The sequence below is a fragment of the Aotus nancymaae genome, unplaced genomic scaffold, assembly GCF_030222135.1.
Source record: "Aotus nancymaae isolate 86718 unplaced genomic scaffold, 86718_ANA_hifiasm-v0.15.2.pri h1tg000016l, whole genome shotgun sequence".
Taxonomy (NCBI): Eukaryota; Metazoa; Chordata; class Mammalia; order Primates; family Aotidae; genus Aotus; species Aotus nancymaae.
Window position 1 is genome coordinate 66,294,245 of NW_026988428.1, and position 1,153,433 is coordinate 67,447,677.

At 45.5% G+C, this 1,153,433-nt stretch overlaps 9 protein-coding genes, 2 non-coding genes and 2 pseudogenes across 24 annotated transcripts; 8 read left to right on the forward strand and 5 right to left on the reverse strand.

The window, feature by feature from the left end:
* Positions 1-13,321: 13,321 nt before the first annotated feature.
* LTBR (lymphotoxin beta receptor) lies at positions 13,322-32,117 on the reverse strand. Of its 4 annotated transcripts, none has more exons than XM_012455931.3 (10): positions 32,064-32,117; positions 19,869-19,965; positions 19,393-19,518; positions 19,156-19,308; positions 18,665-18,761; positions 18,386-18,483; positions 16,350-16,457; positions 16,055-16,080; positions 14,672-14,900; positions 13,322-14,213 (listed from the first exon to the last, which is right to left on the reverse strand). In XM_012455931.3, the coding sequence occupies exons 1-10, from the start codon at positions 32,100-32,102 to the stop codon at positions 13,948-13,950; spliced, it is 1,239 nt and encodes a 412-aa protein (XP_012311354.1). In that variant the 5' UTR covers positions 32,103-32,117; the 3' UTR covers positions 13,322-13,947. The 4 variants fall into 4 exon arrangements, with proteins under 4 accessions (XP_012311354.1, XP_012311352.1, XP_012311353.1 ...); XM_012455929.2 differs by lacking the exon at positions 32,064-32,117 and adding an exon at positions 20,096-20,388; XM_012455930.2 differs by lacking the exon at positions 32,064-32,117 and adding an exon at positions 20,096-20,191 and having other exon boundaries at positions 19,393-19,503.
* Positions 31,418-63,873, forward strand: SCNN1A (sodium channel epithelial 1 subunit alpha). 3 transcript variants are annotated; one of them, XM_012455926.3, is made up of 14 exons: positions 31,418-31,535; positions 32,120-32,305; positions 32,817-33,307; positions 47,322-47,586; positions 49,040-49,230; positions 55,587-55,690; positions 56,026-56,189; positions 56,629-56,727; positions 56,895-57,012; positions 61,703-61,781; positions 61,892-61,949; positions 62,102-62,157; positions 62,305-62,380; positions 62,846-63,873. In XM_012455926.3, the coding sequence occupies exons 1-14, from the start codon at positions 31,446-31,448 to the stop codon at positions 63,224-63,226; spliced, it is 2,358 nt and encodes a 785-aa protein (XP_012311349.2). In that variant the 5' UTR covers positions 31,418-31,445; the 3' UTR covers positions 63,227-63,873. The 3 variants fall into 3 exon arrangements, with proteins under 3 accessions (XP_012311349.2, XP_064233585.1, XP_012311350.2); XM_064377515.1 differs by lacking the exon at positions 31,418-31,535 and having other exon boundaries at positions 32,252-32,325; XM_012455927.3 differs by lacking the exons at positions 31,418-31,535; positions 32,120-32,305 and adding an exon at positions 32,333-32,647.
* A 4,078-nt stretch (positions 63,874-67,951) lies between these two features.
* TNFRSF1A (TNF receptor superfamily member 1A) lies at positions 67,952-81,894 on the forward strand. The gene is made up of 10 exons (XM_012455928.3): positions 67,952-69,330; positions 76,212-76,365; positions 76,650-76,778; positions 76,987-77,136; positions 77,356-77,434; positions 79,869-79,942; positions 80,083-80,196; positions 80,498-80,526; positions 80,731-81,019; positions 81,195-81,894. Exons 1-10 carry the CDS (start codon positions 69,292-69,294, stop codon positions 81,503-81,505), a joined length of 1,368 nt encoding a protein of 455 aa, XP_012311351.1. The 5' UTR covers positions 67,952-69,291; the 3' UTR covers positions 81,506-81,894.
* Positions 81,895-82,341: 447 nt separating this feature from the next.
* On the reverse strand, positions 82,342-98,849 carry PLEKHG6 (pleckstrin homology and RhoGEF domain containing G6). Of its 2 annotated transcripts, XM_012455925.2 has the most exons (15): positions 98,644-98,849; positions 97,228-97,383; positions 95,838-96,002; positions 95,358-95,453; positions 95,073-95,123; positions 94,588-94,737; positions 92,948-93,058; positions 92,664-92,813; positions 92,369-92,506; positions 91,954-92,073; positions 91,492-91,624; positions 91,261-91,376; positions 84,273-84,418; positions 82,909-83,598; positions 82,342-82,724 (listed from the first exon to the last, which is right to left on the reverse strand). In XM_012455925.2, exons 1-15 carry the CDS (start codon positions 98,779-98,781, stop codon positions 82,715-82,717), a joined length of 2,370 nt encoding a protein of 789 aa, XP_012311348.2. In that variant the 5' UTR covers positions 98,782-98,849; the 3' UTR covers positions 82,342-82,714. The 2 variants fall into 2 exon arrangements, with proteins under 2 accessions (XP_012311348.2, XP_064233586.1); XM_064377516.1 differs by lacking the exon at positions 82,342-82,724 and having other exon boundaries at positions 82,905-83,598; positions 97,228-97,339; positions 98,644-98,840.
* Positions 98,850-120,936: 22,087 nt separating this feature from the next.
* LOC105719704 (small ribosomal subunit protein eS10-like) lies at positions 120,937-121,438 on the forward strand (annotated as a pseudogene).
* A 57,010-nt stretch (positions 121,439-178,448) lies between these two features.
* Positions 178,449-215,366, reverse strand: CD9 (CD9 molecule). The gene is made up of 8 exons (XM_012455923.3): positions 215,197-215,366; positions 190,770-190,878; positions 183,947-184,044; positions 183,133-183,207; positions 181,251-181,349; positions 181,016-181,105; positions 180,307-180,390; positions 178,449-178,928 (listed from the first exon to the last, which is right to left on the reverse strand). Exons 1-8 carry the CDS (start codon positions 215,260-215,262, stop codon positions 178,863-178,865), a joined length of 687 nt encoding a protein of 228 aa, XP_012311346.1. The 5' UTR covers positions 215,263-215,366; the 3' UTR covers positions 178,449-178,862.
* Positions 215,367-230,624: 15,258 nt separating this feature from the next.
* LOC105719703 (N-alpha-acetyltransferase 50-like) lies at positions 230,625-231,450 on the reverse strand (annotated as a pseudogene).
* Positions 231,451-284,883: 53,433 nt separating this feature from the next.
* Positions 284,884-453,821, forward strand: VWF (von Willebrand factor). Its single transcript, XM_064377521.1, has 52 exons — positions 284,884-285,051; positions 286,327-286,381; positions 288,220-288,384; positions 298,830-298,932; positions 299,215-299,423; positions 311,060-311,184; positions 332,933-333,149; positions 334,736-334,858; positions 336,029-336,140; positions 337,096-337,142; positions 344,999-345,135; positions 345,847-345,985; positions 347,160-347,260; positions 352,407-352,602; positions 353,382-353,597; positions 356,672-356,912; positions 362,670-362,764; positions 365,449-365,609; positions 373,883-373,986; positions 375,781-375,919; positions 378,590-378,724; positions 381,543-381,689; positions 384,313-384,453; positions 384,663-384,776; positions 386,580-386,736; positions 387,447-387,605; positions 388,298-388,433; positions 390,876-392,254; positions 393,985-394,101; positions 394,199-394,339; positions 394,623-394,766; positions 398,055-398,219; positions 399,251-399,294; positions 399,591-399,768; positions 414,331-414,551; positions 416,000-416,192; positions 416,399-416,740; positions 418,569-418,768; positions 426,276-426,378; positions 426,821-426,895; positions 428,298-428,402; positions 429,571-429,776; positions 434,122-434,271; positions 437,346-437,456; positions 439,712-439,892; positions 440,930-440,970; positions 441,496-441,612; positions 449,411-449,509; positions 450,172-450,300; positions 450,807-450,846; positions 452,816-452,913; positions 453,499-453,821. Exons 2-52 carry the CDS (start codon positions 286,327-286,329, stop codon positions 453,685-453,687), a joined length of 8,442 nt encoding a protein of 2,813 aa, XP_064233591.1. The 5' UTR covers positions 284,884-285,051; the 3' UTR covers positions 453,688-453,821.
* Positions 453,822-457,411: 3,590 nt separating this feature from the next.
* ANO2 (anoctamin 2) lies at positions 457,412-824,533 on the forward strand. Of its 3 annotated transcripts, XM_012455921.2 has the most exons (26): positions 457,448-457,475; positions 477,120-477,304; positions 478,597-478,923; positions 539,134-539,232; positions 559,630-559,781; positions 561,775-561,829; positions 564,977-565,028; positions 582,315-582,370; positions 583,777-583,818; positions 590,432-590,496; positions 639,880-640,014; positions 647,177-647,337; positions 652,066-652,148; positions 658,597-658,608; positions 658,829-658,939; positions 741,511-741,585; positions 751,868-752,063; positions 770,685-770,796; positions 773,075-773,132; positions 773,280-773,380; positions 785,293-785,438; positions 808,750-808,902; positions 809,249-809,301; positions 811,251-811,432; positions 821,527-821,632; positions 823,620-824,524. In XM_012455921.2, exons 1-26 carry the CDS (start codon positions 457,454-457,456, stop codon positions 823,887-823,889), a joined length of 3,009 nt encoding a protein of 1,002 aa, XP_012311344.2. In that variant the 5' UTR covers positions 457,448-457,453; the 3' UTR covers positions 823,890-824,524. The 3 variants fall into 3 exon arrangements, with proteins under 3 accessions (XP_064233587.1, XP_012311344.2, XP_064233588.1); XM_064377517.1 differs by lacking the exon at positions 658,597-658,608 and having other exon boundaries at positions 457,412-457,475; positions 823,620-824,533; XM_064377518.1 differs by lacking the exon at positions 539,134-539,232.
* Positions 502,640-502,747, forward strand: LOC135275457 (U6 spliceosomal RNA). The gene has a single exon (XR_010343090.1). It is a non-coding gene; the product is annotated as a U6 spliceosomal RNA (small nuclear RNA).
* Positions 824,534-875,830: 51,297 nt separating the features above from the next.
* On the forward strand, positions 875,831-875,993 carry LOC135275561 (U1 spliceosomal RNA). The gene has a single exon (XR_010343180.1). It is a non-coding gene; the product is annotated as a U1 spliceosomal RNA (small nuclear RNA).
* A 14,752-nt stretch (positions 875,994-890,745) lies between these two features.
* NTF3 (neurotrophin 3) lies at positions 890,746-956,831 on the reverse strand. Of its 6 annotated transcripts, none has more exons than XM_012455918.2 (2): positions 956,620-956,831; positions 890,746-891,852 (listed from the first exon to the last, which is right to left on the reverse strand). In XM_012455918.2, the coding sequence occupies exons 1-2, from the start codon at positions 956,656-956,658 to the stop codon at positions 891,058-891,060; spliced, it is 834 nt and encodes a 277-aa protein (XP_012311341.1). In that variant the 5' UTR covers positions 956,659-956,831; the 3' UTR covers positions 890,746-891,057. The 6 variants fall into 6 exon arrangements, with proteins under 6 accessions (XP_012311341.1, XP_012311342.1, XP_012311340.2 ...); XM_012455919.3 differs by lacking the exon at positions 956,620-956,831 and adding an exon at positions 955,398-955,579; XM_012455917.2 differs by lacking the exon at positions 956,620-956,831 and adding an exon at positions 954,836-955,070.
* Positions 956,832-1,078,299: 121,468 nt separating this feature from the next.
* On the forward strand, positions 1,078,300-1,078,935 carry LOC105719701 (histone acetyltransferase KAT7-like). Its single transcript, XM_064376808.1, has one exon. It carries the CDS (start codon positions 1,078,300-1,078,302, stop codon positions 1,078,933-1,078,935), a length of 636 nt encoding a protein of 211 aa, XP_064232878.1.
* Positions 1,078,936-1,153,433: the final 74,498 nt, after the last annotated feature.

Consider the following 1,153,433-nt stretch of genomic DNA (forward strand, 5'->3'; position numbering starts at 1 on the left):
TTTGATCTATAGATTCAATGCACTATCAACCAAAATCAAAGGAATTTTTTTTTTGGTAGAAATTGACACACTGATTCTAAAATGTATATGAAAAGGGAAAGAAACGAAAAAGAACTAAAAAAAAGTTGGAGAAATTATTCTACCAAATTTCAACACTTATTAGAAAGCAATTAATGTGGTATTAGCAAAAGGGTAGACCACATAGGTTACAATGGAGCCCATAGCCCAGAAACAAACCCACAAAAATAATGTCAACTGATTTTTGACAGAGATGTAAAGGCAATCCAATGGTGAAAGAATAGTCTTTTCAATAAATAGTGCTGGAAAAATTAGACATTCACATGCAAAACAAAACCAAAAAAACTCAACACATACCTGACACTTACACAAAAAATAATGGACCATAAACTTAAATGTAAAAAGTAAGACACCGCCGGGCGTGGTAGCTCATGCCTGTAATCCCAGCACTTTGGGAGGCCGATCACCTGAGGTCAGGAGTTTGAGACCAGCCTGACCAACATGGAGAAACCCTGTCTCTACTAAAAATACAAAATCAACTGGACGTGGTGGCGCATACCCGTAATTCCAGCTACTCTGGAGGCTACGGCAGGAGAATCTCTTGAACTGGGGAGGCAGGGGTGGCAGTGAGCTGAGATGGTGCCATTGCACTCCAGCCTAGGCAACAAGAGCAAAACTCCATCTCAAAAAAAAATAAAAAAAGTAAGACATTTAGAAAAAAGCACAGGAGAACTTTGTGTGTAACCTTGGGTTTGGTGATAAGTTTTCAGGTACTGAAAACACAATTCATAAAGAAAAAAGTGATGAATTGTACCTCATCACAATTTTATCACAATTAAAAACTTTTGTTCTGTGAAAGATACATTGAGAAAATGACTAGACTAACCACATTCTGGGAGAAAATGTTTGCAAATCATGCACCTGATAAAGGACTTGTATCCAGAATAAAATAGAATTCTTCTTCTTCCTTTTTATTTATTTATTTTTTGAGACAGAGTCTCTGTCTGTTGCCCAGGCTGGAGTGCAGTGGCATGATCCCGGCTCACTGCAACCTCCACCTCCTGGGTTCAAGGGATTCTCCTGCCTCAGCCTCCTGAGTAGCTGGGACTACAGTTGAGCACCACCACACAGGACTAATTTTTTATACTTTTAGTAGAGACAGGGTTTCACCATATTGGTCAGGCTGGTCTTGCACTCCTGACCTCGTGATCTGCCTGCCTCAGCATCCCAAAGTGCTGGGATTACAGGTGTGAGCCTGCTGGGCCGGGCCATTTGTTTTCTTATTCTGTTTTAAGAATTCTTTATTCTGGGCTGGGCGTGGTGGATCATATTTGTAATCCCAGCACTTTGGGAGGCCGAGGCGGGCAGATCACAAGGTCAGGTGTTCAAGACCAGCCTGGCCAATATGGTGAAACCCTGTCTCTAATAAAAATATAAAAAATTAGCAGGATGTGGTGGTGCACACCTGTAGTTCCAGTTACTTGGGAGGCTGAGGCAGGAGAATCCCTTGAACCCAGGAGGCAGAGGTTGCAGTGAGCTGAGATCACACCACTGCACTCTAACCTGGGTGACAGAGTTACCCAGGTAACTCAAAAAAAAAAAAAAGAAAAAGAAATGGCTCTATTTATTTATTTATTTATTTACAGAGTCTTGCTCTGTCACCCAGTATGGAATACAGTGACACAATCTTGGCACACTGCAACCTCTGTCTCCCAAGTTCAAGGCGATTCTCGTGCCTCAGCCTCCCGAGTAGCTGGAATTACAGATGGCCACCACCATATTCAGCTAATTTTTGTGTTTTTAGTAGAGATGGGATTTCTCTGTTTTAGCCAGGTTGGTCTCGAACTCCTGAACTCAAGCGACTCACCCGCCTTGGCCTCCCAAAGTACTGGTATTATAGGCATGAGCCACCACGCCCAGCCAAATGACCCAATTTAGTAATGAGCAAAGATCTAAAGAGACCCTTCAGAAAATAAAATGTCTGGATGGCAAATAAGCATATGAAAACTGGTTAACAACATTTGTCACTAGAGAAATGCAAATTTTAAAATGAGGTACCATTGTTCACCTACTAGAGTTTCTAAAACTCTGCCACCACCACCAAATGCTGGTGAGGATGTACAACAGGAACTGTTATTCATTGCTGTTGGGAATGCAAAATGGTATAATCACTTTGGAAGACAGGTTGGCAGTTGCTTTTTTCTTTTTCTTTTTGAGACAGAGTCTCACTCTGGCTCCCAGGCTGGAATGCAGTGCTGTGATCACAGCTCACTGCAGCCTCGACCTCCTGTGCTCTAGTGATTCTCTCACCTCAGCCCCCCCAAGTAGGTAGGACTATAGGCACACATCAGCACACCAGGCTAATTTTGGTATTTTTTGTAGAGACAGGGTTTAGCCATGTTGCCTAGGCTAGTCTCGAACTTCTGGACTTAAGTGATCTGCCTGTCTCAGCCTCCCAAAATGCTAGGATTACAGGCATGAGCCATGGTGCCTGACCTAGGTTGTCAGTTTCTAATCATGAGAAAACATCACATGAACCCAAATGATGTGACAGCCTACAAAATAATTAATCAGAAAACTGTTGGCCATGTGTGTGCTGGCTCATGCCTGTAATCCCAGCACTTTGGGAGGATCGCTTGAGGCCAGGAGTTGAAGACAACATAGCAAGAACCTGTCTCAAAAAAAAAAAAAAAGACAGGTATGGTGGTGCACACCTGTAGCCCTAGCTATTCGGGAGGCTAAGATGGAGAGGACTGCTTGAGCCCAGGAGCTCAAGGTTATAGTGAACTATGATTGCACCACTGCACTCCAGCTTGGGTGGCAGAGTGAGATCCTGTCTCTGAAGAAAACAAAAACAAAAACAAAAGAACTGCCAAGGTCATGAAAAAATAAGGAAAGATAGAAACTCACAGATCAGAGAAGACTGAAAATTAAAAGGTCATAATCACTAAGTGCAAGGTGGTATGCTGGATCGAATTCTGGAACAGAAAAGGGGTATTAAGGAAAAACCTGGTGAAATCTAAATAAAATCTGTAGTTTAGTTAATATGTTTCAACAATGTTAACTTCTTAATTAGTTTTGACAATGGCTATGTAAGATATTAACATTAAGGGAAGCTGGGTGAAAGGTATACCAAAACCCTCTGTACTGTCTTTGCAACTTTTCTGTAATTCTGAAATTATTCCAAATTAAAAACTCATTAAGAAAAAAAACAACAAATGAGGCCAGACGTAATGGTTCATGTCTGTAATCTCAGCTCTTTGGGAGGCTGGGACGGGTGGATTACCTGAGGTCAGGAGTTCGAGACCAGCCTGGCCAACATGGTGAAACCCCATTTCTACTAAAAAATACAAAAATTAGCCGGGTGTGGTGGCGGGCGCCTGTAATCCCAGCTACTCAGGAGGCTGAGTCAGGAGAATTGCTTGAACCTGGGAGGAGGAGGTTGCAGTGAGCCGAGATAACGCCACCGCACTCCAGCCTGGGTGGCAAGAGGGAGACTCCATCTAAACAAATAAACACACACACACACACACACACACACACACACACACTAACCGATGGGGATAGAAGTCAAAATGGAAAAGAAAAGAACTGGATGTCTCTGGGATATCATATGTCTCCTGGAATATAAACTGGAACTCAAGCAGTGAACATAACTGAGTGGAAAGTGGCATGAAGTTATCTTCTAAGGAACTAAAATGTTCCATAGCTTCTGTGATGGTAACATGGGTATATACCTATGTAACGCTTCTTCAGGTTATACACTTAAGATTAGTATGGTTTATATACTTTACAGGCTGGTGAAGTGGCTCACACCGGTAATATCCCAGTACTTTGGAAGGCCAAGGCAGGTGTATCACTTGAGGTCATGAGTTCAAGACCAGCCTGGCCAACATGCTGAAAACCTGTCCCTACTAATAATACAAAAATTAGCCAGGTGTGGTGGTGCATGCCTAAAGTCCCAGCTACTAGAAAAGCTGAGACAGGAGAATCTCTTGAACCTGGGAGGCAGAGGTTGCAGTGAGCCAGAGGCAGCAGAATGAAAACACACACACACACACACACACACACACAGAGACATAGATATACACACACACACACACACACACACACATATACTTTACTGCACTGGAAAAACATTTTCCTGGTTTTCTATTGCTCTTAGAGTAAAGCTCAAAATTGTTACAGTCTGTAAGTCTGAATGATCTGTTACCCAGCTACTTCTCTAGCTTCATCTCTCAATTTCCAAGCTCCAGTCAAACTGTTCTTCCTATCACAGGGCCTTTGCAGGTACCATTTAGCCCACCAGCAGAGCTCCCCTCCCTTACACCCCTTTGCTTTAGCTAACCCTCATTTATTCTTCAGGTTGCATCTTAAATTTCCTCAGGGAGGGATTTCCTCATCTCCAGACCGAGAATAGGTCACTGGTTATATGTTGTGCTTCTCTTTTGTAGCCCTTGTGTACAAAAGCAATAATTGTAATTATTTTACAAGCTCCAGAAGTTCATGTATCAGGTCTGTCTCATTGGCTGTTGTATCTTTTTTTTTTCAGACAGAGTCTTACTCTGTCGCTAGGCTGGAGTGCAGTGGCGTGATCTTGGCTCACTGCAACCTCTGACTCCAGAGGTAGTCAAGTGATTCTCCTGCTTCAGCCTCCCTAGTAGCTGGGATTATAGGCATGTGCCACCACACCCAACTAATTTTTGTATTTTTAGTAGAGACGGGGTTTCACCATGTTGGTCAGGATGGTCTTCATCTCCTGATCCACCCATCTCGGCCTCCCAAAGTGCTAGGATTACAGGCATGAGCCACCACGCCTGGGCTTTTTTTTTTTTTTTTTTTTTGCAGAGTCTTGCTCTGTTGCCAGGCTGGAGTGCAGTCGCATGATCTTGGCTCACTGCAACCTCCGACTCCCGGGTTCAAGCGATTCTCCTGCCTCAGCCTCCCGAGTAGCTGGGACTATAGGCATGTGCCACCACATCTGGCTATTTTTTGTATTTTTAGTAGACACGGGGTTTCACCATGTTGGCCAAGATGGTCTCAATCTTCTGACGTCGTGATCTGCCCACCTTGGCCTCCCAAAGTGCTGGAATTACAGGCGTGAGCCACCGCGCCCGGCCAGCTGTTGTATCTTAAGATGCCTAGTAGATAGTAAATACTCACTTAATGTTTAATCAAATGTTAATTTGAAAGTGAGGCTCAGATTAAACAAACTAGTAATAACCCAAGGGCATAAAATAGATCTGGGACCCACGCTCACCAATAAATCCTGTTGACTCTGTCTCCAACCTTCCTCCTTTCCCCATCTCCCCATTGCAGTAGCCTTCTATCTGGTCTCTGTTTCCATTATTTATTCATCATTCATTGGATTATTATGAAATAATAACATACAGATACTTCCTTAGCATAATAAAAAATATATACATATTTCAACTGCTGCTTAATGAGAAAATACTAAAAGTGTTGCCCTTAAAATCAGGAACGAGACAGAGCTGTCCATCAGTATTTGCTATTGCTCTGGAGGTACTATGCAATGCATTTAGATGAGGGCCGGGTGTGGTGGCTCACGCCTGTAATCTCAGCACTTTGGGAGGCCAAAATGGGCAGATCGCTTGAGCCTACGAATTCGACACCAGGCTGGGCAACATGGCAAGAACTTGTTTCTACAGAAATTACAAAAAATTAGCTGGGTGTGGTGGCATGTGCCTGTGGTTCCAGCTACTTGGGAGGCTGAGGTGGGAGGGTCACCTGAGCCTGGGAGGTCGAGGCTGCAGTAGTACTTCCGCATGTGCAAAATGACATAGGTTATTATTGTAGCATTGTCTGTAATAGAAAAGATTGGAAATAAATTAAAAATCCTCAAAAGGGATCCAGTTAAATGGTACAGCCATATAGTAGAATACTATATAGATATAAAAATGAATGAGGAAGTTTTTTTGGTACTAATATGGCACATGGCCAAGCCATTTTAATAAATGAAAAAGGCAAGGGGAAGAATTTACAGAGCATCGTGTACTGTAATCCGCCCTCCTCCAAGGGGGATTTGTTCCAAGACCCCCAGTGGATGCCTGAAACCGTGGATAGCACTAAGCCTGATTGCTGTCAATCGAACACATCTCTGTTCATGTCTTCCACCCATAGATTTGAGGGCTTTTTCATCTTAACTAAGCACTTATCATGCACCATGACTTTTGCAGTTTAAGTTGTGACAGCAAAACTAGTATGGATTTCTTTTTTTTTTTTTAATCTTTATTTATTTGTTTTATTTATAAATTTTTTTAAATTTTTTTTTTAAGATGGGGTTTCACCATGATGGCCAGGCTGGTCTTGAACTCCTGACCGCAGGTGATTCACCCACCTCGGCCTCCCAAAGTACTAGGATTACAGGCGTGTGCCACCGCGCCCAGCTCTGGATTTCTTTTTTCTGCTTCACAGTTTCATGAATAGAAGTTTCGTTCTTACTGTAGATCTCAGCAAGGTCATCAAAGGAAGCACATTATGGCTTCTCCTTGGCATATCTGAATTACCAGCATCACCACTCTTGGGCTTTGGGGCCATTATGAAGTAAAATAAGGGTGACTTGAACATAAGCATGCTATACCTCCACAGTTGGTCTGTTCACTGGGAGGGCTTGTAAGTGACTAAGGGCAGGGAGGAGATGCCGGACAAAGGGAGAATTCATGTCTTGAAGGGACTGGAGTAGTGTTACTGACCACGGGGTCTTGGGGGTTGTTAATGCAGTAGAAATTAACATGAGGCCAAAAGAGTTTTCCCAGAAAGTTATGCCATGTGCAGGGTATAAGGGAGGTAGCATAAGCGACAGAGAATTCTCTGGCTGGCTCCTGGAAGAGACTCAAGAGAGTAATCTTTTTTTTTTTTTTTTTTTTTTTTTTTGAGATGGAGTCTCACTCTGTCGCCCAAGCTGGAGTTCAGTGGCACGATCTCGGTTCACTGCAACCTCTTCCTCCCGCGTTCAAGTGATTCTCCTGCCTCAGCCTCCTGAGTAGCTGGGATTACAGGCATGCGTAATCACGCCTGGCTAATTTTGTATTTTTAGTAGAGACAGGGTCAATCTGGTCTCGAATTCCTGATCTCAGGTGATCCTCCCATCTCGACCTCCCAGAGTGCTGGGATTACAGGCATGAGCCACCGCTCCCGGCCCTCAAGAGAGTAATCTTGAAGGAGCTAAAGTGAGAAGGGAGTGAATTTGAGCAGGTAGAGGTGGGGAAACTGGCACTTGTTCAGTTTGATAACACACTTCTTTATGCATCATGTGTCTCATTAGCATGCTAAATCTCCACCCCTGGGTGTGATTTTTAGTATTATAATGAAACAAAGGCGAAGGAGTGCTCATTCTTCTGGTCTTGTGTATATACCGGAGGTAGGGTTAACTCCTTTGAGTAAGATTTAAGGTGGGAGCTGCTTATTTTAATTTCCTCAAGGTTCTGCCACTAGTGGATATGGCACCTGGAGTAAGATTTACGTTGGGACGTTGCTCATCTTAGTCTCTCTCAGACTCTACGATGCGTGGGCATAGCACCTTGAGCAAGATTCACGGTGCGAGGTCTGGACAGTCTGGCTGGGGTCCCTGCTGGCCACCCCCACCGGGCTTACAACAGAGGTCCCATCCCTACTCTGCCTCAGTAGGACAGCTTGAGGTTTCACAGTGCCGCTCAGAACAGCGCACAATTTAAAATGGATGCATTGTTTCTTTCCGGAATTTTTCATTTAATATTCTGGACCACAGTTGACAGAAGATAACTGAAACCATGGAAAGCAAAACCAGAGGTAAGGGGGGGCTACTGTACTTCCATTTGCAGAAATAAAAAAGCAAAGGAGGCCGGGCGCGGTGGCTCACGCCGGTAATCCCAGCACTTTGGGAGCCTGAGAAGGGCAGATCACAAGGTCAGGGGATGGAGACCATTCTGGCCAATATGGCAAAACCCCGTCTCTACTAAAAATACAAAAAAAAAAAAAAAAATTAGCTGGGCATCGTGGCGGGCACCTGTAATCCCAGCTACTTGGGAGGCTGAGGCAGAAGAATTGCTTGAACCCGGGAGGCGGAGGTTGCAGCGAGCCGAGATCGCACCACTGCACTCCAGTCTGTTGACAGAGCGAGACTTCATCTCAAAAAAAAAAAAAAAAAAAGCAAAGGGATATATTCATATATTTGTTTGAATATGCATAAATTATCTCTGGAAAAGTATCAGAAACAGTAACATTGGCTGCTTCCAGGGCAGGGACCTTGGTGGTCGTGGGGACAGGAGTGAAAGAGAGACATTCCACTGTTTACTCTGATCCTTTTAAATTTTTGACCCATGTGAATAAATTATCCATCCGAAAGAGAGGAAATAAACACATTTAAAACTAAAAAAGAAAAGGAAAACCTGACACTATGATTTACACAAATGGGAATTTTTTTTTTCTCTCAAAAAATGAAGCCCAGGCCAGGCGCCATGGCTCACGCCTGTAATCCCAGCACTTTGGGAGGCCGAGGTGGGTGGATCACCTGAGGTCAGGAGTTCAAGACCAATCTGGCCAACATGGTGAAACCCTGTCTCTACTAAAAATAGGAAAATTAGCCGGTTTTGGTGGCAGATGCCTGTAATCCCAGCTCCTCAGGAGGCTAAGGCAGGAGAATTGCTTGCACCTGGGAGGTGGAGGTTGCAGTGAGCCAAGATCGTGCCACTGTACTGCAGCCTGGGCAACAAGAGCGTAACTCCATCTCAAAAAAATAATAAAGAAGCCCAGAAGGAGGTGCTGTGCTTACTTACTGTTGATTCAGGTGCTCAGTGATGCCTTGGGAGCCAGGTTCTTCCTTGCCTTCCAGGTCCTCAGAGGATTGGCTTTTTATTCCCATGGCTCTTTCCTCATGGTGGCAAGATGGCTGCCACAGCTCAGGAATGATGTTGTCACACACAACATCCCCCAAACAAAAAATAAGGGCCAAGGCAAGCCAAAAACTTTCTCCTAATGATGCTTTTTATCCTGGAAAAAAACTTACCTGTGCATGTCGTTATACGATCGCAAAGAAGAATGAGTTTATCGGCTCCTGAGATCGGGGGAAAGGCCTTTCCTCCTGATGCCACGGAATCTCTGCTCTGGTAGAGAAATGGGGTTCTGTCCTTTGGAAATGTGCACAAATCTGTTAGGCAGGCAGCAGAAAGAGTCTAGCACAGCTGTCTATGTGAATCGCTTCATCTTTTGAAAAGGGAAATTCTTACTGACCCTTGGTGGGCTAACCCTGCCAGTACCCACCGTGATTTCTACAGGAAAAGAGTGGACTGAGTCTCCTGTGAAGTCTCAGATGGGTGGAGGAGCTGAACGTCCACCTCCCATCCACTGTGTCCACTGGAGAAACGGAGCGTCCAGGGGCTCCTCTGTGTGTGGCGCTGTGAGGGCTTAGGGGAGGAGTGGCATGGTCGGAGAGCAGCCATCCCCTTACCATCTGATCACAGTTTTTCTCGGCTCTGCTGTCTCAGGGGATGCACACCTTCACTCCAAATTCTGGGATATTCAGGGTGGTAAACCTGCCACAGGATTGTTGCTAGTTGAAATTCTGTCAGGGAGGAGAGGAGCTGGATAACTCCTACCTTGACGTTTTGTTGATGCTACTCTCAAAAAGGGAAATTCTGAATTACCCCATGCTCCCCCATCTCCCTGGGCTGCCGTTCTGTCCCGTCTCATCCACCTTTCTTCTGGACTACAGCCTTAGCCCCCTCACGGGTGTCCCACTGCCGTGTGGATGTGGGTGGGACTTGATGCCAGCTGTCTCCTCCCTGGGGAAGAGGATTAGGGTTCTCACAACTAACAATTATCCCATTGTCCACGGCCGTGGCATCCTGTTGCGTCTTTTGAAGGCCACCATCAAAAGGCTATCTTTGTTGGTTTTCTATCAGCTTTTCCTTCTAGACAGGCGCTCCCCTCCATGTGGCCTGTGCTCTGTGGATGTGTCCTGGAGCCTGTACTGACTCAGCACTGGCAAAATAGGCAGGGGCAGTGCTGTGGGTGGAATCATGGCCCCTCCAAAATCCATGCGCTGAAGCTGTAATCCCCAGGACCTCAGAATGGGACCTTCTTTGGAGACAGGGGTTTGCAGAGGTGATTAAGTCAAAATGAGGTCATCAGGGTGGGCCCTAATCCACTGAGAAGATTAGGACACACTAATGCAGAAAGGAATGACCATGTGAAGACACGGGTGGCAGGAAGGCCACCACCAGCAGGCCAAGGAGAGAGGCCTCAGAGGACACCAAGCTTGCCAACGCCTTGACCTCTGACTTCCAGCCTCCAGAACTGTGAGAAGATAAATCTCTGCAGCTTAAGCTATCCAGTCTGCAGTACTTTGTTATGGTGGCCCTAGAAAATCAATATAGGCAGGCGGGGTGCAGTGGCTCATGCCTGCAATCCCAGCTCTTTGGGAAGGTGAGGTGAGAGTATCACTTGAGCCCAGGAGTTTGAGAGTTTCACACAGTCCTGGGCAACATAGCAAGACCCCATTTCTTTTTGTTTTGTTTTTTTTGAGATAGAGTCTTGCTCTGTCACCAGGCTGGAGTGCAATGGGGGGATCTCGGCTCACTGCAACATCTACCTCCCGGGTTCAAGCGATTCTCCTGCCTCAGCTTATTGAGTAGCTGGCATTACAGGCACACACCACCACACCTGGCTATTTTTTTAGTATTTTTACTAGAGACGGGGTTTCACCATGTTGGTCTTGAACTCGTGATTTCATGATCCACCTGCCTCAGCCTCCCAAAGTGCTGGGATTACAGGCATGAGCCAACGTGCCCAACCTACCTGCCTATATTTTTTTTAGAGACAGGGTCTTGCTGTGTTGCCCTGGCTGGAGTTCAGTGGCACAATCATGGCTCATGTAGCCTCAACCCCTAGGCTCAAGTGATCCTCCTACCTCAGTCTCCCCATAGGTGCATGCCACCACACCTGGCTAATTTTTTTGAAATTTCTGCATATATATATATATATATATATGCAGGTATGATTGTAAATGTGAATGGTGTCACAGAGGGCTGTGCTTTAGCACCATTTCTCTCAAAATATTTTCCTCCTTTTATTTTGTTGAAAAATGTATAACATTTGTTTTTTTAATCTAAACTATTAAGAATCCATGCAGTCTGGCCCCAGCATATTGTAGGGGCAGGAGGATTTAACTTTATTTAAAGAAAGATACAGCTCACCATTATTTACTTCTCAAAAAAGGAAGTTGGAGCTGATGCTTTCACGGTCAACCTTAAATGACCCATCCACTCAGTTGGATCAGACGCCTTCTGAGGTGTGTGTTTTGCAGCCGCCCCGTCCTGAAGAGCCCCAGCGACAGAGTTCTTCACATCAGATTCCTGACAGTGGCCTTTTATGGAAAGAGCAGCCAGCTGGCAGCAGCTCCCTAACAATCCTGCAAGCTAAGATCCTCTCTACGGAGTAAGCATGGGAGAGAATTCAGGGGTGGGGAGGGGCAAGGCAAACATTTACTAATAAGAGGGCTTGAGGAGATTTAAAGTCCTTTTTGGGCAGTGGCGGTGGGGGGGAGGATAAAAGAAGACAAAAAGAAACCAAAAACATAAAAATCTTAAATACTTTTTCTGAGCCAAAAGGAGGCCAGTTAGATTTCTATTCACCAACAGAACGTGAACTTGAGCTCTCTCATTGTATGTATAAAGTGCACACCTCGGGTCAGGCACGGTGGCTCATGCCTGTAATCACTGCATGTTGAGAGGCCAAGGCAGGAGGATTGCTTGAGCCCAGGAGTTCGAGACCAGCCTGGGCAACACAGGGAGCCCTCATCTCTACTAAAAATACAAAAAAATAAGACTAGGCACAGTGGCTCATACCTGTAATCCCAGCACTTTGGGAGACAGAGGTGGGCAGATCACCTGAGGTCAGGAGTTCGAGACTAGTCTGACCAACATGGAGAAACCCCGTCTCTATTTAAAAAAATATAAAATTAGCCGGGCGTGGTGTCACATGCCTGTAATCCCAGCTACTCGGGAGGCTCAGGCAGGAGAATTGCTTGAACCCAAGAAGTGGAGGTTGCGGTGAGCTGAGATCACACCATTGCACTCCAGCCTGGGCAACAAGAGTGAAATGCCATCTTAAAAAAATAAAATAAAATAAAATTAGCCAGGTGTCGTGGCACACACCTATAGCCCCAGCTACTTGGGAGGCTGAGGCAGGAGGACCCCTTGAGCCAGGAGTTCAAGGTTGCCATGAACCGTGATAGCGCCACTGCACCACAGCCTGGGCAACAGAATGAGACTCTGTCTCAAAAAAAAAAAAAAGTGCACACCTTTCCTTTCAACCAACCTTGGAGAATATTTTTTACTTTGCATGAGGCTAGATGTTTGAGAGTTGACTGAGACGTAACACCTGTGGAACATGAAGAGATCTGATTATCTGAGAGGGCCAGACCATTCTACCCATTCAGAGAAATTCTGGAAGGGCGTGGCATATGAAGTGTTTTTTGTTTTGTTTTGTTTTGTTTTTTTTCTTTTTTTTTTTTAGGATGGGGTTTCACTGTGTTGGTCAGGCTGGTCTTGAACTCCTGACCTCAGGTGATCCGCCCGCCTTGGCCTCCAAAGTGCTTGGATTACAGGCGTGAGACACAACGCCCGGCCTGTTTTGTTTTTTAACCCAAGAGACCTCTAAAAGCCAGACTAACTGGGTGCAAATCCCAGCTTTGCATTTGCAGCTGAATTGGGAAAGTTACCTCTCTGTGCCTCAGTTTCCTCATTTTTTTTTTTTTTTTTGAGACGAAGTTTCGCTCTTGTTACCCAGGCTGGAGTGCAATGGCGTGATCTCGGCTCACCGCAACCTCCGCCTCCTGGGTTCAGGCAATTCTCCTGCCTCAGCCTCCTGAGTAGCTGGGACTACAGGCACACGCCACCATGCCCAGCTAATTTTTTGTATTTTTAGTAGAGACGGGGTTTCACCATGTTGACCAGGATGGTCTCGATCTCTTGACCTCGTGATCTACCTGCTTCGGCCTCCCAAAGTGCTGGGATTACAGGCGTGAGCCACCGCGCCCGGCCTCCTCATTTGTTAAATGGGAATTGTATCCACCTCATGGGGTTATTGCAAGGATTCAGTAAGTTAGTATTTTAAAGCATTGAGAGCACTGCCTGACACGTTGTCAGCCATCACTGACTAATACTGTTCTTACTGGACTACACCCACCAGTTCCTCACTGAAATACCTTTATGGGATTATACTTTAGTGTCTTGAGCTTTGTGTTTGAGATTGTCCCCGTGGAATAGTATTTCTGTATAAATCCCAAGAAAATAAATCATCTGGGTCCAGGTCCCATTCTCTTTATTTGCATGTGGTTACAATACAAATACACTCGCCATTTTCCTCCCCTTCCAAAACCTTCCCCATACCTAGAAGTCCTACCTAACCCGTTGTTAGCAACTCCCTTTCCGCTCCTCTAGGATGGGGGGAAGGAGATCCTCCCTATAATTTCATCATGCAGGGTCTACCTCAGTCCATGTGAAGTGTGGAACCCCAAAGGGCCTCTGAAACTTTGGGATGAGCACCACGAATCCTTTAGAGGGTCCGGTGACGTCCTTGCAGGTGACCGCGTGGCGGCTCCCTCGGTGCCGTGCTCCGGTGCAGCATGCCATGGTGGGCAGCAGTTGGCATCATGTGCCCTGTCTGTGCCTGAGGCTGAGCAGCCCCGGTGGGTGGGTGGGCCTGCCAGGAGGCCTCAAGTTTGCTCAGGCAGTAGGGAGAGTCCTGTGGAGGGCACAGTATCCAGCCAGTGCCCACCTGCTCTCAGAGGTGTCTGAGCCTCAGTCCCTCAGGGCTCTGCCTCCCCAGGCCCTACCCAGGCCCTCTGTAAATCCCATGTGGGTAGGGCGGCCTCAGGGGAGAAGGTGCCCTTGTGCCTCCCTTCTTCTGTCTTTTCCCAGACACCATCAGTCATGGGTGACAAATTGGGTAACTGTTAGAGGGTGTGGCATCACAGTGCTCTGTCTCCGCCAGGTGCCAAGCCTTGCCGTCTTCCTGGGAGGGTGTAGAGAGCCAGGGAGGGCCAGGGTCGCCCTCTTCGGGAATGGGGTATGGAGGTTCTGGGGTAGCTGGAGGATCTCCAGGGCCCGGTGGTCCCCCCAGTACTGGTCCATTGTAGATGTAGATGTTGCCAGTGATTGTCATAGACCCGCCGGTGACATGAATGCCATTGGTACCTGTGGGAAGGGAGGCAGAGTGTTGAGGAAGGAAGGCCTCTAATTCAGGCCCGCTGCTTCTTGAATTCTCCTTGTCATCTTCTCACCGTCCCCTGCCCCGCCCCCAACCCGGCCAGCCCCTCTCCTGCTTGCTGCTGGTTTCTTGAGCTCTGTGTTCATTTCTCTGCTTCTGGGTTTTCCAGTCTCTTCCCTCTTCTCTAGCTGTGACACTGGCTGGCAGCGGAGTCTCTGTCCCTGTCCCTTTTCATTTTATCTGGCCCACAGTGTCTCCCTCCCAGCCATCCCACCCTCCCCAGCCCTCCCCAGCCCTCCCCAGCCCTCCCCAGCCCTCACCAGCACCCCTCAGCCCTCCCCAGCCCTCCCTAGCCCCCCCCGCCCCCCAGCCCTCCCCAGCCCTCCCCAGCCATCCCTCCCTCCCCAGCCCTCCCCACACTATCTTCTCCCTGCCCCAGGCTCACCATGGGGCACCTGGCCCTGCTCCCCAGGTTCCAACTGTGGCTCCCTGATCTGACCCAGAGGACTCTGCTGTTGCAGCACCCCTTCCTCCAAAGCTGAGTTTGTGGGGAGCCCAGTGGAGACTGGGGAGATGTCTCCAGAGTTGGGCAGCAGTGGCTGTTCCAGGTCAAGGGAGTGTAGATTGGCCTTCGGAGGCTCCCAGCTTCCAGCTGCAGGATTGGACCCCTCTCCCTGCAGGAGACAGACGGAGACCCAAACAATGACAATGACGAGGGCCCCAGACCCACCCTCTCTTTCTTTCGTTCTCTCTCTTTTTCTCTCCTCCCTCCCTCTCTCTTTCTTTCATTATTTCTTGAAGGGGTCTGGCTCTGTTGCTCAGGCTGGAGGGCAGTGGTGTGATCATAGCTCGCTGCAGGTTCACGAACTCTGGGACTCAAGTGATCCTCCAGCCTCAGCCTCCTGAGTAGCTGGGACCGCCAGGTTAACTTTCTTTTTTTTTGAGACAGTCTCACTCTTTTGCTCAGGCCGGAGTGCAGTGGTGCTATCTCAGCTCACTGCAACCTCCGCCTCCCGGGTTCAAGCAATTCTCCTGTCTCAGCCTCCTAAGTAGCTGGGATTACAGGTGCACGCCACCATGCCTGGCTAAGTTTTGTATTTTTAGTAGACATACTAAAAATGGTTCTGCCATGTTGGCCAGGCTGGTCTGGAACTCCTGATCTCATGTGATCCACTTGCCTCAGCCTCCCAAAGTGCTGGGATTACAGGTATGAACCTCCGCGCCCGGCCCTGCTGGCTAAAACTTGAAACAACATTTTGGGTAGAGATGGGGTCTGGCTGTGTTGCCCAGGCCGGCTCATCTTTCTTTAGTTCCCACACCGCACTCTGTGCTTTGGCAACTCATCGTGTGCCTCTGCTCCTCCCTATACCCCCTGTCTCAGGGTCTTTGCACTGGATGCTCCTTCTTCCTGGAGGACGCCCCCTCCAGATAGCCCCATGGCTGGCTCCTTGCTTCTTCAGCTCTCTGCTCAAATATCACCTTCTCAGAGAGGCCTTCACTGTCTACTCTGTCTAAAATGCCCCCACCTTTTGCCACTGTCCCTCACTGACTCCTTCCCTGCTTTATTTAGCAATTATACCCCCGATATATATTTAACTTTATTCTCGCTCCATGGGTATGTAACTCCAGGAAAGAAGCACCATGTTTTGCTCACTGCTGTACCCATAGTGCCTAGGGCAGTGCCTGGCACATGGCATGTTCAGTAAATCATCAGCGGAATGAATGAATGAGTGGGGAGTCAGCCTGCACACTCTTTTCTTGTCTGCTCCCACCTTGTACCCTCATCACCTCTTCCCCTCCTTGCTGCCTTCTCAGCCCTCACCATTACCTCTGGATGCCTCTTGAGCAGCAATCCTGCAATGGAGAACAAAATGAGTGTAGGCTCTCTGGCAGGCCTGAGACCTAGCCTTTCAGCCTCCACACCCCACCCAATGTGTAGCAACTTGACCACTGTCACTCTCATCTCCAGCCTCAGAATAAGCAGCTGGATGGAGATCAGGATGTGTATTTTGGGGGTGGGCATTGGGAGTCTTGAGGGTGTGGAGGGTTGCACTGGGGAAGTTGAATATTCCTCCCTCGGGCTCCCACCGCCACCCCATTCACTGCATCCAACCCCTTCCTACCCAGTTTCCTGCAGAGAGAAGGGTGGCTCTTCCAGATGCAGGCGAAGACGATGGCGAGGAGCAGAAAGAAAGCCAGAGGCATCAGGATGGCCAGCATCAGCATGGTTCCTGCCAGGAAAGCAGACAGGAGGGGTGATGACAGCCCCCAGAAGGGCAGAGGGGAGGAGGAGAAGGAGGAACTTTCCAGATCCCTGGGCAACCCAGACAGAGAAAAGGGAGCAGCTCTTTTCCTTCTAGCCACATTGCAGCTCCTAAAGGCAGAATGAGAGAAACTTCCCTTGGGTTACAGAGAAGGGGAACTAAGTTGGACTTGGGGACCTCTTGGCAGTCAGGAGAGACTGTATCATGGATGGACCTATTTGGGGGTGGTGCTGGTGCCCTCCTGCTCAGAGACCAGGATCGAGCAGGCTTGTGCATGTGGGATGGGAACTTGGGCAGTTGATTTTCAAGGTCTGGAAGTGGGACTGGGAGACAGTAGGGAAGGGCAGGGCTTGGAGTTGTAAACAGACACAGGGTAGAGCCACATTTCTGTGGCCTCAGCCATTGCACAGAGGGGCTGCTGTAGAGGGGCTAGGGTTGCCTTGCTATACCTGTGGGGGTGTTTACAGGGGTGAGAGAGTGGGGAGCCTTGCTTCTGAACTGTGTGTGGTTGCCTGAGAGAGCAGGGTTTGCAAGTTTACCACCCCTTGCTCAGGGCAGGTTCTAGGAGGGGAAGAAAGGAGAGCCTGGAGTTCAGTTTTCCAGCTTTGATCCATAGCAGTGGGTAATTGCTCTTTCTCCGGGTGTCAGTGCTGCCAGCAATAGCATGGAGTCTCCGGTGGCCATCAGCTACACCTGGGCCAGGGTGGGAGGACTTGGACATTTTTATTCCGGCCATTTTGCCCCTTCTAATTCATGTACCTCTTGTAGCCTAAGGGAATGTGGAATGGGAGGCCTGGGGAGAAATTGGACTAGGAGTCTAGACCGTGGTTTCCTGCCAACTGTGTGACTTTTAAGTCATTCATTTCTTTGAGCATCAGTTTTTCATATATAAGAAGCGGTTAGCTTACATACTCTCCAAAATTCCAGCTCTAAAATGCCAGTCGTATTTGATATATAGTTAAAAATTAACAGGGCATGGAAAAATATTTATATTGTGGAATGAAAAAAATCAGGTTACAAACTATTAAAATTACTCTACTTTTAATAAACAACAACAACAAAACCCAGTATGTATAATCATGCATAGAAAAATGTCTGGGAGGTTGGATGCCACAATGTAAAGAGTGGGTATTCTAGGTGGTGGTTCTGCAGGTGAGTTTCAGTTTTGCTTATCCGAAGTTTCTAATTTTCGATAGCGCATGCATTATGACATGGGCTCTGGAGTAAGAAACCCTGAGTGCAGGTTCTAGTAACACCAATGACCACCTGGGTGGGTGATCTTGGGTATGTCACTTAACCTCTTTGAGTCTGTTTCTTCCTTCAGTCCATGAGGATAATAATAGAATCTACTTCATAGTACAGTTAAGAAGATGAAATGAGTTAGTGAATGTAAAGTGGTGACTGAGTGCCCAACACACACAGCAAACCTTCTGCCAATGAGTAATGTTACAGTCCTTAGAAACAACTGTAGTCATCTACTAGGCTAGCAAGCCAATCGATCCACAGGAAAAAGTCAAGAAAGAGTCAAATGGGAATCTTCTGTCTAACAATAATAGTATATAGTCTTCTAAAGAGGCATTTGGTCTAGTAAATGGATTGTGTGATGCTGACACGCGCAGAATGTTGACAATAATGGTTATCATTACATTTCAGTGTGGGATATGTTCCTCGACATAGTATTACAGTATATATAACTTTAAAATTGTGTGTGTGTGTGTGTGTGTGTGTGTAAGTAAACTAGCCTGGGGTGCTCCAATTTTTTCTGTAAGGAACTTTTTTTCTTGCCCCAGTTCTGGGAGGGAAGGGTTCATCTTTTCCCCATTTTTTTTTAAGATGTGGGGCATTAAGGCATGTTCCCAGGCACCTCCCTGTGCCCCTCACCCCTGGTCCCTCACCTGGCATCTCTGGGGGCAGTGGCTCTAATGGATTTCTGCAGCTCGTGTCGGATTGGGCAGTGCCTGGAGCTGTCTCCACCAGACCTCGGTCCTCACACCTGCAGAAGAAAAAGAGATGATGACCTTTTCATGCTCTGGCCCACCAGTGCCCGGACTCCAACGGGTATGCGGAGCTGGAAGTGGCGAGTCGAGCTCACGGTGTCAAGGATGGAGGGTGAGGACTGTTAGCAGCTGAGGCTTCTCAGAGGGTGGAAGGAGCACAGGCAGGGGTGCACTCACCTGGTGTGGGGCTGGCAACGGGCACTGGGGGAGGAGGTGTTCTGGAAGTGTCCTGCCTTGCAGGGGATGCAGTGGTTGTTACCCTTACCAACTTCATCTGGCAAGAGAAAGGCAGGACAGCCAGGGTGAATGGGCAAAAGGGAGGAGCCCTTTGCCCACTGTGAATTTCCTTTAAGCCCCGGGATGGCCTCCTCCTTGCCCATCTGCCCCATTCTGTAGCTCTCACCTTTCCCAAGCTCTGCTTTGCCGCCTATCACTTTGCCCAAACTTCCCAGTACTGAGAGGAACCCCCTCGTGTGCCCCTTGCACCTGCCCCAGTTCCAGTCCCTCCAGACCCCTTCTGTGATCCTCTGCATGGAATGAGAAGAGGAATTTTAAACCAAGGAGAACTACCTAGGCGGTCACCGTGGACACTACCATATTCCCTGCTCCTACTCGAGATCCCTGGCAACCAGCCTCCTTTTCACATCCAGCCCTCAGTGACCTCTGACCTTTGAGCTCGGCTTCAGTGCCAGGAGGGCAGTCAGAAAGTAGCTCGCAGTGTGTACACTCGGAGGCCTCGGCAGCGCAGAACATTCCCGGCTGGCAGCGGCACTGGGTCTTCCGTTTGCTTGTGCAGGGGGCAATCTCCTCGAGGCCCATCACTGGTGGGGAGAGGGGAGGGCTCAGGGAGGGGCTGAGATCCAGGGGATCCAGCCTCCCCCCCAACCAGGCACATCCTCACTCACCTGGGTCACAGGGGCGGCACAGCTGGCAGATGGTCAGGTAGTTCCAGTACTCATTGTAGGAATTTTCAGCACATGTGGCACAAACTGTGTCGCGGCTGCGGCTGCATTTAGCTGAGACATAGGTGCCTAGAATGTGAGTGGGGCAGTGGAGCCTCAGGAGACAGGGCTGCACCCTCACCTCCGCTGCCTGTGGTGTGACCCCGGCCTGTCCCTCGGCCTCTCTGGCCCCCCATCATCCTGCCTGTGGCCCTCTGGCTCCCTCTCAGACAGGTAAGAAAAGAGGAGGCCCAGTGGGGAGGGCCAGTCCCAGCTCCTGCAGGTGATGTCCAGGGTGTCCCACGCTCGTCTCCAGCAGCCATTTTTCCTAGGGGGACAGTGCTCACCGTCCCTTTAAGGCCACAAGGGGGCTGGAGCCACCCCCCCCACCCCCGTGACCCACCTCCGAGGCCCAGCTCTGTCCGGCCACTGCCTCTCACCTGGCGGGCAGCGGGAGCAGCAGATGCGGTGCCTGAGCTCGTAGTATTCCTTTTCCTGGTCCCTGCAGGTCTGGTTGTCCGACCCATATGGAGGCACCTTCAAAGGGAGATGGAGAAGAGGAGACAAAAGTTAGGGGTCAGCTTGGGAGGGCAGAGGGAATGAAGCGAGGGCTGCCTAGATCCCTCTTCCCCACCCTCTTCCACCCCTGCCAGGTCCCCTTCCTCACCACCTGGGGCTGGGATACTGCCAGGAGCCCAACGAGGCCCAGCACCAGAGGCCCCCAGGCCAGGCCGCGGGCAGAGGTGGCCCAAGGCAGGCGCATGGCGGCCACTCGGCCAGCCGGCCAGCAGCGAGGGGGCCTGGGAGGAAGGCAGGAGGCCCGACGCCCTGGGCAGCGGTGGCGGCAGCTGCCGGAGCCCAGAGCCTGGGACGGGACTCAGGGCCGATGTGCCCCGCGGGGCCGGGAGCGGCCAGGCCGGGCCTCCAGGGCTCCCACGGCGGAGCTCAGGAAGTGGGAGTGCAGGAAGCTGGCTGCGGGGCGGGGACAGGGAGCGCTGGGAGCCGGGCCGCCCTGTCGCAATCGCAGCCAAGGGAAGAGGAACAGGCTTGTCTGCCTCGATGCAGGGCGGGAGGGGTGGCCGGGAAAGCACGTGAGGGCCGCGGGGCCGGAACCGGCCTCCTCCCTTCTTAGGAAGCCTGATCTGGAGAGCGGGCTGAGGACAGCCCGGGCTCAGCGAGGGAAGGGCGGCGGGTCCCGGGGTCAGCCCTTGGACAAGCCTCGCAGGGGAAGCAGAGGGAGTTCCAGAGTGCACAGGGGACAGCTGGGTGTGGTATCTGGAAAGTGAGGGGCTGGGGCCAGGGCAGGATAGGCATGGAGAGGGCAGGGCACAGGGACTGCCAGGCTGAGGCCGCAGAAGCAGCTCTGAGACCCAAGAGAACCGGCTGGCAGACGCCCGGGTTCCTGCCCTGCTGTGGGACTTTTTCAGACAAATTACAAGGGACTAGCAAGTCAGCCAGCCCCCTACACTACCCACCCAGCCGAATCCACACAGGAGTAGGCACAGGTCACCTAGGAGACCGCTGAGAGCTGTGCAGCCAGCCCTGCTCCTTGTCCAAAGCTGGGAGCCCACCCAGTCCAGCCCCCTCCCCTTTAGCATGGAGAGAGAGGCCAAGGGTGACACATAAGGGGACCGGGGTTCCAGGGTAGCTTAGTCTGGTTCCTGTCCCCTTTCTTTCCCTCACCCCTTAGCAGCCCGCCCACCCGTGGAGCTACTTGCAGCTGCCCCCTTTTACACGTGGCTCTCTGGTCCCCAAGTTTCTGTCTTCCTAACTCCCACCTGCCCTTGAGGCTTCACGAGGCTCTGGTTGGGGGGTGTCCTCTGCCCTAGGTTACGCTTTCTGTGCCCTGCTGTCTTATCTGCCTCCCACCAGGCTGTGAGTGCCGCAGTGGCCCAGACTGAATCTTCAAGGCTATGTTCCCCATGCATAGCAGAGTCTGGCACATACCATGTGCCCAATACGTATTTATGGAATAAACAGGTGATGGCCACATCACAGAGCCAGTCCACGGCAGAGCCAGCTACAATCTGAGTCTCCTGATGTCTAGGTCCCAGTTCATTCCAGCAGTCTTGCCACCTCCTTGTGTCTCAGGGGTGTCTCCCTTGGGATGAGGGGCTAGATTCTCTTGAGATAGGTCACTTGGGCACCGTCTCCCTCCCTGAAGGACTCTGTTCAGCACTCATCCTTACACTGGTCTGTCTAATTTTGGGTCTGATGTCTGGACAGGCTCTGGGTGCAGGTAATGGGAAGTGTGCATGGGGAGGAGAGGTCACAAAAGAGTGAAAGGACCTGCCTAGGCGGTAGGCATTTCACTTGGTGAGGCTCTCTCCCCCCAGCTGGTGCAGGCGGCTCTCTGTACAGATGGGCCATGGATGGCTGGAAAGGGCAGGAGTATCAGAGCATCCTGGGGCTGCTGCTTCTTCCAGGCCCCTCGTGCTGGGGGTTGGATGAGACTCCCTACTGAGCTCTTAAATTCATAAAGGAATGTGTGTATGGTGACCCTAGGTCCTTTTTTCTCTCTCTTCTTTTTACTTTTTACTGTGGAAATTTCACACCCAAGATAATATATCAAAAGAAAAAAAGTAATATTGCGAGTCTCCCATATACTCCCTACCCAGCTTCCACTCATGGTCAGTTTCATTTATTCTGTATACCCCCTCCCCCACTAACACACACAATCTTCTAATCCCTCGTGATTATTTTGAAGTAAATCCCAGACGTCGTATCATTTCATTTGAAAATATCTCAGGATTGCCGGGAGAGGTGGCTCACATCTGTAATCCCAGCACTTTGGGAGGCTGAGGCAGGCAGATCACCTGAGGTCAGGAGTTCGAGACCAGCCTGGGCAACATGGTGAAACCCCAACTCTACTAAAAATACAAAATTAGCTGGGTGTGGTGGTGCATGCCTGTGATCCCAGCTACTCGGGAAGCTGAGACAGGAGAATTGCTTGAATCCGGGAGACGGAGAGTGCAGTGAGCCAAGGTTACACCATTACACTCCAGCCTGGGCAACAAGAGCGAAACTCCGCCTCAAAAAAAAAAGAAAATATTTTAGGATTTTACTCTAAAAGACGGGGACTCCTTTTCTTTCTTTCTTTTTTTCCCCACCCTGTCTTACAGTGCTGAGACCCTGCCTTTTAATCGAGGTATAACATATAATACAATGAAGCACATAAAGCACACTGATCTCACAGATATGGCTCGGAGAATTTTCACTTTTGTGTATTCTTGCATATCCCCCAACTGTTCCAGAACGTTTCTTGTACTACAAAAGGTCGCTGCGTGCCCTTCCCAGTCAAAGCTTCCTGCTTCACAGATAACCACTATGTGAGACCCCTTTTAACCCCAGCTGGCTGGACTGTATCCTTCTTTCTGCTGCCAGCCCCAAGCTGGCACTTCAGCCCTCGGGGACTCTCTACCCCCTAAGGAAAGAGCCCTGAGATCTGGGTTTTGATTTTGGCCACATCACTTTATCTCTGTGCGCCTCTTTATTGTGCCAGTCAGCTGCTGGTTCACTTGCAGACCTGTGAGATGGAGGTGGGTAGGAGGAGAGAAGCAGCCAGGCTATTCCTCCTCTCTCTGCTTTCTGGCTTCACCTGCAGTTGGTTGCCTTCCTCCCTTCCCTCCTACCATAATCCCATCTCCTACCAGTTCCACACTATTTAGTTCCTGCCACATGGCTCCAAAGGCTTCCTGGTCTTTGATCGCTCCATCACCTTACCATCTTTCCAGGCCTAGAGATGGTAGCTGCTTCCTGCTTTGCTGTTTTCTGAGCTGCCTCCCATAGCGCTTCCATCACCTATGTACCAGTTAGTTTCCTGTGTTAAATTCCTGTTTGTTTGTTTTTTTGGTTGGGGGAAACGGAGTTTCACTCTTGTTACCAGGCTGGAGTGCAATGGTACAATCTCGGCTCATCGAAACCTCCACTTCCCAGGTTCAAACGAGTCTCCTGCCTCAGCCTCCCGAGTAGCTGGGATTACAGGCATGTGACAATACACCCGGCTAATTTTGTATTTTTAGTAGAGACAGGGTTTCTCCATGTTGGTCAGGCTGGTCTCGAACTCCCGACCTCAGGTGATTGGCCTGCCTTGGCCTCCCAAAGTACTGGGATTGCAGGCGTTAGCCACTGCGCCCGGCCTAAATTCCTGCTGTTTGAAAGACTTAGAGTGTTTCTTGTTTCCCAGCTGGATCATGAAAGACAAATCTTACCAATAAATGGCTACTATAAATCCCAGCCTTCCCCAGGAGGATAAAGGGAGGCTCACAGGGGTGAGAAGTCCATGCGCTCACGTGGGCAGGGCATTGTCTTTGCTTCTTTCTTTTTGTGTTCTTCACCAGTCTCCCTGAGGCTGATTTCCACTGGGCAACAACAGATCCAGGCTGAGTGCCCCAGGACTCCTAGAAGATGTATGAGGGTGGGGCTCCTCTCCCAGGCCTTCTTCAGAGGGAGCTGCTGAGAGAGCCTTCTTCCTGCAGGCCCACGAGGCATCCAGAAAGGGGGTTGGTGGAAATGGATTCTTTGTCTTTTTTTATTTTTTCAGTCTCACAGTCTGTCGCTCAGGCTGGAGTGCAATGGTTCAATCTTGGCTCACTACAACCCCTGCCTCCCAGGTTCAAGCGATTCTCCTGGACTCACCTTCCCCAGTTAAGTAGCTGGGACTACAGGCATGCACCAACAGGCCCGGCTAATTTTTGTATTTTTAGTAGAGATGGTGTTTTGTCATGTTGGCCAGGCTGTTTTTGAATTCCTGGTCTCAAGTCATTCGCCTACCTCAGCCTCCCAAAGTGCAAAGGACTCACAGGTGTGAGTCACTGCACCCGGCCAGGAATGGATTCTTCTAAATACTCTTTCTTTGTCTCTTCTTTCCCACTCTGCTTTTAGCTGATGAGTGCTCTTGGAAAGGGTCTGGCAAACACCCAGAAGTGCGTAACTGATGAGGGTTGTCCTTCTCCAGAGTGTTTGCATTTTCAGTGGTGACAATGCCTTAACCCAGTCTTTTCAGCGGGGGTGACTTTGCCCCCCAGAAGTCACTTGGCAATATTTGGAGATGGTTTTGGTCACGACGACTCAGGAGGAAGTGCTACTGGCATCTAATAGATGGAAGCCAGGGATGCTGCTAAACATGCTGCGATGCACAGAATTGTAGATAGGACAGAATCATCCTGTCCCACCACAGAGAATGATACAGCTGAAAATGTCGATAGTGCCAAGGTTGGTAAACCCTGTCTTTTTTTTTTGAGACAGAGTCTCACTCTTTCACCAGGTACCAGGCTGGAGTGCAGTGGCATCATCTCGGCTCACTGCAACCTCCGCCTCCTGGGTTCAAGCAATTCTCCTGCCTCAGTCTCCCGAGTAGCTGGGATTACAGGCACGCACCACCACGCCCGGCTAATTTTTTGTGTTTTTAGTAGAGATGGGGTTTCACCATGTTAGCCAGGATGGTCTTGATCTCTTGACCTCATGATCCACTGGCCTCGGCCTCCCAAAGTGCTGGGATTACAGGCATGAGCCACCTCACCCGGCCAACCCTGTCTTAACTCAAAGTGATAAACTTCTAATAGTGAGCTTCTAAGTAAACTGCCAGGGCACTAGACGAAGAGTGGCATTTTTCTGGTCCATCATTTTAGATGAAAGAGAAATCTGAGGCTGGGCGTGGTGGTTCACACCTTTGGGAGGTGGAGGTGGGCGGATCACGAGGTCAAGAGATCAAGACCATCCTGGCTAACATGGTGAAACCCCGTCTCCACTAAAAACACAAAAATTAGCTGGGTGTGGTGGCTTGTGCCTGTAGTCCTAGTTACTTAGGAGGCTGAGGCAGGAGAATTGCTTGAACCCGGGAGGTGGAGGTTGCAGTGAGCCGAGATCACACCACTGAACTCCAACCTGGCAATAGATCAAGACTCCGTCTCAAAAAACAAAACAAAACAAAACAAAAACAGAAATCTGTATACATAAGGGCAGCTAAAAGGACTGCTGCCTTCCACAGTGAGCAGCCCAGTGTGGAGTGGTTAATGGCTCCAAGTGGTAAGAATAAAGAGTTGCATTTAACTAAGTAACTGATTATCATCCTGGAAAGGATAGAAGTGAAAAGGGAAACGTGAAGAAAATTTAGATAAATTAATAGACCACAAATAAATGGGTTGTCAGAGGAAGTTAGGATGGTTGAAGTTTTGCAGATGCTTTCTCATAGCGTATCCCGCTCTGTCAAAGATAAACCTTGAGTCTTACCCAAGAAGGTAGTTCTGCTGTCTTCCGCAGAGTGGGTCAGCAGTGACCACTAGATGCTAAGCTCACCAAGATCAATACGCCTGGTCCCTCTCCTTGCATATGTACAAACACACATACATCAGGATAATAGTAAATAAGTGCAGAGATAGGCTCTCCCTAGGCGGGTGGAGGGAAGGGTGATGACTTCTGTCATCTCCTGTCCGCGGAGAACAAGAGTCAGGAAGACCCTTCGCACTCATAACCCTCATCCCACAGCAGCCCTCTGGTTTCACTTCTCTCTCTGCAGCCATGCACATTTTTTGGCCATGCCACAGGGTTAGAGGATGGCTAGTGTTGGGAGGGGAAGGCAACCCTAGGTTGACAGGAAGGGCTGGGGCTCTGGGGGAATCTGGAGTGGTCCTGGGAAGGCAAGGGGTCCTTCCAAGACAGAGTCTACAAAGCTCTTGATTTCTTTCTTTTATTTTTTAGAAGGAGTCTTGCTCTGTCACCCAGGCTGAAGTGCAATCATGCTATTTCAGCTCACTGCAACTTCTACCTCCTGGGTTCAAGCAATTCTCCTGCCTCAGCCTCCCTGACTAATTCTTGCATTTTTAGTACAGACAGGGTTTCACCATGTTGGCCAGGTTAGTCCTGAACTCCTGACCTCAGGTGATCCACCCGCCTCGGCCTCCCAAAGTGTTGGGATTACAGGCGTGAGCCACTGTGCTCAGCCTTGGCTTCTTATAGAACAAAACCGCACTTCCCTCAAAGTCAGAGAAAGAGAACTGAGCTTTGAAAGGAGTGGCCTAGTTCTCAATCTGGCCCCACCCCTGACTCCTGGATGACTTTGGCCAAGTCACTTTGCTTCTGTGGGCCTCAGTCCCCTCATGCGTGAAGCAGGGGGCTAGATGAAGGGTCAGCTGGAAAAAGTCTTTGTGCCCATCTGGGCTGCCTTACCCACCCCTTCTTGCTCTTTCGTTTTCTCAGGTAAGACCACCGAGGCTCAGAGAGGTCAAGTGCCTTTCTCAAAATCACATAGTTTAAAAGCAAAAATAAGGGCTGAATATGGTGGTTTACACTTGTAATCGTAGCACTTTGGAAGGCTGAGGCAGGAGGACCACTTGAGCCCAGGAGCTGGAGGCTGCAGTGAGGCATGATCCTCCAGCCTGGAGGACAGCAGCATGATACTGTCTTTAGTTAACCACTTTTTTTTTTTTCCAATAGAGACAGGGTTTCTCCATGTTGGCCAGGCTGGTCTCGAACTCCTCACCTCAGATGATCCACCTGCCTCGGCCTCCCAAAGTGCTGAGATTACAGGCATGAGCCACCATGCCTGGCTTGATACTGTCTTTAAAATAAATAAGTAAATAAAAGCAAAAATGGAAGTTGTAGAAAAATAGTGATATTCTTATCGAGGTTCTTAAAAGCACCTCCCTGGCTTTTCTATTTGCCTCTTATAAAAAAAGAACTATATATTTTGTTTTTTAAAAATAAATGTAAGTTGGCCAGGTGTGGTGGCTCATGCCTGTAATCCCAGCACTTTTGGAGGCCGAGGCAGGTGGATCACGAGGTCAGGAGTTCAAGACCAAACTGGCCAACATGGTGAAATCCTGTCTCTACTAAAAAATAAAAAATTAGCTGGGCATGGTGGCTCACGCCTGTAATCCCAGCTACTTGGGAGGCTGAGGTAGGAGAATCGCTTGAACCGGGACCCAGGAGGCGGAGGTTGCAGTGAGCTGAGATCTTGCCACTGCACTCCAGCCTGGGATACAGAGCGAGACTCCATTTCTTTTTTTTTTTTTTTTTAAGGAGGAAGAAAAAAGAGAAAGAGAGAGAGAAAATGGGGAGGTGGAAAAAGGAAGAGAAAGAGAGAGAGAGAATGGGGAGGAGGAAAAAGGAAAAGAAAGAGGGAGAGAGAATGGGAGTGTTGCTTTCTTGCCCAGGCTAGAACGCAATTTAGTAATGGTTATTAAAAACCTCTCTTATAATGATAATTATACTTAATGATGTAATCAGGAAGGAATAAGGGAAGAAGATAACAAACAAACAGCCAACCAATATTTCATTTAAACCTATGAAATGCTATGCGATTACTCAGGAGTGATTTACTTCCAATTATATAGTCACTTTTCTAATAGGTGTGAGGTGGTAATGTATGTTTTGTGTATTTGAAGTGGAGAGTTCTATAAATGTTTATTAAGTTTACTTGTTCTGGGTCTGAGTTCAAGTCCTGGATGTCCTTGTTAAGTTTCTATCTCGTTGATTTATAGAATTGTTAGCTCTTCTTGTTACATTGATCCTTTTACCATTATGTAATGTCCTTCTTTGCCTCTTTTGATCTTTGTTGCTTTAAAGTCTACTTTATCAGAGGAGAGAATTGCATCTCCTGCTTTTTATTAGTTTATTTTTACTCTCTGGTTGGTTGGTAAATCTTCCTCCTTCTCTCTGAGTCTTTGTGTATTGTTGCATGTTAGATGGGTCTGGATGCAGCATACCGATGGGTTTTGGCTTTTTATCCAATTAAAATATATATGTTTAATACTGGCGTTTGATGCTAGCTGGCTGTTTTGCCCATTAGTTGATGTAAATTTTTCATTATGTTAATGTTCTTTGCTTTTTGATATATTTTTGGAAAGGCTGATATTGGTTGTTCCTTTATATGTATAGTGCTTCTTTCAGAAGCTCTTGTAAAGCAGGCCTGGTGGTGGTGAACTCTCTAAGTACTTGTTTGTTCGCAAAAGATTTAATTTTTCCTTCGCTCATAAAGCTTAGTTTGGCTGGATAGGAAATTCTGGGTTGAAAGTTCTTTTCTTTAAGGATGTTAAATATTGGTCCCCACTCTTTTCTGGCTTGTAGGGTTTCTGCTGAAAGATCTGCTGTAAGTCTGATAGATTTCCCTTTATGGGTAACCTGACCTTTCTCTCTGGCTGCCCTTAGTATTTTCTCCTTCATTTCAACCCTAATAAATCTGGCGATTATGTGCCTTGGGGTTGGTCTTCTTGAAGAATATCTTTGTGGTGTTCTCTGTATTACCTGGAGTTGAATATTACCCTGCCTTGCCAGGTTGGGAAAGTTTTCCTGAATGATATCCTGAAGAGTATTTTCCAACTTGGATTCATTCTCTTCATCACATTCAGGTACACCTATCAAACGTAGATTAGGTCTTTTCACATAGTCCCATATTTCCTGGAGACTTTGCTCGTTCCTTTTCATCCTTTTTTCTCCATTCTTGTCTTCTCGTTTCATTTCACTGAGCTGGTTCTCAACTTCTGATATCCTTTCTTCTGCTTGATCAATTTGACTCTTTAAACTTGTGCATGCTTCGTGAAGTTCTCGTGTTGTGTTTTTCAGCTCCATCAATTCACTTATATTCTTCTCTATCTTGTCCATTCTCGTTAACATTTCGTCAAACCTTTTTTCAAGGTTCTTAGTTTCTTTGCATTGGGTTAAAACAAGTTCTTTTAATTCACAGAAGTTTCTTATCACCCACGTTTTGAAGCCTGCTTCTGTTATTGGAATACACGTGTAATCTCCCCCTCCCTCGGGGGAGGGAAAGGAAGGGGACAAAGGGAAGCTTTTATTGTTCTATATACTTCTATATTGCTGGAAAATTGTATTGTGACAAAACATATTTGTGGATTATTTGTACACTTTAAAAGAGCATCGTTAAAATGGACTTCTGACCAAAGTGCAGGTCTCAGATGTCTATTTTCCTCACAACACCAAGCTGCTCTAGCCCATTCCGGGTCTAGAATACTGCAGTGCTAGGCCATTGCCGCTCCCATACCTGGCAGGACATGGCAGGGTCACCGCCCTCTGGCTCAGCCCAGACCAGGCATTGCAATTCTTCTCACAGAGCCCTTGATACAAAAACTGTTTGCCATGCTGCCTTAAGCCAGTGGTTGGATTTCAGGCTCGAGCTAGCAAATAGAAAAGGCAGGGAGGTGCTTTTCAGAACCTTTGAGATCAAACAGCCAGGGTGCTGAGCACTGTGTTTGCAGGGAGGACCATGGCCAATGTAACAGCCTGGTTCAAGGGACACTGGAGTTTCTAGGGGTATCTGGGATCTTTGGGGCAGTGGGGACAGTGCAGAGAGCTTTTCACAGAGTCAAGGAGATAACCCAGCACCCAGAGAGCAGATGAATCCATGGGCTCTGTGCGGGAGTGAGGGGGGCCTTCCCGGCTTTCACATCCAGGTGCACGGGAGCCCCCGATCCCCCGTGAGTCTGTCTCAGAAGTAAATGGCAAAAGCGCTAAGGAGACAACCCCAGAGGAGGAAGAGAATTCTGAATTATTTATAGCTCTGTTGTTATTTTGTTTTTTAACCTCAGAAAACTGGTTTATCCTTGGGAAGAGTTAGTTTCTTCATCAGGACAATGAAGAAAAATCCAGCCATCCCTTCCTAGGGGAGGTATCATGAGTGGTATCAAGGTAAAAGGGGACCTGGTTTGGAATCCTGGCTGATACCAGCTCTCACTTTAAGAAGTTGCAAGGGATGGCCACAAGACAGGAAGTCACAGACCAGGCTGGAACCTGAGCCTGGCAAACTGCTTTTTCTCTCCTTTGTCTGGTAAACTCCTTGCTCTTCAAGATTCAGGGCCGGGCGCAGTGGCTTATTCCTGTAATTCCAGCACTTTGGGAGGCCAAGATGAGCAGATCACAAGGTCAAGAGATCAAGACCATCCAGGCCAACATGGTGAAACCCTGTTTCTACTGAAAAATACAAAAAGTAGCTGGGTGTGGTGGCCTGCACCTGTAGTCCCAGCTACTCGGGAAGCTGAGGCAGGAGAATGGCTTGAACCCGGGAGGAGGAGGTTGCAGCGAGCCAAGATCATGCCACTGCACTCCAGCCTGGTGACAGAGCAAGACTCTGTCTCAAAAAGAAAAAAAAACAACAAATAGATTCAGCAGAGATGACACCTTCTCTGGGAAGGTTTCCTGAGTCTCCTGCAGTGAGCTCCCCTGTCTCCCTCCCTAGGCTCCCCCAGCCCTTGGTTCTTATCTCTTAGCTCTTATCTCTGAGAAATCTGAGACCTGCACTTTGGTTAGAAGTTTATTTTAAAAATGATCTTTTAAAATGTGTACATAGGAACCTTATCTTATGATATTGCAGCTACCTATTTGCAGGCCTAAGTCCCCCCCAAGTCTGTATCAGTGCTCAGGCTGGGCCTTTGTCTGCAGGCTTGCGGAGGGAGGCAGGCCAGGCCAGTGACCACATTCCTGCACTCTGGGCTGCCTCTGGTGGGGCCCTCGAGGGAGCCGCAGCCCTCCCCATTGTGTGCAGGGCCTGGGCTGTGTGGGTGGCTCTCCCAAGTCTCCTCCAGCCCTCTTTTTGGGCCTGATTCTCTGACCCTTCCCTCTCTCCTTGCTCACCACTTGGCACTCCACTCCTTATCCTTTTGCTGCATTAGGTTTAGAAAGAGATTTTGGAGAAAAATATAGCCCCTACCGATGAGTTTCTCCTCCTTTCAGGGCCTGTGCAGGCTTGTGCCATGCCCACCCTCTTCCTCCCTGGCAGCCGGCATTGGCCACATCCTCCCTGCACCTCGTCTGCTTTCCCTGCCTCTCCCTGGGCTCCGGGTCTGTGCCCACAGTGTCCTGCCTGGCCCTCGCGCTGCCTCTGGGTGCCCACATTCCTGCAACCCCGTGACCACAACAGGGGCCATTACACATTCCTGGCCTGGCAGCCAATGGTGTAAAAAAGAACAGAGTGTCCTAGGGCCCTGCCCCACCCCCAGCCTTACCTGGGCCCCTCCCTGGGTCTGGACAAGGTTGGAGGGGGTGGTGAGGAATCAGCAGGAAAGAGGATGGACCAGGTGGAGGCAGATGCACCCCACCTGAGTGAGCTGGCAGGAGACTTACAGAGACCTCTTTTCTCTTCTTTCCAGGGCCTGGGGGTGAGGCTGACCTGCGGGTGCCCTTGGAGGGTTTCCCACTTGCAGAGACTCTAGCTCCTGGAAACACACTTAGGACTCCCCCCTTGCTCTCCTGCCTGGAGAGAGGCTCCCTTTGGGGCCGATTCCTTCTCTTTGTGGCCCCCTCTCCACCTCTACTCACTCGGTGCCCCTCGTCCATCCCTGTCTCTCCGTCCTTCGTTGTCCGCTGTCCCTCTCTATTATCTCCCTTTTTCTGTCCTCCCGTCCTCCGGGTTCCCCATCCAGGCCCTCTCAACCTGGCTGGCCCCTTCTCTTTGTGTTGCCCTCCAGGCTGTGGGCTTGGGATCCTTCTACTTATTCAGATCTTTGCCCTTCACCCTCCACTCTGTCCCCCAGCCTCCTTGCCTATCAGCTCTGAATCAAAGCCCCTGCCCAGAGTCCGCCTTCTCAGGTCCAGTACTCTGGGTTCACCTGCCCTCTGGAGCCCTCCTCCCTTCGGAAAACTCCCGGCTCTGACTCCTACTCAGCCCCTCCCCACGTCCTGCTCACCTTTAATTGAGATGCTAATGAGGCTCCTGTCGCTTCCATCCCTGGCCGGCAGGCAGGCGGGCTCCCCAGTCAGGCCGCTGCACCTGTCAGGTGAGGGGGAGGAGAGGCTTGGCTGCCAGATTCAACTGGAAAGGAACCAGTCCCAGTCCAGCCGCAACCTGGGAGTGGGAAGCTGGAGGCAGCCCAGACGTCCCGGAGCCCTGCCGTCCTGGGGCGGAGACGGAATCAGGACACAGCTCGAGGTCAGGGCCAGAGGCGGGAGGTGAGGGTCTAGAGTGAGAGGGGGCAAGGCGAGGGGGAAGAGGAAGAGAGGCAGGATCAGAGAGAGGAGCCAGGCCAGGAAGAGGAGAGCTGGGAGACACCCAAAGAGAAACAGAAGGCAGACAGAGAGGGAGTGAGAGGCAGGAGCTGAGACACAGATCCCAGAGGAAGATAGACCAAAGGAGGAGGACAGAGAGAGACTGCTTTGGAGACAGAAAGGGAGGTGCTAGGACAGAAACCAAAAGGTGGCCCTATCAGGGAAGTAGAGGAGAGGCCGTTCCCGGGAAGCCCAGCTGCGGCACTTCTGGCCCCAACTGCCTCAGGTCTGCTGGCTCCAGGAAAGGTGGAAGAGGGAGGGAGGAGTGGGAGAATGTGGGCACCGGGTGGGACATGGGCTTGGCCAGGGGCAGCCTCACTCAGGTTTCAGAGGTGATGGGAAAGGGCACTCAGGGCCCAGAGCTCAGCCTTGACCCTGACCCTTGCTCTCCCTAGCCCACCACGGGGCTCATGAAGGGGGACAAGCTGGAGGAGCAGGACCCTAAAGCTCCGCAGCCCATGCCAGGGCTCAGGAAGGGGGACAAGCTGAAGGAGCAGGACTCTAGCCCTCCACAGCCCATCCCAAGGCCCAGGAACGGGGACAAGCATGAGGAGCAGGGACTGGGCCCTGAACCGGTGGCGCCCCAGGAGCCCACGGCGGAGGAGGAGGCCCTGATCGAGTTCCACCGCTCCTACCGAGAGCTCTTCGAGTTCTTCTGCAACAACACCACCATCCATGGCGCCATCCGCCTGGTGTGCTCGCAGCACAACCGCATGAAGACGGCCTTCTGGGCAGTGCTGTGGCTCTGCACCTTCGGTGTGATGTACTGGCAATTCGGCCTGCTGTTCGGAGAGTACTTCAGCTACCCCGTGAGCCTCAGCATCAACCTCAACTCCGACAAGCTCGTCTTCCCCGCGGTCACCATCTGCACCCTCAATCCCTACAGGTCGGTCAGTCCCGCTGTCTCTTCCTGGCGCCTGCGCCTGGAAGGGTGGTCCAGGGTGCTGAGGTGCTCACTGGGCAGGCAGAGCCTCAGACCTGAGGGTGAGAAGCCTCCAGCTTGCTGGACTGACGTCCCTGCCTGGTGGAGCCATCCTAGCACCCGAGGCTCACCCCGAGTGTGGTTGTCGGAGGAGCCTTGCCCTCCCCTGCCCTCTCTTCTCCTTCCCTCCCGTTCTCTTCTCCCTCCTGCAAGTGGGAGGGAGTGCTTGCAAAAGGGCAGGGGTGTGCTCAGCTCCATCCCTCTTTGGGAGCAAGATGCCAGCCAAGTATAAGACCTCGTCCACCTCAGCAGGAGAGTCTGATAGAGAGGTGAGGCTAGGCGAGGGGAGGTGAGGCCGCGCAGGTGCTGTGAAGGTGGGTGCTGTTGGTCTTTGTTCAGAAGGGGATGAAACAAATTTATGTTATGGAGAAAGCAAAGTGGGGGGTCGTGGACAGAACAAGGAGAATGGGTCCAGCCAGAGAGCAGCTCCTTGTGAAGCTGTTCCCCCAAAATCCCCAGGCTGAAATGTGGAGGCGATCCCTGCGGCTGCGCTGTTCACCTGCGCAGGTGCCTGACCTTTCCGTGCTTGGGTGTGTCCTGGAGTTTTGGGTTTCATCAGCGCTCTTTGCCAGTGCTGGGTCTGGAAACCGGAGGGGGTGGTAAGCATGGAGAACAGAGGAGGGCAGGGCTGAGTGTTTTTATGTACCTTCTATTTGTATTCACTCAGCCACGCCACCTCTTGGGGACACCTACATCAAGCCAGACACCGGGCTAGCCACCTGGCAAAGGTATTCATGAATAATTCATACACCCTTATTGAAGGCTGGGTAGTTTGCTGAGTTCTGGGGACAGAAAGCTAAAATAAGATGGCAGAGACAGGCATACAGGCCAGTAGCTGTGGCACACTGGGATCCGTATGATAAAAATGGTTAGTTAGTGTGCCTTCAAGGAGTGTAAAACCTTTATGAGTGTGAATGTGTGTGTACATATTGCTATGTGTGTGATTATGGATGCTTGGGACTGGTCACGCTGTGGGTGGAGGCCCCTTCATATATTCCATCATGTCCAAAGGTGTGTTATGGACTAAGAAAGGTTAGGACATCCTGTCCTGGAGAGAAAAAAAAAGCCAGGTCCTTTTGTTGATTAACCTCTGTATGACGTCCGGGTAGGACCATTTCCTTAGGAAGGTGCCATGTGCACAGACAACGCTAAGGTGTCTACAGGCATCTCATTTCATTCTCACATCTTACCAGGCAGGTGCTATTGTTATCCCTATTTTACACTTGAGGAAACTCAGGCAAAGAGAGGCAAGCCACAATATCACCAGCGAGTCACTGAACTGTGACTCATCCTGTTCACACCTCATCCCAAAACTCTGCCTCTTTTTAATAGCCAAGATGTGGGGTGTTGAGTGAATGAAATTTCCAGTCAGACGTGGTTTCCATCTCATCTCAGAGCTCTCTTGGGTCCTTCCTCTCGGCCTCATTTTTCTCCCCCTGGTTCCTGCAGGCATCTTCATCCCTTTAGGCCTTGGTGGAGGGGAGGGACGCAGCAGGAAGGGGAGGGTCGGCAGGCCAGGCAAGGCAGTGGGCACTCAATAACTATTTGTGGTTGAAAAGATGTCAGTGCGAGATGGAGAGGGAGGGCAGGGGTGAATAGGGCGAGGCCTGCACAGTTCTTAGGTTCTGCTGGTTGCAGGACCCTAGACCGTCCAGGAAAAAGCCAGGGAGAGGAAGCCATAAGCCCTGCCTCTGGGGCCTGCAGGCTGGGAGGCAGGCATCTGCCCAGAAAGACTCCCTCCTGCTTGAAGGGCTGCTGCAGAGTTAGGATGGAGAGAACGCCTAGGATGGGAGGAGAGTCGGAGAAGGCTCCCCAGCACGAGGGGAGGAGATTCAACACCCACCCAGCACTACACGCTTGACCTTGTAGTCACATTATGGGCTATGCCCTAAAACTGGGTGCTTATAGACACTCACTCATTTAATACTGACAAGTCCAGGGAGGTGGCCATTATTATTTCCATTTTTCAGATGAGGAAATTAAGGCTTGGCAAGGGGAAATAATTTGAACAAGGGAACATACATTATTTATTTATTTATTTATTAAATTAAAAAATACCGGCTGGGCGTGGTGGCTCATGCCTGTAATCCCAGCATTTTGGGAGGCCAAGGCAGGCGTTGAGGGGTCTGGGATGGAGCCCAAACAAGGTTGTTTAAAAGAGCCCCTACTTGAGGCCAAGAGTTCAAGACCAGCATGGCCAACATGGTGAAACTCCCATTTCTACTAAAAATACAAAAATCAGCTGGGCGTGGTGGAGCATACCTGTAGTCCCAGCTACTCGGGAGGCTGAGGCAGGAGAATCACCTCAGGAGGCCGAGGTTGCAGTGAGCCGAGATCACACCACTGCATTCTAGCCTGGGCCACAGAGCGAGACCCTGCTCAAAGAAAAAAAACAAAAAACAAAAAACGGTAATAACACTTGTATATATTTATGTGCCAGACATTTTTATAAATGAATCTACATCTAAATTAAATGATTCTGCTTTAAATTATTTAATCCTCACAACACAACTTGGAAGTAGGTATCATGATTACTCCTTTTTTTTTAAATATAAAGACAGGGTTTCACCATGTTGGTCAGGCTGGTCTTGAACTCCCAACCTCAGGTGATTCGCCCACCTTGGCCTCCAAAGTGCTTGGATTACAGGCGTGAGCCACCACGCCTGGCCGGTATCACGATTACTCTTATTTTATGGATGGGGAAACTGAGGCCCAGAGAGTTAAGTAACTGGCTCAACTTCAGATAGGCAGCAAGTGGTGAAACCAGGGCTCAAAAATGATCCCCCTACCCCCAGCGAGAAGCCAGGGCGTCTCAGGTTAGCAGCTGAGTCGCAAATCAAGTGTGTTTGATTCAAGGCTCTTTTTCCCATTACACTTTAAGTAGGGATCAGGCAAAGGCCTCCGAGGGTTGTGGCAGCTGGTGGAAGCCCAGCATGTAGAGCAGCAGTTATAGAAGGACAATTTGTCAGGCGTGCAGCAGGGAGGGATCCAGGGCCACTCCTGCTCAGGAGGCAGGCAGGGCGGGAGGACAGGTTCACGCAGCCTGGTGCTGGCCACCAGTGAGTGAATCATGTGGAGCGCAGTGAGTGACTCCTACAGAGGAATTCAGTTGATGAGCCAGAGGGACTGGAGTGAGGCAGAGTCCTCCAGGGCTGCCCACCTGCTGAAGGTCACCACCAGCAGAGGGAGAAGAGGAAGAGGGGCATGTGGGACTCTGTGCTGCTTTACAACTTCGAGGAAAGGGGACAAAGCGCTGAAGACCTTTCCGACTAAGCAAGGGAGTGCTGAGTCCAAAGGGAAGGGTTGGCCACTGCAACCCCTTTCTCTCTGGTCATACCTACAGTCATACCTACAATCATGGGAAACAGAGCCCATAGACATAGTTTTCATCCAGTCCCAGGAACGGTTTAGGCTGGACCTAAGAACTTGGGGTTCTTGAACAATGAAGGAGGTCATGGTAGCGTCTTTCCTGGACATGGCACAGCAGGAGGCCTGGCAGCAGGTGTGGGTGAGGCAAGGGGCAATTTCCCAGACAGAGTCCTTTGGGGAGGGTGGGAAAACCCTGAGCTAGGGAGTCTGTCCCTGCCTGTGGTTCCCTGATGTGGCAGCGTGACCCTGCACTCCCTGGGCAGTCTGGACACCAGGCTTTGCTCAGCAGGCCTGGCAGGAGAAAAGCCTGGACTCTTAAGTGTTGATTCCCCTCTAGCCCTGCCACGGTGGTTGAATCCTCCTCATCTCAGGAACCTTGCTACCTCTACGGCAGATGCTATTAAAAAGTTCTTCCTGGCCAGGCACAGTGGCTCATGCCTGTAATCCCAGCACTTTGGGAGGCCGAGGCGGGCAGATCCCTTGAGGTCAGGAGTTCGAGACCAGCCTGAGCAACATAGTGAAACCCTGTCTGTACAAAAAAAAAAAAAAAAAAAATTAGCCAGGCATGGTGGTGTGCACCTGTGGTCCCAGCTACTCGGGAGGCTGAGGCATGAAAATCACTTGAGCCTCTCACTGCCCTGGCTATTCATCCTCTGGGCAATTGTTGGTTTGTGAGCACCTACTGCTCTTAAAATGTCCTAGGGCCGGGCATGGTGGCTAACACCTATAATCCCAGCACTTTGGGAGGCTGGGGTGGGCGGATCACCTGAGGTCAGGAGTTCAAGACCATCCTGGCTAACATGGCGAAACCCTGTCTCTACTAAAAAATACAAACACTAGCCAGGTGTGGTGTTGTGCACCTGCTACTCGGGAGGCTGAGGTGAGGCAGAGAATTGCTTGAACCTGGGAGGCAGAGGTTGCAGTGAGCTGAGATCGCGCCTCGGCACGCCTGGGCAACAAGGTGACACTCTGTCTCAGAAAAAAAAAAAAAAATGTCGTAGCCAGGACTGAACTCCACATGTGATCTGAGAGCTCGGAACAGCCTCTAGTGGGGCGATCTCTGTTACCTGGCCTCTGTCCTCAGCGGGGCTCACAGGTGAGGGGCACCTGTCTGTGAACACACTGTGGTGCAGGCTGAGCTCGGAGGGACTGTGTGGGGAGGACTCCACTGGGGTTGTGTGTTCACAACCCCCTGGGAGAAAAGGCTGGAGATGCTGAGAGGTGGAGAATGGCCTGTGGTAGGGCTAGAAGGGGCCAAAGAAGGAGAAGTCAAGGCTTCTAGGTGGTCCCTGGAGGTGGGAGAGAGCACTTGCCGGGAGGAGGTTAGTGCGTTTCTTGTGCCCAGCTCTGTCTGGTAATCTGGGAATGCTGGCTGAGTGCTCCGGTAGGGCCTCCGGGTGGGATGGGCCTAGGCAAGTCCCAAGGCTGTCAGGGTGAGCATAGGCTCTTCTGTGAGGGGAGGCCACCAGGGCTAAGAGGGAGGAAAGAGGAGGAGACCAGATGACCAGAGAGCAAGGTGTCAGGCCCCAAGTCTCCCAGGGTCCCTGTACCCTGCTGGTCTGTCCTGGACAGAGAGGAGCTAGACAGGAGAGGGCCAGCTGCAGGGAAAGGAGACTGCTTCCTGATCTCAAATGCTTCAGAGCTCAGAGGCAGACACAGTGGAAAAGCAAGGGCCATGGCGTGAGCAGGCCTGGCTTCACATCTTGGCTCCAGTCTTTCCTGACTGAGTGACCCTGGGAAATTCGCCTAGTTGACAGGCCTCAGTTTCCTCAACTGTAAAATGGAGATAATAATGCCTGCCTGATGGAATTGTGTATGGGCTGACTTACTCTCCAGTCAGTGTAGGGCTGCCTGCCAGAGCAGATGGGAGTGAGGGCAGTGAGCATGACCTGGGGAGGAGGTCAAGGCTAGAAGGGCTGGCCTGTCCGGAGGAACCCCTGTGGGCATTCTTTTTTTTTTTTTTTTTTTTTGAGACAGAATCTTACTCTGTTGCCCAGGCTGGAGTGCAGTGGTGTGATCTTGGCTCATTGCAATCTCTCCCTCCCGGTTTGGAGCAATTTTCCTGCCTCAGGCTCCCAAGTAGCTGGGATTACAAGTGCGTGCCAACATGCCCAGCTAATTTTTGTATTTTAAGTAGAGATGGGGTTTCACCATGTTGGCCAGGCTGGTCTTGGACTCCTGACCGCAAGTGATCCATCCACCTCAGCCTCCCAGAGTGCTGGGATTATAGGTGTGAGCCACCGTGCCCAGCCCCTGTGGGCATTCTTTATCCCTTCCTTCTAGCCCCTGGTCTTCTCAAAACAAGATCAGGTGTCTTCAGTGTGCCCTCTGTTTAGTGGTCCATTCTCTTAGCTCTAGGTGTCCTCTGCCTCTCGCTATAGGAATTTCTAGTATTGGGGGGTCAGGAAGGGAGAGAGAGATTTGTGTTTTGAGAGAGTGATATAGGAATCCTTTATATCTTATGCCAAAAAAGGGGAGCAGTAGAGCTTGTGGAGTGAAGAAATTCCCTATGGAGTCCAACCTCCCCTGGAGGCCTTGTCACATGTGTGTGTGGGGGGGGGATCAAGGGCTGGGAGCCCAGGCTGTGCTCAGTGCGGGGCTCATCCGTGAGGCCAGGCAGGAGGGAGGGGCATAGAGCGGCAGCATGGAGGAGGGAGCCTGGCACAGGGATGGCATGGGGCTCCCCAGGGAAGAGGAGTGTGGCCAGAGAAGTGACAACCAGATTGACATTGGTGATGAGAGAGAGGGGAGCAGGAGGCAGAAGGGACCTGAGCCAGTGTGGGGGAGGGGTGGAAAGGGAGGCCCAGCCAGGATGTGGTGGAAATAACTCCAGCCAAGTGGGGGATCTGGATTCCTCCTGTGTGACCTTGAGAAACGCAATTCGCTTTCCTGGGCTCCAGGCTCCTCTGTGTCTTCTTGATAGTCGATGGTCTCTTCACTTTGTGTCACTGAATATTTTCTTATTTAACCCTCCAAGAGCTTCATGTGGTAGGCAGATCTAGTGTTATGCCCATTTTACGGATAAGGAATTCAGACTGAGATTCAGAAAGATTGGGTAACTTACCCAGCGTTACATAGACAGAAAGTGTGTGACCAGAACCCCAGGCCCCACATCTCCTAGATTCTGGCTCTGGTGCTCTTTCTGGGGCACCGTGTGGCCCTCCTAAAATAGCCAGAGGTAGCAGGGAAGGACCAGAGGGCAGTGTTGCGGTTGGAGTGCTGTCTGACCCATTTGTTAGCTGTGCCGTCTGGAACAAGTCATCATGCCTCAGGTTTTTCACCTGGAAAAGGGAGGACAATTGTGTTAGCTAATAGTGGCTAACAATATAGTGCGTTTCGCTGAAGATTAACTCATGTTAAAGAAGTTTTAGCCTAAAGCCATCTCTTTGCCTTTTTAAAGTTTGACCTAAAGGTTGCTTTGTGCATGGTGAACTGCAGCCTAGCTGGATGTGTGTTTACACTAGAGTGTGTTACACTATAACCTACCTTTGTAGCAATCACAGAGTTTTGGCCAATGAAAGGCAGCCCACTGTTCAAACCCTGTCCAAACAGGGCAAACGCCGAAGGTATAACCAATCTGGCTGTTTCTGTACCTCACTTCCGTTTTCTGTGCGTCACTTTGCTTTTCCTGTCCGTGAATATTACCTGACCATTCAGCAGCCCCGAGTCGCTCTGAACCTATTTTGGTTGGGCGGGTGGTGGGGGCGCTACTTGATTTGAGATTCATTTTTTGCTCAGTGAAACTCAAGTTAAATTTAATTTGTTTAAAGTTTTTAACAGTTAAATAATGTACATTCTAATGCCACAGTGCCTGGCTCATAGTAAGTGCTCAATAAACGCTAGCTTTGATTGCCATTCTTTTAACTACTAATAACAAGCAAGTCTCTAAGAATGCCAAACACACACCTTTGGCCAGAGCCACATTTCCTCCTGTGAGAGGTTTAAGGGCTGCCAGAGCTGATGCCTAAGGCCCAGCCAGCTAGACTTTTATGGTAGAGATGGAAATAGAGCTAAATGGAAGAGGAAGTGAAGATCTGGACTAGACAGTGGTTCATGTATCTGCACGTTAGGACCACGTGGGGGCTCTTCTAAACAACCTTGTTCTGGCCCCATCCCAGATTCATTAAATCTGAATCTCTGGCAAGTAGGACCCTGCACTGGTATTTTTTTCTTTAAGTGAGGCATAATTTACATACAATAAAATGAACAAATCTTGAGTGCCCCCTGAAGTTTGACAGTCAAGATGTTGAACACTCCTTGTCAATTCCTCTTCCTCTCCCACCATCATTTTCTGAATTCTATCACCATCAACTAGTTTGGTCTGTTGTAGAATTCATATAAATGGGATCATACAGTATGTATTTTCTTGTATGTGCATCTGACTTATTTTGCTTAATGTTTCTGGAATTCTTCTCTGTTCTTTTGCAAGTATCAGTTCCTTTTTATTGCTGAGTGGTTTTGATGAACCGATTCTGGTTGAGGGACTGCCTGATTAGAGTATCATTCTTTGCTTAAGTAAACTCTGTTGAATATAATTTTGTCTAAAGTTCTTCTTTTAACAATTAAATAATGTACATTCTAATACCATAGTGCCTGGCACATAGTAAGTGCTCAATAAATGCTATGATTGCCATTCCTTTTTTTTTTTTTTTTTAAAGACGGGGGTCTCGCTCTGTTGCCTAGGCTGGAGTGCAGTCTCTGTTGCCCAGGCTAGAGTGCAGTCGCATGATCACAACTCACTGTAGCCTCTACACTCCCAGACTCAAGCAATTCTTCTGCCTCAGCCTTCTGAGTAGCTGGGACTCCAGGTGTGTACCACCACATCTGGTCAATTTTTGTATTTTTTTATAGATACAGGGTTTCGTTGTGTTGCCCAAGCTGGTATCAACTCCCGAGCTCAAGTGATCTACCCACTTGACCTTCCTAAGTCGGAATTGCAGGTGTAAACCACCATGCCCCGCTGATTGCCATTCTTTTAATTAGCAGTAATGAGCAAGTTTCCTAGAATGCCAAACACACACGTTCAACACTCCTTTGAGTTGCTTTAGGCTTTTTGGCTATTATAAATAAAATGGCTATGAACATTCATGTACAAATTTTTATGTTTTTCTTGCTCTTATGTAGTAGCTAGGAGTGGACCTGGTAAAATATTTAGAAATGAAACTACTGAGTCATAAGGTAGATATGTATGTTTAAATTTATAAGCAACTACTGACTGGTCCTCCAAAGCAGTGGTACCATTTTATACTCCCATCAGCAGCTTAGAAGAATTCCAGTTGCTGTCTACACCTTCATCAACACTTGTATGGTCAGTCTTTCTAATTTTAGCCTTTCTTTCTTTTTTTTTTTTTACAGAGAGAGAGAATAGGAAGGAGGAAAAAGGAAGAGAAAGAGAGAGAGAGAATGGGGAGGAGGAAGAAGGAAAAGAAAGAGGGAGAAAGAATGGGAATATTGCTTTCTTGCTCAGGCTAGAATGCAATTTAGTAATGGGTATTGAAAACCTCTTTTATAGTGATAATTATACTTAATGATGTAGTCAGGAAGGAATAAGGGAAGAAGATAACAAACAAACAGCCAACCAATATTTCATTTAAACCTATGAAATGCTATGCGATTACTGAGGAGTGATTTACTTCCAATTATATAGTCACCTTTGGAATAGGTGTGAGGTGGTAATGTATGTTTTGTGTATTTGAAGTGGAGAGTTCTATAAATGTTTATTAAGTTTACTTGTTCCGGGTCTGAGTTCAAGTTCTGAATATCCTTGTTAATTTTCTATCTCGTTGATCTATAGAATCGTTAGCTCTTCTTGTTGCATTGATCCTTTTGCCATTATGTAATGTCCTTCTTTGCCTCTTTTGATCTTTGTTGCTTTAAAGTCTACTTTATCAGAGGCGAGAATTGCATCTCCTGCTTTTTGTTTATTAGTTTATTTTTACTCTCTGTTTGATTGGTACATCTTCCTCCTTCTCTCTGAGTCTTTGTGTATTGTTGCATGTAAGATGGGCCCGGATGCAGCATACCGATGGGTTTTGGCTTTTTATCCAATTAAAATATATATAAGTTTAATACCGGCGTTTGATGCTAGCTGGCTGTTTTGCCCATTAGTTGATGTAAATTTTTTATTGTGTTACAGTTCTTTGCTTTTTGATGTATTTTTGGAAAGGCTGATATTGGTTGTTCCTTTATATGTATAGTGCTTCTTTCAGAAGCTCTTGTAAAGCAGGCCTGGTGGTGGTGAACTCTCTAAGTACTTGTTTGTTTGCAAAAGATTTAATTTTTCCTTCGCTCATAAAGCTTAGTTTGGCTGGATAGGAAATTCTGGGTTGAAAGTTCTTTTCTTTAAGGATGTTAAATATTGGTCCCCACTCTTTTCTGGCTTGTAGGGTTTCTGCTGAGAGATCTGCTGTAAGTCTGATAGGTTTCCCTTTATGGGTAACCTGACCTTTCTCTCTGGCTGCTCTTAGTATTTTCTCCTTCATTTCAACCCTAATAAATCTGGCGATTATGTGCCTTGGGGTTGGTCTTCTTGAAGAATATCTTTGTGGTGTTCTCTGTATTACCTGGAGTTGAATATTACCCTGCCTTGCCAGGTTGGGAAAATTTTCCTGAATGATATCCTGAAGAGTATTTTCCAACTTGGATTCATTCTCTTCATCACATTCAGGTACACCTATCAAACGTAAATTAGGTCTTTTCACATAGTCCCATATTTCCTGGAGACTTTGCTCATTCCTTTTCATCCTTTTTTCTGCATTCTTGTCTTCTCGTTTCATTTCACTGAGCTGGTCCTCGACTTCTGATATCCTTCCTTCTGCTTGATCAATTCGACTGTTTAAACTTGTGCATGCTTCGCGAAGTTCTCGTGTTGTGTTTTTCAGCTCCATCAATTCACTTATATTCCTCTCTAAATTGTCCATTCTCGTTAACATTTCGTCAAACCTTTTTTCAAGGTTCTTAGTTTCTTTGCATTGGGTTAGAACAAGTTCTTTTAATTCACAGAAGTTTCTTATCACCCACGTTTTGAAACCTGCGTCTGTTATTGGAACACAGGTGTAATCTATTAAGCCTTGTTCCGTTACTGATGAGGAATTGCAATCCCCTGTAGAGGGAGAGGCATTCTGATTTTGAGTATTCTCTACCTTCTTACGCTGGTTTCTTCCCTTCATTATATATTTGTCCGTCTGTCGTCTTTATAATTACCGACTTTCTAACTGGGTCTCTGACGTCCAACTTGTTGATTCCCTGCGCCGAGATCTGAGCATTCCACTGAGCCGGCCAAAACAGCGGTGTTAAGATTGATGGTGCTTTTCTTCCCGGGAATCTCCGGACTCTGCACCAAGAACTGGCGTGCTAAGGCACCAGCAAAACCGCCACGCCGGCCACAAGAGTCGCCCTGGCGACCCGTGGATCTCCTCCACTGGGAATCTCCTGGTCCGTGAGCAACTAATTTTCGTCTGAAAGTGTGGCGTCCTCTCGTTCTTTGCGCTTTCACTGGGAGGTACGTGCCCGAGCTGCTAATCATCAGCCATCTTGGATCTCTCTCCCAATTTTAGCCTTTCTAATGGTACTTTATTATGGATTTAATTAGCATTTCTCTGAGGACTAATTATGTTGGGTAGCTTTTCAGGTGTTTGGTGACTATTTGTATACGTTTTTTGGTCATTAAAAAAAATTTTTAATTGTTAATTTGTAAGAATTCTTTTTATATCAAGATGATCTTTTCATTAGGTGTTTTTCCTTTAAAAAAACAGCTTTATTGAGACATAATTCACATATCATACAATTTACCCACTTAAAAGTCAATTGCTTTCAATATATTTCACAGAATCATGCAATTACACTACAATCAATTTTAGAACGTTTTCATCACCTCAAAAGAAACCACATACCCACCAGCAGGCACTCATCTTTCCCTCCTATCTACCTCACTCCTAACCCTGCACAACCACTAATCTTTCTATCTCTCTAGATTTGCTTATTCTGGAAGTGTCCTGTAAATAGAATCGTGCTATGTGTCGTCTTCTGTGAGTGTCTTCTTTCATTTAGTGCCAAATTTTCAAGCGTCATTCGTGTTGTAGCATACATAGATCAGTACTTATTCCCTTTTTATTTGCCAAATAAGATTCCAGTGTATGGATACACCACATTTTATTTATACTTTTATCAATTGATGGGTTATTTCTACTTTTTGGCTATTAGGAATAATACTGGTATGAACATTTGTGCACATTTGTGTGTGTGTGTGTCTGTAGGTGGACATATGTTTTCATTTCTCTTAGGAGCGGAATGGATGGGTTATATGGTAGCTCTATATCTAAACTTTTGAGGAACTTCCAGATTGTTTTCCAAAGTGATTGTATCATTTTTATATTCTCACTAGCTATGTACAGTGTCAGAATCTTTTAAAAATGTAGGTCTGTCCATAGTGTGCCTACTACATAGGGTTGTTGTAGGGATTCTTTGTTAGATATTTTTCTTATAAGAAAATTTTGCCCACCCCGAGTTCAGGAAGATATCTTCCATCCTCTAGTGTTTTTGGTTCTGAATTTTATGTTTAGGTTATGATTCATCTTGAATTAACTTTTGCGTGTATAGTATAGAGGTTGAGGGTCATTTTTTCCCCAATACGGTATTCAGTCGTTCTAGCACACTCTGCTAACAAATTTTATTTTCTCCACTGAATTGGTGTTTTGGTCAAAAAGCAGTTGACCGTCTACGCTGAGTTTATTTCTGAACTCTATTCTGTTCCATTGATCTATTGTCTCTCCTTATCAAGAACCACATTGTTTTGATTACTGTGGCTTTATAGTAAATACTAAAGTCAGGAGGAATAAATTTTCCAACTTGGCTCTTGTTTTCCAAAATTTTCTGGCTATTCTAGATTGTTTGCATTTCCAGATAAATCTTAGAACCAGTCTGTCAATTTCTTTTATTTATTTATTTATTTATTTATTTATTTTTGAGATGGAGTCTCACTTTCACCCAGGCTGGAGTACAATGGCTTGATCTCAGCTCACTGCAACCTCCACCCCCCCACCCCTCCCCTTCAAGTGATTCTCCTGCCGCAGCGTCCTGGAGTAGCTGGGATTACAGGTGCCTGTCACTGTGCCTCGCTAATTAATTTTTGTATTTTCAGTAGAGACGGGGTTTCACCATCTTGGCCAGGCTGGTCTTGAACTTCTGACCTCGTGATCTACCCGCCTCGGCCTCTCAAAATGTTGAGATTACAGGTGTGAGCCACTGGTGCCCAGCCAGATGCAGTGGCTCACACCTGCAATTCCACCATGTTGGGAGGCCGAGGTGGCTGGATTACTTGGGCTTAGGAGTTGGAGACCAGCCTGGGCAACATGGTGAAACCCCCTCTGTACAAAAAATACAAAAATTAGCTACGTGCGGCGGCACGCTTGTGGTCCCAAGGTTGTGGTCCCAAGAGAGGTTGAGGTGGGAGGATTGCTTGAGCCCAGGAGGAGACTGCAGTGAGTGGTGACTGTGTCACTGCACTCCAGCTTGGGTGACAGAGCGAGACCCTGTCCAAAAAAACAAAAACAAAAAGCTGGAATTTTGATCGGGATTGTGTTGAATCCATGAACATATGTATCTCTCCACTTACTCTGGTCTATTTCAGCAGGGATTTCAATGTAGTTTTCAGTGTGCACAATATAGTTTTCAGTCTTGCACCTTTTGTTACATTTATTTCTATGTATTTGATGTTGTTTATGTTATTTAATATTGCTGTTGTATTTCTGGTTTTATTTTCCAATTTTTTGTTGCATGTGGAAATGCAATTAATTTTTGTGTGTGTTTTGTACTCAGCAACCTTGTTCAGTTTATTAGTTCTGTATTTGTTTTGTTTTGGTAGATTGCATCCCTAAGGCCCTGCTTCTCTGGACTTTCCTGATGGAGATGGTAGTAGGACCTGTACTGAGAAGAAGGAATGTGGGGATTTATAGTGACTGTTTAATTTACGGTGTTTGGGCCGCACCCGAAACATATGAAAACAGTCTTCGGAGGAGGGAGGCGGGGTGGGTGAGGCATCCTGTATTTTCAGTTTCTGGGGAGATTCTAAAAGTGCACTTGTGAACTCTTGATTTAGGTGCTATGCGGCACTCAAGCCGAGCGGCCACTGACCCTCGCCTGAGGGGATCAGGACGGGATGACCTGGGCACCACGGTCACGCCCAGGCCAAGGCCCCCACCCTTCCCCTTCTCGGTAAAGGGCAGGCAAGTTCCGGGTTCCCTTCTAGGTCCAAGCGAAGGGGAGGAGAGCGCCCCACAGACGACAGGTGCCTCCCGCCTCTCTGCTTCAATAAATAGGCCGTAGTAACTGCCGTCCCAGCCCGGCCCCGCTGCCTCCGCCTCCCCCGTGGACACACCTGTTTACCCTTCCCCGCCCGACCGGCGGGAGACGCCACGGCGACCCCAGCCCCGCCCGGGATTCTCCGGGGTGGCCCGGCCTCCCGGGGCACAGATGAGGACCCCGACCTCCGGAGGGGCGGACACTGGCGCGAGGCCCCCTGGCCCGACGCTTGTCCCCTCGCCCCTTCCAGGTATGCAGAGATTAAAGAGGAGCTGGAGGAGCTGGACCGCATCACCGAGCAGACGCTCTACGACCTGTACAAGTACAACTCCACCACCCTCGCGGCCCGCTCCCGCGGCCGTCGCGACGTTCGGGGGACTCTGCCGCACCCCCTGCAGCGCCTGAGGGTCCCGCCCCCGCCTCACGGGACCCGTCGTGCACGTAGCGCGGCCTCCAGCGTTCGGGACAACAACCCCCAAGTGGACAGGAAGGACTGGAAGATCGGCTTCCAGCTGGTGAGGCCCGCAGCGCCCTGGCCCCGCCCACCCAATGGGCTCCGCCCCTTTCCGGACCCGCCAGTGCAGCCCAGTGACACCGTGCGGGGCCTAGCGGGCTCGCGAGCAAAAAAATAAGTAAATAGATACAAATAATAACAGATAATTAAAACACCTCTCGGTGCCCAAGCTTATGGGGCCTCCTTCTCGGGGGCGGGGGCAATGTAGAAGCGTTTCAGTGATGGGAAGTCAAATCTATTATGGAAAATATACTTTTATTATTATTATTTTTATTGTTTTACTGTGTCTGGTCCTTGATTCAGGAAGGAAGATGCAACTTTCTGAATTCCAGTCCCCACTGGTGGGACTCAGTTGGGATCCTCCAGCGTGATGAAGAACTGGACTAACAGCCCAAGATAGAGAATAAGGAGACAGTTTTTAAAAAAAGGAAACTTAATTTTTTTTTCTTTTGAGACGGAGTTTCGCTCTTGTTGCCCAAGCTGGAGTGCAACGGCGCGATCTTAGCTCACTACACCCTCTGCCTCCCGGGTTCAAGCGATTCTCTTGCTTCAGCCTCCTGAGTAGCTAGGATTACAGGCATGTGCCACCACGCCTGGATAATTTTGTATTTTTAGTAGAGACAGGGTTTCTCCATGTTGGTCAGGCTGGTCTTGAGCTCCTGACCTCAGGTGATCCGCCTGCCTTGGCCTCCCAAAGTGCTGGGATTACAGGCGTGAGCTGCCATGCCCACGCCTATAATCCTGGTACTTGGGAGGCCAAGGAGTGCAGATCGCCTGAGCCCAGGAGTTTTAGACCAGCCTGGGCAACATGGTGAAACCCCATCTCTACCAAAAAATATAAAAATTAGCCTGTGTCGTGGTGGCACAAGCCTGTAGTTCCAGCTACTCAGGAGGCTGAGATGGGAGGATCCCTTGAACCCGGGAAGTGGAGGCTGAAGTGAGCCTTGATCACACCACTGCACTCCAGCCTGGGTGACAGAGTGAGCCACTGTCTGAAAAAAGGAAGAAAGAAAGAAAGAAAAGAGCAAGGGAGAATGAGGGAGGAGCCGAGGGAAGGAGATAGGGAAGTTCGCACTAGTAAGAGTGGGCTGGGGACTGGAATTCTAGTCCCAGCTCTTGGGGGGATGAATGTCTTGATCCCTCAGTCTTCCCATCAGTGAAATGGGAGGGAAAGTCTTGCTCCTCCCTGGCACGGGGGACGTATAAATGAACCCAAACCGTGTGTGCAGCTACTGGTCTCCTTCCCAGCCCACAGCGCCCTTGATCCCATGCTCTCCTGGTCCACGCTCCTGGGGACTTCTGCTTCTCTTCCGCTTCTGTCTTCCCCCACTCCTGGCTTCTAACCCCTGTCCATCAGTCCTCAGAACCCCAGACCACTCATTCTTTGCCCTTGGCCCTGCCAAGGGGCCTATCCCTGGCTGTGTTTCCCCTCTGACTCTGGTCTCTGTGTCCAGTGCAACCAGAACAAATCAGACTGCTTCTACCAGACGTACTCATCAGGGGTGGATGCAGTGAGGGAGTGGTACCGCTTCCACTACATCAACATCCTGTCGAGGCTGCCAGAGACTCTGCCATCCCTGGAGGAGGACACGCTGGACAACTTCATCTTCGCCTGCCGCTTCAATCAGGTCTCCTGCAACCAGGCGTGAGTCAGTCCTGCCTGGCTCCTTGCATTCTGTGGGGTCCCCTTCCCTGGGTCAGCCTCACACCCTGCATGGGCAGGGCCTAGGAAATGCTTGTTGACTAAAAAAATGCGGGTACCAGCAGGCCAGGGGCAAGTACTGGCTTCGGGTCCACACCCTGCCCCAGAGAGCGCCCTACGCCCTCCTGCTGCTCCCTGCACTGCTGGATCTGAGGGAAGTAGCTTCACATGGATGCCTTGGGGGCTTGAGGTTGGGCTTTGAGAAACCAAAGGTTGGAAGCCTGGGTCTTGGTCTTTCTAAGGCCCCTTTCTCCCTAGCATCAAAGCTCAAAAGGGCCTGGAAGGTCATCTGTCCCATATACTCTGCTACCTGAGCTGAGGCTGGCAGTAGCAGCGAGACGGAGTGGCATGGGTTGACGGAATAAACCTGAGTTCCCACTCTAGCTCCGTCACTCCTGGCCAGGTGACTCTGGGTGTATCACATCATTCTTCAGGGACTACTTCTTTGATTGTAAAATGGAAGTAAAACAAAAATGAGATTCATTCAATGTTCGTTCAACAAATAATTCTGACTGTCTGGGCTATGTACCATTCACTGTTTTAGGCGTTTGGGCTACATCAAAGGAAAAACTATATAATCTGCGCCCCTTTGGCACTTTTACTCAAGTGATGAAGATGATGATGATAACACTTATCTCAAGAACTGTAGCAAGTGCGTGAGATACAAACGTGAGGGCACTTTATAGACCGCAGTAAATGATGGGTTTCATTACTCTTGTACTCAGATAGGTGAAGTGATTTGCCCTTGGGAATGGGCCGGCCCTGGCCAAGGATTCTTCCCACGCCACTGCCCCTCGGGCATTCATTCTGTGAATACCCCTGTTACAATGTCCTTGCAAAGAGCTCATGGCAGCTGTAGGCTCTCTGAGGGCTGGGAGAGGCTGAGGCCACGGGGGTCCCCTTCTGTAGCCTCTGGCCCCCTCCTCCCTGCCTCCTCCTCCTGCTCATTGATTTTCAGGAGCCATCTCCCTGCCTCTGCTCTAGCTCTGCTCTACAGGGGGGCCTTCCCTCCCCTGTCCCTGAAGAACAGCCTCAGGGAGAAGTGTCACTTCTCACCCCTCATGCACACTCTGCTCAGTGCACGATGTTGTGTTTGTTTGAAGACAGAAGCTACCAGCTGGGAAGTAAGATGGTAGCAACACCTAAGCCTGAGTCAGCCCACACCTGCCACCAAGTCCCTCTAACTGTCACCGTGGCACCTGTGCTTTCCTTATGCCCTCATCCAATGCCCTCCCTTTGCTCCGTGTGCCTGCCTCCCTGTCAACAGAAAGTCTGTGGTTCATCTTTGTCTTGGCACTTAGCCACTTAGGTCAGCTCAGAGCCTCACTTTCTACCTGGGTTGTTAGACCCACCCCTCCACCCTACTGTGTCCTTCTGCCTCCAAATCCTCCCTTCCTTCTGCAACCACAGGAAGCTTTGTACATCATCCTTACTTCACTTCACTACACAAACCATTCCAGTTAGTCCTGTGTGTTAGTCCATTTTGTGTTGCCGTAAAGGAATATCTTTCCGGGCCTGGTGGCTCATGCCTGTAACCCCAGCACTTTAGGAGACTGAGACGGGCGGATCACCTGAGGTCGGGAGTTGGTGACCAGCCCAGCCAACATGGTGAAACCCCATCTCTACTGAAAATATAAAAATTAACCGGGTGTGGTGGCATGCACCTGTGGTCCCAGCTACTCGGGAGGCTGAGGCAGGAGAATTGCTTGAACCCAAGAGGTAGAGGTTGCAGTGAGCTGAGATCGAACCACTGCACTCCAGCCTGGGCAACAGAGTGAGACTCTGTCTCAAAAAAAAAAAAAAAAAAAAAAAAAGGAATATCTGAGGCTGGGTAATTTATAAATAAAAGAGGTTTAATTGGCTCAGCGTTCTGCATATTGTACAAGCATGGCACCGGCATCTGCTTAGCTTCTGGGGAGGCCTCAGGAAACTTCTACTTGTGGTAGAAGGGGAAGAGGGGGAAAGAGACACCAGGCTCTTTTAAACAACCAACTTTCCGTCAAACTAATTAATAGAGTGAGAATTCACTCATTACTGTGAGGTGGGCACCAAGCCATTCAAGAGGGACCCGCCCTGTGACCCAAACACCCGCCGCTAGACTCACCTCCCACATTGGGGATCACATTTCAACATGAGATTTGGAGGGGACAAACATCCAAACTGAATCATCCTGTTTAAATTCCTTCAGTGTCTCTCATGGCCTCTAGCATCAAGTTGGAGCTCCTTAGTATGGCTTTCTCACCCCTCTCCTCCCCCATAACCCACGCCCTTTCCCCCACCCTATAATCTTTTTTAAATAACACTTTTATTGAGAATAATTCACATGCCATAAATGTATCCTTTTAATATGTACAATTTAGTGATTTTTAGTATATTCAGAATTGTGTAACCATTACTGCTACCTATTTTCAGAACATTTTCCTCACTCCAAAAAGAAACCCTGTACCCATTAGCAGTTCTTCCCCCATTTTCTCCCCTTCTCCAAGCTCTGGGATCCACTCTTCTGCTTGGAGTCCTGGTCTGTTGCCCAGGCTGGAGTGCAGTGGTGCGATCTCAGCTCACTGCAATCTCTGCCTCCCAGGTTCAAGTGATTCTCCTGCCTCAGCCTCCCGAGTAGCTGGGACTACAGGTGAGCGCCACCACGAGTGGCTAATTTTTTTGTATTTTAGTAGAGGCAGGGTTTCACCATGTTGACCAGGATGGTCTCGATCTTCTGACCTCGTGATCTGCTGCCTTGGCCTCCCAAAGTGCTGGGATTACAGGCGAGAGCGACCAGGCCCAGCCTCTGCTTTCTGTCTTTATGGATTGCCTATGGTGGACATTGCACATGAATGGAATCATACAGTATGTGATATTTTGCGAGTGGCCTCTTTTATTTAGCATAACATTTTCAAAGTTTATCCACGTTGTAGCATGGATCAGAGCTTCATTTTTATGGCTGAATACTATTATATTTTGTAGATATACCACTTTTTTTGTTTGAGACAGGTTCTCGCTCTGTCACCCAGGCTGGAGTACAGTGGCAGGATCAGACCTCACTGCAGCCTTGACTTCCTGGGCTGAAATGAACCTCCTAATTAAGCCTTCCAAGTAGCTGGGACTACAGGCTCATGCCACCATGCCCGGCTAAATTTTTTTTTTTTTTTTTTAATTTTAGAGGGACTGAGTCTTACTATGTTGCCCAGGCTGGTCTTGAACTCCTGAGCTCAAGCCATCCTCCTGCCTCAGCCTCCCAAAGTGCTGGGATTATAGGCGTAAGCCACCACGGCTGGCCCACATTTTTGCATATCCATTCTCATCTGATGGACATTTGGATTGTTTCTACTTTTGGCTATTATGAATAATGCTGCTGTGAATGTTCCTGTACATGTTTTTGTATGGATGTGTAAGGGTTCTTGGGTTCTTGCCGAGTTTAAAATGAAGAAACTGAGGCCAGCACAAGAAGATCCAATGCGAATTTATTCAGGCTCCCAGGCGAGGTTCTGCGGTCCGACAGGAGGAGCCGGAGAAGTCGCACGGACTCCTCTCAGACGTGGGGTTTTATAGGAAGTGGAGGCGTTTGATTGGTTGTGGGAGAGCAGGGCGTGGGTAGGCAAGCTTGCTATTGGTAGGTAGGCAGGGTTTGAATGCTATGGGGTAGATTTACAAGACTTGGGGTAGATTTACAAGACTGCTATTGGGTAGCTTTACAAGACTTGACTGCTATTGGGTAGCTAAGACTCGAATGCTATTGGGTAGATTTACAAGACTTCTTTTGCATTTTGGCGGGGTTCTTTAAGGGAGGGTTAGGCTGTGTGAGGGGGGGTGGGTGTGTCCGAGCTTCCGGAGAGGGAGGGGGGTGTGTCCGAGCTCCCGGCAAGGCGACTGGCCTTACAGATCTATGTTTTATTTCTCTTGGGTGTTTACCTACAAGTGGAACTGCTGGGTCATAGGGCAACTCTATATTTAACATTTTGAGGAACTGCTAGCCTTTTCCAAATGGCTGCACCATTTAACATTCCTAATAGCAATGTATGAAGATTCTAAATTCTCTACATCCTCCCCATGTAGTTGTCTGTTTCTTTGACTTTAGCCATCTTAATGAATCCCTGTAATCGTAATAGTGAGCTAATACAGTTCTTACTAAGCCTAAACACCATTCTCAGCATAATTCAATGCTCATAACACCCCTGTGAAGTTGATATTTTTGTTATCCCCATTTTACAGCTGAGGAAACTGAAGTGCAGAGAGATGAAGTAACTTGTTTGGCCCCACATCTAATATTTGTTAGAGCCCCGGGATTCAAATACCAGGAATTTAATTCTGGAGTCTGTGCTCTTAACCATCACATTATACTGCTTCTCATAGGCCACTATATTAATGTGCTTAGTGTGTATCTCTGTGAGTTTTTGCAAAATGTGTATTTAATTAACATAAATGGTATTGTGTTATAGATCTCACTTCACCTCTTACTTTTTGTTTGAGACAGAGTCTCGCTGTGGAGTGCAGTGGTGCAATCTCAGCTCACTGCAACCTCCGCCTCCCGAGTTCAAGCGATTCTTCTGCCTCAGCCTCCCAAGTAGCTGAGACTACAGGTGCCCGCCATCACGACTGGCTAATTTTTGTATTTTTGGTAGAGACAGGGTTTCACCATGTTGGCTAGACTGGTCTCGAATTTCTGACTTCAACTGATCCGCCTGCCTTGGCCTCCCAAAGTGTTAGGATTATAGGCATAAGCCACCAGGCCCCACCCCCTGCTTTTTTTTTTTAAACGAAGTTCTATGTTTGAAACCCATCCCTGTTGTTCCACCTTACCTGCTCATCCAACCTGTGCATGCTTTCTGTGGGGGCGGCACCCATCACACTGTGCTTGTCCCCTCTCTGTGTGTGCAGGGCTCACCAGCCTTCAGGACTGGCCACTTCTGTAGCCTCTCCTTCATTCCTTCCTTGCATCCAGCCTGGGCTCTGGAAGTGCTGACTTCCCAGCACATCCTAGAATGTGCACTGGTATGTCATGCCTCTGTGCCTTTATTCTTCAAGGCCCATGGAATATCCCAGGTCATCTAGTTCCAATCTCGTCATTTTGCAGAAGAGGAGAATAAGCTTAGAAACAATGACTTGCTCAAGGCTTTACAACCAGAGCCCCACTCCTTATCTCTGGCCAGCCTCTTCTCCCTCTTCTCTTCATTCCTTCTCTGCCTCTCACCAGCCAAAGTCCCCACTCCCTCTTTGCCCTGCTCCCATCGCTAGCTCCAAGATGCCAAGATGGCAGGGTAGCAGAACACAGATTCTCTCTGTACCGTGTGGCACATGTGCTGTGCTACAACCCACACAGCCTCCCTGTTCTGGAACCTGTGATTTGCTGTGAAATTGCATTCCTACCACAGCAGTGTTGCCTCTGTGATTGCTTTCTCTCTGTCCCCACACCTGTCACAGATGACTTTTGGACCCCCCATTCTCAGACATGCTGATGCAAAAGCCTCCAGGAAATACTTGGTCTCATTCTTGCCCTGGGAACTTATCTTCCTCCCCCCAGCTCCGTGCTCATCACTGGTCATACTCTCTCCTTTAACCCTGCTTCCGTCCACCTCTCCATTTCATTCATTCATTCATTCATTTCTCACTCAACTGTCTAGGTCCCCTCCACCTCTCCATTTCATTCATTCATTTATTCATTTCTCACTCAACAACTACCTAGCTCCCCTCCACTTCTCCATTTCATTCATTCATTCATTCCTCACTCAACAACTATTAATCATCTCCTCTGTCTCCTAGATGACAGGAACTAAGCAACTAATGCAGAGATGACACAGAGATGAATGAGATGTGGCTCCTGTCCTCAAGGAGCTCATGATTCATGGGAAACTAACATTTAGACACATGAACAGTTAGGGACACTGCAAGAATCTTTATAGTGCAACAAGAGAGAAGTCACAAGGCAGCAGGGAAGTCAAGGCCAGTGAGCTTGGATGGCCTGGTGAGAGGAGCCTGGGTTAGAAGGTATATGACCTGGGTGTGAACCCCAGGCTCGTCATCACTGTGTGACCTTGGGCCAGCTGTTTGAGCTCTCTGAGCCTTAGCTTCCTCCTGTGTGATGTGAGGATGAGGCTGTCACAGGCTGTTGGTTGGAGTGACTGAGGGAGTGTGAGTAAATCTCTCAGCATTATGCCAGCACGTAGTAGGTGATCAGGAAACATGGCTCTGAAAGGCGCAAGTCCGGTAGGAGTTTAAGGAAGTGGCGATTTCTCTCTGCCTCATCTTCCTGCTCCATGGACCACGTACGCTTTCCTCTCTGACCCTACTCTCTCTTTCTTGATAAGGAATTACTCTCACTTCCACCACCCAATGTATGGAAACTGCTATACTTTCAATGACAAGAACAACTCCAACCTCTGGATGTCTTCCATGCCTGGAATCAACAATGGTGAGCGACTCCCCGCTTGCTCCGTGGCCGCCCTCTGCCTCAGCCACACTCACGTGTACTCACCTTGAGCTCACTCCTAAAGCTGCGGGGAGGGGTCCTCTCTGCTCTCTCTCCCCAATAGGTGCCACATAGTCCATTCCAGGCATGAGAGGAATCCTGTCCCAGGCCTTCCTCCTGCCTCCAGAATCCAGCTCAGGGGTTGCCAGGTCCCATTGCGGGTCTTCCTGAGCTTGCTCTTCTTGCTGCGTTAGAGATTGGGCCAGGGAGGATTTCCATCGTCTACCTCTTCTCCAGGATTCCCGCCCCTACCAACTCTGCTCTCTCTGCACCCCTAGGTCTGTCCCTGATGCTGCGCACAGAGCAGAATGACTTCATTCCCCTGCTGTCCACAGTGACTGGGGCCCGGGTAATGGTGCACGGGCAGGATGAACCTGCCTTTATGGATGATGGTGGCTTTAACTTGCGGCCTGGCGTGGAGACCTCCATCAGCATGAGGAAGGCAAGGATGCTGACGGGGAGGCCTAGGAGGAAAGCCCAGATTGCAGAGGGGCGGGGGGAAGGTATGGGGGGTGGGCTTACCAGCTAGAAGGCTGGGGAGGGAGAGCATGTGGGGTGGAGCTTGAGCATGTGGAGGTCTTCAGGAGAAGGAATGAGGGGCAGAGGGGCTAGCACTGGGAAGTAGGTCCTGCAGGGTGGACCCTGGGGGACAAGGGCTGAGAAGGCGTTCAAGGCATGCTTAGGATTTCTGGGAATGCTCTGGGCCCAGTGGCCTTGAAATGGGCCCTGGGTGGGCATGGAGGTGGCTAGAGGCATGTATTGAGAGGGTGAGGCAGGTAGGAGGGACTGGCAGGTGTGAGGTACAACCTGGGACTGAGAGAAGACAGAACCGAGAGGCACTTGCTCTGTCCTCTGATCTCTTGGTGTATGTGCGTTCATAGGAAGCCCTGGACAGACTTGGGGGGGATTATGGTGACTGCACCAAGAATGGCAGTGATGTCCCTGTCAAGAACATTTTCCGTTCGAAGTACACACAGCAGGTGAGGCCCAGCCTCTGTGGCAGCCACCCCAGGCCTGCCCTGGTCCGTCCTGCAAAGCTGAATGGGAGTGTGTGTGTGGGGGCGGGTGGAAAGAAGATGAAGGCTCTGTGCAGAGAACTGCTGAGATCAAGCCCGAACCCCTCTCCTCTCCCTCTCCTCCCTTCCAGGTGTGTATTCACTCCTGCTTCCAGGAGAGCATGATCAAAGTGTGTGGCTGTGCCTACATCTTCTATCCACGGCCCCAGAACGTGGAGTACTGTGACTACAAGAAGCACAGTTCCTGGGGTGAGAAAAGGAGCCCCTGCCCTGCCCCACTGAGCGCAGCACTCACCAAGGCATTCCTTCCTCTTAGTGCAGTTTGTTTGTGGAATGACTCCCACTTGCCGGGAGGAATCCTCCCTCACCCTCGTTTTTCAGCCTTTAGTCTCTGCCTCTGTCAGTTTCCCTCTCCCGTCGTCTCCCTCTTCTATCTCTGTTCCTCCCTCTCAGTGTTGCAGTCTCTCTGTTTTGGCCTTTGTGCATTTGTCAAGGAATTGCTCCATTTAAAAATAACCTGCAGCAGAAGGAAGGAAGAGCAGGTGAGAAAATCTCCAGCACTTCTTCACTGACTGCTAAGGTTTCAGTGCACACTCTGCCAACAGCTTCCCTGCTCAGTGCCCAGGGTGCTTGGCCGGGCAGGCTCTGGAGGCACTGGTGGGGTACACAACACTTCCTTGGGGCTCAGGAAGAAAATATTAGAAGTTACATGGGTCTGCCTCATGCCTTCACATTTTCCATCTTACGTGCTTTAGAATGGACATACTGTATCCATTCAATAGTAGAGGTATGTAATTTATAAATCAAATACATGAGGGCCTGGCGTGGTGACTCACGCCTGTAATCCCAGCACTTTGGGAGGCCGAGGCTGTGGATCACAAGGCAGGAGTTCAAGATCAGCCTTGCCAAGATGGTGAAACCCCATCTGTACTAAAAATACAAAAAATTAGCCAGACGTGGTGGCACATGCCTGTAATCCCAGCTACTCGGCAGGCTGAGATAGAAAATTGCTTAAACTCGGGAACAGAGGTGGCAGTGAGCTGAGATTGAGCCACTGCACTCCAACCTGGGCGACAGAGTGAGACTCCGTCTCAAAAACAAAAACAAAAATCAAATACATGTATTGGACCTGCTTATTTAAGATATATATATTTTTAACCTGAACAAGGGCACAATCAAAGCTTGGAGCACCTTGGAATCTCCTCCTTATCCTGGTATAGGAGTAGCAAATCTCTTTCCTTTCGACTACAGCTGAGTTGTTTGGCAGGGAAGCTCTGTGCCAGGAAGCTGAGAGAAGGAACAAAAAGAAAATACGGAAGCTCCAAGGGTTTTTATTTCTGGAGTGTGTGCTCTTCCCTGGCACACCTGGCCCGTTCCCCCTGCGGTTCCTCCTCCCAGGGCTCTGCTGGGCCCAGCTGTCCCACAGAGTGGGCTGAGGGCCATCGAGGGAGGTGACATGTTAGCGGGCACTGGAGACACAGAGGCCCTCAAAGGCAGTGGATTGTTCAGCATCCGCTTCCATCCCTGCCTCGCTCCTGTGGCGACTGTTCCGCTTCTTTCCTGGGCTGGCTCCGCAGTTTTCTTCTGCCTGGACTTTCCAGTTGTGGCCTCCTGGTTCCTGTCTCCCTGACCTTAGAGGACCGTAGTACATCAGAACTGGGGGAAACCCAAAGGCCATCTGGCCTCACCTCCTTTCTCACATGAGCAAACTGAGGTCCAGAGGGAGGATGTGACACATCCCAGGGTATGCAGGACCAGGACAGAGGGGACATCACCCATCATTCCTCCCTGCCCTCAAATAATTATTTCTATGTTGTGGGTTTGCACATCTGTAAATGAAAAATAAGAATATTGATTGCTGAGGAGTCGTGAGGATGAGAGAGGAAGTGAGGCTGAAAGCACACTCTGTTCATTTCCTAGTGCTTACTTCCCTGGAGAGGAGGGCCAGCTGCCTCTCCTTCTTCCTAAAGATCTCCAGCCCTGGTAGGGATTTGGGTCAAAAATGAAGAAGGACTTTGGACTGAGGAACTAAAAGTAGCAATAGTGACAAAATAACATTACTTAGAATTTGAGAAATGGGGGAGGAGGATAATCTACAGTTCCATTATTTTATTTTATTTTTTGGTAACAGCTTTATTGAGATAATTTTTATCCCATACAATTCACTCATTTAACGTGTACAACTTTATTTTAGTAAAATTTTAGTTTTTAGTTTTAGGTTTAAAGTACCGTCCCAGAGTTGCTCAATCATCACCATAATCCATTTTGGAATATTTTTAGTGTGTGCCCAAAAGAGACCTTGTACTCGCTCAGGCCGGGCACGGTGGCTCGTGCCTGTAATCCCAGCACTTTGAGAGGCCAAGGTGGGCAGATCATTTGAGCCCGGGAGTTTGACACAGCCTGGGCAACATGGTGAAACCCTGTCTTTACTAAAAATACAAAAATTAGCTGGGCATGGTGGTACGTACCTGTAGTCCCAGCAACTTGGGAGGCTGAGAGAATCATCTGAGCCCAGGAGGTCGAGGCTGCAGTGAGCCATGATCAGGCCACTGCATTCCAGCCTGGGTGATGGAGTGAGACCCTGTTTCAAAAACATAAATAAATAATCTTTTTACTCATTAGCATTTCCCAAGATTCCCTCCCCTCCTTCACCACTGCCAGCCCGAGGGCAATCACAATTCTTTCTTTCTCTATGGATTTGACTATTCTGTTCTGAATCTTTCTTTCTTTCTTTCTTTTTGAGATGAAGTCTCATTCTGTTGCCTAGGCTGGAGTGCAATGGCGCGATCTCGGCTCACTGCAACCTCCAACTACTGGGTTCCAGCAATTCTCCTGCCTCAGCCTCCCAAGTAGCTGGGACTACAGGTGCCTGCCATCACGCCCAGATAATTTTTGTATTTTTTAGTAGAGAGGGATTTCACCATATTGACCAGGCTTGTCTTGAACTCCTGACCTCATGATCCGCCCACCTCAGCTTCCCAAAGTTCTGGGATTACAGGCATGAGCCACCACACTCAGCCCTTTTTTTTTTTTTTTTTTTTGAGACAGAATCTCACTCTGTCACCCAGGAGTACAATGGCATGGTCTCAGCTCACTGCAGCCTCCACCTCCCAGGTTCAAGTGATTCTCCTGCCTCAGCCTCCCAAGTAGCTGGGATTACAGGCGCCTGCTACCACACTTGGTTAATTTTTCTATTTTTAGTAGAGACTGGGTTTCACTGTGTTGACCAGGCTGGTCTCGACCTCATGATCTGCCCACCTCGGCCTCCCAAAGTGCTGAGATTACAGGAGTGAGCCACCGCGACTGGCCTTATTCTGAATCTTTCATATAGATAGAATCTTAGAACGTGTGATCTTCGTGTCTAACTTATTTCACTTAGCGTAATATTTTCAATGTTCGTCTGTATTGTAGCAACAGCAGTGCTTCATTCCTTTGTATAGCTGAATAACAAAACTCCCTTGTATGGATAGACCACACTTTGTTTACCCATTTATCAGTTAGTGGACATTTGTGTTGCTTCCACTTTTTGTTTATTGTGAATAATGCTGCTGTGAGCATTTGTGTACAAGTTTTTGTGTGGACACATGTTTTCCATGTTCTTGGCTATATACCTAGGAGTGGAATTGCTGGGTCATATGGTAATCTATGTTTAACCTTTTTGAGGAGCTGCCAGGCTATTTTCCAAAGCGACCTCACCATTGTACATTCCTAGCAGCAGTGTAAGAGGGTTCCAGTTTCTCCACATCCTGCCAGTTCTTGTTATTTGTCTTTCTTAATTTTAATTTTATTTCTTTTGAGACAGTCTCACTCTGTTGCCCAGGCTGGAGTGCAGTGATATAATCTCGGCTCACTGCAACCTCTGCCTCCTGGGTTCAAGTGATTCTCCTGCCTCAGCCTCCCCAGGAGCTGGGACTACAGATGTGCGCCACCATGCCCAACTAATTTTTGTATTTTTAGTAGACAGGGTTTTACCCTGTTGGCCAGGCTGGTCTTGAACTCCTGACCTCAGGTGATCCACCCGCCTTGGCCTGCCAAAGTACTGGGATTACAGGCGTGAGCCACCATGCCTGGTTTATTGTCTTTTTTTAAATAATATACATCTTAGTGGGCGTGAAGTGGTGTCTCACTGTGGTTGAATTCCCTTATTCTCATACAATGATTGTTCCCATTTTTCTTTATGGCTTTTAAGTTTTTATCCATAGCTTATATTTCCTTACACTCGCATATCCTGTTTTGTTTTTCCCCAGACTTAGCTTATTTTCTTTCTTTATTAATTTTTATTTTATTTTTTAGAGAAAAGGTCTCACTCTGTTGCCAGGGTTGGAATGCAAAGGCACAATCGTAGCTCACTTGCAACTCCTGGGCTCAAATGACCCTCCCACCTCAGCCTCCCAAAGTGCTGAACCACTGTCCCTGGCCTAGCTTAATTACTTCTTCTTCTTCTTTTTTTTTTTTTGAGACAGAGTTTCGCTCTTGTTGCCCAGGATGGAGTGCAATGGTGTAATCTCGGCTCACTGCAACCTTTGCCTCCTAGGTTCAAGCAATTCTCTGTCTCAGCCTCCTGAATAGCTGGGAGTACAGGCGCGCACCACCACACACACCCAGCTAATTTTTGTATTTTTAGTAGAGACAGGGTTTCACCCTGTTGGCCAAGTTGGTCTCAAACTCCTGACCTCAGGTGATCCACCCACCTTGGCCTCCCACAGTGCTGGGATTACAGGCATGAACCACCATGCCCAGCTAGCTTAATTTCTTAAAAACACTTCCTGGTACTGACAGTCATAAAACACTCCTTGGTACTGCTACTCATAAGGCGTCATTGTAATGCTAACTAATGCTCTTGTAAAGTGGATACTCAGAGATCTGGGGAGACCTCTTGGGTGTGGGGTGGAGGAAGTTGAGGTGCCCTAGGAAAACAGGCATTTCTCTGTACCCACAGGCTACTGCTACTATAAGCTCCAGGCTGACTTTTCCTCGGACCACCTGGGCTGTTTCACCAAGTGCCGGAAGCCATGCAGGTGAGTGTCCCTTGCCGAGGGTACAGGTTGGGTACGATACAGGTTACCCAGCCAAACCTTTGAGTGGGAGAGCTCTGCCCCCAACACTGAGCACCTTTTTCCATCCCCAGTGTGACCAGCTACGAGCTCTCTGCTGGTTACTCACGATGGCCCTCGGTGACATCCCAGGTAGAGTGTGGGGAAGGGATGGGGGGGGATGTGTGTGCCCATGTAATGCTGTGGCCTTCTCTGGGTATATGTATGAGTGTGTTTGACACAACCCTATCCCTGTAAGCCTGAAGAGTACAGGATGACCTTGATGACACCCCATTCTTTCCTAGGAATGGGTCTTCCAGATGCTATCCCGGCAGAACAATTACACCATCAACAACAAGAGGTCAGTCCTGCCCTGGTCCCAGCCACAGGAAAGGGATCTTTGGGAGGGAAAATAGACCTAGGAAGAGGGGTCGATATGGCTGATTAGACGAAGGTCCAGGAAGTTCATCCTCTGCCATTTCTTCCCGCCCTCTGACCCGCACCTAAGGAATGGAGTGGCCAAAGTCAACATCTTCTTCAAAGAGCTGAACTACAAAACCAATTCCGAGTCTCCCTCTGTCACGGTGGGTCCTGCCTGGATGGAACCTGTGATGCTCTGAGGGTCTGTCTTAGCAGGGCAGCTGTCAGGGCAAACCAAAAGGTTGTCTCTGTGGGGTCAGAAGGCTCTGGGTCTCCGAGGCAGGGGACCAAAGAAGAGGGTCAGGGGGAGTTTGGGAGGGTTGAACGAAGGAGCTCAGCCAGGGCATAATGTCTCTGGGGGTGGTGGGAGGGACAGGCATGCCAGATGCTGGGGGGAAGGTGCTCGAGCCATGTCCCCATTGCAGCTGCCCCTGACTGTGGGGCCAGTTCTCAGTTTTCTCTGGGTGACACCGGCCAGGAGCAGAGACAAGGAGCCCAGGGGGCTGCTGCGAGGCTCAGGCGTCCTCAGGGATGAAGGGAAACAGCTTGGTGAGGAGGGATGGGGGCTCCTCTGCCAGAGCCCGCCCAGAGCCCTCTGCCCCCTCATCAGTGTGCCTCTCCTCTCGCAGATGGTCACCCTCCTGTCCAACCTGGGCAGCCAGTGGAGCCTGTGGTTCGGCTCCTCGGTGCTGTCTGTGGTGGAGATGGCCGAGCTCATCTTTGACCTGCTGGTCATCACGTGCCTCATGCTGCTCCGAAGGTTCCGAAGCCGATACTGGTCTCCAGGCCGAGGGGGCAGGGGTGCTCAGGAGGTGGCCTCCACCCCGGCATCCTCCCTCCCCTCCCACTTCTGCCCCCACCCCACGTCTCTGTCCTTGTCCCAGCCGGGCCTTGCTCCCTCCCCAGCCTTGACAGCCCCTCCCCCTGCCTATGCCACCCTGGGTCCCTGCCCATCTCCAGGAGGCACCACAGGGGCCAGCTCCTCTGCCTGTCCTCTGGGGGGACCCTGAGAGAGGAGAGGTTCCTCCCACCAAGGCAGATGCTCCCCTGGTGGGAGGGGCTGGCCTTGGCAGGACTGAAGGATGTGCAAGGTTTCCACTCAGAGCCGCCCAAACTGTCTTTGATGTGTGGAGGGGAAGGAGATGGGTAAGGGGTTCAGGAAGTTGCTCCAAGAACAGTGGCCAATGAAGCTGCTCAGAAATGCCTTGGCTCCGGCTTCGTGCCCCTTGGAACTGCCTCTGAGCACTCTGGTTTCCCCACTCAACTGCGGACAAGTCTCCTTTTCCCTTGAATCAGCCAAGCCAAACTTGGAGCTTTGACAAGGAACTTCCCTAAGAAATGACTGATGGCACAGGCCGGGCGCGGTGGCTCAAGCCTGTAATCCCAGCACTTTGGGAGGCCGAGGCGGGTGGATCACGAGGTCAAGAGATCGAGACCATCCTGGTCAACATGGTGAAACCCCGTCTCTATTAAAAATACAAAAAATTAGCTGGGCACGGTGGTGCGTACCTGTAATCCCAGCTACTCAGGAGGCTGAGGCAGGAGAATTGCCTGAACCCAGGAGGCGGAGGTTGCGGTGAGCCGAGATCGCGCCATTGCACTCCAGCCTGGGTAACAAGAGCAAAACTCTGACTCAAAAAAAAAAAAAAGAAAGAAATGACTGATGACCAGAACAAAACACAACCAAGGGTGCACATGGGCATGCACGGGTGTCCTGCCCAGAGACGGCTAAAGCCAGCCCCCAATTGGCCTGGCCACACTGCTCTCCAGTGACACAGATGTATGCTCCTCCTCTTGAACTTGGGTGGGAAACCCCGCCCAAAAGCCCCCTTTGTTATTAGGCAGTTCTCCTTCCCTGACTCCCCAGGCGAGGGCTGGAGCAGACCCTTGTAGTAAAGGCGGCCCCAGGGCTCCTCTAGCCTCATATCCATGCCCTCACAGAGCCATGCCCTGGCATCTCTGCCCTGTGTCTTTCATATCTCAAGTCTGCTCAGGGTATTTCCTCAGCCTGAAAGCTTCCCCAACCATCTGCCAGAGAACTCCTATGCATCCCTCAGAACCCTGCTCAGACACCATTACTTTTGTGAAGGCTTCCGCCCCATCTTGTCTTTCCCAGAATTGATCGCTGCCCCTTCTCCTGGGCTTCTATAGCACGTCGTGTCATCTGCTGGAGTGCTGCTGTTGTGTCAGACTTGTGCATTTGTGTCTGCCTCCCCAACAGACTGTCAGGGCCTTGTGGTCAGGGACTGAATCTTGCCCATTTACATATGCTCCACGTCTAGCCCATCATCCTGCTTGGAGCAAGTAGGCAGGTGCTCAATAAATGTTTGTTGCATAAAGGAATGTCTGGAGAGCTGGATGGGGCACCATGAAGGGGGCAGGGAGTGGATACAAGTCACCGCTCAAGCTTCTGGGTGGTCCCAGGGTTGGGGGAAGGTATAGACTCCCATGCTCCTTGGCTGCACCATGGAAGTGACCATTCTTCATGGGGTCTTAAGAGGGACAAATGTTCTGGTGAATTCCTCCATGGGCGTTGCTGCTATGTGCCCGTGGCCATGTTAGGGTGGAAGGGGGAAGACATGGTGCCGCCCCCTCAGGGGACCTACTTGACAGTGTTTGGGGAGACTTGCCCTGTCCAGTGTCTGAACCTCCTTTTCCTTCTCTGCTGTAGTCACCATCATCACTAACACTTCCCCCCACCACCCACCCTGACTCCATTTGCTGAGTCTCACTCACCACCTGGCGACAATGAACCCTCATCTGCCCACCTCCCATCAGCCACCTGGTGGTGGTGGAGGATGATGAGGCTCAGGCCGTTTTCTCCTGGAACTGCAAAGCCTTATACGGTCTTATTCATACATGATTGCAGAGAGGGGCACCGGGAACCTTCCCAGCTTTAGTAAAGGAGAGACTGCGGTCCTGGGAGGGGCTGAAGGATGTGTGAGTGGAACCCCAGCTCTCTGATCCTGGTTTCTCCCCAACTCCAGCATGAAATGAAATCCAGAAGCAGCCCTTTCTCACCATCTTTGGGGATTCTGTCCCTGCTACCTTAGTCTTCTTCATATTTTCTTTTCTTTCTTTCTTTTTCTGAGACAGAGTCTCACTCTGTAGCCCAGGCTGGAGTGCAATGGCGCGATCTTGGCTCACTGCAACCTCCGCCTCCCAGGTTCAAGCGATTCTCCTGCCTCAGCCTCCTGAGAAACTGGGATTACAGGTGCACACCACCACACCTGGCTATTTTTTTAAAAAAAAATTTTTAGTAGAGATGGGGTCTCACCATGTTGGTCAGACTGGTCTCCAACACCTGACCTCGTGATCCGCCTGCCTTAGCCTCCCAAAGTTCTGGGATTACAGGCATGAGCCACCACGCCCAGCCTAGTCTTATTCATCTTAATTACAGTCTCCCTGTTCTGAGGAGCCAAAGGAGAAAGGGACTCGGGGAAAGAGGAGAAGGAGCTGGTGACGGGTAGGAAGGTAGGCAGTGTCATGACCTGAAACGGTGTGACGACTGCTGACTTCCCTTTCCTAGCTTTGAGCTGACGAAGGGGAAACGGTGTTGCCTCAGCAGTCTCCTCCGTCAGAGCCCTCAGGCACAGACTGCCCTTGTCTGCCACCTCAGCCTCAGTCTTGGCCCGCCTGGTCCCCAGCGCCCTCACCTCTGGCTGATGCAGGAGGACCTGCCAGACACAGCCAGGTGTATCACAGATGACTATAGTCATCTCTCCCAGGATCCTGCCTCTCCCGCCTCCTGCTTTTTTCCCCCGAGCTGTCTCCTTATCTTCTCTTGTCTGTGGGTTACTCCTGGACCCTGGGGTTAGGAGTTGGAATCAGGCTGTTAGCAATAAAAGGGTTTAAGTTGACTTATTTTCCTTATCAGGCTTAGTAAGTGAAGTGACTTGCTAAGGTTCATAATTCTTACAGAACCAGCCATGAACCCAGGTCCCTTTCTGACTCACCCTGCCACGCTGTGACACATGCAGTCTAAATGGCAAGGCTGGGGCAAGAACCCATGTCACCTGCACTTGGAGTCCAGTGACCCTTTGGGTTAAGCATGTGCCTGTGTGTGTGTGTGTGTTTCGTGATGGGGGAGGAAGGTCACTGCTATCAGTAGCTGTTTTCTTCATCCTTTGTTCTACAAACCCTAACAGCTGATTCTGTCCTTCCTCGTCTGCCCCTCTCCTGTTTCTGCATCTCCTCTGATCATGATTTTTTTCTACCCCTGGAGGGATGATGGTCTCATTCTCACCTCCTCCACGAAACGTGCCAGTTTTTCATATTCCTAGATCCACCCACTTCTCACTGTCTTTTCTTTTTTCTAAACAACATTTTATTGAACAATTTAATACCACATGTGTCAATGTTGTAAAGTTAATGACTAAATAAGCATTCATCCTAAACATTGAGAAATATTCTGCGTTTGTGCCAGGCTATGTGTCATGGCTTTGGTACTTTTAGACTATTAGAAATACCTTGTAGCATTAAAAATGGGACATTGAAGTCTTTTTTTTTTTTTTTTTTTTTTTTGCAGCCCTCTCCCACACCACACTCGCCTGTATCACTTATCTTTCTGAAGTTGTTATTAATCATTAACACAACTAGCTGGGCACAGTCTTAGCCCCTCAGAAGGCTGAGGTGGGAGTCTAGCTTGAGGCCAGGAGTTCTAGGTTAGGTGAACTATGATTGCACCGTTGCACTTTAGCCTGGGTAACAGAGCAAGCCCCTGTTTCAAAGAAAAATTAATTGCCATCATGCCATCACTCATTGAATGCTTAATATATGGCAAACACTTGCTAAACACGTCACATGCTTGATTTAAGCATCAAGCCAGCTCTGTGAAGGGTACCAGCATGTTTCCCGGTTTTTAGAAGAGCAGACTGAAGTACTCGCTGCTTCATATTGGAAACTCGCACTTGATTCTAAGGCCCCTGCTTCTTCAAGAACTCTGCTTTGGGTTTGCTTCTACTGTCCCTGGGGTCTCCCTTCATGATGGTGGTGAGCTGCTTCCTCTCTGAGTCCAGCTTCAACCCTACCGTTCTCCAGAAGCTGGACGACGGGGTGGAGTGAAGTCAGCTCCCCTCGCAGTGCGGGACACCAAAGCGCCATTCTCATCTACAGATCACAGAGGGGAGGCCAGGAAGAGCCAGGGAGGGTGGTCTTGGGGCTGGGAAGTCATCTCAGAGGGAGAAGGGGTGAGGAGCTCTGATTTCAAGTTCCGAAGCTCTAGGACCTCCCTCTTCTCTGACTCCCTTCATTTCTAGCAGCCTCAGCTGCTGCAGGCCCTTGGATGGGGCTGGGTGTAGGGAAGGTCACTGTACCCAGAAGATAGTTGCATAAATGTTGTATCTTTGTTGTAGGATTCTTTTGGGAGATATCTGCATCAGTGGGGATGGCATAAAGTACCCAGAGTCAGGATGTGGGGTCTGACTCAAAGTGACAGAAAAAGTGGCAGTGTGTCTCTCATTAGCCAAAGGGGCCCTTGGACCGGGAGTCAGGAGTCTGGTGTTCTCTACTGGCTCTGCCTCCTGGCACACTGGGTCTCTGGACCTCAGTTTTCTTCTCTATAAAACCGGGAGGTTGGCCGGACACAATGGCTCACACCTGTAATCCTAGCACTTTAGGAAGCTGAGGTGGGCAGATCTCTTGGGCCCAGGAGTTCAAGACCAGCCTGTGAAACAGGGTGAAACCCCGTCTCTACAAAAAATACAAAAATTAGCCAGGCCTCGTGGTGGACACCTATAGTCCCAGCTACTTGGGAGGCTGAAGTGGGAGGATTACTTGAGCCCAGGAGGTTGAGGCTGCAGTGAGCTGTGATGGTACCATTGCACTCCAGCCTGGGAAACAGGGTGTATCCTCAAAACAAAAACAAAAATGAAAAACAAGCAAACGAAGAAATGAAAAAAACCTATGGGGTTGGAGTAGATGATCTCTAGGGTCACTTATAATTGATGTATTAGAATATTTTGGAAAAGGGCCTTGGGAATATATGAGGAACACCTGATGGAAATACCTTTATTTCCACAGCAGCTTCGTGTGTCTCATTGATCCCCACGGCATCACTTTCCACATGTAGGGGGCAGGCATTGTTACCACTATTTAATAAATGAGGAACCAGCAGAGGCTGAGGACAGGAGTTGCCTGATGCCCCATGATTGGTGGCAGAGCCAGGATCAGCAGTGGGGCAGTGGGGCACGGGGGACCTGGCCAGGCAGAGACTGGATGAGACCTGGGGTAAGTAGTGGCAGGGACCCAGTCAGGACAGAAAACGAGGGTTAAGACTTACTTTGAGGTTTGGATTGGACAAGTAAATTCCCAAGAAAGAAAGAGGCGTGGAGGCTAGCGAAGAACTCGAGTAAATAAAGCGAGTGCCAGCAAGGGACGTGGAGTACTTACGATGTGTCAGATACTTATCTGTATCTCTCCTGTCTGAACAAGTCCTTACAGGAACCCCAGGAGACAGGTTATCTCCACTCTGAATTGGAAAACACACCCAGAGAGGTTCAGTTATGTGACCAAGACCACCCAGCTAAGAAGCTAAGCATTCTGAACTGGAACCCAGTGACTCTGACTCCCAAGCTCTAGGTCTCTTCACTGCTGTGTTCCATTTGAGAAAGGCTGGTGATGGAGGAAGGCGCTTATTGTACCCTGGTGTTTGGTTGGGAGTGGTCAGATTGGTGGGTTCAGGGTGAAAGGCAGCCGGATCTGGGACTCCCGTGCTCGTGACTGGGGCTTACAAAGAGTTAACCCGCCTCCCGCCTCCTCCTCCAGCTCTTCCTGGTGCGCTGTTGCAACACCGCCTCACTCTGCCTCATTGTTCCCCTCCCACCTCCTCTCCCCTCCTCTCTGCTTTAATTTTCTCAGAATTCTCTGCACCCGGGCTCCAGTTCTAGCCTTTGGGGTTCAAGATCACTGGGACCGACCCGTGGTCTCTATGCCCGAGTCTCAACCCTCAACTGTCATCCCAAGACACTTGTGACGTCCTGGACAGACCGAGACGAGACTCGGGAAGCCTCCTGCGCTGCCACCGCCACACTGCCCTGAGCCCAAATGGGGGAGTGAGAGGCCATAGGTGTCTGGCATGGGCCTCCCCATCGTGCCTGACCTGCTGCTGCCACTGGTGAGACCAGGGAGAAAGGGAAGAGTGGGCTGGTGGGCGAGGCCCTGCCCGGCCGGCGTGGGCACTATCCGGGAGGGGGCTGAGCCTCTCCTGCCCCGGCCTGGCTCTGGCGCCAGCCTCAGGCCGGCAGGTCCTAACGTCAGCCGCTGCCAGTGTGGGGTTTCCCATTCATCCGACTCTTGGAGTAGGGGCTGCGCTGAGGCAGGGGAACTGGAGAAGTTCAACAGAGAGAGAGTAAAAGGAAGCCCTGGCCCCTGACAGCGTGGGAGTTTGCCGGAGTTTGCTGGAGCCGCGGGAATGGGGGCAGGTGATAGGTCCAGGGTGGGGCAGATTTGGCGGGGAAAGGAAAGGAGTGGGAGTAGGAAGGTTAGTGCTCCGGGAGCCCAGACGGTTCTGAATTCTGTCCCTCTGGTTAGCTGGCTGGCCTGGAGTGTGTCGGGCTGTGGGGAGGCCAGGTTGTCTGTGGAGCCTGGCCCAGCACCGCCCGTAGGGCAGGAGTAAGGCGGCTAGGGAAGTGGGGAGAGTGAGTCCAGGAGCGACGTGTTGGTGTGGTGGGTTTGGGATGCTCGTTGGGGAAGGTATTTGAGAATGGGCTGGGACACTGGATGGGGCAGGGCAACCCAGTGGACAGCGCCCCAGTGTCCTGGCCTCTCACCTGGGGACATTCCTTACCCTTCTGCCTGCTGGTAGGCAGGTGGCTGCTGTGGGACTGACTCTTCCCAGGGAGCTAGCACTACCCCCACCTGGAAAGTGTCCTTGGGCCTGTCCTCCAGCCTCCCCTCCCCCACCCCGCTTCCCACAGACCTAAACAACAATCCCTTGGTTTCTGACTCTACAGTTCAGTTTGGGGAAGTGGGTAGAAAGTTGTTTCGTCACTGGAAAATGTCCCTTTCTCTGACCTCGGCCTTGTTTCAGTGTATCCTTGATCATTCTCCATGTCTTGGTCAGGGAATCATCCCGTTCAGTCGCTCTGGGCCCATCAAATCGGGCCGATTTTCTCTGTCCTGTTGTGGCCTTGCCCTGCCCGGCCTCCGAAAGCTGTGCCTACCTCCTCTCTCTTATTCTCTTCCTCTCCCACCATTCCTTTCTTTCCAACAATCTCCCCACGCTCTCCTCAGACTTCCAAGAGCCTCTTTTTTGAAATCCTTTCTCTCTAGTCTCCTTGCACCGCCTCTCTGCTCCGCTCTGGTCCCACATTTCCAGCCCCAGGTCCCCAAGCAGCACGTCTCCGTCAGGGTCTGACTCTTCTTCTCCCTCCTCCTGCCTCCTTAGTTTCACCCCGTCTTCCCTTCTTCCCGCTGTCCTTCCCCCAGGGTCTCCCCACCAGACAGCTGCCCTGACATCCTGCTTCTGTTTTCTGTTTGGGGTGGCCCTGGCTCTCTCACGTACCAGCGGCATGAGCAAGAGCAGGTTTTATAACCTAACCTTCCATGCTTTCGTTTCTTTATCTCCAAAATGGGTGTCATAGTCATGACCTCATACTGTTTTGAAAATTGACTAGACTGATACATGTTAAGTGTTCCTTTGATTTATTAAGTGAGTGCTCTGGGCTAGACACCGTGATAGGTGCTGGGATTACAGCAGAGAACAAAATCCCTGCTTATAGCTTTGACAGTCCCTCAGGGGAATAGGCTGTAGCAAATAGAAAGCACTCAATAAACCCCAAGATCTTGACATTAAATAAAGTTTGTATATTGCTCTGATTAGTAGTAATTACTGGGTGGCTGCCTGTCTGGAAAACAGAGGGTAAAGGTAGCCTGAACAGGTAAAGGGAAGTGCCTGGGGCCCGGGGTGCTTCAGCCCAGGTGGGCTCATGTCCCCAGGGGACACGCTGTGCCTGAACTGTGATTAGAAGTGAGGCATCTCAGACAGGTGCCGTGGCTCATGCCTGTAATTCCAGCACTTCAGGAGGCCGAGGCATATGGATTGTTTGAGTCCAGGAGTTTGGGAACAACCTGGACAACACAGCAAAACCCCATCTCTACAAAAGATACAAAGATGGGCAGGGCATGGGGGGCATGCTTGTCGTCCCAGCTACTCGGGAGACTGAGCTGGGAGGATCGCTTGGGCCCAGGAGGTGGAGGTTGTAGTGAGCCCTGAACACACCACTGCATTCCATCCTGGTGGTGGAGGTTGCAGTGAGCTGTGATTGTGCCATTGCACTTCACCCTGGGTGACAGAGTGAGACCCTGTTTAAAAAAAAAAAAAAGAATGTCAAAAAAGAAGCGAGGCATCTCTGGAAGTGCTCATTCGGATCATGTCCACGACCATGGAAATGGTGTTTGGAGCCAGGTCCTGGAGATGGAGAGCAGTTCACACACTTGTGCGTGCAAGTTAAAGCCTGAAAGTACTGGTGCCCACTGGCTGGGCATGATGGCTCACGCCTATAATCCCAGCACTTTGGGAGGCTGAGGTGGGTAGATCACGAGGTCAGGAGTTCAAGAACAGCCTGGCCAAGATGGTGAAACCCCATCTCTACTAAAAATACAAAAATGAGCCGGGCATAGTGGCAGGAACCTGTAATCCCAGCTACTCAGATGACTGAGGTAGGAGAATCACTTGAACCAGGGCAGCAAAGGTTGCAGTGAGCCGAGATCAAGCCACTGCATTTCAGCGTGGGTGACAGAGTGAGATTCCATCTCAAATAAAAAAAGCCTGAACACAGATAAGGAAGTGTGTAGGGTGAATGGGAGCAGGAGAGAGGCTGGGAGACAGCTTCCATAACCCAGGTGTGAGGCAACCCAGGAATGCGGAGAGGATGAAGTCACAGAGGGAGGCCTGGCAAGATGAACTGACACATAGGATGGCAGCAAGGATAGGGACAGGGACCTGGGGAGAGAGCGTGGCAAGGTCTCAGCGTTTGTCCGGGAAGTCGATGGTGTGACATTTGTCTAGGTGAGGAGATGGATGAATTCCATCTGGGGCATGTTAAGAGTCAGGGGAATGGTCACGTGGAAGTCTGTACCTACTAAGCTAGAGCAGAGGTGCTCAAAGTTCCTTCTGCCTTTGTATCATTCAGACGCACTGTATTCACTCATCAGTGCTTCTCAAGAGGAGAGGAGCACACCAGACTCTTCAATATGCGTGTGTGTGCTTGTGTGTGGGGAGGTGAGGGATGGTATGAAAACTCTCCCCTGGAGATAAATATATTCCTACCAGGGTGCTGTCTCCTCACCTCCCTCTTTGGGGATCACTGGCTTCCACCAGATCCATTAGATGGATCAGTTGGTCCACATTTATCTGCTCCCGGTCTGGAGGCCTGGTTCTGGGAGCCGAGAGGACACCAGGGGAGGATAAGATACTTTCTGACCAAGACCCTCTTTGATCTCTCATCTTACAAGGTTCGTGGTCACTTTGGGGAGATCATATCTGTCACCCAACATAACCGTATTATGATAAGAGCCAAAAGTAGATAGGGTCAGTTCATATGATTCAAATTCACAGGGGCTGAGGGTCTAAGAAGCTGGGGTGGAGGAAACAGACATCATCAATGGAGGCTTCATGGAAGGGAGATGGGATCTCAACTTGGCCCTTGGAGGAGAAGCTGCCAGGACCTCCCCCGAGATCTTGACATTAAATGAACAGACATGTGAATGCAGGGGAAAGGAAGACTAATCGAGTCCCTGCAGGGTGGCTGGATCAGGGTCAGACCACAAGGTAGATCTCAGCTTCGCCTCCCCACTCTGCAGCCCCAGCACAGGAAGTCACACTTTAAAGCCTCCACTGGCGGAAACTGCGGGGGAGTTGGTGGGGTGTTGGGCCACCCCCTCAACTGTCTCTCCACAGGCACCCCAGCTTCCTGCCCTTCCCCTGCTCTAGGCTGGAGTCTGGGCCTGCAGAGCTCACCTCCTATTCCCTCTGTTTTGCTTCACTTATGCAACTGCTGAGGACTGGGCTCACTGGGCCAGATAGTGCCAGCAGTAGTGCCCACATGGGGGGAGTCTGAGGGCCCTGGCTTCTAGGGGTCAGGGAGGGCTGACCTGGAGCATTCTGGGGGCCAGGGGATGCCTGGGAAGCAGGACCAGTTCTTCCATCTGGCATCACTTCTTGCCTGCTCCCTTATTCCTGGAAGTGGGTGCTCAGGGCTCTGGAGCCTTTCCTGTGCTGCCAGTGGGCTCGGGGAGGGGCTGTGGACACTCAGAACTGGGCTTATTTCCTAGGGATTGTCTGGGGACCCCAGGGAGGCCCCCAAACCCAGCACAACTGGCCAGAGCCAGCCCAGCTGTGGGAATGCGGTGAACCCAGGGTGGGAGGGCAGCCTTGGCCTGCTTCCTACTGGGACTGGGGAAAGTCGGGGGCTGGAGTGAGAGCTCATTGAATGGGTTTAGCTGTTGGAGACTTGTTGAACTGGTAGAAGAGTGGGGCGGGGCCTCAGTTCAAGGATACTGAGGGGCAAGGAGGAGCCAAGTGGTCCTCAGGGAGGGGAGGGCACTGACCTGATGGGTGGAAGCCAGGGTCAAGGGAGACTTCCCTTTGGGATGGAACGGGGAGAGGGAGGCATTTCCCGGAACAAGTGGGCCAAGTGGGACAGGGGTCTGTGGCCTGGCTCTTTGAATGGAGAGGGGTTGAAAGGGGGTTGAGTGGGGATGGGAAGGAGGGACTGGGTCATAGGAAGAAGGGATTGATGGAGTCCCACGCGCAGGCTGGTGCCTTCTGCCTTTCTGCTGACTCACGACCCTGAGGAGCTGGGGAAGCTGCTAGTTCCCTCTCCCCCTCCCTAGATCTCCCTCCCTCTGGCCTGAGTCACTGGGCGGAGTTGCTGGGAAAAGATTTCCCTTTCCCGGATCTGACTTAACCCCCAGAGTACTGGAAAGAAAAGGGAACACGTGACCTGAGAAAGCCTCTCTCCCTCTCTCCCTCCTTCCAGGGAGGCTCATCCCCCACTGGCCAGAGGTCCCTGTAAAGCTTCCTTCAAGGCTGTCTGGGTCTTGCATCCCCCAGTTCTTCATCCTGACTCTGTCTCTGCCTGTTGACTCTGCCTCAAGCTCCCTGGATGGGGTCCAAAGTGCCAGTGACCTTAGATGCCCCAATGTCTTCTTCGGGGAAAGGAACCACACTTTCAGGATTGGGAACTTCTTCCCATCACCACCCCAAGCCCTTCCTGTTGCCCTGGACGCCCCAGGCCTATTTCACGGGAGGTGGCACGGTGTTGGCTGGCGTGGGCTGGGAAAGGTTGCTGTCCTCTGAGCGGGTGCGCACACCTCCGCCGGCCAGGGCTGGGGCTCTGCTGTGTTTGTTCTGTTTGGCTTCACATGTTTGCGGCTGAGGCTTGGGCTTCCGGGCCTGCGCAGCTGCAGCTGCAGCGTCTCCCAGTGGCTGACTCAGGGCGTGACTGGCCTCCTACTCGGAAATGTGGAGCTGGAGAGGCTGGGCAGCTGTGGGCTGCCTGGGCCTCCTTCCCTGGCCTGGGGTTTCTGTTGCCTGGTGAGTCCGTTGCTCCCCAGTGTTTAACAGACGTTGAGGACACCCTCTTATCTTTACATAAATTGACTCTTATAGCAGAGAAAAAAAAATCGAAGCCCAGGGAAAACCAGAAATGAAACTGGCAGAGATCAAAGTCCCAGGCTGGAGCTAAATATTCACTCCTGGCTTTGCTTTCCTGGCACTGATGCCAGAACAGGGCAAGCCGTTTAGCTGCTGCGGGGTTGGCCTGAGGCTGTAAAGCATACCTTCCAGAACACCATGGTGTGCAGGGGACCCCCCAGCACGCCCTCAGCTCTGACCTGACCCTCATCCAAGCTGGGTCACCAGCCTTGGCCAGCAGTATTTGTCTGTGACCTGTACACCTTTGCCCACTCCTGCCCCCATCTCAACTTCATCTCCCATCCACCCATCCAGGACCCACAACCTTTCCCTTTTACTCCCCTCCCCATTTGTCCTTGCCAACCCTGGGTGTTTGTGTAGATTATGAGGTGGAGGGGATGGACCAGGGAATGTGAGGGCAGGAGGCCAAATAAGGTTTGATAGGAACGGGTAAATAAACTTCCTTCTGCTTCTGCCCACTCCCCAGGAGTGGTGCTCACAGGAACATCGCTTGCCCCCACCAGCAGCTGACTTTTCGGAAAGGTTTTCATGGTGTGACATACTCCCGGGATGCACACAGATCCTCACTGTTTACCTCTGTGAATGTTCACAAAGCGATCCCACTGTGAACCCAGCACCCAGGTGTAGAAACACTGCCCCAATCTTCAGGGCTGCTTGTTGGAAGAAAGGGCCAACAAGCCCTGAAGTAACCTGCCAATTCCCAATCAAAAACACATCCTTTCAGCATCTGCCCCGTGTCCAGCACTGTTAGCAGCTGTCGGGGATTTCACAGTGAGGATGAAATACAGTGCTGTAATCCTAGCACTGTGGGAGGCCAAGGTGGGAGGATCACCTGAGCCCAGGATTTTGAGACCAGCCTGAGCAACATAACAAGACTTTGACTCTACTAAAAATAAAAAAAAAATTAGCTGGGCATGGTGGTGCATGCCTGTAGTCCCAGCTACTCTGGAGGCTAAGGTGGGAGGACCGCTTGAGTGTGGGTAGTGGAGGCTGCAGTGATTGCATCACTGCACTCCAGCCTGAGCAACAGAACAAGATCCTGTCTCAAAAAAAATAAATAAATAAAATAAAAAAATACAGCTTAGCTCTGAGGCCTACTAGCTTCGAGTTGAGGGAACAAAAATGAACACACAGGAGAACCAGAGAACAATGAAGCATCGGATTATGTGTCCCAACTGTCTAAGTTTCCAGGAAGAACTCTCAACTTTGTGGGTGGGGTGGCCTGGGGAGAATGTTTCATGGAGGAAGGACTTTAGCTGGGAGGTTTTAGATCCACTGCCCCAAGCTTCCCTTCCTCCCTCTCTTGATGGTGACTTCTCTGTCTGATTCTTCCCCAGGTGCTCCTGGTGCTGTTGGTGGGAATATACCCCTCAGGGGTTATCGGACTGGTCCCTCACCTCGGGGACAAGGAGAAGAGAGATAGTGCGTGTCCCCAAGGAAAATATATCCACCCTCAAAATAATTCTGTTTGCTGTACCAAGTGCCACAAAGGTAGGAGAAAGTGGAAATGGTGAACGTCCTCAGGTCTGGGGCGCTGCTGCTTCTGCTTCTTTCAGCTGTTCTTCCCTAACTTTGCTTCCTCTCCTGGGCTGGGATTTTCTCCCTCCCTCCTCTCCTAGAGACTTCAGGGTGGAGCGATGAGAACTATATGGGGTGGTGCTGGAAGGAACTTGAGAGAGTGAGTTCCCAGCAGGAAGGGTTCTGCTGTCATCCCCAGCATGGGGCTCCTTCCCTGAGCTCTCACCCGCAGCCTAACTCTGCTGCCCCGTTCACAGGAACCTACTTGTACAACGACTGTCCAGGCCCGGGGCAGGACACGGACTGCAGGGAGTGTGAGAGCGGCTCTTTCACCGCTTCAGAGAACCACCTCAGACACTGCCTTAGCTGCTCCAAATGCCGAGAGGGTGAGTGTGCACAGGCTGGAGAGTCAGGCAGGGCTTGAGCGCTGTGTGCCTGCCTGTGTGCGGGCAGGTGGGTGTGGGCATGTGTGTTGGTGGGACACTGCTGGGTGTGAGTGTGTGTTAAGAGACAGACACACACATAGGGGCATGTCAGGAAGGGGATGCAGGGACGGGGATGCAGGACTCACACCCCATCTCCTCCCCGCACCAGAAGTGGGCCAGGTGGAGATCTCTCCTTGCACAGTGGACCGGGACACCGAGTGTGGCTGTGGGAAGAACCAGTACCGGCATTATTTTAATGAAAACTTTTTCCAGTGTGTCAACTGCAGCCTCTGCCTCAATGGCACCATACATATCCTCTGTGAGTGCAGCTCTCCCGATCCCAAGCCCTCTCCCCACCCCAGGGGCTGGCCCCTTCCCCATGCCACGGCACTTCCTTTTCTTCCCCCTCCCGTAGTCTGTGGGTCTGACAACCAGCTCCTCTCGGCTGCCCCCACCCTGTCCCTCATCACTTCCTCCGTCCTGTGGAGTGGGGGTGCAAGGCGCTCCTCCTTTAGCTGTGCGGCACTTCTCCCCACAGGCCAGGAGAGACAGAACACCGTGTGCAACTGCCATGCAGGGTTCTTTCTAAGTGAAAACAAGTGTGTCTCCTGTAGTAAGTGAGTATCTCTGTGAGCTGCTGGGCACTGGATGGTAGCATGGGTTGGGATGGTGACTGTGGGGGGAGCCACTAGCAGGGCAGCGGATGCCAGGATGCCCCAGAGTGCTCAAGCTCCTACTGGCTGAGTGGGAGACACTTCGTTAAGACACCAGACAGTCCTTCCCCTTGCTCTTCAACTCTTAAGAAGTATTTGAGGATAGAAGATCATGCCCTAAGGACTTGTAGCCCTTCCAACTCAGATATGTAGATTCTTGGGCCATAGGATCTACCATAGTTCATTGATTCTAGGACATACACTCTCACAGCTCTGAAATCAGACTGCATCTTCCTATAATTGATGATTCATCATGGTTTCATTGGCAGCTTTGTGTGTGTCTGGGTGGTGATGTAAAGAAAGGCACCCTTTATTCTTGATGGCATCTTCGGTTTGGTGCAATATGGTATTTCCTCCTTAGTCACTTTGTCCAGGCCTCCTCATTCCTGGCTCTCCAGAGGCTGTTCTTGTCACTCACTTGCAAAGAATAAACTCTGAGGGCTCTCAGAGTTTGAACCACAGCATAGACACTGGCTGTGTGACCTTGGGCAAGTTTCTCAACATCTCTGAGCCTGACTTTTGTTTTCTTCTTTTTTGAGACAGGGTTTCACTCTGTCACCCAGGCTGGAGTGCAGTGGTACAACCATGGCTCAGCCTCCACCTCCAGGGCTCAAGTCATCCTCTTGCCTCAGTCTCCTGAGTAGCTGAGACTACAGGCGCGCATCACTATGCTGAGCTAATTTTTTATTTTTTGTAGAGACAGGGTCCTACTATGTTGCCCAGACTGGTCTTGGACTCCTGGGCTCAAGCGATCCTTTGCCTCGGCCTCCCAAAGTGCTAGGATTACAGGCATGAGCCACCATGTCTGGCCTGGGCCTTACCTTTCTTATATTGACAGTAAACATAATGACATTCATTTGGTGAATTTGTGAGAACCAAAAACAAAAATAAACAAAACCTACAACATGTCTGACCCAAAGCTATTTATTTTCCATTAATCTTCATCTTTTTTTTTTTTTTTTTGAGACGGAGTCCCACTCTTTCACCCAGGCTGGAGTGCAGTGGCGCGATCTCGGCTCACTTCAACCTCTGCCTCCCAGGTTCAAGTCTTCTGCCTCAGCCTCCCGAGTACCTGGGATTATAGGCACCCGCCACCATGCCCAGCTAATTTTTGTGTTTTTAGTAGAAACAGGGTTTCACCATGTTGACCAGGCTGGTCTCAAACTCCGGACCTCAGGTGATCCACCCACCTCTGCCTCCCAAAGTGCTGGGATTACAGGCATGAGCCACCGCACCTGGCTTCATCTCTTCTTGAAAGCACTTTTATATACCATTCCATGTGGTTCTCACCATGAGCTTGAGAGGTGGGCTAAAGTGCCTCTTCCTGTTTTCAGCTTCCTGCTGGGAACTCACTCTCTCAAGTTCCTTCCAGCACCACCCCATATAGTTTTCATCGCTCCACACTGTCCAGTGACAACGCCCAATATGGAAGGTCTGCTGGTCCTACAGGGTGCTCTCTGGCTGCCCCAGCGACATGTATCTTAAATTTTTCACATGCATGTTTGACCCCCCTCCCTGAAGTCAGGTATTGTAATTAGCAGTGTCATTTAAGAAAAAGCCCTTTTTTTTTTTTTTTTGAGACGGAGTTTCACTCTTGTTACCCAGGCTGGAGCGCAATGGCGCGATCTCGGCTCACCGCAACCTCCGCCTCCCGGGTTCAGGCAATTCTCCTACCTCAGCCTCCTGAGTAGCTGGGATTACAGGCATGCGCCACCATGCCCAGCTATTTTTTTTGTATTTTTAGTAGAGATGGGGTTTCACCATGTTGACCAGGATGGTCTTGATCTCTTGACCTTGTGATCCACCCGCCTCGGCCTCCCAAAGTGCTGGGATTACAGGCGTGAGCCACCACGCCCGGCCAGAAAAAGCCCTTTAACCTCTCTTTGCCAAAGGATTCTCATCAACAAAACAGTGATGAAGCAATCCCAAGCTAGCTAGTTACCTTCTCAAGCACTTATTAAATCAGGTATAACGATTTTGCTTAATCCTCAAGCCTGAGATGGGGGTGATCCCTGTGGTGATGAGGAAACCGAGGCTTTGCGGTTATTGGCTTGCCTAGATTCATGCTGCTAGCCAAGGAATGGACTGGAATTTACACCCTGACCCTGGCTGCTTTTCACATTTTCTACACAGCCTTTTCGAGATCCCTGCCAATTCTAAAATTAAATGATTTGTGATCAACTGTGTTTCATTCTTCTGCATCAGTTCCCAAAACAAATTATATCAAAAGACAGCAAAAATATTTGTAAAGAAAGGATGTCCAGCAGTCCGTGTTGTTGTTTTTCTGTGCTCCTCCAATGGTAGAGCCTCTATTCACCAGTGCCACCTCTTCTTTTAGCTGTAAGAAAGACCTGGGCTGCACGAAGTTGTGCCTACCCCCGACTGAGAATGTTAAGCGCCCTGAGGACGCAGGTGAGGAGAAGTGTCCCGGTACCCATGCTCACCTGCCCTCTCTTTCTCCTTACTCCACACGTCCATCCATCCCACCCATCCATCTACCCCTGTGGCCTCCCTCTGCCCCTTCCTCTGACCGCCACCTGCTTTGTCTCCAGGCACTGCTGTGCTGTTGCCCCTGGTCATCTTCTTTGGTCTTTGCCTTTTATCCCTCCTCTTCATCGGTTTAATGTATCGTTATCAACGGTGGAAGCCCAAGCTCTACTCCATTGGTGAGTGGGCTTTGGGAGGGAGAGGGAGCTGGTGGGGGGTGAGGGAGGAGGTGTGTGGGTGCGATGGACAGGTGTGGAGGGAGGTGAGGAGTGTCCTCTCAGTTCACACCGCTGGGGACTCTGGGCAGGAGGTGGCCCTGGATGGCTGGGGAGAGGTCGAGCTGCATCAGTAGCTCTCTTGTCCCTGGGGCCACATAAGCCCTGAGGCATGTCACCACAATTCCCCACTGCCAGCTGAGTCTAGGGCGCAAGGGCTGAGAGAGGAAGTGAAATTTATGATGCTTTGTTTCTTTTTTCTCAGTTTGTGGGAAATCAACACCTAAAAAAGAGGTGAGATGAAATCAGGGAGCTACTCCCAAATGTCCCTGACTGTTCCTTATAAGTGCCTATTCAGCTCCCCTGGAAACATCCTTCACCTCCTGGGGGCTCCCCTTATTCCCTCTAAGTCCCACCCCCCCATCCAGAATAAAGAGGGGAGGGGCGGGGGCTGGTTTTTGCTCCCCCATTAATGCTGTCCCGCCTTCTCTCTTTCAGGGGGAGCTTGAAGGAAATACTTCTAAGCCCCTGGCCCCAACCCCAAGCTTCAGTCCCACTCCAGACTGCATCTCCACCCTGGGCTTCAGTCCCATGCCCAATTCCATCTTCACCTCCAGCTCCATCTATGCCCCTGGTGACTCTCCCAACTTCGTGGCTCCTCACAGAGAGGTGGCACCACCTTACCAGGGTGCTGACCCCATCCTGGCCCCAGCCCTCGCCTCTGCCCTCATCCCCACCCCGCTTCAGAAGTGGGAGGACAGCGCTCCCAAGCCACAGAGCGTAGACAGTGAGTTTCTCCTGCGGCTGAAGATGGAGGTGGGGGATGGGGGGATTGGTAGGGGAGAGGTGGGAGGGTCACGGGCTGCGCTCCCAGAGAGGACTGGAAAAGGCGGAGGGCGCGGGGTGCGGGCGGGGTCTGGGGTTGCCACCCACCCGAGGCTCACCAGCCCGCGTCCCCGCAGCCGACGACCCCGCGACGCTGTACGCTGTGGTGGACGGTGTGCCCCCGCTGCGCTGGAAGGAGTTCGTGCGGCGCCTAGGGCTGAGCGACCACGAGATCGAGCGGCTGGAGCTGCAGAACGGGCGCTGCCTGCGAGAAGCGCACTACAGCATGCTGGCGGCCTGGAGGCGGCGCACGCCGCGGCGCGAGGCCACGCTGGAGCTGCTGGGCCGCGTGCTCCGCGACATGGACCTGCTGGGCTGCCTGGAGGACATCGAGGAGGCGCTGTGCGGCCCCACCACCCTCCCGCCCGCGCCTGATCTTCTCAGATGAGGCTGCGCCCCGGTGGGCAGCTCGAAGGACGGTCGCTACGAAACCCCCTTCCGACCCCCCTTTTTTCTGGAGAGGAGGGGTGCTGGAGGAGCAGGCAGGAGCTGGCAGCCGCCTACTTGGTGCTACCCTCTAGATGTACATAGCTTTTCTCAGCTGTCTGAGCGTCGCCGACAGTCAGCGCTGTGCGCTGCGTGCGTGGAGAGAGGTGTGCCGCGGGCTCAATAGCCCGGGAGAGGCTGAGCGTGCCAAGAGCCTGAGTGGGTAGTTTCGGGGATGAGGGGCGCTATGCCTCATGTCTCTTTTGGGTGTTCTCACCAGCAAGACTGCTCGGTGACCCCTGGTTTCTCCCTGAGCCTTTTTCATAATAAGCAGTCTTTTTTTTTTTTTTTTTTTTTAAGCAATCATGTTACACTAATAGAAACTTGGCGCTCCTGTGCCCTCTGCCTAGACAAGCACAGAGCAGGATGAACTGTCCCAAGGGATGGGTGAGCACAGAACAATGGGGCCTTCAGTTGGAGCTGTGGACTTTTGTAAATGCACTAAATCTCGGAAATTAAAGCTCTGCTCTTGGAGAGAATGGTCTGTCTGGATGGGAGGTGGGGCAGAGGCCCAGATCCTGAGGGGTGAGCTGGGAAAAGACCTGCACTAGGGCCAAGTAGCCCACCACCACCACGCCAACTGACAGAGGAGCAGCAGGTTCTCTTTCTGTCCTCCCTTATCTGTTGCCCAAGCTGGAGTGCAGGGGTGCCACCAAAGCTCACTGCAGCCTCCAACTCTTGGACTCATGGGATCCTCCCACCTCAGCCTCCAGACATAGGCGCACCACCACACCGGGCTAATTTTTAAAAAATTTTTTTGTAAAGACAGGATTTCCCTATATTGCCCAGGTGGGTCGGGAACTCCTGGGCTCAAGGGATCCTCCACCTCGGCCTCCCAAAGCTCTGGGATTATAGGCAAGCATGCCCAGCCAGGGCAGCCATTTTTATGCACAAGGGGTCAAGTTTCTGTGGGGCTCAGGTGCACCTATGATACATAAATTTACAGTTCTTGATCCCCAAAGTCCTCAGAGCAGGAGGCAGGGTGACTGCGCCAGGCTTCGTTTGGGAAATGTGGGCTTTGAGGTAGAGTCCAGGATGCCGGAGGGTGACCAGCACTGCTGGTGAGAGATTTCCTCTGGGAGAGATGCATGTCAAAGGTCCTCCGCGTTCCTCACACCTCTCTGAAAAGACAGGAGGGGGTGTTAGGTGACAGTCAGTGGCAGTGGCTGAGGTCAGGTGAAGAGTGAAGTGGAGAGCCCTTCCTGCCTCACTCCCTGCTCCTGTACTGCCCTCTTTCTATACTGCACCCCCCATACAGACGTCCCCGTCTGCCCCCTCCCAGGCCAGCTTCCCTCCAGCTCTTACGATGTGGACAGCGGGGTATCCAGCTGAATGATGTGGGCCCCCCGCATCCTCTGCAGCTGGGCCAGAGTCAGCTTCCGTGGCCTGCTGTCCCGGGGCTCCACAGCCCCCTCAATCCTTTGGGTAGCCAGCTCCTCCCGGATCTCTCTGAGCATGTCCTCAGCCCGAAGCGGGCGCAGGGATGTGTGACCTGCACCCAGGAAGAGAGGCCCCTCTTCCTCCTCCCCTGAGGACTCCCAGGGGCTCTCCCCGGCAGAGTCAGCATGGGTTGGGGAGGAGGGAAGCTGGCTCCGAAGCCAGGCCCTGTGCAGTGTTTCCACCACTACATTCCCTGGCACGGAGGTCCCATCTTCTTCCTCAGACCAGGTTGGTGGATCTCCCCGGGGAAGACTGCCTCCTTTTCGGATTTCTTCTGGCAGTTCGGGGGCACTTCGGCGTTGAGGAGCTTGGGAGTCGGGAGGCTGGGGACGCAGAGGGATGGCCCGGAGGTCCAGGGTGGAGAAGGTGAGACGAGGGTCCCGCCGAAGGGCTCTTTGGCGTAGACGGCTCAGTGGGGAGCGGGACCCCGTGGGGGTACCTGGGATCAAAGTGCCATAGCCAGAGTCTGAGGTATCATCTGGCACAGAGGGAGCATCGTCATCCGTGTCTTCCGTCACCACCAGGTGGGGGATGATGGTCGAGATTTCAGGAATCCTACAATTAATGGCGAAGAGTCAGATGCATAGGGGTCAAGTTCAAGTCCAGGGAGGTTCCCTTGATCACTACATCCAGAAACAGCCCCTCCTCCAAACTTATTTTGGTGTCGTCTTTCCATCTCACTGTGATGGGTTTTCTCATCTGGCTCCCTAGATTTTAAGCTCCTAAGAGAGCACAGGCTGCCTCTAAGCTGTCTTATCCATAGCACCTGGTCCAGGATCTTGTATGGAGTGGGTGGTCAGGTTTTTGCTGAGTGGTTCCTGAACTTACCTGATGTTATCCTAAGGGATTGATTCTTCTTTTCTCCTTAAGCATGCTGCCAAGCAGCGGTGCTATCCTAAATGAACCTCTCATATTCCCTGGGGATTTGGCAGCTCTGATCTTCTGCAAATCTACACCCACCTTCACTCTTGAGCCTGCTCCTCTCGGGGTGCTCTTGTGTGGCTCTAGGCTGGCTAACCCTGTAGACTGTCCATGCCCTGCCCCCCACCCCCAACACAACTGGTACCGACCTTCCCTACCCCACCCAATAGACTGCGTTCCTCTGTCTATTCCCGATTCCACCAAAAGTGTACCGTAATACCATTTCTCAGCCTTATGGCTTCCTCCTTTTCCCCTCCCTGCCTGCGTCCCCCTACTCAGGGAGGCCTTGTAGTCCATGTGAGTCTTACCTCCCTTCTGCACTGTTCTGAGAGCCCTCCAGGGAAGGCGTGGAGGGCCTGGTGCTGGGGGACTCCCTGTCCTGGTCCCTATAGAGGGCCAGGAGCTCCCTCTTCTGTTGGATGTACTCCTCTTCCTTCAGCTTCTGTAGGGTGGCCTGGGAGAGGACACCTCATTATTAAGCGCTCCCATTTACTGAGCACTTGCTGTTTGCCAGGCACCCTGCTAAGTGCGTTACACATATCACCTTATTTAATTTTTACAAAACCCCATTAGCCAGAGATTTTTACCCCTCTCTTACTACCAAGACATGGAGACTCTAAGGTTGAGTACTGCCCGAGGGGGTACTTCTTATAGTAAGAAAGTGGGGTAGTGTGGGGATTTGGTGGCACCAAACTCTGGAGCTGGTGTTGGGGGTGAGTGGGGTGAACAGAATGCCCCTTTTCCTACCTGTACAGGTCTTGTTTCTCATGCCCCCTTAGTAGACCCTTTATCAGGCCTTCCCCCTCCTTCAGGAAGCCCTCCCTGGTTGGTGGTGATGGTAGAGTAAGTGTTCTGAATTGGTACTGCTTGCTCCTTCAAGGGCATCCCTCTCCTACCCGCTGGGCCTCTGCCCTGAAGCTGGGAGGAGCAGGAGGGCAGAACATGAGCAGAGGTGGGCTTTGTCCCAGGCTGAGGACTCTGCTGTCCTTCAGAGGGAGGAAAGTTCCTAGAAGGTTGAGGAGAGGATGCATTGTATCGTCTGTCTTCCTCCCTCAGCAATTTCATACAGGTACCATCAGAATGAAATAGTGCCATCTGAATAAGTTTCAAAGATCTTTGCACATGTGGTCATTTGATATAAACCATGGCCCTTTGGCGTGGAGAACATGAATGGTAGCCCATTTCACAGATAAGAATCCTAGACCTAGAGAGGTGAAGTGACTTGCTCAAGGCCCCACAGGCGTGGAGAAGCACAGCTGGGACAGGCCCTTGCTTTTTGAGTCCTAGTTCAGTCACTGCAACACTTTCAAGGGCAGCCTTGAAGGGTAAAGAGTTACTGAAGGTCGTTAGCTTGGGGACGGGGAGGGGAAGGGGAGGGAAGAGAAGGCAGCAGAGCTGAGGCTGGAGGCAGAGACAAGCCTTGGCAAAGGGGAGGTACGGGTGGCTGCTGTGGGCAGCGCTGATATCAGCACTTGCTGGTGTGGCCATATCATTGTTAAAATATTGAAGTCTTCCGTGCTAGTAAGGAAATGGCTGCTGCCTGGGCCTCATCCACTTCCCCCATCCCCATGATCTAGCAACTAGGGGGTACGGTCTGGCACAGCAGAGGACCTCTAGTACAATGCTCCCTTCTGATTGGTTGATGCCCATGCCATACTAATTGTTCTCCCCAGCTTGAGGTATATGAGGCAGCAGCTCCTGGGCACCTGGACTTTCCCAAAACCTCTCAAGAAAGCCTGGGGGCAGCTGGGTCAGGGCAAGAGATGAAATGGATGAACACGGATAGGAAAATGACATCAGGGTTATATTTCCAAATCTGTTTTTTCTGGCTGTCCAGTCACTTATTCCCGAGGGTGACAGCAGTCTTATAAGATGTGGTCCATTGGCCAGAGCAGGGGAGGGTACCTGGGGACAGGAAACCTGTGAGGGCCAGGACCTGGGGCAGGATTCCCTCTTCCCCAGGCCTTATATCCCAGCTCCATGTGAAGTAGGGAAGGAGTGAGAGAAGGGAGCGTGGAGGGGCTGGGCTGATCTGCTTGTCTTGCTGGGGTGCCCTTTTGCCCCACAGGACCCAAATTCAGGTTTATGTTTGGGGTGCCAGGAGAGGGATGTTATGTGAAAGAAAAGAACTGGAAGGAAGCGGGGTTTCTGTAAGGGATGTCCAATGCCAGCGTCTCTGCTAAACTCCTTGCCTGGCCCCAGGAAGAGGCTGGAGGTGGGTAGGGGGAGCTCCGAGCACAGGGGGACGGGGCTAGGTCCCCGTCCGAGCACTAGGTGCCTCCCAGCAAACCCAAAGCCTCTCCAGCAACCCTGGGAGGATTTTCTCAGCTTGGATCACAGGAGAGACATACAGGGGGCAGAGGGGAGGACGGGGAAGGAAAAGGAAATTGGCACTTGAGCCAGAATATGACACCCCTACAAACCTGAGAATAGGAAGGGAGGGCCCCCAGCAGGATTCTTCTTCCTTTGTCCCCGTGTAGAGGAAATGCCTCCTTTCCCTGCTGTCTCTGGGGTGGCTCCTAGATTCACCCACTCTCCTCCCAGAACTCCCCAGTGCTGGACTAAAACTGAACTCTGAAAGGCACCCACTGACTTTCCCAGCAACGGATACAGATGCGTTTCCCCAGTCAGCAGCTGGACCTACCCAGGTCCCACGGACCATCCCTTTCTTCTAATGATGACAATGGCAAACATTTGTGGAGTGCCCATACAGTGCTGGGCCTTGTGGCCAGCCACTTACGGATGTAATTGTTCTGTCTGTCCTGCGTGCACTGAAGTTCCCCAGAAGAGGTGAAGTAACTCCCTGACAGCTTATGTGTCGGAGCTCAGGGGGGACTCGGGTCTCTCCTTCCAACCCTGGCTCTTAGCCTCCGCTGCTGCCTCCTTCAGTCTCCTTGCTTTAATTTCTTGGTCGCCGTCTCTGACAGCTCTTTCTGTTCCTGTCACTGTTCCTTTTCCTCTTCTCAGTCCCTGGGCATTCCCCAAGATTCAGTCTCTTCTCCCTGCAGCTCATTTTCCCTAACAGTGTGAGCCATCACAGCTAGATCTGGTAGGAATAAATTTACAAGTCAACATTTCTGCCAGGGTGAGAAAACAAGTCTGACCCCTGGGGATTGCTCTCTGAAAGGGACCAATAGAGATTCTACTGCCCTCTTCAGTTTATAAAGACGGATGGCTCTGGAGAGGATTCTCTAAGAATTTGGTGCGAGACAATAGCAGGAAAAGTAATTTCAAAGTTTCGGTTTTCTCTGCTTTGCTAAGGAAGGTGGGGAGCCTTGGTGCATATCTTGGTTATAGATCTTTACAGGTCTTTCCTGTTAGCCTGGAGTGAGACTACTGGGAGCTGAATTGTTTTGCATAGTAAAATACTGGTATTTTTTAGTAGCCCTGGGGACTCTAGAGGGAGAAGGTGAGGGTCTGGCAGTTGTTCCATGACTAAAAACCAAAAAAAGAAAAAAAAAAAAAAGGAGAAAGTTTTGAAGGTGGGAGTGGCAAAGAAAAAAGGCAGCCTGTCATTCACCCCCACTGGCTGTCCTGGGCAGTTGGGGTTCTAGGAACACAGAGGCCCTAGAACCCCAACTTTTGTCCTTGGGCTCCCCTTGAGCCTCTAGCCTTTAGGATATTTTTTTATTTGACTTTTTTTTTTTGAGACAAGGTCTCACTCTGTCACCCAGGTTGTAGTGCCGTGGTGCCATCATAGCTCACTGCAGGCTCAGCCTCCTGGGCTCAAGCTATCCTCCCACCTCAATCTCCTGAGTGGCCACCACCTCACCCAGCTAATTTTTTGCATTTTTTGTAGAGACAGGGTTTTGCCATGTTGGCCAGGCTGGATCTTGACCTTCTGGGCTCAAGCCATCTGCCCGTCTCAGCCTCTCAAAGTGCTGGGATTATAGGGGTGAGCCACTGCGCCTGGCCAAGAAAATCTGTTTAACCAACAGAACGGTGTCACTTGCCAGTCAGTCCAGCCTAGCGGAAAGTGTGTTTAGGCCCAGGCAGAAGTGGTGGAGAGAAGTCCCTGCCTTATAGAGGGGAGTGTGAACCGCGCTGGAAGCAGGGGACAGGGCAGATGGGAGGCCACTCTCAACACAAAACCCACCTGCCTCCCCTTGGGGTTCGTCTTTTGTCTTTATTTCTCACCTGAATTCCAGGTGTTTGTTTCTGTATTTCTCAAAGCTCCAAAGATATCTCCACTTGGGTATATCTTGGCTGCCTCAGTTTCAAAGCGCTGCTGTTTAAAACGAAATATTCCTACCCTAACCCACTTCGCTGAGGAAGCAATAACTAAATAAACACGTTTCCCTTTCCCTTTCTAATGAATGCATTTCTATCTGGGGTCCCATTGCCCATGCGGCCTTCCAGACAGAAACTTCAGGAGGCCAATCATGCTCTTTGCCCCTGGGTATCTGGAGTTCCTGGGCCTGTGCCCAGTGCTGGCGCCAGGCCGTGTGCCCAAGCTGAATGACAGCTTTGAATCTCCCTAGGAAGCAGGTACTGTTATTATCTGTTTTGCAGCTGAAGAAACTGAAGTTGAGGGAGGTCATATAACTTACCCAAAGTGTCACATGGCTAGGACCTGGTAGGACTGGTGTCTGAATGTGGATTTTTCTGAATTCAGTAAAGATTTTTTTGTTTTGTTTTGTTTTGTTTTTTTGAGACGGAGTTTCGCTCCTGTTACCCAGGCTGGAGTGCAATGGCGCGATCTCGGCTCACCACAACCTCTGCCTCCTGGGTTCAGGCAATTCTCCTGCCTCAGCCTCCCGAGTAGCTGGGATTACAGGCACGCGCCACCATGCCCAGCTAATTTTTTGTATTTTTAGCCACAGTATCCCTAAGGCTCCCCTGCCTCTTCCCTTGTTAGCTCCTTTCTTCTCCTTTGTTTTTGTCCTTTTTTGCAATATCTCCCTAAGGCTATGGCACTATACCTTCAATGTTTTTCACACCCAAGCTAGCACAATAAACTTCCTGCCACCTGATTTCCCGAAAACCGAATTCAAGAGGAAACACACCGATTTCACCATGTCATTCCTTGCTCAAGAATTCATGGCAGGACTACGCATGGTGGTTCACACCTGTAATCCCAGCACTTTGGGAGGCCGCGGTGTGCAGATCGCTTAAGTTCAGGAGTTCAAGACCAGCCTGGGCAACATGGCAAGACCCTGTTCCTACAAAAAATGCAAAATATTAGCCAGGTATGGTGGTGCACACCTGTAGTCCCAGCTACTCGGGAGGCTAAGGTGGGAGAATCATCTGAGCCCAGGAAGTTGAGATGGCAGTGAGTTGTGATCATGCCACTGTACTCTAGCCTGGGCTATGGAGTAAGACTCTGCCCCCTGACCAAAAAAAAAAAAAAAAAAAAAGGAAAAAGAATTCACGGTGGCTGTCTCTTGACAACCCTATTCAACTCAAGCCAACCAGGCCACATGGTGCTGCAGCTCTGAGGTTCTATAGTATCTGGCCTCTTACCATGCACTCACAAACCCTGTGCTCCAGACTTAGGCAGATATGATCATTATTCCAGAAATAAATCCAGCCCAAATGGTCCTCTGATTCCTCTGCCCATGGTCTTTCCCATCCTTAAAAGTCCAACTCAAACACCCTTCTCTGGCCATTCCACTCCTGTAGTGGGTTGAATAGTGACCCCCTCAAAAGATATATCTCATTCCTAACTTCTGAAACCCATGAACGTGACCTGGTTTCAAAAAAGCGTCTTTGCAGATTTGCAGAGATCCTAAGAGCTCAAGATAAGCTCTTCCTGGATTTAGGGTGGGCTCTAAATCCAATACTTGTGTCTTTCTAAGAGAAAGGAGAGGGAGATTTGGACACAGGACACACAGAGAGGAAGGCCAGGGGAGGACAGAGAAACAGACTGGAATTCTGTTGCCACAAGCCACAAAATACCTGGGGCAACCCGGAGCTGGAAGAGGCAAGGATGGATTCTCCCCTAGAGCCTCTAGAGGAAACTCAGCTCTGCCAGCACCTTGGTTTGAAACTTCTGGCCTCCAGGACTGTGAGAGAGTAAGCTTCTGATGGATTTTAGACCACCAAGTTTGTGGGACCTAATACAACCCCATTTGTGTCTCTCTCTTATTTTGAATTCCTCCTGCTTTTTATCTGCTCATATCACTCCCCTACCTGACCCCTTCACTGGCCCTCTGTCATCTATAGGACAAAGCTCACCTACAGGATGCCTTATCATGACATCCGGAGATCGGCATGACCTGGTGGCACCTACCCCCAGCCTCTCCCTGTTGTGTCTGCTCTTGCACTTTATACTGTAGCAATACCAACGGGGACAGTTCTGTCTCACACACAACCGTTTCACATTTCCGGCCTTTGCACTTTCTGCTCCTCCATGTGGAACGCCCTTCCCTCCCTCCCTTGACTCCCTGACATACTCCTAGGTATCCTCCCAACGGTGCTCAGACACCAGCTCCTCCATGTCCCTTCCCAACGGGCCCAGCAGACAATGCCTTGCTCCCTTCTCTGCCCTGGCTTTATTCTACATACGTCTTTCTATTATTTATGTACTAATTACTCTAACTAGGCTGCAGTACCTATATCTCGAGGACAGAAATGGCGGTTTATTCTCTTCTGATTCCCTAGCACCTAGCCCTAGTGCCTGTACTCAGCAAGTGCCCCATAAATGTCTGCGAATGGAGGATGACTTCTGGAAGTTAATCGTTCCAGGCTGCACACACCTTCAGAGGATGCCATGTCTTGGGCTTTCCCAGGGGCTGGCACAGTAGCTGGCCAACGGCTTTTTCCATCTTCTGATGGATGGTGGAGGCTCTGCCTCCCTCTTTGGGGCTCACCAGCTGGTCCAGTCTGAACTTGAAACCACCCAGCCTCTCTCTCCTCTTCTTCCTCCCCTCTGTGCTCCCATTTCCTTCCTCCTTCCCTCCCTGCTTTCTTTCTTTCCTTTCCTTTCCTTTGCTTTTTTCTTTTCTTTTCTTTCTTTTTGAGACAGGGTCTCACTCTGTCACCCAGGCTGGAGTGCAGTGGCACGATCTCAGCTCACTGCAACCTCCGCCTCCCGTGCTCAAGTGAGTCCCCTGCCTTAGCTTTCTGAGTAACTGGGACTACAGGTGTATACCACCATGCCAGCTAATTTTTGTATTTTTAGTAGAGACGGAGTTTCACCATGTTGGCCAGGCTGGTCTCCAACTCCTGACCTCAGGTGATCCTCCCGCCTCAGCCTCTCAAAGTGCTGGGATTACAGGTGAGAGCCACCGCTGTGCTCCCATTTCTGAGCTCCGGACCCCTGCCCATGCCTCCCCATTCCTGGCTTTCCCATACCTGGGCCTGCTGGGTCTTCTCCAGCCACTGGGCCCGGTCTGTAGAGCTGGGACAGTGCACAATGAGGGCGCTGGAGGCACACTGGAATTCGGTGAGGTGGATGAGCAGGAAGCTGTCTGCATGGAGGAGACAACCTTCAAGAGGCCAGCTTTTATTTGATCCCCATCCCGACCCCTCCTTCCCCTCGCTAAAAGGAGGGAGGGGAAAAGGCTCCCTGCAGGAAGGACTTACGAGGGTCTCGCAGGGGTTGGCACACGAGCTTCTCCAGCATAAGAGGGGGGCGGATGACCCTGGCTTTGTCCGCCTTGCGCTGGGGCTTGGTCACAAGGAGCACATCAGAGAAGAGGAACAGGTACACGTCCAGCTGGGGGTGGGGGTGCGGGGGAAAGAGACAGGGTCAGCTGGAGCCAAGGGCAGGGGTGGTCTGGGAGGAGGCTCAGGCGTGGTGCGCAGGCACACAGGGACACGCGCAGAGCCCAAATGTGGGAGTGGGCAGGGGCGTTGCTCTGGTCCCATCTCTTGCTTTACAAGCAGGGAAAATGGCTGGCTCAGGGTCACACAAATGACTGGAGCTTAGCCAGAACCACATTCTCTACCCAACACCCCTCTTCTCCCACTTCCCCCCGGAAGTTTCTGCCTCTTGCCTTCTCCCACCGTGCCCCATCCCCTCCACTCTGCCCACAGCACCCTCACCTTCCCTTCTCGTCCCTCCTTCACTCGCACGGGTCCTTCCAGCAGCAGTTGTCTGGTGTACTCAGGGGCAACCCCCAGCATGGGGGACATCAGGTCCAGGGTGGAGAATGGACGCAGGTTCTGAGGGACACACAGGGGAGGGGTCAGGGTACCTGGCAGGCTGCCTGGACTTCCTGGCCAAGGGCGGCTCCTGGTTCTGCCACCAACACCTTTCGGTCTCTATCCTTCCCCCACGGGCCAGAGGAAGCCTCCCAGTGTCTCTGTTTTACTCTGCTACCTCTACCCGTTGGGCTGTCACTACTGGGAAGAATGATAGACACCCTCGTGGCACCCAAGTGTGGGGTGTTCTGGCCTCCTCTTCACCAGTGTCGCTGGGACCTTGCTTTTTCTGCATCCCTTCCCTCTGCCCTCTCACCTTCTCCACCTCATCACTGGGTGGCTCCAGCACCTCGTAGGGCCCGATGCGTTGGGCTGCAGCCCTCAAGCTCTCTTGCTCTTCGCCCTGGCGGACCTGTCCATTGATGTGTCGCAGGAATGACTCCACAGCTTCGATCTAGGTGGAGTTGGGGGTGCGGGAGGAGGGACAGCTCAGCACCCCTCCCAACCAACACCAGCCACAGCACGGCTCCACACTGTCACAGACACACTAAGAAAGAGACCTGTTTCCAGTCCCCGACTCATCAGAGTCCTGGCCCCACTGGGGCACGTACCATGGCATTCAGGGCCTCTTGGGCTCGTGCCCCGGGGCTCCTCTTGAGCACAGCATGGAGCAGCAGTGGGTACTTGGTGATGCGCTGGTGGGGCTTGATGAGCAAGTCACCGAGCATCTGCCTCCCGGATCGCTTGTGCTTCTCACACCACTGCAGGGAAGGCGGGCAGGGCTCAGGGGTCTGCTACCTCCTGCCCTGCCTAGTGGTGAACTCAGCTTCAGGCTCAGCTGGAGACTGGCTGGCTAAGGGGCACCCGTCCCCCTCCCCGGCACCCCATCTCCCACCTGTACAAAGGCATGGAAGAGAGGGTTAGTTTCTTGCTGCTTTCGGGCGTAAGCCATGGTCTGTTTCACTCGGAGGCAGTATTGGACATAGGGCTGGAACCGCTGGCCAAACTGGAGAGACAGATACGGGAGATGGCGGGGAGAAGGCCATGCACACAGGCTCTGGCTGCAGGACCCAGGAGCAGGTGAAGAGAGCCTCACAGAGGCCCTTAGCACAGCTCCTGCCGGTCCCTCCCTCCCGGGATTGTTCTTGAGCCCAGGCCTCTCTCTCTGGATTCCAGGGAGGAGCGGAGGTCCCGACACAGACCTGGAGCTCTCTGAGCTCTCTCCATCCACAGAGCTACGGGGCCCTGCTGCTCTGGACTTCCTCTCCCACCATCAATAATTCAGCTGGGCCGTTTACAGAACGTCGTAGATCCCATTTCACCCGGGGATGGGGTGGTGACCTAAGGGTTTGCTCAGAAGCCTTGTTCCCCTGGAGGGGGTGCCTAAGGCTCCCAGGAGACACGCGCCTGTCTCTCTCTACCTCTCTACCCCACAGCAACGTTCCCCTGCAGGGCCCATGTTTTCCTGGCTAGGTAACATTGTAGAAGAAAGTCGAACTCCAGGCCCTCTCGCTTTCTCTTTTTTTTTTTTTTTTTTTGAGTCGGAGTTTCGCTCTTGTTACCCAGGCTGGAGTGCAATGGCGTGATCTCGGCTCACCGCAACCTCTGCCTCCTGGGTTCAGGCAATTCTCCTGCCTTAGCCTCCCGAGTAGCTGGAATTACAGGCACTCGCCACCGTGCCCAGCTAATTTTTTGTATTTTTAGCAGAGACGGGGTTTCACCATGTTGACCAGAATGGTCTCGATCTCTTGACCTCGTGATCCACCCGCCTTGGCCTCCCAAAGTGCTGGGATTACAGGCGTGAGCCACCGCGCCCGGCCCCTCTCGCTTTCTCTTGTCATTCTTCTCCATGCCCCGAGCACCTCCTGTGGCCTTTTACATCTGCCCAAGTCATCCTAAGGATCTCCTCACTTAGACCCATTTGCCGCACCCAGCTTTTGTAGTTGATGGGAGCCGAGGTGTGACCTTTCCCTGAGACAACTGCATTTTCTTTTTTGTTTGTTTTATTTTGTTTTTTTGAGACAGAATCTCGCTCTGTCGCCCAGGCTGGAGTGCAGCGGTGCAATCTCGGCTCACTGCAATCTCCACCTCCCTGGTTCAAGCAATTCTCTGCCTCAGCCTCCTGAGTAGGTAGGATTACAGGTGCCTGTCACCACACCCAGCTAATTTTTTTGTATTTTTAGTAGAGACAGAGTTTCACCATCTTGGCCAGGCTGGTCTTGAACTCCTGATCTCATGATCCACCTGCCTCAGCCTCCCAAAGTGCTGGGATTACAGGCATGAGCCACCGCACCTGGCCTGAGACAGCTGCATTTTCACTTAAGGGCCTCCAGAAGAACAAGGAGCCTATGGCACAGAGGTCAGTCAGACTTGTGGCATGAAAGGTGGAAGTGAGGTGATATTAGGGGTAGGGGCTGTGTCCTGTAGCCCCTCAAATCACACAGAGATTTGTGTACTGCAGGCATGCCCTACATACAGGATCCCCGAGGGCTCCCAGTTCTGCCCTATTCAGACACAGCCCTTCACAGGCCTCACCATCAGGAAGCCACTTTGCAGGCCAACGGGGTCCAGGGGCTGGCCCGAGGCCCGAGTCTCCTCCAGGGTGGGCCCCAGCACCTCCTCCCAAAAGCTCCGGTGGGTTCGAATCAGGCTGGGGACATTTCCAAACAGGGTCTCAGCTGACACCTGGGGGAGGGAGCAGAACTGAGCAGCATGCCTTTGGCAGGTCACCAAGGGCAACACTGGCCAAGGAAAGGTGAGAACCCTAAGCTTGGACAGCAGGGGCGGGGGTGGAGAAGGATGAACCTGGCAGTGGGCCTGGAAAATCTCAAGGACACTGGTCTGGGAAATGGGGGGCCTGTGGCCTGCTTGGAGTCCCCAGTAACAGGGGAGTAGGGAGGGCAAGGTGTCCCAAAAAATGGGGCAGTGGGAATTCAGACAGGGATGGCTGGAGGGTCCACCCTCATCCTCAGGCTCAGAGCTCAGGCTGTGCCAGGGTCCCCTCCTGAGAGCCCACTCACTTCTGTCAGCAGTCCCACTCGCTGCAAGTTGAGCAGGCCGGCGGCTAGGAGCTGCAGGAAGGGAAATAAGGATCTCAGGGCACCCCTCCCCCTCAGGACCCAGTGCAGCCCTTCAGGGTCAGCCCCCAGCCCCCACCGTCTTCAGTATTGCTAACCTCTCTCCCTGGATCCCAGACTGGCCAAAAATCCTGCCCCTCCCTCCCCCAGTGACCTGCCTTCCAGTCTGAGAGGATGGGGGATCATGCAGGGAAGATGGGACCGGGGCTGGGGCAGAGGGAGGCTCACATCGGTCATGATCTTGAGCTTTCTCACATAGATCAGCTCGGTGGTCAGGAGCTCCCACAGGGCTTCCTGTTGGTGGCAAAGCTCCCGGCTCATCTCCTGGGGTGGGGAGAGTGCTGCTTCAGCTGGGGAATGATGATTAGAATGGCAGGTACCAGCTGTTAAGTGCTACAGGCTCCACTTCATAGGTTCTAGGTACTTTGTACATGACCATGACCTTTTCACCCTCAAACCAATGCTCCAGTGTATAGGTGGCATTATCCCCATTTTACATTAGTGCCAACCGAGGCCCAGAGAACTTTATTGTCTTCACCAAGGTCTCACTAGTAAGTGGCAGAGCTGGGATCTGAACCCAGATCAACGAGTTTCCAGATGCTTTTTCCACATGACCCCACTTCCCGAGGCCTTTCCCTCCTCCAGAGCAGAATCTGTGTGTGCATTTGCACCGTGGGGACAGACTCACCTTGTGAGTTTCAGGCTCACCTTGTGCCCAGGCACCAGCTCCCTCCAGGACTTCTCGATGGTCAGGCTGCTGTCGCCACCCTCTCCTATCTCCCAGTGCTGCCGGTCCTCAGGGGGCAGGCGCGGCATCCCAAACATGCTGAAAGTGTGCAGCCTCACCTCCAGCTCGTGGGCCTTGCTGACTTCCTGGGGAGCCAAGAAGGGCATCAGCTCTGGCCACATCCTTGGCACCCAGCCACAGGGGTCCGGGAGGGCTGCGTGTGTGTACGTGTGTGTGTGTGTGTGTGTGTGTGTCTAGGATGGGAGGGGGTAAGCAGCACTGAGTATGAGTTGGGGGACATGGAGGCCTAGAGGATGGAGGTCAGCTCCAGCTAGAATTCCAGGGAAAAACGCATTGCTGGAATATGGGTAAAGAGGCACCCTTGTCTGCAGAAAGGTCCCTGAAAGGGGTGCAGAAAGGGGTCTGATCTGGGCTTCCTGACAGGAAAGAGGTCTTCTGTGGGTCTCCTGATTCAGAATGAGGTAGGGGAGGGACAGAAACAGATGCTTCAGAGGGACCTTCAAGTGAATCAGAACAAGACTTAGAGAACCAGTGGTCTCAGGCACTGTTTTGACATTTGCCTATAAAATGGGCTTTTTTATGAACAGCATGGCTTTTTACAGGTTTCTTTCTTTGCTCTCTGTTTTTTTTTTTTTTTTTTTTTTGAGATGGAGTTTCATTCTTGTTGCCCAGGCGAGACTGCAGTGGCGTAATCTTAGCTCACCCTGGGTTCAAGCAATTCTCCTGCTTCAGTCTCCTGAGTTGCTGGGATTACAGGCATGCACCACTACGCACAGCTAATTTTTGTGTTTTTAGTAGAGATGGGGTTTCATCACGTTGTCCAGGCTGGTCTCGAACTCCTGACCTCAGGTGATCCACCTGTCTCAGCCTCCCAAAGTGCTGGGATTACAGGCATGAGCCTCTGTGCCCGGCCCATTTTACAGGTTTCTTTGGTACCAAGTAATGTGGGCAATAGACACTCCTGAACCTCACTCACTCCATTCAGATGTGGCTCGGGAGGAGGGGTGAGGCTCACCATGGCACTGAAGGATGGCATGGCCCTGAGGATGGAGGGAGCATACCTGATTGTCAGTGACTTGCTAATTTGACTTGCTAATTTTCAAAAACTGAAAGCTCAGTATCAGTTGTTTATCCACGTTTAAGCAAAGTGTCTCACATCAAAGTCCCTGGTTGCAATCCATGGACTAAGGAGAAATGTATCCGTGAGACGTCCTAGGCAGAGCCATGTCTGACTGGCAGGCAGTAGCTTCCCGGACCTGTGCTCTCAGCCCCCGGGGTTTGCTGGTCATCTGTGGAGCCATCACAATTGGGGCCGTATGCGTGGGGATGGGGGGAGAGGGACCCCCTTACCTTGAGTTTGGGGGAGTGAGGCGGGCCGGCCCCCAGGTGGCCCCCATGCCTCTTCTCGGGCTCTGAGTCTCGAAACCTCATGGGTGACAGGCCTCGGGCCTGGCCAGAACCCCTGGCAAAGGGGACATACTGCTGGAGGCGTCGGCGACTGGGATCCTGGGGGAGAAGCAGGGGAAGTTCTGGGGCTGCCTCCCTTTCCCCAGAAACCCAGTGAGGTAGTAGGGGGCCAGGCTTGGCTCTGGGTGTCATCCCCCACCCTGGTAAGTTGCGCTGGCTCACCTCTCACCGCAAACCAGTTTGGTGTGGGCTGTTCCTGCCCTGAGTCACAGCAGCCGCTGCCAGCAAGGCTAAGCTGAGTGGGCAGGGGCATGACAGTCTGCCTCCCCGAGGGGGTCTGGGGCAGAAGTGGGGCCTCCTGCCAAGCAGGTGCACAGGCACACACATGCCTGAGCTCTGGTGAATGTGCCCCCACTGCCTCCTGCTCTCTGTACCGTGAGGTGTACATGGACAAGGCGTGGTGCACATGGCATTCTGGTCTCTCGTAATTCTCCTTGTCTGACTAGCCTCCCGCACACATGGGGACAAGGGCACATACATGTGCAGCCTCCTCCCCAGGGGCGTGCAGCCTGCATCCCATCCAGCTGGGAGTGGCTGCCCTTCTGTGTGAAAGGCTGTGGCCACAGCCACATGGCTCCTCCCAGGGCAGGCCTGGTCACATTCCTTCATTTGCCTGTGGCCTGAATTACCCCATACACTTCCTAGTCTCCCTTCTCATCTATTGCCTAGGAGAGTCCCATCTCCAAGGGTGAAATTCTCTTGCAGTGAGGCAGGGGATATCCCAGCCAGAAGCGGAACTGTCCTCAAGGTGGAGGGGAAGCCTGCAGGCTGAGGGACAGACCTGGCTTCCACACCCCTCTCCGTGGTCAGGATTGGAGGAAGGCCAGGCAGGTGGAGCCAGAGGTGGAGCCAAGGCAGGCACCCTCCTGTTCCTACCCACCACTGGAGGAGCAGGGACATCCTGAACCTTTGCTCTTCTTCATCCTGACTCAGGGAGGTGCAGATGTCAGGAAGCCCTCAAATTCCTGCCAAGGAGAGGCGGGAGCCTGGGAGGCGCCAGCTCAGGGTTTGATGACCTTACCCGCAGCTCTGTGCCTGAGACCTGTCTAACAGTACTCCTCTGTGGGTCTGGTTTCTCCTGGCTCTGCCTCTTCTGCCCAGCTGTCTGGGACTGGGGTGTGACATCCCTGGGGCCTGGCCTGGCACTGCCCTCCTCTCCCTCACAACCCAGAAAAGAAGAGTAGGGTAAGGCACAGGAATAGCGCAACCTCTGAACCTGTAAGGGGGCAGAGACTCCGCAGCCTAGGTGCCCTCCCTCCTGTCCCACCAGGTCACTTTTGGGGCACAGCCTAGACTTACCAGCACGGGGCCTCCTCGGGGATAGAGGCTGCCAGCAGTGCTCTGAGCAGAGGCTCGATGCCGGCCCCCATAAGCCTCGATGCGAGAGGCCACGAGTCCTTGTAGGGGGCCCTCATTTGGAGGACCCAAGGCCTGCATCCCTTCTCTCCTGGGTCACCTCCAAAGGGCCATAACTTCGGTGTTCAGGAGAAAGGGGTCCTCTGGGTCTGCAAGAGAGAAAAGAGGAATGAAGGGCCATCCCCAATCAGTGAATGGCACCAGGCGGGAGACCAAGGCTGGTGGGGGGCCTGGGGAGAGGGCGTAGTGGGAGAGGAGAGGGCTGAGGGCTTGGTCACTTGTTGGGGGGAAAATGGCTGCCTCATCTATGACTTGATGGGAGTAAGGTAGGTCCGGGCACATACTGGGTAGAAAGCCCTTGGAGATGTACCTCCTCTCTCACATATATGCGTTTTTGGGGTACAAACTCCTGCACTGGCCTCAAATGGGAACAAGGGTCACAGACGGTCTCAGGCTTTCTGGATACACCCAGATGGGAGAGCTCTCCTTGCACCTGGATATAACCCCATCCCCTTCCCCATATCATGCCTGGAAAAAAGCTGGAGGGAGGCCATGTGTTGGGTGGGGTGGGGTGGGAGTCGGGGTGGCTGCAGACAGCCCAGTCTGCCACCAGTTTTTGTACAGCCTGCAAGCTAAGAATGGTTTTTACATATTTACAGAGTTGAAAAAACCGCGACCCCAATGCGAAAAAAAAAACACCAATATTTTGGGACAAGTAAAAATTACATGATATTCAAACTCAGTGCCCATAAATACAGTTTTGTTGGAATGCAGCCTCCTCTGCTGGTCTCCTAATAGTCCGTGACTGCTTTCTTGCTAGTTGGGACAGACGGTATGGGCCGTAAAGTCTCTCATATTTACTGTCTGGCCTTTACTGAAAGGCTCTCTCATCTCTTACCTGAACCCTCCTGGCCACAGACAGGGAGGTGAGTGGGGCCGGGAGTGAGTGTCCGGCCACTGGCCTTAACGACCAGCCAAATAGAAGAGTTTCTCTGCTCTTGGGCTATATTTGGTCCTCCCAGCCTCTGGGAACACCACCACGGAGCTGGGGGCCAGGCGTGGGGCTCCATCCCTTCCCCCTAAACCTAAAGGGAGGGCCCGCCCTCGAGTGGGCAGGGCCTGGAGAGGAGAGGCTTCCTAAGGGGCGGTGGGCTCAAGAAGGCAGCGCAGGGGCTTGTGATCCCACCAGGTGGGTCTGAGGTCCCTCCTCAGCCCTCCTCTTACTTTTCCTCCGATTTAGGAGCAAAGGAGGAATCGTTCACCGTCCCTCATGCCGCCTCCCAAAAGTCCTCCCTCGGAGGGCGCTGTCTCCCTGGCACTGCTCCCTACCCAGGGTCGTTTCCCAGCCTAGCCCCCGGCTCCCCCTCCTCCCGCCTTCGGGAGGCCAAGCCTTCCTTCCCCTGCGCCCCGGCTCCCAGGCCCCGGGTCCCCGCCGCCCCGCTTCGGGCCGCTCAGCCCTCCCGCCGCTCACCTGTGCCTGCAGGTGTCCCCGCGCCCGCTGCCCCGCGCCGCCCTCCCCGCCCGCGGGGCTCCCCGTCGCCGTCGGCTCCCCGGCGATGCCAGCCAGCCCCGCTGCCCGGCCTGGGACTGGGACCGAGCGGCCCGCGGGAGCCGGGCGGCGCGGGGCCGGGCGCGGAGAGGGGCGGGGACCGGGCTGGCGCCTCCCCACCGCCCGCACCGCCCGGGGCAGCGAGGCGGGGCCCTGGGGACCAGGCAGCCCCCGTCCTCCGCGGCCGCCGCCTCCCCCGGCCGGGACAGCTCACCGTCCCCGCTTTCCGTCGCACCTGAACTCTTCACCCGGGCGGCAGGACTGGGACCGCGCGCCCTCCCCTCCCAGCCAGACCCCCGCGAGGCGCCGCAGTAGTGAGGATTGAGTGCGGGGCGGGCGCGGCCGGGGAGGCGGCGAGGGTGACGACCTGTGGCAGGCACCCCGCTCTCCTGCGGGTCGCGGCGAGCGGCCGGCTCTCCCGTCCTTCACGCCCCGCTCCGGCCTAGATCCCTAAGCAAGCAGGGAGCCCTCCTGCCGTCTGGAAGGGCCGCAGGGGGCCCCATCGCTGCTCTCCGGCTGTGGAGTGTAAAGTGTGAGCCTTATCTCTCAGCGGGCTGGCTGGCCTTCCTGGTGGAAGGTGATGGTGGAAGGCTATCCTGGACTTTGCCTTTGCTCCAGGGATATGGCCCGATGTCCGGCTTGAGGCATATCGCACTTCTCCTGTGACCTAAGACTCATGTGGGGGCACCCTCCAACTTCACCCTCAAATAAGCCCACTCCCGGCTACACCAGGGCCACCCAGCCCCTGTGGTGGCTGCTAAAATAGATGCTGTGGGGCCTGGCATGGTGGCTCTCTCCTGTAATCCCCGCCCACGAGGGGGCAGATCATGAGGTCAGGAGTTGGAGACCAGTCTGGCCAATATGGTGAAACTCCGACTCTACTAAAAATACAAAAATTAGCCCGGCGTGGTGGCGGGTGCCTGTAGTCCCAGTGACTTGGGAGGCTGAGGCAAGAGGATCGCTTGAACCCAGAAGGCAGAGGTTGCAGTGAGCAGAGATCGCACCACTGTACTCCAGCCAGGGTGCCAGAGCAAGACTCTGTCTCAAAAAAAAAAAAAAAAAGATCCCATGGAAGGACTGACACGTGCTGGCCATTGCATAAAAGGACCACACTTTATATCCTTTATTTTTTATTTTTAAATTTTATTTTTAAAAAAGAAAATAGAGACAGGATCTTGCTGTGTGGCCCAGGCTGGTCTCCAACTCCTGGGCTCAAGCGATCCTCCTGCTTCCGTTTCCCCACCTTTTCGCTTCTCCAGATCATGGCACCTCGTCTGATGGAAGCACTGGGTATTTGAGATAGAAGTGTCCTGTGGATGTGCGGTCATTATAATCTTACAACCATGAAGCCCAGGATCCTGTAGTGGGCAGGTGGCAGGTCTGAGGCTCCCACTTCCTCACTCTGCCTGAGGTTTATTTCCTGCCAGTGAACTTGACAGTGATTGATTCGGCTCCTTACTCCTGCAGAGCATCCTAAAGTTCAGGAAACACTTTCAGAAACAGAATGTCCTTGGGTTGCCAGGGGAAGGGGGTCTCTATTCCTCTCTCCTATCTAGCATATGAAAAGCATACATTATCAGAGTGTTCTAGTCCTCATTTGGACTCTGGTGACTCTATTTCACTTGGAGGAGGAATCTATATCATTGGACAGTTTCTAATTTTGTAATCCCCGTGTCCATCCTCAATTCTGCCCTCCGGGGTTCTCTTTCTCTGAGCTTGCTGTTGGGTGATTGTCCTGCTGGTTCAGAAGCCTCCTCTGTTCTTCCTGCTCCCTGAACCAGCCTGTTTCCTGCTTCTGCCTCCCAGCTGGTGGTGGGACCAGTTTTCAGGGGTGAAGTCGAGTGGGACAGGAGAAACCAGAGTTTGCCTAGTTCCTAGCCCTTCCCTCTTCCCCATTCACTGTGTATGTGTGTCTGTGTGTGTGTGTGTGTTGTGAGAGCTAGACAGAGAGAGAGAGATATATATAACCAGGAATGACAAGAGTAGCCATGAGGGAAAGAGTTAATAAGCCAGAAGGTGGTGATTATGAACAGTATTAAATGACACCCCAAAGACAGCTGGTGTCAAGGGCCCCTAGCTTCTCCTCCCACTCCTCCCAGTGTCTCCCAGAAGGAGCGAGACGGAGGATTGAGGAATAAGAGGGAAGATGAACTTGAGAGAGCACCAGACATGCCTGGGCTTACAGTGCTCTGGGGTGAGCTGGCTAGACTGGCCCAGTGGACTGGGGAGAGTTAACCCTTTCACTTCCCTCAAGGCACTGAGGTCCAATCTCCACCCACCACTGCCCCAGGGCCTATCTTCAGCCTCCCTGGGAGCAGAGGTTCCCAGGGAAAGCTGGAGCCTAGAAGCCAGAGGTGTGGCCTGGCACGGGTGTGTGGGCTGGGAGGCGGGCCTCCCGTGTTCTCTTTCTTCTCTTCTGTCGCTCTCACAGTCTCCGTTTCCACGATCCCTTCTGTGCTGTGGAGAGCACACTCCTGTGGCAGGCTGAGAGGAGCACTCTCAGAGAGCTGGATGAAATCTAAAGAATTGGGAGGCTAGAGGCTTGGCCTATACCAAGTGAGGCTAGGGGCCACCTGATCCTTGGACCAGAGTACGCCGCCTGGATACTTCTCTCTATTCCTGGTGGTCCTAGCCTTTTCTCACATCTCTATCTTGAGTCATATCCCTCACTTTCTCCCAGGTAAGGTGCTCCTCATCAGGCCCCACAGATTGACCCTATAACTGATGGTAAAGTGTCTTTCCATGGTCAGAGCTCTGAGGATCAAATGCTTCTGTCCCATAGCAGCCTGAGGATAACTGCCTGGACTTGGCATGGGGGGTCCCTATGGGGTTGGCATAAGGGGCTCACCAGGCAGGAAGGTCAGGGCAGGAGTGGGGACCATGTGGGCTAATGAGGGACTGGCAGGCACTAGCAACAGGAGGCAGCTAATGGGAGCTGTGTCCTCCCTGTCCAGAGCGAGGGAGAAACTGAGGGTTCAAGCAAGGATGCCCCAGGTCATGTGAGGCAGATGAATACCAGGAGGCCAGACACAGGGCACAGCTGCCGACACCTCAGGCCAGAACTGCTGCCTTCCGTTTCTTCATTCCTCCCCTCCCTCCTTCCTTCCACGTTTACTGGCAATGTGCAAGACAGTAGGAATATAGAAAAGAATCAGACAGGTCCTGATTTCTAGGGATTACAGACTAATGGGGAGACAGATGGGTGAACAGAACATTGACATTTAAGTTAGACATAGAATGAGTAAGTCGGGAGCTGTGGGAACACTTTGGAGGGACCAGTTACTACGTCCCACCAAGAATGGATTCTAGAGGAGGCAAGCTTTGTGTTGGGACTTGAAGGATGAGTAGCAGTCAGCTGGCCTGAGAAGGAGGAAAGGGCATTTCTGGGGGAGGGAAAAGCCTGTTTAAAAAGAAATTGAAGAGGGCAGACTTCCATAAAGGCCTCCTGAGGGCCCACCCTGTTGGCTCCCTGGGAACATCCCAGCTTCCAAGTTGGTGATCTCTGGGAAGTGGCTTAGGAGGATGAACCTTCTTTTTTTTTTTTTTTTTTTTTAAAGCCACTGACTTTATTGATCTAAAAAACTTTACAACGACAGTGACTGTTCTGCCAAAAAAGGAGCCAAATGGTATCAAACGGACTGAAAGTGAGGGTGGGGGTGAGGGATAGGGCCAGGAATCCATTCAGGAAAGCCAGTAACTGTCACCAGGGAACTGGCAAGGGAAAAAGGAAGAGGGAGGCATGCAAGAGCGAGAATCTAAAAAACCTGAAATGGTTAGGGGAGGAAACTCCCAAAGACCCTGGAGTACGTCAGAGGTGGGTAGACAATAGCAATCTTTTCCTTTGTAGCGGACAGGGGAGGAGTCCTGCTCGGCTTCAAACTCTGGATGAGGGCTGGGGATTGAGAGCTTCCCAGAGAGCATCACAAGAAGGCATCGCACCACTCTCGAAGGCATCCAAGTCCCCGGACTGCTTGGCGTTGGCGTCACAAGTGTCCTTCAGTCATTCCCGGAAGAGGTCTTCATCTTTCTTTAGCACCAAAAACTGGCCAAGGACAACATAGGCCTTGTCAAAGCCCCTTTCCTCCAGCTTCTTGCCCAGGACTTCATCAATCCCGGCCAGGCTCCCCACTGGCTTTTCCCCCATGGGCTCTGCCACGAAGTCTCTTCATCTTGATCAGCCTTAATCGGCAGCTTCGGTTCCCGTAAGGGTTCCTCCCGCCACCCAGCCACTCCCGCCGATCGAGGATGAACCTTCTTGACGACCTTTCAGGACCTCCACAGTTTGACCTCAGTTATACTTCCCTACTCAATCCCTAGATGTGTCCCCGTTCCCTGGATCTGCCTCAGCTTTCCTGGCTCCATGCCTTTTTTTTTTTTTTTGAGATGGAGTCTTGCTCTGTCGCCCAGGCTCCGCTGCACTCTAGCCTCTGCCTCCTAGGTTCCAGCCTCCCCGGCCTCTGCCTCCTGAGTAGCTGGGATTACAGGCACATGCCACCATGCCTAGCTAATTTTTATATTTTTAGTAGAGACAGAGTTTCACTGTGTTGGCCAGGCTGGTCTCAAACTCCTGACCTCAGGTGATCTGCCCACCTTGGCCTCCCAAAGTGCTGGGATTTCAGGCATGAGCCACTGCACCCAGCCGACTTCATGCGTTTGCTCAAGCTCTTCCCCTCAGATGGGTGCCTTGTCCTTCCACTTCACTTACCTCCTTCAAGGTCTTTCCCGACTGCCTCCCTCAGGAAGCCTTTCTTAATAACCCCACAGCCAGGCTGATCACTTTCCTCCCTGCTTGCAACTGCTTTGGCCGCTATGTTTCTTTAAAAGGCACCAATCACTCTTGTTCTGCCTACCACTGTTGATATTTACATATACCACCTACGCCTGAGGGCAGGGACTAGCAAACACAGGACTGGCATAGTGTTTGGGAATTGAACTGAATTACTTGCTAGAGGACCCAGATCGAATGATTTCCAGATAGACTTGCTTGTACTGTTCTATCCCTGCCCAAAGGAGCAACCTTTGCTGTTTAGATACCTGGAATTCTTCCATAATTTCAGTTTGGCATTCCTGCTTGATTACTGTAGCATCAGCACATCTTTTATGCACCTAAAGGTTCCTCCCTGTTAGGAGAAACATACCATGTAAGTTTACCTTGCAGGCCAATTCTTTTTTCTTTTTCTTTTTTTTTAATTCCAAATTCTCCCAGATCCTGAATTGCAAGCCAATTCTGATAGGTGGTGGTTTCCTAGAATATTAACTTAAGAAAGATTCTGTGGCTGGCTCAGCAGAAAGAATGCTAAGATGGCTTAGCAATGTCTGCCTCAGGGGAAAGAGGGCTCTTTCTGCCTTAGTGTGAAATGTTTATCAGGCACTTTTCTTGCACTGAGCCAAGACTGGGACACTGAGCATGTAGGGCATTTGCCTCTGGTGGAGCTCACGGGGAAAGTGACTAGAAGACAAGCGGGTGGATCTACCTTCTTGGGATTTATGGTGGCTTACCTTCCAGTCAGATGCCTGGATCTCCAGGTCTGTGCTCTGACACACCATTTTGACATGTGGCCCCAGGGGGGCTGTGGAATTTTTTTCCTTTTTTTGAGACAGGGTCTCGCTCTGTCACCCAGACTGGAGTGCAGTAGAACCATCACAGCTCTCTAAGCCTAGACCTCTCCACCTCAGCCTCCCAAGTAGCTAGGACTACAGGAGCATGCCATCATGCCCTATAGTGAACAGAACATTGGGTGAACAGATGGGTGAACAGAATATTGATATTGAGGTTAGACACAGAAGTGATAAACTGGGAGCTGCAGGAACATGTTGAAGGGACCAGTTACTACATAGGGGAGCCAGGGATGGCTTCTAGAGGAGGCAAGCTTTGTGCTGGGACTCGAGGGTTGAGTAGCAGTCGGCTGGGTAGAGAAGGAGGAAAAGGGCCTGGACCAAGGGCTGTGGAATTTTTTTATTTTATTATTATTTTTTGAGATGGAGTCTCTCTTTGTCACCAGGTTGGAGTGCAGTGGCATGATCTCAGCTCACTGCAACCCTTGCCTCCTGGGTTCAAGTGATTCTCCTGCTTCACCCTCTCGAGTAGCTGGAACTATATACAGGTGTGTGCCATCACGCCTAGCTAATTTTTGTATTTTTAGTAGAGACAGGGTTTCACTATGTTGGCAGGGTGGTCTCGATATCTTGACCTCATGATCTGCCAGCCTCAGCCTGTGTTGGGATTACAGGCATGAGCCACCATGCCCAGCCAAGGGCTGTGGAATCTTTTGTTTTTTTTAGGGGGAGAAAGGGAAGGGGAGGGTGGAGAGAGAGAGAGGGCCTCTTGAGAGAAGGAGAGAGAGAGAGAGGGAGAGGGAGAGGGAAGGAGGGAACGAGGGAGGGAGAGGAGGGGGGAGGGAGGGAGAGAGGGGGAAGAGGGAGAGAGAGGAGAGGAGGCAGAGGGATGGGGAGAGAAAGAGGGACTGTGGAATCTTAATCAGACCTGTAGGGCCTTTGTGGCTCAGGAGCCCCAGCAGGTTCCTTAGCAGGTGACGCTGAGGTGATGGCACTGAATTTCCCAGCTGTGGGAATGTTCCCCATCCTTCTCTCTTTCCAGGCAGCTCAGACCTTCAGGAATTACAAGGACATATCCAAAGTGAATGACGTCCAGAGGCGTTTTATTTCTTGGCTTTCTATCTTTGCCCCATGGCACCTGACAGCCATGGCCTCCCGTAGTAGCCTCCCCTGGAAATGCAATGAGATTTGTCTTGCTCTTTGGGGCAGGAGCGTACAAGCCTCCAAGGCCTGGCCTTCCTGAATCAATGGGCCTCAAGTGGTTTCGTAGTCCCATACGCCTCCCCACGCAGGAGCGCGGGCTCCTGGCTGTGCCCGACACCTCTAGCAATGCTTCCTCCAGGGTCAATGCCTTTGTTCAGGTGGCTCTGCTCACCTTCACCCCCCTTCACCCCAGTGGTCATTTGATTTCCTCCCTCAGGTCTGCACTGACACTGGGTCCTCTCAGGTTTCTTCCACCTGACGATGACTCAAACATACGTGCACCTAGGCAGTTTAAGGCTCTGGGTCAATCCTTGCCAGTGTCTTCAAAGCTAGAACAGCCCTTCCCCCATGGCCAACTTCTAACTCTGTGACCCTTGTCACTTCGTCCAGGGTCACAGCTGTGGCACATGTATTTTGAGGCCCATTTGCCCCAGGTGGCTGACAGTCTGGGCCCATCTCATTATGGCACACCTTGCCCAGCCCAAGAAGATGGGCTGGTTTTCCTCTTAGAGTAGACACTAGCAGCACAACAGTCTTAAACCATTATTTCTAATTTAATTCGACAAACCTGACTTTCAGGAAGTTCTTTCTCATCTCTGACCCAGATACCTCCAGCTTAAATGTAATTTCCTCACGCTCTGCCGAATACCCTTCTCTGTATCATGAACCCCTCTTTGGGTAACTGAACCACAGTTTCAGTCATTTTAGCAGGTTTAGAAGTCCTGGATCCTTTTACCTTCCTTCAGAGGCCGCGTTCTCAGTTTGGGTTCATACAAGCAGACAACAAGGTCTGAGGAACCATCCTGTGCCCCAGGCACCGGGTGGGATGCTCAGAAGACATCATTCCACATTTCTCCTTACAACCCAAGAGGCAGGTGCTACTGGGATCATCCCACTTAGTTGGTGCAGGACTGAGTCTCGGAGGTAAAATAACTTGACCAAGGTCACAAAGCCAGGATGTGGAAGAGCTGGCTCAATTCCTACATCTAACAAGGCTTTAGAGCGGACATTTGGTCCAGCCACCAGCTGCCAAGCAGGAGACCACTGTGAACATGTAGGACAGATGTTACCTCTGACTTTGTATCCATTTTATGCTAGTTTCCACCTTAATTTTGCATTAGTCATTTCTGCCTGCCTAAATGACCTTCAGTTACGGATTTCTGCCTCCCTTTGTTGTTTTTAGAGTACAAATGCACCGTGCGGGGCTCAGAGGCTTGGAGCCATCCCTGTCTCATGCCAGCATCTTTGTTCATAGGGAAGCCCTTCATCAGGCTTTTGGGGCAGCTCGATTTGCTTTGTCTATCTCGCCATCCTTGTATATAAAATTAGGATAAAATAATTAAATTTGGGGATCATTGGATCATTGTCATAACAACAATAGCTAACTTTTTTTTTTTTTTGAGACAGGGTCTTGCTCTGTCATCCAGGCTGGAGTACAGTGGTGCGATCATGGCTCTCTGCAGCCTCAACCTCCTGGGCTCAAGTGATCCTCCCCCGCAGCCTCCCAAGTAGCTGGGACCACAGGTGTGTGCCACCACACCTGGCTAATTTTTAATTTTTTGTAGAGAAGGGGGTCTCCCTGTCTGCCCAGGCATGTCTTGAATTCCTGGCGTCAAGGGATCTTCCTGATTTGGCCTACCAAAGTGCTCAAATTATAGGCATGAGCCACTGCGCCCTGCCAGAGCTAACATTTTATTAAAGCAATAACTATGTGTAAGGCACATAGTTTATATGTTTTATTTTTTTAAACCTTCAAAAAAATCCTAGGAGATACATACTATCATACTCCTATCACAGAGGAAGAAACAGGTTATATGACATGTTCAAGATGACAAAGTTAGCAAGAAAAAAGTTCAAGGTTTGAACTCAATTGTCTCACTGCTAAGCTGGCTCCTTTAACTACTATCCAATAGGAAAAAAAACAAGTTGCTCTAGGTAAGCCTGGTGTATGGAAAGGAAACCAGATAAAGCCAACTGCCTAGTTTCAGCCCTAAAGGTCATCTCAGCATTTGAATACACAAGAAATCTAACTCCTTAAAACTTTGAGAAGTATTTACTGAAGGCTGCTGGCCAGGGCTGGTCTTTACTGAAGGCTGCTGCCTGGAACCCGGGTCCAGGGCTCTGCTGCTCACCATACAGTGTTGTTTCCTAACAAGCATCTTCAATCCTCTCTTGCACAAATACTTTTCCCAATAGTATCTGTTCAGTCCTATTCTCTCCCACTCCCTCTTCTGTCTCCTTCCAAACCCTCTTCCTGACCTTCCTCCTCCCGTGGCTCCATTCCCTTTCCTTTATGGATCCATCTACCCTTGCCCTTCTTTTGGTAATCTTGTCTGACCTGCTTAGCAAAACAAAGATGTTTTGCCCACGGTCCTCAAGAGGAGGATGGTAAATCCATGTAATAATGAAATATGGTTGTCCTTGGCATGCTGGGCTCTCAATGCATGGCCAAGGCAGATACAAGAAAACCCTAAGGGACTGAGGGGACAACAGAGAGGGGATTTAGAAAACTACTTTCTGGCCAGTCATGGTGGCTCACGCCTGTAATCCCAGCACTTTGGGAGGCCAAAACGGGTGGGTCATCTGAGCTCAGGAGTTCGAGATCAGCCTGGGCAACATGGTGAAACCCCATCTCTACTAAAAATAAAAAAAATTAGCCAGGCATGGTGGCACACACCTGTAATCCCAACTACTTGGGAGGCTGAGACAGGAGAGTTGCTTGAACCCAGGAGGCAGAGGTTGCAGTGAGCTGAGATTGTGCTGCTTCATTCAAGCCTGGGCAACAGAGCAAGACCCTGTCTCAAAAAAAAGAAAAGAAAGAAAGAAAAAGAAGAGAAAATTGCTTTCCTTACAGGCACTGCATTCTGTCTTTTTTCCTTCCCTTCCCTCCATCAGTACCTGGGGTAGGAGGAGGAGGAGGTGTGGGTATTAATCCCTCCTTACCATCTGACTCAACTCTGCACATTCTCCAAGACCTGGATAAATCCCTGCCCAGACCCTCCTGGACCAACCTGGTCCACAGTCCCTTCCCTGCCCCTGATTCCTGTGGGCGTTGGCCCCTCTTACCATTTGCCTTGCCTTTCTTGTTATCAGACTTTCAGGGTGTGTGATGCTTCACCTCATCTAGGCTGTAAACTCCTTAAAAGCAGGGCCTTGCTCTTTCAGAGTGCCCAGCTAGGTGAAACTTGACATAGATACTAATTAAAGATTTGCTTGGGAAATGGCTATGGAGTAAGACCTCTAGGAGTGAGGTCTCTGGAGTTTGCATTTGGGCTCCATCACTGTGGTGAGTCGTCCCTGATTTTTCATGCTCTGAATGTCTATGCCATTTGGTAAGATCCTCCGGCACTGACTCTGCACTCGGCCTTGTGATTTGCTTTGGCCAATAGAATGTGGTAGAATGATGGACTTGTTCTAGTCTTGGGGCTCCAAAGGCTCTGCCCACGTTCGTCATCTTGGAAGCTTCCCACCATGATGAAGAACAAGTGCAGGGGACAAGAGACCACGTGCAGGAGAGCAAGTCATCCTAGCTGACGCCGTCCTAGACCTGGCAGAGGAAAGCTGGCCCATAGCCACAAACACGAGGGAGCCCAGCTGAAATCTCACTAACTTGGGTGAGTGGGTGCTTGTTATGTAGCACTTATGTGGTGTTAAAGAATGGATACAACCATTTACTAGCTCTGTGATCTTGGGAAAGTTATTTAATTGCTATACTTTTTTTTTTTTTTTTGAGACAAGGTCTTGCTCTGTTGCCCAGGATAGAGTTCAGTGGCATGATCTCAGCTCACTGCAACCTCCGTCTCCTGGGCTCAGGCCATCCTTCTGCCTCAGCCTCCTGAGCTGATGGGAGTACAGGCACATGCCACTACACCTGGCTAATTTTTGCGTTTTTTTTTTTTTTTTGAGATGGAGTCTTGCTCTGTTGCCCAAGCTGGAGTGCAGTGCTGAGCTCTTGGCTCACTGCAACCTCTGTCTCCCAGGTTCAAGCAATTCTCCTGCCTCAGTCTCCCGAGTAGCTGGGACTACAGGTGCCCGCCACCACACCTGGCTAATTTTTGTATTTTTAGTAGAGATGGGGTTTCACCATATTGGCCAGGCTGGTCTCGAACTCCTGACCTTGTGATCCACTTGCCTCAGCCCCCCAAAGTGCTGGGATTACAGGCGTGAGCCACTGAGCCCAGCCTTAATTTTTGTATTTTTAGTAGAGACGGGTTTCACATTGTTGGCCAGGCTGGTCTGGAACTCCTGACCTCAAGTGATCTACCCACCTCAGCCTCCCAAAGTGCTGGAATTACAGGCATGAGCCACCACACCCAGCTGCCTGCTATATACCTTAACTTCCTTGTCTGTAAAATGGAAATGTAGTGGACACTGTTGATAGCTTCAGCCGAGTCTCCTCTCCCAGTGACTGCTTCTGCTGAAGAGCTGCTTCACCCAGGGTTCTGCTCCCTTTCCTGGGGCCGCCTGTATCCACTGACTGGCTGATGTGGAAGTGTGAAAGTCTGGCCCCCTTGCTCCTGTTGGGGGCAACTCTGCAGGGCCATCCTAGCTTCAGAGCTGCCTGTGGTGAGGGACTAGATGACTGCATCATCTCCCTACTTCTCTGCCTAATTCGGCTTAATTTCTCCACAAGGGTCAAATTCAAGAGACTTTCAAATCGACCTCTTACATTCATATCCCCATTTTAGAATTAGATTTCCTGGAACTAACCTGTGGGGAGTGGATACAGGGACTATGTAGCAAGATCTGGCCAGTGGGATAAAAGCAGGTATGTTCTTGAGGCTGGCTGTGCTGACTCACACCTGTAATCCCAACACTTTGGGAGGCCGAGGCCAGTGGATCACCTGAGGTCAGGAGTTTGAGACCATCCTGGCCAACCTGGTGAAATGCCATCTCTACTAAAAACAAAAAACAAAAATTAGCTGGGCATGGTGGTGGGCACCTGTAATCCCAGCTATTCCAGAGGCTGAGGCAGGAGAGTCACTTGAACCTGGGAGGCAGAGGTTGCAGTGAGCCAAGCTTGTGCTATTGCACTCCAACCTGGGTGACAGAGAGACTCCATCTCAAAAAAAAGCAGATATGTTCCTTAAGACTGTTTTGTCGTCAAACTTTGGACCTGTTACCACTACCAACAGAATTTTTTTTTTTTGAGACAAGGTCTCAAAAATATATATATATATGTGTATATATATATATAGGAGACAAGGTTTCGCTCTGTTGCCCAGGCTGGAATGCAGTGACATGATCATGGCTCACTTGCAGCCTTGACTTTCCTGGACTCAAGTGATCCTCCCACCTCAGCCTCCCAGGTTCATGGGACCATAGGCACCTGCCACTGTACCCAGCTAATTTTTGTAGAGATGAAGTTTCACTATGTTATCCAGGCTAGCAGAAATATATTTAAAATATATATTCAATTTAAAAAGAAAAATTTAATTGAGATTGTATTCTTCTTCAGTGAGATGGGCAGAGCTTCCCCTGTACCCCAAAATTTTTTCAAGGAGAGGCAACATGTGTGGGGGTTTGGTTCATGTGTGGATTCAGGCAGCCTTGGTCTGAATCTTGGTTTTGCTACTTAGGGGCTGTGTGGTCTTGGACAGGTTATTTAACCTCTTTGTGCCACAGAATCTTCACAATATTTCTGTCTACGTCATATGGTTGTGGTGAGGACCAAATGAGTTAGTATATAAAGTGCTTAGTTAGAACATTACCTGATATATTGTAAACATAGTTTCTGTTTTTGATATAATAGAATGCACCAAATGGATGGATAATTATTTACTGCTAGAATAACTAGGGTTCAGAGCAAATTAACAAGAAAAGAAGATATTGTATCACTAGTAAGTTGGAGATTTCTAAAAGATGTATTCATGATAATTGTTCAATGCATTATTTATAACAAAATCATATCTCAGTGGTAAGTTAATCTAAGAACATGGTAGGAATAAATAAATGAGCAGAGAAGCAACTGATAAATGATAGCAAATTGGAGACACATTAAAAAAAATTTTTTTTAATGACTGAGACTAGGCTTCACCAGGAGTGAAACTCCGTCACCAAAAAAAAAAAAAAAAAAAAAAAATGACTTTCCAATTATTCAATAATTTGGGAGCAAAAGGGAATGGAGATTTTTTTCCTACAAGTCTTAGTAAATGTTTGCAAAAACATAGAACACTAAAGTGCCTTTGATATATGTTCCTTTTTTATTGGAGGATGCAACGTTTGTCTGTTGAAAGTAAATGTGCAGTTTTGCACCTCCCCCTTCCTGAAGTTGTGCAAAATATTCGGAGGAAAGTAGCCCCACCAGGATGGGGGACAGTCTGAGGAAAGTAGCCCCACCAGGATGGGGGACAGTCTGAGGAAAGTAGCCCCACCAGGATGGGGGACAGTCTGGCCCCGGGCTCTGTGTGAGTGTTTGGAAGCTGCTCTGCGCAGATTTGCTTCGAGCTTCATAGGAGATCGGTGTTGTCCCAGTGCCTTTAAGAATCACAATGATCTTGCAGCCGGGCGCGGTGGCTCACGCCTGTAATCCCAGCACTTTGGGAGGCCGAGGCGGGTGGATCACGAGGTCAAGAGATCGAGATCACCCTGTATCTCTAAAAATACAAAAATTAGCTGGGCATGGTGGCGCACGCCTGTAGTCCCAGCTACTCGGGAGGCTGAGGCAGGAGAATTGCTTTCTGAACCCAGGAGGCGGAGGTTGCAGTGAGCCGATTACACTCCAGCCTGGGTAATAAGAGCGAAAGTCCGTCTCAAAAAAAAAAAAAAAAAAAAAAAAGAATCACAATGATCTTTAAGGTAAATAGATAAGACCTGGAGTTCTGCCTTGAGCTTATCACGTGCACGACTAAGGTGCTTTCAGTGTCAGTATTTTTTTTTTTTTTTTGAGATGGAGTCTTGCTCTGTCTCCAGGCTGGAGTGCAGTAGCACGATTGGCTCACTGCAACCTCCACTTCCCGGTTCAAGCTATTCCCCTGCTTCAGCCTCCCTAGTAGCTGGGACTACAAGGGCGCGCCACCATGCCTGAGCTAATTTTTTGTATTTTAGTAGAGACGGGGTTTCACCATGTTGGCCAGAATGGTCTTGATCTCCTGACCTTGTGATTCACCCGCCTTGGCCTCCTAAAGTGCTGGGATTGCAGGCATGAACCACTGCACCCAACCCCCTGTCAGTATTTACTACCTGACTCTCCCTCAGCACTCCAGTATTCCTGGGCAGTTTCAGGGGTGTGGAAATTAATACTGTCCCTCCTCCTGCTGCACCCTATCTGAACGCACAATATCCCAACACATCTTCCTAACTTCACATTTTGCCCTTTACAAAAATATATATAGGACAGAGAAGACATGAAGACCACAAGAGGGTTGTGGTGATTTCATTAAAAGAAGACTCGCCCACACCAATATTATCATTTATAATTTTTAATTTTTATTTCAATAGTTTTTGGGGAACAAGTGGTGTTTGGTTACATGGATACGTTATTTAGCAGTGAATTCTGAGATTTTGGTGCACCCATCACCCGAGCAGTGTATGCTGTACCCAGTGCGTAGTCTTTTATCTCTCACCCTTCTCCCACCCTTCCCCTGAATCCCTGAAGTCCGTTATTTCATTCTTATGCCTTTGCCTTCTCATAGCTAAGCTCCCCCACTTATAAGTGAGAACACACGGTGTTTGCTTTTCCATTCGTGAGTTACTTCACTTAGAATAATGGTCTCCAACTCAATAATATATAACACGTTTTCTTTATCCACTTGTTGGCTCAACTCAGACAGATATTACGAAGCATCCTTTTTTCAGGGCCATGAAGCTTTTACACTCCAAGCATTCTGTCTTAAAATTTGGGAAAGGCGAGAGGTTGTGTGATGCCTGAAGTGTTCTATGTGGCATGGGTTATTATTATGATTGCAGAGACAGGGTCTTGTTATGCTCAAGAGATCCACCTGCCTGGCCTCCCAAAGTGCTGGGATTATAGGCGTGAGCCACCGCAGCTGACCAACATGGATTACTTCTTAACACCCTCTTCCTCTATTAGACAAAGTTCTTTTCAGCAATAATCATGAATTGAAATTTTCATATTGGCCCTCATAAAACAAAAGTATTATAACTCATAATTTGCCTTCCTTTTCACCGTTTTTTTTTTTTTTTTTTGAGACAGTCTCTCACTCTGTCACCCAGGCTGGAGTGTAATCTTGGCTCATTGCAATCTCTGCCTCCTGGGTTCAAATGGTTCTCATGCCTCAGTCTCCCAAGTAGCTGGGATTACAGGTGTGTGCCACCATGCCTGGCTAATTTTTGCATTTTTAGTACAGACAGGGTTTTGCCATGTGGGCCAGGCTGGTCTTGAACTCCTGACCTCGTGATCTGCCCACCTTAGCCTCCCAAAGTGCTGGAATTACAGGCATGAGCTACCACACCCAGCCTCCTTTTCACTGTTTTAAATTTTTAACACAAGAAAGTCCAAGTAAGAGCGGGTGTGGTGGCTCACGCCTATAATCCCAGCACTTTGGGAGGCTGAGGTGGGCAGATCACGAGGTCAGGAGTTCAAGACCAACCTGGCCAACATAGTGAAACCCCCCTCCCCCCTACTAAAATTACAAAAATTAGCCAGGCATAGTGGCACGGGCCTGTAGTCCCAGCTACTTGGGAGACTTAGGCAAGAGAATCACTTGAACCCAGGAGGCAGAGGTTGCAGTGAGTCGAGATCATGCCACTGCACTCCAGCCTGGGCAACAGAGAGAGACTCCATTTCAAGAAAAAAAAAAGTCCAAGTAGACAAGAGGAAAATAACTCAAGTTATTCCTTTGTCTTTACAACCACGGCACTATCATTGTTTCTTTGGAATGAACCTTTGAAGGGCAGAGATATGTGGTTCTGTTACATATCTCTCATGTGGAAAAAGGAGTGTTGATCCAGAGCCCAGAGGGATTCTTGGATCCAGCTCAAGAGTCACAGAGTGCAGTAGGAAGAGAGTTTACTGAAAGCTATTCTGTTACACAGTAGGGAATCCTCAGAAAACAAGCAGAGCAATGTCCTGGCTTTGTTTTAAGTATTTCTCATAGAGTCTTGCTTATGTAAAGGCTAAACTAAGTTGTGTCTACATGTGGGTGAGCAGACTGCATGAGAGAGTTTATTACTCTGTTGATTTAAAGAAAACTCTCCTTGACGTTTCAGTGTGTAAGTTTAAAAAATTTTTTTTTATTTTTTAGATAGAGTATTGCTCTGTCACCCAGGCTGGAGTGCAATGGCACAATCTTGGCTCACTGCAACCTTCGACTCCAGGGTTTAAGCAATTCTCTGGCCTCAGCCTCCCAAGTAGTTGAGATTACAGGTGACCACCACCAAGCCCAGCTAATTTTTTTTATATTTTTTAGTAAAGACAGGGTTTCACCATGTTGGCTAGGCTGGTCTTGAACTCCTGACCTCAGGTGATCTGCCTGCCCGGGCATCCCAAAGTTCTGAGATTACAGGTGTGAGCCACTGCGCCTGGCCCAGGATATAAGTATTAATACATCAAAGTATAACTATGACTATCTTCAGAGCATCTGTTGATACGGGTGTCAGGACATGCGGACTCTCCACTGTTGTCGGAGTGTGTCTTTGTAGGCGTCTTTAGACTGTTTCCTCAACTATAAACACCCCGTGACTACAGACTGTGACCAGCAAGGTATGTGCCTTTCCAGTTTTAAGATGGAATTTATCGGCCAGGTGCCGTGGCTCATACCTATAATCCCAGCACTTTGGGAGGCCGAGGCGGGAGGATCACTTAAGACCAGGAACCGAGACCAGCCGGGCAACATGGGGATATCCTGTCTTTCAATTGTAAAAAAGAAAAGATGGAGTTGATTGTAAAATGGCGTCACTCTGGCTCTCCCAAGCTCCTGCTTCCATAGCAGTTCCACAGGAACGGAGGCACTGGCCAGCCTGCAGGGAGCTAGGAGGACTTAGGAGGAGGGAACCCATGTAGCTGAGTCTGCGGGTGTCAGGGGCCCACTGTATAACTGGAGCTTTCAGCTTTAAATTCTGCATAGGAGATAATGTTTTTTAAATGCTAAGTCATAAAAACAAGTTAACTTGAAGTTCACATATTGTTTATTTATTTTTGAGGCACAGTCTCACTCTGTCACCCAGGCTGGTGTGCAGTGGTGTGATTTCGGCTCACTGCAACCTCTGCTTCCCAGGTTCAAGTGATTCTCCCGCCTCAGCCTCCTAAGTAGCTGGGATTACAGGCATGCACCGCCATGCCTGGCTAATTTTTTTATTTTTCAGTAGAGACGGGGTTTCACCATGTTAGCCAGACTGGTCTCGAACTCCCAACCTCAGGTGATCCACCTATCTCAGCCTCCCAAAGTTGCTGGGATTACCGGCGTGAGTCACTTCACCCGGCCGAAGTTCACACATTATTAAAACTCACTGGTAATGACAGCATTTATTTAGATTTAGAACTTGGACCCATAAAATACTTTTTGAGGGAGGAATGTTTTATCACTGACATTGTTTAGGATTGCTGGCCGAGGGGATAACCAAGAGCTTTGGGCTGGTTACTCTTTTATAATTCTCTACGGACAATGTACCATCCATTCCCTGCCTTGGTGGTGGGCGGGGAACAGTTTCTACTACGCTGCTCCTGCCTACCACTGATAGGAGAGAGGTCCACCTCTGTTTTATAAAGTAGCAGAAGGGTGACTCATGTCTAAAGGCTGGTGGGACGCCAGCCAGCATCAGCCCTTGGCCCCTCCCCTACTTTGTTTTTATTTTGTTCCGCTCTCCGTCCTACTGTTTGTCAGGAGATGCTTCAGTTCTGGACCTTGAGGCTGAGAGACTTGCCCTAGGGCTGGCACAGCGGGAAGGAGCCTAGGACCCGGGCACTGCATCAGCTCCATAGAAAGTGCTCCATCTTCAGTCTGTGTGGGGGAGAAGTAAGATGCCATTTTTTCTGGGATCTCGCTCTGTCACCCAGACTGGAGTGCAGTGGTGAGACGCTGGCTTACTGCAACCTCCACCTCCTGGGTTCAAGCAATTCTCCTGCCTCAGCCTCCTGAGTGCCTGGGATTACAGGTGACCGCCGCCCCACCAAGCTCATTTTTGTATTTTTAGTAGAGACAGGGTTTTGCCATGTTGGCGAGGCTGGTCTTGAACTCCTGACCTCAAGTGATCTGCCCGCCTCAGCCTCCCAAAGTGATGAGATTACAGGCGTGAGCCACTGCGCTTGGCCCTCTTTTCTGGGGTTTCTGACAAATTCAGGGATCAGGGACATTTATGCCAGGGTCCTGACATTTAAGCTGAATCTGGAGAATGAATAGGTATTTTCTAAGTAAGAAGAGGGAAGAGAATTTCAAGGAGTCAGGGCTTGGGTAGGAAAGCCAAGAGCCAAGAGACCGCATGGTGAGTTTGAGGAATGGAAAGAAGCTCTGGATGGGGGAGCTTAGGGTGCCAGGGCCTCTGGAATAGGAACCCCAGAAGGATTTACCTGTACAAATGATTGATCTGTGCTTGTTAGCATTACGTAATATTCTGTCTGGGAGTTCTGGTGTGCTAGGAGGTTCTCAGAGGCCAAACCGCGGAACCCAGGGCCTCACCCTCCCAGGGCTGCCCTAGGCAACCTCTGTTTGTAAAGAGTCCTGTTTACCATGTACTGACTCACCGTCATCTGTGGTTTCTATGGTTCCCACTAACAGTGAAGCATAAATCCATTTCTAGAGGGTGGAGTCTACGAGGTGGGGCTGTCCTCTCCCTTTTCTGGCTCAGAACTCCTTGCAGCTTCCCAGCCTGCAGCAGTGGGGGGTTGTGGGAGTGTCTTTGTCTATGGAATCTCAAATGTGGGGTTCCTTGGGAGGCTGGGTCAAGGAGCTGGGTGAAGGGACAGACCTCTGCATTCAGGTCTGGGGCCACGTCCATTGAGTAGGAGAAAACTGGGCAGCTCTAAGCTGATCGGAAGCCCCATTCCCTCTGCATAACTAGAGGAGGGGCCCAGGAGATGGAGAGAGAGACTCCAGGAAGAGTTAGAGCAGGATTAGGAGACCCGGCCCCTTTCTTCACCAAGGGCAAGACGCGCTTGTTCCCCAAAGCGGTGGCAGATGTATAAATGCTTGTTCCCCAAAGCGGTGGCAGATGTATAAATGCAAAGCTGGGAAGAGCAGTTGTTTGGCAACTGACAGAGACATACGTAAAGGAACCAAGAGAAAGGGAATCCAGAGGGATGGGTGGACTTTCAAAAGAGTATTTCATTTCACACATTTGCACAAAGCCTTATAGGTTTCAAAGCATTTATACATCTATTTTCTCATCTGCTTGTCACAGAAGCCCTGTGAGGAAGCCAGGACAAAAAATATCAATCCATTTTAAAATGAGGAAACTCTGGCTTATGAAGGTTGCTTGACATAGCCAAGGTCAAAAACAGGACTGGAATCTAGAGCTCCTGGCTCACAGTTCAGTGCTTTCTTTTTCTTTTTTTTTTTTTGAGACGGAGTCTTGCTCTGTCGCTCAGGCCGGAGTGCAGTGGCACGATCTCGACTAACTGCAACCTCCGCCTCCTGGGTTCAAGTGGTTCTCCTGCCTCAGCCTCCTGAGTAGCTGGGACTACAGGCACCCACCACCATGCCTGGCTAATTTATTGTATTTTTAGTAGAGACAGGGTTTCACTGTGTTAGCCAGGATGGTCTCAATCTCCTGACCGCATGATCCACCTGCCTTGGCCTCCCAAAGTGCTGGGATTACAGGCTGAGCCACCGCGCCCGGCCAGTGCTTTCTTTAATTTTTTTCTTTTTTTTCAATAGAGATGGGTCTCTCCATGTTGCCCAGGCTTCTCTTTAATGATCCCAGAGTGTTGGGATTACACTTTGGCTTGAGCCACCACACCTGACCCAATGCTCTTTCTACCAAATAAATGTCTCTCAAACTTGGGCCTCCCTGGGCCATTTTAATGGGTGTTTAATACACACAAAGTGCCAAAATGTTGGTCAACTTGAAAAATTGTCAGCTGGGCCCCTGCCGGTGGCTCATGCCTGTAATCTAAGCACTTTGAGAGGCCAAGGTGGGGGGATCACTTGAGGTCGGGAGTTGGAGATCAGCCTGGCCAACATGGTGAAAGCCCATTTCTACTAAAAATACAAAAACTAGCTGGGCGTGGTGGCTGGCACTTGTAGTCCCAGCTACTTGAGAGGCTGAGGTGGAAGAACCACTTGAACCCAGGAGGCGAAGGTTGCAGTGAAACAAGATCATGCCACTGCACTGCAGCCTGGGTGATAGAGTGAGACCCTGTCTTGGAAAAGAAAACATTGTCACTGCTAGTGTGGCAGTGCACTGCCTGAGGTCCCAGTTGCCTGCGGAGGCTGAAGTGGTCAGATCGCTTGAGCCTGGGAGGTCAAGGCTGCAGTAAGCTACGATCACACCGCTGCACTCCAGCCTGGGTGACAGAGCAAGACCCTGCCTCAAAAAAAATTTGTCTCAAATTTTAAAATAATGCATTAAAACACTAAAAAAGTAACAACAGTGTCTCTGTTTCAAATCAAGGAGAAGGACGTCATCATCTTCACTAGGTTGTTTATATTCAGCCTGATGTCAGACTTTAGGAACGACATCCAGGGCTCTGTGGCTGTTAGTCCCGGATGAACCCGTGAAACTTGAATTCAGAACTGTGGCGGACATTCTCAGGGAAGGTGATCTGCCACCCCACCAGGACCTACATCTGTAAGCACATGACACTCCAAATTTGGAAGACTGTCTTAACCCTGGGTGGTGGTGGCGGCGAATAGATTTCTTATCCAACCCTTGGCTTCATTGGAAAGGACTTCACGTTCTGATGTTGAATTTCAACTTTTTTTTATTGTGGTAAAATAGACATAACATGAAGTTTACCTTGTAATCTCAGTGGTTTTAAAAGATATCCAAGTTCCTTCCTGGCCCCAGCCTCGGTCCCTACAGCTGCCGAGATGTTGATGCTTAAGAAGAACGGGACTGCCATTTATGAACGCCTTTTTAAGGAGGGAGTCGTGGTGGCCAAGAAGGACATCCACGTGCCTAAGCACCGGAGCTGGCAGACAAGAATGTGCCCACCTTCATGTCGTGAAGGCCATGCAGTCTCTCAAGTCCCCAGGCTACGTGAAGGAACAGTTTGCCTGGAGACATGTCTACTGGTGCCTTACCAGCGAGGATATCCAGTGTCTCCGTGATGACCTCCGTCTGCCTCCGGAGATGGTGCCTGCCACCCTACGCCGCAGCCATCTGGAGACTTGCAGGCCTCAGCCTAAAAGTCTGGAAGGTGAGCGATCCGCAAGACTCACAAGAGGGGAGGCCGGCAGAGACACCTGCGGACGGAGGGCTGTGCCCCGCCGTGCAGACGAGAAAGCCGAGGCTGGGGCTGGGCCAGCAACCGAATTCCACTTTAGAGGCGGATTTGTTTGTGGACATGGTCAGCCACCGCTACCTCAGTAAAACTGGAGAGGATAATTTTGCATTGAATACACTTACAGCCAAAAATAAAATTACATAAAATAGACTCAACGATATGTTTTTTATTTCTTTCTAAAAAAACCTCAAATGTTGGGAAATAGCAAAGCTTTGGTGATGCAACTGTGCCAGAGTTCTAAGTTTAAGAAATCCTGATATTTTATTTCTAACATTAAGGTTGTAAAATACTGGTCCTGAGTAATAGGTTCTGGTATGTCACTAAGATACATTACTTGAACAAACCCTTTGCAATTAGACAAATGCTCTTCATTAGCATATCAATGTCACAAAGTGTCGTCCTCCATTTTAAAAAACTTGTGTGATGGAAAGGAGGAAGTAAAACTATCTCTGTTTGTAAATGACATGATATTATATATGAAAAACCCTAAGGAATATAATTAGAATCTACAAAAAATAATTTGCGCTATAAACCAGTTCAGCCGAGTTGCGGGATACAAGATCAGCTCATCACTAGTTCCATGATTTTCTATACACAAAATTCAGCTGGATTTCTATGCACTAGCAGTGAACAACCTGAAAATGAAATCAAGAAGACTGTCTGCTTAGAATAATATCAAAATGAATAAAATATTTAGGAATAAATTTGACCAAAGAAATGCAAGAACTGTAAACCGAAAAATATTGTTGAAAGAAATTAAACAAGGTCTAAATAAATCAAAGGACAGCCTGTGTTTATTGTCTAAAAACTTAATATTGTTAAGATGTTGATACCCAATTTATATACAGATTCAATGCAATCCCTATTGAAACTGTCCCCCCAACCCCAGAAATGGACACACTGATCCTAAAATTCATATAGAATTGCACAGGACCTAAAATAAACAAAACTATCTTGAAAATGAACAAAGTTGAAGGATTTATTCTTCCAACTTTTCAAAACTAACTACAAAGCTACTATAATTAAGAATATTGGCATAAGGATAGATAAATAGACGGATGGAATACAATCCAGTCCACACATCTATGGTCAATTGACTTTTGCCAATGTTGCCAAAACCATTCACTGGGGGAAAGAACAGCCTTTTCAACAAATGATGTTGAAACAAATAGATGTCCACATGCAAAACAATGAATTTGGGGCCGGGCGCAGTGGCTTATGCCTGTAGTCCCAGCACTTTGGGAGTCCGAAGCAGGCAGATCACAAGGTCAGGAGATCGAGACCATCCTGGCCAACATGGTGAAACCCTGTCTCTATTACAAATACAAAAATTAGCCGGGGGTGGTGGCACAACCGCCTGTAGTCCCAGCTACTTGGGAGGCTGAGGCAGGAGAATCGCTTGAACCCAGGAGGCGGAGGTTGCAGTGAGCCGAGATCACAGCCACTGTACTCTAGCCTGGCAACAGAGTGAGACTCCATCTCAAAAAAAAAAAAAAAAAAAAAGAATGAATTTGGACTTATATCATACCATATATAAAACAACTATCAAAGATCTAAATGTTGGAGCTAAAACTATAAAACGCTGAGAAGGAAACACAGGTGGAGCCTGGGCAATACAGTGAGATCCCGCCTTTACACAAAATAAGAAAGTATCAGCCAGGCATGACGGGGTGCTACCTGGAAGGCTGAAGTGGGAGAATCGCTTGAGCCTGGGAAGTTGAGGCTGCAGTGAGCCAACATCGCACCACTGCATTCCAGCCTGGGCAGCAGAAAGAGACCTTTCTCAAAAAAAAAAGAAAAAGAAAGAAAGAAAGAAAGAAAATCTCTGTGACCTTCGATTAGGAAATGGTTTCTTAGAAATGATACCAAAAGCACAAGAATCAAAGAAAAATTAAGAGAACTCAAACTTTACCAAAATTAAAAACATTGTGGGTTGAAAGATACCAACAAGAACGTGAAAAGACAATCCACAGAATAGAAGACTGTATTTGTAAAATATCTATCTGATAAGGGCCTGGCATCCAGAATATACAAAGCACACTTACAACTCAACAATCAAGAAAACCCAATTTAAAAAATGGGCAAAGCATCTGAATAGGCGTATCTTCAAAGAAGACATAGAAATGGCTAATGAACATGAGAGAGTGGTCAACATCGTTAGTTATTAGGGAAATGTCAATCAAAACCACAATGAGATATCCTTTCACATCCACTAGGATAGCTATACAATTAAAAAAAGGAAAACAGCTGGGCATGGTGGCTCTCGCCTGTAATCCCAGCACTTTGGGAGGCCAAGGCTGGCCGATCATGAGGTCAGAAGTTCAAGACCAGTCTGGCCAATATGGTGAAACCCTGTCTCTACTAAAAATACAAAAATTAGCGGGGTGTGGTGGCATGAACCTATAATCCCATCTACTTGGCAGGCTGAGGCGGGGGAATCACTTGAACCCGGGTAACGGAGGTTGCAGTGAGCCAAGACTGCGCCACTGCACTCCAGCCTGGGCGACACAGTGAGACTCCATCCTGTTGGTATGAATGCAGAGATCAGACATTGGTGGTGGGAATGTAAAATGATTCAGTTGCTGTGGAATACAGTTTGGCAGTCCCTCAAAAAGTTAAATAGAGAATCACCTTATAACTCAGCAATTGTTGGTATGTATCTGAGAGAAAAGAAAACATGTTCACACAAATACTTGTTTTGTTTTTTTTTTTTGATATGGAATTTTGCTCTTGTTGCCCAGGCTGGAGTGCAATGGCACGATCTTGGCTCACTGCAACCTCCGCCTCCTGGGTTCTAGCGATTCTCCTGCCTCAGCCTCCTGAGTAGCTGGGATTACAGGCATGCGCCACCACACCTGGCTAATTTTGTATTTTTAGTAGAAGCAGGGTTTCTCCATGTTGGTCAGGCTGTTTTTGAACTCCCGACCTCAGGTGATCCGCCTGCCTTGGCCTCCTAAAGTGTTGGGATTACAGGCGTGACCACCACGCCCAGCCACAAAGACTTGTATATGCACATTCACAGCAGCATTATTCATAATACCAAAAAGGAGAAACAACCTCAATGTCCATCAAGCAATGTGATGATGATGATGAATGAATGAACAAAATGTGGCATGAGTAGCCCCAGCTACTTGAGAGGCTGAGGTGGGAGGATCTCTCGAGCCCAGTAGGTTGAAGCTGCAGTGAGCCGAGATCACACCACTGCACTCCAGCCTGAGCAACAGAGTAAGAACCTGTCTCCCCCGGCCAAAAAAAAAAAAAAAAAAAAAAAGATTAGCCAAAGTAATTCAGTTGTCCATCCAGCGATATGATTAATGGATGAACAAAATGCGACGTAACCATACAATGGACTGTTATTCAGCCATAAAGAAGAATGAAGTTCTGTTGCATGCTATGACATGCATGAAGATTGAAAACATTTTGCTAATTGAAGAAGCCGGTCACATACTGTGTGATTCCATTTGTATAAAAAGTCCAGAATAGGCAAAACCATAGTGACAGAAAATAGATTAGCAGTTGCCAGGGGATGATATAGGGAGGGAATTGGGACTAACTGTTAATATGTATGGGATTTCCTTTTGGAGTGATAAAAATGTTCTGGAATGGGCCAGGTGAGGTGGCTCACACCTGTAATTCCAGCACTTTGGGAGGCCGAGGCAGGCAGATTACGAGGTCAGGAGTTCAAGACCAGCCTGACCAACATGGTGAAACCCTGTCTCTACTAAGAACACAAAAATTAGCCGGGTGTGGTGGCACGTGCCTGTAATCCCAGCTATTCGGGAGGCTGAGGCAGGAGAATCACTTGAATCTGGGCGGCGGAGGTTGCAGTGAGCCAAGATTGCACCACTGCCCTCTGGTCTGGGTGACAGAGCAAGACTTCGTCTCAAAAAAAAAAAAAAAAAAGGTTCTAGAATTAAATAGTGGTGATGGTTGCTCAACCTAGTGAAGATGCTAAAAAACACTCCACTTTAAAATGATGACTTTTATGCTGATTATGAGCTGTACAGAAAAAAAAGAAAGAAAGAAGTATAAAATGATGATTTTTTTAAAAAAAAAATTGGGTCTCACTCTGTCGCTTAGGCTGGACTGCAGTGCTACAATCACAGCTCACTGCAGCCTCAACCTCCCGGGCTCAAGTGATCCTCCCACCTCAGTCTCCTGAGTAGCTGGGACTGCAGGTGCACACCACCACACCAGGCTAATTATTTTATTTTTTGTAGAGACAGGATTTTGACATCTTGTCCAGGCTGGTCTCAAACCCCTGAGCTCAAGCGATCTGCCCACCTCATTCTCCCAAAGTGTTGGGATTACAGGTATGAGCCACTGTGTCTGGTCTTTAAAATGATGACTTTTATATTATGTGAATTGTATCTCAATAAAAATGCCAAATCAAAACAAAATTCACCTTTGCCCTCCAGGATCAGAGTACTTCATGGTGTGTGTGTGGGGTGGGGTGTTGGGGTGACAGGGAAGCATTTCCTTGTACATGCTACCTGTTTCTACATGACCACATTGAAAGGAATGTGTCCTTAGTGACTTCAGTTTGAGTCACATGAAAGTCATTTCAGTCTGTACATCAGGAGTTCAGCCAGCCATAAAGAGGACTCTGCCAGCACATGCACATCATGGCGATTGCCCTTGTATGCTGTTTGCCACTGTTGTGTGACATCCAACAGCAGCATTTGGTAAAATGCTTCTCTCTAAGTATTAATGTCATTAACCTCCCCGCTGGTTTGTCTGGCTTCTTTGCCATCCAGTGACTTGCAGCTGTAGGAGTGAAGGCAGTTTTCAATGATATGCTCTATTCTTGCACAAAATGAAATTTTTATTCTGGGGAATGTTGCTTTGTGCTTATTCTGAAAAAAAGAAAAATATCAGAAGACTCTGATTGCAACTGACACAAAAGATCTGATGACTTTGAGCCAAGATCTGACATTTCATAGCATAATTCATTGAGGACAAGGAGCGAATAGCCAGTAAAACCCAGTTTCTGGATAATCTCTGAGGTAGCTCCTCTCTACAGTTTCTCTTTGCTGCTTGGGCTGAAGAATCATTTACCTTTTCCTTCTTCCCAGCGCACACAGCTATTTTATATTCCCACTAAAATCCTCTTCACTATCTGCATGATATTATTCTGAGCTGTCAGACGTATATTTGCATCTTCATTGCTACTCTGATGAGTCAATGAAGCACTTTTGAGCCATTTAATGATTTTTGTAATTTGGAGATATGGCACGACCATATGAATACATAAAGCATATTTTAAAATACAAACAAAAACATGCATTGGATGGAAAATAAGATTAGCCCAGGTGTCTGGGCACAGTGGCTCATGTCTGTAATCCCAGGCCTTTGGGAGGCTGAGGTAAGAGCCCAGGAGTTGGAGACCAGCCTGGGAAACAGTGAGACCTTGTCCCCACAAAAAATAAAATTAGCCATGCATAGTGGTACATGCCTGTGGTCCCAGCTACTTGGGAGGCTGAGGTGGGAGGATCTCTTGAGCCCCGGAGGTTGAGGCTGCAGTGAGCTGAGATTGTGCCACTGCACTCCAGCCTGGGCAACAGAGGGAGACTCTGTTTCAAAAAACAAACAAGCCAACAAAAACATTAGCCAAGGTAATTCAAGCAGTCCTGGAAACCCCTTGTGCACGTTTTAAGATTGTGATAATTATTAAAAACATAATCATTATTAGAACGTAATGATATTTATGTGACCGTCATAACCACTGTCAGTTTTCAGATGTGAAAAGTAGGGGAACAAAATTGTTGATGACTTTGTCCTCTGAAACTTTGTCCACCTGAGGACATGTTGAGTCAACTGTCCTTGGGCCTCACTCTGAGAAACATTTCACTGCTTCAAGAGATACTAAATTCATAAGAGATGGGCTGTGGGGAAGATGATTGAAGGACAGATGGGTGGACAGAGGCTATCTGGAGGCCTGATGGGAGACAGAGTGGACTTGGGCATTTTCACAGAGTCCTCCATTTTTTCCTCTGGCCTCGGAGTACTCTGCAATAATTATGATTCGCCACCAGAGGGCACTGTGGCACTAGGGACGTCAACCATGAACCCTCTGTATCTGGGTTCCCATTCTCCACGTGTTTTTGATGGCTACCCACCTTTCAACTCTCTAACCACATCAATTTTGTTTCTCTCCTTATATTCAGGGTTCTTACTCTGGCAACCATGCTAGGACTTTTTATGGTCTGTGAACCTCAGAACTTATAGATATGTATGATTAAGTGTATATACCTCTATCTAGGTAGTTTCTATAGTTTTATTTATTTTTTATTTATTTATTTTTTTGAGACGGAGTTTCACTCATGTTACCCAGGCTGGAGTGCAATGGCGGGATCTTGGCTCACCGCAACCTCTGCCTCCTGGGTTCAAGCAATTCTCCTGCCTCAGCCTCCCGAGTAGCTGGGACTACAGGCGTGCACCACCATGCCCAGCTAATTTTTGTATTTTTAATAGAGACGGGGTTTCACTTTGTTGACCAGGATGGTCTCGATCTCTTGACCTCGTGATCCACCTGCCTCGGCCTTCCAAAGTGCTGGGATTATAGGCGTGCGCCACCACGCCCGGCCTATAGTTTTATTTTTTTTTGAGACAAGAATTTCATTCTTCTTGCCCAGGCTGGAGTGCAATGGTGCCTTCTTGACCTCCCAGGTTCAAGCAATTCTCCTGCCTCAGCCTCCCGAGCAACTGGGATTACAGGCATGTGCCGCCACGCCCAGCTAATTTTGTATTTTTTTTTTAGCAGCGACAGGGTTTCTCTATATTAGTCAGGCTGGTCTCTAACCCTTGACTTCAAGTGATCTGCCCCCTTGGCCTCCCAAACTGCTGGGATTAAAGGTGTGAGCCACCATGCCCAGCCAGTTTTTATAGTTTTAATCAAGTTCTCAAGGGTATATGTCACCCTCTCCTCCAACCAGAAGTCAATAACTATTGCCTAAGCAGTACTATCCCCTTGAAGGGGTAGAATACAGTGATATTAGGGACCAACTGGTTGACAAGGGGCAAACACTAAAAATCCTCAAGCTACCTTGCAAGATGTCCCCATTTTACCAATGAAGAGCCTGAAGTGCAAAGAGGCTAAAGACTTTGCCCAGGTCACACAGCTAGGAAGTGGTGAGGCTGGGGTTCAGTTCCTGAAGTGTTCAACTCTGCGCTGTTCTACACTGAGAGAAAGCCTCACCCATTCATCAGCAAAGATGTGGAAGGCCCCGAGGACATGCCCAGCACTGTGCTGGGCGCTGGGGATAGAGCGGTGACCAAACAGCCTCGGTTCCTGCCTTCATGGAGCTTCATGGCTGGAGGAGGTGGTGACGGCGGTCGTGGGGGTGGGAGATGCACACTAAACATACCGGCGTGTAGCTACACACCGGGAACTGTGCTCTGAAGGAAACGAACAGGGAGCAGGAGAGACCATGGGTAAACCTGCAAGTACACTGGCCAGGGGAGGCCTGTCAGAGGAATCAGCATATTAGCTCAGGGTGAAGCATGGGACAGAGCCTTTCGGGAGGGAGAGCTAGCCTGAATGGGCAAGGGAGTGTAGTCAGCAGGGCTTTCTAGGCTGGGTCAGTAATTCGGAGTTTATTCTAAATGAAACAGGACACCATCATGGGGTTTAAAGCAAGGGAGAGGCTGAACATGGTGGCTCAAGCCTGTAATCCCAGCACTTTGGGAGGTAGAGGCGGGTGGATCATCTGAGGTCAGGAGTTCGAGACCAGCCTGATTGACACGTTGAAAGCTGAGGCAGTAGAGTCGCTTAAACCCAGGAGGCGAAGGTTGCAGTGAGCCAAGATGGCGCCATTACACTCCAGCCTGGGCAACAGAGGAAGACTTCATCTCAAAAAAACAAAAACTAAAACTAAAATTTATGGGTTTCTTTTTTTTTGTAATCATGGCAAAAAACCACATAAATGCACCACCTTAACTATTGTTAAGGGTAGATTTCAGTTGTGTTAAATGCATTCACACTGCAGTGCAGAGTATTTCCAGAACTCTTTGCACCTTTGCCAAGCTGAAACTCTGAACCCATTAAACAATAACTCCCCTATTCTCCTCTCCCCCAGGGAACCGCCATTCTAATTCCGTCTCTGTGATCTTGAGATGCTAAGTCGAATCGTACAGTACTTGGTGTTTTGTGACTGGCTTATTTCACTTAGCATGTCCTCACTGTTCATTCATGTCATAGCATGTGTCAGAATTTCCTTCCTTTTTTTATGTTTTTGTTCTTTTCTTATTCTTCTCCTTAATAAAGAATTTTCTTCCTTTTTAAGACTGAACAATATTCCACTGTATGTAGCATTTTGTTTATCTGCTCATCTGCTGGTGGACAGTGGGAATGTTCCTTTTTTTTGGGGGGGGGGGGCAGTCTCTCTTGTTGCCCAGGCTGGAATGCCGTGGCACAAACATAGCTCACTGCACCCTCAACCTCCTGGGCTCAAGTGATCCTCCTGCATCAGCCTCCTGAGTAGCTGGGACTACAGGCAAGCTAATTTTTAAAAAATTTTAAATCACACACCAAGCTAATTTTTAAAAATTTTTAAATTTTTTTGTATAGACAGTGCCTTGCCATGTTGCCCAGTCTGGTCTTGAACTCCTGGGCTCAAGTGATCCTCCTGCCTTGGCCTCCCAAAGTGCTGGGATTATGGGTGTGAGCCTCTGTGTCTGGACTGGTTTCATCTTTTGGCTGTTGTCAATAATGCCACTATAAACATGGGTGTGTAGGTATCTCTTTGATACTCTGCTTTCAAGGTTTTCTTCTTTTTAATTAATGTTTAGGAAATTATAAAATACATGAACTTGGTTCAAATTTCAAAATCACTCTGGCTGGGATAAAGGAGAGATTGGAGGGCAGTGAAAAGTGCAAGGGTGTTTTGTGGTCTGGGTCAGAGTTGGGGCAGCCTGTCGTGTGGTATGGGCCGACTGATGGGGACAGGTAGACAGCGAGGCTCTGTTTGAAGGTACTGGAGGCTTTCAGATGGTGAGGTCAAGTATGCATCTTGAGCTGACTGGATGTCTGTGCCAGAGAGAGACTTCTGGAGCCAATGTGCTGGCAATGGTCTCTAAGGTAAGCGGTGGCCTAGGCCTGGGCGGAGTGCAAATGGAGAGGAAGGGGGCCGAGACCAGCCCCTGATTGTTAGAGTTGGGTGGAGGAGGCACAGAGCAGGCGGAAAAGCAGGAGGCTCAGCATCGGGAGCCGACCGATCAGGGAGTGGCCCACAGTGGAGGCGTCCCCTGGGAAGGCTGATGGAGACAGGACCAGGCACCCAGTGTGCTGGGCAGCGCGGAGGCTGTTGGTGACTTGGACAAGAGCTGTTCCAGCCGGGAGGGAGCGGCAGAGGGTACACGGGAGAATGGAGGTGAGGGAGCGCGGCCTCGGGAGCAGACAGCTACAGAGAAGCTGGGTTCTGACGGACAGCTGAGAAACGGGGCAGTCGTGAGCAAGGTGGGAAGGAGGGAGCTTTGAGTGATGGTTTTGGCTTTTTAAGATGCCTGTGGTACCAAATGCATATTTTTGTTTGTTTGTTTTGTTTTGTTTTGAGAGCGTCTCACTCCCTCACCCAGGCTGCAGTGCAGTAGCATGATCAAGTTCATTGCAACCTCCGCCTCCCAGGTTCAAGCAATTCTCTTGCCTCAGCCTCCCAAGTGGCTGGGATTACAGGCGCACCCCCCAACACCTGGCTAATTTTTGTGTGTTTAGTGGATATGGGGTTTCCCTGTGTTGGGCAGGCTGGTCTTGAATCTCTAACCTCAAGTGATCTGCCCGCCTTGGTCCCCCAAAGTGCTGGGATTACAGGTGTGAGCCACCGTGCGGCCCCCAAATGCATGCTTTGATGCTAAAGGGAAGATCCGGCAGGGAGAGGGTGAAGATGCAGTCAGCAGGGTGGGGACACATGAGAGGACAGAGCCCAGGGTGCCTGTGGACGGCTGGTTTTGGGGGCCCCTCTTCTGTGGTATCAGAAGAGAAACAGGAGGCAAGGGCTCATATAAGTGGTGAATTTGGCCTTTGGAAGTTAAGAAAGGTCTTGTCTGACGATGTTCCATTCCCCGCAAAGGGAGAGGTGTGTCAGGGAAATCAGGGGCGAGGCTGCGGGGAGAGTTCTAGGCCGATGGAGACTGTGCCTGGTGGCCACGGCGGAGAGTGGCGAGAACCGACTTCACAAACATCTTAGGTCTGCTGGTGCCGTTGGGAGCCCACTGGAGGGTGGTGAGCAAGAAGTTACAGTGCCGTCGTCCGCTCAGGTAGCTCGATGTGCTTCCTCCACCAATGCTGGGTGCTGTTGGCGTGGCCTGGAGCGGTTCATCGGGGCAAGGCTTTGTCAGGAGAGCATGATGGGAGGGAGGGAGAGGGAAGGGAATGGGGGACTTTTGCAAAGGAGTGGCTCTCCTGAGGAACCCTTGACTCTCTGCTGGTTGAAGTGAGAAGAGAAGCCGGAGGAGGGATGGCCTTGGGGGACAGGTGGACAGAGAGGGAGATGGAGCAGGGCCTTGGATTAGGTCAGTTTGAGGTAAATGACAAGGTCAGGGTGTGGCCCAGGAGTTGGGGGCTGGGGTGGAGAAAGTGGTCTTCAGAGAGGAAAAGGACAAGGAACAAAGATGCCCGGTGGCGGACGGGTCCCCAATGCAGACATGGAGGCCGCCTGGAATAATGAGAGGAAGGCGTGCAGAGCAAGACACGAGCCCGGGCTGAGCCTTTGGGAAAAGAGGGGGTGAGCAGGAGGCCAGAGGAACACAGCGAGGAGGAGAGGGCGCTGGAACGGAATGCCCTGCTTCTCAAAAGATGTTCAGAAGGAGGGTGGGGTAGGGTGGGGTGGGGTGGGGGCGGGGCATAACTTCTGGAAGCTGCCAAGGGGAGCCAGAAGGACACCAGCCTCATTTCCTGCTCCTAAGGTGTGTGGGGAATGTGAGAATAATAAGATCAAGGCTAGATTTGAGGAAGAATTTTCTGATCCCATAGGATATGAGGCATGAAGACTGGCCATGAAGGGAACCCTAGGAAGTATCTCTTTTCTTTCTGGGGAGGTTTAGGAGCAGAACTGACCCCCACCCACCCGCTTCACTTCCCTCTCCCCCAGGCTTTTTGAGGTCTGTTAGGCACTGCCTGGCATCCTTTGATGTGGGTTTCATTCACTCTGCAAACCTGAGCCCCAGGAGCTGGCCAGCTAGGAGCTGGAGACACAGGGTGAACAAAACGGAAGGAGCAGTTCACTTCCCAGCAGGAGGGGTTGTTTAGGTCTGTTGTTGGTGCAAAGCTGTCAGAAGGAAGAGTTACTCAGGGGTGCTGGAATTGGGATGTGGAGTCAGTTCAGAGAGCGAGTCACTCTTGCTGTTTAGGGGTGGGGAAAGTGGCGGGAAATGGGAAAAGGCCGGGACTTGATGTTTGAGGACGGGGGCTGTGTGGTCTTGAGCAAATCATGTGTTTTTTCCTGCCCCTGACTTGGAAATCAGGGACGAATCCCTCATTCCCCACATCGTTGTGGAATTAATTGAATGTGTTGCCCAAATAACGAAGAGCTATGCAAATGATCCTTATGACATTCCTTAAGTAGCAGCAACCCCCCACCCCACGGTAGGTGTATTAAATACAAGACTATGTGTCAAAGGCCCATCACAGTGGTAGGTGGCACTGGATAAGTGCCGGGTACCCTTGTTAGTCCAGTCTCCGTTCAACGCTAGTGAATTTGCCGCCATCGCAGGACCCAGCTCTGCCGGGAAGGAGAAACGGGTAACTGTCCCAGGCAGAGGGCTGCAGTCAGGGTGCTGGGGCCAGCCGTGGATCTGTCAGGCACTCACATTCAGGACCTTAGTCCCTTGGGGATGACGGTGGAGCAGGAAGCCCCCAGATGAGGAAGGCTTTCTGTCTGCTTCCTTCTCCCTTGCACCCCAGAGCCCTCATCCCTCCATTCATTTCGTACATTTCTATTGAGGGACTACTGTGGGCAAACGGGACTTACAAGTCGGATGGGGTGGAGAGCAAGACAGAGGGGCATTTCTGGTCTCTCCTCTTGTGGGCTGGGTGGGTAGATGGGCTATCCCGGCTTCCAGTTTCCACTTAGCCTTGGCTTGGGATACCAGGAGGGGGCCCAGAAACTCATTTTTTAAAAAGAAAAGTGGGTGCGGGGGCAGTGGCTCATGCCTATAATCCCAGTGCTTTGGGAGCTGAGACAGAAGGATGGGCTGAGGCCAGAAGTTCGGGACCAGCCTGAGCAACACCGCAAGACCCGGTCTCTACAAAAAAAATGAAACAATTAGCCGGGTGTGGTGGGTGGCGCGCGCCTGTGGTCCCAGCTGTCCAGGAGGCTGAGGTGGGAGGATTACTTGAGCCTGGGACGTGGAGGTTGCAGTGAGCCCAGATCTCTCCACTGCACTCCAGCCTGGGCGACAGAGAGAGACCTCATTATCTACCAGAAAATGGAAAAATACTCCAATGCACCCTCCTTATCCTTCTTGGATTCCCGGGTTGCCGCCGATTGCTGCCTTCCTGCCGGAGCTCAAAGCCGAGGAGGGCGCGTGCGGGGCCGGGTGGGGCACCCCGGCTGCACGTCCGCGCATGGCCGCTAGGGGGCGCGGCAGGACGGGGCCGCCAGCCGGGCTGCGGATGCGTCAGGGCGGCGCGAGGCTGATTCAGCCTCCCCGGGTTTACCGCGCCCACTCCGTGCCTCGCTTCCCTGCCCGGCCGCGCCCTGGCCGCTGGCTCGCCCTGACCCTCGGGGATCCCAGGTTCTGCGCCGCCCTGCGCCCTCACAAGGGTTCCCCTGCCGCCAGGAGTCCCGCGCCTCCCGAGATCACAGGCAGGGCTCGCGGGTTTGGGCCGGGCGGGTCCCGCGGGCCCTCCTTTCGCGCCTTTCCCGGGGCCGGGCGTGGCTTCCCTCCAGAGCGGGTTTCGGGGCCCGCCCCGGCGCGGCCCGGATCCGAGGGACAGCTCTGCCAAAGCCGGGCCGTGGGCGGCCGCCGCGGGGGAATCGTGCCCCCTGCCAAAACGCAGGGGGAGACAGCCCGCTCTGTTCCTTGGGTGCGCCCCTGTGTTTTTGCCTCTTCTCAGAGCAAATCAGGAAAAAAATAGGGACTCCTGGGTGGGTCCCCGCTTGGCAGGTTGAAGACAGTGTCCTGACAGGATCTGGCTCGGAATTCGCGTGTGTTAAAGTTGCAGAAACCTCGCCAAACCTGGGTCACCGGCGTCACCTTGGAGATCCTGCCCGGGGGGGCAGGGACTCTCCACAAGTCCCAGAACTCCTGGGCGTGGGTGGGCCTCCCACTCACAGAGTGCATGCAAAGTGCCTAGAATAGTGCCTGGCGTGTAGTCAGCCCTCCACTAACATTGCATTTTATAGATACAGGTGACCCTGAGCAACAATCAGGGCTTTCAGCTGCGAGAGTATGATTATTCCAGAATTTTATGCTGTCTCTGGGACAGCAAGACCAAACCTCCTCTCCTTCCTCCTCAGCTTTCATGGCCGATCTACTTCCATTTATGAATAGTAAATATACTTTCTCTTTCTCGTGATTTTCCTAATAACATTTTCTTTTCTCTACTTTCTCTTATTGTAAGAATACAGAATATAATACACTTAGCAGAAAATACGCGTTTACCCAGTGTTTATGTTACCTGTAAGCCTTCCAGTCAACAGTAGGCTATTGGTAGTTAAGTTTTGGGGGAGTCAAAACTTATACTGAGGTGTGGGAACCTGTACTCAGAAGGCTGAGGTTGGAGGATTGCTTGAGTATCAGAGTCTAAGACCCGACTGAGCAACAGCAAGAACGCTGTTATTGAAAATAAAAAAAATTATTAGGCCTGGAGGCGGGCGGATCACGAGGTCAGGTGTTCGGGACCAGCCTGGCCAACATAGTGAAACCCCATCTCTACTAAAAATACAAAAATTAGCTGGGCATGGTCGTGCGTGCCTGTAATCCCAGCTACTCAGGAGGCTGAGGCAGGAGAATCACTTGAACCCGGGAGGTGGAGGTTGCAGTGAGCCGAGATTGCACCACTGCACCCCAGTCTGGGCGACAGAGCAAGACTCTGTCTCAAAAGTCAAAAAAAAAAAGAGAAAAAAATTATTTTTGACTGCTTGAGGATTGGTGCCTCAACACATGCATGTATTGTTCAATCAACTGTATTATTTTATGTGTATAATTTAAGGTATATAATTATATTTGTATATGCAAATTTATATAAACATATATGCATATTTATATATCTATGCCTACTAGCTAATCTTTATGCGTGCCTGGTATTGTTCCAAGTGCTCCTCAGGTATTAATTATCTCCTTTGATTTTCACAACCACACAAGGACATAAGTGCTGTTATTTATCTCCATATGGTAGCTGAGGAAACAGAAGCTCAGAGAAGCGAGGTAACTTTCGCAAGAGCACACAGCTAGGAAATACGGGGCAGGAGTTAACCCCTGACTCCCTAACTGTAGGGGCCGTGTTCAGATATTGGTGGAGTCTGGTAATATACTTACTGTCATGGGTTCGGCCCTTCACAGTGTCTGGAGATCGAAGTGTTAAACTCAGCCCTGGGAGGAGGAGCCACTTTCCATATGGAAATCCGCTGCCCTTTCTAGCTCTGCTCCTGTCGCCAGAGGACCAAGCTTTCTAGTTGTCCCCAGGTGCCAAAGGGCCAGAAGAGAATCTCTGGTCACTCTTTTTTCCTTGTTAGCTCTCCCTAGGGCCCCAGAACCTGGTTTCTGGCTCCCACCGTTCCCCTTTCTGGTTTTGTAGGTGACACTTGCTGCTTTGGGGTGAGTTACCTTTAGCAAGGTTTCCCAAATACCTGTGAGCAGAGTGGGGCTGACTTGGGGTTCATTAGAATGTCTCGACACACATTCAACACGCAGATTCCCCAGCCCCTTTGAGAGCAGTGGTTCTGCACCTTGACTGCACATTGATACAGTGGACTTAAAGGGAATGGTCTTGCCTGAGCCCTCCTGAGAAATTCCGATTGGGCAGATCTGTGCTTCTGCCTGGGCATCAGGATTTCAGCAAGGTAGGTGGAGGTGGCCTAGGAATCTGTACTTTGAAGAAACGGTTCCTGCGATTTTCCTGAGCAGCTATGTTTGCAGACTTCAGGGTGGACTTCCTTTCTTCTCATTGGTAAAGAGTGCCCAGGATTTTCCCACCAAGGTGCTTTTGGAGTTAGAAGTCAGAGGTGAGTGCTGCTTTCGGAGTCTTGTCCCTTCTCAGCCTCTGCTGGCCCCTGCCTCAGTTTACTGGATTTGTCTCCTTACCAGGTACCAGTATTCCCCCCCTCCCAGTGGGGTTCATTACTCACAGGTTCTGGGAAGAGTGGCCCCTCCTCTGAGCTTTTCACCTGGAGTTGGACTCGATCTCTGAGGGCTCAGAGCAGCCATGCTGGCAGCCCGGGGGCTCTCGTGAGCTCTCATGTCCGTCTGCTTCCCTGTGTGAGCCGGAGGGAGGGATTGCATCTCCCCTCTTCTGGGGCAAGGTGTTTCTCCTTGTCTTTCAGTATTGCATTCCACCCTGGAGTAACATTTGGTCTGGTATCTCCCAGCTTCATAGCATTTATTACTGTTTTTTTGAGACGGAGTGTCGCCCTGTTGCACAGTCTGGAGTGTGGTGGTGAGACCTCGGCTCACTACAACCTCCACTTCCCAGGTTCAAGTGATTCTCGTGCTTCAGCCTCCCGAGTAGCTGGGATTACAGGCATATGTCACCACACCTGGCTAATTTTTGCATTTTTGGTAGAGATGGGGTTTCACCATGTTGGCCAGGCTGGTCTCGAACTCCTGGCCTCAAGTTATCCACCTGCCTTGGCCTCCCAAAGTGCTGGGATTATAGGCGGGAGCCACCACACCTGGCCTGATAGACTTTTTTGTTCTTCTTTGGATACTAGGTGTTTCTCCTGGGTTCCAGGTGTTAAGCTAGGAGTCTAGGGACCTGTATTCTGGACTAACTGTGTGCCCTGGGGCATGCCATTTACCCTCTTTGACCCTCAATTTCCTCACTTGTTAAATGAGTACCTCACAAGATTGCTGTGTGGTCCAAATAACACAGCCTGCAAAGATGTGCTTTGGTGACTGTGAGTGACACCAGTGCGATCCTGAAAGAGCTTTCTCTTGCCTAGTTGGCAGAGTGAGGGGTAATTGCCCTTTTCGGGAAAACCCCAAGATGTCAGCGGCTGATATTAAAGTCCCTAACAATGAGAGATCCTAGAATCCTGCCTCTGCTTCTCATTGAATCCGAGTGTACGCACTGAGTGCCTGCTGTATGCACCCAGCATGGAGATGGGTGTGAGGTGATTCTGTCTGTTGGTAGAGCAGTAAGACAATCCACATAGGAGAATAAGCGTATCACGCTGGGGGAAAACCACGTGCTCTAAGCAGTGACTGCACTGGAATTTCAGCGGGGTAGTGCAGCCTACGTGGCCTGCGATCAAAGACTATGCAGAGGAGGAATCTCAACCAAACGAGCTCAGGGGGATAGATTCGAATTGGGAGGGCGGAGGGGAGGATGAGGGCAAAGTGGCCCTGAGGGGGGCTGCAGAGCGGGGCTGAGGGGAGGCCTGTGGGAGAGGAGAGTGGCTTGGCCGCCTGCCCTCGCCCTGCTTCTCATAGTAACTCGGCCCAGCAGGACTGACCAGCATCAAAACCCTGTGTCACAATGAAGTCCCCTGAGTGAGGCTGTGGCCACCTCCCTTCCCACCTTGGTCTTTTTTTCTTTTTTTTGAGACGGAGTCTTGCTCTTGTCGGGGGCCGGGTCTCAACGCTGGAGCGATCCCCACATGCTCTGTCACCAGGCTGGAGTGCAGTGGCACGATCTCGGCTCACCGCAACCTCTGCCTCTTGGGTTCAAGCAATTTCCTTGCCTCAGCCTCCCGAGTAGCTGGGACTACAGGCGTGCCCCACCACGCTCAGCTAATTTTTGTATTTTTAGTAGAGATGGGGTTTCACCATGTTGGCCAGGATGATCTCGATCTCCTGACTTCGTGATCTGCCCACCTCAGCCTCCCAAAGTGCTGGGATTACAGGCGTGAACCACCGCGCCCGGCCCAGGAACATCCTTCTTCTAGGAGCCCCTTGTGGAGGGAGACCTGGCGCCCTGTCTCTTTAGAATTTGCAGCTCCCTGGTAGCCATTTTTGGTGCATTTACAAGGAGAGGTGAATAAAACCCCCTCCCATCCTAGGCCTTGCTCCTTGCCCCACTGGCAGGGGGAGGGGCAGGGGCAGGGGCAGGGGCAGGACAGACAGTCTGGTATGCCCTGGTGTTGCCATAGCAATGAACGCTGCTTGCTGACCACAGGCTGAACGTGCTAGGTGGCAGGTCACCCCTCCTGGACAGCTGCCCTCCCCTGTAATTTTCTCTCTTTCACTCTGGGTTCTTTGGTGCCCCCTACGCCATATCCCTCTGTAACTTCTTCCCCTCTCCCCCCTCCCCCCACAGCATGCTGTGCCAGCTGAGCTTATCACCGTACCCTGAGCCAGCAGCAGCCATTGTTCTCACGCTTGGCAATGGAGCAACAGGGGAAATCACTCTGTTTGGAGCCAAGGAGGAAGGAAAGAGGGATGGGACTGGAAGGGGCAGGTGATGGAAAAAGTGACTTCCAACCATTCCCTGTCCTGACTTGGATGGCAGCTTAGAGTGGTTGCCAGGGTGATAGCCAGACAAACGCCTGCCCCCACCCCCAGCCCCAAACTGCATAATGGTAGTCGTGTCTTTTCCCAGCTCGAACCCCTCAGGCTCCCGCCTCGTGTGGAGTTCAGATTCCTCAGGCTGAGCTGCCTTTGCCTCAGTTTCCCAGCCTGACCAAAAGGAGCAGGTGGGGCCTCTGGGATAAACAGCACGAACTGGCTGCTGGCTGTGTGCTCCGCAGACATGCACTCCACTCTGTGCCCCGTGCCCCAGGGCTCATCAGGCTGACTTGTACACTGCTTCTGCTGGGCTCCCTGGCCCTCTGGATTCTGGTCAGCCAGCGGGAGGCACCAGCAGGAATTGGAGGGTGAGAGGGGACTCCCGGGCACTCACTCCCTGCTGGGCTGCTGCTGGCCGGGGCTACCTCCCTCTCACGGAGGCCACAGCTCTTGTCAGCAGCTCCAGCCGAAGCTCCAGATCTCCTGGCTGGGGCTCCCTGTTCCTTCCCCTGCTCCCCAGCCCTGAGAGGAGGGGGCTTGGCTCTTGCTGGCCACAGGGGGCTTCACTGTCCCTTGTCCCTTGTGGATTTCCCTCAACCCTGCCCACCCCTCCATGATAAGCTCCTATGTTGAATTGTCCTTGGTCACCCCTTTTGGATACATTCTCTCTGCTGTGGAGACCCCGACTGCTGCAGAGAATGTCTCAACAATGAGGGAGGAGGCCAGGCACGGTGGCTCATGCCTGTAATCCCAGCACTGGCCAAGGTGGGCAGATTGCCTGAGCCCAGGAGTTTGAGACCACACGGTGAGACCCTGTCTCTACACACACACACACACACACACAGACACACACACACACTCTTTAGCTGGGTGTGTTGGCATATGCCTATAGTCCTAGCTACTCGGAAGGCTGAGGTGGAAAATTTCCTGACCCCTGGAAGCCAAGCCGAGCCAAGCAGTGCAGAGCTGAGCAGTGAGCCGAGATCGCGTCACACCAGCTTGGGCAATGCAGCCTGTCTTAAAAAAAAAAAAAAAAAGGGCCAGGCGCGGTGGCTCAAGCCTGTAATCCCAGCACTTTGGGAGGCCGAGGCGGGTGGATCACGAGGTCAAGAGATCGAGACCATCCTGGTCAACATGGTGAAACCCCGTCTCTACTAAAAATTAGCTGGGCATGGTGGCGCGTGCCTGTAATCCCAGCTACTCAGGAGGCTGAGGCAGGAGAATTGCCTGAACCCAGGAGGCGGAGGTTGCGGTGAGCCGAGATCGCGCCATTGCACTCCAGCCTGGGTAACAAAAGCGAAACTCCATCTCAAAAAAAAAAAAAAAAAAAAAAGGAAGGAAGGCGGCTGTCCCAGGACAGCCTTTGTGGTCAGGGCTCTGGCAGGCTGGGTGTAGCCTCCCAGGTGTAATCTGAGATGCACCCAGAAGGCTGCCCTGCCTGGAAATAGCCAGGCTGAAACCTGAAGTTTGAGGGCCATTCCTGTGGTCTAGAAACTTTCTGTAAAGATACCACATTTCCCAGGAAGGTGAGCATCACAGCCAGTCATTCATTTCTCTACCTTCTTTAGTTTCATCAGGTAAGAAGCTTGACTGCAAACTTCAGAAATGCAATGACTGTGTCTGTCTTTGCTGTGTAGACATGGGGCCTGGTGCCAAGTAGGTTTAAATAGACATCTGTTGAGGCCGGGCACAGTGGCTCACGCCTGTAATCCCAGCACTGTGAGAAACCGAGGGTGGATCATGACGTCGGGAGATCGAGGCCATCCTGGCTAACACGGTGAAACCCCGTCTTTACTAAAAATACAAAAAATTAGCCGAGTGTGGTGGCAGGAGCCTGTAGTCCTAGCCACTCAGGAGGCTGAGGCAGGAGAATTGCTTGAACCAGAAGGCGGAGGTTGCAGTGAGCTGAGATCGTGCCGTTGCACTCCGGCCTGGGCGACAGAGTGAGACTCTGTCTCAAAAATAAATAAATAAATAAAATCAATTGAATAAACATATTCACCACTCAACAGTGAGTGGTGAGTGCCTACTATGTTCCATTATGTTCCAGTTGGAGTCCCTGGGAAGCAGGATTTCCCTCCCTGGGGTTGCTCGGGAATATGGAGTGAGGTGCGGAGCTGCTGCTGCATGTCTCAGCACTGCGCCTTTCCAGGTGCTCAGAGCCAACGCCCTGCAGTTACCTTTGACTCTGTCTCACGCCAACACTCAATCCATTACGAAATCCTGCAAGGCAGATCCGAACCCAGCCACTCCTCACCCCCTGCATGGCTGCCAGCTGGCTCTCCTACCTGGAATCCCGCTCAGGCTCCTCCCTGGCTTCCTAACTCCCACCTTTCCCACCTCCCACAGTCTATTCGCAGCACATGAGTCCTTTACAGACGTCAGTTGGATTATGCTATATTTTTACTCAAACCCCAATAATAGTTTTCCAGGACACTTAGAGTGCAACTAAAGTTCTTGCGCCAGCCTCTGAAGTAGGCAGCTTCTGGCTCCCGTGATCCCTGCCTCCTGGTGTAGTCCCCTTCCCTGAGTGTGCACTGGACCTGATGACTTACTTCTAACCTATAGAATACTACAAAATGGGGGGGGGCAGGTGGCTCACACTTGTAATTCTTAACATTTTGGGAGGCTGAGGTAGGGGATTGCTTGAGTCCAGGAGCTTGGACCAGCCTGGGCAACATAGTGAGACATGGTCTCTACAAAAAATACAAAAATCAGCCAGATGTGGTGGTGCATGTCTTTCGTTCCAGCTACTCCGGAGGCTGAGGTGGGAGGACTGTTTGAGCCTAGGAGGTCAAAGCTGTAGTGAGTGGTGATTGCACCACTGCACTCCAGCCTGGGCAACAGAATGAGATCCTGTCTCAAAAAAAAAAAAAAAAAAAAGTATATGGTAAAAGCAATGGATGTCCCTCCTGAGACTAGGTTATGAAAAACTGGCCAGGCGCAATGGCTCACGCCTGTAATCCCAGCACTTTGAGAAGTTGAGGCGAGCCGATCATGAAGTCAGTAGTTCGAGACCAGCCTGACCAACATGGTGAAACCCCATCTCTACTAAAAATACAAAAATTAGCTGGGGGTGGTGGCACGCACCTGTAATCCCAGCTACTCAGGAGGCTGAGGCAGGAGAATCACTTGAATCTGGGAGGCGGAGGTTGCAGTGAGCCAAGATTGCACCACTGCACTCCAGCCTGGGGGACAGAGTGAGAATCTGTCTCAAAAAAAAGAAAAGAAAAAGAAAGTCTGTTTCTGCTGTCATGCCGGCTCTCGCGCTCTCTCCTTCTTGGCTTGCTTACTTTGATGCATCAGGCTGTTCTGTGGAAAGAATTGTGCGAGGCCACCAGCCAATAGTCAACAAGGAACTCGGACGCTCCGTCTAGCATCTGGTGAAGAGCTGAACCCATCAGAGCCCTGTGAGTGAGCTTGGGAGTGGCTCGTTCCTTCTCTAGTTGAGCCTTGAGATGATAGCAGCTTTGGCCAGCACCTTGCAGCCCATGAGGAATCTTTTTTTCTTGAGATGGAGTTTTGCTCTTGTTGCCCAGGCTGGAGTGCAATGGCGCCGTGTCTGCTCACTGCAACCTCTGCCTCCCGGGTTCAAGCTGTTCTCCTGCCTCAGCCTCCCAATTAGCTGAGATTACAGGTGCCCGCCACCACACCTAGCTAATTTTTGTAGTTTTAGTAGAGATGGGTGTAGAGTCCAGCCCTACAGGGTCCTTTGAGCCCCTCTCTGTTGGTGTGGAGATGAGAAACTGTAGAAATAAAAAACACAAGACACAGACTTAGAGAAAAGAGAGTTTGGGCCCAGGGGTCCACTGCCAACCAAAGCACAGAGTCCAGCAGTGGCCCTGGGTGCCTGGACGCTCTGACTTTTATTGAGTACAAAGCTGAGGGCAGGGTAGGTAGGGCGGGGTACAAGCTGGGGGCAGGGCAGATAGGGCGTGGCATTGGTGGTCAGTGATAGGGGGCCCATAGGTGGGGGCCCAAGACTTTCAGGTAGCCAAGATGAGATAAGGAGCATAAAGCATCAGCCCTTTTCCATGCTTGTCAAGAAAGAACAAAGACATTAAGATTTATATAACTTTTACTGATGATCTCTTCTAAGAAAAAAGGAAACAGGTTCAGAAGCAGAACATGAGGTTGACATGGAACGTGACCGCTGAAGCACAGCATCACATAGAGACAGTTAAGCCCCCGGATGTCTGCAGGCCTACCTGACAGCCACCAGGCCCACCGCCAGAGCTCAGAGGAGCGGAGTTTTCTCCTAACTTCCCCGAGGATGGAGATGTCTCGGCCATCTTGGACATCTCCCTCCCTAGCTGGCTAAACAGCGGGCGCTGCACAGCCGAGGCGCCCTCCAGCAGCCCTTATGTGGGCATGACGGAGGGCTTAAAGCGTCTTGTCTTAGGGTCATTCCTTTCACAATGTCACCCCAGGTTCACACTTCAAGACCTGAAAGGCATTAGTAAAAGAACTAAGATTACCTATGAATAACTAAGATCACCTATGAATAACTAAGATCACCTATGAATAACTAAGATCACCTATGAATAACTACTCTCGTTACATCTCTAGTTATTTTCTTCTTCATTGTTTATGTGGGAATAGGCTGAGGCTTCTGACTCCTGCCTCGGCACTTTTGGGGTCTCCCCCTCACAGGCGGGGTTTCGGCATGTTGCTCAGGCTGATCTTGAACTCCTGACCTCAGGTGATCCGCCCGCCTCGGCTTCCCAAAGTGCTGGGGTTACAGGGGTAAGCCACCGTGCCCGGCCCATGAGGGATCTTAAAACAGAGGACTTGACTAAGCAGCCCCCAATTTCCTGACCCACAGAAACTATGAGATAATAAATGCTGTTGTTTTGCGCTGCTCTGTTTTGGTATAATTTGTAACGTAGCAATAGGTAACTAAAACAACCCCCAGAGATCTACTATTCAATCTGTAGCCTTATCCCCGCCTCTGGGTAGCTTTCTGACCTCACCTCCTCCTTATCTCCCGCTCACCCACTCTGTTCCATCCAGGCTGGCCCTCTCGTTGCTGGAGTGCACTGACAGCCACCCACGTTCAAACCTTGGTGACTGCTGCTGTCCCTGCCTGGAACACACACCCCAGTCACCTGCGTGGCCAGTGCCTCTCCTCCATTATCACGTTCTCAGTGAGACCCACTTTGACCGTTTTATTTGAAAGTACACTCATTACACCAAAGCACTTTTGATCCCCTTTATGTGGCTGTACTTTATTTTTTCTCTTTTTTTTTTTTTGAGACAGGGTCTTGCTTTCACCCAGGCTGGAATGCAGTGGTGCGATCATGGCTCACTGCAGGATGGGCTCAAGTGAGTGATCCTTCCACCTCAGCCTCCAAGTAGCTGGGACCACAGGTGTGTGCCACCACACTTGGCTTATTTTTTATATTTTTTAGAGGGAGGGTTGCTCAGGCTGGTCCTGAACTCCTGGGCTCAAGCACTCCTCCTGCTTTGGCCTCCCAAAGTGCTGGGATTACAGGACTGAATCACTGTGCCTGGCCTACTTCATTTTTTCATAGCCCTATTGCCTTCTAACGTAGTACATAACTAAAGGAGCTTGCCTGTTTTGTTCACTAATGCCTCCCAAGGGCCTAACATGGCACTTGACACAGTAGATGCTCAAGAAATATTTGATGAATTAGCCAGGCGTGGTGGTGGGTGCCTGTAATCCCAGCTACTCAGGAGGCTGAAGCAGGAGAATTACCTGAACACACGAGGTAGAGGTTTCAGTGAGCCAAGACCGTGCCACTGCATTCCAGCCTGGGTGACAGAGCGAGATTCCATCTCAAATATATGTGTGTGTGTGTGTGTGTGTGTGTGTGTGTGTGTATGTATATGTATATGTATATATATATATTTGAGATGAATACCCTAATAAGTTGGATTAATGAGGAATATAGTATGTATATATACACACACACACACACATATGTATATATGTGTGTGTGTGTACATATACATACATATGTATATGTGTGTGTGTGTATATATATATGTGTATATATATATTTGATGAGAACGGGCACAGGGACTCATACCTGTAATCACAGCACTTTGGGAGGCTGAGGTGGGTTGATCATTTGAGCCCAGGAGTTTGAGACCAGCCTGGGCAACATAATGAAATCCTTATCTCTACAAAAAATTCTAAAAATTAGCTGGGCACGGTGGTGGGTACTTGTTCCAGCTACTTGGGGTGGCTGAGGTGGGTGAATCGCTTGAACTTGGGAAGTTGAGGCTGCAGTGAGCCATGATTGCAGCCACTGTACTGCAGCCTGGGTGACAGCATGACACCCTGTCTCAGAAAGAGAAAAGAAAAGTATTCGATGAATGAACGGAATACACCGGAAAATGAGGGAAGCAGAGGTGGTAAATGCCCAAAGCCAGACCAACCCCTGGTGGCACCATGTGTACCCTGCAGCCCACTGTGCCTCGATGGTTCCAGTCCACAAAACCAAAGAGTTTTCTTTCATGCATCAGCCAGTCTGAATCAGGTTCACCATCACGTACAGTCAAGAGGCCTGAGTAATATGTGGGATTAATGAGGAGTATAGTGTGATTGCGAGGCTGAAGCGGGACAGGAAAGGAAAATGTAGGAGAGAGAAGGGGAATGGCAGGGGCGGCCATTGTGAGCCTCTACTGTGCGCCCAGTAGTGGGCTGGCTTTGTCATGTATACCGTTGCTTTTCATTCTCCTGACAACCTTGTGAATTAGATATTGTCCCTCCCACTTCACAGGTGAAGAAACTCAGTGAGGTTAGGCTCCTGGCCTAAGATCATAGAGCTAGTAAGTGGCAAAGGTAGAAGAAAATCCAGGTCTTGGCCGGGCGCAGTGGCTCACACCTGTAATCCCAGAACTCTGGGAGGCCAAGGCGGGTGGATCACCTGAGGTCGGGAGTTTGACACCAGCCTGACCAACATGGTGAAACCCTGTCTCTACTAAATACAAAAAATTAGCTGGGGTTGGTGGCGGGCACCTGTAATCCCAGCTAGTTGGGAGGCCGAGGCAGGAGATTCGCTTGAACCTGGGAGGTGGAGGTTGCAGTGAGCCAAGATTGTGCCACTGCAATCCAGCCTGGGATAGCCAGAGTGAAAACGCTGTCTCAAAAAATAAAAAAGAAAGAAAGAAAATCCTTGTCCTTCTGATTTTAAAATCCCATGCTTTCTTGATGGTTTCTTTTTTCCTTTCTTTCTTTTTTTTGCAACCATGAATTGGCCAAAATCTCCAAATATTTTCACTATTGCTGGAACCCTGGCAAGGGCAGCGATTGGGGCTGCCAGAGGCTGGGGCTGAGGAGGGAAGGGAGGAGAGGTACCTGTGTGGGCCCTTTGTAGGCAGGTATTTATAAAGCTGGGTCTTCTCCCTTGTAACAAGTATCAGTGCTACTTCTCCTGGCTCTTAGATCAGGGAAGGTATCCTCACCTCTGTTCCCAGGTACACATCCAGGGAAGGCAGAGCCTGGAGGTCAGGTGAGGCCGGGTTGGCCTGGAGAGGTGAACTAAGGCTGCTGGACTGAAGGCGTCTTGGAGGTTTTTGTACACCACATGAATGCCTCGCCTCCAGGCCTCTCTCAGAGCAGCAGAGCTTCTCACTGCTCCCTGCAGCCCGTTTCTAGGGCGTGCGTTTCCTGTCCTAACCCACGTGGCCCTGTCCCCTCTGACCTCAGCTGATTGGCCCAGCATTGGGCACCCTGCTAACCAGGGGGTCCCTGGGGGGCTTTGGTGTCTGAGCGATGTGATGAGCTGGGCCTCCTGGTAGAGGGAGCAGAAGCAGGAAGACACACAGAAAAAGCAGAAACAGAGGCAGCCCACCAGAGAGATGACTATTTTGGGCCTGGCCCGGGTGCCTGAGCGCCGTCTGCTCTCTGAATTAGGAGGCCTGCTGCATGGCTGCTCCTGGGGCCCTGAACTCTTCAGTTCCTTTGTGCTGTCAATTCCAGACAAGAATCTCTCGTTTTTTAAAATTTTTTATTATTTTTAATTTATTATTATTACTTTATTTTATTTTTTATTTATTTTTTTTGAGACGGAATTTCTCTCTTTTTACCCAGGCTGGAGTGCAATGGCGTGATCTCGGCTCACTGCAACCTCCACCTCCTGGGTTCAGACAATTCTCCTGCCTCAGCCTCCTGAGTAGCTGGGATTACAGGCACGCACCACCGTGCCCAGCTAATTTTTGTATTTTTAGTAGAGATGGGGTTTCACCATGTTGACCAGGATGGTCTCCATCTCTTGACCTTGTGATCCACCCGCCTCGGCTTCCCGAAGTGCTGGGATTACAGGCCTGAGCCACCGCGCCCGGCCCTATTTTATTTTTTAAAATATTAACTTCCCGGCTCGGTGGCTCACACCTGTAATCCCAGAACTTTGGGAGGCCAAGGGAGGTGGATCACCTGAAGTCTGGAGTTCAAGACCAGCGTGACCAACATGGAGAAACTCTGTCTCTACTAAAAATGTTAAAAAATATATATATTAGCAGGGCGTGGTGGTGCATGCCTGTAATCCCATCTACTCAGGAGGCTGAGGCAGGAGATTCGCTTGAACCCAGGAGGCGGAGGTTTTGGTGAGCCAACATCATGCCATTGCACTCCAGCCTGGGCAACAAGAACGAGACCCCATCGCAAAAAAAAAAAAAAAAAAATTAACTTTTCATACTACACTGATGTATATTTTTAAGTTACAACTTTTTTTTTTTTTGAGATAGGATCTTGCTCTGTCACTCAGGCACCATCACAGCTCACTGAACTCCTGGGCTCAAGCAATCCTCCTGCCTTGGTCTCCCCAGTAGCTGGTATTACACCTGTGCTCCACTGACCTACTTATTTTTATTTTTATCTTTATTTATTTTTTTGAGATGGAGTTTCACTCTTGTCACCCAGGCTAGAGTGCAATTATGCAATCTCGGCTCACTGCAACTTCTGCCTCCTGGGTTCAAGCAATTCTCCTTGCCTCAGCCTCCTCAGCAGCTGGGATTACAGGTGCCCACCAACACAACTGGCTAATTTTTGTATTTTTAGTAGAGACAGGGTTTCGCCATGTTGGCCAGGCTGGTCTTGAACTCCTGACCTCAGGTGATCCACCCGCCTCGGCCTCCCAAAATGCTGGGACTACAGGCATGAGCCACGGCACTATTTTTATTTTTTGTAGAGACAGGATCACGCTATGTTGCCCAGGGTGGTCTCGATCTCCTAGGCTCAAGAAATCCTTCCACTTTGGCCTCTCAAAGTGCTGGGATTATAGACGTGAGCCACGGCATCTGGTCTCCCCTCTTTTCAGTCTAGCTTGGGTGGAAGCGATTGTGGTAACCCAAAGAGGCAGACAGGTAACCCAGGCTGCAGAGACTGATGTGGTCTGCCCTGCCCCATTCACAAGGATCCTGACGCTGGGGCCTGTGGCCTCCCACACGGGGGCTTGGGGCCACTGGGTCCTCTGGTTCATATGGATGCCTCAGGGCCAGAGCCTGAGGGAAGGGCAAGCGTGTGGGCTGGAACCAAGGGCAGGAAAGGAGGGGTCACAGGGGAATGTGGTTTTCAGTCATGACATCACAACATACCTCAGTGCTGGGTGTGTTTTAAGTAATCTGTTACTCATAATAGCCAAAGCACTTGTGTGGATTTTAAAGCACATATTTGCCTCTGTAACCATGTCAAATTTCCCAAGGCCCAGAAGGGTACACACTGGAAAGTTCCCTTCCTTCCCACTGAGCTCTCCCTCCCTCCCATCCTTACCAGAGTGTCAGCATCCTACCTGAAACATTTTGTGTACCTATAAGCAAACACCCTTGTACACATTCCTGCTTTCCCTTATTTATACCCAAACATTAGCATACTGTTCCCATTACCCTGCACCTTGTTTTTTTCATCTGTGAATAATTAACTAACTTTCCCCCCAGTGAGAGCAGATTTGAGATCGTCCCCACAATAAAGTCACTTCTGCTCACTTGCCCTCCAAGGGCACCTTTCCGAGCGGGAGATGGGGTTAGTCAGCAGGGCCCGGGACCCTTTGGGAGACTATGTGTGTATTCGTGTGTGTACGTGTGTGTGTGTGTGTGTGCGCGCGTGTGCATGTGAGACCAGCAGGACAGCCTCACTTGGAAGACCTGGTTTTAGGTCTAAGGCCCCATGAACAAGGCCAGGGCCTTAATGCCCCCTCTGGTTCAGTTTCCTTCTCACAAAGAGGAATGACAAGCCTATTCTTTGGGGTTGTTGAGGGTGGAACGAGGACGTGTTGAGGAGGACCTGCTGAGATACTGTCCTGTGAATTGTCTAGTCCTAGGTGGTGAGTGGTTATTGTCAGATGGACAGATTCGAAAGCTTCTCATCCATTTTCGCTTAGGGATGTATCTGGCCTTCGCTGCTTACTCCCAGCCACTTCCCCATTCCCAGCTGAAGCATCATCTCCTCCTCCTGGAGCTTCCCTCCCACATGGACCTGCCTGTTTATGGGCATCTGCTCCGCCTCACTTCCCTCCCGCCATTCCTTCTCGGGCACCTGAAACCACCTCTGCTGGAGTACAGTGGCACAAACACAGCTACTGCTGGCTTTTTTTTTTTTTTTTCTGAGACGGAGTTAAGCTCTGTTGCCCAGGCTGGAGTGCAGTGGCGTGATCTCCACTCACCGCAACCTCTGTCTCCTGGGGTTCAAGTGATTCTCGTGCCTCAGCCTCCCAGGTAGCTGGGATTAAAGGCACAAGCCACCAAGCCCAGCTTTTTTTGTAGAGACAAGGTTTCCCTGTGTTGTCCAGGCTGGTCTTGAACTCCTGAGCTCAAGCAATCCACCCACCCACCTCAGCCTCCCAAAGTGTTGGGATTACAGGCATGAGCCACTATGCCTGGCCCCTTCATATGTGCTTTTTTTTTTTTTTTGAGATGGAGTTTTGCTTTTGTTGACCAGGCTAGATTGCAATGGCACAGTCTTGCTTCACTGCAACCTCTGCCTCACAGGTTCAAGTGATTCTACTGCCTCAGCCTCCTGAGTAGCTGGGATTATAGGCATGTGCCACCACATCCGGCTACTTTTGTGTTTTTAGTAGAGACGGAGTTTCACCATGTTGGCCAGGCTGGTCTCGAACTCCTGACCTCAGGTGATGATCTACCCGCCTTGGCCTCCCAAAGTGCTGAGATTACAGGTATGAGCCACTGTGCCCCGTCTCTTCATATTTTTTTTTCTTACTGATATGGGGACACAGCCCAATTTTTTTTTTCTTTTCTTTTCGCCTCCTCATATGTTTTAATTGAACACTTAAAAAACCCTTTGGGTCAGAAGTTGTTCTGAGCACTTGGATGTGTTAACTCACTTATTTTCCCAACTACAACCCAAAAAGGTGGGTACTATTACTGGTCATTTTATTGTGTTTTGTTTTGTCTATTTCTTTTTTGGAGACCGGGTCTCCCTATGTTGTCTAGGCTGGTCTTGAACTCCTGGACTCAAGTCATCCTCCTGCCTCAGTCTCCCAAAGTGCTGGGATTATAGGAGTGAGCGGGCTTCCTAGCCATTTTACAGATGAGGAAACTGAGGCTGGAGAAGTTAAGTGCAGCTGCACTGCGTGCATCAGGCACAGGCAGGCAGTGCTGGACCTGCCTCTAGAGCATGTGTGCCTGGCCCTCCCTCACCCCTGCCCTTCCTTCCTTAGGTAACTCCTTTGTAGCTTGGCCTCAGCTTAAATGTCACTTTCTCCGGGAAGTATTTTCCAAGGCCCCTCCTGCAGTGTAAGCGGCCTCCCGAGTGGAGTGCCCTCGGTTCCTCCTGTGTATCTCTTGATCACTTCTTGTTTTGTACGGTAATTGCTTATTTGTCTGTGCTCAGTCCCCTGGGTTGGGCAGGTTTGGGTACCTTTGTTTGCCCTTAAATCTGATCTGCCTTGCATACAGAAAGCATGCCATAAATGTGAGCTGAGTGACCTTTCCATGATGCAGAACTGCCGGGAGCTGTAGGAATAAGAGTCCCCAGTGGTGGTTTGGCTCAAGAGGGAGGAACGTGAAATTAGAAACAGACCAGGGGATGTAGCCGTGCTGATGCGTGTGTGGGTTTGGGTGTCTCCGCCTCCCCATGGAGGGGTGGTGAAGAGAGCACGGGTTTCAAAGTGTGGTGAACCTGGTTCAAATCCCCACTCTACCACCTGCTGCAGTGTGATCTAGAGAAAGTTCTGGAACCTGTTTCTCATCGACCTAAGTTACCTGAAAGGGCTGGCACGATGCCAGTGGGCCCTGCTCCTTCTGCTGCTACCAGTGTCCTAATGCAAACAGCCTCCACTTTCTGCGCCCCTGTTCCCATCTGCAAAATCAGAGCCTTGGCCAGGGCGGTTCTGAGGCCACCTCCCTGTTTAAGCCACTTTAGCTTGATGGACGCGTCTCAGGTTTTATACTCTGGAACATTTGGATGTAGCTGGGAACGTCTCTCCTGGAGGAAGCAGAGGGTGATGTTTCACCCAGCAATACTTCACCCACGAGAAAGCCTGCCCTGGTCAGCAGAAGAGCAATCCGAGAAGCTGTGTATGAAGATGGAGTAGCTCCTACCACAGAGGTTCTTTTCTAAAGCTGCTTGGAAATAGGATTACACTGGTTCCCTCCTGCTAGCAGGGACACCAGAAGTGCTGATAAGACCTCACATTTTTCTGTGCAAAGCTGATCTCTGTTCAGCTTCACAAGAGCCCTAGAGGCAGTGACCTTGACTAACCACCTGCCGATGCTGGACACAGCGAGGGGCTGTGTTAGTCAGGGTTCTCCAGAGAAACAGCCAACAGGATATGCGTGTGCCTGCGTGTAGACATATATATGTATATATGCAGAGATTTACTTTAAGGAATTGGCTCATGGGTTATGGAGTCTTGGTGAGTTCCAAGTCTGTAGGGTGGAGTGTCAGGTGGGAGACCCAGCAAAGAACCCCTCTTGCAGTTCACCACAGAATTCTCTCCTGCTGGGAGGGTAGGTCAGTCTCTCATTCTTTTGATGAGATGGATGGGGCCCATCCACACCAGGAAGGATAATCCACTTTACTCGAAGTTCATCATTTACATCTTTTTTTTTTTTTTTGAGATGGAGTCTCACTCTGTTGCCTAGGCTGGAGTGCAGTGGCGTGATCTTGACTCACTGACTCACTGCCACCTCTGCCTCCCAGGTTCAAGTCATTCTCCTGCCTCAGCTTCCCGAGTAGCTGGGATTACAGGCTCATGCCACCATGCCCAGCTAATTTTTGTATTTTTATTAGAGACGGGGTTTCAACATATTGGCCAGGTTGGTCTTGAACTCCTGACCTTGTGATCTGCCCGCTTCAATCTCCCCAAGTGCTGAGATTATAGGCATGAGCCACTGCACTCAGATCCAAATCTTTTTTTTTTTTTTTTTTTGAGATAGAGTCTCACTCTGTCGCCTGGGCTGGAGTGCAATGGCGAGATCTTGGCTCACCGCAACCTCTGCCTCCTGGGTTAAAGTGAGTCTCCAGCCTCAGCCTCCTGAGTAGCTGTAATTGCAGGTGTCTGCCACCACGCCCGGCTAATTTTTGTATTTTATTATTTTTTTTTTTTTAGTAGAGATGGGATTTCATCATGTTGGCCAGGCTAGTCTCAAACTCCTGACCTCAAGTGACCCGCCCGCCTTGGCAGAGTGCTGGGATTATAGGCATGAGCCACCATGCCCAGCCTTAAATCTTATCATCCAAAAACATCTTCAGGGAAACATCCAGGATGTTGGACCAAACATCTTGTCACCATGGCCCAGCCAAGTTACGCATAAAAGTAACCATCACGGGGCTTTCTGTTTAATCCCTACAACCTGGGAGTAGGTGCCAGATTCCTGTTTCCGATGAGGAAACTGAGGCTCCAAGGAGTGAAGAGGTATCTCCGGGCATGGAGCTGTGGTGGCATGCGGTCAGAAGGCAGAGCATGAGAGTGCTGTCTGCGTGTCATCTGGGCTACCAGAGCAGAGGCGTGTGACGTCACCGACCAGAACCAGGTGGAAGTATGACTATGCATGGAAAGGAGATGATGGGCAGCTGGGGTCTCCCTGCCCCTCAAGATCTGAACAAGAGTGGCTCAAATCTTCATCCCCCCACTGGCAAGTCTAATGTCTCCCCAAGGTGCCTAAGTTGTCTGGGATGCGCTGGAATGCATTTTCTTGGTCATTCTGGCCCCTGAGTTCCTGCCTCTGCCCGGTTAACAATCTTAGTCCATGTGTCCACCCAGCAACCTTCTACCTTTATTTCAAAATCCGCCCACTTCCCGCCCCATCATGTTGCACCTGTGTTTGTGGCAAGCTTTGCTGACGGTCTGGAGAGGTGGAGGGAAATTACAGAGCAGCAATGGCAGCCGCAAATGGAATAGGAGGCAATGTGCTCTTACAAAACCAGCCTCTCCTGGCCGTTTCTACAGCTCCGGTGCCCTGTTACTAGGTGCTCCACTGCTTTCTGCCTTTCTCTGCCCCCTTTTATCACTACCTTTTCCTCTCGGAAATGCAATCAAATTCCTCCCATTTTCTTTTGCAGGGAAGTTCCACCTTCTCCTGTCCAGAGTCCTTATCTTGGCTTCAGGCTCCCGCTGGTGTCCTGGGGGTGGGCCGACTTTCTTTTTTTCCTTTTCTTTTTTTTTTTTTTTTGAGACAGAGTTTTGCTCTGTTGCCCAGGCTGGAGTGCGATGGCATGATCTTGGCTCACTGCAACCTCCATCTCCTGGGTTCAAGCAATTCTCCTGCCTCAGCCTCCTGAGTAGCTGGGATTACAGGGATGTGCCACCATGCCTGGCTAATTTTTTTGGTTTGGGTTTTTTTTTTTTTTTTTTTTTTAATATATATGGGGTTTTGCCATGTTGATCAGGCTGGTCTTGAACTCCTGACCTCATGATCTGCCCGCTTTGGCCTCCCAAAGGGCTGGGATTACAGGCGTGAGCTACCTCACCTGGCATGGACAGATGTTTTATGAGAGTTCTTTATACCAAGAGGCAGCCCTTCTCCTCCCCAGGTGCCCTTTCGAGGGTGGTGTCTGGTTCTTTCTCCCATAGGAACGGGAATGGGGCAGTGTCTGAGGCCAACTGCAGCATTGCCCTTCCCAGCACTGGCCAGGGGAGGCCACCTCTACCTGTCTGGCCTGAGGCAAGTGCCTGTGTCGTGGGGACAGATCTCCAGTCACCTCAGCTGCAGACTCCAGGCTGTGATCCCACATAACCCTGAGATTCATCCTGCTCTGTGACTTGTCCACAGGGAGTGGGTGCCTTGGCCAGGGGCAGGAGGGTCTGGTCTGGAAATTGCACTTGACGCTGGTGTGTCTCAGCCTCTAAGCTCAGGTGAACTCTGACAGCCACCCTGGCGTCCATAGTGTGGCCCTCCACTCAGGATGCTTTGGGTTCTTGGATTCTAAGCCCTTCCTATGCCTCTTAGGCATCTGTTCTCTGTTCCCTCTTACGGCCATTGAAGACTGGAAATTAGGTGCCCTGGAGTTTAGATTTCTAGGTTCCGGAAACCTTTGGGCTCCTGAGAGTTTCATTGGGTGAGAGGCTGGTCCTGTGGGCTTTGAAGGCAAACAGACATGGTTGAAATCCTGACTCCACCCATTGCTGTGGGATTTGGGTAAGTTACTTAACCTTTCTGAGCCTTAATTTCTTAATCTGTAAAAATGGAGATCATAACACCTTCCTCCTGAGGGCTGCTTAGGGGACAAAGACTTAAGGACTTTGTATGACTCTAGTCAGGTTCTGGTCAAAGTGCAGAGAGCAGAGGGGCTGGCCCTGCCCTCCATCACCTCTGGCCACCAGGGGAACTGGGGCCTCACCTGGTGCCTCCACCATTCCCAGCCTGGCCTCCACAAGGGCTTGAAAGCACCTCTGGATGCCACTGGGAGATGTGACCTGTGGCTTTAGCCAAGGTCACTACGGAGGCAGTGGGGACCGTATCATCTGTGTAAATAGTTGTAGGTTGACCACCTGAGTCTCGCAGGTCCAGGAAGCCTATTCATGGAAGTGGGGCTGCTCCAATTCCCTGAATGATATCCTCAAAAGACTCCAACTGAGTATGGGCAGCTGCCCCTCTGTTGCTCTCTGCCTCCCTCCACCCTCCCTGTGAGCTGGCAAGTTGCACCCAGTGGTGGGGACTTTTGTTTGGGTGAATGCTTGCGGTCTTTTAGCCAGAGAGTTTGGATAAAAGCAGGAGGAAGGGAAAAAACCCAGCTCAGTGCATTCATTCCACAATCTATAACGATCGTCTTTTATGTGCTAGGCAGTGCCAGTTTTAGACTTGGGTCACTTCCCCACTCCAGCAAGCTCTCCAACCATCCACTTCGTGTGTGGACTTGACCCCCATGGAGCTCTGACATTCACACCCAAGCCTCTGTTCCAGGGGACAGTTCACTCCAGCTGGCTGGTGTGGGACCACACAAGACCGAGTAGCCGGATGGTGCTGGTGTGCTGGCTTTGTGTGACTCAAATTGTTTATATGGACGAGGCCCAGAAAAACAACGGACATAGATTTCTCATAGCTCTGGAGACTGGAAGTCTGAGATCAGGCACCAGCATGGCTGGTTCCAGTGAGGGCTCTCTTCCAGGCTGCAGACGACAGACACTCATGCGTCCTCACGTGTTGGAAAGAGGGTGAGAGAGCTCTCTGGGGTCCCTTTTGTAAGAGCACCAATCCCATTCATGAAAGCTTCACCCTGTGACTTAATTACTTCCCAAAGGCCCCACCTCCTAATACAATCACAATGAGGGTGAGGACTCCAAAATATGAATTTTGGGGGAATAAATACAAACATTTGATTCATTGCAATTATCAAGCCATTTGGTGGAGGAGGCTCATTTAGATACAGCAATAGGCTCTTTTGTATGTGGCTAGTAGACATGTAAATAGGTACAACCATTTTGGAAAAGAATTGGCATTTTTTAGATGACATTACAAGATGACATCATACAACCCAGTGATCCCTCTCCTAGGTATCTACCTAACAGAAATGCTTGCCCGAGCCACCAGGAGAGATGTGTGACAATGTTCTTAACAGTGTGGTTTTTTATCGCAAAGAGCTGGACAGCTTGAGAGCTCATTGACAGGAGGGCAGTTACATTTTCTCACACAATGAAATATTACACAGCTTTGAACATAAATGAATCTCAGAGTTGTGCTTTTAAAAATAGAAGTCAGATCAGGTGCAGTGGCTCACGCCTGTAATCCTAGCACTTGGGAGGGCAAGGCAGGCAGATCATGAGGTCAGGAGTTCAAGACGAGCCTGGCCAACATGATGAAACCCCATCTCTCCTAAAAATATAAAAATTAGCCAGGCATGGTGGCATGCGCCTGTAGTCCCAGCTACTTGAGACTACTCCAGCCTGGGCAACAAAGCAAGACTCTGTCTCAAATAAAAAGATTAAGATTAATCTCCATCCAGTCCAGACACCACCGCCTATAATCCCAGCACTTTGGGAAGCCAAGGTGGGCGGATCGCCTGAGGTTGGGAGTTCGAGACCAGCCTGACCAACATGGAGAAACCCCGTCTCTACTAGAAATACAAAATTAGCTGGGTGTGGTGGCACATGCCTGTAATCTCAGCTACTCAGGAGGCTGAGGCAGGAGAATCACTTGAACACAAGAGGCAGAGGTTCTGGTGAGCCAAGATCACACCATTGCACTCCAGCCTGGGCAAAAAGAGCGAAACTCAAAAAGAAAAAGTCTCCATCCTCATTGGACTTGACCTCACCCACAGCATTTGACCTGGGTCATCACTTCTGCTTTTGGGAAACCCTTTCTTGCATCTCTGGAGCTTTCACTCCTAATTCTCTCCTCACCCCAATGGCTACTCTCTGTTGGTCTCAGGAGAATAGCTACTTGGGAGGCCGAAGCAGGAGAATTGCTTGAACCCAGGAGGCAGAGGCTGCAGTGAGCCCAGATCATGCCATGCACTCCAGCCTGGGTGACAGAGCAAGACTTTGTCTTAAAAAAAAAAAAAAAAAAAAAAAAAAAAAGGCAGGTTGTGGCAGCTCAAGCCTGTAATCCCAGCACTTTGGGAGGCAGATGGATCACCTGAGGTCAAGAGTTCAAGACTAGCCTGACCAACATGGTGAAACCCCGTCTCCAAAAAATTTTAAATTTTTTGTAGAGAGAGGGTCTCACTATGTTGCCCAGGCTGGTCTTGAACTCCTAGCCTCAAGTCATCCTTCTGCCTCAGCCTCCCAAAGTATTGGGACTATAAGCATGAGCACTGCATCTGGCCTAATCTCCCTCCTGCTCACTCTGTTTCAGCCTATTTGGTCTCTGTGCTGTGCCTGGGACCTGCAGGCACTCCAGTAAATACACAGATGATAAGAAAGCAAAACAGCCTATTGCTGATAAGGAGAAAGTTTGAGTGGTCTGGATAGAAGATCCAGTCAGCTGCATTTTCTTAAACCAAAGCCTAATCCATAACAAGGCTCCAATTGTCTTCGATTCAATTCAATGAGGCTGAGTGATCTGAGAAAGCTGCAGAAAAGATGGAAGCTAGCAGAGGCTGGTTCCTGAGGTTTAAGGAAATAAGCTGTCTCCGTAACCTAAAAGTACAACATAAAGCAGCAAGTACTGATGTAGAAGCTTCAAGTTATCCAGAAGATCTCGTTAAGATAACTGATGAGGCCAAGTGTGGTGGCTCACGCCTGTAATCCCAGCACTTTGGGAGGCCGAGGCGGTTGGATCACCTGAGGTCAGGAGTTTGAGACCAGCCTGGCCAACATGGCGAAACCCCGTTTCTACTAAAAATGCAAAAATTAGCCAGCGGGCGCCTGTAATCCCAGTTCCTCGGGAGGCTGAGGCAGGAGAATGGCTTGATCCCAGCAGGCAGAGGTTGCAGTGAGCCAAGATGGCACCATTGCACTCCAGCCTGGGTGACAAGAGTGAGACTTCGTCTCAAAAAAAAAAAAAAAAAAAGTAACTGATGAGGTGGCAACACTAAACAACAGGTTTTCAATGTGGACAACACAGGTGTCTACTGAGGTAAGATGCCATCTAGGGCTTTCATGGCTGGAGAGGAGACTTCAAAACTTCAAAGGGAAGGATGACTCTCTTGTTAAGGGCTAAGGCAGCTGGTGACTTTAAGTTGAAGCCAATGCTCTTTGACAAATCCTAAAATTGCAGGGCCCTTAAGAATTGTGCTAAAGCTACTCTGCTGTGCTCTATAAATGGAACAACAAATCCTGGATAACAGCACGTCTGTTAACCATTATAGTATGGTTTACTGAACATTTTAAGCCCTCTGTTGAGACCTACTGCTCAGAAAAAAAATTTTTTTCTCAAAATATTACTGCTCATAGACAAGACACCTGGTCACCCAAGAGATTTGATGAAGACATACAAGGAGATTAATGCTGTTTTCATGCCTGCTAACACATTAATTCTGCAGCCCATGGATTAAGGAGTAATTTTGACTTTCAAGTCTTATTATTTAAGAAATACATCTTGCAGTCTGGGTGCAGTGGCTCACGCCTGTAGTCCCAGCACTTTGGGAGGCTGAGGCAGTCAGATCATGAGGTCAAGAGATTGAGACCATCCTGGCCAACATGGTGAAACCCTGTCTCTACTAAAAATACAAAAATTAGCTGGGTGTGGTGGTGTGTGCCTGCAGTCCCAGCTTCTCGGGAGGCTGAGGCAGGAGAATCGCTTGAACCTGGGAGGCGGAGGTTGCAGTGAGCCAAGATTGTGCCACTGCACTCTAGCCTGACTACAGAGCAAGACTGTCTCAAAAAAAAAAAGAAAGAAAAGAAAAAGAAAGAAAGAAAGAAAAATCTTGCAAAGCTATAGCTGCCATAGATAGTGATTTCTGTGATGGATCTGCGCAAAGTAAACTGAAAATCTTCTGGAAAGGATTCGCCATCCTAGATGCCATTAAGAACATTTGTGATTCATGGGGGGGACGTCAAAATAGCAACATTAATCGGAGTTTGAAGAAGTTGATTCCAACCCTCATAGACGTCTTTGAGGAGTTCAAACTTTAGTGGAGGAAGTAAGTACAGATGTGTTGGAAATAGCAAGAGAACTAGAGTTAGAAGTGAAGCCTGAAGATGTGACTGAATTGCTGCAATCTCATGAGAAAACTTTAATATTAATATTCAGTAAGCCATTAAAAGTAATGGCAAAACCACAATTACTTTTGCATCAGCCTAACAGATGAGCTGCTTCTTATGGATGAGCAAAGAAAGTGGTTTCTCAAGATGGAATCTACTTCTGGTCAAGATGCTATGAACATTGTTAAAATGACAACAAAAAGTTTAGCATATTACAAACTTAGCTGATCAAACAGTGGCAGGGTTTGAAAGGACTGACTCCAATTTTGAAAGAAGTTCTACTATGGGTAAAATGCTAGGCCAGGCACGGCTCATGTCTGTAATCCCAGCACTTTGGGAGGCCAAGGTGGTGGATCACCTAAGGCCAGGAGTTCAAGACCAGCCTGACCAACATGGAGAAACCCGGTCTCTACTAAAAATACAAAAATTGGCCGGACGTGGTGGCTTATGGCTGTAATCCAAGCACTTTGGAGGCCAAGGTGGGCGAATCACCTGAGGTCAGGAGTTCAAGACCAGCCTGACCAACATGGTGAAACTCTGTCTTTAAAAAAAAAAAAAATACAAAAATTAGCCAGGTGTGGTGGCGCATGCCTGTAATTCCAGTTACTCGGGAGGCTGAGGCAGGAAAATCTCTTGAACCCAGGAGGCAGAGGTTACGGTGAGCCAAGATCGTGCCACTGCACTCCAGCCTGAGCAACAAGAGCAAAACTCCATCTCAAAAAAAAAAAAAATGCTATCAAATACTATCACAGGCTACAGAGAAATCTTTTATGAAAGGAAGAGTCATTCAATGCAGAAAACTTCATGTCGCCTTATTTGAGGAAATTGCCACAGCCACCCCAAACTTCAGCAACCATCATTCCAGTCAGTCAGCAGTCATACATTGAGGCAAAAACATATGACTCACTGAAGGCTCAGATGATTGTTAGCATTTTTTAAGCAATAAAGTATTTTAAAATTAAGGTATGTACATATTTTTTAGACATAATGCTATTGCATATTTAGTAGGCTACAGTGTAGTATAAACATAACTTTTGTATGCACTGGAAACCAAAAATTTGTGTGACTCACTTGATTGCAATGTTTGTTTTAATGCAGTGATCTGGAACCAGACCTACAACGTTCTCTCTGAGGTATGCCTGTACGCCGAAATAGTTTAAATGTTCTTGTTTATTTTCTTATTGTCTGTTTCTCCCCAATAAAAATACGTTTACAGGCCAGTCTTTTGTTTGGTTCACTCCGGTATCTTCAGTATCTTAGAACAGTGCTTGGCACAGAGTGGGCCCTCAGCAAATTTTTTTTTTCAGATGGAGTTTTGCTCTATCACCTGGCTGAAGTGCAATGGCGTAATCTTGGATCACTGCAATCTTCGCCTCCCAAATTCAAGCCAGTCTCCTGCCTCAGTCTCCCCAGTAGCTGAGATTACAGGCGCCTGACACCACACCTAGATAATTTTTTTGTATTTTAGTAGAGACGGGGTTTTGCCATGTTGGCCAGGCTGGTCTTGAACTCCTGACCTCAGGTGTTCCACCCACTTCGGTCTCCCAAAGTGCTGGGATTACAGGCATGAGCCACCATGCCCTGCCAGTAACTGTTTATTGAACAAATCAAGTAATGTATTATTATTATGCCCTGTGTAATCTAAATCATATAAAGGGGAATGGCATCACGAGGATGTGAGAGGGAGAAGGTGGTAAGGTCAGTGGATCAGAGGTTCTGGGCAGGGCTGGAGTGAGTTTGAATGACAGAAAAGAGATTGGAGAATATGGTGCTTGGGTTGAGCTAATGAAGGGTCCCTTTGTTCTATTTTATTCATTTCAGTCTTCATTGCTGTTTTCTCCTCAACATTTTAAAAAATTTAAAAAATTTAAATTTAGAGATGGGGTCTCAAACTCCTGGCCTCAAGTGGCCCTCCTGCCACAGCCTCCTGAGGAGCTGGGACTACAGGCGCACCCCTGTAGTGTACACCACTGCACCTGGCTCCCCTCAACATCTCAATCTCTAAACCTGGAGTGAAGTAATAAAAAAAAAAGTCTGAGGCAGTGTTTTTCAAATTGAGAGACACAGCCCATTAGTGGATCATAAAATTAAGTTAGTGGGTTGCAACCAGCATCTATAAAAATGAAATAGAATAGAATAGAAAATAGCAGGGCACATTGCATGCAGCAAGGATAGGTATTATATCATAAAGCTTTCATTTCAATTTATAGATGTAGATGTGGGTATTTCTATGGTGCCTGTGTGTACTGAGTCACACATATGCTTGGGTCATGGACAAACAAATTTGAAAGCCCCTGGCCATGAGAGTGAGCGAGGAGGTCAAAAAACAGAGGCCAGGTCATTGGAAATATTTTATGGTAAATCCTGAAATTACCAAGACTTTCTAGGGGTAGTGCTCAAATACAGAAATTTTACCGGTGTTGAAAATCTTCAAGAGCTGTCCCAGGAGTCTGTAGATGGTTGCGACAGGCAGCGCTTACTCCTTTATCCAAGATCTCTAATTCTAACCCTTTCCTGCCCTTTCCTGGACTTCAGCCTGAGCAACCCGCCGCCAACACTCTAGGTGCAGCCCCAGTGCTGAGGTTCCTCATTCGTACCTCCTGCTCTCCAAGGGTACCTCGTGATCACGGCAGCATAATGACAAGGTCGCCCATCATTTACCGGGTCCCTCCCTACGCTCTGATTAGTAGGAGCTGCCCCTCATTTTATTTTACTTTACTTGAGACGGAGTTTTGCTCTTGTTGCCCAGGCTGAAGTGCAATGGCGCAATCTCAGCTCACTGAGACCTCCGCCTCCCCGATTCAAGTGATTCTCCTGCCTCAGCCTCCCAAGTAGCTGGGATTACAGGTGCCTGCTGGCTAATTTTGTATTTTTAGTAGAGACACGGTTTCCCATGTTGGTCAGGCTGGTCTCGAACTCCTGACTTCAAGTGATCCACCTGCCTCTGGCTCCAAAAGTGCTGGGATTACTGGTATGAGCCACTGTGCCCGGCCTGCCCTTCATTTTATAGAGAGCCAGGAGTTTAGAGGTTAAGTCACTTGTCCAAGGTCACTCAGTAAGTGGCAGAGCCAGGATTTGAGCTCAAGTCTGTCTCCTTCCCTACAAGGCCTTTGCAATGCACCCCACAGCCTCCCTCACCAGCTATCTGAGTCACTCTTGCAGACCATTCTCAGAGCATGAAATTCAGATTTCCTGCTTCAATAACAGCTACAAATCACTCCATTTCATGAACAGTGTGGTCTGTTCCAGAGTTGAAAACATTAAAATTATTCCCCAGCCCCCCAAGACGGAGTCTTGCTCTGTTGCCCAGGCTGGAGTGCAGTGGCGTGATCTCAGCCCACTGCAACCTCCACCTCCCGGGTTCAAGTAGTTCTCCTGCCTCAGCCTCCCGAATTAGCTGAGATCATGCCTGGTTAATTTTTGTGCTTTTTTTTAGTAGAGATGGGGTTTCACCATGTTGGCCAGATTGGTCGCGAACTCTTGACCTTGTGATCTACCTGCCTTTGGCTCCCAAAGTGCTGGGATTACAGGCATGAGCCACCGTGCCCAGCCTGAAAATGTGAAAGTTCTTGAATGGCTACTGTCCACGCTGCATGTCAACCCTGCCCCCAGAGCTGTGCTGGGAGCATAGAAAGTGAAGACCTGAAGACCCAGCTCCTGGCCTCAGGAGAGTACAATCAGAAGACTTGAGACCTTAGCGATTAGACAGGTTACTTGCATTTCACAAATGCCAACACGAAGGCCTGTGAGACATCTTGGAGCACGAAGTAAGGATCACCTGGTTGCAATTATTTATTGACTCCTGGGTCACTCTCCATCATTTCCAGAAGGTTTTAGTGCCTGGCACAATATCTCTCTCCAACCCTCCCCCTGTAAAATCTTCAAAATACAGATCTGCTGCCAGCAGTTTATACCTTTCACAGGTTGAGATGGTAGAGCACACTGTGGGAGATAGATGAGTCTGGCTCCAGCGTTAGGGCCCACTAAGTTGCTATGTCCCACTTGACTCCGGGTGTCTGGAGGCCACGTGCTGCAGGTGAGGCGGGACCCTCCCAGCCCCGGGCGAGGGAGAATGAGTACTGCTTTGCCTGACCTGCCACGGTAATTCCTTCCACTCTACTTGCCTTGGTTTAGGAATGAGCACGTGATCATTTCTGGCCAATGGGATGTAAGGAGATGTCTTCTGTGGGAATTCTGGGGATGTTTTTCACATTCTTTACTTTTCTTTTTTTTGCGAGATGGAGTCTTGCTCTGTTTCCCAGGCTGGAGTGCAGTGGCGTGATCTCGGCTCCTCACGACCTCTGCCTCCCAGGTTCAAGCAATTCTCCTGCCTCCACCTCCCAAGTAGCTGGGATTACAGGCTCGAACCACCATACTCGGCTAATTTTTTTTAGTAAAGACAGGGTTTCACCACATTGGTCAGGCTGGTCTGGAACGCCTGACTTCAGATGATCTGCCTGCCTCAGCCTCCCAAAGTGCTGGGATTACAGGCGTGAGCACCGCGCCCACCTCATGTTCTTAAAAAAGAGATACACTGAAGGAAGCTTTTCTCTTCCAGCCTTTAGACATAGACATCGTGATGACATGAAGCCTTGAGTGATGAGAGCCACCTTGTGTCTTTGAAGGGATAAACACAAGGGCAAAAACCTATGTGCTGAGAACGGTCAACCATGGAACTCCCCCTCTGACTTTCCTGTATGTGACAGAAGTTCCTTATTGCTTAAAAATGTTTGGGTTGGGCGCAGTGGCTCATGCCAGTAATTCCAGCACTTTGGAGGGCCAAGGTGGGTGGATCACTAGAGCCCAAGAGTTCAAGACCAGCCTGGGCAACATCGTGAAACCCTGTCTCTGCAAAAAATGCCCACACAGAAGAAAATGAGCCAGGTGTGGTGGCACATGCCTGTAGTCCCAGCTACATGGGAGGGTGAAGTGGGATGATCACTTGAGCCTGGGAGGAGGAGGCTGCAGTGAACAATGGTCGTACCACTGTACTCCAGCCTAGGTGACAGAGCGAGACCCTGTCTCAAAAAAAAAAAAAAAATGTAGGTTTGACTTTGGGCTTCTGATGCTTGTCACTCAAAGCATCCTCAAGTAACGTGCAGCATCAGATGTCTATAGAAGGCCAAGCAAAGTAGCAGTGGGTTGCAATGAGGGCTGCAATGCCGGCTGCTGCAGCGGACAAGCCCAGGATTCCTAGTGTTTCATACATGACATCCTTCACTGCATCCTGCCAGTGCACAAGCCATCCTGCTGAGGCACCTTTCATGTCATTTCATAAGGTCATTCAGGGATCCAAGATCCTTTTCTCCTTCCTCTAGATTCCTCCATGGAGCCATTAGAAGAGAAAAAGCCAAGAAGACACACCTACTTCTGTGCTGGAAGTTACGCTCACCACTTCCACTTTTATCCCACTGGCAAGAAGTGGTCCCATCATCCCTTGCAGATGCAGGGAGACTGGCTGAGCAGCACCCCCAGCACCGACTGCACCCTCCAGAAAGGGAGCAGGGCCTCTAGGATCTGATAATCCCATCAGCAGGAGGTCTCTGCCACAAGATCTGATGATGGGATGATGAGGTGCTGAGCTGGGCCTTGGTGGGAAGGAAGGACCTCATGAGGAAGACAGGGAGGGACTTTCGGTGGGTGGTGGTGGGCACAGTGTGTGTTAAGGTAAAGAGCTGATTCAAAGGAGATCCATTTGGGATAGGGTCTGCATTTGGTGTGAAGAGGTCCATAAATTTGAGTAGAAAGAGACTCAAATATAGGGCCTTGGGTGTCTGTGTCAACCTACCCTTGTCATGTGTTCCTCGGAGTTAACTTGAAACTGTTGTGCAAGACGGGCTGTATCTGAGTCACCACCTGTAAAGCATCAGGGTTGAGGATGAATCCCATGAGGCCCAATGGCATGGGTAAAATAAGATTTTATTTTTTTTGAGACATAGTTTTACTCTTGTTGCCCATGCTGGAGTGCAACGGCGCAATCTCAGCTCACTGCAACCTCTGCCTCCTGGGTTCAAACGATTCTCCTGCCTCAGCCTCCTGAGTAGCTGGGACTACAGGACCCAGCCACCACACCCAGCTAATTTTTTTTTTTTTTTTTTTTTTTTTTTGTATTTTTAGTAGAGACAGGGTTTTACTGTGTTGGCCAGGCTGGTTTCCAACTGCTAACCTCAGGTGATCCACCTGCCTCGGTCTCTCAAAATGATGGGATTACAGGCGTGAACCACGGCTCCCAGCCTAAGAAGATCTTTTATTTATTTCTGAGGAGGTAGCGTAAGAGGAGGGAAAATGTACAGTTCCAGTGAGGGTTGGCAAGACACAGTTAGCATGTTCCAGAGAAGGAACCCTGGCCTTTATTTGCGGGGCAAATATGTAAGTAGCCTGATTAAGGGAAGGCCCCACAGACTGCTTGGGGACAGGCAGTCTGGATTTGAGTGCTAACTGGTGACAGCGCCGGAAGAAGCCCAGGCCCTGGAGACTCCCCGACCAAGGATGCTGCAGTTCCCTGTTAAGCTACTAGGTGTGGGAAGCTGAGCTTGGGGTGACTCCTCCCACTCAGAGAAGGGGAATCTGGGATCCCAGTGAGCTCTTCATGCACGAAGCCCAGAGTGAGCTCCCAGAGTCACTTTCAGACAACCCTGCTCCTGGCACAACTGGAACCCCAGGACTTTGTAATCTTTTGGTAAGGTGGAGTTCAACACTCTTACGCTTAAGTCAGTAGGATTCCGTAGGAAAAATGCCATGTATTGTGTGTCTCCTATGTGTCAGGCACGTTGTATTTGCACCCAGGAGGTGGAACAAGCAGGGTTGGGGGGTTGCGATCTTGAAGTACCTTTCTTTTGTCTCACATTATTCCTAAATTGTGGTCAGTGCGGGTAGTTGTTCCCTGGCCTAGGATAGACGTGTGACCAGTCCCAGACTTTCCTGATCACTTTTAGGGTGAAGTCCCCCAGTGACTTCAAGCTGCAAAACACAGTCTTAATTCCAGAATGATGATGTTCGATTGTAGGTAATTGTCAAAGATTCTGATTATGTCCAGTTATGACAGCTTTCCCTTTGCTGGGAGGAGCCAGGTTGTGGGGAAGAGAGGGTGGCCAGCTTTTCCTTTCTTGCTTGCTCACCTCAGGAAAGTTTGAAGAGTCACCTCTCTACAGCCTCCAGAGTCACCAGCAACAGCTGGGGCATGCCCCCTTCTCAAGGTCTGAGCCCCAGCTCCGCATGGCCCCTCCTCCGGGCTTCTAGGATCTGACAATCCCATCGCTTCCCTCTGTCCCACAGCTCTAGGGCTGGCAGCTGCTTTCCCTGGCTATGATTTCTGCATTACTTCTTTGTTCTCTTAGTGATTTTTCAATACTTGCTTAATCAGTTTCCTACATTAAATTCTCTCTGATGAATTACCTGTTTTGGATTCTGTTTTCTTGGCTAGACTATGTTTACACATTGGTTATTCAACAATTTCCAACCTACTACAATTGAAAGGAGATATAAATTATACTAGATATAAGAGCTAACTCTTATTATCGAGAAAATGATGAAACATTTGCTTGTGTCAGCCAGAGCCTGACAACATACTCCTCTCCTCGGGAGAGATAGATTTGTAATAACTGAAGTGCTATTACCCGCCCTCCTTCTCTGCATTTGCTTTAAACCCGGAGAGTGGTCAAGATGTCATTCATGATCAAATGACTGTTACACCTTCCAACACTTTGGTATGTGCAGGAGGATCTGGGAGCATGGGAGACGATGGAGGACTCAATGCTGGCCCAGAAGGAAATGAAGGGGCAGCCTGATAGAAAAAGGTGGTGGCCACTGAATTCGGGTCTACGTTTTTCTAGGTCTAGCTGGGGCAGGGTGTATGTCAGAAGACTTAGAAGTTCCCCTGACTGTCTTTCAGCATCAGGGGATTGTGATGGAGAGGTATCCATGCCAGTGACGGCTCCCTGAGAAGCTAGAGATAAGGTGTTGCTGCTTCCGGTACTGATGGGGACTTGAGGAACTCCTGCGTGATTTCCATCTCCAAAGCTTAGAGAAATGTGGGCCTCCAAGCACATTCTCAGGAAACCAGCTCTCTCATTTCCAGGAGATTCAGGGGATTCCTAACCTTAATTTGCTGAATAATATCTTTACATTTCATCTTCATTCTCCTGCTCATTTTCTTCATCACTGACGACTCTTTCAAAGATTAAGAAAAGTGGATCTGGGTCGGGTGCAGTGGCTCATGCCTGTTTTCCCAGCACTTTGGGAGGCCGAGGTGGATGGATCACTTGAGGTCAGGAGTTTGAGACCACTCTGGCCGATATAGCAAAACCCTGTCTCCACTAAAAATACAAAAACTTAGCCAGGCATGGTGGCACACACCTGTAATCCCAGCTACTCAGGAGACAGAGGCAGGAGGATGGCTTGAACCCAGGAGGTGGAGGTTGTAGTGAGCCAAGATTGTGCCACTGAATTCCAGAGAGACTCCATCTCAAAAAAAAAAAAAAAAAAAGAAGAAGAAGGTGACGGGGCCAGGCATGGTGGCTCACACCTGTAATCCCAGCACTTTGGGAGGCCAAGGCGGGTGGATCAGGAAGTCAGGAGATCAAGACCATCCTGGCTAATATGGTGAAACCCCGTCTCTACTAAAAATACAAAAAAATTAATTGGGGTGGTGACCCATACCTGTAGTCCCAGCTACTTGGGAGGCTGAGACAGGAGAATTGCTTGAACATAGGAGGCAGAGGTGGCAGTGAGCCGAGATTGTGCCACTGCACTCCAGCCTAGGTAACCGAGTAAGACTCTGTCTTACTGTTACAGAGTAACAAAAATTATGCAAACTGTTGGGGACAGGCAGTCTGGATTTGAGTGCTAACTGGTGACAGCGCCGGAAGAAGCCCAGGCCCTGGAGACTCCCCGATCAGGGATGCTGCAGTTCCCTGTTAAAATGCTGCCGTTTCCCTCAAAAAAAAAAAAAAAGGCTGGGCGCGTTGGCTCATGCCTGTTATACTAGCACTTTTGGAGGCTGAGGCGGGTGGATCACAAAGTCAAGAGATCAAGACCATCCTGGCCAACATGGTGAAACCCCGTCTCCACTAAAAATACAAAAATTAGCCGGGCGTGGTGGCACACACCTGTAGTCCCAGTTACTTGGGAGGTTCAGGCAGGAGAATTTGAACCTGGGAGGTGGAGGCTGTAGTGAACCAAGATTGCGCCACTGCGCTCTAGCCTGGGTGACAGAGTGAGACTCCATCTCAAAAAATATATATATTAGGAATACAGGTGTGAGCCACTGCGCTTGGCTCAAATGATTCTTAACCTTAACTGACTTTATTTTAGCTCCACGTTTGGTCAGAAGCTCAGAAATCTCATCAGTTTTAGTTCAGTCTTAAACAAAGCTGTGACTTTACCATAAACCTTAATCAAAGTTGTATCATCTCACGTCGGCATCATGACTCTGGCCTGCATCCTTCTGAGCAACCCTGACTCCTCATGGGAGTTCATGGAAGCCATTGCCACCCAGCACTGCCCCAGCAAGAAGCTCAACAGTTGCATAATTGACCTGCAGATGAATCCCAGCACCCCACTCAGGAATGGTATCTCTACTGTCTCCTCTAAATTGAAACTTCCGTGTTGCCGTTCTTTTATATACACATATAATTTTCATACATATGAATATCATATACATGTGATTTTCAATAAAAGCTTATAATATTAAAAAACTACTGTGTGTCTGCTGGTCTGAGTGCAATGGTGTTTATAATTAATTGATCACAAATGGTTAGATTTCTTTGTTCATCCTCCCCTTTCCAACAGTTTCACTTGACGAGCCTTAAAAAAATAAAAGTCCAGGCATGGTGGTTCATGCTTGTAATCCCAACACTTCGGGAGGCCGAGGTGGGCAGATCACCTGAGGTCAGGGGTTTGAGACCAGCCTGACCAACATGGTGAAACCCCATCTCTACTAAACATACAAAATTAGCCGGGCATGGTGGTGCATGCCTGTAATCCCAGCTACTTGGGAGGCTGAGGCAGGAGAATTGCTTGAACCTGGGAGGCGGAGATTGCGGTGAGCCAAGATCATGCTATTGCACTCCAGCCTGAGCAACAAGAGCTAAACTCCGTCTCAAAAATAATAAATAAATAAATAAAAATAAAACAAACTATTCAGTGAAAGTTTTTGTTGATTTGTTTGTTGAAATGGAGTCTCACTCTGTTGTCCAGGCTGGAGCGCAGTGGTACAATCTCAGCTCAGTGCAACCTCAATGTTTTGAGTTCAAGTGACTCATGCCTCAGCCTCCCAAGTAGCTGAGATTGCAGGCATGCACCACCACACCCGGCTAATTTTTGTATTAATATTTTTAGTAGACATGGGGTTTTGCCATGTTGTCCAGACAGGTCTCAACTTCCTGGCCTCATGTGATCTGCCTTCATGTGACCTCAGCCTTCCAAAGTGCTGGGATTATAGGCGTGAGCCACCATGCCTGGCCGTGTTTGTTTGTTTTTTTAGAGACAGGGTCTCACTTTGTCACCCAAGCTGGAGTGTGCAGTGGTGTGATCACAGCTTACTACAGCCTCCACCTCAAGGGCTCAATCAATCCTTCCGCCTCTCTCCCTAGTAGCTGCGACACTGGTGTGTACCACCATGCTGGCTGGTTTTAAAATTTTTCATAGAGATGGGGTCCAGCGATCCTCCCATCTCAGCTTCCCAAAGTGTTGGGATTATGGATGTGAGCCATTGTGCCTGGCCTGGTATGTTTTATTAGCTCCAATTTATAAGAGGTATGAGGCCCAAGACACGCTAGTTGAATGTCTGAAACATAAATTGCCCATAGGTCTCTTTACAGTCTCTCTGCGCTTTCTACTGTAACCACACTCTTCTCCAGGCTTGCTTGAGTTTTGTGGTCGCTGGTGTCCGTGATTCTTTCCTTTGGCCCTGTTTCTCCATGTATTAGGAATAATGATCCCCGTGCCTTCCCAGGTCCCAGTGTGGTACAGAGGGTCAGTAGCTCAGCCCAGACTATGCTGAGGTCTGCAAGCATCACTGCCTGTCTTTGCAGGGCGTGTGAGCCCCGCTGGGTCACGCACTACCTTGCTTGGCCAGGTCAGCTCTGGCTCCTCGGCGCCTTGCCGAGTAGTGGAGATTCTACACTGGGATAAGAGCCGATCCTGCCTGTATTTCCACAGGGGAAGCAGATGGTTTGGGGAAATCCAATTTAAAAGGAAAGAAACCAAATTAGCTCTCCAGGGGTCTGATAGCCAAGGCTTGAGTGAAGACAATTACATCAGATGCTCAGATCTCACCAAGGCGGCCTGAAGACTGAAGGTGTGTAGAGTGGACGCCACCCCTTATCTCTAGGTGGGTTCAAATCATGACTGAGGGGGACAGGATCGAGCTCAGCTTAGTAGAATAAAGTCCTTAGACTCTAATGATCCCTGGCTTGGGACCCGTGAACCTGCAGCTGACTCTGCCACTTGACTTTCCATGGCTCACAGACCCTCTTCGTAACCTCTCTTTCTCAAAGAGCCCCACACACAGTCTTAGCTCTTTTGGAGTGTGAACAATTTAAGGAGAACGCTTAAAAAAACACTCCTCATCAGGTGCTGTAGGGTCCAGCCCTACAGGGTCCTTTGAGGCCCTGTCTATTGGTGTGGAGACGAGAAACTGTAGAAATAAAAAACACAAGACACAGACTTAGAGAAAAGAGAGTTTGGGCCCAGGGGTCCGCTGCCAACCAAAGCACAGAGTCCAGCAGTGGCCCTGAGTGCCTGGACGCTCTGACTTTTATTGAGTACAAAGCTGAGGGCAGGGTAGGTAGGGCGGGGTACAAGCTGGGGGCAGGGCAGATAGGGCGTGGCATTGGTGGTCAGTGATAGGGGGCCCATAGGTGGGGGCCCAAGACTTTCAGGTAGCCAAGATGAGATAAGGAGCATAAAGCATCAGCCCTTTTCCATGCTTGTCAAGAAAGAACAAAGACATTAAGATTTATATAACTTTTACTGATGATCTCTTCTAAGAAAAAAGGAAACAGGTTCAGAAGCAGAACATGAGGTTGACATGGAACGTGACCGCTGAAGCACAGCATCACATAGAGACAGTTAAGCCCCTGGATGTCTGCAGGCCTACCTGACAGCCGCCAGGCCCACTGCCAGAGCTCAGAGGAGCGGAGTTTTCTCCTAACTTCCCCGAGGATGGAGATGTCTCGGCCGTCTTGGACATCTCCCTCCCTAGCTGGCTAAACAGCGGGCGCCGCACAGCTGAGGCGCCATCCAGCAGCCCTTATGCAGGCGTGATGGAGGGCTTAAAGCGTCTTGCCTTAGTGTCATTCATTTCACAATGTCACCCCAGCTTCACACTTCTCAACCTGAGAGGCATTAGTAAAAGAACTAAGATCATCTATGAATAACTAAGATCACCTATGAATAACTACTATGGTTATATCGCTAGTTATTTTCTTCTTTATTATTTATATGGAAGTAGGCTGAGGCTTCTGACTCCTCCTCTGCACTTATGGGGTCTTCTCCACAGGTGCTGTTTGACAAGAATGTCAGGCCTATCTACTCTGAGACACCAGAGTCCCTTGGGGTATAAAAACTGCCCTGTGAGCTCAGTGAGGATGGCTATCCCAGGCAGTCCTTGAACCTGTCGACTTAAACCAGATAGGTGTCCCAGGGTGTTCTTTTGCCTACATTCTTGTGCTTGGAAGGCCATGGAGCATCCTGAATGTCAATGCTGTTCCCTGGCCACAGGCAATTGGACGTGGCATTAGTAGTGTTCCATCAAAGGGGTGCCAATAGGGCTGCGTCTTATTAGATGGAACCGAACTACCTGCTTGTATCCTTCCTGCTAAAGGAGCTTGCCTGTGAGATACAGAGAGAAGTGGGGATGCTGGGGCAGATGCCATATGCAGGACTGCCATGAGCTACGGTCTCAGGTCTCTGCAGAACTCAGCTTGGAAAGTGCAGGATCTCCTAAGTGGTGATATGACTGTTGAGATGATGAATCTCCTCCACCAACCTCATTATTTAAGGGTTCGAATGCTCTCCTCCTTGTATGTTAAAGAGCCGAACCATGGTGCCAAATATAAAAAAGAAAGCAACAATTTCAGAGATAAAACATGATTTTGAAAGATTTTGGGGTTGCCCATAAAAATGTTCACTGTTTCTGTCACTTAACTATTACCAGAGGTCCTTCCCTCACGCCCACCCCATAACTGAACGTAGATGGGGAGACAGCTCTTTCCTGGGTATTTGCTTGCAGACCGGCCTTTTTACAGCTCTTGGAGATGGAGGGCATCCCGTTTCCATGGGTGCAGGAATCAGCAACATCTTCTCTCCAGCTTCTCCTGGAGCCCCCTCTATGTCCTGGGCCCCTCCACTCATGGACAGCCCTGGTTTAAGGGGTTTCTTTTATGTTCGCTTAAAATCTTCCCTGAGAGTTCTGCCCATCAGTTCTCATTCTGGTCTCTGGGACAACATACATTCTGGTTCGTCTTATAGCCCTTAAGACATTTGAAAACAAAGACGGTTGTGTTGTAGGATGCCCCTCCCCCAGGCTACAGTCCCCCGGTGCTTCACGCTCCTCTTGGGTGACAAGGCTTTAGACAGGCCCCTACCCCGCAAAAAAGTTCTGTCCCCTCCAGATCTCTGTAGATGGTCACCTTTCTTCTTGAGGAATGACCCCAGAACACAGCATCATATCCCCCTAGGGCCTATCACATCTGTGGCTCGATTGTCTACATCTGGACACCTCTGTGGATGCAGCCCCTGAGGCATCCTGTCTTCACAGTTTTGGTTTCTATTAAGTTTGTGGTAAGCTAAACTTACACATCTCTTTTCTTTCTTTTTTTTTTGGAGACGGAGTTTCGCTCTTGTTACCCAGGCTGGAGTGCAATGGCACGATCTCGGCTCACTGCAACCTCCGCCTCGTGGGTTCAGGCAATTCTCCTGCCTCAGCCTCCTGAGTAGCTGGGATTACAGGCACGCGCCACCATGCCCAGCTAATTTTTTGTATTGTTAGTAGAGACGGGGTTTCACCATGTTGACCAGGATGGTCTCGATCTCTTGACCTCGTGATCCACCCGCCTCGGCCTCCCAAAGTGCTGAGATTACAGGCGTGAGCCACTGCGCCCGGCCACACATCTTTTTTCAAAAGAAATGTTTTCCTCATCCTGCGTTTATGTAATGGGTTCCTCCACTCAAAAGATGTTCCTGTCAAGTTTCCTCCTGTGATATTAATCCTGGAAGGCAGCACTGTGTGAAATATGCAATAAAATTCGGAGAAAGTCCTAGATTCAAACCTGTATCCAGTCTATGAACTATATGATATTGGGGAAAATATTTAACTTCTCTCAACTGGGGCAATATTTCACTTACTCAACCCTACGTTTTCTCCAAATGTAAACTGGAATACAATACCTTTAACTCACTCGCCCTTTTCCAAACTTCTCTATAGACTGAAAAGAAATGTAAATGCTCATATTTTCAGTCTCCCTCATAGGTATGAGTAGCCACATGACAGATTTCTAGTCAATGATGTACAAATGTGAGTTGACTTCCGGTTTGCCGGGGGAAGCTTTTGCATTTTAGCTAGAAGAGATCACTGCGGCTAGCAGCTGTTCTTCCCCTACCTCTAGCTGTGAATGTAGAAATGGCTGGAGTGGCAGCAGCTACCTTATGACCACGGGGTACAAGCCAAGAGACTCACAGAGATGCTGTCTTCCGTAGAGCAGGGCTGCTAAATCTACACTTCTAATTGCCTCCAGACTTAACATATGAGAAAAACCCTATTATCTAACCAGCCAAATATATGCTAGCCCAGCTAACTTAAAGTGCTGTGGTAAGGACCAAGGGCTGCTAAACATATTGTATGAATTCTCGATTTCATTTACTCATTTATTCCTGTTGAGATATAGCCTTTGGGTGTCATATTCCATTATTCTAGTCTCTAAGATCTCTTTGAACTATACTCCTGTTACTCAAATTACTGGGTATTTCTCAGAGCCTTGTGAAATATACATATAATGATATAATAATACAGTAATAGTTTTATCTCTCTCTCTCTCTTTCTCTCTTTTTTTTTGAGACTGAGTCTAGCCCTGTCACCCAGGCTGGCGTACAATGGTATGATCTCAGCTCACTGCAACTTCGGCTTCCTGAGTTGAAGCGATTCTCTTGCCTCAGCCTCTTGAGTAGCTAGGATTGCAAGTGCCCACCACCACACTCAGCTAATTTTTGTATTTTTAGTAAAGACAGGGCTTCACCATGTTGGCCAGGGTGGCCTTGAACTTCTGACCTCAGATCATCTGCCCACCTTGGCCTCCCAAAGTGCTGGGATTACAGATGTGAGCCACCACACCAGGCTTTTTTATTTTTATTTTTTTGAGACAGAGTCTCACTCTGTTGCCCAGGCTGGAGTACGGTGGCGTGATCTTGGCTCACTGCAACCTCCACCTCCCAGGTTCAAGCAATTCTCCTGCCTCAGCCTCCCAAGTAGCTGGGATTACAAGTGTGCGCCACCATGCCTGGCTAATTTTTTGTACCGTTAGTAGAGATGGGGGTTTCACTATGTTGGCCAGGTTGGTCTTGAACTCCTGACCTCAAGTGATTCACCCACCTGAGCCTCCCAAAGTGATGGGATTACAGGCATGAGCCACCACACCCAGCCGTATTTAGTAGTATTCCAAGTTGTCATTTAACACATTGACCAGCAAGAAACATGGCAGGGCTGCACAGGCCACCGGTGGAGACCTCTCCCCCTTGTATAGTTGTGTTCACCCAACCATGGATGTGCCTAATTGTGCTGGAATTCCACCCGTACCACTCCATCTTGTGCCCAAGAAGCTTATGAGATATCCTGCCCTACCTGTCAGTGAAACAATTCCCTGTACCCCTGGAGGGCCCTAGGAAATGACAGCATCATGGAATGAGTCCCTGGATCCATGTGGAGTCTTGGTCCCATCCTTGGCCACTCAACTCCATCTGGAGGACATGGGTTTGGAGAGTAGGGCCTTGGGAGGAGGGTCCAGGGAGTTTATGGATATTAAAGCACTTTCAGTCCTTGAAGGGCACTGGGTAAATAGCCTTTTACTAGATCCAGCTGCTTTGATTCAAATTTGTTGCCCCAGGCTGCTTTTCACAGTCGAGCCAAGAGGCCAACACATCTATGCAATGGCTTCTCTTCTTATGCTCAAGGAGATTCTTCTGAACCCAAAGCAGTTGTTACTTTTGGCAGCGTCTGTTGCCTTTTTGTGACCTAAAATTTCCTAAAGGCCTTTGTTCCGAGGCCCTTTCAGGACCTGAGAGCGGCAGGCCATCCTGGTTTTCCCTTAACTGCAGAGCTACACCTGGTCCTGTCCACCAAGAGTCAGGGGAGCTTCATTTTGGCCTGACTGAGAGAGTGTGGACAGCCAGCTCCTTTTGGGATGTCTGCCAGCTTTCAATGATCCCTTGTCTTTTGGCGCTAGGTCCAGACAACAGGTCACAGAGGGTGGTCAAGTCTTTAACTCCACTCATCCCAACCTGCCCGCTGCCAGCTGAAGGGACAGGGTCAGACATTTGACTCAAACTAGGTCAAATGTTTCCCTACTAAAACTCCAAGTGGAGCCAATGGAGGTTGTCTCTGTGTAAGCTTGGGAGCTCAGGGGCAGCCCTTTCCCAGCCCCGTGAGGACTGAGTAGCAAAGTTGGTCTCCTTAGAGAGCAAAATATAGTAGCACAGAAATGGAGAGCCGTAGGAGTTCCTAGTCCATGTTTCCGGAATCTTCCTAAGGTGCAACCATTTTCATTCTTGGGTTAATTGCTCACTTTTGCTTAAGCTAGTCCATCTGTCCTTACGTTATTAACAACAAACAGGAAGGCAGGATATAGATGGCCCTGAGGTGTTCTGGGATATAAGTGGCTGCAGTTTGCTTCACACTAATCTACCCTTCAGCAAAGCTGCAGCATGGAAAGTGCATGTAGCCTCTGAGACCTGCTTTCTCCAGAGGGAGCTGGCAGTCACATGCAGGGCTGATGTTAGAACTCCTCAGGGATCTCCTCCATTCCTACATAAAATGAATGGTTGGCTGTAATCCCAGCACTTTGGGCCCAGGCGAGTGGATCACCTGAGGTCAGGAGTTTGAGACCAGCCTGGCCAACATGCTGAAAACCTGTCTCTACTAAAACCACAAAAATTAGCTGGGTGTGGTGGTGGGTGCAGAGGCTGAGGCACGAGAATGGCTTGAACTTGGGAGGCGAGGTTGCAGTGAGCTGAGATCGCGCCACTGCATTCCAGCCTGGGTGACAGAGCGAGACTGTCTCCCAAAAACATTAATAAAATGGATGACCCGTTATTTTCACAATCGGAACAGTAGTCAGCCCTCAGATTAACAAGGGGCCTAAGGTCACAGATCAACAAGGACACTCAACAATGCCAACCCAGCTATTTTTTGTGTGTGGTAAAATATAATATACAGTTTGCCACTTTGATCCTATTTTTTGTTCTTTTGGGACAGCACCTCGCTCTGTTGCCTGGGCTGGAGTGCAGTGGTGAGATCATGGCTCACTGTAGCCTTCACCTCCCAGGCTCAGGTGATCCTCCCAACTCAGCATCCCAAGTAGCTGGGACCACAGGTGTGCACCACCACGCCCAGCCAGGTTTGTTTGTTTTTTTTTTTTTTTTGTAGAGATGGGGGTCTCACCATGTTGCTCAGGTTGGCCTTGAACTGGGCTCAAGTGATCCTCCCACCTCAGCCTCCCAAAGTGCTGGGATTACAGGTATGAGCCGTCATGCTCAGCCCATTTTAACAATTTTTAAGTGTACAATGTAGTGGCACTAAATATAGTCACAAAGCTTTGCAACAATCACCACCATCTATTTCCAGAGCTTCTTCATTATCCCAAACAGAAACTCTACTCATTATACCATAACTCCCCATTTTCCCCTCTCCCTAGCCTCTGGTTACTTTTAATCACTTTCTTTAGTACCTCCTATCATGGGAATTGTAGAATATTTGTTCTTTTGTGTCTAGCTTATTTCACTGAACATAGCATGCTCAAGATTCATCCACATTGCAGCATTTAAGGTGGAATTCTGCTCCATCATATGGATACACCACACATTGTTCATTTATCTGCTGATGGACATTTGAGTTTCCACCTTTTGGGTATTATGAATAGTGCTGCGATCAGCTTTGGTGTTCTGACGTATGAATGTAATGGCATTCAGGGACATTTTGACCCTTCTTTCCTGTTTTTCTTTTTGTAGTGTTAAGGAGAAACCCAAATGGAATCAAGGAGTGGAAAATAAAAATCGGTTTCCTATGCCTCTGCACTTCTCCTCTCTTCTGTTCATCCCTCTCTGCCATAATTGCCTGTTTGCCTCCCAATTGCCCACAACAGTGCAGACAATCTGAGCATGGGCCACACCTCCCATGCAGCAGTGCTTTTGTGATCTGTCCACCTGGGTAAGCTGAACCACACTTCCCAGAATTCTCTTCCCATGTGTTTCTGGTTAGAGTGAAGCACAGAGGAGAAACTGGTGGAAGGTTTGGAGGTGGGAAGTGAAGCAGCAGCCATTTTCACAGCTCACACTAATTGTGGCTTCTCTGCTGGCTCACCTCAGCAGAGGCAGGAACTGACATGGGGCCAGGCGTGGTGGCTCCCGCCTGTAATCCCAGCCAGCACTTTGGGAGGCCAAGGTGGGTGATTGCTTGAGACCACGAGTTCAAGACCAGCCTGGCCAACATGGCAAAACCCTTCTCTACAAAAAATACAAACATTAGTCAGGTGTGGTGGCGTATGCCTGTAGTCCCAGCTACTTGGGAGACTGAGGTGGGAGGATTTGCTTGAGACCAGGAAGGTCAAGCCTGCAGGGAGCTCAGATTGGGCCACTGCACTCCAGCCTGAGCAGCAGAGTGAGATCCTGTCAAAAAAAAAGAAAACCTGACACGGACAGATGTGTCTGCCTTCAAGGGCTCCCACTCGCACTTGTCCTCCCTTACTTTCCAACCGTCCATCCTTCCCAATTGTCTGCAGAGACTGCGTAAGTACCCCCAGTGCCAGTGACTGTGTAAGGTCAAGTTCCCACAACAAATCCCTTCAAACAAATATCTCTTAGTGGCTCTGCTTCTCTGATGAAACCCTGGTGCATACACACTCATTTATTCATTCAACCAACAAATATTAAGTGATAAAAAATAGGACTACCATGCACCAGACACTAGGTGCTAGGCAGTGAATAAAACAAAGTTCCTGCCATGGTGTGACCTGTGCTGTCACATCCCCAAGACACGCCACACTGCTGAAGGAGCATCTAGGGACCAGGTGCTGGTGCTGACTCTTCTGTTAACACCTGTGTGGCTTTGGATCAGAATCCCTTAATCTCTCCATGTCTAGATTTCTTCATTAGTAAACTGGGGTGAGCAACCTCCCAATATACTTCTCATATAAATGCAGGTGGAATTAATAGCAGTTGAAAGATATTTGCAAACCAAATAGCTCTCAAAATAACTAAAGGAAACAAAAGCCAGTCCAGGACATTGTCATAATTTTTTATTATGTATCAAATTGTCTTCAATATAAGTTACAACCTGATTAAAGTTGATAGACATTTTTATCTATTTAAAGACAAAAAAAAATTCTTTTATGTACAATATCTTGTCTAGAGTCTAGCAAATATAGTACCTTTCATTGCAGGATTTCTGCTTAACGTAACGAGCAAAAAGAAACAACTGAAAAAATATAAACCAAAGCAAACCAACCCCCCCTTCAACTACAAATGTCAATATTGAATGAAGCATTAAAAGACAAACATAAAATAACTTTAGCTTTTGTCTAGAAATGCAGAATGAATAGTAAAGTTAGTGGCAAAAACAAAAAACGAAAAACAAAAATCCTAACAATCTTCATGGGTAAACTTCCCTGCTCGGGGATGTAAGCTGACTCTAGACCATCTCGCGATTCCTGCGGATAGCACAGCACAAGATCATACTGAAGATCATGCCAAATATCTAGGAGAGAGGAAGAAACATGAGGATCAGGGTGGTTTTATCTGAAGGAAGGCTGAGGGAAAGGGAGAGACATGGGTCACCCAGTCCAAGACAAATGACAAGGAGAATGGCATCCAGGAGGCCAAATGAGTTAGAGGGTACTGAAGCGGGAGAGATGCAGGCCCCGTAATGAGAAGGATGCGGATGTGAAGGATGTTGGGGGTTGGCAGTCAGCTGCAGAAGCATCTTCCTTGGAGAACTTTCGGCGGGGACAAGTAAGCTCATAGCCAAATTTAATGCTCAAATTCCAGGCATTCCTATAGTCCACACGGGTTAGAACTTTTGTATCTGTCTTTGTGTGTGTGTATTTAATATTCTATTCTATTTTTATTTATTTATTTATTTATTTTTAGATGGAGTCTTGCTCTGTCACCCAGGCTGGAGTGCAATGGCACGATCTTGGCTCCCTGCAACCTCTGCCTCCTGTGTTCAAATGATTCTCCAGCCTGGCCAACATGGTGAAACTCCGTCTCTACTAAAAATGCAAATATTAGCTGGGCGTGGTGGTGTGCCTTTGTAGTCCCAGCTACCTGGAAGGCTGAGGCTGGAGAATCGCTTGAACCCAGGAGGCAGAGGTTGCAGTGAGTCAAGATTGCTCCATTGCACTCCAGCCTGGGCAACAAGAGTAAAACTCCATCTCAAAGAAAAACAAGAAGGTATTATTTTATCTTTTACTGAAAGGTGCTTCATGCCTTTCTTAGATGCTGGTGAAGGGTACAAATAACCACTAAGAAAGGAGGCGATTCTCTCTTTGGGGACAGTCTGGCAAGAGGGCAGAGGCGGGCAGGGGTGGGGGAAGACTCAGTGAGCCAGGCCATCCCAGCGAGGGCTGTGTTCCATCTGGGGCTCTTCCTCATGGGGAGAGAGGGCATGACCCCAAAGAACCTGGTTGGCCCTTGATGGTTTCTAGAGGCTGATTAGAAAGAGACCTTCTGGCTGCCCATTTTCAGATGCTCTTTAAGAAATGGAACAACTTCCACGCCGGTAGCCTCTAGTGAAGTACTTTTTCAGGGAGAAGAACAGCAGGTGCGTGAGGAGACATGCTCTGAGGACTAGCGGCGCCAGCACTGCCGCCCATGTGCCCTGAACCTTAACGGCTAAGAGAGTCGACTCTGGAGAAACCCAGGAGGAACCCTGGATACTCCACTCAGGAGGTGAGGGGCTTTCATCAGAACATCGGCCTGTCTCTCTATTCCCTAGTGGGAAAATGGAAATACTAAGAGTATGAGGACAAAGTTAGTAGACAAATGTGCAGACTGTGACAGTGTCTGGGCAGAGCATGGGCTGAATCAATGTTAACTCCTCGGTCCCCCTCCTGGGACGACGTCTCGCCACTCACCATGACCACGGCAATGCCGATGCCCACTGCGCCGATGATGTGGAATTTACTGTCGAAGACCTCTTTGATGGCATCAGGACAGGACTTGGGGAGACAAACCAAGGCCTGGGTCACACACAATCCCTGCTCCCCGGGCACCTCCCTCCTCCCACGGCACCCGTCTCACCCAGGAGAACTGGCGGACAGAGGGTGGGCTGGGGACAGGAGTGTTCAGGGATAAGAGATGTTCTGGCTGGTGGATGGAAAGAGGAACAAAAGGATGGCTCTGCTGGTGGATCCCTAAAATCTGGGCAGGACATCAGGGAAGGAGGAGGGACAGGCCCTGACTGGGGGTCTATTTCTGATATGGTTGTAAGGTCACTTTTTATCATTCTGGAGTTGGACATCAACTCCAGCTTACAGGCAGGAGCCACTGACAAAGTCAGAGCGAGAGTCCAAGACTCAGAAGCACGCGTGCCCGTGACAGCTTCAAGGCTGGCAGCAGTGGGTGGTGCCAGAGCACTGGTCGTCCCCTTGGTCTGGCCTTTGTTTTATTGCCCTTCAGTAAACAGAGAGCCCAAAGTAAGGGAGAAAGAGATGGGTGCTCTGGGACCCTTTCACAGGCAGACTGGGTCTTTCCGAAGCAGCACCTGGCTGCTGTCACTTTTATGCTTGCAGGGTTTGCCCAGAGCAATGGGGCAGGGGCACCAGGATATTGCTCTGAGTTTACCTTCATGGTGATGGTTTCGAGTACTTCTTTCTTGGGGCAGATGTCCGAGATAAACTGTTCCACGCCTCCAGCCACACCACAGCAGTTCAACTGCAGCAAGAAGGCAGGGATGGGGATGAGAGGAACAAATTTTTAAAAGACTAGAATGTTTGCACTGGTCTGGTGCAGTCAGCACCCTGTGTGCAGACATATTCCGGAGAAAGCGCAGGAGGCTGTGTTTGCCAAGGCGACATACCGCGTAGTGGATGGCTTTCAGAGTCTCCCGCTGGGGCTCATCCTTGGTTTTCAGCTTGTTGTAGGTGTCCTTGTAAAACTCCTGGATTTCCTTAATCACCTACAATGGGCAGACAAGAGAGGGGCAGAGACGGCATTTTAACATCTTTCTCCATGAACAAATGTTACCTGTTCCACCTTGTTCTCTCTCTTTAAGCTCTCAGCCACCAGATGCCTGTGGTTGGACAACGTCACTGGGCAGATGGCAGCTGCTAGCAAGGCCTTCGGGCACTTCCCATCTCTTCCCACATCCTCCAGAAACTCGCTCTGGACGCTTCTCCCTGTCTCTTACACTTGGGTCAGTCCTTCAGCTCTGTTGGCTCCTAAATTGAATCTCTGTGATCCTAGCCAGGCACGATGGCTCACGCCTGTAATCCCAGCACTTTGGGAGTCTGAGGCAGGCGGATCACCTGAGGTCGGGAGTTCGAGAATCTCTACAATCTAAAGGATAATAATAATTTAAAAACTACTCCTGACTTGACTATTTTCTCAGGCTTCCTTCTTCTTTTTCTCTCCACCTGCATGATTTTGGAAATTACTAAACCTCTCTCTGTACGGCAGTTTCCACATTTATCCCTACAGCTCATAGATTATTATGAGAATTTAAATGAGGTACTGCATATTAAGCCTTTACCATTAGATCCAGTAAAGAGTAAATCTGGAGGATGTGTCAGCTACTGTATTATAATATAGGGGATATATTATTATGCGCCTCCATCTGGTGCATCCCAATTTAATGCATGTCTGCCCCTTTGATGCTCACCCACATCCAATTAAAAGACCAACAGCCAGTACTTTTCCTTCAGCAGCTTTCTGACATTTTCACAACGATCCCTTCCTATTTCTATGGCTGTTGCTTTTATTGCTTGAATACGTGTTTTTTTAAACCGAGTTTCCTTGGCTGGTCTGAAGGTAGTGGATTATCTCAATGGATTGTTCAGTCAGTTACAGATGGGAAGTCCTTGTTCCACTCTTCCTCTGCTTCTCACTACTGCACTAGACTAGTCTTAAGAACCAAACAAAATAATAGCGTTCCTGCCTCCAGCATCTCTCTTCCTTCCTCCTTCTTGCTAAACATGACAAGGTAGCCCTTCTGAAAACACTACTCTGATATGGCCCACGCTGGTCCAAAACTCTGCAGGGCTCTGCTTGGAAGCCCAGGCTCAGCCATGCTCAGCCCCTTTGGCTCCAAGTCCCCTGCCTCCACTAACTTTCCTCTTGAACGCATCTCTCATTCAAGGTTTAGTTCACTACTCCCTTCTCTAAGAAGCCAAAAGAGATTCCCTCACCTTTTCAAATCCCATAATACTTTGGCTATAAATCACCTCTATGACCCTTGTCAGTTGCATGTCTTTTTCCTATACTAGATGGCCAAGTCTCTGGAAGTGGGGCCCATAGTTCAAACATCTGTGGACCCTGCACAGGCTTGGGGATAGCAATTGGCTCATGGGGGCAGCACTTGAACACGTATTTACAGATGAGAGGAGGAGGCGAGAGTTTCCAGCCCACAGAAAGCCTGTATTTCCCGAGTAATCTTTCTAAGAGTTGCGGGGGAGGGCTGCTGAGGTGTGAGATGGGCAGACAGACACACACACAGGCCCAACAAGTCATTCTTGAACATCTACTATGAGCCAGCACCACAGCTGGCACAATTCTGCACAGCGCAGTAAGCATGCTGACAGTCCCTGCCCCGAGGAGGGCACATTCACAGGCACGTGATGAGATAAGGTGCCTGGTCAACAGCTGAAAGCTGAACAAAGTGCCCAGCCAGGACCTGCCCCCTGCTGCACTGTCTCCCATCCCCCAACTCCCAAACCCAAGAGATCTCATGGAAGAAAACCTACCTCATCCTTGTGGGAATATCCCCAGATGGCCGCGGCGATTTCAATGGCGAATATCACCAAGAGGAAGCCGAAGAACTGGAAGGCAATGAGGGGACGGGGTGAGGAACAGTCCCAGCCCACCAGCCAGGAAAATTGAAGGGTATTTTGGGACAAGGAAGGACAACTCCCTGGGGAACAGGCATCTGGTGGCACAAATGAACAGCCTTGAAGGGGCAGGGAGGAAGTTCGCAGAACAGGCAGTTAACCAAGGAGAGGGCAGAGGCCACAGTGAGGCGAGGTGCTTGGGCAGGAGGAAAAAGTTGAGCACAGCCAAGCCCAGAACTAGCATTTACGAGGTGTTAGTTAAGAGTCAGTGAGCAGGAAACTACCACTGCTCACAAAAGCCACAGAGATTTGGGGTAATAAAGGGAATGAATCCACTCCATGGAGTCTGGAAAAGACTGAAACAGATTTTGAAACAAGGAGAAGGCAAAGGTACCTGTGGATTCAGGGAAAAAAAGCAAACGTGGTCCTTGAGAAAAGGGGAAACAAAGTCCTTTTAGTTGCCCAGGGGAAGCGATAAGGTAGGCTCCAGAAAGGAAGAGGGGCGATGCCTCACACTGGGGAGGGGCCCGGGCTGAGGACAGCATGGCTGCCTGGCCAGGTGGCTCAGGGGGCCTGGAGCGAGGAAAACTGGGGAGGCTGAGGCTTAGGACAGCTCATGGCCTCTGGGTACCTTCTTGACTCCATCCCCCTCCATCTGTTCTATGGGTCTGGGTCTGGGTCTACTGAGGTTTTGGTGGTGGGGGTCAGGGTGGCTGGTGGGGATACTCACCAGTCCCAGCATGCACTGGGACTCCTGCACAGCCCCGCAGCAGCCCAGGAAGCCCACCAGCATCATGAGGGCACCGGCTCCGATCAGAATATAAACTCCTGCAGGAGGACAGAGGAAGCACACACACATGGAGACATCAGTTCAGAGGCCCGGGCATCTCCGGCAATTCCTGTTTTCCTCTGCCTAACTCCTGCCTCCCCCTCCTTATTCCCCTCATCCCAGGGAAGAAGTTTCCTTTCCTTAAAACACAGCCTCCCCTTCCACCTCTGCCCCCTAGGTCTCCTTCCCACCAGACTCTCTTCCATGACTCGGCTTCACCAAGCCTATCTTCCTACCTAACCCTCAGCCCTTCTGGAAGGTGCCCATCAGCCTTTAACCCAGGACAGAGAATACCCATGGGAACTCCCACATTCGGAATGCAAACTGGTCCAGTTTGTCAGCTCTTTCCAGCAAGATGGACCCACTCAAGCTAGTCAGCATAGAGCAGGCACACTCGGCTAACTTCTGGGACCCTGACTTACAGAGGACGCTGTCAGAGCAGATTTCCAGTAGGAAGGGGCTGTGCACACCTAAGCCCTCCCCCTCCCCTGGGGGGGACCAACTCTGCCTGTTCCCAGAAGGGAGCCCTCCCTGCCCTGCTGCTGGGTGGTGGTTAGGCACACACAGTTAGGAATACCCAAAGCCACCTCTTGGCAAAGGTTCAATACCTGACTCTAGTGCAAAGGACACAGATCTGGGTGTCAGAAGACCCTTCTTTTGGTCCTAACACTGATGCTAACTGCTGTGTGACCTTGGGTAAGGCATTTTCCCTCTCTGGCCCTCAATTTCCTTACCAGTAAAATTAAAGCGGTATGTTGCTGGAAATTTCGAAAGATCTCTGTAGCATGCTAACGAGATCTTACAGCTGCAACTCAGTTACTCCAGGTTAAGGGTGAAGAGGCTCCTCCTTGCTAAGGAGAGGATGAATGACACCATTACTAAGCCTTTGATTTGAGTGGCTGATGGGAAGGAGGTGGGAGAAGGGCAGCGACTTCTAGAACTTTTGCCCAAACCCAGAACAATGCAAATTCCTGAGACAGGAGCACAGTGGAGCAGCACCAGCCCATTCACTCCACAGCCCACCAAGGCCCAGAGGGGCCACCCCACAGTTATGTTCCTGAGAAGCCGCAGCTGCCCTGCAGGGACTTCTCCTTCAGTCAGCACCCCTACACCGGTCCCCTGGGAAAACCAGCAGAGAAGTCTCCGTGCCTCCCTGTCTTGCAGGCATATTCTGTCTAGCCTTGGGAGAGGCTACTGAAGCCCACAGGCCTCAGTTTGGAGGCTAGCTCTGTGACTCCTCTCTGTGAAACAGTTTTCTTTCTGTAAAGCAGGAGTAGCAATAATGCCTACTTCCAGGACTGCTGTGGGGATTAAGTGATATAATCCACATACGCACAACAAATGCCAGCTGCTGTTAATCTCAATTACACGAAGCATGAGTGACAATCATTAATAACCACCATAGTGAATTTTAACCTGCTGCTGTCTGCTTACTTTTATTCTCCTTTAACTGGGACAGAGAGATTTCCTTGAAGTAGGGGCTGAAAATGTGTGTGTGTGTGTGTGTGTGTGTGAGAGAGAGAAAGAAAGAGAGAGAGAGTGTGTGTGTGTGTGTGTCTGTGTGTCTGTGATGTTTCCCCACGATACACAGCAGGACACTCGGTGAGAACCTCGGCAGGTGACACACTGACTTTACTGTCCGACATCTGCACCGAGCAGGGCTGAGGCTTTGCAGGCAACAAACCATGCAGTCTGCCCACAGCTGAAGCTCACGGGCAGCACAGAGCAGAATGCACACAGAGAGCGTTTGTGCCTCTCCCTTCTCCCCCACATCCGTCGTGAGGTCAAGTCACGTGGGGTTACTGGCAAACCCCATGTTGCATGAATATGGGTATTGTTCTTGTGCATGCCTGGCCCAGACTGGGCAAGGGGACAAATGTAGCTTGTCTTCAAGTCAGGTCGCATCTTCCTAGGCAGTCAAACACTGCGGGGCCACAGGCTCAGCTTGGGGAGGCTGTGCAGCCCCATGCGTGGGGCACTGGGTAAGAGGGCAGCCTCCTTCGTTTCTCTCCCATGGGGACAGTGGAAAGGCCCCAGTTTTTCCCCATCTCACGGGGGCAAGACAAGGAAGGATGAGGTCACTCCTCTGAGCTCCATACATAGCAGGGGCTGAATAAACAGGAGGTATTAAGAGATCTAAAGGATTTACAGGCCCACGAAATAGAGTGGAGTGGGAATGAACGGGCAGACATGTTTTCTCTAAGTCCAGATCCCAGATCATGAGGCTGGTGACCCTGCAGAAGTTAAGGGAGTTGGATAAGCTGCAAGTGAGCTACTAAAGGGAAAAGCATTTCCCATGCGGAGAGAGGGAACATTCTCCTAATGGGCCTCTTGGTCAATATGAAATATTCATGATAGGGCTCAGCAGAGGAAGATTTTAAGATCAAGGGTTTTGTGGGCTTTAAATCTTTCGTGGATGGCCACACATCTGCAGTGCCTTGCTTTAGCCCTCTCTAGTCGGGGGGAAAGAGAAGCCATTCCCTGGTGACTGTCCTTGGGGACTCAGCGGCAGCTGGCAAGCTTTAGCGTGGCTCATCTAAAAGCAGGCCCCACGGAAGTCACAGAACCACTGAGGGCTTGGGCTGCTTTTTAAAAGGGCTGCTCAGGGCCTTTGGAAAGGCTACTCATCGCTTACCCCCAAAGCTTGTTAGCCAAGGCCAGTGATGATAAATGACAAAGTGTTCCCCCTTATAAAACAAGTGAATGTTAGCTTGCTGTCTGACTCATGGAAAAAGTTATCCATCACAGAGCCTTCTCTAGGATTACTGTATTAATTTGCTTAAGGGTTGTTTATTCTTTTTTCAGGCTGACATTATAGGCCTAGCAAAAAAAAAAAAGAAAAAAAGGCTGGTGTAGCAGCAGTAGCATATGCCAGGGTGTCCTTTACACAAGAAAGGGAACAGTGTTTTTTACTGTTTATCAGGGCTCTTGGCTTAGGCCAAGGAGAGGACACAGCAGGCTCCCGTCCCTTCCCTAGCTCCATCTTGCAAACAGCACTCGCCACGCCTGTTTGCGTGGAGAACACAATCCGGTAGGGCCTCTGGCCTCCAATAAAAGTTTATTATATTCAAATAACTCTATCAGGTGTTCAAAGGAGCCCTACCTCTGCCCTCACTGATTCTGTCTTGTTCCCTGCCCTTCCGTGTTCACAGGAATAAGTGCCACAGTGGAATTCCATTTGCCACACGATGTACTTCTCTGTCCCAGAGGGGAGTGGGTGTGTAAGCTGTGCCTGTTTCAGGAGGGAGAAAATGAAGCCCACAGCAACAAACAGAACTGCCGCAGGTCACAAGCCAGGATGGGGATGCAAGCTTACTGAGGGCAAGCATTGCATGTCCTGAAAATCACCAGGCACCTCATCATGGATAGTGGGGCTGGCTGAGGGATGGGGGGGCATTTATGGCCTCTGGCTGAAGACCCCCAGATGCCCTCATTCAGCAGCCATAAGTTCTGGAGGGACACCAGGGAGCCGGGAAGGGCTGCTGGCCTGGAACCAAGAAAATGAAGTTCCCCAGCATGACTGCAGCCTGGGATTAGGGATCCTGCTGACGGGCCGAATCTCCAGGCCTGGACTGCAGAGAAGGCCCATATAAGGCTGTCAGCTGTTCTGGACTCACCACAGACTGTTCCGCATGTTGGAAAGGTTTTCACTTGCTTTTCTGTCTGGTTATATACTCTCTCACTACTTTGTAAGCTGTGGTGCCCCTGGAGAAAAAAAGACAACCCTGGGCTGTTCGGGTTTTCTGAAAAGTCAGCTGCATGGTCAGGCTGGCCTGTGGGTTGCCCTGCAGAGAGTTGGTGGTCCAGTGCAAGGACAGTCACCCCAGGGATGTGGCTGGCACTCCAAGCTCATCCGCTGGGAGAAGGGTTCTGGGCCAATATAGAAAGCAGGTGTCACACCCTCATGGGGAAGGGGACACAGAACCACGCCTCCCTGGCCCTTTGCCCACGGACCACGATTATTATTTCCTAAAGCATTCAGTGAAGTTCAGGGCATAGCCCAGACCCAAGCAGTGACCACAGTGCTGTGCTGCTGTTGTTTTTTTTTTTTTTTGAGATGGAGTCTCGCTCTGTCACCCAGGCTAGAGTGCAGTGGCATGATCTCAGTTCACTGCAACCTCTGCCTCCTGGGTTCAAGAGATTCTTGTGCCTCAGCCTCCCAAGTAGCTGGGATTAGAGGCACACGCCACCACGCCCAGCTAATTTTTGTATTTTTAGTAGAGACGGGGTTTTGCCATGTTGGCCAGGCTGGTCTCGAACTCCTGACCTCAGATGATCTGCCTGCCTTGGCCTCCCAAAGTGCTGGAGGCTGAGGCGGGCGGATTGTAAAGAGTGAGCCACTGTGCCCAGCCACAGTGCTGCTGTTCTAACGTCACTTGCATCATCCCCCTTGCCTGTGCTTCTGCAAGCAGAATGAAGTCTTCAAAACTCCGCTCTTTTCCCAGGACCGGGTGTAGCTGCGAAGGATCTGTATTTCTCTGGCAGAAATAAATGGACAGCGGCTCTTAGGCTCCGACTAGGTGATCTGTGTCTCTTTGGGGTTGTGCCTTCAAATCACCCTCCTGGTCACTTCAGGTAGGACCACTGGCCACCAGGGGGGCCTTGCAGTGACCCGCAGGATCTGAATCCTGTGAAGTTTCCAGAGGTGAGCCCCAGCTCCTCCAACGGTGCTCATTACTCTCCTGCCACCCTGTGGCTTTCCCACCTGTCAGCTGCTGGCTGGGCCACTGATGCAGGGGTTTCTCTCCCCGACTACAACTTGGGTGAAGTTAAAGGGCCAAGAGAGCCCCACCCCATCCCTGCTAATGGGGCACATTCAGCCAGTATACACCTTTCCATTCCTACAGAGGGAAACCCCACAACCTGGCACAGACAGTCCAAAAAGCAGCTCTTTTAGGCCTGGGTTCAAATCCTGACCCTGCCTCTTGAGGGAATATGAGCTTAGACAAGTTATTTAAGCTCTCTAGGCCTTGCCTCCTGCACCTAGGAGATGGGAATCCTTGCAGAGTTAAGGGGATTAAATTATATAACAATACACACAAGGCAATGAATGACACACAAAGAAAGGGACTGGAAAATGTTAGTGTCTTCCTCCCAGTTCCATCCTCTTACCCATGAGATTCTTCCCTCCCATATCTAAAAATATGTAGAATCAGCCATAGAGGCTTTGGGTAACAGAAAAGAAAAAGTGGGTTGTTAGAAGCAGCTGGGACAAGGGAGGACTGAGTTTCTCTTCAGAGGCACACGTGGCGGCCACAGGCGGCTTTTGCTTGGGAAAGTGGGCCTGCCTGTGCCTGGTCCTGCGGGCAGACCTGCTGCCCCCACGCAGGGCTCCCTTCTGGAACGTGGCTTGGAGCGTGGAGGGTCTTCCCCAGCACCTGCACCTGCACCGCCTCCTCCCTCCTGCTCTGCAGGACAGCATTCCAAGTCTGCCACAGACTCGAAAAAATGCTCTGTTGCTAAAACAAGTCAGGGCTCTATAGAAACCTGTTCCCTAAAAACTCTGTGTGTATGTGTAGTTTTTTTTTAAACATACATTGTGCTTTCTCTCACTTTCTTTCTGACAATAGACAGACACACCCAAAACACTCCAGCTAACAACAAAAGGCGATAAACCAGCAAAACTATCCACAGGGCTCAAATGTTATGCAACCAAATGAGCTGTTTCTCAAGACTCTCCCTACCCGGTTCAAGAGGTGGGGAAGGGAAGGGAAGGTCTACATGGCTGGCCAGCCTTGCTTCTCCCTGAGGGACTAAGAGATAACTGTTTTCTCCCTCCTTTGTAAAAATAACTTTTTTGGTGGGTGGGAAGGAAGTGGCCAAACTTACACTTTGAGCCTGACGACATGTCAGCATCATCCTAAAAATAGGAGGTTTCCTTTGTTCCTCACAAATGAAAAGGTTCCTACCTCCAAGCCAGGCAGGGTACAGCCACAGAGTCTGAATTCACACAGACTCGGGCAATTGCACTTGGCAGGCACTGGGTTCCCCCTCCTCTGAAGGGAGCTTTGACGCGGTGATACGGCAATGAGACGGACAGAATGGTGCTAGCCAGGCTGCCAAGAAGCCTGAGTGTAGAAAGAAACCTGCCAAGTCTGTTCATGTTCAGAGGATCCCAGGCAGGCTTAAATTGGAAGCCTTTTTCCCAAAGCAAAAGACGCTTCAAAAACAAACAAATAAAACTAAACGTCACGGCATTTACCCCAGTACCAAGGGTGCAAAGGGCTGGGCAGAGTCCCTTCTAGTCTCTCCCACTGTTGCTGTGTTTTCCAGGAGGCTGACGTTTTCCTGAGTCTCAGAGTCCCTATCTGAACAGTGAAGAGGAGAGCCATCTATATCTTCTTCCGGCACTGCAGATCCCCAGGACAAAGCTTTTTGAATTAAGGAAATGATGTAGGTTAACAAGACGTATTAAAAGAGAGTATCAGAGATGAGAAGAGAGGTTCGTGAACCCTCAAGAATGGGAGCCAACATTACATCAGAGAACTGTCAACACGCCCGACTTGGCTATCAGGAAAAGAAACCACATCAGTTAAATGCAAATTCATAGGCACAATGACACACACAAAAACTGCACAACTTGAAAGGGACATGACTGGCCAGCGTGGCCAGAGCAAAAGTCTTTCCCAAGCCCAAGTCCCTGGGTCAACATGGGGTCTCCAAAAGTTGGAGGAACTTTGTTGGAGCCAGAGTCTGAATTCACCGAGCCTTCCCTGCCCCTCACCTGTGTAGAAGCTGGAATTATTATTATTGGTTTCTTGCTCGAAGATGCTCTTGGTCTGAGAGTCGAATCGGAGCCATAGTCCAATGGCAAGGACGGCAATCCCGGCAAGCTGCAAGACACACAGGATGTCAGCATTAATTCTGGCTGCCAGCAACAATACAGTCCCCGCACACTGAAGGGTGAGACTGGCAAAGGACTATGTGACCACCCTTGGTCTCTGTCCCTCATGTACCAATGGCATTGGTAGTTGCAAATGCCACTGTGGGGTGTGCTTGATTAATTCAGGTACTAAACATACCAGCAAGTGAGGAATAAACAGTGACCCACCTGCCGCCCATTGGCCGAAGGGGTACTTTATCGGCAGCAGAACACTATACAGCAGTGAAAACGAGTAACTCTAGCTACGTGCCACACCATGAGTGCATCTCGCAATGCTAAACCAAAGAAACCAGAGCCACAGGAACACCCACAATATACGATTCCGTGTAGTTAAAAATCCCTATGCTGTTTAGGGATGCACACAGAGGTAGACGCTTGCGTGTACCTATAAATGACAAAGGAAAAGCAGTGTCATCATCGGGTGAGCGGTGACGTTCAGGTGGAGGAGGAGATTATGCTCAGGGAGGTGGCACGTGGCTGGGGGTGTCGTATTCTAACTGTTGACTTCGGTGATATTTACCCACATGCACCAGAACGGGCAGCTGCAATGTCCCTGGAGACCCGCTGCGCAGTAAATGACACGTCAGGCCTCCGTTTGCTGGCACTGCTGAACTAGACACTGTGCAGGAGGCCTCCTGCCAAGTCGCCCCAGTGCCAGCTGAGCTCCCTCGTCGTTGCCCGTACCAGGGCTTGCCGGGGGAGTGACTCACAGGCCTCCAGTGTAGTAGCCGGCTAGACACAGGAGTGGGTGGGCCCAGGTTTTGCTGGTCCACCCTCCTCAACAGAGGCACTCTTATGTCAGAGCCCGCTTGTCAGGGACCTTGGTTCTCGGCTCCAGGAGCTGGTGATAGTCCACGGTGTGGACAGGCCTCTCTTCCCTTCCTTCTTTTCTCCTCTCCTTTCCCTCACAATATGGCAGTGAGCGTGAGCGTGTTGGGTGGACAGTGGAGGTGACAACACTGGGAAGGGCTACCCCAGACCTCAGCCTGCAGCACTCACAACCTCACCTACCCTCCAGGAGCGTAGGTGAATTTGCTCCTGCCAGGGAGGTGTGTTTCCACCACGAGGGGATGCAGAGTCTGGCTTCACATTCTATCGCTTCAGTGTTCCCATCTGTAAAGCAGGGATTGTAAGATGTGGCTCTTCCCTGCCTGTTAGGTATGTATGGCTAAAGAATAAAGATGATGCTGGCCAGGCGCGGTGGCTCATGCCTGTAATCCCAGCACTCTGGGAGGCCGAAGTGGGCGGATCACAAGGTCAGGAGTTCGAGACCAGCCTGACCAACATGGTGAAACCCCATCTCTACTAAAAATACAAAAATTAGCCGGGTGTGGTGGCACATGCCTGTAATCCCAGCTACTCGGGAGGCTGAGGCAGGAGAATCGCTTGAACTCGGGAGGCAGAGGTTGCAGTGAGCTGAGATCACGCCACTGTACTCCAGCTGGGGCGACAGAGTAAGACCCCGTCTCAAAAAAAATAAATAAATAAATAAAGGAGTTAATATCGGAAGTGTCTCTGCCTCTGAAGAGGGAGGTACGAAATGGGCTCTGGGAGAGCCACCTCACTTTACCAGCACAAAGCCCCACCAGCCCTGCACTCCCAGCCTCATCTCAGCCTCTCAGTCCCACCTCAGGGCAGGCAGCTCCAAACAACGCCACAGGCCCCATGCTGGACAAGGCGGAGGAGAAAAACTCACAAAGGCACACGAATTTTAGAGTTAAAACGAACTTGAGAGCTCTGAGTTCAAACACGGCTCTGGTCTGGTTTTCCTTCTTAATAAAACACAGGCATGTGAGGGAGGGTCTCCTGGCCTAATCCACAGGCAGCAGATCACTGCTTGGCTGGGGAGACGCGTGAGTCTCCACTGTCCTGGACCCGGCAGGGTTCTTGCATTTAGACGATGGGTTCCCAGACCACCAGGAGTACCGCGGTTAGCTTAGGAGGGGAGGCAGGCCCTGCTGGGAGCATTCTGAGTAGAAGAGTTATGTGGCCCAGATCCACGTACACAAGGGACTAGACAAGTACACACTGGGTGGGTCTGGACTCTGTAAGCAGCAAGCCCTGGCCTAGGTTCCCTGAACATTAAAAGTACAAAGGTGATTCTTTTTCTCCTTCCACCCTAACCCATGGAGGCCCAGTCAGACCCCTGGGAATGGAAGACGGAGGCTGCTGGCCTCCTTCTGGACATGAACGTGTTAACCTGAAAACTGTAGGTCGGAGCTCAATTTCGGTCCACATTTAGCCATAACCTGTTTCTCACCCTGGTCCTCCCTCTCGCCCTGTCTTGTTATGCTCTTGCTAGCATGGGGACATAGAGAGACAGTGCTCATTAGTGTTCTTTTTGCTGTAGGCTTGTGCTTATCGAGCAATTATCTCCAAGTCATCTTATCTTCCCTGATGAACGAAGTTACAATCCTACCCCTTATCTGCTGGAAAACTCCTAAGTGAGTTGCAGAAAAGAATGAAGACAATCCCAGGCCTGCCAAGGAACTGAGCTGTAAGATGGGGTAAAGCTATACTGTATAGCAGCCTCTCAGGGCAGGAGCCGGGTCTCTTTGGGAATGTTCCATAGGGTGATGACAGGGTACCCCAGTGGAACCTCCAGGGGTAAGGCCCCTTCCACCTTATAGAGAGCCCCAATGTCAAGGACCCTGAGCCAATATGTTCAGTCCAGTCATTGATCTGGTCTCTGTGCACAGGCGGTAAAAGGATTCTGGTCCGGAGAACTGGAACGAGGAGACAAAAGGAAGCATCTCGGGTCTTACCTTGGCCAAGGGCCCGGCCATGCCCAGAGTCGGGAGTCCTCCGAATTTGGACCCCACTTTAAACCTTACATCACGCTGCTTGTTTGTTAAACCTGCAACACTTCACTACAACCAAGAAGGAAAAGCAGCTGACTCTGGAAAAATGGAAAAAGCTTCATAGATCTCTGTCTCATATGCTTAACAACTCACAATAAGAGAGGGGGAAAGGTTCAAGAGAAAAGGGAGGGCCAGGGGCAGGACTGGGAACACTTGGCTCACAAAAATTGGGAGTGAACCCTGCTGCCTTTCTTGATAGAATGACTGAGTTAACTGGCCAGAGGGGATGCATTGTGAACCATTAGCTGCCCCATTTTCTATAATACTGTTGGAGAAATTGCTCCAGTTGGCTGAGTCACAATGGCTTGGGGGTCACACGGTCACAAAACATGTACAACCAGTGCCACCCGATAATGGCTTTTACGGTTGTCAGGCGGCGCTATCTAAGGAACGCTAAAGTATTTTCTAGGATAACTCACTTTCTGGTGTAGCATAGAGGGGCTCCCCTGCCCCCATCCAGCTTTCACCCCGGCTGCTTTATTTTTTGAGACAGGGTCTTGCTCTGTTACCCAGGCTGGAGTGCAGTGGTGCAATCATAGCTCACTGCAACCTTGGACTCCTGGGCTCAAGCCATCCTCCCACTTCAGCTTCCCGAGTAGCTGGGATTACAGGTGCATGCCCCCAATCCTGGCTAATATTTTAAACATCTTTTTTCTTTTAATTGTAGAGCCAGGGGTCTCACTATGTTGCTCAGGCTGGTCTTAAATCCCTGGCCTCAAGCAATCCTCCTGCCTCTGTGTCCCAAAGCACTGGGATTACAGGTGTGAGCCACTGTGCCCAGCTTCAGCTACTTTAATCAGAGGAGAAACTAAATGGGAGGGGCCAGTGGCAAGAAACAGAGAGAGCTTTAACCCTTAAAAGACGGCACCAAGTCAATTATTCAGGGACTCCAGAAATTGAGAATATAAGGGTCTGGGAGACCAAGGGGTCGATGGCTTCCTTCCAGGTTAATCAACAGACATATGGCAGGCATGCTAATCACACAATCGCCTCGACGGCTGCCCCCCTCCAGCCCACCATCACAGGGGCAGAGCAGGTTTGATGTGGATGCTCAGTGAGGCAGTGCCCTGTTCCCAGGGCTCTGGAGAGAGGATGGCAACCTGCAGTCTCCCCAGCTGGTGGGGCGGGGATGCAGGAGAGAGCCCAGAGCTTCTACTCCCAGCTCGAGGCCCTGCCCATGGTTTCCTCTTTTGTTTCCAAGAAAAGCCAAATGGAAACAGAAACATTCCGATTTTGCTGGGAAAAGCGAAAGCTCCTTTGCTATCTGGCCAAAAATGGTTCCATCCCTTTGAGAGGGCAGGGAGGAAAAGGGTAATTTTTTCCCATTGTTTTACTGGAAATTTCTTCATTTCTTCACCGGTGCTCGTTTTTTTCTTAGCAAACAATAGGCTCTGAGAGACACAGGAGATACACCTCATTTCATCAGAGTCTACAAAATACCCGCCCAGTGTTTCTGAAAACCGTCAAGGTCATGGAAAACAAGGAGAGACAGAAACTGTCACAGACCAGAGAAGACTGAGGAGGTGTCCTGGACAGCACCCTGGAACAGAAGCAGGACGTTCCATGAAAAACGAGTGAAATCCGAGTAAGTCCGGAGCTCAGTTAACAGACGGTACCAATGGTGGTTTCCGAGCTGTGACAAATGAAACATTACGGTAATATGAGACGGTACCATGGGGGAAACTGGGGAGGAGGATGAGCGAATTCTCTAAACTATCTCTGCAACTTTTCTGCAGATCTAAAACATTCTAAATAAAGCAAAGTGTATAAAACAACAAAGCAGCGGGGGCCTCTCTTTCAAATCTTCCTGCCTCCTTCAAGAACCGCTCCATTAATTCACCTCTTTCCTGACTCTGTAGGTGGTCTGCCTCTGCCACATTTTTGACCTTTACAAAGACACAGGCAGGTATCCCTAACTTAAAAATCCAAATAGAACAAAACCGGAAACAGAACCCTCTCTTTCTTCTGCCTTGCAGTTCCTTCGGGGTGCTCTCTGCCGTCCTTTCGCCCCTGAGCTGGCAGCGTAACCACCTCCAAGTCCTCACTGGCTTGTCACTGGATCTCTCCCAACCCCAAAGGGGTCACAAGTCTTAAGACTTCTGTTGAATCCTCATGTTTTGGGATCCTGCGGCAGCTGACACCACTGAACCCGCCCCTCTTCATTTGCTCCTTAGATGGAATCTCTCCAAGTTTCCTGAGTTAAGCCTCCTGCATTGCGCCTCTGCTCATGCAAAACCCTCCTCCTGGAATGCTGTCACGGCCACCTAAGCCTCCTGCTTCCCCACCCATTTTCCCCCATTCCTCCCGGGCAAATGGCAAATGCAGTCCCTGAGCAAGCCGAGCACGTGAGCAGGACAGTGTCACCTCTGTCCTGTCCTCTCCAGCATCCGCTCTCCACACTCTCTGCCCTTCCTCTATCCGGGGCTTGCCTCCTGTCCCAGCAGAGCACAAGCTCCTTGAGGTCCAGGCAACCTCTGAGTCATTCTTTTATCTCCTCTGCCCCATCCATGCTTTGGACAGATGGTCATTAGTAAATAATTACTTCATAAATGAATTCAATGAATTCAGTGAAAGAGTATTTGAAGCCCACCTGGATCTCTTCTCCTGGGTTCTCTTCATTTGGACCAGCTTCCCTTCCCACCTGGAATTTTATCCAGACCCATCTTCTAATGTCTCACAAGAGTCAGAAACCACAAAGAACAATTATTTGCCCAGAGAAAATACTGGGAAAGACCCTGAAGGGAATATTTGAGGGATGACAACAATTTCCCTTTCTGTAGGTGAAGGATGTTCCAATGTGGCTTACTGGCAAATCCTGATACATACTTTTGAAAAACAAAGTTTATAAAAAGCCCATGCAGGCCAGGTGCAACGGCTCACGCCTGTATTCCCAGCACTTTGGGAGGCCAAGGCAGGCAGATCACTTGAGGTCAGGAGTTCGAGGTGAAACCTTGTCTCTACTAAAAATACAAAAATTAGCCAGGCGTGACAGTGAGTGCCTGTAATTCCAGCTACTAGGAGGTTGAGGCAGGAGAATCCCTTGAACCTGAGAGCCGGAGGCTGCAGTGAGCAGAGACTCGAGCCACTGCACTCCAGCCTGGGCAGCAGAGAGAGACTCCAACTAAAAAAAAACCCCACCAAAACCCATGCAATGCTGTCCTCAGTCTTCATCTGCAACGCTGCCAGCATCCCTATCCCTCAAAGAAGTCCAGTCAAACACTCTCGTGTTTTTTTTTTGAGTCGGAGTTTCACTCTTGTTACCCAGGCTGGAGTGCAATGGCGCGATCTCGGCTCACTGCAACCTCCGCCTCCTGGGTTCAAGCAATTCTCCTGCCTCAGCCTCCTGAGTAGCTGGGATTACAGGTGCGCGCCACCATGCCCAGCTAATTTTTTTTGTATTTTTAGTAGAGATGGGGTTTCACCATGTTGACCAGGATGGTCTCGATCTCTTGACCTCGTGATCCACCCACCTCAGCCTCCCAAAATGCTGGGATTATAGGTGTGAGCCACCGCGCCCGGCAAACACTCTCATGTTTAATGAACACAGGTAAGCTGGTCACCTGGGGCTTACGTGAGCCTCAGGAGACATGAAAACCCAACAGTGGCCCAAACTCAGGCCCACAGTGACTAGTGTCCTGGTCATCCCTTGCCACACCCACTCAGCACTGAAAGCACAATTCACCAAAGGCTCCCCCGCAAATATGAGAATTTCAGTGACTCACACTGCAAAATCTTGCTGCAGGGACAGGTTCAGAAGTCTGAAACACATACCTGGAGTTAAACATTTCTGATTTCAAAGGCGGACTAAACAGAAAAATCAAAGTGTAATAGAGCTTAGGGGCACCTGGCTGCTCTGGGGACCCTATACCAAGGGTGTAAAACCAGTTCCAGTTAGAACCTGGGGAGGTGCGTATGTACAGACTGGACTCCTGATGGAAATTCCTGAAGTAGGTGTGCTGAATGAGACAGGGTCTCACTCTGTCACCCAGGCTGGAGTGCAGTGGTGTGATCATGGCTCACTGCAGACTCGACCTCTCTAGGCTCAGGTGATCCTCCCACTTCAGCCTCTCGAGTAACTGGGACAATAGGTGTGCACCACCATACCCGGGTAATCTAAAAAAATTTTTTTAGAGACGAAGTTTCCTCATGTTGCCCAGGCTAGTCTTGAACTACTGGGCTCAGGAAATCCACCCACTTTGGCCACCCAACATGCTGGGATTACAGGCATGAGCCACTGTACCTAGCCCATTTTAAAAACATTTGTTACACTTCCTCTATTCAGCTGTCTTGGAAGGCCCAGATCATTGTTCACAGCGGTTTCTCGCTGAGGACCGCCTTAGCCTTGAGGTGGCCACATCTACCACTTTGGAAGGGGTCAGAAGTAGGCAGTGGGAGTGGATGGAGTCCAGGAAGAAGGGAGAACTTTCTTCCCAACTTCCCATTGTCCTCCTGGAAAAGCAATGTCTACTTGGTTACTCTGCTGAGCCCATGTCAAAATAAGGCAGAATTTTCAGCAGGGGACAGGTGACTTAACAGAAAGAATAGTGAGCTGTCACCTGCACAGCTGCACCACCCAGGGCCTCGTTCTATATGGAGTGGACATCAGAATCATCTGGGAAAATACTTTTTATTTGAGATAGGTCTCACTCTGGCACCCATGCTGGAGTGCAGTGGCACAATCTCAGCTCACTGCACAATCTCGGTTGCCTCCCAGGCTTAAGTAATCCTCCTACTTCAGTCTCTCAAGTAGGTGGAACCACAGGTGGAAGTCACCACACTTTTTTTTTTTTTTTTTTTTGTATTTTTTTGTAGAGACAGGGTTTCACCATGTTGCTTAGGCTGGTCTCAAGCTCAAGCAATCCACCTGCCTCGGTCTCCCAAAGCACTGGGATTGCAGGCATGAGCCACTGCACCCAGTCTACCTCAGGGATTTCTGAATATGCACCTGCCTTGGCTATCCCAGGGGACTCTGTACTTCCAGGGATTCTATTGCACGCCTCTGTTGAGAATGGCTGCACTGTGACAGTTATAAACTTGAGCTCTAATTCTGGCACTGCTACCTGGGAGCTCTCTGACACTACACACTTTCCTCAGCTTCTCTGAACATTACAGTCCTTATTTGTAAAAAAAAAGAAAAAATATATATATATATAGTATGATTCCTGTCCTGCCTTCAACATGGATTGCAGGTGAGAATTAAAGTAATGAATGTATAGAAGTGTTACAGCCAGCTGGGCGCAGTGGCTCACGCCTGTAATCCCAGCACTTTGGGAGGCTGAGGCGGGCAGATCACCTGAGGTGGTCAGGAGTTCGAGAACAGCCTGGCCAACATGGTGAAATCCCATCTCTTAAAAAAAAAAAAAAAAGAAGTGTTACAGCCAGCCATATTCCATTCCATAGGGGAAAAAAATGACAATGATAATAAACCTTGAGAAAGACGTGAGGTGACAGTGGGGCAATTCATGGGCCTTCTGTGGACTGCTGTTGTGTCCTCCTGTGATTGGAGAAGGCGGCTGGGTGGCAGCGGGGGAATTTAGGACACTGGGGTTCTGTTTTCTGGTTTCTGTAAGAGTCTGTGTGAGCTCTGGGTGGTGGAGGAAAAAGGATAAATTTATCTGCTTCATACCCGCAAACTGCCATCCAGAGCTCCACTAAGACTGGATGGGAACGGCCAAAGAAAAGTGAGGAAGGAAGGTTAAAGGGAGGCTGTTGGCCCCGACTCCAGGCTTCTGTCCTTCCTTGGATCACAGACTGCTTCTGTGGGCAAATTAACCCTGCTGAAAGGAGTTATTACAGCAGCAGATAACAGAGAGGGAAGGGATTTTCCTGGGTTGGGCAGGAAAGGAAACCTCTTTATCACCCTCCTTCAGTAAGATGCTTGTCAGCCCTGGTTTTTGTTTTTGTAATGTACTAAACTTGAGAGACCATTAGTCATAGTTGTTCATGGCACCCAAGAAGTAACACACCAAATATTGAGGATGCAAGCTTCCCCACCAGCATTTTTTCAGGCCCCCAAATATCAGTCACGCTTTAAGAAAGTCACAGAAGTGGAGATAGGCCCTCTGTGTTTGCACAGACTTCAACATTTAAAAACAAGTCAGGCCACCCAGACCTGTGGGCTCTGGGCCTCACCCATCTCTATGGCAACCTTGGCTCACTACTGCATGCCAAGCCTTAGATGGGCTGATTCACTTCTCAGGAAGCTGGGCCGGGCAGTGCCAGCAAGAACAAACAGGATCCTGATGCCCACAGCCTCCTCTAACCCTCTCTGTGTCCTCCTCCCCCACCTCCAAATGAAGGCTGGGGCTGTTGTCTTTGGACGGGCAAAGCCACTTGGGCAGGACTAGAAGCCTTGGGATGCTCTTATCCAGTTCTGCCACACAGTAAACACCAGGAACAAGAAAACCAAACTCCGCTGAGTCAGCAGAAAAAAACCACCACGACTTGTTCTCCTTAAGCATCAAGTAAACTACTGTAATAGTTCATGGCGGAATTTCTAGATGACAACAGGGCATATTACTAACTTTAGTTTTACTAGAGCCAAGTTGAAAAGCGCTGGCGATCACAGTCCTAGAGAACCTAAGTTCCCTTTTGTGGGAACTTCCCATCGTCCTCCTGGAAAAGCAGTGGCTACTTGGTCACTCTGTGAGCCCATGGTCAAAATAATGCACAATTTTCAGCAGGGGACAGGTGGCTTAATAGAAAGAATAGTGAGCTGTCACCTGCACAGCTGCACCACCCAGGGCCTCGTTCTATGGGGTGGGCATCAGAATCATCTGGAGAAATACTTTGGCAAGTTGGTCAGGTACATCCTGAGGGGCCATCTCTTCTCTCTCTCTTTTCTTTTTGAGACGGAGTCTTGCTCTGTCACCAGGCTGGAGTGCAGTGGCACGATCTCACTGCAACCTCCACCTCCCGGGTTCAAGCATTCCCCTGGCTCAGCCTCCCAGGTAGCTGGGACTACAGGAGTGTACCACCATGTCCAGCTAATTTTTTTTTTTTTTTTTTTTTGTATTTTAGTAGAGACAGGATTTCACCATGTTGGCCAGGATGGTCTCGATCTGCTGACCTCGTGACCGCCCGTCTAGGCCTCTCAAAGTGCTGGGATTACAGGTGGGAGCCACCGCCCCTGGCCCATCTCTTCTTTCTAGACAACTTCTGCTCTTGGGGCTTCTACCGAGCTACTGTCTTAAGGCAGTGTTCAAATCTTCAGAAATTCTTATCCTGAAAGGCAACTCAGGAAACTCTTCTCTATGCCAGCCCAGCAGCTCTCAAAGTGACCCCAGACAAACAGCAGGATCACCCAGAAACCTGGACATGCAAATTCGCAGTTCCCCACTAGACACATTCAGTGAAACTGGGCTCAGAATAGCTCTTGGAGTGCTACAGATTGTTTAGAATTTGTCTAGCAAATTCTAAAGGGCTGGGATGGGGCCAGCACTTCGTTTTCAAACACCTCCCCAGGTGACTCTTATGCACGCTCAAGTTTAAGAACCACTGTTCTATAGCTGGGCGTGGTGGCATGCGTCTGTAGTCCCAGCCACTCGGGAGGCTGAGGCAGGAGAATCGCTTGACCCTGGAGGCAGAGGTTGCAGTGAGCCAAGATCGCGCCAGTGGGGGCTAAAATGCTCTAACCAGCACTGTGAAGCCACGGGGAGCGTCCCTGGGGTCACTTTGGAACTGTGGCATTATGACCACTAAGGGTGAGGATGCAGACAGGTAGAAAGGAAGGAAGAGGTAAGAAAAGACAGATACTAGCTGGACAACTCCGTGCTGAATGAACCCACTGAGCCAGGAAGTCATGGTAAAGGAGTCAAGTTGGAACCTGAAATTTGGTTCCCAAATGCACATCCACCAGCCAGGCCCTGCCTGCGTGAACCCTCCTCTGATAACAGGCCCTAATGACTCACTGGGCCCGTGAGAGGCTCCCACAGCCTGCAGCAGGGCACTCCTGATAAGAACCTCCCCCTGAATTCTGCAGCCCGCTGTGTTCCTCAGGCCAGCCCGCTTTATGCATGAGACTGGACTTTTCCTCAAATCACCTCAAACTCTAGAAAAGCAATTTCTTAAAAGAATACACTCAGGCCAGGCGTGGTGGCTCACGCCTGTAATCTCAGCACTCTGGGAGGCAGAGACAGGTGGTCACGAGGTCAGGAGATCAAGACCATTCTGGCCAACATGGTGAAACCCTGTCTCTACTAAAATACAAAATAAAATTAAGTCAGTGTGGTGGCACGTGCCTGTAATCCCAGCTACTCGGGAGGCTGTGGCAGGAGAATTCCTTGAACCCAGGAGGCGGAGGTTACAGTGAGCCGAGATCGCACCACTGCACTCCAGCCTGGCGACAGATTGAGACTCCACCTCGGAAAAAAAAAAAAAGAATACACTTAGAGGCTGATGGTCAGGCCTGTAATCCTAGCACTCTGGGAGGCTGAGGTGGGTGGACTGCTTAAGCTCAGGAGTTGGAGATCAGCCTGGGCAACATGGTGAAACCCCATCTCTACTAAAAAATACAAAAAATTAGCTGGGCATGGTGGCACACGCCTGTAGTTCCAGCTACTTGGGGGGTTGAAGCAGGAAGATGGTTTAAATTCAGGAGGTCGAGGCTGCAGTGAGCTGAGATTGCGCCACTGCACTCCAGTCTGGGTGACAAAGTGAGACCCTGTCTCAAAAAAAAAAAAAAAGAGGCTGATGGTCAAGTTGTAGGTTATCTAGCTTAGGGAAAATAACACCATAGCAGCAATTTAACAGTAGGAGTTACTGTGTACAAGGACCCACACCCCCACCACACATTACAGGAGGTGGTTTATATAGAGTCTCTCACTGAATCCTCGTATCACCCTCATTTTATGGATGAATCAGGCTCAGAGGTTTTAAGCAACTCCCTCAAAAAGACACAGCCAGGAAGAGGCAGAGCTCAAACAGAACCAGGTCCAGGCCCTCAGAGACAACTCGAAGCTGTGCTCTTCTCAATGGACGCTGCTTGCTCACTGGCCTGGGTGTGACCAGGACGGATGCAAATCCCTGAGAACTTTTTTTGGGGGACACGGGAGGCTTGCACATGTTGAATTTGGGAAAATGCTCTGACTTAAACCTTAACCTGGTGACAGGGTTTCCCTGCCTGTTGCAGCTTGATGACAGATGCTTTTGATTCAGGGTGTCGACCCCAGCCTAGGTGGGGGTCAAGAAGGAGGAAGGGAGGGTGCCAACCACTAGCTTCTCCTTTGGGTTCATTCTTCTCTCCCTCTGTTGAGGCTGGGAGAGGTAGTCCAAGAAGCTGCACCCTCAGGCGCTACCTTCCTTCCACTTCCTACCCCCAATGTCCACACAAATGGTGACTGTGGCTCTGCATCTCTTTGGGACCTGGTTTCTGGGTGTGGGTGTTCTAGGTGTCCAGAAAATTCTAGGTATGAAGAATCAGCTCCCTTTTGGGAGGCACAAGGAGTGAACCGAAGAGAAGTGCTGAAGCCACCCTTCTTGGTGTGGATGTGAAATAGATTTTCCTTCAATTTCTATTTTAAATTAATTTCCAAGTTGAGCTCCACAAGGCGAGTCTCTGCCAATGGGGCATTCTTACAGGCATTTCCAGCAAAGTGCAAAACTGATCCCCCTCTTTATCCATCTTTCTCAAACTGGGAACGTCTCAGAAATGAGTGTTTTATAGACAAATGGAAAGATAAGCCCCCCAATTCATGTTTGAGAGGGAGAAAGACTGGAGGTAAATCTCAGCTTTGAGTGATCTTGTGTGATGTGGTTTCATGAACTGAAGCGAGAAGGCATGGATGAATGTGAATATTTAGACAACTTCACTCTGTGAAAAATTTTAACAAGAGGGTACCAGTAAGAGCAACTACAGCAACAGCAGCAGAAGTTAACACAGGAGCTCTGCCCATGAGCCAGGCCCATATAATAGCTTTACATTAAATATCCCATTAGTCCCAGTAACAATTGTAAGACACTGGTTGTATTATTACCTTCATTATGCAGATAAGGAAAGTAAGGCTTAGGCAGAGTCACTAATTTGCTGTCTCCCCACAGGAATCAGCATTTCTAACAAGACAACTCCCTGCCCACTCCTGGGCCACTCCCCCCAAACCCAGCGAAGTCCCTGGGTCATAAATGGCCCCTGCTATTATAAGTTGCTTTTTTACTCTATCAGGGGCAGGCTGGGGAAAGGAGTCCACACACACACTGAAACCCAGCATTCCATGACAAGCCAGGTCCCTAGGGAGGCCAACTTCTGCCTTTTGTGGCCATTTAGTGCTCTAGACACTGGGAAGATTACGGCACCTACTGCACAACCCATACAATTCAACGTAAAAAAAAGTCAACCTTACAAAGCTCAAGAAAGTACCTATTTCCTTGGATTCCTTGAGCTACCTCCATTATTGGTGCCCTAAGTACAAGCTTAGCCTACCTGCTGACTCTGTGGCCTCCCTTTCCAGGGGTGCTAGTGCAGCTGGGGGGCTGCTGGGTGGAAGGGTCAAGGTGGTCCCAGATAGCGACAGCCTGGGGGTGCCACCACCTTGCTATGCCTGGCTCAGTTGTGTGTAAATATTTGAGCCTAGCCTTAGGCTGATGCAGGATTACTTTACAAGAGAACATTCCCTATGGGAGCAACAGTAACGCAATGCATGAGAGGTTCCCCAGGGAGGAGACTGGAAGTACACTCTAAGGCTCTGCTGCCCCTTCTGATTCTTAGTGGGCTGCCTTAGAGCCTGAGAGCTAGTTAGATCATCCCTGTAACAGATGAAGAAACGGGCTCCGAGAGGTAAAGCGGCTTGCCCATGGTCACAGAGCAGGCATGAGTGACCCAGCTGTCAGCACTCTTCCTCTGTCCTATGCACAGTACCTGCCATGCGGAGATCAGCTACTTGCTGGCCTGTCTCCTCCCTGACAGAAGGGAGCTTGGTCCCCTCCCCAGGGTGTGGCAGAGGATGAAGAACTCCATAAGCTTTTTGTCATAATACCTTTCTGCAAATTAGGGCACTGCCTGGTCTGAACAAGTTCAAGAGTTGAGAAGTCCTCCCTTTCAAGGACAGTCAGCATCATTTAAAATCCTGGAGCCCTTCCTCTGCCGTGGAGAGGAGAAAAACTTCAGTGAAGTGTGCTGGCGTTAGGATGTTGGGGCTGATTGGGAGGGAGGCCCCGGCCCAAGGTAACCTCTTTCTAAACAAGAAATCCCATTTCAAGTTTCCACTGCGTGCTTGCCAGACACATAGCATACGCCAGCCAGCCCATAAATCCCTTTTCCGCTGAAAGCAGGCATTCTGATCTTAACCAAAATCATCTGATGTGGGGGATTGTTTTGGATGTTTTGCTTTAAATTCCAGAATACCACACATTTGTTTTCCATTGTGTGTGCCTCACCGAGCTGTCTGGCGATGACTGCACACACTCTTGCTGACACACTCTAGCCACTTGCAGCAGCTTGCTCTCAAGTCCATCTGCGGAGCTGGCCACCATGTGCGTGCGTAGCCCTGAGTGGTGGGAGATGCTCCTTCCTTGACAGTTTCAAGCAATGCCACGTGGTGCCCGAAGCGGTAGGGTCGGCCAAAAGCACTTCCAGGAATGGCCCTCCTCCTCCAACACAGGATCTTCCAAGCCCCAAACCAGCAAGGGAGGCCAAGGTCCCCAAACTCCTGTCTCGTCTATCACCTGCGCTACCCCTCTGCCAGAAGCTCCTTCTCCATATTAGGTCACCTAATTACTGGCAGCAAGCACTCAAACGTTTGCTATCTATGTTCCACACCCTAAGCACTTCCCCGGAACTATTTACTTTTCACAGTAGGCCCACCGGGTAGGTAATATTATCTTCTGATTTTTAGACGAGAAAACTGGGGCACAAAAGTTAAGTTGCTCAACTATCACACGGCAAGTAAGGGGCAGAGTTAGAACTTGAACCCAGAATGGTCCGACTGTAGAACCCAAATTCTCAATTATTTTGTTAAGCTGTTTGTGTTTTTGATGCATTGCTTCTATTCTGAAACCAGAATTCTTTCCCTTTTGCCCGTTCTCCCTCCTATTCATATCTAATCCCATTTCAAAAGTGGCGTTTTCTATCTTTAAAGGCCCAAGGGAGCCCATCTGCACAGGAAGGAAGGCAGCTTGCAGATGCCCGCCTCTTCCTCCCCGACAGCAAGGCACCTGCAGTGGCCACCTGGGCTGGAGATGCCACCTACACCTGGTCTTGCTCGGGAAGAGGGGGGCGGTGCCCGATGAACAGAGTCTAAAGACAGCTGGTGCTTCCTCTCCCTGGTCTTTGGCCTGAGAGCTTCAGCCACATCTTTGGTTCCACTGGCCGGAGAGTCAGCATGGGCAGAGGCAGTGCTCTGGGAAAGGACTCTCCAGGGCAACTTGCATGCCCTCCTCTCCCTCTGGCTGCACCGCTGCAGCTGCCATTGGCATTGTGTCCACAGACGGGATCGCAGCTCGTCCAGTGGCCATGGTCCTTCCAGCCCCAGAGTGGAAACCGGTGACTGCCCTCCCCCAGCACCATCCTGCCAGCAAAGGGTAGAAGGAACAAGATGGCCTAAGTACAGGCCTCTGTGTTATATCCCTGAGCACAAACTCTCAAGACACACCCCAGGGTCCGAGAGTGCCAGCTTCCCATGACAAAGAAGGCCTAAGTGTCCCTCCTTAGCCTGGAAGAGAATCTAATTTCTATTTGAAATGAGCAGTCCTGGCTGGGCATGGTGGCTCAAGCCTGTAATCCCATCACTTTGGAAGGCTGAGGTGGGCATATTGCCTGAGGTCAGGAGTTCGAGACCAGCCTGGTCAACATGGCGAAAACCCATCTCTACTAAAAACACAAAAATTAGCCGGGCATGCTGGTGCATGCCTGTGATCCCAGCTACTTGGGAGGCTGAGGCATGAGAATTGCTTGAACCCGGGAGGTGGAGGTTACAGTGAGCCAAGATTGTGTCACTGCACTCCAGCCTGGGTGACAGAGCAAGACTCAGTCTCAAAAAATAAAAAATAAAAAAAAGAAATGAACAGTCTGTGTCTCTAAAAGGTCGTGTGTCTTAGGAAGCCAAGGCTACAATTTCACTGCAGTGGAGGAAAGGAGAGTAAGAAGAGATTTTCCCAGGCTTGTAGATAGGAAGCTTTGAAGCATCTGAGCTTAACAGTAATAGATTTAATTCCACAGCCACATGTTGCAAGAAAGGTGTTTACATTGTCCCACAGGGAACAGGAGGAATATGTCTCAGTGGGAAGGGCCTCCTGTCTCTAGGAATGGGGCTGCTGAAGGAGGTATGGATGACTTCCCACCCGGAAAACATCCAGTGGAGTTGGGCATGAATCCAAGATGTGGATTCAAACACTAGACTTTTATTGACTTGAAAAGCTATGATGAGGCCGGGTGTGGTGGCTCATGCCTATAATCCCAGCACTTTGGGAGGCCAAGGCGGGCAGATCACCTGAGGTCAGGAGTTCGAGACCAGCCTGGCCAACATGATGAAACCCCATCTCTACTAAAAATACAAAAATTAGCCAGGTGTGGCGGTGTATGCCTGTAGCCCCAGCTACTCGGGAGGCTGAGGCAGGAGAATTGCTTGAACCTGGGAGGTGGAGGTTGTATGAGCCCAGATTATGCCACTTCACTCCAGCCTGGGTGATTGACAGAGTAAGACTCTTCATGGGAAAAAAAAAAAAAAGCAATGATGAGTTCACAAATAGTATGATTTTGATGATCATTTCATTTAGTTTTAATAAATCAGTACACTGTATTATCATACTATAGACTTAATTAACGTAGATTTAAAGGAAATTAAACTAAAATCCTAGAAGTAGGTTTTGAATCAATAAATTCATAACTAATAAAACTGCTTGATGAACTTTATGGTATTTTCAACCTCAGTCAAGGATTTTCTCCTATGACCCATGCATTGCGTTGTTTCTGCACTCGGATAATAACACGCAGCTCAGACTGGGAGTGTCAGCCAGGGACTGGCGCCCGAAGCTGTGAAGCTCAGTTCCGAGGCGGGGGCTTGGCAGGAGCCATCAGCTGCTTAGCCTGCCCAGAACTGTTCACTGGAACCTTGGATGTGCACTGGGTAAGCTGTGAAGGGTTACTTTTTTAACAGAGCTCACAAGAGCCACCATTTCTTCCCTTGGGCACAATGCCTGGCATGAGGATTGAACAGGAAGGGCCCTGAAGACCCAGGTTTCTGATTGTTCTCCAAGTCAGTACTCCCCAAACTTCTCTACCAGGGACCTCCTCTGGAATCACGTGAATCTGGGGCCTCTCCAAGCCAGGCTGCTTTGCCTTTCCCAGTTACTCAGCCAGGCTGCTTCTCTACTCCTCAGGAGTCCAGATCCCCAAACAATCCCTCCTGAGAATTTCTCCTTTCTGAAAGTCCTCAGAGGACAAGAGAAGGCTGGGCCCAGCCTTCCCGTCTGCATTTGGAGGCAAGGAGAAGAGAGACAGACCTCCACTCTTCCTGAACAAAGACGAAGCACCCAACCTGTGGGAAAAGCTAAGCCAAGAGGCCCAACCTGACTGGAAGATCATAAAGTTGCATTTTTCCAGTGGACTAGAAACACAGAGCACTCATTAAATTAACCGAGAGTCAAAAACGCTCCTTGGGCAATGATTAAGCTGAGAGTCAGAGGGATGGGTGGGAGGCCAGCTGTCCCATCTGGGCTGTACTTGATTACTAGAGAATTCAGGGCTTCCAATGTGTTTCATAAAGTCCCCTGTTGTGCCCCCATGCAGCCCCTGGGGAACGGTGAGGCAACCTGCTTCTTATGGCAGAAATATGGGACTCGGGACAACGCAGGGTTTGTCTGGAAACTGATAGAGGAAAACCAATATGGGGCGTTTACAGCGTGAGGTCAGGCTGGGCGTGGTGGCTCACATTTATGATCCCAGGGCTTTGGGAGTCTGAGGCTGGAGGATTGCTTGAGCCCAGGAGTTCAAGGCCAGCTTGGGCAACACAGACCCACTCTCTACAAAAAAATTAGCCGGGTATAGTGGTGTGTGCTGTAGTCCCAGTTACTTGAGAGGCTGAAGCCAGGACTGTGTAAGCCCAGGAGTCTGAGGCTGCAATGAGCTATGATGGTGCCACTGTACTCCAGACTGGGCAACAAAGGAAAAAAATAAAAGAAAATGAAAAGATGCCCATGGGCCTCCAGAAACAGACATAACATTTTTCTGGAGGCTGGTCCTACTGAGTCTAAGGAATTCCCTAAAAAGGTTAAGATGTAATAGTCTAGGATGACAGCATATAGTACTTAAAAACTATCTACAACTAAGTATTTTGGGGGGGGGGGCTGGAGGGAAGGAAATTACTGGATAGATGTAATTATTGTGAAATTATCTCATCTGGGGACAGGATGTTGCTTTCTACAGCTGTGTGCCATCACTTGACAGAAAACAAGAAAGTCCCTGGACAAGCATGACTTTTTCCATGGAATAAAACAGGCAAGTAATCTGCAGTCAGGCCTTAAAACATAAATCTAAGAAATGTAGTCCAGGAGAGGTAGCTCACTCCTGTAATTCCAGCATTTTGGGAGGCAAAAGTGGGTGGATCGTTTGAGCCTAGAAGCTTGAGACCAGCCTGGGCAACATAGTGAGCTCCTGCCTCTATAAAACAGTTTAAAAATTAGCTTGGTGTAGTACATGCCTGCAGTCCCAGCTACTCAGGAGGCTGAGTTGGGAGGATCGCCTGAGTCTGGGAGGTTGAGGCTGCAGTGAGCCATGATTCTACCACTGCACAGAGGTGACAGAGTGAGCACCATCTCCCCTCGCCAAAAAAAAAAAAAAAAAAAGGAAATGTAGAAAGACTAGCCCCCCGCCTCCACCCATCTGCACTTTTTTTTGTCTTTTGAATTTCCTTCCTAGTTGCAAAGTATTTTTCCTGCTCTCAGAGGACATGGGTCTGACGGGCTCTCACCCAGATTTTCAGACTCTTATTAAAGTCATTGCTCTCCTGTATGTACGGGGTAAAGCCTGTTTCTGCGAGGCTTTGGTTGAAAAGACCTGTGATGGATCCAGATAAAGTCCCGCTAACCCCAACCTGGGGGAGGGAGGAACACAGAACATAAACACCGAGCTTCCTCCAACTTCGCCACTCCCCTTTCCCTAGCTCCACACAGGTCGTCTAGAATATGCTTCCAGTAGGACCACAGAAGCTGTGGTTGGGGTGACCTCAGGTCCCCTACCCTCACAGCCAGGCTTACCCAGGTGAGAACCACACCCAGCAAGAACCGCCAAGGTCTGTGTTCTTTAGAAGAAAAGGCGCTTTTGTAAATCCAAGGTATTATTAAGTTCCAAACCCAACCCTGTAACCAAGTCCAAAAGCTACAACTCCTTATAAAATGAACAGAACAGGGGAAAAAAAACAGACAAAACAAACACGGGACCGAAGCTGTGTGTCTAAGGGGGAGATTCCCATCCAACACTCCTCCCGGAAGAAGGGCGATTTGTGAGCCCAGCAGCCGCAGAAGGCTCATCTAGAGTCAGTGCTGGGGAGGCCCTAGAGAGGGCTGCTTATTAAAGCACTCCCAAATTCGGGCCGGAGCCAGTAACTGCTTCCTCACAGCACAATAGAGCAGGGCCTGGAAGGTGCTGTGGGCCACATTGAAAAGAAAGGGATAGAGAACGTGAGTGAGTGTGTGTGTGTGTGTGTGTGTGCGCGCAGAGGAATCCTCACCAACATCAAAAAAAGATTGGGTCTTTGTTGTTTGTACCATTGTGGGGGTTGGGAAGAAACCATCAAGATTCTGGGCAAAGGATGCAGATACCTGGCCTCAGCTCACCTCTCCCCAGGCCTGCCAGCTTCACCCCAGTGCAGGCTGTCTGGGCGCTGGAGGTAGGAGCCATTTTATGCGATGGCCCCAGCAACTTGCTTCTGAGGTTTGAAAAGGGGAGCCATGGGGAGGGGCTTTTGCTGCTGCCACCCAACTCGTCCACACCCTGCCCAGATCCAGAATCCTGATTCTTAGGATTTCTCTGAGATGCAATTTTATTTACAGAGCTGGACCTCCCCGCAGTCAAATGAGTGGTAGCAACCCATGAAATGGAGGCAGGGTTTTGACGCACAGAACAAAGTTGGCACTGATACAGGAAGAGGCCGGGAGGCAGGTGTGTGGATTGGGAGTATCCTCCTGGCCACACCTGCGGTTTAGACTTCCACACTCCTTACAGAACTGTTCCCACCCTCCCCAGGGCCCCAATCTGCTCTCCACTAGTGAATAGCAATAGCTACTGTTGGAAGATGCATCTAGTGCAATCTACTATGCTAAATGGGGAGTGCACTGCACACACTCCCCATTTAACTCTCACAGCAACCCTGTGGGGTAGGCCCCAGCCCCGCTCTGGTGATGGGACACAGAACCCAGAGCTGGTGCTTTGATCACTAGGCTAAGTACTAAGGTATACGGGCAATGAACACAGAACCTCCTAACAGAGAGACAGCACCCAGGGTGAGGAGTGGGACCCGAGAGGTCACAGGAAAGAGATGCACCAGCTAAGCTCTTGCTCCAGAGGTAAAGGTCAAGAAAAGCCTCATATCCATCTCCCATTTCCAATTCCTGACTTGTATTTCGTTTATTATTATTATTATTTATAGACTTAGGGAGTACAAATGTAGTTTTGTTACATGGATATATTGCATAGTGGCGAAGTCTGGGCTTTTAGTGGAACCATCACCAACGCAGTGTACATTGTACCCAATATTGGCTCCGATTTTGGGTTGTGTAGGAAAGTCCTATGCTATGGGTGGTGTGTGTAGGGGTGTTGGCTTCATAGACTGAGCTTGAAAGGACCTTTTGAGAACATTTGTTCCAAGTCATTGTTTTACAGATGAGGAAACTACGGTTTACAGCACAGAAGTGACCAGCCCAAGGTTTCAAAGTGAGTTGAAGACAGAGCTGGGCTCACACCCAGGTCTCTGAATTCCCAGTTTAGGTCTCTGTGTGTTTCACACCACTTCTCCTAGGTCCAGGAGATACCGTTTCTTGGGAGAGATCTCCCCGACCCGCACTGCTATTTCCATCAGGGAGCAAGGGGTGAGAGACAGCCAGCAAAGGGGCTGAGGGAGGTGGGGAGGGGCCTGGGCTCTCTCAGAATAGCCAACCCTTTCTCTCTTTTGCCCTAAGGAGTTCTTTCCCTTGTCTGACCAGAAAGAGGGCAGACATCCAAGTGTCAGATTCAGGGGAACAGAACGGGAAAGACATATGCCTGGACCGGTCCTAACCCTGGCTCCCTGCTTTCAGCCGGAGAAATACTTGTGTTGTCTACCACATGGACATCAGTAAGATGTTTTCCCTCTCAACTGTTTAATGGGGGGTGGGCGGGCGGGCAGGGAGGTCTGAAGCAAATGTAGAAACAACCAAAATAGAGCTAGGAGGGCTGGTTCTGGAGGCGGTGGAAGAAGAGACTGATTAGCTGGTTTGGCTGTGGCCGTCAGACGCCTGACCTGGGGTGGGCGGGCTGCACAGACTTGGCTGTCAGGGAGTGACCCACAGGGATGCCAACAGGCCAGGGAAGCGGCAGAGCCCCCTAGAACATCCTACTCCACTGAGGCTGGCCTCTCTCCGGATCCTGGCTGGACACCCCCTCTCGGCATCCTCTGTGTGAGGTGCTGGTGGGCCCTGGCCTCACAATTCCTGCTTTTCAAGGCCCACATCAGGTTTCAAATGCCAAGTTTATAAATGCCTGGTCTCAAGGAGAAACGGATGTGGTGACAACATAATCACCAAGCAGTTCCCTTGGGTTACAGCTTCCCTTAAGAGAGTTTCGGGTGCTTCAACCCACCCTTCTCCCATTCCCACTCAGCAGCCAAACCCAGTTGGGTAAGGTAACCCACTTCTGAGACCACCCTGCCGCATCACTTTGGAAAAGTCACCTAACCTCTCTGGAGAGTAGTTTCCTAATCGTCAGCATAGGGACAACACTTCCTGCTCTTGGCTACATCATGGGACTAGAACAAGAAAGAACTCTGAAGACTAAGACTGCAGAAGTGGACTGACCACAGCTTTTCATTACATCATTTCCTAGGGGATGAGGGCTTCACCTCCATAGGGTCCCAGATACAGGACAAATGAACAGTAATTCAGGAAAACATAGCTACTGCCCACCTTCCTGCCTCTGATGAAGATGGAAGAGGACAGAAGTAAAGTAAGGGGCCCAGGGGTTGTACTACTGGCTCTGTCTCTGTGATCCGGGTTAAATCACCCAGTCTCTCTTCCTCTGCTGCCTCACTATGAATAAGAGGGCTGGACTGCACGATCTCCAGAAGTCATTCCAAACGTTTCCAGTGTGAGTGATTTCTGTTTCAGACTCCATAGCTCATCAGCTGTACCTACGCCAGGGCCGGGGGTGGGGGGTTCTGAATACAAGTAGGGTGGCAGGCTGCGGACAGTATGGACAGATTGCAGGCCAGCAGGCCACAGACAGAGCAGATACCAGGTGGCCCTAGGAGGCTTGCCTCAGCTTCTTGCGTAAGCCATGGTTCAGATGGGGGAAGGGAGGCACAATGCGGCAGTCTGTGTTTCCCTACAGTCCCAAACCTCGATGCAGTCTAGGCAGACAGCTGAGGACTAATCAACACACTGGCAGGAGAGACTGTACCAGGGAGGGGAGAGGAAAACTCCCAAAGGTCAAGGGTGGGTGAGGCCAGCTGCCTTCCCACGTAGTTCTCTGCTACCAGGGGCTGGCGAGAGGAAGAAGCTAAGCCTGGCAGCTGGCTGGCTGCTGGGGTGGGTGGCAGCACAGGAGGAGGTGCCCACTGCAAGCAGGGTCTCCTTAAAGCAAGTCAAGGGTTGGAGCACACCTGTGTGCCGTCCTCACTCGGGTATGGTGACTGATGCACAAGGGCAGGCCAGTCTTCGCAAGTTCAACCGCCCCTTCAGGTCTGGGGAAGAGTAAATCTTAGGACATTTGCCTAAGGAGGCTGTGGGGACCTCAGTGACCAGGTCCAGGGGGAATAAGTGCTCTTTTTTTCTTTTTTTTGAGACAGGGCTCACTCTGTCACTCAGGCTAAGTATAGTGGTGCAATCATGACTTACTGCAGCCTTGACCTCCCAGGCTCAAATGGTCCTCTCATCTCAGTCTCCTGAGTAGCTGGGACCACAGGTGTGTGCCAACATGCCCAGCTAATTTTTGACTTTTTTGTAGAGATGGGGGGGGTCTCACTTTGTTACCCAGGCTGGTCTTGAACCCTGGATGAAAGCGATATCCTCCTGCCTCAGCCTCCCAAAGTGCTGGGATTACAGACATGAGCCACTGTGCCTGGCCAAGTGCACTTTTTTGTTACAAGGCTCTGGTGGCATGCACCTGTTTCTACATCCATCTATCTTGAGAGTGGCACAGACTACCTCTCTATACCCTTTCCTGCCTGCAGAGAGAGGCAAATATTGTCACGTGTGTGCAGGGAATGTAGCTACAGAAACAAGGACACAAAGGTTTCCTATTCCTTGCTTCTGTCGCCTCTCTGTCTTCCTATCTGTAGACGCTAAGTGGCATGCAGCGGGTGTCCCTGGAGCTCCCAGCCCCGCTGGCCTCTCGAGATGAACGTCCGCTCTGAGCCCTGCCTGGCCTTGGGTGGGCCGGCTGGGAGGGGAGGGGACGAGGCCGAGGCCGAGGCTGGCATCTGATCTCTCCCGGAAATGCACACACAGGACTCATCTCACTAGAGGCCCAGATAGGCATCTGCCCGTCCTCTCCCCAACTCTCAAGAGTTCTCTCCAGTGAAGATACTTATCGCCCTTGAAAAAAATCAAGACAAGCTAGTCTTTCAGGTAGCTTCTAGGGAGCTTGGCGCTCTCACGACGGCTCAGAATCCTTCTGAGGGCGCGGGGGCCTGCGAGGTTCCTCCTCAAGGGCGGAGGGGCCCCTGACTCTGACTCAGGGACTGGGTCCAGGGGCCGGACCCGCCGCCGGGGTACCCCTTAAGCTCCTGTGTAAAAGTGAGAGCAGCTCTTGGCTGAGGTCTCGCCTCGCCCGCACCCTCCCTTCCTCGCGCCCCCTACCACCTGGGAGACCCCACCCGGCCACGAGACGCACCGCCCGCCACATCCTCCTTGGCCCAAAGAGGGGTGCCCCGCTTCTCCCTGCCTTCCCCTCTGGCACTCGGAGAGGCTTGGGCTGGGAGGAGACACACAGCCCGGCTCAAATCCTAGGCGAGCGATAAAGGGCTCAGGATCCGCCCGCACGCCCCTACTCAGGAGGGCCGGGCTCCCACACCCGGAGGGCGGTGATGAGCCCCTACCCGAATGCGCCAGTCCCGCCCGGCTCCGGACCCGGCCTTGGAGCCAACTGGCAGCCGCAGGGCCCTCTCTCTTCCCGCCCGGAGCCTGCCCGGTGCGGGCAGTGCCAGCTGCCGGCACCCGCGGCTAGTGTCCGGGACCCGCGAACAGGTGGCCCCGGAGAGGAGCGCGCGGCAGTCGCGCTCACTTACCCAGAAGATGAAGTTAAATCCGAAGAGCAGGTATTTGATGCACTTGGTGCCTCCTTTGACCGGCATGGTGAGGGCTAGCCTGGCCTGGGCCGAACGGGTGCAGGACTGGGTGGCGCGCGCAGCTGGAACGGGCAAGACCCCGGCGCTGGACAGAGATGCAGGCGGCTGCGGGCTGGCCTCGGCTGCACTTTTAAAAAGTGCCACTCCTTAGGACGCTCGACCCGCTGCGGTGCGCATGTGCCGGGAAAAGCCGCCCCCACACCCCCCGCCGGCCACGCCTCCCGCCCCGGCCACGCCCCGGCCGCACCCCGCCCCCGCCCAGGTCCCGCGCGCCTCGGCCCCACCCTCCCCGCGGAGCCGGACCCTCTCCCTGTTTCCCTGCCTCCCTCCCGCACAGCCCCGCCGAGTCGCCCTACCCACTACCCGCCACCCCCTCCTCCTTCCAGCCGCCTTGGTCTTTCCAGCCGCCACTCCCTGCCACTTTCACCGGGGACTTTTGTGGACGCCTCGCCCTTCCGGTTCCCCAGCGTTTGGTCTGGGCGCCCGGCCGGCGCTTTACTTTGGGAGACTCTCCCTGGGTCGTCTGGGCTAAAGGCCCCTTGCCCAAGGCCGGCTGCCAGAATGAGGGGCCCTTCTGCTTTGCGAGGATTAAAGGGAAGCCGCCTGGCCTAATTTTGCCCCCGGCTGCCTCCTTGCAAATCTTCGCTCGCTGGCCATACTTTTCACTGGGCACAGCACGTGGGGTAGGAGGAATTAGAAGCGCGCAGTCTGGGTGGGTAGACGGATGGAAGGTTTTTGGAAGTAATTAGCAAGTACCTCTCACCGAATAACAACAGGCTGAGGGTTGGGCAGTCCCCAAGCGCTTCCTTAACTTTAGGATTAGTGGCCCCAGAGGGTTTGTCGCCGCTGCTGTTCTCTCTCTACTCTGCCGCCCCACCCTCCCTCCTGCGTCTTTGGACTTGCTGCTGCCTTGGACTGCTCCAGATGCCGAGTTCGGAGCGTTTCTCCTCAGCTCAAACTTTCTGTAGCTCTCCAGATTCAAGGACCTAAGTCGAAATTCCTCGTCCTGCCTTCAGGGCCCTGTACAACGCACTCATCTGACTTCTGCCGGACCCGGAGCCCCTCCCCTACCCCGCGGTCACAGTGCCCAGCTCTGCGCGCGCTGGCTGGCCTGCGCCCTGGCTGGCTGGCTCTCCCCGCGGCACTTGTAGAAATTCTGTGGGTCTTTAAACACTCCTTTCCTGATTCTCTGGACTGGACGAGGAGAGTCGCCGCCTTTTGAAGTACCAGAATTCCTTTGTATTTTTTTCAAAATGAAGTTTCCTTTTTTTTTTTTAGATGGGGTTTCACCGTGTTGGTCAGGCTGGTCTTGAACTCCTGACCTCAGGTGATCCTCTCGCCTTGGCCTCCAAAGTGCTTGGTGCTTGGATTACAGGCGTGAGCCACCACGCCCGGCATCAAAATGAAGTTTCCTTTAGTGTCCTTGATTATTACAAAAGCAAGATATATTCCTTACAGAAACAACAGAAATACCAAGAATTAAAAGGCACAGCACTGAAAATTCTACTCACCAGAAACAGCCACTGTTAGCACATTGTTGCTGTTATTACCCTGTTTATTATCATAGAGCTGTCTCATTGATTCAAAACCATTTTTCAGTATCTATTAGGGTATATCATTAGGGGTAGGAGCTGAAAAAAAAAAAGGATTATCCCCGGGAGGAGACAGGCAGCCAGACACTGGTTGGTGGATGATAGGTGGAGTTACAGAGAGAGGCTTGGTGGGTAAGAGACTAAGGAGGGGTCTCAGACCCAGACTGGGAAGTGATGCTGCAGAACCACAGGGAAAGTTGCCGCCAAGGGAGAATCCTGGGCAAAGGCTGAGGCAGGGGCTGCCCGGGCTCCGGGCTGGAGCTTGAAGTCATGGAGAAGTTTGTCCGGGGTGAGGAAGAGCCTTACGCTCCTGTACTTTGCACTCTGAGCATTAGGGGCCACCGAAGGGTCCAAGCAGGGGAATGGTTGGATCTGCTGTTTTTTCTGAGGTTCTCTGCCTGTGTTTTAGGCAGTTGGGTGGGGGAAGGCTGGAGGGGCAGGTGGGAAGCCCCTTGAGGACCAGGACCATCATCTCTAGTCCTTGACTCAGTGCTTTAGGGGATTGCATGGAACATAGAGATGTTGTATTTGGGGAGATGCAATTGGCCGATATAAGGGAAGCAGTGGGAGATGAAGGTTGAGCTGAGGACCAGGTGCAAATCTGCTAGCAGGCTGTGGAGTAGCACAGGTGAGAGAAGTGAATGAAGGCCGGACATTGGGATAAAGGCTGGAGAGGGCAGGGCAAAACCCCCTGAGGGGTCAGGGTGGGGAGGGGAAGGAGAGATCAAAGGCAGAGTAGCAGAAGCTAGGAACAAGTAGGGGCACAGGGCACGTCCCCAAGTCAATCTGAGCCTGGAAGGCTCCCCAGAGCAGGGGACATTGTAGCAGCTGACTTGACTTGGGAAGGTGGGTCAGTAGGCAAGTCAGAGGAGGGAATTCCAAACAGAGGGAACTGTGTATGCAAAGCCATAGAAGCAGGAAGCTGGCTGCACTGGGGAAGGTACTGATAGCGGTAGATTGGGTGGAAGGAGGACGAGGAAGGAGAAGCAGGGACTCAATGGAGCCTACTGCCAAGCAGGGCAAGCAGAGGAATTCTGGTGATGCCTGACTTTACACATCCTAACCGGTGTCCAGGATGATTCCAGCACAGGGCAGGAGTGTGAAGCACCCTGGAGGGCAGGGGCTAGGAAGGAGGCCAAAAACCAGACAATGTTTCTTTGTGCTGCTTTGGGCCTGCATCCATCTATGTTGGGAGAACAGGTCTTAGGGAAAAAAATTTTTTAGCACATCTCTCCCTTTTCCCAAGTTAACAAAGACTGGTGGGAGGAGTTCAGTAAATATTTAAGTTTATAATAGAAACGACTTACCTTTTTTTTTTTTTTTTTGAGATGGAGTCTCGCTCTGTTGCCCAGGCTGGAGTACAGTGGTGTGACCTCAGCTCACTGCAACCCCTGCCTCCCGGGTTTAAGCAGTTCTCCGACTCAGCCTCCCAAGTAGCTGGGATTACAGGCGCATGCCACCACGCCGGGCTAATTTTTTGTATTTTTAGTAGAGGCAGGGTTTCACCATCTTGACCAGGCGGGTCTTGAACTCCTGACCTCGTGATCCACCCGCCTCGGCCTCCCAAAGTGATGGAATTACAGGCATGAGCCACCGCCCCCGGTCCAGAAATGACTTCTTAGAGTAAACTGAGTGTTGAAACAGGTAATCCACAGTGAGATGTTAGAACCTGCCTGCCACAGAAGCGCTGCAGAAATGCTACCTGTTGCTCCTATTCCTATTATTATTTACAATGAAGAAAGAATTGGGGGTAGCCTATAGTTTAGTGCCACATTCATATAATCAAGGCTTTGTGCTGCTTTGGGCCTGCGATAAGAGCATTGGATCTGAGGTGAGGGGGTCGAGTTCTACTCTTGGCCCTGACCCTTTGGTCTATATTAGGCAGGCAGCCTCCTCTCTGGGCGTCAGTCTCCTCACCTGTACAAGAGTGTTGTGAAAGGAAAATAAATCTCAGGACTCCAAAATCACTAAGCCAAAGGGAAAAAGCAAGCTGGGAACTGCCACAGGTAAACCTGCCTCCCATTTTATTCCTAAATAAGATAGCTACCAAGATTTTTAAAAAACGTTTAAACTGGTTATTCTAGATAGAGAGAGGGGGGAAAAAAACGCTATGAATGGGCTGGACCTGGTGGCTCATGCCTGTAATCCCAGCACTTTGGGAGGCTGAGGTGGGTGGATCATGACGTCAGGAGATCGAGACCATCCTGGCTAACACGGTGAAACCTTGTCTCTACTAAAAATACAAAAAATTAGCCGGACGTGGTGGCACGCGCCTGTAGTCCCAGCTACCCAGGAGGCTGAGGCAGGAGAATTGCTTGAACCTGGGAGGCGGAGGTTGCAGTGAGCCGAAACTGCACCACTGTGCTCCAGCCTGGCAACAGAGCAAGACTCCGTCTCAAAAAAAAAAAACCCAAAACCCAAAAACGTTTAAACTGGTTATTCTAGTTAGAGAGAGGGGGGGGAAAAAAACGCTATGAATGGGCTGGGCGTGGTGGCTCATGCGTGTAATCCCAGCACTTTGGGAGGCCGAGGTGGGCAGATCATGAGGTCAGGAGATTGAGACCATCCTGGCTAACACGGTGAAATCCCGTCTCTACTAAAATTAGCCAGACGTGGTGGCACACGCCTGTAGTCACTACTACTTGGGAGACTGAGGCAGGAGAATTGCTTGAACCTGGGAGGTGGAGGTTGCAGTGAGCCGAGATCACACCACTGCACTCCAGCCTGGGCAACAGAGTGAGACTCTGTCTCAAATAATAATAATAATAATAATAAAAAGCTATGCACTTCCCTCACAATTTGCCCACTAGGATCCTTGTGGGCCCTATGGTATTTGTTCTAAAACAGTTCTGTTGAATTTCACCCTGACAACGTAAACTGATAGCTTATCTTCACAGGTATTATAAGGAACAAAGGACAGAACTCTGAGTCATCCCTCTGCTCACCCGAGACAAATGCATATCTGATTGCTTCCTCCAATGTAAAAATGCAGATTCACTGAGCTAGATGAGGCATAAGTGACCATTTCTCTACCCTCCTCTGCCATGTAAATTGTGCATTCAGTGAGAGGATGATCAGAGACTCAAAAGAATGCAACCATTTGTCTCTTATCTAATTTCTTAATTAGATAAGAAATAATTTCTTCCTCTTTCCCCAACGGCCGCCTTTTAAATATTGGAGCCCTCAAAATCATCTTTGCAGAAGACACAGATCTGCCTGCTGAACGCACGTCTGTAACCTTGGCAAAATAAACTTTCTAAATCGATTGAGACCTGTCTCAGATACTTTTTGGTTCATAGCATTTTGGGTCAGGAGGTGTCTTTCATTCCTCCTGATATCTTATGGCGCAATAAACCTCTGGGCCAACATGTGTTTGTTACAGGCAGTTCGTGCTACAGGCAACCAGGAAAGGGAGCGATGGAAAAATGATGTTTTGCCTTAACTGGAAGAGGAAAATATGGGTAAGCCCCTGAGTCAGAAATCACATGGAAGCAGCCCAGCCTTCCAGGCTTTGTGGTGCTGGAGTGGGAAAACTTTTCCTCCCTTCCCTCAGGGGATCCTATTTCTGGGAAAGAAACCCCAGCTCAGGCTCAGGGTCCACTTTCCTTCTTGTGCGCCCCCTGGTGGTAATATTTGAACATGCAGAGGCCTGGTGAGCTCATGAGCCATCACACCCAGGCCCCAGGTCCCTCCTGCTGTGGGCAATGACTTTGTAAGGCAACAGGCAGGACCCCTGCTCTCACAGGCCACTAAGGCCCTTCCTGCCACCACACCAGTGGCCATCTTGATTCACCTCCTTCACTTCTAGAAGCTTCTCTCCTGTTCCTGTTGCTAAGTTCAAATGTACCACCTCATGAAGCCTTCCTGGAGCACTCCGGCCATTTTCTCCGTGGATTACCTTGTTTGAGTCTCTCATGGAGACTCAAACATCATCATCATCTTCCTTTATGTGTCCACTTCTTGGTGGTGAGCTCCTCCAGGGTGCATTTGTACTTGATTAATTTCTCTCCCTAGCTCCCAGTCCCTTTCTGGCCCACAGAAGGCCCTCTGCCAACATCTGTAGAATGACTGCTGGGTGTGGGGCCTTCTCAGGCCCCTGCACTTCTCTCTCAGCTCTCTCCTGGAGCACTCATCCCCTTTTGTGCCTCCCACCATTTTCTCTGTTTAACACATCACTCTGTATATACAAGTCCTGATATCCAAGAGCCTACAGGTTTTTTTTTTTGAGACCAAGTCTCGCTCTGTTGCCTAGGCTGGAGTGCAGTTACTCGATCTCGGCTCACTGCAACCTCCACCCCCTGGGCTCAAGCGATTCTCCTGCCTCAGCCTCCCAAACAGCTGGAATTATAGGTATGCACTACCACACCCAGTTAATTTTTACATTTTTAGTAGAGATGGTGTTTTGTCATGTTAGCTAGGCTGGTCTTGAGCTCCTGGCCTCAGGTGATCCACCCTCCTCAGCCTCCCAAAGTGCTGGGATTACAGGCTTGAGCCACCACGCCTGGCCCGTTTCCACTTGTAATGGCCCTCCAAATAAGCCCACATCCCAATCCCCAAAACTGAATGTGTCAGTTTCCATGGCATGAGAGATTTTGCAAGATGTGATCAGTTACAGGATCTTGAGATGGGGAGATTAGCCTGGACCATCCCAGTGGGCCCAGTGGAATCCAAAGGGTTGTTAGAAGAGACAGGTGGAAGTGTCAAAGGCAGAGAAGGAGATGGTACGACAGCAGCAGAGGTCGCAGTGATGCACGGCTGTGTGTCATGGAACAAGGACAGCCTCTAGAAGCTGGAGAAGGTGAAGAAACGACTTCTCCCCTGCAGCCACCAGAAGGATCCAACACAGCCCTGCCCCACCCATTTTAGACTTCTGACCTCTAGAATTGTGAAATAATAAATATTGTCACTTTAAGCCACTAGATTTGTGGTTGTTACAGAAGCAATAGGAAATAAATATAGTAATCTCAATGTAAATGGCAAGATCAGAGTTTATCATCTCCGAGGGCTTCCTAGGCTCGCAGCTACTTTCTCCTCAGCCCTCCCTGTCTCTGATTAGTCAGCACTAACACCTCCCATCAGCTGGGGCTCCTCCCTCCCCCAGCCTCACGACTGCTTAGAGAATGCGATTCTTGTTTCTTAGCTGTTCTTAGTCATTGCTGGGAGGTACCACACATGCTGTACAGTTTAAAGAATGAGGCACTGTCATAGCAATAAAAATGAACAAAATGAATGTAAAAGAAAAGTAAAAAGAAAAGAAAAAATAAAGAATGAGGCACCAGGGCTAAGGCGGGATATAGTGATTTAGTGGCAGAGCACAGATCAGACCTCAGGTCTTTTGGCTTCAGTCCAGGGTTGGGTCCTGCTCTTTGGTTCCTCCTGATGCCCTGCCACCCGCAATGGGGGCTGCGTCCTTGAAGCTCGTCTGCAGCCCAAACAACTGCTCTACCCTTGCTCCTGCCTCTCTGCTATTCACCTGCCCAGGATGCACACAACACTGAACCCAGAGAGTCTTGCTGCGCGTGTCCTTGGGGGTGGGCTGCCCTCTTCTCACTGTAACTTCTTTTCTTTTTCTTTTTTTTTGAGATGGAGTCTTGGAGTCTCGCTCTGTTGCCGCGGCTGGAGTGCAGTGGTATGATCTCGGCTCACTGCAACCTCTGCCTCCCGGGTCAAGCAATTCCCTGCCTCAGCCTCTCCAGTAGCTGGGATTACAGGTGCCCGCCACTACGCCAGGTTAATTTTTGTACTTTTAGTAGAGATGGGGTTTCACCTTCTTGGCCAGGCTTGTCTTGAACTCCTGACTTCGTGATCCACCCGCCTCAGCCTCCCAAAGTACTGGGATTACAGGCGTGAGCCACCACGCCTGGCCCCGTAACTTCTTTTCTTCACATTAAGCACACACACACTTAACCTGGAAACCGCCTACATCAAGTTTGGTTTTATGAAGGTTTCACAGATAGGTGGATGAGGGATTCCCTCTCACATGCCAGAGAGCACCATTCTAAGAATCCCTCTGGATAGCTCTTCTCAAACGTCCAGTCTGTGGCTGTCATCTGCCCCCCAGCCCAGCCTCAGCCAGCCCTCTGCCCTGTGGATGTCCCCTGCACATGTCTGTGGACCAATTTACCTCTAAGCTTGGCATTTCCAGTTTGTATGCCCACCTCCCCTCACCCTGCCAAGGAAAACAAATCATGGCTCTCAGGGTCCATCCTCCCTCGTCTGTGGGGATTGGGGTGGGCAGGGAGCAATTCTAAACAAGCAATGTTTATTATCATCCTTTCATCAGACTCCTGAAGCTCAGCTTTACTCTTTTCTGCTCAAATCTTTGAGCAGAAAATACTAAATAACCTGCTCCCCTTACCCTGTTCTGCTTCTAAACAATGTTCTCATAGCACTTACCTTCTCACAGAGTGGAGTGTTTTCCTAGTATGTGCACGGCTATTTATCTGTCTCCTCCAGCTACAGTGTAAAATCCACAGGGCTGTTTTGTTCTCTATGTGTCCCAAGGGCTTTGAACAGTGCCTGACATAAAGTAGGTGCCCAATAAATATTTATCGAATGTATGAAAAGCCGATTCTAAGACCATCATACAGGCCCTCCGCTCTCTCGCCTTAACCTCTGTTTGCAATTCTGTTCACTCTTTTTGGATATCATATGCATTCTCAGATCTATGCCTGGGTCCCCTTCTCCTCTTTCCAAAGCCCCAGCTCTTGGCACTTCCCCTTTTCTGCCCTGCAAGCAGCCTGGCCATCTCTGAGGCCAGCGCAGCCCCTGCCTTCCCCAGCACCCTCAGTCATCCTAGTCTGCTCTGATCCTCCCTCTCAGGACACTCCTGTGGCAATTTCTTTCTGAATCATCAACTAGACTTTTATACAATTTGTCCTGGGTGGTAATTTCAGCCTTCGCGCATCTGTTTTAAAAAATCCACCAGGCACGGTGGCTCACGCCTGTAATCCCAGCATTTTGGGAGGCCGAGGCGGGTGGATCACTTGAGGTCAGTAGTTCGAGATCAGTCTGGCCAATGTGGGGAAACCCCGTCTCTAGTAAAACTACAACAAATTAGCTGGGTGTGATGGCAGATGCCTGTAATCCCAGCTACTCAGGAGGCTGAGGCAGGAGAATCGCTTGAACCCAGGAGGCAGAGGTTGTAGTGAGCTGAGATTGTGCCATTGCACTCCAGCCTGGGCAGCAGAGCAAGACTCCCTTTCAAAAAATAAACAAATAAATAAACTCTCCAACTAGATTACCAGCTCCTGTTGTACCCACAGTAGGTATCTTCCAAACAATGAAGTAGTAGGTCTGAAGAACTAACACTTGGATGGGCATATAAGATGCAACTGATGCTGTTCTAACTGCTCTATATAAACTCCATCCACAAATGATCCTATGAGCTTGATAGGCTTAGCTTACAACTGGGGAAACCAAGTCACAAGGCAGTCCATGCTCCTGCTAGGAAGCAGCAGAGCCAGGATTTAAACCCAGGTGGCCTGGCTCTGGAGCCCAGGTGCTAAGCTGCCTCTTCCTGTGGTAGGTAAATGTGGACTGGCACTACGCTGGCGTTTTTGCCCTTTGACTGTAGAGGTGGGTGAGGGGGCTGCAGATGACCCCTCAGCGGTTGTGCCATCTGGAAGGTGCCTCCCTGCAAGCCGACTCTCTGAGTCTTAGGGCTGCTGACAGGTGGTAAGCCTGTGCTTGGTCCTGCCTCTGCGGGTGCCTGCCTGTTCCTCTGAGCCTCCCTCTCCACAGCTGCAAAGCAAGGATCATTACTGCTCTTTCTTCACCATGAGGGGTGGGGATGAGAGGGTGTGTGTCCAGGTGGCCTGCCCCTGGCTCAGTGGGAGGCAATGCCAGCCCATGGGTAGCAGCTGCGGCTTCTCTCCACTCTGTGGCTGCTGGCTTCTGTTCTGGCTGGTGGTTCTGGGGTCAGGTGGAACGGGGACTCTGGGAGCTGTGTATTTGTGATATTTCCTGTATAAGAGGATAGAGAAGCTGTAGGCAATTAGAATGGGGCTTGAAATTAGAAGTCACAGGTGCAAGCCCTACTGCATACTTACCGGGAGCAGTGATGACCTGAGCAAGTCTGAGCTTTTCTAAGACTCCATTATCTTATCCATAAAATAGGCTTAATAAAAATTCCTACTTCGCTGTTGTAAGAGAGTCAAGTAAAATCCTGGAGGTGTAAGTGCTTGGTAAACTGTAAGGGTGCTTACAAACTTGATTTTTAATTTTAATCTCAGAGTACAAGGGTAGCGAACTTGGTGTTATAAAATGCTAAATACCCCCAAGGCTTGGAGTCTCAGAGAACGTTGGCAAGACGAGCCTTTTTTTTTTTTTTTTTTTTTTTTCGAGACACAGTTTTGCTCTTGTTACCCAGGCTGGAGTGCAATGGCGCGATCTCGGCTCACTGCAACCTCTGCCTCCTGGGTTCGGGCAATTCTCCTGCCTCAGCCTCCCGGGTAGCTGGGATTACAGGCACGCGCCACCATGCCCAGCTAATTTTTTTGTATTTTTAGTAGAGACGGGGTTTCACCATGTTGACCAGAATGGTCTTGATCTCTTGACCTCGTGATTCACCCGCCTCGGCCTGCCAAAGTGCTGGGATTACAGGCGTGAGCCACCGCGCCCGGACCTTTTTTTTTTTTAAAGATGGAGTTTCACCATGATGGCCAGGCTGGTCTTGAACTCCTGACCTCAGGTGATTCAACCACCTCGGCCTCCCAAAGTGCTAGGATTACAGGCGTGAGCCACCGCACTCAGCCGAGCCTTTTTTTTTTCTGAGACAGTCATGCACTGCTGCCTGGACTGGAGTGCAGTGGCGCCCTCTTGGCTCACCGCAACCTCCGCCTCCCGGGTTCAAGTGATTCTCCTGCCTCAGCCTCCCGAGTAGCTGGGATTTCAGCTATGCGCTGCCACGCCCGGCTAATTTTGTATTTTTAGCAGAGATGGGGTTTCTCCATGTTGGTCAGTCTGGTCTCGAACTCCTGACCTCAGGTGATCTACCTGCCTCAGCCTCCCAAAGTGCTGGGATTATAAGCATGAGCCATCATGCCCGGCCACAGTTTTGGCTTTGTCTTCTGAGTGTCTTTGCCCAGCCTGCTCCATCCTGTTCACCCAACATTTACTGAACACCTGAGCACCAGGCAGTGGGGGATGCCCAGGATAAGCCACACCTAGTTTTGCTCATGAGAAATTCACCTCCTAACTGGGGATCTAGGATGTGGTGGACACCGATCCTTAGATAACAACATGGCGAGGAAGAATGAGGGGAGTGAGGAGTTGCAGGGGTCCAGATATCTGAGATCAGGACTGATCTGGGAGCTGTAGCAAGCCACAGGTTGGGACAGGGCAGTGCTGGGGCTGCTGGGCTCAGCTCTGTGCCTGCTTCCCATTTCCACACAGCTTAGCCTGAGCTAGCCTGAGCTAGCCCGAGGAGGCTCTATTCATATCAAAGGGCAAACAAAGTTGCTGAATCTAGCTTGCTGACAGCTCCTTTGTGTTTCATGTAATGCTTGGCTGAGGCTCCTGACACTATAAGCATGTCGAGGCAGGGTCTCTGTCTCTCCAGCTGTATCTGGGGTGGGCTGGACAAAGGTCCCTTGAGAGGGACAGTGTGTGTGTGCACACGTGTCTGTGTGTGTGTGTACAAGAGCTGGGACTTTTGTGTGTAGGTTCAGGTAGATATGGGCAGGTAAAATACAGTTAAGGGAAGAAGCTGTCACTAATGTCTCCCTGTGGCCTGTGGGAAGGGTTCAGAGAGAGGGAGAATATTGCCATGGAGTCACTGCCTGAAGACAAATGAAGTCTGAACCTCATTGTGTGGCATGGGCCTTCATGAACCAGCCTCTGCGGACGTCCAGCATCTGACTTCCCACTGTGGCCCCTTATATGCTCTAGCTGGTTTTATTGTATTTGTTGATTTTTGAGACAAAGTCTCACTCTGTCACCCAGGCTGGAGTGCAGTGGCAAGATCATGGCTCACTGCAGCCCCGATATCACAGACTCAGGCAGACTTCCATTTCAGCCTCCCAAGTATCTGGGATTACAGGTGCATGCCACCACCCCCAGCCACTTTTTGTATATTTTGTAGAAATGGGGTTTTACCATGTTGCCCAGACTGACCTCCAACTCCTGGGCTCAAGGGATCTGTCCGCTTCAGCTTCCTGAAGTGTTGGGATTATAGGTGTGAACCACTGTGCCTGGCCTGCTTTGGCTGTTAACAGCGCTACTTCTCCAAATAACCCAAGCCCTTCCTCCCCTCCCCCACACCTTCCATCCCCTCCCTTCCCCTCCCCTCCCCTCCTCCCTCCCTCCTCCCTCCTTCCTTCCTTCCTCTTTTTTCTTTTCATTCCTTCCTTCTTTTCTTCCTTTTTTCTTTTCCTTCCTTCCTTCTTTCCTTCCTCTTTGTTCTTTTCCTTCCTTCTTTTTGTTCTTTCTTTCATTCTCTTTCTTCCTTTCGTCTCCCTCCGTTACCCAGGCTTGGAGTGCAGTGGTATGATCTCAGTTCACTGCAACCTCCACTTCCTGCCAACCCTCTTTCTTAATAAGCTTTTAATTTTGGAATAATTTTAGCTTAAAAAAGTTGCAAAGATAGTGCAGCTTCCTTCTACTGTTAATGTCTTAGGTAATCATGGTATATTTGTCAAAACTGAGAAATCAACGTTGGTACAATATTATTAACTAGACTGCAGACTTAATTAGATTTCATCAGTTTTTCCACTAATGTCCTTTTTCTGTTCCAGAATCCAATTCAAGTTTCCACATTGCATTTTGTATATATATTTTTTGAAATGAAGTCTCACTCTGTCCCCCAGACTGGAGTGCACAGTGGCATGATCTTGGCTTACTGTAACCTCCGCCTCCCAGGTTCAAGCGATTCTCCTGCCTCAGCCTCCTGAGTAGCTGGGATTACAGGTGCACACCACCAAGCCCGGCTAATTTTTTGTTTGTTTGTTTGTTTGTTTTTGAGCTGGAGTCTCGCTCTGTCGCCAGGCTCGAGTGCAGTGGCATGATCTTGGCTCACTGCAAACTCCGCCTCCTGGGTTCAAGTGATTCTCCTGCCTCAGCCTCCCAGGTAGCTGAGACTACAGGTGTGCGCCACCACGCCCAGCTAACTTTTTTATTTTTAGTAGAGACGAGGTTTCACCATGTTGGCCAGGATGGTCTCGATCTCTTGACCTTGTGATCTGCCTGCCTCTGCCTCCCAAAGTGCTGTGATTACAGGCGTGAGCCACCATGCCTGGCCTAATTGTTGTATTTTTAATAGAGATGGGGTTTCACCATGTTGGTCAGGCTGGTCTCGAACTCCTGACCTCAGGTGATCTGCCCGCCTCAGCCTCCGAAAGTGCTGGGATTACAGGCATGAGCCACGGCACCTGGCCTGTATTTTGCATTTTCGAAAATTCTCTGGACTCACTGGGCTCATTTCCTGTCTCTCTGCTTTTGACCTTGTCATTCTCTTTCTCTACAATAACTTTCCTGTTTCCAGCAAACTCCTATTCATCCTGCAGCAGCCCTCTCTTAGATTAAGGATAATGCCGGGAATTGGATAGAATTAGGGTTTTGGGATCTGGCTGTTAGCAATATTAATTGACACTCCCTCTTCCATACCCAGGATCTTATTTGATGCTGCTTTGCTTTTTATTGTGTCCTTTTTTTTTTTTTTTTTGGTTTTATTTTGTTTTGTTTTGAGACAGAGTCTTGTTCTTGTCTCAAAACAATCTGGGCTCACTGCAACCTCCACCTCCCGGGTTCAAGTGTTTTTCCTGCCTCAGCCTCCCAAATAGCTGGGATTACAGGCGCCCGCCATCATGCCCAGCTAATTTTTGTATTTTTGGTAGACAAGGTTTCTCTCTGTTGGCCAAGATGGTCTCGATCTCCTGACCTCATGATCCGCCCGCTTCAGCCTCCCAAAGTGCTGGGATTAAAAGCGTGAGCCACCTCACCTGGCCTATTGTGCCCTTCTTCATGCAAATGCAAGCAAACACTAATTGATGTTACTCCCCATTCCACCTCTTCCAGCTGTGGTTACTAGAGGGAATGTGTTTATAGGCGGCTCTCACGGGACTGTGCAGGTGGCTGGTGGCAGAGCTAGAGTAGGCTTCCTGACTTCCAGCTTAGCCAGCCCCTCTGTCCTGCATGTTCTATGCATCTCTAGCGTCCCCGGTTGTCCAATCTGGGTGCGCTTTGGTTTAACACTTGGATCTAGGAATGTGATACGGCTCTGACGAGGGGATGCTGGGTTTCCTGTGGCTCTCCTCACCCTGTCCGCGTAGAGTGACTGCAGCACCCTTGACTTTGGGGACTTTCCTCAGGGCTAAACGGTACTGCTGGCATCTCCACCACTTCTCCACTCACCTCCAAGCAGGCCAGGAAGCCAGAATGTCGGAGCCTGGACTCCTCGAGCCTGTTCCCCACGTGGAGCTTCGGTGGGGCCTTCTGCCTCCCATCTGCTCCAGCCCAGAGCTCCCACTGAGGCTCTCCCTCATCCACTGCTTTTTGGGGCCCTTTGGGAGCCTTACATCACCATGAAGCATTAGGTTTTTATTTTCTCTTAAATTTAATGTAAAAAATCGATCATTTGTTTACATAACTGAAACAAGATATAAGAGAGGGAAATGTGTTCCTCTTGGAAACTGTTAATCTGTAAGAGAGATGTAGGAGTTCTACCCTCCAAGGGCAATGTGTGGGCCTGATCTGAATCCTCATCCACACAGACCAGTTATTAAAAAAAGGTTTTGTAGGCAGTTCGGGAAATTTAACTATGGACTAAGTGTTAGATGATGTTAAGGAAATACTTTTTTTGTGACATTAATTGCGTTTATTATGTCACAGTCCATCTAAGCTTCCTTTAGGTATTTTTAAATATGTTCAACAGAAAACACCTGCTTCAGGTTTATTTAGGGGTAGTGACCTATAAGGACATCAACTCAATTTTTAAGGTTAGACTATTTTGGGGTTTACTGAAGAAAAAGGAACAGGGAAAAAATTAAATCACAACAAACCTCTTTAGGTCAGTTAAAGGCCGTATCTCTAGCTGGGATATTAAAACAAATTAATCTCACCAGCTCATATCCTAAAAGTTAATGCCACTAGTAACAATCAACAGCAGGAAAAACCAACCTGCTAGTAACCAGCCCACTCAATAGCAAAAAAGCAGTTTAACTTAAATATTTAGACAAAAGTATAACACTACCTAAACCAAACTGCCCCACCCACCAGCAAGAAGAGAAGAAATAATTACTTAATAATCAAAACAAGCTTATTATTTCTTACAAGGATAACGATATTCCAACTTCCGAGAGTGTGCTCAGAAGGACTAAAGGTGGAGTGAAGGCAATGCCTAGGGATTAGTATCCCACAAAGTCTTTAAAAACCCAAAGTACCACAAGCACACTCAACTTGTCTATGAATTAGAGAATAAGATATTGCTGCTGCTTCTATTTGTCTTTTGAAATATACAATATTTTGTGGGCTCTGCCATTCAATGTGAAAGCAGGACATTAAATTTGAAATTATTTGACAACTTAATTTTTAGGACCATCTAACTTTAACTGCAAGATTAAACAGACCTACCTTTTCCTTCCTTCAAACCACCTCACAAAAATAAGAGAAAACCATCCAAACATGATTTTTTTAAAAGTCCTTGAAAGTATTAAAACTCTTAGAGGAAACAAAAGGAAGAAGGAAAAACAAGAACAAGGAGGGAGAAAAGCTTTAAAAGAAAACGGGGGGAATCAATGGGCCTCTCTTTTATTTAGCGACAAGCAAGCGCAAGAAAGTTCATTTGTAGTTTGTTCTGTTGTCTGTCTTTTGCACGTATGCATTCTGACCAGAAGAAACTCTGAGGTTTTTCTGCAGCACATGAGCGTCTGCGGGCTCTATCCTCTTATAGTAGTAGTTCTTCGTCTCGATAATCTCAAAGCCAAACTTCCTGTAGAAGTCAATTGCCGACTCATTGCTGATCTGGACATGCAGATAGATGTTGTCAAAAGTACCATCTTTGGCCGGGTGCGGTGGCTCACGCCTGTAATCCCAGCACTTTGGGAGGCGGAGGCGGGTGGATCACGAGGTCAAGAGATCGAGACCATCCTGGCCAACATGGTGAAACCCCGTCTCTACTAAAAATACAAAAAATTAGCTGGGCATGGTGGCCCGTGCCTGTAATCCCAGCTACTTAAGAGGCTGAGGCAGGAGAATTGCCTGAACCCAGGAGGCGGAGGTTGCGGTGAGCCGAGATCGCGCCATTGCACTCCAGCCTGGGTAACAAGAGTGAAACTCCGTCTCCAAAAAAAAAAAAGTACCATCTTTTTCACAGATGTTTAAGACATGATTTAACATTTTAGTTCCTATTCCTAGCCTTCGGTAAGGTGCCAGACATCCTAGTGTCATGATGTAAAGTCTCTTCTGGTTCTGTGAATGATCCACCCTACAGCGCGCCTACAGCAATATCATTGAAATAGGCAAGTTTTGCTAGCTCGCCAGCCTCCAGCACATCTTTGTAGAACTTGTCATTGTAGCTGACTGAAAAGATGACCTCATTCAATCTTTTCAACTGTTTAATATTGTGTGTCGTCACATCTCCCAGCTCGATCCGGCTACCTTTCATCTTCCCCGCCTGCTGAGGCCGTCGTTACCACCGATACCAGCGCCGTCGTCGCTGCCGCCCTCAGGTCTCCAACCCCGCAAGCCGGCCTCCTAGCCAGGGCAAGGAGCTGAGCTAGCGATGAAGGCCGCGAGAGTCGAGCGAGGGCCTAAATCTCTGGTCGGGGCGGGGTGTCTCCCGCCTCCGTGTAAGTCCCGCCGCTTCTCCACACGTGCACTCGGGTCTCTCAGCTCCAAGGAAATATTGTTAACTTTCTTATGTGTGATAATGGCATGGTGGTTATGTTTTTGAGAAAACCCTATCTCTTCTTTTTTTTTTTTTTGAGACGGAGCCTTGCTTTGTCACCCAGGCTGAAGTGCAGTGATGCGATCTTGGCTCACTGCAAACTCTGTCCCCCAGGTTCAAGTGACTCAGCTTCCCGAGCAGCTGAGACTACAGACGCATGCCACCATGCCCAGCTATTTTTTTTTGTATTTTTAGTACAGATGGGGTTTCACCATATTGGCCAGGATGGTCACGAAATCCTGACCTCGTGATCCACCGGTCTTGGCCTCCCAAAGTGCTGGGATTACAGGTGTGAGCCACTGCGGCTGGCCGAGAAAACCCTATCTATCTCTTATATACAAACTGCAGTTTTTATGGGTAGAATGATATGATGTCTGGGATTTGCTTCAAATTTTTCGGCCCCCTTCACCAAAAGTGGAAAGATAAAGTGCAATAAGAATGCAAAATCGGCCGGGCGCGGTGGCTCACGCCTGTAATCCCAGCACTTTGGGAGGCCGAGGCGGATGGATCACGAGGTCAAGAGATCGAGACCATCCTGGTCAACATGGTGAAACCCCGTCTCTACTAATACAAAAAATTAGCTGGGCATGGTGGCGCGTGCCTGTAATCCCAGCTACTCAGGAGGCTGAGGCATGAGAATTGCCTGAACCCAGGAGGCGGAGGTTGCGGTGAGCCGAGATCGCGCCATTGCACTCCAGCCTGGGTAACAAGAGCGAAACTGTGTCTCAAAAAAAAAAAAAAAAAAAAAAAAAAGGGGCCGGGCGCGGTGGCTCAAGCCTGTAATCCCAGCACTTTGGGAGGCCGAGGCGGGTGGATCACGAGGTCAAGAGATCGAGACCATCCTGGTCAACATAGTGAAACCCCGTCTCTACTAATACAAAAAATTAGCTGGGCACGGTGGCGCGTGCCTGTAATCCCAGCTACTCAGGAGGCTGAGGCAGGAGAATTGCCTGAACCCAGGAGGCGGAGGTTGCGGTGAGCCGAGATCGCGCCATTGCACTCCAGCCTGGGTATCAAGAGCGAAACTCCGTCTCAAAAAAAAAAAAAAAAAAAAAAAAAAAGAATGCAAAATCATTGATGCCGGGTGATGAGTATATGGGATTCATTATACTGTTCTCTCTACTCTCGTGAGTGTTTGAACAGTTCCACAATAACAACAAAAATCTCCGTCCAGATTTGTCCCTGTCAGTCTGGCTCTTCCCCAATAACCAATACTGGTTCTTTAATGTATCCTTCTTTATGCAAATACAAGCAAGTACTAGTATATATTATTATTCTCCTCACTTAAAAATTTTTTAACACCAGAAGAAGCACCTTGCTACTGGTTTACAACTTGCTCTTTTTCCTCTTTTTTTTTTTTTTTTTTAAGACAGAGTCTAACTTTGTCACCAGGCGCCAGGCTGCAGTGCAGTGGAGCGATCTCGGCTCACTGCAACCTCTGCCTCCTGGGTTCAAGCAATTCTCCTGCCTCAGCCTCCCAAGTGGCTGGGACTACAGGCGCACGCTACCATGCCCAGCTAATTTTTGTATGTTTAGTAGAGATCGAGTTTCACTATGTTGGCCAGGATGGTCTCGATCTCTTGACCTCGTGATCTGCCCTCCTTAGCCTCCCAAAATGCTGGGATTACAGGCGTGAGCCACCGTGCCCGACCCCCTCTTTTTTTTTTTTTTTTGGCAACAGAGTCTCCCTCTGTCACCCAGGCTGGAGTGCAGCGGCACGATCTCGGCTCACTGCAACCTCTGCCTCCTGGGTTCAAGTGAGTCTCCTGCCTCAGCCTCCCAAGTAGCTGGGATTACAGATGCCTGTCACCACACCCAGATAATTTTTGTATTTTTAGTATAGACAGGGTTTCACCATCTTGGCCAGGCTGGTCTTGGACTCCTGACCTCGTGATCCACCTGTCTTGGTCTCCCAAAATGCTGGGATTACAGACATGAGACACCGCACCTGACCTGACCAGGCTCTGCCACATGGTAGTTATATAATTTTGGTCAAGTTAAGTTACCTCTCTGAGGCTGTCTCCTCATCTGTAAAAGGGGGATAAGAAGGGCTCCTTCTTCATAGTATTACTCTAGGATGAAATACAGTGCGTACGAAACACTTAGCCTGGCACACAGGGAATGCTCACGAAAGAGCAGCTGTTCATATGATTAACACGATTGTGATGATTACAACAAGAGTGTTCCCTGAGTTCTCCAAGCCTCACTGTCCTCTCTTCTGACTCCTTGCAGACCCAGGTTTCCGCGGCACACAACCTCTCTTGTCTTGTGTGCTTGGTTCCCTCTGTGTGAGGGCAGGGACCCTGTTTCTGATGTCCTGGGCTGGTCTTAGGATCGCACACCGCCTGAGGGGTTGCTGCATTAACAGACGGCTTCTAGGAGTGGCTGGGTGTCACTGTGCCCTCACTCTTTACAAATTTGAGATTCCCTGCTTCCCATGCCAAGGGTACGTCATGGGAGCAGTGAGTCCCGGGCAGCCTTCCACACGGTGTAGACTCAGAGTGGTGGGGACCTTCAGAGTCCCTCCAATGTCCCCAGCAGCCAGCTTTCACAGGAGATCACCCCTCCCGAGCCAGGCTACTCTACTGTTGCGCAGTCTGGTTATTGGAAAGTGTTCCTCCCTTCCCACAGCCCTTGTCCGTGTCCTGTGCTCTGAGGCCACATGGGGTGAGTCTGCCACCCCTTCCTGGTGGCAGCCGTTTGGCCTTCCAGAGGAGACTTGCAAGGGCCTGTCCCAGCCCTGCCTCTTTGTGGCCGGGTGGCCCCAGGGTTACATGAATCTTTTTTGAACGCTGTTTTCATAATCTGTAAACAGGGAAGGAAAACACCTACCTGTCCGGGTCATGATGCACCCTGGGGAAGGCATCCCACACGCACGAATGCCCCACAGATGTTGCTTCTCTTCTCTCTGCTCCAGGCCACACCCTCTGGATCCCTTAACCACTCCTTGGGGAGGAGAGTTGGAGGCTGCCAACTGCTCTGTGCTGCTTCAGATGTGCAGGAGGACCCAGATCCGGCCTCATGCAGTGGGCTCCCATGATTGCCTGGGGACTTTCTTCTGCTGAGGGATGGGATGGCCTTCGCCCTCAGTCCTGCCCCGCCCACCCTGGGGCCTCCCACCCAGACCTGGCCTTCCCTCCTGCTGTTCTGGTCTCACCACACCTGGTTCAGCTGAAACCACACTCTCCCCACCACAGGAGCTCCACAGATGCTAGTGCTCTTGCTGGGCACAGACATGCTGTGTTATTTTCAGCTCTGAACCTGGTCCAGAGCACTGCACCCCTCCCTACATAAACAAGTCCAGATCTGCAAGTTGTTTTCCCAAATCCTTAGAGCCAAGAGAATGCACTCACTCACAACAATTGCATGAGCTTGCTCACATTTCTCCCTGCTGCCACCCTGTTGCCTCAGTGACTCGTGTGCCAGCCTGTACACATGTGTGTCTGCCACAAACACACTCCGAAGGGTCTCCCCAACTCCTCCTCCATCCCCTGTCCCTTCTTCCAGCAGAGGAACTGTCCCAGGAAAACCAGGCTTCAGGGAAGGTGGCAGAAGGAAGACATTATCTGCTTCTTGGCCTGTGAGGCCAGCTGGGGAAGGTGTGTTTCTGCACCCCACAACACACACCCTGCCACCGTCCTTCCACCGCCTGGGGCTAGCTGCAGGGCCAGCCTGCCTTCTCAGGCAAAAACACCAACACCTCCCAATTTAAACTTCAGATGAACAAGCAAACAAGCCACTCCTTCTGGGACAAAGAGTCTTCAACCAACACAGACAGAAAACCAGGTTTCTCGACTGAGACCTGTGTGCTGGCTTCTGGTGCCCTTCACAGCACCTCTGTCTCTCCAGGTCAGCTGGGCTCACGAGTCTTCCGCGTGAATTCGCTGTCAACATGGCTCCTTCCCGGGAGTGTCCTGCTTCTAATCCTGGACTACACGCTCCTTGAGGGCATAGGATATTTTGTTTTTATTCCATCTTTTACCCTCAGTTTCTTGGGGTAAAACCTAAACTCATTAAAGCCTACAAACCAGTACCTCCACCACATGGTGCACCTGCCACTGCCCCTTCCACAACACACACACACACATACACACACAGAAACACAGACACACACAGACACACACACACATATACACATACAAACATACAGACATACACAGACACAGGCACACACGCAGACACACACAGACACAGACACACACGCAGATACACACAGACACACAAACAGACACACACAGACACAAATATACAGACACACACATATAGATACACAGAGACACACAAAGACACACACTCAGACACACATGGACACACACAGACACACATATACACATATAGACACACACAGACATACACAGACACACACACAGACAAACACGGACCAATAGACACACACAGACACACACACGGACACACAGACACACAGACATACACACAGACACAAATATACAGACAGATACACACACATATAGATACACACAGACACATACAGATACACACAGACACACACACAGACAAACACGGACCGACAGACACACACAGACACACACAACACACACATACAAACATACATATACAGAAACACACACACACAAACACATACACACATAAACACACACACATAAACAGACACATACAGACACACAGACACACCCATATAGATACACACAGACACACACACACAGACACACACACACACCCTGGGCTTGTGGGTGCCTCTTGGAAAGGACAGGTGCAGCCCCGCTCCGGCCTGGGCACTTGCTGTTCCCTCAGCCTGGATCCTCTCCCCCAGGATCCACATGGCTGGCTCCGTCCAATCCTTTGGGCTTCTGCTCCCAGGTGTCCTTGTCACAGGTGGCTCACGCAGCCCAGCCCCCCGGGGTCTTCCCTGTCCCCTCCCCTGCTGCCGTGCTTCTTGGCCCTCATCGCTGTCTGACAGCGTGCACTCGATGGTTGTGGCCTTTCGTCTGTGTCCTTCACTTGAATGTGAGCCTCCTGGGGCGGGGGCTGCTCCTTTCTCTTGCTGCTTCATCTCCTGGCCTGCCACCACACCTGCCCCGTAGTAGGTGTTAGCACTCACTTGTGGAACGAGGGACATGAGTGATCCGTCTGTGTGGATGGAGGAGTGACTTGCAGTGGAAGCCTCCCAGCCAACACAACTGGGCCCCTGGATAAGTGGGCACGGGCAGGGGCGGGTGGGGCATGCGTGACTGCCCATCAGCCAGGTAGGACACACCGAGTGGTGCCGGGAGGGTTGGTGTGCGAGGGCTCCCCAGGAGGCTGTGCCAGGCCTGGCCAGAGATGAGGGTCCTTGGCTCGTGGACCAGAATTCCTGCCCTTCCCCTTCCTGTCTAATGAGTCAGCCAGGCTGGGGAAGTGCGCCAGGGAAGTGGCTCCTGTCGGGAGTCCAGGGAGGTTAAGGGTCAACAAAACAAGAACTTGCTCATCACCCCTCCCATGCTGCCTGTCTGGGTGGCTTTTTCTGTTCTTCCCATCTCTGTCTCATTCATAGCATACCTGTTGTGTTGTGTCCCCAGATTCCTATGCTGAGGTCCTCATCCCCAGCGCCTCAGAATGTGAACTTAGTTCGTAATAGGGTTGCTGCAGAGGGAATTAGTTAAGTGAAAATGAGGTTGGACTAGAGGAGGGTGGGCCCCTAGCCCTCTGTGATTGGGATCCTTCATAAAAGTAGTGTCACGTGAACACGGATGAAAATGGGAGGCACTGTCCTCAGTGAAATAAACCAGTCACATCAGGGCAAACTGTGATTCCATGGAGGAGCTGCCTAGAATAGTGAAATTCACAAACAGAAGGTAGAATAGAGGTGACCAGGGGCTGGGGGATGGGGAATGGAGAGTCAGTGTTGAACGGATATGGAGTTTCCATTTGGGCTGATGAGAAAGTTCTGGAGATGGATGGTGGCACAACATTGTGGATGCACTTAATGCCACTGAACTATATACTTAAAAATGGTAACTTTTGGCCAGGCGCAGTGGCTCATGCCTGTAATCCCAGCACTTTGGGAGGCCAAGGCAGGTGGATTGCCTGGGGTCAGGAGTTTGAAACCCACCTCGCCAACATGGTGAAACCCTGTCTCTACTAAAAATACAAAAATTAGATAAGAGTGGTTGCAGGTGCCTGTAATCCCAGCTACTCAGGAGGCTGAGGCAGGAGAATCACTTGAACCTGGGAGGCGGAGATTGCAGTGAGCTGAGACGGCGCCATTGTACTCCAGCCTGGGCGACAAGAGCAAGACTTCGTCTTAAGAAAAAAGGGTAACTTTTAACACACACGTGAGTGCCATGTAAAGAGAGAAACATACAAAGGAAAGCTGATCGAAGACGCAGGGAGAATATCATCCACAAGCCGGAAACTCCAAACACTGCAGCAAACCCCCAGATGCTGATGGAGAGGTATGGGACAGACCCCCTCACAGCACTCAGAAGGAGCCTGGAATCTTCTGACCTCCAGAGCTGTGAGGCAGTACATTTCTGTTGTGTAAGCCCCCTAGTCTGTGGTATTCTGTTACTGCAGCCCCAGAAAATGAATACAATGCATCTCTGTGGCTCATCGGTACCTCCTCCCCCGGCCCTCTGGTTTCTGGAATGCAGGGAAGAGTGGGGAAAGGCTGGCCTCTTTCTGCTTTTGGCTTCTTTCCTTCGTTTGTTCTTGGTGGCTCCTTCCCTCCCTGGCCTCCTTTCTCTTCTGTCTTCCCTACTGCCTCGTTGCACTTGTTATTTCTTGCTTAATACGTCTCCCGTGATGGACTGGAAGTCCAGGAAGCCAGTTCTGGGCCCCTGAGAGCACTCAGTACCTACGTGTAAATGATTGGATGGGGAAGGATGGAGGAGGGAAGGAGTGGCCTGCTCAGAGATGTTTTGACAAAGTGTCTGTGCTTAGAATAGCCAGGGGTAGCTGGGCATGGTGGCTCACATCCATAATCCCAGCACTTTGGGAGGCCAAAGTGGGCAGATCACAAGGTCGGGAGATCGAGGCCATCCTGGCCAACATGGTGAAACCCTGTCTCTACTAAAAATACAAAAATTAGCCAGATGTGGTGGTGGGAGCCTGTAGTCCCAGCTACTCCGGAGGCTGAGGCAGGAGAATCGCCTGAACCCAGGAGGTGGAGGTTGCAGTGAGCCGAGATTGCGCCACTGCACTCCAGACTGGTGACAAAGCTAGACTCTGTCTCAAAAAAACAAAAATAGGCCGGGCGCGGTGGCTCACACCTGCAATCCCAGCACTTTGGAAGGCCAAGGCAGGCAGATCACGAGGTCAGGAGATCGAGACCATCCTGGCTAACACGGTGAAACCCCGTCTCTACTAAAAATACAAAAAATTAGCCAGGCGTGGTGGCAGGTGCCTGTGGTCCCGGCTACTTGGGAGGCTGAGGCAGGAGAATTGCTTGAACCTGGGAGGTGGAGGTTGCAGTGAGCTGAGATCGCCACTGCACTCCAGCCTGGGTGACAGAGTGAGACTCCATCTCAAAATAATAACAAAACAAAACAAACCTAAAAACAACAAAAAAAGAATAGCCAGGGGCAGTTGCAGCCTCTGACCAACTTCTGACCAGGAGGAGCAGTGTGGCCTCTCCATGGCGAGGCGGCTCCCACTGCAGAAAGTCAGGCTGGGGGCAGCCTCAGGCAACCCTGGTTCTATGGGGTCAGAGCAGGCGTTCTGGGGCATGAAGCTTTTCCTCAGGTCCACTGAGTCAAACCTGGTACCTGTCCAGCAATAGAAAGGCCAAGGAGAAAGCCTTCCTTGTTCTATAAGGCAGAGTCTGTATTTGGATGGGGAGAGGAGAGTTTGGAGTGAATATGGGTCACACATTTCTCTTTCTCTTTATTCCTGCCCCATGACGCTTCCCCATTGTGGGAGTGGGGAAAAAAGGGAACTGGAAACACAGACACAAAATCTTCTCTTTTATTCATTGATTGATTCAGTAAATATTTATGGGCTATGTGTCCAGTACCATTGGGCTGAGGATGGAGAGATGAATAGACCCAGTCTCAGACCTCAAGGAGCTTGCAGTCCAGACAGGAAGACAGACAAATGAACAGCCTTAGAACAAGGCCACGACTGCTCCAATGAGGCCCGTGTAGACAGCTGTGGGAACAGAGGAGATACTCTAAGTGCAGGACTTGGTGAAGGCTGCATGAAGGCGGTGCCATCAGAGAAAGGCCTTGAAGGATGCATAGGAGTTTGATATGTGAAGAAGCGGGTGGGTGGAATAGGGAAGGTGCGATGAAAGCAGAGGGAATAGGGTCTGGCAAGGTGGGAAGCTGTGAGAGGGCTATGCAGGTCTGGGGGAACTGGCACTTGGGCATGGGAGTGGTGGGAGGCCACTAGTGGGAACGAAGGTCATAGGGAGAGAGCGTGCCGGCTCATGGGTGCCTGGTATGCCAGGCTCGAGAATTTGGGCGTGCTCCTGAGAGCACCGGAGTGAACAGTGGCCTTAGGTGGGTGTGCTGGCTGTTTAGTGTGCCCCTGTCTCCCCCAGCCCATCCATTCTCTGTCCTCCTCTGATGTCTCTACAGACTGCTCCAGCCAGGCTCCCTTGCCCACTGGTCGGAGGGCAGGACGAGAAAGAGGCTGGGATGTCTATTTCCCACTGCCTTGTCCCTTTTCTGATGGCAGCTGCTTTCCTCTGTGGACACAGCTCCTGCCGGGCTCCCCTCCCCATGGCTCCAGCTCACATTGACTCTGGTGATGGATCCCAGGCAGGCCTAGGTGGTAAAGGCTTCAGTGGGGGCTGGTCCTTGGGTGTTTCACCACCTCTGCCCCCAACACTGTAAATCATCCCTGATTTAAGCTCTCTTAAGAAAACCCCTTTGGGAGTTCCATTTCTCTCTGGAATCCTGCTTGCTGTAGTAGGAGTATGGCTTAGTCAGCATTTGGTGGGGAAAATAATCGTGGCGATAGTGGAGACTGGAGTTGGGGAGACACGGAGGCGGCAATGGTAGCAAAGACACTGTTAAACTTGCGGGTCAGGACTGGTGGGCCGGCATCGAGGCAGTGGCAGTTGGGCTGGAGAGCAGGGCCAGAGCTGGGAGGAGTTCTGAATTAGAGCTGTCTAGCTTTGGTGTTGTATTGGGTAGATGAGGGAGTGAGCAGTAGGGGGAAGATGAATCTCCTCAATCTTAAAAGACAGCATTGGTCCACGATGGCTACATAACTAACTATAAAATCTGTTATTTCCAATTCAAACTCAAGACTATGAAGTTCTTACTTAACCTCTTCTATCTCACACCTGTGTCTCTTTTGTCTCGTGTCAATAGTTTCAATCTTAAGTCAACTTACGATGATAGAACATATGTAGGCATTTGCTTTATCCCACAGTATATACTCAGCAGTTCCAGAATGACAATACCAGCATTATCTTCAATGACATGATACTGAAAATGCTTAAAATGTTCCCCATATCTTCTCTTCCTTGAGATAGATTGCACTGGGGATGTACAGCACAGTTGAATTTTGTACTTTTTTTTTTGAGATGGAGTCTCACTCTGTCACTCATGCTGGAGTGCAATGACTTGGTCTTGGCTCACTGCAATCTCTGCCTCCCGGGTTCAAGCAATTCGATGAGTAGCTGGGATTACAGGCGCCCGCCACCACATCCAGCTAATTTTTGTATTTTTAGTAGAAATGGGGTTTCGCCATGTTGATCAGACTGGTCTCAAACTCCTGACCTTGTGATCTGCCTGCCTCAGCCTCCCAAAGTGCTAGGATTATAGGTGTGAGCCACTGTGCCTGGCTGAAATTTGTACTTTCAAGTCATTTGGAGTGGTGTTTCTCTAGCCACCAAGAGGAAGAGGATTATAGTTAGGTTTATTTGTTTTATTTTATTTTTAATTTCAGAGCTTGCTTTTTTTTTTTAGATAGAGTCTTGCTCTGTCGCCCAGGCTGGAGTGTAATGGCATGATCTTGACTCACTGCAACCTCTGCCTCCCAGGTTCAAGCTATTCTCCTGCCTCAGCCTCCCAAGTAGCTGGGATGACAGACACATGCCATCATGCTCAGCTAATTTTTTTGTATTTTTAGTAGAGACGGGGTTTTGCCGTATTAGCCAGGATGGTCTCGATCTGCTGACCTCATTATCGGCCCACCTGGGCCTCCCAATGTGCTGGGATTACAGGTGTAAGCCACCGTGCCTGGTGTTTTTTTTTTTTTTTTTAAGATGGAGTTTCACTCTTGTTGCCCAGGCTGGAGTGCAATGTTGTGATCTCGGCTCACTGAAACCTCTGCTTCCTGGGTTCCAGTGATTCTCCTGTCTCATCCTCCTGAGTAGCTGGGATTACAGGTGCATGCCACTATGCCCAGCTAATTTTTGTGTTTCTAGTAGAGACGGGGTTTCATCATATTGGTCAGGCTGGTCTCGAACTCCTAACCTCAGACGATCTGCCCATCTTAGCCTCCCAAAGTGGAGCCACTGTGTGGGACTTTTTTTTTTTTTTAAGACAAAGTCTTGCTCTATTGCCCAGGCTGGATTAGAATGGCATGAACAGAATTCACTGCAGCCTTGACCTCCTGGGCTCAAGTGATCCTTCTGCCCCAGCCTCCTGTGTAGCCCGTACCCCACAGGTGAGTGCCACCATCCCTGGCTAATTTTTAAAATTTTTGGAGAAATGGGGTCTCAGTATGTTGCCCAAGCTATTCTTAAACTCGTGGGCTCAATCCTCCTGCCTTGGCCTCCCAAAGTGCTGGGATTACAAGTATGAGCCCCCACACCTGGCCCAGAGCTTGTTTCTTGAAAAAGAAAAACAACAAGAAAACCCAAAAAGCAAACATATAAGATCTTTACTGATTCCAGAATGAAATCTACAAAATAAAGTATTAATGCATTTATTAAAATACTAGTTTCTATTTGGGTGTCTTCTCTGTCATAGTTCCTCCATCCCCTTCAATTTAGTTTACAGTTTATTATATTATTATCTGTTTTATGAAATGTAAGATATCTACATATCTTTTACCCCTCTTTTTGTGGATAAGTGGAAATATTTTGCACACATTTTTCTCCATCTTGCTTTTTCACCTAGAGATGAAGACACCCCCATTTCTCTTATTTCTTTATTCAGTTGGGTGATATTCTACTGCTTAGCTGATTTAACAGGTCCTTACCAATGGATATTTGAGTTGTTTTCTGTCTTTTGCTATTACAAACATGCATATGTTTTTCTGGTTTTTTTTTGTTTGTTTGTTTCTTTTTTTTGAGATGGAGTCTTGCTCTGTCACGAGGCTGGAGTGCAGTGGCGCAATCATGGCTCACTGCAACCTTTGCCTCCCAGGTTCAAGCAGTTCTCCTGCCTCGGCCTCCCAGGTAGCTGGGATTACAGGTGCTTGCCACCATGCCCAGCTAATGTTTGTATTTTTACTAGAGACAGGGTTTCACTGTGTTGGCAAGGCTGGTCTCGAACTCCTGAACTCAGATGATCTGCCTGCCTCAGCCTCCCAAAGGCTGACAGACATAGGTGGAGGAGGCTGGTCAGAGGGTCAGCTTTGCCACTCACCTGCTGGGCGACTTTGAGCAAATCCCTTTCTCCCCGTGGGCCTCAGGCGTCAGTTTCCTAGTCATTCACACAGGGTTAATCCTCACCTTATGAATACCTGTGTGTTCTATATAAGTCATTTGAAGAGTACAAAATTCCTTGCAAGTGTGTTTGCTGCATCACACGGGTAGAGGCATGTTTGGATGGTCTGGTGGGTAACCAGGGGTGGTGCTTCAGGGCGCACCAAGCACCTGCATCCACATGATTCGCTTTGATTTTCCCAGGCCGCGAGATACTTCAGTTTCTCCTGTCTACATGGGAGGAAGCCGAGGCCTTGAGAAGGTGAGTGACTTGCTCAAGGCCATCTGGCTCATTAGAGACAAAGCAGAACTCACACCCATGTTTTCTGACTTCCGGTTCAGGCCTATCACAGGCCTCCATCCACCTGCAGGAAAGCAGGCAACCCTCAGGGACTTGCTCATAGAGAATGCTCCGTACTTGCCGAGGGGACGGGCTCGGAGGAAGCCAGATTGTTCCAGGGCGGTGCTGGCCTGGCCACTCTGGATGGCCATGCTGTGGCCTAGCTGGCGGGGGCGCTGGAAGCCCAGGTTACCCTGCACTCTGTGGGGCAGTGTGTCCTGGCGGAGGTAGGATGCCTCAGCAGGGCTGGGTGAGCAGCTCTGTGGGGTGTCGAGGGGAGGCAGGCAGGCATGCTGTGTGTTTTGCTAGGCCGTGCGTGGCTCTTCCGGGCATTGTGCTGACCAGCGTGCCCCGGTCATGAACACAGAGACCAGGATGCCTTTGTAGTGATCACAGCAACACCCTGTACTTCCCCAGCATTTCAAGGAGGGCCGGAGCATGACACTTACAGGAGGTCTCCCAGACGCCGCCTTCCTCCTCCTCCCCGACTCCATTCTCTCCAGGAGGAGGAGGCTGTCTTCAGGGCGTGAAGTGTGGGACTGGGGGGGTCCGGCCAACGGAGCTCTTCCGTGAGGTAGCCCTCCTCCCACAGGTTCTAATCTCTGGGCCACGTGTTCTTAACTCCTATTTTCTGACTTGGACGCTGCACTAAGAGCTTTACGTATATTCTAGATTGTTCCACGACATAAATGCTATCGTTATCACCCCCCTCCCCATTAATATAAAGGAGACAGAATCTTAGAGGGGTCTATATCAGCAGTCAGTGGCAGAGCCAGGACTCAAACCTCACGGGCCGAGGCTGGCGTCTCTGCTCTTGACTGCGCGGCTGCGCTGCCCTCTTATGTAAGCCTGGTGCATTGTGCTTTGGAGACAAGTAGGGATGGAACACAGCCAGTCGTTCAGGAGTCTTTTCTAAAATAATAACTTTCTTATTTTAGAACAATTTTAGATTTATAGAATTATAGTGCAGAGAATTCCTGTATACCCCACGCCCAGTGTCCCCTATTCTTATTAATTTTTATTCTTTTTAATGTTTTCCTTTTTTTTTTTTGAGATGGAGTCTCACTCTGTCACCCAGGCTGGAGTGCAGTGGCGCCATCTTGGCTCACTGCAACCTCCGCCTCCCAGGTTCAAGCAATTCTTTCACCTCAGCCTCCTGAGTAGCTGAGACTACAGGTATACGCCACCATACCCGGCTAATTTTTGTATTTTTAGTAGAGATGGGGTTTCACTATGTTGGCCAGGCTGGTCTTGAACTCCTGACCTTGTGATCCGCCCACCTTGTTCTCCCAAAGTGCTGGGATTACAGGCCCAAGTGCCTGGCCTTTTTTTTTCTTTGAAATGGAGTCTCACTCTGTCATCTAGGCTGGAGTGCAATGGCTTGATCTCAGCTCACTACAACCTCTGCCTCCTGAGTTCAAGCGATTCTCCCACCTCAGCCTCCCAAATAGCTGGGATTACAATCACCTGCCATCATGTCTGGCTAATTTTTGTATTTTTAGTAGAGACGGGGTTTCACCATGTTGGCCAGGCTGGTCTTGAACTCCTGACCTCAGGTGATCTGCCTGCCTCGGCCTCCCAAAGTGCTGGGATTACAGGTGTGAGCCACCGGGCTCAGCTCTGTTGTTCCATTTTGAAATCATCCCTTCTCACCATTCCTAATGTCCCCTGTTATTAACATCTTACATTAGTATGGTACATATGTCACTGTTAATGAACTAATATTATTAATTAAAGTGCACACTTTATTAAGCTTTCTTTTTTCTTTCCTTTTTTTTTTTTTTTTAACCTATTGTCCTCATTCTGTTCCAGGATTCCAGCAGGATTCTTTTTTTTTTTGAGACGGAGTTTCGCTCTTGTTACCCAGGCTGGAGTGCAATGGCGTGATCTCGGCTCACCGCAACCTCCGCCTCCTGGGTTCAGGCAATTCTCCTGCCTCAGCCTCCTAAGTAGCTGGGACTACAGGCGTGTGCCACCATGCCCAGCTAATTTTTGTATTTTTTAGTAGAGACGGGGTTTCACCTTGTTGACCATGATGGTCTCGATTTCTTGACCTCGTGATCCACCCGCCTCGGCCTGCCAAAGTGCTGGGATTACAGGCGTGAGCCACCGCGCCCGGCCCTCCAGCAGGATTCTATGTTACATTTAGTCATCTTGTCTCTGTAGGCTCCTCTTGGCTGTGACAGTTTCACAGACTTCCCTTGTTTTTGGTGACCTGGACTATTTTGAGGGGTGTGGTTAGGATTTTGCAGAATGTCCTTTAATTGGGATGTGTCTCATGTTTTCCTCCTGAGTAGACTGAAATTATGGGTTTTGGGGAGGGAGATCACAGAGGTAAGTGCCATTCTCATCACATGATATCAAGGGCACTCTCAATGTGACTTACGGCTGTTGGTGTTCATCTTGGTCACCTGTTTCTTTACTGTAAAGTTACTCTTTTTTTTTACTCCCTTTCCACACTGTTCTCAAGAATCATTTTTTGAGCACTAAAAGAAGAAACTGGTGGCCAGGTGTGATGGCTCACACCTGTAATCCCAGCACTTTGGGAGGCCGAGGCAGGCGGATCAGCTGGGTCAGGCATTTGAGACCAGCCTGGAGAACATGGTGAAACCCCATCTCTACTAAAAATACAAAAATTAGCCGGGTACGGTGGCGAGTGCCTGAAATCCCAGCTACTTGGGAGGTTGATATGGGAGAATTACTTGAACCTGGGGGGCAGAGGTTGCAGTGAGCCAAGATCACACCACTGCACTCCAGCCTGGGTGACAGTGAGACTTGATCTCAAAAATTAAAAAAAAAAAGAGGAAGAAACTGGAAAGTCTCCTAGAAGGAAGAAGAGGGGAGAAAAGACAGGGCAGGGTGGTGACAGGGGCCCTAGAACAGAAAAAAATATTGCACCTGAGTGGGAGGAGAAGCTGGTGGCCTTTGAGGTGCCTACGTGAGAGAAGAGCCAGTGCCAGGATTCTGGCAAGAGCAGCCAGCTCAGCATGGCTCATGAGTGGGACAGCCATCGAGGAGTCCCTGCAGAGCCCCCCAGAGAAGGAGCTTCACCTTGGGACTTGGGACTCATTTTCAGGGACTTCATGTCCCTATAAAGCAATGCTGTATCAGACATAGAGACTCCCTGACAGAATGAAAAACAACACGTGCTGTTCAACGTGAGACTCCCATCCATCAGAAACGATTCAGTTTTGCCATTTCTCTGAGGTATGGAGACGGCAGTCCATCAGGAAGGGACCCTTTCCCTCGGCTCCGCCTCTCCACCGCTGCCACTGACTACTGTGCTGCTGCATGACTTTGCCTAAGAGTTCAGGATAAAGTAATGTTTATGATACATCCTGAAATTATTTTTGTGGGTTAGCATCCTTAGATTGCATTATGCTTTGGGGTTAAAAGTGTTAACTCTGCTATGTAGCTATTTCAAATAGATCACAAGTTCTTTTTTTTTTGATGCTCACCACTATACTAACGAGGATCAAATAGACCACAAGTTCTGCAATCCTGCTGAGATGTTTGTTCATTTCATAAAGTATAGGTGCTGGGAATCTCATAGGGTTGCAGGGGCTTCATGTCCCCTCTGAGGGGTTGACTGGAGGCCTGAGGAGCAGGAACACAGCTCAACTGAACTCCCCAGGCAAGCCGTATGCTTGCATCTGTCTGTCTCCGCCAGCGTGTGAGCTCCACATCCAAGACCAGGAGAATTTGGAGAGCTGACCCCAGACGTTGGTCTCAATGTTGGGAGGAACTTGGGAAAATCAAGGGGTGCTTTGGTCCTGTTATTGTGTCTGACACACAGTTAGAGGTGAATATCTGTGAATATTTAGGGGTTTAGAATGTACCTGTTTAAATGAAATGGCTCTGGAATGTGAAATAACTTTAGCTGTTGGCATCTAAGACAACAGAGGTGGCCAGGCATGGTGGCTCATGCCTCCCAGCACTTTGGGAGGCCAAAGCAGGTGGATCACCTGAGATTAGGAGTTCAAAACCAGCCTGACCAACATGATGAAACCCCATCTCTACTAAATACAAAAAATTAGCCAGCCATGGTGGTGGGCGACTGTATTCCCAGCTACCTGGGAGGCTGAGGCAGGAGAATCACTTGAACCTGGGAGGCGGAGGTTGCGGTGAGCCGAGATTGCACCACTGTACTCCAGCCTGGGCAACAAGAGAGAAACTCCATCTCAAACAAACAAACAAAACCAAACCTAAAGAAAAAAAGCAAACAAAAGTGTTCAATCAATTGGCTGCTGTGAGCAAAGTCCCCTGAGAATGGGGTCCAAGGCAGAAGTCTGGGGAAAGGTGTGTGTGGGTGGGCGGGGTAGACACAGATAGGGGCTGTGGAAGGAAGGGCTCCAGGACCTGCTCATGGGCCGTCATGAGTCTTTGGACTATTTATAGCCTGTGACCTCAGATGAGTCATCCCTATGATTCAGTTTCCCCATTTCTCTGAACTATGGAGACGGCAGTCGGTCAGGAAGGGACCCTTTCCCTCGTCTCCGCCTCTCCACCACCGCCACTGCCGTCACCAGCCCCCTCGCTCTGCCCACATGGTAGCCCAGGATGCCCAGGGCTAAGGGCTTGACATAGATGACACCTAATATAATTTCACAGCCTTGGGACACAGCTGTTCTTGTTGCATCCACTTCGCAGAAGGGGAAAGTGAGCCTTACAGAGGCTAAATAACGTGCCCGACGTCATACACCAGGGATGGGTGGATGCCGGCTGGTGACCCGGCCACCCTGCCTCACACTTGGTTGGCCAGGGTTTCACTGCTAAATCCATCTGGGTCAGGGGTTAGCAACTAACTTTTTCTGCAACAGGTAAATATTTTAGGGCTTGAGGGGCATATGGTCTCTCCTCCTCCTTCTCTCCTCCAAGACTTTCTCTTGTTATTCCACACTTTAAAAATGTAAAAACCAGGCCGGGCGCGGTGGCTCACGCCTGTAATCCCAGCACTTTGGGAGGCTGAGGCGGGTGGATCACGAGGTCAAGAGATCGAGACCATCCTGGTCAACATGGTGAAACCCCGTCTCTACTAAAAATACAAAAAATTAGCTGGGCACAGTGGCGCGTGCCTGTAATCCCAGCTACTCAGGAGGCTGAGGCAGGAGAATTGCCTGAACCCAGGAGGCGGAGGTTGCGGTGAGCCGAGATCGCGCCATTGCACTCCAGCCTGGGTAACAAGAGAGAAACTCCGTCTCAAAAAAAGAGAAAAAAAAAAAAATGTAAAAACCAGCTGGGCATGGTGGCTCACGCCTGTAATTCCAGCACTTTGGGAGGCCTAGGGAGGCTGATCGTTTGAGGTCAGGAGTTTGAGACCAGCCTGGCGAAACCCCATCTCTACTGAAAATACAAAAATCAGCTGGGCGTGGTGGTACATGCCTGTAATCCCAGCTACTTGGGAGTCTGAGGCAGGAGAATTGCTTGAGCCGGGGAGACGCAAGTTGCAGTGAGCCGAGATCATGCCACTGCACTCCAGCCTGGCTGGCAGAGCGAGACTCTGTCTCAAAAAAAAAAAAAAAGGGAAAAACCATTCTTAGCTAGTGAGCTGTATGTAGCAGACTGCTGGCTGGATTTGGTCTGAAAGCCAGAGTTTACTCACCCCTGATAACAGGAAAGCAAAAAAATGCAAATTGCTACAGGCTGGTATGCCTCCCCAGATTTCAGAGGCTTTCTAAAACTCACTCAAAGAATCCTGGGTGCTGGAGGGTGGCAGGGCTACCTGTGTGGCCCAGGTTGGTGTTAGTTTTACTGAGGACCTACTAGGGTATGGGAACCATGGTGTCTCTCCCATGGCCGCTGTTCCTATGGGCAGTTACTGCCCCTCACAATCATCCCTCTGTGTCCTACTCTCTGTGGGGGGTCACTGGGGGCTCAGCTTCTCCACCCTGTCACCATCCTGGCCTCGCCTTCCTTTCTCCTGGGACTTCTGTTCTTGGTTAAGTGAGGCTGGACGGGCCCAGCTGTGGCCCCTGGCTGAGCTGCAGAGGAAGCTGAGAGGACCCACTATTAGCATCTTTTGGCCAGGCTGCCTTGGTGGCCAGCGTGGGATGGGAGATGCTGAGGCAGAAACAGAGGAGAGGAGGTGGGAGCTCTGCAGCTGGAGGGAGGAGTTCCATGGGCTGGGCAGGAAGCTGGGAAACCTCTTTGTTTCTAAGGCTCCTCAGAGTTAAGGAAGTTTGGGAAAGGAGTAAACACAGGGATTCTGCATGTGTGTGGGGCTGCATGTGCGTGTGTTGTGCCTGTGCCTCTTCAGAGAGGCAGTGTGGAAGGCACAGCGGCCTGGTTCTAGGCAATGCACAAAATTAAACCAGGTCTGAACCTGGGATCGAGTCCCAACACCACCACTGACCAACTATGGGAACCAGGTCCAGGTCTTCAACCTCTCAGACACTCACTTTCCTCATCTGTCAAATGGAAATAGCAATATCTCAGCAGGTTGTTGTAAAGCTTACAAAGTAACATGATTTATCGAATCCTTCCTACAGGCCAGGCACTGTGCTAGGCGCTTTCTATATTCAGTTGATCCTCATCACTCACACATTCTGTATTTAAAAATTTGTCTACTCCAAACAATTTACTTGTATTGCCAAAATCAACACTCACAGTGCTTGCATGGCCATCCATGAACACAGAGCAGAGAAAAATTTGAGTGGCACATTCCTAGCAGAGGCTGAACAAGGCGACAGTCTGCCTTCTTGTTTCAGCTCATGCCGCAAACAAGTGTCCTTTTCAAGGTCTGTTTGGTACCATGTGCTTTGCATTTTTCTGCTGCGTGTTGGTGATTTTGCTGTTTAAAATGGTCCCAGCATCATGCTCAAGTGCTGTCCAGAGTTCCTAAGTGATAGAAAGCTATGTCTGGTAGTTAAGCTTCATGCAGGCATGAGTTATAGTGCTGTTGGCCATGAGTTCTATGTGAATTAATCAACAATGTATATTAAATAATGCATCGTTAAACAGAAACACACATAAGAAAAGGTTGTGCATTGATCTGTTGATGAAAATGTTGTGACCAGAGGCTCACAGGAACCTTGCCTTGTATCTCCCTTAGGAGCACTGGTTTGGCATTCACTAATTCAGCATTTGCAGTGACTTCATAAAACACAGCTACTGTGAATAATGAGAATTGACTGTCTTGGCCGGGCACAGTGGCTCACGCCTGTAATCCCAGCACTTTGGGAGGCGAGGTGGGTGGATCACCTGAGGTCAGGAGTTTGAGACTAGCCTGGCCAACATGGTAAAATCCCGTCTCTACTAAAAACACACAAAAAACTAGCTGGATGTAGTGGTAGGCACCTGTAATCCCAGCTACTCGGGAGGCAGAGGCAGGGGGATCACTTGAACCCAGGAGGAGGAGGTTGCAGTGAGCCGAGATGGCACCACTGCACTCCAGCCTGGGCAATAAGAGTGAAACTCCATCTCAAAAAAATAAAAAGAAAAAAGTAAAAAAAAATTGACTATATTAACTCATCTTTTGAAAATTTTGTTTTATATATATATATATATATATATATATTTTTTATTTTGAGACGGAGTTTCGCTCTTGTTACCCAGGCTGGAGTGCAATGGCATGATCTCGGCTCACCGCAACCTCCGCCTCCTGGGTTCAGGCAATTCTCCTGCCTCAGCCTCCTGAGTAGCTGGGATTACAGGCACGCGCCACCATGCCCAGCTAATTTTTTGTATTTTTAGTAGAGATGGGGTTTCACCATGTTGACCAGGATGGTCTCAATCTCTTGACCTCGTGATCCACTCACCTTGGCCTCCCAAAGTGCTGGGATTACAGGCATGAGCCACCGTGCCCGGCCCTATTTTTATACATTTTTTTGTGGAAACAGGGTCTTGATATGTTGCCCAGGCTGATCTCGAACTGGGCTCAAGCAGTCCTCCCACCTCAGCCTCCCAAAGTGCTGAGATTACAGGCATGAGCCACCACACCTGGTCGTATTCACTTATCTATTCATCACAACCACCATAGCAGGTGGGTGCTCTGCTGTCATTATTGTCTAGATTTCACTGAGGCACCGAGGCACAGAGAAGCTGTCTAATTTGTCTGAGGCCATGTGGATGGCAGAGCTGGAATCAACGCCAGGCAGTGGGCCCTTGAGGGTCCCCTAGCTACTCCTGAATTAGGGCAACAAGCAGAAAGTCTTAGGGCAGCCCCTATGCATCATTCACACTCATCAATGCTCTGCCACTCGGGGGGCCCCATGGCCGTGGGATTAGACAGTCCCTCAAGTCCCTTCCACTTGGATATTCTAAGGTCCTGCAATTTTTGCCTGCTCTTGCAAGCTGCTCTGCACATAGGAGCTGGCTGGGTCTGCAGGCCTGCAGCAGGGAGCTGCAGCTTCAGCACTGGACATTGGGATGGATGAGCTGCAGGCATGGCAGGGAGGCTGTTGGGGTGGATGATGCCGAGGGCTTAAGAGGACCTTGGATGTCATGTCTCTTGGTTGTGCTGGTGTGCTTTGAGCTGGGGGTGGCTGGGAGGGGAAGGATGGCTTCTTTTTTTTGTAGATGTGCAACTGAAGCTCAGAGAGCTTTCCCAACATGACAGGACACTGTGGGATTGACCAGGAACAGATTGACCAGGGATGATACTAAAAATATTAAGCAGTGGTGTGGCACAGATACAAGCTGATCATCACAGATGCTGTCGTGGACATGGAGGCTGTCTGCACGGGGGGATGTTGGCTGAGTCAGGCCTGGTCCCAGGCCCCGTCCTGGCTGCTCTGCCCTGTCCCTTTTCCTCCATATCACACTGATGTGCAGGACTGGAGCAGATTTTTCTGTCTACGAGAGTGATGAGATTGTCTGTGTTCTATCAAGTCACACCCATCTTTAGCTACTGTCTTTTTTTTTTTTTTTTTTTTGAGATGGAGTTTTGCTCTCGTTGGCCAGGCTGGAGTGCAGTGGCGTGATCTTGGCTCACTGCAACCTCCACCTCCAGGTTCAAGAGATTCTCCTGCCTCAGCCTCCCAAGAAGCTGGGATTACAGGCATGCGCCACCACGCCCGGCTAATTTTTTGTATTTTTAGTAGAGACGGGGTTTCTCCCTGTTGGTCAAGCTGGTCTCAAACTCCTGACCTCGTGATCTGCCCACCTCACCTCGGCCTCCCAAAGTGCTGGGATTACAGGCCTGAGCCACCGCGCCCAGCCAGCTGCTGTCTTTCCTGAAAGCTTCTGGTGGTGGTGGTATCACATCACAGTAACTCCATTACTTCCTGCTAATGAGGGGTGAGAGCAAATATTTCTGGAGAGAAGGTCTGAGTTCAGATCCCAGCATTCATCAGTCTGTGGACCTGTGCTAATCACCTCACTTTGCTAAACCCTGGTTTTTCTATGGATAAAATTAAATTAAACTACCTACTTCATGGAATATTGTGAAGACCAAGTACAATTATCTGGGTGACCATGCTTCATATGCTGAAGAAGTGTGTGCATAAAATGAAGGGGATTTATACCAGAGGTTGCAATTTTTTTTGAATTGCAGACATATGTGAAAAATCAGACTTGGCAATGACCTTGAGCAGTGGGCTATAAATAACTCCCACATGCTTAGCGTTCCAAAAATGGAACACTAGTCACAAAATTAAGCTGAGCTGTGTCCTGAGAGGCTCACACAGGGAATAGGAATCTGACACTATGGTTAGATGGAACTGTGCAGGCCATTCCTGTGCCAGAGTGCTAGCCGTTTCCCTAATTCTCCCCCTTTTTTTTTTCCCGGGACAGGGTCTCACTCTGTCACTCAGGCTGGAGTGCAGTGGTATGATCTCGGCTCACTGCAGCCTTGACCTTCCAGGCTCCAAGTGATCCTCTCACTTCAGCCTCTCTAGTAGCTGGGACTATGGGCACACGCTACTACACCCAGCTATTATTTTTTATTTTTTGTAGTGACGGGGTTTTACTATGTTGCCCAGGCTGGTTTTGAGATCCTGGGCTCAGGTGATCCCCTCACCTTAGCTTCTGAAAGTGTTGGGATTACAGGTGTGAGCCACCATGGCTGGTCCCAAATTCACCTTTTTTTCTACCTTAGTCACTGATCTAGTTAAGGACATGACTCCCCAGAATAAAATCTCTATTTCTTGGGCTCCTTTACACCCAGGGTGGCCTCAGGGCCAAGTTCTGGCCAATAGGATGTGAGCAGAAGGGTTGAGGGCAACTTCTGGGTATTTCCTTAAAGGGCAGGGGCCTCCTTCTTCCATTCCTCCCTCCCCGAAGCTCCATCCCTGTACCCCCACCCCACCTTCCTCATTCTGGCCATCCAGAGTGCAGATGTGGTGATGGGCTGTCTGAGCCCATGAGATGCTGCCAGCCTCCCAGGGTGGAACTGCTGAGGCTGGCTCTCTGCCTTGTGAAGCTGCTCTGCAGCCCTGGACTACTCACATTCAGAGAATTCCATGAGGGAGAAACACGTCCTAGCTCATTTCCTCATGGGTGTTTGGGGCCTGTTGGACCATGTAATAGCGAACCCCACAGAGACTTATGCTGCTTCTCAACCAGCGACTTACTAATGTGCTGCTTTTGCTCAAGGATGGGAGTTGAAGCTGGGAAGTGGGGAGGGGAGGTGGGTGCAAGAATACCCTTGAGAAGGGGAAGGAAGTCATCAGGCTTGTTGGATTAGGCACACAGACTTTGAGGGGGAGGCAGGACTTTAGGAATGTCCACAGTGTAAAATTCCTTCTTCCCCTACCGGCTCCCCCACATCTCCTTCTCTTCCTTGCTCCCCTCCTCTCTCTCTGATCATCGTCCTGGCCCTGCACCTGCTCCACGTCCCTGAGAATATGGTGAGGAAGAATGAGACCGATTTCCGCCTTGCAGGCTGGCTATGATCCAGACTCAGGGCTCTCAGGTCCCAAACCCAGGGCCATCCTCCATCCTTCTCTCTCATCTGTCCCATGAAGACTTCGTCAGCACATCCTGCCAGAGCTAGTTCAAAATATGACCAGATCACCCATTTCCACACCTCCTCTCCTGCTCTAAGCCCCCATCATCTCCTCCCTAAACTTTTCTTTAGTCCCTAACGGCTCCCCATGCTTCCACCCTCATCTCCACCCCCACCAACCCAGTCTGTTCTCAACAGAGCACCCAGAATGATTTCCTTAAAATGTAAATCAGACCGTGTCACTTCTCCACTCGACTTTCCAGTGGTCCCCATCTGTCAGGCGACACTCCAAATTCCTTTCATGGCCCCCAGGGCCCTACCTGATGCTCCCTCCTTGCTCTTCCCCATTTCACTTAGGGGTGCCTAGAGCACAGCAGGCACGCTCCTGCCTCAGAGCACTGGTGTGCAGCCCACTTTGCCTACGTACTCTACTCCAGGGCTTGTCTATCGTATCAGGTCTCTCCTCAAGTGGCACCTGTCGCAGAGGCCCTCCAGGGCTACTCTGCATAAATACCACCCACTCTTGTCACTTGCTGTCCCCCTTACCTTACTTTATTGTCTTCCTAGCCCTTATCGCCATCTGATTTATATTTGCTTTCTTGTTTTTCGACTTCCTCCCCCCACTGAGTGTAAGTTCTTTGAGTGTCTTGTCTGGCAGTCTGTACTTTCACTGTTGACAGCAATGCAGCAAGCACACAGCCGGGGCTCAGTAGACGCTTGCTGGACGCTGAGTGGCGGGTGCTGGATGGGCGGCTGTGCAGAGCCCAGAAGCAGAGCCACCCCTGCCTGAGGTTCAGAGGAGGGATGGCTGGACCTGAGACTCGGAGGGGGACAGGGAAGGAGTGGTTGGCCCGGGTCTGTAAGATGGCCACCAGGCCAGCTAGGCCGTTGCTCTGACCTCAGTTCTGGAGAGTTCGGATTGGAGGCAAGGGAATGGGCAGGAGCTAAGGGATGGATGTTTCCATGAATCATGCAACTTTGCCCAGAGAGGTCAGAGGAGTAAGGCAGGGGTTAGAGGGAAAGACAGCATTAGATGGAAGGTTCTGGTAGCAGGGGAGGGGCTGGGGGCGAGGAAAGGGATGGGCGTGTGAGTTCTGGCTTAGCCTTTTCCAGACTTTGTGGCTGCTGCAGTCCCAGAGTCTGCCAGGCCCTGCTGTCTGCTTCCTGGCCTGGCCGTTTGTTTATTTGACCAGTAGTTTGGGCAGCCGTGGGCTTCTCTTGCTGACCTCCAGAGGAGGAATTAAGTAAATACTGGCTTTCAGGTGCAGGAACTAAAACTGTACAGGAAATGTTGAGGTGCCAGCAGCAGGAGGGCCAGTCCTGGGCTTCCCCTGCCAGGGGGCCTTGGAGCAGATACCCACTCTGCTCTTTCTCATCTCCACCTCCTGTGGGAGTGAAGTGGGCTTCCTGTGCTTTCCAACAGAAACTTTACTTGGTTCTTCGCAGCCAGCATTCATTCATTCACTTAGTTGGCAAATACTTGTTAAGTACTCCATGCCACCAATGAGCTAGGAATACGGACAACCTTGGTGTAGTTCATCGTTAATGTTCATAGCCTCCCTTTCCTCCTTTCACTCATAGAACCTTTCCTCAAGGGGAGAGGCTGGTTAATGGATACAAAGTTACAGCTAGATGAGCAGAATAAGCCCTACTGTCCTGTACCACTGTAGGGTGAATGTAGTTAACAATTATTTCAAGTATATTTTCAAACAGCTGGAAGGAAGGATTTTGAGCGTTCCCAGCACAAAGAAGTGATGGGTGTTCAAGATGATAGATATGCTAATCACCCTGTTCTGATCATTACACATCATACGAACGTATCAAAAGACCACTTTGAATCCCATAAAAATGGACAATGATTGTCAACCAAAAACGAAAGAGAAAAAAACACCGAATGTCTTTCCCCACATCAATTTCGTGTCTTAGCCTGGTGCTGTGTGCTGATAAATGTTTAACAAGTGGCCCTTTGGAAGAAAAGCCATGATCTGTAGTGTTTGCCAATTTCCACAGTGTAACTACTTCCAGCATGTCAGATTTCATGCTACCCATGTGCTGTTACTCAATGGAAACCTGGGAAGACTTGCACAGTAGCACACCATTGTGTGTCATTTCCATCACACAGATACAGACATTGGTATGGATAACATCCGGGGTATAGATAATAATAAAATGTAAAATAATTAGAAAGTATGAGTTTTGAGTCATTATTATCTCTGTCTTAAGTGTAACTTATTTTATTTGATTATAAATTCTTTAATATTTAATAATCAATGTATTTAACAACAGACTCACAAAATTCCTGAAAATGTAACATTTAGCTCTGTAAGCCAGGATGAGACGGCTCTAGCACATCACTGCCTATAAGCTTGCTGGAAATGCAGATTCTTAGGCTCCACCAGCTCTACTGAATCAGAATCTGATTTTTAACATTTGTAACAATACCCTCAGGTAATCCACATACATTATACATTAGAGTTTAAAAAGCATGCCCTAGAGGAAATAACTGTTTATTATGTCACTGATATCTTTTTAGATCTTTTCAACAACACAGATTTTTTTTTTTTTTTTTTTTTTTTTTTTTAAGATGGAGTCTTACTCTGTCACCAGGCTGGAGTGCAGTAGCTTGATCATGGCTCACTGCAACCTCCAGCTCCCGGGTTCAAGAGGTTCACCTGCCTCAGCCTCCTGAGTAGCTGGGACTATAGGCGCACACCACCATGTCCATCTAATTTTTGTATTTTTAGTAGAGACGGGGTTTCACAGTGTTGGCGAGGATGGTCTTGATCTCTTGACCTCGTGACCCTCCCACCTTGGCCTCCCAAAGTGCTGGGATTACAGGCGTGAGAAGCTGTGCCTGGCCCAGATGTGTGTATGTTTAAAAATTTTGTTTTTAACAAAAAATAAGGTCACACTGTAAATGTTTTGCAGGGTTTTGTTTCGTTTTTAACTTAGAAACATGTCTGATATTCTTCCATGTCAGTCTATGGAGATCTCATTATTTTTAATGTCTCCATAGTATTTTAGGACATGAGTAAATCATGATAAAAAAAATAATCTCTTGCTGGGTGCAGTGGCTCATGCCTGTAATCCCAGCACTTGGGAGGCTGAGGTGGGTAGATCACTTGAGGCAAGGAGTTCGAGACCAGCCTGCGTGACATCAAAACCCCGTCTCGGCCGGGTGTGGTGGCTCAAGCCTGTAATCCCAGTACTTTGCGAGGCTGGGGCGGGCGGATCACGAGGTCAAAAGATGGAGACCATCCTGGTCAACATAGTGAAACCCCGTATCTACTAAAAATACAAAAATTAGCTGGGCGTGGTGGCACATGCCTGTTGTCTCAGCTACTCTGGAAACTGAGGCAGGAGAATCGCTTGAATCCAGGAGTCGGAGGTAGTAGTGAGCTGATATTGCGCCACTGCACTCCAGCTGGGGCAAAAAGAGAAAGACTACTTCTCAAAAACAGAAACAAAAAACCCGTCTCTACAAGAAATACAAAAATTAGCTGGGTGTAGTGGCTCGTGCCTGTAGTCTCAGCTACTTGGGAGGCTGAGGTGGGAGGATCACTTGAGTCTGGAGAGGTTGAGGCTGCTGTGACCTGTGATCCTGCCACTACACTCCAGACTGGGTAACAGAGAGAGGCCCTGTCCCCTCCTCCCAAAAAACTCTCTCTGAATGAACACATATCATTTTCCCCTTTTGCTTCAAGAAACCTTATAATTAAAAAGAAGGTTTCCTTCAACTTTCTTTCAACTTCCTTATCAAAATACACCTTAAAAAAATTTCTGGGCTGGGCGCAGTGGCTCACACCTGTAATCCCAGCACTTTGGGAGGCTGAGGCGGGTGGATCACCTGAGGCTGGGAGTTTGAGACCAGCCTGACCAACATGGGGAAACCCCATCTCTACTAAAAATTCAAAATTAGCCAGGTGTGGTGGTGCACGCCTGTAACCCCAGCTACTCAGGAGGCTGAGGCAGAAGAATTGATTGAAGGTTGCAGTGAGCTGATTGTACCACTGCACTCCAGCCTGAGCGACAGAGTGAGACTCTGTCTCAAAAACAAACAACAAACAAACAAAAAACCAAAAACCTTCTGAAAGTTAATTTATATCAAAGGGTTAGTGGCTGGCAATAATAGTGTTACAGTGTTTTCCTTCCTCCCCAGATTTAAACAGTTTAATTACATTTTATCAATATTTATTGAGCTATTTTATGCATAATGTTCTGAAGAAGCTGCTAGGGAATACAAAGAAGTTAGACGCAGGCCTGACCTTCACGGACTGACAGCCCTCCAAAGGGAATGCAATAATCATGAAATGAGGTAGGACATATAGATACAGGACTGTTCTAAGCAGCTTTAGTGCCTTAAGGACATCAGAGAAGGGAGGGGAAAAAACGTTAACTAAGATACTGGGTGCTACTGGTGACATTAGCAGATGGCTGAGTGGGGAGGTGTCCGCCCTGTCCTCAAACCACAACAGGCAGTCTTAGGCTAAGGGCTGGTGGAGGTGGGGTAGGATCAAAAGAGAGCCAGGGGCCAGGCAGTATTTCTACAGGGTGGAGCGGGTACCCTTTTCTTCACTACCACCCTAAAGGGAGAATTTTTTCCCCCTGCCCTTGTTTTTCTCCAGCCCTAACCTCTGGTTCCTTTACCTCCGAGAACCCTGATCCCCAAAGATGATAGCGGTTCTGCTTGGTTCCTGTCTGAGCCGGCAGGCTGGATCTGGGAGATTCTGGCGGGGCCCTGTTCTTCCGCTCTGGTGGGAATCTGATTGTGATCAGCATTGGGCTGTACGCCAGAGATGGCTGCAGCCCTGAGCCTGACCTGGCCCGCCTTGGTGCTACCCGCCACCCCTCACGTCTTCCCTTCTGGCTCCTTGCACGTCGCTGGGCAGTCCGTGAACCTTGACTCTCCATCAGTGAGCTGTGTGGCACTGGGCAAGCCTCTCCCTTTCTCTGCCTCCCAGGATATAGAATGAGCTTCCACCTTTTGGCTTGATTCTCCTTTGCGCCTTGCCCATCCAGGCTTCCAGCCGAATATAGCAGCTCAAGTCAAATTCAACTGGAAACTGGCTGCTGAAAGAGCTCATCTTTCACCCTCTCTAACTGTCACTAAGTGGGGGCTGTTTTCTTTCAGGGAGTTTTTTTTTCTTTTAAAATTTAATATATATAATAATAATAAATGCAAAGTATGTATTATGAGACATGCAAACAAAATGAACTTCTGTGAACATACTACCCCATCTAAGAATCAGAACATTAGCAACAGGGTTGCATGTGTCTACGTGTTCTTTCCTGTTCTGCATGCCTGCCTCCTCTGAAGAGATAGCTATTATCCTAAGTTTTTGTGTTTGTTACTTCCTTACTTTAAAAAAGTAGTTTCATCAGCTGGGCATGGTGGCTCATGCCTGTAATCCCAGCACTCTGGGAGACTGAGGCAGGTGGATCACCTGAGGTCAGGAGTTCAAGACCAGCCTGACCAACGTGGCAAAACCCCATCTCTACTAAAAATTACCTGTGGCATGTGCCTGTAATCCCAGCTACTCTGGAGGCTGAGGCAGGAGGATAGTCTGAACCTGGGAGGCGGGGTTGCAGTGAGCTGTGCCATGGCACTCTAGCCTGGGCGTCTCAAAAAAAAAAAAAAAAAGCAGCTTCATCACGTTTATATCCACAGACTTTACCTGTTTACTTCTGCTGGTTTTTGAGCTTTGTAAAAATGGTGTCATATTGTATATAGTTTTTTTTTTTTGGTTGTGATAAACGGTAATGCTATGAGTATTCTTTCATAAATCTCTGTATGCAAAAGTTCCCATGCACCAGCGTTTCTCCTGGAGAAGTGGAATTGATGAGTTCTAGGGCATATAAATGCTCAAGTTCACAGACAATTTTGCCAATTTCCAATCCCACCAGCAGTATATGTAAGAGTTCTCTGACAATGAATAACTGATTATTCCAGCATCGTTTACTGAACGGCCCAACTTTTCCCAATTGATCTACAATGTCACCTCTGTTATCTATCACCTCTGCCAACATGGTGAAACCCTGTCTCTGCCAAAAATACAAAAATAATCTGGGCTTGGTGGCAGACGCCTGTAATCCCAGCTTCTTGGGAGGCTGAGGCAGGAGAATCACTTGAACCCAGGAGGTGGAGGTTGCAGTGAGCCGAGATTGTGCAGTGAGCCAAGACAGTGCTACTGCACTCCAACCTGGCGACAGAGCAAGACTCTGTCTCAAAAAATAAATAAAATAAAATAAAATAAACTTAAAATTTCTATATATCTGTGGGTCTGCTTTTTTGGCTTTTAACCCAATTCACTGATTAATTTGTCTATACCTGCAATAATATTATTCAGTTTAAATGCTATAGCTTTATAAGACATTCTGATGTAGGGTAAGTCCTGCCATCTCATTGTTTTCTTTGAAGAGTAAATTGGCTATTTCTGGCCCGTTGCATTTTGGCCTGTTGTATATATCAGAATCAACTTGTAATTTTGATTGGCATTGTATTGAGTCTATATCTCAATTTATGCAGTAATGACATTGTTATGATATTGAGTCTAAATATCCAGGATATAACTGTCAAAGTATTTAGGTTTTAATGTCTCCTAATAAATATTTAATTTGTTCTTATGTATTCTGAGCATCCATTTTTATGTACCTTATAGTTTTGAGGTATGTTACATGAGTTTTTTTATAATTATATTTTCTCACTGTTGCTGGTATATACAGAAGTAGTGGGTTTTCAAATATTCATCTCATATCTAATGTTGGCAAAGTGTCTATTGATTTCCAATATTTTATGTATAGATTCTTTTGGGACAATAATATTGCATGTCACTAATGAGAGTTCTGTTTATTTCTGATCTTTATGATTTTCATTTATTTTTCTTCTCTTGTTGCATTGTCCAGAATTTCCAGTGTAGCTTGAATGGAAGAGGCAAGAGTTGGGATATTTTTCTTGTTTTTTATTTTTAAGGGAACTATTCTCCCATTTCTTACATGTCCTTATTAGAATGATGAGTCACACATGTTTTGTTAATTAGGTTAAATTATTATTATTTTTGTTACTAGTTTACTAAGAGTTTTTATGACCCATAAGTAAATCTGACAAATGCTTTTTCTGCAGCTATGGAGATGCTTATTTTTTTACCTCTTAATTCGTTAATGCAGTATATGATAATTATACAATTTTAAATGGGAAAACCACCCTTAAATTTATGGGATAAATTAAACTTGGTCATAATGCACTCTCTTTTTTAAAGAAAATGGTTGGATTCACTTGCTAGTATTTTGTTTAGAACTTTTGCACCTTGCTCATGAGTAAGTTTTGCCAGGGATTTTCTTTCTCTTATACTGCTTATTCTGGTTTTGGAGTCAAAATTATATTGAATTCATTGTCTGAATTAGAGCTAATTTTCTTTGTGGCAGAGTCCATTGGTGGTTCTCTAAGGGATATTCTGGCCTTCTAACTTTAACAACAAAACCCCAGTTTTTGGCTGGATATGAAGCTGAAGATTATATTTCCCAGTCCCCCTTATAGGTAGATATGGCCATGTGATTAAGTTTTGACCAGTTTCCCTTCATCAGCACCATCGTCAGTCGATTCTTTGTCCTTTTGAGTCCTGAGATTTATGATTCCAGCTTTGAGAAATAGGTCTTTGAGGGCATTTGTTTCTAACAGTGATTAATTTCATTAAAACTAGAAACAAAGGCCGGTGTGGTGGCTCATGCCTGTAATCTCAACACTTTGGGAGGCCGAGGTGGGCGGATCACAAGGTCAGGAGTTTGAGACCAGCCTGGCCAACATGGTGAAACCTGTCTCTACTAAAGATACAAAATATTAGCTGGGCATGGTAACGCGAGCCTGTAGTCCTAGCTACTCAGGAGGCTGAGGCAGGAGAATTGCTTGAACCCGGGAGGCAGAGGTTGCAGTGAGCCGAGATCGCGCCACTGCACTCCAGCCTGGTGCCTGGCAACAGAGTGAGACTTCGTCTCAAAAAAAAAAAAAAAAGAATTACACATACACACACCCCCTGGCTACTTTGGGTAAAAGAGTGCCAGAGAGAGTTAGTCACTTTCTCAAGATGGAGGAGGAAGTAGGTAGAGCCTCAGATGTCCAGGACTCTGACTGTGACTTTTTGTTTTCAAGGCAAGAGTCTTGCTGTGTCGCCCAGGCTGTAGTGCAATGGCGTAATCTCCACTCACTGTAACCTTTTCCTCCTGGGTTCAAGCAATTCTCCTGCCTTAGCCTCCTGAGTAGCAGGGATTACAGGGATGCACCACCATGCCCTGCTAATTTTTGTATTTTTAGTAGAGACAGGGTTTCACCATGTTGGCCTGGATGGTCTCGATCTCCTGACCTTGTGATCCACCCACCTTGACCTCCCAAAGTGCTGGGATTACAGGCGTGAGTGAGCTACTGTGCCCGGCCGGTCCTATTTAGCTGTGAGACCTGATGCCTCCGCTTTGGGATTTGGGAGCTGAGCAATAAGGAATATTGGACTGAATTGGGAAAAGGCAGTGGGAGCAGACAGCACTGGGCCAGGAGTCAGAGGGCAAGGAGGGAGCATGGGCTGTTCCACTACCTTGCTGTGTGGCCTCTGGCAAGTCACTTTGTTACAGGACCCCACCATTCACCCAAAGGTAGCTGCTGGGTCAGGGTTTCGGCACTATAGTCCCTTCTGTGGTCTCCAGAAATATGTTACAGGAAAGGGATCCTGATCCAGACCCTGAGAGAGGGTTCTTGGATCTCAAGCATGAAAGAATTCAGGGTAAGTATGCAGTGCAAAGTAAAAGCAAGTTTATTAAGAAAGTAAAGTGGTGAAAGAACAGCCACTCCATAGACAGAGCAGGACATAAAGTTAGAGGAGGATCCCATCCACCCTAGGTCCATGCTTGTATATATGGGGAGAGGTGCTCTGCTACAAGGTTTGTGATAAAGCATTAACTTTGTTTCTTCCTTCCTTTCTTTCTTTTCTTTCCTTCCTTCCTTCCCTCCTTCCTTCCTTCCTTCTTTTCTCTCTCTCTCTTTCTTTCTTTCTTTTCCTTCCTTCCTTCCTTCCTTCCTTCCTTTCTTCTTTCTTTCTCTCTTTCTCTCTTTTTTCTTTCTCTCTTTCTTTTTTCTTTCTCTCTTTCTTCACTTTCGGCGTCGCCTGGCCTGGCCTGGGCTTGCCTCGGCTGGCCTGGCCTGGGCTTGGCTGGCCTGGCCTGGCCTCTGCTGGCCTGGGCTCGGCAGGCCCAGCCTCGGGTGTCCCGGCCTCAGCTGGCCTGGCCCAGCCTCGGCTGGCATGGCCTGGGCTCGGCTGGCCCAGTCCGGTCTGGCCTGGGCTCGCCCGGTCTGGCCTGGCTGGCCTGGCCTGGGTTCCGTGGGCCGGGGCTCTGCTGGCCCGGCCTGGGCTCGCCTGGCCTGGCCTCGGGTGTCCTGGCCTGGGCTGGCGTGGCCTGGGCTCTGCTGGCCTGGCCTGGGCTCGCCTGGCCTGGGCTCGGCTGGCCTGGGCTCGGCTGGCCTGGGCTTGGCTGGGCTCGGCTGGCCTGGCCTGGGCTCACCCTGCCTTGCCTCGCCCTTTTGATGGAGTCTCTCTCCATTGCCCAGGCTGGAGTGCAGTGGCAAGATCTCGGCTCACTGTAAACTCTACCTCCCGGGTTTAAGCAATTCTCTGCCTCAGCCTCCTGAGTAGCTGGGATTGCAGGCACATGCCACTACACCTGGCTAATTTTTGTATTTTTAGTAGAGACAGAAGTTTTACTATGTTGGTCAGACTGGTCTTGAATTCCTGACCTCGTCATCCACCTGCCTCGGCCTCCCAAAGTGCTGGGATTATAGGTGTGAGCCATCATGCCTGGCCAGAACTGATTTTCCTAATTACTATATTTTGCAAGAATTGATATTATTATCTTTAAAGTAAAATTAGGAATACATTTGCTCTCCAGCTATCGGGATATCTAGACATGTCCAAGTCTGTGTCTGTTTTGTAAACATGATAATTTTTTTCCCTTAACCATAAACATGTGGAGGCTAGAAATGCCTTTCTGAGAATGCAGCCCAGCAAGTCTCAGCTTCATTTTCTTAGCCCTCACTCAAAATGGAGTTGCTCTGGTTCGAATGCCTCTGACAACTTTACTGAGCATTCACTTCTTCATCTGCAAATTGGGAACAATACTGCTCGTTCTTGCCAAAACTGAAAAGCACCGCAGAAAGAAGTAACGTTTTATCTGACCCTGTCCTACCTCTCCAGCCCCATTGTCCACCCTTCGTCCCCTCTTTGTGTTCTGTGTTGCAGACACACAGGCTGTCTTTCAGAGCCTTAGTAGGTAGCTTCCTCCTGCAGCTGGGCCTTTGCACGTGCTATTCCCATGGTCTGAAGTGCGCCCACCATCCTTTGCCTGGTTTTACTCCTACTCGTCGTATAGAACTCAGTTCAGTTGTACCTCTTCGTGGTACAGCTGAGGGAGGACTTCTCTGCCCACAGCCCCTGGCCCCCTCAGTTTGGGTGGGAATTCTCTATTACATGCGTGCCTTCCTGGCATCCCGTGTCTTACTCTCATCACTGTTTGTAGTTACAGTTTGTTTGGATTAATGTCAGCCCTGTCAACAGATCATAAACTCCATGATGGCAGAGAATGACGTGTTTCACTCACCTTCGTATCCTAAGAGCCTAGCCCAGATACCAAATAAATATTACCGATTGCAGAGTAGGTCCAGGAATCTAGATTGCAGGGATCCTGAATTTAGGTTTCTGGATTAGGGTACTGAAAATGAGACACCCAGTAAGAAAAGTCTCCTCTCTGAATTAGCCCAGTGTTTGCACTTTTTTTCCCCTCCCTTTAGGCCAAGCTATACTATACTATGTAATGTATGTTGATGTCTGTATTTTTTTTTTTTTTGAGTTGGAGTCTCTCTCTGTTGCCCAAGCTGAAGTGCAGTGGTGCAATCTCAGCTCACTGCAACCTCTGCCTCCCAGATTCAAACAATTCTCCGGCCTCAGCCTCCTGAGTAGCTGGGATTACAGGTTTGCACCACCATGGCTGGCTAATTTTTGTATTTTTTAGTAGAGATGGGGTTTCACCATGTTGATCAGGCTGGTCTTGAACTCCTGACCTCAGGTGATCCGCCCACCTTAGCCTCCCAAAGTGCTGGGATTACAGGTGTGAGCCACTGCACCCAGCAGGAATATCATTTAATATGAGGTGTCTTGGTTTTAAGTATTTTAAAATTTCTCTTATGATTTATTTTTGATAAGTAATCCATGCATTATTCAGATGTGTGATTTAACATTTCCAAGTGTATGAGGATTTTAAAATCTTTTATAAGGACTTTTAAATTTAATTGTATTGTGGTCAGAGACTATGGTGTCTATGTTATCTAGTCTTTGAAATGTGTGAATTGTTTTATGTTGAGAATTGTGAGTAATCAATTTTTGCAAATGTTAGGGTGACCAACAATCCCAGTTTGTTTGAGACAGCAGGATTTGACAAATAACTTCTAGTACTAAAATGGGGAAAGTTCTGGGCAAACTGGGATGGGTTGGTATCTTATCCGTATCTAAGACTAATATGTATTCTCAAATTGTTCGGTGCAGAGTTCTCAATGTATGCATTGTATCAAGCTCATTTATTCTTTTTTAAAAACCAATGTTAAAAATTTTATTTGGAAATCGACATGCAGTTTGTAAGAAATATGGAGAAATCCATTATATCCTTTACACAGTTTCCCCCAAGAGTAAAACTGTTGTAGAATATCACAACAGGGAAATTCAGATTTCATCAGTTTTCCTTGTACTTGTTTATTTAGTTTTGTGCAACTTTATCACGTGTGTAGGTTCTTGTGTATCCACCACTGCAGTCGAGATACGGCCATCACAACAAATAAAGACCCCTCCTGTTGCTCACTTATTGTTACCAAAACACCAAGGGTTTGGTCTAGGTCTTGCTGCTTGAAGCACAGAAAGCCAATCACTGAGACAATGATTGTTGCCAAGGAGGAATGCTTTCATTGGGTGCTGTAGCCGAGGAGTGGAGACCAGACTCAGTCTCAAACCCATCTCCCTGACCTATGAAAAGCAGGGATTTATGTAGCAGGGAAGAAAGGTAACAATGTGTAGGAAAACAGGAACTAGGGCAGGGCAAGGAAACAATTATGATGAATGAGAGGTCCAGGCATTTCCTTGTCTGGATGTGGTGATCTGGTGAATTTCAGTTCTTTGATACTTTTTCTTAAAAGGTCTGAAAGTCCTTTCCTGAAGAAGGAACTCAGATAAAACACATATAAATCTTTCAAGCTTTAAGACGAGAAAAGAAAAAAAGAAACAAAGACTAGAAAAGTCAATTTCTACGTTTATCAAAACAATACAACAAAAAACCCAGCCTATTGGGTTGGTTTCATTATAACCACAACCACACTCCTCTCAGCCCCTCAGCCTCTCCCCTGTTTTTAGCACTTGGCAACTACTAATCTGTTCTCCATTTCTGTAATTTTACAGAAATGAAATCATATAGGATATAACCTTTGGAATTGGCTTTTTTTTTCCTCTCAGCATAATTCCCTGGAGAGTCATCTAGGTTGTATGTATCAATAACGTGTGTGTGTGTGTTTGCTGAGTAGTATTTCATGGTGTGGATGTACCACAGTTCATCCAATAAAGGACATTTGGGTTGCTTCCAGTTTTTGACTATTACAAATAAAGCTTCTGCCAGGCATGGTGGCTCATGCCTATAATCCCAGCACTTTGGGAGACTGAGGCAGTGGATCACGAGGTTAAGAGATTGAGACCATCCTGGCCAACATGGTGAAACCTCATCTCTACTAAAAATGCAAAAATTAACCAGGTGTAGTGGTGGGTGCCTGTAGTCCCAACTGCTTGGGGGGCTGAGGCAGGAGAATCGCTTGAACCTGAGAGGCAGAGGTTGTGGTGAGCTGAGATTGCACCATGGCACTTCGGCCTGGCAACAGAGCGAGACTCCATCTCTAAATAAATACATACATAAATAAATAAAGCTTCTGTGAACATTCACGTACAAGATTTAGCGTGAAACGGTTTTCATTTCTCTGGTATTGCCCAAGAATGCAATAACGGGATTTAACCATTGTTTTTTGTTTTTGTTTATTATTTTGAGAGGGAGTCTCACTCTGTCACCCAGGCTGGAGTGTAGTGGTGCTATCCTGGCTCACTGCAACCTCTGCCTCCCGGGTTCAAGCAATTCTCCTGCCTCAGTCTCCTGAGTAGCTGGAATTACAGGCGCATGGCACCATGCCTGGCTAATATATATATATTTTTTGAGATGGAGTCTCGCCCAGTGCAGTGGCTTGATCTTGGCTCACTGCAACCTCTGCCTCCTGGGTTCAAGTGATTCGCCTGCCTCAGCCTCCTGAGTAGCTGAGACTACAGGTGCTTGCCATAACACCTGGCTAATATTTTGTTTTTTTTAGTAGAGATGAGGTTTCACTGTGTTAGCCAGCATGGTCTCGATCTTTTGACCTTGTGATTTGCCCGCCTCAGCCTCCCAAAGTGCTGGGATTACAGGCGTGAGCCACAGTGCCTGGCCTGTTTTTGCATTTTTAGTAGAGACAGGGTTTTACCATGTTGACCAAGCTGGTCTTGAACTCCTGACCTCAAGTGATCTGTCTGCCTTGGCCTCCCAAAGTGCTGGGATTGCAGATGTGAGCCACCACACTGGTCTGTTGTTTGTTTTTTTGAGACAGGGTCTCACTCCATTGCCCAGGCTGGAATGCAGTAGTGCTGAGGTAAGAGGTGGGACCTTACTCTGTACCAGATTGAAGACTGGCTGAAACAGGGAAGAGGCAGGGAAAACACCTATCCTTAAGACAAGCCCACCAGTTGGCCCAGCATGGTGGTTCACACCTGTAATCCCAGCACTTTGGGATGCCAAGGCGGGCAAATCACTTGAGGTCAGGAGTTTGAGACCCCCTGGCCAACATGGTGAAACCCTGCCTCTACTAAAAATACAAAAATTAGCTGGGTATGGTGGTGGGCACCTGTAATCCCAGCTACTGGGAAAGTTGAGGCAGGAGAATCACTTGAACCCAGGAGGCAGAGGTTGCAGTGAGCCAAGATCATGACATTGCACTCCAGCCTGGGTGACACAGCGAGACTGTCTCAGGAAAAAAAAAAAAAAAGACATGCTCACCAGTGCCATGTTAGTTTACCATTGCCATGGCAACACCCAGAAGTTACCACCCCTTTCCATGGCAATGACCTGAAGTTACCACTATTTTTCTAGAAATTTCTGAATAACTCGTATCTTAATTTGCATGTAATTCAGTGAGTACACATATGACTGCAGATCTGCCCCTCAGTTGCTACTCTCAACACATTGCCTAGGGGTTAGCCCTGCTCTGTGGGAGCAGTCACAAAGTTGTCCCACAGCTGCCTCCATGAAGCTGTTTTCTTCTACCTCCAGCTGGCTCTTGAATTCTTTCCTGAGCAAAGCCAAGAATCATCCAGGGCTAAGCCCCAGTTTGGGAGCTCACCTGCCCTGCATCAGTGCAATCATAACTCACTGTAGCCTTGAACTTTGGGGCTCAAGTGATCCTCCTGCCTCAGCCTCTTGAGTAGCTGAGACTACAGATGTGTGCCACCACATCTGGCTAATTCTTTTTTTTTTTTTGTAGACATGAGGTCTCACTTTGTTGCCTAGGCTGATGATTGTTTTTAAAACTTCTATCTTTACTGCTTTTTTATCTGTTTGACACATGGATAATTGAGAAAGCCTTTTTGTTATTTTATTTATTTTTTATTTTTTTGAGATGGAGTCTTGCTCTGTCACCCAGGCTGGAGTGCGGTGGCGTGATCTTGGCTCACTGCAACCTCTGCCTCCTGGGTTCAAGCAATTCTCTCGCCTCAGCCTCCTGAGTAGCTGGGACTACAGGCGCGTGCCACAACACCAGGCTAATTTTTATATTTTTAGTAGAGATAGGGTTTCACCAGGTTTACCAACATGATCTCGACCGCCTGACCTCTTGATCTGCCTGCCTCGGCCTCCCAAAGTGCTGGGATTACAGGTGTGAGCCACCGCACCCAGCTGAAAGCCTTTTTGAAGTCAATTGTTGATTTATGCATTTTGAGGCTATTTTGTAAGATGCATGCAAATTTGAGTTGCTATAACTTTCTGTCTCTCAAATTAGAACACCAGGTCTTGAGATGGTGGTTCTGGGGTCAGGAATTCTGCTGTGCTACTGGGGCTAGGAATGCCCCCAGGTGTTATGGTCTGAGTCCTCTCTAACTCAATAGCAGCAATAATGTGGTGTCACTGTTACTGAGAACCTGGGAAGATTCGTCTGAAGTTGTGGTGTTCTTCTGACATTGTAGCGTGGGCATGTCCTCTCTATTCTGCTGATTGTGAAGGAAGTGGGCATGCTATTCTTGTGAAAGATGTCTGTCTCAAGAAGAAAGGAAGCAGAGGACAGCTTCCTCTCTGCTGGGGGCTAGAACTTTATGATGGGAGCTGGTCGTCTGGCCTGAGAAATACTGCTGTGTTTATTTATTAGGTGTGTACTGTCAAGAAAATTCTCTTTCCTGCAGAATTTACGTAAGAGAGATGCTACAAATATACAAGGAAAAGGCAAAGATGGGTCCTCCTAGAAAACCTTTCCTCCCCTGAGTTTCTTTTGCTTTTGTACTGGTTACCTGAAGAACTTACTTCTCAGAGGTCAACTTGCCCATCCCCCTGCCTGTAAGCAGCCCCGCCCCATGCGCCCCCAGAGGCCATGAACCCTTCCCCTGTGTGCTTAGCGTTGTTTACATCAGCCCATCTTTCAGGCCGTGTTCTAGTGGCCTCATACTGTGGCCCTCAAAAATCCCTTTTCCTTCCTTGAGCCTCACAGCATTAATTGTCTTCTCAATTATTTGGCAAAGCTGCCTTGGGACACCCTCCACGAGAGCAAGCAAGGGAACAAAGCTGTGTGGCATGATGCCGCTGCCTGTATTAATTTTCTATTGCTGCAGTGACAAATGACCACAAACTTAGTGACCTAAAACAACACAAATTTATCTTACACTTCGTAATTGTAAGAAGCACGAATTGGGTCTAAATCCAGGTGTTGGAAAAACCGATTTCTTTCTGTAGATTTTATGGGAGAACCTGTTCTTCGCCTCTACCCATTTCTAGGGGCGCACATTCCTTGCCTCGTGGCCCTGTGCTGCATGACGTCTGCTCCTGTCATCACATCTCCTTCCCTGACGCCGACTCTCCTGCTCCTCTTAAAGACTCTCATGGGCTGGGCGCAGTAACCCAGGCCTGTAATCCCAGCACTTTGGGAGGCCAAGGTGGGCGGATCACGAGGTCAAGAGATGAAGACCATCCTGGCCAACATGGTGAAACCCTGTCCCTGTTAAAAATTAAAAAAAATTAGCTGGGCATGGTGGCACACGCCTGTAGTCACAGCTACTTGGGAGGCTGAGGGAGGAGAATTGCTTGAACCTGGGAGGCGAAGGTTGCAGTGAGTCAAGATTGAGCCACTGCACTACAAACTGGTGACAGTGTGAAACTCTATCTCAAAAGAAAAAAAAAAGGACTCGTGATTATGTTGGGTCCACCAGGGTACACTGGGATAAGCCAGGATAATGTCCCCATCTCAAGAGCCTTCACTTGGTGACATCTGCAAAGTCCATTTTGCCATGTAAGGTACATTTCACAGGTGTGAGGTGGGATGTAGACATCTTTGGCTCTTCTTCTGCTACCATCACGTGTTATGTGGTGGGTTGTATCTGCTCTTCTCTTGTCAAGCCCATGGTCTCCTCCAGGCCCTCGTCTTCCCTCTCCAGGAAGGCTCCATCAGCCACTGACAGGCTTCCCTTTCTCCATCTGACCTCTCCACAATACATGCCACTGCTGCCAGAGGGCCTCATCTGGTGTCACAGGACGAACACAATGTCCCTGAGGACTTGCCTCTTAACTCCCCTCTCTGCTCTCATCTCCTGTGAGTCTCCTTTATGGGCTGTAACGACTGGTTTATTCATCTTCTTCTTGATTTAACATGCTCAGAGCTTGCTTGCTTCTAAGCTTTTACTTCCTTGCAGCCGATGTGCCTTTGCCCTCATTTCCAGCTGGCAAAATTCTACTCAGCAAATGGGTAATTAAACCATTGCAACCCTTGTAGACCATTGTAAAATTTCAGGGGGGTCATTTGGCCTTATTGTCAAACGCCTTAAAATGTGGATGATGGGTCCGGCGCAGTGCTCACGCCTGTAATCCCAGCACTTTGGGAGGTCGAAGTGGGCGGATCACAAGGTCAGGAGTTGGAGACCAGCCTGGCCAACATGGTGAAACCCTGTCTCTACTAAAAATACACAAATTAGCTGGGTGTCGTGGTGGGTGCCTGTAATTCCAGCTACTGAGGAAGCTGAGGCAGGAGAATCACTTGAACCCGGGGGGCAGAGTTTGCAGTGAGCTGAGATTGTGCCACTGCACTCCAGCCTGGCGACAGAGGGAGATCCATCTCAAAAAAAAAAAAAAAAAGTAGCACTAGCACTCACCTAAGTTAATACTCTATAATGTGGAACTGGTTACATAAATTGTGGAATGTCAATTAGTGAACTATTATACAGTGAACAAAAGCAACAAAATACAAAAGTATCAAAGAATTGAAAGATTTATGATATATTCAAAACAGAAAAGATTACAAAACCCTCTGTATAGGAAAATTTTATTTAAAAATTATATTACACATACATGTTTTAATCATATATTTTTAATTTTTACCTTTTTATTTATTGATTTTGAGACAGGTCTCGCTTTGTCACCTAGGCTGGGGGTAGATTGCAGTGGCTTGATCACAGCTCACTGCAGCCTCAAACTCCCAGTCTCAAATGATCCTCCCAGCTCACCCTCTTGAGTAGCTGGGACTAAAGGGGTGCACCACCATGCCTGGTGTATTTTTAATTTTTTGTAGAGATGGGGGTCTTGCTACATTGCCCAGGCTGGTCTTGAACTCCTGGACTCAAGAGATCTTCCCACCTTGGCCTCCCAATGTGCTGGGATTATAGATATGAGCCACGGTGTCTGGTGGCATATACATTTTTTACAAACAAAAAGTAATATGCTCAATTTTTTTTTTTTTTTAGACAGTTTTGTTCTTGTCATTTAGGCTGGAGTGCAATGGCACGATCTTGGCTCACTGCAACCTCTTCTTCCTAGGTTCAAGTGATCCTCTTGCCTCAGCCTCCTGAGTAGCTGGGACTACAGGCGTGCGCCACCACGCCTGGCTAATTTTTGTATTTTTAGTAGAGATGGGGTTTTACGATGTTGGCCAGGCTGGTCTCGAACTCCTGACCTCAGGTGATCCTGCCACCTCAGCCTCCCAAGTGCTGGAATTACAGGCACGAGCCACCACATCTGGCCTTAACTATTGATGGTGGGGTTTTTTTTGTGAAGTAAGATTTTGGGTGATTTTCATTTGTCCATTTTTTTTTTCAATGATCATGTCACTTTTACAACAATAAAAAGTAATTAAGATTATTAAAAAAAAAATTCTACCCACCTTACTCAAGCAAAACACCTTCCTGAAGCCTTCAGTGTCGATCATCCTGGATGAATTGAGTTCTCTCTCCTCTGACCCCCAGCTGTGTGTATAGCTCTGTCTTAATGCACTCTCTTTATTTTTCTTTTGTAGACTGATACAGGGAGACTTCTAGGTATAGAGCTGTATCTCTGTGATGGTATAAGAGCCCAGGGCTTCCCTTTGCCCTCGGGATACTCCCTGGAGTGGGAGTGCCCCCTCTGGTACCCCACCCCCTGCAGTAGGAAGCTTAAGTGCAAGGTGGGCAGGTGGGGCTTAGTGAGGACCTGTGTGAGGGGTTCCAGCTTGGAGCTGGGTGCGCTGATTTAGAGCATCCCTTTTGCTAAGGGTCCTACCTCGTGCCTGGAGGTTGGTATGGTCTGAGAAGGCAGTGTGCTTTCAAAATTCCATTCCTGTTTTCATGGAACTGGTAATCTGATGGGGAGATAAGGCAATAATGCATGCCATGTTTGTAAAAAATACAAAAATTTCTTGTGAGTCCCTGCCAAATGAATGGTGTGACATAAAAGGAGGGAAGAAGTCACCATGGACCACAGAAGAGTTGAAGTGCTCTGGGCACTTGGAGCATCAGGCCAGTGCTCTCAGGCCCCCAGACTGTATGGAAATGTAGCTCAGATACTCTCATGGGGCTTAGGGCTGTTTGCTAATGGCTACAGCTTTAATTTCAAATAGCAACCTTTTATTCATTAAAAAAATCTTATTATATAATTTCAGGAAAACTAGCACCCTCCATGAAAATATCCTCAGAAAAGCTTCCTGGGATGATTTTCATATTTATTTTATTTATTTGTTTATTTGTGTGTGTGTGTGTGTGTGAGACGGAATCTTGCTCTGTCGCCCAGGCTGGAGTATAGTGGTAGGATCTCGGTTCACTGTAAAAACCTGCCTGGTTTAAGTGATTCTCCTGCCTCATCCTCCCGAGTAGCTGAGACTAAAGGCGCGTACCACCACGCCTGGCTAATTTTTTGTATTTTTAGTAGAGATGGGGTTTTACCATGCTGGCCAGGCTGGTCTTGAACTTCTGATCTCGTGATCTGCCCGCCTTGGCCTCCCAACGTGCTGGGATTACAGGCTTGAGCCACCATGCCCGGCCCTGATTTTCATATTTATTAATTGATCAATTGCATAATATATAAAATATCCATTAAAATCACTAGGGATTAAACTGTCAAATGTAAAACTTGGTGGGTTGGCCTCTGACTTCCAGTTTTCTGAAGAAAATAGCATTTGTGATGACTACGGTTCTGGGAGTGCTGAACAGCGGAAGGGGTTGGAGAGTCAGTTACTCTGCAGCCTAAGTCCATGGCCTCCGTGCCTCCCTGCATCAGCTGCATGCTCTGCTGCCAAGATGGGTTTATGCAGCTCTCCTCCTAGATCAGGAGTCCTTGGGGTCAGGATTCCAACTGCATCCATCTCTGTTCCCCTGTGTTCTTAATATTCCAGCCAAGTGTGTTACACTCTGATAAAACAGACATTTGAGTGTTATTTAGAAATAGTGCCAGAGTGTCATACCAGTTATGGTCACATGGGAAAGTGACCCCAGTCTGATGTTCCTGCCCCCTTGCAGAGCCATCCTGTGACTTTCACTGTGCAATTTCCCTGACCACAGTGACGAATGCTCTCTTCTGTGCTGACGATTTGGAGAGCAGGCAACAACTTCCTCGGGTATCGAGCAATTTTTTTCTCTGCAGTTTCACTTCTGTAGCTACATGTTAATATTATATGCTAATTAACCCACACCATTGTTCTATTAGCAGGAAGTTGAATAAACATTTATGGAGCACTTACCAGGTGCTGTGCTCCAGACATAGCACTTTGGAAGATGCAGAGATGAGTAAGGCAAGGTTTTTTTTTTTTGGCAAGGTTTTGTTTAGAGAGAGCTCAGACTGGAGGAGATAAGACAAACAGAAAGATGCATGAAAAGATAACGCCACAGAGCTACCCAGAGGTGGTTCAAAGACAGGAAAAGCGGAGGGAGGAAAGGAGAAAAGGCTTATGGAAGAGTTAAAGGTATAGTGGAAAAACATGGGCTTTGCAATCAGGTAGATTCAGATGCCGGCTGCCTTTGGTAGCAGTGTGATCCTTGGTGACCCCAAAAGACATGTCCACATTCTAATTCCTGGACCCTGTGAATATGACCTTATTTGGAAAAAGGGTCTTTGCAGCTGTAATTAAGGATGTCAAGATAGATCATCCTGGATTACTAGATCCTTCGGCCAGTATGGTGGCTCACGCCTGTAATCCCAGCACTTTCGGAGGCCAAGGTGGGCAGATCACTTGAGGCCAGGAGTTTGAGATCAGAGTAGCTAACATGGCAAAACTCTGTCTCTACTAAAAATACAAAAAAAAAAAAGAAAAGATAAAGAAAATAGCCGGGTGTGATGGTGACACCTGTAATCCCCACTACTGGGGAGGCTGAGGCAGGAGAAACCTGGGACGTGGAGGCTCTAGTGAGTCAAGATTGCACTACTGCACTCCAGCCTGGGTGACAGAGCCAGACTCCATCTCAAAAAACCAAAAAACAAAAAAGGCTGGGTGTGGTGGCTCATGCCTGTAATCCTAGCACTTTGGGAGGCCAAGGCTAGTGGATCACCTGAGGTCAGAAGTTCAAGACCAGCCTGGGCAACATGGTGAAACCCCCAGCTCTACTAAAAATACAAAAATTAGCTGGGTGCAGTGGCACATGCCTGTAATCCCAGCTACTCAGGAGGCTGAGGCAGGAGAATCGCTTCAGCCCGGGAGGCGGAGGTTGCAGTGAGCTGAGATCACGCCATTGCACTCCAGCCTGGGTGACAGAGCGAGACTCTGTCTCAAAAAAAAAAAGAGATTACTAGATTCTTCAAGATTACTTAGATTCAATGACAGGTGTTCTTATAAGAGATACACAGCAGGAGACACAGGGGAGAAGAGGGGAGAACCATGTGAAGATGGAGGCTGAGATGAGAGTGGTGCTGCCACAAGCCAAACCAAGGAATGTCTGGAGCCACCAGAAACTAGAAGAGGCGAGGAAGGTCTCTCCCTTACAGCCTTTGTGGACACCTTAATTTCAGACTTGTTCCCTTCAACACTGTGGGAGGATACATTGTGCTGTTCTAAGCCACTTGGTTTGTGGTGATTTGTTACAGCAGTACTGGGACACTCACACAGGAGGATGAAGTAACACAGTGTTCACAAGCGGCTAGCAGAGTGTCTGGTACTTGCAAGGTGGTCATCAAATAACACGTTCTCCCTTTACAGGAGGGGGAGATGGAAGGATGAACAGGAGAGAGGAGGAGTGGGGAAGAGGCAGGACGTTTGGATGGTGGAACAGTGTGGGCCGAGCACAGGTGTCTGGGGAGTAACGCTGCCCGGCACCCAGCAGACATTCTAGGGTGCATGGTGTGGGGTGAGGGTGGGCGTGGACGTGTGCTCAGCGGGGTGCAGGAGGAAAGTGTGCTGACTGTTGGATGGGAGGCCAGAGAAGAAAAAGGGCCCACTGCAAGGGAAGGAGGCAGGCTGGAGGGGCTCCTCCTTGCCCTGGGGCCTTCCTCCTGTGGTGTCCCCGAACCTGGGCTGCTCCTGCCTGGCCTCCAGCGCCTCGGTACTCATGATGGAGCTGAAGCAGTGCTTGGGGACCCAGAGGCCATGCTGGAGGAAAGTCGCTGTGCTGCTGGTCATTAAAGGAGTCATATGAGCTTGGGAAGAAGGAAGCAGCAAGCGGGATGGAGTGAAAATTTCAGGTCCTTGACTTTGTTTACTGAGCACCCGGTAACCCCTTGGATTCTTCAGTCAATCTGACTATGAAGATGTAGTTAAAGATGGCAAGACAGATCATCCTAGATTACTAGATCCTTAGGCAGGGTGCGGTGGCTCATGCCTGTAATCCCAGCACTTTAGGAGGCCGAGGTCAGGAGTTCGAGACCAGCTTGGCCAACATGGTGAATCCCTGTCTTTACTGAAAGTACAAAAGTTAGCTGGGTGTGGTGGCACATGCCTGTAATGCCAGCTACTCAGGAGGCTGAGGTAGGAAAATCACTTGAAACCAGGAGGCGGAGGTTGTAGTGAGCTGAGATCATGGCACTGTACTCCAGCTTGGGTGACAGAGTGAGACTCCATCTCAAAAAAAAAAAAAAAGAAGGTGGGATTTAATCAGCTTAAAGAAAGTAAAATGATAGACATTTCTTGCAAATGCAAGTTTGTGGACTGACATTCATATTCTCCACAATAGATTTGAAGGTAAATGTTTAAAACTCTTTTATCTTTGAAGGCTAAGAAACTGGTAACAGTGCTGCTGCTGAGAAGGGAGCCAGAGGCTAGTAGGGTGACTAACTGTCCCAGTGTGCCAAGAGCTGTCCCAGATTTAGTGTGAGTCCCCCAGTCCAGGGCAAATTGGGAGGATGGGTCATTCATCAGGAGGAAGGGAGAGCTGACTTTTCGCTGTGTATCTTTCGTATACTCCGTGCTTTGCACTTTTACCTTGCACCTGCATTATGTTGTCCCCTAGAAAAAGAACACGAAAAGATTCCCCAAGCTCCTGTACATCAAAAAACAAACAAAAACAAACAAGCCCTCCTCAATAAATATTAAAGGTAAGTGGAGAACTGAAAAAAAATCCCCATATTAATGTGACACAAAACTAACATTTTTAATCTTTAAAGAGCTTTTATAAATCAATATAAGAGAGATAAGCATCTCAGTTAAAAATGAGCTAAAGATACGAACAAGAAATTCACTAAAGAAATATACATGGACAATTTTAGAAAGTGTTCTCCCAATAATGAAAGGAATGAGTATCAAAACAATAATCTTATAGTTTTTGCCACTTACATTACTAAATCTGTAATAAAACATAGTAATGCTATAGAAGGGTAAATTGGTACAGTTTTTCTTGGGCGGGTATATAAAAGGCTTAACAATTTTCATGCCCTTTCACCCAGCCATTTCCTTTTCTTGTAGGAATTTGTTTTAAGGAAATGGGCCGTGTGTATGAAGGTTTATGTACAGGATATTGGTCACCCTGCTATTTGCAAGGCAAAACCAACATTTCCACATCACTTGGCCTCAGAGCTTTATCTTTTAAGTGAAATTTCCAACCGGAGAGAAAACTAGAGCGGATAATACAAAAACACCCATGATCCAGCCAGCTTGCTGCATCTTAACATTTTGCCATATTTGCTTTATATTTTTGAAATAATTAAGTTAACAAAATATTTACAGAGAGGTATGACCCCCTAGGTCCCACTCTCTGGATTCCATCTTCTCTCTTCTTCCCCAGAGGTAACTAGTATCCTAAATTTAGAGGTTATCACTCTACATGAATGTTTCTTTTATTGTGAATAAGTGTATTTATTTATTCATTTTTTTTTTTTTTGAGACAGTCTCATTCTGTCACCCAGGCTGTAGTGCAATGGCTTGATTACAGGTCACTGCAGCCTCGAACTCCCGGGCTCAAGTGATCCTCTTACCTTAGCCTCCCGAGTAGCTGGGACTGGAACTGCACACCACCACACCCAGCTACGTTTTTTTTTTTTTTTTTTTTTTTCATAGAGAAAAAACATGTTTTCATAGAGAAAAAATATGACCAGCCTATGTTACCCAGGCTGGTCTTGACCTCCTGGCCTCAAGCAGTCCCCCTGCCTTGACCTCCCAAAGTGCTTGGATTACAGGTGTGAGACACCGTGCTTGGCCAATTGAACGTATTTATAAGCAATAATATACAGTTTTATTTTACATGGTCTTTACCTTTACTTAAATGGTACATATCCTCTGATGCATGCTTTTGTTTTTCGCTCACCATTATTTTGGGAGTTATTCCATGTTGGGACACGTACCCTAGATTATTCTTAATTGTTATTTGTTATTTCACCGGATGAATGTATCACAATTTATTCATTAATTCTTCTGCTGAAGTATATTTAGCCTGGTTGTTTCACATCTTTGTGACTGCAGATCCTGCTGCAGTAAACATTCTGTGCACGCCGGTTGTGAACATGCCTGAAAGTTTCTCTAGGGGATATGCCCAGGAGTGCAGTTGCAGGGCTATGGGGAAGAGCATCTTTAAATTTTACAGATATTTCCACACTTTCTCCAAAGTGCTTTATCTCTTGTCCTCAGCAGCATATAGGAATTTCAGGAGGCTTTCATCCTTGCCATTCTGAAAAGCAGATTACTAATTGTGGTTTTATTTTTGACTTCCTTGATGACTGACCCGTGGAGTTGTTGAACGGGTTTTTTTTTTTGAGATTCAGTTTCCCTCTTGTTGTCCAGGTTAGAGTGCAATGGCTCCATCTCAGCTCACTGCAACCTCCATTTCCCAGGTTCAGGTGATTCTCCTGCTTCAGCCTCCTGAGTAGCTGGGATTACAGGCATGTGCCACCATGCCCAGCTAATTTTATGCTTTTAGTAGAGACGGGATTTCTCCACGTTGGTCAGGCTGGTCTCAAACTCGCAACCTCAGGTGATCAGCCTGCCTCGTCCTCCCAAAGTGCTGGGATTACAGGCGTGAGTCACCGCACCTGGCCACCTTTGAAATTATTTTTAACTATTCTTGATTTTTTGCTTCCCATATGGATTTTAGGATAAGCTTGTCTAATTATATGAAAAACCCTGCTGGATTTTGATTGAAATCGTATTTAATTTGCAGATTAATTTGAGAATATTTGACATCTTTACAATATTGTGACTTAGTAAATATGAACACAGCATATCTCTTCATTGGGTTTTCTTTTATATCTTACAACAAGATTCATGATTTTCTTCATAATATTATTGGAGAGATTTTATTCTATTATTCTTTCTTTTTAGATGGAGTCTTGCTCTCTCACCCAGGCGTGATCTTGGCTCACTACAACCTCCGCCTCTCTGGTTGAAGTGATTCTCCTGCCTCAGCCTCCCAAGTAGCTGGGATTACAGGCACATGCCACCATGCCTGGCTAATTTTTTGCATTTGTAGTAGAGACGGGATTTCACTATGTTGGCCAGGCTGGTCTCAAACTCCTGACCTCAAGTGATCCACCTGCCTCAGCCTCCCAAAGTGCTGGGATTAGCAGCATGAACCACTGTGCCCAGCCCATTCTATTTATTCTTAAGTGTCTGCAGTAATCGCTGCTTTACTAATAGGGTCACTTCAAAGATTGTATTTTATAATTATATAGGAACAAAAAAGAATCCTGTAGCAAACTTCTATTATCTTCTATTATTTGAAGATATTAATGTCTACATAGAAAAATTCAAAAGAACCTACATAAGGTAGGTAGGCACCTGTAACCTCAGCTACTGGGAGGCTGAGGCAGGAGAGTCCCTTGAACCCAGGAGGCGGAGGCTGCAGTGAGCCGAGATTGTGCCACTGCACTTGCACTCCAGCCTGGGCGACTGAGCGAGACTCCGTCTCCAAAAAAAAAAAAAAAAAAAAAATTGATCACGACCACTTTCTTCCTTCTAAGCAATACAAGGACCTTAATATGCTGTTTGATATTTTGGTTCTGTCTAATTTTTAAAAACTCTCCAATTTATCATTACTATTGTTATTGTTTTATATAATCACTGCCTGCTCATATTTACCCCTATATTTACTATTTTCTTTAACTTTTCTTTTGGAATCTTCTTTCCAGGCTGAATTTTCTTCTTCCTGGCAGGGCAAGGCGGCTCACACCTGTAATCCCAGCACTTTGGGAAGATTGCTTGAGCCCAGGAGCTCCGGGAGTTCGAGACCAGCCTAGGTAACATGGCAAAACCCTGTCTCTACAAAAAAAATACAAAAATTAGCTGGGTATCATGGGGTATGCCTGTAGTCCCAGCTACTAGGGAAGCTGAGGTGAAAGGATAGTTTGAGCCCAGGAGTTTGAGGCTGCAGTGAGTTGTGACTGTGTCACTGCATTCCACCCTGAGTGACAGCGTGAGACCCTGTTTCAAAAGCAATAACAAAAATGTTTTTTTCTCCCTGAAGTAACCTCTTTAGTAGTTCTTTCAGAAAGGACTATTAATGTTAAACCCACTCTCTGTTTTTCTGTAAAGAAAAAAGTGTCTTATGTTTCCTCAACTCTAAACGATAATTTACTAGGTAGAACAGACGTTACAGTCACCTCCCACGTCCCTCTGACTCCAACTCTTTCTATTTTTTCTAGACTACCAATGTCTGCTCCGTGCCCAAGGGCCAGAAGTGTTGAGGGCTGAATGCCTCCAGAAACAGCCCTGACAGTAACTGACAGGAAGGAGTAAGTGTAGAAACACCTCTGCTCCCTGACCCAAGAGTGGGAGGATTGGGAGGCATGGACCGTACATTTTCCCAGACTTTACTCAAGAATGAAGCTTCCTTGTCCACTTAGTGGCTGGCATAATAAACATCTTTTATTGGCTGCTTCCCCGGCCCCATGTCAGCCCGCCTCGGCCTCCCAAAGTGCTGGGATTACAGGCGTGAGTCACGGCACCTAGCCACATTTGAAATTATTTTTAAATATTCTTGATCTTTTGCTTCCCATATGGATTTTAGGATCAGTTTGTCCTCATTTTAGGATCAGCTTCCCTGCCTATGGCCTATGCTTCTTGCCCTTCCAAATCAATTATCTCCACTAAAATACTCAGAGTCTACTTCTGGGACTTCAAACTAAGCCACTGCATGTCGAATTCTCCACGGATGGACTTGTTCTCTCAGCACTTCTCTCTTCTCTTTGGATCTTCTAATTCTATCATGTTTCCTTCTTAGTTCCTCCTCCTCCCTTTTTTTTTTTTTTTAGACAGAGTCTCACTCTGTCACCCAGGTTGGAGCGCAGTGGTGGGATCTCGGCTCACTGCAACCTCTGCCTCCTGGGTTTAAGCAATTCTACTGCCTCAGCCTCCCTAATGGCTGGGATTACAGGCATGCGCCACCACACCTGGCTATTTGTTGCTTTTTTAGTAGAGATGGTATTTCAACATGTTGACCAGGCTGGTCTGGAACTCCTGACTTTAAGTGATCCACCCCCGCTTAGACTCCCAAAGTGCTGGGATTACAGGCGTGAGCCACCTCACCTGGCCGCTCCTCCGTTTTTTTGCCTCCATATTTGAGTAATTTCTTTAGAACTATTTTTCAGCAATATCTGGTGTTTTTAATTTGAGTTTTTCAATTAATTTACTACATATATTCATTTCTTAAAGTTCTTTTTTTTTTTTCTTTTTTGAGACAGGGTCTCACTCCATTGGCTAGACTGGAGTGCAGTGGCACAATTATGGCTCACCGCAGTCTCAACCTCCTGGGTTCAAGGGATCCTCCTATCTCAGGCTCCTGAGTAGCTGGGACCACGGGCATGCACCACCACACCCAGCTAATTTTTTATTTTTATTTTTTGTAGAGATGGGTTCTTGCTGTGTTGCATAGGCTAGTCTCAAATTCCCGAGCTCAGATGATCCTCTTGCCTCCATCTCCCAAAGTGTTGGAATTACAGGTGTGAGTCTCCACCTCTGGCCTTAAAGTTCTTTTTCAAGGTTTCCTGTTCTTTTTTTATTGTTTTCAGTTCCGTTTTTTAGTCTATTATATTTTAGTTTACTATTTATTTATTTGTTATTATTTTTTAGAGACTGGGCCTCACTCTGTTACTCAGGCTTGAGTGCAGTGGTGTGATCATAGCTTACTGTAACCTTGAACTCCTGGGCTCAAGTGATCCTTCTGCTCCAGCATCTCAAGTAGTTGGGACCACAGGCTTATGCCACTGCACCCAGCTAATTTTAAAAAAATGTTTATTATTTGTAAAAATGGAGTCTTGGTATGTTGCTCAGGCTGGTCTTGAACTCCTGGTCTCAAGCAATTCTCCCATCTCAGCCTCCCAAAGTGCTGGGATTACAGACATGAACCACTGTGCCTAGCCTCTATCATAATGTTAAACACTTATTTTTAAAAATCTTTCACTGATCATTTTATTTTCTGAAAAAATTTTTCTTTACTTTTTTTTTTTTGAGACAGAGTCTCACTCTGTAGCCTAGGCTGGAGTGCAGTGGAGTGATCTTGGCTCAGTGAAACCTTTGCTTCCCAGGTCCCGGTTCAAGCAATTCTCCTGCCGCAGCCTCCCGAGTAGCTGGGATTAGCACACACCACCATGCCCAGCTAATTTTTTTTGGTATTTTTAGTAGAGACTGGGTTTCACCATGTTGTCCAGGCTGGTCTTGAACTCCTGATCTTGTGATCTTCCTACCTTGGCCTCCCAAAGTGCTGGGATTACAGGCGTGAGCCACCTTGCCTGGCCTATTTTCTGAAATTCGTAGGGATCTAATTCTTGCTCATGGTAGATATTCTCAAGGGTTGTGAAATTTTTGATTTTGAATTCATCTGCAATAAAGTTTTATTTGCATGAGTGCAAAGGTTGAAAAGTCTAAAGAAAGACTGAATTTTCCCACCCCTGAAACAGGTGGAGACAGGCAAGCTTCCTTATCTTCTATGTTGGGGGATGGATTTTTTTCCTGGTCCGTCGTTTGGGAGACATTTCTCTTCAAAGTTTCAGCTTTATGCAGGGGTCTCCATTCTAGTTCTCCCTGTGGGTCAGGCTGGTAGTCACATTTCCCATTCTTGCAATTTGCAATCTCAAGTCTGGAGGGTTCCCAGGATGGCCAACACTGGACCTCCATGGGCCTACCCTGCCTTGTGCTCATTTAGGCTCCTTTTCCTCATTGACCCTTGAAGATATTCCCTACTTTCCTCCTAGATCAGCTGTGCATTTAAAGAACATTTGTTATATTTAGCACAGCCTTTAAAGGTATTTTGTAATGAGAAGGTTTTCAGGTTTTTTTTTTTAAAGCTGGAAGTGGAAATCCTGATGGCCTTTTCTACTGCCTCATGCTTTCTGCCTCTTGTGCCATTTTTCTTCCTTGGGAGTGTGCCTCTTCCTCTCCTGGGATGGTAAAGGCAGTGGTGGAGTGCGGTGTATATGGGAAGGGAGGAGGTTGAACCTAGTGGTTTCTTGTAGTGGTAGGGCAGGCGGTATCGTGGAGAAGCAGCGAGGAGGTCCTTCATACCCAGACGTGGCTCAGGCTGCACATCTCACTGTGTGGAATCCCAGCACGAGAGTCACCTTCCCCTACTCCTGCCCGTTTCCTCAGTTACTTCTTTTACTGGGAATTCGTTCAGCAGATGATGTTGAGAATTAGGCTTTTGGGACTGGGAGGTTGGGAAGAAGAACTCTGTGTGTGTGTGTGTGTGTGTGTGTGTGTGTGTGTGTGTGTGTGTGTGTGGTCAGGGTACCAGAAGTGGGTGGAAGCATCCTTGAGAATTAGAATTATTCAAATCTAGCAGTAATACAAGTATTAGACTCAAGCCATCGCTCCTCACCTTCACCATTTTACAAAGGCCTAGGCTTGTGCCCAAGACCTTCATCTTTAACTGGTCCATTCAGCCCTGGCTGTGACCCAAAGGGACTGTTTTTGTCAGGGCCAGGACCGGATCCTTCGTACCTGGGGTGCATAGGAAGTGTTAGTGCTCTCCTTCCTCCAAACACAGCAGCGAAATTGGCTCAGGTTGAGGTGTTTTTCCCAACTTCCCTGCAGTCCAGTCCTGGAAGCTGGATCAGGAAGCTGTGTTGTTCTAGTGTAATTCCCCACTGCCTGGATCAGCCTGCCCTGAGAAAACCAGCATTCCTGGTTATCCCACACATGTGGGGCACTCTGGGAAGACCAGGGATCAAGTGTTGGGGTGTAAGGGTTGGGGGTGTTTGGGGAGGGCAAGGCGGTTCATTAAGGCAGCTGCCAGGAGGTCTCCCTCCAAACTCTACAAAGCTTTATCAGCTTGGAGGTACTTCTAATACCATTTCCTTTCATTGTTTCCTTTTGGTAATTAGGAGGAGGCCAATCCCCTGCTGTGGCAGCTCACAGCCTATTGTGGTGGGAAAGGGAGGGTGGTTGGTGGATGTCACAGCTTGGGCTTTATCTCCCCGAGCAGTGGGGACTCCACAGCCCCTGGGCTACATAACAGCCAGACAGTCCGGAGCTGTAGCAGACCTGATTCAGCCTTTGCAGCGGCTGGGAGCATGGCCTAGGGTGGGCGGCCCCATTGTCCAGCGGTGAGTTTCCCAGGGACCTTGGAGATACCTGCAGCCCTCATTTGCAGGGGAAGGTATGGCCATTGGAAGAGCTGGCTCAGTTGTGGGAGGAAGATGCAGGACTGACTGACCCCTGCTCCTGAGGAGCTGGGGTTCTCTGTCCCTGGGCTACAAGGGCTTTGTTTGGAGGGGCGATTCAATTCAGCGAGGGATGATCCTAATGCTCCCTCCTCTACTTGCCTCTGAGGATCCTGGGGCTGCTTTTCTTCATGCAGTGGGTTTTACCGCTTGATAGTACTTCACTCAAATGAGATGGAATGAGCTTTGCCCTCTCCTGTGGGAAACTTCTGGGAGCAGCTGAATGTACCTGTGTTAACTTAGGACTGGTAGGGGACACCTGCTTGGAGATCAAGACCTGGCCTTATTTGACATCTCAGTGTTCCTTCCACAGACACATCACAGATTGGCTTTATCTCACCTTTGTCTGGATGGGAACTTGGGTAGGAAAGGAGTCACCTCTCAGTGAATCTCAGGCAACAGATTCGGCACTTCATTTAACAACATTTTCCAGAGGAGAGGGGCTACAGCAGGGGCTCTAAGGGACTTGGGGGTATGCTCTGCCAGCCATGATCAATTGTCCCTCTCTTGGGGGGTCACACAGTGGAGATGTCTGCCTGTGTCCAGGGCCGCTGGACTCTTGTCCATTTTTTCAGATGAGCTCAGCAAACATTTGCTGGACATCTCCTGGGTGCTAAGCATCTTGCCAGGTGCAGGGCTTGGAGACAAGAGAGACAGCCCTTGCTCTGAAGGCGCTTGTGGTACAGAGTTGGGGGCCAACCGTCAAGTTGGCAGTTCCTCAGCATTCTCTATGTCTGGGGTGCTGTGGTGGGCACACAAGTGTAAGACAGTTCCTACTCTCCAGTCTGGATGCAGAGGCAGGAAGGAATGAGGTGTGTCAGGTCCCAGCTGCTTCAGGAGGCAGGGACTTGAGAGTGGCCTGGCTGGCCTGGAGGGAAGGCAGGGTTTTCCACCTGTCCTGGTGCTGGGACTGCTGTCTGTGGACGGGTGCCCACAGGTCCCAGTGCACAGCGATTGTCATCCTTGGGCCTGGCACTGGCCAGGAGTTTTTTGGGGGGCCAGAAGGCCGTGTTCAAAGGGAAAGAGGAGATCATGGAGATCAATCTTTTCTTCTGCTTTGAAGAAATGTTTTTGCTACTGCATGCTCTGACAGTGGCCACTCCAGCAGCCTCCTACCTGGGCAACACTGACCAGCTCATGTTTCTTGCTTCTCTGCAGATGAGTCCTGCCAGATTTGCCAGGGTGCTGCTTGCTCTGGCCCTCACCTTGCCAGGTAGGTACCAAAGGGCCTCGATTTCTCACTCCCAACCCCCCAGGGCCATCTGAAGTGATCCCTTTCTGGGAATAAGCAGGTGTGTCTGGAGCTCACCTGTCTGCCCAGCCCCAAGTAGGTGCATGCTGGTGGTCTCCTGTGAAGGTTCTGCGGAGCTCCCACCCTGGACCAGTATTCCAGAGACGAGGTGCCTGCAAATGTCATCTCCTATTGGGGAATTAAGAAGCACCAGGGTGGCACTGAACTATCCTATATTATGGGGGCACAGGACGAGGAAGAAGGAATCAGAGACTTGGATGGATTATTAGTTTTAGATGAGATTGTGGAGGTCACCTAGTTGACCCTCCCATGGTACAAATGAAGAGACTGAGGGTCAGAGAGGAGAAATGACTGCTCCAAAGTCTCCTAGAGCCAAATCAGAGGTCAGTCTTCCTGGGTCCCAGGCCGGTGCACCGTAGCGTACTGGGTCCCTTTCCATTGCACTGCGTCGTAATGCCGCCCTTCCCTTGCTAAGATTCCAAGCCTGTGAATGGCAGGAGGGGACTTTTGACCTTGGGCTCTACCTAGATCTCTCAGGTCAGCAGCATCCAGCTGCTGCCCACAGGGGAGTCTGGGGAAAGAAATATACATTTGTCACACTCTCTGCATCTTCCTACTAGGTAGGTCTTTAGCCAGGGAACCCAGAAACTTAGAGACTTATCACTGTGTTTCCCCACCTCCCAACACACACACACATACACACACACACACACACACATACACACATACACACACACATACCCGCAGTCAGTGAAGGAGTTAGCATGTGACCCTGGAGGAGTTCACACTTCATAGATTCTATGTGTCAGGCACACAGTCTGATCTGTTTAAAATTTAACCTGCTCAATATAGAATCATAGATTTATGTACAAAGGGGCTCATTGCAATCTGTTTGTAATATTAAAACATGGAAAAATTCTAGGAACCTAACAATAGAGGGCTGTACTATAGACATTTAGATGCAGAATATGATGCAGCCACTAAAACCCATATATTGGAAGTATATACAATAGCATGACAAATTATTTATAATCTATTGAGAAATAGAAGTTATAAGGAGTTTGCACAAGGTGGTCACCAATTTGTAAAAAACCCGCAATTGTGCATATGCTGTAAAATAAAACAGAAGGATGAACATTGAAACGTTAACTCTAATGATCACTGAATGTTGGGTTACAGATGGTTTTAGCTTCTTTGTGTTTTCTTTTCTTTTTTGAGACAGTCTGGCTCTGTTGCCCAGGCTGAAGTGCAGTGGTGCGATCTCGGCTCACTGTAACCTCTACCTCCTGGGCTCAAGCAATTCTCCTGCCTCAGCCTCCCGAGTAGCTGGGATTACAGGTGCCCACCACCACACCTGGCTAATTTTTGTATTTTTAGTAGAGACAGGGTTTTGCCACGTTGGCCAGGCTGGTCTTGAACTCCTGACCTCAGGTGATTCACCCACCTCGGCCTCCCAAAGTGCTGGAATTACAGGCATGAGCCACCATGCCCAGCCAACTTCTTTACATTTTCTTCTGTATGCTCCAAATTTTTACTAATTATGGCATTTTAAATCAGTAAGTAAATGTTATTAACACTAATAGATTTCCTGAAAAACTTCCTTAGTTATTGCTGTGAATCTGGGGTCATATTTGGGAGCTGAAAGCAACAGCTTTAGTCCCATTTAGGATGGAAAATATCTCCCCACAGCCCAATTTCTATCAAAGGCAGTCTAATTTCTATGGGGCCAGAGAGGTTTGAGCTGATGGTTCCAGTTGTGGCCTGTGATCACCAGCCCAACCTGTGGCCTCTCCCTCCAGGGATCCTTTGTGCAGAAGGGACTCGTGGCAGGTCATCCATGGCCCGATGCAGCCTCTTCGGAAGTGACTTCATCAACACCTTTGATGGGAGCATGTACAGCTTTGCGGGATACTGCAGTTACCTCCTGGCAGGGGACTGCCAGAAACATTCCTTCTCAATTATCGGTGAGTTCTGGCACTGCAGGGAGGAATTCAGAGGGCTGGCTGAGCTCAGCCCTGGTGTAGGGGAGGATTACTGCTCTCAGGACAGGGCCTGAGCTGAAAGGTCAGTGCTGAGAACAAGGAGAGGAACAGGCTTTCCGTGACATGTAGACCTCTTGGCTTTCCCCGGGTCTCTCCCCATGGGAGCCCGGTGAGATGGATGAAGAGAGTCTTTATCTTCTCTAGTAGTTCGCTGTGTCCATTGTTCTGGGTCCAGGTGATGCCCTGGAAGCAACACAGCATCAAGGAGAATGATGAACTAGAAAAGGTGCTTTGGAAACTCGTTGCCAAAGGGAAGACTCATTGTTGTTTTCTTGGTGGCCTGTGGATCAGAACATCAGCATATGCTGAGCACCTCCTGTATTCCTGGAGAAGGACTGGTACTGTGCCTGCATCCCCACAACAGCCCTGGGATGTAGTTGTGGTCACCCTAGTTTTACCAATGGAGAACCAAGGCCCATGGAGGTTGCATAATCCTTCCAAGGCCTGACAGACAATAAAATGTGGAGCTGAGGCCAGGTGCAGTGGCTCACACCTGCAATCCTAGCACTTTGGGAGGCCGAGGTGGACGAATCACCTGAGGTGAAGAGTTTGAGACCAGCCTGGCCAACATGGTGAAACCCCATCTCTATTAAAAGTACAAAAATTAGCCTGGCATGGTGGTGGGTGCCTGTAATCCCAGTTACTCGGGAGGCTGAGGCAGGAGAATCGCTTGAACCTGGTTGCAGTGAGCCGAGATGCACTCTAGACTGGGCAACAGAGCGAGACTCTGTCTCAAAAAAAAAAAAAAAAAAAAAAAAGGTGGAGCTGGATTTTGATCCCAGGCCTCTCAGATTGACAGAATGTTCCTCTGGATTAAGGAGAGAGGACACTTGGCGAGGTTGGGAGGCGCAGGGATGGAGGATTATGGTTTGGTGACCTCCACGTGCGAAAAACTAAGCAAGGTGTGTGGCATGTGAAGGAGGGATGCCAAAAAACTTAGCAAGCATGGGGACCCCAGCCTTGGGGAAACTGAGATGGCAGTGGACAGGCTCATGCTGTTACAGAAAAAGTGTTCATAACACTTGTCTTTTTTCGTTTTTTCTGAGGTGGAGTTTTGCTCTTGTTGCCCAAGCTGGAGTGCAGTGGTGCAATCTCAGCTCACTGCAAATTCTGCCTCCTGGGTTCAAGCAGTTTTCTGCCTCAGCCTCCTGAGTAGCTGGGACTACAGGCACACACCACCGTGCCAGGCTAATTTTTTGTATTTTTAGTAGAGACAAGATTTCACCATGTCAGCCAGGATGGTCTCAATCTCCTGACCTCGTGATCCGCCTGCCTTGGCCTCCCAAAGTGCTGGGAATATAGGCGTGAGCCACCGAGCTCAGCCTCATGACACTTGTTAAAGTGAGTAGGGAAGACTTTCAAGACGGACTGCTGCCATGGAGGTTTTGTAGCGGGGGAGAGAGAGAGGACTCGACTTTGAATACAATAAGGAAAAGTGAAGATTTAGGGCCAAGGAGGAGGGAAGGGGCCAGTGATGGAAAATTTCAAAGAGGAAACGTCAGGAGTAAGAGAGACTCTGTTTAACCCAGATTGACAGGTGTCTCGCTGAAGGCAGGCCAGGGTGATTGCATATTGAGGGTGGGGTTGTCTTTGCTAAGTCGACCCAGCAGGATTCTTGTTAAAACTGGACTGAGCGCCCCAAGGACAGAGCACAAGGCCGAGGCCTAGTCTAGAAGAGGGCTCAGAAGCCCCCCACTCAAGTTTGGTCAAGGGGGGAGTCTTTGGCAGCACGCAGACACTCACCTGAGATCTGGGCTCTGGGCTGCTGGGGTCACTGCACCATTAGTCAGCGGGGACTGACGCAGGGTCCTCCGTGTGCCCAGCGCTGGACTAGGCTCTGTCTGGCACCTGGCCGTAGCTATGAGCTCCCTCTGTTTCTGGTCTCTCTTTGAGACCATCTTTGCCACCTGCCCTGACTCTGTGAGGAAATCTATCACATATGACTTCCTGGCACTGTCATTCTCCCCACTCCTCCGTGAGCTCCTCAGGGGCAAGGAGCATGTCTCACTCATCTGTGTTTTTTGGTGCTTAGCTCACTGGAGTCTCTGTTGTGCTGAAGAATTTTTTTTTTTTTTGATGGAGTCTTACTCTGTTGCCCAGGCTGGAGAGCAGTGACACAATCTCGGCTCACTGCAACCTCTGCCTCCTGGGTTGAAGCAATTCTCCTGCCTCAGCCTCCCCAGTAGCTGGGATTATAGGCATGCACCACCACACCCGGCTGATTTTTTTATATTTTTAGTAGAGACAGGATTGGCCAGGCTGGTCTTGGACTCCTGACCTTGTGATCCGCCTGCCTTGGCTTCCTAAAGTGCTGGGATTACAGGGGTGAGCCACCCTGCCTGGCCTGAAGATGTTTACAGAGCGGTGGTGTGTGAGGAGCTCTGGGGAAGGAGCTTTGGTTGGCCAGAGAGGACAGGGGAGGGTGCTGCATGCCATGGGGACTGCATGAGAAGTGGGGAGGCGGAAGGGGCACGTGCTCCTGACGTGGAGCCCTGGGGAGGTCAATGTGGATGGAGCAGTGGTTGCCAAACTCCAGGCTGCATCAGAACCACCTGGAGGGCTGTGACAAACAGATCTCTGGGCCCTGCCCCTGGAGCTCTGACTCAGTAGATGTGGAAGGGGCCCTGAAAATTTCATTTCTAACAATTTCCCAGCTGCTGCTGCTGCTCTTAGACTGGATAACCAAACTTTTGAGGGGCGGGACTGGAGAAGATCGGGATGAGAGGCTGGGCCATCGGGCGAGGCCACAGTGTAGGGTCTTGAAGTCTGATGGGGAATCTGAGTCGATTCTGCAGGCTGTGAGGAATCAGTGTAGGGTCTTGTGCAGCAGGGAAGTGGTGAGAGGAAACTGGTGCTTTGCCAAGACGGTCCTGAAAAGGAGAGAGGTAGGAGGCGGAGTGGCCTTGGCCATGGTAACCAGGTAGGCAGTGAAAAGGCCAGAGACACCCCAGGGCGTGACAAATCAAGGAAGCCATCCTGAACACCAACCGTGAGGGTCCCAACTTGCTTCCGAGGTGGCAGCTGGGGAGGAACTGGAAGAGCAGCTGGAGAGAACCCCCTACCCCTGCCCCTGGGAAGCTGATGACTCAGGCCCTCCCTACCTTGGGTGACCCCAAGTTTTGTTTTAAGTGGATTTTCCTATTTTATAAATCACAGCAGAGCTGATACAGACCCCTACCTGTGATGGCTCTGGGGTCAGTGGGAATGGAGGGTTAGAAGTGACTGGAGGAGGCCGGGCATGGTGGCTCACACTTGTAATCCCAGTACTTTGGGAGGCTGAGGCAGGCAGATCACCTGAGGTCAGGAGTTTGTGACCAGCCTGGCCAACATGGTGAAACCCCATCTCTACTAAAAATACAAAAATTATCTGGGAATAGTGGCATGTGCCTGTAATCCCTGCTGCTTGGGAGGCTTAGGCATGAGAATCACTTAAACCCGGGAGGCGGAGGTTGCAGCGAGCTGAGAGAGAGCCACTGCACTCCAGCCTGGGCGCAGATTAAGACTCTGTCTCAAAAAAAGAAAAAGACGTGACCGGAGGAAGATTTTGATGGAGACGCTGCGGTGCCCGGGTGGGAATTGCTATCTGACTCCACAATCTGTGTTAGTTCAGCTCTGCTCTGGACTCCCCGCCTGGAGACGGGTTTGTAAACAACATGTACTAATACCTTCGTCCCAGGCACAGAGCTCATGTTCTGGGCTCAGAGAGCCAAGTTAGCATTTTGGAAAAGCTCCCTTCCCCTACTAGAGCCCAATTCCAGACCCCGCGCCACGTCAGGGTAGCCCTCCCAGGTGGGGAAATGTAGGCTGTTCTGGTGCCTCCGGGCTGTCTCTGTCACCTCCTTCAGGAAGCCCTCGTGCCCATTCCGCCCACCCAGGACTGGGCTCATCAACTCTTGCTCACTGGTTTCCGTCCCACAGGACTGGGTGGCTCTGCTCCTGGCAGGAAATGGAAGCGCAGACAGAGCCAGAGTTGGAGTTGGAAACCCGTGTTCTCCTCCGCTCTCCCTCTTTACTGAGTGTTCTGAGGGTAGCTGCGCAGTTTCCTCATCTTTAAAATGGAGATACCGTGAGCATCAAAGGAGACAGGTTATCTGAAAGTGTGACCGCTTAGCCAAGCTGAGTTATTGAAAGCAGCCAGCTTAATACGGGGTGTTTGTTCACTTGGAAGCACCGTGTCGGGACAGGGGCTGCTGGGCCCTCGGGCATTTCCACGAGGTCAGGGTCACTTCAGTTCCATCTGGCCCACGTGAGCCACACGGGTTTGCGCTAGAGGTCTGGCCTCTCGGGCCACCCTTTTCCATGTTTCAGTGGCCACAGAGGAATTTGAAGGGCGATGGAAGGCTTGTGTACTTCAAAACCTCTGTGGGATTCCCCACCAGGTCACTATTCTTTTCTTATAAGCAACTTGCCCTTGCGAAGTATCCATCTTCTGGGAGATTGTTTGCCTAAACCAGGTTACGGATCAAACACACTTTAATGTAAATTGGTTTCATTGCCACCGAAACCGCGCTGCTGACGTCATAGAGAATGGTGGCTGCTTTGCCTGTTGTTGTTGATGGGTTGGGGTATGTGGGAGAAGAGGAAGAATGGGAGGGGGTGGGCTGGCACGGGTGCGTCAGGGCAGCCAGGGGCACCGGGTCAGGGGAGGGGAGCCCAGGACTTGGGCCCGGCAGTTTCGGTTTCCGTGGACATGCCCACCTTCTGTTCCATTGTTCTGCGGTGACATCCTGCCTCCTTGACCGTAAGTCGCACATCCACATTCCTCCCGAGTGCCTGTGGCCCTTGTTCACATCCTGGGTAAAGTGTTTATGTCTGCACATGAAGGGCCACCTGGTGCCACGGCTAGGCCCCCATCCTTGATCTTGGCTTCTGGTGGGGCAGGCTCCAGGGTTCAAGGCCAAGGCGACACGGCTCTTTGCCAGGCAGCACAGGGGCCAGAGAGATACTGTGGGAGTCCTGGTTTGTGCTCTTCCTTAGAGACTGCTCTCTCTCAGCTATGGCTGCAGGATCTGGCTCCCAAACCAGTCGAGGGAGGCATCAACAACAGCCAACGATCTGCTGAGTCACTTCTCCCTTAGTTTCCGTGGCGTGGTTAGACTAGACCCTTGTTCTCAGTTTGGAGGAAGGATCGCCTGCATCAGGATCAGTGGCTTAGAAGGTAGGGTGTTTACTGGAAATGCAGATGAGTGAGTTTCACACTAAAGCCTGAGAAAGCGCCCACGTCTGACTGAGGTTCCAGCTCTTGGCCTGCTTCTGAAGGTCCCAGATACCTTTCCCTCTAAGGCATGGGCTGGGAGCTTACTCCTCACTCAGCGCCTTAATCACTGCGTTCAACAGGCCTGGTGGGAGCCTCTGGAGGAGCTTCACTGCCCTGTCTTGCTGCTTTGGGGTGATAGCCAGCCTATTTTCCTAAGAGTTATAGGAAATGCTAACCTGGAGGTCTGTGGAGTGCAGGGGTCTCTCCTGGGCTCACTGGCGATTTCTAATGGCTTCACATTATCTGATCCCCCTGAGTTCTACATTGAGGGAACCAGGCAAATAAAATGCAAGGCTGATCTGGAGTTCTCCCTGCATTAGTGGTTAACGCAATCTAGAACACTCCGATGCCCTGTTACGCAGCTTTGTGTTGCAAAAAGGGGATTTGGACAGAGTCAAAAAAGCCTGAGTGTAGGCTCTGCTCCATGCCCACGGTGGAAACCAGGGGTTCTCAGTCGGGGGGATTTTCCCTCTGAGGACATTTTGCAGTGTCGGGAGACATTTTGGGTTGTCACAGCTGTAGGGAGGATGCTGCTGGCATCTAGTGGGTGGAGGCCAGGAGGCTGCTGGTTCTCCTGCCATGCACAGGGAAGTGTCTGGCCCTGAATTCAAGACTGGCGCAGCGGAGAAATCCTGCTGTAAACCTAGGCCTTAGTTTCTCCTTCTATAAAATGAAGTCAGCCTAGATCAGTGTTTTTTGAACTGAGTCATGAGCCATGGGTCCTAAAATTAGTTTAGTGCTTATAACTAGCATTTAAAAAGGCAAAATAGAATAGGATAGAAACTATCAGAAAAAACCGGAGTGCATAGCACATGGCAAGAGTAGATTTTGTTGTTGTTGTTGTTGTTGTTGAGATAGTGTCTTGCTCTGTCGCCAGGCTGGAGTGCAGTGGTGCGACCTCTGCTCACTGCAACCTCCACCTCCCGGGTTCAAGAGATTCTCCTGTCTCACACTCCCGAGTAGCTGGGACTATAGCTGTGTGCCACCACACCCAGCTAATTTTTGTATTTTAGTAGAGATGGGGTTTCACCACGTTGGGCAGGATGGTCTCCATCTCCTGACCTCGTGATCTGCCCACCTCGGCCTCCCAAAGTGCTGGGACTACAGGTTTGAACCACTGTGCCTGGCTGGCAAGGGTAAATACGTGAAATGTGTGTGTGTGTCCCGAGTCATAAAGTAAATTGTGTTTTTACTATGCTTTTTGAGCAAAAGAGTTTAAGAACCGCTTGTTTAGATTCTTCCTGCTGCTGTCGTACGTTTTTCTGAGTTGTAGGCCCCTCTCTAGGTTACACTTTGAAAAATCCCACCGCCAGGCTGGGCACAGTTGCGCATGCCTGTAATCCCAATGCTTTGGGAGGCTGAAGCAGGAGGATTGCTTGAGCCCAGGAGTTCAGGGCCAGCCTGGGCGACATACCGAGACCCCCGTCTGTACAAAAATATACTAAAGTTAGCTGGGCTTGGTGGTACACACCTGTAGTTCCAGCTATTTTGGAAGCTGAGGTGACAAGATTGCTTGAGCCCAGGAGTTCAAGGGTGCAGCGAGCTGTGATCACATCACTGCACATCATCCTGAGCGACAGAGCAAGACCTCAAAACGAGAGAAAACAAAACCCCCAATTCCCTTGTCACTCCCGTGCTCCAGGTATGGCCTGACTGCTCCTCAAGCCCCGCTCCGCCATCCCGGGCCAGGAATTCTCCATGCCTTGCAGTTCAGTCGTCACTGAAGGGCACGAGGCAGCCCCACTCCTGCCCCTAGACTGCTGTTTTTGGTTTGTCTCTGGGTGGGTGGGGGCTGGTTACCGCAACCTAAATCAGCCCCTTCAGGAGCCCCAGTTCCTGCAGTAGGTGAAGCTCGGGGGATAGCCAGCACCACCTCCCCTGACTGCCTGGCGCTGCTTGGACTTCCTAATGCTGGTCTCTCCTGGGGCCGCCCAGAGCAAGTCCTTCACGTACTTAAAACAGCACTCCAGCTGGAGTCCCAGCTCTGTCATCACTGACTGGCTCTGTGATGAAGGGCAAGTTACCCCAGGGTCTGCCACCTGGCTGGCCGCGAGCCCCACAGCCTGCACAGGCAGGCTCCTCTGTTATTTACTCTAGGAGGGCGGGGCTTCCCTTCCCTCCCACACTTCTCCTGGTTCTTTCCTGTTTGCGTTTTCTGCTTCTGCTGAATTCTTGGTTTGTTCAGCCTTGCAGGCTTTACTTTTCAAACTTACAGCCATAGTGACCTCGGGGCTTTCCTGTGGCACACGCTCAGCTCTGTCCCCTGTGGAGCGAGTACCTTGCTCAAGTGATTTTGCATCTTCGAAAGCCTCTAAGTGCTGCAGATCCCCAGCTGCAGGGCCATGCCAGCCCCAAGCTGCCTGGCTGCCTCTGAAGCGTTCCCTACCCATCCTCCAGCCACACTCCCTGGCAGACTTGGTCCCACCCATGCTTTCTGCATCCCCAGGAGAAGGAGAGACTGCAAGGAGAGGCTCACGGGGTCCCTTTCCCGTTTCCGGGAGGGAATTGCCTTTGGCTCAGAGGTGACATATTGGCCGAGTTACCCAGTGAAGCTGGGCAGAACTCCCTGTCCGTCTGCCCTGTGAGATGGGATGGAAGGAGGATTCGCTGATGGGGTGGCAGGCTCAGTGGTAATAAGGGACCCGGGGCCGCAGACCTCGTGGGCTGATTTGTCTGCTGTCCAGCAGGTGGGGGCTTCTGTTCTGGCAGGTCTCCAGTGCGGAGTGTGAGTGCATCCCCGCCCTGTCGAATGGGCTCACTCTGGGCTGTGTGTAGTGTTCAGAGAGCCAGCTCCAGGAAAGGCCGAGGGAGGGATGCGGTCTTGGACCCAATGCCCTGGAGAGCTCCTGGGAGGGAGTGCAAACTGGAGGTTGTTAACCTGGTTGTCTTGTTTTTTTTCAACATTTTATTATGGAAATTTTCAAACATACAGAAAAGTCGAAAGACTTCAAGATCCATGTACTCCTCTCTCAGATTCTAACATTACTGATAAATGAAATAAAATTGAAAGTAAGTTACTCTATTTACACAATCACTTCTCTAGTTGTTTGTTTTTCTTTGGCCAATGTCTTGCTGTCAGTAAGTTTGTTCGGCTTTTAAAGGTTTGCTTGCTGTAAAAACCGTTCTAGATGGGAATGCAGAGTAAGGGAAACTCCTCGGCTCAAACAGGACAAGTCCTCTTTCACTTGGCGCGCACCTCCTTTTTCTCCCGGCTGTGTTGATCTGGAGCGCTATAGAACATGGTTTATGGACTGTGGGTGGTCTGTGTGTCTTTCCTGGTCGCTGCTGCTGCTGGCGTATCATTCAAAACTGTTCCCAGAATAGACTAGTTATTTACTTGGGACAGCCCTTGTTGAATTCCTGCCAGAAACAAGTCTATTCTATAGCTCATTCTGGTTGGAGTGTTTATGTGTTGCAGTGTGTGTGGTGTGTGTGTGTGCACGAGCGTGTGTGTGTCTGTGTGTGTGGTTGTCCTCCTGCAGCCTCAGTTCAACCCAGAGCCCTACTAGGGACTCTTCCTCTCCTGGCTAGGAGTGAGGAGACCCCTGCCCCAGCTCCCTGTTTTCGTGGCTCTTTTGGGCTTGGTTCCACAGACATCTTAACCTCTTCTTGCTGAGAAGAAGCCCACACTCCCCTATCCCTTCTAGGAGAAGAGAGATTTGCTTTTTTTTTTTTTTTTTTTTTTTTTGAGACAGAGTCTTGCTCTGTTGCCCAGGCTGGAGTGCAGTAGCTGATCTCGGCTCACTGCAGCCTCCACCTCCCAGGTTCAAGCGATTCTCCTGCCTCAGCCTCCTGAGTAGCTGAGATTACAGGTGTGTGCCACCATGCCCAGCTAATTTTTGTATTTTTAGTAGAGATGAGGTTTCACTATGTTGATCAGGCTGGTATTTGCTCATTTTTAAGACCAACTTTACCAATTTCTGTCTCTAAGGCTTGAGACCAGACTCTATATTTTCCCTTCTGGTTCTTTTCATTCTTATGACCAATTAGTTATCTTTGAATATCAAAGACCCAGCACAAGTAACAGCAGTTCTCAAAAACTATGTGAGGCTTGGTAAGCTTTGGTCATGCTGTGAAAAATGTCTCTTGCCTGTGTTTCTTCTTTCCTGCCGGCCACCATCACCCTTGTGGCCCTGCTCAGCACTCACAACCACACCATTCCCAGAGCCTATTTTATCATGTGTCTGGATCTTCAGACATTTCCCCTGTCAACCATTTAGTGTATCCTTATTAATTCCATGTGCTGTGTAAGGCCTTTGACCCACACGATCTCTGAACTCCTGGATGATCAAATTCAGTAAACTTAGGTGGAGTTCGTGAATCTCCATTTTAAACAAACAGCCCAGGGAATCTGACTTGAGCTGTCCTAAGATACCATTTTAAATAGCACTGCTAGGCTTAGGTGGGAGTGGGAGAATGACTCATGCCTTTAATCCCTGCACTTTGGGAAGCGGAGGCAGAAGGATCACTTGCATCCAGGAGCTCAAGACCAGCCTGGGCAACACAGTGAGATCTTGTCTCTACAAAATATATATATATATATATATATATATATATATATATAAAATTAGCTGGGTGTGGTGGTATACACCTGTGGTCCCAGCTACCTGGGAGGCTGAGGCAGGAGGATTGCTTGGGTCCAGGAGGCGGAGGCTGCAGTGAGCCGTGTTCACATCACTGCACCCCCAGCCTGGTCAACAGAACACAACCCTGTCTCAATGAATGAATGAATGAATTACACTCTCCTAGAGCACCTGTTTCCAGTAACGCAGTGTTGTTTGCTGCCTTACAATGTCGCGTGTTTGTTTTCTATTTATACCCAGGTTATAAACTCCCATAAGCAAGAGATCATGCTTTTATTACATTTTTCTTTTGTGATATATAAGAGCCCACCCGAGGGCTATGTATCCAGAAGTCACTCAATAATTATTTTTAGATGAATGAAAAAATGGGTGAGAAAATGAGATTTTTAGGGAGATTTTTGTTGCTCACTTGTTAAGACTTTTGGGGGCATTTTCTGCTGAGAAAAGATTATGTAGATGATGATTCTTAATCAAGGTACTCATTGAGGGGAGTAATAATCACTACTATTGACTTTTTTCTCTTGCAGGGGACTTCCAAAATGGCAAGAGAGTGAGCCTCTCCGTGTATCTCGGGGAATTTTTTGACATCCATTTGTTTTTCAATGGTACTGTGACACAGGGGGACCAAAGGTAAGCTTAGAATGTCTGAGTTAGAAAGGGCATAGAGATCCCCTGGCACAAGCCCTCATTTCTCAGGTGAAGAAACTGGGGCCCAGAGAATGGAAGCAAATGTGGCAAGGAAGTGAGTTGCAGGGCTGGGAGACAGCCAGGTCTCCCAATTGCTGGTCTAGGCCCTCAGCCACTTCGCACCATGGTCTGAACCCTACAACATGGGGTTGGGATTAGAAGGTGGGAGAGACATCCAGAAAATGCACGAGAGGTCTACTTCTGAACTTAGCCTTTGCCTTCCAGAGTCTCCATGCCCTATGCCTCCAAAGGGCTGTATCTAGAAACTGAGGCTGGGTACTACAAGCTGTCCAGTGAGGCCTATGGCTTTGTGACCAGGATCGATGGCAGCGGCAACTTTCAAGTCCTGCTGTCAGACAGATACTTCAATAAGACCTGCGGGCTGTGTGGCAACTTTAACATCTTTGCTGAAGATGACTTTATGACCCAAGAAGGTAAGATTTTCTGGGATACCATTTCCCTAAGTGTGGTCGTGGTTTTTATTTCCTTGCTATCATGCCTCCCCTGACATTCAAGCCTCACTGTGACCTCACCTCAACTGATGTTGCCAATCTCATCTCTTCGCATTCCATTCCAATGCCTAGACCTCCAGTCAAACCAGGTCTTTGAGCTCCTCAAAGCTGGCTTTGTTCAACTTTGAATTCTGGATAGCAACTTACACGTGGTAGATGGTTGGTCAATGCTGGATGGTTTGAGTCGATCCTCCTCGGCCCACTATAGTGGAGTGGATAAAATCCATGGGGCGGTCCTCCACACCATCCAAAAAGGCCAGTTTATGTGTGTGTTCACAAGCAATAGGAGGTAATATGGGTAATGTGATAATGTGAAAACATTAAAGATGAATATTTCAATCTTCTTTAGATAATTTCAGTTACATAAACATTCAATCAGTGATATTCCCTTGCCAAAGCTGAACACTTATATATAAGTTATCTTTCTTCCTTATGACCCAACTACTTTCTGATTAGAGGGTAAGCATGTAGAGAAACAACTGACTGTTCCTTTCATTGGAATGTGCTATAATGGTATGAGAGTTTATTTTTGTTTTCTCCAGCACTGATTTTGTTGTCTGATATGTAGATTTAGGGCTATAAATTTCCCTCTAAATATCGCTTTGGCTGCACTGTGTGTGTGTGTGTGTGTGTTTGTATAGTGTATGTGTATATCTATAATGTGTATGTGTATATATATGTAATTATATATGTTGTATATATATACTTATATATGTGCATGTGTGTATATATATATTTAGAGATTAGGTCTTGCTAAGTTGCCCAAAGTGATCTTGAACCTATGGGCTCAAGCAATCTTCCTACCTCAGCCTTCCAAGTGGAATTATAGGTATGCGTTACTGTGCCCAGCTGTACCAATTTTGATATGTATATTTAGTTTTATAAATTTTCTAATTTCCATTTTGAGCACTTTCTGAACCTATATGCATTTAAAAATTCAAATGTTTGAAAATTTTAAAGTTACCTATTTGTAATTAATTTCTTTTTTTGATATACTTTGCTTAGTCCCTTTCTTAAAATTTGGCACTTGTAGAAAAGATTAACAGTTTACTTTGTGTGAAAACTCATGGAGACACTAAGGTTGATCAAGTTGTGGGTTATTTCTGTATACTGCTGTTAATGACCATGATAGCGGGGAAAATATAGCTAAAATGAGAGCTAGAACTAAATGTTTTTGCTTGGTGGACTTTTTGCAATTGTTCTATGTATGCTCAAAAATAATGTATTGTCTAATTGGTGCAGGACTCTATCTATACTTGCTGAATTAAGCTTTCTAATTGTATTTTCCAGATCTTCTGTGTGTTTACTACTTCTTGTCTGCTTAGTAATGACTTATTATTAAGAGAGCTAAATTTTTCTGTAATGGTGTGAATTTGTCAATTTCTTCATGCAATTCTGTCAAGTTTTGCTTTTTTTTTTTTTTTTTGAGATAGAGTCTTGCTTTGTCACCCAGGCTGGAATGCAATGGTGAGGTCTCAGCTCACTGCAACCTCCACCTCCCGGGTTCAAGTGATTCTCCTGCCTCAGCCTCCTGAGTAGCTGGGACTACATACGTGTGCCACCATGCCTGGATAATTTTTGTTTTTAGTAGAGATGAGGTTTCACCTTGTTGGCCAGGCTAGTCTTGAACTCCTGACCTCAAGTCATCTGCCTGCCTCAGCTTCCCAAAGTGCTGGGATTACAGGCATGAGTTACCATGCCCAGCCTACTTTGTATATCTTGAGCCTTTGTTATTAGTGTTTAGAAATATGGAAACTTTCTAGGGAATTGTTCCTTTAATGTAATAACTCTCATTTTTACCAATGCTTTTTGCCTTTAATCTGTCTGATGTTAATATAGCTATTCCACCTTTCTTCTGGTTAGTGCTTGTTTGATGTATCGTTTTCCATTCTTTTAACCTTTCTGTGTGATTTTGTTTCAGATGTGTGTCATGGAAGCACCACATGGCTCAATTTTATGATTGTTGTTTCAAAAGTCAGATTTATTGAAGTTAATTTACAGACAGTAAAATTCACCCTTCACGTACAGTTCTCTGAGTTTTCACAAAAGTGTAGAGTCATGTAACCACCACAATCAAACTGTAGAACAAGTTCATCACCCTTAAAATCACCATGCTCCTTTGTAGTCAAATCCTCCCCCAACTCCTAGCCCCTGGTGGCCACTGATCTTTCATCTGTTTCTGTAGTTCTGATATTTCCAAAATTCATATGACTGTAATCATACACTATTTGGAGTATTTAGTCTTGTAAGTCTGGCTTCTTTCACTTAACATAGTCTGTTAGAGATTAATCCATGGTGGTGCATGTATCAGTAGTCTGTTCCTATTTATTGCTAAGGAGTAGTCACCATAATTTGTTTATCCATTCACCAGTTAGTTGAAGGACATTTTGTTCTTTCCAATTTTGGGAAATTATGAATAAAGCCACTCTAAACATTTGTGTATAGATTTCTAGCTCCCCCATTTTTATTGTGCTATGATAGATATAACATAAAATTTACTATCTTTTTTTTTTTTTTTTTTTTTTAGTCAGAATTTTGCTCTTGTTGCCCAGGCTGGAGTGCAATGGCATGATCTTGGCTCACTGCAATCTCCGCCTCCTGGGTTCAAGCGATTCTCCAGCCTCAGCCTCCTGAGTACAGGCGCCTACCACCACATCCGGCTAATTTTTATATTTTTAGTAGAGACAGGGTTTCACCATGTTGGCCAGGCTGCTCTTGAACTCCTGACCTCAGGTGATCCCCTGACCTTGGCCTCCCAAAGTGCTAGGATTATAGGTGTAAGCCAGCTCGCCCAGTCAAAATTTACTATCATAACCATTTTTCTGTATATAGTTCAGTGGTATTAGGTACATTCATGCTGTTGTACAACCATCACCACCATCCATTTCCAGAACTCTCTTCATCTTGCAGAATTGAAACTCTATACTCACCACACAATAACTTCCTGTTCTTCTCTCTGGGCTCCTGGAAGCTGTCGTTCTGCTTTCTGTCTATGATTTTGACTACTCTAAGTATCTCACACGGTGGAATCATACAGCATTTGTCTTTTTGTGACTGGCTTATTTCACTTTGCATAATGTCCTCAAGGTTCATTCATGTTGTGGCATATGTCAGAATTTTCTTCCTTTTTAAGAATGAATAATATTCCATCTTATCAGAGGAATTTGAGGAAAAAAAAATTCATTGTGCATGTAGACCATACTTTGCCTATCCATTTATCCATCAATGGACACTTGGATTGCTGCCACGTTTTACCTATAGTGAATAATGTAGTGAATAATGCTGCTGAATAATGAGCATAGGTGTACAAATAACTCTTCAAAACCCTGCTTTCAATTATTTTGAGTATATACCCAGAGGCAGAATTCCTGGATTGTGTGGCAATTGTATTTTCTTCATATATTTAATTCTTTATTTTTCAAGTATGTGAAAATTTAAAATACTACCTTTTATGATGTCTATTTCTCTTAAAAGGAGAAAAATTTGATATGCAATTTCTTTTAAAGCATTTTTAAAATTTTTTTCTTTTTAAAAATTTGCATAAGGCCAGGCTCGATGGCCCATGCCTGTAATCCCAGCACCTTGGGAGGTCAAGACAGATGGATCACTTGAGATCAGGAGTTCAAGACCAGCCTGGCCTACATGGTGAAACCCCGTCTTTACTAAAAACACAGAAATTAGCTGGGCATGGTAGCACACGCCTGTAATCCCAGCTACTAGGAAGGTGAGGCAGGAGAACTGCTTGAACCCAGGGGATGGAGGTTGCAATGAGTGAGACTCTGTCTCAAAAAAATTTTTTGTATAAATTTATAGAGTACAAGTGCAGTGTTGTTACATGCATAGGTTGTGTAGCGGTCAAGTCAGGACTTTTAGGGTACAATATACTTTGTACTCATTAAGTAATTTCTCATCATCCACCCCCTCCCACTCTCTCTCACCTTTCTGAGTCTCCAATGTCTGTGATTCTACTCTTTCTGTGTGTACACAGTTTTTAGTACCCACTTATCGGTAAGAACATGTAATGTTTGACTTTCTGTGTCTGGTTCGTTTCACTTAACATAATGACCTCCAATTTTACCCATGTTGCTGCAAAAGATGTGATTTCATTCTTATGGCCAAATAGTATTCCATTGCATATATGCACCACACTTATTTACTTTCTTTCTCTCTCTCTTTCTTTTTTTCTTTTTCTTTTTTTTTTTTGACAGGGTTTTGCTCTCTCTCCCAGACTGGAGGGTAGTGGCATGATCTCGGCTCACTGCAACCTCTGCCTCCCGGGTTCAAGCAATTCTTTGCCTCAGCCTCCTGAGTAGTTGGGATTACAGCTGTGTGCCACCAAGGCCGGCTAATTTTTGCATAGTAGAGACGGGGTTTCGCCATGTTGGCCAGGCTGGTCTCGAACTCCTGACCTCAGCTGATCTGTCCACCTTGGCCTCCCAAGTGCTGGGATTACAGGCGTGAGCCACTGCACCCGGCCTACGTTTTCTTTACCTAATCATTTGTTGATAGGCATTTAGGTTGATACCATGTCTTTGCTATAGTGAATAATGCACAATAGATATACCAGTGCAGGTATGTTTTTGATATATTGATTTCTTTTCCTTTGGGTAGATACCCAGTAGTGGGATTGCTGGATTGAATGGTATTCCTATTTTTATGAATAATTCTTTGTAAAATCTCCATACTGTTTTCCACAGCGGTTGTACTCATTTACATTCCCACCAACCATGTGTAAGAGTTCCCCTTTTTCCTTATCCTTGCCAACATCTGTTATTTTCTGTCTTTTTAGTAGTAACCATTGTGACTAGGGTAAGATGATATCTCATTGTGGTTTTAATTTGCATTTCTCTCATGACAAATTATGTTGAGCATTTTTTCATATTCCTGTCAGATATTTGTATGTCTTCTTTTGAAAAATGCCTATTCATGTCCTTTGCCCACTTCTTCCTGAGATTGTTTATTTTTCATTGTTGCTGAGTTTTTTAAGTTCCTTCTGTATTCCGGATACTAGTCCCTTACTGGATGAATAACTTGCAAATATTTTCTTCCATTCTGCAGGTTGTCTCTTCACTCTGTTGATTATTTCTTTTGCTGTGCAGAAGATTTTTAGTTTAATGAAGTCTCGTTTGTCTATTTTTGATTTTGTTGCTTGTTTTTGAAAAATTAGTCAGAAATTCCTTGCTTAGACCAATATCAAGTAGAGTTTTCCTCAGGATTTTTTCTAGGATTTTTATAGTTTCAGGTCTTACATTTAAGTCTTTAATACATCTTGAGTTGATTTTTTTTGTATATGGTCAGAGATAGGGGTCCAGTTTCATTCTGCATATGGCAGTCCAGTTTTCCCAGCACCATTTGTTGAAGAAGGTGTCTTTTCCCTAGTATACATTTTGTCAGCTTTGTCAAAGATCAGTTGGCTCTATTCTGGGTCTCTATTCTGTTCCATTGATCTACGTGTATGTTTTTATACAAGACTGTTTGGTTACTATATTGTAATATATTTTGAAGTCACATATTGTGATGCCTCCAGCTTTGTTCTTTTTGTTCAGGTTTGCTTTGGCTATTTGGGCTGTTTTTTGGTTCCATATGAATTTTAAGATTGTTTTTTCTATTTCTGTGAAAAATGACATTGGTACTTTGATAAGGATTACATTGAATCTGTATATTGCTTTGGGCATTATGGTCATTTTAACAATATTAATTCTGATCCATTAGCATGGAATTCCATTTTTAATTTTTGGAGAAACCACCATATTGTTTTTCACAGTAACAGTACCATTTGACATTCCCACCAACAGTGCCAAAGAGCTCCAATTTCTCAACATTATAGTTGCTTTTTTTGATAGTTGCCAGCCTAATAGGAGTGAGGTGGTATTCATGTACAGATTTTTGTATAGACATACGTTTAAGTGTCTCTTAAACATATGTCTATATTTTAAGTGTCTATATTTTATTTACTTATATTAAATATATATTATAAATATATAATATATAATAAATATTATAAATATATATTTATAATATATATTTAATATATGTAAATAAAATATAGACACAAAATATAGACATATGTTTGAGACATAATTAAATATTATGTCTATATATTTAAATTGTTATTTAAATATATATTTTATTTGTATATATTAAATATATATATTTAATGTTATTTAATATTATATATATTTAATACAATATATATAATATTTACATTATATATCATATATATTTAAATAATACTTTAAATATTATTTAAAGTATTATTTAAATATATATATAAATAATAATGAGATACCACTATATATATTAGCAATTTAAATATATTTATATATATTATATTTTTAATATATATAAATATATTTAAATATATATTATATATTATATATTAAAATATATAATATATAAAATATATAAAACTATATACTTATATATATTTAACTGTTTTATATATAAATATATATATTAAATGGCTAATATAAATATATATTTAAATTATTATTTTAATATATATGGTGGTATCTCATTATTATTTATTATTTTAATGTAACATGATTCTTTCTGCCTTTTTACTATAAAGTTCCGCATCTTTCCATTCATTTTATATTAAATGTTTTGTTAATATATTTAGATTTATATTTACCATCCTTATTTTGCATTTTCTACTATTGCTGTTTTTTCTATGTTATTTCTTTCCCTGTGACTCTGACTGTCTCCCTTACTTTGTTTGAATAAGTATTAAGTTTGGCATTATTATTATGGCTTTACACCATCAGTGCTTGTTTAGATTGTCTTACTTTTTTTTTTTTTGGTAGAGTTGGGGGTCTCACCATGTTGCCCAGACTGGTCTTGAACTCCTTGGTTCAAACAGTCCTCCCACCTTGGCCACCCAAAGTGCCGAGATTACAGGTGTGAGCCATCATGCCTGGCAGGATTTGCGTTCATGTTTAACAGATTCTTTACTCATAATTTCTCCTTTCATTTGGGTTTAATTTCTGTTTTCTAAAAAAACACTCTTTAGTAGTTACTTCATTCAGGGCCTGGTAGTTATAACTGAAGCAAATGCTCCTTCTTTCTTATGTGACACTGTAGCTGGGTATACAGAATTCTAGGATGACAGTTATTTCTCAGAACTTTGAAGGATTCCATTGCTGCTGTTGAGAAGTATGTTGTCAGTCTAATTATTATTTGTGTCTAGGTGTAGGTTTTATTATTATTATCTTGCTTGGGAGTTATTGTGATTCTTGAATCTGATGCTTTCTATCTTTCATCAGATTTAGAACATCTTCAGTCATTTTTTTCTCCTTTGGTAACTATGAGAAATATGTTGAATATTTTTATTTCATCCTCCTTTTTATCTTTACCTTATTTCCATTTTTTTCTAGATCTTTATCCCTCTGTGTTGCTTTTTAGGTCATTTGCTTGGCTCAAGTGTTGTGCTCATGCTGGTTGGTGGGAATCAATTGTGTGTATCTCTTTCCAGCTCCACATTCACTACTGTTACATTGGTAACTTGAAACTGGACATGGTAGGAGTATTTACTCACTGGAAATCAGCAAATGCTATAAATCAGAGCTTTGTTTTTTTTTTTTTTCCTGGAGAGGGGGATTATCAGCTCATCTCTACTTTTATCTATCTTCTAATTCATTAATTCTCTCTCAACTGTTTCTGATTGGCAGGTGATGTCTAACTGATCAATAGAGGTTTCTCTTTATTTCATTAACTATATTTGTAATTTTAGAAGGTAAACTTGGCTCTTTTCTATTGTTTTTCTTATTGTCTTATTTTATAAAATTTTTATTTCTTCTTTACAACAATAATTTTTTTTTTTGAGATGGAGTCTCACTCTGTCATCAGGCTGGAGTGCAGTGGCGTGATCTCGGCTCACTGCAACCTCTGCCTCCTGGGTTCAAGCAATTCTCCTGCCTCAGCCTCCCAAGTAGCTAGGACTACAGGCACACGCGAACATGCCCAGCTAATTTTTGTATTTTTTAGTAGGGACGAGGTTTCACCATGTTGGCCAGGATGGTCTTGATCTCTTGACCTTGTGATTGACCCACCTCGGCCTCCCAAAGTGCTGGGATTACCAGTGTGAGCCACTGCGCCCAGCCCAACAATAATTTTAAATATATTTGTTTTATAACCTCTACATAGAAATTTTAATATCTGAAGTTTCTGAAGCTCTAATCTTGTTATTCCTGTGTCTAGTGACTCTTGCTTAGAGTGGACTGTTTCTTATGTTTCATAATTTTGGATTGTGAGCTCATCTTTGAAGGGTTTTGTGTTAATATTTCAATATGGAGTTACTAAATCTTGTAAGAAGTATAAATTGGAATCTCAAATCCACATGAGGGCTTTCCCACAACTACAGATTTTGAGGGAGACCTTTTTTTCCCTCATTTATCCAGAAGCCAGACTAAGGTAACAGACTTGTTTCCTTTTTTTTTGGTGACAGAGTCTTGCTCTGTTGCCCAGGCTAGAGTGCAGTGGTGTGATCTGGGCTTGCTGCAACTTCCTCCTCCCAGTTCAAGCAATTCTTCTGCCTCAGCCTCCTGAGTAGCTGGCATTACAGGCACCCACCACCAAGCCCAGCTAATTTTTGAATTTTTAGTGGAGACGGGGTTTTACTGTGTTGGACAGGCTGATTTTCAACTCCTGACCTCAAGTGATCCACCCACCTCGGTCTCCCAAAATGCTAGAATCGTAGACTTGAGCCTTGCCCCTGGCCCATTGTTTCTTAGAGTAGGGTTTTTTTTTCTTGTGAACTTTCTTATGGAGGGTGTTGTTATCCTTTAAGGGTCCCAGCTTCACAATGGGGGTCTCAGGATCTCCTTCCTACATGATACAGATCCAAAGATGTTAAACCCAAGCCCCTTTGTTGGCAAGATTGCCCTGACCTCAACACTCGCCAATTCTGTTTTTCCATTTTCTCTCCTTATCCTTTCCCTCCTCCTCCTTTTTGTCTTTTGAAATTTCTTCTACTTTTTTGTGAGATTAGTCATAGAATTCAACAGGGCATTTGTCCATTGCAGAGGCACATGTTTCAGTGTTTTTTAACCTGTCATACTGCTAGAAATAGAAGTCCCAGCCCTAAAATGTCTTTCATATTCCTAGGCTCTAAGGTTTAAAAACTAAGAATGGGGTCTATGGTGTGAAGAATAAGGTGGTGGTTGTTGGTAAAAATTCACGACTCTGGTGATATTTCAGAAACCATCCTTAAAGGATTGGGGGTTTAGTTGTCTTTGGTTGTTAAAGACTCAGCAGTATTTGTTCCCAAACAGTTAATCTGGCTTCCTGACTTCTAGGAATCTGCTCAGCTTGGCTTCTACTTTGGCTCTCAGAGAGTTTTCTCTAAGCAAGAATATTTGTAATTCCATCTCTTGGACAGCCTATGTCTCATTTCAGATCTAGCCCCATAAAGTTCCACTTCGTAGAAAGTCAGGGTTAAAAATGACCCTAGACATCATCTAGTCTAACTCCTTATTTGCATGTGAGGAATTGGGATCAGCCTAGATCACACAGGATCATAGAAGGGCTTTGCCCAGGCAACAACACAAAACCTCCTCTATGTCCCTATCTTAGTGTGGTTTATTAGAAAGTGTCAAAACCTGTGTGGTATGGAATGACTGAGAATCCAGACAGTACCTATCACAATGTCGGGTACACAGTTAACATGTCACAAATTTAAGTTCTCTTGCTACCAGTATATCATATTGGTATGTTCCTGTGGCTGCCGACACATTATCTCAAACTGGGTGGCTTAAAACAACTGAAATTTATTCTCTCATGGTTCTGGAGGTCAGAATTTTGCAATCAAGGTGTTGGGAGGCCCCAAGATCCTTCCAGAAGCTCTTGGGAAGCATCTGTTCCTAGCCTCTTCCACCACCTGCAGTCATTCCTGACTGACGGCTGCATCACTCCATCCTCTGCCTCTGTCTTCACATTGCCTTGTCCTCTGCATGTGTCTTTGTCCGGTCTCCCTTTACTCATCTCTTACAAGGATAAAGATTATTGCAATTAGGCCCAACCAAGTAATCCAAGAGAAACTCTTGCTCTCAAGATCGCTAACTTAAGCACATCTTTTGCCATATGAGATAATATTTACATGTTCCAGGGATTAGGAAGTGAATATATCTTTGGTGGTGGTGAGGGGGGGTGGTTTCTACCTGTCAATATAGTCAGATAATAACTGACTATATTCTAAGGTCTCATTTATAGTTTTCTTCCCCTGGGACAGTTTATTTACTATTCGCAAATGTATTACTTGACCTTGAGACATACTTCACTCTTCCAGGCCTGGCTATGCAAAAAACTGCTCATCCCAATACTGCAAAGGTAGTCGTCTCATACTAGCTTTTAATACAGATTCAGCAGTACTATTAGATAATTACTTTGCATCAGGCCATGTAGGTCCATGAGGCCCTCACAGTCTATTGTGCGTAGCTGACCGTAGCATGAGCACTGTAATATTAAAGCACAGATGCCGCGAGACCCTGGTGCATGCAGTGACCTGGGGGCTGGGCTTAGGTTCTGTGTCATGTTCTTACCTTCATTCTGCAAAAATATTTTGAGCATTCACAATCCAGCAGATAAGAATTTAGAGACAAGAGACACAGCCCATGCCCTTAAGTAAGGAGCTCACAGGTGACTGGGGATGAATATGAGCAAAAAGAATATAAATCAAAGAGCGATGAGTGTTTTGGTAGAGGGCTGCCCAGGGTAGCATGGGGCACAGAGAAGGGACACCCAAGCAGGCTGGGGTGAGGAATGGGAGTAGAGCTGCTCAGAAAGGCTCCTTGGAGGCAGTGGTTCTTGAGCTGTAGCTTGAAGAAGGAATGGAGACAGATAAGGCAATACGGGGAGAACATTCCACATGGAGGGAGAAAGGCACATGAAGGCATGGAGACGTGAGAGGGAAAGGGCCTCTCCTTATCATCTTTCACCTCGTCTCCCTCATTGTAATTGTATCCATCCATCTATCCATCCATCCATCCATCCATCCATCCATCCATCCTTCCATCCATCCATCCTTCCTTCCTTCCTTCTTCAGTCTCCAACAGTCTGCTGAGCTCTGACACCCCTGCCCTATAATGTTAGGCTGAGCACTGTATGCATGCTTGTTGTTTAATTTAATACAAGTTAGATTCAGGTAAAAACAGACCTAGAGCCTGGTATGGTGGCCCATACCTGCAGTCCCAGTTACTCGGGAGGCAGATGCGGGATCGCTTGAGCCCAGGAGTTCTGGGTTGCAGAGCACTATGCTGATCAGGTGCCCTCACTAAGCTTGGCATCAATATGGGGGCCTCCTGGGGAGTGGGGGACAACGGGGTTGCCTAAGGAGGGGTGAACTAGCCAGGCTGGAGAAAGGTCACATTAAAACTCCTGTGCTGCCCAGCAGTGGGACTGCATTTGTGAGTAGCCACTACACTCCAGCCTGGGAAACACAGCCAGACCCTTTATAAAATTAAAACAAAAAACGCAAACCACCATCAGACCTAGAGCTTTCACTCAGAAGTTGTGGGACAGGCATAACTGAAGTGTTATTTTCCTGAAACTTTCTTTCACAGGCACCTTGACCTCAGACCCCTATGACTTTGCCAACTCATGGGCTCTGAGCAGTGGAGAACAGTGGTGTGAACGGGCATCTCCTCCCAGCGGCTCGTGCAACATCTCCTCTGGGGAAATGCAGAAGGTGGGTGTGGCCTGGCCTGGGTGCCCCTGGATGGTGTGTGATTTCTGGATCCAAAAGACAGAAGGACTCAGTCTTGTATCCTTCCCTCTGGGGGAGGAATGGACTTACTCTGCAGGTCCTACAGGCCCCTTTCCTCCAAAACTAACTGTGGCTAGAGTTTGGTCAACTCTAATTCTAGCATGTCTCTGGGTCTGGAGCTCTAAAAATGGGTCTGGGCTAATGACTTGGTGTAGTGTCTCAGTCCATTTGTGCTGCTATAACAAATGCCTGAGACTGGGTAATTTTAAGGAACAGAAATTACTTGTTATAGTTCTGGAGGCTGGGCAGCCCAAGATCAAGGTACCAGCATTTGGTGTCTGGCAAGGACCTTCTTGCTGTGTCCTCACAAGGTGGAAGAGCAAAAAAGCACACTGAAGCTGGGCGCAGTGGCTCACACCTGGAATCCCAGTACTCTGGGAAGCTGAGGTGTGTGGAGGTCAGGGGTTCGAGACTAGCCTGGCCAACATGGCGAAACCCTGTCTCTAATACAAATACAAAAAAATTAGCTGGGCGTGGTGGCATGTGCCTGTAATCTCAGCTACTCGGGAGGCTGAGGCAGGAGAATCACTTGAACCTGGGTGGTGGAGGTTGCAGTGGGCTGAGATTGTGCCACTGCACTCCAGCCTGGGTGATAGAGTGAGACTCCATCTCAATAAAAAAAAAAAAAGGAAAGAAAAGTACACTGAAGTACTCTTATCAACCTCTTTTATCAGAGCACTAATCTATTCACCAGGGCAGAGCCCTCAGGACTTAATTACTTCCCAAAAGGCTCAACCTTTTAGTACCATCACCTTAGGATTTAGGTTCTAACACACAGATTTTGGAGGGACATATACAGTTGAACCGTAGTAACGGTCACTATGCCTTTCTGTTTTAGACTCCAGTGCCCTGTCGTCCCCACATATGTCCATCATCACCTGCCATGTGTCTGAAATTTTACCAGTAGAAAAGAGCCACTTTTTTCTTTTTCTTTTTCTTTTTTTTCTTTTTTGAGACAGAGTCTCACTCTGTCACCCGGCTGGAATGCAGTGGTGCAATTTTGGCTCACTGCAACTTCTGCCTCCCGAGTTTAAGCAATTCTCCTGCCTCAGCTTCTTGAGTAGCTAGGACTATAGGCATGCACCACCATGCCCAGATAATTTTTGTATTTTTAGTAAGACAGGGTTTCACCATGTTGGCCAGGATGGTCTCGATCTCTTGACCTCATGATATCTGCTCGCTTTGGCCTCCCAAGGTGCTAAGATTACAGGCGTGAATCACCGGGCCCAGCCTAAAGCCACTTTTTTCTTACATGGCTGTTGTAAACTAGAAATAGGAGGGAAAGCTTCCTCTCATATGAGATCAGCTGGAAGGAAAACTACTTTACAGATGCAGACACTGAAGGGAGTCTGAGCGTGAAGCTGTGCTTGAAGGACACAGTTTAGATGTCAGGATGGCTTCCTGAGGCTGCTGTAACAAATTATCTCAAACTTGGTTTGGTGTAGTGGCTCTTGCTTGTAATCACAGCACTTTGGGAGGCTGAGGTGGGTGGATCACCTGAGGTCAGGAGTTTGAGACCAGCCTGACCAACATGGTGAAATCCTGTCTCTACTAAAAACACAAAAATTAGCTGGGCGTGGTGGCGCACGCCTGTAATCCCAGCTACTCAGGAGGCTGAGGCAGGAGAATCACTTTAACCTGGGAGGCGGAGATTGCAGTGAGCTGAAATTCCACCACTGCACTCCAACCTGGGCGACAGAATGAAACTCTGTCTCAAAAGAAAAGGAAACAAACAAAACCCCAAAAAACAAATTATCTCAAACTCAATGGCTTAAAACAATAGGCATTTATTTTCTCACAGTTCTGGAGGCTAGAGGTCCAAATTTAGCTTCCCTGAGCTGAGATCAAGGTGTTGGCTGGCTCTGCTCCTTTCAGAGGTTCCAGGGGGGAATCTGTTCCTTGCTTCCCCCAGTTTGGGGTGGCAGCAGCATTCCTTGTCTTTGGGTTCATGGCTTCAATCTCTGTGGTCATGTGGCCTTCTCCTCTTCTATATGTGCTAATGGCTGCCAACCCTGGTAAGGCTGGGAGGACTATCCCACTCCTCCCACAGACCTATTGCCACTTACAAGGCAGCCCTGTAGCAGCTCTTTCTGCCAGGGTTGCCCTTCATGATCTCACTTACCAGGACCTCACACTGGAAAGAAGGGGTAGGTGTGGGAAAGGGTGGCCAGGACCGCACTCTGCCTTCACTTGCCGCAGGTAAAGGTGGTCTTTGTGCCTCTCTATGTGTGGGTGTTTGGCACAAGAATGCTTCACGTGGAGCAAGATCTCAATGGATAATTCCCTCTCCACTGTGCATCAGGCTGACCTGGGCTGGGGAGGGCTGGGGAGGTGGGTGCAGCTGTGAAGCTGGACCCCTGGGCAACAGGAGTTGCCTTGTTGGAACTGTGCTTCAGAGACTCATCATCTGAGGAGCAAGGTTCCTTGGTGGTGCCGTGCGTCAGCCTCCCTGGGAAGGGTGTTTATATGCAAGTGGTTTACTGGGAAGCCTCTCAAGAGCAGCCTTGGTAAGGAAGTGAGAGAAGCAGAATTGGGCAGTGGGACAAGTTGAACTGCATGTGATGACATTGACAGAACTACAATGGGGACTCAGCTGATCCTTCAAGGAACTCTGGAAGCTGGAGTGGCCCCTATTGGTCACTGAATGTGGGCTGCCCTGGGTGAGGAGGTAGGACTCCCTTGGGCTGAGGGCCATTCCTGAGGAATGACTCAGTGGTGAGCCCTTGGCAGCCAACACTGGGCAGCTGGTGGATGAGTCCTCAGGCTCTGAATGGGCACCTACACTGTGGCCTGACACCCTTTATAAAGTTGCTCTACTTGACAGCACCACCTCCCTGCCCGCATCCAGAGAGCAACCACACTGTGAAAAATGTCAGCCGAAGAGTCACAAGGTTCATGAACGTAGAGAAGAGGGCTTTTCTTATTGAGAGTCCCCTGCAGGTTGGGAAGTGTAGCCTCTGGTAGAAACTGAAAGCAGGCACTTGAAGGGAGAAAAGAGTGGAATAGAAACTTAATCCAAAAGGGTTGGCTCAGCATACATATTTAACAGGCTATAGGAGAAGGTATGAATATTCATAATGGGAGGAGGTATTTGCATATACAGTAAGCAAACATGCATGTTACATACAGTCCCTGTCCACTCTGAGATGGCGACTTAACATTTAAATGCATTAAAATTAGCCTCTGTAGGTCAAAGGTGAAAAGGAGGACCCAGAGGCGTCTTGTGCCCAGCCTCTGTAAATCAGCCAGAACCATTCTGTGGTTGATGGTTTCTTTCCAGGAAGGAATGCTGGTCAGTTGTGTGAAAACTGCAACATGGGCAGGTGTGGTGGCTTGCACAATAATCCTAGTACTTTGGGAGGCCAAGGTAGGAGAATAGCTTGAGCTCAGGAGTTCAAGACCAGCTGGGGCAACATGGTGAAACCCCATCTCTATTCCTACATATATACGAAAATTAACTGGGCATAGTGGTGCACCAGTAGTCCCAGCTACTTGGAGCGCTGAGGGAGGAAGATGGCTTGAATTTGGGAGGCTGAAGCTATGGTGAGTTGAGATTGTACCATTACACACCAGTCTGGGTGAAAACATGACACCCTGTCTCAAAAAAAAAAAAAAAAAAAAAAAAGGAGGGGAGTCCTTCCTGCTGGGCTGGTTCTGTTTAACTCTTAGGACAGAAAGTCTAATGGCAGTTGGCAAGGGGAGGGTATAATGAGGTGTGTTCAACCTCCCATCCTGTCATGTCCAGGAACTCAGTTTTAACATTTCTCTGGGGTCCCTTTGGCCAAGGGAGCATCTGTTTAGTAGGTTGGGGGAGCTTAGGATTTTATTTTTATTTCTCAAAACCTACAACCATGCACAAAGAGGATGGTGCCTGACTATACCCAGGACCACTGTCATGATGCACTTGACAGGCCACAGTTGCCTTTGTCTGGGCACGGGCAGCTCTGCAGAGTGTGAGCACATGCAGCAGTCACCCAAGCGCGCAGCCCCTCAGCAGGGCAGCAGTGCAGGTGCTCTGTGATTTTGTTCATCTGATGAAAAAACAAAGCCATAGAAAGTTAAGTAGCTGCCCAAAGTCACCAGCTAGCAAGGTGCAGAGCCAGGACTCACGCCCTGCCTGGCTCCCTCCCTTTCCTCATTCTGGTCACATTGGTTCAGGCTCCTCAAGTCATTGTGTTTCTCTTGTGGAGTTGGGCTCTGCAGGTTCTTAAGGTTCCTTTAAGTTCTAAAATCCTTTATTAGCCTGGTACAGTGGCTCATACCTGTAGACACAGCTACTCAGGAGGCTGAGGCAGGAGGATCACTTGAGCCCAGGATGTGGAGGCTGCAGTAAGCTATGATTGCACCATTGCACTCCAGCCTGGGCAACAGAGTGAGACCCTGTCTGTAAACCAAAACCAAAAAATGAAACCCTCTCATTATGTGTTTCTGTGAATTGGGCTAGAGAGACAGTATATAATAGTTCTTAATAAATATTGGATGGGTAGATGAATGGAAATTGGTGGTGTTATATATCTAGGGATTGTGACCACCACAGTAATCCAGACTCCTTTACTTGTAGGAATCTGATTTATCTAAGTAAGTACATAAGTAGAGAAACCCAGCCCTCTCCTATCCAGAAACAAAATAAAGCACTCCAACCTCACCCTTCTCCCACCGCCCCCATCACCTTAACATGAGAAAGCTTCATTTTAGCTGGCTACTCATTCCATGAGTCTTCATCTTCACGGAACAATTTGACCTCTGACCAAGGCCTATGTAAGGCCAAGAAAAATATTCTGAGTTGATGCTGAATCCAGTTGCCTAAATTGTGATCAGACAGTCTCCACCTTATAAACAAGTACATTCCAAAAGACTTTTTCCCTTGGGCTTTGGTGTTGCTAGGCTTTCTGGTTAGTCCATCAAAGTCTGCATCACCGGGATCCCAGCCCAGTACCAGTGCTAACAAAGGCAGACTGAGTTCTAGCATGTGAGGGGAGGGTGCTGTCATGTGGAAGGGAGGAGTTTCCTCTTCTTTCCAGTAAAAGTCCTAAGTGCCTGAACCATGCCTTTGATAGCCCCTTGAGTTTCTCTCACCCCTGGACCTTGGCGTGGGCATAGTGTTAAAGGTGTGGGTTTGAGTCAGCTCACTTACTGGCTTTGTGACTCTGGGCAAGACATGTGCCTTTGCTGAGCCTCAGTTTCCACATATGTAAAACAGAAATAGTACCAGCTGGGTCACTGAAAAGGTAAGGTAGGGATAATTTTTTTCTTTTTTCTTTTTTTTTTTTGAGACAGAGTCTCACACTGTTTCCTGAGCTGGACTGCAATGGCGTGATCTCAGTTCACTGCAACCTCTGCCTCCCACATTCAAGTGATTCTCTTGCCTCAGTCTCCTGAGTAGCTGGGATTACAGGCCTGCACCACCACACCTGGCTAATTTTTTTGTATTTTTAGTAGAGACAGGGTTTCACCATATTGGCCAGGCTGGTCTTGAACTCCTGACCTTGTGATCTGCCCTCCTTACCCTCCCAAAGTGCTGGGATTACAGACATGAACCACCACACCCAGCCAAGAGAGGGATGATATTTATAGTGTTTAGCCCAGTGAGACTTGACTTTTAGGAGACATGATGATGATGAGGAGGAAGAGGAGGAGGAGAAGGAGGAGGAGTCAGCTGGCTCCCATGTTCTCCCACTGTCCTGTGTTTCCCACTGGAGTGCCCTGCCTTAAGAGTGGGAGCTGAGAAGCAGGCCAACCCCACAACGGGCTTTAAGTATAATGTTGGAAACAGATGCTCAGTGCCACAAAGAAAAATCAGCACTGAGACAAAGGATCTCTCAGCAAGGCAATTTTACTTTCGGAAAGGGTGTTCCCGTTAGCTATCTTGCCACGAGAGTACAATGAACAAAGGAAAAGCAGACATATTTATCCTTTATGCATTTGGGGTCATCCTTACTGCTGTGTCTGATCTCTGTTGGTTAGAGCCAGACCTCACAATCTAAAAGTGAACCTGATTGGCTAGTAACTTAAAACTTTCTTGAATAGGTAAAGAAAATGGAGAACAAAAGGAAAAGAGGAAGTCCTAATAAGGAAGGGACAGGAAGTTGCTTGTGAAAGAACTTAGAAAAGTAATAGCACAAATATCTTGGTTAAAGGACAAGGACATAGGATGTTCTATGTGCCTGTAAGCATGTTTAACAGCTACACAGGATAGGGCTTAACAAAGAGTTATTAGCAAAAAGCAAGAAGGCTTTGAAGAAAGTCTTTGAAACAAACTATTATTTCTACCACTTATGATTTATTCTTTAATAAGAAAGGAAACTTTGAACTCTACTTCCTACACACAAGCTTCAACATTGATTATTTTTCTCCTTCCCCCTCCCAACTATAACCCATTCCTTTTGGGTAGCTGAGCACAGCTTGAGGTTAGAAGGAAAGCAAGGTGCCAGCCATCTCCACACATCCAGGTGGGTAAGTGATAGGAACCAGCCTTCCTTCCAGAGCTGCTTGTGAACCCAGGAGGATTTCAAATTTAGTGCACTTGTGGTATTGTGTAAGAGAGGACAGATTTTCACAATTTCTTTCTTGTTTTCCCCAAACCTACAGTTGTGCTATTGGCTGGTGGGTCACCCTCGGCTGCCCTTCAATGTTCTCCAGGCAGGGGCGAGATGAAGAGGAGGTGGTGGGTTCCTCAGTTGGTGACGTGGGGTCAGGGTGGCCATGGAGGTACCTCTAATACTGAAACATGCCTTCAAGGCTTTCTTATTTTTGGTCTTATTTTATTTTGCAAATATAGCCCAGAGCAGAGTAACTGCTTGACAAATATTCCCCTGTCCTCAGAATATAAAAGAATAGTCTCATTTATCAATACTGAGTGGGAGGTAAAGACAGGATTCTCAAGTGGAAAACCTGATCCTGAGACCAGGTTGAGGAGGGAGACTGGGAGGTTTGTCTCCTGGAGACGAAGGGGAGGGAGAATGCAAGAGAAGCCTTGTTTGCCTTCTGGGGCACTTTTTTGAGGCTCCAGCTGTACCCTCGCTACTCACTTTGTCTCCTGGGTGCATTAAAGTCCTTACTAACCAGTGTCCTGGGAACAGCTGAAAAACTGGGTGCCAGGTTCTTAGTGTTGGGGTGAGGCTGCAAACACATGAGACCTCCCAGAGGCACAAACTTCTCTCAGCTCAGAACTCCCTGTTTCAGGCTGTTTACCTGAGAAGAGAGGACTGCTTTGTCTTCAGCCAATCAGATAGTGTTTGCCCACAACCAGGGCTCCTTCATTGGCTGGGAGGCTCAATGACTCGTCTACCAGGAGATGATTAATGTGGTCTTCGGAACTGTTCACAGCCTGTGTAGTCCCACAGGGCCCCTGGGTTCAGAAGTCAGGTCTGGTAAATGATGCATCATTTACAAGTATCTGCCATTGTGGCTCCAAGGGCCATTCTGGGTGGCAGAGTGTTTTCTGCGGGAGTCCACACTGACCTTGGAACTTTCCTTGACAGCCTCCAGAATCGACGCCCCCACCCTCTGGGTCTTTCTGTCTTTCCAGGGCATAGCAAGGAGTCAGCTCATTCCGAGAGCCAGGTCATATTACTTATTAGTTATACCCGGGGAATGAATGTTTCCTTGTTATGCCAGCAAAACCCAATGCCTGTGTCCACTGGGACTGATAATGGCCTTGTTTGACTGTGTGCAAATTTGCAGTTTTTTCAGTTTTTCAAACTGAACACAGGACGGTTGGAGTCTGGGCCCCCAAGCTATGAACATTCAAATAATTGATGTTCACTTGCAGGTAACTATCACGTAGTGTACATTTTAGAAAGAAAGATCCTTAGATCACTTAAAAAAAAAATTCAGTCAGTCTGGGGAATGCCAGCAAGGGCTGAACCTTGCAAAGGCATCTCAGCTTTGTCCTGCAGTCCTGTCTGTGACAGGAAGTCCAAGGTTCCAGGGGACTGGGCTTGGGCTGCAGCCAGCTCATACCATGCTTTTGCTAATTAGAAAAAGGCACCCTTTTCTCAAGAAACTTCACCACGACCCACCGGGAAAAGGCCAAGATTAACATACTAACTAAACATATGATGTACGTGTATATACATGTGCAGTGTCTACCAAATGAACAGTTGTCACTTGGTATGTTGCCACTGTGTGCACTGCGTGGCTTGCATCATGACATGTGATAGTGTTGGCCTGACCTCCTCAGGGAGGCACAGTCACTGTGACCATCATCTCCTTGCTCAGGATCACCTCCTCAAGACAATCAGTCTCTATTGAGAAACTGAGTGCACCGTTTATCACTCTGCCTACGTGGTGAATCATTCATTGGCAGCATCAACCTCCGACAGGTGTTTGAAGTGGAAGAAATTTCTTTTCATTAATGTTAGGAATCTTAGGCTCATACAAACTCAGAGTTGGTTGAGAGTCTAGCAGATATCTGGCTCAACCCCCTGCCTGCTGCATGAATGCTCTCCACAAACTATGCCGAGGTAGGCAGGTTATGCTGTGACTTTGACTTTAAGAGTTAAGTCTTTGAGACACCCTTGCTGGGCTCTTCCCAGCCATCTTGAAGAGCTCAGCCCTAGGCAGCCCTCCTTGACTCCTCGGTAAATTCCTTCTTTCATTCTGTCTATCTGAAGCTAAATCTCTGTCCTTCCATGTCCCTGAATACTGGAGAAGCAGATGCTTTTGGTCTGGTTTCTCCAGGCCTTGCTCATGAGGTCACATCAATTGCAGTCCCGTCAGTCACTGAATAGCCTCAGATTTCCTGTTTTCCTGGTCTCTGAATTTGGTGTTTATTAGGTGAACACAAGCCTTATTTTCTTCGGCCATCCTTCTCTTCACATTCTCTCGCTTCGTCTGTTATCTCGTAGAACTCTTTCCCCCTCCTCTGAAATGGCATGTGGTTCACCAGTAATTCCTCTTCCTCCCAGGAAATCACCTGTCCTGCTTGAGCTAACATTTGTAAACAGTCATGTTGACTTCGAGTAATCACAACATGCCTCCTCAATAGCCCTAAGAGGCACAGAAAATACCCATTCTGTTAGAGACAAAGCAACTCACTCTTCATGTTCTCATTAAGTATTGCCCAAGCCTTTTATTTGCAAAGGACTTACCAACCCTTTCTGCTATTTCTGCTCATGGTGACACTGAAAGGGAAATTCACAGGCTTGGAGGGAGGCAATGGAAAACCAGCGGACTTGGGTCTCACGGTCTAGGACCACTTCTGTCATCCCTCCTTCTTCTCCTTGCCTCTTCTATTCATATAATTGGCAGTCTTGGTCTGGAATGGACTTTTCTTGGAGACTGGGAAGAATTTTATTACATTCCTGTGCTTGGTAGCACAGTTGTGATTCACAGAGTCCAGTTGTCAGGGGAGAGTCTGACCCAGAGAAGGTCAGTGGACCTCAAGGAAGGACCCTTGGAACGTAGGATCCCAGAGAAGTTAGTAATCAAATGGGGGCACCGTGCCATGGTTTTACAGAAGAGGTGCCCACCCACTATGCCCCCTGACACTGAGCTCAGAGCTGGAGTTTGCAATAAGTACACATACATCTTTTTCTGTTTTGATGAGAACTGCTGTCTCAGGTCTCTCTTTCTTGAGTCATTGATAGGCTAAGGAATGAGGACTTATTTCAAGTGCTCTACTGAGGTCCAGGAATCCAGGGGGCAGTTCCTGGTTTGGAAGTTATGCTTCTGCTCTGCATCTCAGCCTTCCTTCTCTAGGGTAAAGAGAGCTCCACGGCGGTGGCTTACGCCTGTAATCCCAGCACTTTGGGAGTCCAAGGCGGGTGGATCACGAGGTCAAGAGATCGAGACCATCCTGGTCAATATGGTGAAACCCTGTCTCTACTAAAAATACAAAAAATTAGCTGGACATGGTGGCGCGTGCCTGTAATCCCAGCTACTCAGGAGGCTGAGGCAGGAGAATTGCCTGAACCCAGGAGGCGGAGGTTGCGGTGAGCTGAGATCGCGCCATTGCACTCCAGCCTGGGTAACAAGAGCGAAACTCCGTCTCAAAAAAAAAAAGAGAGCTCCACGGAACCCCCTGATGGATAGGTACCCTTTCCTTTACAGCAAATTTGCTTACCTGAGTGCAAGGTGGGAGAAGGGCAGGGAGCCAATGGCTGTGGTGAAACAGTGGTGACCTTGGTCAGTGTTCCCTTGGGGGTCTAGCCTAATGGCAGAGGTCAGTGGCTACCATGGGGTTTTGCAGATTTCCCTTGAGTTACACAGAACTTGGCCTTTAAAAATTAAGATTTTTTTTTTTTAAATTTTGTTTTAAGTTCTGGGATACATGTGCTGAATGTGCAGGTTTGTTACATAGGCATACATGTGCCCTGGTGGTTTGCTGTGCCTGTCAACCCATCATCTAGGTTTTAAGCCCCGAATGCATTAGGTATTTGTACTAATGCTCTCCCTTTCCTTGACCCCCAGCCCCTGACAGGCCCTGGTGTGTGATGTTCTCATCCCTGTGACCATGTGTTCTCATTAGAACTTGGCCTTTTATGTTACAAATTTGACAAGCCCTTGAGGAGAGTTGGATAAGGTCCTAGTACCCATGCATTCAACTCGAAGGCCTTCCTAACGTAACGTTCTCAAAATCCTTTAACAAAATATTTCTTGCCGAGCGTGGTGACTCATGCCTGTAATCCCAGCACTTTGAGTGGGGTGGATCACGAGGTCAGGAGATTGAGACCATCCTGGCTAACATGGTGAAACCCTGTCTCTACTAAAAATACAAAAAATTAGCTGGGTGTGGTGGCACACGCCTGTAGTCTCAGCTAGTCAGAAGGCTGAGGCAGGAGAATTGCTTGAACCTGAGAGGCAGAAGTTGTAGTGAGCTGAGATCACTCCACTGCACTATAGCCTGGGCAACCGAGTGGGACTCCATCTAAAAAAAAAAATTTTTTTTTTCTTAGCTGGCTTCCTTTCCCTTTGCCTTCTCCCTGGTGAGGAACAGAATGGATAAGAATCTGATGGTGCCCATGAGTGTACATTCATTGAGATGTTTCATATGGCTTGGGTGATACAAGGTAGACTAAAGAGCAAGACACATAAGAGAAATTAAACCATGAAAGACTGTTGGGGTCAGTAAATGACAAATTGCCAAGTGAATGGTAAGCGATAGCGCAGCTTAGGAGAATTAGCTCCTATCACAGAGCTGATGCTCTTCCCTTTTTTTTTTTTTTTTGAGACGGAGTTTCGCTTTTTTTACCCAGGCTGGAGTGCAATGGCGCTATCTCGGCTCACCGCAACCTCCGCCTCCTGGGTTCAGGCAATTCTCCTACCTCAGCCTCCTGAGTAGCTGGGATTACAGGCACGCACCACCATGCCCAGCTAATTTTTTGTATTTTTAGTAGAGACGGGGTTTCACCACGTTGACCAGGATGGTCTCGATCTCTTGACCTCATGATCCACCCGCCTCGGCCTCCCAAAGTGCTGGGATTACAGGCGTGAGCCACCGCGCCCAGCTACTCTTTTCTTGCTAGGAGCAGGATGGGTGAGTGATTCAGACGGTGCTGCTTTCCATCCCCAGAGCTTGGTAGGTCCCAGACTGGGAATCAGGGAATAGTACCTGGTCCTTGTCCTTTCAGCATGCCCTAATCCTCGGGAGCTGCTTAGAGGCCTCCCAGGAGCCCCAAGCAGAAGGTGAGGAGGGTCCCTTAGAGAATGCTATGGCCAACTCTCCTGATTCTCATGAGCACTGTACCACAACTATCTTAGGGAGAGGAATGCTCTGCAGAAACCATTTGTTTGGTGGAAGTCTACCAACCGGTTTTACCGGGTCCTTGTGAGTCAGAACCTTGGAATGCGGGTGGGAATCTTAGGCCAGCCAGAAGTTATAAATGGAATCAGCAACCCTCCCTCATCCGTTGTTACAGGCTGACCAATGAGAAGGTATTCCCTGCTGCAGGGTGAATTCTCGAACCCACCACTTTGGAGCAGCTCAGGCTCGGCGCCTCCACACCTACCAGGGGCCGCTGCAGGGCAACCCACCCCACAGCTAGAAAGACCAGGGCCTGCGGAACAATCCTGCACTTTATGTATTAGACTTTCCTTTCTTTGTTCACTCAGTCCTAGGAATGTCCCCCTCCCTACTCCTTTGTCAGCTGCTTGGGAGCAAACACAATAGCTAGGCTTCAGCTCTCTGGCCCTGCTTTCTCTCCTCCTGCAGCCTGCCACTGGGGAGATGAGCTTGTTTTCCCTCCTCCCCGCTGATGTGCTCCTGCGCCCGCCTGATGTCTCCAGGGAAGATGCCTGGTCTTCTTTAATGAACTGGAGATGTAATTAAGATGGGCCACAATTGGGTCTGCACACCAACCCAGGCATGGTGACGTCATGGCTGGATGGGCTAGGGCAGCTGCTCTCCCGCAGCTTCTGGCACCGCAGACAGGAGTTGAAAGAAGACAGGAGTAGCCGATGCAGGGCTTTGGAGCCAGGGAGATGCTGGAAGTGCGCAAATTAGCTGGCCCTTGTTTTGCATCCCTGCCAGAATGGTTTAGCAGAGAACTGAGGAGCCAGTATGGGCAGCAGGCAGATGAGAATAGTTACGAGCATTGATTTCCTGGTGTCATCTCCTTCGATTTCATTTTGCAGCAACCCTCTAGGGTAGGTCTGAGTATTGCTATCTGTATCTGTTAGGGGTAGGTTCAGCTTTGAGGGTCAGGACTTACACAATCTAAATTTATTTATCTCTCATGTAAAGAAGCTTGGGGTAGGATGTCCAGGGCCGGTGCAGGATCTCATGGTGTTGGGATCTGGGGTCCTGCTGTCTACCTCATGCTCCAAGATGCCAGCTCAAGCTTCAGCCATCACAACCACATTCCTGCAGTAGAAAGAGAAGGGACTGGCTGGGTGTGGTGGCTCACACCTGTAATCCCAGCACTTTGGGAGGCCGAAGCGGGCGGATCACGAGGTCAGGAGTTTGAGACCAGCCCGACCAACATGGTGAAACCCTGTGTCTACTAAAAATACAAAAATTAGCCAGATGTGGTGGCACGTGCCTGTAATTCCAGCTATTCAGGAGGCTGAGGCAGGAGAATGGCTTGAACCCAGGAGGCGGAGGTTGTAGCAGTGAGCTGAGATCATGCCAGCTTGGGTGACAGAGCGAGACTTGGTCTCAAAAAAAAGAAAGAAAGGAAGAGACTAAGAAGCCCCTTATTTTGAGGACATATAATGGCGATTGTGCAAGACACCTCTGCTTATAGCCTACTGGGCAATCCTTAGTCATATGGCTGCCCGCAGCTGCAAGGGATGCTGAGAAGTGGAATCTTATTCCCAGCAGCTCTGTACCCAGGGGGAAAATTGAAAACTGAGGATTCTGTGACTAAGAAAGAAGGCGAGAATAGATCCTGGACAACTTTCAACCTCTTCCACTCTCCTCTCTTTCACAGGTGGGGAAATGGGGGTGCAGAGAAGTGAGATAATTTTCTTTCTTTTTTTTTGAGACAGAGTTTCTCTCTCTTGCCCAGGCTGGAGTACAGTGGTACAGTCTCAGCTCACTGCAACCTCTGCCTCCCAGGCTCAAGTGATCCTCCTAGCTCAGCCCCCTGAGTAGCTGGGACTACAGGCATGTGCCACCACGCCTGGCTAATTTTGGATATTTTTGTAGAGATAAGGTTTTGCCATATTGCCCAGGCTGGTCTTGAACTCCTGGGCTCAAGTGATCTGCCCACTCTGGCCTCCAAAAGTGCCGAGATTACAGGTGAGCCACTGCACTTGGCTGAGATACTTTTCTTAAAGTCACACATTGAAAGTCACACTTTGAAAGTGATGGGTTGAGATTCTCACCCAATCATGCTTCTAAAACCTGAACTATATCCAGTGTATGACCCCGTCTTGTAATCTGATTGTTAGGAAAACGGGGTGCAGAGAGCGTAGGGTGGAAAGCCATGTAATTTGTGGTTTGGAATGGACTCAGGGTTTGCACCCCTGCTTAGTCACCTCATCACTAGTGTTAAAAGAAAAACCTCAGACAAATGTAACAGGGTTTAATTGAGCAAAGAATGATGCATGGAATCAGAACAGACTCAGAGAGACTCTGGCCTGCCTCATGGTCAAAGGAGATCTATGGACAGAAAGAGAAAAGTGACCTACAGAAACTGGAAATGAGGTAGAGAAACAGCTGGGTTGGCTACAGCTCAGCGTTTGCCTTATTAGAACAGGGTTTGAACAGTGGGCTGCCTGTGACGGACCAAAACCCCTTTATATTCTTAAAACATTACGAAGGACTTTAAAGAGATTCTGTTTATGTGGGCTATATCTCTTGATACTTATCATATTAGATATTAAGACAGAAATTTAAAACATATTTATTGATTCATTTAAAAATAACAAGCTTATCATATTTAATGTAAAGAACATATTTTTAAATAAAAAGAACTATACATTCCAAACCAAAAAATAATTTAGGGGGAAAAATGACACTGTTTTACAGTTTTGCAAATCTCTTTGCTGTCTGGCTTTGGATACAGCATCTGGATTCTCGTATCTGCGTCTGCATTTAAATCTGTTGTGATTATCTCACGTCACACACTCGGAAAACTGCGCTGCACTTTGGTGAAAGAGTGGGAGGAGAAAGTGCAAGTAGCATCTTGGTATTATTGTGAAAACAGGTTTGAGCTTGTGTACCCGTGAAAGGATCTCGGGAGTCCCTAGGGGACCCCTGGACCCCACCTTGAGAACCGCTGACCTAGTAAATTCTTTTTGTTTGTTTGTTTGTTTGTTTTTGAGATGGAATCTTGCTCTGTCGCCCCGGCTGGAGTGCAATGGTCAGGTCTTGGCTCACTGCAACCTCTGCCTCCCAGGTTCAAGCGCTCCTCCTGCCTCAGCCTCCTGAGTAGCTGGGATTGCCTGGCTAATTTTTGTATTTTTAGTAGAGATGGGGTTTCACCATGTTTGCCAGGCTGGTCTCGAATTCCTGACCTCGTGATCCACCTGCCCTGACCTCCCAAAGTGCTGTGATTACAGGCATGAGCCACCATGCCTGGCCGACCTAGTAAATTCTTTACCCACTCTGTGCCTCAGTTTCCAAATCTGAAAGGCTGTATCAGCCTTTGTCTGAGGAGAGCTGTGTTTTTTGAAGGTGTCTTCAGGCCAGTTTGTGGCGGTGGTGATGAGGTGGTCTCTGAAACTAGGTGGGCTAGAAGAGAGGTCAGCGGTGGAGAAGGAGGTGAGGTTTGCCTCAGCCTTTCCGGAACGCAGGAGGATCAGGGTAGAATCTGTGGAGGGCCCTCTTGCTGGGGAGCTCTATAAGCCAACAGACCCCCATGACTGAATGAGAGCCAGAGATGCCTGGCCTAGGCTTCCCGCCTGCTCCTGCTGCCCTCCCCACCCACTGGTGTGCCTGACTGCCCAATTCCCACAGGAAAAGAGGGCACGCAGAGCCTTTTCTAAGCCATGGAGGAGTGAGAGAAAGGGGCCTATGAGAACTTCGTGCAGGCAGGAACACTCATGGAAAGGTCTGAGGGCACGAGAGGAGGCAGAAAATAGTCACCCACTCAAGAAGAGCTTGGTTGGGTTTGGATTATGATGGGGGCCATAACTACTTGCTAATAGAAGCTAAGGCCACTGGCTGGGAACAGCCTCTCAGAGGGCAGCTGTGCCTTTCCTGGGGAATCTGTTGGCAAGACTGGGCTGGAGTCTCAGTGCTCGGCTCAGCTGTAGTGATTCTGTTTCTCCTCCTGCCTGAGTTGATGCCTTTGGCTTCACCTGGCGTGGCCTCCCTCCTGCCCTGCAAGCTAAGTCCTACATTGCATCCAGGCCCTGGCGCAGCCTGCCTCCTGTTAGGCAGCCTTCCCTGGCGTCTCAGATGCAGGTTTCTTGCTGCTGCCATTGGCTGCACCATTGGGAAGACACCCTTATGTGAGGACCAACTCTCCAGGCTGTTATGCAAAAATCCCCATAGAAACACCCGGTTCAGGTAGACCAAATGCCATTTAAGAGCTGGAGGGCATGACTTACTCCTGTCTGCGTTCATCACTGTTAGGTTTCATCCAGCACATCCTTACTGCCTTCCATGTGTGCCCTGGGAATACAGCTTCTGTCTTTGAAAAGCTTGCAGAGAAGTGGAGGAGCTGGCCCCAGAAATGGACAATTTCAGTACAAGCATAGAGGCCCCCAGGGGGCTGTGAGAACTAACTTGGCAGAGTGGGGAGAAGGACCTGTCTGAGAAGGCTTCCTGGAAAAGGAGGCTCTGGAACTGAGATGTGGGGTGGGAGTTAGTGGGAGCCAAAGAATGGGAAATGCGGGAGGGCAGAGGGGATGGGCAGAGGGGCAGATTCCCCTGCTGAGGTTTATGAGGGCCGGGACCTGACCATTTGCTTTCTGTTGCATTCCTGGAGCCTGGCACAGTGTATGAGGTGGGGAGCAGGGAGGGTGAGGCTGGAGAGCCAGGCTGGGGGCAGATCATGAAGGGTGAGCAACCTGACTTTGCTGCCTCCTAATGAGCTAGAGCTTTGCCCCGTCTGCCAGGGTGGGACATACATAGTTAGCCTTGCATTTTATATGGGCTTGGACACCCTGCTGGAGACCCAGAGACCACACTGCTAACGCTTGCTGAGTGAATGATTTGGTCACCACCTGCCTGCCAGTGTCTCTGCCACGAGCCTGAGAGTATAAGATGCTAACTCCTCCTTGGACCTATTTCCGTGCCCTGTCTCAGGACCTGGTCTGGCCTGGCAGGGCTACCTGTGGCAGAACAGGGAAGCTGGGAGCAGCGGAGGTAGCCACCTAAACATGCCATGTGGTGTGGATGCAGGTGAGTGCGGATCCGGCCGTGGGGCTGGGCAGGCCTTTGCAAGTCCTGCCCGGCTTTCAGAATGTGACCACTCAGGTGGGCCAAGTTCAGGCCATCCCTGACCAGAGGAAGGCTGAAGGACAAATGGGAGGACAGATTTCATCTTTTGTTTCTGTTGAGAAAGAAACCCTAGGCAGATTTCAGAAGTTTTTACGGTGAGGGCCAAAGGAATTGTTCTAAGAAGGGAGGTGGCTGTTTCTGCAGAAATCCGCTCCCCTCCTGCAGGCAAATCATCAGAAACACCCTTTTGCTGAGGCTTTCTATAAGCCATTTACTACCTTCAGGGACCTCCCAGGAAATGTGCTAGGGTGCTGCTCCCATTATCCCTCTGAGTGGGAAAGACTGATTTGGAAATGCTGGAGATGGGCCATGCTGGGCTCTGAGAGGGGAGGGTGCCTACATCCTGGGTCTCCTCTTTCCCTTGGTTGGTACTGCACCCTGCCGGTGAGAATCCCTGGTTCTTGGTCCCTGTGCCTGCAGAAATCAGTCCTGTGGTGCTCTGAGCACCTGCCCTACAGCCCGGGTGATGGCAGCAGTCATAGCAATTACCAGAAAAACCCCAGGGAGTGCCTTTTTAATGTTTTCTCTAGTTCCAAATTGTGGGTAGGGGAAGGGCTAGACAAGAGCCTGTGCACGTGGCCCTGTCTGGGACACCCTCATCTGCACTCTGAGTTCAGTGACCTAGTTCCCGAGTGGCGTTTTTGATGGGGTGGGCAGCATGGCAGAATGGAAAGAAAGACACAATGGAAAGAGAGTTGGGGCTCAGGGAAGGAGGCCTCAGCCTCTGCACCTTAGGAAAGCAGCCACTGGCACGGGCTGCTGGGCTGCTGAACTGCAGAACTGCAGTGGGCAGGCTCACGGGGACAGCCATCAGCTGCTCTGCGTGAAGGGACCAGGAGCCCACAGCAGCCTCTCCACCGCCCCGCCTTGCCCAATCCCCTCCTGTCGGGCCGTACCGACATGGATTCTATTTTTTTTTTTTTTAATTTTTTTTGAGATGGAATCTTGCTGTGTCGCCCAGGCTGGAGTGCAGTGGTGCAATCTCAGCTCACTGCAACCTCCACTTCCCGGGTTCAAGTGATTCTCCCACCTCAGCCTCCTAAGTAGCTGGGACTACAGGGGCCTGCCACCATGGCCAACTAATTTTTTGTATGTTTTTTAGTAGACACATCCCAATCCCCTCCAGTGGGCCGTACCCACTGTGTGGCTGTGAAAAGCCTAGGCCTAAGGCCCAGCTCTGCCACTTACTGGAGGCCTCAGCCTCCTTTCCTGAGCCCCAACTTGGCAATCAGGATGGAAGTTCTGCCTATTGCAAAGAAGAGAGGTTCCCTCCCTGCTACTGGAAAGAAACTCACTTTGTTCTGGAGGACTGTGAACTTCCCAAATAAAAGATAAACAAAAGCAGCCCCTCTGTTCCCTAAGGAGCACCCAAGATACTAGGACGTGATAATGTTGCCCTGGCAACCATTCATCTGAGTATAGCCCAGGGAGATGAAGATAAGGGGAAAAGGACAAAGGTGTCCTTCTGTTCTGCTGGGGACCTGCTCACTATTCTAGTGGGTAAGCCTAGTGGCTGGAGGGACAGCGAAAGGGATCTCTCTGGTAGCCAGGCGATGAAGAAGAAGAAGAAGAAGATGATGATGATAGTGGTCATCATTTATTAAGATAAGTTTTCTGCGTGCATATTCTGTCAGTCTACTCTAGTCTTCTCACATAGGAGTTGTTATTATTCTCCCTGGTTTTGCAGAGGAGGAGAGGTTGAGTAAAGAGCCTGAGCTTTCAAGCCAGCATGTGGAAGACTCTGGGCTGAATCTGGGGCTGTGGAAGTCATGATGAGGCCAAGGCAGGCCTGCCCACCTCTGTCAGTCTTCCTGGTCATTGCTTTCAGAAGCCTCAGATTCCCCTTGTGTAAAATGCTCAGGGTGACCAGTAGAAGGCTGCATGTAACCACCTGAGACCTAAGTGGTCCTGGGACCCACAGCAGTGGCCTGCATCCATGGCTGACCTATGTGGTGCTGGTATTGTGGCGTCTTCACATGGCCCCACCAGGTCGTCTGAGACTGTGGTCACTTCCACAAGTTATTCTCACTCCAGGACACACTTCTCTGACCAGGTGAGCCGATTTGCCTAGGTCCCCACAGCCAGTAAGTGGCAGAGCTGGGCCTTAGGCCTAGGCTTTTCACAACCACATAGTAGGTACGGCCTGACAGGAGGGAATTGGGCAAGGTGGGGCCGTGGAGAGGCTGCTGTGAGCTCCTGGCCCCTAGACGCAGAGCAGCTGATGGCCGTCCCTGTGGGCCTGCCCACTGCAGTTCTGCAGTTCAGCAGCCCTTGCCAGTGGCTGCTTTCCTAAGGTGCAGAGGGAACCAGCCACTCCCAGCTCTGGGCCAGCTGGGGCCTGGACCTCCCTGCTGGGCACCCCAGGGCCTGCTGTGACCTGGGTGTGGCTGGGACATTTTGTTCTGCTTGCCTGGCTTTTTTTTTTTTTTTTTTTTTGAGACAGGATCTTGCTCTGTCACCCAGGCTGGAGTGCAGTGGCACCATCTCAGCTCACTGCAACCTCCACCTCTGCTCCCCCATGCCCCCCACACCCTGGTTCAAGCAATTCTCCCGCTTCAGCCTCCCGAGTAGGTGGGATTCCAAGCACGTGCCACCACGCCTGGCTAAGTTTTGTATTTTTAGTAGAGACGGGGTCTCGCCCTGTTGCCCAGGCTGGTCTCAAACTCCTGACCTCAAGTGATCTGCCCGCCTCGGCCTCCCAAAGTGCTGGGATTATAGGTGTGAGCCACTGTACCCAGCCTGCTCGCCTGGCTTTGATAGTGGAATGTGTGCAAGCCTAGCAAGGGGCAGGGCCCTAGCACCAGGCACTGCGGGTAGGACACTGATTTCCCTAGGACCGACATCCCTGTGCTGCCGATTGGATTTCGAGGAGGGTGAGCAGATGGGGTCAGGTTTCTATTCCTCTGGGCTTTCTGTGGCGCCGCAAATCAGGAGACCCATGGGCCTGGCTCCTGGCCCTGGCTGCAGATTCATACAGGCTTGCTCTGGAGACCCTTTGTACAATTCGAGCTCATTGAATTTCCCTCTGCTCAAAACGGGTCATTTCTTCTTTTTTACTATCCCCTTTTCAAACCCCAATTGGCTCCAGTTTTACCCTTCAGGACTCAGTCCTTCCATTGAGATACTCCTGTACTTTTTTTTTCTTTTTGGCTGAAGATCATAAGTCCTTCCATGAACTGTCAGCTTTGTCAGTAGGAGAGTATGCGTTATGCATCCAAGTGCAAGAAAGAAATCATGGGGATTATATATATCCATAACTCTGTGTTGTGCCAAAGCTGAGACAACATGGATTCTTTTTTTTTTTTTTTTTAATTTTTTTTGAGATGGAATCTTGCTGTGTCTCCCCGGCTGGAGTGCAGTGGTGCAATCTCAGCTCACTGCAACCTCCACTTCCTGGGTTCAAGTGATTCTCCCGCCTCAGCCTCCCAAGTAACTGGGACTACAGGGGCCCGCCACCACTGCCAGCTAATTTTTTGTATTTTTTTTAGTAGACACAGGGTTTTGCTGTGTTAGCCAGGATGGTCTCAATTTCCTGACTTCGTGATCTACCGCCTTGGCCTTCCAAACTGCTGGGATTTACAGGCATGAGCCATTGCGCTCGGTGGTTTTTTTTTTTCTTTTTTGAGATGGAGTCTAGCTCTGTCATGTGGGCTGGAGTGCATTGATGCAATCTCGGCTCACTGCAGTCTCCGCCTCCTGGGTTCAAGCAGTTCTCTGCCTCAGCCTCCTGAGTAGCTGGGATTATAGGCGTCCAACACCACGCCTGGCTAATTTTTGTACTTTTAGTAGAGATGGGGTTTCACCTTCTTGACCAGGCTGGTCTTGAACTCCTGACCTCAGGTGATCCACCCGCCTTAGCCTCCCAAAGTGCTGGGATTACAGGTGTGAGCCACCACACCTGGCTGACATCATGGATTCAAAGACACACCATTGTTCCATGCATCGCTCAGAAACAAAAGGCTACCAATTTAAATATGATAGCCATAATAGGACGCACTCCGACTTCAGAGATGTGACACTGGGAAAAAGGTGTATTTAGAATCATTAATACATAGAATGGAGAGATGTTTCTCGGTAAAACATGTAGGGTTGTTTACACTCATGAGTGAGCAGAAGTAGGAAATGATGACAGTTCCAAAGCTACCTGTGTTATCAGGTTGAGGGCATCCACAAAGTGGTGGAACCAGGAGTACCCTTGCTGGCTGCGGTGCATCTGGGGCATTCTGCAGAATCCCTGCATGCTGTTGCTGACGGGAACTGGTCCCACCTGGCCTCAGCAATCACCCGGGGAGTGTTTAAAAAAAAACATCCTGCTCATCCCCATCCCCAGCCTACTGAATCCGGATCTCTTAGGGTAAGGGCCAGGAATCTCTATAAAGCCCCTTGTCCCACCCCCTCATTCATAGTGAGGAAGATCAAGGTCAGGGAGGGGAGCTGACCAGGTCAGTGCAGAACCGATTCTGACAGCATTCCTGGACTCTGCAGCCACCCAGCCCAACCCCAAGGCTGGCGCTCTTTGTGCTTCTCTCCATCCTCTTTCCGTTCCTAGGACACTGCCTGCCACGGCAGTCCAGGGCCTTGACTCTACATTTCCAGGACTCAGTCTCAGATGTAACCTTAGCCTTGGTCTACTTCACACTGCTCGAGTCCAGCGTCTTTTCCTTGGTCAATGGGCTGGTGCATTGAACACAAGTTGCTGTGCATCTGCTTGGTGCCAGCCCGTCCCAGGTGCTGAGGGAGCTGCCTTGGTTTCCCTAGCAGGGCTAAGTCTCAGCATCACACTCAGGGAGATATGAAGGGAACATACTGCTGAGGTGGCCTGTCTTCCTGCAGGGTCTGTGGGAGCAGTGCCAGCTTCTGAAGAGCACCTCGGTGTTTGCCCGCTGCCACCCTCTGGTGGACCCCGAGCCTTTCGTGGCCCTGTGTGAGAAGACTTTGTGCGAGTGTACTGAGGGGCTGGAGTGCGTGTGCCCTGCCTTCCTGGAGTACTCCCGGACCTGTGCCCAGGAGGGAATGGTGCTGTACGGCTGGACCAACCACGGCGCGTGCAGTAAGTCGGCCTCCTGCCCCATCCTGCCCTGCCCTGCCCTTCCGGGGATGAACGATCTGTCCTGGGTGGTGTCCCTCAAGGTGCTTCGGGACTATGTCACCTACCTGCAGCTTTACCACACCCAGCCAGCCAGTCACTGCAAAGCCACGTGTCCCACACACATTTCCTGAATGGCTCCTGCCCTCTGTCAAAGGGGGTTCCCAAAGCCCTGTGTCCTGTCCCGCCCCCACGCCTTCTTCGGCGCCCCATGACTCCCCTCAGGACATCCAACCCCTGCACCATGCAGTGTTCTCTGCTTCCCACCAGGATCTCGGCAGTTGGGGTTTTGGTTTTTGTCTCCACCATCTGCCCACCCAAACTGACGAGGAGCTGGGCGCTGGCCTGCCTGTCTGCGTGGTGATCTTTGAGAGAGCAGAAAGCTTTGATTAAGTTCCCTTTTATTAAATCAGCCTTCTCTCCTCCAGGCTGATGACCGCCATCCCTCCTACCTTACTCGTGGTGCTGTGTGTTTCATCTTCCAGTCTCATTGGGTCTCGACTTATGCTCACTGTCCCTAAGTTATAATTGAGTAGGGACTTCCGTGGTCACTGGTCATCTTGCAAGAAGTCTCCTCTTTCCCCAGCCCTTCCAGTGATTAAAGGCCATGCAGATGGACAAGCAGTCTGTGGTGGTTCCATAAAGAGACAGAGGAGCCGGCCACATCTTTACACTACACATGTGTGTCTCAGTGTGTGGCAAATAGCTGCTGAATAAGAGCTTTCCACCTGTGGTGGGGGTGTGAGGAAGGAGGGTGCTGGCAGCTGGTTTCTCCTCTGTAAAGCTGAGTGGCTGTTTTTTTCAGGTCTTTGAACGTAGGGTAGGGGAGACACCTGATCTATCTTGGAGAAGGCTCGTGGGGCAATAGTTTGGTGTCAGAAAACATGCAAAAGAGTGTTGTGTGTTCCAGTCTTTCAGTCGGCCTGATCATCAGTCAGCTGCAGGGTAGAGAGAGGAAGGAGTAGAGCCTGTCCCTGCCGTGAGGAGCTGGTTCCAGTGGGAAGAACAGAGAATGCTTAGGTGATATCTGTGAAGGCAGCCTTGCGGCAGAGTGGAAATAAACACGAAATGCATGTCACCATGCAGGCAAATGTGCCCTGTTCTGGGCAGGGCATTTGATTGGGGCCAATTTCATGGGGAAAAGGAGCCTCGAGGAGGGATGGGATAGAGGGCACCATGACTCCTTGCTTGGTCCTAGGAAGCCACTCCTTTTGAGCCTAGAGGAATTTAGTGTCACTCTGAAAGGGTTTTAGGTGAAGGAGGGCAAAAGAATGCCAAGTTGTTCATGGTGAGCAGATGACCAAGGGGAGGGGTGGTGATCCTGCTGCCCTGGTGGGTCTTAGTAAGGGCCTCACAGGATGGAGGATGTTCGTCTAAGGGAGGGGTGGCCTCAGGAGGGGCACGTGGCTCACTGGGGCCGAGATGGCCCAGGAAGCCTGAGACAGAGGGGAGCGATCAGAGTAGGCGCAAGAGGCTCAGGCTGCATGAGGCAGGTAAGACGATGGGCTGGTGGGACCTGCTCTGGGCAGACCCCTTTCCTTTCCTTTCAGGCCCAGCGTGCCCTGCTGGTATGGAGTATAAGCAGTGTGTGTCCCCTTGCACCAGGACCTGCCAGAGCCTGCACATCAATGAAGTGTGTCAGGAGCGATGCGTGGATGGCTGCAGCTGCCCTGGTAATGAACTTCCCACTTTATTTACAAATCAGAGACCTCGCCAGCACGCTTGGCTTTGGGAAGCAAGATGAAGGGCACTTGTGTTTGCTCCCCGTTGACGAAATCAGAAGCCTTTTATTGAGTTTTTAAATGTCTTTGTCCAGCGTGATCAGGATTGAGCTGGTCTTTGTTTTTAATGTACGCTTTTCTGTTGTACTGTATCCATGAACGCACTTGTGTCTAGGGAAATTGGAGGGTGGTTTGGGCCCCAACAGTCACTTTGTTTGGGGAACTCGTGGCCCATCTGAGCCACAGTTGTTTTCTCAATTAGGTGTGTCAGGGAACAGATCTGGGAAAAAGATCTGGGCTTGCCATGTGAGCTCAGCTGAAAAAGGGCTCTGCACTGAAAGTCTTTCTCAGGGGAGGCTTGGTGAACTTTGGGGAAAATCCCTGTTTAATCATTGAGAGCAAGGCTGGGCATGGTGACTCATGCTTGTAATCCCAGCACTTTGGGAGGCCGAGGTGAGTGGGTCTCTTGAGTTCAGGAGTTCGAGACCAGCCTGGCCAATATAGTCAAACCCAGTCTTCACTAAAAATACAAAAATTAGCTGAGTGTGGTGGTACGGGCCTGTAATCCCAGCTACTTGGGAAACTGAGGCAGGAGAATCACTTGAACCCAGGAGACAGAAGTTGCAGTGAACCGAGATTGCACCACTGCACTCCAGCCTGCATGACAGAGTGAGACTGGGTCTCAAAAAAAAATTACGAGAGTGAGTCCTGTGTATTTCAACTCATGGCTTCTTTACTGGAAGAACTTATACAAAACTCTTGACTCTCTTCCTTCATCTGTGGAATGGTGATGAGTAATCTTCTCTCTCTCACGTTGCATTAATGTGTAAGGGAAGCAGCTCACACATTCTTGAGCTTCCTAGAAAGAGCCCCAATCCCAGACTTGTGCCTCCCCTACTGGATGGCCTGGAACAAAATTCTTTTGCTCATTTCTTCAACTGTAGAATGGAGATGAGGAATCTCCCTTCCTCATATTGCATTATGTGAAAGATAAACACCACAGAACAAGTTCTTTGAGCTTCCTGGAAGAAGCCCAACCATGGCCCCTGAGGATTCTGTAGTTGTGGGATGAGTGATGCAATGACAGTGTTGAGATTTTTGCCTTGATGCCCTTGACCCCAGAGGGACAGCTCCTCGATGAAGGCCTCTGTGTGGAGAGCACCGAGTGTCCCTGCATGCATTCCGGAAAGCGCTACCCTGCCGGCACCTCCCTCTCTCGAGACTGCAACACCTGGTAATAGGGGCGGCACAGCATGCTCTGGGACAGCTGCCCAGGGGACTGGGGAGGGAAGCTGGGTCTGCAGGGGTGGTGGCAGGTAGAAAAGAACCTGGCCCATGCCGAGAAAGAAGAGACTGAGTTGGAAGCTACTGGCGGGGACTAGGGACAGGTGTGACAGGCAATGCTGGGGAGCAAAGAGATATTACAGATAAATAAGCCTTGAAGAAGGGGAGGTCAGGAAGGGCAGGATTCTTCACATGTGGACAACATCTCTATCTGTCCGTCCAAACTGTGCCTTCATAAATGACCCTCTCCCCCTGGAGGAGGACTGTGTCACTCAGCAGCACGTAGGTCCTTCTCTCCTTGAAATCTCTCATCTGCTAGGCGGCTGAGTCCCTGCAGTAGCGAGGCCCAGCCTGCCTTCTGTCATCTGAAGAAGCACTTTCGGATGTCGCCTCTGGCTAGCTTTGCCAGTCCCCAGTGCAGCAGGGACAACAGCTCATTTCGTGCCCAGGCCTCCTCCCTTTGCTGTTTTTCCCCGCATAGCAGCCTTCTGCGTCCACTGAGCCCCCAGGTTCTCAGTCGGCCACTGCCCACCACACTTCTGGCTGGGAACTGACCCTTTCCATATCCCTCTCTTGCTCTCTGCCACTCACTGTGTGTGGGGTAGGAATTTGACTTCTTGGTGTCTGAGTAGATTTTCAGGGGCATCAGTTAGTTTCTTTTTTCTTCTTCTTTTTCTCTGTTGGGGTTTCTTCCCCTGGGGAATATCCACAAAGGTAAGATTCCTTTGTGGCCAAATTCCTGTCCTGTACAATGCTAACCCTGTGAAGATTCTGCTAGCACTGGCTCCTTTCTTCTCCCTCATCCCTTCGTCTGGGGACTGTGATAACTACCGTGAGCTCTAAATTCATTTGCATACCCTTGTGTTTGCACAACCAGCAATGACCTGTGCTTCTTTCCCCAACAGCATTTGCCGAAACAGCCAGTGGATCTGCAGCAATGAAGAATGTCCAGGTAGGCCACCTGCTGCCCATTCTCTTCCTCCTTCTCTGAATGGGGAGGTGTCTCCTCCTCTCTTACCAGACAAGGAGGATCATACATCAAGGCAGTGAGAAATTGTCCTCTCTGCACAGTTGGATGCAACCACCTGACCCCAGCTCTGGTTTCAGGTACCAGCTATGCTAACCCATTCACAGGCCAGAGGTGGGGAGCCCGGCAACAGCTGAAAGGGGAGATTGCACCTGGGACCAGGTGTTACTGTCTGTCCTCATCACCTGTTCGCTGAAAGGATTAAGGTTGATGAGCTGTAAGGCCTGTATGGTCATGACTGATTAAACAAAGAGGATGCAAATTCTTTGGAAAATTAAGAGGTAGAAAGGTCTGGTAATTCTTTACTCTTGAAGGGAGAGTTCTAATGGAATTTTCCAGAATGCCTGATATGAAGACCATGGCATGGTCCAAGAGCTAGGAAAACCAGGTCACTAAATGATTCCTCCCATCCTGTCCCTGCCCCGGAAAATCTGCTTAGGAAAAATTGTTGAGCAATCTCTGCCATTTGCTTTCTCCTCTGTTTGGCCCCAACTCTGTTCTGTTTACTGAAAACCTTGCCCATTCAAAGCTCCCTTCTGCCCCACCTTCCGAGGACCTCAGACCTTGCCCTCTGTGTCACTCATGTGGTGGTTTCTATGTGCTAGCCACTGCGCTAAACACTTTTCGGTTACAACCCGTGAGGCAGATGCAATTTATTCTCTTTTTATGAAAGCAGAAACAGACCTAGAGAGGTTAAATCACTTGCCCAAAGTCACACAGCTGCTATGAGGCAGAGCCATGACTTGAACTCACAACGGCCTGACTTCTTGCTTTTTCCCTTCCCTTTCTTCTCCTTCCTAGTTCTGACCTTTGGTGGCCTGAAGTGGGTTGAGCTTGGACACCTGGGATTGAATTTAGGGTTTGTGAATTAAAGGCTTTAGGATCACTCAGGGCCCTATCTGTGCCCTCTACACTGGGAAAATTCTGGAACTAGATGTGGGCTAGATCAATTAGTCTAGCAAAGAGATGGCCACCCAGCCAGGTTATTTTTTGTGCAACCCTTGAAGAAAGCACGAAGGAGAAAATATTGCTTTTGAAAGTGATATTTGTGTTCCATTTAACATAATTACACCATGTGAAAGACTAAAGGAGCTCTTTGGAAGACATATGAGTTGCTGCAATTAACCTGGGAAAACACTTTTAACATCTAAATAATAAGCATTCATTGTATGAGATCTGTGAGCCACAGTGGATGGAATTAGGAATTCAGTTTACTGTGTGTGTGTGTTTTTTAGACATCTGTAACCACCAGATTGAGGAAGTCTTCCCCCAGTTAGGGAGTCTTAACAACTACTTACTGTAGGATGGGTCTTCCATCCATCATCCTTCCAGCTGTCCATTCATCCAAGTACTATCTGAACACCCACTGTGTACGTGATGGACTGTTTTCTGGGGCAGACAGTACAATCCCCTGATCTTCAATTCAAAATCTAGACGATAACTTTGCTGAGGATGTAAGACGTTCTCTTGATGCCTTGATGAAAAGATAAATGGTTTCAATTCTGTCCACTGAGTGGTTTGATATTTTGCCAACAAAACCACTAAGCTCTTCCTGCATTCTCAAAGCCTTGGCTCTGACCGTCTTCTAGTTTGGGAGTTTTGTTAATCGTCGCCTTCTCATCCATTTGCACCCCTGCACATGAGCGTATTTCCACACCCTGCCATGACTCAGCAAGCAGTGTGGCTGTCTGATGCTCCCACTGTGATGACTGCAGATAGAGCTTCTGATGGAAAGAGTAGGTAGGAAGTTTCTGGAAGAGGATATGCTTGGCTTTGCTTGTAAAGCGAGAAGCAGACCAGAGCTTCTCTGCAGTCCCTGGAGGAGTGGACATTGTGCATCTTAGAAATAGACCTGGGTCACGTGTGGTGGTTTCTGCCTGTAATCTCAGCATTTTGGTAGGCCAAGGCAGGCGGATCACTTGAGGCCAGGAGTTCAAGACCAGCCTGGCCAACACAGTGAAACCCCATCTCTACTAAAAATACAAAAATTAGCTGGGTGTGGTGGTGCATGCCTATAATCTCAGCTACTCAGGAGGCTGAGGCAGGAGAATTGCTTGAGCCCAGGAGGTGGAGGTTGCAGTGAGCTGAGATTGTGCCACGCACTCCAGCCTGGGCAACAGAGTGAGACTCCATCTCAAAAAAAAAAAAAAATGACCTGGGTTTTGATTTTCTGGCATAAGAGAGTGTATTAGTTATCTATGCTGTGTAACAAATTATCCCCAAATGTAGCATCTTAAAACAACAAATGTTATCTCAGTTTTTGTACCTCAGGAATCTGGGAATGGCTTAGCTGGGTGCCTGTGGCCCAGGATCTCTTATAAAGTTGCAGTCACGCCATTGACTGGGGCTGTGGTCTCATCTGAGGTCTTGATGGAGGTTGGGGGTAAAGGGAACAGCTTTGAAGCTCACTCACGTGCTGCTGGTGGCAGGCATTGCTTTCTCACCATGTGGACCCTCCCCGGGGCCTCCTCGTGACATGACAGCTAGCTTCTGTGGGCAAAGCTGTTTCAGAGTGAGCAACAGAGAGAGCAGTGGAGACAGAAGTCACAGTCTTAAAAACCTAGTCTCTGAAGTGACATCCCTCACTGCTGCTGTATTATAGTCACTAGAAACAAGCCGACACGTGCCGTCTACATTCAGGGACGGGGAGTTACACAAAGACACGAATACAGGAAGAGATGGGTTCCCTGGGGTCCATCGTGGAGGCTGTGCAGTGCAGTGCTGTGTATGGGTAGTGGGAGAGGAAAGAAATGGCCTGGGAGAGCAGCCATCTGGACTGGAGAGGGGCTGGGCTTTGTAGGATGCTCCTAGACCTTCATTGCTCTCTGCATATCCCTACTTACTGGTTAGGATTTAGGGCAGCCTCCAGCCAACCGTGGCTTCCCCATAGCCTGCAGACTTCCCTTTCTGTAACCCTGAGCCTCCTTTCCCTTCCTCTGCAAAACGCACTGTGCGAGGAAGCTCTGCTAATTTAGTTCCCATTGAAAGGAGCATGCCTGTTCAAAATGGAAGCAACTCTTGTTATAGGATCTCAAACTCCTAGAGGAAGTGTGTGGCATGGACTTTTCTCAAGCTGGGAAGTGGTAAGTGGAAGGCTTTTCATTTGTGTCCCAAACCCCATGAGACTATAAATGTGGCCAAGAATGGGAGCTGGGAGCACAGGCAACCTGATTGGAATTCTGATTCCATCTCTTAGGAGCTGGGTGACTTTTGCCAAGTTAATGATTTACAGCCTCAGTTTCCTAATCTGTAAAGTAAGGATCATGACAGCAGCTTCACCCCGTAGCTCTTGTGAGACTGTTACTATTCAACACACAGCAAGTACTCAACAAATTTGGGCCGTTATCATCTTCACAGAGCACACAGGCAGCTGTCTCATTAAGCAGGGTCAGAGAAGGACGGAGACACAGGGGAAAGCCCAAAGGAGCCTGAAATGGAGAGGGGTGGTGTGTGTTTTGTGGGGTGGCTGGGCTAGTGGGGCAAGAGGGAGGTCTGGCCTCCCTGGGGAGGCTGGTGGACCTGCCACGGTCAGTTGGAAGGGAGGCCTCGCGGTTACCTGTTACTCATTTGGTTCAAGATAATTTCTGATGAATTCTAACACAGCCTAATAATTTGACCTTGGGAATCAAGGTCAGTTTGTTCTGAAGCCTCCAGGAAGAAAGCTACACCCCGCATCCCAGGCTAACAGAGACAGCGATGAGTTATCAGAGCAGATGCCTCTGACACAGGAAGATGTGCTCCGAGGGGCCCGTGCTTGTCTGGGGTTTCTGACTCTTCGAGTTCACAGAAAGTCTCCAGTGGCCTGTTTGCTCCTGTTGGGGTTTCTAGAGTCCCGTCAGACCCCTTTCAGGCCAGGCCAGGGCATTATGTTTCATAGACAAGGCTTTCTTTCCCTGGTCTCTATGTTCAGAGACCCAGTTGTCCCTATGCCCCTTGGGACGTCCCCGGGATTAGAATGACATTAGGCTTGGCCCTAAAGAAATCAGGCTTATGAGAAACTGCAGGAGCCAACCCACGAGGCCGTTTCAGGTGGTATCAAGGGCTTTGGGCTCTGTAGACTGACAAACTGCCCGTTTTCAGATCCCTGTTTGGCTTCTTTGGGAACTTGGACAAGTTGAACTTCTCTATGCTTGAGTTTCCTCATCTGTAAACCGGGAATAATAATGAGCACCTCATAGGAGCAATCAATGAGATGGTTTCCACAGAGCACTTGGAAATGCATCTAGCACCAGGCACTGTGGCTCACGCCTGTAATCCCAGCCCTTTGGGAGGCTGAGTGGACAGATGGCTTGAGCCCAGGAGTTGGATACCAGCCTGGGCAACATGGTGAAACCCCACGTCTACAAAACTTGGAAACATTAGCCAGGTGTAGCGGTGTGTGTCTGTAGTCCCAGGTACTTGGGAGGTTGAGATGGGAGGATCATTTGAGCCTGGGAGATTGAGGCTGCAATGAGCTGTGATGGCACCATTGCACTGCAGCCTGGGCGACAGAGTGAGAACTTGTTGCAAAACAAACAGAACAAGAAGAAGAAGAAGAGGAGGAGGAGGAAGAAAAAACCAAAATGCAACTTTGGCAGGTACGGCAGCCCGCACCGGTAATCCCAGCACTTTGGAAGGCCAAGGCAGGTGAATCATTTGAAGTCAGAAGTTTGAGACTAACCTGGCCAACATGGTGAAACCCTACCTATACTAACCCCTCCCCGCAAAAAAAACCCCACAAAAGTTAGCTGAGCATGGTGGTGCACGCCTGCAATCTCAGCTCCTCAGGAAGCTGAGGCAGGAGAATCGTGAGATCCCAGAGGCAGAGGCTTCAGTGAGCCAAGATGGCACCACCGCACTCCAGCCTGGGTGACAGAGTGAGACACTGTCTAAGGAAAAAAAAAAGGAAGAAGAAGAAAAAGGAAATACATCTTGCACATTTGGTAGAGATTATGTTGCAGGCTTTGGTGACAATTTGCGTCTGGTGGAAGTCTGAGTTGCTTTGCTAAAGGCCCGAGGGTTGGCATTTCTGCAGGGAAGGCTTTGGGAGGTGAAGGATTGTGAGGCTGGGGAAGCAAATGGCCCCGAGCAGAGCAGGGGCGTCTGGGGCTCACTGCTGCAGACAAAAGGATTGTTTAGAAGAGGTAATGCACTTCCACCGGATGAGAGATTCCCTTTTGTTTCTTCATGAGGGAGGATCTTTATTTACATAGAAGTAGATCTGCGGTTAAATTCCGGATTTTTTTAAAATGCTATTTTAGGAATCACCTGCCTTTCATTCGTTCACCAAACTTTTAGTGCCCATCTCCGTGTAGTGGTGAGCCCGCTGTTCATGGGGGGCTGCCTGTTGCTGACTGATGGGGAATTTCCAAGTGTCCCATCCTGGGCAGAGGATGGGTGAGCCTGGCTGCGTGGGCCATGGTTCTGGCTGATATTCTAGCTCCCGTGGCTAACTCCTACCTGGCAGGTCACCCATCCGTTTTCCTGTGTTTGTGGCTCTGCTCCTCAATTGTACCGAGGAGATAAGCTAAATACAATATTCAGACTTCTGATTCCCAAGAAAGTTGGGAACACAAGTCAGTGAGGGTCAGCGAAGGAAATCAGATGAGAGGATTAGATGCTGGCCCTGAAAGTTTTCCTTTCGGATATTTGCACGTTTCTCATTGACCCTTCTTTTCCTGGGTATTGTTAAATATAACAGAAGTCAGTTTTCTTGCTTAGATAAGAGTGCTCTTGAGAAAACAGGGCAAGGTTGGGGGAAGAATTCCCACCCATTTTTACCGCACTGGGTCCAAGACTTGTAACACAAATGACAGTATTACGCTGTTTGTAGAATGATGATAATTTCTGAAAAATGGTCCGTTCAAGAAGGCTTTCCTGAGACCTCACTGGACTTGAAATTCCAGCACATCCAAAATGGGCGGGGACGATCCTAGCCCCTATCTTGTGGCCTGTTCTGCTCTGACCTCCATGAACAGTCACCCCTCACTGTCACCCTTCTCGAGGGGGCAATGGTGAAGGTGGATCATGCTGACGAGAGTGGTCTGGGGCCTCTCCACATTCTCCTAATTTCCTCTGGGCTAGATGTGCCCTCCTGGAAGGGGTACACTGCCCCGGGGACCAGGCAGAGGGACATGTGCATCCTGGGACACTCATCCTTAATCCTGTCTTCACACACATCCCAAAGGCAGGCCCACGCCTGGGTCCAAGGCTACACAGTCTAGCCTGGCCCCTGGCTGGGTCTGTCAGGGCACATGCAGGTACGAAGTGCCAGGCAGTGGGGGCCTGTGGAGCTTGTCCTTGACAGACGGACAGCCAGAATCTCTCCGTGCCTTTTGCGGACCCCTTGGCTGTGTGACAGGGCCTAGCATCAGCCCGGGAGCTGGGCCCACATGCGACTGTCTCTAGGACCCTCTTACATTTGTCTCTCTAGCATTGGTCTAGCATCTGTTCCCTGAAGGGCGAACTTCAGGTGGAGGCTGGGGTAGTGCCATAGAGAGCCACGCCTCCGCTGTTTCGAGGGCCCTGGGGGAAGCCCTGTGCACTCTATGCATGCTCATCTTTGCTTCAGTCCTTAGAGAAAGGAACTCACACACGCCCCCTAGAGTGGCTGGGTGGGCAAAGCCTTCCTCCTTTACCAAATGGCAATGGTTTCTATATATACATAATTCTTTTTCTGTAGAGTAGATAGCAAAGATGAGAGCAGGTGTAGGAAATATATAGGGGAGGTTGGGAAGGGACCCAGATGCCCTTTTCAGCTTTCATGGGTCCCTGTTTGGCCCTAAAGATGGGATTGCCTCAAGCCAGGGCAGGTTGATGGAGAATCACTGGAGCCATTGGCAGAGGCCTCCCCCTGCCAGGACACTGTCCAGGCTGTGTGATCTCAGGTTGGAGGTGCATCGGGCCAGAAGTATGGGGCCTAGGCTAAGGCCTGGGGGAGGTGGAGTAGGAATTAGGGTGGGGACAGTTGAGCGTTTTGAGTTGCAGGGTGATGAAGGGGAGTCCTAGTCCCCACCCACAGATGTGTCAGCCTGGGCTGGGAAGCTGGCCCTGTCGAGGTCAGCACTGCCTGGGCGGTGGTGAGATCATGGGCAGATGGCCTCCTGGTTCCCCATTGGTCCTGACTGGAGTCACAGCGTGGGCTTGGCCCTCTGAGGACACACAAAGCAATGGCCTCAGAGTCGCCCCTCTGCTGGGGAGGAGGATGGAGTCCCCATTTTCACTGCTGAGCTCCACAACTGTCCCGCCTCACCCTCCCACCTCATCCTATCTCTGGGCTGCCTATTCTGACCCTGGCCTGCAGGGACTCTCCAGGGGTGGCACTGTGTCCCAGAGTCCCTCCACACTCAGGTTCAGAGAACCCCGTGCTACTGGGCAGCCTCCCCCTGGCAGGGCACTCCACTTGCACCAGTCTGAGGCTGGTGTGGCACTGATGCCTGTGGGAAGCGTGAAACCCAGGCCAGTGGGCTGTGAGGGAGGAGGGGAGGCTGCAGGGAGCCCAGAAGCAGAAGCGTGGGTTCCTGCGTGGCTCCACCACTGACTGAGTGTGGCTCTGACACCTTCCTTAGTTGCCCCATCTATAAAATGAGGCCTTGACCTGAATGCCCCAGCTCTGACATCTTGCAGTTTTAGGAGCGGGAGCTGAGTCTTCGTGTAGAACTCGTGTTTAGACTGGCTCGGTGAAAGGACAACCATGCAGTTTTGGGGAGAGGGTGCCCTGCTTGCACGTGCATTCCACCTTGGCCACCCCAGGAGACGTCCCCTCACCTCTCATTCTTCTCCTTTCCTCTGTGTCTCTCTAGGGGAGTGCCTGGTCACAGGTCAATCCCACTTCAAGAGCTTTGACAACAAATACTTCACCTTCAGTGGGATCTGCCAGTACCTGCTGGCCCGGGATTGCCAGGACCACTCCTTCTCCATTGTCATTGAGACGGTGCAGGTGAGCTTTGCCAGGCCGGCGACTGGTCGGGGGGCAGCCCCTGGAAGACATGGAACATTGCATTCTGTGCAGGCGGGAGGCCTCTTCTTCCAGACTTGTTAGCCCCTCATTCATCCAGAAACCCAGCCCATCCCCTCTCTCCCTAGATGCTGTGGGAAGGCATCCTGCCCTGCCAATAATGCCTACTCAGGGCCGGCTCAGCTCCCCACCCAGGGGAAGCATCCTCTTCTGGTCTAGCCTGTTGCCTCCATAACCAACCCTCTGATGTTTGGAGCTGGGGGTGGCTGGGGTGAGAGCAGAGGGCCTGACTTCTACTCTGAACTCTATGGTGCATGTGTGGGTTCCTTTCTTTAGGGGTGGAAGCAGATGAGGACGAATAGAGTGCACAGGACTTCCCCTGAAGATCAAAGTCTCTGATTCCCTTTGAACGACAGGTCCAAGGAACACGATGAAGCAGAGGCCCATGGTTCTTTAAAAAAGACCAGGCCAGGCTGGGAAAAGATGCAGGCACGGATGCGCTCAGCGCCTTCCTGCTGCACAACTCTAGGGGGCCCCATTCACATGGAGTATTCTGGGAGAATGGGGTTGTAGGCTGTGAGAAGGCCAGAGGCTCTCTGGGGTCAGGGACTTTCTCTGATTAAAAGGGTCCTGGGCTGAGGTGCTGGACAGGCAGGGGGTGCAGCAAAATCACCCTGTGTTCCCTCTTGGCAGTGTGCTGATGACCCTGATGCTGTGTGCACCCGCTTCGTCACCATCCGGCTGCCTGGCCTGCACAACAGCCTTGTGAAGCTGAAGCACGGGGGCGGAGTTGCCATGGATGGCCAGGACGTCCAGCTCCCCCTCCTGAAAGGTGTGCTTCGTCCTGCTCCACCAGGCCTGGGGCTGGCCAGGCACATCCCTCAGCACCCTCCTTCTCAGCCCTGGCCACTGTCCCTAAGGACCTGCATGCCTCTTCTGTGGGAATGTGATGGGGAGTTATCTTTGGAGGGCAGGGTGGGGTGCATGGCATGCATCCCTGCAAGAAAGGAAGGCTTCCTGGAGGAGAAAGACTAGAGAAGAAAGCCTGCAGATGAAGATGTTGCTCTAGGCCTGGGACAGAGTGTAGCTGGGAAAAGGGAACCAAGAGGGTTTTTATTTGGCTTGAACCAAAGGGGCGAGTTGAGTCTTGGGCAGGTGGTTCTGGTTTGCTCTGGGGTGGGAAAGGGGCAGAGGCTGATGCTGAGATCGGGGGTGACTGGTGATGTCACACCAGAGGATGCCACTTGGGGCAAGGCCAGGTGACCCTCTGGCCTGTCTAGAGGTAGCAAAAAACCTACCTGTCCAGTATCTTCACCCAGGTTGCCCTGTGCCTGTCAAAGCAAACCTGGTTTTGCTTTGTAAAGCTCTGAAACTTCATGCTCAAAATGGCTCCCAGACTCGTCCTTCTCTGTGGCTGCTGGCCACTTTGTCGCCCACTATCCTAGCATCGCACACAGTGGGTGAACCTGGGCCAGTGGGTGCCCAGCACGTCCATGGGTGTCAATGCTGTGTGTCTCCTAATGAGATATGTTTGTTCCCCCAGGGCAAGGGGTATGCTCCCATCTCTCTCCACCTTCCCATAGAAGCAACAATTGCTGTATTCGGTGTTGTACACAGCATTGTGCGGACAGGAGTGGCAGAGTGTCCCAGGCATGTTCAGGTGTTGTGGTGTCAATAATAGACAGATCCCCTTTGCTCGAGGGCACCCACCTAAAGCCGAGGATGCAGGAGCCTCTGCCTCCCTCCTGTGGTAGTAGGGGGAATGGCAGGTCACAGCGCAGGTGCAGAGGCTTCTCCCTGGGGGACCCTAATTGCCCTCTGTCCACCTTGATCACCCTTCTACCTGACACCCCCTTAAACCTCATGGCCACCCCATCTGCCCTTAAGTCATTGCTGTTCATTGCTACCATCCTTTTGAGACACCCCATTTCCCCCTAAATACATCTGCCTGCCACTACCCTGTCCTCTCCCCACCTCTGCCTGAATCCTGTCCTGCTGGGTCCCAGGTGACCTTCGCATCCAGCACACAGTGACGGCCTCCGTGCACGTCAGCTACGGAGAGGACCTGCAGATGGACTGGGATGGCCGCGGGAGGCTGCTGGTGAAGGTAGGTCCCCCTCATGGGACATTGGCTCCCTGCAGCCCGACCCTTACAAAGTACCCCTTGTGCTCTGGGCAGAATGGCTTTGTGTGGTGGGAAAAGAATTCCTTTCTCCTCTTGGCCTACACCCGCAGAGCGAGGAACAGGCCTCTCTTGTTTATGAGGCTGGTGTTTGTTTTCTGGATTCCCCTTCTTGGCCCCGGGGGATCCTTCTTGCTGGGTTCCGCTATGCCAAGGACCTCTAGACTGGGGTGGTCTCTTGTAGGGTTGGGGAGGGGGCAGGTTTGCTGTCCAATCTCCTGGCTGAAACAAGGCCCGGGAGCAGGGCTGTCTCCCCGGGTGCCCACTATGGGTAGTAAGGGAAGAGCCAGATTGGCACTCCGAGCTAAGAGAAAGCCAAGTTTCCCGTCTGCCTGGGAGAGGTTGCACAGGACACCAGCAGATTCCTCCCCTGGGCCCTGGACTCTGCATGTGTGGGCCACTTCTTGTTCTCAGTGGTCCTAGAATCACACTGGATAGCAATCCATACTTTTCCTGGGGCCTCTATCTACACTGTTTGTCTGGAAATGTCTTAGGCAGGTGGGCAGTGCAGATATTATTACTGACACTTTATAAATGAGGCAGCCAGGGCACAGGGAAGTTGAGGGATGGTCCGGCACTCCAGACTCATCGGATTTCCCACTCGGACCCCCCCGCCCTCCTGAATGACCCAGGATGAGCAAGGATTAGCTCTCTGCCTCATGCTTTTCCCATCAGAACAAAAAGTGGCTCTCAGTTTTTGGTCTCGAATGCCTTTACACTCTTCAAAATTATTGAGAACCCCAAGATCTTGTAGGAGGATTATATCTATTGATATTTACCAGATTAGAAATTAAATTAGAGACATTTAAAATATGTATTTATTAGCTCATTCAAAAATTGTAATAATAAGCCCACTACAAGTTAATACAAACATCACTGTTTTGGGAAAAAATAACTGTTTGCCAGAACGAAAATAAGCAACAAGAATAATACCACTGTTGTACATGTCTGCAAATTTCTTTAATGGCTGGCTTAATAGGAGACAGCTGGCTTCTCGCATCTACTTCTGCATTCAATCTTTTGCAATATTGCGTGTCATGTGGTCACTGGAAAATTCCACTGTATACTTGTAAGGGAACGAGGGAAAGGGCAAATAATGTGTTCGTAGTTTTATGAAAGTAGTTTTGGTTTCCCAGACCCTTGAAAAGGTCTCAGACCCCCAGGGTCTTAAGACTACAATTTGAGAACCACTGTGCTAGATTATGCCTCGGATTCCTGGAGAGCCTCCTCCTGCCCCTGGGGTCCGGTGCTCCACAGGGTCCTTGCTGTAGTCCTGGTGGGGGGCCGTCGGGCATTGCCCTGGCATCCTCCCTCCTCCTGTGGCCGTATTCTTTTTCTTGTCTTAAAGCTCCTGAGGGAATTTCAAACTAACTCCTTTTTTTTTCCTTTTCATTAAAAATAAACGTGCAACCATAGACCATGCGAAGGAAGATCTGGGAGATCCTCTTGTCAACCTCCCATTTCTAGTAGGAAATAAAGAGCCACTATTTCCAGAGCAGGAGTAACTTGCCCTGGGTCTCATGGTCCTTTGGTTACAGGGTGAGGACCAGAACTCGGGCTCCTGGCTCTTGTCTAATCTTGCCTCCTGCAACCCGGTCTTCAAGGAGTTGCTTCACTTTAACCAGTCCACTTCCCTTCCTTCCTTCCTTCCCTCCCTCCCTCCCTCCCTTCCTCTCCCTTCCTCTCCCTTCCTTCCTTCCTTTTCCTTCCTTCCTTCCTTTTCCTTCCTTCTCCTTCCTTCTCCTTCCTTCCTTCCTTTTCCTTCCTTCCTTCCTTCCTTCTCCTTCCTTCCTTTTCCTTCCTTCCTTCTCCTTCCTTCCTTTTTCTACCTTCCTTCCTTCTCTCTTTCCCCTCCCCGCCCCTCCCCTTTTGTCTCACTCTGTCCCCCAGATTGGAGTGCAGTGGTACAATCTTGGCTCACCGAAATCTCTGCCTCCCAGGCTCAAATGATTCTCCTGCCTCAGCCTCCCAAGTAGCTGGGATTACAGGTGCCTGCCACCATGCCCGGCTAATTTTTGTATTTTTTGTAGAGACAGGGTTTCACCATGTTGGCCAGTCTGGTTCTCAAACTCCTGACCTCAAATGATCCACCTGCCTTGGCCTCCCAGAGTGCTGGGATTACAGGCATGAGCCATCGCTCCTGGCCAGCCAATCCACTTTTTCAGCATCCTCTGCCTCACAGAGAGGGTGCTCTCCACCCACGTGCTTTCTCCCTTCAATCAGCAGGGCTGTAACTTCTGATCCTGGACAGCTGCCCTTCTTCCCCTCAGGTTTCTCTGGTCTTTGTCTCTCCCTGAGGAGAAGAGAAGCCAACTTCTTTCTTTGGGGGTGAGTTTGTGTCAGTTTAGCTAACAAGAAGCAATTTCTTTGGCCAAGATTCAGGACAGGGTCAGATGACCCCATGCCTATAGAACTGTCTTTTTGTATATTTTTTCTTTTTCCTTATACAGGTTCTTGGTGCTCATGTAAAGGGTCTGTCTTGTGGGTTTTATTATGAAGCAGGAAAGGGGGTGTTTGAGATGGGGCAGGAGGTGAGGAGCCTCAGAATGCTGACCCTAGGGTTTTGGGGACTGCAGTGTGGAGGCAAGAGCTGGAGGGAGGCTGGCTGGGGCAGAGGTGGTGCCAGAGGAGGTGCTGCCAGGGTTCTTCTGGTCTCCTCCCTCTGGGCGTGGTGTGCACGCTGTCCCCGTGGGGCTGGCGGTCCAGGCAGCAAGCCTCCGGCCAGCAGAAATCATGCCCTCTGTGTGCTGTTTCCCTGCCCTGCTGGCTGCTCTGTAGGGCCCAGGTGTGCCTTAGGTACAGTGGTGTGGAAAAGACCCTTGCACAGGCTTCATTTCATCAGAACTGTCACTAAGCAGAGGTTTATTTCAAATAGCCAGTGTCTTCTCTTAAGTGTCCCGCCCCTGGGTGCACCCACTCCCCTAACCCTGGCCGAGCCAACCTCTGAGACAAGACAAGGAGATGGGAGAAGACCTGGTTTTAGAGTGAGGCATGGGAGTGATAGACGGCCTGGTGGGGGTAAATGAAAGCACCTTTGGGGAGCATCAAAATTCGAGAAAGGAGAGAGAAAAGATGCCGAGAGATGGGGAGGGAGTGGAGGTGCACCACCAGTTATGCCGCCTTACCCAGGGAGCCCTGACTGTGGGCACTGCATTCCAGCCCATCAGGAGGAGAAACTAGTTATTCACTTACCTATTCATTCATTTGTTCAACAATTCATTGATTCAACAAACACTTACTGAGTGTCTGCTGGCATGCTGTGGACTGAATGTCCATGTCCTCCCCAAATTTCTGTGTTGAAATCCTAACCCCCAAGGTGATGGTATTTGGAGGTGGGGCCTTTGGGAGGCGATGAAGAGTGAGGTGTGTGCCCTTATAAAAGACCTCAGAGAGCTAGCTAGCCACTTCCACCATGTGAGGATGCAGCTAGAAGGTACCATCTGTGAACCAGAAAGCAGGGCCCTCGCCAGACACCAAATCTGCTGGCGCCTTGATCTTGGACTTCCCAGATTCCAGAACTGTGGGCAATCGGTATCACTTGTCTATAAGCCACCCAGGCTGTGATAGTTTGTTATAGCAGCCTGAAAGGGCTAAGACAGGCACCATTCTAGATGCTGTGATTACAGCAGTGAGAAAAAACAGACAAAAATCCTTGCCTCATGTAGCTTCAGTTCTAATGGAGACAGACAGACAATAAATAAAACAAATAAGTAAATCATATTACAGATCGGAAAGTGATAGATCCTGGGGAAATACAGCAGAGAAAGGGGCAGGATGTGCCAGCTTGCGGGGATTTAAATTTCAAATAGGGAGGTGGGAGAAGGCCTAATGTAACAACATTTGATATTTGTCAAGCAAACAAGGAAACATTACTCTGTCCCCTTTCTTAACAATGATGTTTACCTGGGTTCGATTTCTATGGGCCTAGGACCTTCTACTGGATTGTTAATCCTGCATCTTGTTAGGCTGGAGCTGGAAGCTGAAAAGGGGCTCTGAGAGCTGACCCTAGCCCCTGAGGATTCAGAATGCAGGGAGGTCGTCCTGCCTTGGTAATGACATGAGAAGAGGGAGTCAGGACTCCTGGGTCCCAGCCCCGACTCCATCTTTGAATCAGGGTCCTCTCCGTAGAAACCAGCAGATACCCCCAGCTGTGTGGGGGAAAGGCAGGTTCCACTCTCCTGGTTGTCCCCGAATGTGCACTTTGAGCTCAGAACTTTGTTCAGTTCTGAGAATGGACAATAAACCATATGCCGATGGCCTGGAGTTTGAACCCTGGACCCCTCCTGGTCACACCGAGTGACCAATTCGAGGTCTTCCTATACAGAGGGGTCTTGAGTTTGCATGTGATTCTGGAGGTGACAGGCCCACTGGTGTGGATGGCATGGACAGCAGAGTACTTTGGGCTGGGCTCAACCTGCCTACTCACTCACCCGGGCTCTGCCACTACCTCCCTGACCGGAGGCAAGTCATGTTCCCTCTCCGGGCCTCTGCTTCTCCATCCTTAAATGATCTGATAATTTTTTTTTTTTTTTTTTTGAGACGGAGTCTTGCTCTGCCCCTCAGGTTGGAGTGCAATGGCACTATCTGACTCATTGCAACCTCTGCCTCCCAGGTTTAAGCGATTCTCCTGCCTCAGCCTCCTGAGTAGCTGGGATTACAGGTGCGCACCACCACGCCCGGCGAATTTTTGTATTTTTTAGTAGAGATGGGGTTTCACCATGTTGGTCAGGGTGGTCTTGAACTCCTGACCTCGTGATCCACACACCTTGGCCTCCCAAAGTGCTGGAATTACAGGCATGAGCCACCGCGCCCGGCTGATCTGATAGTTTTTCTAAAATCCCTTGTGGCAGGACAGGACTCTGATGATTTGGGAACAGGGATGGAACCGGTAAGTTTACACTGCAGTTCACTCCCCTCAACCCCTTTTGCAGCCCAGGGCTAGCTGCTTTTTGTTAAATTCATATTTATTTTTCACCCGGGGAATTTTTTTGATTAAAACCATCTCATTAGCGAAACAACTCTGCGCTGCTTCGGCGGCAGTGGCGCCAGGGTGGCCTGGTCTCTCCCGCAGCTGTCCCCCGTCTACTCCGGGAAGACCTGCGGCCTGTGTGGGAATTACAACGGCAACCAGGGCGACGACTTCCTTACCCCCTCCGGGCTGGCGGAGCCCCGGGTGGAGGACTTCGGGAACTCCTGGAAGCTGCACGGGGACTGCCAGGACCTGCAGAAGCAGCACAGCGATCCCTGCGCCCTCAACCCGCGCATGAGTACGTGAGCCTGGGGGCAAGTCAGGGACCCCGCAGAGCCTCGAGGTCCCCACATCCAGCGCAGTGGGTTCGCTGGGCAGTGCGCCCACCGCGGGGAGGCGGGGGCGGGGGCGGGGAGCGAGGAAAGGGGTGGGGCGTTGTTTTTACCGTTAGCATTCCATCATCTGAACTGGGTTGTTTGCTCTTCAAAGTCCCTTTTTTGGGCGCCCTCCACGCGCCAAGGCCCGGGAAAGGAAAAAAAAAAAAAAAAAAAGCAAGTCCACGGAAGCAGGAGGATCGCTTGAGGCGAGGAGTTCGAGACCAGTCTGGGCAACGTAGGGAGCCCCCATTTCTATTAAAATGATAATTTTAAAAATTAGCCGGGCGTGGTGGGGTGCGCTTGTAATCTCGGCTACTCAGGCGGCTGAGGTGGGACGGTCGCAGGAACCCATGAGGTCGAGCCTGCAGTGAGCCGAGATCCCATCTCTGCACTCCAGCCTGGGCGACAGAGCAAGACCATGTCTCTGTAAAAAAAAAAAAATAATAATAATAAAATAAAAGACCATAGTCCATAGTCCCTGTCCTTCGACGTTCCCAGTCGACTGCAGCAGCAGCTCACAAACTCAGCGTTAGACGATAGTAAGATAAATGGACTGGGGAGTGGAATTTGCAGATTTCTCTGCGCGACCTTGCGGCCCTCTATCGGCAGCACTGGGCTATTTCCCGGGGGTTGGCCTGGGGGGCGTGGCACCCCTCCCACTCTCCGCCCCATCCCGGGCTCGCTCCTCTCGCCCCTACAGCCAGGTTCTCCGAGGAGGCTTGCGCGGTGCTGACGTCCCCTACGTTCGAGGCCTGCCATCGCGCCGTCAGCCCGCTGCCCTACCTGCGGAACTGCCGCTACGACGTGTGCTCCTGCTCCGACGGCCGCGAGTGCCTGTGCGGCGCCCTGGCCAGCTACGCCGCGGCCTGCGCGGGGAGAGGCGTGCGCATCGCCTGGCGCGAGCAGGGACGCTGCGGTGCGTGCCCTCCCTGCCCACCGCCCCCCAAATCCGTCCACGCGTCCTTTTCGAAGCCCTTTCTCTGCATTATTTTCTGTGGAAAGAGGGCCTGGGGCCTTGTGACAAGCATGGGTTGGGGGGACGGTTCATTGGCATCCACCTCTCACTTCCACCTCCCAGCAGGACACGCGGTGGGGACCTCCTGGGGCCTGTCCCAGGACAAGTTGGCTCCCTGTACCTGGAGGCCTAGAACTTGGGGATCCTTGTAGAGCAGGGGTTTCCAGTGGCTGCTGCCACCTGGTGTTCGTTCGGCACACGTAGGGTCAGGCTGTGGAGCTAGTGGGTCCCAGATCCCGCTGGGTCCACGCACCCCTTGAGAGTCCGATGAAGGCAAGGGGAAATTCGCATTCAAACCCTTTGCTTATAACTCCAGGCAAACCACCGATAGGCAAAGTCTCTGGCACTGTACAGAATTATAGGAAGGTAAATTACATCACTGTCCCCAGTTGGCTTTAGATTCTCTCTGCGCTGCTGGAAACTGGGGACCGGAGTTGGTATCTGCTCCCACTCTGGTCCCTGGGTGGCTGGATTGGGCTAACTTTTTTGTTTTTGTTATTGCTAAGGGGACATTTGCTGCATGCCCAGTGGGGTCGGGCAAGAGTGATGATGTGGAACTCCAAACTTACTGTTAGAGTCACAGATGGAAACTGCAGCCCTACTAGATACCTGTCATGCTAAGTAAAAGGATGAGTAGATTCAAGGCAGGGAAAACCAAGGAAGGCTTTTTGGAGGACGTGTACTTGGCTACGGTTTTAACAACCCCTCTGCACTTCAGTTTCTTCCTTAGCGTTTGCTATTTAGAAATTGGGGAGAGTAATGAGGAGTGAATGAGATGCCCCTTATGAATATTGTTTGCTTGTCCACCAACGTTAGAAATGATGCATTATCAGTATGCTGCGGCATCGGCAGGATTTCCTAATTTAGGACGTTCTCCCAGAACGCAATGGGTCCACTGAAATATTCTTTAATCTCTCACGAACAGCCATTCTTAACCTCCACTGAACAGAACAGGGGAAATGGGCTGAGGCTTCTGTAGTGGGGATAAGGTTCAGTTAAAGAATGTCCTGACTCCTGAGGCTTTATGATAGGGCAGAAAGGGTGATGGGAAGGAGCTTTCTCTGGAGACTTTTAAGCACAAGAGGGATCTGTCTCTGGGGGCTTTTGGGACAAGAGACTAGGCTGGCCAGATGGTCTTAGGCTGTCCCTTTGCACCCAAGGCAGTTGTGCAAGACTCCTGGGTTCTTGCTCCCATCCTTTCTTGACTTGGAGAAGAGCTGAGGCTCAGCTGTCCCCTCCACCCATACTTCACTTTCTCTTCCAGGGAAATGAACGGAGCTCCCTAAACCAGTGAATCTATTCCTAAGAAGAGGTCATACCGACTGGGGACATTCAGGGAGCACAGACTTACCATGTAGCTACTTTGTGGGATGTTGTGAGGAGATTCAGGAGAAGCACACACTTTTTTTGTCCTCTTGCAAATTGGTTGTGTTTCCTTTGGGTAGACAAGACCACAGGCTCTCTGAAGGCAAGGACCAGGTCAGACCATCTCTGCTTCCCTGGGCCTAGCGTGGCTCCTGGCAGGCAGTGGATACACAAGACGTGTCTGCTAAACTGAGATGCACATTGTTTCTTTGGGGAAGAAGGCTAAAGGAGAAATGTAATAAGGCTCTAAGCCGGCGCTAGAGATAGCCTATCAGAACCAAGCAAGCTCTCGAGTCTAGCTGCTCTTTAATGGGTAAAATGTGCTGTTGTCATCGTAGGCTCGGGATTGAAAGACATCTTCATCTTTATTGTCTAACACATCCCGTCTTCACCTACGCTCCCTCAATAATCATCCAATGACCCAACCTTTCCTTTCTTGCTGAGAAAAATCAATGTCTAATAGAATTAAAGAGCCCCACCCTTCCCAGCAACCTTCAAACACCAAGTGCAGGGTGGTGGCAGGAGCGGGAAACTGCAGGGTCTCTCCAAAGGCCCCTGTTCCATGGCTCAGGCTCATGGCCAGGGCTTACTTTTACGGCTTCTGTGAAATGCTCTGCCAGTGGGTTTCTGCTGGAGCAATGAATTCTAACAGAGCGGGAAAGGATTCTAATGGTCTCAGAAGAAGCATGCCCAGGGCGAGGTTCTCATTTCTTGGGCAGCAGCTGGTCCGCAAAAGGGAAGGCATTTTGAAAGGGTAAAATGCTCCCCACACACCTTCCTTGTCCGCCCTACCCTGCCCATAAGGATATTGTTATTCCATCCACTGAGGATACTGCCCAAGGTGACATAGCCAACTAGTGGTGGGTGTCTTTGGAATATAGAGCCTGTTCCCTTAGCTGTGTTACTTCTTTGCTACACTTCCTCCTAGCTTGTGTTTCTTGCTGTATTTCTCTGTGGGAGGCTAGGGAGGGTGAGGGCTGTGGGCGGATGTGTGCTACCTGCTTCGCTGGGGCAGGTATGAGTGTCCCTGCTCTTTGGGACCAGCATGTCCTCAAAGGGACTGTTTTATTTCAAGAGAATAATGATTATGAGCATGGGCTGTAGAGAGCTAGGTTCAAATCCTGCCTCTGCTTCCTCTGTGAGGTATACCCTTGACAAGTCACTCAGCCTAAGCTTCTTGAAAGGAGGTGATGAGAGCTAACTCAGCGTGAGCCCATGTAAGAGCAAGGTATTCAGTAGGTGCTCCATAAATGATACCCAGCATTGTCATTATCATCACTAAGATGCCCTAGCCTGTCACTCCCAGTTCTTTTTAATATTCACAGCTTCAAAACCTGCCAGGATTTCTACTACCTCCTAGGCTTTGAGAATTCAGAAATGACTAATGCACATTCCCTCTGGTTGAGGAGAGGAGAAAATGTGTGCCCCCATCATTATAGTACACATTTGCAGGCTGAAAAATACAGTTTTGCTCATTGTGGGAAAGGAAGTTGGTGACCCTACAGATATGATTGTGGGGGAGTCACAGCTGCAAGGGGTGGTAAGTCCTAGAACACAGTCCTTGCTTTGCAACATTCCCGCTGAGGCCTTACTCCTCCTCTCTCCTCTAGAGCTGAACTGCCCGAAAGGCCAGGTGTACCTGCAGTGCGGGACCCCCTGCAACCTGACCTGCCGCTCTCTCTCTTACCCGGATGAGGAATGCAGTGAGGACTGCCTTGAGGGCTGCTTCTGTCCTCCAGGGCTGTACATGGATGAGAGGGGGGACTGTGTGCCTAAGGCTCAGTGCCCCTGTTACTACGATGGTGAGATCTTCCAGCCTGAAGACATCTTCTCAGACCATCACACCATGTGGTAAGTGCAGGCAGCAGGGTCAGGGAACTCTGAAACAGCAGAGCTGGAGAGGTAAACGGGCCCCCAAGACCTTCACTTCATGGATGGGTAAACTGAGGCCCAAGGAAGGAAGTGACTTGTCCAGAATTGTACAGCAAGTCAGAAGCAGAGCTGGGATTTGGTCTAGGTGTTCTGGCTTCCTTACTACACAGGGAACTAGGATTCCTGGCTGGCAGTAGGAATTCTTGAGTTTTATTGCCAACTATCATGGGTTGGGCCCCATTTCTGGGCTCTAGGTCTCAGTTTTCCTCTTCTGGAGCAGGAAAAGGGAGATCGCCCTGTCATCCTCCTTACCGGCCTCCTTGCAGTATTCTCAGGCTGAAGTCTTTGAGCAAAAAGAACGTGTACCACAGCAGCACTGCCTCTGTGGGGTTTGCTACCCTGACCTGCTTCATACACTTCCCCAAAACGCTCCAAATCATGCTTGCTTCCTGCAGCTCTTTGCCTAGGCCTTTTGTGATGGTCAGTTTCAACAGAGTTGCCATGAGCGTAGAAGAAATTTACAACAGGACATTTGTTGGACAAACACTTACTGTCACCTGTTCTGTCTTAGTTCTGGCTAAGAATTAATGATCTAAAGATGAACCAGGCTGGAGCAGTGGCTCATATCTGTAATCCCAGCACTTCGGGAGGTGGAGGTGGGTGGGGGGAATGCTTGAGCCCAGGAGTTTGAGAGCAGCCTGGGCAACATAGTGAGGCCCTGTCTCTACATACAATGAAAGAAAATAGTTGGCCGTGATGATGCATACCTGTAGCCCTAACTACTTGCAATACTGAGGTGGGGAGATTGCTTGAGCCCAGGAAGTCAAAGCTGCTGTGAGCTGTGATTGTGCCACTGCATTCTAGCCTGGGTGACAGAGGGAAATCTTGTCACTTAAAAAAAAAAAAAACCAGATACAGTACCTTATAGTCTTCTAGGGGAGACCAGTTAAAAATGTCCTGATTAGGCGGAGGTTGCGGTGAGCCGAGATTGCACCATTGCACTCCAGCCTGGGTAACAAGAGCGAAACTCCGTCTCAAAAAAAAGAAAAAAAAAAAAAAGTCCTGATTATGGAAAGTTTCAGACAGACGTAAAAGTAGAATAGTATAAGGAGCCCCAGCGTATCCATACCCAGCTTCAGTGATTATCAGCATTTTGCCATTTTTATTTTGTCTACTGACTCCTCCCCTGTGTGGCTGGAATAGTTTAAAAAAACCTGCAAATGTTATATCATTTCACCTGCAAATACTTCAGTACATATTTCAACAAATAAGCACTTAAAAAAGTAAACATCATCATAATACCATTATTAACCTGAACATGAACGATAATTCCTTAATAACATCTAACATTCAATCCATGTTCACTTCTTTCTGATTTTCTCATAATGTCTTTTATAATTGGTTTGTTTCAATCAAGACCGGAACAGAATCTGCACATTGCATCTGATATAAAACTCTTCCTCATCACTCCAGTGAGGTTAATTTGAAGCCCCTCCCACCTTGTTTACCGGAAGTAGGTTGTTTACCCTTCTGTTGAAACACTCATCACTGTTGAACTTGGCTGTCAGTCAACCGTGTTGTGTCTCTCCTCTAGACTGTGGCCACCCCTCGAGTAGAGACCACATCTTAGGTCCCGATCCCCAGCCCCTAACACAGTCCTGGCATAAAGTAGGTACACAGAACATGATAATTGAGATGAAATAACTATAACATTTGGTAGATGTGTCATATCAGAGACATAAAAATCCTTACTCATTCAGAAAAGGGAGGGATCATTTCCATGTGGGAGAAATTAGGGAAAACTCTCTGCCAGAGGTGGTTTTGAGCTTGGAGAGGATTCCAGCAGCAGAGGTGGGCTGGCAGGATGGAGGAGGGTTGTTTTGAGGTGGAGCAGAGGTCTCGGAACTAAATGCACAAGGAGTACTCCGCAATCCCCAAGGTCAGCCCTCTGGCACGAACATGTGTTGTATGAAGAAAGACTAAGACTGGAGGGAAGTTGGGATGAGGTTCAGGGGTCTTCAAAAGGAGGGGGTGAGCACTGATGCTGGAGCAGGGGGAATAGGCCCCCGGAAGGTTCTCAGCAGGGAGCAAATAGGATCCAAAAGTAGCTTCAGGGAGTGGGTTTTGGGAGCTGCATGAGGCATGATGGTGGAGAGAGCATCTGCAAAAAAACGTTGACATAGACTGATAAGAAGGTAATGAGGCCCTGGAACACGGCAGTGGAAATGGAGAGTGAGAGCCAGGAGCCAGAGACGCTGGGAAAGCAGATGGGTTGGTGGGACATTTGAGAGGAGGACGGGCTGTTGCAGATGGTCCTGGGGTTCTGAACTGGAATGCCTGTGAGGACAGCGACGGCATTCTGCAAGAGGGCCCTCTGGAGGTAGAGGGCAAGTGACGACTTTGGTTTTGGCCTTAGTGACTTTGAGTTACCATCTTGGTGAACAAATGGAATCAACAGCTTGAAATGGGTCTGGAAGGTGAGTGAGAGATGGGGGCTGGAGAGAAAGGTTTGTGTGGAGGTGACGGTTACGGCCATGGGAGTAGTGAGGATCCCTAAGGGGAGTGGGCCAAAGGGCAGAAAAGAGCACTGAGTCAGAACTCGGGGGAATGTTCGGAGGGCAGGAGGAAGAAAAAGAGGATTGCATGTGAGAGGCCAAAGATCAAAGGCCAGTAAAAAGGGCAGAACCAGAGCAGCGCCGTATCGTGGAAATTAAGGGCAGAAGGGAGTAAGGACATGCTCTGTGGGTTCCATCATTCGGCCTTAGCCCAGTGCTGTTTTACTACAGTTGTCTGGCTGTAATTTTCCAGGAGTTTCTCTCTGGGGCCTTAAAACAACGCTGTTGGGCAGGCAGGGCTTGCTGTTTTAGTAAAGCATTTGAGGCATAGGGAGATGATCACTTTCCTAAATCAGCCAGCAAGTGATGAGAACCTAGGCGTTCTTGAACTCTCCCTATAACACTGAGAATAGGTGGATGAATCGTGATGAGAAGGTCATGGTGGCCCCCGTGTTTCAGTGGTGAGGTAAGAGCCTAGGCTATAGGAAGCTGGTATGACTTGCAGGGGCAGCAACTGTTGCTGACTGTTTCACTAAAACAGGGAAGGTGGGAGATGGAGTGCATTGGCCTCTGGGTGAACAGGCTGGGGAGTGACCCTAGCTTTGGGCAAAGGGTTTGACATCAGTGACCTCTTCGTGTCTACATCTGCTTCCTTGTCTCTCTTGGGCATCAGGGCTGAAAGCTATTGAGGATCTTGTCTTTCTGCTTCATTAAGAAAATTGGGTTTCATGGAGAAGGTGTGTCAGAAGGACCTCGAGGCCTGCGTGCAGCTGTTTATTTTTATTCTTTAGACAACACACTGGAGAATGAGCCTGACTGCAGCAGGTGCTAGCTGTGGCCATGAAAAGGTGGCAGGAAGGTGGAACACAGTGGCCTGGAAGTTCTGCGGACCACGTGCTCAGTCATCCCAGCAGCCAGCACAGCGGAGTGTTTATTCTTCTGCAGACCAGGCTTAGGGCTGGAAGTTGATTTTAAACCTATCTTAGAGGCTTTTTAGAAAATTAAGCTTTTGGGTCATGTCCAAATGACAGAACATGACATTTATAGGGGCAGGGGGAATTTTCTCTTTTAAAACTTGGTATTAGTTAAAAACCAGAAGGCGGCACAGGTGCTGCATGTGCTCAGAAAGGGAAGGACTGATTCTCTTGTTCATTCAACAAATATTTATTGAACAGCCAGTGGATTAAAAATGTTCAAAATTATTACAGTCAGCCAGACAAGGTGGCTCATGCCTGTAATCCCAGCCCTTTGGGAGGCCAAGGTGGGAAGATCACTTGAGGTCAGGAGTTCAAGACTAGCCTGTCCAACATGGTGAAACCCTGTCTCTACTAAACATACAAAAATTAGCTGAGCATGGTGATGTGCGCCTGTGATCCCAGCTACTTGGGAGGCTGAGGTAGGAGAATTGCTTGAACCCGGGAGACGGAGGTTGCAGTGAGCCGAGATTGCACTGGTGCACTCCAGCCTGGGCGACAGAGCAAGATTCTGTCTCAAAAAACCCAAAACAGGCCGGGCGCGGTGGCTCACACCTGTAATCCCAGCACTTTGGGAGGCCGAGGCAGGCAGATCATGAGGTCAGGAGATCGAGACCATCCTGGCCAACATAGCGAAAACCCATCTCTACTAAAAATACAAAAATTAGCTGGGCATGGTGGTGCGTGCCTGTAATCCCAGCTACTCAGAAGGCTGAAGCAGGAAAATCGCTTGAACCAGGGAGTCAGAGGTTGCAGTGAGCTGAAATCGGGCCACTGCACTCTAGCCTAGTGACAGAGTGAGACTCCGTCTCAAAAAAACCCAAAAAACAAAAACAAAACAACAATAAAAATCATTGCAGTCAGAGAAATGTGAATTAAAGCAATGAGTATGACTTCATAGACTGGAAAAATTGGACGTCTGGATAATGCCAAGTATTGGCAGAGCTGAGGGGCATGGAGGCCCTCGTCTGCTACTGTAGGGCATGGACTGGCTCAGCCACCTAGGAGAGCATTTGGCACAGCATACGCCGGTCAGGTATTCACACCTGCTGTCCCTACACTTCTGCTCTGTGCAGATAGACTAAAGAAATCCTGACACAAGTTCATTAGGACACAGGTCTGCAGATGTTCAGCACAGCTTTGTCTGTGGTGGTGAGGAGCAGGTGACAACCTGTGTCCATCACTGGGACATTGAATAGGTAAAGGGTGTATTGTGTAACAGAAGCCACAGACAAGTGGTACATGTCTTAACAGGGGTGGATCTTACCCAAGGTGTTCAATAGGAAAAGCAAAACTCAGTGTGCTATGTGATGTCATTTATACAAATTGAACATACATGCATACAAAGCAACCACACACATTTTATAAAAACATACTCAGTCAGTCAGTCAGGAGACTTTTGCATAGGCCAGGCGAGAGATGATAGTGTCTTGTCTCATGACAGTGGAGATGAAGTGGATATGAATTTCAGTGACATATAGGAGGCCAAGTCTAAGGGCGTGGTGGTGGATCAGATACAGAGGATGAGGGAGAAGACAGTGGCAGGGATGACCCTGGGTTTCTGGTTGTGAGGCTAGTTGGATGGTGTCACCACCATTCAGTGAATCCACCCTGGAAAAGAATCGGCTTTGGTGGGGGATTGTGTTTAGTGTTGGATGTACCGAGTTTGAAATGTTTTTGAGACTTACTACGTTAGTGAGACCATGTAGGCATTTGAGTATATGCGTCTGGGGTTCAAAGGAGCAGTCCGAGCTGCTGATGGAGGTTTGTGAGTCCCGTCTGTGATGAGAGCTGGGGGTGTGGATGGCAGCAGAATGTGAGAAGAGGAGTGAGCCTAGGACGGAGCCTGGGGAAGGCCGACATTTCAAGGCCAGGCAGCGGGGGCGCATGAAAGCTGAGGCTGAGAAGGAGGAACCAGGGAAGTGGGCGGGAAGCTTGCAGAGATAAACATTTCTTTTTCTAGAAGAGTGGAGTGGTCAGGAGTGATGAATAATGTTGAATGGGATCAATGAAAATAAAACTGAACAAAATCCCATGGGATTTAGTGACATGGGGATCACTCACTGATGATGTTAGCGAGCTGTGCTTCAGGAGGGGTTCTGGGACTGGGACCTGGTTGGAAGGGGCAGAGAGCAGGGGGTGAGGATGTGGAGGTGGCGAGTGTAGACCAGTCTCGTGAAGCCGGGCCGTGATTTTCCTCTCTGCAGCTACTGTGAGGATGGCTTCATGCACTGTACCATGAGTGAAGTCCCTGGAAGCCTGCTGCCCGACGCTGTCCTCAGCAGTACCCTGTCTCACCGCAGTGAGTACTGTCCCCCTGGAAGGCCCTTGGACTCCATCCTGCCCAGAATCCTCACATGTGGAATGGGGGAGAGCTGGATGGCGCCATCTGATGTGCGTGTGCATTCAGGCACGGCTCTGGCTCTGACCAGGATCACTGCAATTTCTGGGTTTGTGTGAGGGACTTTCCAGCCAAGACATGTCTTTGCATATGTAAATCCAAATCATTGAGGCAAGAAGTATTTTGTTTTGTGTAAGGGGAAAAACTTCTCTATAAGCAGATGGATCGTGTGAGACCTCTAGTTTGCCCATGGTGACCTTAACCCAGTGAATAGCTGTGAGTTGGTCGCCTTGACTGTCATGACACTCACCCTTCTTTTATGGCCTCTTGTTTCCTGTGGACTTCCTGATGAAGACAGCTCTTTCCTTAGAAAGCTCTTGGATGGATTGAAAGAGAGAAAGAGAAGGGTTGGGTCTCTTGCTTTCCATTAGAAGTTCCTGATGGCTGCTGTACTGTCTTTTTTTTTTTTTTTTCCAAGAGTCTGGCTCTGTCACCCAGGCTGGAGTGGAGTGGTATGGTCTTGGCTCACTGCAACAACCTCCACCTCCTGGGTTCAAGCAATTCTCGTGCTTCAGCCTCCCAAGTAGCTGGAATTACAGGCATATGTCACCACACCTGGTTAATTTTTTTTTGTATTTTTAGTAGAGACAGGGTTTGGCCATGTTGGCCAGGCTGGTCTCCAACTCCTGACCTCAAGTGATCTGCCTGCCTCAGCCTCCCAAAGTGCTAGGATTACAGGCATGAACCACCAGGTCTGGCCTGCTGTACTGTTTAAGGACCAGGCACAGAAGGGAGAAGGTGCTGACCTGGTACTGGGGATTTCACGTTCACATCTGTGGATCACAGGGGCCTTATTTGCTTCCAGAAGGCTCATCCTTGCTTAGAAAGGACCCTTCCAGTGGGAGAGAGATAAATGTCTGTCTTCAACCTCCAGCTTGACTGCTTCTCTCTCTGCCTCTCACGTTCCATAAGGCTCCTTCTGTTCAAGGGACCCAGTTCTGCGCCAGGCTGTTTGCTTGCCCCGTGTGAGAGGTCAGGCTCCCAGCATGACTGACTGAGGAGCCTAGAGTTGGGCAAGATCCTGAGGGTGTGGGTGGCTCAAAAGTTGAGATCAGAACCTGTGACCTCAAGGTCACTCCATCCTTCTGCGTCTCCCTTTCTCTCCGTCTCAGAGCATTTCCCCCCCACCCACTATCTGTTACGTTCTGCCTGTCAGACCTCCCTTCAGTGCTGCTCAGAATCTTCTACTCTGGTCAGTGGAAAATGTAATATTTTTCAAAGTCAGGAAACTCCTGGGATTCTGTGCAGATTGGGAGAGGCCATTTAGTCTTTCGGAGTTTCAGTTTCCTAACAAAAGTTTCTGTATAAAAATAAGTCTAGAAGTTTTGACTTTTTGCCCACAGGAGCTAGTATGGGATACAAATGCTATCAAGTGCACCGGGGCTTTTGAAAGAAAGGTGCTGCATCAGTCATCTGCTGTCAGCATTACCCAGTTAGCCATTGATACCTGCTAATTTCCAGGAAATTGGATGTCAATGAGCAAAGTAGGCAGAAATCCCTGGCTTCATGGAACGTGTGTTCTACTAGGCCCAGTGGCTTGGGGAGGACTATGAACAAGTGAGATGTGCGGTGTATCAGATGGTGAGAAGAGCATATACAGGGTATCAGAGGGGAAAACAGCAGGGAGGGGAGATCGGAGTGTCAGGGGATGGAGTGTTGCAAGTGTCGCAAATTCAAATGAAGTGCCAGGGCAGGGGCTAACGTTTCATTGTATTTGGGCTCTGGGGTACATGTGCACGTCCTGCATCCTGCAGGATTGTTGCATAGGTACATACATGCCATGGTGGTTTGCTGTCTCCATCCCCCACCCCGTTGCCTACATCAGGCATTTCTCCTGGTGTTATCCCTCCACATCCTCCCTGCCCCCGTCACTGTTCCTCCTGTCCCCTCCCCTCCCCGCCCCCACCTAGCCCTGTGAGTGTCGTTCCCATCCCTGTGCCCAGGTGTTCTCATTGTTCATCACCTGCCTATGAGTGAGAACATGCGGTGTTTGGTTTCTGTTCTTGTGCCAATTTATTGAGAATGATGGTTTCTAGGTTCATCCATGTCCCTACAAAGGACACGAACTTGTTTTTTATGGCTGCATAGTATTCCATGGTGTGTATGTGCTACATTTTCTTTGAAGTAAAGATCTCTTTTAAAGATTGTGGTTAAATGGCCTTTTCTCCCCACGTTAGTTGTAACCATTTGGTAATGATTCTGTTGGGTTGCATTAAAACTCCTTTTTGGCTCCAAACTCAGGTCTTTTCAAGCCTGAGTCTGGAAATTTCTGCAATGCATCCTGATTTAATGTAACCTGCTACAGTGAGGTCAAGGGTGATGACAAGTATGGGACATCAGATGAGAGCTGGGGTCAAAATAGCTGCCACCAGTGTAAGCCAGAGGTCAGAAGCCCAGGTGAGCAGATGAGGCTGCCCTCCCAGGCCCACACAGGGACTCCGGCTCAGGCGGTAGCTGGTCCCAGTGAGTGGGCGATTCTGAGTCTCCTGAATTAAGTGACGGCATCCAGGGGACCAAAGGACAGTGTGGAAGGTAGGTCCATTCTCTCCTTCACTAATCACCTCTTTGCTTGTCCTACCTTCAAGGCAAAAGGAGCCTATCCTGTCGGCCCCCCATGGTCAAGTTGGTGTGTCCCGCTGACAACCCGCGGGCTGAAGGGCTCGAGTGTGCCAAGACGTGCCAGAACTACGACCTGGAGTGCATGAGCACCGGCTGTGTCTCTGGCTGCCTCTGCCCCCCCGGCATGGTGAGTCACCAGGCACAGAGCCGGCGCCTGCCCTTCAGTTTTCCTATAAGCAGGGATGAGCGAGGGGGCTATGGAGCCAGAGAGAGGAAGAAAGAGGTGCTAAACAGGGATGGTAATGGAGGTAGTGCTGGTAATGGCGGCATGGAGGAGGGAGAATCTTCTGTGGCAGAGTCAGCTGCCAAAGTCAGGGAGGGTGTTGTTAGGAAAATGCCTGGGGTTGAGCCTCATGGGATCTGACAAAAACAGGACTCAGCTTACAGGAGTGCCTTAGGAAGCAAAGAATATCCAGAAAACACCTGCAAGTAAAAGCAAGCATTTCCACTCTGATTTTCCCAGGGGCTGCCTTCCATGCTATGAAAATAGAGGGACACACATATATTTGCATATGATTTACATATATGCATATAACTTTCTATTTCAAGAAAAGACATTGAGTTACCTGCCGTGTCACTAACAAGCCATGAGCCCAACAAGTCTCTTCCCCATTGAGAGCCTTGTTTTCTTCACCTGTAACATGAGTCATGAGGTCTTTGCCAGCTCTTAACATTCCGTGACTCCAGTGCTGTGACTGAAAACAGGCGTGGAGGCCACGCATCCAAGGCTGTGCTGGTTTTTGACTCTCTGGGTCTTGCGTGGATCTTCTGCTGCTGGTGGCGATGATCTGAGCATGCCTGCCTCTCCTACTCTCCCTCCCCAGTCTAATCTTAGGCCAGGGTTGTATTAAATAGATTATGCATACATTATTCTTGTCACCCTGAAAGATGCAACTTCTGGATGTTTCTCTTTCAAATGCATCCTGTATTCTTGTTTTCCCTGACCCCGATTCCTTATACCCAAAGTGAATGGTGAGGGGTTGGGAGAAGCCAGAATGGAAGAGGGTGGCTCTTGTGGAGGGGACTTAGTGATGCCCAGGGCTCCTCTTGAGGGGCAGGGTCTTGGACTGTGGGACCTGTCAATATTCTGTAGAGGGAACGTGGACCAATTACCAGTGTCTCTCAGGAAGGCTGGGATTGCAGCGTGTGAAGGACAGATGCTTTCTTTTCTATTTCCCCTTCAACTCTTTCTTCTCCCAAACAGAGATACCAACGCTTAGTAATTCTCCCCTCCTCTGCCTTAGCCTCTGAGGGTTTTGGAACTGTCTTTTCTGATGAGGAGCGCTAGCGATTGGCCAGTGAGCACCTTTGAACCGGAAGGGTTGTTTGGTGCCTTAGCCGAAGGTGGGTATCACGAAGGGTCTCTAAGGAGGGGAAACTCAGACCTGGGTAGGAACAAAAAATAGGTGAGGGCAGGGGAATCTTCCTCATTGCTCTTCTTATCCCTGGGGCCTCTTATGCAGAGTCTCAGAGCTGTGGTGTGGTGGAGGCATAGATCATTGTTTATCATACTCAGCAAGAAAAGGAACATCACTCAGAGGACTGTGTCAGCACTGGATATGCTTCGAAATGAACTTTTTTGTTGTGAAGGAAAAAATACAGATAGCCTTAAATATTAATAAGCACAATAATTGCATTATGATTCCAAATCCCAAGAGGAGAGTGAGACCTCAAACGCAGGATGTGGTTGTCCCGTTAGGCACTCTGTTGGCCTTCCTGAAGCACTGGGCATGCGTTCTGAAGACAGCACTTGGATACCTGTCACATGATGAGGTGCCTCGCACTCCAGCCACAGGGGATTATCAGCTCGCAAGTTCATATTGTAAGAGATTGGGTTATTTTCACAACTGCTTCATTAGGATGCCGGCGAATGTGCAAATTACTGAGGCCAGATTTGAGAGAGCAGAGAAGTCCGTGTAATTTATTAAGTGTGCGCAGCGTGCTGGCTGCAGCACGGGACATGTGTTCTTGGCTGTAACACAAAGAAAATGGGGCTGGGCCTGGAAACACCCTGTTTGGGCCCATCTGATGGTGCCGATGTTACCCCCAGGGTGTTTCTCTGTCCAGCCTGTCCCATGTGAAGTGGCAGGGTTGTGGAATGTCACTAAGGGTTTGGGGAAGGGGTCATAGGTTCTGCGTTCTTCTGAGGACTGGGAAGGGGAGAGGGAAGTGTCTTTTTTCCTGGGGGCAGATCTGTGGAGAGCAGAAAGAGCACTGAGCAGTAATGGGGTGCAGAGGGCAGACCTGTCAGGCCAGGCTTCTCTGCTTTTCCACTCTGTGCTCTTGCACAGTCATTTGGTCTTTACCGGAAGCCCCGTTACCTCTTGTGTTATATAGACACTTAATTCCTCTTCTGCCTCCATGATACATGACTGTGAGACCCAAGATGTGTGTGAAAGCACTTGAAAGCCAGAGAGTGCTACAGAATTGTAGGAATAGCTTGAATTGTTTTTGTAACATCCAAGACTGTCTCAGAGGCTGCATCCATCAGTTCCTTCTGCTCTCCGTCCAAGAGACCCATGAAAGATGCTTTTTCTTAGATTTCCAATCGGTTGTGGACCCATGCTTTTGTAAATACAATAAAAATGAATTATCATAAAAATAAAACAAAAAGCAATGACAAAAATAATATGATCCCACCCAATTAAAAAATATTTTCTTCTTTTAAAATATTTTTTTGAGACGGAGTTTAGCTCTGTCACACAGACTGGAGTGCAGCAGCTCTATCTTGGCTCACTGCAACCTCTGCTTCTCGGTTCAAGCCATTCTCCTGTGTCAGCCTCCTGTGTAGGAACTACGGGTGCACGCCACCACGCCCAGCAAATTTTTGTATTTTTAGTAGAGATGGGGTTTCACCATGTTGGCCAGGATGGTCTTGAACTCCTGACCTCAGGTGATCCACCTACCTCATCCTCCCAAAGTGCCGGGATTACCGGTGTGAGCCACCACACCCGACCTTAAAAAATATTTTCTTTCCTTTTTTTCAGGATCCCCAAATCTAGACTCTTACCCTCCAGTTTTTATGACATATAGCAGACATGACATGACTCTGCCAAATTTCCCTAAGATTTTCTAAACACTTTCAGTTTCTGTGCTTACATCCTCACAGGCTGGCCTTGGCCCAGGGACTGCACTTTGAGTAGCTCTGTTCTCAGCTGAAGATGGTCTCTCCTCCTATACGTCATCTCTCAGTGTCCACTGTATGCCCAGAACCATCTGTTTGAAAATACTGGGGGGCAGAGAAAGAGCCCGTCTCTTTCTGATTTGTCCCAGGCCTTGCACCTGCTTAGAGCAGAGGTTTTCTGGTTGACCCCACAAGCTACAGGCTCTGTCTGCTCCTGCCATCGTGCAAAGAGCCTCATACTTCTAGGCTTGAATCTGGCTCCTGGCATCTACTTAAGTGAGTGACAAGTCACTTAACATCTTGGTGTCTTAATGTTCTTATCTGTAAAATTGGCTTCATGGGAGGTGCTTAGTGAGTGGTGGTTTTATTTTGAGACGAAGTCTTGCTCTGTTGCCCAGGCTACAGTATAGTGGCATAATCCTGGCTCACTGCAACCTCTGCCTCCCGAGTTCAAGCAGTTCTCCTGCCTCAGCCTCCCAAGTAGCTGGGATTACAGGCGCCCACTACCATGCCCGGCTTATTTTTGTATGTTTAGTAGAGACGGGGTTTCACTATGTAGGCCAGGCTGCTCTTGAACACCCGACCTCAGGTGATCCACCTGCCTCGGCCTCCCAAAATGCTGGGATTACAGGCGTGAGCCACCGCACTTGACTGTGAGTGGTGGTTTCATGATCACTATTATGGTAAGTTCATGGTGGAAAACCGTGAATCCTGTCATGAACAGAGATGCTGCTGGGAATTAGTCAGCACACACCGGAGCAACTTTTAAGATCCCAGTGTTCACTTTCTGAGACCCATTGGATGAATAAAATGAGGGGGTTGTGCTAGAAGAACTCCCAAGCAGTTTGCCTGAAGCATCCGTCCCTTTAAGTTAGAATATTACCTGCTCCCACCACTAGGTGACAGCAAAGCACAATCCACTGCCCTGTTCACCCTTCCAGCGTCTGACCACAGTGGTAATTCCAGGACCATCACAGAGGGCAGAGGAGAAGAAACCCTGAGCTGGGTCAAGGCTTCATAGTTGTATAGTGGAAATTCTGGTCTCCTGATCAGGGCTCCTCCCGTCTGAAACACTTGAGGCTCTGGTGGAAATGTACCACTGTCGGGGAGATGCTGACTTACCCGTTAAAACCTAGCAGTTAGGTCTCCCAGACTGGCACCCGGGGTCTGCCAGTATTAGGGGCCTCTTGGCAGTGGAAGTGTGTTTATGTCCCTGGTCCCAGGATGTCCAGTTTCCTCGCTGGCCCCATATGAAGACTCAAACAGTTGGGCACCACTTTTTTTTTTTTTTTTTTTTTTTTTTGAGATGGAGTCTTGCTCTGTCACTCAGGCTGGAGTGCGGTGCCTCGATAACTCCAGGAGCATCACAGAGGGCCGAGGAGAAGAAACCCTGAGGCCCAGTTGCAACCTCCACCTTCTGGGTTCAAGCAATTCTCCTGCCTCAGCCTTCTGAGCAGCTGGGACTATAGGCACGTGCCACTGTGCCCAGCTAATTTTTGTATTTTTAGTAGAGACTGGGCTTCACCATGTTGGTGAACCAGACTGGTCTTGAACTCCCGACCTCGTGATCCACCAGCCTCAGCCTCCCAAAGTCCTGGGATTACAGGCATGAGCCACCACACCCTACCAGGCACCACTTCTTAAAGTTCAGAGCTTGGGTTCAGGGGTACACCAGAGGCAGCCTCACATGGAGGCATTGCACATTTTAAAAGGTCCAAGGAAGGGCTTGTTTCAGAAATATCTCCTATGTGCTCCACAATTTGTCACTCAGTCAGGCTTACTGAAATATAATAAGCAAAAAATTCATTTTGGTTAACAAGCGAGAGGTTTAAAAAAAGCGGAACTTTATAAGTCCTCATAGGAAGAGTCCCCACACTCAGCAGGAGTGCTTTCCTCAGATTGCTCTCCTCCTAGCAAACTTCTGTCTGAATTCAGCTGTTTTGACCTCAAAGTACTGATGGGGTAGGAGAATGAGGGAGGGGCAGTTGGAAGGTAAAAAAGATTTTGGGGAGTGGGTCACGATGGTGTTCGTGTATGGAGAGTTTGGGGACAATGGGGCCTTTTCAGAGAAGGTAGCAAAACCAGTTTTTTCCTACTTTATAATTTTTCTTGGACTCACCAGCATGTAGGACCACGTTCTCAGCTTGAGCCCCTTCTGACTGAAGATGTCATGAAGTGATGAATGATGTGATGAGTATTTCTGCCATGCTTTCTTCTGAAGTCTTCAAGGGACATTTATAGACTTTATCTTAGTAGCCTTCCGGTGTCCCAAAGGGATTAACAGTAGGCAGAGATGGTCCTCTTCATGTTAACTGTGAGGTTTGCGTGACTTGCCACAAAATTCGGTCAGGGACTGCTGCACTGGCCTGCCCCTCTTCTCTGCACAGCTCCCCTCTGGGTTCCTTCCATCCCCGAATCACCCCTTTATTTCCACGCCTTTCTACCTCCGTGAATTTCTACCTCCCTGAATGTCTGTAACACTTTGGGATTCTCTGGGTGTTTTTAGCTGGGCTGTTGTCACCTGCTCTTCTCTCCCAAGTCGGGAGCCTCATGCTGTGGCCTGGAATCCCTTTCCTCTCATTTAAGGTTGTATTTGCCTCCTCTCCAGCTCTCTTATGGACCTGACTCACACCACTGTGGCTTTCATAGCAGGCCTCATTGAATATCAAGGTCCTATTTTAATATTGCTGTCCATGAATTAATAACCTCCTCTTGCTAACACGAGTCAGGGCAGAGAGCAGCCAGGTGGTTTGCAGTGGGTGCTCAGAAGGAGGAGGAGGTGGCCGGGCGCGGTGGCTCACGCCTGTAATCCCAGCACTTTGGGAGGCTGAGGCGGGCGGATCATGAGGTCAAGAGATCGAGACCATCCTGGCCAACATGATGAAACTCCATCTCTACTAAAAATACAAAAATTAGCAGGGTGCGGTGGCACGTGCCTGTAGTCCCTATTCGGGAGGCTGAGGCAGGAGAATCACTTGAATTTAGAGGCGGAGGTTGCAGTAAGCTGATATTGTTCCACTGCCCTTCAGCCTGGTGAGAGTGAGACTCTGTCTCAAAAAAAAAAAAAAAAAAGGACGGGGAGGAGATGGCGGCTGCAGTCATGAGTCATGGCGTTGTTATCTCATGGCCGAGCTGGGACTTGAGTGTTCTGTCTACTGGAGTTGGGCTGGGCTTCTATAGACCCACACCTGGGTGAAAGCAGGGACTCCCTGGGCCATGGATGCATGGTGGGTTGGCCCATGGGTTGAATAGCATGGTGAGAGGTAAAACCATGCAGCATGCAGACCGAGAGACCTGGGAGCCCCCAACCCGCCTGCCTGAGGGTGAGGGGCAACACATGTGCTGCTGAGGTGAGGCAAGCCTGGCTCTGTTTGCTGGAGTCCATCCCTGCATCACTTCTGCCCCACATGGTATTTGCTACAAGGAGGCTTATTATCTGGTTTCCATTGACTGTAAGGTTCCATGCCTCAGTCATTCTTATAGCAGCCACTAGGTGGCAGGCCTCAGGCTTAAGTCAGAGCGGACACAGGTGGGGGTGATGTGGAAATGAACCCTAATTGTGACAGAGGCTTTGAAGGCTCTGCTAGAGAGAGGTTTTTCACCCCCTCCCAGCTCCTACCAAGGTGCCATCTTTCCGCCTGGGTGCCTAAAGCCATTCTATCCCAAGAACAGTGGTTCTGGGAGGTACGAGCTACCAAGAGTGGGATCCACCTGCTGCTGCTTCTCTGCACTGTCGTTCTGCCCCATCAGCTGGGCTTCCGCGGACGCAGGAACACCTCCTGAGGTTGGGTGAAGGTGGCATTAAGTAGTGGAGTGTTCTTCCTATTCCCCCTACCCCCCCACCTCCCACACACAACGCTCACACACTCACATATGATTCTAGCCTGGGTCGTTGAAAGCCCTTTGCTCAGCCCAAGATTGCTTGGTTCCTAGGGACTTGTCTAGTTCCAGGCCTGGGAGCTCAGGCTTGTCTGGGGAGTGACTGAGTCTTGTGGAGCTGGAGCTGTCCAGACCAGGAGCTTCTCACCCTGCAGGTAGCTCTGGGGCCAAAGTGCCACAGTCCTTCACTTGGGGGTGACCCAGGCCTTTTGAGAGCCCCCAAGCCTAGGCCACACCAGGGCAGGCATCCAGGGCTGCCCCCTGGAGTCGGGACAGAAGCATGTCTGCATGTGGAGCTCAGAGTGGGTCTGGCTGGCTCTTCCTGAGCCCACTGGGGTTGGTGGTTCTTAGTTCTTTTTTTCCCCCAGCCGCAATAGACCTGAGGAGTGCAGCAGGCTCACATAAATAGTTTCCCAAGGAGTGAGGACAGGGAAGTAGAGATTACTCCATGGAGAGTGAATCAGAATCCTGGAGACTGGGCCAGAGGGGGCCTGTGGCTTGGACCAACCCCCAGACTCTAGTTTTGATCTATTCCTACCTATGCCCAGCATTCAGCCCTCACCTCCAGAGTATTAAGTACATATTAATTTTATTCAATACAGCATACATTTTCTTTAATTATAAACATAATACATGCTCATTGAAGAACATTTGGAAAAAAATTTTTAAACCAAAAAAGAAAATAAAATCCTCCTACTCCCCTATCCCAGCTCACCACCTGGAGGTAAATTCTATATTTCCTCCTAGTCTTTTGTGAAATATATATAAATTTGGAACCATATGTACATACAGTTTTTCTTCCTATTTTAAAAATTAACAGCATAAGTATTTCTCATTTAAGATTCTTAAACCATTTAAGATTCTTCTAAAGGGCCATTGTCATAGCACCACAGGATCCTAGGGGCTGGTAATTCCTTAATGGATTCAGTCATTTTCCTATTAATTGTTTCCAATGATTTTACAATAATAAATAATTCTCCAGTAATCTTTGTCCATGATTCTGTTTCCCCTGGAGAAATCCTTTACTTGGGATGTCCGGGGGTGGAAGAATATGTGCATTTCAAGACCTCTGGACGTGATGTTTTGAAGTACCTTTGAGGAAGTGTCCAGGTTACAGTGCCCCAGAAGAGCACAAGAGGGCAGAGGGCCGTCTTTAGTTGATGGGCAGGAGCCGTGTAGTTGGGAACCCATGTTTGCCAAGCCCCAGCCTGGGCATGCGCTCCCTGGTGTGGCCTGCAGTGAAAGCTGTGCCCCGGCTCAGCCCTGGTCCCAGTGCCAGTCCCATTGCTGGGCTTATCCGTAGGCTCAAGTCTCAGACAACCCTTCCCGGAGCGGGTTGGAGGAGGGCTTTAGATCGGTCACTGTGGCCTAAAGACTTTTGGATTCATTTCCCTTAGGTTCGGCATGAAAACAGATGTGTGGCCCTGGAAAGGTGTCCCTGCTTCCATCAGGGCAAGGAGTACGCCCCTGGAGAAACGGTGAAGATTGACTGCAACACCTGGTGAGGCTCTGTGAGGGCTGCCCGGGGACCCAGGCCCTGTGCGGGGATCAAGGGCACATGCGGCCACCGGACCTTCCGCACTTGCCTCCAGCCCCCTGTGGGAACTTGGTTACTCTCGGCCTTTCCTCTGTGCCTGTGTTTCTCCATCTGTAAAATGGGGGGAATCTTTCTCATCACCTGCACCCATCCTGCACAGACACTGTTCAACAGGTTAGTACAGTATCCCTTAGCAGAAATACTTGGGACCAGCATTGTTTTGGATTTTGGATTATTTTGGATTTTGAAATATCTGCATATACATAATGAGGTGTCTTAGGGATGGGACCCGAGTCTGAACATGACATTTATTTGTGGTTCATAAATACCTTATGCACATAGCCTGAAGGTAATTTTATACAATTTTTTTTTTGAGACAGACTCTGGCTCTGTCACCCAGGCTGGAGTACAGTGGAGTGATCTCAGCTCACTGCAACCTCGACCTCCCTGGTTCAAGCAATTCCCCTGCCTCAGCCTCCTGAGTAGCTGGAATTACAGACATGTGCCACCACGTCCGGCTAATTTTTTTGTATTTTTTTAGTATAGATGAGGTTTCACCATGTTGGCCAGACTGGTCTCGAACTCATGACCTCAGATAATCCACCTGTCTCAGCCTCCCAAAGTGCTGGGAGTACAGGTGCGAGCCACCGTGCCCAAACAACACAATATTTTTAATGTTTGTGCATGAAACCAAGTTTGTGTACAACCATCAGTAAGCAAAGGTGTCACCCTCTCAGCCACCCATGTGGTGTCATGTTGGAGCTCACAGTTTAGGTTTCAGAACATGTTGGACTTCAGATTTTTGGATTAGGAGTGCTGAACTTGTACTTCTGTTCAGGGAGACGGGCCCCGGGGAAGACGGGGACCTCGCCATCCTAGTTATTGCATTTGTGGCCAAGCTGCCAGTGGAAGGGTCCTTTCCTTGCAGGCCTTACACTGCCCATGAGCACATTGTGAGTGTGCCTGCAATGGCGTGGTTTGAGGCGAGGGTGGCTGGTTGCCTTCTCCCTTCTCCTTGGCCATCCTAAGTGTAACCCCTCGCCCTGTTCACTCATCCTGCCTTTGACTTTGTGGCTGTGCACAGCCTTGGAAAGAGGCCTACTGGACAGAGGCAGAGAGGGCTGCCTCTGATGGCAGAGAGCTTACCACCTCTGATGCACAAGGGGGCTTCTTGATGTCAGCTCTGGTTACAGGTGGTAGCAGGGTGGGACACGTGGCAATGGGCAGATCATCCTAGATTTTAGCATGTAGCTACGAACATGTTTCCACGTAGTTGTGCACACAGAGCTGCTCCTGGCAGAAGTGCGTGCTTCATCACTCTTTTCCAGACTCTGGGCGTTCCTGCTATTTTGTCTGTTTTTTCCCATTAGCCTCAGGATTTCAACCTCAGTGTGTCTGTTTTACAGAGACCTGTGGCCAATCTCAGGTAGATGTGGCTTCCAGGGTGAGGCTGAGCGAATTCATATAGAAGGCCTAAAGAGCATCCAAGCCTTCTCCCTGGCTGCCTGGCTCACTTTGGACAACCCCTTCCCTTCTTTACCTCAGTTTCCCCCTTGTAGGGAGAGCAGCTAGGCTACCCTCTCTCCTTGCTGTGCCCTGTGCTGGCCACTCCAGGCTGCAGATCCTCAAGATCTGGGGCTTCCTGGAGGGTTGGGAGGCACCCGGAGTGTTCTGTGTCCCTTTATTGTCTCCATTGCCCAGATGGGCCCCTCAAACCCAAGATGCCCAACTTGTCATATCTGCCATGACTGCTCCTAGTGTCTGTCGGGACCGGAAGTGGAACTGCACAGGCCATGTATGTGACGCCACGTGCTCCACGATCGGCATGGCCCACTACCTCACCTTCGACGGGCTCAAATACGTGTTCCCTGGGGAGTGCCAGTACGTTCTGGTGCAGGTGAGAGGTGGGGACATGGGGAGAGGGTGCTGCCTCTCTCTAGGAGGGGCGGTAGGTGTGGCCTCCCACCTCCTCCTTGTGGGTCTGTCTGCAGAAAGAACTCTGGGGTCTGGCCTCTACTGGACTATTTTCCAGTCCTTCACAGAAGTCCTGAAGCAGTACGGGACTTGAAACTCAAAATTGTTGTCCATTTTCCTTCTGCTCACCTGGAAACTTATAAAACAAGACAGATGCTTGCTTGTTGATGAGGCTTGGTGTGGGGGAAGGGCTACTGGCAGGTGACATCGGCGTGGATGTGGAATTAGAAAAAGGTGTCTGTTCCTTCTGCAGACACAGCCTCAGTCCGGGTGCATAGCTCAGGGAGTGGATTGGGCTGGGATCTCAGTTCCACTTCCCTCCCTGCCAGCACCCTCTGCGGTGCACAGTCTGCAGGTGGCAGGTGTTGTGCGGTGGCCCTGGACGGGGGGTTGGTTGAAATGACCCCTGGAGTTTGCATCCCACAGTATGACTCGGTGGGATTCTCTTCCATTTTAATTTCTAACCCGGTACAATTCAGAATGGGAGGAGTGGGAGGATGGGACACAGGAAAGTCATCCTGCCCAGCGGATGAGACCCATCCCAGGAATCCTCACCAACAGTGAGTGTGGCAGCAGCCCCTCTGCCTCCCACTCCCCACTGCATGGATTCGTGTAAGTTTCTCTTGCTGATTGACGTCAAGTATGTAAGCAAGGAAGTAAGAGTGCTTTTCTCACCAGAGCTGAGGCGCTGATTTTGTGAAGCTATAAACAAATGTGGTCCCTCTGTCTCCATTCCCAGGAGGAGGGGGTGGGTGAGGGCTTGGCGTGGTCTGAATGGAAGACCACAAACCCATAGGAGCCTCAGCCCCAGAGGCTGAGTTGCAGGAGCTGGTGAGTCAGGTAGCATGGGTAACTGTGGACCAACCACCTTCGTAGAGTGTTCTGGGGATACGGCGGAGCCAGCAGCAGCCTCTGCAGTCCCGACCTCACACTTAGGCTGGCCCAGAGAGGCAGGCAGTGTGCTGGGAACACAGGGCATGCAGACCAGGCAAGGAACCTGTGAGCCGGCGGTATGCACCTGCCAGAGCTTTCCCACAGATTCTATATGGAAGTCTCCCAGCCTCAGCTGCAAATGACGAGGCAGCATCAGCTTTGCAGAGCAACTACCCAGCCAATTTCAAATCTGAACATCCAGGAAAAAACAGTTAATTCAGTGCAATGAGGACCAGCCGGTCAGCATCTATTACTCCCAGCCCTCCCCGGCCCAGGCTAGCTTTCCCAAGTGGACCAGTTTGAAAGACTCCCCTCCAAACGGTGCCCTGTGTGTGCGGCTTCCTTCCTTTCCCACAGCTGGTTCTGTTGTCTTCTGATGTGGTGTTCTGGGGCCCCTCCCCTTTCTGCCATCCTCCTTTGGGGACTATCAGGACCTAACTCCCTCTCTTTCAGAAATCTCAGTTGATGATAAGAACAAATAAAGCACTCACACCCTTGTTCCCTCTTTTAACCTTCACCATCCATCAACGTAACACAAAGCCGTTTAACCTAACAATCTCATTAAGTTGAATGGAATCTTACAGAGGTGCAGATTGTGTGTGTTGTATGGACATATGTATGTATGTGTGTGTGCATGAGCATGTGTGTGAGTGTATGTGTGTATGAGTACATGGGTGTATGTGTGTGTGTATGTGTATATGGGTGTGTGCATGTGCATGTGTGAGTGTATGTGTCGTGAGTATGGGTGTATGTGTGTATGTGTACATGTATGTGCATATGTGAGTGTATGTGTCGTATGGGTGTGTGTGCATATGTGAGTGTAAGTGTGTATGACTACATGGGTGTGTGTGTGTGTGTATGAGTGTATGTATGTGCATATGTGTGAGTGTATGTGCATACATGGGGGTGTGTGTGTATGTATGTATGGGTGTGCATGTCAAAAAGGTAAGTGGTTTGTTTAGCGTTACCAGTAAGTGGCAGAATCAAGATTTATACCTTGTTTTTCTAAGTTGAACGTTTTATCTTTTTTCCCATCATACCACAATAATAACCACCACGGAGGTGTTTGCTAGGAGGTATATGCCAGGAACGTGTCCCCTTTTGCTTAATTTTCTATGCAATTGACCGACAAGGACCAGAGCTCCCTTATCCTCTCTACTCATCTCAAGCCGGTAGCTCAGGACCTGTGGAGCTGTGTCAAACCATCTTTGGTTCCATTTCTGGGCCAGCAGTTCAGAGGGATTCAACCAGAATTTAAAGCCACAAAATGCCTTGCAGTCAAACTGTCCCGGTTACCTGGGTGGGACTCCAGGCATGGGCTCCAGTGGGACGCAAATGGGCTCTAGGCAAGGCCTTTGAGCCTGATGCATCCATCAAAGCAGGCCACATGTCACCTTCCCTCCCTCCCCCTCCTTCCTCACCCCCACCCCACTCACTGCAGGCACCTGGCTCATCTGTTGTGAGTGAGGTTGACACACCTGGGCATTTACCTGGACATATCCCCCACCCCCCAGGCACAGACAGAGTCACATAAACACAGCCACAGACATGGCAACATCCTGCAACACATATTCAGAGGCCTGTCATGAAGAGATGCCAATCTGGTCTGGTGAGAGCCAGTGGGGTTAATGGTCCTCTCCTGGCACACCTCTTTCCCCAGGATTACTGCGGCAGCAACCCTGGGACCTTTCGGATCCTGGTGGGGAATGAGGGATGCAGCCACCCCTCAGTGAAATGCAAGAAACGGGTCACCATCCTGGTGGAGGGAGGAGAGATCGAGCTGTTCGACGGGGAGGTAAGTGCAGCCTCCTCCACTCCACCCTCACGTCCCGCTTTGTGCATCTGTCACTTTCTAGGAACATTTTCCGAGCGTTACTTTAGAACTTGTGTGAATGGAATAATGCACAGCCATGAAAGAGGATGAGGCAGAGCTATTGATCTGACTGTGACGTATTATTTTATGAGAAAAACAAGTGGCAGAAAAATAGGATGACACAATCCCATTTTAGCGACAGTGAAGTGTGTGTGAAGGATGTGTGCATGTGTCTGCACAAACATGGGAAGAACCAATGCTCACCTCTGGAGGGGGGTGGGAACTGGAGGGTAGCAGGGCTTTGTGTGAGTGTGTGTGTGTGTGTGTGTGTGTGTGTGTGTGTATGAAATGATGATGTTATGGGCTATGTTTCATTTATGTTTTTATGTTCTTTTCAGAGAAACATTTTCTTTTTTGAGATGGAGTCTCACTGTTGCCCAAGCTGGAGTGCAATGATGCAATCTCAGCTTATTGCAACCTCCACCTCCAGGGTTCAAGCGATTCTCCTGCCTCAGCCTCCCCAGCAGCTGGGACTACAGGTGCACACCACCACACCCAGCTAATTTTTTGTATTTTTAGTAGAGATGGGGTTTTGCCATGTTGGCTGTGAGGTTTGTTCTTGGGTTCTTGCCGAGTTTAAAAGGAAGAAACTGAGGCCAACACAAGAAGATCCAATATAAAGGAATTTATTCAGGCTCCCGGGTGAGGTTCTGCGGTCCGACAGGAGGGGCCAGAGAAGTCGCACGGACTCCTCTTAGACATGGGGTTTTACAGGGAGTGAAGGAGCTCGATTGGTTGTGGGAGAGCAGGACTACTATTGGGTAAGGTTACAAGCCTTTGTTTGCATACAGGACTTGGCTGCTATTGGTTAGAATTACTCGGCTGCTATTGGCTAGAAAGACTCAGCTGCTATTGGCTAGAAAGACTTGGCTGCTTATTGACTAGAATCACAAGACCCTGCTTGCATACTGGGTTCTTTAAGGGAAAGCCAGGCTGTGCGAGAAAGGGAAAAGGGAACAACCCGAGCATGTCCCAGCTTTCGGAACAAAGGCGGGGGGGGTGTGTGTCCGAGCTCCCGGCGAGGCAATCAGCCTTACATTGGCCAGGCTGGTCTCGAACTCCTGACCCCAGGTGATCTGCCCACCTCAGCCTCCCAAAGTGCTGGGATTACAGGCGTGAACCAACACGCCTGACCAGATAAACATTTTTAAAGGAGCTCAAAGAAGGAGTAAACGGATTCAGTCCCCTGTGTACTAAGAGCTTAAGAAGTAGTTCTCAGGGGTATAAACAAGACTCCCTTAGGAGATCTTATTTAAAATGTGGATCCTGGAGTTCCATCCTGAGATTCTGACTCGGTAGGTCTGGGTGAGGCCCAGGAACCTGCATTTAAAGTTGCAGGTCATCCCTAGGCCACAGTTTTGGTTCAGCTCTTCTGACTACATGTGGTGCTAGGAAGACCCAGGCTCTGGGCTCAAACCTGTCCTGGTGTCTTCATTTTCTCCCATGGCCTCAGCCTGCATCTCTGCCTTCTTCCAAATACCCACCACTGACGTCAGGGGATGGGAGGTGAGTTCTTCACCATTATTGAAGAAAGCTGCTTAGCAAGCATGACATATTAACTGTGGGTCAGCAGTGTCAACCCCATTTCAAAGAACAGCTCTATTTAGGGCAGAGTGACAGTGATGACGTTGAACAGGGTGTGCAGGCACGTGAGGGATAGATTTGCGCATGTGATTAGCTCTGCATGTGATCTGTTACTAATGAGAGGACCTCTGCAAGGGGGTGATGGCGGTTCTCAGCCTCGGCCTCAGTCTGATGAACTGGGGAGTCCGCCATCCATGCTGAAATGGGCCTCGAGGGTGCAGCACTGGCGGGGACTGGGCTGAGTCAGGGGCTCAGGTCAGAGCCCTTCTTGAACCTGCAATACGTGATTCCTGGCACTAGCACTGAGCTCCTCAGTTTCCTTTCCCTTCAGCTCTGCCTCCTGATGACAGTGGCTCTGGGGAGGGGGAGGTAGTGGGATACAGGAAAGGTGAGAGTCTATTGCTTATTTTTATTTATTTATTTATTTATTTGAGACAGAGTATCACTCTGTTGCCAGGCGCCAGGCTTGAGTGCAGTGGCACAATTTTGGCTCACTGCAACCTCCGCCTCCCAGATTTAAGCAATTCTCCTGCCTCAGCCTCCTGAGTAGCTGGGATTAGAGGCACGCACCACCACGCCCAGCTAATTTTTGTATTTTTAATAGAGACGGGGTTTCACCATGTTGGCCAGGATGGTCTCGATCTCTTGACCTCGTGATCCGCCCGCCTTGGCCTCCCAAAGTGCTGGGATTACAGGCTTGAGCCACCGCGCCTGGCTTGCTTATTTTCATAGAGGAATAGATTTTTAAAAAATCGACTAGAGATGCTTAAAATCATTGCCATGTTGGAAACCTATGTAGGGGACCACTATCTGTTTAATGACCAATCATTGATAAAGCACCTTTTGTGGAGTGATGGACTGTTTCTTCTGCTCATTGGTTTTATAGTACTTTAATTTCATAGTTGTGGTTTTGCTGCTACCTCTGTTATTGTCTCTTGGTCACGGATGCCTGGAGAGTGGTGATGAGATGGCCACGGACATGTCCTGGCATGGGGTTGGTCCTGCGGGGGTGCAGTGGCACGAGTGGTCCTGGAGGGGTGGCGGTGCCTGTGCTCATGGGCACAGGAGACAGGTGGACAGGCGTGGAGTGGAGGGAGGATCTGGCTGTTGAGCCTGCCCTTCATCCTCCCGGATTTCTTGTTTTATCTTCCTCCAGGTGAATGTGAAGAGGCCCATGAAGGATGAGACTCACTTCGAGGTGGTGGAGTCTGGCCGGTACATCATCCTGCTGCTGGGCAAAGCCCTCTCTGTGGTCTGGGACCGCCACCTGAGCATCTCTGTGGTCCTGAAGCAGACATACCAGGTCAGTGGCTTCCTTGCTTCATCTTGTTGGGAACTTGGCCTTTGGATCTTTTTCTGCTCTCTGAGTAGCAACCCATTGTCCCTGTCTGCTGTCTTGGGGGGAAGGTGGCCCTCTAGGTCAGCTGCCTTCCCCACACAAATGGGGCTGTGGATGCAAAGCCTTAGAGTTAGTCTTTTACTGAGGCTAGCTGCATGTGGGAAGGATTGAGCGTGGCTCTCCACTCCAAACAACGTCTTGACTGGCCTTGTGAGGCATGCAGTTTATGTCTGCAAAAGAAGAAGATTAGACAATATCAACTTTTCTTAAGGTTTCTTACCCTAAAGAGGCAAACTAATGATGCACAATATTATTATAACACTGCAGACTATTCTAGGGTGTTGCCTTACCATTGAGCCGTGGGCCAGCACGTTTTTGAGAGTTATTTGTAAAATTGCTAATAACCAACTTTTGAGAATGGTTCCACCATTTAGGGTCCAACAGTTGTTGGAACTTGAATGATTTCTCTAAGTGGCAAGTATATGACAAGTGTGTCTACTCTGGTGGCTGATTTAGTCAGGCAGGAATGGCCTCCACAACCTCCCTGTTAAGATCATCCATTTTCAGCCTGTACAAGCCAGTGAGACTGCACTGCCCTCACTTCCCTGAGGCAGCCCATCTCATTCCCAGAAAGTGTTAACAAATCACTCATTCATTTATTCAACAAATACTAAGTTCCTGCGTGTGTCAAACACTGTCCTAGGCACTGTGGATACAGCAGGGGAAAAATCAGGTGTGTGTGTGTGAGTGTGTGTGTGTGTATGTGTCTTCCTTGTATTTGTTTTTTAATTGCTGCTACAACAAATCACCAAAAACTTGGTAGCTTAAAACCACAACACAAATTTATTATCTCGTGGTTCTGGAGGTCAGAAAGCTAAAATTGGTGGGAAGGGCTGCATTCCTTCTGGAGGCTCTGAGAGAGATCCCTTTCCTTGCCTTTTCTACATTCTGGAGGCTGCCTGCATTCTTGGCTTGTGGCCCCATCCTCCATATTCGAAGTTAGCAGGGTAGCATCTTCCACTCTCTATCTCTCTCTGCTTCTGTCTGTCACAGCACCTTTCGCACTCTGACCTGCCTTCCTCTGGTCGGACCCGGTGATGACATTCATCCCACGTGGATAATCCAGGATAATCTCCTCATCTCAGGGGAGCCGCTGTCTTGCCTTCCATAACCCTAGTGCGGATCATATTCTAGTGGAAATGTTACTTTAGATAGTTTGGGCTGATGATCCCTGTGAAGAGGGAACGTAAGAGCAGAATCTCTGGGGAAAGGAGGGAATGAGTCGTGCCAGTGTCTGGGGAAGAGAGTTTAGGCAGATGGAGCAGCATGTGCCAAGGCCCTAAGGTGGTAGGGGCCTGGAGCGGTGGTACGAGGAGGCCGGCGTGGCTGCAGAGGAGGGACTTGCGGGGAATGGTAGTTAATGAGGGCAGGGAGGGGCAGTAGCCGCACCGTGGGGGCTTCTAGGCCATGTGAAGATCGTTGGCCTTTTGCCCAACAGTGAGAACATTCTTTTATGTTTCTCGGTAACTTACACCCCTTGTACCCAGCCAAATTCTGCTTATTGAAGCAAAATAGCGTACATTTTTTTCTCTTTGTCTCAAGGCCAGGGCTGTAAATATGTTGTAAATGTATAACACCTTTTCTTTTCCGGACAAATATTTCCAGTTCTTCCTGTAGTTTTTTTGTTTTACTATTATTTTTAGTTGACACATAACTGTAAGTATTTACTGGTGACAGTGTGATATTTCAATACATGTTTAAAGATCAAATTAGGGTAATTAGTATATCTAAGTGTAATGATCAAATCGGGGTAACTAGTATATCTATCTCCTCAAACATTTACCATTTCTTTGCATTGGAAACATTCAAAATCTGCTCTTCCAGCTACATGAAAATAGACAGAAAATTGTTGATAATTAGAGTCACCCCGTGATGCTACAGAACACTAGAACGTATCCCTCCTTTTTCCGTAGTTTTCACTCATTAGTAACTGCTTTTTCAGAACTCGTTGTATGTTGCACATCATGATGGGTGAACATGGAGACAGGTGAGACGTATCTTCCTGGTTACATTTATGCTGTAGCAGAATTCTGCCCAACCTGCTCTGAACAGGCTGCAGTTCTCCAGGCGAGGGGACTCACCTACCCAGAGTAAGGCAGTTCTATAAAACATTCTCTCCTCAGACCCCTCCACCTCCTCTGGTGGGGCAGTGGAACTGGCCCCTCTCTCTGATTCTCCCCTTGTTGGGGAGGGTGATAGTTCCCACCAGTGATCCCAGGGCCAAGGCTGCCTGATTCCCACCTCTGCCCTTGACCGACTATGTGACATGGGCAAGTTGCCGCTCTTTGTTTCTGTGGCTTTAAATGAAATGGGGTCAGCAAGGAAACTCAGGAATAGGTCTGGGCAAGGGCAGGGCCTTGTTGCTCACCTTGGGCCTCCTCTGAGTCTCTGTCCTGCTCTTTGGCTCCTCCTCTTCTTCCTCAAATGCCCTCTGCCTCCATTGTTGCCAGGAACGTTCCTTTTTCCCCTGAGCCAGAGAGCATGCCCCTGGGTTGACTGTGCTCATCCCTTCAACCTGTCTCTCAAGGAGCAAGTGTGTGGCCTGTGTGGGAATTTTGATGGCATCCAGAACAATGACCTCACCAGCAGCAACCTCCAAGTGGAGGAAGACTCCGTGGACTTCGGGAACTCCTGGAAAGTGAGCTCGCAGTGTGCTGACACCAGAAAAGTACGTCTGGGATCTGTGTGGACAGAGCCCAAAGCCTGCTTCCTGGAATGTCCCCCGTTCCCATTCTCATGGGGGCTGGAAGGGGGGTTGTGGGTGGTATGAACCTTCAGGTGGCTGCAGAGCGGGGAGGAGGGTCCTTGGTTGTTTCTGGGCTGAGTAACCCCAGTTTGATCAGTCGATGGCTGGCCTGTCTCTTGCCTGGTTCCCAGGTGCCTCTGGACTCATCCCCGGCCACCTGTCACAACAACATCATGAAGCAGACGATGGTGGACTCCTCCTGTAGAATCCTCACCAGTGACATCTTCCAGGACTGCAACAAGCTGGTGAGGACCTTGAGGGTGGCAGGAAGCAGATGGTCCCAAGACTTGGCCTGGTGGTATGGACACGGAGTGTGACCTTCTAACGTGCACACCACCCTGGTGTCTTGGCATGCTCTGCACCAAGACACCACTTCAGTCTTTTCTTGGCTTTCAATCTGGGAAACGAAAAGTAAAATCCACAGTTTCTCGGGGAAGCAATGCCTGGAAAACATTTCCTTCTGCATGAGAAGTCACTCCGCTTGGCATGTGCCAGCACCTCTCTTTCAGTCCCAGTCTCACGATTTGTTCCCTTATTTCAGTATCTTGTTTTCAACCCCAGAGCCAGAGACTTCCTTTTCCTGTTGCTGCTGCATTTGTCCAGACCAAAAGGCCTTCCTCTCCCACCCCTCAAAAACCCTTTGGTGCCCATTTCTTGTCTCACAGAAATCTTTTCCGGCCTTAATTTTGGTAATTTTGAGTCCTTGTTTTATGACTTATTTTTGTGTCTTGATCGCTAATGCTAAGGAGGAATTTCCCAAAGTTAAGTGTAATTGTCTATCGCTCTGTCTGCCTCTCTCTCTTTTGAGATGGAGTCTTGCTCTGTTGCCCAGGCTGGAATGCAATGGCACGATCTCAACTCAGTGCAACCCCTGCCTCCCGGGTTCAAGCGATTCTCCTGCCTCAGCCTCCTGAGTAGCTGGGATTATAGGCATGTGCCACCACGCCCAGCTAATTTTTGTATTTTTAGTAGAGACGGGGTTTCTCCATGTTGTTCAGACTGGTCTCGAACTCCTGACCTCTATGATCTACCTGCCTCGGCCTCCCAAAGTACTGGGATTATAGGTGTGAGCCAACATGCCTGGCCATAGTGCAGTTGTCTCTTATGTGCTGCATGTATGTGTGTACACACACATGGACATGGGCGTGGACATGGGTATATGTGAATACGTGAATCTATGTACACACAGAGCCATGCACACGTACATGCTGCTATGTAGCATCACCAATGTGGGAGAGACTGGTTGAAAACATGGACCTCAATTCTCTTTCTATCTATCCAGTGAGTTTCAGTCTCTGAGGACTCCAAAGGAAACTTACATTCCCTGGTTTGGTGGAAATCATGGACATCTGAGCTGGAAGAGTGAGTGAGGACAGGAAGGAGTTGGGGACATTGAGACTGTTGGAACATCTTGGAAACAATGATCCACTCAGTGTCTAAATTCATTTTCTATCATAACTGTCCTGAAAACGTCCAGTGTGTATAGGGGCATATTTTGGGGATGAGGAAAGGTGGGAACTGGTTGAATTGGATTTGGGGTCAGAGTCGAGCTAGGCCCTGTTGTCTGGCATACCTGCCCCATAGTGCTGCAGTGAGGCAGCTGCATGGCCTGGTGTATTTCCCCATTCTCTTTGCTGAATTGAGGCAAAGAAAGACAGTGACCAGCACGTGTGTGTGTTTGTGTTTTTGTAAAAACACCCAAATGCCCATGAGGCTAGGAGTGGGCTGTGGGGACAGACAGGTGGCCGAGCAGGGAGGTAGGCAGAGGGACAGAGGGAATGTTCGTTTGGAAAATCCTCTGGCTCACTGTGCTCTGCAAAAGGCTAGCAAAACTGCTTTATTGAACTTTCCTTGCTGGAATCCAGATTAGAAACTAAGAATCTTGCCTTCCCACTCATTCCCTCTTTGAGACCATTGAGCTACATTTCTTCTTCTACCTGGACCCTCCTTATCCTTAAATTGACCATCAGAACATTTGCACCCAGACCTAGAGCCAGAGTTCCTAACACCTGGCCATAGGCCTGGGCCACCTGAGGCTGCCTTTGCAGGTGGACCCCGAGCCATACCTGGATGCCTGCATTTACGACACCTGCTCCTGTGAGTCCGTCGGGGACTGTGCCTGTTTCTGTGACGCCATTGCTGCCTATGCCCACATGTGTGCCCAGCACGGCAAGGTGGTGACCTGGAGGACGACCACATTGTGCCGTGAGTTCTGATGCCCTCATGTTCTCAGATGCTCTCCCTTTTTCCCATGTGTCTATGCTTTAAGACTTTGCAAGTGCAGGGGGATACCGCCATGGGAGAGAGAAGACAGAGCTAGCTTGGGACTGGAAGGCTGAGGGTTAAGGCATTGGCTGAGTAAGAAGTTCATATTATGGGTGAGGCGGGACATGGATTCAAGGCATGAGTATGTGGAGATGTTTCTTCTGGAGAGATTCTGGCAGAGTCTGATGAATACCAATGAAAAGAAGGAAGTCAATTTATGTCTTTAATTGGGCAGTATTAGATTTGCCACTATGAGTGGTCAACTCATACATTCATGTCTATGGAGTCTTCCTTCCGTGGACATAAGCAACTTAATGTTTTTGTGTAGAAAACTGGGCCAGGCACAGTGGCTCACACCTGTCATTCCAGCGTTTTGGGAGGCTGAGACCGGAGGATCCCTTGAGCCCAGGAGTTCAAGACCAGCCTGGGCAACATAGCAAGACCCCATCTCTACAAAAATAAAAAAAGAAATGAATTCTGATCCCATAGATCCTGGTTTAGGTGCTTCAACAATCCAGAAGTCTCTAATATTGGTGATTCCTGTAGTCCCTATGTCCCCAACATTATCTCCAGATCCCCCCAGGCCATCACCACATGGGTCTGCAGTCCTGGGGCGTTTGTGGTCACAGCCTCGTCTCCTGTCTACACAGCTCAGAGCTGCGAGGAGAGGAATCTCCGGGAGAGCGGGTATGAGTGTGAGTGGCGCTATAATAGCTGTGCGCCTGCCTGTCGCATCACGTGCCAGCACCCCGAGCCGCTGGCCTGCCCTGTGCAGTGCGTGGAGGGCTGCCACGCCCACTGCCCTCCAGGTGAGGCCTCTATCCCTGGGGGTTGGGCTGCTGGGATCAGATAGGGATGGATGGAAAGTGCATCTCAGTTTTGCTTCATCTCAGCCTCCATCCGCCGCGCCCTGTCTCTGACCTCCAGCCCTGTACCAGGTTCTGTCTTCATGGGTCATTTCATCAGAGCCAGGCCAGCTGTGACTTTTGTCAAGTCGAGCTCCTCCAAAATGCTTTTCTGTGCCTATTTATGGGATTATCATCTAGAGCAGCCCCTGCTGATAGAACTTTCTGCAGTGGGGGAATGTCCTATTGAAGGTCACTGTGGCGAGTGTGTCTGAGCAACTGAAGTTTTGAATCTTACTGAATTTTACTTAGTTTAACTGAAATAGCCACATGTAGTTTGTGACTGTCATATGGTATGGTACAGCTCTAGAGTTACGGAAGGCGTTATTCAGAAGGGTGGAAAGAGCCCTGTAGATAAGATTTCATTTGTCCTGAGGCCTGGCGAGGTGAGGTAGGTTGAAGGAATCTCTCCCAGTTTGGCCAAGGGATCCATCAAGGCACAAGGAGGAAAGATGCTTCTTGAGTTGGCGGGGGGTGACCCCCTGGGGCACGGGCAGGAGGAGTTGGCTTCCAGGGCAGTCCCTTTTAGTTAAAAGTGAGGCTTCCTTGTGGGAAAGGGGAGCGTTTTGGTTCCTAATGGCAGCTTTTTTGTGCAGGGAAAATCCTGGATGAGCTTTTGCAGACCTGCATCAACCCTGAAGACTGCCCGGTGTGTGAGGTGGCTGGCCGGCGTTTAGCCTCAGGAAGGAAAGTCACCTTGAATCCCAGTGACCCCGAGCACTGCCAGATTTGGTAAAACAGATTCCTGGGTTGTTTGAAGTTATGGGTCTTACTGCCTCCTCTGGGGGCCAGCGCAGAGACTAGGTTTTGGGTAAAAAGTTCTCTCTATGTGAGTTGAGAGATTGAGTTTATTGTATTTGTTTATTTATTTAATTCATTATTTGGTATAGTTTATTGCTTTGTTTGTTCCTGGAGTTTGCTACTTTTTCTTTAGGGATGGACTAGACTGCTTCCTCCACATGTATTTCTTACTAGGTTTTTAAGTCCTAAGAGGTTTTTGCTTTTCTCACTGAAGGTGAAGAGGTTTTTGCTTTTCTCACTTATTGTCCTTGTAGGTTATGGCTAGTCTGAGTACAGGTGTCTATAAAAATCAGATTTCTCTTTTGAGATGGAGTCTCGCTCTGTCTCTCAGGCTGGAGTGCAGTGGCGCGATCTTGGCTCACTGCAACCTCTGCCTCCTGGATTCAAGCGATTCTCCTGCCTCAGCCTCCCGGTGCCCCCACACCTGGCTAATTTTTTGTATTTTCAGTGGAGACAGAGTTTCACCATGTTAGTCAAGATGGTCTCGATCTCCTGTCCTTATGATCTGCCCACCTCAGCCTCCCAAAGTGTTGGGATTTCAGGCATCAGTCACCACCCCTGGCCATAAAATTAGATTTCTCTTTTACTCGAGGTGGGGACTCAGGAGAGGAAAGTGAAATGGAACCTAGGGCCCTCAGGGTAACAGGAACATCGTGGGGGCCACAGTCAGGTCGCAGGGTGTGGCTTTCATAATGGAGAGGGAAGGTGCTTGTTGCTGTCACCCTGAGTTCTCACTGGACTTGCCTCTGGGAAACTGGCCTTTTGGGAGGTGAGGAGGCCTCAGGGTGAGCTCTGAGCCTTCTGACGTCCTACCCACAAGTAGGGAACATTTATTAAAATCGTGATCTATTCAACACCACTCCCTGACACTGTTCAAGCCTTCTGGGAACTTAAACTTGAGAATGTAAATTTGCTGGGGAGGGGCTATGGCCACAGCTGCCAGAGTCAGATCCTGCCTCCACCATCTGTACAAACAAGAGTGAACACTGCCTGGGGTGAGTTTTCTAGCAAACACAGGAAACTAGAAAGTATGTCACTCACGCACCGTTAACCTGGGATTGAAGCAATAAATCTCGTGGATCACAGGAAGGAGGAATTAACTTCCTAGTAAGATTCTGCCTGCGCTCAGTCTCTATGCTGAAATAGGGACTGTAGGGAGCAAAGGATGGGGTGATTCTGATGCTAGCTTGGGTTCTGTGCCAAAAGGGCATGAGAGCTTCGAGCCCTCTCCCCACCTCCTTCGCTGGCACACGGGCAGAAGCAGCCGCCACGGTGTATGCTGAAGCTGCAAGCAGTGTGTAGATAGTAGTCCCACACAGCAGGCTGGGGGCATCGCCTGGCATCAAGCCACAGGGGGACACTTCCCAGGCTCAGGGCACTGCCACCTTGTCGGCTTTACTGGGATACTGAAGGCCAGGTTCCTCCAAGGCTGAGGGTACACAGAGGAGACGCTCCTGGTGCACATTGGTCTCCACCGCAGGGCCACTGGACTTCGCCTGCGGTCTGGCGGGCCTTGCCACTTTCCAGGACGCTGGCAAAAAGGTGATGTTACCAGCAGAGCCTGGAACTTTGGCCTGGTAGCGTAGGAATTTGTGTGTGGGGGGCCACTGCTCTGCTGCAGACTTGTGGTGTGTGCTTGAGGCTGGGCACAGAGCCTGGCCAGTACCTGAACATGAGAGGTGCTCACCCCATGTCTGCTGGAGGAACGAGTGAATGTCTTTTCCTAGGGCTAACACCTTGGGGACCCCTGTCTGCTATTCTCAAATAATTTATTCTGCCAGATAAAGCTGGGGTTTTGAATCCTTATTCATCTTACCACAATGTTTTTGCTCCAGTTTTTTCTCTCTTTCTTAGGGCCCAACATATTAAACATGTTTTAAAACTCATACAAGTTACATTCTGTTAGAATGTGTACTGTAAGGCATTTATCTTCAACAGAACATCCACAAGCACAGGTTAGCGTCCACATTTCAGTAACCGTTGTTCTTGGAGACACTTTGTAAGAAGGCTTGGCTTACAATTAAGTATTCATGTTGCTGAAGATGTAGGTTGAAAAGAAATCAGCTTTGAGTGGCTGTGTACATGGCCTAGAATAACATTTGTTTTTTTCATACCTTAGGATGGGCTAAAGCTTTGGTTTCTAGAATTGAAGGAAGTCTGCTCTGTGTGTGTTTTGGAGGGTGGCATGCTATTGGGGGACTGATGTTAAATAGTGACATCTCACTTGGGTGTGGATTGGTCCATGGGCTCTCAAGTTCAGATGGAAAAGGGAGGAGATTCTATGGGAATGTGGAAGTGGTCCTACACCACAGGGCTCAGAAGTGTCCATAGGTTCTTCCTGAACCATTTCAATTTCTTTGCTCTTTGCTGCAGCCACTGTGATGGCGTCAATCTCACCTGTGAAGCCTGCCAGGAGCCGGGAGGCCTGGTGATGCCTCCCACAGATGCCCCGGTGAGCCCCACCACTCCGTACGTGGAGGACGTCTCGGAAGCGCCCTTGCATGACTTCTACTGCAGCAAGCTACTGGACCTGGTCTTCCTGCTGGATGGCTCCTCCAGGCTGTCTGAGGCTGAGTTTGAAGTGCTGAAGGCCTTTGTGGTGGACATGATGGAGCGGCTGCGCATCTCCCAGAAGTGGGTCCGCGTGGCCGTGGTGGAGTACCACGACGGCTCCCATGCCTACATCGGGCTCAAGGACCGGAAGCGACCGTCAGAGCTGCGGCGCATTGCCAGCCAGGTGAAGTATGCGGGCAGCCAGGTGGCCTCCACCAGCGAGGTCTTGAAATATACACTGTTCCAAATCTTCGGCAAGATCGACCGCCCTGAAGCCTCCCGCATCATCCTGCTCCTCATGGCCAGCCAGGAGCCCCAGCGGATGTCCCGGAACTTTGTCCAATACGTCCAGGGCCTGAAGAAGAAGAAGGTCATTGTGATCCCGGTGGGCATTGGGCCCCATGCCAACCTCAAGCAGATCCGCCTCATTGAGAAAGAGGCCCCTGAGAACAAGGCCTTCGTGCTGAGTGGTGTGGATGAGTTGGAGCAGCAAAGGGACGAGATTGTTAGCTACCTTTGCGACCTTGCCCCTGAAGCCCCTCCCCCTACCATGCCCCCCAACATGGCACAAGTCACCATGGGACCAGGGGTCTTGGGAGTTTCACCCTTGGAACACAAGAGGAAATCCATGGTTCTGGATGTGGCGTTTGTCCTGGAAGGATCGGACAAAATTGGTGAAGCTGACTTCAACAGGACCAAGGAGTTCATGGAGGAGGTGATTCAGCGGATGGATGTGGGCCAGGACGGCATCCATGTCACGGTGCTGCAGTACTCCTACATGGTGACCGTGGAGTACCCCTTCAGCGAGGCACAGTCCAAAGGGGACATCTTGCAGCGGGTTCGAGAGATCCGCTACCAGGGTGGCAACAGGACCAACACCGGGCTGGCCCTGCAGCACCTCTCTGAGCACAGCTTCTTGGTCAGCCAGGGTGACCGGGAGCAGGCGCCCAACCTGGTCTACATGGTCACTGGAAATCCCGCCTCTGATGAGATCAAGAGGTTGCCTGGAGACATCCAGGTGGTGCCCATTGGAGTGGGCCCTCATGCCAACGTGCAGGAGCTGGAGAGGATCGGCTGGCCCAATGCCCCCATCCTCATCCAGGACTTTGAGACACTCCCCCGAGAGGCTCCTGACCTGGTGCTGCAGAGATGCTGCTCCGGAGAGGGACTGCAGATCCCCACCCTTGCCCCTGCCCCTGGTACGCTGGCGCCTTGTGTACAGATGGGAGGGCTGGGAGAGGGCTGGTACAGCCTTGGGGCTGCATGCATCTGCCGAGATATGACTAGGGTTCTAATCCCAGCTTCCCTGCTCTGTGCCCTTGGTTGAAACTTGCCTTCAAAGGGCCTGTGTTTCTTCACCTCCCTGGCAGGGAGGTGCAACGTGATCCTCTCTTGGGGGAAGATTGTTTCTTATTGTGTGTGCTTATATACATTCAGAGGTAATGCAAGCTTATTGTTAACATTTAAGTAATACCAGTAAGGAGTACAAAAACAAATGCAAGTTTTACTTTATCACACAGCCTCTTTCCCACCCAATTCCGCCCTCTGCCTCCAAGGTAATCTCTGTTAAAGCTGGTGACAATAAGCTCCCTTTTGACCACACTGGGTAGGTGGAATTATTCTGAGTAGCTGACAATCTTCAGGGCGAGAACAGGAGGTCAGGTGCCAATAGCAGGCGCAGTCTTCAGATTCTGGAGTCAGACTGCCTTCGTTTGAATCTTGTCTCTGCCACTTGCTAGCTGGGTAATTTTGGGCAAGTACTTGACCTCTTTGTATATCAGTCTCCCCAGCTGTAAAATGGGGATAATAATAGTACCTACATGCTTAAAACAGTATCTGGCACATGACAAGTGCTCAAAAAAAAAAAAAAAAAATGCTCCCACTGCTGTTATTACCACCTTTTACTGACACTGGCATCGAATCCCTTCCTAGTTCCTAAACATCTTTATTTGATGTGTTTGAAACCATCCCAGAATCGAATCACTAGCCGTTTTTTTTTTTTGTTTTTTGAGACAGAATTTCACTCTTGCTGCCCAGGCTCGAGTGCAATGGCATGATCTCAGCTCACTGCAACCTCCACTTCTTGGGATCAAGCGATTCTCCTGCCTCAGCCTCCTGAGTAGCTAGGATTACAGGCATGCGCCACCAATGCCTGGCTAATTTTGTATTTTTAGTAGAGACGGGGTTTCTCCATGTTGGTCAGGCTGGTCTCGAACTCCCAGTCTCAGGTGATCCACCCACTTTGGCTTCCCAAAGTGCTGGGATTACAGGTGTGAGCCACCGTACCTGGCCGATAACTAATCTTCTTTTAATACCTCTTGAGTCTCATACTTGTCAGTGCTTTCATTTCTTTGTTTTTGTTTTTAATCAGAACCATAGATTTATTTAAATTCTTGTAATATTTCTGCTGAGGCAAACAACAATTACATCATTTTATCACATCTCAGGCTCAGACACTAACAGGAGCACTAGGCATTTATGGCTGGAATAGTCACAGTACGTTCACCCACCCTGCAAGACCTGAGAACGCAGCAGCTCGTTGTCCAGGGAGAGGCTGCCGTTCCATTTCCTTTTGCAGTTTCCCTATATTGCCAGGCCAGTATTTTACTCAATTCTAGAAGAGTGGCAGTCCCCTGTTACCAACAAGTCCATTCCTGCTGCTTTTATTTGTAGGCATTCAAACTTTCTTTGGGTAGAACTGGAGTCTTCCCAATGTCTCCAAACCTGAGATAGTCAGGCCCCGGGAACTCCATCTCCCCCATCCCCTCCTCCCTGGCCCACGTTGTCCTTGCACTCATGAAGGCGCCCTCCCCTTGGTGTGCCACGTGGTCAGCATGCCCTGCAGATCCTATTGGATGTAAGGCTGTAGGCCTGCCGGCCGCTGTCCCCACTGACACCTGCGTGCTCACCCTCCTGGTTGTCTTTGTAGATTGCAGCCAGCCCCTGGACGTGGTCCTTCTCCTGGATGGCTCCTCCAGTTTTCCAGCTTCTTATTTTGATGAAATGAAGAATTTTGCTAAGGCTTTCATTTCAAAAGCCAAGTTAGGTGAGTGAGGGAGGCACCTGAAGCCACAGGTGACCAAGAGGATCTTTTGGGGGCTGCGCTTGATTCAAAATAATCCCCATTTTCTCTTTCCATTTAGGGCCTCATCTCACTCGAGTGTCAGTGCTCCAGTACGGAAGCATCACCACCATTGATGTGCCATGGAATGTGGCCATGGAGAAAGCCCATTTGCTGAGCCTCGTGGATGTCATGCAGCGAGAGGGAGGCCCCAGCCAAATCGGTAATGTTGGTGCCACGGGCTGGAGGCAGGACCTGCATTCTGGTCCTAATTTTTGGCATAAGTGACTGTGTGACCTCAGCCAGTCACTTTGCCCCTTGGCCTTAGTTTCTTTTCCTGGAAAGTGAGGGGCTAGATGCTCTTCCAGGTCTCTTCCAGATCTTAACTGGGTGTTCCTCAGAGTCTCTGAGTCATTCAGTTTTTGAGTGACTTAAGGATCCACCATGAGATAGGGTGTCCAGCTGCAGTCAGTGCTTACTTGGCGTGATCTCTTCTCCATCCTCAGGGAATGCTTTGGACTTTGCTGTGCGATACTTGACTTCAGAAGTGCACGGTGCCAGGCCGGGAGCCTCGAAGGCGGTGGTCATCCTGGTCACGGATGTCTCCGTGGATTCAGTGGGTGCAGCAGCTGATGCCGCCAGAGCCAACAGTAAGAATCTGGTGTACGGTCCTCAATTCAGGACAGCAAGACTTCAGAAATGATAAAGGATTAAAAGTGGGCCGGGGTTTCTTTTGGATGTTGTGGCTGATATTAAATATGCTCAGTACCCACCTCTGGCCTGGTTTCAAACAGCAGGAAATTATCCAGTCACTGTGTGATTTGGAAACCAAGCAAGAGTAAATGTGTGTTGATCCTATATCTTTATAACCTTTAATTTCTCCACATTTTCCCTTTGTGTCCAGAGGTGGTCATAGCTCTATGCCCTTTCTTTCTAAAGTAGGATTCATAGTCTCTTACTAAAACGTCATGTCTTAGGCCAGGGTGATTCACTGTGGGGCCTTGAGAATCAGTGGGGACCTTCATGTGTTCAGAGTTCTTTCCCGGTACCAGGCTAATGGGCTTGGCAGGGTTGAATGGATAAGAGACAAAGAATCATGCTGTAGGAAAGGAAAGGATCCAGATGTCCAGTCTTGTGCTCCATAAGAACATGTGCTTATCATATTCTTAATATCAGCAGGATGTGAGCTGGGACAGGTGGTAGAGTCTAAGGGACCACCTTCCAGCTGAGGGAGGTCTGGGTGAGTAGAGTGACATTGAGTCCCCTCGTGGGCTCCTCGAAAACTTTAGCTTTCAGAACCCTGCCTGGGAGTTCTGTCAGAACCCTGTATTTTCTCTGCCGTCTTCCTGATGTTCTTCCTGAGAAAGTTATTTGCTCCGTTCTCTGTGCCACATATGAGCTACTCAAAATGTGCAAAGCATATGGTGTTGTATTTGTAACATATCCGTTCCTTGCAAAAAACTGAGAGTTCTTTGAAGGCAAGGGAAGATCTTGCTTATTTTTGTATCATCTGTATATAATGCACAAAATAGGTGACCATTTAAACTTTGTTGAATGAATGAATGTGACATGTTTATTAAATCTTTTTTTTTTTTTGAGATAGAGTTTTGCTCTTGTTGCCCAGGCAATGGCACGATCTTGGCTCGCCGCAACCTCTTCATCCCAGGTTCAAGTGATTCTCCTACCTCAGCCTCATGAGTAGCCAGGATTACAGGCCTGCGCCACCATGCCTGGCTAATTTTTTGTATTTTTAGTAGAGACAGGGTTTCTCCATGTTGGTCAGGCTGGTCTCGAACTCCAGGGACTCCCAAAGTGCTGGGATTGCAGGTGTGAGCTGCCATGCCCGGCCTTGAGGGTAAAGGACACTAAAAGGGAAAGGATATATATTTGGATAATATGACGAACTTACAAGAGCTGAAAAGTTGCTAGTGGAAAATACTCTCCAATGTGAAGCACATTGCAAATACTTAGAACTTTCTAGAGAACTGAACTGAGGAATTTCAGGATGGAGATTTTTTTCCCTTTAGTGTCAAGAATCGAAAGAGATTTTCACCTGGAAAGGAGGCAGTTGTGGTCTGGAGGAAGCTGACATGATCCAGAGCAACTCATTTAACTGTCCACAGCCTCAGTTTCTCCTGTGTAAAGGAGCATGCGCATTCTCCAGGCTCAGCCCTGTGATATTTTCTCCTCTCTTCTTTTTTTTTTTTTGAGACTGAGTCTTGCTCTGTCCCCCAGGCTGGAGTGCAGTGGTGTGATCTCAGCTCATCGCAACCTCTGCCTCCTGGTTCAAGCAGTTATCTTCCTGAGTAGCTGGGACTACAGGCGCACACTGCAACATCCAGCTAATTGTTTGATTTTAGTAGAGACTGGGGTTCACTGTGTTGCTCAGGCTGGTCTTGAACTCCTGAACTAAGGTAACCCACCTGCCTCGGCCTTCCGAAGTGCTGGGATTACAGGCCTGAGCCACCACACCGGGCCCTCTTCTCTTCTTACATACACTCCCTTGATGGTCTAGTTCAGTGTCATGGGTCTAAATACATTTACACATCTCTGACTTTGAAGTTTGTATCTCCAGCCTTAACCTTTCACCTCAACTCAGCTTGCATGTTTTAACAGCCAATTTAACTAAACTGATTTTTACACCCATCTTTCTCATCTTAGAAAATGGCAATCCAACCTTCCAGTTGTTCAGTTCAAAAAGCTCAGCATCCTTGATTCTTCTTTTTTTTGTTCCTGATACCTCCATGCAAGCTCCATCTTCAAAATACATTGAGAGTCACACCACTCCACACCGTGTTCACCAGGGTGTCACCTCAATCCAAGTCCCCATGATCTCTCACCTGGACTATTGAAATAGCTGTCTAACTAAAACCCCAGCTTCCACCTTTGTCCCCTTCAGTTTATTCTCAGCATAGCAGTTGCAGTGGCCTTTTGAAATCAGTCGGCTCCTGTCCCTCTGCTCTGTGGTCTTGGCTGGCTTTGTTTCATTCACAGAACATGGTGAGTCCTTACTGTGGCCAGTGGAGCATTGACTGATCCATGCCCATTCCCTCTCTTGCTTTCCCTCTCTCTCCAGCCCCTGGGAGCATGCAGTCACACTTCTGCTCTGCGGCCTTTGCACTCACTGTTCTCTCTGCTTGGGATGTCTCTCCCTCAGACATCATCTTGGCTCCTTCCATCCTTATGTCAGGCCTCTGCTCAGATGCCATCTTTTCACCAAACACTGTCTAACCACCATAGATGCAACAGTAACCCACAACTCAGCCCCGGGCATTCCCATCCTCCTTATCTCATTTTGTTTTTTCCTCTTTTCTTTTCTTTTTGAGACAAAGACTTGCTTTGTCATCCAGGCTGGAGTGCAGTGGCGCGATCTCAGCTCACTGCAACCTCCGCCTCCAGGGTTCAAGCGATTCTCCTGCCTCAGCCTCCCGAGTAGCTGGGAATACAGGCTCGTGCCACCATGCCCGGATAGTTTTTTGTATTTTTAGTAGAGATGGGGTTTCACCGTGTTAGCTAGGATGGTCTCGATCTCCTGATCTCGTGATCTGCCCGCCTTGGCCTCCCAAAGTGCTGGGATTACAAGCGTGAGCCACTGCACCCGGCCACATTTTGTTTTTTTCCTAAGCGTTTATCCACATCTGCAATTCTATATATTTACTTGGTTTGTGCGTTTGTTGCCTATCTCTCCATGAGGACAGGAGACAGGGAGGGCCTTCATATGCTTGGTTCACTGCCGTATCCTTATTGCTTGCAATAGTATCTGACACAGAGTAGAAGTTCATTAGTATCTGTTGGCTGAATATCTTCCTCGTAGGGCTGGTGTATGTGACCGGTCTGGAAAACATGAGGCTCTATTCAGATGCCGGATATCGTGTCAGGCCAGTCCATTTGGAGCCCACTTGTCCACAGATCCTTTCTTGTCCCTTTGCTGACTCTAGGAGTGACAGTGTTCCCTATTGGAATTGGGGATCGGTACGATGCAGCCCAGCTAAGGATCTTGGCAGGCCCAGCAGCCAACTCCAACGTGGTGAGTCTCCAGCGAATCGAAGACCTCCCGACCATGGTCACCTTGGGCAATTCCTTCCTCCACAAACTGTGCTCTGGTAAGTCTTATAATACCTTTCTTACTCCTCTCAAAAAAAAAAAACCCTCCAAAACAAACCCACCATAGAAACAAAAACACCATTCAAGAGACCCTGGGGTGCCCATGCATGAGATTTGGCCTCGAATGGAGATTATGATATAGATCAGGACCTTCAAGTTTCTGCTCATGGGAGGTGTAGACCACAAACCTCAGTGGGGCCAGCAGAAAGATTTCTGTGTATGGTCCTGTTTCCATTCCAATTGTCCTCGTGAACTTGGCAGAGAAAGCCCAGGCTTATTTGTGCAGAGGGATCTTGGATAAAAGAATCAGAAGATATAAGCAGGGAACTCCAGCGTCCCGTAGATCATGGACTTCTTTCCCATGGCCCTAGACTCACTCTCAACATGGGTATAAAGGGTTTTAGAAATACAGTAACATGGAGACTCATATCAAAGTACCACAGTTTAGGTTGATTTTTGGTTAGAAACAAAAAAATATGCTTTGTTTTTTGAGCCTGGGTTTGTATATTTTCCCATTACTAGTTATAAGTCAAAACTTGCATGGTTACTGTCCTTCAGGGAAATAAATCAGTGCAAGTTTGCCCTTAAGGGCAATAACCCTATGCAAGTTTTGACTTATAGCTAATAACATTAACTATATGGAGAGAAGGCAGCTCTCCTGGTAGGAATCTTCAAGTAGATCTCTTTCAGGTTTCCAGTATCTGGCTTCATCCCCACTTTCCCCATCCCTGGCAGTGATCTACATGTGAACCAAGATAATGACAGCATAAGCTGTGGTTATTACCGTATTATCACTGTTGTTGGTGTCATAATTATTAACCGCAGAGCATGTCTGAAGAACCACAGGACGACCAGGATGACCACCTCTTAGCCTTGCGTCCCTATGTCTCCACTGTTAAACTCATTCATATTCTTTTCAGAGTTAAGTTGACTTCAAAAACTAGACCAGGTTGCTTAAGCAGACATTGTGAATGGTTTAGAATTTCTGGGTGATAGATGGGAACTAAGGTCTTATTTGTGTCTGTTGCAGGGTTTGTTAGGATTTGCATGGATGAGGATGGGAATGAGAAGAGGGTAAGTTCCTTTCTGTTGACTTTGAAAGAAAGATCAGAGATGTGATTGGGGCTCTTTTTCCCAATGGTTAATTTTTCCTCCTTTGGTCTTAGGCCAGTTCTTCCTCTGACTATTATCCTGTTTTTTTTTTTGGATCCATGTGTACATCTTGTGTTTTGCTTCCTGTCTCATGTACAGGAGGCCTCCTTGCTGTGTAGGCCTGTGTTCAATACTAGGGGTCAGTTGTCCGGCAGATGGGCTTAGAGTTGGAGTACCTCATCGTATTCCCTGCCTGAATCTGCTGTCTTCTTCTGCAGCCTGGGGACGTCTGGACCTTGCCAGACCAGTGCCACACCGTAACTTGCCAGCCAGATGGCCAGACCTTGCTGAAGAGTCATCGGGTCAACTGTGACCGGGGGCCGAGGCCTTCATGCCCCAACAGCCAGTCCCCTGTTAAAGTGGAAGAAACATGTGGCTGCCGCTGGACCTGCCCCTGTGAGTCCTTTGCTTCTCCAGCCTGGACAATGTCAAAGAGGCAGTGCTTTTAGCTCGGCTGTGTAGAAAAGTAGAGCAGACACCAACCAGCCCAAAAGTGCCCTTTCCTTCCTTGCCACATGCACAGTGCTACCTTCACTCACCTTCCTCCCTCCTGTGCTCTCTGGACATGCTTTCAGCCAGTCTCAGGGATCACTGCCCCTTTTGTCTGTCTTTGGAAGGCACTTCCCCAGATTATGTATAACCAGAAGGAAGAATCACTTTTCTGAGGTCAGTGTTCAGCTTGGCTGTTGGCTATGTATTCAGGGAATAGCAGTGGAAGTATAGCAGTGAGAGAGACACTTCCAGAAAACTCTCCAACCACACCAATAGCAACAGTACATCACCAAGGTGGCCTGGATTGAGAGGAGGAAATATTTAAGTCCATCTCATGTACACTTGTGGAGAGTATTTCATCCATGGGCTGGGTTAACCTTTTCTGTCTCATGTTTGGGAGAAATAACTTTATGGTGACCATAACTCAGTAGTGGGTTGTAACCTTTCTGCTGAACAGACATAACTGGTGGGATGCAATCAAAACTGTGTGTTATAGCTCACTCTCCCTTTAGAATTTATTTAGTGAGATAAATGTCCCTCTTGGTGTAGGTGAAAACTCCACGAGACCTTCCATTGTTTCTGCTTATTTATGTTTATTCGTAAAGAATTCTATAATTACTTTAAGTCATAAAACAAAGTCTCAATTGATAAGTGGATGCCCACTCTTGTGTCATAATCATAACTTTGAATTTGATTAGAGTTAAAACACCTCCCAGTCCCAATTTGGGCTGCCTACCTCTGGGAAAGAGGATATGGTCAGCTTTCTTCTGTACAGAGAGCTTTGCCTTTTTTGATTAAAAGCATATCCTGGAAATGACTCGATGTCCTTTCAAAGAGAGCTTCCTAGTACTTTACTGCGTACCATAGGTTACCCAACTGTTCTTCTATGTATGTGCGTTTAGGCTGTTTCCAGTATTTTGTAATGACAGAGTAAACCTGAATATATGAATTTTCATATGGTTGGAGGTGTGTCTTCAGAGTAGATTCCTAGAAGTAAGATTCTTGGGTCAAAAGATAAGCATATATGAAGTTCCCCTTAGATATTCCCAGATTCTCCTCCAACAGGAGAGACGTGGTTGTGCAAAACTGGAATTTCCATCAGTTTGCTTCTTCATCAGCAAGGTGTGAGAGTGCATGCTTCCCCACAGCCTTGGTAAGAGAGTGTATTGCTACAGTTTTTATTTTTTGCAAATTTCTTACTTTTCAGATAAGAAATGGTATCTCAGTGTACTTGAAATTTATTTTTCTAGTGATGAGTGAGGTTAAACATTTTTTCATATGTTTGATTGCCATTTTATGTCTATTTTTGTGGATTTTCTGCTCATGCCTTTCCCTGTTTTCCCATTAGAAAATTGTGGTAAAAAACACATAACGTGAGATCTACCCCATCAATAAATGTTCAAGTGTGCAATACAATATTGTTAGCTATTTGCAAGTTGTACAGCAGATCTCTAGAGCTTTTTTGTTTTGTGTAACTGAAACCATGCCCATTGAACAGCAGCTTCCCATTGTCCCCTTCCCCTAAGCCCCTGCAACCACCATTCTGCTTTTTGCTTCTATGAATTTGACTATTTTAGATGCCTCCTATAAGTGGATTCATGCAGTAGTTGTCCTTCTGTGACTGGCTTATTTCACTTAGCTTAACGCCCTCTAAGTTCATCTATATTGTGGCGTATGAAAGGATTTCCTTCTTTCTAGGCCGAATGATATTCCATTGCACGTATATACCACATCTTCTTTATCCATTTGTCCACTGATGCACATTTGGGTTATTTCCACCTCTTGGCTATTGTGAATAATGCTGCAATGAAATTGCAATGCATGGAAATTATACAACTCCTACCAGAAAATACAAGAACTTTACAATGAGTTTAAGAGTCGGTATCTTTTTGAGATCCTGATTTCAATGCTTTCGATGAATACCCAGAAGTAGGACTGCTGGATCATATGCTAGTACTGGTTTTAAGTTTTTGAGGAATCTTCTTACTCTTCTCCATAGTGGCTACACCACTTTACATTCCCACCAACAATGCACAAGGGTTTCAGTTTCTCCCCATTCTTGCTAACACTTGGTATTTCCTGGTATATGTCTGTGTGTGTTTGATAATGGCCATTCTAACATGTCTGAGGTGATATCTCATTATGGTTTTGATTTGCACTTCCCTGATGATCAGTAATGTTGGATACATATTTTTTCGTATAATTGACTTTTTGTATGTCTCTTTGGAGAAATGTCTTTTCAAGTCCTTTGCTCATTTTTAAATTGGATTATTTTTATATTTTTTTGGTATTGCGTTATATGCATTCCTAATATATTTTGGAAATTAACCCTTCATCGAAAGTATGGTTTGCAAATATTTTCCTCCATTCTGTAGGCTGCCTTGTTATTCTGTTGATTGTTTCTTTTGCTGCACGGAAGCTTTTTAGTTTGATGTAGTCCCGCTTGTCTATTTTTGCTTTTGTTGCCTTGTTTTTGGCAATGATATCCAAGAAATCATCTCCAAGACCAATGTTGTAAATTCTTGTATTTTCTTTTAGGAGTTTTATAATTTCAGGTTTTACGTTTCAGTGTTTAAGTTTGATTTCAGGTTAACTTTGTGTGTGATATAATATAAAGGTACAATTTCATTCTTTTTCATATGGGTAGGTCATTGTTGGTGTAGAGAAACAACTGGTCTTGTAAGTTGATTTTGTATTCTGCAACTGAATTTGTTTGAGCAGATTTGTTTCAACTTTGCTGAATTTGCTAACAATTTTTTTGGAGACATCTTTAGAGTTTTTTACATGTAAGATCATGTTATCTGCAAATAGAGATAATTTTACTTCTTTCCTGATGTGACTGACTTTTATATCTTCTTGATTCATTGCTGTAGCTGAGACTTCTTGTACTATGTCGAATAGAAGTGGTGAGAGTGGGCATCCTTGTCTTCTTCCTGATTAGAGAAAGAGCTTTTAGTTTTGCAGTATTCAGTGTGATGTTATCTGTGATATTTTCATAGATGGCTTTTATTTTGTTGAGGTAATTTCCTTCTATTCTTAGTTTATTGAATGTTTTAATCATGAAATGGTGTTTGAATTTTACAGATGCTTTTTCTGCATCTATTGAGATGATAGTATGATTTTTATCCTTTGTTCTGTTAATGCTGTGTATCACATTTATTGATTTTTAGACGTTGAACCATTCTCACGTCTGAGGGATAAATCACACACGGTCAGACTGTATGATTCTTTGTGCTGTTGAATTCAGTTTGCTATCATTTTGTTGAGGATTTTTGCACCTATATTCATTAGGAATATTGACTTGTAGTTTTTTTTTTTTTAATGTAAAGTCTTTGGCTTTGCTATCAGGGTAATTCTGGCTTCATAATGTAGAGAGTTTGAGAAAGATTGGCATTAATTGTTCTTTAAATCTTTGGTAGAATTGTCCAGTGAAAGCATCTGAGCTCTTCTTTGTTGGGAGATTATGATTACTAATTTGATCTCCTTACTAATTGTGGGGCTGTTCAGATTTTCTGTTTCTTCATCATTCAGTCCTGGTAGGTTGTATGTTTTGGGGATTTCTTTAGGTCGTCCAGTTTGTTAGTGTATAATGGTTCATAGAAGTCTCCTACAACCCTTTTTATTTCTATGCCATCAATTGCAATATCCTCTCTTTTATTTCTGATTTTATTTATTTGAGTCTTCTCTTTTTGTCTTGGTTAATCTAGCTAAAGGTTTGTTAATTTTGTTGACCTTTAAAAAGCCAATTCTAATTTATGTTACTATTTTGTATTCTATATTTCATTTATTTTTCCTCAAATCTTTATTATTTCCTTCCTTCTAACTTAAAGCTTAGTTTATTCATTTTCTAGTTCCTTATGTTGTAAAATTAGATTATTTGAGATCTTTTTTACTGTAGACATTTACTGCTGTAAACTTTCCTCTTATTACTGCTTTTGCTGTTTCCCATGAGCTTTGCTATGTTGTGCTTTAGTTTTTGTTTTTCTCAAAATATTTTCTGATTTTTCTTTTGATTTCTTGAAAAACTCATTGGTTTTTCAAGAGTGTTGCTTAATTTCCACATATTAGAGAAATTCCGGAAATTATTTTTATTAGCAATGTCTCATTTCATTCTATTGTGGTCAGAAAAGATATTTGACTTGATTTTAATCTCTTTAAATTTGTTAAGATTCATTTTGTGGACTAGCATGTGACTTTTTCTGGAGACTGTTCTATGAGTGTTTGAGAAGAATGTATATTTTGCTGTTGTTGGGTAGAATGTTCTGTGTTTGTCTGATAGGTCCACTTGGGCCATAATGTTTGTTTGAGTTCTCTGTTTCCTGATTGATCGTCTGTCAATAGATACTAAAATCTGTCAGTAGATATTAAAATCTCTCACTATTATGTTGTTATATTGTTATCATCGGTTCTGTTAATATTTACTTCACATTGTGTGCTTTAATGCTGGGTGCATATATATTTATAATTATTTTATCTTCCTTGTGAATTGATGCATTGATCACTATATAATGTCTGCTTTTTGTCTCTTGTGACCATCTTTGGCTTAAAGTCCATTCTAAGTATGGCTACCTGTGCTCTCTCTTAGTTGACATTGGCATGAAATATCCTTTTCCATCTTCTCAATTTCAAGCTATGTGCATCCTTAAATCTAAAGTGAGTCTCTTGTAGACAGCATATAGTTGGATCTTGTTTGTTTATGTATGTATGTACGTATGTATGCATGTATGTATGCATGTATTTAGATGGAGTCTCACTCTGTCGTCCAGGCTGGAAGGCAGTGGTGTAATCTTGGTTCACTGCAACTTCCACCTCCTGGGTTCAAGTGATTCTCCTGCCTTAGCCTTCTGAGTAGCTGGGACTACAGGTGCATGCCACCATGCCTGGCTAAGTTTTTGTATTTTTAGTAGAATGGAGTTTCACTATGTTAGCCGGGATGGTCTTGATCTCCTGACCTTGTGATCTGTCCACCTCAGCCTCCCAAAATGCTGGGATTACAAGCATGAGCCACCATGTCTGGCTCTTTTATTTTATTATTTTAAAATTCATTTTAGCCACTTCGTAGCTTTTGATTGAAGAGTTTATTCTATTTATACTTAAAGTAACTACTGATAGGGAAGGACTTACTGTTGCCATTTTGGTAACTGTTTTTGGTCTGTCTTGTAGCTTTTTAATCCCTCTTTTCTATTCTTGCTACCCTTTGTGTTTCATGGATTTTTTTGGTGGGGGGGAGGTAATGATGAGATTTGATTCCTTTCTCATTTCCTTTCATGTATCTTCTATAGTTTTTTTTTTTTTTGTGGTTACCGTGAAGCTTACATAAAACGACCTATACTTATAACAGTCTATTCTAAGCTTATAACAACTTAATTTCAATTGCACACAAAAACTCTACTCTTTTTCTGCCTCTCCCCTACTGTATGTTATTTATGTCACAAATTACATTTTTTAATGTTGTAGATTCATTAACTGATTTTTATAGTGATAGCTGTTTTTATAACTCTCTTTTAAGTTCTATTCCAGAATTAAAAGATTTACACACTGTCATTACAGTATTAAAATATTCTATATTTGTTTATATATTTACCTTCACCAGGAACTTTATACTTTCATATGTTTTCATGTTGCTGCCTAGCATTCTTTGATTTCAACATGATGGACTCCCTTTAGCATTTCTTATAAGGCAGATATAGTGATAATGAACTCTTTCAGCTTTTGTTCACATGGGAAAGTCTTTATTTCCCCTCCATTTTTATTTTATTTTATTTATTTATTTTTTTGAGACTGAGTCTCACTTTATCACCCAGGCTGGAGTGCAGTGGCGCAATCTTGGTTCACTGCAACCTCCAGCTCTGGGGTTTAAGCAGTTCTCTGCCTCAGCCTCCTGAGTAGCTGGGATTACAGGTGCCCACCACCATGTCTGGCTAGTTTTTGTATTTTTAGTAGAGACAGGGTTTCACCATGTTGGCCAGGCTGGTCTCAAACTCCTGACCTCAAGTGATCCACCTGCCTCGGCCTCCCAAAGTGCTGGGATTACAGGCATGAGCCACCGCGCCTGGCCTCCCTTCCATTTTTGAAAGACAGTTTTTCTAGAGATAGTATTTTTGGGTGGCCATTGTTTTCTTTTGAATATATCATCCAGCTCCCTTCTGGCTTGCAAGATTACTGCTGATAAATTTGTTAATAGTCTCATAATGACCCCTTTTATATGAAAAGTTGTTTTTCTCTTGCTGCTTTCAAAATTCTCTTTTTATCTTTGACTTTTGACAAATCGATTATAATATATCTTGTATCAGACTTTAAATTCATTCTAGTTGGAGTCTTTTGGACTACTTGATGCTGGATGTCTATTTTCTTCCCTAAATTTGTTCATTATTTCTATTTTCCATTGGGTTTTAATCTTATCCTTTATTTTAAATATTGGAACTATTAGTCCATTATCTGTGATATAGGTTGCAGTACTATTTATTGACATGTCAATATTTGCCCCTAGTGATGTGAGATAACTCTTTAATCATATATTAAATTTACATATGTGCATGGGCTTATTTCTGAACTTTTTTTCTGATTCCACTTATTGTAAGCTATCCATATACCAGAACTCCACTGTCTTAATTACCACACTGTCTTAATTAGAGGAAATACCTCTATTATTTTGTCATTAAAGGCTTTATAGTATGTTTCAGTGTCTGGTAGGACTAGTACCTCCACATAGTTTTATTCTAAAGTGTTTTCCTGGCTATTCTTTCATGTTTGTTTTTCCCATATAAACTTTAGTGTCAACTTGTTTACCTCCATAAAAAGTTTGTTGGTGTTTTTTATTGGAATTGCATTAAATTTATACATTAACTTTATACATTAATTTAACTTGATACATTAAATTTGACTTTGGAAGAACTGGCATTTTTATGTTGTTAAATCATCCTATCCAAGAACAACTATGTCCACTTATTCAAGCTGACTTCTTGTCTTCTACAAGTGTTTTAGGGTTTATTCACTTGGGTTTTGCACATTTCTTGCTAAGTTCATTCCAGGTATTGAATCTTCTTTGTTGCTATTGTAAATGATATTTTTTTCTTCTCCATTATGTTCTTTACTTATTGTTTGTGTATATAAGGGGCATTGATACATGTATGTTGATTCCATATCCTATAGCTTTACTGAATTCCTTTATTATTGAGTTAGTTTAATCATGGATTCTCTAGGGTTTTCTGGGTATGATGGTGTATCATTTGAAAGTAGAATTGTTCTTCTTCTTCTTTGTCCATTTTTGTGCCTCCAATTAATTTCTCTTGCATAATTGCATTAATAAACTTTTTAGTACAATGTTGAAGAGCAGTGGAGTATCTTATTCCTGATTTTAGTGGAAATACCTCTAATATTTTGTCATTAAGATTCTGGCTCCAGGGCTGTGTACACACACACACACACCACACACACACACACACACACAATCATATATTTTATTATATTAAGCAAGTATCCCTCAATTCTCATTTTTGCATGTTTTCTTTTTTGTCAAGAATGATTGTGGAATTTTGTTGTTGATAAAGGCTTTTTCAGCATCTGTGGAGATAATCACTTGATTTTTTTTAAGTATATTAATATGGTATATTATTTGATGGAATTTCCTAATGTTGATCCAACTTGGTTATGGTTTGTTATTTTCATAATGTGATGTTGGATTCTGTTTGGTAATATTTTATTTAGTACATTGGTTTTGATATTTATAAGTATTTTTGGTCTGTAATTTTAAAATTATTTCTTTAGATTTTCAGTAATACATACATATAACGTAAAATTTACCCTTTTAACTTTTTAACTATTTTTTTTTTTTTTTTGAGATGGAGTCTTGCTCTGTCGCCAGGCTGGAGTGCAGTGGCGCAGTCTTGGCTCACTGCAACCTCTGCCTCCTGGGTTCAAGTGATTCTTCCGCCTCGGGCTCCCAAGCAGCTGGGACCACAGGCATGTGCCACCATGCCCGGCTAATTTTTGTATTTTTAGTAGAGACGGGGTTTCACCATGTTGGCCAGGATGGTCTCGATCTCTTGACCTTGTGATCTGCCCATCTTGGCCTTCCAAAGTGCTGGGATTACAGGAGTGAGCCACCGCGCCCAGCCCCTTTTAAGTATTTTTAAGTATATATCCAGTAACATTAAGTACATCCACATTGTGGTGCAACCATCACCACCATCCATTGTCAGAACTTTTTTTCATCTCGTAAAACTGAAATGCTTTATTCATTAGGCCTCCAGCCCTTGGCAACCACGTTTTGAATTCTGTCTCTGTGAATGAGACTACTCTAAACATCTCCTTGAGTGGAATCATACAGCATTTTTCCTGCTAGGACTGGCTTATTCCGCTTAGCATAATTCTTCAAGGTTCATCCATGTTGTTGTCCTTTGTGTTTAGTTGATTTTTTTTTTGTAGTGAAACATTTTAACTCCCTTTTCCTTTCTTTCGTGTATATTCTATAGCTGTTTTCTTTATGGTTACCATGGGGATTACATTTGACATCCTAAAGTTACAGTGCTGTACTTTGAATTTATACCAGCTCAACCTCAGCAACATACAAAACTCAGCTCTTATACAGCTCTGTCCACACAGTGTTTCAGTTATTGATGTCATAAAGTCACCTTTATATATTTTTTGTTCAAAAACATAGACGAATATATATATTTAATGCATTAGTCTCTTAAATCATGTAGAAAATAAAAGGTAAAGTTATAAACTAAGATTACAGTAATATCCAGAATTTTTTGGGTTCCTTTTTACGATTTCAGTTTCTTTATTGAAGTTTCCATTCTGTTCATACATCATTTTCCTGATTTTGTCTACATCTTCTTTTAGCTCTTTGATAATTTTTAAGACAGTTGTTTTAAAATCTTTCTTTAGTAAGTCTACCATCTGGTCCTTCTCAGGGATAGTTTCTGCTGATTTACTACACGAGACAGATTCTGCCAGTGCTATTGTTGTCTAGGTATGGAGACAGATTTTTGGTGCTTCTTACTCCACCATCTTCCCCCTGTCTCCCACCTGGTGGGTTTTTGTTGCTGTTGTTGTTGGGGGCCGGAATATTGTCTTAATCTAGTTTGGATGTCAGTGTTAAAACTTGTTTCATTAAATGCTTTAAGAAGGTTTCTCTCATTTTCAATACTCCGGAACAATTTATGGATTATCGGGACTATCAGGTCTTTGGAAGTTTAGGAAAATTTCCTTGTGAAATCATTTGGGGTTGGTATTTTGTTTTTTGTTTCTGTTTTTTTTTTTTGGTGGAGTAACTTTCTTTAATTCTTACTAACTTATTCTAATTCTTCCAGGTAAATTGGTATGCTTAAGATTTGTCTTCTATCTACGGGAGTTAATTTTGGTAATCTTTATTTTCCTAGAAATTATCCGTTTCATCTAGATTTTCAAATTTGTTGTATAGAGGTCTTCAAAGTAGTTCTTTTTTTAAAATTGAAATTTTATTTATTTTTTGTTTGTATGTATTCTAGGGTACAAGTAAAATTTTCACAGTAATCTTTTGTAGTATTACAAATTCTTTTTAAACAGTGATTTTCCTTTGTCATTTCTTAATTTATATACATGTCTATTATCTTTTTTTCTTGATCAAATTAACTCATGATTTGTCTTTCTGGATTTTCTTAAAAATCAGGATTTCAATTTATTATGTTTACTGTTCTCTATTGATTTCTGCTTTTATCCTTGCTATTTTATGATTTATTTCCTTGAATTTTCTCTTAGTTTACATTTTGTGCTTTTCTATTTTGTTGGAACTGGGAATTTCATTCATTTTCATTGCTTTATTTTTATTGATAGATGTGTTTACTTTTATGAATTTTCCTCAGATCACTTTATATGTATTCCAATGATTCTGATATGTGGTGTTTTTATTTTATTATTTATTGTCTTATTTTTGAAAGAAATTCTGTACTATTGGTTTTTATTGTCCCTTTCACTCAGGATTTATATAATACATTAAAAAATTTCCAAGTATAAAGATCTTTTTAAACAATAATTAAAAAGTTTTAAATCTTATTCTCTGACAAGACTATTTTTAATAGCTCTACTTTATGGAAGTTACTGTTATTTTCTTCATGACTTAATACATGATCAATTTTTGTGAAGGTGTAATCTCTACTCTCAGGGTGTAGAGTTTGAGATCCCTCACTCTCTTCCTGCCATCCCTCCATGAGAACTACCTATTTTGATTTTATTGTTCATGTCTTCTAAAGTTTTACTTACCTTTTACCCATTTTATCTATCTGATACTGGAAGGGATGTATAAAAGTATCCTGTTGTTAGTTTGTCTACCAGTATCTCTTTGCTTCTCCTATAGTTTTTGCTTTATAAAGATAGTTGCTGTATTGTCTGGTGCATAGATATTCACAACTGTTATGTCTTCATTATGAATTATAGTGTTCAGAATGCTCTTGTTAGTCACATTTAAACTTTTTTTGGCTAGAATTTTGCTTTGTCTGTTACCAGAATCTCCATCCCTGTTTTCTTATTGTCTCATATCCTTTTCTTGTTCCTTTACTTTAGCCTTTCTGAATTTTAGTCAGATAGCATATAGTTGGGTCTTGCTTTTGAGCCAAATTGAAAACCTTTTCGTTTTAGTAGACAAGTTAAGCCCATTCTTATTTATTGCCATCTTGTTTTTGATCTTCCTTTGCCATTGTATTTTATAATTACGTTTTTTTTTAATTTATTAATGTGGTGCTTTGTCATGTATTTGGTGTCTAGGAAGGTTTATGCTTTTGTTCCTGTCTTACCTTTGAAGTTGCACCTTTCTAAAATGCCTTCAGGCTCTTCTTTTAAATCTAATCAAGAAGGGCTTATGAGTACAGAATTCTATTAATTCCCATGTATTTAAAACTGTTTTCCTGTAGTATTGATGCTAGAAGGACACCTTGGCTGAATATAAAATTCTTGATTCACACTTTCTTTCACTGAATTTCTGAAAAACGCTGCTCCGTTGTTGCCTTGCTTTGTATATTGCTTTCGAAAATTCTGATACCAATAAATTTTTTTTGTCCTTGTAAATTATTTGATCTTTTTGCCTGAAGGCCTGGAAAATTTTTCCTTTATGTTTGAAGTCTAATAGTGTACTGTAATAGGTCTCAGAGTTGACTGTTCTGGGTTAATTTTTCTGGACATCTGGCACATGATTCCCATACATAGGTTTGGTTCTTTTTTGATTTCCAGAATGTTTTCATGAGTTACAGTCTTTAAGTGTTAGTTCTGTTCCACTGTTTTGTTTTCCCTTTTAAGACTCCATTTTTCTTCCTGTCTTACATTTTCATTACTTTCTCTTTGACCTTTATACTTCCTTCATTAACTAATTTTCATTCTCTTGATTGGTTTCTTGCTTTTCTCTGATGCTCTTTATTAAATTTTTGTTTTGATGTCATCTCCCTTGGGTCCTTATAATTTAGTCTTTATTTCTGAGCTGACTTTGGACTTTTATTGCCCACCCCCACCAAGTTCACTAAACTCTTATTTTTATTTATTCTTGTCTTCATTCATTTCTCTTCTTAGCTTTTGAAATTCTAATTCAAGGTGGTTTTCATTTTTGCAGATGTTCGAGTATATTTAATTTAGTTTGAGTGTTGTCATAGTTTTCTTCTGTGTCGTAGCATTTTGTTTTTTGTTTTTTCCTTTTTGTGAAATTTTCAATAGATGAGGAGTGTTGATTCTCATTTTTTGATTTTTAAAGAACGTTTTATAGAATTGCTTAATCTTCTGTTCATTTTGTGAATTTTGGGTTTTACAAGATTTCTAGTTCAGTAACCCTCCCTTGTATCAGTATAGAAAAGTCATTTCCTCAGTGGTGTGTATGTGTGTGTGTGTCTCTGTGTGTGTGTGTGTGTGTGTACGTGTGCATACTGAAAGGTTGTGTGGCCTCTGATTTTTCAGGTTTTTCTGGAGTCTGATTTTCCCTTTTGCTTGTTTTTACGTCTGCAGTCACTTCCCAAGCACCTTTCCATTTTTTTTTCTCCCAGCCCCCTCGAAACTATGCTTTTCGGGTTGTCACTGAATATTGCATGTGTTTTTAGCACCTGCTCTGGTCTCTTGGGATACTTTAAACTATTCTTGCACTTAGGATGGGCTTTTCCTTCTGGTGGTGGTGGTGGTGGTTACAGAGAAATTTTAGCCTTGCTGCCCACTCCCTTCTTCTCTCTTCTTTACAGTTTTCCTTGGATTGTCCTTGCTCATGACAAAGGCTAACAGCTAGAGCATGAGAGATTTTTGCTTAGTGGGATTTGGTGTTTTTTATCTTTTACTTTATTTACAGTTATTTTAAAGTTTGGGTATTTTCTTGTTTTCTAGTTATCCTGAAGGCATGCATTTTTTTCATAGTAGTTTAATTTGTTCTTATTGTTTCGCATTGTGTTCAGAGGATATATATCTGTCTACATATTTCTTTGCCTTGTGGTTTATTTTATTCTCATGGCCGTTGGGGCTGGCTCCTTGATTTGACAATATTAACAACTGGAGTATTGGGGCCCACTTTGGCCACCTGGATGTCTTTTTGAACACTTGCATTTTGCTAACAATTCACTTTAGTATCTGACATCATTACGACAGTCAGTCAAAAGTTTTAATATAATATTCAATCACAAATATTTGTATTGTCACTTAGAAAGATAATGAGTAAGAAGATGTTGAAGAAAAGGAGAGAGATGAGATAAAATGATTCCAGGAGATATTTATGAGTGATATACTTTACTGTGTGATAATATTTTATAACTGTGCAGTAACTTTTATTACATAACGCTATTGTGTTACTTTTTAATTGGTTCAACCTAACTTTCTCTATGTCCTGAACATTGGAATGGGTTAATATATGTGGCTTATTAAAGCTAATCACTAAACTGGAGTATAATGTGATGGTTTGTTGGGAGGTAATTTGGTATTCTGGAGATGGAGGGACCTCAAGTTTTAATATACCTACAACACAGCAGTTTACAAATTATTGAATTTCTTTTACAGCTTATTTGTAAAGATTTGGAGATCTGTTTGTTAGACATGCACATATGAGTCATGCACTATTAGGCATTTCATCTATAGTGCAACTAATTCTCACAATAATCCTAAAAGGTATCTATTATAGGCCTGTTATGCAGAGGAGATAGGAGAGGATCACTGAAGTTAAGTAACTGATCCAAGATCACAGTGCAAGGAAGTGAAACAGAAGCCAACCTCTAGTCTCTGCCTGTAAAGTATCTATTCCACAGTCACAGTTCATCTCAGGGTGGACAGAGCCATTCTCACTAACTTGCCATGTGTGAGTTAAAATCATTTCTTGGCCTTGTGATTTATTTCATCCTTATGGCAGTTGGACTGACTCCTTGGCTTGATGATATCAACAGCTGTGTGTTGGGGATCACTTGCAGCATGGATGTTAGTAAGCCAGTAGCATTCAGTACTGTCACTTGGAAATGACTGACTGCTCAAGGACAGAGGGGATTTTGAGTAGAAGAACTTCTGGGGAGGTTGCTTAGCTCTGATGGTGCATCCAGACCCATCCTTTGTCAGTGGTTGAGCTGCTTGACAGTCACCCCCATAAGTAGAGGTTGGCCCAGGCTTGGCTATGAGTGAGGGACATTAGTGGAGCCTCACTGCTCCGCTGAATCTGCGTCTCAGTTCTTGGGCATGTATTCACCTGCCATTGTGGATGTGGTGATGATTTGTCTGGAAAGCTCATCTCCAACTTTACTTAGGTCTAAGGTTAGCTTTCAAATCATTTATGGCAGTGGTGCCTTCAATGTGAGGGTTTTTACCAAATCATCTTATGTAGGTGCAAAACGATTAGTGTTCACCAATAACATTTTAACAGGAACCTTGAGAATTTGCCAATTATGTGAATGAATCAGGGTCAAAAGAGGGAGCATTGAGACCCAACTATTTTTTTTTTTTTTTTGGCTCTGGAACTATTTCTCCCACAGTCTCTTAAGGGATTGAGAGAGGCCACTTGTATCATTACCTTAGTCACTTGGCAGCTGAAAGGGCACATGTGTCTTTAGGTGAATTTTCTTTACAATGAGATCATGAGCTCATAGCTTGCTTAGCTTTTGTTAATTTCAACGAGTCATAATACCTCTGGAACTTAACTTTGTTTTCTGGGCCAAGGCATCCCTGTAGAGCAGATCATTCACACTGCACATTTACATTTTTTAGAAGTGTGGTTCTGTAATTTGCCACATTTTATGTAATATTTTAAACATTCTCCAGGAAAAGATTTAATGGGCAAGTGTTACTAACCTAAACCTCTCTACCTCTCAGAACTCCAGTTTCCTAATCTGTAAAAACAGAGGAAGTTGGTCTGTATGACCTCAAAGGGCCTGTTCTGGTCTCTACTGTATTTATCTGTATGCATCTTGGTCACACCTGCCTGTCTGCATGTAGCAGGCATGGGGGTTTCGATAATGTCACATCCACCCTCTGCTCCTCCCTGTCCAGGTGTGTGCACAGGCAGCTCCACTCGGCACATCGTGACCTTTGATGGGCAGAATTTCAAGCTGACTGGCAGCTGTTCTTATGTCCTGTTTCAAAACAAGGAGCAGGACCTGGAGGTGATTCTCCATAATGGTGCCTGCAGCCCTGGAGCAAGACAGGGCTGCATGAAATCCATCGAGGTGAAGCACAGCGCCCTCTCAGTCGAGCTCCACAGTGACATGGAGGTGAGAAGTGCTTTCTATGGGTCCCGTGGCAAGGCAATAGAATGCCAGGGAATCCACATGGACCTGGTGGCAGTTGGTTTTATTTGGTGCTCTTGTTAGGAGCTCAGCCTTCTGCTTAAGTAGAGGAGAAGAGTACCACTTTCTTAGAAGGGTTTATTGCCATCTCCTTGTCTTGGCATGATTTCATGTTGTTCCGGGCTCTGATTTGCAAGACGGAATCAATCACTTTTAGGTAGCATGAAATTGTGAATTTAGTGCCAGTTTCTGGCACTGGTAGAGAATCGGGATTGGCACCAGGATTGTTTACCCGGGAGGTATTATGAGCCCAATGTCTAAGCCCTGTAAGCTTTCCAAAGGGAAACACGGCCTAAATTAGGTCCTCTGTAAATATTTAAGGCCTAAATAAAATGTCGGGCTCCAGAATTTGAAAAGAAAACTGCAAAACTGATATATATATATATATATATATATATATATATATATATATATATATACACATACACACACACACACACACACACACGATTGGTTAAATGCTTACAAAAGGTTACATTATGCCAACTTCTTTACTTGTTCATGCAGAAATCATAAATATTTCATTGTGCGAAAACAACTTGTAGGCTAGATTTTCTCACTTTGCAAAGATTCCTGAATTTGAACAATAATTGCATAAAAATCATAGTTAGTCATATATCAAGTGAGTAACTCATAGCCAAAAATTAAAAAATCAAAATGATAAAAAATCCTTCCAAACGTTTTACAGCAAAATTATATGCATAACGGAATGTGAGTACATTTTAGTGTGTTTGATATGATAGATGGTGGGGCCACCCAAGAAAGAGCTTCCAGTGGCACACATACACACAAAAAAGATTTAAAGTGGTCCCATTAAAACACTGCTTCCCTGGGCCACACTGGAAGAAGAATTGACTTGGGCCACACATAAAATGCACTAACACTAATGGTAGCTGATGAGCTAAAAAAAAAAAAAAAGTCTGTGCATAATTTTTGTGATACCCACCACCACAGAGAAGCGAACATGTCCTTGCGTTCAAAGCGTTGGACACGGCTGCTGGATGCTCCTGGAGACACTGCCCTGATGAGTTGGCACCGAGGTGACTTTCCCAGCCTGTCTTAAAGGCATGGCCCTTCCCTGTTGCGTCAGATAGACTCAAGGTTCCCTTTAATCTCTGGGCTTTCAGGTTCGTGGTGCATGGCCACCTGGTCAGTATTACAACAGTCTGTTTTCTGGCCAAGCTCTGTGAAGTCAAGCTCTGTTTTCTAGTCAAGCTCTTCTTTATCTTAGAAGAGCTGCCAACAGATACCAAGGTTTACGGCTCATGTTGTGGTTGAGTGGGACTCTCAGTAACTTCACTAAAAACCTAAGGGTGAAGTTCTAGGATTCCTCATTGCTAGGACTCCCGATGAGCTCTTTCTTCTTTGCGCAGGTGGCGGTGAATGGGAGACTGGTCTCTGTTCCCTACGTGGGTGGGAACATGGAAGTCAGCGTCTATGGTGCCATCATGCACGAGGTCAGATTCAACCATCTGGGTCACATCTTCACATTCACTCCACAAAACAATGAATTCCAACTGCAGCTCAGCCCTAAGACTTTCGCTTCAAAGACGTATGGTCTCTGCGGTAAGAACATTTTTCCGTCTCCTCTTCTCCCCTTGCTATACGTTTACGAACCTTACTTGCTCGACTCTGAAGGCTCTTGGATGCTTATATTTCTGGGTCCAGTAGCAAGGGTCAGATTCTGGTGAGGATGAAAAATAGCCTGTCTCTGGCATCAGTGTTTTTGTACCCAGGGATGCTCAGTTTATCTATTTTTTTTGTTTCTCTAGGGATCTGTGATGAGAACGGAGCCAATGACTTTGTGCTGAGGGATGGCACGGTCACCACAGACTGGAAAACACTTGTTCAGGAATGGACTGTGCAGCAGTCAGGGCAGACGTGCCAGCCCATTCTGGAGGAGCAGTGCCCTGTGTCCGACAGCTCCCAGTGCCAGGTCCTCCTCTCAGCACTGTTTGCTGAGTGCCACAAGGTCCTGGCTCCAGCCACATTCTATGCCATCTGCCAGCAGGACAGTTGCCACCGGGAGCAAGTGTGTGAGGTGATCGCCTCTTATGCCCACCTCTGTCGGACCAGTGGGGTCTGTGTTGACTGGAGGACACCTGATTTCTGTGGTGAGTTTCCAAGTTACCTCTGAAAATCCTGGAGAACAACTGACTGGGCTTGCTTAGCCTCTCTGTGCCTCACATTCTTTATCTGGCTAATAAGTATGAAAATCGCTGTATGTTGTATGACCTGGGATTCCAGTTAGGATCAAATGAGATGGAATATATATATATATAATGAATATAGCTTATATGTATCATAGATATATGTCTTCCATCTTATTTGATCTATATATATCATGTTATTTGATCTATATATCTTATTTGATATATATATACACACTCTGCATGTAGAATTTTATGTAAATTAATGCTGATTCTTTCCATTAGTATTTCTATAGTTTGGACAAATGCGATTTTAATGTGTTAAACACATTAGACACATATAAGCATTTGCAAAGCGCTGTGTAACCAGTCACATTGAATTTGAAATTCCACCGAGCTTTAGCACATGCTCACAGGGTAGGCCATGCCTGAGCAGGATTTTGAAGTGCGAGTAGAATCTTGCCATTTGGTTGCCAAGAATCTTCTTAATTACAAACACCGCAGGGTTGCTATTGCTTGAAGCTTCCCGAGGTCAACTTCCCTACCTGGACTTGGCATTTATTTAAAGTGTAGGGGCAACTGAAATGAATCAGATATGGCTCCTGTGCCGCAAGGGTGCTAGAGAGAAAAGAACACTGAACTTGAAATCCTCAGTCATCAAATATCCTCTACTGTTTATTGAGGGAAATCGGTATGTGCAAGCACGTTGGCGTCTTAGAGTTTATCGTCATAGAACTGTCAGCAGCTCAGCTGGTGGATGGGCTGTTCTCTTAATCTTTCTGGACCTCAGTTTCTGCATCCTAGAATGAGATAGTTGGCCTAGATAACCCCTAGGTTCCTTTGGACTCTGATTTTCTGAGTCCATGTGGATGATACTGTCTCCTCCCAATCAGCCTGCAAATCAAGTGGCAAATGTTAGTTTCCAAGTTACTGGAAGCACTTTCTCTGCGTACTAATTTCTTTATGTACCTCCTGGTGTACTGTGCACACAGAGGGAAATCCTTGGTGCTCCAAATCCTTGGAAACTTCCTCTGCCACCTGCCTGCCTTAGTGCCTTGAGAATGTGAGGAAGTTGTTGAGTGAATCAGAATGAGGGAAATGAATCACCTCGTAGCTTCTCTCCCAAGGCCATTCTTCATAGCTGTGGATTCATAAATTAATTTTAAGATGCTTTTAAAGCATAAAAGACATCTGTATTCAAAAAAGGACCACAAAACCTACTATGGACACACAGGTTCACATGATTTGTTAGAACTAGATTTGGCTCTAAGTAGCAGAGAATTAAATTTTTCTGTCATGTAGCTGATTGGAGGCAGTGGCTCCGGCTGATTCTGGGCCTGAAACTGGATTCTAGCTCTTTGCTCTGCCTTCACTTGGGTGTTGTATTTTTTTCCATGGTTTAAAATGGAGGTTTAGCCATGACATTCATTCTCCAAGCAGCAAGCTGAGGGAAGGAGGGAAGAGGGACAAGGAGCATGCACAGCTGTCTTTTTAAATGGACTCCTGGAGGCTGCCATGGGATACCGTACTTCCTTTTACAGTTCATTGGTCAGAACTAGTCACATAACTGCATTTAGCTGCAAGAAAGGTTGGGAAATGTAGTCCTCATTCTGGGGGTCATATGCCAGCTAAAGTTCTGTTTCTATGGAAGATGGGGAGGATGAAGATTGGTGGAAAATAGCCATCTCTGTCCTAGCAAATTTGTCTGATGATTAACCATGTTGAATCAGCTGTGCCTACTTCACTCTGGCTGGTGTGGACCTTTGTGAGTAAACTCCTTCTCTGTATATAGCTATGTCGTGTCCGTCATCCCTGGTCTACAACCACTGTGAGCGTGGCTGTCCCCAGCACTGTGATGGCAATGTGAGCTCCTGTGGGGACCATCCTTCAGAAGGCTGCTTCTGCCCTCCAAACCAAGTCATGTTGGAAGGCAGCTGTGTCCCTAAAGAGGCCTGCACTCAGTGCATTGGTGAGGATGGAGTCCGGCACCAGGTAGGAGCCTTTACCTTTCACCTCCCAGGGGGCTGCTTTCTTCTTGGGTCAAAAGGGAGAAGAGTGTTCACCAATGATTGGCCTCTTCCAACTGCGGCAGCAGGGCCGACTCTTAAGGGGATCATTAGGGATAGGGAGACAGTATTGCATAATGGCTTTGCATTCAGACAGCTCTTGGTTCAAATCCTGCATCTGTCATGTGTTACCTGTAGGATTAAACACTAAAGTGGTGTTACAACATTAGTACTATTATTGTTACTATTGTCTTTCTGACTGTAGTCATTTAAGTAGAATGATATAGGAACCCAGGAGGGAAAGGGAAAATAAGATTTGTATGGTAATGTCTGCCATTATTAAGAGAAATAGTGTACCTTGGTTGTACTAAATGCGATATATTCATGATCTCAGTGTTTTTCAAAGGGGTATTTTGCAGGGTATTAACAGTTACCTGTGGTCAAGTGAGTTTAAAGAACACTAGCTAACCATAGTTAAACAGGTTTCTTTATTGCAGAACTCTTCAGAGTTTAATATAATACTGCACATTGCAGGTATTTAAGAGGGTTTTTGTTTCTCAAACTTATTCGACCATGGAGCATGTGAGTGTGTGTGTGTGAGAGAGAATTCCTTGAGACTGGGGTTTCACAGAATATACCAGTGTATCCTATATCACTTGTACATACAAAAATTCTGTGAAGAAACTAAGACCTAAGGAGCTTAGTAAGTTGCCCATAGACACAATTTGCAAGTAATGGATTTGGTCTCAGAATTTGAAGCTCTGTGTGACTCCAAAGATCTGGCTCTTTCCACTATATGAAATGGCTCTTTTGCTGCGTTTCTTTTGGGCTGATTTGCTTGGCAGTTATCAAATTTTTTTTTTTGGTTTTGGGAGTTATTGAGTGTATTTTGAAAGGATGTTTACCAAATTCCCCTGTCTTGGCCTAAAATGGCTATCATCTCTCTCCAATGTTGACCCCATGTATATTTGCAGGATCTGGGGCAGTGTGTGTCTGTGCACATGTGAATGTGTGCAGTGGTCCTGTCCTTCATCCTTGACAGTGATACCACAGAGCGTGGTAGAGGTAGAAAGCATACTTGGCTTCTAGGAAAGGAGAATGTGTTCCGTGATCATGGGCTGCACCCAATACCTAATGTCTTCCTCACCAAGGAGGACCATTCTTGCTAAGTGGACTACGTAGAGTGACTTCCCACTATATTTAACCACAAATGGGAGAAATCACAGTAAATCTAGCTAACCAACCTGGAGAATAATGAAAACAACATTTCAGTAACTACACTATTCTGTCCCTGATGTTGTAAGCCAGGAAATGGACCATTTTATTTGATTCTCCCCAAAGCTCTGTAGGGTTATAATCGCGCATCCTATTGAGTGGATGAGACTGAAACTCAGTGGTATGAGGTGATAAAGCTGGGATTTATAGTCCTAGCACCAGTTGTCCCATAGTGTCCCAGCCCTGCCATTGACCTCACTGGAACTGTGAGCTGAACTATGGGCTAACTCACGTTCACTGGAGCATGGGTATCCATTAGGGCTATTACTTATAGTGATCTCATCTGCTCTGGTTTAGTTGTTGGGCTTTATCCTAGCGAATCCAGTTTGCCCTCACTGTGGAATAGGTGAGCTACAGTTCTACTCCGCTACCATATTTCAACTTGCCAGGTTAAGTAATTGCCTGTTCTGTGATATTCCCAACTCATTCCCTAAATGAGTTGACAAAACCTTAGATTCCTCTCCCTGATTTGTATAGCTCCTGAGCTCCTGCAGGGCATGAAGGATGTGAACTATTTACATAATGGGGTTAGCATCCTGTGCTAATTTCAGACTGGTTTTACTAGTAGTGGCAAAATGCTTGCTCTCAGAAGGAGACAGAAAGGGTCTCTTCCTTGGCATTCTGTGGTAAGAAGTGAGGTCAAGTTTGCAGCGTTTCTGACTCCATGGATGTCAGATGTCTGCGGGGTCCTGAGAGCAGGAAGCTTGTCAACTGTATCTTACTGTATCCAAACCCCTGCCCTTTGCTTCTCCTCTCTGGCCCTATTTTCCCCTTTCACTGCCCTCCTCATCTTCGGTCCAACACATTAGAATATATACATTCAAGTTGTATAAAGCGTTCATCCAAATATTTTGGATGTAGAAACCGTCTTGTAAATATATCTTAAAAATCAAGTAAAATAAAATTAGTTGATTGAAAACTTTTGAAAAGAACACAGCCACTTGTAGTGATTTCAGAAAAATATAGTTTAAATGGATGAAAACAAAGATCATATCTAGCCACGTGCATTTTCAGCTTTTACTTTCAAAGCAGAGAAAGAATAAAAACCTAATATGAAGAACATTTCCATTAAATAAACTTTTTTACCTGAAAAACAAAGCCCAGAAAACCTTTTATTCAGGGAAATAAACCAGGGTATAAAACGATTGTAGTAATTTCAGAAGAGCAAAATATTCACTAGTTTCCCATACCTCTTGTTTATTTTACAAAACAGAGTCTAAAGAGGTGAGGCTTTGCTGCAGGCTCAGAAGGGACCAAGAGCCTGCACAGGCTGTCCCTGGCTCAGTGGAGCTGCTGGTAGTGGTCGGTGCTGTACTGACAGGCACAAGCTTAGCAGGAACCACGTCCATTGCCCAGAAGCTCTGGCCTGTGGCCTCCTTTACTGTCCCAGAGTTTCTGCTGTCCCTAGCTGGGCTCAGTGTTTGCATTTCATTTGCATCTCCCATCACATTGGCTGCTGATGAGTGGTGCATGTGAATTGCTTGTGTCCTTCTTTGACCTTGGGCCTTGAAGATTTCAGTTTTCCCCACCTTATTCTCTGCAGGCCGCTCTTTTGTCACCTTTGTTCAAGCTTTAACTCCTGCTGGCTCTCATACCCGTTCTGGCCTGGTGATAGTTACGCCTGAGCCCTGGAACCGGGCGATTGCAACAGGCCTGCCTGCAGTTGGCCGGGGCTTGTGCAGCGGCGCCATCTGCCGGCCGCCTCGCTACAGAGCCTGGCCAGGCCCAGAAAGCTGCCGCAGTTGCTTTTAGAAGCTTGACCTTACCTTGTTTTTTAATTTTTTATTTTACTTTTATTATTTCCCCTGCCTTGGGCGGGCCTTAAACTTCCTGGGAAATGAAGATCCCCAGTGAAGGAGGTCGGACACCTGCTTTTGGTCATTTGCTGTGTGTTACCCATTCTCGGGATAGCTGGAAAATTGTGTGATTTATTCTTCAGTTTAAAAATCTGAGATCTACATTTAAAGAGAGAGAAAAAACTGAAGTATATATAAAACATGACCCTCTCCTTCCTCATCCCCTCACGTCTGCCATTTTGACCCTCTGCCCCAGCCATCTGAGACCAGCGCCCCGGGCCCCTCCCTCCACCTTCCCGAATGGAATGGCAGCCTCTGCATCTTTTCTGGTTTTCTTTTTTTTTTTTTTTAACGGACGGCTTATGTTAATTTTTTTTTTTTAATTGTATTTGGGCTCTGGGGCACATGTGCACGTCCTGCATCTTGCAGGATTGTTGCATAGGTACATACATGCCACGGTGGTTTGCTGTCTCCATCTCCCCAACTCACGTCGCCTACATCAGGCATTTCTCCCAGTGTTATCCCTCCTCATCCTCCCCACCCCACGTTGTTCCTCCCGTCCCCTCCCCTCCCTCCCCCCACCTAGCCCATTGAGTGTCTTTCCCTTCCCTGTGCCCAGGTGTTCTCATTGTTCATCACCCGCCTATGAGTGAGAACATGTGGTGTTTGGTTTTCTGTTCTTGTGTCAGTTTGCTGAGAGTGATGGTTTCTAGGTTCATCCATGTCCCTACAAAGGACACGAACTCATCGTTTTTTTATGGCTGCATAGTATTCCATGGTGTATATGTGTCACATTTTCTTTGTCCAGCCTATCATCGATGGGCATTTGAGTTGGTTCCAGGTCTTTGCTATCATAAACAGTGCCACAATGAACGTTTGTGTGCATGTGTCTTTATGATAGAACAATTTATAATCCTTTGGGTATATATCCAGTAATCGGATTGCTGGATCAAATGGAATTTCTGTTTCTAGGTCCTTGAGGAATTGCCACACTGTCTTCCACAATGGTTGAACTAATCTTTTCTGGTTTTCTAGTCCTAGTCCTTCCCTTTTGCATCCCGTACGCTGTTGCCAAGATTATCTTTACTTAGCTCTTCTCTGTGAGGCAGGGTCCTGCTTGTGCCTCCGGGCCCACAGCTACCTGCTGAGGCAAGGCAAGTTCCTGCAGTGAGCATACGGGGCCTCTTCCATTGTCTTCAGCCACCTGCCTCACCTGTGATGCTGGGCACCACACAAGCATTCCTTCGTCTGTGCTTTTTTTCCAGACGAGTCTTGCTCTTTCGCCAGGCTGGAGTGCAGTGGTGTGATCTCAGCTCACTGTAATCTCCGCCTCCCGAGTTCAAGCCATTCCCCTACCTCAGCCTCCTGAGTTGCTGGGACTACAGGCACGTGCCACCACACCTGGCTAATTTTTTGTGTTTTAGTAGAGATGGGGTTTCACCATGTTGGCCAGGATGGTCTCAATCACCTGACCTTGTGATCCGCCCACCTCTACTTCTCAAAGTGCTGGGATTACAGGTGTGAGCCACTGCACCCATCCTCGTCTGTGCCTTTGTTAGCTGTTTCCCACCTGGAATTCCTCCTCCTTTCCCCTTCACTCAAGTCCTTCCCATGCTTCATAGGTATGTCCTTGTGAGACCTCTCTGGAGCGCCCAACCTTATCGGACTCTCCTTTTACAGTCTTATTGCTCTTTAATTTTTTATTGTTATAAACAATAAAAATACCAAACTTTATTGAGGTATAATTTACATGCCACAAACAGCACGTATTTAAAGTGTACAATTGGATAGGTTTAGACTTATGTACACACCTGTGAAACCATCTTCGTAGCCAAGATAATGAACTTCCATCCCCCAAAAGTTAGCTTATGCCCCACCTCCCCCCAACCTTTTATTTGAGATGGAGTCTCGCACTGTCTCCCAGGCTGGAGTGCAGTGGCACCAACTTAGCTCACCTCTGCCTCTGCCTCCTGGATTCAAGCAATTCTCTGCCTCAGCCTCCCGAGTAGCTGGGATTACAGGTGCATGCCACCATGCCCAGCTAATTTTTGTATTTTTAGTAGAGATGGGGTTTCACCATCTTGGCCAGGCTGGTCTTGAATGCCTGACCTCAAGATCCACCCACCTCAGCCTCCCAAAGTGCTGGGATTACAGGCATGAGCCACTGAGCCCGGCCGCTTATGCGCCTTTTAAATGTATCCCTCAACCCTAGACAACCACTGGTCTGCTTTCTGTCACTACAGATTCGTTTACATTTTCTGCAATTTCGCATAAATGGAACCATGTGTATACACTTCTTTTCTGCCTGGCTTCCTTCACCCAGCGTAATGCTTTTTGGGATTCATCCATGCTGCTGTGCGTTTTGATAGTTTTCTCTTTCTTCTTGCTAGGTAGTATTCCATGGTGTCTGTGTATCACAATTTATTTTTCTCATTCAGATTTTCTCCAATGAGTCTTATTTCTTCAACTTGACTGTCAGCCATTCGAGGGCTGGGATGGTGTGTTCAGATCTGTCCATGACGGGCACTGTGTCTGTTGATGAGAAGCAGTTGTAGTGCAGAGGGTAGGCCTGTGGTGTCTGGGTCCCGAATGCTGGGTTCAGAGCCTGGATGTGCCACTTGGTCAAATTTCTTAACTTCTTGGTTATTTGTATACATAGATAATACCACTACTTATGTGGTAGGGTTATTATTAAGAAAATAAAGTAAATAAATGTAAAGCTCTTAGAAATGTATCTTGAACATATTTTTTATTAGTTATTTGTGGGAGGCAGCAGAGCATGATGGTTTAAAACCATGAATTTGGGCTGGATGTGGTGGCTCATTCCTGTAATCCCAGCACTTTGGGAGGCTGAAGCAGGTGGATCACTTGAGGTCAGGAATTCAAGACCCAGCCTGGCCAACATGGTGAAATCCCATCTCTACTAAAATACAAAAATTAGCTGGGTATGGTGGCTCATGCCTATAGTCCCAGCTACTTGGGAGGTTGAGGCAGGAGAATTGCTTAAATCTGGGAGGCAGAGGTTGCAGTGAGCTGAGATCATGCCACTGCATTCCAGCCTGGGTGACAGAGCGAGACTCCGTTTCAAAACATAACAACATAACATAACATAACATAACATAACATAACATAACATAACATAACATAACAACATAACATAAAACAACAAAGAAACAAACCATGGATTTGGGTTCAAATCCTCACTCTGTCACTGTGACTGTGCAAACCTAGCAAGTGCCTTAGCTTTCTCATTGGAAAAGTGAGTATAATGGTAAAAAATACCCTCACCATAGGACTGCGGTGAGGATTACGTGAGTGATTTAAATAAAGCCCTCAACACAGTGGCACGTAGCAGGTGGTATTTGAATGTTAGCTGCTATCATTTGTTGAGTGAGTGAAAGGTGTCAAGGGCAGGACCGGAGGGGTTAATCCTGAAGGAGGACAGGGTTCTTTGGGGGAAGAGGGCCTTACTTGGGGGTCTTTGATCTTCCTTCTTAGCTGACTGATTGCTGACTGTGGAAGTAATAAGTAAGACCTTCTTGACCTGGGAACTTCTTAGAGGCCTTTGAGCTACTGGATAAGAATGTGTTTCTTCAGGGCAATTTCACTTGAATTTAATTTTAAGTTTAACTTCGTGGCTGAATGCAGAAGGAGACTGAGTCCTGGCTCTACTTCTTCTTAGTGGAGCTCTTTGCTGTGTACACTGTGCTAATCACAGTTTCTCACTCCTTACAACAGTCCTGCGAGGCTGGCTTGAGTACCCTCATTTTACACGTGAGGAAACTGAGGCACAGCAGAATGCAGCCCGCATTAGAGTTCGGGAGTTCCTGACTTCAAAGCTTTGTGCTGTGGGGCTGTGTGTGACTTTGAGAAGGCTGCTCTATGTCCTGGGCCATCTCTCATTTGAAAAATCAGAGAACTACACTCAGGCCTCCAAAGTCATGGCTGGCATCAAGAGTGTGATGCTTCCAAGAGTTTTGCTGTCCTCCCCACAACTCTTCCTATCCTATTGTCTAAAGTCAATTTCAGAATTAAATGGGATTTTTTTCCCCAGGCAACATCCCGATTTCTCCTTTGGCTTGAGAAATGACTAACAGTGTGATCCAAGAGCCCTCATTTTCTTTCTTTGCTTAGTTTTAGCACCGCCAACAGAGAAGGTTGTAGTGAAAGTTCCCACATTTTCCAATCTCTGTAGTTTGTCATTTTCCTGAGTTTACAAAGCAATATGGCGACCCACCTTTCTGAAAGCCATTAGAACCTCACAACCTCCTTTCAACGTGCTTTTGTTCGTCTGTGAGGCTCTGTTAGAGGGCTGGCTCAGAAACTGGCCCTTGCTGGAGACAGGGAGAGCTGACTTCTATCAACTCTGGGCTTTCTACCTAGAATGTTCCGTGTCTTCTCTGAACCTCGGTTTCTCCTCAGTTCCTGGAAGCCTGGGTCCCGGACCACCAGCCCTGTCAGATCTGCACGTGCCTCAGTGGGCGGAAGGTCAACTGCACAACGCAGCCCTGCCCCACGGCCAAAGGTGAGAGAGTTCACCCCTCCCTGCCTTAATGGAGGAACAAGGGCCCCCACAAGGCCCCCCAGCCACCCATCTTCACCCCTGGCAGATCAGACCCAAACGTTGGCATCTGGAGTCCTAGAGTGGGTGGGCTTCCTTGCCCAGCCTGCATTTCCCCTCGCTGGGCTTGGGAGCCCCATTCCGCACCTGAGGCAGACACTCTCAGATTAACTCTCCTGTCCAGTCCCCAGCAACGCTCAGACTTAGAGTCCCCTGGAGGGTAAATGCGAGGGTTTCAACAAGGACATGGGAAGGACACATCTGCCAGAGGTCCCATGGCCTGGGTCCTTGTGGGACGACCACACAGAGCTCCTGCTGGTTTTCAGTGAATGAGAGCATTTCAGACCCCTCTGAGGCTGTCCCTCTATGCACTTCTCTGACTTTTGTGACTGTTCCTCTCCTCCAGCTCCCACATGTGGCCTGTGTGAAGTGGCCCGCCTCCGCCAGAATGCAGAGCAGTGTTGCCCAGAGTATGAGTGTGGTATGTGTCCCACCGGGGGGGTGTCTTCAGGGTACAACCCCAGCTCCAGGGGGCACCAGGTTAAGGGTGCTGAAAGGTGGCTCTGTTCCCAGGCACAGGGTGTGTGGCAGGAGGTGGGTAAGGACTGACTAGATATTCCAAAAATACAGGAAGGGTTACCTCCGGAGAATAGGATTTGCTTCCTAGAAGAATCTGGTGTAAATTATTAAACATAGGTTTGGCAGCATTAATACAAGAATGGGGTGATTGCTAGGGGCTACAGAGCTATGCTGAAGAAAAGCTCATGCCAAAGCAACTCGTTTTCCTTTACAATAAGACTTTGAGGCCACTAGATACAGAGAAGGCCACACACTGGGCACCTTGAGTTCAGCAGGCTATTTGCTAGAGGTTTTCATGCTAGCCTGACAGGCTACTCGGGGAATAGTGGGCTGAATAATGGTCTAAGTCCGTGAATTCAGAGCTGATGGAATTGCGGTTAACATGGCGGGAAATCACTAGTGCCTTGCCCCTGTCCTGTCCCGTGTGCTTATTGCTTGTACGGATGGAGACGTAAAGCACAGGCTTGTAGCATTTGCAGTGATGCAAATCTTCAAGGGAGAGCATTGGGGACAGTCCAAGCAACTAAAAGAAAATCATATAATAGGAGAAACTTATTTATACTCATGAAATTGATCAGAAATAAACAGAAGTCCTATGGGGAGGGAGATGAGGCTTGAGAACACTTTATGTAAGGGAGGACTTAGAATGTTTGCAGTAGAGAGAACTAGAGGGACCATTTACTTCAAGGCCCTCATTTTATAGACATTAGTAGGCTCCTACAATGTGCCGGGCACGTTGCCCTCATTATTTTGTGAAATCCTCAGACTGACCCTATAAGGTAGAGTTCTCACCTTCCAGAAGAGGAAACTGAGGTCTAAAGGATCCAAGTAGACTTGACTGAGATGTGGAAGCCCTAATGGATGATAAGAATAATCAATATATGAGTTGAATTGATTGATCTCTATCTATCTACCTACCTATATATCTATCTATTATCTATCTGTCTGATCTATCTAACCTATGTATCTATTTATCATCCTATCTCTATCTAACCTATGTATCTATGTATCTATCTATCTAACTCATGTATCTATTTATCATCTGTCTATCTATCTATCATCTATCTCGTGTCTATTTATCATCTATTCTATCTATCTATCTATCTACCTACCTACCTACCTACCTACCTACCTGTATCTCTCCCCTGTTTTCTCTGTCTCTGACCCTAATCTCTATCTCCATCATCACCACTTACCTAAAATAGTAGAAGTCTTCATGAATAGGAGTGTAGTGTCCCACTCACAGGTAATAAAAGAGTAACCTTGCTGAACTCTGCATGGACGTCTCTCTTTCTGGCCCTCAGTGTGTGACCCAGTGAGCTGCGACCTGCCTGTGGTGCCTCACTGTGAAGGTGGCCTCCAGCCCATGCTGACCAACCCTGGCGAGTGCAGACCCAACTTCACCTGTGGTAAGGCCTCTATGGATGAGAAGGGGTGTTGTGGCCTCTCTCTCCTGGTGTGGGGAGGCCATCCTCTTTTTCAGGGACTTGTTCCAAGATCATGTCATTTCCTGTTTTCCACCTAGCTGAATCTGGGTTTGGAGTACATCTAGAACAGATTGGTTAGGGTCACACCTGAACCGAATCCTATAAGAATTCTTCTGGCTGCATGCTACTGAAGGACACCAGGTGTGGGCACGGCCACGGGCACCTCCTTCTTGGGTTTATGAAGAAGCACCTGGGGCTGAGATGAGGAGGCCTCCAAATCTAATCTTTATTTATGCCCATCCTCCTGTATGTCATTGAGGAGAAGGAATGTTTCCTTGACTTCCCCTCATCATTGGATCTGATTTCCAAACAAATTGATAGTTTTTTCCTCTCTGAAGTTGTATATATTTAGTCACTATGTACAACAATTTAAACATAGAATTGGACTAACGTAAGACACGACAAGAAACCAAATTCTGTATTTAGCGCCTGAGGATACCCACTCTTACCCCATCGGTGTTCTTGTTCTGCTGATGTGGACTCTCACCTGGCTTCCCAGATGTGAGACTTCAAGGGTGGGAGGAGAACACATTGTGTTCGAAGGGAGCTGGAAACAGGCAAAGGACACAGGGACAGGATTTGTTTCTTTAAAAGCGACATTGTGGCTTTGACAAGATTGCTGGCAATCTTATATTCCACACTGATTGCTGGCTAGCCTAAAACTGAGGGTATTATTCAAGGTACTGAGGTGGGGATAGGATCACAAAAGCCCCAGGCATAGAACAGTGCTTAGCAGGGCATGGTGCACCCAGGCCCACCTGGCCTTAGCGATTCTACATCTGACGCCTCTAAGAACCAAGGAACCCACCCCTTCCAGACTTACGTGGGAAAGTGATAGAGCAGGGATGGAGCAGCCTTCACTTCTCCTCCGTTCCTAGCTGCCCATTTCCCTTTTTGACTAATGTTCATATTTTTCTGCAGATGGACTGCTTTTTTGGCAACACTGAATATCTCTCAGCCCCTGAGCTTGGCTCTCACACATTTTGGACTTAGTCTTCTGAGTCTAGCTCCCCAGCGCCCTATAGCATAGCTGAATACTTACAAGCCCTGGCTGGGTGCAGTGCTCAGTGTGGTCTTGTCCTACCCTCAGCCTGCAGGAAGGAGGAGTGCAAAAGGGTGTCTCCACCCTCCTGCCCCCCTCACCGTTTCCTCACCCTTCGGAAGACCCAGTGCTGTGATGAGTATGAGTGCGCCTGCAACTGTGTCAACTCCACAGTGAGCTGTCCCCTCGGGTACCTGGCCTCAACTGCCACCAATGACTGTGGCTGCACCACAACCACCTGCCTTCCCGACAAGGTAAGGGCTGCTCAGCTCTGGCTGGGACGATGGCCAAACACGCGCTCCTCATGGAAGGTTTGCCTCCTACTCAGCCTTCCCTTCCTGCCCAAACCGAGTGCTGCAGGGCTTGGTGGTTGGGCAGTCAGCATTCCAGCTCAGGCTGAATGGAAATTTAGTCAACTCAGGAGGCATTTCTTGTGAGCCTACTATGTACTAAGCATGGCTAGATGCTGAGGTTTCAAATAATGTGTAAGACATGGTCTTTACCTTTATAAAAGAGCTTATTTTCAGGTTAGCTAAGGAAATAATGTGATTGGATGAATTATGTAGCGATCAGTTAATTGTTGTACATATATATACTTATTTATTTGTTGAGATGAGGTCTTGCTATGTTGCCCAGGCTGGTTTTGGTTTTTGACTCCTGGGCTCAAGTGATCCTCCCACCTCTGCGTCCTGAGTAGCTGAGATTACAAGTGTACTCTGCCACCCGTGGCTAAGATCAGTTAATAGTTTACTCATTTATTTATTGCTGTCATTTATCTATCTATCCACCCATCCATTCATCCATCCATCTACCCATCCAATATTTACTAAGCAATTACTACGTTTTAACAGAATTGGTACTGTGTTAGGTGCTATGGGAGAAATGTTAAGATGAGGTGCCTATGTATGCTCTTATTAGTATATATGACAATAGTCTATAAACTGAATACAATGAAGTGTCAACAAACGGTACAGATTTTCAATGCAAATACCAGTCTAATAGGGGAAAGAGCCACCAAGATGAGCTATCATTAAAGATTTAATTGGTGGGGTGGGAAGTGAGGGGTGTGAAAGTGGCAGAGTGAACTGAAATGAACCAGAACTGCAGCAGGAAGACCTGAACATAGTCACAGCTGCTGCACTGCGGGAAGTCCCGACATGAATGACAGAGAAGCCGCAGTCCTCTTTCCTTGGAGCCTGTTAGGGCTGGAACAGATCTTTATTTGTCTGGAATGCTTAAGACCTCTGTTCTCCTCTGGATGCGCTTCCAGCTCAGGGGTTCTAAGCATGCAGTTTCTGGAGAAGTGGGAACAAGTCTACTGTTGCTGCTGTTTCTTTCTTATGTCTCTGTTCTCCTCATCTTCCTGATCACCCCTCCCACCTTGCCATTCTTTTATTAATGTTTCTCTTTTTAATCTATAGTAATGCCACTCCCCGTTTTTATGCCTTTGATTTGTTGGGGAAGCTGGGTCATTATCCTGTAGAATGTCTTGAATTCTGGATTTGACTGGCAGCTACCTCATGGTATTGCATAACGTGTATTTCCAGTAAACTAGAAGTTAGACACAGGGGATTCATTATATTCAAGGTCAATGCAGTGGGGAGGCAAGAATACCTGATCAAGGGTGCCGTGCACATCACACCCAGAGGCACGTGATGACTTAGCTTTCACACTTTCAAAGATAAGACTGATTATGGGTTCAGATGAAGTCAATCTATTTCTGCGTCATGAAGTTTACCCCTTCAACAATTTAGTTTATAGTTTTAATATTTAAAGGTGTTGTATAAGATTTAGTATGTCATTAGGAGTTTCAAAATTGTGACTTTTCTCTACTTCTGTCATACTCATTGCATTTATTAACTGGAATTCTTCCATAAGAAAGAACTATCTCCCAACTGCGTTCAGTTACCCTGAAATAAAATTAATTTAGATAAAGCTGAATAAGTGCTTGATTTTTTTCTTTACCAGTTTTCAGAGCCATGAGTTGATGCCCCAGCAACTATCAAGGACAGCCAAAGAGGTTTTTTTTTTTTTTTTTTTAGCATCATTATGAACTCATGGATGTTTATGTATTTGATGTGTGTTGATTCATTGTAAACTTTATTTATTTATTTATTTTTTGATATTCAAGTTGTCCTCCCTGGAGTAAATGAGGGCTCCTTAAAGTCAGCGCTGGAGCTTGTTGGCATGGCCTTATTAGTCTTTCACAGCTTTCTTGCTTTCTTAAACAACAAAGGCATGCCAGGCTCACCCTCGGCATTTCCTGCCCTAGTCCTTGGATCTGCCATTTTGACAAAAGTCCCTCTACTTTTTAGTAAAAGTGATGTTTAGGCAGTGTAATCTGGGAGCCGGGAATATTTATGGCTCTTGGGTTGCCATTGCCTTCAGACCTTTTTGGTGAACAGAGCTTAGAAATGCATATATTAAGAGAGGATAAAGACTCATAAGTTCTTATTTCTGATTCAAATTTAATTACAGGGCTTCCCTTCTTTGATTTTTTGCTTGTATCACTTCTCTTCTAAGCTGAAAGTTCTGGTTTCCTACATAATTAACTAATTACTTGCTTTATCTTACAATATACCTGTAATAGTTTCAAAAGTAATAGTGTTAATATTACTGCTACTAATTTATGACTACTGAAAGTTATTTAAAATTTCCTTTCAGTTTGTCTTGTCATAAAACCTCAGTGGGGAATATATAGTGTAAATACTAGGTTTTGAAGTCATTTGAAATAATTATTTTTCCTGTGTGATTGTGCCACTAACTTGATATCTAGTTAATGAGATATTTCAATTTATTTTCCATTTTTAGGGATTTCTTCTTATTTCTTTTAAAATTTAAAATTACTATGTTGTAAAACATATAAATGATTTTAAAGCCCAAATTATAAAACAAGACATATTCCCAGGAGTCTTACTCTATCTGTTTTCTCTACCTTATTCCTTCCCCGCCATAATTTATATATGTGAATATATTATACATATATATATAGAGAGAGACAGGGTCTTGCTGTCTCCAGTCACCCCGGCTGGAGTGCAGTGATGCAGCCTCAACTAACTGCAACCTCCACCCCTAAGCTCAGATGATACTCTCACCTCAGCTCCCGAGTAGCTGGGACTACAGGCATGTGCCACCACATTGGGCTAATTTTTGCATTTTTTTTATAGAGACAAGGTTTCATCATGTTGCCCAGGCTGGTCTGAAACTCCTGAGCTCAAGCAATCTGCCTGCCTCAGCCTCCCAAGGTGCTGGGATTATAGGCCTGAGCCACCGTGCCCAGCTGTTATAATTTTTCTTAGTGTTTTTTCTTTTTGAAATATAACTGAATTTTATAAATGTATGTTTTTTCCCATTTCTCATAGAAAGGAAGTATATTATGAATTATATTTTACATTGTTCTTTCCTCATTTAACAATATTTGATGGAGATTATTCCATATTGGTGTGTAGAAATCTGCCTCATTCGTTCTTATAGCTGCATAGTACCCCATTGCATGGCAGCACCGTAGTTTCTTTCAGCAAGTCCCCTGTTGGTGGACATTTGAGTAGCTTCAGCCTTTTGCTATTACCAATTACAGTAACAAACAGTCATATGCATCTGTCATTTTGTGGTCTTGCCAGTGTGTCTTTGGGATAGATTCCTAGAAGTGAGATTCTGGGTCAAATGGTAAATACACATTTCCTTTTGCCACGCATTGCTAAACAATTCTTCTCTATAGGGATGGTGACGCTTCCCTGCAGGCCCTTTAATAGAATGAGGGGTCTCGTTCAATAAGTTCATTATACAGAAGCTAGAAGACTGAGAAGATACATGATAATGGTTTCAAAATGTTTGAATCACTACTACGACATTCACAGGGTGGAGACCTATTTTGCGTAGCTTTGGAGGGAATACTTGGGTTTAATTTCAAAACTGACATTAAGTCCCCTGATCAAGCTCCTCATTCTAACAAAACGATGTCCGAGCACTGTCTGTGGTGTACACCCCAGACTTTCCACATTTCCCTTTCAACCAATATTCGTAATCTCTTTTCCCACATCTCTCCTGGAGCCTATGGTTCTTCCAAATAGGACCCCTTGTCTCCCAAACGTAGCCCATGCTCTGTGTCCCAGAGTCTTTGCTTGTTATGTTCCTAGTCATTTAGTGGGCAGGGGGACACACATTCATAGCCCCTGCCCAATTTGCTCCTAAGTGAGCAGAGGGCTAGATGAAGAGGGGCTCCAAGTTCAAGGACATAACTGGGTCTGGGAATCCGGGTGCAGCTTCTTTGTGACATAGGAAGGAGTAAAGTGCAGTTAAGGCAGTGATGAAGCAAGACCAAGGCAGCCAGTGTGTTGTATTCAAGTCTGTGGACCATGAGGACCTCACGAGGGGCCACTCCCGAGTAGACTGGGGATGGCTTTTCTAAGGCTGGTGGGGACAGAAGGGAAGAGGACGAAATCTGCTCCATAAGCAGCCCTGCATGTGGGCAGAGACCACATTTGGTTTTATTTATTGCCACCTTCTCGGCACCTAGAGCGGCTTCCATGTAGCAGGTGCCAACTGACCGCCTGTTTCAATGAACCGAATGAGTTCACTCATGAAAACTTATGTCTACAGGTGTGTGTTCACCGAGGCACCATCTACCCCGTGGGCCAGTTCTGGGAGGAGGGCTGCGACGTGTGCACCTGCACCGACATGGAGGATGCCGTGATGGGCCTCCGTGTGGCCCAATGCTCCCAGAAGCCCTGTGAGGACAGTTGTCGGTCGGTGAGTGGTGCAGAGGGGCTGGGCACGCCTGGAGCCATCCTGCACGCCAGGGCAGGAAAGTAGAGGAGGGCATCTCAGGAAGGGCAAGAAAGATTCTTTAGTGACCTCTGGTTCAAGGCCAGGGATGAGGAAGAAGGAGGGGGTTAGGTCTGGATAAGAAGAAAAAGCACGAGCGAAGGGTTTCTGTGTCATCCTGCTGTGGTTCAGGCCTTGGCTAACGGTCATGTCTGTTGTACGGCCTTAAGTCTAAAGGACTGACGGAGTAGGTTTGAGCAGAGACATGGGGAGGACTAAATGCCTAGAAAAGAGGACTTGATCTTTTCCTTTTTCTTCCACTCTCATGTATCACCTTCGCCTGTCCCTACCACAACTGTATGCTCTGAATTTTCTGGGATTGTCCTGGTTTCAGTGCACTCATGTAGAGTGTTGATTTTCAGGCTGTGTTTATAATCTGAGACATGGAAAACAACATCCCTGTTCCCCAAATCCAGTTTGTGGTGGCTGCCCCTGAGGCTCCTGTGTGTGCTGGGGCGCCCTATTCTTGCACGTTTAAGACTGATCAGACCCAAGAAAAAGGGAGCAACAGTCTGCAAGGAGGATTGTGGGTCAAATTCTGCCTGCTGGTTTAAGGCGATTATGATTACTACATTATTGTCAGCAGATAATGATGTCAGGAGAAGAGGTGCCAGGGCAGGCAAGCACTTACGTCTTGTGGTTGCTTTTGCAAATATCAGCGGGGGTGAAGACAGAGCTCCTGATGGTGTTTTGGAGGTGAATGGTTTGATGACAGAGGAGGGCCTGGGGGCAAATCTAGAAAGGAGAGAGTCCAGGCCCTTCAGCTGCTGTTCTGCCTGCCTTTGGGCACTGAGAGTGAGAGGAGTTGCTCCGTACCTTTGGGAGAGGGTGCTGCTGTGGTTTGCAGGTGTTCCTTTGGAAAACACGAAGTTTTGGAAACACTTTGGTTTTCATCTCCTGTCACAGGCCACCTGAGGCCAGAGAAATAACTTGCTGTCAAATAAAGAGAGTGCTGTTTAGAGTTCATTTTTAGAAAATTGACACCCAATACATTTCGTGTTTCAATGGGGAGTTTTGCTTGCAAAGAATAGAATCCATTCAGGCTAGCTACAATAAAAGGGGATTTGAAGAAAAGATGCAGGAGGATCTCTCAGACATGAAATGCAGGATTTGTAGATGGGCACCACAGTCCTACAGCATTTCTCTCCAATTGTCCTAAGAGCCGGTATTTCTGGCCATCTGCTCCAGCTCCTCGCTGCAGGCCAACCTTCCTCTATGCAGAAGTTTGCTTTGTCATACATTTCGTTTGCACACAGCTTTGTCATGTTTCACTTCAACTGTGGCTTTTCAGATCCACAGTTCATCCCTGTCCAATCTGACTTAGTTAAGTCTTCATGTTTCATGGATCCGCTTCTCAAGAGGAAAGTTGACAGGCCCAGCTCAGCCCTTGGATCAGGTCCGCTGTCCAGTTCATGCTTTGGTCCAGTCACCTACTGGGGGAGCTTCAGGTCTTGGGGTGTAATCCTGGCTGTGTAGAGGCAGTGAAGCTCAGGGCAGTTTCAAAAAGATGATGAGTACAGAGGTCATGGCGGGAGTGGAGGAGGAAACATGCCTGGAACTCTTGACCATATGATTGCTCTAGGGAAACTTAGAAAGACGGAAATTTGGAGGCATGGCTGAGAGTATCTGGGTGTGAGAAGCTAGTGGGGCTGTGGGAACAGGCATCTGGCCTGGGAGCCATCCGTAATATTGACACTGTTTGTGCATGGTCAGAGGCAAGAGGAAACAAAATTACCATGCAAATCTTCATCACTCAGCCTTCTAGAGAGGTGTGCGTGACAACAGATCCCTAAAGGTATTAATTACTCTCTGCTGTGTTCCTTGAGCCTTCGTTTCTGATGCCCCTGAGACCTCGTTTCCTTATTTCTTTCTTTAATGGCATTTGTATGTTCTGCTGTATCGTGGAGGGTGTGCAGCTTGAGTCATCCTAATTCGTTGTCTCCTCCATAGTACCTAGCACATCACAGGTGCACAGTAAATGACTAGAATCTTGGCTAGTGAAAGGCTGGAGGCAGCTCAGTGCACACTGCTGGGAGGTGGGCAGGGATGTCAGTAGGTCTCGTGGAGACTGGGAGGGGTTGAGTCAAGTCTTGGGAGTGTTGGGCCCTTTCAGGGAGAGGCACACGTGTTGTGTGCATCTTCAGATTTAGCCCTGCTCGGGAGTGCACACGGGGAGCAGAGCAGGCTGTTGTCCGCACTCGTCCTGAACAGCTGTGGTTACTCTTTCTCTCTTAAGAATGCAGCTCCAGGATGGAGCTTAGTCCTGGGCTCTTTTCTCTTGGCTCCTGGGACAAACACACTGTCACCGCTTTGACTATTCTTTGTATAGACTTTTCAGAGGAGGGTTTCAGTCCATGTTCCTGATGCTTTGGCCAGATTGGAGGACCTTCTAGAGACAAGATGGGCTGACAGACTCCCAGGATGCTGGTCTCCCTGGCATGCTTTCTGGGGAAGGTTTGTCTGTTGCTCTGTCATCTCACTTTTCTTGTACCCTATAAGTTACTAGGCACATGTCAAGTAACCTCTTCGGGAAGTCCAACTCTGCACATTGATGAGCAGTATTGGGATCAAGTGTTCATGTTGTATGGGAGGCCAGCCCTGTGAGAGCAGAGACTGGATCCCAGTCATCCTGAATGTTCTTCTCGGTCAGTGAAGGGCCCTAGAGCTGGCCGTGATAAGGGCCAGGTTAGTAAGCTGCTGCTAAGTGAACTCTGGGCGGTCTTTAACATTCCCATGGACTGGATCACGTTCTCTCTCAAAGTGGGATCTTTCAGGGGGCAGAATTATATCTGTGCAGCTGACATAAGACTTCATTTAGTGACCCAGTGTTTGCTGCTTCTTGACATGGTGCTGAGGCTGGTTGACAACAAAGATGAAAATGCCCAGAGCAGCCGTCTCTCAGCAGAACCCCAGGTCTCAGTATGCAGGAGGCGTAGGTAAGAGCCCCTGTGTCTTTGCTGCTGGCCTGTCCTTACTCTGTTTTTTTTCTGCTTCTCCAGGGCTTCACTTATGTTCTGCATGAAGGCGAGTGCTGTGGAAGGTGTCTGCCATCTGCCTGTGAGGTGGTGATGGGCTCACGTCGAGGGGACTCCCAGTCTTCCTGGAAGAGCGTAGGTCCAGGCCCTGGGGAGGGGGAGGAGGGCAGACTGAGGCCACTCCGGGGACCAGCATTAATCTTGGTTTCATCTCATTCCCTGCCCTTTGCTTTCCAGGGCGCTTTACCCAGCTGTTGGTGTTATCCAGATGCCAGCTGGGATGACCTTTTCCCTTAGGAACTAGTTAAGACTACCTCAGGCTTCCCATTTTGTAGATTTTGGGAGAAGCCCAGGGCCCTCCCCGGGGGATTCATGCTCTCCCGTTCACCCGTGAATCTGAGGTGCTGTGTCACCTTAGCGGTTGGTTTTGGGATGGCCTCAACACCCCTCTGGCACCTCAAAGTGCCAGAGGCTGCAAGTACTGTCCTGGACCACACTGACCCAGGCAGAGTCCCCAGACCTTTTCATGATTTCCATTGAAACGTTCCTGGTGGTTTTAGGGAGGTGGAAAACTTTACAACCCAGAAAAGGAAAGAGTATTTCTGTTCTCACATTCCCTCAGCTATTTCTGAAGGTCTGGTTGGGGCATCTTGCCAGCCCCCCATCACCCCACTCTCATCCTCTCCTGCCTGGCCCACCACCCCTGCCAATCCCTTCTTCTAACAGAGCAGTTCAGCTGTCCCGTGTGCCAGCAGGTGCTCTCTTAGACTCTGATGCTCATCAGGCCATTTTCTTGAACACAGAGGATTCCATCTTTTGGGATTTTAGTCCAGATGCTAGGAGAATCACAGTTTTTTCAGTCTGGTCAGAAGGATAAGGTGGGTAGTGCCAAGTTCTGGCAGCCTTGGGAGTTGGGAAGAGGTGAGCTACCCATATGGGCCTTCCCTCTGTCTCCCCCAGCAAGGCCAATGTGCTTCCTTTAGAGAGGAAAGCCAAGAGTCTGCTGTCTTGTCCTGAACCTTCCCCATCTCCTACCCAGGGCTGTTGCCTTTCTCCTCCCCAGTGATAACAGAATGACTCACTGGGCTTTTCCAGGTGGGTTTCCACCTCCCCCTCTAGTCGGAGTTGCCTGTGGGTTCCCTTCCCTGTGTTTCCCCCACCCCACCTTTTAGTGCTTCTGCCCCCGTGTGCCCTGGATGGAGCAGGTTTTATTCCTCCTCCCCAGGGCCAAGGTCCAGCTCAGATCAGAGGCTGCCCCATCCTGGTGGGGCTGAGAGCCAGTTCCTTTGTACTCAGTACTCCTGCCCCTTTCCCCATCTCTCATCTCCCTGCCCTGCCCCTCATCAGGGTTGGCAAAGCATAAGGTGACCTGGGCTTGTCTCCTCTGCCTCGAGTCTCTGTCTTACCCAAAAGACTTGGGTGTTGGCAATGGTCTTGCTGCTGAACCGTGTCAAGGGTCAGCGGGGGATGGTGGCAATGGGTCCTCTTAATGGGCCCATGGCCAAGGCTCAGTGAGTGAGTAATCAGAGGAGGGAGAGGTCTGGAGGGTGGAATCAGGCCTGCAGTGAGAAGGTTTGGCTGCAGGGAGTCAGAAGTGGGAGGTGAAGAGAACGGCTGCAAGTGTTGGGCATTTTCTGTACCTCATCTGGAAGGAGAAGAAATAAGCAGGCGCCAAGAGGAGTGGGTTCGGGCCTGAGGTGGCAGCGGAGTGCGCCTAGTTACATATCTGGGTGTTGGCCGACACAGAGGGCACTTGGAGAGACATTTCCGGGGGAGATCCCCTGGTGACTTTTCTGCATCATGGGGAGATCCCCCTGGTGACCCCCCTGGTGACTTTTCTGAAGCACGATCTTGGGTCCTTTCAGTGCTTTTTGCCCATGGTGACAACCCTGAGGTCAGGCTATCCATGCGCAGCCCCAGACTCTTCATGGAAGATTGCAGGGCTCTAGGGGTCCTGGGCCAGCCTTGCCAGGCTTCTGCCAGCTCCCTGTCTCCGCCTATCATGGGAAGTGGCACTGGGCTGGGAAGGGGCTTGAGCTTCCCCTCTGTACCTTCCTGTGATGGCCCATGCTGCTGCTTCTCAGCCAGAGTGTCTGAGCTCAGCTCAAATCAATGCTGAGAAAGGGAGGGCGAGTCCCCTGGCTTCCCCAAGGTGCCTGCCTGGGTGCAAACTCAGTCTTGTGATTTTGACCCAGACTCTTTGATTGGCGCTCACCGGGATGAGCCCTCTCATCCCCTCGGTGGGCCCTACTCCGTGGTGGGGCTTACACGTTAAGCCACGCCTCACATCCACGGTCCAAACCAACTCTCTAAGAGAAGGGCACATTCCCATGGGGCCCCTGGGCCCCAGCCCTGCCCCAGCCTCCTGGACTAACTGTGGTGCTCTGCAGGTCGGCTCCCACTGGGCCTCCCTGGAGAACCCCTGCCTCATCAATGAGTGTGTCCGAGTGAAGGAGGAGGTCTTTGTACAACAAAGGAACGTCTCCTGCCCCCAGCTAGAGGTCCCTTTCTGCCCCCCGGGCTTCCAGCTGAGCTGTAAGACCTCGGAATGCTGCCCTCGCTGTCGCTGTGGTAAGGCATGAAGGCCCGGGCTGGGCCGGGCTGAACTGGGCCCCACCTTTACGCCTCTCCTTCTTCTACCTTTGGCTCCTGAATTCCTTGCCTTTTTAGGAACTTAGGGAAATGGATAGGACCGAAATCTTCCCATCTCCTCCTAATGCTTTTATGAGAAAGCAAACAAAATGAGAAAACCATAGGAATTTCCTGAAGGTCGCTACATGGCAGGACTGGGATTTGACCCTAGGCTTCTCTGATTTGGAGACCACCTTTGTATGCTGTGATGTCTCACCCAGGGGAAGGCGTTCAACTTGCCACCCCGACTCTGTCAGCAAACTAACGGCAACAACAAAAAAAAAACCAGTTCTCCCCGCCATCCTGCTCTGAATTTTATTTATTTATTTATTTAAAGCAGATTCTCATTCTGGAGTGAGTGGCACTATCTCTGAATAGGCTGGAGTGCAGTAGTGGGATTTTGGCTCCCTGCAACCTCTGCCTCCTGAGTTCAAGCGATTTTCCTGCCTCAGCCTCACCAGTAGCTGGGATTACAGGCATGTGCCACTATGCCTGGCTAATTTTTGTATTTCTAGTAGAGATGGGGTTTCGCTGTGTTGGCCAGGCTGGTCTCAAACTCCTGACCTCAAGTGATCTGCCCACGTTGGCCTCCCAAAGTGCTGGGTTTACAGGCTTGAGCCACTGTGCCCAGCCACTAAATTATTGAAACTGAAAGTTTTAAGAGTAGCATTTCATTCTTTCATAAACCTAAACATCCTCCCATTCATCCCATCCTTTAAATGTAAATTCACATAAGCAAGCGCTGTTGCTTGGAGAACGTATGGAGCTCTTCTCACTGTGGGCTGCGTGGGGAAGGGAGGCCGCCTTGGGCTCCAGCAGTAGGACCCCCGGCGCTGGGGTGTGGGGTGGGAGAAAGGGCCAGCAGATACAGGAGGGAGGCCCAGACAGGGAGGAGGAGCCCCAAAGAGGGCAGCCGCTCGCCGTTCTCACCAGGGTGTGTTCTGCCCACGCTCACTGTGCACTTCTCTCTCCCCCAGAGCCGGTGGAGGCCTGCATGCTCAATGGCACAATCATCGGGGTGAGCTTCTGCCCTCTTCTCCAGAGCAAGTGGTGGGGACGGCGAAGGGGGTGCTGCGGGAAGGGTAGTAGGCCAGTCATTGTAAAGCAGAAATGAAAGAAACCGGGGAGACCTAACCGCAGCTTCCCACTGCCTGTGGGACGTCCCTGGCATCCTGGGACCCAGGCTAGGACCATCTTCCCAGTTCTCCAGGCCTGTCTCACACTCACTTCCTGGCCCCCACCTCAGGCTCCTGGGAATTTCTTCTGTGCACAGAGAAGTGCTCTGAGGTCATTGTGCACATTTCAGTCTGTCCCCTCTGCCGCTGCCTGGTCTGCCTCTTTGGCATGAAAGTTCTCACTCTTACCATCTCAGTACTGGAGGTGGGAGGACAGGAAGGCAGTGGGCCACAGAGACAGGAGGAGCCGCAGAGTGATGGCTCATGGGAGCTGTGGGTGGGTGGGCAGGAGATGGCTTATGGGAATGAGGTGGGGGGGCAGGTCAGGGGATGCTGGGGCGGCCTGACCCTGGTGCCTCTGGTTCCAGCCCGGGAAGAGTGTGATGGTGGATGTGTGCACAGCCTGCCACTGCATCGTGGAGGCGGGGGCCACCTCTGGATTCCAGCTGGAGTGCAGGAAGACTACTTGCAAGCCCTGCCCCCCGGTAAGACAGGCTCGACGGGGACTGAGGGCATGGACTGGGACCCAGGCGGTGGGACCTCACTGGGGTCTTTAAATAAATAAATCTTTCATAATTTTCAGATTATAAACAATATTTGACAATAATAAAGAGGAGACTAAAAGTCACCCACCCAAATCGCATGCCTCAGAAATAATTACAATTTTCGTTTTATAAGTTGCAAAGAGTTTTTCTTCCTGAGTTTTCAACATAAACACAATTTTCTTCCTGAGTTTTCAACATGAACACAATATTTGCCAGGCCTACGATCCTGTTTACAGTTCTGTATCCCTTTGTATGTATTTTAAGAAACATCACTACTAATCTGAAAATATTAAAAATTAGTCAACAAATATTTATCAGACGCCTCCTATGTATAAGACTTGCACAATATTCCTTTGGATGGATGCACCTCATATATACAACTGAGCTATTATGATGGGACATTTAGGTGGTTTCAGATATTTCACCCTGTTTTTGCCAGGCCATGCTGACGATGCTTGTTCTGAATACTTCCTCCAGGTGGTCCTGAGAGGTGGACTCATCGTGTCTAGTTTGAGAGATAAAACTGGCATTCCATGGTTTCAGTTGTGACTTTTAGTCCCACCTCACTGGGAAGTTTTGAGCCTCATGGAGGGAGGGCAGGGCCTGTAGTTCGGGGGGGGGGGTCTTGGCCCCCTTCTGTATGTGGGGCTTCTGCTGTTTTAGAAAATGCCATTGATCAGAGGAGTTTCTTGTGAGCTAGATGCATGAACTATGATGATGGCTCTTTCAGAGGTTATGGGGAAGTGCTTGTCTCTCTCAGCTCTGTGAGGTAGTCGGGGGGGCTGCAGCAAGGTGGGGAGGAACCCCTTATAAGCAGGCAGCACGGTGGCCAGAGGGGAGGGGTTGGGGGCCAGGAGGTCATGCAAGTGCATTTTATTTACACTATTGAGGACAAGGGACAGGTGGTCTGTGTCTGTGTTCTTCATGGCACTTAGAGGTATCATGCTCAAAGTAGAGGCTTAATAACAGATGCATGGAGTGTATGGGTCTGTAGGAGACACAGCTGTTTCTGAGAGAATGGTTCAGAGAGAGCGTTTCTTAATTAGGAAGAAGATAAGTATGTGTTTTTGCTTTTGCTTATTTTTTAAAAGTCCCAGTTGATGTTTTAGGGTTTGGGGCTCAGTTGCATGCACGGGTGTGGGCTTGTGCGTATTGTGTAACGGCCCTCCTAGAATAGATCTGCACTTCCATGTGGAATGAAACAATGCTGCCTGGAGTCGTGTGGCTTCCCTTTTTCCTGGGATGTCCCTCCAAGTCCAGTCAAGGCAGCCAGGAGACAGCGGGAGGCCCACCCCAATACCGGCCTGGGGAGGGTGAGCCTGCTCACTTCTTGCGGCGCCCTCTGGTGTTCAGAGGGAGCCACAGCCACTTCCTCCGTGTCTGGAGAAATCCAGCTTTAGAATCCAGTCTCAGGTTTAGGTTTCCAAATATTCAAAAATCCATGGCCCAGTTTGGCTTGTGTATTCTTCTTCTTTTCCTCCAAAATTCTGGTATCTCCCCAGGGGAGTGCAGCCACCTCCTCTCTCTTGAGATCCCTTAGATTCACCCCGCCTCTATGCATCTCTCAAGACTTGCTGAAGTCAGCCTCTGCTGATTCCGTTCTAGCTCAGCATCCTCTGCTGGTCTTAGTACGTCCTCTGCCATGAAGGGTCTCTGGGACACCTCCTGGGGGCGGGGGTAGCTGTGATGGATTAAGTCCAGGTAGGTCAGCTTGAACTGCCCACATCCGGCTGAAGTGCCAGCACTGCCCGAGATATGAGTCTTCTGTTGCCTTCCGGGGAGACAGTGCTCCTACTAAAGTGGGACCGCAGAAGGCGGTTTGTGCTGATGGTGGTTGAGATAAGGCTTGACAGCTGACCCCTCCAGGAAAGCATGAGGCGGAGAGGCCACCCGGCTGTGGGACCTTAGAAAGGCATCCCGGAGGAGGGTGACCCTGAGTGGACCTACAGCAATGAATGGGTTAATGTCAAATAGACCTTCCAGGGAAGGGCATGGTGAATGAATGATGGACAGCCAGAAGCCAGGGCTAGAAAAGGGAAGCGCGGGGAGACGGATGGGAGGGCTGTGAGCAGCCGATGCAATGCATGGAAAGGGGCCATGTGGGGTGTGCAAGGCAGTTTTAGGAGGACCACTGTGTGAGGAAGGCAGGACTAATTGGCTGCTCAGACCTAAACAAGTGGACTCTGGGGCTGGCTGGGAACTTGGCTCAGCAGGAGGAGGAAGGGGCTGCTCCTGAGAAGGATGTTTCTTGCAGTGATCAAATGTTCTGGGGAAAACCCAGAGGGCAGCTCTGCCCTCTCCATGCTCAGAGGCCTGTGGAACGCATACCGCCCGCCAGCAGCAGCCAGGAAATCCAGCAGTGCCCAAACAAGTCCTGTTCATCGTGTGCAGCTGTGGTCTGGCCCTGCCGGGCAGCAGACGTGCTGTAGGGTGGGCCGTTTCCTCCATTCACTTCCATGCTCTCTCCTCGCCAACCTTGCCTCTTCTAAGCCCCTGCCACACCCTTAACACCATTGCCCCCTTCTGTTTATTTTCTGCCTCCTTTCCCTTTTCTTCTAAATCTTTCTTCTCCTGTAAACAGCCCTCCACCTTTCCTTTTCTTGGCTTAACTTTGCCCTCTGCCTCCTGCTGTGTAGATTTTGCTTCCTTGACTGCTCTGTCCTCACGGGCTTTCCCTCCCGCCTGCTCCCTGAAGACATGTCAAATTCATGGCTTGATTTATGAGGGCAAATGGTTTAATCTCTGAGCAAGCTTATTGACTCCTAACCTTGATCTTGGGACAGGTTGTCTGTCTGGGTGCTCCACATTGACTTGGTGATTCATAATAGAAAAGCCTCAGGACTCCACTGAATGGATCACTGAATGGTAATCACTAAATGTGGCAAAATGAGAAAAACAATGACAACAGAGTTGGTTTCTCACAGAACTAAATTTACTCTTTAAAAAATTCAGTGATTATGTGATTACGTTTTTTTCTCTTTTGTGAGGGGTACAAAGGTGGAAACGGTCAAGAGAATTCTAATTTTTTTTCTTCTAAGGAAAGCAACACTGATAATAATTTTTAGGGAATGATGAGACAGTGGATGGTAGCTTTTTGGTTTTTATTTTATTAAAATTGTTTAAAACACTCTTACTTTGCAAAATCAAAAGTTGCCAACCCTGTCTGTCTCCCAGTCCTGCTATCTTGAAGCTGCTTCTTAAAGGGCTCTTACCTTATGCCACTGTCAACAAGTCCCTAGCTGATCCCAGAAGTTCGAGGCTTCACTGAGCTGTGATCACACCACTTGCACTCCAGTCTGCGTGACAGAGCGAGACCTTGTCTCAAAAATAACACAACACAAAACAAACAAGAAAACAAGTTCCTAGCTGAACTTCTGTCCTCTGTGAGTGGAGGAGAGCCAACGAGGGGCCAGATGCTGGGGATACAAGGAAACAACAGAGACACAGTTTGCAACTTACATGCTTCTCAGGGAGAAGTGTGTTCCAGCATCGTATGGGACTTCCAGTTACTTCCTCACCCATGCTTGGTATTGTCAGGCTTTTTAAGTTTAGCCATTGTGGAAGTGATATCTGCTAGCGTTTTTTCCTTACTGTTTCTGTAATTTCAGAATCTTCTAGTATTTTAAAGCTGTGTTTCTCTGTTGGCTAATGATGTAGACCATCTTACATACTGACTGTCCATATCATCTTTTGTGACGTGTTTGTTCAAGCTTTTGGCCATTTTTAAATTGGGTTGTTTGCGTTTTAATTATTGATTATGAGTTTTTTTCTGTATTTTGGATACTAGTCCTTTATAAGGTATCTAATGTAGTATTTTCTTTCAGCCAATGGCTCAAATTATTTTTCTCACTTGTGTCTTTTGAAGATCAGAAGTTTAAATTTTGATAAAATTCAGTTTATAGTTGTTTTTCTTTTATGGTTAGTGCTTTTTATGTCCTGTTTAAGAAATTTTTGTCCATTTTAAGGTCATAAAGATAGCTCCTCTGTTTTCTTTCAGAAGCTTTACAGTTTTGTGTTTAGTTCTATGATCCATGAGGAATTAAATTTTAAATATGGTATAAAGTAGGGGTCTCCCATGTGGCAATCCAGTGGTTCCAGCACCATTTGTTGAAAGATGATCCCCTCCCTCATTGAATTATGCTGGTGTCTTTGTAAAAAATGAATTGCCTGTGTATGTATGGATCTATCGCTAGCCTCCTTTTTTTCTGATCCTTCAATTTGTGTATTTTTATGGTCATACCACTGTCATGATTACTGTAATTTTACGGTTAGCCTTGAAATTAGATAATTTAAGTTCTTCAACTTTGTTCTTTTTCAATATTGTTTTGGCTATTTTATGTCCTTTCAATTTCTCTATAAATTTAGAGTCATCGTATTAATTTTTATTTAAAGAAAGTGTTTAAAGTGTGCTGTATTGTATTGAATACACAGGTTAATTTGGAGATAAAGGATGTCGAGACAATGTTGAGTTTTTCAATCTATGAACATCGTATGTCTCTTAAATTATTTAGGTCCTGCTCTCAGTCTGTGCTGCTGTAACACAATACCTGAGATTGGGTAATTAGGAACAGAAATTAATTTTTTCACAGCTCTGGAGGTCCAAGATTAAGGTACCAGCAGATTTGATGTCTGATGATGGCCTGTTCCTCATAGCAGTGCTTTCTCATGGCATCCACATGTGGCAGAAGGTGGAAATGCAGAAGGCATAGGGCATTCCCTTTGACTTTTTTTTTTTTTTTTAATAACAGCACAAATTCACTCATCAGAGTGGAACCCTCATGACTTAATCACTTAGGCCTCATCTCCTAATATCATCACTTGGAGTTTAAATCCCAACGTAGGAATTTTGGAGGGACACATACATTCACATCTTAGCAGTCTTCTTTAATTTTTCTTTGCAATGATTTTTTTTCAATAATAAATTAACTTTAGCTCACCGTAGGTTTTTTTACATTATGAAGTTTTAAAATTTTAAAAGCATTTTGATTCTTGTAATAACACTTAGCTTCAAACACATACACATTGTACAGCTGTACAAAAATATTTTTTCTTTGTATCCTTATTTTAAAAGCTTTTTCCTATTTTTAAAATTTTTAATTTTTTTAACTTAACTTTTTTTTTTTTTTTTTTGAGACAGGGTCTCATTCTGTTACCCTGGCTGGAGTGCAGAGGCTTTATCATAGCTCATTGCAGCTTAAATTCCTGGGATTAACTGACTTTCCTGCCTCAGCCTCCCAAACAGGTGGAACTATAGGCATTTAAAAAAAATCTTTAAACTATTTTGTTAAAAATGAAAACTCAGCATGCACAATAGTCTAGGCCTACCCATGGTTGGCCCATCAATATCAGTCTTCTACCTCCACATCTTGTTCCACTGGAAGGTCTTCAGGGGGAGTAACACTCGTGGAGGTTGTCTTATGTGATAACAGTGCCTTCTTCTGGAATACTCTTACAGGACCTACCTGAGGCTGTATTACAGTTAACTTTTTTATATTTTTAATTAATAGGAGTATCTCTAAAATATTGATAAACCAGTAACATAGTTGTTTGTTATTATCAAGTACATAATTGACTGTTCTATACTTTTATATGACTGGCAGCACAGTAGGTTTGTTTATAGCTGCATCACCACAAACAGGTGAATAATGTGTTGTGCTGTTAACTCACTAGGCGATAGGAATTTTTCTGCTCCATTATTATTTTATGGGACCATTGTCATACATGCAGTCCGTTGTTGACTGGAACATTGTTTTGTAACTCATGACTATATGTTATTAAACAGTTGATACTATTCCATTGGTCCCTGGGGCTCTGTATATATATTTTTGCATCTTTGTTCCTCTCTTGCTTCCGTTTGGGCAATTTCTATTGATCTATCTTAAAATTCAAAATTCAAGGATCCTTTCTTTTCTTGTGTCCAGTCTGCAGTTAATCCAATCCAGTAAATTTTTGATTTAGAGTGTTGTGTTTTCTAGTTCTAGGATTTCCCTTTGACTTTTTTCTAAAGTTTCCAGGTTGTTCCTAAAATTCCCTGTCTCTTTCCATTATATCCATCATTTCCTCTAAACTCTTTAACATGTTTATCATAGTTATTTTAAGTTTCCTGCCTGATAACTGCAATATCAGGGTCATTTGTGTGTCTGTTTATATTGAGTGGTGATTCTCTTTGTGTAGATCAAATTTTTCTATTTCTTTGCATGAAGTTTTTTTTTTTTTTTTTTTTTTTTAACTGTGTATTAGACATTGGTGGAAGACATATTGAAGAGACTCTTAATTCTGCTGTTTCTTTATAATAAAGGTTAAGTTTGGTTCTAGAAGGTGGTTAGATTATTGGTGGTTCATTTTGAACTATAAAAGTCTTGATTTTTAAACTACATTTAAGAGGGTCTGTTTCAGCATTTTTCTTAGCCCTAGGCTGAATATTTTAGTTCTGAGACTTAGTCTTTACTCTGAAGGTGTGGCCCTTATGAAATTCCAGTGGAAACCTAGGTGTTTACCTAGCCCCTCCAACTTGTTAGAATTCAGACTGCAAACTCTCCTGTGTGGTGTGTGGCAACTGAAATGTCTGCTCAGGTCTTTGAGCTTTCTAGCTGTTGTTTGTCTCTGGGCTCCTTGTAGCTCTAATATAGATGTCTAATTAAGGGATCAACCAAAGAGTTCAGAGGAGTTTATATGCAGATTTGGGGGCTTCTTCTTTCTGACTTCCTCTTTTCTGATGTTTTTCCCTTCAGTTTCCACCTATTCTAGCAGTTCCAAGCTCTGCCTGCTGAGTCCTCAGGCAAATACAACTACGGTTTTCTGCTTGAGTTTTGGCTGTCCAGTAGCATACAGACAGTCCTTGTGAGAAAAGCCATTTAAATATGAATCTTGTCCTTTATGATTCTGCATTTCAAGGATCGAATAATCTATACTTCATTTTTGATTTTAGTCTTCTTCCGGTGCTTTTGAACAGTTGCTTTAAATATTTAGTTAATTGTTTATAATCATCATCTGCAGGAGAGTTAGTCCAATACAAGCCACTGTGTCATAACTAGAGCAGGATCTTCATCAGAAGTTTCTAAGCTGACGAGTGACAGGAGTAGACCTAGGCTTTAAGAAGGTCATTCTGGCAGATGTGTGGTGACCTGTAACAGGGGAGCAAGAATGAAGGTAGGAAGACAAAAGAAGACTATTACCAGAATCTCTGGTAGATAATGGTTGTATAGACTTGATGATGAAAGAGGAGACAGGTCATGACAAGCAATGGATGAGTTTGAGATACATTTTTGGCAAGATTTGGTGATAAGCAGGGAATGAGAAAAAGGGCGAAGTCAAGGATAACTCTCAGATTTCTTGTTTGAAAGACTGGGTGATAACACCATTTACCAAAACAGGGAATACCAGAGAAGGATGAGATTTAGGGCAAAAATCAAATTTCCTTTTGAATGCAAGTCTCAGGATGACAGTAAAATAATTGTCCAGGAAACCATTGAATTTGTAAGTCTGAAGCTCAGGGAAAAGGTCTAATTTAATAGTTCTGGCTGCCACAACTTGAGTGAGATGTACATATGTAGAGGGAAGGAATGCTGCGTAAGGGATTGAGAACTGACAAAAGCTGGTTGGAGCTGGATGCTGACTCTCTGAATTCTAGGTGAAACTACTGGATAGGAGAGGTAAGAGGCCAGCAAAGTAAGCCTACTTATAATTGGGATGTTTAAGGGAGGTTAACTGCAGCTGCTTTTTCTCCCTCTGGATACAGGGTTACAAGGAAGAAAATAACCCAGGTGAATGCTGCGGGAGATGTTTGCCTACAGCTTGCACCATTCGGCTGAGAGGAGGGCAGATCATGACACTGAAGGTAGGAGCAAGCTGAACGCCGGGGTTCCCTCTCATGTCACCATCTTCCTTCCTTTTTTGGACATTTTTCTTCAAGAAAGAGGGACTGAGTTTGGTTCAGTATCAGCTTCTTTTTCCACTTCTTTCTGATTTTGTAAAGAAAAGACAGATGACTTATTGCAGGCACAGAATTTTCCCAATTATTTAGTTATTTTGTTGCTCTTCTTGACAAGAGTGTAATTGGTGTAGGGCCACATGATTTGGAGTTGGTTGATCTTTAAGATTTTCTCTAGCCTTGGGAGTCTGTAAGACTGGACAGGCCGTCAGGGTGGAACGGACTCTGAGCTATGAAGTTGGGACTAGCTGGAGGGGCTGGGAGGTAGTGCCCTTGGTTCATCTTTAGTTCACTCACTGACTAGCCAGTTTGCTGTTGCTGTATCTCAATCCTTTAAGCACTGGTCAGAAGAGTCTACATATTGTCTACTTTAAGCAGCCCTGTTCATAGGATATAAGCTGTAAAACTGAGACTCCACTTCTGGTCTGTGTTCTGGGTGTGGGGGCTTTGTAATACCCCGGCTCATCTCCAGATTGTTTCGTCAGCTCCGTGGGGTCAAGCTCATGGTTTAAGTGGCTCTGTGAACCAAACACTGTCTCTGACTTTACTCTACTCCTCTTTCCTTCCAGCGTGATGAGACCCTCCAAGATGGCTGTGATAGTCACTCCTGTAAGGTCAATGAGATAGGAGAGTATATCTGGGAGAAGAGGGTCGCAAGCTGCCCGCCCTTTGATGAACACAAGTGTCTGGCTGAGGGAGTGAGTACTCATCCTGCTTTCCTCTTTACTGTCTCAATCTCTAAGAATAAGATCCTTCTAAACAGCCTGGATCCTAGCTCTGGCATAATTTCTCAGTGTCCAAGGCAGATCTCTGCCCTACTTGAAGAATCAGTGGGCTTATAAAATCAAAGCCTATGGAGAGATAAAATTCTCCACAATATAGGGTGTTAAAAAAATATTTTCCTTGAGGGAGGCTGACTTTTGATTCTTGAATAGGAAGATGTGAGATCAAACTGATTTCCAGTCTCCCTGGGAATGATGATCCTGATGATCAATTGGAAGAGAATTCAGAGTAATCAAAATTGTTTCAGCCCGGTCGGGTAGGGTGGTCAAGCTGCTCACATTTATGATAGGAAAGCATAGTTTACATCTGGACACTTAAGCCCAGGGCTGTGAGTTCACAGCTAAAAATTGGCCCAGAGTGACCTGAAAGCTGTCCACTCTGTACTGTTTCTGCCTAACCTGTGATTTTGCTGTCTTCTTAGGGTAAAATTATGAAAACTCCAGACACCTGCTGTGACAGATGTGAGTACATTACTATTATCTTGTCCGTTGAAACCCATCAGAGCAAGTCCACCCGCTCTTCGCAGCTTGCTCCTTGAAGCCCATTAGAGCAAGCCCAGTGACTGTTCTTTGGAGTAAGCTGTATTCCAAAAACATATTTCTGACCACTTGTCAGTCATTATGTTCAGTCTTGCAGGGAGCAGCCTCCCCTTCCTGGATGTCATCAGACTGTCCTCTTGATACCCCTTTGAGATGCCCATGGAGTACCCTCTTTCCTCCTGCAAACTCCCTCCTGTCTCTAGCTTCTTACCTGCCTTTCCCCTCATAGTGTCTTTGATTGAACGTAGTCCTGACCTGGGACAATATATTCCCTCTCCAACCAAAGTTTCTTGAAGACAGGCACCTTGGATCTTTGATCTTAGCGGAGTCGACTCTCAACACGTATCTATTCATGAGTGTACTAAAGCTATCTCAAAGAGAAGGGGAAACCACCAGCTGGCTAACAACAGCCCACATGTACTATGGAGGCTGGCCTAAGTTTTCTCCCCCACTTCTTCACTCTGAGCTCCTCTTGACCTTGCCGTCGTGTCATACTGATTGGTTCTCATTGCTCACAGCAGCAGCTTTGGAGACGACACACAAGTCTGCACATTAGACAGTGTACTTCCCATACACGCTTGTGTTCGTGAGCACAAATGACTTTCAGGATCCCAGTGCTAATGCTGAATTTTCTGAATATAGAATTACTTGCCTGGACCAATATTTTTTTAGCCTAGGGTTTATTATTATTTTTTTGTCCTGGGTTTGCAGGTCCATGCTTATTTTCAGGTAGAGAAAGGAAGAGTGAAAACATGAAAACCCTCAGTGTTCAATCATTCCTTCGTTTCTTGATGGCTGACTGTGACAGCCCCTGCCATTGCTGTAACCAAATCTCAGATCGAGGAAACACTCTGAAAGCATGTCTTTCTATGATTCCCATTTGAATGGTTTAAGAATGTGAAGTTAGGAAACCATCAGAGGAGAAGAATTCTCTCTAGGCACACTGCATGTGGAATTTGGTTAAGGGACCATTATCTTCAAAAGCACCACAAAGGGCCTTTGTTGATCAATGTATTCAAGAGACTTTGAGATCCTTAATGAGGACAATAAGCCAGCCTCAGGGATTTAAATCCACAGCAATATAATATAGTACGTTGACCTAAATATGTTTTTCTTATTCATCCTTTTAAGGTAATTGGCAGGCTTTCCCTTTACAATGAAATTATCTGGAAATTGGGAGGCAGATTAATATGTAGTTAGGGTTGATTTAGATTTGGGGTCATTTAAGGACAGAAAACTCCCAGTGTTCAGATTGGAATGGTAAGCTAGCATTAAATTTTTGAATTCCCAGTGGGCCAAGTAGAGATTCCGACCTGAATGCCACTAACTCCTGTGCGAAAGGAAACCCATGTCAGCAACCCGGAGTCAGCAGTACCAAAGAGAGGCCTTCACAAAGGTGCCTGGGGATCTTCTCGGTCCCCACAGAGGCAGGCTGTGCCCTTATATCACCATGACTTTGCCTTTCCTCTTACCCCAAGGGAGGGATGAATACATAGTAATTATATTTATTGGCTACTTCATTGCCCATTAGCTTCTGAATGTAGTTACAAGCACAAGAGGGTTGCTTTAGCCATTTTGGTTTTTAGAGTCTACCATGATATAAAGGCAAGTCTTCCTCATTTTACATCACCATAGCACAGTGAATTTAGGCTCTTCCTGCAATTAAAACTGTACCATTAAGTAAGTCCAGCAATAACTGTATCTCTGCATATATGGGGCCAGGAACGGCCTAGGTGAACCAGGATAACTGAATTCCCTCCATGTGGCCAGCTTTGGTTATTTGGTTACTGTGAAAGGGACCTAGTTCCAGTCCAGTGAGGGCACTGGGGCTGAAGAGTGTCCTGTAGAACCCCAGCCAGTCCTCAAGTTTCACCTTTCACCTGTCCTATAGGTGAGGTGCCCGAGTGTAAAGACATCACTGCCCGCCTGCAGTATGTCAAGGTGGGAAGCTGTAAGTCCGAAGTAGAGGTGGACATCCACTACTGCCAGGTAAGGGCTCTGCTTCAGTAAGGCCTGGGTGGAGAGGGCTGAGCCTTCCCCATGCTTGGATACATCTTAGTTACATTCTAGAAGGATCTGGAAAATTCACAGGGAGGAGAAGGGAAATAAACTGGAAGCATTTCTTTTTTAAAGTAAATGTCTTATTGAAGTAACTGGGAAGTTTTGACTACAGGAAAAACAAAAATGGAGGAAAGACTCAACAAATCCTTTAAAGAGAATGGAGAGTTATTTATGCAAGATGGAGGCTACATTTCCTGAAGATCAATCAAACATATATAAAAATTCCCTGCATAAAACATGCATAATCAGGCATAAAACATTTTATGCATTAACGTGCATAAAAATTACAGCCGGAGGGATGTGGGTGTGATATTATTGCTGTAAAGTGGAGGACGTGTCAGATGTCCCTCTGACCTCCCTTTACAAATTGCCCAGCTGTCCTGAGTGCTTCTGGGTGAGATCAGACTTGCCTTGCTTGGAGGGGTCGGGGAGAAAGCAGGCAGCCCCAGAGCCCTGCCTAGGCTGGGACTTCCCACCATTGTGAATCCCCCATCTTCCTTTGCTTTCTTTCAGGGCAAATGTGCCAGCAAAGCCATGTACTCCATTGACATCGAGGATGTGCAGGACCAGTGCTCCTGCTGCTCTCCGACACGGACGGAGCCCATGCGGGTGCCCCTGCTCTGCACCAATGGCTCTGTTGTGTACCATGAGGTTCTCAACGCCATGCAGTGCAAATGTTCTCCCAGGAAGTGCAGCAAGTGAGGCTGCTGCAGCTGCATGGGTGCCTGCTGCTGCCTGCCTTGGCCTGACAGGCCAGAGCGCTGCCAGTCCTCTGCCTGTTCTGCTCTTGTGCCCTTCTGGGCCCACAATAAAGGCTCAACTCTCATCTTGCAAAAGGCTGCTGGTGCACTGTGTCTTAGGGCTGAGATGGCAACTGTGGGCAGGGGCTGAGTTCTGAGACTGGTTCTGAGGGAGGAAGGCCTTCAGGCCCCATTGCAAGCCTCAGCATCAGTGCAAGATACTGCCAACCTCTGGGAAAAAGTGATGCCTTTGCCTCCAGGGGTGGGAAAGGCATAGTGTTGGGTAGGCCTCTTCCAAAACTCAGCCCAAAGTAAAAGCAATTTTCCCAGGAACACTGGGTTCTCTAATCTCTGAATGGAGGGGCTTCTGAGCATAGCAGAGGCGTGGGCCCTGGAGCCAGGCTCCTGCTGAGATAGATACTATTGTTGCAATGTGGCTGGCAATGTGGAGAAGGTGTCTGGCCAGGTGTGCAAGGATTTCTCTGAGCCCGTGGCTCATAGATTTTCTGGTACCCATAGTGGCCCCTGTGGGAGGGAGAGGCGCTGAGGACTGAGGGGACCTGGAAACAGGGTGCTGGCAGGTGCAGCAGTGTGGTCCCCCAACTCAGCCTGAGGGCATGAGCCCCAGACTTGGAGGCAGACCTGGGCTCCGCATATGGCCCTCGCTCAGCAGTGTGGCCTCAAACAAGATCCTTAGTAGTTCTTAGGCTGTTTCCTCATTTGGAAAACAGGAATGTTAGTCTCACTCATAAGGGGGTGAAGATAAACAACCTCAGCCTAAAATAAGGCCTGCAAGTCCTTAGGTAACTATAAATTGCTTTATAATCACGTAAGAAGTGGTGAGAAAAGCAGTGGGGAAATCAAGGCTTACAGTGGGAAGTAAGAGACTCTAATGTCAACAGCAGAGCATTAGGGATTTCCTCGGTCATGAAGCCTGGACCAGTTGGGTTTCTTTCAGACTTTATGCTTGATGCCAAGGTCCTACGTACTCTAGACATCCTTCAGTGGAAGAGGAAGTGGTGTAGATAACACCAAACATCACTCTGTCCCCAGATCACTAACTGGTACTATCACCTGCAGTTAGAGATGGTCCTTCCTTAAAATTTATGGAAGAGTTTTCATGTTCATGCTGGCAAGATGGTGGGGACTCTTACTGGGGAGAATGCCCATGAGAAGGAAGGGGATGTCCTGGGTTACAGGAATTTGATGAAGAATTGATTTTCATTCCAAATACTTTTGACACAGGAGAGACTCAACTCACTGAAAGTACTGGATGATGGAGCCGAAAGGGACTTAGACATCATCTATCTAGTCCACTGTCCCTCCTCCACTCCTTTACAAAGGATGAAAGCAGCTCAGAGAACTCAAGTGACTTGCCAAAGGTCATAACTGCTGGGTGGCAGAGCCTGGGTAAGAGCTCCCAGGCCACTCCATCAGAGCCACACGATCCCTGTTGCTTACATGCTTCCCTTGCTGACATGGGGACCAGTGGCTGCTGCATCCCTGAGTTTCCACCACTTCTGTTATTGCCTGAGCTTAACCTCAAGAGAAGCCACATTACAGGAAAATGGCATAGATTATGCTGAGTAGGTTTGGTGGAGAGTTTAGTGGGCAAAGGGGAGGAAGAATGGATAGAAGTTTTATATAACTACTCAATAATTCAAAGGTTGCTGTTGCTGTCTCTCCATCTATCACCCCACTCCCAATTTTGGGTAGCCTCTAAGGTCTCTTTTGGTAGGAAACCAGATCCAGGGACAGGGAATTAACTGTCACTCTTCTGCCTGATTGCCTAACACTCTAGCTGGGGACAAGGTGTTATTGGAGGCATCAGCCCCAGAGAAATTCAGCAGGAAGGCTACCTCTGCAGCATAGGTCATTGATTTTCCAACTGCCTGTGTCTTGCTAGCTTGAATTTGTCACGTTTACTGATATGACACTTTACCATCAAGAAAAAAGCTGAATTGGAAAACTGCACATTTTGATTATTTAAAAAAACCCCAAAACAATGGAAGGGAGCTGGGTAAAAAACGATACTTCCTGGTGGAGGTAGTGTGCGCAGGGCAGCATCTTGGCAATCTTCCTTTATTTACAGGTATTCCCAAGGTGCAATCTGCATATGGTTTCAGGCACCCTGTTTTTTTACTCACCCTCAGACCAGGCAAGACAGAGTGCCCCAAAGTGGATGTTTTAAAAGGGAGTCTCAAGGAAGGAGTATACAGGGACTAAGAAACTGCTGGAGGGAAAGAAGAAAGGGAATGAATGAAGGAGCAACGGTGAACATTTTTTAATCGTTTCGGGATTGAAAGGACATGAGAACGGTCCCTGGAAGTAGGGAGAAAGGTGTTGTTAGGGACAGAAAGGAGCAGAGTAGCAGAGCGTTATGCCATGGACTCCGGGGCAGGTGGCTTGCTTTGGAATCCTGGGATCCTCCTCTTAGAGGCAAGTTACTTGACATTTAACACTGCAGTGGTCTCATCTGTAAAATGGGCACGCTGCAGTGATTGCCTCATATACGTACTGTTAGGATTAAAATAACTACCATAGGGAAGGCACTGAGAAGGGTGTTGGGCAGAGAGGACGTCCTGTAGAAGCATTAGCCAGAGCTGGTAGTACTTTTAGTGGGCAGAATAAAGCCGTGGGTTGGGACAGCACATCTTGTGGTTTTCCTTCGGCTCTGCCCTCAACTATGGTGTCACTTATTCCCCTTTGCTGCCCCAGGCTCCTTCTCTATAAAGTGGAATCATGACCAGCCTACCTTATCAATATAGGAGAGAAAATCTTCATGCTTGAGGGTCAGTGATCACAAATGGCATACTTGACCTTAAGTAGCACTTCTTCACTTTGGGGCTCCATGGTATTAATGAACTGGTTTTGCTTCTGGGCATCTTGGAGTTGCAGATTCCGTCATCCGGAATGGCCCTTTGGAAGTTTTTTCTCCCACCCCACTGCCCGGGTACCTGCACCATCCCGGGGAGGTAGCACTTCTCTTGCTCTCTGGGGATGGATGTAGCTTTCCCAATCTATGCCCTCAACCCTCCTTAATCCTCCCAGCGTCTCATGGGGGAGCTCTTATAAAACGGACCCCTCCTCCTGCCTCTGGCAGCCCCTCCTTCTGTTCTGGGGTCCCTTGTGCACCTACTCCCTGCCTCTTCTCCCTTTTGTCCTGCTTAACCTAGGGGAAGGTGAGGACAGCTGGTCTCCAGCTAGTGTGAAGGCAGGTGTGGGGGATCCGCCGTCAAGGGGCTCGCCCCCACTCCTGCCCCTGGGATAACCCCTGGACAGCGGATGACCCTTTGGGGCGGCGGGAAGGAGGCTTTGCTGGCGGGATTGGAAACTAATCAGTAGACAGTTCATGAGATAATCCGGCTGAATTTTTACACTGGAAGCAGGTTGTGGGGCGTCGCCCGGGCCTGGGGGGAGCAGGCAGCGTTTACTGACTCGCCCCTAAGCTCTCGCGGACCCGAGAGAGTCCTGCACTCAACCCGGCTGCGGGACCGCGCTCCTTTCTCGACGCCCGGCTCGCAGGGCCCGGGCGCCCAGAGCGCAGTGGGGAGAGCGGGGCTCGGGCCGCGCGGCGCCGGAGGCCGGGAGGGATGGGGGAGGAGAGGCGGCAGCCGGCGAGGGGCGGGCGCCGGGACGGAGCTGAGCCGCGGTGGAATTAGCCCCGCGGCGGCATAAGCCTGCCCAGAAGCGAGCGGCCGCCGGCCGGCGGGGTCTGCGTCCACGTCATGGCCACTCCCTGGCCGCGCGGTGAGTTTCCCAGCTGGACCCTGGTCCTGGCGTCCGACAGGTGGGAGGAGGGAGGGAGTGAAGGAGGTGGCATCGGAACTTCCACCCTTGGGGACTGGTGACCCCCAAGGGAGTCTGGGCGGAGTGGTGCGGGAAGTTGACCCCGTTTTCCCGGGGTAGGGTCTCTGAGGGACGACTATGTAATTTCTGAGACTTTTTTTTTTTTTTAAATCAAGGAGAGGGAAGGTAGGACAATGGAGGTTTGGGGCGGCCGCTTCTCGGTGATTGGTTATTGATTTCCAATGTTGCCGTTTCTTGTTACAAGTCCTGGGGACTGTTAGCCTAGAGCATCTGAGGGTAAGTAAACAGCCAGGCAGAGTGGGTTTAACTCCGCAACAGTCCGCTGAAGACAGAGCAAATTTGACTTTGGCACCCCTGGAGTGGCCTGTCAGTTTCAGAAATGTCTTCCAGCATCTTACCCCAAACTGCATTCAGGAAGGGTCCCCAGATCAGTCCTTTACACCCCAGGCTGTGGGGAAACCCAGCTATACCTTCCCCAGGAACTTTTCTTAGAAGAAAAGCGAACTGAGGTGGAATATGGAGAAGGAAGCGTTATTCTACTGCTTTTGGGCAGGTCTGACTTTGCCTGGGACAGGGACTTGGTCGGGTGTTGGTGTTCTGTTCCTGGTAATTCTTGAGAGAGGCATGAAGAGGGAGGTGCCTGCTCCTTTGGCATGAACAATGAGCTGAGTGGACTGGGAGGTGGTGTCAGTCACAGGCCTGTTACTTTGTGAGCAGATGTGGAGAAATAATCTCCACCCCGCCCCACCCCCCGGGACCATGTGGAACCTCGCTTGGGCAGAAGGTCCCAATGAGCAAGGTCAGATCTCAGCCCAAAGGCAGGTAGCAGGTGGAGGGAGCATCTCACACAAGGCAAAGGTGCTTCCAGAGGACTGTGGTCCTCTTGGCTCTCCACCTGCCTGGCCTTTGTCCTTGGGACCTGGCATCAGAGCCCCTGCTCAGCTCTGTCGCCCGGGCTCAGCTGCTGGGCATCCAGGGCTCATCCGCTCCTCTCAGTGTGTCTTGCCGCGCACCCAGCATTTCTGGAGCCAAGCACCTGATTCGTTACTTTCCAGCAACTACTTCTGCTCTGAGTTGCTTCTATGTGGGGACCAGAGCCACTTTGCTGGTTTACTGTGGAGGCCGTGTGAGGGGTAAGGGTGGTATCCAAACAAACACCTCTGGTTCTAGTCCAGTTTCTAGGTGTGCCATCTCTTCATCTTCCATTGTGGGGCAAGGCTAGCAGGGTGAGAGGCATTTGGGCCTACTGTGGAGTGTGTCTATAATTTTTTGTAACAAGGGTCTAATTTCCTGGAAAGCAACACTTTCTGTGGGCTGAGAGAAGCCCATCCCACCCTATGCATGACATTGCTAGAGCATATGGATAGCAGGTATTTGACTGCTAGGGACGGTGATCTTGCCTCTAATACACAATAGAATCCATCTGTATTTGTTTAAAAATTGTGTAAAAAATTTCAATAGTTTTTAGGGTACAGGATTTTTTTGGTTACATGGATAAGTTCTTTGGTGGTAAACTCTGAGATTTTAGTGTACCCGTCACCTGAACAGTATACATTGTACCCCGTATGCAGTCTTTTATCCCTTACCCCTCCTCCAACCCTTACCCCCAGAGTCCCCAAGGTCCATGGTATCATTCTTATGCCTTTGCATCCTCATAGCTTAGCTCCCACTTATAAGTGAGAACATATGATATTTAGTTTCCCATTCCTGAGTTACTGCACTTAGAATAATGGCCTCTAGCTCCATTCATTTGTTGCAAAAGACTTACTTTTTTCCTTTTCATGGCTGAGTTGTACTACACACACACACACACACACACACACACACACCACATTTTCTTTATCCACGCATTGGTTAATGGGCACTTAGGTTGACTCCTTATCTTTGTAACTGTGTATTGAGCTGCTGTAAACATGCATATGCATGTGTCTTTTTTATATAATGACTTCATTTTCTTTGGGTAGATATTGCAGTAGTGGGATTGCCGGATCTAATGGTAGTTCTACTTGTAGTTCTTTAAAGAATCTCCATAATGTTTTCCACAGTGGTTGTACTAGTTTACCTTCTCACCAGCAGTGTAAAAGTGTTCCCTTTTCACCACATCCATGCCGGCCTCTATGGTAAGTTTTGACTTTTTAGTTTTAGCCATTCTTGCAGGAGTAAGGTGGTATCTCATTGTGGTTTTCATTTGCATTTCCCTGATGATTAGTGATGCTGAGAGTTTTTTCATGTTTGTTGGCTGTTTATGTATTTTCTATTGAGAAATGTCTATTCTCCATCACTATTCGTAACCAAGTGGTTAGGGAAGGCCTCTCTGAGGAGATGGATTTGAACAGAAATTGCATTAAATGAAGGAATGAGCCAGGCAGATATCTGGAGAATTATCTAGCAAAGGAAGTAAAGGCAAAATAACCCGTGGCAAGGGGATGCTTGGGCTGTGGAGGAATAGTGTGGGGAAGCCAAGTGGCTGCAGCAGAGGGATCAACAGGGAGAGAGATAAGAGCCAGCCAGGTAGCGTGGGTCTTGTGGCTCAGGCCATATGTTCTTGGCATTCAAAGGGAAAGGGAAGACAATGAGTAACATGGCTCTCATTGTCTAATAAGAGGAGACTGGTTCATCTACACTAAATAGCACGAGTTCATGGTGACATTGATGTAAAACATTGCCCGACATAATGAGCTGTATTTTCCTTAGTAGGCTTTTAAAATGAGTATTATTTATCATATGGGCATTTATTATATGATTTTTCATTTTAAAAGAGGGATATTTTTGTTTTATTCTTTTCTGGTCCGTTCTACCCTATTAGGCTTTAAAAAATGCTATTTGAAAACCATGAAATTTATATCATAACTAATTAATAGGTTAAACCTGTAATTCTAAAAGTAGTGACTTAGTCATAGGGAACACTCAATGGCTAATAGTCCATTTGGAGCAGTGACTCTGAGTCTCTTTTTCCTTCCCTGTGTAAGAAAGGAATACACGGCGCTTCCAGCAGGAAGAGTTCTCAGGAAGAATTCTTAATCGCATTTCCATTTGTTATCCTTTTCCTTCAGCTGGAGAACATCCTGTAGCATTGTCTGAGGTGCAGTTCTGCTGCTGACATTCTCTCAGCTTGTGTTTTTATGAAAAATGTCTTTATTTCATCCTTATTTTTGAAAGATACTTCATTGGATATAGATGAATGGTTTTACAGCTTTTTGTCCACCCTCCCCGCCAGCCTTCTGGGTGTCACTCTTTTGGTCCTTCATTGTTTTGATGAGAAGATAGCCTAAATTCATATTTACATATTCTTCATTATCTTATTAATGTATAATCTCTTTTTAATATGGTAGTGTTCAAGATTTGATATTCAGTTTTGATTGTTAGTAGTTTGACTATGATGTATCTAGGTGTGCTTTTTTTTTTTTAACTTGGGTTTGCTGGACTTCTTAAATCTGTTAACAAGTTTTTGTATTTTATCAAATTTTGAGAGGACTTCAGCCACTATTTATTCAACTATTTTTTATTTTTTATATTTTTTCCTTCTTCAACTATTTTTTGATCTGTTTTTCTTCTCTTTTTTGTGGAGCTCCAGTCACATGAATGTTAGATTGTTTGGTGTTGCCGCACTAGTTCCTGAGGTGCTGTTAAACTTTTCCAGTCTTTAGTCCCCTGCTCTCTAGATTTGATTACTTTTATTGGATCCATCTTTAACTTCACTGATCCTTTCTCTGCCTTCTCCAGTTTGCTGCTAATTCCACCGAGTAGATTTTTCTTTCTCTAATTGTAATTTTTAATTCTAGGAGTTCCATTGAAAAACAGCTTTATTGAGACACAATTCAAATATCACCTGTATCACCTTTAAAGGTGTGCAGTTCGGTGTCTTTTGGTGTATTCACAGAATTGTGCAACCATTGCCACAATCTAGTTTAAAGCATTTGCATTATCCTAAAGAGAAACCTCACACTCAATAGCAGTCACTCATTTTTCCTCCCTCCCCCTAGCCCTTGGCAACTGCAAATCCACTTTCTCTCTCTATGAACTTGCCTGTTCTACACATTTTATGTAAGTGGAACGAGACAATATGTGGCATTTTGTTTCTGTGTTCTTTCACTTATAGTACTTTCGAGGTTCAGGTGTATTGTCACATGTATCAGGACTTCATTCCTTTTTACAGCTGAAGGATATTTCCTTGGGTGGACAGACCACATTTTGTTTATCCATTTGCCAGTTCATGGGCCTTCGTGTGTCCTATTTTTGATTACTATAAATGATACTGCTATGAACTTTCACGTACAAATTTTTGTGTGTACACGCTTTTTATTTTTCTTGGGCATATACCTAGGAGAGGAGTTGCTGGGTCATAAGTTTAACTTTGACTATGAGACTATTTTCCAAAGTGGCTGTGTGTCCTGTTTTTGATTACCATAAATGATATTGCTGTGAACTTTCAAGTACAAGTTTTTGTGTGTACATGCTTTTTATTTTTCTTGGGCATATACCTAGGAGAGGAATTGCTGGGTCATAAGTTCAACTTTGACTGTGAGACTATTTTCCAAAGTGGCTGTACCATTTTACATTCCCACCAGCAATTTAGGAGGGTTCTGATTTCTCCACAAACTCACCAGCAGTTGTTTTTATTCATCTTTTTGATTATCGCCATTCTCATGTATGTGAAGTAGTATGTTATTGTGATTTTGCATGAACCCAGGAGTGAGACAAGCCTGTCACTGGTGAAGGAAAAGCTCCTCTGCCTGCAAACCTGCAAGCATGCTTAGGCTCCCTAGCTATAGAAGTGTGTGCCTCAGTGATGGGGAGGACCCTCCAGTTGCACGGTTTCTGTGTGGCTCTTCCACTTCTAAAACATGTTAGAAAATTGATCATAATGCCAGTTTAGGAATCAGAGGGGCAGCTGTCCATGGTGGCTTACGCCTTTAATCCCAGCACTTTGGGAGGCCGAGGTGGAAGGATCACGAGGTTAGGAGTTTGAGACCAGCTTGACCAACATGTGAAACCCTGTCTCTACTAAAAACGTACAAAAATTAGCTAGGCATGGTGGCACACGCCTGTAATCACAGCTACTCAGGAGGCTGAGGCAGGAGAATCACTTGAACCCGGGAGACGGAGGTTGCGGTAGGCTGAGATCATGCCACTGCACTCCAGCCTGGGTGACGGAGCAAGACTCCTTCTCAAAAAAAAGAATCAGGGGGGCAGGAATGAGCTCTACAGAATCTAACTAAATTCAAATGCTAAATGCTGCTAAATTTATTGACTTGTGCCTAAATGATTTGATCCAATTTATAGGTGTACTGGAGGCATGCCCACCTTCCATATCAAATGGGAAGGCAAGCATCTTTCTCTAAATTGACAACATCGATATGTGGCATTCCAGGAGGAACCTCAAGGAGCAACAGAATCTGTTGGCCAACTACTGTCACACAGCTCACCATCCATCCATCCATCCATCCATTTAAAAACCATTTAATAAGCATTTACCACATCCCTGCCTTGTCCTGGGTGCTGAAGTGAGATCTCAGAGCCTACTTGGGGAAACAGCTGTGGAAATCTATAACTTTAACACAATATAAGGTGTGAATATGACACACCAAGCTTTTCATTTTTGGTAGGGCCCTGTGATAGACTACTGTCTTACCAAAATCCATGTTCTCCTCTTCTTCCTGAACACACGTCTCGATCTTATTTCCTAGCCCCCCTTGCAATTGGTTTTGACACTGAATTTTATCCAGAGGAATCTGAACAGTGACATGTGCTACTCTGGCCTGGTCCCTGGAAGCCTTCCAGGCCTGTTCCTCCGTGCTCTTTCTACCTTTTAGAAAACAGGCATGGCAGCTTTCAGGGCCACCTTGGAAGTCATAGTTAAAGTTAGCAGAGCCTCCATCACACTGAGTTTCTAAAAAGCAATGTGCAAAAGAGCCATCCCACCAAATTGTTTACCCACTTAGAACTATTACTTTAGCAAGAAATGAACTGTTATTATATCTTATTCTCATTTATTTTTTAGTCTATGTGTTATATCAGCTAGCTGGGCATTACTCCAACTCGTATGGTATCCTTCACCATCAGTGTGGATAATAATAAACTACTTATAAGAGATTAACTCGGTCCACTGAGAGACTGTTCATGTGAAATCCCCATACTTCAAAGCCTTGCTCAACAGAGCCTCTCCCAATTTTCCACCAACCTAACAGATTTAACCCCCCTCACACTTCTGCATACCACAGGTGGGGAGAGAAACTCAAAGGCAGGGATGGATATAATTCATCTTTGATCCATACTGCAGCCTGACACATGGTAGGTGCTCAATGAATGGGTGTTTCATTGAGTAGGTGCTCACATTGAAATGTTGAAAAGAGGAGCAGAGAGACACCTCTAGGCAAAGTCATCTCTTCTGTGCTTTGTGGTTTAGAATTCTGGAGCTTTTGATTATGTTGAATCAAGTATTCTTGAGGAAACAAAGTTATTTTTTAAAGAAAAGTCTTGGCCTTGGTTACAGGTGCTCCTGTGGCCTACCTCAGGACAAGAAATAAGGTTGGGATCTTAGCTTATCTTAATAAATAAGAAAAAAAACAGGCCAGATGTGGTGGCTCACACCTATAATCATAGCACTTTGGGAGGCCAAGGAGGGTGGCAGATTATCTGAGGTCAAGAGTTTGAGACCAGCCTGGCCAACCATGGCCAACATGGTGAAACCCCATCACTACTAAAAATACAAAAATTAGCCAGGCATCTAGCTGTAATCCCAGCTACTTGGGAGGCAGAAGAATCACTTGAACCCAGGAGGTGGAGGTTGCAGTGAGCCGAGATTGCACCACTGCACTCTAGCCTGGGCAACAGAGTGAGACTCTTTCAAAAATAAATGAATAAATAAAATAAAATAAAATAATTACTTTTTTAAAAAAGTGTGAAGATCACTTTTGAATTGACATCAGAAAGTCCTGTTATTTTTGGCCCTTGCCAATAATCTAAATTTGAAACTATTTGCTAATGAAATACCTTTTGATTAAAAACCTGACTGTCATGAACCTCTGCTTCCAGAAATAATGGAATAACTGGTCCTGGTATGACAGACATTCTGTCATACATTATAAAACTGGAGAAAATATGTAAGTCAATTATTTTCAGGCACTGAACGACAACCAGCACGGAAGTACAATCCCTAAGAGAACAGAAATTTAGCCCTCTCAGTGCAGGCTATTTACTGGGGTCCAGGGATCTGGAGTCTATGTGGAGGAAAGGATCCCACTGAACTGAGGAGATAGAGATAAAAATTTGGAGCAGCTTAAATGGCTGGAAATTATGGGGAGGAACACAAGAGAGGAGGAACGTATGTGAAAGGAGGTGCCCAGAGTTCTCTTTGGGGACCCTTCATGAGTCCCTGGCTAAGAGTGAGGCTTCGCATGTACGGGGTGAGAAACATGAAGTTTGCCAGAGAGAAGCTGCTACAGCACTGAGATCAGAACAGAAATGCTAGAGGTGAACGGTTCTGGGAGATGTTGGGAGTCCTTCCCAGCCAGAGTGGCAAGACCTCATGACCGTGTCCTGACACATGTGTTCTAACACTCCAGGCATGTAGCTGAGGCCCCCAGGGGCTTTGTTTTAGGAGTCAGAACCACACGGTAGAGAAAAATTTACTCTGGATGGTCCCTGAAGAACACTAAGACCAACCTTGAAAAGATCAATAGGGAAGACAGAGTTTAGAGATTGAACCCTACCGGATTACAGCATCTTGAGAAATACCTTGGATTTTCCACAACATACCCTAACAATAACAACAAACACCTACGTAAGCACAAAGCGACCAGCCAGTAATTGAGCTCCCTGCTAGAAAGTAAAAAGAAAAAAAAAATTTCTAACCCTCTTGATAGGAAGATAATGTTGTATCATTCACAATGTACAGTATACCATACAACTTGCTAGACATACAAAGAAATAGAAATAAGTGACCCATGAAAAAGAGACCACCACCACCACCACCACCAAACCAAAATGAAAAGGCAGCCAATGAGGTGAAAGAAAATATCTGTGAACCCTATGTCAGATAAGAAGTTAATACTCACAATATATAAGGAACTCACACAACCCAATAGCCAAAATACAGATAACCCAATTAAAAAATAGGCAGACGATCCAGAGAAGACATAAAAATGGCCAACAAGTATATAAAAAGGTGCTTGACATCACCAGTCATCAGGGAAATGCAAATTAAAACTACAATGAGATATCATCTCATACCTGTTAAGATAGCTATTATAAAAAAGAGGTAACTCTTTGAAAAAATGTAGAGAAAAAGGAGCCTTCATACACTGTTGGTGTGAATGTAGCCTTCATACACTGTTGGTGCGAATACAGTCATTGTGGAAAACAGTTTGAAGCTGCTAAAGAAATTAAAAAATGGAATGACCATATGACCCAGCAGTTTCTCTTCTGGGTTTATACTGAAGGAAGTAAAATTACTACCTGGTAAAGATATCTGCTCTGCCATCTTCGTTGAAACATTATTCACAGTAGTCAAGATATGGAAACAACCTAAGTGTCCATCACTTTGTGGTATAGAATTCTGGAGCTTTGATTATGTTGCATCCAAGTAAATATTCTATGAAAATAAAATTCTAGGCCGGGCGTTGTGGCTCACACCTGTAATCCCAGCACTTTGGGAGGCCGAGGAGGGTGGATCATGATGAGGTCATGAGTTCAAGACCAGCCTGGCCAAGCTGATGAAACCCTGTCTCTATTGAAAATACAAAAAATTAGCCACACATGGTGGCGGATGCCTGTAATCCCAGCTACTCAGGAGGCTGAGGCAGGAGAATTGCTTGAACCTGGGCAGCAGAGGTTGCAGTGAGTTGAGATTGTGCCACTGCACTCCAGCCTGAGCAATAGAGTGAGACTCCATCTCAGAAAAAACAAAAAACAAACAAAAAATAAATAATTCTATAAAAATTCTGGAGCTTTGATTATGTTGAATTCAACTCGAGAGTCACATACAGAGAATGAAGTTGGACCCTTTCCTGACTCATACATAAAAATTAATTCAAAGTGAATTGTAGCTCTAAATATAATAGCTAAATCTATAAAACTGGAAGACAGCATAGGAGTAAATCCTCACAACCTTGGTTTAGGTGATGTTTTCTTAATGTTACACCAAAAAACAAGCCATCTGTCTCAGTTTGCTCACTCCTAACAAAATGCTAGATACTGGCTCACTTATGAAGCACAGAAATTTATTTCTTACACTTCTCTAGGTTGGGAAGTCCAGGATCAAGGTGTCAGCATTCAGTGTCTGGTGACAGCTGCTGCTGCTCCATGCTTCCAAGATGGCACTTTGTTTTTGTGTCCTTACATGGGAGGAGAAGGGTAAAAACTAGGAGAGGGTCTAGCCAGTTACTTCGAGCCCTTTTATAATGGTACTAATCCATTTGTGAAGGCAGAGCCCTCATGACTTAATCACTTCCCAGAGGGACCCACTTCTTAATTCTGCTGCATCGGAGTTAAGTTTCAACGTGAATTTTGGAAGAGACACAAATAGTCAAACCATAACACATCAAAGAAAGAATAGACAAAATGGACTTCATAAAAATTAAAAATGCTCCAAAAGAGCATTTTCGGTTGCAGGTGCTTTTCTTGACACCATCAAGAAAATTGAACAGACAACCTACAGAATGGGAGAAAATATTTGTAAGTCATATATCAGACAACGGACTTCTATCTGGAATATAGAAATAACTTATAATTCGACAATAAAGGGATGAACCTAATTTTAAAATCAGCAAAGGCTCTGAACAGACATTTCTTCAAAGAAGATATTCAAATGGCTAAAATAAGCACATAAAACAATGTTCAACATCATTAGTCATTAGGGAACTATAAATCCACCCAAATGGTGGTGCTTCTTTCTTCTAATATTTCAAGATCTGTGACTAGATCTGTGCTCACTGTTTTGATTCTGTTAGTGATTCTCTAGTCCAGTGGTCTCAATCCTGGTTATACCATAGAATCACCCCAGACAAATTAAGTCCAAATCCCTGGAGGTGAAACCCAGACATCAATATTTTAACCTTTTTGGATGATTCCAATGAATATCCAAGGTTGAGAACTACTCTGTGTCCCCATTTGTCTTTTTCCAATTGCAGAATCCTAGTATTTTAAGTCTGGCTTCCCATGGCAGGCTCTTTCTCCCCACAGAATAGGTCTTGTATGTTTCTGTGCCCTTCTCCAGAACTTCTTTTTGCCCAGTTTTGTTCTTTGGGATATGGTGACCATAACTTCACAGATGCTCAAATGAGGACATATCCTGGTTTTAAGTAAGAGCGATCTGCATTTGGCTAGGTCACAGTAGCTTGATGGAAGAGAAGTTATGAGAAAATAAAAAATGTATCCCTCAAGTTTCCCCCCCAACTAATTATTATGGTATCTCCAGTCACCCTTGAAGTCTGACCCAGTAATAATGGGAGTCCCTAGGGGTGTCTTCAGTGCATTGACGAACAATTCTCTCAACTTTTACATGGTATTACCATTGTGGTGGATATTCACTATTGAAATTCCTTTGAAATAGTAATAATTGAAAGATTATTATGTACTAGGCCAGATGATCAGGGCTTAGGATACAGTGATGAACAAGATGGGTGCTACTGTCTGAGGCAGTGTGCAACCAGCCCATTAAGCTCACCATCTGTACAATATGAATTTACTCATGCCAGTTAAAAAAGCTATAACAGAGGCATTTTCTGAGTACTTTTCTACAGATTATAAATAAATATATTTGGGATATTTTATAAAATTCTCAGGATTGTTCCTATCCCTCACGTCTGCTGCATCCTTCTATAACCCCCAGCATCTCACCCAGTTCCAAAGGCCTCAGCAGGCTGAGAGTGGGAGCTATGATTGGAAGAGCTGTTTTAGGCTTTAACCTCAGTCCCCGTCCATTTTGGGTAGGAGAAAGCTGTTCCTTCTTTGGAGAGATGAGAATGAGAAAGACATCATCAATCTTGGCTACACCCAGGAGGAAGAGATGGGAGATGTTTATGGGTGGTGGAGAGGGATGAGGGACATGGAGGAAACCCACTGAGTACACCCAGGATGTCAATGGAAGAGCAGACAGAGCAAATCTTCTGCTAAACAGGTGACGATTAATGGGCAAACAGACCAGTTTTGACCAATTTTGTATTGTAGACTGGCTGCTTCCTCATGACTTACAAGGAGGGGCATTTGTACCTTAATCTCATCAGCCACACTCCAAACCACATTGTAGGATGGGCTGCCAATGAGTAGGTTTCATTTAGGCAACTCACACAGTTTGTAGATTTTGTCATTGAGGGAAGTACTTCCTGAAATGAATTTCTTATTCAATTCATTCTCAATAAGGTAATTCTCTCTTATTCTTAATTTCTTGGTCTTAACTGTTAGGGTCTTGGGTCTGAGCAGTGACTACAAATGCTATTTGTAAAAAAGGTCTTTTTAAAGGGTGAGGGATGTTAAGAATGTCCATTCAGGAAGGGATTTACCAAGTAATTTGGCCATTTTTCTTCCTTTTGCACAGCATTGCTTAGTGGTGAAAAGTGTGGACTGTGAGTGTGCTGGTGATCTTGGACAACTCACCTGGTCTCTCTCTCTGTGCTTCGGTTTCCTCATCAGTAAAATGGTGACAACAATGGTACCTATCTCACAGGGTTATTATGAAGATTGCAGAAATTGGTACACGTAAAGTATTTAAAACAGTGTCTGACCCATGTAAGAAGGTGTGAGCGATTAGTGTTGTAGTTGTTAGTAGGGCAGTTCTATCATCAGTTCAGCACAAGGAATCTATCCTGTTTCAAAATTCACTCATAAGAAAGGATTCCTCAATTCCCTACATCGTCACCTCAGAAAGCTTTTAGAGCTCTTATTGCGTCCAGAGCCCTGTGCTAGGAATACAAAGATATAAAAGGCAAATCTTCTGAACTTCTAGAGGACTTTCTTCAGTGGTTAGGGAAGTCTTGGTATAGGGGTAGGACTTTAGCTGGGTAGGACTTAGATTAGTGGAGAGGACATTCCAAACAGAAGTAACTGCATAGGCACAAAGCAAGCATCAGTTTGGGGACAGATTTGATTAAAGAGGAATGTTCTTAAAGGGATTTGGCAGCAGAGACATGTAACAGCCAGCTGTGTGTGGAAGTCTTTGAATGCCAAGTTGTTTGTAAGCCTCAGGACAATGGAAGTTTCGAGTAGCAGTGTGACCAGTGAAATAAAATTTTGTGAATTTTATAAAGGGTACCTGTATCAGAAAAGCAGTTAGGAATCTGTCCATCCTTTCTAGACACAGGGCCACAAAAAATAAAAAATAATTAAAAAAATGAATCTGTCCATCCATTTATTCACCCACCCACCCGTCCACCCATCCATTTATCCATCCTTCTCCTGGCACTCAGTTTATCCTCACTACAGCCAGGGCCATCTTTCTCATGCATCTAATTATGTGGTTCTCTTGCTTAAAATCCTTTAACGTTATTATAAATTGTGAACCTTGTTAACTGAGTGGGATTTGGGGTCATTGCAGGGTCAGGGAGAGAGGTTTAGAGGCAGAAGGGCAAATAATTCCAAAGACCAAAGAAACAAAAAAGCCGGTCACCTTCTGGGAGCTGCAGGCAGTTCATTCTCTCTGGAGGTTTCTGTGTGTGTGTGGCTGTGTGTGCACAAGTGAAGAATCACTGGCAGGAGATGACATTGGGAAGGTTGACAAGAAAGATGCTAAAGGGCCTTATAGGCCATGTTAAAAAGTGTGCACTATACACCAGACAGGGCCCTTTCTGTGTCCCTCAAATCCCACCAGGTAGCTGGCCTCCTTTGAGGACTCTACTCTGGACAGAAAAGGAGAGTAAGGAGGCTGGTGGTCCTTGCTCTCAGGAGGGCCATGATCCCAACCAGCCAAGCCTGAGGTCCATTGTAATGGATCATACAAATCACTGTCTTTCTCCCTGGAGTCTCCTTTCCTCCCTTGCCCATTGGCAGATGCCTAGTTAACTCCTCTAGATGCGTGCAAAAACCATGTCCTCTGGGAACCTCCCTGACAGCTCTAGGCAGAGCTGAGGGCTTCTGCTTCCATGGGCCCTTCTTCATACTTCCACGTTGACTCTCCTCCTATTCAGTTATCTCCTTGTTAGTCTTTCTTCCTCACTAGTCTACCTTCTTTTCTTATTAGTTGCTTTCCTACCAGTCTTCCATCCTTACTAGTCTATCTTTCCTTACTAGCCTACCTTCTTTCCTTATAAGTCTTCCTTCTTTGTGATTTCTAGGGCTTGATGGAAGGAACCACATTCTGTTTAGCTTTAATTCCCAATGTTTTATACAATGCCTGGCAAGTTAAATGGGTCTGCAATGAATGAACAGAGATGTGAAATATTGCTTATATATGATCTCCACCCCAATCTCCCAAAGAATACTCCATTGCTGTGCTTGGACCCTGGCATAATGGTGTGTGCAATGAGGGTATAGGGGAAGGCCAGCACCGGATGAGTGCTGGGAGATGAAGTGGTCCAGACAGGGAGGTGTGGACTCGATCATGAAAGACCCCGTGTGTTATGTTAGACAATTTGGTCTTCATCCTAAGAAGAGTGGGAAGTCCCAGAATGAGAATAACTTGGTCAGATTATTTCAAAATGGTAATGGTAGTTGCAGTGTGAGTCCAGGATGGGAGAGAAGCAAGATTAGCAATAGGGAGCCAGCTTGCTTGTATCAGAGGGGAACAAGGTGAGGATGCAAACTGTGGTGGTGGCTTCATCAGGAAAGGGGAGCGTGAGCACTGTAGAGAGGGCTAATTCTGAGCCAAGGTTATAAAACAAGCAGAACCCAAGAGGCACATTTGCAAATGGGTGTGTGTGTGTGTGTGTGTGTGTGTGTGTGTGTGTGTGTTTAGGGAGGCAACTGGAAAGCAGTCCTGTTACCGTGGCTGTATGCAGAGGCTGAGGGAGGTGCTGTGCCTGAGTCTCAAATTTTGGCTATTGTCCTGGGTCCAATTCATACAGGAAGCAGGGTGAGACCTGGGTGTAAATGTTGATCCTATCTGGAATGAGGTGCCCAGGGCACTCGAGGAGGGGTCCAGGGGGAGGGCCTTCAAATCTGAAAGCACCCAGGGCTCTCTGAGGCTCTTACCAAGGTGTGCCTTCAGCATGACCGTGGCTGCCTAGATCCTGGTGCTAGCCTGGGAGAGTGCGGATGCTCTGTTTCCCCGCAGGGCAGCCCTGGGCCTGTCTGGTTTTGCTGGAAGCAGTGGCTTTGGGAGGTTGGAGTTGGAGCTGGCCCTTCATTTCAGGGCCCTTCATACTTCAGCAGCCAGGAGTTAGGAATGAGACAGTAATGATGCCAAGAGGGAAACCAGAGGAAAAGCCCAACCACCTGGAAGTCCAGCTTCCTCAGGACACCTCCTCCTGCTGCTGCTGGTCTCTCTTGGAGGCTCTGGAAGCTGCCTGGGGCCCTGCTGACTCACCTTGCCCCCAACGCCATGCCTAGTGAACTCACCTCCTGCCCTTTCTCTGCACAATCTGGCCCTGTCTTGCTCCTGACTGTGTCTCCTGGTCTCCTTGACTTTGGTGTTTCCAGTCGGCTACACGCCCAAGCTTCTTTCACTCTCACTAGCTCTCCACGTTCTGCACTTGCCCGGTCCCCTGTTCAGAAGGGCCTTTCTAGCTCTCTACCTATGCAGTGGCCTTAGAAGTTTCCTGCCAGACTGTCTGGGGGTGTAGCATGATTTAGAGGTCCCAGCTAGAACTCATGCCTCTCAGCCCCGCTCCCCTCACTCTGTTAGAGATGATGCCTTCAGGCTATGACCTCTGCCCCATCAGCATGAGGGCTCCTGCTATCTGCAGAGCCTTTTAACGTTTTCAATATGCTTTTTATCAGTATAATCTCAGGACATCAGCATGGGCTGTTTGTACTTTGGTGTAAATGAGCTAATTAGCAAGAAAGCCAGTTGTTAAATGATGAAATGGGTGTTGGATGACCCTGAGGGTGGATGGACAGTGGCGGGGGTGGGGTGGGGTGGGGGGGGATAGAAGCTGAGGAGGGGCTTCGGGCAGGCTCAGGAAGGAGATTTCGGAAGGGTTGGTGCAGGGAGACTCTGAAAACAAGCTCTACCTATTTTTTCATTGAGATTTGGGCCTCTCCATCCTTCAGTTTCTGCTCTTTTCCCTCAACATTTCTGATCCTGCCCCTTCTTCATCTCCCTCTGTAGAGTGACCTAAGGTACCTGCAGTCCTGCGAGGTGGTGAGGTTGGCTCCAGTTAGAAGAGACAGAGGTCTTGCCTGAGGCCACTGATAGAAAATAGCCAAGACTACCTAAAGGATTGAAAAGGGTGTGGTCATTCCTGATGAGGAAATCCACTTGTGTTAACGGTGGGGACAGACAGCCCGTGCTTCTCCTGCTTAGTCTGGGGGAAGCTTCCAGGAGGAAGTAGGTGGTGAGCAGGCAGTGGGGTGGGAGAGAAAGGGAATTCCAGGGACTTGAAGCAGAGCAGCTGGAGTGAAGTGGAGAAGAGACAGATGACGGAGGCAGCACAGAAGTCCTGAAGTAGGCTTGGATAATTGTCCTGTGCATTTTTCGTAGCTCACGTACTTCCAAGGAATGTTATTTTTTTCCTCTTACTGTATCATCTCACTCACTTTATGAGGAAAAGATGTAATAATGACACCCTCCCCCTAATCATGGAAGTAAAAACTAAGCTCAGAGAAAATGCATTCTTTTCCCAAAATTGTGGCAGTGTAATGACCAGGAAGGAGGCAGGAGTCCCTGGCTTCGTGGGCTTGCCTTGGGGCAGGGTGCTGGTGGTGAAGGCTTCCTCCGACAACACCAAGACAAACACCACGTGGGTCCTTGTGACCTGCACCTCCTCCCAGTCCTGCACCACGCAGCTTGTGGAACCTTACTTACATCTGGGTTGGAAGGAAATTAGCTTTGCTAGTAGTGTTTGAATATTCCCACCTTACACCTTGATGAGCAGCTTTTTGAAACAAGAATGGATTGCTTTGGACTTTCTGGGTCCCTAAGGATCAAAATAGCAGGTGGCCTGCAACTAGATGAAGAGTGGGTCGGGAAGCATGGTCCAGGCAGAGGGAAGAGTGCATGTAGGATGCTGGGCTGGGGAGCGTGCTGTGCTAGGGCAAAGCTGTATGGCGGAACCCCCCAGGAGAGAGGGGGTGGAGACTGGCGGGCAATATGCAGGGTCACAGCCCCAGAGCCATGGGAGCCCCCGAAGTTTCTGCTCTTGAGGGTGTCACGGCCAGATGGACGTTTTGTAAGGGCCCCTGGCCGCCTTGTGGGGAACAGGGACAGGGAGCAGGGAGACCTGTTAGGAAGGCATCGCGTCCTCCAGGTGAAGGAGGCCAAGAGCCGGCACTAGGGTGGGACTCATGGAGGGGTGAAGAACAGAGGGCTTTGGCAGATATTTCAGGGGTACAGTTTGTAGGACTGGTGCCAGGTTGGATATGGGGCATGAGGAAAAAAGGCTATCAAAGCTGCTTCTAGATTTCTGGTTCATCGACTGAGTGTGGGGTGAAGCATTTGCAGGAGCAGGAGCTGCTGAAAAAGAATTCTGTTTTGGAGTAGACCATACATTTGGATTTGGGCATGTTGACTTTGAGGGGCTGGGCAACATCCGAGTGTAGAAGCCAAGCAGGCAGCAGGCAGGGCAATGTGTGGACCTGGTGCATGTAGGAGAGCAAGGTGTCGTCAGCAAGAGGTGACGATGAGGGTCTCTGGAGTGGATGAAAGTGCCAGGGAGAGAGTCGGAGCCTGGAGAAAGGCCCAGGCCCCAGCCTTGGGAACATCCAGCTCCTCAGGCCAGAGATGGGTAAGGCATGCCCCCACCTTCACAGCATCGTTGTCATCAACACCCAAGGACCTGCTGTTCAAGGCAGCATGGAAGGAGAGCCGAGGCAACGGTGAGGGACGGAAAGATTCTTTCCCAGTGGGTGACATGTTCCACAGGCTGTGTACAACAGCCTTTACTTCTCATTGACCTCATTCACCTCTTCTAAGCTTCTTAGGGAGTTCTCGAGGCGCGTGCTCACCTGCCCCACCCTTCCTGAGGGCAGGTGTCACTCATGTTCCCCTCCGCCTCTCAGGTGTGAAGCCGGCTCTCTTGTGTCTCTCCACATCTGTGTGTTTATTGCCTGGAGTGCTTCTCCAGCGCTGGGACGGCTGAACCATGTTGTGTGCTCTAATCACTTGTGGGGAGAAGGAGTGAAGGGAAGCAGAGTCCCTAGGCGGCCAGATCCGTGTGTCAGAGAGCGAGGTGGGGGAGCAGTTGTGATGGCTAGTGAAGGCCCTGAATGCCAGCCTCAGACTCCAGGTGTCACCTTTAGGGGATGGTGCTTCCTGGACAGCAGCTGAACCAAAGCTTTGCATTGCTCCGGAATCTGAGCTGCCCTGAGCCACTGGTGCAAATCTGAATGCTGCTACCAGGGCAAGGTGAGCATCGCCTTTATCATGTGCCCCAGCGATGTATCCAGTGGCCTTGGGCTTTTCAGACATGTCTCTAGAGGTTTTGAGGTCTTCTCTGGGATAGAGTCCTTCTGTTCCAAGTTCTGTTCTCAGGCACTTTGGGGGTGGGTATGCAGAAAGACTCAAGGGAAGTGGGAGGAGGCAAGATTGGGCTTAAGGAGGAAGCCCCTTTTTTAGAGCCCTGAGCCTGAGCCCTTATCACATGTAAACCAATTCTCAATCAATTTAGTTTATTTTGCCAACATTGAGGATGTGGTTGGGAGAGAGGTCTATGTCTTCCTCCAAAGAGGGCTTCAAGATTTAAAGGCAAAAAGCAGGGTGGAGGGGAAAGAGGGAGGCTGTGGGAATCTGCCTGTTGCAAGAGAAAAGGAGCAGGAAGGGGGATTGTCAATGATGTGTTTGTCTTGCACTTTGGACAAGGTGAATATAGAGTAGCTGCCTGTGGAGCTATCTAGCCTTTTATCTGTAGCTGTCTGCTTAGGAACAAAAGGAAAGACTGCGTCTTGCCTGACTCAGCTTTCGGCTTAATATTTTCCTTTCAGCAGAGTGATATGGGGTCCTGAGTTTTCATTTTCCTCCCACAAGGCGTGCCCACGCCTGCCCTTCCATGCTGTCTCCCTAGGGAGTGCCTCCCCTGCCTCCTGGCTTTTCAGAAGCTACCCACCCTCCAGGACCCAGCTCCGGCTCAATTACCCTGGAAGCCGATGTGGACTTCTGTCTTTCTGGCCCCCCACAGTGTGGACTAGAGCTCACAGTATAGGAAGAAATGATGAAAGCTTTCCTCTGCTGGTCACAATTGTGTTCCCTGCATGTCAGCTCTATCTTCATAAAGCGATTATGTTTCTTAAGTGCAGGGACCCAATGTTCTAGGCCCCCTGAAACTGCATTAGAGGGCTGGGCACCTAAGGGGCAGCTCCGCAAGTTGGCAAAGGGCCAGGAGTTCTGTTTCAACAGACCTGAAGAGATGCCTTTTGTTCATTCATTCACTAAGCAGGTGCTTGGGGCTGAGTTGGAGGCATGGGGTACTACTTCTGCTCACTTGGAGGTTAGAATGCAAACACTAACGATTCTAATCACAGCCTTTGATCACATGCCCTCAGGCTAATCACTGCCCAGGATGCTTTGCAGGCATTATCTCTTGTTCTCATTCTCACTGCAATCCTGCAAGTTTGAGATTCTCATTTTACAGCTGGAGAACAGGCACAAAGAGGTCACAGAGCTGGCAAGTGGCAGAGCTGAGGTTTAAGCCTGGGGCACTGGCTGTGCCGCTTTGCTAGAAAGTGTTTCTCAGAAGGGAGAATAGATTGAGTCTGACCTGCCCTGAGACCTTGGCAACTCACGGTTCCAGTGGGGTCTGTGCAAAGTGCAGCTGGAGTATCTAATCTCGCAGTCCCCTACAATTCTAACGTTCAGTCATTCCACCTTCTGAGGACCTTTCCCTTCAGGGGCAACGCTAATTTTTCTGAAATGGTCCTGCACTCCCTCCGAGAAGATCATACTGGGTAGAGGCAGCAGGTGCATGAGGATGCTGAAAGGACACTGAAGGACAGTCCTTTGCTCAGAGGGCCCTGTTGGTCTGTCCTTGCTGTCTCCCCAAGGGACGTGGGGGCTGGCCAGGGTGCTGGCTGGTGCTGCTGCCACGGGAGAGACCCAAAGCCTAAGCCTTTGGCATTAATTCAAGGTGTCTCTCCAGGCAGTGCCCCCCCACCACCCTGGCTTGCTCCATGCCACCCCTTTCCTGTCTGGGAATTATGAGAGATTATGACAGCCTTGATCCGAAGGAGCTCCTGCTGGTGGCTCCAGGCGGCCGTGTGTGTGTGTGTGTGTGTGTGTGTGTGTGTGTGTGTGTGTGTCTGCAATCAGGGGCCTCACTTACTTTTCCATGCTCCCTCCCCTGGAGCGGGGCCAGTGTGAATCTGGGCTATAGGGACTAACCAGGGAGGCAGCTGTGAAGCAAAGTGGGCTAGTGAGATACTCACTCAGTGTCTCGGGTTTCCTTCATCTGAGGTTTTTTGGCCTCCCTGTCCTTCCCTCTCACAGATATCCCCCTGCTCCTTGGCTCTCCACGCCAGCTATCTGAGGTTTTTTGGCCTCCCTGTCCTTCCCTCTCACAGATATCCCCCTGCTCCCTGGCTCTCCACGCCGGCTGAGCCCTCAGGCAGGGGCCAGAGGGAGCCAGGGCCCCAAACATGGACAGCAGTATCTCAAGATGCCGAGTCCCCGGGCCCCAGGTTGGCAGGGCAGTTCCAGCAGAGATCCTGGCCAGCCCTGCGGTGGAGACAGCCCCCGCAGCAGCTCTGTGAGTACTGGGCAGGGGCGGGGTGGTGGGACAGGCCAGTGCTGTTGGAGGGCCCCACAGAGCCTCTGGACTGGGGACCCTCCGGACTGGGGACCCTCCAACTGGGAGCACGTGTGTGCATGAGAGAGAGAGGGGCCTAGGGTTTGGGTAGGGCCTTTTCTCTTCTCTGTCTCCAAGTCAGGCATATTTTCCCAGCACGCTGTTCTGGTCAGAGCAGGTTCGGGAAAGCAGAAGGTGTGGGAGACCAGCCGAAACTGCCTGTTGGTCTGCAGACCCCCGGCTTCCCTCCCGCAGGCCTGAGCGGCAGTCTTCTCTGCTGTGGTGGCTCCGAGTCTCTCCCCTGTGCCTGGAGCTTCATCTGGTTGCCCAGGTGACCTCTCAGGTGGCTGCAGAGGCAGCTGGGTTTCAAACCAGTAATAAACAGGGAAACACCCACGGGGAGAGGCGGGTCCCTCCCATGCTTCACCATGTTCTCTCTCCTCCTCATCTTTCTACCTCCCCACCCTGGAGTGGAAGAGAGCAGAAGTCAGTTCCCTGCTGCTGTCTTTGACAGGGTCTTCACCAGTGGCTGGAAAGGAGGATGTGGGGCTGTGAATAGTGCTTGGTGAATTCCTGTGGGTAGGAGGGTAGGGGGCAGGCCAGGCAACTAGAAATTGGCCTTTGTTCTAATGGATCCAGAGAACTTGCCTGTGAGTATTGTGTGTGTTTAAATATGTAGTGTATTTGCAGGCAGAGGTGCAGATCTGCAAGGAGGTGAGCGTGTGTGGGCCATGGTGCCTGTGGAAGGGTGTGGTGTGTTAGAGCGCACTCGGGTGGATACATGTGTACACAGGCTCCTTCACCTGTATGGTGCAGGAGTGCTGGTGCAGGGAGGCAAGGGTGGACGTGACTGTGTGGGCATTCACAGGTATTTGCATGTGTGTGTGTGTGCAGGCGTGGGCGTGTGGTTATGTGTGAGGAGGCAGGAGGTGCAATTGTGAGGGGTTTGCTGCTAAAGGTAACTGTGTGTGAGTTTGTGTGTGTGTGTGTGTGTGTGTGTATGCATGGATGCTGGAGCATGTGTGAAGGCACCGATGCCCAGACTGTCAACAGGTGGGCGGAGGGCTTTGCGAACTAGTGTGACAGATTAACTTAGGTCACTAGGTCCTTTTACTGGGGGCTGTGGGAACCTCTGGGCCTGAGGGGCTTGCTTCTGAGTCCATTTCCCTGAGCTTAGAGCATAGGTCAGCCTCCTCTGTCTCTCACCCCTTGCTCACCAGACCTTTCCCTGCCTCTCCTCTCTTTCTGGCCAGGTCATCAACAACTATCTGGATGCCAGTGAGCCTGTGTCCTTGGAGGCCCGTCTTAGCCGCATGCACTTCCATGACAACCAGAGGAAGGTCGACTATGTACTTGCCTACCACTACCGGAAACGCGGGGCGCACCTGGCCCAAGGCTCCCCGGGCCACTCACTGGCTATCATCTCCAATGGGGAGAGGGGCAAAGAACCCCATGCTGGGGGCCCAGGTGACATTGAGCTGGGGCCACTCGATGCCCTGGAGGAGGAGAGGAAGGAGCAGCGGGAGGAATTTGAGCACAATCTGATGGAGGCTGGGCTGGAGCTTGAGAAGGACTTGGAGGTGAGTCAGGCGGGTAGTCAGGGTCTTGGAGATAGAATGGCACCACAGAACTGGGCTCCTGATGAGCAGCGCCACTTGACAGACCCTAGGCTTCGTTCTGGCAGGTGGACTTTTTTTTTTTTTTCTGCTGGAGAAACCAGATTTTCTTTCCCAAGCACTTGAGAAAGAGTCTTACATTGCTAGTGGTCCTGTCTGGGGCATTCCAGGTGGTAGTGGTGGTGGTGGTGTGCCAGTCTGTTCTTTGGGAGTTGGGAGTTGGCCTAGTTAGAGATTGAAGGCAAGAAATTTCTTCTTGACATTTCAGGCCACATCCGGTGGCCTTCTCAATATGGTTTCCTTGGGACAAAGACCTAGTTTCCTTGCTGAATTTTGGGATAAAATTCCTCTATATCAATCTCTTTTACTAAGGAATGTGCTTGTCTTGGGCCTCCTGAGGGAGCTGATTTGAGATGCATTTGGAAACTGAATTCGGACATACATAAGACATATTTTATCAACTTATAACCTATAGACACTCTCACCTCTGGTCAGTGCAAGGGAATCCATGGAAATTCATTCATCCACATATCCACCCATCCATCCATCCATTCACCCATCTGTCCACCCATCCACCCACCCACCCACCCACCCATCCATCCATCCATCCATCCATCCATCCATCCATCTGTCCATTCATATGTCCATCCATTTCTTCACACCACAGCAATCCTTTAAAAATAGCCTTCCCTTGCCATCTCCCCCAAACTCATTCTTACCCTTCCCACCCTCCCTACCCTCTTCCAGGCCACCGGCCTTATGCTGGGTGTGGACTGGTCACCTTGACTTCAGGTCTTGTGCTATTGCCCTCTCTGCTTTGGGCACTCTTCCTCAGACCTGTGTATCACATTCACTCTCTTCAGGTCTCTGCTCAAACGTCACTTCCTTCCAGACATCTTCCCTGAACATCCTAGCCAAAATACCCCTATCCTGTCCCTCTCTGTCCCTTGATACTGCCTTACTTTTCTTTTTTCTTTTTTTTTTTGAGATGGACTCTTGCTCTGTTGCCAGGCTGGAGTGCAGATCTCAGCTCACTGCAACCCCTGCCTTTTGGGTTCAAGTGATTCTCCTGCCTCAGCCTCCCGAGTAGCTGAGACTACAGGCACACGCCACCATACCTGGCTAATTTTTGTATTTTTAGTAGAGACGGGGTTTCACCACGTTGGCCAGGATCCTGCCTTACTTTTCTTTATCACAATTAGCGTTGCTACCCGGAATAACAGTGAGAGACATTTTTTTTGTTTGTTTTCTTTTTGTTCTTTTTGTGTTCCCACTGGCCCCATGAAGGCAGAGATCTTGTTTGCTTCACTGCACATCCCAGCACCTAGGACAGACTCTGGCACATATAAGTGCTTAATAAGTATCAGTTGAGTATATGAGTGACCTCCCTGAGCCTCAGGTCCCTTATCTGAAAATAATAGATGTCTTGGTGGGTTGTACTTAAACATGCCTCGTCATTAGATAGGGCAACGAAAATTCCAGCACAATGTCTGATACATAGCAGATGCTCAATAAATGCTCCTCATGATTTTAAAAAGTGTCATACTAAGCCCTGAGGTGCCGTTTTCATCAGAAGTCTGCCTTATAAGATTCAGGTTAATGCTGTCCTCAAACTGGAAGAGATCTCCAGAGGTCATTCATCCTTTCTCCTGTCCCCAGGCAGAATGGCATGTGTCTTGGCTCATGCCTCGTGGTGCTGGCCTATGCTGCTTTGCCAGAGTGTCTTCACACTCCTCTTGGGTTAGTCTTTCCACTTCTGTAGGAACAGGGTGCTCTCTTAGGGATCCTTTAGGCTTCCTTGCCATGCGAGTACTGATTTTCACTTTTTGAAACCCAAAGCTCATTTGGTGGCTTCAAATGGGGTCTGCTAAGACGCTCCCTCTAAGGTAAAGTTGCATCTTGAGTTCTAGGAACTTACCACTGTGGGAACTTCAGTGTATATTTCTGTTGTTGGGTCTTAGGGAGCAGGGGCCCGGGCTTCATTCAGCTGCTCAGTTGGGAAGCAGTATATCTGTGCTCCAGAGGGTGAGCTCTTAAGACCAATTACATATGTTCACATTCCAGGCCTGACTTACTAGCTCATGACCTTGGGCAGGTTACCTCGTGCTTTCGGTAAAACTTCCTGGTCTATTAAAAGGAAATAACAGGGCTGGGTGTGGTGGCTCACATCTGTAATCTCAGCACTTTGCTAGACTGAGGCAGGTGGATTGCTTGAGATCAGGAGTTTGAGACCAGCCTGGCCAACACGGTGAAAACCCATCTCTACCAAAAATACAAAAAATTAGCTGGGCATGGTGGTGCATGTCTGTAGCTCCAGATAGTCTGCAGGCTGAGGCAAGAGAATCGCTTGAACCCTGGAGGTGGAGGTTGCAGTGAGCCGAGATCGCACCACTGCACTCCAGCCTGGGCAACAGAGCAAGATTCTGTCTCCAAAAAAAAAAAAAAAAAGAATAAAGAGAATAATAACAGTATCTTCTTCACTAGGCTATTATGAAGATGAAACGAGGCAACTAAATAAAGTACCTAGAACAGTAATGATGAATGCTACTACTATTATTATTACTTACAGTTGCAGGTGTAGCAAACAAAAATGCAGCATGCCTAGTGAAATTTGAATTTCAGTTCGACAGTGAAGACTTTTTTGTTTCTTAGCAAGTACAATGAAATATTGGGGACAACACTAAAAATTATTCATTATGGATCTGAAATTAAAATGTAATGTTCCCGGCCACTCTTACTGCTGCTTTCAGCACCACTGCCCATCTTGGCTGCCCTCCGCCCCTCATCCCCCACCACGCTTCATTCTGGTTTCCGTCGGATGGTCCCTGCTTTGGCTGGGAATTTGGAGGGCACAGAGATGGCTCTTGGGAGTGACCAGTGTTAGACTGGGGTCCTGGGTTGTTGTTCCTGTTGTATAACCACCCAAACTCTTCCCTCCCAGCCCCCACCCGTGGCATCAAGGCCACTCAACACTTCATGAGGTTATTCCAGATGGTGCAGCCTCCCCCAGCGTCCCTGTCACCAGAACTGCCACCTCTCATTGTGGCCTACTGCCTTGCAGTGTTGCCTCTGGCTTCCAAAAGGTAGTTATTCTGATTAGTGTTAGGACCTCTCATGCAAAGGGTTGAGTTTACCCTACTTTTCAGCCGTGGCACATTACTATCGCTAGTCTGCACAAGAACTCTTGGATTTTTTAGTTAAATATCTCCCTGACTCTGCACTGCCTGCTACCTCGCAGGCAGTCATTCCAAGGCATCATCATTCTGGAAAAGGCATACTGTGGTTTTTTTTTTTTTAAATTTTAAAAAATAGACTTTATTGTTTAGAACAGTTTTAGACTTACAGAAAAATTGGAAGATTGTACAGAGAGTTTCCATCTGCCCCATTGCCAGTTTCCTGTATTATTAACACCTTACATTAATAAGATACATTTGCTACACTTAATGAACTAATATTGACACATCACGATTAACTAAAATTCACACTTTATTCAGATTTCCTTACTGCTTTTTTTTTTTTTTTTAACATGCTGTGATTTTTCTGTTCTGAGTTGCCATGTTTCCTTAGACTTCTCTTGTGGTGACAGTTTCTCAGAACTGTATGCATTCTTAATTTACATAGAAGGCACTGTTTTATGGCCCATTCTGTTTCTTACTTTTTTCTCTAGCACTTTATTTTTCATATCCATTCACATTCTGCATGTACATTGACTCCATTATTTTATTTTATTTTTTATTTTTGAGACCAGGTCTCACTGTCAGCCAGGCTGGAGTGCAGCAGTGTGATTTCAGCTTAACGCAGCCTCAACTTCCCAGGTGCCCGTGGTCCTCCTGCCTCAGCCTCCTAAGTAGCTGGGACCACTGGTGTGTGCCACCACGCCCTGCTAATTTTTGTATTTTTTGTAGAGACAGGGCTTTACCATGTTGCCCAGGCTGTTCTTGAATTCCTGACCTCAAGAGATCCACCCACCTCAGCCTCCCAAAGTGCTGGGATTAGAGGGGTGAGCCACAGTGTCTGCCAGACTCCATTATTTTAATGCCTGAGCAGTTCGCAGCCACTGCAGTGTACCTAGTTACTCCCCTTCACTCCCCTAGCAATAACAAACACCTAGGTTGCCTCCAGTTGTGTGCCACTGCAAAAAATATTGAGAATGAATCATCACCTCCCTTGGGGCCAGCATTCTTTAATATCCCCCGCTCCTTCTATGCCATGTTTGTTTTAAGCCCTGGTGGGAGATTCATCAGCTGGAGCCTGTGAGGTTCTGAACAACTTTTCACCATGTTAAGATGCTTGGCCTTGGCTGTGAGCAGCAGCCTGGAAAGGGGGCCTCACAGAAGAGGGAGACTTGCCTGACTGCACCTGGTGGCAGTTTTTGAAGAGTAGGTGCAGTGGCCCCACCTGCTCAGCCGTCCCACCCCTCTGAGCTGGGCTATCTTTTAGGCTCTGGGTTCACTGACTTTAAGACAAGTGGAGAGGAAAGGGGTTCCTATCAGAGACCCATTAAAAATGATTCACTTACAGATCAAAAGAACTTTGCATCCCCCGAACTCTGTTTGAATATCAGTGAATTCATTTCCTACCCTCTTGATATCTGGGCATGCTTTTGACAGGATGATATTGGTGCATGCCCTGCATTTGGTATTTCACTTTTTCATTTTTTGTGCATATTTCGATGTATTGATATTGTCCATGTTCATATTTTAAAGATAATTCAGTATTTTATCAAATGCCTTTATAGGTCATTTGATAAAATACTAAATTATCCACTAGACAAGGATGCCCTCTCTCACCACTCCTATTCAATATAGTACTGGAAGTTCTAGCCAGAGCAATCAGGCAAGAAAAAGAAATAAAGGGTATTCAAATAGGAAAGGAGGAAGTCGAATTGTCTCTATTTGCAGACGATATGATTGTATATCTAGAAGACCCCATCGTCTCAGCCCAAAATCTCCTGAAACTGATAAGCAACTTCAGCAAAGTCTCAGGATACAAAATCAATGTGCAAAAATCACAAGCATTCCTATACACCAATAACAGACTTAAAGAGAGCCAAATCAAGAATGAACTGCCATTCACAATTGCTACAAAGAGAATAAAATACCTAGGAATACAACTAACAAGGAATATAAAGGACATCTTCAAGGAGAACTACAAGCCACTGCTCAACGAAATAAGAGACGACACAAACAGATGGAGAAACATTCCATGTTCATGGTTAGGAAGAATCAATATAGTGAAAATGGCCATACTGCCCAAAGTAATTTACAGATTCAGTGCTATCCCCATCAAGCTACCAATGACCTTCTTCACAGAACTGGAAAAAAACACCTAAACTTCATATGGAACCGAAAGAGAGCCTGCATAGCCAAGTCAATTCTAAGCAAAAAGAACAAAGCGGGAGGCATCACACTACCGGACTTCAAACTATGCTACCAGGCTACAGTAATCAAAACAGCATGGTACTGGTACCAAAACAGAGATATAGACCAATGGAACAGAACAGAGGCCTCAGAGGCAACACAACATATCTACAACCATCCGATCTTTGACAAACCTGACTAAAACAAGCAATGGGGAAAGGATTCCCTGTTTAATAAATGGTGTTGGGAAAACTGGCTAGCCATGTGCAGAAAGCAGAAACTGGATCCCTTCCTGACACCTTACACTAAAATTAACTCCAGATGGATTAAAGACTTAAACATAAGACCTAACACCATAAAAACCCTAGAAGAAAATCTAGGCAAAACCATTCAGGACATAGGCATAGGCAAGGACTTCATGACCAAAACACCAAAAGCATTGGCGACAAAAGCCAAAATAGACAAATTGGACCTAATCAAACTCCACAGCTTCTGCACAGCAAAAGAAACAGTCATTAGAGTGAATTGGCAACCAACAGAATGGGAAAAAATTTTTGCAGTCTACCCGTCTGACAAAGGGCTGATATCCAGAATTTACAAAGAACTAAAACAGATTTACAAGAAAAAAACAAACAAGCCCATTCAAAAGTGGGCGAAGGATATGAACAGACACTTTACAAAAGACGACATACATGAGGCCAACAAACATATGAAAAATTGCTCGTCATGACTGGTCATTAGAGAAATGCAAATCAAAACTACGTTGAGATACCATCTCACGCCAGTTAGAATGGTGATCATTAAAAAATCTGGAGACAACAGATGCTAGAGAGGATGTGGAGAAATAGGAACACTTTTACACCGTTGGTGGGAGTGTAAATTAGTTCAACCATTGTGGAAGACAGTGTGGTGATTCCTCAAGGACCTAGAAATAGAAATTCCATTTGACCCAGCAATCCCATTACTGGGTATATATCCAAAGGATTACAAATCGTTCTACTATAGGGACACATGCACACGAATGTTCATTGCAGCACTGTTTACAATAGCAAAGACCTGAAATCAACCCAAATGCCCATCGATGATACACTGGACAGGGAAAATGTGGCACATATACACCATGGAATATTATGCAGCCATCAAAAACGATGAGTTTGTGTCCTTTGTAGAGACATGGATGAACCTGGAAACCATCATTCTCAGCAAACTGACACAAGAACAGAAAATCAAACACCACATGTTCTCACTCATAGGCGGGTGTTGAACAATGAGAGCACATGGACGCAGGGAGGGGAACATCACACACTGGGATCTGTTGGGGGGAAATAGGGGAGGGACAGCAGTGGGTGGGGAGTTGGGGAGGGATAGCATGGGGAGAAATGCCGGATGTGGGTGAGGGGGAGGAAGGCAGCAAACCACGCTGCCATGTGTGTACCTATGCAACAATCTTGCATGTTCTTCACATGTACTTCAAAACCTAAAATGCAATAAAAAATACTAAATTATCTTTAAAGTATGAACATTTGCTTTTTTAGTTTGATCATTTGATTAGAATTTCATTTAAAGACATCCTTGGAAATGCTTATGGGTGACAGAGACATCTGCGCCCTTACTCCCAATTCACATAAATGAGGGCCACCTGTTGGTGCTGTGCACTGTGTCAGAGTTCGAGGCTAACTTAAGCAGTTCAGGAGACTGCCCCAGCCTGGAACTTCCAGAGAGTTTCCTGTAGTCCTGGCAGGGCTGGGAGTGGGTGAGCTGAACAGGCTCTAACACAGCTTTGGGGAGGTCTAGTCTGCCCACCTCCTCCCACTCTCTCTTAAACAAACCTCCCACTTTGACCCAGAGAGCGAGCAGGGCAGAGGCAGAGACTCACATGCATGGGTGTCACCAGGGGTACTGGGGGAGGAGTCTGAGAACCAGGCACAGTGCAGTCCTGTGGAAGCCAGAAGGGCATGTTTGTAGACTTTGAGTTAAAGGCCTTCTCTCACCTTGCAGGCCCTGAAATCCTAGCTGTCATGGACCCAGACTCTATCCTTGTGGGCAACTAGATATCTGAAATTGGCAATGGAGAAAACGGCATGATGGCGAGGCCAGGTGCCCCCTTGTTTGAGGCTGGCTTTCCTGGGACTAGGGGACCAGGGAACTGATAGCAGAAGTTGGCTTTAAAATTCAGCATGGCCTGACATCTCCAGCAGGTCTGTGGGCTGTTCTCGGAAGGAACAGCATACCATCAGGGAAGTCTTGGGCCCCACAGCTGCATTTGGGAGGTGGAGCTCTCCTCTCTGTCTTGGTATCAGGTGAAAATCCAGGAATGGCCCAAATTCTTTCTCTGCAGAGAGGAAACTCCCTCCTCCCATGCCAGGAGCTGTCTCTGACCCCTGACTCCTCACCCTGTAGGTCTGACAGAGCCTGGATGTCTGGCATCTCAACCTGAATTTCGGCACTGAGTCAAAGGTGGCAGGGGGACATCTCAGGTGTGTGTGACATTGTGCCTTCCCAGTGAGGCCCATTTAGCAGAGAGGACTGAGGAAAATCAGAATGCTGCCTCACTTTCTTAAACCAGCTGCCACTGTTTCTCGGCCTCTGTTACCATCCCACTTTCCCACCTCCTTTTCAGGAAGAGGCAGGGTGGTTTTCAGAAATTCTGTGTTTAGAGTGAGATTTAATCTAGGTTTTAAGGAAGAAAACTGACTTTTCTGAGTGCCTTTTGTGAGCCTCATCACGTGTGGTTTTGCTTTCACTTGTGCGCATTCAGTCTTCATGAATGCCCATCTCAGAGGAGATGTGGCCCAGAGAAGACAAGTGGCTTGGCCAAGGTCACACTGCCACTAAGGGGTCCTGCTGGGATTTGAACCCTGCCTGAGTTTCGGAGCTTCTGGGATCCTCGTCATCCCTGGGAGAACCAACCGAGCACTTTATCGTACTTTTCTTTTCCCCGCTCCCCAGAATTCATGGAGATTCTCTGCAGAGGCCAGGAATTACTTATTCAAACGGGGACTGATTATGGAGTACGTATTCTCCCTTTCCAGGAGGAGTGTGTGGCGTCAGGGCCGGGAGCCCACTGGACTCTGGACCTTTTGCTCTCCCTGGAGGCTGCTCTGTGGCCTCTGAAGCACAGGCTGGCCCTGGGTGATCATTTATTGGGATCCACATCAGTCCAATTGCCTCTTTTCTGGATTCCACAAGTAAAAAGTTTCACAAATTCCAGTTATTTGAATACCATGATTATGAGTTTTAATACAACTGCTTACTAGATTCATAATTTTAGGCATAGCCATTTACTATCTGGACTGTTCTTTGCTGAATATTTTTGTTAAATTGGCTCACTTTTGAAACAAATTTATTTTAAAGGGAAATATTATATCATTATTTAATATCTCTTTATTTTATTGTTTAAAAATAGAGATCGGGTCTTGCTATGCTGTTGACTAGGCTGCTCTTGAACTCCTGGCCTCAAGTGATCCTCCCATCTTGACTTCCCAAAGTACTGGGATTACAGGTGTGAGCCACCATGGACGGCCTCTCTTTTTTCCTCTCAGAAATGGAGAACCAATATCACTGGCCAACAGACAGTCAATAATTATAAAAATAAGCACAACAGAACGACATCATTCATTTCTAACTGGATACTGTTGGCTGCAGGAGGTCTGAGACTGGGGCCTGCTTACTCTTTGTTGAGAAGGAAGCTTAGCTAGTGTCAGAGAGGTTAAAGACGTATTGGTATCAAACAGAGACTATTTTTGCTGGATAATTGAAATAGGACTTTCTTGTTATTTAAAAATGCTAGGGCCTGTTGGGGGGTTGGGGGCTAGGGGATAGAGAGTAGGGAGTGGAGGACTGGGGAGGGATACCATTAGGAGAAATACCTAATGTAGATGACAGGTGATGGGGGGTGGGGGGGGGATGGATGCAGCAAACCACCATGGCATGTATATACCTATGTAACAATCCTGCATGATCTGCATATGTACCCAAGAACTTAAAGTATCATTAAAAAAAAAGAAAAAAAAGCAATCAAAGTCGTTGTGAAATTAGAAAAGAAACTTCCCCAAAAAGGAAAACACCAGACTCAGATGGTTTCACTGGTGAATCCACCAAACATCTAAGGAAAAAATAATACCAATTCTATAATCTCTCTCTGAAAATAGAAGAGTAGGGATCATTTCCCAGTTCATTGTAAGGCTAGCATTAACCTAATACCAAAACTAAATAAAGAATTTTCTTAACCTAAAAAAATAAAACGTCATCTGATACTATGTTGCATCCATCCGTCATCTAATGCCCCTCATTCTCTACTTGGGCAACATTACCAGAGCACCTGGTACACTCTCTAAAGTGATACTTGCCCCTGGATGGATTGAAGACTTTCAGAACAGAGACTGTGTCTTACTCATTTATTTTTATTTCTCTTTATTTCATTTTTTAAAAATAGAGATGGGGTCTTGCTATGCTGTTGACTGGGCTGCTCTTGAACTCCTGGCCTCAAGTGACCCTCCCATCTTGACTTCCCAAAGTGCTGGGATTACAGGTGTGAGCCACCATGGACGGTCTTTTTTTTTTTTCTTTACAGTGTGTGACACATTGATAATATAGTCGCTTTTAGTGCTGTTTGTTGAATTGATTCAAAGCATAATGCCTAGCAAAGATGATACACTGTAGAGTTCCTTTGGGGAGGCAGAGATGCCCAGGAGCTCCAGCTGACAGGGAAGGCCAACTGGAGAGGAAGGCCTTGGTGCCTTCTCCTAGCCCCGCCCCACTTACAGCAGCCTGGGATCTCTGTGCATCAGCTCCTATCCTTTTCCCGAGTAGAAACCTTCTCCAATTCCTGCTTCTTCAATAGCAGGAGAGTGTTGCCTTTGGCTCTCCCATCTCCTTCTTCTGTCTGGGAAGAAAACACCACAGCAATTTGCAACCTGCTCAGAGCCACCCACCCTGAAAAGAAGCCCGAGGAGAGCAAAAGCTAGAAGCAGGGGTGGGAGGAAGGGATTTGGGAGAGAAGGGGAGAGAGGGGATATCTGTGGAGTGAACCTGAGTCCCTGAACAATGTTTTGGGGATTTGGTGATCTGTTGGGGAAAGAGGTTGAGCCGTGGGGTGTTAGCAGATTTTTTCTATCTTTCCGCCCTTCCTTATTCTCTAGTTTTGCCCTCTTTTCTTTCTCTGGCTCTCTGCCATTGGGCAAATTCCAAGGTTGTAATGAATACTGTTGTCATGGACTTAGACTTGTCATGGACTCTTCAGAAAAAAGACGCAGACGCGACTGCCTAGGGACGGTATGTCAGAACTGTCTCCTTGTCCTGAAGGCTTCTCTAGTGGTGCGACCTTACTTTTCCAGTCACCAGAAATGTTCTTTTCACTGTTGCCAGGAATACCTGCTCTCTCCTTCCTGCCACTGGGGTCTCAGGAATCTTGGGCCCTTCCCTCTCTGATCACTGTACTGCTGCTTTTGAAGTTATTAGTAATAAGAGATGCTTCTACCGTGCTAGGTACATAAAGTAACTCATTTAATTCTTAAAACTAACTCCATGAAGCATATACTAGCACTGCCCCTATTTTGCAGATAAGAAAACCAAAATTACATAACTTGATCAGGGTCATCCCAGCACGGCCCCCTGGGGTTGGAGGAGCTGACTTTCCACACTGCCAGAGCCCCAGGTAGCTCCAGGTGCCAACAGCTCTGACATGCCTCAGCACCTGGTGTTCCCTTTAATTCTTTAAGTGTCATCCCCCAGCCTCACCCCCTGGGAACCCTTGCTGCCAGTGAGGGATTCAGACCCTGAGCCTGAGCTCTCAGTCACTACCATGTCCTGCCTCTCCAGGGATGAGGTTCTTGCCGTCTGAGCTTGGGATGGGGAAAGGGGAGTCCTAACTTCCACCATTTGGATTGTCAGCCACTTAAGAAGGTTCAGGGGAAGAGAAGAACACCTCCAAACTTGAGAGTATCCTCTACTTATCATTTTCTTCCCTGTTCCCTCTGTTCTGCTGACCCCGTCTTCCCTCCTATCAGCCTAGGTGGGAGGTTGCGGGTTAGGGAAGAGCAGGATCCCTGCAGATACCTTTTAATTACCCATGGGCTGTGTTTGTAGTGAGAATCAATCTGCTTAGGACTACCCCTGAGACAGGTGGATGAGTCTGGAGCCCACAGGCAGGGGTGAGAGGTAGCAAGGCTTCCCAGGGGGGCAAGGCTAGAGGATGATGCTGCAAAATTTGAAGATTGGGAAGGAGCACTGGGTGCTGTGGTGTGTCAAGGCTGTGTGGTGCCAGGAGCCACCTGAGCCACCTGGGGATCTGGCAGGGAGGACGGGACGGTGTGGAATGTCAGCCCCCGGGGGCAGTGCTGGGACAAACCCACTAGTGTGTGTGCTGTTCATTCCTGCTATGGGCATCAGGAGAGGTGATGATGGGCCCAGGAGGCATCTGCCCTGGGCACACTCACCCTTCCTCTTCTGTGTCTTCCCTTCCGTGTGGTTTTCCCATTACTCTTCCTCCTTCCAATGCCTGCTCATTCAGACCCTTCAGTGTAACCCTGCTTTGTGGCAGCTGCATTTTTCTCAGGGATCAAAGCCTTAGGTGAATGGTGGTGTACTGGGCACCAGCAGGTGAAGCAGGCTCTGGAAATCACATCATATCGACTCTTTCCTTTTTCAAGGACCATGGTCCCAGATGGGGGTCCCCCCTTCTTTACTCCAGCTTCCATGAGCTGCTTACACTGGAGACTAATGCTGCAGCAACCAGGAAACATTTGGGATGGAACACCCCTCAAGTGCAGAGGCCTGTGTTGCTCTTGGGTGAAGAAGGAGGACGATCATGTGGTAGGCACATTTGCGGAGGTCAGTGTTGAATGGAGAAAGCAGAAGGCAGGAAATTGCCCAGGGTCATTCAGGACGACCTATGTACATGTGTGGGTTTCCTCCATGTGGGGCTACTAATGGAGGGTGGGTGCTTAATCTGTTCACTGCCTCTTTCATTCTGGGTCACTCCCTCCCGCTGCTAGGATGCTCAGAAGTGGGAGCTAATTCAGTCATTAATCTTAGCCTAAGCCAAGCTTTATTACACAGATGTGCTAGGATCTTCCTCCCTCAAATGCAGAGTACAAATCCCTCCAGGACCAAAGGTCCAGAGGACCCAAGGATTTATCTGGGCTACCACTCATCTCTGCCAGTTTGGGTAATTGAGAATTGTCTGCACAGACCTTGCTGTCCACACACACACACACACACACACACACACACACACACACGTCTATGCACATCCTAGCTGTGAAATCAAGAGTGGCAGAGCTGGGAAGGTTTCTTGATGAAGAATGTTCTGGTATAAAGCAGTGTGAATGCCAGCCGGAATCTGAATTTCAGCTGAGCCACTAAAGGACATATAACCATGGACAAATTATATAATACTTCACATCACTTCACTTTTCTTCTCTGTAAAAGTAATATGGTTGAATTGTTTTGAAGAAGGCTGGCACATGGTGGGTGCTTAGTATTTGTCAAGGAAACAAATAATTAAATGATACAATGTATGTTAAAGGGTCCAGTGCAGTGCCTGGCATATATAAGAAGCTCAGGATTAGTTGTTCTTAGTTTCTTAATATCAGACCCAAAGATCCTTCAAACTCTTTTGTCTTTTTCTGCCCTCTGGGATGACCTACCTGTAAGGTAGATGTAATCTCCCATTCTAATTATTCCCCATTATTTCCTCTTCTGGCCTGGCTTTAGAGGTCACCACGAGACTTCAACACTGCCTGATTCTCTGGTGCTATGGAGAGTCTCCATTCAGAAAGACAGCTGCCTTTGTCCTTCCTTCTTTCTAGAGTCTCTAAAGCTCTTCCAAGAGCTAAGACTCCCATGTCACATACCATATCAGGAAGCTGGATGGTCCCCAGGAAGACTCAGCGGGAATCGTACAGACCTTTGCATTCCTGGGTTCCTCTCCCCTCCCCTCTTCTCCCCTCTTCTCCGATTAAGTCTGGTTCTATTGGCCAGGCTGGAGTGCAGTGGTGTGATCTTGGCTCACTGAAGTCCCTAACTCCTGGGCTCAAGTCATCCTCTGCCTTGGCCTCCTGGGTATCCGGGACTACAGGCGTGTGCCACTATGCCTAGCTAATTTTTAAATTTTTCTTTCGTAGAGATGGGGTCTCACTATATTACCAAGACTTGTTTTAAACTTCTGGCTTCAAGCCATCCTCCTGCCTCAGCCACCCAAAGCGTGGGGATTAAAGGCATGAACCATCTCGTCTGGCCTAGCTATTTTGAATGCCATTCTTAAAATTCACATCCAAATTTAAGTGTATTAGTATAGCTTGTTAAAGTGAGCTTTTCAAAAAAGCAAACAAGCAACCAAATTGACCTGCTTTTTAAGCCTGGACTTTCAGATATCAAGTTTGTTTGAAGTGAGGTGCACCTGTAACTTTCTCACTATGCTGCAGTTGAAGGGGATGTTTTCTTTCTATACATCTCTGAGTGTAATTTAGCCTATAAACTGACTGTAGGAAGACAGACTATAAACTGCCTCTTTTGCTGGCTCGTGCAGTATCTCAAAACTCAGGAGGGAAGTTCTTCCTAAGATCTAACCAAAATCCCTCCAGAGCAACTATGTTGGCAAAGGAACAGGTCAAATGGCATCTGTTTGGTCCCTTGGAGTCTAATGTACATGGGAAATTGTCTCTGGAGCCTCATTTTGAGGCTCTGATGTCCTAGGCAATGGAGTGACAGGAGGATTGGAAAATACATTTCTTGTGGGCCCGAGGAGGAGGGATTCTGTGTCTCTGCAAATAGGAGTTCCTTTCCCAGCTTTGTCTCCAACTCAGGATAGGTCATGTGGTTTTTCCCAGCTCTTGAATTTCCATTCAGTTTTTGGCTGGTTTGAGTTGCTCCATCTCCTGTCTCCAGCAACACCTACCGAGCAGGTCAAGTCGCTGTATTCTGCAGAATCTGCAGTCTCATGCATCAGATGCTTGAAGGTCACCTTGTCCACAGCCCCAGCTCTGGACGGGCTGTGCATGTCAGGGTCCTTCAAACTTCTTCCCAGGGGGGCTTGCCCATCCCCTCACATAGTATCTCCTTATGTTTCTAGAGTCTGACCCGAGCCTTTCTTGCTGCCATCTCAAACCCTTGGTCCATGTAGTGCTGGCCTCCAGGGAGGCAAAGAACAGCTGCTTGGCCTCCTGCTTGTTCTTCCTTGTTCTTGTTTGGGTATCACCTCCATGCATCCAGCTCATGAATCCCCCAGCAATTTCTTTGTCACCAGATCACATTGCAAGCTCCCGTCCAAATGCTGTCTGGCTGCTTCCTGTTCCAAGCATCTCCCTCCCACCTGAGTATTTGTGTTTCTGATTATTTATCCCCAGATGCAAAGGCTGCATTTTTCCAGGTTGAATCTGCTCATTGTTACTTCCTGCCTGGGTTTGCTAACATCTCCAGGTCCCTTTTGCAGCCACCGCTGCAGCCTTGCTCGGCGTGGAAACGTGTATTTCCAGGCTTCAGAAAGCAAACCACGTCGGGAATGGGACAAGGAGAGCCAATGACCCTACTGAGAGCGGCCCCACCTCATCTGAAGTCAAGGCTTTCCCCAGGAGAACGTCTGAATTGATGAACACAGAAAGCTATCAAAGTGCTGCCGGCGGGGGGATGACCTAGACTGAGACCTGTCCCAGCTGTTGGGCTTTCTCTGAGTCTCCTGAGCCGAGAACAAGGAGACGCCTTCCTGCCCTCTTGGCCTTGACTCTTTCCAAACAGCCATCACCAGTTCTAATTAAATACTCAGCAGATGAAGTGACCGAGGTCCAGAGGGGAGGTTGGGAAGATGCTGCGTGCTTGACCATTTCCTGTCCTGGCCCCACCCTTGGGGGAGGGGGCTGTGGTCAGGCTGTGCCAGGATGGCAGGGGCCACAAGTTAAATGCAGAGGCAGAGTGAATGCTCCCCCATTTTTTTAAAGGCAAAGTTCACTTTAGTTTTTTTTTTTTCCATTTTATTTTGTGGTAAGCCCTTGATGACTCAGAAAGTCAGAGTTGGAAGGGACCTTTGAGAGTCTTTAATCGGTGTCTCATTTTACAGATGGAGGCCCGTGGAAGCTCAGTAACATACTCCAATTCACAAATGCATTTTATATTGTCCTCTGCCATCTAGATGGGTGCAAAACAGTGGGCATGGAATGTTAAATCTCTCGTGACTAGGAACGGCTCAGAAATGGATGCCGGATCCAAGCAACCCTGTCTTCCAGGCAGTAACTCTTAGCTTGCCTGTGTTTTTCCTCACTCTTTACCTTGAGCCAGAGCTGGAAGATGAACCTGGGTGTAGTGGTGCCTCTCCATCCTCTCAGGGCTCTTGGTTGCCTGCGATTACGGTGAAATCCGGGGCTGTGATGTGGGCTGAGTTGGATACTGCTTATGAGAGACCACCCGAACCTGGGTGTCAGGGGAACTGCTGAAAAACTGAACTCACGCCTCCTGTCCCCCTTCCCAATTCTCTTGCTTCCTACCCACCACAGCTTTGGAGTATTGAACATGTTGCTAGTTAGGAGGGTTCCTCAGAAGATGCTGATGAATTTGGAATGGTTTTTAAATTCATCTGGGGAAATAAACAGCTGCAGCTTGATACACAAACACAGGCACTTGTGCTGTTGTGTGTCCCCCTCCCACCGTCCCTCCTCCCTGATCTGGGAAAAGCGCACACACCCAAACCATGTAGAAACACAGAAACCCATGTGAATAAACTGAACAACCACTGTGCAAAGGAAAAGGGATGAGCTACCCTCTGACTGGCCAATTCTGTGCTGCACCAGCAGACGGCATGGTTCTAAGAACAGTGATCTGGAATCCGAGGGACCTCTGCGTGCCTGATTTGCAGAACTCTTTGCAAAATGGAGCTGTTTCTCTCTTCTAAGAAACTTCTATTTCCCTAGGGGAAAGGAGAGGAGAAAGGGAACAAACATTTGTTGGTCACCTGAGTCCATGCCAAACATGTATTTTTTTAACAAAATTGTTGTGAAGTAGCGATTATTGTTAGATTATTATTCCCATTTTACAGAAACAGAGGCTTGCGGAGGTTAAACTGGGGCTCCAGTAGAGTTCTGTGACTTTGCATGACACAGGGCTGCTTTCTTATTCCCCTGGCAATGCGGACTTGCCTGACTGAGCATCTCAGAATCTAAGGTCTGTGAGGGACCATGTGATTTTAGGGGACAGCTGCTAACTCGCTAAGTGTGTCTGTTTCCTCTCTGAAGATGGGAATCATGCACTTTGGCCATTTGGCCGAGTTGCTAGAATTCTTAATAAGATGAAGTCTCTAGTTCTCCGAGGTGTGATTAGGAATGACAATTAAAGAGATATTTGCCAGCGCTCTAAGCTGGAAGCATCGCCCAGAGGTGACTGTCTCAATCAATGAGTTTGCTATGCACTTATTATGCACGGCCAGGGTATTGGCGGACTCCGGAGTCCCGGCTCCAGTGGACAGCAGAGAGAGTCTCTTCCATCTTAGTGAGAGATGAGCTGCTTTTTGGTCTGCCACGTGGTTTTACAGGCTCAACTTTTTTCCTTGGGAAAGTCCTCATTCTAAACCCAGTTACCCCCTCCAGCTATGGCCTTCTCATTCTCCTCTCCTTTATAGCTAGGCTTTTTAAAAAGCTTCTTATTAAAGTATAGTAGATATCTGAAAAGTACACAAATTTAAAGTGTACAAGTTGGCGAATTAAAACTAAGTGGACAGACTCGAGTAACTGCCACCCAGATGAAGAAATAGAACATTTCCAGCTTTCCAGGAGTCTCTCCTGGGCCTCCTTCCAGTCATGACCCCACCTCCACTGTCCAAAGATCATGACTCTTCTGACTTCTAGCATCACAGATGAATTTTGCCTGTTTTTGACTTTGTATAAATGGACTCATATAATATGTACTTTGTGTCTGGCTTTTGTTTTTGCCCAACATTAAGTGTGTGAGATTAATCAATGTGGTTGTGTGTAGTAGTGGTTTATGCATTACCAGACAGTATTTCATTGTTTGAATGTACCACATTTTCCTTATCCATTGTACTGTTGATGGATGTTAAGGTTGTTTTGTTTTAGGCTATTATGAATAGTGTTGCCATGACTATTCTTTTACAGGTATTTTGGTAAATGCATTTCTAAAGGGTACATACCTAGGAGTGGAATTGCTGGGTCGTATGGTAGGTGATGACCAGCTTTAGTAGACACTACTGAAAAGTTTCCAAAGTGTTTGCATCAATTTATATTCCCCATTAGTAGTGTACAAGAGTTCCAGTTTCCCTACATCCTGTCATCACTTACTATTGTCAGTCATCTTAATTTTAGCCATTTTGGTATGTCAGGGTGGTTTTAATTTGCATTATCTGATGACTACTAGTGAGATAAAAACGTCTGTGTATTTTTTCCCAGCCATTTGGATATCCTCTTTTGTAAAGTGCCTGTTTGAGTCTTTCAACCATTAAAAAAAATGGGTGTCTCCCTTTTTCATATTGATACGAAGGGATTCTTCATCTATATTTGGTACATATTTTGTTGAGTTTATGTTTTGCAAATATCTTCTTCCCACTCTGTGGTTTTTCTTTTCACTCTTTTGGTGGATAAAGGTTCTCAATTTTATTTTAGTTCATTTTATTGATAGGTTCCTTTATGTCAGTGCTTTTATGTCCTGTTTAAAAAATTATCACCTATCCAAACTAAGAATGCATTATTTAATGTTATCTTCCGTAACATTTGTTGGTTAACTTTTCCCATTTAATTCCATAATCCACATAGAATTGATTTTGTTTGGTCTGTGTGTGGCATGAGGTATGAGTCAAAATTAATTTTTCCCCACTTGGATATCCCTTTGACCCAGCATCATTTATTGAAAGGACCATTCTTCCTCATTGCTCTTCTGGATTATTGAAGCCAGAAATCAAGAGTTTGTCTTTGGATGGGATCTGCTTCTGGACTTTATTTTATTCTGCTGGTCTGTTTGACTATCCTTGTGCCAGTACCTCATTATCTTAATTACTGCATTTTATAATAGGCTTTAATATCTCACTTTTTTGGAAGTTATTTCTACTTACTATGCCTATTTCTTTACCTCTCACTCAGCCCTACTCCAAGCTGCCTCTGCTTCCACCACTGTGCCCCAGATACTCTTGTACAGGTGACCAGGGTCTCCAGTAGGTGCTAACCTGAGCAGTTTTTTTTTTTTTTTTTTAAAGTTCTCAGCATTCTTAACCTTTGAGCAACATTCAGCACAGTAGACCATTCCTTCCTGTTTGGAACACCATCTCCCCTGACGCCATCCACACTTTTCTGACTTCCCTCCTGCTTCTCTGGCTGCTTCCTGTAAGTCTTCTTGGTTGGGTCTTCCTGCTGTATTGAATTCTTATTTATTTCTTTTTTATACACCTCTCATATCTTTGCATCTATCTGATTATTAAATGTTGGAACTTTTCAAAGCTCATTTCTTGGTTCTCTTCATAAAAAGAGAGATTTAAGACCCTAAAAATCTTAAGGAGTGACTTTACAGTCACTCTTAAAATGATTTATTTTCAACATTTCCGTTGCCATCTTTTAAGAGAGCTCCAAAATTTATATTTCCAATTAGAATTTTCTTCAAAAGTTTAAACTGAATTATCTCAATTGGAATGTTTTCTTCTAAAACTCTTTCTGAATTACCCTTTTAGTCCAGTTTTAAATACTTTTTAAAAACTCTTGGGAGGCTGAGGTGGGTGGATCACGAGGTCATGAGATCGAGACCATCCTGGTCAACATGGTGAAACCCCGTCTCTACTAAAAATACAAAAAATTAGCCGGGCACCGTGGCACGTGCCTGTAATCCCAGCTACTCAGGAAGCTGAGGTAGGAGAATTGCCTGAACCCAGGAGGCGGAGGTTGTGGTGAACCGAGATCACGCCATTGCACTCCAGCCTGGGTAATGAGTGAAACTCGGTCTCAAAAAAAAAAAACTTTTCTACCTCATCTCTGTGCACTCAGATCCCAACCAATTGGGGCTTCAAATAAAGGATTTAATTACTTTGCGATCCAGTTGCCAAAAATCATTAATAGGGGGTATTATTTCTCTCCTTCATAAGGAAATTTGGAGAATTACCGAAATTATTTCTGTAAATTTATTTCCTATCTTCAGAGACAGATAATATCTCTACGCAATGTTAGTTACCATCCCATTTAGGTTCCTGTGAAGCACCCATCATCTTCGATATTATTATTTTCTTCTTCATTATTACTGTTTTCATCTTCATTCTGACCATTTAGAAGGTGGGGCTTAAAGGAGGGGAAATTTGAAGGCACTGTGTCTATTAAAGCTGGAGTTTCAATGTTATAAATGATAGGAATCAGGATTTTAATAAGATTTAAAGTTCTTTTTTGTAGTCTACTGGTTCTCAAATTTGAGCATTATTAGAATCATCTGGAGAACTTGTTTATGAATACATCTCTGTGTGGTTTTATTAATTGTTGCTCTAGGCATTACAACAGATGCACTTTTTTGTTTTTGTTTTGATTAATATATATTTTTTATTTCAATAGTCTTGGGGGTACAGCTAGTTTTTTGTTGCATGGATAAGTTCTTTAGTGGTTACTTCTGAGATTTTAGTAGACCTGTCACCTGAGCAGTGTACATTGTACCTAATAGGTAGTCTTTTATACCTCACCCCTCTCCTAGTCCCCAAAGTCCATTATGTGATCCTTATGTCTTTGTGTCCTCATAACTTAGCTCCCATTTATAAGTGAGAGCATAGAATATTTGGTTTTCCATTCCTGAGTTACTTCACTTAGAATAACGGCCTCTAGCTCCATCCAATTTGCTGCAAAAGACATTATTATTTTATTCCTTTTTATGACTGAGTATGATTTCATGGTATATATACCATGTTGGTTCATGGGCACTTAGGTTGCTTCCATCTTTGCAATTGTGAATTGTGCTGCTATAAACATACATGTGCATGTGTCTTTTCCATATAATGACTTTTTTTTCCTTTGGGTAGATACCCAGAAATGGGATTGCTGGATCAATAGTAGTTCTACTTTTAATTCTTTAAGGAATCTCTATATTGTTTTTCATGGTGATTATACTAATTTACATTCCCACCAGCAGTGTAAAAGTGTTCCTTTTCACCACATCCATGCTGACTTCTATTGTTTTTTGACTTTTCAATTATGGCTATTCTTGCGGGAGCGAGGTGGTATCTCATTGTGGTTTTAATTTGCATTTCCCTGATGATTAGTGGTGTTGAACATTTTTTCATATGCTTGTTGGCTATTTTTGTATCTTCTCTTAAGAAATATCTCTTCAGATTCTTTACCCACGTTTTGATAGGACCGTTTTTTTCTTGCTGATTTGTTTGAGTTCCTTGTAGATTCTGGATACTTGTCTTTCATTGGTTGCATAGTTTGTGAATATTTTCTCCCATTCTGTAGGTTGTCTGTTTACTCTGCTGATTATTTGTATTGCTCTGCAGAAGCTCTTTAGTTTAATTGGATTTATTTATTTATTATTTATTCATTTTTGTTATTGTTACAGTTGATTTTGGGTTCTTAGTCATGAATTCTTTGCCTAAGCCAATGTCCAGAAGAGTTTTTCTGATGTTATTTGCCAGAAATGTTGTGGTTTCAGGTCTTAGATTGAAGTATTTGATCCATCTTGAGTTGATTTTTGGATATACTTTTTTTTCACAGTCTACTTAGCATAAATATTGTACCTCTTCAAATAGAGTATAGAAACCTTACCATTTTAGAAGTTCCTTTGCCTTTCCTCCTTTGAATTGTAGTTGTCTTATGTATTATAGTTACACGAATTAAAAGCTCTATCAGAAAATGTTATGATTTTTGTTTTCAGCTGTCAAACATTTTAAAGAAATTAAGAAGTGAGAATAGTCTATTTGCTCAGATAGTTCACATTTTTCTGCTGCTTTATTCTTGATGTTCTAAGTTTCCTTTTGGTACATTTTTCTTTTTTTCTGAAGAATTTCTTTTAGTAATTCTTTGAACTATGTCTGTTGGCAATAAATTATCTTAGTTTTCCTCACTAAGAAGTCTTTACTTTCGTTCTCGAATGGTATTTTCACAGGGTATAGAATCCTTGGTCGACAATTCTTTTCTTTAAACATTTTCAAAATGTTTCTCCACTACCTTCTGGCCTTCATGGCTCCACATGAGAAGTCTGTGGTCATTCAAATCATTATTTCCCTGTAAGTAATGCATTGTTTATCTCTGGCTACTTTCAATACTTTTTCCTTTGTCTTTTTCGATACTTTGGTTATGATGTGTCTAGGTATGGATTTCTTTGGGTTTATCCCACTTGGCATTTGCTGAACTTCATGAATCTGTTTATGGTTTACACCTCTCACCAAATTTGGAAAGTCTTTAGCTATTATATTTTCAATTTTTTTCTATGCTGTACTCATTCTTCTGACCTTCTGGAGCTTCAGTGGCATTAATGTCAGATGTTTTTCGTATTGTCTCACAGGTCTCTGACATTTTGTTCATTGTTTTCAACATGTTTTTTTCTCTCTGTTTTTCAGATTTATAATTTCTACTGATTTCTTCAAGCATATCGAGTCTTTCTTTTGTCACCTCTATTCTGTTATTGAGTTCATCCAGTGAGATTTTTTATTTGGTTATTTTATTCTGTAATTCTAAAATTTCCATTTGGTTCCTTTTTATGTCTTCTATTTTTTTTTTTTCTGAAATGTTTCTTTTTTCTTTTTTTTTTTTTTTTGAGATGGAGTTTCGCTCTTGTTACCCGAGCTGGAGTGCAATGGCACTATCTCGGCTCACCACAACTTCCGCCTCCTGGGTTCAAGCAATTCTCCTGCCTCAGACTCCTGAGTAGCTGGGATTACAGGCATGTGCCACCATGCCCAGCTAATTTTTTGTAGTTTTAGTAGAGATGGGGTTTCACCGTGTTGACCAGGATGGTCTCGATCTCTTGACCTCGTGATCCACCCGCCTCGGCCTCCCAAAGTGCTGGGATTACAGGCGTGAGCCACCGTGCCCGGCCTGAAATGTTTCTTTCTGTTCATTTAAAGAGTGTTTGCCCTTTCTTGGGTTATTTTTATAGTAACTACTTTAAAACATTTGTCAGACAAATCCAGTATTTTCATCATCTTGGCATCGGCATTTGTTTATTGTTATTTCTCTCAAAACATTTCCTTGTTCTTTGTATGTTCAGTAATTTTAAATTGTATCCTGGACATTTTCAATATTATGTTATGAAAATCTGGGTTTTATTTAAATCCTATTTGTGTTTTAGCAGGCAGTTGATCTGGTTTGGTTCAAGTTGCAAGTTCTGACCAGAATTCTGTAGGTAGTTTCAAAATCAGTTTCACTTTCACAGCCTTCTGCTATTTGGGTCTATCTTACAGATGCTTTCAAGTGGCCAACTTGAAATCTGGTTAGTAATATATCATATAGTTCAGTCCCTAAGGTATATAGTATGCTATTTTGGGTCAGATCCATGCATCTGCAGCTTTAGGGTAAGCCAAAGAGTTCATGAACAGCTTACGGGGGCATTTTGCTGAGCTTTTGCCTTTCCATGATCTTTGCAGAACCTTCCAGTTCCCTGAGACCCCCTTTGCCATCCTTCAGTTGGAAATCTTAGAATCTACTTACCCTCCTCTGCCACATACTTCCCAAACTGTACCTGTGTCTGGGGCCGAGTGGTAAGAAGACGCACACAGAGAACAAAAGCAACAGGAGTTTGCTCCACCCTCTTGGGAGCAAAGAGGAAGATCCCTCTCCCTCTCCTCCTAAGGGTCTGTGGTCTAGGATGTGAAAGAATGGAGAAAAGTAAAAAATGGGGGCTTCCTTCCACTTTCTCTGAGTTTTAAGAGATGCCTTTCTTTTTCTAAAGCCAGAAATAAAGGGCTTCTCCTCGGCTCTCTCTGTTTGTGCTAATGACCCCTTCTGGGTTTTGGACTGCCTGAGTCTAAGCTGGGGGATCCTGGAGGAAAATAAAGTAGTTTTGAGGTGGCATCGAAGGAGAAGGAATTCGAAGAGAGATGTGTGAGCTCTACACAGTCTATCAGGATTGTAAACGGACATACTCAAAAGGTGGAAAGTGTGGAATGTGATGAGGTATGAATGCAAGTGAAAAGTCAAACTCAATAAAGTAAGTTTGGGAGATTCAACTTCTATATGAACTGTGGCTTGTAAAACATGGGAAAGGCAAACGACGTTTTCTGTGTCACTGCAAGAGGAAGAAGACAGCAGGTGACCAAGTCTGTAAGTGAATAGCAGATAATCCACTGTGCTAGGGAGGAAGGCAGTCACTGGAGGAAAAGACGTCAGCCCAGGTTTGTGTAGAAGGCCATACAAGATATTTATCCAGTGCTCTCTTCGGCAGCACATATACTAAAAATTGGAATGATACAGAGAAGATTAGCATGGCCCCTGCGCAAGGATGACACGCAAATTCGTGAAGCATTCCATATTAAAAAAAAAAAAAAAAGTATTTATCCAGCAATAACCGCGAATTGATTTTGTGCCAACTCAGATAGCATGCCTTTATGAATTCTGCCCCTCCTGCCTCCTCAGGGATGCTCGTGTTTCCCATGCATATCTTTATGATGGACATCACTGAATTGTGCTGTAAACTGCATGTTCACCTCTACCTTGATGATGAGGACTGCTTCTTTTTCAATCTGTAAGTTCCTAATACAGGAATTGGCAAGAAACTGTTGGGCTGAATTCTTTGTATCTCACCATTTAATGTGTGCCTTTAGGAAAATCCTAGAAGATAGAGTTACTTAAGAATATTCAACTTCAGATTAAGATATTTATAAAGACAAGGCAGTCTCTTGACATACTCTGACATGTGAACCTCTGCCCTGAGCTGAGTAGAAGGACCTCTTCTGACAGGATCCTAAAGGGATTAAGACAGGGTCTGTTCCATCATCTTATGCTGCTCCAGTGTGATAGCTTAGGGGCACATTCTGCGTTGGCCTGAATGTGACAGTGGGTTGGCACTGAGGCTGCCATCACCTCTGAGCAGCTGCCATAGTAGGGGAATGAACTCTGGCCATGGGAGGCCTTGTCACCTTCCTCAGGCCCCTGAGGGGAATTTTCCATGCCACCAAGGGCTCAACGCTGGTGAGAATTATCACTTCTGGGCAGTGCTGGTTTTCCCAAGATGCAGGTCTGGACAGAAAAAAAAAAAAAAAAAGAAAGGAAGAATGGAATTTTAAGCCCCAGGGGCCACAGACTGGTGGGGACCTGGTGAGTCTTATTTTCCATCTGCGAACCTGCTTTTGCTTGTCTGAAGACACATTGCCTCTGACTGTGTTTCCTTTCTGGACCGTTAGCCTTAAGGGCCTGCGTTATTTCTGCAACTCCCATGAGTCCTCCAGGCCACTAGGAAGTGGTAAAGAGCCTTGGAGGGGGTGCTTCCCTGAGCGAAACTCTGTGATCTGTAGGAAGTTATACCTCCTTTAAGAAAGAGTTGACTTCTCAGTCAGGCACTGACCTTAAAGGTTTCATTTCCCCTCTACCTGAGAGCCCCACTTTGTCATTCCTAGGTTAATGGTCTGTCCGGTGGCCAGCACCATTATCACAGCACATTATCACAGCACCATATCACAGCTGTCACCAGCACCGGGGCTGTGTAAAGAGGAGACCCAGTCCTGGCTCCCAAGAGACTCGCAGTCTGGAGAAGGAGATGGGACACTTGTGAGACAGGTGTTGTTTAAGAGTCGCACCCTTGTGGAGCTGTCCTGATTCCCTCACCTGTGGTCCTGGGCACTTGTTATGCTGACCCATGTTTTAGCAGGTGACTTTTTGTAATGTAATGTAATTGCTTATTGTCTAACTGTCCCTCAGCAGCATGTAAACTCTCTGAGGGCAGGAACCGTGTGGAATCAACCCCTGCACTTCTGTCCCGGAACAATGTAGCATAGTGGTTAAGCACTCATGCTTTGTGGGCAGACAAACCTGAATTCAATCCCTGTGCACCACCGAAGCTTTCTTCATCTCTCTCATAAGACTTCATGTTTCCACTAAAAAAAAGTTGGGGGGCATGTTAGTATCTATCCCACAGAGCTTACATGAGGGGCACAGAGGATAATGCTGGTAAAAAGCTCGGAGCTGTGCTTGGCATATTGCAAGTGCTCAAAAAAGAGTTAGCTCCTCCACTTCCTCCCCAAAGGTTTCCATCCTTCTCTCTCTCCCTCCTTCTTTATTTCTAAAGCCATACATAGTGTGTATGTCTAAAAAAATTGGTTGAATGACTGAGAAAATGATGGATGTCTAAAAAAATTGGTTGAATGACTGGGAAAATGATGGAAGAGAGAAATAAGTTGTGATCTAGTGATATGGCTAGTTGAGCCTCCTGGGGCTAGCCGGTCCTCATTTGCTTGGATGCTGTTGGCAGGCTCTGCTGTGGATCACGGGAACATGGGCAGCCCTGGGGAACAACATCCCCACAGTGGAAGTGGTTTATCCCCAGGGCTGGGCTCAGGAGCCCTGTGTGAGTGATCTCTAATCATACATTTTTACTGAGGGTAAGGCTACTTACTTAAATAATTTAATATCGAAAGATTTAACTTTCACTTTCCTATATTTCACTAAATCCATCATTACATTTCATTGAGGTTTGGGGCTAGTGAATGTAACTCCTCTTTATGTGTGGATTTTATGAATTTCGTATCCCCCTCTGCTTTAAAAAATTCCTAGCCTAAGTTTTAATTATGAATGTAAATTCAAGAGACATATTATTTACTATGAATATTTTTTATTGTGGTTAAAAATACATTACATAAAATTACCATTTTAGCTGTTTTAAAATGTGTGGTTCTGGGGCATTAAGTACATTCACATTGTAGTGGAGCCATCACCACCATCCACCTCCACAGCCTTTTCATCTTCCTCAACTGAAACTCTGTACCCATCACACACTAATGCCCCAGCCACCCTCAACCCAGCCCTGGAAGCCACCATCGTACTTTCTGTCTCTATGAATTTGACTAAGGACCTCACATAAGTGGAATCATGCAATGTTTGCCCTTTCGTGTTCTTTTATTTCGCTTAATGTAATGTCTTCAAAGTGTATCCATGTTGTATAGCATGTATCAGAATCTCCTTATAAAACAGCTTTATTGGCCGGGCGCAGTGGCTCACGCCTGTAATCCCAGCACTTTGGGAGGCCGAGGTGGGTGGATCATGAGGTCAAGAGATGGAAACCATCCTGGCCAACATGGTGAAACCCCATCTCTACTAAAAATACGAAAATTGGCTGGGCGTGGTGGCACACACCTGTGGTCCCTGCTATTCAGGAGGCTGAGGCAGGAGAATTGCCTGAACCTGGGAGGCAGAGGTTGAGGTTGCAGTGAGCTGAGATCACAGCACTGCACTCCAGCCTGGTGCCTGGCGATGGAGCCAGACTCTGTCTCAAAAAAAAAAAAAAGCTTTATTAAGGTATAATTAATATGCAAAGAAATACATTAATATGTACAATTTGTTGAGTTTGAACACATGCAAACACCCTTGATACCATCATCATAATCAAGGTAATAGACACATCCAATGTCTACCAAAGTTTGTGTCCCTCTGTGTTTTAATTGTTTAAATTTCATTTTGTGTTTGTGGTAAGAACACTTCACATGCAGTCTAGCCTCTGACAGTTTGAAGTGCATGATACTGTTTTTTTTTTTTTTTTTTTTTTTTTTGCTATAGCCACTATGTTGTATGGTAGAACTCTAGAACTTATCCGTCTAACATAACCAAAACTTTATACCATTCAACGACTCTCTATTTCCTGTATCCCTCAGTCCCAGGCAACCATTATTATATTTTCTGCTTCTGTGAGTCTATTATAATTTCCTCATAGAATTAAATCATGCAGTATTTGCCCTTCTGTGGCTGGCTTATTTCACATAGCATAATGTCCTCCAGGCTCATTGATGTCACAAACGGCAGGATTTCCTTCCTCTTTAAGGATGAATAGTATTCCACTGTGTGTGTATACCACATTTTGTTTATCCGTTCGTTCATTGACAGACGCTTGCTTCCACTTGCTTTGGCTATTGTGAATCATGCTGCTTTAAACATGGGTGTACACATACCTGTTCAAATCTCTCTTTTTCCTCTCTGCTTTTAAACTTGCTTCGGATGGTCTAGGAAGCTTAGATTTATGGGCTGGGAAGGGCCTCTGTTCAGGGCCTCTCCTAAAACACAGTTCCTGAGTCCCAGGTCAGGACTCTGTTTGGATTCCTTTTGGCCTGCTCTGGACACCTCGTGGGCATCATTGGCAGTAGGGTGTGCAGCTAGCTCTGGTTTCCCATGCTCATAGAGAAGAGCGGTGGTGCAGATCTCCAGGAAGACACATGAGATAAAGTGGGCTTTGGCTTTGACTTTGAGTGGACTGAGCCTTGATGGACTGAGGACCCCTTTCTTGAGTAGGTGTTGATTTATGCTCAGATTCTGTTTTCCAGATGGAGGCAGAAATATAGTAGCTCAGGAATCCTAATTAGCCACAGACAGTCCTCAATATTCCTATCATGGCTCGTTAAGGATTGCATGGTGCTAAGGGGCATTTCAAAGAACTCAGGCTTGCTAGTAATGTTGCACAGTGGTTAAGGGCTTGAACTCTGAATTAGACTGCTTGGATTCAAATCTTGGCTCTGCCACTCTGGGCAAACCTTTGTTAGGTTCACCCTTTTTTCATCTTTAATGTGGAAAAAAGAATAGTGTCTCCTTGTTGAGTTCATTGAGATAATTAGTGAGATAGTGCATTAGAAGCCCATAGTGCAGTGCCTAATACATGGTAAGCTGCCCATTGAAAGTGAGTTATAATTGTTATCATCTGCTTTTATTCCTGCAGCTGCCTCTCTTTGGCCAGCTTTGGTCACTGGACAGTAAGAATGAGCCTCAGACATACCCTGGGCTGAATCTTTAGTGCAATTTTCATTCAGTTGCTCTTTTTCTGCAAAACCTTGAGATCAGTTCACTCAACCTGAAATCTCGGTGAAAGCTCTGACACCTTGTAAAGCCTCACTCCTTCCTAATAACTTTCTGTATGAGTCAGGGGCCACCCTGAGTGTTTATACTTCTGGACCCCAGGGGTAGGGAAGGGGTGGTGGCTGTCACTGACTTCATAGCTTCCAGGCAGCCAGAGCCAATTGGAGGGGTCAACCCCACCAAAGGAAATTTTGTTCAGCTTCCACGGAATAGGAATATTAATCTGACATGAGGCCAGGGCAGGCTGGACCACAGGGAGATGAAATAGTGGAGTAGGAATGTTGTAGTGCTTTCTGATAGAATCAGGCAGTGGATGGCTGCAGCAAATCGGAACCAGATTTCTGTGCCTGGTTCTGATGGTGGTGGATGGGCATGGGGATTCTTGCCTTAGGGTCCCCTCTGCTCTCCATCAGCAGTCCTGGCTGGGGTCTGTGTTTTCTCTTCTTTATCATGCTGTGGGAGGAGAGGGGGTTCGTCTGCTGGCTTCCTTTTACTTTTGTTTGGTCCATTTTCTGTCCAGGTGGTCTAGAGCAATCTGCAGGTCCAGCATGTTGTCCTAGGTCATGGGATTGAACAAAAGAATCTCAATGGTGGCCCAGCATGGGTGGCTCATGCCTGTAATCCCAGCACTTTGGAGGCTGAGGTGGGTGGGTCATGAGGTCAGGAGTTCGGGACCAGCCTGGCCAACATGGCAAAACCCCGTCTCTACTAAAAATACAAAAAATTAGCTGGGCATGATGTCCTGTGTCTGTACTCCAAGCTACTTGGGAGGCTGAGGCAGGAGAATTGCTTGAACCTGGGAGGTGGAGGTTGCAGTGAGCCAAGACTGCGTCATTGCACTCTAGCCTGGTGTCAGAGTGAGACTCTATCAAAAAAAAAAAAAAAGGAGCTCAAGGATCTCAATGGCTGTTGTTTCCTTCCAATGCATACTCGCAGGCGAGGTGGAACCATCTTCCAAAGGCAGCCTGGCACCTTTGCCTGGGCACCAGGAAAGGTTTCCTGGTGCTTCAGTTGCTGTTGCCTGCTCACCACCTCTGGAACGGTGCAGAATTGCAGGCTGTCCTGGGTCAGCACAAAGATGGCCACGGGGCCTTATCAGACCCTGCCTTCAGGCCACCTTGCCATCATGCAGTGATTGCAATTCCTCAGGAGTGATTCGCAGGTATAGCAGAGGTAGGGCCGTGGGGGAAGGGGATGAAAGGACATGCTTTCAAGTATGTGCTTGACATTCTCATCAGCCCACATCTGAGGCTGGTCAGGTGGACAGGGGAAGAAGGATGACACCTCTGAAACTGAAGCTGCCCTTGTGCTTTGAACGGAGGCTAGTAATTTCATCTTCTTCTCTCATGAATTTTGCAATGTCCTGGTGGTGGCAGCTAGAATCACTGCCCACAGTGGCTGTTATCTGGGATCGCCTTGCACCTTGACTGGTGAGAGGGCCAGATTTCAAATGTCCTTCCCTTTATTGACTGCTAGAGGGGCCACATAATGTTATAGTTAAGGGTGTGGAGGAAGACTGCCTCTCTATAGGTTTCCCATCTCCATTATTTATTACCTGTGTGACCTTGGGCCACTTTTTAAATTTTTTTAGACGGAATCTCTCACTTTCACCAGGCTGGAGTACAGTGGCACGATCTCGGCTCATTGCAACCTCTGTATCCTGGGATCAAGCGATTTTCCTGCCTCAGCCTCCCGAGTAGCTGGGATTACAGGCACACACCACAATGCCCTGCTAATTTTTTTGTGTTTTTAGTAGAGAAGGGGTTTCACCATGTTGGCCAGGATGGTTTCCATCTCTTGACCTTGTGATCTGCCCACCTCAGTCTCCCAAAGTGCTGGGATTACAGGTGTGAGCCACTGCGCCCAGCTGGGCCACACTTTTAACTTTTCTGATACTTGGTTTTTTAGATCTGTGAAACAGAAATTTTAAAATATACTTGACTAGGCTGGTGTTAGGTTTAAGTTAGATAATGCACAGAAAAGGCTTAGAGAAATGCCTGCCATATGTGGCTGGATCAATCAATGTTAACAATTATAACAATTAATTCTAAGTACCTGGTATTATTTAAAATGCATTTAAGAAATCCAGAAAATGTCAGGGCTAGAAATGACCTATGAGATCAGTCATCTCATCAAAGTCCTCATTTCATAGATGGGGAAACTGAGGTCTAGGAAGGCAAAGTGTCTTGCCAAGCCCCAGTTCCTAGTGGTAGAGGAGCAGGGACTTGAAGTGAAGACCTGGGCTCCCAGCCTAGGGCCCTTCCACACACTGCTTCTCCATAGGGCCCACCTCTTAAAGCTTGAAGAAAGTCATGCAGAACATCCAGAGACCCGGTAGCCGGGCAGATGTCTCTCTCTCTCTCTCTCTCTCTCTCTCTCACATACACACACATCGCCCTAGTGTCAAACATGTACACATGCACAGACCACCCTAGAACTTATGCTGTTTCCAATCAGTGGCATAAATGACTGAGCAAGAGAAACTTACTCAGGATGCATATTAAACAGCTAAATGACATTTCCATGAGTGTTTTTACAGAGTGGTTGTGTATTTATGAGAAGGCATCTCCAGGTCTGGCTCAGCAATAGAGTAGGTGGTCCAAATCCTGGGGGACATGTCTCCTCTACCTCAGGTGAACCTCAGTTCTAATGGAGGGGGTGTATACTCTGCACTTGCACCTCAGATATTTAATTGCTCAGTTTTCAGCATGCTAAGCAGGGAATGACAGGGAGCCCAGAAAGGGAAAATGGAGCCAGTCATGAGATTTTAGGCTGACACAAGCTGTGGGTGTTAGTGGGGCTGGGGGTTACCAACAGGGCACGTGGTGGGTGGTGAATGGTCTAGTGATAGGGAGTTCAGGCTCACTTGGAACCCTGGCAGGGAAGCCACAGGAAGAGTCTCTGCTCACACAGCAGCTGTCTTTGCTCTCACGTCTCTCCATCCAGTTCTTAGCCTCATCCTTCTTATAATTTCCCCTCTGTCTCTTCCTCTGTCCTCCTGTCCAGCATCTGTCCCCTTTCTGGCTCTGAGGACCCCTGAGTGGTCTACACAATGTCCTGCGGCCCCAGTTTGACCAAGGTCTCCGCCTTTTCTCCTGGGGCTTTAGTCTGCTTCTGTGTCCTTTGCATCAGGAAAACAAAGGCAGCTCTGTTTGGGGATGTGGGCGACTTGGCTGTGTCCTTTTCCCCATTCCTTTGCTGCCTCCGAATTGCTCTTTCAGACCACCCAGCTGATGCCTCTCCCATCTTTGACGTTTCCTCCAAAGCTTGGAAAAGAAGAGCCGTCACATGACCCCATTCCTTTGGCCAGTAGTCCCTCTGATGTCTGACCAAGCTGTGAATGTCCTCTGTCTAGCCAGCAGACCAAGACCTGAAGCTGACTCTGTCCCTGCTCTATGCCTGTGGGAGGGAGAGAGCAGGTCCCGGCCTTTCTGTTTGAAGGTACCATTAAGGTTTGTGCTTCTCAAAATTCTCTTTCTTAAGTAGAGAAGATGGAGTAGCGTAGAAGCTTCTCAAGGAATGGAGTCTCATTCCAGATAATCACTCCAAACTGAGTTTCTCATTTGCAGCATGAAGACCACAAACCCAATGTCTTATATCCACCTCCTTTTAGGGCACCTGGGGCCCTGATGGGAGCTTGAGTTAGAGGAAGGCGTTATTTCTTTAGACCGTAGGAAAGGTGATAGATTTCAGTGACTGAGTTGATGCAGGTCAGATAAAATCTCAATATGAACCTAGAGATGCTCTGATTTTTCCTTTCCTAGTTGTTCTTAATGACTCTTGAAGAAAAAATAACCTTCTTGTTTGTTTTCAGTGCCATTCAGCCCTGCCTTTCTCTTGCCACAGTTATTTGAATTCTTTCTTAACCACCCACCCACTCATCTCCAACCTTTGCCTAAAAGGGTTAATTTTGTTCTCCAGCCCCAGCCAGGAAGTTTCCATGTGCCAGTAGGATCAGTCCAGGGGATGAGCATGATTGAAATCATTAATTTATTTCTATAGCTTCAATCTCTGTCCTGGAATGGAACAATGAGGCCACAAAGTGTTCCAGACACATTGTTTGTTTAACAAAGGAACATTCTTCCAGCTGAACTGTATGGCTATTGGATTTTACCGTTTGATTGGCTACCCCTCATAAGGGGTTTATATTCCTCCTGTTAGAGCTGGAGAGAGTGGTGGGGGGCCGGGGGTCCATACACCACTTCAATTGTTGTATTGTGACTCACCTGAACCCGGTCTCTCACCTGGTCAAAAACTTTGACTTCTTTAACATGGTGCCTGCATCCATAGGATTGGTTAAAAGCTGTAAATCTCACAAAAATGAGCATGCTCTATAGCCCCAGGAGAAATTACAGTATTGCCCCTTCTGAATTTCAACCCCTTTGGCTTTGAGAAGTCTGTTGATTTTATTATTGATCATTGAGTTTGATCTGATGCATTTCACAGAGACTTGGCTCTGCGGCTGTGCTGTTGGCTCCAGGGGCAGCAGCTATGCTGATGACGAGTTTTTCCATTCCCCCCGCCAGAAGGCAGGAGGTGGTAGGGTAGATGCACATGCACTCCTCCCTTTCTTCTGGAAAGTCTGATTTGGGTGCACGCATATGTGGGTTTCTTTAGATTAGATGGTGTGTGTTAAAAATTGCTCTTGACATTCTGCCACAGACAGGGGGATAGATGGAGTGACCTTTGGAAGGCCCCTCTCAATAGAATAGTTATAAAGTGCTTTCTTGCTTTTCTGTGGACTGCACATTTCTTTTTTTCTGTAGACATATGTAGAATACTAGACAACTTAGCCTAGAAGGGATGCGCTGAGGTCATCTTTGTCCATCTCTATGATCCTGGATAGAATCATCACAAATCCAATCCATAATGAGGGCAATAGGTTCATTTGGGGGTAGCCAATATGGATGTGCATCCATTCATCCACCCACCCACCCATCCACTTCCCGATCCATTGATCCATTGGTCCATCCATCCATTGATCCATCCATCCATCCATCCATCATCACCCACCCACTCATCCATCCATCCACTCATCCATCTATCCATCCATCCACCCACCCATCCATCCATCCATCCACCCACCCATCTATTCATCCATCTACCTGTCCATCTCTTCATCCATCTATCCATTCATCCACTCACCTATCATTTATCAAATATCTACTAAATTCTAAGAATGCTGCTAATCTGCTCATTATTATTTAATTTATTTTGGTATTTCTATTAATTGAGAGACCCAGTCAATCCTTACTTGACTTGATTTTCCTATTGCATTGGAAACAGTTGACCCCTTCTTCCTACTTGGCATTTTTCCTCACTCAGGTGTCCGGGAGACCATGATTCTTCCCTGAATCTCCTCTGCCTCTATGGTCTTCCTCTTATTCTCTCAAATGTGTTCTTTCTTCCTTATCTACCATTGAAATATCAGTGTTCTCAGAGTTCTGTCTTCAGATTTTTTTTCTCTCCTTTTACCTTTTCTTTGCTCTTCTTACACACATTTTCTAGGCAATTTCACACATTTATATGACCTAAGTTACTATCTAACTACCTATGATGACTCTCAAATGCTCTGCCTTAACCTGCACTTATCCTGTGTTCCCCAGGCTCTTATGTCTATATCCTGAACATAAATGCCTGGATTTATGTTTTGGAAACATCTCAAGTTTATGGTCTTCATAAAAAACCTCAGCATCTTCTCTATAAAGCCTGCACCTTTTTATTCCTTGTCTTGCTGGTTGTCTTAACCATTCTCCCTGTCAAATACAACAGAATCTGGAAGCCTTCTTAGATCCTCCCTCCTCTCAACTTTGGGTGGCCACCGGGTCACGTCAGTTCCACTTTCCATACCTGTTTCCACCTTACCTTCCCTGTTGCCACCATTTAATTCCAGCACTCATTATCTCTCCTTGTGTGATTGAACTGGTTTCTAGATTTACCCCTCCAAACTATCTTCATGCTATATCTGAGTGATCTTTCCAAATGCAAATCTGATTAAGCCATTTCCTCATTCGAAATCTTTCAGTGGCTTCTAAGCACCTAAGAGCAAGTTCACACTTCTTAAGCATGTTGTACCAGGCTTTCACAATTAGTCTCTTGCCTACCTCTTTGCTTCATCTCCAGCAAGTCTCTACATTCTCTGACTTGACCCCAAATGCACACCCTAGGCTGCAGTTGAGCCAAACCACCTGCCATGCTGCTTCTTGTCTCCAGCCCCTGCCCCTGCTCCTCCCTCCATCTGGAATACTCTTTCCTCTCTCAATGTGTTGGTCTTAGCTCAAGTATTGTCTCTTCTATGACGTCTTCTTTGACCCTTAAGTTTCTTCTTCCCCACTTCTATTGCACCCTGCAAATATTGCAATGATTTTTTTTTTCATGTCTGTTTCCCTCCTAGATAGTGAGCTCCTTGACAATGAGAATAGTGTCTTTTATCCTGGTAACCCTAGTGTTTCACAGGTCTTGTATCGAGACAGAGAGAGCTTTCTTAGCATGTGTTTATGACTATATCATTCCCTAAGATTATTTTTCCGCTTCTGATCTGGATCTGAGCTATAATAACTTGTTTATTTAGACTTTTTCTTTTATCTTCTCATGTTAGAAATTCACCAGGAAACTGAAGGGCTTCTGAAATTGGCTTTGTTTCTTGGGCTTGGGTACAGTCCCTTCTTATTTACCTGCCTGCAGTTTCATCTGCTGATTATTGATTATGTGAAGAAAACATTGTTTATTTGGAATCAGTTTCATTTGGCTCCTTAGCCCTGACCCTGCTTCTACTTCCCTTCTCTTTTCCCCATCCTCGTGCCTGGGGAGCAGGAAATGCAAACAGCTTCAGTATCAAGCCATGTTTTAAGTGGAGAAGGTTGAAGCACACTGTCATATTCTTGCAGGCCTTCCACACTTGTAAACACACCAACTCTCTCACTTTTAGTGTTCCTGATGGTCCGTTACGTTTTCTTTCTTCAAGCCACACGTTAAGCCTGAGCAGGACATGATTAGCAATCTGCTTGAGGATAAAATGTTACAAGGTATGCCTTTGTTCCCTGCTCCATTTCCATGGAAAACCGCACCCTCACGGAAGGTACTGGACAGTGTGTTTCTTCAGGGAACCTCATGTCTCAGTGCTGCTTTTCCTGGCTTCTCTAAGTCACAACAGAGTCTGTTCCCAGCAAATTTGTATGGCCACGTGAAATGCTGTGTAAATCAATGTGGGAATGTGATGTTCCCAGTAATCTGTTGGCTCATCAGGGATAGATGATCTCTAGCTTTGTTGGTGTTGGTTACTTATTTCTATGTTATTTGAATACAGCTTAAGAGAAAATCAATAACGACAATATCAGGGGGATGCATCCATCTTATAATTAGTGAATCAATTAATTTATCAAGTGTCTTGGACATACTTGCTATGGCCCAGGCATGCGCCAGGGCTGGTAACACAGTGGGGGACAGAACTGGTGCCTGCCCAAGGGGGCAGCATGGTATTATGGAAAGGCTTTTAAGTCCTGTAAACCTGAGTGTGAATCTCGATTCCACCACTTTTTAATGTGTGATCCTCACCAGATTAGTCAACCTTTCTGAGCCTCAATTTCTCCATCTGTAAAATGAAGATTTTTCTACTTCCCTTAGAGTGTTATTGTAAGAATTAGAGAGAAAATACATCACACACAATCTGGTTGGTACAGTGCCTCACATTTAATAGACAGAGTGATAATTATTGTTCACATTCACAGCAGTGATTATAGTAAAATGGAAAACCAAAACTTTGCATGCCTTGGCTTATCTAAAATTTATAGTGGTATGCTCCCTGATAACAGACATGATTCTTAGTGCTACATAGGTATTAACGCTTTAAACCAGGGGTCCCAACCCCTGGGCCATGGGCTGGCACTGGAGGTGAAGTTACTTCACTTGCCTTTTGGAATAAGACTGATGTGGATAAATATTGTCTTAATCCAAAAAGGCACGTTAAGTAATTAAAATAATGCTCTTAGAACCCCATCATATTCTAGGACATAATTCCAACGGGTATTTGGGCCACGGCCAGAATAGTGGACTGAGGGGGGTGCTTCCTTCCTCCTCAGCTGGGCTGGCCCTGCCCCTTGGCACCACACAGACTAAATCTGCAGAGGCAGTTTGAAGCCAGATATCATCCTTCTTTCCCCACATCTTTGCCCTGGCCTTCTCTCTACCCAATAAAATCGTTCAAGTTGCTTCATTTATTTTTCACTGGCTATGGCCTTGAGTTCTTTAACTTTCTCACCTCTCTTCTCTGAACGATCTCTGATTTTCCTGCCCTCTCGAAGTGAACCATCCAGGGAGGGGCTCTTCCTCTCCATCGTTCTAGATGTAGCCTACGTCCTATCATCTTTTTATAGTGGCCACATTGTGCTGCTCACTGCGGTGATGTTGAGTAATTGACAGCCTCTCTGAGCTCAGTCTGCTGTTGTGTAGGCTAGAGGTCACTGTGCTTAATCGCAAGAATACTGAGAGAGCCAGGCGGCCTGAGGTGTTTGCTGGTGTCTGTCACCTGTGCAGCGTGATGAATGTGTTAGTGGTGGATATTAGGCATCTGCTACAGGTTCAGATTAAAGAGACTGGAAGCTCTCACAGATGTCTGCCTTCTATGGTTTATCCCAGTCCCTGGAGGGCCGTCAGTCGGGGATGGTTAGTGTGGGAGGAGATGGAGGAATGGATCCAGGAGGTGGAGTATCTGGTCCAAACTTTTGATCAGTTGACGTACCCTTTGATGTAGCAGAAAGGAGTTCCCTCCAAGAGCAGTGCTGAGGCCAGCAGACCAGCTTGCCTTCCCCTGCAATCTCTGGCAGGTATGGTCCAAACTTGTGTGGCTGGGTCTTCTTGCTGTGCCTCTTGTTATCTCATGGTCTGTCCTGGTGATGATCTTAGGTTGTGAGACGTGAAACAGGTACCACCAGATCAGGGCGTTTAGAGGGCAAGCATTTATTGGACACCTTTATATATAAGGCACAGTATCAGACACTGGGGTTCAAGAGGTAAAAGACACAGAGCTGGCCTCCAGGTAGTCCAGCATAGCAGACAGACATGTAAACAATTGCAGGGAAGAGAGAGGGGCCAGATTCAGATGTATCTGTCACTAAAGGCTGTCCTAGAGCAGGAGTTAGCAAACTGTGACCCGCAGGCCAAATCCAGCCTACCACCTACTTTAGTAAATAAAATGTTACTGGAATTCAGCTATACTCATTCACTTATGTATTGTTTATGACTCCTTTTGTGACTCAACATCAGAGTTGAGTAGCTGTGACAGAAACCACGTGGCCTGCACTTTACAGAAAAAGTATGCTGAGCCCTCTCCTCAGGGTCGGCAGGTGAGAGCTCTAAATGAAAAAAGACATGGACCGTAATCCTTGGAGGCTCTCTGGATTTCTGTCTGTACAACTGACACATACAATTCAGAGGAAGATGAGCTGGAGGATCTGGCTGGGGGCAGCTTTGGAGACATGTGTGAGGTTTCCGATTAGACAGCAGATGCCAGAAGGCACAGCAAGTTGCATGAGGCACAGGGGCTTGGAGACAGTTGAGAGCCCGGAGGTGCAAGCCCACAGCTGCATGGAATGGCAGAGAGTGGGGACAGAGTCAAGTAAGGGGCATCAGGCTGTGAAAACAGAGGTTTGTGTGGATTTGAGGCCCTGTCGAGGTGACAAAAGTGACTGAATATGAAGCATCAAAGAAGCGCGCAGCTCTGGAGTTGGGAAGGCCCTCAGAAGTCCTCTAACCTAAGCTCTTGCCTGCATAGGGGAAGAGAAGGGAGAGGAAGGAAGGCAATTTCCCTACGCTCACTCAGCTAGTGAATTGGGCAGATCAGGGCTCAGTCCTGTCCTGACCTAACCCAGGACACTCTTCCCTAGTTGTGAACTGAGCCCTCGGACATTGACCTTGTGGCCTAGCTCTTTAGGAGAAAGAGCTGAGAGGCTCAAGCTCCATTCCCCACAACGCCTCTCTCATAAATTTTCTGTGGCCGTCAGCCTCCTGGTCTTTTTTTCCTAGCCTCTTTTATGATTCCCCAGTCTAAAAGCTGTTCGAGGGCAAAGTCTGTGTCTGGTCCAGCTCTTTGAGTTCCTCCTTGTTTATACTGGGGACTCCACAGATGTATGTAAAAGCACTGAGCATTGAGGCCTCCATCCTGATCTTCCCAAGCATGCAGACGGGAGGTCTGGGCTTCCCTGGGCCTCTCTTGGTTGGGGTGGGGTACACCAGCTCTGGCTGGTGTCCCTAGAGCTGAGAGGTTCCTCTAAAGGGCTGTGAGGCGGCCACTAGCCCTGGAGGGGCTTTGCAGCTCCCACGTGCAGTTGTCACATACTTTACGGCCACCTGCTGAGGCTTTCCTGCAAAACACTTCACCACCCCTGAACAAAGAGCTTCTTTCAGTGCTGAATGTCTCCCAAGCAACCCCATTAGCTCAGGGAGGATTCAGTCGGGATGCCATGCATCTTCAGTGATTGACAGAAACACCTCATTTGTCCTGATGTGTTGACGGAAAGGCTGCAAGAACAGCCAGAGAAGACTCTCCAGCTCAGCCCATCGTTAATTGCCAGGACAGGCTCCTCCCAGCCTCTTTCAGGCTTTGAGCAGGCTCTCCTTGGCTTCCTTTAGCCTGCTGGATGGGCCCCAGCCCAAATTCCTCCAGCGAGGCAGGGACGAGTTGGGGATGTGGATGGGTCCTGGAGTGTAGTGGGGCATAAGGTATGAAGTGAGTTGGATGCTATTTGCCCACAGAGTCCCAGATTCATTTGTCATCTGCACAGCAACCCACAGTTGTACTGAGTCTGTGGCTTAGCTGGCCTAGCAACAGATCCAGAGAACAACATGAGGCTGGAGTTCAAGAGCCTGGGGACACCAGGTGCAGAGAGAGAGAGACAGAAAGAGAGAGATAGAGAGAAAGAGAGAGACAGAGAGAGAGAGAGAGAAAGAGAGAGAAAGAGAGAACTGTCTTAGGCACTTTCAGACAAAAGTAACAAAGTTATAATCCTGGTTTATAAGCCCATAAACCCCATCTTTATCTGTTTTATTTACAGCAATATGGAAATTAGCAATTTACAGTAGCCTTGCAAATAAGGATGGAGTGTTGTCCAGCCCAGATTACCAAGTGCTGAAACAAAGGGAGCCCCCAATGCAAACAGTCCCCTATCGCTGAAGGAAACTGACATACATGTGCACCTGCCACATGTGCACTGGGGAGTGGTGTTTCCCACATCTCTGCAGGCTGGATCTTCACAATGGTCCCATGAAAGGTGTTATTTTTCTGTCTGTGAGCCAGGGCTCAGCCTATTAAGTAACTACCCAGGTGACACAGGAACTTGGAGGGCTGACAGGTTCCAGAGCCCATTCCTTTTCATTACACAATGCCTCCTCCCAGAACAGTGGACACATCTTTTCTCTAGAAAAAGGACTATTTAGAAGGCTTTTTTTAGACCCCTAGTATGGATGGCCCTCTTTGTGGGCTGAAATGGAGGTCCCAGGAGTATTTTTTTTTAAATTTAAGATGTAATTTTTAATACTATTAAATGCACGCTTCTAAAATGTAGAATTGAGTGGTTTTTAGTATATTCACAAACTTGTGCAAAGAGCATGTAAATGGCATGATTTGAGACTCTTCAGAAAGTCCCCTGGACCTCCTAGTGGGCCTGATCTCTGCCAATTAGTCACTGGTTTGAGATAAAGTCTTCGAAGCCCCTTCACAGTAGAGCTGGGTGGGGTCAGATATTCATCAATATCTTATGAGGGTTGCTCCAATACCTTAAAAGGGTTGCTCATCATAGGTTGAAAAACAGCCACGTGGTAGTCCCTGAATAAGGGACCCTGGATTAGGCTATGAGCTCCTTGAGGTCATCCCAAGGACTTCTTTACCTGGAAAGAATGTGGGTTGAATGACAGGTAGGCCAGGATGAGGGGATGTCCAGGACATAGACCCATCAGAGCGAGGCCAGAGGCAGGTGGCCACCCCTAAGAAGGGCTCTGGGAAAAAGCTGGGGGTCACGATGGGGAAGAAGGACAATGGAAAATGTATTTTGCTCCTGTCTTGTTTACCTGGCCCCATTAAGAGCTGGCTGACATCCTAGAGCTAGTTTCTGGACTGCTTCTCTGATTCTGTTGGTTGCAGGATGAATAAAAAGAACTTAGGGGGCCGGGTGCGGTGGCTCACGCCTGTAATCCCAGCACTTTGGGAGGCCGACACGGGTGGATCATGAGGTCAAGAGATCGAGACCATCCTGGTCAACATGGTGAAACCCCGTCTCTACTAAAAATACAAAAATTAGCTGGGCATGGTGGCACGTGCCTGTAATCCCAGCTACTCGGGAGGCTGAGGCATGAGAATTGCTTGAACCCAGGAGGCAGAGGTTGCGGTGAGCCAAGATCGCGCCATTGCACTCCAGCCTGGGTAACAAGAGCGAAACTCCGTCTCAAAAAAAAAAAAAAGAACTTAGAAGATTGTACATTTCCAGTTTTGTCTGTCTCAGAAACGTTCATGCAGCTTTCCTGAGCATGCCCTGTGGGAAGGCCTGTGAAGGATTCTGAGTAGGACAGGCTGGACTTTCCAGCCCAGCCACTGTGGGTCTCTTTCTGGGCTATGAGTTTAGGAGACACAGATGGTTGCACTACCCGCCAGTAGGTTTCTGACATAAGCAAAAACAACAGAAATGGTATCCATTGGATTTCCTTATCCCATCAAGCCATTTAGAGCAGGGTCCCCAACCTCTTTGGCACTAGGGACTGGTTTCATGGAAGACAATTTTTCCATGGACTGGTGGGTTGGGGGATGGTTTTGGGATGAAACTTCCACCTCAGATCATCAGGCATTAAATTCTCAAAAGGAGCATGCAGCCTAGGTTCCTCGCATGCACAGTTCACAATAGGGTCTGTGCTTCTGTGAGTTATAATACCGCTGCTGATCTGCTTGCTCCCCTGCCCTTCACCTCCTGCTGTGCAGCCTGGTTCCTAACAGGCCACAGACTGGTGCCAGCTTGGGAACCCCTGGTTTAGAGTCCATACTCTATTCTGGGAGTAGAGTGTCCAGTGGACACTTGGACACTGTGATAGGTATCCAAATGCTTAGGACTTAGTGATGAACAAAATAAGGACCCAGTCTTTAATAAATTATTCTTTTATTTGACCTTTAAAAAATAAATATCCCCAGGAGGGATTCTGCTTGGGCCTATGTGTCATTTACAACCCTTGTGGATGACTTTTGCAGATTCCATTCTTGACTGTAGGTTCTGCTTTGGAGTAGCAGAGAGGCCATTACATGCTCCCATCTTCTCTCTCTGGCCGTCTTCCTGTGAGTCGGCATCCAGGCTAAAGATTGGGACCATGATGAGTCCATGTGCTGCCTTTGGGCCAATTAGAAAAAGCTCTCCCTTCCTCATTTTTTTTAATACAAAATCATTATTTTTGAAATTACTTTAATTCTGATTCTGTTAGATCAAAACACTTTGTCATCTTCCAGAAAACTGCCATAGTAATCATGCTATTGAATATAAACCATCTTCTCCATGGTGGCGCCCCCTTTGTGCAATGCATGACCTGCACCACTGCATGTGGCCACCTTGGTTAGGACAGCAAGTGCCAAACTTCAGTAAACACTGGCATTCAGCAGCTGGGATGTGCTGGATTTCTCTTTCAGCAGGGAGGTACCCCGTCTTGGGTGGGATCTTTGATCCTTCAAGTTTTAGAATATGAGAAGAGGAAAGGGACCTTCAGGGAAAGAAGACAAGAAAAGATGCAGTTCTGTTTGGATGGTGGAAATCCCTGTGACTGTGCTCTAGCTCACTTCTGGGTTCTCCCGAGAGGCTGGAGCTTTGCAGCCCATCAAAGTACATTTGGAGTAGAATGACTAAGCCTAGTTCTTCAGGCTAAGGCTGAGGTGCTGAGAGAATTCCTGCCCTTCATGAAGTCATAGGATCTTTAATAGGGAGGGGATCTTCAGAGTTCAATGCTGTCATTATATAGGTAAGCAGAAGGCAGCGCCCCGGGATAGCTCAGGTGTGACGTTGTTAAGGTGCTGAAGATGAGAAGTGGCAGTGCTGACACCAGAACCTGGTGTCTGTGTCTCCCCCACTGCCCTGGGCTGGGGGAAAGCACCCCTGGAAGAGCATGGGTCCAGATGAGCAGGAAACACTGTGGGTTTCCTTTCTCCAGAGGCCTCTCAGAATAGTCAGCATCCTGTCGGCTTGGGCTGTGGTGAACCTGCCATGAACTCAGGTACCCTAAAGACACCTTCCTCCCCAGGCTTCTCTGCAGATGGATTGCCCTGCACTTTTGGCTTTTTACTTTCCCCTCCGTTGTCCCTGGTGCCATAATAGGCTGAACGTCAAAACACGTTTTTGGTACTTGCTCTCTTCACTTCCTAAGACATACACGTTTAGTGAGAGTGACAGTGGTCTTGGGCTGATGGTGCAGAGGGAGGGCTCCTGCCTTTCGTCAGAGCAGCTGGATTTGACAGTGGCTCAAGGCAGCAGTTACATTTCTTCCTAGGGCCTAGTAAACCTTACTCAAGTTTCCTGAGAAGGAGTTATACCTCGTTCTCCTGATTATTTGTATCTTGCTTATTGACTATGAAGTTGCCAGCTGAAAGGGGGCAGGTGTCTCAGGGAAGCCACTGTCATCTTGCAGAAGACTCAGCACCATGGCTATGTCAGGACAGTCCCCGTCACACAAGGAGCACATCCGCCTCATCGTTTCCCCTTGACTTGTGATTCGTCTTCTTTTCTCCTGGCTCCTGAGCCATCTCCGGTTTGTGTTCTGGCATGAGTAAGGGTTAAACAAGCAACTGACTCAGGGGTGCCACACATGAAGCATTGGGCTAGGGCCGAGGGCCTGGAAATAAGGACAGAGATAACTCAGACAGAATTTTGACCCAGCACGATTTGGAGAGGGAAATTCTTCTCTTTGAAATATTATTGGAGGTGATGTTCATCCTCATTTTTATTGAAGATCTACCCCAGGCTTTGCCCTGAGTTGGATGCGGGGAGGAGCACAGTGAGCCACAGGGCTGAGTCCTCTTCTCCCTGGAGCTGAGAGTTTGGTTGGAGATAAAAGAGTCAGATGTGGAATGATGCCCACAGTCAAACATGGCCCTGCTGAACACAGAAGAGTGATGAGCGGGGAGACTGGTAGGGCTTGCTGTAGGCATCAAGAAAGGCTTCTGGGAGGAGGTGCGACTTGGGCTGGTGCTGGAGTGGAGGATGACATTTGGAAGTGAGCCTGGGAGAGTGCGAATGACCCTGCTGGATGGGACCCACAGTTTCCATCTGGACTTCCCTCCAGGCTTCTCGACCCCTACTTCCTGCTCGCCTCCTGCACCCATTCTCTCACTTGCCACCTGTCTTCCGTCCGCGCCAAGCCCTCATCACCTCTGCCGTTTTCCAGCTTCCCCTTCCCCTCCAGGGTCTATGTTTCTGATTATTCCCTCCAGTAGGAGTTCCTTGCATTCTTCTGCATTGAATCTCATTTTGTGATTTCCTGTCCCATATTTTGTAAACTCCCCAGGTCCCTTCTCATTTATATCCCCGTCCTCTCTGGTGCTGTTTGCAGAGCTGCCCAGTTTGTTATCATCTGCAGATTTAATTAGCAGGGCTGATGACCCCTTCTCTTCCAGACCTGCAGTCTCAGGCAGGACCGGTTCCTCGTGGTGTACACGCAGGGTCATGGCTGCAGAAAAGCATGTTTGGGCTGTGTAGAGGGGACACGATCCAGACTGGACTTTCGCCTCATAGAGGGGGAAAAGTGCCGCAGGAGCCAGCCTTTTTCTGAGAAAAAAGGGAGGATGCTGCAAACTGGATTGCATAAATCCCCTTAATTCAAATTCTTCTGGCCAGAAGATGCCATCTGCAGAATCCAATTACTATTTGCATTGAGCACCTACTCAGTGCCAGACATTGTGCTAGGTGTCTTTCTTCCATTATTGCTGATCTTCACAAGCACTCTATGAGGTCACTATTGCTTCCAGATTCTTAGTTTTCTGCTTGATCAGAAAGGAGACTGAGCCTCAGGGAGATCATTTTACATATCCATGCCACACAGAGAACAAGTGGCAGAGCTGGGATTTTCAGCAGGGTCTCTCTGAGCTCTTCCTTCAACGTGCCCTGCTGCTCAGAGACCACGTGACCTTCAGCCTCTGGCCTCCAGAACACTTTAAGCTAATGGATTATTATTTTTCCTTATTTTAAAAACATTTTTAACTTTTTGTGGCTACACAGTACATGTATGTATTAATGGGGTACATTAGATACCCTGATATAGGTATACAATTCATAATAATCACATCATGGACAGTGGGGTATCTGTCCCTTCAAACATGTATCCTTTGTGTAACAAGCAATCCAATTATACTCTTTTAGTTATTTTAAAACATACAATTAAATTATTATTGATTATAGTTACCCATTGTGCTATTGAATACTATGTCTTATTTTTCCTATTTTTATTTCATACCCATTAACCATTCCCACTTCCTGTCCACTCCCTCACTATCCTTCCCAGCCTCTGATAACCATCCTTTTACTCTTCATGGATTATTTTCATAGTGCTCTTGGCAGCTGGGCTGATCTGGATATTTTTGGAAGCTCACAAAGTAATCAAAACCACTGGTTTTTTTTTTTTTTTTCATTATAGTGATAGGTCTTTTTCTGTGTCCCTGATTAGTTCATCAATACCAGATCCAAGATCTAGATTTTATTTAATTCAGTAGCCTTTATTCATAATCTAGGTTCTTTAAGCTCTACCTTAATACCTCTCAAGGCTGACTCTGGTGGAGTCAGGGCCATGGGACTTATGTGATGATTGCTAATCCCGCCTTCTATATCAGGTTGGACAGATGTGCAGAGCAGCACAGTAATTTTCAACTTCACCTCCCTGAGTCCTAGGGAAGTCTAGTGAAGCACTGTATATTTCAGGAAGGGTATTTTTTTTCTGGGAATTTCTAGTACGTTGAAACATGTTTGATGCCCCTCACTCCATCAATTAAATATGAGTGGCGCTTTCCTGTATTGTGACAGTCAAAAACCTCACACATTTCTAAGAAGTACAGTTCTTGGGGTTTGCATGCAAGTGCCACAGAAATCACTCAGAGCCCGAGTTGGGGCAGAGCAGGTGAGGCTGTAGTTCTGTGGAACACAACCAAGTAGCCCCTTGAAATATTTGAAGAAAGAGTTATTTAGCTGAAGAAAGCTTGTGACCAGTGTTGTAGAAGGTTTTATAACTTCTTTGTACATGTTCAAAGTCTACACTGCCTCCCTATGTAAGATCTCTGTTATGAAGGATTAATGGCCCCTTGAAGGAAGGCCAGAGCCCTGTCTTTAGAAAACTGCCTCCTCTGAAGGTTGCAGCCTGGATCTGTGCACATGGGAGTCTTGTTCCTTTATTCTGTTTAATCATAGCCTACACCAACCCCAGAGCAGATGGCACTCCCTGCTATCACTTGTATCTGTTGGTCTCATTGGAGAATGGGAAGAAGTTTCTAATTTGAGCTCCACTGGGAAAGGAGGAAAGCATTTTCTCAAGGGTTCCGTGACTAGGTGGACTCTCTTTTCATTTTTTATCTTGTTGAAAATATAATGAGTCTGGGTGAAAGTATGGGGTTGATCTGTCAAGGTCACTGCTGGGAGGTGCCCTGGCAGCAGCAGCATAGTGGGCAGTATGGCCAGCACAGGCCAGTCTCAGCCCTATGGCTCCCCAGGCACCACTCGGATTCAGGTCGGCTGGACTCCACATGCAGCAGATTCCTCTCTGCACCTACATGCATCCACTTATTCTCATCCATGCCGCTCAAATGACATGTGCAAATCCCATCATGCAGTGGCCAAAGTACAGCTCGAGCTCCCTCTCCTCCATAACATGCCCTCTGGCTCCCCTAGCCCAGAGTCAGCTCTTTCCACCTGTTTCTTATATCAGGAAGAATGCTTGGTCACATTGACAGAACATCCAACTCAAACTAGCTCAAACAACAAACGGAATTTATAAGCTCATGTGATCAGGAAGCCCATAAGCAGATTTGGTGAGGCTTGATCCCTCAGCTCCCATGATGTCCCTAAAGACAACCAATTTCGCTGTCTTTCTGCTCAACCATCTGCAGGGTCCACTTCATCCTTTATATTTTCTCACTGATCCCCCTTGCTGATCCAGGACTTCCCTTTATGGAGTGAATTGATGGCCACTGTTATCCCCCAGAGTCTGACAGAAAGAGAAAGCTGCTTTCCCTAGAAACCCTGGCCATCATTTCCTCACATCTTATTGGTTTTGACCACATTACAAGCATATTCCAGAAGCAGTCATTGCGGCAGGGTGTTGGATATGCTGATTGGCTCAAACTAATTGGGCATAGCCTTGGATTTGGGGTGGAATCAATTCTGCTAAAAACATATGGCTGAGATCTAGAAGGGGTGTTTCTCTCAGAGTGAAATTTGGTAACTATTGATGAGTGAAAGGGGAGATAACAAATGACCATTCATAGTCGTCCTGTCCCTTTGGACATTAATTGCCCCTTTGGTGATATTATTCATCTGTCTCAGGTGTTAGATATCATTTATCTGGTTTCCAAAGAGAATGAAAATAGTGTGATGGCGTGATGGTGTGAATGCATGATGGTGTGATGGCATGATGGTATGAATGCATGATGGTGTGATGGTACGATGGTGTGGTGGCAAGATGGTGTGAATGCATGGTAGTGTGAATGCATGATGGTGTGATGGAATGATGATGTGGTGGCATGGTGATGTGAATGCATGATGGTGTGAATGCATGATGGTGTGGTGGCATGATGGTGTGGCGGCATGATGGTATGAATGCGTGATAGTGTGAATGCATGGTGATGTGAATGCATGATGGTGTGAATGTATGATGGTATGATGGCATGATGGTGTGGTGGCATGATGGTATGGATGCATGATATTGTGATGGCATGATGGTGTGATAGCATGATGGTGTGGTGGCACGATGGTGTGGTGGCATGATGGTGTGATGCATGATGATATGAATGCATAATGGTGTGGTGGCACGATGGTGTGGTGGCATGATGGTGTGAATGCATGATGGTATGAATGCATGGTGATGTGAATGCATGATGGTGTGAATGCATGATGGTATGAATGTATAATGGTATGATGGCATGATGGTGTGTGTCATGATGGTATTAATGCATGATGTTGTGATAGCATGATGGTGTAAATGCATGATGTTGTGATGGCATGATGGTGTAAACGCATGATGGTGTGATGGCATGATGGCTTATATTTCTTCTGTATGCCCTTAACGTTTAGCACATTGCTAAGCACACAGTCATTGCCCAATGAATACTTGTTGAATTGAACTTTGTTGGGATGATTGAATCATAGGAAAATAGTGTAGAGATTCTTTAAGGGAGAGATGAGTCACTGCTAAGAGAAGGCAGGGGTGCTTCTTTGTAGGGGAGGGGAGTTAATTACTGATAACATGAAGGATTCATAGAAGTGTCTTGAGGTTGGAAGAAAAGTAGTAAAATCAAGGAATCATGCAAATTTTAAGTCAGGAGAGACATTAGAGATAGGGATACTTTTAGAGGTTATATGATGAGATTTAAATGCCTGAGAATGCTTCTCTCTGAGTGGGACATATTTCATATGGGCCAAATAAATGAAAGACAGAAAGGGGATACTGGGCATTCCTGCTCAAAGGTTTGACGGCTATTAAATGTAGTGGTGTGCACTGCTGATCATAAGGTTACCCTATGATTTATTTGTCCAGCCTGGGACATTTTTGAGAATGCTAAAATCCTAAACTTGATGGGATGATGAGGCAGGAGAAATAAACAGGGACTGTTCTAGGCCAGCCAGGATTACTGATCATCTGTGGTCTGAGTATCTACTAATAACCAGCTAGGGCACCCCTTTGCCCATCACTTCTTGCCTTCCATTCCTCAGGCACTGAAATGCTCTCCGTGTCCTGGTGGGGGCGAGGGAGAGGCACACTCGTTGCTGAGAGTTAGGATCCACAGCATCTGATTCCACTTGCAGGATGGCAACTGTCCAGAACAGTTTCACTGTGATGAATAGGAAAGGGCAGCATTTTCCTCGGGTCTTTCCTCACAGTTCATCCAGGATCCTGCGTTTGGGCCGGTTCTGTGTGCCGGAAGCCCAGGCGCCAGCCTCCTGGCCTCCCTGAGTTTTGGGAGAGGCCCTGTTCTTTCTGCCAACATCTTCGGGGCTTATGGATTGTCATCATCTCATTTTTGGTAGAAATGCTGTGTCTGGCTGCTTTCAGCCTGTTAACTTTCAGCATCACAAACTCCCAAGAAAAATGTTCACTTTTATTTTCAACCTCACTTGGTGTTGTTCAGTTACATGCCAGAGGCTATTGCCTTGGTGGACTCAGCTATGATTTCCTCATGTGGGATCCAAGGAGCACGGTGGACTCCCATGGGGGTCAAAGATGTGTGTTTTGTGGCCCAAGGGTCATGGGCATGCCCTGTGCTTTGAGTACCAAGGCAGAGCTTTCACAGAGCCTACTCCCACACTTGCTCTTTAAAAATCCTTTTGTAGACACTTTATAGTTTACAAAATACCTTCATATGTACAACCTCATTTGATTCTGAGATAGCATGAAATCATTATTTACTTTTGAATATTTATTAATTAAAAGCTAGCACATATATAACACATGTTAAGTAAATACTGTTTATTTAATTAAATATGATGATTTTTTTTTAAAAGAAAAAGGTTACAAGAAGTGTTTCATTGTTTTACATTTTTGTATATCTTTTCCCTCTAGCCTGATTGAGGTATATATACAATCAACTGCACATATTTGAAGTATCCAATCTGTTGAGTTTTGACATGTATACAAAGCCATCCCTGTGAAACTGTCACCGTCTGTAATCAAGATAATGAGCATATCTACCACCCCCAAACATTTCCACAGGTCTTTTTGTAAAGTCTATTCTTCTTTCCTCCAAGTGGTATTATTATTAATTTTTACAATTATTTTTAACATTGCCTGTCAGTCCCAGAGAGCTTTGGTGGCTTGCTGGAAAAGGTGCAGCTGGTAAGTGACAGAGCTGGGGCCCACGGCCTGGTCCTTAGGCTCCAGAACCCATGGCCTTCCCAGGACCTATCTTACATGGTGAGGATTATTTCCCATTTCTTCCAGCTGTAGGATTTCTGCAGTAGAATGATGCCCGGAGAACCCTTAGTCACACTCTGTTGCTGACTCCCCATATGTTAGGTCTTTCAAGGTGCCATGCTGCCTTTGGGGGCCTCTGGAGCTCAGGGTTGAGTGAGGAGGAGGTTTTCTCGCCCTTGATATGTTGCAGGGTGTATTAATTCTCAGGCTGCTAAAAAAGACATACCCGAGACTGGGTAATTTATCAAGAAAAAGAGGTTAATGGGCTCACAGTTCCACATGACTGGGAAGGCCTAACAGTCATGGGGGAAGGTGAAAGGCATGTGTTTACATGGTGGCAGACAAGAGAGAATTGAGAACAAAATGAATGCTACGACACCCCCAGAAGCCTATGAGGGGTTTCCTCTCCCGGACTCTACTAAAAAAAAAAAAATACAAAAATTGGCCAGGCATAGTGGTGGAAGGCTGAGGCAGGAGAATTGCTTGAACTCGGGAGGCAGAGGTTGCAGTGAGCCAAGATGGTGCCATTGCATTCCATCCTGGGCAACAAGAGCAAAATTCTGTCTCAAGAAAAAAGGAGGGTTCCCCCTTATAAAACCATCAGATCTTGTGAGCTTATTCACTACCATGAGAACAGTATGGGAGAAATCACCTCCATGGTTCAATTTCCTCCCACTCCATCCCTCCCACAACACATGGGAATTATGGGAGCTACAATTCAAGATGAGATTTGGGCAGGGACAAAGTCAGGCCATATCAGAGGGTTTGACTCCTCAGTCTCCCTGGGCTCCCCTCACTGCTTCTCTTTACCTGGGCTTTGAGGAGTTGTTTCTGGGATGCCTCTGGCTGGAGTACAATGATGTGTGTTACACAGCGTGGAGACTGTGGCAATAGGTCCAGAGATCACCCCTTCTGGGTGTCTGCCCAGGTTGGCACCCAGAAATATGACAAGAGTGGCTGAGCGTTCACATCCATAGGACCTGGCTGGGTTGTTCCTGGTCATTGGTTGGGAAGTAGGTGAAATCTTTTCCATAAGAAGGAAGGATCCTGCTGCTGGTCTTGGTGGGTCTCTGGGATGGAGCTTGGTGGGCATTTGGCCCTGCCTTCTGCCTCTGCTGATTATTGGCCACCTTCACCTTGGCTTATGGAGGACAGGGTTGGAGAGCAGATTCCACTGCTCTCATCCAGGAGTTTCTAGGAGAGTGAATTTCCATCTTTACTTCCCTTGGCAGGAAGCTCTTCCCTGTGCCTAATCCCAAATCGCTGTGTCTCAGGAGGACCAGGCATAGCCTGCCCGCTGATCAGAGGCTGGAAATTCCTGAGAGCCAATGGGAAGTTAAGGCTTCGGTCTTCACGATGACACAGGTAGACTGTGGTGTTCCTCAAATGGAGCAGACAGGAGGCCTGTCTCAGACGAATTCCTGCTCTCATTTCAAAAGCCCTCTGCCTCAAGGCTAAACTTCACCCTCCTCCTTTGCCTGTGATAATGGCTGCCCTGGCCACATTTCAGCACCCCCATCCTCCAGCTGTGTGAACTTCAGTCATGATGATCTGAGAGTGTGGGGCTCCCAGCAGGCGGGGTAGGGGCGCTCATGATGCCTTAGGGGAGTCCAAGGGAGTCTGTCTCCTCTCTGTCCCTCTATCTCCTACAGGTTCAACCCCCCACCCTTCCTCACAGTGCCATTCCCGGGCCCCGATGTGCTGCAGCTGATGTTCTCGGCTCACAGCAGGGCCCGGGACCAGAGTACACTGAGGCCCCTGGGGTCAGCATGGAGGTGGCTTGGCAGGGCTGTAGGGAAGGAGGCCTGAGGAGTATCAGTTTCCAGTGTTTGGCTGGGGCTGCCTCCCGCTCACTCTTGTCTCTCTAGAGAGAGGACGTGGTCTTGTGAAGCCACATGCAAGCTTTGGATAACAACAGTAAGACATAAACAATGAGGATAACTTTACCAGGAGAGCGGCCTCCAGTCTCTGCGAGGGGTCTGGAGTGCTGGAGAGAGGTGGTTGGGGGTGTGAGCCCCTTCTTTCCCTCACTCCCTAGCCCACTCCTCCTTCCCCTCCCTCCCTAATTTCTTGTGGAGGGAGGGGCTGCAGGATTGTGGATGCTTAGCAGCTCTCAGGGATGGCAGTGTGGGATGAATGTTGGTGCCAGGAGGCCTGGGTCTGCTAGTAATTAGCTGTATGTCTATGCTCATGCAGTTCAGCCTCTTGGGCTGCAGGTCTTCCTTTGTTACTGGAGAAAGATGTGTTAGGTATGCTTGGAGGTATTTCTAACTCCAGAGTCCTGTGGCCAAATCAGTTTACCATTCTGAAATTCCTCTGTGCCCCTACGCTGGCCCTGCCTTGAACTGTCAGCATGGGAGCTGACTGGTACCATGGCAGTCTAGTGCTTGCTGAGTGAAGACACCAAAGATTGACATTTAAAGTCTTGTTTATTTTCCAAGGTATTCCCGATTCTTCTCCTTAATGCTACAACACCCCCAGAAACCTATGAGGCAGAAAAGTTTTAAGATATACCCAGTTCAGGTTGTGTTTTGTGAGCACGAGTAAGGCTATGTCAATTCCTTTGGCCTCTAGGAAAGGGAACGGTGGTCTGCAAATGCAGTGAGCACCTCGGGCTACCAAGAGGATGGAGAGGCCCTCCACAATCTTTAAATGGCTCCTGGCCAGGTGGAAACTTGATAACTTTAGCTGTTAACATGAGAGAAACATTCAGAAGTGACACTTAGGGGTAACTGAATTGTTTTCTCAAAACTGAATTAGATTTAAATTCTGTTGGCCAAAGGTCGCTGATTACTTTGTGGGCCATGGTAGCCAATTTTTAGAAATTGGTCCAAATGGAATCCACTAAGAATACAGTATATGTGTACTGAAGTTGCCAGAAATATTCACTGAGCACTTACTATACATCAGGTACTGTGGTGGCTGCTGAGGACAAAGCAATCAACAAGACAGACTCATTCTTTCTCCTCATGGAGCTACAGGTCTAGCAGAGAAGAAGGGTAGGAGATGCCTAATGACACAGTGATTGTGATAGTGGGTCCGTACTATGAAGGAGAAAGACAAAGAATTGTACAAGCAAGAGGAGGGGACCAAGCATAATCCACGGCTCAGGAAAAGCCTCCCTGAGGAAGGAATACTGTTTAAGCTGAGACTCAAATAGGAGTTGGGTGGCATAGGAGATTGTGAGAGCTTTGCAGGGATAGAGTGTGAAGAGGCTCCAGGGTGGGAAGCTGGTGGGACAGTCAGATGACCGCGAGAAGGGATGGGTGCTGGAGCCTGGGGAGTGGGGAGGGAGGGGCTGGTGCCTTAGATCATGTGCAAATCATTAGGCTTGCTGTCGAGCCAACTTTAGAGAGGAAGGGAGGTAGGGAGGGAGCGAGATGTCAGCAGACCGGGCAGGGCACAGGTTCAAGATGGGGCCTGTCTTAGCCTTTTCGTGAACTCAGTTATCTACCAGTTTACTTAGTGGAGGAGAGGTCTGGGAAACCAGTGGACATCATGAGTTAAAAGAAATGGACAGGTCAGGTATTGTGACTCATGCCTGTAATTCTAGCACTTTGGGAGGCTGAGGCAGGTGAATTGCTTGAGTCCAAGAGTTTGATACCAGCCTGGGGAAAATGGCAAAGCCCCATCTCTAAAAAAAAATTTAAAAATTAGCTAGGTATGGTGGCGCACACCTGTAGTTTGAACTACTTGGGAGGCTGAGGTGAGAGGATTGCTTGAGCCTGGGAGGCAGTTGCAGTGAGCCAAGATCATGCCATTGCACTCCAGCCTGGGAGACAAAGCGAGACCCCGTTGTTAAAAAAAAAAAAAAGAAAAGAGAGAGAGACTGGCAAAGTCAGAAGTCAGGCTCTGATTGAGGAATATTCATTTCCCTTGGCCATAGTCCTCACACTCATTTCTTGGGTAACACTCCCTGATACCAAGAACTAGAGAAGCAGGGTTTGTAGGGCTTTATGAAAATGGAGTCACAGTGAAAGGATTGCATAATGTTTTTTTTTGAGACATTTCAACTGAGCTAGAGACGTTTCCTGCTCTATTATATATTTCACATTTCTTGCCCCTGGAAAAATTACCTACCCTAGACTGACGGGCCTGGGCCTTCCTACAGAAATATCTATGCCCTGTTTCTCCCTTCTGTGATGACAAGGACCAAATTATATGTTACAGCTCATTTTACATGAACTGGAGTTTTAGTTTCCTGTTGAGATTTGGGAGCCCCTCCAGTCATATTGATTACTTATTTCTAAGATTTTCTTTAGGGATGGGTTACAGCCTCTGATGGCTAATCTCTTAATATTGCATTAAATTTCCTGTCCATTTCAGAAGGTTATGTTTTCTGACCTTGCCCTCAAATTCTGGAGATGCACTGTGTTTTGAATCTGTGATTTCCTTTAGGATATGTGGGACATTTTGAAAATCTTGTACCTAATTTAAAAAATGCAAGGCAGTAAAGGAACCAGGATTACTCATTCATAATTTTAGTCTAACGGGAACTGGTTTTCCCCAGTGAGGATCTGCTGTGTGTGCAGCCTCGTGCTAGGTGCTTGAAGAATACAAAACAAGTTTCAGATACTGTCCTGCAGTCAAGAAGCAGTCATTTTACCTGGGTAGAGCCAATCGTTATAGTAATGCCTGACCTTTATTGAACATTCCCCATTCCAGGCACACTAGCAGGGACTTCACCTACTTCGTCTGCATTCTCAAAACAGCCCTGTAACATTTTTCACCCTCCTTATTCAGGCAAAGAAGGTGAGACTCATTTGGTTAAGTGACTTGCCAAAGCTCCCACAGCTGCAAAATTCCAGAGGCAAATCATTTTTTAAAAATCATTGAGGCCTAGGTCTCCATTTATTTTCAGGTTGTGAAGATTCTGGAATTAGTGGGAAATACTGATTGTGTTTGATTCTCTAAACTATGAGGCAAGCTATACACCTAGATAATTTTTTCCCCTTTCTGGTCTTGTTCCATAATTTATTTTGGTAGTTTCCAGTAGTTTGCTATTAGAAAAAATGCTGTCACAAATATGTTTTTCCTTTTTATTTTTAGTTGCTGTAACTACATACTTATAGGATACAGAGTGATATTTTGGTACATGTATGCAACATGTAATGATTAAATCAGGGTAGTTAGCATATCTGTCACTCTAACATATAATTTCTTTGTGTTGTAAACATTCACCATCCTCTCTTCTAAATTTTTGGAAACATACAATAAATTATATTAATCCTATTTACCCTACAGTGCTGCAGAACACTAGAAGGTATTCCTCTCATCTAGCTTAACTTTGGATCCATTAATCAACCTCTCCCCATCCTCCCCTCCCCACATTTCCCCCAGCCTGTAATACCCACAATTCTATGCTCTACTTCTATAAGCTAAAATAGTTTTTAGTTTCCACATATGAGTGAGAACATGTGGCATATGACTTTCTGTGTCTGGCCTATTTCACTTAACATGATGTGCTTCAGGCTCATCCAGATTGCTGTGCATGACAGGATATCACTCTTTTTATGGCTGAATACTATTCCAGTGGGTGGTATCTATCTATCATCTATCTATCTATCTGTCTGTCTATCTATCTATCTATCTCTATCTATCTATCTATCTATCTATCTATCTATCTATCTATCTATCTATCTATCATCTATCTATTTATCCATATCTCACATTTCCATTATCCAGTCCTCTCTTGATGGACATTTAGGTTGATTCATCAAAAGCAAAAAACAAATAATCTAATTAAAAACTAGGCAAAGGATCTAAATAGACACTTCACAAAAGAAGACATAGACATGGACAACAGGTATATGAAAAAATGGTTAACATCACTGATCGTGGAGGAATGCAAATCAAAATCACAATGTGATATCATCTCACCCTAGTTAGAATGGTTCTTATAAAATAGGGAAAAAAATTAATGCTGGCAAGGATGCAGAGAAAAGGAAACTCTCATATATTGCTGGTGGGAATGTAAATTAGTATAGCCATTACGGAAAGCAGAATGGAGGTGCCTCAAAAACGAAAAATAGAACTAGCATATGACTTAGCAATCCCATTCCTGGGTATGCATCCAAAGGAAAAGAAATCAGTATGTCAAGGGGATACCTGCACCCCTATTTTATTGCAGGACTATTCACAATAACTAGGGATTCAGATATTATTCTGTCTGACTTGGAAGCTCCATCCAAGCTCTTCCACTCCTCTACTATGCTTGAAATCCACACACATGGCAGAAGGGATGTCAGACTGGCTTAGGGGACAAGGAAAAATTTTTTAAAGTCAATACATGTTAACCTTCAAGTTCACATGGGGGAATGCATTCGGTGATGGTTGTGCTCTGGAGCTTTCAAGGATTTGTTTTTTTCTTTGGAGACATAGCCAGCCACACCAGCTAATATTTCACATTGGAGGGTATGTGTTCCTTTTTATGAGAAGGTAACAAAATTGCATAGCATGAAAGGAACATGACTAGATCCACACAACTGCATTCCTGATTTTGTTTTCATTTGAAACAAGTTCCTTTTGAGGAGAGTGGAGAAGTATGCTTTGCTGGAGGAAGTTAACAACCCCATACTGGGAAAAGATTTTGCATTGGTTAGTGTAAGATTAGGCTGCAATTGATAGAGCCTCTAAAATCACAATGGCTAAACGAGGTAGAATTCTATCTTTCGCATAAAAATCCACAAGGCAAGGGGTGGTGGCTCACGCCTGTAATCCTAGCACTTTGGAAGGCCAAGGCGGGCGGATCACAAGGTCAGGAGATTAAGACAATTCTGGCTAACATGGTGAAACCCTGTCTCTACTAACAACACAAAAAATTAACTGGGCATGGTGGCACACACCTGTAGTCCCAGCTACTCAGGAGGCTGAGGCAGGAGAATCCCTTGAACCTCGGAGGTGGAGGTTGCAGTGAGCTGAGATTGCACCACTGCACTCCAGCTTGGGCGACAGAGCGAGACTCTGTCTCAAAAAAAAAAAAAAAAAAAAAAAAATCCACAAGGCAGCCCAGGGCTGCTATGGAGTTCCCTAGAATCAGACCCAGCTTCTCTCTTGACACTTCGTTATTTCTGGACCAGACTTTTTTTTTTTGTTTGTTTGTTTGTTTTGTTTTTTGTTTTTTTGCTATTAGCTTCAGGTCTTGTATTTTATTTTATTTTTAACTGTATTTGGGCTCTGGGGTACATGTGCACGTCCTGCATCCTGCAGGATTGTTGCATAGGTACATACATGCCATGTTGGTTTGCTGTCTCCATCCTCCTTCTCCCCCTGTCACCTACATCAGGCATTCCTCCCTGTGTTATCCCTCCCCATCCTCCCCGCCCACACCACTGTCCTCCCCACTGCCCTCCACCTCCCCCACTGAGCCCTGTGAGTGTTGTTCCCATCCCTGTGCCCAGGTGTTCTCATTGTTCATCACCCGCCTATGAGTGAAAACATGCGATGTTTGGTTTTCTGTTCTTGTGTCAGTTTGCTGAGAATGATGGCTTCTAGGTTCATCCATGTCTCTACAAAGGACGGGAACTCATTGTTTTTTTATGGCTGCATAGTATTCCATAGTGCATATGTGCCACATTTTCCCTGTCCAGTCTGTCATCGATGGGCATTTAGGTTGGTTCCACGTCTTTGCTCTTGTAAACAGCACCACAATGAACATACATGTGCATGTGTCTTTATGATAGAATGATTTTAATCCTTTGGATATATACCCAGTAATGGGATTGCTGGGTCAAATGGAATTTCCATTTCTAGATCCTTGAAGAATCTCCACACTGTCTTCCACAATGGTTGAACTAATTTTCACTCCCACCAACAGTGTAAAAGTGTTCCTTTTTCTCCACATCCTCTCCAGCATCTGTTGTCTCCAGATGTTTTAATGATCGCCATTCTAACGGGTGTGAGATGGTATCTCAATGTGGTTTTGATTTGCATTTCTCTACTGACCAGTGTTGATGAGCATTTTTATATGTTTGTTGTCTGGCCCGGTCTAAAATGTGTGAGTCCATCTTCCAGGCAGCAGGTTAAGGGGACGGAAGACAATGAAGGGGTGAAAAGCACCTATTTGCTGTTTTTGAGGAAGGTTATCAGATACTTCCACCTCCGAGACATTGGCCAGAAATATTGTTATGGAAACACCTCATTGCAAGGGAGATGTGGTCTTAATGCTGGACGGCCATGCGCTTTGTTAAAAATGAAGGACATGCTGGGCGCGGTGTCTTACGCTTGTAATCCCAGCACTTTGGGAGGCTGAGGCGGGCTGATCACGAGGTCAGAAGTTCAAGACCAGCCTGATCAACAGGATAAAACCCCATCTTTGCTAGGGATACAGAATTAGCCAGGTGTGGTGGCACACACTTGTAATCGCAGCCACTTGGGAGGCTGAGACAGGAGAACTGCTAGAACTTGGGAGGCGACGTTTGCAGTGAGTCGAGTTTGCGCCATGGCACTCTAGCCTGGGTAACAGAGTCAGGCTCTGTCTCAAAAAACAAAACAAAACAAAGAAAAAAAACAAGAAGGACATGAGAATGGCTGTCAGGGGACAGCTAGCAGTCTGCCACCAAGGTCTTAGAATTTGACCCTTGGCCCTCCCAACCCTTCCTCAAACTTTGAACATCTGCACCCAGTTAGTGGACATTTGTTACAAACTTGAGCCACCAACTCTAAAGAAAGTTAGAATAGCATTCATTGCAATTTGAAAATAAAGACAAAGGGTAATATGTTAACATTCATAATAGTCATGATCTCATCTTAGTGAGAGGGATGATACTGTTTGCCATCTTTCACCAAAACCAGAATTTCTGGGGCTGTGATGGAGGGCTTCCAGGTTAGCTTCACAGATGGTTTCTTTTCTTACCCTTTATTTTCACTAAATTGGAAAAGCTTAAATTACAGTTAGAAGTAGCAGCAAATGATTGATGATTCTGTCTAGTAGTTCTGCATAACCAAAGACGACATGAAAATTGGGGTGATTTCTTGCTGAAGGCCACTTCCAGTATTCTGTCAGAACGTTGCCACACTTGGGATTGGGAAGGTTTCATCTTAGGGCTGCCACATAGGTTTCTTATCAACCCATTGAGTTGATTTTAGCCTAAAAACATGTCTTTGTGTTGCGTTACAGTCCCTGGGTGTGCTTCCTAATTATGCTGGGTGACTGTGTCATGTCTGAAAACTATTTTTATTGCACTATCTGTATAAGTTTGGGCAAGTCATTTCCATTTTCCCTGCCTTGGTTTCCTCAGCTGTGGAATAGAGGTAGTGGTAGTGCTGGCCTTACAGCATAGTTGCAAATATTGTGTGAGCTGATGCACGTGACCATCTAACTCAGAGCTGGCGCATAAAACACACTCAGTAAATATGCGTTGTGGTGATTGTTATTTTCAGGTATTTTCAAAGTCTAGACTATCTGAGCCTTTCACACCATCATCCAATCTCCTTGTGAAATCTTGGTTTATTCTTCATTTTTCTGCCTTGTAAGTCACGAGCTTTCTTCCTCAAAGTGAGGTTTGGTTCTGAACGTTTGAATTACTGCACATATTTTGGAGCTGCCATTGAAAAATAATAGAAATAGTTTTCACTTGCATTAATGAGTGCCATAAAGTATCTTTTTATTTTGTTCATCATTTCAACAACACATGTGAGCACCTCCGTAGACAATGCCCTTTAGGGAGGGGAAGTAGTAGCTTTCTATTTGCCATCCATCTCTCTGCCAGGCACACTGAAAACGCAGACAGTCAGATCCTGTGAGTCGAAGACTTTCTGTGTAATCTTCAACACCAAACCAGGATCAGAGGATGTACTTAACGAAGGATTGATTGTGCTATCATAGTTTTTCCTACTTGGTTTTGGTCCTCTTTGGTTCTTATGTGACAAAATGAATTGAATTCATATCAGAAAGTATTTCTCCCCTATTTGTGCTTGATTTTCTGAAAAAAAAAAAAAAAAAAAAGTGAGTGTTTATTTGAAGCTAAGGCTGCCTTTCTCTCCTTAGCTGACACCTATTTGTAACAGACATGCTGACAAGGGCCAGATGAATTGCTGGGTCAATCAAACCTGACTTTCAAATACTCATCACTGCATTTCCTTTCCTTAGTTTTCACTTTTGAGAGAAATCAACACACAACACAATCACTTATCCTGGGACATAGGTTCATGTTCTGTATTTATACAGGAGCCCTGTTTATGATTTATGTTTATGATATTATTTTGCCTTGTACCATTGCCATTATGATTTATAGTATTACTTCTAGGCTTCCGTGGATCACTTTTTGTGGGTTGGGGCTATAACAACAGCAGGATAGTAGAATAAAAATACAAACTTGAACAATAAACGATTAAAATGTGTGAATGGAGACGAGTTGCAGGCTATTCACTGAATGCGGGCAGAGGAAAACCAACCACTTGTTATTAAGAGTGTAATGAGATTTCTGTGAAAATCATAATTGCTTGCATTTCAAATCTGTGACCAAAATTGTTTTAACTTGTTTTTTATTCCTCTGAAGCTACCAAACTTCCAGGAGCCACACTTTGGGAACACCATCCTACTGTTTTTGATGACAGCATCTTTGAAATAGACTGGTGAACTGGGTACGGGTAGGAAGGGACTGGTCCCTAGCGAATTTTAAAGAGAACAAAAACAAGAAACTGAAGAAACAATGGGTCGGGCTTCTTGTGTGGAAGAGTTGGAGAACCAGGAATTTAAGCTATGTCCTTACAAGTGTTTCCGTTTGTTCTTTCTTTGTACCTTGCAGAATAAAAGCCAGGGATCGATCTTTGTCCGGATACACGCCCCGTGGCAGGTGCTGGCCAGAGAGGCAGAATTCTTGAAGATCAAAGTTCCTATCAAGAAAGTATGAGCATGTTTCTCCTGGGTTCTGGGCCTCCTGAGGGCCGGATGGATGCAAATAGTTTGGGAATAGGGCCAGGTGGGATGTGGGTTTTGTGGAATTGAAATCACACTTGCCTCCCCAGGGGCCTGTGATCTGGGGGGAACAGGGAAGAGTCGGGGTGGAGAGATCCTCCCACCTCAGATCACTGCCTGGGTTTGCTCCATGAGAAGCAATACATTGTCCCTGTCTGTGTTCTTCATTTTTCTGTTTCACCTCCTTTCTCTCTCTTCTCAGGGTCCTAGTATGGCCAGGCGCTTTAGTGAACAGAGCAATGAGAGAGCAGGCTGCAAGCCACACTAACTGCATCATAGCATGCAGGGGAAACAGCACCAAATTTGCTGTGGGGATACCTATTCTGGTTAGGATTCTGCCACTAAATATTGTGTGGTGGTGGGTTTCACCTATCTCTTCTGTAAATCCGAAGGTTCTTAATCAGGTGAATTGATTAAGATCACCTGGTAGATGTTTTCAGAATATTCATGCCAGTGTCGCATCTCTGGGAATTTGATCTACTTGGTTGGTACAGAATGAGGTTCTCATCAGAGTTAGGCAAAAAATTCCCCAGGAGGTTCTGATGCACATCTGGATTGACAGCCACACAGTTTGAGGTAGTGATGATGTTTGAGGTAGTTTTTTTTCTTTTAATTAATCCAGGATAGTCTATAAATAAACAAAATCTATGCAGAGGCCAGGCACAGTGGCTCACACCTGTAATTCCAGCACTTTGGAATTCCAGCACCTGCCCCCTCATCACCATGTCCACTCTCAGTGCCATTGTTATAGTCAGCAACCTATTCTGATTTACATTGTTGGTTAACACCATCTTCACTACCAACAGATCTGCTACCTCCATCAAAAATTCCAGCACTTTAGAATTACAGGTGTGATTCACTGTGCCTGGCCTCTGGTTCGGTATGGGAGAAGTGGAGGATCTGAAGTTTGAGACCAGCCTAGGCAACATAGCAAAACCCCACCTCTACCAAAAAAAAAAAAAAAAAAAAAAAAAAATCTACCCAGGGAATTTCCAGGTGACATGTCTCCTTGTGTAACAAAATCTAGCAAAAGAGGCATGTGCTCACAGATACTCCATTCTTTAGGTATTTTAGGGGAAAGGAGTGGCTATTGATTTTGACCATCTGTGATGTCTCTTAGGGAGGGTCCTGTGGCAGATGGCACTCTAGTTTAACCATGAGTGAACTGTGGGTGGTCTCTCTCTCTCTCTCTCTCTCCCTTCACCTCCTCTTCTCTCTCTCTCTTTCTCATACAGACACCACACCCCCCCACACCCCTCCATAGTGTAGTTGTATAAGTGGTGACTTACCATGACAAAGATCATCTTGCTCATTGTAACTATCATCATCATAATTTTCATGCTCCCCGCCATGAACAGAATTCCATATTTGTTGCCTTCTGTACCACCACTGTGATCACCTGCCCCCTCGTCACCACACCCACTCTCAGTGCCATCTGATTTACATTGTTGGCTAACACCATCTTCACTACCAACAGATCTGCTACCTCCATCAAAAACCACTCATCAAATACCAGCATGTGTCTGATACCATCATGAGTCCCCTACTTCAGAGGAATAAAGTCTATGGGTTCTGTTCTTATAGATTTATTACAATGGATAATAACTCCACAGCAGGTGGACAAATGCTGTTTAAACAATAAACAAACACAAACATGAATATTAGCTACAAACATTTTCCCAAGAAAAGGTAATTTTTTTGCGGGGGGCACATACCTGAAGTGTCTTAGTTTCACAAGGACCACACTGTGTCTTTCCCCTTCAATTGCACTGCTGTTTTTTGTCTCCTAGTTTCAGTCCTCTCACTCCTAATGCTGCTGCCCTCAAACGTGGGTGTCGTCTTTGTTTTGGATCTCTGCTCCTCCTTAACTAATGTTCTCTGGATTTCCTGGCAACATGATACTAGTTTCAGCTTTCGTGGAAGCTTCTGCTTCCTGCTGGTGGGGTCCTGTTTTGGCCAACCCTATCATTCCTCTTTTTTCTGTCTTCCATCTAACTCCAATATATTGTTCTCCTTTCTCTGGTTTATCTGAATGTGTAATGTTCTCTTAATCTCATTCTATTTGTGTCTTGTTTCCTATGTTTTAATCTCTGCTGCTGATCCTTGGAAAGGAGGTGAGCAAAACTCTAATGCCCATGTTGTTATTTCTATTCCCCAGGGTGATCCTTTCAGGGAAAACCTAGAGACATAGCAAAAGCGTGTCCTTTTTCAACCACCCCTCGCTTGTTTTCCTTCTTTGCATTCCTTCCCATCTTTCCACTGTCTTGCTTTTCCTTTTCTTCTCTCTTCCTTCCACCTTCCTCTTCTGATGCCTCCTCCCAGCCTCCCTCTCTGTTCTTTGTACACCCTATGACACCACCACATCTTTCTTTCTTTCTTTTTTTTTTTCTGAGATGGAGTCTTGCTCTGTCACCCAGGCTGGAGTGCAGTGCTGCCATCTTGGCTCACTGCAATCTCTGCCTCCAGGTTCAAACAATTCTCCTGCCTCAGCCTCCCAAGTAGCTGGGATTACAGGTGTGTATCACCATGCCTGGCTAATTTTTGTATTTTTAGTAGAGATGGGGTTTCTCCATGTTGGCCAGGCTGGTCTCGAATTTCTGACCTTGTGATCCGCCCACCTTGGCCTCCCAGAGTGTTGGGATTACAGGTGTGAGCCACTGCGCCTGGCCAGACACCTCCACATCTCTTGTGTTTCTGCCACCTTCTCCTCCTCAGTTCCAGACTTGGCTCCTCCAGTAGTGCTTGCCTTTGGTCCCTCTGGTATCTCCTTTGTCCTTCCATAGGCTTATGCTTTTTAGAGCATAGTTTTGCATAAATAACATTGGCCTTCAGCATTTCAGTGCCCCTATATATTAGCTGTTTGGAACTCACATCTGTAGTTTAGGTAGTACCTGCACTTGAATTTGTAGCTGACTTGGCCAGGGTGAGAACATACTATTAAGCAGCTGTCTCTGGTTTTCTCTCCCCCTTTCCATTTTGGTAGACATGGTCTAGTTGAGTCCTTGCAAGAAGAGACTTTCTATCCTGTGTTCCACAATTATTTGATGTGTGATTTGGGGATATCATCTTATCTCTCAGAGGTTCAGTTCATACCTGCCCTATTTTTCTTGGACTGTTATTGTAAGGATCTGATTCTTAACCAGTGCTGTGTAAATGCAGGAGTTTGTTGTGTCTGCTTTCTGAAATATTTTAATGTGTATTCTCAATTCTTAGTCCCCCAGTCAACTTCCTTTCTGACGAAAGAGGGAGGCAGCAGTGATAGTGTCCCTTGTAAGAAAGTCCCTGGAGAGGCACTGAGGAGACAGAAACAACCCATGCCCTCGGGGTGCCGACAGGAGGAGTGCAGGTGCCCAGACATCAATGCATTGACGGGATACTGTGTCAAGTAGTAACTCATTAGTTCAGCACTAATTCTGTTGGTCAGTGTGCTGGGTTAGGGAGTGGGGAGAGGAAAAGCTATGTGGTTGCCCCTCCAAGGCTACAGATAAAACACAAGAACTTTTTTCCCAAAGTTTCTTGGTCCCAGACTCAACAGAGGTGGGGTGTTTTGGATTCCTTTTGCCACATGGCCCCAGATCTTCTTTTTCTTTTCCTTCCTTCCTTCCCTCCTTTCTTTTTTTTTTTTGGTGACAGAGTCTCCCTCTGTCTCCCAGGCTGCAGTGCAGTGGTGTAATCTCAGCTCACTGCGACCTCTGCCTCCTGGGCTGAAGCGATTCTCCTGCCTCAGCCTCCCAAGTAGCTGGGACTACTGGTGCGCACCAGCATGCCCGGCTATTTTTTGTAATTTTAGTAGAGACAGGGTTTCATCATGTTGGCCAGGATGGTCTTGAACTCCTGACCTTAAGTGATCCTCTCACCTTGGCCTCCCAAAGTGCTGTGATTACAGGCATGAGCCACCGCACCTGGCCCCAGATCTTCTTTGTATCGTAGAATACAATGGCTTGTAGTGGAGCTCACAGAGAGTACCATACACAGGTGAGGGGGGATAAAACTTGGTATGCTGGGCAGGATGCTATGTTTGTAAAAATTAATCTGAGGCTCTGATCTCAGGGTTGGGAGTCTGGGTTAAACCCGGTTCCTGAGTTGAGGGAGGAGTGTGGAAAGTGGAGGACAAGACTCGTGGACTGTGGAGGACTAGTGTTGGGGCTGGTGGCATGCTCTCTTTTTAAAATGGGTTTGGGAAGTGACCAAAATGAGAAAAAAACCACATTTGCTGAGAGCCACATCCTGGCGGTCGGAGGAGCGTGGAGGAAGAATGAGGCATGACGTGGGATCAGTTAAGCATCCTCCAGGCAGTGGAGGCTTGGAACATAACTCAGTGGGGTCCGGGGAGACCGGGAACATGGGGAGGAAATCACAAAATCAAGATCTCAAACCTGGACAAATCCATTGTAATGTGTCCAGGGACTCCAAGTCCTGAGCACAGATACTAACTGGGAGGGGGAAACTTGGAAGGAAGCGTTCGTTTTCCCAAAAACAACAACAGAAGAGCCAGCATTTTGTGAGGGACACTCAGGATCCATGCACAGGAGGGTGTGGGAAGGCCTGACCTTTGGTCCTGAGCAGCCTGAGAAGGTTTGAAATGGGGGTATGGGAGCAGGTGCTTTCTCACATCTGCTCAATACCAAGATGGCTCTTCCAGAGATTGTGGTCAACATCTCTGTTGATTTCTCATTTGCTTTTTCATATATATGAATGAACATTCCATTTCTCATCCCTTACATTCTCTTATTCTTCAAGTCTCTAGCAGAGACAAGGTCAGGGCAGGCTATTAGGGATGACTTTCTTGTCAAGGAAATCATATTAATCCAGCCAGAGTCCACTAAATTTGCCATAAGCGACATGACTGGGATGGGCAAAAATCACTTTTGTCCGATCTGTCAGAACTTTTGTAGCAATTATTAATAGAGAGACTGATATTGCAGGGCTCTCAGTTGCTGTCCCTCGGAGCATGCCAGAACTTTAGCTTTTGTGTCCTTTGCATGCAAGTAGATGCTGTTAACTTCCAGCAGGTCATGCCTTTTTAGGAATGCAGGCTTAGAGCTCTATGCATCTCCAAAACAGGAGTAATACATGCTGTGGAGGGAAGTGGTGATGATGTCCTCTGAATGCCTGGCAGAGACGCACACACAACACATGAGAACTGCCATTATTACTGCTGTTGGTATTGTTTTTCATAGCGAGGTGTGCAGGTAGCATCGTTGGTACAAGAGTGGGGCTGTTTCTGCTCTTTAACTTTCTTCTTCCTTCTCTGCAGAGTTAGGGGAGGCAGGCCCAGTCCCTCAACTCTGCCAGAGCAGCCAGAAATCTGTGGGGATGCAGGAACAGATGGCCTTTGGACTATGTGCTGGGGATTTCCGTTTCCTAGAGCACAGGCCCTTGGGGCGTCTGTAAACACGATGGCTCCATGTGCGAGGTCTGCACTGCAGTTGCTGGGAAAGTCAGTGAGGAGACTGCTGAGGCCCTGTGGTGCAGGAGGCAGAGCTTGAAGGCACCCATTTTAAGGGAGAGACAGCAGACATGACAAGTGGTCCACCTGGAGTTCTACTGTTGGGTCTGCCCCCATTAACCTGGGATTACTTGATTCATATCTTAGTCTGTTTCCTAAAATGGACTTGAGATGGATTACAACCAAAAGAAGGAATACAATAGATCATTTTTTTTAAAGGACAGATAAAAAGAATCATGAAACTGGGTGGGCGGGGGATGGCGGGGAAGTAGGAAAGTGTAAGGGAAATAATGATAGTGGAAACTAAAAATAAGGGTGGTGGGTGCAAATGAGACAGAGTTGCTTGCTAGACTTCCTGGTAGCCAAGGCAGAAAGGACTGTGGCTCACATGGTCGATAGGAATCGGCGTCTATTTTGCCAAAGGAGGCAAATTTTTCCTGTTGTAAAGGACACGAACAATAGAAGGGACTATGATTTCAGTAATAAGTTCACACAAACTTCTGGAATGTTCTTCCTGTGGCCATTGCTTACACTGAGTCTGGATACAACTGAGGATGTAATAATGTTAAACTGTAGTTGAGGGAGGGTTGAATACAGAGTAATGTCTGCAAATTTCTGAGGATCTAACTGGGTTCAAAGATAAAGGTTCAAGCAGAAATGCCACTGACGCTTTTCTTTTCCATTGCACCATGTTTTGAAATGTTTATGTCTACTAAACTGCATTTATTAAAGATAAATTTATCTTCTTTTCTTGAACAGATAACATATATAACTGCAATTAAGCCTTATTTCTCAGGGTGAAAAAAATTGGTTTTTCCACACTGAGCTGATAGAACTCCAGTTAAAAAACAAAGAAACTTGGCATTTTAGTTAGCTTGAGTCACCCTTAGGAGGAAAAGGTAATTCCATTTAGCTTTGGAAATGATTGGAAATTGGTCTCATGTCCTTGTTATTGTGTCTCTAGAGATTCTGATTTGGTAGCCCTGACTTTTGCAAAAGCTCCAGAGGAGAACCTCTTCCTGGCTCATGGTGCCTGCCTGGCCTCAGGGACTCTACTCAGCCAGGACTGTAGCACCCCTTGTTTCTCAGTTATCCACATTTAAGGCTTGTATTATTGTATTAGTTAGGGTTCTCCATAGAAACAGAACCAATAGGATACACACACACACACACACACATACACACACACAAACACACACACACATACACAGAGAGAGAGAGAGAGAGAGAGGTGTTATGAGGAATTAGTTAATACAATTATAGGGGCTGGAAAGTCCCAAGATCTGCAGTCCGTGAGATGGAGACCCAGGACACCTGATGGCATAGTTCCAGTCTATGTCCAAAGACTGGAGAACTAGGAGAGCCAATGAATAAGCTCCAGCAGCCTCAAGGCAGTTCAAGTTTGAAGGCAGGAAAAGACTGATGTCCCAGCTCCTGCAGTCAGGCAGGAAGAGTTTCCCCTTACCTGTGGGAGGGTCAGCCTTTTTGCTCTATTCAGGCCTTCAAGTGATTGGATGAGGCCCACACATTAGGGAGGGTAATCTGCTCTACTCAGTCTACTGACTCAAATGCTCATCTCATCCCAAAACACCCTCATAGATACACCCAGAATGTTTGACCAAATATCTGGGCACCCAATGGCCCAGTCAAATTGACACATAAAATGAACCATCACAAGACTTGTACTTTCAAAGTAAATTTGTAATGGAATGAATAGTGGCATTCAAAAAGATATGTCCAAGTGCTATCCCTGGAACCTGTGAATATAATCTTATTTGGAAAACAGATCTTTGCAGATATAATTAGTTAAGGATCTCAGGATGAGATCATCCTGGATTTAGAATAGACCTTAAATCCAATGACAGATATCCTTATAAGGGAAAGGCAGAAAGAAATTTGAGAGGGGAGAAGACTATGTGAAGAAGGCAGAGATTGGAGTTATGCAGATTCAAAGTAAAGAATGCCTGAGGCCATCAACAACTGGAAGAGGCAAGAAATAATTTTCCCTTATAGGCTTCAGAGGGAGTGCAGCCCCACTGACACCTTGATTTCAGACCCGTAACCTTCACAACTGTTACAGAATAAATTTATGTTGTGATAATTTGTTATGGCAGCAGTATGAAACTAATATACTCGTCTTCTGGGCAGGAAGCGGTAAGCAGACAATTCAAAACCTCGGTCTCTGGTAAGCTTGTTGGCTTTCTTTGTATTCCAAGAATCCACTTTGTAGATTCTAAGATGACTTGGAATAGTCTTGTTTATTTACTGCCTTTGAGTTTGGGAGTTGTATGGAAGAGACTTTGTGCACGGATCTTCCTACATGACCTCGGCATGTCAATGACTACGTTTTCATGTTCCATTCCTGTTTTGATGAAATAGAAGTGTGTAGTAGAGACTCGCCTTGTTATGAATGGTAGAAGGAAACCCAGTGTGGCTAATGTCAAGAAGAGCTTAATCCACTCAAGAATTATTTTCCTATTTCTGCTTCTATTTTCAAAGACAGTAATTGGCTTAAGTAACAACTTCTGCCTTGGTGAGAGGTGTCTGCAGAGAAAGATATTAGCATGTTTTGAAGCTTGTCTGCATTTCATGATTCTTACATTTGACTTTGAGGAAAAAGGTTCATAAAACCACTTTGAATTATGCCAGTCAAAGCAAATTATCTTGAGATCAAAAGACGTATAGCCATAGGTATAAGTAAGTTGATATACAGATAAATGAGTTTTAAATATAGCTAATAATGCATCCCACATGCTACGCCATCTCATAAGAGCCTTATGTACATGATTTGTTTTTACCTTCAAAACAACGATATGAGGTAGGTATGAGTGTTAGCTTCATTTTATAGTTGAGAAGACTGAAACTCAGAGAGGTTAATAAACTTATCCAAGGTCACACAGCTTGAAGGAGATAGAGTCAGGAACTCGAAATCATGTCTGTCTGACTCCAAAGCCATGCTCCTCCTCCCTCACTTTACTGAAAAATCCGTAACTGGACTTGAGGTAGTGGATGGTGTGGTCTAGAATGGCACTTCTTAAAGTGTATTCTGTAGAATGACAGTCTTTGTTTTTTTTTTTTTTTGAGACAAGGTCTTGCTCTCTTATCCAGTCTGGAGTGCAGTGAATGGTGCAGTCATGGCTTATTGCAACCTCGATTTCCTGGGCTCAGGTGTTTCTCCCACCTCAGCCTCCTGAGTAGCTGGGACTACAGGCACATGCCACCATGCCTGGCTAATTGTTGGTAGAGATGGGATTCCCCCATGTTGCCCAGGCTGGTCTTGAACTCCTGGATGCAAGTTGTCCACCCACCTCTGCCTCCCAAAGTGCTGGGATTACAGGTGTGAGGTGCCATGCCCAGCCTGGTCTTTGGTTTTACAATTTTTTTTTTCATGGTTGAACAAGTTCAAAAAACAAGTTCAAAAAACATCTGGTAAACTAATGATTACAGTTTACCAGAACAGTCAAAAGTTTTGAGAAGCCTCGTAGTAAAAAAATAAATAAATAAAAATAACAAATAAACACATGAACAAAAACTGGTTCATTTTTTTTAATGCCTTTTTTTTTTTTGCTGAACACTTGAATACCTTTTAACATCCTGGGGAACCAACTTTCCACAGAACATACTCCGGGGAATTCCATCCTAGATTAAATAATCCTGAACTAGGAGAGGCAACATATTTCAATGTTCATTTTTTAAAATGATATTATGTAGCTCAGTGAGTTATTCCACATTCCTGGGTTACAGCTTTCTCACCTGTAAAATAAGAAGGTCAGTTCCTAAATTATATGCCATAGCTTTTAAATGCTGTGGTCTACATGTAAAGCAAATGACAGCATGTGAATTTAATTTTTCCCTTGTTATTGATGTTGGCTGAGGGGCCTGAGGACAGTTACCCAGTAGGGTCAGCTACATTCTGATTGTTCACAGATATCTCAGGGTAAAAGAGTCCTATGTCTGTCACCCCTTCAAGCATTGCTGTAAATGTGGTAGTACACTTAGCCTGTGGTGCCTGTTCCAAAGCTGCCCTGTGTCCCCAAGCCTGGTAACATCACCGGGCTTTCTCTGGATTCACCCATGTCGGACTGCCCTTTTCCAAACCACACCTCTCTGTGTAGTCTAGACAGAGCTCCCTGATTCAGACTCTTGTCAAAGCTGTGTACTTCACTCTTTCCTCCATGGGCTGAAGCCTTTTCAAATGCTTTACGTAGTTGTCCCTGGTCCTAGAATGTTCTTCCCATTCCTGCCTGAATAAACAGATACTACTCATCCTTTGCTCCCCAGGCTAAATCTCACTTCCCTCATAGACCCTTCTTTACTCCTTCAGCCTGAACTGATCTGACCTTTTCTGGACTCTTAGTTCATAGCCAGTGTTTATATTATCTGTTAGTTTTTCTTCAACTGCTTTGGGTGCCTTACTCTTGTGTTTCCAAATATATCGTAAACCCCCTAAAAGCAGTTCTACAGTTTATATCTCTTACGTGCTCCCTGCAAATTCTAGTATGGTGTTCCTCAAATAATATTTGCTCAATAAACACCAGGTTGATTAACCCACTGATGCTTCCCCCGCCCAGCTGCTTGTTTGGACTGTGATCCCTAGCAGAGTCGCTCAGCATGCTCACAACTGTACATACCTCATGTGGAATTCGGCAACAGGAGTTGCCCCACGTTCCCTCCTCACCCTGACCAACTCCTTCCTTTATCAGAACTGTTTTTGATAGTTCAGTAAATCCAGAAAGAAAAATTAGGAGAAACTCTTTGAGTTGTTATTTTTTTGAGATGGAGTCTCACTCTGTCGCCCAGGCTGGACTGCAGTGGCGCAATCTTGATGCAACCTCTGCCTCCTAGATTCAAGCGATTCTCATACCTCAGCCTCCCGAGTAACTGGGATTACAGGCGTGTGCCACCACACTCAGCTAATTTTTGTATTTTTAGTAGAGATGGGGTTTCACCACATTGGCCAGGCTTGTCTCAAGCTCCTGACCACAAGTGATCCACCTGCCTTGTGGTCCCAAAGTTCTGGGATTACAGGCATGAGCCTTTGCACCCGGCCTGAGTTTTATTAACAATGGAGAACTCGTAGATTCTTGGAGGTGGGAAGGAGGCTTGCTGCCTACTTAGCCTTCAACATGACTTACTGGACAGATTCTTGTTATGATTATTGTCAGGAACTTCTTAAATGAGCTAGAATTGATGCCGTTTATGTGGGGTTGGTTGGCTATAGGTGGGGTCTTCCTCTTTCTGTCATTGCCTGTTCTCTAACATTTGTTTTCAATAGAGGTACAACTGGGAGGATAGGGTTTATATTTGATACCTTTATGGGCTTTTCGGTGCTTGCTCTTTGATTGCTATTTAAATAGACTGGAAAGAGTGTAGAATGCTCTTATTCATTTTGTTTTCTGTAATGCTTCTCACTGTCAAAAATAAGAAAAAATAATTGGTGGTTCCTAAGTGCTGCAGTTCCCATGAGGAACCTGAGATGGTCATGGCCATGTTCTGCATGGGCACATAGGCCTGGGAAGACCCCAGGCCCTAATGACTCAGTGGAGGCCTGTGAGTGGTCAAGTGTGACTCAGGGCCCAGAAGCAGTGAAGTTAAAAATATAAAAATGTGTCATAATAGCAAGTTATTCTAAACCATTTTGTCAGCAGCACCCACAACAGTGCCTGGTATATAGTAGGCACTAAATAAATGCCGGCAGTGAACACAAGGGTGAAGAAGAGTCATGCATACCAGATCTCACCCAGTGGTGGTGGCACACTGGAGGGTGATGCTGAGATGATTCTGAGGCTCCATCCAAGGGCAATAGGCAGGAATCCTGTGCTCCCTGAGGGCTTCCTGCCAGAAAAGGGCAGGGCATCATGGTGGTACGTGTATTGTTATAGCTGCCCTGATCTGGGTCCTTAGCAGCCCCTTCAGTTAATGGGGCTAGATTATATATAAGAGTTTCTTTGGAAAGTTACATTTTCCATCCAGCCATCTGGCCATCCAGTGAATATTTATTATTACCATGTATCAGATACTTTGCTGAGGGCTGGTGATTTAGTGGTTACACTAAACTTACAACTGTTCCCTGGACCCATTGGTGTGGGGAGGATTCAGATGTTGTATGGCTAGTTATAAATTGGGAGGCAAGGCTGGGCATGATGGCTCACATCTGTAATCTCAGCACTTTGGGAGGCCAAGGCAGGAAGGTCGCTTGAGGCCAGGAGTTCAAGACCAGCCTGGCCAACACAGTAAGATGTCATCTCTAATAAAACTAAACAAAAATTAAAAAAAAAAAGCTGGGTACAGTGGCATGTACCTGTGTTCCCAGCAACTCAGGAGGCTGAGACAAGGAAATCCCTTGAGCCCAGAAGGTTGAGGCTGCAGTGAGCTATAATCATACCACTGCACTCCGGCCTGGGTGACAGAATGAGATCTTGTCTCAAAAAATAAAATAAAATAAAATAAAAAATTAAAAGTGAAATAAATTAGGAGGCACCAGCAGAAGAAAAAGACTGAGGTACGATGAGAGAGCCAACCAGAGGAGATTCATTTAGATGGGGTGGGGGAGAGGAAGGGAAGGCGCCATTTAAGCTGAGATGTGAGCAGTGGGTAGGAGTCTGCGGGTGGGAAGAGCAGGTGAGAACCTTCCAGAAGAGGGAAGGACATGCCCACAGGCCCCAAGGTAGGAAAACCCTGGACTGCGTGTGGAACTGAGGGGAGCTAGGGTGGGAGCAGCTTAGAGAGCAGGGCAGGGCCTGAGGCTGCCGAGGGAGGCAGGAGGCATGGTGCCTAAGTGGCCTTGTCAGCCATGTAATTTTAAAAGTTTGGTTTTAATCCCAAATTTATAAGTCAGCAAACATTCATTCATGTGTAGAGGACCTCCTGACAACAGAATCAAAAACCATAAACAAATACAGAATTAGACACTAGGGAATGAACATTGTGTAAATATATCACTGTCTGTCTACACTCATTGTTGCTGCCGTTGGGAAATTTACCTGTGGACACGGGTGGGGCCGAGGGGAATGGGCAGCCCCTGTTCTTGCTGTTCTTGGTGTGCACAGAGAAAGTATCCCTTTGGCTCCAGGTTGTAGCTGACCTTGGCTGCTCCTGGCGCTGTTTCCGTTTGATTGGTGAAAGGCTTAATGCTCCCTTGCATGGGTGAATGTGCAGCAAGTGAGCGGGGACAGATGTTTAGCAACATGGAACCCTCAGGTCCTCCTCAGTGCATGTGTGTGTGCCTCTCACAGGCACCACCTGGGGAGCGGAGGGAGAGCAGTGGGTGAGTTCCACGGAAATTTGGCTTCTCTTGGTCCTCTCTTTTTCAGCTCCAGAATCTTCCATCCTTGTCCAGCTAGTGACTTGTACCCCTTTCACACTGTTGTCTTCTCTGTGTGTCTGAGTCTTCAGGATGAGTAAAAAGGTGTGATGATCATCTTCAGCCCAGCGCTACCTCTCAAGATGAGTGAGATGCCATAAGTAATAACCATTGAACTTCGATGATCTAGTGACTGGAGGAGGAGCAGAGGAAAGCACCAATAAATAAAAAGAGGCAGATGATGGGCATTAATTTCTGTCGACATGTGCTCCCAGCTGCGGCACACATTCCGTTTTTATGCCTGGTCTGCATTCCTCCTGGGTGACCTTTCCTGCCTGCTGCTGGGAGAGACACTCTTAGGCCACTGCAGACATTAGTGACTCATGGTTCATTAAGATTATGTTGTTTCTATTTTATACCGTTAGACCTTTTCCTCGATCTTCAGGATCATTGGATCTCCCAATGTTTGTGCACCTTGGGCATGTTAGTGAAACTTTCTGTGCCTCAGTTTTTTTGTCTGTAAAATGGGAACAGTGCCTTGTATACTGTCCAATATATGTGGTTTCATTCCCTGCACCCGAGGAAAGCACACGGTTTTAATATAAAAAGGAAACAAATCATCCTTCAGACCACACTGCTGTGCCCCTCTGGAGGGGAGAGGCTGAGGGAGGCAAGGAGGAAAAAAAAGTAAGAAAAGACAGTAAACCCCTCAGACTGTGGCAGTGAGGCCAAAGTGAGCTTTCATGAGAACCACATTTAGCCCCGGAATAAAAAATAAGAGCAACATACTTTAAAAATTATTTATGATTTTAAGCACATGAAAGATGTATCATGTACCCAGGGAGGGCATAATGGGGCACAGCTGGCTAACATGTGTCTCGCCATTTCTGAGGCTGTTCGTAATTCTCTGATGTCCAAGAATAACTGTAATAATGATGCCACTGCCGACTGTATTAATAATAATAAAGAGGGTTGAGTTGTCTTTCCTGAATCCTGTTGAAGGCAAGAGGAGAGCCTGGACTGCTGGGTTTGGCCGGGGTAGAAAGACACTACAGCCTGCTTCCTTCTCACGGGCAGTCCATGGAGCCAGCCAAGGATCAAAGAGCATTAGATTGAAGGAAAAGGCTCTAGAAGGGGAAGGCAGGAAGCCTGGGTTCCTGACATGATTTTACCCCTGAATGTGGCCATTCCCAGCCCCTCCGAGTCTCAGTATTCTCGTCTATGAAGCAGAGATGCTAATCCTACCTGGCAGGCATATCTTACAGCGTTTGTATGGACTGTGGATGAAATGATGCTCAGGGAAGTGCTGGGTACACTGCAAAGCATTCCATACACAGAAGGGGCTGTTATCATCCTTGTGTTTCTCCAGCGCTTGCCACAATCAACCACCAAGCTCAGGACTGGACATCTAGGAGGTACTCAGAGATGCTTGTGCCATGAATGAATGTTTCTTATTCATTAAATGTTCGAAGCCATTGGACAATGCTTTTCAAAGTATTTGGTTTGGTTTCCTCCTTTATAATTTGTTAGGTGGGTCTGGAGCAGCGCTCAGTCTAAGGCGAATTATCCTCCATTGCTGAGTCAGTCTGAGTATGCTACCCAATGCCCTGTGAATTAGGGGACTTTCCCATCCAGCTGGTGGGCGTAAGTGCTATTTCAGATGGTTCCCTCTCCTGTCTTGGGTACTTGCCTCACATTCATGCTGCTGAGTACTCAAAGGGGACCTTCTGCAGCTCTCTGGGGTGCTCTGTCCTGTGAACTCTGGTTGCCTTGTCTCCCCAGACTTAGAGCTTGGTTTTCTCAACTCAGGGAGTTTCCTGGGCTCCACCTGTCTCCCCTCATCTCTCAAGGCAGCAAGCTGGACTCACAGGGTTCTTCTTTTCTGTCTCTTATCTCTCAGGGATCACTGCCTTTCATTGCCTGATGTGCAGTATCTTGAAAATCACTATTTTATATATTTTGTTTGGGTGTTTTGGTTGTTTCGGGCAAGAGAGTAAATGGGTCCCTGTTACTCCATCATGGTAGGAAGTAGAGGTTCCCTTGTTTTCTCTTCAGAGATGAAGAAGCTGGGAGAGGGGAATGACTTTCCTAGAGCTGCACATCTCACTAGTGTCAACAAGGAGGCATCCTCCTGTCCTCACTGTGTGCCAGCACACAGGCGGGGTCCCTGCTCTCCATAAGTCCATGGTTCACTGGGGAGATGGACAAATCAACTGAGAATTCGAGACAGATGTATAAGTCAAGAAAAGCAAACCACAATATATTCTTTGAGGCAGGTATTCATCCACAGGGTACCAAGAAAACATGGCAGGAAGTGAGAGGGCAAGAAAGGGCTCCTAGGAGAGTTGGTACATGAGGCTTGTTGGGAAGGAGAGGCAGGAGTCATCCAGGTGAGAGAGGAGGGAGGAAGTCTCAGGAACAGGTAAAACACACAACAGCTTGGAGGCAGGAAGTAGGTCCTTTGCCTCCAGTCCAGTGTGCATGGTGTGGTACGAGGGGGGACACCTACGTGTGTTTTATTGTGGGTATGCTCCTGCTTCATCCCCACACTGAGTCCCTGAAGTCTGGAAATTTCTTCCAACACAAGTCTGCTGTGGTGTTTCAGCCTGGGGAAGTTTGTGTAGGGTCTTGTTCAGGGCTATGCAATTGATGTTACCATGAGGTTTCTGGTGGTACTCTGGTCTTCCAACAATATTCCTTTCAGTGATATGGAGCGTCCTCCATCAAGAAACAGTCGAAACTTACCCCAGTCTCACTCCTGGTCCCAGTAAAACAGCACGGGAGCCCACACCCTTTAGCCCATGTCTGTAGGTAAGCCCTACCAGATCTATTGCCAAGGTGGACAATAGGTGGAACCTCCCGGAACTGCCTGGAGGTTCTCAGCTGAATGTCTGCCAGAGCCAGGCCCTGAGACAATTGCTGGGTTAGAAATCTGCATCAACTAAATGCACGCATTTCTGGCCTCGGGGGGTGCTGCACTTCTGGGTGCCTGTGTACTTGGTAGGAGGACGGGGGAGCCTTTTGACCTATTAGAGGCCTTAGGCTTTTGGGTCACCTCTAGCCTGGTTTATTTCTGCCAAGAGCAAACAAGTTGTCTTATGACTCTTTGGATCCCAGTCTGGGCTCCTCCAGTGACAGCAACTGCTGTCGTCAATGGTGGTTCCCCAGAGATTTCTCATTCATTCATTCATTCATTCAGTCATTCATAAAACAATAGTGAACATTTTGGACAGTATCCTGTCCTCATGGGATTATGGTTTGGTAGGGATGGCTGGACATTCATCAAACAATCGCTCAGATAAGTGTAAAATTACAACTGTGATAAGTGTTATGAAAAAGGGGAATTAGGGCTCATGAAATACTGTGAAGGTGGGACTTGCCATTGTTTGGAAGCCAAGAAAAGCTTTTCCCAGGAAGTGACAATAAAGTGAGATGTCACCGTGAACAGAGGTTGGTGACCCAGCAGATTGGGTGTTGGGAGGTGGGGGCCGCAGGGAATTGGGAGGAGATGTGCTCAGCTCAGCCAGTATCTGGGTGCAGTCAGCAGGAACTACATGGAAAGGTAAATATGGAGACGTCTACAGGTTCCATGGGATGTGTTAAGAGTTTTGGCCTTTTTCCAAAGAGCAATGGGTGACTGTTGAAGGCTTTTTAATGAGGAGGCAAGAGGATTAGGTTTTTGCTTCAGAAACCTCACTTTGGCTTCGGTGTAGAGACTGAACTGGAGGTGGGCAAGAGTAGAATTGTCAGATAGAACACAAGATGACTAGTTAAATTTCAATTTCAGATAAAGAATGCATACCTTTTTAGTATATGTATGTCCCAAATACCACGTGGGACATAATCACATTTAAAAAATTATTGTTTTTATTTTTTTTTTAAGTTTTAAGTAGTTTGCAAATATTGCATGGGACCTAATTATGCTAAAGATTATTCATTGTTTATGTGAAATTCACATTTAACTTGACATCCTGTGTTTTTATTTGTTACATCTGGCAACCCTTAGAAGAGAAAATGTGGAGAGACTAGTTATAGACCAGTTATTGTTGTAAACTATTAAAAGTTGCTTACGTTAGGATAGCAGAGGTGGGGATGGAGAGGAGTGGACAGAGAAGGAATAGCCATGGCTGGTCCAAATCTGCCATTCAAAGGCATCTGGAGGACAGAGGCCATCAGCTTCCCTCCCATTCTGGAACTTTAATTTCTGCACACATGCTATTTAAAGATACATGGGTATGGGTATGGTGAACTCCATAGTCTCAGTGCAGGTCAGGTGGCTGGTCAGAACCTGCACTGAATGAAGAGGTGTGCTGTGACAGTGTGAGGTGGTCTTCTTTCTGTCTGCATACCTCTAGGCCAAAGACACCTGAGAGGTGAGTTCTGTGCCTTGTAGTGATCGATGAGGTTTGGTAGAAAGGTCAAGACCTTTATGACAATAGAGGCAGTATTGTAAGTTGTACACTGCTTTTCCCCATGACAACTCACATTTTAGCAAATGAAACAGAAGAGTAAAGCAGTCAAGAACACGGGCTTTGCCAAGGGTTTAAATCCCATCAATTATTAGCTTATCGACACTATGTGTGTGATCTTGGCTGAGATACTTAACTGTCTTGGCTTTGCAACATATTTTAAGATTAGCACTAAAGTACATGGAAAGCCAGGCCCACAGGAGATGCTTAATAAATGCTATATGCTACCAGAAACAACGATCCCCGTGTTTCAGAATGCAGGCTTACCCTTCTCACACAACTCACTTGATTATCTTCTCAATTCACAGCTCCGGTTTTGTCACTGTTCACACCCTTCACTGTCTTCTGTTGCCTCGTGCAATAGATCTTCATGCACTCGACTCAGTTTGCCCCAGCTGAGTTTGCCAACTGAGACCAGTGCATGGGGATCTGCTGCACAAGGCAGTGGAAGCACAGGTGATTGTCACTATCACCCATCAGAATCCCTTTCTCCAAGCAAACCAGCCCATGTAACCCTCTTTAAACTCAGCTTGACCTTTTCCACATTTTTTGTGTGTCTAGAATGTCTTTGCCTGTATCTGTTCAAGCCTTATTCATCAAATGTATTTATAAGTTGATGTTAACAGAAATAGGATCAAAACAAGATATGAGGCATGCATAGAAAATGAAAGAAATGCTTGTCACTGGGGAAATGGCTAAACAAATTAGTATTCATGTCTACTGTGTAATACTACACATCCATTACAGTAGCTGTATGCAAACTGACCTGGAAAGGTATCTATGATATAATGTTAAATTAAAAAAAGCAAATTATAGAGCAATATGTGAAGTATGGTCATAGTTGCCTAGGAAGGAACTTAGTTCTATCTATACGGAAAGAGTAGGGATTAAATATATTCCAAATAGTTAAGAGAGGTTTCCTTTGGAAAGGAGGTGGGGAATTGGGTTGGAAGTCAAAGGAAACTCCTAACATTTAGTTAATATACTTTAATGGTTTCAGCTTGTTTTTTTACCTGAACTGTGTTAATTTTGTAATTGGAATTAAATCAAAATGCATAGAAAAAGCTTTAGAAGAACTAAATAAATGGTGGTTTTGTTTTAGTTGTTAGACTGGGGAGGCTTTTGCCCTATCCTTACTTACCATTATTTTACTAAAGAACAAAATGGTAATGGAAGAAGACTACCCTTCTGCTAAATCCAACTGAAATGCTACTCCCTCAATGAAACATTTTCCTAATTCCTCAACTGAATGTGCCGCCTCCTCTCTTTGAACCCTCAAAGCACTTTACGTATCTTTTGTGGCATTTTCTCACTCTATCTCAGTGAATATTTCAGGTACCCAAGTATGAAGACAAGTATTTCATACCGGTCTTACTGCCCCTCTACATTAAAGTAACATGAAGCTACCATGGTAGAGAAGGAAATGGGATTTCAAGTCAGAAGGTCTGGGTGTTGCCTCCTGTTCTGAATATCTATCGCAGCCTGACAGATTAGCCCACACTAAGTTGCTTAAAGCAACAAGCATTTTATTTTATCTCATGATTTTTTTGGTCAGGAACTTGGGTAGAGCGGGGCTGGTTGATTATTCTGCTTTACGTGGTGTCTACTGGGGCCACTTGGTGGTAGCCAACTTGGAGGGAGGCTGGATGGAAAGGTTCAGGAAGGCTTTAGTTGCATGTCCACTGCTTGGCAGGGCAGCTGGAAGACTGGGCTCAGGTAAGTGTCTTTCCCTCACTGGGTACTCTCAGGGCACCTCTGTAGACTTTTTATGGTGTGACTTAGGGCTTCAAGGGATAAGGCAGACCAAGGCTGAGGCTGCCCATTTTCTAAAGCAGTGGTCCCCAATCTTTCTGGCATCAGGGATTGGTTTCATGGAAGACAATATTGCCATGGACCAAGGGTGTGGGTTGGTGGCAGGGATGGTTTCAGGATTAAACTGTTCCACTTCGGATCAACAAGCATTAGATTCTTATAAGGAGCATGCAACCTAGATCCCTCACATGAGCAGTTCACAGTAGGTTCATGCTCCTATGAGAGTCTGATGCCACCGCTGATCTGACAAGAGGCAGAGCTCAGGCGGTAATGCTTGCTCACCCACCACTCACCTCCTGTTGTGTGGTCCTGGTCCTAACAGACCATGGGCCAGTACCAGTCAGTCTGTGGCCCCGGGGATTGGGGACCCCTGTTCTAAAAGATGGAACTGGCATAGTGTCACTCCTGCTATACTCCACTGGTTAAGCATCCACAGAGCCCATACAGATTCAAAGGGGTTGGGAACAGAGATGCTACCTCTTAAAAGAATTTGTGTAAAAAATGTGTGGCCATCAATTTATCACAGCTTTGCTATGAGAAATACAGCGTCTGTGTCTCAATGACTCCATTTGCAAATTATAAAGACCAAAAACTATAATGTATGCAAAACATGCTATGCATTATAAAAAAGAACTGTAGGCATTATAAATATTAATAATTACCTTGGTACTAAATCTATGCCTTACTCATGAAATTGTTAATACTTTGAAAACAAACTCATTTAAACACAGATATTTCCTAAGAAAAACACAAAGAACGTGTTGCTGGATGATCACATAGAAGCGTGGTGCAGTTTCAGACTATAGACTTTGGATTAGGTTGACATGAGTAAAATCCAGGCTCTGTCACCCAGTTCCTATCTATTTGGACTTTGTTAATTCACTTCACCTCTCTGAGCCTTAATTGCCTCATCATGATATAGAAATAGTATTACCTACCCAGCAGGGTTGCTGTAAGCATTGGAGTTAATTTGTGTCAAGCACCTAGTAGGATCACATAGTAGGTCTGCAGTTTCTCTTAAGATGATATCAAGTCATGCAGAAAGTTTGGACTCCTCACTTACTTCTCTGCACTGCTCACCTCCATGAGCACAAAGGATTGAGAAGAGTCCAGAGTCCAGGTCCTCGGGGAAAGCATTGGGGAAAAGGGAAAGGCACTCCTTCCTGTTTCTCCCAGTCTCTTCCTCTCTCCAATGTTCACCTCTAGGAACCTGTATCCATGCAGATTTTGTGAAGCCATTCCTCTCTGCTGGAAGTGCCCCCCTTTTCAGACCTGTGGCTTTTCCTTTCATAGATGTACGAGATTAAAGCAGGAGGCAGCATTGCAAAGAAGTTCAGTGCGGTTCTGCAGAAGCTGAGCTCGCCCCTGCAGCCCCGAGTTCCAGAACACAGCAATAACAAGATGAAAAATCTCTCCTACCCATTCTCCAGGGAGAAGATGTACCTGTGAGTATTGAAGCTGGTGGAGCAAGGATGTGGGAGGGGATGGGAAGGAAAATTGAACATTGTTCTATGCCTCAGCCATGGGGCTCACAAAATGGGTGCCCCAGTGTCTGGTAGAGAGTAGGAAGCATGCTCTCATGGTGAAATTGTCCCTGTGCCTGCTTTTGAACTCTCTCCCCATGTGAGATTATTCCAAACAGCCCTGGGTGTTTGTCCAGTGGGAAATCTGCCATTTGGCCATTTTGCAAGATGGAGGACAAACCAGGCAGCAGCCAACAATAAACTTTGGAAGTCTGTGAGAAAGTGGTCAGACACCTGTGTATCTTCTGTAGGAAAACCTTCTGCCCAATTGCCAGCCTAATAGGGTTTCAACAGGATATGATAAACCAGAGAGAAGGTGGATGAAGCTTCTGGGTGTCTGGATCCCAGCTACCTACTTATACACTCATTGACTCTCAGCAGTCTTCTCCTGCCCCTGAACCCTGCCTGGGAAAACTGAATAAAAGCTCTTCACAGAGATAGTTACTTGGGAAACATTTGTAAGGGGGAGCCATGGCTGGGAAGTGGGAGATGCAGCCGCCAAGCATCAACTTTGCTTTAGGAGCTAATGAGAAAATAACCATCAAGGGTGGTGAAAAATGGAGCTGAGAAGGAAAGGCTGGGGCGGGGAAGAATGCAAGGAAGCATGCTCTCACAGTGACAGAAAGAAGGTCCTTCTCTTTTTAGGAGGTGGAAATTGTGGAGCAGTGTTTCTGCTGTCCATGACAGACCATCTCCTATCCATCTTTGCTGTGTTCGATATTATCCTACACACATGCATATGCTATTTCTTCTGCATGTATTTACCCTCTCATTGAGTCCTCATACCCCCTTGTGAGGTGGCCACCCAGATCTAATCTATCTAGCTCTATCTAGATCTATCTTCTATTATAGAGAGGAAACCAAAGTCTAGGTCTGTCCAGGGTCACACCGCCCTAAGTGGCTGAGCTGGGCCTTGCGTGATGGCTTGCTGCTCCTGTGCTGCTTCTCTGCGTCCCCATTCTGGGGCCTTCATTTATGCTGGTGCTGGCATCTGAATGGTCACCTCCTGTGCATCTCCATTTGTTTCACTTCTGCTATCCTTCAAGACTGGTTCATCCACAACTTCCTTTTGAAGGATATTCTGCTCTTCCCAACCAGGAGCACATGCTTCACCCTCTGAGCTTTCATAGCAATGGTCTGCATATTACCATCTTCTACTCTGCGTCAGTTACTTGGAGAAATGTACATCCCAGTGACTGGGACTTCTGGGGCGCTGGGAGCATATTTCCTTCCTTCATCAGTGCATCCTCTAGCTTGACAAACATGCCCCATGGGCTAGTTTCTGAGTGAAAGCTCAGTGTGTGAAGTTAAAAACAGACACAGCCCTTGCACAAGTAAGATTTTGCTATCTAACGAATGAGATGACAGTGACATTAAGTGAAATTTGAAGAATCAGAGTGATAATCCAACACCCTGAAATGATACTCTTTTTGTTTTATCCTTTTTACTTTGTTCATGCACTGGTATCTTTTTCACATACTTTCCATTTGGAAATTTATCATCATATAATATTTTTCTAATGTGGGGTAATCTTTTTCTATACACAAAGTTTTCATAATTATAAATTTCAATGGCTGCCATGATACTCTATTTTATTGATTTTGGCATTGCATCTTATTGCTATAATCTTTATTATAAATGCCTTTGCATTGTTTATGTTATTTTTTCTTTCCTTGTGTTGAATTTGTTCTGTAGAATAAATTTCTAGGATGAGTTTTTAGAATTCCTGGATCTAGAAGAGCATAAACATTGCGTCTGTGTGTGTGTGTGTGTGTGTGTGTGTGTGTGTGTGTGTGTGTATCTCATACATCTTGCTATGTTGCATTCCAAAGGTTTGCTGTGGGCCTTGGGTGGCAGTGGTCTCAGGGCAAGGGTAATGAAATGAATTTGCCATCTGCTCTCTCGGCGTCTCCAGGTACAACATCCAGGAAAAGGACACCTTCTTTGATAATGCCACCCGCAGCCGCATTGTAAGTAAATGGATGTACTGTGTTAGGAAAGAGGGTGGGGGAAGGGCTGAGTCCCTAGTTGGCAGGGCATTCTCGTACCCTCCCTGCCACCTCACACTGTTATTTGCTTGGAGTTGCCTGGCAACTGAGAAGACTACGCAAGAGCTTCCCGGTTTCCCAAATAACTGCCCTCACTCGTGGTTTGAGAGGAGCATCTTCTCTTTTTGAGTTCTCTATAAAGTTCTTCTTAGAATTAAAAAAAGCAGGGGCCAGGAGCGGTGGCTTACGCCTGTAATCCCAGCACTTTGGGAGGCCGAGGCAGGTGGATCATGAGGTCAAGAGATCGAGACCATCCTGGTCAACATGGTGAAACCCCGTCTCTACTAAAAGTACAAAAAATTAGCTGGGCATGGTGGTGCGTGCCTGTAATCACAGCTACTCAGGAGGTGGAGGCTGCGGTGAGCCGAGATCGTGCCATTGCACTCCAGCCTGGGTAACAAGAGAGAAACTCCGGCTCAAAAGAAAAAAAAAAAAAAAAAAAAAGCAGGGAATGTCATAGCTGGTGGAGGGGGGTTATTTAGGTGAACCCCTTAATTTACAATTGAGGAAACTGAGGCTCTGAGAAGCAATGCATTGAAAATAAATCATATAGATCATTAGTGTCATAGGACTAGAAATAGTCCTTCTGATTATTGGGTTACTGTGTTTCTTTTTGTATTTTCCCTTCTTTCAACTTCCCTGACAGAATCATGTGAATTTATATAACAAGGAATGCTAGTTAGGCAGTCTGCCCAAGGATAATATTACCAGCCCATTCACTAGAAAGCCAACACTTGGTCAGGTACATTGGCTCATGCCTATCATCCTGGTACTTTGGGAGGTCGAGGTGGGTGGATCATGATGAGGTCCGGAATTGAGACCATCCTGGCCAACATGATGAAACCCCATATCTACTAAAAATACAAAAAATTAACTTGGTGTGGTGGCAGGTACCTGTAACCCCAGCTAGCTGGGAGACTGAGGCAAGAGAGTTGCTTGAACCCAGGAGGTGGAGGTTGCAGTGAGCCAAGATTGTGCCTCTGCACTGCAGCCTGATGACAGAGCGGAATTCCATCTAAAAAAAAAAAAAAAAGAAAGCAAACACTCATGACCATAGCCCTTCTTTTACAGTCATTTTGCCTTTATGTCAAGTGTTTGAATCTTGTAGGATGATCAATTCTAATGAAAATCTGCATATGACCTGTGTTTCTGTGGCCCTGCATGGTCTATAGAACATCTCCATTCACCGATCGGTTCTCTATCACCCTAGAGGTCACTTAGCCTATGGACAGAAGAGAGAAAGAGGGGCCCAAGGAATGCCAGAAACACACACATGCCTACATGGGAAGCATGGAAGTGCATTTCCATTGATTCTTACAAAAGAACTGAAGTTTCCACAGGAGGAATAAGGGTTAGATACCTGAAAGGACCTCCCAGCTAATAGGGTGGTAAGAAAATATATGAATACGAAGGGACAGGTGACTAGAGGAGGCTAGGATATTTCCCAGGCACCCTGCAAACATGGCATTAACTCTTATTTGCAAGACGGGCAAGGAAATCTCAGATACCTTAGCCTAGTGTTTTAGGCAGAATTAAAACAGGCATAAGATTTCTTTTTTCTTCCAATGGAAAGAGATATTAATGTCCCATTTTGTTGGTTGATGCTATTACAAGCCAATTAAATGTCACTGTGGCTTGGGTCCCATGACTGTGGGGGAGTTATAGGGTATTGTGGAGATTGCCTGATAATTGCAAAGTGCTGGTAAAATAATACAATGCCATATAAATGCTGTTCTTAATTACTATTGCTGTTGAATTACTGCACTATATTAGGAGCAGAATTAAACTCTTGGGCCCTGTAGTTATTTATTAAGGCTGTGGCTATGGGAGTATAAATAATGATGGAATAACACATCTTCTAGCATTCATCTCTCTTTCTGGAAGCATCTTCCTTCCTTTCCTCAATCCACCCCACACTGAGAACAGGGGAAAAGAGCCTTGAGTTTTTTCCTGGGGTCTACTCTGCCCTGGACTTTGGTTGGAGGACCTCACCTACATCTATGGATGTCTTCCTTGTGCCTGCTTCTTTGTGGGTGTCTGAGCACCTCAGCTGTTTGTTGCAAAGCAGACTTCATTACTGGGCATCTCTTTATAGCCTGGCATAGGCTTGGGACTCAGGAAGTCACTAGTTGGCCAACAGGTTTACAAGGACCCACCTTTGTCCCTCCCTGATTCTTTTGTGGGAAGCACCCCTTTCCTCCTATGTAAGAAACAGAGTCCCCTGAAGACCCCATAGGCCAGGGGATTCTGTAGGCTGTTTTGGGCATGTGGAGCTTCAGGCAGGCGAAGCTACTGAGTCAGCAGCTGCTGTGTGCCTAGTATTGTGCTCTAAGACATGAATCTTCAAGGAAGTGTATGATGTGCTCTGATCAGGGAGGCAAGATGAGGACCCAGGGAAAAAACGGAGAAATAAAGACATCAGTGACAACATATAGTTAGCCCCTTTGCCTTTTGAGCACTTTCCTGTTCACAGTCTGGCTGGCCTCACCACAGCTCCGTGAGATGACCCATTACAGACCCAAGCTGACCCTCCTGACATTTGCTCAGGACCTTCTGCACCTACCTCCACATCCAGAGCTTTCTGCTGCCACACTGGCTTTCCCTGTCAGCCTGGCTCCAGGCTGGGAGAGGGGGCCTGCCCCTCCCCGGGACCCTCCAGGCAGAACCCCCTCCAGGAAGGGCGTCAGACACTGCCCCTACCCCACAGACCCAGGGCTTCCTCCGGGCCCTCCCGAGGCTTTGTGATCTGGGCTGGGCTCCTCTGTTTTCCTCACTTCCTGTAACTGCAGTCCATTTCTAGCCTTTTATTCATTTGTTTTTTTCAGGGTGGGGTGAAGGGGCAGGGGATGTGTGTGCCGGGGATGTGTGCGCGGGGCTTACATCCCTTGTTTCCTCCAAGTCTTCAAGTCTGAGCGGGGTTGATGCACGGTCCAAGAACCAGGCACATGCTTGGCTTCCCCTCACTCCAAATGGGACCAGGCGCCTCCCACTCCTGCCCGGCAGTGGTGAGGGTGACGCACGGTGCTGGGGGGACAAGGCGCTCACGGCTCTGCTGTCGTCCCCTTTTAGGTGCACGAGATCCTGAAGCGCACAGTCTGCTCCAGAGCCAACAACATGATGGGTAAGAACCCCTTCCCCAGCCCTTGGGCCTGGTGCTGATGGCTCCCGCCCTGTGCTTTCAACAGCTCACTTGGTGGGCAGCAAAGAACAAAACAAACAAATGTCCCCCACGGAGAGGCTGCTTTAGCTTAGGCTGAGAAGCCTGCCTTGGCCCCAGGGGGTCCCATTTCTCAGTGGGGCTGCTCCCAGGCTGTTGTAACTTCTCCCAGGCCTTGGTCGCAGGTCTCTGGCTTCCTCCTTCCCTTTTTCCTGTACCTCCCACACCTGCCACTTTATCTGGATAACTTTGTGGCTCCTCTGTTTTTCACCATTTCCAACAGTTTTTAATAATCACCCCAAACACGGTGAGTTCTTAGGTTTTTTTTTTTTTTTGCAAGAAGAAAAGCATTTTAGAGATCCTTTAACCCAACCTCCTCATACTATGTAAGAAGAGATGAACCCCCAGAGAGGGTGCATGACTGGCCTAAGCCCACGCAGCACGTGATGTCTGAGTGAGCCTCTTCTAAGCTTAGCACTCTTCTCACCATATCTGGCTGAATCTGTTTGCCTTGTGATTTGTTTCTTAAATATTAGAGTAATTGTCTTGGAAGCATTTGGGATCAAGTATAAGGCAGGCAGTGTAAGGCAGGCAGTCCAGATCCTGATAGATTGTGTAGAAGACATCTGTGATGCCCCAGGTACAATGTGAGCTGTGCCCATAACCCCGGTGAGATTACATTTTGAAAAAAATGTGCCAGAACGTCACACACAAACATCTTTTGCACAGGAGTCAGACTGGCATGTTGAACCCTCATTCCCAAGGTGCTACCATCTCCAAGCGACTTCTGACAGCTTTGGGAGAGCTGCCTTCAGAATGCGCTCTGGGATGGAAAATCTTTGGCTTTTGAGGCAGCTTTGGGTTGAAAAGAGTTCAGAGTCATTTGGAGTCAGGTCTACTGAATAGAGGCGGTGATTCGGCTCAGGAATGACAACGATAATGATGATGATAGCTAGCTAATATTTGGGAGTGTATTGTGGGACTCGTAAGCTGCCTGAGTACCCAGGGCACAGTGCTGGAGAAGGAATCACAGTGGTTTTAAGCCATGACAGTCTTTTTATAATAGCGCTTAACCTCTCAACAGGGCAGCTATGTTTGCTTAAATTTGCTTTGATATATTCATCTTGCTACAAGATTCCAAACAACAATGCACTTTTTAAAAATCAGCTCTTCCATGTCATGTTAGCTGTCTGGAACTTGGTGCTGATGAGGCGAGGCTGAGTAAGCGGGTGAGAGAAATAGCCCAGCACAGTCTCATGGAATGGACTGAAGCCCTCTCTCTCTGAGCAGCTGGTTTGTCCCAAGAACAACCAGATGTGTCAAGAGATTTTTAAAATGTATTTTTTAAATTTCCTCAGAGCCTTTATCAAATTTCCTGAATTTATCGTCACTTCTTGACCAACTTACTTCTCAATTTCATTAACTTGACTTCTGCCCTTTCACACTGTCCTCAAGTTGACCAAAGTTGCTCCCTCAGACTTCTCACCTCTGGTATTAGTCAGGGTTCTCTAGAGGAACAGACTAATAGGAGATATATATGTATATATCCCAAAAACCCAGATAAATAATATACATTTACACATATATACATACACACACACACATATATATGTCAAAGGGGAGTTTATTAAGTATTAATCACATGATCACAGGGTCCCACAATAGGCCGTTTGTAAGCTCAGAAGCAAGGAAAGCCAGTTCGGGTCCCAAAACTGAAGAACTTGGAGTCCGATGTTTGAGAGCAGGAGGGGTCTAGCACGGGAGACCGATGTAGGCTGTGAGGCTAAGTCAGTCTAGTCTTTTCATGTTTTTCTGCCTGCTTTATATTCCAGCCACACTGGCAGCTGATTAAATGGTGCCCACCTAGATTGAGGGTGGGTCTGCCTCTCCCAGCCCACTGACTCAAATGTTCATCTCCTTTGGCAACATCCTCACAGACATACCCAGGAACAATACTTTGCATCCTTCAATCCAATCAAGTCGACACTCATTATTAACCATCACAAGTCCACTCGTTTCAGCTTGAATCCATACACATCTCCTGAGATCATACATAATCTTCAAATACAGACAATAAAGAGGTCATAATTACACCTAACATAATACAGCTATCCTTCGTACACCCAGAAATGCACCAATCTGCAATCCAAATGCTGTTACATAAAGTTGACAGTACTTAAATGCTGATAGGAAGTTAATAAATCTTATGTCCCATGATAAAGGAAAAAGGAAATAAAATGAAGATATTTTCATAGTGCAAGTGTATACATGGGCAAACATGTTTTTAACAAAAGAAAGAGGAAATACTCATGACAATTACAGTCCTCATTTCTGCAGCTGGTCATGTGGTGGTAGCTGGTATTGATGACCACCTTCTTTCACTACCCACTTTGTATCCCCTTTGCCTTCAGCAAGCACCTCACCAGGTTTTTTTCCTGGTGCAGTGACCCCAACCATTCCTGAGGGGTCTGGGCCATTTGTAGTCCTACCTGGATTGGGCTGTTGTATTTTCCCATTGACCTTAATCACAGGACATGGTAATACTAAGAGATGCCTTAATAGATGTCCTGCATTCTCTTCCTTACCTCTGTTGTGGAGTAGTAGACTAATTTCATCCTGACAGTCTGGGTCAATCACCCCAGCCAACACTGTAACTCTCTTCTTAGCCTGTTGACTTAAAGGTAGGAGGAGCTCAGTGTGTTCAGGTGGATATGTTAACTTACAGTTTAATGAAATCATTGTTGTGTCTCCTGGTGGCAGCATTTGTCCCTCTGAAACTAAGACCTGTAGGCCAGCAGAATGTAATGTCGTGGGAACAGGAAACAGAAATTTTGCTAGTGGATCACTAGGGGTGATGGTGAGTTGTGCCACTTCCACTTCGATACCTTGATTCCTGGACCCGTGAATCCTGGCTATGGGAGAAACAGTACCATATATTGGATGCTGATTCAAAGCATACATAGCTTTCTGGAGAACTTTGCCAGAAGTTCTGTCCACTGGGAAAATTTTCCTTCACCACTGTCCTTCAGGGATGTCCTAGAAAGGGGCTGTAGTGCTTCAGCTGTCCACTTTTGGGTGGTGCCCATATATCATGCAGAACCATCTGTGAACCAGGCCCTAGTCTTCTCTTCCTCTGTCAACTGACCATAGGGAACTCCCCATGAGGCCACTGGTGCAGGCTGGGAAGAGAAGGCAGGGTGGCAGGAGTGGAGACCACTTCCTCATGTAACTTACCTGTACCTTCAGGACCTGCTTGAGTTCGATCACACTTCAAACCGATGATGGAATGCTGCTGTGTATGACCCACTTTATGGCTAGATGGGTCAGAAAGCACCCAGTTTATGGCAAGCAGTTCAGGTCACATGGTGACTTGATGACCCATAGTCAAATGTTCAGTTTCCACCAAAGCCCAGTAACAGGCCAAGAGCTGTCTCTCAGAAAGAGAGTAGTTATCTGCAGAAGATGGCAGAACCTTGCTCCAAAATCCTAGAGGCCTGTGCTGTGTCTCAACTGCTGAAGACTCCAAACAGTATTCCTATCAGCCACTGGCACCTCAAGCACTATTGGATCTGGTGGGTCATGTGGCCCAAGTGGCAGACAGCTTGCACAGCAGCCTGGACCTGTTACAGAACCTCCTCCTGTTCTGGACCCCGCTCAAAACCGGCAGCCTTTTGGGTCACTTGATAAATGGCCTGAAGTAACACACCCAAATGAGAAATGTGTTGCTTCCAAAATCCAAATAGGCCCACTAGGCATTGTGCTTCTTTCTTGGTTGTAGGAGGGGCTAAATGCAGCAGCTTATCCTTCACCTTAGAAGGAATATCTTGACAGGCCCCACACTACTGGACCCCTAGAAATTTTACTGAGGTAGAAGGTTCCTCAATTTTAGTCAGATTTATTTCCCGTCCTTTGGCATGCAAATGTCTCAAAAACAAGTCCAGTGTGTTTGCTACTTCTTGCTCACTGGATCCAATCAGCATACTGTGATCAATATAATGGATCAGTGTGATATCTTGTGGGAGCCAAAAGCGATGAAGATCTCTCCAAATAAGATTATGACACAAAGCCGGAGAGTTGATATACCCCTGAGGACAGTAAGAATATATTAATGGCCTTGCCTGCTGAAGGCAGATTGCTTCTGGTGGGCCTTATGAACAGGAATGGAGAAAAAGGTATTTGCCAAGTCAGTGGCTGCATATCAGGTACCAAGAAATGTGTTAATTTGCTCAAGCAATAAAACCACATCTGGTACAGCAGCTGCCATTGAAGTCACCACTTGGTTAAGCTTACAGTAATCCACTGTCATTCTCCAAGATCCATCTGTCTCCTGCACAGGCCAAATGGGAAAGTCGAATGGGGATGTAGTGGGAATCACCATCCCTGTGTCTTTCAAGTCCTTGATGGTGGCAATAATCTCTGCAGTCCCTCCAAGGATGCGATATTGTTTTTGATTTACTCTTTTTCTAGGTAGAGGCAGTTCTAATGGCTTCCATTTAGCTTTTACCATCATAATGCCCCCACTCTACCAGACAGGGAGCCAATGTGGGGGTTCTGCCAGCTTCTAAGTATGTCTATGCCAATTATGCATTCTGGCACTGAGGAAATGACCACAGAATGAGTCCGGGGACCAACTGGACCCACTGTAAGTCAGACCTGACCTAAAACTCCATCAATTACCTGACCTCCATAAGCCCCTACTTTAACTGGAGGATCACAGTGACATTTTGGGTCCCCTGGAATCAATGTCAGCTCAGAGCCAGTGTCCAGTAGTCCCTGAAATGTCTGATCATTTCCCTTTCCCCAGTGCACAATTACCCTGATAAAGGCTTGAGGTCTCCTTGGGTAAGGATGGGAGAAAGATTAACAGCAAAAATTGTGAGTAGTATAGTGGGGTCCTTCCTCAAGGGGACCTGGCCTCCCCTTCAGTCAAGGGGTTCTGGGTCTATAAACTGGCTTAAGTCTGGAAATTGATTGAGGGGTCATGATTCTCTGTTTTTATAATTCAAATTATAAAGTTCAAATTAGTCTCTTGTCCATTCAACCTAGAAGTTTTCTTCTTATATAAATTAAATAGGAATGCAGTAGACTTCCTATCAATTTTACTTTTAGGAACACCATGATTAATTAGCCAATGCCAGAGCTCTACACGAGTCAGACTATTCTGATTGCTGCTTTACCTCTGCTGTCCATTATGGTAGCTACGCCCACCTTGCCTTTGATGGTTGAGTGCTGCCACTTGGCCCCTGCCACCTCAGGATCCACTTATTCCCATTGTATTTAAAATTTATAGTTGAGTGACTGTGGTTCCCACTGTTAGATGTGACATACAGAGAAGAGCAATTACAGGGCCCTTCAAAGATCCAGGTGCTGACCTCACAAATCTATTTCACAAGGCATTGGTCAAGGGTATATTTCTGTACTTCCCAGCTGGGATGAGTAAGTCTAAAGTGACTAATCCACTCCACCATCCCAATCTCCCTAAGCCTTTGGATCCCTTCCTCTACATTAAACCAAGGGAGATCAGGCATTTTCAGCTCACTACAGTGGGCCATGTTTTAATCCATATTTCAGCTAACCAAGCAAATAAACTATTAACTCCCTGAGCTGCAACATTAAATGCAGAGTCTCTACTTAGTGGGCCCAAATCAATAAATTGAGCCTGATCCAACTCAATGTTCCTTCCACCATTATCCCACATCCTTAATATCCATTCCCATGCCTATTATCCAGATGCCTGTTTATATAAATTAGAAAACTCCAGTAGTTCTTTTTGAGTGTAGTGTACCTCCTTATGGGTCACACTCTTAACCTCACCTCTAGGGACCCACCGGGACTTTAGTTACAGGTCTAGCAGCAAATAGTAGGGTTGGGGGTGGCTCCTGAGGAGAATCAAAATTATCTTGCCTGGCAATTGCCTTAGGGGAGGCCATCACTGTTGACTCATTCTTTCCCAATCAATGCCCTCACTTTAACAGTAGACACCTGGTGAGGCTGTGAATGCACCTTTCATTGCAGGTCAGCCACTTGCATGATAAGAGCTTGTTTCTTCTTCCACAATTTCAGCTCTCTTTCTCTACAGGACGCAAGACTCTCACTCAGGGCAATCTTAGCATATTTGAGGCTCAGTATCTGCTTCTGAAGCTGGGAGTGAGAGTTCCTGGGTTTCATCATTTCCTTTCATCACGTTGTCCACTGAACTTAGGAGCAACCGACCAGCTTCATTATGTTCCTTGGTTCTCCACATATAGTCAAAGGTATTATGTACAGAGTCGCTAAACTCCTTGCCTCTCACAAGTGGTGAATCAGGAGTGGCAAATGCATTTATTTTGCATAACTCTCTAAACAGTTCATGCCAAGGACTGTCAGTGTTCTCTATACTATTAGAAGTAGAGTCCTTAGCATTTTGGGGTCTAATTATATTAAGCATCCAATTCCAGAAACACCAATGAAAGAACTCCATTCTTAATATTCTTTTCCTTTAGAACTACTCTGGTATCAAAATCTGTATTAGTCAGTGTTCTCTAGAGGGACAGAACTAATAGGATATATATATGTGTGTGTGTGTGTGTATATATATATATATGAGTTTATTAAGTATTAACTCACATGATCACATGGTCTCACAAGCTGAGGAGAAAGGAAAGCCAGTCTGAGTCTCAAAACTGAAGAACCTGGAGCCCGATGTTTGAGGGCAGGAAGGGTCCAGCACGGGAGAACGATGTAGGCCAGTCTCGTCTTTTCACATTTTTCTGCCTGCTTTATATTGTAGCCACACTGGCAACTGATTAGATTGTGCCCATCCAGATTAAGGGTGGGTCTGCCTCTCCCAGCCCACTAACTCAAATGTTAATCTCCTTTGGCAACGCTTCACACACACACTCAGGATCAATACTTTGCATCCTTTGATCCATTCATGTTGACACTCAGTATTAACTATCACACCTTCCATAGTTAATGTTTTTTTTCTTCTCAGGCTTCATCTTCCATAACTTCCTACATTCTTCCAAGCCTTCTTTACTGCACCTGCATCTTCTGATATTTGTTGGAAGGTGCTGTTGACCTACTCAACTGCTGTCCTTCTGTTTGTCCCTCATGTGACACATTTTATTTGATTTCTCTTTATTCTTCCACATTTTAGATGTTGTCAACTTCCAAGTTCCTTTGGCTTTTGGACTCTCTGTTTCCTCTATATGGATGACTTGCAACCATCTATTTTTGCTTCTGATTCACCAATTGCAGCCCTGCCTTTCCAACTGCTGGATGGATACCTCCACTTAGATGTTCACCAGAACCTCAAAATCAGCATGTCCACTTGTCTCTCTCTCTCTCTCTCTCTCTCTCGCTCCTCTTCCTGTTGATGTGACCGCTATCTTCTCTGTCTTTGCTCATGCTGTTTCCTTTGCCTGAATGTCCTGTCTATGTTTTTCCCCAATCTCAGTGATGCCCATCCTCAGATCAAGCATCACTGTCTTCCAGATTCTCCCTTGAAGCCCTTTCCTTGGAACTTTTATCAAACTGAATCTCTTTCTTGTTTTCTATACCTATGGCTTAGATTCCTAAGGCAATGGGTCCTTCTGAGTCATCGTTTATGCCCCAGTGCACCTCTCCGCCTGTCTCACACATTCTACTCAGTTGATTTGATTGAGTGGATAAATTTAAAAATGCCTAGCCTGCTGGTCCCACAGCAGTTGCTGGTCAGTTTCTGACTATGTGTGTTCATGGACAAATGACTTAACCTCTCTGCATCTCGGTTTACTTTTATATGAAGTGGGGATAATAATATCTGTCTTTCAGAGTTTTTGTAAAGATTAAATAAGCAACTCTTAGCTTGTTTTGTAAAACTGGAAAGTCTCAAAACCAAAAGTTTATTTTGGGGGACAATCCTCAGGTTGTTGAAAGACCACTAGAGACTAGAGGGCCTCTGTTTTAACACTGAAGTTTTTTACTGTGTTTGTGAGAATATGAGGGTTTTTGGTGATGTCTCAAAGTCAAATGTCAGGATTTTGTTGTTGTTGAGTTGCGTTTATAAATTTTTCTTTGCTTTTTGACATTCAAAAAACATTTAATGAACACCTGCTATGTGTCAAATGATGTTATAGAAACGGAGGGATGCCAAGCTGAATTTAGCATAATTTCTACCCTTGAGGGGCTCTTAGTTTAGCCATGCAGACAGACGTGGAGACAGATTGTGATGAGGCAATGTGGTAGGTGCTATAACAGAGACACATACAGAGTGCAGTTGGAACACAGGGGAGGAGGCAATTAATGTCCATGTATATGTCTCTATATGTCTAAGTATCAATATAAATCATTGCTCCCAGGAAAGTTAGGTATGTCAGGAGTGATCATCTCCAATTACAGATGGGCACAAAGAGGAGACGTGACTTGTCCAGGGTTGCATCTTGAGTCAGAACTGAGTCTGGAACTTGGGTACCCTTGCTGTAATCTTATTTCTACTACCTTTGGGATGCTACTGACTAGGAGTGGAGTTAGGCTGAGTCTTTAGAGTCTGTTAATTTCACAGGAGCCACTGAGGACTTACTAGCTTTGTAACAAGGGACATGTGACTGAACTTCATCTCTGCTTCTCAGCAGAGGAGAACCCCAAAGGTCAGCTTTCTAGTGGGTTGACTTCTGCCTATGAAGATGAAGTGTCCTCTAAGCTCTTTGGCCAATTTACCAATCTTATTTAGAATTTTAAAAAAATGAGGAACGTGATAACTCCATGAGACCTCAAGATAATATGGAGCCCTGAGCCACAGGGTAAATTTAGATTTTATTGCCTTTCTTTCTAGCTTATAAGGGATGGAGGACAAGCATGAGTGACTAGAATCAGCTTCTATTCCTCCAGAAGATTGTTTCCCCATTAAAAAAAGTGAGAGAGAAAAAGGGAGACTAGGACTGGATTCGGAATTGTAGGTGTTTTCATTGATCCTTCACCCTCGAGATTATCTTTTTTTTTTTTATCGTATTTTAGGTTTTGGGGTACATGTGAAGAACATGCAAACTTGTTGCATAGGTACACATGTGGCAGTGTGATTTGCTGCCTTCCTCCCCTTCACCTATATCTGGCATTTCTCCCCATGCTATCTCTCGCCACCTCCCCACCCCTGGCTGTCCCTCCCCTATATCCCCCCAACAGACCCCAATGTGTAGTGCTCCCCCACTGTGTCCATGTGTTCTCATTGTTCAACACCTGCCTATGAGTGAGAACATGCAGTGTTTGATTTTCTGTTCTTGTGTCAGTTTGCTGAGAATGATGGTTTCCAGGTTCATCCATGTCCCTAAAAAGGACGCGAACTCATCGTTTTTGATGGCTGCATAGTATTCCATGGTGTATATGTGCCACATTTTCCCTGTCCAGTCTATCATCGATGGGCATTTGGGTTGGTTCCAGGTCTTTGCTATTGTAAACTGTGCTGCAATGAACATTTTATATGGTCATTTCTTTTGCAACCAACTTACAAAGCTTTATTCCCTTTGCCATTGTACCCAATTTAAATATTAGAAAATGGAAAAGATACTAAAGATAGTAACTCAGAAACATTCCTGTTGATCTGGTAATGTCACTGTTTTCTTTGTAGACAATACATCTTTATTGAATGCCTACTTTTGCAAAGCTTTAACCTATATACAAGTAGTATTTATTGATATATTTGTATCCTTGCCTTGTTCCACAAAATTTCTGGGTTGGCTTACAGGAAAAACAATAATACAACATAGTATAAAAATAAATTGAAAAATAAGAACCAGATAAAATAAATTGAAATAGAATGTCAAAACTAGGAGGAAGAAAATAGAACACATATTAAAACTAAAATGTCCTCTAGTTTCTGCAGTTAAGCTGCAGATTTAACCTTGAACCAAAGTGAAAGGGAAATATGGTCACGGGTGTAGCTCTTGCTGTCTACAGCAATATCTTTCGTACAGACATCTTTCTAAAATCGATCACACAATTCCCTGTTTGCTTATGTAGAACATGTCTACATATATTCTCCACATAAAAGCATATGGAACATTTTCTGGATGATTCAAGATCATCATTAAGGACATAACGATTGTCATGTTCTCTCAAGACTTATCAAAGCATTATTAGGATTGTTTGCCCCACAGTGCTCTGGTTTTGTGAATTCTTGACTCTGGTAACTTCCTTCCCTGAGTTTTGCTGTCTCAGTTTTGCTTTGCAGTTTGAGAGACAGAAAAATAAGCTCATTAGTGTTTTGGGTAAAGAGAGTGTAAAATGCATGGTAGGAGGGTCTGAAGGATTCTGCTGCGGAAAAGGGACATCACATCAGAAAGTAGGTTTAATGAGATCTACTTTAGCTGCTTATTTATTTTTTTGTTTCTGAGTTTTCTGTTGTGAGAGCTGAGATAACCAGATAAGAGGCCTCTTACACATGAGGTGTTACTGTTACCAAAGTAATAGGACTCCTTGCATGCGTGCAGTTGTATGTTTTTCAAAACACTTTAACACTCGTTATCTCATTAGATCCTTTAAACTGCTGTGCAAAGTAGCTTCAGCAGTTATTAATTAACTTCACAACAGATTAACTGGCACACTCCCAGTTAGAACTTTGGAGTTGGATATAGAACTTGGGTTTCTTGGCCTTCATCATTGTTTTTAAACTCATTTAATTAGTAAATGGATAAAGTTATTGGAAAAAGTTTCCCAGAAGATGTGGAAGTTGAGCCCTTCCCAGTGTAACATCCATTCACTCATTTGACACATGTTTACTGAGCACCTACTATGCGACATTAGTGTTCTGGACCTGGGGAATGGAGTAGTGAATCCAATAGACACAAATTCCTGCCCTTAAGGGGCTTATGGTCTAGTTATAGAAGACAGAAAATAAACAAGAAGTGACTACAATGGATAAGATGTCATGTAGGGATAACGGTCAGGAGAAAGAATGAAGCAAACTAAGGGGATGAAAATGAAGTGAGAGTGAGAAGGTGTTTTAAATAGAGTAGTCAGAGAAGGCCTTCCTGATGTAATATTTGAGGAAAACAGGGAGCAAGCCACATGTCTGTGAGAAGACAGATACATGCAAGGAAAGCAAATAATACAGAAGACATGGTGGGAGCAATTCCAGAGAATCAGTTAGGGTCCCCATAGGAACAAACAGCATACCCCAATTAGGGTAATCCAAGGTGGGCATGTGTACAGAGAAACTGTTTACAAAGGGATAGACAGGGAGTTGGGGAATGCCAGGGACGGCGTTGTAACCTGGAGTTAACAATAGTACAACTCTTACCATCCCTAGATCCGCGGAGAGAAGATCACTGCAACATGGAATTGGGTAGAGGAGGTGGCCTTGAGCACTTGACTATTTAGCCAGAAGGCCAGGGATCTCAATACTGCTGATGGCAGTAGGAAGCCAGAGAGCACAGCAGCCTGTTCATGGCAGATAGTGGAGAGTAGAGAGTGTGTCTGGAACAGGAAGATGGAGGATAGGCACATGCCTGGCAAGGCTGGAGAAGTGGGCGCCAGTTCCAGCTCTGGGATGAAAAAGTTGTAAAACTTCGGTCAAGCCATGTTCCCTGTCTGAGTCTGTTCCTCCCCTCATAAAACAAATGGGGCCTCTCAGTGCTCTCTAAGCTTCTTTCTGGCTCTAACATTTCCCAGACTCTGTGATTCAAAGGAGCCACATGATCTCCTGTACATATGAGCCAATGAGGCCCAGGGAGGGGACTAGCTTTCCTGAAAGTTCACAGAGAGCGGGTACCAGGGCTGTGGCCAGGATTTGGGGTTACGTGATGTCCTTGGGCCTCAGAGAGGTTGAGAGCAGACAATTATAGCGAAAGAGAAGATGAGGACAAGGAGCATCCAGAGCAATTGGTGAGGCTGCTTGGAAAAAGTTTGTAGTCCTATAGCAATTCTTTGCACGTGATTATGGGCGACGTTGCTCAGGTGTGGTTGCAGGCAATTGGCATCAGAATCACCTGGCGTGCTTGCTAGAACCCTGGCAGTCCAGGTCCTATGCCACATTTGCTGAATCAGAATCTGCAGGGGGAAGGTCCAAATACCTGAATTTTTAATAATCTACCCAAGTAATTTTTAGGAACGCTAGAGTGAACAAAAGAGAAAGATAAAAATAAAGATAGGGTGCACTGTTGTAGGCTTATTGCAATGTTCTCTGTCTCCTGCCTCTTGGGGATTTGATCACTGGGGTTCTGACCACCCAAAGATGACCAAGTCTATCTGTGAAGGGCCTAATTTTTATTTTTCTAATATTATATGAACATTTGGCATTCAGTCCCTTTTAATGTCCTAGCCACCAGCTAGGTCTCTGGAACTTCTTTCCTTTTTTCTCCTTTTCTTCCATCCCTCCCTCCCTCCCTCCTTTCTTTCTCTTTCTTTCTTTCTCTTTCTTTCTTTTCCTTCCTTCCTTCTTTCTCTCCATCTCTCGCTCCCTCCTTTCCTTCCTCTCCTTTTTTCTTTCCCCTGCCCTTCCCTCCCCTCTCCTTCCCTCCCCTCCCCTTCCCTGCCGTGTGCTATTTTCTTTGCCCTTCCCTTCCCTCCTTTCCCCTCCCTTACTCTCCCCTTCCTTTCTCTTTCTCTTTTTTTGGGGGTGGTGTTTAAAATTAGTATACAAAGACAAAGCAGGAGGAGTTGACCTTGGAAATGTATGGGTGGACTAATGATCAAACGCTTAACTTTTAGAATTCTTCCATAACCTCAAGAGGAACAACTCAACCTCTCCCTCTGTTTTCTCTCTTATTTACCCCTGGAAATGGGAGATTATGGATTGATGCCCACCACATGCAGAGACTGAAAATATCTGTGAGTTTGGGTTCTGCATGGTGGTGGAAGTGTGTGAGTGATCATAAACTTGGTCCAGCCCATGATGCCTCCTTAATCAATGTCATGTTTTCTAAGGTCAGTTGTCAGGGCCCTGGGAGTTGACTCTACCATCCAATGACTTTTAAGTGCACTTTACCATGGAAAGAAACCCAAGCCCCGTTGACCATATCAGAGGAGGGTGAATGCCTTTTTTTGCTCCTTCACATGAAAGTTATTGTTGCTTTTTCACAAAAATTACAGGTTGATGGAACTATATTTTCATGGACATCTTGGTGTCAGAGCCTTTAAACAAATATATGCTTTGGGCACCTCTCCTCCCCACTCAGGAGATGATGTCTTAATTATTTTGACCAAAGCCAGATCGTGTTGTATGTTGTAAACATCTGGTTTATCATTCATCCAGCTGAACTGGTTTACATTTTCTTAGAAGAAAAGGCTTGGGATTAAAGGCATTTAAGTAATTAAGCACACGTCAAGACAATTTGGTGATGGGTAAATATAATCTCTGTTAAACGCACCGTCTGGGAGCTCTGGTTTAGATTTACGTCTGGCTGGAGTGCAGGGATGAAAGCGCAGTTGCGGGTGGACTGGGTCCTGTTCTGGGGAGAATAAAAACCAAATGGGTTTTCAGGAGTATGGCATCATTCCTCTAAGTACCTGCCCAGTGGATAAAAGTTTCCTTTGAGTTTGGCCTGGAGGGAATAGCACTGTAGTCCCTGTCACCCAGCAGCACTTGTAGATTTAATGAGATCTCTGTGGGAGGCAGACCATAAACTTCTGTGGTTTGGTTGTTCCTCTGTGTCCAGGAAACCAGAGATATCGATGAAGCTCAATGAGCGGTCTCAGGCTTTGTATGACGAGTGTGTGTTTTCAGGTACCAGTCCTGGGTACTGAGCCCGCCCTGGTCATGTTTCTCGGCCCTGCCCCTGTGGATGTGGGACAGTGTTGCTAGGTTTGGTTATGTCAGGCTGCACAGACGTGTGGTCCATGCTGGGCAGGGAGGAAGCATGAGCCTTTTCCTTTGGAGGTTTCTAGTTCTAAGCACCAGGCATGAAGTACCTGGTGATTTGAAGGACCTGGTGATTTGTCGACTTCGGGGATCAGTGAGGGGCTCCTCAGGGGCTATACTTTGTTTGAGCTGAGACTTTGTTCCTCTTAAGGGAGGCAGAGAAAGGGAAATGTCTTCAGCGCTTTCTCCTTCTCACTGTCCCCATCCTGGGAGTAATAGGACAAAAGCTTGGGCCTCCCTGTCTCTCCCTGGGTCTAGAGCTGAGGGGAAAGAATATAGATGCAATCCTGAAGAAGAAAGCTTTGCCATTATGGCCAGATGGATGGCACATGATGGAACCAATTAGCCCATTTTTGCTGAAAAAAAAAGAAAAAAAATCAGAATTTCAATTTTCAAAGCAGGGACTCTTTTTTAAAAACGTTTGATTATTTTCTTCTTCATTCAAACTGATTTCCATGCCTGTTTGGGGGTTGAATCTTGGTTTCTGAAGTTTGTGGGTGAACCGGGAGGCCAAAGCAATCCCTGTTGTTGGGTAAAGTTGTGGATGGATGCTCACTTTTCAGCGTGCCTCTCCCGCCCCAGTCCTCTTTTAATGTACTTTTTCCTCCCTTTCCCAGCAGCCACTGATTGGGATCGCCCATAGCATCCCACCTAAAAAGTAGGGGGTACGCAGCTAGAGGGAACAGAGAAACACCAGTTGTAGTATTTTGGGGGCTCTGGTTATCTGAGTTAGGATAACTCTGGTTTTATAACTTGAATCTTTGCCCTAGAGCAAAGGACCTCTTACCTTGACTTTCTGTCTTAGGAGGCAGAAAAATCAGCTGGAGTTTAAAAGTTTCTTCATGAGTATAAGATACTTAACCAATCAGTTAGGAAGGCGTTGAATAAGAAGAGTGCTAAGGTAACTGCAGCCATAGGCCGGTGACTGACTGTTAGGGCTGCCATCCCTTCTGTGTTTCCAACCGTGAGCTAAGTGCCGTGAGACACACAGGTGAGAGGAGTGCTCTGTGACCCAGGTCAGGCCTCTGGGGAACACAAATGATGAGCAAACCTCATCCCGGAAGTGAAGCAAGCAGCTGCCCACTTCCGGCTGCACGGTGCACAGGAAGCTTTATTTGCGACGAGGGTTAGGGCATATAGCTTTAGTGTCCCAATAACTCGAGACATTTCTGAGGATCTGGCAACTCCAGGAGTTCAGGTTGTCGGTCTAATGGTCTAATGCTTCCAGACACTCGACTACTGTACAAAGCCAAGCTGAGAATTAGCAGAAGAGCTAAGTAGGTGAAACACCTGCTGGACTTTTTCATGGAGTTTGGGGACTATCTTCAGGGTACACACAGCTGCCACGGCAAGCATGGGGTGTGACTATAGGGACTGGGTGGGGTGCGTTCTGGGGTGCAGTCTAGCTGGGGCCCTACCCGCCTGTGATGCTTCAGCCTCTATCCATGCCGACAGCGCTTTGTAGCTTTTAACTATAAACTCCCACAAACTCCCCTCCCGGCTTCAGACTCCTCCCTTTGATTATGTATGGTAGGGTGGCTTCACATTGCTGTGGTTATGGCTCTTGAACTGATTAATGATGCTCAGAGTGAAATTGTAGTCTTGTGAGTCAGACAGATCTGCAGCTCAGCGAACCTCCAGGGCACCCTTCCCCCATCTGCACTCCCTCTCCCCACCCTCTGCTCCTCTCACCCCACAAAGTTATTTCTCATGTTTTATGTGCATGCCAAGGAGGAAACTTAAAATCAGGAAAGGACTGGCCCTTTGGTGATGCAGCAGTACCAAAACGCTCAGCTTTCAACTCATTGGAAGAGCAGCCGCTTCTACCGGGCACCCCCCGCAGCCTCCCTTGGGCCTCCGCTCCCACGAGGGGCCCAGAGAATAGTCTTTGTGTCATCCTACGCCCTGGAACTGTGGCAAATAGGGGCGAGGTTTGAGGAAGAGGAGGCTGATGGCAGGGAGAGGATTGTCTGAGATCCTCTGCGGTCTCTGAGCGTGTGGGTGGGGCATTGGGTAGGAGCGGGAGGTGGAAAGCCATGAATTTTAATGAGTAAATGTTGTCTAGATTTGTTATCCAACCTCGGCGTTTATTCAGAGCCATGCAAATGCAGATTTCTTAGCATTTGGACATCATACATCTTTCCCTCCAAAACCAATTATCTCCTCATCTCACTACAGTCTACAGTCTCTTTGGAAAGAATGGTTCAGGGCAGAAAGTAAGTGCGAGACAAGGGAAATCATTGTGCACCAGAAACTCCCCCTCTCCTCCCCCTCCATGATTAAATGTGGCTCCTCGTATGGCGGGATCCTTGGTACTACGAGTTGGTGAGACATAATCCCTCCCATCTGGAAGCCAGCGACCCAGGATAGACCATCCCGACTCAGACAGAACACACAGATCACTTTATAGTCTCTGAATAAAACCAAGAATGAAACAAGTAAATGACGACGACTTCATGCTGCGCAGAAGCGTCTCTGTTGTGAGTGTAATGGAGTTGGAGGGACAGAGCCATTTGTTCATTTCACATTTGTTTAGTAGGGTCTGCTATGTGCAAGTGGTGTGAGACACTGTTGGAATTGAAACATAAATCTGTGGTACAGTTTTCAAACTTTTTGGTCTCAGGGTAACTTCACACTTTTAAAAATTATTGGGAACACCCAGAGGGTGTTTGTGTGGCTATATCGACCAATGTGAGAAGTTAAGGCTTAGAAATTGTGAAAGTGCAAGAATACACAAACACACGTGCCACTAGCCACGGGGGATGATGTCAGCACATGCCACAGCACCCCACTATGCACTTGTGAGAGAAGAGTGAGAAAGCAAATAAGGTCTTCTTAGTGCGATTAGAAAACTGGTTTTGCCTCCAGGAACCCCCTGAAAGGCTCATGAGGACTTCCAGGGTTCCCCAGACCACATTTTGAGAACCTCTGCCCTACTGCTTCCTGCCCACCTCAGGGTTGTTATGGTCCAGGCGACAGATCAGTCACAGCCAGCACTGCCTTGTGAAACAGCAGGAAGGAGCTCAAAGTGCAGTCGGATGCTCTCACACATACTTTTATAGATCATGATTAAAATTATCCGTATAACCATTCCTATGCTGTCATGGAGCACAGAGATTCTCACCTGATGGTCGTGGTGGTAGAAGGTTATTGGACTGGAATGATTGGAATCTTTGAAGATAGGAGGAATGTGAACTTTGAGACAGCATATTTGATATTAGAACATCATTTTGTATTTAGGGAATGAAAAAATATTGCTCTTATACTAAGAACCAGAGCTTGACAAAGAGTTCTAGTCTAGAGGATATAGAGGACGATGCAGTGATTCTCAGCTGGGGGACGAGTGAGAGCTTAATCTTGATCAAAAAACAAGGGTTAAGTTGAGAAACTCCTGCCCTGGAGTTACTATTTTCATCTTCCTTTCTTTTCTTCCATAGGTATTAACTCTCTGATCGCAAACAATATCTATGAGGCTGCCTACCCTCTTCATGATGTAAGTACTATTTTCATCAGCATGCTCTCTGTTGCCTTCAAAAGTTGAAAACCACAACTTTTCAGTGGCAATGAAATGGGTGAATACCTGGAGGGTGAGGCAGGAGTGAATCATGACATTAAAATATCTAGGCTGCCCCGGACCGCTCATTGCTGATAATTATCCCCAGTTTGAGTTTTGCCAATCATCTCAAACCGTCTCACTAATGATTTCCCCAGACGACAAAACAAACTAGGCTTTGTTTGCGCTTTCCCAGTACTCCCTGGCTTTCTTTTTAGCAAAAGTGTGATTCTACAGATGTGGCATAAAGGGAGAAGATCTTGGTGAGGGTGGTGGATGATGGTGAAGGAAACTAAAAGGCCTGGGTAATCCCTAACCTGGACTGTCAGACCCATAGCTGCCTGCAAGTGAAATTTTGTATATGAGGGTTTTGTGCAGATGTGAAATTAGTCTTTAACATGCAGGTATATATTAATATAAGACTATTATTTTAAAAAAAACATGGACACAGATATGGGAGCATCACACACTGAGGTCTGTGGGGAGGGGAACTAGCGGAGGTACAGCGGGGGGTGGGGAGTTGGGGAGGGATAACATGGGGAGAAATGTGATACAGGTGATGGGGAGGAAGGCAGCAAACCACATTGCCATGTATGTACCTATGCAACAATCCTGCATATTCCTCACATGTACCCCAAAACCTAAAACTCAATTAAAAAAAAACTTTTGAAGAAAATCTCTCAAAATTCCTTGTACAATGGTTTGGTTAAAGTAAAGAAAACAGAATGACTGTAATGAAAGCTCTGCTTGACTGGAGATGTTGTTATGAACATCCCGTGATACAATGCAATGATATTCTTCAAGACAATTCATGAGAATGTAACTGGTCCTTGAACTAAATGCTCCATGGCTTTACTTCATCAGGCTTGTCAGGTCTTGGGCACCTGCCATGCAGCAGTGCCATTGGAGCCTGCTGAGGTGGGGCTCCCTGAATTTTTCGGATGAGAATCTTCTCATTCCTGATGTATTTGCAGTGGCATGTGCACTGCTAAGTTCTGCAGTTATGGACAGAGTGAGCATGTCATGGCCGTGTGATTTTCACGTGATGGGCTATTTAAAATCTGGAGTGCTGCCATTGCATTGCTATGAGGGGGCATAGGCTGATCTCTGAAGTGCATGAGGGGGCACATGTTCGTGTGAGAAGTTATCCCAGGAAACATGGCAAGTATTGATGGCTAAGAAACTGGAATATCAGCTCCTTACCATGCCATGCTTTCGACCTTCCTTAAATGGGAATGAAAATAAAAGCAATGGTATTAGAAAATAAAAAAGAAAATCCTTTCTCCTTTGGCACCTGTTTTTGGTAGTTTCATTGGCTTAATCCAGCATTCTTTTTTCCCACACAGGGTGAATACGATAGTCCAGAGGATGATATGAATGACAGGAAGGTAAGCCTGCCTCACACAGCATCCAGAGCTTTGGGCATGCGAGACTACAGGGTTGTGTGGAAGTGGCTAGAAGGGTCTTAGAAGTGTTCTATATACCTGCTTGTCTACTTTCCAACAGTTTTTCCAGCTCCCCTCTTTCCCCCACCCAGGTATTTGGAAATGTGAGGCTGGTTGCTACTGCATTTAGTGCTTGGAGAGCCGCAATGCCAACTGTCCTGAAATATATCCAGTGGCCCCCCACACAGTTCTCATCCCACCCTCCCATGGCAAGAGAGTATCAGTTGAGAAACACTGGCTGTCCAAATTCCTTAACTGATGAATGCAGAAACGGAGACACAGAAAGGTTGAGCACTTGCCTGAGATCACACTGCCACAGGGAACAGAGAGGGGGCTCGGAACACCTTTAGCCCTCAAATCCAGGGTCCTTGCTTAAAACATGTGTTGATCCATGCCATTATAGCTTTTGGAGAGTCAATTTTAGGTGACTCTTCTTTTCTTTAAGGCAGGCAAGTGGAGTATAGCCACTCCCAAATTATAGATGTGCAATCTGAGTGTGAGGAAGCCTCAGTTGGGTTTTGTAGTTCAAGAAGCTAGGAATTGGAGGTTATGGTTAGGGGAAGAAAAATGGTCCCAACTTCTTTGGTGGGGATGCATCCACGATCCCCTCATGCAATCCTCCTGCTGGCTTCTCCTCACCTTCAGCAACTGTAGTGAGCAGAGGAGGGTGGGCAATGGTGGGAGGGATGAAGAGCTGAAGCTCAAGGAGCTTCCCTCCCCCACTGTGTTGTCTGGAAAATCATTCATGCCCCAAGTTGCCTTTTGAGCAGGCTTCTTTTTATCCTGCCTATTAGTCCCTGTTATGAAGTGTTAAGTATTAAAAACATAAAAGGTCCTTTCCAGAAATACTGTGGTGATTGCTTACACATGTCCCCTCTCTGTGGGCCCAGGGAATCTGCTGTAGTATTGCCATGTCTTAACCTCATCTGTTTTCTATCCGATGCTAATAGTCTCGGTGTTTAATTTCCTGAAAAGCCCCGCATCAGATTTAAAGGAAAAGGAGGAAGCATGTCTCCCCACATCTTGCCTCTCTCACCCAACCATTTTCTGTTCTCCCACTTTCTAATTTTTCCTTCCTTCCCTTTAAATGGTGATCACCATCCATTGCCTGCCTAAGAAAACTCCTGCTGGGTGGTGGTGACCCCAGCTTGTCTAGGAACATTACGGAGAGCAGGAACATACCCCAACTCATAGGAGTCATCAGTCAGCCTTCTGTTACCTGCACTAACAGAAGAAGTTAATTGTGGACTATTTATAATATGTATGTTGTAGATATAAAAATTAAGTATTTGTCTTTGGAAATATATTAAATTGCTGTTAACCACAGAATGCCTTTTAACAAAAAATTTTCTCATCCAAAAATGTTTCTCTTTGGCTGATATAATGAAGTCAGGGTCCACTCCATCTGGTAGAATAGGTGGGAACTAGGAGGCAGGGAGAGTCCAGCCAGGATGGAATTGCATCTCCATGGATAACTCCCAAAGTTGATGTCAGAAAGATGCTTCATGAAGGTGAACAACTCTTTGAAGGACAAGATGACCCTTTCTCGTGGCCTTTCCTTGGGCTTGCTGGCCAGTCTTGATGTCCTTACCTGCAGAAGGCAGGGCCATGGTTAGGAAAGTGAGCTTTGCCTTGATGAGGCCCGAGAGAAGCCAGGAGGAAGATTGCCAGCCTTTTGCTGTCCATCTGAGTTGGGAAGATGACACCCAGCCAACAGAGGAGACTGGTTTTAATGTCCGTGAATGTTTGTGAAGTCAGGACTAAAGTCTTAGTGTCCGAATCCCAGCTAGTGCTGCGTGGTCATGTTGACACAGCTTCTTCTGTTCAGCAAGAGGGATTCTCACGACAAGGCTGGATTTGTTTCTGTAGTTTCAGTGGTATGTGGGTGGTGCCTACAATGTACCCTGAAGGAGAAACAGCAAAAATGCCCAAATGTGTGCTGCATATTTATTTGTTTTCATTATAATATAACTGTCAAGTATTCTTTGAGGTGGTTGCAGGAAGCAATTTGCTTAGGTGTAAGGGAGGACTCTGCATTTGGAGCTGAAGGATGTGGAGAAGGCCTGGAAGCCGCAGAGTAGGGTGGCCTCTCTGGGGCCTCTAGGGATGATCTGCCATGGTGTCCCAACCTGCCCATCCTGCCAGCACCTGGATGTTCTTCTTCACTCTTCCTTGTGATTTGTGGCTGTTCCCATGATCTCCCCAAGGCCCAGGCTCATTGCAGGCAAATTCTAGGCCAGTCTCGAGGCCCTGGAGAATGCCAGTCTCCCTCTCCTGAAGCTCAACTGGTGCTATTTTGCAGTCTTCATGACTCAGCCCCCGATAGGAGCTGGAAGTCTCTTTCTCTCCCCTCCTGGAGGGTCATTAAGAAGAGGCTTCCTCCCTCTTGAGAACAAGGGTTTCCTGCCTTCCTAGAAGCAAGGGCAACCGGAAGAGGGAGCAGCCTGGGGGTAGATGGGTCCCTCCTGGCTTCTGGCAGCTGCCTAGTTTTCCATTTGCCAAAGCTGCCTAGTGTTTTGGAGGTTCCCAGAGAAGTGGCTGTTACCATCTGCTCAGGGCTGCCCAGCTCCCGCTGGCTCTCCGGGCTTCTTCACTCACTTACAGGGGAGAACCAAAGTAGTACTTCGGATTGTGACTTCCTTTAGCATTCTAGAAATACTTAGTCCTGGATTTCCCAGCCTTTGCAGGTGGCTGTCTTCCCCAGTGGATAGTTAGGAAATGACCCGCTGAAAACTGTGGAGAGATTCAGTCCTGCATTTTAAAACTCGCAAGAAAGGTGCTTTTCTTCTTGGTTTCACCTGAGGATTCATCTTGCCGTGCTGCACGACTTTCATGTTACTGTAAGGAGAAGTTGAGACCTAGAGAGGTGGTGTTACTTGTTCAAACAGGTTAGGGTAGGGTCTGGGAGTAGTGTCCAAGTCTCTTCCATTCAGGCTGCCCCTGTCCCTTAAATGCCTCCAAGGGGGCTACAGTGTCTTTCTGCCTGTCTCAGGTCTAGCTGCTCTCTGAGGAGCTTGCGGCCTCAGAGAGGCCCACGAGTCCCAAACACCTTGATGTTCTCCGTCATTGCAAAGGTTGTTGCAAAGGGTTTTTAACACTTGAGTTCCTTTACAGTCTCATGAAATCCTTAAATTGATGACCCCTGTCAAATGTGGTCCCTGAGGAGCCAAACTTGCTGCTTCTATGCTCTGATCCATCACGTGGGATGGTTCCTGCTGTAAAGGCCTGGAGCAGACAGACACATCTGGAATTACATCCAGGGCTCTGGAATCAGGCACTATCCATTAAGAAGGAGCTGTAGTCTCTCTCTGGTTTATTTGCTGGCTTGGCCAGTTGGTGAAGAGAGGACATGGCGAACCTCTAAGGGAGAAAGCGGATTTGCTATGAGCTGTATTAGAAGGCTCCAGACTCTACAGGTTTAGAGGGACTGTTACATATTTCCATGGTTATCCCTCCATGCTTTACTCACACCATGCTGGTCCTTACGAAGCAGGACTCCAGAGTGTGTCTCCCTTCACCCTGACTGCTGGTCCCTTCTGGAACCCTGCCAGCTCGAGTTCAGCACAATCTGTGTGCCTTTAACTATGCTACGTGTGACTAAACCTTCTTAAAGATTGGGAAGGGTCTTCAGCACTCTCCCCTTCCCTCCCTACCTCCTACAGGTGGCAGAAGACCTGTGAGCTGGCCTGGGCATCCAGGCATAATTGCTGCACCGCCTCCCAGCTTTGGTGCTCTGTCACTCCCTCCAACTCTCTGTGTCAGGGTCTGCCTGATCACCACCTCCTCCGTATGCTTCTAGCTCTTCTGTATCAAGCCCAGATAGTTCTCTTGGCTCCTCCTCATCTATATCCACAAGCAATGGATACAGTTTTGTGCTTAGAAGAGACCACGGTGAGAGAGGGACTTTCTGGAAGTCTCTTTCAGCAGGTCTGGGATTCAACCAGGGAAAAGGCTTATGAGGTCAGCTCTCACTTGGGACCACACTGGATTTTAGGAACATTTTTAGTTTTTTGCTCCAGGGCAGTGGCAGATAGGTGTTCTCAGGCTCAGGTTTTGGCTGGATGTAGGACTTGGGGAGGAATTTGCTCTGGAGGTTAGAGCCTATGAGGCAGACAGTGACGTCCCACAGCTCTTGAGAGGTGCCCTGCCTGCATCTCCTGATGCAAGCTTGTCTCCCTTTGGGCCACACAAATGATGTCACTGTGACAGCCAGGTGCTGGAGAGCCCAGGGTTTGCCCTCAAGGGAGGGAGTCAAAACACAGGCAGTAGAAGCACCCAAGCTGTGGGAGGAGGAGATGTACTAATGACAACAAGATGAGGTTAGCCACCACCCTGGAGTGAGCAGCAGCAGTGCTCATGAATTCAGAGTCCCTCTGCCTTCATGCACTGAATAACCCCTTTTTGTATCTGGGTTTCCTCCATTGCAAGTGGTGGTGACTGCTGGTGCAGTGGGCCCCTTCAGGGCCCGTCTAGTTTCTGGTCCTGTTTTGTAGTTGTTGGGAGACATTGTGACAATAAAAGTTCATCGCCCTTAAGTAAGAATGCTGGTTCTCATTTCCATTTTAATAACATGTCTTTAAAGATTCTTAGGTAAACAGGATGGCTCCCTGTGGGGCTGATGTCCAGATGGGCATCTGAAGTACCTGATTAGAGTACGTTCTCCTTGATAGATTTCCTTGTGAATTGTGTGTGATATGATAGGAGCATAAAGAATGTAACAAAATCGCAGCTGTATTACAAATCTGTCAATTCTTGACATATAATTTGATAGAGTGCCAGTATTGATTCCGCATGGGTACGTAGATGAGGTCTAATCATGATCCCTTACTGAATGATTTTATTTACTGGGATCGACACACAGGTTTAGTGAGACACGTGCTAGTTCTGCTAAAGTTGCTGCAGAAATATTCCAAGATGGCCTGGTGTGTTTCTTGCAGAGTTTCCCTTCTTAGTCTCTTGTGTGTGTTTTCCACTCAGGTTTTGCCCCCACCCCTCCCCTGGAGCCACTCTTGTCAGGGTGACCAGTGACCTCAAAGCCACCGAGTCCAGTGGCCACTGCTCGTCTGACCCGACCCATTAGCAACTTTTGACATAGATTGTCGTCTTCTTTTCTTTGAAACCCTTTCTCCCCTTGGCTTCCTGGACACCACACACTTCTGGTTCTCCTCCACGCCACTGGCCGCTCCTTCTGTCTCCTTTACTGTTCTTTATCACCCTCTTGATCTCTAAATGGTGGCGTGCCCAGGGCCCAGACCCCAGGCTTCTTCTATACTCACTATCTCTTCCTTGGCGATAACAGCCATCATTTAATGATTTTATAAATTGTCTCCTCTTCAATAACTCCCAACTTCTTTCAACTCAGATTTTTATATCCAGCTGCTCACCATGCCCCTGAACACCCAAAGAACATTTCAAAAATATGCACCCCCAAGTGAGCTCTTGATCGCACCCCCACTAACCTGTCCTTCCCACAGTCTTTCTCATTTTAGTAAAAGGCATCACCATGACTCAGTGGCTCAGGCCAAGTTCTTATTTCCTCTCATCCCACATCCAATCCAACAGTAAATCTTATAGGCTTTACCTTTAAAATCTGAGCAGAATCATCTTGTTCTTATTATATCTGCTGCTGCCCCCATGGTACAAGCCATCGTCATCTCCTCCCTGACCATTCCAATAGCTTCCCTGTGTCTCTGATCACTCCTCAGTCTGTTCTCCACACAGCAGCCAGAGTGAGCCTCCTGCAGTCTCAGTCAGATTGTTTCGGCCCTCTGCTACAAATCTCCCAGTGGCTTCCTTCAAAATCTGAATTCCACCCAGTATTGATACAAAGATTTTAGCATGGCCTGCAAATCCCCAGATGATCTGGCCATCCTGGCTCTTTCTGACATTCATTGTCTGCCATGTTCTCCCCATGCTCACTCTGCTCCGGCCACACTGGTTTCCTGTTCTTCCTAGGAAGTGCCATGTGCGCTTGCCTTGGGGCATTTGCCCAGGAAGAGTGTCCTGCCTGGGACACCCTCCCCCTTTCCTTTGTGTCTCAGCTCAATGTCACCCCCTCAGAGAGGCCTTCCCTGGCCATCCTGTCTAAAATAGTACTCACTCCTCTCCCTTCTTTCACATTCTACCCCGTGACCTTGATTAAGTTTTCTTCATTAAGATTTCCAAATATTATCTGTTTATATGTTTGTATTGGTCTCTCCACACCAGGGTGTAAGCAGACTGTGGATTACTGCTGTATCCCGTCTGGGGACAGTGCTTGGCACGTAGGAGATGGCAGTAACTACTTGTTAAATGAGTGAATCGTGAACACCAGGGCTCATTTTGCTGGACTAGGCAAGACAAGGGAATAAAGAAGGTGGGGTTCTGCTAATCAGGTGCAGGACTGCCTCAGAGTGTAACAAACTTGAGCTTCCGGATTCTGCACATCTCCCTGTGGATGTCTTATGAGAATTTCTTAGAATCTGGGCTTGGGGGTAAAATTCTGACTTGTTAGGATGAACAAAATCAGGTGAAGTTTCCCACCTCTACCTCTAACCTGTTTCTGTATTTTGTTTAGCTGCTGTATCAAGAATGGGCACGCTATGGAGTGTTCTATAAGTTCCAACCTATTGACCTCATCAGGTAAGATGTGGGAGGGGACTTCTGGAGGGATCCTGGAGATGCCAGTCCTGAAAGATGTCTCATCAACCCTTTTGACCCTGGCAGTCTTTTGTTCAAGTGGAGGAATCTTCTGTTTTAGTTTTTATGATCTCTTCCTCTGTGTCTCACGGGTGGGGAAGCAGCTGGGCAAAAGATACTGTAGATTGATAGACCATGACCTCCACCCAGAGGTCTTCTGCACCATGGTCTCTTTCCCTGCCTGTTCTTTGGGAGGGGTGCCTGGAGCTGCCTCATTTCTTTTCCTTAGTCTTGTCCTCAAGAAGAACCTGGATGAAGGTGATTTTTGCGTTGTGCCCAAGTGCCAGTGTTGATCAAGGAAAGGGTTGATTTGGCAAATCACGTGAGGAATATGCTGGCTGGCCTAATAGAATGTGGACTTTGTATGGCTTTTCCAAATTAGAAGGGAGGGGACATTGGGTCCTGGGATTCCTCCCTTCTATGCTGTCACAGAATGATGTCCTGTTGTCTGGCACCTTGGACATTTCCCCAGCTTCTGTTGAACATGAGTGAAAAGTCCTTTGAAAGAATTTACTGGAATGCCATAGGTCTGACTAGTTGAAAATGGGTTCGGGGTTCTAGAAACTCAGTCTTCTGACAGGAATGTTGGTCGGCAGCACTGTGACGTGGGAGAGCCCTGGGCGGAGAGTCTGGAGGTGTGAGTTCTGGTCCAGGCCTGGCCACTAAGTGCTACCATTTCTTTGGGCAAGCCCCAGTTCCTCTGATCTTCAGGGTCCTGGTTGTCCTACCTCAGGAGGCTGAGCTGAGGGATCTGTGAGTTTCCCTGGTAGAACATGCTCATTTGGAAAAGATGGGGCCCTGGAGCCCACAGGAGAAGGCTGTTCCATGGTGGACATGGTGGATTCACTGCCCAGCAGATGCCTAATGAGCTAATCAGACAGCCTGAGAATAGACCGTGTTCCTGGCTGGCTGCCCTGGGCTGGGATTGTGAGAGGGGCAGTGGCCAGGAGCATCGAGTCTAGAGGGAGGAATTACAGCTTCTTCTTGGAAAGAGAAAGCCACCTGGAGGCCAGAGCTTGGGCAGCTCACCTCCTACACAGAGATGCAGTGGCCCTGCCAGCAGACAGAGCTTGATTGGATGTCTCTTGGAAGCAGGTGTTTGTTCCAGCTGAGGACCGTGAACCAAGGTCTTGGGTGGGGCAGCAGGGACATGTAGGGCCTGTGACCAAGGCGCCCTCACCCCGTCTCCCGTCCCCTGGCTGCCTTTCATGTGGCATGGGCCGCCTAGACTGTTCTCTGGGCCACACTAAGGCTGATCGTTCCATTCTTGGTGGGCTTTGATCTTTCTCTCTGGCTCTCAAGTGGCCACCCACTCTGTCGCCTGTTTTCTCCAACTACTCATTCTTTTCTTCTTTTAAAGCGTGATTAAGAAATAAAAATTCTCCCTACCAGAGAGCCCTGTCTTTTCCCCCAGAGACTTCAGGTGACTGGCCGCCAACTAAGTGGAAAATGGCTCCAATATGCACTCGGTTTTGGCCACCAAAGGAGACTCACCTGCAGGGGAAGTATTGCCTTTGGAGCAGAGCCCTGCTCTGGGGCCTGGCGGTTCCTGAGAATGGAAAGCTCAAATTTGTCTAGACAGGGCACGGTGTACTGGAGCTGGGCCGGAGGCTGTCCACAGCTCCTCACTGATCAGACGGTCCGGAACACTCCTACGGCCCCTGGGCAAGGCCAAGGCTTGGTCAGCAGGGAGGAGAGGGAGGAGGCTCAGGAGAAGGGGACACTGGGCAGCATGTGTGTGGGGAATCAAGGCAGATGGTGGTGGTGGTTGTCGTCCCAGTGGCGTAAGGAACTCTCTGACCTCAAGATATTGCTGGAAAGAGAAGTAATGGAAGGGATGGTGGTGGGGGGCTTGAGGGGCAGAGGTGGCCAGGTACCTGGAGAACTTGTAGAGAGAAATCTGGGCTGGAGTGTGCAGGGAGCAGTTACTTACACTCAGCAAGCTCCCCACCAAACTCCTCACTTTACGCTCTTTTGCCAAGTGGCCCCAGCTTGCTTTCTCTGATTCTGCCCAAGTCCTCCCCTTCTTCCTCTTCATCATGACACAACCCGAGACCTCAGTCATCCCTGACTGGCCTCACTCTCACTTCCCAATCTAACTCTGAGTCTTGGGGATTCTTCTTCAGCACCATTTCTCTCTTTCGCCACTTCCTGTCCATCTTTCCTGCCACCTCCTGTCGGGGCCCACCTGCCTACAGAGTCCAGCCTGTGGCCCCCTTCTTGAGCCATCACAGGCCCCACACCATGACAGTTTTGCTCCGTGACTACTTACTACTGTGCATGGCACCTCCGTGTGCCTCGCGGAGAAGTTGCCCTCATATGGTCTGTGTTGGAAGAGTGACGGAGCAGGGGAATCTGGCACAGGCGAAATATGATAATTCATGCACAGGCCTGGCCAAGGTCTTTCCCATCCATTTCTTTGGGTATTCAACTCCTCGTTTTTAGCGCCAAGCTTCTGTTCCTCCTCTGGAGCCCTGGTGCTACTCCTCTGTGCCAATTGTTTGGAAGATTCTAAAACAGCTGTGTGAGCCATTGAGAGCTCATGGGGCGGGAGACCTGTTTGTATGTGGAAGGCCCCGGGACTAGCTCTCCTTCCCCTTCCGCAGGCCTTCTGGCCTCGTCTTGAGTCTTGAGGTTTGAGATACCGGTCCTGGATGCTGAAAGTCGACAGAGGGGAGGCAAGATGCCCTTCCCTGCACCCCTGTCCCCTGCCTCCACCTGGCTGCAGCATCCTTCGTGCCCAGCAGGCTGCACTGTGAGACTGCTGATGGCCTCCAGCCCACAGGGCTCTCCGCCCGATCCTGCCTCTGCTCTGGAGACCTGGGGCCTGCAGGCCTGAGTGTGCATGTGAGCCTGTGTGAGAGTGTGTTAGTATGTGAGTTTGAGACTGTGTTAGTGTGAGAGTGTGTGAGTGTGTCTGTGTGTGTGTTGTGAGTTTGTATGTGAGAGAATGTATGTGTGTGAGGGCATGTGTGTGGGTGTGAGAGAATATGAGAGTGTGTGTGCCAGGGAATACATGTGTCTGGGATAGCGTGTGTATGTCAGGGTGTGTGTATAAGTGTGCCTGAGTGTGTGTGAGTGTGTGTGTATATGAGTGTGTGAATGAGTGTGTGTGCACGTGAATATAGCAGTGTGTCTGAGTGTATGTGGGAGTAGGTATGAGTGTGTTCATGAGTGTGTGTCAGTGTGAATGTATATGTGTGTGTATGAATGAGCAATTGTGTATAAGTGTGAGCATGTGTGTGAGTGTATGTGTGTGAATGTGTGTATGTGTGTGTGTGTGAGAGAGAGCTCTCTGGAAGTTTCCTTAGGGAGGTATCTAGCAGGAATCTATATGAATGAGTGCAGCCCAATCCAGAAGATCCCCTGGGCACTTCCAGCCAGCAGCACTTGTGCCCTGGCGGAAACACGGCTTATGGCTGATAATATGAGGAACGATTCCTGAGCTAGAGCGAAATGGCTCTTCTGGTCCTTTAGGGAGCTGGAAGAGGGTCCTCACAGCTGGAGGAGGACATTTCTGCCTGCACTTCTTTGGTCCAATGCCCTAAAACCCAGGAGGAAAACAGCCCTTATTTTCTGGGAAAACCTGGGGACTGGAGGCCTTTTGGATTTGTACAGTTCTGATCTGTACAGTCAGGGCCACAATCTGTCTTTTTACTAAAATTAATATCTGCTCCCAGGCTGATTTTCTTAGCTTGGACGTTTTGATATGAATGAGACAAAACAATAGGCCTTAAGCGTCTTCTGAGTTTGATTTATCTTCTGACTATACGCTGCTGAAACTTATGTACAAAAAGCTTATTCTAAAGCAGCTGCCACTGCCTGCCTGTGACAGCATGAGAAAGAGAGGGTTCTAGAACTGTATTCAGCTCAGGGGCATTGCAGCCCGTTGACTTAGGGGATATCACTGTACCAAAGCAGGCCTGCAGTCTGAAGAGGGGTAATGGTCCTTACTCACTCCCACCTGCTCCAGGGATGCTCACTTCATGAGTGAGGCTTCCTGCACTTAGAGGCAGGCCCTAGACATGAAGCCTGCCCATGTAGCAGATCTGGAGTTCTCTTAGAAATGTCCCAGCTTGGAGCCTTGAGATATGGAATACAGCTTCCACAAGGATCTGAGAGTGATCTCCATGGGGTTACCATTTCAGGAGCCCTTGGGTGGCACTGTGCTCCAGCCTTGCTATACATCTCTACCATCTTAGAATCCCAGCTCTCTCTGGCCCCGGCTGTGGCGAGGCCACCCAAAGCCCTGACATGCCAGGAATGGGATCTCCCTCCTACTGCAAGGCACGGGTCACTGTCCTTGCCTGGGTTTCCCAGCATTGCCGCCAGAGGCTGTGTGGTTTGAGCCATCCCTCCTTGTCTCTGGGCTCTGCTTCCGCTCTCCTGAACTGTGACCCCTCTGAGCCGCCCCTGCCCCACCGGTGGGAGACCGAGGAGGCCACGTTCTTAGGAGGCTTCTTAGCAGGCCAGGCTGCGGAAGGACTAGCCAGGCCACACCTGGGTTAGAGGAGGGAATGGAGAGAGAAAAATATTGATCAACCTGTGATTACTTATTTCTATAGCCCTGATGCTTTCTCCTTGATCTTTCTTTGGGATTGAGAAAGGGAATTTAGCTCAACACAATACACATTCACCAATGCTTACAATGAGCAAGTCTCTTTGCTTGGCAGTACGGGAACGTGCAACAATGATGAAAGGAGAGCTTACGGCCTTTGGCACCTAGCAGTTATGTAGGGAGACAGGTATGTACAAGACAGGAGGTAGTGAGGGCTCTCAGTTGACCAATGGAAACAGGAGTTGGTCTCGTGGTTGACCAGTGGAAACAGTACAATGCTACCAGTTCCAGTTCAAGGTACTACAATAATGTTCAAACCTATCAGTATGGGATAACAGTTGGAGAGCAATTGCTGCTAGAGGAGTAAGACAAGACTTCCTGGAAGAGGTGGCCCTTGAATCAGAAATGTTGCTTTCTGAAGGACGACTGAGGTGAAAGAGCATGTCTTTATCACCAGCCTGGACTGCCTTGTATAAGGATTTATAGTTTAGCCTGATATTAATGACTGAAAATCACATTGACTCAGAGCCAGATCCTTCCTCATTGTTGATTGGGAGTGGTGACATCAACAACTTGGCTTGCAGACCCTGTCTGTAAGGATTCTCTGCCAACCTGGCCCAAGTCCCTTGCTCTGCCCCATGAATTAGCAGGGAATCCGGGGTTGGAAGGAAATGAAGCTGGATGCATGAGGGGAAGCTAAGGAGGGATGAAACGTGGGATCAGCACCACGACATTTGCATGGGTCTTACCAGTTAAGGGTTGGGTTTAGCCGAAAAACATTTTGCAGCCTGGAAGGAAATAATACCTCATGGGTCTGAAGACTACTCTTTTACCTCTGAGGGTGTGAGAGAAGGGTAGACAGAGAAAAGCAGCAGCAGCTGGTTGAGGTGAGGCAGAAACAAGGATGATTATGCTCTGTGCTGTTTGTTACGTTCTGGTCCATTTTATAGATCAGGATATAAGTCATGCTGTTAATCCCATCAAGCTAGAGAAAGGCTCTGCCCCAGTCTCCTTTCTCTCGTTTCCTCCACGGAGTGCTACTCTCCTTCCATTGTACTCTTTCAGAGGGAAGGCTGTTGGTCTCGTGGTTGACCAGTGGAAACGGTACCATGCTTCCAGTTCCAGTTCAAGGTACAGCCAATGACTATGTTGCCCTTGAGGGTGGCCTCCTAGCCTCACAACAGCCTTCCAGAGATGGTGGGTCCTGTTTTAAACTTTTCATCTTCCTTCCTGTCACATCAGCCACATGGTACAGGTGGTGGACCCCAAGGCACCAAGAAACTCCACAAGTTTCCCATGGCCATCTGGAATTCCAGGGCAGAGCTGGGGAAGGAAGGAGCTGTCTGGCATCAGCTCATGGCCTCCTTGATCAGCTTATGCCATGCTCCAAAGAGGAAAAGCTGATATTAGTCTGAAAAATATGACAAACTTTGTATTTGTGCCCTCTTGACCCTGTTGTACAATAAACTATCAATTATCCAGAACCTTTAGGAACGAACCATAGCATCACAGAGGCAAAGGAAGCTTAGAGGTCAGACAGTTGCATACCTGGCCCTGGAAGGAAGGAATGAAGGGTTTTTCTTGCAGCATATCATCTAGCAAGTGCCCAGCCTCTCATTGATTTTTCTTGGAATAGGGAGGACCTTACTGCTGGGACAGTTTGTTTCTCTGTTGGGCATTTCTAGCTCCTAGGAAGTCGTGAAACTAGAAGAAAAACTGCTGATTTCCCTCCTTTTGGTCTTAGTTCTGCTTCCTGGAGCTGCGCAGAACAAGAGTTCCCTGTTGTATAGGTCAACCATTTAAATATTTGAAAATCACGATTGTGTCCACAGCAGTGCTCATATACCTAAGCTTTCCTTCCTCCACCCCAAACACTCCTAGGCCTTTCTGCATTTTCACAACAACATGGACTCCCCACACAGTCTTATCATCATGATCGTCTTTCTTGGGACTCACTGGCAGGGTAACTTGGAAGAGGAGGAAACTTACCTACACCTCACTGAAGCAGTTAAGTCAACACATACGTATTTTGCATTGTCAGACACTGGTCCTGGGGATACGGAGATGATGTAAGCATGACCCCACTCTCAAGGAGCTGGAGTTCAAAGTGAAATCTCCATGCTTGCAGATGACCACTGGGTTTTCTGGAAATGGAGGGACAGACTAATAGAGAAAATTTATAGAAAGTAGCTGTGAGGCTGTAGGAAAATATCATATGGAAAAGATCACGAGGGAAAATTGGCCCCCGACTAGTCGTTTGTGATGATGGGCTTGGAGGTATCAACTATGTATCAGGCAGAGGTCTTTGGGGATGATTGTAACTCTTTCTAGAAACATCAATGTGATGTGATGCAGCACCACAGACCCCTCGAATTCTCAGAATACATTTAAAAGCCAAACTAGGATTGCATTACTCAGTGATTTACCAAATCGTGGTAAAACCACACATATGTCTGACTTAGGTCATCACACCTAAAGAAAACATAACCAGGCTGGAACTGTTTCACAGAAGGAAAAGTAATGTGAGCAAACATTTGGAGAGGCGTCTCTATAAAGTCAGACTTACACAAGTAAGAGTTCCCTATTCTCGGAGAAGAATGAATGAAAATGGAGGAGTGAGGCTGACAGTCAAAAGATGGATAATGTACCTGTGTATGTGTTCATCAAACCCTGATGCACTTGCCCAGGGACATTCCTTTAGACCAGGGGCAGTGATTTAAGAGTGAAAAGAACTCAGCTTTACCTCCAGTTTTGTTTCCAGTTGATGTAATATTTGGGCAAGCCATTGTCTCTCCAGCCTCAGTATTCTCAGCTGTGCAACAGGAATCATAGCACCTGTGCTACAGTATCACTGTGAGGATTCAGATGAAGAGCTGTACAAAACCTGTAATGATGGACATAGGTCTAGTTAAATAAATAAAAATTTATCTACTCCCTGTGGGGGAAATTATAATATTCATTAAAGTGGTGGAGTTTCATATGGTTCCTTAGCTCAAGAGCTTTGACCAATATTGTATGATCACATTTTATGACTGTAAATCAATGCACTGTATGCACTTTCCATGTGGGGCCTCTGTGTCTCACAGCGACCCTGTGAAGTGGGTATTGTTATCTCCATTTCATTGACAAGGTTGTTGAGGTCAGTGAAGCAAACGCTTCCCAGAGCCACAGAGCAAGCTCATCTGGGATTCAAATCCAGGCCTGTCTAACTCTAGAAACTTTTATTGTTTTCACAGTACTCTGTAGTTGAAGGTGCCACAGAGTTGCATTCAGTGGATGTCAGGCTAGCTGTGTTTCCAGCCTTCTAGTGCTAATCCCTTCAATTACCCATCTCCCAGGGAAAACCGTGGTGTGGTCTTCCGGTATGGGCCACATGCTCACCATAGTCGACCTTGGCTTACTATGTGGCCGTCTTTATGAACACCCCTCTTTGTGCCTAGCAGGAGTAACGTGTGACTCTCAGGGCCTCTGTTCAGCAACCCCAGAATGCCATCATTTTGATTTTTCATTTCTATTTTTTATGATCTTTTTTTTTCTGACTCCTTCCATGTTGTCAGATTGTCAGCTGTCACTTCTTGCTTTTGTCAACTGAGTAGCTTCTGTTCCCAATTCTAATTTACTGCTTTGTCTCAGTTGCAGCTTCAGCAACCAGACACCCAGGCAAGTTAGCACTGTGCACAAAGTAAGACGCTTCCACAGTTTGTCCTGGAGTCTGGCTTCTGTTGGGTGGGGCAACTTGTAGAGGGTCTGCTTTTGTAGTGGAAATGCCTTCTTTTGCTTCCCAGTGAGAGTGAAATGATGTTTCCGAAGCTCAAGGGGTCTCAGCAAGGGGACCCTCATTGTGAAGAGCTGCATTTTGCTCCCCCTTGCTTTTTAGGGAGGTCATGAGAAATCCAGCCTATCAGAGATTTTTCTTAAAAATAGAGCGCTGAGTCCATTAACAGTGCAAGAGTCAGTCCCATGTCAGGATCTGCTGAATGCAGAGCTTTGTACTGGGTGTAGTGTTGAAGCCTCAAAGAAGGGGGAAAGTGGGAGCTTGAAGGGTACTGATGGGACATAAGGTACTCACAAAAGAAAACTTCTTGGGTAGTTCACAGAGCTGTCAAATAGCCCTCAACAGGTAACTAATGCACAAAGCTGTGTGTGGCAGTGCTGGGCAAGGTACAGGGAGAGGTTTTAAAGGGCTTAGTAACTGGCTTCGGGGTGGCAGAGTACACAAAAATGAGACTTATGGGATAGGTGAGTTTTAAGCAGAAAGTGGAGATTTGAGAGAAAAGAAATATGGCTGGGGGATTTACAAGATTGGGATTTAAGTGTTCTTGGTCAGGAGATGTTATGAGAAGAGACTCGAGAAGGGAAAAGAATGGCTGAGAAGAAAGCACCGGGGCTGAGCTAGACGAGGGACATGATAGAGGGGAGTCTCAGGAGAGGATCTCAGGGAGTTTCTCTGGAATTCAGGCAGGTGGCAAAACAGAGGGCTTAAGGAAGGGTTTATGTCTCGTTGTATTCCCAGCTGGACAGGTAAGAGTGGGCACAAGGAGTTTCATTTCTTCCCTCATCTCTCCTGAGGAGTCTCTGGGCAAGTCATTCAGCCCCTGCAGACCTGTTGAAGTTTCTCTCCCTATAGTTGCATCTCTTCTACAAAATCTCTAGGCTGCGTGATGGCAGGTGCAGTTCTGTCTGTGGGAATCAAGCTCTCAGGTAGATCTGAGGGACTGATCTTGCCTTAGAAGGAGTGAGGGGACTGGCATTGGGTGAGTTACCAGAGACACGGCCCAACTGTTTGATCCCGTGAGCCCCTGTTTGACCACGTGCCTCTGGAACCCCTGAGCGCCTCAGTTCTGCTAACAATATCCCTGGAGTGGTGTTCTCCACCCACACCACATGGCTATGTAACCAACATAAACAGAAAACGTCTTAACACATTGAATAACATCGGTGGAACACACGTTACAACAACCACCGCAAGATAGCTAAATTTAATTAGCCCAGCATTCCCAGGCTTTCAGTACAGGCACATGCCTCTGTTTTAGAAACGGAAAACCACAGCATTTTGTGGGTCTGAAAGTCACAAACACAAGCAAGGAAAAAAAATACACAAACCTTCAAGATTCCTGCCTGGGAGACTGCTGTCTTCTAGTACATTCTTGGGATTATCTCAAGGTATTCAAAGATGTTGACAGTTAGGTAGCTGCCAAGAATTACCGCCTGCCTCTGGCAAATTGGTTGGCTCAGCCGTGAAGAGATTGGGGAGCTCAGACTTAGTCACTCAGCCTGCAGCAGGGACTCGGGAAACCCTCAGAGCTGTCAGCTCAGCCCTACTGGTTTCTTTCATAGAGTCCATTTTCAACTGAATACAGTCAAGAGAGACAGAGAGGCGATGGGAGGACTGGGATTTTGAACTTTTCATTTGAGCATTTTAGTCTGGAGGAGGGCAATGGTATAATTTCCAGCTGTTATCAACTCTAACAAAATGGCAGCAATTCCTAAGGCCGACATTCTGCCCAGTCTTAAGTCCTGGGGTAGGAAGGCAAGCTGCATGGCAGAGAGAAGTGAATTGGCCATGTACTATCCCTGCCCAACTCAGGGGCACCGCATCTCCTGAAATCCCCAGCTGGTGCCTTGCGTAGATCTCTCTTGCTGTGCTTCAGTCCCTCTCCTTTTGTTCATCCTTCAGTGATCTCTTCTTTGTCCAGTCCTGTGAGATTACATCCCATTTGGAAATACTAGCTCTTTTGACTTCTGTGGATTAAGAAGTTTAGGTCTCCGATGCTCTGGCAGCCAGCAAGCAGCATCAGGAGAAGCTCTATGGGACAATGTGAAAGAAAAAGAAGGCAGAGCCCCCAGACTCAGACCTCTCAGCGTCTAGGTGGGACAAATAACTTGATGTTTTAGGAAAGAAATTTAAGAAACATAATTCAGGCCAGGCACAGTGGCTCATGCCTGTGATCCTAGCACTTTGAGAGGCCAAGATGGGCAGATCACCTGAGGTCAGGAGTTTGAAACCATCCTGGCCAACAGGGTGAAACCATTTCTCTACTAAAAATACAAAAATTAGCTTGGTGTGGTGGTGGGCATCTGTAATCCCAGCGACTTGGGAAGCTAAGGCGGGAGAATCACTTGAACCCTGGAGGCAGAAGTTGCAATGAGCCGAGGTTACTCTATTGCACTCCAGCCTGGGTGACAGAGTGAGACTCCGTCTCCAAATATATATATTTTTCAGTTCAACTTAATCCAGTCTATTCATCAAACACCTTCTCTGTGCCAGGCACTGTTTTAGGTGCTGGAATTAAAGTGATGAATAAGATACAGACTGACAGTGGGCAGTTAGATAATTTATCATCTAACTGGGGACACTTTTTTGAGTGAAAGTGAGAGCTATTAGTAATGATGCTGTGTGTACTGGTCAGCTATTGTTACATTAATGTTGCATAACAAACCATCCCAAGGTCAGCAGCTTATAACAAAGGTCACTTCTATATTGTGTTCATGTGTCTTTGGGTTGAGTGGAAAAGCTTCGCTTCAGGCTGAGAGTTAGTTGGGCCTGGCTCCGGGATGTGCCCCAGGTCTGCACATTTTGCTTAGATCAGCAACTTCTGGGACACGTTCTGCTCATGGAGAATCACCAGAGCCCGGGAAAGAATGGAAATGTGCAGCACTTCTTGCAGCACCTGCTGACATCACATTTGCTAGCATTCCATTGGCCAAAGCAAGTCATGTGGCAAAGCACAAATCCGTGGAGCTGGGAAGGCCAGCACAGGAGTTAGTATTTACTGACACCAGTCAAGTCTACCACACTGCGACAACCAACAGGTAAGAGGCAGGACTGTCTCGGGCACATCTGGACCTATGGTCCACCTGGGTCTGGCCTCGTGGAGTTATGACAGTGCATAGTTAATCGCAAGTGTGACACAGGTTACTAGAGAGGAGGACAGAAGTGTAATGGAAATAGAGATATAAGACTATCCAACCTAATTGGAGATCTCCCTGAGGAAGCGACATTTAAACTAATGAGATTGGCTGGGCAAATCAAAACAAAAATGAGCCAGGCAAAGACGAGAATAATGACAACAGCAAACAGTTACACAATGCTTGCTGTGTGGCAGGCACTTTCTACTCCTTTGCATTTGCTAACTCACAACGCCCTGTTGAGATAGATACTATTATCCTCATCCTACAGAAGAGGAAATTGAAGCAAAAGGTCACATGGCTAGTAAGAGCAGCAGAATCCGAACTCCTGAGTCTGGCTGCTTGGGAAGCCCCGCTGCTGGGGGAGGGCACTGGGGTGCTGGAGCTTCACCTCTGCAGTGGGAGTGCTAGTGGGGAGCCAGGTCATGGAGGAGCTTTTGGGTTGGTTAGGGTCTGAAAGTTTTGGCTTATGTGGGTGCCCATGTGTGGGTGGTGCTGGCATGGTCCGCTGTCATCAGTTGAAGGATCAGGGGCTCTTCTGGTTGGGGCACTGGAAAGGAACTGGGATCGTGCTTTTCGTGTCTAACAGGATGGTTTCCTCCGACGTACCCTTTGTCCTTCAAAAGAACTTGTAGGCAGCTTGGCCACCATGAATCTGAGCCCAGAGGCCCTTATCTCTTCTTCTCTTCATTCCCCCTACATCCTAACTAACCCATGGTCTCACCAGGTTGTGCTCCAGCGGACAAGAGGCATCTCTCCCTGCTCATCCCTGGTGGCTGTGTTAGTGCGAATGTTACTAACAGCTGTGAACATGTCACTCAGCCTGCACTCACCAAGGACCAGTTTACCATGCCTTTTGTGTGCATGACCTAATTGAATTGTCATGGTAACCCTACAAACTTGGCACAACCCTCATCTCCATCATTTTTAAGATGAGACACAGAGTAGACAAGTCACTTGCCCAAAATCCCAGGCAGTTTGACACCAGAGCCTATTATCTTAACTGCTTTGCTCCACTATCAGGGAAGAGCACTGTGTTGATGAGACATGCAGACAACTCCAGGGGAGGTGGTGGGGAGGTAGGAAATATGATTGGACGTGCAGCTGTGATGGCGAAGGGACACTAGGAAGTTTTAGAGAAAAACAGACCTGGTTCCTTAAGTGAGGGGATCTTGCCACAGCTCTTGAAGGCTTAGGAATTTTAAGGTCTGGGAGGGGTCTGAAAAAGCCACCCAGACTCCTCTCCTCACTCTGTAAGAGAATGAAATCCTCTAATAGCTCTAAGGAGGCAAGGGGACAAGGATATCATGTCTGAGGTCACTTCCAAATGAAGGGTCTTTAATGTGTGCCACTGAAGTTTAATACAGACAGTGCTGACCTGGGAGGTAGAAGGATGTGTGGGGTCAGACGTGGTGCATGACACTCCAGGCAGGTCTACTTACACATTTCCTTCCTCATCTAAAAAGGAAGAGCAGGCCAGGTGCTCTGGTGCATTCCTTCCAGGACTAACTTTCTATGGTTCTTCAGAGATAGAATCTCAATCCTGAAGCTGGTCTGGGGGCAGGGCCTAGGATCTCACAGGGAGGCCCAGTTGAACTGGGGATTGGAACCAAAGAGTCTGGACCTGGTTCCAGACTTTAACCATGGGAAGCACCACCCCAGAGGCACCGCCCCCTACCCCCCTCAACAAGTCCCTGGATTTCTCTCTTCCCCAGCCTCTCCGCTTTCCTGAACACCCCATCTCTGTTTTCTTTTGCCTCTCTGGCTTTGATCACATCTGGAGCATTTTGTAGAGTTGATGAGTATGTGTTTTCCTGTTGGGACACATGGTGTATATCAGAGGCACTTAAGGAGCTCTGGAGGATGAATGGAAAAGTCTGCGTGGCATCTCAGGGGCTGCTGGCCTGGAGGGTATATGGCAGCTGCATGGCAAGGGGACCTGGCATAAGGGTCACAATACTCTCTGGGAAGGCCCAGGGGCCCAGCCTGGGGACTGCTGCTCCAAATGGCTTTCAGTTGTCACGTGGGGGTGGTGCATGGGAACTGTGTATGTGTGCTTGTGTGTGTGTGTGTGTGTGTGTGTGTGTGTGCAAGAGGACTGGAAGGGCTCCCTTGTCTTGTTGTGATTTGATGCTGCCTTCAAAATTCGCTCTTCTTGGCAGCTGGGGCTTTTATCTGCACAACCAGTGACATAAACCAATGATGTGTCACCTACAGGTAGACAGTAAGTGATAAATGTAATATGGGGTGCTCTGTCTGTGAGAAGTGACACTAACTTCCAGCATGGGCTGGCAGGACCAGTGAGCAGTGAAGGATGAGACAAAAAGCGGGCTTTTCATGGTGAATGTGCTGGGAACATGCCCACCCCTGTGTCCCCTGATCAGAACCCTCTTTGCTGTCCCCCGGTATCCCCCTGGGGATTTATCCTCAGGCTTTGTAGCTGTCTTTTTCTCCTTCGAAGCCTCTTGCTGGTCCTCTTGAACTTTTTTCCTCCTCCCTCTTTCAATAACCCTAAGCCTTCACACCTTTTTCCTCTCATCCGCTATCTTTACCATCCCAGCTACCCTCCATTCACTTCAAGTGACATCTTCCAGCTTTGGAGACAAGTTACCACTATCTGGGCCTGCTGGAGGTGATCTTAGAAAGTGATAGAAGGTATTTATAGGCCCAGCGTAGGGATGGAGCTGGGGAATGCCATGCAGAGTTCAGCCTGGAAGGTTGTTTATGCTCTTGCAACTCCAACAAAGAGCAGCCCTGTCTGTCCATGGCTCGAATTAAATTGCAGATGCCCCTGAACTTGGGGTTAGGAACATAAACAACTGGTGAGTTGCAGACTTCAAGCAATGAACAAACTCGGCGGGGGAGAGGCCTGGTGAAGGGCTGGTTGGCGATGGATTTTTCCAACCGATGTTTTTCCAGGAGGCTTCTCTGACTTCTTGGATTCCAGGGACTAGAGAACTTCTCTTGAACAGCACATCTGGGGAGTGTGGCTCCTCCTTGGTTGTAAGGCAGGGAGGGGAGACTTCCCACCCGTCTTTCATTTAATTTGTCCTGCTCAGGGAGGAGTTTTAGGAAGAGGGTGGAGAACTCAGTAAAAGGTCCAGGGAGTCACATCACTGAAGTCTCTGACATTTAGATTTCTGCTTTGAAGCAGAGTCCAAGAGGCCGAGCCTGAGCTCAGGATGCTTTGATGGGGGCTTAAGTTTGCCTGGCCTGGCCCCTCCATTGCAGGAGGTAAGCAGCCACCCCTGTGGTGTAACTGGCTCACCGATTAACTCACTCATCATTCCTTCTGCTCAATGATTCAACAAATACCTACACTGCGGCGGGAACCAGCTCAGACAGTGGTAACAAAAAATCATGGCCTCAAGGAGCTTATAGTCAAGTTGGAGAAGATGATCGATAAGTTAGCCAACAGCACAATGAATGCCGAGACGCAATATGTAGAGTGGCTCTTGAACAGACATAAGAGGGGCTTCTGAATCCATCAGAAGAGGCCTCCTGGAAGGGCCAATGGCTGAGCTGAGTTTCGAATAATGAACTGCTATGAGTTGGGTATAGAGAGGGGTTGGACATTTCAGATAGGGGGAATAGCATGAATTAAGGCATGAAGGGTTGAAAAAGCACAGTTTTTGAGGGGTTACAAGTAGCTGACTGTGGCTGGAATGAAGAGTGTTCATGAGTTTACGGTGGGGTGTGAGGCAGGAAAGGCAGGCAAGGTCAGATTGTGGCTACTCAGCTAAAGTGATGTAGAAGGATTTTAAGTAGGAAACTTGTGAGATAAAACTTTAAGGATGTCATTTGAGCAATAGGAAAAGTTGCTTCTAGTTACTTTTCCCAGAAGTAGGTCATAGGCAGTGCAAAGTAAGGCTTTGTGGAAGTGGGGCACAGGCTGGACCCCTAGTAGGAGAAGGGGTTCCAGAATGGGAGAAGAATGATAGCTTCTTGAGAAGGAAACCTCAGATGAGGAAGCCAAGGCTTAGGAAAGGAAACTGTAGCTCAGGACCTCATAGCTAATTAGTACCAGAGCTGGGCCTTCTGAGTGACAGCCAAACAGAAATGATGACATCACAGCCTTGCTCAAGGGTGGCCCCGTCTTCTCCATTTTTAACATTACCTGTTACCTGGGGAAATGAGTGGCAGGAGTATACCTGGGAATGTTTATACAAAGTGCTCATGCAGACTATACATTCACCATCACCCTGGCAGTTTGCCATGATACTTCCTAAGAGCTGGGTTGGCTTGTTTGTGTTTCATCTCTTTCTGTTCTCTGTTCCCCTAGGGGTAGAGATTATGAAGAACAAAGGTGGGACTGATTCTCCAGCATCAGTCAAGAGGGCTGTGTCATGGGCTCTAATCATTAGCTCTGGGTCCTTGAGAATAGGAGGCATACCTACCATATTTTCAACTGATGTCCATCTGGGTAAAGGTTACCTTGAGAGATAACAGAATCAAGATTTGAAATGTGTTTGACAAGATGAAAGTCTGAGCCAAAACCAACAAAGTGAAATGTAATCATGGTAAATGTAAAGTCAATTGGCAGCATGCAGGACAGAAAGGTCTGATTTGGCAGGCATTTGTGTGAGAGATGGGGAGTGTAGGTGAGTTAAGAACCCCTGAGCATGAGCTCTCAGTGTGTTGCCAAAACATGAACTTGTCTAACACTAAAGTAAAGAACTTGTTGGATGTAGATTACAGGTAACTGTGGGTCACCACCTTTGAGCTGTCAGTCCACCATGAAGGATTCTGCTCCGTTCCGGGCACCCCATTGAAGTGGTAGATTGGCACGAGGAAGATGCACAGATGTGGCACTCTGTGATCCTAGGGAAGATGTCAGCTAGTAGACATTTTTAAGATTTGGCTCAAAAGATGTTTTAAAAACATTAGATGTGACTATTTTCCATTGGAGCCCATGCTCTCTAGGACTCTTCAATCCCAACATCCCCTGTTGTCTTATACCCAATTCAGTGGCTCACATTTCCATGATTCCACTTAAACTTGTGACCTTTGGGTTAAAGCAATGGGTCTCAGCTCTAGCAGCACACCAGAATCACCTGAGAAGCCTATAAAATACAGATTTCCTACGTCTGCATCTGGCCATGCTGCAGTAACTAGTTCAGGGATAGCTTTTCTTCCATAAATAATTGGAAACCTGGTTAAAAGATATATAATAACTGTTTTCAGACATTAGACAATAGGCAGGTAATCCCCCCCAAATCAAGGTCAGTCCTACAGTGGCTCCGAACAAGTGCAAGATAAAATAGCAAGAGAGGTGGGAGACTTAAATCCATAATGATAATTACATTAAGTATAAATGATCTAAACATCAAAATTAAGGGATAGAAATTGCCAGATTTAATAAAAATGCAGTACTCAATTATAGGGTCTTTACTAGAAACTCACTTTAAACATACAGGCAAAGATATGTTAAAATAAAAAGGTTGAAAAAAGTTCTACCATATAAACGCTAATTAAAAGAAAGCTGAAGTGGCTATATTAATATCAGATAGTAGGGTCTGGGAAAAGAATTATTATCAGACGTATGGATAATATTTATGTTGACAAATGGGGTTAATCCATTAAGAAGGCATAAAAATCCTAAATGTGTGTGTACCTCATAACATTTCAAAACAGACGGAGCAATAATTGACAAAACAAAAAGGAGAAATAGACAAATCAGTTACATTTGGTGCTACCATCTTTTTCATTAGTTGATAGACCAAGTAGATGATCAGTAAGGATAGGGTAGACTTGACCGACACTATGAATGAGCTCGTCCTCATTGATATTTACAGAGTACTACAACCAGACTGCAGCAGCAGCATTATTTTCACATGCACATGGATCATTTACCAAGATAGAACATATTCTAGCCTATAAAACAAGTTCCAGTGATTTTAAAGAATTGAGATCATACAGCATATATCCGCAGACCACCGTGGAATTAAATTAGAGATCATGAACAAAAAGACCAAAAAACAGGTCATCTTACCTGCTGCCTTGCATTTATTCAGACCATACCTCTTTCATCTGTTGCAAGCGGTTCGAAACCATGGCAGTTACGCACAATCCTTTTTGACAGACAGTGGTGGTCTTGAAGAAGTATTAAAATAAGTTACATTTATTGACTGAACATTTATTAGCAAGCATGAAAAAGAAGTACTTCGTATAACCTTTTTAGGGTGCCCAAATGTACTGTTCTTTTATGTTCTCTGATCATCCCTTTCCCTAAAAGATTTACTCCAGGTAAACATCTCAATCCTAGAGATAGAACTTTGTCAGTCTTACAACCAGTGTCAGAGAAACAGAATACAGAGCCTCAGCTAGGCACAGGGCCATTTAGTGGCTTAGTCTGGAGCACCACCCCTGAGTGCAGAGAGTCCAGGCCTCATAGATATTAATTAGCAAGAGTGAGGAGTAGGTATGGAATACGTCTGGACAGTTCATATTATTCGAATACCTCTAATTTCACCAAATGGGAGCTCTTTTCTAACTTTCATGATACTAGTCAACAGGTCATTCTTTTCACCCATAAAAATCAATTTTTGGCGCTTTTCATGCTAATTAACCAAGTTCTGGTCATTGATAGTGATACAGGGCAGCGATGCTCACAGCAGTGGCCTCTGAGCCTGGGCTTTCTGAACACCTGGCCCTGAGCCTTTTTTATTGCTACCTGAGCCGTATCTTCAGTCCAGTAAGACAAAACTCTCACACTTTATATGATGAAGTACTTGAAAGAAAATTTTACACATTGTAACATTTTCCTAGATGGCTTTCCCATCTTTTAAAGATGTCCAGGGAAGGACGCCCGTTGGCTTCTCCTTGTAAGCCATCCCAATATCTCACAAAGTCATCAAGGTTTCCTTTTTTCCTTTCCAAAAGCCGTTTCCAGGAACAAATTTATTCTTGTATGCAGGGCCTCCTTCAAAATATGCACAGCCCCACTGCCTGCCCTTCCTTGTAACTTTGATTTAAGACTCGCAGTTCCTGAGGGCAGAGTGGGTTTGGCTGAGTTTCCCGGTTGGTGTGTTTACAAGCGAAGGATCCTCCCGCAGCCACGTACACGGCCAGTGACTCTCTCTCTGTGGTTGCAGCACTAATTGTTTCATGCTCAGATAATTATTTCCAACTAGCACTTTGTTTACTTGGAGTCTCTACTGAAATCAAAGGAACGACTGAACGTGTTAAGAGCTAGGATGTTCTAACGGAAGTTTCTCTGTTTTCTTCTGTGATGACTTTTGGAGCCTAAGAAATCAGACATTGCTGCTTAGAAGCCAGGGCATGGAACAAATAACCACTGTAAAAAATAGAGAGATACTGTTTTTATTGTTTTTTTACTTTTTATTTTGAAATAATTTCAGATTTATAAGATGTATTAGGTTGGTGCAAAAGTAATTGCGGTTTTTGCCATTAAAAATTAATGATATTTCAAAAATAACACAAAGAACTCCCTATTATCAGCACTCAGATTCATCAGTTGTTCACATTTGCCACATTTACTCCTCTGATGCATATGACTATATATGAATATACAGGAATATATGCATAAAGGTATACCAATAATAATGTGGACATGTTATTATTGAACCATTTAAGAGTATTTTATGTATGTATTTTCCAAAAACAAACACTTTTTCTTACATCTGATTTTCAAAATCAGGAAATTTAGCATTGATGCAATACCATTACCTATTCTACAATCCTTTTTGAGATCAATTGACCCAATTATGTCCTGTACTAGCATTTAAGCTTTTTTAGTCCAAGAGTCAACCAAGTTTCACATGTCACATTTAGTTGTTATATCTCTACAGCCTCCTTTAATCTAGAATCCTTTCTTTGTCTTTCATAACATTGAAATTTTTGAGGACTAAAGGATCATTTTATAGAAGGTCTATCAATCTGGCTTTGTCTGATGTTTCCTCATGACTGCATTTAGATGATGCATTCTTAGCAGAAACCCTACATAAGTCACTTTTGTTCCTTCCAAAACATCCTGAGAGGAGGTGTGTGCTGTTGCTGTGTCTCTTTTTTGGTGATGTTAGCTCTGGTCTGGATTATAACAGTCTCTGCCAGATTCCTCCACTGTGAGGCTACTGGTCTTCATTTGTGCTTATTAAGTAATTTATGAGGAGGGTCCTTGAGACTATGTGAATTTCCTGTTACTCCACAGATTTTCACCCATGACTTTTTGCATGCAGTTTTACATATATTGCAATAACATTTAGAAAGGGGAGGGTTTGCAGCAATCCCATTACTGGGTATATACCCAAAGGATTATAAATCATTTTATTATAGGGACACATGCACACATATGTTCATAGTAGCACTGTTTACAAAGCAAAGACCTGGAACCAACCCAAATGCCCATCGATGATAGACTGGACAAGGAAAATGTGGCACATATACACCATGAAATACTATGCAGCCATAAGAAACGATAAGTTTGTGTCCTTTATAGGGACATGGATGAATCTGGAGACCATCATTCTCAGCAAACTGACACAAGAACAGAAAATCAAACACCACATGTTCTCACTCATAGGTGGGTGTTGAACAATGAGAACACATGGACACAGGGAGGGGAGCATCACACACTGGGTTCTGTTGGTGGGGGCCAAGGGAGGGACAGTGGGGAGGGAGGTGGGGAGGCTGGGGAGGGATAACATGGGGAGAAATGCCAGATGTAGGTGACGGGGGGATGGAGGCAGCAAACCACATTGCCATGTGTGTACCTGTGCAACAATCCTGCATGATCTGCACATGTACCCCAGAACCTAAAGTACAATAAAAAAAAAAAAGAAAGAAAGAAGAGGGTTTGGAGGAACTCCTTATTAAAGACTTTTTGTCCCTGTTTTCTAAAACCATGGAATATTTTTAGATTATTTAAATTGAGAATGGAAAGGGAGATTGATTTATCTTTAAATTACAGTGTTCGTATGTGTTGTGGGGTTTGGGGAGAGAAGAAGTGATTAGAAGTGAAGAAATGGGAGAAAGACACTTGAGTTTGACCAAAGAAAAGGGTGTGAACAAAGTCTTATTGAGTATGCTCTTGATTGGACACTGTCAATGCACACTAAATTTTCACAATTAATCAGATTAGCAACCAATCAGGTTTCACATTTTAGATATAGAATTCTGGATCTAGAAGAATTCTCCAGAGGTCATTTGATTCAACTCTTATTACCCTTGGGCAGTAATCATCAGAAATGTTGGCTGGGTTGGGTTTTCCTTCCTTTTCAATACTTCCGGGAAGGAGATACTACCATTCTTTCTTGAATAGTGCAGAACTGGGAACTTGGGAACCAAAAAATAAATCAGACAAGGTCCATATCTTTAAGAAATACATACTCTTCTGAGAGAGATGCCTCACATAATCATTCCACACCTGTATCAAAATTCTATAAGCCTTTAAATTTACAATTGATCCTACTGTTTTTGGATTACTCTGGACTCAAGTTCTTCTTCCTCTCACTTGATCTCCTATGACACACACCTTGTTTGGCACTTAACATCCACTCTCCATACTGTTCTTTACACTTTCATGTGGAACTGGCCTTGGTTCGAGATGACCATATTTCATTGATTCTAAGAGTCTAAGAGTCTGCTGATTGTAAGATATACATTTATTTTCTGTAATACTAACAAAAAAGAGCATTGCTAATTGCATGATGCCATGCCATCTATTGGAATTGCATTTTGATTTCAGATATGTTAAGATGTAGGGAAAGTGCATATTTATATTGATGAAACATAGTATAAACATTGGCAGCAAAGACCCATCATTTATACTTGTTCATTTATTCTTTCATTTATTTATTCATTCAGATGTAAAACAATGTGACATTTTCTGCAGGGTGGTAAAAGGAATCCCTTTTAGCACTGAGCCAAATTAAAATGAATGAAGAAAAAAATGGAATTAGAAATACTTGAGTTTGGATCCTAGTTTTCCATTATTTCCTAGCTTTATGATGCTCATTTAAAGTCTCTGTTTCTCAGTCCTCATCTATAAAATAGAGTTAATAATACCCATCTTGTGGTGCTGTTCTAAGATTGGAAGTAATATTTGAAAACTACTTAGATTAGTGTCTGACACATAATGCTAGTCTTATCAGAGTAGACACTCAATAAATATTAAATAGATTGGCTTGTAGGCATGAAATTAATCTGCTTTGTTATAAGAGTGCATTACAACTGGGCATTCCTTTTGATGTCTGAATTGCATTCCCTTCTGTCTAATGGAAGCCGTTCTGTTCCATTTCCAGAGGAGATGGGGAACAGCTGGACACCATCCCTTTGATAAAGTCTGAGGACAGAAGTGGAGTCACCCTTACATGAGTCACCTTACCCATCCCAGTGTTTGACATTTGGGGGCTATTTCTTTTTTGTCCCCTTGGGTAGACCAAATGTCTGCTCCTACCTCTTTGCAGTCACTTTCCTGGCTGTGAATGTTCATGACAGGGCTGGGTGCCACTGCCATTTGGATTTGTTGACCAGTTGCAATGATTTTCCTAGCATGTTCCAAGCTCTCTGAAAACCATACTATGAATTTTGGTCCCTGGCTGTTCTTTTGTTTTTTTCCTTTTCATTTTGAAATCTGTATGTGTTTTTCTGGCATAAGGAGAGGAAGATGGGGGTGGGGAGGTGGAATCAAATCCATATGTTTGTGATGCATTTGCCCTGAAATAATAAGAAAGCATTGCTGGGAAAGAGCCTTTGGATGTCTTTGGAACCACTTTTACAAGCCCCACATTGGCCTTTTGGTCCCCTCAGTCCATGCTGCCACCTGCCAGGCTTTGAGAGGACCAAGTTCACATGGGGACGCTACTCTCCTCTCTTCTCCTGATTTTTTTGCAGCCTTTGCTCCCAATGACTTTGTCTTCTTCTCTGTATCATCAACATAAGGTGAAGGACAAATGCTTGAATATTCACTTCTCTGCAGAGCTCAGTGAGGCATACTGGTTTTTTCCCACCCTAAAACCTCACTATCTTAGCAAAATATCATATCTTCTTGTCATCTGTAAGTAAAGCTGAGGACTCTTGGTTAAAGCTAGTGCCTCAGCTACAGCTAACTGGCTCCTGTAAACTTCTTGACTGTTAAAAAGTGGCGTTTTAATTTCCTCCAACCTCAGGCTCCTGGACTCATATCAGTTTCCACATTTAATTATTTTTAAGCTCATTGATTTTCTTGCCTCTTAATATTTATTCTTTGTGTATTTGCATATAAACACATCTATCCTTGGTTCTGAAAGAACTTCAGGTAGGTTTAAATGGAGGGTTCACCCTTTCCTAAGATCTAGAGGCTGAGTTCTTTGGGACCTGTCAGATGTAGGGGCTCCCCTCCTCCAACTTTGGAGTTGTCCTCCAGGTAATGGCATTGTGCTGCCTCCAGACACCTCCAGAGCCAGTCCAGAGTTGGGAAAGTATGCGACCTCAGACTTAACCCTCAAGTTCTGCTGAAATTCTACACGTGGATACCAATGAGAAGAAGTCAGCGAGCCCAAGACTGTATCTAAGATCAAAGGAGATTCTTGTTCTCTAGTACTTACATTAAAAAATGCGGGGAGAAAGCTCATGGCCAAGTCCAGGCAAAGGTTACTCACATTTAGATTCTTCCAGGTAACCAGGTTCCTGGTGACAGAAACTGGTGCTGTCCCTGAATGGCTTTCTTCTTAAATGTCTCACATGCACATCAGCTGATGCGTTCTTCCACCTGCCTTTACTTGACACATGGAAGATGCTCATGTCATACATTCATTCGTTCATGCATTCAACAGGGATTTGCCAAATGCTTGGAAAGGGCAGACCCTTGTACAATGCCTGTGTGGAAATAAAAAGATGTATAAGTCCTTGAGGTCCTTTCAATGAGGCCAAGTAGACAGGACACAACCAGTTAAATAACAAGAGAGCAGGCAATGGTAGCCAAAGGCGTAGCACAAGTCTCCCTATTCACTGATCACAGCTGCTTGGCTCAGTCCATCATTGGACACCTGTGACCTTTACTTTCTTTTACAAAGAGTAGTTGGGAAAATTGCATGTGATAAGATGTGAGAAGGTACTATCAAGTGCTGTGCACAGTGTCAATACTGTGGATAGTAGTGATAAAACAGTGGTACCATGCATCGGAAGTAAGTCCTAGAATGTGACAGGGGAGGCATGGGGACATGTTGCCAACAGTGCTCATTGCTGATGTGTGGTCTGAGGAAGGACTGATTGGGTTGGAGATAGAGGGCGGACTTTTAAAATTGACTCTCGTGTAAATAGCCTTGGCAAATCTAAATCTTCCCCCTCAATCATGATATGTGAGAATGGCTTCTAGCTGGTGTCTGTATTGACAGCTTTTAGAGCTGCTTTTGTGTCAGTGTTCAACCCGTGCTCCTCTGTTTACTACTGTCCTTTACTGTCAGCACAGCGAAAACTGTAGTCGATGCTGGGCAAGACTTCGGGTGGGAAGAGCTTCTGCACTAGTACACAGTGTCAGAAGCAAATGAGGTCTACCATGGAGAGAATTAGAAGGAGAAAATTGTTCTGACAAACTTTTTAGAAAAGATTTGTGGTGCTCAGGATGAGGCATCTTGATATTTGGAAAAACCATTGGGAAGTGTTTCATCTTTATCCTTTTATACTTTTTAACATGACTCATAGGGGCATATGTGACCTTTTAGGTTAAGATGAGACAATGGAGATTGTTCCTGTTTTGAAGAATTTATTTCTCTCTCTCTCTCTCTCTGTGTGCACACAATCATTTAATTCTCTTATCTATTACTAATATTCTAGTGGTAGAAAAGGGAGGTGAAATTAACAGTGGAAAGAAAAAGTTTGGAATTGGCAAAAAGTAGGGCAGTGGAAGAGATCAAAGTCTCTCAAAATAGACTCGAGTTGGAAACCCAGATGTGTAGCTAACTGCATGTGTGACCTCAGGCAAGGGATTTAGCACTTCTTTGAAAATTGTTTTCCCGATCTGCAAATTGGGGGAATGGTTTCCAGCTCATAGAGTAGGGATTAAACCATCTACGTGTGTAAAAAGCAGCACAGGTTCTCAATACATGCTGTTTTTTTTTCCTTCCTTGGTGGAGGAAAGGGGAGCAAATTTGGGAAAAAGAAAGTCATCAAAAAGAGATGCAATGTCTAGGTGCAGAACTGACAGGTTTTTTCTAAGATGAGAAATGCACCTTGAATTTGGAAGAAGTATAAATGAGGGCTCAGTTGAAATTTCACATAGACGAACCTAGGGGCAAGACCTGGGCTTTGGAAGCTCTGGATGGGCACAGCCTGTCGGGGTGAAGAGCTGCCCTGTCCCTGGGAGGGCTGGGGACACAGCTCTCCATGAAGTTCCAACAAGGCATCAGGTGTCCTTGGAAACATTAACAAAAACATTGCCCATGAGCTTAAAAGCAAAGGATGTGCTTTGTACCAAGGCATTTCTTCATCAAACTTTTTACATAACATACAACACTTCCCTTAGCACAGTTGTTACACGTCATAGTGCTCTTCTTTCTTTCTTCTTGAAAACATTGAAGAACAAACTTATGTTTCATTTTTTCATTTTTTATTTTTGAGATGGTCTCACACTGTTTCCCAGGCTGGAGTGTGGTGATGTGATGTCGACTCACTGCAACCTCTCCATCTCAGGCTCAAGGCATCCTCCCACCTCAGCCCCTGAGTAGCTGGGACTACAGGTGCATGCCACCACACCTGGATAATTTTTATGTTTCTTGCAGAGATGGTGTTTTGCAATTTTCCCTATGCTGGTCTGAAACTCCTGGGCTCAAGCAATCCGCCCAGCTTGCCCTCTCAAAGTGCTGGGATTATAGGTGTGAGCCACTGTGCACTGCCCAAGAACAACTTTTTGTCATAAGGGGGAAAAGGTTTATTAGTTTTTTTCTACCATCCCCACACATTATGGAATAGCAAAGTCAAAGAATTATTCAAGCTCTGCTCATTCTAATCTCTGGCCACTTTTCATTTTGGAAGAATATAGAGTAGGAAGGCCACAGTAATTCATCTTGGAATCCTCTGCTTTAGAGTTTTTTTTTTTTTTTTTTTTTTTTTGAGACAGAGTTTCGCTCTTGTTACCCAGGCTGGAGTGCAATGGTGCAATCTCGGCTTACCACACCTTCCGCCTCCTGGGTTCAAGCAATACTCCTGCCTCAGCCTCCTGAGTATCTGGGACTACAAGCGAATGCCACCATGCCCAGCTAATTTTTGCATTTTTAGTAGAGACGGGGTTTCACCATGTTGACCAGGATGCTCTTGATCTCTTGACCTCGCGATCCACCCGCCTCGGCCTCCCAAAGTGCTGGGATTATAGGCATTAAGCCACCACACCTGGCCTGCTTTAGAGTTTTTAAAGCACTTTTCATATGCTGCTTAGTGGATTCTCACAGCAACTCAATGAGATAAGGTCATTTTCATTTAACAGTGACACTAACTTGCTGGGGGACCTGAACCAGGGTCATTGTTTGACAGTTGTGCAGGTTGTTCACTGAACAAGGCACCTGACCAAGGGAGTGTGAGAGGCTGGAATGCATCCCATGCTCACTCACCAAGTTGTGAGCCTTGGTGCCTCTTTCTCATTCCTGCTGTAGGGGGTGGTGGCTCAGCCTCTGAGAGAACCTTTATGGGCTTTGATTTCTCTCCATCTGCCAAATAGGATTAATTTTTAAATCTTTAAGTTAGAAAGCTTATGAATTTTTGATTGAATTCCCCCTTTTCTAATCCATAACTGAATAGCACATGATGATAATGATAATAATAATGGTAGCTAACATTTCTGAGTATTTCCATTTGTCAAGTGCTGTTTCAAGCACTTAATCTATATTAACTCATATAAATCTTCTAATCTAAGATCTGGTTTCTAACTGTAGCTCTGCCTTGCTGTTGGTGGCGATTTGAGGCACGTCTTGTAATCTCCCTTGGGCTCAGTTCCCTAATCTGTAAAATGAGGCAATTATAACAGACCAGTAGCTTCTACCTCCCCTGACCCCTTTTTAGACTTTTGAATCTTGGATTATTTAGAGACTTGGCAGGGAAGAGGTGACACACTCAAACGGGTAATTGAACACTAAAGGCAATCAACAAAAAATGGGGAAGTACCCCAGAGATCAGCAACAGTGGGAGGACTGTTAACACCTCTGGCAGGAAGGGACAAGAGAATGAGTGACTACAGAACCCAGAGAGGGCTGCGGCCAGAGTGGGTGCACAGGGAAAAGCTCTGATAGAAGCTGTGGCACCCACTGCCAAGGCAGGGCTTCATAGCCAGAGAACTGGGAGAAATCAACGCCCCACTCTCTTTACTCTCCCACCTGCTGACTCCTGCTCATGGCTGCTGTTGGCCAACCCAGACAGCCAGGGGTGGTTTTTGCAATCCACAGACATCAGCCTCTTGGGGCACAGGCCAGATGGAGCAAGAATCCCCTTTTGGAGGTCGGCAGCTCCACACAAACCACCTTCGTGACAGTATGTGTTTAATCCCCTGGACTCCCTTGGGAGTGGCTATTAACGCCCATATTATGTGGTATATGATGAAGAAATGATTTTCAGCAAAAATATTTTAATCTAGGTCTGTATATTAGGAGATATTATACTATAAAGTTCACTTGCATACAATCTTTTATAATATTCACTATACATAAAGACGAGTCTATCCTTTTCTTTTTTAACAAGTGTGGCACATGCTGTTTATGCTATCACATTAAATTATGTAAGAAAAAAACAAGATGTTCCAACAAATACATTTTTAAATAGCAGAGTATATCATCTTTGGTTTGAGTAATGATGTATATAAAAACTTAGATTAAAATTTATCATCATATTACAGCCTCAAATTAGACAAAACCTACTATTTTAACATGAAATTTGATATGTTTGCCCTTTGATTTAAACGATTTAAGTGGTTTTTAATCTAATAATTATCTTTTATTCCGAAATGATAAGCTGAAAGGGAAGGTTTAGGCTACTACTGCGAGGATTTCTGTATAGATTACACTTGGTAGGTGGAGACAATCTTTACCAATAATGAAAAGCCAATTGGATGTAATTGATGTAATAACTCTCTTCCCTTTTAACATTGGATTTTCACAATGGAATTCTTTCTCTGTCATATGATACTTTTGATCAGTTGTATGCAATTTAGGGATCTGTGTGAACATCATCTAGAGGCAAAATTTATTGATTTCTTTCTTATCACTTTATGCTCTTCATTAATATGCTATTTTTCACCATCAGTGTTCTTTATGTTTTCCTCTTTCTTAAAAAATCTGTTGTGGGTAAAAAGTAAAGCAATATTTAATACTGAGACTAAAAACAATGAAACCCAAACCACCAGTCTACAAACGATTGCAGGGCTAGCTAGGGCATGAGCATGTGTCTCTAATCACCATTTGACGTGTACTTGGAAGCTCTCATGCTGTTTATTAATAAACAGATGATGTTTAAATAATTTCATTTATTGCTTTTTTACAAATAGAAACTGGAACAGATACCATCACTGTCTTTTTCCGATGTGAATCCCCTTTTGGAGGTCACAAGGTTTTATAAACTATTCAATGAAGAATTCTATTTTATTTTGAGACAGAGTCTTGCTCTGTTGCCCAGGCTGGAGTGCAGTGGCACGATCTCAGCTCACTGCAACTTCTGCCTCCCGGGTTCAAGCCATTCTCCTGCCTCAGCTTCCTGAGTAGCTGGGATTACAGGCACCCATCACCATGCCCAGATAATTTTTGTATTTTTAGTAGAGATGAGGTTTCATCTTGATGGCCAGGTGATCCCCCTGCCTTGGCCTCCCAAAGTGCTGGGATTATAGGCATGAGCCTTGGCACCCAGCCAAGAATTCTGTTTTAGATGATCCTTAGGGTACCTTCCATCTTTTTATGAAATAGAAAATAAATGATAATACTTTTTAAGCTGGGAGGCTTAAATCTACATTATCATCTACTCTGTTACTTAAAGACACATGTTATAAATAAGTATGGGTTGGAATTAGGCAGCTTTGAGTCTGAATTCTTCTCCTTAGCTGTGTGATCTTACATAAGCTATTCAGTCTCTCTGAGCTGCACTCACCTCATGCACAGAACAAGGATAGGCTTTAGAACCACCTGATGGGGTTTTGGTGAGGATTTAGTCATCCATTGAACAAATGATTATTATGCCTCTGCTATGCACCACGCACATTCTAGGCACTAAGAACACAACAGTGAACAAGTCTCTGCTCTCATGGAGCTTACGTTTTAGCAACAGAGAGGGACAAAAACATAAGTTTAGAAAGCAGTGTTAGGTGATGACAATTGTCATAGAAAAGACGAAGCAGGATGAGAGGTTGGGGCCATGTGGGACGGGGTGATCACAGAAGGCCTTTCTGAGGAGGTGACATCGGAGCAGTTGGAGGAAGCAGGGGAGTGAGCATGAGAAGAAGGCACAGCCATGGCAAAGGACTGGAAGTGGGAGCAGGTGTGGTGTGTCTGAGGAATAGTGAGGTGCCTCATGGAACTGGAGCAGAGCCAAAGAGGGGGCCAGATTCAACAGGACCTTGTAGATCCTGCAAACTTATTTTGGGTTTCCTTCTACATGTGATATAAAGTCAGAAAATCATCCTGAGCAGAGGAAGAAGGAATCTGACAGACGTGTAGTGAAAAGATTGCAGGGGCCAGGGTAGAGGCAGGGAGATCTTTGCAAGGACCATGTTGGGCCAGGGTGTTGGTGGTAGAGATGGTGAAGCATGGTTGGATTTGGTGTATTTTTGAAAGTAGCATCTATAGGATTTAGAATTGGAAGTGGAATTTGATTTTTTAAAAAAGCCAAAGATGATTACTTCCATGTTTTTGTCCTAAGCAACTGGTTGTGGTTCTGCATGCTGAAATGTGGAAGACTGGGGAGGAGTCGTTCCAGTGCAGCAAGGAAACCAACAGTTCCACTTTTATCTTAACCTTGAGACTCTTGTTAGCCACTCACAGGCAAATGTCAGGTAGACTGGTGGGTTCATGAGATTGGAAACCAATGAACTGGAAGAATATGATTCACTTTGCTTTTCTGTGGTTCCATCCCATGAACTGGGGGCAAATCATATAGCTGGCAAGTGGGGTTTCTTGGCTATTTGAGGGTCGTTGGGAATCTATTTCCACGGCTGTGAACTCCTGTAAGGCATTTCTCTCTGCTTCTGTCGGGTGGCCCCCATAATTAAGAGCAGGGGCTTTTCACCCTCAATAGGTTGGAGTTTGAATATTGGGTCTGTGACCTAAGGGCTTTGTCAACTTGGGCAAGGTGTTTCACCTTTAAGCTTCCATTCCTTCGTCTATTAAATGTAGACAGCATCGCTCCTTCTCGGGCTGCCACACAGGCTTGTGAATTTTATGCATTGCCCATAGGTGTCCAACTGAGGAGGTAAGTGGAGGCTGAAACATAGACCACACCGCTCTCCAAGCTTTCTGCCCTTCAGTGGGGCTGTATATAATACTCAGGGGAAGGACCCTTCACAAGCCATTTGTTTGCCAAGACCTGTATCCACTTAGAGGATTCTTGTGAGGATCCTAAGGGATGATGCATGCAAAACATTCAACAGAATACCTGGAATGAAGGGCGGATGCAGAAATAGAGCGATTTTATTTTACTCTGAGATTTTCCTCTCTTTTGGATGGGGAGGCATGGCTGTTAACGGGGGTCCTTCCACCACCCACTGATAAGAAGGTACAGGCAGGTAGAGAGACCTGGGATCAGGATTTGCCTTTACTGTTTCTCTTGGATTCAGATGAGGATTCTGCCAGTGCTGTGACTTGGTTTCTTCCTGCTTTGCTTTTCTTGCTGTAGTCTACTTTCTTAAGTCTCATCTCTTGTATGCCTTACTTACTTGTCACCTCCTTTCTCTGGTTGATCCTGGACTCAGTGTTTGCTTCTCTGGCCCCTGGCCCTCTTTCTTGGTCTTTGGGCCTGTTTGCTCCTCTGAATGCATCTGCTGCTTGCAGGCCCAGTGAGAGGCCATACCAGACCGCCAGTCCTGGTTCCTGGTCCTACCTGTGTCCCATCAGCCTGGCCCTGCTTCCTCCCTTGCTCCACATAGTGGCCCTTTATTCGGAAACCTTCTTAAAGAGAGGACTTGGTTGGGGAGAGCGAACATCTTGTTAAAAGTGGCACAGCACAGGAGAGTGTCATAGATCTAGGGTCCTTTCATTGCAAATGGTGTTTTTTTTTTTTTTTTTTTTTTTTTTTTTTTTTCCTATCTGTAATTTCTGAGCTGTTCTCATCCCATTTGCTGTGTTGTTTCCAGCCGTCAGGACATAAGCTAAGCCTGGCTTCCACAGTGCTGCCATCCCAAGCCCAGCCCTCTCTTTACTGTACTTTCTGAACTAGCTCCATAGTAGCAAAATGTTCTTTTTAGCAAGAGGCCTTCTCTTGGCCTTCCTGGGAGGACCAAGAACTCAGAGCCCTTGTGAGTTCTCAAGAATTTCCCAGTTCTTAAGAACTCCTCATCCCACTGTTGATCTGAGGAGTAGCTACTGCATCCACTGGCCCCTACCCAGCTCAGGGGCAGGCAGCCAGGGTCCTGCTGTCGGTTTTGGCAGAGTGGTGACAATCCAGCTGCTGCTGTTCCACAGCCAGCCAGGAGACCTACAGTATAAGCATGGGTCAGACCCTTGATGGCCAGGCTGGTGATGAGAAGGCAAGAGCTGGTGGGAGAGGGCTAAGGGGAGGGGCCCAGGTCTGAGGGACTGTGGCTGTGAGTCCTCCGGGCATGTCCGTGCTCACTGGAGAGGAGGGCCTTGCATCCTGAGGTGTGGGTCTTGAGAAAGGAGACTGATTTGTGGCATTGTTTAATGAATATAAAATATCTCTGCTCACAATAGTTTTAAAATCTGTTTTGCTATAGACTCTCTTCTTTTCCAACAACCCTTCTGCTTTTTTTCTTTTGCCCCCAGGGAAAGGAAGAGAAGACAAACACTCCCGAGGAGTGGGGTTGTGGGAATATGACCTGGGGAAATTCCCCCTGACCAGGAAGGGAGAACAAGCCTTTCCGATGAGGGAAGATCCTTAGAAGGAGAGGAAGAGAAGGGGAGGGTTGAGGGCTGATTATTCTTGCCCTTGGGGTCAAACCATGCTGGTGCGAGGCTGGGTTGTGGAAGCAAGGGGAGTAGGACACAGATATTTTGGGGTGAATCCTAGGGCACAGTGTTTGCAAGAGAGCAGCCTTAGAAAATTAAAGGTCCTTTAGAGAAGCCCAAGGTCTAGTATGATGTTAGGGTGCCTTGGCACTGCCCAGATGGTAGAGTAGGAAGGCGGAGGGAGACATCTAGGTACATAGATATGACATAATACCTGCAACTCCTACAGTCCATGTATGGGGTCTGGAGGATCTTGAGGTTCTCATGAACCAGTGGACTGGAAGGGACTGGGTGGAACAAGGAAGGGACACCCCAGCTCAGTCTTGAAGCAGAGTAGACTTAGCCTTCAGGGTCTAGACAAGAAAATTCCCAGCCACAGTCCGTGGGCCAGAGGGGCCCTCCACTTTTCCATCAGAAGGATAAAATTTCACTTCTACCTGCACCTAGCTGCTACCCTTGTAAAGCAGATGGGGGCAGGGGGAAAGGGCCCATTTCATTTCTCTATTTCTCTCCAATCCTCACTCCATATTCACCATAGTCCATTTGTAGTATCTTGGAGGTTAAGAGTGGAGGAAAAGAACATTTGTGATTTTGCATGCAAAGACCATGTTGGCCCCATCTCTTCAGTTCACCAAGGAGATACTTTTGCAATGTTGCCTGGCTTCTTCTGTCACTGAGATTTTCCAGGCTGTCTTCCAGAGAAGCAAGCACTGTGAACTTTAATTAAAGGCTCAGAACCTTCTCTCTGGCATCGCTGCACCTGCAGGGCAATGCTAAGAACACCCACATTTGTTTGCCTTTCATCTCTCTCCTGAGGGACCAGGAAAGCCTGATATCTTTCTCTAAGTCCAGGGAGGAAGGGTCTGGGCCTGTGGTCAGCTTGGCAGAGTTGTCACCCCTCCAGATGACAGGGCTGGCTCTCCAGGTACACGTTTTGTTGGCAGGCTGCTCCGTCGTAATCAGCCCCTGCTCAACTCTGCTCTTCTGATCTCCTGAGAATGCTGCAGCTATTGTAGGCTTCCATCCTGCTTTGGGCTATGCCGCTGAATGGCAGCCTTGCCTTTTAGGGCCTACTGCCTTGTTCTTGAAAGCCTTGTCTTTTGTTAGCTTGACCTCCTGTGCTTCCTTCAGTGAGAACTCCCCTTGCAAGTCAGTCCCCGACTGAGCCAGAATGTTACATATGCTTGACCTAAATTGAATGTAGTCTGGCCTGAGAGCAGAGGGACAAACAAGATGACCTCTAGGGAATCTGCTGGTGTACATATTATGTGACATGTGCTGTCTCTTTTAAAACCTTTTAAAATCAGAGTATACTATACAGATGGAAAGATGTGTGTGCCGTAAATATACAGCTTCCTGCATCTTCCACGCAACCAATACCCAGATGAAGGAAAAACATTATCAGCACCCCAGGAAACTCCAGAGCCCATGCTCTCCATTAGTACCTCCTTAGGGTTGGCCATGATCCAACTTCTAACACAAGAATTATTTTATTTTTGAACTTAATATAAATAGAAGAATACTATATATGTACATATATATATGTTCCATTTTCAACATTGTATGTGTTGAAATTATTTTACTTTTGAACTCAATATAAATAGCATAGTACAATACATATATACTTTGGGTTCCATTTCCAACAATATATTTGTGGAATTCACTTGTGTTGTCATGTGTAATTGTAGTTTGTTCATTCTCATGGCTGTATAATATTCCACTGGGTGACTATACCAAAATGCACTTATCCATTCTATTGCTTATGAACACTTGGGCAGCTTCCAGTTGGTGCTATTATGAGCAGTGTTGCTCTGAACCTTCCTATATGTGTCTTTTGGTGCACATATGTGTGCTTCTGTTGGGTGTAGGCTTGGGACTAGACTTGCTGGGTCGGAGGATACTTATGCTCAGCTCTAGCAGATGCTGCAAGCAGTTCTTCCAAGATGCCTGTACCTGTTTATATCTTACCAGCACTACGTGGGAGTTCTGGTTTCTCCACATTTTGGCCAATGTTTGGCATTTTCCATCTTTTTTCATTTTGCCACTTTGATGGGTGTGTAGAGATACTGCATTATGGTTAAATTTGTACTTCCCTGATGATTAAGGGAATTGAACACCTTGCCTATTTATTGATTACTTGGATGTCATTATTTTGAAGTCTTCCATTTTTCTACTGGATTATCTATCTATTCCTTATTGACATGTAGAAGTTCTTTATGTATTGTGGGTACAAATCCTTTCTTGGATATATGTATGCAAATATCTGTTCCCATTATGTGGCCTGTTTTTGTCACTCATAGCGGTGGTGTTTGACAATATCCAGTTCTCAGATGTCTTTTGTTTGACTTATACATTTTTTTCAATTCAATTAGTTGCTAATGTTTAATGAACAAAATTTCCATTTTCATGGATTTTCAGAATAAGATAATCAACAGTGAACATTTACTAGTTGCTTTATGTGTCCTTGTATACCTTGCTCATTCAATTTTCGCATCAGTCTAGTTTTAAATTGGAAAAATAAGGCTGAGAAAACTTGAGAGACTTTCCAAAGTTAGGAAACAGCAGAGACAAGATTCATGCCCAGCTCTTCCCACACCGGAGCTTGTGTGCTGTGATCTCTGTCATACCACAAAAGATACCAATTAATATCCCATAAACAAAACCCAGTTCTCAGATCAGATGTCTTTTGTTTAACTTACACAATTTTTTCTTTCCTTTTTTTTCTTTTTGAGACAGAGTCTTGCTCTGTCACCCAGGCTGGAGTGCAGTGGTATGATCTCAGCTGACTGCAACCTCCACCTCCCTGGTTCAAGCAATTCCCCTGCCTCAGCCTCCTGAGTAGCTGGGATTATAGGTGTGTGCCACCACACCCAGCTAATTTTTTTGCATTTTTAGGAGAGATGGGGTTTTAACATGTTGGTCAGGCTGGTCTCAAACTCCTGACTTTGTGATCCGTCTGCTTTGGCCTCCCAAAATGCTGGGATTACAGATGTGAGCCATTGCACTTGGCCACAATTTTTTTTTTCTATTGAATTAGATGCTAATGTTTAAAAATTCAAAGTAAAGATTTCCAACTTTTCTTAGCAAATTGTAGGATCTGGCAACGCTGGTCTCATTTTCCCACAAGTCACCCCAGATTGCTGGAGCTGAGTAGTTACTGTTCCTGGGTACCTGGGTTCTAGTTTTCCATTTGAGAGATGCTGTGTACAGTTGTTTATGCCTAGTCAGCTTCAATCATTTTGTTATCTGCCTGGCTCCTGTGGGCATGGAATTTTTAACCCTGCTACTGTTTCCCTTAAACGGCATAATTCTTTTTCTTTCTTTGTTTTTTTCATGCTTACTTTAATTCATTCTGCCCTTTCTTCCTTCATTTTCCAAGTATCTAGACTCAGTGCTCAGGCTCCTGGTCCACCTCTCTGGCTGATAACATTTTTAGGGGTAGACAGAATATTCAACTGTTTATATGGATAGTTAGAAGAGTCTTTCACATTATCCTGCTTCTTCCTTTGAGGGACAAAGGCATCGTATCTCTGTAAATGTAAACGTTTTCCTGAGAGAAGTCACAAAGTACTCCAGTAAGCTTTAACTTATCAGATGGGCTCCTTAAGCACAGGCCTAAGAGGTAATGGGAGAAATTCGTAAGTTGTGTGAGTGGAGAGAGTAGTTAGGGAAATCTGTCTCTGAACGATTGAATGCCTCAGTTGAGACACTGTGGTGGTACAACTTCAGAGTTGGAAGAAAGCAAGAAAACAGGGGAGGGCAGGGCTGGGGGAGTGAATGATGGTGGCAGTGGTGGTGTTGGTAATGGATGGGTAGCCATGCGTAGTCCTGTCTAATTAACAAATTTGTCATTGACATGTCTGATGCCCAACCACTTTCTTTTCTTCTCTAAATCCTTCCTAGAAGTCAGTATAATGTGGAAGTTAAAAGCTGGAATCTTATTAGACTTGCTCGATTTGAATCTTGTCTCTGCATCTTACCAGCTGTGCAACTTAGGGTTAGTGAATGTTTTTGTACGTCAGTTTTCTCATCTATAATTTAAGGATAATAATATACTACCTTGTAGGGCTGTGAGAACTAAAAAGTAAGATAATATTTGTAATTTCCTTAGAACACAGCTTGGCAATTAGTCCTCAATACACCTCAGTTACTTTTGCTGCTATTACTATATTGACATGGAAGGGTTAGATGAAAAGATAAAATTCTTGCTCTGCCATGTACTAGCTGTGCGACTTTGGACAAGACTATTTGACCAGGAATCTTCAGTTTTCTCACCTCGAAAAGATGTTGCGAGAATTAGAAGTGCAGTCAAGCAAGATGATCAAGATGAAAGCATTAGGGAAGTTTGTGTTCGTTACCTCTTATCTCTCTCCTACATTTTCCCATCATTTTTCGTCTTTCATAGATAATGTAGAATAGTGAAGAACATAAGATGAGCCCATGAAAAGATAACTAACTTGAGCACATCATAATGAATAAACAAGAACTGTACTGACGTTCCTAATATTGGTAATTTCCGTCTTATCTATTATTTGCTTGATTAGTTTTATTGATCCTTTCAAACAACCAGTTTTTAGTTTCACTGACTTTTTTCTATTAATTTCATTGATTTATGCTCTAGTCTTTACTATTTCTTTCCTTCTGCTTGCTTTGGGTTGAATTTTACCCTTTTCCCTAAAGTACAAACTTTGATTACTGTTTCAAAACTTTCTTGTTTTTTAATACTTTACCTAAAGTACAAACTTTGATTACTGTTTCAAAATTTTCCTGTTTTTTTCCATGCATAGTTTGAACAGGATCCTACAAATCTTGATATTTTGTTTTTTAATTTTCACTGCATTGAAAATATTTTCTAATTTTCTTTGTGATTTCGTCTTTGATCTATAGGTTATTTAGAAGGATGTTGTTTAATTTCCAAATATTTAGGTATCTTTTTTTCCCAGATTCTTTCTGGTACTGATTATTAGTGTAGGGGGGAAATACAATTCCTCCTCAACCCTCATACATCTGTAGTTGAGACAGATCAGGTAACAAGACACGAATTAAGAAGAGAAAAGCAAGGCACAATTGACAAGAAAATTTCATTATTGATATGGTATACACCATTTTAACATAATAACCAAAATTATGACTGACAGCATTATGCCAAGACATATTATACTTTTAGGAATTTCATACAACTTTTGGAACACATATTAATAATATGCCCATATAATTCAAAGAAGGTTAAACACCATTTCTTATTTGACAATACTTTCCATGTAATTTAACATATCAAATAAGCCTATTTTAATTGTTATTTTTTATGGATCTTTTGAGAGTTTTGGGTCTCTGTGGGATGTCCAAAAGTTGGTTCAAGTTCCAAAAGACTTAATTTTGAATTTGATTTTAGAAAATATTTGTCAAAAATACCAAAAGTTTAAAACACTTGAGTAAATAGTATCAGAAGTTACTATGTCATTCATTTAACCAGAATGACAATTAAAAGACTTCACGGTAAATGCAGAAAGTGACATAGCTGTATGAAAAACCTTAGCTCTTTTACTATTGAGAAGACTCAGTTTTCTTAATTAAAGACCTAATAAAAGACAACATGAAGCACAATAAATTATTTTGGTAAGACACAAAGTTTTGTTTAACTTAAAAGGTGAAGAAAAAATTTTCACTATCTCTTATCAATACTCCAAGAAAATCTTGACATTTTAAAGGAAAAGATCAAATTCTAGTTTTGTATCAGTATACTTTTGATATTAAGGCTCATTTTAATACCTTTATAATAAATTCATTCAATTTTAGCCAGTTTGAGCACAAAAGATTTTCTTTCACTTTCTATCTCTTCCCAACGTTCTATCATCACTAAGTTTTATCTATATCCTTTCTTCCTTCATTCATTCTGAAACTACCTTCAAGTAACCTCTAAACTAGACAAAATTTCTCTTTGTTTAACATAAACTCAACATCCTTATACCATTTAACATCTTTCATTTTATATTTGCATATAGTGTTGTTTCTTATTATTTTATGTATTAATTAGAAATTTTAACTCTTAGTAACCTTATTTTCTAGTGAAAACCTAAGAAGTAAACAGTTTCAAATTATTATATAACATAAATACACATTTCATAATTTCTAGAAACATATGCTTCCTCTTAGAATAATTTTTCAATGTCAAACAGGATATATTTACTAACAGACCCAAATGTTTTAGTTCCTTTGTAATAAGAAGCCAAAAGTAGGTAAACTTAAACCTTATGTTCAGCGATTAATGTTTCAGTGTTTTCCTTCACTTGGAAATGATCTAGATATGCAATGAATATCCATCATTTAATTTAACTTAGCAACACCCTAAGAATGTAGTTACCAAAGTGATTTGAAAAACATTTAAAGTAAACATATTGCAAAACAAACTTCTTATTTAAAAATACATTTATAAAATTTTATTCCACTTACATCTATTTAATTTACTCATTCTTAACAATTATGCTTGGATTATGCATGAAAATTTCATAAAACGTCAGACAAAGCTAACCATTATCTCAAGTTATTTTCCTGTTAACTATTTTTACAGCACAAACTTTCAGACAATTATTGGCAAAGCAAGATCTCTGAAGTTAAATACATGTTTCTGTTTTGTTTTGTTTTGCTTGCTATTAACTCAGAAGACAGAGCTGTTCTCATTAATCTAACAATATTAAACTAACCTTATTTACCAAAGAGCACGCAAGTCATGTAAACTTAAAAAAAATTGGGGTTAGTTTCTATGGTTCTAGCAATTTTAGGAGCATTTAATTTATATGAATACTGATTTATCTCTATACCCAATCTTAATATAACTTTTTAAAAGGGATTTTATACCTTGTAAACATAACATACAGAGATGAACACTTGCATAAACATGGGAACATATAGACAAACACAAAGAAATGTTATAGTTTTCATTTTAAAATTTTAATGATAAGACAGGTACAATAATATAAAGCTCGCTAGCTTATGAAAGGGTAGTAGGATGCAAATTGTGTTTTTGCCTGTGGGACAAGTTAAGGTTACCTGCTTAGATGGCCAAACTTTGTAAAACCAGTATTTGTGAAGAATATGTTAAAAATTGTCATTTGCCCTGGCTAGGTAATCTTATGGGGGCTGTGGACTAAATTCGGGTTATAGGAGTTTTCATAGCTGTTTGATTTTTAAAATAAAAAGCCTCTTCTTTCTCCTTTCTTCTTTTTTTTAGTCTCAAACGGGTGTAGACATTGTTTTAGTTAACTCCTTAGATGTTTACATTTCAGAGACATGGTAAGATTTACAATTCCAAAGGACTGGAAAAAAATGTAGGTTTTCTCTAAGTAGGAGTTTTGGGTGCATATTTGCTTACTATCAGAGATCGAGGTTAACTTTTCAAGTTGTTTTCTCCTTAAGTGTAGGACAGTGTAAGGATTTTTTTTCAGTGGGGGGTCCAAAATTTGGGAAGTCCTGAAGCCGATGAATTTTTATTAGAGCCCCACGGAAGTAAGAGGAGTGTTAAGGTAGAGCAGAGCCTGCCAGGCTGCAAGTCGCCTCAATCTGCGTCCAATTTATTTCCTGGCTGTCAACTTTTACACAAGTAACCTGTATACCCTTGGTCTAGAGATCAGGCAAAAACGCTTTTTGTAAATCTTGCATGGAAGTTAAAGCAAGCAGTTGAACGTTTAAAGGATTTTCTGGATAAGTTGGAGGAGTTTTAGGTGTTAAAGAAATCTGTTGAGGGAATGGGACCCGATTTTGAGGAGAGGGGTTTAAGCTAGGGGCCCAGATATCCAAAAGAGCTTCTGAGGGGCCAGGGCCAGGGAGTTGGAGATAAAGGGAGGTAAAATTAGGTGGAGTAGGAGGATTTATACTGGGTGTGTAATTTGACTTTTGCTTTCATTTCTGCTCTTTAATCTTTTTTACCAGAGCCTCTAAAAGCTAGCATTTACACTCTTCCTTGTCCTCTTTTCAATTCGATTTTACCATAGGTACCATTAAAACATTGATTAGGATGAGAGATCTCCAAAAAATTTCTTTCTAAAATATAAAGGTTGAAACAAGATTCTATTCACTGTTCTTACCTTTAATCCTTCCATCAAAGTGTAGACAGAGCTCTCATTTCCCTTTGTGTTTTATGTCACAGGCTTTCGAGAAATGAAATACATTGCACCTTGGTAGATTACATTTTTCTCCTCAGGCATGCATAATCAATATTATCTAAGGGAAAATTGATTTTTAGAGGCTTAACTGGTAATTCACAAACTTTATAAACTTGGAATAAAAAATATAATGAGTTGGTAAATTTTGTTTTCAAAAGAAATCATTTTTATTATAACAGTGATTAATTAACAAAGTAGAAAACATTTAAATGCAAAAAGAAATGAAGAAATAATGGTGATGGTGTTTGAGAAATGGTGATTGAGAAAGCACACTTTAAATAGTGAATTGCCTTTTAAAGGAATTAATAGGAAAATGTCTCTTTCTTGTCATCCTTTTCACCATTTCTGATACTCTCTGTTTCTTTGTGTAGATCCAAATTTCTATGAGATTACATTTCTTTTGCCCAAAGAGCTTTCTTTAACGTTTTTTACAGTTCATATTTGCTGGTAACAAATTTTCTTGGCTTTTACTGCCTAAAATAGACATTGTTTTGCCTTCATTTTTGAAAGGTGTTTCATTGATATTCTTGCCGTACTTTAAGGCAGCATTCCCCAACCTTTTTGGCACCAGGGATCAGTTTTGTGAAAGATAATTTTCCACAGACTGGGGGCAGGGCGAGGATGGTTTTGGGATGAGATTATTCTACCTCAGATCATCAGGCGTTAGATTCTCATGAGGAGTGCACCACCTAGATCCCTCCCCTGTGCAGTTCACAATAGGGTTCATGCGTCTCTGAGAACCTAATGCCACTGATGATCTGACAGGAGGCAGAGCTCAGGCGGTAATGCTGGCTCGCCCTGCTGCTCACCTCCTGCTCTGTGGCCCAATTCCTAACTGGCCAAGGACAGGTATTGGTCTGTGATCTGTGGGTTGAGGACCCCTGCTCTAAGGTGTCACTTTATTATCTTTTGGCTTGCATAGTTTCTGCCAAAAAATTGGCTATAAATTCTACATAATAACTTTGATCTTCTGTTCTATCTTACCTCCTTACCCTACAAGCTTAATTAAAGATTTTCTCTTTCTATCTTTGGTTTTCTGAAATTTGACTATGATGTATCTAAGCATGTGGGGATTCATTTTGTTTTTGTATTTATTCTTCGTGGGGTTCTTTGAACATTGTCGATGTGTGTTTTGTTGTTTTTTTGTAACTTTTGGAAAATTCTTAGCCATAACATATTTAAATAATCTTCTCTCTTCTTTCTTTTATCCTTTTGGGTCTCTAATTATATGTGTGATAGATCCTTTGATATTGTCCTGCAGCTCTTAAATGCTAGATTTGTTTTTCCTCACTCCTTTTTCCCTTTGTATTTTCTTTTGATACATCTTTTGTAGTAGATTCTGCTTTAATATATTAATTAGAGTTATTAAAAAAATCCCTATTGCATCATGCTGACATCCAAATCAAGCTTAGCTTCATTGATTGCCTTATTTCCTGACAATGGCATTTTATTTTATTTTATTAGTACCTTATAATTGTTTATTGAATGCCAAACATTGTGTATAAAATGACAGTGGAAACTGAGGTAAAAGTATTTATGCCTCTTCCATTCCATCAGGTCAGTAGTGAAGAGGATTGAGTCAATCTAGTTGAGTGGGATTTCGTTGTTTGCAAGAATCACCTTCAGTGTACCACAAATTTCAGATTCCTTCAGTGATAGCATGATATTGCCTTCTGCTTTGTGTGAGCCCTGGAATGCTGAAAATTTGTCCTCATTGTTTCTTTTTCACTCTGAGATTTCAGCAGTCCTTGCATGCCTGTGCTACAAAGGGGTCTTTCTCCATGCCTGTCCCACTACCCTAGCATCAGACTGTTGATATTTGTTGCTCAGTGATAAGTGGAGCTTATCACTTACTTGTAAGTGGGGCTGTGGAGGGAAACAGGGAGGTTTTGTTCTCAGACCTATCTCAGTCTTAGGCAGGCTCTGTGCACTTGAGCCTCAGAAATGAGGCTTTCTTTTTTTTTTTTTAATTGTATTTGGACTCTGGGGTACATGTGCATGTCCTGTATCCTGCAGGATTGTTGCATAGGTACATACATGCCATGGTGGTTTGCTGTCTCCATCCACCCACCACCGTCGCCTACATCAGGCATTTCTCTTGGCATTATCCCTCCCCATCCTCCCCACACCACCTGCTCTCCCTCCCCTCCCCTCCCTTCCACCCACTGCACCTAGCCCTGTGAGTGTTGTTCCCTTCCCTGTGCCCAAGTGTTCTTATTGTTCATCACCTGCCTATGAGTGAAAACATGTGGTGTTCGGTTTTCTATTCTTGTGTCAGTTTGCTGAGAATGATGGTTTCTAGGTTCATCCATGTCTCTACAAAGGACACAAACTTGTTTTATATGGCTGCATAGTATTCCATGGTGTATATGTGCCACATTTTCTTTGTCTAGTCTATCATCGATGGGCATTTGGGTTGGTTCCAGGTCTTTGCTATTGTAAGCAGTGCTGCAATGAACATTCATGCACATGTGTCTTTATGATAGAAAGATTTATAATCCTTTGGGTAGATACCCAGTAATGGCATTGCTGGGTAAATGGAATTTCTATTTCTAGATTCTTGAGGAATCACCACACTGTCTTCCACAATGGTTGAACTAATTTATACTCCCACCAACAGTGCAAAAGTGTTCCTTTTTCTCCACATTCTCTCCAGCATCTGTTGTCTCCAGATTTTTTAAAGATCGCCATTCTAACTGGTGTGAGATGGTATCTCAATGTGGTTTTGATTTGTATTTCTCTAATGACCAATGATAATGAGCAAGAAATGAGGCTTTCTTAGAATTCATGTACTCCTTCTGTTCCTCACAACTAAACTGTGCCTTTACTGGTAGGGATTCTTGGGTGGGAGACAGTTTCCTGCCCTTCCTCAGCAGTAATAGACTCCTAATTTGTAATTTTGCAGAATCTTGGGCCCAGGAGAGTTTCCAACCTTTCCACCAAGGTCTGTGTGTGCAACCCACCTCTGATGTCAGAAGTACTGGGTCTTTGCTTAGGTCCTAGAGTCAGGTCTCTTGTTCCAATTGTTTAAGGCTTCTGATTTGAATAAGAGATGATCCCAGTTAAAGGCTTAACTGGTAATTTACAAACTTTATAATCTGGGAATCAAAAATACATGAGTTGGTAAATTTTCTTTTTAGTAGAAATCACTTTTCATTATAAAAGTAATTTATTAACAAGGCAGAAAAATTTTAAAAATTTAAAATAATAAATGCACAAAGGTAGAAATAAAGAAATAAAGTGATATCAGCAAGATGGCAAAATAGAATGTCCCCAGGCCTCACCCTTTTACTGAAACACCTATTTAACAGCCATCTATATACAAAATATACCTATATGAGAGCTCTGGTTTTCAGGTAAGAGGTTGCAGAACCCCTGTGGAGCTCAAAACCTAGAAAAACTTCATTGAGAATGTAGGCTCATGCTTTCTGGTAGCAGACCCACCAACCATGGGCCTGGAAGCAGCCTTGCTCACTTGAAGACCTAGTGACAGCTCTGCCTGGTCACTGCTCATGAGGAACTCTGCCCATGTGCAGACCCTACAGGAACCTGGCTTCCCATGCCCCCAATGGTGTGACCACTTCCACAGAGCAGGGGACCTGGTGACAGATCCACCCACTCTCCCACAGACCCAGAGCAGCCCTGCTCATCTGCCCATGGACCCAGCAGCAACCTTGCCTGCTCATGGAGACAAAATGCAGCCCTCCCCTCATGCAGATCCCCATAGAATCTCTATCTGTGGTGCAGCAGCCCAGTCCTCTAGTAGATCTTGGAAGCAGGCCCAGCTGCCCACGTACCCAGCAGCAGGCCAACCCACCCACAGACTCTGATAACAGGCCCACCCATGGACCATGGAAGCAGATCCACCCTTGGACCCTACCCAGCTTAAGTCTGCCCACAGACTCTGTCTGCTGACCCTGGCAGCTGATTCACCCATAATCGCTGACCAGCATGACTGACGAAGGTCTTTGCCTGATGAAACCAGTCAGTAAGAACTGGAAGAGGTGACTGCTTTTCAAATGTGCAGACACCAGCTTAAGGTTACAGGGATCACAAAGAATCAGGAATACATGACACTACCTTATTAGGAACTGAAAAAAACTCCAGTAACTTACTCTAAATAAATTGATATCCATAATCTGGTTGACAAAGAATTTGAAATAATTGTCTTAAATGAGCTGCAAGAGAACAGACACCTAAACGAAATTAAGAGTATAACATGTGAACAAAATCAGAAGTTCAACAAACAAATAGAAATAACAGAAAAAGAGCCAAAGTGAAATCCTAGAACTGAAGAATACAATGACTGAACTAAAAAATGTAATATAGAACTTCAATAGCATACTTGGTCAAGCGGAAGAAAGAATCATTGTACTTAAAGACAGGTCACTTGAAATTATCCAATTGGAGGAACAGAAAAAACAGAAAAGTTGAAAAGTGAAGAAAGCCTAAGGACTTATGGGATACCATGAAGTGAACCAATATATGCATCTGGGAGATTCAGAAGAGAAGAAAGAAAGAGAAAGAGGAAGGAAGAATTTTCAAGGGAATAATTGCTAAAAACTTGCCAAATCTAGGAAGAGAAATGAACATCCAAATTCATGAAGTTTCAGTGTACCCAAATAAATTGAACCCAAAGAGGTTAACAGTGAGCCACCTTAAAATTGAATTCTCAAAAGTCAAGTAGAGAATTTTCAAAGCAACAAGAAAAAAATGACTTATCACAAACAAGGGAACCATGATAAGGCTACTAGTAGACTTTCAGCAGAAACCTTGCAGGCAAGGAAAGAGTGTGATGATAAAGTCGAAGTACTGAAATTTAAAAAACCTGCCAACTGAGAGTACTATGCCTGGGTCAAAGAATAAATCAAAAAGGAAATTAGAAAATATCTTAAGACAAATGAAAATGAAAGCACAACATATTAAAACTTATGAGATGCAGCAAAAGCAATACTAAAAGGAAGTTTATAGTAGTAGATGCCTACATTTAAGAAGAAGAAGATCTCAAATAATTAATTTTACATCTCAAGTAACTACAAAAGAAGAAAAAAACTAAGCACCAAATTAGCAGAGGGGAGAAAATAATAAAAATTAGAGATAAATAAATATAAAACAGAATATGAAAACAAAAACAAAAAATTGATGAAGCTAAGAGTTTGGTGACAAATGCTTAGTTACACTAACTAATGACAAAGAGAGAAGTTTCAAATAAATAAAGCCAGAAATGAAAGATGAGACTTTATACCTGATGTTACAGAAATGAAAAGGATTATGAGGACTTATGAACAATTATACACCAACAAATTGGTCAATTTAGTATAAATGGATAGAATGCTTAGAAACATACAATCTAACAAGATTGAATCAAGAAGAAATAGGAAGCCTGAACAGACCAATTACAAATAAGCAGATTCAAGCAATAATTAAAAAAACAAACAAAACAAAACTCCCAGCAAAGAAAAGTCGAGGAACAGATAGTTTCATGGATGAATCCTTCCAATCATTCAAAGAAAAATTAATACCAATACTTCTTAAAGTCTTCTAATAAAAAAAAAATAGGGAAAACCTACAACTTCTTTCTGAGGTCAGCACCACCCTGATGCCAAATCCAGACAGAGACACCACAAGAAAAGAAAACTATAGGTCAACATTCCTGATGAACATAGATGCAAAAATATTAAAAAAAATACTAGTAAATCAAACTCAACAGCACTTTAAAAGGATCATACCCCATGACCAAGTAGGTTTCTTGTTATACAAAGATGGTTCAACGTATGCTAATCAATAAATCAAGATAAAAATTGAACATCTCAATAGATGCAGAAAAAAATTGACAAAAATCAACACTGTTTACAATTTAAAACTCTCAACAAATTAAAAATACAAGGAACTGGCCAGGTGCAGTGGCTCACACCTGTAATCCCAGCACTTTGGAAGGCCAAGGCGGGTGGATCACCTGAGATCAGGAGTTCAAGACTGGCTGACTAACACAGTGAAACCCCATCTCTACTAAAAATACAAAAATTAGCCAGGTTTGGTGGCATGCGCCTGCAATCTCAGCTACTCTGGAGGCTGAGGAAGGAGAATTGCTTGAACCTGGGAGGTGGAGGCTGCAGTGAGCTGAGATCGTGGCATTGCACTCCAGTCTGGGCAACAAGAGCAAAACTCCATTTCCAAAAAAAAAAAAAAAAAAGAAGGAACTTACATCTCAACAAATTAGAAATTGAAGGAACGTAACCGTCAATGAATTAGGAATAGAAGGAACTAACATCAAGGCAATAAAAACCATTTATGAAAATCTCAAGCTAATATCATATTTAATAGTAAAAAAGTTTTTCTTCTAAGATCTGGAATAAGGCAAAAATAACCATTCTTACCTCTCACATTCAACATAGTAGTTGTAAAAAGAGCAATTAGGCAAGAAAAAGAAATAAAAGGCATCAAATTGAAAAGGAAGAAGTAAAATTGCATTAGTTTCTAGATGACATGATCTCATATGTAGAAGACCCTGAAGATTCTATTTAAAAAAACTTTTAGAAATAGTAAATTCAGGAAAGTTGCAGGATACTAAATCAACATATAAAAATCATTTGCATTTCTGTACACTAGCGACCTATCTTAAAAGAAAATTAAGAAAAAAGTCAGCCAGGTGCAGTGGCTCAGGCCTGTAATCCCACCACTTTGGGAGGCCAAGGTGGGTGGATCATAAGGTCAGGAGTTCGAAACCAGCCTGGCCAAGATGGTGAAACCCCATCTCTACTAAAAATACAAAAATTAGCCAGGTGCAGTGGCAGAGGCCTATAATACCAGCTACTTGGGAGGCTGAGTCAGGAGAATCTCTTGAACCCGGGAGGCAGAGGCTGCACTGAGCTGAGATCATGCCGCTGCGCTCCAACCTGGGCCACAGAAACTCCATCTCAAAAAAAAAAAAAAAGTCCTATTCACAACAGCATCAAAAAGAATAAAATACCTAGAAATAAGTTTAACCAAGAGGGCAAAAGATTTGCACATTGAAAACTATAAAACATTGATAAAAGAAATTAAAGAGAACATAAATAAAAGGAAGGTGTGAAGGGAAAATAAAAACTTGGGACCTCAATTCACTCTGGCAAAATGAGAAAAAATTAAGCTGAAAGCTGAGTGATGCAAGAAGTTGCCCTTCCTTTTGTTCCTAAGCAGATAGCCACAGATAACAGGGTAAATATCTCCACAGGCAGCTGCTCTACGTTCTCCTTATATTAAGTGCCGATTTGCTGAGCACAAGAGGAATAATTAATTGACTATTCTCCCACTGGCTCCTTTTCTCCTGCAACTTGTGAATGACCATACCCTCCCTCTTTCCCCTCTAGCCCACTAGCCCAATATTTCCCCTTTAAATACTGAAGCCCTTAAATTCTTCTTTGGAGAAAGTCACCAATAAATATTGAAACCCTTAAATTCTTCTCTGGAGAAAGACATAGACCATAGGCTGTTTCTGTGACTCCATGTTTTTTTCTTCCAGACCTGTCCTTAACCTTAGCAAAATAAACTTCTAAATTGATTGAGACCTGTCTCAGAATACATTTTGGTTTACAAAGTGTTTCCTGTGTTCATAGATCAGAAGAATCAATATTGTTAAACTGTTCATGTTCCTTACTCTTCAATGAATGATATTGGGAAAACTGGATATCCATATGCATAAGAATGAGTCGGACCTTTACTGTATACCGTACAAAAACTCAACTTAAAATGGATTAAAGACCTAAATGTAAAACCGGAAACAACAGAACTCTTAAAAGGAAACAGGGAAAAGAGCTTCTATGCATAGTAGTTTTGGCAATTATTTCTTAGATATGGCACCGAAAGCACAAGCAACAAAAGCAAAAATAAAGTAGGAATATATCAAACTAAAATGCTTCTACACAGCAAAGGAAACAACAGAGTGAAGGTCAATATGCAGAATGGGAGAAAATATTTGCAAACCATGTACCTGGCAAAGGATTGATATCCAAAATATATAAGGAACTTCTACAACTCAATAGCAAAGCAAAAAAAAAAAAAAAACCCACAAAAGAAATAGCCTGATTAAAAATTTAGTAAAGGACCTAAGTAGATACTTCACTAAAGAAGACATACAAATGACCAAGAGTTCTATGAGAAAGTGTTTAACGTCACTATTCATCAGGAAAATGCAAATCAAAACCACAATGAGACATCACTTTACACTTATTAGAATGCTATTATCAGATAACAAAAGATAAAAAGGTTGGTGCAGATGTCGAGAAAAGGGAACCCTTGTTCACTGTTGGTGGCAATGCAGGCACTGTGAAAAACAGTATGGAGGTTCCTCAAAAAATTAAAAATATAATGACCATTTGACACAACAATCCTCCTTTTGGATGTGTCTTAAGGAATTAAAGTCAACATCCTGAGGAGATATCTGCACTCCTATATTTGTAGCAGCATTATTCACAATTGCAAAAAGGTGTAAGCAACCCAAATGTCCATTGACAGATGCATGGATAAACAAAATGTGGACACACAATGGATATTATTCAGCCTTAAAAATAAGGAAATCCTGCCATTTTGAAACATGGAGAACATTATGCTAAGTGAAATAAGCCAGGCACAGAAGGACACATACTTCATGATCCCACCTCTATGAGGAATCTAAAACCACCAAACTCATAGATCCAAAGAATAGAATAGTGGTTAACAGGGCTGCAGAGAGGGAGACATGAGGAGATGTTGGGCAAGAGGTACAAAATTTCAGTTATGCAGTACATATATGCTCGGAGATCTGTATAATATAGAGCCTATAGTTAACAATACCGTATTGTATACTTAAAAATCTGCAAAGAGGGTAGATCTTCATTAATTGCTCTTAACACAGAGAAAAGAATTTTTTAATTAAACAAAACAAGGCTGAGAGCAAAAGGAAACTTGGAGGTGCTGGATAACTTTATGGCCTGATTGGTGATGTTCTCATGGGTATATACTTATCTGCAAACTCATCAAGTTGTATATGTTCAACATGTACAGCTCTTTGTTTGCCAATATACCTCAGTAAAGTGGCTTAAAAATAAAGACGTAAAAACCACCCATAAGCCCATCATCCAAAAAAACCATTACTAAGATTTTATTGGATTTCTTCTAGTAGTTTTTCAATAAGTGTGTGTATGTTGGTTTGCATACACCAGTATACATGCCCAAATATATAATCTATGTATTTCATTTAAATAAGCTATTTCCAAAAAGGTGTGTCTTCTTATGGGTTGAGTGCTACGGCACTTATGAAATGATGATGTGTTATTCATCTATGGTAAAGGTGCCAAAATGTATGGCATATTTTTAGTTTGCTGTTGGGGCTGGATTCTTTCTCGTGGCTATCTATTTCACATGAACAGCCAAGACAGGTGTGTGTATGTGATTCCAATGGAATGCACTTCATTTCAGAAAAGCTCAGTTGTCGATTCCTTGTGCTGAGGCCTCCCCTTCCCCGTGTAACCTCCATCTGTTTGTTTTCATTACAAGAGGAATGAATATCTATGTTGACCCATCCTTAGGCATGCAGCAAACAACAAACACATGATGTTCTTAATATGTGTTTCGTTTTCTTTTCTTTATTTTCCAGAAAGTATTTTGGAGAAAAAATTGGACTGTATTTTGCCTGGCTGGGATTATATACATCATTCCTCATCCCACCTTCTGTAATTGGGGTGATTGTGTTTCTTTATGGATGTGCAACAATTGAAGAAGATATTCCCAGGTAAATCAGTTTTAAAGAAAAAGGCTCACTTGCCATATGTTAATAATTTGGAGTTTCAACTTAGTAAAAGTACTTTTCACGTGCCTCCTTCCAAAGCCCTCACCCTCTATTATTCTCATTTGCTATGACATATGTAACTTTCCTCCAGAGACAGATCTAGGAGCTACAGATTCTGGGAATGGCTTCAGAGCCATGCTAGGTGAGGCCCACTTCCTCTTCTAGTCAAGCTCTTCTCCAGGGTAGGGGGATGTGTCTGATGTGGGCAGGGGGATAATTCCTGGTAAGAAAAATCATGCCAGAGAAATACTTTTTTCCTGTCTCTCTGCTTCATCACTTTTTTTTTCCTCTGGTTTGGGATGTGTGGAGAGTGACACTGGGTAGAAATCACATCTGTATGGTCAGATGCTGCTAGAATGAAGCATGCCGAGAAAGCAGGCAGCTCTAATGCTGAGGAAGGCACAGCCTCTGTTTCAAGAAGTCAGAAACTGCAGGGAGGGGTAGCCCCAAGGCAAGACTCTTGGAACGCCAACACGTAGAATCAACGCTAGTTTTTATGGGGAAGAGAGAACCCACAAAGGAAATATGGGTTGGGCATGGTGGCTCACACCTGTAATCCCAGTGCTTTGGGAGGCCAAGAAGGGAGTATCGTTGGAGTCCAGGAATTTGAGACCAGTCTGGGCAACACAGTGAGACCCTATCTCTCTAAAAAAAAAAATAGCTGGGCATGGTGGCACGCATCTATAGTCCCAGCTACTTGGGAGGCTGAGGCAGGAGAATGCTTCAGCCCAGGAGCTTGAGCTTGCAGTGAGCTGTGATTGATTGTGCTACTGCACTCTAGACTGGGCAAACGAGCAAGACCGGAAAAAAAAAAAAAGCAAAAAGAAAAGAAAAGAAGCACTTACAAACAGCATTCTTTAGACTGACAATGTTATATATTAGCTGTGTGACTGGACAGTTTGCTCCCTGAAGCTTAGGTTCTTGACTGTAAAATGGTAATCACAACGCCTACCTCAGGGTGTTGTGAGGTTTAAAGGAGACTGTGTCTGGCACAGAAAATTAATAAATAATTGTTGAATAAATCAAAATATGTGGAAATAGAATACAAGGGACAAAACAGACACTTAGTTAGTATTTAGAATTTAAACATCTTGCCATCTTCAGAATTGTGTCTGCAAATGGAAGCATGGTTAGTATGTTTTAATACACTTTTGGATGCAAGTGATGGAAATGCAACTTGAGCTAGATTAAGCAAAAAAGGGAATTTATTATAAGCATTCAAGGAACACTGGAATAGGGACTCCATTTATCTCCTGCCTCTGACTCTTTCTAGCATTGGTTGGTTTCACTATGTCTTTTATCCACTCGAATTAAACATTGCTGCTAGTAGCTCATGGATGTTACTCCTGAGAGCTTTATACTCGATTGGTCTAAGGTGAAAAAGTCCTATGACTCCATTTGACTTAGGTGGAGGCCCTGAACCAATTCATTGTGGCTAGGGGACAGGATAGCTTTGTACCAACATGATGTTCCTTCCATAGCCAGGTGGATGAGGACACTGGGTGGATCACTAGAGTTGGGGGTGGTAATGGGGGAAGTAATAGCCATTCTGAAGAAAAAGCCAAAAACTGCACATTTTATGAAAGGGTATGTGTGCATCAGTGGGCAGAAACCTGTTTTCTGGCTTACCTGCTTCCTGCCTGATGGTGCATACTCTGTAGAAATGGTCTTGCAAATCAAATCACCTGGAGCTGATATTGTCAGTAAGTAGAATAAAACTAAATCTATGTCAATCTATGCAAATGGTCTTGCAAATCAAATCAACTGAAGATTATATTGTCAGTATCTAGAATAAAGCTAAATCACTTGATGTAAGAGACAAGAGTTTATATATATTTTTGCATAAAACTCTAGTATCATTGTCAAGTTTTTTTTTTTTTTCAGGGAGAAGGGGAAAAGGAAGGGGGAAGAGGGAGAGAGACAGAGGGCAAGTGTTCTTGATTGGGACCTTTATCACAGGAGATGGGTTTTAGGGCTCTGCTTTCTCCAGAGCATCTAGCATGAGTTAAGAACTAATACTTGTGAAATATCTACCTTGTGCTGGGCATAATGCTCATAATGCTAGGTGATTGTTATAAACTAGTTTCTTTGATTCTGTAAGAGATTAATATTATACACTCCATAAATAGGCATTATTATTTCCACTGAACAGAGATTGAGAAACTGATGCTACATGAGGTCACATAAATTGTCCAATTTCAACAACTAATAGTTGTCAGGGCTGGGAGTTGAACTCTGTCACTTCCTGCTCCAAAGTCTTTGCTTTTTCTAATAAGCAGAGAAATTTTCCAGAGGGCTCATATCCTCCTCCACAACTCAGTAGCTTCACCTGAGCTTGCCTAGGTGTGTTCTAAGAAAACATGGCTTTTGGGTTTCCCTTGGAGATCTCTAGACATCTGGCCTCAGGTTGATCAAGGGTGGAAAACCTCATATTGTACATAGGGAACCAGTGCCAGTGCAGTGGGTGGGGCACCAGTGGGCTGGTTTGCATTCGGACTTAGAACTTCTGCCCCGGGTCCCCACATGGTAATACATGTGGCAGCAGCTACTACATCTGGAAAGGACGTGGTCTGCACATGCTGCAAAGATAGATGTTTACACACAGATGCACACACCCCACATTCACATACACTCATCCACGTGCAGGTGGATGTCTACACACACACACCCCACATTCACACACACTCATGCACGTACACGTGGATGTCCACACACACACACACCCCACATTCACACACACTCATGCACGTACACGTGGATGTCCACACACAGATGCACACATCCTACACTTACATACACTCATGCACGTACACGTGGATGTCTACACACAGATGCACACACCCCACATTCATATACACTCATGCACGTGCACATGGATGTCCACAGACAGATGCACACACCCTACATTTACATACACTCATGCACACGCAGGTAGATGTCTACACACAGATGCACACACTCCACATTCACACATTTATGCACATGCAGATAGATGTCTACACACAGATGCACACACCCCACATTCACACACACTCATGCATGTGCAGGTAGATGTCTGCACACATGCACACACCCCATATTCACATACACTCATGCATGTGCACGTGGATGTCCACACACAGACGCACACATCCTACATTTACATACACTCATGCATGTGCAGGTAGATGTCTACACACAGACGCACACTCTACATTCACACACACTCATGCATATGCAGGATATTTGAGTGTAAAGTGCAGTTGTTACTGCAGATGTGTCACACTGCCTGTCAGTGTGGATAGTGTTCTACAACTGTGGATATAACAACAACCACTGGTGGGTTGTGGAGTCAATTTAATGGGCTTTTAAGTGGATTAGAATAGGATGGGATAAGATAGGATAGAGTGAAATAAATATTAGTATTCCTTATAAGAAGGATGCGTAAGCGTTGCTTCGTGAGATTTTGTTTTAGTTTTATAAGTGTGCTTGTGAGAGTGAGGGTATGTATTTGCATACTGAAATCTGATGTCACAAGTTGTTTTAACTGTAGGTCATGGTCAAAAAAGTTTGAAATTGCTATAGAATTGAAGTTTTGCATGTTGGTTTTTCAGACTCAGGATGAGGTTTGGCAAATCAGGAAGGTGTAAATACCAGAAAAAAATAAACATTTTAATAGATTTATTTAAAAACCAAGTAACCTTCTTTTTTTGTTTGTTTTGTTTTGATTTAAGATGGAGTCTTGTTCTGTTGCCCAGGCCAGAGTGCAGTGGTGTGATCCTGGCTCACCACAACCTCTGCCTCCTGGGTTCAAGTGATTCTCCTGCCTCAGCCTCCTGAGCAGCTGGGACTATAGGTGCCTGCCAGCACACCTGGCTAATTTTTTTATTTTAATAGAGACAGGGTTTCACCATATTGACCAGGCTGGTCTTAATTTCCTGACCTCATGATCCACCTGCCTCGGCCTCCCAAAGTGATGGGATTAAGCAGGCATAAGCCACAGAGCCTGGTCAAAAAAACCATTTTTTAAACATAATTTAAAATTCATCAGAAGTCCAACTTCTGTGGGTCTATGAAAACTCTCAAAATACCACTCCTCATAAACAGAGGGGTATTCTCTAAAACCAATATTGAATCTAAATAATCACATACTCTAAGGGTGTGTGTCTATCAGCCACTCATAACTGTGATTTTGTCATCAAGCCTAAAATTTACTATCTCTCACTTTTTAAATAAAACCTTTTTAATTTGAAAAATTTTAGATTAACAGCACAGGAACTTGCAAAGAGGGGCCCAGCGTACCCTTCATCTAGTTTCCCTTGATGGTTATGTCTTATGTAACTACGGCACAATATCAAAACCAGAAAACTGACATTGATTAGGTGGAACTTTAAATGGTAGCTTTGATTTCCAGTAATTTCACTTTGATATGTGAGATATAAGCATAAGCTTGTAAGCAGTCCTTCCATGTGTGCATGATACCTCTACAGAACTTCCCTCTTTCTACTCACCAGGGGATTTGTTTCATTTGTTAAGCACTTACATGAACAGAGAAGATTATGACATTATTTTTAAAGCTGATTAATCGAAACCATATTGAAGAAAGATTGGCTACTTTGGGTCTGAGACCTTAATCGCAGCTGTTTAGTCTGAATTTCCTGAATGATTGCCTCTTTGTACCTTCTCCTGTTGTGCTAACAGGGTTCTGAATCACCTAATCCGTGAGCAATGATTCACCCTGAAGAACGTTGCTCACTTTAGGGTCTTGGTTCAATGGACTGTCAAGCCATTTATCAAGCTTCTTATGCTTTCTTGAGAAAATAATAAATTAAAGGAATACACCATTGAATTTATAGCCACCGTTACTTCTCACTAGAAACCTGTGGATTGTGCAGCTTAGTGAGTACCCTAGACCTGATTTCCATTCTCGGCAGGCTTCCCTCATCATTCAGCCTGTCTAGAGGCAGCCTCTCTCAGCAAATACAAAGTCATTTTGATGTCATTCTGAGCCAGAATTTCTCTAGAATTCTGTTAAAATTGATTACATCAAAAACCCTCCAATACATATATAAAGCATTCTGACTTCACACTTAAATGATTTGAGGAGAATCTGTGCCATGGTGGCTGCCATCTTGTACAAATGATGGATAGTTGCCTGCACTCTAATTTAGAAACCAATAATTTGCACAGCACTTAGGTTTCAAAGTGCTTTGCACCTGCCTGGGTGCTAATATGTTTTTCATGCCTGACCTTTTAGCATTGACTAGTTTCAACTAGGATTCAGTTGACTAGGTTTCTATCTCTCTTTAGTCCATGCCTACAAAACAAAAAACAAACAAACAAAAAAACAACCCTGAGTTAAATGAAGTCCCTAACACACAAACTCTAAGAGCAGCATTGAGGAACTCATATGTTCTTGCACGTGACTTAAAAGCCAGTCTTTTACTAGAATTTATACAGACAAGTGATTTTCTGTGTAAATCTGTTTTTAAGGGGTACTTTCCTCTCTGAAAGTAGCAACTCCCTCTTAACTACATAGCGAACACAGGTCTGACCCAGAACACTTAAACTGGCCTCTCTAGTCACCAGGAAGAACATGCCCAGGTGAAACTAGCACAGCTGAATGTATTATTAAGATATTACTATTTAATATTTTCGATGTGGATGAGTCATTTTTATTGACCTTTGCCAGTGGAGAGCTTAGCAGCGAGTCAGTGGGGGAACTGGGATTTATCCTCAGAGACCAAGACTTTCCATTCTCTCACACAGAAGGCCTTTCCCTCCTGTGGACTTAGTAGCTCATTAAAAACAGAAGCCTAGAAACTGGGACTTGACAGAAAGTGACAGCCCTCAGTGAATCTCCCACCCTTCAACTTCTTCATGAAGGGAGAAATAGACCCAGGCATTCCTTGGACTTCACAGGTTTCATCTGAGCACTGGCTTTAGCACCCAGGGCACCGGCTTGCTCACCCTGGCAGTGGCTCCCACTTGTGAGCCATGCTCTGTAGCACCCTCTGCTGCTTCTTTCTGTGGGAAACACAGCTGTGGTTCTCATTGCTGGATCTCCTGCCTACCCATCACCGTCTCCAGCTTCCCTGTAAGAACAGCCAATGCTTTGCTTTCATGAAATATTGAGTTATCCACCCTTTCCCCATGAACCATGAGCTTAACCATCCTCCCATCTCCCCAGGAGAATATTACACAACAGAGGGATGAGTTCATTCATTTTCCTATCAGTGTATGGCATAGAGGGTTATTGGGAAAGCCAGTCAGGGCTGGTAATTCTTTGGTTCTTATTTCCAAGCATTTATATGAGCCTAAATCTGTTGATTCAGCTAGTCAGCTAATGAATGGAATTTCAAATATATTCTTCAGCCCATTAAAGGGAAATAACACTAAGAACAGGTTGGAATACAGGCCACTGGAGATGATTTGGTTCATGCTCCAAGTATCAAAGAATCTAGACCTCGGAAGACTTTGCCTTGCTCTTTCATTCTCTCTAATCTTATTTCATGGTTATAATAATTCTTATTAGGTTGAGGTTATTATTCTCCATTCTACAAGTGGCTATACAGCTCATGCTCTTAGAAAAGGGCTTTCCACCCAGATCTACTCCATTCTTCCCCACGTAGCTTCTCCTTCTAGAGATGAGAGCATGTGTAGGTCTAGCCACACACTTGTGTTTGTTTCTACTTGGGACCAGTATCACCTGTTTGTGAGACAGCCAATAGGCTTTACAAAAACAGCCTGGACTGAGCCTCAGGCTGTGATTTATTCACAACCGTTGACGCTTCCCATTCCACCAACCTCATGGACGCAACATGTTCTGAAGGGACTTTATGGGACATAATTTAATGCCTGGTATCTCTGACAGATGTCACTCACTTTCCAGGACACGTGTAGTGACAGGGAGCCCCATATTCAGTCTTTTTGTTGTCGCTTTTGGACAAAATATGAGTAACACTCTCCAGGTGAAGAATCCAATGCTAACTTCCTTAACATTCCTTACTTATGGAGTTGAAAAACTCAACCGTAGATTTGGAAATAGGAGCTATGTGGAGATGTTTTTTTCTTGGAGTGGACCATGCTTGAGCTCCACCTACCCAACAGCCTCCATCTATTGCAGCAGAGAGATGTGTGACCAGCAGAATGTCTTCACCATGTGTCCCCTGTGCGACAAGTCCTGTGATTACTGGAACCTCAACTCAGCCTGTGGGACTGCGCGGGCCAGCCACCTGTTTGACAACACTGCCACCGTCTTCTTCTCCATCTTCATGGCTCTGTGGGGTATGTGGCCATCACCAGGCTTGCTAATATGGGTGGTTCCTTTAAACGGGTACAACGACGAAGCTCTAAAGCTCATCCCCTTCAGGTTATTTACTTTTGCATTTTTCCTTCCTATCCCAAGAAGTATTTTAAGGATAATACCTTTCTCTTCTTTACTCATATGCATGAATAGAATCAGGAATATCCTTCATGTCTTTATCTGTTTTCTCTCAGATGTAGTCATGCTAACCATGTACTAGCTCCATGTATGATTTATCATAATTTGAACCAATGCATGTTTCAAAAACCCCTAGCACGCCTGTAAGACTCCTCTACGTACACTGACTTAGGTGAGCTTATAGATATCACGTAGCATAATACTTAGAATGGCGGAGTGACTGCTGTGGTCAGAGTGTTGGCTCATGGTAAAGGTGGGCTGAGATTTGCTTTCCTGACTCCAGCTCAGTGTTATTGTTAGGACACCATAAGTATAGACTGTAGATATTTTATTTAATGCCAGAGTCATGCTTTCAGTATTCCCACCAAAGGGATTTGTGAAGGAAAAAATAGTTTCTTCATTTTTCTCCTCTTCCCTTCCTCCCGTAGTATGGGGATAATAAACTTGCTCTGAGCCATAGCTATCTGACTGTAAACACATACAGACACACACCGACTCTCTCTCTCTCTCTCTCTCTCTCTCTTTCTCTCTCTCTCTCTCTCTCCTATTCTCACAAGCTGGACTAACGTGGAATAACTACCCTATGGTAACTGAGCATTTCTAAGAGGACACACACATGAGTATTAGAAAAGGGACCAAGTCAACGTGTTTCAGCCCATCTGAGTAGCCACCTGCTCCTTTACTCATCACTGAATGTGCAGGTCCATGGTTTGCATATTGGATCGCAGACTGGCTGGACCATGGTCTTGCTGCCATGGCTGCTTGATTTATTACTGACTCCATGCGACCCGGAGGATATGCCAGGATGGGTCCTGAGTCACACGTCCCTGAGAGTATGAAGAGAAGGAGGAGAGGGAGAGGCCTGTTCTCAGTGGTTCTTAAGAGAATTGGAACACAACCTTCCTCCATTCCCTGTGGGGACCTTCACTTGGGTGGAGACAGAACTTGACTGGAAAGATTCCTGTATTGCTAGCCACCAAGAAAAATGTCCAGGGTACACTCTATTCTCTATAATCAGGGAGAGCAGTTGCGTCCCAGGAGCTCATGGGCAGTGTTCAGCCCATGGAGAGTTGGAGCAGGGAGCAGAGAAAATCGAATTCTGACTGTAGAGTCCTGGAACTGTTCCCAGCAGGGGCCTTTAGAGCACACTGAAGTTGGGACCTGTTGCCTGGGAAGTCACTGGCAGCTCCGTGTCTCCTTATCAACCAGGAGCATCGTGGAATTACCCCAAGATCCACCCAAACTGATTTGGAACCCGGAATACCTATTTATTTTTTGATATATTACAACCCTAATTCCCATAATTTGTCTTGCAGGTAATTACCACCACTGAGTAGCTGAAGCCTAATAACTCCAGGTCTATGATCCTTCAAGAACTTTCTTGGGACACATAATCCCCTGTTGTAGAGAAACTTGGTTTTCAATTGTACTTTCTAGTTTCAAGTTCCAACAACTGCCTCTTCTCTTCCCTCAACAGCTGTAATGAACAGCTACCTCCCACCTCTTCTGAACTCCTTAGTCATTTCCTACCCCACCCCTGGACCCACTGTCTTCCTCACATCACAGTGCAGGGAAAGTACCCGGGGGTGGGATCACACCAGAGCTTCCTGGCACAGGGTAGGACTTGGTTTTGTTTGTTGACAGCCTTGCTGTGCTTTATGTGATTGTGTTTTCAGTTCCAGCAGCCAAGAGCCCTTAGGCAAGACTGTCTACAAATTACAATTAAAAATAATAGTAATGCCTCTCATTACCATGATTATTATGATTAGTGGTGCTGTGCTGTGGGCCTGGGCCAGGGCCCAGGCCTGCCAGGGATAAAGCTGGGAAGAAATGGCTCTACACAGAGAGCAGCTTGGGCTGTTGGTGGCAGGGAAAAGGTGGTGTAGAGTCAGGAGGTCTTGGGAGATACCAGTCGGCAGGACCTGAGTCTGTTGGAGTCTTCAGACCCAGCTCTGACTTCAAAGTGCAGGGAACATTGAGAAAGAGAGTGAAGTCCTACTGAAAAGGGAAGGAAAGAGGCAGACTTTCTGAGCTATTTTCTGAATAGATGTTAACTGACCTAGACAGACCTCATATGTGTCTCAGTTCTGTTCCTTCCCAGCAGGGGATCCCATAGAGGATAAACGTGAACCTAGCTCTGTGTCACTAAAGTCAATGCTTTTGACCAAGGTGCCCAGTTACCTTGGGCAGATGACTTAATCTTTGAGTACTGTTGTCCTCATCTGTAAATTGAGACAAATAATACCTACTCAACAATGTTCTTGCGACAGGTGAATGAGGTATGTGTGCAGAGCATGTGACGTGGTCCCTGGCATAGATGTGCACCCAGAACTGGGAGCCACTCTCCAGCAGTATGGTGGCCCTCCCTTGCCCTCACAACTTATCTTTTCATGACTCTGTTGCCTCTCTCATCTTTCCTGCAGTCTGACTTTCTCCCTTCAAGGAGACACCAGTCGGTCAGGACTCTGGGCACTGCTGTATGCACAGCCCTCCTCAGGTACCAAGGAAGGACCAGTAGGAAGAGGAGAGACTTTCCACCATTCTTAGCATCCCCAGGCCAATGCCAGTGTTGGGAGGTCAGAATACACTCACTCCAGAAAAGCCTCAAATCCAAGAAAGAAAAACATGCAAATCAGTGCACCGTAATGTAGCTACAAGGAAAACGAATGCAGCTTTAAGTAACTGTGTATTCAACCAGTGCATAGGTATTTGTTATTCTCAGTTCTGTGCTGTGCCCGAGGTAGACATAGGCAGCTAAGAGCTGGGACAAGTTTACAGTCCTATTATGACATCACAGGCATGAAGTGCCGGCCAGTAATCAGGCATAACATGCAGTGAAGTGTGCCCAGGCTCCTGCTAGTGGTGGATCTGTAGGTGTGGCCTCAGGGAATGTCTTGTCCACTCCCTTTTCAGGGTGTCATAAAGGTAGGGCAGTAGGAGTGAGGGTGCCAGGGTGCCAGGGGGACTGATCTTATGGAAGGGGGACTTGAGCTGGGTCAGGATAGGATGAGGGTAGAAGCTGGAGGATGGCAAGGAGAGAGGGACAATGTGTGCAAGTTGAGTATGGAGAGGACGGTGAGGACAGTGAAGGGGTGACCCAGCTGCAGTGCTGGCATGAGCTGTATATTGACAAATGCCAGGATGAGATTCAGATAGATGGTTCAAGCTCAACATACATAGTCCTGGAATCCAGAGAGAAGAACGTAGACTGTAAGGGGCCATTGAACGTGTAGGCAGGGGGTGTTGGCACGCTTCCTCTGCCCACTTCTTCTTTAGTGCTTAAATGCCATTGTCCTTCAAAATTCAGCTCGGATGCCTCCTCTGGCAGGTTGCACTTCTCATCACAGGCCCACAGCTTTTTCAGCTGTGTCATTCTTAAGGCCCTCATCACTTTATGCCATGTATTGTGGTTGTTCACAATCTCTTCTCACAGACTGTAAACCACTTGAGAAGCAATATCCACATGAAGTTCACCCAATCTCCCCGACAATGCCTAGAATGGTGTTTCGTACATTGCAGATACCTTCGTTGGGGCTGGTGCTTTTGCAGTATTAAAAATTCACTCAAACATACTCAAATAACAAGAGATTTGTTTTAAGAAAGCAAGAGGCAAGCTCCTGGGTATAGGAAATGGAATACAGGCAGGCCTCTTGGGAACTGGAGCTGGAGATGCTGTCAGAAACCATGGTCTTCCCTCCTTTCGGGTGCTGTGTGGTCTCTCCCTTCCCTGATCCTCTTTGTGTCTTTTAGTTGCAATTTTCAAAAGAGGGAGTCTGACTGTTTCATCAGCAGGCCCTGGATCAGACGTTCAGCCCTGGTGTAAGAACCCGTGGCTGTAGGTTTGTGCTGGTGGGGGTATCAGGTTCTTCCTAGAGCACTCTGAGAAAGGCATGCTGGTCCTTCAAAGGGCCATGGGTGGGGCAGGCAAACTGATGAATGTGTAGATGCAGCAGGGATTCTACAATTTCTTGCTAAGCAAAGGAAGAATGAATGCATACTACTTTACAGGGATTATTCTATCAGCTGCATGCAGGATGGGTTGGAAGGCTGAAAGTCTGGAGTCAGGTTTTAGGATAGTGTTATGTAACCTCAGAATGAGGTGATTGGGGCCCAGATGAGGCAAATGGTGCTGGGGACAGAAAGAAAGAAACGTAGGGAAAAAGTGAGAGTGCTGATGAAGGTGAAAGAAGAAAGAATGTACACATAGGCAAGATGAGGTTTGTCAAAAAGTCCTACAGATCGCTACCTTTTTATTTTCTTCATCCTTCCATCCTTACTTCACTTCTCCAGGTCATCAGTATTTATCCTCTTCTCATAACTTAGAAGTGGAGAAAGGAGAGCGCGCGCGTGTGTGCGTGTGTGCTTGTGTGTGTAACGTATCGATTGGCTCTCAAGGATGTGGAGTATTTTCAGCAGTTTCAACTAGAAGCAAGAAAAAGAGGCTAAATCCATTAAAGAGAGCTCCTAAATTTAAAATATGTTAGTTTATCTTCAATCTCCACTGGTGAGCCCAAAGGGTATAGAATCCACTCTTCGAAAATAATTGAGTTTTTGTTGTTGTTCTTTTTAAGCTACCATGTTCCTGGAAAACTGGAAGAGGCTACAGATGCGACTGGGCTACTTTTGGGACCTGACTGGCATAGAGGAAGAAGAAGTGAGTTCTCTCATGTATTTCTGTGGGCTTTTGCTCTACTTTGACCTTGGAAGTAGACTCTCTTGAGTGAGATACCCCTGTTTGTCTGCTATCACTGGCTGGGTCTCACAATGGCTGCCTGTGTAGCTTGGATCCATGGGCTGGGCCATGGTTAACATGCACTGAGGCTAAGAGTTCAAGCGCCCCCTCTTCCCTTGAGCTGGAGGGCATTGAGCCTGATGTTTGGGCAGATGTCTCAGTGCCCTCCGCTGGGGAAAGAGGGGGCAGAAGATGCAAGAACAAGAGGCAGAGGTAATCGAGATCATAAAAGTGGAGAATCAGGTATATGTGAGAATGCCCCGAGAGCCTCCTGAGGGCCAAAGGAGAGGCAGGGGTGTCAGGGGCTGGTTGCCTTTGATATCTGTGAAAGAAGGAAGAACCACTAAACCTCTGTGGTGTAAGCCTGTGCACTGTGTGTGAAACTGGTGTTAGGGGAGGCGTGAGCTAAGGGAAAAGGGTGGATTCTTCTAGAGCACTGTTCTGGACAGATGATCTTTAAATAATGCAAATACATCAGCCTTCCCTCATGGCTCTTCTGAGGACTAGCCCCCCATTCTTGATGCTGGTGAGCTGATGATGGGTAGCGTGTCGTGTTTGCTCCCGTGATCTATTCCCACCGTAACTCCTGCTCCTCCAGACAGCAACCCTACTGCCACTCAGCCCTCCTTCCCTCTTCGTTCAGTTCCAAGCTCAGCAAACCCCTCTGTTCTGACCACTAAAACCTTCAAGGCCTCCTGATACCGTGTCCCACCATGGATAGAATATCAGGCAGAGAGTCTCAATAGTGAGGATATCATGGGTGAGGGGCTGAGAGCTGTGTCTAGAAGGACCAGGAGACACTTTCAGTTGCCTACGTACCCACCTGCAAGGTCTGGCCACAGCAGTAAGGTGGCTATGTGGAACACATGCCTGCTCCTTACTCTCCTACAGTGATTGCGTTGGACTCAGGACCTCAGACCTTGTGACTCTGATTCTTTATGAGAAAAAACGAAATTCCTAATTTAGTCTCTTCCCCAGCCTGTATGTCCCCATGTCTTTGGAATGTTACCGTTTCTTCTCCTTAACGCCGTAAGCAGTCTACTTGCCTTTGAGCAGGTGGGCCGAGGAATGGTAGGAGCCACAGGGCAGCTGCGTGGAATGGAATCTACCAGTGCAGGTTGTGCTGCCTGAGAGTGCTGGAAGGAGAGATGCAACGATGTAGCCTTTCTCCACCTCCCGTGGGTCCTCACTCAATTGCACCCCCGTCCTACTCCACCCCACTGCATTACCATATATTGGGTACACGCACCCACTCTACTCCCGTGCTAGGTATTGAGCGTATACCCTGAGACTAATACTATCATGAACTCTGTGGTGAGAGAGAGAATATACATATGTATTCTGCCTTCGGAGAGGATTCAAATTATTTAGGAAGATAAGCAACAAAGAATAATAAAGACGGTTCATTTCTTGCAGGAAAATGGCCAAACTGGTCCTTCCAGTAGGAGGAACTGTAGAAGTTTGAATGTGGGTGATCTAGTAGGGACATCTTTGTGTTATTGGTCCCATTTGATTTAGCTGAAACGTGTCTCATATACATGAAAGAGACAGAAAGAGGGAGGTTGGGGGAGGTGGGTAGGGTACAGGGCCTTCTACCCTAATGCTAGGGGCTAGAATGTTTCCAAAAAAGAGAAGATGATGCATCCTGGCATCTAAGTCTGTGTGGGGCCAGAGACAAGCTAAGTGTGTCTGCTGAGTAGAGTCCAGGAAGCCCTCACGTCTCTCTGTTAGAGAGCAAGTGTAAACACACACTCTCCATCAGAAAAGCATCAGTTATAACTCAATACCCTTGAAATCTCTGTAACAAGCCCCTGGCAGGAGCGAGATTATAATCCATTTTTCTTTCTGTAGCCAGGTTTCCTGTTTATCTGTTTAACCCAATGAGCCATGGTAACTTCCTGGGAGGTACACGATTTGAGGAGCTCATGTGCTGGCTGAGAGGCGCCTGGCCAAGACTGGGTTTACCCAGGGCCTAAGGAGACATTCCGGATGAGAGCGCTGTGTGAGGCTACTGCGGGGCTGGTTGGTTCTGTAGCATGATTGGCGTGCCCCACATGTGCACAGGCCAGCCTCAACTTTTTCTTTAATGCATTTCTAGTTTGGATTAGCACACACACATTTCAGTTCAATTCTTTATATGGCCATTAAGCATCTACTACATACTAGGTTTTTGTATGGAATATGGAACTATCTCAGGCACAGTGTCTGATCTCCAAGGAGCTGCATTCAGCAGGGTGCTCTTTGGTCTATAAATATTTAGAATAGAATGGAGAGTGTGTGAGAGAAATTGCTCTGGCTAATGTAGAGAGGAAATGCTTAAAAAAAATCAGGGTTTTGAAGACTGGTTGGCTTTTAATGGGCAGCAAAGGGAAGAAGGGGCGCCCACAAGAAAGAAACAGCAGCAGAAGCCTTGACCTTGGAAAGTGAGGGGTGTAGATAGGCAACAACAAGATATCTTGAAAGCCAAGTTGGCTGCAGGGGACAGGACTCAGTATGCAGTGGTGACAAGGAGAAAGTATAGTTTGGTGACCAGGTCAGGGAGGGTCCTGATTGCTAATCTGTGTCTCCCAGGCCACGGGAACGCATGAAGGTCAGGAGAGCAAGGTATGACTGACTTGAGCAAGGGTCCTAGGACTTACATGAAGTGTTTAACTTACATTCAAATGAGGGGTGAGTAGAAGGCAGATGTTACTTGGGCATTGGAGGGAGGGAGGCAGGGATCCTTTAAAGTCATGATTAGAAGTTTTTTCTATTTTAACCAGACACCTCCTAGTATCAGGAATACTTGCAAGTCTAGCTGTCTATAACCTTAAGACATCATTCTTCCCCATGGTATTTGCTAGGAAACACTTGCTTCTCAGGGGAAAGGAGGGTTCCAACTGGCATACACCAAATCTTGTGCACCCTCTAGTACTCCCACTTGGGTGCCTCCAGCAGGTGGGACACCCCAAGAGGGGTAGAACAAGCAGTGGGGCCTGAGTCCAGCTAGGAAACCAGAGAGAAGCCAGAAGAAGACTGGAGACTGCTTTCTTATGAGGGTAGGGAAGGAAGGCAGCAACCAAGCCCAAGGGCCCACCCCCTGGGCAGGTGCAGGCCTGCCTATGGGTGTACCTGTGGACACCACCATGGGACTTATTGAAGGACTCCTCTGATCCTGTTTGTCTTTGTTGCAGGGAGATCTGCTAGACCTCCAGAGTTTTATCCTCTAAAATGGGATAATCTTCAACTCAGTGGGCCTCTCTTGCCCTTTACCTTCTGTCACATCAGGAATATCCTGGGCCTTTTAGACAGTGTGGCCTTATCTGAACACAGATATCCTGCCCACTCGTCTCTCTCCCAGCTCTCATGTATCACATCAAAGCTTAGATATCCTCAGTGACATCTTTCTGGTTTCACAGGAAACCAAATCCTCTGCCTACCTTTCTAACCTCAGCTCATGTCATTCTCCTCCTTATTTAGACCTTCCAGCTACCTCGGCCTTCATTCTGTCTCAAGCTCATGCCAGTCTTTGCCCTGGCTGTTCCTGCTGCACAGAATGCTTTTCCTCCAGACTCTGTGACGCCTGTCTTTTCTCGGCTTTTGTGTCTCAATGAAAACATTGCCATCTTCGGATTGGCCTTCCCCAGCTTCCCAATCTGAAGCAGCCATCCTGCTTTATTTCTTCTGCTGTTCTTACCCTCATCTGCTAGTTTCTCATTTGTGTGCTGGTTTACTCACTGTAACTTTCCTTTACTTGGAGATAAGTTCCAGGGAATGAGGGATCTCGTGTCTAGGACTGGCACTATAGTCTCAGTGCCTGGAAAGAACTCAGAGCATAGCAGGTGCTTGATGACTCTTGGTTGAAGCCATTTGTTGGATGTGTCTCTGGACTTTCCTCTTTAGATCAGACAAGTATGGTCCTGAGCACGCTTGGGTTCTTCCTCCCAGCTGGCTCCTGGGTAGATTGACCAAATGGAAACAGTTCCCGGAGTCTCGGTGGGAGGGGTGGTGGTCTGTGATGACTTGGCGTCAGATTACCCATCCAGTGCTGTTGTGTTTGGGGGACATCAGGAATAAGGCTGGTCTGCCCATGGCTGGGTGTGTCAAAGTAGCCCTCACACGGGCTGGATTCTGCTCTGGCCAGGAGCTCAGTTGTTCAATTTTGAGGGATTCTATAATCTCAGCACACTTGCTTGGCTGCAAACAGGGAGGTCCTTGTGAGGCCTGCTTCAGTTGAGTGTAGTGCAGCTTGTCTCTGCTTTGAGTTTCGGACTCCTGTCCGAGTGCTGAGAAAGCTAGGCTTGTTTTAAAAAGGTGAGGGTTATGACCGGGTGCAGTGACACACGCCTATAATCCCAGCACTTTGGGAGGCTGAGGCAGGCGGATCACCTGAGGTTAGGAGTTCAAGACCAGCCTGGCCAACATGCTGAAACCCTGTCTTTACTAAAAATACAGAAAAATCAGCTGGGCATGGTGGCATGTGCCTGTAGTCCCAGCTACTTTGGAGGCTGAGGCAGGAGAATCCCTTGAGCTTGGGAGGTAGAGGTTGTAGTGAGCTGAGACCGTGCCACTGCATTCCAGCCTGGGTGACAGAGTGAGACTCTGTCTCCAAAAAAAAAAAAAAAAAAGACGTCGGGTCTTTGCACTGGGGCCCACCATGGGGAGAGGTGAGCCACAGCACATCTAGAGGCATTCAAGGAAACTCCTCTGTGTGCTGCCATGGCGTGTCCTGGAAAGCCAGAGATCATAGGAAACATCCTGCCAGTCAGCTGGAGTGCCTCCCTCAGCCCCTGTGTAGGGTATGAAGTGGGAGAGGCTCCTCTGGCCTGAAGAGATCTAGAGTCCATGTTCTGGAACTCACTGAAAGGTACCGCTACAGTTTTTAATTAAAATCTCCCATTGGAATAATGTGGAAGAAAAGCAACCAAACTTCAGAGGCCGTGGGGGAAAACCTCAAACCATACTTCCCAAAGTATTCCTGCAGGATATATTAATTGTTACAGGCAAAAGTTGCTCTGTGGGAAACGATGGGCTTAGGAAAATTAAGCAAGCATATTGACAGTAGTACTTTTCAGAGTTTTTAATATGCTCATTGTGACTCTCAGGAAGTCGATACGTTATAGTGTTTTCCAGTCTTTTAGATCTTGGAATCCTTTTTTAGCCGAAATTTTCTTGGCACACATCTTAAGAAATGCTGTGTTGGAGAGTGGATGAAGGTGAGAGACAAAATCAAGTGCACTTCACAAGCATTTAGAGATTTCTATGTGTTCTGCGTGGTGCCAAGAATAATACACAATAATAAAACACAGAGTAATACAGAGCAGGTAGCTGATCCTTATGTTAGGATAAGAAGACTCTCACATGCAAAACAGCTAGGAAGAGCTACAATGTGTGGTGTAAGCTATAAAAATCTAGGAATTCAGAGAGGGAGGAGACCCCACCTGGGAGGTATGCTGCAGCAGTTGGAGAAGGCCTCCTGGAAGGGGTGGGAGTGACGTCCCCTTGGAGAATGGGTGACGATCGAAAACCTTAAAAACAGTTGAATGACACCACCTGCTGTTGTTTTAGTTACGCTTGTTAGTCACTTACATGGTCTGTCCTCTCCTACATCATGGCATGTCTCAGGATAGCCAGAGACAGGTCAAGAGCCTGACCTGTTGACCTTTGGAATCTCTGACATGGGGACAGCAGTAAGGACATGTATGTACCCTGAATAGCAGAGCCCGTTGTGAGCCAGTACCTGAATCCTTGCCCAGGAGTCATCGATAAACGATGCAGGAACATGAAGTCCTCACACCTGTAGATATTTGTTCTTGAGCTGGAAACCATAAGGAAGACCTGCCAGTGAGGCCAGGTGTACACAGTTAAATTTCCTTTGAAGTGAGTCCTGTATCTTCCTCCCCCGGCATCTGCACTGATTTGACCATGGTCCTCTGGATTAGTTAGGTGCTCTTTCCCATGCCTGATGACTCACAATTCAGGTTTGTGTTGCTGAAAGACCCAGCTAGGTCTCTTGAGCATTGGTGTACTTGCCAACGAGTTACTCACTGAGGCTGTACAGGAAACAGGTCCAGGCAAGTGAGTTTTAAGATTCCCTATGGCCACCCTTGACTTTGATGTTTAATGGTCGCCATTTTAGCTCACAGAATAATGGTGCAGGGAAGGAGTTTTGTTGTTGCCCTCACTCCCAGCTGTGGGGCACATCTGTTTCTCCAGCTGGGACTTGGCTTGTTGAAAGTTAAAGTTTGAGGTCTGACGATAGTTGGTGGGATGACCAGGGATATCCCTGTGCCTCTGGTCAGACTGCTCTGCAAAGCTCTGGGCCTCTCTTCGTATCAATCATCCGGTTAACATTTCCTCTCTCTTTTCTCAACACCGACGCTGTCCCCAGGAACGTGCCCAGGTTTGGTTTTCAGTGTGATAACGAATGTTGTGTGTCCCTTGTCTCTTCCTCACGTTGTGTTCTTGTTAGGATGTGACATCTAGACACCTTGTATTTGTGTTCATATCCAATAGTGTCCAATCCTAAACGCTGACATTAACGTACCTGTGTCTGGTTATTACCTGCAGGCCAAGGCCCCTCTTCCTTCTGTTTACTAACTACTCTCTGCTCTTTGGTTTAGGAACATTCCAGGCCTGAGTATGAAACCAAAGTTCGAGAGAAAATGCTAAAGGAGAGCAACAAGTCGGCTGTCCAGAAATTGGACACAAACACGACGGGGTGTGACAATGAGGTATGAGACAGTGCTGATCATGGTCCTCCTTACTTATTGACATCCTGTTGTCATTTTGTTTGGCACACCTTAGTGGAGAAAGACTGGGCTCGGGAAGGGGTTGATGCGGGGCAGGATAGATAAGAGCATGACATCCCTCATTGTCCTACAGCCAGAGATCATGGGCAATGGGCTTTCATATGACTTGACCTTTCTTTCCAGGGCAGTGCTATCTGGTCAAAATGGGAAGGCAGGTTGGAGGAGAAACAGTTTCAGGCCTGGTTCCTACCATCATCTAAATATTGAATAATATTCAATACCCCACCATCCCAACCACTCGGTGAGGCTAACCCTTCTTGAACCCTTGCTCTATCTTAGACACTGTCCTAAGTGGCGTTACGTTATCTCACAATACGTCTGTGAAGCAAGTACTATTGCTATGTAAATGAAGACTCATGAAAAAAGATTAAGTCATTTGCCAGAGGTCACACAGCCAGTAAATTGTAGGTGGATCTGGGATTCCAATGCAGATCTATTAGTCTGTGTACCTAACCACTATACCATACAGCCTTCAACGGCAATGGGAAAATCAAAGGGTAAAGCAAGAAGTCGCCCTTAGGGCCTGCAGAGGCAAATTCATGCCCTGTATTTGGTCGAGATACTCACGCTATATTCCTTACATTTCATTTTATCTCGGTGGGCCTCCAAAAGTGGAAACATAACGGTGACCATGTCCTCTGGGTCATGTCTCTGAGTTTTACGGTGGCATGCAGTCATTAAAACAGAGCTTCAGAATTTGTGCTGTGGTCCATAAAATACTCAGAGTATGTATCTTGAGGGAGCATGGGGGTGCTCTTTGGGATACCTGTCTCTGTTGAGAGAGAGAGAGAGAGAGAGAAAGAGAGAGAGAGAGAGAGAGAGAGAAAGAGAGAGAGAGAGAGTTTATGTCTTTCTTAATCTGGTTCTTGAAAAAAAATCCACTAGATTGAAAATCTGTTGCTTTTAGATGTATCTTGTCTCCATCTTGGATTTGAATTCAAATTTTATATCATTTTACATTCTTTAAGTTGGAACCATTCATGTTAACATGCAAATTTATGCAAGCATCAAAACAGAAGAATGTGGTGTTTTCGAGCCCAGAATACTCGCATTTTTTTTTTTTTTTTTTTTTTTTTTTTTTACGAAAACAACTTAAACAGAACAGAGAGGGTGGCCCTCTGAGTTATTTTTTTCCTAGATGAAGAGCAAGTACAAGACCACCAATTATTCAGGGAAATAATGAATTCATTTTTAGGAAAGACTAATCATCACTGCCATCCTCATCAGAAAGCAAGCATTCTGTGTTCTGTCAGCTTCGGCAATGCCATGCAAACTTCTTTCTCTACCCCATAGCAATATACAATGGATAATTTTATGGAAATCACATGTAACTTTTATTGACCACTGACTCATTTAATTTTAATTCCATAAACGGGAATGCCAAGGAGCTGGAACTGTGTACACTGAGGCTGTGGTTCTAATATAAACATTGCTTGGGTATATATGCATGATTGGTCAAATAACTTTCAGGAACCATGAATAATTAAAAAATATCTGAATGCATTATGAATGATACATATGCTTATGTTTTAGCATTCAACATCTATTTTCATTACAGTGTTGAGAATGCAAAGCTCAAAGCATCTAATGCCTTATGGGCACTGGGGGGAAATGACCTTCTCAGATGAGCAGTGTAAGATACAAATGGCCTAGAATTTGATTGTCAGGATCCTTCTTGTGTTCCCTCAGTTTCTTCAACATTGTGAATGCTTCTTTCTTGCCAAATTCAGCCATAGGTGAGAGGTAAGGATGGATGCTGCTCTTGTCTGCAGGAAGTGTTGTAGTCACTACCCCCTGCATAACATCGCTGCTGGGGCACCATTGCATGTGGAATATTTAGGAAAGGCATCTTTTCTTCTGGGGAATAGACAGGGACTAAAGAATCGAATTCTAGCGGGTGGTCTTGGATGTGCTTGTTTCACCCCAGAAGATCACCTTGGTTCTGCCTTCACTGTAACCCTGATGCTGTATATCTCTACCTCTCCTTACTTTCCTTCCTGTTGAACAGTAAAAAAAGCTACCATTTACTGAGGCCCAGAGTGGTACAGGAATTTGCTTAAGACCACACAGCTAGTTGTGTAGAAGCTGGTAATCAAACTCAGCTCTGCCTGATCCCCAAGTCCTATTAGCCTTTTTTCTCCTCTTTAATTTTAAAGATACCAAGTCCATTGACTTTTTAAACATCTTTATTGAGATTTAATTTTATACCGTAAAATTCACCCGTTTACAAGTGTACAATTCAGTTGTTTTTAACGTATTCACAGATTTGTGCAATTATCTACACAATTTATGTTTAAAACATTTTTATTATCCCAAAAAGAAATCCTGTACCCAATAATTGCCAAGTCGTGGGTAACAACTAACCTACTTTCTGTCTCTATAGATTTGCCTATTCTGGACTTTCATGTAAATGGAATCACAGAATATGCGGTCCTTTGCTTCTTTCACTTAGCAACACTTTTTTTTAGGATTCATCCATGCTGTGGCATATATCAGCACTTCATTCTTTTTTATTGCCAAATAATATTCCATATTTTGGATTTGCCTCATTTTACTTATCCATGCAGGTGATGGACATTTGAGTGGTCTCCACTTTCGGGCTATTATGAATAATGCTGCAATAAACGTTTGTGTACACTTTTTTTTTTTTTTTTTGGCTATATGCTTCCATTTCTCTTGGGTATATACTTAGGAGTAGAATTGCTGGGTCATATGGTAACTCTGTGTTTAACCTTTTAAAGAACTGCTATACTGTTTTGCAAAGTGGCTGTATTATTTTACATTCCAACCAGCAGTTTATGAGGTTTCCAGCATCTCCACATCCTCACCAACACTTATTTTCTGCTTTTTGAATTTAACCATCCTAGTGGTGTGACGTGGTATTTCATTGTTGTTTTAACTTGCATTTCCTAAATGACTAATGATGTGATCATCTTTTCATGTGCTTATTGGTCATTTGCATGTCTTCTTTGGAAAAATATCTATTCAAATCCTTTGCTTCTTAAAAATATTGGGTTAATTGGCTTTTGATTGTCAGGTTGTAAGAGTTATTTGTGTATTTGGAATATATGAAGTTCTTTATCTGTTTAGAATACCAGTCTTATCAAATAATATGATGTAAAAATAGTTTCTTTAATTCTGTAGACTGTCTTTTCATTTTATCGATGAGATTATTTGCAGCATAAGTTTTAATTTTGAAATAGGTCAATTTATCTAGTTTTGTCACTTATGCTTTTGTGTTATATCTATGGAATCATTGTCTAATCCAATGTCATTAAGATATTTCTAGTTTTTCTTCTAAGACTTTTATAGTTTTGACATTTACAGTTAGGACTATGGTCCATTTTGAGTTAATTTTTGTGTATGATTTAAGGAGGGGATTCAAATGCATTTTTCTGCATGTAGATATTCAGTTGTACCAGCAACATTTGTTGAACAGACTGTTTTCCTCACTGAATTATCTTGACACCCTTATCAAAAGTCAGTTGACCATAAATGTAAGAGTTTCTTTCTGGACATCAATTCTGTTCCATCGATCGATATGTCTGTTCTTATGTAGTACCATCCTGTCTTGGTGACTGTGCCTGTTTAGTAAGTTTTGAAATTGAGGGCTTAAGTCCTCTGACTTTGTACTTTTCTTTCAAAATGGTTTTGACAATTCTGGATGCTTTGCATTTCCATATGAACTTCATGACTAGCTTGTCAATGTCTATAAGAAAACAAGCTGGGATTTTGGTAGGGATTGAGCTGAATCTATAGACTAATTTAGAAAGAAGGACTCAGGGAGAGGAGCATCACACACTAAGGGCAGTTGGGGGGTAGGGGAGAGACAGTAGGGGATGGGGAGGGAAGGGAGGGTGGGGAGGGATAACATGGGGAGAAATGCCAGATATAGTATGCACCTAAAGTAAAATAAATAAATTTAAAAATGTAGTTTTTTTTAAATTTTATTTTTGGATTTTTCATTGCCAGAATATAGAAATATAATTGATTTTTCCATAGTTGATCTTGTATCCCACAAATTTTCTGATTATTTTTAATGGATTCCTTAGGATTTTGTATTTATGAGATCCTGTCACCTGTGAATAGAGATTGTTTTCCTTCTTTTTGCCAATCTGGATATATTTTATCCCCACCCCCTCTGCCCATTTCCTAACTGCCCTGATTAGAATCTCCTGTGCAATGCTGAATAGCAGTGGTGATAATGGACTTCCTTGCTTTGTTTTTGATAATAGGAGAAAAAAATTTAGTCTTTCACCATTAAGTCACCATTAAGTCTCATGTTAGCTGTAGGCAATTTCTTTCCTTCTTTTTTTTTGGTTTGTTTTAATCTCTCTCTATAAGGTTTCTCTCTAAGGCCATTCTTGTATTGCTATAAATAAATACCTGAGACTGAGTAATTTATTAAAAAGAGAGGTTTAATTGGGTGATGGTTCTGTAGGGTTTACAGAAGTCATGGTGCTGGCATCTTCTCAGCTTCTAAGGAGGCCTCAGGAAGCTTATAATAGTTGTAGAAGGCGAAGGGGGAGCAGGCATGTCACTTGGTGAAAGCAGGAGTGGGAAAGAGGAGTGGGTTATGGGGAGGAGGTGCCACACACTTTTAAATTACCAGATCTCACAGGAACTCACTCACCTTTGCCAAGACAGCACCAAGCCATGATGGATTCCCACCCCCCGCCCTGATCCAAACACCAGTCTCCACCTCCAGCATTGAGGATTTCTATTCAATATGACATCTGGGGGGAAACACGTATCCAAACTGTATCAGCTTTCTTGAGAGCAATTCACATCACATCAACCTGATGCTGATCTGAAATGAAATGTTCTGAACTGTAATGAGGTAATAACCATATATTAGGACCCTGGCGTAGGAGTTATGGTACCATCACCATGCAGCTGAGCATTCTGCGTCTCTTCCACCTCAGCTATCATGCAGGGAGATTAGATTATACAGCCTCTCCAGTTCTGAGAGTCAGCAATTTTCTTTGCTGATGTGCAGAGATGATGTTGGTCATCAACTCATCAGTTTGGGGTATTGGACTGTCCCTTATTTATCTTATATTGTAACTTCGCTCTTATACCTTCTCATTGATTTTCAAGGATGTGGGCATAGGAGGATGTTGACAATGATAAAATTATAAGTAACATTTATGGAGTGCTTATTATGCATAATATGCAAAGCTTTACAGGTATTATTTCCTTTAAGTCTCAAAACTTTTATGATCTCCAACTCACGGATGGGAAGACTGAGGTCTACAGGGGAACATAAGTTGCTCGGTGATAATGCATGGCAGAGCCAGAGTCCATGCCAGGCAGTCTGACTCAAAAGCAATGCCCTTAACCTCTTGCTCCTGTGTCTATCGAACGTTTTCCTTCAACGGATCCTCAAACAATCCTACAAAGTCACATTTGATTCTTCTTTCCTAAAGTAAAGGCAAAAGGACTGTGGTATTCACTGAAAAGATGGGTGAGAGACAAACTAGCCACCTTACATTAGTGGTTTTGTATAAATTTTAGTGGGGCGAACGAAGCTCTATTTCCACTGAGGACAACAGTGGGGAGGATCAGCTCAGTTTACAGCTAGAGGTTCAACAGACAGTAGGGAAAATTCGGGAATATAAACACAGATATATATCATATTTTAAAGAAAGAATATTGAATCTGGAATTTTTAATAAAAGAATAGCCTGGATTTTTTTTCCCCTAAATCAGTCTGAATCTTTTCGACTGCGCTATCCTGGACAGATTGGGAGGTTTTCTTAAGTTTCCCAGCAGGGCACCATTTCTCTCTGTTCCTACAAGATGGCAGAGCTCGAAGTTGAGTGCAGATGGCAAGGTGCTAGAGCTGGCAGGTTGAGGAGCAGTGCTGGTCTTTGCCTCTCATCCCTCTAACCTTTCACCCAGTGCTTTCTCAGCCCAGGCCTCCTTTGCTTCCAATAAACTTCCTATTAGTTAGAGTACAGTAAGAAGGCAAAGCTCATGCTATGCAGGTCAGCAGCGGGACATTATGAAGAGCTAATTCTGAAGGTGTTAGAAGAAGGGATGCTGAGGCAAGAAAGACAGTGAGGCAGCGGAGATTAGCATGGCAGGAAGTGGGCACCACCTTGGGGCTGCAAGGACAGGAGTGGAAGTGGTCTTACCAGAGCTCAGGAGCCAGGACCACCCAGTGGGAGCTGGAATCCTGGAGGAGATGCCATCTGAAGCAGATAGAAAAAGTGAGGGAGAAATACTCTGAATTTCCCTCTTCTGCTTCCCAGGCTCTCATCAGTACCTCCCATTGGCCAGACCTAACCTAAAGTCAGTTGATGAGTTATTCCAGGAAATATAGTTTTTGGGGTCAGTTCCCTGCAGCGCGGAGCAGAGGAAAGGAACAACAGAATCGATCTGAGAGCAACCAGCAAAGTGCTGGCACAGAAGTCCAGGCAATAAGCCGATGTGACTTTAGAACCCACTAGCCACCGTCATTTACAAGTGGAGTCCTTGCTATCGGGGAAGAGAAATAAAAATTTCACAAGAAACAAAGGAATGCTCACCACTGACATAATGAATAAATGCACCAATAGTCAGCTTGTTAGACCATTCCTGAACTGTTGAGAGTGTTTGTGTGAGTGAGCGGGTGTGTCAGTGGCATGAGCATGTGTGAGACTGTGTTAGTGTGTATGTGTGTGTTAGAGTGTGCCAGTGGTGTGAGATTATGTTAGTGTGTGTGTGTGTGTGTGTGAGGGAGACAAGAAGAGGGAGCACGCCTGAGTGATGGTGTCATTGCAGTGACACGGATGGGCTCAGATAACAGAAGGCTTCCAAGAGGAGCAAAAACTTATTTTTGCGTCAAAATCCAAAGAACGTGACCAAGCACAGTTGGGGGCTGATGGCAAATGTGGGTTAAAGGAGTCTTCTCCTGTGAAACATATCACTGAAAAGGACTTTAAAACAAACTCCTATTCAACTAGTCCTGGGAGTTTCTTCGTGGAACTTGTCACCCACCTACTGAGTTAGCCAATGAGCAGGCCCGGGCGCTCCCATCCCTGCCTGTGCCACCTGCGGCGCTGTATTTAATGAATGTTTTATGGGGATCACTGCAGCTAGAAGGGAACAGGAGCCCAGAGGAGGCCTTGGATAGAGGGGTGTTAATTTACTGCTCAGTTCATCACCCTGGGGACAATTATTTCAAAAGAAAACTCAAGTTAAAGCACGGAAACATTTACAACAGATGCCTCTGGCAGGTGCAACAAACATGTGGAATAAATTAGGCATAATTGCAGGGCCTCTTTGGAGGCTGGGACAACAGCAACTAGAAGCTAAGACATTGTCCGACGGAGCGTGCGGGTGTGTGGAGAAGGAAGGCTCAGCCAGGAGGGAACGAGGGTCCCTCTCGCCTCTCACTCTGTGACAAGGAGGACAGGGTCCAGGCTTTCCACGCAGGCCTTGCGTGATTTATCAGAACGTACTTCGAGCAGAGTGAAGTTCCCTCCTGCCCTCTTTTGAGGCACTAAGACTGAATAACCATTTGAGGGTCAAAAACATAAAGAATCAAAATAATTATCGCAGCCTTATCTTAGGGTTTCTCACTGGCAAAGGGAAACTCTGGGGCACAGAAAGGGACTCAATTTGCCAGAGATTCTTGTATTAAGAGAAGCTGAGATGAGATATGAGCCTGGTTCTGTTTCTGAAATCTGTTTATGCCCTGGTGCTTAAGGGCTCTAAGCATTCTTATTATATGGGCATTTCATGGACTCTGGCTAATTTTTTTTTTTTTTTGAGATGGACTCTCATTCTGTCACCTAGGCTAGAGTGCAGTGGTGTGATCTCGGCTCACTGCATCCTCCGCTTCCCAGGTTCAAGCGATTCTCCTGCCTCAGCCTGCTGAATAGCTGGGACTACAGGTGTGCGCCACCACGCCCAGCTAAATTTTGTATTTTTAGTAGAGATGGGGTTTCTCCATGTTGGTTAGGCTGGTCTCAAACTCCTGACGTCATGACCACCCGCCTCAGCCTCCCAAGTGCTGAGATTACAGGCATGAGCCACTGTGCCCCGAGGGACTCTGACTATTAAGGGCTGAGTTAGGACACCTGGGACCTTTGTTCTCTCCTGGACTCCTGCATGAGCTGAAGAATAACTGGCAGAAAATGGCCTGGGTTCTGTCCCAAACCAAAGGGCGTTCGGGGAGTCAGGCCCCTGTGTTCTCAGACCAGTCTCTGAGCCCGTTTGATAAGGGCTGAGAGACTGTGGGTTGGTTCGGCTCTGCAGTCCTGCGCTTCAGAGGATCTGTGCACACTGCCCTTGCCCTTCTCACGTTTGGTAATAAGGACGATGAAACAGGTCACTTCGTTTCAGGGGAAATGTAGCTCCCTGGAACCTATGTCACTGAAGGCTGCCCCTCGACAATTTTATGTGCTATTTTTTAAGTTTTTACTTTGTTTTTTGATTTTTGACAATGCATCGTTTCTGGCTCTGGCTCCTCTCCCTGCCCCTCCCCATCTCTATAATCTCTCACAGAGTGACTTCCTTTTTCACCTCTAGTCCCAGTCACACCCCCTGCCCTGCCCATAGGGCATCCCAGCCAAGAGAAATGGGTGAGCAAAGGAGCAGAGAAATGGATATAGCAAGGAAATGTGGGGGTAGAGGTGTGGGCAGTCTAGGGTGTGGATCTTCTTAGGGGTACTTTAGGACTTAAATTTAGAACTGGATCCTGCCTCCCTTGCCCTCATTGGCGGAAACCAGCCACCAGGCTCCACCTAGATGAGCAGAAGGCAGGTAAATACAGTCGTTGCCTAGCAGCCTCCAAGCAGCGTCTCCAAACTACCAAAGGGACAGCCAGCCTTAACAGCCACCAATGTCACACAGTGCTATGAGTGAACTGTGAGCAGCTGAACTCTGGGGAGATGGTTTGGGGTGTAGTTTGGGAACAGCTACCGGTGATTCTGATTGACTACCACCTCTTAACAATTGCTGCCGTGGGAAATGAGAAAGGAAGAAAGACTCTTAAAAAAAAATGCCATAAAGAGTTTCAGCGACTGAACGAGAAGCGCTCATCCACAGCGTACCCACAGTGTGCTGGAGTTTGGCACTGACCCTTTCTGAACAGAATTTAGCACTCTTACATGGCAAGGATTTTTTATTTTGTTTTGTTTATAATTACACAAATTATACATGAAAGCATCTTCAGAAAAATTCTGACAAAAGTCTCCCTGGACCTCTTTACCCCCAATGTTGTCTCCATAGAAGCAGCCAGAGCTAGCGGTTTGGTATGCACCCTTCCAGGTCTTGTCCTATGCATCTTTATTCATGTATAAATTCGTATTTGTTCTGGGCTCCAGTCAAGGGTTCATTTACACACACACACACACACACACACACACACACACACACGCCATGGACAATGATTTCATCAGACTATGGTTCCCAATAACCCAAGACAACCCAGGGTGCCACAGCTAACTCACAGAAGTGATGTGGAATTACTGAAGACTTCTTAGGGAAGCCCAGCAATACTTGACCTCTGTGCGCCACCACCACATGATATTGCCAGTGTTATGTAGTACTATGTTTTTTAATGTCATCATGTTTTAGTGAAGCTGAATTTTCAGTGGTTGCAGCCAGTGAGAACTGCACAAAATCATTGTGGAACAAGAATCGTGAGTGTTGCTGTTCAATCTGATACCAAGATTAGAAAACTCGAAGTTGTCTAACAGGTGCACACATCCTGTTAGCTAGTACTTAGGTTTAAGAATGAAATAAAATATGTATTATTTATTTCAATTTATGCATATTTTCCCCAACAGCTATTGATTTGTTAGGACATAATTACTTATTAAGTTATTTGGACTTCACTACTTAATACATGGCACTAGTAAGTATTTCTTTTAGCCTAGGAACATTGCATAAAAATTGCTGGGACCTTAAGGGTAATGTGAATCAAGAAAGTTTGGGAACAGCTGCATAACGAACTTCCTAGGTTGGGCACAGTGGCTCACGCCTGTAATCCCAGTACTTTGGGAGGCTGAGGTGGGCAGATTGCTTGAGCTCAGGAGTTTGAGACCAGCCTGGGCAACGTAGTAAGACCCTGTCTCTATAAATAATAATAAAACAATTAGCCATGCATGGTGGCATTGGCCTGTAGTTCCAGCTACTCAGAAGCCTGAAGCAGGAGGATGTCTTGAGCCCAGGAGTTAGAGGCTGCAGTAAGCTGTGATTGCGCCATGGCACTGAAACCTGGGCGACAAAGCGAGACTCTGTCTATTAAAAAACAACAACCACCACCACAAACGAAACAAAAAAACAAAAAAAACTTTTTATGTTTGACAGAGATTTAAGAGTAAAGCAGACAGCCAAGAGCAGAAAGCCTAAAGAGATAAATAGTGAGTTTTAAAGTTGCAGGAATTTATTTGGGGATGGCAACAGCCAGTGGAAACTGTGGGCTAGGAAAGTGCCAGGTAGGCTGGCTTCCCGCACACGCGCTCTTTGGGCCTCCCGCGGACTTCTCTCTTGGGCCTTACGGTGCATCTGCCCCCGTGCGTATATTCTCTCTCTCTCTCTTTGCCGCCTCTGCGTGTTTGTGCATGCGTGTGTGTGTGAGTGTGCACGGAAGGAGGGCACTGAGGTTTCTCATCATGGGCATCCTTACAAATCCTTGGGATTTAAAAATAAACCCGACAACTTCTAATCCAAGGGACGTTGCTTTACTTACGGTCTTCAGAGTGGTTCAGGCTCCGTGGAGCAGGATACCACAGATGTGTAGAATATGTCCATAAACATCTCCCTGCACGGAGCATGTGAATTATGCATCCCAAGTGGACTCCTCCGGTGGCCTAGGCCATCAGACTGGGGGCTCTGGCCCGCTTCAACTGAGAGTCGATTCTCAGCATCAATAGTTCTGGATAAAATAAGACCTTCTCCTCTGCTCACTGTATACATTTCTACTGGCCGGGGTCTAAATTAAGAAGTTACAAATAAGGAGAGCCCCGAGGCCTGGGTTATGGAAGCAAAGCTAGAGAGAGACAGGGCAGCCTGTGAAATGAGAGTCTGGTCGGGGAGGAGAAGCAGTGGAGCCAGCCTCGGAGCTAAGGCTGGGCAGATTCAGGATGGTATTTCAGACCAGACCTACATGGCTTCTGGGAAAACACAAGGCCCAAATATGTGCAGTGAATGGGAATGTTGGAATAGCGTAGTTGCTAGGAGAGGCCAGCACATACCATTGGGATGTGTGATATTAGGCACAATTGACTTGCAGTTTGGACTTTTCTTTTTTTGGTTTAAATGATTTTTCCAAATATGGCCAGAAGCACGTAAATTAAATCTGTCTTTTGCTGCCTGGGCCAAGGTCGTTATTTCACTTCCTTAGAATTCACTGGAAGCACACACATGCCCTTCAGGTTCCCTTGGTCTTTCTCCCTTAATGTGCCAGAAACTCAAAAGTGCTGGTTTAAAAAATTCCTCCAGGGTCAAAATGTGTTCTGGCTCCCTGCAATTCTTTTGACATGATGGTCAAAAGGAGCTTTCAAAGAACACTGATGGGATTTCCCTTTTGTGGATGGGGAAACAGAGGCCTTGAGACTATGTCCTTCTGACAATCATTGCCCAGCCAGAGGCTGCAGAAACCTCCCTCTCCATCCACCACCAGAGTCTGCTCAGCCATGCTCTCTCTGGTGAGAAGGGGCTTACTGCCCACATCATCTGCAATCCTGTCACTAAGTGGACCCCACATTCTTTCCAAGCATTACTTTAACTTTCATGAAGAATAAAGAACTAGCACTAAAAGGAAAAAAAAGTGTCCTTCCTTTAGATTCTCCCAGATGCAGACCCTGAACCAGTGATTCAAGTGCAAAATTCTGGGGAAGGCAGACACCCCAGCAGTGGAGTGAGCAAGTGAGAGAAACAAGGGGAGGCAGCCCAGAAGGGGTGCCTGGCCAATCAGGTTACCACTGTGGACAACTGGAGCTTAGTTCTTCTGGGAATTCTGGGAGCCGATTTAGAATGTGCACCTTAGAGTGGTATTGGATGAGGGGTGAGTGTCTTAGTTGGTCTCTTTTGCTATAGTGAAATACTTCAGACTGAGTAATTTCTAGACAACAGAAACTTATTTCTCACAGTTCTGGAGGCAGGGAAGTCTAAGATCAAGACACTGGCAGATTCAATATCTGATAAGGGCTGCTGTCTGCTTCCAAGATGGTGCCCTGTTGCTGTGTTCTCACATGGCAGAAGACCGAAGAGTAAAAGGACAGTAGAGTGCTTCCTTCTTTTTTCAGATCATGAATCCGTTCGTGAGGGCAGAGGTTCTCAGGACTTAAACACTTCTCAAAGACCCTATCTCTTAACACCATTACCTTGGGGTTTGAGTTCCAACATGTGAATTCTGCAGGGACACATGTATTCAAACCAGAGCAGTGAGAGAGCTGAGTTTATCTGAGGTCCTGTCAGTCATTGTTGTGGGCAGCTCTGAGTGTGTGTGTATCTTAATTCTCCTGCACTTCTAATCTTCCTTGAACACACACATGGGAAGAGAAGGCTCAGGCCACCGAAAAGAAACCTCTAGGCAAAGAAATGAAGGTGCTGGCAGTTGGAAGTTGGACTCAAAATTATCCTGGTAAGCCTTGAGGGGATTTAGGGCAGACACCTACTATATCAGGGTCTCCTAAGACCTAAAGCACATGAGTCCGGATCTGGAATCTGAAATCAGAAATCCTGGAGTTCAGTAGAGGGAATTTAATATAAAGAGCTATCTAGGAAGGTGTCATAAGGGCCGACAAGCTAAACAAGGGTGGGGAAGCAACCAAGAGGAAGCTGGGATATCTCCCATCAGTAGGAGGTGGCCTGGTGGAAACTGGAAACATGCAGGAAACTGCATGGTGGAGGTTGGGGCCACCAAGGGAAGGGCAGTCTAGCAGGTAACGGAGTATGAAGAGTTGCAGCCACTGCATGACGCAGATAGAGAGAGGAGAGGGATGCTCTCGGTTCCTCTTCCATCTATCTACCTGCCAATCTGGCACTAGTACCTTCCATTGACTGAATCTAACCAGAAGCCAGCTGGCAAGGGATTCTGAGAAAGGTACCTTCAGAGATCCACTCCCCTCGCATTATGTATTAGACCAGGAAATGGCAGGTGTGGGGGTAAACAGAAAAATGATCGAATTGTAATCCTTTACCTGAGATAAACATGCATTCCTCCTCCAACTCCTTTGCTCTTCCTACTACATGACTGTTGGCTTGGTCATCTCCAAAGCAGACTCCAGGGATTTCTATGGACATAGGGGGAACTACGTTTTTGGGAAGGGATAGTTGATAGAATGGGGAACATACTCCACACCTGTGTTCACCCCTGCTCTGAGGTATCCCAGGGGCTGTTCCTGTGCCTTGCGTCCTTCTGTTCAGCAGCAGAAGGACCATAAATTGCCTGCCGTGATCCTATGAGGTCTTAGAGGAGGCACCACATCTTAAAGATTCCCTTTGGCTGTTTCCTCTTAGTTAGGCTTGCCAACGTTTGACGTTTTTACTCTGTTTCAGTGAGGGACATGTCCTTATATTCTGAAGAATATGCTTCAGAACCTGGAGCACATTTGTGTTCTTTCTCTCTCAAGCTATTGCCATTTAGACATGTTGGCTTTTTATTTATTCCATAAACCCAAATGCCAAGATGACAATAAATAGCAATCTGAATCTGTGCTAACATTCAGCTCCCCAACCCCGGACTCCCCATGTGTTTAGTGGTTTCCTTGCTGATTCTCCCAACCTTACTGGAAAGAAAGAAGCCTGCCCATGTGGTCTGCTCTTCTTTCAGATGGGGCAGCCCAAGTGAGATTGTCATGAATAATTGGGCACAAAGTCCAGAGGAAAGCTGATGTAAGTCAACAGTTCCCTGGGTTACTTCTTTGGAGTTGGTTTCATTTAGGAGCTAACTTAATCCATGATATTCCTCAAGAACACAGGATCTGTATTTTTATTTTTTTTTCGAACATCCAAGATCAGATCAATGAATGTGTTTAATATTTCTAGGCTTCTGCCTGCAATGAGAATGATGTGCTGTCATTCCATCCAGGCAGATCTGGAGTACAAAGTGAAACATGCCCTGAAAATGGGGTCAGTGGAGGTGCTAGAGGCAACTTCTGGAGGCAGGAGGAGTAGCCTCTTTCATGGGAAGGGTAAGCCCAGGATGTTAAGATACTCATGTGTCTTATGCAGCCTTCAAATTTGGGGAACAGGATCAGGGTGTTGTTGCAGGGAGGGAGGTGATCTGTAATTTAACTAGGCTTCTACATCTCTAATCTCTGTACATCAAACCTCTGAGACAAGATGTCCAAAACCAACTCCCTTGAGGTCTTCCTTATTTCAGTTACCTCGGCTTTCAGCTGAAATCCCTGAGGTACAGTGAGAAGAGAACCTCTGCTATGCAATTCCATACCCTCTGGGTCAATGTGGGCATTCCATTTTCTCTGACAAACATGCACCAGCTTGTCCTCCAACTGGTAGGAGGTGGGGAAAGGAAGAGCCATCCCAGGCCTTGCTGTGTGCTGGGCCTCTGCACAGTTCCCACATACTCTTCATGCCTGTCATTTCTCCCTGTCAGAAGCCGGCTGCGGCACAGCCTGAGCTGAATGCTGGCCTTTGCAATGGAACCATTCGCTTCAGCAGTCATTCTTCATCCACAGATTGTCCAAAGTCAATTCTGCATCTGGGGAGCTGGTGCTGGTACTTTTCCTAAAAAATACTTCACTTGTTTTCCCGGTATTCTGATGCCACATTTATGCTTCTCTGCGTCATCGTTTCATTTATGCTTGGTCTAGGGCCATGGGCCCGTATTGATTTCCACGGCACCTTTGGATCCTTTATGTGACTGTAGTGGGAGATATTTTACATAAGCTTGGAAGAGTTACTGCCCAACCAGGGCTGAGAAATTCTTCTGCCCATCAATGGCCCAGAGTTCATCCATCTCTGGGCCTGTTAGATCCAGCTTTGTGATTCTCCAGGAAGGCTAGACGTGTGGTGTTCAGTTGCCTGTAGACATTTGACATCCAATTCATTTTTATTATAATGGTGCATGGTCCAGCAGCCAGCTTACATAAATTTTGTCCTGAATTTGGGCATCTGCATTGAGTTTAGAGAATTTGTGGCAGGAAATTTGCCCCGGAAATGTACTTAGCTGAATACTTGCACTCTTTAGCATGGAAAGACTCACATCCAAGAATCTCAGCAAGCTTGTCTATAAACATGAAAGAATTAATCCTCCCAGCACCACTGTGTGCTCTTTGCCAGCCGGGTTATTTCAAGGGAAGTGACCAACCCAGCTGCCTGTAGTGAGTCATGAAACAGCTTGCTGACAACCAGAGAGACTGGACTGCAGGATGGAAGGAGCCAGGGGCCACACTGGAGCCTCCCACCTCCCGTGCTTGAGTGTGGGGAAGGGTTCAGTGATTAGCACAATAACTCTGGGATCTGGTCACCTTTTGGCTCAGCACATCCTCCTTCAAGGAGTTTATCACCTGCCCCCGAGACCATGGCTTAGTCCAGTTAAATAGCTTTTATTTCTTAGAGTATAAAAGTAATATGTGCTAAGTGTGGAAAACCTAAGAAGGGAAGTAAAGTATAAAGAAGGAAAGTAAATCAGCTATTATTTCATCTCCTAGACAGACCATTGTAACCCCTTTTTAATGTAAATTGAAACATTGTTGAATACTTCATTTTGTATCACGATTTTTAAAATTAGTCTCAAAACATAAGAGGTTATCAATCTTACACGATTTATTAGTATGATTTTAATAATTGCCTAATATTTTATCATATGGATTTATTAGCCTTTGCCCAATGGTTAGACATGTCATTAACACACTTGTGCTTATGTTTTTTCCTGAATTTTGGGCTGTTTCGGGAGCGCTATATCAGGGGGATAGATTACCAGAAGCTCAAGATCTTTATTTAGTTTCTGGGTTCTTCTTTGCCTATGTTTTTGTGCTTGGTGCAGGAACTACATGGATTTGACCTTCAACATATCACCAGTATGGAGCAGCAGCTTTAATAGAATTGCTTTTTTGCGTGAAGCTGAATCAGGTCACTTAATTCACATCCAAGAGCTCTCCCATTGACAGGTGCCTCTCCTGGACAGCGGGAGGCCATTGGTCTTCTTGCATGTGTCATGGGGAGAACAGATGTTCTGGAGTATAGATGGGTCATCATCTTAGATGTTGGGGTCCAGTTCTGGCCAGGGAGAAATTTATCTCATCCTGGGAATGGTTGGGTCACTTGTATCAAATCCTGGAACTGTCCACATCTTCTGATCTCATCGCTAGTGTATAAAGAGGATTCTGGACAATGGATGGATCAAGAACTCTTCAATGAAGACATTTATCATATGGACTAAGGCCAGGTTTTGGCAGGGGAATCAATGAGACAAATGGTGAGCTGTGGCTTTAGCTCGAAGAGGAAATGTGTCCTGGTTGGTAAATGATCAACCAAAAAATGTATGAAACTCCCTTCAATAACTTTAACTTCTGGAAACAATTTAGAGGACAAGCAGGGTCAGTCTGACTTCCGAGAAAGGGAACATTTTTCTTATCGTTTGGATGCCGATTTTTTTTTCAGCTTTACAACACGTACACACAAACAGTGTTGACCTATGGAAAATATTATTAATCCACAGAAGAGCACTTGATAAATGCTTTAATATGATGTTCTTTACTTTAGTATCATTCTTCATTTGACAGGGAACTCCCATAGATAGTCACTTTATCTCCCCATAGAACCTAGGGTGTGCCTTCACACCCTTCTGTTGAATCATGAAAATGCAGCAGAAACCCCAAAACAAATTGGATAGGGCTCTTTGAATCTGGGATGTGTTTTGTGCTTTTCCCTGTCTGCTTTCCCAGTCTTATACAGTTTAGGCTAGTGGCTCTTCACATTCTTAACTATTTCATGTTGTAAATCTAAACTGGGCACCTTTGAAATTCTGAAAATGTAAATTCCTAATCACATCTAAAATAAGTAGACCTGATTAAAAGGGCAGAAGAAGAGGAGGAAGAAGAAGGAGGAGGAGAAGAATAAAGAGAAAAAATAGGAGAAAGAAGAGCAGAAGGAACAACAGTAACTACTACTCCTCACGGACCACAGTGAGCACCATATCAAAACCCAATTGTGCATATTTTTTTTAGCCTTTATCTCGTAACTGGAGTATTCTATGCCATTTCTAGCTCTCTGGAGATACAGGCAGGAAAAAAAGATGGTAGTGGCACCCAGCTTGTCAGTCGTGGTGCTTGACTGATGTTTCTTGTGCTTGGTGTATAACCTGCCAACTTCTTAGCTCCAGCTAGAGATGCTGGGTCCAATCTCCCTGCTTTCTCTGTTTTAATTTAATCCACATTTGGAGGATAGGAAGGGGAGTGTGTTGTATCTGAGGCTACTCCTTGACCTTCCTCTAGACTCGGAGACTTGGACACATAAGCAGAGGTTGGGACCTAGTATAAATTAGGCTAAAATGATTCTGTGTCCTTCGAGCCTTTGCCAGACAAAGCTCACTCTTGAGTGATCTGGTAGAGTGGCAGATAATCTACTTGTGGGAAAGTGAAAAGAATGGGCCAGAACTTTAAACAATTGGCAGTGTAAGAGAATACAGGCAGGACTAGGAGAAGCAGGGGGGTTACACAGAGTTACCGGCTCTGGGCCAGATCCTGATATTGGATTTTGTTTCTTCCAGTTTTAACATTTATCCTCTGTCTCCTTTCTCTGGCAGAACTGGGGAACTGGCAGATAGAGGGAGGGCCTGAGTTGGGTCACCAGAAAAATGAGGTTAGCATCCTTGGGCCAGCTGAGTCCTGAGGGGAAGGGTGGAGATGGGAACACTCGTTCTCCTCAGTCCTTTCAGCCTATTGGGTAGACCAAGGATTCGAGACTAGCTGAGTTTCCCTTGTTTTGGATTCAGCGGAAGAGTCTGGCAACTTGAGATCTGGAAGGTGGTTGGACTGCCAGTTCGTGTCTTGGTAACAACAGTTCTATAAACAAGCCAGAAGTTCCCAGTTCCCCAGAGCCCACCATGTGTCCTCTTCCAGCTTTCTTCCAGGAAGGTTTATAAACTTTCTCTCTTTACACTGACCCCTCTTGGCTACTTAATTCCTGTGTTGTCACAATGCTGGTGACAGTGTTGGCACCCAGGGTAGGGCGGATTTAGCATTGCCCTTAGCCACCTGCCAAGGTTTCTCCAAACATGCACCATCACTTAGCCCTCTGCTTTCTGGAAGGGAATGTTTAAAGAACCCCGAGACCCAGAGAGATCTTAAAACACTAAAGTTTATCTCATGTCTATATATGTGGAGTAAAAATAATGTTAAAGAAGTAAAAAGAGTTAAATGTGTGTGGTTCACTCTTGTTAAATGATACCGCTTTTAACAACCCAGTTGTCTACACCAGAAACTTTGGAGCTGTTTTGCTCCTTTCCTCTTACCTGCCACACCTGATGAACCCCGTGGCAGGGTCTACAGGGTCTAGCCACTCATCATCTCTGGCATTTACCCCTTCCTCCTCATCCCCTGAGTTCAGGCCCTGATCACCGCTTGCCTTGCCTGCTTCAGTGACCCCTAACTGGTCTCTCCACCTTTGTCAGGCCCCCTTCCAGCCCATTCTCCACACTGCGTCACAGGGATCCATCCAGAATGCAGATCTGATTATGGCACTCCCTTGATTAAAATCCTCTCATGCTCTCCAGAGTTTGGGAGATTATTTTCAAATTTCTTGGCTTTACTCACAAGGCCCTATGGGGCCCACCTCTCCCACTTCACCTCCCACTCCCTGATGTGAGCCCCTTCTGCCAAACGTTTCCCAGCTCCTGGCAGCTCTTTGAGTGTATCCTGCTGTGTCATGCCCCGGTGGCTGTGTACATGCAAGCCTCTTTGCTTGGAATCTGCTCTCCCTATTTCTATCCAGTGCACTCCTTGTCTTAGAAAACGTAGGGCTAATGTCATCTGCTATGGGAGCTCGTCTCTCACTCTCTGGGCAGGGGCTGCTGCAACAAATGACCACAAACTCTCATAGTTCTGGAGGCCAGAAGTCCAAGGTCAAGGTGTCCTCAGGGCTGCGCTCCCTCTGAAGTCTCTAGGGGAGAGTCCATCCTTTCCTCTTCCAGCCCTTGGTGGCTGCAGGCATTCCTTAGCTTGTGGCTAAATCACTCTGATTGCTGCTTCCATCTTTACATGGCTCTCTCCCGTTTCTGTCTCTTATCCCCTTTGTCTTTTATTTATCTATTTATTTTTATTGTGCTTTAAGTTCTGGGGTACATGTGCAGATCTTGCAGGATTGTTGCATAGGTACACACGTGCCATGGTGGTTTGCTGTCTCCATCCCCCTGTCACCTACATCAGGCATTTCTCCCAGTGTTATCCCTCCCCAATCTCCCTGCTCCCCGCTGTCCCTCCCCTAATCCCCCACGCCCCAACATACCCCAGTGTGTGATGTTTATCTCCCTGTGCCCATGTGTTCTCATTGTTCAACATCTGCCTACGAGTGAGAACATGCAGTATTTGGCCTTCTGTTCTTGTGTTAGTTTGCTGAGAATGATGGTTTCCAGATTCATCTATGTCCCTACAAAGGACACAAACTCATTTTTTATGGCTGCATAGTATTCCATGGTGTATATGTACCACATTTTCTTTGTCCAGTCTATCATTGATGGGCATTTGGGTTGGTTCCAGGTCTTTGCTATTGTAAACAGTGCCGCAGTAAACATACGTGCGCATGTGTCTTTGGGAAGTAGATTCAGGGCCTACACAAAATCCATGTTGATCTCATATTCAGATTCTTAACTTGGTTACATTTGCAAAGACCTTTTTTTTTTTCCATATCAGGTTGTATTCACAGGTTCTTGGGGTTGGGACCTGGGCCTATCCTCTGTGGGGTGGAGCACAATTCAATTGCTTACCACCCTGTAGCAGCCTGTATATTCCTTTTAGGATAAATTTTACTATAGATGTTTTAAAGCATTAATTGATACTCCTTTCTTTCTGTCAAGATGAGCTATCTTTGAGAGCTCCTGTTTGTCATTGTTTCTTTGGCTTTTAGCACACGGCCTCACTGCATCTCGGCATGACATTTCAGTTAAATGTAAGAAATAACTACCCTAAGGGCCATTAGTAGGTCCTTATCATTAACTTGGGCTGATATAGGTGTGCTTGGAAGTAGGATTTGGACGCCATGACCTCTGAAAAGTCTGTTCAGCCAAGAATTCTGCTTCTGCAGTTTTGTTTGCTTCAGAAATACATTTTTAGGCCAATTCATTTCAAGGAATATCCAAAGGAAAGCCTTGGAATATCACAAATCATGGGGAGGAACTCAAACTCGTTAATCTGCATTCTAGTCTGTATTGTCTAGTGTATGACGATTGTGTGCACATCATTTTTAAAGTTCCCAAGTGGCTGAAAGGGAGCAGTTTAATATTTTTGAGCATGTACAGGCACTGTCTGGATTCCTCATATTTCAAATGAGAGCTTAGATTTCAAAAGAGGCACAGGTCTTGGGGAACTGGTCAGTAAATTAAAGTGTCTTACACATAGGAGACCTGCAACTTTTATTCTCTGGGCCTCTGTGTGAATTTGTTTTGCATTGCTATAAAGGAATATCTGAGACTGGATAATTTATAAAGAAAAGAGATTTATTTGGCTCATGGTTCTGCAGGCTGTACAAGCCCGGTGCCAGAGTCTGCTTGGCTTCTGGGGAGGCCTCAGGAAGCTTTCATGGAGGAAGGTGAAGGGGGAGCAGGCGTGTCACATGGCCAGAGAGAAAGCAAGAAAGGGTAGAGGGAGGTCTTAGTCTCTTTAACCAGCTCTCACATGACCTAATAGATGAACTCACTGATCACCATGAAGATGGCACCAAGCCATTCATGAGGGATCCACCTCTGTAACCAAATACCTCCCACCAGGCTCCACCTCCAGCATTAAGGATCAGTTTCAGAATAAGATTTGGAGGAGACAAACATTCAAACTACATCAGCCTCAGTTTATTTTTTCTTTAAAAAGAATTGATAAGAACATGAACTCCCAACTTCTTGATTTTCTCCCTCTACTTGTGGGTAGCTTTTCCCTAGAAGTCAGAACTCCCATGTACCAGTCAGTCTCCAAATGATTCATGCGGCCCTACTGTGCGCTATTTATTTATCCATAAGCCTGGATAAGTGAAGCCATCCTTTGAAGATCTCATTATACTTTGGAACATGAAGTTTACATTACTCAGAGGGTTTTCATCTTTGTTTACAGAAGGCAAATATGAAAGGCATTTGGCAAGAGACTTCCAGCTCCTGTTTAACCACTGCCTCCACTCTTTGAGGTCTTCTCATCCCAACTGACATTAACAAGTCTGCTTATGTGAAACAACCTATTAAATCAAGTGTTCTTTTGGAAATGTGTGGGTGGAGGATGCAAACTAATTCTTGGTGCTGGGTAAACTATTTACAAAAGGCTTAAATATTCTTGGTCATCTCTGCCCTGCATCACTGACAAGGAGGAGACCTGAGTGTCAGGCCTTAGGCCTCTTTCTTTTGTAGAGCTGACTACAGCATTAGTATCTCTGAACTGCTCTTGCAGCAGCCAGGACCTGTCCCTTCTCTCCACAGCAATCACCTATTACCAATTGGCCCTGCTTTTTGGAAACAAAGTCTCTATATTCTTCGGCTTTCATAGAAGTCTTCCAATTTGCAGAAAACACTTGTAATTACACTAATCTCACTTTTAAATTCTTGTCTCTTCTTAACACTTTTATTGACTCACCAGCCTCCTGGCTAGTATTTTTCCTCCCATATTGAATCCTCAACCCAAACTACCCAACTCAGGTCACTCACCCAAAGCATGTTCAAGGCCCTGCTCTCAAACTCAATTCTCATTTTGATTTGCAGTTTTTCTATTTCCCACCACTGTCCTGGACCCCTGGACCATCTCTCCACCCCTATCCATTTTCTTTTGCAGTTTCATCCATGACCCCAAGACTTTCTGGCCTAAGATGCTCTGTCCTTACAGAACAGCTGATGTAGAGAGGATATGGAGAGGAGAGCAGGAGTGAGGCTAATGGATTCACTCATTTGTCCTAAAAGTGTTGCTTGTAGAAAATATAAATAGACTCTCAAAAGGATTGACCAGATTGTGAATGAACACGGAGCCAGGTATAGAGGCATAAAGAGTTGGGGAAGCCTAAGGGGCGAGGATGCCAAGGAGGAGCTTCCTGCTCCCCATGGCTTACCTGGAAGGCCTCTGGTTGGCACAAAGCCCAGTGGCAAGTGAATCCTGAGTCTGGTCCAGGATGTGATTCCTTTCTGATTGTAGTAGTGATGAGGTTTAAGTACTTAGAAAGATTTGAAGCTAAAAATATTTTGGGAAAAAATACACTGAGGAGAAGGGAGATTACTGAAGGGGAGGGCACACTCCTTCCTCTCAAAGGCATGATCTGGAATTTGCACATCTTGTGTTTCATGGCCCAGAACTTAGGCAATGGCCACTCCTAACAGGAAAGGAGGTTGGAGAGTATAGTTTTTCTTCTGGGCAGCTATGGACTCTGTTAAAACCAGGAACTCTAACACCATGAGGGAGGAAACTGGGTAGTGGGAAACAACGGCAGGCTGTGTGGACAATACATTTGGTGGATCATATATTTGGTATAGTACATAAGGGGCGGCTTTTGGAAAAGTGAAACTGAAGGGGATTTGCAAATGGTCTCAAGTGATGTTTTATTAAATATTGTATTTAACAAGTGCTTATTGAGCACCTGCTATGTGCCAACCACTGTACTGGCAGCTGTGGATGCAAAAGTGAATAAGACAGGTGTATTCCCACCTTCATGAAGCTTACAGTCCATGGGAAAGGCTGGCATTAAACAAGGAAGTAATGATTTATAGCATCATTTTATTCAGTGATACAAATGGTGTGGGACTGTGTAACAGGAGAAGCTAGCCTAGTCTAAAAGGTTGAGGAAGGCTGTGCGGACTAACTGACATTTAACTAAGACTTAGTAGGAGTTGGCAAGGCGGAGAGAAGAGAGGAGCTGAGAGGACCTAGCATGTGCTGCTTGTCTTACCAAGTGCTAGGCCCTCTCTGAAGCAGTTTTAATCTTTATAACATGGGGCTTATGAGGTAGGCACCTTTATTATCCCTGCCTTGCAGATAAGGACATTGATTAAACAATGGCTCTAAGGCCACAGTGCGTTAGGTGGTAGAGCGTGGCTCGGCACCAAGGCAGTTCTACTTTGAGGCACGTTCCCTGAACCACTTTGCTATGTCACACTTAACTGGGAGTGCATTCAGCAGGTGGAGGAGGTGAGAACGCCTTCATGGTGGGGAGAAGGGTTGGGAGAGTTCCTCCAGATGGGATTGAAGGTCAAAGAGGAGCTAGATCATGCAGAGATGCAGAGCTTTGTAGCCCTTGTTAAGAATTTGACCTTTTTCTTAAGGCCAGTGGAAAGTTACTGGAATATTTTAGAAACAGGGGCACTACACAATCAGATTTGCATTGTAAAATGCTCTGTGGAGAGTGTTGGAGGATATAACACCATGTTCAGAGACATTAGTGGGGAGTCCATCAGCAGATGATGACAGTGTTCTCTGGGATAAGAAGGAACTGTAGATATGACTGAATATTACTCAGGAGATCGTTCACTGGGTTTGGTGAAGAGCAAAGAAACATGTGTAGGTGTCTAGTTTGAACAACTGGTAGGTAGTGATTTTATTTACTAATTTTATTTACTAATAGGTAGGTAGTGGGAAGACTGGAAAAGAAGCATCTTAGGGGAAAGATCATGAGTTCAATTCTGGATGTGTTGAATCCAGGTGTTTATAAAATATCCATGTGGAGAAGTCATTTAGGCAGTTGGGTCCAGAGCTCAGAAGAGAAGTCTGGGCCAGAAATAGAAATTTGGCATTCAGATGGCACTGGACACATGGGAGTGGACAATATTGGGATGTCTTGTCTGACAACAAATATTGTTTAGAACATATCATTTAGAAAACATGAACACAAGACAGTTTACCAGCATCAGATAGAGTGGTGCAAGTTCCACATATGCCATCTGTTCAGAGGAAGGAGAGACCAGGGGAAAGCTGGGCTGGCTGCAAAAGTTGGAAATGTTTCAAAGATAAACTAGGAAGGTATGTTTAATTTGGATAATTGGATTGATGTTCTAGAAAGTTGATTGGGTATCCTCTAGGGGTGGGGAAAGCTGGGAACACATTAGCTCTAGAGAGGACTTCAGAGTCCTGAATTGGGTCAGAAGACTTGCTTCTGATGCTTTCTAAATGCACCACCTTGACTCCTGTGAACTCACCTTTATAAAGGATACTATGGACCCATCCTACCTAACCCACAGAGTGGTGATGACTATAAAGAACAGACATGATCTAGACCTAAAGGAATTATGCAAATTGTAAAGCTGTGCAAATTTGAAAAGCTATATTGTATTAGTCTGCTTTCACACTGCTATAAAGAACTACCCGAGACTGGGAATTTATGAAGGAAGGAGGTTTAATTGACTCAGTTTCACATGGCTGGGGAGGCCTCAGAAAACTTACAATCATGGCCAAAGGTGAAAGGGAGGCAAAACGCATCTTACATGGCGGCAGGAGAGAGAGAGAGAGAGTGCAGGGGAAACTGCCAGTTTTCAATTATCAAATCCAATGAGAACTCCCTCACTATCACAAGAACAACGTGGGGGAGACTGTCCCCATGATTCAGTCGCCTCTCATCTTGCAATTCAAGATGAGATTTGGGTAGGGACACAGAGACAAGCCATATCATATACCGTTAAATACAATTCAAAATTCAGAGTGATGTCATTGTCCCAAGGTTACCTGGCTAGCAAGTGCAGCAGTTGGGAGTAGAATCCCGGTCTTACAACTTTCAGTGAGAAGCATAAGCATTGGCTGTGAATTAGTAGCTCTCTATCCTAGGGAAAGTTATTTAACCTCCTTGACTCTCAGTTTCCTCACATACAACTTAGGAGGTAACACCGTTAACTCAAATGTCAACAATCTCTTGAGTATTTACCATGTACCAGGTGCTGCTCTAGACCATGGGGTTACAGCAGTGAGCAAAGCCAAGTGCCTGTTCTCAAGGAGCTTATGTTCCAGTGGCAGGAGGGCAGACAGTGACAGAGATAAAGAAATGAATAAGTAATGTATCAGGATGTGATAAGTTCTATGAGGAAAGATGAAGTAAGGGGACACAGAGAAGTGGGGCAGTGGCTGGGGGGAAATGCAGTACTTTCTAATAGGGTGGACAGGGAAGATCTCTCTGATAAGGGCATGTTTGAGCAGACAGCATCACAAAGTATGCGTATTTAGGGAAAGAGTGCACAGACAGCGATGGTAGTGCAAAGGCCCCGGGCAGGTATCTTCCTGATGTATTAGAGGAGCAGTCAGGAGGCCAGCGTGACAGGAAGGGAAAGAGCAAAAGGGAGTAGGGAGGGGATGAGGTCTGAGAGGCAGCTGGAGACAGGGTCATGTAGGGCCTCATCAGCCTCAGTCAGAACTTTGGATTTTCGTCTGAGCAAGATGGACAGCTACTTCAGGGTTTTATACAGAGACATAAGTGATTATATTTGTTCTCTTGGTAGAGGTTTTGTGAGGAGCAAATAAGGTAATGTGCATGAAATTGCTTTGTGAACCGGGAAGTTAAGTTAAAGAATATTTCCAGGGTCATATAACAGGCCAAGCAGTTGCAAAGCCAGCATAGAATGCAGTGTCTCTGACCCTCGGCCACACATCTTACCATGGCATCCCGAATCTCCCCCAGAAGGGCACGGTGTCAACCTAGAAAGAGCTCAAACCCTTGAGCAAGGTCAGAGACTCCTCCTTCCTCCCAAGCCACAGGGCTCTGTGAACCTTGTCGACCTGGCAGTATTTGGCTTTTGGGAAGAACCCCAGGAGCTTGTGATCTTAAATGGATAGAAGGAGGGGAGTTGGAACAGTCTGAGGCAGTTTGAGCCTGGGCAGAAGAATTTGTCATAAATTAAATACAGACCTTGTCTGCTGAAGCCTGGACTAGAGAAGCAAAAACATCAGGAATTAAGAGGAAAAACCAACAGTTATGATAGGTTTTGGAGAATGCCATTAATATTTAGTTAGGAAGCTGTAGAGTGGCCAAAAGCAATAGTGTTGGAGTTTGTAAGAATTCATAGTTGTTTGTATAGTATTAGATGTGGATTAAGGAGATATAATAGTGCATGCATTGGGGTACCCAGAAGTGACCTTATATTGCATACATTCCCTTTGGAGGACCAGCTCCGACAGATGAGTGTGTCTGGCCGAGGGTGCAGCCTGGCCTTCCCTGTGTGCGGATAGATTCACGTGATCCTGGTGGGTGAGGAGGGGACGTGCAACTGTGATTCTTGGCCTGGGAGCCCGTGGACAGAAGTCTGATGCCCCTGTATCTTTGCTGTTTGTTTAAAATGTGTAGCATTCATGCTCTTCCCTTCTTTTCTTTCTGCTCTCCTTTTTTCTTCTTTCTCTTTCACTTTTTTCTTTTTCTCCTTTCTTGCCATGAGCAGATGAGCAATGTTTGATTTGCTCTCTATTAGATTTATAATTGTTTATAAGTTAACTAACCACAACATAAACCCCCTAAAAGACAATATTTTCATGGAATCTCCATTCCCCATAAAACATATCCTATGTGCCAACTAAGTGGTCTTCACAAATTACCAGCTCTTGAGAATATAGAATGTCATAATTTTTTTCGATGAAACCTTGTTGGGTTCCAACTGCATAGGTAAACCATGATAATGTACAATCTGTTAGTGAAATTATATTTCTGAGCCTAAGGTACAAGTTTCCCAGAGGTGACAGACAATTGATATATCAACTTTAATTAGTTTAAGTAGTTTATGTTTTTTTTAAATGTAACCACCTTAAGGTCTACATATTTTTCAATAATTCTTGTTAAAATCTATGATTTCTTTGCATGCAGTTCCTTCATATCTGAATCTTGGCAGATTCAGAAATTAAAATGTTTCATCAGAAAGCTTAGAAAATATGGGGCACAATTGGAAATATGTGTAAGATGTGTTTTGAATACACACATACACACGCACGCGCGCGCGCGCACACACACACACACACACACCATGCACTTACTCTTGCTAAAGAAGCTTACTGTGGGAACTTCCAAGGGCAGAATCAGGTCCAAATGCCTTCAGGGAAGACAGATTTCAGATTCTTTGGGGAAGAACTTTTTTAACTGTCAAATCTGCCCACCAACAGAATTGGCTGCATTACAAAGTTCAGTAAAAGGCTGTTCTCCCCAACCCCCACCTCCCCAGGATTTTGAGAATACCAGAAGCTTCCAATGACAGAATTGTTATAAAAACAGCATTCTTTTATGCCCACCCATTTAAAAACTATGCTATTATAAAAAGTAAAGAACGAGTTGCTCTCACCAGGGCACATGCCCTGCTGAGCTGTGAATGACTGGTTGGTGATGCTGCAGAAGGCACATGGGCGGGGGTGGAGGCAGATCGTGATAGATATTACGGCAACCTTTATAACATAGGAGTCATGAGGGGTCCTGGACGTTTCTCCATTTTGTCAAGTAGCTAAGACTTTTAAATATTTCATTGCAATTCTACAAATGTATTATATGCTGGAGTCCCTCTTCCCCACCCCCACCCCCAGTCTTTTTGTTCTTTTGATCTAAGAGTGAAAAACCTCAAAAATAGCACTTATTCTTTTCAGATCAGAGCCTGGACATTCTGAATAAGTAATCTTCCATTGTAGTGAGCTCCCCAATTCTGGAAGTGATCAAATAGACCATTATTTGTCACACAGGTGAAGAGATATTGTCAAAAATATTAAGTGAGGAATTTCTGCATTAGGTGGTTAGAGGAAACTGATACTATTTTTTAAAAGCTGGGACATATTTTGTATACACAGAAAAGTCTGAAGAATAAGCTTCCAGGCACATTGGCTCATGCCAGTAATCACAGCATTTTCGGTGGGTGAGGTGGGCTGATGGCCTGAGTCCAGAATTTCAAGACCAGCCTGGGCAACATAGGGAGACTCTGTCTCTACAAAAAATAAAAATAGAAAAACTATCCGGGTGTTGTAGCTGGGACTACAGCACACCTGTAGTCCCAGCTATTTGGGAGGCTGAGTTGGGAGGATTATTTGAGCCTAGGAGGTAGAAGCTGCAGTGAGCCATGGGTGTGCCACTGCACTCCAGCCTGGGTGACAGCAGAGTGAGACTCTATTTCAACAAACAAACAAACAAACAAACAAACAAACAAACAAACAAACCTAATGAACGTGCATGGAACCATGACACAGCTTTGCCCATAAAAAACATTTTGTCCTATTAGCTTCAGATCATTTTTAAAGAAAAATGCCGTTACAAATATAAATGAAGCATGTGTGTAGTCCTTACTTTCTCACCCTGTTCCTTCCCTTTCTAGACATTACCACTGCTCATAACTTTGTGTTTACCATTTTTATGATATTTTTGTACTTTTATCGAGCATGCATACACTAAATACTATATGATATTTTTGTGTGTTTGTAAACTTTATCTAAATTGTATCATGCTATACATATCATTTAGTAGCTTGCTCTTTTTCTTGAGGTTTTTTCTTAGATGTACCCATTTTGATATATGTAGGCCTGGTGCATTCATCTCAACTGAATTACCATATTCCATAGATTAATATTCCATCATTTATTTATCCAGTTTCCTGTTTAAGGACATTGAGGTTGATTTCTTACTTTTTACTACCAGGGATGCAGTTGTGAATCCTCTTACACATGTGTTTTGGAGGCGTTTACGTTAGAATTTCTCGATGAAGGGAATTACTCTTGGAATATGCATATATTTACGGGATATAATCAAATTATTCTCTAAAATAATTGAACAAATTTATAGTCCCATCAGCACTGTATGAAAATTCTTCTTATTCTGTATCCCTACCAGCTCTTGCTGATAGTAGATTTTAAGTTTTTGCAATTGATGATTATGAAATGATATTTCATTTTAACTTAAATGCAGTCAAATGTGTTGATCTTTTCTCTGATTTGTACATTTTTGTGTCTTGTTTAAGAAATGTCTCTTTATACAGCAAGATCACAAAGCTATTCTATTTTTTTTTTTGCCTAAAATGTTTGGAAGATTGCTTTTCCACGTGAATCTTGTAACTACTTGGAATTAATTTTTGTGTATGGTGTTCAGTAGGGATCAATTTCATTGTCTTCTGTATGATGGTTTTGTTTTGCATTTTCTAGGTTACCAGTAAGAGTAAGAGTAAGCATTTTCTCCTATGTTTGTTGGCCATGTGAGTTGTTTGTTGTTCTGTTTTGCTCATTTTGCTGTTGCATCGTTTGCTTATTGGTTTATAAGAGTTCTTTATATATTATGGATACTATCCATTGTTAGTCATATGAATTACAAACATTTTTTCCCAGTCTGTGGCTTGTTTTTACTATGACTGTGGTATCATATGTTGAATCCAATTGATATTCTTTTGGTTTTTTTAAATGGAATTTACTTGTAAAATATGGGCTTGATATGCATTCTGCAGTAGTCAGTGTAGTGTTATTATTGTTTTTTTAGATCAAGTTTGCTAATTGTGGTTTTCAAATCTTCTGTATACCTGCTGATTTTTTGTCTTCTTATGCTATCAATTGCTGAATGTGTTGTGCTGAAATCTCCCCTATGATGGAATGTTTGTGAAAATTGACCATACACCAAGCCAGAAGTAGGTCTGAACATGTTTCATGGAATTTCCATTATAAAAATCACATTATTTGACCCTCAATTCAATTAATTTAGACATACATTTAAAAGGTTGCCAAAATTACCTTAAGTTTGAAATTAAAAGGATTTCTTTCAAAAAACTTCTCAAGTTTGAAATTAAAACAATTTCTTTCAAAAAATATGGGAAAATAATTGGAATTTAATGATAACAGTCAAGTATTGGATTGTTAATTTATCCTGCAGTTCTAATAATTTTAATTGTTGTTAGTTGCATATTCATTTATTAATAGAACTGGTAGATTGGTGCATTCATTTAGAATTGGCTCTTCCCTATGTTACTGTTACCACCAGATTAGCCATCTTCAAAGAAAATGTTATTTAATACATGTATAACAAGCATTTGTGTGTTTGCTGAACTGGGATAGGGTCTTCTCCACATTTAGTTCTCCATACTGCCAGAAATAGAAGTTTCTCTTATGTTTTCTGGGTAGACAATCACATTTTCTGCAAACAATGACAATGTTATTCTTTTCTTTATCAGTTCTTACATTTTGTTTGCTTTCCTAGTTCTACTGTATGGCCAGTGGCTTTAGTACAGTGTTGAATAAAAATGTAGGTGGTAGGTATCTTTATTTTATTCTTGATTTTAAATGGACTGCTTTTAGTATTTTACTGATAAATAGGATATTTGCTACAGTTTTTATGTTGATACCATTTATCAGATTAAGGAAAGTTTCCATCTGTTTCTATTTTGCTAGCATAATTTAAATTAAGCTAAACTATGAAATGCTTTTCCTGCATCAATTTAAATAATTATGTAGCTTTTCTCCTCTAACCTGTGAAGTTACCAAACTTCATTAACAAAAATCTTAAACTCTTCATGTACTCCTGACACAAGCCAACTTGGTCATCATATACTTATTTTAATAAATTGCTATGTTTGCTATGCTTATGTTCCATTTAGGATTTTTTTTTTTTTTTTTGAGATGGAGTTTCGCTCTTGTTACCCAGGCTGGAGTGCAATGGCGCGATCTCAGCTCACCACAGCCTCCGCCTCCTGGGTTCAGGCAATTCTCCTGCCTCAGCCTCCTGAGTAGCTGGGATTACAGGCACGCGCCACCATGCCCAGCTAATTTTTTGTATTTTTAGTAGAGACGGGGTTTCACCATGTTGACCAGGATGGTCTCGATCTCTTGACCTCGTGATCCACCCGCCTCGGCCTCCCAAAGTGCTGGGATTACAGGCGTGAGCCACCGCGCCCGGCCCTCATTTAGGATTTTTGCATCTCTCTTTATTAGTGAGGTTGAGCTAGAGCTTTTCTTTCTTGTACTTTGTGTCTGGTTTCGGTGCCAAGATTGTACAAGCCACACGGTGTGAGTTTGGAGTATTCCTTCTTTTTCTGTTCTCTGGAATACATTATAGAAAGGCAGGATTACATGTTTCTTAAGAGTCTAATAAAACTAATTTTAAAAAATGTGTGCCAACACGTTTTGTGGGTATATTTTTCATTTCAGGCCTTTTTAGTGGTTTTGTTATATTCATGTTTTCATTTTCTTCTTGATTCCGTATTGTTAATTTTTATATTCCTATTTATGTATTTTCAAGTTATTGGTATGAAATTCTCATAGAATTGTCTTTTGAAGAATTTCTACATCTTTGCTACATCTGCAATTATGTTACCTTTGTGATTTTAAATATTGTTTGTGTCTTCTTTCTTTTTAAAGGTCTGATCAATGTGTTAGATTTTTATCTATTTTATTTCCTTTATTAATCTTTTCAAGAAGCCAGTTTTTGGTTTTGTTCAGTCTTCCTACTGTTTGTCTTCTATTTCATTCATTCAGGCTCTTCTACTTATTATGTCTTTCTCTTCCTTCCTTCCTTCCTTCCTCCCTCCCTCTCTCCCTCCCTCCCTCCCCTCCTCCCTCCCTCCCCTCCTCCCCCCTCCTCCCTTCCTCCCTTTCTCCCTTCCTTCCTTCCTTTCTTCTTCCTTCCTTCCCTCTTCCTTCCTTCCTCCCTCTCTCCCTCCCTCCCTCCCTCCCCTCCTTCCTCTCTTTCTCTCCTTCCTCCCTCCCTCCCTCCCTCCCTTCCTTCCTTCCTTCCTTCCTTCTTCCTTTCTTTCCTTCTTTCTTACTCTTGTTTCCCAGGCTGGAGTGCAATGGCACAATCTCAGCTCACTACAACCTCTGCCTCTTGGGTTCAAGTGATTCTCCTGCCTCAGCCTCCTGAGGAACTGGGATTACAGGCACTCACCACCATGACTAACTAATTTTTATATTTTTAGTAAAGACAGACAGGGTTTGCCATGTTGGCCAGGCTGGTCTCAAACTCCTGACATCAGGAGATCTGCCAACCTTGGCCTCCCAAAGTGCTGGGATTACATATGTGGGCCACTGTGTGTGTCCCCACTTCTTCTTTCTTTGGACTGAACTCTATTGTTCTGTGTTGTTGGATGTTTAACTTATTAATTTGCAGACATTAAGAAAAATAAAAGCATGTAAACTTTTTATCCTTTAGCTTTTTCATTTACTAATTTTTCCCCCCATAATTCAACACATATTTATGTGCCAGGCACTGTTTTAGGTTCCATGGATTTATCACTGAGCAAAATAGTCAAAAAGCCCTGTCCTCGTATCTTAAAATTCAATTATGAATTCTTTATTTTAGGAGTCATTTAATTAATTAATTAGTTAACTTGAGACAGAGTCTTGCTTGTTGCCCAGGCTGGAGTGCAGTGGCATGATCTTGGTTCACCGAAACCTCTGCCTCCCAGGTTCAAGCGATTATCATGCCTGAGCTTCCTGAGTAGCTGAGATTACAGGCGCGTGCCACCAGGCCTAGCTAATTTTTGTATTTTTAGTAGAGATGGGGTTTTGCCATGTTGGCCAGGCTGATTTCAAACTCCTGACCTTAGGTGATCCACCCACTTCAACCTCCTAAAGTTCTAGGATTACAGGCATGAGCCACCATGCTCAGTCCTCTATGAGTTATTTAGAAGCATGTTTTACATTTTCATTGATGTTGGGGTGGGTAGGTTTGTATCTTGGCTATTTCTAATTTACTTGCATTTTGTTTGGAGAATGTGGAATGTATGATGTCGATTTTTTTGGTACTTTTGAGATTCGCTTTGTGACCTGGAATGTGCTTTTTTTTTTTTTTTCAAAGGTTCCATCTGAAAAGAATGCTAACCAATGATCTTAAGATTCTTTTCAACTTGGCAAGTCAGTGGTTCTGTGTCAATGTCAAATAACCCTGCTTGATCTGGCATGCTGTTCAAAGTCGTAGTTAAAAGGACCTAATTCCTGTTGAGGCCAATTCAGTATTGAGTCAGGATTGGTGCTTGGAGTGCTCTCTACTCTAACACAAGAATTTAATGAGGACCATTTCCTTTTTCTTCTAGGGAGCATAGGGCAGAGAATCATGGAATATCAGAAAAATCTGTTAAAAGTCGTCCACAGCCAGCAACAACCTAGCTGCTTGAGAAACTATTCAACAGACACTTATGTAGCACTTAAGTATGCACCAGGCAATGTTCTGGGTGGCTTTACAAGTGCCAACTCACTTCGTCTTCATACCAGGACTTCACAGAGTTAGTTATTATCCCTGTTTCTCTGATGAGGAAACTGGACCACAGAGAGATTAGGGACTAAGGGCTCACAAATGGTAAGTGGCAGTGTCAGGACTGAATTCAGGCCATCTCTGACCCAGGGCCATCCTCTCAGCCCTGCCACCAATGCTGCCTCCCACATGGAAATTAATGCTAGTTAAAAAAAACCCCAAAAAAACAAATAAAAGCCAAAACCTACACTTTTGCTCTGCTGCAGACTTCCAGAATTAAATTCTTACAGAATTAAATTTTGAAATTGATATTCTGATGAATAGACAGATTTTAGAACTACTGTCAGGCTACCCTCTTCATTTTATAGATGGGGAAACTGAGGCCGATGGGGGAAGGAATTTGTTCACTAATTAGTGGCATATGAAGGAAAAATCTGGTTCCTTGAAACTTGCTTCTCTGTAAACTCTTTGTGGGGACAGTGGGGAGCTGGTGATCCTAGCAGGGGCCTTAGGAGGCCTGGCTCACCACGCGCTCGTGGGTCTGAACCACTCATCCATCCCCAAAGAGGACGCACATCTGCTGCCTGTATCTGACACTCCTTCTCTCTCCTCTGGCTTTCTCCTTCTGTCCCTATGTGTGTCTGTTTCACTCTCCCTCTCTCTCTTTCTCTCTCTGTCTCATAAAGCCTTCTGCTAACGAACTGAAGCAGAGATCCTGGAAGCTTTGGGGATTGGCGTAGGCTGGTGGTACACATTTTTTTTTTTTGTAGTGGAGAGTTTTGGAATCAAACAGAGTTGGTTCAGGTTCCAGATCAGCTACTTTCTAGTTTTGCCATATCAGGCTGCAACTTACTCCCTCTCATATTTCTTATTTATAAAACTGGCATAATAATAAATACCTACCTTGTAGTATCATTGAGATGCCTAAATGAAGGCACACTTGTAAACTGCTTAGCTCATGGTGACAGCACTACCACTACATGTTGATGGAGGCCTCACTCTGTGCCAGGCACAGACTCTGGAGCTGCAGCATTGAAAACAAATCCCTGCCCTCAAGGGTTTTCAGTCTAGTAAGAAGTGACAGACCATACATGAAGATAAATACCGGATAATGTGCTCACTAGCAATATGTACTATGAGGAAAAACAAAGCAGAATGAAGCAGTGGAAACTGAAGACGCTGGTGGGGGCTGCTCTGGGAGTGTCTCTCTGGCACATGGCAGCTGAGCAAACCTGTTTGTAAGTGGAGGAGCTGGTCACACCACATGCAGGGGAAAGGATTCCAGGCAGAGGAAGCAGCAAGTGCAAAGGTCCTGAGGCAGAGCAAACTCGTGCAAGGAACAGCAAAGAGGCCAGTGTGACCGGAGCAGCCTTGAGAGAGGTGGTGGCTGGAGAAGAAGGAAGGAGGGGTGTCTGGGCCAGGGTATGGTTTGGGGGGTCTCTGGATATTTTGAGGACTTTAGATTGACTCTGATTGAGATGAGGAGTCACCAGGGCTCTGAGCAGAAGACCACAGGGTCCAGCTAACATTTCTGAACGCCCGCTCTGGTTTCTTAGTGAAGACTAGACTGTGGGGGCAGGGGCGGAGCGGGGAGCCAGTGGAGGCCATTGCAGTGGTCAAGGGGAGGTGACAGTGGCCAGAACTAGGGTAGGAGCCATGGAGATGGTAAGAAGGGTTCAGATGCTGGCTATATTTCAAAGGCAAATCACTCAACATTTGTTCATGGAGTGATCGTGAGGTATGACAGAAAGAAAGAGGTCTAGGATGACTCCAAGTTGTTGACATGAACTTGAAGAATATCGCTGAGGGAAGACATCGGGCATTTACTTGTGAACATGTTATCTTTGCGACAGCTGTTACATATCCATGTAGGAATGTGTAACATTCAAGGGAATCTCTTAGCTGGAGAATCACTGACATTTAGATGGGTTTTCAGCCATGAGACCCTCTGAGCTCACCAAATGGGTAGATGCAGATAGAGAAGAGAGATACCCTCAAATGGAGCCTCAGTCTGTTTGAAGGTGAGAGATGGGATAGTGATGGATGCACTGGAGTAACTGAGCAGAAGTGGCCAGTGAGATAAGAAGAAAAACAAGAAAAAGTGGAGTCCCAGGGGGCACGTGAGGAACATGTCTCAGGATGAGGGGAGTTACTAATGGCTCCAATAGTTGCTAATAAACAAGGAATTTACAAGGAGATTGGCTCTCAAAAACATTGCTTTTCAATCTCCTTTGTTCTCCGTCTCTCTTCTTTGCCTGGTGGAGCCATTCCCTCACACTGTCTGCCTCCTGATCTTTAGGCCTGGCCACAGGGCACAAGGGACAGCCTTGTGCCACCACACCTATAGACCATGTAGGCTACCAACACCTCACTGCAAAATCAGGCTATTGCTTGATGCAGGGGTTTTGCAGGAAAACTGCATGACGGGCACATGGTACCCCGCACTTGGGCAATGTAAACTGCTGCCGGGACCTGAACTTGGATTCTTGCCATTTTCTGAGCCTGAATATGGCCTAAGACCAGGTCTGGATGTAGGCTCTTTGAGTCGTTGGCCATAGGGGAAGGGCTTATGTGAAGCCAAGAATTCATGCCAGCCAGTTCAGGAGTATATACATATTCTTGAATTTAGCATTCACTAACATCCCGACATCAACCAGCAAACAAGTCAATGGCGTAAAGAACATAAATATCTTACTTAATTTAATACATATCTCCAGCTTAAACATAGATCTTCCTTGAATATCTTACATAATGAAAATGAGGAGGACAGACACCTAGGAGTCATCCTAGATTCTCTGTGTTCCCTCATACCCCGTAGATAATCCACTGATAAGTGCCTTTGACTCTGCTACTAAAATCTATCAATGATCTGAACATCTTTCATGCTGTTCATACTGCAAACCTAGTCCAGAGCCCCAGCAGTTCTGCCAGGGGTATTGCATCATCATCCTGCCTGCTCTGTCTGGAGGCCTCGTTCTCTTAGAGTCTAGTCTCCATACATTAGCTGGAGTGAGCGTTCTGAACTGTAAATCAGATCACATCACTCATCCACATGAAACCCACTAGAGACTTCCCCTATCATAGCCCACCAGGCCTCACAAAATCTGGCTCCTATCTCTCTTTTCTTCCATGTTTTACCTCATTCACCACTCTTGAACTACATTCACTTTTTTTCCTTAGTCTCGCTCTGTCCCCCAGGCTGGACTGCAGTGGCACATGATCTCAGCCCACTGCAACCTCCGCTCTTGGGTTCAAATGATTCTCCCGCCTCAGTCTCCCAAGTAGCTGGGATTACAGGTGTGCACCATCACGCCTGGGTAATTTTTGTATTTTTAGTAGAGACAGGGTTTCTCCATGTTTCCCAGGCTGGTCTTGAACCCTGGGCTCAAGTGATCTGCCTGTCTCGGCCTCCTAAAGTGCCAGAACTACAGGCACGAGCCACCGTGCCTGGCCTGCATTCATTCTTCTTTCTGTTCCTCACACACACCAGTGCATATCCACCCCAAGGTCTTCAGCTGGCTCTCCTTATCCTCTGGAAGGCTCTTTCTCAGTGATGCCTTTGGCTGCCTGCTCCTCACTCTGCCCTCGCCTCATCACCCTCTCATCCCTGGTTGCAGTGATCCATCTTCCTAACTTCATCTGTGGAATTTGCCTCATTCCACCTACCAGGACCTGCAATGGCCTTTTTTATTTGCTTATTTTTTTGCCGGCTGTCTCTCTGCTTTAGTATGTAAGCTCCTGCGAGATGGGGATTCTGTTAGACTTGTTATTGTCATATGCTCTCTGTATGGGTTAGCCCATAGCACTTAGTAGGTGTTCAATAAATGGCTGCTGACTGACAATCTGAAGTTAAAAAATTATTTTAGGCCTAATTTCTGATTTTTATTAGGTTTCTGATTTTTATTGGTCTTAGTTTTTATGCTGAGGATGGGGTAACAATCCAAATGTAATGAAAGGTGGTGATTCTTCCTGAGCCTGTGAGTTAGTTGAGACCTACAGCGAGAGACCCTCTTTCTCAAGGGAGGGGTCACAGGCTGCACCCACCCTCCACTCCAGCTTATGTGTTCTTGGCAACCCATGCCGCAATACGAGGTGATACTTGGGATGCTTAGGTCTCCCTGGGAAAGGAGGAAGCCTTGGACAATCACTCTTTGGAACTCTTGCCCCAGGGTGACTTGGCTGATGCCCCAGCTGGCATCAGAAGAGCCCAGGCCTAGAGCAAAGGAGTCATTCACTGTGCTGAGGTTGCAGACTTTCAGGAATCCGCAGAGCCTGCCATGTTGTGTTAATGTGAAGCTGGCCAAGAGTTTTGCTTGCCTCGTTTCCTCCTGAAGATCCAAAGTCAGTAGCAGCTGTGGATCCTCCAATGTCAGGGCACCCAATCTTATTTGGCTTTGTCTTTTTAAGAGTATGTTTCTTCAGGTGAATCCAAAGTGAGAAAATATAGAGGCTCAGAGTAGGGAAATTTCAAAGCCAAGGTTTTGATGCTGACATTGGGACTGGATTCTGAGTGGTTTTGAGACCTTTGCCACCTTCCGTAGTGTGTTGGTGTCCCCTTCAATCCCATAAGCTCGGTTGAGAATGCCTGTGTTAGGGAGTGAGTTCATCATTAACTTCAGCCAGTCAGCTGATTCTCAGAACCAAAATCTGCTTGAGTCTCTGCAGAATTGACTTTGCTCTGCTGTGCCTGCTTGTGCAGGGTCTATGGAGAGTCAGCTTCTGCAAGTAGTCTGAGATTTACATGTGTCACTGTTGCACTCACACTGCCCATGTGGGGCAGTCACCATAGGAGTTTGTCTTATGTCAGCATCTTGCATAAGAAACATTTTATCTGCCTTGCTTTGGGAGACATCATTTCCCATTAGAAGACTCAAGGAAGGGAAGTCAAATGCAACTAATTCTTGAGTGCTTACTATGTACCAGACACTTGGCTGGGGACTCGGTAAGGTCACAACACAACTTAAGCTGAGCCACAAGGAAGATGAGACTGTGAAAGGACAGGTGTCACTCATTAAGCCTATCCAGTGCTGCTGGTTTCCCTACAGTAGTCTGCATCCACCTGCTCATGTGTTACGCCAGGATGGGAGGAAAGCAGACCAGATTCAGAGATCCTAGGTGAGTTTGGAAGGGAAGATAGAGCCAGTCATAGCAGTGAGCCAGCATCAGTGAGAGCTTGGAAGCAGGATCTTATTCACCAGGTCGCCATAAATGAACCAGGAAACCTGGCCTGGATGTCACATCTAGAAGGAGCTGAGAGACCAGGCCCACATTTAGAACAGCAGATCCTAGGTTTCACCATGACCACGCTGAAGTGAAGCCAATTTATGCCTCCTGTGCTAACAACTTCATCTCTCCTTGTCTACTCCTGGGTTTTTACTCTAAAATGATCTCTTTTCTTTTGCATTTATGATCTCTAACTCTTCATATCTCCTGTTCTCTAAACAAAATTATGTCAAAGATTCTGCCTTCATAATTAAACTCTCCCTCAAATATGTACCTGCCTCAGGTTCCCTTGCCTTGGTACCAACCTCTCCCTTTTCTCAAGACCGTTCTTCTTGAAATTCCCACTTTGGTTTCCTCACCTTCCATTGGCTTCTTTAATCATCTTAAATTTTTTCCCCCAAATCTCCTGAAACTGATCTCTCTAGAGATCACTAGTTACCTTCCTAATCAATAATTCGTTATGTTTCTAATCAGTACACCCTGTGGCTTTCACCTTCTCTTTCCTCATTTCTCCACGCCCTCTCCTTTCACGCCTAGAGAGATCATAAGACTTGAACTTCTTGTGCACAACAGCAGGGACAGGACATAGGAGGCAGATGTGCTGATCCTCCTGCGTTAGGTAGGAGACATAGTCTTCCTTGGCACTTGAGAAGCTCTGACAAAGGACACTCCCATGGGTCAGGGTTTTGTTTCTAACTAAGTGAAGGAACATGAAGGCCTGAGTTAGAAGCACCCTAGACTTAGATGAATGGGATGCTCCCCAGGACCTTTTACACTTTGACCTGTTTGCAGAGTAATAGGCAAGTTTGGATGAAACCGTGTGCCATTGTTTCTTAGGTTTAGATAAAGCAGCGTGCCTAATTGAGATTTTCATCTTTTGGGTCTCAGCTCATTATATCTAGGTTCATAAGGATTTGAGTGGATGCAGATAGGATTAGTCAATATTTTAAGCCTCTCTCAAAAGGGAGTACAAGAGTCAGACCTCTGTTTGAAGACAGCTGGGGCTTTAAGGATTGACTGGAAGAAAATCCTTTGTGAGGGTTATAGCTGAGGCTTTGGATTAATTAAGAAAGTCCTCTGATTAGAGCAGAGAGGGGTGACCAGTCCTGCTGGTGATGGGTTGTCCTTGCTTCGGCCTCTTGCAGCACTCAGGCAGCCTTTGCCTCCTGGGCTCCAGTTCAGGCCAGGCTTCCTTCCCTTTGTTAATTTCCCAAAGCACCGATCATTTTAAAGCCATCCCCATTCCCCAAGAGAATGGTTGAGCTCAGCTCCACTGCTCAGGCCCCGATTCCGAGTATAGTTTTGGCATATTTTCTTCCACAGTTGTTCTTTCTAAGTTTCATTTTATTCTTTGTTTCTGTTCCCCCGCAATGTCCTAAAGACTGAACTATGAACCGGAAAGAAGAAGAGAAAAATATAATTTTTCAGTGGTCTTGTCAGATTTTACAGGGTGTTCATGATGCTAATTCAGCAGTCCTTATAATATGTACCTTTCTTTAATTCTTTTAAATCTCAACACAAGGGCAAGGCAAAGTCAGGAGAGGCGACCAGCGTGGGGCATTGGACCAGACCTCCCGGTGTTGTAGTTGTTGTTTTTTGGCAGTCCTGTATTTGCTGTGTCACCTTGAGAAACTTTCTCTCCATCTCTGGGCCTTGTTCCCCCACATATGAACAGAGGTAATCGTGCTGGTCCCCTCCCTGCCTCAGAGGGAATGAGAGGATGAATGAGATCATGTCTGCAGGCATGTTGAATTCCTTGGAGAAAGGTGCTGTGGAAGTGCACAGATGTTGGGTATTTGTGCAGCACTCCAAGTTCTTGGAAACAGGGCCTCATGCAGAGGACACCTTGCACGCTGCTAGCATCTGGCCTGGAGCCAAAGCATCCATAACGTGCAAGAGGGACTGGGTGTCCCCAAGCCTCCATCAGGACCCCACCTGACCAGCCCAGACTGATGGATGCCAGCTCTATCCATAGAGTTTCTTAAGCAAGGAAATTGCACATGCTTCATTGGAAGTATATCCAGGGTTTCAAGAATCCTCTCTTTAGGGAGGTCTTCCTAGTGTGGAGCTGTGCTAACTCCCACTTTATTTTGTCCTGTATTCAATGGGGTGAAAGAACTTCAGGGCGTTCATTCATATTTACTTAGCGACTTTTCTCACACAGGATGAGGTGGTGAATAGCGCAATCCTTATGGAGTTGTGGGACTGGTGGAAAATAACTCAAGGGTGTAGAACAGGAAATGTGTGTAATTCTAATAAGTGGAGACAGCGCCTTGTCCGACCCTTTGATAACATAGCTTAACTCAGTTGGTTAAAACACTGTTCCTCAACTATTCTCAGTCCAAGATGTGTCAAGTGCTTAACTCAGTTGGTTAAAATGATTTTCTGTGTTTTCTAGACGGCATCCCTCTTTTTTCTCACTTTCTCCTTCATCCAGCGGGTGTGCGTCACCCTTTCCCCCCATCTATGTTAGGGCACATGCATGCACACCCACATGTGCTCTGTTAGGGCTGGGATGTTTCACCTGTGCTGTCCAGTCTGTTTTGCAAAATTTACCCACGTTTCCAGAAGCACTAAGTGGAACTTGGTGTACGCACATGAGGCCAAAGTGACAAGGTGGGCTCGTAATGTTTCCATTGTCTGTGTGAGGAAGGAACTGAAGGCATTGATGAAATGGATATTGCAAGCCCTTAGGACAGCAGGGCTCCCACCACTGCCATGAGGCAGCCTGTGAACATCAGCGCAGCTGGTGTCCTTGGGTGGCCACTTGCTGCCTGCCTTGGTGCCACATGCCCACTTCCCAGAGGGGCCCAGGGAGGGAAGGGTGGCCTCTAGAGTAAAGGCCCCTCAGCCTTCTCTTAACATGTCCCTGCACCTTCACCGGGATTAGTTGCTCCCCTGTGTGCTTCCACGATCCTTAAATGCACCTCTATTTTATGATGAGTGACAGCCACCTATGGTTTGTGGCACTCCTTGACAGTAGGAGTCTGTTTCCCCTCATTGAGGGAAGGAATTGTGTCTGCTTTATCTTTGTCTCCCTGGTAATTCAGCACGTAGTGTGTGCTTAATAAATATTTGGGAAGGAAAGAGGAATATAGGAATTTTATACACTGAAGTTCATCTAAGGGGAGCTCTGGAAATTCTAGTCCATGATATCTAGTTAGCACCACAGAAAATTAAGAAAGATGCTGATGATCCTGCAGGGTAGATAGGTTTGGCTGACAGCCTGTAAGAGCACAAGTATGCTTTCCATGTTGTGGGGATGCAGAGGCAAGTGGAGAGAGTTGGGAGGAGAAGCGGACCTTATTGTTCTCGAGAGCTACCTGGGACCTGCTCCTGGGGGAGGTTGCCCGCCTGCTTGCTAGGAGGAGGATGTCACCCTTGCGTGGGGGCTGGCTTGTGTCTGCTGCCTGATACCAAAGCTGATCCTTTTCAGGATGGGAAGCAGCCAGCTGGTTTTAAGAGAATGTTCTCTTCTGCCCCTTGAGGGGAGTGCTGCTCCAGCTGCAGGGCTAGGGAAGTGGCCAGCCCTCTGTGGGCAGAGCAGCTATTTCCAGAAGTCAGGTGGACGAGAGACGCCTACGTTGCCACTCTGTTGGCCAAGCCAGGCAGTCGGCAGTCATCCTGTTTTTTTATTTTGTTTTGTTTTGTTTGAGACAGGGTCTCGCTTTGTTGCCCAGGCTGAGTGTAGTGGCACGATCACAGCGCATTGCAGCCTTAACTTCCTGGACTCAAGTGACTCAGCTCCTCAAGTAGCTGGACTATGGATGGCATGCACCACCATGCCCAGCTACTTTTTGTATTTTTTACAGAAACAGCATTTTCCATGTTGCCCAGGCTGCTCTTGAACTCCTGGGCTCAAGTGATCTACCCGCCTCTGCCTCCCAAAGTTTTGGAATTACAGGTCTGAGCCACTGTGCCCAGTCGCAGGCTCTTCCTGTGGCTTCTCTTCTCTGTTCAGTTAGGAGGAGGTGGAACGGTGAGGGCAGCGCTGGGAGTGAAGGAAAGGACTTGATCTGGGTGGGAAGGCCAGGCTGTCCTGGGACCTTGCCCCTCCCATCCTTCCCTATCGTGGAGACTGGTGGAGACCTCTGGGGCCATGCCAAGAGTCTTATTGCTACCCTGTAAGCCCCCGCTTCCCTAGCACTCTTCCCCAATCCTCTGAGAATGGCCAAGTTCAGAGACAGCCCCCCGAGCCTGACCATCTGAGGACCGGGCCCGTCTCCAAGTGGCCAAGCAAATACTTGGACCTTTCTTGGCCTTTCCTTCCACTGATCAGCCCAGGAGTGGACAGTGCTCGTGTCTCATACCCAAGCCAAGGTGGGCATAGGATGTTTCTGGGTCACATGAGTCTGCTGTGTCTGGCACGAAAATAAGCCTGACTTCTTGAGAACCTACTATACGCCTAAGAACTAGACCTTTTACCTAAATTAGGTCATGACAGTAGGTTTTTTTTTTTTTTTTTTTTTTGAGACGGAGTTTTTGCTCTTGTTACCCAGGCTGGAGTGCAATGGCATGATCTCGGCTCACCGCAACCTCTGTCTCCTGGGTTCAAGCAATTCTCCTGCCTCAGCTTCCCGAGTAGCTGAGACTACAGGCGTACACCACCATGCCCAGCTAATTTTTTGTATTTTTAGTAGAGACGGGGTTTCACCATGTTGACCAGGATGGTCTCGATCTCTTGACCTCATGATCCACCCGTCTCGGCCTCCCAAAGTGCTGGGATTATAGGCGTGAGCCACTGTGCCTGGCGACAGTAGGTTAATGACATACGTTGCATAGAGGAAAAATGGCAGCTCACCAAAGCAAGTCATGTGCCTGAATCTCCCAGGCTAATAAGCAGTAGAGCTGGAATTTGTACCCAGGGAGGCGATATAGCGCATAGGAAAGAGGCACCAACAATATCTGCAGATGGGGGTGGCATGCCGTGTCACACATGCTCAGAGGTTTAGAGGGGAGTGTGGCTTGATGGGGTAGGTTTCCTAGATGAAGTGATGTTTTTCAGCAAGACTTTGAAGGCTGGCTCAAAGACAGGTCGTGTTGCTGAGAAGAAGCTCCACTCTGTGGAGGACTGGCATTTCTAGATGGACAGCCACTCACTTTCAGCCAAGACCACTTGTCCTCCCCCTGCCCCCAGAGAAGGGCAGCTCCCTGTACAGTGCCTGAGGTCCGTGCACTGACTTCTTGTACTCATCTGTTTCCCCCACTGCATGATCAACTTCTCCATGGCAGAGACCCTCCTGCTCATTATTAGATTGCCTGTGTAGAGTCCATGGCAGGGACTCAATGAATATTTTTGAATTGGTGCCCCGATCCCTATCTTTCTGAGGAGCAGCAGTCCTGGTGTTAGCTGTGACCCAGGCTGTGAAAACCGGATGGCAGCTGGCATTTCTGGTGTGGCTGCTTGCTGCCAGATCTTGGTGCCACATGGTGAGCAGAGAAACCCCAGGGCTCCGTGGAGGTGTGGGACGGAAACCTGGCATGAAGGGCCCCAGGGCATATACTTGGCCTGCCTGTGACTGCAGTGGTGGTAGGGAGGGAGTGGATTACAGTGCCCCTTGCACTCTCTCCTGCCCCCGCACGCATCTGCTATGGTGAATTATAGATGTTGGGACACTGCGCTACCCAGGAAGGACCCAAATGGAGCAGACTCAAGGGGAGATGAAAGGAGAAGGGGAAGCAAGAAGCTGGGAAGCCAAGCCTTGGAAGAGCCAGGCTACCCGGCCAGGCCAGTGTGCTCACTGCCCCATCCTCCAAGCCCTGCTCTGCCTCTTCCAGGAAGCCCTCTCTGCCCTCCCCTGTCCTCACTGAGTTTTGCTCCTCCCTCCCCTAAAGTTCTCCTGGCCCATCATCTGTTTGACTTTTTGGCGACTCTGTAGTCTACCACAATTTCGGCACCAGGTTGCCTCTAAAATTTCTTAGGGAAAATGAAAATAAGTAAACAGTATGGTGACTCTGTTTTCTGAACTAAAAATTGGGACATGGACATGTGATGTGACACGAGACTGGATGTGGACTGTTGTTCAGAAAAATACAGTGTATGTGGCCAACACAGAGATGGTTCCATGGCCCTTCTCCAAGGTCTGATTTGCCTATTTAAATCTGTTGTTATTTGTTTGTCTGTTTTTTAACTCACTTGTCTAAGCCTTGTGTCTTCATTTGGATTAAAGTCCCTTGGGGGTTTTTTTGTGCATCAAAGGGTGTACATTGCATTTCCTTTTTTTTTTTTTTTTTTGAGATGGAGTCTTGCTCTCTCACCAGGCTGTAGTGCAGTGGTGTGATCTTGGCTCATTGCAACCTCTGCCTCCCGAGTTCAAGTGGTTCTCCTGCTTCAGCCTCCCGAGTAGCTCCCAGCTAATTTTTGTATTTTTAGTAGAGACAGGGTTTCACCATGTTGGCCAGGATGGTCTTGATCTCTTGACCTCACGATCCACCCCGCTCTGTCTCCCAAAGTGCTGGAATTACAGGTGTGAGCCACCATGCCTGGCCCTCCTTGATATTTTTGAATCTCTTTAAGACCTCTGCCAGTTCATCCCTGCTTTTGATGGTAGGAGAGAGACACATGAATCCTCTTCCTGTTTCTCAATTTTTCTTTTTCCCCAAAATAAGGTAATTCAGGCTCTTATCTGAGCTCCGTTTTCCATCTTTAATTGTGGAGTTAAATAGAGAGAAGGACATGAGAAGTCTTATGATGATAATAGGGAGTAGAGCTGGGGGTAGGATGTCTTACAATCCAGGATTGGCATCTACTTCAGAGTGCACAGGGCATACAGAGTGCACGGTACCCAGTCTCTACTGGGTCCAACAGTGTGGCAGAGAAGAGTCAGGTTTGGGGGTTTTGGTGACATCATCACAGCCCCCAGTACTCATGGGGTCCATGGACCCTAGTACTCATGGTCACCACTCCTCTCTGCTTTCTCCTGAGTGTGGAAAAGAACAACCCAGTGTCATCTTGTCCTTCTGTCTGCTTCCAAATAAGATCACATTTTACTCATTCCACCCAGATGAGCATCTGTCTTGAATGCTCAAAGATATCTGCTGGATGGTTAGCACCTTAAAGTTTCAGATCCACAGTTTATCTCTTCATTTCTCACTTTAGTTGGCATGGCAGTAGACATACAGCAGCAGCTCAAAAAATCCTTAACACACAGGGGAAGAGATGGCTGAGTTCTTCTCCGTCACTTGTTCCTGAGCTTAACTGCTTTCACACACAGGGCTCTTCCAGTGCCTAACATGGCGTTTCTTGTTTGCAGGACATGACCTGAGCTGGGAACAGAAAGTTCCCAGGACATTGGAACTGAACAGTGTGAACTGCAGGAGCTCTTAACCTTGCCTCCAGCTGGAACCCTTGACTGCCATAAGCACAGTTGTTTTTATCTCAGACTCTTTACTGCCCAGGCCTCCAGCCCCAGTGTCAACATTGACCTTCCATATTCCTCACCCTTTGCGTAGCCCCCCAGCCCGAAAAAGAGAGAGAGAGACAGAGAGATCAGATAATATAGTTTATAATTCATCAAGAGTCCATACTTCAATCCAGTAGAAATACTCATTTATCTCTTAAACCCTCAAAAGACCAGAATTCTTGGCCCACTTTTTGATAGATATAGGAGTTGGGAAAATTTAAGAATGTGAAACTGTGGGATAGGAAGCATAGAAGGAGAGACATAGGTCTTAGGATAAGGAATTCAAGAGCCATTGGTCTACATGCATCTCTATGCATTCATTTCTTCCCTTCTTCCTTGGCTAAAGGGAAACTTGATTAAAGAGAAGAAATTGGTACCATTTTTAAAATAAGCTGAAAGGGAAAGGAATGGACATCTTTTTTTTTTTTCCAAAATTGTCTCCAATTATCCCTTCTACTCTTCTGTTTTCCAGAAGAATCTATTCTTATCCTCTGGACCCATGAAGAGAACTTCCAAGATAGACCCTTCCGCTTTCTTGGGAGCTTAGTGAAAGGGAAGTATAGATTTGTGGGTCAGATAGGGTAATGAGAGAAAAGTAGGGCCATCAAGGAAAAGATGTAAGAGCTTAATAGCCTGTTGACTCAAAAAATAACCACAGAGGTCTATAAGTAGTAATGGACTCCGGGGAGTAAGAAGAGGATATGAAACTGAATAAGGAAGGAAAAGGTTAGAGGAAGAGAGTCAGTTTCCTCCAGGGTGGAAGTGACCCAGAGAACAGTAGGGCATTTGTTCATTAACTTTTAAAGTGACTTGCACTTTTAGCATTATTCCCAGGGGTGTGAGTGGGAAAATGAATGGGGTCAGGATTTCTCAGCCATCAAGTCTCCTCCATGCCTGGCCCCAACTCCAAAAACTCCTCAAGGACCTTGTCTCCCGGGACACTCTGCTCTGGCCTCATCCTGGTGGGAAATTGACTACACCTTGGGCACTCTGCCCCTCCCCAACTCTTCTGTTCATTGCCCTTGAAACAGAAGTTGTGAAATTCACGACTCATAAAAAATGTGAGCGGTAGAGGGGCCAGCCTTACATTTCACCAATCTTGCCCTCACTTTACAGGAAATAACACGGAGGCCACATAGGGCAGGTGACTTCCTTGAAATCAGATGGCTGGCAAGCTGTTTCCGGCCCAGATCTTTTGCCTGGAATGCTGTAGTTCTGGGTTTACCTGGAATCTCTTTCCTGCTTAGCAATCACCTTCCCACATGGAGCAGAAGGTCGTGCCCTGTGCAAAGCCCTATGTGCAGATTGTGTGGCAAGAACCAATGTTGGGAGGAGAGAGGGCACTGCTATTACCAGGGCCTGGGATAAGTACCCATGTCCCCCTTCATTCTGCTTTTGTCTCACCTTGAGTCTGTGGCAGAAAAACTCTTCTGCTCTTCCCTGTAGAGCAGGTATGTCATTCAGAGATTGGTTCTTATAAAAGATTAAACTTGTCTCCCTCCTATACCCTAAGACCACCTGTGAGTCACCTTCCATTAATCCACCTCTGACCAGATTCCAGCAGGTGCTTAGCCACCACTTATCCCCTATCTGCTTCATATTGTTCCCTGGGATCTTTTCTTTCATCATTGCATGACCCTGAATTTATAGAGTCCCAGTTGGAAGGAAGGGACAATTTAGGGGCTTCCAATAAAGTTTCTACTTATCTCTGGCAGGTGCTCATTTAGTGTGTTTGAATACTTCTAGGGATGACAAATTTACTACTTTATAATGAAGCCTTTTCCCCGTTTTGATCAGGGAGCCCACAATTTCCACAATTTCTAAGGCTGCTCTCTGAGCCCACACAGAGAAGGTAGAGCCAGCTCCACAGGGCCATTCTTCCGATGTTTGAAGGCAGCTGTTCTGCCTTTCTTGAGTATCTTCCATTCCTACCAGAGCACTCGCACTTATTTTAGCCATTCCTTAACTTGACAATGTTTTCAGACCCTCTCCTAGTCTGGTCCCTCTTTCCCTTTTTTCAATATCCCTCTTAATTGTAGGTCCCAGATAGAAACTCCCAAAGTGGGTGCAGCTGGACTCTTTTTCTTTTGACTTTAAGTTCTGGGGCACATGTGCACAATGTACAGGTTTGTTACGTAGGTAAAAGTGTTCCATGGTGGTTTGCTGCACAGATCATCCTATCACCTAGGAATTAAGCTTAGCATCCATTAGCTATTCTTCCTGAAGCGCTTCTTCCCCACATAACCACCCCCAAGAGGCCCCAGTGTATGTTGTTACCCCTTGTGTTCATATGCTCTCAATCATTCAGCTTCCACTTATAAGTGAGAACATGCAGTTTGGTTGTCTGTCCCTACGTTAGTTTGCTGAGGATGACGGCTTCCAGCTTCATCCATGTCCCTGCGAAGGACATGATCTTATTCCTTTTTATGGCTGCATAGTGTTCTATGGTGTATATGTGCCACATTTTCCTTATCCAGCCTAGGTTGACTCCGTGTCTTTGCTATTGTGAATAGTGCTTCTGTGAACATATGCGTGCATGTATCTTTATAACAGAATGATATATATTCATTGGGTTATACATCCTGTAATGGGTCTTTGGGATCAAATGGTATTTCTGGTTCTAGGTCTTTGAGGAATTGCTACACTGTCTTTCACAACGGTTGAACTAATTTACACTCCCATGAACAGTGTAAATCAAACAGTGTTCCTATTTCTCTGTAACATCACCAGCATCTGTTGTTTTTTGACTTTTTAATAATAGCCATTCTGACTGACAAGCCCCCACTGTGGGCTTGATTTGCATTTCTCTAATGATCAGTGATGTTGAGCTTTTTCCATATATATATATATATATTTCTTTTTTTTTTGCCACATGTATGTCTTCTTTTGAGAAGTGTCTATTCATGTCTTTTGCCTGCTCTTTGATGGGTTTGTTTGTTTTCTTCTTGTAAATTTGCTTAAGTTCCTTGTAGATTCTGGATATTAGACCTTTGTCAGATGGATAGGTTGCAAAAAATTTCTCCTATTCTGCAGGTTGTCTGTTCACTCTGATGAGTTTCTTTTGCTGTGCAGAAGCTCTTTGGCGTAATTAGATCTTATTTGTCAATTTTTGCTTTCATTACAATTGCTTTTGGCATTTTCACCATAAAATCGTTGCTCGTGTCTGTGTTTTGAATGGTATTGCCCAGATTTTCTTTTAGGGTTTTTATAGTTTTGGGTTTTACGTTTAAGTATTTAATCCATCTTGAGTTAATTATTATATAAAGTGTAAGGAAGGACTCTTACTTAATTTGCTCCAAATGTTACACATACGTCAGTGCTATCTGAGTTTTCGAGGTCGTGTCATGCTTTTGGCTTATGCTGAGCTCAGATTCAGCTGGCTCCCTGAAGGCTTGTTCATCTGAGCTGCCATTGACATGGGCTATACTCACTCACATGCTTTTCTGAACCTAAATGTAGATCCTTGCAGTTGACCAGTTCGAATGCCCCTTGTTAATTTCAGCCAGCCTTGCTAGGCACCCGAGATCTTCATAGATACACCTACTGCCAAGCAGTGTTTTATCTGCTTTCCAACTTAGTGATGCCTGCAAATATTATGCTTGATTTTTCTTTATCCAAATCACTGATAAAGATAGTGACCAGGAGAATGCGAAGGAGAGTAGCATACTGTCAAGGATTTTCTTTCATTATTTCATTAATCAATACTCTTTAGGGATACTTACTTCATCAGTTGCAAGTCCTTCTAATTCCACGTAGCATAGAAAATGGCATTCAGCCCCCTCAGAAATGCATTCCAGTAAATCCCTTGGAAAACTTTGAACCCAGTCCCCAGTCTTTGCCTTTATGTATCTTTTATATAAAAACTGTGGCCCCAAATGTGTCCATCTTTCCTCTGGCAGAGAAGGCTGAGGATTTGGCTTCATAACCCAGAGCCTGGAGATAACCCTGCCATCCAGTTGGCGCCCTGAGGATTTCGGCTTGAGTGTGGGCAGGCTTAGAGCCAGCGTCCAGGCAATTGTCCAGATTTCTGGTTGGACAGCCCTGCAGAATTCCTCATGTAAATGATGCCGTCACATCTGGTGGAGGGTAGAGATATAGCGATCAAACTATGCAGCCCATGTTCCAAACTAAGTCTTTCTCAATCAGCGTCAGGACATCTTTAAGGCCACCCCAGGAGCCTACATGTAAAAATCTGACAGCATCAATTATCTAGGGATGACTACCTCTGAATCAGGACTGAAAAGCAGCTCTCCTCACAAATGAGCTTGGTCCACATCAGACCTGAAGGGTTTGAGGGCTTAGGGGTGTGAAGCTGCGTGCCCTAATTCTCACTCTTTCCCTGGGGTACATTTCTTCCCTACCTCTCTGATCTTCCCTCCTGCTTATCTTGTCCAAACTACAAGTTTGTTTTCACAACCTTTCATTCATTGAAATGTCACTCTACTTTCTCTGCTGCTCACCCCTCCCAAAGGTGCCAAGAGGGTGTGGCCTATGGGAGAAGGGGAGCTATCTAGGGAGATTGCCCCCATGCTGGAAGTGGGAATGGCAGGGAAGAGGGCCCTATTTTCCATTGAAGAAAAGCTGGGACAAATGCTTCTTTTCTCTTTCCCAGGGATGAAACACCCTTTGAAAGGTGTAAATCCTCATTGGTAGTCATTTCCTTTTGGTATCGTAGCTGAACCTTTCTCTCTCCCAATGCTTGACCTCTAATAGGCATGAGTGGTGCAGTGGTGTGGTCAGGGATGGAGGTGGGTGGGATTCTCATGACCTCTGCTTCTCAGAGTGGAGAACAGCATAAAGAAGTTTCTCAGCTCATCAGAGGCACTTACCCAGGGTCTCAGCAGAATCAGAACATCTGTTGCTGCCCTTTCTGCAAATTTGTCTCTTGCTAAGCAGGGAGAAAAGTAGGGATAGAGAGGGGATATGGATGCTGTGAACTCTTTTCTTCCTTAAAGGAGGACATCAGCTCCACGTGGATGGTAACACTGCTTTACCTTTTTGAGTCTCCAGATTTTAGGGACAGAATAATTTCTGTGCTTATATCCTGAAATAGTGAGTGGCTTGACACTGTTGCCTTTGGGGACATAATCATTTGCATTTCCCATTTGTGACAGCAATTTGTCCTCCAGACTACCTTCTCCTTCCCCATGAGTGCTAAAGGCCACCCCCCAGCACCACCCCACTGTTCCCATTGCGAATCTTGGAGCCTCTTCCTTTTCCTGCATCATTCTCTCCCCTCAATCCTGAGACCCCCATCTCTTCTCTTATGCCTGAAGCTCCTATGTTTCCTTCTGTTTCATTCTTTTATTTTTCTGAGACAGAGTCTTACTCTGTTACCCAGACCAGAGTGCAGTGATGTGATTTTTGGCTTACTGCAACCTCCACCTGCCATGTTTAAGCGATTCTCCTTTCTCAGCCTCCCAAGGAGCTGGGATTACAGGTGTGCACCACCATGCCTGGCTAATTTTTGTACTTTCAGTAGAGACGAGGTTTCACCATGTTGGCCTGACTGATCTCTAACTCCCAACCTCAAGTGATCCACCCACCTCGGTCTCCCAAAGTGCTGGGCTTACAGGAGTGAGCCACCACGCCTGGCCTGTTTCCTTCTTTTTGATTGCATGTCATCTTTGCAGTACATGTGTAAAGGGACAAACCTTTTATTTTTAGTATTCTACTTTCAAAAACTTGGGATGAGGGTCATTTAAAAATAACTTACTATATTTTTTGTCTTTACAAAATAATCTTTGTTTGCTGCAAGAAAAAAATGGAAACTCAGATAAGTGCTTTAGAAAAAAAGCAAAGAACAATTGTTTTAAATTTGACTGCCATTAATATATTGGTATAGTTTTTTCTAATCCTTGCATGCATGTGTGTGTCTGTGGGTGTACATAAGATGAGATGTACTGTACATTTTGTGACCTGAGTTTTCTACTTAATAATTATTGTGAGCAGGGAGCCACGCTTAGCCTGGCATTTTGGCATGATGCTTCTAAATCCGGACAGAGAGGCCACCTTTTGATGTTCATCCTCTGACTGTTCAAGTAACTGCCCAGCATGTTTGCCTCTTATCTAAGCCATGGCTGAGTGTTCTCTTTATTTCTCTCCATATGTCCATGAGATCTTGTTTCTGTGGCTTGATGCCTTTCTAAATGTGTATTCCTTACTTTGGTATCTGGGTGCCCAGAGAACATCTTCCCCTCCAGGAGAGGCCATTAGTGACTTTTGCTGCAACTGTGTGTGCTGTCAATCTCATGACTGGGAAAGTCAGCATATCTCATCCCTGGTGAGGAGCAGAAACCCAGATGAGGAAGGGGAACAAAGTGATGCCCAGAGGTTGTCAGCCTGGAAGATGTGATGTGGCTCTGAGTCCAGGAGCCCTGTGTCCAGGAGAGGCCTGGAGAGAAATGTGTGGAAATAAATTGAAGGAAGGGGCTGGGGTGGGACATAGACAGACCTCCCAGCCTCAGAAGGGCCATACTGCCGGAAGGACATGTGTCCCACTCTCCATGGCCCTGAGACTTTGGCAAGCACATGAGTTGCACAAATGGCCAGAGCAGCTGAGGATGCAGAGATTGTCGAGACCTTTATTTTACAGATGGAAAAACTAAATCTCAGAAGGAGAACATTCCTATAGCAAATAACAACAGAGCTGAGTCTTGGAGTCACAGCTCCTGTCTCTCAAGACAGAGTTTTCCTATATCCCAACTTTAGGGCAGATTTGAGAACTGATGACAGGAAGGAGAGGGATTGGGTTAGGAGGCCAAGGGCAAGTGTAGCTCCTCTGGGAAAAATGTCAAGTGTAAAGTTGAGTTTCCTTCCTCTTTCCTGTAAGAAAGTCTAGGGTTTGGAAATATGGGGGTCTGAAGGAGACGGTGACTGGCTTTCCTTCCCCCAAAAAAAGCCAGCCAACCAGAAAGTGTTTCTTACAAGCCTGCTTTAAGCTGAGACTGAGACTAAGGAATCCAATGACTAAGAAGTGGTCCCTGCTCCCACAGGGTTTGAGATCTAATAAATCGTTAAGTTGTGTGGCAGAGACTGTGTGTGTTATGGAAGCACAATGGAAAAAGACGGGTATAATGAGCTGCAGCTGGCAGAAAACTCTTGGAAGATGCTGGTTTTACAAGGACAAACAGGATATGTGTGTGTGTGTGTATGTGTGGAAACATAGCAGGAAGAGTGTAGTATCTGACCATGGAGTCACACTGACCTAGGCTCAAATTCCAGCTTCTCAGTTACATTCATTCATCCGTCCATCTATTCATTCATTCAGCTTATATTGATGGAGGGTCAGGAACTGTTGTAGTTTTGGGAAACACAACAGACAGCACCCCTGTTCTATAGAGCTTTCATTCTGGTAAGGCTGCCGAGTGACATTGGGCAACTCAACTGCCCATCCCTTAGCTTTCAAGCTGGAGTACTGCCTCCAACTTCACAGGCTATGGGTTCCTAAGAGCCATAATGATGATGATAAAATAAATACTATTTATTCAGCATTAACAACCTACCAATATTCTTTTTTTTTTTTTTTTTAAAGAGAAAGAGAGAGAGAGAATAGGAAGGAGGAAAAAGGAAGAGAAAGAGAGAGAGAGAATGGGGAGGAGGGAGAAGGAAAAGAAAGAGGGAGAGAGAATGGGAGTATTGCTTTCTTGCCCAGGCTAGAATGCAATTTAGTAATGGGTATTGAAAACCTCTTTTATACTGATAATTATACTTAATGATGTAGTCAGAAAGGAATGAGGGAAGAAGATAACAAACAAACAGCCAACCAATATTTAATTTAAACCAATGAAATGCTATGCGATTACTGAGGAGTGATTTACTTCCAATTATATAGTCACCTTTGGAATAGGTGTGAGGTGGTAATGTATGTTTTGTGTATTTGAAGTGGAGAGTTCTATAAATGTTTATTAAGTTTACTTGTTCCGGGTCTGAGTTCAAGTTCTGAATATCCTTGTTAATTTTCTATCTCGTTGATCTATAGAATCATTAGCTCTTCTTGTTGCATTGATCCTTTTGCCATTATGTAATGTCATTCCTCGCCTCTTTTGATCTTTGTTGCTTTAAAGTCTACTTTATCAGAGGCGAGAATTGCATCTCCTGCTTTTTATTAGTTTATTTTTACTCTCTGTTTGATTGGTAAATCTTCCTCCTTCTCTCTGAGTCTTTATGTATTGTTGCATGTAAGATGGGCCCGGATGCAGCATACCGATGGGTTTTGGCTTTTTATCCAATTAAAATATATATAAGTTTAATACCGGCGTTTGATGCTAGCTGGCTGTTTTGCCCATTAGTTGATGTAAATTTTTTATTGTGTTAAAGTTCTTTGCTTTTTGATATATTTTTGGAAAGGCTGATATTGGTTGGACCTACCAATATTCTGCTAAGCATTTGCAAGGATAATTTCCTCTACTCTTCATAACTTCCCCAGGGGACAGGGTTTTACCTATGTGGAAACTGAGGCTTAGAGAATTGAAATAATGACCCAGAATCAAGTGACAGAGATGGGATTCAAACTCATCAGTCATAACCACTGCACTCAAGGTGGCCCACCTGAAGTGTGTTGGGGGTGGCTGGAACGGACAACTGAGGGGCTCTGCGACCCAGCAGAATTCTGCGCTCTTTCTGGGGAGAGCTTCTTCTAGCACGAGGTGGCCACCACAGCTGATAGAAGGCTGTGATCTGAGTGTGAGCCTCGTGCCAGCCACTTTCTGCATGTGAGACTGTGCTGCTTGCCAGAAGCTGTTATTTCCTTCCATTTTGGCTGGCTGGGAGAGATTTCTCAGGGTTGTGTGTGGGGAGGGTTGACATGTTTATGTGGAGGTAATGACTGTGTTGGCTCCCTAAGGAAGAATTAGAATGAGAGCCCAGTTCCCTGTTTGGGGACTTGAACTGAGAGCCTCTGGCGGCCTGGAAAAGATGGACACCTTGCAGATTAATGTAGGAAGTTACCATCCCATGGCAATTTTATTTTATACTCCTTTCTTTTGCCTATTAGCTACTGTAAACTTAAAATTAGCTACAGTGGAGAGTGGTAATAGTCTGCATCGAAAACAGCAAATGCCCAGACATTCTCCTTCACTTTTGAAATCTTAAATAAATATTTTTTTCTCTACGGAATCACCGTCTTTTGCATATGACTTCCATGGGCTCAAGCTGATCTCAGAGCAAAGGAACTGCTGGTTGGTAATGATGCCTCAGGGTTGAAAAGGGGAGGAGGGTAGTCTCAGGGAACCAGAAGAGGAGCAGGAAAGTCGGCCCTGGAAGAGGACTTCTCACTCCTTCTTCAAGCCTTGCCCTGTCTCTTGACCTCCCCTGACTCCCTGCTCTTTCAGCTGAGCTTTGTCCATGGGCTGCACTGAATATTGCCAGCAGGTAGTAGCCATGAGGACCCATGCGATCCACAAAATTAATACTGAATACAAAGAAAGCTGTTATTTCTGCTTCTCTGGCAGGAGAATAGGAAGTGACCACTGGGTTGAGAAGGGCTGTGCTACCATCGCAAAGTAAACCACGACGGGGCTGGTTCTGAAATGGTCCAATTCCCCGTCTCTTATGATGAATGTCTTTAATACAAGTACCGTTAAATATATAGCGATCATTCAGATTCAACTAATGTTTGTTTTATGAAGTGGCTACCATGAACCAAGCACTGAGATAAAGCTTTAGTACAGTTTGGCCATTTAGTCACTTAAAGATCAAAGAGCTCAAAGTTTACCTTTCCGTGATCTACGAGAAAAAGGTTAATCAAACAATGAGTGCTGTATGCATGATTGCCAAGGGGAGGTTTTAAACCACTTACAAGGACAAACTGCTTCCCAGAAGCCTGCCAATGCTTCTTAAGTACTCCCTTGTGTGGGTAAACACAGATCCGGGAGACAAGGCCATGAAGTGGGAAGGACCCAGGACAGAAAGTCAGCAGGCTAGATTCCACTTCTGGTTCTTCAGAGAATTAGCCAAATGTCTGTTATTGCATGGTGTCATCTAGTCCCCCTAGTTTTGTCCACAAAACTAGCATGAGCCCTCCACAAAAGCCTTGCTAAGCAAGGGGTTCAGTATGCCCCTTTTGCATAAAAAAGGGAGAAAGTAAGAATAAACATGCACACATGTTTGTACTTGCTTCCATGTTCATAAAGACATCCTGTAAACTTATTGAATAAATCAATAATCATGATTACCTATGGGGAGTGGAGAGGTAGGAGACCTGGGCAGATGGAGACAGAGATGGGGGGAAGACGTCTCCCCATGGATATATTGTGTTTTGTTGAAAATTTAATTCATGGGAAGGGCTTCCTGAAATCCAGACATAGTATATGTAGAACTTCCAAACAAAAAGAAAGTTATATTGGCATTACCTGTTCTGTTATACCAATGTTGGCTCTTCATAATCATTAGTTTTTTTTTTTCCTAAGTGCTCCCAAACGATCTTTAAATTGTTCATTTCTAGAGTCTTGCCTGGGATGGATGATATTCCTCAGTGCTGGGTCACTGGGCAGAGATTTTCAATGTATTAGATCTTTTCTGCTTTCTCTACTTTCTTATTCTTGAAAATATGTGTGCATATACAGAGACATGCACACATACACACATGCACACACACACACACACACAGAAGTGCTGACTCCCTTTTTTTTTTTGAGACAGGGTCTCTCTCTGTCGCCCAGGCTGGAGTGCAATGGTATAATCTCGGTTCACTGCAACCTCCACCTCCTGGGTTCAAGTGATTCTCCTGCCTCAGCCTCCCAAATAGCTGGTACTACAAGTGCGCACCACCACGCCTGGCTAATTTTTGTATTTGTAGTAGAGACGGGGTTTCACCATGTTGGCCAGGCTGGTCTTGTACTCCTGATCTCAGGTGATCCTCCTGCCTCAGCCTCCCAAAGTGCTTGGATTACAGGCATGAGCCACTGCACCCGGCGTTGAGCGGACTCCCTTAAACCAGGTAGCTGACCTCCACGGGTCCGCACTGGGCCCAAACTCAACCTGAAGGAAAGTGAACTGAAGGAAGCATTTGTGAACTTGATTCTCTAACCTAAGGACTCTGATTTTTAAACCAAGAGTATTCAGAAGGGCACAGACTACAGAGCATGAAGGCGTCTGTTACCATTAACTAGTCCCCTGGCTCCATGAGAATGCACCAACAACTTCGCATGCCTTGTAAACAGACCACAATTATAGAGCTTGGTTTTGACGTTTTTTTCCAGGACCTTAAAGTTGATATATTTTTACATTTCCCAGGATTGGAGGGTCAGGGGCATAGCTTTGCGCTTAGCTTTTGCTCTGCTGATTATCTCTTTGCTCTTTGATAAACCTTGGCAGTGCTGTGGGGAATTGGTGCGGTGGGGGAATCGAGGCTTGAAGAGTTAATTGACTTACAGTCCAAGATAGAGCTTAAGGTGGAAACCTGGATGAAATCTTTAGGCTGTCCTTCCCAGCCCCCAGCAGGATGAGAACCTGGGGATCACCATGTGCAATGCTATGTGGCTGTGGCATGTCACACCACAGGCACCAGAGGGAGTTTCTGAGGTTGCAGAGGTGACTGGGCCATATTTTCCAAGCTCCCTGGTGTATTCTGGTTTGGCTGAGCAATGTGTTGCTGCAAGAGCTCAAGGAAAAATTAACGCATGGGAAGAGAAAGCAATCCATTGGGTGACTACCTTAATGGATGGGAAGAGACTTCCAGGACACAGACTTTGGCAAAATATAGTCATCATGAAGAAAATGGCTGAGTATGTCCCTAGGTTTTCAAGGACTGTCATTTGCACTTTGTTATTTTTCCCTCCAAGGGGTTATTTGGGGAAAATTGTATACATCCCAGGGTTGAACTTCCAAACAAATGCAAGCTGCAGCCTGTCCCAGAGCTACAGATGGGCATGTTCCTAGGGTGGCCTTAGAAAAGCATAGTTCTCTCTGTGCTCAGCTCCATCACTCTATCTGCCCCCTCTGCCCTGAGATGCACAACACACACACACACACACACACCCCGCAGTCACACACACACACACACACATGCACACAGATCCTTCCTTTGCAGAAATGATGGGAAAACCTCTCTTTCTCTCCACTCTGGAGCAATTCGTTTGGAGGACCAAGACTGTTGCAATGATCTTTTTGTCTCTGCAAAGTTCGCTTATGCATTTATAAATAGTTATCATGAATGGTTTGGAGGAAGTTGCTGACAGAAGCCCTGTGTGCTATGTATACCTTTGCATCCTTCAGCAATGCCTGTCCAGTGCCTTGGGGACCCAGCAGATGTTCACAGATGATGATAGTGACTTTGAGGAACCCCCATATGTCTTGAATTTTTCATATGATGCGTAGAAAGAGGTCCCAGCACTGGAAAGGAAGGTGGAGAACTGTTTCCCCTCATTGCTTACAGTGGTCTACCTCTTGTAGACACAAACCTCCACCTTGAGGAGCCCCTTTCTGAGGGCAAGTGTGCTTCTGAGAGGGCAGGTACCGGCCATGCATCACAATCTGGGAAGCTTGCAAGTGTGAAGTTGCATGGAGGTAGGGAACCTGGGCTCTAAACATGACTCTGCCTCTAACATTCTGTGGAAACCTCAAGCTTCTGTCGCTTTGAGCCTTGGTTTTCCATGGGTAAAGTGAGACCATGGAGATCCACCTCATGTAGTTGTCAAGAGAATTGTTTAAAATATGTGTTTTGACCAGGCATGGTGGCTCACACCTGTAATCCCAGTGATTTGGGAGGCTGAGGCAGGAGGATCACTTGAGTTCAGGAGTTTGAGACCAGCGTGGGCAACATAAAGAGGTCTCCTTTCTATAAAAATTAAAAAAAATATTACCCAGGAATGGTGGTAACAGCCTCTAGTCCCAACTACTTGGGAGGCTGTGGTGGGAAGAACAACTGAGTCCAGAAGTTCAAGCCTTCAGTGAGCTATGATTGTGCCACTGTACTCCAGCCTGGGCAATAGAGTGAGATCCCATCTCTAAAATAAATAAATTAAAAACAAATACATGTGGAACATTTCAAAAATGTGAAATAATAGGTAAAACAGTATAGTGGACTTTCATGTTCTCTCATCCAACTTCAGTAATTATCAGCTCCCAGACAGTTATATGTCATCTCTACTTTCCCTCCAGCCCATTCCCATTATTACCCTTCAATCCCAGAATATGAGGACTTCATAGGATGAAACAGTGGCATGGAAATGTCCTCCAGAGTATCTACCACATAACAGATGCTTAGAAAATGTTTGTGGAATTTGAACTTTATAATAGTATATGCTTTATAATTATTACCTCCTGTAGCATGGCCAGAGGGTACAATATTTCTCACTGCCTTATAGATGAGAAGACCTAGTTGTGGGTCAAGTGACTTGCCTAAGGTCATGCAGCCATATAGGAATATGGTACTATCCTAGAACTGTGGCTCCCAATTCCCACACTTACACTCTTGGTTTTATGCTCTGCTGCCTCTGTGTTGATTTTTCCTTTTGGATATCTTCTTAGAGAGGAACAGGAGACTTGTAAAGTTTTATTTGGACTCACAGTTTAAAGACAACCTGTTTATGGGATTGTAAGAACCATGTATTCAGGGACACAACTGCTTATGTCTGCAAAGGATCAGCAATTCATCAGCCACTTAATGTGTTACTTTCTGCTCTAATTGTGAGAGTGAAAGATGAGTAAGATCTGTGCTCTCAGGGAGCTCATAGTCATATGCACTGAGTCACATGAAATAGAGTGGAGAGTGATGAGCATAATGGCAACAGCATGAACCAAGTACTGAGGGTGCATGGAGGAAGGTTGTTTAACTCCTGGCTTCTGTCTTCATTAAGAATTATCAATACTTCCAGCCATTTATGATAAACCCACAGGCAATATCATCCTGAATGGGCAAAAGCTGGAGGCATTCCCCTTGAAAACCAGCACAAGATAAGTATGCCCTCTCTCACCACTTCTATTCAACATAGTATTGGAAGTTCTGACTAGGACAATCAGGCAAGAGAAAGTAATAAAGCTATTCAAATAGGAAGAGAGGAAGTCAAATAGTCTTTGTTTGCTGATGACATGATCCTGTATTTAGAAAACCCGATCATCTCAGCCCAAAAGCTTCTTAAGCTGATAAGCAACTTCAGAAGTCTCAGGATACAAAATCAAGGTGCAAAAGTCACAAGCATTCCTATACACTAGCAACAGACAAGCAGAGAGCCAAATCATGAAAGAATTCCCGTCCACAATTTCTACAAAGATAATAAAATACCTAGGAATACAGTTAACAAAGGGAAGTGAAGGACCTCTTCAAGGAGAACCACAAACCACAGCTTAAGGAAATCAGAGAGGACACAAACAAACAGAAAAACATTCCATTCTCATGGATAGGAACAATCGATATTGTGAAAATGGCCCAAAGTAATTTGTAGACTCAATGCTATTCTAATTAAGCTACCATTGAGGTTCTTCACAGAATCAGAAGAAACTGTTTTAAAATTCGTATGGTACTAAAAAAGAGCTTATATGACCAAGACAATCCTAAGCAAAAAGAACAAAGCTGGAAGCATCACGCTACCCAACTTCAAACTATACTATGAGGCTACGGTAACCAAAACACCATGGTACTAGTACAAAAAAAGGCACATAGACCAATGGAACAGGATAGAATACTCAGAAACAAGACCACATATCTGCAACCATCTGATCTTCAACAACCTGACAAAAACAAGCAATGGGGAAAGGATTCCCTAGTTAATAAATGGGGCTGGGAGATCTCACCAGCCATATTCAGAAAATTGAAACTGGACCCCTTTCTTACACCTTATACAAAATTAACTCAAGATGGATTAAATACTTAAATGTAAACCCCAAAACTATAAAACCATAGAAGAAAATCTAGGCAGTACCATTCAGGACATAGGCATGGGCAAAGATTTCATGACAAAACTGCCAAAAGCAATTTCAACAAAAGCAAAAATTGACAAGATCTAATTAATCTAAAGATCTTCTGCACAGCGTAAGAAACTATCATCAGATTGAACAGGCAACCTACAGAGTGGGAGAAAACTTTTGCAACTTATCCATCTGATAAAAGTTGATATCCAGAATCTACAAAGAGCTTAAACAAATTTACAAGAAAAAAACACCCATTAAAAAGTGGGCAAAGGACAGAAACAGACACTTCACAAAAGAAGACATTCGTGCAGTCAACAAACATATGAATAAAAGCTCAATATCACTGATCATTAGAGAAATGCAAATCAAAAACCACAATGAGATACTATCTCATGCCAGTCAGAATGGCTACTATTAAAAAGTCAAAAACAACAGATGCTGGTGAGGTTGCAGAGAAACAGGAATGCTTTACACCATTGGTGGGAATGTAAATTAGTTCAACCATTGTGAAAGATGGTGTGACGATTCCTCAGAGATCTAGAACCAGAAATACCATTTGACCCAGCAATCCCATTACTGGGTATATATCCAAAGAAATATAAATCATTCTGTTACAAAGATACATACATATGTACGTTCACTGCAGCACTATTCACAATAGCAAAGACATGGAATCAGCCCAAATGCCCATCAATGATAGACTGGATAAAGAAAATGTGGTACATATATGCCATGGAATGCTATGTAGCCATAGAGAGGAATGAGATTATGTTCTTCGCAGGGACATGGATGGAGCTGGAAGCCATTATCCTCAGCAAACTAACACAGGAACAGAAAACCAGACACCGCATGTTCTCCCTTGTAAGTGGGAGCTGACAAATGAGAATGCATGGACACAGGGAGGAGAACAACACACACTGGGGCCTGTGGGGGACAGAAGGGGGTAGGGAGAGCATTAGGAAAAATATCTAATGGATGCTGGGCTTAATACCTAGGTGATTGGTTGACAGGTGCACCAAAACACCATGGCACACATTTACCCGTGTAACAAACCTGCACGTGCTTCACATGTACCCTGGAACTTGAAATAAAAATCAATATTTTAAAAAAAGAAATACTAATACTTCCAAAAATTGTGACCCTGGCACCATGGCAATTTGTACTCACACTAATACAATCCTAGAAGCTATTAAGTTTAATGTTTTCATGAACTAGGGTCTTTCTTAGGTCAGTGTACCAGATGACTAGATGAAGAATGGCCACACCAGGTGAGGTGCCATCTATTTATCTATTCGTCAGTATTAACACTGTGAAAGTTTAGGCCAACTGTAAAGAGCTGATGAACTGTGAAGTTTGGGAACTTGATCTACACTTCTGACACCAATTGCAAATTCAGGGGTCCTGATAATTTGCTAGAAGGACTCATGGAACTCACTGAAGTCTGTTGTACTTAAGGTTATGGTTTATTACAGGGAAGGGATGCAGGTCCCTTTTTCAACCAAGGAAAGAAATGCATAGGGTTAGGGTCCCAGAAAGCAGCAAACACTTCCAGGTGTCTTCCTCCCATCGAGCCAGGACAGTGTTACTTTCTCAGCATTGGCATATGACAGTATGTGCAGAGTATTGTCAGCCAGGGACACTCATCCAAGACTTGTGTCCAGAGTTTTTACTGCGGCTTGATCACATTCCACCTGCATGGTTGACCTTCAGTCACTGGCCTTTCTGGGAGCAGACATGATACAACATGGCTCAAAACCCACTTCATAGATCTTGTTAGATTGTCCAGTGGCCAAAGCTCCAAGGCAAACAGAGACATTCCCATCAGGCAGGGCATTCCATCGTCCTGGAGATTACTTCACAGAAGCTGAGGGCAGGGGCCAGTTGCTGCAAAGCTGCTCTTTGCCCCACGGCCACCAGAGTCTTCATTGAGAAGATCTAAGTGGCCATCTTTTAAAGACCATGGGGAAGAAAGGGGTGAACCGAGTAATGAGCATAGTTCTGAAAACCATTTTACTTTTTCAAGGTAAAATTTGGTAAGGAGGAGTTTAAACTATTTTTTTTCCTTCTGGGTCATGAAAAGTCACACAGCAAGTAAATAATGGCAGAGCTCAGATCTGCTGTGGATTTCACGAGTGCTTGTTAACCAGTGGTGATGGTGAGCCCTGACTCAGGCAGTCCTGCTCAATGTTTTCCTCCCCAGACCAAATAAGGGGTCAAAGAAGAGGACAAAAGGATGGCCCCCTTTGGGAAGAGCAGAAGTTGAGGCTTTTGTTCCATCTCTCCTGTCTTCACTTCTTCCCTACCATCAATATTTCTCTACTGCATGATGAATAAAGATGGGTGGAAAGAGAGAAAGAGAATTTTCATTTCTATTATGCATTTGTTGTCCTGGTAGCTTTTTCCAGGTTGCCTGCGCTTTTCAGTGAGGTAGATTTCCCTTCTCTTTCCCAGCCTCAACCTTAACTATTCTGTTTCTGTATCAGAAGACCATCAAAGCTAACGCAACATCCATAAATTCTGACCTGGCATGTGCAGGATTCCAGAGAGACCTGGTTACCCTTTGCCCAGAGCCTGCAGTTGGGTGATGATGGTGAGACCAAGGAGAGGGCGAACTCTTACATTAAGCTGTGTATTTTGTTCACTAAGTAAAGGGTTGACCTGTGCGTGTTCTGGAGGCCGACTCCAGCCACTTCTGTGTATTAAGCATTTGTTATGACTTGAGCTTATTGGAAAGAATCCCCCAGCCAGTGACATGGCCAGAGGAGGCTCTGTAGCCTGTGGTGCAGGGTAGGAAGCCTGGCTGGATCAGCTGAGGCTGCAGATTCCCTGGCTGTCACTCCTCAACCATGCAGTGAGTCAGGGCCTGGAGTGCAAAGAGATGATCTGATGACTCCCTGGGTTGGGGTGGGGATGGGGGGGGTGGGACCAGGGTAGGGGATGGCAGGACCAGAATGTGGGGCAGGCTGCAGGGTGGAGAGGCTCCTTCAGGTGAAGGCACTACTGTGTCACCACTGGCTCCTGGTTCCTGGCTCCAGATAGGTAGAGGCAGTTTCTCTTTCTGGGACAACAAATAAAATCCCTCTGGGCACGGGAGTGCTCATTGCTGGTTGGTTATGCCAGTCCGTCCCTATTTTTAGAAAGAACTATAAGAGGGAGGAAAAGAATCCAGAGAAATAAGTACAGATGGATTCCTCACTGAGGCAGAAGCTGGGAGCTGTGAGATGAAACACAGAAGCAAGGCCTCGTCTTGCCACCCAGCAGCAGAGTCAGAAGTAGATGGCATGAATCTAGAATACCATGAGGATGGGTCTTTGCCCTGAGCCAGCAAACATTTGAGACTCAGAGCCAGGAGACAGGATGAGAAGGTAGCAGTGATGAGACCCATAGTGGGCAGCAGCCATCTCTTAAGGGGTCACCTTGGAGACCAAATCCATCATGTCTTAGAGGTCCAGCAGCCCCTGCACCCTCTGTGCTTTGCAGGGACATCCTGCAGTTCAGGGAAGGAACGGAACTGAAGGGCATGTGGAAGCAGAATGTCATGGAGATGCAAGGTTGGGTTAATGGTTTAAGGTCAAATCATTATTGCTGCCTGAAATAAAATTAAAGACCTTGCTGAGGGACAGAAGTCCTTGTTCTGGTCTTAGGTCAGGTGAGGGGATAAAACAACTCTTTTCCAGCTGTCATGGAACTGGATATTTTGCCACCAAAATGTTTCATGATCAAATAATGATAATCATGATCAGTGAATGCTGGATTAAACTGAAAATAGTATGGGACTTCTCAGAGCCTTTAATATGAATTGGCCCTTTAAATTTCCTAAAGGAGAGAGAGGTTATGTGTATTGAATATCTGTTAGTACCTGGAAAATCCAATTTTCTTTTTTTCAGTATGGGGAAGAACAGACCCTTTTGGGGGTCGAAACAAATTCCTCTGAACACGGTATCGGGAATTCAGAAGAGATTAAAAGAACATATGATTGGAATTATTCAGATCTGGATGAGAAGCCTGGTTCAGCTGTTTCCTAGTGTACTAGTGTAACCCTGGTCAAGCAACCAACCTTCTTGGGTCTTAATTTTCTTATGTATGAGACTAATAATTCCTATCTCATAAAGTTATTGAGAGGAATAAATGAAATCAGATACATAGAGAATCCTAAAAAGAGGCTGTAAAATAGCAAATACATAAGAAATGGATGCATGTGTGGATGGATGGATGGATGGATGGATGGATGGATGGGTATATGAATGGCTGGATGGATGAATGTCTGATGGATGGGTAGGTGGGTGGGTGAGTAGATGGAAGGATGGATGGGTAGATAGATGGATGGAACGATTAATCTTGGCCCACTACCTTAGCTAGAGAGGGTCTTCGTTCTAGGGCATACCCAGACCACCAAGCATGAGTTTGTGTGTATGCACATGCATGTATGTGCATATATGTGCACAAGTACATGTAAGCACTCATGCATGAATTTTCCTGAATCTTTTCCAATGACAGAAAAGGCAGAAGCTCTTCCACCAGGTTTCCATAATATCCTGGCCATGGCTGCATCACAACAACTACTCCACTGCACTGTAACTGTTTCATTAGCCATCTGTCTCTCTCAGGACACCAAGCATCCTGGACCACAAAGATCACAGCCCAGTTCCAGGAATATAAGCATTCATGCTTATAAAATCATTGCAAAATGATTCTGCTCAACTGTCTAGGCAGGTAGGGCCACGGCACCAGTGGCATCTGAGAGGCCTGACCTGACCAGCCTTTCAGTGTATCTTAACACCTCTTGAGGGTCAAAACAAATTCCTCTGTATGTACTCAGCACTCACTAAGGAGCTGGAGGGGGCTGATGACAGGGCTGGTGTCTGGAATAGGATGAGATGAGTTCTGGGAGCCCTAGCACTGCAGTAGTTCCTGCAGTCAGCATTTCAGGATATGGACTGAGCGTTTCAGCATTTCATGGACCTGGACTCGGGTCCCAGGTGCTTCCCTGCTTCACCACATGGGATGGTGGGTGGGTGATGATATGCAGAAGCTGAGTCTTAGTTGGATTTGTGGAGTTCATTCAGTCTGCTCTCCCATGCTAAGACCTGTACGTACTGCTATATTCAGTAGTCCCCTGTGCACAGGGCCTAGTCTTGGACTTTGTGGATGATAGTGAGAAAGGAGAAAGCTGAGTAGAGACTCTACCTGCTCATTCACCCACAGTGCAACCATTCTCTCTCTCTCTGCTTCATTTCCTTCCTTTAATGGCTTTTTCTTCCTCTCTTTAGCTCCAATTTTCCTCTGCACCAGGGTTCATTGAGTTGAGGCCCATGCCCAGCTGAAGCCACTCATGCCAAGGACACAGACTTCCTTCTGCCACTGAGCTGTGGTTCTGTCCAGGATGCCCTCAGTCTAGCAGGGTAGAACAGACTCCTGGACACGGAGAGCACTGGGCCCAAAGAAGAGGCAGGTGTGTGTGGGGTGTGGTCTCTCCTCGCCCGCAGGCCACGCAGAAAGGAGGGATCTTTCTTATGGGTCATTTCACTTACTCATTTCAGAACTGGTTGCTGAGCAGTATTTGTTATAGTGGCTCTGAGTGTGTCTGCAGGAAGTGCCAGGGCCCGCCTTTGGAAATGATTCTGTTCCTCTGAAACATAATGGAGAACTCATCCCTCAGGGTGTTCCCAGGTTTGGAGGAGATCTAGGAAGTGCTTCCCCGTGTCTTACTTAATTTGCCTTTTTTGGGGTCCCATCCCATTTGTTCTGGCCCCTTGTTGTTAATAAAGAAGAAGAGCTAACCGCCATTCTCTATCAGTTAACAAAATCTGAAACCAAACCAACAAACATTGCATGCTAGGAGAGTTCCGTGTTATCAAATACCATGATGAAGGCTGATTGCAGTGTCTTTTTTTTGGCCAGTTTACTGTTGTTGCAAGTTCCTGAAAATGTTTTTCTTCTGCCATTCTAGTTGAAAACAGACAGTATTTTAGATGTATGCTGTCTGCACCCTGGCATAAGAGAGATTACTATCCATGGGTTGAGGTTAGAACTGACTGATGTTGTTAACAAAACAATGAACAATGTTCCTTTACTTTTCTGACCAGAACACATGGGTGTTGGCAAGACTCATTATTATGCATGTGAAATCGATTTCAAAGGGTACAATCTTTAAATAAAAATGTCATTTTCTTTTCATACTGAGAAGCCTGGTACCTCTGCTTTGAGTGGAGGACACCAACCATCTTTTAAGGTGTAGGATCAAAGGTACTTATTATGAGTGCTTTGTGTGTAGTGAGGAATTTTAAAACCCGATAAATTCACAAAATGCAAGGTAACTGTAGAGGCCTAGGTCTTCTCTGTTGTGTCAAGCGGGTGCTTTGAAAATCAAAACAAGCTTTGGCTGCTGGCCAGGCGGCACGCCCACCTTCAGTTCTTGCTTTTCTTACTCCGTGAGCTACTGAGAGCGTGCAGTGGGTCTGAAGTTCATTCCTGGACTGAGCGTAATCAGCATCTGCCCTCGCCCTGTGATCAGCTTGCGGGTGGGGGAGAAGGGAGGGGCGCCATGGGAGCCAGTTGGCAAGTTGGCGGGGTTGCCCGACAGCTGACATGGTGGATTCTGTGTTGACACCGTGCATGAGGGAATTGTCTCCAAGCTGGTTTCCACCCTGTGAGCTCCTCTCAGAGAATCTGTTCACAGAGGAACAAGCCACAGGAGTGCAGGCCCTGGAGCAAACACATCGAGGAAGGGGAGTTAAAGGACAGCATTTCCCAGTGTTGCCCACAAAGGATTTTTAAAAACATTCTTGGCCCTCCTCTAGGTTCTGAGTTGGAAGATCCAGGGAAGGGCCGGGAATCAGTGTATTTTTAAAAGCCCTCCATGTGATTCCAAGGATTAGCTGATGTGGGACCCTGTGGTATCACCCTGAGGTCCCATCCCAGCCTCTGCCTGTCACCATGGTGGCCTGTCTTCCCCATGGCCTGAGCCTCACTGGGTGCCAAGTCCCAGCTCTCCTCTTCCTATTCTCCTGGGGTGAAGGTCTGAGTTTCAAGTCCCTACCCACCCCTAGCACAGTAAGCTGTGGGAACCCCTTACAGTTCCATCAAGGCACAGAAGGGAGGCGATACAGACAGACGCAAAGGATGCTGATTCCCTTCCGTGTTTATTTAGTAGGAAAACTAATGGTAGGAACTAGGAGTATTGAGCCTGAAGGAAATAAGAATCAGAGGAGATTTGACAAAGAATTTTAAGTCTGAACAAATGCTCAAGGGATTCGTTCTCCAGTCTGTGGGCTAGAACATGAAGAAAAGGACCCAAGTTAAGCTGCAGACCTGTAGATCAGACTAAGAAATTCTGTGTGACCTAAAGGGACAGGAAGCACTAGGCAGAGGGGCTAAGTGTGGCTGCAGGATCACTATTGTAGAGCTCCTTATGATCAGCACAGGAGGCTCATGGCCTGCTCGCTAGAGGTGGGAGGAAAGATCAGGTCACAGCTGAGTGTCACTTGTACTTCTTGCTGCAATGGGTATGAGAAAAACTGCTCTTAAAGTCTGTGGGGCATGCATGGACTATTTTTCTTAAAGTGTTGAGAGGTTGCTATGAACCTCTTGCATTTTTCCCTTTGGTTTTCCTCAGATCCATGAGAGATTGGCACTGGTGTGTAACCTGAAGCAGTGGCACAAAATTGCTTGGTGGGGTTCTTCCTAGGCAAAACTAGATTTGACCAACCCAACAACTAAATACTCATTCCCGATATTAAGAGCATGGAGCACCACCAAAATGACCATGGCTATTGTTTTTAAACTGATATCCACTCTCTGAGTAATCCAGGCAAAAGAATTCTGTGAGCGGTGTGATCCAAGTGCTGGATCCATGTTGAATGAGACTTAGAGTTCCCTGCCTGTATGGCGCTGATATTTTCTTTAATAAGCCAGATAGGAGATGAATAAATAAACAAGGTGACTCTGGGTAGCGATAAGTGCTGTGGTAGAGAATAACAAGGACCAGGGATGGACAAGGGGCATGGGAAAGTTCTCACCGTGGGAGTGATGCTGGAATCCAAAACTGAAGGCTGAGCTGGGGGTGCAGCTGGGTGGAGAGAGAGGAGAGGAGTCATGCTAAGGTTTTGCTATGGAAGCCAGCTTGGCCTGTTCTAAGAACAGGAAGGAAGCCAGTGTGGCTGAGATGGAGTACACAAAAGATTGCATGGCAGGAGAAGAAGTTGGAGAGGAATCACAGATCATGGTAAGCATTGGAAGCCACAGCACGGCATTTAGATGTATTCAAAGTTCACAGTCATTTGGGCTTAAGATGTTCGTGTGATGGTATAGACAAGGCTGTATATCAAGGATTCATATGTCGAGATGTTCCTTGACTTACGGGGGATTATGATGGATAAACCCGTCATAAGCCAGAAATATTATAAGTAGAAAATGCATTTAATGGCCTGATAAACCTGCTGTAAAGTTGAAAAATTGTCTAAGTTGAACCATCAGTAAGTCAGGGACCTTCTGCAGTACTAATGGAAGTTGCTGATAGCTTTAGGCCTCCCCCTTTTGCAGACAGGAAGGCTCCGAGAGGGATGTGGACTTGCTTGCCTCAGGCATTCTCACCTCATTAGGAGCAATCCAGCAAAGACTCACTGTACCACTATCACAAAATAGAAGGGCCTCCCTTGAGAGTGACTGGGAAGAGGCGTCTCCAATCCCAATCCAGGCAGGGCACACAGCAGAACAGCTGGGATTTAGGGAATGGCCGCAGAGAAGCTCAGCCCACTACTGGAACCCAGGGAGGACAAGGCAGCCAGCTGAGAAACAGAAAAGTGGAGCCACAAGCTCTCTGGGGAGCCAGAAAGAGCAGAGTAAGTGAGCTGGACCCCGGGAGGGGAGAGAGGGAGCCAGAGTGTTTTTCTGTGTCTGCTAGGAAAACCAAGCAGTGGGAGAAACCGAGAATGTTTTCCATTTTAGCCACAAATTACACTGCGTTCTGTCCTCGGCTTTAGGCATGCCTGTAGACTTAGGTGCTGTGCCACATGACAGCCTCGTGCCTCTTTGCCAAGATTTCCCTTCTAGACTGAGGCCCTGACCCTAAAGTCTTTCTCTACTGCTGGAAGGCGTTGAAGGTCAGTCATGGATGAGTCTACAGGGCTGAGGGGTGGGACCTGGAGGCTCAACTCCAGAGAGTCTGTGTGTGCTTGGGCCATTCTGCAGGCTGACATTATGGTAACAGAAGCTGTGGGAGGTTAACACTCAATGAAAGGAGGGATATGCACTCAAATACTGGCCTCATTCCTTCAGTCAGGCCATGAAGGCTTCCTGGAGGAGGAAGTATTTTAAGAGGGAGAACTAAAGAGAGAAAGAAGATGATGAAATTGGTGGGGGGAACCTCTGTTGCTATAGTAGGTGCTGTTTGTGAGAGGCCTTGAAAGCTCACCCAGCAGAGAGAGCATTGAGCAGCTTGAGTCTGAGGGGAATGTGGGACCAGGTGGTAGAATGAGGTCATACAAGGCAGTTGTGTGACTTTAGACCAAGAAGAGCAGTCCCTGGGTTTGTGCTGTAGAAAATATTGCCCATAATGAACTGGATTTCCTTGTCAGTTAGGGTCACAGGGTTCCTGGTGGATAAAGCAATGATGATGATGATTTTAATGACGATCATGTTGATGATGATGATAATGATGATGATGGTGATGATGATGATGCTGATTTTGATGATATAATGATATTGATGATGATGCTGTTGGTGATGGTGATGTTGATGATATGATGATGATGATGATGTTGATTTTGATGATATGATGATATTGATGATGATAATTTTGGTGATGGTGACATTGATGATATGATGATGATGATGTTGATTTTGATGATATGATGATATTGATGATGATAATTTTGGTGATGGTGACATTGATGATATGATGATGATGATGTTGATTTTGATGATATGATGATGATGTTGACGATGGTGATGATGATATGATGATGATGTTGGTGATGGTGATGTTGATGATATGATGATGATGGTGACATTGATGATGCTGATGATGATGATGTTGATTTTGATGATATGATATTGATGATGATGTTGATTTTGATGATATGATGATATTGATGATGATGTTGATGATGGTGATGTTGATATGATGATGATGGTGATGATGATGATGATGATGTTGATTCTGATGATATGATGATATCGCTGATGATATGATATTGATATGATATTGTTGATGATGTTGGTGATGGTGATATGGTTGATATAATGATGGTGATGATGATGATATAATGATATTGATGATGGTGATGTCGATGATATGATGATATTGATGATGATGATGTTGATGATATGGTGATATTGATGATGATGTTGGTGTTGGTGATGATATGATTATTGACGATGATAATGATGATGTAGATGATGATGATGATGATATGATGATATTGCTGATGATATGATATTGATATGATATTGTTGATGATGTTGGTGATGGTGATATGGTTGATATAATGATGGTGATGATGATGATATAATGATATTGATGATGGTGATGTCGATGATATGATGATATTGATGATGATGATGTTGATGATATGGTGATATTGATGATGATGTTGGTGTTGGTGATGATATGATTATTGACGATGATAATGATGATGTAGATGATGATGATGATGATATTAGGTAACAAATATTGGGTTCTAACCATGCACCAGACACAATTCTATGCCTATTCCATGGATTACCTCATTTCATCCCCACAGCAGCAATCTCATTCTGTTGGCACTGTTTTCAATCTCTTTGTTATGGGAAATGGAGGTGTAGAGAAGTTAGTAGGATGCCTGAAGTCACACAGTCAATAAGTGTGCAAGCTGGGAATTGAACCCTGGCAGATGCCCCAGGCTAAACCACACTACAGTATTCCCAGGACATGGTGAGATGCCCAGTTCCAGCAAGGAAGAAGAAAAGGGGGATGAGGAGAGAGAAAGAAAAATAAATGAGCAGAGAATCTTATTTTCTTAAATGTAACTTGATGATCCCTTTTCACAGATTGCTGGCCCTGAGCCTCACTATCTCTTTCTCCTTTGTTTCACTCAACATATGTGTGGACGGCTAATGTGGCATGAAGTCACAAGACAGGAGATAACAGCATAACTCCTCTGAGTTTATGGCTTGTATTTATTTTGTGAAAGCAGCCAGAGTCCCATCTCTGCCCTTGAACATGTGCCATTCTTGAGTGGCTGAGTTTATGGCATTGGCTGGCAGAATTATCAATCTCTACTTGAAATTGCACTGAGGAATCCCCCACACCCAGAGCAACTGATGCACACAGTGAGCTGGCTCATAAAAATACATAAAACTCATTAACCAGAGACCTTCAGCCATGTGAGACCAGGTGGCCACTCGCACCTCCTCCCTGAGCCCAGGAGCCCATAGGTTTTCCTTGATTCTCATCTCTGACAATGTACCGAGGCCCCTCAAATGGCAATGTACACTGTATTCCAACCTGGGCGACAGAGGAAGACCCTGTCTCAAAAAAGCATGAGAAACCAAAACTAAAATGGAAAAATATATTGCACTTCTCTACATGATTCCTCTCTTTCTGGAGTTTCACTGTTTCTCAACCCTTCCTTCTCTAAGCCCCCCACATAGTCATGTCTCCTCAAGCCAGCCATATCAAATCGCAATGTGTCATGGAGGCACCTGGCACAGGAATCTCACAAGTGGTGCTGGATCAACTTTAGGAGCGTGTGTTCTTGATGAGGACTTTGGAAGAAACCACTGCTATTTACTCTTTCTCAGACACAGTTGAACCTAGGCTTTAGTCTTCACCACCACCCCCACACCCAACCAAGTCAATCTCTGAATCTCACTCTACCATGAGTCCTTTTGTCTGGAACCAGATCCTATTTGTAATGCAATTTAACCAACCCAGGTTTAACAAAGTCATTCTTGGAAACAGGCTCCCCCAAGTGACTGCCCTCAGAAACCCCATCCTGGCCCTGTCAACCCTCTCCATCCACAGTTCTTCGTGATGTTGTCTCTCACCAGAGGCGTTTGGCTTCAGTCACCTCCCAATCCATAGAAGACCTTTGCCTGCTTCAATGGCTGGATCCCCTGTCCTGGGAAATGCAGGCAGACAGAGTGTCCCTGAAGACAGGGATGAAGAACTGTCCATTTTATTTCTACCTGCCACTGGCTTCAGTGAATTCTAGTAGTACCTAGGCCATGCCCTGCATGCCTCCTTACATATAAGTGAGGCTGGCTAGATGTTACCAAGATTGTTTTTAGAGTTGAGGTCCTGATAGGACCTGATAGGAGACACACTGGTTGAACAAATAAAGAGCTTACACTATGTACCTGACACTATGCTTAGATATCAGCTATATGGCCTCTGCTGTCCTGGAGCTGACAGTTCATGAAAAGGAAAGACAAGAAAATCAACAGGTACAGTGGATGGGGAATGAGTCAGCTGTGCAGGGCCTGAACTAAGCCATCAGAAGTACTAATGGACAGGAGGGGAAGATCAGGATACGGTTTAAGAAGTGGATCCCACTGCACTTGGGGCTGATCAAAGGTGAGTGTGTGGGAGGAAATCACCCAAGGGAATGCCTCTGTTTCAGGTGTTGCCTGCGCAAAGGGTCATGGTTCAGTTCACGTGGTGGAGCTAGGATATAAAAGGTTTAAGGAACAAGATGATCCATTCTTTTTGGGACATTTGAGCTTAGGACATTCCACTGAAGATGCTCACTAGGCAGTTGGACAAATGAGTTTGGAGCTTAACAGCGAGATCTGGGCTGGTGATAAGAATTTGAGGGTCCTCAACAGGTGGGTGGCCACTTTTAGCTAGGTGAAGAGTATGGGGGAGGGCTGGTATTAAACTCAGCTGCAACTCTGTGTTCCCTCCAGCTTCTTAGGAAACCACACTATAGCTGCTCTTCCCTCACCTTCCATCCATTTCCTCGTCATCTGCAGTCTTGGTTTTGCTCCCACTATTCTCTTGAAACTTCCTCACAAAGGTTGCAGATGATCTTAACGGCAAGTTCTCATGGATGCCTTGCTGCTCTGCTCTTTTTTTTGTTTGTTTGTTTTTGAGACGGAGTTTTGCTCTTGTTACCCAGGCTGGAGTGCAATGGCGCGATCTCGGCTCACCGCAACCTCCGCCTCCTGGGTTCAGGCAATTCTCCTGCCTCAGCCTCCTGAGTAGCTGGGATTACAGGCATGCGCCACCATGCCCAGCTAATTTTTTGTATTAGTAGAGATGGGGTTTCACCATGTTGACCAGGATGGTCTCGATCTCTTGACCTCGTGCTCCACCCGCCTCGGCCTCCCAAAGTGCTGGGATTACAGGCTTGAGTGCTGCTCTGCTCTTAACTTATTTCATCTCTCTGTCAAGAAGAGCTGTCCTGCCTTCTTGAAATGTTCCTCCCTGAGTTTTGGTCACACTACTCCCTTCTGATTCCTTCCAATATTGTGGCTACTTCATGGTTCATGTATTTTTTAGATGACAGAGCATTGTACCACATGAGAGGCTGTGGTGTACAGAGGACTGGATTCACATACGTTGGATTCCAGAGCTGCAGCTTACTTACTTCTGAACGAGTTCCATAACCTTCTGGAAACTTCAGGTCCCACAGCTGTAGAATGGGAATAATAATCACACCTCAAGGGTTATTTCAGTACTTAAATGGGGTATGTCTAAGGCACATAGCCAATAGTCAGTCACATTGCAAGCAGTTTAAAAGTGGTGGCTTCTATTTTTTGGTGTGGCTGCAGGCTGGGTGGCCATATCCAGCAGAAAGCAATGGTTTAAAAGAGTTAATACATTTAGTTCTCTGACCACCACCACCAGCAGCAGCAGCACTCACTGTACTTGAAAACTTGTTAAAAATGCGAATTCTCAGGTCCCATTCCAGAGCCACTGAATCTGAATCTTTGGGACTGGAGCCCAGAAATCTGTTTTAACAAGTCTTGCAGATGATTTTGAAGGTACCTGCAAAAGTCTGAAAACACAGTATTTTTTTTTTGTATGTGCGTGTGTGTGTGTGTGTGTGCGCTCAATAAATTTTGTTTCACTTTATTTATTTTCCTTTTCTTCTTCTTTTATCATTATACTTTAAGTTCTGGGGTACACAGTTTTAAGATAAAGGAGAACTAAGTCCTTGAGGAGAGGATGAGATTTAAAGGAAGGGCGGAAAGACTGGCAGTCAATGAGAGGGGAGTCATCTCTTCAAATGAGACAGAAAGGTCAGATGTGGAAAAATGAAGATCAGATTTTAGATGGCAAAAGGGAAGTTGAGATTCTCACATGACAATCTTGATTTTTTTCCATTAAAGAAGTGTAGGTTATGTAATAAGCAGGAGAAAAGGGTTAGAAGAGTTGTGGGCTTGTACAGAGAGAGGGACAATTTGGACACAACTGTTGGGAGCATAGGAGAATGAGGAAAAGTATGGCCGGGTGGCAACGGGGGCACAACTGACGCTGCCAGATGTGACTTCATAGTGATGTGAATCCATGCAGTTGTGTAATTTTTTCAGTGGCACTCAAAATCCCTTATCTTCTTATAGAGGAGGGGGATGCTGCTCTGATTCAATGGGAGGCTCCGTTGTGTGACTTCATTGGATGAACTCAGGCACGGAAGCATGTGTGTGATGTTGAGTATGACTGGAGTGATGGGCCAGACTGGAAATAAGAAAGAGTGCTGGAAGAATGGGAAGTGAAGAGTTCCAAATATCAACGTTACTTGGACTGTGGTGAGGAGCTGCTGGCCGAAGTGAAGTAGGATTGACATTAGGACATGAGGAGCAAGTGAGTTTCTGGATCTGAGTTGCTTGTGATGATGGTAGGATTGGAGAAGATGGCAATGCAGATGACAGTCACAAAGTACAAGTCCTTATGGCTGAATGGTGTGCCCCTTCAAAGGAGAGGCTCTCATAGACAGAAGAGTAAAGGCTTAGAAGTGATGGACAGACAGCACCTCAGCTCCACTCCTCAAACAGTACATGGAACTGAACGCAAATAAGCAATTGCTTTCAATATTTTCCACCATCAGAATAAATCCACTATGGCATTAAAACATAATTCATGTTTTAAAGGCACCTGAATATTATTTAGAATTAAAAATCTAGAAGCAACCATTCCTTATGAAGGAATCAGTTAGCAACAGCCTTCTCAACAACTGACAGAAATGTCAGAGGCCTGCTGCTGTTGCCTGGAACTAAGCTGCTGGCTAGCCATGGCATGTCACCTCTCCTCCTCTACCTCAGGATTGATCTGAGCAGTAAGAGACTGGATTATTTGTCCTCTATGACCCCTGCCAGCCTTCTATCACATGACTTGCTGTCTGCTAGCTAGAAATGTCATTCTGTTCTGAGTTTTGATCCTTCATATCATAACAAAAGATGCACTGTAGATTAACAGGTTGTCAGGAATTTGAGTTAACCTTGTCTACCTAAAACCCTGCTGCTGTGTATACATCCTACCCTCTCGCTACACTGAGCCATTCAATCGTACTGCGTGTTATGGTATCTCCATGCTTCTGCACAAGGTGCTTTCTCTGGAATACCCTCATCCCCCTTTTTATCCTGGGAAACTCTAATCATTCTTTAATCACAATTGAAATGTCTCCTAGCCATTGAAGTCTCTCCTTATTCCTCTAGGCTGGAAGTCACTCTTTCCTCTATGTTTCCATGACACTTTGTATATCACATCATGTCATAATTTGTGTTCATCTTTCTCGGTTTCTGCTACTGGTTAGAGCCAAGAATGTAAGCTGTTCTTCTGTGTATGCCTAGTGCCTGGTGCTAGCATGATTCTTGGTACCTATTTAATGTTCAGTGTATGCTTCCTGTATAGAAACAAGAGTACCACAACTCACAATTACACAGAACTTACAGTTTTCCAAGTACTGTCACGTATGTGGTATACTCATGGAGTGCTCGGCAAGGGAAGTTATCAGTTATCCCATTAGAAACGATGATTTGAGGACACGGATTATTTGAACAATATGCCCTAGGCTGCTCAGCTAATAAAGACGTGGAGACAGGGAGTGAAGCCCATGTCCTGTATTTCCAAGTCCATTGTATTTCTCTCCTCTTTGACACTGTCCCCAAAATATTTTCCAGAACATAGGGTCAATATATGAACATTTTGATGGAAGCCAGTCTGACCTATTCCTGACCCTCTTGTTATTATATGGAGGGCTGAGGATGATGATGACAACGAAGCTGCCAGTGAGGATGACAAAGCTTGGCTTCCTGCCCTTTGTGGGCTTCCCCAAAGAACGAAGACCACAGCCTGCTTCTTTTGAAGCCCAAACCCAGTTCCACTCCAGGCCTCGTCACTTAGCATTTATCATCTTCATTCTTCTTTTGGGGTCAGGAGTAGCCTGCACTGGTTTAGTATTGGTATGACTGAGTATCTCTTCTTTACAGTCCTGCTTTAAGAACATTCAAAATATAAAAATCTTGATTAAAATCCTAGGGGGATCTGTAGATACTGCCCCTTCAGAGAGGTCAAGTATAATTCCCACACCTTCAATGTGCGCATTTTCTGACTTTCTTCTGAAGAGTAAAGTATGGAAAAGAGAAAAAAAGAAACTTTACAATAGAGAAATCTGACAGATATCATCTCCACCAGGAGATCAAGGTTGGCATCATCAGTGATCAGTCATATTCTAGCCTGTACCCTTGATACGATGTGGTGAAAATGGCCCCTTCCCTCTGTAGCCTTCCTCCTCCAAACACATAGCTTTACTCTAATCATGGGAGAAACTTCAGACAAGCCTGTATTGAGGGACACGCTACAAAATACTTGACCAGTACACCTCAAAACTGACAAAGTTACCAACAACAAGAAAAGTCTGAGAAGCTATCACAGTCTAGAGGAGTGTAAGGGGACTTGGCGACTAAATGTAATGTGTTATCTTGGAGGGGACCCTGGAAGAGCAGATGGATATTAGGTAAAAACTAATAAAATTGTATGTTATTAAACTTAAATAATATTAGATTTTATATTTATAAGAAATTCTGAAGGAAGTATAAACTTTAATAATAATGTACAATATTGGTTCATTGGTTGTGAAAAAATGGACTTAATAGGGGAAACTGGGTGTAGTGTATATGGGAACTCTCTGTCCTGTCTTTGAAGTCTTTCTGTAAATCTAAAACTATTGTAAAATAAAAATTTATTTTAAGAAAGAAAGAAAAGAGAGGAAGGAAATACCATATCTTATTAATGGAAATGCAAAATGGTACAGCCACTTTGGGAAGTTGTCTGGCAGTCTCTTATAAAGTCAAACATACACTTACCCTGTGAGTTGGTAATTCCAGTCTCTGGTAAAAATTACCCAAGGGGAAATGAAGACCTATGTTCACACCAAAACCAGTGCACAAATACTTTTACGACGTCTTCATTCATAATCGCCAAAAACTAGAACAATTCAAACATCCCTCAAATCGTGAAAGGATAAATGAACTATGGTATGTCCATACAGTGGAATATTGTTTGACAATAGAAAGGAACAAACTACCGAGACATGCAGTGACATGGACGACATGAATCTCAAATGCACTAAGTCAAAGAAGCCAGACTTAACAGCCTGCATACTCTATGAATCCACTTATATGATGTTTTGGAAAAGATAAAACTAGAGGGGCGTAAAACAGATCTTCCACGTTCTGGGGATTGTGGGAGGTGGTAGACTACAGAGGGACATGGGAAAATGATGAGAAGTGATGGTATTGTTCTATGTCTTCATTGTGGTTGTGGTTTTATATGACTATACATTTATCAAAACTTACAGAACTGCACACTGATGGGAGTTGCACAAGTAATGAATTTTACTATGTGTGAATTATATCTCAGTTAAAAGGAAGCCAGGTGTGGTGTCCTGTGCCTGTGATTTCAGCTAATCTGGAGGCTGAGGTGGGAGGATCACTTGAGCCCAGGAGTTTGAGGTTGCAGTGAGCTATGATTGTGCGACTGCACTTCAGCCTGGGTGGCAGAGTGAGACTCTGTCTCTAGAACAAGAAAAAGAAAAAAAAAAAAAAACAGAAAAAAGAAAACAACTCAAGGATGATTGCCACTTTACAAAATTATTCTCCAAGGGATTTGTTTAAATAGCACTCTCACCTATTGCCTTTTCGGTGATTGGTGATTTCCTTTCCAAATGTTTAGCTTGCCAAAAGGGCACTTATGTGGTTTTATTACTGTGCTACTTGCTGTCTGGAGGCTCAAAAATGGGAGCCATCATCAAGGGACACAGACACAAAGAGCTGAGACAAAGAAGCTAGCACAGAGGACAGCTAGGCTCCTGGCTTAACAATGACTGCATTAGCTAAGTGCTTTATAGACACCTGCTTTTGATATAATCATGAAGCTGATTAGGCCTTACTTTTATGAGCCTTCCAGTTTACAAAGCTCTCTCATATGCATGCTCTCAAGTGATCCACACAATACCTGGGCCACTTAGATGGGACAAGCCTTGTTATTTCCATTTTAAAAGAAGAGGGAGATGCTAATTCTCATCCCTCTGTGTGCCTGCACTCTCTTGACCTGCTTCATAGGTTGGGTGATTTTAAATGTGTGGTAATTTGGTGTGATAGATATAACTATTTTATATACTTTACAGATAGGGAATATAAATTATTTTTATTTTTATTTATTTATTTATTTTATTTTATTCAAGATGGGATTTCACCATGATGGCCAGGCTGGTCTTGAACTCCTGACCTCAGGTGATCCACCCACCTCGGCCTCCCAAAGTGCTAGGATTACAGGCGTGAGCCACCGCGCCTGGCCTAAAAGGAAGCTGAGGATCTTGGAATATCCTAAGGTTACTCACCTAAGAAGTACCAGAGCCAAGAGTTCAGAACTCTGATGTTCTCTTCCAAGTCTGCTTCTCTTTGTACTGTCTTAAATGCTGGTTATGGGATTTTTATGCAGAGTGTATTTAAGTTAAGGATATTTTGCTACAAATCTTCATATTGTTAATGTATCAGTGAGTGGAGAATTTTAATTGGCTTCCATTATTAGAGCCAAATTGTTGTAAGTAAAAACTACTTTACTCAAACTGTCATTTTTACTAGTGACTCGGAGCTTGGAAAACAGTGGTGCAATGTTTGTGTTTCTCTTGGCTTCTTATGTTGGGAAAGTGTCTGAATGCAGGAGTACTGCATGTGCATCGGAAGCTATGACTTCCAGAAAAAAGAGATCATCAATGTAGACGTGCGAAGGGGTGATTTTTCAACACACACTAGAACGTTATATCAAAATGAGCATTGTTTTCTTTTAGTTGGTTTGAGAGGACATTTAATTTGGTTGCTTTTTAGTTATGTCTCATTTGTATGCAAAATAGTAATGCCACGTTCTTAATCAGGTTCAGCTTAGAAATCCTTTTCCTTGTTTTCTTGGTGATCTCTGAGCTCCTCCTGGGCAGAGCTGAACCTTCTCCGCAGCGTGTCCTCGGTATCTAGCACAGAGCCCGGCCCATTGGCACTGTTCAGACTGTGTTTGTTGAGTAGAACTGAACCAAGACTCATTCATAAAAACCTTAACCATGGTTGGGGGGCCTCAGGAAAAGTCCCTCCATGGCCCCTCATATTTCTCTTCAGAATCCCTGTTGAGTGTTATCATCCGCTAGCCCATCTTCAGTTTTCCGTGTCAACATCTTAATGAAAAATCTTCAAAAATACCCTTAAGGAAAACGCTAGTGAGTTAAACTAAGAATTAATACTGAAGGAAAATGAAAGAAATTCTATCCCCTCTTGATGTTTGGCCCAATTTAGAAGAATATGAGGCCAGGCGCGGTGGCTCACGCCTGTAATCCCAGCACTTTGGGAGGCCGAGGCAGGCGGATCACGAGGTTAAGAGGTCGAGACCATCCTGGCCAACATGGTGAAACCCCGCCTCTACTAAAAATACAAAAATTAGCTGGGTGTGGTGGCGCTCGCCTGTGGTCCCGGCTACTTGGGAGGCTGAGGTGGAAGAATTTCTTGAACCTAGGAGGTGGAGGTTGCAGTGAGCCGAGATTGCGCCACTGCACTCCAACCTGGTGACAGAGCAAGACTGTCTCAAAAAAAAAAAAAAAGAATGTGAATGAGTCTTGTTCCAATCCCATTAGAAGTAGGTTTATATGTGCCCGTTTCTTTAGAATGGTCACAAGGTGTAGTTACCTTGTTCTCACTGTGTGACGGAAAGCTTGTTGGACTATAAGAGTCTAGAAACCGGATTCTATCACTAAGTGTGCAAATCTGAATCTATTGCTTGTTTACATAATCTGTAAATGCAAGTGCTAATTATACTAAATGAATTCAGCTATGACACTCATTTCTATTACAATTTATTAAGCCAACTCGACCCTTTACTCAGTTCCAGGCATGCACTGAGAATTGTTCCTCTTCTCAGATCCCCTCAGGCTCACTCCCAAGATAAGCCTCACTCCCAAACTGGCCAGGGATTCTTAAACCTTTTGGTGTGTGGGTGTCGTCTCTGTTTCCTTAGCCTGTGAGCCCCACAGAAGTAGTGATCGTGTCAATTTTCTTTTGTCTTGCCTGTGCCTGGCACCAAGATCCACGCACCGTCGGCCCAAGAATGATTTTTAGAAAGAAAACAATTAGGATATGGAGGTCCTTCGCTTACAGTACAAGCTTTCAAAGGCTAGATGGCACTGTTGCTAGCACCAAATCAGGTGTGTTCTGAATATCAGTGGTGAGGAGGGGAAAGGAGAGAGAGAGCAGGGGCCCTGGAGTGCTCACCGCTGAGCCGCTTCAGACACCTTGCAGAAGTACTGGTGGATTCTTGCCTTCCTGGCAGGGAGTGCTCTGCCATATTCTCCACGCCTTCACGAACACGGCTTCAGATGGTCTTCCCAGCTACCTTGTGTAGTAGGCAGGACAGCTGTATCAATTCTAATTTTATAAAACTGCAGCTCAGAAAAATCAAGTGCCTGAACTAAATTTATACAGAAGAGCTGTCTAATTAGCAGAGCTGTTTACCATTCATAGCTGCTGGCTTGGCGCCCCACCCCCCTACCAAATGAGGGTCTTCAGAGCATGCTGAAGGAGGACTCTGGTTAGTGATACGATCGTCCCAGGGTAATGGCCTGGGTGAACTGGACCCCGTCCGAGGGGAAAAAGGCAGGATTCTCAGCTAAGTTGATCGAATGGATCAGCTTAATCTGTGCCTCAAAATGTATGGATTTGTGACAAGGGGGAGCACATAACACTACATGTAGCTTCTTTGAAGAACAACATTGTGGGTGATTTACACAATTGTTAGGCTCTAAGATCAGTGGTTGATGTTTTATTTAACAAATGACCTATTTATAAGATGCTGCCCTATGCTGGTGTGTATCTGTCATTTGTCCATTTCTTTACCATAGTCACGTTTCTCCCTAAAACAAAACAAACAAAAACTGTCCTGTGCAATAGGCAGGGCAGGTATCACTATCATGCCCAATTTACAGATGAAGAAATAAAAGGTCAGAAATGTGAATGAGAGACATATCCAGGATCACACAGCTGATAAGTGGTTGAACTAGAACTTTAGCCCAGTGTGAGGCTGAAATCAAATCTTGTTCTTTTTTCATTGTAGTTTTTCCAGACTATGCCAGCCTTATCTAGAAATTACAAAATTAGAAGAGCTGTTGTGGATATGGAGAGTAAGGCATCAGTGACGATAAATATATCTATATAGAGTGATAATGATCAATCATATGCAAATATATGCAAATTGAGAGCAAATTAATATCTGTTATTTGTGCCTTCTGATTGTCTCTGCTCTCCCATTTCTCCCCAGGATGATGAAGACAAACTGACATGGAAGGATCGTTTCCCCGGTTACCTGATGAACTTTGCCTCCATCTTATTCATGGTAATTTCTTTGAGGGACCACTTGCCTGTGACTGCATGCATGTAGATGCTGTCATGTGACTACTTGTGGATATTATATTCTGCTATGAAAATAAGGAGAGGCTGGTAAAGGGGAAGCTACAGTCCTGTGTAGAGGGGTAGGATCTTGTGTGACAGCGAAGCCATTGACCACACATGCTAGAAGTTGGAACTTCCAGGGAGTGGGTGTGAGATAGTGCTTCTACATCGAGACAGACCAAGAACTTGGAGAAGGAATCAGGTAGGATGGCTGCAATTGCAGCAGCCTGTTTCGCCTTTGGGGTGGTTCTCTCTGATGTTCGTGGGTAAACCAGAATCTGGAAGCCACAGGAGATAGTCAGCTTGAGCTCAGTAAATCTGATTCTTCAGCTTCCCCATAGTTGCTGGGTTTATTTCCTTGTGCTCTGCCTTAGAGTTTGACAATACCCTTTTGCAAGACTAAGATGGTCTCAGCTGTATCCGGGAAAGCTGAGGGAAAACCCTGTGATTCACATTTGCATTAGATCAATAAAGTGGTGGCAGTTCATTCTTGGTTGCCAGCATGGGCAAGACAGCAGCATATGAAGCTAGAGGACCTAGAAGAAGGCAAAAGTCAGAGGACCAAATTAGGGTTACTAATACCTCATATCTCTTTATGGAAATATTCCTTACAGTATTCAAGATTGGAGGCTCTGCTTTACAAAGAAGTGTGTGTACTCACATCACAGAGCATTTCTTAGTAGGCCTGCACATTAGTTGCAGGGTGGAAGAGGGATTACTTATTCCAAAAATTGGCCTGGAAATTGTTGTAACTCTGGCTCTGGCCTGAGATCACCACTGCCATTATTTTTGCCATCATGACCATTAAATACAGGAGCTGTGTTTTTGTATCAGAAATGTAAAAGGTGAAGGAAACTTAGATCCCACCAATTCAACTTGAAGTACAGAGTTGATAGGTGACTTGCAAAAGCTTAGAAGTCTAAATTTGTTTTCTTCTCATTGCTTAACAAGTACAAGGCATGTGGAATTTATTCAAGAATATGTGGTTAGTTGCAGTGTGTTAAGCTGTAATGATATAAAGTTTAATTTAGCACTTCAAAGCCTCCCACAATATGCATATAATTGTCAAAGAGTTTATTCATTCATTCAAGAAATATTTAATGAGTCAAATCATGAGCTTGACACCATTCTTAGACACTTGGTATACAGCAGAAAACAAAACAAAATAGTCCCTCTCTTAAAAAATTTACAGACAATAAATAAGTAAATTAAATAAAAATAGGTAAAATAGACTTCTATCCCCAGTTGTGGTAGGTTAGGGCATTTTTAACATCCCATTTTGCAAAAATTCACGAAAATATTGGATAAATGCATTCTTCAATCTTCTTAAGGCCTCAAAGGGCTGACAGGATAGGAAGTAATACTGGGCTAAAATCTAAAGAAAAATGGGAACGAAGGAAACAAATACTTGAGCACTAGAGCCGCTTTTACCTTGAGGACGTCTTCCCATCTAGGCAAACTCAGACTTTGGGTTTGGTGGTTTTATGGGAGTGAGGAGGATAGAAATCAGGGATGATGAATGACTCAGAATGAGAATTTTAACAGGGCATCCTCACCAAATTAAATCAGAACTCCAAAGGGCCATCTTCAGAGGACTTATGAGACTACATAAAAATATTATTATGGATCTAAGGAGAGAAGGGAAAGAAGCGGAAACAAATTCTGTCCTTAAGAAGTGGCCAGGGATCTTATATAGAAGACCAGGGATCTTATATTGAACCACGGTCTTCAATATAAGATTGAAGATCTTGACTGTGAAAATAATAATGCCAATTCTCATGAGATTAAAAAAGATAGAACTAAAGTTTACGCAACAATAATATGTAAGTTTAGTGGGCAATAAATAGAATAATAATTTTCTAAAATCTTTATACTGTCCACTCGATAAACTGATTTTAAGATTTATATGGAAGCACAAAGGCTAAGAATAGTCAACAAACTCTTGAAGGATGGATATGTTACTGTAATTATAAAACTACAATAAGTAAGATAATGTCATATTCTTGTGGGAAGAGTTAATTAGCCCAATGGAACAAAATAGAAAATAAAGAACCAGATTAATGTAACTGGCACTGCATATAAGTGGGTAAAAGAATGAACTTCTCAGTCAGTGCTTCTGGGACAGTTGGGTGTCCATACAGAAGAAAATAAAACTGGGCCTTAAAGATGAACTGTGAAAGGCAAAACAATAGAGTTTTTAAATATATAAGAAAAAATATTTTCATGACCTTGGGGCAGGGAAGAATTTCTTGAGCAAGATGCAAAAAGCACAATTGTGATATAATGCTAGTAAATTTGACTATATTAAAATTAAGAATTTAAGTTCATAAAAGACCTCATAAACTCTGTGAGAAGACACATTTTCAGAATGGGATAATATATTTGCAACAACTATAACTCACAAAGAACTATTCTCAACATATATAAAGAATATAAAACGTGGAAAAAGGTAATTCAGTACAAAATAGGAAGAAGATGAATATGTACTTCACGAAAGAGGAAATCCAAATGGCCAGTAAGCCTATAAAAGAGTATCCAATCTCATTAGTAATCCTGGAAATTCTAATCTAAACCACAGTGAGATACCATATACGCCCAAAATTCTGTCAATAACAAGTGTTGGAAAAGATATAGATTAAAAAAAAAAAAAAACCTCTTATACTCTACTTATAGGAGTATAAGTTGAAAAAGCAAAAACACCTTGGATACAGTTTGGCATTATCTAGTGAAACTGAAAATACATATATCCTGGGGCCCAGAAATTCTACTCCTGGATATCTGCCTTAGAAAAACTCATGTATGTGAGCGGCAAAATACATGTAGAAGAATGTCTATGGAAGCCCTGCTTATAATAACTCAACCTGGAAACAATCCAAGTAATAAAATGCTGGTAAATTTGACTAGATTAAAATTAAGAATTTAAGTTCATAAAAGACCTAATAAACTCTGTGACAAGACAAATTATCAGAATGTGATAATGTATTTGCAACAACCATAGTTCACAAAGCCTGTCACCACCAGAATGGATATATAAATTGAGGCATATTTATACAATTAAATACTACACAGTCGTGAAAATGAGCAAACTAATGTTGTATACATACAACATCAAGGATGAAAAATAAGCAAGATGAAAGAATATATACAGTTTGATTCTACTCATTGAGAGTTCAGAGACAATACTCAACTATATTGTTTAAGGATGCATACCTCCGTGTTAAAACTGTCAAATGAGCAAGAGAATGATTATCACAAAATTCTGCACAGTGATTGGATCAAAGGAGGGATGGGAGATCATGTTTGTGTGCTGGGGAGAAGGGCATTCAGAGCTGCTGGCAGTGCTGGTCTGGGCTATACTGGTGTTTATTTTATTTATTAAACTCTGTGTGTGTGTGTGTGTGTGTGTGTGTGTTTGTGTGTGTAAAATGGATTTTTCTGCATGTTCACAATAAAATTTAAAAAGCACAAAATGCATATATTAAATAGGTTGGTCAGGTAAGTTCTCCTTAAGATGACGTTTTTATCAAAGATATGGAGGAGCAGGAGCCAGCCACACGGATATTCTAGGAAGAACATTCTGGGCAGAGGAAACAGCAAGAGGAAAAGCCCAAGGGGAGCAATGCCTGGGATCAGGAGGGACAGCAAGAAAGAGCCAAGTGTGGCTGGAGCCAGCATCCTGCAGAGGGGAGTGCAGAGCGGGACACAGTTAGAGAAGTAATGAGGAGCCCTGTAGGTAGGGCCCTGGAGGCCACAGTTAGGACATGGGCTAATTCTATGTGAGATGAGAACTCCTAGTAGAAAGTTCTACAAGGAGTGACGTGACCTGACATGCATTTCAAAAGGATCATTCTGGCTGCTGGAGTGAGAAAATGCTGGTAGAAAGGCAAGGGTGGGAAGAGGGAGATGAAGTGGGAATCTGTTGTGATGATGCAGGAAGTGTGGTGGCCGGGGCAGGGTGAGAGTGAAGAGTGTTTAGATGCTAGTTCTATTTTGAAAGTATACTGAAAGTATTTGATCATGTGGTATGAAACTGAAAGGAAGTCAAGGATGATTCTAAGGCTTTTGTTCTGAGCAGCCCCAAATCTGCAGTTATTCCTTACTCGGTTGCCCTCATGATGGATATGAATCTGGAGTTCAGAGAAGACATCCAGGCTGTAGACCTAATCACTATAGATGGCATTTAAAGCTATAAGATTGAATGAGATCACCAAGGGAATGAAAGTAGATAGAGAAAATGTACCAGGACCAAGTCCCAGGACACTGCAGTGCTGAAGTTGGGGAGCATGACGAGGAGCCAGAAAAGAGAATTGAAAAGGGACAGGAGAGAATAGGGAGTCTCAGAAGTCAAGAAAGCATTTCAAAGGGGCAGGGCAATCAATTGTATCAGATGCTGCTGATAAGTCAGGCAAGGAGAGGACTAAAACTAGGAGCTTGTCTGCTGCCTGAGAAAAAAAGCTGTATCATTGTCATCATCATCATCATCATCATCATCATCATCAAACAACAAATAGATCACTGAACCACCATTCAACAAATACTAGAAACGAAGTCAATGGTGGGTCATCTTGCCAAAGTTCTAAGTTTTTTCTTTTTCTTAAATTCCATTAATACCTCCTAGACTGGAAAGTGGAAATTTTTTATTGTTCAGAAATAATATATAATTTTCTTTCCTTTGTAAAATCTTCCCTTTCCCAACCCCACCCAACTCCAAATCTTGATAGAAATGCAAGATTCTGTATCAGAACCAATAACTAATTGAGAACCTTACTATGTCTGGGGTCCCACAACTGCCACCAGCAAGTTCTGGGAACTGGACCATGTGGGCAGGAGCTGGGAGTAGAGTGGTGGGAATGGGGGGAGCCCCCTTTACACATCATCCTTCACAGTCAGGTGCCCAAGCTTGTCCAGGCTTAAGATTCCAGACCAGGGAGAATTGTAATAGCACTTCTTTTTTGCTCTCAAAAAAAGTGTTCCAGATTGAACAATATATTATATTGTTTCCTGCCTATGTGATTTTTGAAAATCCTTATTTGACACTAACTTGTCCTCATTTCTTTTTCCCGCTTAATAAAAGCCCAGTTTTCTAAAGAAAAGGGACTTGGCATTACCCTAGAACAAGGTGTGGGGCCTGAGATGAAGGGGTCGGGATGGTGCTTAGGAACAAGTAATTTTCTGTCATGAAGTTAGGGTAAGCCAAAGACACCTACTATATCTCTCATCTCATTCTTTTCTTCACCCCTGTGCCTGAATCTACGTAGAAGACGCCAGGACCATGGGCATTAGGAAGGTTTCAGGCATGCCAGTCTACCAAGTCAGTTGGGAATGCTTTTAATGGGGCGATGAGAGCAAAGACATGGCCCAGTGCTGTTTCATCTGCCTCCCTGTGTTAGAGGCCAGCATGGACAAAGATGAATTTTCTCTCTTCTCCAATCCAGTGTGTTCAGCTTAAGTTTCCTTTTTGAATGAGCCCTCCTGTTTTCTTCTCGCAAGGGAGGGGATTGTCAGAGGCGATGTCCCTCCTCTAGAGCTAGGTGCCTGAGCTTTCCTCCTGTGCCCCAGATAGTCATTTCCTTACACTTGGGTGTCGGGAGTCCACCATCAGAAATCCTCCTCCACAGCCTGGATTCTCACCATAGCCCCCTCACTGATCTCTCTATTTGCACACTGCCCCTGACAGATCATCAGCATGCTCATTTGTAAAAAATGAAACTGGCTGTGAGGGACATGGTGGCTCATGCCTGTAATCCCAGCACTTTGTGAGGCCGAGGCGGGTGGATCACGAGGTGAGGAGATCGAGACCATCCTGGCCAACATGGTGAAATCCCGTCTTTACTAAAATATATTTAAAAAACAATTAGCTGGGCATGGTGGCACGCGCCTGTAGTCCCAGCTACTTGGGAGGCTGAGGCAGGGGAATTGCTTGAGTCCGAGAGGCAGAGGTTGCAGTGAGCGAAGATCGCGCCACTGCACTCCAGCCTGGCAACAAAGCAAAACTCCACCTCAAAAAACAAACAACAAACAAAAAACAAAACCAACTCACGTCACTCCTCTGCTCAACTCTCTGATGGCTTCCCATCTCCTGAGGTGTGGAAGCCAACATCCTCACACTGCAGGGCTCCCCTCCTGGTTGCCCGCCCATCTCCCACTCCACCTGTCCCCTTGCTCACTCAGTGTGAGCCACTGCCTGAAACACCCTTCCCTCAAATCCCTCCTTTAGGTCCTTGGTAAAAGGTCACTTTCTCACCTGTCTCTTTCCCAGCCACCCTGTTTTAAATTACAACTGAACCCTATACCCTGTTTGCTTTCTTTGTCTACACAGTATTTCTCATACTGAAGGTACTACATATTTTACTATTATTAGTTTATTGTGCATATTTTCCCACTAGAAAATCCACTGTTGCTTTTTTCCACTGGAACCTAGAACTGAGACTGGCACAAGGAGGAGCTTAAGACACATGTTATGAATGACTGAGTGAATAAATACATAGGGAGCAGATTATGTCGGTGATGAAGTTGCTAGTGTGTGCATGTGCTTGTATTTTTATACTTGAGCTACTGTTGTGTGCCATGCCCTGGGCACTGCGCCACTGGATCACAGGGGTTACTTGTGCCTCATGCATTGCTACTTGCTCCTCTTCCCTTTTCTGGAAAGTTCTCCATTCTTGTTCTTTCCTCTGAGTGTTTCCCATAGGAAACTGTCCCAAAACTTTTTCTGTGGCGTTTTCTCTGACTCATCCCCCTGCTCTCTGCTGAGAGCATACCAGAAGCTTGTGAATGGAGGCCTGTGACTCCATCCAGCTGCTACTAGGCTCATCTTTGTTGTGTATGTGCAATGATTTTCTCAACTTTGCTTCAGAATGCAAGTTCTAGAGGGTGGTGAAGAGGCCCCTCTTTTTCCTGTCTCTCTCAGTGTCAAATAGGACTCTGGACTCTGTAGCCTGGCTTATGTTGCACTTCGTTTATGCCCCAGAAGTAAAGTTATGATATGAAAACACCAAAAGCATAATAAAATGACCATGTCCAGGGCAGCCAGATTCCCTAGAGCTGCTGACCAGCAAATCTTTACCAAACCAGCTCTATAGGAGGTGCTGCTATGAAGTGGCTTAAGGCACAGAATGTGTGGCACAAGACAAACTTCCTTTTGACCTAGTTGGAAGAGACTGATCACAAACATGGAATATACCCAGTGCAGTGGTTTGTACAATAAGCAACCAGAAAATATGCATTGAACTTAATCAAGAAAGTCAATAATATAGCCAGAAGTGGTGAAATAGTACTGGATTTAGTGCCAGAAAACCTGGGTTCTAATATTGGGATGGCAATGTAGACTTTGGAAGCATGGAGCAGGGTCCAAATCTTAGATCATCATTAAATCTCATCTATTAAATGCATTTCTTGCATGGTTGTTAAAAGAATCAGTGCTAGTGAAGATATGCATCGAATAAAGACATCTAGAAGACACAAATGGATCAGCTGGCGGTGGTGATGTTATCACCATTAACATCTCAGCTCTGCCATATACCCTCCAGACCTTGGATCAATCACATTGTTGCCTCCTGGGCTTCAGTTTCCTTGTATATGAGACTGTACATAGGACTGTATGTAGATGATTCCTAAATGCTAAGATTTAAAAATTTCTACCATGTTCCGGAAGACTAGAGTTGTAGTCCACACCTTGTGGCCTTGAGCAAATCACTTCACTTTTCTATGCCTGTTTCCTCATCCGCAAAATGGTCACGTGGCTGGGTTGGTGCTCTGCAAGTTCCTGCAGCTTGAAAGCTCTGTGAATCTTGAGATGCTCTGGAAAACACCAAAGGAGAGGTTCAGAGCTTGATTTCTATAGTGGGATAGGAAATCAAGACCAGAGAAGGTAAGCCTGCAAAGAACCAGAGAGCTGAAGTGAGGTGTGCTGGGGCTAGAGCTAGGGAGGAAGAGGGGATGGGAAAGAAGGCTTTCCTAGGTAAGTGAAACAGTGCTCCTTGAATTTGAATAGGAATCCTGTTAAAATACAGGTTACAGGTCAGTAGGTCTGGGGTTGTGCTTGAGATTCTGCATTTCAATCAAGCTTCCAGCTGATGCGGCTGGTTCAGGGACCACACTGAGTAGCAAAGAGTGTTCTTCCTTCTCTAGCTTAGCAGCTGGGCCTCTTAGAGAAGAACAGAAGCTGATCTTCTCTCCACGTCTTCCTCCATTTCCCTCCCCCAAGACCCTAAAGCAAAAGGATGTTTTTACCATTGTTTTTTTCCCACTAGTCCTTCTCCCAATCCCAACCCCAAATACACACACACACACACACACACACACACATTTACTCACTCCTCAATACCCTCACCTTTCCAGCCTCATCAATATTTTTATCACTGGTCTTCACTGCAAAAGTGATTTTTGGGGAAAAGAATCTCACACCACATTTTCTAGGCCCTTACTGTCTGGCAGTGACAATCCCAGAGGAATGGGAAGTGAAAATGTCTACATTGTTGGAGTGGGTGATGTCATGTCCAGGTTTTCCCAGTTACACAGTAGTAGTCCCTACTTAGTCCTGGAGGCTGGTGTTTCTGCCGCTCCCCACCTCCGCCCTGCGGCAGAAGAGGGGCCTCACACAGAGTGTTTTTCCCATCTAACCTCTCCTCTCCCCACACCCACACACACCCAAACACACACAGCCTTCCTCTACCCAGAGAACGCCACCTTTCTGCTTTCCTTATCAAGGGCTTCTCTTTCCCATCATGGCCCTAGGGCAACTACTGTTATTTCTGAAGTTCGCCAGGATAAAGAGCTGAGTGTGCCACCAGCACACCCCAGGCACCCACCAGAGGTCTGAAAACATTTATACCTGGACACATCTGCAACCCATTGGCAAGCCACTAGAGTGTCATTCACACTGCTTGCAAAGAACTGCCCAAGCCAGAGGCCCCTTCGTCCCCTCCCCTTTCCTCCTGTGCCTCTCCTCCCCTCCTCTCCTCCCCGCCCCTCTTTCCCGTCCCTCTCCCGGCAGTAGTCCAGCACAGCTCATTTTTTTTTCAGGGGAACCTTCCACCTGCTGTTTTCTCTGGCCACGTTTTCTATTAGTCCTTTATAGCCAGTGCCCATTCCGTGTGCCACAAAGGAAATGGGACAGCTTCCTTTACGGAAACTAAGAATGAAGACTTCTTTCGTGAAGAAGTCTTGGCTTGACTGAAGCAAGTTAGAATTTGCTCTGAGCGGGGTATGCACCTAGCATTTTTCTCTCCTCCTTCTGTCTGCTCTAAGAGGCTGACTCAGGGCACTTTCTTCTCATAGCATCTGTGTGCTTCCTGGATATGATCCTTCCTTGGTTGTGATGGGGACAGGAAGGGATGTGGGGACAGAAAAAGGGAGAGGGACTGTTGGACAGATCTAGGTCTAGGAGAGGCCCTTATTATTCCTGGGTTCTAGGGAGAGGAAATGAGGGGACCCTTAGAGGCCATGTGGCTACAAGCCTCCTTTTGGAGCACAGCAGCTAGAGATTTCTGCACCAAATGAGAAATCTGGATCCTCCACTTCAAGTCACCTGGTAGAGAAATCTTACAGTGATATTTTGTTCATCCTGAGTACTGAGATTCCTAAAATCTCACTCCCGATGTATTTCTCTTTTCTCCTTTAAGCAACCTTCTTGCCTCTACTTATCAAGCTGTGACTCATCCCTTCTTAGCTCAGACACCTTCAACAGCTTTCTGTTTCTTCTCATGGAAACTCCATTCTAAATTCTACTTTCTCCACAAACTCTTCCCTGACCACACAGATTTACTTGCTCCCATGTACTTGGAGTTTCTTCAGCAATTACACTGTTCATTTAGCACTTAATACATTCTTGGGCATAATTTACTATCATTTATTTAAAAGGAGTTCAAGTTATTTCCATAGAAGATGGAAAGCTCCCTAATGAAAGAAACTGCATTATGTGTGTTGAACACTCCACAGGGTCCAGCGTGTTCATCTTTATTTTGCATGCGTGTGTGTGTCTGTGTGTGTGTGTGTGTGTGTGTGTGTGTGTGTGAGATAAGCCATTTGGAATCTGATAAAAACTAAATACATCCTCCCCTGGTAAATGCACCTCCACTCAGAACTCTGCCTAAAAATTTGCTCCCCACCGAAAGATTCCAGACTAATAACATCTGATAACAGCAAATGGTACTGCTGGTGGAGCAAATAGTAGGTGCTCACTAATTGTCTGCTGATGTGTACTTCTCTCTGTTTTCCCTCAACAGATTGCCCTGACGTTCTCAATTGTCTTTGGGGTGATTGTGTATCGAATAACAACTGCAGCCGCTCTGTCTCTCAATAAGGCTACACGCTCTAATGTCCGGGTGACAGTGACAGCAACAGCAGTCATCATCAACCTCGTGGTCATCCTCATCCTGGATGAGATCTATGGCGCTGTGGCCAAGTGGCTCACCAAAATTGGTACCGTGTCACCAAACCTTCTGGCTGTCCTAGGCCGTCTTTAAGTCAACGTGTGCAAGGCTTTTGGTGATAATGACCCAAAAATTTTTTAAAAAGGAACAGGGAAGAGTTGCTCTGTACCGCATATTTTAATTGGAGGAATGGGGAAGTACAGTGTGTGTGTATTTGTAGGGCTGCCAAAGGCTTTCTCTAAAGGCAGGAATCCTTCCTGTAACATTCTTGATCAAGCCCTCTAGCCTGTGCTTATTGTCTAATGAGACAGGATGCTCACTGTCCCCTAAGGATAAACCATGGCGTCTGTTCTTTTTAGCCTAACCTAGAAGCAAGGCAGACTCAAGACTTCCTGTTAAAAATTACAGAGCTTTAGCTCGCACTTTCCCAGCAGCATCTGTAAAGTTGAGGAAAGCCTCTTGATACTTGAGCCCAAGAGGGTCTTATTGGTCTTATCTATCCCCGTATTGTCAAAGGCCCCAGAAAATCCACACATTCCCCAGGCACTGAGTAGACTTCAAAGAGGCATATCAGACTTCCCAAGCTTCAAGCTGGTGAGAAAAATGCAATCGCCTCAATATTCAGACGTGTCATTTGAGCTGCAAGCCGCTGTTGCCTGAGCACCATGTTTTGGCATTTGGCATTCGCGCTTACTGGACGGGGGAGGCTGACAGTCGAGACCCTGTCCCGTTGTATTTATTCTGGGTGGCCTGGATTCATCCTTTCCCTCTCTGAATGTAGGGATTTCCCTCCCTGACTCTAGGGACGAAGAGTCCCAGCTTCTTGTTAACCTCATAGAGGGGTTGCATTCATGGTGTGTATGATACCTTTAATTCACGGACCCTTGATAGGATAACCACCTCCTCAAGAGCCTTCTACTGATGACTGGAGAATTCTGGAAAGTTGATCTGTCTGTGCCTTTCCCCTGCTTGGCCTCTAGTGTAACAGTACCCATGGTGAGCACTTTGCTTTGACTTCTGGGTTGCTGTCGGCAGCTCACCATCCTCAGGGGCAGCTCTGCTCTTCCAGCATGTGCATATTTATGAGTGTCATCTGTGTTTCTTCATAAGTTTCTTGAGAAAAATAAGCAGAGCATTTTAAGTCAGCGTGTTTAATGATAGATAGGATTCTATGGAAGCACTTTGGAAGAACATCCAACACTCCTGGGGACTCAGGAGGCTTTGGAGGGAGAGACATTTAACTGGAGAGCTCAGAGATAAGTGAGAGTCAGACAGGCATGCGTATAGGGAGGAGGGGCTGGGCAGGACAGGAAGATTCCTGACAAAGGAAACCAAGTGAGAAATACGGCGCTGAAGGGAGTGATCGGATCTCTGGGGTCAGGAAAAGCACGCCGGAAAGTGGCACATGAGCCACTTGGGTGGTTGGGAGAGTGTTGGTGGAGCTAAACACCGGTGGACGGGAGCTGAGCTCAGTGTGTGGGAGAAGGAAAGCATGAAGCATGCTCAGGACGCCAGGGGAGCCCAGCGCCGGGGCTCTATGTCCAGGACACATCCAGGGCATGATGGAGTGGGAATCTGGGCCCGTGGAGTCGACCAATACATGTTTTTTTGTTTTGTTTTGTCTTGTTTTGCTTTTTGATGGAAAATGTAAAATGCCAGGCTGAGGACTCCAGTGTTTTCCACAGATCATGGATGTTTGCTGGAATTCCCAGGGGCATTCAACAGTAAACAGTGTCATCTTCCTGGCCTGATGAGCCTGCTGAGAAATTAGATCAAGGCAAGAGTAGACAAAGCCAAAATATCAGCTGTAAAACTGAGAAAGGCTACAAGGGAGGTGGTAGCTTAGGCGGAGAGCCAAATACACATTCTCTCTCCATGGCAGGCAGTGGTGGATGGGCCAGCCCTGTGAACTTAGAACTTGGAGGGGCATAGAAGAACATCTGTTTCCTGGAGGCCCTTTGCTCCACCAAGGAAGGGCAGAAAAAGAGGCTAAGCAAGGAATGGCCAGCATCCTCTACCAGACTCAACAGTAAGATAAGCTACTCCCACTCCTCTCACCCAAGAGGAGAAATGGCTGAGCTGGGGGAAGACAAGCTGAGGCATTACAACTAATCACACTCCCACCACATGGAGGAAACATCAGGAGTAGAAATAAATTCCCCTACCGTCTGCATGAGGTCCTGATGTAGCACCACTGAGGATTGTTTTAAGAGCGTGGCATGATGGGAGCTGTTTGCAAAATTACTCAGCAGGGAAGTAGGATGTGACAGAATAGGGAGAGGCAGGAGATCCAATGTAAAGGGCATTGCTGAGTGTGTGGGCAGGACGTAGGGGAAGAGGGACAGGAAGTCAATGGTGATGTAGACCTTTCTTCTTCCTGTTCATTTGTGTTCCATGATTTCTTGCACTGCTCTAGATAGTGATAAAGAAGGAAGACAAACAGAGTGGGCAACAATAGAAAACTCATTAATTATTTAGTGAGTACTTCCCATGTGCAAGGCAGGGCCTTAACTCTTCTGTTTAAAGTCATAAACAAAATGGGCTGTAACACAGCTTTCACACCATGAAACTATGTTCAGTTTCCACTGGCATAGCCCCCTTGCCCAGAACAAAGTGGCTACCCTGGACTGTCAAATCAATGTCCAGGACTCCATAAGAATGTCTGTGCCCTGGAAAGGAGAAAAAATCCTAACAAGTACATTTTGTTCTTTATGAGAGCGATACTCCTCATAAAGTATTTTTAAGCTTAAAATTTGTAACCCCATTTCATCTTCACAAAAACTGCATGGCCAGCAAGGGAAGCATTATACCCTCGCTTTACTAAGGTTCAGACTCAGATTCTGCCTCGAAGATGTGAATCTCTTTTGTGTGAGTTTGATGTCAATTTCTCACCGTCTGTACTGAAGTGGTGTGTTTGTTGGGTCTCACCCAGAAACCCGAGTGGGCATTGTTCTGGGGCGTTGCTCTTGTTTACTTTAGCCTGGGTACCTCAGAGGGCTCAGAGAGGGACTGTAGTCTGTGGAAGGACTGCTGAATTTGAGAATCTACTGGAAAGAACCTTTGAGCTCTAGACCTGGCTCCTTCTCCTACCCTGCAACTGTGTGGCACTGGGCATCAGGGAATGTTTTTAGACAAAGGTTTCCCAATCCTTCCTTCATCATTTTCCTCCTTTTGTCCTCTGGCCATCACCCCTCTCTCGACGGTTTTTCACAGCTTAATACCTATGCTGTTGTCCTCAGCCCCTTTCAATGGATCTCTAGCTTAGAAATCCCCATCCAGTCAACCTTTCCCGAGCAGTGGGTCTGGGGACATTGCTCCCAGTCAGCACCCTCAGATGGCTTCTCTTGGCCCTAGGTCAGCTATAGTTAGCATTTGAGGCTCTCGGCCATTTTCTTCCCACTATGCTCTTTCACCCCAACTGACCCACTCAGCTCATGGTCATCCCAGCCTCCCCTGTGTCCCTGCTCCGGCCTTGCTCATGCTGTCGTGACTGCCAAAACAACCTCAGTGACCCTCCTTTAAAGGGCTTCTCGAAGCCTCCTCCTTCATAAACCCTCGTCTTCCAGACTCCCCTGGCACACACTCTCTGTTCGTGGGTTCATCCATCATCTGCTGATGGAGCGCTTGCTCTGTGCCAGGCACAGTTCTAGGGAACACAGCAATGACAAGCAACAAGGTCCCTGTTCACATTGTGCTTACACTGTGGCAAGGGAAAGATGGATGGTGAGCAGGCTCATTCCATAGAATATGAGGAAGGTGTGATGAGATAGACAGTGGTTTGGGGTTGTGTGCTCTGGAGCAGGTGATCAGGAAAGGTGGATCAAGGTGATAACCTTATAGCTGAGACCTGGATGGCAGAAGTGAGCCAGCCACAAAAAGATCTGGAAGAACTCTAGGAAGATGGAACAGCAAAGGCAAAGCCCGCAGGTCAAGGCTAAGCTTGGAGTGTCTTATTCACACCATTTATTGGATGCTGATCAGGTACTGTCTGATTTTTTTTTTTTTTTTTTTTTTTTTTGAGACGGAGTTTCGCTCTTGTTACCCAGGCTGGAGTGCAATGGCGCGATCTCGGTTCACCACAACCTCCGCCTCCTGGGTTCAGGCAATTCTCCTGCCTCAGCCTCCTGAGTAGCTGGGATTACAGGTACGCGCCACCATGCCCAGCTAATTTTTTGTATTAGTAGAGACGGGGTTTCACCATGTTGACCAGGATGGTCTCGATCTCTTGACCTCGTGATCCACCTGCCTCGGTCTCCCAAAGTGCTGGGATTATAGGCTTGAGCCACCGCACCCGGCCCTGTCTGATCTTATTGCATTGCACGTACATGTGTGTTCCCACTAGGCTCTGCTGGCATAATAACTTTGTCTTAAAATCTTGGTTGCATCACAAAAAATCATCTGTGTTCTTGCTCAGCCCACATATCTAGTGCAATCAGGCAGAGGTCTCTGCTGCACACAGTTGCTCAGGGACCCAGACTGATGGGGTCTGCCTGGACACTATGTCAGGGAAAGACAGCTGGAGAGTTGACTGGGGCTGTTAAATGCTTCAGACTCCAAGAGTCATCATTCATCCTGTCTTCTCACAGCTCACTGGCTAGAATCAGCCTAATTATGAAGAACTTGGGAAATGTGTGGAAGTACATGGTCATTCTGTAAGCAGGAAAGGTCTCTGCCACTTGCTCCCAACCAGGCTGCAAGGCTCTTGAGAACAGTGACCCTGTCTTTCATTTATTTGTATTTCCTGCACAGTGCCTGGCCCATGGCAGATCTTAGCACAATTTTGTCCATGCAGTTATTAGTGAAATACGTCTCTCTCTTCATTCATGCAGGACAAAGAAAATTTTCAAGGAATGCCCATAGGCTAGGTATCTTTTAAGTCACAGTAAAGGCTACAGTGAGCATTTATGTATTCCTTATTTCAACTCTGTCTGCCTGCAGAAGAATGTGATCTTATTGAGATGAATAAGGCCAGTGCAAAGTTGACACAATGGGATAGTGACTGAAAGACGCACCCAGGGTATCAGAAGACTTGAAGTTTTCTTTTTTTTTTTTTTGAGATAGAGTCTCGCTCTATCGCCAGGCTGGAGTGCAATGGCGCAATCTCGGCTCACTGCAACCTCCGCCTCCTGGATTCAAGCAATTCTTCCACCTCAGCCGCCCGAGTAGCTGGGACCACAGGCACGTGCCACCATGCCTGGCTATTTTTTGTATTTTTAGTAGAGACGGGGTTTTACCATGTTGGCCAGGATGGTCTCGATCTCTTGACCTCGTGATCTGCCCGCTTCAGCCTCCTAAAGTGCTGGGATTACAGGCGTGAGCCACTGCGCCTGGCCTAAGTTTTCTTAATGGCAAAGAATACCCACAAAACAGAGATGGTCCCACAAAATAGGAGATCAGCAGTATCTCTGCAGGCAGAGATACAGTTTCAGGGGTCCCCCAGGCTCCATGGGGACATAAAGCTACGGATAATGCCACCTAATGGAATGAGAAGTCGGCCAGGCTTAAGACTTCCTTTGCCATTCTCACGCTGGGTTTAACACTCGCTTGGCTTCCTGCCCCAGATCTCTTGATAGTTGAGGAGGCTGTGAGTATGTGCTTTGCTCACCAGGTGCAAGCAGCTGGTGTCAACAACCCCAATAAGTCCCCAAGTGTTTCCCACAGGGCCGAGTGATGGAAGACCAGTTTCCTGGGAGCATCCCTCATGAGGCTGAGGTGTCAGGCCTATCTGAGGTCCATTCTTGCTACAAATATATATCACAAAAGGCAGAATTTGTTAATTTCCTTGAGAATGATATCTACCACTAGCAGCAGTGGCAGATAAAAACAGTGATTGTCCCCCTGGCTGACAATAGTCAGGAACTGGGATGCAAGGCATGCTGGAATCTGGAGGCAGCACAGCACTGGTGAAGCAGGACTAAGCTGAACCCTGGGGCGGTGGGAAGGGGGCTTTCTAGGTAAATGCATGAAGCTTTGGAACTGTGTCCGAGAGGGAGTCTGGCTGGCCAAGGCACAGTGTACAGAGTGTGTTGCCAGCTTTAGCAAGCATCAGTATTGGAGTTTGAGTACAGCGGGGGTAGGATTCCAGTGGATGGGTGGGACAAGGTTTCTAAGTCCCCAGTGATCTTTTCACTCCAGGAGGGGATACAGGTGGTGGCTGTAGAGAAAGGGTCCAGGTTCTGGGGGAAGAAACAGGCAAAATCTGGGCCGGTCGCTGGGCCTCTGGACATACAGGACAGGGCTGCAGCATGGTGGGAGGATAGGGCGTGAGGCAAGAAATAAGAGTAATGGAGCTGACTGCTGCCAGGCGTGCTTCCGTCTCGGGTCAGGACCCAGGGTTGTATTGTGCCCTTGAGCCATACATCTGGGAGCAGGAAAACTATAGGCTCTTAGCATAACCAACATAGGCAATGGTCAGGCTTGGCCTGGAAAGGGGGCCTCTCTGTACTCTAGCTTTGGAGAATTCTTCAAATAGGAAGCAGGATGGAAGAGGCGCAGCTGAAGGGAGGCTTCTAGGCTGAATACTTAAAATGCCGCTGGCTTGCTGCCTCCTTTTCTTCCTGTCTTTTCTTTCAAAACTCTGTGCAGAGTGCTGACTGGTGTGTGGGGTGATGCATTTCATGCCTTTCTCATTGTCCAGCCTCTCCAAGTCACAGGATTGGGCTCATGGTAGGTGCTTGAAAAAAGAGTGTTAAGTCAAGGTTCTATGAGAATGCCTATGCTTGGGAGGTGCTTAGACATTGCTGATAGCCCACTTCTGAGTGTCACTGCCCCAGATGCTCCTGAAGCAGGACCAGGGATGGGAGTGAAAGGAGTGATGGGGAAAGGCCCTGAGTTCTGTTGAGTGCCCACTTCATACCAACACTGGTTGGCATACTTTGTCCCACATTATGACAGTAACACTGGGAATGGGTCATTTCTTTCACTTTACTTATGAGAAGGCTGGAGAGATTTAGAAACTTGACTGAAGCATGCAGTTAGTGATGTGCATGAGTGTGTGTTGATGTACACCCTGCCTACTCTGTATCTCACACACTTGCACACACACACATGCACACACACACACACACATTGCTTACCCTGTACCAAACACTGTTCTAAGCACTTTACATATATCAGCATCTTTAATCCTTAAAACAGTCCCAGCGGGGCAGGCAATCTTAACACTCCCATTTAGAAACAGGAAGACTGAGGACACAGAGCAGAAAATGTGAGGCCCAAGGTCATGGAACTGATAAGCGGTGAGCCTGGCCTCATTGTCCTTGCTGAAACCATGACACTCCGCTGTCTTTTAATACGTAGCTGTCCTTGTTCCCCAGAAAAATTTAAATGTATTGGGAAAGCAAAAGGAAACACCACAAAGGCTCCAGGAGATTTAAAATGGAGTGCACTCACATATGTGAATGACAAGAGGTCTGGTGTTTCTGAGAATGGGGACAGCCGTGTGGGTCAGATGCCCCATGCAGGGAGGACAGCAGGGAGGCAAGCTCCGAGTGCAGCCCCCTGTCCCACATGTGCAGAGAGAGTGGAGCTCCACAGGCTTTGGGGTCCTGCATGCTTTATAAGTTTTAGAAAAAGAAAGACATATTTTAAAAACCTGAAAGGCCACCAGGAATCTCTTAAAAAAAAAATAGACAGGGTTTCACTCTGTTGCCCAGACTGGGATGCAGTGGCATAATCCTAGTTCACAACAGCTTTGAACTCCTGGGCTCAAGTGATCCTCCCACCTCAGCCTCCTGAGTAGCTGGGACTACTGGTGTGTGCCACAGCATCTGGCTAATTTTTTTTTTTTTAACTTTTTGTAGAGAAGGGGATCTCATTTTATTTCCCAGGCTGGTCTTGAACTCCTGGGCTCAAGTGATTTTCCTGCCTCAGCCTCCCAAAATACTGGGACTACTGGTGTGAACCAGCGTTCCTAACCCTGACCAGGAAGCCTTGAGACTAAACTTTTCCTCCAATTTAAAGCTACTCTAACAAAAAGCAATATATTATTACTGAGCAGAGAAGAGTGGGAAGAAAGGAAAAGAATGGGGAAAAAAATCAGTATCACAGATAAAATGGCTGCCGAGGCACAAAACATTCTTTAAAAAAGAATATTTGGGCATGAATGGATGAATCTAATTTTCTAAATGTGCATAGTGTGTGCTTTTTGGAGCATGAGGTGAAAGTGTTGGCTTTATTGGATGCGGTGCTCTGGGATGGGGGTTCTGCTCTCTGCAGTGGAGGCTGATCACAGCCAGAGTCCAGCACAGGACACGGGTGGGCCTCGCTGGCGTGGGCTGGAAAGGAGAGTGGGGCCTTATGCCTTCCTGGGGGGACACCACAATGCTGGTCATTTGCAGTCTGGCCTGAGAGTTAGGTCTGCTGGTTTGTATTCTCTTCCTGCTTTGCACTGGGATCCTGGCTCTCTGGGTGGCCTCAGGCAGTGGGGGAGAAAGAGCCTCCCAGGGTGTGGCCAGGGGGTATTCTATGATTGTTGGTGGGGGGCCCTCCACGATGTTGGCTTAAACTATTCTAAACATTGTCTGGGAAAGAGAGAGGATGGCAGAAGGCTGTGACTACTAATAAAACCATGGGAGTATAGTTATAGCCCAAGTTTGTGAAGCACCCCTACCAGTTATATGAGACTATCATCAGTAGTCCTGCTGTTTAGAACACTTAGCATAACTGGTAAGAGTTTCTTCCCACACATGAGCTGTGACCATGAACACGTCTGTTATTTCCCTCCTAAGTCCTCGGAGCACTCATCTCTCCTGTAAGCAAGAAGTCCAATATCTTCCTCTCCCTCTCTTTGGATTTTCTAGGAGACCAGGGACTGAAACATTCAGAAGAGAAGGAAGGGCTGTGGTGCTCCTCCTCTGTTTACACCTTTTCTCTTCACATCCCCTCTCCACCTCACTAGAGAATTGGGATGCTTTCCTGTGCCTCTCCCTGGTCCTCCCACACCTCTGGAGAAACTGCATCTCTTCCTAACTGCAGCTCTTGCAGGATGAGTTCTCCCTCTTGGTTCTTCTTGGGCATCAGCCATGCTGTTTCCTCTCCTTGTCTCTTCACTGCTGTGAGTAAGGGCTTCCTGAGAGTTACTTCCTTTGAACCATCCAAGGGGAATTGTTTCCCACTGCAATCCTGAGTGGTAGAGAGGTCAGGCCAACGCCCGAAGTTAAACAGGGAGATGCCTGCGTAGAACCTCCCCTTCACTCCTTGGATCTCACTGCCACAATTGCTGCTGGACATTGGCCCCACCCCTCTGATGGGAGAGGCTGGACTTCTGCTGAGCTGGCCCCTCCTTATGCCAGGCCTGGACAGCATGGGCTCGTCAAGGGAGGACACTCTTCTCCTTTAGGGTGGGCTCAGTCTAGGGACTGCAGCTGTCAGGGTTTCCTGTTTCTAGGACACATGTGTTACCTCCACCCTCATCTCCAGGATGCCATATGACACATAGACCCAGAGCAAGGGCCCCTGCTCTCCCTGGGAGCCCACTCTGGAAGCCCTCAGCTTGCCGCCTTAAATCTTCAAAATGCAACAGATCCTACGATTGCCTATTTCACTTCCCTGGCCCTCAGTGATTCCTGGGGACCTCATCATCCCAGGTGATGCCAAAATGCGCCCCCCCAACCTTCTAAGCTCTGTAGGAGATTTTAAGCTAACTTGCTAGCATCTCTTTCAGTAAAGAAGTGGAAACAAATGTACACATCTCTGAAGGAGCGCCTTGATGTGCCATCATAAGAGCAAATCTCTGAGCCTTTATGCCATGCTTGGTGCTTTCCATACTGTATTTCCCAACAAATGTTGAAGGAAGGTCCTATTTTATGCATTAGGACACTGAAGCTCAGAAAGATAAATTCCCTTATCTGGGGACTCTTGGACAGAAAGGTCTCTGAATTCCACCCCTCTATTCTTCCATCAAAGCCTCGTGAATCATATTGTAGAGCACAGAAGACCAGAAGTGGGAAGGACCCAGGAAATCACCCAGTCCAACCTTGACATTGAGACTCGGACTTGCTTGAGGTGCTGACTCCTCCAAGCTGGCCGGGTACTTTGAAGAATGGTTCTCGTTCATACAATGTTCTAATGGCCATGGGTCATGAGTCAGGGTTTGGGGGTTTTGGGTTTACGGGAGGCAGAATCACAGGGGCCAAGGAGAACACAGGGGCTAAAAATGTAATGCGTCTAACTTTGAGCACTTAATTTCCCCCCCAAACCTTCACCCATTTCTTCCCATCTCAGAAGATGGCACCACCAGCCACCCAAATGCTCACTTCAAAGCCCAAGCACCTTCCTGGCTGTCTCTCTCTCTCTCTCTCTCTGGCACTCTCGCTCCCTGGAGCAAGCTCTCTCACCCCTTGGATCCAGTCTGCTTGTAAGTATTGTTCATTCTACGTCCAAACATATCCCAGATCTGACCACTTTTCATGTTGTATCCTCATATTGGCTGGCTTGGGCCTGGAAGACACACTCACAATTTGTCTCTGCTTCCACTTCTGCCTCCCAGCCACACTTCCCCCCACCTCCACAGTTCACTTTCTGTGATTTTTTAAACATTTAATTTCATCACATCCCTTCTCTGCTTCCCATTGTACTTCCCGTGCCTCACAGAGCCCCACATTGACTCTCCCGCCTTCCTCTCCAATCCCCCATCCCGGTACTTACTTCCACCTGGCTCTGGAGGCTCTGGCTGTGTGGACCGGCCTGTTCCTTGCATAGCCTTGGGGCTCTCCATCAGGATTTTGCCCAGGCTGATTGATGCCTCTCCCTGGTGCTCTCTTCAGCCCCTGGGGTTTGGTTCCTCCTTACCCTGAAGGTCTCAGCTTAGAGGTCATCTTCTCAGAGGCCTTTCCTGACCCCTCTGACTCAAACAGCCTTCCCATCACCCTCTCCTTCTGCTTCTCATTTCACTACATATCCCTTCAACTCTCCCCGCTCTCTAAAATGGTTGCAGGTGTCTCCCTCACCCTTCTAGACTGGGAGCTCCACACGGCGGGAGCTCATTGAATTGTCCACTACTGCACACCCGGGGCCCAGCACCTGGTCTATTATCATCCTCAATAGGTATTTGTTGAATGAGAAAAGACAGTGGTGGGAAAGGAAGGAGAATTCCCCCTGGGTTGTTTTCCTCTGGGAAGACATGAGGGGTGGGCTGAGGATGGAGTGACTGTATGGCTCCTCCCTCTGGTTCTAGACCAGTGTGTGCATTTGCCAGATGACCCAGGGGTGTTGGGAGTGTCTGTGATCAGGGACAGGGCACACCTTCCTGCCCTCTCCTCACTCCTGTCCTTGCTACTGGGAGAAAATCTTAGGGAAGTTGTCAAGTGCTAATGTGGTGCTTGGCAAATAGTAGGTGCTGGATATAGTAGGATTCTCATGATTGGCCCATAACAGAATATGTCTCTCTGTCTCACTCTCTCTCTGTCTGTCTGTGTCTCTCTCTAGTGCTCCCTTCCTGTTTAGGTCCTTTTTCTTAAAAGGAGATGTGCTGGGGTGCTGGCATCCTGGCCTAGGCTGCTATCCAGCATACCAGGTCTCGTGCTCCTTTGCTTAGGGGCAAGAGTTACCTTCCTGACTCTGAGGCATAGGCCCCCTGTGCCAGGAAGCTCTCTGGGGCTGCAGGAGTGTCTCAGGCATGCCCTCAGGATCCCCAGTTCAGAGGCTCTCAGCTCCCTCAGGCCATGCACCGGCTACTTCATTGCCCAGCTGGCTGGCTTCTCCTAGGGTGGTTCCCACCCTACCCATGGCACTAATAAGGCAACAGTGGCACACAGGTACCCAGACAGTCCCTCCACCCACCCCCCATTCCCAGATAAAGGGCAGTGCAGATGGTTGTGATGTCAGCAAACACTGCTGTTTGCAAAGGCTTGGTCTGCCTTAGGGAGAGATGAGGGAAGAGCAAGCTCTCTTGCTTGACCATCTTCTTGTTCTGTTGTGCTGCCATTGCTATGCATTTGCCAGCTGGGCTGCTGAAGACACCGTTCAGGAGGAGCTGCTTTTCCAAGATTCAGAGCCTGCAGCGGGAGTCCTCTTCTGGCCGTGCTGTTAGGATGGAGCTCTGGGGACTTTCAGTCCTGAGCTGGCCCCCTGGGATGAAGCTGGGCTTTCATACTAATTGCTTTCCAAGGCAGTTTACAGCTGGGTCATTTGCACTCATATTTTTTCATGACACGATGCAGCAGAGGATTAACACTTAAGAGAAAAGGGCTGATGGTGGGAATGGCTGCACAGAAATTCCCTCTGATTGTCCTTTGTGGCTGGAAGGGGGTCTGCCCTCTTCGTCGTGATCCTGCTGTGCAGGTTGGAAGCAGGTGAAACTTCCAGATGGCCTCTAATCAACCCAGGGTGCTTCCTGGGGGAGGTGCGATGTTAGGGGCACATGAATAATAGAGAAAGTTGCCTGTCTACCTCCTCACCCTCTCTCCATTAGGCTCCCCTCCTTCGTATCCCCATAGCCATGGAATCTAAAGGCACTTTATTTGGAGTTGTTCAAAGCACAAGACTGGACCACTGTTTTCATGGGGCTCTGATTCACACCCCTCCAGAAGTCTGTCTTGTGAGAAATACTGCCTAGTGGCCTGAGATGCAGACAGCCCTTCCTGACCTTCAGATGTCACCCCACCTCACCTGACCTCTGGGAACACTCCTTCCCTCCCTCCCTTCCTCTCTCCCATGGTGTCTACCTCTTCCCCTGATCTCTCTCATTTGTTTCCCAGATTGAGCAAGACCCTAAAGGCAGTCCCTGCTCCTTCCCCTGTGCTCACCTTGAAGTAGAACCCAGTTCTTCAACAGTTGCCCAAGAGCAAATTCAGAACACTTTCAAGGAATCATTATGGAAGAGTCTGTGGAGGGGCACAGGAAGAGTTCACAATGCAAACCTCACAGCAGCACTTAATGAAAACTCCCACTGGGCCCTCCCCACACCTGTCAGTCCATTTCCTCCCTGCCCATCCCCTCCCATTGCACTGGCCCTCACTCTTCTGGGTCTTGGTTCCAACTATAGCATCCCCGTCTCTTATGTTAGGTCAGAGTTTGAGTCTTCCGGCTGCTCCTGTCCTATATGGTTACACCTGTCATCTGCTCAGAAAAAAGGTCCCTCCTTAAAATTTGTCCTTCTTGAAATGTGACAGGGAATTTTTAATATGGGCCAAAAAATTTTTTTATTCTTGCAAACAAATTTTTCCTGTCATCCATTCACACATTTATTCATTCAATGCATGTTTATAGTAGAGCACAGCTGGCAATAGGTGGGGTCTGCCCGGAAGCTGTCTCTTTGGGACCTTGCTCATGTACATGGCGGTTGGCAAGAGTGGGAATGCGGTGAGCGAGAGGGTTCAGAGCCACATGAGGGTGCAGAGTTATGAGATCTCGAAACCGAAAGTGACCTTTCAATGGCAGACACTTCCACCGGGCCTTGGAATTGTCTTCTGTAGTTAAGGGGAATGAGAATCAGGCCGAAGATGGGGATGTGGCGCCTTCAGGCAGGGAGGACCTGATATGCACAAATCAGGCAGGGAGGACCTGGCCTCTTGGTGGCGGGGAGGGGAAAGGCCTAAGAAGCGAAAGATCTCATGGAGCGTTTGCTAACATGTACAACTAAAGAAGAAACGATGGAAGCGGCAGTGCTAGCTGTAAATGGTGAGCACAAATAATTATCCAGATGATTATTTGGTGAAGCAGTGCGGGATCGCCCAGGTCTTTTATCTCAGGGGGCCATGCCCACCCAGGTGGGCCAGGAAGGAGAAAACCACAAAGCTTTCCACCAGCAGAGGAATATCATGGAAGACTTTTCCAACTCCTCTGGAATTCTAGTCCAGCTCCTGTAGAATTCTAATTCAACTCCTGTGGAATTCTAGTTCAGCATTTCAACACCTATAGAATTCTAGTTCAGCTCCTGTACAATTCTAGTTCAACTCCTGTAGAATTCTAGTTCAACTCCTGTAAAATTCTAGTGCAACTCCTATAAAATTCTAGTTCAGCTCCTGTAGAATTCCAATTTAATTCCTGCTGTAGAATTCCAATTCAACTCCTGTAGAATTCTGTAGGGGTTGACCCTATAGAATTCCAATTCAACTTCTATAGAATTATGCTGCTGTCTCCAGATTCCCTTGTGGGCAACGCTCTTTGCAAAGTAGCACCAAAGGATCGCTTAGCTTTCCCTTCCCAGGCCATGAGTCCTGGGGTCTCACCCCTGCCTGTCTCTTTAATAGGTCTCTGATCAGGCTTGTACTATGACGGATGCTGTTGGCGCCCCAGCTCTGCTGCCATTCTCCACTAATACTGTTTTAACTGCTGCTTCTAAAGCTTAGGAATTTCCTCTTTGAATTACTGCAGGTCTTTCTTAGAACTCCAAATGTTGTTTACCTCACTCAATTTGGAGGATGTGCTATTTGGACGATATTGGAATCAATTCCCAGTGATTTATACTAGAGGGTATTAGGGTGTCACACTCAAACACTGTTTCTCTCTAACACACTTCTTCTCACTGACAACTGATCACTGGCTCAACAGGCATACAGGCCTTGGACTTCAGCTCTAGTCACGCTCAGTGACCTCTGGGTCTGCTCAGAAACACTGTCCATACTTCCCAAGGGCTTGAGTCAGGGCAAGTCTTTCTCTCCATTTAGGAAAGTTACAAGCGTTGTCTCAGGACCTGCCTGTCCCTGTTTCCCTCGCCACCTGCAGTAGTCAGTTTTAGCACATCTAGATGTTGGAGCACATTCAGGAGAAATGTTGTTAGCCTCCAAAATTTAGTTTTTGCTCCTGTTGTAGTTAAGCCAGACATTTGGAGGACAGCCTTCCACATGGCGATTCAGGAATCTGGGCTTTCTCTTTCCAGTAGTACTATCAACATTTTCCCCGGGAGATGAGGGAAGAGAGAGAGAGAGCAGAGGACCTCACAGGAAACACTGAGGGCCAGGCTTGGAAGCGGCATATGTCACCTCCACTCATGTCTCGCTGGCCACAACTTCTTCATATTGCTCCATATAGCTGTGTATCTAGGGGAAGGGAATGTGTGTGATGATGAGCTCCTGGCCTAGCTCTGCCTCCCTATTTCACCCAGGAGGCCAGGGAGACCTCATACAAGTGTCGTTCTTGGGGGTCTGGTCTTGTACTTCAGGATTCTTCTTCCTGCAATAACTCTTGCCATAGATGAGTTTTTAATACTAAAATCTGTATGTGTCTACATATATTTTTATTAAATATTTTACAACATTTTTACAAACTACAGTATTTCCTTAATAATGCATTGTGCAGTTTAAGATGCTTAGCAAAGTAATCCTGTTCACTGTAGTTCTCAATCCCATTGAGTTTTCTCTGGCAGCTTAGTCCCCACCCAGAGACCCCTACGTTGGTGGTCTTCAAGCCTTGGACACGATGGAGGCTCTCCAAGACTCAGGGGAGGCCTAGGTGCTTTGGTCTTCCTCTAAAGGGCCATCTTTACACGTGCAGTTGTGCAGTGCGAGAAGGTTGTTGGTAATGAACCAGTAATAGCAGAAATCGCTGCCAGCGACATCATCTCCTAATCCTGAAGACAGCATTGTAGGACTGGCAGTGAATGAAGGGCTCACTGTCCTATGTGGGAAACTGGAACATGGCAATGCAACCTCCTTCTAAGACTCTTTCTGCCATGAGATGGGAGATGACACTCTGTTGCTGACAGGTCAATCTGGGAGAGACTTGGCGGTGAGCAAAAGCCTCTCCATAGAGACCTTGCTCAGTGAAGCTCCTTGAAAGAAGGGGGAAGCATTTATTCCTCTTGGCCTGGCATCTGACACACAGCTTGTGCTTGATGAATGTGGCCTGCAAGGGACAAATATTTCTTAGGCGCATCGCATTAGACTGGGAGTGGAAGGTGGGGAGGACAATAATGGGTCAGACATTCCAATTGCAAAGGGCAGTGTTGTTAAAAACTATTTTTTGAAGCAGGCAGATCTGTGTTCACATCTTACATCTGTCACTTACCTGCTATGTGATCTCGAGCAAGGCTGTAACCTGTCTGGGTCTCAATTCGCTTCATCTATAGAAGTGAAACGTAATACCTACCTCACAGAGGGAGGTGAGGCTTAAGTGAGGTAATGAGAGTGCACGCCTACATGTGATGTCTTCTGTCATACACAGAGGATGGGAGCAGACACTTTTGTGCAGCACCCACCTGCCATTGGCCTGCCCTGGAGGTGACCTTCAGATGCTTCCTCTTTGCACCAATGGCTTCCTGCCGCTCTCTGTCAATGGGAGTTCTCTGATTGTGGGACAGGCTGGAAGAACCAGGGAGTTAGCCCCAAAGGTGACCTTCAGCCAGGGAGGGCCTCCTGTTAGATCTCCCCGCAGTGTGCACATTTGGAGCTGTGCTTCACACAGTTTCTTAGGAGGTCTCCAGCGGGACTGAACCCCAGTTGATGCAGCGTTAACCTGTTTATGAGCACGTTTTCTTAGGTTTCCACCCTCCTCATTCTCACCATCTCACTCCCTCACAACGCTTCCTGGGAGCCCCTCTCAAATAAACTGCTTACTCCTAAATCCTTGTCTCAGGGAGAATCCAAACTCACGGACTGGAAGAATCAATGATAAAGACTATTATTAATTTTCAAAGGGCATGGGTGTGGGTAGTTAACTCAGGGACATATAAAGCATAACAGAAGAAAACAAAAAATAATAACTACCCACTGAAGACATCTAGTAATGTTTCTGGAAAGAAAGTGTGGCACTGTGTGATCTGGAGAGTGTGGTACACTGTGATCCAGAGAGTGTAGTATGGTGTGATCTTGAGGGTGAGGTACAGTGTGGTCTGAAGAGTATGGTACAGTGTAATCTGGACAGGGTGGTACAATGTGATCTGGAGAGCGTGTTATAGTGTGATCTGGAGAGCGTGTTATGGTGTGATCTGGAGAGCGTGTTATGGTGTGATCTGGAGAGTGTGGCACTGTGTGAACTGGAGGGTTTGGTATGGTGTCAGTTGGAGAGTGCGGCACTGTGTGGTCTGGAGGGTGTGGTACAGTGTAATCTGGAGAGGGTGGTACAATGTGATCTGGAGAGCGTGTTATGGTGTGATCTGGAGAGTGTGGCACTGTGTGAACTGGAGGGTTTGGTATGGTGTCAGTTGGAGAGTGTGGTACTGTGTGATCTGGAGGGTGTGGTACTGTGTGATCTGGAGAGTGTTTTATGGTTTGATCTGGAGAGTGTGGTAGTAATTCACCTGGATAATAAAGGATATAAAGGATTTGTGCATAAGCAGATGGATCACGGAAGGGTATTCAACGGAAGAGACAAAGTTTTGTGTCTGTTTCTTCAGTGATTCCTACAAAAGTTAAATGTAAATTTGTGCAGCAGGCAAGGCGCAGGGGCCCATACACCAGTCTCATCTGGACGCAGAACTCTTCAGCTGGCATGGTCCTGTCGTCAGGCCTCTGTGCTCAGCACACTTTCAAGCTGTGCTTCTTGGTCCGTATGATGTTGCATTAGTGCTTTTCTTCTGCCTCTGCAGACTGTGGCCCTGTGCTCCCCAAAATGTCTATGCTGAAATTCTAACCCCCAAAGTGATGATATTAGGAGGTGTGGTCTTTGGGAGGTGATGAGGTTCTGAGGGTAGAGCACACATACATGGGAAAGAGTCCTTATGAATGCGGCCAGGGAGAGATGCCTTTCCCCTTGACCATGAGAGGACACAGTGAGAAGGAGATGTCTATGAACCAGAAGACAGGCCCTCAGCAGACACCAAATCTACCTTGATCTTGGACTTCCAAACCTCCAGAATTTGAGAAGTAAATGTCAGGTTTTTCACAAACACTCAGTTTATGGTGTTTGTTATAGCAGCCAAGATACACTAAGAACACCCTGTCACCTCTTATCCTTGCCATGCCATTTGTCATGGTCTGTGGAGTCCCTCCTAAGCGGCCTGCGCAGTTGTCCACTGGAGCTTCCCGGGTCTCTAGACTTCTGGAGGCACCTAAGAAGTTTCTGCTCTGTTTCTGAGTCCTTCTGGGAACGCCAGCTGACTCCTCTGCTTGGATCTGATAGAACACCCTGGGCCTATGACCTGTGAGTCTGAGACCTTAGGCTCAAGCTGTTTGTTTCACTCATTTTGTTTAATAAGCCTTCATCATTTGAATGAATGACCAAGAAATGTCTTAGGTTACCTAGAGGACACACAGATGAATGCTTTTCTGCATTCATCCAAATTCATGCTAAAATTCATTTAGCATTTTTCCTGCTAAAAATGAAGGAGAGAAAGAGGAATCATGTCATGGTGCCCTTGTAACTCTAGTTCAGTGGCTAGTGAGCTTTTTGACCAGGGGCCTTGGCTCAAGTAAAATCTCATGGAAGTGAGAATGGCACAGGTGAAAACTGAATTCCCCTTGATGAAGTAAAGGTGGTGACTGCAAGCTCTGTGTGCTCATGCCCCTTTTTGAGGAGCGTAGTGTGAAACCATCGCTTGAGTGGGCAAGAGGAGGTAGGTGGATGGAGAAAGGTGGTGATTCTATATTTCTTACCCTTCTGTAACCTTGTATTAGTGGCAGACTACCTGGGGCCTTGCAGATGACTTCAGTTCTAATGTGCCAGAGGGGTGAGTCCCGTGGTTTTTGCTGCGAAGGAGTCAGCTAAGAGACAGTAGCTCGTGTCTAGGTCAAAACTCTGGAGAGGTGAGAAATCTTACCCCAAGCTCATCAGCCTCACTCTTCTCTTGCAGAGGTTCCAAAAACAGAACAGACTTTCGAAGAGCGCCTGATCCTCAAAGCTTTCTTGCTCAAGTTTGTCAATGCCTACTCCCCCATCTTCTATGTGGCCTTTTTCAAGGGGAGGTGAGTATAATGGTGTCATGAGTAGAAAGGCAACTTGTCACTGAGGCTGAGTTCTCTACTGTCAGGACAATAGAGTCAGCCTCTCCCCATTTTCCACTCATCTTAAGCCCCTTCTCCACCCCACTTCCATCGAACTTTCCATGAAGCAGGAATGTTAGCACACAATCATTTTGAATTAGCATCTTCAGGTTCTGATGACCCTGGCACTTTACAGGAATCTGGCTCTGGGCCTTGCAGGGGCCTACTCCCTCATCTTCTATGTGGCCTTTTCAAGTTTTGATAGAATTTGTGTCTCTGAACTTTGAGGTTAAGGCAGGAGGGAATTTCATATCTAGCCAGTGGCTCCTGGGTCTTGTAGTGCAATTCTGATGCCAACTATCTGGAGTTAATACAGATTTCATAGGTTAAGGGCACAGCCCCTCACAAGACTTCCTTCACTTTAAACACCAGTGACAAGCTCCAGGGTTCTCAGGCCACTGGCAGTTGTGACCCACTGGCTGTAGAGTTACAGAGTTCTCATTAGTCCATCAAATTCAATAATTCACTAGAATGACTTACAGAACTCAGAAATGTGCTATACTTACAACTGAAGTTTCATAGTAGTACAGGGATGTAAATCCAATCCAGCAAATGGGAGAGGCAAATAAAGCTAGGTTTAGGACGTTCTTAATCATGAAGCTTCTGTGTCTTCAAGATGTGCCACCCTCCGGGCACATTGAAGTGTCATTCCTCAGGCATGATTGATAGAATCATTTGCCATCCGAGTGAACTGAATCTCCAGTGCCCTTCCCTTGCCCTGAGATTGGGCTAGCATCACATGACTCAAAGCCTCAACCAACATGGTTGATCTTCCTGGCACGGCCTGCCCCCATCCTGAGTAATCTCATTAGCATAAATTTAGGTATACTCCTAGGAACCTACCAGGAATAACAAACATACTCCTATCAAGGGAAATTTTAAGGATTTAGATGTTCATGCAGAAACCAGGGACAAAGGCCAGTGAAATTCTTTATTATACAATCGGCCTGGATGTAAAATCACTTTGATAAATATTTTTTATGGTCAAGCCAGTTGGCTGCCTACAAGGAAATATCCCAGTAGGTGTCAACCAACAACATCAGGAAAGCTTCCCTGGAACTAATAGCTCGTTAAGCAGGCACGAATAGCGCAAACTGTCATCATCCACACTTGGTAATTTCTTACAGAGGTGTTTCTCATCCAAACCATAGCCCCCTTCTCAGGACCTCTGCCCTTGGCTGTCCTGAAATTATAGAAGCAGAGAGACTGTCCATATTAATAAGTACACACTTCACTGGTGCTTTCAATATAGATTTAATGGCAAGAGCAAATTACATGCATATGACATTCTAGGTGAGAAAAAAGGATCCTGACCCTTAGATGAACTGTGGTATATTGGAAGAGATAGTCTTAGCAACAGCACACTGTAATCTCCAGTAAGTGATTATATCCAGTATGTGATATAATAGGAGGTATAAAGAAATTGTTGGGAGAACAGTTATGAATGGAGACAAGAAGAAGACTTCAGCGAAGGAAAGGCTTACACTGAGCCTTAAATGGATGAGTAGGATTTCAACAGGTGAACAAGGGGATGTCATTGCAAGTAAGTAGGACTATTTTGATTGTCTGTCTGGTTCCATGGTGGGCTTTTACCATTTTGCTTCCCTTCGCTGCACAGTCTTATTATCCCCCAATAAAATAGACTCTGCTTAGAAGAGGAATGAGACAAGCTTCTTTTATTCCTTTGAATATTTTCAGCAAGACATCAAGATTTTTTCTTTTCTGACTCCAGGAATCTCTATTTGCAACTTTAGTCCATCTCACCCTCCCTTTGCTGGGAATCAAAAACTCTTACTAAGGAGTTGAAACCAGAGTTATGTTCTTGACACTAGGTAGGGAAGAAGGTGTGATGACAGCACACTTAGAGATAATCCAAACTGCATGGTTTTTAGGCTCAGAAGTCACACACACACACATGCACACACACATGCACACACACACACTCCAGGCCCAGCTTTATCCTCTGCCCAGCTTACCCCTATCCTCTGACATTTGACTGGGTTGAGAAGTGAACCCAAAGTGTTATAGGGGATTACTTGTTGATAATGGTGTGCAATCCTATCCCTGAGTGATCTAGCACTCCCCCTGACCAGTGCTTTCAAAGAGGTGTTGGTGGTGATATTGCCCCCAGAAGACTTGTCCTCAAGCATCCCTGTATGCTTTCTCTTCCCCTAACTCTTCCCACACTGTTTGATTTCAGGTTTGTGGGCAGGCCTGGAAGTTACGTCTATGTATTCGATGGTTACCGCATGGAAGAGGCAAGTATAGCCACTGGTGTTTCATGCCTGGCACCCCAACCCAGCCCCATTCTTATATCCAGCACAGCGTGTCTTCATTCATTCATGCCCCTACTTCTCAGAGCTCACCTTGTTCTAATGGGTCCTTTCCTTATCTTCTCCCTGCAGTGTGCTCCAGGGGGCTGTCTCATGGAGCTCTGCATTCAGCTCAGCATCATCATGTTGGGGAAGCAGTTGATCCAGAACAACATCTTTGAGATTGGAGTCCCGTACGTAATGAACTCCTTTAACCTCTCTCCTTGGTGCCAGGGGTTAGCCCAGAAGTGCGAGGGTTTCAGCAGGATATCTATGGCCTTTCCTCTTCTTAGATAGCTTGGTGATTTACTTCTCTACCAGTTTGCCAATAGCTTTCTCCATGGGGCAAACCTTGCTTGCCAATCTGATTTGGGATGGTTGGAGGCTCAGAAAGATTTGCCCTTTGCTTAAGTACACACAACTAGTAAATAGCAGAGCCAGAAGTCGGATCTCTTGGTCCCCAGACTGCATAATATTTTAATGTTAGTTGTCCTTCCAGTAAGGGAGTAAAAGAGATTTTCAGAATGGTGGATAGATGAATGTGAATAATTGAAATGTAATGGAATCATTTAGGACAATCTCTAAGAAGAAAATGTGGAATACATAATCTTAGGAGGGGAGGGTGGAATCGTTGATGAAATATAGAATGAGTTATCATGTGGATTCCCCACTGTGCTCCCCAGGGTTTTATGAAAATGTCATAGAACTTCTTTCAATTAGGTTTTGCATTGAGATAGTCACAAAAATAAACACAAACTCACTTTGTACTGGACCTAAAAGAAAAAAGGATGGAGCAGGTTAGAATATGCTTACAGGTCAAAGGAAATTGTAATCGCCTCTGCCTTTCCTTCCTATTGCCTTGCGGTTTTGAAGAAGAATCTGTTTCAGGGGATGCTTTTAGGCAGCTCAGCATCAGAGAGCTAGGGAATGACAGAGATGCTCAGGGGTAACTGAGAGGCTGGGCCTGTTCTGCTTAGGACGATAGGATGGACAGCTTGTTCCAGGCCTGGGGTTCTTTGTAAATCACTTTAAAGATGACCATTCTGGGATGGATGTAATTGTCAAACAATACCCATAAGATTCTGTGACACACTTTTTGTCTTCTTAGATATACATTAATTGTTTTGAGAATAATGGGATAAAGGGATTTTAAAAATCCCTTCATTTATCCCTCCAATCATGAACCTTTTAAAATCCCTTTCTTTCCAAAGATATTTCTTCATGTTTGCCCAGGGTTCTTAACTACAGCTATTGGAAGTCAGTGTGGCTACTTCAAGCAGCAAAGTCATTTGTTTCAGAATAAAGTGACTGACAGAGAATACTGTATTCTTTAAAGGCCAGAGTGTAGGGCCTGAGCTACATAACTAGAAATAACACTGTCTTCACTGCAGGGTAACTTGCAGGGGATACCACTGCCTCTACCTCATGGCTCATATGGCTAAGACAGCAAAAGAAAAATGTAGATGAAATGGCCCTTGCATTCTCAGAGCTTACCATTTCAGTTTGGGAGACAAAATAGACTACATATAACTGCATATTCTGTGTGTGAATTCAAAATTCAGAGTAAGTAAAGGTCAGGAGTTTGGGAGTAGCCAAAGAAGCCTTCAAAAGCAGAGAGGTTTCTTCCAGGGTGTGTCTGTGTTTTGAAAGAAGACTGCCATCATCACACGTTATAAGATGGGCTACCATCATTTTTTTCAAAAAATAATTTCCCTTAGATATGTGTGTGTGTGTGGGTGTGCGTGTGTGTGTGGGGGTGTGTGTGTGTTGTGTGTATGGGCAACTCTGATAGGCTGGGCCTTTTTCATATTATTTATTTACCATTATATATATATACACACACACCCCCCACCCCCACGCACACCCACACCCACACACACATATGTACACATACATGTATTTGCTCTTACATGTCCCTGACATGTCCCAAAGCCCTGGTCAGAGATTTATGCATAAATATATGCATTCATAGATATTTATATATATAAATATATAACGTATATAGATAAAATGTATGTATATACATATATTTATTTATACATAAATATATACAATTTATTTTTTTTGAGAATAAGTTTTTTTCTTGTTGCCCAGGCTGGAGTGCAGTGGTGCGATCTTGGCTCACTGCAACCTCCGCCTCCCAGGTTCAAGTGATTCTCCTGCCTCAGCCTTCTAAGTAGCTGGGACTACGCATGAACCACCACACTTGGCTAATTTTTTAGATTGAGATGGTCTTGATCTCCTGACCTTGTGATCATCCGCCTGCCTCAGCCTCCCAAAGTGCTGAGATTACAGGCACGAGCTACCACACATGGCCACAAATTTTTATATGTATAAAACATATATATGTATATATATATGTGTATATAAAACATCTCTCTCTCTCTCCATATATATATATACACACACACACACACACACACACATACATATATATATATATATATATATATAAATTTTCGAAACAAACAACAGACTGATTTTGGTCTTATCACAAACACCTATGACCCAGTTGGTGCTACAGGTGGAGAAAGTAAGGTCCAATTAGCTGGCAGTTCTCTGACCAGGGTCTTGGGGCATGTCAGGGACCTGGCAAGAGCAAGAGCCCAGAATCCCTCTAAATCTATTTAAAGATTGTGGAGTCCTAGGTTCCTTGGGCTGAATGGAATCACTAGAGGATATCTATCACCTTTTCCATGTAAAATTATACTAGAGACACCTGCTCCCTTGGGGGCTGTGACTATTTGAAAGGTCCCCAAAGAAAGCTATGTTTTGGTCTTCTTCAGAAAGATATTTTTAGAGCTAAAGTTATAATGGAGAAAATTCAATTTACCTGGAAGGAATATTATTTTTAATAAGAGCCCTACTTTAAGGAATGAGAATTCACAACATTCCCTTATAACACTGTGTCATCTAAGCATGCAGGGTGTTTTTCTGGCCACGTACTGGGACAGCTTCAGAGGGCACTTGGCACGTGCTTTTCTTTGGGGAACATTGGCGGAATCATTGGTGTCTGGGTGCCTCGCTCCACCTCCCTGCCTAAACCAGCTGCTAGTCATCAGTCAGGAAGTCAGCAATCTCAAGAAATTCAACCTCTGAAGCTCTGCTCTGTTCCCTGCCTTCTGACAGAAAGTCACTCAGTGATAAAGTCGAGCAAAGCTAGATGATGCTTGTTCTTCTTACACACAGATGACACTTGTGCTCTAGGAGCTTACCATCTTAGAGACACATCATTTGCTATGGAAAAACACCCAGACAATACACAGAGAATACATCCAAAGCCACATCTGGCCCCTTTGAAACCATGAGGCCAGCCCCTCCACAACTGCTACAAGGGAAAGTCTCTGTCCCCATTCAAATATCTGGGAAAAACACCTGCCTTCTCACTACATTGTTATGTTGCTCTGGGCAGAATTATTTACAGCTTATGGGCATGGAATGCCCCTTTTTTCCTCCCTGGTCATCTGGTCTACCACTTAGCCCATTCTCTCTGGACCCAGATGACTTTTATAGAATACAAGGGAGGCAAGAACTCAGGCATGTGTTTGGAAAACATGTTGGCATGTCCCATCCCCCAACTCCATCCACTCCATAACAGATGAAAATAACACATGGCTGAATGCCTTGAAGGCTAAATTTTCTTGTTTATGATTGATGTGTGCCTAATACTTTGGATGTTTTAAAATGTGCTCTGCTTTAAACAATGGCAATTGCATAGTAACTCATAGAGCCATGGGCAAGCTGCTTCTCCAAGTCTAAATGTCCTCATCTCTTAATGAATATGGTGGCATTAAAATCTTAAAATCATACGTAAGGTGTCTTCAAGCTCTAACACCCTATGAACTTCTCTCTAATGAGTGAAGCTGGTCACTGCTGATTGCAAATATAAGCCACTCCTCTTTCAAAAGATGTTTTCTTTCCATTTCTGCTCTGCTAGAGCATGCTGATTATGTAGTTAAATTCAAGGATGCAGAACAAAAATTCTTCTACCAAATGCTAGGGTCTTTTATTTCCAAAGTTCTTTATAATTTGTATAATTATGAAGCTGATATTTTGAGTTTGGTCATATGAGATCACTATGATTATCATTACTGAATCCTCCACTCTCAATAGATCAGACTCTTTCCATTCAGAGTTCAGGTACCTGGCATGGATGATACAGATGAAACATAAACAAGAAAAAAAGTCTTCCATAGTCAGAAGAGAAATGGTGGTTGAGCCTGCCAGTGAGGAAGGAGTCATGTAAATTATACAAATTGGACCCAGTAGTTTTTAACACATCTGTAGGGCAAAGATTTGGTGGTTTAACAAAGTGGTCCCTGACCTTTTTGGCACCAGGGACAGGTTTGTGGAAGACAGTTTTTCCATGGACCGGAGGGATTGGGTGTGATTTCTGGATGATTCAAGTGCATTTCATTTATTGTACACTTCATTTCTGTTATTGTTACATTGTAATATATAATGAAATAATTATACAGCTCACCATAATGTAGACTCAGTGGGAGACCTGAGCTTGTTTTTCTGCAACTAGACTGTCCCATCTGGGGGTGATGGGAGACAGTGGCAGATCATCAGGCATTAGATTCTCATAAGGAGCCTGCAACCCAGATCCCTCACTTGCACAATTCACAATGGAGTTCCCGCTCCAATGAGAATCTAATGCCACCACTGATCTGACAAGAGGTGGAGCTCAGGTGGTAATGCAAGTGATGGGAAGTGGCTGTAAATACAGATGAAGCTTCACTCACTCACCTGCTGCTCACCTGCTGCCGTGTGTCCTGGCTGCTGTGTGGCCAAGGACTGGTACTGGTCTGTGTCCCAGGGACTGGGGATCCCTGGCCTACCAGACCTGGGTTTTAACCCAGGCTTTACAATATACTCACTCTGTGACCTTGGCAAAGTTATTCTAGAAAGATTTCCATCCAACTTAAAAGAAAAAAGGTTTTTACATTAAAACAAAACAGAACTGAAAACCAGCTTGGATAAATGTGTAGCTATCTACAAACATAAAATGTGGACATCTGAGAAAGGAAGAATCATTCCTGGGGTTTCCATGCAGCCAGCATTTTACGGTGTGGCATAGGCTTTTATGTTTAAAGGTGATGCTTTGGAAGTGTTGCAACTCCAGGAAGTGAAACCAGAAAGGGCAACTCAGGGACAGTTGTTTTCTCTTCTGTTCCTGGCTCAGTGACTTTTAGTGGGCAGTGTAGCTCTTATGTACCTTCAAAGCCTACATGGAATTCTTTCCTCAAGGGAGATACATATTCATTTTAAAGGCCAGATTTGACTTTTTTTTTTTTTTTTTTAAACAGAGGCAAGTCTGGGGAGTTAGACGGGTGACTGTGCTGGATAAGAATATTTGGGAATAAAAATGTATTAAGAATACACAATTATAAGATTTATCATCTTTAGTTGATCCTTTACTTCTGAAAGCAATTTTCTAAGATTCTTCCGAGAAAATTTTTAAATGTCTAAGAGTGTCTAATTGACCCTTATTAATAGGCTAGGTGGTCAGCTATAATTTATGTCTCTCTTTGAGGGTACAACACTCTCATTAGATTCTGTATGTGCTTGTGCACAAACATGCAAGTGTGTGTGCATGTATGTATATTGAAAAAATAACAACGTAATTTTGAAGGCCTTGAGAACCTTACAATCTATCAGGTTTCTTGAGTTAGAACATTGCTTCTCCCTCTTCGGTCATTTTTGAACCAACTTTTAAATTTCCCCCCATTTGCTATTTGCATATTAGTATCCTCTAAACCAACTTGATTTTTAATTAAATCTTAACATTTCTGAAATTGGAAAAGTAACACCATCAATTTTCATAGATAGGAAATAATGTGAAAAGAGATGCAACAAAAACAAACCTTTATTATTAAACAATCAATGACATTTCCTTGCCAAGAATTTTAGACTAAGATCTGTCTTCTCTTTGTGAAAAATATTCAAGTCTAGGGAGTTGTCAAAGGCATACCAGTAGCAATCCAAAGACTTTTTTTCTTGACGGTAATGAGAGAGACTGAACAAGAGCAGCAAAGGAAATAACTAAATAACTCCTTCCCAAGGGGCTCTAATGAGATGCAAGACCAAGTGCAGGATTGTCCAAAGGGTCACATGGCCACCTCTACTTCTGGCAGGTGCCCCAAACAGGACCACAGTGGAAGCCCCACTCTCTGTCCAGGAATCTTCCATCAGGCAGCAGTTGCCCCCACCATTGCTAGGCCTGACTCAGAGACCCTGGAGATGGAAAACAAAATGCTTCAAATGAAGACAGTAAAATGGGGTCACTGAGTTGAAAGGCAGCTCTGTGACTAATGCCGTGATAATAGATAAAACTTGGTTGAGTGATCTGGCTTCGGACAGTTCCCACTTATGCATCTCCAGGCTCCTGGGGCCTGATGGAGTTGTGATAGATGCTTCCCAGAGAGGATCGGATGGTTTTAAACATTATGAGTCCCCCAGTATGATGTTCATAGGCATCTTCTTCTGAGATTACTTAAGACATGGTGAGCAGCGTGGCTGAATCTGACCTTGTGTTATTTATTATCTGAATTCATAGAAGGGGATTTCCCTCCTCCCCTCCCTGCACCTTGCCTTTCCCATATATGTTCATGCAAAATAGACTTTGGATACAAACTGCATAGTGCCCCTGAAACACACACCACACCACAGCCAAACTCCTTGCTGTAATTGTCTCAAATTTAGCTCCAGTACATATTGAAGCAAAATTGGAAATCGGCCTCTTCTCATTCAGAGAGATGGGTTTTTGGTGAAAGGATAAATGCTACCTTTTTCATGTGCTAAGTTCTTTCCTGGGCATGCTTTGAGACAGACAGAGCAAATAGACAGATCAATACTTCCACGGTCAAAATGTCTTGCCATCCCTATTCTGACTAAAAGCTCCAGTTCATATCCAAAAATAGCTGTTAAATATACCCCTGGACACAGCTAGTAAGATTTCATAAACTTTCTGCTTTCTTTTTGTAAATGTGATAAATGTTATATTTCCAGACATAAAACAGTCTCTCTTTAAAGCTGTCACAGGAGGAAGGTCTGTGTTCTCCTCAAATATACTGGAATCTGGCCATAAATCAGAAGTTTAAGGAACAAATTTGAACCTTGTCAGGTATCAGGAAAAGGAATAGGAATACATAGGCTTAGAGGCTGATGCGTTCCTCATCTTTGGTCCTGTAGGGCTACGTTCTGCCTCCTTTATTTAATGAGGTTAAAGATCTGTGGAGCCAGGTTTGTAGGAACCTGTCTGAGGCCCAGATTCCTGCTGCAGGGATGCTTAAGGTGTGATGGACACTCACCATGGGACACTCACCATGGTCCTGCAGTGACCCTGTGGGGCACAGGCAGAGAGAAAGCTCTGAGCCTTCCAGCAAGAGTTTCTGAAATTTGTCATTGAAAAGGGACGGAAAAATAGCAAATAAAAAAACAAACAAACAAGGGGGTAACATCAAAGGAGTTATTTTAATGAGTGAGTGCATCATACGGTTGGAATCATAATCTGAAGTTTTCCAATAGCCCATCTGTATGTTATACAACTTGCGGGATTCCTGTTAAATTCTGCTCTGGAGGGACTTTATTAATTTTTTAAATGGTCACTGAGATATCCAGGAGGAAATCTGGGAATGATAAATTCACAGGACTATTTGTGGATATTTTCCCCTGCATTCATTTTGACCTACCCACAATTGATGAGACTTTGACCACAAAGCCCCTCCCGTAGCCCCTGTGTCTTCCCTTGCCTTTGCCAGTCTTGCAGTTAGTTGGCCTTCTGTTCCCATGACTCTTCTTCCTTGTCCTCTGAAGGCTCCTTTCCCTGTACCGCATCCCATAACTTCTCTGACGCATGCTCTATCCACGGTGGGCGTCGTTCATTGCTAGCGCTTCCGCCGCTCTCTCCATGATGATTCTCAGATCTCCATCAGTCCCAGACCGTTCCGGGGCTCTAGGCACAGATATGCAGTTGCCTACTGCACATCTCTGCTTAGTCGTCTCGTGGGTTCCTCCACTTAGACATGACAAGAACAACTCCTCCTCCTCCTCTTCATCCTCATCAGAACTGCCTCTTTCCGCTGTGTTCTCTATCATAGCAATTGGCACCACCATCCACACACATGCTCTAAGACCATGAGAATCATCGCTGATTCCTCATTGTCCTTCCCCTTCTGTGTCCAATTCACCATTCACTTTTTAATTCTACCTGTTATTCATGTCTCAAATATGTCTACCTCCCTTCATGTCCGTTGCTCTCACCCCAGACTCTGCTACCATAATCCCTCGCCTGAACCACTGCATAATGTGGTGTACAAGGCCTTTAATGCCATGAGCCTACACTACCTTTCAGGGCTTACCTTTCTTTACTTTCTCGACTTTACTCTATGCTCCAAGCATTTTGCATTCCCTTCAGTTCCTTCTATGAGCCATTTTCACATTTGCCTTTGGCTGTTGCGTAAGTAATTCCGAGTGCCTAGAATAACCCCTTCCCCCCTCACACTCTCTCCACATTTCTCTGTCTTCTTCTACCATCTTTCATTATTAAATAAGATTAAATTATTTATTTAATAAATTAATTTAATCAATTAAATTCATTCACACTTCTCTTCCTCAAAGAGAACTTTGCTGCCTTAGGTCAGGTTAGGACTTTCTATTTTATGTTCTCATAATCACTTAAACTTCTCCCTTTATGACACCCATTACACATTATTGGTCACTTTTGTTTAAATGTCCCCATTCCCAGTGAGATTACTTCACCAAACACACCAGATGTCTTATTAGTCCCTTTTTTTTTTTTTACTGGAAATGATTTCTAGAAATCCTCTGTTCTCCTGTTCAAACCAGAACTGCTCATTCACTATACCTTCTACAGAGCTATCAATCTGAATGAGCTTCAAAACCTTCTTTCGTTGATTGGGTTTCTGTCCGCTGGATTCTGTATGTTTTCTTCCTTGCTTTGTATCCTTGGTGAAATTCATCCTCCAGGAACTTCATGAGAATGGATGCATAGAAAGTTAATTTTTTTGAAACCTTGCATATTTAAAAGTGTCTTGAGTCTGTCTTTGGCTTTCTTTTATACTTTGGCTGGGTAAAGGAGTCTATGCTGAAAATTATTTGCCTTCTGAATGAGAATACATTTCTGCAGAGTCTTCTAGTGTCAAGGGGCTGATCTGGAGAATTGTAGCCTATTTTTGATTCCTAATTACTTGCAGAGGATCTATGTTTATTTCTCTGTACCTGGAAGCTTTTAGAATCCTTTTCATCATTCCTAGAGTTCTGAAATCTCATGATGATGTGTTTTACTGGAGGTTTTTTTTTCACTTTTATGCTGAGTGGATCCTTCCTATCCGAAAATGCACGTCCTTCACCTCTGGGACATTTTCTTATATGTCTTTTGTACTTTCTTCCCCATCATTTTCTTCGTCTTCTTTTTCTGATTAAGTTTTGGAGTTTTAGGCCGGGTGTGGTGGCTCATGCTTGTAATCCTGGTACTTTGGGAGGCTTGAGTGGGTGGAACACCTGAGCCCAGGAATTCAAGACCAGCCAGGGTAACATGGTGAAACCCTGTCTGTACTAAAAATACAAAAAATATTAGCTGGGCGTGGTGGTGCATGCCTGTAGTCTCAGCTACTTGGGAGGCTGAGGTGGGAGGATCACTTGAGCCTGGCAGATAGATGCTGCAGTGAGCTGAGACCACACCTCTGCACCCCATCCTGGGCTATGGAGCAAGACTCCATCTCAAAAAAAATAAGGAATTTCTAGATCAATTATTTTTTAATCTTTTTTTCCTGTTATTAATTTCTATGTCTGTTACACTTTTTTTTCTGAAAGAGTGATTGATTTTTATCTTCCTGTCATTTTATTGAATTTATAGATTTTTCCTGGTTCATTTTCTCTTCAGAATAAACTTCTTGTTCCTGTTGGTATTGGGAAGTGCTAGTCACCTAGGCAGCATGCGTGCAGAGACATTGGGGCCTACTGTTCCTTAAGCAGAGCTTTGACAAGTCACCACCCTCTGCCTTGGGGATACCTAGTGCCTCCAACTCCAGAGGCTTTCTGAAATTTTACAGTATGAGTTGGCTTCTCTCTGCCATCTTCCACTGTGAACAGTTGGCATCAGCCACACAGCTTTGTTAAGTCCCTCATACACTGTCCATCTTCCAAGATACTCATTAACTTTCCTCACACACTACTATATTCATGACCATTTTCATTAACCTGTGATTTTATACATGTTTTATTCATTCATTGTAATTTTAGTGGCATTTTAGCAGTGGATTAATATATGTTTGTATTCAATTTTCTATGTATAATCAAAATCACTAATTCTTTACTAAAGATTTGACCAGATCATCTGATTAACATGCTCTTAACATCTGTCAAGCTCTAAATTAAATATGCTATATAGATTATGTCTTTTAACTAACCCTATGAGCAAGTTAATATTTATTTCTCCAATTTAAAGGTAAGAAAACTAAAGCTTATAGAGTCCTAATAACTTGCCTATGAACAAATAATTGGTGAGTTGTGAAATCTAGTTTTATACAATTTCTGCCAAAGATTAGACTTTTATCCACTCTGCTCTACTACATGCTCTTGATGGGAAATATTAGACCAGAGATTGAAACATTATTTTGAACTATTAGATTTTCATTAACTGCTAAAGGCACTTTCAAACAAGGGTGGGATGCCTAATCATACCAGGAATGCTCCTCTGGAAATATCTACGCAGGAGTTGGGTGGTTTTGGGTGGAGAATGTTGGGGGACTTGGGGAGGTTTCTACATCCAGATGAAACATAGACTTCAAAATTCCGTTTAAACTCTTCAAGTCTGTGATTCTGATTATTTTACTATTAGGTCCCCCAACTATTAAGTTGCTGCTAAAGTAACTGATTTTTTTTTTTTTTTTTGCCATTAAAAAGTAATTGCAAAAACTGCAATTACTTTTGCACCGACACACTATCTCCTGGAACCTTTCTGTTAGACAAATTAGGAGAACTGGGACCTTACTCTTTTGCCTATATTCATCCTGTATACATTGTGCATCAATGGGAAGTATGAAATAACTCTATCCTAAGGCATATTTTAGCATTCAGTATTAAAAATAATAATAGGTATCATCTATTCAATGCTCAGTGTCCAGCTATCGTGCTAAGGACTGTCTAAACATTGTTTCACTTAATTCTTACATCATTCCTGAGAAGGTGGGCCATTATTATCATTCTAGACCAAAAAAAAAAAAATCCTGAATGTGATTGTCTTAGTCTGCTCAGGCTGTTGTAACAAAATGCCATAGGCTTAACTAACAGAGATTTATTTTCTCATAGTTCTATAGGCTAAAAGGTCCAAGATCAAGGTTGAAAAGGGTTGAATTTGTGATGAGGGCTCTTCCTGGCTTACAGGTAGCTGCGCTTTTCTCTTGTCCTCACATGGTGGTGAGGTATCTTTTTCTCTCTTCCTCTATTCATAAAGCCACCAATCCTATTGGATTAGGACCCCACCTTTTTGACCTCATTTAATCTAAATTACCTCCCAAAAGTCATATCTCCAAATACAGTCATATTAGGGGTTAGAGCTTCAACAAATGATTTCAGGGGGACATCATTCAGTCCATAGCAGTGGTGGGCAATGTTTAGCTTGGCTTTAATGGAAACATGACACTATTAATGTTACTGAGACTTGAAAATGTTTCACCTGGGAGGAGACTATCTTTTTACTATTTGCTGGATACTCCTGTGTTCCCCCATGAAGGAGGCGAATAGATCACCTGTTGGACAGTAGGACCTGAGCAGTCTCAGCAATAGCAGGAAAGGCCAACTCTCTTGTTGCTTGTCAAACAGCAGGAAGAATTCAAAGGTTTTTGGGATTTGAAAAAACCTGATCCTTTGTGGAGGGAGTCTGCGTGATCTTCATAAAGGACTTCCTCAGGTTGTCTTTAGGAGAAAAGTAACCTCTTTAGTGTCTCTGTATCTCTACTTGTTCTTGGATCAGAGATGGCTTTAGTGTCAAAACTTCGTGTTGTTTTCCTTCTTTCTGTCTGCAAAACCAATCCTGTTCTTCAGAGGCTCTTTGTAACTTAATCCATTTCTTTTCTAGGAAGCTGAAGAAACTATTTCGAAAGCTGAAAGATGAGACAGAAGCTGGAGAAACTGATTCTGCCCATTCAAAACATCCAGAGCAGTGGGACCTAGACTACAGCTTGGAACCATATACAGGGCTGACTCCGGAGTACATGGAAATGAGTGAGAACCCATGGTCCTGCCTTCCACGGGGGGCAGGTTCAGACATGTGATCTGTGGGGTTGAGCGGGGAAGGTAGAGGACTGGGGAAAATGACTGGGACAGCCTTTGCTTCTTCATGAGCTTCATGGCTACTCAACGCTCCCTTCTGTGCCACATGAAAGTTGAGAAGGATGGGGCAAAAAGAGCCCTGGAAGGAGAACCTGGAGCAGCTCAGTCAACAGTTTGGTGGATAATTCTAGGATGATGTTCTCTTTTCCTTGGCCCTCCTCTCCTTATCTGTAAAATGAAGTTCGATCTCTCAGGCCCCTTCCCATGTTTTCTATTACTGATAAAGCTGAAAGGGAAATAGTAAAATCTGAAATTTAAAAATACAATTTCCATGAAAGAACAGTAAATTATCCGATGACACTTGGGTCAAAGATATCTACATCTTGACTTGGAGAATATAGGAGAATCCCCGATCAGATAAATTGGATAAGATTAAAGCTTGGGTCTAAGATTAAAAGTTGGGTCTATTTCGGTAGGGAGTGAGAGGTGTATTTTTAGTTGCAGAGCCTCTAATTGTTTTGGATAAGGCTTGAAGGCAGGAGCACCTGTCAGTACAGGCTGATGGAACACCATCATTTTAAATGTGGCTTGGAAGCCATGAATTCTCTGCCTTTGCACTCTTGACTACTTGACTATAATCCTGATCATCTATTGGAATGGATGTTTGAGAAGCCTCTTTCCAAGACTTGGAGCTAATGAATCAAAAGCATAGGACACCAAAGATTAGGAGCTTAGGTATAGGCTGGGTGCAGCGGCTCACGCCTGTAATCCCAGCACTTTGGGAGGCCAAGACGGGTGGATCACCTGAGGTCAAGAGTTTGAGACCAGCCTGGCCAACATGCTGAAACCTCGTCTCTACTAAAAATACAAAAATTAGCCGGGCTTGGTGGCGATTGCCTGTAATCCCAGTTACTCAGGAGGCTGAGGCACTAGAATTGCTTGAGCCTGAGAGATGGAGGTTGCAGTGAGCCGAGATTGCATCACTCTACTCCAGCCTGGCCAACAGAGTGAAAAAAAAAAAAAAGATCTTAGGTATAGCATCTAAACATTTACTCAATCTACGGTTTATGGGGAAACATCAATAAGATTCCACTTATTGGTGTGGATCACTCAATATTTAATTCAATACTTAGTGTCCTTGCACCTATCATTGTGTTTGCATATGGCTCCTGCTCCCTTCCCCTAGTCACTTGTAGCAGAGGGCCTCAGTACCTTTGTGCGCACAGGATACCTCACTCATCATTTCTAATGGACATTTCTCCTATTCTGATATAAGAAATTGCATGCATATGTTAACAATGGAGTAATGGACAGGGCCTAGATCAGATGGCCATGAAAATTTTCTCCTAGCCCTGGGATTTCTAAAATTCTAGGCAAAGCCTCAGTGTTGTATTCTGGAACAACTCACCGGAGAAGAAACCATCATTATGTCTGCTTCAGCAATAATAGATTAAGAAAATATCAAGACCTGGTTTAAGGAAACGTGTAGCTCCTTTATGCTTTTCATGTTTGGCTAAGAGCTACCTCTAATCCCTCTCTGATGCTGTATTTACACAAAGGTGATTGCTCATATTTCAGATGCCATTCTTCATCTGCCATCCTCTCACCCAGAAAGAAAGAAAGTGCTGCTAGAGATTGAGACTTCCATTTGGGAAGGGGCTTACATTAAGAATCCCTGAGCTCTGCCTGTCTGCCTCTACCCTCTGACCCCAGTGGTCTCACCGTCACCATCACCAACTAGCTGTGTGGGATTTATATGCCTGTCAGCCTGTCTGTTCAGCTATTTCACAGCTTTCTCTTTTGAGCAATTACAGCAGAGACCCTAAAGTTTTCTAGTTTATGTACAAAGAAGTGTTCATAATAGCAAAGAATGCATTTAACCTAAATGCCCATCAACGATAGACTGGATAAAGAAAACAAAGTACATATACACTGTGGACTACCATGCAGCCATGAAAAAGAATAAGCTTATATCCTTTGAAGGAACATGGATGGAGCTGGAGGCCATTATCTTTAGCATACTAATGCAGGAACAGAAAACCAAATTCTGGAAGTTTTCACTTATAAGTAGGAGCTAAACCATGAGAACACATGGACCCACAGAGGGGAACAGCACACACTGGGGCCTGTTGGAGGGTGGAGGATGAGAGGAGGGAGAGGAGCAGGAAAAATAACTAATGGGTACTAGGCTTAATACCTGGGTGATAAAATAATCTGTACAACAAACCCCATGGCACAAGTTTACCTATGTAACAAGCCTGCACTTGCACCCCTGAACTTAAGAGTTGAAAAAAGAGAAATAAAACATTAAAATACAACGAAAAGGAGGGGAGACTCTTGCACCATAGTTTCTGGGCTCAAATCCCAGCTTTTGACCAACTAGCTGGATAACCCTGAGTAAGTTATCCACTTACTCTTATCAAGACCTCTACGACTCTCAATTTGCTTGGTTATTAAAAAAGCATAATAATATCCACCTCATAGGACTGTTGTGAGTAATTAATGAATAGAAGAGGGTCTTAGTGCTTAGTGCTAATGTAGTGCTTAGAAGAAGGCCTAGCACATATAAAAACTGTGTATTAAGTGTCCAGTGTTATTTATCTTAATGGTTTTGAAGCCTGAGGAAGGCAGAGTTAGGGAAATATGCTCTGTTGTATCAGGGCTATGCCACTGAATACACATCTATCATGTTATTATGTGTTTAAATTCGAGTGCTTACAAAGAAATGAGAAGAGTGAAATAAAAGTAAAGAACTAAAAGATTTACTTGGTGACATTGGGAAGGAATTTACACCGAGATTGTAGAGAGTGAGATTCAGATCATAGACTGAAAAAACAAAAACAAAAACAAACCCCACAACTTAAAATGAATAAAACAATCTTATACCTGGAATCTTGAAAAGAGAAAAGAAGAGAACATGTCTCCCAAATCCAACTCTAATTTTTTTAGCATTTTGGTGCCATTTCTTAGACCCTTTTTGTTTTGTACATGAATTTAAAAATAAAACTGTGATCACACTCACACATTTATTTTTTATTTAACATTATACAAATAAATATTTCCAAGTTGTCACGTAACATTCAGAATGAATAGCTGTCTAATAATTCCTTTAGTAAGCATGCCATAGTCCACTTGCCTATCTTCCAGTGGAGGCTTTTTTCACAATTCTCCCCTGTTTCAGTCCTCTCATAAGCATTGCCTTTGTGCATATAACCTTTATTTATAGTATTATTTCATCCAGATGGAATCACACAGGTATGATTAGGTGTGGTCATTATATGGTTCTTGATTCATTTTACCAAATTGCTTTCTGAAAGAATAAGACCAATTCACCCAGGCATGGACAATATATGAGAATACTCTTTCGGTGAGTGTAAATCACTTAATATCCTGAAGCGATGTGATATGAAAGAATTATCAGCGTATAGGAAGCTTGAGATTACCAGCTCCCTACGCCACTCCATTCCATGTTGTTGACCTGAATTTTCTAGACTCATCCTTAGCTTAGTTTGACATGGTGCTTCCTCTAGGAAGTCTTCCCAGATAAGCCCCAGTTTCTCTTGAGAGAAATCATTATTTGTTTCTGTCCTAATATTGTGTTTGGTACACATGCTGATGGATCTTACTGAATTATGGTAATATTGCTTACATATATGTTCTTCAACAGACCCAGTCTACTAGATTCTAAAGCGCAGTGGGTAGGGACCATGGCTTATTAATCTTCCCAGCCTCCAGAGTCTAGCACATTTCCTGGCATATAACAGACACTGTAAACCCGGCACTTTGGGAGGCCGAGGCAGGATTGCTTGAGGCCAGGAGCTCAGGATCAGCCTGAGCAACATAGTGAGACCCTGTCTCTACAAAAAGGAAGAAGGAAAAAAAGAAAAAACTAGTAGAATGTAGTATAGTACACCTATAGTCCTTGCTGCTTGGGAGGTTGAGGTGGGAGGATTGCTTGAGCCCAGGAGTTTGAGGCTGCAGTAAGCTATGATTGTACCACTGCACTTCAGCTTAGGTGGCAGAGTGACACCCTATCTCAAACAACAACAACAACAACAACAAAAAACCTCAAACACTTGCTATGTCTGATACACAAAGCCGAGAGAATGAACGAATGACTGCATGTATTAATTAATGAGAGAAGGTTTCTTGACAGAGGTAACTCTATAATAATAACTTTACAAGACAAGTTTTGAAAGTTTACACTTTCAAAATAGGGCTTGGTTGATGGTGAACCACAGATATTACGAAGAGGTTTCCAGCTGTAGGTGGGAGGTTAATTTAGTGATCCCCAAGATCTCTTCTGATTCTGGAGATCTGCATATAGATGATAAGAACAGAGAATAGCATTCTAAGGAAAAGGACTGGCAAGTGCAGCAAGTCTCCTGGCCATGAATAACTGTTTGTTTTTGTTTGTTTTGAGACAGGGTCTTTATATGTCACCCAGGATGGAGTGCAGTGGCACCATCATGGCTCACTGCAGTCTTGACCTCCCAGGCTCAAGCGACCCTCTCACCTCAGCCCCACTAGTAACTGGCATTGCAGGCATGCACCACCAAGCCCGGCTAATTTGTTTGATTTTTTCTAGCAGTGAGGTTTCACTATGTTGCCCAGATTGGTCTCTAACTCCAGAACTCAAACAAGCCTCCCACCTTGGCCTCTGAAATTGCTGGAATTACAGGCATGAGCCACTATACCCTGCCACGAGTAACTGTTGATAAAGAAAAGCAAATGGTAGTTTTGAGGTATGGAGATTTCAGATACAGACCTGGGATTAGTGGAGAACCCTGAAGACCAGACAGGCTTGCATTTCACATCAGGCCATATGGAGCAGTTGTAAAATCTTGGCCAATGCTGTGACCACATACTCTTTGCTTGGGAATTGGGCAGCAAGTGCAGAAGAGGCATAGTAGGGCTTGGGAGGAAAACAGAAAACACAGGTGCACGAATTCATTTATCTATTTATTCATCAAACATTTATTAAGCACCTAAATGGAGGAACAAGTCTGGAGACTGGGACAGTCTCTTTAGCAATTTGGGTTGTTCCTGATATTGACTGAGTAAATTTCAGTTGATATTGATGCGGTCTTACCTGGAAGAGGAATCACACAGGGGTTTTTCAAGTTGGATTCACTCACAGAATTCTTCAGTCCATTTTGCTATCACTTTCAATCTTAGAGACGTGTTCTAGAGACATGGCTATTTTGTTTCCTATTTTATTTAAGTGTGAGGACAATGCTTTCTGAATTAGGTTTCTTTCATCTCTTTTATCTCTGGACTATCCTCTTAACCCTTTAAGAACTTACTTTTCCTCATGTACAATCAAAGACTGGGCTGCAGAGTAACCCTCTTCAAAGTTCATTGAGCAGCTAAGCATGATTGGGGTGGGCGCTGCAGTTGAACTACTGGGCTTTCGATCCTAACCCTGCTGCATGCTAGCTACATGACTCTGGTTTTGAGGCTTAAAGTCAGCGAGGCCCAATTTTTCCCATCTGAAAAACAGGTTTTATGATAATAGCACCTACCTCATAGGACTAGTCTGGGAATCAGGTGATGCATGTAGAGTGATAAACAGTGCTTGCACACGTAGACGCTCAATGAACATTGGCCACCGTTGTTATTGTCAGAGTTCAGTTTCTCTCAAATCTAGAAAGTTTTTGACTCAAAACAGTTTGAAGCTCCTGAATATAGTGACCTCTGAAGGTTCTTCCCATCCCATTAGTGTAGTCCCTCCCCTAATGGTTAAAGAATGAGCATACCAGACCCCAAGGCATATCTAAGAATAAGAAGCCTGAGCTCTAAGTACTCCAGGATGTTTGTCCTTCCGGAAAATGCTAAGCCCTTAGGGCTCTGTTGACAAGTGTGGAATCTCAAATGGGTTCTTTTTGTCATCTGTTTATCTAAAACATGTAAGCTTTTGTTCCTCTAGTCATCCAGAAAGTAATCCCTATTATAATCCTGACTCAGGAATTCAATTGTCTCCTTTGGAGCCTTCCTCCAGATTCTTTTTTTTTTTTTTGAATTGTACTTTAGGTTCTGGGGTTGTGTGCAGATCATGCAGGATTGTTGCATAGGTACATACAAGGCAAGGTGGTTTCCTGCCTTCATCCCCCCATCACCTATATCTGGTATTTCTCCCCACGTTATCCCTTCCCACCCTCCCCATCCTCTGCTGTCCCTCCCCTAGCCCTCCCAAACTGACTGCAGTGTGTGATGCTACCCTCCCTGTGTCCACATGTTCTAATTGTTCAACACCCACCTATCTGTGAGAACATGTGGTGTTTGCTTTTCTGTTCTTATGTCAGTTTGCTGAGAATGATGGTTTCCAGATTCATCCATGTCCCTATGAAGGACATGAACTCATCATTTTTTATGGCTGTGTAGTATTCTATGGTGTATATGTGCCACATTTTCTTTATCCAGTCTATCATCGATGGGCATTTGGGTTGGTTCCAGGTCTTTGCTATTGTAAACAGTGCTGCAATGAACATATGTGTGCATTTATAATAGAACAATTATAGAACTTTATAATAGAACAATTTATAATTATTTGAGTATATACCCAGTTATGGGATTGCTGAGTCAAATGGTATTTCTATTTCTAGGTCCTTGAGGAATCACCACACTGTCTTCCACAATGATTGCACTAATTTGCACTCTCACCAACAGTGTAAAAGTGTTCCTATTTCTCCACATCCTCTCCAGCATCTGTTGTCTCCTGATTTTTTAATGATCGACATTCTATCTGGTGTGAGATGGTATTTCAATGTGGTTTTGATTTGCATTTCTCTAATGACTAGTGATGATGAGCATTTTTTCATGTTTGTTGGCCTCATAGATGTCTTCTTTTGTAAAGTATCCGTTCATATCCTTTGCCCACTTTTGAATGGGTTTGTTTGTTTTTTTTCTTGTAAATCTGTTTTAGTTCTTTGTAGATTCTGGATATCAGCCCTTTGTCAGATGGGTAGATTGCAAAAATCTTTTCCCATTCTGTTGGTTGTTGGTTTGCTCTAATGATTGTTTCCTTTGCTGTACAGAAGCTCTGGAGTTTGATTAGGTCCCATTTGTCTATGGCTTTTGTTGCCAGTGCTTTTGGTGTTTTAGCCATGAAGTCCTTGCCTACGCCTATGTCCTGAATGGTTTTGCCTAGGTTTTCTTCTAGGGTTTTGATGGTGTTGGGTCTTATGTTTAGATCTTTAATTCATGTGGAGTTAATCTTAGTGTAAAGTATCAGGAAAGGATCCAGTTTCTGCTTTCTGCACATTTTAGCCACTGTTCCCATCACCATTTATTAAACAGGGAATCCTTTCTCCATTGCTTGTTTTTCTCAGGTTTGTCAAAGATCAGATGATTGTAGATGTGTGGTGTTGCTTCTGAGGACTCTGTTCTGTTCCATTGGTCTATGTCTCTGTTTTGGTACCAGTACCATGCTGTTTTGATTACTGTAGCTTTGTAGTATAGTTTGAAGTCAGGCAGCGTGATGCCTCCAGCTTTGTTCTTGCTTAGAATTGTTTTGGCTGTGCAGGCTCTCTTTTGGTTCCTTATGAAATTTGAAGTGTTTTTTCCCATTCTGTGAAGAAGGCTATTGGTAGCTTGATGCAGATAGCATTGAATCTATAAATTACTTTGGGCAGTATGGCCATTTTCACGATGTTGATTCTTCCCAACCACAAGCATGGAATGTTTTTCTATTTGTTTGTGTCCTCTCTTATTTCATTGAGCAGTGGTTTGTAGTTTTCCTTGAAGAGATCCTTTACATCCTTTGTTAGTTGTATTCCTAGGTATTTTATTCTCATGGTAGCAATTGTGAATGGGAGTTCACTTTTGATTTGGCTCTTGGTTTGTCTGTTATTGGTGTATAGAAATGTTTGTGATTTCTGCACATTGATTTTGTATCCTGAGACTTTGCTGAAGTTGCTTATCAGTTTCAGGAGATTTTTGGCTGAGATGATGGGGCCTTCTAAATATACAATCATGTCATCTGCAAATAGAGACAATTTGGCTTCCTTTTTTCCTAATTGAATACCCTTTATTTCTTTTTCTTTCCTGATTGCTCTGGTTAGAACTTCCAATCCTATATTGAATAGGAGTGGTGAGAGAGGGGAGCATCCTTGTCTTGTGCCAGATTTCAAAGGGAATGCTTCCAGTTTTTGCCCATTCAGTATGATATTGGCTGTGGGTTTGTCATAAATAGCTTTTATTATTTTGTGATATATTCTATCGATACCTAATTTATTGAGGGATTTTAGCATTAAAGGGCTGTTGAACTTTGTCAAAGGCCTTCTCTGCATCTATTGAGATAATCATGTGGTTTTTGTCTTTGGTTCTGCTTATTTGATGGGTTATATTTATAGACTTGTGTATGTTGAATCAGCCTTGCATCCCTGAGATGAAGCCTACTTGATCATGATGAATAAGCTTTTTGATTTGCTGTTGCATTCTGTTTGCCAGTATTTTATTGAAGACTTTTGTGTCGATGTTCATCATGGATATTGGCCTGAAGTTTTCTTTTTTAGTTGCATCTCTGTGCAGTTTTGGTACTAGGATGATGTTGGTCTCATAAAATGAGTTGAGGAGGATTCCCTCTTTTTGCATTGTTTGGAATAGTTTCAGAAGGAATGGTACTAGTTCCTTTTTGTATACCTGGTAGAATTCGGCTGTAAACCCATCTGGACCTGGGCTTTTTTTAGTTGGTAGGCTATTAATTGCTGCCTCAACTTCAGCCCTTGTTATTGGTCTATTCAGGGTTTCAACTTCTTCCCTGTTTAGTCTTGGGAGGGTGCAAGTGTCCAGGAATTTATCCATTTCTTCCAGATTTACTGGTTTGTGTGCATAGAGTTGTTTGTAGTAATTCCTGATGGTAGTTTGTATTTCTGTGGAATCAATGGTGACGTCCCCTTTGTTGTTTTTTATTGCATCTATTTGATTCTTCTCTCTTTTCTTTTTTATTAGTCTGGCTAGTGGTCTATCTATTTTGTTGATCTTTTCAAAAAATCAACTTCTGGATTTGTTGATTTTTTGAAGGGTTTTTTGTGTCTCTATCTCCTTCAGTTCTGTTCGGATCTTACTTTTTTCTTGTCTTCTGCTAGCTTTTGAGTTGTTTTTATCTTGCTCCTCTAGCTCTTTCAATTTTGATGCTAAGGTGTTGATTTTAGACCTTTCCTTGCTCCTCCTGTGGGCATTTATTGCTATGAATTTCCCTCTAGATACTGCTTTAAATGTGTCCCAGAGATTCTGGTGTGTTGTGTCTTCATTCTCAGTTTTGAAGAACATCTTTATTTCTGTCTTCATTTCATTGCTTATCCAGTCGACAGTCAGAAGCCAGTTGTTCATTTTCCATGAAGTTGTGTGGTTTTAAGTTAGTTTCTTAATCCTGAGTTCTAATTTGATTGCATTGTAGTCTGAGAGACTGTTTGTTATGATTTCCGTTCTTTTGCATTTGCTGAGGAGTGATTTACTTCCAATTATGTGGTCAATTTTAGAGTAAGTGAGATGTGGTGCTGAGAAGAATGTATATTCTGTGGATTTGGGGTTGTGAGTTCTGTAAATGTCTATTAAGTTTGCTTGGTCCAGATCTGCATTCAAGTCCTGGATTTCCTTGTTGATTTTCTGTCTTGTTGATCTGTCTAATATTGACAGTGGAGTGTTAAAGTCTCCCACTATTATTGTGTGGGAGTCTAAGTCTCTTTGTAGGTCATTAAGGACTTGCTTTAGCTATCTGGGTACTCCTGTATAGGTGCTTATATATTTAGGATAGTTAGCTCTTCTTGTTGTATTGGTCTTTTTACCATTATGCAATGCCCTTCGTTGTCTCTTTTGATTTTTTTTTTGTTTAAAGTCTAGGATTGCCACCCCTGCTTTTTTTTTTTTTTGCTCTCCATTTGCTTGGTAAATCTTCTTCCTTCCCTTTATTTTGAGTCTCTTTGTGTCTTTGCACATGAGATGGGTCTTCTGAATACAGCACACCGATGGTTCTTGTCTTTTTATCCAATTTGCCAGTCTGTGTCTTTTGATTGGGGCATTTAGTCCACTTATATTTAATGTTAATATTGTTATGTGTGAATTTGATCCTGCCATTTTATTACTGGTTGGTTGTTTTGCCCTTTGGTTGTTGTAAATTCTTCATTGTTTCATTGGTCTTTACCATTTGGTTATTTTTGCAGTGGCTGGTACTGGTTCTTCCTTTCTGTGTTTAGTGCTTCCTTCAGGAGCTCTTGTAGGGCAGTTCTGGTAGTGACAAAATCTCTCAGCAATTGCTTGTCTGTAAAGGATTTTATTTCTCTATCACTTATGAAGCTTAGTTTGGCTGGATATGAAACTCTGGGTTGAAAGATTTTTCTTTAAGTATGTTGAATATTGGCCCCCACTCTCTTCTGGCTTGTAGGATTTCTGCCGAGAGATCTGCTGTGAGTCTGATGTGCTCCCCTTTGTGGGTGATCTGACCCTTCTCTCTGGCTGTCCTTAGCATTTTTTCCTTTGTTTCAACCCTGGTGAATCTGATGGTTATGTGACTTGGGGTTGCTCTTCTAGAGGAGTATTGTTGTGGTGTTCTCTGTATTTCCTGTCTTTGAATGTTGGCCTGCCTTGCTAGAATGGGGAAGTTCTCCTGGATAATATCCTGAAGAGTGTTTTCCAACTTGGATTCTTTTTCCCTGTCATCTTCAGGTACACTGATCAAGCGTAGATTAGGTCTTTTCACATAATCCCATATTTCTTGAAGGCTTTGTTCATTTCTTTTCACTCTTTGTTCTCTTTTCTGGCCTTCTCGTTTTATTTCATTAAGTTGATCTTCAATGTCTGATATCCTTTCCTCTGCTTGATCTATTCAGCTATTGAAACTTGTGTATGTTTCTCAAAGTTTTTATGCTGTGTTTTTCAGCTCCATCAAGTCATTTATGTTCTTCTTTAAGCTGGTTATTCCAGTTAGCATTTCGTCTAACCTTTTCTCAAGGTTTTTAGTTTCTTTGCATTGGGATAGAACATGTTCCTTTAACTCAGAGAAGTTTGTTATTACTCACCTTCTGAAGCCTGCTTCTGCCAATTCATCAAATTCATTCTCTGTCCAGCTTTGTTCCCTTGCTGATGAGGAGTTGTGATTTTGTGGTCGAGGAGAGGCGTTCTCATTTTTGATGGTTTCATTCTTCTTGCGCTGGTTTGTTCCCATCTCCTTGGATTTATATAGTTTTGATCTCAGGTAGCTTCTTGGGGAGGAGGCCTTTCCTTTGTCTGCCTGCAGAGGTGCTGCTGGCTTGCCACAGATTCAGTGGTGCTGCTGCGTCTTTCATTTACTCAGGAAAATTAGGCTGGCTTCTGCAAGGGCTGCTGCCCTTCCCCCCGCCGAGCTTGATCATTCCTGGTCGCTCTCTAACTGATGTTTTGCGTTCCTAAACTCTGGAGTGAGAGTTCTTTTAGCCTCTGGGCTTTGTGTGGGGGGTTGTCCTGTCCTGCCGTATGGGCTGTTTCCATTTTCAGTTCCCCTTCTTTCTCGGGGGTGGGTGGCTCCAGCCAGTCAGCTTTCTGGCTTTCGAGTCAGCCAGTGCTTCCACCTAGATCTATGCTGACAGCCCCGGCGCCGACCGAAATTGCTGTTCTGCCCTGACAGCCCCGGCACCGGCCGAAATTGCTGTTCTGCCCTGTTCAGGCAGCTCACTGAGGCTTTTCAGCCCGGCAAAGATCTCCTGTTCTGTGGGTTGTAGAGGGCTTGGGAGGAGCACTGTATCCAAACCGAAGTCCCAGAGGGGGAGATCCCCCAGTCCTCCGGTCTATTGCACACACCTCCTGGGTGGGGCAGTGCCCCGCCTTGCCTCAACTTGCCCTATTTGGTTTATACCCACTGTCCAACCGGACCCACAAAATGAACCTGGTACCTCGTTTGGAATCGTGGAGACACTTGGTTTCTGCATCTCTCTTGCTGGGAGCTGCTTTCCAGAGCTGTCTCTTATTCAGCCATCTTGGGATGCCCCCTCCCCCAGCTTCTTAAATGTAACCAGAATTTTGAAGCCCTTGGGCTGTTTCTATAGGTGATGAGATGAATTTCTTGTCATTCACACAGTCATGAGAGCAGATCTTATTTTTCTTGGTCATGAGCTGTTAAACCCTAACAGAAAGGGAAGTGCATCAGTGATTGTATGTTTACTGATTCATGTGTTTGGAGTAAAAGCCAGATAACTGTTTTGAAGGGCAAGGGCCCCAGTCTCTCCTGCTCTCTGAAAATGTGCACCAGGTAGAAATCACCCTGGCAGGGAAATACGTGAGGCAGTTTCCTCTCAGAGACCAGGCATTAAAGTTCTTATGGTCGCATTCGAGTTGGCTCCTGAAATGGCAAGTCTGAGCCTCTGGGTTCAGGAGAAATGTCTGTGGACTGGTGTGGATCCTGTCTTAATCTCTGTGACTACTTTCTGACTCTGCATCAACTCTAACTGGGGATAGTTTCTATTTGTGGATACTTACCTCGCTGACTTTGTCTCTACTGAGAATTTTGGATTCTTACTTGAACCCTCACCATTTCTCTTTGGAATTACTGCAAATGCACCCTAAGTTGTCTCCCTGCTTTTTTTATTTCGCTCCTTCTACCTTACCTTCTTGCTTTTTAGAATGGTTTTTAAAAAATGCAAACCATGGCTTATGCCTGTAATAGCACATTGGGAGGCCAAGGTGGGCAGTTCATGAGGTCAGGAGTTTGAGACCAGCCTGACCAACATGATAAAACCCTGTCCCAAGGACAGATTCTTCAAATTGCAGGGCCTCGCCCAGTGCCCTTCTAGGGCATGGGCACTTAAAACTTATTGTGTAAGCCTGTGAAGGGGTAACTGAATAAATGAGTGAATCATTGATGTCTCCAGCTTTCTCTTAGCTAGGCTAACAGAATCTCACTTTCTAGTGATGCTGAGCTGCGGTCAATTCTCATTTATTTATGGGCTGATAATCCAGTGAGTGGATTATCAAGAGAGGTGGTTATCCTTGCTTCTCTTTCTCCTCTTCCTCCTTCCCTGTCTCCCTCTCCTGTCACCCCTTTCCTTCCTCTGCTTCCTCCCCTCCCCCACCCTAGGCCTATTAAGCACTCCTTTCTAGCTAGTAAGCCAGGGAAATAAGAGAAGGTGTAATGTGAACCCACCCGCGCAGTTCATAGATAGCAGCTCTGGGAAATAGCTTGCTGGGAGAGAAGACTGAAGTCCACAGCAGATGTCAAAACCTCGTTGGGGGCAATAGTTCCACCATCTCCGTGTCACGTATCACGACTTCTGATTTCTCTGCACCCTTGTCTTTGAAGTGAAAGCCCCTTCACATCTGCTGCCTCTTTTATCTTTAGATGATCAATGTAGGCAGGGCGAGCATCTCTCCTTCCCATGCTCCCAGGGTGTCAGGTGAGAGTCGGGTGCACATCCGGCTCTGCTTCTATCTAGCAGTGCAGCCTTGGGTGTGACATCGTGTCATCTCCCTGGGCTTCCCTTTCTTCCTGGAAATTATAAAGAAATAGACCAGAGAAGGAGGTTCCCCCTGCAGTGATGCAACCCGCTGCTCTGTGGTCAAACCCAATTGTGCAGTATGCCACAAGTAATGCACTACTGCCAATGTTTTAGAAATACAAGGCAAAACAGAGTCAGTGTCACCCTCTCTTTCTTAGATTTCTAGATGTTTTTTGAGCAAGAGAAGTTTCAGCATACACAAGTGGAAGTGCATGTCATCATTTTTCATTGAGTGTCTTGACAGGAATAATAAGTTTCAAACCAGGTAACCGGGTGCCATGCAGGGACCCTTCCAGTGATGACATCATAGTTCATACATCCTGGTTGAACAATCTTGAAGCCAAGAGGTCCAGGGGTGACGTGAGTTGCCTAAGGTCACCCAGATGACTCACTAGCAGAATTGAGCCTAGAACCCCTTTCCAGACCCTTCTATGGGAGACCGTCTTCAAGACCTATAGGAACTTGGGCTTCCGTGGAAGGATGGAATGGAGTGACATTTCCTCTTTCCTTCCCGACTGGCCAAACCTCCCCGATTCCAGAAGGGCCTGTGTCTTGGACTTTGAACAAAAATGAGAGCAATGAAACCAAAGCTGCCCACTGCCTCTGGTGTGCCTGACATGGTGATCCCCGGCCCTGCTCTCAGCTGTCAGCCTACTTCCCTGAGATCTCCAGGACCACCCATGCAGACAGGAAGTGCGCTGAGCCCACTCCGGCCTGTCAGTAGGAATGGTGGGGCAGGTCATCAGCCAGTGGAGGGAGACAGCAGGGGGAGAAGTATTATATTTACATTTTTCTAAATTGAGCTGGAACCTGGGCTGGGACCCAGCAGGCTTGGGGGAGGGGCTGTGAGGTAAAGGGAGGCTGGGATCAGCCTGAGGAGGGGTTTGGGGGCCGAGAGCCCCTTCGGGCTGGTGGATGTGGAGATGGGCTGGCTCCAGACAAAGGGAAACCTGAGAGTGAGGGATTAGGCTGGAGAAACCTGGGAGGGGAGCAGCGGGCTTTCGAGGGAATCTCCAATATCAAACCTTTTCCTGAAGAGCTTACTAAGAAGGACTTCAGGAATCGTCTCCCACTCCCCCATCTTGGAGGGGAGGAAAGAAAGCTGGCCCAGGAGTTTGCCATGACATTAATCATCACTGTCCCTGATCCCGAAGTGGGGCTTCAAAGCTCCATTGCCACAGGCTTCTCACAGCCCTATCATGGGCTTTTCCTCAGGGCCTGATGAAAGGAAATTCTTCATTTGCTTTAAGAGCTGCAAGCTTACGTTCTCTGGACACTTGCAGCCATTTGACTTTTCCTCCAGAGCAGAAAGATGTAGGTCCAAGTTTAATCCCATAAGAGTTTAGTAACAAGTCCCAAAAGAATCTCTTGGTAAAGTTTTATCACCGTTTTTATTCACATAAATAAATGATGTGATTGTTAGTTCTTCTCACCTGAAGACCAATGGCCCAGGGTCATGATACTCACTAAATTGTGACGGAAGCTTCTTGAGGGTGAGATTTGTGTCCTATTGATTCACAGCACTTAACCACAAGCCTGGCATACAGTAAGTGCTCCATAAATGTTTACTTAAGAAGGAAGAATGTAAGAAGTGCTCCTGTAGTGAGGACCTTCTGGGCCGGGTGGGTGTGGGGACGCACTGTCAGTTGGACCCTACAGACATTACCTTTCACTGAAACTCTCCAGATATCCTTGTGGTACTGATTTAGTTAGGACAACCTATTCCACCCCTTGCAGTGTGAAGTCTCCTTATCTTGAAGTGCTGGTAATTAGAGAATGCTGTCATCCTTAGAGCAGGTCTCCTATAGCAGCATAAATTGATGAACTTATACAATTATCTGGGTAGTTCAGGCAAAAACTACCCCATGTGTTAGACAACTACCGCTATGATAATGCTTTATAGCGAATACTCCAAAGTCCCAGTGACTTAAAACTGAGACAGAGAATCAAGAACAATGAAAATGACAAGCTCTGGTACTAAGTTACCTGTCTGACAATGACCAGGTGAAAGTGGCCACTTATTAAAGGAGTAGAATGGCCTGAGCTTCAGATGGAGGAGTAACTTAGGTGACACCACATTCTTTTCAACTCTGATATTCTTTGGAAGTGGATGGTGAAGACTTCAATGGTTAATTTCCAAATTTCCAACAGAGGCTGGATGCAAGTGACCCAGATTTTCTGGAATATCTAAGAAACCATCAGCATTGAGGCCCACATATTCTGTCACAGAGAGCTCCAAGTGTGTGTGCTCTACAAGCCAATGTCTCAAAGAACCAGGAAATTCCTTTCCCTGGGGCATCCTGTTTACATACACTGAGTCATTCCACTGGATAATGAGGCTCCTACTGTCTTCTCCAAATGGCATTTAAACACAATTGAGGCAGCACCCAGGGCCTGGTTCCAGCATTTCTGGGAAGTAGGTTGAGTCCCCGGTCATTTCTCTCCTTTTGCTGCTGAGGCATACATTGCTTGGTGTTATCTGCACCAGACTCCCTCCCCACGCATACTTAAGGAAAAGGGCTAAAGTGTATCTGGATACCACAACTCTCAGTGTACCACAGACGGCTTCTGGGATGCAGAAGATGCCTAGTCAGTGCTTGAGGAGGGAAGGAAGGAACAGAGAGAAGGCAGTCTTTTAGTTTAAAACTGATGAAGACCTATAGTGCTGCCCCATTTCTGTTCTTGCTCTAACAACCAGGAAGCTCAGGGTAAACATTATTGCTCAAACATAGCTACATTGTGGTTCCCCAAGTTTGCTTCTTTGCTTTGTCCTCTTTTCTGTGCTCTTTATTTCCTTTTTCTAAAATCCTATAAGCCTAATTTTATTTTCATTTTGTTCACTTTTGCACAAACCTTTTGGGAAGAGGTAGAGGAGAAAGAATAAAGCAAAGAAGGCTCTTCAGTAATGATTTGTTGCTTGGGAACGTCTTTCCAATCATGAGTGGTTTTATTGTCCTTCTAACTCACACACTACATTACCACAGTCCAAATGAGAGGATGGAGGGTTAGGAGGAAGGATGAATGAATAACTGTCCTTCACACTCCTGTCTTGCAGGTGGATAATGTAAACAAGAGTGAGAAAGCCAGGTCATTTATTTGTTCTTTTTGTAAATATTTACTGGAAGTTCACCAGTGTGTGCTCTAGGAAGTAAATCAGTAGATCTTGCCAACTCAAGTCTTTTTGGTTTTGCTGTGGGGGCTAGAGAAAAAGCAGGGGCTGAGTCTGCTTTAAACACAAAGAAATGAAAACTCAGAGCCAAATGTGCCTTGCTGATCTGTCCCAGTGTTGCTTTGCTTTTCACGCAGTAAACTCTTAATATCTAAGCTGTGACTTCAAGCCTGTCCCTTCCTGTTATGACTTCCCAGGCTTTCTGAATTAGACCCGATCCATTGTGTAAACCCCCAGGTGACTCCATGCAGACCGAAAGGGAATTCCACATATTGTCTTTATTTCCTAAGTAGTTTGTTTGTGAATTTGGATCAGTGAATTTGCAGGAACGACCTTAACTACTAACCATATGGCAAACCTTCTATACCTCTTCTACTTGTCCTTCACGTGGAGCTCAGTGATGAATGTCGTGAAACCTCCGTGGGTTTGCTGGTGAGAGTCAACTACCTCTGCCCAGGACTTTACTGCACCGTTAATGCTGGCATTTTGTTCTCACCACTGAGACTGTCAAGGATTGTTTCCATGCTCATCTTTCCCACAGCGTACTATGAGCCCTTGGAAGGATGCCACAGTAATCTGCTCATCTTTGTTTTCTAGCAATGCACATGGTCTCTAGCACATAGAATATGCTCAATAAATGCTTGTTGAATGAATTCATGAGTGAGTGGATGGTGAGTGATGGACACTAAGAACTCTCTTAACGTTTCTGTCAAGGTTTTGCCATTTTCCTAAGCAGTGGAGGTCCATGTTGAGGATCTATAATAGCTCATGCCTTTTCTTCTCACTATCTCTTCCTATTTATGTGTTCAACTGACACTTGCAATTCTTTTTATGCCAGACACTGTCAGCCCAGAGCATAGTTGGGTTCCCTTGCTCTTGGGAAAAGGGGATCCCTGGGCACACCTTAAAATACAGTCTGATGAAATAAGCAGTGATGACCTTCCTCTGCTGTGGTCTTACACAAGTATTTATTAATGGGCTGTTTCTAGCTGAATCTTTCGCTCACTGCCTCCTGAGTGAAAAGACAAGCTCATAGCAGTGTGTTCTTCCATGATTCCCTAGCATTGCTCATTAATGGCTCACAAGGAGGATTCTTTTTTTTTTTTTTAAAGCATTTCGGTTATTTTTAATTAAAGAGAAACAGCCTTCTCCAAGGGTGACAAAGTAAACTGAAGGTCAGAAGGAAGCTGAGTGTGGGTTTCTCATAAGTTCTTGCTCCAAAACCTGGTAGTGAGGAGATAGGGCCCTCCTGGAGCTCTGGGGAAGGTTGGCGCAGCACAGGGGTTCCTTTGGTGGGGTAGGCAGAACCGCCAGCCCACACATGGCCACTGGGTTGGTTTGAGTGGGTTCTAAGGGGACTGCCACGTGCCAGTCTGTTGACTTGATTGACATTAATAATCTTGAGAGACATTTAATTAAGGAATGGCACAGTGAGCCAAGAGAGCTACTTATTCGGTTGGATATCTGGTGCAACCATAATTTCATTTTTCTTGGAGCAAATTCGACAGAAGGTGAGATCATTCTGGGTGTCAATTTCGAGCACAGTGCTTTGTGCCTTCAGGATGAAGCTGTGCATGCGGCTGGCATACTGTGTGGCTGGTGGGGTTGTCCATGGTTCTCTTGATGGGAATGGCTCCTGTGTTCACCACGATGATTCTCTGCACTCCCCTCTGGTGCTGAAGTCGCTTCAGTGTCTCCTCCACCTCTGATATTTATGGCAGATCCAGTAGCCCTGCATTGCCAGCACTCAAAAAGGAGGATTCTTAAGCCCCCAGTATTCAACTTATTTAAGCAACTGTGTTGCTTTTATTAAATAATAGAAAGTTTTTTTAAAACAAACAAACAAACCTGTAATCATTTTTATTAGAATTGGACTATCCTAACCAACTGTTTTGACAGTAACTTCCTTCAAAGTCTTCTGTGCAGAATGCAGCAATAAGAATTGTGATGTAGAGGTGTTAATACTTCATGCCTACATCTCTCTTCACCATCATCAAGTGCAACACTTTCAGTTCCCACATTTTCATTTTTGGCCTTTTGTGTGTGTGTCTCTGTGTGTGTTTTTCATAGCTGGTGAAAGTCAGTTCAAATTTGTGAAACAGATAATCTTTGAGCATCTGCTATGTGATAGGCATCACCAAAGAGGGTGAGCAAGGACTCAGAAAAGAATCAAATAAGGTCCCTGGTCTCAAGGGGCTTTCCATCTAGGGAGCAGGTCAAATAAACAGAGAGGCATGTGCAAGGTATTGTGGGAGTGAGGAGGAGAGATGCCCAAGGCACCCAGTTCCACCTGGGTATGCTGGTGGGAAATGGAGGTGGAGGAGAGTCTTCAAACAGAAGGTGAAGTTTGAGTTGAGCCTGAGAGATGAATAGCATGCTACTCAGCAAACCAGAAAAGAAGGAAAATTACAGTCAGTAGTGGCATGCACCAAGGCTCAAAAGTGTAGAAATCATGGTGGGTGGTGAGTTTGAGGAAGTACATATCAGGCAGAGTTGATCTCCAACACACTCGCTAAATATTTGCCCCTAGCACAGAACATGGATGGGGAGGAAATGGGTCTGCAAAAATAAGTTAGAGTCAGATCACAAGGGGCCTTGAATGCTGGGCCAAGGGTCTGGACTTTTTCAGCACACTAAAGAGGGTAGATATGCTTACTGAAAATTTTTAAATAAATGAATAAAAAATCAGTATTGTGTTCCGTTAAAATCTTCTCCACCAATCCTGGCAAGTCCATTCTATTTTATCTACTATACTGTTTGTCTTCTCTAAGCAGATTGTCCTGAAATGTCCTTGCTGAATGTCGTCTTGGTTAGTTTAATCCACTCCTCCTTGTTATTTTAACCTAAGCTCAGGAAATCACTGATGCAGGAAATGTCTCCAGCATCAGGCAGTGTAGGACTGCTGGTTATTCTAGAAGATCCTTGGCTGCTGGAGGGTGAGAAGAGAAAAACAATGGGGTTTACATGGAGGATTTTCTAGTCTTTGAGGTCAACATTACTGGAGCACTTTATAGACGGCTTTATAAAGATTGGTTGAGAATCAACTCAAAGATTTCTCCCTAATTGGCTTGGCCAGGTTTAATACGTTATTGGTCAGGCCAAGCTGGCTTCTATTACGCAGTGCACTGAGGATTTCCAGTGTTGCTCTTATCCTAATGGAGGCTTGCTGCTTTTAGAAACAATTCTTTGTGTTGGCAAAGGCCAGTATCACTGTGTCCTCTGAAGTGAGCCCAGAAGGACTTCCATCTGATACAGCATTTTAAACCTTTGACTGAAAAGATCAAGTCTTGGATTTGGAATTTGCATGCTAGAGAGTTATGGTTTTATGTTTTTATGTCCCCAAAATAAAGCAAAACTTCCTATTTGTTTCTGCCTCTTTGGATTGAATCTTGGCAATGCTCAGGTTACCCGGTCTTAGCAGGCAACACCTGCAGCAGTGGGACTATTCTTGGCCCATGATACCCTGGAATAACACCAGAGGAGGGGACAGGAGGATCCTGTCACTTCAGGTCCAGCATCTCAGCCTTTGCTGAGCCCAGTCTCTTGAGGCCATTCGGTGCTGAACATACAGACTTACATGGCAAGGGAAAAGAGGAGGGACATTTTGTTACGGGAGTGGAGTAATTAACAGGAGCTATTAGAGAGCATCCAGCCAGCACTGGAAGATGTTTGCATTGACAGAAGAGGGAGAACAGAAAGCCCATGTCTGGAGAGTTTGTGAAGGTAAAGAAGCAAACCAGCAGGGAAGCCCTAGAAGACAGCATTCATGTCTGCCTCAGGAGTTCATATAAAGACAGAAGAGGAAGTGGAGTCCCATTTTCCCTATAACCCTGGAAGGAAGTTTGATTTCCAAGCACCACGTGCACGAATGTGGTAAGGGCATGCTGTGTATATTTGCAACCCCTCAGAAGTAAACTACCCGTCTCCCTCCCCATCAGTCTCCTTGCCAAACTCTTGCAAAGGCTCTGGGGAGTTTGCACAATTCTGCTGGAGGAAGTCACTCATGATAAGAATATTTGCCCTGCTGAACTGAGCTCATTAGAATCAAGAAGACCAACTTAGAACTCCATAAATACACATCCATCCATACACTTAAACACAGACATGCATTTTACAGGTTTTAGAATGCTAGTCTAACATCTGTTTTGCTTTCCTTGTTAATTCCATTCATCCCTACACCCCCCTGGCCGTCCCCCATCCCTGACTCCAAAGTGAATTCCTCGGCAAAGCCTTATTTAAAAGATGAGAGCAATCCTGCGTTTTGAACAGGGCTCCCAGAGCTGGTTTTTAGGGATTTCTCCACCATCCTCCAGTCCCCGTTGGCCAGCCAGCTAGCCAGGTGGTCACTTTAAGGTCCCAACCTTGACAAATCTGCGTCTTTCGGTGCAAATGTGTGGCTACCAACTGGCACCTGCTAGTCTCCTAGGGCCTGCTGGAACCTACTGGGCACCAAGGACAATGGCAGTGGACGAGGTTGTATCAGCAAGAGCAGTGACCCACAGCTGTGGACTGAGCAAACTGCCAGATCAAAAGCAGTTGGCCTGCAGAAAGTTCCATGCCTGTTCCCTTTCCTGAAACTTCTGTTGTGGTTGCTCTTATCCCTCTGTAGAAATGGAATTGTTTTCCCATTTGGGTCATGTTTTTTCATTCTTTATTTGAACATCCCAGACTCATGAAGCTTGTCTAAGAGAATGAGAATCATAGCATCACAGCAAATTGGACTTGGAGGGAATTTAAACCCATCCCTTCAATTTATCAATGAGGATGCTGATGCCCATTGAAACAGACAGGGTTGGCCAAAGTTACACCTCTAGTAAATAGTCGTACCTCTAGTAAATACTATTTACTTAACAGTTATTATGTATCTGATATTGTTCTAGGTATATTTTGTGTATAATATCATTTACCCTTCTGGGACCCCTAATGGGTGGGTATTACTATTATCTTCAATTTACAGGTGAAGTATCTGAGGTACAGAGAAGTTTAATAATTTGCCCTTAGTATGTAGTGAAGTCCTAGTGGACTGTAACTTTCCAGGACTCTGGGCTGTGTTTCCATCAGCAAATATGTACTGAACTCCTAGAGGGGATGGAGGCCTTGCCTTCTCAGTGGGAAATAAAGATGTGTGAGCAAATCAGTTACAGAAGCACACAGCGGTAGCTCCAACAGAGGCCTGAACACAGGATGGTGGGGTCCAGAGTGGGAGGAATTGGGCTTTACCAAGGAGGTGGCACTTGAGTGATCTTGGGGATGCATAGAAGCTTGCCAGCTGGAGAGTGGATGCTTGTGCACAAATGAGTGGAAGTAACTAATGTAGCAGGGAACAATCAGGAGATCGAGGAGTTCAGAGGGTGAGAAGGCAGGACCATGGTCATTGCTGGGGAGATGCTGGGAGATGAAGCTAGGGAGGCAGGCTAGAGGTAGATTATAAAGCACCTGTATGCCGAGCTAGGGAATTTGGATTACATTCAGTGAACAGAGCGGAGCCAACAGGAGTTTTTATAAGCAGGTATATAGCAGAATCATGACAGGAGCTGTGTGCTGGATAGACTCTCTAGCATCCTGGGAGCCTGGTGACAAGAAACCCCATCAGAAGGCTTTTGCAATGGTCCAGGTAGGGCAGGACTCTTTCCAGCTGTCTGATTGGCATGGGCTGCCCCACCATGCTTTTGCTCACACTGTTTCTGCAGCTTGCAAGGCCTCTTTGACTTAATCCTCATGAAAACTGCATGCCCGTTGTTCAAGACTGTGTTCAGGGGCTCCATGTGGAGACCACACTCAGTCCATGCCCTGAACAGATGTGTGTTCTCCTCCCTTTGGGTCCTCTCTATCACTAGTACATTCTCTTCTTGCTTGGCACACATAAAACCTTGTTGCGCATGTTTGCCTACATTTACCTCTCCCCTTTCAAACCCAGCGTCTTGCAGCCGAGACCAGACCCTTGCCTCCTTAAATACTTGGTACAGGGTCTGGCGTTCAGCTAGCTCTCCATAAATGCATGATGGATGAATAAGCTTTCTAAACAAAGTCAGTGACTGTAGACGTGGAAAGAAGAGTCCAAATTTGGGAGGTGGTTTTTAAAGCTATATCAAGGGTAGGCAAACTGTGGCCTATGGGCCAGATCCAGCCTGCTTTATTTATTGCTTTTGTAAATAAAGTTTTATTGGAATGCAGCCAAGCCTACTTGTCGACGTGCTATGTATAGCTGCTTTTACTCTATAATGGCAGAGTTGAGTCGTTGTGACAAAACCATATGGCCTGCAAATCCAAAAATGTTTATTACTATCTGGCCTTTTACTAAAAAAGTTTACCAACCCCTGAGTTAGAGCAGTAGGATTAGTGACTGGCGGTAAAGGGTGAAGGGAGGAGTTAAGACTTTGTTTTCTCATATATTCCCGCCATGCCTAATCCAGAGCGTTGCTACCAAGTGATGGCATTGACCAACAGGCCAGCAGGTACTTGGAAAGAAACACCGTGTATGTGGCACAGGAGGGAAAGGGAGACTAAGAAGCACCCCACATGGGAAAGAGACCCAAGGGAGAAAGGACAAGGGGCTGTAGCTACAAGCCAGAAGGGACCTGAGTCCTGCTTGTTCCTGCCGAAGCCCTCATGCTGTTCTCTCTCGCAGTCATCCAGTTTGGTTTCGTCACCCTCTTCGTGGCCTCCTTTCCCCTGGCACCTCTGTTCGCCCTCCTCAACAATGTCATTGAAGTGCGACTCGATGCAAAGAAGTTTGTTACGGAGCTGAGACGGCCAGATGCTGTAAGAACCAAAGACATCGGTATGTGCCCCACTTAGAGGTCCCACCAGGCCCACCATTCTGTCCTCTCTGGCCACAGTCACACCACACCAGGAATCAAGAGGGCTGGGAAGGCCCCCCTTCCCTTTGGGTCCCTCATCCTCAGATCCTGAAGTGCAGGGAGGCCTTCTGAGGCCACATTATCCACCCTGACTTGTGCCCCAAGCTTCCAGACGGGGGGCACCTAAGCCTTTCCAGACGAGCCCATCTGGGGGGCCCAGCAAAGCTGCCCAGTAGTTTACCTGCAGAACATCACCCGGAGCTTCAGCGGTGTCATCACTGGGCCGAGGCGGGGAGTGAGCCAGACGCTCTCCCTTCTGTCTTGCAGGAATCTGGTTTGACATTCTCTCTGGAATCGGCAAGTTCTCTGTTATCAGCAATGTAAGTACTTAGATCTGTGACACACTCGCTCTGTGGGAAGGGCTTCCAGAGATGTCGAGGTCTTCAAAGTGGGAAGCCGGACCTTGCACCTCCCAGTCTTTTCCATTTGGAGCTTTATTGGTGACAGCGCTTGAGTTGACAGCGCTCTAGTTAACAGCGCACAAATGCCTTGTAATTCATTATGCTGTCGCTGAGGCTGTGCAGGTTTATTTTTAATTTCGCAAAGAGGACGAAAGGTAATTATCCATCAGAATGCATACCTTGGCCCTGGCAGTCAAAATCAGATCTTTCCTCAGAGCCAAGAATAATGAGGAAAGAATTCTACATATCTATTCATCTCTTTCCTTTCTTATTCTACTCCCGAGTTAAACAATACCTGGAGCATTGCCCAGGCTGCCATCCCTAATTACGGTTCCTCCAGGGTGTCCGTGCAAAGTCTTAATTATCCCATGGACTCTGGCACTGCGTAGGTTAAAGTGGGACACAGAAGAAGAAGGGTCCCACCTGTAGTGACCTCCTTAACTCCCTTGCCAGACGTGTCTACACTGCAGAGGAAATCCTGCTGGGCCCCAGCCAGCTTCTTTTCTACTGTGTTCTATATGGACAGTGGCCAGGCAGGGCCTCCTGTCCCACCTCCCAGGAATGTATCAGCCAGCTCAGTGCACACCAAGAAAGCCATAGCCTTTTTCCCTTGGGAGGCAAACAGGCATTTGGCTCTGACCTGATTTCCTACTGAGATCACATAAAATGGCTGGAGAGGTGTGAGGTGAAGCAGAGAAAATCAGCCCACTGCATTTTGAATGTTGTGATGTAGGCAGTGCACATCTTGAGGCTTAGAAATAAGGTGCAGTTTGGAAAACAGATCAGTCGGCTACTTTGAAGTTGTGACTGCTAGAACAGGGGCCCTGAGTATGAATCACTTTCCATGTACAGAATGAAATGACATGTAGTCTTACCTCCCTAGCCTCTTTAAGACTTGTTTACTTATCTGTCGAACAGGAGATAATAATAGTACCCACCAAATAAGATCATTTGGGAAATTAAATGTGATGATGAAAGGACGTATAACAAGTGCCCAGTAAGTTGTAGCTATGATTATGATGTCATTTGTTCTCAAATACGGTTATGGCCATTCACATTCACATACACATTTAGAGAACAATATCTGAACTGCATTTTGGTAAAGGGCTCTCATTGTTGGAGCAGGATGCAGTATAAACACCTGCCAAAAAGATTTAAGACTTTCTTTGCAGAAAGTACCTCTGTGTTCAAACACGCAATCATTCATTTGTCGTTTGGTTTGCTCCACAGGCATTTATAGAGCACTTAGATGTGCCAGACGCTATGTTGGGTGTGTGTGGCTCCATCTAGCAGGACTTGTTTCTTTCTCTGCTGTGTCTCAGTTTTCTTAAGTAAAATGGATACAAGAATAGCGTCTGTTACATGACATGCTAAAAAGCATTGAGAGATAATGGTCAAATTAAGCAAACTGTGGAATCCTATGCTTGGTGTTCCTGGCTTTCTGGTACCACTCAGGGGCAGATGTACACAGGCATTCCGTTTCCTTGCCCATTACACTTACATAGTACCCTCATCACTATAGGTAATTTTCTCAGGAAAGCGTGCACTGTTTTGGCTTGCTCAACAGCAATGTTAGATATCAGAAGTGGTTTAATCTTTCCAGCACCAGATGGTCCAAACTGACTTAGCATCCTTTGCTGCAGTGGTTGATTTGTGTTTTTTGATAGCCACTGTCTGGTGGACTTATTATATTTAGACACATCAAAGGTGGAAGAGCCAGGTGACTCAGCTGCATGAGCTCAGGGACCTGAGCATGCTGCATGAGCTTCTGTGTCTATCAGAGCAGCTCCTTCTGATGGAGAACCTGAGTAGACAGTCCTTTTTAGCATCAATCCTGGCTACTCAGTACTTATGGTTCTGTTCCTCAGGCTTTTGTCATTGCGATCACCTCTGACTTCATCCCCCGCCTGGTGTACCAGTACTCCTACAGTCACAACGGGACTCTGCACGGCTTTGTCAACCACACCCTCTCATTTTTCAACGTCAGCCAGCTGAAGGAGGGGACACAGCCAGAAAACTCACAGTTTGACCAGGAGGTTCAGTTCTGCAGGTAAAGTAATCTTTAGGAGGAGGGCAGCGGAGGACCAGATGCAGTAGATCCAAATAATTACGGGGATGACCTAGAATTACAACCCTGCACAGCGTGACAATGTTTTGGACAACAGACCGCATACGTGGCAATTGTCCCATAAGATTACAATGCCATGTTTTTACCATACCTCCTCTGTGTTTAGATATCTTGAGGTACACAAATATTTACCACTGTATTACAGCTGACTACAGTATTCAGTACAGTAACATGCCGTACACGTTTGTAGCCTGGGAGCAATAGGCTATACCTTACAGCCTAGGTGTGTTGCAGGCTATAGAGTAACTAGATTGGTATAAGCACACTCTGCGATGTTTGCAAAGTCACCTAACGATGCATGTCTCAAAATATATCCCCATTGTGAAGCAACACATTACTGTACATCATTCTCCTTTCCCTCTGTCTCCTTCATGGTTATAAATCAATTTATAATCACTTGTTATAAATCAGTTTTGATGACTCAAAAAGTATTTATTGACTGCTTTTTTCTAGACACTATGGAGCAGACAAAGAGCCTTGTCCTCACCATCAAGGGGGTTATGGTCTGGTTGAGAAGAAAACAAGCAGAACAGATAGGGAATAGCAGGTTATTCAGTGAGCTTATGTGTGAATCATGAGCACTGCGGATGCCCAGAGGAGAGGGAGATTACTTGAGGGACTAGAATGGAAAGGGTCGACCTTCTGGAGGGGCTGCTAGGAGTTGTAAGACAGAAAAGGAAAGCATTCTAGGTGGGGAGTTGTCATGGGCAAAGTCATGGGGTGGGGATAAATGTGGGCTGTTGGATAAACACTTGGGGTTAGGCGATATGGTTAGCAAGGAGACATAGTAAAGGGATTAAAAAGGAATTACGGTAAATGAAGAAACTCCTATGACAGCATAAGCCATAAGGTTGTTGAATTTGAATAGGCGGGATGAAGTACATAATGGGAAGTCCTGAAATCTGAGAGGAATTATAATGTGATGCAGTAGAAAGATACTGGACTTTTTAGTGTCAGGGAATGATAGGATAGAGGGTAGGTTTAGAGAAATTGATCTGGTCACAGTGAGGACGATGGGATAGAGTTGGTAGGACCCAGAGAGGGCAGCTGGTCTGCTGCATCACTTAGACACAAACTGTGCTGGGCACAGACCAGGGTGGTGGGAGGAATTAAGAGGAAGAGAGAAGATGAGCCATTTCACATGAAATATTGCAGAGTTTGTGATGGGAGACATATGAGTGCGGCTGAGCTAGGATAATCTCCAAAGTTTGGACTGAAGTCAGAGGACTGGGAAGTGGTTACATTTATAGTGAGAGGGAAGATGCAGAGAGAGTCTAACTTTATGCTGCGTATGATGAATTTGATTTCAATCATGTTACATTTAAAACGATGTTAAAAATTCCAAGTGGCCATTTTCACCCAACTCTTTGACACACTAAGCTGGACTTCTGGAGACATCCAGCTTAGAGTCCTGATTGAAGGCCATCACCACGGGGGTCACTGAAGCCGAAAAATGGAAAACTCTCCACTACTTACCCAAGAAGGGCAAATAAAGAGGAGAGGGGAATAATTTATTCAACCTTGTACCCTGGTTGAAAGATAGTCCCAATGAAGCGCTTGATCAAAGATCCTACCTCATATATATAAAACAGAATAATTAATTACAACAATAACAAAAATCTAGAAGAAGGTATTGCAGGACCAATATGGGGCTTTCTTAGACTATCCCCAATAATATTTGATGTAAAAGTGGTGGTTTTTTTTAGACCGAGTTTCGCTATTGTTACCCAGGCTGGAGTGCAATGGCGCGATCTTGGCTCACCGCAAGTTCAGGCAATTCTCCTGCCTCAACCTCCTGAGTAGCTGGGATTACAGGCACGCGTCACTATGCCCAGCTAATTTTTTGTATTTTTAGTAGAGACGGAGTTTCACCATGTTGACTAGAATGGTCTCGATCTCTTGACCTCGTGATCCACCCTCCTCGGCCTCCCAAAGTGCTGGGATTACAGGCTTGAGCCACAGCGCCCAGCCCAAAAGTGGTGTTTTTAGTTGTGTTTGCAGCAGTGTGACCCTGGACATGTCTGCTGTGCTTTCCCACCTGGGACCCTGGTGTCCAAGGCCAGCCATTTGTAAGACAGCCGCTTAGGTTCAGATTCACAGTCTGAGACCATCAATGAGAGAACACCCATTGGTTTTTCCAGCCTGGGTGGCTGAGTTAAACAATTGTACCAATCTATGGTTTAAACAGAAGGATATTCTGGTTCCAGGAATGATAACTTCAGGTTTCTACTCTAGCCAACCAAGGAAAGATAAAAAATGAGGAACCAGACCCAAGAATGGGTGAATAAATTTACTCGTAAGTATCAGTTTTTATTAGCCTAGATATTTCAGAATTTTTTGCATCTGGGCCTATAAAGAGTCTGACTCTTATACTAAAATCACATTGCAGGGAGATTTGCTGGCGGCCATGCACTGCCCAGGGGCCCCTCTGTATGGCTGGCATTCTAGACTGTCCATGGTGTTGGACTTGGGTCTGCAGACCCCAATGACATAGTTCCACAGCGCAGCAGTTCTGGACCAGCTCAAGGCCTTTCTAGTAGCATCTAGGTCTTCTCTAGCAGGGTCTAAAACTCGCATCCGTCTTAGAGTGCAGATCTCCACCTCCATGTGCAATGGAAAGCAGCACCAGTGTGGCTCGTCGTGTGAGAAAGTCAGGCTCACATCATCTGTTTCTTCAGTTGCTCTAGTAGCAGTTGTCCTCATAGACCACAAGGATCTCTGATCTTGCCCTTGACCGTCAGATTTTCCACTAACACTTACGAATATACTTTTCAGATATATCACTGGCTTAAATTGCCTTAAATTAATAGGGATTGTAATGGTCCCTGTGGGAAGTTGAGGGTAAGTCTAATCTTAGGCAAGCTTTCATTCAATCCAGTCTGCCCAAATCCAGTCTCCCCCACCTCCCAGCTCCACTTAATCGATGGTGACTGAGTTTTAAAGCTCCGTATGATTGCCAGGAACTGTGGTGAGAAAGAAGGCAAATGGGTGCTACTCAGCCAAGACAAGCCATGCCCAGGGCACCAGGTATTGTGAGTATGTGTAGATGAGATTGAGCTTTCTTAAATCTGCCTTCAGAGTCACCGGCTTTTCCAGCCAGCTGTAAAGCTTTGATAGTCGTCTCCTCATTATTCCCATGCAAGTAGACAAGAGCCATGGCTTATTTGTGGCCTGTTTTAAAAGAAAAACTGACACTGAATGGCAGAATTATCAGTGGGCACATGCATAGAAAGTGGACTTTCATTCTATATTTCTGCCAAGAAAATTTGTCTGCAGAAAATAAATCATTCCAAGATCAAGCTGAAGTGACTTTGAAGCATCTATCATTTTTCCTTCCTCCCTCTCAGTACCAGTGAGGATTACAGATTCATTAGGCAAATATTTTTGAGGCTCTATGAAAGGCTTGGCACTGGTTATATAATAGGGAGCAAGACATAGTGCCTCCCTCGAGAAGTCTAGATGGAGCAGACAAGTAAGGAAATAAGGAATTAAAATTAAAATATAGCTTTAAAATGATTGGCAATAGGGTAACTGCAGAGAGCTATGGGATCCCCGAGGATGGAGGCCCTGTACCTAACCCAGACTTAAGTGTTCAAGGGATGTTTCAAGGGAGATGAAGCCTGAAGAATGCACAGTACAAGAATGGCCATGGAGATTAGCCCATTGAAACTCCTCATTCATATGGCCATGTCAGTCTGGCTGGTAAGCAGGGTGGGGAGGGTGATGGGCCATGAGGCAGCAAGGGGTATGTCAGAGGGTGACAGAGGTTCAGAGAGAACACTGTATTCCAGAAAGATAGGCTCAGGCATGAGAGGTAAGCTATGAGAGAGGGGCCGAAAGAAGAAACAAACTCCATATTAAGGAGAGGATGCTGGTCCTGTTGAGGTGTATGGAATCTCTCTTAGGGCCATGGGGTACCATGGCAGGGGTCTCAGAGGACAGTGATGAGATCAAGCTTTTTACTGGTTTTATGTGTTTGCCTACAGTGTGAAGACTATTGGGTTACACGGAGGGTTACATTTAACATAAAGAGATGTCCTACTGTGAAATATAGGTAGATGTCCAGAAAATAGGGTTAGCATGTGATCTAGACATAATATGTCAAACAAGTGTGCTTTGGGGGCTACATTTCCTAGATCGATAAGGGTTGTTGATGGAAATCTCTGCCTCATGTGATTCCTACCCACTGCATGCTGTGTGAACTTGTCTGGGTCACTCAATTCTCCGGGGATTTAGAAAGCAGAGCCATAACCTCTATGGATGTCTTTCTGGGCTAGGACTTGAGATACTTGGGATAATTTCATATACATATATATGTACATGGTGGAGAGAGAGAGAGAGAAAGAAAGAAGAAGCAGCAGGAGGAGGAGGAGGAGGAGGACCACGACGAGAAGGGACTATGATAGAGAAATATTTTGAGAAACAGAGATAACTTCAGCTAATCCTAGAGCCGGTTAAAACTGCTTCCGTGGTGGGAAACGAGGTTTGCCATGATTTTCTGGCAAATAGCGTTGGGAACTTGTTGACCCTTCTTATTCTTAGCTTTCAGTGACCTCTGGAGATAAATGTGGTCAAATAAAACTGAGGTCTCCAGCCTCGCCAGGGATAGAGGTATCTTAAAAATAGCAATAAAAGTTAGGACAAGTCTCCGGCTGCCCGTTTGAGATGCATTCCCAGCATTTTGGAGCGATGCTTGCCTCAGTCATCTGACTGCTCTGGCAGAGCTGCTCCATAAACAGTCCCGTGACATCAATCTGCAGGCATGATTAGCAGCCATTTGACAGGGTCGAGGGGCCGCCACGTCTTGGAGGACAAATATGGGCTTGACTTCCCAGCTCAGCTGGAAGGGAGCAGAGAGATCTTGTCCCAGAGCTCAGAGCCTACCTGGGCATTGTTGGCTCAGCGGGTCTGCTTGAATATGTTTGTTGAGCATCCAGCAGCAGCTTGCTTGGGTGGCTCCTGCCAGGTTTTCCTGCAGGTCCTAAGAGCTCGCATACCCCATGTCCTGAGAAAAGTCTTTGAAGAGGTGTACTCCCTTTTAGCCCCACGGCTGCCTCCCATCTGCTCCCCACCAAAACCAGAGGCAGTCAGGGTGTCACCTTTCCTGATTCTTATCAACCGCTCGATTGACATGCTACTCATTAGTTCCTAATTGCCTGGACTGTTTTCCTTTGTTAAGGGCCAATTCCAGAACGAGGTTTTAAGTAGCTCAGATGGTATGAAAATATTGTATGTAATTGTGTTCAGCATTAACATGACATTAATTTCCACTGGGGCTATTAAAGTTTTTTTATGTGCCACTATTTAGAGTTGGGAAATGCATTTACTAGCTGATTCATTACATAACAAAAGCTCATTAAAAAGCCGTTACTGATTGTTGACTTCAGTGATTTTGTGTTGTGATGAATTGTGGCAGATATCACTGTCACTCGTCACCCTGCAAGTGAGGACAGGATGAGGACCTCTGAGCCCTGAGTCTCTCTCTCCTCTCTGTACCTCAGTTTTTCATCTGTAAAAATGGGGCTTTGGAGTAAAACATCTTCAAATATTCTTTTTTGTTTTTTTTTTAAACTTTGGGTTTACTAACATGTCATTTATTAATCTAGTCCTACAAAAATTCTAAACATTACAGGTAACGACTCCACCTCTGCCATGCCTCCACCCTGACCCCTGCCCAATCCCAGGCACCCTTCCAACAGAAATAGGGTCATATTTATAGGTGAATGTTTTCCAAGCATTTTTCTATGTATTATCATATTAACTTGTAGAATTTTTAAGGTATTGTTTCACGTGTTTGTTTTATATAGAAATATATTTTGAGTTAATGGAAGTCTTATTTAAGTCGTATACAAATTCAATTCAATCAATGTGATTTTTTACAAAGTTAGAACAATCTAGATAAAATATTAACATAATTTTAAAGCTAAAATATGTTGATTTCCATATCAGTTTCATTTATTTTATGAGTCTGTCCAAATTAACACTATAATTTTGCTCAGCAAAATTGAATCCACTGTGTATTGCCATTAATTACATTCATCTTTTACAATTTTCAATTTTTTAATTATAAAAGTAATTCCATAGACACATATTGTATCTGTATGTAAGAAGAAAGGGGTCTCTTCTCAGCCCTCACCACAGCTGTTCAATCCCAGAAGAAACTGTTGTATTCATTTTCTGCAAAAGCTCCAGAAATCATTACTTAATTCTCACGGTGTCTTCCTTTAACGTGTGAGGCATATACACACGCAGACACACATGCACGCACATCTCTTCATTCACTCCTGGCTGGGGTTGAGACAGCTCCTATATGCTCAGCACTGGGATACACATTTTGGGAGTTCCAGTCTGTAGATCAGGGACCTAGGTTCAGAAATGTGGAATGACTTCCTCCAGCTCCTACAGGTAGTAAGTGGCGTAGCCACTCCAGGTGCAGGCTAGCTTTTTAGACAGGCTAATTGTCTCATTATTGGAAGTCTCTCCTTATTAGAAAATTCAGGGGAACTCTCAAAATTTATGTTAAGACTTAGGGAAAATGAAGGAGGACTGGAGAGGTGAGGGTGAGACCCAGGACTGTCTCTAAAATGACATGCTCAGGAATAAAACACTGCTTCTGTTTGGGGGCCACAGTTGGCAGATGCAGGAGGCTGACCAGGTGTCAGGGCTCACCCAGTGCTGAGGCCACTCAGTGGGACTTCGGGAGCCTCAAGCTCCCAAAGCCATAGGATCTGGTCTGGTCTGGAGCTGTCTCGTGGCCTCCACCCAGCAGCCAGCGCTTGCCCATTACCTGGACAGAGGTCCTGAGAGAAGTCCCGTGTAGCTGTGCCCTTGGCTGACTCCTGATTTGCACTAAAACTTGCAGTATTTAGTGCTTGTGTGCTGAAAATTCTCCTGGAAAGCTAGGAGGAACTGGGACCTGCGGTCTACATGCTCTGTCCTCTTTTAACAGAAAAGGTGTATTCCATAAGGAACCTCCAGTAAAAAGAGAAAGAATAGCTGCTATTTATTGGGTTCCTCTGATGGGCCAGATACTGTGCGGAGTACTTGGTGTTGACCCTCCGTTTTCGGAACGACTCTGTGATAGAGAGTTCAGGCCCATTTTATAGATGAGAAAGCTGGGCATCAGAACACAGGTAACTTGCAAGAGGACAGAGGACTACAGTGCTGGTCAGGGCTTTCAACCCCTCACCTGCTGCCTCCAAAGCACAAAGTGTTGTCAGTGCTAAGCACTGGGTTTAGAAACAAAACACTCAGCATCACAGTGACGGAAATAATTAGGTCGATTAGCCACTCTCTTTGGTGAACACTTCTATTCTTAATGCTAATTATCTCTTTGTTTAATTAGTGTCTTCTAAGTTACTCAGTGAAACATTTGATAAGCCCAACTTCTTAGGGTAAAATTTAAAAACAATTGTGAAATCAGAACTTATGTTGGAATGTAAACAACCAGTCATCTACCTGGTGGTAGAGGCTTATGAGAATCAAGGTTTTACAGACTGAGTCATGGTTCATTAGCGAATCATGAAATCACTTTAGTGGGTCATGATTGGCATTTTAAACAATAGGGTGGGTTAGGCTAGGATAGAGTAGCATAGGAAAATACTAGTGCATTGAACATAGCAAAGTATGTTTTGTGTAATTTTTACTGTGGTGTGTGTATGTGGATGAATATAAAATATATTTCTCACTGTAAGTCATAGTTTTTATAAAGTTAGCTTTGGAAAGAAATGTGAACAGATGAATATTAAATTGCTCACTGTTCTTTTCTGTAGCCTGGCTTACCCTTCAGCCCCTAATGCAGCCACACTTAGCCCATCTCCATTGAGGAATTTTCAAGTAGAGTTTTCTGAACAGATCTCTGTGGTAATCTTTCTGCAGATCCTCAATTAGATGGATATGCTTGTGAGACTCAAAACATGTTTTAGACACTGAGGGAGAACAAAGTGACATTTCCAAAAGCTAGGGTGAGTTAATAGCAGAGGTGGAACCAGAATTAGATTATTTATGGATTCTTTTCAGACTGGAAAAAAGAGGGGTGAGCAGTGGCTCGCATACTGAGGTCAGTGAGCAGCTGTTCCTGCAGAGACGGAGCTAGAGAACAAGAGAAATAGACTTTCATTGCGGCAGTAGGGATTGGGCTGAACCTGGGGAAGGATTTCCCCATGGTAAGGAGTGTGTGTGTATGTGTGTGTACATATGTGCATGTGTGTGTGTGTGTGTAGCACCCTCCTCTGGGGGTCTCTAGAAAAGTGAGATAAATTGCCTTCTGCTGTGGCGTCCTGTCTAGGGGCAACAGGAGGTAGGTGAGCCTGAGGTTTTTCCCACCCCAAGATGTCCTTATTCATTTAGCCATGCTCTCCCTCTCTCCCATCAGCAAGGATAATATGGAACTGGCCGTGTTTCTGTCCTCAGCTGAGGATGGTTATAATGAATCCCGTGGTGCTCCACTGGGCTGCAGTTAGCTTTGCTTTTCATCCGGATGTCAAACCAAGCTTGCGGCAGCTGTGATCAGCTGTTGGGAGAAGGGGAGTCGGGCAGGGAGGGGGTAGCTCCTGGCCTCCTGCCAAACCCTAGTTGAGTGCTCAGTGACCGCTTCTCAACTGCGTCTTTCTGCTACTGACTGTATCACTGTGCCCTTCTCTATCTTCCTGTGTGCGTCTCTTTTCCTTTCTCTTTTCCTCCTCTCTTCTTTTCTCATCTCTCTTTGGACAGTGGGAAACAAGCAGGCTTTTATATGGGCCTTTTAGAGCAGCTAATTCATTTATGGCAGGGGAGAGGTACAAAGAGCACCCACTTCTGAATGCCCCCCCGCTTGGTAAGGTACTTTGTGGTAATGGGAAGAAACCTCAGATTCAGTCGGACTTGTGTTCCTATCCTGACTCCACCTTTACTGATCATGAGACCCTGACCACACACTTCGGCTTCTCCAAACCTCAGGTTCCTCCTATGTTATGCTGGGGTAACAGTGCCTGCCTGAGAATGTTATAGTGAAGATGAAATGTGAAACCTTCCAGAAAAGCCCTTTGCTCAGGGACTGACCTGGGCACAGTCCCTACCTGCCTTCCTTGGCAGTGACTATCACTGCTTGGTGGCCTAACACCGCCCACGTCTTCCTCCAGCCCAGGACTTGCTTTGCTTTTATTGAGCAGCAAAGATTTGTTGAAATTCCATGGAGAAAACTGTTCCAGGAAGGGTCATAGATCTGGTACCAGCCCCTTGTCATTTTTCCAGTCTTAGAAAAATGAGTCTGAGAAAATGAACTAGTTTTCACATGAATCATTCTGGAATGGGGGTGAAAAGGGTGAGGGAAAACCCAAGGCTTCTCTATGGGTCTGAGAAAGAGGCATGAGCTTAGGTCAGGGATTAACATTTTGTTTCAACCATGCAGACGGATCAGGAAGATGATTAGCAAAACAGAATACTGAGGGACTGTGATATTTAATGAGGCTCCCATCCCAAATTCACTCAGCCTCCAGCTTGGTCTGGATAAACCTTTTTGGTTCATAAATGCATCCATGAAGCAAGGCCAGCCCTTCTGGTGGCTGTAGTCCTGAAGCAGCTGGAAAGGGAAGAAGCCCAAGGCTGCCTGCTGGTGCCTGCATCTTCCCCGAATCCCCAGGCTGCAGAGCACCATGCAGGTGTCTGCGTCTCCCCTACCCTCGCAGAGGCCACAGGCTAGTGGGAGGCCCAGGTGGACCCACTGGCCTGGTCTGCCCTCAGATGCCCTGGGCTCCTCGGGGAGTTGAAGCTTGACACCAAAGAAAGCTTTGGGAGCTATTGGAGAGAGTAGAAACATCTTTTTAGGATATTTCTAGGCCGACCGTGGCTTTTTTGAACTTTAGTCTTTTTTGGACATTTGCTGGTTAGACCATAGATTCCCCCGCTTCTCTTTAGTTCCCAAGTCAGCGCCAAGGGCGTGCCTGATGCCCCAGCCTGCCCTTGAGGGTTCACGCAGAGAATTACCATCCTGTTCTCTCTCTCCTCCCCATCTTAACACCACATTTCTCTTTGGGCAGGTTTAAGGATTACCGAGAGCCGCCATGGGCCCCGAACCCTTATGAGTTTTCCAAACAGTACTGGTTGGTTCTGTCCGCCCGTCTGGCTTTTGTCATAATATTCCAGGTGAGTTGCTGGCATAGGGACCAGCCCATTCGAATCCAGGCTGCAGGGGTAAGGACGCTGCACTCATTGCTTGCACCTCCCTCCAGGTTCCCATGGTACCCTGTGACATAAGAAAGCTTCATGTGTGGCAGGCGGAAGCGAGGGCTCCTTTCCTGGGTGAAGCAGGAGGACTCTCGGGAGGGCTTTCTTTAATGGGTGGACTTTGCAGACAGAGAATAAAACACAGAGTAAGGTTACGAGACAGATGTGGAATAAGTTGCAGTGTGGAGATGGATTCCTGTTTAAACCTGAGGCAAAGAAAGGAAAGGGGGAAGAGCCACTGAAACCAGAGTCCCAGCCTGGGGCAGACAAACAGCCCCATCTCATCTCTGCAGCCACAAAAGAGCTCAGGTTTGGAACCTTTCTTCTTGCACTCTGGGCTCCCTCCTTTGTTAGTGTTGTTTTAGCCACTGAGACATCTGGTGGGAAGGGCCCCCAGAGCCATCGAGCCATCCCTGAATGAATAGCAAACTCGAGCCCGGTGATTCCTATCTGAGACAATAGCCACAGTTCCAATTGCATCACTGAGATTCTCCAAGCTCAAGGGCCCCCAGTTCCCACTCTGGATGCCCCCGGTCTTCAAGCAGGGCTGGAGAACAAGCCCAGATCCTTTTCTCTTCAGCTCCCTCAGGCTTTTGTATTCCCTGAAGGCAGATCTCTGGGGGGCTCTAAAGTATCCTGCCCCCAGACCCCAGCCCAGAAAGTGGAGAAGCCCATCGGCTAGGCTTTCACCTAAAGAAGACAGCCATTCTTCCTCTGGAGAGATGGGGCTGATACGTTTGAATGATCGCTCAGACATCTCCTGCTGCCCCACCCCCAGGAGTCTCCTCGCTTTCGCATATGTCACATGTCACATTTCACTCCCACCGGAAGGAGTGGATTCAGAGGAAGAGTGTGTGACTTGGTGAAGCAGCTCGCAAGTACCCAAGATGCCCAGGAGCCTCTGGAACAGCAGTTGGTGCCCAGAGTCTTCCCCTGAGCCCCTAGGAATAAATAGGGTTCAAGGGCTCAGTTCCAGTCCTAGAGGGGAAAGCACGTGAGCATGTAACTGGCAGCCAGAGAAGAGTATCACAATGGGAGGGGGTGTGTTGGGTAAAGCTGGGTGAAGTGTGGCTTGGGGAAATGGATGGGAATCAGATGCATTCATTGAGCCATGCCAGGCACTGTTGTCATGTATTCATTCACTGAGACAGTAAGTGCTCTGGGAAAAGGTAGTCCTAGCCTACTGTGTGTACCAGCAAAGCGGTGTGGCTTAGCAGCCAGAAGGAGGACCACTGCAAGTGTGCACCAAAGCCGAGATTTGCTCGAGGCAAGCTGGATGCAGGGATTCCCAGACAGGCAGGGTTAGCTGGGGTGGCTGCAGTAAATGAGAGTGGTATAAGGTGAATGTCAGCAGTGGGCAGGGTCAGCAAAGGCCCAGAGTTAATGCAAAAAAGTCCGTCTGTAGTGTAGAGGATAGAGAGAGCCAGATGGAGGGAGAGGAGGAGCAGTGGCACAGTGACAGCCCAGGAGAAGCCACTGGGCTTTGTGGCCGCTCTCTAGAAAGCCACTTTCCGTTTTCTAAAGCAGGGAGGGCCTGGAGGCTTAGAGGCCAAGAAGCAAGAACTGGACACGTGGGGGCACTCTGAGGATAGTGTGGGGGCACAAGTCCTGGTGAAGGAGGAAACAGCAGCTACTAATGACGGTGCCCTGCTCTGTGCCAGGCGCCTCTGCAGACGCTCCACGTGTATTAACCCATTTCATCCTGACAACCACTCAAGGGTAGGCACTGCTGCTGCCCCGTCTTATTATGGGTGAGGACACCGAGGTAGAGTCATGCTCATTGGTTGTGATCACTGGGCTGGTAAGTTGCAGAGCCAGGATTGACATGGAGGCATTCTGCTCCAGGGTTGCCACCCCGCCAGGCCAGGCGTCTCCACTCAGCACGTCTCTCCTTGGCTTTTCGCAGAATCTTGTGATGTTCCTGAGCGTCCTTGTGGACTGGATGATTCCAGATATCCCCACAGACATCAGCGACCAGATCAAGAAAGAGAAGAGCTTATTAGTGGACTTCTTCTTGAAAGAGGAGCACGAGAAGCTCAAGCTGATGGATGAGCCGGCGCTGAGGAGCCCAGGAGGTGGGGATCGAAGCAGGAGCTGGGCAGCCAGCTCAGCACCATCGGGCCAAAGCCAGCCGGGCAGCGTGATATCATCCAGCTCTCAGCACACCAACGTGTGAGCAGTCTGGCCTCCTGCAGAGGAGGGTATGGCAGCAGAGACACGCACGTGCATACAAGCATGTTCCTACATCCACACAGCGTGCTGTCTGTCTGCAGGGACCTGGCTTGATGCGGTCTTGAAGAGGGAGTGTGTGTAAAAAGAGAGAGCCTGAGAGAAAGAGTGCAGGAAGGAAGAGAAATGATGCTACATCTCAGAAACTTCAAGCTTAGGTTTCTTTTAGGTCCTCTTTTAAGCTGTATCCTTTTGAGGGATTGGAACCCCTTTGGGGTCTCTTCACCCCAGAGTTCTCAGGCATCGTGAGCATTCCCACGTGCCCTGGGGTGCCCTCTTGTACTTCATCATCATAGGTGACTTCAGCCGGCTGCAAGAGAAATGCATTCAGGAGCACTGCATCCCCTGCCTGCTACCACTACAAGAAAGCGGAGTCACTCGCAATGGGGCTGCCACAGTCCCAGCAGATGCAAATTAAGTTGCAGGGCCGAATGGTGCAGCCACTGGACCTGATAGTGAGGCACAAAGGTCCAAACCTGGGCTCATCTCCAGTGCATGTCACAAGGATGCTTGGAGCTAAATGCAAGTAAACATCGTTTTACGAAAGTTCAGATTTAAAATAATAAAATAAATGGACACGTTCTTTATAAAGATGCATCTGTTGTCTTTGGTGCCTTGTCTCTCTCTGTCTCTCTCCCGTTTCTTCCTTTCCTTTCCTTTTCTTTCTTTTGGATATTTACTGAGCTTCTACTGTGTGCCAGACACTGTTATCAGACTAGAGATACAGCAGAGGATGAAGGAGACAAAACCTCTGCCTCATGAAGCTTACAATCTGGGGAAAGACAGGCAATAGGCTAATAAATGTCCAGTGTTTTGGACAGTAATAAATGCTGTGGAGAAATATCAGGTAAGACAAATAGACAGGAACTGTGAAAGCCCAGGAGGTAAGCAGTTTACCGTTCTAAATACAATTTAATGAAAAACCCTGGATGGTGAAGAGGTTATATCTGGCAATACTAACAGAATCAGTTGGTAGCAGCTTCCCAGAGCTCTATGCTGAGATCACCATGTAAAGCTGGCCGAACATCACTCATCATTGCCATTCATACACCTCAGGCCCACCCGCTGCCCAGAAATCTGTTGTACGATCGCTTCATCCTAGTTCCTTGCAGGTCAGCCTGACTAGAGTCCACCTGAATGCCTGAGTGGAGGCTGCAGGGGGAATGGTACTCTAGAGGAGAAATGAGAGCTATGGTTCTGCTCTGTCAGCACACCTGGCAATGTGTGGGCCGTAGGTGCTGGCTGGTCACCAGAGCTCCCCACCACGTTTTTGGTTTCCTCATAGGAACATGCAGGATTGCACTGACTGCCAACCCTTGCAAAGAGGCTTCTTCTTTTGTGGGGATAATAGGACACAGATACAGCTCTTAGTGACAGCAGTAGGCTAACATGCTCCAGGCCACTCCTGTACAGGAAATCTTACAACCAGTTTTAATTTCCTCTCATCTTAATAAGCTTACCACTTGAGCTGAGGTTCAAACTACAGCAGTAGAGAACATTGCATCATCTGACAACAGGCTTCACCTGATTTGGGGAGAGTACGGTGATCAGTGGGAGGAAGACGTTATTTCAAGGAGCACTGATGACATGGAGATTCCAGGCCTATCAAAGGAAGCAGTCCCCAGGGATGACTGCCAGTGTGAGTGGCGTTGACATTTGCAGGAAGCAGGGACGGTCCATGGTCAAGGTCGAGGGCTGCCTCCACCACCAAGGCACCCACTTGGCTCCAACTGTGCCATCTCCAGGCCCATTGGCTGCTCGTGGCTGGTTCAGGACACACCCGTTTTTCTTCCTCTTCTTTAAATTAAAAGAATTTTTGTATCATCATAAAGGTTAAGCTTGCATACCTTGCAAGAAATACTCAGATAGTCTAACAAACTATGAAGCAAATAAAATCACCCACAATCCCCAAATCTATAATCAACATTGGCACTTGCTGTGTCTTTGCGACTCTCATTCCCCTTCACACACATCTAATTTATTTTAACCACAGTTATGCTATTTTAAAGCAGAAAAGTATCTGAGACAAGTCTCAATCAACTTGGAAGATTATTTTGCCAAGCTGAAGGACATTCCCAGAAGGAAAGAACACGGGATCACAGAATGTCTGTGGTCTCTGGCTTTTTCTGAAGATGATGTTGAGGGCTTCGGTATTTAAAGAAGAAAAGTGGGCTGGAGGGGTAAGAGGGAGGGTGTGTGAGCTCATTACTGAATCCACATTACAAGGGAAAAGGAGCAGGTAGGAGAGCGGTCGATCATGTGTGTTTTTGGTACTCAGTAAATCAACATTTTCCATAAGATAAGGTGAACATCGAGTCCCTGTGGAGATATATAGCCTTTTCTCTGTACCTCTCTTCTTAGGAACAAAAGGAAAGGCAGCTTCCTGCATGACTCAGCTTTCAGCTTAATTTTTTCCTTTTGGCAGAGTGCATTGGGGTCCTGAGTTTTTATTTTCCTTTCATGCTATATATGCTGTCTCGTTGTCTTTTTTCGCTTCATGTGTCTCATCAGTCCTTTTATTTCAGTAAGCATAGATTCGTTCAAAAGTATGACTGAGCCCCTACCATGTGTCAGCCTCTGTAAGGTGCTTTGGATACATCACCCAACAAAACACAGATTCCTGCCCTCAGGAGCTTATGCTCTGGGTGTGGGTCAGAGAGACAGAGCAAACTATTAATACACAGTGTGTCAGAACGTGATCACTGCTGTGCGAAAAGAAAAAGACGAGCAAGGTAGGGGTGTTGGTGGTGAGGGTGCGGGCTCTCGGGGTGCCACCTTCAGGAACCTCCACGTGTTCAGCTCTCTGGCAGCTCCGGAACCCAGTCGTTTTTGGTTTTTATGGAAGCTTCATTAGTAGGCAGGATTAGTTAAATCACGGCCCGTGGATGAGCAATTTAACCTACAGCCCCTTTCCCCTCTCCAGATGTTGAGGGTGGGGCTGAAAGTGTCAACCCTCTAATGCTGCCTCAGTCTTTCTGGTGACCAGCCCCATTCTGAAGCTACCCAGAGTCTGCCAGCCATCAGTCAACTCATTGGCATACAAAATGACACTTTTCTTTGGGGTTCCACTGATTTTAGGAGTTGTAAGTCAAGAAACAAGGATGGAGATGAAACATGTACTTCACCATATTACAGACCATAGATTTACACTCCGGAGGGACTCCACTTTCTTCCCCTCTTCCACTAGAAGTAATACAGGAATTTTGTAATTTGCCCCCATCCCAGGCCCGAAGTCTCAGTAGCACTCATGCTACTAGCCAGAAAACCAGATGTGATTACTTTACCCCAGCAGTGGCAGGGGTTTGGGCTAAGTAAGGAGAACCTTCCGAAGGACTTGCTAACCTGGGTGCACTTTTAATTTAAAAATAAAGCTAAGAATAAAGGAAATAATGAACATTTTTTATTCCATTGTGACATGCAAAAAAAAAAAAAAGTTGTGAGCAAAAATCTGAAACACTGAAGAAAAAAAAGAAATTGTTCATTATCCAATTCCTCCTTTCTAGAAATAATAGTAGTCAATATTTAGGTTTAAGGTTAATTGTGTCCCTATGGTATATGCATGATAACATACATTGATTTGGAACAGCATTTATTTTGTTTAATTAAAGTGATTCATGCTCATTGAAGAACACTTAGAAAATACAAGAAGTAAAATGTCAATTAAGAAGTTTAAATTACCTGAATTTTTACCTCCAAGAACTAATTTGCAATCAGTCTTTTGGTGGTGGTGTTCACGTGTTTTCATGTACAATTGCAGTCACTCCACACACACTAACTTTCAGACTTAGTTAACGAGAAACATCTACCAGCCCCACGTAAAGGCTATTACGAAGGGTTTATTGACAGTGTCTGTCACTGAGTGGTTTCACCAATCTTTTCTTATGAAAAACAAAAATAAATGGAATCAACTTGATGGTTGATTCAAATAAATAATCTTGGGGGTATTTTCTTTATGTGCCCTTTGTGAAAAAGGATAGCATAAAGTTAGGGATGAGGCTTTCCTTCACGTGCTCTCCTTCACAGCCCTTCCAGATCTACCCGGCCTACTCTATCCCACTTGTGATGATGGAATTATTCCATCCTCAAGAAAGCTTTTAAAGATGCAGAAAATTATCATGAAATCTCCAGCCTGATTTTGCTTTTCTGTGAGAGAAATGGAAGTCTTCTGTTTTGCTAATCCTCCCAGCCCAACGTTCTAACTCTGTAAGAAGCCTTTGTTAAGAAAAATAGAAAGGGAATGTGCCAGTCACCCTTCTGAGTGGTCATAAATTGTAGTAGGACATTCTGATAGATGCAGGAGGAAGATAAGGGGGAAGGTCCCTGGAGAATCTTCCACCGGCCTGTGCACTGGGAGGATGGGGTGGGGGCCTGGGAATTTGTGCAGTTTGCAGAGGGAAGGAGCCTGGCCTCTCCAGTTCCTGGGTGGTGACCTGGGATTCAATCTGTGAGATGGGGATCTGTTAACAGGAACCCCTCTCGCTTTGCTGAGAGATTCTTTCCTTTTCACCCAATAAACCCTGCCCTACTTACCCTACAACGCGTCCACACGCCTAAATTATCCTGATCATGTGACAAGAACCGTTTTTTTTTTTTCCCCCTACAATTCCAGCAGATTGTGGAAGGTATTTCTAGGAGCAAGGAAAAGAAAGAGATGGGAAACCAAGGAGCCAATCTATGCCCCATGGCTTCTTTGAAATATATAGCCATGCAGGGTTTGTGGTTAAAAATGAATTAGGAAAACTCTTTGGTCTTTTTATATTGTCAGATCTATCCCTTAGTTTACCTGAGCATGCTTTCAGGATGAAAAAAATTAATAAGGCGGTGTTAAAGATGCCACCAAAGTCCCTCAGGACTTAGGTGCTCATTCCCCCAGCTGGTGATGGCCACAGGTGAGTGTTGCTCTGGAATTGCCTCAAGTGTAAGGGAACGTCACTGTCCCACTCTGGGGCAGCCCACATCCAGTGACTCAGCACTGCAGGGGGATCAGGCCCACTTTGCCTTGATTCTAACTCTAAAGGCTACTCCCGCTGCAGAGCTTTCTGTGGGATTGGCTGAGGCCTCTGTCGCAACTTACTGCAGTTCAACTTCTCCCTCTGCTTGATTCTGCTTCTCTCACTAAGCGCATGCCCCAGTCATCTCTTGCATGCAAGATCTGTGGGTCTTAGACTCTGCTTTCCAGAGAAACTGACTTAAGACACAGGGTATTTGGGTGGTATATTCTCTGAGCATGTACATCTCTGAAATTGCTTTTATGTTGGAACAATGACTTGACTGATTTACCATTCTCAGGTCACCATCCTTCCTTTCAAAACATTGTGGCTATGGTGATTAATCCATGCTCTTCTAGGATTTCAGAGGAAGAGCCTCTGGAAGAAGCCTGATTGATATGCCTTTGTAAGCCTTTTCTCCCTACTGCTTTGGTGCTAGTACGGTTTTGAAATTTATTCTTGTAACTCAAAAATTTCACTGGGATGTGTCTCCATGTGAGTTTCTTTTATTTAATGTGCCTAAAATGTAATGATCCTATTTGGTCTGCAGTCACTTATTTTTCATCTCTGAAAAGTATTCCAGTACAGGAATGGATTTCAGCATATCTATTCTGACTGTTCCGGATACTTTGGGAAAACACTGCAGTTTTAGCCTGGTTCTCCAGTTTTTAATCTTCAGCCCACCATCTTCTTTCTCAACATGTGATATCCTTGTCCCATTCCCCTAAACTTCAGGATCACACTCCTCCCAATGTTGCTCTTTTCTCTGTCCCATCCCCTTCCCCTGAATCAGTCCATCTATCCTCTCGACCATGTTTTCCAAGCAGCACCTGAACTCTTACTCATATGCAACTCTCACAGTTCCTCTGGAAGAGAGTAGGGCTAACCACCCGTAGCCCCACTTGCCTGCACTTCCTTTGTTGTTGATGCCCGTACATTTACCTGCAATGCGTATTTTCCAAGACACATTCCTTGCTTAGTAAATCAGGAGGTTGGGCTGGGTAAAGCTCTAACATTCATTCCTGTTCTGTCAGGTACAATCCTATAGGTTCTCTACAGAATGGCCAAAGTGAAGAGTGTGGATCACTGTCAATGACTCAGTCTTACCTTCTACATTCCCATCGTCTTCTGCAACTCAGGTCCTGGGCATTTGTATCTGAGCTATCCCTATCCAAATAAGCGGAGGTAATAATTGACCATGATTTTCCGCCTTATCCTGCCTATCGCAGTATCTGATCCGCTCTGCAGAGGGCGCCAGAGAACAGAACCCGCCCCCTCAGGCTCAGCCAGGAGGTCTGGAAAGCGCAGCAGACGTTTCTTCAGAGGGCAGCCATAATTAAAAAATTAAAAAATAATAGATGTTCCTGTAGATGTGGTGAAAAGGGAACACTTTTACACTGGTGGTGGAAATGTAAACTCGTACAACCACTATGGAAAACAGTTACGGAGATTCCTTAAAGAACTAAAAGTAGATCTACCATTCGATTTGGCAATCCCTCTGCTGGGTATTGACCCAGAGAAAAGAAGTCATTATATTAAAAAGACACTTGCACACACGTTTCTAGCAGCACAATTAGCAATTGCAAAAATCTGGAACCCAAAAGCCCATCAACCAACAAGTGGATAAAGAAAATGTGGTACATATATGCCATGGAATACTACTCAGCCATAAAAAGGAATGAAATAATGGCATTCGCAGCAACCTGGGTGGAGTTGGAGATTATGATTCTAAGTGAAGTAACTCAGGAACGGAAAAACTTCACATGTTTTCGTTTACAAGTGGGAGCTAAGCTATGAGGAAACAAAGGCATAAGAATGAAATAATGGACTCTAGGGACTTGGGGGGAAGGGTGAGGGAGGGTTAAAAGACTACTCATTGGGTGCAGCATATACTGCGCAGGTGCTGGATGTACCAAGATCTCAGAAATCACACCTAAAAATGTATCCATGAAACCAAACAGCACCTGTTCCCCAGAAACTATAATCATCATCATCATCATCATAAAAGAAGGCAGCCCTATTTGGACATCTGGTGAGCCTCCTGCTCCCATCCTCTTCTTTCCTGTTCTTCTCCACAGCAGCGAATGGTAGTGTCCCCAGGGACAGATCCCTTCCAAACCAGGCTGGAAGACATTCTCGGGAATCTGCATCCTGACCCAGTGGAACCCACTTAACTCTTTGACGTTTCCAAGGCCTGTGCAGCTTTATCTCCAGAAAGGAAGTACAAGGCAAAAGCCTGAGGGGAATTCAAAAAGACAGCTCTGCACATGATTTCAGGAACCTTCCAGTTGTATTTCCCCTCCTTTCCCTCACTTCCTGTCGGCCCAGCAGAGAGAGGAGGAGAGGACTTAGGCTTCCGAGCCAAGATGTTTTCTCTAACTGGGGGAATGAAGCCACAGGCCCTAAACGAAAGAGGCATTCCTTTGACCTGGATCCCACATCATAACCTGCTCCTAGTTTTCTCCCAGCATGATGGACTCTGGTTGGCCTGCATCAAATTCTTCAGAGAGTATGTGTCAACTTCTATCAAGAACCACATCTGCTTGGTCTGGGTGAGGCTGCTAGTTGAGAAACAGATGAAGCACTAGCATAGGCCTTCCTGTCCCTTTCCAACGAGACTCATTCCTGTGACTCTGGGAAACTATTCTCATTTCCTGCCCTGTCAACTTCAGACTTGACTTTCTCATCTGCCAACACTAGGCTTCTCTAGATCTACTTGTCTCTTTTGATTCTTTTTTCCTTCCTTGATTTTATCTGTTTTCTCAGTGTCCCCAGTCTCCTTCTAGATACCCCTATAGAGTTCTTCTTTACGGCACATATGTGGACGGCAGAGGTAGAGCACTTTTCCATGTACATTATGTCAAAAGCAGATAGTGTCATTACCGTGGGCAGGTCCTGATTTTGTGGGGATGGAAGTTCCTACAATCTTAGAGACTTTTTTTTAAAAAAAACTACCTATAATTATAAAATGGGATTAGGTACAATTGTGAATATTTATTTAGCATGAAAATAGAAATCACAACAAAATATAAATTTTAGGCTAATACCACACATGTCATCAGAAAACAAATAACTTCATGTTTTATTAACTGACACATATGTTTATAATATTCCAATGCTTTCCCTCCACATCTTTGGCAGCTTGCTTTTTGATTGCTTTTTCATGACAATATTTTCAACAAGGAGAAGAAAAGATAATTCAGTCTTCTAGCAAGTTTGATCAATATTTGCTTTGTATTTTTGAGAGCAAATATCAACTTAGAAAATTTTCTTTCAGCTCCACAACTCATTATTGGTAATTTCATTTGAATCTTATTGTCAAATTTAGGAAAATGTCTATCAGGTTTTTTTTTCCCCATATAAGCTCGAAGAAAGTTGTTTCTCCTCCACTATCCATCTGTCCTTAGAGTGCTGGGCACCCTTGACAGGCACCTTGAAGCCAAACTATACTAGCTTCACTGTCAATTTGCCTGTCGTCATTAACTCTGTTTTAATAGTCACTGAATTGAAGCCTGGAGAGGGTAAGCAACTTACCCAAGTCACACAGCTACAGGGACTTCCACTCTAGGGTTTAGACGCTGGCCTGGGGTCATGAATATGATGTTACCCACCTTGGACTGAACATGCCCACCCTTGGGTTCTCTGCTGTAGGCCCGTGGAGAAATGCCAATGGACAGGGTGTAGTAACAGTAGTACCACCACCATGCCATCTACGAGGAGCCATTTTCTGTGCCGTGAACTCCCCACTCATCTCCTTGTTCAGCCTTCACAAGCTCCTGTGAACAGTTTTTATTGCTCATTGTACACTTACCTAGTATGATCCATACCACCAACTTGGATTACAAGTCCCTTTTTTCCCTATTCATCACATGCATGCCCACATGGTTTTCAATAAAGCTAGATCAAGACGTCATGCACATTTCCCTCTTGAGGTCTCATGTCCTGGATTCATCCAAATTCCCCAGGGCATACTTCATTCAGAGGAGGTTTTCAGAGACTGCCCTAAAGAAATATCAGAAGAGTCTTCAGTCCGCTTTGGCAACTTCTCTGTGTGGCACTATTGGAGACATTTGCCCTCTCCATATTGATGCTCTTGATGAACAGATTTTTTTTCTTTTTCTTCTTCTTCTTTTTTTTTTTTTTGGTTACATGGATAAGTTCTTTAGTGGTGATTTCTGAAATTTTGGTGCACCTGTCACCCAAGCAGTGTACACTGCACCCAGTGTGTAGTCTTTTATCCCTTACTCCACCACCCTTTCCCCCTGAGTCCCCAAAGTCCACTGTGTCATTCTTATGCCTTTGTGTGTTTATAGCTTAGCTCTTACTTATGAGTGAGAACACACCATGTTTGTTTTTCCATTCCTGAGTTACTTCACTTGGAATAATGATCTCCAATTCCATCCAAGTTGCTATGAATGCCATTATTTTCATTCCTTTTTATGGCTGAGTAGTATTGCATGGTGTATATATGCCACATTTTCTTTATCCACTTGTTGACTGATGGGCATTCAGACTGGTTCTGAATTTTTGCAATTGTGAATTGTGCTGCTGTAAACATGCGTGTGCAAGTATCTTTTTCGTATAACGACTTTTCCTCTGGGTGGATACCCAGGAGTGGGATTGCTGGATCAAACGGTAGATCTACTTTTAGTTCTTTAAGGAATCTTCACGCTGTTTTCCATAGTGGTTGTACTAGTTTACATTCCCACCAGCAGTGTAAAAGTGTTCCCTTTTCACTACATCCATGCCAACATCTATTATTTTTCTATTTTTCCATTATGGCCATTCTTGCAGGAATAAGGTGGCATCTCATTGTGGTTTTAATTTGTATTTTCCTTATCATTAGTGATGTTGAGCATTTTTTCATATGCCTGTTGGCCAATTGTATATCTTTGTTTGAGAATTGTCTATTCATGTACTTAGCTCACTTTTTGATGGGATTATTATTTTTTGTTTTCTTGCCGCTTTGTTTGAGTTCCTTGTAGATTCTGGATATTCGTCTTTTGTCAGATGCATGGATTGTGAATATTTTCTCCCACTTAGTGGGTTGTCTGTTTACTCTGCTGATTATTTATTTTGCTGTACAGAAGTTTTTTAGTTTAATTAGGTCCCATCTTGAGGAATAGATTTCTAATCACAAGGAGGCATGAGCCACACTTGGGCTCCAAGATTGTACCACAAGGACCAGATCCTGGAGGGTCTTGGCCTCACCACATACCATCCCAAATTCAGCTCTTCCCCAGGAACTCCCAGATCTTTGTATTAAGCCAAGTTCACTAGCCTAAACTCCTCTTCTATGCAGAGACGTCCCCTCTGAGGTGGATTCACTCTGATAAAGACTGCTTTAGGATTAGGAGTTGGGGATCTCACAGTGTCCAGGAGAATCAGTCTAGTTCCTTCCCAGCAAGCAGCTCTCCGAACCAAGATGAATCTAAGAGATTGCCCATCTCAAGCCACAGAAGATCCCACTCTCTCTCCACTCTGGGTGGTGTATTATCCCACAGTTATGTAAATGGCAGCCCTCACTGAACCTAGAGTGTCTCATCTGACTGGGCAGGGAAGGTGTATGGGGTGGGAGGAGAGAATTCTAACACTCTGTCTCACACAGGCAGGTGAGGAAATAGAGGCTCAGAGAAACTCTGCCTCTGCTCAAAATCCCAAAGCCAGTGAACAGCAGAGCCAGACGTCAGACTACACTCTGCCACGCCCCGGAGTCTGCTCCTGACACTCACTGGAGAAAAGAAAAAGGCATATTTCTAAAGCTGTCCCTGTTTGCGTGAAGTATGGCAGCAGGTTTTCATATATGGTGATGAGGAAGCATACTCTAGTGGAAAATGCACTCCATTTTGAGTCAGACTTGGGTCCTAGTCCCTGCTCTCCATTGAGGTAAATGTCATAATGTCTCTGAGCTGCTTTCCCCATCTGGAGAATAAAATCCCTTCCTTGCCTCCTTCTCACGGTTGCCTTTGGTAAGCCATAGAGCACTAGATCAATATGAGGAAGGAGTACTGTAATGAACACGTGCAGATCAAAGAAGACAAACATTATTGTCAATGACCAAAATAAGTGCATGTCTAGTATAAGATCTATTGGTAGAGACTACTGTGGCCAATGATAAGTCCAGGTGACGCCAGTTCAAGCGGTGGGTGTAAGTGCCAGGAAATGGAATGTCTGTGTGCGGGAACCATCTCTGCAGAGGACACGACCCCGCCTGGTTAGTATTCTTGCCATCACTATGCTCGCTAAACTCTATTTCAGGACTGGGTTTCCAGATGAGTCAATATTGAGGAAGACCTCACATGCAATGCCATGGCCCAGGATTCACTAAATAATTATTGTCTTTTTCCCCCAACTTCTGTTAACATGCCTTGACTTTTAAAACAAATGCCTTGCTTTGACGTCGAATAAATATGCAGTGGTTTCTCAAAAACATTGCAGTGACTTCATTAAAAACATATCAAGTGGTGCTCAAGTACAAATTTCAGTCACTAGACCATGATTTTCAGAAAATACATTAATTTAAACTAATTTTTCATGGTTTTGTGGTTTCCTTGAGTGGCTCCTTATAAATATCGACCAAAGAAAAGAGAGCTTACTGTGGGAGAGGGTAGCTTCTGTATTGAAATGCTCCATCAAGACTGAACTCCCTCAGAAGAAAATCAGCTTTTCTACTGATTTTGGGGTGATTTCTCTATAGCTTCATGAGATATCTAAAAATCAAGAGGTGACTCTAGACACACCACCACTTGTTAGAAATGCTGCATTTGTGCGTTTGTATTGCTATAAAGAAATACCCGAGACTGGGTAATTTATAAAGAAAAGAGGTGAATTTTGGCTCATGGTTCTGTAGGCTGTACAGGAAGTGTGGTACTGGCATGTGCTTCTGGTGAGGTCCTCAGGAAGCTTCCATTCATAGAGGAAGGTGAAGGGGCAGCAGGTACCACATGGCAAGGGAGAGCGCAAGAGAGAGAGGAAGGACGTGCCACACTCTTTTAAACAACCAGATCTTGTGTAAAGTCAGAGCGAGAACTCACTCATTATTGTGAGGATGGCACCAGCTATTCGTGAGGGATCTGCCTTCATAATCCAAACACCTCCCACCCAGCCCCACCTCCAACACTGGAGGTCAGATTTCAACAGAAGATTTGGATGGGACACACATCCAACACATATCAGATGCCACACAGGTGCAGTTACATTCCAGGATCACTTAGTCAGAAAATGCTCAGGCACTTTTAGAGAGTTGGTGACTGAGGAAGAGTGTCTTGACTTCCTGACAAAGTGTCTTCCATTGATCAGTGAGGGTCTGCAGTGTCAAATCCATTCCTAGTAAAGGTGGGAATGAAGGATCATACGAACATTAAAAAGCACCAACTCAGATAAGAATTTACATTTGGATAGATATTATGTAGGCATCTCTTTTTAGTGGGATATGAAGGGGCTGGGATGTGGTTCTGAAAGCAAAGGATCAGATAAAAGCACGTCTCATTGTTAAAGAGATTTTTAAGAACAGAAGATACTTTTTTTTATAGATTATCCACTTTCAAAAGAGATTTGAAGTTGCTATTATAATAAATTTTGAAGTTGCTGTTACAATAAGCAAAATCCAGCTACATGGGAGGCTGAGGTGGGGGATCCCTTGAGCCCAGGGGTTCAAGGCTATAGAGCACAATGATGGCACCTGTGAATTGCCATGTACTCCAGCCTGGGCAATGTAGCAAGATCCCATCTCTAAACTGAAAACAAACAAAAAGAAGATAGTTGAACTAGAGAGAGAGATCAGAGACTACATATCGAGCATGTCAGGTAATTGACAACAGGGTTATCAATTCACTAAGTTCACTAAAACAATAGAGGTTTCACTGCTTTGCTGAATATTTAGCTGGGCCCTTTGAGTACACCGTCCCTGTTGTTCCAGCAGGAGCAGTGCCACTCCAAAGGCTCGGCTGTGGGTCCTGCTGCTGAGCTTTCCCCAGTGCCCAGCTTTCATTTGCTCCCACCCTGGCCTGGTCTCCCTCTGCATCTGTATAGTCTTCACTCGGCTAAGCTCTGTGCCTTCCCTCAGTTCCATGCCCAGGGCTCCTTTCACAATCTTATGCCAGCCTCATCCCCCGTCCCTGGGCATGCCCTTCCCGCGTGCTCCTCAGGACTAGAGGGAGATTTCAGATCTGCTGTGGTCACCCCCATGTGGCACAGGCTTGGGGCTCCACCAACTCCCTCAATAAACTCCTCCCCCATCACCTCCTTCATTCTGTGAGGGAAACTCCATAGCAAGTGTGGCTCTGGGGTTGGAAAGGCTATGGAGTGAGAGTGAGGTAGGTGGATAGGGACCAATGCATTGGGACCAGTTTTGTAGCAGGCACATCATAGTCATTATTTATAATCCCTGCAACACACGTAAGTTAAATATTAACTCTGTGTTAAGGATGGAAAAGGTAGTGTTCTAAGACATTCTGTAATTCACCCACAGGCAGGTGGCTAATACATTCAAGAGCCAGAAGCGAAACAGGAGTCTGTCTCACAGGCCATGCCATTTCCTCAATGCCAGGCTGCTACCAATTTTCTTCCTGCCCTATTTTCCACTGTTTAATTACATAAAGCCTCTGCTGTTGCCTCCCATTCTCTCCCTGTGCCCTCACTGCATCTGGAGTGCTTGTCTCTGGTTTGCTGCCAAGTCACAGCCCATGATTTTACACCAACCTGTGGTTCCCCACTCAAGGCCGCTCACTTCTCGGCTACACAGTGAATAGCCGGCTCTTTCCTTTCTACCAGATTTCACAGACTCAGCCACAGCCTTCCCACATATTCCCATTCTTCAACCTTCTTCCACCAAACCCCTGCAGCTGTGCCTGAGCACTGGCAGGCTTCCCAGCAGAGCTCCCACTCAGTGGAAAGGCACACACAGCCCACTCATCTGCGTGACTTCCCTTAAGGGAAGTGGGCATACATTCATTATCAATAGGATCCAAAGCCTGATACCATGCCTGAAACACAGTCACATGACTGATGCTCAGTAAAGGTTGGTTGCTGCAAGAAAAGAAGGCAGGAAAGGAAGGAGGGAGGGAAGAGGAAACGTGGGGCTGGAGTTGCTGTGGGGTATTTAGAAGATGGCTCTGTGATGAGGTTTTCATCAGAAAGTAACAGTGCTCTCCTCTTCCCAGGCTCAATGCCTCTCTTCCTTGCTATATCAGGGAGATTGAAATTTGGCTGACACATAACAGCAGAACCATACCAGGGACTACGACTATGAAAATATTTCTGTGTTAGATTGTAAATGGTTGTCACCCAACAAGTTCTCCAAGCGTGCCCCTAGCCCATCCCAGCTCCTCCCTGGACACCCCCTGGTCCTCTCTGTGATACTGGAAGTAGATGAAGGAGTGATGCTTGTCACAGCAGGTAGGCTCTGGATGCTTTAATTGCTAGGTGTTTAACTGCACCAAGTGCAAAACGTTAAAATATCTCCACACTCAAAGCTACCAAGTTTTGAATACCTAATCCTGGAAGTCCCATGAATTCCCAACTCTCCCTCTGCCCTGCCCCACCACGCACTGGAGAGTTGCTGCCTCTTGGCTCAAGGCTCTTAAGCCACTGCAGGCAGTCAACATAAACAAAACCATGAGGATTGTACCTGAGCTCATCCCAAACGAAACGAGTGGCGTAGCTGCCTACCTGTGCTTTGATTACAGAACATAAATTAGATCCAAGATGGGAAAACCTTTGGTGTCTGTAAACTTGGCTTCTCGGTGGAAATCTTACGAAAAAATGTTAGACCTTCCCGATTTCCTGTTAAGACTAGAGGTGAAGACAAAGGTTTGTGTGTTTCCAGTCCCTCATGTCCCCGCCTTCCCCATCCCACCTCCCCAAAGGCAAGTAATTATCATTTCTAATGTGATCCTGTGGAAATGTATTAATTACAGCCTCAGAGCCCTAGAGATCCTCAGCCTTTATTATGTTCCAGTGAATTTACTTGGAGTCAATTGGGGTCTTCCCCAAGGGCGACAAAGTGGCTAAGATACATCTGCACTGATGGCAACTTACGTTGTCTCAACACTACCTCATGGCTTTACATGCCGAGAAGTCCACTTTAATGAACACCTGCTATCTTCTCCATGCAAGAAATTGTTTCCAGGAGTGGGAGGACAGCACTCACAGCATTTCCCCTGCCTACACTTAATTCATTTTCACCCCTTCTCTCCCTCCTGCTAAGAAAGGACCCCAAGATGCTGAAATGTGCCAAACTCTGGCCCAGTTGGTGGTGGCATGACTCGGAGACACCGATGATTCCAGGGGCTTGTGGATTTCTCTGGAGGTCACCTCATTCATCCTCCTGCCTCCAGGCCAGGAATCATATCAAACTCATCCCAGACTGGCATGACAGAGACTAAATGGACAAATGAGCTCAGGACCTGGAATAAATTAGTCTGAGATGAAAGGAAACTGTGTTCTGAGTAAGAGAGAATGGCAACTGGAACAGATAAAACAGACCAGCCTTCCAACACCGACTTGCCCCAGCCTCCAGCATCATTATAACCTTGGCAAGGGTGGGAGCAGTGTTCAGAATACTTGAAATATTTGAACAGGGCAAAAAACTAATATTTTTAATTTAAATTCAGAATTTATTTGATTCAAAATCGTTTTTAGGAAGTGGAATTCCATGGCCACTATGAAGAAGGTCTAGGGGTATGGGCTGGCTTGGGTGGGAAGCAGGAGGGGTGGGTTCTGAGGTGAATCCTGCAGTGCCAGCACCCGAGAGGGGCATGCCCCATTGCCTCCTCAGGTTTGCCAATCTCCTGCACATAGGACCTCTGTGCTCTAGGGTCTGTTGCTGAGATCTTCACATTGCTTGTTCCTGTGCCTTATTTGGTTCTCTGCTCAAATATTATTTTCTTAGGGAGGCCTTCCCTGGCTATCTTCCCAGGGTACCTCTTAGGACTTAGGAGAGCACACACTGAAGACGTGGTCCATACTGGGAAGACAGACCCAGGGAAGACCACACAGCCTTGCAAATGGGCTTGGAGCCACACAGTCAGGAAATTCTCGGGTCCTGAGTATATGCGAAGTGGTTTTGAAGGGGGCGCTTCTCACTGTATGGGTAGGGGCATGGCTGGAAGGCAGTTGGAACAAACACACAGCTCCTCTGGCAGGGATCAAGAAGTAGTTGTGGTGCTGACTCCTCTCCTCAAGGCCACATCAGGGTTGCCAGGGGGCCTCTGCTCCAGTCATCCCTCATTCCACAGAAAAGAAAGGAGGAAGTGGGGACTAAAATAGGAGACTGCCTGCTGAGTTAGACTCATTTCAGGAGGAGTTTTCTGGAAGCCCCACCTGATAACTTCTATCTACATATTACTGTCCAGGACTTAGTAACACAGCCACCCCTCTCTTAATGGGAGTCTGGGAACAGTAATTTTATTTGCTGGACACATTCCCCCATCTCCCTACACAGGAGGGGTCTATTGAAGAGGGAAAGAGGAAGACAGATTTTGCAGAGGCAAGCAGTAGTCTCTGCCCGCTTCCTTCTACTTCTTCTGGTCCTTTCAATATAGGAGGAAAAGGCTGAGCTTGAACTTGAGGGTAAATGAGGAAGAAATGCTAGTGGGAGGTGAGCCTGCCAATCCAGGAAAAAGGAGGTCACATCAAATGCTGACGCCATGCTCAGAGTCAGAGGCACTCCAGGCTTGGCTCATGAAGCTTCAGGTAGATGCATAGCTCTTGTGCTGTGAGCTCACTGTGTCAAGGACTTTTATATACAGTTGACTCCTGAACAACATGGAAGTTAGGGGTGTCAATTCCTTGCATAGTTGAAAATCTGTGTATCACTTTGGACTTCCCCAAAACATAACTAACAGCCTACTGTTGACCAGAAGCCTTACTGATAACATGAAACGTTGATTAACAGGGTACTTGATATAATTTCAGTTTTCTTAAATTTATTGAGACTTGTTTTGTGGCCAATTACACAGTCTATCTTGGAGAATGTTCCATATGTTGATGAAAAGAATGTATATTCCCAAGTTATTGGGTAGAATGTTCTGTAAATATCTGTTAATTCCATTTGTTCTAGGGTCTAGATTAATTCCATTGTTTGTTTGTTGACTTTCTGCCTTGATGACTGGTCTAATGTTATCAGTGGAGTACTAAAGTCCCCCAGTATTATTGTGTTGCTATCGATCTCATTTCTTAGGTCTAGTAATGATTGTTTTATAAATTTGGGACCTCCAGTGTTGAGTATACATGTATTTATGATTGTGATATTTTCCTGTTAAACTAATTCTTTTATCATTATATAATGCCACTCTTTGTCTTCTTTATCTGTTGCTGCTTCAAAGTCTGTTTTGTCTGTGATCAAAATAGCTACTCCTCCTCACTTTTGTTTTCCATTTGCATGGAGTATCTTTTTTCACTCTTTTACTTTAAGTTTATGTGAGTCTTTATGTGTTAGGTGACTCTCTTGAAGACAGCAAATACTTGGTTGGTGGTTATTTTTCTATTTTACCATTCTGTATCTTTTAAGTGGAGCATTTAGGCCATTTACATTCAGTGTTGGTATTGAGATGTGAGGTACTTACTGTTTTATTCATCTTGCTACTTGTTGCCTGAATATTTTGGGTTTTTTTTTCATTGTGTTATTGCTTTATAGGCCCTGTGAGATGCTTTAATAAGGTTGTATTTTGGTATATTTCAAAGTTTTGTGTTAAGATTTCAAACTCTTATCATTTCTGATAGTCCTGGTTTGGTTGTGGTGAATTCTCTCAGCATTTGTTTGTCTGAAAAAGACTTTATCTCTCCTTCATTTATGAAGCTTCATTTTGCTGAATACACAATTCTTGGCTGACAATTATTTTGCTTTAGGAGGCTGAAAATAGGACCCCAATTCCTTCTGGCTTGTAGAATTTCTGCTGAGAAATCTGCTATTAATCTAATAGGTTTTCCTTTATAGGTTACCTGATGCACTTGCCTCACAGCTCTTGATATTCTTTCCTTCATCTTGACTTTTGATAATCTGATGACTCTGGGCTTAGGAGATGATTATTTTTGTAATAAATTTCCCAGGTGTTCTTTAAGCTTCTTGTATTTGGATGTCTAGACCTCTAGTGACGCCAGGGAAGTTTTCCTCAATTATTCCCTCAAATCAGTTTTCCAGACTTTCAGATTTCTCTTCTTCCTCAGTAACACCAATTATTCTTAGGTTTGGCTGTTTAACATAATCCCAAATTTCTTGGAGACTTGGCTCATTTTTTACATCTTTTTTCTTTGTCTGAGTGGGTTAATTTGAAAGCCCTGTCTGAGCTCTATAGTTCTTTCTTACTTGTTCTAGTCTATTATTGATAATTTCCAGTGCCTTTTGTATTCTCTAAGTGTGCTTTTTATTTACAGAAGTTGTGATTGTTTTTTCTTTATGTTACCTATTTCTTTGTAGAATTTTTAAATCAATATTCTATATTGTTTTAAATTTCTTTAAGTTGTTTTTCACCTTTCTCTGGTATCTCCTTTAGTAGCTTAGTAATTAACCTTCTGAATTCTTTATCTGGCAATTCAGAGATTTTTTTCTTGATTTGGTTCCATTGATGGGGAGCTGGTGTGGTCTTTTGGGGGTGTTATAGAACCTTGTTTTTGCCATATTACCAGAATTACCTTCCCGATTCCTTCAAAATTATATCAAGTATCCTCTCAGACAACAATAGAATAAAACTAAAAATTAACTCCAATAGGAACCCTCAAAACTTACAAGTATACGGAAATTAAATAATCTGCTCCTGAAGGATCTTTGGGTCAAAGATAAAATCAAGATGGAAATTTAAAAAATTATTTGGACTGAATAATAATAGCGACACAACTTACCCAAACCTCTAGGAAGCAACAAAAGTGCTGCTAAGATGAAAGTTCATAGCATTGCCGGGTGCTGTGGCTCACGCCTGTAATCCCAGCTCTTAGGGACACAGAGGCGGGAGGATAGCTTGACCCCAGGAGTTTGAGACCTGCCCGGGCAATATAGCAAGATCCCGTTCTCCACAAAAAGGAAAAAAAAAAAACAAAAAGAGAAAAAAGAAGAAAAAGAAAGTTCATAGCATTAAATGCCTACATAAAAATCTGAAAGGGAAAAAACAGACAATCAAGGTCACACCTCAAGGAACTATAGAAACAGGAACAAACCAAACCCAAGCTCAGCAGAAGAAAAGAAATAACAAAGATCAGAAAAGAAGTAAATGGAATTCAAACAAACAAACAAAAAATAATTCAAAAGATAAATGAAACAAAAAGCTGGTTCTTTGAAAAGATAAACAAAATTGGTAGACCATTAGCAAGATTAACTAAGAAAAGAGAGAAGATCAAAATAAGCTCGATTAGAAATGAAACAGGAGATATTACAATCAATACCACAGAAATACAAGGATCATTCAAGGCTAGTATGAACACCTTTATGCACACAAACTAGAAAATCAAGAGGAGATGGATTAATTCCTGGGCATACACTACCTTCCTAGATTAAATTAGGAAGAAATAGAAACTCTGAACAGACCAATAACACATAGAGAGATTGAAACAGTAATTTAAAAATAACCAAGAAAAAAGAGTTCAGGACAAGATGGATTCACAGCTGAATTCTATAAGGCATTCAATGAACAGGTACCAATCTTACTGAAACTATTTCAAAAGATAGAAAGAGGGAATTCTCCCTAAATTAGTCTATGAAGTCAGTATCACCCTAATACAAAAACCAGGAAAGAACATAACAAAAAAAGAAAACTACAGACCAATATTCCTGATGAACATAAATGTAGAAATCCTCAACAAAATACTAGCTAACTGAATCCAACAGCATATCAAAAAGATAATACACCATGATCAAGTGGGTTTCATGCAAGGGATGCAGGGATGGTTTAACACATCCAAATCAATAAACACGATACATTACATAAACAGAATTAAAAATCATATGATCATTTCAATAGATGCAGAAAAAGCACTTGATAAAATCCAGCATCCCTTTATGATTAAAATCCTCAGCACAATTGGCATAGAAGGGACATACCTCAAGGTAATAAAAGCCATTTACGACAAATCTACAGCCAATATACTGGAAGTGGAAAAGTTGAAAGAATTACCCCTGAGAACTGGAATAAGACAAGGATGCCCACTTTCACCACCACTATTCAACATTTTACTGGAAGTCCTAGACACAGCAATGAGACAAGAGAGAGAAATAAAGGGCATGCAAATAGGTAAAAAGGAAGTCAAACTATTGTTATTTGCCAATGATATAATCATATACCTAGAAAACCCTAAAGACATCCAAAAAGCTTCTAGATCTGATAAATAAATTTAGTAAAAGTTCAGGATAAAAAATCAATGTACTGAAATCAGTAGCACTGCTATACACCAACAGCAATTAAGCTGAGAATCAAATTAAGAACTCAACCCATTTTCCAAACAATAAGATACTTAATACTTAGGACTATGCCTAATAAAGGAGGTGAAAGATCTCTACAAGAAAAACTACAAAACACTACTGAAAGAAATCATAGCTGACACAAACAAATGGAAACACATCTCTTGCTCATGGCTTGGTAAAATCAGTATTGTGAAAATGATCATACTGTCAAAAGCAATCTATAAAACCAACACAATTCTCATCAAAATATTATCATCATTCTTCACAGAACTAGAAAAAACAATCCTAAAATTTGTATGGAACTGAAGAAGAGCCAACATAACCAAAGAGAGACTAAGCAAAAATAACAAATCTAGAGGCATCACATTATCAACTTCAAACTATACTACAAGGCCATAGTTACCAAAACAGCATGGTACTAGTATAAACATAGGCATGTAGACCAAGGAAACAGAATAAAGAACCCAGAAATAAAGCCAAATATGTACAGCCAACTGATCTGTAACAAAGTAAAAACATAAAATGGGGAAAGGACACCCTATTCAACAAACGGTGTTGAGATAATTGGCAAGCCACAAGGAGAAGAATGAAGCTGGATCCTCATCTATTACCTTACACAAAAATCAACTGAAGATACATCAAAGACTTAAATCTATGACCTGAAGTCATAAAAATTCTAGAAGATAACATTGGAAAAACTCTTCTAGACCTTGACTTAGGCAGAGTTTATGGCCAAGAACCCAAAAGCAAATGCAATAAAAACAAAGACACACAGATGGGACCTAATTAAATTAAAAAGCTTCTGTACAGAAAAGGAAATAATTAGCAGAGTAAACAGACACCCCACACAGTGAGAGAAAATATTCACAAACTATGCATCTGACAAAAGACTAATTTCTAGAATCCACAAGGAACTCAAACAAATCAGCAAGAAAAAACAAATAATCCCATTAAAAAGTGGGCAAAGGACATGAAAAGACATTTCTCAAAAGAAGAAATACAGATGGCCAACAAGCATATGAAAAAATGTTCAACCTTCCTAATCATCAGGAAAATGCAAATTAAAACCACAATGAGGTATCACCTTACTTCTGCAATGCAATAATGGCTATAATTTAAAAATATAAAAATAACAGATATTGGTGCAGATGTGGTGAATAGGGAGCAGAAAATATAAACTAGTACAATAAGTGTGGAAAACAGTATGGAAATTCCTTAAAGAACTAAAGGTAGAATGACCATTCAATCCAGCAATCCAACTCCTGGGCATCTACTCAGAGGAAAAGAAGTATTATATGAAAAAGACACATGCACACACACGTTTATAGCATCACAATTCACAATTAAAAAACTATGGGACCAGCCTAAATGTCCATCAACCAATAAGTGGATAAAGAAAATGTGGCATATATTTATGTATTAATGTATACCTTGGAATACTACTCAGCCATAAAAAGAAATGAAATAAGGCATTTGCAGCAAACTGGATGGAGTTGGAGACCATGATTCTAAGTGAAGTAACTCAGGAATAGAAAAACCAAACATCCTATGGTCTCATTTATGAGTGGGAGCTAAGCTATGAGGATGCAAATTCATAAGAATGATATCATGGATTTTGGGGACTTGAGGAAAAAGGTGAGAGTTGGCTGAGGGATAAACTACACATTAGGTACAGTGTACTTTGCTCACAGGTGACAGGTACACCAAAATCTCAGAAATCACATCTAACGAACTTTTCCATGCAACGAAACACCACTTGTTCTCCCAAAACTATTGAAATAAAAATAATTAAAAATTTAAAAAGTCAATAGTGCCAAAAAAGTTAACACACATTTTGTATATGTATCATATACTGTATTTTACCATGAAATAAGCCAGAGAAAAAGAAAATGCTATTAAGAAAATCATAAGAAAAATATATTTACTATTCATTAAGTGGAAGCGGGTCAGCATAAACCTTATCATCCTTGTCATCTTTAAGTTGGGTAGGCTGAGAAGGAGGAGAAAGAGGAGGGGTTAGTCTTGCTGTCTCAGGGGTGACAGAGGCAGAGAAAATAAATGGATCTGTGCAATTCAATATTGTTCAAGGGCCATGATTTCATTTAATCCTAATAATGATGCCATGAGGTAAGTTTTATGGTTTTCATTTTACGGATAAAGAAATAGAGGCTGTCCAGTGTCTTGCTGAAGGTAAAACGTAGTGCAGTCTGTCCTTTTTCCTGTCTGTCTCTGATTCCAAAACCCATATTCTCGTGTTGCCCATGCAACAGCCTCTGTCCAACTGTGCAATGGATGGGGTCTGCAGTCCCTAGAATCTTCAGTTCTCTTTCTGTTTTTTTTTTTTCCCTTTTCCCCCACTCCATCCCATTCCATCCCGTTCCTTTCCTCGGCAGACTTTTTCGTGGCCTGTGTTCCATGGATCCTGGAAATTTGGGTTGGAAGTGTCTCTTTCCCAGGTCCAGTGTGTTTCCCTAGTCTATTCACTCTCTGGAGTAAAAGTTCCATTGTCTTTCTTCTCCCCTCAAGCCCTCAGCACCTCCTCCCTCACCATGACTCTCTTTCACTGAGGGAGTGGGAGCCATGGTGAATAACCTCTCCCCTCTCTGGGCCCGGATCCTCCAGCCCGTCTGCCCTGCACAGCCTGCCCTCCTGTCTCTCTCCACGGTCACATCTGTGCCCCTCCCTGACATCAGATTCCATATCCTTCTTCTCTGGGAGGCAGCCACCTCTCTTCTCCTGCATCACTAGGTTCCTCTGCCTCTTGGATCATTCCCATCAGCATACAAGAAAACCTAATATCTCCCATATTTGAATAAAAATGTAAGAAACCTTCTTATTCTAATTATTACCCCATTTATCTGCTCCTCTTTACAGTAAAATTCACCCACAGAGTTTTAAATTGTAATTTCACTGGGAAGAATTTTTCTCCTATGTTCTCTTGAACTCTCACCCATCAGGCATTCATCCCCACTACTTCCTCTAAACAGCTCTTGTCAAGGTTAGAAGCCACCGTCTGAGTGAATAACCAGCGGCATGGCAGGTGGGACAGCTGGTCACCCTTTCTGCCTTCCCGATACACTTTCTTCATTTGGCCACCAAGGCATCCCTCTCTCTTGGTTCTTCTTCCTCACTGATTGTTCCTGCACTATCTCTTTTCCTAGTTTTTTCTAATTTGCCCCAGGGCTTATTCCTTGGATCTTTTCTCTCCCTACCTTTACTCCATTATTTCTCATCCAGTTTCAGGGTTTTAAACACAAACTCCAGATTTGAAATCTGTCTACTGGACATTCTATGAATATCTACTTTGATCTCAAATTTAATGTGTCCCAAACCAAATTCCTCCCACAGGATTCCTATCACAGTAAATGGCCACTCTGATTTCCAATTGCTTAGTTCAAAAACCTTTAATTGTCTCAACCCTGTAATGCCTTTCTCAGTCCAGGGGTCAGTCTTTCGTCCAAGTGCCAGACAAAGCTAAAAAGGCCACCCACGGTTTTCCCCATGTTTGTTGATGGAAACTCCATCCTTTCAGTTGCTCAGATCAAAACCTTTTGCATCATCCTTACCTCCTGTTTTTCTTTATACTCTGCATTTTTCTCTTTAGCAAATTCTGTAAGCTCTATTTTCAAAAAATATCCAGAATTTGATTTTTTATTATTTTTTGATTTTTTATCAACAGTACCCTGCCTAAGCCCTTGCTATCTCTGCAGGACTGTAACAGCCGCCTCCTGGCCTCCTTGCTTGTCCTTGCCCCTTACAGACCATTCTCTGTGTTCTCCTCCTGGCAGCCAGGGTGGCCATCGGAACGTGGAAGCTCCCATGCTGCACCCCTGCTCATAACCACAGAGGGGTTCCCTCATTGTTCAAAGGGAAGAACAACAGTCTTACCACCCGATCTGGACTCCAACTTCCTCTCTGACTTTGGGTGATATTCAAAATCCTAAACAGCACAAAATGGTATGACCGGGACACCAAGCAGCTCAAAACCGGTGCCCACTACAGGTCATGAGGAGGGTTCTGAAGCATTCCAGCTCTGCCAGGCGTGACCACGGGGGAGCGTGGAAACAACGCAAACCGTTTTTCCTCTGCTCTCACACCACAGCAATCAACACAAAGACTTCTGTGACCACATGTGTGGGGGTTTCTCAAGGTTGAGGGCTCAGTCCCCATGACTGTCTCCTTTTCGTACACATCACAAGTGCTGGCCTCTGTCCCCAACTTCTGACCTAGCAGTTTCAAGTTGGGATTCCCTACCCGCTCTTTCAGTTGGATTAATTTTCTAGAGTGGCTCACAGAACTCAGGGAAACACTTATATTTACCAGTTTATTATAAAGAATATTACAGTCCGGGCACTTGTAATCCCAGCACTTTGGAAAGCCAAGGCAGGCAGATTACCTGAGGTCAAGAGTTCAAGATCAGGCTGGCCAATGTGGTGAACCCCCGTCTGTACTAAAAATACAAAAATTAGCCAGGCGTGGTGACAGGCACCTGTAATTCCAGCTATTCAGGAGGTTGAGGCAGGAGAATCGCTTGAATCTGGGAGGTGGAGGTTGCAGTGAGCCAAGATCGCGCCACTGCACTCCAGCCTGGACACCAAGAGCAAAACTCTGTCTCAAAAAAAAAAAAAAAAAAAAAAAAAAAGAAAAAGGGATATTACAAAGGATGCAGATGAAAAGATGCATAGGGTGAGGGATGGGGAAGCAGCACAGAGCTTCCATGCCCTTTCTGGATGCCACCTTCCAGGGAACCTCTGTGTATTCAACCATCTGGATGTTCCCAGAAGCCAGTCCTTTTTTGGGTTTTTTTAAGGGAGGTTTCAGTATGTAGACATGGTTGACTAAACCACTGGCCATTGGTGGTCAACCAAACCTTCAGCCCCTCTCCCCTTCCAAGAGGTTAAAAAGTGGGGCTGAAAGTCTCCAAACTCTAGTCCTGCCTTGGTCTTTCCTGTGATCAGCCCTCAACCTGAAGCTGCCCCAGGGCTGCCAGCCCTCAGTCAACTCATTCGTATTCAAAAAGACGTCACGTTGGATATTCCAAGGATGTTAGGGGTGGTATGCCAGGAACTGGGATGAAGACCAAATATATGTTTCACAATATCACGTCCTATAGCTGTGGGATATGAGGAGTCTAAGATGGGGGCATGTGAGGGCTCAGAAGAGTGGCTGTCTTCCAGCCAGTGTGGAAATTTGTCAGTGGTGCAACCGTCAATGCTCTCACATAGGTGCACCCTGGCTGGACGCCAGCCTTGCTGCTACCAGCTTCCTCCTTGTTTGCTCACTCCTGCTCCGCTGGCTTCCGTACTGTCATTTGGCAGGTGTTCTTCTGTGTGGGAGGCTCCTCTCCCATTAGGCTTTTCCCCCACCCCTGAGGATCTCTGCTTAAGTTTCACCTCCCTCAGAAGAGCCCATAGTGGCCACTAAAGCATTCCTAATACTGATATCTTCCCTATGGGCAGTGTTCTTCAGAGGTCTACCAACAACCTGGCATACTGTGTATTTACTTGCTTATTTTTTGTTCCCTGTCTTTCCCTCTTAGAATGTGAATTTCAAGGGGAAAGGGATTTGCTTTTCCTTCTGCATCTCCAGTGCCTGCACCTAATAAACACTCATATACATTATTGAATTAATTATAGATAAATGAGCACTTTGTCATTAAGTAAAGCACTAAAAAATTCGTGCCATCCATCTCTCTCCTAAAGCTACTGTTTAGAATAAAGGAGAACTTTTGGAGAGCCAGAGCTACCCAAAGATGGAATGTGCTGTTTCACAGAGCCAGTGTGCTCTCACTTCTGGGAATTTGTGCATTATTTTGGGAAATCTGGGCTCCTTTAACCTGGGATTCACCATATGCAACATACTTCACCATGGCCTATGTGTTCTCTTCTGAAAGATGGGGTACTAGCACCCATGCCACAGGGTTGTGGCAACCCTGTACACAAAGTGCTTGTCACAATACCCAGTACATATTAGGTGCATAATAAGTCCTGATTTCCTCCCCCACACCTTATCTCACCCCAGCAGGCATTTGGTGGCCCTCAGATGGACATATGGCTTCAAGGACTCAAGAGTAGGTGTGGGACATAGAGTTAGGCAAGGGTTGGAGAAGGGGGTAGAGGCAGGGATTGGTGCCATTGCTCCTGCTGGGATGGCTCCCAGGCCTGCCGAGTTGGAGGGCACAGAGCAGACCCCATCTGTGCCACCAGCCCTTCTGTGATGCTCTGGGAGTAGTGACAAGTGCTAACCCAAATCATGCATATTCAAAGCCCGGTCTGGTTCCCTGGCACAACAGGCCAGAGCAAGAAAGCAGGTAACAGCTTGCCTCCTTGAGTAGTGTTCTGAGAAACTGGGCCTTTCAGGTCTGAACTAATAGGGCAGGATGTGACCACAAGAATATATGACATCGTCCTTTTTTAAAAAAAAAATGAGATGGACTATCTCTAAATCCAGAATTCATATCCAAAAGTTGGTGACTCCCCAAGCATCTTAGAATAAAATTCAGAGGGCCCCAAAATTAAAATGGTTAAAAAAAAAACCCTTTATTTTTACTAATCTCTAACTTAAGTATAGTATATACTTCTATTTTGAATATAGGCAACAAGTCACATTATGATTTGGGGCACTGGTGTCTTTGTTAGCAGTAGAATTTGGAGACAGTTCCATATCATATTCTAGTTGTTGCTGATATTTCAAAATATCATTCATACTCATCATTACTTTGAAATAATGAAATTGTAGAGAATCATTGCAATATTTTGTTATCTAATACATTACTAAATAGGTTTTTCATCATACTTTGCTGTTATAGTGACAACTGTGTTTTGATGTCATTGGTTTCATTTTTAATCCTGTGTGTGTGAATATATTCCATATATTTTAAAAACATCATTTTAAGAAGGGTCTTTGGACTTCAACATACTGCCAGAGTGATCCATGGCTCAAAACCGTTCTCTAAACCATCTCAAAGAGACAGGCAGATGTTTGCTGTGCTGTGTGTACATGTGTATACTGTACACACAGGTAGATGTGCTTGTTTTCAGACCGAGAAACAAACCCTGAATCTAATTTCAGGAACACTCTCCTCCATGTCAAACTTTGATCCTTTCTTCCCGCCGCAAACTAGGTTGCCTGGTGTCAGCGGACCTGGAGGATAACTCTGCTGCCCATTGTGCCCTAGTGTCCCCAGACTGCGGTGACGTCGCTGGCTCCTTCCCCAGCTGCCTGGCTGGGCCAGTGGACTCCTTCTCCCTGGGCCTATCTCTCCGGTGCTGTCATCATCCATTCACCAGGATCACACTGGCACTGATTATCCCCCTGAGCTTGCTCATCTTTCCCCATCTGTTGCACAGAAGGGCTGAGCTTCTTTTTTGATCCAAGAACTTCACTCTACTTAGAAAAACAAAATATGGCACCCTCAGTAGAAAACTGGTCAATTGTTAGGTCCCTATATAAAGAGGTGGGTGTTTCTGAAGAGCCCAGAAAGCTTCACTGATGTCTGTCTCCAGGTTGTCCCTCTCCATCCCTGCTTCCCTGATCACACTGACAGAACTGCTCAATCTGAAGCCACTTGAGAAGCCACCTTGGCTGTTTTTTGTTTGTTTGTTTGTTTGTTTGTTTTGTCATTTCAATCAGATGGGTTGGATCAGCGGAGATAAGAGACAAAAATGGCAGAGTGGAATGATGTCCAGAGCTAATCATGAATACCTGTGATATGGAGTTACAGAAGAGCAGAAAGATCCCTCACCTGCTTCCACCTCTAATGGTTTCACTGTACAGGCAGGGAACAAGTGATGAAAACACAGACATATAAGGAGCTCACACCATCCTTGGCCCTGGAGATACAATGATGAGCAAGATGATGTCTCTGCTCAGACTCTGAAGGGGAGTGTGAAACATAAACAAATGAAAAGAGAACAACATAAGAGAGTATGTTAATGACAACTTTGTAGCTGAATTAACAGAATCCAATTCAGGCTAGTTCAAGAAAACATAATTCATTGACCTATTAATTAACTGTAATATATAGATTAGCTTTCACTGGATTTTGCTTCAGTAACAACATTCTCTCCCCAAAATCTCAGTATCTTACATTTATGAAGGTTTATTTCTTACTCATGATACCTGTCATTCACAGGGTAGGAAGGTGGCCGTTCTCCTCTATGTCAGTCTTCACTTCTGAGTCAGGTTAATGGAATCATCTCTCTGTTGTAGAAGAGGATAAAAGGCAGTTCTGAAAGCACACACTCATTCTTCCAGTTCCTGCTCAGCGGCAGCGTATATCACTTCAGCTGACAATGGCCAAATGTTTACAACGGTTTCCATGGGCCAAACCAGTCATATGGTCAAATCCAGTAGTAACTGTAGTGAGAGGAATTAGCAATGGACCCAGTCTCAGTTTCCTGATGTGTAAAGTCTGTGGGGCATTAACCAGTCTCTTAGTTCTCTTCCATTCTATGGCTCTGATTTTAAACTGTTTTTGCCTACCTCTAAATCAATCAAGATGTTTTGGTTACAAGTCACACAAAAATCCTGACTCAGGAATTTTAAACAATAAGGGGATTTATTTTCTGATCTGGGAAGCTGCAGGCAGAGTCAGCTTAGTTTGTGGGGACCCTGGTCCCTCTCCTTGTTATTCTCCTGGCTCTGATCTCTTCCACTGGCTGGCTGCTTCTTTAGGCTGATGCCTCTTTGGTTAGAAGTTGGCTGCAGTCCTTCCAGGCATCCTCTCCAGACACAACAACGTCCAAAGGAAGAATATGGTATCTCTTGTCAAGAATGAAGAAAATATCATGGTCTCTTCTGAAGAATAAGCCGTCTGAAGGTGAATAGCTGAACAATGTCAGGTTCTTTTAGGAGGGTCAAAGGAGAAATGACTGTTGGATAGGCGTTAAACAAGCTTTGCTTACAGTTCCCATTTAGAAGTGTAAATTAGTTCAACCATTGTGAAAGACAATATAGTGATTTCTCAAGGATCTAGAAATAGAAATTCCATTTGACCCAGCAATCCCATTACTGGGTATATACCCAAAGAACTATAAATCATTCTACTATAAAGACACATGCACACGTATGTTCATTGCAGCCCTGTGTACAATAGCAAAGACCTGGAACCAACCCATATGCCCATCAATGATAGACCGGACAAAGAAAATGTGGTACATATATACCATGGAATACTATGCAGACATAAAAAAAATGATGAGTTCATGTTCTTTATAGGGACTTGGATGCATCTGGAAACCATCATTCTCAGCAAACTGACACAAGAACAGAAAGCCAAACACTGAATGTTCTCACTCATAGGTAGGTGTTGAACAATGAGAACACGTGGACTCAGGGAGAGGAGCATCGCACACTGGGGGCAGTTGGGGTGGGGTAGGGGAGAGACAGCAGGGGAGGGGGAGGGTGGGGAGGGACAACATGGAGAGAAATGCCAGATGTAGTATGCACCTAAAGTAAAATAATAAATAAAGAAAGAAAGAAAAAAGAAAAAAGAACTAACTCTTCCTAAGACATCTCCCACCCGTGGTTCTTTTTGCTACCTGGCTAGCAGAGGTGCAGAATGTGATATTTCTCTAGCAGAACTCTAAGAGTACTGGCAAGATACCGCCAGCATGAAAATGACATACTTCTTCCACATGTGACTCTACAAATAGAAAATAAGATGAATCCTAGGCTTTGTGAGTTTCATTTATTTTTGAGTTTTTCAGTAAAGAGTCAATCAGGGAGCATTCACAGGCTCCAAAGGATGACTATTTCTTAGAGGATCAGAGAGCCTGGCCCAGTGGTCTAAGAGATAAATGACTTGTCCATTTTATGCTTTTCAATGTAGATATGATAAAGAAGGAGAAAAGGACAGAAAGGCCCAGCTGGGGTCCTTTGACCTTCTTCTCAAACCTAGTTCCTAGGATTAGACTCTCCACTCCAGGCTGGAATTCCATCCCAGAAAGAGGCTCTTTTCTTTGGAATAATCTCACACAGCAAACTACTGCTTCTCTCTTTATTAATCTACAGCCTCAGGAAAAAAATGTCAAAATCACACCTGAAAATGCTTTAGATATTGGAATCATCATATGAAGCATAGAAAGAAAAGTTTGCTATGCTTAAAGAACTGAAAATTGGACTTTAAAAAATTAACAATACCAAAGATTATGAAAGTTCCAACTAGATTTAAAAAGTGAGTCAAATAAAACTTTTAGAAACTGAAAAATATAAAAATTAAAATTAAAACTCATTAGATGGATAAAACGGTAAAGTAGACAGCTGAGGAGGTAATTAGTGACTCAGAAGGCAGATTCAAAAACTTCTTCCAAAATGAAGCATAGAAAGACAAAAACAATTTAGGAAAGGTAGGTCAAAATTATGGAATAAGAAATTGTAATACTTATACTATAGGTTGAGCATCCCTAATTTGAGAATCCAAAATTTAAAATGTTCTGAAATCTGAAACTTTCTGAGTGCTGACGTGACACTCAAAGGAAATGTCCATTGGAGCATTTTGGATTTAAGATTTTAGGATTGGGATGCTCAATTCTGAAATTGTAACAATATAAATGTTCTGAAAACAAAACAAAAAAATTCCAAAATCCAAAATGCTCTTAGTCCCAGGAATTTAGGATAAGGGATACTCAAATGGTATTTTGAGGATGTTCTTACCTTTGAGGAATTGCATACCCAGCAATTACAGTCTAAGCTGTAGTTAATCCAATAAATCCCAACCATGGTAGAAGAATTCTTGCACATGTACATTATTAGAGACAGACAAAAATATTCATGGCATCAATGCTGAAATAGCAAAGACAACACCACCAAAACACCAAAACTAAAAAGCAATAGAAAAGCAGATAAATAAATTGTGATAGTTATTTTATATGTTTATATTATATATATATCACATTGTGATTATGTAATACTATCTAGAAGCGAAAATTAATGAACTACTATTGTACACATAAACATAAGCAAATTTGAAATAATATTAACCAAAAAGGAAGTCACAGAAAGATATATATGATATTTTTTCATCCATACAAAGTTCAAAAGCTTGAAAAATAGAATGATTTACTGTGTAGGAATATATGAATATGTGAAAGGCATAAAGAAAAGTGAAGAAACGATAGATAAAATTCAGGTTACCTTTAAAAGCTGAGGGAGAGTGATGGGATCAGGGAGAATCACACAGGGAGCTAATGTTCTACTATTTTAGCTTAGTAGTGGCTTTGTAAGTATTTCTTTTTTATTTTTATATCCTCATTATGTTAGAAATACCTTTGTATATACTCAATATGTGAAAATGTATGGAAAATATGTATCAAGCAAATATGTACCAAAAACCTAGCAAGGGTGTCAGTGTTATCAGACAAAATGGATTTTGAGGTAAATATTACCAAAAGGAACAAAGAAAGCTACTGTATAGAAGTAAAATAGTATCTGGTACTACAGACAATACAATGGCCCCTAACGTATAGGTACCTAATAATAAAGCCTTGAAGTATATAAATTTAAAAACTAAGACATAACTTACATGATTTCATTGTGTCCCCACTCAAATCTCATCTTGAATTATAGCTCCCATAATCCCCATGTGTTGTGGGAGGGACCCTGTGGGAGGTAATTGAATCATGGGAGTGGGTTTTTTCCATGCTATCCTCATGATAGTGAATAAGTCTCAAGAGACCAGATGGCTTTATAAGGGGAGATCCCCCTGCACACACTCTCTTGCCTGCCACCATGTAAGATGTGCCTTTGCTTCTCCTTCTCCTTCTGCTATTATTGTGAGGCCTCCTCAGCCATGAGGAACTATGAGTCCATTAAACCTCTTTTTCTTTATAAATTACCCAGTCTCAAGCATTTCTTGACAGCAGTATGAAAATGGACTAATACCATAACTATAGGAATAAGCGGGTAAATCATTTATTACAGTTGGTATTTTTAACATTTTCCTCTGTGAAACTAATCAATTAAACCAACACAAAGAAAAGAAAAGAAATGGTAGGTTTGAATTACACAATTAGTAAGACTGAACTAATACACATGTATTTCACACCTAATAAATATAGAATGCATATTCTTTTAAAGAAAACATGGAACATTCACAAAAGTCAACATTGAACTTGGGTGACAAAGGAGCCTCAATAAATTCCAAAGAGCCAACATCACCTGATAGACTATACTCTCTGACCATAATACCATAAAATTAGAAGTCGATAACAAAAGGATAACTTTAAGAAAATCCCATATGCCTGGAAACTAAAAACCATACTAATAAATAATGCTTGGTTAAAGAGGAAATCATAGGGAAAAATATGAAATACTTGGAATTGAACAAAATAAAAGCACTGTTACGTCAAAACTTATGGAATGCAACAAAATCATTTCCTTGAGAGAAATTTATGGCTTTAAGTGTATTTATCACTAAGCAAGAAAGAACAAAAACAAATGATCTAAGATTTCAGCTTGAGAAGTTAGAAAAAGAAAGGTTGAGTGAACCCAAATGACAAAGAAGGAGAAAATAAAAATGAGGGCAAAAGTGGAAAAACAAAACCCAACGTTGGTTTTATGAAGAAGTTTACATTTCTGATAAGTCTCTGGCAAGCCATTCAAACTTTAAGAAAAAAGGAAAATATGCAAATGAAAAAATACAAAATGAATTAAAAAAGACAACAGTTTTTAAAAACAATAAAAAGACTATCATAGATTGTTATAGAAAAAGATTTGAAAACTTAGGTATGATTAACAAAATCCTGATAAATAAAGCAAAACTGGCAGGAGAAAGTTAAATAAGTCATAATTTAAAAAAAATTATCGAGACAGGGTCTCACTCTGTTGCTGCCCAGGCTGCAGTGCAGTGGGGCAATCACAGTTCACTGCAGCCTCAACCTCCTGGGCTAAAGTGATCCTCCAACCCCAGTCTCTTGAGTAGTTGGGACTGCAGATGCATGCCACCATGCCTGGCTGACTTTTTGTGTTTTTTATAGAGATGGAGTTTTGCAATGTTGCCAGGCTGGTCTGGAACTCCTAGACTGAAGCAATCCACCCACTTTGGCCTCCCAAAGTGCTGAGATTACAGGCGTGAGCCACTATGCCCAGCCTTTTATTTAAAAAATTGAAATACTAAATGGTCCCCTAAATTCACACATTTCAACAAAGACCAAACTCAGAAAGTTTTATAGAAGAGAGTGCTATTAAACCTCAAACAATATATAAATAATCTATCTTATGCAAGTTGTTCCAGGAAAAAGAAGAGAGAAAGCTGCCCAACTTTTTATGAGGCTGCTATAACCCTGATTCCAAAGTCAGCAAATGATAGTTCAAATGACTCATTTCATTTTTGAACATGTATATGATTACTCTATCACAAAAACTATTTGTTAGCTGAACCCAGCTCCGTATTTTTAAATATCATGATTAAAGTGATTATTTCCAGGAAAGAGTAACAATATAAAAGTTATTTCAAAGTAATTCACAAAATTAGTGGACCAAAGGGAATAAAATATTATCTTTGATAGATGCAGAAAAAGTATTAAATAAATTTCAACAACTATTTAGAATAATCATAAAAATAGTGATAGTTCTCTCAAATACTAGTAATAAAAATCTATTTGATTAAGAATATATACTAAAATTCACAAAATTAATGGACTAAAGGAAATAAAATGATATGATTATCTTTGGCAAATGCAAAAGAAAAGTGTTAAATAAACTTCAACAACTTTTTAGAATAATCATAAAAATAGTAATAGTTCTCCCCAAAACTAGTAGTAGAAATCTCTTTACTTGATTAAGAATATATACCAAAATTCTACAATAAACATTCCCAAGAGGGAAAGTTTAGACAGGCTGTGTTTAAGCTGAGGTTCAGCATAAGGAATGCTTGTTATTGCTACTGTTTAACATGTACTGAAATTACTGGCCCATGCAATAAAACAACAACAAAAAGTATGAGAAACGACAATGGAAAGAGGAGACCAAAACTACACTGTCGGCTGGTGGTAGAATCAACCACAGAGAAACCAACGGAACCGTCAGTCAACCTGTGGGCACGAACAAGGGAGTTCACCAAGTCTTACAGATAGAAGGTCAATTAATAAAAAGCAGTAGTGTTATATAATCTCTGTAAAAATCTAATTAGAAATGTGTAGAAATAAGTGAGACACAACTAAAATAGCAACAAGAACTAGGATTAGCCTTTTAAAAAAGATGTGTAAGATCCTCATGTAGATATGTTAAAATTCAATTAAGTAAGAAAGACTTAAAATAAATAAAGAAATGTATTTCGTTCATGAATGTACAACCTGACGTTGTAAAGATGCCAACTCTCCCCAACGTAGTCTATAAATTCATTGCGATTTCAATTTAAATCTCATATGGATTTTTTAAGGAACACGACACATTTATTCCAAAACGTGTATCGAATAATATAGATCTAAAAATAGCTAATTAAATTTTGTAAAAGAAAAACCAACCAGGACAGTCATCTTACTCAATGGGAAAACAAGAAGTTTCTACAGATCCACAGTAATGTAGTAACAAAATCAGTGTGATAGATGGTGAGACCAGTGCAATAGAATTGAGTGATAAAAAAACTAATTATGTGAATATTATATATTCCTTACTTTGATTCACGTATATTAATCACTACAAAATCATGAAGATAAAAGGAATCATATTGAGAAAAATAAAATTATATACCTCCCTGACCAAAAATAAATGTTAACTTTGAATAGTGATCTATATATGAAAAGGAAAATCGTAATATTAATAACAGAAATAGAAGATGTATTTGTAACTTTGTCTTGGAAAGGGACTTACAGAGCAACACTCCGAAAATGCAAAGCACAAGGAAATAAAAAAATGACAGATTTAACTTTATCAGAATTTTTGTTTAACAAAAGATAGCACTGTCAAAGTTAACAAACCAGTAACAGATTGAGAGATATTTGCAAGAACCAAAAATAAGCAAGGTATTAGTGTCTGGAACGTTCAACAAACACTTGCAAATAAGCAACAAAAACATGGCAACCCAATGAAATAATGGGAAAAGGGTATAACTAGACAATTCACAATAGAGAAAACCCAAATGGGTAACAAGTATATGAAGGGATGGCAAACCTCATTAAAACTGATAATGTTAGTAGTAGCAATACCTAGTACTACCTGTACTGCTACTAGTAGTGGTAATTACTGAGCACTTATGGACACCACACTTTTCATTAATTAATTAGATCCCCACAACTACCCCATATGGTAATTATATTAATATCACCATTTTATAGATGCAAATACTGAGGCACGTAGACGTGGCTTATCTGCTTTTATGTGGTCACATAGCCGCTGAGTGATGGAGTGAAGACTGGAACCCACATTGGTAACTCTCACAACAACCCAAACTTTGCATCTGTCAGATCGTTGGCAGTTGGTAAGGACCAGGGAAGCAAAGCTTCATGCCTTGCTGGCAGAATATTGACTGGTGCAGGTGTCCTAGGGATAAGCCTGGGAAAGTCAAGTTCAATTAAGTATCCTATGACTGGAGGACCCAAGCACTGGTCACCAGGGGATGTGAACAAGAAGTTGGGTGCAGACGAGGTAAATATCCCCAGGGGTGTGGGTAAGACAGAAGGAGGTGAGTGGACCATGGAACACCAGGCAGCTACAGTCAAAATCGAGACTTACAGGTCATACAGCATCACAAAAAGATCTTTAAAAATAATGCTAAGTTTTTTTAAAAAGGAAAAAAACCCAGAAAGTCCATAGCACAATGTCATTTATGTAGCTCTCTCTCTCTCTCTAACACACACACACACACACACACACACACACACACACACACACACACAGAGCATTTAAAATGTAATTTTTAAAGTATGTTCCCTTTCAAAGGACTGGGTAAGAGAACTGGTGACCAAGAATGGAGAGGACAAAGATGAATAGAATGAAACAGTAAGAGCCTTTGAACAGAGTTTACCACAATCTGAGGAGTGTGATTAACCATAACTTCTATCCTTAATGTTCCATGACCCTGTCCCCAAGAACAGCAGGCCATGGTTGTGAAGCTGCCTACCCATATGGGCCAGTCCCGTGATTTCTGTCTGGCTGCTGTGGCTTCTGTGAGGCTGGGGCTCCCCTTAGCTATGTGAGCCCTAAAAGGCGGAACCCTGGGCTTGATCAAAGACTCACACCTGGGGCTAGGCCTCTGTCCACAGTGACCAAAGCTGATGGGGGGCTCTGCCTGACCAGAGATATGCTCCAGGGGAGCCCGGCTCCTCCTCGCCAAGGCCCTACCCTACTCTACCCCACCTACCCGGTGCTAAGTTCAGCCGGTTCCTCTCAGCAGAATGACTGTCCGTATTTTACTGCTGGGCTCTCCCCTGCTTAGAGGACCACAGTGTCACCAACCCAGAACTTCCCTTTTCCTTTCCATCCTAGTAACTAGAAGAGAGTCGCCCTTCCCGCTTTTTGCCCTAAGCTGGATAAGAGAGTCTTCTCCCAGACAACACACCGGACTCCCATTCTCCGGCTCACACACAGGCCTGGCACTGGGCCTTGGCATTCACAGGGTCGGACTTCAGGCGAGTGTTGAGTGTCCCCTGCTAGACTGATAGCTCTCAAGGGACAAGGCCATCATCCCACCCCCAATTCCTTGAAAATGTGTGTGTGTGCCCTAGGATGACGTTTGCTCTGTGATTTGTCTGTCGTGAGAGAGACAGCCCTGAGTACCTTCCTGTCCCAGCTCTCTCACTCTCCATGGCGGCAGACCTGAGCAGGGAGCGTAGAAGCTGTGGAGGAGAACACACATGCTCACATGGGGGTCTGGACCTGCACAGCTGGCAAAAGCCCTTTCACATCCACTTTTCATCTCACTGTGCCCACCTCCAGGAGACTGAGCACCCTGCCCAAGGCCATGCAGCTGGCGGGCCACTGAGGCGGGTTTGATTTCCTGTCTTCTGAATTGACATCACCATTCTTTCAGATATTCTGAAGCTCACTGACCCTGCCTTTTTCTTGGGAGTGGAAATGCACTCTGCCTGCTGCCTTGAGTTCTAAGCCAGTTCTCTGGCCCAGGACCCTACCCTGTCAGCAGAAGCGGGACCCCTCCAGGGCCATCTTAGCCAGCAGTCAGAAAAAACCAAACAGTTTCAACAATGCCTTCCCCAAATGGCTCTTTTCTAATGAATCCCAGGAGCTCCCCCTTGGGCCACAGAGAGAAGCTGAGCGCGACACTCCAAATGCTACGTGCTGCACAGTAGCCTCATCAACTGTAAATACCCCGAACTGTGTTTAGACAACATAAAAGGCCCAGTTAGCAGCAGGAAGCTGGAGTTTAGGGCTCTGCCCGCACCCCGGGCTTGCTGGCTGTCTTGCTGCACGCGCAGGATGGAATTAACACACGTTTGCCGTTACTTTCCTGTGGCTTCTCCACCAGCCCGTCCCACTTCCTCCAAGTGATACTTCTCCATCACCATCCCTTAGTGGGCCTGGTGGATAGGGCTTGTGATGGAAAACGGAGTCCCTGCCTTCTCCACCCCTGCCATCCTCCCTCTTCTGGGTCCAGGATAATGATAGGACGGCACAGTTCCAAGGCTGGGCTGGGCCCGGAAAAAACACTGTATTAGTTTCCTGTGACTGCTGTAATAAATTACTACAACCTTAGTAGCTTAAAACAACAGTAATTTAGTCTCTCGCAGTTCTGGGGTCAAGAAGTCTGAAATCAGTTTCACTGGGCCAACATCAAGAGTTGGCACACCTGCACTCACTCAGAGGCTGGAGGGGAGTGGCCCTTCCAGGGTCCAGTGGCTTATGGCCACATCAACTCTGATGTTCGAGGTCAGCGTTCTCAAGGCTCTTTCTACTTATCTTCACATTGGGGCCTCCTCTGTACGTTTTCAGATCTCTCTTTGCCTTCAGATTATAAGGATGCATGTGACTGTATTTACAGCCCACCTGGTTACCCCAAGATAACCTTCCCATCACAAGATCCTTTGTTTGCTCATGTTGGCAAAGACTGCTGTTTTCCCCCATATAAGGTAATGCGGCAGGTTCCAGGTATTAGGACGTGCGTATCTTTCGAGCGGTTATTTTTCAACCTTTCACAACCACAAACTCCTCATGCTGTTTGTTTCCTTGCCCTCTCTGAGCCAATGTCCCCACTTGTGAATAGAGAGGGCTGGGTTAGAAGCGCTTTTGTCATGGTGACTCTGTTTGCCTCGTCTCAAAACCCAGTCTGCTGGGGCAGCCTTTCCCTGGTCCTGCCTCTCTTCTCAAACCTGGGGGTTGTGTTTGGGGTTGGGGTCAAGCCCTCCTTCCCACACAAAGCTATTTTCTGGGGGGTTTCCGTTGCCTGAGGTGCTGGGTGGGTAACTGCAAGGCCGCTGGAGCAGCCTATGTTCTCACACGTGCATGTCAGACCCATCCGTTGTGTCTGCACCAACATGCACCCAGCTCAGGAGCTTCATTTAGGAGGGGCCACGTGGCCCAGGCCCATGAGAAGGAAACAAGGCTGGAGATGGGAGGGCAGAGAGGCCGGGCCCTTTCCTCTGACCTGACACCTAAGGCATGCTTTGCTTGAGGGCCTCTGATCAAGTCCCTCTGAACACTCTGGGGCCCACCCAGCACCTCTGGAGCAATTTGGGGCAGGCGGAGCCCTTGCCTGGAAGCCCCCTCCCCTCACCCAGCTGCATGGCTCCCTACGTTAAATACATGACCTCATGTCTGGCTGCCTGGCATTCTGGAGATCATCCAAGAAGCTGAGGCAGGTGGGTATCCCAAGTCCTCAGTGTGGAGCAACCACAGCCCAGGCCGTGCGGTCAGCCTAGTCCTCTGGGATTTGAAAGCCCACCTCTGTGAGCCAGCTGCACGCCCTGGCTCTACCCTCTCTGCTCAGTGTGAGGCAGCCCCCACATGTCTCCTCTGCGATGTTGTTTATGGTCCTCCTGGACTGTGCAGCGACCTCTCCTCAACTCCCCCTCAGCATCCCTGTGTCTCTTCTCCTTTCACCTTGGAATCTGACCACCATCAGCAATTACCCAATTATAGCTTCGCTTTGGGAGCGCTACACAAGTCGAGCACTGTGCTGAATGCCTTACACATGTGATCTATCTTATTTCTAAAAAAAAAAAAACCCTAAGAAGTCTGTGTTATTGCTTCCATTTTTACAGGTAAGGAACTGGGGAATCAGAGAAGTCATAGATGGACCCATGGGCACCGCACTTGACACGCAGCAGCCTGGGATTTGACCCTCGGTTGGCCGGGCTCCAGCACACGCTTGCTAACCTCCACCCCAGGCCATCCCACACACCATTCTCGCCCCAACCAGAGAGGTCTCCCATCTGTCTCTTTGCCAGGCATGGCGTTCTCCACCTTTCAAACTGTGATCAACTCTCACCGACATCAACAGCTCAGCAAAGTGATGGCTTTTCCAGCAGCCTCCTTATTCCTTGGTTCGTACCAGACTGTGCAGGTCTTTACTGCAAAATTTCCCTGCAGACACTGGGTTAATGTGGACTGACGCCAGATGGGGTCTCAGCCAGATCCTGGGTGGTATTTTCTCATCTGTAGTTGGGAGAGGTTGGACACATGTGTTGCCCTGCTGACCTCACCACTGTCTTGATTTCCTGCACTCAGATCTCCCCACCAAGCCGGGGATGCAGCGCACATCCCACTGGAGAGAGATCAAGAACCCGCATTGGCTCTGGTCCCTCACCCCAGTTTCCCTGTCTTTGTGTAACCAACACCACCCAAGGCCTGGAAGGCTGAGGAGACTCACACCTGCTGTCAAGTCCTCACCTCCCATCAGCAACTCCAGCCTGCCTCAGGGCATGCACCCTGGCCTGGTTTCTGCCCAGCCTCTCGCTCCTGGATTCTGATTAGCCTCCCAGCCAAGGGCACAGGCTTTGTAGTCACATCGTCTCAGGTTTCAACACCAGCACCACTCTGCTCCATCCTGGAGCTTCACCACCCTCAGTTCTTCCCCTCTGCAATGGGAAACACAGCCCTTCAGAGTGCTGTAAAAGACAAAGCAGCTCAGTGCAGTCACCGCATGAGGTAGGACTGGCTAAGGGGAACTCCTCTCACTGACCTCCCTCTCCAGAAAGCCCAGACCTAGAGCCCGGGGTACAGCGGCCCTTATGTCTGGGGCTAGAACTTGGTGTCCAGTCACGGGCTGGGGCAGTGACACTTATCACTGCTTGCTGCCTGGAAGCCCTGTCCACCGACCTGTCTTCAGGATGGAGCCCAAGTGATGTGTGCCTCTGGCCTCCTAATACCTCTCTAGGGCCAGTCTCTGCAGCATCAGTCCCATCCCCTTTAGGACTGCAGCCTCCTGACTTGCCCGGGGGTCCGAGCTGTCCTCCCAACACCCAGCCCTCACCCCTGGGCCTCTGCACTCTCCCACTGTGCTGTTACTTTGTTCCATCTTCTGCGTTGTCACCTCTGTCCCTCTAGCTCTTGCAGTCTCCCTGCAGAAACAGACCACTACTCACATGAACACACAGCCCCTGGGAGCACCTGCTTGTCTGTGAAGCAGATCCTTTGAGGAAGGACCTTGAGCCACACACAAGGACCTTGTAAGTTGTTTCCAGTGGAATTCTTGGCAGACTGAGAGGGTGCAGAACATTTTGAGCGTCCATATGATTACAATCTGTTTTGGTCAATGAAGGTTGGATTTTACTGGGGTTAGGTAAGAAATTATGTATCTGACATACAGGCACAGCCAAGACAGTATGACAATCTCAGATGATGTTAGTAATAAAACCCAACAAGGACTCAGGGAATAGGTAAAAAAGATCCCGTCATGGCCCCTCTGCTAGCTGCACATCCCTGTGCCTGAGGGGACCTGCCTCCCTCCCCACCCTTCCACTGAAATGCTGTTCCAGCCTATTATCTATTATCTCTAGACCTTTCACCCATGGAGCAAGAAGGTGCCATGGTGCCAGGCTGGCAGGACCCTAGAGAACACTTGGGCTCATCAAAATCACTACAGCTGATTGTGAAAAATGCAGATTCCTGGATTGTGCTCCTTGTCTACGGACTGAATTTTCAGGATAAGAAGGCTAGGAAACTGAATTTTTAAAAGACTCCCAGGTCATTCTCCAGAGCACCCAGACTGTGGAACCGCTTTGCTCATCTGAACTCCTCACCGTCTAGGTGAGGCATGGAGGCCATGGGGAGCGGCGGCTGAGTGGCTGGGGTCAAGCACAGCAGAACCAGGTGAACCCAGAGAGAGGTCCCCTAGCTCCCTTTCCTGCCCCATGATCCCACTTCTGTTGCCCTGCAAAGCATCTGCCCTCAGCTTGTCAGATTATTCCTGTGCACAGGTGTGCTTATGGCCACCAGGGCTGGGCTCTGGGATCATGTAGCCACTGTAGGTCCCATCTTCCATGTGTAAATGGTGGGTGGCCATGCAGTTTCATCTTTCCTCTGATTCTGCCCAGGGGGCTTGGTGCTGGGCTCTGCCAATGGGATGCAAGCATGGGATCTTTCCAACTAATTTTGTCTCCAAGAGAGCAGGCCATGGAAAGTAATTCCATGTGCCATTCCAATTTTTGAAATTTTTTAAATATTTCTGCATTCTTGTGTAGTTCTGAACTCTGCCCTGGAGTGCATGTTCCTCTGGGGCCAGGTCACTCGGGCCGGCAAAGTCTTAAGCTGTTAAGATGACTCTCTTTATCTTCTGCAAGGTACAAAGCGCTCTATTGAATATTACAGTCCATGTTTTTATTCTAGAAAAGTTGAGAGACAAAAGGAGCACCCAGATTTAAAGTATCTCAAGTGAAACAGGGATAGAGTTGGTATTAGAATCTCTTAATTCCTTACTTGCATAAATTTAATAGTTTGTCAAACAAGGACAATACACATGGCCTCCTAAAGTAAGGACTTTTTTTCTGCATCTGATTTCATAGTAAAGAAGACAATATGTCCGCACAGGTCTTCTATGGTTTTCTGTTTTGAGGATGAAATGGGCACCAGCTCTCCCACCCCAAGTACAACATTGACATGTTTCATAGTTTACAAAATACTTTAACATACATTATCTCTTTTAGCCCCCAAAATTCTGCAAGATAGGCATCATTCTATCACTATTAGACTCTTAGGAAACTGAGGCTGGCTCAGGAAATTAAAGTTTCTTCCATCCCACCGCTCTGTTTCTCTGAAAACAGAGCTGGTCCTGCTGGACTCAGTCCTGCCCAGGTGGCCCCATGTGGCCTCGGGCTGAGTGAGGAGCAAGTGACACCACATCAGGTGTCCCATCTCGCCTCCCCCCTCACTCTCCCTTACCACCAGCAGCACTTGCTTACTCCTGTTGAACAGCTGTAATACAGGCCCTGATTCAGGAGATGCCAAACCATTTGAGGCAATTTACATGTATTTCCCTCCTGGGAAAATTTTGCAAGGTAGTTATCATCATCTTCTGTTTTTGAGTCAAACCACAGAGATCAAGAGTGTCCTGTGGAGTTTATATTTGCTGCACCAGATCTGCTCTCCACCCTTCTCCACCTGCTCGGTGCTGCCAGCTCACCCGTTTGGACCACACCAACAGGCCCCGGTGCCCGCTGGCATGCAGTTGGTCCAGCCCATGCAGAACACCAGCGGGAGATGCAAGGGAGGGAGGAGAGTGAGGTCAGGATGTCCCCCAGCTCTTTCCCTCCCTACAGAGGTCTCAGCTCCTGCCAATGACGCCCCTCCACAGTCCCTGCAGTGTCTGCGATTCCAGTAAACACCCTTCTTCTCCTGGTGGGAATGGCAGTGTGCTGCAGGGTCATAGTGGAGCCTAAGACTACAGGAAAACTGAGTGCCCCCGAATACATGTTTGTAAAATGGTTGTTTTTTTTCCCCCAGAACTAGTTGAAAAAATATCGAAAATCTGGAAGTAGATGTCTCAAAACTCCCAGCATTATTTTAAACTTAGATATTTTATTTTATACCAAACTGAATGTGTTATAATTTTATTTTCCTCACTTTAACGGAAGCAAATTCATCAACAACACTTTGAAAATCTACTTTGCTCGACTGTTTTCAAATGCGAGTTGTGTTATAGCAAATGAGAATAAATAACTTTAAAGACGTGTTGGATGAAAGTTAAACTTTAGCATGAGATATGAACATGCTTCCTGAATTTGGAAATTAATTTAGCATGAGATATGAACATGCTTCCTGAATTTGGAAATAAATTTTAGAAAAGTAAAAAAAAAAAAAAACCTGGAAATATATGATTCATGGCTAGGAGTATCAATTGCAATGAAACCAGCTCAGATCAAATAGAAATTAAAATTTTTAATGTCTTAATTTCACATTTGAAATAGACACGTGAACATTAAATAAAATATCTTCAGATTTTGAATTTTTAAGTGTAGAAAAGTTAGAAAACTGCAGAAAAATTTTCATGAAAAGATCTTACTTACTAAAATCAGTCACTGATTGGGCTCCTAAATATTCTGATAATTTAAGTCCTGTTGAAATTTCATCCGAAATAATTTTAACTAATATATAATACCAAAAACTGACAATACGAAATCAGTATTAGATTTGAATCTCTAAAACAGATTCAGGAATTTTGCTTAGTGTAATCTTATCTAAACTTGGACATGGCCTGGAGAATCCTTTTTCTAAACAGTATTAGTTACAGTGTTATCAGGGAAAGAAGTTTGAGTGAGCTAAAGTTAATTAACAAGTATTTAAGGTAGTCAGTTGGTCAGTAGGAATTTTTAAACACAGCAATTCTTTAAACTGAAAATGGCATAAGTAAGTAGGTTTTGAAAATAGTATTGATGAGTTTGCTTCTGTTTTAAGCCAGGAAAGTAAAATTATAATGCATTCTGGTTTTGATATAAATACAATATTTAAATTTAAAATAATGTTGTGAGTTTTATATACACTTTCCTCTCAATATTTTTAAAAACTCATTTAATGTTCTGGGAAAATAGTAACCATTAAAAATGCACAAATACACATATGTAGGGAAGCACAGTTTCTCCTTTTGCCTCAGGCTCCAATATGGCTTGGCACGACATTGCTGGAGCCTGTTTTTATTTAAAATTTTGATATTTTCTTCATCATGGATTTTTTTAACATAAATTTTAACTTAAAAAAATATTGCCTTAAAATATAATTTATCTGATTCCTGAGTTTTTTGAAGTTTCCTTAAATTTTATACCCAAGGCAAGCACCTCACGTGTTTCACCCTAGTCCCGGCGCTGGGTAACGGTGCCTGTTGTTTCTGGCTCTAAGGTATGACACCCTCCCTATGCCTGTGCCTTAAGGTCACGCTGCCAGCATGTAGCAAGGCCAGTGCTCACATTCAGTTCTGTAGAATTCTACATTTCTAGCTCACTCCTCTTGGCTGTGACCTCCCTCAGGAGAACCAGGGCTTGCCGAAAGTGAGCCTCTCTCCCCAAGTGAGCTGGCTTACCAAGGCACCTGTGCTTTCTTTTTCTGTCTGGAAGCAGAGCCTGCACCAGGGGCAGGATTCTACAAGCCGCCCCGCCCCCGTCCCAGCTGGGCACAGTATGGGCTGTTTTCCTTGCAAGCAGAAGAGTGACAAGGCCCTGGCTCCACCTGGGAGTCCTCAGACCTTGGGCAGGCAGGCTTCAGGATAGGCTTTGATGCTGGATTTTTTTTCTTTTCCAAGTTATTCTCTAATTGAAAATGACTCCATGCAGCTGTCAGCCTGGAGGCCTTGGGTGTCTGCACCCTGGCCTGTGCCAATTTCAGAGATCCTAGCTGTGATGACCTCAAGCACATAAGCCCAGGAAAACATTAACAACTGTTTATTTGTGCGTGATGAGAAGGCTCTGGGAAGTGCAGGCATTGGAGCTCCTGGAGGCTGAAAGTTCTTCTAGCAAACCAAAGACCCACGTGAACAGAGCCCGTGCACAGAACAGATGGAAGTCCCACTCTACCCTACCAGGGGATGGGGGCCCAGCTGAGCGTAGGGGCACTTTCCTTTCTCTTACAAGAAGTGAGAACACAACCTGCTGAGATTTTTCTTCAAGACGTATCCACAAAGTGATTTTCTCTGGCCTCAATTCCTGGGCAGAATTGACCTCCTAAACCCTCTTTCTGAGACAGCAAAGACTGACTTGACCTTTTCTGGGCCTCAGTTCTCTTATTGGTAAAACGGAAGTAACTATAGTACCTGACATTTAGGTTGGGAGGGGAGAGGGATGGTTTTACTTATTCTGAAGAGTTTTGGAAAAACAAATACTCAGAGAAGGGAAGTGAGTGGTCCAAACCGTTTTATTTTTCTTAGAGAAGCAATGTGATTCAGTGTTCGCCTCCTAAATTTCAAGAGTGATGTTCTTTGAGCTATACGGATAGACTTGCTCATTCACTTAGTTATTTTACAAAATAAGGTATTTACGAAATTAGCAGAACAAATGCGAACACTTAAGCATTTATTCCACAAGCATTTGTCACATAGATGACAAGAGCAAGGTACTATTTAAGTACTTAACCTATGGGAGCCCACAGGACAGCCAAGACCCCTGCCTTGAGGGACCTCATCGTGGCAACAAATAAGTGAATAAGCAAATCCATGGTATAATACAGGGCAGTGGTAAGTGCTAAGTGACAGAGCAGAAAAACAGAGCAGGGCAAAGGCATAGAAAGTGGAGGATATTGTGGGGTACTGGTGATGGTGGCTATTTTACCTCTGGCGGTCAAGGAAGTGCTTTCTAAAGAGATGAAATGTGAGCAAAGCTTGGAATGCCATGAAAAATGATCTGTGGAAAGATCTGGGTCAGGAGGGTAACAGGCACCAGTGCAAAGGCACTAAGATAGGAATGTCTGGTGAACATAAAGAAAAGCAATGCAACCCACGTGACTAGAGCAGGGTTAGAGAGGTGGTCAGGGCCAAGTCATCTGGGGTCTTTTAAGTGTGATGGAAAGATCGTGGAGGGTTTGTGAGCTAAGGATTAACCTAATCTGACTTATGTTTGAACAGGATCTTTCTGCCTGCTGGTTAGAATAGAAGGTCGGGGAGAAGGATGGAAGCAAAAAGACCACTTATCAATATTTTTGCAAAAGTTAGGTGAGAGGTGCTGATAACTTGCAGTGGGATAGGTGGAGGTGGAGGTGGTATGAATTGGCGGGATTCTGTATATGTTGTTGGGGCAAAGCTATAGGATTTGCCATGAATAAGATATGCATAGAACTAGGTGAATGAAGGCGTATTGTGTTCAGAGGTGGGTAAGACAGGGAGGATGGGGTTAGGTACAAGGCTGGAAATCAAGTTTGGCTTGAATATTAATAGCATTTGCAAAGAGAAATGCAATTTGAGTAAAACTTGAAGAACTAAAAACACATAAGTAATATAAACATCACCCTTATTGATTTTTCTAATTGTCGATCATCGATTAATCTGGTTTTACCTCCTGGCTTTTAGAAGAAAGAACTAAATTTGCGTCTAATGATTTATTGGCATATGCTCGTAGTGGTATTTTGCACCTTTAAGATTATGAGTTAGTAAGTTCCTCAGGGCAGGGACTCATTATTTATCTTTGTCAACTCCTGGGCTTAGCTGGTGCCTGCTTGGTTTACAATAGACTTGTAATAAATGTTAATTTATTAGAGAAAAGTAAAGTACTTGCACAAGAAAACAGGGTCGATCTTTAGAGCAAAACTATGAGTGTGGGCATGCCTGGGGGCTCTGCTTCCTGTACCTGCTTAGTTCCGGTGGCCTCACGGAGGCCTCTCCTGGAGCACTCTGTCAGGTCTGCACTCCCACAGAGGCTCCTTCCCAGCCCTAGAAAGGTCATTCCTGCACATGATTTCCACTTAACCTATCACGCCACTGAGACAGGAACTGGTGTGTGCGCTCCTCTATACGATGTGTACCATGTGTGATGTAATTCAAAAGACCAAGTCTTTGGGGCATGGTTTCAAATACCATGGCTGGCCCACGTAACTGATACTTTATGGCATGGAGTTTTTAAGAGATTCTGAAAAATAAAATTCTCTCATGTAAGCGATTGCCTGTCTGTTTCTACACATAGGGTTAAACTTACAGGAGGAAATTTGTATTTTTAAGAAATAAACTAGGCAGTACAGAGGCAGAAAGGGCAGACCATGTGCAAGGATGCTCAAGAGGGCAAACTAAGGGAGATGTGGGATGTCTTGGGGGTAGATCTGGGGTGTATTGTCAATTAGCCCCTGCTGTGTACCAAACCATCCTGAAACAACCGGTGATCGTGACTCAAGAGTCTGTGGGTTAGCTGCACTCTTCTGCTGATCTGAGCCAGGCCTGCTGATCTTGGCTGGGCTTGGCTGAGACTCATTCACATGTCTGGGGCTCAGTTGGCTGCTGTTAATCTAGAATGGCGTTGGCTGGGGAGGCTGGCACTGCCCATGTGTCTCATCTTCCTGCAGGTTAGCCCCAGTATTCCTTCATGGCAGCTACAGGGGTTCAGGAAAGAGAGAAGGGTGTGCAAGGCCTCTTGAGATCTGGGCTCAACACATACACCTTGATGGCTTTAGTGCATTCTTTTGGCTAAAGCAGTTACAAAGCCAATCCGAATTTCAGGAGCTGGGGGATAGGCTCCAGCTCTTGATGAGAGGAGTGTGAACTCAAAATGCAAAGGACTAGGACACAGGAGTGGATAACTGTGCCATTTTTGTAGTCTGTTTACTCTGGGGAACAACGCTGCATTTCCTCTCTTGATATCTAAGCTCCTCATAATGCATTGTAGTGGCATATTCCAAGGGAAGGATGGCCCCAGGGAACAAGCAGACAGGGCCCTGGGCACGAGGAAGGAGGCCCCCTTTTTCCTGCTCTTCTTAGGAATGCTTGGCCACAAGCTGTCCCATTGGAAGGGCAGGCAGTTCCTTTGTGGATGTCACCGTGGGGTGGGCATCAGAAGCTCACAGCCTCTCAGAGCTGGCGTGGACCTGGACAGCAGCCAGTACCATCTCCTCCTCCCTTTACAGAACACTGAGCCCCAGAGAAGGGAAATGACCTGCTCAAGGCCACATAGCTACCATTGGCTTCAGGAGAATCCAGAGGGATAGGAAGTGTTTCTTTTCGACTTTTAAAATGTAAAATGACAACCCTTTCCAAAGGCTAAGGAGCAAGTCAAACTCATTAGGTGGGAGGAAAGCACTTTAAAAATAAGAAAGGGATTTCAGGAGCAGACAGATTAGGGATATGATTTACAAAGGTATCAAGAACCAAGGTCAGGGATGCTGGGAGGCCATTCCCGTGTCTCCAAGCTGCCTGGGAGCAACAGTCATGGGCTTTGGTCTCAAGGTGCTTTGTCTATGGGCAGGTTGTCCTTGAGGGAAGGAAAACTGGAATTCTTTCTTTTTTTTTTTTCTGGTCCAGATCCTTCTCCCCAGTCTCCCTTCTGCTCCATCATGCTATGCTTCCTCCATCTCTTCATTAAAGAAAATGCACACGCCAGGTCTGAAACATCATTCATTTATTCAAACTAATAAAATATATGTATTGAATGCACCCTCTGCGTTGGGCACTCTTCTCTGTGCACGTAACAGTGCAGCCAAAAGAAGAGACACAGACCCTGCTCTCAAGGAATTTTGCATTTTCATGAGCAGAGCTAATCCATCAGCAAGCACCAAAATACCAGGCGAAGAGAACTGCCTGGAAGGGGTTACAGCAGGACAATGACGGAGTGCCCGGGTGACTACGGTGGGTGGTCAGAGAAGGCATCCTTGGAGAGGTGACCCTTAAAGTTGCAAGTGGAAAGACAGGGAGGCGATGGCCAGGTGTAACCTGAGGAGGTGCATTCTAGGCTGATGGAGCAGCTAGTGCCAGAGCCCCTCTGAGGCAACCCAGGAGGGGGTCTTGTCTGCAGCACAGCCTCACTTGTCACCTCTAACACATAGCAGGTTTTGCTCTCCAAACAAAGAGATTTTTTTAAAAAACGCTTCTTCCTATTTGAAAACAGACTGTCAGAGTTGGCTCAGAAACTATTTGCTGGGCTGACAGGGGAATAAACACGCAGGCCCTTTTGTCTCGATGGCCTTAAGTGGAGCCAGCGCCCTGGTGTGTGGGGCGAGAGATTTGAACCCTGGAATCGCATCCAATTTCCCCCAAACCCCAGTAACAAGATCTCATAGACTTGACAAGCGGGCCCTGTCCCCACTTCCCTCTGGCCTCCCCTCATTCTCCTGCCCACACCGTCCCTGCCCCCTGGAATTCATGGGCAGAACAGCTGCACTGGGGGCTCAGTTTTCAATGAAACAATAAAATACTCCTGCGTGTCCCTAAGAGTATGGCATTTATGACTGGGGTGGGCTGGCTTCCCTTCACAGACACCCCCTCCCCAATTCCCAGGCTCACCAGCCCAGACGCCCACATGTCCCACAGCCTTCCTTAACCCTCTGGGAACTGCAGCATGGGTGCCTCAGGAGATCCTTGCCCAGAACACAGTCATGGAGGGGAAAGACATACACCTCCAGTGAGCAGAACACCTTTGCCAAGGGCATGCAAGTGCATATCTGTGTCAAGGGCCATGCAGCATAACACCCTCCCAGAACCCCAGACACCCAGTCCCATGCACACAGCTGCCTGGGTAAACTGTTTGCTCTCTTGTTCCTCACTGGCTCAGGCAGGAAAGTGAGAGGGTGTGGTCCACATCCCCATCAGAACTGCACCACTGACCCTGCCCTCGGGCTCTTCTCTAACACAGCACAAAGTCCTTGACTTCATAAGTCCCCCTTTTGCACAGCACGTGCATTTGGGCACTAAGCCTGATACCCCTGGACTGCTTTCCAGGGTCCAGATTGGAACTTCCATGCCTAGGGGGCCAAACCTTGTAAGCTTCCACGTGGGGGCGCAGCGTGCCAGCCAATGGTTCCGCGTCATCAGGCACCCGGCGTCTCCAGCACAGAGTTTGTGCGGTTAAATTTCATTTAATTTTGTCCCTACTGTTTTATAAAGATGAGTGGTAAGCTGGAGTAGAAAGCACAGATCTCATGAACTTAATATAAATGAGACAAAGATAGGAGTCCTTAGGCACACCCAAGGAAGACCAAAGAAGCCACAATCAGATGCTCACCAGAATTAAGCTGATTGTGTTCAAATGCATGCCAGGCACGTTCCCGCCTTAGGGCCCTGTACCCAGAACACCCTTTCCTTGATTTCCACATGGCTCACTCCCTCACTTCCTTTCCAAGCCATTGCTCAAATCTTAGTGTATCAGTGAGGCTTTCCCCGATCCTCTTGTTTTAAGTTGCAGTCTGCGCTCCACCCTCCACTGGCATTCTGGATCTCCTCTCTTCAGCTCTGCGTTTTTCTCCCTTCTTTTCCTCCCCATAGCACTTATCACCATCTAACATTCATGGTGTGAACTTTTCATTATCCATCTCCTTCTGTTATTAGATTGTGCAGTCCACGAAGGATATATTCTGAATACCTGGAATGCTGTCTGGTGCCTAGAAGGTGCTCAACAAATACCTGTTGAGTGAATGCATGTTGAATTGTAGTGGAAATGAATGAATATGTTCAAAACATGGTTAGTATATTGCAAAAATTATGGATAAAATGTGGGTATAATTATGATTTTACAATCTTTTTTTAGATTTCTGGGAAAATACACCCCTATACCATGTAAATCTCTGGTTGTGCTTTTGAACATTTGCTTTTGGCTCACAATTCGAGAAACACACTAGCCATGGTAGTAGGAACAGCTTTTGGACAAGCTGAGCCCAGGGTTAGAGGAGACACAGGGTATGGGCAGAGTTCAAGGCAGGGCAGTGAAATCTAGAGAGGCTTCTCAGAAGAAGCAGTGTGACCTGTCCTTCTTGTGGTTGACATTTGGCACACCCCAGGGCACATTTTGCCAGATTTAGCAGGGAAGGCCTAGGAATTGCAGCCAGGGTCTGTCTAGATACTCGCTAGGTATTTGCTAGCTGACCTTTGAGGCTGGTAAAGCCTCCTCGTACACTCAGCCAGGAAGGAATTGGAGCCAGAGGAAACCCTCTCTGATGGGAAACAGGAGTCAAGACACATGGCTGTTCCCCAGGCCAGAGGAGCAGAGGGTGCAGCTCCCAGTGAGGCCTGGAGGAGAAGGGAGGGGAGGAGTTCCTGGCATAAGGACAGGGCCCTTTTCCCCTCCCAGTTTCCTCCAGTTCTCTGCATCAAACCCTGAATAAATATGTTCACTTTCGTGTAGTGAGCAGTTAGGAAGCGCTAGGCCCTGTGCAAGCGCTTGAACTGCAACAACTCGATTCACCACTCCCATGTGCCGCTCATCACTTTTCCTCTATTTTGCTGATGAAGAATGGGAAGAACGGAGGGGTGAGCGTGTCCCGGGACTAGGGTAGGAGGGCGTCAGGGTTAGAGCCCAGCTCTTTGGTTCTGGTGCCCACACTCTTAACCACTGCCAAGCCCATGAAGGCCCCAGACCGTGCTGGGGGCCCAGTGGGATTCCTCTCACCCACTTCTAAGGATTCCGTCAGCTGGCATTCCATCCCAGAATGCAGAGGTTCTGTGGGGAATGGATAAGAGAAAATAAACCCTTTAGAACCAAAGTGCTGAAAAGACAAACAAAAACACCTGTACTTACCTGGCAGGGGAGATACCATGATCACGAAGGTGGTTTTCCCAGGGCGGGGCTTATCCATTGCACTCCGGATGTGCTGACAACTGCGATTTCCCAAATGTGGGAAACTTGACCGCATAATCTGTGGTAGTGGAGGACTCCGTTCGCGCTTTCTCCTGGCTTTTCGTGTTTTTTTTTTTTTTTTTAAACAAAAGCAAAAACAAAAACACCTTACACACAAAATCACAGGAAATCTTGTTTTGGTGAACCAGATGGCCAGTTGCCCAGAGACAACTTCATCTTGGGCTGAGGAAGTTGTTTCTCTCTTTCTCTACATACAAACATAGAAAATGTGGATAATTTCACCTTATTCTCAGAACTTTGCTGCAGCCTGAGACCATGGGTCTGAAGACTGGTGTTGCTGGCTGGGACAAGTGTGTGTATGGCTGGAAGTATCTGTTGGTTCAGTTCTTCTGAGCCCCACCTCCAACCTTGACCAGGGTAGACTTGCCACAAAGCTAATGGAGCTTCAGTCTTAGGATTCCTCACTTACTCCTGCCCTTCCAAAGGCCACAAGGCATCCTAGCAATGTGTTCACATGGTTATTATGTGGTTTAAACAGTTCTGTGGAAGTAAGGTTAAAATTATTCTCATATGAAGCAACAAATTGCAACAAAAAATCTCAGCTCACACTAAAAGTATTAATTCATTAAGAGGAAGACATACGTTTCCAATTGTTATGATACATTTCCAATGGAAGTAATAAGTAGGCTCTTGAATTACAATATAATTCAATTAAAGGAAAGGAATGAATCATATGCTTACATTGGAAAAAAGATTTCCTTCTTTTGCTGACTCAACATAAAATTTGAACATTGACCAGGATAGCATAACGCTACAGTACAGACATTGGTGACTGACTGGTTAATGAGTATTGGCAATTCAAAGAGCATTTAAAATTAATCACTGCATTAACAGATAATGACAATGTCCTGACATTTGTCAGCCAATCTATGAAAGAAACTTGATAGAGGTTTTTCCAAATTTGGTAACAATTCTCAAGATGTACATGATGTTACTGCTAAGTTGTGAATGTCAGTCTTTTCCATATCGAAAAAAAATACGATCAACCATGTTACAAGAGAAGTTGAATTATCTTTCTATTCTCTCTGTGGAAAAGAATATTATAAAAGTATTGTCACATACGAAGATTATTCAGCCAAAAATATGGGAAGTAAAATACGATAGAGGTATGCCAGGAAGTTAATGCAACTATGAATATCATGTTATTCTTCCTTATTTCCAGACTTTTCGGTGGTATCTATCAGCTTTTGAGGTTTGTAACTGGTTGTGATTTATTTCATCTCTAGGTATTTCTACTGGTTTGCTGGGGCTGCCTTAACAAAGCCCTGTGGACTGGGAGCTTAAACAACAGGAATTTATTGTCTCACAGTTCTGGAGGCTGCAGTCTGAGATGAAGGTGTTGGCAGGGCTGGTTTCTAAGGGTCCTCAGGGAAGGCTCTGTTCTAGGCTCCTTGGCTTGCAGATGGCGTCTTCTCCGTGTGTCACCACATCGTTGTCTCTCTGTGTTTGTCTCTGTCCTAATCTCTTATTTATTATAAAGACATGAATCATTGGATTAGGGCCCACTCTTACAATCTCATTTTAATGACTTCTTTAAAGACTCTGCCTCCAAATACAGTCACATTCTGAGTAGTCCGGGGAAGGCTCCAACATACTGATTTTGGAGGGACGCGATTTCAGCTCATCACAGTATCCAATCTAGTATTTTTTAAGAAAGAGGAGTCCACAGTTTTTGTTTGCTTGTTTCAAGCACCAGAAAATTTAGGGCTAGATACATGGGTATCTCTTTTGTTCTTAAAATCACCTATTCTGAAGTTTACAATCTCTTGCCTACAAGAAATCTTTCCAATTCTACACATGTTATTAGGGGCCTACTGTGTGCCAGGCACTGCTGACCCTGGGACTTCACGAGGAAAGCCAGGGGTGGTGAGTGCAGGTGGGGAAGCCCCGGGAAGGGGTGGGTCCACTTCATAGGTGTGGGACCTGGACGGCCCCGCTGGGTGCTGTGTGTAGAAGAACGCTGAGCTTGGGGTTTAACATTTGCTGCCACCATTTTGAAATTCTCCATCATTTATGAATGAGGGATCTCTGCCTGCATTTGCATTTTGGGCCCTGCAAACTATATAGCTGGTCCTGAGGGAGGAATTGATCCAACTTCCAGTTACAGCGCAAGTTATCCCTAGAAGACTGCTTTCCCTTCAGAGAAAGGGAGGATGAGCAGGAAGAGGAAGAGTGTGTGGGGAGACATGCAGGCAAGAGTCAGGGAGCACTGCCCACGTGTCATCCAGCACTCCCTCCATCTACTGAGGAAAAGGAAATGTGCTCTTTATGGAGAGCGAGAGCACTCTGAGAGTCGAGCACTGAAGCTGGAGTGCGTGGATTTGAATGCCAGCTCTTGTTTCCCAAATGTGGCTTCGGGCAAGTTACCAACTCTCCCTGAAGTCCAGCATCCTTATCTGTCAAGGGAGGAAAGTCATTCATTCAAAACTCAGGCTTTGATAGGTATGCATCACTTTTGAGTCACAGTAAGAAGAAGCGGTTGTGTGGGATAAAGATTGTGGTCAGAAAAAGATCCCTGGAGGCATGAGGATGGGGAACAGCCCACACGGAGGCTTGGAAGTGAGGGTGTGTGAATCAGGTGTGGGAAATAGGAAGAAAGGCAGGGGTGGGGGTGCTCTCGGCGTCAGTGAGGGAGAATCAGCCAGAAAAGAGGTTAGGGCTACTTTGTCAAGGACCCCAAATGCCCAGCCAGGAAGCCGGGACTGTATGTACACAGTGGGGAACTCCCGAAAGCATTGGGGTGGGGCCTGATAAAAGTGGTCTTTGATGAATATCCCTGTGTGGGAATGTTCTCATTCAGCTCCTTTAAAAAGCTGGATCTGGAGAGAGAAAAGCCAGCTATGCCGGAGCCTCCTGCAGGATGGATGAGATCCTGCCTCCAGCAGCACCAGGTGTGCAACACAAAGGCACACAGAGGGCAGCAAGGAACCTTGTGCTCCTAAGGCCAGCAGCCCTGTTCTGTCTTACCAGCCTCCCTAGGAATTGCTGTGTGGTTGCCAATTATGGTTGCTGTCCTGGAACAGGGCCTGTGGGGCTTGGAGGCTGAGTGAGGCCACAAGAACCACCCCGAGGATACTTACTTCATGGGGGTTGACAGTCACCCTGACGCGAAGCAGGGTTTGTGTCAAAAGTTCAGGAGGAAGCATGACAGGATCAGAGGGAGAGGAAGCAATGTGAACAGCTCAATTATCCTGGGACCAAGATCCAGCATCTGGATTTCCAGCTGCAAGAGACCAGAAAGGGCAGGGACCAGATCTGGTCCTTCCATCAAGGCAAGGGGAAGAGTGAATGCTCAGGGTGGTTCTGAGCGATGCGTCTCACGCAGAAGAGGGAGAGGAGCGATGAGGCTGCCCCACCTTCTCCAGACTTGCCTTTCAATGCAGCAGCATGCCTGTCCAGCTCTTTCCCTGCCATCTGACTTTGAACATGTCCATTCTCCGGAGGAGATGTCACAGAGGACCCTGAGGTTTGCCTTCAGCAGACCTGGAGTGGTGTGGCCACGGGCAAGCAGCAAGTACAGATGATACAGCACACCAGAGGGTGGAGAGAGGAGGCTCAGAGCCCTCTTGACAGACAAGTCACTGGGGCCTATGGTGACCTGTCTATGAAAGGCGACTCTCCGGTGTCACTCCTGCATGGCCCCGGCTTCCCCTCTTTGGCAGGACTAAGTCCAAGCTCTCTAGCCTGACACATGGGCCTCTGTGCTGACTCTTGCTGTCTTCACTCTTTAAGTTCCAACAATATAAACATATTTGTCAGCTCCCTTTTACTTTGCAGTATCTGGAATTTCCTCCTCTGGTTTCCTTGCAGACATCATCAGCTCCAGGAAGACTTCCCCTCCCCTGCCCTCCTTAGGTGAAGCAAAGAATCCCTTATCTGTGCCCTAAGAGCATACCTTCCTGAAAGCAATTAAAACACCAATCACATTGTATTACAACTATTTGTGTCTCTTTCTCTGGGAGACTGGGCTGCCATCTGTATGCCTAAGGGGAAGGGTGAGAAGGTCTGACACAGAGCTGGTGCCCAGGAAGAAGGAAATGGATATAGCCCAGAGATGATGCTTGACTGATGTGAGGTCATGCAGTGGGACTGAGGTTCTAGGATGCACATCCTTGGCACTGGCTGGGCACCAGGCTCCTGCTTGTCTACATGACATTTCTGCCAGCTCTTGCTATCCTGCAGTGGCTGATGGGGTCTGTGGGCTGTCGGCAAATTACAAGAGTCCAGTGGCAATCAGCTCACCTAGTCTTCACCAGGGGCTGGCACAGACTGGGCCCACGTGAAGCTGAACTGAAAGGACAGAACGGAAAGCATGTGAAGGTGCCCAGTGGTAAGGGCAGGCCTGCAGCCTGCTGAGGCCACTATCTGCCAGAGCACCAGGAGGACACAAGGGAGATGTTGCAAATGAAACCCAAAGAAATCAATAGTCCTCTGCTTCACAACCTCCTTCCCATCCAGTGGGTATGATACTTTTGGAGCAGAGGTTTTTTTGGCAAGGATTTAAGAAAAGTTCCAGCTTTAGCCTGGACTTAAAAGTCAATAGCACTAGAACTGACTTGGGCTACAATATAACGAATTTAGGCAAGAAGCCAAGAAAGTTCCCTAGAAGTGGAGGTGTCATGAGCAGTAATGTATTGCATATGTCTGTACAGTGGGGCCAGCGGGCCATAGGATTTCCTCCTCTGGGGGCATCAGGCACAGGCCCTGTCTCTCAGTGTGGGGAAGCCAATGTTAATGAGCACTTCCTAGATGCCAAGCATTATACCGATGGCCTTATGTGTTTGTCCTCCATCCTGACAACCCCCGAGTGTGGTAGGTAGACTGGCTGGAAGGTGGGCCAGTTAGCGATCATTGCTATCCCGAACCCTTAAGTGATCTCCTGCTACCTGGCTGCCCTGGCCCTTCCCCTGGAGACCTCAGGAATTCCTTATGATCCAGTTCTCACTGAAGGGCCAGAGGGGGCGCCCCAGGACCTGCTGTAGCCTACCTCGGTCTGCTGGTGTCCGGGCCACTTGTTCTAGCTACAATGTCGCTATCACCCCTGGAGGTAGGTATTATCATTAGCCCCATTTCATAGTGAACTTGAGAAGGAATGAAACCCAGGAACTTGCCCCAGGTCACATGATTATCAGTGGTGGGATTAGGGTTCAAACCTAGGTCTGCCTAACTTTGGCCACTGCATCACAAACATCACAATATGTTTACTCCATGGATTAACAATGCAACATCCTCCAGAGGTTGAGGGTCTGATAGCCATGAATTAAACCTTCCATGTGCACAAATCCAGGTTTCTGAGAAGTCCCTGGGAATGTAGAGGCACGTGCTGGCAGAGCAGATGCCAGGGGAGGTCTGCAGGGCACTTGCACGAGCTCTTCTGCTGGCCCAGGGTAGGTGTCTAAACACCTCACATCACGCACTCCTGTAGTTTTGTGTAAAAGGTGTCTCGTATGGCAGTGTGTCATTGTACTAATCCATACCTGTGGAGAGGGCTGGTGCATAGTAGGTTTCGATACAAATTGGTTGAATGAAGGCGTGGCTGAGTGGATGAATGACTGCTCAATCAAGACATGATGTTCTTAATCTAGGAGAAGAGGGAGTTCTGGACTGGAGGACAGAAGATCTGGTTCTCATTCCAGCTCTGCCCCCATGGAAGCTGTGTGACCTTGGCTGGGTTCCCTAACCTCTCTGAACAAGCTGGTTTAGTAGGTTGGGTTTGGAGGTGGTTCTCGTGGCCTTTTGGGGGAATTCTCAGAGCACATCCAAAACTTGACTCCCCTTCTGTACAATCGCAAAGCTCTCATCCTTGCCACTCATTGTTAAGGTAGCCTGCGTGAGCTCCCAGGATACATTTTGTTGAATTAGAAATGTTTTTATACCCTCTTTTAAAGAAGAAAAACTGATGGAGGGTCGTAGAGTACAAATGACTCAATTATAGTTCCAAGAAAAGTCCCAGGGGTATTTCTTGATGCATGCCTAAGATTAAAAGAAAGTTCCCTCGGGGTGCCAGAGACAGAAACCCAGCCCTGGGTTGGGCAAACCTCCCCAACCTCTCCTTGTTGGGGAGTTGCCAGCAAGAGCCAGAGGCACTGGAATTCAGAGGGAGTGGCCCTGCCCATTGCCTGCTCCCCTACCCCGCCCCCCAAACCCCTAGGCCTTTCAGCATCTGGAGGGGAACCAGAGGGCCCACCCCTGACTTTAAGACAGAATAACTGCATCTTTTTCCTCTGGAGTGAAACAGGTTTGACAGGGTGAAAAGTCTCTGGAGAGACAGAAGCAAAACTCTGCGTACTGCCCGCCTCTGTTATGGGGAGAATGTGGTGTAATGTCTAAGGTCTCCGATAAAAAGCGTTGCTTAGTGCTGACGAACAGGAGAAATAGTTTGTGGATTGGGCCCTGTGTGCACTATTGACAAAGCTTGGCTTTTGATTTTTGGCTAAAGATCCTCTGCTTTAATTACAGCCATTAATTGCTCAGAGTTTATGGAAATGTGTTTGACTTCCCTTAGGCATACTGACATTTCATGCCTCAAATTTCACAGGAGCAAGCATTTTAACCATGAAAATATACAACATGCACCAGCAGCACCGCCCTCCCCCAGCCCCTCTACTCATTCTCTACACTTTTACTGTATTGTATTTCTTCTAGGCAGTTACCACCTGAATCATTTAATCTACACATTTGCTTGTTTCTTTTTTTTTCCTGTCATACCCTCTACAAGGTAAACTCTATTAAGGCATGAGCTCGTCTGCCCATGTTTGCCATTGTACTAATCAATACCTGTGAAGAGGGCTGGTGCCTAGTAGGTTTCGATACAAATTAGTTGAGTGAATGCGTGGCTGAGTGGATGAATGACTGCTCAATCAAGACATCACGTTCTTAGTCTAAGAACTATCAGCACAGTCCTGGTTCATGACCTTGTGTGTTGTTTCCCTTAACTACACTTGAAAGTTTTCTTTCAGTTTGAGTCCTTTCCCCAGCTTTTCGCCAATGGAATAATGGGGCCACCAATCTTTGGACTAGAACAGACATTATGATCCTACACTACTGAGCCTCTCGCCGGCCCTGACTCCCCATGGAGGTCTAAATAAGTAAACAGCAACCAGCCTCCCTCCTCGCTAATCCATTCTCCCTGGGGCTTGACCCAAGTCCTTCTTCCTGTTGTAATCCCCGTTTATGAAGGGGATTCATTCACTCATTTGTCCAACAAATATTACTGAATGCCTACTGATGGCACAGGCATTGTGCTCAGCATTTGGGATAAAGTTCTGACTAAAATCAGCATGACTTAGTGACTCATGGAGATGACAGCCGAATGGGGCAACAGAGCAAACAAGAATGATACAAATAATCCCACAGCTGTAATTTCAGTTGTGTTATGTGATAGGACCATATAAATCATGAGGAAGGGTCGACCATAAGTAACTCAGGAGGAGGCCTCAGGAAAGGTCCCCCAAGAAAAAGGAAGGCTGAGCAGGTGGGAATCAGATATACAGAGCCTAGCAGAAAAGAAGAGCATTCAAGGCAGAAGGAACTCATGCCCAAAAGCTCTGCAGCAGAAAGGTGTTTGCCCACTTTCAGAGCTTTCTTAAGAAAGAGAAATCTTTTTTCCTAACAGACCAAGAGACTTTCAAGGAGTCAAGTTAACAACTGAGAAAAGTCCTAGCCCAGACAATAGAACCACAATAAGTTCTTTTGTTGACAAGAATCTTTAGATCTCAGCTTCACAGTAGCTGGCTTTTTCCTTTAAAATATTACCTGAAATGTCTCTGATGGTGGTGTCTGAAGCTGGCTGCTAAGGCCTACAGCCATGCTGTGACACTTATATGAAGATGCAGATGGCACGAGCCTCAGAATGGTCATTTTTTTTCTCCTCAGCAATTTTCATGCCTTTTTTTTTCCAGCTTCCAAAGGGATCAAGTAGGTGAGCACATAACCCTTCAGAAATGGAGGCTGGAACCATAGATCATTGGGAGTCCAGATTCCGATACCCTGATTCACTGACGAGCTTATGATTTGGGCTTCCACGGAGCTTAGACTAGAACCATTTGTACATGGAGAGGCTCATCTATGCTGGATTATTTCCAAATGAAGAAGAGGTACTTTTTTTCATAATTTCAATCATGCTTCTATCTTAATAACCAGCTGTCTATTGGATACCATTACTTTGATGTCCTCTGAGAACTTCAAACCCAGTACCCATAGTTCCTGTATGCCAATCCACTGTCTTGCTGTCTTCTTGCTGTCATCATGCCCCAGGAGGTGCTATAGTCATCTTCCTAATGCCTTCCTCTTTCGCTTTCCACATCCAGTTGGTTACCCAGTCTTGTTGACCGCGTCTCAAAGATGCTTTTCTAATCCGATATATCTCCCCACTCCTATTGCCTCCTCTATGTCTAGGCCTTCACTTGTGATCAATCTGATCGGTCTGTCCCCAGTCCATCCATCAGTTATACTGCCACCAAAATTGTCTTCTTAAAAAATGCAGAAAAACCCTTGTTGAATCCTCACTGCTTAATAAATCAGTGATTCTCCAAGTGTGTAGCAGCTGCAGTATCCCTGGGGACTTATTAGAAATGCAAATTCTCTGGCCCCACCCCAGACCCTGAATCAGAAACTCAGGTGATGGGGCCCAGCAAGCAGTTTGAACAAGCCCTCCAGGTGATTCTCAGGCAAACTCAATTTAGGAGCTCCCAGACAATTAAATCCAACTTCATAGCTGTTCCCTTCATCCTTGAATTACGTGGTCTCAACTTCCCCCTTTTCACAGTCCTGAAGTCCTCATTACCCCAAACATTTTTTTACTTTTCTCTGCATATGTTAGGCCCTTTCCCCACTCTTCACTTTTCCCCCAGGCTATTCCTGTCTAGAATGTTCTCTCTCTCTTTCCCTACCAAATTTCTGCTCATCCATTAATAGGCAGCTGGGAGGTCACCTCCTCATGGAGGCTTTCCTTGACTGTCCCAGCTGAGCGTTTAGTTAGTTGACCTTAGGTTGACAGCCTAGTTATAACTATTTTGCCTGTAGATTTGGCTTTAACATTGGAAGGGGTTTTCTATCATATAGTAAGAGCTGTTTCAGATTAGAGCAAGCTGCCTGGTGAGGAAGTGCTTATCAACAGGCTGTGGGAGTTGTCTAAGCGTTTATACCTTAAGGCCCCGTGTTTTCTACTCATTGCTCCTCCAGGAGGGTTGGCTTCTCATGTGCCAAGCCCACAGAGTTGAGAAGAAAGCATGATGCCTAGTGGGGATTTGACAATTGTTTAAAACGTATCAATGAATAAAAGTAGAAATCTGCCTTGTAAGAAAGGATAGATTACTGGATCTCAAAGATCTTGTCCAAATTTGAAATTTCTGTCTTCTATCTCTTATATCTCAAAAGCCTCAAGTGATATTCCAGATGCGCTGATCCTTATACTTTAGGCAGAAGCACAACCACCTTCTCCATGGCACAGTTTCTTCAGTTGTTGGGTGGGGAATGAAGGGTTTGGGGTAACAGACCCACTCCTCCTCCCCAACCTACTGAAAAGGTCTGCTGTAGTAAGCCAGTTACCGACGAGTCTGACGTCTCCCTTAGGTGGAGCAATTGTTGGCATCCCTGCTGCACTGATCCTATTATTTCTCCCTGTGTGCCAAGTGCATGCCACTCTCCTCACTCCCTTTACCCCATTGCAATTCAGCTGTCAGGGCCCCCTGAAGCACTTAGCATCCTCTCCACTGCCGTCTTACTCACACAGTTAAAAGCATGTGCTGCCAAGCCATATAGACCTCCTGGGTTCCTATCTGTGCATTTCCTCTTACCAGCTGTACAACGTCAGGCCGAAGTCCTCAGCCCAAAGTCTTCAATGGCACACAAGGGTAAAACTACCGGGGTTGTCACTATGTAGCCATGGAGATGTGTATACAGTATCTAACTTGGAGGAAGCAGCCACCAATGAGAATGCTTATTATTATTTATTCCTTGGTCTGATCTCATCTCCACCCCTAATCCCAGCACCAGCTTTGAATGCTTTTCCACCAAATCAGAGAGCCCACAAACCCAGCTCCTTCTGTTTTGGCTGCTTGGAGTCTGCTGGATGCCTTTTCTGTCTATAAATCCTCCACCCATCAGCCTGTTTTCAAGCCCCAAGAATGTTCATTTTCCATATGCTCCCCAGCTGGCCACCAGTGCAATCTCCTAGAGGTTAACCTTGTGTTCAGGAGCATTCTTTTGCAGGCATTACCTTTCCTTAAAAAAATGCAATGCCTCCGTGGTTAAGATATCAAAGCAGCCATGCACATGCACACGCATGCATGCCCACCCATTCATATGTCTCACATGAAAATCATCAAACTCATTAGGCCGTGTTTCACAATTTCCCAATAAATGCTTAAGTTTTCTTGCCACAGAGATTTCTATAATTTACCTGGCAATGTCGTTACTAAACTCTGCAACAATTCAACCCAGCCCAACTTACTGGTGGTAGCTGTTTCCTAGCAGAAAAGGCTTTTGACATCCTTGGACTTTTCACCTTCTGCACACTTCCTTGCTCCTCCCATCCCTGGCCCCTACAACAGGCACATCCGTGCTTGTTTCATTGGCCTGCCATATACCCTGCCACCAAACAGAGTCCAAGGATTGTAGGAAACAAACCCATAGTCCCTCAGAGCGCTTCTAACCTGTTCTGCGGCTCTGCTCATTCAAGCTGGGTCAATCTCCATCTGAACCTAACAGAAAGCCAGGGGGCTGTGTCAGCACAGAGGCGTCTGCATCTCAGCTTGCTATGAAACAAGTGTGCTTTTTGAGAAGCCGACTTGCCCACTATAATGTGAGCAGGGCACGTGTAAGGAGTTTGAGTCTCCTTAGATTTGGGTGTGGGGACTTTGAGAAAGAAGGTTAGGCTTGAGATGGTTCCAGTTGAATCCATCTTCAGGGGTTGCGGCTGGTCCTGGTTGTGGAACAGAGCCTGCGCGGGGCCCTCGGGCCAGGGTTGTGGGGGGTGGGGTGTTTGTTGTGGACAGTTGGCCGCTCCCCCAGGCTTCAGAGCACCCTCACTGAGGCAGAGCCTATGCTGCAGCTGAGCAGAGCGGGAGCTCAGCGAGGCAAAGCCAAGCTTCGCCGGGGACCTGGCATTGGCTTTGTGCACCCGGGACCTTCAGCGTTTGAAGCCTGGGCAGGGAGTGCATCTTTCTGGTGAAGCCAGACAAATCTCCAGGTAGCCATAAACCGACTACACAGCCTTCATTCCTGAACACATGTTCAAAAGCGATAAAATAAATGCAGATGGCTTCTCCAAGCCTCAGTGGAGGATTTTTACATTGACTAAATGAACTGTAAAGCACAGATAAACACACACGTGCTCATACACAACACAGGAAAGGGAACAGCAACAGAAAAGTCCTCAGAAATACCAAACCCTAAAACACCAGCACCAGCCTAGAGGAAGCATTGTTGAACATGAGAGAGAGACAGAGGCTGAGAGACAGGAAATACAAGAGCAAAGCCGTGCTGTAATTCGCAAGGAGGAAACAAAGTGTACATTCATGCACACTCACACTCACACTCACGCTCACACACACACGCTTCAGAGAAGTACGCAGGCAGAACTTCTAGCAAAAAATTAAGTTTCACTGCTTGGAAGGGTTCCCTGGTATGTCAACCATGGATTAAACGCCTTGTCACTAAGACCGGGCCAGTGGTTTGGTTGAAGAGACCAGCAGAAAGGAAATGGACAAATGCTATCCTAAGGTCCACCTCCCTTAAGGTCCATGATTAATACATGTTAGTCATGACTAATCCTCCACCACAGAGCTTGGAAATTCCCACCAAAATTCCAGATTGAGGGGTCCTGCAAACCCTGCAAAAGCTCATCATCATCACCATTATCATTATCATCACTGAAGGAGGCTTCTAACCTGCCAGGAAAAGGATGATTCTATTAGATTGCCAAAGAATCTTATGAAGTAGGCACTATCCCCATTTTACAGACAAGTAGACAAAGGCTCAGAGAGATCAAGTAACAAGCTCAAGGTCACAGTCTGTAAGTGGGGAGAATTTTAGAGACTCACATGTGGCAGAAAGGAGTCCCATCAGCGGGGAACAGAGCTTCTCACCATAGAATTCATTAAGGAAGTGAAGATTATCCGTCTGGACTCTGCCCCTCTCTGCAATAGAATCTCATGATGCTGAAAGCCCCGATTGGGACTAGGGAGTTATTCAAGGTCATGCAGCTATTCTCAATAAAGTTGGCCCACAGACCATTTTCTCCTGTGCACTCAAGTTTGTCACATTGCAATACACCTCTGCTTAACAAAGCCCCTACAAGAAACTAAGCAATAAGGGAAGATAGAGAGTAGAGTTTCCCAGGAGCCAGATACTAGCCCTCCAAGCCCCTCTTATCTCAGAGATGGGTTTAACCTTCAACCAAGCCCAATGACAAATGTGTACATTGGATAGAAATAGGCCTTCTATCCACCTCGAAAGGCTCTGCCCTGGGTCCAAAGCTAACACGTTGATTCTGGTAGCATCTGAATAGTTACTGAGATGGAACTGGGTAATGCTGCATTACTCTGCCCCTCTGAATTGGAGAGGCTGACCTGTCAGATGGCCTGTAGCCCAGAGTTCCTTTTGGGAATATTTGTCTCATCCCCAGGTCTCTTCTCAGAGCTGCACCTGCCCAGAAGCATGCTCCTCCAGACTTGTTCTGGACAAGCTAGCAAACTCCTTGCATTCCAGGCAGAGCTCAAGACTCAGTCCTACAAGTCTTTCGGGTCAGTGCCTGGCAAGGCTGGGGTCTGGGGTCCCTGTTACTGAAGCCCATCTCCCTCATCAACCAGACCACCCTCTACCGTTCAGAAGTTCCAGAAGAGGACCTTAAGTCTCCTCAACTGTAGGCCTGAGGATCGAAAGGAAGACCCTATGATAGGCAGGTGCGGTAGCCTTTGCGGCAACTCCTCAACAGGTTTCTCCAACTTTCCAGAATCCACTGTTAACCAGGACCATAAAATTCCTTCTTTATGTTCCTGTCTTGCTCCTGCAGTGAGGGCTAAACAACTGGGACTCAAGCTCTGTAGACGCCCCCCAGCTGCAGTGTCCCTCAGCCTGCTGTTTTAGGGGTGGAGGACTTACTAGAAACCCAGAAAAACGGTCACTTTGAAATGATGAGCCCCTGATAACTAGGCTTGGGCCAATCGTAAGCCTCTCCTTGTCCTATCAGCTGGGTTATTGTGTTCTTGATGAAGGCTCAGTGAAACAACAGGATAAAAGGTTCTCATGCAGAAGGCTGTGCTTTTCCTGTCTATAACACCTGCTCTGAAATGTGATGCTGCTACATGGGAGAGGCAGAGACTAGTGTCGAGGGGTCAAGACTGTGCCATCGTTGCCACACAGATTTCAGTCTTCACACTGCCACTTACTAAATGACCATGGGCAAGTTGAACCCACCAGCCTCAGTTCCCTCGCCTGTAAACTGGAGATGATGATGGCTCCCTCAAAGGATTTGTGACAGTTAATGGTGGCAGGGTTTGAACATGCCTGGCCCATGATGGGCACGTGGCCAATTCCTTATTTCCTGCCCACATATTTTCGGCATCCAGGATCAAGTGCAGTGTGACGATGTTCCTGACTAAGCCCACTGCTATTTACTGAGTCTATTTCAAAAGTTCATGTCCCATAAAGGACATATTCCGTACAGGTGTGTGCTAAGGAGATGCCGGTGCATAGGCTGCTTGAGGTAAGAGCACACGTGGCCCTGATGAAGGCTGGGCAATCCAGGTTGGGCAGGGGACAGGGCAACAGGGCAGTGCTGGATTAGCAGACACCCTGTATCTCCACCAAGAGGGGAGAGGAGCGCCCTTATGTTCCAGCCCCAAGAGGATGAGCTGCTTCCCAGTGTGAAATGGGCATCGACAAACTCCTGGATGGACATCCCTGGTGTCTCCTCAGTCCTGCCTGGGCATGACAGGTGAGGCCATCACCACAGCAACCCCTTGCTTGTCATGAACTCAGAAGGCACCAAGAAGGTCCCTTCCATTTGGGCAGTTTACATCTTGGAGGGATGGGAGGGAATGGGTGAAGGACTAGCATTCTTAAGCACCTGCTCCATGCCAGAAAGTTTCAGGGGTTGTAAACTGACTCTTCAGGATTCCTGGGACATAGGCAAGGACCCCCGTTTGGCTCTGACCCTAGGAAGCGCAGGCTCAGAGAGTCTCTAAAACCCAGACAAGCTCACAGGGGAGGAGCTGGAACTTGAACCCGTATCTGACTCCAAAGCCTGAACACTTTCCAACTCTGCTCACACTTCTAGAAGGAGCTGTCAGATGAGGGGGGGTGGTGGCCACAGGCTGAGAGTCAGTCATAGGTTAATTTATCCTGTATGTATAGATTATTCACGATCCATTTCAGTTTGCTTCTGGGTAATCATGCAATTATTCTGTTACAAATAGTTTTTTAAAAAAATTCCTGTGTGCCTAAGATGAAAACCACTTGCAAAATACAAAACAAAAACCAAAGCCAAAAAAAAAATCACCCTTAAACAACCCCAAACCCCAAAACAACAAATGTGCTGCAAAGAAACTTCCAAAACGAGAATTGCCAGGGTTGTTGTTATTGTTCCAGGACCAGAACATCGGAGCAAATCATAATTCTAATTTTCTAAGCTAACAGCAGAGAATTTGATATAGAACTTGCTGGCCAGAGCTACAGGGTATCATTTTCAGTGGAGGCCAGAACAGTTCTTTTAATTAATTAACCCAACATTAAATGTACCAGAAGAGGGATATAACTGTGTTTATACACAACTCTGACATCATCTGATTTTAACAAGTTTACTAAAATGACAGTCATGGCCTTGACAATACTGAATGCAAAATACTGGTGTACACAGATTTTACAGAGTGACTCCTGAGAGCCAGATCACAAAACAAGTTTTAACAGATGGGAGAGGCCTGAGGGAAGGCAAGCACACTGATTTTATTGAGAAAAAAAGCTTATATACTGTAGGGTTGCTGAAGTTTAATAAATAAAGGTCAACTTATAATATATAAAAACAATATAAACATTTATATGCTACATGCATATCATATAATTTAAAGTAATAATTTATATATGGGGAGAGATGCCAATTCATGTTCTTCCGATTTTTCTCGACAAGGCACACACACAGGACGTGTCTATCCGTATCCACCGCCAGCCCACGAGTTTGTTGTTTTCTGAAGTCAGTGCTCGGACATAGGTTTGGGACGTTTTGCACTGAGAGTTCCAGTGTTTATCATCAATGCCCCTGCAACCGTTTTTGACTGGCCTGGCTTCCTTACATCGCGTTTCATAAAAATATTGTTTGACGGGAGAGTTGCCCGTTTTGATCTCCCCCAGCACCGTGACCTGGTGTCCCCGAATGTCGATGGCCGACGACTTGTCGGTCACCCACAGACTCTCACTGTCACATACCGAGTACTCCCCTCGGTGACTCTTATGCTCTGCGTACCGTTTCCGCCGTGATGTTCTGTTCGCCACCACGGGGTTGCCCACGTAATCCTCCATGAGATACAAGGGCGGGGGCTCCAAGGGGGTGCTCTCGCTCAGCAGGACCCGCGGTGAGTTGTAGCGTCTCTGCTGCCGCAGCAGCTCGGTGTCCATTGCAATCACTGGCTGGAATTCTGACTTGGTGGGCTCTCCCCGCTCCGGCTCTCGGGGGGCCTCTGCTTTCGGCAGGGTGCCCTGGTAATTTTCCTTAACGTCCACCACCTGCTTGGAGAGCTTGTTTTTCAAAATATCTGCCTGGATCAGCTTAATAATTAGGGAATTGAGCGAGTCTTCCGGCAAACTCCTTTGATCCATGTTGTTACCTTGGATGCCACGGAGATAAGCGAGGAATATCACATAAAACAAGATGGACATCACCTTGTTCACCTGTAAGATCTGAAAAGGAAACACAGGTGTTAAGAGCAGGCCTGTGGCAGCTGAGTCTGTGTTATTCTGACACCAGCTACCTGAGGCTGAGTATCCCTGTGAGGGCACGAGAGAGGGTACCGCCCCCCAGGTGAGCAACGCAGCTCCCCTCTGGACATTCTGAAGAGGCGATTTCTTTCCCCCACCCCCAGGAAATGCTGCAGAATGCACTCTAGGTCTGCTGACTCTGCTCTTTGCATGGATTGCATTTACATCCCAGGTCTGCTTTATCCTGCAGGCTCTGCTGTGGGCGGATGATGTCCTACCGCTTCTTTAAACATCCCCTGAGCCTGTAAAGACGTATCATTCACTACCTTGGCAAAGCATGAAAACTTCAAACCTGAGAATTGTAACCATGGAGTAACTTCCCTTCAGCAGCAGCAGCAGCAGCAGCGGTGGCCTTGAAATTGTCTCAAGAAAGAGTTCGACTGCTCCCTAGCTGCAGCCCCTGGAACGCACTGACTGAGGACTGGTTCAGTTGCCCCCATATTACGGTGTCCGAGGTGGGGTCATGCCCGGCCAGGCCACAGCTGGAGCGGTCTGTTCTCCTGCCCTTGGAAATGAACACATGGGGCCACTACCCACTCTGTGAGAGGGCCTGCGTTCCAGGGTGCTCTGCTGAGCTCTCTGATGGACACGCATCACCAGCTGATCTGCTGCACTCCCGGGGACCCTCTCCACAAAACACAGCCCGGCCACAGCACTACTTGCAGAAGACAGAGATGCAGAATAACCACCTCGAATAAATGGACTGGACTTGCCCAGAATAGAAGAGTCATTGTTGATTCACTTTCCCCCTTTAGATTTCTAACATTTCTGCTACAACAGGTTCCTTTTAGTGGTTATGCTTCTTCCAATTCTACTATTACCTTGTTTAAATGGCATTTCAACCCATCAGCGCTCTCATTCTGTTGCCATAGTAGAAGCTCAACATTGGGCTCCTGCTGAGTCCTGGTGGAATTACAGTGCTGATCTTGAGACACCTTCATTGCTAGTCTCTCCCTCACTAGAGCAAAGACCAGATCTTCCAAGGTTTAGCACTGGAAGGAGATGCTCCTGATGGAGAGGGTCACTGGGCTAGCGACCCTAACTTGTACCTGATTCGTCCACCGCCTTGAGATATTCACTCCTTAATTACCGTCGCTACCACCTCACTGGCTCCCAGGGGGTACATCATTTCCTCTTTAAAGTTCTGTCTAAACATGGAAAATAAAAACTCTTCCCCTGGTTCAGTTTTGGTATTTTTGGAAAGGCTTTACTAAGTCCAGAGGGAAGATAGAGAGGAGATAAACAAAGCCGACACAAGAAGCAGAAAAGCAGTCCTGCTAACCAACAGCCACGTCTGAGCCTGCCAGTGCTAACTCGCTCCCAGGACTCACAGAGAGCCTCTTTCCCAGCTTGTCTGAGATACCGCTGGCTGGCTTGTCCCTAGAGGCCAACGACGGTGAGGCACTCTGCTCACACTGCCTCCTCCTGCCACTGTGATAAGGAGGCTGTCTTTTTTCCAATGGGAACTAGTCTTTGGGACAACCGATTCCTTCAAGGTCAAAGCCAAGAGAGGGATTCTAGCTTTGCCGCTCACCCTTAGAGATGACTCTAAGGAACTCTACTATCCTAGGAAAATAGTTCCCATAGGATAAGGAATCTCCCTCCTATTCTGCATACAAGTGACATTTCCTTCAATATTACAGGCCCAGCAAAGTGCAACTTGAACTATACAAAAAATATGGCATACATGCAGCTAGGATTACACTCCCCTCCCCCCCAAAAAGAATACAGCTGCAATAAAATCATTTAGGACTGACAGCCTATTGAAAAACAATGTATTAAATCTCCCAAAAGCTCAGCCACTGTAAGCTAAGAATACACAGGGTATCCACTCTTAAGGAAATAAATCAAGTATGGTTAGTGAGGCGAAGTCCCAGGTAAAATAAGAGTCAAGGTACAGATCAGTGAGGTAACGACCAGGGCGAGCTGAGAGGGAGAATGCTGCCTGATGCTGATGGATTGAGGACGAAAAAGTAAGAGTCTTTAAGGGTGACAGCTGGAATATGGAACCGAAGTGTATTAGAAGTAGACAAGCCATATAAAGAGACCATCTAATCTTATTCCTTCATCTTATAGATGAGGAAAACCTAAATGCAGTTTAAAGAAAAGGAGAGACCCTCAGGGAAGTGAGAGGTGTTCCCTGTACGCCGGCCCTCACCTCCCTTTTCTGTCGTGTGATGATTGGGCTCACAGGCCCCTTGCTCCAACCCTATTCACTACTCACTGCCACTTGAATCACGATCCACGTGCACTGCCCCTGCAGTTGAAATTTCACCCATTTTTCAGTGCCTGGTACCAAAGCTGACTTTTCTGCAACGCTCCGCCAAGATCCCAACAGCAGCACCTGCTGTCTCCTTGCAACCCAGCCTGCTCTCCCAGGACCTGGCCATTTCTTTCTTACTTGCCGTGATCCTTTGTAATAAGTGGTGGGAGTAAGTCATCTGCAGGCTGGTGAGTGTTTCTAAATGCTTCAGAAGACTTTCTTAAAACCCTGCAGGCTTCCTGTGGACTCCATTTTAATAATCCACTTTTAGCTTTTTTCGTAGAGAGCAAGTCCAAGAATTTTGCTAACAGAACGCCCCAAAACACAGAGGTTTGTAGCTGGAGAGGACCTTAGACAACCTCCTTGTTTATACAGATAAGGGAACTGAGGCCTGCAGTGGTGGTGAAGTGAGCTGTCTAAGGTCAGACTGCTAAACAATGGCAGAGAGTGACGGGGGATGTTTGGTTTGCAGGCTCAACAAAAACCACATGGCTTGTGCACCATCAATGTTATTGTGAGGGGTAAATAATGAAATCCACATGGAAGCACCTAGCATAGTGTCAGGCACAGAGTGAGCACACTAGACATGTTATAGAACATGAACCTGAATGGCCTGTGGCCACAGGAGATGGGGCACATCTGCCCTTGATGCACACGTGCGAGGGGCCAAGCGTCTGGAGAGCTCCCTCCTCTGCATCTGGCTCACAGTAATCTGTACCAACACGGTCTCTGCAATGCTTTCCGCCAATGCCATGGTGTCCAAGTGCTCGGATCTCAGCCCACTTATACTGGTTGTGGGAGAAGAAAAGAGTATCATGAACTGGAAGCCCAGGGAACAGACAAATGACGAAAGCAACCACGGGCAAGGGAGAGGCGGTGTTTCTGAATACGCTGGGGGCAAGAATAGATGGATTCTGATCTCTAGTCACTTTTTGATCACCAGTACCTTCATTTCTCACTCCATATCCGGGGTGGGAGTCCCCAGTGAGACAGTTCCCAGGAGCGGGTAATGGAAACAGGGAGGCAGTGCCAGCTCGACCCAGGCAAGGTACAGCAGTGAGTTTTTCTACTTAGGGGGATGTCTCTGCTCTTTCTCTAGTGGTCACTGCCATCTGCACAGAGCCCCATTTAAGCAATTGTTATATTGTGCTATTATTGTTAGTGTGTCTCCTCTTTGACGACAGGGACCATGTCCTTTCCATCCACACATCCTTGATGCCCAGCACAGGGCTAGACACGCTGCAGAGTTTTGATGTCTATTTACTGAATGAGTGCCTGCTATGATCGAGACCTACCCAAGGCACTGCTTACTGGCTGGAGGGCCTGTATGGGCTTTTGCCAAGCCTGGCTTTGGAAGCCAATCAACTCTGCCTTCTTTTCCCAAAGAAAATACAGGCCCTGGCTCTGAAGTCGGCCACGGTCCCCAGGCTCTTCTTGGCTATAATTAGAAAAAGACCTGTTAAAGACCTCAGTAAACCCCCTTTCTACACTCTCCCCAGTGCCCATTTCCCCTGCTCGGAGTTTTCCAAGATCCTGACCGACGTGCATGTGCGATTTTCCTCACTTAGAAATGCTTTCCCACATATGGTGTTTTCTCAGTCCCTGGAGCAACATTCCTACAAGGTTTCACCATCCCTCAAAATACTCAAAAGAGAGCAATTTCTGATTCCTCCTTTTTGGCTCAGTTTACAGCATACACAGAGGGTTTGGGGGTATTCGAGAAGCAGCTGACATGGAAGAGGAAGCCGGGGTAGAGAGTGGCACAGGATCTGAGCCCCCAGCAACCTGCGTCTGCCCTGCCACATGCAGCGATGGGGCTGCAGCCTTCAGGTTCCAATTCACCTCTCCAGGACCAGCTTTCCCACACAGGAGCACCTCCTGACCATGTACCTAAAGACCCCTCTTGTTGCACATATATGGAGCAAATTTTTAGACTGCTTAGAGGTGAGATCACCAAGAATAAAAATGCAAAGTGCCAGGTGCCGGCTTACATAAATCTTAAATCCTGGCAACAACCATCCTGAAGAAAGTACTATTATATTTCCCATTTAGATGGGGAAACTGAGGCACAAAGGGGTTCCACGACTAGCTAACAAGCAACAGAGCCAGGATTTGCACTTTCTGTATCTAGAGCTCGTGTTATTAGTGATGACACTTTGCTGCCTCTCTGTCTATCCCTGCTCTCAAACATTCTAGAGAGTTTACTTCCAGGGGAAGTCCAAGCTCCAAGCCTGGAGCCAGGATGGCTGCTGTCAGCAGGCTGTGCCCTTCCCCAAGAAGCCTCAGCTCTAAGCAGAGTTTGCAGAGATTTGAGGCCATCACTCCTAAATCCTCCTCCCCATATTCCCTATGAAAGCATCCCTCACGAAAGTAAACACAATCCAGTTCCCCCACCCTAGTCCCTCCTGGGCCTGATGCTCTCCAGTGTAGATCACCTGTGCCTGCAGAGGCCCTGCTGTAGTGGACAGAACACTCAGTGCACCATCTCACATCCTGGGGTTGAGACCAGCACTGGAATCTGGGCGACTTACAAAGAAAGCAGAAAGGCTCTGTTTTAGCTTTCCTCAGAGAGGAGTCATGAGAGCAGAAGTGAAAGCGGTTTTTAATTTGCCAAATCTTTAATATGCAAATTCAAGAGACTTCATTATTTCTGGTACAGCCATATCCTCTGGAGGCAAATGCGTTCTCTGGCTGGGGTCAAAGAGGACACTGGCCAGCTGTGTCCAGAAGGGCCTGATTCTTTGGAGAATTTCTTCTGCTATGACACGGTCTCTGACTAATGCTACAGACTCAGAAGAACACATCCTGCCAGTAACCCTAATGTCTTGTTCAGGGAGTGGAAAGGGAGAGAGGTGGGAAGTGATAGATTTAAAGTAGAATGACAAAGGGGAAAGGAATGTGGTGAAAATATTAAACTAAGGCCATATATAAAGGACTGGCTATCCTTGTCCCCCAAATCTTAATTGCGTAATTACTTCACACTGGTTTTGTTCTGAACATAGGTCTTGAGGCCTCCAAATTAGTCAATGGGGCCGCATGAAGATGTTCTGACCCATGACAAGGCTGGGAACTGGGAGAGAGAGATCCTGGTGGAGCCTCCGCTGGGGATTGGTCTGGTTTTGCTTAATCTCTTTATTAATGATCCGGAAGCAGGAGGGAGGAAAAAGTGGCAGATTAATTAAAATGCACAGATGACGCTCAGAGGGAAGGTGCTGCAGACACCAGTGAGGACAGACCAATTAGGCTGAAGCACCCGTGGGGGTTGGCAACCTGGAAATAGCATGATTAGATTCAAACTAAAACATGTAGGTTAACTCACCGGGGGCGTGATGGATCCAAAACCAACAAGGCAGGGAAATGCTTGGAAAGGGATGAAGGGAGGGGGCGACTTGGAATTGCTACAAGGAGTAAATGAGAAATGAGCTCACATGAGTAAAGCTGTGTGGGTTTCCACGGCACCTTCTTCCCTGCTAGCTGTGTCCTCCACCTCATTCACTTTAGCACACCTCTCGAGTGGTGGCAATCATGAAACTCCCTGTCTTATGGAGCGCAAAAAAGACATAAATTGAGGAACAGAGCCAAGATCAGAAAGCAGACCAGAGATGGTCCCCAAAACATGCTGATGTGCACTCTCTAAAGTCACGGAAAACCAGAAGCAATCAGTGATCTAGAGGAAAAACAGCTACTCTCTCTGTTGGTATTTGGTGAGCCCTCATTGGACAATCCCCAAACTCGGGGCAGGTCTGTATCTATGTAGTGTCAAACCAGGTGAGAGAAGGGGCAGGGAAACGGATTCTTATCCTGTTCTTTAAGATCCCTGATTCTACTGTTGTTCCTCTCCTTAAAACTTAGCACTTAAAACTCAGGGTTCTGAAACTGAGTGACACACACAGTCAATCCTCGGCCCAAGATGTGAAATAGGACAAGGCCCTCAATTTTCAGGACATGCTGGCTTCTCAGCAGAAATGAGACAAGGCACATAGTCAACAGCAAAGGCAGACTCTAGGATGAAATAAAATAAGACAGAGAACCTCAGAAGGTTGACTCGCCTCCCTCAGAAAGGAAGTACTGAAACTGGTCCTTCTGAAGGCCAGAAAGTGAGGAACAGGGACCCTTGAACAAGAAAGATATAGACAAGGAGGCTATATCCCAAAAGAAAGCTCAGTGCACCGAGATGGAGGTAGAAAGCTGTGAGCTTCCTTTGCACAGCTGTTAGAAGAAGAATTTCACATTGTTCAAAGCATACCCTCCTCTGGCTTCGAGGAGAGGAGGGTAAGATGGAAGGCATGGCACATGTCACGAAGTGTGCACCAGCCGCTCCAGGAGAAAGGTAGGACAGTTATTCCCCAGGCCGAGGAGCCCTCTGGCTTAGCCCCATCTTGGCAAAGAGAGATCTTAAAGGGGCTTGGTATGCCGACCCAAGCCTAGGAAACTCAGGTTTACTTTATCCTTTGCATAACGCAAACTCCCATTTCACGGAAGAAGGGTGAACCAGGAAGGATCCGCAGAGAACATCTGAGTTAATCCAGCTACTGGCCATCATGGTGTTATCTTGCATTTAGTAGTATTTGTTTTGGTAATTCATACTTATCCACCACTATGCATACAGGTGTGCATGTATGGGTTTATGCGCCTGTGCTCACACACACACACACACACACACACACACACACACCCCACGTAACTACTTGAAGTGAAGATGGGCTCTAGTCAAACTATTTTCAAATTTTGAAAAATTATAAACTATTTTCAAATGATTGAGTCATTTAATGTTCAGAAACATTCCAATTTTGGTATCGTTTTCTGTGTCTGGGTTACTCCATTCTCTAAGTATGAAAACACACAAGGGGAAGCTGCTTCAGCCACATAGACAGCTGCAGGTACAGCTGGTATTAAAGAATAACTTCAGCCTCGGGGAATAGCTGCCCCAAGTCAATGATTTTGTTTTAAATTTATGCCGCATGTTTGAGTTGGGTTTATGGTCAAGGGTATACATTGTCTGCAAAATGCTACACAACTGTAGTAATATCATTACAAGGTAGAGGCTGCTCAGTAATTGATTTTCAATAATTATAATTAATGATGATGATGACGATGATGATGATGGAAATATTTATTTTATCTACCCAGATAAGCACGAGTCTCAAGATGGCAGAATACAGAAGGTGGATTCCTCTTGAGGGTTGGAGGCTAAGGGAAATCCCAAAGCATGCCTTCTGTTCAATCCTTACTCTGATTGCCTCTTCCAAACCAACACCACAGCTGGCTTGGCAATGGCCAAATCTTTTTTATGTGCCTCAACCATAGCAGCAAGTCCGGGATCAACCCATTGGTCCCTGGAAGACTTGGTTGCAGAAAGTGTGGTCAGATGGCGGGCTGACTCCTCTAGACTTGGCCATCAGGCCTGTGACGAATATGGCCCCTCATGCCTCCCTGCTGCCACACAGCCAATGACCTTTCACAGGGATGAAGTATATTGACTGGTGGTCTGTGGCTGTATTGATTGGTGGTCTGGTCTGGATCCCTTCTCCAGAAAATGATGGTGTCTGAAGACTGACAGCTGGGACTGTCTTTTCCAGGTGTATCTCCCCTCTGTTCCCTGTGGCTGCTATCATGCACTTGAATACTTTTATGGACTAGGAAACTGAGGCAGAAGAAACGTGTCTGGTGCTTTTCTGAGTCTCTTCTCACCCACTCATCTAGTGATGTGGAAATGTGAGCACAGGAAGAAAACCAATCTCCCATCAAAACTGGAGTGTGTGGTAGGCACTTAATAAACACTATGACTCCAACCCCAAACACTCTAGTGACTCTTTCTGGGCAGCTGGGCAAGACTAAAAAACCAACCCAGAGCCTGTCCTCTGAAAGCAATTTTGGCACAAACACTCTGAACCCCAGGCTGTCTTTAATCACAGACACAAGTCATAATAATAGCTTGTAATAACAGCTCACATTTATTGAGACTCACCATATGCTAGACTGTGTGGAACACTTCACATGGATGATCTCAATTAATCCTTGTGGACACGATTATTAACCCCCACTTTTCAGGAGAGGAAACTGAGGCTCAGAAGAATTAAGTAATTTTTCTCAAGATTACACATCAATTGAGAGGTAGAGCCAGAGAACAAACCCCTGTCTCTGTGATCCCACAGCCCTAACTCTTAGCTGATATTGCAGAATACCTCCCAATTCACTCCAGAGTCTAAGGCACCTGCCACTTCATTGCAGTGAACTGGGTAGCAAGCAGCACACTAGTATATTACTGTTTCTTTCTTTGTGAAGGAAGAGACATTCAAGACAGATCCTCTGAAACATAAAGGAGACATTCCAGTCTAAGGCTTGCCTCACCAATTCACAGTAGCTGAAGAGCATATCTGTGTGATAGGGGGCTAGTGGGATCTGGTATTTATGCTTTAGTTTCTCCAAATATAAAATATTCCTTTCCTTTTTTTCTTATTTCATGGTAAAAAAACAACCAAGAACCCAAAGATTCATTTTAAAAAATGGCTGGAGCATTGAAGGTGGGACAGATTTCTGATTTTTTTGTTTTCACAGATTGCAGCATATTTGTAGCTGTTGATGAGAAATAGAATAATGTAGGCTCTTGGCACATCCCCTGTTTTGATTTGTTAATAAAAACCAACTCTTCTACTAATAAGCTTTGTGGCTACGGGAGAACCACTGTGCATCTTGGGGGCTCAGTTCTGGAGCAGTGTTTCTCCATAGGGGTGCCACTGGGATTTCGAACAGGACAGTTTGTTATTGTTCAGTTTTATCCCCCACACATGCAACTCAGGCCCCCACCTAGTAAATATCAGTCGTGACTCCAGTCATGGTGACAAGTGAATAAAAGGACCCAGACCTTTCCAAGTGCCATCTATGGAGACCCCTCGGTTATGAATCACATAACATGATGCTGGGGAGCTAATTGTTTTTGGATCATTGGCCCTTTTACAATGTGACCAAAGCTAAGAAACCCTTCTGCTAAAAAACCACACGTGCCCATAAAGAAAAAATATTGCAAAAAATTTCAAGGTGATTCAAAGAGTCTATAAAAATCAACCTAGTGTCCTACAGATTTTAGGTTTAGAATTCTTGAACTAAAGAATTTCAAAGGTTCTGAGATACCCTGTGCTTCTATTATCCTGTGCCTATCCTGTGCCAACCCTGAGCCATTTCTTCTCCGGGCCAAATGGAGAAGAAATTATTATCAGCAGCCTAATTTTCTGGTCTTCTCTGTCTCTCTGTGTCCCTGTGAAGCCAGGGTTCCAGGAACTGGCATCCAACTCTATTAGGAGCGTGGCGCAATGGAAAGGTTATGGGAGGAGAATGACTTGCCCCAAAACCAACCAATCAATCAGTACAAGAGCAGGAACGAAGCCTAGCCCTCCAGATGAACAGCCCTACGCTGCTCAACCACAGCCACACACAGAGCTGTCAGTGTATTTAAGACACATGGAGGGAAACCTGACCACACCTACCAGTAGGGCTTCCTGGGGGAGGCACGGGGGTCCCAGGTGAGCCTGATCAACACAGCACGTCTGATGCTGTGTGTGAGAGGCCTGGGGCCCCAGCAGCCCTGCTCAGTCCAAGAGGCGACCCATGGAGGCAGAGTCTTTCCCGTCTCCCTTTCACAAGTGTCTGCATAGCACCATCCATTGGCATCCACCTTCCTCATGGACACCAGGAATCAGAGCATTTTCCTTTCTGTCCATAAACCTGCCATCACTCTGGGTGACGTCACCTCCAACCTGATGGCTTTTTCATTCCTTGGTCTCCCTGTTACTCCACATCCTCAAGACCTGCGTTCTCCATGACGTTTGAAAACACAAATTCGATTCTTCAAAGACCTAAGCGATTCCTTGAAGACGTATAAACAGAAATACCATTCAACCTAGCAATCCCATTACTGGGCACATACCCAAAGCACTATGCATCATTCCCTCATAAAGACACATATGCACACATATGTTGGCTGCAACACCACTCACAATAGCGAAGACATGGAATCAACCTAAATGTCCGTCAGTAATAGACTACAGGGGATGGGGTGGCATCTTGTAATGTCACCAAGGACATTCCATTAAATTTGCTCAGAAGGGCCCGGCTCGGTACCTGGATGAGAAATCTACAGTGGACCTGGAGGACACTTACTACTGTTCACCAACTACTCAGGGCTGGAACCCCGAAGAACACGGGAGTGCCCTGACGCCGTTGGTTCCCTGAAGCTGTGTGCCAGTGAAGGGTCTGCAGGCCCCACGGGTCTGACTGCAAAGTGGCCAAGCAGAGAGGCAAAGCCACCCAATGTTCATGGAGACTTCAGGTAAGTGGCTGAGTGAGAGACAGAGAGAGAGAGACAGTCAGAGACAGAGAGAGACTGAGAAAGAGGGAAACAGAGACACAGATACAGAGAGAGGCTGAGACAGAGAAAGGAAGAGACAGAGAGAGACTGAGGGAGAAGGAGTCAGAGATGGAGGGAGAGAGAACAAAGAGTCAGAGAAAGGAGAGAAAGAGACAGAGATACAGAGACTCAGAGAGAAACAGATAGAGACATAAAGATGGAAAAACTGAGACAGAGATACAGAGATAGGAAGAGAGGGAGGCAGAGACACAGAACTGAGAGACAGAGACAGAGAGGCAGGGAGACGGAAACAGAAAAACACACACAGAGAAAGACAGAGTGAGAGACAGAGAGGTACAGCAGAGAAAGGAGAGACAGAGTCAGAGTTTGAGAAAAAAGAGCGACACAGAGAAACAGACAAGCAGAGAGGGAGGCAGAGAGACAGAGAAGAGAGGAGAGAGGCACAGAGTGAGGGAGACAGAGAGAAACAGTGAGAGAGCAAGGGAGGAGGAGACACACAGTGGAAAGGGGGGTCTCTTTTTTTGTATAGGGGGTTTTGGCTGAGCCCAAGACCCCGGGCGGTGCTCTTCTACCTGGTTCGGGAAAACTGGAAAGGTGGCAGAGAAGGCCCCTCTGAAGCCAGCATTGCTGCAGATCCAGAGGGCATGTGCACTTCCATTCACATTAGAGACCGCTCCACCCTGCCACCGTCCCCAAAGCCAGTGACCTCCCTGCACTAACCTACATTTCTTTCTACTGCCAGGGAAGTGAACATATAGGTGTTGTAGACGCAGCAGGTGGCCCCGTCCCAGCACCATGGGAAAGACCAAGGCACGGGCGCTCAGTGTCACACAGCGCTTCCTGGCTCAGGAAGAGGGTCTCAGAACAGGCCGCAATCACACAGGCCACCTGTACTTTGTCCCAAGAGGAGTGGCAGTGCCCAGCTGCCCGGTCAACAGAGGCTGAAGCAGTAGGGCTACAAGTGACAAGCCAGTGCCCATCTGTTGGGCAACAAGTCGAGCAGTGTGTGTGTGAGTGTGTGTGTGCGTGCACGTCTAAGTGTGTCTGTGCGTGAGTGTGTGTTGTCTCTATGTGTGTAGTGTCTGTGTATGACTGTAGATGTGTCTGTGTGTGGTATGTGTATGTGTGTATGTATGCCTGTGAGTGTCTCTGTGTGTCTGTGTGTGTGTGTGTGTGTGTGTGTGTGTGTGTGCTGTATGCATATCTACATGTGTGTGGTGTCTTTGTAAGCCTGTGGGTGTGTCTGTGTGTGTTGTGTATATGTATGCATGTGTGTGGTCTGTGTATATATGGGCTTGTGTGTGTATGTGCCTGTGTGTGTGTGAGTGTGTCTCTGTATGCATGTGGTGTATATGTCTAGGTGTGAGTGTGTCTCTGCATGGTGTACATATGTGCATGGCATTCTGTGTGTGTGTCTGTGTTGTGTGTGGTGTATATCTGTGTGTGTGCATGTGTGTCTGGTGTTATTCTGTGTGTGGTGCATGTATGCCTGTGTGTGTGTGCATGTGTGTGGTGTTATTCTGTGTCTGGTGTGTGTGTGTGTCTGTGTGTGTGCATGTGTGTGGTGTTATTCCACATGCGATATGTGTATGTATGTGTGTGTGTGTGCATGTGTGTGGTGTTACTCCACGTGCAGTACATGTGTGTGTGTGTGTGTGCATGTGTGTGGTGTTATTCCACGTGCGGTATGTGTATGTCTGTGTGTGTGTGCATGTGTGTGGTGTTATTCCATGTGTGGTAAGTGTATGTCTATGTGCGCATGTGTGTAGTGTTATTCTGTGTGCGTCTGTGTGGTGTGTATGTCTGTGTGTGTATGTGAATGTGTGGTATTAATCTGTGTGGTGTGTGTTGTGTCTGCCTGTGTATGTGCATGTGTAGTGTTAATCTGTGTGGTGTGTGTGTCTGCATGTGTATGTGTGTGTGTGGTGTGTGTCTGCATATGTATGTGCATGTGTATGGTGTTATTCTGTGTGGTGTGTGTGTCTGTGTATGTGCGTATGTGGTGTTATTCTGTGTGGTGTGTGTTTCTGAGTGTATATGTGCGTGTGTGGTGTGTCTGCGTGTGTGTATGTGCATATGTGCATGGTGTGTGTGTCTGTGTGTGTGTATGTGCATGTATGCATGGGGTGCTGGGTGAGGGATGCTGAGAAAGGGAGAAGCCAAATGTCGGAAGGGATCAAGAGCCTGCGTCTGCTCCCCGCTTCCCTTTGGTCACTGTTAGTCCCTGGGCAAGTCTGCTTTTCACTCCCGGCCCGGCATCAGATTGCTCCTCTAGCAAGGGCAGGAACCGGAGTAAATCATCTGGAGACCATCCCGGCACTAGCAGCCTGCTGTCGTCCACAGGGGTCTAAAGCCAGGCAGGGCTCTTGCTCTCTGGGTCCCCTTCAGCCCAGAGGAGCAAGCCAGCTCTGCGGGTGTCCCTACCCTGCCACCCACACTCCCAGTGTGGTGCACGTGGAGTCAGGCACAGGGCTCCAGTGGTCTTCCTGGGTCCCCATGAACTGGAAACATGTGAGGATAGGCAGGGGAGACGCCGTGAGATGGAAAGAGAAACTCTGGGTCAAGTTTGCATTTCTCATTATTTCTCCAACCCTTCTCAAATTCCTTTTGTTTAGAAACCTCCTTGAGTTTCTGAAGCCTTTTCCCCCTCCCCCACCCCACCCCCTGAAAAACTCTAGGAGCTCCTCCAGCCTGTAACCCTTCCGCATAACACGTTCCATATGTTGGTCACTCTCCGCATGAAACGTTTGTACTAGCTTTTCTGGTCACCTACTCCGTGGTCTCCCCACACAGCCTCTCCCCAGAGTGGCCCCACCAACCCCCTCTGTAGCCCTCTGTTCAAGAAGCAGAGACTGGGATCAGGTTGTAGGGTCCTTTGCTCTCCCTCCCTGGTCAGTCCCATGCAAGATTCCTGCAGTTTCGCCTCCCGAGTGCCCCAGAGTGCGCCTGCCTTTGCTCCAGCCCGCCCGCTGCCGACAGCTGCAGGGAGACCCTCCTAAGAACTGGGGCTAATTGAGCAGGGCTCTGACTGAGCTTGCCACATTATTTGCTTAGAGCAAGCTTTTACAGCAAGGCAACACAGCATTCTATTGTCTTCCTTTCCCACCCAGCTCCCCCTCCTCTTGAGGCTACCCACTGCAGTAAATAAAGGCCGGTGGGGTGGGATTTCTTTTCCACCGTAACTTCCAATGCTCCCTTTGCAGATGCAAACACATTCTAGCCTTCCTTGCTTGACCCCCACTCCAGGTGCCACTCCCTCCCCGCCTTCCTGATGTATCTTTTGATGATTGAATTTGATGCTGGAAAACAGCACGCAGAGCACCATCCCACGCAAGGTTTTATGGGTTTCCCAAAAGATGGAAGACGGTGGCATTCAATAGCTCTGGAGGTGCTGCACTGGAAGAGCTGAAGATGACTTTGAACTGATCAAGGGAGCCTGAGAACTGCTTATAGTTCCTCTTCCCTGAGAGCATAGGCGTCCTTGAAGGTCTCAGACTCCCAGGGATGCTCCAGGCGTCGAATAGGAGCTGCCTTGAAACAGGTAGTGAGGCAAACCCACGACCTAACACTGGAGGCAGGAGCAAGTGGGAAAGCATGAGGCCCTAGGGGCCAGACTGACAGCATCAAGGCTTTCCAAAAAGACATGGAGAGACCTGTCTGGGACGTACTTGGCTGGGCCATCAGCTATCTTGAAGGATGGAAGCTATCTTGAGAGATTGAGTACCTACTGTGTGCCAAGGACTGAAATTTAAAACTTACATCCCACTATCTCCAGCTTTTCGGGGAGAGATAGAGTTAGAAAATTTATAAAGAGAGGCTATTGCTATTGTAAAGCCAAGAAATCCAGGGCATAGAATAGGTGAGGGATGGGCTGAAAGTTGTTACTGGTAGATATAAAACTACAAGCAGAAGAATCCCTGCTTCCTGACTCCTGATCCTACAGTCTTTCTAAAAGACAGCCTTCTCTATTATCAAAGTCCTAGCCCAGCAGGGTGGACTGCATGCCTGTGATCGCCAAGTAAGAGGAGCTCCTTCATCCAGCTGTAAACCTAAGGGAAAGCCCTAATATCTACAAAATGCAGACCACACTTTATCAGTATCTGTTAGTTGCTCTAACAGCATCTGCGATGCACCAGTTTACACAAAGTAGATCATTTCCAAAGCAGAACCACCTCTGGCTGCAAAATGTCCTCTTCACTAGGGAGATGGAGGGGCCTATTATTGGCCCAGGTTCTGCATCCATTTCTCTCTAATTCTAACCAGAGGGAAGCCTCACCAGCCTCACCCACTATCCCCTCCCTCCAGCCCCCAAATCTTGGCTCTATTTAGTTTGTAGATGGATTGTATTCTGGAGATCAAACAAGTTAGGTGAAATTGTATTGAAAACAATTATTTTCAACAATACTGGTATTAAGAAAATGACAATAACGAAGGAAAACATGTTTGATTATGAGTTTGGATGATGCATGGGGGCTAATGAGACAACTGAATGAATGTAATTGAGGTATCTGACTTCAGAAGTTCCTACTATGCTGACGGGCTTGGCAAGGAACCCTGCAATTTGGCATTAATGAACGGATTAACACCAAGGATCAGCTGAAATCCAACATTGTGCAGACATGTGCCCTGACATTGTGCTGGGCATATACAATAGGGGCCAATAAGGGCCTGATGAACTGAAATAGAAAAAGATTAGAGCTCTCTTAAGAGGCAACAGACGAGCTCTTCTGCCACTGGACCAATGCGTGAAATGTTAGAGTCACTTATTTGAAGATTCATTTGTTTGCTACTAACAATGCTGTGGTGTTTCTAGACATGCAGTCTAAATGACCAGATTAAAACTGGGTTTAAAAGTGGGAACTCCAAAAATTTCCTTCAAGACCTGAGGATCTGTGATTCTAAGCTGATGATGAAGAGGCCAAATGCTGCCCCATGGGGAGGCCTATTGGGCCACAGGCCTGTAAGAGCTGGGAGTGACTTTCACCACAATGCGAAGTGAGTCACCTGGCTGCTGGGGCGGGGATCCCTGCCGACTGTAGTCAGATGGAAGGGTCTGGACTTTCTTTTTATACTGGCATCGATTCAGAATGTGAAACTTTTGATCCTATAACATGGTACATTTTAATTCCTCCTGGATGTTAATAATGTAGCTGGCTGATGCCGCGCTAACAGAATTTATAATGCATGGATGCTTCCAAGAAACAGGGGGAAGTAATAACTGTAGTCTCACACGTGAACCTCAGTTTGCACTCTGTTTAGGCTTCTGAGAAAGGTGGAATGCAAATCAATTTTGTGAATTGAATTATATTCTAAAGACACTAGGAGTGTTTGCAATGAAAAAATCTTATTGTGGATTCCTATGGAAAGCAGTAAATAACCACTTTTCAATTAAAAACACATTTGATATTGGGCTAGTTTTAGCTTAAAGCACAGTGAACCTTTAAATGTAGTGCAACTATGGTGTAAATACATTACCATTTTATAATGAACACATACGCTTTGAGACCAAAGCAGTCACCAAGGGAGGAAGGCTTACTTTTCTATGAACCCTTCAAATATTTGGGTGTCTGTTAACGTGCATTATCTCCTATAGCTAATTTCCCAGAAAACGAGAAATCTGGAATAAGGAAAAAAGCAGGGGAATGTCTCTGCTGGAAGTTCCCATTTTTGCACTCCTGTGTCCTAAATGATGTTATCCTAAATTCTCATAATATATGATACTTCAATCTTCTCAAACATCCCAATAAAGAAAGGAATGGAAGGAAGAGAGGCAAGCAGAAATGATGCACTCCGTACTCAGTGAAGACTCACCAATAATTATTGCATCAATAGTGATAACTCATTTCGTGAGGACTTTCTCTCTGCCAAGAACAGTGCAAAGAACCCTGCAATCACAACTTGACTTCATTCTACAATAACCCTATGAGGCAGATCCTACAGTTCACAACTTACCTGAACCCTACATACTACCTCATACCTTCTGTGAGATCTGGGGCGACATCCAACCATTAAACATGCTAATTTTCCACTGTACAATTATATTCACTTAAGTGAAATGAAGACTAGCTCATTCAGCTTAGGTTGTACGGCCAAATGAATTTGCTGTCACTTTAAGAAATGACTCTGGGTTTTCAGAGCTTTTTGGGCTTTGGAATTACAAAGAAGAGACTGGGGATGTGCATTATTCTATTTCATAAATAAAGGTAGCCTGCTTGAGATCACACCATGGTAATACTATAGCTCAGCTTAGTAGCAGAGCTCAGTAGCAGAGCTGGGATTCAAACCCAGGCGTGTCTGATACCAAAACCCATGTTCTCAGACGCTAGGCCATGCTGCTTATGTCGCCCTCCCCACCCGGGGAAACTAGAGAATAAAGCCTCCCTACAATGGTTTTCTCAGAAGGCTGAATTAAACTGTGATAACATAGATCCTCTTTTATGTTTAAAAGATTTTTTTTCATTAAATAATGTTTCCTAGAGAGATGATTTTTCCTTATTATAAAGATGATATGATGAACATGTAAAAAAGTTTTTAAATACAAAAACATGTCATCTATCAGCTCCCACAGGTATCATCCTGGAATATTTGTACCCAGCCTTTTAAAAATACATTAAAAGTTTTTCTATGCATTATAGTTGAGATCATTTAATATATATCATTCTGTAACTTTCTTATTTCACTTACTATTATAGTCTAGGCATTCTCTCATTATGTTACAATTCTACCCAAACAAATCTTGATGGCTACATAATATTCCACCACATTAATTTGCCATAATTTACTGGATGACACCCCCTTGTTAAACATTTACTATTTGTAATCCTCTACTCCCATAGTGCATGCTGCAATATCTCCATGTACAAAGCTTACTATGGGTGTGCTATTCTCATGGTCCAGGACTCCAGCCACTTCCTTACCCTCTTGACACATCTGCCCTGTGCAGCCCCAACCTCAGATCAGTTTATACATCTATCCTCCCAGCAGACACGCGGGCTGCTAAAGAGGGGGAAACACAGTGTATGAACACTGTAAGAGCTACGAGTGACCCTCGCCACATTGCGAAGTGAGTCACGTGGCTGCTGGTGCAGGGATCCCTGCTGACTGTAGTCAGATGGAACGGTCTGGACATTCTTTATATACTGGCATTGACTGATGTTGATTGACGCTCTCAGGGTCTGCTCAGCCCTTACTGTAGATCAACAATTTGCTCTTGTTCCCATGTCAGGTCTTCCCTCCCCTCACAGCAGCTCCTATCTCCTCAAGCCTCTTGGAGCCTCCTGCAGAAAATCCTGCATCCTACTGCAGAGCCCTGCAGGTAGGACCTCCCTCAGCCCTCGAACTCCACCTATAATCTCCAAACACACCACTGTACGCTCTCACCTCTGCCAGGGCTCCCTGACTACTCCCTATGCCGGGAAGGCTCTTAGATGTATACTATTAAGGTGACCAGATACTTTATCATCTAAACTTTCCAAAGTGAAAAGGGGTGTTAGCAATAATTTTGTTGAGGTAATGGCCGCACGGTAGGACTGGTCTGAGTCAAGCAGGAAATGTGATTACTGTGAGTAAAACCAGAATTTCCTCTGAGTGGCAGGTCCCACCTTATCATACCCACTCTCTAACAGGCCCTATACTGACGCTCTGGGCCTCACATCCATTTCCTCAGAAGCCTTCTTCCATCAGGGCCTCCATCCCAGACGTCTTGTCTTTTCCTCTCTTCCTTCCTTCTTTCCTTCCTTCCTTCCCTCCTTCCCTCCTTCCTTCCTTCCCTCCTTCCTTCCTTCCCTCCTTCCTTCCTTCCCTCCTTCCTTCCTTCCCTCCTTCCTTCCTTCTCTCCTTCCCTCCTTCCTTCCCTCCCTCCCTCTCTCCCTCCTTCCCTCCCTCCCTCCTTCCTTCCTTCCTCCCTCCCTCCCTCCCTCCCTCTTTCTTTTCTCTTTCTTTCTTTCTCCTTTTTTTTTTTTGGCAGAGTCTCATTCTGTCACTCAGGCTAGAATGCAGGGACATAATCACAGCTCACTGCAGCCCTGACCTCGAAGTAGCTGGGACTTTGAAGTAGCCACCATGCCCAGCTAGTTTTTTATATTGTTTGCAGAGATGAGGTTTTGCTATGTTGCACAGGCTGGTCTCGAACTCCTGGGCTTGAGCAATCCTCCCACCTTGGCCTCCCAAAGTGCTGGGATTGCAGGTGTGAGCCACCGCACCTGGTCTAGACATATTTTCAAACTGCCCCTCCTTAAAGGTTTTCCCGCCTCTGTAGATAATGTTCTGATGTTGCCAGCATTAGAGAAATAAAATAAAATAGTTGTCCTCTAACTATGACTATCTGATCCCAGCCACGTGCCCCGTCCCAGAGACCAGCATTCCCTACACCCATCATCACCACCTGCACCAGGGCCCTACAGAAGCAGCCCCACCTAGAATACCATTCCTCATTTCAAAGTCAGGCAGATGTGCCACAGCATCTCCTCCCTCTTGCTCTCTGAATCACTGGAAACACCAATCCCTCCTCCAGCCAGCAGCTCTCCTGGTCTTCCTCCTACCCCCACCAGCACTTCCCTCGCACTCTTTCCGTATTCCCTCCAACATTCTGCTTTCCCTTCTCATCTGAGGATGTGACTGTGCAATCTCATCCCCCCTGCTGATGTGTGGATATGTCCACACTCACACCTCTAGGCACAGACCTCCGTCCTACACTCCAAACCCATAGACACGCGTGGCCTACTAGACATCTCCGCTTGAACTGCAGAGGAATCTCAAGGGTGATATATCCAAAGCTGAAGTCACCATCCTCCCCCAAAGCCTGCTCCTCCTCTGGCCTCTGGGATTTTCTCTCTCGGGAAAAGGCAGCAGCAGAGATCACGCTTGAGTCTGCTTTCTTCCTTTCTTCCCTGCCCCCAACATCGAATTGATCTGTAATGATTCCAGTTGACTCTGCCTCCTCCTATTTCACAAAATCCACCCTCCTTTTCTCTACAGCCCATGCTACCTCTCTTGCCTGGATGACTTCAATAGACTCTTAAATGGTTTCTGAGACCTTGCTTTGCCCTCTCCCAGCCTTCCCTATCATTTCTTCCCCGCACTGGAATGGAATTGGGTCATTCCTCAGCTGGAGAAATATCTGTTCTTCTCTATAACCTCCAAGATCAAGCTAAAATTCCTCAGCATCGTCTGCCCTTCATTGTCTGGTTCCTGGGCACCTCTCTCGCTAGCCTCATCTCTTGCCAGCCCTCCTCTCCCTGTGTACACCAGCCTCCGCGAGGGACCTGGGTTCTCCAAACACGCCATGTGCGCCCTCACCCCTGCTAGGACTCCCCTGACTACTGCCTATGCCAGGAAGTTTGTTTCTCCCTTTCCTTCCCTGGCTAACTACCATTTGACTGTCTGACCCTGCTCATCCATCATGTCTCCGAGAAGGACTTCTCAGCACTTACTGCATTCTTTTACAACCAGCCTTTTACTTGTCTGTCTGCTCCACTTAACTGTATGCTCTCTTTTGATGTGTTTTGATATCCTTAGCACCTGCAATGGTGCCTGGCTCATGGTAGATACTCCATAAAAGATTTCTAGAAACAAAGTCACTGGATCAAAGGGATGAAGCTCTTAAGAAGCCTGATCATTTATGCTTTTGTGCTGGCATCATTATCGTCAGCTCGCCCTTTCACTCTCAAGTGTCCCACTTTGGATAATAAATTCCATGCTCGCTCTTCTCCGAAGGCCTTCCATATGGATTCCTGTACCCTTTAAAGATATTTATTCAGAGCTAAGAGCAATAGACCAACTAGGGGGAATCAGAAGGGGGCTGAAGACGCGTGTGCGAGGGTGAGGGAGGTAGGAGAAGGAGTTTCTGGGTGTCCTGCAGATGATGCAGACATGGGTGATCTCACACAAAACTGCATGTCAGCAACTGCAAAGGAAGGATTCAGATGCCAAAGAGAAAAATACAAATCTCAATTCCAGCGGCCCTTGCCCACTGCCCAGAGTGGCATGGTTGCCTCTCTTTGGGAAAGAGAGACAAGAAGGAAGGCAGCTCCGTGGGACGTGGAGAAGGACAGCTGCACTAGGAATTCTGGGAAGGGACTTGCCCAGAATTCAGTAGCCCCTCTGGACCTGAGTCTCCTCTCTCTCATGCTCCACCTACTAGACCATGATTTCCCCACAGCAAGGCTTCCTGGCCCTACAGCTCTAACATAGAATCATCACTAGATTGGACATTTGTAAGAATAAGAGAGAATGTGTAAGACTGGAGAACCTGCAAATAAGAGAAAGCAGGCGTTAACACCCAGGGGACTTGTAAAAACTAGGGCAAGGCCACAATGCCCCTTAGCCAGCTCTGTGAAGGCAACGTCTAGGCGTGGACAGGGTCCTGGGAGGGCTTCCTACCAGGTCAGGGAACTCAGTGTAGTGCTACTGGATTTCATGTTCCTGAGGGCAGGGCCCACATTTCGTTGCTCTCCGTGGCCCCAGTGCCGAATGCAGTCCTAGCACAAGTAACACAATCACGTGTGTGGCGTGGAGAGAATGCATCCCTAGGAGATGCGCAAGGATCTGGGAAGGGCTGGGCAGGCAATAGTCAAAGAGGAAAGAGACTTAGGTCTCTCACAGTGACAGAGAGAGAGGACAACAGTCTGAGGCTTAAGTTCAGGTCTGAAGGTGTGGGGAGATGTTCCTAGCAAGACATTTAGAGACAGGCCAGGAGCTGTTTTTGAACTAAACAAGACATAAACTCTGCTGCTGGAGCCTTTCAAGAATATACCTAGCTTGCAAGTAAAACTCAGAGAAAGTGCTCTCCTGGCACAAACAAAAGTAATGCTGGAGATTCTTTTTCCTTTTAAGAAATTCACTGAATAATGTCTCTGGGGATAAATTAACACAGGCATCAACATAGATATCTGGTTCCCTAGAACAATGCAGAAAGGCCAGCTCTGAGACCAACTCCTGGCAGCCAGTGGTCTTTGACCCTGCCACTTCCCTCTGCCATGGCTTTCTCTCTTAGTGTCACCCTCCCAGGAACACTGAGCCCAGTGGGGAGACGGCAGGTGTGCAGGAGAAGAGAGACCAGCAGTGGTAGTCAAGCCAGCCTTGAAAACCCTCTTTGTCACCTGGCATTGTGAGAGATCGGCACACGTCCCCACCTTGAGGCAGGCCCAGGCTGGAGTAATGGAAGCTCTGACCCAGAAACAGGGACAGAGAGTAAGTGACACCAGAGGGAGAAAGTGAGGGTGGCAGTGGAGGTTCCGAATGTCATACAGTTCCTGACATGTATACTGTTTGATGTATTTTCGAGTTGATCGTGATAGCCCAATTCACTTAAATATGAGGATAACTACTTTCTTTATTTTAAATGTAAGAAAACTGAGCTTCAGGAAGGGCAAGTAATTTGTCCAATGACAAACAGCCAGTAGGTGACAGAGCTAGAACTAGACCTGCCATTCTATGATTTCTGTTCTGTTTCCCACATGCTGAGGCGCACTACCTGCCTGCTAACACCTTCCCGTCCCGTCACACCAGCCACTGCCCTTCTTTCACCCAACAAGCCTTGAGATTCTTATCCATTCCATGAGGGTAATGTCAGTGTGTAGAAATGTCAAATTATTCCCATTAATAAATTTAAAAATGAAGCTTTATGGAGCCTAATTGCATAAAGAGGGTAACCTCCCCATTGGCCAAATACACTTCTTTCCAGGCGATGGTTTCTGGACCAGGACCTCAGACCGCACATTTATCAAAATGAAATCAGGTAAAAATGGATGGTGTACAGGGGAAGGTCTTGGGGCTGCCTGGCCTGCTTTCTATGTTGAGCATAAGACATCTCTGCCTGAGACTCACAGGCATGACACACATGTGGGAGATTTGATTCTCCTCTCTCTCTGAGCCCTTTTATCACCCACCAAGAAAGAAAACTGCCAGGACGCCTGAAATCCACTTTCTACTTTCTGCTGTCTCTGGGAGACAGATCTCCATGGGGAGATCTGTCCCTGAATTCTACGGAGATACAGAAATAAACTCCCAGTGAGCAAAGCCAAGCCACTGTCCAGAAGTCTTCCCTTCCATACAAACTCCTTCATGTAAAGTTCTCACTGTCCTTCACTGCCCTCCATCCAGAACCCTTTTCTTATCTCCAAAGAAGAGCCCCTAAAAGCACAGGCACAGAAGGGGATGCATGTCATAAACAGGCAGCAGTGAAGGTGCCTCTCCTGAGAGGCCCCAGGTAAGGGCTTGGGTTCCCTCACAATCCCTGCCCCAGTGCCTCCAGCTACCTCCTCAAAATCTTGCAACATCAGCTCCTTTTTTTGATGTATTGTTGGAGGGAACAGGATATTGACAGGATCGTGCTTCTGTGCTTTAGCATTATTTTATACATTTTGACAGAGTATTGGTTTCCCAAACTCACACAGTGCTTCTGTGTGACAGATAAGAGAACTGAAGCCCAACGAGGAAAATGACATTTCTAAGGTCACTCACTAGCTGACGCTAGGAGAAATATGAATCCAGGTCTCCAGGCCCCTGTGGATTGCTGTTTCTAAAGGCCATCTGTTCCACATTAATAGCCCATGAAACAGTTTATAAAAGCTGGAGGAATTTCTAGTGCTAGAAGAGACCCAAAAGCCGGTGAGCCCATACTTCTCAACAGAAATCACACTGTGGACAAATAAACTATTTCAAATGTTTATGTAAGATCTAGTAGTAGGAGAGAAGACAGGAGACCAGCAACGAAGAAAATGAATGGAAACTTGCATTGCCAAAAGGAAGGGTGGGAAGGAAAGGCTCTCAAAGCAGGTGTTGACAACATGTGCAGCTTCTGCGAGTATCAGTGGCTGAGAGACATACGTATGCATTTCAAAATAATAGACTTTATCAGAAATCATCTGGGCTACACATTCATCTGATGAGCAGTATTTTATTGTAGAGAGCCTGCAGGCTGGGTGGCATGTTCCACACGTGCATTTGACTTCATAGGTAAGGGGAATGCTCTGTCTTCTGGTCTTACAGCTCTGCAGGCTGAGCAGAGGGGAAGGGGAGACAGTGCTGAATCCCATGTGAAGCCACGGGCAGTCTCCTTCTCCAGCCACCACAGCAGAGACCTGGGAGAAGGCAGGGGGCAAGTTCACCCAGGGACAGGAAATGAAGAGGAGGGCATGGCCCCCTGCCCTGCAGCCATGGGAAGAAGAAGTGGCAGGGGAGACTTAGCAACAGGAACTGCATGGATGGTTCACTCAGGTTACAGTCAGGACTGCAAGCGGAATGCCCCAGGAACACAGATGTCCCTACTTCTGCCTCAGCATTCAGGCCACGACACAGGATTCAGGAGTCAAACTTTAGGGTGAGGGGGTGTTTTCCTGCTGCAAAACTTGGATGTACTAGACACTCCCTCCTGGAGCTTATGGCAGTTAATCCAGCTTCCTGCTCTTGGCAGCGATGAGAGAAAACTCCTGTCTTCATATCAGAGAAAGGGAAGAATCCCAACTGTATGACTTCTTCTCATTCAAACCTCCACGCCAGAAGTCTCTCTTAAAACGAGCTCAGGAAAAAGTAACAGTGCAAAAGGGAAACGAGGTCCCTCTCCCTCTCTTTTTGTTTTAGTACAGGGAATCTTACTGAATCATAAATGTGCGTAATTAAAAGAAACAATGCACGCCATGAGTCTAAAATTATCCCAAAGCGGCCGGCGGATCATGAGGACAGAAGTTTGAGACCTGTCTGGCCAATATGGTGAAATTCCATCTCTACTAAAAATATAAAAATTAGCCAGGCATGGTGGTGCACACCTATAGTCCCAGCTACTTGGAAGGCTGAGGCAGAAGAATTACTTGAAACCGGGAGGCGGAGGTTGCAGTGATTGTACCACTGCACTCCAGCCTGGGAGACAGAGCAAGACTCACTTTTTTAAAAAAAGAAAATAATGTTAAAAAAATGCATAGTTCAAAAATTTTTGTTAATTTGAAATGTGAAAGAGAGACATATTCCACAAGATCTGTGACCTTCAAGGAAGGCTTGTTCAGTGTTTCTACATTTTTTCTACATTTAGCCTTACTGGTCAGGGTTAGTTCTAGATTCATCATGAATTCTTATGTCCATAGTCGCCTGTATGTAAGTGGAGCTGTGCAACTTTCCCCATTAGGCTGTGCACTGTGACAGTCACTGCGCCCTGGAGACTGTCCACCAGCCACACCATGGTGACCTGGGCCCCCAAAGACACCTGCCAGTGCAGTCCTGTCTTTCTCGTGGGACTTTCCGCAGGCCACCTTTCTGTCCCCGCTTCTCTCCCTTCACAGTGTGTGTCTAAGCTCTGCCACCACCCCTCCAAACCCTCCCCTTCTAGTCTGCTGTTTGGGAAAATGGCTCTCATGTCATTATGGTCTGACTCCTCCTGACTTCAGGGTTCAATGAATACAATTACATTTTTGGAATTCACAAAAACACTTTTCTCTCTTAAGTGCCCAGCTCTGGCAATTAAAAGCCACAACTTGCCAGAATTTTCTGTTATAGATTTCCAAGGATTCAGCAAATTCTCCTTCTGTCTTTTTTTTTTTTTGAGACAGGGTCTCACTCTGTCTCCTAGGCAGGAGTTCAATGGCACGATCGTGGCTCACTGCAGCCTCAACCCCCTGGGCTCAAGTGATCCTCCCATCTCAGCCTACCGAGTAGCTCGGACTATAGACATGCAACAGGAGGCCAGGCTAATGTTTCTATTTTTAATGGAGATGAGGTTTTGCCATGTTGCCCAGGCTGGTCTCTTACTCCTGGGCTAAAGCAATCCACCTGCCTCGGCCTCCCAAGGTGCTGGGACTACAGGTGTGAGCCACCACGCCCAGTCGCCTTCTCTGTTCTAGGTGGTGTCCACCCTCCCCTCTGAGTGATGGGTGTTGATGACCCACCTGGTAGAGGGAGATCTTCTTTATCCCCCATAAGAGTGTCCTGTGTCACTGTATCCCAGCATAACCAAGGCAACGTCGGCATCAAGCTAGTAGGATTCATGTGTGGTGAATAGACTGAGATGCTATCGCTAAGCTCTAAACTACCGTTTTTCAGTTCACATCCATATTGTCTTTACAGCCTGTATCAGAGCCTGCCTTGGGCTGCCTCATATCTTTTCTCTCAAATACAAGAAAGGACTCGTAACAGCATAGGCACGAAGACTGAAGCGGAAATGTTATGGTACAGGTGAGAAGTGTATCAGATGGAGAAGCAAACACCCCCTCACTAGACACAACTCCATTACCTGCCCTCAGCTGATAACTAGTTTTTGGCCCAGAATTAGATAGCTGTTCTTGAAAAGTAAAAAGAGGCCCTAGTGTTCTCAAAATGAATCCAGTTTAGGTGATGTGCATTCAGATACTGATTTGGAGGAAGAAGAAAAGTAATTACAGGCATGGTGGAAAACGTCTCTCTCTTTCAATACATCATATACATACATCGTATGTCATATATACCCATATATATGTGCACTTAAGTGTATATATATAAGACAGCCAGAGGTGGAGGACGCAGCATGAATCACACAACCAAATCAAGGCAGAGTTGATATCACTAAACAGACTGTGATTATGTTGATTGAAACCAGATTTAAAGGACCTGGGGAATTTGTTTGGGAACAGAGAATAGGACCAAAATATTTCCTCAGAGAGGAAATCTCATCAGAGGGAAAACGTGGAGGGTGGAGGGGCAGGCGTGGTAGGGAGGTGGGGAGCAGGGCAGCACAATGCTTTAGGACAGAGTCTGGGGAAAAGGAATGAGAATTATTCTCTCTCCACTTTCAAGGGTGTCTGAGGGGTACAGCATGATAAATTCAGGGGAGACACTGATGGGACAAAGGGAAGGATAGAGGAGAACAGGACAGGCAGCGGAGGAGGGCTGGTGTGTTTGTGGCTTTGCTGCAGCACTGGGAAATACACTCATTCCGATTTGGAAATTGAACAGCGAAACATACCTCATCTGTGTCAGAATTCAAGGATGGACGTTCATCATGCATAGGTTTGAAAGAGGTAAGATTAATGGACAGGTCTAACAGGATGCATCGAGAGAATCTCTTTAGACACAGCCAAGTGAGGAGGGGTGAGAGGAGGGAGATGGAAGCATCTGGCATTTGGCCAATCCCTTGGAGAAGAAACAGGAGAAACTGGCACATTCAGAATCCCACCCTTCCGAGCTAGTCAAAGCCAGTGGCAGCTGTAGGAAGCAGAGCCTGATCGAATGGAATTACTAAACATCTCAGATACAGCACAAGGTCACACTCACCTGGGGGATCCTCATGTACATGTTTTGAAATGACAGTGGCATTTAAAAAACAGTGATCATAGACAAGCAGGATTTTAGCACTCAGAGGAACTCTCAACTTTCACTTTATAGCTGAAGAAACTGTGGTTCCAAAAGTGCAGGGGAACTGCCCAGGTCACACGGCCAGCTAATGCTCAAGCTGGACCTGGCTTTTGTGCCCCCAATTAAATAAAAGTTTCTACCTGTTTTATATTTCAAAATTTCTGCTGCTTTTGTAACAACAACTTTGTAACCCTCAATCAATCAACTAAATAATAGAACACACCCAAGGGAATATGTCCTAAGAACAGGTAAGTCAGATATGGAGAGGAGCACCCAACACCCCAAAGACGTCTTCCTCCCAGGCACTATGATGTCCACATCTGGGGAATCACTTGTCTTTTAGAGCAATGCTATCATTCCCATTACTGACCTGGGGGCAGGACAGAGGAAGAGGTCTGATAAAGATCACAGAAACCAGCTCTTAACATTTCCCTCCCATTGCCCCAAAAGGGAGCTTGGCAAGCCCCTGAGTTTTTTTTTATTTTTTTTATTTTTTATTTTTTATTTTTTATTGCATTTTAGGTTTTGGGGTACATGTGAATAACATGCAAGGTTGTTGCACAGGTGCACACGTGGCAGTATGATTTGCTGCCTCCCTCCCCTTCACCTATATCTGGCATTTCTCCCCATGCTATCCCTCCCCAACTCCCCACCCCCCCACTATCCGGACAGGAAAAATGTGGCACATATACACCATGGAATATTATGCAGCCATTAAAAAGGAGGAGTTCACATCCTTCGTAGGGACATGGATGAACCTGGAAAACATCATTCTCAGCAAACTGACACAAGAACACAAAATCAAACACCACATGTTCTCACTCATAGGCGGGTGTTGAACAAGGAGAACACATGGACACAGGGAGGGGAGCACTATACACGGGGGTCTGTTGGAGTTTTTAAGGGTATGAAGGAGAATTCGTAGGGTTAGCAGGTCCCTGTTGCTTCCTCCCCTCTCTCACCCCTCCCATAAACAAAATTAACAAGTACAGAGAGTTCAGATTCGATAGTCAGTCTCAGGGCAGATGGCTGTCAGTACCCCCGGGAAAACCCAGCCTACAGCATTTCTTGCCTGTTCATTTTGAAGTGGAGGAATTTTCATTTTCAAGTTTGAACAGGAGACTACCCAGGAAAGAATAAAAAAAAGCAAATAGTATTTTGGTGAGTAGGCAGTCCTTTCTGGATATATTTCTTTACCACATTTGAGCAGATTTCGAGTTCCCATTTCCCCTCTTATCCCCTTTGCTTGTCTCCCCCTCAAGCATGAGTGTTTGCACATACATGCCACTTCTGGAATGAAATGATGGCTAGGAAAGTCTGGATCAAAAGAAGAATTTGTCAGAAGAATTATGAGGGAACAAGAACTTGTTGTAAAAGACACCCTTGGGGCTGGCAGGACATTCTTATAGCATTATCCTTGCAGGCTGGTTTTAGAACTCAACTGTACAAAATGGGACAGGCTGTAGTTCCATTTATACTCAGTTTACCTCTGGAAACAGCAGGGAAGTAGAACATCATTAGCCGCACTCACCACTGTGCTTCTCATTATAGGATGCAGCAGACAGACCTGGGTTAGCCATTTAGGAAGAACCTAAATGACACTGAGCGGTCATGGAGCTTGCCTCTCCCAAGGATGGATTTAAAGCTCTGGTGAGATGACAGGCTGGAGGCAGCTCAGCCTGAAGACTAGGCCACGGGCTGCATGATCCCCACAGATCCCTTGCAGGTTCCTTTTCTGGCCATCTTGGTCTGGATAGTCTTCAGGGAGGCTGAGACACATTGGGCACCAGGGAGGCTGAAAGTTGGGGGACCTGCACTTTAATCCCAGCTCTACCACTTACAAGTTGAGTGGCCTTGAGCAATTCCTATCAGATCTCTGAGGCTCAATGGGGAGCTAAAAGAAGAAATTTCTGGTGGAAATGTTTCTTGAGTAGCTACTCCTGGTTCATGGTTCCATTAGACAGGCATGGATGTTGGCGTAAGATAGATGCCAAGTCCTTGGTGGAGCTGCTACTGCTATGGTTTCCTTGATGGAGCAGCTCAATAGGATCCCTGGCCTGGGACTCAGAGGATCCAGTTCCACCAGGTGAGCCAGACAGCATGGTGTGGTGGGGATGGGGGCCTGGAAATCAGACAAGCTAAAAGGCTTGCGTGGCCATCAGCGGTCTGAGTGAGAGCCACATGATTTCTGCAAGCCTCGGGTTTGCCAAATGTAAAATCAGGCTACAGTTATGAGGAATAAATGAGGCATTTCATGATATATGCCTGCTGTGCACACTGCTTGGCAGATGGGAGGCATCCAATAAATAGTAGTTCCCTTCATTTAGGAAAGTCCTACCTTTGACCTTAATTTCCCACTGGTAAACTTCTGGGGAATAAACTGCCTTCTCTCTGCTGCATGTGAATGCTGTGCAGATGAAATAACACAAACACACGTTGTCATGGTGTTACTACCTGAGAATCCAGATATAAAAGACCTCATTCCCAGCAGCAGGAATCATTCCGGATCAAAGCTGTGTCAGCTGCCCTATTCTTGGCAACAGGCTGCAGTCAGAGTTCTCTATTACCTTGAATCTGGCTCTCCCTGAAGCTGTCCCCAACAACCCAGCCCACAATGGCCTCTCTTAGCTCCAGAACCCACTGCTCTGGGGAAGAAGGGGATGCTTCTCTCATAAAGTGGGGAGAAGCCTGAACTGAGGGTGGGAGATGTGAGCCTGGACATATGGATTCACCTCTCTGAGCCTCAGCCTCCATATCTGGAAAAAAGAGATAACAACAGCTGACCTGTCTGCCTTAGGGGGCTCTTTTCAGTCTCTAGTGATAAAATATGAGTGTTAAATGAACGCTAAAGAGAAGAATGAAGAAGATGATGATGACGTCATTTCACATGTGAATGACTTGCCTTCCTAATGAGGCTGCCAGTTGTTCAGGTGCTCAGAAGTGAAGATCTTCACATAGTCTGGCTTATGTTCTTCACCTCTGCCCTCTAACCCTGGGATGTAAACAGCCATATCAAGCACGTAAGATACTCAATACATTCATATAATCATAATTTTCTCATGTAATACTAAATTCATATGAATTCATGTAAGTGCAAGTAAGAGAGAGCACGGTCACTCTGAGCAGTGATGACAGAAAATCTTCTCTAAATCAGAGGTTCCAAAGCTTGGCCCTGTACCACACTCACCTGCAGCAGTTAATATGCAGATTCTCAGGCCCCACTCAGGCTCACTGGAACATCTTCATCAAGGGATGGGGCTTAGGAATCTGTGCAGATGCTCCTCAACCTATGGCCCCTCCTAAGTTGAAAATACTGTAAGTCAAAAGTGCATTTTTGATTGATGGTATCTTCAACTAATCATGGGTTTATTTCAAATAACCCCATTGTAAGTTGAGAAACATATTGAATGCATATCACTTTTGCACCATTATAAAGTCGAAAAATTGAAAGTCCAATCATTGTTAAGTTGGGGGCTGTGTGTATCCTAAAAAATTCTTCCATAGTGACTCTGATAAACATCAGGTCTGGAAACCACGGCTCCTTCCATGTCTATCTATCTGCCGCCCTTAGATTGGCAGGCATCTCTACCCCACATAAGCCCAGCACAAGCCTAGCACAGGAACCAGTCAAAAGTGTTTGCTGAACTGAGCTGAAATTCCAAGTTGGTGGTCCTGCAACGTAGAATCTGTTGGAGCCTCTCAGGAAGGAACAGTCATGCTGTCTACCTGCATTTCTTTCCAGGGAGTTAGTCATACCAGTGTAAAGCATACTGGGCCAGTGCAGAAAAACAGACAAAGCACAGCTCAAGCCATGTCCAGAATTGGCCCCTTGGCTTTTATTTCCATATGGAAACAAATACCATTTTATTCCCACTCCCATTTCAAAGAGGCATTATTAAAAAATAAAAATAAATAAATGATTTACTTTTATCGCCTTTTCTTTATGATGCCAAGTCATAATTCAACCTCCTAATTTCATAGATATGAAAACTGAGGCCCAGAGAGAGGCAGCTGCTTGTCTAAGGTCACACAGCAAGTCGGTATTCCAGTAGTGCGATACAATGGAAAGATGACTGTACCATTTATGCAGTTATCTGAAACATATCTGAAATGACTCCATACTGATGACTCCATACTGAAGTCATTTTATTACTGCTAAGCACCAGACTTCTGCCTCTAAAACATAATTTCATTATAAAGAAGAATCCTTCTTCTTAGGCCACATCCTTTACATAAATCCATCCTTAATAATTTTCACCCTTCAGTGCTCTTTGTCACCACATCCTCAATCTTGTGGATCCTTCTGTCTGTCCGTCCTATGCCCACCCCAACCATCTCTGCCTATACACCTTTAACCCTGCTGCTAGACTGATCTCAAATGCCACAAAGGCTACCTCCTCCATGAAGGCTTTTGTTATTGGGCACCTTCAGACTCCCAGGATATTTTGATGATCTCTTTTGTAGCTCTTCTATTTTACCTTGTCTGTTGGGTATTTGTTTACCTCTCGTGACAGTTTCTATGTTGTGGGAAGGCAGAGATTTTGTTTATACCTATCAATATCCCCTCATTGTGTAGCATACACTTAGATGATTGCCAGGCATTGATTTAATTAAACTGAGTCTTGATCTGATGGAACCATCTGGGTCCCATCTCTTTCATTCCAGAGGAAAGGAGATAATACTCCTGGCTAATCTTTGCTATGAAGTGTTCACATTTGAATGGATACACAAAGAACTCAAAGAGAATTTAAAGGCAGGTGGAGGAGATTTATTCAGTTTGTCCCTCTCAGTGCAGATCAGTTGGATGAAAAAAGATAGTTGATTCAGAAGGCACTATATGTATAACTTGAGAAAGGCGTTTTGAAGTCACTGATATCTCAGGATGTATGAATTCATGATTTTAAGGATTTCATTTGCCCAAAAAATGTTCCCTGGTGTTGCTGCTCTGAAAATAACCCCTTACCAGTCTGGAGGCAGGGTCCAGTGCTAGTCTAATATTGTCTTGAAGAAGGCATCCCCTGGGATGCCCTGCAGACCACTCTCCAGTCTTCTAACCCTGGATTGAGGTAATCTACGGTGAAACCTCTTTCAAAGAAGCCTGTCCTCCTGCCTGCAAATCACCCCCATTTTTTCATCTCCATTAGTGAGAAACATCCTGAAAAGAATCACATAAAGAGTTCTACCAAGACCCCTTCCCTGGCTCTCTTTGGTCACAGCGAAGCTGCTCTGGAGATCCAGAGCTAAGGCAGGCCTGGCCTTGGCACACGGCTCAGCATGCAGTGTGTGCTTAAAGAAAGCCCATCACATCATAACACCTGGGTATTAACTCCATCCTTCCAGGGTAACAAGGGAGCATTATATTATTTCAGGAAAGAGAGATTTAATAAGCATCTTAAGAATGTGAAGTTAACATCAGTTAGAATTAGAGGGTCCAGCTGTTGTCTAACTGCCTTCGCTGAGGATGTTAAAAGAAGAATGAAGTCCTCTCTATTGTTCCATACCTGGAGTGTAACATGATGTGCCTGTGCCACTGCAAATTCACCCCTGGCTATCACTTGATGGGTGCTTACAACGCACCAGATACTATTCTAGGAACCATCACATACATTATCTTACATGTTATAAATTATCTTACTTAATCCTTACTTCAAGCCTCTGTGATAGGCATTATTTAATATTATAGCGGAGGAAGCTGAGGTTAGAGAATCATTATTAAAATTAGTTATTAATAAGTAGTAGGTCAGTAGCTTAAATTCAGGTATTCTGACTCTAATCCTAATGTTCTTTACATTAAACCAGAGATGGCAAATTGGTTACAATCCACGTTCTAAATCAAATTAATTGGTATAGAGCTACTTAGAGACCTATGTTGAGGATTATAAAACCTTTGAAACTCAATGAGAAAGAGTGCTGTGACTGATCAGTGATGTCTGTTGTGGGAAAAGGCATGACAGTGGAAAATAATGTTGTAATTGATTAGTGATGTCTGCTGTAGGCAAAGACATGAGAATGGCAGCACAGGTGCTGTATTTATTTGTCATCCCTGCACTAAGACATACTTCACTGAATGAACAGGTTGTCCTGTGACAATATTTTACCACAAATCCAGTTTACTATCACATCCTTTAAAAATTTCCCCATACACATCATACACATAACCCTTGGACATTTTCAACATTCTCTAGTTTTCTTTTCCAAGTCTTATGAGTTCTTTACATTTCTTTTTAAATAGTTATTCCAAAATAAGGGTCTCGGATCAGCGTGGTTCATGGCCACAGGTTTCCCTCGTAAGGGCTTCTTCCTGTAGGCTGTCCCAGTTCAACCTTCCTCATCATCCGGAGAACTCCTTTGAGGATAGAAAACCTTCTCAACACACAGAGGGGGCGTGATTTATATGACCCTTGAATATGCTTTCCTGGGACGATCATTATTGACTGAGGACTGTTGCTGACGGAGCATAAAGAATGAAGTCAAGGAGAGGCAGGTGTATGAGACATGGTGGGAGGGGGTGAGGAGATGGGGCTTGGCTTGGAGGGTCACAAAGTAGGTAGCTGAGAAGTTGCTTTCAGGGCTTAGCTAGGATAGTGCTGCCTGTTTTGAGCAGGGAGCTGAGGAGAGCACAAAGAACACGGGAATGAACAACACCCCATGTAGCTAACCATTTAAAAATAATAGTAAAAGGAAAGACTAAGGGGAAAATATCCCTTCTTCACTTTAAGTCTGCTGTCTTAATCATCTAAGTCATCTGGATGTTTTGCTGCATGCAGGACTGACCACAGCTGAGAACCCAGAGACCAGATCCTACCCCGGGCCCCCTTTAAAGTGATTAAACTTGTATCAGACTATGCTGGACCTCCTGACAGCACAGATGTCATGCTTGGAGCAGCAACCCTGGGAAATACTCATTGGGCAAATCAAGACCTTAAAAAATAATTACAGTTCGCACATCCTGAAGCAATAATGACTTCAAAACTCCCTTCACATGTGATTTATACATAAGTATAGTTCTCCCTTGAACCTTCCCCTCCATTCCCACTCTGCACACTCCACCCAAATCCAAGTGGTTAGAAAGTCAATATTCACAGGTCCTGCTAAAAGGCCCAGATGGAAAAACCCTGGTCTGCATCAGGAAGAAAAGAAGTGCTAACACCACCTGCTATTAAAATTCTCATACACCCAATTGTGCAAAAATGTGAATGTGTGTGTTTGTGTGTGTTCCAAGATGTTCAAAGAAAAAAGAAGAAAAATTAATTAAGCCTACACCTCTCTGCCAAGGAATCAAATGCTCTCTGGGGCCTGGTATTAAGGCAAAGAAATGCAATCTTACAGAGCTGCTAGTTCTGATCCAGTTTATTGTGGAAAGAGGGGAGAATGAGGTTAAATCTGGGGTGGGGGCTCTGCTATTGACCTAGCTGATTTTATTTTTGTTATCCTTGGGAAGGTGACCCAGGTGGGGAAAGGGAATGATCATTAAATGGGTACCTATTCTATGCCAAGCAGTGGCACACATAGAACTAGAAAGGAACAGACAGAGATGGAGAAAGTCCTGGGATGACTGGCCTTGTGGTGATAAAAAAATGAAAGCAAAGTTTCCATGGAAGAAACTTAAATGCATATTGCTAAATGAAAGGAGCCAGTCTGAAAAGACTTCATGCTGTATGATTCCAACTACTATGACATTCTGGAAAAGGCGAAACTCTAGACAGTCAAAAGATTGGTGGCTGCCGGGGACTGGTGACAGAGGAGGGAGGAGGGGTGGGTAGGTGGAGCACAGGAGAGTTTTAGGGCAGTGAAACTATTCTGTACGCTATAATGGTGGATACATAATATTATGCATTTGTCATAACCCATAAAACTGTGTTAACACAAAGAATAAAGTTTAATGTAGGCTATAGACTTGAGTTAATAATGATGGGTCAATATTTGCTCATTAATTGCAACAAATGTATCACACTAATGCAACATGCTAATAATGAAAGAAATTGCGGCGTGAAGAAGAGGAGTTTATGGTAATACTGTAATAGTTCATTAATTTTTCTGTGAACATAAAACTATTCTAAAAATTAAAGACCGTAAATTTAAAAAAAATGAAAGATTAGTGGTGCCTCTGTGAAGCCCCAGTGGGAGGGTGGTGAGGTGGAACCAGGAAAAGGGAAAGGCAAGAGGACAAGCTGGCCCTTTAGGGCAAATTGCAAATCAGGACGAGCATCTGGAATGGCAAATCAGATACTTTTTCAATGTCAGACTTAAAGGCATGGACCAAGAGCACAGATCTCACATGCTGGAGAAGAAAGAACTGGAGGCCAGAGACCCCAGAGAGAAAACAGCTGAAAGAACGCAGCTCCTCTAAGGTCCTGCTGATAAAATCTGCTCTGGGACCAAGGCCCTTCCTGGGAAACAATAGCCACAGCACCTTGATAACCTGCGTCTAGGACATCCGCGGAGCTCTGGCCTTTTCTTTCTCGTATTGCAACTGCAGGTGTAAAGAAATGGAAATGAAATTTCACAGCCAGGCAATGATCCAATATGCATGTTCCTCCCTGAAGATAACTGAAATAAGAAAACAGCACAAGAGAAGATGAAATCTGCTTATAAGACCCCAGGGAAATAGCCTGTTGCTCTAGTGTGAGGGGAAGGAGGCAGTGCAGTGTATCACCCTAGCAGGGGAGTAACAGCAACATCTTTGAAAGTGAAGGACAGATGTGTCTTTAACTGGGGGACCCGGGGACAGAGACTGAGCCTTGAGCTTCCCAAGCCCTCTTCTCAGACACTCTTCAGCTGGCAAGAATTGGCTGCCTCTAGGTAGAGGGGTTTCCAAGAAACTTTATCAGGGTCAAAGAGGAAGGGTGTGGTTGGCCTCCATCCTCTGACGTCATCCCATCTGAGAATCCAGAAGAGGAAGAGAAGATGAGCTCTAAGTACAGAAATAGCAGGTTTTAGCGAGCCAAACCAGGCATTACCTTTGGGAGGAAGGAGAACACAACCACAGCGTTCACCAAGGGAAAAATGGAGACAGAAAGGAAAGCCAGTCAGCAAAGAGTGAGCTCCAGGCTCTGTTGTTATAATCAAACCTGCCCCTTGTTATAATCAAACCTGCCCCATCGTAGATCTAAGGCAAGTGGGATTTTCCATGGCACGTCAAGAGTATAAACTAAAGAGTGAGTTACCATCCTATAAAATAGATGAAGGGTTTGGGCATGCCCATGTGAATGAGCAAGGTTGTCTGTCAATGTGTGCGTGCACGTGTGTGTGTGTGTGTGTATGTGTGCTTGCTTTCCCTACTGACTGGTCACAGAGAAACGAGGACCAGTTTGTCCACCTGCCAAAATCATTTCAGAGCTTGTTTAAAGGACTTTCAAAGAAGGAATAAGCTCCTTGTGGGAAAGGATTAAACCGCATTCAACTTTTTGCCTGATTGTGTGGCATGGAGCAAATGTTTGCCAAAGTGAATGAGGCTTAGTCACCTGTTCTGGGAATTCGTAGTGCCACCCCGAGGAAGTTTTTTTCCTTAATCCCAGCTCTGATCTTTGATCTTATTCCAGATTTCTGCTAGGCAAACACCTTTTGTTCTCACTCATTCATTCATTCATCAACTCTGTATTGGCTGCTTATTATAAGCCAGACACCGTCAGGTGTGGTTTGGAATGCTGCTAGGAACAAGTGGGAATTGTTCCTGGCCTCAAGAAGTCCAGAGTCTCTTGAGAAAGGTGTTGAACCGGGAGCTACAGTGAAAAAAAATGCTGGGTGCTGGGGACGCTGCAGGATGCAATGGGAGTGTGTGGCGGGGAGCCCCAGCATACGACAGAGGACTAGGGACAACCTCCCAGAGGCGGTCATGCTCAGGTGGCCACTGCAGGGTACTAACAGTCAGGGAAGAAAGGGGTGGTGGCAGAAAAGAGGAGAGCTGCAGTAGTGGGAGCACACACCCAGGTGCTATGGCTCAGAGGCCAGAAGGTGCAAAACGCAGGATGGCTGCTTCATGAGGTATGAGTGAGAGAGAGGTGAAGAGAGTGTGAACAGTGTTGAAAAACAAGGACTCAGAGGCACTGGAGAGCCATTATAAGATTTCAAGAAGAAAAATGGCTCAATTAGCTTTCCAAAGTGTGGAGAATGGCAAGAGATGATGGTGGTTTTGATTAGCGCAGTGGCAGGGTGATGAGGAGACCTGGATAAACTCCAGAGGCATTATGGAGGTTAGAATGATGATGACTGGTGGCTGCCTGATCTGCAGATGATAGAGCGAGAGAAGCTGAGGTGACTTCCACGTCTCCGACTGAACCACACACTAGAGTCACAGGTGGTTCCATTTATTAAGGTGAAAAACAATGGAGAAGAATCACTGGAGTTGGGAGAGTCTGGGGCACAAAAGGAGCCCCTGTTCAGCTTGGCACACACTGAGTTTTATGAGCCCATAAAGACATTTGGGGTATCTATATCCGGCTGGATATATGGGTCTGTAGCTAACACAAAGTAATTGTGTATTTGAGATATAAGAGACCTGGGATGCTTGGAATTGGCTATGGAAGGTGTATGGAGAGAGGAGAGCCCAGATTAGATAAAGGAGCAAAAGTCAGCTAAGGAAAGTATTCAGAAACAGCCACAGAGGTAGGACAAAAACCAGTGTGCCGTGTGGTATCCCACCAAGGAAAGAGAGAGTTTCACGAAAGAAGACGTCATGGAAGGGCCGGGCAAGGCAAAGCCAGAGAAGGGTCTGTGGTAAGGTGATGGTGGAAGCCAGACTGCAAGGGGGTTAAGCACCGAACGGGAAACGAGGACATGGAGTCTCCACTGAAGAAGTTAGGTGTGAAGAGGAGGAGACTGTCAAGGCAGGAGCTGGAATGGAGGAACAGAGGAGCACCAGTGGCCACCAGTCACAGAACCCTGAAACTTCCTGGCAATGACAAGATCCGGTTAGTTTCTAACTTCTGATGCCTCAAATCCTAGTACGCCATGACTTTATACAGTTCCTGCTCTTTCTGGAATGCAAAACACTTCCTGTTTCCTCTTTGTTCTCATTTTATACCTGTGCAGCAAAAGGACCGAGATGTTATGTTCTTCCTCTTGCGGGTGAGCAAACCCAGGCACAGAACGCGTCTGCTCTGTGAGCCTGTGGACCCGGGGACAGGCAGTGGAGGTGGAGGCCACTCTGCAGGCCCCCTGCCTCCCTCAGCACCTCTCCCGTACCTGCCCCTGCGGGCCACTTGGCACACTCATGGTAGCTATGCAGCAGTCATTTAGGGACTCTGGGTCAACTTGGGCCCAAATCACTTGACCTACAGGAGCTTGCTCTGCTCCCCTGTCTGTTTCAGGAAGCCTGGTAAAAGTCTTGGCAAATACCAGAGCCCAGAAACAGAATCTGGTCCTCGTCATCCCATCTGTGCTGAGCTGTGGGAGGGAATCTTACACAAACTTCCCCTCCCAGAGCCAGACACTCAGCAGAGCTCTGACCCCTAGTGCCTGCTCCAGGGGCTGGGGATGGGGGTGGAAGTGGGCCCCCAGAGCTCACAATCAGGGCTGCAAACAGAATGCAGACCCATTCTCCCCTCTGCCCCAAGAGCTCTCTGAGGAACCAGGTCCACCCTGCCTGAGGTGGTTAGGTGCCGTCGGTCCCACAAGTAGGGATGGATTAAATACTCTTGGCAGAGTTCCACCTGGGGCTGAGGGGTCCACAGCTCCCAGTGTCTCACTGATTTCTGGGGTGAGTAAAGGAAGCTAAAGGCCGCTGCAAAAATCACAAAAGCAGGGTACCATCCACTCTTTTTTTCCACGTATTAATCAATGTGATTCTCAAAACAACTGTCACTGCCCTACCAAAGGGCATTTGGAAATGTGTCAAGATGTTTCTGGTTGCCATGGTGACTGGAAGGGGATGATGCCACTGGCATTTAAAGCTTGCAGTGCATCCTGTACCACTAAGAACCATCCCATCCCAAGTTTCCCTGCTAAGGAAAGCTCAACCCCAGCTGAGGACTGACAGCCCACCGTTGACTGGAGGTCCCGGTATGCTTGCAAGAAGTCACAGATAAGCAAACACTGGCCTCTCCTGCCACAAACATGCTGTCTTTTTTCTTCAGCGTCCCGCACAGCTGTGAGGTTTATCTGGGCTGGGGTGGGCAATCATGACCCCCAGCCTGCCAGAGAATGTCCTGCTTTCTCAGACTCTGTGGGCTGACTGAGTCTAACCACTGACCCTCACTCCTGACACTTCTCCCTGCATATCCCTCACCATCCATGAAAGACACTTTAGCGAAAAGAAGGACAAAGCCTGCTCCTTGCAAGGCAGCATCTTGGAGTCAGCAGCGTGTTCCCGGTCAGCTGCTGTGTGCCCTGAGCAAGACATGAACTTCTCTGAGCCACACCTCCTTGTCCCTAGCACCCATCTAAACAGGGAATAGACACTGACCTCTCACTGCCGAGGGTGCATGTGGGCTATCCTGGAGGCCATGAACAGGACTTGAGGCCCCTTCTATCACAGTGTCTGTGTGTGTGTTGGGGGGGTACTGAGGTCAAATGGATGGGGGGCTGAGGGCTCTGTTAGGACAGGACTCCTGGAGTCCAAGAGGAGATCAGGCCCAGGCACTTCTGCCCCCAGACCCGACTTGCATGCATCGTCCTGCCGCCTCCTGGACAGCTTACAACACCTAACCCAGGCAGTCATGGGCTGTGCTCAAGAAGCTTGGCATAAGCCTTCCAGAGCTGACAATGATCAAAGACAGATGTATGCCGTCAAAGAATACTAACGGGGATCATGAAAAGGAGTAGCACGCTTGCATGTGCAGAGACAGGAGCTGGGAGGGGAGCAATGGAGGCTGTTTCAAGAGCGCGGGCAGGCACCAGATGCAGGCCATGTGACGCAGTGGGCAGGGCAGCCCCACTGGAAGATGTTTCCACAGGAAGAGGGGCTGTGCTCGCTGCAGGAGGTTGGAGTCCAGTGCTCCCATTTGCTCCACACATTAGGCTCCAGCTGAGAATGCTGTTCTGGCCAGGAAGGGATCCTAGAGAGCACCCATCCACCGCCCAGTCTCACTTACAGAGAAACTGACGCTGGAGATGTGAAGTGCCTAGGCCGCAGGGATGCAGCCTCATGGCAGGGCCAGGACAAGCACTCCGGGCTTCCAAACAGCCTTCTGCACCTCCCCACCAATGCGCCGTTCTGCTTGCTGTACCTTCTGGGCCTCTCTGCCCTCCCAGGCCCTCTGCTTTCCAACACCCTCCGTCTACTCCCCCTTTTCCCTACTGACTGTCCTCCTTGCTTTCCCTGCACTGCTCCCAGAGACTCCCAAATTGTTGGAAGAGCAAGGCAGGCATTGTGCTAAAAACATTAAAAGCTGAAGTGAGCCAAGGAAAATGAGATGCTTTCCTCCTTGGCTGTCATTGTTGCTGGCATGGACAGAGACCCCACATTGGGGCCCTGCCCTAGACCTCCTCAGCTCGAAGAGAACTGACTGTGTGATAGCACACAGCTCACCCTGTACTCTGTGGGTGTGTGGAGGAGTTACAGGTCCCCAACATCTTTCCCTCCCATTATGGGTTGAATTGTGTCTACCACCAAGATATGCTGGAGTCCTAATGTGCTAGTACTTCAGAACAGGACCTTATTTGGAAATAAGGTATGTACAGAGATGATCAAGTTAAAGTGAGATCATTAGGGTGGACCTTAATGCAATAGGGCTGACGTCCTCCTAAAAAGGGACATCTGAATACAGACATGCACCAAGGGAAGATGGTGTGAGACGAAGGAGAAAGCCATATGAAGACACAGAATCTGACAGCTGCATCTGTAAGCCAAGAAATGCCAGAGATTACCAGAGGCTAGGAGAAGACATGGGGCAGCTGCTTCCCAGGGCCTTCAGATGAAACACTGCCCTGACCACAACCTTGATCTTGGACTTCTGGCCTCCAGAACTGTGAGACAATACATTTCTGTTGTGCTAAGTCACCCAGTTTGTGGTGCTTTGTTATGGCAGCTCCAGGGGACTCATACACTTCCCAACTCTCAAGGGTAGTCTTAGGCTACCTGCCATGCCTAAGAGCCTCACTCTGTTGTCTACAAGAGGCAATGAACGGTTGCATTTTTTTGGTTAACCTGCCACAGAGCACAAGCCAAATCATGTAGGCCTTGGGTCAAAAGAGCTCCTGGAATCTGTCTAGGAAACTCAAACTGTACCCTACACAGTTTCCCAACATCTTCCTCCCTCCTCCCCCTCAACAAGCCATTCGGAAAGTCTTGGTTGCTGGGCCACTGCTAGTCTTCTGGGCCAGGGAGACCTTCACGACAGATGGCCCCCATCTGTGGTCAGCTGGGGAAAAGATCCTGAACAAGGGGAAGTGTGAAGGGGCATGAGACTAGGCAAATGTCTAGTCTCTAGGGGGAAGAAAATCCTCTCACTACCCAAAACATCTGTTGGGAGAGCAAATACAGGTAAACATGGATCAAAGAGATTTCTATGCAACAGAGAGAAGAGTTTTACAATGCAGTGCACAGATAAAGCCAACTGGAAAAGCTGACCAGGTTCCAGTTCTTCCCAACTGGAACAAATAAACTGATAAGGAGAGAGAGTCCAAGAGGGATGAGAAAGAGAAGCGTGCACATGTGGGCAGATCTGGAAACTAGAGGAAAGCCTACACTCTGTAAAACAGCAGTGTTCTTAGGGAAGGGGAGGCAGGAGGATAGGAAACACTGAAGGTGAAGAGAGAGCTGGCATAGGGGACTGGAAAAAAAGTCTTTGCAGTAAGTCACACATACACCACAGTGCTAAATGTAAGGTTTGTTCTTGTCGAGTTTAAAAGGAAGAAACTGAGGCCAACACAAGAAAATCCAATATGAAGGAATTTATTCAGGCTCCCGGGCGAGGTTCTGCGGTCCGACAGGAGGGGCCGGAGAAGTTGCACGGACTCCTCTTAGACGTGGGGTTTTATAGGGAGTGAAGGAGCTCGATTGGTTGTGGGAGAGCAGGACTACTATTGGGTAAGGTTACAAGCCTTTGTTTTCATACAGGACTTGGCTGCTATTGGTTAGAATTACTTGGCTGCTATTGGCTAGAAAGACTCAGCTGCTATTGGCTAGAAACACTTGGCTGCTATTGGCTAGAATCACAAGACCCCACTTGCATACTGGGCTCTTTAAGGGAAAGCCAGGCTGTGAGAGAAGGGGAGAAGGGAACAAACCGAGCATGTCTGAGCTTTCAGAAAAAAGGCGGGGGAGGGTGTGCATCCGAGCTCCCGGCAAGGCAATCAGCCTTACACTAAATATGCTTGTAACAGGCTTTGGGAGTCAAAACAATAGGAAAATAGATATCGGAAATGTTCATCATTGTTATTAATTTATTCTATTGAAAGTTAATTTAATACACCATATATTAAATGCTTCATATATGCCAGGCTTTGTTTTAAGCATTCTACATGTGTTCAGTTATATAATCCTCATACAATCCCATAAGGTAGTTACACTATTATCCCCATCTTACAGATGAGAAACTTGAGGATGACAGATACATACAGGGTCTTACTCGGTTGCCTGGCCAGTAAGTGATGGAGCTGGGATTCGAAGCCAAGTCAGCCTGGCTCCTGCCCCAAGGTTCTTTTCCACTGCTCTATGTGAGATGTGCACTTAGCTATAAGGTCGTGGTGGGGAGTGGGGAGAGAAGATAGGAGAAGACAACCTGAAAATTAGAACAAGAAAACACATATGCTTAGAGCATCAGCAAATGTAGCTAAGGGAGGTGACAGTCTTTCTTATAATTCTTGGTGCTTTTCCCAGGGCTGCCCCAGGTGAGGGGATGTGTGGGTACACGAGGGCTGGCCAGCGAGCCTTTCTGCTATCGTGTGGTAACCATCAGCTCTGGCTCCTCACTCAGAGCTGTCAGGGCTTTCAAGAATAACCACCTTTCTTTAAAATGTTATCATCTTTAAGCTTGGAAAGGTAACTTCTAGAAATCCATTCTGAGAGAATAACCAGAGAGATATGTGTATTCAAATGTACGTAAAAGGATGGTAACTGTAGCATAAGAAGTTGTGACCATAATGAAAATGTGCCACAGAAGCAAAATGGTGAAAGAGAGTGGTACATGATGGAATATTATGCAGCGAAAAATCACCTTATGCAAGAATAATTAAAGGCATGGGGAGATACATACCACACAATAGTGACTGGAAAATGCCAGGTAAAAAGTGTTTATATAGTATGATGAGCCCCTTATTTATAGAAAGGAGCTGGGCATGGTAGCTCACACCTATAATCCCAGCACTCTGGGAGGCCGAGGTGAAAGGATCGCTTCAGGCCAGGAGTTTGAGACCACCCTGAGTAACATAGTGAGAGCCCGTCTCTAGCCGGGCATGGTGGTGCATGCCTGTAGTCCTAACTATACTGGAGGCCAAGGCAGGATCGCTTGAGCCCAGGAGTTGCAGGTTGCAGTGAACCATGATTGCCATGCCACCACACACAAGTTTAGAAGACAAAGTAAGACCCTGTCTCTAAAAATAAAATAAAATTTAAAAAATAAAAATAAAGGAAATACCTATATATAGACACAGAAACAAAGACACACAGACACACACACCCAGAGAGAGAATGTCAAAGGGTATGATGGTATTTCTGGTCATGGTTTTGCTCTTTATTCTTTTCCCATTTCCTTATGTGAGAATAGATATTTCCTTCATAATCTGAAACAATGCTGTTTGTCACAACGACGTCTGGAAGGACCCCCAAAGCCCTGGCTGTTATCTTTCTACTTCCTACTGACTAGGTTCAAGAAAGAGGCACTTCTGGCAGCCCCAATCAGTTCTGTGGTATTTCTTTGGCTTTAAGCTTAATGCAGGGAAAGTCAAAAATCTTGAATTAAGGAAGCAAATGCTTTGCGTTTCTGATTAGATTAAGAGAACTAAATATGGTAACCATACCTGCTGATTTAAGGACCATGGTAAGGAGGCAGAGTAGGATGAGGCTACCCTGAAGAGGGGTACAGTAGCTCACTGCGGCCGTGCTTAAAATAACAGCAGGAAGGTGTAAGGTACTGGAGAAGGAACATGGTTTAAAAATAAACAAGAAGGTAGTGTGACATAGTGGTTAGGACTGTCTGAACTCTGGAATCGGAAAAGAGTCATCCTAAGCTTGGTGCCACCACTCCCTAGATATTTAACCTTGGGTGAGTTACTTGGTCATCTGACAAACCTTTACTAAGTAACTACCAGGAGCCATGTAGTAGTCCAGGGGCTGGACATACAGCACTGAAGCAAGGATACAAAAAGCCCTGTCCTCACAGAATTTACATTATCATGGAAAGAACAGGTCATGCATTGGAGAAACGAGTAAAACATAGCTCCTCAGATGATCTTAGGTGCAATGTAAAAAACGTGTGGAAGTTTCAGTTGCTTTGTCTGCAAAAATGAGATAATAAAATCGCTATTTAATAGAGTTCTGTGAGGATTCCTGAGATCACATACAGAGGGTTGAGCATGGTTCCCAGTTCAATAATTATTATTCACGACCATTACTTTGAGAGGAAAATGGTGAAATCGATTCTTGTTGTCTGAGTGACAATGCAGGGAAATTTTAAGAAATGGCTTCAACCATTCAGAAGTTGCAGAGGCAATGGGATGGGGAAAAATTAAACCAATAGCACTGTAGCAGGGTCTTGAGTTTCCTAATGGCTAAGACAAAAAGCAAATCTCTCTTCACTTTGGGGTTTATCCAACCCTACAGGAAGTCAGAGAAATCCCCAATCATTTCTATCACTTAATAAAGGTAATATCTGCTCTTCTAGTATCTCCACTCCAGGATGGAATTTAACAAGGTACGAGGTCTGGGTTTCACCTGTTCCCATGCTGCTCCATCATTATTTCCTGTGTCGTGTTTCTCTAAGGGTGTCCAGACATCAAACTGTGTTCTTGGAGAGGCCCAGAGGAAGGGCTGTCTGTTGCTCCTCTAAATCCACATATTTTGGACCATCTGGGAGTCAAAAGATTAGTTAATGTACCGGAGTGGAGCCAGACTACAGACCCGATGCAGATTCTCACCCAGCCTTTAAGGATAAACCTCAGAATGCCAGGTACCTCTGATCCTTGCCCCAACCACTAGGCCAGGGGTCAGTGATTCTCCAGGGAAAGGCAGAAAAAAATGATACCCTGGCTGAGCAGAAGAAAAAACTTTCCAGAAGTCATGTTTTATAAGTCTTGGATTCCTGCCTCCTGGAGGAGAAGAAATCATCAGAGTCTAGGAAAGGGCAAAAAGAGAGATGTGTGTGTATTTGTATGTACGTGAGCCAGCAAATGCGTGTGCGAGAATGTTTTAAGTGACTAAATGCAGGGTTGAAATCAGATGAATTATCCTGGGGTTTCAAAAACCAGTAGCTTACTGTTGGCGGACCTCAGAGGGGCTAAGTGATTTGTCTGCACTTGACACCAAAGAGGATGGCTTGTGAGCGCATTTCTCACTCTCTCAAGATCAGGTTTGGCAGAGCTCTGTAAACTCGGGAGTCAGGAAGCTTAGGGTGTTCTCTGAAGCTCCAGGTAGGTTCTTTCTCTGCTGGGGCTAGTATGGCAGCAAGATAGCAAAACGCACACCAAATGCTAAATTCAGAGAAATCATTTGGGAAGGCTAGATCTCAAGCACTACAACCTGCAAAACGTAGAACCCCATGAGATGGAGCACAGTGTTAAACGAACACCAGATGAGAAGACCCCTGGGGAAGTTTCTAAAAAGTTCAAAAAACATACTGAAAGCAGAAAAAAAGGAGAAAAGCCATGAGGGTGTGCAGCGGACTCTTTGTCCCAAAACCTCAATGCCTTGGGAGGGGCTGAGGGAAGCTGCCCTGAGACAGAGCTCCTTTAAATGCCCTGTGTACACTCCCTGTCTTTCAGGGATACTGGTCAAGCCCTGGACACTCCACACTTGTTTCCACCCCGTGCTGTCTGTGCTATCCCCATCCCTTAAAATATGCTTCACTGATCCAGGGCTCTCCTCAATCACCCATCAGAAGTCTTAGAACTCCAAGTGCCCTCTGTGTGCTGCATTCCATGGTCCTAGTCATTTCCATCTTGAGTGTTATTCAGGCGGGGTTGTCTTATTTCCCTACATGTACTATAAGTTCTTGGAGGTGAGGAACCATGCATTTTTGTATTCCTCTCCAGCGCAGAACACAATACCTTACCATATCAAGAACTCAGAAGTGGCTTTTTTAGAAACAGAGTTTATGCCTGTTAAGTCACTGGGCAGAGTTCTTTTTTCACATTAGATAAATGAAGCATACTGAACATTCTGACTATTTTTCTTTCTCTTGTGCTCCTAGTAACAGCACACACAGTTCTCTCAGAAACTGTAAAGTAAGTCAGCTCTTTCTGGTAGGCCTTAGGAATCCAAGAACAATGGGATAGCTTCCTTCTGGGGAAGGAGGCTCCTTCTTCCATTGTATCTTTCTTGCCCTTGCTCTCCACCACTCGCCCATCAGCAAGTCCTTCCAGCCCTACTCCCAAAACAGTGTAATACAATTATAACTGTCGAGGCTTGACAATAAGAAGGGGGACTTCCATTGGCTAGAAGCTAAGAGAAATCCTTCAAAGAAGGTAAACATTCAGGACACGAGAGTCCATATAAAAAGCTAAAGCCAAGCATGGAAGCCACATCCGAGGCATGTCAGAGACTCTGCCACAGAGGATAAACTGGCAAGAAGAATTAGCAACCACCCAACCCAGAAGAGCCTGCACCATGAAAAGAAACAGCAAACTCCACCAATAGAAAATCCAAAGCCCAGCGAAGAGGTGAAAAGAGCAACCAGAAAGGAGCGTGAGGATTTAATAACCTCAAAGACATGAAGCACCATATCTACAAAATGGAACTATGGACATTTCAAGGGTATTTTCATAAATGAAGTAAACAAAAAAGGTAGAGGTCATCTTGGTAGAGGAATCTATTAGATTTGCAACCAGATCTATTCTCAAATAAGAGGAGAAGCTCTGTTTCACAGATACAGATGCAAGTGTGCGCAGAGACTTCATCAAGAGCAGCTGGGGGCGAAATAGGTGACTGGGTTGGCAGAAGGGGTGGGCAACTCATACTGAAATGAACCCAGGATTCCTGGACACCATTTTTACGGTGCAGTGCATGCCCATGACCCTCACGAAGCTACCCTGAGTCTCTTATCCCAAGATGACATTATCAGAAATAGGTAGACTGATACATCGTTATTCTTTCAAGCCAGGCTGTAACATTTCTTCCCATTTCTTATAGTGCTTCCTCAAGCTTCCTAGAAACAATCAATGTTTTGGCAACAACTAGGTACCTGCAGTGTCTCTCCTCAGGGATATCCCAGCCTGACTTGGAGAAGAGCCATCTTCCAAACAGAGCAATGTGCTATTCACATAGGAATGTATCAGTTGAAACCATAACATATAGCTTGCCAAGCGTGACCCTATGCATCATCTCATCTGAAACCCCACATTAATTGTGTTAAGTAGGTGGGGTTTATTATCCCACTTTACAAAAGAAGAAACTAAAGCTTTGAGAGGTTGTGCCTACAATGATTGACAGAAACGGAACGAGAACTTGGGTCCTCCTGCTTAAGGGTTAGTTCTGTCTCTATTTCGCTCTAATGATGCTTAGTCCTAAGGCAGAAATAGCCTGAATAACATTTTTTCTTAAATATGCGTAATTCCATAGGGGAATTATTGAAGGATCACTCTTAACTTCTTTTTCAGTCATTGTGCCTAATAGTCCTTAATATTATAGTCAACTTTTTACTCAATTCACAGTCTCTTATGAGCATGTTCTAGATTAGACTTTGAAAAACAATAAATTGCCCAGCATCCATACATAAATGTTTCTGTTCATTTTTCTTCTCCCTCCTAGAAACATTATAGTCCCTTGATCAAAAAACAAAAGCCACAGCTGAAGGTGATGCTGTATATTTGGGGTGGGATGGGGCAATGGCGGCAGGCAGACATAGCCAAGAGAGACTTACTTACATGGTAGACACAGAGTTAGGCCTGTGTTTTTCTGCTTTGGCTGCTCTCATCAGGGCTTGTCTCTGTGATGTACAGTTCACTTAGTAGTACCTGGTGCAGAAGAAGCCTGTCCCCACCCCCTGCCCACCACTGCAGATCATGGTTGGACCACTACCCAGCCTGCTCTCTCAGGCTACCATCCGGTCTTCACATCAGGCCGGCGTGGCTCATTCCAAGCATTATATTCCTAAACTACCCATAGGTCACTCAGCAGTCTGGAGAATCCCAAGTCCAAAGCTCTGACTGAAGCATGCACTCAGCAATGGGTACTAGACATCCGGCTCCAGCATGCCTGACAGAATACACGGTAATATCTTTTGCAAAAGTTGCAAATGAGAAACCCAGGGATTACAATGATTCCATATGGTCCACTTTACAATTTGGGAATATATGGTTGGAAACTTAACTTTTTCAGGTCTTGCATTTTTAGCTTCCTTATCTGAACCTCTACTCCCCGTCTGTCCTGGAAGCCATGGCTTTCTAACAGGGAAATGGCAAGGAAGAGAACTACTATTTTCTCAATATAAAGGCCTGTTGGTTAAAACATGTCCTCAGGTTGGGCATCCTGGAAGGACCAGCCCAAGATGGCTGAATCCCGCAGAACAGAGAGAGGAGATAGGTGCTTTCCTTCCCATTGAGCCATCAGTGCCAGAAATCAGCAGCCCTGAGCTAACCCTAGAGGAAGGTATCTGGCTGATATGTAAACTAATGGCGAGAACCAGTGTAGGAAATCTGATCATTCAGAGATTACAAACCACTTTGCATTATGAATGCATTACATAAACTGTGTACTCAAGCCTGGTATAATGTCTGCCTCTGTGACTTGTTGGGGGAACTACGGAGATGACACATACAAGCCTGGTGTAAGAACTGCCTGGTATGATATCTGCTTCTGAGAGTTGTCGGGGGAACTAGAATGACATGTATAAAGAGGTGTCTGCACATTGTTACTGCCCTATGGATGCTGGTCTTTCTTCTCACTGTTCCCTGCCATTCATCCATAATGCCGCCTTCAGCAGATGAGAGATGGTGAGCATTTCAGAATCTGCTAAGAACCTGTCCTGTCCTCCTAGCCTCCAATTTCTGAGGCAAATGCTGGATTTGCAGGGGATAGGAGGGCTCAGCCCAAATTAGTTAAACATCCTTAGTAGAACTTCCTTAACTGAGTGAGGAGTTCTCATCAGCACACTGAGGTGGTGATGGGACAGAAATCATGGCAAAGCTGCCTAAAGGCAGGGAGGAGGGCAGAGTAGGTGAATAGTGTCAGCTAGTGCTTTTCAACGTGGCTGTACACTGCAATCACCTCGTGAGGTTCTGTCTCAACTCTAGACATTCAAATTTAATTGGCCTGAATGACATCCTGAGCAACTACCACTGTTAGCCAAAGTTAAAGGGTCTCAATATGCAAGGCGAGATTGGAATAGTCAGGATATGGGAGAGCAAAGACACTAGAGGTCCTCTTTGGCTCCCCTTGGCTTTATTAAGGAGCATTCCCATCTCCCAAGCAATTGGATGGCACGCTGGGTGTCAGTCTGAGTCTCTGCCAACCACATCTTCCTTATACATGATAAACAATGTGACCTCGCAAGAAATTCTCTAGATATCTACTACTGACCAAAAAAAAAAGTTTGATAGCACTTGGTAATTTTCAGGAGACTTTGAAATTTTAAACACACCACACACACACACAGACACAGACACACACACACACACACACACACACACACACTTTAATCCACAGGAATCATCTATGGGTGGATCAGATGTTTAGAAATCTGGGACCACTTCATAGGCTTAAGAAACTTTACCATCTGTCCTATTCCATGATGAGCCTATGAAAAGGTCTTCCACGCAAGCAGCCCTCTCTGGCGGAAGTCATTGCCATAGTTTCAAATGTTCTGGGATGTGATGTCAAAAGCCATCTTTTTTTGATCCTGAATGAAATCAAATTAGGATGGAAATGCACAGAAGAAGGAAAACGTTTCAGAGGTCCTCCCCACTGCCAACTACTCTAAAGTATCAGATATTGTAATCCATGTGTCCTCACCCAGAGCCACTCTAATGAATGCATTGCTCCCTGGCCTGCCAGGCTGAGATAGTCGCCTCTGGAGCTAGTACTGGTCAAAGTAACCAAAGATCAAATCAGGCTTGCTGGGTTCCCTTTGCATCTCAGCCATTTGTTTGCTCATTCATTAATTCTTCCGTCAATCCAACCATCAACCATTTCTTTCTTCACTGAACAACCCTTTATTAAGAGCCACATTGCAGCCAGAGGGATCTTTTTAAAAACAAAAGCTCAATTGCGCCCTCAGCGTCTTCCATAGCTCCTATGGCCCTCGGACAAAAAAGTAAGCTCCCGGTTGTCTCCCGCCCACCTCTCCACCATACAGTCCACATTAGCCTATGCTGCTCTCTGTTCATCCCCTCCCTGGCCTTCTTTCAGTTCTTGAAGCCCCTGCTTTCCCTCACCTTGCAGTCTCTTCCCATGGAACGTCCTCTACCTGTACCTTTACCCCATCCCCTCCCACTTTCACCAGTGATTACAAAACACATCACATGTCACCAGGAAGTTTCCTAGTTACTTCCTGGGGTTGTTTAGCTCCATGTCTATTGCTGGGGACTCCTGCTTTCTTTCCACATGGGTTGGTTTGGGGAGAATCTCCCTTTTATCTCTGTCCCAGCCCCTGCTCATGTTCTCCCTCTGTGGTTAATAGTCACAGACATCAGCATACCACAGGAAAACACATAATCAACAATTGGCATCTTTCTCCAATTCCCCAACATATTTTTTTCTCTTTGTCCAAAAGCCGACCTTCTTTAATGGCTCTATCCTTGACTGTGCCTCTGTCGAACAGTCCCCCAAAGAACTAAGGAGACTTGCTGTAGACAGACAGTAACTTTATACAGCTGCCCCAAAAGGAGATGTAAACACAGAACGGGGAATGGGAAGATGTATTCTTAATTCAGACAAGAGCCAAAAAGTAAAAGGGAAATGTCGGGATTACAGTGACGAGCTGAGGTCTCTCAACCTGTAACCCAATCCAAATTCAACTTGATTTCCTAGACTTGCTATAGACCGCAGTCTAAAATATCTTTATCTCTTGTGCTCTCTCTCTCCCCCTTCCTCTTTTTTTTCTCTCTCTCTGTCATGCACACACACACATCAAAAGACAAGAATATGCAATAAACACACTGGAGATTTCCTTGGTGTTGGTTTAAATGCTAAGAAAGACAGAGAAAAAGAGACAAGGAGTGAATGAGTTATAGAAAACCATCTTTTCCCCCATTTTAATCCACAGTCATCAAAAAGTCTCAAATCTCAAAGAAAACCTCCATAAAAACAATCACAAAATGAATTCCAATGTGAAGGAATCTTAGATTTGAGCTGTGAACAATGCTGGAATACTAATGCAATTTCTTTTGGGGGAGCTATCTTGGACTCAAAGCACCATGCACATATATTTTTGGAAGATAAGTCCAGGAAAGCTCTGTAGAGGAGTAGCATGCACAGGCCACATGGAACATTTCCTCACTTTGTATTTTAACAGCACCCAAAATTCCTCTGGGGAAATTCTCCCTCTCCTGCTGTGTGCGGGGTCATCATCACAGGGTCCTGAATCCAGGTATCCTTCCCTCACAGGATCCAAGTGACTCTATTGCTCTTGACAAATGGGAAAGCAGGAAACCACTTCCCACTGCATGCAAGAGTGGTACACTCCCAGGGTCAGAGATGGGAGGGCCCTTGCATGACAAGAAGACCAACAGCCTCACTTTGAGGATACGGGACCCAAGGCCCTGGGTCACAGGGCAGGACTGACAGAAGCTGGACTAGACCTCAGGCCCTCCAGGTTCCTGAGTTTCCAGTTCACAGCCTGTCTCACAGCATCGCGCAGCTCTTAAAAGCGTCTTCCCAAACACTGGGGTTGCTAAAAGGAGACCCACATTTGTCTTTCCCAAATCCCCCAGCCCACAAGGGCTCCTCCTTCCTCCAAACTCCCAAAACCTCTGCAGTCCCTACCACCCCGATGCCTCTTACCAAATATCTACTGTCACATCCTGTGGTCTTCTTATCTGCAAATCTACCCCGTATTCCCAAGTAGACTGCAAGGCGGTTGAAGGTAAGGCTTCACTTTGTAACTCTTGGTATTCCACACGGCACCTAGCACAGCAGCTAGCATGACTCAGTGGCAGCAGAGAGGCCCCTTAGGACAATACTTTGCAAACAGAGAAGAAAACCATCCGACAGACGTGTTGTTTTTTAAAGTCTTCCTTCTAAATTCTAAAATAAATTACTAAATAGGTCTCCACGACTGTTTCTCCTGGTGTCCGGATGAGAAAAAAATGAATGCCTCCTTGAGCAGGAGGGACTCCGAGGACAGAAGTGGACAGTAGATGGCAGTCTGTTGCTGTGTCAGAAGTGGTCACAGAGACAATACAGGCTGTGTAATCAGGCAGGAGGTAGAAGCACAGCTTAGGGGACTGAGGTGGACTCACTCCCACCATGCCACAAGCAGGGATACTTCTGAGAAGTACACCCGTAAGCACACACACCTTCACCTCCCCCCAGCTCCAACACCTGTACAACATGCATGTTCCCCCGACTTTCCCCACAGGAACCAAGGGCTCACATCACAATGGTTTCTGAGCATCCATCACCCAGCCATTGGAATTCAGGGACGAGAAAACCACTGTCATGTGGAAGTGGTGACCATTCCTGTACCCTCCAGCTTGCTCCTTAACCAACAGGAGTCTCTATCATGGCTCGTACTAAAACACAACACCTGAAGTGGGAACCCTGCATTCCATCTTCCTTGCGTCCCTTGTTCTCCCTGGAGCACTACGACTGTACCTGTCTGTCTCCTTCATCAGTTTCCAGACCCCAAGGCCACCATCACCACATTCATCTCTGCATCTTCTCCAACAATCTAGCACATGGCCACGAACAGGATGCTTAATGAGTAATCTTTACACGTGTGTTCTGAGTTGTTTTCCAAATGTCTAAGGGGGGATTACTCTACTGCATATGGAATGACATCCAATTCCCCGTGACCAAGAGCCCCAATTTGCAGAGGAACTGAGCAGGTTAAGACATGGGGAAGAAGGGTCTCTAAAAGGGAGTAGTAACAGCCTTTTCTGGCCAGTAAGCACTGAGCATTCATGACCTTAGCCTTCGGATAGGCCAAAAGGGAGATAAAGGTAACACAGATTTGAAGCCCTGGCAAGGTACACTACCTCTCTGAGCCCAGTTTCTGGCGCTGCCACGTCACTACTGCACATTCTGAGCTCACGATGACCAGTCATTCTGTGTCAGAAGCGGTCACAGAGACAATTCATTCACTCAACACATTCCTGTGGCTGTCACTATTCAAGGTGTTGGGGGACACAAAAGTGAAAACAACAGATCCCTTTCTCTGCGAAGTTCATATTCTAGGAATGCAAGTCAAACGCAGGCTGCTAAGTGCTATAACATCGGGAGGCTGGGAAGGGAGCCCCAGGCTCTCTGGGGAAATGCAGGGAGGCGTCCCAGGTTAAACAAATACGTGAAGGATGATTTTAATATCATTGGTGATGATGGAGGGGTGAGCATTTGAAACACAATATGTACAGAATATATCCTCCAATGCTATCTCCAATTCAAAAAATAGACGTATCACTTGTACAGAACATTTCCCTCTATATTTAGGCTTTTTGAGGTATCCCCTCCTCCATCCATGCATTTGTCCAGACTTTTCTACTAGCCCCAATTCCCACAATTTAATTAATGATGAGTCAAGAAAGACCTTAGAGATAATCAAAGCCGGTAGCTCTTAACAGATGAGAAAGTGAGACCCAGCGTGGTTCAGGGCCTTCCCAAAATTGTAGTCAGTCTCTGGTGGAGTTAGAGGCGGAGTTTTATCTCTCTGCTCGTATTTTGGGATCTCTCTGATTTAGCTTATTGAATTCAGCTGCCCACAGACAATTTTAATCCCACATAAACCTCTCCCATACTCCCAACTTCCAATCCAAGATCCGCCATGAATCTGGCAAGCTTGCTTCTTCAGTGATTCATAAACATGCACTCATCCATATGTTCAATGACTTATCTGGCATCACATAACTTAATTTCCTCCTCCACCCCTCCACATCTCTCCACATAAGTCCTCCAGCCCAGCAGGGATACCTGAAAATCCCAGGCATGGGCCACAGTGTGAGGCCGAGGTAGCAGCAGAATCATGGAAGATGTGATCTATCACACTGGTAGTGTCTTTGTGACCCTCTAGTGAGTCCAATTCCTCCCTTTTCCAGGAAAAGAAAGGAGGCCCATGGAGGGAAAGTGATTTGCTTAAAGTCACACAGCTAGTCTGGGCCCTCTGCAGGGGGAATGTGGCAAGCTATTTAAGGCAGCCAGGTGGGTGTTAGAAGGACTGGGCTTCTTCCCCACCATGGGACACAGCTGTTGGGAAAGGAGGTGATTTCTAGAGCTGTGTCTTCCTCTTGAACCCAGTGGAAGTACCTTATGAACTCGTAGGAACAGGTCCTCTAGACATGGGATGGAGCTAATCTCAGGCTGAGAACTTGAAACAAACTCCCTAAGGGATCATTTGGAGCCAAAGGAGGATATATTTAAATGCTGGGGTCTTAGACCCAGAAACAGAAGGAAAGAGGAAGTAAATTGCAAGAACCTGGCTATCAGTTTTGTTTGTTTGTTTGTTTTCTGATAGGGAGTTTCACTCTTGTTGCCCAGGCTGGAGTGCAATGGTGCGATCTTAGCTCACCACAACCTCCACCTCCCAGGTTCACGTGATTCTCCTGCCTCAGCCTCCCGAGAAGCTGGGATTACAGGCATGTGCCACCACGCCCAGCTAATTTTGTATTTTTAGTAGAGATGGGGTTTCTCCATGTTGCTCAGGCTGGTCTCGAACTCCCAAGCTCAGGTGATCTGCCTGCCTCAGCTTCCCAAAGTGCTGGGATTACAGGCGTGAGCCACCGCGCCTTGCCGGCTATCAGTTTTCAAAACACTATATACTCCATGTAAAGAAAAAGTTGTCACCCTACACATGAAAAGTTACTTTAAGCAAAGTAAACACATGATTTGTGAGTACCTATGGTCTAATAGGCATTTGGTTAGTGTTCAACATTTATTTGTACATGCAAATACCTGTAAGGAACAGAACAAAGTCACCTCTCATTAACTGTCTTGAAGATGCATATGTGGTAGTGACAGTGGGGAAATCTCTCCCACCATCACTGAGAGGAGGAAGAAGGAATGAGCCTTTAGTCACAACCTTCAAAGAGGGCAACATCCACCCCAAGAACCTGTTTGGCTTCTCTACTTCTGGTACTGCCCAGAGAGTGGTGCGCGGTGGCAAATCCTTGGCTGGAGGTCTCTACAGTTGCTCTGCTCTGTATCAAACACAGCCTGGGGACCTCAGTCTTTAGCAGCGACCCCTGCCCTGCAACTTCCCAGCACAAAATCTATCTAAACTTTGGCCCCAGTCGAAATGGTGTGAGTTCCCTAGCCTATCAAAGAAAGCCATCTTCCAAGTTCTAAAGAGACCTCATGCTCTTCATTCATATTCTTTTTCACTTTGATTCTGTGCAATTCCAGGACTCAAGAATGCTGGGACCTACCACCTCTCATGGGCGTGTGGATCAAAACCAGATGTCCAGCTCCAATTTTATAGAGTTTACAAGGAGGCAACTGTGGCTTAAATCAATACCCGTGTTCTGTAAGGGCAGATTCCCTTGTCAACAGAACAAGAAGTAAAGGGGGAGGGCCAATGGAAGCTGAGACAGATCTGACACATGCTTGCCAGCAGGTGGCTAAAAAACCTAAACATTTGTCTTGCATGTGAAAAGGAAGCTTCCGGGGGTGGGGAGCAGGTTACCCTATGGGGTGACCAACTTTGCAGAAGGTGATGGACCCAGCTCCCATCTGGATGACATCACAGAACATAGAAAACAGAATCTGACTGGCAGGTGATGGACTTGGGATGCCACGGGCTTCAGGCTGGAAAGCCAAGAACATTAGCATACCCCTTAACCTCATATAACCTCAGTACCCCCATCTATAAATGAGATTATTTTGAGTATTGAGATAATGTCATGTAATATCTGTAATAATGCCTGGCACCCAGTAAGTACTCAAATATTAACTGTCATCATCATCATCCATCATCTTAAAGATGGATGCTTGTCTTAGTCAGAGACATTGCCACTGAAACACATTCACGTGGAAGCTGAATGATTAGCACCAGGCCTATCAGAAAGCCAAACCCCACCCCTTTCAGCTCTGCACACCCTGTATAGGCTAAGCCAACGTCTAGAGCATTCTTGACCAAAGTGAGACACTCTGGCAAATTCTTTGCATGCCTTTCTGCCTTTGACTCAGCCATTCCCCAAAGATAAAAACAGGAGCTCATTAAGGGTGTGCCAGGGTGCACTACAAGTGAGGCAATTAGCACTGATTAGGTAGGAGGATGTGGCTACTGTGGAATTCTACGGTGGCAGAGCTGGAATGGGACTGTGAGATCTTCTAATTCAAGCTCTTCATTTACGGATGGCAAAGTCATGTCCTAGAGAGAATATCCAGGGTCACACAACAGCAGCTAATTTGTGACAGAGCCCAGTCACTGAACCTGGTCCCATACCTCCAAGTCAGCCAGTTACCTGCTGCCTCATGCTACTGAAAATCACCCTGGCCTGGACTCTTAGGACTATTGGCTACTGTTTTCTCCAACAGCTCTAGCCTTGAATGTTCCAGAAACTTAAATCTTCCGAAAATCCCTAACTGAACAAACTCACAAAAAAATAGGCTCAGCGAATGTCTTCTCTGGAGACGTTACTAAAAAGTGAGCAATCACAACAGACCACACCAAATTTCACAGCAAAATCTGTTCTGCTTCAATGAAACCACGGTCAGTCAGAGGTTTGTCCTGTGAGGACGCCCAGAGCCACAGGAAGCCCTTAGTTGTTCCCAATTAATCCTGTTTGAGAAGGACCATGGCACAGATGAGGACATGAAGAGCAAATGCATTCTGACCATGTGGAGCTGTGTGCAACCTCTAGCCTCTCAGTATTTTTAGGTAAAATAAAAGACTGAATTATGGAAAACTATTAGCAACAACAAAAAAATAGTTTAAGGCTCTGGGGCCATCTACATGTGTGCTCACAGGTTCTAAAATGAATCTTCTGAAAGACTTTTTTGGTCCAGCTTCAATCTTGTTAGAAATCCATCCAGGCAAGAATGAAGTAATATCTACACTGGCCTCATACTTCAAAGTTCAACATCCTCATGTAAGAATGATCTGAAAGAAGGTGTCCCGAACTTTTTCTCAAGCTGGCCCACCTGTAAGAAGCAACCCAATGACAATCCAATCTGAGCCAAGCATCCAGATACCTGCCATCCATAACGTAAGCTCTACAAACGCCCCCTGCCTACCCAGGGCAGCTCCTGTGCTCACGTGTCCCACAGCACACACGTACTCACATCCCATAGTCTCCTCTCACTCCTGTCCATGCACAAAGTACATCCACAGACCTTATCAGCAGCACCACACAAGGCTTAGGCTTGTCTCCAGTAGGAAAGTTGGTCCTTTTCCAACAAACTCAATTTTAAATAAAACTAAATCTAAAACCCTAGCAACGGTCATTAGTTCAACATCCCCAACGTCAGAAACTGCCTGCCTCATTAAAGAGTAAAACAGCAGCTGGTGAGGCTTGAGGCAGGGTGGTGGGCTTTAAAGATCTTCTGTGTTAACTCACCATCCCCTCTCTCACTTCCAGGTGATGCACAGATTTACATTCCCTCCAGTTGGGGTGGGAGTGCTGTAACTGCTCAGAAAACGGTCTGAAGTTTACTGCAGAAGCCGCCTGCTCTGTCAGGAATCCTGAATGTAGGGGAAGAGGAGAGGCCTGAACATCTGATACATCTGGGAGTGGAACTGCAGAGATGGGAAATGTTATGCAATTAAACTCTGCTGGCCTGTCCCGCCTGGGGAATGTGAGACCCATCAGCAGTGACCTCTTCCAATCAACTTAATTGGCCCAATCTCGCCAAGAAAAGCAACAGAATTGGTTTAGTGCCTCTTGGAAATAGCTTAGCTCCTGACTATTTATGGCCACTGAACTCAAGGATGGGAGCCTGACTCTGAGCCAGGAGTTGACGGCATGTGTCAACTTCTGGAAAGAATTGGAGGTTTCAGTGGGTTTCTGTGCCCCTCTGCATCTCCATCTTCATCTCTGGGGAAAGTGGCTGTACCCAACTTGATGCACTGGGCACAAATAATTTCAAAGACCCAAAGCCCAGGCTTTCCTCTTACCAGGCAGGCTGGGCTTGCTTCTCTTTCATTCAAATGGTGCCTATATGTCAAAGACAATTATTATTTTTACTGTTCTCCAAGTCACATTTGCTTTGGTGCCCCGGTCTGCATAGCTGATGTTAAAAAATAAAGGTCTGTCTGTCTCTGATCATTAATAACATTGATTCTTAGACTACCTTTCCTCTGAATAGCTCAAATATCTTAAAGATTTCCATCATCTATAATCTAGGCTTGTGTACCTCCAGCTTCTGGATGAGTAAACTGAGGCAGTTTTAAAAAGTTTTATTTACACAGTGAGCGAGCAGTAGAGGTGCTATGGGCATAATGACTTCTGATTAAGTTGCACTGTAAAGAGAAAGAGGTCCAGATCCCATTTTCACAATGACCTACATACATGCTAGCACCTGTATTTAATTACATTTCATCTTTGTACAACTGTATACAACCAAACACACCAAGTTTTGATGGGGGAAAAGAGGAGCGAACTTTCCTCTTCCTTGAGTCATTATATTGCCACTTTACGAAAAGAGAAACAGAGAGTTAAAGAGATTAAAAACGTCACCAAAGTCACACTTTTCCCAAGTGGTAGAACTGGACTAGAATTAAGGCATTCCCTATCCAAAGTCTTCCACTTCACCACCCTGCCCTCAGAAATATCTGCCCCCGATCTTCTCACCAATAGTCAAGTACTATATGAACTATCTCTTACACAGATGAGTTCTCCCCTCAAAAATAAGGTAGACCCTTAAAATGGCACAGCTGTAACTTCATGAATTCAAAACTGTCATGAGACAAATAAAGTCCTCTCACACATATGCCCTCCGCTGGTCAGAACCTAATCAAATGGGGTTCCCCATCATGTTCCAGACAGGCAGATATTTTTGCATTACAAAAGCACACCCTTTACTCTCTTCCTATCCAGTTGCCTCACTAGTCATCTGAGGGTATGAACTGGACCAGTTACACTGTTCTCTCATTCCCCAAAGTCTAGGGCCCTTCTTTTGCGTACACCTTTTTTCACTGAAGATTCACATCCGAGCATCCAAGACAATTTTTATTCTTCCTCAGATACACAGAATTCCTGCAAAAACACATAGCGGCACCCCCTTCACAAGAGCCGGAATGTCCACCCATCCTATCCTCCTGGCTAGTTTTCTCCCAGTTACATGAGTTCAGGCCAAACTGCGCATGCCCACACATGCACACACACTCAGGTTAGCTTTGCACTCAGTCCAGAAAACATCAAAGATGATCAAACACTCCCAGTCCATCTCTTTCCTGATCACGACTTTACCATTCTCCAGCTCCACATATCAAGTCTCATTCCAGCTATGAAGGAGCCCCTGCACACTCTCAAAAACTCAATCTTCAAAGGGATCTGGACTTACATTCTGACCTGAAGTGCAGCACCCTCAAATTCCCAGCCCACACTCCCTACAAAAAACAGCAACGGCATCCAGCTCCCTTCCCAACACACAAAAAGTCTACATCTTCCTTATCTTTATGTCCCCCTTTTTACAAAACCAGAGATATATTTCAAGTCAGCTTCCCTTTGGCCCCCAAGATCCATAAACATCTCTAGAAACTGAATTATAGACCTTGAAGAAACCTCAACAAGCATTGAGGTCTATTTCTGGCAAAATTGCAGCATTTAGCTGAGCCTGGAGAAGGAATTTTTCCAGGGCAGTGTGCCATGCCCCAGTACCCAGCAATGGGCTGAGCATCCAGTAGGCACTCCATTAGCTTTAATTCATTATCAATATGAACCGGTGGCAGTGAATTCCCCCATCACATAAGAAACCCATTACAAAACATTATACAACATGCATTCCTGACACTAGGCACGAATAGTGTATTCCTCCACTTACTTTAGTCTTATACACACATCCCTTCTCATTCTCACCCAGTGCCAATGCACAAGGACTTTTCCCCTTAAATGTACATCCCTCATTCTAAGGCTCTTGCCATTCTCTCCTCTCTGGGGAGGAAGGAGAGGGGAGGCAAACACCAATCCCTACCCGGTGTCTTTCCATACAAATGCTTTGTCTTTCCATAAAGAGGATTTGAGCTCACACTTTTCTACCCCCACATGCCCCAGTGCCATTCCGGCCAAATTTCCCAGTGCACCCTCATAAAGTTCACACCCTCTGCTCCTCAGATAATCTTTCCCCGCCCCCCACACACATCCCTTTGGTAATCCTCAGGAGCCCAACCTTCCACATGCATCCACCTTTCGCTCACACACACAGCCGCCCTCCTACACCACACCCACTCCATGTGTTTGTGCAGGCATGCACAAGCCATCTGTCTTCAACAGGCTGCACCTCTCCTCCTGCTCTGACACCCTTCATAGGCACAGATTTCGCATTAGCTACACCTATGTTCCTGCAAGCTCTTGTCTCCCGCTAAGCGCACAGATGCCCATCCGACAGACTCCCCAGAAACACACACCTCCCAGGCACCAGAGAGGGATGGGACTCCAGCTCTTTTGCCACCTCCCCCTACACACACGCGCGCACACACACACATACGCACACGCGCACCTTGGAAAAACATCCCCATCCCTCCTGACCACTCAATTGTCACAATCTCACTCCATAGATAAGCAGATCCCATTCACACACAACCAAATCCTCTAAATCCGGCTACACTCCAGTCTCACCAACACAAAATCCCACACATTCCCTAGAGGAAACACCCCAGACTTCCTACCTTCCTTCAACACTGTTTACCGGACGGAGCCTGCTTTATTTTCCATCCCCGTTAACTCCCAAAGCCATACCCAAGTCTGTGTTTGCCCCCGAGACAGAGGCGGTTGGATTTTATCCTCTACATTCTACCTCTCAGCTTTCTTTGTGAGACGTGTCAGGAAGGAATTGAGGGCAGGCGGGAGGCAGGCTGAGTATGCTGGAGAACTTCTGAGTGTTGTGGAATCAGGACCGCTGGAAAAGTCCCCTCTATGTTACAACTTTCTCCCATCCTGACGTTTAGGACAGAGCGCTTCCATGTTTTCCTCGCTCTCGCTGTTTTGCGGGGTAGCAGCGGACATCTCTTTATTAAAAAGCAGGTCCCTCAGTACACTCCATAATCAGATGAGTTACAAACATCAGGCTCCAGGACAAACACCCACTCCTTCCAGGCTCCCCTCCCCTCTCAGCAGGCCCCCGCCCCCACCTCTTCACACACATAAACAAGTCCACAGGCGCACAGTCTCCCTAGCTCTCTAGCTCTGAGCCTGGCGCTCCTGGGAGCGGCCTCCATTCGGACTCAGAACCTGCCGCCCGCCGCCAGAGGCCAACGCCAGACGATCTTTTCGGTGTTTCCTCCATCGGGAATCCCACCCGAGCCTCGATTCCAGAAAAAAGGATCCACAGCCCCCACACGGTTCGACGCAGGGTTCTCAGTGCAGTGCGTCGGAAGCGCAGACAACGAACGAACGCACGCAGCAGCCAAACTCCCGCAAAGAAGCAGCGCCTCCTGGACGCGCACCGACTCCAGCCGAGAGCAACAAGCAGAATCCTACTCCCCTAGCCCATCCCCTCGGCCCTCGCGCCTCCTCTCCTTAATCTTCAACTCCCAAGCGTCCCAAATTTCATCAGGAGCATCCACCACCGAGTAAAGCTCTGGGGCAATGGGGCAGTTCGGTCCGTCGTGGGACCTTTAAACTCCGACCTGGCTGGCTGCGCGGGTGCCCGAGTCTCCCAGCCTCCCACGCCACAGCTGAAAGTCCGAGAACAGGCTCGACGAAACCGCGAGGAGATCCCCAGAGATGGCCGGGCCCCGGTGGCCGCAGCTCCCTGTAGGGGTCCCAAAGGTGCGGGCTGCGCACGGAGCTCCAACATCTGCGCAAAGGCCCAAGGTGGGGTGGCCACCGGGTGGGCGCTGGCCAAAAGGAGCCCGCGGCGCGAGGTCTTTTCTGAAAAAAACCTTTCGGGGGACTCCGACGCAGGTACGCGGCGTGGGGCGGTGAGTCCCAACTCCCAAAACTGGAATGCAGCGTTCAGGGTCCTGAGCTGCGCGTCCCCTCCCCCAGCCCACGCCCCGGCCCAGGAGGTGCAGGGGCTAGCTGAGAATCAGGCGCAGTGGCCGGCAGGGTGCAGGGCGTGTGCAGGGGAGCTGCGGCCGCACCTCCCCGCCCGGGGTTCCTGTCTGCCACCCCCTTTTGTTATAGGATGCGCGGGGAGCTTTCTCCGAGAAGCTGACGGTTGGTTGGGGGTGGTGGATGGTTGATTCTGTTGGGTCTCTTTCCTGCCCTTCCGTCGTCCCCCCTTCCCCTCGCCTCCCCCCACCCTTTCCAATCCAGGTCCCTTAAACCTGATCGCTTTCCCAGACTGAGGGAGGCTTCTAGGGCAGCCGGGAGACAAGAGGGGAGGAGAGGAGGTGGAGAAGTGTCCGTGTGTGTGTGTGTGTGCGCGCGCGTGTGTGTGTGTGCATGTGTGTGTGTGTAGGGGGTGGCTGCGGTTGTGCCTCGGCCTGGGCAGATCCCAGCGCAAACTTTGGGGAAGGCACAAGCCCGGGAAAGTGAGTAAGTGAGCGCGGCGCGATGGGGGTGGGGCGGGGTGCGGAGTTGGGGCCCCCGCGCCGGTCCACTGGAAAATCCCTCCTCACACGGCCCCCCATCCCCAGACCTGCCCACCCAACGTGCCCGCCGCCTCCCCTTACCGTGGCAAAAGTAACCATGGCATCCGTGTGACCGTTTCCAGGGACGTCGACATGAAGAGAAAGGTGGACGCGAGCTCGGTCATTCAAAGTCTCCCCCACCCCGCCGCAGCCACTACCCAGCAGGGGAAAATGGAGAGGCAGAAAGAAAGGAGAGGAAAGAAAGTAGCTGCGCCGGGCTGTGTCGCGGGGCGGTGCGCGGAGCTGTTCGGTAGGGAGAGGAGCTTCAACTCTGAGTCCCGTGAACATAATCTGCGCGGTTATAACCAGCCAACCCGGCCAGATGGCTCCGCGCTCAGCGCCTTAACCCCTTCCGCGCCGCGCCGCCCGCCCCCGCCCGGCCCGCGCCGCGCCGCGCACGCCGGTGCCCCAGAGCCCCTCGGACCTCGCTTCGGGACCCGTGGCGGGAAAGGGGTCATTTCTCTCAGTCCCTCTTGAAAAACAAAACAAAACAAAACAAAACAGCAACAGCCACAAAAACTTCCAAATCAGTAGTATTCTTCAGTAACCCCCACCCTTGAGTTCTTTTTTAGAGATCCAGGAAAAAACGAAACATTAAATTTACCGTAACAGGTTACATGTTAGTGTCTTCAGCCTTTCTTAGTTGTTCTTTTTCTTGAAATTTTTCTTTTTGATCTTTTTTCTTTTACAAGGCATTAGGACCTTTTCCTGCCCCTTTCCTCTGGCGGATCAGGTCTGAGGCGTAAACTCCTCCTCCAAACCTTAGACCCTTCCAGTTCTTGATCTCTCCCCACCCCCTACCAAGCCCACCCGCCACTCCTCCCCCCACCCCACAACACGAACACGCCCTAGGACAATCGCTCCCCGGCGAACTGGCCGCTCCAGGGGACCCGCGCCCAGGACGCTGTGCCGGCGGTCAAGGGAGGTCAAGGTAGAGGGCGTGGGGGCGGGTGATCCGAGGGACTAGGGAGGGGCTGTGTGTGCGCGCGAGCGCTTGTTTGCGGGAGCTGGAGTGTGGAAGGGAGAAGGGGATGGATCACAGCCTCCCATTTCACCCAGCCTCCAGCTTCTAAACCCCTTCCTTCCAAACTAGGATGGGGCCCTGCAGTTAATCACTCGCCCAGCACCCACCAGTCTGCACCTGGGGACAGCGCGAGAAGCAGGAAAGGCGAGCAACAAACAAACCTCTTCGTGGCGCCCAGAAAGTAACGACGCTCACTTCCCCACCGGTGGATTCATTCGAGGAAAGGCCAGGGGGAGGGGGCAAAATCTCTTATTTGGAGATAATTTTAGCTGCCCGTTAGACCCCACTTGCTCCGAGCCGTTCTCTCTAAATTTACCAAGTTAAGTCATCTTGCTTTCGCCCATTTGCCATCGAGAGAAGTGGGGGGAAAATATGACTTAGGGATCAACGAGAAATCGAGAACCCTGGAGCGGAGTTTTGCCCTCTTGCCCTCTGCCCGAGTCCTTGCGTGGTGGACCTTCTCTCCAAGCTCCTCATCCCTTCCTCCCGGCCACTTCAGCCACTCCTCACATCGTCTCCTGCCAGGACCTTTTGACTCACGCGCGACTGGGGAGGGGAGCGAGTATCCCGTTTCCTCCCTGCCCTGTCGTTCGAGGTGTCTAATAAGCAAGCCACTCCATGTTTCGGTTAGGGCCCAGGTTCAAAAAATCCAAATACCTTGGAATTGTTTGAGATTTTGGTCAAACAGCAGAACTGCACCCACCGGTTCAGGACCAACCGGACGCAAGGAGATGCTGGGGGGTTTGATGGGGAGGTGGGAAGGGAGGAGGAGTCTGGGGGCTGCGTACTAGATAGATTGTACCTGCCTCATCATTATCCTGGCTGATGGGGGTTGCCACATCGAAAACGGCCGGAAGCGCCCGCTGAGGCCCAGGGGCGTCACCTCCTGCGGTCCCTCGCAAGGGTAGGGTCCTCCTTCAGTGTCTCCCCTCGTGCCAAAATGTCGACGTCTTCCTCAGGGCTAGACGAGGCTGCCGACTCGTTCCCTCCACCCCGACACACAGCACCATGAAGGTTTGGATTGGGCGTGCTCTGTCGGGTTCTGCTTTTCTCCCTCTCATCTGGCCCGCCTCCCTGCCCTCCCCCACTTCCCGCACTTGCCCCCCTCCTCCAGCTTCTCGCTCTGGTCAAAGGAGGGATTCAGGCCCCAGTTTCAGATCCACTGGTGGAGTTCTTTTCTCAAGCTTCAGGTCCTCCGGGAACCTGAAGATTCCAAGGAAAGAGGTGGTTGGCTCCTGCTGCAGCAGGGAAGGGGTTAAATACATGTGCGGACTGATCTGCAGGCAGCTCCCAGGTCCCTGGCAGTCTGGAGGGAGGAGGGGAAGGGGGGCAAACAAACTTGAAAAATCAGAAGAAACGAAGAAGAAGAAAAGGCAGCAAGCAGTGCCTTTAGGACTTGGATTTGTTCTGCAGATGCCTTGCACTGGCTGGCCGCCTCACTTTGCCAAGACTTTCGGGGATCCCGGGAAGAGTTCGTATTGTTTCCAGCTCCAGGGGGTTTTGTCCTGAGCTGGTGGGTCCGTCTTTGCTTGCAATCAACAGGCCTTGTAATATGAGAGGTGACACCTTAATCTTGCCAAATATGTGCTGTGTCTTTGTGGGGAGAGGCGAGGAGGGACGGAGGGAAGGAGAGAGGAAGAGGGAGAGACCCAGACAGGAGCAGAGGGTGAAAAATGCACTTTTTCTCAGACGATTGGTTTCCCAAAGAGAGAGCCCTAGCCCTTTTCTGGGCGTCTTTCACACAATCTCCCTTGAGCACCGCCAACTGCCTTTTCTTTTACTGTTTTTCTTTAGACTTCAGACCTGAAGATGTCTTACCTCTAAAGACTAGGGAATGACACCACCCCCCAGGTCTCCGTAGTGGCTTCCAAGAGAGTGGCAGGGTGCTACATGAACAGAGTGGGCAGAAAAAAATAATTAGAAAGGTGTATTTTTGAAAAGATAGAATAAAAAGATTATTATATACAATGTAGAGCCATTTTTAAGCTGCAGAATATTGTGTTTTCTAAGTAAATCCGTGTTTCTAAATAGAGATTTTTCTTTTCTATAGAAAGACCATAGTGGTATGGATAGCAAAAGCAAAGATCAGGACTGGAAAGTTAGCTGGCTAGGCTGCGAGCTCGTGCCCCATAGACAGCCCTGGTTAAGGAAGCATCCAGGATGAGATTTTCTAGGATTCACTAGGCAATTGCCCCTCTCCAAGTTGACTTCGTGGCCATGACTTTGGCTGTCCATCTGTCGACTATATTTTTAGGTTGCTGAACTTTCTTTTTCTCCCTGCTGCCTCTGAGCCTAAGTCCCTGACTCCTGAAAGTGATTTCTGAGAGCAGGAACCAGATCTTGTTTTTGAAAACCCCCTTTAAAACTCTTTCCTAAAGCAAATTTCCAGAGCATGCCTTCTGGTTACCCTTATCTTTTGCAATAGCACCACTCTGTGGTTGGAACACTGAACAGAAACAGGAACGTGGGATTGAATTTTGCCTTTACCTTGTGAAAAACAGGACTTCTCTCCTCTGTTTGAGCTCAGTGGACTGTGTGCTGTGGTGGGGGCTCGGCATGTGGTGACGGAGGGGGCCCCGTGCAGTGGCGATATGTGGTTAATTCATTGTGACATGTTGACCCAGGAAATGAGAGAATTGGACCGAATGGCCTCCTAGGACCCTGTCAGTGTCAAAGACAAGCTTGGTTTCCGCCCCCCATGATCGGGTAGCTAGCCTTGAATGTTTGTCCTCTTCCATTGCTTTTCTTTCTCTCTCTTTTGAGATTACTGAAGTAAACGCCACATTTTTCACTGATCCTAAAGCATTTGCAAGTTGAATCTTCTGCTGCTGGAGGGCGCTGTGGGGAGGTCCTGCCCTACCCCATCCATCCCACCCCCATCCACCCAGACAGCTGCTAGAGCTGACTGGAGTCTGGAAGTCTCCGTTTTTCAAACAATTAAGTGAATGCAAAAGGTGTTTGCACAGGGACTGGAGCTTAAGGGTCAGGAAAGGCGTCTTCATTCTACCTTGGCGCCTCCGCACTTGAAAGATTCCTGGCTGCCTACCCATTACAATACATCTACTGGCAACAGCATTATTAACCAACAGCTACACAGGCTGTCAAGCCACATAGCAATTCCTCTCAGATGCCCTGGAGTCATCTGTGAGACGTTATTCTTTTCTTTCAAATTGGATCCAGTTGTCCACAGAAATGGAGTGGCTTGTTTATGTTTATTCAGCAAGCCCAGGTCTTCCCCCAAATTTCTATCACCTTAAGAAAGCTCCCTTTGCTCCAAGGACTAGTACTCTAAACAGAATACAGACATCAGAGATCAACTTCTATCATCCTACATCCTCATTCCACATTTAATAACTGAGGAAACTTGGAATAATGAAAAACAAAAACATAATAACAGACCAGGACCTAGAATTCACTGCCAGAGTAGATTTTGGTGTCTGAGAAAAGCAGGTTCCCCTCTGCCTTCTCCATCCAGGAGCCATGTGTTTTTGGACAGGTTTCTTAACTTCTCAGAACCATCTCGAGTTGGTGAAAACAACACCAATCTCATAGAAGTAATATGAAGACCAAAGTAACTAATGAATTTAAAACACTCAGCACAGTGTCTGGCACAATGTGAGTGCCAATCCCAATCTGATAGTCCTTACACTGAAAACACCGTCACACCACTGGGAGAATGACTGTCTTTAGAAAGAAGCTTGGCTCTGGAATGGCCTGTGTATTATTATTTATGTGTCACTCATACACATTTCATTAATATAATTTTTTGGATGTATATTTTCCCCTTTGGACAAATACAGCAAGAAACTAGCAGAATGAAGTAGTGGACATATTTGGAATTTATATAGCTTCCTAATATGGACCTCAACGTGCATGAAAGACAGAATTGAAGAGTTTCAAAGTCTCATCTTACTCATTCTCTGCCTCTCACCCAGAACCACCTCATCATTTAAAAGGAAATTCCACCATATCCTTCAACTCTTAACAGATTGCCTGGGTATATTATTGGTTTGTTGTTATTGCTAATTATGTTCTAGGGCTTACATTGAACAATATAATGAATTGCATTGAACAACAGTGAATCAACTCATTTTGTGACATGGCATACATATTCATAATTATGTTTCAAGAAATTACCTGTAATGATAGAGGGAAAGTATGTATTCCTACCACACAGGTGGATATAGAAATCATAATAAAGTCTCCTATTTCACCAATCATGATATGAATTCCTAACCACCCTATAAATTAACTTTATGCTGCACCAAACTCCACTCATAAAAAAATGACATTAAGGTTTCCTAGGTAACTAATGCATTTCCAACGGGAATAGGCCACAGGAGACAAAGAGGGCAGGGAAAAGGGTGGGGAGGGGAAGTGAAGAAAAGAGAAAAAAACATTCGATGAGACCCATGTGACATAAACAAAATATTTCACGGGGAGGAACCCATAAAGTTTTATTACCTGGGTCTGACATAGATACAGCATTGCCATTAATTCCATCTTTGGACAATAAAATACCTGATAGGCTATCCCTCTCATCACATACACTGGCATTTCATATTTCAGATGAAATTCTACAAATCTTGAGAGGAATTCAACTCTTCTATTCATCTGCTAAGCCATGTCCACTCACCAGCCAGCTGACTCCTGAGCCCTCCACCAAATGTTGAGATGAGGGTGAAAAACAGGGTTGATTTCCGTGTTTCAGAATATACAGATGCTTTTGATCACTGTGGACTCTAAGAACTTTGGAGTGGATCTGTTAGCCTTAGCAGAAAGCTGGGGCCTGAGAATTGAATTATGGGAATTGAGTTTGCTTTGCAAACCCTCAATCCAGTGGTGTTCTCACTGTGGCTTCCTTCATTTGGGGGAGGGTCTGGATGCTAAAGAACATCTTGAATGCTTTGGAAGAAAACGGCAAGTTGTAGGTGGAGCTTAAGGCTGAAATTTACACTGTAAGAACAGAGGAGTTCTGACAGGCAATGCAATCCAGAGAATTATCCCTGGGTTAGAGACAGGGAGATGGGGAAAGGAGATCCAGTCTTCTCACTGTTTTGTGAACTCAGGGAAATAACTAAACCTTTTGGTTCCTTGGTTTTTTCATGGGTAAACGTACTTAACCTCATTTTCTTTTATAACTATTAATATAAATAAGAAAACAAAAAACACACTAATGTGAATACAGTTAGAAATTTTGTATTATCTGATTTCTTCTACTTTCAGGAGCCCTAGAGTGATATCTGTGAGTGAAGTCTCCAACTGGTTACAAGACACAGCCAGGTGGCCCCTATAATCCAAAGTGTGGTGAGTTTCCCAGCGAGTCCCATGGCTGATGTGCTCCTACCCATTAGCACTGGGCAGTCAATTAGAGTAAAGCCTGCTTTTTGCACTTTCCCTGACCTGCTGGAGAAAGGACACAGGACACAGGTTCATGGCTAGAAAGCCAGCTGGAAAGCTAGAACTGTCTCCATCACACAATTTCTTCCATTGGGTATAGAAGTCATTTTAGGCTTTAACTCTGTTAGGGGACTTGGAGTGGCATTAGGGATTAGAAGAGCCTTCTGGCCACACCCTCCATTTGCCACTTTTACTGGTAGTAAGAGGCAGGGAAGGTCTGGGAAGTAAATGCCTAGCGACTCAAGGTGCAGCCTTCCCAAGGATTTGGACCAAGCAGGTTGGGAACCCAGGTCTCCTTACTCCTAATTCGGACCCGTCCAGGCTAACCATGCCTAAGAGCAACATGTGATGAAATCCCCCTCGAGTAATCACCTCCTACACACCTGCCTTCAGAATCTAAGGCTGGGAGATCCTGCAAATGTCACTTCATTCATCTTCCTGCTCCCAAAACCAGCCTTCACCTTCCACTGATAGGTACAAAGTAGGATGGGGGTAAAAAAAGTTCATCCTAATCTCCATGTTTCCTTCAAAATATTCCTCTCTCTGCTCAGCGGTTCAGAAAAACTGAAGAAAGGGAGTTAACCACTGTGTTTTTACTTTGAAGATCCTCTGTCCAGTGTTCCCATGAAGCATTAGAAAGAGTTCTTGGAAGGGCTAGAAAATACGAGTTTCAGTTAAAATAAGCTTGCATACCACTATCTTCAACACACACAAACATATACAGACTGACACGCCCCGTGCAGCCAACCCATCGGATGACTTGCTATATTTACCAATCAATTCACTGACGGTTCTGCTCCTGTCTGCGCCCTGAGAGCAGGCTGTCCTCAGGCCCCAGTTCAGAAGGCAAATAATGCTCAAGAAGTCAAGGGTGACCACACTGGGCTCTAATCTGTTCGAACCACAAACTTCCAGCACAGGAGGGATTGTTAGCAGGTAGAAACTTTCTCTACAGATAATAACAATAGGTAGCATTTATTGAGTACCTACGGAGCATCAGGTACTTAATAATCTTAGTATTATAGGCTAGGCACTGTTTTAAGCACTGTGTGCATATGTGTGTATATGCATATATAAAGGTACATATACACACACATGCAAACACTTATGTGTGTGCATACAGATACATATACACATACATACATAAACCAGCACACACGTGCACATATGGATACTTATTATCTATACCTATATCTGTATTATCCATACCAGCATATCTAAATCTATCTGTATAAACATGCACTGGTTTTGGCACTAGACTAAGAGGCAGAAACCTGGTTCTTGTCTGAGCTCCTCTGTGTGATCTTAGGCAAGTTACTTGTCTTCTTCTAGGCTTCAATTTATTAAATATGTCAAGTGGAAGAAATAATGGCACTTACTTTGTAGAATTTTTGGTAAGGACTAAAGAGATATAGGTAGGTACCATTATGAACTTTACTTTACAGATTAAGAAAATTGAGGCATGAAGAGTTTATGTAACTTGGGCAAGGGTACATAAGTAATGAACGGGTGGCAAACAGAGACTTGAACCCCAACTGTCTATCACCTCTGCACCATGTAACTTTGATAACTTTACACCTATGAAGAAACTGAGTCATGGGAGGAGACAGCAGCTTGCCTGAGATCACACAGAGGAGCTCAGACATGATCCAGGTCTCTTGTCCCTTAGTCCAGTGTCAAGACCTGCAGTAGGAAGGTTGCAATATCCACAGAGCCAGCCCTCCTGGGCCCCAGGTTGTCCTAGGGCATGAGACAAGGAAGGAAATGGAGACCGGAGGTAGGATAGGATCAGGTGAAACCATGGGGCTTTGTGTGCGCTAGGGGAAAAGCCCTTTCTAGGTGAATGTAGCTCATGTCAGGACACTGATTTGGCATACGGAAGAAGAACTGATTTCAGTGTCCACCGTCTCTTCAGCTGGTTCCTTCATGCAGATATAACCTGTGTAACTCTTTATGACAGCCTGGAGTACAACAGCTCCCACAAGCAGGCTAGAGAAAGCCACTCAGTGCCAGGTTGTTAAGAAATTTGTCCAAGGGAACAGGCCATTGGCTTTGTTCCAGAGATTAAAAGGCCACTAATTAAAACTACCAGGGTTTGCAATATCGAGATATACAAGAAAAAAGTTGAGCCTTGATTCTCTAGTAAGTATTAACTCTGTAAATGCCTGCTTAGAAACTACAGGATGTTGGATTAGAACATTATGAGCAATTGATATTCTGTTACCTATGTTTCATTTGAATCCCATCCAGGCACAAATGTCTACTCATGCAAATGTCTCCCTTTAACACAGACATAGACTTAAATGTCACCTAAAGCTCAGACTTTAAAGGCAAGCCAGAGTTTAAAACCTGCCTTCAAATTAATTTTAAAATCTGGAGCTGCTGTCAAGATACTATCCATGGGCATCAGATTTGCATTTGACTTCTCCAGCATATCTGCCTCTTTGCCTCCAAACAAAGATGAGAAAATTCCACCGTTCCTTTTCCCACTACATAAAATAATGTTCATCGGAAGTTTTCAGCAATGAGCCCAAAAGCTAGAAATTAATTCCTTTGGAGTAAGTAGAAAGAATAACTTTACAAATGAGACAACTATTATCTTTCCACCCATATTTATCTCCCCTAACTGACTGTACAGACACCTTAAAAATAAAGCAAATAAAAGAGGTACACAAGAAAGTTAGAGATAGCCTTCTAGACACAAGAAAGTAATGAACTAAAAAGAATGTATTTTGCTCACGGTTAGCAGGGAGTCTGTGGTTAAGTTGAGAATGAAGTCACAACCGGAAGGAGGTGCCCAGTGTGAACACTGGTCCACACCCCGTATCTCAAGTTGGAAAACAGAGACTAGCTGCCAGGTACACTCAATGAACAAATGACATGCGGTCTTTGGGAGGTAACTGAGATTCCCCTAGTCAAGCCCCTCACTTTACAGAGGAAGTCATTACAGCCCAGGAAAATGAACACACCTGCCAGAGACCACACAGATAATCAGACTCATCATTAACAGTGTGGAGCCCACACACCTGACTCCCAGGATGCTGCTGTTTGTCTGCTCTGTTCATACGGCCCCCAAGAAGTAGGCACATCTGCTTTTCTTCTGGAAGCGTTTTATTTCCTTCTAATCCCTCCCTTCCATTTCTTCTTTCCTCTCTTTCTTATTTCAGTGCATTTTAATATTTGCTTCGTGTTGTTCCTGTTGTGAACTACTGGTCACACAAGGGAAAATTAACATGCAGAAGGCAAGGTTTTAGTTGGAGCTAGAAAAGAATTTTAATCACAGCTGAGGTTAGAAGACAGCTTTAAAAGTGTGATTGCTACTTTCTTATTTCTGATGGCATAAGGTTGGTCTTTTCTGAAGAAACATGATTAAATAGATGAACTCCCTTTTTCAATAATGTTATTATATATGACCTTATAAGGTTCCCAACTGAGGAAATCTTTTTTCTCCCTATCTTTCTTGTTTTTTTAAAATCTTTGCTTTGTATTAAAGATAATGAAAGGATCTATTTTTCTAAGGAAATGTTTCTTTGATATAACTATTTTTTAATATATATATATTTTATTGTGTTTTAGGTTTTAGGGTACATGTGAAGAACATGCAGGATTGTTGCATAGGTACATGGGTTTGCTGCCTTCCTCCCAATCACCTATATCTGGCATTTTGTCTCACTCTGTCACCCACACTGAAGTGCAGTGGCACAATTTTGGTTCACTGCAACCTCCACCTCCTGGGTTCAAGTGATTCTCACGCCTTAGCCTCCCAAATAGCTGGGATTACAGGCATGCACCACCATGCCCGAATAATTTTTTGTATTTATTTATGTTTTTAAGTAGAGATGAGGTTTGGCTATGTTGGCCAAGCTAGTTTCAAATCCCTGGCCTCAAGCAATCTGCCTGCCTTGGCCTCCCAAAGTGCTGGGATTATAGGCCTGAGTCACTGTGCCTGGCCCCTAGAACTTTTAATTTTATTTTTCCTGTGATAAAGCTATAAATAAATCCTTGGATAAATTTCCAGCTCTTGTATCTTCCTGCTAATTACTTTTTCATAAACAAAGTGACACCAATATCTAGCATTAGCATTATGGCTCCCAGGAGCCTAGGAACATTCAATAAATGGGAGTAGAAGATACAGGTACCTATAGGGTCATGAAGTAAATGGAAAATGTGACTAATCTGCAAGACTCCAAGAAGTAAAGCTAGAATTGATGGGTGGAGTTTATAGGGGTGCAGATTTTAAGTCAAGAAAATGTTGATGGTTCTGACATACAGAATTTCCAAAAATAGAATCCTTTGCCTCCACAGCTGAAGAGTTGTTCTCTGTCACTGGATGAGCTTAGGCATGAGACCACTTTGAAACATTGTTGTGTAGGGGTTTCAGATTTAGATAGGTGGTGGTCAAGATTCCTTCCAAACATGAGACAGCACATATCAGTGATCTGGTCACTTTAGCAAGTATATAAACTTTCCCAAAGCGTAATGCTTCTGTCACAGATATTATTGGAAATTATTTTTGGTGGTACATAGATAAACATTTTACATTTTGATAGTTGTATTTAATTTGTTTTGTCAAATCTATGGAGATACAAAAATTCCTTTAAAAATACATTTATTAGGGATTTTCACTTATGGTTATACAGGCCAATTTGTAATATATCAATTCTTCCATCAAAAACACCTTAAAAAGCTGGAAAAAATTTTTTTGAGACATGGTCTTTCTGTGTCTCCCAGGCTGGAGTGCAGTGGTACAATCATGGCTCTCTGCAGCCTCACCCTCCTGGGCTCAAGTGATCCTGCCACCTCAGCCTCCTGAGCAGCTGGGACCCTAGGTGTGTGACACCACATCTAGCCAATTTTTTGTATTTCCATGTTTCCCAGCCTGATCTTGAACTCCTGTGCTCAAGTAATCTGCCCACCTCAGCCTCCCAAGGTGCTGGGATTACAGATGTGAGCCATCATGCCCAGCCTGGAAACAACATTTTTAAAAGCCATCTGAAGTTTCCACTTGTCGTATGGCTGAGCGAGCTCTTCTAGACCAACTCTTCTACAAACAAAAACTATATACGGGGGACCAAAAGTGAACAAATACAGGCAGATTCTGGAGGGGAGTTGACTTTTCAAAGCAGCGAGAAGTATGGAGATGATTTTGTTGTTTTAAAAATATTTTTTATGTTGAGGGCAGGCCACAGTTGGTACCATATGAGAGAACAAAAACTTACAGATATAGAAGGATAAACAGACAATTTCCAATAAAGCTTGACATTTTAATAGCTCTCTTTAGGAAGTTAGTAGAGAAAATAATCAAAATATCAGTTAAGATAAAGACAGCACTATTGACCACCTTGACTTAATTACTATTTGTAGAATAGTAATTAAATGTGCCATACACATTATTATCCAGGACCCTGGGTATACTCACCAAGATAGACCATATGCTGGGCCATAAAACAAGCCCCAGTACATTGAAAGAAGGGAATCACACAGAGTATATTTTCTGACTACAATGGAGTTAAATTAAATATCAATGACAACAGGAGATCTGGAAACCCCAAAGTAATTGGAAATTAACACATTTAGGCTTTACATAGGTGAAAGAAAAATTCACATAGGAAATTAGAAAATATCTTGACCTTTAGGATAATGAAAATATAATATATCATAATCTATGGGATCTGTGTGGTAGCTCATGCCTGTAATCCCAGAGCTTTGAGAGGTTGTGGTGGGATGACTGCTTGGGGTTGGAGTTCAAGACCAGCCTGAGCCACTTAGTGAGACCCTGTCTCCACAAAAAAAGAAAAGAAAAATCTAGGTGATCCAGGCAAAGCAGTACCTATAGGAAAAGTTTTAGCTTTCAGTGCTTATAAATAGAAAAGAATAGACCAAACGAAAAGCGAGTAGAACAAAGAAATAGCAAAGATAAGAAATTAATGAAATACAAGATAAAAGCCAAAAATTTTTTCTTTGGATACAGCCACAAAATTGATAGTCTTCTAGCTAGAGTGGCCTACAAATATGAAAGATAAAAAATTTAGCAATAAAAGATCTAAAACCTCAGATTCTACAGAGGTTAAAAGGCAAGCGGGACTTTCATGAAAAATTTGTCATGCAAATTTATTGTCATGCAATAAATTTGTCATGCAAATTTATTGTCATGCAATAAATTTGACAACTTAGGTGAAATTGAAACATAATTTGAATGATACAACTTACTAACACTTTTGCATGATCACGTAGAAAATCTTAATAGCCTTTATCTATTAAAAAAATTAATTTATTATCAAAAACTTTCCCATCAATTAAACTGTAGAAAAAGATGTTTTCACTGTTGAATTCTGTCAAAAATTTAAGGAAGAAATAGCTTCAGTCTTGAAACAACTCCCATGTTATTATATGTGGCCAGTATAATCCTAATATCAAAACCTGACAAAGAGACAACGACATTACTCTTCCTAAGAAAAATAAATAAAAAAGAAAGTTGCAGACCAATATCTTTTATAAATAAATTATGTATTTGTCTGTTCTCACACTGCTAATAAAGACATACCTGAGACTGGATACATTATAAAGGAAAGGAGTTTAATTAACTCACAGTTTCACATGGCCAGGGAGGCCTCACAATCATGGTGAAAGTCAAATGAGGAGCATAGTTGTGTCTTACATGGCAGCAGGCATGAGAGCATGTGCAGGGGAACTCCCCTTTATAAAATCAACAGATCTCACTATCATGAGAACAGCATGAGAAAATCCCGCCCCCATGATTCAGTTACCTCCCCCTGGGTTGTTCCTACCACACATGGGGATTATGGGAGCTAAAGTTCAAGATAAGATTTGGGAGGAGATACAACCAAACCATATCACAAAATATTCATGAATAAAATTTAAAGAAATACATATATATATATATATATATGTTTCACAAGTTGAGTTTATCCCAGCAATGCAGTCAGTTAACATTGAAACTCAATCAATGTAGTTCACCCTGTTGATAGGATAAAGGTGAAAAATCATAGAATCTTTTCAATAGATTCAGGAAAAGCATTTGATAATAATCAGTACCTATTCATGATAAACACACACACACACACACACACACACACACACACACAGCAAAGCTGGAATCAAAGAAATATCCACAATCTGATAAAAGGTGCAATTGGATAAAAAGCATCCATAAAACAAACTTACTATTTTCCAGTGAAATGTTGAATTCATTGTCCCTAAGATCAGAAACAGGGCAAAGGATACAAATATCTCAGGTATTCCTTAAAGGAGAATGAGTAAACAAGCTGTCATGTATTTGTATAATAGAATATTCCTTAGGATGAAACAGGAACAAAGTGTGGATACACAGAGTACTATAGGTGAACTTCAAAAATGTTGTGTTGAGTTAAAGAAGTCTTACAAAAAATTATACATTTTATATGATTCAATTTTTATGAAGTTTTACAACAGGGAAAGCTAACCTATTGTACAAAAAATTATAATACCTGTTGCCTCTGTGACGAAGGGGCAGGAGTGAGGAATGATGAGAAAGAGGCACTAGGGGACTTCCTGGAATGATAGAGGCTTAGATTATTCAGTGTATACCCTTGTCAATCTATGTTCATTTAAGATTTATGCAAATGTTTTATGTAAATTTTGTGTCTAATGAAAAAATTTGTAAAACAATATAGAACACTAGTTAATAAAATGCAGGCTGAAAGATTTAAAGGGAAATGTCCTGATGTCCTTAATTTATTTTGAAATTTATCAAAAAGTAAGATTAATTGATGGATGGACAGAGGGATAGATAGAGGGAGAGATATATAATAAGTCAATCATGGTGAAATTTTAATTATAGAATCTGATCTGTTCACTGGCTGTTCACTGTAACACACTTTCATCTGTTCTTTATATCTGAAAATGGTGAGTAAAAAGGAAAATATACTTTTGAAGTAATTCATCCATGGCAACATGAGTAAGGAAGGATAAGACCCCAGAGAAAAGGGAAGTACAGAGGAGTGAAACTGAGCTTCAGCTCCATGTTCCTCTTGAGGCATATGCTGATTTGTGAGTGGTAGCTGAGAAGATAAAAAACAGAGATGAACTTTTAGTAATCTTTGCAGGCTTCAGAGACAAAAATTGGAGTTCAAGATTCACTGAAGAAGGAGGGCTTTCGATTTTGATTGTTTGGCTGCAAACAATCAAATGGCTACTTCTTAGGAGTAAGAGAGAACCAAAAATAGAATCACTTTTGCAATTTAAAAAACCATTTTTCAGTAAGCTCAATCAATAGGATTAAGATGATTTTTTCTTGGCCTAACTGACAGAAGCAAAGGAAAGATGAAAAAAGAGTGCACCATGCTTCAAGTTATTTGTACAATGCCCCATACAGTACCTCCATTGTTCAATAATAAATTATGAAGAAATATGTCCAAATGGTTGAGAAACAAAAAAAATTAGACGATAAAAAGAAAACTCAAGGATATCTGTATATTGAAGTTATTAGACTCAGACTTTTAAATAACTAATTATTATTTCAATATATACATAGCAAAAGGATTAATTTTATGAAAGAATAAGAATGTATTTAAGACTTAAATGTAAATGTTAGAACTAAAAACCTACAACAGACTTAAGAATTCAGATTAAATACAGCTGAAGAGATTAGTGGGTCAGAAGACAGATTCATAGAAAATATCCAGACAGAAATGTGGAGCAAAAAAATAAAGGAAAATGCATAAAAGAATGTGAGACATATGATGCATAAAAAAATTATAATAACATATTTAATTAGCATTCCAGGAAATAAGGGAGAGAATAATGAGTAACAATTGGTGAGATAATGTGAATAATTTTTGAAAATTGATGAAAGATACTAACCCACATATTCTAGAAGCTCAGTGTGCCTGAAGCAAAATAAATAGAAAGAAAACCACACTAAATCTGATGAATGACAATCAATCTGCTGAAAATAAAGACAAAAACAAAAAAACAGTACCAGAGGAAAAAAGACACATTAATTTCAATTGCAACAAGACTAATGACTTTTTAACAGAAATTGTGGATGTCAAAAGATGAGAGAATATCAAAGTACAAAATAAAATAACTGTCAGTTTCAAATTCTTTATCCTCAGTAAAATGTCCTTTAAAAATATCTGAAATAAAGTTGTTTTCAGATTATTAAAATTTAAAGTAACTTTTATTGGAGGATGTGCACTAAAGGAAATATTACAGAGTTATTCCTGCATAAGAAAAATGATTTGGTATAAAAATATGGAAATGGGAAAGAATGCAACAGAAAGCAACATAAAGTTTAAATATCAGGCTAATGTGCATGAATATTAACTTTATAAAATCACAAAATATATTGTAGAACTAGTTAATTACAGAAATAGCACAAAAGGCAGTACTTTGTAAATAGGTAAAGGAGTCTAAGGACCTTTCATTCTTTGGGAAGTGATAAAAATACTAATGTATAGTAGACTAAAAAATTCAAGGTGGCATGTTGTGGTCTCTATGATAACCACAAAATGAATGGTAAAGGAATGTTTATTTAAGATGCTACTGTGAGAGATGAGAAAATATTAATTAATTCCACAGAAGGCCAGAAAAGAGTGAGAAGGGAACGTGGTACAGATGAAGCACATGCAAGATCAATAGTAAAGTAGTAGAGAATTAAGCCCAAGTATATTAGTTGTTTATATATTAATGAATAAGTATAAAGAAATAAAGTAATTAAATAGCTCAATTAAAGCACACAAACTGGATTTTTAATGAAACCACTACATGGTAATTACATAAAGAAAGGTTGAAGGCAAGAGGTTTGTAGAACATATACCATTAAAACATAAATTTAAAAAGGTGGTACAACTATACTAGTAATAGATAAAATCAATAGTAAGACAAGTCTCATTACTAGAAATGAAGACTATTTAATAACAATAAATTTCAATACACTTACAATCAAAATATGCATGTACCTAGTAACATCTATATATTTTACATATATGATGTAACAGACACATACTCAAGAATAGACAAACCCCAAATCATAGTGGAGGATTTTAATACATATTTCTTTGTAACTGATAGATCAAGTAGAAAAAAATTAGTAATATTATAAAATATTCATACAACATGATAAAGTATTTAAAATACTGCCACTGCTATGGACTAAACTAAGGTGCTCTCAAATTCATATGTTGAAGCCCTAACACCCAATGTGATAGTATTTGGAGATGAGACTTTGGGAGTTAATTAGATGCTGTGGTTGGAATTTTCCCACCAAAATTTGTGTTGAAATTCAATTGCAATTGTAATAGTATTGGGAGGTGGGTCCTTTAAAAGGTGATTAGGTCATGAGAGCTCCTCCCTTAGGAATGGATTACTGCTGTCATCCTGGGAGTGGAATAGTTATCACAGGAATGGATTTCTGATGAAAAGATAAGTTGAGCTTGCTTGCTATGTGTTGTCCTTCTGCCATGGGATGATCCTCACTAGATACTGGTGCCTGTTCTTGGATTTCCCAGATTCCAGAATCTTTTTTTTTTTTTTTTTTTGAGACGGAGTTTCGCTCTTGTTACCCAGGCTGGAGTGCAATGGCGTGATCTCGGGTCACCGCAACCTCCGCCTCCTGGGTTCAGGCAATTCTCCTGCCTCAGCCTCCTGAGTAGCTGGGATTACAGGCATGCACCACCATGCCCAGCTAATTTTTTGTATTTTTAGTAAAGACGGGGTTTCACCATGTTGACTAGGATGGTCTCGACCTATTGACCTCGTGATCCACCCGCCTCGGCCTCCCAAAGTGCTGGGATTACAGGCCTGAGCCACCGCGTCCGGCCCAGATTCCAGAATCTTAAATCAAATTAACTTCTTGTCTACATCAATTACGAAGTCTGTGATATTTTCTTCTAGCAACAAAAAGTGAACTAAGACAATGGTTAGATGACCTTATGAGGGTAGGGCCCCTGAGATGGGATTAGTGCCCTTGTAGGAAGAGACAGCAGAGATATTGAACTCCTCTCTCTCACTCTCACACTCTCTCTCTCACTCTTGCTCTTGCTGTCTCCCTTGGCTATGTGAGGAAACAAGAACACTCCTCTCACCAAAACCTGACCATGCTGGCATACTGACCATGCTGGCATCTGGAGACTCTGAGTCTCCAGAACTGTGAGAAAATAAATTTCTGTTGCTTAAGCTGCCCAGTCTATGGTACTTTGTTACAGCAGCCCAAGCTGACTAATATAGAACCTAACAATTATTTTCAAGTGTACAAGTGACAATTAATAGAATTGACCACACACTGGTTCATAAAACAAGTATCAAAACTTTTCTACAGTTTAAAATCATACAAAATATTTAATTTGACTACAGTTAAACTAAGAAATCATGTTTGGATATTAAGCAATACACTTTTACATAATGCATAAGTTAAAGAGTTACAAGGTAAATAATATTTCAAACTGGGTGATAATGAAATATGATATAAAAAAGCTTGTGAGATACAGCTAAAGCCATGATTAAAGAAAACTGTATATCCTTAAATGTATATATTAGAAAAAAAATAAACGCTAAAAGTTATTTAACTAAATACCATCTCAAGAAGTCAGCAAATTGGCCAGGCACAGTGTCATATAAGCACTTTGGGAGGCTGAAGTGAGAGGATAGCTTGGACTCAGGAGTTCAAGGTTGCAGTGAGCAATGATCACATCACTGAATTCCAGTTTGGGCAATAGAGCAAGACTCTGTTCCTCTCACCACACAAAAAAAGTTAGCAAATAAAGAACTTATTGAATGCAAAGAAAACAAAGTAAGAAAACACTGCACAGAAGAGCAGAAAGTAATGAAAGAGAAAACGAACATACCATAGAGGAATTCACAAATTTTAACATTTTTCAAATGTCTTTATAAATGACTAATATAATTGGTATTAAACATAATTGATCTTGGCAAAGCTAATCAGCAAATATATAGAAGGCACAAGTTAACAATAGGAATAAAACAGGGATTCATAGGTTCTAAAAACTTTAAATAAGATGTATACGAGGACACTGTGAGCAAAATTATGTCATTATATTTAAAAATTTATAAAAAGTGTACAAATTCCTAGAAAACAACCACTAATTCTTAAAAATGACACAAATTAGTTTTAAAGAAATTGAGTCTGTAATTAAAACCCTCTTGAAATAAATTCCCTAGCCTAGATAACTTCCCCAATGAATTCTTATAAGTATTTAATGAAGAAATAACATCAGTCTTACACACAGTCTATGAAGGAATAAAATGAGGGAATACATTCCAAATTATTTATGAGGCTGAAACCTGTAAAAGATACTACACAAAGAGAAAAAGTACACGCCATTCTCTCTTATAAATGTAGATGCAAAAATTTTAAGTTATCAGTAGGCAAAATCTGAGATACAAAAAGAATAAAATAATGTTGAATTTGTGTTTATTCCAGAAACACAAGATTGAAAAACCAGTTCAATTAGTACATGAAGATCACAAAAGAAAGCAAGCATATGATCATCTTAATAGATGCAGAAAAATTATTTGATAAAATTTAATTCTCATTTAAGATAAAACTAGCAAACTCAGCAAATTAAAAACAAAGAAATCTCCCAAATCTGATAAAGTGTATCTACACACACACAACACCTACAAACCTATGGCAAATATTTAATGATGAAGTATTGGGAGCTTTTGTCTTAAGAACAGTAACAAGACAAGGACATCTGCTAACCTAGAGCTCTTGGTCAGGATGAAAAGGCAAAATAAATAAAATACTAGGTGTCTGCAAAAGTAACTAAAAAAAAAAAAAAAAAAAAAAAAAATGACAAAACCGCAATTACTTTTGCACCAACATACAATATAAGTTGGTTGAAAAGGAAGAAATAAAGTTGCCATTATGGATAACATTATTGTGTATATAAAGCTGTCAAAAGGATCTCCTGATAATGTATTTTTAGAGAGTGAATTTAGTAAGATCACTGCATACAAAGTAATCACACAAAAATCAGTTTTATTTATTAGCAGCAAATGACTAGAAAATTAAAGCTAAAAATATGCCATTTCAACAGAATAAAAACATTTTGTATCTAAGAATAGATGTAATGAAAGAAGTACAGCACTTCTACCGGGAAAAGTACAAAGCATTATTTAAAGAAATCAAAGAAGACAAATAAGAGATAAAATATGTTCATAAATTGGAAGACCTCAATATCATAAATATGTCAGTTCTTCCCAAACTGATTTATTCATTCAGTATAATGCCAAACAAAATCACAGGAAGGTTTTTATATGTGTGTGTGCATTGAGGTATGAAATTGATGAGTCGATTCTAAAATTTATATTCTTAAATTTATTCTGAAAACCACCAAGGTAAGCCAAGTCGATCTTGTAAAACATCAAAGTTATGTGACTTACACTACCTGATATTCTGAATCAATATGAAGCTACATTGATTGAAACTGTGGCATTTGCACAAGAATAGGCTAATAGTGTAAGGAACCCAGAGCAAACGTATAGTAGTGGGCACTTATGGCTCTGCAGAGAAAGGGGAAAGGATATATTTTTAAAACCAAATTGGGTTGAGTAAAGCATATATCCCACACGGAAAAATATGAATCTTGCCCCTACCTCACCTTATATACAGAAAATAATTACAGGTGAATGGTAAACCTAAATGTAAAAGGTAAAATAATAAAGCACATAGAACATATCGTGAAAATGTATTTATGACCCTGAGATAGGAAAATACTTCTTAAACAGTAGTCATAAAAAGATTGACAAACTGGACTGTATTAACTTAAAAATATTTATATAAAAGTACCTACCCTTAAGAAAGTGAAAGAGTAATTCCCAGAGTGAGAGAAGCTATTTGCAATACATGTTATCAACTAAGGGATTGTGTCCAGAGCATATAAATAACTACCACAAATACATTAGAAAAAAGTAAGATGACCTGGCACAAAAAAGGGGGCAGGGGCAGACAAAAGGCTTGAACCAGCACTTTACTAAATAGACTTACCAAAATATGAAGGTGCTCTACCTCAATAGTCAAAATGGGAATGCAGATTAAAACTACAATGCAATACTCTCGCACCCAAATCAGAATGGCTAAAAATAAAAAGGCTGACAATAGCAAGTGTTGGTAAAGATGTAGAGCAACTGGATCTGTCATGCACTACTGGTGTGAATATAAATTGGCACAGCATTTTAGAAAATGATTTTGTCAGTGTTTATTAAAGCTGAACATACATTTATCTTTGACACAGCAATGCCTTCAGAAATATATACTCAACACAAATATTATACTTCCACATTAAAAATATGCAAAAACTATTTGTAGTAGCAACATCTCAAAAACAATCTAAATGCTCTCACCTGTAGAATGAATAAATAAATTGTAGTGTATTGATACAATGGAATGCTCTGCAGCAAATGAAAGTTAATGAATTACTGCTGCATGCAACAAACTTAGATAAATCTGAGTACCAATATGTTGAAAAAAAAAAGACCAGGCACAAAAGGTTACATAATATCTAACTTCAAAAAGCCAGGTTTGGTGGCACATGCCTGTAGTCCTAGCTACTCAGGAAGCTGAAGTAGGATGATCTTTCGAGGCCAGGACTTTGAGGCTACAGTGTACTATGATTATGGTAGCCACTGCACTCCAGCCTGCACAACACAGTGAGACCCTATCTCTAATACATATATATATATATATATATATATATATATATATATATATGTATCTATATAAATATACACACATATACACATACATATACACATGTATTAAAAACAGAAATAAGTATACATATATATGTGTGTATATATGTGCACACAAAGATATACATATATACAATTTCATTTTTAATACATTTCTATAAGAAGCCAAACCAGTGTGTGATTTTTAAAGTTTTGACAGTGATTACCTTTGAAGAGGAGAAAACAGGTGTTTAGAAGGAGGGAGAATAAGGACTTCTAGGGTATTGGTATTCATTTCTTGATCTGGGTGATAGTTACATAGGAATTTTACTTTTTGAAGATTTACCAAGTTATATATTTATGATTGGGGCATTTGTCTGTGTGACTATTATACTTTAATAATTTGTTAATAAAAAGAAAATATTCCTTTAATTAAGTAAAACCAGAGATAATCTGGGAAAATCACTATGTGGTTTGCCAAAGACATAAGTTTAGGAAATATTGAACTTCTAGCAACTTATGTTCTCCATAGCCCATTTTTTTTCCTGCATCTTTTTGGTATCCAATTAGGCTGGAGACAAAGACGGCCTGTCCTGACTCTAGTTATCTCCTACCCCTCACATATTTGTTGTCCTTAGGGCCATATCACACTCTAGAAAGTATCTTGTCCAAACCCTCTAACTTCACAAGCAAAAGTCCTAGGTAGCAAGGGATGTTTCAAAAGATGCTACGTGTCTCCCATCTCTAAGTCTAGGCTTCATTCCAGTCAACTTCCAATAAAGCTTGGTGAATTTAGCACATACCCCCATCCAGCTCTCAAAATACCTTCCACACTCCCTCTTGGATGACCTCTATCCTAAAATGGCTCATAGATGTGAAAGAACAGAGGACGATTTCTTTTTTTTTTTTTTTAAAGGAAAGAAAAGGAAAACAAAAGCTGTAGAACCAAACAAACTTGTTTTGAATCTCGACATTTTTTAAGCCAGTTTCTAGCTGGAGAACTTGGGCAAGATCTTTAATAGCATGTAATTGCTTCTCTGAGCCGACATTTCCTCATCTGTGAAATAAATTGCTGTGACGATTAAATAGGATAAAATTTGTGAGGCCCTTGGTAGTGTGCCTACAATATAGGCACCACAAAGTTATGGGCTCTGCATTGTCTTAATATTTAATTGCTTCAGTAGAAGGATTAGGAGGGAAGAGGTGATCTCAAGGTATATTGTGTGTCTCAGGCACAGTGCAATTATTCACCATACACCAGGCGGATGACATCATCATGTGATGGGAAGGGCCAAGTTGACTTTCTTGAGGGCAAGAAATGAAAGAAAAAGACAAAAACTTCAAGTCTTGTGTTTAGATTCAAAAGACCATGCTGCCAGACTAAGAATGCAGTGATCGGACTTCACAGTGAGCAGTTCTGCAGGAGTGAGCAGAGGTTCAGTGTCAGTGGAACATAGACAGAGGCAAGATGGAAAGACTTCTGGGCCGAAGCAAATGCAACCTGAGACTGCACTGAAAGAACTCTAGATTCCATTTGGAGAAAGTGAATCCCGGGGAACTGCACCGGTCAGATGTGTTAGACGTAGGGAGACACGGAATTGGCAGAGGTCCTTAAAGCCTGAATTCTCTCACAACCAATGAATGAAAGGGTCCCCATGAGTCTCAGGGCAGAGTTTCATCTTCCTGTCTCAGCTCTGAGTGCAAGGAGTTTCCTTTTCTCTCCACTGGATAGTTTATCTTGTACGTAATTATACCCAGAGCAGCAACCCATTAGAATGATAAATAAACACCACTGAAATTAGCCCAATTTAGTGAGTAGCTCCTTTTCAAAGCATTTTAGCAGCAGCTGGAAAAAGCTGTGGAAGTAAGCTGCTTTATTACCAAGGGACATGCTCAAGGGTCTTTTTACATCCACAGGATGAAGCTGGATTCTGGAGAGAAGTCATCGCTCTCTGAAGTAGCATCAAGGAAGACAGAGTTGTGGCTTATCAAAGAGATGAGAGAGGCTAGCAGTTATGAGCTGGGCTTTGCAGGCAAATCCAGCACAGGTACAAAGAGCAGCTCCAGGCCTTACCAGCCAGGTGATCTTGGGCTTCTCTGTGCTTCTGTTTCCTTATCTGTAAAATGGAGAGCATGCTGACAGTAATAGTACCTATCTCATAGAGGTGTTATGAGCCAATATGTTAAAGTGCTTAGAAACAGTTGGCCTTGATCTAGTCACTTGATCTTTCTGATCTTTGATTTTCTTGTCTGTAAAATGGGGATAAACCATGTTGCCCACTTTTAGAGTTTGCTGTGAAGCTGAAGTAAAACCATGTACAAAGTTCTTCCCATAGTGTCTTGGCATTTTGTATGAACTTGATAGACATTAGCCAGAGGAAACCATAAGATTTCTGTAGTCTTTTGTCTTATATGTCCTATTCCAAAATAAGCTTCCTGGTTTGATGCCAAGATCCAAAAATGTCATCATTCCTTACACAGAATAGCGACTGACCTTCTAACATCCATTTACTGAGAATATCCCTGATGATGAAAAGGTACAACTTCAAATCATTCTTTTACATAGATGCTTATTTTGATAATCCTAACATGTATATCCACCTAAAAAGTGTCAGCCCATGTATGCAAAAAACATGTGTCTATGGAATTCCTCAATGCTGGCGCAGTAGAAATACAAACGTAGCAGTCTGTGGACATCTTTCCGTGTGCTTAGATGCAGTGGGGGCGTGCTCTGCTCCCACGCCTTTGGGAAAATCAGGACGAGTGGGATCTGCAGTGGGTGTCTCCTCCCACTTAGATATCCAGGCTTTTGCTTCACTTGCTGTCAGGGCTTTTCCCTCTTCTCTTTCTCTCCTTGCAAAACTTACCCCCCGAAACTCTTTCCAGAGCAGCAAGGAGTGAGGATTTGGACATGGGCTTTGCGTTGCAATGGCTCACCCCTTGCTGTTGGTGAACTTGAGCAACTCATGTCACCTCAGCCTCTTAACTTACACAGTAGAGACAGTAATCCCTTCCTTTTAGAATTAAATATATATGAACTACTTAACATGATGCCTGGCAGTCAATAGATGCTAACTCTCTGACTCTTCTCTTTCCTCTCCTGTTGTTGATCTTCATGTGCCCTCCTATACCCTTATAGCGCTCAAATCCAGCAAATTTTACACAACAGGTAGTTAAAAGATGTTTGAGTGATTTAATGGATTATCTGTCAGTTCTGCGTTTTCATATCTTTTGGATGCTTGGTTATTGTAAATGTTTGAGCTGAAGTTTCAGATACCCATGCAGGTCAATGAGCCATATAATTGGTCCTAGGATCTTAGATGATCACACCGCATACAACACGGCATTCTCTGTCAGAGGACGACAGGCAGTCAGGTATGGCTCTTTCTCTGGAGTCTTTGGTTCACAGTTCCAATGAGGTGTCTATGATGCAGTACTTTAACCCATCCGTTTATATTTGCCTGGTCCCTACCAGACAGCAAGAGAATTTGCTGGACAGGGTCATATCCATCTTTGTACCATCAATGCCTATCATCAGCTTAACACATACAAGGTACTTGACAAGTGCTGAGTGAGAGAACTAAAAGCTGTAAGAAAAAAATCAAGTTAAACAGTCCTTGTGAAATAGGAACATTCTCTGCTCTGGCATCTGTAGAAGACAGGTGTTTGCTCACTTGTGGAGAAACCCCCTCTGATCCCAGTGGGTGAGACCTACATTGACTCACCTCTTGAGCAATCCCCAGCATCCATTTTCAGGACTTGGTCTTGACCTTCAGAATTGGACACACCGGACAGTTAGCAGAAGACACATGTTTTTCTTCCAAGAATATTGTAATGAGAAACAGAAGCTATAGCTCACTTTTCTAAGAATTAATTTAATTATCCAACAGCTAACATGGCCATAGAGATTCCCCAAATATCTTCTGGGAGCTTCTAATTTCATTCCTTTCTTCCCTCAATATGGTTTCAGTTCAAGTACAAGAGAAACCAATGGCATTGTGCTTGCATTTGCAGAAAGGTCTGACCAATGACCTTCCCTTGAGCCTGACTTGATTGTCATTTGCCTGTTCTGAAAGATTAAAAGGGCATTGCCCAAAGTTTTTTTGGGATGCCCCACGCCTTTGCAGAGACGGCAACCTCTACCCCCATCCTGTGGCTTCCTCACTGTTCCACAATGGCCCGAACTTTTGTAGTCATTTCCCAAGTGGAATTTCTGTCTGAGTCTCCACCTTCTCTGGTCCATTCTTCACACAGCCACCTACAGTCATATGCCTTTATAAAAAGGTCCACTTGCCACTCACTGGAGGCCGGTAGGGTGAAATCCAGGTCCTTAGCACACATGTCCAGCCATTTAGCGTCTGGATCCAACCCACCTTTTCTGTCTCATCTCCAAACCCTCCCTCATAATCAACATTTTACACACACAGCGTTTTCACTGGATCTTCCCATGCCTGTGCTTTTGCTTCATCTGTTCCCCTTGCTTAGAATTCTCTTTGCATGTTAAACCTCTACAGAACCTGGAATTGTAGAGGTGTCCCCATACATCTGAGGGAAGGTCAGGTCATCGGACTTGTAGGAAGCACCTAGTGTGACCAAAAGTGCTTCAACTGTGATTCAATTTGTTGACCTTTACACAGATCGAGGCTTTTTTTTTCATGTGAGTTTCCCGTTTTCATTAAGATACTTGTTTTATCATCAGTAAAGGGAGGTGCCTTGCTGGTTCTAGGCTGAATTGTGTCTCCCCAAAATTTATATGTTGAAGTCCTAACCCACAGTAGTTCAGCAAGTGACTGCATTTGGAGAAAGTGCCTTTAAAGAGGTGACTAAGTTAAAATGAGCTCTCAGAATGGTCCCTAATCCAATCTAACTAGTGTCTTTATTAGAAGAGGAAATTTGAACTCACAGAGAGACACGAGGGAGGCACACACATGGAGAAAAAAGGCCATGTGAGGACACAGTGAGAAGGAGGCCATGTGTAAGCCAAGGAGAGAGGCCTCAGAAGAGACTAAGCCTGCTGACGCTCTGCGCTTCGACTTCTCCCCTGCAGAATTGTGAGAAATAAATTTCTGTTGTCTAAGTCACACAGTCTGTGGTATTTTGTTATGGCTGTCCTAGCAAATGAGTACTCACTCAAGAGGGAAAATCTTACGCATCTTTAAGTCCTTCCCACTTGGAGTTTCTTGGAATAGAAGATAATCAATAAATGTATATTAAATGACAGGGTAGCTGGGATTGGCATCATCCCAGGGGAACCGGATGTAGGTGCCACATTCTGAGTAAAAGGAGGCATCCAGCCGTAGAGGAGATCTAGGCAATTCCCGAGAGTGTAGGGCACTGATAAAATAATAGGGGGTTCAAGGCATTGCTTTGCATTCCCTCCGGCCTGGCACATGCTCAGTGACCCTCTGAAGCCCTCTCTTCCCTCCTGAAGTTCTCCCTGTCACTTTGAGATGACAGTGAGTTTTAAGAGTCTTGGTTTTGTTTTTCTTTATCATGAAGAAGTTAGAGGTGCTCTCCTTTTTTCATGTCAAATTTATTAGTATAACCTCCACCCACATTCTGTCTTCTACCCCTTAAAAATAGGACATTCTTCTCTAGTGAAATAACATGCCAGCAACAAAGACAAATGGAGCACAGCAAGAAAAAGAACTGGGGTTGGGGGTGGCGGGGGGTGGCTGTGAATTGTTTTCCCTTTTTCCCATGTAAATATAGCAAGAGAATGTCCGAATGCACAATAGTGCTTTGGGGAAAGATCCCAGCCCCTTTTTAGGGGAAGAGTGAGGTCTCTGCCTTTTCCTTAGCCCACTTCTACTAGAGGGAAAATTTGTCTTGGAGCCAAGTTATGCCCGGAGTGACCTTTCCCTCTATTCTTCCTCAAACCACAACGTTTTCAGATAGTCTTCTGGGGTTAACTTTCCCGTTTCACACCACCTGTTGTAATGTTCCTTCACCTACATCCTTATCCCATCTTCATTTGCATAATCTTGTAAGCTCCTCTAATGTATACTCCTGAGTAGTTTAAAAATAAATTCACAGAGCTTTTGTTTTAACATATCACTGTCTAACTTAGTATCTGATGCCCAGTAGGTGCTCTACAAGTGTTTGTGTTCTGTATTAATGAAAGATGAAGATTAAGCTTCTTTCCCCTACCCCACCCTGTACTCACACACACACACAAACACACACACACACACGCACACCCCTTTACTAGCTCTCTGTACACATCCTTGGTTGACTGTGGCCGAAGAGCCTGCCGACCTAGTTCAGTCTACAACTTGAAGACACAGGGGAAAATGGTGAATTGTGATGCTCCCAGGGAATTTAGAGGGTCAAACACTGAATGACAGAATTGGAGAGGAACTAAGGCCATTCCTTACTACTGGCAGAGCCAGAATGGAAACAAAGATTCTTGACTTCTGTTCTGGGCACTGGCAGCCCAGCCGTCATTTGAAGCTGCCTGCTGTGGGGGGCTGGTTTGCTAGTTTGCTTAGTGATTCTGAGATCTATTTAACATGCTTTCAAGAAATTCTACAAACAGCTGGGGGAAGAGGAAATATAGAGGTAGAGTAGACCAGAGGGAAGATGGCAACAATGGCCCTCCTACAAGATCTGTTGAGCAGCCTGGCTGGGGAACTTCTCTCAAATAGCCTCCTTGCCTATGCATATACATGCATGTGTGCACACAAGTAATTCTTCATTCTTTACTCTTTCCTTGACAGCACAGCAGGCTCAATGGGCTGCCAAACTTGCAGTTGTCTGACAGGGTGTCTTCACTTACATTTGTCTTTATGCAGGATCTCATGCTCTGTACTGCTAATTCTTTGTCAGTGTATCAGAACTGCCCCATCTCAGTTCTTGTCATGTCAATTGCTCCTATTCCAGAAAAAAACTATCAGCACAAGAAATGAATGGCAGCATGCCAAGTATTGCCAGAGGCTAATGGGGAAGAGATTATTTTAAGGGGAAGGGGCCTTCTTAGAATATACCACAGGTGTTTCCTGTATTTAAGCTGACTCTGCTGGGCACATTGGGTGGTAGGCGGCCTGCTGCAGAATTTCCATCTTGCTAAGAGTTCAGAGAGAAGACGGATTAGACCTGCATCTTTAGCATGGTAAAAGAAACATCTCATCTACTTTGAAAAACACATTCTTTTCTAGATCTATGCAGTTGCAACATTTAAATGTGCATCAATCTGATCATTTCATATTCAGTCAATAACTCATTTAGATTCTGGTTTGTGGTTTCTTAGTGTGCAATTCTTCAAGAGAGCAAGACTGTACCTCCATTTCTCCTTAAGGATATGGAGACTAATTATCTCAACCCTTCATAAGCTCTCTGGAGTTGATGACAGCTGTTCTGCTAAAGTAAATTGGACAATGCAGCTGATGAATGAAGCAACATTAATTAATGAACATAGAATGAATAACTTCTGGTAATTCATTCATTTAGCATCTATTTACCTGCAAAGCATCATTGCTTTGTTTTTCTTAAGGAGACTCTGCCATATCCTGTGAAATATAGAAAAGTAAAAATTTGTTATTTTCAGAAATAATGGGCTAGAGAAGCAAGACTAAAAATTAGCCTCCTAATTTTAAGTGTCCTAGGTTGGAGCATGTCATATATGATGTAGCACAGGCATTATTACATATTTTTTATCACCTTCCTCCATGGGCCCAGGAAGCCCTGCTATTCTTTTGCAGTACAAGGATTCCTAAGGTTCCTCCAAATTCGTATGTGTCCCAAGCATTAGTTGTAGAATAGATCCCTTGGGAACCATTGATTTTGTGGAAAATCTCAATCTTTTGAATCAGTAAGACCTGGATTTCAACTTTCTGCTTTCGGCCAATTAGTTCATGTCTGTTAGTCCTGTTTTCCTCATACATAAAATGGAGATAATTGCACTCACCTTGAAGCATTGTAAATAGATGTGTGTGCTTTATGCAACCACAAAGAATGAAATGGAGATATACAAGATGAGTCAAAGAATAAATATACCTCCCTCATACCAAGTGAAAAAAGAGCCTTTCCTGAGAAGCATTTTCAGTTAAGGAGAGACTCAGGTCTGTTGTCTACATAGCTGAACGTCTCTATTTCAGGCTTAATATCAACGCAAAGAAAACTCTAAGGGACTGCACATCCTAGCCAAGGACAACTGTACACTAACCTCAGTAGTCCTCCCCAAATATCTGGCAATTTCCCAGACTCTCCCATGGAAACCTGCTTGGTTTTCATTAATTTAATCAGCCATGCAAAGGAAACAAAGGTGTTGCATTTGCCTTTGGGGAATTTTTGTTTTGCTGTTTTTAGAAAGGAATACTACTTAATGGAACAACATCAGGGGCAGATCGTGTAACATCGGACCTGGAAGAGGCCTTGGAGACAATCCAGTTTAACCCAGACTTTAAAGAACAGGAAACTAAGACTCACAGATGGAAGGTGCCTGGATCAGAGCTATAGCTGATGACAGATTTCTAGTTCAAGCTCTATCCTGTCCATGTTGCTGCCTTATCTTTTCAGTTCTGGCATGGCAATTCTGTGGTCTTTGGAATCCAATATGGTTAAACATGGGTAATTTGTCCTATTACTCTTATTTCAGCCACTGTTGCTTCAGGGTCACATCGGAAGATAGGGATGAGTGAATGGAACGTGTGGATCCAGGGCTCAGTCTGCTGTTTGGCTACCTTCACTGGCCTGAATTAACTGCACAGTGGACAGTGCTGGGCTTTACTTGGTGCTAGCAAATAGTGATCTCTTTTCCTCACTCCAGTGTCTGGAGAGCGAGCAGGCCCTTCTTTCTTATCCTCACAGTACCTCACATTTAGTGGGAACACGATGACATCTTGCTAAAAGATACAAAGCAAGAATGAATGAATGAATGAATGAATGAATGAATGAATGAATTCCCTTCTATTAGAGTTCCACTCCATTTCCTTTACCCTTACTTCCTTATGTTGGTTTTTTCACAGTACCTAGAATCAGATTTTTAGGCTAGAAAGGAAACTTTCTGGATTACAGGTTTGGAGAGGGCAAGTGCCTGGTCCATGGTAGCAGAGAGACTCAGTGTCAGGGCTAGGACTGGGTTCCTGGTTCAGGGACTTTTTCTATGACTTTATTTCTTCTGTTCTGGTGTCCTCCCAAGGAAACATCTTACATCTTAGCTGGAAAATATGTTCTGGGAGCCACTTCACAGGCTCACAATCAGAAAAGGCTTGGGATAGCATTAGGAGATATACCTAATGTAGATGATGGGGTGATGGATGCAGCAAACCACCATGACACGTGTATACCTATGTAACAAACCTACACATTCTGCACATGTACCCCAGAACTTAAAGCATAATAAACAAATTTAAAAAAAGAAAGGCAGGTGTGCAGAGCACAGATGATCTCCCATACTGAGGGACAAACATCTGCCTATTCCTCTAACCAGAGGGCCACCCCAGCCCTGCTGGGACACATGGTGAGTGGACTCCCTGAGTTGCTGAGGACTGGGGCCAAGGAATGAGGTGAAAAGCATCAGCAGCATTCCTCAGTGCATGGCACATTCCAGTTTACTGTTCCTTCATATGATACTCATAGGTCTGTAACGTTACCCATTCTTAAAGACATGGAAACTGAGACTCAAAAATTAAAGTGACTTGGCTGAAGTCTTGTAGTTACTACGATAGAGCAGGGACTAGTGTCTGATTGATGGGTTTAGGATGAGATACTAAAGTGGATGCATGTTTTCGGTTCCCAGAGCTGACATCACAGAGAACAACCATTACTTTCACATCACATTCCTTACCACCAAGGTGTGTGTGAGAGAGAATTCAAGCTAGAGAATTACGATTTTAATACTGATGCTATCAGTTTTTTTCCTTAGATTCTCAAGAAGAGGGCATATAAACTGCAGCATATGTGATGACAAAGCAACCTGAAAATACGGTCTTTTGTGGAAGATACGATGTTTTCTCTACTTCATAGCAGTCCAGAGGTGAGGAGCTCAGAAGAGCAGGGCAGCTTTGCTTTTTGCTTCTTGAGGTCGTACAGGGGCCTGGGTTTCTTTCACATTGTGTCTCCCTCAGTCCCTCCAGCATCGTCCACTTCTGCAAGTCTTTCTTCCAAATAAGAAGTGAAGACAAGCAATTGCCTTTAGCCAAGTGACATGGAAGTTGCACCTCTCTTGTTCTTACATTCTATTGGCAAGAACTTTGAGTCATAGGCCGTGTCTATCTTCAAAATCCTGAGAAATACGATCTGTAATCACGTGGGAACGTGTCCAGCTAATTTTTGTGTGTGTTGAGAGAGGGTGGTGGGATAGTGGTGCTGATAATACAACTAAAAGAAAGAAAGAAACATAAATACTAGCCAGCAGTTAGCAGTCTCTAGCACAGTGGTTGAAAAAACAGATACTGCTCTGAGCCTAATAAGAAAAATAAGAATAGTACACCTTCATTGACCATAGACTGAAGGCCAAATACTGTGCTAAGTAGTTTATGAATACTGTTTAATTTAATGCTCAAAATAACCCTGTAACTGAGGTACTATTATTAGTCCTGCTTTACGCATAGGAAAACTGAGGCTTGGCTCACACAGCTAAGTGACAGAATCAAGACTGCTATTCCAATCTAGCTGACTCTAAAGCCCACAGTCTTAATTTTTATGCTGTATTTACTTCTTATTTAAAATCTGAATTCAACACTAATAATTCCTGCTTAACAGATAGCTCGGATAACCTAAAAAACTCAGTCAAACAAAGAAAATATCTGTAGACTGCTGTTCTTCCACGGTTAAATATACGTAATATAGAAATGGTATCAGAACTGCTGTCGCACTGACTAAACCCATGAAATCCAAGGTGACATTTATAGACAGGTCATGCATTTACTCATTCATTCATAAAGCCAAACGATATTTGGCACCTTCTAGGTGGCAGTTCCTAGGCTAATCATTGCATATTCAGCGCTAAGCAGAAGAGACATGGTCTTTGTTCAAAGAGCTTATAAACTAGAGAGAAAGTTGGGCATTATATACCTAACAACAACAACAACTGCTGCTAATAATAACAATAATCCCACAACTACACGTTATGGTAAGTGCTAAAAAGGTCATCTGAGAAAACAGTTGAAAAAAGCACTTCTTTTAAATTGAGTGATCTGGGAAGACTTTTCAAAAGAAGCAGGGCTCCAGGGATCAGTTTCACAACCACTGTTTTTAGAGTTATTTTTGTACACTAAATATTTTAAAATCTGCCTTATTTAAATTTGTGTATAATTTAGATGTCATAACTAGTACAGATTGTATTTTTTCTCAGCGAGTAGAAAGTAGTGCTATTAAAATGATGTCAAAAATACATTTTTTAAAAAGAAGTAGCATCTTAGCTGTGCTATATGAAATGTGAAATATGAAAAGGAGGCATGAAAAGAGTGTGGGAGGGGGTCTCCAGACAGAGGGCACAGCCTCTGTAAAGGTCTTGGGGCAGGAGGGATTGGCATGTTCAAGGCGTCATAAGGAGAGCAGACTAGCTGGAGTTTAGTGGGTTGAGGAAGCCAGGAGGAGTTGAGGCTGGTTTGAAAGGCACAGGTAGGCTGCCTAGGGCTCTGGAGGCTGTATGAAGGAGTTTCTTTTTACCTCACAGCAATGGGACATTTTCAGGAGTGAAACCATCCATTTACAATTTAGTAGGACCACTCTTGCTAATGAATGGAAAGGAGATAGGGAAATGTGAGGGCGAAAAAGAAATGAAAGTTAGGAATCTGTTGACAGTAGTTCAAGAAGAAATGATGGTGGCTTGCACTAGTTTAAAGTGCTGAATTGGGCTGCGTGTGGTGGCTCCTGCCTGCAATCCCAGCACTTGGGAGGCCAAGGTGGGTGGATCACTTGAGGTCGGGAGTTCAAGACCAGCCTGGCCAACATAGTGAAACCCCATCTCTACTAAGAATACAAAGTTTAGCTGTGCTTGGTAGAGCACACCTATAATTCCAGCTACTCAGGAGGCTGAGGCAGGAGAATGGCTTGAACCCAGGAAGCCAAGGTTGCAGTGAGCCGAGATTATGCTACTGCACTTCAACCTGGGTGACAGAGCGAGACTCTGTCCCAAAATAATAAGAATAATAGTAATAATTAATAAAAAATAATGAATCAAGGTGATAAGTAAGGGGCTTAGTGAAGATTTTAACAAGTACAGTGGCTAAGGGACAACAGATTTAGGCTGGGTCTGCTCCGGGTGAACATTCTACACACATGTTGCAAGGGCTCAATGGCAAATCCTACATGAGGTGGCAGATCCTTGGGGGTTACAGTCAGTTAACCAGATCCACCCAGGGATGCTGTGGACAGAGCACCTCAAATGGCACCTATCAAGAGCCGTTGCTAAATCAGGGGAGAGTGATAGTGTCTCCCTGGGGAACCAGTGTTAAAGAGAAAACAAGCTGGAAACTACTTTGATGTCTTCTGCTTAATCATAAAAGCTAACATGAGCATTTTTTTCTCTTTCATATGTATGCATATGAATATATTATATGATATATAAATCTAATGCAATAATATTACCATTGTTAATATGAAATTGTCTCAAATTACTTACAATCAAGTACGATGGACCATCCAGGAAGTATCTCATCTATACTATGCCCTCATGCACCTCCTGGTACAAAGCCAAACATTCACGGAGGTGTGTGTCCCCTTTTCTGGGAAATATTGTCAGTAAATGAAAACTGAAATGGGAATGAGTAGCTAGAGCTCCACCATCATCTCTGATCTTGGGTGAGGTGGTTTTCCCATCCCTGACATGAGGGTAATACTGCCCCATCTATCAAGCCCGCAATGACCACTGACTTCAGTGCACCACCAACATGGTACATTATTTTACTGGTCATCTGAGTAGGCATCGTCTGTCTCAACGGGAAGCACGGTGCCTTTCTGCTCCTAAGCTGTCATCACGTGTGCAGACCAAATTAAACTAAGCAGTTAACAGCAAAGCTGTGATAATATGCTGTGTTCCTGGAATGGACCCAGGACACACATGCACAGGCAAACAGACATATGCAGGATTCTTGTCTGAGGAGGAAGCTTCCTCCCCAGTCCTGGGCTCCCATTCATAGAAGGGGGAATGGGAGGCCTGGCTGGGAGGTGACCTTCATTAGCTCTGAACCAGCACTTCTTCCTCTTTCTTCCCCTCCTTAGAGATTTATTTATTCATTTGCCTTGGCGTAGTTAATGGGGACTCAGGTTGGAAATGGCGGGTGGCCAGTAGACTGCCGTGGAAAGAGGGTGTTATATATTGCTTCCTGAAGGGCGACATCTGGGGGAGGGAGGGAGGGGGGAAGAAGATGGGCGCTGAGTCGGCTCTAATTGAATACCCAGTGAGCAAGATGGATGACCCCCAGCTCCCCACGCCTGAGAGCAATTAGAACATGAAGTAGCAGGAAGAAAGAGGAGGAAGAAGGCTGGGTGGGGAAAGAGACCAGGAGTCCGGGAGACAAGACCCAGTGGTGTTCAAATCTCAGGTCGTGAACTTGGCTGACTATCACCGCCAGCTCCAGGCGAAAGGCTCGGAAAAGGCCCTCGCCCAGGATGTAGCCACTCAGAAGGCCGAAATCCAGAGGTCTTCAATAGAAGTCCGGGAAGCCAGGACCCAGCATTCGATAGCGGTGCGGGAGGCCGGGACCCAGCAGTCCGTCAAAGCTGCCAGTGAGTCGGGGACCCAGCGATCTCCCGAAGCTGCCAGCAAGGCACGGACCCAGCGGTTTTACGTGGATGCCCGGGACCCAGTTACTAGATTATGAAGGCATTTCAGGCCCTGGAACCAGAGCCAGTCAGGGGTTAAGTGGAAGCCCGATACACTTAAGCCCCAGAAGGTGGGGTTGGGGGTGGGGGAATGATGATGTGAATTGTTTCTGTTTTACTCCCTTCTGTTGAATGGCTGCAAACACAAACTTGAGGGGAGTGGGGAGAAGAGGAGGGGAAGGAAGAAGAGGAGAAAAAAGTGCAAGAGAAATTGATGAGGGAATAGGACTGGGAAAAGGCAGAGAAATATAGATAAAAGGAAGAGAAGGAAGAACTAAAGGAGAGGAGAAAAGTTATTGGTCCCTGCGTGAAGGGAAGCTGGGGTGACTCTTGATTGATTTGTTCGTAGGAACAGACAGCCTTTGATATTGCAGCCCACTGACCGGGAGAGGGCTCTTTGAAGCCTTAAGCAGTGAAAAGGGTTTGGTGAAAACATGGAAAAATGTTTGCTGGTAAGTCATGCCATTCCAATAATAATAATAATAATACTTAAAAGTAATTAACCAGTTTTGATTTTTTATGATGACTTTTAAAAATAGAAAATACTATTTAATAATATTTTAAAAATAGCAACTGTTATCTTCCAAAAATATATATACGTTTCTGATGATCCTCCTTTACAGATGTCCCAAGCATGGGCTTAAAAGGAGGCTTCTCAGGTGTTATACACCAAACAGATGTGCAAAATGAAGATGCCATCATCGGTGAGATTCCCTATATTTCTTCTGCAATCCAAATTTTGCAAAGTACTCTTTCACATGTACAACGTGACTTGATTCTGTGAGGAAAGACAAAGAAGGTTTTTACTTTTAGCTGGAAAAATGTGTATCTACATAAAAACAAATTCTTCCAATCTCACTACCCAACCACTCCAATTACTGACATTTCTTCAGTCGTGGGACTCTTAGGCCACATCTAATAACTATGCATATGGAAGGATATCTATGCAATGTGAAGAACACTGTGCTTTAAAGCTGCCCAAGAGTAGAACATGCAGCCTCGGGAAGGAAGTTAATCAACAGTGTATGTTGTGGATTGAATTTAGACTCCCTTATCCAAAAGATATGTCCATATCCTAACTCCCCTGCACCTGTGAATGTGACCTTATTTGGAAATAGGTTGTCTGCAGATGTAATTAAGGATATGAGATGACGTAATCCTGGATTTAGGGAGGACCCTAAATCCAGTGACTAATGACCTTATAAGAACAAGGAGAGGAAGATTTGAGACACAGAAGCAGAGAAGAAAGACATATGAAAACAGAGGAAGAGACTGGAATGATGCTGCCATAAGCCAAGGAATTCCAGGAGCCACTAGAAGGTGTAAGAGTCAAGGAAGAATTCTCCCTCAGAGCCTTCAGAGGGAGCATGGCTTCTGAAGACTTCTAGTCTCCAGAACTATGGGAGGAAGAACAATTCTGTTGTTTTAAACTATCAAGTTGGTGATGATTTCTTGTGGCAGCCATAGGCAACGAATACAGAGAGGTTTAGGCAGGAGATACATGCCCTTTTAGTGAGGACATCTCCTAAGGGATCTGGGGATCAGAAAAGTGGGTTGTTTGGCAAGTTAATCTTTAAGGTTCTTTCCAATCCTCAGATTTTATAACCCAGGGTATTTTTACACAGCTGCATTGTTGTAATGTTCTGCTTGTATGTATAAGACAATTTAATGTATGAATTTTATTCATATGTAATTTCTTATTTTTATCTTCAATGACTATAGAATATGCCATCAAATAAAGATATTATAATTCTATTAACTCTTTTCCTACTGTTGATGCAAATTGTTTTCATGCAATGCTGCCACAGACCTAATTGTAGATACAATCATCTCTCTTTTGATATCCTAAGACAATGTTTCTCCACTGTGGATGATGTGGTCCTGCAGGGGATATCTGGCAATGCCTGGGGACTTTGATTCTCATAAGTTTGGAGGAGGGGTTGCCATTGGCATCTAACAGGTGAAGGCCAGGGATGCTTCCAAGCATTTACAATGCAGAAGATCTCTCTCCACAACAGAGAGCTGTCCAGTTCAAATTGTCAGTCAGTCATGATGAGGTTGAGAAAACGTGCCTTAGGATAAAATCTTGGGAGTGGAATTATTTGGTCCTTGGGTTTGGCTCTTGATAGGTATTGAAGGAATGTAAGCGCCTTGGTTACAATAGAGGTCCAGAAAGGTAAAGAGGTGTGGCCTAAGAGTCACAAGACTGGCTAGTGGCAGAGCCAGGGCCACAGCCCTGATCCAAACCTGCAATCCAGTGCTCTCATCAGCCCAGCCTGGCTGCCTCTGCTTCACAGTATAAAGCCCAGAAGCATCCAACAAGATGTCTCAGGATCTAGAGCCAAGAAAGAATCTTCAGTGCTGAGGCTCTTGATAACATCGAGGAAATAAAGTTTTCTCCTACTCTGAACAGAGCCCATTTCCCTCTGTGACAGGAAGACTTCCCAATGCCTCTCCCTGCCTGCACTGCCCATGAAGGTGCTTTCATATATTCTGGCACATGGTAGGCCTTGATAGATGCTTAAAAAATGACTAAATGATGATCAGTTTAATAGCTTTCCACAAGCTATTTTGGGTGTACAATCGTTGGCCTGAAATGGTGACAGCTGGAAAATACATTCTTTGTGAAATGTGGCATGGCGGCAGACCACCGCACTCTCCTCTGTCCCCTCTGAGACTCAGGGGCTGCTTCACTCGGTGAGGATGATGGGGAAGCCCATCCCATCAGTACTCACAGCACAGTGCACCTGTGGGCAACCTGACCATCATCTGGGCGTGCCTTAACAATGCTGATGGATGCATTATAGGTTTAAAATCCACCACCTCCCTGGAGCTCAGAACTGAGTTTTACATGTGGGTAGTTGAGGGGACGCTCCCCCTCCCCCACCACAATTGGGGAAGGACCATGATTTGTTCAATAAATTGATTTGGGCAAGGCACCATTGCCTGCCAGCAAATGTGATGAAACTGTGGAATAACGCATGGGGCAGGGGAGGGGCAAAATACTCTTTTAACATAATAAAGTGAGGATTATTATCTTTTAAGAATTGAAACTGAATATAAGGAATACAAATATCTCATGAAGACCAGACAAAGGTCTTCAGAATGACATTAATTCTCATGATAGTATAATGTGCTGGTTTCAGATTCTTTCAGGCGAAAAATGGACACAGCCCAGAGTAAATCCTGCTCTGCCCCAATTTATTTTCCTCTGCCCCCAATACAAAGTCCAGAACTCCATCCCCATCTCACCCCTTCTCACCCTTTGGAGTTGGGCAGCACTGAGATTAGAACATGTTCCTCCTTTTCACTGAAGCAACAGAAGTGGAGGAATTAGAAAAAGTCATTGGGATTTTAAGTGGATGTTTCAGGCATAAGAAGCCTGAAGGGATGGGGGTTCATCACCAGGAAGATGGCACATCCTAGGCAAGAAGAGGGAAAGGAGACACCAAAGGGGGAAGGCTTTAAAGGGAGAGAGCCACAGCAAGTTGGAGAGAAGAAAAAAGAGGAACTGTGCATGGGATGCCTCACCTCTTTAAGAGGTGCCTAGAGGAGCAGGTAGCAAGGCCAGGGGCTAATAGATGCTTAGAAAATGACTGAATGATGATCAGTTTAATGGCTTTCTGTAAATTATCCTGGGTGTACAATCGCTGGTCTGAAATGGTGATGGTTAGAAAATGATTTCTGCTTCCCATCCCTTCCCCTAAGGCCATTGAGAGGAAGGGACCAGACCCCAGTAGGGAGCTGCTTCATTGAGACCCAGAACATATTCACTTGGAGGAAGGCAAGAAAATATTTACAGAAACAAACAAACAAATGAACAGGAATATCCCCAACATGACCCTCATCCCTAATGTGTCATCTAATGGGTATGAACCACACCCTCTTTGTGGGTTTTGGGGTTGCAGAAGTGTCTCAGACAGTGACCTAATTGGAAAAAAAAGCAAGTTAAATTCTCAGAATTTGCATCATTTTCTGTGGAATGGGAAACAAAGATTCTCCATGGAGATTATATTCCAGATGAGAAAACTGAGATGAAAGAACTAGAGGAGTGTATTAACCACATTTTGGTGAAATAAATAGGATATTGCAGGCTCAGTAAATGTCCAAGAACCATGACACTGTGCTCTTCCTCCATATCTGATGGTCTGTGCCCCTAGGAGGAGAATTGGGACCTGCCTGTATGGTCTCGGGCTGGAGATTGTCAGGCAGGGGGTTCAGCCCTCTGTCCATGCAGCCAATGGAAGGATATAAAGTCCCACTCAGTGCAGCAGGTGATATTAATGACCCCAACATGGAATTCGTATCACTTACCTCTTCTCCTGGGTGCTGCAGTGAAACTGAGAGGGGCTTTACTCTCAAAAAAGCCTCAGGAGAGTCTTCAAAAGTCAGTGATAATATTATCAAGGCACATTGCTTCACTGAAAGACAATTGGGTTGCAATGGAGCAAGTGTGAAATGTGCTGTGAATAGAAAGCCCCGATTGTTGGACACTCAGTCAAACAAGGTAAACTTGGCCTCTTTCAATGAGATTCTTAATATTTTTAAAGGAGCAAAAATATCCTTCCTACAGCAAAAAATGTTCACAATCCTCTTCTTACCCATCAAAGTTCCACTTAAAGTTAACCTTTTCTTTTCTGTTTTACTTATTTTTCAAGAATGGAATATATTGACATAAGCCTGAGTTTTCTTACCTTCTTTGCTTCACTTTTCATTGCCAATTTTGTCCAAAGTAGTGGAGGCTGGAAGGTGGATGTGGAGCGTGCAGTCACCATGGTTGTTGAGATGATAGATTATAAGGAACACTCAAACATCTAACACATATGCATTTGTTCATGCACTTGACAACTAAAAATAACATAGTGTTTACTGGCTTCAAATATGTTTACTGGGAACCTATCATCTGAAGGACACACGAGGTAAACCAGACGGATTTAATTCACAAGATAAAGTAAGTATCGTGATTACTACAATAGGAAGGAGAAGTTAATGCCTTAAAATAGACATATACAATGACAGAGGGTTTGAAAGTATGGAGAGAGAACTTTCAGCTCATGAGCTCATGAAAGGCTTTGTAGAGTCTTGAGATGGCATTTTTGTTGGGCCTAAAGAATAGCTAGGATTCAAGCATGAGGAAGTGGGAAGTAGGGATTATTGGCAAATGAAACTGCATGAACGACTTAGCAACTGGGAATTGTAGTTTAAATACTAAAAGAAGTAAATCGTGTATGTGCTAGTCTGTTCTTGCAATGCTATAAAGAAATATATGAATAAAGACAAGAAGGTTTAATTGGCTCACGGTTGCACAGACTGTACAGTGAGCATGGTGGCTTCTGCTTCTAGGGAGGCCCCAGGAGGTTTTCAATCATGGTGGAAGGTGAAGGGAAAGCAGGCAAGTCTTACACTGCCAAAGCTGGCGTGGGGGCAGGTGCTACACACTTTTAAAAAACCAGATCTCACAAGAACTCACTATCATGATAACAGCACCAAGGGGGATGGTGTTAAACCATTAGAAGCCACCTCCATGATCCAATCACCTCCCACGAGAACCCACCTCCAACACTGGGGATTATAATTGAACATGAGAATTTGGTGGGGACACAGATCCAAAACATATCAGTATAGGTTTAATGAAGTTTTCAAAAAGCATATGACGGAAAGCAGTGGAAATTATATTTGGAAAGCAATGTTGGTATCAGATAGCAGACTGTATTTGATGAATTACTGTGGCTGCATGGGGGTTGAATGTGATTATAGTGGTACTTCCTCCACACTCACAGACAGACACTCATAAAATCGTGGAAGTGAGAGAGAAAGAACAGGCAGAAGGTTATTTCATTGGCCCAGAAGAAAGATGACAAATACCTGAGCTGCAAAAATCAAAACTGGGATAGAGAGGACAGTTTTCAATTATAGATCTTAAATAGGATGATTAATTACAGATAAATTTATAATGAATCATTTATCAAGCCAAGGGAGAAGGTAAAGTTTAAGATGACTCGGAGGTTTCCAGGTTGTGAAGTAAAATGTAAGGTGATCTATTGAGAAACAAAAGAAAAGTAATTGATTTGTAGGGAAGACCAGAAATTCAGTTTGGAAACATTGAAAGTGCTGATCCATTAGGATATCTAGGTGAAGATGCACAGTATCAGCATTTTCTCTGCGAATGAAAGATTACAGATTCAAGTTTGAGAGTCCTCAGAATAAAGGTTATAGCTGGAGCTATGAGGGTGACTGAGATTGTCAAGAACAAATTTGGAGAAATAGCGGGGAAGATGGATTAGAGAAAATAAGAAAGATGAGGTCAAATCCCTGGAGAAGATGTGGTTTCAAAGGCAGAAAAAAAGAAAAAAATGTGAAAAGAAAAAAAAGAGGAACAGAAGGAGAAGAAGAAGGAGGATGAAGAGGAGGAGGAGGAACAGAGAGGAAGAATTTGAGAAGCTACAGGACAAAAAGAACACTACGATGCATTAGAAGTTAAATCACATATGATTAGGTTTTCTGTAGAAAATGGAAAAACAAAATAACAGTGGCTTAACATTTTAGAGATTTTTTTTTTTTAACGTAGGAGAAATCTGAAGTAAAGAATCCATGGGCTGGCAAGTCTGCCCCATGTTGTCATTAAGGATCCTGGCTTGTTCTGTGTTTCTGTTCCATGATCTTTTGTGTAGGGCTTTCTTAGTAAAGTTTGCCTCATGGTCCAAACATTATGCCCACATTACAATAAATGGAAGAAGGAGAAAGGGCAAAAGAACTTGTGTCACCTTTTTGTGTTGTCTTAAGGGATTCTCCTATAAGTCCTATCAAACAACTCCTGCATCTGAATTGTTGATTGCATTTCACAGCAGTGAGGCTGGGAAATATAGTGTTTACATTGCTGCCTAGAATAAAATCAGAGTCTATTAGTAAGGAAAAGGGACAGTTGATAATGGGTAGGCAATTGGCAGCAGTCTCTACCAAGAAGCCAAAGGTGGAGAGGGTTTTAGACAGGAAAGAAGAGTCAATAGCAGTGGTTTTGAAGTGTGGGCACACTTTGGCATCACCTGGGAACTTATTAGAAATGTAAAATCTTGGGCTCCAACCTTGGCCTACTGAATCAGGAACTCTGGGGGTGGGAGCCAGTAGGATGTGCTTTAAAAACACCCCTCCAGGAGATTCGGATGATTGCAAAAATGAGAACTATTAATCAATCAGTATAAATGCTGCCATTTATCCCAAAGAGTTTGTTTCAGTGATTTTGTTGAACAATTATCGTGTGTCAGGCACAGTATTAGATGTCTCCATCCATATTATGCCACTTAACAGATAGTACATTCATTTTTTATTTTTATTTTTTATTTCTTGAGCCAGGGTCTCACTCTCACTCAGGCTGGAGTGCAGTGGCATGGCAATGGCTCACTGCAACCTGGACCTCCCGGGCTTAAACAGTCCTCCCACCTCAGCCTCCCCAGTAGTTGGGATTACAGCTGTGTGCCACCATGCCTGGCTAATTTTTGTATTTCTTTGTAGAGATGGAATTTTGCCATGTTGCCCAGCCTGGTTTTGAACTCCTGGGCTTAAAGGTCTGACCACCTTTGCCTCCCAAAGTGATGGGACTGAACCACCATGCTGGGGTGAACCACCATGCTCAGCCTAACAGACAGTTTAGTTAAACAATTGTAAGAGCCAATAAGAATGTGTAATTGTAAAATTACATGAAATGGCTAAAGACTTCTTCGATGATTTAGAAAGGTCTTTTTATGACCAAGTGAAATTCTTCTGAATACTGGTCCTTATATCATAGGACTCAACAAAACTGGATTCTGTGACTATTCTGTTTATCAGAATTTTTAGTTGAAGAGATTTTTGACCTAAATGAATTATCAGTCTATTTGAATATCTGTTCAAACACGCAGATAATTTCGTGTTTTCTATTGGGACACTGCCTCCAACAGTGAGGAGGCAAACTGTAAACCTAAAACTCACCAGCAGTCTCATAACTGCAGGGTCACATAACCATGAGCAGCCCCTTATAACCTTTCATGAGATTTGTAGATCAATAGACTGAATTTAGGTTTTCTTTGTTCATATTTTCCCTACAAGGAGACAAATCAATTAAAAAAAGATGCCAAAGACTATTAGAAAACCGATCCCAAAGATTATTAGAAAGTAGCTCCAGTCTTTTTACCAGATAATCAGCCAGGGAGTTAATTAAGTTTCTGCTCATTCATTCAAGCAGCACTTTTAGAGTATCTACTACTACATGGAGCATTCTACTGAGCATGGGCTAGAGACAAGCAGGCCCAGCGTCCCTGCGAGGACTGTACATGCACTCCAAAGAGAGGCGATGGATGGGAGAAACACGTGTGATGCAGATTCACAGCAGTAGTCCTGGGTGCACCCAAGTCAGTTCTTTCTAGGGGAGATAGGATCCCTATTTCACTCTTCTAATTGATTTGTCCTCCAGATTTGAAGTTTTTCAAAGGTAAATTCTTCTTTATATTATGGACATTGATCGCTCGCATTGCCAGGCAGTGGGCCCTGTAAATCTTGAATGATAATAGTTCTGCTGCTGCTTTAGCCAGTGAACTTGCAGACAGCAATGCCTTGAAAATTCAGAACTTCCTGCTGTTGCATGATTACTATGGATTTGTGACCCACTTTAGTACCCAAGGGTCAACCCTGAACCATACAACTGCTTTGATTATCTGAGAGTGTGTATGTTGTGTGTGTAACATCTGGAGAAAAGTAAGAAAACAGAAAATCCCAACCCCATCATGCAGAAACACGCCATTGTTATTAAACCCAGATGCCTCATAAAAAGTTTTCTTTGAGTCAGAAAGAAAATATTTGTTACTACACCTGTTGTTGCCTGTTACCAAGTGACTTCCTATGGTCTTTCGTCAGCTGCATTTTTTTTTTCTTCTTTTGAAATTTTCTTCCCTAAGGTCATTCTGAATTGCTCCCACACACTGTTCATCCACAAAACATGGTGAGATACCAAGGGGACTAGATACACCAATTCCAGGGATGGCCATTGCTACTGCTCCTTCTATTCGTATTGTAAAAATGCCTGCTCAGGGAGATGCACTTTAATTCAAATCACCACCGTATAAGGGGAAGAAAAATAGAAGCTACCTGATAGCTACATTGCGTTGCAAATGAAGTGGCAAAGAGAGTAGCCTGACTGGAGTTCACTGTTTAAATTGGATGGGAAGACAGAAATAGTTGAAATTTGAATCTAAGACTATAGAGTCTAGACTTCATTTGTGCTAACCAGCCACAATGACCTTGGACACATTGTATCCCTTCTCAAGACCTCAGCTTCTTCTGTCAAATAAGTAAGGTCAAATTAGAAGCTCATTTTAATAGGATATCAGAAGGAGGCACTTAGAGTACTTCAGTGGCATGTTGGAAAGGTTTTTAGGGAGGATTAATCTGGACTGTAGAATGGATGGCATTGAGGAAGTATTGGATCCAGGAATTGACCTAAGAAGTTATTTCAGTAGGCTGAGTTCCTTCTTGCTTGGTGCCTGGGTCCCTGACTGCTCAACCTAAAGCAGGAGACATTGTTCATCTGCCCCCATTACTGTTGTCCTCATCTCCACTGCTCAGAGTCCCAAGTCAATGGTAAGGCTAACTCACTGGTGTAGCCTTTCCTTGGTTTCCCAAAGAATTCATCATACCTCCTCCTTTCCTAAGGCTACAAGATGGGGTCCCAGAAGTGGTAGGGTCAGCTGTCTTCCCCTCTGGTCCTCAGATAGCCAGTCAAGCATGTTCTGCAGACACAGGGTGCCAACATCAGCACAGACCGTAGTTTGTTCTTGTACACAATTTCTCCATTGAACCTGCAGCTCCACTAGAAAAAAAGAGGAGATGTGAGAAGGCCAGTCAATTTATGTGGTAGCTTTCCCCTCTCTCTGGAGAGAGAGAGGCGTTTCTACTGCACAAGGGCTAGCACTATCTCCTGCCTTTGCCACTTGTATTCACCTGACTTCTTTACAGTAATGTTTGTGTTTGTGCACTAAACTAATCCTCATGACACACCTGCAAATAGGTGGGACAGAGATTGCTGTGCCTGTTTTCTAGATGAGGAACTTGAGATTAGTGTTGGGGCCACCTATGTAGCTCATGGCTGGAACTCCACCTGAGTTTTCCGACTCTAAATCTGTGGGTTGATTCTGGAAGAGGGTGCTACTGTAGCCCAGTGAGTCCACTCCACCTGGAGAGACTCCACTAGTGCAGAAAGCACTCTCTGTTCTTGCTCCTCCAAGGACCTCCATTGCCTAAACCCATTAGGAAGCTGGTGGCAAACAAGTCTGGGTGCTGTAGGGAAGGAAAGAGAAGGTCAGAGAGCGGATCAATGGGATCGAGGCTGTCCAGGACACCTGGCCTCTCACTTACCCCCATCACTGTCTTTACACATGCAGCAGTTTCCACTAAAAATCGCATCCTGAAAGCTGCCCATATTTAGTGCCCACTGCTCTAGGGTAGAAGTTCATGACCTCTTCTGACTAATGCAGAGGATCAGTGAACTTAGGTTGGTAAAAATGACATTTTTGTTTTCACTAAACTCTAATTGCAATTTAACGTTTATGAAATAGGCAGAAAGCCAAGGTAGAATGAGCAATTCCCTGTGACGTAATCAATAATATATTTTTGTTATGTATAGCACAGATTTTGCAGATAGTTGAAACTACATATTCTTCCCTACTTCAAAATTGTAGTGATTACTAGATCTGCCTGTAGAGCATGTGTGATGGTTGATACTGAGTGTCAACTTGATTGGATTGAAGGATATGAAGTATTGATCTTGGGTATGTCTGTATGGGTGTTGCCAAAAGAGATTAACATTTGAGTCCATGGGCTGGGGAAGGCAGATCCACTCTTAATCTGGTGGGCACAAGCTAGTCAGCTTCCAGCAAACATAAACCAGGCAGAAAAATGTGAAAAGGAGAGATGGACCTAGCCTCCCAGCCTACATCTTTCTCCCATGCTGGATGCTTCCTGGCCTCAAATATTGGACTTTGAGTTCTTCAGTTTGGGGACTCGGACTGGCTCTCCTTGTGCCTTAGCTTGCAGACAGCCTATTGTGAGACCTTGAGATCATGTAGGTTAATACTTAATAAACTCCCCTTTCTATATATCCCATTAGTTCTGTCCCTCTAAGAGAACCCTGACTAATACAGCTTGTTATTAATATTTAATGTGTTATAAAATAGCACAATTATTATTGATCACAAAATTCTTTATTATGTTGACAACCATATCTTTTAAGAACTGGTATTCCTTTTAATCTCCCTCATTTTATTTTATGCACATAAGAAGACTTTTTTTGAGTCCATAGACTTTACCAGACTGCTAAGGGGTCCATTCACAAAGAAATTCTAAGAATTCCTACTCTTGAGACATGATAGCAGAGGTCTGGGGAAGCCCCCACAAATGCTGTGTTCTATTGCAAGAAACTCTTTAATACGCCTTTGATTACTAAAAATAAAGATAAAGCTCAAAGAGTATTCTGGAATAGAAAGGTGATGACAGTGAGGAACTGCTGTACAGCATGGGTTGTCCAGAGAGGCAAAAATTACTATACTGTCAATCGTTTTTGCTTTCACTGGCCATACCATAGAGGAAGGGGTTTGGAGTCCAGAGCCCAGGAACGAGGGCAGGGAAGAGGGGTACACCATCTGCAGGAAGTCAGCATCTGGTCAGAAATCACTTCTGCTCCCCAGAAGGAGCATGGCTGGCGTGCTCAAGCAGCTGCAGTCATCCACACCAAGGTTTGGTTTTCCTCCTCTGTATTGTAATCTCTTATGCTCTCCTCCACTCTCCAGATAAGTGTGTAACAGCTCAGAGTCAGTTCTGGCTTGGAGAATTCAGGGCAGAACAGTGCACGGGAGGGGGAACAGCCTGGAGAAGTGAGACCGAGCCGCCAATGAATGGCCAGAGAGAGTGGACTATGTCTGCTTCTGCAGCCTCAGGCACAATGTCTTTCTTGTAGAATATGCTCCAGAAATGTTTGCTGTATGAATAACCAACTGGCTGAATGTATTAATGAAAGCATGAATCAGTGCGAAGTGTGGTTCAGTGGTATATAAAGGTGAGATAGAGAGCTGAGGGAGCCGTCCGCCCCAGAGGGAAGGATTGTTTTGTCACTGACATCTTTAGGATATTTTGCTCATAGTGATAATAAAAAGCAGGCCAACTTTTCATCCATTTTATGATTTTTTTAAATTCTCTGCTGCTGATGCACGCTCTTATTGCTTGCTTCTTATTGTGAAGCTCCACTTCACTTTGCAGTGAACTGAACCAGAATAAATGTCTCATTGCTGACTTAGAGAGTCATGGCCTCTCTTTATTTGAGATTTTGAATGGAGAAGATGCATTGAACGCAGAACTGAAACGCTGGATGAACAAACATGCGGCCCTTACTAAGTATTTCTGTCATGCTCCATATGCCGTCCTCTCCCCTTTTCGCTGTGACTAATCAGCACCACCATCCCCATAAGAAGTGACTCCCTACAGGAGCCACTGAGAATTTGCTCCATGACTTTTGCGAACACCTCTGCTTTTGGCACCATGACTTAAGAGAAGAGAGTATCCACATGGGGCTGCTGCCTTCCAGCCCTGCACCCCAGGGCCTGGCCTAGCAAGTTTGGTGAGGGCTGACCGGATCACGTTTCCCAGGGATGATGGGGGAGGGAGGGAGAGAGTAGCTGACTGCAGCCAGGTGGGTTGTAAGGATGACTTGTGGGGCCTGGGGCAGCCCTATATCCATGAGTCACCATGGCTAAGTTTGGTGCTGGCTTCAGTCACAGAACAGGTGGGCAGTCAGGGCAAAGGCATTCTGCTGGACTCTAGCCAAGCATAGCCCAGTCCAGTTGGTGCCCTAGGGCTGACCCAGAGCAGCCAGGCCTGCGCTAACATAGACATGGAACAGTGCTCCCAGGTGCTGGGAATGGCAGGTCGAGAGCAGGAACCCATGATTGCCCATCATTCCTTCTCCACCAATTCATTCAAAACCTTTTATTGAGCATAAAAACATTTACTATGCAAAAGCAAATACCAGTCCCTCCCTCAAAAGGCTTACAATCTAAATGGGAGGTAGACCATATGGAAGATAGCTACATCGTTACATCAACAGGATGCAAATAGATGGAAAACAGACAGACAGGAAATAACAATGACTAAAACTTGGGCAGTGCTTTGCAATTATTAAAGGATTCTCTCAAATATATCGCTTTAGTTGCTTTAAACAGTAGTCATAAGAAGTTGTGTTATTAGCCCCAAGTGACAGATCAACTCACTGAGAAGTAGAGTGAGTTGCCCAGAGTCCCAGGGGGAGTAAAGAGAGTTGGCAGTTGAGCCCTTGTTTCTCAATTCCCAATTCAGAGTCTTTTTCATACCACTCTGCCATCATGTCAGTTTCATTTTTTCAGAATGGGTCATGAGGGACATGATACCCATTTTCTTGGTAGGGAGAGAGTGTGGTTTAAGAAAGTCTTGGTTCAGAACAGCATTGATAGTTAAATGATCTCAGTGTCGCCTGGTTCCATCACTCTTTTAGCATCCGTCTCCAACTTGACTTTAATTGGCTCCCCAAGATATTGTTGCATTTTTTCTGTTCCTAGGTGTGAGTGTTCTTTATCTTCTTCATCACTTTTCCTTGTTCTTTAGGAGCCGTATTTCTCTCTATCCCTTGGAAAAGACCTGGATATAAAATACCAGGGCCTGTGTCCTGGACAAAGATAACGGGCAAGTTCGTGGGAAAAAGTTGATGTGATTTTTATGGAAGTGATAGAAAAGTGCACTGACATTGTCCTTGAAACCTTCACCGAGTCTTTCCATGAAGGCTGAGTTCCTTCCCAGCATCTCTCCAGAGTTTTGGTCAGAATTCAGGATAGTGGCATCCGTTTCACCTCACACTCTAGAAACTCAGGCCCACACACTTCCCCCAGGTAGGGAAAGCCCAGGACAAATCACCTGGAGTGGGATCCAGAGGACGTGTCTCTTTCTAGTCTATTTTATTCTTCCAAGCAATAACTGAGACCTTGTTGTTCTAAGATCTGCCATGATCCTCCGATGGCCATTTAGTGTTTTTCAAACATGCTGTGTGGTTTCCCTTAGACATAGCTCTTGCTCATTTCCAAAATCAAATGTTTAACAGAAAACAGAAAAGTACCTGCAAGCAACAGACAAGCTCTGGCCACTCTTTTGACTGGGTCCAGAATTCTGGTGGATGTCACTTCCTAACAAGATGGTCTGGTCTGGATATCTTTGGGAGATGGGGAGGGAGGAGGCCAAAGGGGAGGGAAATTGCGTGGGTGGAGTGGTGTCGGGGTGGGGGCGGGAATGCCAGTGTGGTTTATTGATGGCCTGCAGCGTGACATTCTCGTTTCATCACATGATGAGTGTTTTCAAGGCGCTGAGCCAAGACCAGCCATAAACCTGTCGAGGGAAACATCTCCGTGAAATACTCCCTGGCTCACAAAGCAGATGTCGGCACAGGCAGCACGACTCACCTGCTTCACGCCTTTGAGGCGACCATAAAACATGTGATCTAGAGAAGGTAGAGGTGGGTGGGCTTCTCACAGCCAGCTGGTGACAGAGCCAGGCCTGGAACACAGGTCTGCTGACCCCTAAGTTCATATCCTTTTTGCAACCCCAGAGTATAGACACTCAGATGGCCGTCATTCTGCTGTGATCTTTGTTATGTTGCTTTTCCTTGCTGGGCTTCAGCTTCCTCCTCTAGAAGATGCTGCTTTGGAAAAGTTGACCCCTTCTCCCTAGGGCAGGGATGGCATCCCCAGGGCATGTAGTGCTTCCTGACACTCTGCAGGTACAAGGTGAATACCTGCAGAGGGAATGGATCAATGTTCTATGAGTGCATGAGCATCTGAGCTCCATGACCTTCTGTCTGCTCTCCACTTGATTATACCTGATCTTCCACGTTCTGCCTATTTTATAGGGTGAGTCTGTAAAGGCAGGAAACTGTCTCTAGTGCCTCCTATAAGCAAGGTGACCATTGCAACACAAAGAGGTTTGACCTGTTCTATCAATAGGGGTGACAGTAGTGGTGGTGGACATATGGAAACTTTAGATGTCAGAAGCTCTTCCACTTGCATGATGGTTCTTTTTTCCTCTTTCTCTTAAACCTTGGGTGATTGGTTTGCATCATATTAATTTGCAGTTCTTTATATGTTATAGTTTTCGGTGTATGAGAAAGTATGTAACCATGAGTGTGTGTGTATGCGTGTGTCCTATTCTTCAGTGTTGTGGACCTATATTGTTTCTGGTCTCTCAGCATCCCCTTCCCCTTCTTCTTTTAACACCTTAGTATTCTTTTAGCACCTCTCTCCCACTCTCACAGCTGATCCCATCTCTTTCAGGGCTGTGATTTGACTCTGGCTGCTTTGAGAATTAAACCTTCCTAGCCTTGATTCCAGAACTTTTGATCCAACTACTGAGAATGAAGACTTTATCTTTTTGCTGGACTTAGGGTGGCAAAGACACCTGCCTGTACAACCAGCAGGGGAACTTCTTATCTCCATCACATGGGGAAACCTTGCCTGAGAATGGGGCCCACACAGAAGACAGCAGGGCTGAGGGATAGAGACAGACACTGAGCACCTGGAGCCACTGGGCCTGAAGCCAGACTTCTCCTGGGGTTTTGTTTCATGAGCCAATAAATTCATACATTTACTTAAGCCATCTTGGGTTGGATTTACTGTCACTTGCAAATGGAAGAGTGACAGAATTCCATAAACTGGTGAAGGTTTTGAGAGTCGGAACTGGTGTTTTCCTCTTTCATCTGCACCCCCACTTATTGCCAACTCCAAGTTGCATTTTATCTCCTCTCCAGCCTGGATGTTCCAGCACAGCCTTGCACAAAGCTTCAGATGCAGATGGCCTGTGGGTATTGGGGATGCTGGGTGGCATTGGGCCACACTTGTCTCCTGACACCACAACCACTTCTCATAGATATCACCAGGTTTTGAGCGTTGTCATCCATACTTAAACCTGTTGTCTCAGGTTTCAAGAAAGTTTCAAATCAATCAGATGTTTGATTCTTTTATTTCAGGGAAAATTCCCCCTATTATATATGTAACGTTTTTCTGGCCTATTTGTTGAATTCCTTATTTCAGGAAAAACAATTATGTTAGTCGTATGTTCAATTGTCTTTCCTCTTCTACACATCAATTATATTCCAACTGATTTTCAAACATTATATTTTGCTTCTGTATTTGCTAGAATTATCTTGAGCTTTTTCCGTGTTAGTACTTTGATGTTTGGCTAAAATTGTTCTTTTCCTTGCTGTTTCTTATTATTTATTGTTCTGTGATAGCATTAATTTTCTCTGCCTCAAAACTTGCCCTTAATTTGCAAACATCTAATTTTATTGTTTTATCATCTGGTCTTTAAACTATTTTTTTTTTTTTTTGAGATGGAGTCTTGCTCTGTCACCCAGGCTAGAGTGTAGTGGCATGATCTCAGCTCACTACAACCTCTGTCTTCTGGGTTCAAGTAATTCTTTGGCCTCAGCCTCCCGAGTAGCTAGGATTATAGGCACCTGCCACCATGCCCTGCTAATATTTGCATTTTTAGTAGAGATGGAGTTTCACCATACTGGTCAGGCTGGTCTTGAACTCCTGACCTCAGGTGATCCACCCACTTGGGCCTCCCAAAGTGCTGGGATTACAGGCTTGAGCCACTTACGTGGCCTGGCCTTCAAACTATTTTAAAAATTTTGTTCCAGTTCTTACTAAATGTTTCAATAGCATGAAGCACAAGTGCTTTGATTCTGTTCTGGGATTGTTTCTTCCATGCTAAAGTTTACTCTGAATTTTTCATTCTTTCAGTGGTTGTCTTCATTGCGGTTTGCACACAATCACCACTTCTGTGTGCCCCGCTCACGCCTGATGTGAATAGTTTGTCTAGATGTTCTAGTTGCTCTGACACCAGTGGGTGGTTTTGACTTGGCTTCTCTCCCTTCCTTAGGTGACAACTGTTTGTCCTCCTTCTTCATCAAAGTCTGAGAGGATGAGAATTTGGTTTATCCTCTTCTCTATATGAGGGTCTGATAGGTTAGAGGAGGAGTCAGATAGGGCGTGGCCCACTCCTTTTAATGTCCTGTATCAGAATTCACCCACTAGTGGGGTGTGTAATTCTTCTGTCCTGGGGAAATCCTCCCAAACTCAGAGTAGATCCCAGGAGCTTAACTTCCCAACAGAGAAAGTCAGTTTATGTTGTTTATTTCCATTTTTGCCTTTCTCTGCTTAATAGCCCTATCTACTCCCACCCAGCCAGAAGTGGAGAAACACAGAGACACTCACTTTATCCACCTCTCCTAAGTTCAAGAGTTCTAGAAAGATTTTTCCTATTTTGTCAACTCACTAGTTCTGTTTCAGAGGTAAGAGGATGGCAAAATTCTGTTTCTCTCCTTGGGTTCTGCCTTTGGCAGTTTTTAGCTTGAGGTTGTATCTCTTTCCTTGTTTCAGTGTGATAGTACATTTTTGTTGGGTTGGATTTTAATGTTTTTGCTTATTACCCCAGGTCTAAGTGAGGGAGACCCCTCCTAGGGGCACATGGTATCCTCAGAAGAGCAAAGGTCCTACAATCGGCCAGGCCAGCCGTGGGACCCTGGGTTCTTCTGAGAGTCACTTTATTCTCTAGTCATGATGACAGTCATGATTACTCTGCAGATTAGCAGTGCTGTATGCAGATGTTTGTGCCTGAAACGTGCGCAGAATGGGGACCGCTATTGGGTAGGGTGGGTACTCGGCCATACAGAGTGGGCAGCCCTCAGGGAAGCCTTGTACAAGGTGGGGGTCATCATTTCTGGGCCCTGGGTTCCCAGGTGCACCTTCCTATGTTGTTAGTAAAGCTCTTTGGCCAGATGTGGAGTTTTGACGGTGGAATGCCATCCTCGCCCTCACAACAGCCTAGCCCTGTGATTTGTGTGTTTTCTTTTAGGGGTTGTCTTGGGACTAGATGGTTTTGGGACTAGATGGTTTTATTAGGACACTCTCTTGATTTACCAATTTTTCTTGTTTCTACAAATCCTTTTGGGGGATCACAGATGGGCATAACAGAACTGTGATCTAAGGTAGAGGGACAGTGTCTTACTGCTTTCGGCATAGCTAGCATACCTCCTGAAGGTAAGAAGCCCACTGATTTTGCTACCCAATTCCGCTCCACCATATTTGGTGGGTAGCAAGACTTGCCAAGCAATGAACTCTCCCTGATGCCCAAGTCATGCCAAGCCATGGGCAGGACCAGGACTTGGAGTTTTCCTAATTCATCTGTGGACTCTCCCTGGACACTCCTCCCAGTGAATGCAGTATGTTTGTAGGAAGGCAAGATCAAGGAGGCCCTCTGTCACAGCAAGTGGCCTCTACATAGTGTGACGATCAAAGGCATCCATGAGGAGTATGTGTGAGCTCATTGAATATTAGATACAAACAATCACATCTTTCAAAATCCTGAGGCTGCCTTTGCGTCAGGCCTGCTATAGTCACTACAGAAAAATACAAGATAAAAGCATTGGGACCACAGAGCGGCATGCAAGAACGCAGTGCCTCTGCAGGGACACAGGCCTGTCTGTGACCTGGAGACATGCCACGTCTCCCTGAGCGTGGATTCTTCATCCGTAAGATGGGGATGGTAATAGTACCTATGTCATAGTTTTCCTGTTCAGACTAAATGTGTGTAGAGTGACTAATATATTGCCTGGCAAAAAGTAGGGACTTGGTAAATGGAATCTGTGAATGTTATTTCCTTAGAGTTATGTCTGTTTACCTGTTAATAAGCAGAGCTCATGTGACATATGCACACACACATAAACACACAAGCAAAGGAGCCGTGCAGTCATCCCCTTCAAGGTGCAATCTTGGTGCCTACTAAGGGGAAGCTAGGAGCTGTTCTCTCTTCTTCATTTTGTCTTCAGTACCTGGGCACCAGCAGAAACTTGGTATATTTTGTTGAAGTAGCTATACTATGGTGCCTAGAGAGAAGTGTGGAACAGTGTTGGCGCAGAGTTGGTATTCATTAAATATTTGCTGAATGAACATAAATGAATGAACAAATCATCTTTTTAAAATATCTTAAAAGAAAATGAGCTTGATTTGTAGCAAGCAAAATATAAATGAACTATAAAGGACAACTTCTCAACAAGGAACAATGACAGACTATAAAAGATGACTGGGAGAAACTGTGGGCTCTTTTTAGAGAAAAACAATAGAATAAGCCTTGGGGAACAAATAAATTAACTTTCCAACCTCATGTAGTCCTTAGATGCTAAAACTTTATTGATGAGAATCTTTGAGTTTAAAAAAGAACTACAGAAAGATGAGTGTTTTAAAAATCTTTCAATCACAAATTAGAAGAGGCAAATACTTTGAGAGTAGATTAAAATGAACCAACCAACAACTTAACCCACAATATAGCAACTTAATCAAAATCTCATGCACCAGTTTTGGGCTCCTGTTGGAGGTCAGGGTCCTGTGTAACTTGACTTGTTCATGCTAGTTGGAGTGAAGGCACAACCGTCACTGGTAGAGACATGAATATGACAATCCAGGACAGGTGGGCACAGTGGCTCAAGCCGGTAATTCCAGCAATCTGGGAGACCAAGGAGGGCAGATCACCTAAGATCAGGAGTTCAAGACAAGCCTGGCCAACATGATAAAATCCTGTCTCTACTAAAAATACAAAAATTAGCTGGGTGTGGTGGTGGGTGCCTGTAATCTCAGCTACTCAGGAGGCTGAGGAAGAATTGCTTGAGCCCAGAAGGCAGAGGTTGCAGTGAACTGAGATCGTGCCATTGCACTCCAGCTTGAGCGACAAGAACAAGACTCCATCTCAAAAGAAAAGAAAAGAAAAGAAAGGAAAAAGAAAGAAAGAAAATCCAGAACAGTGTGTATTTTCTTACCTGCAAAATACAGCCCCAGTATCTTTGTCCCATGATAGTGTTGACTCTTACTGAATACCAAATTCTGGAAATCTTAGTATGGGCCCCAGAGTGAACTGGATTAGACACTACAGTGGCTCACTTTCTATGAAACAGACAGGTCCATGGGTCTGTGGGTCTGTGTGTCGTGGGGAAAAGGAAGAGGCTAGAATGAGCCCACATTTCTCTCTAGGAATCTAGCACTTAATGACAATACTACATTGTCTCCACTGGTCAGTGCCACCCACTGTAGCACTGAATTATTCTCAGATAGTGTTGCACATGTTCTTTTCTTTCCTGTCAAAAGCAGGAAATACATCTTATACTCCAGATCTCTAAAGTGCCTGGCTCAATGCAGAAAGAAAGGGCTGTCTGACTGCCATGGATTGACAAATTTTCCTTGATTAGGTGTGGTTACCAGCGTGACAGACCTACCATGGGACTGAGTATCAGATGCCTGACAGAGCCCAGCATAAAAATCACCCATGTGGGCCTGGCTCAGTAGCTCACGCCTATAATTCCATCATTTTGGGATGCTGAGGCAGGCAGATCACTTGAGGCCAGGAGTTCGAGACCAGACTGGCCAACATGGTGAAACCCCATCTCTACTAAAAATACAAAAATTAGCTGGGTGTGGTGGCATGCGCCTATAGTCCCAGCTACTTGGGAGGCTGAGGCAGGAAAATCGCTTGAATCTGGGAGGTGGAGGTTGCAGTGAGCTGGATCATGCCATTGCACTCTAGCCTGGGCAACAAGAGCAAAACTCTGTTTCAAAAAAAAAAATTACCCATGTGAAGGAGCTGATTTAGCTCCTAGAAATTTCTGGCATTTATGACTTTTTATTTTTGTCCTTGGTAGGGAGAAAAATTAGGGAGCCAAACCCATGTAGGTTCTCAACAGGGAACTAGGAGGAAAGCAGCAGTTAGAACTGTCTTTGGAATTTGGGCAGACATGTTTGTAGATATGCAGGGATATGCAGGGTTGGCATTTCGAAGGCAGGATAGAAATTCTGCGTGTGTATGTGTGTGTGCACATGTGTGTGTATGTGTGTGTGTGTGTTTAAGGGCCTATGCTGGGAGCTTCTAGAATGATTAGAAATAGTAGCCCAGGTATAGCATTTTTTGTAATGGATTATATTTTAAAAGCATAAAAACATTATTCACTTTGGATATTTTTTTTCTTTCTCAGCAGTGAGAGCATCTATTCTGTACCCGTCAAACCATGTCCCCAGGACAAACAGGGGCAGGTCCACACTGACAGAGGAAACAATCCAGGTCAACATAACTGTATGTGCATCACCAACAGCAGCACCTCCCCACCTCCAACCTCGTAACCCATAGACCATTAAATGCTTGGCCAACCATGGCTCCATGCTGGGGCCATGAACCTATGAGCTAGACATTGTTTTCACTGAGACGGTATGATAAATGGGGTTGGACCACTTAAATATGCAAAGGCAAATATAATCCTGAAACACACCATAATTTAGGTGCCATATCGTAGCCCTAGAAGAAATAAGAATCCTTGGAAGAGTGTACATGGCACAGGCATCTTGTTTTTTTAATTTGATCACTCTCTTTTGAATATCCCTTCTTCTCAGTAGCACGGGATAATAGGAATGGCAGTGCTGGCGGTAACTGACTGACAGATTGCTAGGTACTGAGGGCCTATGTGTATGTGTGAGCATGTGCATGTGCGTGAGGGGAGGGCACACAGGCACTGAGAAGAACTAGAGAAGAAATGGATATAATCGATTTTGAAGAATGTTTGTTAGTGCTGATTTAGCTACTTATTTCTTGGGTACTGAAACTACAGAATCAAATTCCCTTATTCTTAGATTTTTCTGATCATCAGTGAATCCCTTTCTCAATGAAAAAATAGATGCAGGCTTGGGTTCAGGTCAGATTTTATTATTTCATAATTGATCTAGACAAAAGGAAGTTTTTAAACTAGGTGTCACATAATGAGGCAGGATTTATGAAATGCCCTTTGGATCTATCACCAGATACTTTCAAGAGAGAATTAATCATAGGCCCCAGAGAAAAGGGCTGCTGGAGGGGAAGCTTGGGGGAGGGGGATGTGTCTGAGCTTGGTGGAGGGAAAGGAAGAGAGAAGGTGCTTGGAGGATGGAGGAGAGGGCTGCATTTCCTCACCCTTGGAGTCCTGAATTCCTTCATAATCTCAGTTTGCTTTCCAGAGGGACTGGAGCTAGTCTCTCCCTCTTCCAACCTATCCTGAATACCACAGCCCTATTAGTCGTCCTAAATCACTGCTCACTTCTCATCACTCTTTTTCAAGAATCAGAGGTGGCTCCCTACTGCCTGCTAAATCAAATCCGACTTCTCTGCCTCACTGGCACTGATTTCCGGAGCTCAGCTCCTCCCAGCTTGTGCGGCTTGATCTCCCACCACTCTCAACGGCCACCTCTGTTTCAGCAGCCCCAACTCTTGATGTTTCCATGGACCAAGACTTTTCTTTCCTTTTTGAAAAAAATATATATATTTTATTGCATTTTAGGTTTTGGGGTACATGTGAATAACATGCAAGATTGTTGCATAGGTACACACATGGCAGTGTGGTTTGCTGCCTTCATCCCCATCACCTATAACTGGCATTTCTCCCCATGTTATTCCTCCCCAACTCCCCACCCCCCGCTGTCCCTCCCCTAGTTCCCCCTGACAGACCCCAGTGTATGATGCTCCCCTCCCTGTGTCCATGTGTTCTCATTGTTCAACACCCACCTATGAGTGAGAACATGTGGTGTTTGATTTTCTGTTCTTGTGTCAGTTTGCCGAGAATGATGGTTTCCAGGTTCATCCATGTCCCTACAAAGGACACAAACTCATCGTTTTTGATGGCTGCATAGTATTCCATGGTTTATATGTGCCACATTTTCCCCATCCAGTCTATCATCAATGGGCGTTTGGGTTGGTTCCAAGTCTTTGCTATTGTAACAGTGCCACAATGAACATTCATGTGCATGTGTCCTTATAGTAGAACGATTTATAATCCTTTGGACATATACTCAGTAATGAGATTGCTGAGTCAAATAGAATTTCTATTTCTAGGTCCTTGAGGAATCGCCACACTGTCTTCCACATGGTTGAACTAATTTACACTCTCACCAACAGTGTACAAGTGTTCCTATTTCTCCACATCCTCTCTAGCATCTGGACCAAGGCTTTTCTACCTTTATGCCTGGGCTTGTGCTGTTCAATCTGACAGAAATACTACACTGCTTCTTCCACTGAGATTCCTTCTCTGACCCTTCACGCCTGCATCGAGTCTCAGTCTCACTTCCTCTTTAAACGTAGCCCTCCCTGACTACTGCAGCCGTCTCTAGTGTCCCTCCTCTCTGAATCTGGTGATGTGCTGGTAGATGTTTAACAATGAGCTCTCCAGGAAGAGAAATGTGTGCACTCATATGCATGCATTAGCTTATTCTAGCTCTTACTGAAGCAAAGGATGTGTAGTTCCTGACTTACAAATAAGAATAAAAATATGCAATACTCTTTATTGTAAGTGCTATGTTGCCAATTGATTTTTACTGAATGTTTTCATGAATGTTTGTCAAATTCTTGTATCTGTAGCCAATCTATGATTGCAATTAACAAACAAGTATTATTCTGGGATGAATGTTGGTTGATATCTTAATGAATAAAATGAAAGTAAAACAACAAAGATATACAGAACAATTTCACTTGTTTATCAACGACATGAGAGGATTCTTTGTTGAATAGGATAATAGTTTTTAAATACATGGGTTTGTGTGTGTGTGTGTGTGTGTGTGTATTATTCACAATGTAATGATTAGAGACATTCTAAATTTAATCTGCATTAATATTTTCTTTGTCACTTTAAGTCTAGACAATCAACAAAACAATAAATCAAGTCCTGATTTGTAGCATTTGCCAATTTCTGTGGTATAAATAGTTCTACCATGGCCAATTCCAAGCTACCAACATGAGGTTACTAAATGTGGAGATGGAAGGGATGTGCAGGGGCATGCACGCACATGGCATTTCCAGCACACAGGTAGGGGCATGCGTGCACATGGCATTTCCAGCACACAGGTAGGGGCATGCACGCACATGGCATTTCCGGCACACAGGTAGGGGCATGCATGCACATAGCATTTCCAGCACACAGGTAGGGGCATGCATGCACATGGCATTTCCAGCACACAGGTAGGGGCATGCATGCACGTGGCAGTTCCAGCACACAGGTAGGGGCATGTGTGCACATGGCATTTCCAGCACACAGGTAGGGGCATGCGTGCACATGGCATTTCCAGCACACAGGTAGGGGCATGCGTGCACGTGGCAGTTCCAGCACACAGGTAGGGGCATGCGTGCACGTGGCATTTCCAGCACACAGGTAGGGGCATGCGTGCACGTGGCATTTCCAGTGCACAGGTAGGGCATGCGTGCACGTGGCATTTCCAGCACACAGGTAGGGGCATGCGTGCACGTGGCAGTTCCAGCACACAGGTAGGGGCATGTGTGCACATGGCATTTCCAGCACACAGGTAGGGGCATGCGTGCACATGGCATTTCCAGCACACAGGTAGGGGCATGCGTGCACGTGGCAGTTCCAGCACACAGGTAGGGGCATGCGTGCACGTGGCATTTCCAGCACACAGGTAGGGGCATGCGTGCACGTGGCATTTCCAGCGCACAGGTAGGGCATGCGTGCACGTGGCATTTCCAGCACACAGGTAGGGGCATGCGTGCACGTGGCAGTTCCAGCACACAGGTAGGGGCATGCGTGCACGTGGCATTTCCAGCACACAGGTAGGGGCATGCATGCACGTGGCAGTTCCAGCACACAGGTAGGGGCATGCGTGCACATGGCATTTCCAGCACACAGGTAGGGGCATGCGTGCACATGGCATTTCCAGCACACAGGTAGGGGCATGCGTGCACGTGGCAGTTCCAGCACACAGGTAGGGGCATGCGTGCACATGGCATTTCCAGCACACAGGTAGGGGCATGCGTGCACGTGGCATTTCCAGCGCACAGGTAGGGCATGCGTGCACGTGGCATTTCCAGCACACAGGTGGGGCATGCGTGCACGTGGCATTTCCAGCACACAGGTAGGACAGACATAAATAGCTCCTCCAAGTGTATAGATGATAGAAAAAATTAGCAAGCAATGAATTTTGACTATCTCTAAGTTTTGTTTTAAATATACTTTTTTAATTGTTAATTTGCATACTGTAATTTTTAATATCAGCTCACAAAATTCCTGGAAATTTAAAAATCAATTCTCAGAAGCCAATGCAGGGTGTCAGTGCAAGCAGATGCCATCGCACCCCTGTCTTGACTCAGCAAATTGTCAAGGGCAGGCATCACGTGGGGCCCTGGAGATCACAGTGGATAACCTCATCCTCGCCTTCAAGGATCTCAAGACCCAGTGGGGAAGACAGATGCAATTTTTAATTACAGATAGTGTAATTTTTAGTTACAGATAGTGATGACGCATTTGTACTTTCATGGAGGCATGGATTAGAACATTGAGGATTCTAGAAGCCCAGGGAGAGGAGGCCTCATATGGTATCATTTACTCATGATGGTATTCAGGAAAAGTGTACAGTGGAGACAATTTTAAGTCAAATCCAGAAAGATGATGAAGAATGGGTCATGGGGAGTAAGGATGGACATGCCAAGCAATTGAAGCACATGTACAAAGATGCATATTCTTGGGACATCAGGTTATTTGGTGTGGCTGCAGCTTAGGTCTATGGCAGGGATGGTCAGAGACAGGAATAAGAGGGAAGACTCAAGCAGATGGCAAAGCATTCATAATGGTTACCATGCATTTCACTGTTGAGTTGCTCCCTGATTTTTTGTGGGCATATATTTTTAAAATATTTACTTTTTCTTGAAGATAAATCTTAATTTTTACCTATGTAACACTGACTCATTTATCTGCAGTACAGGCATAGAAAGAGCCAGAGAAAGAAGAGCATCTTTGCCTTCAAGAACTTTTTGGATTTTTACTTTTATTTGTTCAGTTAGTTATTTTAGAAACGGTCTCGCTGTGTCGCTAAGGCTGGAGTACAGTAGTGTGATCATAGATCATTACAGTCTCAAGCTCCTGGCTTCAAGTGATCCTCCTGCCTCAGCCTCCCAAGTAGCTGGGACTAATTTTTATTTTTATTTTTGTGGAGATGTGGTCTCACTTTGTTGCCTAGGCAGTTTTGAGCTCCTGGCTCCAAGAGATCCTCCTGCCTTAGCCTCCCAAAGCACTGGGATTACACACATGAGCTACCACACCTGGCTAACTTTTCTCATTCCTAGCATTGGGCTTGGCATCCAGGAAAGCATGCGAGACCTTTATGGGATTTTTATTTTTCTTCTCAAATACTTCAACTCCTTTGTTTTATTCCAGACAATGGGACGCAAGGCTTTCACTTCCCATTATTTGGGCCCCAAAGTGGTGAAGGCTTAAAAGAATCCTAAAGATCAGGTCAAATAATTTGTATTTTAGAGTCATACATTGACCAGTGCTGGGGGCTAGATTAAAAAAAAATCTAGTTATTCTGACTTTCTGTTGAGGTATCTGCCTGTGATTCCACCTTAATTCCTATATCTTAGCCACACGTCACTCACCGTATTGGGGAGCCTGTAGTCCTCTGAGGCAGATGATACGGGAAATGTTGGAAATGTACAAGGGTGTCACATAAATTGTGTTGGCTGGCCTAAAACACTGAGCCAGCTTGAGCTGGGAGCACACAACATGCCTGGAATGCAGTTAAAGCCTTGTAAGAAACATTTTGGAATCCAAAACTTTTGAACCCAGCATTGTAAAAGAAAGATCTTAAGACATTGTTTTATTTTGTGTGTGTTCAGTATATTCAATTAATATGAAAGCAGCTTGGTTTCCAAACATATGGAAGAAATTTTTCATCACAAGAAGGATTTTTTACTGGGTTTCAGATTTCTACTTGTTGCTTGACACTTGATACAAAATATCTGGTTTTCTAGATTCTTTGAAGCCAAGTAGAAAAGTAGATAAAACTGCTTTTTCTCCCCAGATGGGATGGACGTATGTTGTGGGAGCTTATAGGGGACACAGCCCCAACGGTGACATTGCGCCAAGTCAATACAGCCTGGGAAGATGAGGCTGGACCGTTAAACAGTAAGCATGCTCACTTTCCCAGGAGGCAAGGCTGTGGTGTCCTCAGGGAAGAGGATTCCGATCTCCATGGTAAACTGTGGAGAAAATCCAGAAAGAAGAAAGCTGTAGGAACACTTGAGGAATCCCACCTAAAGCTATGTGGCTACCTGGATCAGAATGACCTGTGGTGAACAAGTAGTGAGGAATGCTTTAATTCACTCTCAGGAAACACTACCTTAGCAGTATTAATTCAGCAATAGAAAAGCTAGGTCAAGCAGCCCTTCCCATTTGTCTTCACAACTCTCAAGTGATCCAGTTTGGTTTCTCAACAAATCTCCCGGCATCAGCCTCTTCATGCTCAGGAGAAGAAAGACGGAAAGGGAAACTGAGTGGTCTGGACTCCGGCCCTGACTCAGCCTTGAGAAGAGACGTTGCTGTGGCCCCCACTCACAGCTGGGACCTTAATGGCTGAGAGGTGCCTAATCCCGGATTTGCTGTCCTTGCACCTCACCACCTCCATTGTAGCTGTTATTATGTTGCTTTCATGTCCTGATTATTGCTGGTTTGCTCCACTAGACAATAAGCACCTTAATATTACTCACTGCTTCTCATCCATCATTTCCAATGCCAGACACAATTAATTGGATGAATGAATTTTTAAAAATAACTTAGGTGATACCAGGATATCACTATTCTCTCTAGGACTTATTTGTCCATATTTAAGATGTAGCAATTGGTATAAAGCCTCTTCCAACAGTCATGTGCTACGATTCTCTCTGTGCAACTCTTCTGTCTCTCACTGTGATTCAGCTTCATAGGGTCACAAACCATGTCTTAGACTTCTGAAGAGTCTCCCTACATTCACATACTGACAGCTGAGTGGAAGGCTGAATCCTGACAATGTATGCCCTCCGTCCTCATTTACTCAGATAAGTTTAGAAAAGAAAGTGGGCAAAAGTGGCCAGAAATCAAAAACGTTCTTTTGCTTTTTTTTTTTTTTTTTACATCTATAGACTTTATTTTCTTTTGAGTAGTTTTGGGTTTACAGAAAAATTGAACAGGTAGTATAGAGAGCTCCCATATGCCCACCACCAGTTTCCCCTATTCTTAACATCTCGTACTAGTGCAGCACATTTATTATAATTCATAAGGCAACACTGACATATAATTATTAGCTAAAGTTCATAGTTCACATGGCATTGTGCATTCTACGAGTTTTGATACACGTTTAATGACATGTATCCATAACAATATCATACAAAATAATTTCACTGCCCTAAAAGTCTCTTGTGTGGAAATGCAAAGTAAATCCACAACGACACTTCACTCCTGCAAAAATGGCATTATTAAAAGGTAAAAAACAATAGATGTGGGCACGGATGTGGGGAAAAGGGAACACTTATACGCTGCCGGTGCAAACGTGAATTAGTACGACCTGTATAGAGAATCGTATGGAGATTCCTTAAAGAGCTAAAAGTAGATCTACCACTGAATCCAGCAATCACATTACTGGATATCTACCCAAAGAAAAAAAATGTCATTATATGAAAAAGATGCTTGTACATGTATGTTCATAGCAGCACAAGTCACAATTGCAAAGATGTGGAACCAACCTAAGTGCCCATCAACTAATGTGTGGATAAAGAAAATGTAGTATATATCCACCATGAAATACAACTCAGCCATGAAAAAGAACGAAATGATATCTTTTGCAGCAACTTGGATGGAGCTGGAGGCCATTATTCTAAGTAAAGTAACGCAGGAGTGGAAAACCGAAAACTTACGTTCTCACTTATAAGCGGGAGCTAAGCTATGAGTATGAAAAGGCATACAGAGTGATATGATGGACTTCGGAGATTCAGAAGGGGGAGGGCAGGAGGTGGTGCTAGGCATAAAAAGAACTACGCATTAGGTACAATGTGCACTACTCAAGTGACAGGCGCAGGAGAATCTCCAAATTCACCACTATATAATTCATCCATACAACGAAAAACTACTTGGACCCCCAAAGCTATTGAAATAAAGATTTTAAAAACTCCCTGTGCTCTTCCTGCTTATTCCTTCCACCTTCTTTCCAAACCCCCAGAAACCACTGATATTTTTACTATCTCCATAGTTTTGCCTTTCCAGAACGTTGTATAGTAGGAATCTTACAGTATCTAGTTTTTCATATTGAATTCTTCCACTTTACAATATGCATTTAAAGGTTCTTCCATGTCTTTTTATGGCTTGATAGCTCATTTTATTGCTGAATAATATTCATTGTCTGTATGCACCACAATTAATTTATTCATTAATCTACTGGAGGATACCTTGGTATCTTTCAAGTTTTGGCAATTATAACAAAGTTGCTGTAAACACTAATGCAGGTTTTTACATGAATGTAAGTTCTTAACTCTTTTGAATGAATACCAAGGATTATCATTGTTGGATCATGTATTAAGAATATGTTTAGTTTCATAAGAAACTGCCAGACTGTCTTCCAAAGTGTTTACACCATTTTGCATTCCCACCAGCAATGAATGAGAGTTTCTGTTGCTCCATCCTTGCAAGCATTTGGTGTTATCAATGGGAAAATTTTTTTTTAATTAAGATATCTCATTGACATTTCCAACTTTATACATCTGAATTGAGCTTACTCTCTCCTTCTCTAAGCATCCTATGTTCCTTACCCTGAGGAGTGGTACCATCATCATTCCTCTGGGCACTTAAGAGTATTCCACGTCCTCCTTTCTCCATCACAGCTCAAATAAACCAGTCACTAAGCTTTGCTGATTTTCACACTCATATTTCTTTGAAGTTTGTTCCTCTTCTCCATTCTTTGTGCCTCTTTCCATGAAACAGCCTCCTTCAGTCTTCTCCCTTCCTCTGGCTTGTCCTGCTCCACACTACAGGCAGCTATCTTTCAAAATACTGTGTAACTTCATTATTTAAATAACAACAACGAAAGCCTTTGACGGTTCTCCCACTGCCTTCAGATTAAAGCCCCAGCTCTCCTGGATCCTGCAAGGTCTCCATGAGCTTTGCTCTGCCAACCACGCTTGGGCTTATCAGCTGCTTTTCTGTCCCCTATCCCAGCGCCCTTCATGCTAGTTGTAGTGTTTGTAATATCTGCAGTTCCCCAAAATGCAAGGCTATTGTAAACCGTTGCATGTATTATTCTACTTCCTTGGAACTCTTGTCTAGAATTCCTACTCAGGTTTCAAGATTTAACTCAAACATCACCTCTCTTGACAGCTGAGAGACAGGACTTCCTTTTTTGGGTCCCCACTGAGTCCCATGGTCTAGCTAAGTTATGCCTTCATCTCCCTGACAGGCAGATTTATTTGTTTATACATCCATCTTCCCCTCCTACTCTGTGTCTGTGCATTTCCATATCATTCCAGGTAGCCACTGATAAAGTTTGCTGTATTAAATTTATAAACGGGTGACAGAAGGCTGTGGAAGAGAGAGCTAACTGTGCCATTGATAAGACTTCATCACTTCACAGCATGCATGACCTCTCAACCACCACTGGCTGACTTAACCACATGGACTGGAAAATAACAGGAGAAAGAGATAAGAGGGTAACTGTACTGGGTAGACCCTAGCCATGTATATTTTCTCCCTCTAACCATTCTGAATAGGTTCTGAGGGAGAAGAAGCCAAGGTCATTGCTAACCACTACTCTTGTACTGCTGGGGGAGGGGAAATTGTAAAATGTGAGATGTGCAATTAGTTAGATGAGTGCAGAAAGACCATAAAAATTACTCATTGTCACGGGAAGGATTTATTCTGGCTCATTAAAATTAGCCTGCTTAGAGAACAGGTTTGCAAGGAATTGCATCAATTCTGCCTGGTTCTCCATGGGGGCTAAGCCTGGTCCTCTGTGTAAGCTCTTGCAAATGCCTTTGTGGAGGGAGGGGCCAGAGGGAAGGAGCAGGTAGTAGCTTTTAGGTTGGAGTAGCCATCCATGTTCTCTTCCTGCTCATCAATAAACCTTCTCATGTTTGGCCAGTTCTTTTTCCATTTCTTTCACAGAAGTCCCTTTTGATAATCTTGGAAAATGTGCCCTGCCTCCCACTGAGGCTACCTGGGAAAAGTGCTCAGAATGTGATAGTGACTTGGCTGTGGTCACTCAGCCTGTCAGAACAAGCCTCAAACTCTGGACTCTCCCACAGGCTTGGTTGGTTGTTTCTTACAAACTCCTTCCAGCTCTTTAAACTACCCAAGGAAGGGTCCTTAGTCACTTATTTTGTATGGCTCCTTGTTTTTTCAGCTGCTTGGAAGTAGCGATGCTGTATTATTTTGTTTGTCAGCAAGCCTGCACATATATGCATTTAATTATTTTGACTGCATTGCTCTGCATCTGGCTTTGAGTTAAACCACTTCTCAATTTTAGCCTAGGCCTACTGGCCCAGTGTGCAGCTGACTTGATATTGGACTCCAAAGGCTCCAGGCTGTGAACAAAGAAAGGAACAAGTAAAGGCAGATCCTCTGCTTTGGTCCTGGCCTCCCAGCAAATGGAATGATGTCAAAGAGTGAAAATGGGGGCCCCCAGTGATGCAGCACTTGCCTGACCTTTACTTCTGGTAAGTTCCTGGCTTCCTTCCCCACCTTGACATTTCTTCTGATAATACTCCCTGGGCAGGGAGATCTCCCACACTAGGGGATGCTCCCCATAGGTAGAGTAGGGTGGCTAGGAGCATCTGGGAAGCAATCGTCTAGCCAAATCTACCTCCTTGCAGCTGAAGAAACCCAGGGACACAGTGATAAAGGGGCACATTGCCCAGTATGACAAAGGCAGGGCTGGGACCAGAACCCAGGCCTTCTGATTTCCAGTCTGTGTTGGAACCAGTCAGGGCACATAAAGTTTGCAGCATTAAATTTATAAAAGGGTGACGGAAGGCTGTGGAAGAAAGAGCTAACTGTGCTATTTCTTAGATTTCTCAATTCTATGAGAATTGAGAATCAATTCTTATATTATCTAGAGAGTGTGCAATTGATCTGCGATGCTGTAAAGACCCTGATTACACCCTACTCTCGGTCTGGGGATAAGCAGCAATTCTGAGTCCCTGGAATCTAGATTCATTCATTTGTCCATTTACTTTTGCTTCCCTTCCTTCCTTCCTTCCAGCCTCGCACTCTGAACTGTTGAGAGGTAGTCTTTTACTTTTGTCTGTAACTCCTGCAGTGATGCTGAAAGTTCAGTTCTTTGCACCATCATCAGATATAAAACCACACGTAAGCAGCATCATAGTGCAGCTGAAAGTCACCAGAGTAGGAGACAGTAGCCTTGCTCCACACAGCTTGTCAGTGTCACCTTAAGCAAATTATTTATTGTCCATGTGCCTATACATTTTTTTTTTTGAGATGGAGTCTTGCTCTGTCACCCAGGCTGGAGTGTAGTGGCACCATCTTGGCTCACTGCAACCTCCACCTCCTGGTTTGAGCAATTCTCCTGCCTCAGCCTCCCAAGTAGCTGAGACTACAGGCACATGTCACCATGCCCGGCTAATTTTTTGTATTTTTAGTACAGTCAGGTTTCACTGTGTTAGCCAGGATGGTCTCCATCTCCTGATTTCGTGATCCAGCTGCCTCAGCCTCCCAAAGTGTTGGGATTATAGGCGGGAGCCACCGCGCCTGGCCAGCAGTCTCAGAGACTTTTAACTCTGCCTCTTAATCTCAATGGTCACCTTCCAACTCGAACATTCCCTCACTGCACTTGCCTTGTAATCCTAGGAGGACCTCAGTACTTCCATTCCTTCTCTTTCCTGACTGCACGCACTGGAAATCCAACCCTAAGTCAGTGCTCTAGACTCCTCCTCTGATCTTATTTCACCATTCTGGAGCAATCTTAAAACTGAACATGGGAACCACCAAATAGGATCTCCAAGCCCAGCCAGCTCCTCAGCCTGATGTGCTCTTCAAAGTTTCTGCCTGTCCTAGATGAGCTTCTCCTGCCATTCTCCTTAGCAATGCTGAAAGGCTGTCTCTTCCCCCAAGCACCCTACTCACTTCTCACCCCTCAACTTTAGAAGATACAGGTCATCATAGAGAAAAACATAAGATCATCAGGTTAGGTATGATTGTCTTTATCCCTTTAACCTTCATCTAAAATCTCTTCACAGCCACAGCCATCTTGACCACCCTTCTAGTATTTAATGACAATGTTTCCATCTTTTCATTCATAATGTCTGTGGCTCCCTATGCCAGTAACTCCTACCCTCCAGCCTCCTTAACAAACCTGCCTGTATCAGTCCCCCTCTTTCTGTTCCATTCATGCTGAGCATCCCTAATCTGAAAATCTAAAATAAAAAATACTGCAGAATTGAAAACTTTTTGAGTGCTGAGATTGCCACAAGTGGAAAATTCCACACATAGGTGCTTAATACAAACTTTATTTCATGAAAAGAATTATTTAAACTATTATATAAAATTACCTTCAGGTTTTGTGTATATGTAACATAAATAAATTTTGTGTTTAGACTTGGTCTAAGCTCTAACTGGTATATCTCCAAGATGTCTCATATGTATTTGCAAATATTCCAAAATCTGAGAAAAATCTGAAGCCTGAAACACTTCTGGTCCCTGGCATTTAGAATGAGAGATACCCAGGCAGTAGCTATTCCCTTCTCTAATTACAGATTCCCCTTATTCAAGTCTGAAACATGCTTAATTCTTTCCAATCTCAAAAACAAAAATAAAATATAACTTCTTTTTAACTTTAGTATTCCTTCCCTATCTTTCTCCTCGTCTCTCACAAGCTTCTTGAAATGTCAGTGTACATTTTCCCCTTTTAATTTCTCTTTAATCCAAGTTTGAGGGGTTTTCCCCTCTAGACTTTTATTTGCATTTTTTTCTTTGTTTTTTTTTTTAGAGTTGGGAAAGAACATGAAAGAGTAAAGAAAAATTGACTTTGAATCTACCTGCTCCTGCAGAAAAAACATATGATATCTGATTTTAAATATCCTTGAGGTCTACTCAAATGTTTTGAAGATGAAAGTCTGTGAAATAGACACAATGCTTTCAAACTCTGCTGTCTATATCAGTATCAGAGTGTATTGGTTTCCTAGGGCTGTCCTGACAAATCAGCACAAACTTGGCGATCTAAAACAACTGAAATGTATTATTTCAAAGTCCTGCTGTGCAGAAGGCCAAAATCAAGGTGTCTGCAGGATGGCATTCACACTGGATACTCCAGAGGAAAAGCTGTTCCTTGCCTTTTCCAACTTCTGCCTGCTGTCAGCATTCATTGTGGTGGCATCACTCCAGTTTCTTGCCTCTACCTTCACAGGACATTCTCTCCTTGTCTTCTCCTGTTCTGTCTCTCTCTCTCTCTTTTTAAATGAAGCCTGGCTCTGTCACTTAGGCTGGAGTGCAGTGGCACGATCTTGGCTCCTTGCAGCCTCCATCTCCTAGATTCAAGCCATTATCCTGCCTCAGCCTCCCGAGTAGCTGGGACTATGGTCACCCACCACCACACCTGGCTAATCTTTGTATTTTTAGTAGAGATGGAGTCTCACCATGTTGGCCAGGCTGGTCTCGAACTCCTGAACTCAAATGATCCACCCACATGGGCCTTGCAAAGCGCTGGGATTACAGACGTGAGCCACTGAGTTGGGCCCCTATTCTGTCTTTTATAAGGATACTTGTCACTGGACTTAGGGCCCACCTGGCCATCCTGAATGCTCTCATCTCAAGATCTTTCACTGAATTGTAGTTACAGGAAATTTTCCCATATAATTCACAGGGCCCAGGTATTAGAACTTGGAAATAGCATTTCAGGGGCCACCATTAAACTTACTATTTGAAGGATGAGCTAATGAAATGTGGTGATAAAATATTAAAATTTCATTTTAAAAATGCCAACACAGGTGCACTTAAAAATGCAAATCTTGGAATATAGGCACACTTTGTTCTATTGTGCTTCACTTTATTGCACTTTACAGATACCACAGTTTTTAGAAATTGGAGGTTTGTGGCAACCCTGTGTTGAGCAAGTTTCCAACAGCATGTGCTCACTTGGTGTCTCTGTATCACATTTTGGTTTATCTCACAATATTTCAGGGTTTTTTTTTCATTATTATTACACCTGTTCTGGTGATCTGTGACCAGTGATCTTTGGTGTTACTATTGTAATCATTTTGAGGCTCCACAGACCACACCCACATAAGATGGTAAATTTAACTGATAAATGTGTGTGTCCTGACTACTCCACTCTTTCTCCCTCTCCTCAGGGCTCCCTCTTCTCTGAGACACAGCAATATTGAAATTAGGCAAATTCATGACCCTACAATAGCCTCTAAGTGTTCACGTGAAAGAAAGAGTTGCACATCTCTCACTTTAAATCAAAAGCTAGGAACAATTAAGTTTAGTGAAGAAAGCATATTGAAAGCCAAGTTAAGCCAAGAGTTAGGCCCCTTTCATCAAATCATTAGCCAAGTTGTGAATGCAAAGGAAAATTTTTTAGAGGAAATTAAAAGTGCTACTCTAATGAATACATGAATGATAAAAAAGTGAAAAAGACTTACTGCCAATATAGACAAAGTTTAAATGGTTTGGATAGAAGATCAAACCAGCTGCCACATTCCCTTAAGAGCTAAAGCCTAATTCGGAATAAAGCCCTAACTCTCTTCAGTTCTGTGAAGGCTGAGAGAGGTGAGGAAGTTGTAGAAGAAAAGTTTAAAGCTGGCAGAGGTTGATTCATGAGGTTTAAGGAAAGTAGCGGTTTCTGCAACATACAAATGCAAAGTGAAGCAGCAAGTGCTGGCATAGAAGCTACAGCAAGTCACCCAGAAAATCTAGCTAAGATCATTGATGAAGGTGGCTACACTAAACTACTGATTTTCAATGTAGACAAAACATCCTTAAATTGAAAGAAAATGCCATGTAGGGCTTTCATAGAAAAAGAGAAGTTGTTCCTGGTTTCCAAATTTCAAAGGACAAGCTGACTCTGTTGTTAGGAGCTAAGGCAGCTGGTAACTCTAAGTTGAAGCCAATCGTTTACCATTCTGAAAATGTCAAGGCCCCTAAGAATTATGTTAAATCTACTCTGCCTGTACCCTCCAAATAGAGCAGTAAAGCCTGGATGATAACACATCTGTTTACAGCATGGTTTACTGAATATTTAAAGCTCCCTATTGAGACCTACTGCTTAGAAAAAAAGATTCAAAATATTACTGCTCAGTGACAGTGCACCTAAGAGCTCTGATGGAGGTGTACAAAGAGATTAACATTGTTTTCATACCTACTGTTACAATATTCATATTGAAGCCCATAGATTAAGAAGTAATTTTGACTTACAGGTCTTATTATTTCAGAAATATATTTCAAAGGACTATAGCTATGGCTGTATCTGTGACTATAGCTACCACAGATAGTGATTTCTCTGATGGATTTGGGCAAAGTAAAGAGCCTTCTACAAATAATTCACCATTTTAGACACCATGAAGAACTTATGATTCATAAGAAGAGGTGAAAATATCAACATTGACAGGAGTTTGGAAGAAGTTGGCTCCAGCCCTACTGGATGACTTTGAGGAGTTCGAAACTTCCGTGGAGGAAGTAACTGCAGATGTGGTGGAAACAGCAAGAGAACTAGAATTAGAAGGAGAGCCTGGCTGGACACAATGGTTCATACCTGTAATCCTAGTGCTTTGGGAGACTGAGGTGGGAGGATTCTTGAGGCAAGGAGTTTGAAACCAGCCTAGGCAACACAGGAAAACCCTGTGTCTACAAAAGATAAATAAATAAAAATTAGCCAAGCAGGTTGTTGCTATGCACCTGTAGTCCCAGCTACTTGGGAGGCTGAGGCAGAAGGATCATTTGAGATTTGAGCCCAGGAGTTTGTGATTACAGTGAGCCATATCCCACCACAGCCACACTACTCCAGCCTGGGTGATGAAGGGAGACCCTGTTTCTTTAAAAAAAAAAAGGGTGGGGGGTGGGGTATGAAGATGTGACTGAATTGCTGCAATCTCATGATAAAACCTGAACAGAGAAGGAGTTGTTTCCTTTGGCTGAGAAAAGAAAGTGCTTTCTTGACATGGATTCTGCTCCTGGTGAAGATGTTAGGAATGTTGTTGAAATGACAGAAAACAATTTAGAATATTACATACACTTAGTTGATAAGGCCGTGTCAGAATTTGAGAGGATTAACTCGATTTTGAAGGAAGTTCTACCATGGGTAAAATACTATCAAACAGCATTTTGCATGCTGGAGAGAAATCTTTTGTGAAAGGGTCCATCAATGAGGCAATCTTCATTGTTGTCTTATTTTAAGAAGTTACCACAGCTACCTCAGTCTTCATCAACAACCATACTGATCAATCAGCAGCCATCAACATCAAGGTAAGACCCTCCACCAGCAAAAAGATTATGGCTCACTGAAGGCTCAGATGATCATTAGTATTTTTTAGCAATGAAGTATTTTTAAGGTATATTCAATGTTTTGTAGACACATGCTATTGCACAACTAGTAGACTATAATATAGTATAAAATAACTTTTATATGCCCTGGGAAATAAATAATTCATATGACTCAGTTTATGATATTCCTTTTATCGTAGTGGTCAGGAACCAAGCTGGAAATGTCTCTGAGGTATGCCCGTATAACTATTAAATGTGAGTTGTAATTCAAACATTATTTGAATTCAAAGGATAAAGAGCTAAAACTGAAGGAAGAAGCTGTGTATTTAGGAGTACTCGATATGCCAGTTCTAAGCTGTGCTGTATTGATTTCCTATTTTGGCATATTTTTCCTGTTGATTACGAATATTTGCTATTATATGCCTCCTTGGTATCAATTTCCTCTATTTTATCCCATTTGGTAACAGCACTAAATTTCTGTGATCCTGCTACGTATATGAAGCAGGCTTTCCTTAGCCAAAGTGATTGGTTCAGGGATAAACATATGACCCAATCTCAGTGGATGGGATTTTTGCCAGGATTTCTGAGAGAGGCAGGGAAATTTCTCCTCCAGATTTGTACCTGAGATAATCTGAGGTTGAAATCAACACAACAGGGAGCAGAACAAAGCCTGCCAGCATCATTTAAGCCTCTATGATAAGTCGTTTTTGAAGCATACAGTTTTGTTATATAAGCCCACAGATTCCCTTTGTTGTTTAAGCAAATTGACATTGGATTTTCGTTACTTGCAATCAAAAGAGTCCTACTTGATACATCATTCTTTCCAAACACAACAAATGTATACTAAGCGATTCACGTATTTTAGAAATAATTTTGTACTGTTAAGTGGTTTTTGGTATATTCACAGAGTCGTACACTAATTCTAGCATATTTTCATCATCACAAAATGAGTCCCTATACTCATCAACATTCACTCCCCACTCTGCTCTGCATCCAGATCCTGATGACCACTCTCTGTCTCCATGGACTTGCCTATCCTAGACACTTCATATAAATAGAATCAATCACTGTGTGGTCTTTTGTGTCTGGCTTCTTCACTTGGCACAATACCTTCAAGTTTCCTTTATGTATCACGTATCAGTACTTTATTCCTGCTATTACTGAAAAATATTTTATTGTGTGGATACAGTACATTTTGTTTATCCATTCCTCAGCTGATGGACATTGAAGTTATTTCTACTTTTCAGCTATTATAAATAATGCTGTTATGAATATTTGTATACAAGTTTTTGTGTGGACACATGTTTTCATTTCTGTTAGGTATATATCTAGAAGTGGAATTTCTAAATCATATGGTAATTCTATGTTTAATCTTTGAAAGAACTGCCAAACACATCTTAAAACTGGCTGTACCATTTTACAATCATGCCAGAAATATATGAGGCCTCTAGTTTTTCAACATCCTTACCAAACATTGGTTATTATATCTCTTTTGGATTAAAGTCTTCCTAGAATATGTGAACTGATGTGTCATTGTGGTTATATTTGCATTTCCTTAATGACTAAGGATGTGGAATATCTTTACATGTTCATTTTGGCCACTTATATGTCTTTTGGAGAAATGACTATTTAAATCTTTTGCCCATTAAAAAACATTTATTGGGGGTGGGGCTCAAAAAAAAAGCAAAAAAAAAAGCAAAAACATTTATCATTTTGTTTTTGATTTGCAAGAGCTCTTCATACGCTCTGGATATGAGTCTGTTAGCAGACATATAACAGGCAAATATTTTTTCTCAATCTGTGGGTTACCCTTTCACTTTTTTTGGTAGTGTCCCTTGAAGTACGAAAGTTTTTAATTTTGATGAAGATCAATATATCTATATTTTTTTCCTTTTGTTGCTTGTGCTTTGGTGTCATATCTGAAAAACCATTCAAAGCCCAATTCCAGGTCATAAAAATGTATTCATTTGTTTTCTTTCAAGAGTTTTAATTAGCTCTTACATTTATAATTACAGTCTACTTTGAGTATGGTGCAAGGAAGGAGTTCAAGTTCATTATTTTGCATGTTTATATCTAGTTACTCTGGCACCATATTTTGAAAAGACTATTATTTCCCCATTGAATTGTCTTGGCACTTTCATTGAAGAGTAATTGATTATAGATATACAGGTTTATTTCTGGGCTTTCAATTCTATTCCACTGATGCTAATATTACACCATCTTGATCATTGTTGCTTTTTGGTAAGTATTAAAACTAGGCCATGCAAGTCCACCAACTTTGCTCTTTCGAAAATTGTTTCAGCTATTCAAGTTTCCTTGAATTTTTATAGGAATTTCAGAATCAGCTTGTCAACTTCTGCAAAAAAAATAAATAAATAAAATAGAAGGCAGATGGCATTTTGATTTAGACTGTACTGAATCTATAGGCCAACTTGGGGAATATTGCCATTTTAACAACATTAAATTTTCTGGTCCATGAACATGGGTCATATATTTCCATTTATTTAGGTTTTTGAAATTTCTTTCAACAATGTTTTGTATTTTTCAGTGAACAAGTCTTGCTTATGTTTTGTTAAATGCATTTCTAATTATTTTATCCTCTTTGATGCTATTATAAATAGAATTGTTTCCTTAATTTTATTTTTGATTGTTCATTGCTAATGTGTAGAAATCCAATTGATTTTTGTATATTGATTTTGCATTCTGAAACCTTGATGAACCCAGTGGTTATATTTTTTTGTGTATTCCTTAGGCTTTTTCAATATTCAAGATCATGTGATCTGAAAATAGAGATAATTTTACTTTTCCCAATATGGATGTATTTTATTTATTTTTCTTGCCTAACTTCTCTGACCAGAGCCTCTGGTACAATGTTGAATGTAATTGGTAATAACAGGCATCTTTTTTTGGTATTTGATCTCAGGGAAAATATTTCATGTTTTACCATTAAATATAATGGTAGCTCTGGAATTTTGTATATGACTTTTATTTGATTAAGGAAGTTCCCTTTTAGTCTTAACTTGTTGTGTGTTTTATCATGAAAGGGTGTTGTATTTTGCAACAAGTAATCATGTGTTTTTTGTCCTTTAACCTATTAATAGGATTTATTATACTGATTGATTTTCATATATTAAATCAACCTTGCATTCTTGGGATAAATCCTATTTAGTTATGATGCATAATCCTTTTTATACATTATGTGTTTATTTTCCTAGCATTTTAGTGAGGATTCTTTTAATTTATATTTATAAAGAAAATTCATCTTTTACTTTCTTGTGTGATATCTTTGTCTGGATTTGGTATCAGGACAATATTAGCTGTGTATCATCAATCAGGAAGCATTTCCTCATTCTCTCTACTTTTCTTCTGAGTGTGTGAAGGGTTGATGTTAATTTATCTTTACATGTTTGATAGAATTTACCAGTAAAGCCACTTAGGTCTGGATTTTTTAATGGGAAGTTTTAAAATTATTAATTCTATCTGTTTTCTTGTTATAGGTCTATTCAGATTTTCTATTTTCTTTTGAGTCAGTTTTGGTAGTTTATATTTTTCTAGAAATGTGTCTGTTTTGTTATGGTTTTTTTTTGGCATACTACTGATAGCAGTATAGTATTATTTATTTCTGTTAGTTTGGAAGTGATGTTCACTCTTTGTCTTTCATTACTGGTTTTTGTATTTGAGTGATCTATTTACCTTGCCCCCTCTCTCCTTCCTTCCTTCCTTCCTTTCTTCCTTTCTTCCTTCCTCCCTTCCTTCTTTTGTTCATTCATTCTTTTTTCTCTTTCTCCCTCCCTTTCTTCCTCCTTCTCTCCCTCCCTCCCTTCCCTCCCTCTCTCCTTCTTTTTTTCTTGCTTTCTAGCTAGATAAAGGTGTGTCAAGTTTTAAAATCTTTTCAAATAAATGACTTTAAGTTTCATTTACTTTCTCTGTTATTTCCATTTTCTATTTCATGCATTTGTTCTTAAATTTCTATTATTCCTTCCTTCTGCTCATTTTATATTTCATTCACTGTGCTTTTTCTAAGTTTTCAAGGTAAAAGTTTAGCATGTTGATTTCAGATATTTGCTCTTTATTGCTTTAGCTACATTCTGTAAATTTTGTCATGTTTTAAAGCTGTTTTCAGTCAACTTATTTGCTTTGCACTTTTTCTTTGACCCTATATTAGTTTACCAGGGCTACCACAACAAAATACCACATACTGGGTGGCTTGAACAGCAGAATTTTAATTTTCCACAGTTCTGGAGGCTAGAAGCCCAAGGTCAAGGTGCTCTCAATGATTTCTGGTGAGAGAATGTCTTCCTGACTTGCAGACATGACCTCTTCTTTGTGCTCATGTGGAGAGAGAGAGAGAGTTCTGTTGTCTCTTCCTCTTTTATAAACACTCCAGTCATATCAGATGAAGGTCCCACCTTTATGACCACAATTAACTTTAATTATCTCCTGGAAAATTATTTTTTCCAAATACAGTTACTTTGGGTGTTGGAGCTACAACACATAAAATTTTGGGAACAGAATTGAGTCCATAAAAAGACTTACTGGTTATTTAAGATGTGTTATTTAATTTCCATTTATTTGTGACTTTATGAAATTTCCTTATTTTTCTGAACACTTTTAAATTTACTAAAGCTTATTTTATGGACTAATAAATGTTTTATCCTGGAGAATGTTCTATATGCACTTGGGAAGATTGTGTATTATGCTGTTGTTAGGTATGGTGTTTTATAGATGAATTGGTTTACACTATTGTTGAAGTGTTATATTTTCTTAATTGTCTTCTGCCTAGCTGTTCAATCTATTATTGAAAGTGGAGTATTGAACTCTACCCATTATCATTGCATTGTCAATTTCTCCCTTCATTTCTGACAGATTTTGCTTCATTTTGGGCTCCGTTGTTTGGTGTATATATGTTTATAATTGTTATTTCTTCCTGCTTAATTAATCTTCATTATTGTTATAAAATATCTTTCATTGTCTCTAGTAGCAACTTTTATCTTAAATTCTATTTTTGTCATATGAACATAGCCAGTCCAGTTTTCTTCTGGTTATTGATTGCCTGATATATCATTTCTACCTTTTTACTCTCAAACTGTTTGTGTCTTTGAATCTGAGGTGTTTACCTGTAGGCACCATATAGTTATATAATTTCTTTAAAACATGCATTTTGTCACTTTCTTGTTATTAAGTATTTAGTTTATTTACATTAAATCTACTATTAAGATAAAATTTGTACCTGTCATTTTGCTCTTTGTATTCTGAATGTCCTGTGTCCTTTTGTTCTTTATTCCTCCATCACTCCCTTTTTTGTGTTAAATAGATATTTTCTAATGTGCAATTTTAATTTCTTTGTTTCTTTTAGAATTTATTTTTGAGTTATTTTCTTGGATGCTCTGTGGATTATAATTAACATCTTCGGTTATAAAAATCTGGAACATCATCTTAATTTTAATAGTTACAACCTCCCCCTTATGCTGTTTTTGTCATAATGACATCTTTGTGTATTGTGTGTTCATCAACAGATTTGTAAGTATCATTTTATATAGTGTTTTTATCAGATAGTAGAAAAAGGAGTTATAAATAAAAAATACATTTATACACTGTTTTATATTTACCTTATGAAGTTACCTTTACAAGTGCTCTTTATTTCTTTTTCTTGACTTTGGTCGCTATCTAATTTTTGTTTTTTTTTTTTCAGTCTGAAGGACTCTAGTATTTCTGCTAGTAATGAATTCACTGTTTTTGTATATCTGGGATTGTCTTAATTGTTCCTCTATTTCTGGAGGATTTTTTTTTGAATATTCAAATCTTGGTTCACAGTCTCTTACTTTCAATATTTCGAATATATCATTTCACTGCCTTCTGACCCTTGTGTCTTCTGACAAAAAGTCAGTTGTTTATCTTACTGAAGGTCCATTGTACACGGTAAGTCACTTTTTTCTTGCTTTTTCTTTGTTTTGTCTTTCAACAGTTTGACTATGATAGGTCTAGTTTTCGAGCTCTTTGATTTTTTCTTACTTGAAGTTTGTCGAGAATTCCAATTTCAGGTATATAGATCAATTTTTCATTGAATTTGAGAAAATTTTGACCATTACACTCCTTTCTTCCTCTCATCTCCTTTCACTGCTCTTAACATGTGTATGTTGATGGTGTCCCTCAGGTCTCTGAGGCTCTGTTAACTTCAAGTTCACCAATTCTTCATTCTGCCAAATCAAACTTGCTGTTTAGCTTCTTTATTAATTTTTAAATTTCACTAGCCTTTCAACTTCAAAATCTCTATATAGTTGTCTCTGTATGCACATGTATGTGTGTATGTATTTAAAAATGTTTTCCGTTGGGAGGCTGAGGCGGGTGGATCACGAGGTCAAGAGATCGAGACCATCCTGGTCAATATGGTGAAACCCCATCTCTACTAAACATATGAAAAATTAGCCGAGCATGGTGGCGCGTGCCTGTAATCCCAGCTACTCAGGAGGCTGAGGCAGGAGAATTGCTTGAACCCAGGAGGCAGAGGTTGCGGTGAGCCGAGATCGTGCCATTGCACTCCAGCCTGGGTAACAAGAGCGAAACTCCATCTCAGAAAAAAAAATTGTTTTCTGTGTCTTTATTCTTTATTGGTATTCTTTATTTGGTAAGACACTGCTCTCATACTTTTGTTCTTTAGAATAGTTTCCTTTAGTTCTTTAAACATACGTACAGTAGCTGATTTTAATCAGAAACTATTTCTGTTGAATGCCTTTTCCCTGTATGTGGGTGATACTTTCCTATTTCTTTGCATGTCTCATCATTTTTGTTGAAAACTAAAAATTTTAAATAATAGAATGTGGTAGCTTTGGAAATCAAGTTCCCATCCTCTCTGAATTATGTTATTCTTTATGTTTTTTTGTTACTTTCTTTGCTTAGTGTTTCTCTTGCACTATTTCTGTAAATTCTATATTTTTGTTGAATGTGGCTATTGAAGTCTCTATTGGTTAGTTTTGTGGTCAGCTGGTAATTAAACAAAGTAATCCCTAAATACCTTTAATCAATGAATCTTTCAGCTTTCATTGTGTGTTGGGGGGTGGATTCTGTGCTTTGGTAGTTCACTACTCTGCCTTAGCATTCACCAGTTGCTTGTACAGAGCCACAGTGTCAGCCAGAAATGAGAAATTAGGGCCTTCTCAAGTTGGCATCTGCATAACTCTGTACATGAGTGTGGCATTTAATTCTAGAACTCATCAGTACTTTTTAATCCCCCCTATAAAGATCTAATTCCGCAGAATTTCCTTTGAAGCTTTTTCGTAAACCTCTTTGCCTCATCTTATAAGAGCTCTAATGTTAAAAAATTGTCATTGATTCTTTATTTCAAAAAACACTCTGGGGATAGGGCTGTTAGTCCTGAGCCAGGTAAAGTAAAAATAAGACCTGTGAATGTGGCTTTTTGAGAAAACCACCAGACAGGTCAAATAGGGACAATTGTCTAAGTATGGGCTTTGGAGGCAGCTCCAAGCCCATTATACTCCTTTTTCTCAGCAGCAGCTGCCAGGCCGCTGGTCTTCACAGCCACCATGACTGGGAAGCTGTTTGTTTTCAAGACTACCACAATCCTAGTGAGAGGGGATGAAAACAGGGCAGAAATTTCCAGAGTTTAAAAAAATTGACTTTCATCATTTTGGAAGTGTTCTCATTCCTTTTATGGAGGAGCATATTTTCAGAGGTCCTTACCCCAACATTACAGAAGTGTTTTCTGAACTCATCTACTCTTCATTGCAGAGGATCACATTGGGTGTTGTTATTTTCCCGTTTACTTATGTACAGAAGCTGGTAATGGACTCTACCGTCAAATGTAACCCTTTTAAATCACCTCCTGCCCCTTTTCCATCTGATTCTGATATAATGGCAAACCTTCTTCTTTGTTTTCTTCTCCTTCCCATGTGGGGACACTCTATTTTTCACTTAAATGTTCCTGAAAAGTGAAGGTCCATCTTGACTTAACTGAATTATGCCTTCTTAAACCAATAGTCCATGGAATGGAGACACACAATTCCTGGCTAGCATTCTACACAGCCATTGCTATCATTGCAAGACCCAGGTAATATGACAAGGGTGTCATCTTTGTTTTAAAACTTTGTGCGTTAATATGGGTAATAAGAATAAAAACAAAAACTAAATTTCTATAGCAACTTAATTCTAGGTAGTGGCATCCTGCTGCTTACCAGTCTCTAGCCTCTTGATCAAGTTACACTGTTAGCTTTAGATTGTTTATAGCATATCATAATAATTGTAATAATAAACTCTCACTTGTAGTGAGGAGCAAATAACAAGGAATGTATGAAACATTTATAATGAAGTGCTGCAAAACCTTTTATAATTCAGTGTGAAACTGATTAACCACTTTATGTGCTTGGAGGTGTTAGAACTCAGGATTATTCACTGCTTTGTCCAACACCTAGTAGGAATGGGTGACAAACCAGGAGTATTAGAAAGCAACTTTTGTGTTCTACAGTGAAAGTGTGTTCCTCCTTAAATTTCGCCTTACCCTAGTCTTAGCCCTGTTATTCATTTTATCCTCCCCCATCTCTTCCTCAAATACTGACATTTTTGTTTGTTGGTTTTTTACAAGTGTGGGTAGTGAAGGCCAGATGCAGACAATTTAGGCAGTTCGGTGGCTCTAGATTGCAATATGCCCCAACAGACTCAGGGCAGAGATTACCAGCCATCTTATCAGTACCTCCTACTTATCTCGCTGGTCCTGGCTGCTGTGGTAAAAGAAAGACATGGAGTGCTTGGGGGAGAAGTTCTGCTGGGGAGGGATTCACTTGCTAGAGCAGGGTCCCTGTGTCAAAGGAGTGCCTACAGGGAATTCAGCCCCATGGAACCACAGGTATGTACAAACAAGGAAAAAAGAAATCAGTGAATGTCTGATCTGTGCCTGGGCTTGTGGAAAAGGATTGTGTTTCCTTTCTTTTTGTCTATTCATAGATTCTCAGACCACTAATTCCTTTAATCAATAGCAAAGATTTGTACCAGGTGTCTCAGAAATGCCAGCATTTGCTTGTCAGGTTAATGCCATTAATCCTCTCTTCAGCAAGACTGCTCAGGGGCTCTAAGCAGAACTTACTTGGGGGCTGGCTGCTCTAGGGCAGTCAGAATTGTGCGACCAGGTTTTGAGGAAGGCCAGTGGCAACTTCTATTTTACTAGTTCTTGCTTATTTATATAGCACTTCCCAGTTTACAAAGCACTATCACTGCTTTTTTATTTTTTTTATTTTTATTCTAGCAGCCAGGCAGGCAGGCAGGGCAGAGGTTACCACATTTCAGACTCTAAGAGAAATGCTGCAAATTAAGATATGCACAACCTTGATTGTAAGAGACAACCTGACTTCAGTGACATGAAAATGTGATGATAAAAATATTTGTGTATGTGTGTGTATGTGTGTGTGTGTGTGTGTGTGTGTGTGTGTATCTTGGAACCAATGGAATTTAGTTCCATGCCTACTTAATGGGCAAGAAACCCCTCAAGGTCCAGATAAGTGCCAAAGCCAAGTTCTTACTTCACTGGTTCCTAGTCTTCTGGTTCCCAGCTCCGTGCAATTCTTAATATAAAGTTTGTAGCACAGTACTTAAGAAAACTTGGGCAAATCATATACCTATTCCGGTCTTTACTTCTTTTATTTGTAAAATTAGGATATGAATATTTGGTTTTACTGCCCAAGAGGATTATTATGATGTTCAAATGAGAAGATGCATGAATCTCTTTTTTTTAAATTAATTAAGAAATTTACGGAGTGTCTCTTATGTGACAAGCACCGTGCCAAGTTCAAAGAGTTGAATGGAGTAGCATATGACCCCTTCCTTTATGAAGATTCAAATATAGCACTTGGTGATACTATTATGAAGCATCGTTGTTGCTATTGCTATTGTCAGAGATGCTGACAGCAAAACCCTTGAAAGGAAGAGCTTAATGGGGCTGACAATGGGGGAGCAGAGAGTGGTGTCCCACCTTCGCCCAAGATGAACCTCTAAATATGGTGGCTGGAATATTCCCAGGCTTAATAGAAACACTTAAGCTTTTAAAATTGGAATTTGATCCCCAATCTACCACCCTAGTCCTCTCACGCGGTGTGACTTTCTATTCCTCTTTCAGCCCCTTGAACTTGCCATGAGCATTCTCATCTGTGTATCTTATTCCCATCTTTTCATCTTCTTGACTCTATTTGGCAAAATTCTGCAGATCCTTAAGCCCCAGGTTTTCTGAATACTCTTCTAATCATCTCAGACCACAGTGATTTTCTTCCCCTCAATTCCGCAGCATGTTCTTGCAGCCCTCGTCATTTAGCATTTATTTTTTTCACTTTTACTGACTGAACATAATGTTGTACATGCCTTGTCTTCCTAAATAGGGAAGGGGCCCTATTCTACTCATCTCTCCTTCAGGGTCTAATATTCATATATTGATGAATTTATTGTTACTGAGCCTTCCCTCATTTTAAGCTGCCTCACCATCCTCACCCATGAATTATGTATTGCATAAGTGAAAGTAGCATTTTACAGCATGAAAAGCAAAATTCTATGCAGTAAGACCAAAGGTAGAAGCTGGTGTAGCACCTCATCTAAAAATGCCCTCCACGCTGAGAGCTGAGGCCAAGTGACAAATGGACTTCCTGAGTGTGTGTGATGTCCCCCACACCACTCTCTTTTTGTCGTAGTTTTCCAGAACATGCCCTGTCCTCTGTATCTCCCAACCTGCTTACTTGTCTTGATAGCACTCACCACCACCTAGGGCCACCATAGTCCATGTGAAGGCACCACCTGGGCATGTGTAGCCTGTGTAGCCATGTGTGGTAATCCATCTTTAGTTGACATATCAGGCATCTGTTGCTTGATGTGTTCATTGTCTGTCTCTCACCACTAGAATCTAGGCTTTGTTATAAAGATCCTAGCGGTGTTGTTATTGTTGCTTTTCACTGTATTCCTAGTGCCTAGAACAAAGCTTGGTATGTAGTAGATATTCAATAATATTTCTTAAATGGATGGATGAGTAGATGGACAGGACCTAAGACTATTTTTCCTCCTCATGCCTATAACATGGCTCCTCCTCCTCATACCTAATAACATGGCATTGCTCTTTTCTTTACACATATTGTTAAAGAATAGACAGCAGTGTTCTAACAACTGCTTTCATGGATTCATACCATGTCAGAGCTTGTAGGACATTAGTAATCATCTTATGCAAACTTATTTACATGGACAGAAACTAAGGCCATGAGGGGTCCTGTGGTTTTTCCTACATCACCTCACAAGTTCATAAACTAGTGGGAAAGCTACCCGAATCCAGATGGTCTGATGTTCAGCCCAGTACTCTTCCAACCTACATTATTGACACTGCCCACTTGAGTGATGGAAGATTTATTCCCTCTAAGGTACAAAAAAGACTCATACTTTCAATTAGAGCTTTTTTTTTAGTCATACAGTTGCAATTAATGTTTATGGTCCAGAATGGCTTTTAATCTGGACCAAAGCCATACTCAGGCTATTTTCCTAACGTAGACCTACTAGTAATAAACATTGATCCACATACAAGAAAACTCCATGGTATCAGGATCCTCTTATTGAGCAATCAGAAGACTGACAAATGATCCTTTCTTGGTGGAGGTATCCAAAATATTATGAACACTCCAGGCATTATATAAGTCAGTGCATACAAAGGACCCACCAGCCAGGTAACTGTTCTGACAACCTGTCTTAGGCCCAGTAAGTCCTGATGACTCATCACAGAAGAGTAAAGTCCCAGGCGAATTCAAATCCATCAAGTCTTTATTGAGGGCTACTATGTGTCTAACACTAGGTTTCGATTTAGTTGTAGCTTTTTTCGTTCATGATCCCAAAAGTTGGAAAGTTCTTTCTTTGATTTAACTTTAATTCTTCTCATGGTCATTTACGTGTTTCCTTTCTTTGTACTCAGCTATGAGAGGAGAGTAGATTTCATAATCAGAATGATACTACTGGAAGTGAACTTTGAAATCATTAAATTTCACCTCCATGTTTTAAAGATTAGGAAATAGAGAAGAAGGTCAAACAGCTAGTCTGAAACTGGGAGCTCCTACACCACCCACTGTGTCACTCCCTTGGTCAGTAAGAACCTGCTCCAACCTGCTGCCACCCACATTCCCATGACCTCCAAAGAGAAAAGCTTTACCAGTCCTCTCTGGGAGTGGTCCAAATACAAAATTCCCTAAATGGGTTATCCTGGGGGAAAAAAGCCTTTATCTTTAAAGAGAGGAATTGATTAGATTTACCGTTCCTGATATACCATTGATGATTACGACCTTCTCTTTGTTTCCAAATCTATTATTCTCAGTGCAAAAGGGCACACGCACCTGAGAATCTGACCTCCTATTTCTTGTGGCCTTTGACATGACCCATGAGCTGAGTAGATTGCCTTCTCAGCTCCCTATTGGAGCAGCTGCAAGCACAGCCTTTTATGGCCTTGATGGGTGCACATGTTTACTCATGGCTCTAGGCAATCTTTCTTCCACCTCTCAGCTCCAAAGCTGTCCTTCTTTAACCTGGCTACCTGGAATGCATGTGCCTGAGCCTTGAATTCTATGGCCTTCTCTGATATGTTAACTGCAGGCAAAACCACAAGAAGTATTTCCCACAGTAAACCCACTTCAAACACACATACCTAGCTAATGCCCACCAGGACTGGGGTTGGGAGGAATATACAGACCTGATCAGAACTCACATGCCATGAATTTTTTTTTCTCTACTTTTACCTAGGACACTGGCTGGGGCAATGACTCTTTTTATCTCAAGACAGTTTACTGAGATCAAGTTATTTTTTGGTTCACCCAACCTTTTTCCTTCTTTCCATTTTGGCTCTCATTGCTCCGTGTTGATCAGTATGTAATAGGAAGCAGAATGTGCTTGCACATTGGAAACATTAAAACATGCCACCCATTTAGTGTGGAAATTTGCCTTGGAGCAGAGACCAGGCTTTCCCAGGTTCCTGGTACAGGACATGCACATTCAACGCTCCCTAGACCAGAACTTGACCTGCAGGATCTGTGAGTCTTCTAGGTTAGCTGAGGATAAGCTGTGCCAGGAAGATAGCTTTCCCCAGCTTTCTTCAAAAGTTCTAAAGATGAAGCTTTCAGGCAGCTCTGCTGTTCTGCTGTAAGAACTTGGAGAGATAGAGATAGCATGGGGAGAAATGCCAGATATAGGTGATGGGGAGGAAGGCAGCACATCACACTGCCATGTGTGTACCTATGCAACAATCTTGCATGTTCTTCACATGTACCCCAAAACCTAAAATGCAATTTAAAAAAACTGGAAAAAAAAGATATTCATGCCCCTACTGAGAGAACTTTGGCACTGGAAGTTATCCTACTGATAAGGAAGCTGAGACCCATGAAGAGTAAGTGATGCGGCTCCCTCAGCAAGGTGAGGACCTAGGACAAAGGACTGACTCCTTTTCAAGGCTCCATCCTGCAGGCAGGAATTTGGAAGGTAAGGAGCTGGCCTACAACACTGAGTTCACATCAGAGGCCCTAGTGGGGATCCTGAACTACATCACTCAGGAGCCCACTCTTCTTGGTTTCCTTTCCTTTGGACTTACTCTACTTCCTCTCCAAAAATATCCATTTTTCTCTTAGGCAAATAAATCTTCTCTCATGGTCTCTGTGGCTGAAAAGTCACTTAGAAAGTCACCTACAATTCAATTCTCCATCTCTAGCCAAGGCCACAGTTTATCCAGTAATCATCCTCCTCATGATTCAAACGTGTTAAGAGAATAGTGTTGTTACAGGGAACCCATTCCTTGAAAGAGTTATATCATCTGACTTTGATTTCAGAAGCACAGGGAGGATAAAAAGACAAGTCACCCAATTAAAATATTGGCACAGGATTTGATTAGACATTTCTCTAAAGAAGTTCTACAAATGGCCAATAGCGCATGAAAAGACACTCAACAACAGTAGCCATTAGAAAAATGTAAATCGAAAGCCCAAAGAGATACCACTTCATACCAAAAATGGCTATAGCAACAACAAAAAGTAGAACATAACAAGTATTGGCAAGGATGTGGAGATATTGGAACCCTCATACATTTTCAAAAGTATCGTAAAATAATGTAACCAGTTAGGAAAACGGTTTGGCAGTTTCTCAAAAGATTAAACATACAGTTACCGAAAAACCTGGCAGTCATGGCCGGGCGCGGTGGCTCACGCCTGTAATCCCAGCACTTTGGGAGGCCGAGGGGGGCAGATCACGAGGTCAAGAGATTGAGACCATCCTGGCCAACATGGTGAAACCCCGTCTCTACTAAAAATACAAAAAAATTAGCTGGGCGTGGTGGTGCATGCCTGTAGTCCCAGCTGTCAGGCTGGTAGCCTCACCCAAAAGGTTCCCTGATGCCCCCACTTCCTTTTCCCCACCTTCCCGCTGCTGTGTGCTCCGCCCAGGAACTCTCCAAGTCAACCACGCCCCAGCTAATGCAATCCTAGCCAGCTCTTGCACCGTAGGACTCGCCCAGCCACCCAATAGCCAACGACCGCCTGCCCCCGTTCCCTTCCGGTCCTCTCAGGGCCAATCAGAGTGCCTTGCCATTGCTCAACCCCCTATGCCATAAAAACCCCACACTCCGGGAAGTAGGTGCAACTTCTCCGGCCCTTTGTGTCGGACTGCAGAACCTCGGCCAGGAGTTGATTAAATTTCTTTATTTCAATAACTGGCCTCAGTTGCCTCATTCGAACCTCGGTTGCTTCATTCAAACCTTACACTGGCTACTCAGGAGGCTGAGGCAGGAGAATTGCTTGAACCCGGGAGGTGGAGGTTGCAGTGAGCCGAGGTCGTGCCACTGCACTCCAGCTGGTGCCTGGTGTCAGAGTGAGACTCTGTCTCAAAAAAAAAAAAAAAAAAAAAGCATGGCAGTCGCACTCCCAGGTATACATAGATAAATGAAAACATATGTCCTTACAAACATTTATACATAAAAGTTCAGAGCAGTATCATTTATTATAGCCAAAAAGTGGAAACAACTCATATGTCCATCAACTGATGAATGAATAAACAAAATGTAGAATAGGTATAAATGGAATATTATTTAATCCTAAAAAAGAATGCAGCACTAACACATATTTCAATATAAATGAATCTGGAAACACAAGTGAAAGAAGTTTCTCACAAAAGGACATACACTGTATGGTTCCACTTATAAAAAATGTCTAGAATAGGCAAGTTTATAGAGATAGAGAGTAGACTGGTGATTGTCCAGGGCTGAGTGGAATGGGCAATGGAGAGAGACTGCTAATGGGTGCAGGATTTCTTTCTGAGGTGATCAAAATTAGATAGTGGTGATGCCTGTATGACTCTGTGAATATACTAAAGTCCACCGAATTGTACACTTTAAGAGAGTGAATTTTATGGTATATGAATTATAGCTCAATAAAGCTATTATTTTTATTTATTATTTTTTATTATACTTTAAGTTCTGGGGTACATGTGCAGAATGTGCAGGTTTGTTACATAGGTATGCATGTGCCATGATGGTTTGCTGTACCCATCAACCCGTCATCTACATTACACATTTCTACTAATGCTATCCCTCCCCTTGCCCCCCAGCCCCCAACAGGCCCCTGTGTGTGATATTCCCCTCCCTGTGTCCACGAGTTCTCATTATTCAACCCCCACTTATGAGTGAGAACATGCAGTGTTTGGTTTTCAGTTCTTGTGTCTGCTGAAAATGATGGTTTCCAGCCTTTTCCATGTCCCTGCAAAGGACATGAACACATCCATTTTTATGGCTGCATAGTATACCATGGTGTATATGTGCCACATTTTTTTTATGCAGTCTATCATCGATGGGCATTTGGGTTGGTTCCAAGTCTTTGCTATTGTGAATAGTACTGCAATAAACATACCTGTGCATGTGTCTTTTTAGTAGAGTGATTTATAATCCTTTGGGTATATACCCAGTAATAGGATTGCTGGGTCAAATGGAATTTCCAGTTTTAGATCCTTGAGGAATTGCCACACTGTCTTCCACAATGGATGAACTAATTTACACTCCCACCAACAGTGTAAAAGAGTTCCTATTTCTCCACTTCCTCTCTAGCATCTGTTGTTTCCTGCCTTTGTAATGAATGCCATTCTAACTGGAGTGAGATGGTATCTCATTGTGGTTTTGATTTACGTTTCTCTAATGACCAGTGTTAATGAACATTTTTTCATATGTCTGTTGGCTGCATAAATGTCTTCTTTTGAAAAGTGTCTGTTCATATCCTTTGCCCACTTTTGATGGGGTCGTTTGTCTTTTTTCTTGTACATTTGTTTAAGTTCTTTGCAGATTCTGGATATTAGCCCTTTGTCAGATGGATAGATTGAAAAATTTTCTCCCATTTTGTAGGTTGCCTGTTCACTCTGATGATATTTTCTTTTGCTGTGCAGAAGCTCTTTAATTAGATCCCATTTGTCTATTTTGGCTTTTGTTGCCATTGCTTTTGGTGTCTTAGTCATGAAGTCTTTGCCTATGCCTTTGTCCTGAATGGTATTGCCTAGGTTTTCTTCTAAGGTTTTTATGGTTTTAGGTTTTACATCTAAGTCTTTTATCCATCTTGAGTTAATTTTTGTATAAAGTGTAAGGAAGGGATCCAGTTTCAGCTTCCTGCACGTCTAGCCAGTTTTTTGAACACCATTTATTAAATAGGGAATCCTTTCCCCATTGCTTGTTTTTGTCAGGTTTGTCAATGATCACATGGTTGTAGATGTGTGGTGTTATTTCTGAGGCCTCTTGTTCTATATATCTGTTTTGGTACCAGTACCATGCTGGTTTTGTTACTGTAGCCTTGTAGTATAGTTTGAAGTCAGATGTGATGCCTCTAGCTTTGTTATTTTTGCTTAGGATTGTCTTGGCTATGCAGGCTCTCTTTTGGTTCCATATGAAATTTAAAGTAGTTTTTTCCAATGCTCTAAAGAAAGTCAATGGTAGCTCGATGGGGATAGCATTAAATCTGTATATTAATTTGGGCAGTATGGCCATTTTCACGATATTGATTCTTCCTATCCATGAACATGGCATACTTTTTCATTTGTTTGGATCGTGTCTTGTTTCCTCGAGCAGTGGTTTATAGTTCTCCTTGAAGAGATCCTTCACATCCCTTGTAAGTTTTATTCCTAGGTATTTTATTCTCTTTGTAGCAATTGTGAATGGGAGTTCACTCATGATTTGGCTCTCTGTTTGTCTATTATTGGTGTATAGGAATGCTTGTGATTTTTGCACATTGATTTTGTATCCTGAGATTTTGCTAAAGTTGCTTATCAGCTTAAGAAGATTTTGTGCTGAGACGATGGGGTTTTCTAAATATACAATCATGTCATCTGCCGACAGAGACAATTTTATTTCCTCTTTTCCTATTTGAATATCTTTATTTCTTTCTCTTGCCTGATTTCCCTGGCCAGAACTTCCAATACTGTGTTGAATAGGAGTCGTGAGAGAGAGCATCCTTGTCTTGTGCTGGTTTTCAAAAGGAATGCTTCCAGTTTTTGTCCATTCAGTTTGACAATTGTCTGTGGGTTTGTCATAAATAGCTCTTATTATCTTGAGATATGTTCCATCAATACCTAGTTTACTGAGAGTTTTTAGCATGAAGGGATGTTGAATTTTGTCAAAGGTTTTTTCTGCAGCTATTGAGATAATCATGTGGTTTTTGTCATTGGTTCTCTTTATGTGATGGATTACTTCTTTGTCTCTTTTGATCTTTGATGGTTTAAAGTCTGTTTTATAGAGACTAGGATTGTAACCCCTGCTTTCTTTTTTCTTTCCATTTGCTTGGTAAACATTCCTCCATCTCTTTATTTTGAGCCTATGTATGTCTTTGCACATGAGATGGGTTTCCTGAATACAGCACTCCGATGAGTCTTGACTCTAGCCAATTTGCCAGTCTATATCTTTTAATTGGGGCATTTAGCTCTTTTACATTTAAGGTTAATATTGTTATATGTAAATCTGATCTTGTCATTATGATGCTAGCTGGTTATTTTGCTTGTTAGTTGATGCAGTTTCTTCATAGCGTCAATGGTCTTTATAATTTAGTATGTTTTTGCAGTGGCTGGTATAGTGGTTCCTTTCCACGTCTAGTGCTTCATTCAGGAGCTCTTGTAAGGTATGCTTAGTGGTGAAAAAATCTCTCAGCATTTGCTTCTCTGTAAAGGATTTTATTTCTCCTTCACTTATGAAGCTTAGTTTTGCTGGGTATGAAGTTCTGGGTTGAAAATTCTTTTCTTTAAGAATGTTGAATATTGGCCCCCACTCTCTTCTGGCTTCTAGGGTTTCTTCCGAGAGATCTGCAATTAATCTGATGGACTTTTCTTTGTGCGTAACCTGACCTTTCTCTCTGGCTGCCCTTAACATTTTTTCTTTCATTTCAACTTTGGTGAATCTGACAATTATGTGTCTTGGGATTGCTCTTCTTGAAGAATATCTTTGTGGTGTTCTCTGTATTTCCTGAATTTGAATGCCGGCCTGTCTTGCTAGGTTGGGGAAGTTCTCCTGGATGATATCCTTAAGAGTGTTTACAAACTTGGTTCCATTCTCCCTGTCACTTTCAGGTGCACCAGTCAAATGTGGGTTTGATCTTTTCACATAGTCCCATATTTCTTGGAGGTTTTGTTTGTTTCTTTTCACTCTTTTTTTCTCTAATCTTTCTTGCTTTATTTCATTGAGTTGATCTTCAATCTCTGATATCCTTTCTTCTGCTTGATCAATTCAGCTATTGATACTTATATATGCTTCACAAAGTTCTTGTGCTGTGTTTTCAGCTCCATCAGGTCATTTATGTTCTCTCTAGGCTGGTTATTCTAGTTAGCAATTAGCTTAACCTTTTTTGAAGGTTCTTAGCTTCCTTGAATTCAGTTAGAACATGCTCCTTTAGCTTGTAAGAGTTTGTTATTACCCACCTTCTGTAGCCTATTTCTGTCAATTCATCAAACTCAATCTCTGTCCAGTTTTGTTCCCTTGATGGTGAGGCATTGTGATCCCTTGGAGGAGAAAAGATGTTCTGATTTTTGGAATTTTCAGACTTTTTGTGCTGATTTCTCCTGATCTTCATGGATTTATCTACCTTTGGTCTTTGATGTTGGTGATGTTGATACTATTCCTTTCTTTTTGTTACTTTACCTTTGAACAGTCAGGCCCTTCTGCTGCAGGTCTTCTGGAGTTTGCTGGAGGTCCACTCCAGACCCTGTTTGCCTGGGTATCAACAGCGGAGGCTACAGAACAAAGATTGCTGCCTGTTCTTACCTCTGGAAGCTTCGTCCCAGAGGGACACCCACCAGATACCAGCCAGAGCTCGCCTATATGAGATGTCAGCCCCTACTGGGAGGTGTCTCCCAGTCTGGATACTCGGGGGGTCAGGGACCCACTTGAAGAAGCAGTCTGTCCTTTATCAGAGCTTAAACACTGTACTGGGAGAACCACTCCTCTCTTCAGAGATGTCAGGCAAGGACATTTAAGTCTGCTGAAGCTGCACCACGGCCACCCCTTCCCACAGGTGCTCTGACCCAGGGAGCTGTGGTAGGCTTCACCCAGTTTGAACTTCCTGGTGGTTTTGTTTACACTGTGAGAGTGGAACCACCTACTCAAGCCTCAGCAATGGTGGATGCCCCTCCCCACACCAAGCTCGCATCTCAGGTCGACCACAGACTGCTGTGCTAGCAGTGAGAATTTCAGGCCAGTGGATTTTAGCTTGCTGAGCTCGGTGGGGGTGGGACCTGCCGAGCCAGGCACTACAGAGAATCTCCTGGTCTGCTGGTTGCAAAGACCAGTCAGGTCTGTAGAAGGTTGCAAATGTGTGGCATTATTTCTGTGGTCTCTGTTCTGTTCCATTGATAGATATATCTGTTTTGATACCAGTACCATGCTGTTTTCATTACTGCAGCCTTGTAGAATAGTTTGAAGTCAGGTAGTGTGATGCCTTCAGCTTTGTTCTTTTTGCTTAGGATTGTCTTGGCTATATGGGCTCTTCATGGTTCCATATGAAATTTAAAGTAGTTTTTTTTTTTTTTTTTTTTTTTTTTTTTTTCTAATTCCATGAAGAAAGTCAATGGTAGCTTGATGGGGATAGCATTGAATCTATAAATTACTTTGAGCAGTATGGCCATTTTCACATTATTGATTTTTCCTATCCATGAGCATGGCATTTTTTAAGGTCTTTGTCACATCTTTCTCTTTTCACCTCTGCCTCTCTGTCAACTTGACAGGAAGTTCACACTGAATCCCTCCTGCACAATCTGGTGCAGTGAGCCAGTGACATGAGTTAATGACAGAGATTTTCTCAGCTGCAGGTTGTGGGTGAGACTGATTTTCTTTGATTGTGTCCTTCAAGGATAGGATAGGGTGTGAGAAGGGTTGGCTATGGAATGGGAATCCAGGTCTCTGACTCCCAATGAAAGCACTGATTCTCTTCTGCTGAATGCTTTAGGGAATAAGAGACTATTCCGGAATTGAGTGAGGAGGCACTTGTCATAGGGAAGATTAACAATAGCAGCCAGAAGGTGGGGTGTACAGAGCACCCCACTTGGCATCATTAGCAGCTCTTCAGGTCACCAACTTGACCATCTGCATGCCTTGGAACAGTCACCTAATTACTCTGGGCTTTGATTTCCTCAGCTATAAAATGAGAATAATGATTCCCTTCCTGCTTGAATTTCATAATCACAAGAGTTAGAAATCATCTAGCACAGTCTATTTCAAATCCTTCCCCTTCTTAGCTCCCACCCCTGACTTCCATGCACTCAGAGATTTGGCAAATGATTGGCCATTCTCTACATGAGTTGGCCAGTCCTAAAAAGTTTGCTTACATTAAGCAAACTTTGAAGTTGGTAGGGTGCCAAGTCTTCACTGGCATCCTTGGGTTCCCTGACTATAGCTCTTACATGATAGAAGTCTGAAGACCAAGACCCAGCACCACTGACAACTTCCCTTCTCCAGGCTAGATCCTTCCTGCTCTGCTAACAGAACTCGTGTAGCATGGTTTCAAGTTCTCTGCCATTCTGGTTACTCTCTGAATACATTTCAGACTGTCTGCTTCTCTCTATACTAAAAACAGTACTTAAAAGTCAACAGAATAGAATGGAGTTTTACCTTCATTGCTCTCAACAGTAAATTCCTATGAATTGGTATACGTTTGCCTTCATTTTCTTGACAACCATGTTCACAGGAGATTCACATTCTTATTACAATCTAGGAAACCCACAAGAATGTGAATCTAGATTCATATTCTTATTACAGTCTAGGAAACCTGTCATTCCAAAGCATTGGAATGACAGGTTTGAGCCACCTCACCAGGCCTCCCCTCACAAGCTCTTTTCTCCATGAGAGCCTTTACCAAAATTTCCTTCAATCTTTTCTCTTGTGCCCTTCATTTTTTTTTTTTTTTTTTGGACTAAGATGTCTGATTTTACATTTTTCTCATTGGGTCCAATTATTTCAGCCTGTTTTCTGTACTGCAGAGGAATATTTGGTCAAGAACGTTTGATGATGCAGTGATGAAAAGGAATGGAATGGGGCAGAATGGAGATGTTAGTTCTGCTTTGAAGGGTCTCTGTGAGGAAATCAGCATCTCCGAGTCTAACCCCAGAGCCACTAGAAGTGGACACACAGAAAGCACTCTACCCATCCAAGACCAGGCTCTGCCCACTCTAGGATAATTGTTTTCTGGTCATCTCATCTTCAGATCTCGAGCCAGAAGTCATACAGTGATCATTTGGGCCAAGGTAGAAGGGTTCAGCGAGGGAAGCGGGCAGAAGAGAAGGAAGAAGAAGAGGAGTAAAGGGGGTGGAGACAGAGTGAGATATGGTAGATGACTCGTTGAAATGTCCACTTGGTTTTGGTTACATTCTTGTTCCTAAGTTCTATGGGATACCCCTGTATTTTTATTTTTATTTTTTTCAGAGATAGGGCCTCACTCTGTCACCCAGGCTGGAGTGAAGTGGCACAATTAAAGGTCACTGCAGCCTTGACTTCCTAGGCTCTACTGCCTCCCACCTCAGCCTCCCCAGTAGTTAGGACCACAGGTGCACCACCATTCCTAATTATTATTATTATTGTTATTATTTTTGGTAGAGATTGGGTTTCAGTATGTTGCTCAGGCTGGTCTTGAACACCTGGCCTCCAGCCAGCCTCCTGCCTTGGCCTACCAAAGCATTGGAATTACAGGTTTGAGCCACCTCACTAGGCCTTCCCTCACATTTTTGTAATTTCTTCTGCTTTGTGTATTTATTTGCTTTACTTATTTATTTTTTGCTTATTCTAAGTCAATGTGGTTTCTCTTGCTTGAAGTACCCTTCCCTATAGAATCTAAAGACAGAGCCATAATTATGCTCAGGATCTTGACCAATATGGAATCTGAGGCCAACACATATGCATTCAATTGTCTGAAACTATTCAACAGTCACTGAAGCAATGCAGAAGTTTGTTTTTGCTGCTGTTGTTGTTGTTTTTGAGATAGAGTTCTTTTTTTTTTTTTTTTGCTCTGTCACCCAGGCTGGAGTGCAATGGTGCCATCTTGCCTCACTGCAATCACTGCCTCCTGGGTTCAAGCGATTCTCCTGCCTCAGTCTCCCAAGTAGCTGGGATTACAGGCACCCACCACCACACCCTGCTAATTTTTGTATTTTTAGTGGAGATGATGTTTCACCATGTTGGCCAGGCTGGTCTCCAATTCTTGACCTCAGGTGATCCTTCCCGCCTTGGCCTCCCAAAGTGCTAGGATTACATGTGTGAGCCACTGCGTCCAGCAGCAATGCAGAAGTTTTAAGGTGTCCTAATGACTTAAAGAATGGGCAAGGGAATCCAAAGACATTAAGTATAGAGATGAGAGGCAAAGTGGTATTTCCAAGGACAGGAAGCTTTAATGAAAAGTAAAAGGCAGTTGCTTTAACTAAAACAGGAGAAATTTTGGAAGAGCACAGAGGAACTCCCCAGGTCATTAAATATCTGAACCTCTGCCTCTGCAGAACTTCAAATGAGGCCAGTCAACCAATGACCCTGAATGGTGAGGCATTCAAACAACATTCTCTGAGTCTCTATTACACATCTGGCAATGTGCTGGGTACACAAGAAATGCTATATACAACCCTGCCCATAAGAAGCTTAAAGTATCATTAGGGACATAGACCAAAATCATTAACAGACAATAGAAGGCAGCATATAATTAATTTTCCCAAGGCGTGGTACTTATCGTAAGAAAGCAGTGAGTGGAAAATTTAGCCTACTCTGGAATCGTTGGGAAAGGCTTGAACAAGTTTGGGCTTGAGCTGAAGTAAGACAGGATGGAAAAAATTTCGGTAACTCAAATGATAAAAGGATAGTAAGAGAAAGAGAAAGCGAGGGAGGTTGGGAGAAGGGAGGAGGCATTTAGGAGAGGGCACGGAGTAAGCCAAAAGACAAAGGAAATAGCTTGGCTGGCACAAGGAGGTGAGTTTGGCTGAAGACTGCTTTCACCTGCGCTGTTTTTGTTCCTCTTCTCTGCCCAGCAATTCCCTTTATCTTTGGTCCTACTCTGGCCCTGCTCTTTCATAAAATCCCTCCTACCTTAGAACTCTTGGAAATCTTAACACACTTTCCTTACTCTTACAGTGTCTTGTTGAATTTTGGTTATTTGGTATTACCAATGTTTACATCATATTATTAATTTTTAAAAAATCTTTCCAATAGGGTGATAAGCTCCTCAAAGATAAGGACTGTGCCCAATATGTTTTAGCATCCACCCAGAGCCAGTGCAATATGTTGAATGTTAAGTTCTACATAGGCATTTATTAAATGGACCAGGTGGAATCTGAATACCATTCCTGGTTCTAACCTTTCTGGGAACCACTGCCTTTTAAATTTTTAGTTGTTCATTCCAAGACTTTGATGAGGGTTGAAGTCAGCTGGTGGGCATGTAAAGAAAGGCCCAGTTCCCTCCAGAGACTGCTTCTTTTGTTATGATTATAGCAACCATCTCATCTCTGTTTCTGCTAGGTGAGCACTCAAAGCTCAAGAAGAAATTAGGCACAGTCCATAAGAAGTCAGGAAGCAGGTAAATGTTTACATTAAAATAGGAAAGAAGGACTCCTCTTTCTCTTATCATCTGCTTGACACACCTACCTGAGGATGTCAAGTGTGTGATAGAGACTGCAGCTGGTGCTCAGAATAATTGCACCCAAAAGGACTTCAGAGCTCTTCTGAGTCCTTCAGGCAAGATTTAGATTGCTCCCTCACATCTAGGTTGATGGTCTTCCTATGCCTTTTGCAAATCACATTTTTAGGTAAGAAGGGAGCCAGATATTTCAAATGCATTTACCTCCAGATATGGAACATCTGGAGCATTATGATAAAGCCTGGCAAAATCATCTGCTGGCCTTCATTTATCTTCTGGATTTGGGACCAATTTGATTCTACTGTGAATCTGGCTACAGATCACTATGGCCATGTGGACCCAGCCCTTGGGAGCACAGGTGATGTCCCAGATCAGCTGAGATGGAAGTAGTCCCTAGGGCATGGAGTTTGGGAGAAAATCAGCCTTTTTTGGATTCATGGTATGCTTTTTCTAATTCATGGTATAGTCTATCCTCACTGTGTCGCTTATGAACTGTGTGCCTTTGGGCAAGTTGGTTAGCTTGAGTCTCAGTTTCCTCATCTGTGAACTGAAAATAATAATGATGTGAAACTGAATGGGTGGGGCAAGGATTAAATGAGATCATGTATATTTGTATAAAGCCTGTGCATAGCAGCTGGGCAGAGTAAGCATGTGATAAATGATAGCTACAGTAATTATTATCACTCACTGCATCTACAGCATCATACCCGACTCAGCCCTGCCCAAGAAGTTCTGTCTTGAATAGGGTTCGGGAAGAGGAGAGAGGAGTAATAGGTCTGTGTGTGTGGCTGGTCTCCTGTGTCGATGAAGAGGGGGTATATACATCCTGAGAAAATTGCAGTTTCTTGGGTGTTTCTCAGCCCCAAAGCATACTGGAGAATCTCTGACAAAGACGAGTCACGACTTTGAGTTGCATGAGTTGCTCATGGCCTGGGCAAACCCTGCTTTCCACTCTGTGCGGTGCGCTGCTCTCACAGGATAGGATTCCCCAGTCACATAGTTTTCTTTTGTACCTGTGGCATTATTTATTTTTAAATAATATGACAGAATTTTTCATGTAACAAATATGATCGTCACTGCAACAGGCAAAAATAAGGCATGCAGAAAAGAATTATTTTCTTTAAAAAATTGTAGAATCACTGCACTCCAGTGTGAATGACAGCTCGAGACTCTGTGTCCTTTTTAAAAAATTGTAAAAATCACTTTAGTTTTAAATTTAAATTTTAAAGAAAATTTTAGATCCAGGGGATACATGTGCAAGTTTGTTACTTGTTATACTGTGTGATGTTGAAGTTCGGCTTCTATTGAACCTGTCACCCAAATACTGAACATGGTACCCAGTAGGTCATGTTTAAACCCTTGCCCCATTTCCCCCTCTCTTCTCAAAAGAAAACACACAAGCAGCCAAAAAATATATGAAAAAATGCTCAACATCACTAATCATCAGAGAAATGAAAATCAAAACCACGATAAGATTAGCATCTCATACCAATCAGAATGGCTCTTATTAAAAAGTCAAAAAGTAACCAATTTTGGCAAGGCTGCAGAAAAAAGAGAATGCCTATACACTGTTGGTGGGAATACAAATTAGTTCAGCCCCTGTGGAAAGCAGTTTGGAGATTTCTCAAAGAACTAATAATAGGACTGTTATTCAATCCAGCAATCCCATTACTGGGAATATACCCAAAGGAAAGTAAATCATTCTACCAAAAAAAAAAAAAAAAACAAACCCATGTACTGGTGTGTAATGAAGCACTATTCATAATAGCAAAGACGTGAAATCAACCCAGGTGCCCATCAACTGTGGATTGGATAAAGAAAATGTGGTACATATACACCTTGGAATACTATGCAGCCATACAAAAGAATGAAATCATGTCTTTTGCAGCACCGTAGATGCAGCTGGAGGCCATAATCCTAAGTGAATGAATGCAGGAACAGAAAGCCAAATACTGCATGTTCTCACTTGTAAGTGGGAACTAAGCACTGGTTACATGGTGACGTGAAGATGGGAACCAGAGACACTGAGAATATCAGTCACACACTTAAATTTCCACTCTCTTTCCCTCTGTCTGTTTCTTCTTGGTCTTTGGACTGAACAGAAGTGCTGGGGCCATTTTAGGGGCCTTGCTTCATCCCATGAAAGAAGCCAGCATAGCCTATGCATCATGCACCTATCTGTACCTACCACTAAGTGACAGATGCTGCTCCACTTCAGGGGCTGTCCAGGAACATCTGAGTTGGACTGACATGAGTGGATTACATGTTCACTCATAGGGATGACTTCAGAGAGCACCAAAAACCTTGCCTGGTTCGTCTTCCCATTTATCTACTATGAAGGCAGAAGTTATACCATACCAGAGTCCTTCTTCTGTGTCAAAGCTTTGCAAAACTACCAAGACTGGGGAACGGTGACTGCTTAAGTCAAAAGCAGTCATTAGCTTCTTCATGTGAAATAGTCCACAGGGATTTCATTCATCAGAGAAATTAGGAAAGAAACAATCACGACAGGGCTATAAGAAACAACACAGAAGCCTTGGGTGGAAGAGCAGAGGTCCTGTGGCACAGCTGGGGTCTGGAGAGGGGAGCCTGGGACCTGCTGGAGGATACTGGCCTCAGGTTGCCTGGAGAAGTCTGTTGAAAGGGAGAAGGGAGAGCAAGGACAAAGCTTTGACCCCCTTCACGATTCTGCCTAGATGCTGGAGAATCATTCCTTTTGCCTGTCTGGAACTGGAACTGAAAATGCAAGCTTGGAGACAGAAGGCAGGGCCTTATCAAAGAGAACACATGGAGCAGGATTAGGCCCCATGGACGTGAATAACTCAACCAGGCCGGCACTGATATCTTCCCGATGTTCTCTGAAGGGAGTGATCCTGCAGGCTGAGACATAACCTCACCACCAAAGCTGAAGTATGTCATGGAGCTTTTAATAACTCTGCCTGTCCCTGCCTCCCCCACAAAGGGGAACAGCTGGCCTCACCCTCCCTTCTGCTCATTGTCACTGTCTCCTCTGTGATTCGAGGGTATTGTCTTCGAATGGGTGTCCCCATACTAAGATGCATGCTTTGGGGATGTGAGCAGTCATCATTTAATAATTTCTTTAATGCTATTGTTGCAGGGATTGCGTCTCTACGTGATAGTTTCAAAAGGCAGATGGGAGATTTGTTCTAATTAGGGGCCCACCAAACTTCTCCCTTGTGTGTAGTTTCAGTCCCACCCATGTTTACCTGGGCCACCCAGACCCCACTACACCTGCCCTCCACACTGGAGAATTTTTAACACAGTCTATGAGAACCTCAGACCAGCACTGAGGGCCAGGCCTGCATGTGGGGTCTTCCTACCGCCCCCTTTCAGTGCCTCTCTGCCCACTCGTGGAGCCTTCTGCAGTGTGCAGGAGCCTGCATTTCCCAGTAGCATGCATGAGCCAATTGCTCATTTCTAGGAATTCTGTCGGCCAGTTGACATCAAATTGGCAGCTTGAAATTTTCATGGTGAGAGTATTTACACCATGAAAATCAGCAAATGCTTTAGAACAGCACACCACTGCCTCTGTAAAACAGTACACACAGCACTTCACCCAGTAATTCTACTCCTCCATGCAGCCTACCAAGGCTTTTTCTTTCTTTTCTCTCCCACATTACACTTTCCTAGGTCTATGGCCTTTCTCTTTTGCTCTCCACTAGCTCCGACTGAAAAAGATCTAATAAGGTACTTCCTACTGTTGTTTCAAGACACAGTCATCACCATCACCCTCCCGATGACCCTTGCATTTTAACTTTAGATAAAACCCTGAACCAAGCGAGTAAGTCTGTGGTTCTCTTCATGGCATGCAGAGTACCTAAGTTGGGGTGGAGAAATTCCTAGAACCTCTGCTCCCTTGGAAATTCTCCCAGTGTACTGGGTGGTGGGCGGTGTCATCTCCCTACCTGGAATGTCAGGGTGGACTGGCATGGAGGTGATCAATTAGCCAGGCGAGAGCCTCCTCAGTGCCTTTCCCAACTAAGAGCTCAATCTTATGTTACGTTTTTAAATATGTGTGGATCTCTCCATACTAAAGGCATGAGGATTGTTCTAGAATCTTAAGCTACCTTTTCAAGATTCAGTATTTCCCTCCAAACTGAATTAAGGTACCCTAGAAAGAGAACTACACTTTAGAAGTGTGTGTGTATTGTTGTTTTAACCCCTGAAATCTCCTATCGTCACAGACCAGGCACTCCAGTCATGTTTGCATGTCCAGCTGGGGCAGAAAAGCCACCATCTTCTAATAAGAGGCATGTACTTGGAAAGGGCAAGTCAGTGGGCTCAACTTCTTGAGCTGTCTTAAGTTTCCTTCCCCCTTTTCTCAATTCTTTCAGCTTCTCCAAGGTCCTTCCTGACCTCACTGCAAATTCTCCTTGGATGATCATGGGACCCAGAGTCTGACATAGATCTCTCTAGGGTACAAGGCAAATGTGGGATCACCAAGTTTACATTTTAAAAAGGGACATGAGCCCTCCAACACTGAGGTACAAAATGTTGCCCCTTGCATAGGATTCTGCAATGAGGGAAGGCCCCATATGATATATTATGGAAGATAAAGGTTAAAACCTTGATTTCTACTTCTGTATCCCATAGGCGGCTTGGCTTTGGAAACTATAGCACTGTGTCTTTTGCTGCTGCTCTCCCTGTTCTCAACCATAACACTCATCACAACTGTAATTATAGATTTGGAGGCTGACTTGTTTAACTTATGTCTCCTTCCCTAAACTGTAAGCTCTATCCAGGCAGCGGTCATCCAGGCCTGTCTTATCTGTCAGTGTATCTCCAGTGCCTAGTAAATGATTGTTGCTCGGTAGATACTCATTCATTGACCTTAAGATCTTTCTCAACAAGCCAGAATTTGCTCTTCTTCCCCTATTTTGAATTTGGATTTATTTTTCCTTCTAGAGTAATAAATTGGACGACTTAATACTATTGAAACCAGGAGGTAGAGTGCCCAGGAAGCACAAATTCTCTGAAGGTTTGTGCTTCCTGGCTGTATAGTAATTCTGTTAGTGAATTTAGTTGCTAACCCTGATTCAAGGATCTAAGAGCCCTATGGCCCTTCTCAACTTGTTAGCACTTTTTGTACCCCGTTAGCTCAGTGATTTATACTACAATATTAATGAGGCCATGGTCAGAATGAAGCTAAAAAGAGAAGTAGACTACATTTTGAATCTCATCAATTTACTGCTTATACAGGGCCTCTGGAAAGAGACTCTACATGGCTGTACATACACTCATCTGCCTTGCTGGCAAAACAGCTCCTCGGTAGAGTCTTTGCTGGGTCAACAAAGGCAAGTGATTCCCCGCCCAACTCCCAAGCAGGACAATTATCCCTGTGAGCTGTGTTGCAGGCTTGTTTTAAGGAGCTGAAATCAGGGCTGCGGCTTTAACAGGTCTTCTGTAAGGCCAGAGATAGGTTATAGACATTATCAACTGCTCCTACTATCTGCTGGATTTTCTTAAATTCCAATGACCTCTTTCAAGGTGCAGATTGTGACCCCTGAGTGCTCCTCTTCCCAAGCCCTTCACCCTCACAGCATTGAGCACATGTGAGTCTGAGTTCAGTCCCTGAAGTCATCTTTTGCTAAATAGGCTCTTTAGTCAGGCCTGTAGATAATTACAGGTTGAATATCCCTCGTTTGAAATGCTGGAGACCACAAGTGTTTCAGATTTGGGATTTTTTTTCAGATTTTGGACTGACTGCTTATATCTAGTGAGATATCTTGGGAATGGAACCCATCTAAACACGAAATTCATTTGTGTTTCATATACACTTTATACACATGGCCTAGAGGTGATTTTATATAATATTTTAAATAATTTTGGGCATGAAACGAAGTTTCTATATTGTTACCCTTTGTGGGGATGCTTGTGCGGGGAGTTTGGTTGTGTGTGAAAAAGACAGATGCAGCTGAAGGGGGCTGGGAAGGCCTCGTTAACAATCCCTTAGGGACACTGAATTGACTGTGTGCTGTGTGCCTGCATTCTGATTGCTATTTGTCACATGAGGTCAGGGGTGGAAGTTTCCACAGGTGGCATCATGCTGACACTCAGAAAGTTTCAGATTTTGGAGTATTTTCGATTTCAGATATTTGGGATACTCAAACTGTATTTCCCAAGCATGGTCACTAACCTGCAGTGAGCTCATCTGAATGTTCTGTGATCTAGACCAGAGGTTCTTAAAATATGGGTACCTCAACCAGCAGCACCAGCATCACCTAAGAACCTGTTAGAAATGCAAATTCTCAGGCCCCACCACAGACCAATAAATCAGAAACTTGTGGTGGACCCCAGATCTGGCTTATAACAAGATTTCCAGTTGTTTCTGATTCAGCTTCTAGCTTGAGAACCACTGGCCAAGACTATAGCTTAGTCTCAGAACTCTTCCTATTAGAAGTTGGAAGGGAATTGTCCAACAAGAAGTCTTTTTAAAGTTATATTGTCCCTCCTCATTTTTTTTTTTTTTTTTTTTTTGAGATGGAGTTTTGCTCTTGTTACCCAGGCTGGAGTGCAATGGCGTGATCTCAGCTCACACCAACCTCCACCTCCTGGGTTCAAGCAATTCTCCTGCCTCAGCTTCCTGAGTATCTGGGACTACAGGCATGCGCCACCATGCCCAGCTAATTTTTGTATTTTTAGTAGAGACGGGGTTTCACCATGTTGACCAGGATGATCTCTATCTCTTGACCTCATGGTCTACCCGCTTCGGCCTCCCAAAGTGCTGGGATTATAGGCATGAGCCACCACACCCAGCCAGTCCCTCTTCATTTTTCAGGTGAATAAATTGAGGCTGGGAGAATTTGCCCAGGGCTCATGGATTCACAGTCAGATCTCTAGAGAACTGATCATAGTGCTCCCATCAATTTGGCCTCGAAAATGTGTTCACTTGCTTGTGTCAGGGCAAAATTCAACCTTTCTTGGACTTTGACCCTTCTCAGCTGAGATACATCTCTCTCCTTCCCCCTTCTAATCTTTCTTTGTAATCTCTAACTGCACCCAAAAGCAAAACTGTCTTGGAGAAAAAGAAATCGCCAAGGGCTTGGTGCAGAAGTATGGTCTCTCTTCCGGAGCTCCAACAGGTGATTCCCAAATGCAATTGTTACCCAGATTCCCTGCATGCCTAAGAACAGATGGGCAGTCTGTAGAGGACTCCCTCCTGGAATTTTGGGAAAACCTATTCACAGAGGTGGGGGAGGGGCTGCAAAATGTTTCTGAGCAGGTCGGCTGCAAATGCACAAAGCCTGGCAACCTTCACTGCCCTTAAAAAGGAAAGAGCTTGCTGTGTTTGGGGACAGTCCATTATCACTTAGCGGGGGGTGGGGGGGAAGCAACCAAAACCCTAAACCTCCTTCCAGCCTTTGTTGCTTACGTCTTTCCAGCTCAGGACAATTGCCAGCTTTAAATTTCATCTATCATTTGAGACCATATGTGGAAATTCTGATCACTGACATTTTTATTTTTATCTCTCAGACAGAAAAGTCTTGTCTCTCTTCCAAACTGTCTTATTAAAAAGGCTAGAGTTGACTCCAACTGCTGCAGGCAGAATGGTGACAAGTGAGACGGAGGAAGAGTTTGGTACTTTGGGAAGGACAGAGCTGGTACAAGTCTCAGCAGGTCTCAGGCCCTCCTGGAGGGTGCCTGCATCATTCACAAAGACTCCACTGACTCTCTCTTCCCAAGACCTTCAAAAGCCTGTGACTTACCCAATCTGCCCATCTTCTCTCCCCTAAACACAGTTCTGTGTATTACTCTCTATTAGTAGAGATTTTAAACAGCAAGTTGTTGGAAAAACACTGGTTCCTTCTGCTTCCAGAAAATATATGTTTTTTTTCTGGCTTTGGCATTGTATTTTTGGCATTGGATGCCCTAGCTATTTGCCTTCAGGAGATCTGTAAGTTAATATTTTTAGAGAGATGATCACTAAAAATCTTTATGGGTTCACTGAGAACTGGCCATGTGGAACTAACCCCATTTCCCCATTTTAAAATGGTTCCCAGGCAGTAAATCGGAAGAATGCCACAGCTATATAAAGTATCTTCATTTCAGAAAGGCATTTAATAGTCTGTCATGATAGCTATATTTAAACAAACAAAAAACCCGAAGAAATAGGGTTGAACTTGGGTACTGCGTGTGGCTTCACAGTTACAATCAACTTGGGAAATGTCATTTGTGTCTTTCTATGATGCCCTGCTTATGTCTTCAGTGATTTCTATTCCTTCTTTCTTTTCTTTTCTGTTTTTTTTTTCTTTTCTTTAAGAGATGGAGTCTCACTCTGTCACAGAGGCTGGAGTGCAGTGGCACAATCATATAGCTCACTGCAGCCATGAACTCCTGACCTCAAGCCATTCTACCACCTTAGCCTCTTGAGTAGCTGGGACTACAGGCACCTGCCACCATGCACAGTTGATTTTTCTGTTTGTTTTCATAGAGATGGGGTTGCACTCTTTTGTTCAGTCTGGTCTCCAGCTCCTGGCCTCAAGTGATTCTCCCGCCTTGGCCTCCCAAACTGCTGGGATTACATGTGTGAGTCACTTGCTCCCAGCCTTCAGTGATTTCTAGAAAAGCATACAAGGGTTATTTAACAAATTTGTGTGATGTGTTTTACAGAAAAAGACGATAAAATGAGGATTCAAATATTCTCAAAAGACAGGAATGTTTAACTAAAAGCTAAAAGGCAGAGTTTTTAACACATAAATTCCTGCAATCAATTACATGAACAGAAGAGGAAAGAAAACTGGCTTTATAGTTGCCAGTTAGAAAAAAAAGACAGAGAGAGACTTGGCATTCCCATTGCTCAGGAATGCAGCTGCCAAGAAACATGTTGAGGCTCTAGATGATGGCCCCCTGCACCCCGCACTGGCTGGACTATAACTGGACTATCACTTTGTCCTTTTCTGCAAACCACATTCTAAAAGGGAGACAAATAGGAGAGTATTCAGGTGACAGAAGCTGAAATGGTGAGAAGCCTGGATTCTGATTCATCTATGCTGCAAAAATGGGAAATTTTGAGAGATAAAAATTATAAGGCAGATTTCAGGAAAATAAAAGTAAGAATTTCTAATAATTACATCTGCCCAATAATGGCATATATCTATTCACAAGTTAATGAACTGCCTTTCAAAGAAAATGCTTAAACCCAAACTTTCAGAAACGTCAGGTATTCCAGCAAGAGGATTTCTGTGTGATATAGTAGTCTAAATTAAGATGAATTTGACTTCTAGTTCCTTTCTAAGACTACTTCCAACTGAAAGGTTTTGTATTTGGTCTAATTCTCTCTCTAGATCAATACCCTGCTCTGGAAGTCAAAAGACCTGGATTCCAAATTTGATTTTGTAAAAACTAGCTGTGCAAGTCACTCCTCCTTGGCTTCAGGTTTTTGTTTTTGTTTTTGTTTTTTCTTCCATTCAGAAAGTGAGAGAGGTCAGGCTTACTCCTAAAGGAATATTCCATTTCTTATATGTTTTTTGAAATTAAAAAATAATTGAATTAGAGAAATTATCATTAATTAGGTAAAATTAGACTCTTTGGGATCTTATCTTACAAAGCATAAATTTCTAGGCCTGCTTGTATTCATTATTTATTCATTCCCTTGTCTAGAGCCTGACGGGGCTATCTAAGAAGGCAGGCAGCCCACTAATTGTTTCTGCAAATGGACACTTTTCAACAATAATGGTTACAGGGTTCTTTTTCTAAAATGAAACAAACTAGAGCAAGCTACATTGAAGGGTCATTTGACTATGTCTATTCAAATTTAACATGGTCTTACTCTCTGATTAGCTATTTCATTTCTCAGTATCTACCCTACAGAAATATACACACATGTGTGGAAATGCTCGAGCAATCATGGTGATACAACTTGGCTCTGTGTCCCCACCCAAATGTTATCTCACACTGTAATCCCCATGTGTCAAGGGAGGGACCTAGAGGAGGTGATTGGATCATGGAGGTGGCTTCCCCCATCCTCTCTCTCTCTCTCCCCCTCCTCTCTCTCTCTCTCACCACCATGTAAGACATGCCTTGCTTCCACTTGATTGTAAGTTTCCTGAGGCCTACTGACCGTGTGGAACTGAGTCAATTAAACCTTTTTTCTTTATATACTACCTAGTCTCAGGTAGCTCTTGAACTCCCAGGTCTACCTGAAGAAGTGATTATTCATTCTCCTGTCTGAAATCCTGATGGGGCTATCTAAGAAGGAGGGTAGCCCACTAATTGCTTATAACAATGTGAAAATGAACTAACACCTAAATGTCCATCAGTGTGGTTGAATAAGCCATGATACGTCTAACCAAAAAACACTAAGTAGCAGTTAATGAGAGGGTAGCATCGTAAAAATCTACATATCATAGGAGTGAGGGAAATAAACAAGTTGTAGAATAATACATTCAAGACAATATTTCTAACCACAGATAAATGTCATTTGACCTACACATAATGAGCCCTTGACTTTGCTTTTAATTTTTCTGAATTGGTGGCTAACATTTTAAATTGGAAAATTTTACATTAAAGTACTGATTTATTCTTTAAAAGAAGATTGACTTTTAAATCAAAACTGATAGTTTACTGTGCATATAAACAAAAGTAGAAACAAAATACATGACGACAATAGCACAAATGCATGGGGGATATGGTGAATGGAACTATACTGTCAAGAGGTTCTTAGACTATACTTTCAGTGATATATTTCAGGATAGGCTCTAATAATTTAGAGATTATTGTGAACTCTAGAGCACTCCTTAAAAATTACAACCAAGAGGTAAAGCAAATAAACCAATAATATAGATGAAATGGAATCATGAAAGCACTCAATTAACCAAGAAAAGAAAAGACCAAAAAATGAGGAAAAGGAAACAAAAAATAGATGGAACAAAGAAACAGCAAGATGATCAATTTAAACCCAAACATTAAACACACTAAATATAAATGGTGTAAACACTACAATTAAAAAGCAGAGATTGTCAGACTGAAAAAGAAAGCAAGACTCAGCTAAATACATTCTATAAGAAATTCAATTTAAATATAAAGACACAGATAAGGTAAAATAAAAGACAAGGTAAAATAAAATGATGAAAAATATATACCATGCAAACACTCACTATGAGATAGCTAGAATGCCTGTATTAATATCAAAAAGTAGATGTTAGAAAGAACATAACCAAGGGCAAAAGAAGTATATTTAATAATGATAAATTTGAGTAACTTCCTCAGTAAGTCATAACAGTCCTAAATGTGTATGCATCTAATAAGAACATTTCAAAATACACAAACCAAAAACTGATAGAATTTAAGGGAGATGTAAAAAATCAGTAATTATAACTAGATATTTCAACACTCTTCTCTCAGTAATTGACAGAACAAGTAGACAAAAAGTAAGTTGACTGAAGACTTAAACAACACTATCAGCCAACTTGGTCTAATTAACATTTACAGCACACTGTATCCAACAACAGAATACACATTCAGTGCACATTCACCAGAGTAAACTATGTTTTGGGCCATAAAATGAGTCTCAATATATGTATGAGAGTTCAAATCACACAAAGCATGATTTCAATCACAATGAAATTAAATTTTAAAATGGCATTAAGGCTAATTATAGATGTATTGGAGGGGTTGAGAGACTCCAAAAATAAATTTGCTTGCTGTCATTAAGTGTTGAACTGAGCTGTCTTCCTGACTTTTAAGGTGGAACAGAGCATGACTGACTATCTCACTTTTTTTACTCCTTCAAGGCCACAGACCCTTTCAAGACTTATCATCATCATCCAGGATCCAGAATTCCCTTGTCATAGAAACAAAGTAGTCAGTTGCTCATGCAGTGTGTTCTGAAATGTCCAGTGAAAAACTTCCACCTCCCGGTATCTTCCTTATTGCCTGTCATGGTGACTGCTGTTAAACTTGTTGGGGGCATTTTGTTGAGGAATGTAATTATGAAGTACTTAAACCCCAAAAGAGATGTGAACATCAGTGATAGACATATCTGAGTAAACCACTTTGTCAGTGGTAAACAAGTCAGGCCATTAATATACCAATGCATTTTTTTCTGGAGATCACGAGAAAAAAAATTAAAGTATATAGATTATGGTTCTATTGAAGTAGAACAGGCCTGGATGGGATGCTTCTGCACATACCCTTAAGAATATCACATAGTGAGCATTAAAGAAAGAGGAAGATGTTAGAAATCCAGATACAGTGCAGGAAGAAGCTGCAATCTCAGGGCAATTTATGATTTTCTTAATGGCCACCTGTGTAATGGAAAGGCAAGATCACTAGCGCCAGAAAACTGGTTCTTGCCTCCACCGTAGGTGTTGTTGCAGATCTGATCAGAGTAAAGATTTCCTTCCTCCCTTTTTGTTGCCTCTTTAGGGGAGCTGAATGACTGAGACATATTCTGGCAGGCACCCTATGAGAGACAAGACCTTTTCTGTGAAATGTTCCATGACGTGGACCCAATGGCTCCAGGGGGAATATTTTTCTAAAGGGTACTGGCTGGAAGATTTATGCCTTTTTTTTCCAGGGTATGACTAGTTGTCCTTGCTCTACACCAGCCATACTCTTAACCATAGATTATCTATTGAATTTGTGGTGGCAATGCAAGCCTCTTACTCCCTGCCCCATGGGAAACCTAGTGATAGCCCGACAGATAAGACAATCAGTCACCATGTGGTGTGATCTGAGGAGCTCTTCCTTCAAGGCCACTTTCTTTCTCCAAACCTCTCTTTTTAGAGTTACAGCCTCATTTATTTGGCTGAGGCTTGTAAATTATATTCTTCTGCAGGGTGAGAAGCCTTAACCATCTTTGAACTCCATTAAAGAAGGATGGAACAATTCTTATTTAGGGCTTGTCATATGCAGGTGGGATTTATCAATATTTGTTGGATTATATTGCATTTTGCTCTGTTGGAACACAGTCTCTCGAAGGAGTGTAGCATTAAACTTAGTCATATGTGTCCTACAGTAACTATGAAAAATTCTCTCCCAAAAGAATTATGATGAGAAGGAAAGAATAGAGATAGTAGATAACATTTTGAAGAAATCACACATAGTGCAATAGAGCATTAGAACTTATTCCTCTTATCAATGCTTTTATACTGTTGATGGGAGTATAAATTAGTTCAACCATTGTGGAAGACTGTGGCAATTGCTCAAAGACCTGAAGGCAAACATACCATTTGACCCAGCAATCCTGTTACTGGGCATATACTCAAAGGAATATAAATCATTCTATTATAAAGATACATGCACCCACACATTCATTGCAGTACCTTTCACAATAGCAAAGACACGGAATCAACCTAAATGCCCATCAATGATAGACCGGATAAAGAAAATGTGGTACAAACACACCAGCGAATACTATATAGCCATAAAAAGGAATGACATCATGTCCTTTGCAGGGACATGGATGGAGTTGGAAGCCATTATCCTTGGCAAACTAATGCAGGGAAAGAAAACCAAACACCACATGTTCTTACCTATAAGTGGGAGCTGAATGATGAGAACACATGGACGCATGGGGAGGAACAACAGACACTGGAGCCTGTTGGAGGGGAATTTGTAGGGAAGGAGATATCAGGAAGAATAGTTAATGGATGCTGGGCTTAAAACCTGGGTGATGGGATGATTTGTGCAGCAAACCACCATGACACACATTTATCTGTGTAACAAACCTGCGCATCCTGCACATGTACCCCTGAACTTAAAATAAATGTTGAAGAAATAAAAAAGAGAACTTATTTATTCCTCCTATCTAGCTGTAATTTTGTATTCATTATCTAGCCTCTCCTTATCCCTCACTTTCCTCCTCTTTTCCCAGCTTCTATTACCACTATTCAAATCTCTACTTCTATGAGATCAGGTTATTTAGCTTCCAAATATGTGTAAGAACATGTGGTATCTGTCTTTCTGTGCCTTGCTTATTTCATTTAATGTCCTCCCAGCTCATTCATGTTGCTGCAAATGACAATATTGCATGCATTCTTTTTTTATGGCTAAATAATATTTCATTTTATATATATATATATATATATATATATATATATATATATATATATACACACACACACACACACACCACTTTTTAATCTAATCATCTGTTGAGGGACACAGGTTGATTCTGTATCTGGATTCTGTAGTAGGAACTATGCAGATATCTCTTTGACAACTGATTTCCTTTCCTTCAGATATCCACCCAGTAGTGGGATTGTTGTATCATATATGCTAGTTCTATTTTTAGTTTTTTTTTTTTTAGAAACTTCCATACTATTTTCCAAAATAGCTGTACTAATTTACATTCCCATCAACAGTATATCCATTTCCTTTTCTCCACATCGTTACCAGCATTTGTTATTTTTTTTTTTTGTATTTTTGATGATAGCCACTCTAATTGGGATGAGATGACATCTCACTGCGGCTTTTATTTGCATTTCCCTAATGATTAGTAATGTTGGGCATTTTCTCGTATACTTGTTGGCCATTTGTATGCCTTCTTTTAAAAATTGTCTATTTAGACATAAATTTTTCCATTTTTAAATCATTTTGTTTTTGCTGTTGAGTTATTTGAATTTCTTATATATTCTGCATATTAATTCCTTGTTGGGTAAATCATTTGCAAATATTTTCTCCCATTCTGTGGGTTGTTTCTTCACTCTGTTGTTTGTTTCCTTTGCTTTTTAAGAAGTGTTTTCATTAAATATAATCTCATTTATCTATTTTTCCTTTTGTTGCCTATGCTTTTGAGGTTTTATCTGTAAAATCATTGGCCAGTCCAATGTCCTGAAGCATTTTCCCTATATTTTCTTCTAGTACTTTGATAGTTTCAGGACTATGATCCATTTGGAATTGATTTTTTTAATATGGTGAGAGATAAGTATCTAGTTTCATTCTTCCACATATGGATATCCAGTTTTTCCAGCACTGCTTACTAAAAAGACTGTCCTTTCTTCCACTGTATGTACTTCATGCCTTTGTTGAAAATCAGTTTGCTGTAAACACATGGGTTTATTTCTGGGTTCTTTACTCTGTTCCATTGGTCTCTATGCCTGTTTTTATGCCAGCACCATGCTGTTTTGGTTACTATAGCTTTGCAGTATATTTTGAGGTCAGATAGTATGATGCCTTTAGTTTTTTTTTTTTTTCCCTCAGGGTTGTTTTGGCTTTTGGGCATCTTTTATGATTCCATACAAATTTTAGGATTTTTTTTTTTCTATATCTGTAAAGATTGGTATTTTGTTAGGGATTGAATTGATTCTGTAGATCACTTTGAGTAGTATGGTCATTTTAACAATATTTATTCCTCCAATCCATGAACATAGAATGTCTTTTCATTTTCTGTGTGTATGTCCTCTTTAATTTCTCTCATCAGTTTTATAATTTTTATTGTAATTGTAGTTTATTGTAATTTTATTGTAGTTGTATTGTACCTTTCATCTCCTTGGTTAAGTTTATTCATAGTTTGTGTGTCTGTGGCTATTTTAAATGGTATTGATTTCTTAATTTCTTTTGCAGTTACATTTTTATTGATATATAGAAATGCTACTGATTTTTATATGTTGATTTTTGTATCCTTCTACTTTACTAAATTTATCAGTTCTAAGAGTTTTTGTTGGAATTTTTAGGTTTTTCTACATATAAGATGATGTCATCTGCAAACAGGTGCAATTCTACTTCATTCTTTCCAATTTGGATGCTCCTTATTTCTTTTGCCTAATTGCTTTTGTTAGGACTTCCAGCACTATGTTGAATATGAGTGGTGCAAGTGGCAATCCTTGTCTTGTTCCAGTTCTTATAGGAAAGGCTTTCAGCTTTACCCCATTCAGTATGATATTAGCTCTGGGTTTGTCATATGTGACTATTGTTATTTTGAGGTGTTTTTTCTATACCTAAATTTGTTGAGAGTTTTTATCATGAGAAAATGTTGAATTTTATCAAATTATTTTTCTACATCTATTGAGATGGTTAAGATGATCACACAGTTTTTGCTCCTCTTCATTCTGTTGATGTGATGTATCACTTTTATTGATTTGTGAACGGTGAACTATTCTTGCCTCTCTGGGATAAATTCCCCTGATGTTGTATAATCTTTTTCATGTGTTGCTAAATTTGATTTGATTTGCTAGTGTTTTGTTGAGGACGTTTGCATCTATGTTCATCAGGGACATTGGCCTGTAGTTTTCTTTCTTTGTGGTGTTCTTGGCTCATTTTTGTATTAGGATAATGCTGAGCCCTAATTTTTGTATTAGGTCTCACTGAGTTTGGAAGAATTTCCTCTCTTTCAATTTTTTGGAATAGTTTGAAGAGAATTGGTGTTAGTTTTTTAACTGTGATAGAATTCAGCCATAAAAACCAACCAGTCCTAGACTTTTCTTTGTTTTGAATACCTTTTATTGTAGCTTCAATGATGTTACTTGTCATTGGTCTGTTCAGGTTTTCTATTTATTCCTGGTTCAATCTTGGTGGGTTGTATGTGTCCAGGATTTACTTATTTCCTCTAGGTTTTCCCATTTGTTTGTGTACAGTTGTTCATAATGGTCTCCAATCACCCTTTGTATCTGTGGTATCAGTTGTAATGTCTCCTTTTTTCTTTCTAACTCTTTTGAGTCTTTTCTCCTTTTTTTGGTTAGCCTAGCTAATGGTTGATAAATTTTGCTTATCTTTTCTAAAAAAAAAAAATCTCAACTTTTCATTTTGTTGATCTTTGGTATATATTTTAGTCTCTATCTCTGTTTAGGTAATTTGTGCTCTGGTCTTTATTGTTTCCCCTACTAATTTTGGGCTTAGTTTGTTCAACCTTTTTAAAAATTTTTTTGAAAGACGTGTATCATTAGGGTTGTAGTTTTTTTTTTTTCTTTTTTTTTTTTTTTGAGAGAGTCTTGTTCCGTCATCCAGGCTGGAAGACAGTAGTGCATCTTGGCTCCCTGAACCTATGCCTACTAGGTTCAGGCAATTCTCATGCCTCAGCCTCCCAAGTTGTTGGGACTACAGGCATGCCCCACCACACCCGGCTAGTTTTTGTATTTTTGGCTAGAGACAGGGTTTTGCCATCCAGGCTGGTCTCAAACTCCTGACCTCAAGTGATCCACCTACCTCGGCCTCCCAAAGTGTTGAGATTACAGGCATGAGCCACCATGCCCAGTCTCATTATGTTGTTGATTTGAAATCTTTCTCTCTCTCTCTCTCTCTCATCTTTATTTTTTCCTCTACTAATTTTGGTATAGGCATTTGCTGCTAAAACTTCCCTGTTGTTAGGGGGATATAAAGGATATAAAAGAAACTTCAACTGCCTTATAACTTGACCAAGAATTGATCATAGGTAACTCTTAAAGATCACCACTCTGTCCACAAAAATGGCTTATCAGCAGCTGTGTTCCTGCTGTGTGACTCTAACTCCACAGCCACAACTGGTTAGAGCAGGAGAGAATATCTGATTGAAGTTGAATCAGAGCTATTATCTCTCTCAAGCATTTGCCTGAGACAGGGCTTGGGAGCTGGGAGTGAGTCAGCCTCAACAGTGCTACTCTGGAGGGTGTGTCCACATGCTGCAGCTGCCTCATGTCCTTGTAGAGCTGAATTGTTCAACTTCTCCTAGATTTCATGAACTCCACTATCCTTCCAAAAATGCTCATTTTTGCTTAAGTATACTTGAACTGATTTCTGTTATTTTAAACAATAAAAATGTAACTAGCAGAAAAACAAATTTTGTTGGAAAAAAATGTCCTCCTTTTCTTCTCCATCGTGTTTCCCATTTCTGAGAGCAAGAGCCTTGGCTGGTCATTGAGAAGGCTGAAGGAAATTGCTCAGGCTTAGAAGTTGCACAAAAATCAGGTTGAATCCTGGCTCTATCACTTTCTGTGAGCTCTGTGACCTTGAGAATCTTATCTAAGTTCTCCAAGACTCAGTTTCTTCATCTGAAAAAAAGGAGTTAGTAATCTTTCTGTTATTGGATGGTTATGGGGAATAAAAAGGCCAATATGTGCAAAAGGCCTGGCGTGTAGTCATTGCCAAGTGAAAACAAGTTCTGAATTTTTCCTCCTGTGTTCTTTCAGTTTTTCATTCATTCACCAGTCAATGTTTCCACAAGCATGTAGATACTATGGAGGCTCTAAGGAGGTTTCTCTTTAAGGCTCTTGAACAACTTAGTTTTTGTTCATTTTTCACATGTGCTAGTGTATGCATAATGGAGACAACACGGTGCTGAAGTGTGAGTACAGAATAGGGAAAAAGAGAGTAAGTTCCAGTACTGGCTTGGACCATGGACACAGTTGTGAGACTTAACACTGTTTCCTCTTTCTGAGCCCGTTTCTCCACCTGTACAATAAGGGAGTGGTATATATTAGAATTCCTAAAGTATGAATTAGTGTGTACCCAACAGGGATGCTACTGGCATTTTGGGTGGGATAATTTCTCATTATGTGGAAGAACTGATCCTCATACCACATGATGTTTAGCATCCCTGGTCCCCACCTTCTAAATGCCAGTAGAGCCTCCAGACATAGTGGCCAAAAGGTCTCCACAGATTTTCAGATACAATGAGGCAGGCACTATGGCCCAAGTTGAGTATCACTTTGTCAGGCAAAAATAAAATGGATTCAGTGATCACAGTTTTATGAGATATCAGATTAAGCCAAGTTGAATAGGTTTCTTTAAAGTGGAATTTCTTTAAATCTTTTATGTGAATGTACACAATGAATGGGTCCGTTTTTCCCTTAACCTAATTCTTGCTTGGTATAAAGCTTGGGTACATCAATAAAGAGCAGATTTATGTCCCAGGGAAACTATATTTTGTACCCTCAGTGTGAACCACAAACTTCTGCATTCTCTGTTACCACAACTTCATGCTAGTGCAGAGCAACCCATTTTCTAAGAGACCGCATATAATAATAATTTTCTGTTATATTTAGAGAGTCCAATATAAGAAAACTCTGGCTGTTCTACACTTTTTCAATCTGTCTACAAGCAATTCCCCTGCAGAGAAGAAGAGAGTAAGAAGGTCCAGTTGGGAAAGCCAAATGGCATGTTGCAGCTAGAAAAATGCAAGAATGAAATGGAGCAATGGACTATGCCTGGTTTCCACACTTCATTTGGATTTTACAGGCCAAGCTTGCTGAAGCAGCCACAGCAGAAGAGTAAAAGTCTCTCCACTGTGTCCACACTAATTTAATATTTCATTACCCGTGAAGATTGAATTTTACTTTTTCAGGTCTCACCTTTCCATCTAAACATGGGCCCTGTTCCAAGACACTCAGCTCAGCCGGGGAGTTCACAGCTTCATTTGCAGAGACTGTCTTGAAGGTCTAGGACTGATTCTCTTGGTTGCCATTATATTTTCATCAAAACTCTGCCATACAAGTTGGTTCTGTTCCAGTTCCTGACTTCTCCTGTGACTGGTGTTGGCTGATCTGATTAATAAAGGTGACTAGAACTAGGGCCAACATGAAAGGTGTTCCCAACAAAATATTCTCAAGGGTTTCAAGGAAACCTCAAAGAGTCACAGGAAAGATGATCTGGACAGCTCTGGGGAGAGGCCAGATCTGTGACCTAGGGAGTGGCCGGGGGGAACTGGCGCCAGAAGCCTGTCATCTCAGTTTTGGCATATTTTAACTAATCAACTAATTAGTTCACTCATTTATTGAACAAATATTTATAGAGAACCTACTCCGTGCTAGACACTGCTCTTGGTAATGGGAAAACAGCAAAAAACAGGATAGTCAAGGTCTTTGCACTTTTCGAGTTTGCATTAAAGTAAGGGAGACAGGCAATAAATAACTAAGCAAGTAAATAAATAATAAAATGTTGGGGACAGACAAGCATCATGAAAGAAAAAGCAGAGGGGCTGGGCACGGTGGCACACACCTGTAATCTCAGCACTTTGGGAGGCAAAGGTGGGAGGATCACGAGGTCAAGAGATCAAGACCATCCTGGCCAACATGGTGAAACCGTGTCTCTACTAAAAATACAAAAATTTTCTGGGCATGGTGGCACATGCCTGTAATCCCAGCTACTTGGGAGGCTGAGGCAGGAGAATTGCTTGAACCCAGGAGGCGGAGGTTGTGGTGAGCCGAGATCGCGCCACTGCACTCCAGTCTGGGCAACAGAGAGAGACTCCATCTCAAAAAATAAAAAAAATTAAAAAAAGAAAAAGAAAAAGCAGAGGAAAGAATTATTGGATGACAAGATAGGGTTAGAAGTAGACCCTTTTATGCAGGGTGGTCAAAGACAGCCTCTCTAAGAGGGTGATAGCCTAGCAGAGGCATAAATGAAGGGATGAGCTGTTTGAAAATTTAAGGAAAGAGCATTCTAGGCAGAGGGAAACACAGGTGTGAAGGTTTTAAGTAGAAGTAAAGTTGGTATGCTCAAGAAGAGCCTGAAGGCCAGTGTAGCCAATGCAAAGTGAGCTAGTAGGAAGAGGTAGAAAAGAAGGTCAGAGAAGTATTCAGGGCCAAGATTGTGTAGAGGCCTGGAGGACGTGGGAAGTAACTCGGCGTTTGAAAGTTTGGAACAAATTTGTTTCATATTTAACAAAACTGTTTGAACTGACAGTTGGAAAACAAAAAGTTGGGGTTAGCAAGAATGGAAGAAGGACTAAATCATATTAGGGCATAATTAGGACAAGAAAGATTGATTAGGATACTTTCAGTATATCAGGCAAAGGTGGTGGAGTAGACTAGCATGATGTGGGGGAAACACTAAGAAGTGATTGGATTGAGAGTGTTCCAAATATTTCATTTACTCCCCTATTTTCCCAAATATTTCTGCATTACCTTAGAGCCAGCTGACTATTTCTGGCCAATGAGGTGGCTGATACATGTCACTTGCCAGAATATGGCAGTTAGAAGTTGTGCCTCCTTCATCTCTCTCCTCCCCTTACACAGCAGTCTTGGACATGATGCATGCCAGAAGATGGATGAGGGTCTCCTGACCCATACTGAGCAACTTTTTCTTATGCTGAACTCTGAGATATAGTGTTTATTTTGGTGTCTCACATTGTTTACCCTGAGAAACACAATACATATTTTGGAGGTGAATTCAATAGGACTTGCTAGGGGGATGAAAGAAAGAGAAGACTCCAAGATGACTCCAGGTGATTGAACACATACTTTGGAGTTCAGAGGAGGGTCGTGGTTGTCAATACAGACTTGGTAGTCATCATCATTCAGATTAGGATTCAAGACCAAGGGACTAAATAAGATTATCCAGGAAATTAATGCAGGCAGAGAATGGTATTATTAAATATAAAAAGGGAATAGTATTCAACTCACTGTGGTCTCCGGTTTATTGGAGGGGCAATACAGCTAATCAAACAGATAATGATTACCCACCCCCCACCACACACACCTTTTCTCTCCTGTCCCATACCTGGTCTAATTTTGATCTGGCTCCTAGAGGAAGATTATATGGTGATGATGAGATGAAGAGATGGTGTCTAAAGAGTAACAGGAGGATGGAGTTGCTTCGCACAGGACCAGCCAATCTTCGATCTTCCTCAAGTTAGAAGAGTCTTTCACCCCAGCCTAAATAATCTCTGTTTGTCGTGTCTTCAAACCCAATACCCTCTTTACTATAGCAAACTCAGTCCCACAATGGACCGCCAATATAGGCTATAGGAGGATGATTTAAATTGAGGTGAGAAGATCTTTAAAACTGAAGATGATCTAAGTTTGGCTGTCCTGGGCATTTAACTGGCAAGGCTTCATTTGCCTTATTTTAAAAAGGGGAAAGAGGAAGGATGCCAGCAAAAATAACAGAGCAAGAACTTGTAAAAATTTACCAGAATAACTAAAAATTAGCAAGATGGTCCTAATCAACTTCTTCAGAACTGTGGAAATAAACTAGCTGAAATGCAATAAGAACAGAAAGGTCTGTGGCATTTAATTTTCTTTAGTACCATCTTCCACTCGGCAGCTCCACTCCTCAAAAAATGATAGCCCACAGGTCCAGTGCAGTGTGGCAGCCACTGGTAGGAGCAGAACAGAGCTAGAACTATTTCAAAGAACTTTGTCCAATTCATTCCCAAAGAATTGTTATTATTTTACCTGTCTGGTGGTTCCTTAGAACATTCCACTTATGAGACTGACTCAGAGCTCACCAAGTATGTAAAAAGTCTTTTCCTGGCCAGGACAGAAAGAGAGCACTGGTTGAAACAATTATAGGCAAATGCTTTAAGTTTGCAGCTGAATGAGTTGTTGGTTAACAGTTAGGACAAAGGATAGACAACCAGAAGCTTACAGGGAAAAGTTGGGAAATGAAATGTCAATAGGACTTTCAAAAGCTCTAACATACTCCTGAAAATCCAGAAGGTTGTATGCATGCACAGGCTTCTCCACGTGCATAGAGAAAATGTGAGAAGGCCTTAAGCTTTAACCTCTGACTGACCTTGAGGCTCTATACAAGCAGGAAGTGAAGGCTAAGGCAGAGCTGTAAAATGCCTGGCTGGGTGTTGAAGATTGCCCTGAGACATACATACAGAGACCCTTGGCCAAGACTGGGTTATTTGTTGGTATTTATCGAGAAGAATTAGGTTTTGCTGCAACTGACAGAAAATCTAAATAAAATAAAGCAAACAATAGAAAACAGAACAAAGCAAACAACACAGTGACTTAAACAAGATAGTTTATTTCTCTCCTGTGTAATGAAGGCCAGAGGTAAACACTTCAGGACTGAGATTACAGCTAAGGACATCAGATCCAGGATCTTTCCAGCTTTCCATATAACATATCTAGGGTAGCTAGCCCATGTCCTCTGAGCTTAAGATGGCTGCTAGACTTCAGCTATTATATTGGCATTCCAAGGGCAGGATGGACTTGGGAGCAAATAAGACAGGAACAAATGACACTCATCGCTATTTGTTCTTTTTTGAGATGGAGTCTCACTGTGTCACCAAGTTGGAGTACAGTAGTGCGATCTCAGCTCACTGTAACCTTTGCCTCCCAGGTTCAAGTGATTCTCCTGACTCAGCCTCCTGAGTAGCTGGGATTACAGGCACCACCACACCCAGCTAATTTTTATATTTTTAGTAGAGGTGGGGTTTCACCATCTTGGCCAGGGTAGTCTCAATCTCTTGACCTCGTGATCCTCCCACCTCAGCCTCAGCTATCTTCTAAGGTTTCCCAGAAGTGGCACTTGTCACTGAACAGAGTTAACTCACATGACTACATCTAGCTGGAAGAGGGGATGAAAACTATAGGTTTTATTATAAGAAGCCATAGGCTCAGCTTACAGGTAGGGACAATAGGAAGAAGGAAATAATGGATATTTGGTTGGGCAACTGACAGTCTTTCCCATTATATGATTGGATATCTGGTGGTAGAAGAGTAAAGACATACTAGGATTGGCATCAAAGTTGGCACAGGGAGAATACACAGACTGCACAAAAGGATGGCCATCGACTGGGTACAATAACAATGATTATCCGGAATCCAAAATAGAAACAAATCCTGAGCTAAAAGCAAAATCTTACACTCGTGTTGCAAGAAGGCCTTGTTTCAAGAACTTGTTAAATACACCCTTTTACACTCTCTAGTCAGTGGTTTTTGAGTAAGGGAATTAAGATATTCAGCAAAATACTGTTTTTGCCTAGATGACCTTTCCAGTCTTTCAAAACCCAAGAGCCCATCAAATAAAATTGAGAAAATTTAGTATAGTATGCTCTTGGAGATTAATAATACTTATAATATGTTCAAGGTTCAGGGACGTCCTGCAGTGAAGAAAAAGTAAAAGCTAGTGCATATGGTTATTTGACCAAACGTTTTTCACCATGTCATTAAATGCTGCCGATCATCAGAAAACCGTTTAGAAAAGTGTGCCATAGAAGAGTCCCTATTTATCTGTAGTAAAAGAAAGCCTTTTAAAAATGTACATTTCATGGACTGATACTTTTATTTATTAACAATAATACTATAAAAATAAATTACTAGAAAAATGAAAAAAGCCTCACAAAACATGGGCCAAATATTTTATTTTTAGAGTCAACAGTTATAAAATTAATCTGTCAAAATTCTGAAAAGGATTTCAAACCATTTACTCTCAGAATGGTTCCAACAGTTTACTACAGAAAATTCTGTAGTTATTTCACGTTAGATAGGGAGCACAGAGTTGATGGATGGACCACACATCATCAGTACGACAACCAAGCAGCATTGCTATCCTCCTGTATCCTTCTTAAGGTAGACTATCTCATGCCTCACCTGCCCTTGCCTTGTAATGCATGTTTTGCTGTTTTTCATGACCCAAAGGACAATATTTGTAGAAAAATATGACATACAGGATTAGGGTTTACTTAAAGAAGCAAAACAAGAAAAACCCAAGGTTGACTTTTATAATTTATTTATTTCAATATAAGAGAAAGAACCTTCTCTGCCCTATTGGCCTTTTAACATTCCTTTTAATTGATGTTATATCCAGAGGTAACTGAGACCTCAAATGAAGAAGGGAAGCAAGCAGCTTTAGCATCCTCAGGGTCCATCTTGATATCCTGTGGGCTAGCCTAGCTTCTATCTCTGCCCAGGTGTCGACCCTACCTTTCTGACACCTTCTCAGTTGCCTTTGATATCACCCTCTCATTCCTGCCTATTTACCTCTGTGCAGTTGGTCCACTGCTTACCTGACTTAGAATTCCTAGTGTGGTGGGCTTCCAGATTTTCAGGATACCCAGATCCCTGATATTAGAAAGGAACTCCAGTTTTCCCCTACCTCTTTAGAATATAAAAGGTTCAGCTTCATGCTCCTAGGAGAAAAAGAGTGTGAATGGTTGATCCTAAGAAAGGAGGGCATGGGGATGAAAAAACATCTAAATGTCAAGGTTGAGACACAGAAAAAGAAAATTTGTCAGCAGAGGAGTTATTCGGCATGGGACTCCTCCTGGTATCAGGGGAGGGCGATTTGGAGGAAAAGAGACGTAAAAAATCAGTTTTTTTTTTTTTCTTTTTTTTTTTTTTGAGACGGAGTTTCGCTCTTCTTACCCAGGCTGGAGTGCAATGGCGCGATCTCGGCTCACTGCAACTTCCGCCTCCTGGGTTCAGGCAATTCTCCTGCCTCAGCCTCCTGAGTATCTGGGATTACAGGCACGTGCCACCATGCCCAGCTAATTTTTTGTATTAGTAGAGATGGGGTTTCACCATGTTGACCAGGATGGTCTCGATCTCTTGACCTCGTGATCCACCCGCCTCGGCCTCCCAAAGTGCTGGGATTACAGGCTTGAGCCACCGCGCCGGGCCAAAAAATCAGTTTTTGTCTTTTTTCCTATCAACAACTGACTTGGGTGGAGAACTGCTGTGACATAGTTCAAGTGATAAGGGTTTTAGATCTAACTAGTTATTTCTAAAATGAAGCATGGTAAGGTGGCTTTCTTGGTAGCAGAAGGAGGAAAGTGGTTTGCTTTATGGGAGAAACTCCAGGACAACTTTCCAGAACCCCTTGCATTGGCAGAGTCTCCTGTGTGACTGGGGCTGACCAACTCTCCCACCAGTCAACACAAGAGTTAACATAACACAGAGGGTAGAAAAAAAAAAAAAAAAACTATCTCTAGGCATCATCACTAAAACAAAAGAGTGGAAAATTCAGATGGAGGGGTCATATGATCGGAGGGAATAACTGTTCCCTCCTCTTGAAGTGTTCTCCATATGGAGAGATGTCCAGTAGCAGAACACATCTGGTTTTCCTCCAACTCCTGTGACTTTTCTGGTTGGTGAGCTTAAGATGCAGAATTGAACCTGGATGGCTCATCTCTTCCTTCTTTGGGATATGCTTGCAGTCTACGTCTTCAGCTATTCTGAACCATGCAGTGAAGTCCCTACCCTGATGTGATGGACTGTGACTGTCCTATCCTGTGTGTGCGTAGGTGGAGGTGATTGCCCAGCTGGGAGTTTGGTGTTAGGAAGCCCACTGTTGCCATACTTCTAAGCCATGTTCCTCAACAACTTATCAATAACAATGAAAATGTTTTACCCCATAAATATAATTTTTAAAAGTCTTAGTTTGTTCAGGATTCAGGCTGAGAAAAGAAGAGTGTTACATATTGACCCCCTCAATCCCCTAAGTAAGTAATTGTTATTTACATTGCCTCTGTGGAGGGGTCACAAAAACATACCTTATAGGGTTCTCAAATAATTTAATTAATCAATGTTTATGAAGGTAGTTCTAAATTATGATGCAATAAATTGATGTAAACAGTAATACTGATGATGATGATGATGATGATGATGATGACAACTATAAACTGATACATGAACTTCTCACCTTGGTCCTTGCCACCAATTCCTTAATTCCTCTCCTCTCCTCCGCAGCTCTACACCAGCCAAGGTCACATCAGGTAGGTGGCGAATGCCGTTAAAATGAAGTAGCTGAGACTTGAGTATCTCTACAGGGTTCAAATGCTCTTTAATTTTCAATTCTAGGAAATGCAGTAGGTAGTTCCTGGAAAAAAGCATACTGATAACATTTACCAACAACAACTGGGCTGTGAAAACGGTGAAATTATTTCTAACAAGTTGGGTTTTTAGGAAAGTGATAAATGGAAAGCTGCTGGAGTACTCGAGCTCCTGAGTCACCAGACATTCTTGCTCTGACAATCAGAAGAAAAACAAATGCTTCCATGTCTTAAACATTTCCTGGTATGACGAATATTTCCCTTTATTTAGAAGAAGAAATACTTTGAATTGTGACATTGTGCTTAAATGAAATAGTGCTTGAGAGAGCAGATATTTTATTTTATTTTTTTATTTTTATTTTTATTATTTTTTTAAGACGGGGTTTCACTATGTTGGCCAGGGTGGTCTTGATCTCTTGACCTCGTGATCCGCCCGCCTCGGCCTCCCAAAGTGCTGGGATTACAGGCATGAGCCACCACGCCCGGCAGAAATGTTTTTTAAAAGCAATGGGATAGATAGACCTTTAATGCCTACACTTCTCAACCTTTAAAATAGCGGGGAGAGGCAGAACGCTTCAGACGCTGAGAGGCAGGAGGCATTAGGATCGTCCGCAGGATTGGGACCGCTACAGAGGCCGCCACGGAGCCCGCCGGAGCCACCGTTCCTGCTGCTGATGCCGCCGCCGCCCGAATCGGAACCGTCGGGCGCAGCCGCCAGCAATGCCGCGAAGGAAGAGGAATGCAGGCAGTAGTTCAGATGGAACCGAAGATTCCGATTTTTCTACAGATCTCGAGCACACGGACAGTTCAGAAAGTGACGGCACATCCCGACGATCTTCTCGAGTCACTCGCTCCTCAGCCAGGCTAAGCCAGATCTCTCAAGATTCCAGCCCTGTTCGAAATTTGCAGTCTTTTGGTACAGGAGAGCCCGCTTATTTTACCAGAAGAGTGACCCGTAGTCAGCAGCAGCCTACCCCAGGGACACCGAAAAAATACCCTCTTCGGCAGACTCGTTCATCTGGCTTAGAAACTGAGCAAGTGGTTGATTTTTCAGATAGAGAAACAAAAAATACAGCTGATCATGATGAGTCACCACCTCGAACTCCAACTGGAAACGCACCTTCTTCTGAGTCTGACATAGAAATCTCCAGCCCCAGTGCGTCTCATGATGAGAGCATCGCCAAGGACATGTCCCTGAAGGACTCAGGCGGTGATCTCTCTCATCGCCCCAAGCGCCGTCGCTTCCATGAAAGCTACAACTTCAATATGAAGTGTCCAACACCAGGCTGTATAGTCTGTACATCAAGTTTATCTTTGAATGTTATCTGGGTATCTAGGCATTTAACACATTTGTAAAAGTTATGGGAGAAAAAAAAATTCCACATTATCAGACCCCCATTATAGACACATAAACATATATACACACACACACACACACACACACACACACACACATTTAAGTATTTAAACAAACAAAAAAACAAAGGCATCAATAAAAATAACTGTCAATTAAAAATTGAAAGTTAAAATGGAGGTGGGAGAGGATTACAGTAAAAATAAAATAAAATAAAATAAAATAGTGGGGAGAAAAAGAAGTAAAAATAACATTTTCTTCCTCACAAGTTTGTTTTGAAAATTAATGAATTAGTGCTTATTAAGTACTTAGCTGAAAGGTGATGTGAAAAATATCAAACGTCATCTCTGTTACTGTAGTCCAATGTTCATCTGCCACTAATAAAAGCCTGAGCCCCAGGCACAGTCTTTTGTACTCTTGTCTTTGGAGAGAATCGCCTACAAGTTTCCTTTATCCTGGTGATAAATCATAATTAATAATTCATCCATTATACTCCCGCAGATGCATGGCCAAGGATGCACCGCCCTGAGTGTTGGCAGCCTCTGCGGTGCTGTCTCGCTCTGCTGCCTGGTATTTGTCTGCAGTGCAGAGACACGCCCATGGCAATGGCCCACAAGGCCCACACAAGGGGACAACACTTGGCTGATTCAGATCCCTGACTTTGAAAGACTGACTCCCTTTGCACCTTGCATGGGGATGGCTCCTATTAGTGGAATTTAGAGACTGAAGGGGGCAAGGAAGAGTCAAAGGGTGAGGGGATGGGTCAGACCCCAGCCAAGCCTGGGAGCTAAGGGAGCACATTTCCTGACTCAGCCTCTCTGGCTTACAGTGGACTTTTTTGGTGTACCTGAGTTGTCAGTAAGTTCCTGTTGGGCTCTGCCTTTTCCACGTGCCTGTCACTCAGCAGAAATTCATAAGCAAATCTCAAACTGGAGATGCTGCTGAAAGTCAGAACATTTTAAAGATACCACTACCCTCCTTCTTGAATTTACAAAGTATAGGAAACTGAAGGGGATCATCATGTTCTTTGGTTGCCACCATGACTCTACAGCTACTCTGTCCTGTCTTTACTTTGGCCATAAGCAAATGTCTGTGATTAGACCAGGATTCACAACTGGATGTGCTGAGACAACCTGAAACGGGAGCCAGTCATGAACTAAAGAAACCATCCATTAATCCAGGAACTAAACAGGCAGCACAGGAGTGATCGACCTAATCTGCCTGCTGACGGCTGCCAGACTTCGGTCACTGGTCACGCCTCTCTGGGGAGACAACAGGGTAAGCTTCCATCCCAAGGTTCTTTCCTTCTGGGGTCCGTCCACGTCATGAATTGGTAATCACCGTGAAGTATTCCACGATGACCATTTAGAGGCAGAATAATGAGCTGGATGGGCTGACTGAATTAGAAAGTGCTACTTCAGACCACATTCAGAGGACATTAAGTTGTATGGGACAGGAAAGGCAATTCAATAACCTCCTCGTTTTATAGATGAGAAAATAAAGGCCCAGGGAATGGCATACCCAGAATGGCATGTTTGCTGGTGCCAGGGCTGAGACTCTCAGCATGGGAGTCTCCCCAGTATCTGAGGAAGGACCTCATAATGATGCCCTCTGATTTTGCAACAAACTGTGCTTTTTCTCTTGCCTAACACCTTCTCATTGTGCAAAGAACAGAGCAATATGAACTTTGTAGATTCCCCCACAAACCCCACCTCAACACTGCTTTTACAAAACTTCTCACTCTGCCCCTGTGTTGTCTATGTGGCTGCCTACCTTTGCTAGGCTTTGAGCCCAGGTCTTGCACACAGCAGGCACTTAATAACATTTTATTTACTTGAATGGCATCGGTCACAATATATGGAAAGAAATCAGAAAAGCCAAGTGGTGCTACATGGGCACAGTTTGAAACACTTCCTTACAGGGAAAATCAGAAATGCCAAGGAAAATCTAGCTAAACTCTGCTAAGTCTCAAGGGATGAGTTTAAGAGGCAACATTTTGGAAGCTATCATATGACTGAATGATGAGAGTTTGTAGCATCGCATTGTATTTCTACTTTCAGTAATTTTATTTGTGGCTTATTTTGAGCTCAGACCACATTTACTGTATTTTAGGTCAATTTGAGAAAAATTTTCTCAGATCAAGATCAACCATATTTGCAACATGAAATGAAGTCATCCTCTTCCTTGGCCACTATTACACAAATGCTAAAACATACAGATCTCAGAGCTTAGTGCCCTGTTTCTGCATAACAGTCAGCCATGGGGAATGTGGGTGAGGTTGAGGGATATACCAACACCCCTCACAATGGGTGTGGGGGCTTGGAGGTCAGGGTTGCAGTAAAACATGGTGCTTTATCGCACAGGCCTGGAGCAAGACCAGAATCAAACTCACTTTTGCCAGTTCTAGACCTATGACCTTGGAAAAATTGCTGAACAACTGAAAAGCCCAATCTTGTATCTCATGGGCTTATTCTAAAAATAAATTAAAATCCTAGTCTATACCTGGCATATAGTAAACATTCAGTGATGGGTGTTATACTGGTGGTAGTTTTTAATGATGGAAGAAGGGTCAAGTTTTCTGTTCTTTCTCACTGCTCTACCTATATCCCATCCTAGTGTGCTTTTGCTCATCTACACACCCTAACTAGTCAAAACTCACTCTTGGAATCTGCATTGGCATAGCGTAGTAGGTACGAGTCTCAGCTGTACAGCAAACCATCAGAGTTTACTATGAGGCCTTAGGCAATTCACTGAACTTATCTGTGCCTCAGTTTCCTTAACTAAAAATAGGTAGGATAGGAAAATCTACTTCACACTATTACATAAGAATCAGATTAATCAGCACACATAAAACTTTGGGGCATGCTTGACACAGAGTAGTCTCCCTCTCTATCCAAGTAAATGTTAGCTAATTCTCATTTTCTCTCACTTTCTGAAACACCAGAGAGTCTTCCTCCAAAGTGTGCTTCTCTTCTTTCCAGGCCCCTGCTGTTAATCTCTGTGTGCTGAGGAGACCTATCCATGAACCATGGCAAAGGTCGGGAAAGATGGAGAGAGTATGAAGGGTACAGTCCCAGACCCATGCAATACACAGAAGCCAGGGGTCAAAGCAGAGTCAGGGTGCAGAACCAGACGGCACCCAGAAGCCAAGAGAGGTTTCAGATAAACACTCAAGGAGACAAAAGCAGACACAGTAGGCAGGACATCTGAAAACCTGGAGACTGAGGCATTGCCACCCAAGGAAGAAAGAATTTTTGGGCAAGTTCTGTTTTTAGAGATTTTCCAGGGCAAGGTCCCAAAAAGCAGCTCTATAACCATGTAGAAGAGATGGAGCTTATGCATTCATTTTTTTCTAATAAATATGTGCTTAGCGCTTTCTATGAGCTTGGCACTGTTCTAGGGACAGGACACTTAGCAGGGGCCAAGAAGGCAAAACTCCTTCTTCTCATGGAGTTTATATTCCAGTCAGTTTTTAAAATAAGATACTTTCACACGTTGGATAAATTTCCAATGGTAAACTTTGAATAAAGTTGAATTCTAAAGAAGAAAAGCAGTGGGTTAATGTGCAATTTACCTGTGCCACACACCTTCATCCCAGTCACCCAGTCGATGTATTCTGTCTCCCTCAAGACTCAATAAATATTGGAATGGGACATTATTTTAGAGGTCATCCTGGATCTTCTCAAATTTATATCTAAAATAAACAACTCACTTGCAAAGGTGAGTTTCTCCTTAGCAACAATTTTATCTTCACCGATCTCCAATCTCCTTCCACTAGGGGATGAGTTTGGAGGCAAGGTCATAGGTCTTTTGACATAGCTTCTCACTGCTCTTGGTAGATTCTGAAAGATCAGAGAGCCAGTAAAGATATCTAAGGTCATAGAGACCATGCATTTAGCTTTGGAGAAGTTAAGGGCCTTACAGAGTTGTGGAGGTTTGAGGTACCTCGTCTCCCCAACCTGGGCACTGACTGCAGACTTATTCCAAAGCAGCTTTTCCCCATGGCTGATGCCTGTGCTGAGAGGCCCAAAGCCAGCCCGTCTTCCCAGGTGCTGACCGAGCACTTTTCTGCCCAAGTCTGGAGCTGCCTTCTCAGCATGGTGATGTCACTGCTGCCTCAGTCTGACCACTGGCTCCCCAGAATCTCAAAATGATAGCGTGACGCTGTTCTGTTTTTTCTGTGGAGCTGGTGGAAATTTCTGTTGTTTCTGTTATTATGGAAACCACTTCCACAAATAAATATTTAGATAAGGATGAGGAACAAACCCCCTCAAAGATTGTGTGTATTTTATTTACTGTCGAAAGTGTTTAGTTATATAATACAGAGTACAAGTTAGCCAGCAATGGCCACACCTCTCCAGAAGGAATGTTCTTTCTCTTGGACCATGTATGTTCTTTTACCATCCTCCCTCCATTCCTAACTTCTCCAATCCCTCTCTTCTCTTTCCCACTTATTTTCTCTTATTTTCCCTTTGTTCTGTATCTCTTTACATTTCTGTCTCTTATTTGTCCTCTTGGCATCTGGTCTACACCCTCTTGTCTCTCTCCGCTTCTTTCTTTTTCTTCTAATCTGTCTCCCCTTCTCTCATTATAAGAGAGTATTCAGACAACTAAATCTGTGTCTGGTTTTGGTCTGCTCTGGTCCTCAAAACCATGAGTGACAGAAGACTCTGTCCTTGGCCGCCTGTCACACCATAGGCCTGTGGCCAAGCCCCACTTCCGGTGCTTGCTGGAGAGCTGCTGAGAAGTCCTCCTGGCCAGGGCACAGATGGTGGGTGATGGAGTCCGGATGCCGAGACTTAGGGCGGGTCAAAACAATGATCACTCGAGTGTAAACTGTGCTAATTGCTGGGGACAAAGGGAGAGCCAGGCCCCAATGGAGTACATTAGGGTGGAGTACCAAAAGCAAGGGATGGCTTCTATCGTCACAGATTGATATCAAGGGTCCTGGTCCAAGCTTCTAGGCTGCCTTTGTTTTCATTCTCATTTCATCGACGTAGAGGATAAGCCATGTTACCCCAGCAGGTTAAAGTTTATTTTGATCATTTACAGACCATTTCCCAATGGTGGAGATAATTTTCTTGCAAGACTTCTCACTTAAAGCATAATAGACAGACAGACAATAGCTATATAATACATACAGATACACACACATATGTAAATACAGAGAAATGAACCAACAGCTTACTATATACACACCTACCTATAGATACATTTTATTGTAAAATAAGGCAGAGAAACAGAACAGTACAAGACAAATGTATAGCTTACTGAATTATTATAAAGGAAACACTCCCGAATCTACCTAGATCAAGAAAGAGATTCTTGGCAGCCACCTGAGGGGCCCCCTCTACACACCTCATTGCGGTCTCAGCATCTTTTCCCCCTCTAGCCCTTGTGTTTCTTTATGGCTTTATCACCCAAGTGTGCATTCCTATATGTTGTAGTTTAATCTGGCACATTTAAAAAATATAATTTGTCTTTTAAATTCTCTTCGATCTGAAGTTCTCTTTGTCTCACTCTTTTTCCTGTAGTTTATCTGTTGATGAACGTGGGTACTTGACCTGTCATCTAGCTTTTGCTAAACGCTCCTTTGTCCTCTGTATTTCCTGCAGACTGGCAGCTAGAGTGTGAATCTTGACCAGACTCAGATGTGATCCCTCTGGCAAGACTGTGGTGATGTGTTCTTTCACCAAAGCATTATGTTTGGTTATCACTCTTTTTTTGGGGGGGGGGTGTCAGTAGCCATTGATGCTCAATTCTTAGATTCATCAATTCATAGAGAGTTGGTGATGTCTTAATGTATTATCTCATTTTTCATCTAATAGCTGGAGTAATTGTGTAAGGAAACACTTTGCCTCATCCAGTATTTTGTTACTCAGTAGTATAGATCATATAGGAAAGACGGGATAAATGCTTGAATCAAGATAATGAATTGGTTCCCTATCATTCTCTGAAGGTGATCAATTGCAAATATCATTATACATCTGCGGATTTAGAAATATTTGATGAGTTTTAATTCATTGCAATCCTTTTCCTTATTAAATCTCAAATTGTCCCCTCTTTGGCAACTGAGAACCTTTTCAAGTTGGTTCCTGAGTCCTTTTCACATATGTCTAACAGTCTCTCTCATAATGTCGGTACAGCAAGATATTTCAGACTCCTCTTGCATATTTTCTTGAGAATCCCTGCTTTTGTTTGTTTATTTTAAGATGAGAAACAGTATTTCAAAACCACAAGGGCAACAGGGATACTGATTGCTCCTGGGTTGTATATGCAGAACATGTGCATATACATGTGTTATAGGTAAATAAACAGATAATAGATAGCTATAATCTCCTATAAACACATATAATAAATTCATATATTCATAATGATATTTTCAGTTTAAACTCATAACTACATGGTATTCTCTCAACTTCTTCTAAATTACATATGTATCTCCTTCCATTCATATTTACAATCCTGGTTCTCAAGGATACCAGGAATGGTGGAATTAGAATGTCCTCTAATTATTTATTTGCTTGTTACACATACAAGAGTCTCAGAATAATAGTATTATACTGCCTCCACAGATGATTACTACTCAAGGCAGATAAACATTTTTATATACGTTATCCTCAGTGTCCCACTTATTTTTTATTGTACTATATTTACATCGTCAAAGCATATATCTATTCCATACCATGATCTCTCCTGCCGTATGCTTATTTAATCTTTTTTCTGTAAGTACATGTGTATTTAATGATCACTACTAATTCTCTTGTCTATTTCTCTCTAGTCGTTTTGGTGGCCTGAAAGTTCATTCTCTAGTAACTTCCTTAAGAAGGGACCATGGGAACAGAATTCTCTGATTCTTGATGTTGATAATAGTGTATTTGCACATTTATACTCAAAGGTTAGTTTATCAAAATAGACAACAATTTTCCTTCATTGAATACAATGATCCTATTTTCTTCTGCTATATTAATCTGATAAAAAGTCTGGTGCCAAAATAATTTTTTAATCCCTCTCAGTAATAGACTCTTTTTGCCTAGATGCTCATATAAATTTTTTAAAAACTTTAGTAATATTATTAGAGTATTCAGACAACTAAATCTGTGCCTGGTTTTGGTCTACTCTAGTCCATCATTTTGATCATCATTCTGTGTTGATATTCTCAGGTACATTTTGTACTTTTTCAATATATGGCTTCAAATGCTTTTATATATATATAAAAGCATTCTTCACATGTACCCAAAAAAGTGTTCTTCACATGTACCCCAAAACCTAAAATGCAATTTATATATATATATATATATATATATATATATATATATATATATATGCCTACAATTTATATATATATATATTGTGTTTTAGGTTTGGGGGTACATGTGAGGAACATGAGGGTTGTTGCATAGGTACATACATGGCAATGTGGTTTGCTGCCTTCCTCCCCATCACCTGTATCTAGCATTTCTCCCCATGTTATCCAAATGCTTTTTTATTTTAAAAATTTTCAAGAAAATATTTGTTCTTTTCTATTGCTTTGGTTCTCTCCTTCAGAAACACCTGGCATTGGTGTGTTGGGTCTTCTTTACCTATCTTTAATATTTATCACTTTCTCTCAAATACTTTTAATCTCTTCATTTCTTTCTGATTTAACTTTTTTCTTTTTATTTTATATTTCTTTTAAACATCATTTGTTGTATTTATTTGCTCTTGTGTATTTTTTAGTTTAGTCTTTATTTCTAAAATGATTTTTTAAAATTTACTTCTAATTTTTTGTCACCTTTTTCCTGAGTTTTTCAAAGTCTAATTTATGTTGCTTTCTCATATCTTGTATCACATTAATGTTTCTTAGTTCATTTTGAAATATTATGTTATAATTTTGCTTTTTAAAATCCATGTCTTTCTGGAATTGTCTGGGAATGGGATCAAGACTTTTCCTTTATCAGGTGCTGGGATCTGAGGTCCTACAGGGTTCTGGAGTGTGTCTTTTGCTTTAGAGTCCTGCTGCCAGTTTTTTTCAGGTTGGCAAGATGTTTTCTTTGTTTTCTAGTCTCTTTACCAGCCTTCTGCGCCTCAGGAGATCTGACACCATTCTAATGACATGTTCCTAGCTTTCAGAGGACTAGTGCAGTACAATTGGCGAAGGTCTGGTGCCTTAGGACTTCTCTCAATTAGCTCAGCTTACTTCCAGCCTTTGGCAACTGCAACTTGCACTTGGTAATGGCCCTGAGAACCTTCTGGAGATTTCTCTCAATTCTCATGCTCTACCCTCAACCTTTGGAGAGTCTCTGCATTATACTTGATGGATGTCTGAAATAGCTTGGAGGAATCTCTCTCAACTCTTTCTTCTTATCTACAGCCTGCAGAGAACTACCCCAATGCACTTGGTAAAGGTCTATACAAAAGAGTTGGGGAGCAGGTAAACTTATTGTGGCTGGATCTCCTTTACAGTCTCATCCCTCAATCCAGTCCATGGCCACTGAAAGTTTGTTACAAGCTTAGCTGACTTCTCCTTACCCCATCTATGGTACCTTCCTCTTTCTCCCATTGCTCTGCCAGGGGTAAAATCAGTCATGGATCTCTTCTTTCCTAGGAAGTCTTTATCCTTTCTGGAAGTTAGTTCATTTAGATATTTTTGGGTTTCAGCCCTCTGATGGTGTCCTCAAATAGCTATGTTTTTCACCTTATTAGGCTTGTTCTCATTGTTAGGATGGGATCTCAGTCTCTTGTCACTTTCTGTGTCTGACGGGACACAGTCCCACATACAATCTTCTTGTCCATCCTCTACAGTTCAGACTAAAAAATGACCATGTTCCACTACGGCTAAAGCAAGAGTCATAGTGAAACCAAAACACAGATTTCTGCATTCAGTAAACATTCTAAGGTCTTTGCAGGGTGGAACAATTTACTTTATCAGGCAAATGCTTATGTGGGGATCATGTGGGGTCTCACACATTATCTTCCCAAAGATTCCCTTTCTTCCATAATCTCACTCCAATTAAGCACCTGCAACCCACACCGTCTTCTAAAAGATGGGATATGCTCCCTCCCCTGGGAAATCTTATGTAAAACGTGTGCTTTAGTGAGTGAGATTTGGAATTCACTCACCTGGACTCTGATGAGAACCGCCTAGGGATCGAGTGTGGTGATTGGCTAACAGGTTTGGTTCCATGAGCTCACTCTGCCTAATGCACACTTTGGCCTCTCTCAGAGTTCATCCAGGTCATTGATCCTCCTATCTCAAAAGTGTCTTCCAGGAAGCTCTGCATAAATACCCCAATCTGACATTTTTATTCTTCTCATATTTTCCCCTTACTATTTCTGCACATTATTTGTGTATATTTGGTTATAGGCAAAAATAAAACATAAATTCATAGTATTCACCCCCAGATGAATAGAATCATATATAAAGTATTATGGCTTTATATATATATATATATATATATATATATATATATATATATATACACCATCTATATGCTGATGTACATACCAGTGCCTACCAGCTGATACCAGTCTTGCCTACAATATTACAGAGAACAGAATTAGGTCTACTGTTTTGGATAAAGCAGGCATTGAAGACCAAGTTGTTGACAGACCCAGCCCAAAGTCTCAACAATACAGTATCAGCTGCAATCTAGCCCAGGAGGTAATTAGCAAACAGTAGAATGTTATAATCCACATCTTCAACAGAGGGACTCAGGTGAGTGATACCCAAATGTCCGGGTTAGCCTGTTGCAGGCAGCTGCTCTTAGGGGTAGACTGACTACAGCCAATAAAATTCCAGCCCCCAGTTAGTGACTCCTCAGTCACTTTGCCTTCTGGGAAGGAATGGCTAAATGCAAGCTATGGTTCAAGTCTACGGGGCAGCTAAGGTGCGAGGCAGATGAACAAGAAAGAAACTGGCACACAGGTAAAAAGTCCCAATAGTGATGGATTAGGTCTGAATCCCTGGATGTGCCAATGATTAGTTGTAGTATCTTTAGCAATTTAGCTAACCGTTCTCATTTTCCATTTCCTCCACTATGAAATGGGATCAATAATAGCTACCTTACTGGGCTTTGGGGATAGTAATGAAAACAACGAATAGGACGTTTCCTGGTTCGTTATGAACACCCTTTCAATATTTTCTCCTCTTCATCTGAAATGATGGCACTTGGTGTTTGTTTGGCTTTGATCAGTCCAAGCTGATCATGGGTTTCTGCAGACAGTATTACTATTACTTACTGTCACCATCACTGTCCTGATATTGTGATTTTTATTACAGAATTTGTAACACTTGGATGGAAAAGACAGTTAATTCATCACCACAAAGTCTCTGGTATTGTTGACAAATAGCTTTCCCCACAATTTAATTTGTGGGACTTGGGAAACAAGGTAGGATCAAAGAAGTGGCTTGAGAGTAGTTTGCATTTGCAACAGAAGCTGATGTTTGCAAGCCTGTGGTTGTAGAAGCAAGTTTCCCAGTTCACACAGATGTCTAAGATGGAGTTTCTCCAAACTCCCTAATAGTGTTGATGATCTGGGGTCTCTTCCTGAGGAGGTAGCAGCTCAGGCAGCTTTCTCTCAGAACCACTCAAAGCACTGAAATGGACAGCCTGCATAACAGCAAGCAAATGAGGGTTCACATGAGTCTGCATTTGCACAGCTTGTTATGGTTGATGAATTAGACAAAAAAACATGGAAGGAGAACAAAGCAATGCCATTCTGCATAAAGACATTCTTCGAGCGTGCTCATCTGCCAGACCCTGGCTTTAGAAGATATGCAGAGTCCTTGAAACACATGTTACCAGCTACATTTGGATAGAGAAAATAGCTAACACACTCACTATGCATCAACAGCTTTGAGCCAGCCTCTGAATTGGTTCCCACTTCACCGCTGGGTCTTCAAAGGTTGTTTTTGTCTAGTTTTATTTCTCTTTTGACTATCTTTAACAATTTCATTCCCCAAAAGGAAGTAGAGAAGAGGGAAGAAACACTTATCTGATTGTGACTGCATCTGCCCCTTTGCGAGGTACTTTTCAAATGGGGCGTATGCTTACATGCAGCAATACACAGTCTGAAATCTAGCGAGTTTGTGGAATACACAGCAAACCTGCCCTTTTGGTATCGCTAAGGCAATTGTGGGTCTTCTGGCTCCAGTCTTGTCTCCTTTTTTGAGTACGTAGTTCAGTGCTGCCTTTAATCTGCTTCTGTGTCTCAGATTAGTTCATATTGGGGCTGTTCTACATGGTTATTTCCTTGTGTGAAGCTACTTTCATAAATGCAAGGCAGTCTCAACACCCCTCTCTCATTCTGCATGTCTTAATGTTAGCTTTTTGAGTACATAGCCCTCAATGATAGGTGTATAGTTTTGGCTATTTTTGCTCCTATGGCTAACAAATAAATCCATGCAAAACCTTGAGAATAACTTCCAAATAGAGAAGTATACCTGCTGTCTTACCTGAAAATGCTTTTTTCCCCTGCTTGATCTGGAAGGAAGTTCTATAAACTTCCTTAACTTCAAGGAGAAGTCTGAGAAATTCCTGAAAATATCGATCTCTGCTCAAAATCATTGTTTCCTACAACTTTGCGGGGTGCTTTCTATTTTATATTCTATGTCATGCTCCAACCCAACCCCAGCCCTATAGCAATGTGTGCAGTTAAAACTGCATCCCCTACTGCCTTACTGTGTCGGTTTATTTTTATTTTTATTTTTTTCTGATTACCAGCTTGGCTCTCATTATGTGAATGTGCTTTGCTTACACATATTTTACCTCAGTGAATAACTAAGCAAGTAATAACCTAAGCATCCTTACCATATTCCTACAAGACAACTGTTAGTAGCTTTCTATAATCGATAAGAAAATTGATGGTCAGAAAGACTGAATGACTTGTTCAAATGTATACAGCCAGGAACGGGTAGAGCTAGACCACACATTTAGGGCAATCTTAATCTAAAGCTATGTTCTGTCGAGGCTGGGGCCCTAAGCTGTGGTCACCATATGCTGGGGGACTCCCATAAAGTGAGATCAGGCACAGTTCTCAACGCTGCTTTTGAGCGGTATACCGGTCTACATACCACAACACCTTCAGAGAGTTTTCAGTGCATCCCTCTGTTTCTTCCCATGGCTATACAGTTTCGTTCTGTGGAGCACTGGCTGCAACATATCTTTTAGGAGCAGCTAAACACAAGTAATAACATCAAGGCTTGTAATATTCAATTTCTCATTATATTTTTTATTCTTAGGCTATATTCCCATGGCCATGGAATATCAACACTGGAGAAGAACCTAGAGATCACGTTGATCTCAGTCCATTGCCTTGCAGATCAAAAAGATGGTACCAACAAGACTCAGCCCACAACACTACCCAGTAGGCAGACAACCTCTGTCCCTGCAAGGATAGAGTTGGGAAGGTGAAGATGCGTCATCAAAGCCTTTGAAACCTGACCGTAAGAACCAAAAGACAATCCTGTGTGCAGGAAAGCTTCATGGTGATGCCTCACTAGGAACTGGCTTGGCCACAGATGATTTGTGTTTAGAATTCCCCCTGGAGAAGGTGCTATGTCTGTATTATCCAGTGTCATTGTATAGGGTTTTACGAGTATTGCCATAAAGTAATTACTAAAATGTATTTTACTCATTGATTGAGCTCAACACAAAGCAACAACACAAAGCCACCTCCTGTCTTTTAGTCACTTACTGAAACTTCCAGAGCATGGAGACCAATTGATTTAAAGTCATCAATAATCTTTAACTTCCTGTGCTATCCATGATGTCCATGTCATCATTCCTAAATAGGCAAAGTCTAATAATATGTATTGTGTTTTTATTTATTTATTTATTTATTTTGAAACAGAGACTCGTTCCGTCACCCAGGCTGGAATGCAGTGGTGCTATCTCGGCTCACTGCAATCTCCACCTCCCAGGTTCGAGTGATTCTTGTGCCTCAGCCTCCTGAGTAGTGGGAATTAGAGAGGTGCACCACCATGCCTGCCTAATTTTTGTGTGTATTTTTAGTAAAGACAAGATTTCACCATGTTGGCCAGGCTGCTCTTGAACTCCTGGCCTCAAGTGATCCACCTATCTTGGCCTCCCAAAGTGCTGAGATTACAGGCACGAGCCACCATGCCCAGTCTGTAAATTTTTTATTGCCTTTTACACATTACAATAGGTTTTTGCATAAATCTTTTTTCTTTACTTGGTACCATAACCCTGAAAGTTAGGTAGAACATATATTTTTCATTTCACCAATGAAAAATAGACACTTGAGGAGTTTACCAGACCAAAGTTACCACCTATTAATTAGCAGACTTGGGACTTCAATACAGATCTTGTATGTCTATGTCTGCAAACTTTACATACTGGCATAAGGCCAGGTACTTTCTAATATGAGCTTGAACACAAATGCCTAACCCCTGGGTTTTGCCTAATAATCATAAGCTTCTTCCCAGGGTCTCGGGGCTCCTGGCCTCAGAACTCTGACACAATTTTCTCATGTATCAATGTCTTTGAACCTTATTCATTCAGTGGTTCCTTGTTAAGTGTCTCTATGTGGCACTGGGAACATGCTCACAGAAAGTACAGTGCAGTTGGGAGGACAGACAGCTAAGTAATAACTAAGCAAGTGAAAATCTTCACAGAGGTGTGATGGGGCACCTCTCACAAGGAGATGAACTCACAAAGGGTCCCCGGGCTGAAACTCGACTGAAGAGTTTGGAGAGATATGTGCTGCGCCAGAGAAACAGCTTGCGTATGAAGACCCAGGACTGAGAGCACATAGCGTATTCAAGGAGGAATAAAAAAGCATCTGCTGTGATGCCTAGACCATAAAGTGCTGGGCAGAGGAGTTTCAGAGATGAAGCTGGAAAGTTATATAGGGGCCAGGACACAGATGGCCTTATAAGTCATATTAAGAGTTTGGGATATTGCCCGGAAAACAGCAGGAAGCTATCGGTGGGTATTTTCTTTCTTTCTTTCTTTCTCTTTCTTTCTTTCCTTCTTTCTTTCTTTCTTTTCTTTCTTTCTTTTCTTTCTTTCTCTTTCTTTCTTTCTTCCTTCCTTCCTTTCTTCCTTTCTTTCTTTTTCCTTTCTTTCTTTCTCTTTCTTCTTTCTTTCTTTTTCTTTCTTTCCTTCCTTCCTTCTTTTTCTTTCTTTCTTTTTCTTTTTTCTTTCGTTCCTTCTTTCTCTTTTTCTTTCTCTCTCTCTTTCTTTCTTTCTTTTCTTTTCTTTCTTTCTTATATCAATGGATTTTAAATCGAGCTGTGACTTTAGACCTATTCTTTACAGGGACAACTCTGATTATAATGGAGAGAGGAATTTGAAGCCAAGAAAAAGTGGACACAGAGAGATCGCTTTCAAGGCTATAGTTTTCATTCATTACAGAGCCACGTGTCTCTTAAATTAGAAGATTCCCTGAGTAAGTTTATGTTGTTATTTTCTTTTCATTTGTATCTTTCTTATATGCCTATATAGCACTGCCATTAGACCTGGGACAGAAAAGCCCTTGTGCTAGGGCCCTGTGCTTTAGAGAGCTCCGAGTATCATAAAAACAAGATAAATAAATGTATTACAGAATATTTGGGTATCTCTGTCACTTGTTTTTAGCACTGACTGAACATAAATGGTGACCCTATCATTGTCTGTGGGGATCAACATTGTTCAGGCTTCAGGAAAACACTTTTCTTCTCCATCTCTGGCTAAAAGGCAAGTATGTCCAATTGGGGTAAAATTCTGTGGGTCATGCCAGTATTAGACAGCAATACTGCTTTAGAGATGGGGAGAAGTAAACCAGTGGAAACTCTTGGGTAGAAGAAAAGACAAATCAATTATCATATCCTTCTTCTCAGTGTTAATGTAATAGATTCTTCTTTCTTTGAAGAAATGATGTCTCTCTATATTGCACAGGCTGGACTCTAACACCTGGGCTCAAGTGATTCTCCTGCCTCAGCCTCCCAAGTGGGCCATGCTGGCCTAAATGTAATAGATGCTTGCATAACAAGATGTTGTTTCTCAGTAATGTCAAAATTTTCTACTATTGTTTATCTTCATGTTCCAATTCTTATTTCCACCTATGCTCGTAAAAGAGCATGACATTCTCAACAGTTATACTTGACAATTGAGGATTTATTTTTTGCAGTTGCAAACACTTTATATTACCCTTAAATCTGTGTATCTGCAGGCCTAGACACAGCACATGTGAAGTATGACATTACTGTAAAGATCTATATAGCGATGATGGCATTATAATATAAGCCACAATGATAAAATTAAAATACTTTGTATCATAGCTTATAATAATAGTTTATCACATGCTGTTTCATTGTAATATTTGAAGAGGATGTATAAAGTTACAAATATAGGTATTATCTGAAGAATATTTTACTAACGTTGTAATTGATAGTGCCTCTATAAAACATTGCTCATTTAAATTTAAATTAATATTTTGAAACTAAAATGACTCAAGAAATGTTGTGTGATCTGCCCTATGAGTAAAACACAAATTAAGTACAAATCTTGATTGTAAGAACATAATTAGCACTTTTGCTGAAAGAAAGGCAATAAAAAATTTAAAAATAACTATATGGAATAAAAATATAGTTGTTTATGAATTATGTATGTTTTGTTAAGTATTATTAATAATGCATATTGTTACATGTGAATCATTGTTTTTATTTTATTATTCAACTAAATGTCACCAGCTCATTGCCAGAACATTCTGGAATAGACAATAATAATTAAATTTACTCATCTTTGGTGTTTTAGTCATACAAAAACAGTAGGTGCTCGTTTTTTTTCTTTTTGGCCTTAGGAAGGGAGGATTGAATCTTTTTAACGTAACTTCGTGTTACCTTGATTTTAACTTTTAAAGACAGCCTGTGGGCTTCCATAGGCACTCCTGCCTCTGGCCCTGCAAATGTCAAGGTATGCCTTCCTCAACATGCATGTTCTTCAGAATTAGTCTTCAGCAACTAAAAACTCCCTCTTCAATGACTTTTTCTTGCTTTTGTTTCCAGCTCTCACTCTTGTGTAATGATTTGCACATTGCTATCACCAGTCTCCCATCCTGCACTACCGATTATTTTGGGCATTCTGTTAGTCTTCCGGTTGAAGATCATCTGTCTCAAGACAGCACAACCCTTGGATTCTGTATTCTTTTCTCTACCCCTCCACAGTACTTAGCACTCTACGTTTCACTTATGATTATTTGGAGATGAAGGACAGATGGAGAGGCCATGAAAGGTTTCAGACAAAATCACATGGAAATTTGGATGACGAAAGACGAATATAGACATTAGGGAAGGACGATTGTTGTTGCCAGTACATATCCTGCAACCATAGGATCCAAGAGCCTCAGAGTCGGAAGACACATTGAGCATTATTCAGTCCAATTCTCATTTACAGATGGGAAAGGGGTGGTCCTGGGAGGGGAAGTGACTTCTACAGTGCCACATAGCTAACGTGGCAGTCAAGGACTCCAACCCTGATTTCCTGAAGCCCAGATGCCCTCTTCAGGACTGAGGTGAGGGGTGGAGTATTGGCTGCTGGTGGCGCACAGCCCAGTCCCTCTCTGGACATTGCTCTTAACTGAAGGGAGCAAGCCCTGGAGCTGCCCTGCCCGGGGTTGTCTGAAGCCCTGGGGACAGCCTGCATCCAATGCTTGTTTAATGGAAGGTCTCAAAGGCTTGCTCCTTGCCCATGTTCACACATCCCTGAAGGCTCATCCCAACTGCAGAGCGCCTTTCAGGGCTGGCTGGAGCCTCTGATGCTACTATTTCACTGTTCAATTTCTCTTTGTTCAATTCTTCTCCCCTCACTCCCCATTAAACTTATTGAACACAAATGTCCATCTGAGAGCCTGTTCCATGGAAAACCTGGCCAGAGAGATACTCTAAGCAGGCTCTCTCTTTTGGAAAAAGTGACTGACAGACAGATGGAGTCTCTGATCCACAAGCACTCTGGTTCTGATTGAAAAAAATCAATAAAAGGGTTCTCATTGAAAAAATAAAAACCTTTGCTTCTAGCAAGGTTTTTACCTCCCCTTCCTCCTCTTCCCCATTACTTCTCCCACTGCTCAGCCCATTTGAGGAGTCACCTACATGTCCTGACAATTGCTGGGGATTTTCTGACCGCAGTTAGCCAAGGCTTACTTTTCAGTCCCCCTCTGGAGCCCTCCTCAAAAAATGTTTTCTATTTGTAAACTTGGCAAGAGTGGGTCAGAGCAGGTTTACATAATACTGCTTCCCACAGTGCACAATGCCTTCAAGTCCAACCTGCCTTCCTGGGCTGGGTTGTCTTCTTCTAGCTGTCTTCCATATTTCGTAAACTAGCCGAACCCACAGAGCTTGAAAGCAAGAGCAGAAGGAAGAGGATGCTATTCTTCACCTTAACCTAGGGCACTCCTACCAAACCTTTTATAGCAGCCTGCTCCCCAGGCACCTGTACCACAGTCTTCCTAGGGCAAGAAAAAAAACAGACACACATTGGGCTTATGATGGCTGGGCCAAATTCCTGGAAGCCACAAAACCAAAGGTGGGCTCTTTATGTAGTGCCAACTGAATAGCTTCATCCCCCTTCCTGGAATTGTAGTAAATGGCCACCTTTCTCTAGGAAGCCTTCCTTCATCAACTCTACCCATTGTGCAAGCTATCGACACAGTTCTTGGTTCAGTAGGTACCATTACTCTATCTTCTCCTCTCCTTAAACCCCTCTCCCCACCTGAGCATGTAGTATAATAATTAATTGTGGGCAATCGGACATTATGTGTATGACCTAGAAGGACTCTAAAGTAATTAACAAACAGAATGGGTTTTTTTAAAGCTGCGTATTCACACTCACTCAAGCTCTGGCTCCTCCATTCACTGGAAAGCCTTCCTCAGTTCTTACCCTCACTCTTCCTTTCATATGCCCCCTGTGCTATCTGGAAAGCTGTCTGTCTTCCCACCTAGTCTGGGTGCTCCTTGGAGGGCAGGAACCACACTGATCATCTTTGTATCTAATCTCTGCTCCTCCCCATCCCACTGCTTCTGATGTGCACCTGTCAAGTGCTCATTAAATACACTTTAAGTTAAACTACTGAATGCATGAATAGGAGACAAAAATTAGAGCTTTTCCCAAGAAATGTCTCTCACTTGTCAGCGCCACAAAGTATTCCATGTCTCCCATTAAGTGGTTCTGCTCTGTGCATGATGGCATGCACCACGGGTGGTGGAAGGAATGCGGCTACCAGTCTGCAATGCCAGCTCTCTCATGTATGATCATGAGGACCTTAGGCACTTCTCTTTCATAGACTTCAGTTTTCTCATCCATGAAGAGTTGGTGCCGTCAAATGCCACCTCAAATACTCCTTCTCATATCTCTTTATGATCTTCTAGGTTCCCAGATGAATTAATTAGAATCATTGGCACCAACCCCACCCAGCCTAGTGGTGCCCTTGTCTTTTTTCTGAACCTGAACCCAAATGTGAGGTGCTCTCTTACACAGGAGAAACTTGGCCTTAGTGCAAAATGCTGATCTTTTCAGATGCTGAAGAAAAATGCTATTCATAATAGTAAATGAGCTTTTGATCACAGCTTTCTGCTAAAGCTTTCAGTATGGATATTAGCGAATCGAACTCAGCCCTCATCTTCCTTGGATTTTACTAGGAGGTGGGAGTGAGGTGGGGAGAAACAGGTAAGTCTGCACATATTTATAAGTATCTTTGTCTGGATTCTAGTTTGCACAAGTGTGTGCTGCTTTCTGCCACCCTAATTTGTGAAGTTCTTGTCCAAAGTGACTATTGTTTATTACTTTGGAATCCCACCTTGTACGCTGACTCCAAATCAATATTGCAATTTTGTCAAAAATCCTTGCATTGGAAGCAGTAAAGTGTCCTACCTGAGGTCACAGGGAAAGAGAAAGAGTAAGTGGCCTGTAAAGACACAGGAGTGCAATTATAAACAACAATATATCTGAAAAATTGGGAAGATTGATTTAGTTTCATTTATTATAAGGGTACGGAGGAGAGTACAGCAAAGCACAGGTTTTTCAGATCCAAATACTAATTTTCATTGGACCAGCGTATATTTGACATTGTGGTCTTGACTAAGAGGAATTGCAAATTAGGTTAAATAATTAGTTAGAACCATCTTTAGTGTTTTTCTGTCAATTACAGACGTTCTTTGTATTGGTTTTCTCAAGTTGTCATAACAATGTACCACAGACTGGGTGGCAACAACAGAAATGTATTTTTTCGCGATTCTACAGGCTAGAAACTCAACAGTTAGTGGTGGCAGGGTTCTCTGGAGGTCTCTCTCAGCTTGCAGGGGCGACCTTCTCTGTGTCCTCACATGGCCTTTTCTCAGTGAGGGTGCACTCCTGTTTTTTCCTCCTCTTCTTATAAAGATACCTGTCCTTTTAGATTAGGGAACCCTATGACCTCATTTAACCTTAATAACCTCCTTAAAGGCTCTATCTTCAAATCTATGCACATCGGGAACTAGGACTCCAACCTCTGAATTTTTGGGACATTATTTAGTCTACAACACTCTTCAAGCCCAGTTTTATAATGAAAACCATGGAAATAAGAGAGCTCGTTTTAAAACCAAGTTGGAGTCAATTCACCATTACTTATTCTAGAAACAGAATGCTGAAAGGATTCAATTTATCCATCACCCAGGAAGCCACTTGTGTTCAGCCTTAGAAAGTAGTTTTATTTTTTTTTTCATTTTGCATTGGGTTGAATTTGAAAATTAACTTTCTGGTCTGGTTTCCCAAGCCCATCTTAATCTTCTCTCTTAACTGAATAGGCTTGTCTCCCACTGCCCCAAATATCCACCCTCTTTTAACCTGGCTTATTTGCTTTCTGCCATATAATCCAAACCACGCCTGATCATAAAAGGCAGCACATTTTTCTTATCTTAATTCAAACAAAGCCCGAACCAAAATAATACTCCTACTCGCCAAAAACACTGCTTAACAACCAAAACATTTATTGTAAAGTATACTAATCTTTATTGACTTCTTTTCAAATAATCTAAAGTAAAATTTTATCCAAAACAAAAATCTAAACAATATATTTTTCACATCTCTCTCTTAACACTTTATAGCTGCCTCCAAAGACACATAGACTCTATTTTCAACCCGCAAATTCTGTCCCTGCATCAGCCTACTGAGGTTCTCCCCAATCTCTCTCCCACTTCTTTTTCTCCAGCCTCTCATTCTCTCCTCTCTAATTTAAGTCGTCTTTTATCTTCCTGCCTTCCAGACTCTTCCCACATTAGCAATCCCTTCAGATTTTCTTCACCCAGTGCATATAAATTCCGGAAGTCATCCAGAAGTGTGAAATGCTTCTTGGTGGGGAAGTCCGGAGAGGATGGGGATGAGGAAGGAAGCACTGGCATGTGAATATGTGAGGGGCCATGCATTAACATGCTTTGCAAGCTCCCCATTACTCATGTTCATGCCTGCCTATAAGTTATTGCTTGTGCTAGGACCTGGATTAAGTGTTTTCCTGTTATTTTGCCAACTGATTGAGCCTAATCATCTTAACAACAACAAAAGCAACAAAAACTTCTCGGCCATTTCAAGCCCTTTCTCTGAACGCTTATTGAAAGATGTAGTGATCAGCTGGATGCTTTTGTATCATTTATTGCTATTTGTGTTAGAGATCTTGTATCCTTCACTAAGCTTACGTGTTTTCATAGCAAGACTCAGTGTTAGTAAGATCTCTATGATCTCTTCTGATTCTAGCATGTCATTCAATGAAGATTTGTTGATTCATTATGTCTTACCAAAGGTCCTATGTGTTTATTTCTAAAGCATAAACAAATTGATAATAGGATAGGTGATACAGAAGCAATTTCAGGAGTAGGAGGCCAGGCTGAGATCAACATCTTCCTCAAAGAATATACTAATGGATGGTTAAGAGTCGTTGTAACTGAAGTCCATGTAGTTCTGAGAGTGCTGCAGAAGGTTGGTCTCCAGTCTCTCTCTGGCCCTATAGATAAGTTACGCTGATTATATCTGATTGTATTTAATTAGTTTAATAAAATATACAGAAAAGGTGGGCTTTGAAAAATACATGGAAATTCAACAGGCAAAGAGAAGGAGGGCATACTTCACAAACTAAGTTGTCTCGCGTAGCTGGAGGGTAAGGTACGGACTAGAAGTAGGAAAGCAGGGGGCAGTCAGGGTAGAAAGGTAATACGGCCAGGAGAACCAGAGCCTGACTTTCTCTCCAGCCCTCCCTTTGACACCTGGGAAGGGGCAGACCTGGAAGAACCACCTGAGAAGCCCCTGGAGTGGCACTTGTGGATCTTTGACAGGAGGTAAGTGTTGATCTCATGGCCAGGTCAAATTCTCATCTCTTCTCTTGCCATGTAGAAGGCAGTTAAGCAGACATTAATAGGTGAAATTTTCTCCAATAAAGCCACAGCTCCAACCTGTTGGCTTCATGAAGTCTTTTTGTAGAAATTCTAAAAAACGCCTTTAGAATTCCACATCAGTGCTGTGGGTTAATTTTGGAGATCCTAGGCATACAGCTGTGAAGAAAGAACTTAAAACCCCACCTTTATGGGGCTACAAATCTAAAGATGAGAAACAGATCATAGACAAAAAAAAAATACATAAGACATCGTATATATTGAGTTAGATGGTGGAAAAATGCTATTGAGAAAAACAGAGCAGGGATGGGAAATCAGGAGTACTGGGATGAAGGTCAAACTGCAACTGCAGTGAAAGTGATCAGGATGGGAGACGCTGAGAAAGGCATCTGCACAAAGACTTTATGTGCCTTTTTGGGGGGAATATATAGGTTGTTTCCAACTCTTTACTATTAAAGTTTCGTGTATGTGTCTTTTTGTATGTCTGTTTGAGAGCATCTATGGGGTTTATACCCAGAGTAAAATTTCTGGGCACTGAGTACCCAGAAACTTGACCAAATACTGTACATTTTGTATCAAAAACAGCTGCGCTGGCTTACCCTCCTACATGCAGAGGTGTGAGAGTTTCCAATTTTTTAGTACTTGCTATTATCTCAATTCTTGATTTATTTTCTTATTTTTGCCAATTTTGAAGATGTAAATCGATATCTCAAATTATTGCTTGATTTCATATTTTCCTGATTAGTAATAAAGTTATGTTATTTTGTCAGCTTTTACCTTCTATAAATTGCCTGTATATTTTCTTGACTTATTTTCACTTGGGTTTTCCATCTGTTTCTTACATACCCTTCCTTATATTATAGATTACAATCAGTCATGTGTTTTGCAATATTCTTCCTTGTCTGGCAAGTGTTAGATTAGTATAGAGGGCTTTGCAGAACAAAATATTTCATTTTTGTGTGGTCAGATCCAAAAGAGTTTTTCTCCTTTATGCTATATTCTTTTGCATTTTACTGAACAAGCCTTTATCCAATGCAAGAACACAGACAGAGTTTCCAAATTTTCTTCTAATAGTTTTATAGCTTTACTTTGCTATTGATTTGTGAGCTCTCTTTCATGATAAACCAGGTTCCTTTATATATATGAGTTCTGCTTCTGATTCCTCTGTTCTGTTTAATTGATATGCCCGTGTTCTTGTACTAGCATTGTGCTGGTTTTGTCTTTGTAACATGTTGTACTATCTGATAGCTAAAAAGAGTATCCTATTTTTGTTCCTCTTTTTCAAAACCCATGAGTCTTTCAAAGGCATTTATTATTCTAAATAAATTTTAGTGTTACTTTATCTTAGTCGGCTAGGATTTACATTAAAATGGTTTCAACTTTATATATTGTTGTGGGAAGAATTGGAATTATTATGTGTTTTCTCGTCTTGAATGCAGTGCAGTCTCCAGTTGTTCTCTTATATCGGATCAGTTATATTGTCGTTTCTCTCCATATAGGTCTTGTGTATTTTTTAAATTAATTTCTAGTTGCTTTAAAATTATTAATTCCCATTGTCAATGATATTTGCATTTTCAGATTCTCTGTGAGTTTGTTATCTTGAAAATGTGACTTTCAAAGACATTTTCTGGTTGGTTATTGCTATTATAGTAGTTTGTAGATTTTCTTGGGCTATGTAAATTATCATTTCATCTATTATGATTTTTCTCTTTCCTTCCAATTCTTATGCCTCATTTCTTTTTCTTGTCACTCATCTGTTGATCAGGGCTGCTAGTTCTCTGCTGAATGAACAGTTGCAATAATAAACATGTCTTTATCATCTTCTTGTCTGTAAAAGGAATGCTTTTAAAACGTCTCTAAGAAGTAAAAAGAACAAGTCCAAAACACTTATAAGGAATTTTAGAAATGTGATCTTAAAAAAGAAAGAAAAAAGGTTAGGTGATGAACAACTGGTTGAAGTTGTGGGTAGATACCATGGTTTGTAGGAAGCTATGGGCCTGCTCTCCTGTTGCTGGAAGGGATGTTGACAACAGTTAAGCAGGAGCTATGAACATACCAGGACTCTGTAGTTTCTCCTGGTGTTTATATCAGAAGGATCAAAAGAGCATCGAACAGGCAGTTTGCTGACAATAAGAGTCAATGTTAATTCAGTGATGTGTCTGTGTGTTATTAAAATCTTCTGTGCCTTACATTTTGGGAATATTTCTAGAAAATGGGTACTTTTAAGAGTACTTTGAGCAAATAAGTGACATAATCAAAGTAATCAAAGTGATAAAGAAATGCCCTGGATTATTCCTCTCAATAGCTCCAAGTGCTGGAGGTCACTAAGTCTTGTGGATTTCTGAAGACTATTCAATTTCATCCCATTATCTCTATCCATGTGGCCCCATTATCCCCAACCAAGACTATGGGACAAGCCCCCTGACTTCTCTGGTTCCCTGCTTTCTCTTTCAGTGTGTCCTCCACCCTGTCACCGGAATAACAGGCTGAAGAGCAATCTGATGCATCCCGGCCCACACCGTGACTCACTCTGGAATATCACGTCTATACAATGGAAGCACCAGCCCCTTAGATGCAGACCTGCTGCTGAGAAAACAGTGTCTGCTGGAGTTAATTAGTCCCCTCTCCTGCATGTCATGAGCACCTCCTCATCGCCATAACCATTCTTGCTGCCTTTGGATTCTGACTTTACCTTTTCTCTGGACTTGATCTCAGGCATCTGCTGTAGGGTCCCTGGCATTGTCAGGTTTGACCTGTTCACCAACCTCACTCTGACACTCGGTCCACTTACTCCATAATAGAATTTGGTGTTCACCTTCTGCCTCATGCTGCTCTTCCAGACCAGACCATGATCTACTTCTGGTCTTCTTTTCATGCATGGCTAAGCTACCATGGCATTCTCTGCTGGTAAACCTCTTGAAATTTCAATTGCATATAAGAAAAAGCCATTATTCCTCAGTGCAACATACAAGATCACAGTGTACCTCACCAGCATCTCCCCAGCCATGGACAGTATCGCACAGACACCTCATCAGCTGCCATTCCTCTTGTACTCTCCTGTCCCTTTTTCTGTCCTTGCTGTTCCCTTTCTGTTGAATGTAATTTTCTTCCTATTTATTTATTTGTTTATTTATTTTTGAGGCGGAGTCTTGCTCTGTCACCAGGCTGGAGTGCAGTGGCGCAATCCCAGCTCACTGCAACCTCTGCCTCCTGGGTTCAAGCGATTCTTCCGCCTCAGCCTCCCAAGTAGCTGGGACCACAGGTACATGCCACCGCGCCCGGACCCTCTTTCTTTATTTTTTAAGCCCCTATTTATCCTTAAAGAACCAGTTTAAAAGTCAGCTCATCTGAAACTTCTCCCACTTGACCTGGGTAGTTACTGATTCCTTCCTTTAGGCTCTTAACAGCTGGGTGTTTACATTTGTATAATTGTCTCACATTACTTTTTTTTTTTTTTTTTTTTTTTTTTTTGAGACGGAGTTTTGCTCTTGTTACCCAGGCTGGAGTGCAATGGCGCGATCTCGGCTCACTGCAACCTCCGCCTCCTGGGTTCAGGCAATTCTCCTGCCTCAGCCTCCTGAGTAGCTGGGATTACAGGCACGTGCCACCATGCCCAGCTAATTTTTTGTATTAGTAGAGACGGGGTTTCACCATGTTGACCAGGATGGTCTCGATCTCTTGACCTCGTGATCCACCCACCTCGGCCTCCCAGAGTGCTGGGATTACAGGCTTGAACTTTTTTATTGTTATTGGTTTTCAAGTCTGTCTGTTCGACTAGTATATGTACGTCTTGATTTTTCTTTTCCAAGAAATCATTTCAGTGACAGGGACTTAATACATGCTGAAAAGAGTTTGTATAACATGAGCAATATTTAGGAAGATTGATTTGGTGGTGATATGCAGGACGGTTCACGATGAAAGACTGGATAGAGAGTCCTCAGAGGCAATTGCTAGGCCCTGACCATGATCTAGATAGGGCTGGAGCTGGGGCGAGGATAGAAACCATGGATGTGAGATCCAGGGGTAGAAGGACTAAGGAAGATGGTGGATAGGAACAGTGAGAGAAGAGAAGCGTTTAAAATGTCTCCAGAATGTTGAGCATAGGTTCCTAGGGGAACGGCTGTCTAGCAACAAAAGTAGGGAAAGGAGAGGCAGTGACCTGGAAGGAAAGCCATATTGGGTTTGAAGTCATCCAGGATATACTATGGCAAAGTCCCACAGGACTGTAAACATGAGGCTCCTGTACTGGGAATGTGGATTTCACACCAACTAGGGAAATGCAGGTTGCAATAATTGACATTGTGATGAGAAAAGGGAGGTGTTACTATGGAAGAGAGTACAGAGAAAGGAAAAAACAGATTCTCTGGAAAACTTCCCTGCTGGGAAAGCAAAAGGAAGAAAATACGGACACAGAGATGCAGGGGAGAAATGGCAAGAAAGTAGGCATGAACCAGGAGAGTGTCTTGCTGTAGAAGCCAAGAGGGATGAATTGCAAAGAGTAAAAGGTCACTGGTATCAAATTCTGTGTAGAAAATGGGGCTGGAACGAGGCTGCTGGACTTGGCTATGGAGGGCCTTGGTGACCTTCAAAAGAGCCCTTTCTGGGCAGAGGAGGGGGGCGGGGCACTGCCGGATGTGAGGGAGAGGGTGGGCGGGAGGAAGCGGAGGTGGCAGGTGCCGCCCATTCTCCAGGGAATTTGGCAGGGTGAGGAGGGAGGGGGCTGGTGGGGCTGTGATCCCAGTGCACAGGAGGAGGCTGGCGCTCCCCTCACTGCACATCGGAACCCTTGCCAAGCCAGGTCAAGTCTAGCTGCAGACGACATCTCATTGTCTGTTTTCTATTATAGTGACCATCATCTCTTGCCTTGACTCCAGAGCAATCGCAGGTTTTTTCGCTTCCATTTCTCTTCACTCTACTGCTTCCTTCATTCTGAGAAAAAAGCCTTCTCCAAGCACTTTTCTGATCCTCTTTCCCGTGGTCAGACACAAAATCAAGCCCAAAGACTCGCCCAACTACACTAGATTCTCCATGCATGGGTCCCCATCTTAGGCTTCAACTCCACTGGGCCATCCCCTGCCTGGGCATGCCCCTCAATTCCCACCCCTTCCCTCTCTACCTGCCCTTCCCCTGGGGGAGCCATCCAGCTCCCTGCCTCGATTTCTGCTTGAACCACCCTCCAAAGTCACTCTCTTCTTGTTTGTTTTTGTTAATTTTTACGTTTCCTTTTTTCTCTTCCTGTGCCTGACACTGAACTTCAACACATAATGCTTTATCTCTTTTTCAGAATAGGTGTTTCCATTTTGTGTAGGGGCATGCTATAGGAAAGGCTTCTGCTTTTAGGCAGAAGGTGAGCCTGTATTTGTCCTACATGCAAGCCAGAGCTCCCCAAGGCCATGTGTAAATGCCCTCTCCACCATGCAGACCTCCTGGATTTCCAACTTCTTGTTGCTTTAAAACACTTTATAACGTTTTGTTTATGAGAAGTAAACAGGACTTATTATATTCTCTGCCTCTTTCTCTCTACATATAAAATACACATACATATATATTGTTTATATCCACAAACACCCACTGCACACACATATACACACACAGCCTTCCTATTGCTCTATGAGCTATTTGAAGGTGGTCTTTTGCCTTACCTATTTTGTATTCTTGTAAGCCTACTACAGGTCTATGTCCTAAGCACTTAATAAACTTGAATTGAATTGCAAAAAAAAGAAAAAAAAATGGTGCTTCATTCCCAGACTCAGCTGAGAGGGCATAGACAAGGGCAGGCACATGGAAAGATGGTTTTCCACTGCCCAGACAGAATGGCTCTATAGTGGGTGGTGGACCCTTCCCTTCCCTGAAATCAGACAGACACCCTATTGTCAGCACCCTCTAGTTGGACTAGGGGCTGAGGCCGGCTGTCAGTGCCACACAGGTTGGCACCTGGTGATATTTAATTCAACACCTTATCTCAGGTAGACTGCCTGGTATTGTTCTTTAATTGTTGCACGTGTGACTGTCTTTTCACTCTAACAAGACTCAACAACAACAAACATTAACAGTGTCTCTACTCACTGTGTGCCTGGTGCTTCCACATAGTTATATTTAAAGCTCACAAAGCCCTGCGTGGTGGGCTTGACTATTGTTACTATAGTTTTTCAGATGGGCAACTGAGTTTCAGAGTCTGGTGGACGTTCATGTAACCAATAGAGGACAAAGCCAGAATTTGGACGGAGAAGAGGAGAGCCCATTTGCACTTAGTTACAGGCTTTTTGAGGGCAGAGCAGTGCTTCACCATATTCCACCTTGCTGGGGCCAGCGCTTCCTCTACGTTGGGGCCAGGCTTAGCCCATAGATTATGACACACCCTTGGAATTAAGGGAAGGTGAATGGAAACCACCATTTTCTGATTCCTGCTGGTGCTCAGTGCTCAGCTAAGCTCCTACAGTCCAAACAAACATCCCCTGCAGGTTCAAGAGCAAAGCTATAAATATGTGCTGCATTGTTCTCCTTGTCAGTGCCAAACAACATCAGCGCTCCTTCCCTAGGGAAGCTGATAAATAAATGAGAGATGCCACCGAAACAAAGCCAAGCCCTGCCTTAGGCTGTGCCTGGGTGATTCCAGCTGAATTGTTAAGAGGTGTGAATCTGTTAGTGGCCTTTATGACAGAAGGACTAGAGACCACGACTAATCTCCACTGTCCACATAATACCCCAGTGCAGTGCCAGGGCCAGAGGGAGGAAGGTGCCCCAAACACAAGTACCTTCAAGTAGCGTCTAGTGCCAGGCCTTGGTGAACGCCGGCACTGCTCAATTCTCCTCCTTTCCCCTCCGTAGCACCACCTGTCATCCTCCCAACAACTTATGGAGCTGGGTCTATTTTTATTAAAAACATTTTAAAAATCCTCATGTCGTAGCAGAACTTTGGAATTTACAGGGAACTTCTGAGCAATCTAATGAGGCAGCCAAGAAGGGGATATATTACAAATCTCCTTTTCTAGACCAGTAAACCAAGGCTCAGAGAGAAGTAACTTGCCGAAGGGGACACGCAGCAAGTAAGAGGCCCAACCTGGACCCAAATGCCTGTCTCCTGGCTCCAGGTCCAGGGCTCTTCCTGCTTTTTCATAACTGTCTCCCTTAGCAGGAGCTCCAGAACATATCAGTTAGGTGCATACTTCTTACCACAGTCCACCATGGGAGCAATGTTTGTTTCCTATCTTCTCAGGTGAATAGTGGTTGAAACTGGATAGTTTCCGAAATAAACACTACTCTTAATGTCAATTTACAGCTATGCAGAAGGAGTTTGGGAAAGGAGCTCTTGGCAGGGATTTTGATGCCTCTGGTGAAATTGCCAACAGTCTCAGTAACGTTTGAATGGCTTGGAGCAAAGAAACAGCTACCGTCCAAGCCATTCCTGAAGTTCTGGGAGCCACTCGTAAAAGAGGGGCTCCCCACAGCTTTACAGAGGTTGTAAATTTATTTTATTATTACAGAGTAATATTAAAATTCAAATTATTCAAATTATTACAGAGTAAAATTTGAAACCCTCAGCAAACTTTTGGTGGAATGTAAATATCCCTGCTTTGCACGTATTAATACGAGTACTAAAATCGATCATGGAATAATTTTCCAGATTATTTTTTGAGATTTTTGGCACTTGGGCAGTGCTTAGCATGTGTGAAGCAGGAAGCCTGGCCTGGCTACTACCCTCTAGGGGATTACACAGGAGCCTTAAGGAAAGCTCTGTTCCCCAGACAGCATCCATTCCCTAGAGCAAGTGCTTCAAGGTCTTGTATGTTGGTCCCTCTGACTTGCTGCCAGGTGACAATGGGAGGACTTTAGGATCCACAGCCAGGGCAGGACCTGGCCTTGACTGGCACCTGTGTGAGCTCATCTTGCTGTCTTCACATGCTCAAGAACCTCTGTCATCCACAGAACCTCATGTTCTTCTTGGCCTTAGGCTTCCCAGACCTGGAGGTTGACTGAGAAGCCAGGGGATGGAAAAGAGCCTGAGCATTCATGCTGGGGAATCTGTCTAAGGCCACCTCTCTACATACTGGCACTGCTTCCCCTTCAGCTTCTCTTCTCCCCGGGGTGGGAAAGGGGCCTTCTGCACTCACTCATTCATTTGACTTCATTCATTCATTCCCTCTACTTATTCTGTGAGTAACTTTGAGGTACCAGGAATTGTAGATGTCAGGAGTACCACAATGGATCAAAGAGATAAACACCCCTCCCTGTGGGACTCATGTCCTATTAGGTAAGTCTTTGGTGGAGTATTTAGTGTCTGAATACTAAGTAAGGCAACAGTAAGTTGCGTGATGCTGAGAGTTAAATGGTGTGGGAGACCTTGGGGCCTTTCAGAGAAGAGAATTGTAATTTTAGGTGGAAGCAGCCAGATTAGGCCTTACAAAGAAGATGACATTTGAGTAAAATCTTGAAGGAAGTGGGGGAGTGAACCCAGCAGGTGTCTGGAGTGAGAATGTTGCGTGCAGAGGGGACAGCTGGTGCCAACATCTTGGTAAGAAGTTTAGTGTGGTGGAGTGAGGTAGACAGGAGGGAACAAGGGAGATGAGAGGAGGTCAGAGGTCTTGGGGGAGGCTGAGTTCCTTGGGTCTGATGGACCATTGTCAGGATTTTGGCTTTCCTACCGGGAAGGTGAGGAGTCATGGAGAATCCTCCTGATCTAACTTCTGTCTTAACAGATTGCTTTGGAGGCTGCATACGAATACCATTGGGAAGCGAGGGTGAAAGCTTTCACCCTTCTAAGGGAGACCACTTAGAACTTCTTCTTTTTGAGATGGAATTTTGCTCTCGTTGCCCAGGCTGGAGTGCAATGGCATGATCTCAGCTCACTGCAACCTCCACCTTCTGGGTTCGAGCAATTCTAGTGCCTCAGCCTCCAGAGTAGCTGGGATTACAGGCATGTGCCACCGCGCCCGGCCGCAATTTCTTTAGTACTCCAGGCCTAGGGTAATGGGGACTATGGTCAGGGAGGTAGCAGTGTGAGCAGAGAGGTATATCAGAATGGGTGTATTTTGAAGGTGGAGTCAGTGAAATTCCCTGTAAGAGTGGATGTGGAATGAGAGAGAAAGAGTGAGGTCAAGGTGATCCCAAGGTTTTTATGCTGAGCAGCTGCAAGGATAGAACAACCACTTCTGAGATAGGGAAGACTGTGAATGAACGCACTGGGGAGCAGAACCGGAGTTCCAGTTTGCATTTGAGTTTTGAGAGACCCCCACACTGTGCAGCTCGACGACCCTGGGCAAGTCATTTCCCCCTCAGACCCTTCATCACTTCTTCTGCAAGAGGGAGGTGATATCAGTGCTACCTACATCAAAAGAGTATTACGAGGGTGCAAAGTCCTAGGGAGATTAGCAAAGCATCTGGCACGTAACGGGATTAAGTAAATGATGCCATGGCTCTTAGTCATCTCAGGACCCGGGCAGCGCCATCGAGCAGCAGTCAACCTTTTCCAGGCTCCAAAAGGCGGGGTCAATGTGTGACTGGGCAAATGCCTCTTTTGAAGTCTTAAAGGTCAGCGCTTTTCCAGCTGCCTGCTGGAGACAAAAGGCAGCACAATTTTCTCCATTGTCGCTTTTTGTTTCTTCCTCATCTACCTCAAACAGAGGGCCCGAGGCCAAGTGCCTGACACTGCCGAGACAGTGGAGACTCCCTTGCCGCGGGCAGACGTAAAACCCCTCTGCACAAAGAGAAGGGAGCCACCCCTGCCACCCTCCCAGGGTGCTCCTGGAGGGCCCACTTCATGGAAAGAAGGCTGGCTTCGAGGTCACGGACTTGGGTTCCAGGCCTAGCGCTGGTTAGTCAGGTAGCCTTGACAAAGTTACATACTTCCTTGAGTTTGTTATCCTCTGTTGAACAGAACTAATCCAACACATTCTCGTGGTCTTTGCAACTGCGCCTCATGCTCTGGGACCTTGGGTTTCAATTCTGACTTTTCATTTTCTACCTGTGTGATTTTGTATAAATTATTTAAAACCTCTGTGTCTCACTTTCCACATTTCAACACGGAGATTATAATAGTATATACCTCACATGGTGGTTGTGAGAATCAAGAGACATAAATACAAATGCATAATATAGAATGGCACATAGTAGGTTCTCAAAAGATACCAGCTATTATTTCTATCTAAGGAATACATAAAAATGCTTCAAAATGCTATAGCGCTTTAAATATATGACATGGTTTTATTATGATTGCCTTGAACATATGATGCTCCTAAGCCTGTCCCCTGATTCTCATATCAGAGAGTCACATGCTTTCTATGTTAGTACACAGGAGCATCTGCATACACCCAAAATATTAAGTGTTTTTTGGAAGTGGAAAGTTGCTTGACATGTATTAAATAATGTCAGGGAAAAAATTGCAGTTAATTTTTTGGCAGAGTTTGTACAAATTTTCTGAGTTTGTACATTGGGTTGTTGTTGTTTTACTGAGTTTTCCTAATGCAAAGCCTACCATTTCTGGCCTATCTCTGTGGGCTGTGATTGCCATGGAGTTAGGTACCACATCTCCCAGGAACTCAGAGTGCGTGTGTGAGCTGATGGTTTATAAATGGCATGGGTTCAGACTGAGCATAAAAAACATGTGGGCATGTGTCAAAATGAATTTTTAAAAAGACAAAAGAAATATTTGAGAAGCTCTGAGATTTGCCGTGCTGAGAACACACTCAAGCAGCAGTCAGCATGTGCTGTAAAACAGTACTCGCTGGTTGCCAACTATGTGTCTTAAGGCCTGATTAATCCATGCTCCAGACAGATGTACATGGCATGCCCCACACAGAAGGCTGCCAAACACAGCAGCCCCTCTGCTTGTTCAATTTGTTCCTCAACTACTGGGTTCTTAGTTTATACCAGGCTCTGTGGTTGACCTAGCTCATAGGTGGGCTTACCCTGTGTGTCTGTTCCTGCAGGTACATTTCTTTTCACTCAACGTAGAACTGGACACTGCTTCCATATCCTGCCAGGACCAATTGTTTACATTGCCTAAACCCTCCAAACATCAGTTTCTCCCTAAACAGACTCAGAGTCATCCCACTCATTCCTCTAGGTGGTTAGAAGGCTATGAATGAGTTTTGTAAATAAGTGACAGTCATGGGAAGGTATTGCTGCCCTGACCTTGCACTGGCCTTTCTGTCTTTCTGCATCTAGTTCCCTGGTCTGCGACAGAATAGTCAACAGTTCTCTGTCATCTAGAGCATAAGGAAGATTAATGAGCATCATGAGGCCAAGGATACTATTTGTTCCTTTTCTCAAACTCCCTATTTAGCTCTATGGGCATTTGGGTGACATGGATCACCAGAGACATTTAGAAAGAAGAGCAAACACTGACATACCACTCGACTTCTCAGTCACACTTATGGGCTTCTGTTGTGATTTATCAGATATGGCACTGGGCACTGGGTCCTGACTCAATCCATACCATTAATTCACTTAGCCTTGGGCAAATCACTTCTCTTCCTCTGAGTTGAATTTTCCTTTTCTGTAAAACGAGAGGTTGTATTAAGAAATCTCTAAGGTTCCTACGAGGTAAAATATCCCATTATTGAACTGTATATTTCTATCATTTGATTGACAAATATATAATATTTAGTCAATTTACTCAAAACATTAGATACATTTGTTATTAACTAAAATAATAAAATCAATTGATGTGCCTTGGTATCCTGGATCTATGTACCTTGAGCATTTCTGGAAGCCTCTTCAAAGAAGAGCAACCTGGAGATGGATTCTCCATCAGCCACAGGAAAACTCTCAATAGCCTGTGGGTCACCACCACTCTCCTTCAAGAAACAAGAAACAAGAAGATTTTACATAATGATAGGGAATGGGAAAGCCAGGGACGTTAGTAAATCCGAGGACTAACCATTTGAAGGAGAAGCTATGGTGAAACACACATTGTATCTTGTATGGCACTCCAAAAGTTCCAGGGTCTCAAGGAGGTGAAAAGAATCCACAGGATGAAATGTAAGAGGAGAGGAAGACCTTTACTTTCATTCAGTTCTATGCCTTTATTTTACTGAGGCCCAGAGAGAGGAAATGATGTGCCCAAGGTAACCTGGTGATGGAGTATGTTTACCTGGAACTCAGGCCTGCCTATTTCTACTTCATCTCTCCTTTTAGCTGTTTCCCAAGAGAAGGTGGCCTCTTTCCGTTTTGAAAGAAGAAGCAAGGTCTGAGAAACATTCAGTACAGTGTTACACTGCATTTTGTTGACATTAGCAAATCCATTTCTCTGGTTAGCCTTTTTCCGTCATGAAATGGATGCCAATTGGCCTGTGTCTACACTTACTTAATTCTTAAAGCCTTCTCAGGGTCATTTCAATAGTCTGGTTTCGTTGTCTGATTAGAGTCTCCAAAAATGTGTACTGTACTCTTTTTATATTTGTTGGGAAGCTACAGCCTGAATACCTATCTTCTTAAGTGCCTCTGTTCATATACACATATACACACATGTGGATGTATGTGTGTGCACATGGTGCCTGTGGAAGACAGTGTGAGTCTGTGGATTTCATAGCATGGCAATGGCTGTAAGAATTGCTCATCTTCCCAAAGTCAGGACTCTGGACCCAAGGACCATTTGGTGTGCTTTATAGCTCTGAGAGTTATAGTTTGTGATTTTGTGTTGACTGAGGAATTATTGAAAACTTCTAGTTCTCTAAATGTACATACATGTTTGCTTCCTCAAAGAAAAGAGACCAGATCCAAGCCATTTGATTCTTGATGATTATCCTATGGGTGGAAATGAGACAAGCAATCTAGGTCCTCAAAGATGGAGCTTGCAGAGGGTGAGAGCTTTGGGGTTCAGGAGCCTCCAGAGCCCATAGATCTGTCTCTGTGCTCCAGCACCACACCAGGACAAAGCAGTGCCACAAGCGAGAGGGCGGGGTCTTCCTTGATTGCCATCTGGACTATGTCCTCGCATGCATTTACTCCCTATTTACCATGTGAGAGGCATTGTGTTAGGTTCTGGGGCACCAAGATAATAAATGGCTTTCACTATTGCACAGTTCATGTGTAACAGAGACAACAAGCACATTTGTATAATCCAAACAATGTAAGACCCCGTCTCTACTGAAAATACAAAAATCAGCCAAGTATGGTGACACGTGCCTATAATCCCAGCTGGTCAGAAGGCCGAGACAGGAGAATCACTTGAATCTGGGAGGCCGAGGTTGCAGCGAAGGAGATCACACCACTGGACTCTAACCTGGGCGACAAGAGAGAAACTCCGTCTCAAAAAAAAAAAAAACAAAAAAAACGTATAATCCAGTATGATCAATGTCCTCCTGGAATATAGCTATATAAAAGTACTGTGGGAAGACAGGAAGGAGAAAATAATTCTTCCTTGGAGGATTTTTTCGCCAACACTGGCATAGGGTCCACTACATTGAGGTAAAATATCCTTTGAGTGCCTTCTATGTGCTTACCGCTATGCTGTGTTATGAGCTGAGAAGAAGTGATAGAAAGAACCCATTTTGAAGAGGAAATGGATATCCAGGAAACAGAGCGCTAGTTCCCAATTCCCTCTCATTTATCCATTCCACATTCACTAGGCACAAACACTGTTCCACGTGACAACTGGACTCTGAGTATATGAAGATAAACGAGAGAGGTTCCTGCCCAATTCTGCTCAGAGGACCCATCCTCAGGCCAGCTGCAGGGGTCTACGGGGGCTCTGTTCTCAGCCAGCACCATAGTTGTTCAGAGAACCCACCTGCACTGAGCACACCCCACTGCAGAGCCTCGCCTTGAGTGACGCATTCTCTCTGGTTCACTTTGATGGCAGATTTGTCCACGGGTCTGGTTCTGGCGGCCCAGACGCGATAAGTCCTGTTGTCATTGTTCCTGGCTCGTGACCTCATTCACTTCTCACTCTCCCTCTGCTTCAAGTACTAAGTTTGGGCACCCAGTTTCATACGCATTTTGCCTCTCAGAGCCAGCTGTTTTATGGCCTCCTTGTGCTTTGTGGTAAGTGCTCTATTAAGAGCCAGAGGAAGTTCTCTAATAACAGGTCCGCCTGTGGCTGGAAAAGTGAAGAACTTTCCCTTCCCTTCTATCTGCAGCCAATTAGGTGTGGCTGTGGAGGACTCCGTGTTGTAAGCCTGGCTGGAGATGGGGGTGGGGTACACAGGAAGGTGCACCGTGCTCTATGTGGGGTCTCCTGGAGCACAAGTGGTTTCCTAGGAGTGCCAGCAGAATGCAATTTATTAAAAGTCAAATTGTGAAAGTTGAATGGGTGCTAGGGAATGTCCTGTCATATAGGGCCCTATAATAACAAAGTCATACTTTTACATTATGTGACTCCAGCGGGCTAAGATTGGGTTTCCCTCAACCTAGTACCCAAACCAAAGTGATCTCTTGGTTACAAAGGGAAAAACAGCGCGCCTTTCATTACTCACGTTTCAGTTTATCTCCTGGAGATCTTGGGGAGGGGCAGTGGTTTACTTGCTCACTCTTGTTCCAAGCTGCAGCTTGTGGCCCAGAGAGAGTAGTAAGAGACCGCGTAAGGCCTCCCTTTTCCACCAGAACACTTAATTAGAACACCCTAGCCTCCTCTAAGTGGAGTTCTGAGGTATGAACTCACCAGTCAGTGAGTTAATGAGGACGGGGACAATTCGGCTTTTCTGGTGGGGCAGGCCCAGGAGCACACCAGTAGGGAGTGATGAAAGAACTCAAATGCTTTCCTGGGCTCTGTAGGCTCAGTGTCAAGTGTAATGGTTCAAAACAAATCCTACACATGCCAATGGTCCAGTGCATGAATAGGACCCTTGCAATAGTAAAATAGCTCCATCTATTTTAATAGTATTTTATTTATAAGGATTTTTTGTGTATTATCTCATTTGAGTCATGGAAATTAAACATTATTCTCATTTTACAGATGAAGAAACTAAATCCAGAAAAGTTCAAATAAGTTTCCAATGGTTGTATACTCACTCAGCGATTAGCCATGACTTAGCTCGAAGTCATCAGACTCGTTAAGACTCTTTCGCTCCACACTGGATGCATACCTGACCCAAATAGAAACAATTTTTCCATTGTTAGCTTTTGGGGATGCTATTAGGTTGGTGCAAAAATAATTGCAGTTTTTGCCATTACTTGTTTTTTCATTTATTTTTTATTTTAAGTCCTAGGGCACATGTACAGAATATACAGGTTTGTTACATACCTAAATGTGTGCCATGGTGGTTTGATGTGCCTATCATCCTGTCACCTAGGGATTAAGCCCAGCATGCATTAGCTATTTTTCCTAATGCTCTCCCTCCCCCAGCTCACTTCCCGACCGGCCCCAGTGTGTGTAGTTCACCCTCCCCATATCCATGTGTTCTTATTGTTCACCTCCCATTTATAAGTGAGATCATGCAGTGTCTTTTTTTTCTGTTTCTGCATTAGTTTGCTGAGGATGATGGCTTCCAGCTCCATCCATGTCCCTGCAAAGAACATGATTGCATTCTTTTTTATGGCTGCATAGTATTCCATGGTGTATATGTACCACATTTTCTTTATCCAGACTATCACTGATGGGCATTTGGGTTGATTCCATGACTTTGCTATTTCGAATAGTGTTGTAGTGAACAAATGCATGCATGTATCTTTGTAATAGAATGATTTATATTCCTTTGGGTATATACTCAGTAAAGGGATTGCTGGGTCAAATGGTATTTCTGGTTCTAGATCTTTGAGGAATAACCATACCATCTTCCACAATGGTTGAACTAAATTACATTCCCACCAACAGTGTAAAAGCGTTCCCAGTTCTCCTCAACCTCATCAGCATCTGTCGTTTCTTGACTTTTTATTTACTATTCTGACTGGTGTGAGATAGTATCTCATTGTGGTGTTGATTTCCATTGTCCTAATGATCAGTGACGTTGACCTTTTTTCATGTGTTTGCTGGCCGTATGAATCTCCTCTTTTGAGAAGTGTCTGTTCATGTTCTTTGCCCACTTTTTAAGGGGGTTGTTTTGTTTTTAATGGGGTTGTTTGGTTTCTTTCTTATTCTTAATTTGCTGAGAATTTTTAATCTCAAGTGGATATTAGATTTTGTCAAATGCTTTTTCCATATCTACTGAGATAATCATGTGATATTTGTCTGTCCTGTTTTAGGTTGATTTTCAGACCTGAAACTGATTTTGCACTCCTGGGATAAATCTTTGAGAAATCTGGGATAAATCTTTGAGAAATCTGGGATACTTTGTCTTGGCGTATAATTCATTTTATATGTTGCTGGACTTAATTTGATAATATTGTGGTAGTAATTACTATGTCTGTGTTTATGAAGGCTATTGGTCAATAACTTCCTTTCATTGTGATGTCTTTGTTTGACTTTGATATTAAGGTAATACTGGTCTCATAGAATGAATTGGGAAGTGTTCCCTTCTTTTATTTCCTAAACAACTTTGTAAAGGACTGGCAATACTTCTTTAAATATCAGATAGAATTCACCAGTGAAGCTATCTGGGCCTGGCTTTATTTTTGTGGGAAGATTTTAAATTACTAATTTACTTTATGTATTTGTTATATGCCTGCTGAAATTTTCTGTTTCTTCCTGGGTCAAATGTGTTAATTGTGACTTTTTGGAAATGTGTTCATTTCATATAAGTTGTCTAAGTTATGAGCATAAAGTTATTAATAATATTCCCTTAAAATCATTTTAGTTTTTCATTTTGGTAATTTGTGTCTTCTTTTCTTCTTTTTTTAATCCATTCACTTTATTTTTAAATTTTTTCTTTATTACTTCTCCTAAAACAAAAACTAAAATGAGATATATGTGCAGAATGTGCAGGTTTGTTACATAGGTGTACGCATGCAATGGTGGTTTGCTTCACCTATTGACTCATCCTCTAAGTTCCCTCCCCTCACCCCCCAACCTCCCAACAGACTCTGGAGTGTGTTGTTCCCCTCTCTATGTCCATTTGTTCTCAATGTTCAACTCCCACATATGAGTAAGAACATGCAGTGTTTGGTTTTCTGTTCTTGTGTTAGTTTGCTGAGGATGATGTCTTCTGGCTTCATCCATGTGCCTGCAAAGAACATGATTTCATTCCTTTTTATGGCTACGTAGTATTCCATGGTGTATACATACCACATTTTCTTTATCCAGTCTATCCTTGATAGGCATTTGGGTTGATTATATGTCTTTGCTATTGTAAATAGTGCTGCAATAAACATACATGTGCATGTGTTTTTATAGTAGAATGATTTATAATCCTTTGGGTATATACCCAGTAATGGGATTGTTGGGTCAAATGGTATTTCTGGTTTTAGATCCTGGAGGAATCACCATGCTATCTTCTGCAATGGTTGAACTAACTTACATTTCCTCCAACAGTGTAAAAGCATTCCTATTTCTCCACAGCCTCTATTGTTTTCCAGCTTTTTAGTAACCACTATTTTGATTGGCATGAGATGGTATCTCATTGTGGTTTTGATTTGCATTTCTCTGATGATCAATGATGTGGAGCTTTCTTTCATATGTTTGTTGGCTGCGTAAATGTCTTCTTTTGAGAAGTGTCTGTTCATATCCTTTGCCTGCTTTTTGATGGGGTTGTTTTCCTTTTTCTTGGAAGTATATTTAAGTTCCTTGTAAATTCTGTATATTAGACTGTTGGCAGATGGGTAGATTGCAAAAATTGTCTCCCATTCTGTAGATTGCCTATTCACTCTGATGTTTCTTTTGCTGTGCAGAAGCTCCTTCGTTTAATTTGATCCCATTTGTCAATTTTGGCTTTTGTTGCCATTGCTTTTGGTGTTTTTGTTATGAAGTCTTTGCCTATGCCTATGTCCTGAGCAATATTGCCTAGGTTTTCTTCTAGGGTTTTTATGGTTTTGGGTTTTTCATTTAAGTCTTTAATCCATCTTGAGCTAATTTTTGTATAAGATGTAAGGAAGGAGGCCAGTTTCAGTTTTCTGCGTATGGCTAGCCAGTTTTCCCAGCACCATTTACTGCATAGGAGATCCTTTCCCCGTCGTTTGTTTTCGTCAGGTTTGTCGAGGATCAGATTGCCTTTTCTTTTTCTTTTTTTTTTTTTGCCTCAACAGAGTATTCTTTATTATATCCAAAAGAGCACAACAAAAACATCCCCTACAATACATAAACCTATATATAAAAGATAGAATATCTCTAATATTTTTACTTTATATGGCAGCATGCCAATATATGCAAGAGAACATATTGATAGGGCAAGGGGAAAACTGATTTGGGCAATGACTTAGTCAGGCATTAACATTCAGAGACCAGGTAAAGAACATTTATAGTCAGAAATGCAATATGAGAAGAGTTCTTGTGAAGCTCAGATTTACATACTTCATTCTTTGTTCCTGGTCATTTTATCCACACCTTGACTGTTGTATTCATGGTTCTTTGCCTTTGGAGTGGTACTATAAAGGTGCGGAGAATGCTCATTGCAGTACCAAAATTTCACCAGGAAAAAATATAATAGAAATGACAAGGCTTTTAATAAAGTATGCCGGATTTAAGTATTTAGCCTAATAATTTTTAAGAAAGTTTACCATAAATACTTCCAAAAACAATGGGCTTTACAAAATATTATACAACATCCTGTGTACAGAAGTAAGTATCTACTCAGTCCATTTGTCAAACTGTTTAGTAATTAGTTTCTTGTGTACCCTTTCATCTCAAGAAGGTCAATAATCATCTGATTTCCTCTCTAGCCAATGATCTGTTGTTAGCCTACTTTTAACAATGGAAAAAGAAACTGGTATATGTTTTAAGTCAACCAGTTCTCCTTAAATCTCATAGCTTCTGTTTCAACATCATGTCATTGGGCACTTAGAGAAGCAATCTCTCTTTTATGAAAAATAAAATCAGTTCCAGGGCTCAGAAAGTAAAAAGAGAATTTCTTTCCCAATTTTCCCCTCTCCTGCTGCCTGACTTTTTTTTGTTTAAAAAATTTAATTTAATTTAATTTAATTTAATGTGTGGCATTATTTCTGATAACTCTGTTCTGTTCCATTGGTCTATATGTCTGTTTTGGTACCAGTACCATGCTGTTTTGGTTACTGTAGCCTTGAAATCAGGTAGCATGATGCCTCTAGCTTTGTTCTTTTGCTTAGGATTGTCTTTGCTATACAGGGTCTTCTTCAACTCCATATAAAATTTAAAATAGATTTTTCTGATTCTGTGAAGCAGATGGGGATAGCATTGAATCTATAAATTACTTTGGGCAGTATGGTCATTTTCACGATATTGATTGTTCCTATCCATGAGGATGGAATGTTTTTTTCCATTTGTTTGTGTACTATTTTATTTCCTTGAGCAGTGGTTTGTAGTTCTCCTTGAAGAGGTCCTTTACATCCCTTGTTAGCTATATTGCTAGGTATTTTATCCTGTTTGTAGCAATTGTGAATGGCAGTTCACTCATTATTTGACTCTCTGTTTGTCTACTATTGGTGTATAGGAATGCTTGGGATTTTTGCACCTTGATTTTGTATCCTGAGACTTTTGTATCTTGAAGTTGCTTATCAGCTTAAGGAGATTTGGGGCTGAGATGATGGAGTTTTCTAAATATACAATCATGTCATCTTCAAACAGAGTCAATTTGACTTCCTCTCTTCCTATTTCAATACGCTTTATTTCTTTCTCTTGCCTGATTGGCCTGACCAGAGCTTCCAATACTATGTAGAATAGGAGTGGTGAGAGACAGTACCCTTGTCTCGTGCCAGTTTTCAAAGGGAATGCTTCCAGCTTTTGCCCCTTCAATATAATATTGGCTGTATGTTTGTCATAAATAGCTCTTATTATTTTGAGATGTGTTCCATCAATAACTAGTTTATTGAGAGTTTTTAGCATGAAGGTGTTGAATTTTATTGAGGGACTTTTCTGCATCTATTGAGATAATCATGTGGTTTTTGTCATTGGTTCTGTTTATGTGATGGAGTACATTTATTGAATTGTGTATGCTAAACCAGCCTTGCATGCCAGGGGTGAAGCCGACTTGATCTTGGTGGATAAGCTTTTTGATGTGCTGCTGGAATTGGTTTGCCAGTGTTTTATTGAGGAGTTTTGCATCAGTGTTCATCAGAGATATTGGCCTGAAATTTTCTTTTTTTTATATATCTCTGCCAAATTCTGGTATTAGGATGATGCTGGCTTCATAAAATGAATTAGGGAGGAGTCCCTCTTTTTCTATTGTTTGGAATAGTTTCCAAAGGAATGGTACCAGCTCCTCTTTGTACCTCTGGTAGAATTTGGCTGTGAATCCATCTAGTTCTGAGCTTTTTTTGGCTCATAGGCTGTTTATTACTGCCTCAATCTCAGAACTTGATATTGGTCTATTCAGAGATTCAACTGCTTCCTGGTTTAGTCTTGGGTGGGGTGTCTGTGTCCAGGAAATTAACCATTTCTTCTAGATTTTCTAGTTCATTTGCAGAGAGGTGTTTATAGTATTCTCCAATGGTAGTTTGTATTTCTATGGGATCAGTGATGCTATCTCCTTTATCATTTTTATTGCGTCTATTTGATTCTTCTCTCTTTTCTTCTTTATTAGTCTGGCTAGCAGTCCGTCTATTTCGTTAATCTTTTCAAAAAACTTTATATGGCAGCATACCAATATATGCAAGAGAACATATTGATGGGGCAAGGAGAAAACTGATTTGGGCAATGACTTAATTAGTTAGGCATTAACATTCAGAGGCCAGGGAAAGAGCAGTTTTACCTGGATTCATTGATTTTTTGAAACTGTTTTTGTGTCTCTATTTCTGTCAGTTCTGCCCCTATCTTAGTTATTTCTTGTCTTCTCTAGCTTTTGAGTTTGTTTGCTCTTGCTTCCCTAGTTTTTTTTTTTTTTTTTTGAGACGGAATCTCACTCTGTCACCAGGCTGGAGTGCAGTGGTGCAATCTCGGCTCCCTGCAACATCCCCCTCCTGGGTTCAAGCAGTTCTCCTACCTCAGCCTCCCAAGTGGCTGGGACTACAGGCACGCACCACCAGGCCCAGCTAATTTTTGTATTTTTAGTAGAGATGGGGTTTCACCATGTTGGCCAGGATGATCTTGAACTCTTGACCTTGTGATCCGCTTGCCTCAGCCTTCTCTAGTTCTTTTAATTGTGATGTTAGAGTGTCAATTTTAGATCTTTCCTGCTTTCTCCTACGGAATTTAATACCGTAAATTTCCCTCTAAGGGGGAACATCACACACTGGGGTCTGTTGGGGGGTGGAGGGCTAGGGAGGGATAGCCGGGGGTGGGGAGATTGGGGAGGGATAACATTGGAAGAAATACCTAATGTAGGTGACAGGAGATGGAGGCAACAAACCACCATGACGTGTGTATACCTATGTAACAATCCTGTAAGATCTGCACATGTACCCCAGAACTTCAAGTATAATAAATATATATATGTAGAAAATAAGAAAATAAAGCATGAATACTAATTAAAAAAAAAAAGAAAATTTGACAGTGAAGCCCAACCCCCACTCATCTGCATTTGAGGAAGTGTCTGTCAAGACTCCAGCCTTGCTTGACTTCCTCTACACAATCCTCACAGGCAATGTGGGGTGTAGTCAGGAAGGTAGACTGCTTGTGGGGGTCTCTGCTCCTCACTTTAATGAACATCCAAGCTTGGGAAAGTTGGTAGATCTTTGGGGCCTTCAGTTTCCAACTCTGTAAAGTGGGAACAATGAGGGTGTCTATCTCATTATTACAGGGATTTCATGTTTTAATTAATGTAAAGCACTTAGTCCTGTGCTTGGAACAAACACATTCTACTGAGCATTCGGTAGAGGCTGGCTGCTGTCCTTGTGGCAAAGCAAACTCTTTCCTCCAACGAACCTCCTTCCTCTCCAGTCTGTATCTTGCTCATTCTTTTCCCTCAGGAGAACAAGTTCTTACCTCACTTTCTTCCTCCTGAAATGTTTCTTCAAGGTCTTGTTCAAATGTCACTATATTCATGAAGGCTCTTGAACTTTTTGGAGAATTAGTTGCTGCTATTCCCTCTTGTCCTTTTCCTTGTGCCTCTCTCGAGAACATGTTTTATTCTGTTTTATCTACCAAGGATGTATAGGTATGCATCCTTCACTTGTCCTCCAAGCACCCATGCACTACCCTCAGTTCCACTAGGCTGTGAGCTTGAAGAGGGCAGAGAGCATAGCACCATTCCTTTCTGAATAATTCAATCAGTTCAATAAACATTTGATGAATGAGCAAATTAATGAATAAATGCACGAGTGGAAGGTTACCCCCCAAAACATAAATAAATAAAAATAAATTTCCCTCTAAGCACTGCTTTAGCTGTGTCCCAGATATTCTGGTATATTGTGTCTTTGTTCTCATTAGTTTTAAAGTACTTCTGGATTTCTGCCTTAAGTTTTTTATTTACCCAGTAGTCATTCAGGTGCAGATTGTTCAGCTTCCATGTAGTTGTGCAGTTTTGAGTTTCTTAATCCTGAGTTCTAATTTGATTGCACTATGGTCTGAGAGACTGTTTGGTGTGATTTCTGTTCTTTTCCATTTGTTGAGGACTGTTTTACTTTTACAATTTTAGAATAAATGAAATGTGGTGCTGGAAAGAATGTATATTCTGTTGATTTGGGGTAGAGAGTTCTGTAGATGTTTATTAGGTCCACTTGGTCCAGAGCTGAGTTCATGTTCTGAATATCCTTGTGAATTTTCTGTCTCACTGATCTGTGTAATACAGTGGGGTGTTAAAGTCTCCCACTATCACTATGTGGGAATCTGTCTCTATGTAGGTCTCTAAGAACTTGTTTTATGAATCTGGGTGCTTCTGTATTGGGTACATATATATTTAGGATAGTTAGCTCTTCTTGTTGCATTGATTCCTTTACTATTACATAATGCCCTTCTTTGTCTTATTTGTTCTTTGTTTGTTTAAAGTCTGTGTTATCAGAGACTAAGATTGCAATCCCTGTTTTTCTTTTTTCTTTACATTTTCTTGGTAAATATTCCTCCATCCCTTTATTTTGAGCCTATGTGTGTCTTTGCATGTAAGGTGGGTCTCCTGAATACAGCACACTGACGGGTCTTGACTCTTTATCCCATTTGCCCATCTGTGTCTTTTAATTTGGGCATTTAGCTCATTTACGTTTTTAAGGTTAATATTGTCATGCATGAATTTGATTCTGTCATTATGGTGCTAGCTGGTTATTTTCCCCATTAGTTGATGTAGTTTCTTCACAGTGTCAATGGTCTTTACAGTTTGGTATGTTTTTGCAGTGGCTGGTACTAGTTTTTCCTTTCCATCCGTAGTGCTTCCTTCAGGAGCTCTTGAAAGGCAGGCAAAATCTTGAAAGGTGGCAAAATCTCTCAGCATTTGCTTGTCTGTAAAGGATTTATTTCTCCTTCACTTATGAAGCTTACTTTGGCTGGCTATGAAATTATGGGCTGAAAATTCTTTTCTAAGAATGTTGAATGTTGAATATTGACTGCCACTCTCTTCTGGCTCATATGGTATCTGCAGAGACATCTGCTGTTAGTTCGATGGTTTCCCTTTGTGGGTAACCTGACCTTTCTCTTTGGCTACCCTTAACATTTTTTCCACCATTTCAACTTTGATGAATCTGATGATTACGTGTCTTGGAGTTGCTCTTCTCAAGGATTATCTTTGTGGTGTTCTCTGTATTTCCTGAATTTGAATGTTGGCCTGTCTTGCTAGATTGGGGAAGTTCTCCTGGATAATACCCTAAGACTGTTTTCAAACTTGGTTTCATTTTCCCCATCACTTTCAGGTGCACCAATCAAACGTGGGTTTGGTCTTTTCACATAGTCCCATATTTCTTGGATGCTTTGTTTGTTTCTCTTCACTCTTTTTTCTCTAATCTTGTCTTCTTGCTTTATTTCATTGAGTTGATCTTCAATCTCTGATATCCTTTCTTCTGCTTGATCAATTCAGCTATTGATTCTTGTGTATGCTTCACAAAGTTCTTGTGCTGTGTTTTTCAGCTCCATCAGATCATTTATGTTCTTCTCTAGGCTGGTTATTCTAGTTAGCAATTAGTCTACCCTTTTTTGAAGGTTCTTAGCTTCCTTGCATTGAGTTAGAACATGCTCCTTTAGCTCAGAGGCATTTCTTATTGCCCACCTTCTGAAGCCTACTTCTATCAATTTGTCAAATTCATTCTCCATCCAATTTTGTTCCCTTGCTGATAAGGAGATGTGATTCTTTGAAGGAGAAGAGGTGTTCTGGTTTTGGAATTTTCAGACTTTCTGAGCTAGTTTTTCCTCATCTTCATGGATTTATCTACCTTTGGTCTTTGATGCTGGTGACCTTCAGATGGGGTTTTTGTGTGGACGTCCTTTTTGTTGATATTGATGCTTTTCCTTTCTGTTTGTTAGTTTTCCTTCTAAGAATCAGGATCCTCTGCTGTAGGTGTACTGGAGTTGCTGGAGGTCACTCCAGACCCTCTTTGCCTCACCAGTGGAGGCTGCAGAACATCAAAGATTGCTGCCTGTTCCTTCCTCTGGAAGCTTCATCCCAGAGGGCCACCCACCAGATGCCAGCCAGAGCTCTCTTGTATCTGGTGTCTATCAACCCCTGCTGGGAGGTGTCTCCCCATCAGGAAGCACAGGGGTCCAGGACCCACTTGAGGAGCCAGTCTGACCCTTAGCAGAGCTCAAATGCTGTGCTGGGAGATCTGCTGCTCTTTTCAGAGCTGACAGGCAGGAATTTTTACGTTTGCTAAAGCTATATCCACAGCCACCCCTTCCCCCAGGTGCTCTGTCCCAGGGAGAGGGGAGTTTTATCTATAAGCCCTTGACTGGGGCTGCTGCCTTTCTTTCAGAGATGCCCTGCCCAGAGAGGAGGAATCTAGAGAGACAGTCTGGCTACAGTAGCTTTGTTGAGCTGTGGAGGGCTCCACCCAGATCGAACTTCCTGGGGGCTTTTCTTACACTGTGAGAGGAAACCGCCTACTCAAATCTCAGTAATGACAGATGCCCCTTCCCCCTCCAAGCTCAAGTGTCATACATCAACTTCAGACTGCTGTGCTGGCAGTGAGAATTTCAAGCCATTGGATCTTAGCTAGCTGGGCTCTGTGAGGGTGGGATCCTCTGAGCTGGACCATTTGGCTCCCTGGCTTCAGCCCCCTTTCCAAGGGAGTGAAGGGTTCTGTCTTGCTGGCATTCCAGGCACCACTGGGGTATGAAAAAAAAATTCCTGCAGCTAGGTTGGTGTCTGCCCAAATACCCAGGGCCCTGGTGGTGTAGGCACCCAAGGGAATCTTCTAGTCTGCAGGTTGCAAAGACCATGGGAAAAGCATAGTATCTGGGCCGGAGTGAACTGTTACTCACAGCACAGTCCCTCATGGCTTCCCTTGGCTAGAGGAGGAAGTTCCCCAACCCTTTGTGCATCCTGGGTGAGACGATCGATGCCCCACCCTGCTTTGGCTCCCCCTCCGTAGGCTGCCCCCACTGTCTAACCAACACAAATGAGATAAGCCTGGTACCTCAGTTGGAAATGCAGAAATCACCTGCCTTCTTCATTGATTTCACTGGGAGCTGCAGACTAGAGCTATTTCTACTCAGCCATCTTGCCAGCCACCCCATGGTGGATAGGTTTTTTGATGTGCTGCTAGATTTGGTTTGCTGGTATTTTATTGAGGATTTTCACATTGATGTTCATCAAGAATATTGGCCTGAAGTTTTCTTTTTTTGTTGTGTCTCTTCCTGGTTCTGGTATCAGGATGATGCTGGTTGGAGGAGGCTTTCCTTTTCAATTGTTTAGAATAGTTTCAGAAGGAATGGTACCATCTCCTCTTTGTATTTCTGGTAGAATTCAGTTGTAAATCTCTCTGTTCCTGGGCTTTTTTTTTTTTTTTTTTTTTTGGTTGGTAGGCTATTAATTACTGTCTTAATTTCCAAGCTTCTAATTGGTCTATTCAGGGATTCTACTTCTTTCTGGTTTAGTGGTAGGATGTATACATCCAGGAATTTCTTAATTTCTTCTAGATTTTCCAGTTTATTTGTGTAAATGTGTTTTTACTATTCTCTGATGTTAGTTTGTATTTCTGTGGGGTCAGTGGTGATATCTTCTTTATTATTTTTTATTGCTTGTATTTGATTCTTCTCTCTCTTCTTCTTTATTAGTCTAGCTAACAGTCTGTTTTGTTAATGTTTTCAAAAAAACAGCTCCTGGATTTGTTGATTTTTTTGGAGGGTTTTTTGTGTCTCTATTTCCTTCAATTGTTCTCTGATCTTAGTTCTTCCTTGTCTTCTGCTAGCTTTTGGATTAGTTTGCTCTTGCCTCTCTCATTCTTTTAATTGTGGTGTTAGGGTGTCAATTTGAGATCTTTCTAGCTTTCTGATGTGGGCATTTGGTGCTATAAGTTTCCCTCTTAACACTGCTTTAACTGTGTCCCAGAGATTCTGATACATTATCTCTTTGTTCTCATTGGTTTCAAATAACTTCTTGATTTCTGCCTTAATTTCATTATTTTCCCAGAAGTCATTAAGGAGCAAGTTGTTCAATTTCAATGAAATTGGGTGGTTTTGAATGAGTTTCTTAATCCTGAGTTCTAATTTGATTGCACTGCGGTCTGAGAGACTGTTTGTTATGATTTCAATTCTTTTGCATTTGCTGAGGAGTGTTTTACTTCCAAATATGTGGTTGATTTTAGAGTAAGTGCCATGTGGCACTGAGATGAATATATATTCTGTTGATTTGTGGTAGAGAGTTCTGTAGATGTCTACTAGGTCCACTTGATCCAGAGCTGAATTTAAGTCCTGAATATCCTTGTTAATTTTCTGTCTCATTGATCTGTCTAATACTGACAGTGGGGTGTTAAAGTCTCCCACTGTTACTGGGTGGGAGTCTAAGTCTCTTTGTAGGTCTCTAAGAACTTGTTTTATGAATCTGGGCGCTCCTGTACTGGGTGCATGTATTCAGAATAGTTAACTCTTATTGTTGAATAGTTATGTAATGACCTTTTACCATTATGTAATGCCTTTCTTTGTCTTTTTTGATCTTTGTTGGTTTAAATTCTGTTTTGTCAGAGACTAGGATTCAACCCCTGCTTTTATTTTGCTTTTCATTTGCTTAGTATTCCTCCATCCCTTTATTTTGAGCCTATGTGTATCTTTGCATGTAAGATGAGTCTCCTGAATGCAGCACACTGGTCTTGACATCTTATCCAATTTGCCAGTCTGTGTCTTTTTATTGGGACATTTAGTCCATTTATATTTAAGGTTATTATTGTTGTGTGTGAATTTGTTCCTGTCATCATGATGCCATTTGGTTATTTTGCACACTAGTTGATGCAGTTTCTTCATAGTGTCATTGGTCTTTATAATGTGATGTGTTTTTGCAGTGGCTGGTACCAGTTTTTCCTTTCCATATTTAGTGCTTCTTTCAGGAGCTCTTGCAGGGCAGTCCTAGTGGTGACAAAATCCTTCAGCATTTGCTTGTCTGTAAAGGATTTTATTTCTCCTTTGTTGATGAAGTTTGGTTTGACTGGATATGAAATTCTGGGTTGAAAATTATTTTCTTTAAGAATGTTGAATATTGGCTCTCCATTCTCTTCCAGCTTGTAGAGTTTCTGCTGAGAGATCTGTTAGTCTGATGGGCTTCCCTTTGTAGGTGACCTGTTCTTTCTCTTTGGCTGCCCTTAAGTGTTGTATTTTTTTTTTCATTTTGACCTTGGAGAATCTGAAAATTATGTGTTGTGGGATTGATCTTCTTGTGGATTTTCTCAATGGTGTTCTCTGTACTTTCTCAACTTGAATGTTGGCCTGTCTTGCTAGGATGGGAAGTTCTCCTGGATAATATCCTGGAGTGTGTTTTCCAGCTTGCTTCTAATCTCCGCATCTCCTTCTGGTACTCCAATCAATCGTAGGTTCAGTCTTTTTATGAAGTCCAATATTTCTTGGAGGCTTTGTTCATTCCTTTTCATTCTTTTTTCTCTATTCTTATCTGCACGTCTTATTTCAGTAAGATGGTCTTCAAGTTCTGATATCCTTTCTTCTGCTTGGTCGATTTGGCTGTTAATACTTGTGTATGCTTCATAAAATTCTCGTACTGTGTTTTTCAGCTCTGTCGGGTCATTTATATTCCTCTCTAAACCGGTTATTCTAGTTAGCAATTTCTCTAACCTTTTATCAAGATTCTTAGCTTCTTTACATTGGGTTAGAACACGTTCTTTTAGCTCATCATAGATTTTGTTACCCATCTTATGAAGCCTACTTCTGTCAATTCATCCATCTGATCCAGTTCTGCACCCTTGATGGAGAGTCATTGCAGTCAGCTGGAGAAGAGGCACTCAGGCCCTTTGGAATTTCAGCATTTTTTTGTCCATTTTTTTCTCATCTTTGTGACTTTGTCTGGTTTTGGTCTTTGAGGCTGATGATCCTTGGATGCGGTTTTTGTGGGGGACTTTTTGTTGTTGTTGCTCTTGTGTTGTTGTCACTTTCTACTTTTTTCCCCCCAGTAGTCAGGTCCCTCTTCCGTAGGGCTGCTGCAGTTTGCTGGGGGGTTCACTTCAGGCCCTATTCATCTGATTTGCTCCCGTGTCTGGAGATGTCACTGAAGGAGGCTGGAGTACAGCAAAGATGGATGCCTGCTCCTTCTTCTGGGACCTCTGATCTCGAGGAGCACCAGCCTGATGCCAGCAGGAGTGCTCCTGTATAGGGTATCTGAACACCCCTGTTGGAGGGTCTCACTCAGTTGGGTGGCATGGGGAGCAGGACCCGTTTAATGAAGCACTTTGTCCCTTGGTGGGAGGTGTGTTTTACTGGAGGGAAACCCACTCATCTGGGCTGCTCAGATTCCTCTGAACTACTGGGAGGAGAGGCTAAGTCTGCTGGTCCAAAGAGACTGTGGCCATCCCTCCCTCTAGGGGCTCAGGCCCAGGGAGATCTGAATTCTGTCCCTGAGCCTCTTTGGCTGGAGTTATCAGTGCTCCTTCAGGGAAGTCCTGCCCACTGAGGGAGGATGGGTCGGGGTTAGACCTGACAAGGCACCTGGCTGCAGACTGCCATATCCTGTGTGTTGGGCTGTGGGGACAAGTCTTGGGATCAACTTGTCCAGCCTCCCTGGCTCCAGCAGGGGAAAAACACAGCCTGGAACTATAGAAATGGGTGCCGCCCTTCCCCTGCCCAAGGAGCTTAGCATGTTAGTTGTGAGTCTCAGTGCTGGTTGCTGCCACTCCCCCAAGGAGCTCAAATGGCTTAGCAAGCAGCCACATGTGGTGCTGGTTGCCCCTCTCCCCAGGAGTTTGGTAGGCTTAGGAAGATTCCAGCTGAGAGCTCATAGGAATCTGCACGCTCCAGGGTTGAGGTACTAGGCCCCGGTGGCGTGCTTTGCGAGTGGGATCTTCTGATCTGTGGGTTGCTCAGTTCTGTAAAAAAAAAAAAAAAAAAAAAAAAAAAAAGCAGTTTCCCCAGTGGCTGGGTAGTGCACTCATTCACTACCTCCCTTGGCTGCAGAGAGAATGTGCCTCTCAGGTGGCTGCCGCGCCACACTGCTCTTCCTTCTATCAGTGGGTCACGCCAGCCTTCTAGTCTTTTTTTTTCTTTTTTGAGACAGTCTCTCACTCTGTCACCAGGCTGGAGTGTAGTGGAGTGATCTCAGCTCACTGCAACTTCCGCCTCCCAGGTTCCAGCGATTCTCCTGCCTCAGCCTCCCAAGTAGCTGGGATTACAGGCATGCGCCACCACATCCAGCTAATTTTTGTAGTTCTAGTGCAAAACTACATGTTTTGTACTAGAGATAGGGTTTCACCATATCTGTCAGGCTGGTCTCGAACTCCTGACCTTAGGTGATCCACCTGCCTCTGCCTCCCAAAATGCTGGAATTAAGATGTGAGCCACTGCGCCCGGCCTCTAGTCAATTTTGATAAGATAACCTGGATACCTTGGTTGCTGATGAAGGATCCACACATGCTTATTGTGTGTTTTTTTTTTCATGGAGCCTCCAAATGGTGCTGCTTCTAGTTGGCCATCTTGGCCCCGGTGCCATTACCTTTAAAAATTAAATTATGACCAGGCACGGTGGCTCATGCCTGCAATCCCAGCACTTTGGGAGGCTGAGGCGGGTGGATCACAAGGTCAGGAGCTCAAGATCAGCCTGGCCAAGATGGTGAAACCCCATCTCTATTAAAAATACAAAAATTAGCCAGGCGTGGTGGCAGTTTCTTGTAATCTCAGCTATTTGGGAGGCTGATGCAGAGAATTGTTTGAACCAGGGAGGTGGAGGTTGCAGTGAGCAGAGAATGCGACACTACACTCCAGCCTGAGCCCACAGAGGGAGACACCATCTCAAAAAAAAAAATAATTAATTAATTAATTTAATTAAATTAAATGTAATGGCAAAAACTGCAATGACTTTTGCTCTAACCTAATATGTGCCAGTTCTCCTCTTCAATAGCACAGATAAACAGAAACTGATAGAAATGCCTGCTCATTGTTTTGAAAGAATTGAAGAGGAAAAGCAAATGAAATTTTCAATGTGTGAAAAAGTTGCCAAGGAATGGGAAAGTTTTGGGTGATGTCAGCAATTAATGTCTCTTGGATGACTAGGCCAGTGCCTTGTCCAGATACAGGGGAAGAGATAAGACGGGGTTGCAAGTTCCCATTTAATCTAGAAAGCCTGTGAGTCTCTTCTTAGAATTTTTTATTGTGTCTATTTATGGAGCACAATGTGACGCTTTGATCTATGTATACATCATAGAAAAAGTCAATCATGCTAATTAATATATTCATCACCTCATCAACTTATTTTAATGGTGAGAATGTCAAAAATCTATTCTATTAACAATTTTGAAATGTACAATATATTATAATTAACTGGGGTCACCATGCAGCACCTTGAAACCATATTTAGAACCTCCTGAAGGCCTCCACCATCCTAGCACCTGGCCACCTGGTCTTTTGAGGCCCCCTCCCAAAGACACAGAATGCTCACGTCAGCATCTTACCAAGGTCCTGGGAAACTGATCATCACCATGCAGCAATGTAAGGCATGCCTCTGTAAAAGTCTGCCAAACCTTTTAGTTGCTCTGTTACTCTGTATAGAAATGCAAGGTTAAATTTTGTTTTAAAGAACCCCCATCTTGGCTCCAAAAAAACATGTTTAAAGTCAATGTTAAAAATATCATCTCACAATTAGGCAAAAACATGGTGCTTTATGTTTAGAATTTACAAAGGCATGACACATAATTCTTTAATTTTACTAAAGAGAAACACTTAAATGCAAATTTAGGACAAGTAATTCATTACTGTACATGAGAATATAATGTATCCTATACAAGGATACTAAGTTAAAAAATAAAAGTTACAAAGAAATCAGCAAAATTTAAGAAACATAAATGACCAATAATGAGCAAAACATTTCTTGTTAAGTAGCAGTAAAAGGGAGGCAATGATAGCTTTTACCACTTGAAGAAGTTAAAAATAAGATTGTACTCTAAGAGTTCAATCACTAACCAGCAGAAAATGGATCAGAATTGAGCAGATTTCTCATTCTCAGCACTCTTAACATTTTGGGCTGGATAATTCTTTTGTGGGTCTGTCCTGTGCATCACAGAATGGACAGTAGCATCCCTGGTCTGTACTCACTAGCAGAGAGCTGCACTCCCATCAACAATCCTTCCAAACTGTGACAACAAAAAATGTCTCTGGACCCTGCCAACATTCCTCTGCAGGGAAAATTGTCCTCTGTTGAGAACTCCTAAAACAGAGAAACATCAAATTAAAAAGAAAGACTTTAGAACTTATAAATCTTGACTTTAACTAAATATCTAAACCTGTCTAAAAATAAAGAGAGGGATAGTAGAGAAGACAACTTGTGAAGTACCCATCCAAGTACTTCCAGGCGCCTTTTTGTCCCTTCAAGCAGTAAGAAGGTAAAACCCCTCTGAAAGACACGGCAATAGCTGTATGCATTTGGGCATTTTATGTTCCTGACTTCCCTTGTTCTTGATTTTTTTCACCAAAGAACCCTCTAATTATCCATTATTACCCCAAATAGCTTTTCCACTGTAAGACACTTCACTGGCCAGAAGATGGAAATAAACCTCTTGTCCACCTATGTTTGCATAAGAGTGAATTGACATTGTAATTTATCTATCATTTTCTGTGAGTTTGGTTAGCATAAGTCATTATCTGCTACTCTGACCTTTGCTGGGATCTCAACGAATACCAAAGTTTTGAGCCTTTAAAATTTAATGAGTTTAACAAGATGACAACATACCTGTAAAACCTCTTAGAAGCCAATCAGACATCTTCTTCTGGCTATCTGTCATATATCACACCATTCCAGAATTTAGTGGCTTAAGTCAACAATCATTTTGCTATTCATAATTCTCTAGATGAGAAATTCTGGCAGGGCTCAAAGGGACTCATGATACCACTGGATTCACTCATGTCTAAAACCACATTGCTGCTGGGAACCTGGGTGCTTGGTGCTCTTCCAGTTGATCTCTTTCCCTAACAGGATAGTCTGACTTCTGTGGCATTGCATGGCTCTGAGAGTACAAAAGTAGAAGCTTCTAAGTTTCTTAAGGCCTTCCTTGGTCTGGAAGTGATACACAATCTTACATACTGTTAATCACAGCAAGTCACTGGTCCAGCTTGGATTCAATGACAGGAGGAATATGCCTCAAGTCATGATGGAAATACTGGCAAAGTCACATTTCAAAAGTGCATGTGGGATTGGAGGGAATATTGTGGCCATTGGAGACAATGTACCATATTGGCACACAATAATCTCCATAAGATTCACAGAAAATCTATGAAGTTTTTAAGAGAAGTGTATTCAAGAAAGCTCCACCAGTTTGTATTTTAGGACAGAGGCCAACAAAAATGAAGAGGTCTCTGGGCCTCCAACTTTCTTTGGGAAGAAAGCAGGCTAAAAAAGCTGCCCAGCTGAAGACACAGCCCTTTTCTTATAAAAAATGAAAGGTATTTCAAAGAGCAAAGTCCATAGAGCAGAGCTAAGACCTGAGGAAAACAATAAATTGGGGAACCATTTCCAGAGAGCAGAAATTGATGCTAATTAAGGAATGGTGATTAATCCTGGAGTCAGGGAAGCTGACAGTATATGTCTGGATTTCAGGATTGCTCTGAATCAGTGAATGCTTTGTGCTTCTCAACATCCCCCTTCTTGAAGGGAGTGTCCCTGTCATTCCCTTGTGTGTTGTGTGTGGTGGGCAGGCAATTTGTCCTTTCAGTTCACAGATCTCTACAGGACTATCATCCACATTTGGATCTGCCAGAAGTCCCATTGGTAGGCGAGGTCTCTTTCGCCTCCCTCTTGAATCTGGGCAGGTCTGATTTTCGCTTTGACCAATAGAATATGGTGGAAATTATGCCATGTGACCTCTATATCAAGAGCTTATGAGGTCTTACAGCTTTTACTTTTGTACTTTTGAATCCTTGACCACCGAGTGAGGAAGTCCAATCTAACCTACTGGGAAGAGAGACTGAGTAGAAGAGTATAAGGATGTCCTGGGAGACTGCCAGCATCATGTGCCCACATATGTGACTAAGGACATCTTGGATCCTCTAATCCCAGTGATACCCAATCCACAAAAGCGGGACAGAGTTAAGCCATTCCAGCTGAGCCTTGTCCCAGCTGTGGATCTGCAAAATCATGAGCAAACTAAATGCCTACTATTTTAAGCCACTATATTTTGGGATAGTTTGCTACATTAAAAAAAAAGTGAAATACTTCTCATTCTTACAAATATGCCTTTTCTTTATTCATTAAAACAAAATTTGTTTAGAGACAGGGTCTCACTGTCATCCAGTCTGGAGTGCAGTGGCACCATCGTAGCTCACTGTAACCTTGAACTGGGCTCTAGCGATCTTGTGTCAGCCTTCCAAGTAGTTGGGACCACAGGCACTCAGCTAATGTTTTTGTAGAGGTTTCTTGCTGTGCTGCCCAGATTGACCTCAAGTAATCCTTCCACCTCAGCCTCCCAAAGTGCTGAGATTACAGCTGTGAGCCACTGCACCTGGTGCCAATATGCCTTTTTAAAAATGTTTACAAATTTCCCTTTCTCCCTGCATATTTTAAAGAAGTGCTTGAAACTTGCAACTTCCAAGCAAGGTATAGGCTATTCCATTACTAAGACAATGGCATAAATATCAGAAACAATGACACAAAGGGACACCCCGATCCCATTAAGGCAACAACCAAAACTGAGTAGACCAATGAACTGAAGACCTATAGCCTAGAATAGACTCAGACAGGCATGGGAGCTACCACTGCAGATGTCTGGGGCTTAGAACTCTTCTCTCCCCACTCTACTCTTCATCAGGAAAATGCTAAGTCACGATAATTCTGGGGGACTCATTCTTATTCTTCCCCCATATCCCTCTCAATCCCAGAAATTACTCCCTGACTTGACCACCACCATCTGTGTCCTGCCTGCTTCTGCTTGTGGTGTGCTGTGGAAACTGTTGGAGTCCCCAGGATCTCAGCCCACAGGGAAGAACGCAGACCACCAGCTGTCTCTTGGCTTTGAGAAAGGTCATTAATTGTGGCTCTCTGCTTACAGATGAATTTTGGATTGGCTTTAACCTCTGTGGTTGCCTCTAATAAATCAACTGTCAAGCATTGTGCCCTGAGGTGCACTGGCCTTCCAGATTGCTGAGACCTAAAACAGGCCCTGATTTTCCATGGTGGGGTCCATTCCATTACGATAGTGGGGAAAAGGGGTAATGTGAAGAAGTCTGGGTTGTTGTAGGTTTGAGAGCAGCAGATACATTGAGTGGTCTGCTTATTTTGTCAGGGGACACAGAGGCGGTGGAAGGCTTCTGTCTCTCAGACTTACTATCTACATTTTACACAGAGTTGAAAATAGCCTTACTTGACATAAACTAAAGTTCAAACAAGGAGCCAGGCAGCAGCAATTCTGGGAATTTGTCCTAAGCTGTGGAGAGTACAGAATGACTTCTTTTGGAATCTGATGAGAAATACAGGAACTAGAAACCAATGGTATGAAAATATCACCAAGACTGAAGATTAATTCTGCAACAGAGCTGTCATCCTCTGAGAATCTGTAGACCTGGGCTTGAATCCCAGCTTGGCCACCAACCTCAGCTGGACTTTCTGCATTTCTTGATGATCCCTTTATACCCAGTGATTTCTCTCCTTAAGCCCATTACTAGACCCCACTCCACACTTGCAGCACCACAAACTTGATTCTTCTACTTTCTTAAAAAATGAAGCTCTCAAGAATAAAATCTTCAACCTTATGGCCCCTCCACTACCACACTCCTTCAAATTTATCAGCTGTTTCTTATGGTTAGCTTCTTACCTTTCGGGTCAGTAGACAAGGTGTCCCTTTTCAATTCACAGTTCCCTAATGCTTGTGGCTCTTGATGCCATCTTTTGCTGCTCCCACAGGAATTTATTTCAACAACTGCCTCTTTCTTTGCTGTGTCTTCCACCTCTTATTCTCTCCTGGCTCTTTGCCCTCTGAAAATAAACATGCCTAAGTCTCTCTCCTCTCCATAAAATTCCTCTCTTGACTCTATATCCTCTTTCAACTAACAACCAGTCTCTCATCCTCCTGAAAAAAATCTGTGTTTCTGGAATAGATGGCTACACTCCTTGTCTCCACCACTTCACAACCGAGTGACTCCTCAACCCACTTCAGTCTGGTCTTCCTCACTGGTCTGTTTAGATGGCCTTCGTCAAGGTCAATACGGGGCCAGGCTCATTCTGCCACAGCTGTTACATTTTTCACCCCTTTGTTCTTCTGCATTTAACATTGTGATCAAGGATCCCTACTCACTTAGTGGCTCTGGGATTTGTCTCTTTTGGTTTGGCTTCTTCCTCTCCAGTGATCTCTCTTTGATTTCTTCGTAGAAGACACCTCAACCTCCCCATTAAATGTGCTCTCCTCAGAAATAAGGCCTTGATACATTATTATTCTTTCAGTAAATGTTTTTTTGATGTCTTGGTAACTCACTGTATTAAGGACTCCGTATATGTTGAGATCATTATCTCCAGCCCTAATCTCTTTTCTGGGAGCACACTTGCCCTCCAGCTGCCTCTGCTCATAGCAGAACAATTCCTTTCTCCCTGACTTTCTCACCCTGTTTCTTGTTCCTCTATCATCCCACTTTCTCAGCCCATAATTATACCATCTATCTTGTCACCTTCGTGAGAAATTTAAAATCATCCTATACTCTTTTCCTCTCCTTTCCTCCACAGCTAATCAGTCATCAAGATCAGCTCACTTTGCCTCTTAAACAGCTTTCAAATCGGTCCCTCTTCTCTCCCCTTCTGTTTCTGCTGCCCTCATTCAGATCCTCATGAGGTCTTACACAGCTCATTGACATCGGATATCTTTTGAAATCCTTCTTTCCATGTTACTCCTTTAAAATCCACTCCCCAAATGAAGGCAGAATGTTCCCATTAAATGTAGACATGCTATTCCCATGCTTAACCTCAATGACTCTCTATTATCTGTAAAAATAACTCCAATCTTTTTGCCAAGGCATAAAAGCCTTATCTAATCTCATCTCCTGACACTCCCCATTCTTGTGCTATGTGTTTCCATGTTGTCAAACTTCTGATGGTTCCCCCACACTCACCTTTGTCTTGCACACCTGTGCTTTTGCTCGGGATGAGATCTTTCTCCCTTCCACTGCCTGGCTAACTCATCCTCCCCCAGAAGCAAATTCAAGCTTCATCTTCTCTAAGAACCTTCCTCCAAATCTGCAGGTTGGACTCAGTGTCTCTCCTCTCTCCTCACAGTCTCTCTGTCTTAATATCTGCCCCTCTCTCTCACTCTCTCATACCTTCCCTGCCACTTTATACCTATATGTTTTGAGGATGTGTTTGTCTCCCTCACAATATGACAGGCTGCTTAAGAACAGGGACTAATTCATCATTGCAGTCCGGTAATGAGCATATGGTCCAGGCACAGGAGGTACTTGTTAAATGTTTAAATGGAACAGAATTATCTGAATGACCTTAGACAGTCTCCTCCCCTACCCAGGCCTCCGATTCTTCATCTGTAAATGAGAAGAGTTGAATTACATGTTCTCCACTAAAAGGTTTCTTTCCTCTATCACATCCTGTGGTTTTGTGTGATTCTGAGCCGGGAAGTGTTGGCAGGACAGAATTGTCCAAATGCCTTCTTTATTAGCCTACTGCCTCTGTAGTGAATTTTTTTAAAGCAGATTTTAAAATAGAATAAAAAATAGCTGACATTTGCCATGTGCCACTTGGTGTAGGCACTATTGAAGACCCTTTGAATGTAATAATTTATTTGATATTCATACCTACTCTATGAATGGGTATTATTGTTATTCACCTTTTCATTTGAAGAAACTGAGGTACAGGGTGACCTTACTAAAGTTACATGAGTAGAAAAAGGCAGAATGCTGGCCTGAATGTCTGGCATGAGAGTCTGCACTCATAACATTACACTATAATACATAGACACATAGATGCAGAGATGCACAGACAGATTGATTGCTATAACTAAGAGAGAAGGGGAGTTACAACCCCCCTCCTCACTCTGTTACTCACTCCCTGATGCCCACGTGGAGCCTGACTTAGCTCAGCACCTGGATAAGCAGTTGCACAGTGGTATTTAAGCCACCCGTAGCCTTCTAGGCATTGTGTTGGTGAAAAAAAAAAAAAGGAAGAGTTTGTAAAATTGGACTTTATAAGGCGTCTTTTGGCATAATGAATTCCTCCTGCATTTGTCATCATAGTGCTAATTAAGCTACATATTGTGGGCATTAAAGTGACTCTGGCCAGAATTTCTCAGATATTTTATTGTAATTCAGCATTAGTCAGGCTTGAGTTAATGGACACAGGCGGCTTTATTCACCCTGGTTTGGGCCTCGTCATTGCTTTACATCTTTTGATATTCATCCTCGTGACACTAATCAGCAAGTATTGATTTAGACATTGTACATTTCCATAGGAATTCCATTTTAATTCAATATTAGAGTGCCATTAAAATGTAAAGGAAAGGGCACATGAAAGTCGCCTTAAAGCATTGCTGTCTTAGGAAATCTGCTGGGTTTGGTCATTCTGCCAGCTCCACTTGGGGTGGGACAAAGACCCAGGCACAAGGGAGGGAGCAGCCTTCCTTTTGATTCATACTGAGGCCTGGTAATTGCTTTATGGCATGGCCCCTTGGCCAACATTTGGAGAGTGGTTATGGACAGTGACTTGAGATCTGGGGGGACACACTCTTTGGTCTCTGCCCACTGAGGATTCTGCTGGAGCCTGCATCTTCTCACAGCATCCTTATGATGCTCAGATGAAGATGGCAGTGGGGAAGGAGGGGGTTGATGTGGAAATGGGTAAGTCAGTTCAGCCTGATGGTTGGAGAGAGACTATGGAGTGAGAATTCAAAGGCTTTCTCATCCTGAATCTTCCCCACCCCCTAAAGCAATAAAACTCAAGGAGGTTCATGGAGTTCGACTGTGTCTTAAAAGTCCTGTGTTCCCTCATTATTCTCTCTCTATAAAATTGTATTAGTCAGGACTCTCTAGAGAAACGGAACGTGTGTGTGTGTGTGTGTGTGTTTGTGTGTGTGAAGAGATTTATTATAAGGAATTTACTCATGTGATTATGGAGACTGAGAAGTCCCAATATCTGTAGGTGGCAAGCTGGAGTCTCAGAAGAGCCAATAGTGTAAGTCCCAGTCTCAGCACCCAGGTTCAGCACCCAGGAAGAGGCAATGCTTCAGTTTGAGTCCGAAGGCAGGAAGAGGCTGACATCCCAGTTCAAGCAGTCAGGAAGGAGGCGTTACCTCTTACTCATAGGTGGGTTGGCCTTTTTGTTCTCTTTGGGCCTTCAGCTGATTGGATGAGGCGGCCCACATTGGGGAGGGCAAACTACTCTACTCAGTCCACTGATTCACATGCTCATCTCATCCAGAAACACCCTCATAGTCACTCCCAGAACGATGTTTTACTAGATATCTGGCTCCCTGTGGCCCAGTGAGGCTTACCCATAAAATGAACAATCACAGAGACCAATAGACAGGCTTTCTCGGCTCGTTTATCCCTTAGATGTCTTCATATCTTTGGCTTGCCCAGATCATACTGTCAGTATGCTTCCCTTTCCATGAGGTATTCTCCCCTGGGCTCAGGAATGTCGAAGATTGCTGTCAGGAACTAGAAGCTAGCAGGGTGGTAAGAAACAGATTTTCCCTCAGAGCCTCCAAATAGAAACCAAACTCGCATGCACCTTGATTTCAGGTGTCTGACCTCCGGAGCTGGGAGAGAATAAGTTTCTATGGTTTTAAGCCACCTGGCTTGGGATATTTTGTCTTGGCAGCCCTGGGAAACTGATGTACGTGCTAAGGCAAGACACACATCTCACCTTCCTACCACTGGGAATAAGGCTCCCTGTTGCCTACAGGCTTAGGTCCAAACTCCCTGGCAGCCCTGCCAGGCAGCTCGATGGGCTGTGCCCTGCACATCCTCCAGCTCAGTCTCCTGTGTCACCTACTTCTGCACAGTCCACGACACACTCACAGTATGTTCTATCATTTTCCTGAAGGTGCCAAACTATCTTACCCCTTTGCACATGCTCTACCCAACTTCTCTTCCCTTCTTTGTCCTTATGGAAAACCAACCATGTCCCCTTGAAAGCTTTCCCCAATCCACCCAGAGCAGAGTCTATTGTTGCATCTCTGTGCTATCTCTTTACCTTTTGCCTGCTTAAACACTCTTCCATCACAGCTCTCATCACACTGAATAGTAATTATAATTATATACCTGTCTTGTTCAATTGCCTGGCTTCCCCATAGGCTCTCAATGAATACTTCTTTATATATATTTTAATTTCAATGGATTTAGGGGTTCAAGTGGTTTTTGGTTACATAAGGTGAGATCTGACATTTTAGTGCACCCATCACCTGAGTCATGCACATTGTATTCAATATATAGTTTTTTATCCCTGACCCTCCTTCCCATCCTCCCCCTTCTGAGTCTCCAATGTCCATTATGCCACTCTGTATGCCTTTGCTTACCCATAGCTTAGCTTCCACTTGTAAATGAGAACATACAGTATTTAGTTTCCCATTTCTGAGTTACTTCACTTAGAATAATGCCCTTCAGCTCCATTCAAGTTGCTGCAATTAGGCATTATTTCATTTTTTATGGCTAAGTAGTAGTCTATGATGTATATACACTACATTCTGTTTTTCCACTCTTTGGTTGATGGACACTTAGGTTGGTTCCATATCTGGTAAACATCTCTTTACAGGAGGTTGATTGGTTAATTGGGAGGATGAAAATGGAGCCCTATTTATCTGAGTCCCCTGAGCCTAGCATAATGCCAGAATGTAGTAAATGCTCAATGAATGTTTGTGAAGTGAGTGAGAGTAGGACCAGCTCTTTGAGGAGCAGCTGTGTTTAGGAGATAAGGAACCAGAGAGGGACAGAAGGAGGCAGCTCTTCCCTGCATGCACTGCTTTGCCTGTGGTCTAGATGACTGCCTTCTTCCTTCATTGTCCACTTGTTCCCCTGTGTCTGGCACATGGTGGGCATTCAGTATAGAATTGCTGTGGAAAAGAAAAAAGGAAGAGGGGAAGTTGTAGTAGCAGGAAAATATCTTGCCATGGATGCCAAAGAAGGAGGATACAGGTTTACCTGGAGCTTCACCATCCATCCTTTATAGGTCCTTAAAACCGATCTGATGGTGGACAGAAAGGCTGAGCATTTAGTGTTCTCCCCAGAAGCCTATGAATCTCCAGTGCAGCTGTCTCTGCAGACCTGTAGGCTCATTTGAAAGTTCTCTTGGAAAGAATAATCATAGAATTACAAAATTTTGGAGTTAAAAGATCCATTAGATAATATCTAGACTCAAAGATTCAGAGTTTTAGAATTATAAGGAAGGTTGGAGGTCACTTCGTTTCTGCTGCATCTGTGTCTTGCCTATGTTAATGTGTAAGAAACTAAGGTCCAGAAAAAGAAGGTGGCTTACTAAAGACTATACAGCTTATTGCCTTTGGTTTCTGTGACCAGTTCTGTTATTTTGATATCTGAGTAGCATTGATGTTTCATCCAAAAGCTGAATAAACTACATCGAAGAGCAAGAATTTTTCACAGATGGCACCATGGTCTTTTTCAGACTTCATGCATCCTCTTCAGCAGCCTTTAATCTTTTTCTGACCTTAGAATGAGCTCAGGGACCATTGTGAGTAATGAACAATTTATAGAAACAGAGTGAGCATTGCAAAGGCCTAAGGGGGAGAAGGATGAGAGAGAGCTCCTTCTTTGGAGCTATGAGAACAAGGTTTGAAGAGAAAGTGCTGGTGCTGAGATGAAGGCTGCCAGTAGGAGACAGTGGGAGTGGTGACTGAAAATGACAGGAGGGCAGGTGTACATGGGGGCAGTGGGCAGTGTTCCTTCCCTGGGCTCATCAAGAATGGCCAACAGATTATAAAAAGGTGCTTGACATTGCTCGTCATCAGGGAAATGCAAATTAAAACCACAATGAGATGTCATCACACCTGTTAGAATCCCTATTATAAAAAAGACGAGGCCGGGCGCGGTGGCTCATGCCTGTAATCCCAGCACTTTGGGAGGCCGAGGCGGGTGGATCACAAGGTCAAGAGATCGAGACCATCCTGGTCAACATGGTGAAACCCCGTCTCTACTAAAAATACAAAAAAATTAGCTGGGCACGGTGTTGTGTGCCTGTAATCCCAGCTACTCAGGAGGCTGAGGCAGGAGAATTGCCTGAACCAAGGAGGTGGAGGTTGCGGTGAGCCGAGATTGCGCCATTGCACTCCAGCCTGGGTAACAAGAGCGAAACTCCGTCTCGAAAAAAACAAAAAAAAAAGCAAGAGATAACACGTGATGGTGAAGATATGGAGAAAAGGGAACCCTTGCACCCTCTTGGTGGAAATGTAAGTTGGGACACCCATTATGAAAAGCAGTATGGGGGTTCCTCAATAAATTAAACCAGAACTACTGTATGACCCAGGATTCCCACATCTCGGTATATATCCAAAGGATATGAGATTAGTATGTCAAAGAATCGTCTGCATTCCCATGTGCATTGCAGCATTATTTACAATAACCAAGATGTGTAATCAATCTAAACGTCCATCAATGGATGAATGGATAATGAAGGTGTAGATTACATATACAATGGAATACTGTTGCCTTAAAGGAAATTTTGCCATTCACAACAACACAGATGAACCAGGAGGATATTATGCTAAGTGAAATAAACCAGGCACAGAAAGACAAATACTGTGTGATCTCACTCATATGTGGAATCTAAAAAAGTCAGACTCATAAACAAGAGTAGGATGATGGCAGCCAGAGGCTAGCAGGAGAGGAAATATAGAGATGTTGGTCAAAAGGTTCAAACTTGCAGTTTGTTATAAGATGAATAAATTGTGGAGACCTAATGTATGGTGCATGTGGACTGTAGTTATCATACTATATTGCATACTTGAAATTTGGTAAAAAATTAGATCTTAAGTGTTTTACCATGAAAAGAAAATGGTAACTATGTAAGGTGATGGATATGTGAATTAGCTTGATTGTAGCGATGATTTCATGATGGATATGTATATCAAAACATCAAGGCATACACCTTAAACATGTACAATTCTTATTTGTCAGTTATGCCTCAATAAAGCTGGGAAAAAATAAAACAAAGCAAAAGAATAAAGTGAGTTGCTTAATAGCTGGGAAGCAGGGCAGGGCTCCCACCACCCCTCCAGCTCCTCTGTCTGCCCCTGGCATCTGGGAGTGCAGTTGCTCTCAGGAATGTTGCTTGTGGATTTTCCAGCCCATTGGCTTCTACCTCTTTCTTTCTCTGGCTTTTGTGGTCTTCTCTGTTGGCATGTATGCTTATGAAACCAAGGAAGGCAATAGGCCCGTGTTGGCCCAGCACCAGGTCCAGGACTTGGGAGCGAAATGTAAGAAGGCACCCACTTTTGATGCCAACTCTGCACTAGCACAACGCTGAGGGCCGGGTCCACCCTGACTCTTACTCCCTAGGTAGCCCAGGCCCTGCTCAGCACTGCCTGTGTCTGGGTAGGTGTGCCCTGTTCCGTGATTCAGTATTAGGAAGCACTCTTGCCTGCAGATATAATTTTTCCAATACCAGTTGTATCACAATAATAGAAATAATATTTTTTTCTCTTGTCTGCATTGGAGAAGAACATTTGAGAGGTGGTATTGCATAGTGCAAGTCTGGGCCATCATGCAGAAAGATACCATCCCAAACGCCATAATCCTGAATGTGGAAATCTGGAAAGGTCAAAATCTCAGAAATACAACTCTGTAAAATGTAACCATAAAAATTATTTAAAAGATATATATTTACATTTTTACTGGGGAATTTATTTGAGGAACATAAAAGCACGACAAAACATTTCATAGGCCGTTTTATACAATAAAATATGTAATAATGACATACTTTTTTTCGCAAACATAAACACTCAGGTATACTAATGATAGTTGCATGGATAGAATAGCTATGAGCAGATGAACCGTACTCATAAAGAAATTGCCTATATAAATGTGATCGTCTGAAATACTGTAACAGACAATCTAAGTCTTTTGACAAGACTCATCAAAAACCGCAGTGGGTCACAAACAGCATATGCAGCTGGCCAAAGAGCGGAGATCACACAACGTTCTCTCTCCAAAATGCAGATGTACAAAAAGAACATCTCTTCATTTAGAGAGGAAATTTCAGCATTCTTATGTGTATGCATAATGTTTGCACACAAAGTTAACATTATGATAATGTATTTTCGTGGAGTCAAATTTGCCAAAAATGCATAAAATGCATTAGAACTCTCCAAATGTCTTCATATTGTTTATATCTCCAGTACTGGAAACAATGTGAGAGTGAAATACATGGCATAGTGAATGTAAAAAGTAATGCTAACAATTTAAAATAGTGGGGGAAAAAACCCACAAAAAGAAAAAAAATCCCTCCCCACCCAAAAAAAACCCTTAAAATTCAACACATGAAAAAGTCTATTACAGGGATAGATTATGGCAATTGCACGGAGGTAGTCTATGAGAGTTGACTGATTTTCACAATTATCTACTACATTTTGAAGCCTTGCATTGCTTTAATAGTTGCTTTTTATCTTTTATGGTATGGGTCTCCTTGGAAAATAGGTTCACGTTTGTTTTCTACGTGGCGCTCCTCTTTTCGTAATTCTTCTGTGATTCAATATATACTGACAAACATTTTCTATTAAATTTCCCCGTCTTTCGTGCCATGCTTCCGTGTTGTTTTCAGTATGTGGAAATTCATTCCGCCTGCACTCCTACATAGACCACGAATACAGCAAAAACAATACTGGTGATAGGACAGCAACAATCTTGTGTAAGTGGCTTCTTATCCCACTGCACATATAATTATTTCAAACTTGTCAGTAACTTTGCTGGCTTCTTTAGGCAAATGCAGCTTTAATTTATTACAAGTTCCTGGAACTCCATCAGCTAGAAGGAATACCAATCCAGGCAAATAATGCATTTTAACTGAAGTTTTTGTCATTGCCTGATCACGTAGCCAATCCACTCATCTGAATCTTCCATGAAAGGCAAATGGAGAAAATAGACTTTATTAGTAACACCTTGACATTTACTTTTAGAAACATTGGTGGCACCTAGTTCCTAATCTGTCATGGTTTGGGGATTTAAATAGGGACTGTAGACTTTAGGAATTTAGACTTTAGGGATTTAGCTCTTTTGGGATTTCAACATTTGGGATTATGGCCTTCAAGACTGTGTCTTTCAGCATTATGATCACCCTTGGCACAGTGCAAAGGTGTTGAAGTCAGATACCTTGGGCTTGTGTCCCGGTTCAGACATTTACCCGCTGAAAGTCCTGAGACAATTTCTTCATCTCTTGGGGCCTCATTTTTTTTTGTTGGTAAAATGGGGAACAACAATAATAACTCCATCTTAGGGTTTATTTTCAGGATTAAATGAGTTAATACACAATGAAACATTCAAAAGATTGACGTTTAATAAATATTCAATAAATGTTAAATAGTAATAGTTTCATGTTAAATGGGAAGAAGCATAAACTGTACCTGGATGTTTACATTTATTTAAATATTATTTTAATACTTCATTAGAGATTTACATTTTTTAAATAATGTTTTAATATTTATTGTAGTTTTATCTTTCTTTAAAATAAATTTGAATACTTGGTGACGATTAAACACGTTTATTCCTACGTTAAGTTATATTTTTGTAGTGATTGCTTAAGTAATTGGGTCAATGTGTTTTTCATTTTCCATCAGTTGCAGAGGTTGGCTCCTGTAGCCCTGTCCCAGGGCATCCCCGCCGTCTGTAGGAGTTACCCAGATTGCACATGCTTTGTCAAGAGAGAGTATCCAGCTGCTGATGCGCTTATTTTTGTGGCCTATGATTAATGGCAGCCATCACAGCCTTGTCTTTCCATGGCATTGCCAGTTTCTGGGCAAATGAGCCCCAGTGCCTTTGGACCTAGTATAATAGACACATTTACATGAGGTGTTTTGGAATTTCTTAACAAATATGTATTTCACAAATATATCATGTTAAATGTAATCAGCTTGGAACAGCTGGGAAGAACTCCAGCTCCCTATTACCCTCTACTAAATGTATGTACCAGTGGTGTGCTGATAAATATTTAACAATCGATTCTTTGAGGAAAAAAAGAAAAGCCCTGATTGGCAGATAGCATTTATCAATTTTGTGGTAATGCTCCTGCTGTGGCCAATCTCGGGCTATCACTGAATGCAAAGTCTAGGGGAAGAGTTTTAAGTCACTGAATGCAGTGTTTGGCGAAGAGGGAAGAAAATTTGGTTTTTGTGGACTAGCACAAGTTGGCTTCAGCACATGATTGTCCCTCCAGGTATACATCCCTCATCACAAAATTGTCAGATTAGGAATTAATTTGATAAGAAAGAAATTCACTCGATAGGTCCTTGCATTATCAGCTCTGCTAGTATATCATACTTCTTTTGGACCAGACACTATTTTAAGCACAGCATAAATATTAACTCATTTAGTTTTCAGAGAAACTATAATTTCTATTTACAGAAGTAATGGAGGCACAGAGGAGTTAGATTAACTTGCTCAAGGTCACACAGCTTGCTAGTAGTAGGGGTGGGATTCAAACCCAGGCAGTCTAGGTCCGGTGCCAGCACTTTTTAACAATGGCACTCTGTTCTCTCTCATATCACAGCATTCCATTTCTTTCCCTAACACATTCAATACAGGCTACAATTATTTTATTGCTTTGTTACTTTTTGTGTATGCACCTCTTCTACCAGACTACAAACTTCCTGGGAACAGGTAACATGACAGACACTCAGATAAGCAGTATTTAGATGTAAGAATAAATTTTATATCACTCTCTCCTATATTCAGCAAATGTTAATAGTAAGAGTTATTAATAGATAACGTTAGCTGGGCGCAGCAGCTCATGCCTGTAATCCCAGAAATTTGGGAGGCCTAGGTGTGCAGATCTTTTGAGGTCAGGAGTTCAAGACCAGACTGGCCAACGTGGTAAAACCTTGTCTCTACTAAAAATGCAAAAATCAGCCGGGTGTGGTGGCACACACCTGTAATCCCAGCTACTTGGGAGCCTGAGGCATGAGAATTGCTTGAACTTGAGAGGCAGAGGTTGCAGTGAGCCATGAACAAACCACCACTACCCTCCAGCCTGGACGACAGAGCAAGATTCTGTCTCAAAAAATAAAAACAAAGATTAAATGGGATAAACACAATCTATTTATTTAAATGTTGTTGTATAGTTACCTTTCTTCAAAATAAATTTAAATGCTTAGTTATAATTAAACAGTTTTATTTCTTATGTAAGTCCTATTTTGTAGTAAATTCTTAAGGAATTGGGTCATCAGGTGTTCACTTTTCGTCAGTTACAGAGGTTGACTCCTGCAGCCCTCTCTCAAGGACTCGTAAAGAGATCTGTCTCTTTACTAGAATATAATATACATGAGGGAAAGAGCAGAGACTGTATTTGTTGTATTATACTACCAGTAATTAGCTCAGTGCTGGGACACAGCTGACACTAATAAATATATCTGTGGCAAAGATGAATTAAACTATCCACTTTTGTAGATTTAGCTGTTTCTAATGTAACAGTGTTAAAATAGCTCATCTTCAGGCATATCCACGTACATTGCACTTGCCTTTGTTTTTACCTATGTGCTTGTCCTCGTCTCCTTGGATTCTTGGCATGGGAAGAGACTGTGTCTTATTAACTTCATAGCCCTAGGATACAGCATGAGGCCTAATGCCCCGTAGGTGTGTCAAACACGTTTTCAGGCTGAAGCCAACAGGAGGTGTTCAGTAAGTACTTATTAATCAGTGGGCTAGTACGAAAGAACTCAATCCTCAAAGCAGACAACGACTGATAGGGAAGGTGCTTGAGCTGTTAATACAGATGCTGTTAATACATCCTATGTGCCAACCAGGGTGCTGGTGACAGAGGGACAGGTTGAAGGATTGTGCCGATGGGCTGTGGATGACTTGGAGCATTATTTTGCAAAAGTAGCAAGATGCTCCAGGAAGGGCATTGGCCTAAGAGTCCAGAGTTCAGCATTTCAAGTCTGATTCATTCACACATTCACACATGTAGGTGAGTTCTACATTACCTTTGTGGGTTAAGCCTTTTCAGCTTATTGTTCCCAATTAAAGACCTGGTATATTTCTAGCAGCAGGAAGTTCATAACCAATAGTTGCTCTGGAACCCTAAGAGTTAAGCCTATGCCTGCTACTGAATAGCAAAGATGCTAAAGGGATAACATGTGACCATGTACTCAAACACTTTATTTCATAAATCTCAATGAAGCGTAATGACCTGATTAATATTAACTGTCTTGTCTTTCCTTTACAGGCATGGGGTGTGGATGAAGGAAAAAAAAGAAAGGGGGAGGAGAACAGAAGGGACTGAATTCTTAAGTAGTGTGATTCAATTACCTCCAAAAGATCTCCAAAGATGAGCATGCAATTACTACTAATTGCAAATAGTGCTACTGATAATGATAACAATCAATCATTTTGCTTGGCTCTGTTCTAAACAAGACTACAGGCATTCCCGCAGATTAATCACGTTAATGATCAGCGTTCAGGGGGCTGCGGTCACTAAGGTTTGGATGCTTCTGTACTCTGAATGGTGGAGTAACAGGATCCAATGACTGCAGGAAGTTATCTAATCCCATCCTCCCCCACAACCCACCTCTGGTCTCTGCCTCACCTAACCTAGATACACGAGCATCATCTCTTCTGATGATCACATTTTAAAAAGCAACAACAGCAACAACCTTCCTTTAATCAGAGTCCCAGAGTGATTGTTTTTGGAAACTGCTTCCTGGTGACCAACGTACCTCATTTTTGTTACAGTTTACTCTTGATTAGAGCCTAGGACCTAGAAGGGTGGACACAGATGCTAGAGAGTGCAGTTTTATTTCCATTTCTACGGACCTACACAGCACGAAATGGAACCTCGATTCTCCTGCCTGTAAGATAAAAATGACACCAATTATTGTCTCTTTCCCCACTGTTCTGTTGCTGTTGAAATTGCATTGGAAATTCATAGTGTGTCTTTGAGCAAACATCTCTGTATATGTAAATCACAGATTATTCCGGGCTTTCTTCTAGTACTTCTAAAAAAATCCCTATGACTGTGCATGTCAGAAAATGAACAGACCATTCACACCTAAACAACAACAACAAAAATCCTGGTTAACCATTGTTATTAATGCATTCTGTTGACAACTGAAAACATGTCTGGTATCACGAAACAGTCCAATCCAGAGATGACATGGGGAGGCAGTTTCTTAGGAGATGCTGGCATTGCTCCGTACCCTCCACAGCCAGCCTGGCACAGATGCGGGCAGCCGCTCCTTGCCACTCATGCACGGGTTATCCACTCTATTATTCCTCCAAAGAAGCTTTGAGTCCCATACTCATTTTCTCCTACTAGTTCTGCATTGAAAAGTCACACATCATCATAAAAGTCAAATGTTTTTACCACTTCCCCACAAAGTCAAAGGAAGACAGACAAAAAAGCAAAGGGATGCAGCTTCCCAAGGCCAGTGCAATTTGGTTTCTCCTTTGTCTTGGATTCTCCACACCAAAGTTCTGACTACGTCAGTAGAATTCCACCTGATTCTATCAGTGGAGGAAGCATCCTACTATTTGCCTTGTATACCTAACATACTGTTTCTCCGTAGAATGGAGCTAATCTCCCTGTAGGGAATTGTAAGCTTCTACAAATGACAGAAAAGAGCTATATCATTGTGTGATACGTCAGCTGACTCTCTCCTATATGCCTGCTTTGATCCCAAAATATGAAAGCCTAGTCATAAAAGGCGTTAGACAGGGGAGTTTCCCAAGGTGGCTTTGCTGCTTTGGAGTTAGAGATCTTGGAGAATCAGGTCAAAGTAGCCCTCGTCTTTTTTTTGCCCAGAGCCAAGTGATCATCCTCATTGTTTACTTTTCCCAATGCGGGTATCTGAGCATGTCTAAGCATCCTCATCAGTCTTTCCCAGAATGATCCCTGGATTGGTTCTTCTTCAGATGTAACAAATCATTTTATACCCATTGTACAGGTACTCATATGAATACAAAGGGGAATTTTCAGAGTAAAAACCTAGCACTGAAACAATAGGCTCCTGTGATACACCCCAGTTCCCCTACAATCTCAGCTTAGCTCTGAGGAGAGGACCCCCAAAAGCTGTGGCCCAAAGGGTTCATAAGCAGGGGGTGTCTAGTTCTAAAAATCCCACAGTCTTCCAACCTCAATTCATATCTGTGGTCATAGTCACTGCACATAGTTGTCATTCTTAAGCCACCAGGAAAATGTGGCAGTGGAAAATATCCAAAGCTTTGCTGCAGGCCTGAACTCAGCTTCTCATGTAACCAGATGCTGGAATCCATCAGACGGCCCTGGGAGCCATAGCTGCCTCTAATCTCCGCTGTTTCACTCTGATTTCCAATCTATGGCACCGATACACCCTGATCCACTACCTGTATTCCAGGGGAAGTTTCTGGAACCATAGTGAGCAGGAAGTTACCTGGTGAGCCTGTTTAATATGTATCGAAGTCCTATCCCCAGAGTTCCTGACTCACTAGGGGTAGGGTGCAAGAGGAGAAATCTGAATTCTAAGTCCTCAGATGATCAAATGCACTCAGGTGTGGAGTGCATGCTGAGGTCTGCAGCAGCAGTGGGGTCTCTTTCTTTCTGGGAATTTTAGTCTGGAGGCTTGAGACTTCATACTTGCTTCTCCTTCGTTAACCTCTCAGATTTCAATTTCTTTGCCTATAACACAGGAGAGAGAGTCCACCCTTCCTGTAAGGTTCTTTTTATTTTTTTTTTTGCCAAAATGAGGGTCCAGGGTACGGCATACCTGTGATGGGTTAAATCATATCTCCCAAAGCCAATATGTTGGAGTCCTAATTTCTGCTACCTCAGAATGTGACATTATTTGGAGATGGGGTATTTACAGAGGCAATCAGGCTAAAATGAGTTCATTAGGATGGATCCTAATTCAGTACGACAGGGGTCCTTACAAAATGGGGAAATTTAGACACAGGGAAGTATGCAGTCAGGGAGAATGCATGTGAAGATTGGAGTTATGCAGCTAAAAGCCATGGAATCCCAGAAGTTAGGAGAGAGAGGTTTGGAACAGATTCCTCCCAGCCCCATCAGAGGGAGCAGGATTCTGCCTACACCTTGATCTCAGGTTCCTCTAGAACTGTGAAACAATAAATGTCCATGGTTTAGGCCGCCCTGTCAGAGGCCCTTTGTGAAGAAAAACTCAGGAAACTAGTGCATGCCTAATGTTCTTTGTTCCCCAGGCACAGGAACCTGAGGAGTCCTCCTCACTGAGATGTGTGGGTGTGCCGTAGCCTCTCACTCTGAAGTCAGGCAGGGTCAACAGAGACTGCTGCTGGAGGAGAAGCCATGTGTCATTGAGCTCCTTCTGCTTCGTGTTTGTCAGAGTGAAGACTCCGCTAAGCAGGGAGTAGTCAGGGTATCTTTGTATCTTTGTGTTTTGAGTTACTACACTGCAAAAATCAACACCAGACCTCCTAAAAGGGAATAGGAAGGTATCCACTTAGGTGATAGCGGAAGGTGTACACTGTCAGCTAACATCGATTGAGCTCTTACCAAAGACCAGGCACTCCTCTCACTGCCGTGTATATATACTAGTGTTATCGGAACATTTCACAGATGAGAAAACTGAGGGACAAAGACAGGAAGTCATTTCCCAAGGTTACACACCTAGAAAGTGGGCAAATGTCGGTCTGGTTCAGTAGACACAGAGAAAGAATGGTTTGAAGCACAGAGAGATCCATTTAATCACAATTTTTCTAAAAGATTTATTTTGAACCAGTTATTAGTGAAAAATGTTTCTACTAGTCAAAAAAAGGTTGTGGGCTGGACTCAGTGGCCCACACCTGTAATCCCAGCCCTTTGGGAGGCAGAGGCAGAAGGATAGCTTGAGCCCAGAAGTTTGAGATCAGACTGGGCAACATAGGGAAACCCTGTCTCTACAAAAAATAAAATAAAGTTTCTCCTAGCATGGTGGCACACACCGGTGGTTCCAGCTACTGGGGAGTCTGAGGTGGGAGGATGGGAGGATGACTTGAGCCAGGGAGGTCGAGGCTGCAGTGAGCTATGATCATACCACAGCTCTCCAGCCTGGGTGACAGAATGAGACCCTGTCTCAAAAAAAAAAATAAAAAAATAAAAAAACTGTGTGTAGGAGTGAAAGAAAGTCTCCCTCTAAAGATGGTATAAAGCTTCTGCCAAGTGTGGGTTGGGTTACTGTTTTCAGGGAAGTCTAAGACATTGGGCCTGGAGAGAGGGCATGTGAAAACAGAGTGGAAACCCTGCTCCTCGTTCTTATTCCTTACTGATTTCCAGAGGTGGTCACCATGAAGAGGACCCACTGTTTTTTCTAGGACATGGTCTCCTAACAAGCCACTACTGTCATCATCACCATCATCATCACTTTCCCTGGCATTGATATATTACTTTGCAATCTATAAATGCCTCTCACAGGATTTTCTTCAATTTGCTCATCAAAACAAGTTATGAAATAAACAGAACCACAATCCAGAAGAAGAAAGAACTGAACGAATTTCATTTATCTATTTGAGATCTCCAGCTGGCTTCTTTTAGAGGCCGCCTTGAAATCCAGAAGAGCTGACCCTCTCTACCTACCCGGGTTCCTTGCACTCTAGCCCCAAACCTCCCCCCACCCCAAGCTGTGGGCTGCCAGGAGCTGTAGAGGCCGGGTGTTCTGTCTAAAGCCCTGCTCCTCCTTGCCTTGCTAATTATCCCCAAAGCTCCCTGCCCAGAGGAATTCAGAACATGCTGCAGTTATTTGTGGAGTACTTTGTCTCTGGGAGATGGGGGGCTTACACAGCTCGGAAAAAGCAGCACTTGCCCACACAGACAACACTGCCTGGGGCTATTAATACCCGCACACAATAGCTTCAGGACGAGGTGAAGTGTGGCTCACCCTGGCCACCGGGTTTCTCAGCCATGGAGACTGTTTTATTTTACAGCATCCTTGCAAATACCCCAGCAATCAGACTCTTGCCCCACCTTCTGATCCAGTGTAAGGAGCAGAAGAAAGGTGGCGGGCCTTGCATGAAACTGCAATTGCCTGTCCTCACGGTGTTTCCTGGGAGATAAGCACAAATGGAGACTTGAAGTCTCAAAATAATATTTGATTAGTGACCCCCCCGCCAGCTTTTTCTAAAGCATCTCAAGCATTCTACATTTGTTGTATTTCTCAGTCTTAAGTTATCTTTGTGCATAGGGAAAGGGCCAACACTTATAGTTACGCACTCACAAAACTTGTATTGATTATCTATGTGTCTAAACCACCCAGGCTCTGATGATGCTAAGATGAGGATGATAGCGTGCATTCCCTCAAGCTTGTAGCGTGATGGAGAAAGACAGTTAATATGCTGTTATATCACAGTGTGATTATTGCTGAAATAAAACTAAGCATAAGAGGCTATGATAGCACAAAAGAAAGTGACAACTCAGTCTCGAAGGGACAAAGTCAAGGAGACTTAAAAGATGAGAAATGATTGCACTGGGCCTTAGTGAGTAAGAGAAGTTCAGCAGGACAAGGTGGGGAGGGCACAGCATCAGAGGTAAGGGTATGCGCAAATGCAGGGAAATATTGACCAGTCTGGAGGTCAAGAGAGGGGATCTAGGTAATTTCCAG

Excerpts from the sequence above, each read along its gene's own strand:
- SCNN1A (XM_012455926.3), top strand. The coding sequence starts at position 31,446 with ATGGACCAGGTGGAGGCAGATGCACCCCACCTGAGTGAGCTGGCAGGA. Across the intron at positions 57,013-61,702 it reads CAAGAAGCACAGTTCCTGGG|GCTACTGCTACTATAAGCTC; the intron begins GTGAGAAAAGGA and ends CTGTACCCACAG. Across the intron at positions 61,782-61,891 it reads AAGTGCCGGAAGCCATGCAG|TGTGACCAGCTACGAGCTCT; the intron begins GTGAGTGTCCCT and ends TTCCATCCCCAG.
- TNFRSF1A (XM_012455928.3), top strand. The coding sequence starts at position 69,292 with ATGGGCCTCCCCATCGTGCCTGACCTGCTGCTGCCACTG. Across the intron at positions 76,779-76,986 it reads CTGCTCCAAATGCCGAGAGG|AAGTGGGCCAGGTGGAGATC; the intron begins GTGAGTGTGCAC and ends TCCCCGCACCAG. Across the intron at positions 80,197-80,497 it reads GCCCAAGCTCTACTCCATTG|TTTGTGGGAAATCAACACCT; the intron begins GTGAGTGGGCTT and ends CTTTTTTCTCAG.
- VWF (XM_064377521.1), top strand. The coding sequence starts at position 286,327 with ATGAGTCCTGCCAGATTTGCCAGGGTGCTGCTTGCTCTGGCCCTCACC. Across the intron at positions 353,598-356,671 it reads GCGCGAGCAGGGACGCTGCG|AGCTGAACTGCCCGAAAGGC; the intron begins GTGCGTGCCCTC and ends TCTCTCCTCTAG. Across the intron at positions 428,403-429,570 it reads CAGACCCAACTTCACCTGTG|CCTGCAGGAAGGAGGAGTGC; the intron begins GTAAGGCCTCTA and ends TCCTACCCTCAG.
- LOC105719701 (XM_064376808.1), top strand. The coding sequence starts at position 1,078,300 with ATGCCGCGAAGGAAGAGGAATGCAGGCAGTAGTTCAGATGGAACCGAA.
- ANO2 (XM_012455921.2), top strand. The coding sequence starts at position 457,454 with ATGGCCACTCCCTGGCCGCGCG. Across the intron at positions 752,064-770,684 it reads CAAGTGGCTCACCAAAATTG|AGGTTCCAAAAACAGAACAG; the intron begins GTACCGTGTCAC and ends CTTCTCTTGCAG. Across the intron at positions 785,439-808,749 it reads TCCGGAGTACATGGAAATGA|TCATCCAGTTTGGTTTCGTC; the intron begins GTGAGAACCCAT and ends TCTCTCTCGCAG.
- LTBR (XM_012455929.2), bottom strand. The coding sequence starts at position 20,191 with ATGCGCCTGCCTTGGGCCACCTCTGCCCGCGGCCTGGCCTGGGGGCCT. Across the intron at positions 16,458-18,385 it reads ACTGCCCCCAGAGATGCCAG|GAACCATGCTGATGCTGGCC; the intron begins GTGAGGGACCAG and ends CTTTCCTGGCAG. Across the intron at positions 14,901-16,054 it reads TGCTCAAGAGGCATCCAGAG|GGAGAGGGGTCCAATCCTGC; the intron begins GTAATGGTGAGG and ends TGTCTCCTGCAG.
- PLEKHG6 (XM_012455925.2), bottom strand. The coding sequence starts at position 98,781 with ATGCAGGCCTTGGGTCCTCCAAATGAGGGCCCCCTACAAGGACTCGTG. Across the intron at positions 91,625-91,953 it reads AGGAGGGACGAGAAGGGAAG|CTGGACGTGTACCTGTTCCT; the intron begins GTGAGGGTGCTG and ends CCCCACCCCCAG. Across the intron at positions 91,377-91,491 it reads CCAACCCCTGCGAGACCCTC|ACAGCTTCCTGCTCATCCAC; the intron begins GTAAGTCCTTCC and ends TCCTCCATGCAG.
- CD9 (XM_012455923.3), bottom strand. The coding sequence starts at position 215,262 with ATGCCGGTCAAAGGAGGCACCAAGTGCATCAAATACCTGCTCTTCGGA. Across the intron at positions 183,208-183,946 it reads CCCAGTGCATGCTGGGACTG|TTCTTCGGCTTCCTCTTGGT; the intron begins GTGAGTATCCCC and ends ATTGCCTTCCAG. Across the intron at positions 180,391-181,015 it reads TCGAAACCATCACCATGAAG|TCCTGTCCTGATGCCATCAA; the intron begins GTAAACTCAGAG and ends TGTCTCCCCAAG.
- NTF3 (XM_012455918.2), bottom strand. The coding sequence starts at position 956,658 with ATGTGGCAACCCCCATCAGCCAGGATAATGATGAGGCAG. Across the intron at positions 891,853-956,619 it reads CCAGGATAATGATGAGGCAG|ATCTTACAGGTGAACAAGGT; the intron begins GTACAATCTATC and ends TTTCCTTTTCAG.